Consider the following 1,135,816-nt stretch of genomic DNA (forward strand, 5'->3'; position numbering starts at 1 on the left):
CAGCAGATTGGGTGAGAGTTCTCTTCCTAGCTTGCAGATAGTCATTTTTGCTATTTCCTCACAAGATGTAAAGGGAACTCTGGTGTCTTCCTCTTCTTATGAGGACACTTCTCTCATTTTGGGGGGGGCCTCATGTAAATCTAATTACCTCCTAAAAACCCTACGTTTATTACCACCACATTATGGGGTAGGATTTCTACATCTGAATTTTGTGTGTGGATGGGGGACACAAACATGAAGTCCATTACAACTAAATAAAGATTCTTCTAGATAAATGATTTAACTTGAATGCTGGAAGTCTGTCAGTTTTGGGGAAAGGTCCCTGTTGTGGTATGTTTCACTGGAATGAACATGTACCATGGTGGGTTCTGACTGATAGCAGAGCAGTGGCCAACACCCTTCTCCGTGGAACCTAGAGGACTGCATGTTTTGTCAGTTGGAGGAAAGATTCATAGCAAGCCCTAAGAGGCCATGAAAGGTACCTTCAGCAAAAAATTAGACGCCCTCACTTTAGAAAACAAACATTGCGAACCCCAAGGTATCGATGGCCTTCAGAAAAAAAACCAAGAGTTGTTTGAATATATAATTAAAGATTTCCACTGGCTAATGTCAGCAGCCAAAGAACTTCTTAGTGTTGATATCTTGGCCACATCTGCTTTTCCAGGCCTGATACAGAAGATAAGAGTCTATGACACAGAGAAACCAGATATGGAGAGAAAACTGAGTAGTCTTTGCCATATTTAAATCAGGAAATGGCTGGTCTTCTCCTATTCACAGCTTCAATAAGTGATTCTCACCCCGATATTACAATATTTAAGGAATTCTCCAAGATGTCTTCAGGAAATTCTCGCTCTTCAAATCTCTGTCCACTAACACTCTATACTCCAAAAATTAAGATAAATAAACTTACTGTTTAATCTAAAAGCCTGCATGACTCACATACAAGTTTCATATAGTATCTTTAGTATCCAAATGAGATAAACAAAATTATATAAATCAAATAGAAATATAAATAAATATATTAAAAAAATAAGTAAATATATAAATGGCAGAATTTGTTCTTAAGATGGACAGACTTTGAGATATACTGTAGAGTAAAAACAAACTGAAAAACAGCGCACATATCACCCAATTTTTGAGACAAATGCATAAAAATGGTATTTTCTATAACATATACAAAGATTTGGGGAAAATGGTCTGGAATGAACACTGCCAAGTGGGATGAGTACTTACTTGAGGAAAGGGTTAAACAACCTCCACAAAATACAAAGAATCCAAGCATGTGCTTTAACAATAGGGGTTCCCAAGGACAAGTTCCATTTGGACCTCAGAGAGAGAAGACACACCTGTGTTGGGGAAAATAATAAACAAATACATTTAAATAAAAGGGGATGGAAAAGTAATCACTTCATCCCATTGCTGTCCTCTCCCATTCAAATGATGCCTTGGCCTCCACTTCCTATGGCAAAGAGAAACCAAAACTAGAGCAAACTGAAGTGAATGCAAGCAATTTAGTTCTTGGCCAGGGCTTCCTAATCATTTGCAGGACTCAGGGCTGCAGTACTAATGACTATCAATATGTAATATGTCCAAATATTTAGAAGGTATAAAGCAAGTTAACACACTGTTAAATGAAATATATTCTGTCTTCCTGGGGTGCCTGGGTGGCTCAGTTGGTTAACCATCCGACTTTGGCTCAGGTCATGATCTTGCGGTCCGTGAGTTCGAGCTCCGCGTTGGGCTCTGTGCTGACAGCTCGGAGCCTGGAGCCTGCTTCACATTCTGTGTCCCCCTCTCTCTCTGCCCCTCCCCCATTCATGCTCTGTCTCCCTCTCAAAAATGAATAAACATTAAAAAAAATTTAAAAAGAAATATATTCTGTCTTCCTGACTTGACAGATATTCCTGTAAAATGACATTGAAGGTCAGGTAAAGTTAGCCTTCTCGGAGTCCAACACCAGTATAAGACAGCATTAGGTGAGCTGGCTCAGAGTCCATAGGCCACCCTCTTGTTTTTCCACTGCTTGCTTTGTCCACATGGTGAGGGGCTTTGTACACATAAGTGGACCACTCAGCTCCCATGTGGACCACCCAAGCTCCATCCATATCCCTTTAAGCAGCTGTCTTTGGTGTCCCCTTGCCCTGGCATGTGCATTCTGGTGGTATATTCCATCCATAGAAAGTTGGACTTGGGGAAAAGGCCTATGTAGGGCCTAGAAGTGGGCTTAATGCCGTTTGGACAGGGAACTCAGGGTCTCTCATCCCTTGAGTTTGGTCTACAAGTTGGGGTGGGGGAGGAACAGTCTCTAGGACACATCCCTTGGGCCTCACTGACTGCTCCTCCTGTGGAAGGTGCAAATAGCGGAGGGCCATGGTAGGGCCCTCTGAAGCAAGTTCCCAGGGCTGGCACTGGCCTAAGGTCAGTACTATTCTTTGCTTGGGGAACTCTTGGGTTCAGGTCCTAAGGAGTTAAGGGATGTCAGGGGTCATTTTGACTACATTATACACCCAAGTCAGTGAATTAGCCTCATTTTTCCCACTTTGTACAAAACATGGATAGTTAAAAATATGAACAACACATCAAAGACTTTCTCCTCTATAGTCAGTCAGAGAAAGATAGATATCATATGTTTTCACTCATATGTGGAACTTGAGGAACTTAACATAAGACCATGGGGGAAGGGAAGGGGAAAAAATAGTTTTCAACAGAGAGGGAGGCAAACCATAAGAGACTCTTAAATACAGAGAACAAACTGAGGGTTGATGGGGGGAGGGGGACAGGGGAGAGGGGAAAATGGGTGATGGGCATTGAGGAGGGCACTTGTTGGGATGAGCACTGGGTGTTGTATGTAAGCAATGAATCATGGGAATCTACCCCCAAAACCAAGAGCACAATGTATACACTGTATGTTAGGCAACTTGACAATAAATTGTATTAAAAAAAAAAAAAAAAAAGGCTTTCTCCTCTGTGAGAGATGCCCAGGACTGGAACAGAGACTGATTAATGAAACCAGACTCACCTCTTTCATTTCATCATCTTATTTCACTGGCATAGCAGGCAGAATTGTTCTCTGTCCCTCTTTTGCAGACCAAGTAAGGCTGAACTTACCCAAGTTGAAGTGCAGATGATGTGATTCTACTGCACTAACCATAGGATCTTGTTTCCTGTTTGTATTAGTTATTGCTGGATAATAAATTCCCCCCAAATTTATCAGCTTAAAACAACAGACACTTATTATTTCATAGTTTGTGTGGGTCAGGAATCTGGAAGTGGCTTAGCAGTCATGAAAAGATTCAACTGGGGTGAAGGCTCCACTTCCAAGCTCACTCACATGGTTGTTTTCAGTCTCCAGTGCCTTACAGGCTTGGATCAAGAGTTTCAGTTCTTGGGGCGCCTGGACGGCTCCGTTGGTTAAGTGTCTGACCTCGGCTCAGGTCATGATCTCACGGTTCGTGGGTTAGAGCCCTACATCCACCTTTCTGCTGACAGTGCAGAGCCTGCTTTGGATCCTCTGTCTCCCTCCCTCTTTGCCCTTCCCTGGCTCTCTCTCTCAAAAACAAATAAACATTAAAAGAAGAAAAAAAGGGTTTCCGTTCTCTGGGCCTCAGTTGCTTATCATACCTTGTAGGCCTCCTGGAAACCAAAGAGGGAGAATTTCAGGAAGGGGAAAATAGTCAAGTGAGTCAATGGCATATGGAAAAGGGGACCTCAGATCTAGCATCTGTAAGGTAACTGGTGACCTTAGCAAGAGCAGGGAGTGGGTCAAAAACGATATTACAATTGGTTGAGAAGTGAATGGGAAGAAGGGAAAAGGAGATAGGGCCAGGAGATCCCAAACTAGGGTGTGGTGTTGGGTTGAGCCACCTGGGGAGCCTATAAAAAATATGTGTATTTCTTGTAGTTAATTATAACGTACTATATATTTGATTCAAATATTATATATTTGAAAACTGCTAAGAGAGTAGATCTTAAAGTGTCTTATCACAAGAAAAAAATTTGTAACTATGTGTGGTGATGGATGTTAACTAGGCTTATCGTGGTGATTGTTTCACAATATATACAAATATTGAATCATTACATTGTATGCCTGAAATCAATACAATTTTATATAACAATTATATCTCAAAAAATACCAGTTCCTAGATACCCCCCCCCCCCCCCGCTTTTTGGGGGGTAGGCAAGGAAGCTGAGGTTGAGAAAAGTTAAATAACTTGCTCAAATTCCCATAGCTAGAAGAGGGCAGAGCTGGGGTTAGAGCTCAGGCATATCTGGAAGCCAAAGTTTGTGTGGGTAAGCAACATACCAGCCTGGTTCCCCACAAGCCCATGTGAACGTGAACAAGCTCTCCACTAACAGCTGGTAGCCCTGTGTGAGTTCCAGTTATATGATCTATAAGAAGGTAGCTTATATGTAAAGAGAGTATAATATTTACCTTGTGCTGTTACTGCGATGATTAAATAAGATAATTTGTTTTTAATATCCTTTTGCCCAGAGACCACTTGGAATGCACCTATAGTTATACAAGCTGGATTATTCACTACAGTGAGGGAAATGCACACCATGGGAAACCTTGGAGGTGTCTCAGTGAGAGGGTGTGAGAATATATTATTAAAGGATTTGGGCTTTTATTAACTAACTAGGGGGCAGGCTTAAGAAAGCAGGGGTAGTTATACGAATATGTATCTTCATAAATGTTATCCATAGAGAGGGCAGACTAGAGTGAGGCTAAGGCTGTGACTGGCCAAGAAGCAGCAGTCATTTTTATTAGCCAGGATAGCTATGTTTGGTATTTTGTGGCTTGGACAATGTTCACATTTTGTCTGTGTTCAGACAAGATTACATAGTGGTCTTGTTCTTGTCTTGATCCATCATGGTCACAGAGAGGCCATATCTGATGTTGATGTTCTGTGAAATTGTTTATGTTCAACAAAGAGAACATCAAGGCCCAATAACAGTGCCCCAGGTCAGTTCTTTCTTAGAATATATAAGTACCTACTATGGTGTTGGATTCATGGGTGCTCCACCTGTAGGGGCTAGGACTTTCATTGTACTCACCCACACTGCCAGCACAGGACCTTTGAGTCACAGTGAGGCAGGTGGGGGGCTGAGACTTTTGGAGGAATCTAAAAGACAGAGAGGTCTCTTCAAGCTGCAATGAGCCATCTCCCCCAGCTTCAGGCATTACATGAGGCCATTTCCATGAGCTCAGGGGTATTTCAGTCTGTGGAGAATTCCAGAAACAACAAAGAGAAGGCTGCAAGTTACACAGCCCATCCTGGATTCTGCCTTTGCCGCCTTCCTGAATAACCCTATAGTGAGCACTACTGAGAGCCAAACCTGGGCTAGAGCCTGTGACACCCACCACTTCATGTAAGACAGACGAGCAACCATACTGAAAAATGGAATGAAAGAGAACAGTGTGGTGAGGGTCACCAACAGTCTAAGCAGTGGTTCCCACACTTTCCCGAGCTTTGGAATCACGTGGGAACTTTAAAACTATTGATGCCTGAGTCCCACTTCACCGAATTAATTGGTGCGGGATACTACTTGGGGCATTGCGATTTAAAAAAAACAAAACAAAACAAAACAAAAAACTCCCTTGGTGATTTAATGCATTGCAAAGTTTGGGAACCGCTGATTTAATCCATACACCTTCACGGTTTGGGGGGGGGGACGGGTCACGCAGCTGTTAATCGGATGAAAGCTGTGGCACCTCACTCCAGGCACCCGTACTTTGGATACAAAACTTGACCTAGAATTTCAGGGGGGTTATAGATCTTAAGAAGCAAATCGGGGAACACCTTGGGCGGGTATCTCGTGGTCCCCAGTGAAAATTCTCAGATACAGGAGTAGCTAACCCTAATCATGGTGCCATGAGTTCTCTGATCCCTCCAGAAAGAATGGCCCTTGTCCTTCTCCTTCACAGAAGCCTCAGCTTAGTCTCATCAAGCCGAGTTCCCTTCGGGCAAGGGCGCCGACAAGCAGCAAAGGCTAGGAGGATTTGCGCAAGTGTGCGAGTGTGCACGCTGGTGTGCACGCCAGTGTGCACGCGCGGGCCGCTGGCAAGCGTGCGTTTCCGTTACCGGAGCCCCGGCAGCCTCAGACTGCGGCTGCAGCTGCGGATGCGCGCCCGGCACCCCCTCCCAGTCAGTCCCCTCCCCCGGTAGCTCTCGCTCGCCCTCTTCCCTCCCCCCGCAGCGTCGGCAGCCTCCGAGTGTGCCGGGCAGCGCTCAGCACGCGAGCCCCTCCTGCAGCCGCCCCGGCTTGCACTGGGCGCGGAGCCTGGAGCGCGCGTGGCGCCCCCTCCCAGCGGCAGAGCGACGATGAGCCGCGGCGTGGGGGTCGTGGAGAGCAGGTGAGCGCATCTGCGGAGGTCGGGGGATTCGGAAGGAGAAAGGGCAGAGCGGGATGGGGGCCGGCTGGGCCCAACAACGACGCGTTGCAACAGAAGCTCTGCCCCCTTGAGCACCCCCACCCCTCCCGGGGCTCTGTCCTTGCCCTTGCGGGGGAGGGGGCGAGGACTCCACTCCCGTCCAGGCACCCCCGCTCCGGCCACACAAACAAAGCTCACTTCGGTGGCGCCGCCTGCCCCGCGCGGGCACAGAGCATGGGGGGAGCGTTGGCTCCCCCCATGCTCTACCCCAACCCTCTATCCCTGGCCGGGGGTCTGGGTGCACTGCACCGCACCTGCGTAAGGGAGGCGGCGCCGGGGTCGCGCGCAGGTGCCCGCGCGAGAGGCGGCGGCGCGCAGCTCCGGAGGCCCCGCGCTCAAGGCCCGGAGGCGGGGCCTACAGGCGGCGCTGCAGCTCCCTGCTGCCGCGTTTTCCCCCGGCACCTAGCTCCCCCGCGCTGCGGCGGTGTCAGGTGGGCCCGATTTATTCACATCCTCCTGGTGGAGGCGGCTGCGGGAGGCCTGCGGGTGCGGAGGAGGGCAGGTGGCGCTGCAGCGCCCCCTTGCTCCCCGCGGGCGGATTCGCGCTCTTCCCGCCTCCGCGGGTGACTCTCCGCCCCCCGAGGTTGGGTTTCTGCTGTCCTCATCTGCCCCTAGCTCCTGGGCTTCCGCTCTTGGGAGCCCCTGCACCCTCTGCACCTGGAGGAGGACTTGGGCGGTCGCTCCGGGCGGATGTCCGAGGTTTTGTTGAGCACTGTCTGCGCTTGGGCTCCCTAGCTTTAAAATGGCTTGAATCGAGGGCAGGATTAGTTCCCTTAACGCCCCCCTTTGCCCTTGTGTGGAGGCTCTACCCCGCGGCAGGCAGTCCATCATGCCCAATGTGGCACTAAAACAATGCCTCACGCACAGAAGGCTCAAATCAGTATAAGCCTGAAGGATTTCTATTATTGTAAAGGTAGCCAGTGCCTCTGTTTGTCACCAGCGTTCCACAGACCTTTAAAAGCAGCTGCTTTTTACATGGGAATGTTTATTAAGAGCTAGTTTTGGGACGCTCTAACGGTATTGTGGTCGTGTTCTCCAGAGTTACTGTCATCTGCAAAAGGAGGCTTTTAGCATTGGATGTAGTGTTTCAGTAAGGCATGTGATGGGCGGTTTGTGAAATATATACTTTAGGTAATCCTCTCAATTGCAGTTAAGTGCTTGCAGGAAGTGACCCCAAGTAGGCAGAAACGCTCAGCAAAGATTCAGCCTGCAGAAAATTTTCTTTTAGGACAGTCACTGCTGCACAACAAAGTTTCTGCACGAACAACTAGAGCAAGGAGAGACTGCCAAGGTTTAAAGTGTCCACGACTTCAGTTTTTTGTGAATCATTAAACATTAGGCCCAGTTTCTCACAGGGTGGAGAGAGGTTTGTTTTTCTGCCACTGTCCTTTCTTTAAAACACTGTTGCAATCAGCAAGGCAGCCCGGAAAAGTCTGTGTGCAGATAGGTTTTACTATTTGATTTCTTGACGTAAGGCTCATGAATAAAACCACGGTGGGACACAGACTGAGTCCACATTGAACATCAAAAACACTTCTTTAGAGGGCTTCACCCAACAGTAAGTCTTGGGAATAATTGTTAAAGAGAACTTTTGAATTAAATTATGGCTAAAAGTAAAGTCCCCCCTAAAAGAAAACAATAAAGAGAGGAAGTGAAATGAAATATAGTATGTGAAATTAACACAGTTATTTACACAAACAGAGCTAACTGAACTTTTCTGCTGGCCACCCAGAAATACGAGCCCTTCCTGGTATTTCTGTGAGATATGGACCCGCCCTACCTCTTTCCATGAAAACCTGTTAGTTCACCATCTCTGATCTTTCTGGCCTCTCAGGGAGATTGTTGCTAATGTGTCATTTTCATGTTTCAGTATGGCAACAAAGTCGGTATAATTCTGTATCAGACAAGGGTGAGGTGCAAATTGTCTCTGTAAACTTATGTAAAGCACCCTACAGATGATGGCTATTGTTGCTTGTAATTTTTAGTAGCTGCACAGGATTCCATTCTCACATTTTTTGGCATTGTAAGCTGTTTGTTATAGATTTGTTAAATACTGAGGAATAGAGAATCTCTATGTCTACCATATTCTTTCATTTCTTTGTCAGTGAACTTTTTTTTTCAGTGCAAATTATATGCCAAACCATGTGTTGGATGCTGGGGATATGGAATCCTTGGCTATACACATGCCCTAACTCACATCTTTTTGTTTCTTTTCAGTTCCCAGACTTGTAAATAAATTACAGCAGAGCAGTGCAATAACCCCATTAATCCAGGTGTATATCAGATGTTGTTGGCTCAGGGAGGGGAACAGAGAAGTGATTCCTTCTCCAGGGCTGACTCATGGGAATTCCCCTACCGCATACATCGTCAGCTCAGGCAAGCTGTCCTTCTTGTCCACCCCGGGCACTTACGATTTCTTTCTCTTTTCCGCCTACCCTCCTTCTCTTCTCACTGTTAGAAATGTTCTAGCTTGGTTCCAGTCCTTTTCTCTGCTGGCCCCACTTCCCTTTGGAGTATATTATGCAAAGTTCTCATTGATAGTTATAAGAAGGAAGAAGGGAATAAACCTCAAAACTGTTCCCCCCCAATTCCTGTCACCCCATAGCTGCCTTTTAGGCCATATCCCCAATGCAGTTTAGCATTGGTTTACCTTGCTCTCGCACCAGCCGGGGTCATCCTCCATTCACCACTGTGGCCTGTAAAGCTGAAGTTCTAAATACTTTACTTTTCCTTTCCGAAGATGATGAAAATCCCTTGTGTGTATGTGGGTGCGTGGGTGGGTGGGTGTGTGTACACAATCATGTAGAAAACACAAGCTTCTTAAGTGACATATCACAAAGAGAACACGTCTATGTAAACACAACCCAGGTCAAGAACTAAAACATGGCACCCCAAAGCCCCTCTCACTCTCCAGTCCCTCATAGTCGTATTTCTCCTCCCTAAAGGAAAGAGAGCTTAATTTTGCTTGTTTGTAAACTTTATAAACATAGAATCATACGGCATATAATCTTCATGCCTGGCTTATTTTATGTGACACTACATTTGTGAGAGTGATCCACATTGTTGTGTGTAAGTAGTTCCTTCCTTTTCATTGTTTACAGTATTCCATTTTACGATTGTATCGTGTTTTTTGATCCATTCTACTCTTGATGAGCATGGTAGTTTCCAGTTGTTGCCTACTACAAAAAATGTGCAATCAATCCTTCAGCCTTTCAATACCCAAAGGCCTACCAGTTTCACCATTATTTTTTCCTATTGGAGTAACCTAAAAAGGGATAGGGGTAGGTGAAGGAGCCGGCTGGGTGAGCCAGCCCTGTGGATTTTTCATCTTTGCTAGCGCTAAGTACCTTTGGAGGGACTGAAGACTGTGTTCTCATTCAGTGACCTAAACATAGAAGAAAAAAAAACCGTGGGATGGCTTCTTTCGTGAGTAAGCTGATTGGAAGTGGTGATCTTTAGAAAAGAAAGAAGAAAAGAAACTAGGTCATGATGGGAAACCAGCTTGGTTTGGGAAGTATCCCCAAAGGGATGGACAGCTGGTGGCCCAGGGTACCCACATCTCTCCTGCCCTCCTCTCTCTACCTTCCCTTTGTTGAGTCTTTCATCTACCCCAGGGCTAGTCGTGGAGGGCTTGCCTCAGAGGAAGTCTTTCTGTCCTGGCTTGTATGGAGGGGGGCTGTTGGCTTCTAGAGCACAGTTCTGAATGAAGGCAGTTTCCCTGGAGTGTGCTTTAAGAATAAGTAACCCCCTGGAAGGTTTTTGTCACCTAGTACTACAAGGCCTTGGGCTTGGCTGGCTCTTATGGTCTGGGGGACTGAGGTTTTCTTTAGAGAAAGTCTTAGGCTTCTGGGCTCAATACAAGCAGTGTGTGAACCTGCAAGTTGTCAGGGGGTCGGTTCTGACAAGTTTAGGCAAGTCCCCATGTGAGATGCTGAGGACAGTGGGTTTGGGGACCTGTACTATTGACTTCTTCCTCCGCTTTCAAGTTTTAAATCTTCCCAGGGTGGAAATGCAGAGACTACTCAGCAGACTGAATAATTGCCACTTTGCATCCTGGCAGTTGCTATCAGTTTGGTTATAGAGTTAGGATTTGTCCACCTCCCTGACCTTCCTCATCTCCTGCTTCTTTCCCTCTGACCACACTTGCTCTCCCCCTGTTCCTGGACCTTGATCAACTCCTTCCTGTCTCAGACAGGAGCTGCCCCCACTACTCCCATTTCTTCCCTCTTGTCCATTTCTACTTGTCCTTTGTGGCCCAGCTTACATGTCACTTTCCCAGGGAGCCCTCCCCAATTCCTCAATCATAGAGGAGCTCTCTTGTCATTCTCTCAAAGCACTTTTTGTCTCAGATACAGGAAGTCAGGCTTCCCCATCAGGCTGATGGGTTTTGTTGCTTTGTTTACTCGTATCTGGCACATACTCCACATGTGTTAGTTGAATGAGTGAATTGATGAGAAAACCAAGACCTGAGACAAGTTGGGAGATTGTCTCTGCTTATAACTTGTTGTGTGATTTTGGTTATTTATCCACGTACCCTCTCCTAGGTTCCCATCTCCTCTTGTAAAATGATGTATTGGATTGGAAGATCCTGTGGGTTCCTTTCATTTGCAGCTTTTTCTGAGCCTAACAACTAGAGGATTCTGTTTGTGGGGAGGCAGCACTCTTTGAAAATGCAAGATGGCCTTAGCATCATGGTTTAATTGGCTGTTTTGTTAGTCACATGCTTGTGATCTTAGCATCAGAGCTCAGTTCTTCCTGTTCTCATAGCCTGCTCTGGGCTAACCTATAGCTTATGTTTTTATTTTGCTCTTCTGGCATCATATACATATGTATTTGTTTTCTGATTAGTCTCCCTTCTCCATTAGGGTGCTCCATGGGAACAAAGTTCATGTGTCTTGTGTTACTTTTATATCCCCTCTGCCTAGCACAGCACCTGTTGTACGGTAAATAATTAGATGTTTGTTAATTTGAGTTGATAAAAAAGAAATCTGTATTACAGAGAATATTGATTGCATTGGGGTTATTCCCTAGGAAATATAGTTATTTCATGATTAACTCTAGTTTGTGGCTAACATAAACTCTTTTCCACTTTCCTTAACCCATTTGCTTATAGGTTTTACTTTGCTTTTTATGGTCCGTTTTCTAGAAGGTTAATAGGGGCTGAAAGGGGTAAGATACTGGTTGGTTTCATTCTGGTGAAAAGTTAGTTAGAGGAGGATTTGGGGCTTATTATGGATTTAATTATACCAAAAAAGTCTTTCCTATATTTGAAAATTACCTTCACAGGCAGTAGGAACCTTAGTAGGAAGAGAGACTGGTGCTCTGTCATCTGCTTGGCAGAATTTTTTGCTTTTGGTTGTAAAAAGGTATTGATAAAAGCTTGGGCTCTGCAATCAGATGGACCCGGATTCTTGGGTAAGTTACTCAAGATCTCTGAGTGTTATTTCCTCACCTGTGAAATGGAGATAATGCTAGTCCAGTGACCGGCACTTGAAAGATTGTCGTGATGATTAAATAAGCTCTGATCGACGCATGCCAAGTCTTTGGCTGAATTTCCAGTACACGGTAAACATCTAATAAATACAGGCCATTGTCATATTAAGGTTTTATTTTTACCTTAAGGATTGTTAAAAACAAATTAAGTGGAGAATTATTACTTCTTGAGCCAGATTTGGGTGAAATCATTCCGATGCCTGATATCAACCTGTCCAGGTGGCACAGAGTCAAGCCGGGTGCTGAGGTTGGAGAACGGGCTTCCTCAGAGGTTAGGATTCTTGAGTTCTAGTTGCATCTCACCCTTCACCAGCCGGTGCCGGCTCAGCCAAGTGACTCAATACCTCCCGAGCGGCAGTGTCCTCATCTGCAGGTGGGGATGGCAGTACTGGCCCTGCTTCCTGCTTCCTGGCAGAGCTGGTATGAGGAGCTGGTGCTCTCATGAGTTTGAAAGCGCTTTGGAACTTTTAAGGTAACTGCACCCATGTGAGAATTTGGTGTTGCTCTCAGGTTTCATTTCGTTGCAGCTGTGACTTAATTCCAACAATAATTGGTTTTATCCATTTGCACATATTTGACTATTTTATTTTATCTTTAAAGATTTATTTATTTTTGAGAGAGGATGAGCTGGGGAGGGGCAGAGAGTGAGGGGGACAGAAGATGCGAAGCGGGCTCTGTTGCCAACAGCAGCAAGCCCAATGTAGGGCTCGAACTTAAACTCATGAAACATGAAACATGACCTGAGCCGAAGTTGGACGCTTAACTGACTGAGCCACGTGGGTGGCCACACATATTTTAATATTATCCACATTTCCCAACAAACATGCAATAAATACCCTCATTGAATATCAGCCCTTTGAGGTTTCAAGCCTGTTCTTTCAGTCCTGTAGCAGCTCAGGGATTTTACTGTGCCAAGATGCAGGGTGTTTTTGTTTGTTTCCCCCCCTCCTGTAAGGGAAAGGGGCTGTACTAATCCTGGGAAGCTCATAGGTATGAGGCAGCATTTATATTTGCTGTTGATGTTGGAACTGCAATAAAATTTTACCTAATAATAATGATTAAGTCCAGATCAAAATTTAAGGAGCTTTAAATGCTAAGTAAATGTCTGTGCCCCTTTCCAACTTATCTTCAGTCCCTGAATTACACTGAGAATATATGGAATGGGTGCTATCTCTCGATGGTTGCTGTGGTTTTACGTTAGAGCAATGCACATGGCAAAAGAGAGTGTGGGGACCTAGCATTCGTGTAGTGGTAAGGAGCCCTGTGGGTCCACTAGGGTCTGCCTCCTCCACGTGGCTGGACTGGGCAGGTGCGCTGCCTTGCGGGCGGGTTCCTCCTCGTCGGGTCTAAGCCCTTCCCCCTGAGCTGCTCCCCCTGAGTTGCTCCCCCTGAGTGTCTGGCCACTAATCTCATCTCAGACACCACTCACTCTCATCCACTTCATGGAGAAAATAAAGGATTTTATACAGAGGCTTTCTGGGTTTTAGCAAAAGTTCTAATATCTAAGTAGATGTATATATGTCTGGAAACAGAGATAAGCAGCTGTAGAAAGGGGAAAATGAAAGCGCTAGTGAAGAGGAAAGCATGGTTTTGTTGAGGACACAGAAGTGGGTTTTAACCAGGCATATTTTGTGCAATATGAATGGCTAACTTTCAATCCATGTTCGCATAATTATTTTCAAATTAAAAAGCATAGCGACTGCATTATAAGAGGCATGAGTCTAGAGGAAAAAAGATGTAATGGTTGACTTGTTCTTTTATGCGTCTCACTAAAGACCATATTTTAGCCATTCTTAGTTTCTTGAAGCATTTCCCAATTACAGGATCACCACCACCGCCCGACCTTTTGAGCAGGAGTTGAGGATTAAAAAATGAGAGGATTTAAGTCTGAAAATGAGAATGTGTGTATCTCCTAGAGTCGTGGAATTTGGGAAATAGCAAATACTTGGGGAAGCTTACCAGTGTAAAATCTTGAGTCGAGGAGGTTTACCACGTCTGGGATCCCAAATAACTTGGGGGTGAAGAGGAGGGAAGGGAAAGCGGTTGGTCTGCTACTGCTTTAGCCGTCGTCACCCTCAGTTTACCACCAGGGTTGAGGGTTGGGGGTGGAGTGGCGGGCAGTGACGGAAGGCCTGGTAGCAGGCAAGTACATGGGCTTAGAAGTTCTAATGGCCTAGAGTCAAGTGCTGCTTTTCTAGCTGTTAGCTCTGTGGCCCTGAGGGAGTTAAGTAACCTGTCTGAGCCTCACTCTCTGCATTTGTAAAATGGCCTTCACAGGCTTATTGGGGTGATTAAATGAGAAAATAAAGATTTTAAACACTCTAAGTGCAAATAGCATCATTGTTTTCTTCAGAATCATCAAAGATTCTGATTCAGTGGGCCCAGAAAAACTGTTTTTGGAAGTCACCTCCCATAGTTCTAATGTTCCTCAGACCATAATTCGAGAAGTGCTCTTCTTAAAGGATGAGTAGGAGTTTTGACATCAGCGGGAGGGCAGGGTGTCATTTACATGCACTTACAACTCCAGGGGGTGACCTAACATCATAGCATGTGTCCATGGAGCACCCAAAGTTGGGGTACATGACTTGGAAGGCCAGAGGCAGTGACCCTGTGTGGGGGATAATGATAGAGTGAGATGTGTGTGTGTGTGTGTGTGTGTGTGTGTGTGTGTGTTAGCCAGGGTGTGCTTGGGACACTGAAGATCTTTCACTCTGGGGGACCACTTAGGGTGGGAGACCAGGGAGCAGGGTGGAGGTCCTTGTGTGCCCTGCTAAGGAACTTAGGCTTTAGCCACAAAGCAGTGAGAAGCACAGAAGGGTGTAAACAAGGACATGATTAGACCTCACTGATGGTCACATGATGGGTAAGCCAAGAAAGTGAGACTGTAGTTATATATAATATTTATGAGGAAATTACAATCAGCTAACCAGGTGGTGAGAACCAATGAGAGAGAGAGAGAGAGAGAGCGAGAGAGAGAGAGAGAAATAGCGCCCCAGTGAGTGAGTACACACATGAACTGAGATAGAGACAGCGTGTGTTGAGGAGGGGGCAGATTGGAGAGATATATAGAGGGAGGCTCAGGAGGACAAGGACCAGCTGCCCGATGAGGAAAAGAGGGTAGGAGCTGGTGCTGGCTGGTTCCAGGTGGGTGATCTAGGGATGGAATTCTCTGCAAAGGCAGATCAGGAGGAGCAGGTTTTCATGAAGAGGGAAAGCAACGATTAGTTAAGTGCTGACCGTATTTAATTTAAAGTGCTGAAGTGACCACCAGGTCCCAGGCACCTAAAACTCCAAGGAGAGGCCTGGGAAGGAGGTGCGGATTTAGGTTCTGAAATGTTGGCATGAAGGTGAGCCCCGAGGCAGTGTGAGGAGTGGGAAGAGGAGGGTGCACAGATGTGCTTCTGGGTTATATCTATGCTCCAGAGGCTGGAGCAGATGGGGCCAGGGGATGAAGCACACAGAGAAGAGAGGTCACTGCAACAGGGGAGGTGGGAAGTGGTGGCAGACCAGGTAAGAAGGGACGTGGAAGCTGTGGAGAAGCCTGTCACCTTGGTCTAATGAGACAGTGGTCACTAAGGACTGAGGAGGCCCACTGGGTCTTTTGGGCAGTAGTCACTGGTAACGTGGGAGAGCAGCAGCCAGGTGGCTTTGAGTCTAGGGGAAAATAGGGAGGAGAATGGAGATCATGTGTTCTCTTGTGAGACTGCTGCATGTAGGGCACAGAGAGTTCAGCATTGGTGAGGACAAAGGAGAGACCTACTTACGGGGGAGCTATGTGCACCCTCAGTACTCAGAGTGCCATATCTGAGGGAGGAGGCCAGAGAAGCAGAGTGAGACGACCTGGGAGAAGGAGGGTGACTCACCGAACTGGATGGAGGGTCTAGAGGCCAGTGCAGGATTGGAGTTAGGATTGTGTTCCTGGAGAGGTGACAGAGGAAAGCCAGATGGCTGGGCGTGGATGGGCAATACTGTGAATCTTAAAGGTGCTGTGATGTCTCCCCAGGGTGTGACAGGACAAGAAGTCCATCAGGTGCACACTTGATAAGCTCCATTGAGTGTTTGGCATGGAGTCAGGCCATAGGTGGAGAGTGAGAGGGCCAGGAAATCTATTGGGGAAGGAGAGAGTTCTTTAATTTGCAACATTTCTGGAGAAGCATAGTATAATGATCATTTTGAAGATTTTCATAATTATTTTATGTAAAATTAGTATCCTGTTTTTAAGTTTATTCATTTATTTTGAGAAAGAGAGGGCTCAAGTGCATGAGCAGGGGAGGGGCAGGAAAGAGGGAGAGAGAGAATCCCAAACAAGCTGCATGCTCAGTACAGAGCCTGACGTGGGGCTCAACCTCACAAACCATGAGATCATGACTTGAGCTGAAATCAAGAGTCAGATGCTTAACAAACTGAGCCACCCAGACGCTTCTAGTATCTGTTTTTAAAAGTCTTTTTCTTTTCTTGCTCTAGTGATGATCATCACAATGCCTCTTCAGAAGAAAAAGGTATGGTACTCTAAGTCATTGTTGAGTTATTAAAAAACTTAATCTATACTGTATAAAACATTTGAAGTCTTAGAAAATGATTATTTATTGACTGCAGCCACTTTGTTCCATTCAGGCGTTCACTGGCTGTTGGCCTGCAAGCCAGCCTCCTTCCATGGGGGTCAAGAAGAAACCGAAGAAGGAGCCAAACCACTCAAGATTGGTAGGTGGCAGTTTTAATAAGCAAGAGAACTGACTTATGAGGCTTGTCTCCATCTGCTTGGTACTTTTAAGCTGGGCATATGTGCATTCATGCATTGAGCGTCTGTGTCAGGATGGGTACTGGCGAATCAAGGTGATAAGACACAGCCGTGGTCCTCCAGGGACCTTGGAGGACCTCCAGACTTCGGTTTGCCAGTCGGATAAATGTGATAGGGTAGATCACAGAGGAGGCATGGCTAACTTGGCGGGGTGAGGGAGACTTTCAGCAGAAGTGACTTGGGGCTAGGTCTTAATGGATCCCTGGGAACTCTGGACCTGGGGCCTGGGAAAGAGACTTCCATGCAATGGGGAGGTATCTGTAAAGGCTTGGAGAAGGAGTGGCAATCATCCTATTTGGGGAACATTCAAATTTGGGGAGCAGGGGAGTAATTAAAATAGATTGATTCTAGCCCAGTGGTTCTCAATCCTGGCTACACATTGCAGTCATCTGGGGACTTTAAAGATCAATACTGCTATTCAGGCCCCACCTCAGACCAGCTAAATCAGAGGGTCTAGGGAGTGTCTGAGTCCTGGGCTTGGATGTGTTGGGAAAGCTCTCCAGGTGATTCCATGGTGCAGCCAAGGTTGAAAATCACTCTTCTATGCTTCCAGCCCTGGAGGACCAAGGCCATGTCCCATCAGTTGATTTCCTAGCACCTGTTCCTACACAGTCAGTGCCTCACCCTCCACTCAGGCATCCTCTCATGCAGGAACCTGCCTCCTACTCCCCCCTCTACACCCACATCCAGTTAGTCACCAGTTCCTGGGGGTTGATCTGCTGAAGTAATAATGAGCATATTTGTAAGTCTAACAACATGGTTGAGAGTGCAGGTTCCCACCAGACTGCCTGAGTTGAAATCTTAACTCCAGACTTCCTGGCCTGGAGTTGGGGGGGGGGGGGTGGGTGGGTGAAGGGGAGGATGGTATGGAGGTGGTGGTCTTGCTTAAGTAAATTAACTGGCCTCAGCTTACATCACTGGACAGTTGTGAAGATTAATGTGTAAATATACGTAAAGCATTTTATATAAGTATATGTAAAGTATATATACACAAAATGAGTAAATACATGTAAATACATGAATATATATATCGATGTGCCTGGCACATGGAACACTCAAAGCCGCTCTTAGCTACTATCATTATTGTTCTCATCATTATTCTCAAATCTTTTCTTTCCTCCATGTAACTGCTGCCAATCCTTTGTTCTGGATGAAGGGAGGGAGGATTTGAGAGTGATGCTAATAACTTTCCGTGTATATGCTTGCTGAATCCTGATCCTGCATGGGGGCTGGGGCAGTGTCTGCAAACTGGGAGGAGGAGAGAATGCGGATTGGTAGTGGGGGCTGAACCTGGCTAACAGATTAGGCCTCGGGCGCTTCTGGGGTCTGCTGGGAGAGTCAGGGTGCCCCTGGAGGTGGAGGTTGGAATCCAATTGGGAAGCGGGTGCGATTGAGGGCTCTTAAGGTGGAAAGGAGGCTGGGAATGGGGAGTGGAGGCTGGGGCGTTAGTAATTGGGGGGTGGCAGAGAGGAGCTGCAGGGTGGGCGGAGGGCACGCAGAGAGGTAGGAGAGCCAGGACCGACCTCACGGGAGCGCCATGTGAGAGGGGGTGGTAGGTGTCTACCTGTGGGAGTCATTTTCTGGGGGTTCATGGTCCTTCAGGGACATCACGGAGAGGATTCCTAACTAGTGATGGGAACAGAAGCCTGATTGCAATGGGCTGAGACACTGAGTTGGGGGTGAGGAAGTGGAAGGAGACCAAGGACACAAGGTCCCCATTCTTGGGGACTACTCTTTCCAGAAGTAGTTGCATAGTGTGGACTGCGTTTGTCCTGTGCTTCAGTCAGTGGCATTTACTCTCCAGAATTCTGCCCTGTTGTGTCATTGAACTTGTGCATGTGAGCTGTCCAGAGGTGCAAGTATAGGAGGAAGACAGGAGCAGTAAGGGCAAGTCAAGGCTGGGTAGGACTTGAGTGACAACCAAATAAAATGATTACTGCAGGCAAAGTGTGATTTGAGCTCCCACTTAAACAAAGTATATTTTATCCATTTCCAAAGGAAAATCAGCCCCCTTTTATATGAACTGTAGTTTTGGACTCAGTAAGAATTTATTAAATTAAGAAGAAATTAGTTGAGTTTGAATCTGTTTTATAATATATATAAATATGGGGCACCAGGGTGGCTCAGTCAGTTGAGTGTACAACTCTTTTTTTTTTTTTTTTATTTTTTTTTTTTTCAACGTTTTTTTATTTATTTTTGGGACAGAGAGAGACAGAGCATGAACGAGGGAGGGGCAGAGAGAGAGGGAGACACAGAATCGGAAACAGGCTCCAGGCTCCGAGCCATCAGCCCAGAGCCTGACGCGGGGCTCGAACTCACGGACCGCGAGATCGTGACCTGGCTGAAGTCGGACGCTTAACCGACTGCGCCACCCAGGCGCCCCTACAACTCTTGATTTCAGCGCTGGTCATGATCCCTGGGTCGTGGGATCAAGCCCCTTGTCAGGCTCCATGATGAGCATGGAGCCTGCTCGAGGTTCTCTCTCTCTCTCTCTCTCTCTCTCTCTTTCTCTCTTTCTCTCTTTCTCTCTCTCTCTCTCTCAAATTAAAAAAAATAATATGTAGAAATTACTTCACAGAACCAGAATTAAAAAAAATAGTTCCTATTTTTTGTTCACTGTGTACTTCCCCGGCATATGCCTCTATTCAGGAAAGGACAGCAGTTCTGAGGACAGCAGTTCTGAGGACAGCTCTGAAAGTGAATCTGGTGAGTCACATATGTCTTTTTTAAGTTATAGAATTCTAGTTAAACATATGAACCTTTATTTGTATTTTAAACTAATGCATACATCCCTTATACGGTGTGAGGACACATTACTAGTGTGGTTTTGTGAAGTCCTGAAAAAAAATACTTCCATGGTAAATACTTTCTAGCTGGCAAGCAAAGCGGCCGAACAGGATGAGCTGAAGAAGAAAGACAGGAAGTGGTTGCTATTGGCAAAAGGCAAACATTTTACCTATTCTCCCATTAGCCCGGGTTTCCTCTTGGTTGTCAAGAGAATTTGATTTAGACTTTTTTTTTTTTTTTTGTAGATAATGAGGAACCAGAACCAGAAAAAACAAGTAAGTATATCCTTCCTCTGAATTTTATTTTTTGTTGTTGAAAGGAAGAAAGGGAAGGATCGCCTTTGTTGCCAACTGCTTGTTCTTTATCTTTTAATATGCAAAATTAAGTTAAACATTGGGAAATTTCTGTAAGCGTTTTGCAAATTTGAGCTCCCTGCACTAACAGTACGTGGCATATGTTCTTGATCTGCACTGACCGCAATCTACAGTGCGGCCACAAGCGGGCCTGGCTTCCTTCTGTGGTGGTCGCTGCTCACAGATTACAGCAGAGTGAACTCTTTGCTGCTGCAAATGTACCATTTGTGGTTTAGAGTCTCCTGGCATGCCATTCTAGTTATTTGTGAGCAACTTGAGTATGAAACCACTTGAGGGGCATGGATTCTAAATATAAAATACGGTTTTGGTCAAGAGTTTTGTAAGTGACTAAGCTTTTATTTTAAGTGATTTTATTTTACTGTAGGATTTTTTTCCCAGTTCTTAGACTGGGATCTGCCCATGAACACTGTAGCAAGGCAGTCAGAGGGCTCCTTTGTAATACTATTAAATAAATGAAATCACTTCACTCGGAAGTCCTGTGTAGAACCTGATTCTCTCTGCAGCTTCCCAGTGGGGAACCTGTGATAGTAACTGTAAGTTTCTTGCAATCGTGTTATGCATTGATAAGAACCTGTAATAATCTGTGTATCACCCTTGCAGAGATGTCATATGCTGATACCTATAAAGAAAAAATGTGTGCCTCAGGTCTCTATACATTATGGATGATTTTCATCCTTTAAAAATGCAGTCAAAAGTCTAGCCTCTATAGAATGGTTTAAGATAGAAATGAAATTAGAGAGCTGTGCATTGGGATCAGGTCTCTGATGTTATCCCTGGTAATAAGTGGGTAAAGGGCCATAGGGGTACGGAGTCTGGAGGCAGGACGCTCAGGCTGCAGAAGCTAGGCCTGGCCCAGGGCCTCACCAGGGCAGGCAACCTAGGAGGAAGGCATTTGGAGTCGGTGAGGCTCAAGATAGGCTCAAAATTGGGTGGGAGGGTGCGGTCGTTCTCAGCAGGGTGTGTGTGGAGCAAGACACAAGCCCTGGCCATTGGCTGGATTAGACTTCTTGGTATTCTTTGGCAGTGAAAGTGGCCTCGCATCTTCTGTGGGCTGGCTGAGGATGCTTGTCCTAGGAGTGAGCCCCAGGTCATGTAAGGGGTCCTGCCTCCCCACAAAAGTATTCTCTTTGTTAAAAGAGAGTTTTTATCCTTCCCGTTAGAGGAGAGATCAGAGAGGTACCCACCCATTCACCTCCATTCTCAGGTCAGGTGGAAAGACTAGGTAGGCCACCTTGGAGTATTTGCTCCTCTGTGGGCTAGCAGGCAGCTCAGGCCCACTCACCCTCCTCATGAGTGGATATGCTTTCTACTCATGGGCATGAACTCTGGGGCCACCCTCGTCATATGGATTGAGGGAAGCTGCGATTTACAAGTTGGGGAGAATTGCATCACTTTTCTCTACTTTGGCTGGGAAGACCTGGTCAGAGACTCTGTATTTGCGGGCTGGTTAGGATTCTCGAATCTCTTTCCCTTTCTCTGCTCCCAAGGCAGAAAAACATGGGGTGTGGATGAGATACAATGTAGATATACAGCCCATAAATAATTTATAATTTTATGATCCTTCATAGGATAGTAGCTAAGGAAATATGATTGGAGGATTGTGTGGTGTAGGGTTTGGGTATTTCACATCTGTAGTATTCTGAGTCCAGGACTCTGAATACTTATAGTCTCTGTTTGCCACTTTATCTTAATGCTGTTTTTTTTTTAAATTTTTTTGTGTGTTTTTATTTATTTTTGAGAGAAAGCGAGCGCGAACGGGTAAGGGCAGAGAGAGAGGGAGAGAATCTCAAGCAGGCTCTGCACTGTCAGCACAAAGCCTAATGTGGGGCTTGAACTCACAAACTGTGAGCTCATGACCTGAGCTAAAGTCGGACACTCAGCCGACTGAGCTACCCAGGGGCCCCTTAATGCTTTCTTTTAAAGCTGCTTCTGTCTTATAAACCCTGGTCCCTGGATACTGCCCCAGTAGGCCAGGAATCAGGCAACTTGTGTGTCTTGGGCTGGAGTGCTCTTCTGGGGAGCGTCTGTACTTTCTGGGCATTGGTGATGGCATAGGACCTTGCATATGTGTTGAGGAGCGCCTTACCCATGGGGTGACCCTCCCAAAGGTTGTTCAGACCTTTAAAATATAAGTGACAATGTTGTTGTCTAGAATTCTTGAATTTTTTAATGAGTCCCGCTTATCACCAGAGCAAAATAATAGTTAATAATAGTTATCTAACACTTACGGAGCACTTAGGGAATGGTAATTTGTGTTCCTAAGTTTTGGGGGTGATATTATTCTAATCCCCATTTGACAGATGTGGAAGGCAAAGCATGGGGAGACTTAGTAATATAACTGCAGAGTCCAAGCTCATGCAACTAGTGGCCAGTGTAAATAATAGAAGAACTTATTGCTCGTTCTTTCTTTCTTTCTTTCTTTCTTTCTTTCTTTCTCTCTCTCTCTCTTTCTTTCTCTTTCTTTCTTTCTTTCTTTCTTTCTTTCTTTCTCTCTCTCTCTCCTCTCTTTCTCTCCTCTCTCTCTCTCTCTCTCTTTTCTTTCTCTGTTCCCTTTCTTAATATTATTTTTGTATTATGGAATTGTAATCATTCAGAAAAAAGTCACTGAGCGCTTACCAGGCCCTAGAGATACAGTCCTCATGAAGCTCACATTCTAGCAGGGAGAGAGACAGGAAGCAGGAAACACTAAACTGTACAGTGTACCTGGTTGGGGAGATGCCCTCAAGGAAAATGAAGGGCGAAGAGTGAGTATGTCAGGCAGGCCCTCTTGCAGGGGAGTGTGTGTGTGTGTGTGTGTGTGTGTGTGTGTTTATGTGTTTGTCAGGAAAGCCTTTCAGATACAAGGATGTTTGAGAGAGACCACAAGGAAGTGAGGGGAGGAGTAGCATGAGCCTTTGTAAGAGGAGACAGTATGGGCAAAGGCCCTGAGTTAGGAGTGTGCTTTGGGGATGGAGAAATGGCAAGCAGTGACGGGAGGGCAGTAGGTGTGGGGAGGCAGGCAGGAAATGAGGTAATGGGGAGCCAGATCATATAGGGCCTTGAGCCATATGGAAGGAGTCTGCATGCTGTATCAGAGAGTCTTACAATAGTTCCGGTTTAAATATGCTTAAAATAGGATGTTGATTCCTTTCTCCCAAGCTAATCTCTAACAGCTTGAGGGCTGACGCCAGCCAAGCATTTATGATGGGCCACGAAGGAGTCTTCAGTGGGGCTGCAGCCCTCCAGGAGAGACACCGGCCTAGGTGAGGAATAACTAATGAAGAGATTGCTCATGCCCCTCTTGTCTCCACAGATGGGGAGCCAGGAGAGTCTTCCACTGAGGAAGCTTCTGCTCAGGGTAAGAACCAGGCAATATGCTTACCCTGCCAGTTTCCTCTGTTTCTCTCCCATGACATGTGGGTCAGGTTTGCAGGATGGGGACAGAGCCTTCACTGCTGCATAAAAAGATCACATAAAGATTTATGTGCCAAGATGGGGTGCACTGAAGTCATGTGAAAATTCAAGCTAATTTTCACACCTTAGACCTGCAGTGGGATTGACAAACATGATGTGTCATGTGTCATTGGATTAACTCCTGCAAGTGTTTAAATACGTGTTTAAACTCCTGTCAGTTGGGAAGCTGAAGGTGGGTACTTAAGTAGTACATGACTTACCCTGTGGATGACTTGTGCCAATACATGTGTGATGATCTCTTTCACAGTGCAAGAGTGGGAGGATAAAGACTTGCCCAAGGATCATTTACATTCAGGTATAAACTTACATGTTCCAAAATATTCTTTTAGATCTTGTTATCGCTGAGGGGCATGTACTTTTGAATTTTGTGATCTGGTCATATCACATATATTTATTAAAAAATTTATCTTTGAGGGGCACCTGGGTGGCTCAGTTAGTTGAGCATCCAACTCTTTACTTCAGCTCAGGTCATGATCTCAGGGTTGTGGGATCGAGCCCTGCGTTGGGCTCTGAACTGAGCATGGAGCCTGCTTAAGATTCTCTATCCCTCTGCCCCTCACTCCTGCTCTCTCTAAAATAACAAAAAAATTAAATAAAAAAATTTTATTTGAAAATGCCAATCACATTCATATAAGTAAAACCTTTTTTCTATTATTTAGAACTTAATAAAATCCAACCTTCCTGTGAACACTGTAATGCTGAAAATGTAAGTATCTTTTAATTATAAAATATGATTTCCTAGTTTGCTTTAAGAAAACAACATTTACTTATATATTACTCGCTTATGTGCATATGTGTGTATACTTTTTCTTCAGAAACAGAATGAGCAAGTGACCCCCAGGCTCCTTTCCCGGGAACAGTTTTTGTAAGTAGTCGTGAATACAGAAGACTTAATATCGTTAGTAATTTAACTTTGTACATAAAAATGACCCCAAATAGGGGAAACACAAAGCAATATCACTAATTTCACACATTTTATGTAACTACTTGGGTTGTTTTCTTTGATAGTGATGCTTCCTCAAAATGTGGTAGAATTTCATTAGTGCTTTTGAATGAAATTAAAAACCTAAATAATTTTAAAAAGTCCTTTGCTGACCAAATGTTAGGCCTAAACAGGTGTTCTTATCTGTCCAATGCAGGCTAAAGTTGGACGCGGAGGGAACTTACCAGTGCACAGAAACTGGCCTGATATTTGAGGTTAACAGAAAAGTTGACATCAAGTATTGCGTTTTGTCCTGGAGCAAATACGCAGACCTGGTTGTTAAGCCCTGGATTGTTGGTGGACCCTTGTTTGATGTTAAATGTGACCCAAACTGTCTTACTTCCATTCAGTTTCCACATTCCCTCTGCTTGGGTCGTAAGTACTCGTTTTCTAAAAGTCTCATTAGTGTGTGCATGTGCGTATATAAGAGTATGTGTGCCATCCGTATACTGCCTGGAACACTAATTTACCTTCATGCTTTAACAGACCATGATGCCAATATGACGTTCAAAGTCTTACATGTTAAAAGTTCTGGGGCCTCGTTAGAATCCACTGTGGATCATTCTGCAACCCATGTCAAGTGGCATGTGAGCTCTCTTTCTCCGGTGGGACCTGTTATTCAAAGTGAAGAAACAGTATACCACCATGGGGCCGTGATTCTCTACAAAGCCATTGACCATAATCCATCCTTGTCTTTTCGAGTGTACATAGCAACCAATAATGAGTCCTTCATCAAGGTAAAGTTAATGAAAATGAATAATAAATGTTGAATACTCTGTGTTCAAACGTTATGCCATGTTTATGTGGGTCCTGTCCCTGTTCATTTAAGTGTCCCCCCACTGTGGGTCTAATTTGGCATAAGGTTCTAAGGTCAGTGCCTCGGTGTGTGCCAAGTCCTCAGGTTTATGGGGTATGGTTGTCTGTACGTGTAAATAGTGTCAAGAAGATAACAGATGGGGAAGTAGCTCTCCATAGATGAGGATGGCCCAGACAAGTAGGCCTGGCTTTGGAGAGGGTTGGCTGATGTACAGTCTAGGCCATTTGTTTTCTATAGCCGTGCTACTCAAAATGTGGTCTGGGACCCAGGGGGCCAGGAATGTTGACATCAGCAGGGAGCTTGGTAAAATGCAAAAGCTCTAGCCCACTCCAAACCTCTAGAATCCGAGCCTGAACTGGGCAGGATTCCCAGGTGATTTGCGTGCACATTAAGAGTTCGAGGAGCACCTGTTCTGGAACACACGGGGGAGCCATTTGAGGCCTTTGGGTCAAATGTAGGATGACTTGAGGTTTCTCTTTGCCTAAAGTTCCTCACATAAGATCCACCTCCCAGGTTAACTCATTGCAGAGGAAATTTTTGGATAAAAATTGGCCTGTGGTTCACATTCTGAGTTTTGTAGAGCAGATATTCATGAACCACTTAACTGTGTTTAAGGCAGTGAGGCCTGAGGGGTGGGGGTTTGGGTGTTCATAATGGAACCAGTTTTCCAGAATCAGGATGTGGTGATTATCCCGCTTTCTGAATGCTTACATAGTTAGAGCTGTGGCAGTTAGATCTCCTGTTATACCTTTAACCATTTTCTGTACAATTGTAATGGTTTAGAGGTGGATGGAGAACTGAAATAAATAAAGTAGACAGAAAAAACCATGACTCAAAATTGTCCTTTCAGATTTGAAATGAGAGTTTGACAGAAGTTAAGAAAATAAACATAAGATCTGTGATAAAGTGTACAAAATGATGAGTTGTAGTTTGAGTTACAGAATTTACATTGACGAGGAGGAAGAAGTTCCTCTGCCCTACAAGATCCTTCTGGCTGCCCTTCAAGAATCAGGTTGACATGAGACAGATTAACAGGAGAAAATCTAATTTAATTTTGTATGTATGGGGAATCCACACAGATGTGGAAATTCCAAAGACACTCTGGCAAAATGAGGTATATATGTCATTGTGAACTAAGGAGAAGGGGGCAGCATTCTGGGACTTCAAAGGGAAGGAATACACTTTGCAAGAAAATGAAAAAGTAAATGCTTAGTAAACAAGTGCTTGCTGGGCCCCTCAGAAGCAATGGAACGTAGAGGACTTTGATGAAACAGGCCTTGCAGGGTTCCTCTCTGTCACCATACCTGGTTCATGTCACGTAATGTAGTTTTCTCTGGTGATAGTTCTCTTCCTGGAGGAAGGTCCTCTATCCAACTTCTTCTAGGCAATTGTAGGGGAGGTAAAGAGTGTTTCCTGAATCTGCTGGGTTTTGATTGCTTTTTCAAAAAATTTGTTTAAATTAATTTTTTTAAAAATTCAGGTATAATTAATATACAGTATTATATTAGTTTCAGGTGTACAATACGATTCAACAATTTTGTACATTACACAGGGCTCTTAATGATAAGTGTACTCTTTAATCCCCTTCACCTATTTCACCCACCTACCCACCCTTGATTGCTTTTTAAATCAAAATAGCCTTCATGCCAAAGTAGTCCATCTTGGGGTAGCCTTCCCTTGGCCCCCTACAACATGAAACTACCTATTTCCAGTGTTTTTAGGTTGTAGTGTTTGCACAGCTTTAGAAACGTAAGTTATATTGATTATAATTGGCAATATATATTAAAATTTAAAAATTCTATTAAGTAATAGGTTTTTAGTTTCTTCCTAAGGTAAAATATGCTTCCTTTAATCTTACTAAAGTTAATACTTTCAGTTGGGAAGCTAGTCTTCAAAATAGTATAAAAATAACCCTATCTAAAGTAGAATTACCATGGATTTGGAATAAATATATATATATATATTTTGAGAGCAAGAGAGAGCCGGTGGGGGTGGGGGATGAGGGGGTGAGGGGGGCAGAGAGAAAGGAGGAGAGAATCCTAAGCAGACTTCCCACTGACTTGGGACTCGAACCCATGAACCATGAGATCATGGCCTGAGCCGAAACGAAGAGTCGAGCTCTTAACCAACTGAGCTACCCAGGCACCCTGGAATAAAGTACTATTATTTAATGAAGTTCATATTTCAGGAAAGTAAATACAAGTAATTAAAAGGGTATTATCTGTACTTCCTGGGAAGCTGGGGTGAGGGGCTGATTGTATCAACAAATGTAGAGGAAGACACCACTAGAACGATAGGGAGCATAGCATGGTTAAAAGGCAGGATGTGCTTCCTGTTGATGTTTGGTTTTTACACCTTCCTGGGTTGTTTTTTTCCCTACATAGGAAGAACTCCTTGAACTTTGTCTTCAGGAAACCTAAATTTCATGTTCAGCTACTCAGCTGCTTTACAAGTGAGCCTGGGCCAAAGTTTCCTTTAACCTCTTTGGGGCATTCAAGCTATACATATAAAATCAGGGACCCCTCTGGGACAGTTGTGAAAATAAGGATGGGAACATGTAAGGTGCTGGGTAGAAACAAACTTCGGGTAAAGCAGAACTGTTGACAATAAAGTAGCTGCTCTCTGTTCACATCATTGGCATATAATCAATACGAATGTGTAACACTAGCCCTAATTTAATTTTCTCAAATCCTTCAGAAGCAAATTTTAGGTGCCATGCAGGGTGGGTGCTTTGGCTGTAGTGCTTTGGCAGAAAGATGTTTGGGCACCTAGAAGCCTGAAGTGCAGATCAAAGGTGCCTTATTCGCCTCTATGGCATTTCTTTTCAGAGCACCGTGAAAGTTTCTCCCTTGCTGTCATTTTGTACAGGGAAATGAAGATAATGCAGGGCAGCACATGCACTGCTCGGATGCTTAGAGTCCTTACAGTTGTTGCTGATGCATTTCAAAACCAAAACCTATTTCTACCTTCAGGATATTTCCAAGTCTGTAAAGCACTCCTCCAAGAAATTCATGAAAATTGACAAGCCTCCTGTTTGCCAGAAGTTATTGCAGAATGGGAAGAAATACAGACTGATCAGCGAACCAGAAGCCGAAATTACCCCAGAGGTATATATATTTTGAAAACCACTTGGAGTAGCAGCAGGATGTATATTTTGTAGATATGTATTCTGAAGGTTTTAAAATAATGCGTTTTGTTCTCATTTTTTATTTAAAAGAAAGCAATTGTTTTGCTAAACTTGAAGCTTATTCCAGAGATGCTGTTGAATTTCAGAATTAATCTGAAAAATCGACTTATCTAATCTCTTTCCCTTTAAAAAGGTTTTAAATTTTCTCGAGTTTTTTTTTTTTTAATTAAATTCAGTGTTAGCTTCAAAGGAATAAAAACCTTAAGCTTGATTTTAAGTCACAGAGCACTGAAGGTTAATGGAAAAGAGTTGCTAACAAGAATACTGGCTTTTCTTACTGGAAGGCATTTGAAAAATAGTTATGAGAACAAATTGTCACTAGGTTTCAACTATTCACTGTACACATGACATTTGTAAGTGATTTTGGTTTCCTGTAAATGACTAAGTTATTTTTAAAACTTATTTTCATTATGTGCTCTGATTGTGTGCCATACCTTATCTAACTAGACATCTGTGTGGAAATTCTTTTTGTACACCTTTTTATGTTTGTTTTATAGTTTATGAAAAGTTGAGAACAACGTTTTGATTCCATTACATTAAAATATGAAGCAAGAGAGAGCTGATTGCAGTGGCCCTTGTTGCATTATTTTCTTATATTCTCAGGGGCCTGGTGCCCTGGAGAAGTAGTCAGGTTGATCAGATGGCCTTCTATGACCTTCCTTTCCAGTTTCAAAGGGTCTCTTTCCACCTGGTGTGTTTTGAGCCTTACAGTAGCATGGCTGAAGAAACTAATGTGCAAAGTGGGCCAGTGAGCCACTGAGTCCCATGGCCAGGCGGTGGGAGAGCCTGGCTCTGAGCCCCGTCTGCCCTTGGGTCCTAATTCCACAGTCTTTCCACTGGGATGTGAGAGGTTCTCAGCCCTTGCAAGCTGATCAAGCCCTGGCAGATGCTACCTCAAGATGATCACAAGAAGCCAACTGCGGTCTTGCCTGGGAGGTGGAATTAAATGTGAAGGGCTTGCTTAGAACAGTGTGATTCTTGGCCTTTGCTGCAAAATGGAATTCCCAGGGGAGCTTTAAAAAAGTCTGTGGCCTGGGTTCCATCTCCAGAGATACTGACATAATTGGTTTGGGAGTGGCTTCGGCATCGGGCTTGTTAAAGCTCCCAGGGTGACTATAATGTGCTGCCAGGATTAAGAGCTACCAGGAGAGGGAATAGTACACATTCAGTGGGTAAATCTGTCTAGGAAAGGACTGAGATGGTCCCCAGAGCTCTCGTTTATACAAGATGATGGTGGGAGGGCTTTAAATAGTCTAATTCTGCCACCAGTTGTGTGCTCTCTCTCAACCAAATTTCTGGGCTATAAAATGGGGGATAATCTCCTAGTATTGCCCAAAGGATCATAGAAAGGTAATGGTTTTGGGGTTCTCTGAGAGTTGTGAAACTCTGTAAACCTAAGGTATTCTTGCTGATTTTATACCATTAATGATGTGTTTAACTGTCATTTATCAAAATTACCTATTAAAAGTCAGTCTGGGATAAGAGCTAAGAGTGTCATGATCTTTTCCTTCAAAAGATGCCAGTATAGAAAGAGACATACTATATTCATGTAAAGAAATAATTTTAACATGTCATGTGGTATTACCATAGAGATGGGTGTGGTGAATTTCAGGAAGGGTTCCCATGTGGTGACATTTGTTCTGGGTTTGAAGGGAGAGAGATTCACCGGGGAGGCAGCTCTCCCGGAAGAGGAAACCATAAGTGCCTAAGTGAGGTGATGGGGATGTGCAGCTGGGCTCAGGGCACCAGAATAGTTCCAGGAAATGGGAATGCAGAGGGCTTTGGGAAAAGTGGGGCCACAGGAGAGAGAGAGAGAGAGAGAGAGAGAGAGAGATCTTTGCTTTGTAGGCCTTGGTGACCTATTAAAGGTTGTGAGGATAATGCTAGTGATTTGTAATGGGAAAGAAGAGGGGCAGGTTAAGATCCCTGGTTTTTAAAGGTGGTGCCTAGTACATTCCAGTGATTTTTTTTTTTTTTTTTTTAAGTAGACTTCTCCCTCTAGGCTTGTGAGTCAGTCTGCAGAGGAGCAGAGGAGGTCCAGGACAGGAATCAGTCTCTGTAGTAAAGAGGAGTCAGAAGGTGGGGCACCTGGGTGGCTCAGTTGGTTAAGCATCTGACTCTTGGATTTTGGCTCAGGTCACGATCTCATAGTTTGTGAGTTTGAGCCTCTCACTGGGCTCTGTGCTGATGGCGCAGAACCTGCTTGGAATTTTCTCTCTCCTTCTCTGCCCCTCCCCCACCCGTGCTCGCTCTCTCTCTCTCTCTCTCTTTCAAAATAAATAAATTAATTAAAAAAAAAAAAGAGGAGTCAGAAGGTGTGGATTCAAATTCAGTTCTACCATTTCCTAGATGTGGATTTAGGCAAGTTTATTAGCTTCTCTGAGATTCTTTATCCATAAAATAGCAAAGAAAGGGTTTGTTGGGGGAAAGGCGGTATTCAGTGACAGAATGTGGCTAAAACACTCAGTGTAGTTCTGTCAGTGTTTTAAATCAATTCCGGGCTGTGGAATGATCGAAGCAAAAGATGGTGAGGAAGTTTAAAAGCACCTACCAAAGGGTGATTAGTTTGGGAACGTGAAACACTGAAACCAAGAAAGGGCTGAAAAGTTACATCTTAAAAAAAATACGGCCAACATACTGGAAGCCTCAATGAAGTAGAAAAGCAGGTTGGAGTAATGAGGGTCTAGAAGCAAGAGAATAAGAGGGTCTGTGATTAAGGAGTGGCATTTCGAGCATCAGAGTTTCAGTAAGCGTTCAGGTCAGCACTAACCCTTCTAGTATTCCTTATTTGACATTTGTTATTGTCAACTAATGCAACTTTTAATTTTAAAAATCCCCCCCCTTTTTTTTAAGGAGATCGAATTTGTTGACGGTTCACTTTTAAAATTGAAAAGTTACATTGAAGTGTATTTGGAGCAACCAGTGGAGTTTAAATTACTTTTGGTTGAAATGGATTCTGAGGAAATTGTATGGAAAGCAAAGCTGAGAGAATGTAAGTGTTTTTGTGTCTTGAATGAAAACTCTGGTTTGTGGGTTGGTTGGGGTGGGAAGACAAATAGAGTAATTGTCTGTTTCATTACCGTAACATTTAAAAATGTGATTAAGAGACACAAAAACCCCAGCTAGGCTCTGATTCTCAGGCACCAATGTCCAGACCCCTTGGTCAGTGGGTATAGTTCAGTGAGTATGCAGAAACTTCAGGCAGTGGGTGGGCATAGCCAATAGAGTGGTGTTTTTTTCCCCTTACCATTCTGAGGTTTGGGTCTCAGATATATATATATATATATATATATATTTTTTTTTTTTTTTTAATATTTATTTATTTTTGAGAGAGAGAGAGAGGTGGGGAGGGGCAGAGAGTGAGGGAGACACAGAATCTGAAGCAGGCCCCAGGCTCTGAACTGTCAGCATGGAGTCCGAAGCGGGGCTCAAACTCATGAACCACAGGATCATGACCTGAGCTGAAGTCAGATGCTTAACCGACTGAGCCCCCCCGGCGCCCCATGGGTCTCAGATACTTTATTTTTTTTATTTTTTTATTTTTTAATTTTTTTTTTTTAACGTTTATTTATTTTTGAGACAGAGAGAGACAGAGCATGAACAGGGGAGGGTCACAGAGAGAAGGAGACACAGAATCTGAAACAGGCTCCAGGCTCTGAGCCGTCAGCACAGAGCCTGACGCGGGGCTCGAACCCACAGACCGTGAGATCATGACCTGAGCCGAAGTCGGACGCTTAACCGACTGAGCCACCCAGGCGCCCCAGTCTCAGATACTTTAATGTGAATTAGGGGTACCCTGACAAAGTCCCTCTCGTGACCTGGAGGTACATCGATGTTTTGTCCGACCGCCTGTCTCGTTTGCCTCACGAGCTGGCAGCTCCTGCTGGGTGTGATCACAGCTGTGCTGTGGGAATGCATTTCCCTCTTCTGATATTTTGGTGCTGGGAAGTCCTCTGACAACCACCTTTTCAACATGCTCTCCTGCTCTGGGAGGAGTTGAAGAGGACTGCTGCTGATGTGGACCGCCTCTCGGAGAGGGGAGACTCAGGGGGATACCCCAGATCTGCCCCTGGCCTCCTCCTCAGGCAGGTCTGAGCTTGAACTCCAATTCTATTGAAGGGAGTTATTAAAACAGCAGAAATGTGTATAGTGAGCACATTTTGGACCCAGAAGGGAGGCAGAACAGTGGGTTGGGAGTGAGGTCCTATGGGTTCTAGTTCCAGCCCTAGAATTGACCAGCTGTACGTGGGAGTGTGGGCAAGTCTCCCAACCCCCTTGTGGCTGTTGTATCCTCATCTGCAAATGGCACTGAGGTCCCTCCTGCCACCGCCATGTGTTTGTAGTAGAAATTATTTTTGCGTCATTTGCATTTTGGATTATGATACCTTAATTCTGTCCTGGTATATGTAATACAGTGTCATTTCAAAAAAGCAGCACAAGTTGGTAAGTGCCACTAGCTGGATTTTAACCTACTCTCTTATTAATTTCATTCTCCAGAATTTTAATTTTGTTGTACAAATGTAATAACAATGAGGATCTGTTAAGTATTCTATAAATCTCTTTATCATCTGAACAACATTTGAATCAATTTTCAGCTAGTTTCTTTTGTATCCACTGGGTTATGTGTAGACAAAGGAATTTGGTAACTGCTAATGGTAACAGAATGAGTGCTGTGTGTGGGTCATATATTCATGTCTTTCCAAAATACAGATTTCTGTCTGTTAGAGTCTGTATTTCTTGTCATGTTTTATACTCTAGAAAAAAAACCTGATTTAAGCATTTTGGAATTCTCAGTCCTAGTTTAAGCATGAACCTTTTTGGTAGATGGGATTGATTCTTAATCTCAATATTATACTCTTTGTTTGTTTGTTTCTTTTTTTATTTATATTCAAGTTAGTTACCATACAGTGTAGTCTTAACTTTAGGAATAGAACCCAGTGATTCATCTCTTACATAGTGACACCCAGTGCTTATCCTGAAAAGTGCCCTCCTTAATGCCTGTCACCCATTTAACCCATCCTTCCACCCTCTCCCCCCTCCAGCAACCCTCAGTTTGTTCTCTGTACTTAAGAATCTCTTACGGTTTGCCTCCTTCTCTGTTTTTATCTTATTTTTCCTTCCCTTCCCCTATGTTCATCTGTTGTGTTTCTTAAATTCCACATATGAAATCATATGATATCTGTCTTACTCTAACTTATTTCACTTAGCATAATACCTTCTAGTTCCATCCATGTCATTGCAAATTGCAAGATTTCATTCTTTTTCGTTGCCAAGTAGTATTCCATTGTATATATACACCACATCTTCTTAATTCGTTTATCTGTTGGTGGACATTTAGGTTCTTTCATAATTTGGCTATTATTGATAGTGCTGCTATAAACATTGGGGTGTATGTGCCCCCTTCGAATCAGCATTTTTGTATCCTTTGGATCAATTTCTAGTAGTACAATTGCTGGGTTGTAGGGTAGTTCTATTTTTAATTTTTTTTTTTTTTGCTTTTTTTTTTAAATTTTATTTTTTAAAATTTACATCCAAATTAGTTAGCATATAGTGCAACGGTGATTTCAGGAGTAGACTCCTTAATGCCCCTTACCCATTTAGCCCATCCCCCCTCCCACAACCCTCCAGCAACCCTCAGTTTGTTCTCCGTATTGATGAGTCTTTTCTCTTTTGTCCCCCTCCCTGTTTTTATATTATTTTTGTTTCCCTTCCCTTAGGTTCATCTCTTTTGTCTCTTAAAGTCCTCATATGAGTGAAGTCATATGATTTTTGTCCTTCTCTGACTAATTTCACTTAGTATAACACCCTCCAGTTCCATCCACGTAGTTGCAAATGGCAAGATTTCATTCTTTTTGATTGCTGAGTAATACTCCATTGTATATATATACCACATCTTCTTTATCCATTCATCCATCAATGGGCATTTGGGCTCTTTCTATACTTTGGCTATTGTTGATAGTGCTGCTATAAACATTGGGGTACATGTGTCCCTTCGAAATAGCACACCTGTATCCCGTGGATAAATGCCTAGTAGTGCAATTGCTGGGTCGTAGGGTAGTTCTATTTTTAGTTTTTTGAGAAACCTCCATACTGTTTTTCAGAGTGGCTGCACCAGCTTGCATTGCCACCAACAATGCAAAAGAGATCCTTTTTCTCCGCATCCTTGCCAACATCTGTTGTTGCCTGAGTTGTTAATGTTAACCATTCTGACAGGTATAAGGTGGTATCTCATTGTGGCTTTGATTTGTATTTCCCTGATGATGAGTGACGTGGAGCATTTTTTCATGTGTCAGTTGGAAATCTGGATGTCTTCCTTGGAGAAGTGTCTATTCATGTCTTTTGCCCATTTCTTCACTGGATTATTTGTTTTTTGGGTGTTGAGTTTGATAATTTCTTTATAGATTTTGGATACTAACCCTTTATCTGATAGATCATTTGCAAATATCTTCTCCCATTCTGTTGGTTGCCTTTTAGTTTTGCTTATTGTTTCCTTAGCTGTGCAGAAGCTTTTTATTTTGATGAGGTCCCAGTAGTTCATTTTTGCTTTTGTTTCCCTTGCCTCTGGAGACGTGTTGAGTAAGAAGTTGCTGTGGCCAAGATCAAAGAGGTTTTTACTTGCTTTCTCCTTGAGGATTTTGATGGCTTCCTGTCTTACATTTAAGTCTTTCATCCATTTTGAGTTTATTTTTGTGTATGGTGTAAGAAAGTGGTCCAGGTTCATTTTTCTGCATGTCGCTGTCCAGTTTTCCCAGCCCCACTTGCTGAAGAGACTCTCTTTATTCCATTGGATATTCTTTCCTGCTTTGTCAAAGATTAGTTGGCCATATGTTTGTGGGTCCATTTCTGGGTTCTCTATTCTGTTCCATTGATCTGAGTGTCTGTTTTTGTGCCAGTACCATACTGTCTTGATGATTACAGCTTTGTAGTATAGCTTGAAGTCCGGGATTGTGATGCCTCCTGCTTTGGTTTTCTTTTTCAAGATTGTTTTGGCTATTGGGGTCTTTCCTGGTTCCATACAAATTTTAGGATTATTTTTTTTAGCTCTGTGAAGAATGCTGGTATTACTTTGATAGGGATTGCATTGAATATGTAGATTGCTTTGGGTAGTATCAACATTTTAACAATATTTGTTCTTCCTATCCAGGAGCATGGAATCTTTTTCTATCTTTTTGTGTCTTCTTCAATTTCTTTCATAAGCTTTCTATAGTTTTCAGTGTATAGATTTTTCACCTCTTTGGTTAGGTTTATTCCTAGGTATTTTATGGTTTTTTGTGCAACTGTAAATGGGATTGATTCCTTGATTTCTCTTTCTGTTGCTTCATTGTTGGTGTATAGGAATGCAACCAATTTCTGTGCATTGATTTTATATCCTGCAACTTTGCTGAATTCATGAATCAATTCTAGAAGTTTTTTGGTGAATCTTTTGGGTTTTCCATATAGAGTATCATGTCATCTGTGAAGAGTGAAAGTTTGACCTCCTCCTGGCCAATTTGGATGCCTTTTATTTCTTTGTGTTGTCTGATTGCAGAGGCTAAGACTTCCAATACTATGTTGAATAACAGTGGCGAGAGTGGACATCCCTGTCTTTTTCCAGACCTTATGGGGAAAGCTCTCAGTTTTTCCCCATTGAGGATGATATTAGCATTGGGTCGTTCAATATGGCTTTTATGATCTCGAGGTGTGATCCTTCTATCCCTACTTTCTTGAGGGTTTTTTTTCAAGAAAAGATGCTGTATTTTGTCAAATGCTTTCTCTGCATCTATTGAGCGGATCATATGGTTCTTGTCCTTTCTTTTATTAATGTGATGAATCACGTTAATTGTTTTGTGGACATTGAACCAGCCCTGCATCCCAGGTATAAATCCCACTTGGTCGTGGTGAATAGTTTTTTTTAATATATTGTTGGATCTGGTTGGCTAATATCTTGTTGAGGATTTTTGCATCCATGTTCATCAGGGAAATTGGTCTATAGTTCTCCTTTTTAGTGGGGTCTCTGTCTGGTTTTGGAATCAAGGTAATGCTGGCTTCATACAAAGAGTTTGGAAGTCTTCCTTGCATTTCTATTTTTTGGAACAGTTTCAAGAGAATAGGTGTGAACTCTTCCTTAAATGTTTGGTAGAATTCCTCTGGAAAGCCATCTGGCCCTGGACTCTTGTTTTTTGGCAGATTTTTTATTACTAATTCGATTTCCTTACTGATTATGGGTCTGTTCAAATTTTCTATTTCTTCCTGTTTCAGTTTTGGTAGTGTATATGTTTCTAGGAAGTTGTCCATTTCTTCCAGATTACCCATTTTATTGGCATATAATTGCTCATAATAATTTCTTATTATTTTTATTTCTGTTGTGTTGGTTGTGATCTCTCCTCTTTCATTCTTGATTTTATTTATTTGGGTCCTTTCCTTTTTCTTTTTGATCAAACTGGCTAGTGGTTTATCAATTTTGTTCATTCTTTCAAAGAGCCAGCTTCTGGTTTCATTGATCTGTTCTGTTTTTTTTTTGTTTTTTTTTTTTTTGGTTTTGATAGCATTGATTTCTGCTCTAATCTTTATTATTTCCTGTCTTCTGCTGGTTTTGGGTTTTATTTGCTGTTCTTTTTCCAGCTCCTTAAGGTGTAAGGTTAGGTTGTATATCTGACATCTTTCTTCCTTCTTTAGGAAGGCTTAGATTGCTATATACTTTCCTCTTATGACTGCCTTTGCTGTGTGTCAGAGGTTTTGGGTTGTGGTGTTATCATTTTCATTGACTTCCATATACTTTTTAGTTTCCTCTTGAACTGCTTGGTTAGCCTATTCATTCTTTAGTAGGATGTTCTTTAGTCTCCAAGTATTTGTTACCTTTCCAAATTTTTTCTTGTGGTTGATTTCGAGTTTCATAGTGTTGTGGTCTGAAAATATGCACGGTATGATCTCCATCTTTTTGTACTTACTTAGGGTCTATTTTTAATTTTTTGAGGAACCTCCATATTGTTTTCCAGAGTGGCCGCACCAATTTGCATTCAACAGTGCAAAAGGTTTCTCCTTTCTCTGCATCTTCACCAACATCTGTTGTTTCCTGAGTTGTTAATTTTAGCCATTCTGACAGATGTGAGGTGGTATCTCATTGTGGTTTGATTTATATTTCCCTGATGATGAGTGATGTTGAGCATTTTTCATGTGTATGTTAGCCATCTGGATGTTTACTTTGGAAAAATGTCTGCTCATGTCTTTTCCCATTTCTTCACTGGATTATTTCTTTTTTGGGTGTTGAGTTTGGTAAGTTATTTATAGATTTTAGATAATAACTGTTTATCTGATATGTCATTTGCAAATATCTTCTCCCATTCTTTCCGTTGTCTTTTAGTTTTGTTGAGTGCTTCCTTTGCTGTGTAGAGCTTTTTATCTTAATGGGGTCCCAATAGTCCATTTGTTTTAAGTTTATTTATTTCGAGAGAGACAGAGACAGCGTTGAATGGGGGGGGAGCAGGGAGGGAGAGAGAGAATCCCAAGCAGGCTATACATTGCCAGTACAGAGCCTGATGTGGGGCTTGAACTCACGAAAATGTGAGATCATGACCTGAGCCAAAACCAAGAGTCAGACGCTTAACTGACTGAGCTACCCAGGCACCCTGCCCCCCCTCCAATAGTTCATTTTTGTTTTTATCTCCCTTGTCTCCAGAGACATATCAAGTAAGAAGTTGCTGTGGCTGAGGTCAGAGAGGTTGCTGCCTGTTTTCTCCTGTGGGATTTTGATTCATTCTTGTCTTACATTTAGGTGTTTCATCCATTTTGAATTTATTTTTGTGTATGTTGTAAGAAAGTAGTCCAGTTTCATTTTTCTGCATGTTGTTGTTCAGTTCTCCCAGCACCATTTGCTGAAGAGATTGTCTTTATTCCATTGGATAGTCTTTCCTGCTTTGTCAAAGATTAGTTGCCCATATATTTGTGGGTCCATTCCTGGGCTCTCTATTCTATTCCATTGTTCTATGTGTCTGTTTTTGTGCCAGTGCCACACTGTCTTGATGTTTACAGCTTTGTAATACAGGTTAAAGTTCGGATTGTGATGCTTCCAGCTTTGGTTTTCTTTTTTCAACATTGCTTTAGCTATTTGGGGTCTTTTGTGTTTCCATAAAAATTTTAGGATTGTTTGTTCTATCTCTGTGAGGAATGCTGGTGTTATTTTGATAGGGATTGCGTTGAATGTGTAGATTGCTTTGGGTAGTATTGACATTTTAACATTTGTTCTTCCAATCCATGAGCATGGAATGTTTTTCCATTTCTTTGCATCTCCTTCAATTTCTTTTATAAGCTTTCTATAGTTTTCAGCATACAGATCTTTTATCTCTTTGGTTAGGTTTATTCCTAGGTAACTTGTCATTTTTGGTGCAATTGTAAATGGCATTGATTCCTTGATATCTCTTTCTGTTGCTGCATTATTGGTGTATAGAAATAACTGACTTCTGTACATTGATTTTATATCCTGGCACTTTGCCAAATTCATGTATCAGCTCTAGCAGTTTTTTGGTGGAGTCTTCATGTTTTCCATGTAGAGTATCAAATCATCTGTGAAGAGTGAAAGTTTTGACTTTTTCTTTGACAGTTTGGATGCCTTTTATTTCTTTGTGTTGTCTGATTGCTGAGGACTTCCAACACTATGTTGAGCAACAGTGGTGAGAGTGGACATCCCTCTAGCGTTCCTGATCTTAGGGGGCAAGTTCTCAGTTTTTCCCCATTGAAGATGATATTAGCTGTGGGCCTTTCATATATGGCTCTTATGATGTTAAGGTATATTCCTTCTATCCTGATACTCTTGAGGGTTTTTATCAAGAAACGATTTGCTGTATTTTGTCAAATGCTTTTTCTCCATATATTGACAGGATCATATGGTTCTTATCCTTTCTTCTATTAATGTCTTGTATCACATCGATTGATTTTTGTATATTGAACCAGCCCTGTAGCCCAGGAATGAATCTCACTTGATCACAGTGAATAATTCTTTTCAATTAATTTTTTTAATGTTTTTATTTATTTTTGAGAGAGAGAGAGAGAGAGAGAGAATGAGCAGGGAGGGGCACAGAGAGAGAGGGACAGAGGATCTAAGTAGACTCTGCTGACAGCAGCAAGCCCCATGTAGGCCGTGAACTTACAGATTGTGAGATCATGACCTGAGCTGAAATCAGCCGCTCAACAAACTGAGCCACCCAGGTGCCCCATGAATAATTCTTTTAATGTACTGTTGAATTCAATTTGCTGGTATCTTGTTGAGAATTTGTTTTATTAAGTTTTTATTTATTTGTTTTGAGAGAGGGAGAGAGAGCACAAGTTGAGGAGGAACAGAGAGGGAGGGAGGGAGAGAGAGAGAATCCCAAGCAGGCTCCACATGTCAGTGCAGAGCCTGATGAGGGGCTCGAATTCACGAATCTTGAGATCATGACCTAAGCCAAAATCAAGAGTCAGATGCTTAACCAACTGAGCTACCCAGGCGCCCCTTGGTGAGAATTTTTGCATCCAGCTTCATCAAGCACATTGATCTGTAATTCTCCTTTTTAGTGGGGTCTTTGTCTGTTTTGGTATCAAGGTAATGCTGGGTTCATAGGATGAGTTTGGAAGCTTTCCTTCCATTTGACTTTTTGGAGCAGTTTGAAAAGAGTATGTATTAACTCTGCTTTAAATGTCTGATAGAATTCACCTGGAAGCCATATGGCCTAGGACTCTTATTTGTTGGGAGATTTCTGATAACTGTTTCAGTTTCTTTTTTTCTTTCTTTTAAATTTTTTTTTGATGTTTATTTATTTTTGAGAGAGGGAGAGCATGAACAGGGGAGGGGCAGAGAGGGCGGGAGACACAGAATCTGAAGCAGGCTCCAGGCTCTGAGCTGTCAGCACAGAGCCCAACATGGGGCTCAAATCCACCCCTGTGAGATCATGACCTGAGCCAAAGTCAGACGCTTAACCGACTAAACCACCCAGGCACCTCCCGATTCAATTTCTTTGCTGGTTATGGGTCTGTTCAAAGTTTCTATTTATTCCCGTTTGAATTTTGGTAGTGAGTGAGTGTCTAGGAATTTGTCCATTTCTTCCAGATTGTCCAGTTTGTTGGCATATAATTTTTCATATTATTCTCTTACAATTTCTGTGGTGTTAGTTGTGATCTCTTTCATTCATGATTTTATCTGTTTAGGTCCTCTTTTCTTTGTGAGGAGTCTGGCTGGGAGTTTATCAATTTTGTTTATTCTTTCAGAAATCCAGCTCTTAGTTTCATTGATCTGTTCTACTGGGTTTTGTTTTTGGATTCTTTATTGTTTATTTCTGTTCTAATCTTTATTATTTCCCTTCTGTTGGCTTTGGACTTTATTTGGTGCTTCTTTTCTAGCTTCTTTAGGTGTAAGGCTAGGTTGTGTATTTGGGACCTTTCTTGCTTCTTGAAATAGGCCTGAGTTGAAATGTATTTTCTTCTTAGGACTGCCTTTGAGTCATCCCAAAGGGCTTGGACTGTCATGTTTTCATTTTTACTTGCTTCCATGTATTTTTTAAATTTCTTCTTTAATTTCCTGGTTAACCATTCATTCTTTAGTAGGATGTTCTTTAACCTCCATGTATTTGGGGGCTTTCCAAATTTTTTCTTGTGGTTGATTTTAAGTTTCATAGCATTGTGATCTGAAAATATGCATGGTGTGAAATCAACCTTTTTGTACCTGTTGAGGGCTGTTTTGTGACCCAGTATGTGATCTGTTTTGGAGAATGTTCCATGTACACTCAAGAAGAATGTGTATTCTGCTGCTTTCGGATGAAATGTTCTGAATATCTATGTTAAGTCCCTCTCATCCAGTGTGTCATTCAGAGCTGTTGTTTGCTTGTTGATTTTCTGTTTAGATGATCTGTCCTTTGCTATAAGTGGAGTGTTGAAGTCTCCTACGATCATGGTATTGTTATCAATGAGTTTGTTTATGTTTGTGATTAATTGATTTATATATTTGGGTGCTTTCACATTGGGGACATAAATATTTACAACTGTTAGTTCTTCTTGATGGATAGACCCCTTAGTTATGATATAGTGCCCTTTATTTCTTGTTACAATCTTTGTTTTAAAATCTAGTTTGTCTAATATAAGTATGGATACTCCAGCTTTCTTTTGATGTCCATTAGCATGATAGATTGTTCTCCATCCCCTCACTTTCAATCTGCAGGTATCTCTTTTAGGCAGCATATAGATGGATCTTGGTGTTTGTTTATTTATTTATTTATTTATTTTTATTTTTATCCATTATGATACCATTTGTCTTTTGATTGGGGCATTTAGTCCATTTACATTCAGAGTGATTATTGAAAGATACGAATTTAGCGCCATTGTGTTATCTGTGGATTTCATGTTTGTTGTGATGTTCTGTGGTCCTTTGTAATCTCTGCTGCTGCTTCCCACTCACAGAGTCCTTAGGATCTCTTGCAGGGCTGGTTTATCGGTCATGAACTCCTTTAGTTTCTGTTTGTCTGGGAAAGTCTTTATCTCCCCTTCTATTCTGAATGACAGCCTTACTGGATAAAGGATTCTTGCCTGCATATTTTTCCTATTCAGCACATTGAATATTTCCTGTCACTCCCTTCTGGCCTGCCAAGTTTCAGTGGACAGGTCTGCTACTACTGTTATATGTCTACCCTTTTTTGTCCCTAGCTGCTTTCAGAATTCTCTGTCTTTGTATTTTTCCAGTTTCACTATGATATGTCATGGTGTTGACCTGTTTTTGTTGACGTTGAAGGGAGTTCGCTCTACCTCTTGGACGTAGATGCCTGTTTCCTTCCCCAGATTAGGGAAATTCTCAGCTTTAATTTGTTCAAATAAACCTTTTGCCCCTTTCTCTCACTCTTCTTCTTCTGGGACTCCTGTGGTCCGGATATCGTTTTGTTTTATGGAATTACTTAGTTCTCTAATTCTCCCTTCGTGATCTAGTAATTTCCTCTCCCTCTTTTTTTCAGCTTCATTATTTTCTATGATTTTATCTTTTTTTTTTTAAATTTTTTTTTTTTTTTAACGTTTATTTATTTTTGGGACAGAGAGAGACAGAGCATGAACGGGGGAGGGGCAGAGAGAGAGGGAGACACAGAATCAGAAGCAGGCTCCAGGTTCTGAGCCATCATCCCAGAGCCCGACGCGGGGCTCGAACTCACGGGCCGTGAGATCGTGACCTGAGCTGAAGTCAGACGCTCAACCGACTGAGCCACCCAGGTGCCCCTCCATGATTTTATCTTTTATTTCACATATTCTCTCCTCTGCTTCTTCCATCCTCACTGTCACTGTATCTAGTTTATTTTGCATCTCAGGTACAGCATTTTTAAATTCATCCTAACTAGTTAGTCTTTGATCTCTGCAGCAAGAGTTTCCCTGGTGTCCTCTATGCTTTTTTTAAGCCAAGCTATTAGTCTTATGACTGTTATTCTAAATTCTTGTTCAGGCATATTGTTTATATCTGTTTTGAGCAATCCTCTGTGATTTCTTCTTGACCTTTCTTTTGGAGAGAATTCCTCCATTTTGTCATTTTGGCTAAGTTTCTGTCTTTTGCGTGTTTTAAAGCTTGTTATGTGTCCTGCACTTGTGAGTACTACTATATTAAAAAGGGGTCAAACACTGCCCAGGTCCTGGCACTTCAGGAAGTGTTTGTGGAGTGGGTTGAGCACACTCTGTTATTGTGTATTTGGCTGCTCTATCTCGCTGGTCAGTCCTCTGCAGAGCTCCTCCTTGCTTGAGGTGGTGGAGTGTTTGAACCTTCAAACACGTGTGCTTTGATTTGTTTGTTGAGGTAGCCCTTGATCCTGCCAAACTGTCTCCCTCTGCTGTGGAGATCCTTCTGTTACTCTGCAGACTGATTTCCTGGGTGTTCCAAGTGATCTAACCTCCGTACAGCTGTGTTTGAGGGATGAGGAAAATCCTGGTCCCCCTACTTGTTTGCCATCTTAACTCCCTCCTCAATATTATACTCTTAAGTTAGTAGTTGAAACAGGCCCTCTTATCTGAGCAAAAACTATTTACCTGTAAATAGTCTTAGTTGGGACTGTGTGTGTGGGGGGGGATTGTGTTGTTTTTCTTGGTATTCGTTATTTGTTCAGATAAATGAACCTAAAAATGTTACTTTTTAGTCACCGCTAATGCCACTGTAAGAGAGGTATTTAACATGTAGCAATCTGAATACCATATTCTCTGGACTAAGAATAGATCTCTTGGTAGTTTTTTTTTTTAATTTTTTTTTTTTAATGTTTATTTATTTTTGAGACAGAGAGAGACAGAGCATGAACGGGGGAGGGGCAGAGAGAGAGGGAGACACAGAATCGGAAGCAGGCTCCAAGCTCTGAGCCGTCAGCCCAGAGCCCGACGCAGGGCTCGAACTCACGGACCGCGAGATTGTGACCTGAGCTGAAGTCAGACGCTTAACCGACTGAGCCACCCAGGCGCCCCTCTTGGTAGTTTTAAAGACCACTTTATAAGACTTCTCATGTTGGTTTTTAAAAACATATTTAATAGTGCTCTGCATTATGGGGTGTCTGGGTGACTTGGCTGAACATCTGACCTTGGCTTAGGTCATGATCTCACGGTTTGTGGGTTCAAGCCCTGCATCAGGCTCTGCGCTGACAGCTCAGAGCCTGGAGCCTGTTTCACATTCTGTGTGTGTGTCTCTCTCTCTCTCTGCCCCTCCCCTACTCGTGCTCTCTCTCTTTCTGTCAAAAATAAACATCTTTTAAAAAACTTTAGAAGATACTCTTGTTGTAAGATGTTTCTGGTCTCCACTGTATTTGGGGGGGAGGAATGGCTAAACTAATGGTTAATTGAGATTGCTTGTCACTATTAAGGCATCTTCACTAAAGGGACCCAAAGAAGGCCTGCATGAGGCATAGACTCTTCATGGAGCAGGGATTGCATTTCAAACAGGGAAGGTGGCATAAAGTCACAATGATATGTTCAGAAGGAACTCCCCACGTATGGTGTTCCCAAAGTGCAGAATGATAATATATGAGATTGTTTTCGGTGGAGTACATATAAATACATTTAAAATAAGAAATATTTATCTTTGTGTCTTCCTTATCCATACCACAAGTGATACTAGTGGTCTGTTTACAGTGGTTAGAGATGTAAAGAAATACTGAGTAAGTAACATTTCACTTGGCATATGGGTTTGGCAAAAATCAGGACAGTTGCAGTGGATAACTGGAGGGTAGGAAACATTTGCCCTGTAGGACCTGTTGAAAAGAGTACTCGTTATTTATCTCAAAAAATTGACTTAAGTCTAATTTTGTACTATTTCCAGTTGATGCATATTGTACTTTAACAGGTGACTGGGTTCAGCATGATCAGAATCAGAACATTTCGAAAAGCAGCACAAGTGGTAAGTACTACTTACTTACCAGTAATGTCCAGTAAGTACTGGACATTAAACGAGTTTTAATCTATTCCTTTATTCCTTCTACCTACTAGAATTTTTATTTTATTGTGCAAATGTGGCTTCATTATCTGCTGGGGCACCTGGGGGCTCAGTCAGTTAAGCGTCCGACTCTTAATCTTGGCTCTGGTCATGATCTCACAGTTTGGTTCGTGAGTTCGAGCCCCGCATCGGGTTCTTCACTGACGGTTTGGAGCCTGCTTGGGATTCTCTCTTTCTCTCCCTCTCTCTCTGCCCTTCCCCTGCTTTCTCTCTCTCAAAAATAAACTATAAAAAAAATTTTTAAAAAAAGATCTAAGTGTTCTGTAATTCTCTTAATCATCTGAACAAACTTTGAATTCATTCTCAATTTGTTCGTACCTGGATGATGATTTTTTAAAAAATCCAGATTAAGGGTGGGTAGAAAATAATATAAGGAAAGCAAATTTGTTGATTTTTTTTTTTAAGGTAACAGGCGGCGAAAAATGAATAGCAGCTTATCTGATGAGGAAGTCTATGACAAAAGAATGAAGCAGGTTGATACTTCAGGTTTGTAAAAATGTCATCAGTGGCTGTAAATTATTTTCCCTGCTTCCCCCCGTTAATATTTATCCAAGCCCGTGCTGTTGGGCCAGTCTTCTGGAGCCACATGAGTTGAGCCTGCCCTCCCAGATATCTTCCCTCTGTGTCCCAACTCCTCCTCGGGCCCGGATAAGGGTCCTCCTGGGTCTGCCCCACCCTGTTTCCAGCTTGAGTCCCCACTCCACCCCTTCACTCACTCTAAATAGAAGGGGGCACCAGGGGGAGCTCCCTTCCAGTCTATAAGGATGGGGCCACGAACTGTCCATCTTTACATTTTCTGTAGCAGTGACCATGGAGCCTTCTATGTAGAAGATCATGGATGCTGATTGAATGAATAAAATTGTGAATGTCCGTGTATGCCTTCATTGGTGTCATGGTCACTAGCTACATCTGGGGAAAAGAGCCTCCAGCTCAATTATTGGAGGCGAGTCTCAATTTCTTCCAAATAAATGGCATAGACCAAGGCTTGATCATTGTGAAAATACAATAGATACTGAAAATGTTTAACAACAGTACTCCAAGGCACCAGAAGATGGAGTATGTAGCTCAAAATTCAAGCCCAGGCAGAATTTACAAACCTAAGTTTAAAAACAGACTCAAATTATATGAGACTCAAGGTCTCAAGGCTTCAAGGGCCTCATATAACTCCCTAAATTAGCTGTTTCTTCAGAATACCTTTTCTTTTACTATTATTGTAAGATATGAATCTCTGAAAGCAGATAAGCCCTCTATAAAGTGATGTAAGATTCTCTCTACTTTCTAGAGCAGGAGACTGTGAGGACGACATGTGGATGCCTTTACTGTATATCACTACAGAAACGCATATTGTTTTTGCTAAGTAAACAGCAAAATAAATGAGGTTCTAGAATTACTTTTAAAACGTAACTGGAATATAATTTTTTCTAGTTTTATTGAAATATAATTGACAAATAAAATTGTTTATATAATGTGATGACTTGATCTACTTACACATTGTAAAATATTTACCAATAAAGTCAAGTAACACATCCATCCCCTCACTTTTTTTTTTTTTTTTTTTTTTTTTGGTGGTGATGGTACATAAGATCTACTCTCAGCAAATTCCGAGTATACAACATAGTATTATTAACTCTAGTCACCATGCGGTACATTAGATCCTCAGACCGTATTCATCTTATAACGGGGACACACTTTTATATTAAATTGATATATAGGAAAAGTTTCTCTTGTTACATGCAGTTACTTTTGGCTATTTAAAATGAGCTCCGATAGCAAGCAGCTAGAAATAGAAATAAAATTATTAAATGCTACCTAGAAAGATTAAGGATTTCCAACCTTTTTGGAGTTGACAGTGTGGTATCTAAATAAGTTAATAAAGGGGTGCCTTGGTGGCTCATTCAGTTAAGCGTCCGACTTTGGCTCAGGTCATGATCTCGCGGTCCCTGAGTTTGAGCCCCGCGTCAGGCTCTATGCTGACAGCTCAGAGCCTGGAGCCTGTTTCAGATTCTTCTTCTCTCTCTGACCCTCCCCCGTTCATGCTCTGTCTCTCTCTGTCTCAAAAATAAATAAACGTTAAAAAAAATTTTTTTAAATAAAAAAAAAATAAGTTAATAAAGATTTACTTCTGTTAAGGTATTTTCACAACATTCTTTGAAATACTGAGTCACTGTCCTGGTAGTTTTAGACTCAGTGTATCAGTGTGATGCTTTTTAAATATGGCCAGTACTCAGTCTTAATAGAATCACCTTGCGGTCTTGTCAGAATTTAGGTTCGGGATCGGAAGCAATAAGTTTTATGATGGTCCTGACAACTGGCAGTTTTCATAGGCTGCCTGTGCAGCTTTCATTGCTGCCGCTGTTGAGAGGTGGGAGCAGGGTACCGCATCTCAAGAAACCACTAGACAGCGTGGGCCATTGTTTAGACCTTTTCTTCAATCTGGAAGGGATCTGTGAAGTGGGGAAGGGTTAGTACAGAGATTAGATTCCTATTAGTAAATTGTTGGCTGTAGAGTTCTGTGGTCCTGAAGAAGGGGCAGAAAGTATTCTGCCTGTCACTCCCTTCTAATTTTGCCTCCAATATTTTGTAATGCCTTTATGATCCTTGACGGAATCTAGGCAACCAGTGAGCTTTGCAACACTATTGTGCAACTAACTACAAAACATAAAAGTAGCAAATCTAGATCAGTGATAGGGCTAATATTTTTCATGGGGCCAGTAGTTTACGTTGGCAAACACATGTCCCTCCAAGATTATGATGCTGTTTCATAGAGATTAATAGACATTACAGACCATCTCATGACTTTTCCGTAAGTTGTGCTTTTTTCCGTAATGCCAGGAGATGGCGTAATAGAAATTGGGATTCAGATGTCTTGCTGTGTCTTTAGTGACCACTAAGATAGCGTTTATATGTGGCACTAACATTCAGGTAAAGGCACGAGCTGGGCGAGGGCACAGCTATGTATTTTTCTTTTTGAGCCATATAAATTATTTTTGGTGTCCGATCTTTTTATTCCAACCCAATCTGTGCTGCTTTGTAAAACAGCTTCATTCCCTGAATTACTGAATTAATATTGTGAACGTTCTACCCTGGTTTAATGTTATTATATGAAATAGTTCCCTTTAGTCCATATAATAGTTTGGAAAGGAGAGAGTTTTTGACACTTAAATATATTTTGAAGTTACAAATCACAGATATAAGGAGAATGCATTTTCATTATAAATTGCTATAAATGATGTGTTGAGAGCAACTGCAGACTTCCTTGTCTGCTTTTAGACGGAGCGAAGACCAGAAACCTGCTAACAGACACACAGCTGATTATCCTTGCTGCGAAGTTGGGGAAGGAGTGGATGAAAATGGCCATTGCCAACCTGGAGTTGGAGAGGAGCGATATTGAAGATATCCAGGAGAAGAAAGAAGATGTTACGATCTATAACTTTAGGGTGCTGAAGAAGTGGCAAGAAAAGGAGCAGAGTAATGCCACAGCCCAGAATTTATATAACTGCTTGAAAAGCATCTCCGTTGAAGTCCAAGATGTGCTGAAAGGTGAGCAAGAAATTCTCTTAGTCGTTCTACTTCGAATCAAGCTCTGTCTTTCAAAGAGCCAGTTTCTATGATAGAATGTGTTGCTTGCTTACTTGTGAGCTTGGATTCAGAGAATTATGTTAATGTAGGGTAAGCACGTGGGCTGCCACAATCTAAGTAAAGGTGAATGGTTTGTGTGTGGGATCAGAGGAACGGTTGAGATCCCATCTCAAGTGCTGGCTGGCTTTGTGATGGAGCAAATGCTCAACCTAACTTTAAGCCTCTCTGTTCCGCTTTGGCAGATGGATGCAAAAACCCCTGTGTCCTAAGTTTATTGTGAGAATGATAAAAGATAATGCGTGGAAAGCTCCAGGCAGGTAGTAAGGCTCTCTAAGGGGTAGTTAAAAATGTCATTATGGTACTTGAGACATTCAGCTTTCTAGTCCTCCCGTGGCACTGAAGCAGTGCCGGGGGAGGCCACTGGGTGGCACCAGTGAACCTCAAGTGGCAAAAGTGGAGCCCAGAGGAGGGCTCAAGTTTCTAGTCTCAATCCAGAAAACTGCAAGTTCCTTCCTTTGTGTGTAAGCTCGTCTTTTTTTGTGTGTATGGTTTGATCTAGCACATCAGTGAAACCAACTCTAAACTTTATTATACATTCTTACCATAGTTAACAAATGTAGTGTTACTTCTCAAAAGACTCAGTAAGTCAGAGAGAGGTTTTTATTTGGAATTCTAGTTGGACTTTTTATTCCAAAAAGAATGTAAAAATGTGTATATGCCCCACAAGTTTGTATGAAAAGTAAAATCACTCTGTGATCACTCAGAATGCTTTTGAGATCTTGTGGGCTTATCTCCCCTGTAGATTTTGGGTGCAGAAGCCTCAAGTAAATAGAATATCTGGTTTTAGTGCCAAATTTTTCATTCATATTCCTGGAAATGTTGAAATTTTGTAAATTACTAAGGCTCACATGTGGAAATCTGCTTATTTGCATATAGACGCTTCTGCCTATTGACAACAATGGCCTCTGTGCTGTGATAACCAAATAATCACAGCCTCTTCCATCAAAACAACCTTGAAAAAAATGTCTCTCAGAAACTCTATATAATGGGTTATTTTGTTTTCTGTTTGTGTCTGCTCCTGATCTCACTAGACACTTGACTTGTTGATATATTAGAACCATAAAGGGGTTTGTGAGATTTTTTTTTTAGCCTTGAAAAAAATCATGAAAGCTAGCTTATTAGTCCAATTCCCTCATTAAATAGAAAAACAAAATTCTTCTGTGAATTAAAAAAAAAAACACGCAAAAAAAGCAAAATTTACCAATATTTTGTGCCGTTTGTGGCCAGAAATTGGTGGAATTTTGTATTTTTATCAGGATGTTTTAGCATCTTGCAACTAGTCTTTAAATTACAGTGGCTTATCTTCAGCTCAGGAAAACCCAGCCACTTGGAGAAGTTCCTTTTTGAAATGGATGGGTGATTTTTCTCTAAAAGCATGCCTCTGTCTTCCCCTAACAGTGAATCCCTGAATTTGTTTGTATTCTCTCTTTTGTTAGGTTTCTTACAGGAAAGGTGAAGTTTGGAAGATGGACTGAAAAAGGAAGCCTCAGGAACTTTTACCTGTAAAGACCAACTTCAAATGGTAATTGGGTATGGACTTGATGAGATCTTGAACTTCACAGTCTGTGGAGGCAGCTCCTTTCACTGGGGGCCATTCTGCAGCTCGCATTATTCAGGGGTAGAGAAAATGTAAAATATTTGGAAAACTTAAAAAACCTCTAGGTTTAAAAAAATTTTTTGCACCTCCTACTCACACCATCCTGCCCTGCTTCCCCACCCAACATCTGTCCTTAACAAAGGTGCTTAAAATGACTCAGTCAGGTGAGAAATGTGGTAATTTTCCTTTTGGAGTCTGTGAACTATGAAATTCATATCAAGTATTTGAAACCTTTTTAGCAACTCAGTGGTAGTGTGCTTAAACTTGCACCAATGTAGTTGAGCTTTTCTCATACTGACATTAATAATGAGAGATACCTTCCTGTTCTTTTAGCCCCCACTCAGGCATACATGCCCCTGGGTACAATATATCTTTTTATGTGGGATGATTTCCATAGATCACATTACCAGCCTGTCTGGCTAGTGGTCTGTTAAACCGTTAAACCAATCATGTTACCTTGTCCTTGAGTGATGAGAAAGGAATATAATCCAGTCCCCATCCCGTGTTGAGGTGCACGCTCAGAGGTGATCTCATCTCAGTGGGGAAGTTCAACTGGATGGATGGTCAGAGAGTCCCTTCAAATTTCATTAACCTTCCAAAATCACAAGGCTAAGCACTACATTTCTTGACTCTCAGCCTGGAATCGTTTACTTTCTGGTGGGGGGAGAGATGCTACTCAGAAATAGCCAGAGCAGGACCAAGGGAAAAATGTCATGTCTTCTTGAAGAAGACTTGCCCCAGGGAATAATGAGCCACATTGGCTCTTGTTAATTGGTGAAATGGTTTTTTGGGTATGTATAGATATTGTCACTCTCCTAGAATCATGCATGTGGCGATTAACATTTCGGATATGTTTTGTTAACTTATTTCAACTAACTATAAATTACCATTGGTCTTCTGTAGGAATTAGCTGGAGAATAAAATAAATCTCAATGAATTAATCAGAGAAATACACTTTAACTATTGTTTTGCCTGTGAAGAACAAATTCACTTTATAGGGATGAACATATTTTTAATTGTCAGGGATCCTGTGGAATTCAAGTCAGTGTCACTTTATGAGTTTTTTTTTTTTAATTGTACTATACACTAGGAAACACATGGAGTTTTAACATTCAGGAATGTAAAATACTTAAAGGACTTGAATTTTTAAATGTTCATTATTTTTTATAAGTTTTCCGAAGAAACGCATAATTCCAGAGGTGCTTTGTATGTAAGCCGGTTTCCTAACAATTTTTCATAGTATGAATGAAAGGAAGAAAAATAAATCTGCATTTGTACAGTACTAATACGTGTCCTTTGTATTTTTATTTACTTATCAATTATTTTTTTAAAGCATCTTATTTCTTGATTTCTGTTACCTTGGCCATTTGGGCATTAGTTGGTTTTGTTCCCAGCTCTCCACGTCATGGACGGGGGCTAAGTGTAGAGCAGGGCAGGCTGGTTCACCCAGGAGTTGGCAGAAATTTGGAAGAACCTGCCCATCCCCTTGTTCCCTTAACTGTCCTCACTCCAGGAATGACTGAGTGTATGACTACATCCCTCCACATCTTGTTACTGGAAGGTGCATTTTTATTTAAAACTAGGTGGGTTCCTCTTAGTTCTTCACGTGTGCATCTCTCTAGAGGGGTTTTCCTACACATTTGAGGCTCATTTTTTAATGTTATTGAATTGCTTTAGGGGCAGATTTTCCTCCCCTGCATTGTCATGTGGAAACACATTTTCACTCCATTTCCTGAAGAGGACATCATATTTGCTGATAAGGTGTCCTCAGTGAGGCCGTTGGCCCAGCCCTTTGCCTGTTACTGGAAGTCCTTCTTGGGGTAAAGCAGCGTACTGCTTGCTGGGGGGTGTGATCCCAACTGGGTGACCAGGGATTTACTGCCGGGATTGTGTCTTTTCCAGCCCACATCCCGAGGTTTGAGTGTTTACGACAAGGGCTCTGTAAGCTGCTGATATTAACACAGAGGCCCTGGGGTTTATTTCTGAGCATGGAGTTCTGAGGTTTTTCCTCAGGTCCTGGGGACCTCCAGCTCTGCCCTGAAGCCTGCTGGAGGATTTAGATCCAGTCTGTTCCAGTCGTGATGTAGATTCCTGGTTAGACAAGACAGCCTGGAGTTAGTCAGACATCTTTATCCTGTGGCCGTCCATTCTTGCTGTCTGTTGGAACCTCTAGCTTGCGTTCATTTTTAGATTAGGGTATGCTCTGTGCATTTATAGGACTGTTTTATGTTCAAGCAAGTTGGGAAGTCTAAGAGATGGTTTTGTTACTTAATAAAAACTCAACTGCAGGCAGGACTTGGACTAGTTTGGTGAGTTTTTAACTTTCCCTGATCTATAGAGGTCATTTGTGAGATCTTATCTGTAACCTGCATTGATAAAGCATTCAGAAGTGGAGTTTCTCCAGGAGGGGTTTACCAAGGGATTTGGAGGGGGTGTTGAGGAGCCTGGCTGGACCTGTGGCCCACTCCTGTCAGGGGCAGTGTGAGAACCAGCCGATGAGATGATTGCCTGGGCCTCTCCGAACTACCATTGAGGGGTTTGTGTGGAAGTCACGTGCAAGGGGAAGTAGACCACTCTTTGGTTCACCAGTGTTAAGTGTTGGCATATGGCTTCTAATGGATAGTGACCACATCATGCCAAACCATAGATACGTGAATTGCATAAATCAACAGGCTTATGAATTTTGGATTTTTCCCCAGTCTAAGCATGTACAATTGTTTTGAACCAAGCAAACATATGCATTTTATAATTAAAAGAGAAAAAAATTTTTTTGGTAATTGGGAATGCTATGATTTTTAAAGACAGAAGACTTTCTCTTTATTCCTAGATTAGAAAAAGAAATGAGAAACATATGGGAGCCCATGAAGATTGGCCATTCTCTCGCTTTCTACCACTTTTAAGTGCCTGGGCCTGAGAACACATAGACATGAGTAACATGACATTTTCCATACTTGAGGTTCGCATGGTATGGTGAGTGGAAGCGAAGATATATAAATAACCCTGGTGATGTTTGTATGGTTATGACAACGATGTCCCTTGACTCACTAGGCCCTTAATATAACCAAAGGCAAAGGGTACAATGGTTGCACAGGCTGGAACCAGGCCTCCTGGAGTTAAATCACAATGCCTGCCACTTACTCATCATGCGGGATTATATGGTTTCTTACCTTAGTTTCCTCGTCTATAAAAAGGGGAAGGTAGGGGGTGCCTGGATGGCCCAGTCGGTTAAGTGTCCGACTTTGGCTCAGGTCATGATATCGCAGTCCGTGAGTTCGAGCCCCGCATCGGGCTCTGTGCTGACAGCTCAGAGCCTGGAGCCTGTTTCAGATTCTGTGTCTCCCTCTCTCTCTGACCCTCCCCCATTCATGCTCTGTCTCTCTCTGTCTCAAAAATAAATAAACGTTAAAAAAATTTAAAAAATAAAAAAGATAAAAAGGGGAAGGTAGGGATGCCTGGGTGTCTCCGTCAGTTAAGTGTCTGACTTCAGCTTGGGTCATGATCTCATGGTTTGTGAGTTCGAGCCTTGAGTTGGGGTCTGTGCAGGCAGCACGAAGCCTGCTAGGGATTCTCTCTCTTTTCCTCTCTCTCTCTCTCTCTGCCCCTTCCCCGCTTGCACTCCCTCTCTCAAAATAAATAAATAAACTTAAAAAAAAAAGGGTTGGGGGGCAGATAGTAGTTTCTCCTTGTAGGATTATTGGGGGAATTTTATACATTTTGTGGTAAACACTTAGAAACACACCTGGCATTTAGTTAGCACCCAGAAAGCATTAATATTGCTTCTTAAAAAGGTTACATGAATATATTGGCTCTGATGTTATACTGATGTCCTAATTCATATTCATATATTTAAGTAAGCTCTGTGCCCAAAATGGGGCTTGAACTTACGACCCTGAGATCAAGAGTTGCATGCTCTACTGACTGAACCAACCATATGCTTCTCCACATTTGTATTTTTAATACCATATTGAAAGATAACATAAATACAACTAAAGTTTTTGACTTGTTCTCACCAAATACATTTCAACCAAAAAAATGGATACAAATCAATTTTTGAAAATGTGGTTGGGTTTTTTTTTTATTTAAAATAGATTTCTCGGGGCGCCTGGGTGGCTCAGTTGGTTAAGTGTCCGACTTCAGCTCAGGTCACGATCTCGCAGTCCGTGAGTTCAAGCCCCGCGTCGGGCTCTGGGCTGATGGCTCAGAGCCTGGAGCCTGCTTCCGATTCTGTGTCTCCCTCTCTCTCTGCCCCTCCCCCATTCATGCTCTGTCTCTCTCTGTCTCAAAAATAAATAAATGTTAAAAAAAATTTAAAAAAATAAATAAATAAAATAAAATAGATTTCTCGGTCAGCTCAGACTGTTACACCAAAATACCACAGACTGGGTGGCTTCAACAGCAGACATTCATTTCTCACAGTTCTGGAGGCTGGGAAGTTTGAGATCAGGATGCCGGCAGATTTGGTATCTGGTGAGGGCTCTTATCCTGCTTTGTACACAGCCACGCGTCACTGTGTCCTCATGTGGGGGTCAGAGGGTCTCTCCCAGTCTCTTTTTTCTTTAATTAAAATTTTTTATTATTTTTTTTATTGATTGATTTTGAGAGAGAGAGAGAGAGAGCACATGTGCATGCAAGTGGGGAAAGGGGTGGGGAGAGGGAGAGACTCCCAAGAAAGCTCCCTGCTGTCAGCACAGAGCCTCACACGAGGCTTGATCCCACTAACTACGAGACCATTACCTCTGCCAAAAGCAAGAGCCAGATGCTTAACCAACTGAGCCACCCAGGCGCCCCTCTTCCAGTCTCTTCTTACAAAGGCACTAATCCCATCATCAGGGCTCCATGCTCCTGACCTAATTCACCTCCTAATGCCTCATCTCTAAATATCATCGCACTGGAGAGCAGGGCTTCAACATAGGATTTTTAAGGGGACACAAACATTCAGTCTGTGGCAATATTGTAACGTATTTTGTCTTAAACTAGGAAGCCACATTATGCTAGCTAGAACCGTATGTTTAGTCTTCAAACAAGGACAGCACCTGAATGGTTTGTTCAGGGTGTTATGGCAGAGGACTCACCGTTTCTGTCAGTGCTGGGCCCCAGACAAAGCTGTTCTTTCTTTCCTTTCTGTCCCTATGTTTTCTTTCCTCATTAGGGTATCTAAGGTCCTTTTGCATCACTTGAGCTGTCCAAGACAACCCTTGGACGTCTACTGTTCCCTTTTCCTAAAGCTCTGGGCCCTCAGTGGGACAACTGTCAGCTGTTTTTCGTGTTCATTCTCTGATTAAGTCATTCTCAGGTGTGAGAAACACTTTCACTTTTTATTTTCTTTTAAAAATAATTTGTTAATCAAATGAATCTCTAACAGACTAGGACTGGGAAATATTTTTAGTGGGGGAACCTCGGTCTTAAGTCGAGAAAAACTTTTTTTCTTTTTTTTTTAATGTTTATTTTTGAGGGGAGGGAGGGGCACAGAGAGAGGGAGACACAGAATCCGAAGCAGGCTCCAGGCTCTGAGCTGTCAGCACAGAGCCCGACACAGGGCTCAAACCCATGAACTGTGAGATCATGACCTGAGCTGAAGTTGGATGCTTAACCGACTGAGCCACCCAGTCTCCCCTTTTTAAAAAAATTTTTAATGTTTATTTATTTTTGAGAGAGGAACCTCGGTCTTATTAAGTTACTTTGCTCCCCATCCTTTGTTGTGTGAAGGCAGGGACTTGCCCCAGACACCTGGCACACGCCTGTGATAATGCTGCGCGGGGACAGGGCATCGCTGAAATCTTTAAACAACCTTCACACTTCGAAAAAATTAACAGTGAGCATTGACTAGACGCCAGCACTGTCCTGTGCCATTTAATCCTCACAACAGCATTAAAATAGGGGCTACGGTTTTCTGACTTTCACAGATAAGAAAACAGTAGCAAAAGAGAGTTTAATCGATTTGGCCCCGTCACCAAGCCCAAAGACTAATAATTTTCAAAAATGGCTCATATTTATGGTCAGGTGCAGTGCCAGTGCTTTGCATGAGCTGTTCCATTTAACCTTCACTTTGATCCTCTGAGGTAGGTCCTACCATCACCTTCACTTCATAGAAGAGGAAACAGGAGAGGTTAAAACAACTTGGTCATGTTATACAACTTGTAAATTGTAGGCCCAGGCTTAAAAGAAAAGAGGAAAACGAACCATGTAATAAAGGAATTAGTTGTAAAGGGGTTTCTTGGGTCAGTCTTGTTTTGTTTTTTTAATGTTTGTTTATTTATTTTTGAGAGAGAAAGAGCACAAGTCGGGGAGGAACAGAGAGAGGGAGGGAGACACAGAGTTTGAAGCAGGCTTCAGGCTATAAGCTGTCAGCACAGAGCCCAACACGGGGCTCGAATCACAAAATGTGAGATCATGACCTGAGCCGAAGTCAGATGCTCAACTGACCGAGCTACCCAGGTGCCCCAAGGGCCAGTCATGTTTTTGAAGCATATGTCATGGTAATTTCTAGAACCAAAGTAGGGCTCAGTTGGTTGAGCGTCTGACTTTTGATTTCAGCTCAGGTCATGATCCCACGGTCGTGGGATACAGCCCCGAGTTGGGCTCCATTAGGAGACGGCTTAAGACTTTTTTTTCCTTCTTCCCCTCTCCCTCTGCCCCTCTCCTCCATTCACGCTCTCTCTCTAAAATAAATAAAATTTTAAAAAAGAACCAAAGTAACACCTGTATTCCTCTGTACTCATCCTGTCCACAGATGGACGATCTGCTTGCCTCTCCTTGTTTCTGGGCACAGACAACCGGCCAGACAACAGACAAGTCGCCATTCCAAGTGAGGGATGGCAGCAAGTCTATGGCTCCAGCCCCATCAAGCCCTCGAGCTCTTCTAACCGTAATCAAAGCTGCTGAAACCCCAAACCCAACACTTAAAGGCAAGAAATTCCTGTTTGTGAATCCCTTGAAGGTCATTCAAATTTGTGGAGGAATCCCTAAAGAAAAGAGGAGATGTATTGGGATCTAGTTTCTGATGGTTTCTATTTAATTGTATATCAAGGGGGGTGAGAGTCTGAACAAATGAGTCAGTTTGCCACACAAATGAGGACCTGGGGTGGCCAATACACATCCCCTCTTGGTCCACAGGGATACCAGCTAGGATGTGATGAACAGGAGTCACGGGAGGAAGGGGGCGGGGCACACCAAATCTTTCCTTTCCTATGGCCTTTTTGTATTAAGGAGGAAGACAATTATCAGAGTACTAAAATTACATGGTATTCTGCCAGGTGAATCTTTTAAAATTCACATGGTTTAGAGAATTAAAAAGATGGAATTTAATATTTGGATCATTAAGAGCACATCTCTTAAGCCAAAGAGAGGCAATTATCCATGTGGTTCAGGCAGAAGTTCTATATAATTTAAAGCAAATGGAGAATTTTTCTCATTGTAATTTAGAAACAGCTTCCCCTGAGGGCCCAAAGTGTCACAAAAATTAGAATAATTTAACTAGAAGGACTCTTAATGATGTTTTTCCCAGTTGGAGGATATTATTATGTATTTGTCTAATGCACAGCATGTTATGGTTAACAGGGAAGAAACATTTTTATGTATTTTACTTTCAGATGTAGATGCTGAACAAAATATACTCTCAAAAACCGTAACTCATTCGATGGCCTTAGTATTAGAGCATATCTAGTCTAATGAGTCTCCCTTTAAGAAATTGGGGGAAGAGGTGCCTGGGTGGCTTAGTCAGTTAAGTGGCTGACTCTTGGTTTTGGCTCAGGTCATGATCTCACAGTTCATGGGATCGAGACCCGCTGTTAGTGCAGAGCCTGCTTGGGATTCTCTGTCCCTCTCTCTCTCTCTCTCTCTCGAAATAAATAAATAAACTTAGGAAAAATAAAATAAAATAAGAGATTAGAGAAACTAGGACATGGGTAAGAATATTGTGGCATTCTTTCTAAGGGAATGTTGTTCACATTTCATTGGAGTTTTCAGTTTTCCCACAACATGTATTTTAACACTTAAAATATTCCAATTACATTAGAAAAATATGAGAATTACTTTATTCAATCATTTTATTTTTAGAACATAAGGTATTTCTCAAATCCATTGGATAATAAATATTTTAATAAATATAACATAAATAAATATAAGTTAGCTCACATGCTTTCATGAACACAAAATTATATAAATAAGTATTTTAAAATAAATTATGCTTGGGTGTTTGTGTCTACAAACACTTAGGTACAGAAATAGCTTATAAATTCTTGCTTTTCTATTAAAGGGAAAAGAAAAACATGTTCAAGGAAGGACATTTTCCCTCTTTAGCAATTTGCTCATGAAAACTTAAAAACAACTTATCCCTCCCTAGTAAATGTGAAATAGACTTGGTCAAAGGCATCACGTGGACATAACAGTCATATCTTTCAAATTTTGGGTGGCAACTAATGTAAACAAGTATGAGAATTATTGTACTAGCTTAAGGAGGACCAGGTCAAGCCACCCACTCCCTGGTTCTTAACCCACATCCTGTGAAATATATATATATATATATATATATATATATATATATATATATATATATATATAATGTTTTTTTGGTTTTTTTTTTTTTTTGGTTCACATTTCTGTAAAAGTGGCTTTAAGGTTGGGAGAGACTTCAGCTTTTTAGGAAGAATTCAGATAGTTCATCATTCTATTGATGGTCACTGCACGAATTCTGAAAGCATGAAGAAGTATGCAGAGCTTGATTTTAGTTTTATAAAAATCCGGTTCTTCCAGGGAGGAGTTCTGTGGCACAGTCACACTGTTGACATTCAGGGCCTAGGAGAATAAATATTAAGGATGACATATACAGTATCCCAAAATTAAAACGTTCATCCGTAAAAATGGGTGAAGCCAATACATGTCTCAGAGCCTGCAACCCACTCACTCATTACATCTCCTAAACCCGACCCAAATCTACTCCCATCCAGATGGCCAGGCAGAACCTGAGAGAAGAAATACTCATTATCCAAGCACATGGATCTTCAGTGAGCTCTGAAAAGACCCTTAAAGCTATTTAGAAAATCATCAGTGGGAGTTACATTTTAGAAGGGAACAATTCTGTTAAGATGACATCTGCTGCAATATCTAATTAATTTTTATATGTTCTACTAAGAAGCTAAGTCCTTTTTAGAACAGAGAGGTGACGGATTGCTATTGATCGGAACTCCATGAGTAACAGACTTGTTTGGTGCACTCATTTGCGACAGATAAATAAACCTGGCAATGGATCTCTCAGTTTTAGCCTGTTAATTTGCTAACACAATGCAAGATCTTATATTGGCACAATGATCAATGCTTTCACTTATTCCCTGCAAAAAGCCTAAGAGAAAGGCAGGGTGGGTAAAGTCATCCCATTTTGCAAGGAAAAATACTGAGCCCCCAAGTTGTGAATGGTTTGTGCATGGCTGGCTGATTCCCGGGAGAATGGATTCCAGTGCCCAAATCACCTGACTCCGAGACCTGAAAATGAAATATCATCTACAACTCTCTAGGTGGTAACGTTCTTTGATACCTGCATGAAGTTCACTGCCTTTCCAACAGTAATTTGGCACAAAGAAGGAAAGAAAGGAGAATAAATTCTTTTTCAGACAATGATTTCTGACATCATACTTCTTTTTATCCCATGCCCTGGTCACCAAGATAGTCACACGGCTTTTGCTTAGGTGAATATTTCTATGTTTTGTATTAGCATCACATGCTATGATGATTCAGAAAATTACAAAGCAAGCTCTTGTCTCTGAGTAACATTGTGGATATTAGGGGATAGGTCATTCTTTTTATTTAATGCACATTTTAGTTCAAAATGGGTCACACCCAGGCATCAGCCTCAGTTGTTTTCTCTGACAATTATATGCAGTTACGCATGTTGGCCTCTCAATGCACATCATGGAGCTTTTTAAAATAAATTTTTTTTTAATGTTTATTTCTTGAGAGAGAGGGAGAGACAGAGTGTGAGCAGGAAAGGGGCAGAGAGAGAGGGAGACACAGAATTCAAAGCAGGCTCCAGGCTCTGAGCTGTCAACACAGAGCCCAATATGGGGCTCGAACCCAAGAACCATGAGATCATGACCTGAGCTGAAGTTGGAACGCTCAATTGACTAAGTCACCCAGGTGCCCTCATCATTGGAGCCTTTTGAGTGACAGGATAAGTGTAGTGGAATCCCTTTGATGGGGGTTTAAATCCTGGCTCTGCCACTTATAAGCCATGTGGACAAGTGGCTAACTCTAAGCTTTGGTTTCCTCCTTTGTACATACCCCCTGTGGTGGTTGTGGAGACAACATAAGAAAATATATGAAAACATCTGCAAAGAGCCTGGTATATACCATATCATCAACAAGTGGGAGTTTGCTTTTCTTACGGTGACCTGCTCACCACTGGCCTTTGTCAAGAGGCTCTGCATGGTATATGGAAGGGCAATTTCAGGCCACTCCCAATCCAAGAAGGGGAGATTTTACACTTCATCAGGGACCGTGACTAGCTGTTTCAGCATGAAGAAGGTGCTCTTACTGGTAGTATGAAGGTCTTACCTGTAACAGCTCATCAATAGCTGTCAGCATGTTTTGATCCAGAAAGATCTGCCTTTTAGGATCCATTAACAGCTTTGCATTCATGGCCTTGAACTCCACCTGGTACATCTTCAAGTCCTCATAGATACTGCTAAGGCACAGGGTCTAAGTGATATGACAAAACGGGAAGGAACCATTGAGATGAGCTAAAAATGTCTCCCTCCCCGCCACCATTGCGTTTGAGGAGGGAAAGAGTTTTGTATCTTACCGTCATAAAAGAGGTCTTTCTGGAGGCCAGGCAACTCCCATTCTAGAAGAAAAGATAATGAGACATCAATGATATGAATTCATCATATGAGCTAAAACCTTTGATTTTCTGACTTACAGTTATCAGAGAGATCTCTCTGGAAGCCAGGCAACTCTCATTCTAGAGAAAAAAAAAATATCAAAGATATTAATTCTCAATATACATTTTCCTTACTTTTCTTCTCAAACATATCTTTTTATTGTGGTAAAAAACATAGAACATAAAATTTGCCACCTTAACTATTCTTAAGTGTACAGTTCAATAGTGTTAAATATATTCACATTGTTGTAGAAAACGTATTTGTTTTATATATATATTTTTCAAGTCCAACTTCTGAAGTGGGACCTGTTAAAGTCTCACGATGATGGAGACCTGAAACATGCACATTTTTAGAAGAAGATGAGGTTTGATGCACAGCTCTTCACTGTATTACATACTTTGAGAAGAAAATCAACAATACCATGGTTAATTCCAGTGGTAAGCAGGCCTCCACTGTGCTGGTTTTATCTTTTGTGATATCTTCATGATCAATCTCTTCGGAAGTGCAGGAGTAAAATTCTAGAGTTTGTCTGGCCTGTAAAAAACAAAGAGTAACCCGGTTTATAATATTAATAAGGCACCTGGATTCCTATGAGGCTGGCACCCCACGGTACCAGCAAGGTGAGAGCTGGCTGTCCTTGCCATCCATCTCTTTGACCTGCAGGAAATTTGGGATCTTCTTAAGACAAAAGGAAACCAGTTATTTACATTCTCCCTCCCTCCCTCCTCTCTCCCTTCGCTTAGGACATGTTTCTCTGGATGATGTGTTTTTCCATTATGTAAACACTATAAATCATTTCAACAGGCTGTGCTAATCAGCATCCACACCACGCTGTGACACTTGCTTCTGGTGAAAACAGTTTTTGGTTTTTTCCTTTTGCCAAAGGACCTGTGTTTTATGAACATCCTTTTCAAGTATAACTTGTAAAGGCGGAACTGGTGAGGTCACAACTTGAGGGATATAACGAACATGTAACCCTAAAGACAAGTGGAGATTTAATTTGCGGTACATACACACACACAAACGCACAGATGTCACCCTACAAGCATGTTGGAAAGCACTGTTGAATGTAACTATGAAACTTATCTAAGAAGTCAGTAAATCTGATTGAAGATTGACATCTTTTTTCCATTCATCAAGCCTCACGTGTGCAAGTAGAGTCCTCCCTCTTATCAGTGCCTTTGCTTCCTTGGTTTCCGTTACCTGCCTGCCAGCAACCATGGTCCGGAAGTAGACGATCTTCCGATACACGGTCAAAAGGTTAATAGTAGCCTAACACTGTGTCACAGTGCCCGTCATTCACTTCGCTTCATCTCATCACATGGGCATTTTATCATCTCACCTCATCATAAGAAGGGTGGGTACAGTACAGTAAGAGATTTAGAGAGAGACACATTCACGTAACTTATTATAATACATTGTAATTGTTCTATTAGCTATTATTGTTAATCTCTTATCACAGTTATGTGTGTAGAGGAAAAAACATAGTATAGGGTTCGGTATGGTCTGCAGTTTCAGACATCCACTGGGGGCTCTTGGAACATATCCCCCTTGGATAAGGGCGTACTTACTGTACTAAGGAACATGACAAAGAAGAGGACTGTGTTATGTTATGCCCCCTTAGGATCCCAAGTTCAGCTGCAGAGACAGCAAAGCGCCCAATGATTAGGAGTCATGTCAGCAGGTGAGAAGTGCTGAGAAGGGTATGAAGGCTTCACCAGTGATGGGACATCTGCATTAAGTGGATCAGAAGACTGACAGGCAAAGGAGAGAGAATTTCAGGCAGAGGGAACTGCATGAACCATCATCAAGGCTTGAGATACAGAACATGTTGCCCCATCCCCCCAGGTCCCTATCCATTTCCCAACCCCTGGAACCTGAGAATATGTTACACGGTCAAGGGGAATTAAGGTTGGTGATGAAATGAAGGTTGCTAATCAGCTGACCTTAAATAGGGAGGTTATCTTGGATTATCTGGGTGAGTCCAATGGAATTGCTGCGTTGTTATAAATGGAAGGAAGCAGGAGAGTCAACGTCAGAGTAATGGAGCACGAGGACAACTCAACTGGCCATTACTGGTTTTGAAGATAGAAGGAAGCCATACACCAAGGAATGTGGGCTGCCTTTAGAAGCTGGAAAAGGCAAGAGAATGGAATGGACTCTCTCCTGGAGTCTCCGGAAAGGGACACACACAGCTCTGCTCACACCTGGATTTTAGCCCATTTCAGATTTCTGAACTCCAGAGCCGTAAGATAATTAATGTGTGTTACCACTTAGTCTGTGGTAATCTGTTATAGCAGCAACAGGCAACTATACACTGTTCCTGGAGGTATTCACACGGACGTGGGCAGCCACTCTCCCGAGCAGGCTGTAAAGCATTAGATTTGGAAATACAGGCCCTCTGTTGTAGTTCTTCAGAGATTTTCAAGAGAAGCTGGAAATTTGGATTCTTATGTGGAAGGTCCACTTTTTCAATGGCATCAAACTCAAAATCAAAACCAAATACAAAAGCTACAGGCCAAACTCTACAAATCCATGGGCTGTGAATCGCATGCACTTGCCACCTCTTTCCTCTGCGGTAGCCAGCTCGTGTGTTCTACCAAATTGGACAAAGGAATGATATTAAAAAATATCAGATTGAGTTCTGCAATCTTTTGACCTTTGGCGCTGTCCTGGGGAGTAGAAGAGTTAGCTTTTTCACGTAAAGCATCTACTGAAATTGCAGCTTCTAAATTTTATCCACAGTGAAACTTTCTTCAGGAATTAAAGCACTTTTCTCTGCCGTTTTCATCTGCTGAGTTGCCTTTTTAATTAAGATCGACTGAACTGTGAGGAGCAACTGGCAGCACATTGTGAAAGATTAGAAGAGGAAAAGAATTCTTTAAGGCCTTGTGGCATTGACCTCGTTTTAAGATATTCATAAAACAACAAGAAATTCAGGCAAGATTTACTAGAGAACAGGAAGGCAAAAGGACCGCTTTTAAAACATCAGTCTTGGGTTGCTTCAGCAAAAGCTGTAGGTATTGAAGCACTTTTGAAAGGAAAATAATTTTTTTTGCATTAAAATATGAAACCTAAGAAATGAATGAAGCTGTCAATAATATTAGGTAAGTTTCTCCCTCGAAAATGAAGGCAGGGGCGCCTGGGTGGCTCAGTCGGTTAAGTGTCCGACATTGAATCAGGTCATGATCTCTCCGTTCCTGAGTTCAAGCCCTGCTGTGGGCTCTGGGCTGACAGCTCCGAGCCTGAAGCCTGCTTCAGATTCTGTGTCTTCCTCTCTCTCTCTGCTCCTCCCTCACTCACACTCTGTCTCCCTCTCACTCAAGAATAAATAAACATAAAAAAAATTTTTTTTAAAAAAGCCAGAAAATTGAAGGCTGGACGTGCACTGTCACAGGCCCCCTGAAATGTTGCTCAGACAACAAACTGGGTCACTACACTGGAAGCTGGCGAGCAGTGTGAGGGGCAAGCCTAATTCATCTTTGTAGCCCCTAGAGCACAGAGGCTGCACCTAATAATGGTTTCCTGGATTGATAAGTGTGTCAGAGAAACAGTGTGGGCTTGACACAATTCCATCTCTGTTGGCAGGCTACAGGGAACACTGTAAATATCCACTTTCCTCTGCGTAGACACAGCCAAAATGAATGCCATTATAATTTATTACCACTCTTGCTTTCTCTGGAGACACAATTTCATTGAGACTCTTTAGCTAATAGTTGGGCCCTTTATAAAGTTCCCTCTCCCCTTCTTGACAGCTCCTGATTAAAGTCCACAATTTCTTTGCAGTTCTTTCGGGTGACCAGAGGTTCAGAGAAGCCCCCGTCCCTAGAGAGGCTGCAAAGTGGGAACAAGAACACTGGAAAACTCACCTTCTGAAGCGTGTTGCTGATGGCTCGCAGCAGGGTTTGGGAGTGGTTGAGGCACTGGAACATTCCTGGGCTTGGTGTGGGTGTGGGGAGGTTCCTGGCCAAACTGAGGTGGTCCAGGTGGTTTAACAGGACCAGGATGGTTACAAGGAGGAGGCCTGGAAACCAAGCGAGGAGCAGGCTGAGCTGGTCAGCTTGGTTTGGCCTGCCTCTACCTTCCACCCATCTCCACCTATCCACATCTTACCAGCATCCACCTCCCTCCCCCGTCTCCAATCTTCCTTCATCACCTGAGAGAGGAATCAAGTTCTTGGAAAGTAGTGCTCTATTCCGGGGCTAGAAGCCAACTCCCTGTGAAGGCCCCCTGTTGAGCTCGGACAAAGGTGTTGGACTCATAGCTCACACAGAAAAGGCCTCTATTTCACTAGTAGGGAAACTGAGGCCAGGCAGTGAAGTGACTGGCCCAGACTCCTAGCCTAGCGTTTGGAAACAGTGGGGTGACAAAGCCTCACTTTGAAGCTGGCTGGGATCTGCCCTTTTCTAACTGTAGCTGAGGGACCCTGAGGGAGAAACGCAGCGCATGGAGCCTCAGTTTCAAATCTGTGAAGTGGGCAGATAAGGAGACAATATCCTATTTAGTGCATGGTAAGCACGCAGTCACGCTTTTTTTTCACCTTTGCACGAGGCTGCTGACAGCCTGCCAGTCTCCCTCACAGCGGGTCCCAAGTTTCTGCCTCCTCTTCCCTGGCTGCCGCCCTCCCCACCCCAGCGATGAGTCTCCAGTCGGGCTGGTTACTCACCACGCGGCGGGCACATGCTGAGCGGGCACTGGGCGGACACTGGGCTGGAGCTGGATCCGGACGGTGGACGCAGCAGGTGAGGGCGATGGTGGGAAGCCGACCCAGGGGATCACATTTTTATAATTGTCCCGAGGCGCGGCAGGACTTTCCCGGGACTCTGGTCTCTTGCTTGCTTTCTCTCTCTGTCTCTCTCTACATCAGCTTCTCGGTGACACGCGGAGTTCGGCCCGCGGGGTTTGCGGCGCTTTCGGATTAACTCCACGGGTGCCCGGCCGCAGGCGTTCAGGGGACGGCCCCGCCGCCTCCGGCTGGCCCAAAGCGAAAGCGAAATTCATGCAGAGTCGTGGCGCAGGGTCCCCGGGCAAGCCCGATCACTTGCGGGTCTCGGACGCCCCCGCCCCCAACCCTCCAGCTCTCGTCCCGCCGCCCTGCAGCGCCCCCTCCCGACCGAGCGCCTGTTGGTGCCACTCAGTTTCCATCTATACCCAGGATGTTCCCTGATCGTGACATCCCACCTAGTCCTGAAAGGGCTTGAGCAAATCATTCATTCATCATTCATCACTCAACATTTATTCATTCAGATGGTCCACAGCGTGTCAGGTTGACGTTGTGCTAGGCGTGGGACACAGCTGAACAGGTCCTATACTAAAATCTGACTCAGTGTATTTTATTCATGGGTACTATCTTAAATTTTTTTTTAATGTTTCTTTTTGAGACAGGGCGAGAGACAGACTGCGAGTGGCAGAGGGGCACAGAGAGAGAAAGGGCGACACAGAATCCAACTCAGGCTCCAGGCGGGGAACGGTCAGCACAGAGCCCGACCAGGGCTGGAACTCATGCACTGCAAGATCATGACCTGAGCTGAAGTCGGACACTTAAGGACTGAGCCATCCAGGCACCCCAGGGGTACTATTGTAAATATGGAAAGGGATGAAACAAGACTGGCTATGCAATAACTACTGTCATAGAGAATCTAGTCTCTTACAGTGTCCAGGAAAGAACCGTTACAGTTTAGTGGGGCGGATGCACAGGGTCTTGGAAGAAGCCCAGAGGGAGGGCACCTCAGCAGGACAAGGAGTGTGAGGAGGGAGCAAAGGTTCCCAGATCAGGGGCCTCCAACATGCTCCTAGAGACATTAGACTGTTCCCAGTGGAAGGGGATGCAGGTTCTATGTAGGGGGAACAGTGATCAGAAGCACAGTCAGGGAGGGTACAGAGATGGAGATCTGGGGATCCTGCTGTCAGAGTGTGAGGTTGGAGAGGGCAAAGAGCCTGTGCTATGAGGGTAGTAGATGCCATGCTAAGGAGCATCTGCTCCGAGAGTGGTGGGGAGCCTTGAAAGCCTTTAGGCAGGAGACATGGTTACATGTGAAGGCATGATTTGAAGATTCCCTCCGGCAGTAGTATGAAGGGTGGATCCCAGGAGTCAGGGGTAATCTCCTAGAGTAGCTGGGAGGGTGTGGCCAAGTCCTCAATCATAATGGGAAGGAGAGGGTGGTCAGGAGATATTCTCAGGGTGCTGAGTGACTCCTCAGGTGTGATGGACAGGAAGGTGCTGAGGATGGTGGAATGGAGGTTGTTCTAGGTCCTGGGCAGGGGTTACGGTGAGAAGGGAGTGCGTTTGGAGGAGACAGTGAGAAGTTCCATTTTGGATGTACTGGGTTTGAGGTTCCTGTGGGGCTTTTCAGTTCACTCATTTCTACCACAAGTATTAGTCACCCTGGGTATGTATAAAAGGGAGGGGTTGTGTTTGGTTACCTACTCAGAGCTTCTGATGTGTCTGACTGTACTCAAGCCCCAGGACTACATAACAGAGCTACCAGTGGCCACTTTTGTGCAGATGCACCAATCTTGCATAGGGAAAAGCCTTTGGGGATACAAGAAAGAAGAGTAGGTGCTTCCTCTTTCTCTCCTCCGGATCCCCATTGAAGTCAGGATGGATGAGGTCACTGCAAGTCTTGAGATGTTGCCGTAAACATCTGACAACCTCTACTGAAGATGGAGTGTTGAAGCCAATTAGGAGAAAGCTGTGTTAGCCCCTGGTCTGATTCAAACTCTCTCAGTTGTTAGCATCAGTCCCCCCAAAGTGGATCATCTATCTGCTCAAAGGTGATGAGGCACCCACTATAGGGACTTTTAGATGTGTGTAAAATGAGAGCAATAGTTGATCTCTAAGACTCCTTCCAATGTTGCTGTCTGTGAAATCCCCCATGGGGATGGAGACCAATGTGTTGTCAAAAACAATTGCATCTAGCAGATTGTATGAAGCAAGTGACAGGTGCAGAGCTGTGTTGTTGCTATAGGGCTTTAGGATGGAATTAAATTCACTTAGAGTCAGCATGAAGTCAAGTTTGTTACAACTGAGCTATGTCTCCCCTGGAAGGGCTGTCTCCTATGGAAAAGTGATTTCTGTGGCACAGATAAGCACAGGGCCTGTCTGCTTAGAATAGGTTCTTGACCTATTCTAGGCACAATTTCTAACCTATACTTTTGTGAAACAGTTCTCTGATGTGCTGCATATACTATCGCCAAGATAAAATGAAAACTTTCTTCTGGATAACATTGCTTTTTTTTTAAGACACTGTCTTTGCCCATGATCATTACTACAGAAAGTCTACCATTTACTGGAAGTCTTTGGCCAATGTTATAAGGCAAGAAAAAGAAATGAGGGACTTGAAAATTGGAAAGGAAAAGACAAAATTGTCATTATTGACAGTTGATATTTTAAAAAAGCAACAGAAACAATATACCATTATAACTAATTAGAGAAGTCAGCAACTTCACTGGATGCAAATATAAACTTTTAAAAATCAACTACATTTCTGGAATTAAAATTAAAAACAAAAGAGCACTGGGTGATGTATGGAATTGTTGAATCCCTATATTGTACACCTGAAATGAATATAACACTGTATGTTAACTATACTGGGATTAAAATTTTAAAAAACCAACTACATTTCTCTACATCTGCAACAATAAATTAGAACATATAATAAAAACAATATACCAGATAATAAATAAATAATAATACAAAGAAGTTATCTTTCACAGTAGCAGCCAAACTAAAGTAACTGCCTGTAAACTGAGAGGCAGTACAGTGGTTAAGAGTATGAACTATAAACTCTTTGAATGTAGACTCTGTTACTTACTTGCTGTGAGTTCTTGAGCAATCACTTATTTCTTTGGGCTCAGTTTCCTCATTTGGAAAATGATGATAATAAAAGATTACAGGGCTGTTTTGATTATTACATGAGTTAGTGTAAGTATAGAATAGTCTTTAGGAAAAAAATTAGAAGTCTAATCAAGAACATAGAGTTATTTAATTTAAATGGAAACACATTCCATACCCTTGGGTGGAAGATTGTAATATATGAAGAGTCTTGTCTAATTCACATATTCAATGCAATCCCAATGCAAATTACAAATAATTTTCTGATGAACTTAATAATAAGCCTATTCTAAAATGTATATATAAGAATAAAAACCCATGAAGCTTTTTACAAAGCTAAATTTTTAAAGGAGTAATAAAGAATGGGAGTAGCCCCAGATGTAAAGACATTGTCAAAACGTTAGTAATAAAATACGTGTTTGTCAAAAGAACAACCAAATAGACCATTGAAACAAAATAGATAAATTAGAGACACAAATATTTGTATGTATTAGTATTTAGGGTAAGATTTAGATGGCACCCAGGTCAGTGAGTAAAGCATACATTGTTTAGTAGAAAATGTTCACTATATGGTAAATATAAAACTGCACTCCAACCTAAAACAGCATACACAGGTAAATCCACGTAAAGGGGATTAAAGACTAAACATGAAAAATAAAATTATTATAGTACTAGATGAAAACGTAAGAGGTTATCGTTGTCGCTCAAGAACGGCAAGGCCTTCTTAAAAACATCAAAGCCCCAAGCCATAAGGCAAAATACTGATGAATTTGATTACATAAAAATTAAGAATTTCTGTAGTATGAATTCCTGTTAACCATGGATGGTTAACAGTTGACTTATTGGGAGAAGATATTTTGCAATGTCCAATAAGAGAGTATATCAGGAATTCCTTCAAGTTAACAAGAAAAAGACAGCAAACCCAGTGGAAATTGGCAAAGCTTATGAACAGATGATTTACAGAGAAGAAACTCCTAAGGCTAACCAGCATAATGAGATACTCAGATATATTATGATCAGAAAAATACAAATTAAAAAAAGAATGAGATATCACTTCGTACCTATTAGATTGGTAAAAATTAGAACATTGGATACTGACAAACGGTAGGGGGAAATGTAGGATTCCAGAATATGTTATGTAATACAAGAATACTTCATTACAGTACATAGCTATATGTGTCATCTGGCTTGGTCAGATTAAATCTATGCACACCTGATGGCTCAGTGTTCTACCTTGGGTGTATATCCCAAAAAGATTTTTATGCAGGTCCATAAAGGAACATGTATGAGGATGTTCGGCAAGTCATTCTTTGTAGTGGTGGAGAGCTGGAAGTAATCTGGGTGGGATCAGGTTCTGGATAACTCTAAATTAGAATTTTTCCCTAATACATCTCACAGGAGAAATTACCCATCTTTTCTGGCCAAAACAGTTAGACAGGAAGACATCTAAGCCCAACTGTTTGTTACCATACACCTCTGTTTATTTGGTGACCTACCACATAAGAAATTAATAGGGTCTGATAACACTGATCTCAGAGTAAGGAGAAGGAAACTGGGACAGGAAAACACTGGGCATATTTGTACTTCGGAAAGGGAAGGATTGAATCAGTTTTCTGTTCCCAAATGCCACCTTTTGGCAGTAGACCAAAGTTTTTTATTTAGATTTCCAAAGAAACCGCAGGTGAAAACAGTAGCCCAGACCATTTCTGATATCCTACAATTTCATTTCCTCTGTTGTTTTTACAGCATGAAATGTCCCAGTGTTTCTCTCCTAAATAATGACACAAAGTTACCCAATGTCAAGGAACTGCAAAGAATCTAGAACACATTCTGTGTATTTATCTCACCGGTAGTGATAAATACCCTCTTAAACAACGAATACAGTACAGTTTTGAGTTGTTTCTCTCTAGAGCTGAATACTAATGTTCTCACATCCAATAAATATCTATATAAAAAATTAAGCAAGGGCGCGCCTGCGTGGCTCAGTTGCTTAAGCATCCAGCTCTTGACTTTGGCTCAGGTTATCACCTCACGGTTTGTGGCTTCAAGCCCCGCATCTGGCTCTGTGCTGACAGCGTGGAGCCTGCTTGGGATTCAGTCTCCCTCTCTCTCTGCCCCTCCCTGCTTGCTCTCTACCTCTCTCAAAAGAAATAAAAATAAACTTAAAAAAAAAATAAGCGAATGTATTCTCATAAAACAATTGAAAATGATCTATTTTGTATTTAAAGTTGAACCTATTTCATGCAACGTATTAGGGCCTCCATCTGATAAACAGCTTTCCACAAGTGATTTCATTTTTCTTGGGATCATCTCAACCAAAAGTTCAGGGGACCGCCAAACAACAAACTCACTGAATTCTACACAAAGTTCCAGCAGACTCTTCAGATTAATTGGAATTCAAATCTTAGTTAAGTTGCTCAGGGACATTTTTTTTAAAAACATTGATTTCTTTTTGAAAGGCCATGCCCAAAATGTAGTAGATTGATATTTGTGAGCCCTGTATATGAATTATGCAGCTATTCATGTTGGTCTTCTCTTTTTCTGGAAAAAAAAATATTTTTCAAATTGAAGCCATTGCCCTTTACATAAATATGTTTCCCTTGAAATAATAAGAAAAAAAACACCATTGTGAAAATAATGCATAAGGGGCAGAAAACACCTTTCGGAAATATCCTCTTTGCTCCCAGGTGGCAACTAAGTAGGCACTGCTGTTTTCAGAATATTGAGGCTTTGGTGTGGATGCAATAATCGTGTGGCTCCAGCTATTAAAACAGTTTTATTAAACAGGGAAGCTTGGTACTTTTTCCAACTGTGTTAGGGGATTTTGTACTCAAATATTACTCTGGCTATAGGAGTGATTTGGGAAGGGTGAGTTTACTGGTTCCTGGTTACTGGTAGGCAATTTTATGTTATCATTTCATTTAATCTTTATTTATTTATTTTTAAATTTTATTTTTTAATGTTTATTTATTTTTGAGAGGGGGGAGGGGCGCAGAGAGAAGGGGACAGAGGATCTGAAGCAGGCTCCATGCTGACAGCAGAGAGCCCGATGCAGGGCTTGAACTCGTGAACTGTGAGATCATGACCTGATCCAAATTCAGATGCTTGACTGACTGAGCCAACCAGGTGGCCCTCATTTCATTTAATTTTTATAACTATCCTATGAGCTTGATACCATTACTATCACCCCTGTACAGACGAGGAAAGTGGGCTTTTGTGAAGTTAAATAACTTTCCTAACATAGTGGGGCTGGGGTTTGAACCCAGGATATATTTGCTAGTCTTTTAGAATATAATGGGGTGATAGGGATGGCTGAGGGTAGTAGGAAGGGAGTGTCAATTAATACGACCTTTTTGGAAAGTACTTTTGGAGTACTTAACAAAAGACTTTATAAATATCATATATTTTGACCAAACAGTTACATTTCTGAGGCTGTAGTTCAGGACATTGATAAGAGATTTGGACAACGATCATGTATGAGAGTGTTCACTGCAACAGTACTTATAGGAGTTGACAATATAGGTTGAAAACAGTTGTCCATAATAGGCACATAATATAAATTATGACAAAGACATAGTTGGAACATTATGTATCTGTTACTAATAATATTAAAAACATGCTGGGAAAAGATTCAGAATTTGTTGTCAGGTGAAAAAGATATAAGACTATGCATGTATAATATCATAATTATGTTTAAAATGGAAGGAAACCCAACAAAATTTCAACAGTGACTATCACTGGAGAATGGCTTATTGAGTAATTTTTATTTTCTACCTTATTGCTTTTCAATATTGAAACATTTTTCTGCAATGAGTACGAATTTCTTTTATAACCAGAAGAAAATGTTACTATTAACTTCGTTTAAACTAAAGTAAATTAATTAACATCGCAATTTCCATTGTCAGCAAATCACCTTTCCTCCTGAAGTTAATTTTCTAATGTTTATTTATTTACTTTGAGAGAGAGAGCACTCACACAAGTGGAGGAGGGGCAGAGAGAGGGAGAGAGGGAATCCCAAGCAGCCTCCGTGCTGTCAGTGAAGAGCCCAATGTGGGGCTCGATCTCACAAACCGAGAGATCATGACCTGAGCCAAGATCAAGAGTCAGATACTTAACCGCCTGAGTCAACCAGCCACCCCTCCTGAAGTTAATGTTTTAAAAGATTTCTTTTGTTCTTACTTCGTCTTATTTGTTTTCTGTGTGATTTCTAAAATATCACTGTAGAAGAAATCATCATCTCAGGCAGACATCTTAGGGCAGAGTAAAGCCCTGGGTTTACTCAAACCTGTATCCTAAATACTGTCTGTCAGTGCTCTCCTTTGTTAAATTCCCTGGGCATCCCCAGTAGATGAGAAGACACCCAAAGGCAAGACTCAGGGAACTGTCGTCAAAGAGCTTCAGAATTAGAGATCAGGGCAGAATGTATCCCCCGAAACTGTTGCTAATCAAAATAATAGAACAACCTACAAAGCAAAGGTACTTTTAGAGAAAATTTGTCTTTTGTTTACCCAGCAAATATTTGTAGACCACCTTCCATGTTAAAGATTCTGTGTTAGATGGCTTGGGGAAAATTAGTATAAATCAGCTGTAATGAGCCCATGTTGCTGCCTGAGTTTTTATTAAGATGACAGAGGGAACAGAATTTCTCAGTTTAGTTAGGAAGCTGACAAAAGGAGTTTTCACATCTGTTTACAGTTAGGAGGTATAGTAAGACTTCTAAAATGAACCTAAGGGAAGTTTAAGTATCTCCCAGGTAGTATTACCTGTGATCCATCCCTTGCCAGACCCCAGGTGTAAGGGGAAAGGGTGGAGAGAAATATAGACATCCATTAAACCGTGTCTAATGAATAGAAGACCGAGAAGGGGTAAAACACAAAAGTAGATTGGTTCTATCTTTCTCCTTTCTCTTTTAATATTCTCACACTAGAATATCAGATCCCCTTGGCCAATATCCCAATGAATCCAAACACCTCTAGGAATGGCTGTGAAGCCCCTCCTGGACACACTTGCTCCCAGTGCTCTCTGGTCTGATCTGGCTATCTATCCACATGCATTTCTCACAACTCTCCAGAGACACTGCCTTTCTGGCCTTGAAACATGCCGGGCATGTTTCCACATCAGATTTTTTGCACTTCCTGTTCCTTCTTTCTGTGCCACTGTTAATGCTTGGTTGGTAGGTCCCATCGCATGCCTCGTCCTCACAGTTGCTTCCTCACCACTTTGTGTCAAATGCGTTATTCCCTCCACCGACTCTGTGACTCTCCAGCCCTCTGCTTTTTATTTTGCTTTCCTAGTAGCTACCACTCCTTGACAATGTATGATATGTTTAGTTGTTTGTTTATTGTTTGTTGTTCTGAATTAGGATGTACGGTCCATGATGGCAGGGACATTGTCCATTTTTTTCACTGTTGTATTCTCAGCACATAGAATAGTGCTTCGTACATAGTAGGTGCTCAAGAAATATTATTGAGTAAATAAATGAATGGATGTACTTTTCTGAAGGGCAGTTTGGAAATATGTATCAAAACACAAAATAATACATATTTTTGACCTAGCCAATTCAACTTCTTAGATTTTTATTAAAGAGATAATTATACAGATGGTAAATCATGTGCATAATAAGGTTAATCACAGGGTTGTTTATGGTAACACAGGGAGAGGGAGAGAGAGAGAGAGAGAGAGGGAATCTTAGTATCCATTAATAGAACATTATGATATAGGCAAATTAATTTACATTATGATATGTAGGTCAATATTTATTAACATGGAAAAATGTTTACAACATATTAGGAAATGAGAAAAATTGATTCTGGAACAGCACATATGGAACAATTGTGTTTTAATAAAATTCTATCATACTTTGTACATATCTGTGCATACAAGAATGTGTGGAATGGTATCCACCAAAATAATAACAGTAATCTTGGTGAATGGGAGTAGGATTTGGGGTAATTTTTACTTGTTTCTGAAAACTCTTGTGTATTTTTAAAAAGAAATGAACTTGAACATTTCTGAAAGAGATTTTAGGCAAAGCTAATAGAACTGTATAGAAAAAAGTGTTTTCCACCTTAGAATTTACTCTAGTGCACCTTATGTCAGAGCAGCTCACAATTAACTGACTTGATTCCTGTGATTCCAGCAAAAAGTGTTGCAGGTTTATCTCACAGATCCCACAACGGTGGTTCACCGTGCTTCCTGATGCAATTCCTTTCTGCATCACCTCTGCCACTGCCCTAATTTAGACTCTTATCTGGACATGCGGACATGAGAGCAGTTGCCTCCCAACTGGTCTTCCTGCCCTCTCCTGGCTCTCTCCTCCACTGGAGCAAACCACAATGGCCTCTGTGACCCAAAGGAAAATCAGAGCTCCCAGCTGGCTGGCTCAGGTCTTCCACACAAAGCCCCTGCTTCTTTTTCTCACCTCATCCTCAACCACAATCGTGCTCTGCCATAATATCTGCCCACTGTGTTCGGCTCTACCTTACGTAGTAATGCCTATCTTTCTCTTTGGAATTCCTTCCTCTTTTCTTCCCCTTCTCTTAAGGCTCATCTCACCTTCGACTTTTTTGTCTAAGCCTTAGAGAACTAAATTCCAGAAAAGCTACAGTACTTACAATCAGTACTAATCCTTTGCTTCTTAGAAAATTGGGTTCTTTTTACTTATGTATTGTACGTGTATGACTGGTAAACTCACTAAGGGCAGGAAATGTTTCTTATGCTTCCTTGAATTGTCCATAGAATCTATTTATTTATTTATTTATTCATTGAACAAATATTTGTTGAGCACCTCCGGTGTACCTGACCCTGTGCTAGGTTTGAATAGAGCAATGAATACACTTTCTAATCCAGGAAGCCATTGTAAAGGGCCTCACTCATTTGAGATCTCATGATTGATAGTCTTTCTTCCAAACTGCATATCTACTAGCAATATTTTGTCTGTTCCTTTAGCAAGAGAATTATTTGTAAAGAAAAGAGATCAGTAACTAAAAGTTGCTTCTTTCTATTATTAAGGACTAACAAAAAGGTTTTGAAAGGAAGTGATCTCTTCTCTTGGTCTTTCAGGCACTGTAAACTCTAGTATCTACAGAAGGAAGCCCCTCCCTCAAACCCCCCACCCCCACCCCGACCTAGATTTCTGATGAGCAAGGTCTGTTGAACCAGGCAAGCTTCCTGCTGAAGAGAGAGGATAGTCATAAATCTGAATGTGAGACCCTGACATTCCCAGACCATTGTGAACCTGTCGAATGGATCATTCTAGGATATGGTTTCCTCTATGAAATGTAGCAAAGTGTAAGATCGTGTCATACTGTACACATTCCAAGTTTTTTTGTGGATAGAAACCATGAGGTTAAATCTAAGAATGCTGAGTCTACTGTTTCTTTTACATAAAAAATATGAAGTTATCACTAATAAGTTTGAAAAGTTGCATAAATATAAGTAAGCAATCAAAGTTCTCAGCAACTAAATTAATGAAATGCATACTGTCTCAGTACTCACCCTAAGTGTTTTAGGGGGATTCCTAGCCAATAATTTCCCTTGCTTTGCTAGGCCAAAAATTAAGTATTTAGTTCTTTTTGTGTTGAGGGAAGTAAATGAAAGATTCAGAACCCTGAGAGACAAACATAATTCAAAAGACTTTTTCAATAGTACCCTTTTTGCTATCCACTCAAGGTAACTAAGTAGTAACCAGTAATGTTATGGCTGGATTTTTTTCTTTGGCCCCGAAAATCCAAGGGGACAGACTCCTAACTCTTTACTTATAACCAAAATGATTCTCAGTAGATATTCAATTACAACTTTTCCTTTCTTATTTAGATACTGAAAGGTCAACTTTATTTTTTAATAGAAATATCACAAGGTAGCAAGCATCCGTAAGTTTTCAAGACATAGAACAAGTTATAAAAATTTTGCAAAATGTCTTTTCTTAAAGCTATCAACATTTTAATTTATGTTTTTACTGAAGTATAGTTGATACACAATGTTACATTAGTTTCATGTGTATAATACAGTGATTCAACAAGTCTCTACATTATGCTATGCTCACCACAAGTGTAGCTACTGTCTATCACTGTACAACTCTATTTCAGTACCACTGACTATATTCCCTATGCTGCACCTTTCATTTCTGTGACTTATTCATTCCATAACTGCAAGCCTGTACTCTCCACTCCCCTTTATCCATTTTGCCTATCCCCCAACCCTCCTCCCCTCTGGCAACCATCAGTTCATTCTCTGTATTTATGCGTCTGTTTCTGCTTTTTGTTTGTTTGTTTGTTCCTCTTGCTTTTTAGATTCCACATACAAGCGAAATCATGTGGTATTTGTCTTTGTCTGACTTATTTCACTTAGCATAATACCCTCTGGGTCCATCCATGTTGTCACAAGTGGCAAGGTATCATTCTTTTTTTATGGTTGAATAATCCATTGTGTGTGTGCATGTGTGTGTGTGTGTGTGTGTGTGTGTGTGTTTAGCACCAGACCTTTATCCATTCATCTACTGATGGACATGTTGCTTCCTGCAAGGTGTCTTATGCTTGCATTAATTCCCTGTGGTAATATACATTTCTTTAAAGAATGAGATATCTTATATCTACAGCTTGTGCCATTCTCTTCCTGAGATAAGCTCCAGATGAAAGAAGTATTGTCACATGGTAAATAGCCAAGAATTTTGGTCTACGGGTGTAGGATTTTTCAAAAAAGTACCTTCATCCTTTTTTTTTTTTTTTATGTTGGGAAAAATGGCCATAAAAATGGCCATGCATTTTATTTTTTTTCTCATGGACTTTATTTTATTATTTTTTTTGTAATTTTTAAAAAAATTTAAATCCAAGTTAGTTAACATATAGTGTATTAATGATTTCAGGAATAGAATTTAATGATTCCTCACTTACATATAACACCCAGTGTTCACCCCAACAAGTGCCCTCTTTAATGCTCATCACCTGTTTAGCCCATCCTCCTACCCAACACCCCACCAGCAACCCTCAGTTTGTTCTCTGTATTTAAAGGTCTTTTATGGTTTGTCTCCTCTCTTATTTTTTCTTCCCTTCCCGTATGCTCATCTATTTTGTTTCTTAAATTCCTCATACAAGTGAAATCATATGATATTTGTGTCTCTTTGACTGACTTATTTTGTTTAGCATAATACACTCTAGTTCCATCTGCATTGTTGCAAATGACAAGATTATATTCTTTTTGATCACCGAGTAATATTCCATTGTATATATACACCACATCTTCTTTATCCATTCATCAGTCGATGGACATTTGGGCTCTTTACATACATTGGCTATTGTCAGTAGTGCTGCTATAACATTGGAGTGCATGTGCCTGCCCCTTCAAATCAGCATTTTTGTATCCTTTGGATAAATACCTAGTGGTGCAATTGCTGATTATAGGGTAGTTCTATTTTTAATTTTTTGAGGAACCTCCATACTGTTTTCCAGAGTGGCTGCACCCGTCCATGCATTGTAGTATTAAAGATGTAAATATTGATGTCATTTGAGAGACAAAGGTAGCAACAGCTTAAATAAAATAGGCATTTCTCTAGCTCACTTTCTTAACAATGTGGGTGGAAATAGCCAAAGTGGGTTTGGTGGTTACATGGGATTAGGGATCCAGGCTACTTTCATCTTCTTGTTCTACCCTAACATGCAGCTGAGGGCAAGGAGACTAAAGAGGCTTTAAAATTGGCTAGACAGAGAATATCAAAGAGAAGAAGCATTGGTGAAGCTTTGGTGAAGAAGCATCTTTAGGCTGAGCACCTGACTGGATGTTCACAGGGGTGTGGGTGGGGAGGAGAGGCACAGGAGTGAAAAAAACACGAAAGCTTTAAAAGCCTGAGTGATTAGGAGGGTGTTGGTGACATTTAGTGGTTTAAGGTTTAAGGAAGAAAAGGAGGAAAGAAGCAGTGTATGGACACCACTCATTGTCTACTCAACAGCCATTTCCCTGTTCTTCATAGCACTTTGATTTTGTCAGATATCCAGCCCATCCTCAGCCCCTGAGGAGCGGCCTAACTGGTGCAAGCTCATCAGCTCTAGGCATCTCCCTGCTGACTGTTACTGGTCTGGGGGTAGGGAGGAGACATGGCATGAAAATTGGCCTTATCATATTGAGTGCACGTTTCATGTTTGGGAACGCATGCACTGTGTTGTGGGAAGTACACAGTGGAGCGGGAACTAAACACCCAGACTGAAAAGGGAAGCTTACGGGAATTAAAAAGTATCAAGAAGATCATCAAGACAGAAAAGCTCAGGAAATCCACCCTATCAAGTTGTTTATGAACCCCTGGGCTGACCTTTGACCTGCATATGTGTGATCCTAAACAGATTATCGGACTATGAGAACTGATCTGTGGACTGACACCATGCTGGTCCCTCACTGGTCACTGGACAGCACTCACAGGGCACAGATCTGAGTAGCCCTGCAAAGACACTGGCAACTGAACTCTTGTTAGAACTATGACCCACAGAAACTGGTTGGAACTTGTGGCCTGAACCCAACCAGGTTAATTGCCTGCTAAAACTAAAATATCAAAATTTCCCTTAGGATGTAAGCATGACCCCCAAGTCTCATTGCATGCATGTAGAATGTCAAAAGTACAGTCTAAAATTGTTAATCATACAAAGAACCAAGAAAATGTCAACTCACAGAAGAAAAGATAAGTAACAGATAATACTGCTGAGATGACATAGATTTTGGAATTATAACTTTAAAATAGGGAGTATAGAGATGCTCCAAGAAGTAAAGGCAAGCAGTCTGAAATGAATGGAAAGATAGAAAGACTCAGCAAAGAAATAGAAGATATAAAAAGAACCAATGGAAATTTTAGAACTGAAAAAGACAATAACCAAAATAGAAAGCTCTCCAGATGGACTGAATAGCAGGCCTCAGATAACAGAAGAAAGAGTCAGTACATTTGAAGGCAAATCAGTAGAAATTATCCAATCTGAACAACAGAGAAAAAACATTTGGAGGGGGGTAGAAAGAGCAGAGTCCTTTTCTTCCGTGGGAGAATACTGAAAGGTCTAACGTTTTTGTCATCAGAGTCCTAGAAAGAGGATGGAAAGAGGAAACTTCAGAAAAAATATTTGAAAGAATCATGACTGAAAATTTCCCCAATTTTAAAAACAAACAACAGAGATACAGGATGAGAAGAAAGAACAAGGGTAACAAAATGTCATAAAGGACAACCGAGGATTGAAAAGGTTTTGAACATGTGAATGCCCAATACTGCCCCTTACTTACCTTGTGTGGGGAATTTTGCTAATCTTTCTAAGTCTCAGTTTCCCCATCTGTAAGATGAGTAGAAAAAGACCTACCTAAAATAAGGCTATCATGAGGACTGAACACAATAATCTAAATAAAACACTTAGCACAATTCCTGACTCACAAGAGGCACTTAATAAATAATAGCTTTTTATTTTTTGTTTTATTAAAAAACTATTTAGAGAGAGAGCAAAAGAATGCAAGCCCACAGGTGCAGTGGGGGAGGGGCAGAGAGAGAGAGAGAGAGAGAGAATCCCAAACAAGATCCATGCTGTCAGCACAGAGCCTGACTCAGGGCTCAATTCCACAAACTGTGAGATCATGACCTGAGCTGACATCAAGAGTCGGACGCTTAACCGACAGAGCCACCCAGAAGCCCCAATAATAACTTTTTATTTTTATTTAAAAAATGCTTTTTATTTACTTATTTTTGAGAGAGAAAGATGGGGGGGGGGAGGGGAGGGGAGGGGCAGAGATAGAGAATCTCAAACAGGCTCCATGCTGCCAGCACAGAGCCTGATGCAGGGCTCGAACCCACCAGCCATGAGATCGTGACCTGAGATGATGACCTGAACTGCAGCAAAGAACCAGGTGTTCAACCAACTGAGCCACCCAGGCCCCCCACCTCCACCCCCACCACCAATAATAGCTTTTTAGATAGGAAGAGAGTGGTCAGCAAAGATGTCAACGATGGTGAGGACTGAAGAGAGAACAAGGAGAGATCTCCTTGCAAGAAGGAGATCTGAGAGGATTTGGGGAGTAAGGTCCAGGGGAATATTGACATTATTAATAAAAGAGTGAAAAGAATGACTTGATATATGAAAGATATGCACACACATATAAAGATAAGTATCTGAAAATTACTAGATTTTCTATATACTAACCATAACCAGTGAGGGAACATGATGGGAAAAATATTGCATTCCCAATAGCAACAAAAGAGATGAAATATCCAGGAATAACTTAACAAGAAATATGAAAGATTTATATGAATAAATGACAAGATTTTACTACAAGATCTAAAAGAAGGCTTCAATAAATAGAACCATACCATGTGCTTGGATGGCAGGACTGAATAATATAAAGATGTCAGTTCCTACCAAATTAATTTTCTGGTTATAACTCCAATCAAAATCCCAATAGGGTTATTTCTGGAATATGACAAAATCATTCTAAAGTGCATCTAGAGGACAACAGACGCTATAACTAATACGTTTTGAGGAAAAAAATAAAAAGAAGAAGAGGGGTGGTGAGGAGGGGTCAGCTTTCCCAGAAAGTAAAAGACAACAGAAAAGAACAATAATATTATCAATTTGTTTCTACTGTTAGTTTAGTGAAACAGGACAGGCCGGAAGTAGCCCACAGACACACAGAATAATGATAAAGATAGCATCACAAAACAGGACGGCAGTGAAGGGTTCTCCAATGAGTGGTGCTAGATGTTGGTTGGGGGGTGGGAGGGGGGTTGGAGGAGGAAATAGAGAGAAGCTGTTTTCCTGAGTGTGTGTTTCTATGTACAGGGTCATCAATTAGAGTCACATTGCTTGCTCTCCTCCCAAGCCCTCACTTTCCCCTTTCTAGGGGAGGAGGAGGGAAATACCTGACTGATGAGTTTAGAACCAGAAACAAGAGCGCTTGCAGCTCAAGCCCCTCCTCCCTCATTTAGCTCAGCTGGCTGGCCCACAGAGAAGGATGCAGGTCTGCCCTCTGCTCTGGCATCTCTTAGTGAGGAAGTTCCTTCTCCGGCACTTCTGGCATTGGCTGGGGGTCTATCAGGACTTGGTCGGGAGGCAGCTTACTGAAGAGAGGAGGTGTATTAGCAGACTGGGTGTTTATCTAAAATTACGTGTTCTTATCAGCTTTAAAGAAATAAGAAGACAACATCTGCCCACATTGTATCTTCATCTCTCTCTTTTTTCTTTCTAGAATTCATTTTTTTAAATAATTTACATCCAAGTTAGTTAGCACGTGGTGCAACAATGATTTCAGGAGTAGATTCCTTTAGTCCTTTACCCATTTACCCCATCCCCCCCTCCCAAACCCCTCCAGCAACCCTCTGTTTGTTCTCCATATGTAAGAATTGTATCTTCATCTATTAAGTGGTTTGTAATTCACAAGGGGGAAATGGTGTTATTTGCCGGTCCAGCTCAGACTCCAAAACTGGAACATCAGTGGTTGGTTAGTTGGGGGAAACATGTATATGAGAACACGTGCCAATATATAAAGAATAACTTTTATTAAATCTTAAACTGTTAAAAACAAACACCAGAAGACAGTATCAAATTTCTGGATCAGAGAAAACTCTTTAAAGTTAAAAGCAAATGCAAAGATCCCAAAGGCAAAGATACATAGCTCTAACAAGATTTAAAAACAGCGTGTACATATGTAAAAGGCAAAAATGAATGAAAAGGCAATCATCAGACTGGAAAATTACTTCTGCTAGATGTTACACATAATTCCTACACTAAATTTATCAAGTGCACACACAAAATGATTAAGAACATGAATACCTCCAATAGATGAATGAGAAAAAAAAACATTCATAGGCAATTTGTAAAAAGTAAAGTACAGTTAACAAAGATGTGAAAAAATGTTAAATATGATATGAATGACCAAAGAGATAGTTAAAATAAAATACCATTTTTTTTTTTTTGTCTATCCAGTTGGGAAATAATGATAAAATGAGAACACCTATTATTGGCGAGAGTATACTGAAATAATCACTGTGCCTAGGAACATATATCAGTACAGCTTTTCTGAAAAGAAATTTGGCAAAATTTATCATACATCTCAAAATATTTATACAGTTTGACCCCAATAAATCTAGTTACCTACCATAAGGCATTTGAAGAAATGTAAAATAAAGATTTATGTCTCTAGGTTTTTATGATAACAAAATAAATGAAAAATACATCTATGTTGAACATACTGGTTCATAACATACTGGATACATACTGGATAGGTTAAGTACATTATCATATAATGGAATACAATGCAGCCATTAACATTCAGCTGCAGAGAGCTTTTAAAAATCACAGAGGAACATAAAAAAAAAAAAAAGCTTACAACCGTCTGTTAAAACAAAATGATTTAAAGCAGCTTGTGAGTGGATTGAAAATTCAGCAAGATTGCCTAAGTTAGAAGTAGGTGAGGGAATGAGGCCAACAAGAGTAGGTACAAAATAAGAGCTGGAAAAAAAAAAAAAAAAAACTATTGCAGAAATGGAAACAATTGCTCAAGTTTGAACATTGGCTACAGGTGGACCACAAATCTGGCTCTATACAAATTCAGAAGGAAAAGGTGCTCTGGAACATCACAGTGTGGAATTTGCTAGAGAGATAAACACAAAGATGGCTAGGTATGATTAAAGGCACATATGAGCTTCAGCAGTATGATTCTGTGGTGGATCCACTGGGCAGACTCTCAGCAGCCTGAAAATACCAGAAGCCACAGCATCAGAAGCTGAAAAAAATGAGTGTTGGCTAAATTCCAGTTTGGAAATTGACACAGTGAATGTGGGAGAAAGCCAGGATGGTAAAGGCAGGTGGAGTGCTTGTTTGAGCAATCATTTTTTCATCCAACAAAATTAATAAGTTATTGATTGATACATGCTGTGTGCCCGGCATTATTCTAGTCATTTTGGGGGTACATTAGTGAACATAACAAAGAACTCTAACTTCAGGAGTGGGGTGGATAGAGAATACAGAGTAAATAATAAAAACAGTAAGTTTGTGCGGTTAGGAACAAAAACTATGGAACAGAGTATAAGGAATTGGGAGTATGGCGTGAGGTGGGCGGGAGTGTGTGTGACCAGGCAGTGAAGGCTGGAAGGAGGTGCGGGAGTGAGTCGTGACAATCTCTGGGGCAATAAGGTCCAGGGGTGAGGCCACCCAGGCCACCAGGATCTAGAATGGGCAGTGAGGAAAGAAAGATGGCATGAGGACCTGAGTGCTTAGAAGGAGAGAATAGAGAGGGTCTAGGTACAGTTCTTGAGAGAAAGAGAGAAATCGGAAGGATCTGCCAAGAGTGGGGAATTCCTGAGCTTGGAATCTTAAGAGATTCACAATCCTTATCTTAAACTAACTCGCTTTCATCACAGAATTATTTTTTTAACGTTTTTATTTATTTTGAGAGAGGGAGCACGCATGAGCAGGGGAGGAACAGAGAGACAGAGGAAGAGAGAGAATCCCAAGCGGGCTCTGTATGTTTGCACAGAGCCCGACATGGGACTCAAACTCACAAACCAGAGATCATGATCTAAGCCAAAATCAAGAGTTGGATGCTCAACCAACTGAGCCACCCAGACCCTGTCACAGAACTATTTTTAAATTTTCCAATTACACATGTTTCCAGAGGTACAGCCCTTTCCCTGCTTTGATTTCAGAGCAAGTGGGCATAGTGAAAATTAGGATTTTATAGGAGAGAACTCTTTGATAAAAAGTTTAAAAAAAGAATTGAGTGACTCACACATTTCAAAGTGTCTTCTTTAGAGGTTTAAAAATAAAAGTAGGATTGTAGAGCACAGAATTGTACAAACAGAATGATCACAACATGGGGCACCTGGGTGGCTCAGATGGCTAAGCACCTGACTTCAGCCCTGGTCACAATCTCACAGTTCGGTTGGTGAATTCAAGCTCCGCATGGGGCTCTCTGCTGTCGGTGCAGAGCTCACTTCAGATCCTCTGTTCCTCTCTCTGTCTGCCCCTCCCTCACTGACATGTGAGCATGTGAGTGCTCTCTCAAATAAAATAAACATTAAAAAAAAGAAAAAAGAATGATCACAACTTTATCAGAAAACAACATCGTCCACAATCATATGCTTAGAACAAAAAGGAAAGGAAGATGGAAGAAAACACCAAATTATCTACTGTGGCTGGGCTATTTTTGGGTGGTGGGACCATACCAATTCTCTTTCTGTGTTTTTTCTTGTTCTTTATACTTTTATAATGGCTGAAGAACCATTTATCTATAAGTAGATAAAGTCCTGCTGGAAAGAAAGGGAGTGCAATAAACAAAGGGCACAAAAAGATAATTAACGTAGGAAATAAAAATAGTAGGCATAGTATGAAAATATACTCAACATCACTAGTAACCAAAGAAGTGAAAGTTGAACATTTAAAAATTTATCTTTTTTGCTCATTGCATTAGCAATTAAAAATAGTTTTATAATGTGGAACTGAAAAAAAAATCAACAAAGAAATGGTTCAACAAAATTTTCTAGAACTAAAGGAAAGAGAGCCCACCGAGTGGCTGTCAACATAGATGAAAACAGACTCACATCAAGGCATAGTCTCATTAAATTTCATAGCACAGGGGTCATGGATATGATCCTACAAGTTTCGAGAGAGAAAAGAAAACAGATTATGTAAAAAAGGATGATGAATCCGAACAGCTCTGGATTTTTCAACAGCGAAACTGGAAGCTAAAAGAAAGTGGAGAGATGTCCTCAAAATATCAGAAGCAAAATATTTTGCAATCAGTAATTTTATACCCACAGAGCTATCAATCAAATGAAGATAAGAAAAAGACATTTTCAGGATCTCATAAAATTACCTCTGATTCATTCCTTTTTTTTTTTTTAAGGGAGATTACCACAAAAACTAACTAGTACACCAAAAAAAGAGAATTGGAGAGACAAGAGACGGAAAAAGAACATCTTAGGATGATGTTAAACAAGGATCCCCAAATGGCAGCTAGCTCTGATTAGAACAGGTCAGAAGTCTCCAAGAGAAAATTCTTTAGGAATATGATTTGATGCATTTCTTATGTTTCTCAACATCTTGAGAGGAATTTAGATGATTAATGGAGACTTTTTGGTTGAATCAGTAGTTAAGTATGCTCAAAATAAGTAAACAGGGGCACCTGGGTGGCTCAGTCAGTTAAGCATCCGACTTCAGCTCAGGTCATGATCCTACGGTTCATGGGTTCGAGCCCTGTGTTGGGCTCTGTGCTGACAGCTCAGAGCCTGGAGCCTGCTTCTGATTCTGTGTCTCCCTCTCTCTCTGCCCCTCTCCTCACACTCTGTCTCTCTCTGTCTCTCAAAAATAAATAAATGTAAAAAAAACAAGTAAATAGAAGTAGGTAGTTGTTAACTCTAGGGAAGACACAAAGTTGTACAAGAAAGAAACTATAACTCATAAGATAACATCTGACTCAGTCTGAATAATGTGTAAATAGTCACGAGAATGTAAACACTGAATATATCTCTGACAAAATTGTGATGTAACTACTGGGAGAATGGAGGGCTAGGAAAGGGCATGTATATGGTGGGAAAAGAAAGCAACATCCTTTTCTTCCCATAGAGGGAAGTTAGAACATAATGAGTAAGCCAGACCTCTCTTCTTCCTTTGGGCACCCTTATGTCTGGATGGGAAGTTACCAGAAAGGCAAACAGCTTGAGGATAAATGTGACCCAGTGGAGATATATAGCAGAGTAGAAATATAGAATCTTGGTCCTTGGTGATCCAGCACTGAATTAACCAATCTTGGAATCTTCTGCAATCTACTTGGTGTACAGGGACCTCAGTGAGGACACTGTGAACGTCTGTGGCTTCCACATTCAAGCACTTTACACAACTATCCCCAAAAGTTGGCACATCTTCTATACAAGATTTTCTATAACACTCTAAAAACAAAGAAAGAGTCTATGTTAATGATTAGGATACATCATTATTAAGCACCAACAGCGTGCCATGTCCTTAGGGCTACCTGAAGATTGACAGCCCTTTTGGACCATGAATTTTACTGCCTTAGTTTTAAATCCTTACATACATAGAGTTATTGAAAGAAAAAAAAAGACATTTAAAATAGCCCCTAATAATTGTATAGGAGTTTATACTTTTAAAGAATAATTTCAACATGTGACAAATTATTGTTCTAAAGAAATACTATGTGCTATCTGCTTCAGAAATGCAGATCTAAAGAAAAGAATACGACCATTTAAATTCATTTAAATTTCTACAGGGGTTTTCAAATATATAAAATTACCAAAAAACATCGTCCTTTACATCACAGGACAAAAAGTAAGTAAGTAAAGATGAAGACAGGTGGAATTAAAAAAATCATAATCACAAGTATTGAAACTGATCTTATCAATATATTTGCTGATATTGGTAGAGATGTAAGGAAACTGACTCCATCTCTAACCACTGATCTCAAGTAACCAAAAAGGAACTCACCTATAACCAGTGACAATAGATTATCATGACTGAGTTCCCCGGATGTGGTAGATGCTATATTCAGTACTTTATGTACATCTTTTCATTAATTTTTTTTTTTTGCAATTATCTTAGGAAGGGGATCTTATTATTATTCCCATTTGGCTAGAGAAAAGTAGAGTTCATGAAAGCAAGAGTTGAACTCAGATATGCTTGATTACAGAACCTGAGTCCTTAATTACTGTGTTACATATTCTTTCATTAAATGTGAAGAAACTTGATATGAAATATGAGAATGCTGCTTCAACCATTTTGAATATAGTTCTATACTAAATATTCAGTGTGGGGGTATGTTGCTGTGGGTAACTGTTCTCTGATTGTGGGTACACACATCTGGTATTTCTCTCAGCTCCTGATCTCTTTTTATGCTCAGATGTACTTGACCCTAGACTGGATATACCATGTAAACACTGCTTCTACATTTGTTTGGGATTTTAGTATTCTGTTTGTAATCTTCCATTTACTCACCAAGTCGTGATGTCTGGTTTTGATCCTATCCTCCCATAGACCAAGGTGTGTGTCTGTCTCACCTGCTTGTGAGTTCCATCAGAGTCCTGAATTTTGCCAATCATTCATGTAATCTGCAAGTAAGAAAAATGAGTGAGCAGGAGGGCCTCAGTAAGGGGTGGGGTGATGATCAGACTTCACTCAGGCACAGCGCCTGGGAGCTGTCTGAACCAAGGGCTTAGGGGAGCATAGGCCCTTTGGACACCAAACACAGAACCACAGACTGAATTCTCCTGTTATGGCCACCGTTAGCTCGCTACCCTCCAAAGATTTTTCATTTGCTTGCCAAGGAATCAGTATAAAATGGTTTGTGAACAATGTCCCAGAATGCTCCTGACAGACCCCGAAATGGAACTGGAAAGCATTAAACAGGATTGTATTGTCAATAAATGATATGTAAGAACATCAACATAAAAAGCTTTTATGTCCGTCTCAATTATTTAATCTCTGCTGGTTCAGATGCACATCTTCCCTGCCCTGGTGTTAATAAACACTGACATCTGAAGTGAAGCGAGCTGTTTCCATATCCTTTGAAAATGGAAATGGAGGTGCCAAGGGAGTGCAGAAACTAGAAATGGGGAAATGTTGTTCATCAGAATAGCCGCTGATTAAAAATGCACGGTAATACCGCCAGGGCCATGGATTTGTACAGCGGGTCTTCTGGATGATAACAGTTTGTCAGGTTGGGCCTTTTGCTCTAATGGTACATACGTTCAGCCCAGCTGTGGAGGCTGACGCTGTAGATGCTTTCTGAGGTTGGATGTCCCCTCAAGTTTCACTTTTAGGGAAGTCTTAGGAAAATGGAGACCTTGGAAAGCATCAAGTTCAAAGCTCTTGTTCTACAGAAAAGGGACTATAACCCAGAGAGAGGAGCAGCTTGCTAAGGTCAAAGTGATGGCTTACATGTGTCCAGAACAGAACTCCGTTAACTGTTGACAGTCAACTAACTGACAAGAGACATTCCCACACAATGCAGACAAGCACATGGTTTAGTTGAGAGGACAGACCCATACTGTGAGAGACAGGTCGCCTTTCTCTTAGGCACCCAAACACCTAGCGGCAGACATGCACAGCCGTGCTCTGTTATTTCTGGAGGGTGGGATCATGAGTGATTTTAATTTCCTTTTTGTCTCTTTCTTTAAAAAAAAAGTTAAGAGCATTTACATTGCTTATTTTATAGTGAGTTTGTATTGCTTTTATGCTTTAAAAATAAGATAAAATATTTAAAAAAGCATTTCCAGGTCCAGGATATGACCATGGGATGGGGTTGTTAAGATCAGAGCAATGAGGGGCGCCTGGGTGGCTCAGTCGGCTAAGCGTCCAACTTCAGCTCAGGTCACGATCTCACAGTTCGTGGGTTCGAGCCCCGCGTCGGGCTCTGTGCTGACAGCTCAGAGCCTGGAGCCTGTTTCAGATTCTGTGTCTCCCTCTCTTTCTGACCCTCCCCCATTCATGCTCTATCTCTCTCTGTCTCAAAAATAAATAAACGTTAAAAAAAATTAAAAAAAAAAAAAAGATCAGAGCAATGAGTGTTACAAGTGGGGATGGGGGTGGCATCCACAATTGAAGGGCATGTTGTGAGCTGAATTGGCTATGTAGATGTTGAAGTCACTCATGACGGCAGTGTGAGAAGGTCAGTGGGAAAGCTGGGAGTCAAGGCCAATTTCTTCAATTATTGCACCAAGGTGGGGATGTGTGTGTGCAGAAATCAAGAAGGATAGTGGGTGGCTGATCTACATGGCACGGATTTTAGTGAAAAATAATAGAGTTATGCTCTGGAAACAGCAACAAAGGCTCTAACAGGGGAGGAGAGATGTGGATGAGAGGGCCAGATTTCCACCAAGACAAGGAAATGGGGTGACTATTTTGTGAAGAGGTGGAAAGTATGGGAGAGTTTCTTTCTTTTCCTTATGAAACATAACACACATAAAAAATACATCAAAACCTAAATGTATGGTATAATACATGATTGTAAGGCATATGTCCATGTAACCAACCAACCTGTTGCAGAAACAGATCATCAGCAGTACTCTAGAAATACTCTATTCGGTGTTCCCTCCTCATCAAGTCCCTTTCCCTCAAACCCTGGAATTAACTACTGTAGTGACTTTTGGAGTCATATCTTCCTTTATTTCCTTTGCAGTTATTAAGTATTACTTTTTTCATTCCGCTTTTCCTTTCTACTTGTTTGGATGTTAGAGATGACTTGAGATATGACAATTTATATCCGTAATGTATCAAAGTCTAACGTAACCCTCTCAGAGGACAATAAAAACAATTAGGATTCTAATCACATTTTTATAATTCTAATTCCATTTACTCCTTTCCTAACCAATTTGCTACCATTTTGAAATATTTTAAAACTATATTTAAAAAAATTTTTTTTAATGTTTATTTATTTTTTGAGAGAGAGAGAGACAGACAGACAGAGTGTGAGCAGGGGAGGGGAAGAGAGAGGGAGACACAGAGTCCAAAGCAGGATCCAGGCTCTGAGCTGTCAGCACAAAGCCTGACATGGGGCTCAAACCCACAAACCAAGAGATCATGACCTCAGCTGAATTTGGATGCTTAACCTACTGAGCCGCCCAGGTGCCCATAATTCTCTATATTTTAAAATATTAAGACATTGCTATTATTTTGTGCTGTCAGTGTTCATTTAGCTTTATATATGCACTTTACTACTTTCTTTACTTTTCTCTCTCTTGTAGCTCAGACTTCTTATTTGCAGTCATTGTCCTCCTGTGCAAAGCATATCCTTTAGAATTTCCTCTCACGTGAACGTGATGGCAGTGGCATCTCTTGGTTTTTGTTAGTCTGGAATGTTTTTATTTCATCTTCTTTCTTTTATGATATATTTTTGGGTTGTAAAATTCAAGTGGCAAGTAATCTTTCAGCTCTTTGGAGATAGGACTACATTGTTTTCTGGTTTCCATTATTGCTGTTGAGAAATTGACAGTTTAATTGATGCTCCTCTGAAGTTAATACCTTTTTTCCTCTGGATGTTTTTAAGGTTTTATTTATCTTTGTCTCTAGTTTTCTGGACTCTCACTATAATGTGTCTACCATTTTTAGCTATATTGCTAAATATTGTGATTCTTGAATTTTTGGATTGGCATCTTTCACCGATTCTGGACCATTTTCAGCCATTATCTTTTCATATATTATCTTGGCTCCATAATATCTAGCTTCTTCTGACACCAACTAAATACATGTTAGACCTTTTCGTTATGTCCTCTATATTCCTTACCTTTTCTTCTGTGATTTCCATTTGTGTGTGTGTATGTGTGTGTGTGTGTGTGTGTGTGTGTGTGTGTGTGTCTTTCTATGCTGCACTGTGGATAATTTTCCTGGTCCATATTTCGACTCACTAATTGTCTCTTTAGCGGCATTAAAAACCATCCACTGAATTTTTATTTGTTACTGCCTTTTTCTTTCGCAGAAATTCTACTTGGTTCTTTTCCAAATATGTTATATTACTTTTATGATTTTATTTCATCTTCAAGCATGTCTTTCATAATTTTAAACACAAACATAATTACGTTATCGTCTTTATCTGATACTTTCTATGTCTGAAGTTGTACATGTGAGTTTTTATTTATTGCTGTGGGGTTGTTAGTTATGATTGTGTGCATGTAATTGTAGTTGAAAAAAATTGTAATAACAACTCAAAGCGTACGATGGATTCTACAAAAAGAATGTTCTTTGCTTCTGCTTGGGGTCTTGGACCACTAATAATCTAGGACCATCTTATCGGATTTAAGGATTGAGGTTCCCAGGGTAAACCAGTTTAGCCTCACTCTGAGGCTGTGGTCCTTGGAAGTCTTAGCTTACATAGAACCTGCCCATGTGTCTCCTGTTAGACCCTCTGACTTGCCCAGGTTCAGGGATTGGTAAATGTTCCCTTTACCACCAGGCCATTGAAATCAAGGTTTAAACTTTTCAGAATGGACACAGGCTCTCTGTAACTTTTCTGCTTATTGAACTCACTGGGTTATCCTTTTCTCTTTAGTTTCATAATTCCTTGATGCCTTCTTAGCTCTTTGATTTTTTTCAGGAAGACTTCACTTCAGTAAATTCAGCTCTTTTTTTAGTTGTTTATAGCAGGAAGTTCTTCCAAATAACGTATGATATTATTAAAAATAAGGGGTTTGGAGGTTTCTTTACATGGAATGAGCATTCCAGGGAGAATGGTAGGAAGTTTTCTTAGAAAAAAAAATTACAGTGGAAGAAGATGAGAAGGAAGCTCTAAGGGAAACGAAATTAAGAAAAAGTGATATATAAGAAACCTGGAGAGGTTTGCCTTTTGTACTATGGTTTAAGGGTATGAGGAATTATGGTATCGACTGGGCTCTAGTTTCCAGAGGGGAAAGGCAAAGACCCCAACGATATCAGCCCAATAACTGGTCAGACTTGGAGACTGGGGCTGTGGGCACCAGCTTTGCTAGGAAAACAGCAAAACCCTGAAAATCCATTGTTCTGGTGATCCTGGAGTACTCTTCCTAGAAGGTTAAGAAGGGAACTCTTAGTTCCAAGAATGATCACCTCTTGAAAACATTAGCAGTGGTATTCAGTGGCTTGGAGCCTCTGTGACTTCATTGCAATCTGGGATATTGGCAGGAATTATGAGCATTATTCATTTCAAAGAGTAATTTCATTTTTTAATTAAAAACCTTTTTAAAAATTATTTAATTTTGAGAGAGAGAGAGAGAGAGCGAGCACACAAATGGGAGAGGGGGCAGAGAGAGAGGAAGGCACAGAATCCAAAGCAGGGCCCAGGCTCTGAGCTGTCAGCACAGAGCCTGACACGGAGCTGGGACTCATGAACCATGAGATCATGACCTGAGCTGAAGTTGCAGGCTTAACTGACAGCCACCCAAGTGCCCCTTAAAGACGAATTTTAAATGGTTATAGAAGTTTGTAGTTGTAGCTCTGTTTTATAGCACATCATTTGTGGCCTCTGGGGTGAAATGTGGAAATCCAGATCAGAGGCATAGCTTTTCCGATGGGGAAATAGACCATGTTTTTAGTGTTGTAAACTACAGCTGTGTTCACATATATACAGAAGAAAAAATTCCTCAAAAACACATCAAATACTGACAGGGAATTTTTAATTCTTTCTTCAGACTTTTCTTTGTTTTCTAACATTTATGCAATAAATATAAATTATTCGTATAATCAAAAAATAACAGGTTATTTTAGAACAGTAACAAAGTGCTGTCTACATCACAGCTGAATCAGAACAATCCACAAATTCTTTGTAATGTGGGATTAGAATGTAATTACACCATAATATTAAAATAGAATATACTGAAAAGCAAATAGTTGGGATACAGGAGAAGGTAACTTTAGTTCTCAGGTGTAGGAAATAAAGGAAATAAAGCCAAGCAGCTCACAGAGAAATGTGGCTGCTGCCTTGTCACAGAGATTCTGTTACTCTAGGACCGTTTATAGAATCCAGAAAGACCTTTGATGGCTTCCCTCACTCTCTCTGGAAGATTCTCCTGGACAGGAGCCCTGACGTTATCTCAATCAGTGTGAAAGCCTGAGAGAGAGAGGTGGTGGGGGTGTGGTGGGGGGAGCAAGAGGGAGGGAGAGAGAAAGACTAACTTGCTTCTTGATTCAACCTTGCTTTCCAGCTGTGCTTGATGGAAACATCTGTTCTTCAGGTAAAAGGTAAACCTTTTAACTATTCATGCGTCAGATCCCATTACTGCTTTTGTAACCAGTTTTTGGAAATGAAAATTTTCAAAGTCTCAGTTGGCAAGTTAGAGGATCCCACTTTGTGTCCCTCTGGCAGTTCAGTGAGCGGAAGCTATGTCAGGAGCTTTGTTGTGGGAATACTTGGCTGGATCTTTGCTTTGACTTGGTTCTCTATCACCCCAACGACTCTGGGAAAATCACCTCTCTTGGTCTCTGCTTCTGACATCTGGTAGCCCAGCTTCCAGCTGACTCCCAATGATTGCTGCCTTCTCCTATTCATACCCTTGTTGAGTCCCCTCCCACCCTGTACCAAGTAAATAAATAGGGACAAGTATTTTTATCTATACTGCATATGTGAGAAACAGAGTTGTTCAAATAAGTGACTTGGTTAGCTTAATGGGCTAAAGGGACAAGAATCTGGTGTCACCTAATACCAAATCCACCTTCTCGTGATGCTGTTCCTTGGAGGGAGAGGAAATGAAATGAATGAAATCAGCAGTTTTGCATTCATTCCAATGGTTGCTCACAGGGTCAAGCAGTGCCCTCACACCCAGAGGAAATGCATAAACACATATTTACCCTTCGAAATTATTTTCAGTTAAAGACATCAATAAATGATGAGGAACATCAAGGGGGATGTGTACCCCTCTTTCCTCCTCTATCTTTTTAATTAATCATTCTACCCCCTTTGCTGTTGGTTCAGAGACAGATTTGCATAATATCTTGGTTGCCATGGCTGATAACATCCTTTGTTAGTTAACTCTTAATGGAGGAGTCATGAAAAAGCCTGTAAATGACCACATGAATTATGCATAAGGAACTCAACTCAAGTCATGCATATAAAATGGGCATTAAGAACACAACTTCGACTCTCTTATTCTTTAAAAAGAGCCCCACACAGGGCTTGCTAGCCTAATCTGTAGCCTTCTTATAGCACGAAATGGAGTTTGATTTATTGGTTTGAGCTAATTTACAAAATGGAGATCACCAACCAAGAAAATCAAGTTATATAAACACAGTTGGCATCTGGTAAATGATAATACACCTTTTACACTTTCCCTGTACCTTGTAGAACATTATGTAATATTCTGTGCACATGGTGACTCATGAAATCTCTTTCTTCTCCCACCCAGCCAAGAAGAACCAGTTTTAGACTGGTGTGTGATTTGCTGAAGAGCTTGGAAGGTACCAGAGGAGATTCATGTTGAAATCCCATCTCCTGTTCTCCAACCTTACTTTCTATGAAGACAAAACTTTGAAGGCAAACTGAGTTTCCACAGGAATAATCACACAGAAGGACAGACCACTGCCAATTTAGGTAGCTGGCGATGCAGGGGTGTTGCCTCCTCTCCAGCATGTCAGCCCAACTTCCTTTCAGTCTGTGCTGTCCAAGACCCAGTCTAGCTAGTTCAAACTCATCTTCTCACCAAATTCCAAGGCTATTAAAGATTCAAGGACAGGGCTCAGTTGGTTAAGCATCCAACTCTTGATTTCAGCTCAGGTCATGATCTCACTGTTCGTGAGTTCAAGCCCCATGCTGGGCTCTGCACTGACAGTGCAGAGCCTGCTTGGGATTCTCTCTCCTACCCTCTCTCTGCACCCCCATATGTTTCTCTCTAAATAAATAAATAAATAAATAAATAAATAAATAAATATTTTTTTAAAAAGGGGTGTGGGGCAGCTGGGAGGCTCAGTCAGTTATGCATCCAGCTCTTGGTTTTGGCTCAGGTCATGATCTCACAGTTTGTGGGTTTGAGCCCCACATCAGGCTCCACGCTGGCAATGCAGAGCCTGCTTGGGATTGTCTTTCTATCCTTCTCTCTCTGTCCCTCCCCTGCTCACTCTCTCTCTCTCTCTCTCTCTCAAAATAAATAAATAAACTTTAAAAAAAAGAAAGAAAGCCCATCGTCTTAAAAAAAAAGGGGGATGGGCGGGGGTGTTTGGTGTATTCTTTTGTCTGAAACTAACTAAACTCTCACATGACCTGTTGGAAAAGAGCATTCCTACATGGTTTGATTGAATCTTATTCGGAGAATTCAGTTTTGTTTTTCAATCACATGTAACTTAAGAACAGCTTGCTGATGCTTTCCCATGAGGGCAATGGAAAAATTTGAGATTTGGGTCAGCTGGCATGCATGCCTAGCCCAAGCCATCTCCATCTCTCACCACGCTACTGCCATGGCCCCTGATGTGGTCTCCTTGTCTCCCCTTCTCACTCTGTACAGCCCATTTTCCATACAGCAGCTGAAACCACCTATGGCTTCTCATCACCCTTAGACCAAGGTCCAAGCCCCTTACCCTGGCCTTCCATGATATGGACCTCCCAGCTTTCCTCACTGATTTTGTACCACCTTCCTCCTGCCCACCACTTTACAGTCCTTGTTCTCTTTTGGTTTGTTGAACACATCAAATGCTTCTACCTAGGTCCTTCACCCTTATTTTTTTTTTGCCTGGAATGATCCCACGACCCTGTCTTTGCCTTTCCAGATCCTTCTCATCATTTCCATTTCTTATCAAGTGTCACTTCCTCCAGAGAACCCTTCTCTGATCACCCAATCTGATTAGTAGTTCTAGCAAATTACTTTTTGTAATTTTATTTTCATCTTATAATTTCCTGATTTTCCTTGTTTATTCAATCTGTTTTATTGTTTGTCTTTCCTCTACCAAACAGTAAGCTCCAAAGGCAAGGACCTTGTATGTCTTATTCTCCTAGAATGTTGGCTGGCACAGCCAGCCTTCAGTGTTTGTTGAAGGAATGAATGAATGAATGAATGAATGTCTTCATTTTAATTTTTATTGGTCATATTAAAAAAATGTGGTTGGTTTATTTCCATTTGAGTTGATTTGGTCACTCTATAAAATCAAATCTTTTCAGTTTAAGTCAATTCATAGTTTAATAAAAATTACTACATGAGCTAGCTCAAGCTTCAGTAAGTTAGTGCACTCATGTACAATTCAAATTCCTGACTCAGATACCTGAAAATGTCATTTGAGTTACAGTTGTTGGTTCTGAGATTGCTTTACTTTACTTTGCTCTGGGCTCCAGGGGCCCAACACAGTCCCATGTCCTCTGTAAGCTTTCTTTGGCCCCGATGCCCCTGACTCACAGAATTGCTTTCCTTCTTGGCTCGTTCCTTTTTTATAGCACTTAGTATTTCAGTCACTCATCAGGCCTTGGGCAGAGGTGGCTGTTAGATAGTCTGTGCTCTATGGGGTGAATTTGTAAGTAGGTCATTAACTCTCTGTGTCTCTTTATTTCTCCTGGGCTTCTCTCTTGGACTCCATACTGTGTTTGTCCTATGTACAGTCTGTTGATCTGCAGATCCAATTCTTTTTCTCCAGTTTTGTTTATTTTTAAGCAAGTGTCTGCTTCTAGCAGGGGTAGTCCCCCAGGTCAGTATAGCTCGAATTTTGGCCATGGTCAGTGGCAGTGGGCAGGGCAGAGCTCAAAGTGGGGGGGGGGGGCTCTTTCCAGGATGCTCAAAACGTGTAAGGTGTTTCCCCTGTTCCTTACTGTTGAGGTCATCCAGTGAAGTCATTCTTAGCCTGAAATGGCTTGTCAAAAGATAACTATATCCCTTTTCATCCCAAATGGCTTTCCAAAAAAGAAGGAGACCCTTCTAGCTGAGATAAAGCCTAATTTTAGCTGACGCTGCAGGGCAGACCCATGGCAAGCCCACCTCTGTGGCCAGGAACCCATCAGTATCTCTTACCAGATAAATGATGATGCATTAGCAACAGACTTCTGATGTCTCCTTCCCCTGAAAAAGGGTTTGACTCTTGGGAGAAAATGTGTCCTTAGTATAAAGATATGGATTTCTTAATAGCAGGCAACCCTTCCCCTTTCCGTACAGAAAATTATTAGTATAGATGATTCTTTTGATAAAACACTTATGAAGGTGGGGCATTTGAGTTACATTCTTGGGTTCTGGGGCTGCCGTCTAAGGAAGGTGGAATCAGAAAATTCATCCCCCCAATCTCATCAGTAAGGAGTGTCTGCCATGAGATTAATTCCTATTTTGTCTTGAAAGCCTTTCTGTCTTTCAGTACTTTTATTAAAACATAACTCTCCCTGGCAGGGGTAACTGACAGGGGTAAACTCTAAGACATTCATCAGGGGGTGGGTTATGGGTATAGATTCTCATATATACTCTGTGAAGTCTTAAAATAGTATAACTATCCCACTGTATAGAATTTACTACATTGCTTTTTTTTTTTTTGGTGGTTGTGACCCCACCAGGTGGACAGAGACCCCAGAGCACAGACCACTTGTCTTCTCTTTCTTTTCACCCTCAGGGCCTAGTACAATGCCTGGCACATGGTAAGTCTTTCATAATATTTCTGAATGAGTGACCAACACTGTTAGATGCTTTCAAGTCTAGAAGCCAGCTGAGCCAGAGTAGAACACAGATGCTAGCACAAGAAGAGTTGTGGGGAGAGGGTCTTTATGAAGATAAGAAAGAGTTTCCCAACACTTCTGAATCTTTCACCTTCAGCCACATAAAATAGGGATGGTGAGAAGGCGAGCAGCTTTGGTAAGGCGAAAGAGAAAGTTCTCAGGAGACGCCATCAGTTTTTTTTAAATGTTAACTTTCTCAGGGTACCTAGGTAGCTCAGTCAGTTAAGCAAGCTTCTGACTTCAGCTCAGGTCCTGATCTTGCAGTTCACCAATTCCAGCCCCGCGTCGTCGGGCTCTGTGCTGATAACTGGGAGCCTGGAGCCTGCTTCAGATCGTGTCTCCCTCTCTCTCTGCCCCTCCCCCGCTCTCGCTTCCTCTCTCTCTCAAAAATAAACACACATTAAAAAAAAAAAAATGCTAACTGTCCTACTGGCACACCAATGCCCCTCTTTCTGTGACTATGACAGCTGTGCTAACCCGTTTCATCCCCTTACCAATCAGTAAAATTCTCTCCTTGCTAAAGCATTTGAAGTGTGAATTCTAAAGATAACCCTGGGAACCACTCCTTCAATAAACAGGAAATGAATACAGGCTTCAGGGGCAGCTGTGCCTGAGGTAATGGCAGCTTGATTTTCTCGGGTCATATCTCCTCACATCTCCCCACGCAAGAAGGCCCCGTTTCCTTGTTCACCACATGCGAGGGGGTTAAGGCTTGTGGTGGCTGCATGGCCCCAGGATGGTCCCCACAGCCTGTGCTCTGAGGGAACAGCCCCCTCATGGCTTTCCAAACAGATAGTGAGGCAGGACAGCCCCTGGCAGGAGCCTGGGAGCTTGGCCAGAATGCACCATCCCTAAAGGAAAAGGCAATCAGCTTGGCAGAATGCGTTCTGAAAGAGTTTCTAGCACGCTGTCAGGAAGCATATTTGTCACTGAGTGTTGTGTGGGGTCCTCTGGCAACTTTGTTTCCAGGAGCTGTTGCTGCTTCTGACCAGGTTTAGTAACAAGAGGTGCAGCTAATCCTTATTAAGCACTTACTGTGTGCTCAGCGTAGCTCTGAGTGTGCGTGTTTGAATTCACCCATTCCTCATACGGACTCTTTGAGGCAGCTCTATTGTCATCCCCATTCTGCAGGTAGGACCTGTATAAAGAAGAAGTACAGTTTAAGGTCTGTACCTTAGCAGTCCTCTTCCCATTTAAGAGTGATGTATTAGAAAAAGGTCTCAGCTTTCGAGTTTCCCATCTCAGAGGGTCTCTATTTCTTGCTGGATTTGCAAGATGGATTTGCCTTCCCCTTAGTAGCCCCCTCCCCCTTCATTTGCATTGTTTGTCTGGCCATGGATTCTGACTTCTAAGTGCCCTGGGCCCTGTACTCACAGTCCACAAACCAGCCCTGCCTCACCAGCACCCAGCTGGCCCCTGCCACTCCTCACTGGGGTCAGATGGGTGGTTCCACAGGCTGCCCAGATCTGAGAGTAGAGGACCTGGTGTGTGGAAACCTTCCACACACCAGGTCCTCTCAAGAGGAAACCTTTCCACACACCAGGAAACCTTCCACACACCAGGTCCTCTTGAGAAAACAGATACTTAGCACTAGGCTGGTCTCTCTATATAGGCATAGGAGCACATTTAGGTTCCATTTCATCATTGGGAGCTCCCTCCATTTTCTGAGCTTTTGGAGAATAAGATCAAGTTCATACATAGTAGAGTTAGTTCTTTGAAAATCCACGTGCAATACCCTTTCAAAACATCACTCAGAGTTCAAGTTCTCTAAGATACCTTCACTTGAATCCCCACCAAGATAGCAACTCCTCCCTCCCAATTCGGCACCTTTTATCTTTTATCTACTCTTCAGCATTCTGCATCATCTAGCCACGCCTTCAGCCACTTAGTTCTCACAGCCCTGTCTTCCTAGTCAGTCCACACCTGACTTCACCACCACACGTCAGCAGTCCTTATCATCCTAGGTTTTACTACTAGCTGCTCTTGCTTCGTCTTCTTCTTCTTCTTGTGTGTTGTGTTGTTTCCTTAAGTGGAGTATAGATCTGAGAAGTCATCTATAGCTTCTGTACCACCAGTATGGAGCCCAAGGCTGGGCAGAAAACAAATAGCTCCGAAGCAGACTTTGCTGCTGATGACATGCCATCTTGACTCCTCACTGCACGGGCATCAAGGATTCTGGTGTTGGAAGTAGGCCCTCCTTCGATCTGTGGTCTCCTCCTTTGCTGTCTGCCTCTCTTCTATACAATCTATGGATCTAGACCAATATCCTACTTTTAAAATTTTTATTTTTTAGGTTTGTATAGACTTCTTAAAACAGTTTTAGAATCATAGAAAAATTGAGTAGAAAGTATAGTGACCCCTTGTCCCCACATGTCTTTTTTCTTCCACTGTCAACATCCCACACCAGAAGGGTACATTTGTTAACATCAGTGAACCTACACTGACACATTGTTATCACCCAGAGTCCACAGTTTACGTTAGGATTCACTCTTGGTGTTGAACATTCAGTGGGTTTGGACAAATGCATAATGACATCTATTCATCATTACAGTGTAATACCCAGTAGTTTCACTACCCTAAACATCCTCTGTGCTCTGCCTGTTCATCTCTCCCTTGCCCCTAACCCCTGGAAACCATGGATCTTTTTATTGTCTCCAGAGTCTTGCCCTTTCCAGAATGTCATAGAGTTGGAACCATACAATATGTAGCCTTTTCTCATTTAACCTTCTACTTTTAATTTTTCAATTACTTCCTTTGTTGGAACTTTTTCAAATCCAGGATTTGGGTCACTGGAATATCTTGGGTAGTCACATAGTGAGCATAGCCTGTAGAGTGTCTACACAGAGAGAAAGACCAAGAAACACTATGAATGTAGTTCTAGGGATCTCCAGGGGCCAGAAACCCACACCCCACCACTCTACTTTATGTCGCAGCTGTCCTTTAGCTTAAGATATTGAAGTTTACTTTTTGAATGAGCACTGGGTGTCATATGTAAGAGATGAATCACTGGGTTCTACTCTGAAGCCAAGACTACACTGTACGTTAACTAACTTGAAAATAAAAAATAAAATAAAATAAAATAAAATAAAATAAAATAAAATAAAATAAAATAAAAATAAGCTAGTGACACATGCAGAAAAAAGATATTGACGTTCCCTGTTAAAATACAAACATGATATCTGGGATGATAATACATTATTAAATATTAACATGTTGACTCAAATTAGATGAGCAGAATAGCTAAAGGATATCATGAATCTGGGGAAATTTTCCTAAAAGGTGGGGCTTCTGGGAGCCAAGGAACAGCATGAGGAGTTCCCTGGGTTATTTGTACTTATACAGTCTGGACTCCGTGAAAAGTAGAGAAAGAAAATAACTCCCCCCCACCCTCCCACCGCCAAAAGAAAAACCACTAAATGGGAATGCAAGCTGGTGCAGCCACTCTGGAAAACAGCACGGAGTTTCCTCAAAAAACTAAAAATAGAACTACCCTATGACCCAGCAATGGCACTACCAGGCATTTATCCACAGGATACAAGTGTGCTGTTTCAAAGAGACACATGCACCCTCATGTTTAGAGCAGCACTATCAACAATAGCCAAAGTATGGAAAGAGCCCAAATGTCCCTCGATGGATGAATGGATAAAGAAGATGTGGTATATCTATACAATGGAGTATTACTCAGCAATCAAAAAGAATGAAATCTTGCCATTTGCAACTATGTGGATGGAACTGGAGGGTATTATGCTAAGTGAAATTAGTCAGAGAAAGACAAAAATCATACGACTTCACTCATATGAGGACTTTAAGAGAAAAAACAGATGAACCTAAGGGAAGGGAAACAAAAATAATATAAAAACAGGGAGGGAGACAAAACAGAAGAGACTCATAATTATGGAGAACAAACTGAGGGTTACTGGAGGGGTTGTGGGAGGAGAGATGGGCTAAATGGGTAAGGGACAGTAAGGAATCTACTCCTAAAGTCATTGTTGCACTACATGCTAACTAATTTGTATGTAAATTAAAAAATATAAAAAATAAAACAAGTTAAAAAAAAGATTGGCCTCACACTGCAAACAAAATGTAGATTCTATAAATGAAAAGATTAATACCTCTTATCATATAAACATTAAAAAAATATATAGTAAAATATCTTAGGTCCCAACACAATGTAAAATTTAGGAAATACAATATAAATTAAAGACTAATTTCTCCAACATATCAAAAATTCCATACATCAATAAGAGTAGCAATAAGAGTAGCAATTGTTAAAAATTAAAGAAAATCTCAGAAATTGACAGAAAAATAGATACATGCATAGAGAATGTGCATGACGAATCAGCTTTCTTTATTCCACAAACTCCCTTCCCTTACTCTAGCTGCTTCCTTAAGTGCAAAACCTCCTGTAGGTTCCAGCACTCAGCTGGATATACAGATACCAATTCTCACCAAAACTGGAAGGAGCCTGGGGAGGCTGAGCTTTAGTCCAGTGAGAAAGGATAATCATGAGACGTAAGAATTTACATCCCATGTTTTATCAACAAGTGCTAATGGACCACCAGTTTTTGTAACAATGACAATTAAATTATATCCTTCAAAGTGTATGTCATTTTTTTTCTCACTGATGACATAACTTAAAACTGTATAAAGGGATCAGTGGATGCCTGGGGTTAGGTGAGAGGGAGGAATGAATAGGCAGAGCACCGATGAGTTTTAGGGCAGCAAAACTACCCTGTATGAAATCATAGTGGTGGATACATGTCGTTATACGTGTGTCCAAACCCATAGACTACAACACTGAGAGCGAATCCTAATGTAAACTATGGTGATAATGATGCGTCAATGTAGGTTCATTGATTGTAACAAATGTATCACTTAGGTGGGAGATGTTGATAGTGGGGGAGACTGTGCATGTGGAAGGGCAGGGGGTCAATGGGAACTCTGTATTTTATGCTCCATTTTGCTCTGAATCTAAAATAGCCCTAAAAACTAAAATCCATGAAAAAAATGTTTACCCCTGGTACACACTAATCCCTCAATAAATGGTAGTGATTAAAACAACAACAACAAAAAACCACTCCATGGTATAGTGAAAAGAATATACTTTTGGGAGACAAGGAACAGAATGAAGAGTTCTCTAGTATATTACTTACCTATTTCTGTGCACCAAATTAACCCCCAAACTTAGTCCTTTGAAACAATGAATATTTGTTATCTCACAGTTTCTATGTGTCAGGAATTTGAGAGTGGGTTTTGGGTAGTCCTGGCTGGGACTCTCTTGTGAGGTTGCAGTCAATATGGGGCTAGACCCCCTTCAGACAGCTGGCTGTTGAAAGGGGGCCTTAGTTCTCTCCATAGAGCTGCTTGAGTGCCCTCACAGCTTGTCTGTTGACTTCCCCCAGATAAGTGAACCAGCAGACAGCAGGGAGAAGGCCACAGTGACTTCTGTGAGCTGGTCTCTACATGGTCATTTCTCCATATTCTGTTTGTTAGAAGAGAGTCACTAAGTCCAGTGCATGTTAAAGGGAAGAAGAATTAGTAGGCTCTACTTATTAAATTTTTTTTGAATTTTTTATTTTTGAGAGAGAGATAGAGAGAGAGAGAAAGTACGAGCAGGAGAGACGGGCAGAGAGAGGGAGAGGGAATCTTAAGCAGGATCCGTGCTCAGCGTGGAGCCCAACACGGGGCTTAATCCCACAACCCTGGGATTGTGACCTGAGCTGAAATCAAGAGTTGGATGCTCAAATGACTGAGCCACCCAGGCCCCACTACTTTCTTTTTAAGGACGAGTTTTGAAGAATTTGTGGACCTATTTTAAAAACCTGTGCTGTGTGTTTTTACGCAGTAGACACCTAAAACGTGGAGAGAGGGAAAAATGTGAAGTAGTAGAAAGAATAATCTCCTTGGCACACAAGACCTGGCTGGAGTGCCAGCTGTTCCACTCACCAGTTGATGAAGCCTAGAAACTCACAAGGACTCTGCACCTTGGTTTCCACGATCAGAATTGTATGATTGGTATGTTTTCCCTACAAGTGGCAAAGAGCCTCATAGAGGTCTAAGGATGAAACCTATTTGCCTATCACGAAATGCTGTGCAGACTTATGCTACTTTTCTGTTCTGGCTGGCTTTCTGTGTGGTTGAAGGAAGCATCCATAGCAAACCTTCTCCTCACCAACACTTTTCCTCTTCTCCTGTGGGCAGAGCCCAAACTCTTGTACCTTTCTCATCAGAAAGTACAGGTCACAGGGCACCTGGGTGTCTCAGCTCAGCTCCACAGTCAGTGTGGAGCCTGCTTGAGATTCTGTCTCTCTCTCTTTCTCTCTCTCTCTCTCTCTCTCTCCACTTCTGCCACTCTCCCTCTTTCCTGCATGTGAGCTCTCTCTCTCTCAAATATAATAAAAGGAAAGGGAAGGGAAGGAAAGGAAGGGGGAAGGGAGATCACAGAGTTCCTACCCAGTTTTAATTCAGGATCGGGATTTTAGATTCCAGGGAAGAATTCTTAGGGTTAGGCCCTTCGTGTTACACACACTTTCCCAAGCTCCCCTGGAAACCCTAGGTGAAACGTTCCATACAAACTACAGTGTCATTTCTTGTAGAAACAAGTTGAAGATATCTCTAATTAAGATCAGATAGTCTCCAATTCAGAAAGCAGGTTTTGTGTTTTTGTGCCAACAGAACATTTTATATATAGTCCTTTCTCCCTATTGCTAAGCCATTCTTGACTTTCTGTTTTATTCACTTAAAGGGTGGCAAATTTTCATCAAAATGATGTAAAGACAGATTTGTTTATTGGGAACTATAATTTGCCTTCCTTTAAACTTGCTTCCATTGGCTATTGCATTTTAGGTCCCTTCCTTAAAGAATTCTTTGTGATTGAATCATCAAGCACTGAAAAATGTCTACCTTAGGCTTGTAATGAGAAGTTCAAGTAATGTGTTTGTTCCAAGAGACAGCTTTCCACCTCCACCCACCTAGATGGTTTCCATTTTGGGAAGAATCTTGGAAATGGAAAAGAGAGTAGACATTCCCATTTTAGGGAGAAATAAGTGATATCAGTTTCAGCATTGTAGTCATCTGAGAAAGTGTCATCCGAAATATTCTTTAGATATACATTTAAAAGAGGGGAGGGAAATACACTTGGAAAACTAGAAATGGGATCTTGCAAATTTCATTGTAACCTTTGTTTCTCAACTAGGCCAGAACAATAACTAATCCTGTGTGGCTTTCTGTGGTGTAATGCCTGAACATGACCCTATTTTTATTTATTTTTTTAGCTTCTTGGTCCATTCAGCAATTCTATCCCTTTGGAGGATGATGCACCACAGTAGATTGAACCCAGATTATTTTTAGGGTAGATTTACCCTTGCAACACAGCCAAGGGATTCCTGTTGTCTCAAGGCATTCAAAACTTTTACAGCAAAATCAGTTTAAATCCTCTAGAAAATATTTAATAATAGATTATAAATAATTTTTGAAGAAACAAAACATTGGAAAAAAATAGAGGAAGTGAGGGATTAGCATGGCTCCAAATTGGAAATCATTAATTTCCTACCTGATCCCCTTTCTTTTCTATGGCAAACATTCCCAGGTGTCCTGATATAAGATCTCTTCTTTTACACTCTAGAATCTACATAAATATGCTTCTAGTTTTTAGCTGGACACTAGGTCACCCAACATCACTTGCAGCTAGGTACGCCATGTGACAAAGCTCTGGACAGTGGTACGTTAAGCAGAAATAGTGTCTGCACTTTCCAGAAAGTTTTCTTGGAAGGAGGGGTACATGTTTTTCTCTTCTTTCTGTCTTCCTAATGACTGGAATGCAGATGTGATGGCTGGAATTGGAGCAGCTATCTTGGATCAGGAGATCATATTGGAAATGGAAACGACACACAACAGAGCCCCAGGATAAAAAGCGTGTGGGTTAACACCATGGAGAGTGATGGCACCCTGGCAGATCCATCCACTTTGCACATCCAACTGGCATCTTCATGCTACCATGTCCCCTTTTGGTCTTGTGGCCACAGGAGCAGTGTCACCTGGTGGTTACGAATGCTGGCTTTCAAAGTCAGGTGATTTGTGGTTGAAATCTTGGCTTCACAACTTACTAGGTGCATGACCTTGGACAAGTTGTTTAACCTCTCTATGATTATGCATTGCCATGTAACAAATTACCCACCCACCCCCATTTTGCATACTCATAAATTTTAGGGTCAGAAATTTAGATCAGGTGCCTCGGGGCAGTTTGCCTCTGTTCTCTGGTATCCAAAGCCTTAGCTGTAAGGTTCAAAGGCTGAGGGGTCATTTGGCAGCTGGGGGCTGCAGTCATTTGGAGGCTCATTCACTCACATGTCCAGCCGTTGATGTTGGCAGTCAGCTGGGACGTCAACTGAACTTGTTGGTCAGACCATCTACCTATACATGGCCTCTTCATGTGGTTTGAGCTTTTTCTACATGGTGGTTGTATTTCAACAGTGAGTGTCCCGAGAGAGAGCCAAGTGAAAAGTGAATTGCCTTTGCTAACCTAGCCCCAGAAGTCACACAGCATCACTTCTGCCACATTCTGTTCGCTGAGAGAGCTACACAGGCCCACCTAGTTTCTAGGGGAGGAGAAACAGAGCCCATCTCTCGATGGGGAAGTGACAAGGTTCTTGAAGAGCATGCATGACTGGAAATATTGTTGTAGCCAACTTTGGAAGAGTGTCTGCCATACTCTCTAAAGCTTCCAGTTGTTCACCTGCAAATGAGGATAATCCTATCTACCTCCTAAGTCAGGGGTAACATGAGAAATATTTAACCATGAGTACAGCATGGACGCTCACCAATCACGACAGTCTCTGGCGTCGATGCTTTAGTTCTGGAACAGTCCTGGATGTCCCCAGGGAAGAGGAAAGGGAGGATAGGGTGTTGTGTGCATGGAGAGAGGGTGTTGTCAGTGGTCTCGGGGCAGTGGACATACACTAACCAGTAAAGAATCATCTCAGTAACTTCACTGGCTGAATGTTTGCTCCTCTCATAGGATTGTTTGGAGGATTAAATAAGACACTGAATAGACAGCACTCAGCACATGGAAAATATGGAATAAACGGCAACTATTATTGTTGTTATGGCTCTTTTGCTACTTTTCCATTCTAGCATGCAGCATAGAAATTCACATCTTAAAAGCATCAGACCCCTTAATACTTTCTCTTTCTTTTCACATGAGGACACACACTACTTTCCCAAAAGCTTATGAACCACGTGACCATTGGGGGTCTTTGCAAAACAAGTGGATGACCTTTCAATGGATAGATTATTCCTAAGAAACAAGGAGTCTGTTTTTTCCCTCTTATTGGAAACCATGAGTCAGTGACAGTATTGCTCTGTATAAGTCTCTTCAACAGTTGTACAGAGCTTGAAAGTTTCCTAGATGTTTTGGTACATGTTGTCAGTGAATTGATGTGATAACGGAATAGAAACAAAAAAGTATTACCCAGCTGTAATTTCAGAAGGGATTTCTGTGGCTTTATAGAGAAGTGTGCTTTGCACCATGGAACCCCACATCCTAAAATTAGAATAGGCCGAGAGAGACAGAGTCCAGATCTACAGTTCCTCATAGGATAGGATCTTCTTTAATAATGAAATTATGCTCACAGGGCCTGAGTCACTAGCACATTTCCTGAATATGAATGAGCCCCTCGGGGTTGGGCCGGCGGATATGTGAATTCTCTGGAAAAATGTGATTGATGCTGAAGGATTTTCCACAATGCTGTGTAGCCCTATTTTCTGCCAAGCCACATCAGTGAGAAAGGTCAAACGAAGGGTTGGCTAATAATGGTGACAGGAATGAAAGCTAACTTTAGTGTGGAGCAGCTACCCAACCATCTGGACCAGAGCACCCTCAGGGTTCTCCTCTCGGTCTTTGAGGAACTCTCTTATTCTCCGTGGTCCCTTTTAGAGCATTTCTGCAGCAGGTATAGGCTCTCTGAACAGGAGCTGTTGCAGCTGGGTTTCCTCCACTTCAGGGATCAACCCAAGGCCATCTATGCGATGCCGGTACTGTTGGGAGTTTCACCCTTGTGGACTGAGCTGACCCACAGTCACCCTGTCCCTCAGTTACACCTCCCGAATTAGCACAGAAAGCTGCCTGTTTCTGATAGCCCTCTCTCTCCAGGACTGGCACTAAATTCCCTAGGGTAAAGTTGGGGGACAGCTGGGAGATGTCGTGTGGGTGGCACCCAAAAATGTCTCTCCTCCCGTCTTCACTTGTTTGCCACTGTGGGACCCCAGCGTCTCCTCCAGCCTCTGCGTGAGCTCCTGATGGACCCAGGGTTCTCTCTGAGGGGCCAAGCCTGCCCTCGCCCCTCCCTCGTTGTCCAGCAGTCTCCACCCAAAACATAGAATCCTTTGTCCTCTGTCAGGCATTCTTCACCTGCTCAGATAACTGGCCTCCTGGCAACTCTCAGTGGGCCCACCACTTACGAGATGGGAACACGTGTCTCCTAGATCTTTTCTGCAATTTGGAGACCTTCACTTAGCCCTGGTAATCAGAGGAAGATGAATTTTAATTGGGTTCAAAGCCAGACATTTATTACACTAGCAAAGCTCATTAGCCCTTGGTTAATGAAAGGCCCTATCAAAGTTAAATGTGGTCCTTCACCTAGCTGATCTTAAGTGATAGCAGAGTCACTCTGTTTTTTTGATTCACCAAATATTTACAAAGTGCTTACTGAAAAGAAGACATTGTGCTGTGAGGGCACAGTGATAGTAAATAGTTCCAAGCACAAGGGGCTCATAATCTGGTGAGAAATGAGTGAGATGGCATCACCTTTGTGTGGTCAGGCCGAGATGGGAGCAGGGTGGGGCCAAAACTCAGGGTCCAACCCAAGAAAGGATCAGATGTTTAAGACAGTGTAAGCCTTCTGGTAAGGGTGGTTAGGGACAAGGGTAAGGGAAATTGTCACTCATTTGTTTTCTGTGCCTCCCAGGATCTAGGATAGGGAGGGAATCTTGCCGACGGAGTGAGCAAAACTGAAAGGTTCTTGAACTTCTCCAGTGGGCTCAGTGAGGTTGGTAAGGACAACTTTGGAAATGTTTCCATTTACCTCAATAATTGTGGAGACTCAACAGTCTGTATTTTGAAGAAACTTTACTTCAAGAATCAAGGCCCGAGGTGCCTGTGTGGCTCACTCGGTTGAGCCTCCGACTTCAGCTCAGGTCATGATCTCATGGTTCCTAAGTTTGGGCTGGCCTTGGGCTCTGTGCTAACAGCTGGGAGCCTGGAGCCTGCTTCAGATTCTGTGTCTCTGTCTCTGTCTCTGTCTCTCAAAAATAAATAAACACTAAAAAAAAAAAATCAAGGCCAATGCTTTTCAAGTTTTTAGGCTATGATTTTTTCATCGTGTTCCAGTAAACATATATATTTAAAAAATGACTTCCAACTGAAAACTGTTTCACAAAAACAATATTGCTCATACTGTGTGGGACACACTTTATTTTCTCTCTTTTGCTTCTCCCTCTCTCATTTCCTTTCTTTTGTGCTCGTTAGTACCCACTAAATTGATTTAACATTGTAACTAATGTGTTTTTAAAGCACAGCTCTAGAACACCCAACCAGAAGCTTTGAATTGCCAGCCATCCCCTCAGAGCCAGGGAGCGACTCATAATTAAATGTTATCTTTGTATCTTCAGCCTTGCCCATCATGTCCACAATAAAGGCAATTAGAGCCCAGAGGTCATGGTGGGATTACTGGCTAGGTCAAGATGGCTCATCTGGAGCACTGTTCTGCTCTGCACAGTTGGGTGAATTTATTTTTCTTCCTGTGGTTGTTGAAGCTTGCAAGGTTAACCAGAGCAGGCAGTTGGTCTCGCTGCATCATGTAACAACTTTCTTCTGTGATCCTCAGAGCTCTCTTGACACAATAAGCCCAAACACTTGGAAATTACTTTAAATTGCATTTGGAGCCATTTTAGAAAAATCAACTTCAGAATCAGTTCATGCTCATAAAGAATACTGGGCCCATGTTTAACACAATTTCATTTCTTGGGTTTGAGCCTCAGTAGTTGTTAGAAAAACCCACTCACTGTGGTGTAGTAGTTGTGTTTATTCTTGGAAGTCAGGCATGCTATTAAACAGTCTGAGCCTCAGTTTGCTCATCTGTTAAATAGTGGAGCAGGGGCACTTAGGTGGTTCAGTCGGTTAAACGTCTGACTTTGGCTCAAGTCATGATCTCACGGCTCATGAGTTTGAGCCCTGCATTGGGCTCTTTGCTGTCAGCATGGAGCCCGCTTCGAATCTTCTGTCCCCCTCTCTCTCTGCTCTTCCCCTGCTCTCTCTCTAAAAAATAAGCCAACATTTTTTTTTAATGGGGGTAATATTAGTCTTGCTTTCACGGGAGCGTGGTGAGGATTGAATGATAGGGTGACCGAAACTTACTTTGCAGAGTGCCTGGCTTAGGGCAGATGTGCGCTGGCAGCTGAGGCTCATTGGTGTTACCATCCTGCACCACTCCAAACTCGGTGCTGTAACCCACCTTCTCAGGTCGGCAGTCCCTGCCCATGGCTCCTGGACACAGTTTTGCTGACTCTAGATCCTTGACATATCGAAACTTCCTTGTTTAGATCCTACTTGTTTCCTCCCTAGGTGACCTCCTTCACTTGTTGAAAGACAGAAGAGAACTTTTATAATAACAAGGAAGTGGAACTTTCCTGCTCTTCAGGAGGATACATAAGCAAGGTTGCCAGGCTCAAACTTCCCGTAATATCTTTATTTGAATTTTCATGGGGATGTCCCCATGCAGGAAACTTGCCCCTAAGTGAGAGTGAGAGAAGATTCGTAAATCTGCCTGAATTTGGATTAAAGAGTGACAATACTGATCTGTGATTTGGGGAGGAGAATGGGGAAAGATGGGGTCCCATGAATAACTGAAATCTGGAGAGTGTTTAATACAAACCATTTATTGTGCACCTACTGCTCACATTATCCTATACCAAAACACACAGATTTCGTCTTCCAGAAACTTGCCATCTAATTGAGGGTTAAAATATATGGTATATGTTCACATCCAAAAATAACCCAAGATGGGGCCCCTGGGTGGCTCAGTCGGTTAAGCACCTGACTTTGGCTCAGGTTATGATCTCACGGTTCGTGAGTACAAATCCCACATTGGGCTCTGCGCTGACAGCTCGGAGCCTGGAGCCTACTTCAGATTCTGTGTCTCCTCTCTCTGTCCCTCCCCCGCTCACATTCTGTCTGTCTGTCTGTCTGTCTCTCTCTCTCTCTCAAAAAATGAATTTAAAAAATTAAAATAAAATAAAATAATAAAAATAACCCAAGAGGACTCATGGACTGCCTTGAGGGTACTCAAAACCTGGTAAAGGAGGCAGGTATGTGAGTAGGTAAACTGTAGTATGATAAAGTCAATGAGCAATTATTCACAAATAAAGTAGCCCCACGGAGGTGATATGTGGGCTGGGTCTGTAGGAGAGGAGGAGACAAAGGATTTATGTGTTTAAAAAAATGGTGTTTTAGGCAAATCTGGCTAAAACAGAAGGAGATTGATATATATTTGTTGAATGAACAAAGAAGTGATTAAAGAACGTGTTCCCAGGCATAGAGTGTACACACTTGGGGGGTGGGCAGACATATATATAGTCTATCCCTCCCTGCAGCTTTAAGAACTCGAGGGGCCGGGCCTTGTAGGGCTTCCTAGGAGTCTTTACCCCTGATCTCATGACCACATTTACCACGGTGCCTAGCTGGAATCCCTACTCCACTGGTAATAATATGGCTTGTATTTTTATAGCTCCTCTCGAAGCACTAGCATGCATATTATCTCATTTGAAACTGACAGTAGCCCTTGTTTTGTGCCTTATTTTTATAGATGAGTGAAATGCAGCCCAGATCTCCAGACTATAAAAGGCCTCTGCGCTGAACCAGCCTGTTTGACTTGGCCAGGAAGCCAGTGTTCCTCTCCCCAGAGGGAGATGCATATGCCTATGTGCATAGAAATTGACTACTTTTTTTTTTTTATAAAGAAAATGGTCTTCATTTTTTCTTAGTGCCATAGAAACTAAAATGCTTGGGCATGTTTTTATATGCAAAAATACCCCCACAGCAGAAAGAAAGAAAGTTAATTCAAGAAAGAAGCAAATATGTCCTCTCTAGATATATGGAACAAAGGTGGCCACATAACCCCGATTTTAAAGGGCAAGTTCAAGCTTCTAATGTTTAAAAATTGTATAGATAATAGTATATACTGTATTTAAATATTTATGGCAAAATTTATTGCTTTATATGGATTTGGCTTCAATAATAATAATTTGTTAAATGTGCCCATCTAAATGTGATACACAAGTCAGAAAATTATTTGTCCTCAGACTTTAGGTCCTAATTTTTGATGTTGCAAAGTGGGATTATTATACTTAAAGGAAAGAATATCAGCTTTCTTTTTTTTTTTTTTTAGCGTTTATTTATTTTTGAGACAGAGAGACAGAGCATGAACGGGGGAGGGGCAGAGAGAGAGGGAGACACAGAATCGGAAGCAGGCTCCAGGCTCTGAGCCATCAGCCCAGAGCCCGACGCGGGGCTCGAACTTACAGACTGCGAGATCGTGACCTGAGCTGAAGTCGGATGCTTAACCGACTGAGCCACCCAGGCGCCCCAAGAATATCAGCTTTCAAATGAGAGTGTCCTCTGGGTAGACTGGCCCAAAGTAGGCTTCACAGGGGACCACGTTATGGTCTTTAGAACACAGCAGAATTCAGTGATGGGCAACTGAGGTACAACTGTCAGAACAGAACTGTAAAACCAGCATGATGCTGAGCCACCGAGGAACTGGCCCTGTCCTTCCCAAGGGGGATTGTTTCTGCAGTTGAGAGACCAGCCAGCCTTACAGGTGTAAAGACAAAGAGCCCACAGCTATTAAAGCAAATGGGGTGGATCCTGGACAGGATCAGATCATTGCAGCATGGCCCTTTCCCCATCATGCCCAGCAGGCTGCTGTTTAAAAAAAAAATTCTTAGAATTTTAAACTTGTTCTTACACTGTTAAACAAGTCCCTACACTTGTTAGAATTATGTATGAATAATTTGGCTCTGAGTGAAAGTGTGAGGGTCACTACAATGAGGAAGGTGTGTGCACTTCAGGGCATAAGCCATGAAATAAATGTCTCTTTTGGCTACTCTGAGACCATTTTAACGTTACGTTTCTTATCTGCTTCTAATAGTGATTTCTGGGCAGATATAATACTATTGTATTGAATTGTGAATTCATATAAGGCATAGATGCATGAAGAGTTGTAGATTCTTTTACATCTTTTGGCTCAGGACTTTTCTTGGCATCCACAGAAGGCAAGAGAAGGCAGATGTCTCTAGTGAAACATGGGAAACTGAGACACAGCTCTGTTAAATGCTAATTGGTACTCAAGCTTCTAGGATACACACCCCTCAAAGTAAAGCTATGGCATAAAAACGATACTGATATTAAAAACTGTGGCTTCAGGGCACCTGGGTGGCTCAGTTGGTTAAGAATCCGACTTCGGCTCAGGTCATGATCTCATAGTTCATGGGTTTGAGCCCCACATCAGGCTCTCTGCTATCAGCAAAAAAGCCTGCTTCGGATCCTCTGTCCTCCCCCACCCCCCCACTGCCTTCCCCCATTCACACTTTCTTTCTCTCTCAAAAAATAAATAAACATTTTTTAAAAAGCTGTGGGTGCCTAATTTTATTTGAATCAGGTATTTTTGGCTAGAAAATAAATTAGCAAATAGCCTCTACTATTTGGGACCCAGCCAATCAGTCAAGTTCTTTAATGCATATGGAACCTTTAAAAGGCCAATAATTCTCTCCTGTGGTGCTTTTGGGGGGATTACATGAAAAACTGATGGCACAGGTAGGAAACTCTTATGGTTTGAAGAAACATATGTGTTATAAAGAGTTATTTATTTTCAGATAGTTTCGATTCAAAGACATGACTGGCCCAAACATAGTAGATAAATCACATTGGAGGAAAAAAAGGAATTAGGTCAATATTTCCCAAACTCGGTATAATAGTGCTCCATGAAATGTTAATTGGTGTTCAGCGAAAAATAAGAGAGGGATCCCTTGAGCAAGTTTTGAGCAAAATTGTTATCCCCTTGGAGGTTTGTAATGCACACCAGAACTGTAAAGTTTTTGAGAAGTCCTGCAGATATGTATTTAATTCATGTATTCCATTAACAGTACTTACTGTATTGTTGTGTGTCAGTGGGTAGAGTCAGAAACCCAACATGTCCCCCTCTTATCTGATCATGGAATCCTGGTGTTAGTGTAATCCACTACCATGACTTGTTCCAAAGAGCACCATTTGTCCAGTGTTGGCTAGGTCTTCCTGAGCTTATGTTAGCATTCCTGCCAGCTGTACTTGGAGGCTTCTTCTCCCAGAGAATAGAAGCCTTCTTCAGGGAGCTGAATATTGGTATTGGAGTTGATTGGTAATGTTGGATGGGATTTGCCAATAGGCTGCAAGATGTGAAACCGAGGATGAGACACCAAATGAACTGGGGCTGAAAAAAGAGAAACAAACCCAAGGTTTCAGGACAGCTGAGTCATCCATCCAGAGGCTCTGTGGAGAGTCCAGGTTTGGGGCAAAAGAATGGCATCTTAGGGAACCAGACTAGTGGGAGAAGGCTTGAACCCAAACGCGGTGTGACAGGAGCCCAGAGAGTTTTTGAAATCTTTGAGTCCAGTTTATCATTACTCTTGTAAGGCGCCAGTGAACTTGGATGTAAAGAGTAAGGGGATTTTGAAGGACAGAGTGAAAACTAAGACCATGTGTCTACTCACTTGAAATCTTATATTTTACTAATGATCTCATATTCTGTTAGTGGTTGATCATTGTTTGGCAGTCATTCTAAAGAATGATAGCTACATAGATAAAGCCATAGAATGAGTTAAGAGCATATGTGGTCTTGAAAGACAAGCTTCCAGGTTCTGTAAGTGGCTTTTGGATCAGAGCTCAGTAATTGGAGGAAGGGAGTGTTCAAAATGGGTTAGAGGACTGGGTGGCTGGTTACGTGCATTTTCTCATTCCCCCTCTGTGGATTTGAAAAGATCTTGCTCACCATCTTTCACGTAGTTTTTTTTTTTTTAATCTGATGACTGTTACCAAGTACTCTTGTCCCCAAGGCTCCTTCAGCTTCCCCACAGTTTTCGTCTTCAACTTATTTCTTCAGACCATTTCTGTAGCCTTCCTGCACTGATGATCAATTTCCCAGCCCATTTATCATTTTCACTGATCACCAGAAGAGTCCCTTGGTTTGCAAACTTAATTTGAAAAGCCAGGATTAGTCAAAGCTGGTCCGTGCCTGTCCGTGTGGGTTTCACCTGGATCCAGAAATACTCTCCTCTCAGATCCCAGAACCTGGTGAACTGCAAACATGGGCATTTGAGCTGTGGTGTTAGAGATGGCAAGACATGCTTCCATGGGGTGATTTTTATTGTATATACATCTGTAAAATAACTGCCAGCTTCTTGCTTGAGAAATGCTCATCAGTCAAGACACGGTTAATATTTACATTCGTCAAGTTTTCATCAGTCTTTTCAAAGGGGCCTTTCAAGGGTAAATACGAATGGGAACTTTTGAGCACCAGGGCCTCATTTCTTCCTGAGCTGAGCCCTGGCAGAAACAGAGCTCTGATGTAATGAATCATTGCTTTCTGTCTTGTCTGGAGACCTGCCTGATGAAACCCTCGTTCCTGAACAGCAAGAGGAAATTCCATTTGCCCGGCTCTGCTCACAGAGCCACAATTCACAGTTGTGGGATTTTTTGTTTCCCTCTTCTTTTTCTAGCTCACTCCATGTTGGTGTTTCTTCTTTATTTTGGTTTCCAAAATGAGTGCCCAGACCTGCTCTGACGGAGGGCACTGCTGGATTTCCTGCAGCTCCACCCCCACCTGGGGTGAGCTCACAGGTCTCCCCTTCTCTCACTTCCCTCGTGGTTACTGCTAAGCCTTGTGGGGTTTTTAAGCCATTAGCTTGAGTAATGAGACTCTATCTGGGTGGTTTATTTGTGATAGTAATGCCGTTTCTGGTGAAATGCCTCAGTGTTTTGGCGTTGCTGTTCATACCTGCTCTGGGGTCAAGAGAAAATGAAAGTTCTTGTTTACCCTTTTATGTGAAACGCCCACGGTCTCCTCACACTTCTTCCTCAAAGGCCTGGCTTTGGTTCCCTCTGGTGTTTGCTACTGCAAGTGACCAGACAGTCCCTGACCTTGTGGGACAGTTTTGAGTGAAAAGCACCAACCTGTTGATTATAAGCTGGAAGGCTTTAGTTTTTCCAAGAGCTGTGACAGAGACCTGTTGAATCCCTGCCTTAGGATTCAGCCCAGCCAGATCCTATAACTTATCAGTCACGGCCTAGGTCAATCAAAGTTTCCAGCTTTCATACAAATTAAGCTCTGTGTCTCCTCCCTGTGCACATTAAGGCACTCGGGGAAGACTTTCTGAGAAGGTAACATGTGAGCTGAGGGCCAGGTCACTTATGGACTTGAATATGGCCTGTGGTAGGGTGAGGGGTCAGTCAGACAAACTGTGGCTTCCATAAAACCCAGTAATGGCCTCTATTTTCTTCATAAGTCCCCTTTCTGTCTTTGTAATCTCTCCAGCCTTTCTCTATTGAGAATCCACCCATCACGTTTTCCACAACATTCATTCCTTGAAAGCCAAGGGTGTCTTCTCACCAAGGCTTCTGCACATGCTCTTTGCTACCTAGAAGACTTTCCCACCCAGTTCTCCTTCCTTTGACTTCTGCTTGGTTAAACCCCACTAATTCATCAGACCTCAGATTAGATATCTCTTCCTCTAGAAAGCCTTCCCTGACCAGCCAGACTAGACTAGGTTCCTTAGCTCTGTACTTCTTAGTCCTGGTCATGATTGCCTGTATCTCCACTGGACCTTAAGTTCCTCAAGAGCAGGGACCATAGCTGTTTTACTCATCACTTGAACTCTGGCACTGAGCATAATGGCTGACACATAGTAGATACTCAATAAACATGGAGCAGATGATGGCCTGAAAGCAACTGTGAGGCCCTGAAACCAGCAGCAGAGTCAAGGTTTTTTCGGACCAGATCTCTCATATTTCAAAGGTATGAAAGAGAGCTTGTGTTCTCTCTCTCTCAAAATAAATAAATAAACTTAAAAAAAAACCCTGACATTTGAGTGGAGAAATGTCAACAGATGGGTCGAGACAGATCTGCTGATTGGATCTGGGGGCAGCTCATGAAATGTGGTGTCAAACCCCCTGCGGGGGGGGGGGGGGCGGGTGCGGCTACCAGGTGAAGCACCCCAGTTGGCCCTGGGTAAGGCAGGCCCATGGAATCTAGCTGACACAGATGGGCTCTGACAACCCCAGCACAAAAAAGACCAGAATCTGTTCTCCTGAAGTAGGAAGTAGCTGCAAAAAATGTACTGATGGGGAGACGAGAGCATCTGGGCAGCAGACTCAGGGCTGGCAGGCTTGAGGCCTCTGTCCAGATTCCACGGGCTTGTTAGCATCTCTGCTCTCTGGCTCAAGACTGGGCCTTGTCTGGCCTGCTGGAAGGTAGAGACAGGGCATCCTGACGGGTGTTCAGGGAAGGGCTGGCAACCTGCCAGAGGGGTCTGAGGCCCACATGCTACTCTTCACTCAATAAGACAGGTTGAGGGTGTGAATGAGGAAGCCCCATCGTCTGGCTTTGAATCCTAGCTCTGCCATTTATTCCTGGCTGTCCAATCTTAGGTAAGTTTCTTAGAAGTTCTTCAGCTCCATTTTTTCCTTTGTACCTATCTCACATTTTAAAAATCCCTAGAACACTGCCTGGCACCTAGTAAAAACTGAAACAGCACTGTCATTTGTAAAATGAGAATATTGGACCTTGTGAACTCTGAGAACCCTTTCAGTATAAAATTCATGACCTGCCTGGCCTAAAATCCTGACTCCATCACTGACCACCTGGGAGTTGTCAAGGTCAGGGACTGGCTGTACCTGTTCAACTCTGTACCTGCAAGGGACCTGGGATAGCACCCAACATGCTGTAGGTACTTGGGAAACTGAATGTGTGCATGAGTTGCTTGACGAGGCTCCTGTGAGAAGGTGGAAAGGCTTGTTATGAAACAATGGGTGTTAGTTTCCCTCTGCTGCTAAGAGTTAGACTCGGCCAGGGGCTGAGGCCTTCGGGAAGAAGGAGAAACCTCCTCTGTCTTAACAGATGGGTTTGTAGTCTTGAGGAGCACAGAAACCAAGAAGAAGAGGGAGCAACAGGAATTTGGGTGAATCAGTGTAGAGGAATACGTGGGGGAACCCACCATAGGCTATGGCCTGCTCCCCTGAGAGAGATACAGGCCCCCAGCTGACCTGGGCCCCAGCTGTCCAGCAGAATGGAAAAACAAGTGGATTCAGAACCCAGAGACCAGAGTGTGAATCCAGCCCTGCTTTGCTCTGTTGTGCTCCTTGGAGCAGAGCACATACCATGTCAGACAGTCAATTATTATAAAGTAAGCAATGAAGTTTAAAGTACTTTCACAATATTGAGAGAACGGACAACTAGCAGCAATATTCTCTCTTTCTTTCTCTGGTTGCCCAATTATGTGATGTTTTCCATAGACATTTTTAGTTTTCAAAGTGCTTTTAACAATACCTTCCCACACACAGAACACTCCTGCAGGGCAGGAAACTTCCTTGTGCTCATTTAGGAGACTTGATTCAGAGTGGTTGCTAAGATGGCCTAACTAGTTGGGCCCAGATTTGCAGTCTTTGAATCTTGCCATCTTTCTTTCCCCTCTGCCTCCCAGCACACTGCACAAATCTTCAGACTACCGTGAGATCTGCTGGGTGGTTGAATAGAGAAGAAATCTGGAGAATATATATGTGGGGTGTGTGCGATTATGGCTCAGACTCTCAGGCTGGGGCTGCCATTGCTAGGAACTGGAGAGGAGAGGGAGAGGACCCATGAGCTGGCTGGCCCAGCTGTCAGCAACAGAGGGCATTCAGCTCGTGCATGGGTGAGGCGTCCAGGAAGGCGCATGGTTTACCTGCTTACTGAGAGGGTACATGGCGGGCTCACTGTAGTGAAATTTTTAAGAAGGGAAAGCACTGGAGGAAAGTAAGTGCAATTGCTTCTCATTTGGGGCATTCAGCAATTTCTGATATATATCTCTGGAGAATATCCTCTCAGTTTAGAAGGGAGATTGAAAAACTTGGTTTGGGCATTCAAAGCCTAACGAGAGCAGTAAAGAAAGTCATTTATGCTTCGTCACAAGATCTTCATCAGGCAACATTTACACACGCATTCATTCATTTCAGATTTCCTGGGTCCCTATTATGTGCCAAGCACTGTCCTGGGCACTTTAGGGGGTATAGATTCATCCCAGGTGTAGTCCCTGACCTTGAGGGACTCCCAGCTGCTGAGTGATATAGTCAGGATCTGAACACAAGCAATCTGACTCCATGTTCTGTGCTCTAAATTAATACTATGTTGCCTGGTTAGAAAACACATATAACTCAGCCAGGAGCAATCAAGGGAAGCTTCTATGAAGAGGTGTCACTTTTGTGTTGAGTTGAGTTCAGGAGGTGTAAGAAGAGAGAAGGATGTTTCTAGGGAAACAAAACAATACGTTCAAAGGCTAAAAGGCATGAGGAGAGAAAGGCATATTTAAGGAACTGCAAATTACATGTAATGACAAAAATAACAATAATAATAATGAAAGAATGTGTGTAGGAAGTGGAAGTAGATGAGACTGGAGAGATAAAGCTGGGCCCGTAAAGCACTTTATTTTTTTAATATATACTTTAAATGTTTATTTATTTTTGAGAGAGAGAGAGAGAGACAGAGCAAGTGGGGAGGGGCAGAGAGAGAGGGAAATAGAATCCAGAGCAGGCTCTAGGCTCTGGGCTGTTAGCCCAGAGCCTGACATGGGGCCTGAACCCATGGGCTGTGAGATCATGACCTGAGCAGAAGTTGAGTGCTTAACCAGCTGAGCCACCCAGACACCCCACCATAAAGCCCTTTAAATTCCATGCTATTTTGTGTTTCATCTCAGTGCCTGGAGAAGTGATTGACATGTTTGAGGCAGGGCCATTGACATGATCAGCACTGTGATATGGGATATTATGTTTAAGGGGTTCTTCTAAAGCAGTGTTTGCAAGCCTAGTCATTTACCTACTAAAATAACCATTTTTTTCTTCTTTGAACCCACCTGCTGCAGCCTTCTCACCACAGTAAACAGTATCCACAAATGTCTGTATTTCAGGGCAAATATCTAGGGGTCATCCTTGATTCCTCCCATTCCCACACCGCCTACATCCAAACCATCAGTATGTTCTCTCTGTTCTGTCCCTACAAAGTACCCTGAGTCCATTCACTGCTCTCCATAGCCAGTCTCTGGCCTGAATGATTGTATCCGTCTCATGATCAGGTTTCTCCTGCTTTCCGGAAATTGAATCTCCATGCAGCAGCCAAAGGGATCTTTGCAAAAATCAGATAATCTCAACCCCCTACTTATATCCTTTACAAACAGTTCTTCGTTGCCTTTGGAGTAAAATCCAGCCTCATGATGGCTGTCGGAAAGGCAGCCACCTCTCCAGTAATCTTGGAATCCACTTACTTGCCCTCTTGTTAGCAGACTCTGGCCACCTGGCCCTTTGACAGTTTCTAGAATTTGCCAAGCTCCTTATGACTTAGTTCTTTGGACTTTCTGTTTCCTATTCTTCGAACACCCTTCCCTGAACAGTTCCTGCCACCTTCTCCTTCTCCACCTTCCAGCTTAAATATCATTTTTTGGGAGGCCGTCTGTACACCTCATGTTATTCTTCATCATGGCACACAGTTCTTTTCTTTCATAGCATGCATATATATAGTGGCACACACACACACACACACACACACATATAGCCTATATATATATATATATATATATATATATATATATATATAGCCTAGCACAGGGGCTGGAGCCTGGAGGCACTCAATAAATATTTGTTGAGTGAGTGATTGAATGAACAAATTGAGTGCAATTTACTCCTCTAAGAGCCAGACTTCTTCTTGCTTCTCTCATTTTAATAAGGGAAGGGATACTGAGTGGAAGAGCAAAACAAAAGGAGATTACTCCCTTTAGTCTTGTCTTTTTCTTCTTTGCCAGATTTCACTTACTAGTTATGAAGATGAATTTCTGACATTGTTTATTCCCCCGAGATGCTGGTTCAGCGTGCTGAGTGGCTGAGGCCTCTGGCAACAGCTCTTCATCCAGTGGAAGAGATGCTGCTTGCTCCTGCCCATCAGAAAACAACACTGTGTCATGGCAAGGGAACAGAAATGCATTCAGTGCACCACTCAGTGCAAATGGGCAGAGTGGAAGGGACTGGGGAGAGCATCCTGGGCTCAGCCCCTTGGTTGCACAAAGGACGAAACAGGTCTCTGAGAGGTCAAGGGAACAGAGTCTGGTCCTGTTTCTTCTGACTCCCCCCTGCTGCCCTCCATTCCTAGTGAGAGCCTGGATCTCAGGGACATCATTGCCCTGTGGCCTCTCCTCACCAAGGGGACATGAAAGCCTGTGTTGTCAACAGCCTGCTTGTCCTTCTGGATCAGTTAGGAATGTACTTGACATCTCTGAGTGCCCTCTGCAACTCTAATTTGGGTTATGTTTCCATGAATACAGGGGAAGCTTATTTTTCTTCTCAACCCAAATCATGCCCTGGGAGTTAATGCGGTTCTTAGCGTTACCGCTTATTGTGTAGCAGTAGAACTTTTCTTCATTTATGCTTAGCTTGCCTCCTGTAAGATCTAAGGCAGGAATCAGCACAGGCAACTTGAGGATTGTGTGTGGCTTGAGTGTCTCATAGCCCTGCAGGTGTGCTTTATTGAACCCCCAAAACTAATGTAAATTAGTTGCTAATGGAAAAATTGGATGGTTTTACATAAGAATCTGAGATTATGGCTTCTCTGGGAAAATAACCAATGTTCGGCAATTCTGGGCTTAAAATTTCCTTTTTTTTTTTTGAGAGAGAGAGAGAGAGCGCAAGAGGGGAGGGCCAAAGAGAGAGAGGGACAGAAGATCCAAAGTGGGCTCTGTGCTGATAGCCCAGTGCAGGCTCAAACTCACAAACTACAAGATTGGTCATGACCTGAGCTGAAGTCGGACGCTCAACCGACTAAGCCACCCAGGCGCCCCTAGGCTTACAATTCTTTTTGGCAACAGTTGGTTGGAACTCAGTACAGGTGGCCCCATTTAGACCTGGGAACTCTCCCCAGCTTGATGCAGATGTTATCACTCTTCCCTTCCATGCAGCTGGCTTGTTGCTCTGCACTGGCGCGTGGTCATCAGGTGCTTTCAGCAAACAATTGTGACGTCTAAAGTGAAGTTAGTCCAGAAGGATTTGAAGGAAGGCTGCAGGAGAAACTCAAGATAAGGTGTAAGTAACTATTTTAAGTTAGGAAAGGGGTAGGTAAAAGTTCTGAGAATCTTCCACAAACATTCCTTTAATGTTATCCATTAAGGTCCTACTGTAAACCAGGCACAAAGAGCTAAAAATATGGAAGGTTACTCCCCTTCACTTTCTACCATTACTATCTGCTTCTGTTCTCCCCACTCTTCTCAAGTGGCTCTCTCAAAGTTCATTAACAGTCTCCACTATGGCCAAATTGTGTCCCCGCAAAAATTCATATTTTGAAGGTGTAACCCCCAATGTGATGGTATTTGGAGATGAAGCTTTTGGGGGTTAATTAGGTTTAGATGAGGTGGTGAGAATGGAGCTTCTCTCTCTTTCTCCCTTTCCCAGTCTCTCCCCTCCATGTGAGCACATAGAGACAAGACAACCCTCTGCAAGTCAGCAAGAAAGCCCAGCAAGAAAACCTTGTTGGTACCCTGGTCTCAGACTTCTAGCTTCCAGAACTGTGGGAAAATAAATGCCTGTTGTTTAAGTCACCCTGTCTATGGTATTTTGTTACGGTGGCCCGAGCAGACTAACTTAATCTCCTAATTGTCAGTCGTGTGGTTCTTGTCGTATTTGGATTTCCTGCAGCCTATGAGAGGGTAAACACTCTCTCTGGCTTAACTCTTATCCTTTGGCATCAGGGGACCATGTTCCTCCTACATTTGGAGCTGCTTCTGAGTTTCCTTTGCTGACTTCCTCTTGAGAGTATCTACGTCTTTGAGAGTTGATGAAAACCCAGTGTGTGTGAGGGGATGAGGGTGGAAGGAAGGGAAAGGGTGCAGTCTGGATCTTATCCTTTCTTGCTCTGATGCTTTTTCCTGGGAATTTCATGTATTCCAGCAGTCTCAAACTCCTGAGCTCCAGCCAGAATCTCCACTTACAGGTACATAAACCAATAGGACTCAGATAAACCACTGCATTCTGCCCATACATTGATTCCTCCTTCCATGTTTTTGCCTATTCGAGTCACCATTGAATCTATCTTCCACTCTCCAAACTGGGAGTCATACTACATTTATTCATTAGACAGTTGGTTTCTGAGTATTTTCTGTGTGCCAGGAATTGGCATAAATTCCAGGGACACAGCAGTGCACAGACAAAAATGTTTTCCCTGTTCTTATGGAGTTGCCATTCTTTACCTGCCCCTTCACTTCCATGTCCAGTTGGTCTCCATATCCTTGATGCTTAAAACCTCTCCAAGCTGTCCCCTTCCCTATATCTCCACTGCTTCTCTGGAGCTCCTACCACCTCTTACCTGGACTGCTTCATTTCTTCCTAACTGGCTTCTCTGATACCAGTCTGCTCTTAATCTCTACCAGAGTTAACTAGAAAAAAAAATCAAATCTATTCCATAGCTAAAGACTTTTTCTAGCTTCTTTTTCTTCAAGGAGCTCTTTTGTTTAGCTTAAGGGGTCTTTCTTTCTTTCTTTTTTTAATTCATTTTTTATTTTTTAAAATTTACATACAAGTTAGTTAGCATATAGTGCAACAATGATTTCAAGAGTAGATTCCTTAGTGCCCGTTACCCATTTAGCCCATCCCCCTTCCCACAACCCCTCCAGTAACCCTCTCCTTGTTCTTCATATTTAAGAGTCTCTTCTGTTTTGTTCTCCTCCCTGTTTTTATGTTATTTTTGTTTCCCTTCCCTTAGGTTCATCTGTTTTGTCTCTTAAAGTCCTCATTGAGTGAAGTCATATGATTTTTGTCTTTCTCTGACTGACTAATTTCACTTAGCATAATACCCTCCAGTTCCATCCACATTGTTGCAAATGGCAAGATTTCATTCTTTTTGATTGCCGAGTAATACTCCATTGTGTATACACACACACACACACATATATATATATATATATATATATATATATATATATATATATACCACATCTTCTTTATCCATTCACCCATCGAGGGACATTTGGGCTCTTTCCATACTTTGGCTATTGTTGATAGTGCTGCTCTAAACATGGGGGTGCATGTGTCCCTTCAAAACAGCACACCTGTCTCCTCTGGATAAACGCCTAGTAGTGCAATTGCTGGGTCGTAGGGTATTTCTATTTTTAGTTTTTTGAGAAACCTCCATACTGTTTTCCAGAGTGGCTACACCAGCTTACATTCCCGTTAAGGGGTCTTTCTTTTCCCTCTCCTTCCCTATTCCTCCTCCCCCTTCACCCTTCACCCTCCTCCTCCCTCTCCCCCTCCCTCTCCTCCTCCTCCTCCTCCTCCACCCTCTCCTCCTCCTCCTCCTCCTCCTCTTTCTTCTCTCTTACTACTTCTCCAGCTTTTTCCTTTTCCTTACTTCTAAAGGAAAATACTCTAGTATCCAGAGTGTAAACAGAATGAATTTTTACCATTCCCCAAACATGTCAGATTGTTTCCTGGTACTTCATTATTGATACACTCACTATTCCTTCTATCTGCACTGCTCTTGCTTTGCCTCTTCTTGGTCTGAAGTTTGAAGAGATAGTTCAGGAGCTATCTCCTTGTGAAACTTAATTTTTCAAGATAGGGCTCTTCTTTCTGCCAAACTCCCACAGAACTGTTCATTCTACAATTGAAATACCTTTTGCATTCTACTCTTATTACCTGTCTGTTTACTTTGAGGCCAGGATCTATGTATAATTATTTTTAAATCTCTAGTATCTGGTGGATGAACCAGTTCATAGGAGGCATGGGACACATCATTCATAAATAACAATGTGTTCTCAGGACACCTGGGTGGCTCAGTCGGTTAAGTGTCCGACTTCGGCTCAGGTCATGATCTTGCAGTCTGTGAGTTCGAGCCCTGCGTCGGGCTCGGTGCTGACAGCTCAGAGCCTGGAGCCTGCTTCTAATTCTGTGTCTCCCTCTCTCCCTGTCCCTTCCCCACTCATGCTTTGTTCGCTCTCTCTCTCAAAAATAAACATTAAAATTAAAAAAAATAATAACATGTTCTCTAATCTCAAAGGGCTTTTTAGTCTGATAGGGAAGCAAGACCTGGCACCTCACCAGGAAGTCCATGATCAGTGCTGTACGATATTAGATTTGTTTCTAACTATCTTAAAGTGTTGCTATTATGAGTAGGAATGTTTGTTCATTATGTCTTTTAATTAGTTTCTTCTGGCGGGTGCTATAGGGCTGTATGTTAGTCTAGGGCTGACATTTCTAAATCTTGGTGGCCTAAAACAGAAATTTATTCTCTTGTAGTTTCAAGGCCAGGGGGAGAATTTGTTCCTCACCTCTTATAGCTTCTGGTGGCTGTGGTGTTTCTTGGTTTGTGGCCACATCACTCCAATCTTCAAGGTCAACCTTCAGATTCCTCTCTGCTCTGTGTTTACATCGCCTTCTCTCCCCCTCTCTCTTTCTCTCTCTTCCTCCGTGTGTGTGTGTGTGTGTGTGTGAGGGGTGGATAGAAATTTTCCTTTTTTGAAACATATGATTGAATTTAAGGTCTGAAATTGTTGAGTTTTAGGAGTTCTCTATATATTCTGGATATTACTCTTATTGGATATATGATTTGCAAATATTTTATCCCATCCAGTGGGTTGTCTTTCTGCTTTCTTGATAGTATCCTTTGATGCACAAAAGTTCTTAATCGTGTTGAAGTCCAATTTATCTATTTTTTCTTTTGTTGCCTGTGCTTTGGTTGTCATATCCAAGAAGTCATTGCCAAATCATTTCCTTTCTTTTTTTTTCCAAAAAATATTCCCTGGTATAGATATGCCACATTTTATTTATCGATTCATCAGTTGATGGACATTTGGGTTGTTTCCACCTTTTGGCTATTATCAATAATGCTACTTTGAATATTCACAAATTCATGTTCTTGTGTAGACATAAGTTTCTATTTCTCTTGGGTATAAATCTAGAGTAGAATTGCTGGGTCATATGGTAACTGTTTAAAGAACTGCCAGACTGTTTTCCAAAGTGGCTGTATCATTCGTGTCTGAGGATTCCAATTTCTCTACATTCTCACCAGCAATTGTTGTTATCTAACTTTTGGATTATAGTCATCCTGATGGGTTTGAAGTAGTACCTTAGCATGGTTTTGATTTTCATTTCCTTGATGACTAATGATGTTGTGTATCTTTTCAAGTACTTATTGGTCACTTGTAGATAGATCTTCTTTAGAGTAATGTTTATTCAGATCCTTTGCCCATTTTAAAATCAGGTTGTCTTTTTATTATTGAGTTGTAATAGTTCTTTATATTTTTTAGATACAAGTCTCTTATCAGGCATATGATTTGCAGAAATCTCCCATTCTGTGAGTTGTATTTTCACTTTCTTGATGGTGTTCTTTGAAGCAGAGACGTTTTAAATTTTGATGATGTATACTTCATGTACTTTTCTTTTTTGTTGCCTGAGATTTCTTTTTTAAAATGTATTTACTTATTTATTTTTTAATTTACATCCAAGTTAGCATATAGTGCAGTGATTTCAGGAGTAGATTCCAGTGGTTCATTCCCTACGTATAACACCCAGTGCTCATACCAACAAGTGTCTCACTTAATGCCCCTTGCCCATTTAGCCCATCCTCCCACCACAACCCTCCAGCAACCCTCAGTTCTCTGTATTTAAGAGTGTCTTATATTTAGTACCCCCTCCTTGTTTTTATATTATTTTTGCTTCCCTTCCCTTATGTTCACCTGTTTTGCGTCTTAAATTCCACATGTGAGTGAAGTCATGTGATATTTGTCTTTCCCTGACTAATTTCGCTTTGTTGCTTGAGATTTCAGTCTCAGAAAGCATTGCCTAATCTGAGCTTATTTATGCCTCTGTTTTCTTTTAAGCATTTTATAAGTTTAGCTCTTACATGGATGTCTTTGATCTGTTTTAAGTTCATGTTGTATAAAGTAGGGGCCCAACTTCACTCTTTTGCATGTGGCTACTTCAGTCTCTCCAGCACCATTTATTGAAAAGACAATTTTTTTCTCCATTGGAACATCTTGATACTCTTTAAAATCAACCGACCACTAATGGGAGGGAACTGGAGCTTTTCTTTATTTAATACAGAGATGATAGTGAGCATTTTGACACAATCCTGATTTTAATGGGAAACTTTTAGGCCTTCATCTTTTTTTGTGGTGCTGCTGTTAGTTTTCAATAGATAGCCGTATTAATAGAAGGATGTTTCTTTGTATTCCTAGTTTCTTAAGAGTTTTTAAATTTGTGAATGACATTCAAATGTTGTCTCTACATCAAGAAGATGATCATGTTTTGTTTTTATTCATTAATCTGTTAGTATATTAAGTCACACTGATGGGTATTTTCTTTTAAAAAAAAATTTTTTTAATGTTTATTTATTATTGAGAGACAGAGACAGAGCATGAACATGGGAGGGGCAGAGAGAGGAGGAGACACAGAATCCGAAGCAGGTTCCAGGCTCTGAGCTGTCAGCATAGAGCCCGATGCGAGGCTTGAACTCACAAACCGTGAGATCATGACCTGAGCTGAAGTTAGACGTCCAACCAACTGAGCCACTCAGGCACCCCATGATGGGTATTTTCTAATGGCTAATTCTTATATTCCTGAGATAAGCCCTTTCTGGACTTGCTTAGGTTTTATTTGGTACTTCTGTATCCATCTGTGTGAGATTGGCCCATAAATTCCTTCTCTTATGTAGTTTTGATCTGTTTTTGGTTTTTGTGTCAGACATCGCTTGACACATCTTTCCAGCCCTACTTCTAACTCCTGGGTGACCAGTTCCATGCTGGCTTTGTCCCAGTACAACCTACTGTATCTGGCCTAGGTTCATGCCCTGCTCCTCCAACATCCTTCCTAGAGCTTTCCCAAGGCACAAGCATGAGATACCCACAAAACCTGCTCTGCACTCACACACGTACACCTGGAAGTGCAGGCGGGTGAGGAGTGAACACCTGTGGGGCCACTCATGACCAAGGGCAGACCTTGACCAAAGCACTCAGGAGAGCTTATTGCACCTTCTTTTCTTTTCCCAGGCTGACAGTCCTAAGATGAAATTAAGAGGCCTCTTAGAAGGTTTCAGTCTCCCTTAGTGGAAGCCAACTCAATGATATATTCTTTTTTTTTATGTTTATTTATTTTGAGAGAGAGAGAGAGAGAGCATGCATGTGCACACAAGTAGGGAGGGGCAGAGAGAGGGAGAGGGAGAATCCCAAGCAGACTCTGTGCTGAGACAAGCTCTGCCCCAACGCGGGGGCTCAATCCCACAAATTGAGAGATCATGACCTAAACTGAAATCAAGGGTGGGATGGCTTAACCCACTGAACCACCCAGGTGCCCCTCAATGATGTAGTCCTATGTGAGCTTTTCTCCTTCCTTGTTTCAATGCTCTGTCCCTCACTTCTGCTTCCCAGGATCACAGTCTAAATAAACTACCCCTATGGAAGCCTGCGTCTCAGGCTTTGTTTTCAGGGAAGCCCCAGCTAAGACAGTTTTGTTCCAGAAAATAAATTGATAACTTCCTTTTTTTTCTTTAAAATATATTCTGTTTTGGGGGCTCCTGGGTGGCTCAGTCAGTTAATCAGCCAACTCTTGATTTCAGCTCAGGTCATGGTCTCACGGTTTGTGAGTTCGAGCCCCACGTCGGGCTCTGCAGTGATGCTGTAAAGCCTGCTTGAGATCTCTCTCTCCCTCTCTCTCTGTCCCTACCCTGCTCGTGCCCTATCTCTTTCTCTCAAAAGTAAATAAATAAACATTTAAAAAAATGTTCTGTAATCTGTTGAATGTTTGTTAAAACCTGCCTGTGAAACCATACTGTACCATTTGTGAGAGAAGAAAGGGAAACTTCTTCCCCCTGCAACTTATTCAAGTTTTTAAATAGTTATTGGTTTATTCAAATCTTCTATTTCTCTTTGAATTTATTTTTATAATTTATATTTTTCAAGTTTATATTGTTTTTCTTTTATACTTTTAAACTTTCTACTGCATGTATAGTTATATCTTCCCTTCACTTCTAATTCTAATTTGTGCCTATTCTGTGTCTTCTCTTGTTTTTGCTTGATCAGTATAACCAGGGGCTTATTTGTTGTCTTTTCAAAAACATAATTATTGATCATAATTAATTTCAGGTTTTGTACTTCTTTTTTCCTACTCTCTTTGAGTTTGCTTTGAGTCAAATGCTGCTTGAGTTAACTCATTTATTTTTCTTAAAAAGTTTTAATATATAAGATATCCCAAATACCCAGAAGAGAAAAAAACCAAAAACATATATTGGTAATAAATACCCATGTCACTACCACACAGATTTTAAAAAACAGATTACTTTCAACCTTCCTTATTTACCAAAAAATGCATTTAAGACAACTAACATAACATAACATAACATTCATTGCATCTTACAATTCTTGATTTGTAGTTTTGGTTATCTCTTAGTTCTGAACATTTTGAAATTTTTGTTGTAATTTCCTCTTGAATTTATATATTACTAGAATTATATCATTAAAATTCCAAATGTATTCTCTCTTATCTTTCTATATTGATTTCTAATTTTATTGCTCTGTGGACAGAGACTGTTAAATCTATTCTTTTAGATTAGTTGATACTTCTTTATTGATTTGGAAAGATGCTCTTGACATGTTGTTAAGAGAAAGTATCATTATGATAAAAATTATTGCACTGGGGAGAAAAAGCATGTGCATGCTTGCAGGAGGGAAAGATAAAGCAGATTCAAGCCAAAATATTTATCTGACAAATAGTTATCACCAAAGTGAAAGGAGATTATGGAAGGTTTCTTTTTAAGCTTTCATTTTAATTCCAGTTAGCTAACATACAGTGTTATATTAGTTTCAGTTTATATATTATATTAGTAATTCAACACTTCATGAAAGGGTTTTTTTTTTTTTTTTTTTACTTCATTTTTCTTCTTGGCTTTTCAATAATTTTTTTTAATTAAAAAATTTTTTTTCAACACTTATTCATTTTTGAGAGACAGAGAGAGACAGAGCACCAGAGGGAGAGAGGCAGAGAGAGAGAGAGAGAGAGGGACACACAAAATCCAAAGCAGGCTCCAGGCTCTGAGCTGTCATCACAGAGCTCGACCCGGGGTTCAAACCCACAAACCCCAAGATCATAACCTGACCTGAAGTCAGACGCTTAATGGACTGAGCCACCCAGGTGCCCCGAATTTTTAATAATTTTTTAATGACCATGTTCTCTCTTAAAAAATTAAAAATCAGCTTACTGATTTTTAAAAATCTTTCTTTGTAAAAATAATCGATGCCCATTCAAGAAACTTTTTAAAATACAGAGATGTATACTTTAGAAGTTTCTTGCTTAACTTCTAAACATACAGAGCATACAGTTATTAATTAAAAATGGCATTATATGTAAATATATGTATTATATACATATATGTAGATATGTGTATATGTAGATATTTCTAAAACTTGCTTTTATTCCTTCAAAGTATATTATGGAGACTTTTGCTTTGCTATAGCAGGCTGACCATATGACTTACACACTTTTGCTCCTCAAAACTTATTGAAATGACAGCACAAATATATTCCCAAAGAGACCAAATCATGGCAATAAATTCTGAAAAGGGTAACAAAAAATAAAGCATAAGAAGAGATAGTTCCTTCTAAGCCTCAGGAACTGGTGGCACTGTTATCAGGAAGGTGGGGGTGAGGTGGGTTGTGGGTTGGGGCGTAAGGAGCAGACCACCTCCACTTTCTTCTTGGCCCCAGTCAGTTAATTCTTCAGAGAAATGGACCAGGGAAGCCCTGAACTTTGGGGATTCCAGGCATGGAAATTTCTCTGGGACGTACTGGTAAGTGAAACAAACAAACAAACGTGTAGAAAGATACACATGAGCTAAACTCTTGTATATTAACAAAACAAAGCATACGTACATAAGAATCTAAAAGCATGAAACAATTTTGGAAAGATACACACAATATCCATGGTCATGTAGTTTCCCAAGTGGTGGGGGGCTCTTCTCTAAATTTTCTGCCTGAGTGAACATATTCATTTTTGTGGCTTTAAATGCTGTCTTCATGCTGAAAACTCCCAATTTTTTGTCTCCATTGGGTGGGGTTCCAACATTGGCTCACACTAAGCCAGCTATGGTGCTAGCTTCCATGGCCACAGTGATTGCTTTAGGGAAGTGCGTAAGACTCCAGTAGAACTCATGGGACTTGATGGAATTTGGAGGCAATTATTTCCAGCTGGCTTTGAACCTGAGAAGGAGAAAGGTCTTGTAGCATTCTTGCTATAGGCTGTACCGTTCACATTGCCACTGAACTGTTACTAATCCTGAGTATTATCAATGATTTATTTTTACCTTTGCCCATGTGTCAGGAGTAAATATATCTGGGTGACATTTTGTTTATTGTTAGTGAGGTTAAGCATCTTTTCATGTTGTGTAGTCATTTGCATTTCTTTTATAAGCTGCCCATTTATTCTCTTTTGTCATTTATAAATTGCATTGTTAGCCTGTTCCTAATGGATAAGTAAGATGTTTTAACATATTGTGAATATTATGCCTTTCTTATATGTATCGCATGTATATTTAGCACACTGTTTTGAGTCACTATTTTCTAATTATTTTAATGTTGTTATTGACGTTGAATGTGTCCTGGGACAGTCATTAGTCAACTGTGCCTACATTCACCTGGGAACTAAGGAGGGCAGCAGCTGCTTTCCAAGTGCTTCCTCTCCTAGCAACACCTCCCAACATGGGTTTATTGTGGACTGGTCAAACATGAAAATTCTCCTTCACAGCCTGTTAAACGTGTGCGAGCACAGACTACATTCTTATGAAGATTTACAATAAAAAGAGTAAAACATCTGAATAATCATTTTGTCCTTATTTATTGTGTCACTGAAAATACAAATCGCATCCAATGTGATAATTTACCTTGCTGATTAAGCATAGCATGAGTTTTTGTCTTACAAATTAAGTCCATTTAGTGGTAAGTTTTTGTGGCCTCTTTGAGTCCCATGGGCCAGCCATTAGGAAATGCTGATTTATCTGACCAGCACATAATATAAGAAGGACAAATGGAAGGATAGCTAAACTTTATAAACATCAACAATGTGTCAGGCACTATTCTAAATATGCTACACACATTACACCCTTCATTTCTTAAAACAAGCCCATGAGGCAGGTACTATGATTATCCCTATTTTCCAGATGGAGGAACAGGCACCGCTAGGTTAATTAGCTTGTCCAAGCCCAGCCAGCTACTTGTGGAAGACTAAGGCTTTGAACTCAGAAGGTCTGTGCTCACTGGCTGCTCTTTAAGCCACTATGCACACATCCTTCTTAGTGCTTTGTTTTATTTCATTTTGTTTTGGTTGCCTTAAGCTTGATTGTGTCATTTAAACCCATAGAATGTAGATCTGAGTTTTTGTTCTATAGCATGAAAATGGGAATTCAATGTGATAAGAACTCTTAGTGTGTTTAATTCTGAGCTTTCCAAATGGGACTGGCATATATTTCTAAGAGATCAAACATTATTTTATTTTTTAATTTTTTAAATGTTTACTTATTTATTTCGAGAGAGAGCACAAGCAGAGGAGGGGCAGAAAGAGAAGGAGAGAGAGAGAATCCCAAACAGGCTCTACACTGTCAGCCCAGAGCCCGACGTGGGGCTTGAACCCACCAACCGTGAGATCATGACCTGTGCTGAAATCAAGAGTCAGACGCTGAACCAGCTGAGCCACCCAGGTGCCCCAAAGATAAAAAATTATTTTAAAACACTCTGCAGTGTCTCATGCTGCCCCAAGCAAATTTTGGAATAAGTTTGACCTATACCAAGAATATGGCTTGTATATATTTTTACTGAATTTGTCTTTATCAAGCTGGTGGCTAATTATTTCAGATGATCAGAAAGGTGGATACTTACTGTCTTGGCAGGGTTAGTGGGGCTCCTAAGTGTCACCCTAGGGAATGTCGGCCATTGCCTGGAGCCAGGCTGAGTTAGTAGGCTGGTCGGAGTGCAGGCTGCCAGGGACTTGGCTAAAGGAGCTGAAGGGAAGAGCTAGGAAAATCTAGGTGAAGGGACCCCTGAGCCTGAGGAAAGAGGTGCTTGGTCAGTAGGCATGTGGCCCAGGCACAGTGGGGCCTGATGGCTCAGGGATTGGGTGCAGACATGGGATGGTCTCTAGGAACTCCCTGAGAAGCATGGTGGCCAGCAGGTCAGAGTGGATTTGCCCATTTGGGGGGCACAATTCTGCATCTGAAATCAGCACCATTCTTAAGCTTTTGCTCTCACTTCCCTATCCCAGCGCTGTTAAGGACATTCCATGGCCAATAACCTCTCATGAGGGATACACGGGGACCCCTAGAAACAGTGTTTAAAATATTAGTAAGAACTAATATCTATTGAGCTTATACCATGGATCAGGAATGAGTCAAAGGCCTTCCACATGTACCAACCCTCTGAGGCAAGAATTGTTTACAGGTGTGGCAGGTGAGGCAAAGGGAGCTTAGGGAAATTGGCCAACATCACATAGCATGCAAATGGGGCAGGTGGAAGAGGGAGGATCCGAGGGGGTTTGGCTCCAGACCCTGTACATCAAGCTGTCATATGGTACTGCCTTCTTGGTATGTTAGTAAAGGGTTTCACTCTCTGGATGTAAGAGGAGCACTGAATTTGCTATACTGCTTAGAACAAAATATGTCAGTCTCATGTCAGTAATTTCCTTCAGCCCTGTATCTGTCTCCCAGAGTCCTGTGCACAGTCCTGTAGGAGGTTATCTTCTGTCCAAATGTCCTTCATCTCTGGATTTTCCTAGGCTGGAAAGGGGTTCAGTTCTCAGCTTTTAAGCCACAAGAGGAAGTTTTATTTACTCTGTGGCTATTTAATACCTATATGTATGTGTGTGTATACACACACACACACACACACACACATATATATATATACATATTTTTTTTTTTTTTTACTGATGCTTCCTTTGTCCTATTGGGCTCATTTTGCCCATCAGTCTCCCCTGAAGAACCAAGACAAAGTATATATGCTGAGTGTTATCTGGCCACCTCCTGACTGACAGGTCTGGCACAGTGACATTGGGTCCTGGCTCTCCCTCCAAAGCATTCATCGCTTACAGGAATGTCCACTGATGGCCAAGGGTCAGAGCTGCTGGAACACTGAGAAGTCCAGTGGAGGAATGCTGCATTTGCTTCTGTTCTGAGATCTCTGGGGTAAGTTCTTGAAGACTGTGGCTCCTACCAGGGAAGTCCCTGGTGGCTAAATAAAGAGGTTCCAAGTAAAAGAAAGAAAGAGTTGTTTAATTACTACATATATATTTTTAACTTTTTAAAAAATGTTTTTATTTATTTTTGAGAGAGAGAAAGCACAAGCAGGGGACGGGCAGAGAGAGAGGGAGACATAGAATCAGAAGCAGGCTCCAGGCTGTGAGCTGTCAGCACAGAGCCCGACAAGGGGCTTGAACCCGTGAACTGCGAGATCATGACCTGAACCAAAGTCAGATGCTTAACTGACTGAGCCACCCAGGTGCCCTGAAAACCATATATTTAAAGACAAAGATGTGCACTCTGGGACATCATGTGCCAACACTGATTGGGCATAGAGTTTGCCACAGAGGCTAGAAGGCATACTATTTAAATTTGACAGCCTTTGAGGAGCTGTGAGTTAGCTTACAACAGTATGTTAAAGTTAAATATATTATTATTACTGGGATGGGGCTGGTAAAAAATGAGATGCTGCCAAACACATCTAATAAATTATAAAATATCTTCTTCATTCATTACTGCCTTTAACTTTTGTAACAACCCTGTGGGTGTTGCCAAAAGACAGGGAAACTGAGGCTCAGAGTGATTCAGCCACTTGTTAAAGGTCACATAACTTATGCAGAAGCTGAGATATGAAGCCATGTGGCTGATTCACAAGCAAATGTTGGTAAAGATCTGGGATAACTGGCACCCATACCCGGTTAATTGGGGGTGTAAACTGGTAAAATTTCCATGGAAGATAACTTGGCAATATCTATCAAATGATAGATGCCTTTGGAATTCCACTTCTAGGGTGTTTGTGGTTCAGTGTAACTGGCCACCAGCAATGAATTAATTAAATTAACTCTGTCTAGAAATGAAATACTATGCAGCCATGAAAAGCAGGTATATGTGAACATACAAATATAGAGTGATCTGCAATATATATTATTGAGTGAAAAAAACAAGAAGCTGTTCTCCACACTTCTTTGTGTTGTTTTAAAAGGGACTGGCTGCCTAAAGAGACAGGGAGTTGTGGATACTATCATTAAGACAGTTACACAATTTTAAACTGAGGTCTGTGGTTCATTTTTAACTAGTATCTGTGGTTTCCATATCTGCAAGTGGCAACATAGTGAGCTGTTGACAGGCATATGGGATGGCTTTATGTATACAAGTGAGTATTTTTATGGTATTAGTTAAAACGGATTCTTCCTAGCATTTCACATTATGTTCTAGAAGCTCTTCACTTTTCTGACTTGGCCTATCTAAATCTTCAGAGTTAGAAGGAAACTTGGAAACTATGCAATTCAGTAGTTATCAACAGCAGGTCACAGCTTCCCAGTGAATTCTGAAATTAAATTTGTGGGTCAAAACTAGCATTACTTCGTTCACTAAAAATTAAAAAAAAAATAATATAGACTAAAACAAAGTATCAGAATACATTGTACATAGAAAGGCTATGTTTCATACTGGGAAACTGTGTTTTATGGTATGATTTGTTGTACTTCTGTGTATGAGTTTATGTGCATACCTGTATATGTGTGGTCTGCACGTGCATGTATGGGCTTTTTGTGTATTTGTGTATGTGTTATGTGCTTATACATATATTTGTGCATGTGTATGTGTGTGCTGTGGTTTTAAATGCATTTCTGTTTTTTTTTTTTAAGTTTATTTATTTTGAGACAGTGTGTGTGCATGCACACGCGTGTGGGGGAGGGGCAAAGAGGGCAAATCCCAAGCAGGCTCTGCAATGTCAGCGCAGAGCCTGATGTGGGGCTCACACTCACAAACCATGAGACCATGACCTGGGCCAAAATCAAGAGTTGAACGCTTGGGGTGCCTGGGTGGCTCAGTCTGTTAAGCGTCTGACTTCCGCTCAGGTCATGATATAACAGTTCGTGGGTTTGAGCCCTGCATCGGGCTCTGTGCTGACAGCTCAGAGCCTGGAGCCTGCTTCTGATTCTGTGCCTCCCTCTCTCTCTGTCCCTCCCTTACTCGTACTCTGTCTCTCTTTCTCTCTCAAAACTAAATAAATGCTAAAAAAATAAAAGAGTTGAACACTTGACTGATTAAGCCACCCAGGCACCCCTAAATGTGTTTCTTACTGTTGGTCCTAGACTAAAAAGCTTTAAATCCATTGTTCTGGTTCACAATGTCTTATTTTATGGATAAGGAAATGGAGGCTCAGACAGGCCAAGTGACTTGCCCAAGATGAGTAACAGGGCTAGAATTCCTACTCTTGTGTCCAGACTTATAGGTTCCTTATGTGTTTCATTATATTTTATAGATGTTTCTGTTGCCAGGGCCACTGAAGGACTTTAAGGAGTGGAAAGGTAGGTAATTGGGCTTTTATTTTGGAAGACCATGAGGAACAATGTGGAGGATGAACTGGAATGGACTAAAAGTAGGCTGGGACACCAGGTAGGAGCTGTGGTGAGAACTGATGATCCCCTAAGGCACTGACACTATGCCTTCTAAGGAGGAAAAAGGTGTGAAATTTATTCACAGGGCAGCAATGACAGGACCTGGTGATGACTGAATTTGAAGTGGCACAGGAGAAAGAGTCAAGAAGAAATTCCAAGTTTCAGACTTGGGTACCTGGGTAAATGGTGGGGTGGTTTGCCGAGCAGGAGAAAACAGGAGAATGAACAGTTTTGGGGCCAAAGACAATGAGAATAGATCTGAGATGTCTTTGGAAGTTTCCAGTAGAGACTTTCAGGAGGGAATGAGAAAGCCAGCTTAGAATGCAGAAGAGAGCTCGGAGGTGGAGCTAATTATCTGGGAATCATCAGTGGAGGGTGAAGGATAGCTGTGAAAAGATTCTTTCTTTTGGGTTCCTTGGGATCCTACCCTTGAGTGTGGCTTCCAGGATTTCTTATTGGAAAGGCACGAGCAGAAACTTCTCACCGCACATCACCTCAACCAAATGCCACAGATATGCAAAATGAAACCATTGGGGGCAGACTCAGAAACCAAACCAACAAATTCTCCTCTCAGAGACTTTTTCTTTATTTACTCGTTTGGTTTCCATTTGTGCCCATGTAATTAAATAATTCTTTCTTTCTTTTACTTGGAACCTCTTTATTTAGCCACTGGGGACTTCCCTATGGTAGGGGCCACAGTCTTCAAGGACTTGCCCCAGAGATCTCAGAACAGAAGCAAATGCATTTCTGCTTGAGCTATTATTTCTCTGCCAAAGGGAATCTTCCTGACCAGTAATCCTGCTAACCTTTTATGGGAAATTTGACTTCTGGGCTTCAGTATAGATATTAAATTCACAGTGAAACTGTGGAAGACTCCCATTCATTAAAAATTTCATTCATACTCTCAAAGCTGAAAACAAGAAACCACAGTTTGGATTATAGGGATAGCCACTCTAAATGACACAAGTGAACAATTGTTTCCGTCATGATATGTTTCCTGTGAATTCCAAGGGAATTCATGAAATAGAAACATTTTCTTATTTCACTTTTTATTGTAGATGCTAAGGTTTTGTTGGGAGGTTACTTGGGTACAGGGCAGGGGTGTTTCCAGAGGCTATGGAATGGGGCTGTGTTAAAGGACCCTGGATACAGAATTTGCCTGGGTTGAAAGGATCTAGAGATTTTCCACTGGCCACAAATACAGGATCTATCACTGACTTGATTCATAAACTTAACAAGTCACTTCGTCTTTCCAGGCTTCATTTCTCTTCTTCAAGAAAAGGTGAAATGGCCTTTCTGTGCTGAGGGTCCAAATGACATTGCTTTGGGTTCCAGTCATAACTTAAAGGGAAACTTGCACAATGTCCGGAGCCCTTGACGTCCTGCAAAGGGAGGAGGATGTCCTCTAATTCCTTGCAGAACTCGCTTAGATGACACTAACATTGACTTCCAAACAGAACAGTACATCTACTGAAAAGAAAGTGATGGCGCATTACAAATCTGGAGAGATCTATGAGAAGCTTCTGCCGGCAGCTTGTTCCATTGTTGCCATCAAAAACCCAGCTAATGTCAGCATCATATTCTAGGAACACTGGCCACTGGGCTGTGCTCAACTCGACGGCTGCCACTGGAGCCCCTCCTACTGTGGGCCACTTCACTCCTGGAACCTTCACTAGCCAGGTCCAGGCTGCCTCCCGGGAACTGTGTTTTCTGCTGGTCACTGATTCAGGGCTGACCACCACCCTCTCACAGAGGTGTCTTATATTAACCTGCCTACTGTTGCTCTGTGTAACCCAGACTCTCCACGGCGCTGTGTGGACACTGCCATCCCACGCAACAGCAAAGGAGCTCACTCAGTGGGTCCGAGGCGGTGGATGCTGGCCTGGGAGGTTCTGCACACACTCCCGTGCACCATCTCCCATGAACACCCGTGGGGGGCCACACCTGACCTCTCTCTCCTTTCACAGAGATCCTGAAGAGACTGAGAAGGAAGAGCAGGCTGATGTTGAAAAGGCTGTGACCAAGGAGGGATTTCCAGGTGAATGGACTGCCCCGGGTCCCGAATTTACTGCTACTCAACCTGAGGTCTCAGGTGGTCTGAGACATGCGGGGTCCTCAGTGCCCGTCCAGCAGTTCCTTACTGAAGACTGGGGCTCTCAGCCACTGCTCAGGACTGGGCTGCAGCTCCCACTGCTCGGGCCCCTGAATGGGTGGGAACAACCCCTGAGGGATCCTAAGTTGCTCCATCCACAGATTCTTAAACAGAAATGGAAATAAGGTTGATGGAAAACAAACAGTTCCCCCCAAAAAAGTAAAGGAGAAATGGGACCAAGTGGTCACTAAGTTTCCTTCTGAATCTAAAAATGCTGTGATTTTGTAAACGACTCTATAGTAGCCCTCATTTAAGGGACAATTTATCAGGCACTTTGGAAGGATGAATACAATTTTTTGGCTTGTAACTTCAGTCAATTAATTAAACAAATATGTATGGATAGCCAATTATGCTCTTGGCATTCTACTCGGTGCTGGAGAAACATAGGACAAAGGTCATAATGACCTGCCCTTGCAGGCTACGGAGAGACATGACAGCTGTGTTCCAGAATCAGCAATGGCCTGAGCTTTCTATTTCTGAGTCTATTGTGTCCTTAGTTTGCTCACTGTAAAATGGAGTCAAGTTCTGATAATTTACTATCTCCTCTACTAGCACAGAGGACAGGAATTTTGTTTCTTTTATTGATTGTTATATCTTCAATAACTGGAAGAATGCCCACCACAATGTTGGTGATTGATGTACAAGGTGTAATAATGGAGTGCAGATGTGAAGGATATATTTAAAGGTGGTAGAAGAATGAACCAATACAATGGTCTTCAAACTCCAGTATGCATACCCCAAAAGAGTTTACAAAGACTTTCCATGAAATGGGTGGGGATAGATAGCTTTAGGGGAATCAATTTCCAGATCATCAACTTCCACACGAACCATTTCTCAAAGGTATCTGCCTGGGAACTGCTGAAAAGTTGTCCTGCTGACATTTCCCCCCATCTTCCCTTTTACAGGCTTCTCTTAATAAATGAATGCCTTTTCTTCCAGGCTTATTGAGATGCATTCCCCGAGGTGGTAAAAAGCACCCGGAGAAGAAATGTTTAGGGGTAAATGACTCTAATGACTGGCTAATACCTTTTGCAAGTCAAGTGGTTTCCAATGCTTTTGTCAACAAAATTTAAGTAGAACCTAATGGAATTGTCATTCGATAGATTGTTAAAAATAATTTTTGATGGTAGTTTAATCACAATGTGATGTTTGGCATATACTTCAAAGGGAACTCAAGGAACTGATTGACATTGCTGTAACAAGACTCCTTCCATTTCCACCTACTTACTAATGAACAAGTTTTCTCAAAGGTTAACATCTATAAAAACCAAAATGGAGGGGCACCTGGGTGGCTCAGTCGGTTTAAGCGTCTGACTTCAGCCCAGGTCATGATCTTGTGGTTCGTGAGTTCAATCCCCACATCTGGCTCTGTGCTGACAGTTCAGAGCCTGGAGTCTGCTTTGGATTCTGTGACTCCCTCTCTCTCTCTGCCCCTCACCTGCTCTCTCTCTCACTCTCTCTCAAAAATAAACAAACATTAAAAAAAAAAAAACAAACAGAAATGGAGGTAGACATGATGGAGAACTCTAGTCTTATTCTGTTAATAAGTAATATTCATTGAATACTTGAATGAGTTGGAAATGAAAACAAGCTCCTCTCAATAAAAGGTGCATTTCCAATATAATTTTCCTTTTTATTCCACAGTTGTTCAAAGTTTATAATATATTTATATTGTTTTAATTGATTAATGATAGTAATTCTCATAGTAACAATATAGAAGAATTTTATCACTTAGAACCTTATGGTCACAGGAGACTTTAAAAATTTTAAATTGATATTTATATACTATGTGCAAAGAAGTTTGATAGGGTGATCAATAAAATATTTCAAACAATGAAATAAAATTACATTAGTACTAAATCTTCAGGGGGAAGTGGAATGGAAATATAAATTCAAGAATAAGTAAATGATATAAATATAAAATTTCCAAAAGTTAAAGAAGAGCTTGCTCAGAGGGCGCCTGGGTGGCTCCGTTGGTTAAGCGTCTGACTTCAGCTCAGGTCATGATCTCAGTCTGTGAGTTTGAGCCCTGCGTCGGGCTCTGTGCTGACAGCTCAGAGCCTGGAACCTGCTTCGGATTCTGTGTCTCCCTCTCTCTCTGCCCCTCCCCTGCTCATGCTCTGTCTCTCTCTGTCTCAAAAATAAGTAAAAACATTAAAAATTAAAAAAATTAAAAAAGATTTTAAAAACAGAAGAGCTTGCTCATTTATTCATTAAAAAAATAGAAGTGATAGTCAAATTGCTTTGGTATTTAAGTTTCATTTGATATATTTAAAAGATACATTCTATTGGATATATCAAATATATTTTTAAATGTTAATATTTAGAAAGTTCTGGAAATTATATTCTTTGCAATTCTTTAAACGTATGACGGATAAGTTTTGAAGTGAATTTAGTAATGTAAGAGGAGTACATTGTTTTCAACATTTTTCTGGGGGCTACGCAAACAGATCTGAAGAACACTAGGCCAATAATAGAAGCGTGATGTTCTAATCCTGGCTGCGTGGTTACTATATGCCTGGGGAAATGCCCTTCTTAATCCCTCTCTGTCCATTTCTCTTTCTGGAAAAAAAAAAAAAAAAAAGCACACCTGCTTGCTTTACCTTATTCTCAGGAAAATTCTGAGATCATATGAAATAATGTGAAAAGGTCTAGATTATTTCCTGGGGGCAAGTTGGACACCTCTGGGAAGTTTCAATAACTTTTCAAAGCTAACAGGATACTGCTTAGTTCCCCAGAAAGCATAAATGAAAGGTATTCTTATTACTACCTTTATTTCACTGTAGCCTCTCATTTTCCCCAGTTTTGATTCAGCTGTTGGAACTTCACGAAAGCAATCTAACATAATACAACTAATTTCTGCATCTCTGCATCATAGAGTTAGCAAGAAGGGACCTAGCTCTACTTCAGGGCACAGTCCAAGGTTCTCCTCTGATAGTCAGTTAGAGAAACCATAGACTCTATAACAGGAAAGCAAAAAAGCCTAAAATCCCTTCCCAAATGCCCCTGAGGCACATTTATCTTAGCCCAGAGAATACTGACTGAGGTTCTGAGTATTGTCCTTTTAACATCTATTCAGGGAACTGAGGAGAGTCATTCCATACCATATGGGCCCTTTCAGCTTAGTAGATCAATCTGACATACATTGTATTCAAGTCCTTTCCTCTTAAAGATGTTTATAATTTTATAAACAATTAATGGAAAGTTGGACCTCAAGCCTCTCCTCCCAGTTCATAAAGTTCATTAACCTGTGACACCTAGTGGGCCTAATGTGTTTCACAATTGGCTTTGGCCTCAGAAGCTTTCTGAGAACAATGAATTTCAAATGAGGACTTTTAAGATACCTGCAGTCTTGAAAAGACATGGAGTTTTCAGTTGTTGTATAAGCCCGAGAACCTGTGTGGAAATGATGGTGAGGAACCGCATGTGGAAAGAGAAGCTGGGGGTAGGATTTCTCTGTAAGGTGAGATAGCATATTCATTCATTGACTCGTTCACTGTATATTTATTCAGCTCCTATCAAGTGCCATTTGCAGAAACACAGATAAATGCCCTTCCCTGTTCTCAGGGAGCTTATACGCTGGCTGCAGAAAGGCAAAAACAATGATAAAACTCTACAATTACCCAAATGAAATACTGTGGGAGCAAAGGAGAATAAACAGCAAATTTCTTCTAGGGAAGCAAAGGGAGACTTTCCAGAGGAGATGGTGTTTGAGCTCAAAATAGGGAGGAGGGCATTTCAAGAAAGATGAATGTCATGTCTCCTTGGAGGCCAGGAGGATCTCCAGATCAACAAGAAGCTCAAATGTCACCTGCTCAAAATCAGATGGAGAGTGGCTTGAGTTAGGCTCAGTGGGAAGGCAAGTATAAGCAAAATGGGATATTATGTTCAGGAGACGATCTGGCTTCAGACTAAATCCAAGAACTCATAAGTTGTCATCAATTCTTTCTCCTCCTTCACCATCTCTCAGCTCTGCTGCTCTCCTTAGCTTCTGAGATGGCTGCCAGGCTCTTGTTTTCTCAGTTTAGCAATTCCAATATCCATATACCAATCCCAGGCAAGTTTCTGATGGGCTTTCTGGGGTCACATGCACAACAATAAACCAATTATTAATGGAGGTTGGGGGAATGGGAATTCTATTCTGGGTAAGTGCCCGGGTCATTCCTGTGACCAAGAGGGGCAAGTGCCAAGTCTGACGGCCCCAGCAGAACCACACAGAGTTGGGAAAGAGATCCCCAAAGGAACTAGAAGAAGAATGGGAACATGTACTGGGAATATAAAAACCGTAGCTTGGGCACCTGGGTAGCTCAGTCAGTTAAGCAACCAACTCTTGGTTTTCACTCAGGTCATGATCTCGTGGTTCATGAGTTCGAGTCCCATGTTGCACTCTGCATTGCCAGTGCAAAGCCTGCTTGTGATTCTCTCTCTCCCTCTCAATCTGCTCCTCTTGTGTGCTCTCTCAAAAATAAATCAATAAACTTTTTTAAAAAACTGTAGCTACCACTGACCACAGAAATATAATTTAATTACAATATGGCAGTGGCAACATGGAAGAGATGACAGACAAAATAGGTTTTTTGGGGGTATAAATGACATCAAGACTTGGTTTTTACTCACTTTATCTTCTACATGGATGCTGCCACTGGGAGAAGATTGCAGGTACTGACAGCCAGAGAGGGCTAAATAAATATATAGAGATAAATACCTAAGTAAAAATAGGTAGATAGATAGATGGATGATAGATAGATGTACAGATATTTATTTGCTTATGATACCTTTCTTGGATATCATAACTTAAAGAAACAATATAGAAAACTAAGAGTCATATTACCCCAATTTATAAGTAGGCTGCAAATGTAGTTCTTTGCTTCTTGGAAACCAATGTAAGGAGGGCACCATTATCAGTCAAAAAGTTTACAGTGATCATCAGAGAAATTTGATTATTGTTCATTCTGAAACCTGAAAAGAATATCTTTCCAGGCACTCATGAAGTTGTTGTGTAAGATTGTAGTAATATCATTCTGTCAGTAAACATAAGAATACATTTTGTGGGGCTCTTAGAATGGTTTCAGTGGTGGCCAATGTCATATAGCTAAAATATTAGTTAAGGAGTACTGTACTCTGTAAGAATTCCAGGATATTTTGAAATCTTAAAAAAGTCTTGCAGAAGCCAGGTGAACCCATTTATGAACTTTTAGATGAGTATTCTCATTTATTGGACTGTGAATCCCTTTAGTCAGGGCATGTGTTCCCCACCATTCCTTAGTGTCTTACACCCAATGTATTTCAGTTACTTGTGTTACCAGTCTGGCCCCTACACGCATTTGCGTATGTCACTTCTGGGAGACATGTACATAACGAGTGGTCCAACTCCCCGTCCACACTTCTCAACCTCCATATCTTTTTTTTCCCACTTCCCAGCTGCCTCTGATATTCGTTTTTCAAATTTCTCTTCCATTGTCCGATCTTATTTGGACAAGTCATCACGTTCACCCGCCTCCTGCTCCCTTGGCTTCAGGACTTGGAAGGTAAAGCCACCATCTTCCTAAAGACTCAGCACCCCCACTTGCAGTGTGGTGAGACCGATCCATGTTTTTGGAGGTTTGCATGACCGGCCTGGAAACTGAAGCCAAAGGAATTCCCAGTGAAAATGCTTTCATCTTGAGCCAAGAAGCCTGGGTAACTTTGAGTTGGGAATGACCACAACTGCTTGTCTCGGAAATCTGAAGTAGCCCTAAGATTTGGCTTTCATTTTCTGGCGTGATGTGAAAGCAATGCTGCTTGCCTAATTAATTGGTAGTGTAGGAAAATCCGTGCACACACCTGAAACGAGAGTCATTGGTTTGTGAACTCCGAGCTTTCTTTGAAACGTAAGATTCTGAGGATAGGTGTAGGTATCTGGCTCCAGCCAGCAAGTACAGAGAGACTCCTGAGATAGGAAGGCAACTGTGATGTTTTAAAGAAGTAGTTAACTGCCTCAGATGAGAACCAACTGCTGGATGATCTTATGGTCTAAGATTCTTGACATTGAATATAATTTAGGAAGTGATACACATGTGTGTACTTTTGGAAAGAGGAAGTGGGCATTTAGAATTTTTATTTTAGTGTATTGGGGACAGCATTGTTTGTACTATATTGGCACACCAGCTATGCAAATCAGGGGGTCCGGCTGACCATAAAAGAAACGAGAGAGAAAATAAGACTTGAAATACAATTTAGATTTCAAAACCATGGTGGTTTATCTAGGACTCTTTCTGATAAGAGGCGAATGGACAACAAATTTCAAGTGTAGTCAAAGAGGGCATAATTCAAAACATTTACTTTTAATTTTTTTTATTGTTGCGTTTGCCTTTACTGCAAAACTTATTAAATTTATATTTCCTTAACGATCCTTGCCTAAGTGTTTATGGGGAGGTAGCCCCCAAATCAGCTTGGGAAGTGGAGGGAACTCAAAAGAGGCTTTTAATTGCCGATGGGTTGCCTACACAATTCATAAAACCTGTTATTCAGCCCCTCCCAGGCTGCCTTTGGCAAAAGCTTTCCAGGCCTCAGCACTGGAGGGCGTGGGCCCAGTGCTAAGCTTCAGGAGGTCCCACTGTGGTGGCTGAAGAATGTCCTCCCAGGCAAGGGCGCCTCCCTGACAGGCACGCTGGGTGGGTCTCCAGCTCTGACTCTCACAGAGGCAACACCCCCGGGTGACTGCTTGGCAAATGGGCTCCGGGCACCAAACTGCATGGTAGGGAGTGGCCCTGGCAAGGCCCAGAGTGGAGCTGCCCCATCTACAGAGGCCGTCTGGGGTCCTAGGGGTCTCTTCCTGAACAGCACCCCCATTCTCCTCAGTCCTCACATTAGCTTCTCCTGCTCTTGGCCAAGGGTCCAGAAAGTGAAAGCTCTGTCTCCTTAGGGACCGGTGTCCCCACTTGCAGTGTGGGAGACCGGTGTGGGAACTCCGAGAAGCCCCGTGCTCTCTTCCACTCCCACTCTTGGTTTAGCCAGAACTGCAAGGACACAGATTTATTACCCCCATACAGAACATCCCACGCCTAATTATTCCTCCTGAGGCATTTATTACTTCCCTTAAAAAATTACTTAGCCTGACAGAGTTGCCTGGTGCTTCATTCTCAATCTGATTTGCATCTGAGACAATGACATTTCTTAAAACCAGCCGCCTTAAGCAGAAGGGACAAGAGCCCTTCACATCACTGGAAAGAGGAAACAGATGCTTTGTGATGAATTAGTAAAGTCCTTTCTCCTCACTGTCTATAAGAGTCAACACCGTTTTCATTTTAAACCCTCCTGTCTAAACTGCTCCTAAGGTGAAGTATGGGCTCCTGGCTGTCTTTGAATCGCCATTTCTAATACGTGGGGATGCTCTGTGACCTAAAAAGGCCCCTCACAAGGTGAGATGACACGTCATTACAGACTGTGATTTCTATGAGAACTAACAGACATCTGGAGCAAAGTAACTTTATGAGGCAGAAAATTAAAGAAGTCACTTCCAGCTTCATCTTTGCTCCACCAGAGTCAGGACACAGGCCACTATTTTCTGCAAAGCCAAAAAGCAAATAAGGTATTGATTGAATATAAAAGAAGAGAGACTCTAGTAGTAAATAATCACCAAGAAAGTTTGAATGCCTAGTCTGGAGGGTGAAAATAAAATCTCTTTTCCCCCAAGTATTGCTTTTCTACCTTGTGCACTTACATAGTGGTGCAGGGAAGTAGATTCAATAGTTGTAAAACAAAGGCCGTGTCATAACCACAAGCAGGACATTGTTCTAAAACAGAGGAAGGTACGGAGAAAATGACACAATGGCAAGGAATTTCTTACAACCAATTAATTAGTCCTGGTGACTCATTTCCTACCAAAGTTCCTAAATGAAACACCTTTGGGTTCTCAATCAGAAATCAGGAAGACACTTTCATTTTGCATAGCCAGACCATGAACTCATAAATTATTTAATATAATATTAATTTATACCAACTACTGACTATAAACCTCAATTAAAATATTCTGAAAAACTCATTACCCATCAACCTATCTCATAATGAATGTGTCATATCTTATTTAGAAAAACTAAATGAATGTCAGTGCGAAAGGTAATTGGGTTTTCTAAGCTGCAGAATTCAGCTGAGTTGGTAATAATCAAAGTGTGGTCTTGAGGATTGTAGAAATCCAGGGCTCTTCCAGATGGATACCAAAGAAGTATCCTGTAGTCACTTGATAAATATTTGTTTCTGGCACCATAATAAAATCCATATTCTTTTTTCTGGCATGAATTAATTATTCACGACAAATCTCATTTTGAACCTCTCTGGTTTCTGCCCCAAAAAGAAAAGGAGAGAATGCAGGATAGGATTTCACCTAAACCGAAAAGGTCCATGAATTGAAAAAGGGTAAGTCACTGACCTAGAGAAGATCTCCTAGAGGAAAGAGGCGGGTCTCTAGCAGTCATGTGGCATGATGGTTAAGAACACAGGCTTTGTCTTCAGGAACCTGGGTTTGTGTTCCAGCTCTTTCTTTGTGTTCCAGCACTGTGGCTGTTCTTGTTTAGGACTTGCATTAGCTACGGTAATGTTAGCCATTGTAACTAGGTTGCAGTGTAGTGGCTCAAATGTAATCGTAATTCATTTCTCACTCCTGTAACTGTCTAAAGCAAATCCTACTAAGCAGCAGGCAGCTGTGCTCATGCAGTGAACACATGGACCCAGACTCCTTCCATATTGTGGCTCTTCCATCCTCTAGGTCCTTGTGATTGCAACTGGTACACGGAGAAAGAGAACACACGGAGAAGGCAAACCCTTTCTTAAAAGCCTTGGCTGGGATGAAGACACTTCACGTGCTCTAACATCCCATTGGCGGTAATCAATCATGGGTCACATCTTGACCCACAGGGATGGTGAGTGGGAAAGGTAGTTTTGTCTGTTGACCTGCTTGTCAGGAAAAACTTTGTAACTATGAACATGATGGGGAGGCATGCATTTTGGCTGGCTATATCTGCCATAGGGCTGTTTATCAGAGATAGAGCAGCGATGATCCATTCTGTAGAAAGGAAGTCGCTGGACTACAGATAAAAAATTTGGAGAGATGAAAGACTTAAGAAAGAGTCAACCAGTCATGGGGGATCAAGCTTGAGAACAGTAAGATTAAACCTGAATAAAAGTCAGGCCAAGGGGCTCATCCCTCAGCTAAGAGGAGAGGTATTAGACATCAGGAAGAGTACAGTGCCACCAGTTAATGGAAGGGTCAAAAGGGTGGGTCCCAATGATCAGGGACTTTCTCTTCAAGGGACACCTCTCTAGTTGGTTCTGTGCTGAGCACTATAGTTACCACAGTGGCTGAGGTTTGCCTCTACCCTCAAACAGGAAATGGAGGAAAGCCTGTATTCAGGAAGGCTGAATTGGAGGCTGTGTGTGTGTGTCTCTCTCTCTCTCTCACACACACACACACAAACACACACAGAAAGAGAGAGAGAGAAAAACAGTTATGTCAAGGAAGTGACAGCCATGGTCTTTAAAGATAAAATAAGTTGGTGTTTGTCAGAAACTGTCCAATTTTGTTGTATAGAATTGAACTTCTCTGCAGTGGCCTCACCTGGTCTTTCCTACCTTCATTAGCTTTCTGTACTCTGAAGTGTCTAAACACAATACCAAGTAACAGTCAAAGAAAAATGAGGTAATCACAGAATAAAAGCACAAATAGATGTGAGTACATGCATATTTATTGCATTGTTGTTTTTAGTGGCAGAAATTTGGAAAGATCCTTAATGTCTATCATTTAAGAGAATGGCTAAAGTATTTTTCACCATATTGAGGATTACTATACAGCTATTAAAGAGAATGGCTTAGGGGGCATGTAGGGAGCTCAGTCAGCCGTCTGACTCTTGATCTCATCTCAGGTCTCGATCTCAGGGTCATTAATTCAAGCCCAAAATTGGGCCCCACACAGCATGGACCTCACTTAAAAAAAAAAAAAAAAAAAAAAAAAAGAATGGCTTAGATCTGTACATTCTGACCTAGAAGGATATCTATGGATAAAGCAGGGTACAAAGCAGTTTTATGTGATCCCATCTTTGTATAAACAAATTGCAACACAAAACCTGTATGTATGTATTTGTATAAGCACAGAGAAAAGTGTGTAAGAATACATTCCAAGATTTAAACATTGATATTTGGGGGAAGGAGGTCTTAAAGACTGGAGCTATTAACTTTTTCCTTAAGTATCTGCTTTGTAAATTAATGATTAATAAACAAGAAAAAAACCCACAAGGATGTTTTAAATCTCGGAAACTGGTAAAATACAGAATGCTTCCTCCATCCAAACCCTGATCATTTAATTCTTTCAATAATTATTTATTGAGTATCTATCCGGTGCCAGGTACTTTCATGGCCATCATTTTATTTGAACTTTAGAATAATCCCAAGAGATCTTATTTACAGGTGACAAAACAGGATAAAAGAACTTTAGTAACTTTCTCAGGGTCAAATCACTGTGAAGCACTTTTGCCCACTCCCTCTGGCCCCATAGCCCGTGTGCTCCTGCCTGTAGTTCACTCTCCTAAAATCAGGAAGACAAGTGGCCCATTTCTTAGGTCAAGTGATCTAGCATTCTAATGAAGCCTGGCTAACTAGTGAGGGTCCTAGTTTATGAACGGAAGGGTGATCTAAAACAGGTAAGAATCTTGTTGGGAATAATCCCAGTCCTTGCTGAAAATCCTAAGAACTGGAAAGACCCATTCTTGAAAGAATCCCCTTGGAGATGAGTCACTTGGTGACATCTACATGGGGACAGAGAAGTACACGGAGTATAATCTTCTTTGAGGGTCTCAGGGCGGTGGGAAGAACTGCTCTACTTTTAGCTGGCTTTGACCCTGGAGGTGCTTTCAGACGCCCTTGTGCGTGTAATCTCAGTCCTTTCCTTCTCGTGTTAGGGGCTCTTCAGTTAGGGTTACGGGCTTCAAACAACTGAAGAGTTTAGAGGCCATTGGTTTCTCCAGACCACATTTCCAGCCAGAGATGGCATTGTTCAAGACAAAGAAAAAACTCAATTCTAAATTTTTGATGCAACTGGCAATTCTGGCAAAGATTTAAAAAACTAGGATAGTTTCTTTTGCTGGGCTGAGCTTTAGGGTCGAGACTTCAGGCCATGGCTGACACGGGAGGTTTGGGGCATTCTACCACTGTTGCTTGGGGACAGGCATTTTTTATAGCACTCTTCCTAGGTTGGCTCTCTCCAGAAGTTTCAAATTAATAGAAATATGTTTTAATTAGACAAGAACCTAGATATTAATTTTTTAATGTTTATTTATTTTTGAGAGAGACAGAGAGCCAGAGAGAGGAAGACACAGAATCCAAAGTAGGCTCCAGGCTCTGAGCTGTCAGCACTGAGCCCGATGCAGGGCTCAAACTCACAAACCGTGAGATCATGATCTGAGCTGAAGTCGGACACTCAACCGACTGAGCCACCCAGGTACCCTGACAAAAACCGCTGTTGAAAAATGGTTAAAGCATAGCTAAAAAAGAACGTCTAAGGTAGTGCTTCTCCATATGAGCATCACCAAGAGACCTCTAAAAAATTGGGACATTCAGGCCACACCCCAACCAATTAAATCAGTATCTATGGGGCTGGGACCTAGGCCTAGCAGTTTCTACAGGTCCCCAGGCGATTCCACTGAGCAGTTAATGGTTGAGACTCGTTGGTTTACTGACCAATATTCTCACCCAGCTGAAGCAGCAAAGGTCCAGAAGCTGAGCCTGTTCTCAGGGCTGAGGTCACTCTGGGAGATCACTGGCAGCTGGTGTAGGACTTTGAGGCTCAGAGAGGACCTCTCTCGGGCCCCACCCTTCACTCAGTGGTGAGCAACCTAGATCCTTCTCAAGAGCCAACTCACAAAGGCCAAAATATATTTACAGGCTGCCTTGTTTTTCCATTCCAAATGAAAACTTGATTGAGGCCCATAAAAAATGATTTGGTGTTACAATTTTTGATTACCTATTTTGCTAAATAGAAGACTGAAAATTGGCAACTCTTCATTACTTAAAGTATCTATCTGGGTATTTTTAAGAAAGGAAAATGTAGACAGGTGTCTAAACTTCTATCTTCATATATGGAAGTGATGAATCACTAAATTCTACACCTGAAACTAAATAAAATAAAACCTAAATTTTTTTTTCATGTTTATTTATTTTGAGAGAGAGAGTGAGCGAGCAAGCAAGAGCATACGAGTAGGGAGGGGCAGAGAGAGAGGGAGAGAGAGAATCCCAAGCAGGTTGTGTGCTTATAGTGCACAGCCCAACAGAAGGCCCCATCTCACAAACCATGAGATCATGACCTGAGCTGAAATCAGGGGTTGGACACTTAACTGAGCCACCCAGGCACCCAAGGAAACTTCTATCTTCTGATTACATCATTAACGCAATAATGAAACCAGGTGGTCTGTGGGTGGTTCTGGAATGTTGAATGCACATCTCTGCTTATAGTTTATGATTCTCAAATACCTGCATGGCCATTAGCTAAATTGATTAACTCAATTTTGAGGCTCTACTTATTGGTGAACAATCTGTAATCTACTTTAGACTTGGCATTTTTCTTCATGGGACCAAACAGAAGTGGTTAAAATCTGAAAAATGGCAACACCTGGGGTTGGGAAAAGACTAAATGCAAGCATCACTTGTTCCTGTGGCTGAACCAGGAGCTAATAGTAACGTGCTAATGTTCCAGATGGGTAACTGAGCACTGACCGAGGTGCTAGCTCTAACACTGCTGAGGTTGTCTTCTTTGGATCACACACACACACTTGCTCACATAGTCTCTCTCTCTCTCTCTCTCTCTCTCTCTCTCTCTCACACACACACACACTTGCTCAGTCTCTCTCTCTCTCTCACACACACACACTTGCTCACATAGTCTCTCTCTCTCTCTCTCTCTCTCTCTCTCTCACACACACACACTTGCTCAGTCTCTCTCTCTCTCTCACACACACACACTTGCTCACATAGTCTCTCTCTCTCTCTCACACACACACACACACTCACACACCCTTCACAATCTCCCCGGCAATTCTCTGCATTGCTTTCTCCTGCAGTACTTTTCTCTTCTCACTGACCAAATCTTCATGGTGGGGAATTTGGTGGAGGAGGTGTGAAGAGGCGAGAACTATATAGGGCTTGCTAGTGAGCAAGAAGACATATCATATGAAACAAAGTTTTCATTTTTATTTTACATATTTATACATAAAACTTTCAAGGAACCCTCTGAATCCAACAGAATGTGAATAGCACATCTAAAAATGAACTTCAGGTAGTCAACATTCACAAAATGTTGAAAACTGATTAAAATATACATATTACGGACAGCTATGACTTCACTACGAGGCAGGCATGTATTTTTTGACTTGTATAGCACCGTCATTTACAGTTCTTTAAAACTACAGTGAAGAATGAAAGTAGTCAATGGTAAAATACTGCTCCAACTTAAAATCTCGAAACAAATAAAAATAAAGTTAAAACTACCCTCTTTGATTAACCATGACTAGTGATGGTGTCAGTACTGTACATTTTCTGTAACAATATTTTATTAAAATGCCTGATATTTAGTGGCACAGTAAAAAAATTAAAATAAATTAAGAAGCAAAGGCCAATCACTGGACATTAAGCTTCAGACATTATCAATGACTAACACTGATATTTTGTTTGTTTCTGCGCCACCTTTAATAACAGCATTTTTACAACCACAGAAGCAAAATAAATTCTAGCTTGTCCTCTGGTTGGATGGCTTCTTTCACTTCGCGGGCATTTTCTCTGCCATGTGCTTCTGCTGACTTTCGGCATGTCTGTAAAATTAATCATACAATTATTTAGTGCTAAGAAGAGAGATCCAAACTGCTTTCTGATCTGTAGCTAAAACAATCCCGCAAACTGAGGTTCGGAGTTACTCGTAATGAAATCAAGAGAATTAAGAAACAGAGCTTAATTCAAATGGATTTGTCCTCTTTAATTTTTATATTCTAAGTAAGAATCTTTTTATTTAATAAGTTACTAGATTACCCTGAGAATGGTAGATGTCACTACTTTTGAGAAGAAAAAGCACTGTGTTTAAAAAAAAAAAAAAAAGAGTTAAGTATCTGGGGAAATTCATCCAACAAATGTTTGATATGTTTCTATGTGCCAGGCACTGTTCCTGGTGCTGTGGATTTGGTGAGTAGACAGTGAGGTCTTTGTTTTCGTGGAACATATATTCCAGTGGAGAGAGACAAAAAAGCAACAGATAGCAAAGCAGAAGATAGCAGAGAGAAAATAGTTCTAAGCCAAAAGTCAAAAAAAGGTGTCATGGTAGAAGGTAACTACATGACTACTTTATTTGAACACATGCACACAGACACAAATATAAGCATTAAAAAGGCTACTGACAGAAATCTGAAGCCAATGATCCAGTTCCACTCTTACAAAAGCTAATGTCTTCCTAACAAATGTAGGTCTTTGCAGATGCCAAGATTTTCCATGTTTGCATACTTCCCTCCCTGCCGCCCTCCCCTCCAATTAATCCAAAGGGCATGATCATGGCAGTGAGGGTAAAAGTAGGGTGGGGTGAGTCTTCTTATTCATCAAGCCCTATTATTGCCTATAAGCCCCAAATTCAGCCAACCCAGCAGCTGGCCAGTGGAGACAGAGGGGGAAAAACGGCCAAGCTGCTTACATCACTTGAATGGCTACTAATTAAACGTTTTCCCAGAGAGTGGTAGGGTTTGACGTCTGCAAAAGACAAATGTCTTGAAGGACAATTCTAGGAATTTATAAATTTGGCAAGAGAAAGTCTCTAACGCTGTAGTTTCCAGCTGTAATCAAAGGTTCAGGGGCAGTTTTTGTGTGCTGCCTAGACTTGGGTAGTCAATGACGTCAAGTTTAACTCACTGGTTTTGTGCAGAATGTCTCCGATCTATGGCATAGGGACAAACCACAAATACTTTCAGAAATAGGGAAGTGACAACAGTGTCCTTGCCATATTCAACAGCCCGCAAATAATTGGTGATATTCATTTAACAATAAAGTAACTTGGGGAAAAGATATCAGCCCTTTATTCCTAAAACACAATGCCCTGTAGCAGACCATCTCATGGCCCTGTTTATGTGTATAAAACAGGCTTGATCATTTTTATCAAGTGGCTTATGGGTCTCATTTAAATTCAGCTCAGAAATATTTTGATGCCCACTGAGCTAAGATTCCACTGTGGCTAATTAAATTATAGTTTCTAGGGGCACCTGGGTGGCTCAGTCGGTTGAATGTCTGACTCTTGCTTTCAGCTCAGGTCATGATCCCAGGGTTGTGGGATCAAGCCCCGCACTGGGCCCTGTCTGAGTGTGAAGTCTGCTTGCGATTCTCTCTCTCTCTCTCTCTCTCTCTCTCTCTCTCTCTCTCTCTGCCCCTTTACCCTTGTGCACGCTCTCTCTCTAAAATAAATTTTTTAAAAAATTATAGTTCCTACAGCAGTTTTAAAATATGTATCTGTGTGTATCTGTGCATGCACATGTGTGTTGTTCTGAGAGAGAAGGAAAGAACAGGAAATAGCTTCAGAAAAGCTGGAGAGCTTTGAAAAATCCTAATGCCCAGGCCACCCCACAGAATCATTAAATAAGAATCTCTAGAGGTGGGACCCAGGCACCAATGGTTTATAAAGCTCCCCAGGTGATTCCAATGTGCAGCTGAAATTGAGAACCACTGATCTAAACTGACACCAGGAATGGAAGAACGTCTCATTATCTACTGGGCAGGTAAAGGGAACAGGTGATTAGAACTTCCCAGACGGTGCTCTCGGCCTTCTGGGATCAGGCTGCAAAATTCTGACATTGCTACCTTTAGGTACGTTTAAGTATCCTCAGATCCCCTCACAAGCAAAGTTATATTGTGTAGCCAGGAACGGACATAGGAACTTCTCCCCACCTGCTCCACTTTAAAGGGTTCCTCTAACGCCTTTAAATTAGTAACTCCTCTCCTTTTCACCCCTTGGTTCTGCCTGCCCTGTTTCCCATGGTCACACCATCTGAAAGGTATTTAAAAAACACACTGTAAACCTAAGTACAAGCTTAACATTTGAGAGAAAGGCAGAGTCTCTCAGTGTCTTCCCTGCAATGAGGAAAGCAACATGCTTTGGGGAGTAGAGGAAAGGTCTCTGCTGTCACAGGCAAGTCACAGAATTTACAAAAGAATGTACATATTTTTTTTTGAAGATTTAGGTTTTGATCTTATATTTCATGAATGATTTCCCATAATCTTCATACCTATTTACAAATTTCTTAGGCTAACAAAAAGGGATTTGTCTTACAGTTGTTGGAGCAGTGCCTGAATACCTCTGTAGGTGGCAATAATATTATGTGAGTGTTGTTGTGATAGTTTAGATACAAGTAAATATGCTGAGGAGTATGAGGCCTTCGGCTTTTTTGTTTTTTTGGGGGGGGGCGAGGCAATAGAATATCCAAAGCATACAACAGAGTACTGCCCATAGGTCTTTAAAAAAGAAAGAAAGAAAGAAAGAAAGAAAGAAAGAAAGAAAGAAAGAAAAGCCTAAACATAGTTCTTTAGCATTTATTTTGCTACCAAAACTATTTTTTTTTTGCTTTTTAAAAAAATTTTTTGGTTTATATTTTCCAAAACTATTTTAAAACACCAAATATAGAAAAATATTTTACTCCATGCTACACATTGAGAAGAGGTCCTGTGGTAGGTGCTAAGCACATTTTCACTACATATGTTTTCAAGCTTCTCTTGGATGGTTCTGGATCATGTGGTTAATTCCTTATGTTATTGAGACAAGCAGTGTTCTTCTTCTCCCTGGGGAGTCTATTACTCTCTGAATACCATTTCTGGGATTAAGAGTAATTATTACCTCTTGGTTTAAAGACTTCATACGTACTGTCTCAGGAAAGGCACCAAGGCAAACATGAGATCGTAGGAAATACAGTATTTCATGTACTTTATATACTTGTGGTGATAGGCTTTTCTACAAAGAAAACTACTAAGAAATGCAAGATCTGGACTGGCATTAGCCTAATTTCCGTATCCCCCAGGAGAGGAAACATTCTTTACCTCTTTATAGAGAGGTGCTTGGAGCCAGGCCCAGCTAGAAACTCAAGTGCTGGGGTTTCCCCATGGTGAGAGCAATCTGGTGGCCCTGGTGCTGTGGAAAGGTGCCAGTGTTCTTGCCTTCTGGACATGGCAGATGTGATCAAGAGCTGGGTCACATAACAGCAAATGCCGCTCTGTGGCACCTATCACCTGCCAGCAGGGAACAGCTCAGGGCTAACTCCCCAAGGGGACAGTCCTTCAGGAAAAAGTCCTCCTGGGCCAGAAATGCCGACCTGATTTGGGGGAGGCGGTGTAGGAAGTTCTACTGCATTGACAACCCATCACAAAGGGAGGGTGAAAAGGCAATGCATTTGGGAAGGAGTTTTGGCCACTTCCCCTCAGCTAAGCAGCTGACATCGGCAGAGATTAGGTGAGTTACTCATGGAAGTAAGGGGAAGAAGTTCTCTGGGGCTCGCTCTCGCCCCAATTCTTCAACGTTAGGCCATCCTGGGCTCCTTTCCTTCTTTGGGAAGGGGGAGGCGTCACTGACCTGGTCAAGTCTTCGATGTCCACCAGCATGGCATCTTGCTCTGTGTGCAGCTCATCTCGGATGAGCAGCAGCTGGACCAACTCCTCATTCAAGCCTGGAGCAAAGGAAAGAGCATTTAAAAACAGATAAAACTGCATCAAAGTCTGTATGTGCAGCTCTACAGACCATTATACAAGTTACTTTTGCTAAAATTTAGAATTCTTATGTTAGCTTTTCATAAGCCCAGGAGAAGTCATCAGTCTGCAGACATCACCAGCTCGCATAACTATAGAAGTGTTGGAAGAAAAGCAGTGAAGTATGAAGTATTTCCATTTACGTTCACGTTAAAGTGGGAAAAGAAATCGTTAGCTGCTAGGAAAATAGCTTGCTGGAAAAAGCAGGATTTTCCTTGGAAGAAACGTGCACACAAATGTCTGGGGCATGTTAAGTTTTCCACCTTCCATCCTGAGGACACTCCCACCACCCGAGAGTTGGAGGGACCCACTGTACCCAAAGTGCTACATCAGACGCGCAGCTAGAGGAGGTGACCCACGCATGCTCCAAGGCTTCCTACGGCCCGCAGAAGGAACACCCCTCTGTGCAGGCTGTTCTAAGTCATATCTAAGTCACAGCTATAGATACTGGAAAGCTAGATTTGTTAAGACCCGAAGAAATAACTTGCAATCTCTGGATGAGGACCAAGGAAAATATTCCTTAGGATTTATACTGGGAATAAAACACAGATGAACAGATACATTTCTAATCCTCCTGAAATCCGTGCACCAGGTTAATCTGGCTTCTGCTTCTGAAAAATATGAACAAGCAGAAGGGGCTGTCTTATTGTTTTCCCCCTTAGATCGAAGCTTTTAGGTCCAGACGCATGGGAGATAACATTCATTTAGCAGCAAAGCTCTGGGCCCAGAAACAAAAGGAAGGAAGGAGGTATTCAGTATTCAGCCAGGTCCTCCTTGGAAATGCTTTTAGAGATCCTGACTTCAAACGATGCATTGATCTGCCTTTAGTTCAGACTAGTTTCCAGTTTAAAAAAAGGGAGAAAAAAAATTATATAAAGAGGTCTAAATTCATCTACTACTGAAAAGAGCTAGATGACAATTTTAGTATTTAGAAGTCTAAGGAAGATATTTCAGTGGTAAAATATCAGAAGGCCTTTCACATCCTTGAAAGAATAATAGTCCTAGTAATTTAGTCTCAACTGAAATTACAATGTAGTAGAATTTTTAAAAAAAACCTGTGAATCTATGCTTTCCTAATTAGAATGTTAAACCCTTTCTCTTGATTTTAAAACAACACTGAACATATTAGCTTAACTCTGAATATGTCCATATCTTTTTCAGTATGTTGTTAGGGAAGCTTTTTTTTTTTTTTATATTTAAAAAAAAATTCCACTAGGATAGCTTTTTATACTAGCTCTCAGTAGAGGGCCCACGTAGTGCATGGAAATTTTTTTCCCCATAGGATGGTTTTAACTTTTTACCATGGAAATTTTCGAATTGATACAAAGAGACTGATTTAATGAATCTTCATGTCCCATGCATCCAACCAGCTCCCCAAATCACCAACTCATGGCCAATCTTGACTCTTCGACCTCCCCTTCTCCTACCAGATTAGTTGAAAGCAAATTTCAGACAGCATATTATTATTTCATCTGTAAATGTTTCAGTGTGTATCTCTAAACAGAGTTCTTTTTTTCTTTTTTAGTTAGCATAACCACAATACCTTCAGCATATGTAACAAACAAGTGCATCTTTAATAAAACATTCCATCCGTGTACAAATTCCTCCGTTGGTCTTAAATGTTTTACAGTTCGTTTGTTTGAATGCATTTGGTTGGCATGTCTCTTAGGTGGTTTTTAATCTGTAAGTCCACAGGATTTTCTAGAATCACACATTCCAGAGGCTGGAGGGCACACGGTTCAGTTGGACTAACCACACCGCCCACGCAAGCATGTTTTGTGTTCTCTCTCTCATCGGGCTCATTTGTGCTCTGCACAAGCAGCCACCTAAAGTGAGCACCTCTCATTTACCACCTACTTGGCGCACTTCTGTCACAGGCCCTTCTTTATTCTGGAGGAAAGAAGGCCCATAATTTGCCGTCCTGTAATTTTCACATACCGGTCGTACATATTTCCCCCACCTCGAGTCCCACAAAATAAGTTGAATTTGATTTGAAGACCTAACATGAACGTATGTATAAGTTATGTTGAGGGAATAAGTGCCTAATCAATGATGTATAACTACGAAATTATATTCCAGGAACAGATGCTGTGAGCCACATACACACCAGGCATTGTGCCAGGCGCTGGGGATCTGAGATGAATAGAAAGGCCCTATCACCTCTATGAACCTTGAAAAGTTCTTCAAGTTTCTGACCCCTTTACAGTAAAAAAACAAAAACAGAGCCTTGTGATTCTCTTCCTTCTCTTGCAGCACACAGGAGGAACCCAATGAAACAAACAAAGGAAGTGAATCAAAGAGGTCGTAGTATCCCACGAGATTTCACATCTGACCCCCCATTTCCAAGCACACCGTACTCTTACTTTCAATCTGGGAATGGAGATCATTGACTATCACTTGTAGCTGCCCAAGAGTCATGTCCCGTAGGTCAGTGGGCTTTAAACTCCTTTTCATCAGGCATTCACTTATATGAGGCATGTGTGGCAGCTGAAGGTACAAAGGGAAGAAACGGAGGTGTGAACAGAGCAGCAGGTACACTGAATGCAAACCACACTCTCACCCGCCCACTTCAGTTTAGGTTCTGGGCTCCAGAGCCTTCCCAGGCTGACTTTTCCTGTGCGAAGGCCCCCCACACCCGCACCACACTGTCTACGACACTATGGCACCAAAATGCTACACTACTCTAATCAAAAGCTTTCTGATTGGTCTAGAACACAGGCTGTGACAACCCTGAATCGATTGTCATATCCACAAATGAATGACTAGGGAGCTCAAGGAATATGAATGACATGGATAAAATTAATAATATCAGTTATTCATCAACTGGTACCGTGTTAGGAGCACTGTGCTGTGTCTTTGAACGCTTTGTTCACGGAACTTCCCAGTCATGCTCTGACACAGGCGTTGTTATCCCCATTTTACAGATGACAAAACTGAGGCTTATGTAACTTGCCCAGAGCCCCACAGCAGGTCAATGGCAGGGCTGGACTCCCAAGCTCAGGGCTCTTATCCACTATGCAATCCTGTCTTCGCTGAAAGGTGGGAATGAGAGCCAAACAACAGCGAGTTCTGCCACATCAGAACCAATAGGTTCTAAATGGATGGCCTTAATGGCATTAACATATGCCCATGACAGCTAATATTGCTCCTAAGAAATACAGTAGATATGAACCAAGAACAAAGTTTACTTTTGTGTAATCTGTTGCTATGTATCTTTCAGCGATACAGTAGGAAGGAAAAAGAAACGAACTCAAATATTTCTCAATGACAGTACTTTTTACAAACTGCCTTGTAGAAACCCAAGTTTGCATAACTCTGGGAAAGAACTGGAACAGCGTCAACCGTTTGCAGCCACCAAACACTTGCTGGCGTTTCAGTGTTCGCTACTTACGAGATCAGCGACGGGAGACTTTTTCCTGTTCTGTTTTTCCACTTCTACTTGCATTTTGGCCATTGGTTTGGCCATGGCTAGGGCCATTTTGGCTTCAGCTTGCAATTTCTTTTGCCTTGTGAGGAAATCCATGTCATCCAGGGATTCGGATTCCTCTTCAGTCGTGTCTCTATCGGAATAGGAAGAACTCTGTTTGCTCTGTGAAGGGAAAAAGAGCAGCCCTGAGCTTTCTGAGCTTTCAGGTACCATCTTTGGAGATGGGCTACAGTGTTCCCTGATCCCGCTCGAGTGACTGAGGGTCCCCGTCACCGATGCGACTCGCCACTTGATTTGGTCTGTACCAATCTCAAGTAACGTTAAAGATGGTTTATTTTTGGGGCGCCTGGGTGGCTCAGTCGGTTAAGTGTCCGACTTCGGCTCAGGTCACGATCTCGCGGTCCGTGAGTTCGAGCCCCGCGTCGGGCTCTGGGCTGATGGCTCAGAGCCTGGAGCCTGTTTCCGATTCTGTGTCTCCCTCTCTCTCTGCCCCTCCCCCGTTCATGCTCTGTCTCTCTCTGTCTCAAAAATAAATAAACGTTAAAAAAAAATTAAAAAAAAAAAAAGATGGTTTACTTCTTCAGTGCCACGAACAGGCTCTGATTTTAGCAGAGTAACATGACAACAGGGAGAATCTATTTATGACAAACTTGAGACGTTTCTTTGGCTCGTGGTCTCAAAACTTTCCTGAAGTGATCAGACACAGAAAAGTAACCCAGAGCTAAGGCAGTGAGTGTGTTATTCTCTAGAGTGTTCTCTGGATGGGATGTCAGGTATCCATTGAAGTTGACGTTGCACTGTGCTCATGGACCAACACGGTTTCCTGTTGGTTGATCTTTGGTAAGAAAAGTGATAGAGACTTCACAGAGAGGAAGGAATTCCAGCAATACAGTCCCGGGATCACTAAGCCACCTTTTGGAATATGTGTGCAAGGAATGAGTAAGGAATGCTTCACACACATTATCTTGCTGGTTTCTCGGAGCAACGTCTCTGGGTGCTGGCCTTCTCATCCTCACCTGGATCCCCACCCTGCCTTTTAAAACGTGTCCTACCGCTGGTCTGTGCTTAATACTTCTAAGCCCGATGGGGAAGCATTAGTATCTAGCACAAATTATTAGGGCACATGTGATTTCTCTCATGGTTTAATATGAAAGTGGTTGCTAACTTTAACAAGCGCTTATGTCTCCTTATTGTATCACCCTTGTGATTTTTCAATCACTGTCAAATTTTAGGAGCATGCTATGTCGAGAAATGGCAAGAGACATTTCTTTTTGAACCTCTGCCATGTTTTTTTCCTGACTAACAACAAAAAAAGAAGCTAAATGTCCAGGAAAGCACACACGCACAGCTCTGGTGGTATTGGACTCACCATGGGAGACAAGGGGGTGTCCAAGCTGGTTTCAGTCTTACTGTCATCAGCGTCGCTGTCCTTATCACTGCCGCTGTCGTTGACAAAGCATATCTGCAGGTTCATCCCACTCTGCAGGCTGGGCAGAAGCAAACAGGACACTCATTCTACTCAGCTGTTTGTTATCAGGTGGCCCTCATCAGAGCCGTCCGGTTTCATTGACAGAAAGCAGTTTCATTGTGTTCTTCGCACGGAGAAGTGAGTGACCAATATTACTCCCAACTTACAAATGGTAACTTTTACTGAAGGAGAATAATGATGACTTACTGAGTTGAGAACTTGATAAATGATAAAGTGATAACTTTTGCTAATATTATATTATTTTTTTCATACCAACTTCATGTGAAGTGAAAGACAATTTAAATCCACATATAGTAGCACCTAGCACCATACCAAACACAGCTGTGCAAAATGCAATGTGTCAAGTCACCGAGTTTACATTCCTGCGGATAAAGATGAATGGGGTCCTCAGGAGAGTAAAGCTGCCTGGTGTCATCTAGTGTCCTGTCCGATGGAGACAATTCAACGAAGCTCACCAGAGCCGGCTTGCCAGGGCCACAGCTCCCTGAAGAAAGACTCCTTTTTTTCCCCAGATACACAGACTAGGATTGCCTGAAGGAAAACTACGCTTAAAGCAAATTGCCAAAAGCCAGCCAAGGGAGCCCATTTATGTCATTAAAAAAACATATACCACAGGTTCGTGCCAGAGAAACTTAAGGAAGCCCCAAACCCAGTCAGAAAGGCACAACCTTGTAACACAGCAGACTGCCTCGCGTACACAGAGCCTCAGAAGTGGAGACTTTTCGGGAGCTTATTATGTTGGTGGTGAATCCTGCAGCTCCATGAGTGATGTTGCTGGAGATGTGGCCACAGAGGGTCACCGGCTGTGTGTCTGCTACACAAGGGCAGACAGTGGATTCAACTCAGTGTCCTAACTTTCTTTTGAAACTGGACACGTTTCAATACTGTTCTCCTATAAAGAGTCTTTAAAGAAGCAATTTTTCTTTTTTCCAAATGTTTTATTTATTTTTGAGAGAGACAGAGTGTGAGCAGGGGAGGGGCAGAAAGAGAGGGAGACACAGAATCCGAAGCAGGCTCCAGGCTCTGAGCTGTCAGCACAGAGCCTGACGTGGGGCTGGAACCCACGAACTGTGAGATCATGACCTGACCCAAGTCGGATGCTTAACTGACTGAGCCACTCAGGTGCCCCTAAAGAAGTAATTTTTCAAGCATTTCCTGTTAGTCCCAGTCTGTGCGTAAGCTTAGAAAAGGCGAAGGAGCCTCCTAGGCAGCAAGAGATCATAAGGAGACCGTCTAAGCCAGGTTTAGGAAGCCAGCACTGAATTGCTCTGGCATTACTATCACAGGGAGAAATGTAAAGAGTAACTGATCTGGTAGTTGACATTAGTATCTTTTTCTATTCCATTGGGTAGGGATGCTTTGTATAAATTGCTCAGATGACTCATATCAAGTGATTCTTTGAAAATGACACAGAATCCAGAAAGAAAATCTACTGATTTAACACAGGCACCGTCATTGTTATATGTATGCACTGCCACCTATTGGTACCTTCTGTAATTACTGCAGGTCCAGGAAGGAAAGGCAGCCTTCCCCTCAGCAGGCTGGCTCTGTTCCCCGCCTGCCTTAAAGAGCCAGGCCCTTGCTGGAGGCAGAAGGCACAGGTTCTGCTATGATCAGTGCAGGGAGCTTGGTGTCGGTCAGACTTAGGTTCTGAATCCTCACTTCTTTCCCGGGCCCCTTACTTAACTTCTGTGAAACTCAGTTTCCTCATCAGTAAAATGGGGTGAATAATTCAGTGATTTGTAAGAAAAATGAAAACAGCTCAGAGTGAGGCACAGGGCAGGTCCTCTGTACATATTCATTATCCTCCTTTTTCTACTTTCTGAAAGCCTGGACAAAGGAATACAGAATTTTAAAGGTGATGCAACTTGGTAAAGGGACCTCTAAAGTCACTTACTCGAATACCTTGCCTGACCTTGAATACCTCTGAAAGAGTGTCCTCAAGTTGTCTTTAACTGTTAGGCAGCTTGGACTTTTACTGAGCTGGAATTTATCTCCTTTTAATTTTCTTCCTTTGGAATTTTTTTGTCCCTGGAGAAATCTAGTATGTTCACATTACCCTTCGATCCCACATAAATTAAGTTTTAAAATTAATTACCTGTAGTTTGTCAACCACCCCTTCGATCAACCCATTTCTAACATAAACCTCAAGATATATGCATTGGAAAATAGTGGGAAGTAAAACTGCAAATGAAAAAAACACATTAAAAGCATATTTTAAAATAAAAAAGACATTTTAAATTAAACCTACTTTGAATCTAGGATTATGTTGCATTTTCTATTTACTGGATAGCTAAAGTCTTGAAAAGAAGTGTCTGTCACTGGATACCCAAATTATAAAAATATAATATAACCCACGATACCATTACCAAATAAGGTTTAAAATATCCAGGGATATACATTTTCATTCTGAAAAAGGTCTGACTGTAAATTCTGTTGTCCTGCCCCCAAATGACCTTTGTGCTTAGGATCAACTCAAACCTAAATCAACCAAACCATACAGCATATCTAACTCAGGAAAGTCAAAGGAAAAAAAAGGGTGGGGGGGGAAAGATTCTGACTACTAAGTCAGAATGAAATGAAAAAACACCTCAGGTAGAAATTCAGAAAATCGCCTTAGTACCACATTATCACCGTGGGAAACTGAACAGAGCTTCTTATGGGGTGAGACTTATAATTCCTTATAGCGGTAATCACCAAGAATGTTACTCTCAGGGAAAGGAAATTATATGACATATCAGCTAATGGTTCAGAGGGGATTTTAGTAAAGACATCTTAAAATGGACTCAGGTTTCAAGAAGGATTTGTTTGCCTTTAGCCTTTAAGCAGGTTTTAAGATGAAGGCGGCTTCGGGGAAACTCCATCACTGATCTCAAGCAGCAGCCTGGCTGGGGGGTGAGTGGGGCCCCTGGCGCTCTCGAAGGCCTCTGTGTCACAGCGTCAAGAAATGATAACCCCTGTTCTGGGCCCCTTCCCCACCCGCCCCACCCATCCCCCCACCCCCGGGGGAAGCTTGGCTGCTCTAGGCTCATCCCTGCAAGCCGGAGTCCCTGGCCTCCGTCCCTCACCCTGCAGTGCATCTGGCCTCACTTACAACCAGGCTACCCAGTCTTGCAAAATCCAAGCTGCCAGGGAGCGAATTTGCTTGCTTGCATCTCTCAGGCACAGTCAGAGGTGAAAACAAAACAAGATCATCATCATTTAATTAGCGATATAATTTAAGGTATCCAGTTCAAGGTTGCTTGATGTTTCGAGTGGCATTTACTGGAGCGTTGCATGCAAAAGGCTGCTTGACATCTGCCTTGCCTGTCGATAGGAGATCTGAAAGGTCTGTGTCCTGGTTTTCCTGGAAAACGCTTCTCCTTATGCACCATGAGCCAGGGAAAAACCCACACTGCAGCCCAGTTACTGACAGGGAGCCCTGGGATCTGGAAAGAGGGTGTTCTGGATGGAGAATGCTCAGAATATGAAGACACAAAGACGAAATGTGTCTTCTGGGCATCTCCGTGTGAGTGGAAGTGGCTTTCTTAGCGACAGTGCCTACTGGCCAGCATCAGGAAGGCATACAGGCGACAGGATGTTCAGCACCAATGTCTCCTTGGCTTTTAGGGTGAGGAAGACTATTTCTTGTAAAACATTTGTGCTGACTTCCAACTACCATTGCTGGGGATATTATTAAAATATGCACAACAAAGACAGGATGGCAGAGGTGAAAAGTTTTTAACTACTAAGAGCACGTAGCCAAGTGATAATATAATCTGGTATAAAGAGAATACTTTTTTTCAAAATACAAGGACAAGACCAGTTTATTCCCTGAGAGAAACGATGTGATTGATGATCCTAAAGTCTGCCGTGACTTGAAGTTGTGTGGTAGCCACTGTGAATCTGGCCTTGGTCCTGGGCCCTGGTTTGAGGTGACTGGGTCTGGGCTGTTCTGAGGCTAGTTGTGAATCCCAGAATTACTTGCTGTTTCTGATCTTAAAGTTTCTTTCTTTATTTTGAGACAGAGAGAAAGTGCAAGTCAGGGAGGGGCAGAGAGAGAGGGAGAGAGAGAGAATCCCAACCAGGCTCAGCACTGTCGGTGCAGAGCCGGACATGGGGCTTGAACCCACAAACCATGCGATCATGACCTGAGCTGAAGTCAGACGCTTAAATGATTGAGCCACTTGGGTGCCCCAGTGTTTCTGAAATAGCAATCTCCCAGTACCAGCTTAGATCAGCAGTATCTACACAGAAGTGTTTAAGATTCTTTGGTTTTTACCCCCTACATCATCCCTTAGTTAACTTCACTTGAACTGTTGCAATGAATTGGAGTTTAAAATGATGTTTGCTTATACTCTCTTTTTGGGCTGTGCAACCACCTGTGGGTAACAGGCAAGGTAACAGTTACTCAGAGAAATCAAGTAAGTTCCCCACACCTTGACCACCTGATTTATTAAAATGGTCCCAATTCTTCCCCTCTCTGCACCTGCCGCCTCTGTAATGTGACTTTGCAGCTTCTCCTGTCAAGAGATGAGGTCTATTTCCCCACCCCTGGGCTGGCCTCCTGTTGTGTCTTGCCAGCAGGATGCATAGGAAGTGCCAGTGTTCCAGTTCCAAGTCTCCCCTTCAGGGCACCCTGCCACTGCCCTCAGAACAAGTCCAGGCTGGCCTGCTGGCTAATGAGTGACTTCCTAGCACAGAGTTCAATCAGCAGTTGTCCCCACCTAAGCCCCATATGCAATGCAAGAGACAGTGTAGCCAAGGGCAGTCAAAGGTACCTCACCAGGTACATCTGATGACTGCAGGTACATCTGAGCCCAGCTCTGATCAGCAGAACTGCTCAGCCAACTTACAGGCTCCTAAGCGGAAATCAGTGTTTATCATTGTATGTCACTGATGTGGTGTTTTTTTTTTTTTAATTATATATAATCATTGTGGCAACAAATAACTGGTACAAGGTCACAAAGCAAGAGACAACAGGCCAAACCTCTGGTTTTTGAATCCAGGGCCCTTTTCCCCATACTACACTTAACCTCAGGTTTGGATTTATTAGATCTTGTCTGTATGTCTGGCAATTTAAAGGATTTAAAGGACTTCTACCTCCTGCAGTTGCATATAATTCTAAGGCAATTGTTTGGTTTTCCTCACGAAGCAGAGAGAGGAGGAACTTCCCATATGCTTGTGGATTTCAAACACACCTTGCTTATCTTCTATCCACAACCAGAGATGCCGTGAGAGCCACTGGCCCTGCCCTATCATTTGTTGTCAATATCTCCAATTAGTTTGTGACTGGGCCATTAAAATTATGTTATTTCCATTTATTTTAATGGATCTTTGATGCATTATTCAAAGGCTTTATACATAATGAATAATCACTCATATTTTTATAATATATCTTTTTCTATTTCATGAAACTTTTAAAAGGGAAGGAATAGATAATGTGGGTTGTAATTACCCAAAGGTAGCTGTAAACACATTTCATTTTTTCTAAGGATTTGTCATAAAGAAAGGATGTGGGCACAGTTGAGGTTTCAGTAAGCTCCAGATGTCCTCAAGGTGTGACGGTGTCTCTACAGAATGTGCTGAGATGGGTTAAAATGAGGTGCTGCTAGTCCTTAATAAAAGACTTTTCCCATCCCCAAACCCTGACCCCTTCCTCTTCTGCTGCCCAATATTTGTTATTGTGAAAACACTATTCTAAAATGCTATTTTTTCTCTTACCTTAATAGGATTGTGTTCATTTCTTTTGCTAAGTGGTGTGTAATGCATGGGATGATAATTTATTGGACTTTTAAAAAAGATTGATATTTACACAACAGGTGTGAATGGTGCTGGTCCAACATATACCATCACACTCACACAAAAGTACTGTAAATGACTTTTATATTAGAAAAGGGAGATTGAACTGTTCACTCATTCATTCATCTATTTCAGGTGATAACATCTCCGCGAACCCCATGGCACCAATAGGCTAGTGCTTTCGCCAGGACATACAGTTTCTAGTTTTCTATAGTCCCCACTACTCCCTATTGCCTTTTATCTAGGCTACTTCAATCATTTGTTTCCTGCTGACCCCTGAAGGCATTTTATAGTTAAGGGCCCCTATATTAAGTAGATGCATAGTTAGTAGCTGAGCCATGAACAAAAACCTGGTCTTTTAACAGGTACCAAGTGCTTGGATCATTAAATCATAATGTATAAACAGAAATGTGGCATATATAGAGCATCGGAAAAGAACTCAAAAAACACTCAGTAGACACTCCCTATATTAGATATGAGAAAAGAATACTTTTACTACCTGGACATTCATTACTACATAAGGTGTTAACCAAGAAGGGTGACCGAGCAGGAACTACAGAAGAAAGGACGTCTGGGTGAAGCAGGGGTGGGGGAAATAAATGCAGGAGAGATGGGAAAGCCTACCTTCCAGCAGGCATGTGTCCCGAGAAGTAAGCGGTAGTTTCAAACTATGTGCCAAACAGAGGACTGGGGAGAAGAGAGGACATCATGTCTCTTTATGTCCCATCCTGACCCCATATCTTCTAGGACTCAGGCATTTGGCAGCTCCAAAGGTGACTGGAGTGTAAATGGACCGCTCTGGGTTTTTTTCTTTCTCCTAATCCTGTACATAATCTCTTTTTCTGCTCCCTTTTCTAAGGCTAGATCTGGACCTTCCATCTGTACATGTCCACATGATGGCTGGTAAGCATCCAACACCACATGGCCACAGAGTCTTATTAACTGATAGAAAGGAGAACTAGCCGTCCCCAGCTTCTCTTTGGTGAAGCGTCACAGCCCCTGGATCCTAACCCGAGTCTCTCGAGAGCTATAAATACTTGCGTTCCCCAGACAGCCGTTGGTTCTAATTTCACATCAGTGTCCTCCAGTTTCTTCACTAATGACCACTTAGATGTAATTCAATTTGGAGTTATAGGATCTTCATGATGGAAAAATGCATTTCACCAGAAATATTTACTACCATGAACCGAAGACCAGAATGAGGCTTCTTCTGATACTAGAATAATGATGGAATGAAACAGTCATCTCTCTTAGGTGCCAAATGTGGTCTACTTACATTTTAATCAAAGCCAAATGATTTCTAAGCAATTTACACTCTGAAATAAAAAGAGTTAACATTTTTGGATCATCTACTATGTGCTAAGGCACTTCATATATATTCCCTCTACTCCTCAGATACACATAAAGTAAGCATTATGACCCTCATTTTGTACATGAGAAAACTAAGGCTCAGAGATTAAATTACACAAGGTCACAGAGCTGGTATTTTACTCTGTGAGAGTCTGTTTTGAGAAGCCAGGGCACTTTAAGAAGGATAGAATAAGTCCATGAATGGAAGAAAAAAAAGATGAAAAAAGAAGGCAAAACAAGAACAAAACAAAAAACTGGAAACAATTCCAGTATCTAACAAGAAGAGATTAAGTATACTACAGTAAAATATATGATGGCCATTATGCAGCTAGTAAAAATATAATGATAGAAAAACAGTTATGAACATGGGCAAATGTTCCCGATATACTGTGAAGAAAAATCAGGCTATAAAACAGTACATATACTATGATTTCAATTTTGTAAACAAAAATGTGAAGATATATTATGCATAGAAAAAATGGCAGGAAATATACCTAGATATTTTTTGGTGGAAGGAATTCAGTTGACTTCGAATTGTTCTCTTTTGAGCTCCTCTGAGTTGTCATGTGTGGGCATTCAGCAGGAATTAAAAAGGGAAAAGGAGAGAGAATGGATGAGCTGATTAGCGCTTGTGTGTTGGAGAAAAGGTGAGTAGGATTAAATGTTTGACAGCTGGAAGAGGATGGTTGTGTGTCTGACTCAAATGGAGGCTATGCACAGAGCATGACTCACATATGAGTCAGGCCGGGCTTTTGTTCTTGGCAGGGGGCTGGGGGCGGGAGATCCTCTTGAAGGGCAGCAAGAAACATTTTCTTATAAGTGAACGTTTCTGGAGATGGACTCTTTGATTCAACCGTTCACATCCCTTCCCTGCCTGGTCTGGGCCCCCTTTTTCCCCCCTTGGATCTGCAGTAGATTACAGACTCGGAAGTAATTGATATACATTTAAATGTCTGTCTTTTTAAAGCCAGACTGTTTAATTACTCCTCTCGGCCCGGACTGGGTTTAAACTTGCATCCATCTGACCTGCTGATGAATTTCAGCTGCTTGCTGCTTCCTGAGTTGGGTGATCATGTTCCTGTGTCTGGGGTAAAGACATGGCAGTTGGAGAGTCATGCCTGTGCATGTGTTTGAGGAGTATGACTGGATTTGGAGACACTCTCCACAGCAAATTCTTTTACGCTCTTCAATACTGAATCACTGCTTTCACCACTTTTTATATCATGTTTAAAAACAGTTGGGGCTACTATTTAGGCTTGGTTGTAGAGTAAGCTTTATCTCGAAGACATTCTCTTTCATGATTTCATGTGGGGTCACTCAAATTATATGCAGTCATTAAAAAGAATGCAGTAGATCTGCTGAATTTCATTGATTCCATGAAGCACGGTTGTTCATATTTTGGCGTCTTTAAAGTCAGCTGTCTCACGATCTCAGCCACCCAGGCGGCTCGTGGCATGACTGTTTCACTGAGCTGTAGCCCCCTCAGCCAACAAATCAGTTAAGGACCACTAATGAAGATGTGGGCTCTGGCAGTTCAGATATTCGTGCCTTCTGGTAAGAACAGGAAAGCTCCAGCATCAAAACCTGTAGCAGAAGGGCCAGTGGCTTGAAAGGTGATGCACAGCATCTCCCAAGGGCACAGAGGGTGATGTTGTGGGGAAAAGCAAAGACGGGCAACTCTGAGGGAAAGTGGTTAAGTGAACAATTGGATTCTGAAAGTGGACTATCTTAACCAATGTATTTTACACATTTTCTTTTCTTTTTTTGTATGTACAAGACATAAGTGATAAAAGCAGATATCCAAGTAAGTTTAGAAGGCTTCTTTCAATAACTAAAATAATAATTCTAAGTGTTAAGGAGGCATGCATCATCATTCAATTGACAGTGGTTTTTCAAAATATCTTTCATGGGTTTTAAAAAAAAAAATTTTTTTTAACGTGTATTTATTTTTGAGACAGAGAGAGACAGAGCATGAACGGGGGAGGGTCAGAGAGAGGGAGACACAGAATCTGAAATAGGCTCCAGGCTCTGAGCTGTCAGTACAGAGCCCGATGCGGGGCTCGAACTCACGGACTGTGAGATCATGACCTGAGCCGAAGTCGGCCGCTCAACCGACTGAGCCACCCAGGTGCCCCTTCCATGGGTTTTTAATACACGTAATAATCCGAACGAGAACAATCTGAAGGAGGGGCACCTGGGTGGCTCAGTCAGTTAAGCGTCTGACTCTTGATTTTGGCTCAGGTCATGATCTCAGGTTTGTGAGTTTGAGCCCTGCATCAGGCTCAGCACTGACAGCACGGAGCCTGCTTGGGATTCTCTCTCTCTGCTCCTCCCTCAGGCGTGCGCACCCTCTCTCTTTTCAGAGACACGAAAAAAAATTTAAGGAACATTCTGAAAGGCACAGAAATTTTTTTTTTTAAGACTGGACAACAGGACTGTGTTAAACCTCTAGATGACATAGCTCACTTGTGGTCAGTGGGAGTTTTCTTGTAGCAGCGAATCTTCTGTAAACTCTCAAAGGAGTCTGGTCTTCATGTGAACTGCGTGTGTCCAGACACATGTGTGCAAGCACCATCCAAAGGGAGCGTAAACCACAGTAATAAAGTAATAAAGTCATGATAACTTGTCAAAGATGATGTGCCAATGAAAAATCATTCCTAGAAGCTCTTTTAATTAAACATTTAGCTGTCCACTGGAGCCATTTTTAAATATAAAATGCAGCCCTGTGGCCTTTTCCTCCCTGCCTCCCACCCTTTCGCAATAGCTCCGACAATTGAATTCTCATTGGTGATAATAAAAAAATTCATAAGGCAGGGTACAGCTGGTTCTGCCTCTAGCAAGATGTCAAATTTCGCTTGCACAAAATTAATTGCACCCAATTAAACTGGGGTCATCGGCATTATTGTAAAGTGAGGCTATTTATTAGACAAAGAAAATTTCACAAATACCAATTTGCTTTTCTTTCGGGTTTGTGAAAGAGAAGAATTGCTTACATAATTAAATTTGTTTTGCCATTTTAATCTTATTACTCCTCAAAAGACCCACTTCACATCTTGCTTCACTTTTAAAATTGGGTGATATTTTAGAAAAGTAGAGGTAATCCTTGAAGGAGGGCATAAAAAAATGATAGGTTTTCTGTATGCAATAGTTTGTAAACTACCGTTTACCGTGACGTGTATCTTGGAATTACTTACATGAAGGGTTTCCTAAGCAAATTATTAGTTCACATGTACGAGATTGAGATGAAGTTTAAAAGATATGCTACATGTTATAAATAGGTTGTGACCATATGCACCTATTCAAGAAAGATGCCAGTGAAAGCAAATTCCACTGTGTTGAAGTAGGACAACCTCACCCATGCTGGGTATATATGACTACACTGCTTATTTCTTCCAGGAAATAGTACAAAAATTATTACTGTTAGAGACAAAGGGATGATTCACTTTCCTGGCAAAATGATGCTTGTTCAACTTGGGATTCCGTGGCAGATTATATATACAGATTCTCAGTTCCTCATATTCAAAGCTCCTGTGAGTCAATTTCTTTCAAGCCTCTCTGGATCACTGTTATCTGTCTAGCTGATACAACCCCCTGGGCTATGGTGCCCCCCTTCCCGGCCCCTATCCCCACACCAGACACAAAAGAAGGTGGTAGGTATCTATTACTGGTCTTGTCTTAGTCGTTCACCAATAAACCTAGAAGATCAGGAAAGAAATGAGTTGCGGATATTGGAATGGTTGAGATGAGTAAACAGTAATCATTATTCAAACCAGCTGCTCAAAAGCTCTCTGGGGAATTTCTGTTTTTCATAATATTTACAATGTTCGGAGAGAAGCGTATAGCCTATTTTGGCTACACCTTCCCATCGTATACTTTATGAAAAAGACTACATTAAGCTGTATTTCTATTTATATGTATGCAAATAAAACCTGTCTTGGGGTAGGGTAAGAGGTAAGAGAGAGGTTTATTTTGTGGTTACTCTGAGAAAAGGAGAATGGAGGCCGCACATGTTTTCTCTACAATGTCAGATCAGGTTGTATGTCTGAAAAATGAAAGGTTTCCTAGAGGTCCATTACTAATGACCACTCTGTCTTCTGTTCTCATAGCAGCCAGGCCAGTTTGCATTCCTTTAATAATGCTGAGCTATATAAACTCAGAATCCAAAATATAATGATGATTCAAGATTAATGTGGTCAATGAAAAATATTTTATAGCAAAGTATAATACTAGTAGTAAGAGAAAAGGAATATTTTTTTCAAGAACATGACTACACTGAATATTTCTTAGAAACCTATTTCAAAAATATAGTAGGTAATTCACTTTCCTCATTTCCCTATAAGCCTTTGTAAAGCTTTTGCTGAAACATTTTCAAATAGGAAAAAATAACAAAGGTCATAAAGTCTCAGTTTGAAAAGGTTGATTATGTGTGGATTTTGAAGAAAGAAAAAAATGGCATTTCCTATATTTGCTACATTTTGGTATAAGTCAAATTTAATAATTTGGGTTATGAAGCAATATAAAAAATTCCTTTGCTGCAGTATTAGGCATGAAATGTCTTTATGGGATTACTGGAAGCCTAGCCTACATTTAACAGCTTGTCACTCTTTTAAAAAGTGCTCTGGGAGACAGCACCAATTAGAAAAATTCAGTGGGGCTGAAATGTAAAAGACAATCGAGAAGGACTTACACTTGCAGGAGCAGCTCAAACATGTCTTCCCAGAAGACCCCTCTGTTACTTCATGATTTTCCACACAACGTGCATGAAGTTAATTCTTACAGGTAAATGCATGTTCTTTAAAATACATAAACAGAATTCTATTATTTTGCCAAAGCTTCCAAAACTGGGGTGGGTCTCGTCTTAAAAGTAGGCTCAGCACTTCAGAATGTATTGCTTTTGGCCAATTAATTTTAAGCCCTTGGCCTCATTTAAAATGGAGCCCTGAGCTCTTTGGAATCACCCAGTCGAAAAGATTTACCTGGTTCTGATTAGCTAATAATTCAACACATGTACTCTGGTGCATTTTGGAGCACTGTATTAGTGGGCTTGAAAGTTCTAACATCCTTCAAGTCCTTTTGTAAGTAAGAGGTGAGGTATTTCTAGCTCAGTGAAAAATTTCAGGGATTGTAATAGGTTAGAAAAACAGGGATGGGGAAGGTAGGTTATACAACTGCAACTGAACATTTCCTGAGGCTTTTCTCTTACATTTTACTGACAAGGAGGGGATGATAGTCTTTGCAGACTTCCAATTTACAGGGAAAAAGTGGTATTTCTTAGAAACATTAAGTCTCATCATTAGCCATCGTCTTAAAGGGTATCCAAAAAGTCATTGTGTTCTCACAGAGTATGATCTCATCCCAGAATATGGAGATGAAAACATCTGAAAAAAAAAACCCCAGGATATAAATAATATTCCTTATGGCAAGTCAACAAGTGTAGCTTGTTATGAGTGACTGTGAAGTACATATATGTTTAGATAGCTGTGTCTCCCACGGGGGTAGATGACTCAGTGATTTTTCCAAGCTTGCTCTGCCTAAAGAGTTTCAGGTGGGCTTTGGAGGCGTGTAGGGAGTGATGGAGAGAGGCAGTGAAATGGAGGCTTGGTGAGGGGCACTGGAGCTAGGACATGCAGAGTGGCACTGAAGGGAAATGAGGAGGGGAGGCATTTTCTGGGCAGGGATATCCCAGACCCTCTTCTTCGGTTATCCAGAACCAAAGGAAGATGGCTTTGTTTTACACACGGGATTTCTGCACAGGATTTTATTTGAGAAGATACTTCAGCCATTAGAAATAATGAAAACCTGCATGATACTTCTAGTTCAACATGGCATTTTGAACATGGGCATTTGTCAACTTGTTCTTCTGAAATCCTAGTAAGATAATATTAAGAGAAGAAAGAAGGTACAAACCTCCTTGGACAAAGAAAGTGGAAAAGGAGATAATAGTGCACAAGAGAGTTTGAAAAAATGTTGGAAGATAAAATGAGGATGGGTGAGAGGTACTTGAGTTAAAATTTCAATTTGCTGGGTGCTTGCACAGATGGCTGGTAGAGGAAGCCCATGCATTTATTTGCACTGCAGAGTCCAGACACGCTCAGGTCCACCTGAAGGTAGGGGAGTGGGGTAGGATTACACACAAAGAAAAACTGACTGAACAAACTGGAAGGACTATCAGACCCTCTGTTGGCCCTGTCTACCTGTGGCCTGGCAGAATGAGGAAGTTTACTGTCTTGCAAGGTTGAATCAGAGGAACTCTGAAACATGGCACACTCAGACACAGCTAACATGTCATATGGAGCACCCTTCACTGACATCAAGGGAATTAAGTAACATTCTACATGTTGAACCTTCAACCATTCCCCTGCTAGAGTCTTAAAATACTGGCAGCCAGGCTTAAAGCTCCTCAGGACAAGGTTGGAGAGTTCTCTGTGGCAACTTACAGACCATACTTTTATGTAGATGCCCCCTAATGAAATAGCTGCATTTTTATTTGACCATTCTAAGGGGAAGTTCACCATTCTTTAATTCAACAAATATTCAGTAACTATATATTAGGCATTATTTAGGCAAGAGTTATGGTGGTAAACAAAACAGACAAAGACCTGCTCTCTTGGAGCCTATATAGACAAAGAATGTATTAAAATACATACACATATATACATACACACAACATATACATGTACGTATATTACATATATTATATGATATCAGGTAGTGATAAGGATCACAAAGAAAAACAAATCAGAGAAAGAGGATAAGCAAGGTAAGAGGAGAGGAAACTGTCAGGGGAAGGTCTCTCTGAGGAAACAATATATGTCACCAAGCCCAACCAGAGAGCTTGCCCACAGCATTTAGCATTTTACACTGAATTGTTGATGGAGAGAAATCAAAACAAAATATAAACTCAGAAAAAATCATGGACAATGTAGAAATCAGAAGAAAACATCTTAAACAATTTACCTAAAATTAATATCTACAGTAAAATGAGGAAGTATCATTTCAAAAATTTTTGAAAAGTTAAACAAAATGGACAAAATCTCAGAAAAATACAACCCATCAGAACTGACTCAAGAAGAAGTAAGAAGCGTGTACAATCTTAAAATCCTCCAAAAAAGGAAGCAGTTAAAGCAAATACACAAAGTAAATAGCAGGCCCAGATGGTTATACAGGTGACAAACAGCATATTATGCAGACTTTTCTTAGACACTGCAAGAAGGAACAGTAGCCAACTTATTTTTAAGCCAGCACAGTCCTGATACAGAAGTGAGGAAAAAAATACTATAAGAGAAGAACATAGCAGACCCATGTCACTCAAGAATATAAATGTAATAATCCTAAATGAAACATTACACAAAAAATTCAATACTATCTGAAAAAAATCCAACAAATTTTGCTTTATACTAGGTATGCAAGGATTGTTCAATATTTTAAACTATACATGTAATTGATTAATATATTAACAGAGTAAATCATTTAATGACCTCAAGAGATGCAGAAAAAGCATGTGATAAAGTTAGATACCTATTCATGAAAAAAATTCTTTGTAAATTATGAATATAAGGAAACATAATTAACTCATAAAGAGAAACATTAAAGAAAACCTAAAATTTACATCATCCTAAGTGAGGAAACATTAGAAGTGTTCCATTTAATATGAGAAATGAGCTAAAGATTCTAACTACTACCATTTTTTTTAATGATTATTTTTGAGAGACAGAGAAAGAGAGAGAGACACAGTGCAAGCATGGGAGGGGCAGAGAGAGAGGGAGACAGAATCTGAAACAGGCTCCAGGCTCTGAGCTGTCAGCACAGAGCCTGGTGTGGGGCTTGAACCCACGGACTGTGAGATCATGACCTGAGATAAAGTTGGATGCTTAACTGACTGAGCCAACCAGGTGCCCCTAACTACCACCATTTTTGATTCTCAATATATTAAGGTCCTAACCCATACAATAAAAGAAAAAAAAACAGGAATGAGCAATGGAAAGCAATAAATGATAAACGAAGCTGCTCCTTTTGGATGATATTGTTTAAAAATCCAAAAGAATCTACAGACAACTTTATGATAAGTAACGGGAGGGCAGAAAAGTAATAGAAACAGTATAATGAAGTGGATGGATATAAGATTAGTACACAAAGTAAGCTGCATTTCTGTTCAGCAGCAAAACAATGAGAACTCATTATAAAAGAGAATTTAAAATATCAGAATGTCAAATATCTAGAAATAAATACTACGAAAGATGTATAACATCTCTACATGAAAAATTACAAAACCTTATCAAGAAATATTCAATAAGATCTAAATAAGGGAGAGAAAGGCCATGTTCATGGGTAGGGAGATTTAATATTCTAAAAATGCATTCTCACCTGACTTGATCTATAGATTCAATGCAATTCTAGTCAAAATTCCAAGAGAGTATTTTGTTGAACTTGATTAGAGGATTTAAATTTATATGGAAGAATAAAAAGCAAGAAGAGTTAGCATATTTCTGAAGAAGAAGAGGAAAGAGACTTGCCTGTCCAGATATTAGGACTTATTTTGAGGTTACAATAATTAAGACTTTATGGTATTGGTGCAGGGATAGAAACACTAATGAAACAGAATGTATTCCCATTAATGTATAGTATATACAGAAGTGGTGTGTCGTCTCAGTGAATAAAAGAAAGATTTTTTTAATAAACAGGATGGAAAAAAATGGTCATGTAAATGGAAAGCGATGAAATTAGACATCTCCATAACCATATAAACTCCTGACTGATTACAGACTTTAAAAAAATCAACACTCTCAACTCTTGGAAGGAAATCTAGGTTAATGTCTTTTGAACCTTGGGGTAGATTTTTAATACAAGACACAGAAAACATGGACTATAAAAGTCTGATAAGAACGAACTCTGGTCATTAAAGACACAGTGAGGAAGCAAAAAGACAGGCCACAACCTGGGAAAAGATATTTGTAATACATACAATATATTAAGGATTAGTATCATGACTATAAAATGTTGATAAAATCAGTTTTATTTTTATTTTTTTAATTTTTTTTAACGTTTATTTATTTTTGAGACAGAGAGAGACAGAGCATGAACGGGGGAGGGGCAGAGAGAGAGGGAGACACAGAGTCGGAAACAGGCTCCAGGCTCTGAGCTGTCAGCACAGAGCCCGACGTGGGGCTCGAACTCACGGACCACGAGATCATGACCTGAGCCGAAGTCGGATGCTTAACCGACTGAGCCACCCAAGCATCCCATAAAATCAGTTTTAAAAAGCATAATGAATCCAACAGAAATTGGACATAAGACCCAAACAGACATTTCACAGACGGGGAAACCAAGACGGCTAATAAACACAATGAAATACCATTTAATACCAATTCAATTAACAAAAATGTAAAAGAGATTGACAATATTGTGTTAGAAAGACTATGGATCCATAGGATCTCTGAAACATTGCTGGTCACAGTGTAACCACTTTGCAACCACTTTGGAGGACACCTTTGGCATTATCTTCTAGATATGAACATTCATGTGTTTTCCTAATAATTCTGTTCTTTGGTGAATACCAAAGAGAAACTCTTGCACATGGACAGCAGGAGACATGTACAAGAGTGTTTATAAGCAGCACTGTTTATAAGAGCAAACCTTTGAGACAAACTCAATGCCTATAATCAGAAGAGCGGCTGAGTAAACTGTGATATATTCACACAGGGGAATATAATATAGCAGTCAAAACTATGGCCTGGCAAAGGGAAAAATGGGGGCAATTTTCATTTCAAGACAAACACTAAAGTTTCTCAAGTAATCACAGTTTACTACATGGTTCAGTATAAATAATCTATGATCTTCATAATGTAAACAGTGAACTGTTATTTGACCCCAAATTATGAGACATTTAATAAAGGGAGGATGGGGGGAATACACAGATTTGTCTGTGGGAGGGCTGTAAAGGACCTGAATCACAATTTTCTATAGCTGGCAGTTGGTAGATGGTTGTTTAAAAGGCTAAGAAAATAAGCATTTTACTTAGAGGTATACAGGTAAATTACCAAAAGAAACAGTCAAAGAGTTAAAAGTTATTGTTTCTGGAGAGTAGGACAAGATAGAGACAGATGGGACAGGTGACAGTTACTTTTATTTTGTGTTGTTATTATACACCTTGTATTTATTGTTAATTTAATTTATTGTTCATTTAACAATAAATTGTTAATTTAATTTTAAACAATTAAACAATTGTTAATTGTTTAATAATTAACAATCATTATTGTTAATTTGTGTGTGTATAACTTTGATTTTTAAAAACAAAAACCTTCCATTTGGGCCAGATAAATATGACTTTGCTGGGCAGAGAGATGGGGTTTCTAGAAGCAAACTCTTTGGTGCTTTGGGGAATATTAGAGAAAAGCTATAAAAGATCTATACATATGGTCAAATCTCCTCATTTTACAAAAATGAAGAAATGGAGCCATGGTAGAATGGAATTTGTTAAAGTCTCAAAATGAGAAACTGACCAGGACTAATCCTCAGGTCTGCAGGTCCCTAAGCCAGGGTTCCTCCTGCCACATCCTTACTAGGAGGGGAAAGAGGTGCTTTCCGGCAAAGGGAAGGCTTACCTTCTGGCTCCGGAATGACACGGGAGAAAAGTGAGGGAACTCTAAGAGATCTGATAGGCACCCAGCTGAGGCTTAGAGGCTGTGACTGTGACTCTCGTCTCCATGTCTGAACCCAGAGCAGTGACTCCTACATGTGTGTATGTGGGAGTGTGTGTGTGCTTTCTGATTTTTGCTGATTCAGATGAGTCCCTAAGGATCAGACTGAAGTACAAGGCTTACTGAAAGCCAAATAGAATAGATTTAAGCAGACATTAAAGTGTCTAATTCTGGACATCAGAGGAAGGAGAGTGGAAATCTGTTGGTTGAATAAATGCATGAACGTTATCATGTGTCTCCCACACCAGGCTTAACATGGCAAATATAGCCAGTATTTATACAGGGAGCGATTCATACGCATATTAAAGTTTGGGAGGCTCTGGTCGACAGCCCTGTTTTCTATGTACAATTAGAATTTTAATATATCCTAACTGGAATTAAAAGCTATGCAAATGACCAATGGTATCCTGAAATAAATTACAATAAATGAGCAATGATATCCTGAAATAAATTAAGATAAAGGAATAATGCCTGGAGGACAGGTTAAGCACTGCAATAAACATCAAATGATCAAAGTGGGAATTGTATTTCTCAGTTACCAGTGTTCACTGCCATCAAATGTTTCAGAGAGGGGGGTGATGCTGGATGCTTCAGGACTGCTTAATGGAAAATCTGGTGGTCTGCCACACTTCTCTAAGCAACCAGCCAGCTTGAATAAGAGTGTGGCTTGATTCCCCCATCACAGAGAAAAATCAGAATTGTGTCTAGGACAAAAAATGAAATATAGAAATATGACCGCAAGTGGCTGGGCGAAAACTAAAAAGCAAAAAACAAACCCAACAGGTGGGGAGGGGTCTGTCTAGAATCCAAATAAAGGTAGTAGTATTATAGGGAAAAAAACACTCGAGGGTTTAAAAGGTATCTTTTATTAAACGTATAGTCGGATGACAAAATCCATTAGGTACATACCAGAAAATCAACTCAAAAGAACACTCACCGAGAGGAAAGGCTTGGCTTCCCACTTTTGCTACAGCTGGTATAAATTCCTGGGCCATCATCAAAGAAGCTTCCAAGTGCCAACTTCTGTCGGATAGATTCTCTCTCATTTTTCTGTGCCTAAAATTTCAGGAAAATAAAAAATGCTGATAAGTGGGCAGACACAGGACAACCATAGCCTAACTGCTAGGTTTCTTAGAACTGCAACCTTAGATGAAACATGAATAGGCCACAGCACAAGAGCGTTTGAATTATGAGGAGCTGAAATTAAACCAATCTTTCCTGGTTTCACCTCTGCAAGCAATTTCAGTTCTTCAGAGCCTTTCAGGATCACGGGTCTAGGAACTCACCACGCTGGTACAATGTGATTCTCACCGGAACAGAACTAGATTATTTGGTGCTGTAATCCTTCTTCTTACCTGCTAGAGGAAAGTCGTGGAGGGCAAGCACTCTGTCCTAAATCAAATCACTTTTATCCCAAATGTGGCCTTTCCCCGGATCGTGTCTTCTCTTCTGTATATCGTCCCTTCGGCCCACTTTCTCTATTGCAAGAAGATTAATTCATTCAGCCAATATGCACTGAGCCTTTATGAAATGGCAGGTGCTACGTTACAACACAGAACACAGCCCAGGATGGGTGATCGCAGCCCCTGCCTGCATCCGGCTTATAGTCTTGATGGGGACTACTGCTTCTGTTCGAGAGCTACCCTTATCTCTCCAGGTCCAGAACATGAGCAACCCTAACAAAGGGCCTGGAATAGCTGGAGGATTCTAACTGGGCCCATCTGTTTCGCGTTTTGAAGAGAAGTCAGGTCGGTGTGCATAGGAAAAGGATGTGGGAAACTACACTACTGTGATAATTTAGATATGTTTACAACACTTGGCTTCCCATAAAAGTCCCATAAAAACTCACCATGCTGAACTTTTAAACCCTTTAAACAACAGGGGAGAAGATTAGAAATGATTTCCTTAGTTAAAAATAAAACAACTACAAAAACAAACATAATGAGTTAGAAATCCTGGGGTGACAATGAGAACTTGGTTTTCTGTTCTGGGGCTGGCAGCAGGGCCGTCGGATGTTCTGAGCAGCAGGCTGACGACTCTGGTGAGCCAATGATGTTACCAAATGCAGCTCACATGACTGAGTGTGGCTGTGGAAGGCAAGATGGCCCTTGAACCTCCCAATGAGAGGTTCTGGAGCCACATCTGCTGCCACTGGTACCCAGAAGTTACACGTGAAAGCTCTGAGCTGTCACCTGAGCATCACTTCGTCAGTGATGAAACGCACACCCTGTTGGAAGGGTGGGCTGAAAATTGGCCTCATTTCACCCCCAAGTGAAGGCAGGGTACTATCGGTCAAAGCTGTTCTAAAATGGTGGTTGCTAGCCACATGTGGCCATTCACATTTCGATTAAAAATTAATTAATTAAAAGTTCAACTCCTCAGTCACGCTAGCTGCATTTCAAGAGCTCCACCGTCACAGGTGGCTACTGGGCACCATATTAAACAGAGCAGAATAAAATATTTGATAGCACAGTGCTGGCTAAGATAGTGGTTCTCAATTGCCAGCTTTGACAGGCTGCATCAGAATTTCCTGCAGTCTTTAAAATACACACCCCCAGGCTCCAGCATCAGATATTTACTTTAAATAGGTTTGCGAACTTCTAGTTCAAGGAAAGCTCATCTCTATTCTCCTTTTCTTTCACACTTAAACATTTTTCTTTAAAGTTTATTTATTTTGAGAGAGAAAGAGAGAGAGACAGAGAGAGAGAGAATCCCAAGCAGGCTCTGCACTGTCAGCGCAGAGTCCGATGCAGGGCTCAAAGGCTCAAACTCATGAACCATGAGATCATGGCCTGAGCCACAGTCGGACGTTTGACCAATTGTACTGCCTAGGCATGCACCCCTCTTTCACATTTTTTAATCCATGGAAACCATAGTGTTCTATCAAGTCTCACACTTAGTGATTATATCGGTATCTATTTATGCAGACAGCCCTCCATTCTGGCATGCACCAATGGAACCGTGTCATACTTAAGAGCCATAGTGCGTGTGTGTGTGCGCGATACAGCCACAAAGTGTAAGAGTGCTTTTATATAGTTACAGAGGTGATGCTGATATCACATTGTCTGCTGGGCTAACACAGAACGGATCCCCGCGAAAGTAACCATAAGGTTGTAAGGGGAAGCAAGAATGCTTTTAATTTGACTAACGTTTGCAATTGTGCTGCCGGAAATTTTAATTAAAGCAACCTACCCTCCTGAATATGTGGGGCTGGCACTTGTGATGGTTCTGCCAAAACAGAACCATTTGATAGCATCTGACATCTTTATAAATTCGTTTCAAAATCCCAGCATCTGCCATGCAGATTTAGCACAGTGAACCTATTTCTTAATTCATGTAAAATACAAAAGAGATTTGCACCCAACAGTATAGTCAGAAAAGTGTTGCGTGAAATTGAGTATCCAAAAATAAAAGCAGCAGATAACATGAGTGTTAAAGACCGATGTTTAACAATATACTGGTGCCCAACATTAGCCTGGAAGAGGTTTTATTTGAAGAAAATACCTATCCCAGGTGTGAATGTGTGAACACACACTTGATTCCATGTATATCTTTCCTAATGTACTTGGTACACTACAGCTATCGATATTAGAGAAGGGCTTAAAATATTTCTATTTACATTAATTACAACCCTTTATACTTGGATATTGTGATGGACAGCTTGAAGAGGACTCTTTTATAATACACAATCTCTCACCCCTCTCCCTTCTCTCTCTCTTTCTCTGGATCCCACTGAATAGACCAAAAAAAGTATAAATAATATAAACATCACCCATAAATCGAACACTTAGATACAGATCACAGCTAACATTTTGGGATTTTTGGGATAGTTCTTTTTAGTTTTTTATCTTATGTGTGGTTTTTTTTTTCCTTTTTATAAAATTGGGATCATATTGTTTGTTTCCCTCATGCCATTTAAGATTCTTTAAAGATACAATTTTTAATGGCTGTATATCATTCTGTCCTATGGAGTTACCTTCTCTTGTTAGTCATTTGGGTTGTAGCCAATTAAAACTAACACAGAAGTCTGCATTTTTGCATACATCTCTGCCCACATGTCTGATTCTTTCCTCAGGATAAGTTCCTGGAAGTGGAATTACCAGATCAGCTGAGTGTGAGCATTTGTTGAGGCTCCTGACACATTTTGTCACATTGCTCTGGAGAAAAGCTGTTCCAATTTACATGCCCAACAGCAACGTAAAAGGGTGTGGCATTCACTATATCCTGGCTAACACTGAGTACTTTCACTGAGAAAAAAAAAAAAAAAAACTTCTGTTGGTTTTGATAGTCAAAAAGTGGTATTCTTTTTGTTGATTTCCTTGATTACCAGTGATATTAAATACTTAAAATTTTTTTAGTTACCGTACTTGCTTTTCTCTGAATTACTTCTAGCTTTGCTTATTTTTCCATAAAGATCTGAGGAGTTTTGAAATTTTTATAGTAAGCATATCATTAGTCCTTTTGAGTTTAAATCTAAGTGTTATGTATTTACTTCAATCACTCCCTTTCTCTGAAATGTCGTTGACGGCTTTGTGCATGGAAAGCCCTTCCCAGGCTAGAGGTAAAGGATCTCACTGGACGTTAGAGGATTAAATGAGAACATTTATGGAAACTGCTAAGCAGCAGTGGTGGTGATGTAAATGTATGATAAATGGTAGCTATTATGGCTAATCCTCCTATAATTCCTGCTTTGAAGATGAGGAACTGGAGGGTGAAGGAAGGTTACCTTATTAGTAGATGGGAGAGCTAGGATTCAAGTCCATCTTTCTGGTGCCAGATCTTTCTGCTCTTCCACACTGATGAGTGAGGTGTCTGGGCAAATAATGGTGGCCACCATGTTTGGAGATATGATGTAGGACTGACAAGTTATGGATCTACTTCTTCCCTGAGATGGGGTGTCATGTGTTCTCAGAAAAGGAGAAAACACTTGACTGCAAAACATACACACCAAGGCCCAATCATAACTGCAGATACTTACAAACAAATACCTCTCATCAGAGCCACTCTCCTTGACACCACTGCTTAATCTTCCTTCTGGAACAAATGCCATTCCTAACATTTCAAGTAACCATGATTCAACTGACTAGTAAAACAGTTTTTCTCTTAAAATTCAACAATTGGAACTATTTTCCTTTCAGTTGCCTGCAGGTGTAGAGTGAGTGAGTGAGTGAGTGAGTGTGTGTGTGTGTGTGTGTAGTTTCAAAGTTCTTTTGTTCTCCAAGGAATTATACCTGCAGGGCAATTATGTCCTCCAACCTCCTGAAGCTCAGATGTGGCTCAGGGTGAGGAACAGGGAAGTGTACAGGAAAAGGAAGAGGCTTACTCAAAACTACACTGTTTGGCTGGGCTTGTGGCACGTGGAGTCATGTCCACTCCTAAAATGGCCTTGGGAAATACCCTCTTAAAACAAAAGTAAAACATCAAAAATTGATAACTCTTTGCAAAAAGCAAACGGGCAACTGAGGAATAGTGGCTCATCGCTGTAAGACAGAAAGCCTATTCAAGACCACGAGGAGAGTAAAAATGTGCTTAGAAAATCACCATTGTCCAGCCACAGGCAGTTAGTTTTTGTCCTCGCCTGTCGCTGAATTCCCCATTGCCACCCCCTGTGCCCAGGCAGATAAGACTCACAATGGCTCTTGAGGATACCATGTGAGCCACGATCTCAGAATACAGACCACTGGGCATTTTTCAGAACCCACACGCTGATGCTCAGCCTTTCCCCCTGTACCACTGTTCTGCTGCAATTCCCCAAGCTTGACAAGAACAAAGACGGGTGTTTGGTAAAAGAAATAAAAACCAAAATGTTCTGCTTGAGTAGATACTGTCCATCTCCAAATCTGGTATGTCCCAAAGTCCTTTCCATACTTTCTTCAGGATGAGGCGGGACCTGTCCTTTACACGCTGATACCATTCCCAAGTCCCCTCCTCTGGCCCTGCCTTCACCCCTCTGGCCCAGAAGCATCGTGATATCTCTGGTCTCTGAAGCAGGGGCCACCTAATCTTTCACGTGCTAACTTGCACATGAATTTATAAACGGAAGACGGGGTATCTTCTGCATTTCTAAAATTTGTTTGACACACCGTATTTTTGTGGGGTTAGCTGTGGGGTCACCAGGCCTCTCAGGAACACACTCTGGGAAATAACATCTTAAACCTAAATCCAGCTGGTACTCAGGACACTGCAAACAGCTGCTTCCTTCTGACTCCTGCACAGATGATGAAACCCACGTAGCCGGAAAGGGCCTGTCTGATTAAAAGGAAGGAGTTCCTTAAACTCCCCAAAGGAGGAAGAGATTTAAAGAAGTTTGGTCTAGAAAACCAGAGGACCCGATTGATGTGAATGGCACAGCAGTCTGGGGGGATAACGGCAGATGTGATCTTGGAGGCCAGGATTCCCTTGTAGGAATGGGGAGTTTTCCCCCAAGTTCCCTGTCTTCCATCTTTTCCCTGGATTGATCTTCCCCTCCTGCCCAGTTCCATTTGTTTTTTGCTTTTGCTTGTTCACCATGGGCACAGAAATAACTTTTTATTATTGGATGTGCTTGTTACTGGTTTTAGTAATGCTAAGCGTCTCAGTACTCAATTCATTTCTAATCCTGGAAGATACCACTTCTGGCATCCTCCTTCCTGTCCTGCTAAATTGCTACCTGGTTACTGTTTTTCATAGGTCAGGGTGTATATGGATCACCGCTGAGGAAAAACTTCCTAAGGACTGGGGACTGCATTATCCCAGAAGCCGATGACGACCTTGGTCCCCCGTATGGCCCATAAAGAAACTCAGGATGCCAGGAGGTCGCTGCACCACCCGTATGCCAAGCGGAAAATTGCACGGGAAGGCACACGTACAAAGTGGCCCTCTCTCTGTCACAAATTTCTTTAAACTGGTAGTTCTCAAACTTGATTACGCATGAGAATCACTGGAGGGCTTGTAAAAACATAGACTTATTTTTCTCATTCAGAAAGTCTGGGGTGTGGCTGAGAAAATGCATTTTTTAACGAGTTCCCAGATGTTGCTGATGCTGCTGGTGCAGAGACTTGGAGAACCATGGCTTTAAGCAATTGAACAGACCAAGTAGTGAGACGGAACACAGAGTCGGTTCTCCTCTACGGGAGCACAAATCTGTTCCATGTGGAATGTCCAGGCTCTGGACCCAGGTGGATTTCATCATCTGTGGACGCCTGGCCTTGCCAAGGCCTGGCTGGGATGTCTGTTTTGAAGCAATTAATGAACCCCTTGCTTCAGTGCAATCTATTGCCTAGTGATGTCGGCATCATCCCCATTAGCATCATTCACCAGGGAATGCAGCTGGGATTCTGGAGCTCCCTGTGGAAAAGCACTTTTCCTATAGGAAAATAGTAGTCACTCTTGTTTCTCTCCTCAGCTTGTAAGGAAGGCAGCTTTACTCTAACATTTATAGGCAGCATTCCAGGGCGGAGGAGTCTGACGCTTTTAAACACTGGGAACCAGAAGTACAGAACTCATTTGTTCATTAGGCAAATTGTATTAATTTTCTTGAAAACAAAATAATCAAAAGGAAAACCCACATATGTGGATACTAATTATTTTCTTTCTGAAACAACCGTGGGTTTGTCACAAGATCAAAATATGAAAACATCATTCTATAAGAAAATAAAATGTACTCTTTTGAATGTCAAGTTCATAAGTACTTGCAATATGCAGGGTTTTTTTTTTTCTGTCAAGTTTTTGCATCTTATTTTATCCTCTGGGAAGAGCTTTTCAATTATTGGTGGAAACAGAAGTTAAATAACCTAGTATTTTTCCATTGTATCACTGAATGGATACTCTCTGGACATTTTCTTTTCAGTTTGTACTTCTGATGATTTCCATTTCAGACACTTACCTAATCAATCCAGAAAGATTTCCTGAAATGCTGTTGAAATCTCATCTTTGCATCCTTGCACTGAGCTGCCTAAACAAGTCCTGCCTAAACAGTCAGGCCAGGCTGTTGGTGTTCAGCTTGCTGGGTTCAGCTGTTGCCTGGGTTCAGCTTGCATAGCATCAATACTCATGAGAAAGTTGTCCTTGGATACCTAATGTCCAGGACGGGAACCCAAGGAGAAGGACACCTATTTTACTTGAGAACTGCCCGACATGAAAAGTGTTGGGATGCCAGTCCAGAGGAGAGAGATGTTTGTTTACAATTAGCCAACCGCGAGGATGGTTTTGCCTAGTGACTGCATTGTTTCTCATGCTACAGGGAGACAATATAAGCAGAAGAAGGCGGACACAAGTGCTGTTGTGCAGAGTCCCTAACACTTGAATACTCTTAATTGTTAAGGACCAGGGAGCAAAGGTATCTAACACTCAGTGGGTTGAAGTTTAGTAGCCAGTAACTGGCTGAATGGGAGCTCTGGAGAAGGTAAAGGAGCCCCAGGTGCAATCCACAAAGATAACAAAGCAGTGGAAGTGTTTCAACATTAGACCCTGTGGGGATACAGTTGGAAACGAAAGTTTTCCTCCCCTATGGGCGGTATATCCAAAACAGGAACTTCTGGGAGCATCTTATCTTGAGCTCCTTCTGGTTCTCACAGGATTGGCTACAGAGACTACTTTTTTAACACAGGGGCAGTGTTGTCTGGGAACTCTTTCTAACAGGTGACATTTTAGAAGTCTGTAAAACCACCACTGTCATTCGGTATCACAGTGAGAACGCAACAGTTCAAAACACCTACTGCATGGTTATGAATTAGCCCAACCTCAATCAACTGCCAGGAAGCTGATGTCCTCAATTTCCCATGTCAGGGTGGACTTAGGATCTGGGAGACCTGAACACAGGAATGAGAAGAAAGGAGGCAGGGAGTTCAGGTGATTTGGGGTCAAGAAGACCCAAGGTAACATTTTGACTCGGATATTTACTAGTGCAACTTATAGAAATTCTTTAAGCCTCGGTTTCTTTTTTCTGAGAAAAGGGATAATAATACCTATCTTATAGGTTGTTTTAAGGATTAAATGAAGTACTGTACAGAAAGGATCCGGCAAGAGCCTAGCCCAGAGGAGAACTTATTAAACAGTAGCTGTTGTGAACACTAAAGGGAGGGGTTGGGCAAGCTGATGAGAAGAATGGAGAAAGGGATAAAAGCCAGCAATGTCCAGAACAGGCAAATCTATAAAGACAGAAAGTAGCTTAATGGTTGTGGGGGGAGTGGAGGACTGGGAGTAACCGCTAATGAGTACAGGGCTTCTTTGGGGGGGTGATGAAAATGTTCTGGAATTAGCAGTGGTCTGCATAACCTTATACATATACTAGAAACCATCAAAATGTACCCTAGGACATGGCGAATTTTGTGCTATATGAATTATATCTCATCCATATTAAAGAATCATATCTCAAAAAAATAAACTACACCCACAAAGGTAACTCACATACGATAAATCTGGAAAATCTAGTTACCTGAAACAACCCACTCCCCGACCGGGCTGGCTAGCCGAGGTGTGCCAACAGGGCGATAGGGTGGAAAGAGCCCTGAACCAGAAGCCAAGAGGCTTCGTATTTATAGCATCTAAGACCAACCAGGCCAATTCCTCCCATGAAAGAAAAGGAGACTCTGGCCCAGAAAGCTGAAAAGATTGTCCCCAGGTGGCCGAGGTGGGGCTAGGCTCCAGGGTTCCGTAACTCAACAGAGTTCTTCAAGCGCATTCAGCCCTTACAGGCAGGAAGACGTGAGGGTTAATGGAGGTCGACGGCTGCTTTTCCTCAGTAATTGTGTGGGGAGGGCAGAGCTCTTGTCTGGAATGGCAGCTGGCATTCTGTGTTCCTGTTTATTGCAGTTTATCTCAAGCAGTCATTTCCATTCACCTTTTAAAAAAAACATGAGGCGCAGCTGTGGCTTCACTTTAAATATTGTTCCTTCCAGCCTTTTAATTTTTTCACGGGCTCCTCCCTAATCTTTCACCATAATTGGATGCACAACACCAGAGACAGCACCTCGGAAAAATAAAGCAAGCAAGCTGGCTTCCCCAGCCTCTGACCACACACGGCCCTGTCGGCGGCTCCTTCTACAAGGAGTAGCCTGGGAACAGACCAGCGTGTTTGCTCTGCTCTGGGACAGAGTGGCAGCCAGTCTTCTAGGTTAAATCTTCTCGATTTCCTTTCTCTGTCTCCTTCAGTGTAAGCTGGATCTTTCCCGGGGTCTGAGACGGCACGGGCTGCACGCTTCCCAGGTCCACACTGGATCTGAACATTCTTCCAGGCAGCATCAGTCCCATGTCAGCTTATTTGTTCGTGTACCTCCCCACGTGGACTGTAAGCTCCTGGAGGCAAAGCCCAGCATCCCTTCCGTGATCCTGGCTCCCCACGCAATGCCAGGGACAGACGGGGACTCTTCTGAGTGACGGTGGAGGGACCAGGATGTAGATCCCATGCTGTGCGTCACTGTGGTCCTGAGGAAAATCAGCTGTGGGTCTTTGCCAGGAAGTCAGAGGTTGCTCAGAGCATGGCAGGGCAACAACGGACTGAGCATACACACCTGAGATTCTACCACCGTGCAGGCTTTCGTTCCAATATACTAAGATGTGTTTTCTGTCGAGGACAGTTTCACTGCTATATGAATAAGCCAGAGGTCCTTAATGAAACACCTTTCTTACAATCAGGACCTTCCCCAAGGAATAGGAACAGATGTGTGCTCTCTTCCTTCCTTTGCCAAGGTGGAATCTAATTTTAGTATCGGAAAGTGACCTTTCCCCCTGAAGGCTGTTTGCCTGACTTTAAAACACCCTTGTAAAATAATTCCTATACACATGTGGCATTTATTAGTGTGACTGGTATAGGAAATTCTATTGGACCTAGGCAGGGTATACCAATTTTCCAATTGTTTTTGACAACTGACCTCAAAGTGACAGGCAGTGAAAGAAGAAATTTTTAAGTTTTATACTTATAAACATTCTATTTAAAAAATATGTATTTGTGTACAGGTCTTATACATACAAAATATGTATTTATAGTAGTATATATGTATAACTTATGAATAAAATAGATACATAGTAGAGGTATGGACTCAATCATTTTACTGATGGATCCAAGGTCTAAAAAGCCTGCAGACCGCTGCTTTATGGCATCTAATTTAATCTTCTATTTAGTCAACCAAATAGCAAAAATAATAGAAAAATGTAGAAAAGGAAGATTTGAATTAGGAAAAGTGATTTTTATATGAGGGAACTGTTGTCCTATCCCGTATTTGTTTATTTGGAGAGAGAGCAAGAGCAAGCAATCATGAGTGAGGGAGGGGCAGAGAGAGGGAGAGAGAGAGAATTCTAAACAGGCTCCTTGCTGTCAGCACTGAGCCTGATGTGGGGCTCAAACTCACAAACTGTGAGATCATGACCTGAGCCAAAACCAGGAGTTAGATGCTTAATCAACTGAGCCACCCAGGCGCCCAATCCTATTCTTTATATATATATTAAAAAAAAATAATGTTTATTTATCTTTGAGACAGAGAGAGAGAGAGAGAGCACGCACACAAGTGGGGGAGGGGCAGAGAGAGAGGGAGACACAGAATCCGAAGCAGGCTCCAGGCTCTGAGCTGTCAGCACAGAGCACAGAGTGGGGCCTGAACTCACAAACTACGAGATCATGACCTGAGCTGAAGTCAGATACACTTAACTGACTAAGCTACCCAGGCGTCCCAATCCTAGTCTTTATATTTTAAAGAAAGCATATGCTGCCCTGCTTCACTAGAATCTCTTGATGAAATGATCAATAGTGGGTTTTTTTTTTTTTTAGCATAATGAAGTCTTCAGAGTAACCAATATGTACATTAATTTGAAAGCCCTTTGCTTGAGAAAAGTAGTTAAAAAGCTGAAATCACAAGGGAACTACTCTCGTGTTTGGGGTCCAGAAAAATATACATTGCTCTCTGTGTATCCTACACATCTAAAAGTTTCATCTAGCAGTCTTTTGTATTAACCTTTCAGATACTATTTTTTTTTAAACCCCATGTGGCATTCTACTGCCTTAGTTAGATAACAAATTACACAATGCAACTCTGTCTTGTTGTTGATGATGTTTTAAAGCTACTTGAGCCTCACATGTTTGTCATTTTAGTCAGTGCTGTATCAGGTTGCAGGCATATCATCGCTTGCTCATTCCAGGCATGCGGGCTCTCTCAGTTGTTTCTAAGGAGGAAAAAACTACAGTGGTCATCACTCTGTTGTTACTACAATAGTCACGGTATGTCTTTCATTTTTCCTAAGTGCAAACTGACCTACACTTTTCTACCTGAGAAATGGTTTGACTGTGACCAGTCCTCTGACACTGAAAACAGAGGAGATACGAGAAATGTGCACTTATCTTCGGGGCTGCGTAAGTGACCGACTCTGATTGCTGAGTATCCTACACCCATGTCTGGCAGGAAGGGATAGTGGAGAGATGTTTGAGTTTCAGTGTTCTGACCACTTACCACCTTGGGCACTCACTCCCTTCTTGGGGAAGGCGAAGGGAGAAAAATGCTGGGGGCAACATGGCAGGTCATTGAAACCTCTTTTACATATTTAAGTTTTAGGTTCCAGAGAATGGAGCATAAACTATCGTGACCTGCTCTAAGAAGTAAAGTACATACTTAAAACACCCCCCCCACACACATACCACAATTTTGTGTATCAGATATAAAATGCCATATTGTACATTATTACACTTAAGGAAGTATCATGAGAGAACTTTCTGTATCTTAGAAAGTTATATCTATATAACTATATATATCTATATAACTTAGAAAGTTATATCTAATCTATATCTCTGGGGGAAGAAAAGTTAATGGCACATTTGATCAAATTAAAGATTGAGCAGCAAGTTTTGCTGTTCTAGGAGGCTATACTAACATTTACCTCTGAAGGAAAAGAGGTCTTACTTTCCAGATCCACAATGGAAGGACCCTAATTCTTCATACTGTGCTGTGTCGTGACCCTACACTTGACTTGTGGACAATAATGAGGGGGAAGGACATACTATGTGTTCAGCCTTCTGTGGACAGACAAGCATATACTTGTAGTTTAATTTCATGACCTCACCCATATAACTAAAGCTATTTTTACTTAGGCCTGTTATTACCAGACAATTGCCAGATAAAACATTCCAAAAATATATTTACTGCCTTTCAAAACAAAAGGTTAGCAAAGTATTAGCGGATACTATATGAATTTTTCAAAACCCCACGCTTCTCTTAGTAAAACTATATTTTTCATTGTTAAAAAAGTCAAACTTAGAAAGATAGGTTAAACATTCTAGTAATTATTTACTGCAAGTAAACTATCAACATACATCAAAAATTTTAAAAATGATTCTTTTACATAAATAAGACGACCTAGCAACTAAATGCATGATAGAATTTTTTCAACTTCAGAATAACATGTGCATTCCAGTTACTGTTTATGAATTAATGAATATTGATGAACACAAGCTGGGAAAGGCAGAAAGAAGCACCCTCCCAATGTCATGCATCCACTTCTGTGCATTTAGCTTTCCTGAATATATTACGGCAATGGCCACTGAGTGTGGAATTTGGCCACTCCTCAAGGGTGATCTTTCTCCCAGTTAGAAAAATGGTCTGATTGTTTACAAACAAAAGAGCTCTCCCCCCCTTACCTTTTTATAATTCCCCTCCATATCCAATGGGGATTCTTGACTGATGATGTCATCCACTCCATCACTGTCCAAATTCATCCTTTAACTCTTTAGAATTTCACTTAAGAAATAACCTCCCATGAATTCTGATAGGCTGATGTGCCAATTGCCCAGTACCCTGGTTACTGCTCATGCTGACATGGAGGGCCAGCTAAGAGTCTGCGCTTGGCTGTGCGTGTCCTTGCCCCTGCTCTGTCCCAGAGACACCGCCCTGCCGGCCTCCCTGGTCTGTCCTGAGCTCTGGCACAGGGGCAGCTGCTATTTCTGAGGCTCACTCTGCCTTGACACTCAGCTTGTGGAGTGCCCAGCCTTCCCCACTGTTCACTGTCACCTTCCCCTGAATGATCCCGCCCGGATTCCTCTCCACAGCACGATGCTTACTCCCAATCAAGGAAAAGCTGCTTCAATTCCCCAACTCCCCAGTTCAGGGCTGAGTGTGGACGGCAGCCCTGAGAGGAACCAGCAACCTTATTCTGAACCAGGGTAGTGTGTGGGATAAAAATAGATGCAAAAACCCCAGACTCCCAGACTTCAGTAGTGAGTTAAAAGCCGGGTATCCTGTGACAAAATGAAAACAGTATAATTTAAAGGCTAACCTGTAGGACAGATGTTTGCTTCCCACCCCACCACCCCCCTTTTTCCTATAGCTAATCATTTCTTAAAATCAGATATAAAAATCTCATCTTCTGGTAGTAGCCCCAGCACAAGGATAAAATTTATTTCCAACTCAGAGAAGGACCCCTCTGCCTCAGAATCAGCGCTTTGTTCTATCAATGTAGGCAAGAGAAAAAGATCCATCAACTTTTCTTTAAAATCCAGCCAGGGGCGGGCTTTTTTCACAAAAGAGAACGTTCCTTTCTGCTGTTCTCTTTACCCTTCTCCCATGGCTTTTGGTTTTTAACTGGCTTTACGCACAGAGATGGAAAAGGCCCACAGCTGGAGGATGTTTTGCTGCAAGAAGAGGACAAACGGAAGTGCACACACAAGCACATACTCATCATTATCCAATTACTACTACCATAAACTAAAAATATACCCACTATTCAAAAAAAAAAAAAAAAAAAAAAAAAAGGTTACTGTTTGCAGGAGAAAGGGGCCAAAGAAGAATTCAAAGGCCCAGCCTCCATTTAACAGACGATCTCACACTCTGACATGCTTGGACAGAAAGCAGCAACTGTCCTACTCAATACGTTTTCCAATATGAATTCCTGACCAACCCCAGTGCTGTTAACAACAAAGTTCTAAAGCAAAAATGCCATGCAACGTAAGCCTTCACATGCTCACTCTGAGTTGTCTATTTCTCTCCACAAGTTAAAAAAAAATCAATTTGTGGAAGACTCGTGGCATAAACCTGTCTTAATGTAATTTACTGGAGCCCTATGCCTATACGGCAAACACCTTCCTGTGCAGTCCCTGATTCAAATCCAAATCCTGCCTTTATTTCCCCCTCATCTCCCTGACCCAGTTCCCGAAAGCACGACTTGCACATATGCTGGACAGTACGATGACAAGTTGTATCTCATGAGCCACACCTGCATTTGGGCAGAGCTTCTCCCCAGTCGAGATCTACCCTGTCTTACTCTCTTCCAGACCCCAGGACCCTCACTCTGGACAAGGGTCCTACTATGTGCATACAAGAAACTCAGAACACCTTCCAGGCCTGGGAGGCAATGCTGGCCACCAAGTGCAGCCCCACTGTGGGTGTTCCCAACATTGCAGATTTCTCCAAACCTATGGCTCTGGGTAAAAATGCTCTACTTTCAAAGACCCTGGGTAGATTAAATCCTGCCAAAGGAGATTAGTTAAAGTGAAGGAAGCATGCATGCATCTTATTGTATGACAGATATTAACACAGTAACAATAGCTGTCCTTTGTGGAGGGGTTGCTATGTGCCAGGCACTTTACACGTGTCTCTTACATATGTCTTTAATCCTCACAGTAAACCTTTGGAGTAGATATTATTATCAACTGCGTTTTATACCTGAGTGAGGTCAGGTATCTTGTCCAAGGCGTGACGGCTTGCCAATGGCCCAGGCCACAATTGAAACCTGGGCCCTCCGCTTCTAAATGGGTGTGCTATACCACCTTCTACTGGCTGCCTCAGTAAGAAACAACTGCACACAAGAAAATAGTCAGGCGCAGCTTTTAAAAATTAGGGTTTAATACAGAGGATTCTGGTTGCACTCATAATATCACGTACTGAAACGTTTTCTAAATCGCATATCTGAACACCCCACATGGTGTTCCCCTGATAATGAGACTTTCAAGAAATAAAATAAAAGCTCCCTCACTGATGGTCATGCCCTAACATGCTGTATGGTGACTTTTCCTTTCTAGTTTACCATGGTGTTTTTAGCGCTACCGTGACTTCTTTCCAACAGCTGTTACGGTTTCAAGCCTTTTTCTAAGGGGGCGGGGATTTCTGTTTATTCATCTTGTTTTCCCCACAGCATCTAGACAACCCCTTACATATGTTAAGTGGACAGTGAAAGGCTGTTGAATAAATACATGAAGAGAGGAGAAATGTATGTATTACTTAAAATGTTTCCTCTAGGGGCACCTGGGTGGCTCAGTCGGTTAAGCGTTCGTGAGTTGGAGCCCCGTGTTGGGCTCTGTGTTGACAGCTGGACAGCAATCTGGAGCCTGCTTCAGATTCTGTGCCTCCTTCTTTCTCTCAGCCCCTCTCCTGCTCACACTCTGTTTCTCTCTCTCTCAAGAATAAACATTAAAAAAAAAAAAATTTTTTTTTAAATGTTTCCTCTAAATGCCCCACAGTAGGAAACATTAACAGTTCCTATTAGTGCTTTTCAACTGAAATCTTCTGTGGAAATCACACATGTTCAAAAGATAAAAGTAGGTCTTGTTGGATTGAAAGACGGGGACTACCACAAATTTCAGGAATTTCAATCTCTTGCCTAGGTTAGTTAGCATCCCAGTCCACTTAGCTGAGTTAACAGGGGGAGCCTGCCTGGGTGGCTCAGTTGGTTAAGCATCTGACTCTTGATTCTAGCTCAGGTCATGATCTCATGGTTTTGAGACTGAGCCCCGCATCTGGCTCTGCCCTGGGTGTGGAGCCTGCTTAAGATTGTCTCTCACCATCTCCCTTCGCCCCTCCCATGCACACGCCACCCCCATCAAAAAAAAAAAAAAAAGTTAACATGGATGAAATTACAAAAACCTAGAGGGCACCTGGGTAGCTCAGTTGGTTTAGCATATGACTTCAGCTCAGGTCATGACCTTATGATTTGCGAGTTCAAGCCCCGCATCGTGCTCAATGCTTGTCAGTGCAGAGCCTGCTTTAGATGCTCTGTCCTCTTCTCTCTCTGCCCGACCCCTGCTCTCTCTCTCTCAAAAATAAATCAACATTTAAAACATTAAAATTTACAAGACTGAGCAAAATACATAAAACTATAAGCCTAATTACTAATATCTTTTTATTTTAATTTTAACCGGTGGGTTTATACATTTAGTTAAAATGACTAAACTCTCACCATTAACTATCTATATTCAAATTAATATATATACACTAATATACTGACCACATAGATACATATACATGTATACATACATACTGTTACCGTACCATCTTTTGGAGAAGGCCACCTCAAAATCCAAGATGGAAATTTCCCAGCCAAACAACAGTAACAAGTATGAAAGACCACTCCCTTTCCCTAACCCCTATACCTCTTCTTGTCATAAGTAGTTCTCTAATAAGCACTACATAGAGAAAAGTGATAGAACATCTCCCCTGAAACATGGATGCAAGAGCTTGGCGGGCCCCACTTGTGAATTTACTTTGCACCCCCTCCTCAAGGAGTGCTCACCACATAGGTTCACAACTTAGACCCTTTCCAGAAGAAGCTGTACCACCACTATCTGAATGGCTTGGGTCATCTTGAATATAAGGTATTTTCCTACCATGGGGTCTGATCTTTGGTGTTTTTGAGAGTTTTGCTACTCAACGTGTGTCCTTCTGACTACAGCATTTGCATCACCTGGGAGCTGACTGGAAATGCAAGCTCTCAGATCCCACCCCAGACTTACTGAAATCAGAAATTTCATTTTTAAGAGTCTAGGAATTTTGAATGCACCTTCAATTTCAGAAGTCCAGCTTCAGACCTTGAAAACAATTCTTTATAAGCTATTATCTATTTCAGACCATATTGCCAGACATGGTGGCAAGACCCTGACTTTAGATGCTTGGGATCAAACTGTAATTAATTTTACTTCCAAGAGGTCCAAATGAGTAGAGGAAAGGAAAAACCAAAACAAAAGACCACCTTGGAAGATTTGAGCTGAGTATAATGTTTGGTGGTTCTATAGTAGCTATGCAAACAAAGGGATAATAGCCCCCAGCATCCTTCCTACAGATAATTTCCTCTGGTTCTTTCCTCTAATGCTGACCTCTCTAAAATGAACTGTGCTGACATAACATAGGCCCAGATGCTACTAATATTTTCCTTTAAAAAGTGTACACACAGCTACTTATAATCCCTGAGCTTGAAAGGGTCTCTTCTCACCCAATGCCCTGAAATTCAAGGACTAGAACTTGAAGTTTCCTGTCAAGCCACATCTGAACTGGTCACGTGAGCTAATGCTTTTAAATGATCATTATCGGCCAGTGGTGGAAATGATCGATTCTGAAAACACTGACCACATTACTGGGAAATCACTCACGTGCTGTCAAAAGATTTTCCTATTCATAGATGGAAACTCTAGTTCATCCTGATTAACCCTTCAGCAGCCCACTGCATTCTCTTCCACCTTAAAATCCAAACTCCATGTGCTATACAAACTGATGCCTAATTTATAATCTCTTTGCAAATTAACTATTATTTTCTTCTGTGCAAAGTTCATCTAAATTTGCTTTGCTTTCCATTAAGGTATTCTGATAGCTAGATAAGCTATAAAAATATGCAGGCAATTTTTAAATGGACTTTTTAGTGCGGGTTAAAAAAATTAAAATGACAGCATTGGGAGTGGGGTGGAGGAGGTGAATGTGTTGGCAGAGTGTCAGGCGTTTACCCATATCTGAAAGACTGAGGGCCACAGACATAAATCTCCCTGCTCAACTGAAAACCTGAGCACAAGAAACTCAACTGCACTCACTTTGATGGCCACTGCACGTTTCCAAGGAGGACCAGGACAATGCCCTCTTTTCTCTGTGTTCTTAGCATTTTTACCCCATTAATGGCTCTCTCTTAGGTTAACTGTCACAGGCCACTCTGATGTTTCCCTCTGAATTCAAATAGTTGTGTCAAAGTACTTACTATTTCAGGAAGTTTGATAGTTTCTGATGCTTCTATATACTGCACGGGGAATAGTAAGTATATCAGGACTTCAAATTTTCCCTTGGGATGGAGGATATAACTAAATAATAGGATATGGCTCTATTAGTGTTGAACTTCTGCATGTGAAATTGTGATTAGTCACCCAAGATTATGTGTATTTGTGTGTGTGAGAGAATGTAGGGTCTCTACTCTCCAAAAATCATCCATGCACTGATATTTACCATAGAGATGTTCCCATTTCCTTCCCATCCTTCATTGCATCCCCTTTCCAGGAGAAAATACTAGATGTCCATCTTGAAATGTGTTGCATATTTATTTCTTAAAATTACTTGGTGTCTGAATCATGGTATTTGAAGCCCCAAGTGCTACTTTAAATAGGAATGATGTATTGTACTAAATTTCTATTTCAGATCAGGCCATAATGAAACTCTGTTGAAATGACTTTTTTTTTTTTTTCTGTTTGGGCACTTATCACTGTGCTCCTTTTGTGGTAAAACATATGAATTAGATTTTCAGATATCTTGGCTAAAAACAAGTACAGATAGATTTATATCCAGAATTATTTTCTTAATTAAATTAAGGGGATATATATGTGATCCCATCCTCAGAAAAACACAACTATACATCAACCAGGCAAAATAATGCAGACGAAGTATTCTTCAACGCTATTAATTATGGGAAAATCTTTTTCCAATTAAAAAAAACTATAAGCTTAAAAATTGTTTCACTGCACTTATTTTTAAAAGCCTGTATTAAATAATGCACTAAAATGCTTTGAAATTCCCCTTTCCATTAGGTCAATATATTTTTCTTCCTGGCTGGGGATGAAACCAGGCTTAAACTGGGTGGAATCTTAAATGAACTCAAATTTGATATCTTGTTTTCTCATTCACAGGAAGAAGGGATTGGGAAATGAGCCCTCACTTGGCCTGATGTCAACAGGGATAGAATATATTTCCTTTCCTTTGTTAACTATTAAATAACCCACTAGAATCTTGGCATGTTTACTACTTTCTCCAGCAAGAATTTAAAAAATATCTTGATGTACTACTTAAATTGATATACTCCCTAATTTTATCATTTGGAATCAATACAGGGCATCTTTTATCTTATGTGCTGGGTATGACACTTCAATTGGACTGAAATGTTTTGTCCAAGAAAAATTTCGTGTTTCAGGAGGCAGTAAAACTACTCCTCTCTACGGTAAAAAGATTCACTGCAAAATTTGATATATTAAGAAAGGGGGCTTGGGGGATAAGTACTTGCCTCAACTGACCACACGTTATTTTGAAAAAGTGCTTGGGGAAAGACCATGAAGTTCACCTTGGGAAGATTTTGGGGGTGAAAGAGAAATAGGTAGATAGGTATCTTCTTAATGCACCGTCTCTGGGGAGGCTGGGATGTCTGTCTCATTTATTTTATTCTTTGCGCTACACCCCCCTTTTTTGGCACGTGGGATGTTTGACACGCTGGCAACTGTTCAAGAGGTTCACAAGCCAGAGACTAGGGATGCTGCGGTCAGCTTCGCCAACTCCCTGTTGCAATGCACAGATCTGAGCTTCTCTCTGGTATTAGCATGGGTAGTTCTCGTCCTGGGGACTCAGTACAGCACCGAATGTGGAGAATGTTAATTCAATCCAACAAACATTTATTGAACACGTATGCCACGTGTACAGTAGGGAATTAAAACAAGGTCCCGGGGCACCTGGGTGGCTCAGTTGGTTAAGCGGCCGACTCTTGATTTGGCTCAGGTCATGATCCCACGGTTCACAAGTTCAAGCCCCATGCTGGGCTCTGTGCTGACAGCTTGAGATTCTCCCTCTCTCTCTGCCCCTCCCCTGCTGGTACTCTCTCTGCCTCCCTCAAAAATAAATAAATAAACTTAAAACAAATTTAAAAATGAAATAAGGTCCTTGTTTTCAAGAAGCCTGTTGCCTAATGGGGGAGACAGACTTGTATATCACTAGCTGTAAATGGGTTCTGTTAGAAGAAAAAACAAAGTGCCCTGAGAAGGAGACACTGTCAGTGGGGGAAGAGAGGGCGAAGCTTCCCAAAGGAGGTGGCATGTGAGCCTTGAAAGTTGCATCAACCTGCAGAGGTAGAAGCAGGTGGTATGTGGGTGGGAGACATTCTGGGCTGAGGTACCGCAGCAAAGCACGAGTACTAATGGCAATATGGGGGCACGAGTATAGCGTTTAGAGGGAGGAGTGTTTCTGCCAGGGGTTCAGATCACAGTGAGGTCTTGAGTGCCATGCAAAGGGGTCTGGAATTATCCTAAGGAAAACGAGGGAACGTTAAAGATTTCTATTGTGCTTCCTCAAGACCAGGTGTGTGTTTGAAGAAGAGTCTCTTTATGTACCCGAGGGAGGAAAGAGATGAGAGTCATTCACACGCCATTTTCCTTTCTTTCTTTCAAGACTCCATTCCCACAGTAGCTAAGAATGTGAGGGGTGATCTATATCTGAGGTCGTAGGGAATTTAAGCAATGGGAAGAAAAGGATAAAAGCATGTCATTGTTTTTATATCCACACTAATTCCAAAAACCAACTGCAGGGAAAGAGAAGAAAATATTTAGGAGCTTTTAAGCAAAATGGACCCTTTGACCTAAACTTGTGCTTTCAAGTTAACAAAATTTCAAAGCTTCCTCTCAGAGACCATTTAGAAAAATCTGGCCTCTTGAAGGCTGCCAGGCCTGAAGCTGTGGGCAAGGTTCTTTCCTGAAGAGATTGGCTTCCTCCCAAAACTGGAAAATGGAGGTCGATAGCTCTATCTTTTAACACGGCTACAACTGAAAATGACAACACATGCCTCAGTAACCTCTTGGCGAATGTAAATCCTGTGAGGGGGAAGTACACGGAGATGATGACAATGTGAGAACCTTTAAAAACGAAACAACCATAAAAAATTCTGCCTGAGAATTGCTCTCTGAGCATCTGTCCTTGGGTTAACTTGTTCAAAGCACAGTGTGTCCAAACACTTCAGAGGTTTTCAAGCTCTTGGTAGCAGTGAAACTCTTTTTCAAAATAATCCTCTATTTGAAAAAGCAATCAATCACTTCTACATCCATACATTGGCAACAAATAATTGGGAAACGAAGTGATACATGGTTTTCCTTGGCTGCTTTACAATTGTCACTGGGCCCCTGGTGTGCGTCAGAAGAAGGTTGCTCTTAATTCATGGTAACTGACTTATTTATGCAGAAAGGTGGCCTCTGACAGGAACCTGCCAGCTCCCATACTAGGATAATAACTAGGGAAAAATCCCATTTCATAGATGAGAAAACTAACAAGAAACAAAAGGATTATCTGACCCACAGACAATGAAAACAGTGCAGGTTAATGGTGTGTGGGAGGTGGGGGGAGGGAAGGATGGATAGGGTAAGACAGAAAGTCATCCCAGTGGCTACCAAAATATAAGAAACCACGATGCCACAGTATGTTTACATGCCTTTTTTCTTAGTCAATTTTATACAGAGTAAGCATATCCATCCATATTACTTGAGGGTTTGTTCTAAGCACTGGGAAAGCAGATGGATATAAATATAAAAATCCCTGCCCTCATGGAGCTTACATAAAGTGAGGGAGACAGAAAATAGAGAACCATACAAAATATGAACTCTGATAGATGGTGATGAATGCCAAGTAAAAAGTAAATTCGGGAAGTGTAATAGAAACACTGGGATAGAACTGGGGAGTTGGAAATTGACACAGGAAGTCCAGAGAAGGCCTTCCCAAGAAGGTGACATTTGAGCAAAGACCTGAAGAAAGTGAGAAAGCAGTTACTGACACAGGATGCCAAGGTGAACTGGAATTTCAGATACACAGAGAACGATTTTTTAGTATAAGCATGTTCCAAACACTGCAGATCATTTGTTGAATCTGGCAACCCTACCTGGGGGAAGCACAACCAGCAGAAGGGACAGCAAGTACAAGGCAAGGCTGGCATAGTGGGAGGGGAGTGAAAGGAAGGGACAATGTGGAGAGTCCAAGAGGAATCAGAGGCAAACTGATGCAAGGCCCTGAGGGCCAAAGACCTGGGAGGATGTGGGGTTTACTGTGAGGAGGAGAATCTGAGATGACTGACATGCTTTGATTTAGGTTTTCATAGATCATTCTGGATACTGTGTTGAAAATAAGACTACTGTGGGGTGTGGACAAGGGTAAGAGCAGTTAGGAGGCCATTATGCTCTGAGGATGATGATAATAATAATAATAATAATAATAATAATAATAATATACACCTAGACATATGCATCCAAAATGTGGATGTAATTTTGGGGGAATGGCCCCTGAAGTTCCCCATTCATGGACCCTCCATTGAGAAACTCTGGTATACATTTGTGGGAAGAAAGGAATCAGTTCTACAAATAACTTAGACCTTACTCAGTAAAAATGCTACCCTAAGGAACTTGCTTTAGTCGCTGCATTTTTATCCTTAAAAACAAATAAAGAATCTACTCCTGAAATCATTATAGCACTATATGCTAACCAACTTGGATGTAAATTAGAAACTAAAAAAATAAATTAAAAAAATAAAAACAAATAAATAAATAAGCTTTCATCCAAAAAGGGGCAGGTTTCTGAAAAACATCCTACTGTCGGTATTATCAGTGACTATGACAATCAAGCTAAGGACTTAGAGAACCTGTCTTTTCTGAATCCAATCACATGTGGTGCCAGGTGGGTTCTAAAACTAAGATTTCCAAGTGGATTGAGACTTGGCTTCACGGTTAATGTTTTCATTTTTACTGACTTACGCATAAAGGGAGGGTGTTTCAAAAGAACATATACATGAAGGTGGTTCTACTCCAAAACCCCATGAAGATGCAGAATATACTATTATTGTCTGACTAATACACTTACTTTTATTATGAAAATAAGCAATAAATACTTCAAAACTATTAAACACACAATGACAGTGTTACATGTCATAGTTCAAGTAAAATAAAATCAATTTGTCTTCTTTCAGGAGCAGTTGGCTAACAAAATCCTTTCTCTTCAGGTGAAACTGCTGATAGTTGACCAATTTTTGACCTATAAAACCAGGGATTTCACGATCAACTGAATGAAAAGGTATAGGGAATAATCTTATAGTAGCTTGCCTTTCAAAAATTAAATTATATAGCTTCTCTGAAAAGAGAGAAGAAAAATGATTTTAATTATGATAGTAATTTAGTCACCTGGAGCCATGCCATAAGTAGGTTAGGCTCTCCATGGATGTTTGACATTCTCCATTCCCAAACTCGGTATTGTGTCTAAGTGAAGTTTTGGCTGTTTCCTCAGCATCTTCCCTTGCTCCTGGGAAGAATTCCTGTTAAGCGCATATCTCGGTATTTAGGGTCTGTGACTTAAATGTACTATGAAATGAAAATACAATAAAACAAGCCCATAATTACACAATTCTAATTATTAAGCAGAGAAAAAGGTGTATGAATATATTGTATAGGCACACTTAGCTGAGAAACCACCGGCTTGAGGTCTGTGAAATGTACGAGTCTGCCTGCATACATTTACCTGTGGGAAATCTGACCTAATGAGAAACACCTGCTTGTCTCAGGTAACCTACCTCACACAAGGAAGAGGCATTGTTAAGTTAAAGAATTGGTCTCTTAGAGCTTCTGAACTCGGTCAGTTGGGTAATACCCCAACATTAACTATCCTGGACTTGGATTAGCCATGCCTGCTGCTGCAAAGAGCAATTACTCTGAGAACATTCTCGTTGTCTGCTTACAAGGAAGACACTTTCAATGCTGCCTCAACAGGCCAAGTTGCAGGGAAGGAGTTATTAACACTCTAGAACTGGTCTTCTGAAATTGTCTAAGTGTTTAATTCAAAACTTCACGTAGCAAGTTAGCACAAAGGTGAATATGTAATCCTGAAAAATTTTCTCTGTGGAGTTTTTTATGCATGTCGGCACCTTAATTCTTATTTACTAGCCATTTAAAATAACATGCATGTAAAAATAAGTTTGGAAAGACATAACAAGTGCAACTTTAAACATCAAGTGCATGCTGGCTGATTTTTGAAAATTTCTCAGATCATCAATTACTACTTCGTATTTATATAATTTCCTTAAAGACAATCCTAAAAACTGGATGCAAAGCAATTCACATCCTATGCAATGAGCAAAAACCGTATTTTGCAATGTTACCCTAGTGAACTGTGACCAGCTTTTCTCTCTGTGAAGCCCCTTAAATTCAATTACAGTTTATAGCAGTTCCTCTCTTTGCACATACATAGAGAATGTGCAAAGCACAGATCACCTCAGTGGATTTCACAATGTGCTTTAAAGGCCAAGGAAGCACTGTTTTCTGCCCCATTACTCCCCAGAAAACCTAATTACAATTCAGATACTGTATGCGATGAAGGCCAGGAGTGGGGAATGGCAAAATCCCTTGAAAATCCGGAAAGAGGCAACCTGCTGCTTTGGAAGAGGAAGGCCTCCTCTCCCAAAGGATTCCGGCCTCGCAATCAGGCTTTAAATCTTACCTGATACGAACAGTTCTCCTGATGTACCATCTCAGTGCATCCTAGGGCACAGACCCCAAAGCAGGACTGCTCAGCGAGGCTGCCGAGGCAAAGCGCGGAGCATCCACTGGCGGAGAGAACGCCCTGGGAAGGCAGGGGCTCCCCGCAGATTAAAATGGATGCTGTTTCGCTGATCAACCTGCGCAGTGGCACTGCCTGTGCCGGGAAGCGCGCAGCGAGCCGAGCCGCTCTCCTCGGAAACCAGCAGTCAGGCTCACAAACATGGAGCTAGGACTGGGCTGGGGGAGGGGGCGCGCTCATCGCTGGCACAATCAGCCAATTATATTATAGGCACAAAGAAAAGGATCAGTCTGGGGCTGGTGTGACCTTCTGGTGCTTTATGAAGGCAGTTAACTGATGTGGAAACATTCTAGTCCTCATTAAAGGGAAAAAGGCCAGCGAGGGAGAGGGAGAGAGACAGACACAAATCAATGTTGCAGTTGAACATTTCTAACCTCCGGCATCATCCTTCCAGCCCTCGGATGCTGCTTGCGTGGTGCTATGAAAAAGAGGCCTTAAGGATTATTTCGGAACTTTTAACATGCAAAGGGGAAAACAATCCATTCTGCATATTGACACTGAAGGGATGTTTTCTGTGTTGAGTTTTTGAAAGTGTTTGTCAACTTTAGAACTAAAAGGAGGGTCTTCACTCATTTAAAAAATGGCATTTTGTAATTCTGTTGATTCCCCACTTCTTACTGGCTCTTAGCTGCTTTTTAAGTCAAACAGAAATCGAATGAAATATTTATTTCTAAAAAAAATTTTTAGGGAGAGGGCTGATTCAAGTATCAAAGTCACTATAATTCATTCATTTTGTGAAAATGAAACTAAACTATATAACCCAATGCCGTGACTTGAATATATAGATATCCCCAATACAGGACATATGATCCTAGAAACAGGCCATTCTACCTAAGAGGCCGTAATGGAAAGAATTCTGGACTTGCAGATAGTACTCAGAGGAAATACATGTTTCTGGGGAAAAAAAGGGAAACAATTTCTGAAGTACTTCAGGGTCATCCTGGGATTTTAGGATATGTAAAAAGAAACAACCAGGCCGGTAAATTCTTGAAGCTAATTTAATTACAGAAAATTAAGAAAGTAAACAATAAAATAAAATTTCCTTATCTATATTATTCAGCTGCCATATGCAATCTGTTTTGTTATTTCTTAATGACATGGCCCCGACCACATAAATGGTACTCTATAAAACCTTCACTGAATTTAAACCAGCAAATTAAAAAAAAAATTCAATAGGGTTATTATTCGTAAGCAATTTTTACCTATCTATCTACCTCCTCAAAAACTCTTACTATTAACCATGCAGTTTTCATTATGTTACTGACAGAGAAAAACAAGTACTTTTTGCCTGAGGAATGAAATCAACATGTTTGACAAGTTTTCACCTCAATCCCTGTCTTAAGGAAGGGTAGGAATGTGTGTTAGGAATATATGGTGATATATTTATAATTTTGTAACAGCGCCTCTGTTGTTTGGAAAGAGAAAAAAACGTTTTTTAAAATAAATATTCTTAATTTTTGCTACTTGAGATTCACATAGGAGAAAAGTTTGCTACCTGAGTTCAACTCCAGTGAAACACTCACATGCACGACTTCAGCATCCTACTTAGGGGAATGAGAAGGCAGCAGGGAAGGCCCAAGTGATGATCTCACAGGTTTGCATTTCAGCACAGGGCTCACTGGGTTCCAATGAACCCAGTACTCTGGATACTCTGGTACTCTGGAGAGGTACCCTGCAGAAGGTCACAGCCCTTCTCTGTAGAATATGGGAGAAAGACAGGCCATGTGACATGGGCAGGACTCTTTAGACCTGTTCATTGGCAGGTGGCACAACGAAAGGTTGATGAACGAAGCAGAAGCCTGAGCTAGATCATGAGTCTTCTTAAACGTAGGATGAAGAAAAGAGAATAGAAACTTTTCAGGGAAAGGAAACAATATTCAGTACATCCTCATCCCAAACTTTGTCATTCTACTGAGGCAGGACAGAGACAGAGATGTCTGTGAGGAGCACCTTGCTATATAATTACCTAGATGAAGGTTCTGGAAGCCTATGTATGTGCAAGGAAAAGTAGGCCAAAGTGAAAAGTTCCTTTTGCAAGGTAGCAAATAAGATGAAATGGAAATCCTATACCTAATATAGAAGGCATACCCCAACTTTCCAAGACAGAAGAGCTTTAACTTCAAAGGCCGTTAACACTTTACTGAAGTTATTACACGGACAATCTATGACCTAAAGACTCAGGAACATGCTTTCAAGCTGTACAAGGCCCAAAAAGCCACTTCCTGGACTCTGTTCTCTTCTGAAAACTAAAGGCTCTGGGATAGATTACATAAGCTCCTGAAGACATTTATCATGTGTTGTTTAAAAAAAAAAAAAAAAAAAAAAGCCTAAACATGATCCCACTCTTCACAGTTGCTGTTCCATAAATAGTGGAAGTGACTCAGAGGTGGCTCTGGGGAGAACAAATTTCTGACAATTGTATCTCAAATCCTGTCAAAAAAACCCTCTCAAGTGGTATAAACAAGATTAAAAAAAAAAAGTAATATATCAAGGCAGCTTCCCTTTATAGTCATTCATTGGAGAGGACTCTGTGTTACAATTTAAATTATGATTTGCTAGTACAAAAAACTTTAAACAGAAACCAGCTGTTCCAAGAACATTTAAGCTAGAATAACTTACCAAACTACAGTAACATTTGTTATTTTTGGATCAAAAAATATTTGTGAACTGTTTAAGTATGGTCTATGTAGCATAGAGATTCTTTTTTCTTCTTAGGTCTTTACAACTTTCCTTCCCATAAAAAGTATTGGTTTTCAGATTTGGACAGGACCTCATGAGATACACTGTTATTTTCCAGATATGGAAACTGAGGCCTAAGAAAGTTGTGACATGCCCAAAAATATAAATCCTCCTCCTCAAACAACAACAAGCCATCCAAGAAAAACAAACCTCCAGATTTTCTAGGGTCATATCTTGTGAATGTGTTCTTATTAAACAATGCTAAATGAAGGCCCACGAGATTTGGAGAAATAAACCCCTTTGGGCCAATGTAGGTTGGCCTTGAAATCAAAATCTATCATAATGGGGAATGCCTGGGTGGTTCAGTTGGTGAAGTAACCGACTCTTGATTTTGGCCCAGGTTGTAATCTCAGTTCATGAGTTCGAGCCCCAGTAGGGCTCCATGCTGACGGTGTGAAGCATGCTTAGGATTTTCTCTCTCTGCCTCTCCCCTGCTTGCATTATCTCTCTTTCTCTCTCTCTCTGAAAATGAATAAATAAACTTAAAAAAATCTATCATAAGGTAAAAGGTTATAGTATGGCTCTACCTAAATTTGAATCAAAGGTATGTTTAAAAGGAGGAAAAATTAGAGTATTTCTTGACTGGGCTACTTTTCTGCCATTGAGCAAATTGTGGTGTCTGTAAATCCAGAAAAGTATTTTTTCAATTTGGCAGTTACTAGCAACAGAATCAAAGAGATTTTTTGGGTAGTAAATGTATGATAAAAAGTCACATCTACAGATCATGGGAGCATACAGTTTCAAAAGCGAATTTCTGCGGTCAGGGACTGACTTGGAGGGGGGTATCAGGAATTTTCTGGCACAAGCTGGGTGATTTGATAAGGTCTTGGCTTACACAGGTGTGTACATTTGCCAAAACTCAGTGAATAATATATTTAAAATTTGTGCATTTCATTGTATGTGAAATTTATCTCAAAAGAACTTTAAAAATATGCTTAACAAATATTGAACTGTAGTTAATGATATGCAGGCTAAGTTTTTAGAGGGAGGCTTAGTGAAACTTTGAAATGCATCAAATAAATGAGAGGAATTGATGGCTAGGTAGAGGGATAGTTTGATGGAAAGCTGTGACAAAGCAAGTTTAGTAAAACATTAACTGTAGAATCTGGAAGGTGCATAAGCGGGTATTCACGTAAGAACTATCCAGTTGGAAAATGTTCATAATGAAATTTTAGGAAAAAAAAATGAAGTTATGGAGGGTGGGGAAGATGAGCAAGGAAATCATCGTCTTAAGCACTGTCTTAAACTTTCAAGCTTTTCCTTAGGAATTTTGGGAAAGCAGGTAGACATTTTATAAAGCTTTCAGTTGCAATGGAAGGGACGATGGAAGCAAAGGAATTATGAGGCAAATCAATTCTGTCCACATCAGGGAGAACTGATGTTCTCCTGATGCTCTCCTGATGTTCTGTGTTCACCCAAAAAACACAATCGGCAACACCTGCGACAATGAACCTTAGAAAATGGCTTCATAGTTTACGAAGTACTTTCTCCAATATCTCCCTTGATTCTTACAACCTTGCAGTTGAAACAGATGGCTATTCTGTGCCGTGTAAAGACATGTTTCTGTCCTCAAGGAGATTGGTATGAGAAATAAGGCAGCATAGAGATGGCTGCATATAACAACTGATGATTTAAGTGCCTTCAAAGAGATTTTGTGTTTGCTCACTGGGAATTCAGAGACGAAGAGAACTCTTAGCTAGGGTAAACCAGGAGACTGCAATAATCTTGTTGGTTTGGTTGTTCACTTCTTGAATACCTATCTTTTCTATTTCTAGACTAATGCAAGTTTACTTAGAACTTGGATTTTGGTTGGTTTATTCAGTGCTAATATCCCCAGCATCTGAAATAATACCTGGCATATAACAAGCTCTCATTTAATTCATTTATTCATTCATTTAAATATTTTTAAATGAATATATAAATGATCATGACCTTCAGAAAGTCACCTCATTTTATCTTAGAATTCAGTTTCCTCATCTATCAACGGAGGATGTTGATTCCTTGATTATTGGGTTGCTGACAGGATGAAATGAGAATAACATGTAAAATAGCTCTTAGGTACTGAGGAGAGGAGCAGAAATGGATTTTCCCCCCTCTTAATTAAAGGCAATACAACAGCTCAAGAAAAAAAAAAAGACGCCTAAAGGATAGAGGTCATAGTGGGAATGGAAAAGAAGAGACAAAGGGATGCTTGCATGAGACACTGTGAAAAATGAACCAATGCGTCCAGCCACTGATCTGACGTGGAAGTGAACAAGACAAGGAGTCATGAGGCTTTGAGACCAACGACTGGCTGGAGTAAAATTGGTGCTGTGCAAAGAAACAGGGAGGTCAGAAGGAGGAACAGATTCTGGGGGATTGGGCTGCAGTAATGAGTTCTTTTATTTTTCACCATGAAGTTCTGAGCTGAAGGTGCAGGAGGCAACTGGGGCTCAAGAGAGAAGTCAGGCAAACAGAATTTGGGATGTGTTTGCAGGGAGAGGATAGTTGAAGCTGCAGAAAATTAGATGAAGGGGGAGACTGTGGAGAAAGAACTAGTAAGAAACAAAGATGTCCCTGTGGTAAACACAATAATGACCTCCCAAAATATTTATGTCCTAATCTCCACCTGGGAAAGGGGAATTAAGGCTGGTAATCAGCTAACCTTGAGATGGGAGATTATCCTGGTTATCTAGATGAGCTCAGTGTCACCACAAGGGTCCTTAAGGTAAAAGGAGGAGGCAGAAGAAGAAGGAACAGAGATGACAGTATGAGAAAGGCTCAGCCAGTGTTGTTGGCTTTGAGGACAGAGGAAGAGCTCACAAGTCAATGAGTGTGGGAGGCCTCTAGAAGAGGAAAAGGCAACGAAACAGATTCTCCCCTAGAGCCTCCAGAAGGAGGAGCATAGCCCTGCTGACACGTTGGTTTTAGTCCAGTGAGACCACTTACGAACTTCTGACCTCCAGAACTATAGGATAATTATTTGTATTGATGAAGTTGGGATAAATTTTTATAGCAGCAATAGAAAACTAATACAATAATCTTGGGTCAAAGCCCACATTTAGAGGGCAAGAGGAAGGGAAGGGAGTGTGGTTGACAGGGTGAGAGGAAAATGAAATCCAATGTAGTGAGGGGTCACCAGGGGATTTGCTGGCAGAGCTAAATTGCTTCAAGTACTTTTTTGAGGGAAGTGGAAAAGACTAGTAGGGTGGAAGGTAAATACCACCAAAAGCCATTAGTTCTGACTATTAGGAAGTCATCAGTTACTCTTGAGAGAATAATCTCAGTAGTAGTGTGTTGGGATAAAAGCCAGGTTATCAGTGGTTAAGAAGTTGAGGGACTGAGTAGAAAGCCGTTTGTAAGGAAGTTTGTTGGTGAATTACAGCATTAGGGCAGTAGCTTGAGTGTATAGTGGAACAGGGAGGTTGTGGTTGTGGCTGATTTTTAAGACAGGGGAGACCTGAACATCTATGTGTTCAGCAGGGAAGGAGCTAGAGGGAAGGAAGAAATTGACAAATCATCCAAAGGGCCAGGTCCTGGAGTTGGACCAGGAGCACGTGATGGTTCTTCATTCAGCTGTGGACCTGAAGGTATGATGAGCAAACTTACGAAGCAGTGTTGAGTAAGGAGATGGAGAAAGATGCAGGAGCACAGGTTGGGGGGGGTGGTGGTTATCTTGGGATCCTTAAAGGAGCAGCAGGTGGTTAAGACCTGAAAGGCAGGGAAGGCCAGAGTGGGATCAGAGAGTCTGGACCAATATGGTGGACAGCTTTTCCAAGAGATTTTGTAGAGGGTTTTGCTGTATCACTTGAGAATATTCAGTTAATGTTATAGAAGAACAAGAAAAACAAATGGGATGAATGAAACTTGTAAGAGGTGTTAAGGATAATGAGTATGTAGTAGTTTGTCAGACATATGTGAAATGTGCAAGATGTTTAGATTTACACAATGAGTAAGCAAGCAGACAGAGGCAGAATTCATCATATGTGTTAAGTGTCAGTGAGTAAGAAAGTATATGTAGACTGGATGTGTCAGACATGGATCAAACACGTGTGCAGGTCATAGAAAGGAATAGAAAGACTAAAGAAGCACCTAATATTCACAACACACTAAATAACCCGAGGCATTCAATATTCATTAGATTTATGCTGACTGTGCACTGGTGACTCCCATTCTGGCCCTATGTACCCTCTGCCTAAGAAATGCAAATATAATCCATAGCAGCTCATCAGAAGAGGGGGCAAGCTACAGAGGAAGCCAGAGGGACTTGCCCCTGTGTCTCTGATAAAGCAAGTTGCATGTCATTGGCAGATACCTCGGTCTAATTGGGCCTCCTTTCTCAAATCTCAACTCAGTTTCCTAACCTTATCATCAGCAGGGAAGGTGGCCATGGCAGAAAGCCTGGACACACAAATACTGTATAACCTAAGATTCAGGTAGTTCGGTCCTACACTATATTGTATGTATGTCAGCGCGGCCCCTTTTCCTTGCTTTCTGATATGCATTTTAAACTGATTCAATGAACTATGATTTGAGCATGTTAATTTGGTCTGTGACTTCTGGGATAGAGCATCTATAATGGACTTGAAAGGCCCCTGTTGCAGCAAGGTCATTTTTCATATATAGAGAGAACGCTTGGTATCAGGATATTCCCACATGCCCTGGGGCCCAGAAATGAGAAGTAAGAGAAGGATAAAAATGAGATGGGTTATAATTTTTTTATCCTTAAACCATAAATAAGAAACTTATCTAAGAGTCTTACAAACCACTGTAAACTAATATACTCAGAAGTTTTGACTATTCTGACCCTGGATACCTTTATTTCAGGTATTAAAAAATACTTTGCTGAGCAAATTATTAATGTGAATCAAAGATTGTCACTTTTTCTTTTCTTCTTGAAGTATTAGAATCTGTTTTTAAAATGAAAACTGCTATGCAAGATAATAGAAGTGTTTTTAATCAACATAAAACTTCTAGTTCAAATTTATATTTACTTATCATATCCTTCATTGAGAACATGAGGCTTTGTTGTACATAGACATTTGAAAATAGAATTTATAGAAGTCATTTACAGTCTTATTCCAACTGTATTTTTACATTTATTTATTTTGTTGGATTGCACCACATCAAGAGAATCTGGTTTCACATAGATAAGTAGTCGGAAATGGCAGCAGTCCTTTTTAATAGCTTATGTTGCAATCTCTGATATTCTTCATTAAATATACCTAAATGCTTGAAAGCAAAATAACAAGAAATTTATTTCCAGATTGACCTACTAACAATATATAGCAATTGCTCACATTTCTCATAAGAGATAGACACGAAAAGGCAGAGTGTGCAAACTTCTCAGAGGTCATCTCTCTAGAACCAGACCTGCTCACCTGATGTATCTGCCATTCACCTGGCGCTGCATAATCTACCTATTAGGCTTGATAAGGGTATGTGCCCAACAGATATGCCTGACCCTAACCTGGCAGTGAACCGTGCTGGGCCCCTTAGGCATCTTAGATGATTTTTCCTTCTTGGAGATGCACAGGCATGACTTTTCAGTAAGACCAGTACAGAGGTACCACCCACATGGTCAATGACACATTTACAAGTACAGTTTCAAGGACTGTAAAAGACTATTTAACCCGGCAGGATAAATGAATATGCTAATGTAAAAAAAAGGGGTAGGGAGAAATACTTTGCATAGATATGAGGGAAGGAATCACTACATTTGGGCTAAAAGGTTATATTCTTACTGTCACTTTACAGGACCACTTTTCTCTAAAAGCCCAAGGTCTCATAGACAATCTCATTTGTATCTATATTCAGAATTATTTTCACATCTCAGAACTTTCTCATTACCAATTTGATTTGGGGGGGGGCTGCTGGGAATGAGGTGTTTAGAAGCTCATAGAACAGGTGCAAGTGAACCTCTAAAAATATCTCCTGCAACTCTGGGTTTCTATGACACAGTTTGAAACCTGATGCGTCAGGCAGTGCTATAGCAGGCAGCCTCCCTCTCCTTCTAGAATAATGCGATGGTTTATATTTCAATAGAATCTGCCAAAGTGCTTGTTTATTGGACACAGTCCTAGTCCTCTCCCCATAGTATTTTCTGGCCAACGCTGACTGAAATTCGCACACTGTAGAAAAATAGTAACTGACTCAGATAAATTTGGGTGAAGTCTACATGGTTTCATCCCAAATTTATGTCAGTTTTTAAGGGTCATTTCTTTTCGTCTCCATTTCCCAGCCTTTGGAGTCACAGAGAGCAGTGGCAGAAAAGTGAAAGGTGGTATAAACCTTCCAGGGCTAACACAAGACTTTCAAATAAAAACAAGTTGGTATGTCAAGAGGACCCAAGCCAGAGCTAGCACAGTGTGTGTGTGTGTGTGTAGGGGAGGCAGGGGCACCATCTTCCTTCATCCCTCTAGGTTTTTCAGTTGCCCAGTCAGCCTTCCCTACTGATACGAGTGCATGTAGCTACAGGAGTACATGGAATCCCCGATGACAGAAAAGGCTGTTCATTTCTCCAAGGTGGTGATGGTTGATTTAAAATCAGGTTAACAAAGTATTAGGGAAGGGGACTGACCCTCATCTTGAAGAAAGGTGACCTCTAGTGGACAACTGTGTTTTTTAACCAATTCCAACTGAGAATGACATTAGAAAACAAAAATAATGTCAAAAGTATGCTTCACTGTTGTATTGATCTTTCAATGATATATTTAATATCAACTATAAACATAAGTGCATAAGTCTTCAGTTACATTAATGAAAGGGTTTCAAGTTACACAAAGCTACTACATCCAAAGTTACAATCTAAGCTGTCTTTAATGGTTCTGGAATTGACAGAGCCTTAGACCAGGAGTCACAGACCTAGGTTCTGGGCTCAATTCTCTTGGGCAACAGCTTCATATCTAAGAGCCTCCATTTCCTTTTTTTTTTTTTAATTTTTGTAAATGTTTTTATTTATTTTTGAGACAGAGACAGACAACGCATGAGCAGGGGAGGAGCAGAGAGAGAGGGAGACACAGAATCTGAAGCACAGAATCTGAAGCTGTCAGCACAGAGCCCGACGCGGGGTTCGAACCCACGGACTGTGAGATCATGACCTGAGCCGAAGTCGGACGCCCAACCGACTGAGCCACCCAGGCGCCTCTAGGAGCCTCCATTTTCTAACCTATATAATGTTTGCACTAAAAAACTGTCATCTCCCTGCACCCACTAACCCCACTACTACTTTTAGGCTGTCAAATGGCGGTCTTTTCAAATTAAGCTTATTTTGTATACTGAGGTTTACAAATGAGCAACAACAATGAAATTAATGTCACAGTACATATGAGCATTAAGCAAGTCAGCAAAATCAATTAGATTTCAATTCAAGGTCTTCCTTATATAAATATAATGAAGATAAAGGCACTGATTTTTTTTTCCTTTTTTACACTGTGAAAAACAATTTTCAAAAGCTACGCACACTAGATCATTAGTTTGTGATGCAATTTTAGTTTATTATGAAAATTAGTTACTATTTTCAAAAGATTTATTTCACAGAATAAAACAAGGCAATGATAAAAAAAAGAAACATAATTTATGTAGTATATCTCTTCTGGAAACTGTTTATCAACTGACGTATTTTCCTAGTTTGTCACTGAACACAGGAAAGAGGCATAATTTATGATTAAACTCTATTAACATAATCTCTAAGGAACTATTAAAATTCTTTAGTGGTCCTTAAATCTTATTGTTTTTTTCCCCCTCAATACAAGAGTAATGTTGAAATGCTTATTAGTTATAACGGGATTTAGTACTTAAGAGCTTCCTCAGGTATATTCTCTAACCAGCTTTTCTGGGGCCAGTTAAGTAACAGTCTGGAATTTACAATCTTTCTTATCAATCTTACTTCTCAAAAGAGGTGTTCAAATGATTTTTACTTGCTAATGGGTAGGAAAGCAAACATTGGTCTAAAAGGTTTACTGAAGTGTAATAAAAATGCAAGAATGTCATTTAATGATTTCATACACTTACTTAAAGCTATTCAATTAAGAAAATTCCTCATCTTTTAGAAATAAATTCTGAATATAAAGGTACTGGTTAGGAAATCATGCTACTCCGAACAATGGACAGCCAGGGGACTCATGCTCAGAGAAGAGGTTTAAAATCCGTCATGGATTGTTCATAAACAGGAAAGTTAATCTGCATGTTAACCCCAACTCTTCTAAAACTCCCTCACTTAAACCAGTTTTCCTTTGTGAACAGCAAAGATAGTCTCTTTCAGAAACAAAGGCTAGGCCAACAAAATGTTCACTTATTGTAAGTGCGTAGCTTTTTCATTATTTATTGAGAAAGCCAAGACAGGAATTAGCAGTGCTTTTGAGGTTCAGTGCCTACAGAATCCCTATCTACCTCACTCTAATACCTCTCCCCTCCCTTCGTCTGAGACAGTAGAGTTGGCTTGTTTTCATTCTTAACATTCAAGCAGAGCAAAAAGAGAAGGAAAAAAAAAAAAAAACTAGAAAAATAAACACAATCCATTATGCCCAGATACCAATGCTTCCTCTCTTCCCCTCTTCCTCTCATGGCCTTGGACTTCCAGCAGAACTATGAGGAATAGCAGCCAGCTAAAAAGGCTGCTTTGCACATCTGCTTTGCAGACAGCAGTGGAAAACTTACACTGATGGTTTAAGCTACTTGTGTTTTGTTTTGAGGTTTTTAAAATCAAATTCACTTTCCAAAGGACAGAAGTGATCTCTTCAACGGAGCTGTCAGTATAACAGGTGATTGGACCTCTCACCCTAATTTTAAATGGCATAAATTTATAAAACATTGTTTTAAAAAAAATTAAGCCTCATTTACTCATCCAGTTGCCCTATTTGATTGTCTTGATAGCAGCGTGCTTTTTTATTTAGTTCCCAAATTGTTATAAAAACTTGCAGCCTTACCCTCTGTGAATGAAAAATACTTCTAAAAACACAGATTATGTCACATCTTGGTTTAAAACTCTGGGTAGGTTTCCCTTCACATTAGGATGACACATTTGGGATGAAATAATTCCCCAACACTGCTGCTCTAGGTCCTGACCTACGCTCCAGACTTCCTTTGCATCACTCACAATCTTGCTCACTTAGCTCTAGGCATACTGGCTGCCATTTAGTTTTCTCGAAAAGCCAAGCTCATCCCTGACTCAGGGCCTTCACATGAGCTATTTCTCAACTTGACCAAAATACTTCCCTCTTTGCCCTAATAACTTCTCTTGCTTCAAGTTGGAGGCCTTCCCCAAGCCCCCAGTCTAAGTAAGGTCCTACCTCAAATTTAGTTAGCACACTATGTTTTCTTTCTTAGCACTTATCGCAATTTGTAACCATTAGTTAATTGGTGGGATTTGTAATGTTGATTTGCTCCCCTAGACTGTATGTTCGTGAGAAAGTAGGGGCCATATCAAGTCTACCATTATATATCTAGCATACAGCACACTGCCAGACATATATAGTAGGTGTTCAACAAATATTTGAATGAATGCATGAAATTCTTGAAGTTCTCTCCCATCAGAGCCTTGGATCCAGGGCAGGAGTGTGCCTGCAACCAGCTGGTATTAGCTCAAGTCACTATTGTCGTAAAGCTGGGCAAGTGCCTGATTCTTCAACTCGAGGCAGTGGGTGAAGCCTCACCTGGATAGCTAAGTGGCTGACTGCCAGTCTGTGAGCTAAACATGGTAAGGCCTTTTGGCTACATTTCCCTCCTTGCTGTGAGTTATAGCTTTGGCAGGCTCAACAGGGCCCCCTCACCTTGCTGATGTGTCTCAGGGGCAGGACTGACTGTGCCAGCTGAACCCGAGGGCAGATCATCATTTACAGCTCCCCATGTAAGGTTAACACTTACTAAGCTGAATCCACTAGACTACTGACCCCAACTTAATTCAAAATTAGTCAGAAAAAAAAAAGAAAAAACCAGCCTGATGTATCTTTCCCCTTTCCAACCGGCTACCTTATGTAATGAATTCTTGGTTCCATAGGATAGCTTGGCAAAATACCAAATAATTTGATGTTGTCAACTTGTACACCCCAAAGAAGGACATTGATAAGAGCAAAAAGTCAGAATTCTTACACATAAAAACCTTGGATTGCAAGTAACTTGTTCTGCGAGTGTTCCACAAGACCTGGGCAAACATTTCTAATAAATTTTAACTTGATAAGCAAGTGATGCCTTGCAATACGAGTAGTGCATGATGCCGAATGTCACATGATCACAACTGAGCCAATGGTTCTTGAAATTCACTTTGATATACAAGTGCTTTGGATTACAAGCATGTTTCTGGAATGAATTATGCTGGCAAGCCAAGGTTTTACTGTACTTAAGGAATGCTAGTGTTCCAACTAGTTTTCTCATCAAAAGACCAGGATGCAAAGTGACCCGTAGGAAGGTAAACTGAGTTTGTGAAAGACTGATAATTTTAAATTCATCCACTGTGGTTTAGGCCAGATGAAAAAAAGGCACACACAAAAAATTATTTTAGCATGTTTACTTTCTTAGAAGACAACAAACAAAGATGACCGCTAAAAATCAAGCCATAACCTATAATTTAGGCTGCTGCTTTCCAGAAAGTGTTCTACTATTTGAAGAAGAAATGCTGGATGTGGCTCGAGTCTCTCTAATCCAAATGCTCCCTCTCTGTAGAAAATACTTACGATTCTGTATTACAGCATCATCACCGACTGCAATTTCCACATTAAAAGAACCACGAAAGTGTCAGCACTCCAGGTACCTGTTTGCCCTGTGTTGGTGACAAATTAATCTTGAATCTGTGTCAAGAGTGCATTGAGTACCGGTCTGGCACTGCTGAATCTAGAGAGCCTATGTGGACTCTTCATTTAACACCAGTTACCATAATCCAGGTTTGACGGCTGAATCTGTGTAAGGATTTGCCTTCCCCAGATGGTGAGTGGAATGAGGCAAGTCTGCTGTCTACCCCCAGATAAATGATTATTCAGTCTGGTATGCACCCTTGTCCTGGCCTGCCCTGCGTGTGTCACCTCTATTTTTACTCAAGGCTACTGCTCTCGAATGTACACACCAGAGGAAGTGGAGGTCTCCTGTAAAGACAAGGAGAGAGCTCCTACATGCAGACATGAAATACTCTCAAGTAAGGATTCAATGTTCTCCTGACTGTGAGCAATAATAAATCAGTCATGCTCACTTGGAGTTAGGAGTAACTTTCAGATTTTCAACTTATTAATACACGGAGGTAATAATAAATGAAGAATCCTTCTGAAAGTGATGCTTGTTTCTCATGTTGAAAAAAAAGATTAAAAGTTGGGAGTTCATAGGTTTTAGATGGACTCAATTACTTCCTTATTTACAAATGATATGGTTAAGTTGTTTTCCATTATTTTCAAAAATCCCCTTCAATACCAAAATGTTGACATGTGGATGGGATAATAATTCAAATGACCTGACCCTGCCATGGTCAAGTTTTATCTGTTATTTGTTTTTAGGGGGTTGGAATAAGCACAGGGCCAGCTACGTGCTTTGCAGGACCGTGTGCAAAATGAAAATGGGAACCTTTTGGTCAAATATTAAGATTTTCAGGACAGCGATAACAGAGCATGAAGCCAAGAGCCTTGTGTGATTTCAGAGGTTAAATGCCCATGACACTGGTCCTGGGTGGCACATGGGGGAAGAGAAGGGAAGCAGACATACAGTCATTTCGTTTGAGAATTATGTGGGTTCTCGAGTTTTAGAAGAAAAAAGAATCTTTGACTTTTGGCATGGGAATGCCAATGGGAAGACATAAGTTCCTTCAGTATGAGAGGAGATGAAATTTAAGAGGCTGTTGAGGAGGAGAGGAGAAAAATGACCTTTATGAATCACCTAACATATGCCAGCTGCTGGTTCCAAGCTGGCCTCAACACTGTCACTAATCCCTCTTGCTCCAGCACTCTTGGTTATGCCCCTCGACTCCCAGGTCACTGTTTATCTACCTAAGTGCCTTCCTATACAGCTTTGTACAACTTCCTCAGACCGCTGCCCCCAGTCCTCCACAGCCCTTCCAGGGGGCCCTCTTCTTGGAACATTCCCTTCATTGTCTTGCTCTAACAGGAGCCTGAAAGCACTGTCTCCCCTACAGCTCTTTCTACACCACTTTCAAGTGGTAGCTGTTTTCTCTCTTGCCTTTCTCTAGCTAGGGGCCTGGGGGATGAGTAGGTGTCTTTGCTCCTCTCTTGCTTCCAGACAATTGTTGCTCCTCCCTAACACCCTGCTCTGACTCTTCTACCAATAGACTCCTGATACCACCTCTAATTAGCCCTCTTAGTTGTAGTTATCTCCCAGCTTACCTGCCTCATGCCTTGAAGAGTCAGTCTCTGATGTGAGTTCTAATTCTTGTGAATTTCCATGTCAGCTAGATAGCCCTCCAATATCTTGGCCTGTAAGTTCCTTGACTTCCTTCCTCTTCGATTCTATCTCAGTTACATTCACTCCCATGGTCCTATCCTCACCATGCCATTACCAACAACATCATGACCTCCAAAATTTCAATTTCAATCCTCTTATTCTTCAACAATCTTGTTTTCTCATTCTGGCTAACCCTAATATTCTAATTCCAATAATTCTTCAGCTGCACTAGACCCTGCACCCCATACATAGACTGTCCATCTTCCTCCCATCCCTTAGTCCCATTATGTCCTCCCTTCTCTCTCTACACATCTTAGATTCCATGGCCCATTGTTATAACCACCAACTTCAGACTCAAGTTAAATCCCAACTGTGGTTAAATTTAGTTCTTTGCTACTCTGTGCCTATTTCCAGGCTGACATATGTGGCTGGAGAAAAATACACAACCATACTCACTTTAAATTCACGACTGCTTATCCCAAGTGTGCCCTTTGTGCTGCCTGGTCTCCTCCATATTTCCCGAGTCCATTCCCTCCCACACTCTTTTTTTTTTTTTTTTTTAACGTTTATTTATTTTTTGAGACAGAGAGAGACAGAGCATGAACGGGGGAGGGTCAGAGAGAGGGAGACACAGAATCTGAAACAGGCTCCAGGCTCTGAGCTGTCAGCACAGAGCCCGAAGCAGGGCTCGAACTCACAGACCGCGAGATCATGACCTGAGCCGAAGTCAGCCGCTTAACCGACTGAGCCACCCAGGCGCCCCATCCTTCCCACACTCTTGTAGACAACCACAACACTTCCTGAGAGAGTTGTCCAGACTTACTGTCTACAATTTCTCTCTGTCCTTTATTCTCTTTTGAACACTCTCCAGTTGGTTTTGTTCTCCCATGCCACTGAAATGGCTACACCTTCCTAAATCCCAAGATTTCCCAGTCTTCCTCAAACTAGATCTATGAGCACTATTCAACTATTCTACAATCAGTTTCTGAGGCAACATTCTCTTCTGGTTCTCTTCCTGTGTTAAAACCTGTCCTCTGCTGATTTCCCCTCTCTCCCCCACTTCTAGCTACTAGAGCTGTGCTGTCCAATATGGTAGCCACTAGTTACATGTGGCTTCTTAAATTTAAATTTCAGAATAGTAAAAATTCAGTTACTTAGTTGGCACGAGTCCTATTTTAAGTGCTCAGTAGTCACCTGTGTCTAGTGGCTATCATATTAGATGGAGGAGAGAACATTCCCATCACAGAATGTTCTGTTGCACAGTGCTACACTAGAATACACAAGGCTCAGTCCTTGGGCTTGTTCTCTATCTGGAACTCACTTCCTTGGAAATGCCATCCAGATTCTTGGCTGGTGACTTCAACCCTTATACCTCTAGCCTGGACCAATCCCTAAACTCAGATTCCTGTATCTCACTGCAAACTCACCATTTCTACTTGCATGTTTAATAGATGTACGTCTTAAATTTATAAGGCCTAAAACAAACTTCCATTTCCCCAACACCTGACTCCTGCAAACTCTTTACTCACAGTCTTCCCCATTTCAGTAAATGACAGCTCCATGCTTTATGTCAATCAGGCCTAAAATCTGGGGTCATCTTTGACTCTTCCCTGCGTCTCACACCCTACAGCCCACCAGCAAATCTTCTTTGGCTGAACCTTCAAATATATCCAGAATCTGCCCACTACTCATCACCTCCAGTGCCACCATTCTGAACAACCATCATCTCTCACTTGGATTACTACAAAGGTCTTCTACCCAGATTTTCTGCTTCTGTCCTTCCAACCTCTCTTAACTTGGTAAATACTCAATACAATATCCAGGATACTTCTTTTTTTTTTTTTTTAAATTTTTTTTTAAACGTTTTTATTTATTTTTGAGACAGAGAGAGACAGAGCATGAACGGGGGAGGGTCACAGAGAGAGGGAGGCACAGAATCTGAAACAGGCTCCAGGCTTTGAGCTGTCAGCACAGAGCCCGACGCGGGGCTCGAACTCACGGACTGCGAGATCATGACCTGAGCCGAAGTCGGACGCTTAACCGACCAAGCCACCCAGGCGCCCCTAGGATACTTCTAAAACATAATCTGATTATATCATTTCTCAGGTTTGCTTAAAACCTTCTCATAGTCCTCATTTCATTCCCAGTAGAAGCCAAAGCCCTGCTAAGACCTTGCAGAGATTTCTATCATCTGCCTCCTGGCACCCACAGGACCTGTTCATCCCTTCATTTGGTCCCTGCCACAAAGCCCTTTCATTAGCCCTTGATCAGGCCCAGCACCTTCTTGCCTCAGGGCCTTTGCACTTTCTGCTTCTGCTTGGAACTCTCTTGCCCTGGATAGCCTGTGTCTTGCCCTGGATAGCCTGTGACTTGCTACCATACGTTCTCCAGATCGCTCCTCAAATGTTGCCTTGGCTTTGAGGTCTTCCTTGACCATCCTGTTTAACGTTATACTTCTTACTTGATGCCTCTCCCTGCCTCCACACTTTGGGGATTTGTGTGAGATCACACACCTCTGCTTTGTCTTTAGCACATACCACATTTAAAATACTACATATGTTCTTGTTTGTTTATTGTTTAACTCCCAGTATCGTATCAGCTCTATACTAGTGGGACTTTGTTTTATTTATAGTTGTCCCCAGCATTTAGAGAGTTGACTGTAGCAGTCACCTCAACAAACATTTTGTGGGTATGAATGGTCAAATAGAGGCACATATTTTTTCATTCTTAATTTTCCTAAGGTTTCAGTTACTTTGTTTTAATAACTACCTCCACCCCTTTAGTGTAAAATTCACTTCATTTCAGGCAGAATGAAAGCTAAAGGTTTTAAAATATTCCATACTAATAAACGCATTTGAAATATGTATATACACACATGTATTTTTAAGCATAACTTGTCTATAATTGTAATTTTTAGAAATTTTAATCATTTCCTCTCATAGGAAGAAATCATAATTTGAAGCGTTTAGTTAGTCTTGGTGTCTGATTTAAGTGGCAGAACTTCCTAATACTAATTCTGATTAAGGTAGGTGCGGTGGGGGAAAGGTAAAAACACCTTGATTCTAGAACTGGTTCTGCTCACTTCTTCTAAGAAAGTCACTTTAAACTATAGAATTAACCTTAGGGCCGCCCTCCTGGAGCCATGGAAGTCTTTTTACAAAATATCCACCCACAGTCTGGGCAGGCAGCTGGGAATGGCCAACAAGCAGAGTTCTCCAGGTTGCCAGGCGGCCCTAGTAATTAGTAGAACTTTCATTCAAGCCTGGAAGTAACTGGCTGATCCCAACTAAGATCAACTGGCCCAGGGAGAGATGACTCCCAGGACCTAATGACCTTTGCTGTCGGTCCTGAGGCTGGGAATCCCGGGCAGCAGGCTAATCCCCACCCTGAGGCCCAGGCCTCATCTAGGGAGACAGGAGGAGAGAAAAGTGGGGGGGGGGGAGGATCTGTGGGAGAACTAAGCCTTCTGGTGGCCCCACCTTAGGCCACTGGCCCACATGATAAACAGTGGGAGGCAGATTCTCAGATATAGTGCCTGGTCCAAATCAGAGCTTAATCGAAAGGACAAGTTGTATTATATGTCCCTGTAAATTCCTTGGAAAAGTAAAGATTTGTATGCTATGCAAATAACCATTTCCTTAGGAAGCAGTTCAGGGATGGGGAAATGTTTTCTTAATTGAAGCCACTGGGTGGCAAGAACATGCAAGTGACAGTCAAACAGAAAAAGCAAAGCAATTTACCTTTAGTGGTGGTGCTTTTCCGTTTTGTTTTGTTTTCCTCAGAAGATGTATGGATATGGGTTAGAGAGAGTGGGGTGTTATTTTTTTTAAGTTTTTAAGTTTATTTATTTATGTATTTATGTATTTATTTATTTAGAGGGCACATGGGAGGGGCAAACAGACGGAGAGAGAGAGAATCCCTGTGCAGAGCCTGACACAGGGCTCAATCCCATGAACCATGAGATCATGACCTCAGTCAAAATCAAGAGTCGCCTGCTTAACTGACTGAGCCACCCAGGTGCCTCGAGAGTGGGGTGGTTTTAAAATATGTCCAAAATTCTTTGGTGCTCTTCTCTTAATGAAGTGGGACCTAATTCCCTTCTCCCTGAGTGAGGACTGGACTTAGAAAAGAAAAGCAGAAGTGACACTAGGTTTAAAAAGACACATCTGCTTTCTCTCTCTCCCATTCTTTCTCCTCAGTCACCTATACTGGGGGAAGTTAGCCACTCTGTTATAAGAACACTCAAGCAACCACTGGCAAGGGCCACATGGTGAGGAATGGAGGCCAGCCTCCATCCATGTGCATGAGCCAACTTGCAAGAGGACCCACTCAAGTCTCCGGAGAAGGGCAGCCCTGATGAACATTCTGACCATGATCTCAGGAGAGACTCTGTGCCAGGACCACCCAGCTAAGCAGCTCCCAGATTCCTGACCATCTGAAACTGTGAGATAACAAATGTTTGTTGTTTCAAGCTGTTAAATTTTATAGTAAATGGTTACAAAACAATAGATAACTAAGACAGAGGGCAAGGACCACATAATTAGATTTTTTCATTTGAAAATTAAGAACCTGAAACATAGAACTTTTTTTTTACCTTAACAAAATTATAATTTTCCAGAAAGGGAAAGGACTTATGACATTTCCACAGACTAGGGCAGGGCCTCTAAGCAGGTTACACCTGATCCTGCTCAGTGACCATGGTTCGGAAACTTGGCTTCTCCAAGCCTCAGTGCCTCCTCTTGGTGTGGTTATGCGGGCTGCATGAGCTCATGAGAGCAAAGCCTCTGGCACTGAGGAAGCTCATGGCAGGGATTCCTGGACCCTAGGCTGGTCTACATGCAGAGGCCCTGCAGACTCCCAGACAGTGCTCTGCCCACAGCTCCATTCTGCCCCTTCCTGGGGAAGCGGATATGAATCTGAGGTGATTAGGAGAGGAGATAGCAGAGAAAAGTTGATGGCAAGTTGTTCAGGAGGTTTACAAGGGATCAGCTTTGCTACACCATTATACACTCATTTCCACTTGAGTTTTGAATCTCAGAGCGTTACTGAAGTATACCCAGCTATTGCTTCCAGCTTTTCTACTCTTTTTATCCCTAGCACATTAGTGTTAGACACAGCACTGTGACTGGGAGCCATGTGATAGGAGCATTGCAGGTACTGCTTTGTGTAAAAAGCTTTCTTTATTTAGCACCATTTGGGGATGAGTGAAATTTCCACACAATGGTAGCTTACTCCTCTGCACACACTCGTGTCCTACTTGAGTGTAATATACGTGGACTTTATAAACACTTTTGCTGATCACTGTTGACTTCGTTGTCTGACTTTAGGGTATCTGTCTAGGTTTCACTTGGCCTCAGTTGCTGAAGGTCTCACCATCAGATGAGTGAGAGGGGACTGCACGTTTATTTTAAATTCGGGTTCTTAGATTATAGCACATTATAAGTATATGTGTATAAAAAAACAAAATCCAAACAATGCGGGCACTGAAGAGTCTGGAAGACCGTATTCCCAAGGCCATTCAAAACAAAGACATAGAGGCTATGACTGGCAGAAAACACAGCGATGAAAGTACAATGAAGAATTTAACCAGGAGGTGACAACTTACACTCAATTCTTCCTCTGTTGTCACTTAGTTGAGAAGAAGTATTAATCTACTTGGTAATTCACCATAGGTCACTTGGGTTGACTTAAATCTGATTTAATCAGTAGTAAGGTGTTCTTTTTATAGTAATCCATGGGGGCACCTGGATGGTTCAGTCGGTTGAGTGTCCAACTTTGACTCAGGTCATGATCTCTCAGTTGACAAGTTCAAGCCCTGTGTCGGGCTCCGTGCTGACAGCTCAGAGCCTGGAGCCTGCTTCCGATTCTGTGTCTCCCTCTCTGCCCTCTCCCCCTCATGCTCTGCCTCTGCCTCAAAAACAAATATAAACATTAAAAAAATTATTGTAATCCATGAAGAAAATAAGCCAAATTATAGGCATTTTTAAAAAGACAGCTACAGAAGTACAGATATGGGCAAATACCTAGAATGGCCACACACAAAAGAGGGAAATTACTTTAAACCCAGCTAAGCACATCTCAAAGTGATTGGTTTCCAGGGAAAGAAAGATGTAACTCAGTGTCCATGTTGCTTTATATGACACTGAAGGCTAACAGAATCTGCTCAGTGCTGGTTTTACTGATGACACCCTGTTGCCTCCTTTTCCTTTTCAGACCCTACCAGCCATGCATGGCAATCATTCTTAATCCATAAAGAAAATTCTTTACCTGAGCATGGATTATGTTCTCAATATCCATGGGCTGCTGTTGGCATAATTTTATTCATGACAGATTTTTACTTCCTTCACTTAGTCCATACATTTTTTATTGAGTACTTAAGACAAAGCAGGCATGTTAATAGGTACTAGGAATATAGAGATGAAATAAGACATATCCCCACTATCAAGGTGCAGACAGGCACATAAACAGACAATTATACATTGCATATTTACATTATTTAGACATAGTACATATAATTGGTTAGGGCATCTAAGCAAGTCTGGGAAAGGGAGGGGTCAAGAAAGATTTTCTGGAGTAGTTGATGGCTGAGCTGAATTCCTGTGACGGGTAGGCATTAACCTGGCAGGTAAAGGACAGAGTGAACATTTCAGGCAGAAGATACAGCAAAGGCATGGAAGCTAAGAACAGCATGAATTAGGGAGTTCAGCAGACTGGTTTTGGTAGAGCATAAGAAAATAGCAAGAATGATACCAGAGATAAGTAGGATACAGATTTGGGAGGCCTCTCATGCCAAATTTAGGAGTTTAGGCTTTACCCTGAGGAATTCATTAAAAGGTTTGAGAAGGAGACCCACCTGAATGGGTAGACAGGTGGGTAAATCGCAGGAGAGATTTAAAGAAGGCCAGAGAGAAGCTGTAACAGTTGGGTGAGAATTCGTAGCATTTGGAGAATGGGAGTGGCATCTGTGATGGGGAGGAGGATGATTTGAGGCATCTTTAGAAGAGTTGGTGACTGAGTGGTCATGGATATCATGGATATGATGGCAGAGGCCACTGCCATTAACTGATATGAAGGACACTGGCATAGACTCAACTTCTCTAAAGAAGAAGATGACAATAATGAGTTAGTTCTGAACATGCATTGGGGATGGTTTACAATTTATTTATTCCCCCACTGTCTTCAAAAGGCAAAGGAATGTATCAGTTAAACTACAGCCTAAAATAAAGGTAGCAAGTGCTGTGTTAATGGAGGATATCACTCATCTATCAGAACACACTTGCTCACACAGTCCAAACACAGCTTCAGCATCCTTCTCCACACATTGCTCTGTCCCTGCAAGGCAGCCATCATATGTTTCAGCACAACAGGGTGGACACCACCCATCCAATGGAGAGTACGTGCATTGGAAACCCACGTTTCTCTCCAGTCTAAAGGCTTGAGAGAGTACTGTTCTTTAAAAGATACACGTGTGGGGCACTGGGTGGCTCAGTCAGTTAAGCATCTGACTTTGGCTCAGGTCATGATCTCACAGTTTGTGAGTTCGAGCCCCGTGTTGGGCTCTGTGTTGACAGCTCAGAGCCGGGATCCTACTTTGGATACTGTGTCTCTCTCACTCTCTGCCCCTCCTCCACTCACATTCTGTCTCTCTCTCTCAAAAATAAATAAGCATTATAAAATTAAAAAAATAAAATTAAAAGATATACATCGTGATTTGGAGATATCCTTAAAGTGAAGTATGCCTAGCTGAATTAAATAAGCAAGACCACATTGATCTTGAGTACCAAAGTCAATGGGAAGTCTTAACATATTTCTGAGAGATTCCTAACTTAGGTGAAGGTTAAGGCAGGGCAGACCATGGTAATTGATACGATCTGATTTAACATTTGCTAACTGCCTATGTGATGGGCCAGAGTTTCTCAGTATGGCTTCAGCAGGACACAAGCCTAGGAGATGCTCCCTGGAGGGTGTCAGGAGTGGGGAAATGTCTTCCTGATGAGTTAAGGTAAGATGATTTACATTGCCATCCTCCTCCTTGAGACCACAAGGCACAGCAATATATTAAAGACTGAGAAAACCTACAGTAAAGACATACATTTAACCTAATTTAGCCTAGCATTACCAAAAGTTATATTGGCCCTGGAAGCCTTCTATCACATGATACCAATGAACTGCCTCTGAAATTAGGAATATTTCAATCCTCAAAACATACCCATTTTCCCAATGAGCAACAGAAGCTCTAAAATCACACAAAAAGAAAGTTGGCAGGGGAGATCTTAAATTCAGACTTTCCCTTTCTGGCTTCAGGACAGAGTTCACAGAATCAGATGAATGGAGCAGTAAATGTTCAGGGTCTGGGTTGATATTAGGTGACACATTTGTTGTGTCAAGGGAATGTCTGGGTCGGCTCCAATATTCTCACTGGGTCAGTGAAGGCTTTTGCGGTGTTTCTCCATCAAGGCTGATACCTCATCCTGTTTTCCAAAGTCTTCCACCATTGGCCACTGTTTTCTAGTTTCTATAAAACACTATTCCATCTGCTCTGCTATGGCCTCAAGAATTCTGGCCTTAAGGCCTTTGTTCATGCTGTTACCACTCCCTGGAAACCTTAGAGATCATTTGGTGCAGGCTGGTTCCCCAGGAAGCCAACTGAGATGGAGGTCACCAGGAGGAACTTCATCAAGGAGCACGCTGGGGATCTACAGCTGGGAGGGACTAGAGGCAGTAATATAGGGCAGAAGGAGAAGCCGGCTGCTAATGCAGCTGCAGAAAAGCCTAGCTCATCCTGTAAGGGAGCTCTGGGGCTGGGATGACTCTTCAGAGTTGACCCAAGCTGAGAAGAAAGGGTCAGCCTTTAAGTCCCCCCACCATCAACCAGACATTAGATATGGGCTGCCCTTGGGCAAGGCAGCTATCTTTGGCCGTGGGCAATTCCCCAGAGAGGCTCCTGGAAGAGAACTGTTGACTGTTAATATTCCAAGCAGCTGGGGGGAATGAGTGCTCCAGTTCTGAAGGCAGGTAGGGTGGGGTCATGGATCTGGGCTGCCTGATAGTGCCCTCTACATGGTTCAGGTCATGTTCTCCTACTCAGTTACTCAAGTCCATTGAGTTGTCTGCATTCTGTAGATGCCAAAAGAATTTGGTGTCTGGGCTGTGGGCTCTCTTGCACTAACTTTACTTTTAACACGTTTCATGGGTTTTACCTCCCTACATAGATTGCAAAGCCTCACAAAAGTTTTATATTTCCCTTGTGTCCTTAGTAGGGTTTAAGAAAGTGATCAAGAATCACTAATACATGTAGCAGAAAGGGTTAGGGATTTGGAGCCTGAATTCCTAAGTTTATATCCCAGAACTGCCACATTAGAGATGTATAAAATTATGCACATCAGTTATGTCTGTGAGTTTTATCTGCATCATTTATAATGTGGGAATACTAAAAACCCTTAGTTTGCCCAAGCTCCAGGGTTGCTGTGAGAATAATAAGATGGTAAACTGAAAATGCTCTGTAAACTAATAAACTAAAATCAGTGTTTCCCCATGTTGAATACCAGACATCCATTAAAGGGAAAAATATTGGGCCAATAAATGTAAAACTAGGTATAAATTCTTTATGCTGATAATACATAAATAAATTTACAAATATAAACAAAAATGATATACAACCAGTTAATTACAGTGAACAAATACTGAGTTATTGTGACAGATCATGTTGTTTTATTGGCTTTCACACATATGGTACTAACTATAAGGCAAAGGTTCATTTGGGTTGGATATGCCAATTTTTTTTAGTGTATTTATTTTGAGAGAGAGCGAGCAAGAGCTGTGGAGAGACAGAGAGAGAGGGAGACAGAGGATCCCAACCAGGCTCTGCACTGACAGCACAGAATCCAATACAGGGCTTGAGCCCACCAACCATGAGATCATGAACTGAGCAGAAATCAAGAGTCGGATGCTCAACTGACTGAGGCACCCAGGTGCCCAGGATATGCCAATGTTCTGTGTGCCCTGCAGTTATTTGGTTTCTTCACCACTTGTATTCATTTTCCACTGTGAAACTGATCATTTATATAATGCACCAAGAATCATTTACCCTTCACAGGAAAATATTATTTATGTATGTTAAGTCTACTTCTATTCCTTTAACTTTCTATTTTATTTGCCAATTAGAACATGAATCAGGATTTCAATTTAGCAGAAAAAAGTCCGTAAAACAGTGACTTCAGAAACTAAGAAATAAAAGATGTATGAGATTTATACACTGAAAACTATAAATTATTGCTGTGAGAAATTAAAGACCTAAAAAAATGGAGAGACATTCTATATTCATGGATTACATCACTCAGCATAATTAAGATGGCAATTATCCTCGAACTGACCTATAGATTCAACACAGTTCCTATCAAAATTCCAGTAGACTTTTGGTAGAAATTGATAAGCTGATCCTAAAGTCTATGTGGAAATATATAGGATGCAGAAAAGTGTTTTTAAATACAACACCAAAAGCATAATATATAAAAGAAAAAACATGGGAAAAATACACTTCATTTAAATTAAAAACCTTGGTGTTTCAAAATTATCAAAAATAAAGTGAAAATATAAACCACAGTCTGGAACAAAATATGTGCTAATAGTATTTCTGATAAAGGATTTCTAACCAGAATATATAAAAATGTCTTTATAAACTAATAAGAGACAAACCCATTAAAAAATGAATAAGCACATGAAAAGATGCTCAATATCATTAGTCATTAGGGAAATGCAAGTTAAAACAACAGTAAGATCGCATTTCATGACCAACAGAATGGGTATAATCAAAAAGACAAAATAATTGTTAGTGAGAATATGGAAAAACTGGAACCCTCATACATTGCTGGTGAGAATGTAAGGTGGTACAGCAACTTTGAAAAACAGTTTGGCAGTTTCTTTAAAAAAAGTTAAACAGGGGCGCCTGGATGGCTCAGTTGGTTAAGAGTCTGACTCTTGATTTCAGCTCAGGTCATGATCTCACGATTCATGAGATGGAGTCCCCACTTGGGATTCTCTCTCTCTCTCTCTCTCTCTCTCTGTCTCTGTCCCACCTCCACTCGCATGTGCTCTCTCTCTCTCACTCCCTCTCTCTCAAAAATAAATTTTTAAAAAGCTAAACATAAATTTACCATATGACCCTGTAATTCCACTCCTAAGTATCCACCCAAGATCAATGAAAACACATGTCTCACAAAGACATGTATGTGTTCATAGCAACCTTACTCATATCAAAGGAGTAGAAACAATCCACATGTCCATGAACTGATGAATGGATAAACAAAATGTGGGATAGCTATATAATGGAATATGATTCAGCAATAAGAAAGAGCTACTGATACATGCTACTACATGCATGAACCTGAAAACCAGCAAGCTAAGTGAAAGAAACCAGATGCAAAAGAATTACACATTGTATGATTCTGTTTATATGAAATGTCCAGAAAAGGCAAATCTATAGGAACAGAAAGCAGATGAATAGTTGCCTAGGGTTGGGAGTGGGATTTGGTAAGCAGGATCTTCTTCTACATTTGAGTAGTGGCGATGTTTGCACAACTTTGAAAATTTACTAAAAATCATTGAATTATACACTTAAAACAGGTGAATTTCATGGTATATAAATTATCGCACTAAAGCTATTTAAAAAAATTTTTTTTTAGTTTATTTTTTGAGAGAGAGAGCGGGGGAGGGGGGGCAGAGAGAGAGAGAGAGAGAGAGGGAGAGAGAGAGAATCCCAAGCAGGCTCCATGTTGTCAGTGCAGAGCCTGATGTGGGGCTTGAACTTACAGACTGTGAGATCATGACCTGACCGAAATCAAGAGTCAGTCACTTAAACAACTGAGCCACCCAGGCACCCCATCACACTAAAGCTATTTTGAATATCAGCTTATGGTTCTCATATAATAAGTAGTGTGTAGATAGCCATATCCATCACTGTCATGATGTTGTGGGTTTTTTTTTGTTTGTTTGTTTGTTTTTTGTGGGTTTTTTTGTAGTCATCAGAGACTCAGACTCATTCCGTTTGCAGCCATCCCTAGCATGTTTTCCTGCCCTCGTGGTCATAACTCAATCTCTTTCCAGCCTGGAAAAGGAGAAAGAACAGACAGTGCAAAATGCATTAGCCTCTAAGTAGCCATGTTTAAGAATCTTTCTGGGAAGCCCCACCCAGTAACTCTCTTACATATCACTGGCCAGAATGATATGTGTCACATGGCCATTCTTAACTTCAAGAGAGTCTGGGTAATACAGGAATATTGCCACCTGCAGTCAAATCAGGGTTCGGTTAGTAAGGAAGTAAGAAAGAGTGGATGTTGGTAGAGCAGCTAGCAATCTCTGAGGTGGAGAAATACTTCTTGGTGTCAATGTAAACACAAATAGAACCAGAATTGCTTACATAATAGAGTAGTACTCAGTTATAAAGTGACAATCCAGGTGATCCAGAATATGCTTACTATCCAGAATAAGAATGGGTTCTTATCAAAATGAAAACAAAAGCAATCAAATTCTCAGTGAAAACATAAGGGCTCCAGAGAAACTGTTACTCTGTTGAGAAACACTAAACAGAATAAATGTTCAATGTTGCTTGCATTTTTATTTGAAAGACAAAAAAGACTTATTTAACCCAACATAAGTTGGGTACTGGGCCATTTGGTGTAGTAGAAAGAACAGGGTCTTTGAGTTTAGAAATGTCTGGATTCAAAAGTTGGTCAAATCCTTTAAAAAATATGCCTGGGGCAAATTTTGTAACTTAGCTAAGTCTCAACTTCCTTGTCTCTACAAGGAGAATAATAACACCTGCTTCAAAGGGTTATTTGAGGACCAAATAAGACAGCAGGTATAAAGCACGTGCCCATGCATTAGCTTCCATCCGGTCAAATCACACTGCAGCATGGTACAACGGTGCCTCATATACCCAAACAAAGAAGAACTCCAATTTTCTTCCTTGCCAAAATTAAACAGCTGTGTCAGAGTTCTCCAGCATGGTTTCCCCATATTTCTCTGGCTGAGACTTTTTCTCAAGAGAATTCCTAATTAGTTATTATCTATTCAACACACACACACACACACTCTCTCTCTCTCTCTCTCTCTCTCTCTCTCTCTCTCACATATGCCAATGTGGTAGGGGTGGGGGAGCAAAAACAAAACAAAACCAAAAACACATTGAAGCTAAAAGTTAACCTGTGGAGACCAAAATTCAAAAAATACTTTTACTTTTCTACCCAGTGTTGTAACCTTCCTAATGGTTAATGCTCCTTTTACAGAGTCACAGAGAGCACTCAGAAAAACACACCAACCAAATTTATGTACTTGGCACATTTAAAAAATGTAGAACCTGTGTCAAGTGCTTGTGAAAGCAGATGTGCGGTGGGGGGGGGGGGTGGTCTACTGGCATGAACACCAGGTCGTCCATTACTTGCCCATTATTCATACCTCAGTTTCATGAAATCAACATGGAGTCCCTTCCATCACTTTCTCCCTGAAGCACCAATACAACTTAACACAGGACTGTTCACACTGGCTGATTGGGATTGGCCTGCAACTTAAGTAGTCTTCTAAGTCTTGGTTAAACACCGACTGAATAAAATCTGTATTTCTGTAATACTATGTACCTTAAAAGAGAGGAATGAATGCAAAGTGGAAACCTGCAATGTGTCAACTGAAAGCTAGAATATTTAGTGTCCATTGTCATTCTCTACAAAATACCAAAATTGTATTAATAACGATAAGTCTTTGCGCCCTGGTAGCTGCACCCGGTGGCTCTGTGGCCGTCACCAAGCCACAAAACGAATATATTGAGTTACGCCGGAAGCACTATGGCTATCGTTTGGATTACCATGAGAAAAAGAGAAAGCAGGAAGGTCGAGAGGCTCATGAACGTTCAAAGAAGGCAAAAAAGATGATTGGTAAGCTTTACCATAAACAGCGCCACGCTGAGAAAATACAAATGAAAAAGACTATCAAGATGCATGAAAAGAGAAACACCAAGCCAAAGAATGAAAAGACTCCACAAGGAGCAGTACCTGCGTATCTACTGGACAGGGAGGGACAGTCCCGAGCTAAAGTACTTTCCAATATGATTAAACAAAAATGAAAAGAGAAAGCAGGAAAATGGGAAGTCCCTATGCCCAAAGTTCGTGCCCAGGGAGAAACAGCAGTATTAAAAGCTATTCGAACAGGAAAGAGAAAAAAGAAAGCATGGAAGAGGATGGTTACTAAAGTCTGCTTTGTTGGAGATGGCTTTACTCGAAAACCACCTAAATATGAAAGATTCATTAGGCCAATGGGCTTACGTTTCAAAAAGGCCCATGTAACACATCCTGAATTGAAAGCCACCTTTTGTCTGCCAATACTTGGTGTAAAAAAGAATCCCTCATCCCCACTATATAGGTCTTTGGGTGTTATTACCAAAGGTACTGTCATTGAGGTGAACGTGAGGGAGTTGGGCCTTGTGACACAAGGAGGCAAGGTTATTTGGGGAAAATATGCCCAGGTTACCAACAATCCTGAAAACGATGGATGCATAAATGCAGTCTTGCTGGTTTGACAGCACTTTCAGACAAGTAACTCTTGACAATTACTGAAGGCTACTCACCAGTTAGGAAAACACCATTACTGTGGTGGTTCTCTGAATACAGCCAGACGGCCTTACCTACCTGCAGCCATCAAGAGAACTATGTATTCTATTGTAAGCAACATTAAAATAGGCTTATTTACAAATTGGTCTTTATTTTTTAGTCTGTTTAGCATTTAGACGTTCATAAATCTGAATAATGTTTTAAAAAGCAATTATACGGGAGCCTGGGTAGCTTAGCCAGCACTCTGCGCTGACAGTGAGGAGACTGCTTGGGATCCTGTGTCTCTCCTTTCTCTCCCTGCCCCTCCTCCTCTCCCTCTCCCTTAAAATAAAGATTTAAAAATGCATTTAAAAAGGATTTAACAAAAATAACAGTAAGTCTTGACAATAAATGGCACTTCCTTTACTTAAGAAACGAGAGGAGGCCAGCAAAACTGGTACGATACTTTTGGATGCAGGGATACAGTCTGATTTGTCCAATCACTTTGCATCAGTGGTTTCATTTTTTTCCACATCCATGACCCATCTGACCACCATGGCGCTTACCTGCCCGTTTTCCTTCTCCCTGTGAAAAGGGGAAGAGAGGGAGAGAGCATGACTCCTCTCCTGGAAGGCATCTTACAGGCTGCATGACAGGAGGGGCCCTGGATGGAAGCCGCACAGCTCTCTTCAGCGAGTGGCAGCTTGGCCTGCCAAAACCAAACAGCTGTCGGAAGTTCTACAGCTGCGGCTGCCGCTGCCACCATTTCCCAGAACTCTCTCCCAGACCTCAGATTGAGAAATCCTAGCTGTCCTTCGGTGCCCTCCACGGCCAGTGGCGGTTCATTTCCACTCCTGGGTTTGTGCAAGATTTTTCTTATCCCGAGAAACGCCGCGTGACACTTGAATTGGAAGTCAATTAAAAGCAAAGCACAGTAAGACCATACTACTATTCAATTTTCTTGAGATTCATCTAATATTTGAATGACCATTTTCCTGCCTTTCCTCTCCACACCTACCCCAAAACATGGAACGCAAGCAATATCCTGTTCCCTCAAAGCCACAGACCAAGGGCACCCCATCTAACACAGCTTCGCCCACAGCTCCAAGCAGACCTCACGGTAGCAGTGCTTGTTGATTTGCTTAAAATAAAAAGCCCTGCATAACGAGTAGCCTTCTCAGCTATCCTACCAGGTAGTAGCATTTCACATCACAAAACGTGCTTTCATACACATATGCACATCTTCCGAATATAATTCGTTGCTTTGTAGTGGTTGTTTTGTGACCACAAGTAGGCTGATATATTTGATATATTTGATATTTACAAGTGAAAGCGGTGGCTGGGGAAGGGAACAGGAGAGCTGAGCAACATTTGGGTTCTTCATTTACTCACACGAGAGTTCGCTAAGCATCGGTGTGCCAGTGGCTGGCGCTTTGTGCTCATTAAAGTGCTTCCAAAAGTTTCATTTTGCTCACACCCTCACTATGTGAGGGGATGGCACAAGATTTTGTGATTCTGTGATCATTTCAAAGGTTAACCCAAATCTCTGGATTCCCTGTCCAATGCTCTACTTCAAACACTAGGGGTCAGCAGCCTTCCAAAAGTCACCGGTCAAGGGAAGAGCCCAAGTTCTGGGGTCTGGGGTCCTGGGGTGTTGGTAGAGTGCGGGTAGGGGCTGATTGAGTTCAAAAGACACTAGTGCTTTCCCAAAACCTAGTCCCAATCTTTTATAAATACAACCTTTACTTTTATTTGGGTACCCTCAGCTTCTTGTGCAAAGCCCAGGTGCTTGGGGGAAGTTAATCTGGCAGTGGGATTTGCGGCTCAAAGTTAACTTGCATTATTCCGCCTCCCAGCTTCCCGTATTGGGTCAGGGACAAACATGTGACCCTATCTGGACCTATTTGGATCCTATTTGGACCAGTAAAGATTGAGGAGAAATTTGCTGCAATGACACAGAAAGTAGTTTCCCTGCTCTTCCTTCAGTAACCACCTCCCTCCCCTCCACTCCTTCCCTACCTCCCTCTCTCCTCCTCACGCCCACCCCCCATCCGCCCTGAGGATGAAAAAACCCAAAGCCCTAGAGATACAGACAGTCATCTGGAAACTACAAATGTGTAGGGACAGCTATACGATGAAGGCAACTGCAAAAAAACAAAAACAAAAACAACCCACACAGAGTGCTAAAAGCAAGACCTTGGGAAAGCAACAAACCGGGGAAAGAATAGGGCTCCAGCCCAGCTCTTTGCTACTGACCTCCCTCCCCTGGAGAGCTCTAAGCTGTCTACTCCTCTGTCTCTACAACAGTGGCAGTTCCCATAGTTCCCTGGTTCAGTAAAGAACCAAGGAGAGGGTTGAGGGAGTCCCCATACAAGTCCAGGGACCAGGACAACTGACCCCCACATCTCTGCTTTCCTTAGGCTATTATACAAAAAGAAACATTGAATGGGTCCTTGCACTTTCTTGCATTTTTTAAGATGAAGGGGTATGGTGATAACGGGCATGGATTTTGGAGTCCACTGGACCCAAGTTCAAATTTCAGCAACTCTCCTTAACTAGTTATGTGACTCTGAGCTTTTCTGTCTATAAAATGAGAATGAATAAAGCCTACCTTTCAGAGTTGTTTTGAAGTTTAAGCGTAATAACATATGCAAAGGGTTTAGCATTCAAAAAATAGTTGCTAGGATTATTTCAATAATCCTTGAAATGAAAGAGCACTATGACAGGAGAAAGCATAAGAAAAACAAAAACAAAAACAAAAAGCAGCCAGGTCCCTAAACATTCTTCCCAATACATACATTTACTTCTCACCCATGACAAGATACCCTGAGTGTATATGTGCTAATGAGGGAAGGTTGCAAAACCTTCCAAATCCATGGGCCTCATGGACCCAGTATCCATGTCAGGGCAGCTCAGACCTGCAAATGGAAATATCGAGCTTCTGAACGTAAGTGCAACTTTTGAGCTAGTGATTCATTAATGATGTGATTCCTCAGGTAGGTAGGTCTTATTTGTAGTGAAGCAGTATTCAAAAGAGCTACCAAAAAAGATAAAATTGTCATCCTTGCTTTTTTTTTTTTTTTTTTTTTTAAAGACACAGGCTCCTAAAGATTTCTATCATTCATTCAAAGGCAGATACCCGGAGCAAAAGGTTAGGACCTGCATTTGTATGTTCGTTCCAGGATTCCCATCCAAGGCATATGCAGTAAAACCTTGGATTGCGAGTAACTTGTTCTGCAAGTGTTTTGCAAGATGAGCAAACATTTCTAATAAATTTTAACTTGATAAATGAGCGATGTCTTGCAATACGAGTAGTACGTGACGCTAAATGTCACACGATCACAACTGAGCCGAAGGTTCTTGAAATTCACTTTGATATACAAGTGCTTTGGATTACAAGCATGTTTCCAGAATGAATTATGCTCGCAAGCCAAGGTTTTACTGTATAAGGTATCCGCCAACCGAGGACCACAGGCAATCTCTCTCTGTTACACGGTTATCTCCTTTTCATTCTTTCTGTGACAGACTTTACTTATCTCCCAGTATCTGTTCTCTCCCTCTTTCTCATTGATAGAATATCTCCCCACCCCCACACCCCAGGATGACACTACATTTTCCAGCCTCCCTTGCAACCAAGTGTGTGTACTCACGCACCTGTGAGTACATTCTGGCTAAACAGATCCAGACAAACGTGTCATGTGTGGCTTTGGAAAGTGTCCTTAAAGGAAGGGAGATGTGTCCTTCACCCTTCCTACCAGCTGGATTACAGTGTAATAGAAGGTGTTCAAGCAGCGAGCCTGGATGATGAGGAAGAAAGCTATGTACTGAGGATGATGGAGCAGCAAAACCGAAAAAAATCTTCATTTTGAAACTGCCTTATATTCCTGACCTCCACACTTCTTTTACATGCATGAGAAATAAAATTCCATCTTGTTTGAGGCACTGGCATTTGGGGCTTTTTTGTCACTCACAGCTAAACCTAATCTGAACTGATACTTTCCTATATCCATCGTTTATGTTTTCTCCATTCATCTGTGAGACCAGAACTGCACTGTTTTTAACATGACAAGCCACTTACGAATGGGGTATGGATTCATCAGTCATTCCCATCATACTCCCCAAATCCCACTCACATCCTACAAAATGAATTCTACCCACGGTGTAACATCAGAAAGGTCACCTCCCAGACATGGAAAGAAATAGAGATTTAAAAAAAAACAACAAAAAACCAAGAACAAAACCTTTTTGTTTGTTTTACAGAAAACCCTATCTATTCAAGATGACTGCTTTCTCCTATTTTAGCCAGCAATTTTATGAAACGAAGACTATTTTCTTAGTGACCTAAACTCCTCAAATGCTTACTATCAGTTACAAATAAAATACTTGCTACACGCAAGCATCAATTAGACACAATGTAGTAAAAGACACTGTACTCTGGAAGAAGGTCATGGGCCTTGGCTTCAGATCTAGGAGCACTTCTTGGCTTTGCCACTTACTTGCAATGTGACCTTGGTAAGTAATTTAACCCTTTAGTACTTCCAGTTTCTTCATCTATAAAATGAAACCTCATACAATACACCTGACCCTTGAACAACATTGTTTTGAACTGCATGTCCACTTACACACAGATTTATTTCAATAAATACAGTACAATACTGTAAATGTATTTGCTTTACATTTTTTTAAGTTTATTTATTTATTTTTAGAGAGGGCGATTGGGGGAGGGGCAGAGAGAGGGAGAGAGAATCTCAACTCACGAACTGAACCATGAGGTCATGACCTCAGCCAAAATCAAGAGTCAGACGCTCAACTGACTAAGCCACTCAGGCACTCCTATATTTGCTTTTTAAGTGATTTTCTTAATATTTTCTTTTCTTTAGCGCCTGGGTGGCTCAGTCGGTTAAGCATCTGACTTAGGCTCAATGTGTGATCTCACAGTTTGTGGATTCGAGCCCCGTGTCAGGCTCTGGACTGAAAGTTCAGAGCCTGGAGCCTGCTTTGGATTCTGTCTCTCTCTCTCTCTCTCTCTCTCTCTCTCTCTCAAAAATAAACATTAAATTTTTTTTTTTTTAAAAAGGATACAGTACTTAATACATGTAACATACAAAATATGTGTTAATCAACTGTTTACGTCATCAGTAAGGCTTCTGGTCAACAGCAGGCTATTAGTAGTTAAATTTGGGGGAAGCCAAAAGTTGTATGCAGATTTTCCACTGCAGGGGGCCTGGCACTCCTAACCCCTGCACTGTTCAAGGGCAACTGTACTTGCAGAAAAATCAAATGAGCTAATATGTGCAATGCACCCAGCACACAAATAGATGGTTTAATAACAAAAGTTTCTTTTGTTTGTTCTTTTTTGCTAGAAATGAAAGACTATGGAGTTTAGCTTGGTAGAACTGTGTCTTATAAAGTCTTTTTAGTCTCTAAAACTTACTAGTTATAGAACAATAGTGGACTTCAGTTATTTAAGACTGTTTCTTCAACTGTCAGTCAGGCTTACAACAGTGATATCATTAATCATAACAATAACAATTGCTGACACATGGCATGATCATCAAATTTTGGGCACTGCATTAAGTCCTTTATTTTCATTATTTCAATAAAACCTGTAATACCAAGAGATGTTTTTAAGGACGTAAACAAAAATGAGAAGCTGATTTTAAGGATAGTGTATGTAAAATAAATTTATAAAACTGCATATAGTTTTATATGATTAATATAAATATTAATATAGTAGTAATATTGATTAAATAGGTTACTTCTTTTAGAAGCAAATACCCTGATTTTTATTTTACTTATTTTCAATTTTGTTTGTTTGTTTATTTATCAATTTAAAGAAAGAGCATGAACAGGGGAGGAACAGAGAGGGAGAGAGGGAGAGAGAATCCCAAGCAGGCTCTGTGCTAGACCCGGGGCTCAGTCTCACAAACTATGAGATCGTGACCTGAGCCGAAATCAAGAATTGGACGCTCAACCCACTGAGCCACCCAGGCGCCCCCATACCCTAAGTTTTAGAAAATGAAAGGTTCTGGGGCGCCTGGGTGGCGCAGTCGGTTAAGCGTCCGACTTCAGCCAGGTCACGATCTCGCGGTCCGTGAGTTCGAGCCCCGCGTCAGGCTCTGGGCTGATGGCTCGGAGCCTGGAGCCTGTTTCCGATTCTGTGTCTCCCTCTCTCTCTGCCCCTCCCCCGTTCATGCTCTGTCTCTCTCTGTCCCAAAAATAAATAAAAAACGTTGAAAAAAAAATTAAAAAAAAAAAAAAAAGAAAATGAAAGGTTCCAATCATAAAAGAAGGTACAAAATATTTGGTTCATTCCTGAAACTTGTGTTTAAATGAAAAAGCAATCTAAAGCTGTATAATGTCAGAATAGAGGCACCTGCTTATTGTTATTGCTTACCATAAAAGTTATAACAAAATATCCATGCAGAATATATTAATTTTCTTTCCTTTTTACTTTAAATAGTCCTCATCATTTGATGCAGGAAAAGGTAAGTATCTGACAAGTCCTAAGAAAAATATATTATGTACTCATATGTCCTGTGTGTAAATATATACTGAATACATCTGCATGTACGTTTTTTCCTCTTATTTATAAATAAATGTTTGTGTTCCATAATATTTTTGTAAGTTGACTGGAATTCAAAAACTTCTCCCTTCAGGGGCTCCTGAATGGCTCAGTTGGTTGGTTAAGCATCAGACTTCAGCTCAGGTCATGATCTTGCTGTTTGTGAGTTCAAGCCATGCTTCAGGCTCTGTGCTGACAGCTCACAGCCTGGAGCCTGCTTGGGTTTCTGTGTCTCCCTCTCTTTCTGCCCCACCCCCACTCACACTCTGTCTCAGTCTCTGTCTCTCTCAAAAAAAAAATAAACATTTAAAACAAATTTAAAAAAAAAAGAAATTTCTCCCTTCAGAGAAACATTTACAACTGTATTTTACTTACAGTAACTGCTACCATCCCAGCTGAAAATTCTTCCTTATGTAAAAATTCTTGTATATACATAAACTGACTTTGCATGTAACTTTTCTTTAAATGCAAGAACATTTTGCCCCACCATGAGTCACTTCTATTGGACATAATGAGGGACTAAAGGATTTAGTGAGGAATGAAAAGGGAAAAAAAAAGTAGATGCCACAAGCTGAGGTTTCTGGAAAAGATAAAAGAAGAATCCAGCCCACAGATGATTACAAACTGCATGTTTTAAAAAATGCCCTTAGTTGCCAGCATTTAAAGATGGGGATTTTTGGTTCGCCTGGGTGGCTCAGTTGGTTAAGCATCCAACTCGATCTCAGCTCAGGTCTTGATCTCAGGGTAGGGAGTTCAAGTCCCTCACTGGCTGTAGAGATTATTTTTGAAAAGGGATAAAGTCCAGCTTTTTAAAGGGGACCCCAACCCATCCTTCTTAACCTGGCCAGCCTTACTGAACTTCTCTGTGTGCCCAATACTCTCCTGCATGTCCCTCCTCCCATCTCCCACCAGACTGGGGGCAAACTCCTAGCTCATCCATCAGGTCCCAGCATGAACCTTCCATGTGTTCTCACCGCCCCTCATTCCCCATCACTGTGTTTACCAGGCTCCTCTGCAACAACCCGTGGGGCCATCTGTCTGCTGGCCAGTTAACACTGTCGGCTCGTCACCTTGGCCACCTGTGTCCCTGGCACCTGGCTCAAAGAGGGCCTAGCACAAAGTAGGTAGCGAGGCAACTTTTCCTGGATAAGTATGTTTTGTTTTGTGCCCCGTGCGGTGCCATGCTCCTTGTGATTCTCTATTTCCCGATCTCAGAGATGAGAAAGCTGAGGCCCAGAGAGGGTAAGCAGTTTGCCTGGGGTTAGGATTCCAATTCAAGTCAGTGGACTCCAGAGCCTGCTTCCTTTCCACTGTGCCACGTGCTGGCATTTAGCCTTCCCTTTCCCCGAGAGCAGCCCGGGCAGCGTACCTTTGTCTGAGTGTGTTGGATGCTGCTTGCATCTATTACCTCAGGAAGAAAGAATGCCTGAGGAGATGGAATTTAGATGGTTACTCAAGACTGCACGCACAAATATGAATACAGCCTCTTGAACACCAGAGTAAAAGAATGTAGGTCAAACAAAATGCCCTGCCCAGAGTCTCCCTTTATTGCCCAACTTTTCTCACTGCACATGTAAGGCCACAAGTGGAAGATAGCTAAGTGGAAAATTCCAGGAGTTTTGTAACTATCATTAAAAACAAAGGCTCAAGAAATCAAGGAAAGGATTTTTAAATCACTTTCTTTTTGGGGTGCCTGGGCGGCTCAGTTGGTTAAGCAGCTGACTCTTGACTTCGGCTATGGTCATGATCTCACGGTTGTGAGACCACTCCGGGCTGGGTGTGGAGTCTGCTTGGGATTCTCACTCTCCCTCTCTCTCTTTTCCTTCCTCCTCCCCTCCCCCTCTTGCTCATGTGTGCACACACATTCTCTTTCTCTCAAACAGAAAAAAAATCACTTTCTCTTTTTACCATCCTAACTCAGAAGTTCAGATTCATCAATTTGTTGAGAGCCAACCGGTACAGAAAACTGCAGTAGGCCTTTGGAAAAACAAGCCTTGTTTGGCTGTTATGAACATGGAGTGAATGATCATGATGATGACACAGAAAACTAACTGACATTAATTACGGGTCAAGTGTACATATACAATGCCATTTAATCCTCTAACAGCCCTGTCAAGTTAGGTACTATTAATACTCTTGTTCTATAGATGTAGAAGTCAAGGTATAGAGAAGTCAAATAATTTGCTCAAGATCACATAACTAGAAGGGACAGAAAGGATTAGAACCCAGCTCAGCTGGCTCCAAGCCCACTACACAGAACCAGCCTCCTAGTTTGTGTAATACTAATATAAATTACACTCTCTGGTAGTTAGAGTGACAATTTTAGAAAAATGTGGTACAGAATTGTTTTAACAACATTTCTCTATTTTTAATTTTTCTTAATATTTATTTATTTTTGAGAGAGAGAGAGAGAGAGAGAGAGAGCGAGCGCGTGAGCAGGGGAGGGGCAGAGAGAGACAGAATCTGAAGCAGGCTCCCAGCTCTGAGCTGTCAGCACAGAGCCCAACTTGGGGATCAAACTCACAAACTGTGAGATCATGACCTGAGCCGATGTCGGACGGATGCTCAACTGACTGAGCCACCCAGGTGGCCTGGTTTAATAACATTTCAATACTAATGTGTATCTTACATATGTGCTATCCACAGTAAGAAACTTGGTTAAGTTGATGAATGCTTAATTCCTTCTAAGGTAACAATGTAAAGGAAGAAAAAGAAAAATCCCTTGGAGGAAGGATCTGAAGGAAAAATTTAGGAAGTAAGTTGATGTAGAAGTGCCAGATTTTAACCTTAAGAGAGATTTAAGGACATCTAATAAAATCAAGTTTTACAGTGACCTGCTGTATGCTGTGACCAACAGAGACAAAATAAATATTCAGGTTTGAAAACATACAACAACCTTATCAACTTATCAATACCATGCTGCAGAAATAAGTGATACCATTGCCCCCTACCAATTTAGAGGAATTTAAAAAACAGTCCTTTATGTTAATAATTTTGCAGGATTTAAAGTTGAACATGTAGATGTGGATCTCCTGAGCAGCAGAAAGCCAAAGACCAAATACCAGAGAAAAAGCCAGTTAGTCATGGAAAAAATGGATAATTCAGTAGCTGGTCGTTCACGTCCTTATTCTAACTGAATGACATCATTCAGAAGACAAACACTGTGGTGCTTGTCCAGAAAGTTTCAGTCACTTTCCTCCTTCATATACAGACTGCACGGTTTAATTTTTATCTCCCTTTCATGATTCTGTTGCCTTGGTATGCCCTTAGAGTGATTATTCATTTCTCTATGATCAACATAAGGCTTCTTCTTCACCAAAGTGTTCTCAGACATCAGTACTTTGCTTTGGCATAATGACTGTCAACTCTTTGCACTGAAACTTACATTCCACATCTCCAAATCTGCTTTCACTATTGTTATCATTACCTAGCCAGTGTCACAGAAGAGGGGGAACTGTAGCTACGCAGATGGCTTTCTCACGGATACCCCCCAGATGTCACTGCCCAGTCACACTGTTTTCACCACCACTTTCCTCTAGGAGCCTGGGAAGAATGGGTGTGTGATCACTCTACCCTGGGAGATCTCCTTTGCAAGTAGTAATACATCAAAAACTCACGGGGTGCCTGAGTGGCTCAGTCAGTTGAGTATCCGACTCTTGGTTTTGGCTCAGGTCATGATCTCACAGTTTCATGAGCTTGACCCCCACATTGGGTTCTGTGCTGACAGCACATAGCCTGCTTGGGATTCTCTCTCTCCCTCACTCATGCTGTCTCTGTCTCTCTCAAAAGTAAATAAATAAACTTAAAAAACAACAACAACAACACAAAAAACCCTTACTGGATTCCAACCAGTGCCAATCCAACGATCCAGACTCCCCTCTAATCCCTCCCTCGCACACACATAGACCATCTCTCGCTAGGTTCTGATGATTCAACATGCTTTATATGGCCTGTATTCTGCCCTTCATTCTCCTACTGCCACCCTCTGTCTCAGTTCAGGAGTGTTTGCACTGCATATCCAGGGCTTTTAATATACATTCCATGTAGCACAACCCTGGAGAAACACGGCTCCACAGCCTCCCTCCCACTGCCGGCTTCCCTGCACACACCCTACCCCCTGGCCATCTGGTCCCCATGCAGTCTCTCTTCCATGTCTCCAGAATTTTACACATGCTATTCCCTCTGCCTGGAATGCCTTCTTCCACATCCTCCTTGCAATTCCAAAAGGGTTAAGTATTTTTTTTAAAAAACTAGCTGAAGATTCTCCTCCTCTGACCTACTCAAATAAAGTGAATCCTTCCTTTGGACCACCATCATGTCTAAGTGCATACTTTTAGCACATATATTACCCAATACCAAGATGGTTTGCATGTTAAGCATCCCTGTTTGGGAGTCAAAGATATGGTTTCCAATCTCAGTTCTGCCCCCTTACCAGCTGTCTTAGTCCATTTGGGCTACCATAATAAACTACTATAGAATGGGTGACTTAAACAAGAGACACTTATTTCTCACAATCTGAAGGACTGGAAGGCCAAGATCAAGAAGCCAGCATATTTGATACTTAGTGAGAGCCTTCATCTTAAATCCTCACATGGTGGAGAAAGGAGTATTGGTCTCTCTTCCTTTTCTTATAAGGACACTAATTCCTTCATTAGGGCTTCACTCTCATGACCTCATCTAAACTAATTACAATGCCCGAGACTCCACTTCCTAGTACCATGACACGGGGGGTTAGGTCTTCAACATATGTACTGTGGTGGGGACACAAACATTCAGTCCATAACATCAGCTATGAGATTAATCTAAGTGCCATCTGTAAACAGAGCCAATAAAAGTTACCTACCCCAGTCAGCTGTTGGTACTATCCTAGGAAATACTACTATTATTGGGGAAACTGAGGCAAAAAGACTAAGCACATTTCCAAATGTCACACTGCTAGTAAGTAGAGGAATGGGGGTTTAGCCCCCAAGCAGTCTGGCTCAGGCCCACATTCTTAACTACTGGAAACCTGTCTTCCCTACTAGGAAATGAGCTGGCTAAGTTGTTGAGTTGCCAAATGTCTAAATTTGGTTCTACCCTGATCAAAGGTCATAGAGTCTTTAGCAGACAGTGTGTGGCAGAAGAACTGGGGCAGAAGCAGGATGAACTAAGGACTAATATTGTCTGTGTCTAGGTCCCAGCTCCATAGACTTCTTTACAGCTCTTCTACTGAGCCCTTGACCTCAGCCGTACTCTTGTAGGTCTTCCTATTCTACGTCACCTCTACAAGACCAAACTCAACATCACTTGTTTAAAGACAGATATTAGAACCTTTCCAGGAACAATCAAATCAGAATCTGTCAGTGTGTCCCAGGCACTGGTAGTTTTAAGGGGCACCACCCACTTTCTGCTCATCAACCCAGTAAGCAGCTAGCATTGAAAATCATTGCCAGGAGCTTCCCCTTTCCCTGAGCAGCTTCCTGCATCTCATGATCATCTTTTTGGTGACACATTTATGAGAATCCTCTCATTGGAGTTCTTGATCATACTAATGTCATGAGAAACCCTTTAACATTCTGGCGAATGTCTGTGGGCCCCTTCTCAGCACGATGTTTTTACATGCATATAGCAAAAAACATAGGATTACAAGGAAACCAATTATATTGAAATACAAATATATTAACCATTAGGAGTGAGTTCTTAGACCCTAAACTTAAGGTCAGGAATCCAGTCTTCTCGTATCTAAGAATTGAACACACACTTGGCGGTCAACAAATGCTTGTTAGGAGAATAAATCCAAGAATAAGTCACACACTGTTGTGAATTACTGTTTTAGTGATAGAGAAGTACTCTACCTGAGGGAAACTTTAGCAATGCACCATTTCAAAGCTGATGAGATTCAAATGTTATGTAATCTATTTCTGAAAAAGTTCCTAAGGCATGAGAAAATTTAAAAATTGGTAGCCTTCTGGGGTGCCTGGGTGGCTCAGTCAGCTAAGCGGCCGACTTTGGCTCAGGTCGTGATCTCGTGGTCCGTGAGTTCTAGCCCCGCGTCGGACTCTGTGCTGACAGCTCGGAGCCTGGAGCCTGCTTCGGATTCTGTGTCTCCCTCTCTCTGACCCTCCCCAGTTCATGCTCTGTCTCTCCCTGTCTCAAAAATAAATAAACGCTAAAAAAAAAATTTAAAAAAAATTGGTAGCCTTCTAAAAAATCAATAAAATCAAATTTCTGAATATGGTATCATCACTTCCAGTCTTTGAAAATGTTCCTTTCTTGCCTATCATAAACTGTAGAAAAAAGGTGTGGCTAACTCAGAGGTTTCTGTACTCAAATGAGAAAAATGGGGGGATCTGAATTTTTTCTTGCTGCAGTAGACAGAATGGCCTCTCCCAAACATGTCCATATCCTAATCCCCAGAACCTGTGATTGTATTTCCTCACCTGCCAAAAGGGACTTGGTAGATGTGATTAAATTAAGGGTCTTACAATGGGAAGATTATCCTGGATGATCCAGGGGGGTCTAATGTAATTACAAAGGTACTCATAAGATGAAAGTAGGTAAAGTCAGAGGAGGGTATGTAATGACAGAAGCAGAGGTAGGAATGTGGGGCCGTGAATCATGGAGTGCAGGCAGACTTTAGAAGCTAGAAAAGACAAGGAAACAAATTCTTCTTTAGAGCCTCCAGAAGGAATCAGTCCTGCCAACAGCTTGATTTTAGCCCTTTAAGACCATTTCAGACCTCTGGCCTTCAGGACTATCAGATAATAAACATGTTGTTTTAAGCCACCAGGTTTGTGGCCATTTGTTATAGGAGCAATAGAAAACTAATACATGTGCCCATATCCAACAAGCAACAAAATGGCCAATAGACACAATGTAAGAGAAAGACTCAAGCACACAGGTGGGCTGTTTCCTTTATGCCAGTGTTTTGCAACTGGTTCCATGTTAGGACAATCTGTGGAGCTTAGATAGATGACAGGTAGGTAGATAGATAGACAGACAGGTGTAGATATAGATACACACACACACACACACACACACACACACACACACGCTAATGCTAGAGCCCCAAGTGAATCAGGCTCTTAGGGTGGGGAGTAATGCCTTGGATCTGAATGTACTAAAGTCCCTCAGGGTTTGTGATACACAGGAAAGGCTAAGAACCCTACCCCATACCAACAAAAGTAGACTAAGATATAGTTAATATAGAGCCCTCTTCATCCAAGGTAAATATATGCTATTTATAAACATTCTTATAAATTCTTATAAGCTACTGTGAATCAAGGAGATGGCAAACAAAATAAAAATAAGCAAAGAATCAAAGAGTTTGCCCACAGTTACTGGCAAATCTCTGACCTGGTTAAACAAAGAACCCAACTTCTTTCTAAACAAATTCAGTTCAGTACTCTAGTCACTAGAACAGAATACCGTCTCCTCACTCCAGCCCATATTAAATCTCCATTTCGATTAGCAAAGTGTCAATCTGTAAGTAAGCATGAAAAACCCAAGGACTGAGAAGTGGTTAAGGCACTTGAGTTATGTATGTGTCTGTGTGTGTGTGTGTGTGTGTGTGTGTGTGTGCGTGTACACATATTTTTTATTTTAGAGAGAGCACACAAGTGGGAGAGAGGGGCAGAGGGGGAGAGAGAGAGAATCCCAAGCAAGCTCCATGCTCAGTGCAGAGCCTGCCGTGGGGCTCGATCCCATGACCTTGGGATCATGACCTGAGCCGAAATCAAGAGTTGGACACAACCGACTGAGCCACGTAGGTGCCGTGAGTTATTTATTTTTGATTCTCTTATTAAAACTTTAGAAATGAAAAGCCAGTCACCTAAATCCTTTCTGCAGGTAGGAAAGGGAGTTTCAATAAAATAAATCCTAAACAAACTAATAACTTTAAAGAAAAATGCCCTTCCAAGCCAATGACAACTAACATGCTGATTAACTGTGAAAATAAAACAGAAATATCTCAACAATGAAAACTTTACTGTTAACTATACTGTCTACAGTATCTACCAAAGCTATGAATGATCATCAAAACTGTAATAATAATGGCATGTTACCATTTATGGAGCACTTCTCAGACACAGTGTCAAGTGCTTTACATACACAATACTTTAATAGCCCTGCAACATTAGTGTTTATTCTCACATCATAGACAAAGAACTGAGCTCAACAGGGTAAGATACCAAAGTGGTAGAGCTGGGAACTCAAAGCCAAGTCTGTCCTCTGCCCAAAGCCATGGCCCTTGACAGGACTTTAATAAAGGCTTGTTGAACTGCTCTGAATATGACACAAGGAGGGCACTATCATTACCAATTCTATCAGCCCTACAAATGAACACACAAAGGAACTGTAGCAAAAAGAGATACCATGGAATTCTAATCTTTAGGAGAAAATGAGTCATTTTTTTTTCTAGACACAAGACAGAAACACCAAGATAAGAACAGCTATTATGAGGACAGATTTTTACACTCAAATATGAACATGACTTCAAATAAAATCTCAAAGTGAAATGAGAATATGACACAGCATTCTATTCTCTGAGAAACTTAAATGTGATATTAAAAACAAGCTGAGATTTCTGGGGTGCCTGGGTGGCTCAGTTGGTTAAGCATCTGACTTCGGCTCAGGTCATGATCTCATGGCTCATTTGTGAGTTCTAAGCTCTGCATTGGACTCTTTTCTGTGAGCACAAACCCTGCTTCAGATCCTCTGCTGCCCTCTCTCTCTCTGCCCCTCCCCCACTCATGCTCTCCCTCAAAAATAAACATTAAAAAAAAAAGCTGAGATTTCTGTTTCCTTCATTAATATAAAAGCATTTCCTAACAATGGCTGGAAAATAATCTGTAGGTTAATCTAAATAGTTTAGTAGATTCCCTCCCTTGTTCTTTATAAGAGGTCCCTTTATCACAAACACTGCCCTCACTTGTGATATTTTAGTAGAAATAAGTGAATGAAACTGATAGAAGAGACCAACACAGGAAGGAAGGGAAGCAAAGAAAGCCACGAGCTGCTGCTCTATGATGCTGAGGCTGACACTCGCAAACCACATTTCTCAGGCAACTTTGCCACCTGGCTCCCTGCTAGATCCTGACCGTGGGAGGCACCCGTGGGAGACCGGCCAGTGAAGGGAAAGGAAGGAGGTGTTTCATGAGATCCACCTCGTCTATGACATTCCTCTTGTGGCTGCAGAGACTACCAGTGCTAGGACAACCCTTCTGTGATCTGACTGTGGCTGCCAGATGCGCGCCAAGGATGCTTCCCAAGGACGGCTGCATCACCCCACCCTTGCCAGCACAACCCCAGGGCACCTCCAAGGAAGGTTCTGGTTACACCATCGCTTCCCTTTTATTCCCTCAATTCTCAAGGTGGTGGCTGCTTCTTGCAGTTACTAGTCTCTGGGTTACCTTGCCGTCTACTTTTTCTTCTTCCTTCACTTGTGTAACTAATTCCCCGCAGGATATCTACCTCGTAAAATTTATAGAATGGTTTCTATTTGCTGACTGGACGCTGGGAGGGTAGGACAATGAAACCAGAAGGTTAAACATGAGAATGCGCCTGTTTTGTGCCGTGTCACTGAGATTGGTGTGGATCGACTTCTTGTCTGCACTGAGGTCCACACACAATAACCCACGGCCGTTCCAGGGCCATCTATCCCCATGTGCTAAGGCTATTTATTCAAGTGTCTTTCACAAGAAGTTCATGGCAGACAAGGTGTGAGGTGTTATACAGACTCAGCCCACAGTCTGATTTCTCAGAACCAGTTTTAAGGGACTGTCTTTATTTGAAAGGCCAAATTTTTGGTGCCAATGAAGGCAATTGCAGGACTCTACAATAAAAACACTAAAACAAATAGTATAAACATAACTTTTTTACAACACAATTTGGTTCAAATATCTTTATTAAGAAAGGAATCCCATTCTTAATGTAAAATCTAAAAATAGCATGATGGAGGCAGAAAGCCAAAGCTCAGGGAAAAATGACCTCTAAATGGACACGGAACATTTTGAAAATATTAAACGTGTAAATGTTTTTTCAAAGTCAAGTTCCCTTCATGCGCAAAGAAAGATGGAAATAATCTCCTAAGGGGAGATGGTAACTTCACCCAAATTAACAACCAAGAAAGGAAACTCAACACATAAAGGGCACATATTAACAAATTCTAATGCTGCCCAAGATCCTCTTTCATAAAAGCAGTGTATGTTACATCTAATGAAAAGTTACTATAAAAATTAAATGTTTAATGATTCGCTAAAAGTATTTCCAATCTCTGTGGACTTTGAGCCCCACTGCTGAGTAGAGTTTGCAGGTCAGAGAGAAGCGTTCTTACAGACCAGTAAAAACTGAAGCTGTCCATGTAAAGGATCCATTCCCCAAACAATGGCCCTGTCTAATCCTCGCACAAAGTCCAGGGAGAGAGGGCCTTGGGCAGGCAGGACGTGACCACCCTTGTAGGGGGTGGTGGTGCTGCAATCAATCATCCCTTTCCTTGGCTGACTCTCCATTTCCTTCAGCTCAGCGTTCCATAGTGTTGCACTAGGAGGGACTACCCCTACCAAGCTGATAGGATTATTCTGCTCACAGAGGTGGTTTTAGTTCTTATTATAAATCAACAAATTTACACTGATATTTTTTTACACATCAGCGTGGTAATCTTGATTTACTTGAGTACATCTCTGAAAAATAAAACTACCTTTCTTATGATCACCAAATCTGTCTCTGAGCCATGAGGCTAAGGGAAAGATCCTGGATTACATAGATCAGCGATTCTCAAAGTGTGGTCCTTGGATCAGCAGCATCAGAATCACCTGGGACTTGTGAGAACTGAAAATTCTTGGGCGTAACCCCAGATCTCCTGAGTCAAGGGGGTGAAGGCCAGCATTCTGTTTTAATAAGCTCTAGATGTCTCTGTGGAGGTATTTTTTTTTAGATGTGATACACACTTATTCACAGACTTGGAGTAAAGCAGATTACCCTCCACAGTGTGGGTGGGCTTCACCCAATCAACTGAAGGCCTTAAAGGAAAAGATTGAGGTCCCCTGAAAAAGGAACTCTTGTCTCCAGATGGACTTTGGTCTCAAGACTGCCGCATCAACTCTTATTGAAATTTCCAGCCTGCCAGCCTGCTGTGTACATTTGAGACTTGTCAGTCCTGAAAAGAGCCAATTCTTTAACATAAATCTCTCTCTCTCTCTCTCTCTCTCTCTCTCTCTCTCTCTCTCTCACACACACACACACACATACACACACACACACACACACACACACACACACACACTCACCTATTGGTTTTGTTTCTTTTTTCTCTGGAAAACCCTAATACAGGTTTAATGTATGTGTACATTAGAACTAGGATTCTGTTTTTTCCAGTAGTATAGTGCCTAGAACATAGTAAGGCTCTCTATATTTTTGATAAATGTATGAACTGTGGTAAGCCTACTGAAAAAAGGAAGTGGATAATTCGGCCCTGTGAGGGGGCTCTCGGAAAACAGTCAATCCTGAGGATACCTCCACTAAATTGCTGTGAGCAATAAACCTCTCCTCAGGAATCTTCTAGAGTGTATAGATGAACCAACAGGAAATCACATTCAGGAATTGTGTTTAGTGTTTCTGAGTTTAATTTCTTACAAGTGAAAGAATGCTCGGCACTCAGCAGGCCATTCTTAAGATTCTGCTCTATCCACAGGACCCACTGTTTTAAGTGGCCTGGGCACAGTGACTGCATCCTATAATTTCTGTTATGCCTTGTATCTAGAGCATGATTTTAGAGTAGATTTTTATTGTATACTGTTCTTCTGGAAAGAGTGCAATCGAAAACTTAGTCTCAAATACTGTCGATTTTAGTGTTTGCCTCAATCTATTAACCTAAAGAATGTACTTTTCTGAGTGATGGGAACAGAACTCATGGACAAGGACACTCCCCTCCACTTCAGCAGGGGTCACTAAGAACAAAGGCTAAAAGCTTAGGCTGCAGGCTGAGGGTATTGTTTCTGAGGGTCAAGAGTCATCTTGATTAGACTATTTGAAAAGTCTGGGATGGTCATTCAGCTGCCCCACGAAAGCAGAAAAAGTAAACATTCTTCAGCTAACCTTCTCCATCCCCCGCCTACTGAAGCCCAAGTCAAGTTTCTTTGAAACTATGCCAGATTTTTAGCACTGGACTGCTAAAGTGGACTGACTCAGGCTGAGCGAGGGGAGCTGGTCGAAAGGTAAGCAGAGGCAGGCAGAAAGGAGGACTGAGGGCCAACAGATGCCTTTTCAACAAAGTAGTCAGTCCTGAGGTTGAATCTATGAAAGTAGTTAAACTACAAAGGTATTCTCCTGGAGGAAAAAACACTAAGAATTACTTTGTTGGATTTGCTCCCTTCACCTAAAAAAAAAAGCTTAGAATTTGAGGAACCGGATTCCTCATTTCACAATGTATCCATTTATCTCCCTAAACTCTCAGCAAGGCGCAGGCTCTGGGGCAGGGCCTGGGGCAGGCTGACAATCATTTAGCCTCCACAGACAGGCTTACAGGCCTGAGCCAGGTCTGTGTGCACATGCATGGGTTAAACAGGCACTTGAAAGTTGGAGGAAGGTGCCTCAGCAACTTCTAGAGTTTATAAGACAGTTCAACACACAAAGGTTTAGAGACTCCCACCCTACATCAACTCAGATGGGAGTTACTTTGAAACAAATTCTAGGTATTTGCTGCAAAGTGTAAAAGTCTCAGAGTAAAAATAATTAGATCTGTAATGAACCTTATTAACAGGAAAAAATGAAATGAAAGCTATTTCCTTGTAGAAAATAAGCAAAACATCTCATTTTGCAAGCCCCTCCCCCAGGCAGAAACAACTAATTATGTCTTTTAGATGTTCAAACTGTTTAAAACACAACAAAAAAGTAAACCGCACATACAACAAAAATATAGACGATGTATTGAACAAGTTCCCAATCAAATGAATATCACGAAAATAAATCTGATGATTTCAACCAGTTTGTTTCATATAACCAAGTAATCATTGTCCGTGAAAGAATAAGCGGTTCCAGTGACAGACAGCTCTTTTGTTTCTGCAAGCAGTGGTACCCTGGGTGTTTTGTTACAACTTCTGACTAACATCCTCTTTATTCAGATTGATTGGGAAAATATATTTTTCTTTTGACGGAGTTGGGTTGTTTTTCAAAGAATCACTTGTTTCAACTTACACTCTTCTACAGTAGCACTCAAATTCGACACCTCGTGCATCACTCACAACTTGCCTGCTCCCCACTTCTCAACAAAAAAACCATGGCCCCGAGGGGATGGCTCTGTATTTACATTCAGCCGCACACATCAGCATTTACCAGGGTGAGGCCGCTGGCTGTCAACTCCTGGCTCTTAGTCAATATTTAATCGCCCTGCAGTTATGTAGGGAGAAGGAAACATTCCATCTCCCAATACATGCCTTTAATATGAAAAAAGCTTTCATTACATTTACAGAAGCAGGGTTACGCTTTTCAGAAAAGCTATCAAATTGAGGAGTTGCACAATTGTTGCGCTATGGCATTTTAAGTGTATTGCCATTAATAGGTGTATAAAATGAATCATACATAATTGTGATTATTTTTTAAAGTTATTACAAAGCTTTGGGTTCACTCTACAACCTTTTCTTTGATGGAGAAGGGTGTTAGAGAAAAACTAGGCAAGACCTGTCTAGTTCATAACCTCTTAGCTTTAGTTCAGTCTCCAGGTCACAAAGTAAAAAGCAACCATACTAAGAAGAAAAATCAGGTTTCTTCGGACTTTTACTTACTGTTAAAACCTTCAGTTTTATTGTTGTTGTTTTTATTATAATTTTTTTAATGTTTATTCATTTTTTAATAGAGACAGAGCATTAGTTGGGGAAGGGCAGAGAGAGAGGGAAACACAGAATCTGAAGTAGGCTCCAGGCTCTGAGCTGTCAGCACAGAGCCTGATGTGGGGGTCAAACTCATGGACTGTGAGATCATGACCTGAGCTGAAGTCGTACACTCAACCTACCGAGCCACCCAGGCGTCCCACAGTTTTTTGGGGTTTTTTTGATAGAGATTTGTAAATAATTTCCTAGACCCAGCACGATGCCATTCTAAAGGATAACTAAAGGAACAGAAGCCAGCGGTTAAAGGAAAATAGTAATAGAAACTGATGGGTGCCACCCACGTTACAGGGAATCTGTAAGCTCCAACCAGACAAAAACGTTTCATGTTTCTCGTGTAGCAAATGGCTGTTCTAACAAGCTGATCACCTGAGCTGGAGACGTTTTTACCATTTAAACGAGATCTGCAATGTTCCGTAGGGAAGGCTCATGCATTACTTACGGTGTTAAGATAAAAGGAAAATGGCAGCGAAGGTGAATCAGAGTAATAAGTATTTAAAATGCCTTAGCTCAAAGGCACACAGTTCTCTTTCATTCCTTCTACTAACCAGCGACCAGGCTGAACAGGTGTGGACTTGCTCAACTGGATGACATGTGGCAGGAAACATTTCACTTTAAAGTTGCAAACTGTATTTGACATTCAACAGTTTTTCACTGTGGGTGGGTAGAAGAGAGAATTCACCTTTACCTCAGCTCCTACAATTCACTGGTCCTGCACTGATGGAAGGGGTAAAGGAGGGAGGGGTTTCCCTAACCTCCCTGCACCTGCCTGCAAAGAGGCTCCTGAAAGGAAGACCCAAGACTCAGCTCACATGGCTGACTGTTAGAATGCCTGACTCTCGGCCCCCAATCCTGTCAGCATCTGGCATTTCAACATCTCTGCCCCATCTCAGGTCAGTGTGCCTACAGCTTCAGGTAAATCACAAATGGCTCATCAGGAAAAAGGCTGGAGCTTTGTTTTAACATATTCCCAGCCCACAGCACCCAGTACACCATATCAGGATACCCCACAAATATGCCAGCTCCTTTCAACCAAAACACTCAAGAAGTTCCTGGAGCCTGAGAAGTTTAACATTAATTCACTACTCAATTCAAATAGCTTCTTCCCACTTAATTTCCTAAAAGGGTACCCACGGTACCCCTAATTCTCTGGGTACAAGGAAAGGGCATTTCAAGCCTTGTGCCTATCATTAAACTCTTTGCAACATAAAAAACATACTTTGTTTACTACAGGAAGATTGCACAGTTATTTTATTGTACAAAAGATGGCTTTTAGGAGTAGTGGTGACAAGTGCCAGAGATGAGGTGCAGACTCCGATGCCTGGGGCATGTTTATTAGGAAAGCGAGTGATTTTCCTCAGGCTAGTCCTGCCTCCATTTCCACAAACCTTTCCAAACTCCTTCCCAGCCCTCACCCATAGCCCCACCCCAAGAGGCAGCTACCTGGGGCAAGGCCATCCCACCTGGCACTGGGCTCCCTCCTCTCCAGGTCAGGGTCAGCTGTCCTCCTGCAGCTGCCTCTGCAGGTGGCTGAGTGAGAGGCTCCCAGACCACCCTTCATAGCACTTACCTCAGTAAGTAACTACCCGAGAAAGTTGTTTAATGTCCATCTCCCTCACCAAAATAAACATGCCACTTGGGCAGAGCTCAGAGCCATCTCATCTCCCTAGGGTCCAGCATCATACAGCTACTGAATACATGGCTGTTAAGTAAGTAAGTACATGAATGGGCAAGAAAAAAATCCTGGAAGGCACTGGGTTTTACTGTAGCCCGAACCCCCTCTACTACATCTTACCTGACCTTGTCTCCCTTCCTGGTCCTTCAGATGTCAGTTTCTTTTGTTAGACGGCCACAGATGACACTATATCTGAATGTGGCCCCAGGACTTTCTGGGTGTGTTGCCCACCAGATGGGAAGGACTCTGAGGCATGCCCCACTGTTCACGGTTGCCTGTAACCTGGTGACCCACAGTCCTGTTCTGTATGTAAAACAATTTATGAGGAGCAGCTAGCCCAGGACTAGGTGTCAAGAGAGCAGGAATGCACCATTTTATCTCTCAGGACCTCTGCTCAACCAGAGGAGCATTAAGACTCCTTCAAACCGACATATAGGGCAAGTTTTTGACTGGTCTTAATGGACTAGACAGATTTATTAGAAGCAAGCAAAGGGGTATTGGTGGGAAAGCAAAGGGAAGAAACATAAAGCCATGCATTTATGTTCAAAAGAATTTTTAACTAATTGATTAAAAGTTTTCACTTATGAAGAATTCTCAAATAGCAGCATATGGGTACAAGCAGATATTGTATATCCAGAGATTACAGATGTTTGGATGTGGCCATGGCCATTAGCAAAGACAAGCAGTTATCATGTGATGAATGGCAGAAAGGCTAAATCCCAAGAATCTGGTGTAGCAGTTTTACTAACTGAAAGTAGCACATGGCCCTTGGAGCCAGCAAGACCTGCCCCAGCTCTGTGAGCCGTAGTTTCCTTGTCTATACGGTGGGAGTACCTGCCTCACTGTGAGCATCAGGCACAATAAGTGAGAAGCAGCCAGCTCAGTACCTGCCCATAGCTGGCACCCCGTAAGTAATAGCTATTGTTATTATCACGAACGCAGGTTTAACCCGCGTTTCTTCAGTCCTCACAGCATCATTATGCTCTTCGGCAGCACCTGGCACACGTGTGTGCTGATGGGATTTACGTCAACCTCTTAAGCTCCATGAGGGCGAGATTCGTCCTGACATGATGGCTCCACGAGAGCATCTGCTCACCCTTATCCTCCATACCTAACACACAGTAGGCATTCAATATATATATTTACTGAGTGAATAAAGCCATGAAGAAAAAATAATGGCATATATTAAGAAAAGACTTGGCAGGGGTGCCTGGGTGGCTCAGTCGGTTGAGTGTCCAACTCTTGGTTTTGGCTCAGGTCGTGATTTCCTGGTTTGTGGGATCAAGTCCCAGGTTGCCAGCACAGAGCCTGCTTGAGATTCTCTTTCTCTCTCTCTGCCCCCCCCCCCACTTGCTCGCTCTCTCTCTCTCTCAAAATAAATAAACTTAAAAAAAAAAAAAAGGAAAGGCTTGGCAGACATTATTTTACAGCCTATGCTTTGTGAAAATCTTCACATAAGTAATTTTAAAATCTAGCTTGTACTCCTAAATGAACTCAGAGACTTTACTCCTTCAAAACTCAGAGACTTGCTACTCTTAGATCACACAAGAGCATAGTTTCTACAAAACAAAAATGGTTAGAAGACAGTCTTTAATTCACATTAAAAAATTACACAAGATTTGTATCATACTAGTTGTTTTTATCCCAATAATTATAAGGAGGCTACGACTACTATTCTGGGCCAGGACCATGTGATTCCAGAGCCAGCTGATAACCACTCCCTCATTAAAGTCTCAGCTGCATCATGAGCACACGTCTGGACTGGCATCACAGGGCACCGGGGTAACGCCTGCAACTGCAATTGATGTTTCAGCCCAGTGTTTGATTCTTGGTATTTGCATCACCAGCTGTAGGTTGAACCCTACATGATCCAATTAGCTTTGATCCTTTCCAAGACTGCTGAGGTCACCCTTAGATCTGCCCAGTCACCCCCTAAATGGGTACCATGAGTCACAGGGCAGGGAAGTAGAATGAGGGTGTATGGACAAGATGCCCTGGGCAGACGAGCTATGAGGTCTCTGTGTAGGATGTCGATGTTCTGTTTATGACAAGTCCAAAGTCTCTCCTGCTCTGTGTGCTTATTTCCTCATCTGTAAAATGAAGAGGACTGGGCCAGATGAGCTCTAAGGTCTATTCCACCTTTGGTATTCAATGATTCCGTTTAAGACTCAAAAACCTTAAAGACTTCTACTTAGTGGTATTGGGCCTACAGATATCATATATGAACATGAGTCATAAGTCAAGAGACTGTTTGCTGTTATCAGCTAGGGTTCCTGACTGGAAAGCAATAAAGCCAACACTGGCCAACCTAAACTCACAGACTCAACAGGAGGTGGGCCCTGGAGTAGCAGCTGGAAACACAGAGAGAGCAAGGCAGGCTGGGAAGGCTGGTTAGCAGAAGCAGGACATGGTCCCTCATGGGAAGGGTTTGGCATTCATTACTGCAAGGCCCTCTGGCTGCTCCTAACGGTCTTGCCATGAGTGCTCTAGACCCGAAGTCCCAGAGGGGCTCTTCCACCTGCAACAGCGCCAGGGGAGGGAGAATCTGCAACCGAGGTTTCCAGAACATGAGTCAGCCACTGGCAATTACCCTTCCACCAAAATCACACACAGCAGAGAAGGGATAACTCCCTAAAAGGAACCCGGGCCCTATTAGGAAGGGTAACTCATGCTGGGCACAAAGCCCACGAACATCCACGATGGGGGCAGGAACCCAAGAACACAGGGGTCGGTGATGTCAAAATAGCCTATCCTCCAGCACAGCATCTAGTGAATTTCAAGAGAGTATATACTCTGAAGAATCTATTCAAAACATTGTGGTCTAGAGAGCACTGTTTCCAATGTGATTTTATGGGTTTTGCTGAGAGAAACATTTACTTAGTAGTATCATAATCCACAATACATTGAACATGTAATTAGTAAAAGAATTCTGGGAAATTTAAACAAGCCTAAGAGGAAATCACTGATCCTCTCAGCCAAGCCAGGCCACCAAAGGCAGAGAATGACTAACCAGGAAACCCTCTTCATGAGAAATCACGGAATCACGGGGATATCCTACTGCTGACAAAACTATGGGTGTGTCCATTACTAGTTTAGTTTTTAAAATTCTGATGATTCAGTCAACAAATACTGAACATCATGATATGTCCATTTCTTTTCTTTTTCCACTTCTGCAGGAGTCTCAAACCCCTTTCATAGTTATTTCTAATCTGTGAAACCTCCCAAATTGGTTTCCATGACTTGTCACTCATTTCACATCTTGAGTGGCATTTGTCCCCCAGGTCACTTATAGCTGTCTCTAGTCAACTGTAACTTATTCCTTTCTGCCTGAACTTTCATGCCGCCCACAGAGCCTTCGCAATTCCACCAGAAACTTAACTTTTTATTTATTTATTTATTTATTTATTTATTTATTTATTTATTTTCGAAGCTTGACTTTAAAGAAGCAAACCCCCAAACTGAAAAGCTGCTTCCTAAAGAACAAACAACAAACAAAAAATGTGGATGTCGGGGAGCCAAATAATATTCCCAAGGACAGTGACAACTTGTGGCTGTTTACGGGCCACAGGAAAGTAGACGATGGGCAAGTATGCAGTTTATGCCACGTTGGGAAACTCCCAACACAGCTCCTCATGCCTGCCTTCCTGATTAGAGCTGTACCCTCCACAGGTATGCATGTGTTCCTCTCTTTCCCTGCCCTGCGTGTCTGCGTCACTGCACACGCTTTCCCCACCGGGCAGCAGTAGTCTCCACATAGGAGGGACTGAGGAAGGGGACCTGGTTGGAAGAGGGGCTAGACTTGTCTTCAAAATGCATTTACAGGGGCACCTGGGTGGCTTGGTTGGTTAAATGATCAACCTTCTGCTCAGGTCGTGATCTCACAGTTTGTGAGTTTGAGCCCCACATCGGGCTCTGTGCTGTCAGCACCAAACGCACTTCAGATCCTCTGTCCCCAGTCTCTCTCTGCACCTCCTCTGCTTGTGCACTCACACACACACACACGCTCTCTCTCTCTCTCTCTCTCAAAAATAAATAAAATAAACATTGAAAAATGGATTTACAAAAAGCAAACACACAGTGGAATATTTGCTTAGGTTTCATGTTCGCTTGGGTTGACTTTGCAGGGAGGTACAGGAGACTATGGGGGGACCCAACTCTCCCCTCTCTCAAGCCACAGCCTTCGAGGATATATTACTTATTACCATTGTTGACTAGTTGTAATACCTTTTAAACTGTAAAAGCTAGTATAAATCCAAATAAGGCCTGTAGTTTAGGTAACAATACGGTGTCAATGTTCGTTTCTTAGTTTTGAGAAATGTGCCACAGTTCTAGGAGGTGTCAACATCAGGAGGAGCTGGGGAAGGACGTTCATGAACTTTCTGTAGTATCTTTGTAACTCTTCTGTAAATCTAAAGTTATTCCAAAATAAAAAGTCATTTTTAAAAAGCTAAATGAACAGTGCTTCCTATTTTTCCTAAGGGAAGTGAATCAAGACCCCGAACTTCTCTCATTTGTTTGAAATCTGTAATGGTACTTAGAGCCAGTAGTTCTAAAGAGGAAAACGAACAAACAAACAAACAAACTTCCCAACCTCTATACTTTCAACAGTATATTATGTAGTAGCAGCTGGAATTAAATAAAATCTAAATATGATTCAGCAATATTGAAGTTTCATTACATTCCATATAATAAGAAATTTTATTAAAACTTACCCCTACCACCATCCCTTGAATTAAATGGTCTCAGAGGAGTTTCCAGCAGATAAAAGAACTGAGGCCACATATCCTGCAGTGTGTGTGTGTGTGTGTGTGTGTGTGTGTGTGCGCGCACGCATGCATCATTGTTTAAGGTAACTTGTTCTTAAAGTGTTCCTCCCTTTTCATTATTCATAAATAATGAAAAATGAATCATGGTACATTTCCCAGAATCCAAATAAAAACTCAGTTTTTGAACTGCTTTGAAGATGAAAGAGAAAAGTAAATTCTAAGTTATGGGATGTGTGTAAGAATTAGGTAAAATAGAGCAAGGTGTACATGTTATCTCTTACTTTTTTTCCCCCTCTGGATGTTATTGTTTCAAATTATTTTAAACATAATCAGTGTTCTTAAATTTAAGTGTTCTTAAATCAGAACACTTCATGAGTTTTCCTTCCTGGCATCTCTCGTTTCTAGTATCTCACCAGACCTCTTAGCAAGCCACCCCTACCTCGCCCACCTCACCCCCCCACTTCAGGAAAAGTCATGTAACCTCTCTGGGTCTCTGTTTTTTCATCTATGAAACGGAAAGGTTGGGTTTGGTGTGAGGTGGGAAGCTGGTAGCCCAGAGGCCATATTTTGAAGAGCTGATATGTTTGTTAGCCCTACAAAATTAAGTGTTTTTTTTTTTTAAGTTACACACCAACATTTCATATTCAAGCTATTTCTCATAAAACCTTAGTCTTGGGCTTCTCCTGTTATGTCAGAATGCCGAGACCACATTCTGGCATGGCAGCAAATCAGCCAGCGTGGAAGAACACACCCTCCAGTTCACCTTGGTCCTGTTCCCCCCTGACCCACTGCCCTCATTAGTTACCTACATGGCCTCTGGAAGCATATGGGTTTGCATCCTTCCCATGGAATGTCTCCCAGCTCTAAGATTTGGATTCCCAGTGTGATTGTTTATTAGTAACACAGAGTTCTAACTTGGCCACCAGCACAGTGGAATTTCTGTAGGGGTCTTACTCATATGTTAGCACACACACCACAGCTGTACATTTGCTTTGTTGAGTGTTTCTATATGAAACACAAGAAAAATAAATCTAATATTGAAACCACATACCAGAGTAGAGCAGGTATTCAAAAAGCTTTAAAATTACTGCGGCTTCAAGTTGTTCTTCTAGAACAAGATCTGACTTTAAGGGCTATTTGGGTCAGGCTATGGGGCCACTGTAGGCTGGGTAACAACCCTAACGGGAGATCACTGGTTACATAATTTAAGTATTCAAAAATAAAATCCCAATGGTCTTCTCTCTTACTCCTTACCAATTTTAGAGTGGAAATAAAAAGGACAGAGCACTTAAGATGCAGTTGCTCATAATAAAATGTCAGACCAGGTCAAAATGGACCAAAAAATTATGTAAGATTGCACAAAGAAAAAAAAATTGTCTGCAATTTTCATAAGTGGTATAATTTTTAGCTACTGGTACCATGAGGAGAAAAACAGAAGGCTAAATTGGTTTTGAAACTATTTGAAAACATGTTATTTTTATAGGAGTGGAGATTAGCCTTTAAGTTCTTTTCTAAGAAGACACTGTGCAGGTTCCCAGAGGTCCAGGCCCTTCTTATTTTGGAAATAAGTTTAACACTACTCTTTCTTTGCGTGGCGAAAAGGGGGTACAAGCTATCATGCTGCTGGACTTGACATTAAAAATACCCCAGCATTTTGTAACACAGCAGCTTTTCTCGTTCTGTTTTTATTTTTTAATGATCTAACCTCATATCTAAATTTATAACACTACTGGAGATCTTAGGAATTATGAGGAAATTACCTCATTCCCTTTAAACTTTTTTAGACAGGAAAATTCTTTCCATATATGGCAAACCCAGAAGGAAGCAGAATCAAATTACATTAGTTTAGTAGTTGCCATGACTTACCTGTTGTTTTGTTCTGAGCATGCCTACAACCTATTAGTGAGTGAAGGGACTCTGGTCACAGCCAGCAGGCCAGGGAGAGTGCCCACTCTTGTCTCCTCATTACCAGGTGGTCCATGGGGGCACCTGGCCAGGAGCCCTGGTCATCAGAGGTGCTCAGTCCTAGATGAGCCACTTTCATACAGACTTTGAACTGGTTCTCTACAGACAGGTGACATGCACACGAATAAAAGGACACAGAGGCAGGCTGAGGATCACAGCGGGGGAGGGTGGGGGGCGGGGGTGGGGGGGTGGGAAGGGGACCCTAGAGGAGAAAGCAACGGGTGTGTACCGCTAAGGGGACAACAACATGCCAGATCAGGGGACAACAACATGTCCGATCAGCTCGCCTGTGCTCAGGGAGGTGCTGACAGGCAATCTGCTGCCTGGAGGCTTGGCCATGAGGCTGAAGAGACCATGCTCTACTCTGCCTTTTGTCAAGCACTCTGAGAACCAGCCTCATCCACCTGGGCAAGTGGAGCAGCACTAGAAAAGCCCAACCCACACATTTTCTTGATAGGTTTTTGTAATATTTTGTACCAAAAAAAACCCAACTCTGTGAATAACCCAGACATTCATTTCTACAAGAAAGAGTTCTGAAGGATCAATCATCTCTATTAAGACATGGGCAATAAAACCCTCTTGAATTGATAAATTTGCAGAAATCAGCTGCTGACTAATGCATGGCTTCTTGTAAACCATAAAAATTGAAGCTTTTTAAAAACATATATACTATGCTAATATCCCAAGGAAGAAAGATCCACAATCACTTTCAAGAAGCGTAAATACCGAGGAGTAACTTTGAGAAATGGAAGGAAATATAAGAAGAAAAAAGGTGAACATGATATTGCTGATGACGGATATACCAGAAAGGTCATTCAATTACAAATAAGTATTAAATGTTTGGGTGGAGGTTCAGGAGTATCAGTAGAATGTACAGGAACAAGGATTCAAGTATCAGTAGAATGTACAGGATAATTGCCACTGTATCAGGAAATCTGGATTTATCAGGAAATCTGATATACAAAACTAGATGGAAGAAAACTGGTAACTCTTTTGCTTCCGGTAAACTTTGCTTTAATATGACTTCATATCAGTTACACACAACTAAAAAAAATATTTCACAAGTACTTTTAAAAAGCCATCAACCTGGAGCTGAACAAACACTGGTTGAGTTCATTCCTATCACTTGAGTATTTCCTAGCCTAAACCATCATCTTTTGAGTTATATATACCTTCTGGAGAAAATACCACCAAAGTAGGGGAAAATGGGAATAACCTAAAATGACACAAACGTTAAAAAAAAGAGGTCAGGTGGGGAGAATAAAATTAGTTTAAGCACGTGTAGGAATGAAAACCGAGAAAGACAAGTGATAAAGACTGGTGATAGAACATGCTCGACCTAAGTATGTAACAAATATATAAGGAAAATAACATCACAACAGTGAAGTAGTAGCCAAAACCAAAACGAAGCAAAGAAACAAACCAAGAGCAGCTGAAACAATGAGGGTGCTGACAGATTTGATGAGGCTTGGTTAAGTGAAGGACAATGGTTATTACAAGTGTCCTGAACCTGACAAGAAGAATTTGTGATGGCATGGTTCTACAAATTTACATGGGAAACTGAGAAATGTCATACAGGGAACATAAAAACCCAAACACGTCTCCCTTTCCTGACGTCCATTTTTCGATTCCTTATTCTCACCCACATTCTGACGAAGCCTGATGTCCTTCCTAATGGAGACTCTTTCACGGGCTGCTACTTAACTCCACAAATGCTTAGCTTTCTAGATTTTCCTTGATTTTATTATCTTCTCCTGTGGGGGCTTATAATCAACTATTCACTTAAAAGTCTATTTCTACTTGTAGGTGAGCTGCATAGAGATCTTCTCTCTCCTATCTTTTTGAACCGGGGCTCTGCCTCATGGTCTGACAGTCAATGGAAGGACTTTGTACAAAGAAGTGACCTACAGAAGGGTGAGCCTGAACCCTAGTTGCTCCCTTCTCTGCCTCCTAGAACTCAGGTGGCTCCTTGCAAAGTTCTCAAGTGCCAGTCATCCACTGGCCCAAAGAGAGGGAAGGACTGTGCTGCCCAGTGGTGGAAAGGAGGCTGGACAGACAGAAAAAGGAGCAGTAATGGAAAATACTGTCAACCCAGGAAAAGCACTGTTTTGTTGGTAGAGATACACACAGTGATGAACCGAAGTCTGCATAGAAGGAAGCAATTTTATGATTGCCTGAAAATGTTGGTTTAAAAAAAGAAAAAGAGTAACAAACAGTAAAATAAAAACTTTTGATCAAGTGCTAAAAAATAGAATCTACTTCCAGACTTGGTCAGGCCTGAGCTGAGGATGTTGCATGAAGTTGGGTGAAGATGTTTAATCTCCATAGACCTGTTTCTGCCTTTAAAAATGATGAGGGTTTGATGAGAAGACCTCTAGGATTCTTTCTGTCTTTAAAATCCTATTACTTTTCTATTAAAAATGTTCAATTTCATGATTGACACTTGAATTTCTACTAAAATTGTATGCAAAATAATCTCCCAGTCACTGACAGTATAAAGTATCATCTGTCCCACCTAACAGCTTAAGGAGCATAAAGCTGCTAAGACAAGAATTTACAAAAGCCTTTTTTGTTAAAGTTCTTGGGACTGAATTTCAAAAGTAAGAAAACAAGACCATTCATGTGTTCAGGGGTAAAGGTCTAGGAGTAAAAACAAATTTCTGTTTTTAAATGCAAATGCCATAGAGTTTAGATAAGCTTTTAAGAAAGGACCTGGAGTTATTATTATTAGCACTTGGGTAGATAAGAGACATACCCACAAAAAGATAATTGAGAACATAAGACAATGTCACTGAAAGAGCCTGGAATCAGAGTCAGAAATTGACAGGTCGGTCTAAGTTTTATAAGGCCTGAGACTTCAGGCAAATCCCTGAACCTTGCTGAGCCTCAGTATTATCATCTCTAAAACAGGAATCATTACTGCTTTGTTCAAATTTCAGGTGTCATGAGGAAGGAATGTGATAATGAATATGAAAACACTTAAGACTGGAAAGTCTTTTTTAAAAAGCTAAGTATGAAAAAGTGGTATATAAGTGGAATAAAAAGTTCAGAAGAGTGGTTGCTCAGGGCTGAGATGATCAGCTGCAGTTTCCCAAAGAGGTGAGGCCCTGCATCAGAGTGGACCTTGGAGAAGCAAGTGCTGGGCAGGTCGGTGGACAGCAGCATGTGGACCTGCTCCGAAGCCAAGGGCTCACACTGGGCTTTCCTGAGTGAAATAATAAGGAATGGCAGGCACAGGATCTGGACTTGAAGGCATGGCAGAGCCAGACATGGATGGAGGAAGGTGACAGGATGTCAGTGGTAAGGTGATCAAAGAGCTCAGTGAATGTGTGATGAGAATGTCTACATCTGTTTTACAGATACGCACTATCCTGGAAATTTTCCTTAGGGTGTTTTAATGTACCACTACATGCAAACTACTTGGTAGGCAAAGGTTTCCTTTAGTCCACCTACAACACTTTCAAACGCTGTTCCATTACAGGATGAACCATGTGATGGTAGTTTAAGTACCCACACAGCCCCAGAATTTGTAGTTTACCTGCAACCTAATTTTTTTTAAGTTTATTTATTTTGAAAGAGTCAGAGAGAGCATACATGCACGAGGGGCTGAGAGAAAGAGGGCGAGAGAGAAAGAATCCCAAGTAGGCTCCAAGCTCAGCACAGAGCCCGCTGCAGGGCTCGAATCCATAAACCATGAGATCATGACCTGAGCCAAAATCAAGAGTCAGACACTCAACCGACTGAGCCACGCTGGTGCCCCTGCAACCTGTGTTTTTTTTAAATCCAACCATATATTTCTTTAAAATCTTGAATACATGCTAATGGATAGAGCAGCTTTTACAGCTCTTAAACAAATATCAACATAAATTAGAAAAACAGGCAATGATGGCACTAAACATCTCAAGGTAAAAGGTTGAAGCATAGAATACGATCAGCCCTGGTAATTTCTGGTTATGATTAAAAAATCAAAAAGACTTACCAATGCTATGTACTGCTCTGTAACTAACAAGGAATAAGAGATAGCTGCATACCACACAGAATATTTTCACTGCTATGCCCTGCACTGCCAAATCACTTAAAAACTTTACAAACTTACAAACTTTACAATATTTTGTAGGAGTAATAAAGACCTCTTGATTCAGTCCATAAAAATGGCAATTCACATAATCTACACATAGCCCAAGTAACTACAGAAACAAACCACTCAGCCATTCAAGCTCTTTCAGTGGTGTCATTGATAGAGATGGAGTACCTGAGCTATAATTCTTACAGAATAATACATTGAAAACAACCTGTAATTACTACCGTTCTGGAAGAAATGTATGTAATTTAAAGTTTGCTACTAGTTAATGGTACAAATAAAAAGACATTATTTTCAAGTACTTTGGAAAAAACTTCATCAGGAGAATTTGCTTTCAATTAACATGTCGATTAAAATTATTCTTATCTTCTCATTAAATGAGAAAATGTACCTGTCACAGGCACTAAAAATAATAAAACCATAATTAAAACATGTCGGGTCTACAACTAGAACTCTTTAATTTAAAAATGGGTTTTGGAACAATAGGTGTAATGATTCTGGTTGGGTGTAAGATGTGATCCTCCTACTCTCTCATTGTTGTAAAAGAGAGGGAAGCAATCCCCCCAGTCACCTGAAGAGAGAGGTTTTGCAAGTCCCCAAGGACACAGATGGAACAGAGCAACCAGTGGGAGAGGAAGCCAAGGTTATAGTGAGTGCATAAATAATCATGGTGACAGATGCAGCTTCTTTGGAAAACAGGCAACTTCTAAAGTTGCTTACTGTATGATCCAATCATTCTACTCCTAGGTATTTACCCAACAGAAATGAAAGAATATGTTCCTATGAATGAATGTTCACTGCACTTTCATTAGTAATAGACAGAAACTAGAAACGGGAAGCCTGGGTGGTTTTGTCAGTTGAGTGGTCTACTCTTCTGCTCAGGTCATGATCCCAGAGTCATGAGATTAAGTGCTGAGTTGGGCTCTGTGCTGAGTGTAAAGCTTGCTTAAGATTTTTTTTCTCTTCCTCCTTTCCTCCCCCATTCACGCACAGGTTCTCTCAAAATTCAACAACAACAACAACAACAACAACAACAACAAGGAAACTAGAAACAACTCAAATGTCCATCAACAGGGAAATAGGGTATATCCATAAAATGAAACACTACCTAGCAACAGAAAGTAGTGAGCTCTTGATATATATAATAATATGGATGAATCATAAAATATTACATGATGAGTGAAAGAAGGCAGACAAAAACTGAGTACATATTATATGATTCTACTTACATTCATCTTAGAAAATGCAAACTAACCTGCAGTGCTAGAAATAAGACCAGTGGTTGCCAAAGGACAGGATGGGAGTATTACAAAGGGGCAGGAGGATACTTTTTGGGGTAAGAGATATGTTCATTATCTTGATTTTGGTGATAGTTTCACAGGTGGACACATGTCACATGAACCCATCAGATTATACATTTCAAATATGTGCAGTTGGTTGTATGTCAATTCTACCTCAACAGTTTTGTTTTTTTTTTTTAAGAATCAAAAAAATGGGACAAGAGGGTAAGTTTCTAGGCAGAATAGGCTAAACTTGGAGGACCTCAGACCCTGAGGAGAGAAAACCTCACAGAAAGACCATTGAGAAAAAGAGGTATAATTATACTCCGTTTAGGAAGAGGAGTACATTGAGGCAATGGGCACCCCCACCCCAAGAAGAGTGACAGGGCTACAAAGAAAGATCCAGGAGAAGCAGGAGGAAAGAGAAAGCTGACTGCTTGGGTCTGCACTGAAAAGAGGGAAACCAGGTTTCCCTAGGATTGATTGCCCAAGCCAGTGCACCAGTCATAGTAGGCAGGGAAATGAGAATTTAGGGTGAACACTAATATAAGAGGGCAGGACTCCCTTAAACTTGCCACAGCTGGTTCTAAATCTGACATCAAAAGCACCAATCCCCAGTATCTTTCTTTACTTCTTTACTGTGTGTGGCCCTAGATGGGGGCCACACACCTGAGGTGATGGAAGCCCAAGGCAGGACTGTGAGAAACAGGTAGAAGCCAGATGAGCAGGGCCTGGCCAACTGGATGAGGCACTTCTGGGGGTAGTTCTGGTAGTTGGGTTGAACAGCTCCCCTCCCCATGGGAGCTACTGGGGATAAGACAATGGAGTAAAGAAACCCTGGTGCCCTCAAGGCTCCAACATCAAGGTTGGGGGTTGGGCCATCAAGGAAGAGGCTGGGCCACCTGAGGCAATGCAAGTTGGTCCAGCAGGATAACAGGAGGTAAGGTCACCAAAGCGTTTCCTTGGGGTGACTCCCTTTGGCACCTCAGAGCTCTGACCCCAAAGACAGTTCTTGGCACCATCCAAGCCCATGCTCTTTGGCTGACACCAAGCTAGAGATAAACTGCTTAAATCCTACAGGAAGGAAAGGTCAGCCTTAGGGTTTAAATGTTGTGAGTTTTTAAATTTGCCTCTAAATTTTCAGTAGATTAGGGAAGGCTGATGGTCAACACATTTTTGAGATCTTAGTTCTTCCTTTTGAGTGTTTTGCTGCAGCCATTATTCCATCAAAACAAATCAAAACTAAACCATGTTTGTGAGAAGAGACTCATAAATAATGGTATGTTGGTTATTTCCTAATTTATTTCTGTCCTTAATACTTACTAGGGAAGCATAAGAGGGGACTTGTCATTTAAGAAACCTATGGAGGTAGAAGCCTCTTTCCTTCCCTTTTACTTCAAATTGATTTTAGCATTAAAATGAGAAAAAACATAGTCTGATAGAAGAAAACCTTTCATAGATTACTTATGGGCCCTTAGGCAAATCACTTACTTCAATGGGCCTCAATTTTTGAAACTGTAAAATGAGGGGGTTGGTTTAGGTCTGGGTATGTGGGTCTAATAAACCATTCATTCATTCATTCATTCATTCATTCATTCATTCAGTATTTGAGAACCTACTGCATCCTGGGCAGTATCACAAGCACGAGGCTACAATGATTAAAAGAGAGGCAAGACCTCTACACTACAACTTGATTCTCAAGAGACCAAAAATGAAGGGGAACCCAACAAGATGTCAGGTAGTGATAAGCACTAAGAAAACACAAGGAGTGCCTGGGTAGAGTGCCTTACTTTACTTTGGGGGGCGGGGGAGGGAGGGTGGTCAGGGATGTGAGGGCTGAGTAGTCTGGAATGATGGGAAAGAATAAGCCACTTGATTCCGAGGAGAGGCAACCCCACGGGCAAAGCCCTCAGGTGGGAAGAGCTCATTTGGTCCTCTTCATAGGTAAAGGAGAACCTACCCCTCTTTTTCATTTTATATCCTTCCTCCAAGTAGTCTGTATTAATTCCATTTACATGTATTTATACAGAGCTTTTTAAAGAGGAACAAAAAGGGGCGCCTGGGTGGCTCGGTCGGTTAAGTGTCTGACTCTTGGTTTTGGCTCAAGTCATGATCTCATGGTTCGTTAGTTCAAGCCCCACATCGGGCAGTGTGCTGGGGGTGTGGGGCCTGCTTGAGATTCCCTCTCCCTCCTCTCTCAAATAAATAAATAAACTTAAAAAAATTTTTTAAAGAGGAGCAAAATGTTTGATTTGAACAACTTATTCCAGATAGGCTTTCTCCTCTACATGACTCCTTTGTTATTTTCAAGTTTCTGTCCTCATAGTTATAAATTCTTCCACTTATTCCAGGCATTTAAATCAGTGTTTTTTGAATTTTATGACAATGACCCATAGTAAGAAATAAATTTTACATCATGACCCAGTGTTTACATAAAACCAAAGCAAAAGTTTTTAAAACCAAGCTTATTGTTTTATTTCATATCTTTTTTTTAAATGTTAAGGTGATTTCATGGGTAACTTACAGTATGAAAAACACTATTCTAAACCGACACTGGCTAGTAATTTTGTTATTAACAAACCAAAAAATGGTAAAATTGATTAAACAACCTCAAAGGCTCTCCCCTCCCCCTTTTTTCTGTGCACATACTTGCTTTAAAGAAATGGGTTTCAGGTTTTTCTGCATAACTTGTGGAGGAAATGCCCAGAAGGGACATTTTCAGGGGGGCTGGGGTGGAGGGAAGGGAACCCAAATAATGCAAATTGTTCAACAGGTGAGGAGACACCTTTGGTTTCAAAGATTGCCCAAGAAGGAAAGATTCACAAAGTCTTCATAGTAATAGGCTGTGTGTGTGTGTGTGTGTGTGTGTGTGTGTGTGTGTGTGTGTTGGGGGAAGGGATGGTGTTAAGTAATTTATTAAATTTTAAGTTCTTAGAGGGGAGTCAGTCTGTACCCTACCTCCCCTCACCATAATTCAAGTCTCACATGGACAGATGTGTAACTGTAGCACAGAGAATCAGACCTTGCATTTAGCACATAGTACACAGGTGCTCAATAACATTTTGTTTAATAGTTATTAAACAAAAAATATCAAATAATGGGGTTCGTTGTCATTGTCAAATCCTAACTTTGCACGTACACAAATTATTATATTCTCCTGGAATGTATTAATATCATGCAATAGTAAATGAAATGTGTTTATCTTCAAGTCATTGTTTAAGTCCAAGGAGCTTAATCAGGTATTTTTCTCAGACACTAAGTGGGAAAAGGATGTTTTCTATTGCAAGGTATAATACATAGAATTGGCTGTAATGGAAAGATTCCACGTCTGCTAGTGGCCATGGTAAACAGCTGGGATTAAAATGAGTGTGTTAATTTAATAGGTAGTTTCTCAAGGGACACTAACCAGTGGGCTCTGTCAGCCAAGGGCTCTCTCTGATAGAAACCATGCCAATTTCTCTGTGAAACGTGGTTAGTGTCCTCACCCCTGAAGTCAGAAGTGCATGCACCCAATTTCCAGTAGCCCCAGGGCCCTGGAGCAGAAAAATTACACCTGCAAGCCAGCATTCTCCCACACTGCCACACAGCTGCCACACACAGAAAGCGGCTTATTGAAACCGTGTGCCCTTCAGCCCCATTTAGGGACATCATTAACGATTTCAAATTACAACTGTTGCTTTATCTCAAAACAGTGATAAATAGCGGAGCTACATTCATGACGCTTTTAAGTCATTGATTTGCTCTCCTCTCAGGGGCAAAAAAGATGTTGAGACAAGTGCAAACCTGCCAGAGCTTCTTATTATAGATGCAGCCCTCCTTCTCTCCCTCTCTCTGTTCCACTTCAGCACCCCTCCCTCTCTGGATTTCCTGAACTGAGGCAGTGTGGCCTCCGGTAAGGAACTGCAAGTGGCTCCTTCTCAAAACAAGGAGGGCTTCACCAGAGAGGCTGAGGCGACAGAGGCAACAACCACTCTCTCACCCTAGCAGGTCAATGCCCCCCATTCCCCAAGTCAACAACAGGTCGGGTTTCAGAAAGGAACAAAGTCTCAGGGCAGGGCGGTCACCCATTCAAATTCAGGAGCATCTGCTTAAACGCGAGACGGAACAAACCCTGCTGCCATACCGGAGGTGTGGGCAGGCGAATGTGAGCGTGTGCACAGGGACAGACTATACATGGGCGAAACGTTAGTGGTAACGAAGGGAGACCCACCACGGTCGACAAAGCCACAACTATTACCACTTGAAATATCACCCGCAGGGCACTGGCTTCGGTGCCAAAATTTCCCCGGATTTATTTTCAGGCAAGTGACTCACAATCTCGTCTCCATAAGTAATTCCATTAAAATGAGTCGCCGGTTCCACTAACTCGACTTTCCGCTGCCCTCTGGCTGCCCCTCCCTCCTCTCCGCCCATCCTGCAAACCCAGACAGCTCACAGACTGAGCAACCGTACCCCAGGGTAGCAGAAGGCAGGCTCTCAAGCCCGGCCCCCACCCTCGCGGAAGGATGAATGGGGCCGCAGGCGGGTGGGAGAGCCAGGAGGACGCGTGCGGGCTGTGCGCGCGGTGTGTACGCGTGTGTGCGCGCGTGGGCACGCACCCCCGGCCAACTTACGGAGGTGGAGTTGGTCCTCGTTTGGCCCTGGTTCCGCACCTCCTGCTCCCGGAACTGCAGTCCAGCCAGATGCTTCTCCAGTGCCTCCCAGTCCATAGGGGGCACCGGGGGCTCCTCCGGGACACACGTCCCGCCGTCCGTGGGCTGAAGGCAGAGGACCCCAGTTGCCGGACCCCGGCCGCCGCGTCGGCCCCGCGCGGGCTGGGGCTTCTGGACCGCCCGGCGGGGGCCCCGAGAACCGCTGGGCCGGCCGGACAACACCACCACGTTGCCATTGTGCCTGAGGTCCTGGGGGTCGTGCGGGTGGAGGTTGCCGTTGGGCACGGGGGGCGGCATGGCAGTGGTGGCGCCCTTGCCCCCGCCGCCGCCGCTGCGGGTCCTGGCGCTCACGTCCCCCGGCTCCCGGGCCGGACAGCGGTCATCCCGGTACCCCCGCTCGTCGCGCTCGTCCTCCTCTTCCTCCTCCTCCCCGTCCTCCTCCGGCGCCCACTCATCAATCACCTTCTTCTGGTAGACCGGGAAGGGCTCCTCATAGTCCTCCAGGGCAGACACCAAGTCCAGACTGCCTCCCGGCGACGACGAGGATTTGCACTCGGAGCAAGGGGTCACTTTGGTGGAGTTGGACTGCGAACTGGTGCGGCTGCTGCTGCTGCTGCTGCCGCCGGCGTCACTGCCTAGATCCATCCCATCCTCTCGGTAATCCTAGAAGGGAGGAGGCAGAGAGTGAGCTGCCGGGCCGAGCCTGCTCCGGCCCCCCGCCACCCGCCGCGAGCACCCCGGCCCAGTGCCCCGAGCCTGCCTGGTCGGAGGTGCACTCCCGAAGAAGGCCTGGGGACGGAGCCGGCACGAGCTTGAGGCTTCCCTTCGCCCACCGCCGCCCCCCCCCCCCAACCATACTTCCTCCCAGTAACTAACCCTCAGATTAGCAAAGGGGGTGCCCAGCCACCAGCGCTCACACTTTCCATAAGAGGGTCCCCGGGGCGCGCATGGACTTTGTTGTAACCATTTTGCGCCGGGAGCACCCCTGCACCCCGCCCCAAGGATTCTCCGAGAACCAGACACTTTCCCAGAGAATTATAATTCCCTGGGGGCGGGACCGAGAAGAGGGTGGGCGGCTACTGAATTCGCACCTCGTTCCGGGCGCCGAGACCACCCCCCACTCGGCCCCGCCTCGCCCCGCCCCCGCCGGCGGCTGGGAGCCGGCTCGGTTCGCCAGCTGAGCTTTACTTTCTAAGGAAAGGCAGGCAGCTCGGAGGTCTCACTCCCGCCTCCGCGCCTCCCTGACCGGCCCCTCCTCGGCCCGCCGGAAGGCTCGGGGTGGTGGGGCGCTCTCCGCTTTCGCAGGAGAGGGTGGCTCTCGCCACCCCCAAAGGTGTGCGGGGCCGGGCGCGGCGGCGGTAGCTGCAGGCGCCGCCGCCGCCGCCGCCGCCGCCGCCGCCACCGCCGCCCTGGGGGAGGGAGGACGCGCCCTCCCGGCGGCGGAGCCGGTCCCGCCACCGAGCATGCCCAGAGGCTGCCGGGCGCGGCGCAGTCCGTTCTCCCGGTTTTCGCGGCTGCAGTCTCAGGCGGGAGGCGGGAGGGCTTGGGTTCAGAGAGGTCGGGAAAAGGCCGAGGGAAAGGGGCTCGGGGCGTTAGGGATGCAGACCTGGCCAATTAACAGGGGCGGCACCCTGGGGAGGGTGGCGGGTGTTAACCCACAGACGCACACACAAAGATTTTCTGGGCGCGTTTCAAGCCCTCTTTTCAGGGCTCGTTATTCTGTCTTAGCTTCCCCGTACCCCCAAAGCGCGGTCGCGGCGCATGCTAACCCACGCGGAAGTCCCCGAGTGATCCGGTGAAGGACCTCCCTCCCCCCACACGCGCACAGACACTAGCCCTTGTGGGAGCCCGAAGTGACGTGTGCTGGGTGGTCATGCACCATCATTTCCCTTCCACCTTCCTCGGCCACTTCCTCTCCCTCCACCGCCCTGCTCCAGTCGCCTTGCCCGCGCCCCTTCCAAGTTCAGGCTGTGGGCGGAACCTGTTGCTTTAGCTCACGCTTCCTTCCCGCTACCGGCCGCACGCTGAGGATGACCTCAAGAGAGGTGTGTGTCTGGGGAATGGAGAGCTAAGTGGAAGATGGGACTGATACCTGGAACGTTGGTGAAGAATCTGTTCTAAAGGTTTAGGCGAACCTCTAAAGTCCCTTTTGGCCGCCTCCAATCAAGGAGACATTAAAGGAAGGGAAGACGTGGATATCAGGTGACCTGCTCCTGGCACTTGCACTGACTCTGCGTCCTTAAATTTTTCTGGAAACCGAGTCAAAGAAACCTATGCTGAGTTTTTCAGAATGCACACTGGTTCCCTGAATTTGGCACCTCATCTCATTAGGCACAAGGTTCCTTGGAGTGAAGATACCATCACTTGGAAAGCATAGATGGGTCATAGAGCACCTTTTCAGGGTTAGAGATTTACTGTGAACCAACCAGTTCGGACTTGTAAGAACTGGGAAACAAGGAAATGCCCTCTTAAATGTTCACACACACACACACATGTGAGGTGACGGATGTGTTAACTAGGGGATCCTTACACACTGTATGCTTGTGTCAAATAACCATAGCATGCATTTAAAATATTTAACAATTTTATGTGTCAATTATACCTCAGTAAATCTGAAAAAATTCAAAAAAAAAAAAAAAAAAAACCAAAAAAAACCCAACCCTAGCACTTAATTTTACAATGGATTGGGGGAAAACCAGTTTCCCTGAACTTCCAGATTTGGGCTGTTACTAATTATTCCCAGTGAATTCTAGCTTGGACCAGGCCACTACCCTGGCTTTGCACCCTCCAGAGGGAGGACCAGGGGAATGCTTGGAATTCTTTAGTAGGGAGTGGCTGCCATCCTGACTTTTCTTCTAGGTCCTAATTGGGACTTGGTGCAGAGACCCTTTGTTTAAGTGATTTCAGTGAAGTGTGACTCTTTCCAGTCCTAGGTAGGCCTGAGCCAGGGAAGATAAACTAATCTTTTAACTTGCCTGGAAGCAGCAATCTTAATGAATACAGGAAAAGGGGCCTCTGGTCTGGCCCCTTTACAGCTCTTCTGTAAAACAGGACTGATTATAATTTCAAATGTCTTTTATGGTAACATCTGTAAACAGCCTGCCTTGTGCTCCAAATATGGTTTGATTTTGAGGTTGCTGTGAAGCCCTGGGTCAGCTGGCTGCCCGTCCCCCACCCCCTGCCCCGTAGGATGGATGTGGCCCTAAAAGTGTTCAGAGATGTGGGTAGGAAACACCGGGTGCTGGGAACTAGATAGCTGCTTTTCAAATCACCATGTGAATTGGCAAGGGTTAGGTCAGGAAAAGCTCACTGCTCTGGGGCAGAACACAGGTAGACAGATAAGTATTCATCAACTGGAGTGATAAAAAGTTGTGGTCTCAGTCCCAATTTTTAAACATTAGGACCTCCTCAGCCACCCACCCAGATTCCCTCCTGGGCTCCTACTCATCCCCCCTGCTGCCCAGATGGTCTGTGTTCAGGGAATGCAAAATAAGGCCTTAGAAAAACATTTGGCAAGGTAAATCCACTGCCAAAAACGCATGGCATTTCAAAGCCAAATATCTCTGAATTATCTGTCCTTTTAAATAATTTTCTGACCAGATATTCTGGATCAGATGGGAAAGTACCAGGTTTCGTTTTTTCTTTTCTCTTCATGCAAGGTGCCTGGCTAGCCCAGTTTCCATTCTGTTTCCAGCCTTCCATCTCCTGCCAAGAACTGTCCCATTTTGGAACAGAAAGCCCTGCCAATTCCTAGGCCGGCGACAGTCTACAGATATGTCCAGCAGGATGGAGAGATTATTTGGAAAGTGATTGAAAGGTCCTGTCTTCCTCTTTATAGGACCGTGTCCTCAGGTTAGGAGCTTGTGACTTACAGACTTAGATTTTGTCCCCTGCAACCTTTGTAAATTAGACATCAGAGATGTGAGTCAAGTGGGTGTCATCGCAAACCAGCACCTTCCCCCATCAATCACCCCAGTATGGACCACTGTGTCCTGAAATTACTAAACAGTCTCCCTACTACCTATGCCCATTCTCTGCATGCAGCCAGAGTGCCTCTCTGCAGTGCAGGTCTCTCCCAGCTCCTTTAAAGTCCCCTTGGCTCCTCATTTCCCTTAAAGGAACTGCTTCCTGCCCAACGTCCCCCCATTTCTTTTGGCAAATTTCTACTTATCCTTTATGTCTAGGCTTAAATGTCACTTCCTCCGGGAAGGCTCCTGATTCTCTGTACCGCCCACCTAAAAGGAAGCAGGTAACTTTCCCATGCTCCAGAGATATTTATTGCACTCATCATAAATGCTGCATCTACGTTGCTGTTTAATTGCATGTCTTCTCTACTAGACTCAAGAAAACCATTTTCTGCCAAGACCCAGGCCACACATACGTATAAAAATATTTAAAAGTTTCATAAAACCCTTATTTGTAAATCCTATCCTAATTCATTTAAAAGAAAATTTGCTCACACTTCACCATTGACTTTATAACCCTTAAGTGGATCAGTGCTCCTACTGGGAAAACATACTCTAGAGGAGTAAATACTCTAAGGGAGTAAATACTCTAAGGGAGGAGCTATTTCTCTGTTTTGTTCATGATAACTGGAATGGAATAGAAGCTTCATCAATATTTGTTGCTGCAGGGGCACTGGGGTGGCTCAGACGGTTAAGCGGTTATGAGTCCAACTTCAGCTTAGGTCATGATCTCATGGTTCTGGAGTTCAAACCCCGCATGGGGCTCTCTGCTGTCAGTGGAGAGCCCACTTCAGATCCTCTGTCCCCCCCACCCCCCCACACCTCCCCTGCTTGTGCTCTCTGGCTCAAAAATAAAAACATTAAAAATATATATTGGATGCTGGGATTATTAATAATAACATTTAATTCTCAAAAACTCTATCAAGAGGGGCACCTGGGTGGCTCAATCAGTTGCGCGTCCAACTTCGGCTCAGGTCATGATCTCGCGGTCCGTGAGTTCAAGCCCCGCGTCGGGCTCTGTGCTGACAGCTCGGAGCCTGGAGCCTGTTTCAGATTCTGTGTCTCCCTCTCTCTCTGACCCTCCCCCGTTCATGCTCTGTCTCTGTCTCAAAAATAAATAAACATTAAAAAAAAAAATTACAAAAAAACCAACTCTATGAAGAAACTAGTATCCCCATGTACAGGTGAGATTGCTGAAGATAGTAAGATTAAGTAACGCGGCCTAATGTCAAAGAGCTGGAAAACTAGGTGGCATAGCCAAGATTTGGACCCAGGTAGCTTGGCTCCAGAATCTTGGCTGCTAGTCACTCAGTGAAAGGCTCACTACCCTTTGGTCTGCATGCATATGGATAAATTCACAGAGCAAAATGTCAGAAAGGGCTCCTTGCAGCAAGTTCAAAGGAGTTCTGAGTCTCCTGCCCTGCAGGGGCTCCTTGGGCAATATTTCTGTCTATGCAGAGGAGAAGGCAGCTGGCAAGAGCAGCTGTTCCCTGATGCACACATGTGCTCCACCTCCTCAACTGTCAACAAGTTCAGTGCTATTCGGCACGTTGGGAGACTTAATTGTGTAAAAGAAGAGTACAGACACCCTGGAAAATGAAATTTCCAATTGTATGAACTACATGCTTTTAATTTCCCCGCAAAGCAAATCCTTTCAGAAGGTAGCCATGAGATTGGGATTTTCATTTTTGTCATGAACGGAAAACTGGAATAATACTCCAAGGGTAGGGATGACAGCATGTTCCTAGGAGGTCAGTGCTATTTATAGGATGTTAATCTGTAAAGGCAACATTTGAGAAAAGGCATGACTGAAATATTTAAATTGTAAGGAGTATAGATAGCTGGGAAAAAGGTTTATTTGCAAAAGTCCCAAACTAATTCTGAAATTATTGCCCCTAATGCTGAACCTTCTTTCTCTAAGTTGTGGCATTTAGAGTGATAAAGAAATGGCTGGCAAAGAGGTTTGTATTTCATCTTTATTGCATGAATTACATGCAAGTCACATGCAGTATACAGATGCTCTCCTATTTCATCACCTGAATTTAACTACATGGTAATATGTAGCAGCACTGTGGGGCCAAGTGTCCTGGATATAGAACATCTGGGCTTAGTTTCCAGTCCTGTCTCTAACCAACTTTGTGACCTCAGTTTCCTCACGAAGGGGGCTAGACTGCATGGTCATGATGTTACACAAATAGTCAGAATTATGAGTAAGTGAATGAACTAAAAGGCTTCTTCCAGCTTGAAGACCCTTTGGATTTCATCCTAGACACTATGGGAAATATGGTATAAAACTGTCTCTGAATGGTTTCATCACCTTCTCTGTTGGGAGATACAAAGTTGGTTTCTCTATTAATTTAAAACCAAGGTCTCTCTCCATTGGGCAGGTTGAATGCATGGCATTTCTCCTTTATTTCTGGAGAGCCAATGGTTGATTTTTAACTTTTAGTCTATATGTATAGATATTTTGGAGATGGATCCTATATACACCTAATTTTTTTTCTTTCTTTCATTTACAGAGCTATATATTTTTTAAGTTTATTTATTTATTTTGAGAGAGAGAGAGAGACAGCATGAGCAGGGAAGATGCAGAGAGAGAGGGAGTGAGAGAGTATCCCTAGCAGGCTTCCCACTGTCAGCGCAGAGCCTGCTGTGGGGCTGGTACTCATAAACCGTGAGATCATGACCTGAGCAGAAACCAAGGTTCAGATGCTTAACCGACCGAGCCACCCAGGCACCCCTACATAGCTAAATTTTAATGAAAAAATCCCTTTAAAAAACATTAACATCTTAAATGTTTAGGTTCTCTAGAAAACCATGAGATTGCACTTATTTCCTGCATTTTCCTCAATAAAAATGAAATGGCAAAATTTAGACAACCTCAGCCCTTAAAAGATAGCTCCAATGACCTATTTCCTAAACCTGAAACCAGGACACTTGGCTTGACATATACCAAAGTGCTTACAAAAACTAGGTGAATGTATGAAGTGAATATTACTCTAAAAAGTCTACAGGTATTGGTGAATAAGGCAACTCTAACTGACACTGATAGTGTCTTTCTTTATCAAGGAAAAGTCACACAGAGAGTGTCAGTCAGGACCTCAACATATGGCTGCACAGATTGTACCCTGTCTGGTGCCAGGAGGATTGTGATCTGCACCACAGGTGCCTGCCAAGAGGGACCGTTTGGCACCTTTGCCTAGGTGGTGGGGTAAATGGCACCCCCTAGGATTGTGCAGTGCACAATTTGCACAACAGTAATCAGAGGCTCTATTGGGAATCTCATTAGAAGGAAATTTGTTCTCTGTTGAGGCGATTGGAAGAGGAAGGCTGCTGTTCTTTTCCTAATAAAGCCATACCTCAGATCAGATGGCATTGACAAAAATTCAACTTATTTAAACTCTCCTCATCTTTCTTTTTCCAGAAATTCTTTGTCATCATATTCTACCTTCCTTAAGTTCCTAGCAATTCTTGAAAATGCAAATCTGTAAGCAACTCTGAATTTATTTTTTGAGCTTCACTGAAGGGCATATATTACATAAGAGTACATTTAGGAAAAGCTACGAAAGTTTGTAGTCTCATTGCATGAGCTCAGGGAAGCGTTACAAGTCACAGGCACTGAAACCATGTGCACATGACCCCAGTACAAGATGAATTGCCCCAGAAATTATGTGCCTTGTGCTTTGATGTGTTATGCTGTCAAAGAGGAACATCCTCACAGGATGCACTAAGAAGTGAAAACTCTGTTCTGGTCACTTCTCTATATAACTTTGGAAGTGTTATCAAATCAGAAAATAACTACTGGCATTGTCAGTGCAATCCAAGCAGGAGGAATGTATCTGAACGTGAAGGAGGAGGCAGCTTGGTGGAACAGGAGGGAACTCTTCCAAAAGCCTTGGCTCTGCCTCTGAGTAGCTCTGCATTTATGGGCAAGACAGTTCCCGCAGCTCTTTGGGCCAATGGTCTTATCATGAAAGGAGAGTGGTATGAAATTGTTGGAAGTCTCCAAAGGTTAGGCAGGTAAGGTAAACGAGTGAAGTAGGCAGCATTGGTGACAGGGAGTTCTGGAGCAAGTCACTGAGCTACTGGACAGCACAGCACACGGCATCCATATGAAAATGAAGAACAAAAAGCATTTTTATCTTCAGTTTACCCCTGGATCATCACTTGGACCTCTGCTCTCAGCTTTAGATGCCCAGAGTTCTAAGACTACATGAAAATGAAAGAGTTAGGGAAACTATCCATCTTGGCTTGTATAGGATGGTCCTGCTTTTATCCTGGCATCTTGTCCTGGCATAATTATGAACAGCACCTTTCTTCACTCTCAAAAGCGTCCCAGTTTACATGATAAATCAAATGATCACTCAAGGCATGGGGGAATGTGAAAACTGTTCAACTTCACTAGTAATCAAAAAGATGCAATTTCAATAATAATGAGGTTACATATTGCCTATAAAATATTTTTAAATTATTTAAAACATAATATACAATGTCAGAATGAGTGTGATCGGGGGTGCCTGGATGGCTCAGTCAGTTGAGCGTCTGACTTCGAACTCATGAATGGTGAGATCATGACCTGAGCTGAAGTCGGACACTTAATCAACTGAGCCACCCACGCACCCTTGATAAAATGTTTTAAATGTCTTTGCAAAGTTTATACCCCATAACCTCTTAATAATTCAACAAGTATTTATGGAGCACTTACTACATGGGTGGCCCTGAGAGATACTGTGGTGAAAGAGACAGACACTATTTGCCCAAAATGAAAGTTCACTCTAGTAGAGAAACAGACATTACAGCAGAAAAAAGATACCCAACAATTTAGATTACAATTTGTCATAAGTACCCAGAGTAGACTCATACGATGCTGAGAAAGCACGTAGGTAGTGTGTGTATTAGAGGTTGCATCAGAAAAAGGGTTGGTCAGCTGAAGAAGAGGGAGGGTGTTAAAGGCAGAAGAAACACCTTAAACAAAGGGTTTGAGGCTGATAGAAGCCTAGCTTACGTGAGTAGCTGAAAGAAAACCACTAGGTTGGAACGAGAGTAAGGGGGAGAGTGGCAAGAGAAGGGGTTGCCATTAAGATCTTTATCCTAACAACCGCATAAGGACTGTAAAGGCAGATTGACATTTTTAGAAATGTTCTCCTCGGTAGAGAACTACCAGAGGATAGAAGGACCGAGAAGGACAAGAGTGGATGCAGAGACCAATTAGGAAGCAAATATAGTAGTCCAGGGAGGAGATAAATGTGGTTTAGGTGAGGGTGGGGAGATGGAGAGAAATAGAAATATTAAAGATATATTTAGATGGAAGAATTAACAAGACCTGGTGACGTAATAGAGAGAGATGTCACTGATGGTTTCCAGCTTTGTATCATAAGCAATTTAGTGGAAAGGTGGTATCTCTTCACTGAAATGGGCAACAAGGAGGGGGTTTGGTAGCAAGCAAAAGAAGGGAAGATATTGAATCATTTTTGGACATTTTATATTTGAGATGGTATAAGACATACAAGTGAACATGCCAAGTAGGTATCTGGATATGTGTGTCTGGAGCTTAGCAGAGAGATCTGGGGCTAGAGATGTAAATATGGGAGATTGTATTTGAAAGCTTGGGTACAGGTGACATGTCTGCCGACAGAGAGAGTAGGAAGAGGTAGGTCACATTTCTAACCCCGAGGAACTCCAGGGTTGATAGATCTAGAAGAAAAATGAGTTTGTAAGAGACAAGGAACAAACTGGGGGGAGGAGACAATAGTTACTCTTTTAAAAATCTAGCCTAAGGACACAGAAATGAGGATCTATATTTATGCATAAAGACGCTCATTGTGGCATTTACAAGAGTGAAAAATTAGTTTCAACCTAAATGTCAAAAAATGGTAAGATATTTAAATAAATTGTGACACATTCATTCTGTGGAATAAATGCAGTCAAATACGATGCTTTTGAAAATCATATTAAATGACTAAAAGAGGATATACTATCATACATACGTTATCCACATTTTAAAAAATTAAATGCTTATTATGCCTAGGAAAAGATGTACCACATGTTAACAGTGGCTAAAGATGGATGGTAATATTGCAGGTGACTTTTTACCTTTGTATCTATTTGTATTTTCAGTTTCTTTACAATAATCACAAAATGGGTAGTAATATTGTTATGAAACAAAGAGAAATTATGCAGATTTATTTTACTTAAAACGAATGCTTCTGAATTTGTTGAAGAATTCCATTAAAAACAACTGTTCAGATGAACTAGAATTTATTTGTATAAATTCTGCGATGAATCCTTTTATAAAACAAATCATTTTCTGGTTCCATAAATCACTTGCTAGTTTGAAGTTTTTGAATGTCAGATTTTATCTCAAAATACGGATTGGTCAGCACACTTCTGAAAGAAAGTTTGAGGTCATAATGGACTGAAGCAGGGGTCAGCAAACTTTTCTGTAAAAGGGCTAAAAATAGAAAATACTTTTGGCTTTGTGTGTCATATAGTCTGCTAAATTCTTTTTAAAGCAACCCTTTAAAAATGTAAAAATTCTTAGCTCTCAGGTCACACAAGAACAGGTTGCAGGCTGGATTTGGCTCACAAGCCATAGATTACTGACCTCTGGACTAAAGGGTGAATGCATAAGAGCAATGCATAATACTTTTTCATTAAAAGTTACCATAATATTGTAATATCAGGACTGAATCTTCAATTATTAGAGTACTAATAACTCTAACAACCCAAACTGGACTCATTTTTGAACACAAAGCTTGGGTTCATTTTCAACACAAAGCAGAGTAAATGGAAAAGTTCTAAAAAAACCACTTTTTAAAAAAAGTTTACATATCTTTAGTAGAAAATCCTATGCAAATATGCCAAAAAGTTGGCATTTTTCATCTAGAAAGTAAAAGCTAAAGGAAAATTTATTTATTTGTACAATGAGAATCTTTTCCTATTTCTTCTGCAATCTTGGATTTTTGGTATTATGAGGGGAGTGTTGTTGTTATATACAAGAATCAATTCACTTGTTCGTGTCACAAATCTGGGAGCCGTCCTTCTTCCCCTCTCCCCAATCCCCATTCCTGTCCCCCTCCATCACCAAGTATACTTAGTGCTGTTAGTGCTCCAAGCAGGTCCCTGTTCCTGGCCACCCCGTCAACCCCCAAACTGCTGTGAGTATTGGCTGTAAGGGCTCACGGCTATCCTGTGTGGTCCAATTTATCCATCCACCCGCATTGAGCCAGGCATACCATCTGATCCACCTTGTGCCTGGCACTTCCCACGTCCCTATCCTGCTTCTCTCCCTTCCTTATAGGTTTATCTGTCAGTAAACCACCTGCATCCAAGTCCCTCTCTAAGGCTTTGCTTCTAGGGAACCTGACCTAAGACACCAAGTCTTAGCGAGTCTACTTCTTAAATATATTTGACTTTCTGACCACTATTTCTGCTTGGAGAAAGCCACAGAAAGAGAGCCACAGAAAGCAGAAAGCCACAATTACAACTTTATTCTAATCTATGAATAAATTTCAAAATTTAGTGTATGATGTCAGGAACTTTTATGAATATTAGGAACTCGTTTTTATAAAATTATGCAGCAGTGATCTGATAAAAACACCCATAAGGATAAAGAACTTGGAAAAGGTTTAGCTTTCAAATGACATTGCTATTAGAATTATTGTTAATATCATTAGTACCAGTGAGCGGAAACAGCTGCATCTCCAATACTATCAATTCTGCTAATTGTTACTGCTTATATTTTTAAAATTATACTAATAACTAATAGCCTATAAATAATCTTCTATTATAAGACCTTTCCCTTTTATTATACTATAATAGGATCATTGATGCTTAGTATGATGTGACTATTTGCTGACTCCAAAGAATACCTTTATTAGGATATGCATATGTGTTCAATTTATCTTCTCAATTACACCTACATTAAAACCTTCAAAATTAGGTTTGCAAAAACGGGCTCTGTGCAAGCAGTGGAGCCTATATGACTTGTGACCTCCTGCTCCATTGCATTCTGGTTAATGATTCACACTAACCTTCAAGGATAAGCACCAAGTAAATCCAAGGGTTTTGGGTGGCTCTTGGGGAAATATTCACACAGTGCCAAGCAGTTTGAGGACTAGACCTTGTGCAGGGTGGGAGCTGGAAGCATGATGGACACGTATCCACAGATAGGGAGATAGTGCGCAAAAGCACAACATTTTCCCAATGGAAACTTGGCAGTTTTTCCCGACTCCATCTAAAATGATTCTCTCTCCACCTCCATTGTGGAAGTAGGAAATTAGCCACTTCTGTATTTTGTCAATGAAATGCAATTTTCGTCAACTTATTCATAATTATAACTGGTAAATTTATTATGAAAAACAAAGCAGACCATTCTTCGGTTTAATAATCACTGAAACGGTTCATGTTTAGTTAGCCATTATTAGTAAATAAATTACCCAGCAACAGAGGCTAACATGTTCTTTTCTCCTTACTTTGTGGAGAATTGGTTAAAAACAAAACAAAACAAAACAAAACAAAACAAAACAAAACAAAACAAAACAAAACAAAAAAGAAACCTGTCAGTATGCTCTTATTTAAATAGAGGCGAGTCTAGATTACTTGAATATAAGGAGTCTGATTTTAGGAATTTCTTTTCACTCTCATAAAATGACTTCAGTGAGTTATAGCCACATTTTTCAACCTGAGCATAGGCATGATTGCCCAATCTCCTCCCTCATGCGTGGTGGAGGAGACAGAGACAGATTCTCCCTCAGGTAGGAGCTGGGCGCAGGGCTGGAGAGCAGTGGGTTGGCCTGAGCTGGCAGGTGGGGCCAACAGGCAGTATCTGGGCCCCTATAGGTGGCTAGGCCAAGTCACAATTGCAAGGCTATCACCTCCAGGATTTTCCCATGCTACATTCCATGTCTACTCCTATTTACATATGATTTTTCTTTAACCAACTCATTTTTAAAGTCACTCAAAAAAGAAACTTTGGGGGTGCCTGGGTGGCTCAGTTGGTTGAGCATCTGACTCTTGATTTCAGCTTGGGTCATAATCCCATGGGGATTATGGGACTGAGCTCTGCATCAGGCTCTGCACTGAGTGTGGAGCCTGCTTAAGATTCTCTCTCTCTCTCTCTCTCTCTCTCTCTCTCTGTCTCTCTCTCTCCCTCCCTCTCTCCTCCTCTGCCCCTCTCCCCACCTTATGCATGTTCTCCCTCCCTTTTTCTCTCTAAAAAAATTAAAAAAAAAGAAACTTTATATCACTATGATTAATGAAATATAAGTATTATTTGGTAAAATAGAAGTGAAATATACATCTGCATTTTATCAACTTTAAGCACACTTTAAAAAATAATTTTAACCCCTCTGAAATTGGAATGTGTCTTAGAATCCATGGCAGCTTGCAATTATAATTAGCAACCTCTCTGTTGTTCTCAGCAGCACATAAAATAATGATGTGTTTTACATATCAATGGTATATTAGATTTGATGAGTATGGTAAATTCTATAAGAACAATGTTATTAAACTTATAAAATTGAAAAATAAAAATGCCGAACAAAAAAATAAAATACATCAAAATGACATATAAAATGTATGGCTGCAAATAAGTTTCTTTTTGAGAGGAATGGCACTTTTTGATCCAAATAGCTAGATACCCTAACTGATGGTTTCAGACAAAGATAAGGTTTCGCACTGATGAGACAAATCTGTCAGTTTCTATATCAACCCACATTAAAAATCTGAACTTGCATGAGGATATCATTGGACAGCTCAACAAATATTTAATTATTTTTTCTGTAAAATATAACATAGTTAAGTGTACCTATACATACTCTGCAACATCAGGAAGTGACATTTCAACATATCACTGAATTAAAACAGAGATGCCTGTGGAATTCAGTGTTTGGGATCCTTCCTTATTAATGTTATTCCTGGCTGTCTATACTTCTAATGGGCATGGCCAAGGATTCAGTTATTGAGGGCTAGAAACAATTGATGATTATATCTGAGCACCTTGCCTCTGGTTTATGAGGTCCAGGTAAGGTTGATTACCATGGCACTACCTATATTTGTTTCGTCCTAATCAATATTCTCTGTGAAATCAGAGGTTTTATGTGTTCAATTCCCCTTCCTCCAATATTTATGAATATAAACACAAGACTATCAAAAGACACTTATCTGAGTATCACCTAAAAATTATTGTGTACCACACTCTGGGAAACACTCATCTAGAGGAAGCACCAAATAGAAAGGACTCAGCAGAAACAGGGACTATTGGGTTACAGCTAGAACCAGATGGGACAGGTGGGTTAAGAAGGGCAGTTAGGAGGCAAAGACTGGAAAGGCTGCCCAGGACCAAGAGCATTGACCCAGACCCGTAGAGAAGGCTGTTGGGTAGGGAAGTGCTACCTTAAGAAGATAACAGCATTCATCTATGTGTTCCTCTGTTCATTCAGTTACTCATTCATTCCAATACCTACTGTGTGTCAGGCACTGGGTTGGACTCTGGACAGAAAGAGTTGAAAGAGGTCAAAGAGCTTACATTCCAGAAAGGAAACAAAGAATATCCATGATTTCAGTTGGGTTTCAAACTGTTTGGGTGGGCATGGTCAAGAGTGCTATGAAAAAGATGTTGGGGTGCCTGGGTGGCTCAGTCGGTTAAGCAACCGACTCTTGATTTTTGCTCAGGTCATGATCTCACAGTTCATGAGATAGAGCCCTGAGTTGGGCTACATACTATGAGCGTGGAGCCTGCTTGGGATTCATTCATTCTCTCTCTCTCTCTCCCTCCCTCCTCCTCCTCCTTCTTCTCCCTCACTCATATGCGTGTGTGCTCTCTCTCTCAAAAAGAAGATTTTTTAAAGTTTATTTTAAGAAAATAAATAAAATGAAAAAAGATATTGGAGGGAGCATTTAACTCAATGTGGACAGCTCAGGAAAGCCTTCTCAAAGGAGTGATGCTTGAATTGAGTTTTGAGGTACAAACAAAAGTTGCAGAAGTCCTCCTGGGGCCAACTGATGAAAAGACATTCCAATCTCAGGGAATAGTATGGTCAAAAGTTTGGAAGTGTAAGAAAGCATGGTCTGTTACCCACAAATAACTTGAAAAGACAGTAAGTATCAGAGGATATTAGAGAAAGAGGCAAGACATGGCAGGAAAGCAAGAGCTGGATGTGAAGGATACCGAGTTTGAACCTGAACTTGAAACTAATAGGGACCTGAAGGCTTGTAAAACAGAAATGGCTGGATTATATAAGTGTTTTATATTTAGACTGATGAAAAGTACATTCTGTAACAAAACATAACCTGAAAGCCTTAGCCAGAGTTCTGGGGGGTCAGCATATGGAGATCTGCATCGTTGTAGAAATGATTTGAAGTATAATCAAGGAAGAGTGGGCTGCTGAATAACAGTGGAAGTATAGATGATTAGCATTGCTGATGGGAGGCACTGGACAAGCCACACACAAGCACCATGAAACCTCCCAGGTGAGACTGAGAGTTTGGAAAGAAAAGAAGAGGAGAAGCAAGTGCTAAACTTTGCAATGAAGGCAGAGGGATGGCTAAACCAACAAATAACAACGACAAGGACAGCTGGAGTCCTCAGGTAATTCATAGGATCAATTCTATATCTTTATATCTATATTCGTTTGTTCTTTTTAAATACATTTTTATTATGTAAACACTTCAAACATTTACATAATTGAATAGTATAATAAACCCTTATGTACCTATCACCCAGCTCTGGCGACTATCAACCCTTGGCAATCTTATTTCGCCTATAACTGTCCTACTCCCCCACACCCACTAGATTTTTTTTTTTTTTTCAGTAGGCCTCATGCCCAGCGCAAGGCTTGAACTCACGACACTGAGATCAAGACCTGAGCTCAGATCAGGAGTTATATGCTAAATCGACTGAGCCACCCAGGTGCCCCACCCACTAGATTATTTTGAAGCAAATCTCAGACATCATATCATCGAAGACAATGGTCTTTTTTCTCAACCCAAACTTATATTGGAATTATAGGATATGATGAATCTTGTACTGTGGCTAACTAGAAAAACACTGAAAATTAACAAATACAGAAGGAAAGTCTACTCTAATTTAAACAAATTAAATCGAAGAAAATATGAACATGATTATCAGTTAAAGAAAGGAGTAAAATAGAATAATTTATAAATAACATGGATTTGGTAAACAAGGTTATTAACAAAATCTCATGACATGAATGCAACTAATGAAGTTAAATATATGAGCAGGAAGCATACAGAAATTTAATTTAAAAATGTGTAAAGCATCAAAGAAGTAAGCTATGAAATAACTATGAGATGGGACAGAAAACCTAAAAGCAGAAAGAGACCTAGGCCCAGGATACAATGGGGAAGCAAATTAAGTGTAAGTTAGAATATAGTGCAGCCCATTTAAAAGAGATCCCAGTTAATTTCTCCATTCTGTAATTACTTACTGAGCACCTGCCACACATAGGGCAGTGCTCACTGCTCCGGAATGTCACGTGCCTTTAGTAAACCATCTTTGCTGCTTAAAGACAAGGCAACAAGTGACCTGGGGGCAAGCAGCTGTGTCTACCTGATTCTGCCTGAACCTCATCCAGATTCTTAAACACCTGGCTTCTTGAGAAAGGGAGGCAACTGGAAGGGGTTCAAAGAAGTGGAACAGAAAATAATTAGAGGAAGAGATTGATTTAAACAGAAAGATCAAAGGAATCAAATATAGGGAACTTGGCTAAGCTAGGGCTCAAGGAAAAAAAAAACAGCTATTTGAGGCATGTAAAGAGTGAAGCAAAATAAGAAATACTGAGCTGGTGCACAGAGCATAATGGAGAGCCCTAGGATGGAAATCAACCCAGGGAAAGGCAGGCAGAGGGCAGGGCCAGGTGCTTACCTGCACAGCACGGTACAACAGCCAGATTGAATACATTCTGATATTAAACAGGCTTCTGTTTGATGGCTACCTTGTGTTAGAACAACAGTTTCAGGAGAGCAGACATTATTTTTAACCTTTCAACTTTGGGAAAGAAAGTGTGTTAAATCACTCCTGCCCTGGCCAGCAGGATAGGGAGCACAGGAGATGTATTTTCTCTCAAATGTAATTCCTAAGTAAGTTCTAATGTTCCTCACTCCCACAAAGTTTTTTCCAGTCAGCAAAAATTTTACTAGTGAAGGCAGAGAGATAAAGAGGGAGTGAAGAGAGAGGGGAGAGGGGAGAGGGGAGGTAGTAGGGGGAAAGAGAGAGACATCTGTATTGGCTCTATGGTTTCTGTTTTAAGTTTTCACTTAAGGTCTTATTGGCTTTATTTTGGCAACTGTTTTTAGTTACTAATCAATGTCTTTCAGACCCTGGGTCCTTGTTTTTTTGGAGGGGTCAACTTCATCTCTTTATTTTAAAATACATCACACATACAAAGGAGGATACAAACACATATATGCACAGTTTAAAGAATAATGATAAAATGAACCCATCTCTCCATTTTAAGTCAGATCATTCTGGCGTCCCTGATGCCCTGAGTATCCTAGCTTGGTCACAGTTTTCTCTCTGCCTCTCTCTCCCACCTCACAACACTATCCTAAAATGTGGCTTAATCCCTTGCCTTTCCTTATAGTCTAACTACAAGGTATTTTTGAGAGTTTGGCTAAGTTACTCCATGGTTTTGCTGCCTTGTCATCCATTTTGTTGGCCAAGTGGCCTGTGGGGCCTTCAACTGACACTAGCCCCCCTGGGCAAGCACATGCCCTAGACAACAGCCCACAGAGTCACAAGCAAATGTATGCTCCTGATATGACACCTCTAATCGAACTTGTCATCACCAGTGTCCCCTGCTTCCCAGGGTCTTTTCCTGAGGTGCCCCTTAGATAAGACGTCATGGAACTTCTCAAAACTCTGCCTCTTTTGGTTTGAATAAGGTTTCTTATTGTCATTAAACCTATAGTTGAATACTCATGGTGGTCCTCTCCCCTACTCCCAGGACAGGACTAGTAAGAGCCAAAGGGACTTGCTTCTTTACGCAGTGGTCAGGAAAATTAAAAACAGTTGAGTTCATGACACTGTTGCTCCAGTTGGAAACAGGACTCAGAAAAATGGATGGATGAACCATACATGGCACATCACCATGAAGAAGTGGAGATGTTCGTTACTCTTTGGGGACAGGATCTTGGAATTCAGTATCCTTCGGGGACAGCACCATTAATTCCACGCTTTTTGGGGCAGTGTCTTCTTGCTCCAGCCCTGTGGTAGATCCAGTGGCAGCCCCCCCTCCTCAGTGCCGGGTTCAAGGAAGAGGCACACTCAACTCTGTTTCCCTTTTCCTTTTGACCCCTTTCTTGAGGTTGGAATCACTCGTGCAGGGTCCGCCCTGGTTAGGCTGAACTCATCAAACACTTGGCCACTACCCAAAAGTTTTGACCACGTGCCCTATCTCAATCCCCTCAAATCCAAACTCCTGGAACTGGACCAGGCTTGGATTTTTCCTATATCAGGCCACCTCCACTGTGATTCCCTGATCCCTCCCTTCTCAGCACCAACCCAGCAGAGCTTAGCTGTATTGTTGATTTGGCTGGACAAGCAAGGGGTTCCATCCCACCTGGCCCTCCCTAAGTTCTTTAGCAATTCTGAGGCCTTGGAGATTACAGATTTTAAATAAGTGGAAGGATCAAGGGTGCCTGGGTAGCTCAGTCGGTTAAGGGTCCAACTCTTGACTTCAGCTCAGGTCATGATCTCACTGTTTGTGTGTTCAAGCCCCATGTTGGGCTCTGTGTTAACAGCTTGGAGCCTGCTTGGGATTCTCTATCTCCTTCTCTCTGCCCCTCTCCTGTTTGTGCTTTCTCTCTCTCTCTCAAAATGAATAAACATCAAATAAATAAATAAATAAATAAATAAATAAATAAATAAACAAATGGAAAGATCAAAGCTTATAAAGACAAGAGGCAGGCAGTTTTAAATTTTCTGATCCCACCCCCCCACCCCCCCGCCACCCTGGAAACAGCTTAAAGATGCATGAAGTTATAGAGAAAGAAATCTGGAAATTTCTGCTCAGCTCTTTTTTTTAATTGGGGTAGAATTATATAGAACATTATATGTATTTCAGGTGTGCAACATTATAATTAGACATCTGTATGTACTACCTAGTGATCACCACCCAGTCTAGTTACCATCCATTGCCATATAATTGACCCCCTTTACCCACCTACTCAGCTATTTTATACTAGCTCTTTACAAATATAAGACATTCCTTAAAGACTAGGTGAAATTCGAGTACTTCTAAAATCCTGTGAAACTGGTATAGCTCAGTGGAGACATAGGGTATTAGAAGCTGTGATAATCTGAAAATTATTGCTATAATATCTAAAATTCCCTCTTCTTGCTCTCTCTCTCTCTCTCTCTCTCTTTTTATTCCAAGAAGTCCAGGATGTTATGTGCAGAATATATGGCTTTTAGCAAAAGCTGGCTCTTGAGCTTTGAATTGGCTTGGGCTCACTCTTCTCTATTTTTATATCCTCTCTTTCCATTCATTCAACAACAAACAGTTATTGAACATCTAGTAAGTGTCAGGTATAGTGCTAAGCACAGGAGATTCTATGGAAAAACAAAACTATGGCTTTGGTGTCTCCCTTCAGAGGAGCAGAAGAGGCAGTAGAGGGACAGAGGTGCCTGGTGGCTCAGTGGGTTAAGCATCAGACTCTTGATTCGGGCTCAGGCCGTGATCTCACGGTTTGTGCAATGGAGTCCCATGTCAAGCCCCTCGTCAGGCTCTGCTCTGACAGCAAGGAGCCTGCTTCGGATTCACTCTATCCCTCTCTCTCTTTATGCTCCTCCACTGCTTGCGTGTGCACTCTCTCTCTCTCAAAACAAATAAACGTTTGAAATTTTTTTTTAAAAAAGAGCTAATAGAAGGACAGAGGTCTGCAAAGAAAGAAGGAAAAGCAATAGTGTGCTAGGTGTGTTATGGGAGCGTTTCAGGAGTCAATGGGGATAGCATGAAGAGAGTTATTAGTTTAGAGTAAGAGAGAGAAATAGAACACCGGGAAGTGGATGGCTTGGGGTGCAAGAGGTCTTAGGGGAGAGTGAAGATCTTGAGCTGAATTATGAAGTGTAGTCGCAGGACACATTAGAGTCTGAGAGAACTTTTGATCTACCCTATTTCTGAAGTTAAGAAGGTGACCCTTGGGGCACCTGGGTGGCTCAGTCGGTTAAGCGTCCGACTTTGGCTCAGGTCACGATCTCGCGGTCCGTGAGTTCGAGCCCCGTGTCAGGCTCTGTGCTGACGGCTCAGAGCCTGGAACCTGTTTCCATTTCTGTGTCTCGCTCTCTCTCTGACCCTCCCCCGTTCATGCTCGGTCTCTCCCTGTCTCAAAAATAAATAAACGTTAAAAAAACAATAAAAAAAAAAGAAGGTGACCCTGTCCATATTTGCATGGGTAGTTGGTAGCCAGGACAGGACTTGTTCATGGAAACCATCTGCCCTTTCCTTCCTAATACATGCCTTTTGCGGTAGGCAGTGGGTGTGTGCCCAGAAATGAAGGCAGAACTTCCTCTTCCTTGGCTTTTACAGGTTAAGTCAAACCACTTGATATTTTAGTTCCTGGGAGCTTGGCTTCTGGTCATTGGGTGATGGGTTTACAGATTTAATGTCAGGGGTGGGGGTCCTATCTGGTTTCTGTTTCTTTTCAGTTTCATCTAGAAACTGGAAGGCAGGATACGCTCAGGGGGTACCTGACTTCATCAGCACCAGCTGGAGGCTGTGGTTTATCATTCTGCCAGTCTCACAACCATTCACCTGGGTCCCTTTGGTGACCACCCTCCTCTGATCTCAGAACACAAGATTCTAGTGGCAAGACCCACCTCCTGACTTCTACATTCACTGAAACCATTCACTAGGGTGGGTATGGCCTCAAGCCAGCCACCTCCTCTCTCTTTTCCAGGCAGCCCCTTCAGGTCAGCCTGGAAGCTAGGATGATCCCACCCCCTGCCCCCCAACCAAGTATGTGAGAGGTGGGTTCTTCTGGAGATAAACCCGAGGCATTACGGGGGCCACTTGCAGTGGGGGTGCCGTGAGAAGAGATGGCTGCGAGGAGACAGAAGAACACGGCAGTGAGGGGGATTCTCTAAAATTTCAGAAGCTGAATTGCCTTTGTGGGGGAGGAGCTGATGCACCTGAAAACTATTTGCAAGGCTTTACTGCTCAAGTAAAATTCATACTGAAATGCCTGTAATCTTTTCAAGAGATTTTGATGTTCACTTAATGTTTCCCTTTCAGCAGAATAAATGTGGACTTGGCCCCTGTTTTTCATGCGCTTAGGCTCTGGTTTTGTAAAATGATACAGGTAGGCTAATTCCTATTGACCCTTCAGAGAAAGAAATCATATATTGTTATTCAAGAAGCACATGTAATTTTATCTCTTTTTAAAAGCCCCAATCAAATAGATTACCTTCCTGAGCTATGAACAAATTGAAATGCACACGGATCTGCAAGGTTAAAGAGCAAGAGGATAAGGACTTGCATTTGAAAGAACAAGGTCTTCTGGCTGTCATTTGGTGCTGCAAAGATTCTCTTAAATGAGTAGAGAGGAAACCAGCTGATTCTGAAACCAAAAAATCTCTCTCTCCTCTCTCAAAAGGGATGACATAGGTGTGTCAGAGCAAACAGTGTCTTGCATTTCTCCAACAGTCTTCTTGAAGGTAAAAATACTTCCCCAAAGCCTCTACTATTCTTCCCCTGCCCAGGCCACCATCACCTCTGCTCTGGACTACGGAAAGAGCTGCCTACTGACCATCCTTGCTTTTACCTTTGTCCGTACAGGATTCACTCTTCACTCAGTAGCCAAAGGGATCTTTTAAAGATCATTTTTTAAAGCTTACAACTCTCCAATGGCTTCCCAATGTAGTTAGGATGCAATTCAAACTTATCTGGATTTCTTGATAGAGATAATATGTGCAGCATAGTATGAGCAGAACAAGTCTCATGTGAGTCCATCTCAAGCCGTGCAAGATGTTTAGCATCCCTGGTCCCTGCCCATTAAGAGTCAATTGTTCTCGGTCCTCAACTCCAGCATTTTGCATCCATATCACTATCTGCATATCTTCAAACACCTCCAGGAAGGTGTTTCCTCCCCATCACCCCCCCTCCTCTGAAATCCCCTATTAGCCTACTTGACCTGGCCCCTGCTTACCTTCAACCTCAGGATCTTTGCACAGACAGTTCTCTCTGCCTAGACTGCTCTACTGCCAGACTAACTTTGTTTGGCTCTTTTTCCATATTCAAGTCTTAGCTTAAATGTCACCTCCTCAGAATGGCCTCACCTGACCACCCCATCTAAAATAGCAATACACACACACACACACACACACACACACAGAGTTAATCTCTCACTGTGCACATATCACTATACATGATTTTCTCCTTTATTTGTTTACTTGTTTATTGTCTGTCCCTCCTTCTAGAATGTAAGTTCTATGAGAGCAGTGTGTTTTGTTTGCTGCTACATTCCAGCACTCAGGCATAAATTTGTATAAATGTCTATTGACTGAATTAAGGAGACGCCATGAAGTTATAGATCACTTAATCACACACATAAAAATGTCAGGAAGAAGCAGAAAATCATTATGAAATTCAGTTTTCAGATAAGGCACTGAGATACTAAAAATAACAAATCCCACACTGAATATTAATGATGGAGGGAGGAACAAAACTAGAAATGCCATTACCTCCTTATGAAGTCACAGTGGATTATCCAGTATAAGGCAATCCATTAGATAGGTCACACAAAAAGACAAATAACATACAAAGACTATAATCAACATAATTCCCTTGTCCCTACCACTTTAAGGCTACATGCCCATGTGATCACCACTATCTATATCCCAGTTGCATTTCATTTTACTTTACGGGTTATACCTTCTCAAATCTAGGCTCAAAAACTTAGATTCACCTTCAGAGAAAGGGAGGGAAAAGGAAATAAGTTGTATTGTCCCCTACGGAACAAATTTGAATACTTAATCTCTCATCTCATTCTAGTAGCTGACAAAACTGATCCATGAATGAAGTATAGTGTAGGGATGGCGAATACATGGCATCCGCGTTGCCCCTCTCCACTCTTGCACCATTGGCATGTATAGCTCACCAATTTCAGAACTCACTCCTGCTGAGCACCCATTCTGCCAGGGACTCCTCAACTCAGTGCTCCAGGCAGCTGCTACCAGTGAATCAAAGCTGGCATACAAGTTAAACATCTATTGCCAGCCTTCGAATAGTGGAAAGAGACAATCTTTCCAAGTACATCTGAATTTAAATACCACACCTGTTGTTTGTCACTTACAACACCTTGGTTTTTTACCCTCTTTCTGTTTGTTTCATGATACCAAACGAGGGTGTTAGAAATTACAAATAACATATGTAAAGTGTTTAGCACAGTGCTTGTTACAATTAGAATTCAATAATAGTACTGTTTAGCTGTGGTTAGAAGAAGGCTCCAAGAATGGAGCAGGTGTAATTTTGGAAGGTGGGAGGAGTGCAGGTCATTAGATACACTAGAGTGAGATTTAGTATTGGACCAGTGGAGTGGTTCCCAAGGTGGTTCCCAGGCCACCTGTGAACTTGTCACAAATTGCAGATATTCAAGTTCTAGCCTGGACCTACAGATCAGAAGCTCTGGGGATGGGTCCCAGAATTCTGTGTGCGAACAAACCCTCCAGGTAATTCTGATGCCCGCTTTGTTCAGTTTGGGAACCACTGTGATAGAGAGAGGGACAGGGAGGGAAAATAGAAGTGATGAAGCCAGGGGAGAAGACTGTCTGCTCCCCTGGTGATGAATCAGAGAGGAAACAAGGAGAGCCACCCCTCACAGAGGCCATATCAGCACTCCCCACCCCAGTGGCAACTCTCTCCAGGCAGGATAGCAGCTTGCCATAATATACAAAACAGACCGGAGCACACTAAGAGAATATGGGCTTGTAGGACAAAATTAGGTAAAAGGAAAACGTCCCAAATGCAGCCCCAGTGCAGGTAGACAATAGACTAAACTTGAAAGGCTCTTTCTTTGAGTAGAGGTAGGTGGCCATTGTCCTTGGTTTTTTCAAATGCAGCTTTGACCAGGGCAATAAGCTGGTCTAGACACTTCCTCGAGCTTCTCTAGCTTGGCAATTTCATGAACAAATTGTATCTGACAGCTCAGAGTGGATAGTGGGGGTCGGGAGGAGGTATGTCAGGAGATGCAATCCTCTACCAGGACTTCTCTGCTCTACCTGTTCAACCTAGACCACTTGCTTTCCCCCATTCCACCTCTTTATGCCAGACACAGAAGTGCTTCCCATGCAGTTAAAAGTTAAAAATGTTTTTAAAGAACATAATCAATCTGAAGTCCTGTGTGACTCAGCAGGTTTTAAACCCATTTCCAAAGTTAACCCCTGCAGCCAGATCTATGATTGCCTTGGCATCTACTTATCTTTGGTTCCACCTAATTAGAAACTTAAATTCTCATTAAAAATTTAATTTACACATCCTTAGACACATACTCACTTGCAGAATGTTCTAAAGGGTGTAGACAAGATCTAAGGCCAGTATCTTATTAAAGTACAAGGATCTTGTTAGAGACTATCAGACATTCAGATCCAACATAATTATTGAGCACCTACACTGCCAAATTTCCTGCCTTTCCCACAACCATGTGCATAGGTATCATCATCAACTCTATAATGCAGAATGCAGAACAGAGGCTCAGACACAGAAAGGAACGAGCTCAGGGTCCCCATAGCTACTTTAAGTGGCCAAGTGTGGATCCTAAACACCGGTGTCCTGACAGAGGTGTTTAATCTACAACTAGAAGATCGGCTACAGGGGTGACCTTCCCTTAATTTAGTTAAAAATGACAGTTCTCCATTCCCAGCTGATGTGTGTGCTGTGATTTGTACTTCCAGTGGAATGTTTCTGCTGCTGAAATTTATCACCACCTTTCCAAACTGGTGGAGGGAATGTTTTCATTTTAAAAGTATGTTATACACAGCCCTCTTGCAAATAAGGCAAACTTGTTCTTGGCTTGAAGTGAACGATGTAAACTCTAAAATTAACACTAACCATGTTCGTAATGACAGCTATGTGCATGTTAGGAGATTTTACCAAAAAATATCATTTGGGTATTATTGAAACACTTGGAAAACGTGCCTCACAATAACCAAAAACTCACTTCAAATATGTTTTTAAACTTAGCTTTGGATAGATCCCCTCTGCTGAGATTCTAAGGTGGCTTACCATTGTTGTTCAAGCATACGGAATATTTTTATACGAAAGGAAAACTCCCAACTGTTCTTGTGTCTCTGAACGCAGAAGTGGGTTTACTTTAAGAAGAACGTCCAGGGAGCCTGGTTAATAAGTAGGAATGGATTTCCTAAGAAGACTGGGCATCTTATTTTGAAGGAGGGTGAGAAGAGGGGGTGAACCGACTATGGTTCTAAAGTTGTGCTACGGAGCTGGTTTCTGTTCTCAAAACACATTTCCTCCCCCAAGGAACAATATAGTTTCCTAAGTCACAGAAAAAGAAAGAAATGAAAAATCACATTTATGGAGGCTCTTCTGGGTTCAGGTTCCTCTAGTGCTTTTCACATTGTTAATTATTTACTCTCTTCACAAATAAGGAAACCAAGGATCAGACTGGCAGTGTAACTCACCCAAGGTTATGGAATAAATGAAGGGACCGAAAATTTAACCCAGACATCTTCTAAGTCCAGGTCCAATTGATTTTTTCCACTTCAATGAAAGTCCCTCCCAATAAGGTACAATTTTAATGGTGAGGAAACTGAGACACAGATAAAATAGTTTGCCTCAAGTTGTGTCGTCAGTCTGAGACTGAGGGTCACTGTGTGAAATGTTCAGGAAGCCACATCTTTTTTCCTTTTCAATGCCTAGATTTAGCTTATGAAAGATCACAGTATGTTACTTTTAGAGATTTTCCAGCTTTGGGGATGGGATTTTGTTTTTCTTGGCAGCATTCATTTTTGAAAGCAGTATATTTGACACTGCTTTCTGGATTTAGCTTGATACAAAATGAAGCAAAGTTAGACCCACGCACTCTGCTCTCTTCCAAATTGTGAATGCGTGAGTTAACTTTTTGCTCAGGACATCAGTGTTTCTGAAGGAGTAAGGCCCAAGTAGAGTCTTGTGATTTTTAGAATCAGTAGATCTTTCTATTCAGCAAGCTATAATCACCACTTTGCCCACCCATCATAAGTGAGAAGAGAGAAACTCTTGCACTAAAGAATCCCTGTTGATAAAGCAAAATCTTTGTTTCATGAACATTCTGTCTTTAGAAAGCAAGGGATAGAACACTTGCTACTTAATAATAAGAATTCTTCAGTGAATACTCAGATGAATGAGTATTTCTTAAAGGCATGGAGTATGTAAGGAATGTTAATCCAGCCTCTGTGTTCACTCCCCCACACAACAACTGTAAAGAAATCACTGGCCTCTGAGTGATGAATGGACCAGGACTCAACCAGGAGGGAAGGCAGCCCCAAGCTCTGTAATGGGGCATCTCCCTTTGTAAACTCCTGGGTGGACTTCTTTTTTGGTTGTAGCTGATGAATGCACTCTGTTAAAGGATTTCGGATACATTGTAAAATGACCATCAAGTGTTTCTCCTCCTCTGCCATGCCCACCTCTTTTTATCCTATCAATAAAATCCCAACCCCAACTGTATACATCTCAGGCTTTCATAGACACACTTCTAGCACATCCTCAGCTGTTAAAAAGTTCTATTGGTTATTTCCAATTAATGTCTTAGGAGGCCCCAGGCCAGGGGGGGAAAATAAATCAGGAAGCTGAATTAGTAAATGACAGAGCAGTAATCAGCTTAAATGAGACTTCTTCCAGCCCTTTGCTTGCGGATGACACAGAATTTGCAAGCTTAGAAAATCTCTCTTCTCTGCAGGTGGTACTGTGGGGATACCAGAGATGTGTTTCCACAATCATCATCTTATTTATTTATTTAGTCTTCTGCTGCAGTACGCCAAGCAGGCACCCGCACCCCCATCCCCACCCCGTGCTCTGTGCAGGCAAACCCTACCTGCTAAACAGCCAGGCTGCACGAAGCATTAAGGCTGCAGCCTTCCAAACCAGTAGACATTGCAAACATTCGGGTATACTTTCTCATCTGCAGTCAGCCCTGTATCTCCAGCTCTGCAAAGCCTTTAGCACTTGCAGAGGCATTATTTCCTCCCAGCTATGTTTGGTTTAAACTTGAAGTTGACCAGGTTCTACAGCTCAGGAGTCTAAACTGACCCCTGCAGGCTTTTACATAGAATCTGTCCCTCTTCCTCTGCTGAATATGTTTCCCCTGCCCTGTTCTGGAACCCCTCAGGGCCCTCTGTAACCTTGATGCCTCTTCTTCACTGGAAGTTAGAAGCATCCTCACTGGCTGCATTATTGCACATTTCCCTGGTAACCTTGTTTTTTTCTTCAGCTAAAACTTCTCCATAACACCTCCCCTGTTGACCCTGAAATTCTCTAGCCCTCTGTAACAGCTTTTCCAACCCGCCTGTCACAAGAGTGATTGTAGAGGGCAAATTGGGGAAAGGAGGTTTGGAGACTCACCTGCAGAGCTGCAAGGATCAGACACAAGGATGGGGCTGCAGGCAAACTTCCCAGGGACTGTCTGCAGCCAAGTCTCCTGGCCTTAAAGGGACAGGGCACTTTTCACCATATAAGGAAGACAGTTTCACTTGGGGCCTGTTTGGGCAAAGCAGCTCCTTCTCTTGATGATTGCAGAGGCTGAAGCCTTCCAGGGAAATCTGGAGCCTGTCAGTTCTCAGGGATCTGTACCCAGTAGGCAGCTTGGATAAGGCACAAGAATGGTGTTTGGCAGGCCATTTTCAAAGGCCAGAAAACCCTCTGTCTGGGGCCTGTCTCCCTACAGAAAAGGTAGTGACTGGGAAGACTTTCTCAATTAGATGAAAAGGCTTCTGCTTCTATTTCAGGTTTGGCTTCCTCGAAGCCAATGACCCTGCTCTTCTGAAAGGGGAGAACAGCTTGACCCCCTTCCTCCTGACTTTGAGACTAAAGAGAGAAGACTCAAGAGTGGTAAAGCTCGTGGTATGAGATTTTCATTAGGACACATTAGCAGCGCACCCTGACAATGACTGAAGTGGAGATGATTTTGTTATTTCAGCTGGCAGAGGCCCTTCTGAAACAGATAAACACACACAGTTCTCAACCAAGGCCATGTCCACTCCTGACAACCCTTCCTGGGCTCCTGTGGCTGAAGCCCACAGCTGAAGTTTGAGGACTGCTTTATCTTTCAAATGTCAGGGATGAGAAGGTGTTTTAGCAAAAGCAAACATTTTCTGCTGATGATAGTCAAATGCAAGCCTGTCCTGTTGGTTTGGGGTGGATTAAAAGTAGTTATAAAATGTTAGAGTCTAAGAAAAGAAAAGTGGAACCTAATTTAGTTATCACTTGGGTATTTATATACCTTTTTCTTCAATCCCAAGTGGATATTGTCTCTTTATTGCCTGGCTCCTCCTCTACCTAATACTTAGTATCTGTACCATACACAGTAAAACCTTGGATTGCAAGTAACTTGTTCTGCGAGTGTTCTGTAAGATTAGCAAACATTTCTAATAAATTTTATCTTGAAAAACGAGCAATGTCTTGCAATGTGAATAGTATGTGACATCGAATGTCACATGATCACAATTGAGTCAATGTTCTTGAAATTCACTTTGGTATACAAGTGCTTAGGGTTACAAGCATGTTTCTGGAAGGAATTATGCTTACAAAGCAAGGTTTACTATATTTGGGATCTTTTAAAAAATTCAATTTGGCCCCCGATTATATAGTTTGGTACTATTCTCATATCTTGCCTTTTTATGTAGATTTTGATTCTTTTCCTTAAAAAAATTTTTTTTAACGTTTATTTATTTTTGAGACAGAGAGAGAGACAGAGCATGAACGGGGGAGGGGCAGAGAGAGAGGGAGACACAGAATCGGAAGCAGGCTCCAGACTCTGAGCCATCAGCCCAGAGCCCGACACGGGGCTCGAACTCACGGACCACGAGATCATGACCTGAGCTGAAGTCGGACGCTTAACCAACTGAGCCACCCAGGCGCCCCTAAAAAATTTTTTTGAATGTTTATTTATTTTTGAGAGACAGAGAGTGCAAGTGGGGGGAGGGGCAGAGAGAGAGGGAGACGGAATCCAAAGCAGGCTCCAGGCTCTGAGCTATCAGCACAGAGTCCGAAGTGGGGCTGGAACCCACAGACCACAAGATCATGACCTGAGCCTAAGTCAGATGTTCAACTGACTGAGCCACCCAGGCACCCCAGATTTTAATTCTTTAAGGACAAAGACCACTCATATTCTTCCATACTCTGCTTAACACCTAGCCTGGAACAAGCATATAGTAGACTGGGAAATATTTGTTGATAAAATCAACTGGATGGAACCCAGGGCTTTTTACAATGTTTACACAGTTTTATGAATAAAATGGGTTTTTACTAAATTATTGCTATTGTCAAATAAATCCAGTCTCTTTGCTTTATTGTCTCTTTTATTTGAACTAGTATATATTTTCCATATCATCAAATTTCCTTCAAGGGCAGAGGTTAATATTTAAAATAATTTCTCTAAAAGGTAGTCATGATAAACTCTGATTCCTAGGATTAGGAACTTAATCTAAGGGAATAATTAAACAGAAGCAAAAAATTATATAAACAGAGATGTTCATTGCATCGCTATCTGTAATAGTAGAAATAAGAAATTACTAGGGTGCCTGGGTGGCTCAGTTGGTTAAGCATCCGACTTCAGCTCATGATCTTATGGTCCGTGAGTATGAGCCCCGCATCCGGCTCTGTGCTGACAGCTCAGAGCCTGGAGCCTGCTTCGAATTCTGTGTCTCCCTCTCTGTCTCTCTGTCTCTCTCTCTCTCTCTCTCTCTCTACCCCTCCCCCACTCAACTCTATCTCTTTCAAAAATGAAAAAATGTTAAAAAAATTAAAAATAAGAAATTACTTAAAGGCTCAAAAGTCATTTATACAACAGTAATGATAGCTCACAGTTACTGATTGCTCCTCACGTACCAGGCACTGATCTAATCATTTTATATAGATTAACTCATTTGATCATGACAAAGCTCTGCAGTAGGAATTGTCATCATCCCCATTTTACTGATTAGAAAACTAAGGCACAGAGGTTATGAATCTGGCATTTGAACTGAGGTCTTCTGGCACCAGCACTTAAAATTCTAGCGTCATGCTAGGCTCTCATTAAGACTTACTGAGCATTATAAGAGGCACTAAGGATAGATTAATAAAATTGATAATGGTCTGTGTGCAGCCATTAAAAATAAGACTCGTGAAAGCTTAGTACAAACATGGAAACATGCTTATGCTACAAAGCTAACTGAAAGGGGAAGAATACAAAATATCTCGGATTGCCACTAGCTAAATATCTCTAAGAAATGGCAAGCAATATGCAAACAGAAAGTAGTTGTATAATAATGTTGAACTAATATGATTTTCTCCCAAATTATTTTACATATTTTTTTATTGTTTAAAAACTAATAAAAAGTTAATCATTGCCACAAAAACTTTGACCTTGGCTTTCTTGTTGCTCTTAGCTTATCTATCCTGCTCTGGTCCTCTAAACGATGCTATAGGCCTCAATTAGTGAGTGTCAAGAGGTTCTATTGATGGTGCCATTATCTGCAAGGAAGCTCTCCGACAGCTGAATGATTCACTGTAACTGGAGGCAGGGCCCACGTGCATCACACAGTGCACATCTTACACCACCGTTTGCCCTTGAATTCACTGTACATCAAAGTGCTATCTTACAATGTCCATTTTCACCTAATATTTTGTGATTTATGGACCTGATTGGAATAAAGCATTATGTTATAGTGACGTGGAGAAAACGTGTCTCACCAAATTTTTCCTTATGTAGGAAGGCTTCCAGCAAGGGGTTCTATATCTGAAAATGTTTATCAGTAAACAAACAGATAGATACATCTCAGAAGATAAGCTTATTCAGTGAACAAAGGAGAAAGCTTTGGTGTAAATTAACTAGCAATTAAAAAATTATATAAAATGCTCACAGCTGTTGAGGGTTGTATTAAATTAATGCATTTATACCTTATAAGGTATTGCAAACTACAAGAAGCGAAGCTATAAAAAGCAGACTGAAAACTTGCATCAGGAGGCATTAATATTTTTATAGCCTTTGACCCAATATCATATTTTCTTTCCTAAAATTATTTCAGAGATTTTCTCTCACGAGAGAAGGAGAGGAAAGGGGAAGAAAACCATGTGATTCCAAATGAATGAATACATAAATTACGATTTTAATAAGCTTAATAAAATGTTTAAAGTAAAGTAATTGTTCTTTTTCCAGATCAAACATTAATAGTGTAAACTAAAATTTACCTGTTAAAGATGTAAATTGATCTAATTTATTTAATATTCTTTAAATCAATATGATGCAACAGTAAATTACCCATTTTGGAAAATGAAAAACAAGTATAAGAAAAACCAACCAAACAAAACAAACTAAACATTAGGTTTTTTACAATAGTCATTAATCCTTTTGTGGTCACAAATCCTTTGTACATTATGGAGAGAGGCGTCAGTAAATAGCGTTTCATATGTGTTATTTTTATGTTTACATTCAAGTTAAGTTTATTGTTAGGTATGTCGTAGTTTCTTTGTACACTTATGGTGACTATATAGTTTCACAAATTAAAAAAAATGCATAGATGCTGATGTTAAAAGTATAAAAAGTGAGAAGGGGAAATCCCTCCTAAAAGCACCCAGAAGTATCTATTCGGGGTTATGGTGGAGCCACAGAAACACATTAATCCTCTCATTTGCCTCTTAGGCAAAATTCCCCAGAAGTCAATACACATGAGGAGCTGCAGAATGGGAACCAGGGAATAATGTTGCTAGTGGCTGTGAGTTCTGCACCCCAATGAGCAGCTGCTAAAGGCCAGCTTGGAGGCAAGGTTACTTCAGTGAGCCCGCTGATTCAAGGCCCAGATCAGAAACCGCTACTCCCTCAGCAGGTAGCGTGGAAGGAGATAGGAAGAAGCAGGTTTGGCTTGGAAGTGAGTAAAATACGGTCTTACCCAGGCATCTATTATTTATGGTTGGATATGTTTCCTTCCATGCATGCATACAAAAAATTACTACTACTACATACATCATACATTGTTCTAGAATTTGATTTTTCACTTAATAACATTATAACATGAACATCTTTTATGTTATGTATGCATTTCTTACATTCCTTTTAACATCTGCAGAATACTTACCTGTACCAAAATTTTCTCCCTGCCAATGGATATTTGTTTCTAATTTTTGTTATCATAAATATTTATTTACACTCTGAATAGTAGGCCCTATAGAGAAAGATAATGTTTCAGTTGCCACCCCCTTGTCCCCATGCCACGCCTCTCTATCCTTGTATACGCTTACTTACGCGCATGGGCAGCAGTTTCTTCAGGATATGAGTAGAAGCTGACCAGCCAGGTGGGTGGGAATGTTTCTTTACATGTTCATAGATACTGGAAACTGAACAAGAGCTCTTTTTGAGGTCTATGTTCTTAGTCCTTTTGCTTAAAAATGTTTTTTTTTCCCCTCTTGAAAAGTTAGACATACACATAATAAAAACACCAAATGGCATAAAAGGGATATATGGTAAAAGGTAAATCTTTTTTCACCCATTCCCATTCCACATCTCCAGTGGCAAAGTTTTCTGGGTGATCTTTGAAGTGTGCGTGCGTGTGTGTGTGTGTGTGCGCGTGTGTGCCTGCATACATGTATACAAATGAAATCATAATATATCTGTGTGTGTGTGTGTGCGTGCACACACATATATTATGAAATCATAATATACCTCTGTGTGTATATACCTATATAAGTATATATATATGTGTGTATATATATATATGTGTGTGTATATATATATATATGTGTATATATATATATATATATATACACATATATGTACACACACCCACATACACAGTTATGTCATTTTTGTGTGTGTTTCTGCAACTTGATCTTTATATTTATCTTAAAGGTTATTCCATATCCAGGCTTGCAGATCTCCCTTATTTTTTTAAGGATTTTTAAAATGTTTATTTATTTTTGGGGGGGGGGAGTACGAGTGGGGGAGAGACAGAGAGAGAGACAAGAGTCACAGAATGTGAAGCAGGCTCCAGGCTCCGAGCTGTCAGCACAGAGCCCATTGCAGGGCTCGAACTCACCGACCAAGAGATCATGACTTGAGCGGAAGCCAGAGGCTTAACTGATGGAACCACCCAGGTGCCCCACTCCCTTATTTTTTTAAATCGGAGGATGCCATAATGGTATCCTTTGGGAACATGCCATAATTTAACCCATCTCCTCTTGACGTACATTCAGACTGTTTCCAGGCTATTGCAACTATAATAATTGTGTAATGAAGATCTTTATTTGCCACATGTGATTTCAATAATAACCAGAAAAATCTTGTTGACATTTTTACTGGTATAACATTCACTGAGTAATTTAATTTTAAAAAAAGTTGATATCTTTATAATATTTAACTTTTAATTTAAATGTAGCAAAAGCCATTTTATTCTCTCAAGTTTCAGCCATGTACATCATGCATGTTTATTGTTATTTTTATTCTAAGGTATTTTGTCACTCCAAGTACTGTCTAATTTTTTTATTATTATTTATTTTTTTTTAGAGAGAGAGAGAGAGCGAGGGAGAGGGACAGAGGGAGAGAGACAGAACCTTAAGCAGGCTCCATGCTCAGTTGGGAGCATGATGCGGGGCTCAGTCTCACAACTAGGAGGTCATGACTTGAGCTGAAATCAAGAATCTGACCCTTGACCAACTGAGTTACCTAGGTACCCCCCCAAGTACTGTTTTAAATGGGAATTTTTTTCAATACATTTTTTAACTTGTGGTTCTTAAAGTTATTGGTAATTAGTTACTGCATTTAACGACTAGTTTTCCTACTGTGTTATCTTACTTTTAATAGTTTTCCATGTGGCTCTCTTTTAATAATGTGATTATATCACTTATAAATAGTTACCACTTTGGCTCATCCTTTTCAATTTTTTATACATTTTTTTCTCATGTCTAATGAGGTAGTACTTAAACAATATTATCTAAATGTGTTAATAATATTATCTTTTCTACACTTTACTGGGAAACTTTTTGGACTTCACCATTAATCAAGTTGCCATCTCGGGTAAAATTGTAATAAATGGATAGATCCTTACCACTATGAAAATAATTTATGTATAAAATTTCAATTTGACTAAGAATTTATCTGGAACAAGTTAATTTTTAATGACTAAACTTGGTAGTTCAAACACTCCCTGTCCTGACTACTAGGGATAACTCTAACTGTCCCTCAGCTTTTTCTTCAGGTTTCCAGGTGCTCTCCGAGGCCATGTGAAGCATACCCAAGGCAGGCAGGGCCTCCTTATTCTCCGTACCCTGTGGTCACTACCACAAATGACTTTCAGAAAAGGCTCTTCAGCCCAACTATCCTCTGCCAGTGACCACTGTAGCTAATGCCATGCTGGGCTCACTGAGGAGACAGGGAACTCTTTCCCCTTTGGTCATTCCAACCAATGTGAGACAGATTCTCCCCTTTATCTCACAAGACAGCTGATGTCAGGATTAAACATAAGAAGACATGAGGAGAGTAGGAAGTGAATGGAAGAGAAACAGTGTCACGCATCCCAGACTAGCTTTAGGGTCCCCTGTGGGGCTGGTAACCTGCCTCAATCTTCATCTGCTTCTAGAGGTCAAGGGAATCTTTTCCTCTTGGAGTTTGGACAATACTGACTATCTACCCAGAGAGAGGAGGAAGATAATCTGTGACATAAATGTAAGGCCCACATCCAGAGTTCTTATTTCCTGTCCAGGATTGGTAACTTCTAGAATGATAGTTAGAAGATCCATTTCCTTCTAGCAAGCACCCACCACCTCTCCCCAACCCCCTCAATTCACAGGCATACAGTCTGTCCCTACGGCACCAGCAAGATAATCACAGCAATATCTGACATCATGTAGATTACAAATTTTAAACATGGTTAAAGTTAGCACTAGGTGAAGGAAGTTAACAGTAGGTGAAGGCCTCCTTAAATTACTCTTAGATTATAGACTGACTTCTTTTTTAAGACTGGATTTTTAAATTTGGTGATGTCACAGGTATAACTTGGGCTGAGAGGGCAGAACCAGGAATTGTCTGGACACCCACTTGGAGGAAAGACCAAGCAGGGCATGATGCAAGGGTACAGTAAATGTCCTGAATAAAAGCTAATTGATTTGTTGACTATCATGAAAGTTTCGGTAGCAACACTTCATTTCATATGCCATGGAACCAATAATCCCTATATGTACTCTGTAGTGTGCCCTGCCCCCTAGGCCCACAGTAGCCAGGAAATTGAGGTCCAATCTAATGATCTCTTCTGGGAAACTTAATTCTTTCCATACGATTCTTCAATTCTTCAAGCCCTTATTACTTTGTTCGAGCTCTTTTTTTTTTTTTTTTGCTGCATAGATACATGAATATTATTAATATTTGGGGTTTTGTTTTTCCCTCTTTTGAGTCCATGTTCCTTCTGAGGGTTGGAATTTAGTCATCTTTTGACAAGATTGTTGAAAGTCATGCTGGGCTCTGTTCAGAACCCTGGAGATACAGCCCTCGACAAAATGGGCAAAGTCTCAACACTCTTGGAGCCTACATTCTTGTGAGAGACAGACCAGTAAAGAAATAGAGGAGAAAATATCAGGTAGTGATACGTTCTATGATGAACACAAAATAGGAATGTGAAGGGGGTGACTGCGTGTTGATCAGGAAAGGACTTTCTGAATTCTTGACTTGTAAGCTCATCACATTTTTCTTCCTGGTTTCTACAGCACTGCACCTTGCAAATGGCTGGAACTCAAGGAGTATTAGAGAGTCGTTTATTCATTTATTTTTTGAAACCTGACACAAGTTTTTTTTTTATGGCTTTTAACTCTATTGGTTCAGAAAGTAGAATTTTGTCTTTAACCTCCAAATCAGATGGCATTCTCAATGGCCTTTTAATGTAAGCTTTCCCTCCTATGTTTCCAGGACACTGACAGTTGGCACTTACACCAAAAGAGTACGTGCAAAAAATAAAGTGATCTCAAATTCTGGTCAAGAAACATCTGCTAAATAGTTGGCATTATTCTTAGTCTTCTCTTTAAGCAATTATGGAAACTCCCTAGTTGTACTTCTGTAAAGGTTTGCACCAGGGAAATGGCACGGAGGCTTTTATGGGGAATGCTATTACAGGCCTCTCGCCAGCGCTGAGAGAGAAAAGGCTTTTGGGAGCTCTATTTTATGGTACAGTAAGGTTAGCCATTTACTGTTCCCATAAGCTATTTCACTTGCAATAAAGGTCAATGGGCCTTTTTAGGAAGGAGAGCTAGACCCCTGTCTAAAACTGCTGTCTTCCATAGTCAAAAAGACAGGCTTCTTTCGATTCTTCTGGAAAGTGGTAGGATGTTTATTTAGCTGGCAGAGTGGTTTAATATGACCAGCTGATGAGCAAGGCAATAAGAATTCACTGACTTCAAGGCGGAAGACTTAAATCCTAAGGATGCTTGACCACAAAGCTAAGCAGGGTGTGGCTGGCAGTGGGTCTGGTTTGTTACCTTGACATGTGAACTCTACCAAGAAATACATTTCTGTACCTGGAATTTTCTTTCCCTGGACTCTCTAGGAAGTTGGTGTTAGAATGAGTGTGGTTTGTGGCCCACTGCAGTTGCAAATCCAGTGCAGTGGAAACCGTCTTGCTACCAATCTTTCTTCCTTCCTTCCTTCCTTCCTTCCTTCCTTCCTTCCTTCCTTCCTTCCTTTCTTTCCTTCCTTCCTTCCTTCCTTCCTTCCTTCCTTCCTTCCTTCCTTCCTTCTTTCTTTCTTTCTTTCTTTCTTTCTTTCTTTCTTTCTTTCTTTCTTTCTTTCTTTCTTGTTAGCTTTTAAATGAAATCAAATCGGGTGGGCGTTTCCCTAAAGATAGTGTAGGGCACTGGGCTTCAACATTTTTGTTCATGGTCTCCTGAGGGGATTTTGGAAAACTATGCATCCTCTTTCAGTTTTATGTTGTAGTGTAAACAAATTTCATCAGAAGCTTGAACAGTAGCACAGGATATAATCTACACTCTGTTGTAAACGTTGCCTTTTTAAAGTGATCTGGTTACCCAACTCGTTAAAATAAATCCAATGGAATGTAAATGTTACAACAATGTGATGCCCATCATCACCCAGCAGGCAAGAGTGGCACATTTTATATCTTTCTGGTTCTGTCTTGAATTCTTATGTTCACTCCTTTACAGAATCTCATCCTAATAAAAAATGTATTTTTTTGTACTTAAGAGTATAAAATTATTTACCTTTTTATACTTCTCTATAAAAATAAGGTGGAATTAAAATTTGTGGCCATAGACCCTGTTAAAAAAATTTATCTGGTTTGAGTTGTCATTACCATTATTATCTGGAGTACCTGTGGCAGAGACAATGTTGTGTTCACCACACCCTTTTTTCTTCCTGGAGGTATAGGAAGTTTATATTTCTCAGTTTCCATTGGGAGTATGAGCCAAAATGATGTATTGTTTCCTGTCGTAGGCAGTCAAGAGTGGGTTGAGTTCTACACTCTCTTTCTCTTGTCTTTCTGGGTGAAAGCTGGGAACTCTGAGATAGCAGAGATGCGAGATAGATGCAGAGTTATCTAGGTCTCCCTTGGTGGAGAGTGAGGACAGCCTCCTCATGATGTGAATGAGCAATAAACTTTTGTTGTGTTAAGCCACTGAAGTTTTAAGTTTATTGGTTACCATAAGGTAGCTTACATTATCCTTATCAATATATGGCAGAACTGATCAAAACAACATGAACGTATCACCACTTTTGATAGGTTATTATTAAGAAAAAACATTTAATTATTGAGAATGCATCTCTTAATAAAAACATTGAGAAATCTTGCTCATGTAGATATGAATGAAGGCAGGTGTAGCAAATGTCACTTAATTCCCTTCGAGTTATGTGAATGCCTGCATGCAAATCACCATAGCACAATTTTATAAAATGGGAAAAACATTACTGGAAAAGAGACATAGGAAATGATTTCTCAGGCAGTGAATCTTAGGAACAAGTTAAATGAAATTTGGAGATTTGGAAATTAGTTCTCTTAAAAATATCTATGTCTATGTACCCCTTTGAGAGTCTGTGAATGTCCAGTGTGACACTTGTACCCCACATTAAAAACAAATCTAGGAAGGAAGAAGGAGAGTCACAAGGTGGAGTGTCCTCTGACCTGATCCCAAATCAGGGGCCGCAGACCTTCCCTCAAATCCTTGGTCCATCTTTTCCTGACCTTCCTCCTGATTCCCACCAGCTCACAATAAAAAAGATCTTTATCAAGATTAAAGTCTGTAATATATAGTTTTATTTTGAATCAATAAGAAAAATATGACTACTTCAACAGAAAAAGATGGGCAAATGGTATGAAGAGGCAATTCACAAAAGAAGTACAAATGGCCAATACCCATAGAAAATGTTAAAGCTCACTTCAGGTCGTAGATATACAACCTAAAACAATGAAATACAATTTTGTAAATCAAATTGGATAAATTAACCTTTAGTGGTGGTTGGGAGAAGAATATCATTTCTAGAGAGTAATTTGGTAATATGCATCAAAAGTCTTTAAAAATGTATAAAGTTGAACTGGAATCCCACTTCTAAGAATTATTCTAAAGAAATAATATGAATAGGTAAAAAAGATTCAGCCTTAAGCTTTTACCACAGTGTTTAGTCAAGGTTGTTTTGGTTGTAAGTATTAGGTTGCAAGGCATCTTTCATTTAAAATGCCTCCTCTCTGGGGCGCCTACGTGGCTCAGTCAGTTAAGCCTCTGACTTTGGCTCAGGTCATGATCCTGTGGTACGTGAGTGTGAGCCCCACGTTGGGCTCTGGACTGACAGCTCAGAGCCTGGATCCTGCTTCAGATTCTGTGTCTCCTTCTCTCTCTGTGCCCCTCCCCCACTCACACTCTGTGTGTGTCTCTCTCTCTCAAAAATAAATAAACATTACAAAAAATCAAGAAAATGCCTCCTCTCTGTTACATTTTCTGGGTCTCTTAAATAAAAATTTTTGATTGATTTTGACTGATTGCTTGCTAAGTGCCAATAGATTGGCTTTATTCAATTGACTGTTGTTTGGGAAGAGAACTGTCCTAAAGATGCATATGGTTACTTTAACTCTGTGAAGTTAGGGTTAGGTGCCCCGTTCTCCATAAGAGACAAGAAATGAAATAAGCATATATAGGATGATAAAGAATAGAAATAACTTACAAGCTCAACCAGTATATGACATATACACCTGACACCATGCAGTGAGATAGTCATTGAAAATGTTCTTGTAGAGGACTATTTAATGATGTGGAAATATAGTTGTAACATATTTTTATTTCTAGAGGAAAACAAAATGTCACCAGAGGGAATAAGTGATTGAAGCTCATTTTAGAAACGTTTATATTTATGAAGAAAGAAAGTGCTGTGAAAGGACTGTGTTCCCTCCTCCTACCCCAATGCATATGTTGAAGTCCTAAACCCCAGTGGGATGATATTTGGAGGCAGGGCCTTTGGGAAGTAATTGGGTTTAGATGAGGTCATGAGGGTAGAGCCCACATGATGGAATTAATGCCCTTATAAGAAGAGAAAGAAACCAGAGCCCTGTATTTCTCCACCATGTGAAGACACATTGAGAAGGAAGGGAGTTTGCAAACTAGAAAGAGGGCTCTTACTCAACACTGAATCTGCAGGAACCTTGATCTTGGACATCTCAGTCTCTGAGTTCCTCCAGAACTGTGAGAAATAAACACATATTGTTTAAGCCACTCTGTCTATGGTATTATATTATGGCAGCCTGAACTAAGAAAAGATACATATCAAAACTTTAGTGATAGAAGTATTTGGACAGTGAGATTACTGCTGATTTTTATTTTCTTATCTTTATGAAGTGATTTTTTCTAAATTAGTTACATTTAACATATAAAAGTATTTTAATTAAGAAAAATATTAAGGCTAAGGGGATAGTTCTCCAATATCCAGGAGGACTGAAGAAAACCAATCAGAACCTAAATTCTGGATGAACTAAGGTCAAGAACTCAGACAAGAGGCTGCAAAATATTTACTAGTTCCTGGAGCACTGGACACACACAGGACACACACGCAACAGCAGATTCTAGCTACTAGAACTGGAAGAGGAAGAGATGCTCTTGAGAGAAATCACCTCAACTACTCCTTGTGCTCCCCACTTTCCAGGACTAGGGATGTGAACTCTAAAGCCCTTCAGTTATATTTTTTGATTTTTATATGAAGGCATATCGTTTAGGGAAAAGAGGACTGGACTCAGAGGACCCAAATCTGGTTGGATGGTTTACTAGTTGGGTTATCTTAATGAAACTACTAAACCTTTTTGAGCCTCTTTGGAGATAATAATAGGTAACCTACTTTCCTCATATGGTTGTGACAATTGAATAAGATAACATGTGAAAGTGCTTGAAAAACTGATATGCATGCAAATGTGTATGTGTGTGTGCATATATGCACACAGGTTTCTCTATACACACACACAAAATATATATATTATAAGTCTCATGTGTATATATCAAACAGTTGTGGAAATAATAATTAGAAGCTTAAACCCCTGCTTTGACCTTGGCTAAATGTAAATAAAATTAGAGATCACTGTGGATTTGACAACCTGCCTTCAGAAGGCAATGTCTGGTTGACCCAACTACTTGAGAAGTGGTGAACATGACTCTTCTCCATTAGATAAGAAAGAGAAGGTGAGAGAATGTTTACTTGCTGGTGAAAACAGGGGCATAATAAACAAGGAACACTGTTGAAAGATAAGCTAGAGGAACAAAGGTCTTACTTGAATTTAAATATTTGCCTACAGTGTTTTAGAATAAATTGTTACCTCTCTTTTTTAATGTTTATTGAGAAAAGGAAGACAGTAAGATATTCAAATATCAGCAATAAAAATGACCATTAACCACAAAGTCTGAGATTACCACAAAGCTCGTAAAATATATCTGATGCAGGAAATATATTGGCCTGGCTATAAAATATGTTGTGGGAAATTATATTTGTTCTAGGCTGACATGAACGTTATCCTTTGAATGGCAAACCCATTCCTCAGTCAATAGACTCACCAGCCCAATTAACCATCCCCTGCGGTATATATCGGATAGATTCTTGAGTGAGTTCATGTTCTCCAAACACTTGGTTCTAGCTTTCTTTTGCTAGATCATCTGGTAGACCACCTGAAACAAAGAGTGCTTCTAGGATATTCAATTTCAAACACAGTGAAATCTGATTTCTTTCACAATGTTAGTGAAAATTACATCTGAAGAGTTGACAGTGCAAGTGAGTGGAGAAAAATCAACTTTTACTGTATGCATGTGTGTTGTTGGGGTATTATTTCATCAAGCACTTACTACCTTTGTAGTAATAGCTGCATTTTAAGTGTTTTGACTATAGCACAGCACTATGTAAACTGTTATTCATATATTGACTGGTGGGAGGGGGCAGGGCTTGAACTACTCTTCTTCCATGTGCAGACGTGGACCAAAACCTACCCTCCAGTTAACTTGCCATGAAGCTGAATCTGTTCACAGATGTGTTTTATCAACTCCCACATTACTGGCCTGCCCATTAATTAAAAAAAAAAAATTAATCACCAGCATTTAAAAGCCATGATATCCAGATAAAAATACAATATGGTGCTAAATTAGATTATTATTCTGCATACATGCCCCCTCACTTTCCTTCATGCCCCAGAGGCCGAGCAGCTGAAAATGCCCTTTATAAACTGGTCGTCCAGAAGTGACTTAGCTTCAGCTTGGAGCAGGAAGATGCATTCAAGTGAGATTTAAAAGGCAGAGATCCCAGCTGCCCCTGGTGGCAAACACGATCAAGGACACTTTGGGATTTTTTTGTAGTAGCATTCTTGTCCCCAGCTTTGTGGGGATCAACAAGTGAGGTCAGCAGCACCTTTTTAGCAGTTGTTACTTTGTCGCCAGTGTGGACCTAACAGGTGAAGCATGGCTCCAGAGCCAACAGTTAACAGCATCAGTAGCTTCCTAATCTCTACATTGTTCCTAGAGTTAACAGTGCGAGGGGTGGGGGGGTGGCCCGGGTAGAGACTTGCTGATTTCCCATCTTCCTGACCAGCAGAGTTGGCAGCTTCCTTGGGGGCGGGGTTCTTCATTGTTCCTCTGGCAGTCAGTCCTGGAAGCCCAGCCCCAGCATACTGTAGGCACCTAACTCCCTGTTTGAAGCCCTTTTGCCCTCAGTGCTTAAAATAGCTAGAGTAGTTTGTTTTCTGTAACAGAACTCTGACTAATGCAAAGGAAAAATGAGAAATCTGGGAACATCTGTCCCTGATTTTGGTTATGGAAACGATAGGCTCAGAATGAGCAGTAGGTTCCAACTTGCAGAAATCCTACCATACCTCAGCGTAGCCCCCAACTGGAGGCCATATATAATATGCTGTTTTTCATTTTATTGGTAGCATGTAGCATGTAGCATATTTGTTTTTGACATCCCACTTTTCTTAGTTATTTTACCTCCCTGCTCCCAGTCAGGATTTTAGTTTGCCACCACACTAATACTTACCTAAGACTTGTTCGAAAAACATTTTTAAAAATTTTCTCATGTAAAATGTAATTCTTCCATTCTGAATATACTCCAAAATGTCCCCAGATCAAAACTAGAAAGCTGTACACCTAAACTGCATCATTTACGTCCCTGATAGAACCGTTTTTGCTAAACTATGAAACTAGTTGTTTTATTAATCCTAAGGATGTTGTTGAGGAAATTGTAATGTGTCCTCTATGATGACACAGCAAAGAAGCTTCTTTCAAGTCAAGTTTTACCTTATAATCACATAATAGATCACATTTTGCGTTTGCATTGGCTATTAGAAAGGTGGGCTAAAGGCCACCTGAGTGGTCGACTTCTCATAGTGAACATGACTTCATGCTTGTATACCGTGTACTAACCCTACTCCTGTGTCTCATGGTTACTACTGGGGTTTTCTCTTCACCCAGATTTCTTCACATATTAAAAATCATCCTGTTGTACTATGTTTGGAATCCATTTTAAATCTTTCTTATAATATAATGAAGAATAAATAAATATTTAAATAAAGTGCCTTCACTTCCCCTGCTCTATTCCTTTTATTATGTCTAATAGACACCTGTTTCTCAGTTCTCTCTGCCTTTATTCTGCCAAAGTCTTAACAGACCAAGGCTATTCATGGGTATACTTAGGATTTTGCAATCTAACAAAAATTTTAAAGATGTAGTCAAGTTGAAGAATGAGGAAATTTTAGCAAAAACCAAACCAATTTTTTTCAGTGATTTTTACTGACTAAGAATCCCAGATTTTTGTGTAAACTAAATGGAAGATAGTCTTTTTTGGGAAGCAAACGATTACACTTCTTTTGAAATATCCAGTATCTTATCTTAAGCTAACCTGTTTTTTCTTTCTTAATTAAACATTTTATTTTGAGATAATTATAATTCACATGCTGTTGCAAGAATAATATGAGCAATCTTATGTACCTCTTGTCCAATTTTCCCAGTGGAAATATCTGGCAAAACTATAGAACAACATCACATCTAAGAAATTGATATCAATACAGTCAAGATACAGGACATTTCCATCACCATAAGGATTCCTCTGTTGCCCTTTTTTGATTGCAGAAGGAAAGGAAGCGAACTTCCTTTCCTCCCAACCCCACCTATGACAACCATTAATCTTTTCTTCATTTCTACACTTTCGTCAATCCAAGAATAGCTAATTTCTTTTGATGGCAAAAATGTTTATCACAAGTGACTACATGACTTTTACCACCACTCTCTCCCAACTTTGATCTGCCCTTCTCTAATCTACTCTGTATCCAAGAAGGCTGATTATTGAGGACTACAGCCAGACTCTCTGGTTGTCTGGCTTCCAATTAGAGTCAGTCATAAGAAGCACTGGCAGAAGATGGAAGGTGTGGGAGAAAAGAGATGTAAGAATATTCATTCCCTTGTGCATATACCCTCCCCCCCATCTTATGAGGGGAGGTAATGGTGAAGGAGAAGGGGAAAAGGAGGAGGGGAAGAAGAAGGAGAATATCCAGAAGAAGAAGAAGCACTACCAACGCCACCAGAGAGGAAAGTGCCCAGGTGAAGAAATGGAAAGAGACTTTGGCCAGTTGAGTTAGCTGCCTTTCAAGGGGTGAAACTATCTTAGACATTGAATTAATTAATCACTAATTACCATGATGGACTGAAGATTAGAATTTGAGATTGAATTCTTTGATCTAATTCTTGATCTAGGTAAGAGTTAAGACTTAATTAGATTCAAAGCAAAATGGAAAATCATGGGATTTCTTTTTTCTTAAAGTTTGTAGACCACAGTTCACACTCCCTCTCATTAATGGTTTGGTGCTCCTAGCCTTACTGCTGAATTACTCAATCCCAGAATCTACTAGTTTGCAGTTTAAAAGGCTTATGTTCTGCCTTCAGTGAATAAACTGTCATTGTCATGTCATGTCTACTTATGGATTATAGCCAAAGTTTAATAAACATCTATGTATCAGGCTTGGGCTAAGCATTTTACATTCATTATTTTATCTGAGCCAACAACGTTGTGAGGTAGATATTTCCTAATTTGACAGAGAGGAAACCTTAAGTTCAGAGATCCTAAATAATTTGCCCAAGGACACACAACTCATAAGTGAAGGATATGGAATTCAAGTCTATCTTTTAATAATTATGCCATATTGCCTCTCAATAAGGTGGACGTTTTCCACCTGGAAATGGAAAGAGGGGGCTGCTCCTTCCAATGATCTTGATTGTTCTTCCCTCCCCTCTTATCCTGGATAGCTCCTATACATTCTTGATTTCTAGTCAAGAGTCATATCTTCAGGGAGCCATCCCCATCTTCCTTCCCAGGAATACCCCTCATGAATGCTCTCATAGCACTCTGGATTTCTTGTTTGTAACAGATGTCACCACCGAAATTTATATTTGCTTGTGTGATTTTTTTGATCAATGTCTATCTTCTATTCTCTAGATTGTAAGCTGCATCAGAGAGGCCATTTTGCTCCATTATATCTCTAACACTTATAGCACGATGCCTAACATATAATGAGTGATCAACAAATTTTTATTGATTGAATGAATCCTTTTATATTCATTTCATAGAATTGTAGGTTCTCAGAGTCAGAAGTCACCCCAACTGCTAACTATAGCATTCATCCCTAAGAAGTCCTATGGCATCATTGTAACCAACTGGTCAACCAACTGTTCTTGAACCATCTTTAGATCACTTTGACTACTAGTGCCAGTCATCGTTCAGGAGAGCATACTAATGACCTCCAGTGCTATCTATCCCCTCCACCCCCCAAAAAGAAAGCTTCACCCAAGTCACCTAAGTCTTCTCTTCTTCAGGCTGCATGTATCCATTGCCTTAGACTATTCTCATATCATCAGTCTGTCCACATTCTTCTGAATCTGTGTTTCTCATCCTTAGTACTCTCATGCTTAGTTCAGATAGTGATCTGAACTTTAGATATGGTCTGACCAGATTTAAACTAAGATTATGCTAACTGAATCTCATCTCTGACTGATATAGAGTATGAAGGAAACCTCAATTTCCATTTAAAATATGTGTAATGGAGGTAATTATTTAATCACTACCTAGTGTTTCCCAACTACCTGTGCTGGGCCTCTCTCTTCCATGCCACTCTATTCCCCTTGCCTCACTGGAAGCCAAGGATTCTCATGCACCCTACTTAAGGGACAGGTAGAAGGCTCATGGGTATCTTGGACAATCAAAAAATTGGACTTATTTACATGAGGAAGTATAGATGGAATTCAGAAAAGTATTTGGATACAAGTGAATGTTCTTAGGCTGGACAAACCACAGGTGGCATGAAAATAACTGTTGACAGAAGGAATGGCAAACTAGCTCTTCTGCCTATGCCTCATGCAATGCTCTTTAAAGTGGTGGTTAGTGATCTCAGCTTCCTCCTGGTACTGGGCTCCAAAAGTGCTGGGTAGTCTTCTGATATTGACCATCCTCACCTCCATCAAGCCTCTTCATGCTGTATTTTGTAGGTACCCCATGAAGGTCAGGTCTTTTTCTCTTTCAATCCCTGACCTCAAGCGTTGTCCTATCTCTGTATTTGTTGGTTTTCCTTAGGAGTGGGGGCTGGTGGCTTGGCCCTTCAGCTAATCTCTTTCTATTTTTATGTCACGATCTCTGGGCTCCTTCAAGATATCCCTTTGATTTTCCTCAAAAGTCTGCTTCAGAGTCGCAAAGCTGAACATGTACTGTCCGTCTCTTTTATTCTCAATCTAATCATTCTACTCTCTTTGAGACATTGTGGTCACATAAAAGGAAGTTGGAAAAAGAAAAGCAAAAATTAATTTTTCAAAATATTATCTTGTTACAATTGTATTGCTACTAAGCCCTATCTGTACTTGCGCCATTGATTCTTTTGGCCTTGAGACCAGGATCCAACTACTTTTAAATGGAGGTCTTTTTGGTGCTGAAGAAAGAGATTCTTTTCTGTAAAGGAAAACCTATTTTAATTTCCAACAGAATTGCCTAATACAAAAAGAAACCAATCTTTTATTTTAAAAATGTTTATTCATTCAAGAAATATTTATTAAGTTATAGCTGGATGCCAGGAAGTTTGCTTTTCCATTTCCATTATTTAAAGAAAGAAGAGGTAAATGGGAATCACAGGAATCAATATACTGGTTGGTCATAAATAAGATACTCTCTTTTCTAATAAACTAACATTCTAGTCTGGTTTTATGGATATTGATATGTTCATTCACTCAGTTGTTCATTTGACATGTTTTCTGAGCCCCAGCTCAACATTTGGCACTAAACACAGGAAAGACACAGCACCTGCACTCACTGTTTAGTAGACAGTCAAGCAGACAAAACAATAATTACTTTAGAGTATATTTAAAGTTATTTGAAGGCCTTGAGAGAGTCATTGATGACTTTCCAGAGGAGGAGAAGCTTGGGCTTCACTTGTAGGGATGAGTGGGAGCTTAAGAATGTAAGGAAACGTGGAAGGGACACTCTAGAACATACAAAACGCAGAAGCAAGAGAAGCAGGCCTATGTTTGGAGAGTGACAAATTACACAGATTTAGGCCAAGTAGAATGGCTTTTGTCCAAATACAGTTTAACACGCAAGAAAAAACTCAATTTCTCTGAATTCCTGTGTTCCCTCTTTCTTGAGAGTAAGAGCTTGACTATGTAAGTGGAAGCCATTCAAATATTTCCTGGTATGGATGAACTATGTTATGCTGAGAGATACTGGTGCACTGATGTTTCAGAGCACTGGAAAGTAGAGAAGTAGGGGTTGGCTCCAGTTAAAGACTGGGGATCCCATTTCCATAAAATATTGTGGTAGGTCTTGTTGTAGGACTTCTAGTTCAATTCTGCAGGGTTTTTTGTGACATAATTTACCCATATCTCTCTGGTGGGTCAGCTACAAATCTTGGGCAAAATCCATTTTAGGCTCTTGGCAAACACCACTTACTGTCAAGCTTTAACTCAGCTCTTCCTCTACCAGTGTTCTTAGGTTAATAAGGGAGAAATGATTTTGGAAAGAGAACATTTATAGAAGAAAATTTGAAAATAATTTTCTTCAATGAACATGGTTAATGGAATAGATTTTTCATTCAACCTATAAGCACTCTGCTAATCTATAATCTAATAATAATTATAATCTAATAATCTAATCTTTAAGGAACTGTATTTGATAGTGCAGCTCAAGTTCTTGATTCACCTGATTCTTTTTGGCTAATCCTCCTTCGCCCCTCCAGGCCGAGCAGAAAGGTACTACACTGAATGAATTAAGATCATAGTTATGAATTTAGCTCAAGGTCCCAAACAATAGCCTCCTTTATGCCTCAAGTACTCAGAGAATGACAAACAGAGAAAGAATAAATGCATATACTCTGTCAATTATACTGACAATTGCTTAAGGAAGAATTGTCATTTCTATAAATGGTAATGTAAGAAAAATTACATCATTGACTGCTTTTAACTGATAACTCTACTGGTTTCAAAAGGTCATCACAAACTCTTGCTACACTTTGGTTTTAAAAATAATCTTTTTATTGAAAATATGAAAAATATATGAGAATATGAAATATTTATGGAAAATACATTTTTACAGTTTTGAAATGTATAAACCATGTATAATAAAGTTTGTATAGTTGAACCTTGGAAAATTAAGTGCAAGAATGCAATTGCACTTCCAGTGTCAAATGCTGTACTCATTTTCTGAAATTTTCAATCAGAAACTAACATCAGATTCTAATTTCACCTGCCAGGAGGAATCCAAGCAAGTTATTTTCAGGGTGCATTTTTTTCCTGCCACAATTCAGTTTAGCTTTGCTTTTGGTGGCTGGCTTTTTCAGATATAGAGAGCTCTGTGCCACAGATTTGAAGTTAGGGCATGACTGTTTGGGCAATAACCTTACAGATGTTCTCTGCTTAACAGCAAATATTTTTTTGCTTACTCATGTACGACACTCATAAGTTATTTGCTGAAAAAATCTCAAAACATTATAAATGCGTAGGTTTGCCATTGTGAACAAACATCAGTTCAGAAGCTGCTCTTTTATAGAGTAATCTGGTCACTGTAGATTGTATATTTAGTACCTTTTTATTTTAACCAAAGAAATCTCAAGATCACTCCTTGCTGCCCTAGGGTCTCCTGCAGCCTTATTAATGAAGTTGCATGGGCTTTTGTGTCTATTAAAATAATTATATTTAAAATGTTGTCTTGGGGTGCCTGGGTGGCTCAAGTCATGATCTCACAGCAGGTGAGCTCAAGTCCCCGCATGGGGCTCTGTGCTGATAGCTCAGAGCCTGGAGCCTGTTTTGGATTCTGTGTCTCCCTTTCTCTCTTCCCCTCCCCCCGCTCATGCTCTGTCTCTCTTTGAAAAATAAATAAACATTAAAAACAAATAAAAAAATTAAAATGTTGTCTTTAGATACAAAGAAGTATCAAGACAGTTTGTAACTGCTGTGATGGTGGTCATTGGTTATTCAGAAAACCACCTTGTTTGTGATTATTTGGTACAGGACAAGGGTCACAGGCTTCCATCCCTACAGCAGCCAGGCAGATAGCCCAAGTGTCTGAGGCAGGCTATGTATAGCCTAAGGCCACCTGAGGAGAACACATACTTCTTCTAAAGAGAGCAGGGTTTCTTAAAAAAAATTTTTTTTAATGTTTACTCATTTTCTGAGTGGGGGGGGGAGGGAGAGAGAGAGAGAGTGCATGCAAACAGGGTTGGAGCAGAGAGATAGTGAGACAATGCAAAGCAGGCTCCAGGCTCAGAGCTGTCAGCACAGAGCCTTACGTGGGGCTCGACCTCACAGACTGCGAGATCATGACCTGAAGTGAAGTCAGAGGCTTAACTGAATGAGCCACCCAGGCACCCCAAGAAAGCAGGCCTTCTTAATTCTGATTGGCTGCAGCCATACAGGAGAGTGGGTCCAAAATGCTGTACTTTCTGTATTTGCTGACTCTTCCAGATAACCCCAAACTCACACTTCTATTTAACATCTCTGGATTAGGGGCACCTGTGTGGCTCAGTCAGTGAAACATCTGACTCTTGATTTTGGCTCAGGTCATGATCTCACGGTTTGTGAGTTCCAGCCCTGTGTCTGGCTTTGTGCTAACAGCACAGATCCTGCTTGGGTTTCTGTCTCTCCCTCTCTCTCTGCCCATCCTCTGCTCTCTCTCTTTCAAAATAAATAAACATTAAAAGAAATCTCTGCATAAAAGTTAAAATGCCATGTGGGCCAAATGTCTGCAGGCTACCGGTGCTCAACCTCTAGTACAAAACTATATTAATTCTTGCTTTGTTTATTAACCAGACTAGGATTCCCTTTACTATGGACCATGTCTTACCAATTTTGGTTTCCCCAAATGTCTAGAACAGTGCCCAGCACATAGTAGAGGCCCAAATATTTGTTATTAGACTGAACTAAGCTCTGGATAAATGAGGCCCTTTTAGAGCTGGACAAAGTTAGGAAATCTAGACACTTTGAAAAGTTAAACATTCATTATAAACTGTGTCTATTCCAGGCAGAATGTTCCTATTAGTGATATGCAGACTTTAAAGCTTATTTCTTTTTTCGTATTTTGTCAAGAGAAGATTAGGTTTGGCTGTATGTACTTTTGTGAAAAAAAGAGATGGACAGAGAGTCTTAGGTAATTTATATAAGATAGTGAAAGGACAAAGTATTAAGTAAAATATCATTATTATTTTCACTACTATTAATTTCTTTTGATATTAGGAATATTATGACTGAATTAAAAATTACTTTATTCAATATTTACTCACAAAGTGAGAACTGAGGAAAGCTCCTGTTGTGTTTCTGAAAACTGTGGTGATGAACCCATGATTCAGGAACACTGGCTAATCACACTACAATTACCACTGCGGATTTCAGCTTAGCTAGGGAATATTTTTTAAGATTTTATGTTTTTAAAGTAATCTCTATACCCAACATGGGGCTCGAACTCACAACTCAGAGATTGAGTCGTATTCTCTACCATCTGAGTCAGCCAGGAGCCCCTAGGGAAATAATTTTTATAGTTTTCTTTTTATTACCACAAGTAGGTAAACTCTCTCAAGCCCATGTATTATTCAAAGTCATAATTGATTTATTCCTCAACTAAGACTTTCGGGAAATTTGTCAGAATTTTGCAGTGGTCCCAACATTTACCCCGGCGCACCTCAAGGTATGGATTTGGACTGGGGTAGGTACTGTTATTGCCATCAGCCACATTATACAGATGAGTAAGTTGAGGTTGAGATATGATAAGCTTCAGAGCTAGTAATCACCACACCATTCTGACTTTCATACTGCCTGAAATCTTCCTAATTTCCCCATTACTCTTTCTCCTGTGCTACTGTATGTAAACAGTTTACATAAGAAAATAGAATTGAAGGCAAAAAAGATCAACAAGGAATAAGATGGCCCCTACATATAAGATGGCCCCGAAAATATAAGAAAAATTACAATAAAAATGGACAAAGTCACAATCATAACTGCCCATTTTTAAATATATATAAGAAAATGATAACACTGTACATTAATTATACTTGAATTTAAAAAATAAATTAAAAAGAGAATGATAGGTCACATAGGAAATATCTAGAACCCTGCATGTAGAAAATATGCCTCTTTTTAAATATTTGATATGTATTAAAATACATAGGAAAATGGAAGTTTAAATTCTTATAGAATGGGAAATCTAAGACCATTTTCTCCAGTGATAGAATAATCAAGTATCAAGTTATCAGTTTAAAATCTTTTATTTAAATGTTTAAAATCACATTCAAAACACTCATGGTTCTAAAAAGATTCATGGCTGATAGTGGGGGAAGGTTGCATGTGTATGGGGCCAGGAGGGAAACAGAAACTCCACTCTACACAGTTTTGCACGTACCTACAACTGCTCTAAAAAGTTCTGTTAATGTTTTTAAAAAAAGATACACACACACATACTCTTACAATGAAAATGACAAAAAATGTTTATAGTTTAGTGACAGTGAAAGTTTATCTACAATTAAAAAGGGGAAAAATCTGTAATTTCTTCTCTAGGTAGACATGACCACTCTATAAAGTCTGATTTATATCCTAGATATATCAAATGTTTACTCTGCCAGGTCTTGTGCTTAACATTACTCTATTTAATTCTTGTAGCATCTCCATGAGATATCTCTATCTCTGTGAGATAGGGACAATTTGGTACAGGACAAGGGTCATATCCTTATTTTGAATGAGGAAATTGAGTCTCAGAAAGATTAGTTTGCTCAAGGTCTAACAGTGGAAAGTAGCCTTGCATTAAAATTTAGGTCTTCTGATTATCATACCATTTCATACCATACAGACTGCCTGTAACCTGCTGTTTTCTCCCTTTTAATTTACTCTTCTGTCTCAGTACTGCACCTTTTTCAGTGAATGTCTAGTGTTTCCACCATTATAAACGAGAGCAATGGACACCCACATGCATACACCTATACTCTCTTGTTCAATTATTTGCTTGAAATGACCAGATGTTGTATTATTACAACAATTACTTCTTTTAAAATCAATATCTATTAAATATATTATATTCTATAATCTACATCCCCTTATTTTGTTGGAGAAACTGGATCATTTGTGGTTGGAGAAACTGGATCACTTGTCCTATAAAATATTCTATATTCAGGATTTGCCCGATTACTCTCTTGTGGTATCATTTAACTTTTTCCCTAATGCTGTCTACTTGCTATTTATTAATTAATGTAGAGTTTTGATTAGATTCAGATTCATTTTTTAAGCAAGAATACTTTATAAGAGCCAACTGCATCTTCCTGATGAATGCAAGCCACTTACTTCTGACGTTTTAATATCATCTTTTGTTAAGATTGAAAACTTTCTAAAGAGTGGGCATGGTTATCTCTGGGCTCTTCACCATGTGAAATGAGATGGCCTGGCATTATAGAACACTGGGCCAACAGCACTTGTTTTTATATACCAGGCATATGAGATTTCTCTCTGCCTAGTACATCTTATCCACCTCTTCCTTTCTTCTTTGACCAATTTGGAAAGCCTCTCTAATGTGCCTTTCAGGAGCCCCTGAGAGAAGCTCCAGCACAAACTGCTTGTCACCATTTCCTGAGGACCATTTCCATTGTCTTCTAGATATTTTCACTCTATTTCCTTCTGCCACCACTAGATACCATTTGAAGGAGAATTTCCACATAACCCTGTTATACCTGGCCTTAGTGATGAAGGCCTGGAGAGAATTCTGCAAGATTCTACTGGCTACCATTGTCACTATTCATTTTTCCACGTCCAACCTTGCCTCTCTCCCCTTGGACATGAAACTTTGTGCAGTCTTACAATCACAATTCGAGCAGTACTTCAGTCTAATTTTGGTTCTCACTTCCTTGTTTATCTTTCAAGTCTGCATTTAGGTGTATAAACACCCCGATGGCTCCATTAAACTCTCCTCGACTAGTGCTACCTGCTTATATTGGGCTCATGCCAACCCTCAGAGTGGGACCTAGCCAGAAATCCAGATATAACATAGTGGTTAAGAGCCCAGGCTCTGGAGGCAGGCAGACCTGGGGTTGATATTGAGCTATAGCACTTTCTAGCTATCAAGTTACCCACATATACAAATACAAGTTTCTGTAAAATGACGTTAATATTTGCTATATAGGGTCGTTGTGAAAATCAAATGAGACAGAGCAAAATGCCTAGGCCAATGCCTGGCCCATGGTAAATGCCCAAAGAATGGAAGCATTGTTTTTAGTGTTATCATATTCCCATATTCATGCTAGGTCTCTAGCCCTTTAGTTCCACTGGGCATGGAGACATAGTTAGGATGTCAAAAATTAGTATTTAATAGAGAACAGATACAATAAAATACTGAAGCAAAGTCAAGTCTAATGAAGCCTACATAGTTTAAAGTAATACAATATTCCTGAAGATAGAATAATGCAATTATAGAGCTGGAAGGGGTTTTAGGGGTAACCAAATCCGATCCCTCACTTAACAGATGAGACAACTGAGGCCCAGACAGTTTGAACGATCTTTGGTCTTCTTCAAGTTCCTCTACCAACTGAGCAGGTGCATTGCAATATAAACCCATGTCTGACTTTGGCCAGATTGTTTTCCTCCACAATGCACTCACTTGGTAATGACATACTCCATTACCTTTTGGCTTTGTAATAGTGACTGGGATTATGATGCAAAAAAAAAAAAAAAAAAAAAAAAAGGAAAAAAAATCTCTGAGGTGTATGTATCTCCTACGTTTTCCAATGAAATGAAAGAATTAAGAGAAAAAAGAGACACACTTAAAAAGTGGGGGCATATTCTTTGAGCAGTTCAGTTGATATCCATTACCATTGCTGGCAGGCACTGTTTGGTTCCAGAGAATGTATTTCTACATTTAAATGTTATATTCAATAAAAGAACAAAAAGATTCAAAGACATCCCTTTGAAAATAATTATAAAATTACCATGACAATACACCAGAGGAGTTTTGTTGTATACCCACATTTAAGCTCTGTGAGGGGAACAAGTGGAAAATGGAAAGCAAACCACCATGACAGGCCATTGCTGAAAGCAGAATCCCGTGGTGCCAAATGTGCAGTTTAAAGGTTGCTCGTGTTTGTTTCTCTTTAACTATCTCTTTAATCTCTTTGTCTCTTGCTAATTATTATGCATAGACAAATATGATTATCAAATTTTAATTGCACTGTCATAGACACCGTACAAATGATGATAATAAAATAGCATTTGCAATCTGCTTTGGACTGTAACTGTGCCTTAATTTGTTCAAATGCAATGCATTTCATTTGTCTTCAAAGTAGTTATTATTCTATCCAACTTTTTTTTGAGGGGGGGATTTTCCATTCCAATAGTGTTTTTATAAAGACTTGGTTGAGGAATACCAATACCATAAAAATTTGTATCTTTAATATTTTATATTCGGCGTTTTTTCAAAGTAGACTTGATTGTATTTCACACTGTTTATTCATTTGTTCAACAAAATTATCCAAGCACCTACTCTGTTCCAGACATAGTTAATATTAGATCCTGTGGGTGCAGAGGTAAATAATGTATGGCCCTTGCCTTATTAGATCTACAGCCTATGGGATCATATGGACCCTCTTGGCCTTAATTACAGTCTCTATATATGCTTATGACTTTAAAATCTCGGTTTCCAGACTTGTCTGTGTCCTCTCCTATGATTCCTAGATCCGTATATATGCAAATACCTCCTGGGTAACTCTACTTGTTTGTTTAAAGATACCTCAAAGTCAACAAGTTCTAAACTGAGTTTATCATCTTTCTCTTAAGACTGTCCCTCTAGCCAAATACTCCCAATTACAGGAATGGCACCCATAATGATCTAAATCCAGAAATTTGCAATTATCCTTGACTCCCTCCTCATATCTTTTTTCTAATAAGCCAATACATTCTACCAGTTCTATCACCTAAGCAGCTTTAAAATTTGTCCACATTTCTTCATTCCCACTGGTACTATATAGTCTAGTTCACTTTCATCTCTCACTTTGATTGAATAGTGTCCTAATTAGTGCCCCTGTATCTAGCTTCTCCCTGCCCCCAGCCATTCCATTCTCACAGGCAGCCACAGTGATTATTCATTATTATTATTATTTTTTAGCTCTAATTGGCTTTATGAAATGATTCACAAATCTGGCAGCATCCCATCTAGAAAGTAGAAGGGAGCTCCCTACAGTGATTATTCTACAAGGCAAGCCTGATCACGTCATTCCCTTCTTATAATCCTTTAATCACCTTCCCATTATTTGGGTGATAAAAATCTAAATTCCTTTAATAAGGCTTCCTGAGCCCTACACCAGCCAGAGACTCTATCACCTCTCCATCTTGGTGTCTTGCCAGTCCCTTGTCTGTCTCCATTTGTAATGAACTTCTTACAGTTACCTGAAAAGAGGCCCTATGCATGTGTGCTCTTATTTCTAGGCCTGCAATGGGCCTCTTTTTTCCTAGAACATGCCTCAGTGTCACCTAAAGGATAACTCTCCTGGAAAGCCTTTTCTGACCTCCTAGGTAGTGTTAAGAGCTCTCATAACCCATAGAACCTTCTACTTTCCCTCCACTCATACTGACTCACTTTATTGTAATTCCTCAGTTGTCTTTCTTCCTTAGCAGACTCTAAAAGTGGAGAGTAAAAGACTTGTCTAAATTCTCTACTATTGTATGACACATAATAAATAAATGTTGAATAAATGAATGAGACTTACAAAATAAATGTTATCTATAAGAGATGCTCTAATAGAGGTATTCACAAAATGCTATAGGACCTAACTGAGGGACATCTAAATTGGAGTTGGGGTTCAAGGAACAGAGGTACTACTCTTTGTACAGTGCACAACACATGGTAAATCGATCAATAAGATCAATAATTGATCAATAAGAGTTAGTTTTATGTGTTGTTAATCTTCATGTGACTTGTTGGCCTTAGGATTATTTTGAGAAACAGTATACAGAGGAGAAGCTTTGAAAACAGAGTAAAAATTTCCCTTTTGCAAGGGAAGTTTATATTTATAAAGGAAATCTCTCTCCCTCTTTTTCTCTCTGTCTCTGTCTCTCTCAGAGAAGGATGTCTTTAAGTCAGTAGAAACTCTTATCAATAGAGATTTAAGAGAATTTAAATCTGCGTAACAAACTCTAATTTTCATGGTCATCTCCCCATAAGTGGCCTCCCCACACACTTTTTTTTTTTTTTTTTAAAGCTCAACATGGTATTTAAGCCTGAATTCTAAGTTGCCTCTGTGAGAGTTACTCACTTTTCCTTGGGAATCTCCCATGTACACATGAAATATACACCTTAATAAACTTCTGTTTGTTTTTCTCTTGTTCATCTGTCTTTTGTTACAGGGGCCTTGGCTGAGAAGTTAGAAAGATGGAAGGAACCTTATTTTTCCTCCCCTACAACAGAACAAAGGGCATTCCAGGTAGAGGAAACAGCCAGCACTTGTGAAATAATGGAGGTGTGAGTCAGAAGCAGAAGTTATAGGAGCTGCACACTGTTCTATATGGGTGAAATAAAGAGTGCATGGGTGGACGGTAGGTTGCTGGAAAAGGAAGCTGCGAATGTAGGCAGGACCTAATAATGAACCATTTGTCCTAAACCAAGGAATCTGAATGTTATTCTGAAATCTATGGGGATCAGGCCAGGAAGTGACATATATTTTGGAAAAAATACGATGGCTGCACGTAGAGGGATGAATCTGATGGGTGAAAGTGGTGATGAGTGGGGGTAGATATAACTAATTAGTTGGGGAGAGGGCAATAATTCAGGCCCAAGGTGATAAGAGCCTAAATGAGGCAGTGGCAGGAAAGATAAACCCACTGGGTTTGGCGTTGGAGAGAATAAGGAAGGGTTAGAGAGTGAGTAGGAAGCATCTTGCAACATTCCCAGGATTCTGTTTCAGGTGGATGTATGAATAGTGGTCTCCTCACTGAAAGTTCAGTCTGGTTGTGCGGGGGGAGATAAAGAAGGTAATGGGTTGCTGGAATATGGAGACATTTACCAAGAGAAATAATACGGCAAAAGTGCTAGATCCTCATAGCATTACTACAAAGCTTATTTAAGCAGAATATAGCTAAGGAGGCTCAAATCTGAGTCCCTGATTCCTTGAACCATTCAGAGACAAAAGCCACATGATGCTTTGGGTCTCCTTGTCTCTTGAACACTTTGAAACTCTAGTGAGAAAAGGGATGAAAGTAGAAAAAAAAAGAACCTAGGTGTGAGATAGAGCAGCTGGGTGGTTCTAGTAATGGAAAGCAAGAAGCAAGGCTGAGGTGAGAGTGGGGATTAGGTGGAAATTTATTTGGTGATGGGAATGAACTAGGAAAAGAGGCAGGAAGGAGGACTCTGCAGGAAGGGTCAGTAGCAGGACAGGACTTTGGAATGCAAGATGAAAGCCTATGATGGAAGAAGAAAACATGGTAGTAGCCATTTTAAAGTCATTTTAAGGGTTTGGTAGCTGAGAATGGCTTAGGAGTGGAAGCCTTTCTCTAACACTATTCACCATGCTATGGGTCTTGATGAGACTCCATTCAAGGTGCTTAGTTATAGGGTCAGCATAGGGCTTCCAGTGCCCCTGTACAGCCCCTTCCATGGGGCAGGAACTCTATAAATATTTGTTGGGTGGGGCGCCTGGGTGGCTCAGTCGGTTAAGCGTCCGACTTTGGCTCAGGTCATGATCTCACGGTTTGTGGGTTCGAGCCCCGCGTCAGGCTCTGTGCTGACAGCTCGGAGCCTGGAGCCTGCTTCTGATTCTGTGTCTCCCTCTCTCTCTGCCCCTCCCCTGCTCACGCTGTCTCTCTCTGTCTCTCAAAAATAAATAAATGTAAAAAAAATATATTTATTGGATGTATTGATAAATGGGATAACAACGATACAAATAATGGTTTCATTTAGGAGGAAATCTTGCCATGGAAAACAGCAGAACAAGAAGCTTTGGAGTAGTTGTGATGGAGCTTGTCTTTCATGGTGGGGGCAAATCTTCTAAATAACTTGATGGCCTGTTAATTGCATTACACAGCAATCAGTCAAGCACTAGGACCTGGTGTGATAGATACATTGGGCCCAATCAACTAATCTACCAAGAATCACAAAGCAATTGAGAAGCTCAGTTGGAAGAGATGGAAGTACTGATGTGTGAACCCCAGATACCTGGTTTCAAGGCAAATTGAGCTGAAATATCCCCTTATTCTATTAGCCTAGTTTCTGGACTTAGCAGTAGGCTCAAGAAGAGACATTTCTCTCTTGAATCAGTGACAGGGCTGCTGTTCAGAAAATTACGGGATTCGGGTTATTTCAAAACGTGATCCTTTGATTTCTTTTTAACATTCAGTTGGTCATAATTTTCATTACAAAAATATTTTAGTACAATGCCTGAGAACTGAAAGCCCTGCAAATGGATCTGTTGATTCCAAGCTTAAAGGTTAAGTATATCATCACATGATAGAAGGAAACCTAGTTTTTATGAAAAAGGCACTGTCCACACACAGGTGCGTGTGTGCACCTAAAATCACCAACTTGTACTCACCATGGGCCAGAGTTTACTAGCACAGGCTGAATAAAGCACAAAGTGAGGATTCAAGCGAGACAGAGCTACAGTTGCTGTGGAAACCATGGCACTGATCTTCATGACACACGTACCCTGAGCTCTAACATTCAGTAAATGACTTAATAATGGATGAATTCACTTTTTGGAAACAATGTTTAAAACTTATTAACTGAAATATTTAAAACATGGGAAATTTCTATAGTTTTTGTAAATTTCAGCTCTAGGTGAGTTTTTCTATATACCTAAATCTCTGAAAATTGGAGGATTTTGTTATTGTTTGCTTTAAATGCAGATGTACAGAATGGATGCTGATTCCATGGCACTGATGTATAGTCACAATCAGGAATATGCAAATAAAATCATGGTGTCTCATGTATTCTTAATGCTTTCTCCAGTTAGTCTTTCCATTCTAACTGAAAGAGGCACTGTATCCTCTAGTCTGAAACATTAATAGCCAGCATACCAAACATGGCAGCTCAATTACATATGGATGGGGACCCAATTAATTCTTTCTGATAACTTTATCTACTTGGTCTATGCCCAAGACTGCTGGCAGGAAAATAATCTCTGAATTTCTTTTCAAATATAAAGTTGGCAGATTTCACCTACTCTCTCTTCATATATATTCTTTTTATTCTCAACGGAAAGAAAGATCTTAGAATTTGCATTTTTTTTGGTTGCATGAAAATTGTTTCTGCTTCAATGAAATCCAAACTTTTTAATAATGTTAAATATTGTAATATTTTTAGGTAATGAATAGAGTTATTTTTGAACTGCCAATTTGTGGCATCAATTCTCATTAAGAAAAAGATCCCTCCCTATTGACAGTTAGAGGTAATATAATCATGGTAACAGCATAGCACTCAATTTCAAGATTAAAAAAAATTGATTCTATCTCCATAAAGTAAATACAAACTTTTGCTCCAAATCTTCAGTTCTCTCAATAACATTGGTTTTGACTTGTGAGAACTGCATGGTAAATTAATACAAATTGCCAGCAGCTGCTCTTGAAACCTATGGGCTGAACAAATCCTTATATAATAAAATTCTATGGCCCCCACATTTTTGCCACAGGATACTTTTGTTATACCAAGTTCATTGTTAAATATGCTTTCATTTTGTGGAAACTGAATAAGAAAAGTTGATGCATTAGAATAATATTCTGGAATATTACTGAGTGTATTTTTCTATCTTAGTAATTCCCCTTTACCCTCAGTGTGAGAAAAACACACAACTTAGAGAAGAGGGAATACAAAGAAGTTGGTGGGAAAACAGCTTTGAGTTTTTATAGAAAGTCTTCAAAGCCAGAGCTTTCAACTTTGAGTATAAAGTTCTTGATGTGAGAAAACTTTCCGTTCTTTTTTTTTTTTTTTTAATTCCAAAAGCTTGAATGTCAAGACAAAGCATTGGAGGTCTCAGAGCACAGAATTGGTACAATAAACACAAAACGGGAAGAATTCTTTAATAAACATAGAGTATTTTCCTGCAGTGTAGAGAGGAAACAGAAGCATATCTTCTATGGATGAGAAATTTGACAAAGAGGGAGAAGAGAAAAGGAGAGCTCTCTTCTTCATTTTGCTTGAGTCTTAGTAGGGAGGGGAGTGGGATTGTGAAAGACAAAACACTCAGAGAAGTTTGCAGATCTGAGTGTAGAGGGGATTTGAGCCTCAATTCCTGTCTGGGAAAATACAGCTTCCCAAGTGACATTTTGGGCAGAGAGGACCTGAGGCAGTCCTGTGGAGATCATAGCGCCCTAGAAGGTAGCCTAGCAGGTGAGAATTTTCCATATTTTCTAGAAGGCACAGGCTAGGACTAGGTATAGGTCTGTGGACCTAAAATGACCTTACAGTTGAGATGAAAAGAGTTAGAAGAAGTGCAGAAGTGAATGTGGGTGCCTCTATATTGGATACAGTGAGAAGAGAGGTTAATCAATGCCCTAAGAATGGAAAATGTAGGTCTAGTATCCAGAAGAGGACAGATCCCATAGGCCAACCCCTCTCCAAAGCCCTGGCATTTATGTTCAGAGTTACTGAGTACTGAGTTACTAAATATTTACCCAAAGACTGAATGTAACCTGGGGGTGACTGAGTTACCTTTAATCAATACATTTGAAATTTCCACCATTGGCAGAAATAGGGCCCAGGTGCTAGGTTCAATTATAGAAATAAACACATTTATCTTTTTTTATATTGATTATCATATTTTTAATTTCCACAGATTCTATGACTTTTTATAAACTGCTTTGACAATTTTTATAGACTGCTCCTTTCAGACATTTTCCCACTTCAAAAACTTCTTTAAATATGATAAGCATTTTCTTTTAATAATCTGAATGTGGTAATTCTAACATCTCAAGTTTCTGAGTGTCTGATTCTGCTGTCCATTCTTCCTGCTGCTTCTTGCTCATGGTGCTCTGTTTCTTTGCGTACTTGGTTACCTTTGCTTCTGTGTTGCTCATACCACTTGAGAAAGAAAGTATATGTGCGAATTCTCAGAAGATTAATAAGGTGAAATCTTGGAGAAGGCTTGGGTATACTGTCAGTCTGATACCACTCTAAGCTGAATTTTTTGCAGTGATACAAATTTGGGACTGCATGTCGGGGCTTCAAATGTTCCTATGGCTACAGCCTCTCAGGGCAGGGTTTCCTTTTTTTCTTTTCCTTCTCCCCTGCTCTGTCCTGAGCTAATGCAACTTTCTGTGGCTCTTTGAGGGGGGTGGAAGGGGATGGACTTCCCTCTGGTGTGGCCCTTTGTGCTCCACTTTAATATGAGGTTCATCTATTACATTCTCCACATTTGTGGGCCTTAGGATTTGATTTCCATCCCTCTCACCCCAGGAATCCATTGAAGCCACAGCCCAGCTTCACAGTCCAAATAGGCAAATGGCCTTGGAACAAAAGCAGCTTCTAGTGCTTGGCCTACTTTTCTGTGTTCTCATTTATTCTAGGTTTTGGCTTGTTAACGCCTTACTATGTTTTGGCTTATTGATGTTTTTAATAAAGATGAAAGTGTATTTTAGTCAGTATTTTTAGCAATGTTTAGTGGGAGAATTGTTTTGAATAAATTAGCTCATCATTCCTGGGCATCAGAAGTCATACCTAACTTAAGTGAGTGTATAATTTCAAGCTCACTGTCTCTATTGTAAGGGAAGAAAAAGAAAAGTGTTGTGGCCTCCAGAAGGGATTAAGAAAACTGATAGAGTGATATTTTTCCTTTTTTTGAGCTCCTTGTGGTTTTTGCAAGTAAAGCAAATTGGTTAGGTAAGTTTAGGAATTTAAACAAGCTCTTTTCATAAGAATAGTAGAGCTATTTAAAAAACTGTGAGAAAAATTGTACAATATCATGTCGATCACAGAATTAAAGAATTGTAAATAACTGTCACTTATCCCTGTTCCTCAAACCCATCCCAAATTTTGGGTCTTTGATTCTAAACAATATCTGAAACACAGGAAACAGATAAAGAAACCATTATTCATAATTTTTTAAAAATAATAAGGAAAAAACACCCTTTACTCTAGGTTTCGACATTAAGACATGAAATAGCTTTGTCCTGAATTTTGCATCATGTTTCCTATAATGAATTTAATTTTTTAGTTTGACTAAATCCTGTGGAAGGATGCAAAACTAATAGGAGACCAAATTCCTACTGTGAAACTTATAATCTCCTTGGGGAGGACATACACCCAAAAATGTAAGCTCCACAAGGAACAGGGACTTAAAAATTTTTTTTAAAGATGTTTAGTCTTTAAAGATTTTTTAAAAATGTTTATTCATTTTTGAGAGAGACAGAGACAGAGAGAGCATGAGCAGGGAAGGGGCAGAGAGAGAGGGAGATACAGAATCCAAAGCAGGCTCCAGGCTCCAAGCTGTCAGCACAGAGCTTGATGCGGGGCTCAAGCCCATGAACCATGAGGTCATGACCTGAGCCAAAGTCGGATGCTTAACCAACTGAGCCACCCAGGCACTCCAAGGAGCAGTGACTTCTGAGTTTTGTTCAATAAGGCATTTTCGAGGCCAAGTACAGGTCCTGCTGCATCGTGGTGGCTCAATAAACATTTGTTGAATAAAGATTTGCTGAGATGGTTATAATTTAACAGGTTGGGAAGGAAACTGACTCCACTGGCAGTGAGTTCACATGAGCCCAGTATGATAAGAACAACCCTGAGGGTGGCAGGCTAAGCAGCACTCAGCTGCATCTTGAGGAAGGTTTTGAAGTTTGACAGATGGATCATGGATTGTTGACAAAAAAACCTCAAAGTGGGCGAGAGGAGAAGGAATTTCACACAAAGGAAATAAAGTGTTTGCAGACAGGAAAGGGATGTCTAGATTTAATCTAGCAGAGTATTTTAAAAAACTCTACCCACTGGGGTCTTGTCCTCAAATGATGTTATGAGGAAGCACATGGAAATCTGATTGCAATGGAGATGGAAAGCCCTTTACCCCATCTGCCACCCTGCCTCCCCCCAGGCTAGCCCCTGTGGTCCTCTTCGGAACCTCTAGGGTTCCACCAAGCACCATTTAAAGGCAGCTTATGTTGCCCCAAGTGGACAAATGCATTAGGGATGAGTTGGGTACAAGCCAATGAGAAGCACTGGGGAAACAGAAGGAAGGCCTTTCACCACAAAGGGGCAGGTCTAATTATAATGAAGTGATCTAAAGGAACCAGGCTAGGTTCTCACTGAAGGGATGACATGATAAATCCAGAACCTCAGGGAGAAGTATCCCCAAAATGATGGAAGGAAAACACAAGTTCAGGATACCAGATAAGAGACAGTTGCTGGGACCCAGGCACGAACTGTGAGGGTCTGAACTGTAATGTTCATGTGAATTATCCAAGTAGCTTATTTAAAACGCAAATTCCTAAATCTCACTTCCAGAAATTCTGAATCAATAGGTTTGAGATGGAGCTCAGAAATCCGACTTTTTTTCTACCCAAGTATGATCGACACACAATGTTACATTAGTTTCAGGTGTACCACCTGTATGTCAAATCACAATTGGTGATTTAACAAGTTTATACATTATGCTATGCCTACCGCAAGTGTAGCTACCAGCCGTCCCTATACAGCATTACTTACGATACCACGGATGACATTCCCTATGCTGTACTTTTCACCCCCTTGATTTTTTCATTCCATAACTGGAAGCCTGTGTCTCCCACTCCCTTTCATCCATTTTGCGCCCCCCCCTTCCCTCTGGCAATTATCCATTTTTTCTCTGTACTTATGGTTGTTTCGGCTTTTTGTTTGTTTGCTTATTCATTTGTTTTGTTTTTTAGATTCCACATATAAGTGAGATCATATGGTATTTGTCTTTCTCTGTCCTATTATTTCACTTAGCATAATACCCTAAGGTCCATCCATGTTGTTGTTTTAAAGGGCAAGATCTCATTTTTTAATGGCTGAGTTACTATTCCACTTCCACTTACAAAAACGTGTATGGGAATTTTTTTCCTCCACATTCTTGCCAATACTTCTTGGGAATCTGAATTTTAACAAGCATCTTTGATAATTCTGATGCAAGATCAAACTCAAAGAAATATTGTTATAACTGAATATTTCTCACTTCTACTTTCTTCCTTTTTGTCATTTCACAGTTCAAAGAATAAGGAGGAAGGAACTACTTCAGTCAGCACTATATTAAATGTTTATTTTTGAGCGAGGGAAAGAGTGCACAAGTGGGGGAGGGGCAGAGAGAGGGAGACAGAATTTAAAGCAGGCACCAGGCTGAGTTGTCAGCACAGAGCCTGACATCAGGCTCGAACCCACCAACTGTGAGATCATGACCTAAACTGAAGTTCATGCTTATCTGACCGAGCCACCCAGGCGCCCCAGTCAACACTATATTAAGTTGAAGGCATCAGTGAGTATACAAATGAAACAATGGTTTGAAAATCAGTTGTGAAATTTGAGCCCAAAGGACAATATAGGGAGTGTGTTGATAGAAATAACCCCAGCTGCCAAGGTGTCCAGATCAAGTAGGGTCATGCTCAGATGTTATACTTTGTCTGTTGTGCTTAAGTCACCAGGTGGTGAACCCAGTCCAGTCATAGTTTCCCTCTAAAATCTAGATTTTCAAAGACTTGGCATATACTCCAATCATCCTGTTATAAATTCATGACAAATTCATTTAAACATTTCTTGATTTTCTTTCTTTTTCTGTAGTTCACTGACATCATTGCAACCCATATGTAAATAGGCATTAAGTCATCAAGCACAAAAGATCCACCAGCCACTTTTTCATGTTACTTAGCTGGAGCTGAGGTCTTTCCTGAAGAGACATTTTATGCTCAACTGGCTTTTCTGGTAGCAACTATTGAACCCTGACAGTTGTCTTCTTTAGACACTTGGTATTTACTTAACATGGGAAAGGAAAAAGGAGGGAGAGAAAATGATTTATTGAGTGCTTCCTAAGTACTAGTCTTTTAAAATACATTATCTCATTAAGAGGTTGGATTATTTTTATGTTAGAGATGAGGAAACTGAGCCTCAGAAAGGGTAAACACAAGTTTAGAGAAGTGAAGTGAGTTGTTGAAGGTCCTTTACAGCAAGACAACAGAGGAAATTAAATAGGAAAGGAAATAGAGAAGACTCATGACCATGGACAATGTTCCTGGCAATTGAGAATAATGTGTATGCTCTGCTGGAGGGTTTAGGCTAGTGTGGAAGCTTCTCTGTGAGAGTTCAACATCCCCTTCTTGAAAGCTCAAGGACTGGGCTCCATGAGACACTCAGATGAGAACGCCTCAGGCTATCCACCCCCCCCCCCCCCAGTCTTTCCCATTGTCTCCCCAGGCATTTGTGCAGACTGTAGGGGCTGGGTTCAGCCTTACCTTTGCAAAATCTATCTAGTTCAGACCCTCACTTTATAGATAGAGTGAACAGCAGGGCAAAGGAAGTGGCAATTTGCCTGAAGTCATACAGAAAGACTAACAAAGTTGGGAGTGCAAACCAGACCTGTAGTCCCCAAGCACCTGCACTGTTTACCTACCTCTAGGCCAAAACTAAGACAATTTGCTTCCATTTGCTTCTCTGAGAGTCTAGCTATGAAATCAATGGGTGAGTTTAGAGATGCTTTTGGGCAAGAAAGGAAGCTGTGGAAAGGGTCCCTGGGCTAGAAGGACTCTGGTTAGAGAGAGCCATTAAAACAGTGTTTCTCCATTAGGTTCTAGGGAACTCGAATGCTCCCTCAGATTTTCACATTGTATTCCAGGACGAGTTCTGCAGCAATCAAAGTTTGGGAAAGCTGAGAGTTAAAGCGCCTTTTCTTCTCTTAACAATCTTTTTTTTTTTAATTTTTAACATTTATTTTTGAAAGACAGATCATGAGCAGGAGAGGGGCAGAGAGAGAGAGGGAGAGAGGGGGAGGAGCAGAGAGAGAGGGAGAGACAGAATCAGAAGCAGCCTCCAGGCTCCAAGCTGTCAGCACAGAGCCCTATGCGGGGCTCAAACCCGCAAACTGCGAGATCATGACCTGAACTGAAGTCAGAAGCCTAACCGACTGAGCTACCCAGGTGCCCCTTAAGGCACCTTTTCTGAAAGACCTCTCAGGGCCTTTAATCTATTGGTGTAGAATCTTCCTTTTCTGGGAATCCAAACCTTCTGCAAGATAATAAGGAAAAGTGATGCTATGCCTGTTTCCTCTACCAAAAAAAGAAAAAGAAAAAAAAAAGCAATTTCTGATTAAATTGTGCAAACTTCACTTGGTGCAGAGAGGAGATTAATACCTATGTGCCCAGACCACATGTGGCATATGATTAAAACTTGGCACCTGCAGATTAGCAGACACTGGGGGATCAGTAGTCATTTCTTGTACATAGTACTTTGCTGCCTTCTTTCAGATAAGTTAGAGAAGTGAATTACAGGGCCAAAATTCTGGAACTTGATATTTGGAACATATGTAGCTTTATACTGGCTTTAGGATCTTTAGTTATAATCATACAGAATAAAAATAAAATTTAAAAATACGTATTTTTAGACTGAGCATTTGGAAGAAACCCAGGATTACTATCCCTCCCAGGTTGTGCTTTTCATGCCATACTGTGTAAAGCCCCCAAGGATATTAATCATTGTAATACATAACCTTAATAATATGTGGTGAGGCAAACATACGCTATTGTAACATATTTATTCAAAAACATTTATTCCATGCTGACTATGTGCCAGGCGCTAGGAATGCAGTGGTGCAAAATCCCTGTCCTCATGGGGTTTATATTCTAAGGGCAAGGCATATAATAAAGTTGGCAATAAGTGAAGTATATAAGTGCTAAGGAAAAAAATAAAGATGGGAGCTAGGCAATGTGGAAGGGAAGATCTCATGAGACAGGGGGCATTTGAGTAAAATATCTGAAGGAAGAAGAGATATCTGTGTATCTCTGGGATGGAGCACTGCAGGCAGAGGGGGCAGTGGGTGCAAAGGCCCTGGGGTGAGTGTGCCTTGTGTGCAGGAGGAGAGCCGAGGCTGGTGCCAGGTGGGCAGGTGGTGGGTACAGGGCTGCTCTGAGGGAGAAGAGATGGATAAGAAGGTGAACATTTTCACAAGTGGGTGAACAATGGTGAACTTTCCCTGCACCCTGTACTTCTGAAAAGAGTGCTGGTCAAGAAATCCTCCCCACCCCCTTCTGTGTTCTGAGAAATGGCTTACTGCAAAGAACCACCTTTCTCCACATGACAGATATGGTTCACGGATGACTCCTGTGTTTACCCAGGACAAGGCCAGACACAGATCCTTCCATTCCCATTCTTTGTATCATAAGTGATTAGCTACTGTACCTCCAAAACTAGCTAGACACAGGGGTAAACATTCCTTATTCCTGACTGACCAAAACTCCCCTTATGAAAGAAGCTTCCAATTGGAGAGTCACTTTCCCTGTAGCATGTCTGTTCCTCCCTACACAAGCCTAATGTGAAAGTATGGTGCCAAAGTGCTCTGAATTTGAATCTGGGGTGCTCTCCTGATAGCAACTGGGAGCAGAAAATCAATTTCCTTCCTTGTTCTGTTTTTGTCTTTGACATGGTATTAGATATATTGTAAACCCACTTGAGGAATATTTTCCCCCTCTCAAAACATGTTTGCCAACAAGTCCTCTCTAAATTTAAAACTAACTCTCTTAGGTTGAAATCACCTTCATGTAGGCTTCAAGAGTAGACACTGCCATGATTCAAATTTAATTATGAAATTCTAAAGTCATACTCTGAGAATTAAATTGAGACTCGGAGGAAATAGTGCATCAGTAGAATCCTTTGGGCAATGTTCACTCTGAGAAAGTGAGTTTCTCCTCTGTTTTGCCAGCCAGTGTCATTGATCCAATAAATAACCAATTAACCTTAATTAGTTTATTTTCCCTTATTGGGATACTTATTATATAGGGTATTCTACTATTTTGGTCTTCGTTATGAATGGATTAATTATACAATTTAAAAAAATGCTTTTTCAGTGCCAATACATTTTTGCTAATATATTTTTTTACCAATAAAAAAGCAAAAATCCTTACCTACTTTGTTCCTAAAATTTGTCTCTAATATCTGGCAGCTGAAATTATTTTGTTTAATTGAAATTTTTGAAATAGTCAATTGTACTTGACATGCTAAGGAGACTATTAATCATTCTTTAGTATGAATTAGTCACTGTAGACTACTTTGTTTTTACTTGGAGAATCATCTTTATTGAAGAAAGGGGACTTGTTTTTGTTTTTAATGTTCACTTATTTATTTTTAAGGGGGGGAGGGGCAGAGAGAAAGACAGAGGGACAGAGAATCCCAAGCAGGCTCCATGCTGTCAGTGTTGTCAGTGAAGAGCCCCTGCGGATGTGGGGCTCAAACCTATGAACTGTGAGATCATGACCTAAACCAAGATCAGGAGGCGGAGGCTTAACTAACTGAGACACCGAGGTGTCCCAAGAAAGGGGACTTTGAAACGGAGTCACAGGTGGAAGGCAGAATAGGATGATTTATGGAAATGCAAGTTCAGGTGGGAATGCGGTTATATCGCTGAGATGTTGGATAGCTAGAGAACAGCACAAAGCCACGGGTCCAAAGAGGAAATGAGCTAGACACAAAAGACAGATAAGATTTATTCATTTAATGTTCCTGCCTCAATTCCTAGAGCTTGCACAGGTTTGTGAAATAACTAGAGTACTAAAAACACATCTGATAAAGGCCTTTCTTTTAAAGATGGATTTTGAGTAACTGAAGATATACACATTGAGAATTCTCTACGTCGGTATAACTGACAGGCTGAGGTGTGATCAGGAAGCAGATCAGCAGGTAGTGCAGACCCAGGTGATGCTATAAAGAGGATGGATCCCCGCCAGACCAGGAGATCGGCCAAGCTCCAATGGAGGTTGCCCCAGCCACACCCACTCTCTACCACTGGTGGGCCGCAGGTCAGGAGTACAGATGGAGGTTCACTTACCATATGCTAAAACATTTAGAAGCTATCAATTCGTCTGGTAAGCTGTTAAATAAATGTTATCTAACATCTCTCCCATCTTAACAAACATGCCTTCATAACTACCTGGAAGATTAGGTTCAAATTTAGGATTCTGTAGTGCAGAAAGAACTGAACTGATCTTCAGCCTGCAGTCTGACTCCCCTCTCTTTCCAGCCCTGCACCATGGGACTTGTGTGTGTGGGTGTGGACCTTTCCCTACGCCCTTACTGTATGTCCAAATTCTGTCCACATCCCATGTCAACAGCCCCCACACCCCTGCAACTGGCCACTCCTTGGGCCCCTAAGCATGTACGCTGGTGACACAGTCTGCTCTTGAGAGAAAAGATGGAAAAGAGGCCTATGCAGGTCAGGAATGTAGGTGTGGGATCATCTGAGCAGGGAACTCTAGGGTCCTGGGTACTTGGATCATTACCTAGAAGGGAGGGCTTGGATTCCAGTAGACAAAATCCCTTGGTATCTTGAATTCCTCATTATGGGAGGTGGGGATGTGGCTGGAAATGTGGCTATAGGATGGCCAGAGAGGCATCCTCTGGAGCACGTGGCCCTTTGGAGACCTTCTAAAGACCTTCTGGCCAGGGTATAAAGGCAGTGTTGTTGGTAGGCATACCCCACTACAGTCATTATCTTCTTCTGTAGTGTGGTCTGTTTACATCATGCCTACGAATTGTTCAATAAATGGACTTCATTCCATAATGTGGATTGAGTTCTTGAGGAATCCTTATTATTGATTGCATAAAATCTTGAGTTAAGGGGCACCTGGGTGGCTCAGTTCAGTTGAACGTCCAACTTCAGCTCAGGTCATGATCTCACGGTTCGTGTGTTCGAGCCCCGTATCCAGCTCTGTGCTGACAGCTCAGAGCCGGGAGCCTGCTTTGGATTCTGTGTCTCCTGTTCTCTCTCCCCCTCTCCCACTCATGCTCTGCCTCTCAGTCTCTCAAAAATAAATAAATGTTAAAAAAATTTTTTTTTTCAAAATCTTGAGTTAAAGATTTCCTTCAAGTTGTAGGGAGGCTGGGTAGTTGAACAATTGTAGGGCTTGGAGCACATGGCCTAGGTAGCAGCTCTCCTGGAGAGTGCCCAGTCTACTCAGCTGTCAAGGCACACCTTCCCACAAGCTCTCCACTTCTCTACTCCTAATCTCTTGACACCTGCTTTTTGAGGGCCTTGCCCACAGCTAGAGATACCTGCAAGGTCCTTCTGTTTTACTCAGGAAACACCATGTGGGAAAGGAATGTCTACTTGAAGACTTGAAGTTTCAAAAATGATTTGTATTGTTTGTTGGTTGGTTGGTTTTAAGGGATCCAAAAATATTTCTTTGTTGTGGGTTCAGACCAACTAGATAATATTCTATATAATGAAAAAAAGCTTCTTCCAATAAGGGCTCCCTAAAGCTTTCATTTTGACAGCGAAATAGACAATTCTGAAGTGCTCAATGAGTTTAATTTGCTAAATAGTAATTAGCTATGATTTAAATAGAAGATTATTTGAAGAACTGAATAGAATAACACTGTTTATCTTCAGCATAATAATCTGAGTAATTGACTATTCTCGAACTTCGACGTAGATAAGAAGGAGCTACCATCTGTTTCCTTAGGAAGACTATTTTTGAGAGGAAGAATTGTAAAGGGTAAATCCTTCTAGATCCTGGTGCCCTTTCATATCCATAGCAGTGCTTATATTCCATATGTAAATATTAATTTTTTTAATGTTTATTTATTTTTGAGAGAGAGAGAAAGAGAGAGTGCGAGCAGGGGAGGGCACAGAGAGACGGAGATACAGAATCTGAAGTAGGCTCCAGGTTCTGAGCTGTCAGCACAGAACCTGATGTGGGACTCAAACCCACAAACCACGAGATAATGACCTGAGCCAAAGTTGGACACTTAACTGACTGAGCCACCCAGGTGCCCCCATATGTAAATATTAATGCATACTTCTAAGCCCAGATTTGACTCCAAGTTTTCTGCCATGAACAAGAGTGGGCAGGCATCACTTCTCTTTGGATAGGTTTTAATTTCCAAGTAGGAGGGATAGGTGTGTGGGGGAGGAGTTTTATGAAAGTAAAACTGGCACTAATTCACAAGTGAAGTTGTCTAGGGCTGTCAGCATTCCTGAACTGCCCTCACCAAACCTGCCCAAACACATAGTTCAAGCCAAACTTATGGTGTAGGGCAAGTTCATGCAGGCCCAACGGCAGTTTCCTGTTTTTGCTGGGACAGCCCCCAAAGATCTCAGAGTGATGCACATTGTGTCCCTCCTACTTAGGGTAACTATTTTTAGAGTGTGAAGAACAAAGACCATGATGTGCCACACACATACGCTATGTACTCATCATCATAGTGGGGTGGTGTCATCCTTTGACACATTCAAACTATATATTAGTGTTTTAGGGAAGCATTGGAATATGTCTGTGGCTACACTTTTGCTTAACTTACAGGGACTATGTAATCCAATATATACCACTCTCCTCTTCCCCATTATTCTTGGCCATAACAAACAGGATTTTTCAGAGCATAAAGAAACTGTGCTCTATAAGCTTAACAGTCTTTTAGTCTCATACAGGACATAACACAAGCATGTCAAACTAAGAAGTTCAACATTTCTGCTTCTGCACATCCAAAGGCATACAAATCAGCTGCCTTGGTACTGTTTTCAGCATCGTGACTTCTGCCCTAAAGCACACACCCCCTGAAGCACAAACCCATCTAGTCTGTAGTGTCTTCCTCTCCCCTTTGGCTGCTGTTGGAGCAAAGTTGCTCCCAAACTTGAGCTCCACAGACCCTGTTACCACTGTGGCACTTCATTGTCCCTCCCTGATCCCCATTCCTACCTTGTGAGCTATCATGGCTAAGGAGACTTGGGCATGTCCCAGTGGGTTCAGGTACCCCTGAGTCATATCCTAATTGGAACCTGCCCAGCCTATGGAATTGGGTGTTTGGGTAGGCTTCTATTCACTGGCCAGTGGTCTTGCTTAAATATATACAATTCCTCCATCTTTATCTTGCTCTCAATTCAAATTTTGTTTTTTATATAGATTTTGAAGATACTTTTGAAAGGTACTCTTTCTGAAGATTTGAATCCTGACTCTATATTTAAGGACAGTGGCTCAGGGTCCTGGTATACATGGACAGGAAAGACCTGTGAGTCTGGCCTTGACATTCAAAGACTGCCTGGATTCCCAGTTGTTGTGTCTGGCTCACCTGCTGGATATGCTAGGAATAGACACTAGGAATTAGGCCCTTGGGAGTAAGATTGCCCCTAGGTAAGAATCACTGTTCATAGAAAGTAGCTAACCTGGGCTTTGAATCCAAATATGTCTGTCTTCAAAGCCAACTCTTTTCTTAGCTAGAAAATGAATTAACGTGTAAACATCAGCACTCATGTGAAGAGACTGCCTTGCACGACAGTAGAAAGACTCAATGTATCCTGGTTGTTATAGCAATTAAAGTCATTTCAAAGTAAAGGAGCATATCATAATAACAGCTAACATTTATTGAGTGCTTACTATGTTCCAAGAAGTATGCCAAGCACTTTATACACATTGGTTCATTTAATCATCTCCAAACTCTGTGAGGAATGATATGCCTGCAGACTCAGCATATAACAAAATAGATTCAGAAAAGGAAAATTTGCCATTGCAGCAGCATGAGAGCATTCTGCAACGGCTAATAATTTTTCAAAGTTCAAGTCTGGAGTCCTTGTGAGATATTAGATTTTAGGGACATCTACGATTCCAATTATCCCCAACTATGGAATGTACCTGGTCAGGCCTGAGTTGTCAAAAAAGGATTGTTTTGAACAATTTTCACGGAGTCAACCAATTAGTTGATAGGATCACACATCCTTTTTGGTACCAGGCACTTTCTTGGTGTGGGACTGCATGTCACCCCCTCCCAGGGGAGTGCCTGGGGATTGCTGGGAAAATGGAATCAGCTAAAAACTAGCTTCTTGTATTTCTCAGCCTCTTGATTCCCTAACACTGTCTCTCCAAAAAAGTCCTGGGTTTTGAAAGCATTTTCTAAATCAAAGTCATAGTCTCAGAAGAAAAAAAATGTGATTGCAAATGCATTAGTATGAGTTAAGACAATGACTTAATAGTAATCATTTCATGGGGAGCAATGAAAGTCCATTGCCAGCAGAAGAAAGCTTAGGCATCACTCGGCACCATGCTCCAAATAAATGAAGGCTGGCTCAGAAGTTCATCTAATAACTTGGTAATACACCAAACCATATTACGGTTCCCACAGACAAGAATTCTGACTCGCAGATCAATTACTCAGGTGGAAAATCTTTATTGAGTGTACTGTTGAAGGCTGGTTTATGGAATAAACTGGTTTGAACACGGGATAGAGAGAAAGAAGCGCCTGAGAGAATGGAACAGGGATGCTAGTTCTAAGAAGACCCTGGACTGGGGAAAAGAGAAAGAGGAACAAGAAGGGGAATCAATGAGGAGAAGAAGCCCAAACTGACCAGGGCTCAGAGTTGGGGCTATGCTACCAGATCCATGCCAGGAGGTCTTCTGAGGCTTCACTATGCCCACAAGACTCTCAGCACTCTTCCTCAAGACAGACCGGGTTAGTTGGACATATGGAGAATTAGTACGCTGCACCAGAGTGTGGGCATGAGATTGGGGAAAGCTTGAAGTGTCAGTGAGGGAGGGCTTCTGGGAAGTGTGAGAACTTGTACAGTGTTCAAAGCTCAGCACAACCTGCTCCTTTTGCCACGAGCAGGCTGGCGTTACAAACATGGGATCTGTGCAGTTGCATGGGCCCCATGCTCAGGAGGGCCCACACTTGGTTTAACACTCTGCTATCACTCTGTGGGCATTCTCAATAATTTTTAAACAATGGTTCCCATATTTTCATTCTGCACTTGGATCCACAAACTATATACTAGTTCTGGGCAGCATATGCTATCCCGAAGTGTCTCAGTGATGTGTCATCTCTGCATTACTCCAGGACCCCAGGGAAGATGGGGCTGTTTGGGAGGGGACTCAGTAGTAACTCAAGGATCGTGCACAGCACATTGTGCTGTAGGTTCTTAGAGGAAGCAGTGAAGTGTCCTATTGCCTTAATTCTAAGATAACATCAAATATGGTACTCCACTGGCTTAATGGTAGCTTCTTTTTTTTCTGAAAAAACAACAACAACAACAACCCAAACACATTGGCTATACATAAAAAATATCCAACCTATACTAATACAAGAAACATTAAATTGTGAATCAAAAAGAAAAGAGCATTTTAGAATAGCAGAAATAATAATTCATGGTGAGTTTTCATCAATCCTCCAACTGAATTCTGGATAGCAAAAGGAAGCATTCACCTTGCCCTGGGTGGTCTCTCTTTGGAGAGTTTTCTGGGCTGTTTAAATCCAACTGAAATTTGGTATATTTTGTGAAAGAGCAGTGAAGGTGCTCTTTTAAGTGTGATTAGTTGAGGGGCATCTGGGTGGCTCAGTTGGTTGAGATTTGACTCCGCCTCAGGTCATGATCTCGCAGTTTGTGAGTTCGAGCCCCGCGTCAGGCTCTGTGCTGACCGCTCAGAGCCTGGAGCCTTCTTCAGATTCTGTGTCTCCCTCTCTCTCTGCCCCTCCCCTGCTCATGCTCTGTCTCTCTCTGTCTCAAAAATAAATAAAACATTAAAAAAAAATTTTTTTTTTAAATTAAAAAAAAAATGGTGATTAGTTGAAAAATGAAAACAAAGGCACACTCAGGCTCTGAGGTCTAACTTTGAGGATGCTGAAAATTACCAAGAAGCACCTGAGCTTCTCTTTGTCATGGGTTTATTAAGCAGACCTAAAGATTTTAATAGCTGGAATGTTTTTATTTAAGTTTGTTTATTATTTTGAGAGAGAAAGAGAGGGAGCACGAGGGGGGGAGGGGAAGAAAGAGTAGAGAGAGAATCCCAAGCAGGCTCCACGCTGTCAGCACAGAGCCTGCCTGACACGGGGCTCGATCTCACGAATCCCAAGGTCATGACCTGAGCAGAAATCAAGAGTCTGATGCTCAACCAACTGAGCCACCTAGGCGCCCCTACCTGGAATGTTCTAATCCATAGAAATGCAAATAGATGCATAACCAAGATTTTTCCCACAAGTGGAGCATTGAGTCCTTTTTCCAGATACAAGCTTTCCCTATGTCAGATCATTTTCTTAAGAGTTTTGGTCGACATCCTCCCTCAAGGTGAATGCTTCTTTGGCTGTTCAGAATTTGTGGTCTGATATATCTGTCTTCCCTAGAGAGCCCCTGAGCAAGGAGTTAGTCGCCTGCAATAGACACTGATTCACAGGTTCACTTATGACAAGCTCAGGCACCACCTTGCTCCCATATGCCTCTTGCCAACACTGACTTGAAAAGATTCACCCACTGCTTCCTCCCACAGCTCGAGGACAAAACACAGTGAGTTAACTCTGAAAAGGGCCTCAGGGTTTGCTCTTTACCCTCCATCACCAAGAATGTGCTAAAACAACCTGGGCATCTGATGCAGTGTTGTAGGGTGGACTAATACTTGTAATTACCCATCTGACTAAACTTTGTAAAATTCCTGTTGTGTGTATGGAGCTGAGCACGGGGAGGGGGTAGGAAGAATTTGAAGACAAATGAAACTGAGCCTCTGACCTGGATGGGGTGAGAGGGCTCTTAATCTAGTAGAACAGAGAAGATCTGTGCCTAAAATCTGTCACCGCTAAGGCCAGTTGCCCTGTTCCTCCTTCCTGTGATCTCCTCACTTCCCATCATTACACAGAGTGCTATCACTTCACACCCATGTTATCCATCTTAAAGACTTTCCTATTGGATGGACACTGGCTCTAATACTCTTAATAAATGCTGTGAGCCGAAGGCCAACTCACAAACACTTAACGAGAGTGATGACAGTGATGAGTCCCAGCTCCTTTTTGGTTGCAATCAAAATGACCCTAGCTTCCTTTGGGTCCATCTAAGAACAAACCCACTATAACTCTGATAGTGTTCACAACAACAAAACTACTGCTACTTCTACCACTACAACTCTGAGCATCTCCATGAGGCTCACGCTCTCCTTCGTTTTATATACGTTGCTTCTTAGCATTACGACATCACTGCAAGATATTCATCATTATCCTACTTCTCTTGAAGAAGAAAGGAAATGCCAGGAGCTGGAGTTCAGGCACAGCTTGCCCTCCCGGCACCCCACTGCAGCCCTTCCTTCAGGGAGAACTCTGGTCGGGTCAGCTTCTTCTCCCGAAGTGGGGAACCCAGGATGAAAGCTCAGGTCCTCTGGGAGCACTGAGGAAAGGGCTGAGGGAAGAAGCAGGACTGCATTGCTTTGGATGGAAACTGCAAATGCCAGGGTAGACCCTGCTGTCTCATGAACATGTTTTTCTCTTAGGGAAGCATTAGTATTCTGGAACAGCCAGAGCACTCGTGCTTGCTTGTAAAAAAAAAAAAAAAAAAAAGCATGGTAACTTTTTTATTGAAAAAGTCTAATGAGACGAAGGGAGGAAAAGGAAGAAAGAAGTTCTCTTCTGCAGAGAGAGGAAAGAGAGAAGGAGTCTAAGGAAAGAGTTTCTAGAAAATTCATTTAGTCACCTGAACAATTTTAAATAGCTACTTAGCCCTTTCCAGCTGATGGGAACTGCCGGGTTCTGAACATCCCAAAGACAGTATTTTAGAGAAGCCCAGTACTCCAGGCCACACCAGCACACGCAAACTTGACATCTCTGTCATCAAGGTCCTTGGGCAGGCCCAGGTGAGAACAGACAGGATGATAATGGGACACTCCATCCATTCACTCCTCCAACTGCTGAAAGTTCCATTGAGGCCACTAAAATATACTTGAGGAAGCCAATTTCAGTTTAGTTAAGACAGGTCAAGTTTCATTAAGATAAGTTTTTTTGGAATGCCAACTTTGTGCCAGGCATGCAGGATGCAAAAAAGATTTAGTCTAAAGGGGTCTCATTGATTTAATTGCCTACAGCCCAACATTTGCTGCCACATTGTAGCCTGAAGCCCTTTGCCATTACTAAGCATCTATTCAAATAAACCTTCTCTCTCACTATCTTGGACCCAAGGTACCCCCGCCTCCCACAAAAGGGCCATATTTTCCATTAAAACAGTGTCTTTGAAACATATAAAACAGCATTGGAAAATAAAGTAGAATGGGAATAATATCAGAATGCAGCATACGTTATGAGTAAGCACCATCTTGTGAAAGTTACGTTTAGTTATATGTGTATATGTGTATACTGGGATGTGATGTAAAATAGATTTCTCACCATGGGTCATGGTTTGAAAAGTTGGAAAAGCACTGCCTTAAGGGAGTCCTCCAGCCTCTATTTTCCCAGCTCTCCTCTTCCTCAAGCCAGACTCCACTATCCCTTCCTTCTGGAGGTCATTGTGGTTTTGTGCCTGCTTCTGAGACTCAACATTTCAAATGTTCCTTCCTTCCAGGAGCTAACCAACAAACGACTAGTACTTTGGTCCCTGTGCCCCATGCTCACTACCTATGCCAGCTCATCCCTCACCCTTCCACCCACCACACATACACACACTGGTCTGTGGCCCGAAGCTCCAGCCTGGCCAGAACACTGGATGTCCTGGTCATCCATGTAGGGGTGAATCAAGAGGCTACCATATACACAGGTCCCTTTTGCATTTGCAGTAAAACTACTGTCAACCTAATAGCTATTACTTTACAATGTCTCCCCACTGGTTGCAAAGAGTAATGCTTTAAAAAAAAAAAAAAAGCAGGGGCACCTGGGTGGCTCAGTTGGTTAAACATCTGACTCTTGATTTCAGATCAGGTCATGATCTCACAGTTTGTGAGATTGAGCCCCATGCTGGGCTCTGCGCTGACAGCATGGAGCCTGCTTGGGATTTTCTCTCCGCCCCCCCCCCCCCCCCCCAGCTCTCTCTCTCTCAAAATAAATAAATACTTAAAAGAAAGCAAAGTCTTGCCTGAGGGGGTGGAACCTGATCCTTACAAAGGGTCAAGAGCGCAGACTGGCCATTTCTCAGGATTTCTACAGAAGGCTCCTCACCCTGGCTTCCCTGCCCTGTCTCCTAATGCATGCTTCTTTGGACATTTCAGTGTGTAACTGCAGAATTTGATCCTAGCCACAAGCTTCAGCTCCCACCTGGGGTTCAGTAACTAGAACTAATATTTCTTGAAGGCTTACTGTGAACCAGATGCTATACGAAGCACACCATCACCACTATTCCACATATGGTCACAGCCTGATCGTGGGCGGGCAACATTTCATCCCCATTTTACAGACAAAGAAACAAACGATTCTGCGGCTGGCCCAAATTCAGTGGGATTTGAACCTGGCCAGCTGGCTTCCATGCCTGCAAGCTTGATACTACATCAAGCAGGTCTGGGATAGCCTCAGGGACAGTTGGCAAGGCTGCCACATATGGCTGTGCAGATTATGTACTACACAACTCCAGGGGATGTCATTCACATTGCAATGTATGGAGTTGCTCAGTGTGCAACCTGCACATCTGTGTGCAGCAGCTCAGAGAGTTTAATTGGGCTTATACAATTCTTTGCTTTTCATCAATTAACTACTGACTGGGACTTGAGTTGTTTGAAGAGGAAGTGTCTGTGGAACAGGGAGGTATTTCATTGCTTCTGTTTCTCTTCCAGGCAAAATTCTTTTTCCCTGCTCTAGATTAAAGTCTTAGGAAATGTGGGCAATGAGGAGAGCCCTGTTTGCTCCCTCTGCACAGTAGCACGGAGGCTGGGAGGCAGGGGGAGGAGGAGAATGGGCCCTGGGAGATGCTAAACTGAGCAGGCAATCAATCATCTCAGAAACTCTTTCGAGTTTCTTCTGGCTTTATTTTGGGCATTAATTGGAAATGTCTGCCCCTTCACAGAGTCTGTTTTCTCACCAGAAAGGAAAGAAGGTTCCAGTTGAGCCTGGGGATGCTAAGAAGGGATGTGATAACTTTTTAAACTATTGGCATTATCCACTGCTTCTTCCTCCAAAGCCTCACATTGGGATGCTTGTATATGTGACCTGTCAGCCCTTTCATCCTGGGCTCCCTTCTCTGGAGACCACCAAGAAGGGGTTGGAGAGGATTTTATAAGAGTGTCCAATGTCTGGCTTATTTTTATTTTTTTTCTATTTTTTTAGCTTTATTGAGATATAATTATATATATTTGGCTAATACAAAATGGGAACACAGGCTCTTCTGAGAGCTACTCCTGGAATAGTGTGGGAGGGCAGGGACCGAGTTCTGCCTCGATCCCATAGCACTGGCTCAACAATCTTGCTGGGATCATAATTAATTGCTCAGAAGAGGTTTGTTGTTACTGGAAATGAGATGAGGGTAAAAAGACTGCACTAAAGAAAAATAATTTTAAAATTGGTTCTGCTATGGAGAAACCATGGATCTGAGTCCTATGGTTGTACACGCTGTAACCTAACCTGGGCTCCATTACATAGGCTGGGCTCCAAATCTCAGTTTATTTGTAAAATAGGAAAATAGGGATAATAACAACATATTAATGATAGTAGCTGCATCATGGGATTGTGATGGAGATTTAAAAAGATAACGCATGTAAAACACCAACACAAAGTGCAGGGGGCAGGCACTTCTGAGCAAGCATCTGGTCCATGGGTGACACAGAGAGAAATGCCATCCCCCTCCCTGAGCTCAGAGGAACCTGGGGTTGGAGATGTGACAAGCTGATCTCATAGGGACTTGTTTCTTATGTGCCTCTTGTATCGCAGCTATTAAAGGATGTTCAAAGGTATTTGTGACTATCTGATTTTCAATTTATATACTATCTTTAGAACCTATGCTGTCCCCCACCAAGGTCTGATGGCACTGTAACTGCTCAATTCAAGGGAGTTTTCATTATCAAAGGTTGCCCACTTAAGAAGTGTCCAAGGATTTATAAAAAGTGAAGGTGATATCGGAAATTTAAAAGAAGTAGCTGTTAGATCAAAGAGACCATGACTACTTTATTTCTTTAGTTCATAAGGCAAAGTATGAAAGTTTAGCTTTCTTAATGGATACTTATTTGTGTTCTTCCTTTCCCTACCACTTCCCCCTCTTCCCATTCTCACAGCCCTCCCCCATAAATAATCATTTTGTAAACTCAATTTTTAAAAATCTGGTTACTTTGGATCCATTTCTCTGACTGTTCAGTTGATAATATAGTCTGTGCTAAACTGAAGTTTTCCTCATGCTATCTATGCTAAAAGGACTTTCTGTTACTAAGAGTCATGGAAAGAAACATGCTTGCCAAGGGCATGGACAATTTAGTACTGGCCTTTAGAAAATGCGTGATGTTAATTACAGACCAAAGTTACTAAGGCTTAAAGTAGAAGAGCGATGGTTATCAATGAATTTTCTCTGAGAGTAAAACTTTCCCTAGGATTATGTTACAGATTACAAAATGTTAGTCTGAGGTAGTGGTTCTCAACCCTGGCTCCATGTTAGAATTGCCCGGCAAGCTTTCAGAAAATACCAATGCCAGATCCTGACTCCCAGATTTAGTTTGGGGTGGGGATCAGATATTGTATTTAAAGCTTCCCAGCCGATTGCAATGTGTGGGCTAAACCTTTCAGTATAATCTATACTCCTGGTTCTCAAACCATTAGAATCAAAGTACTAGAATCACCTGGATGCTCTGTTAAAACACAGACTGCTGATTCCTACCCCAAGGTTTTGATTCAGAAGATCTGAGATGGGGCAGAGAATGTGCATTTTTAACAAGTTCCTAGGGGATGCTGATGATACCAGCCACACTTTGAGGACCACTTGTACACCCAGTTGCTCACGATGCACATTCAGGTGCCCTCTGTATTGTATTAGAGTTTTCCAGAGCAACCGAGCCAACAGGATATAAATCTGTGGGGGATGTGTTCCAAGACCCCCGGTGGACGCCTGCAGCTACAGACAGCAGCAAATCACGTATATACTATGTTTTTTCCTAGACAGTTGACCCTTGAACAATGCAGAGGTAGGGGAAATGACACTCTGTGCAGTTAAAAATACACATATAACTTGGGGCGCCTGGGTGGCTCAGTCGGTTAAGCATCCGACTTCAGCTCAGGTCACGATCTCGCGGTCCATGAGTTCGAGCCCCCTGTCCGGCTCTGTGCTAACAGCTCAGAGCCTGGAGCCTGCTTCCGATTCTGTGTCTCCCTCTCTCTCTGCCCCACCCCCGTTCATGCTCTGTCTCTCTCTGTTTAAAAAATAAATAAACTTAAAAAAAAATTAAAAAAAAAATACACATATAACTTTAGAATCACCAAAAGTTTAACTACTAATAGCTGACTGTTGATGAGATGTGATAACATAAACAGGTGATTAACACATATTTTGTATATGTATTATATACCATATTCTTTAAAAAAATCAATTTATTTATTATTTTAAACTCAAGTATAACTAACAGTGTTATATTAGTTTCAGGTACACAGTATAATGATTCAATATATACTATATTCTTGCAATAAAATAGGCTAGAGGAAAGAAAATGTTATTAAGGAAATTATGATAAAGAAAAAATACATTTACAGTACTATACTGTACTTATCAAACAAAACCCACGTACAAAAAAGCCGTGGACCTGCACATTTCAAAACTGAGTTGTTCAAGGGTCAGCTGTACATACATACCTGTGATAAAGTTTAATTTATAAATTTAGCACAGTAAGAGATTAACAACAACTAATACCAAAAATAGAACAAGAATAAAAATATACTGTAATAAAAGTTATGTGAATATCCTCCTCCCCCCAAACATCTCATTGGACTGTATCTGCCCTTCTTATGATAATGATGTGAGATGATGAAATGCCTAGTGATGAGATGAAGTGAGGCGAATGACAGGCATTGTCACACAGTGCCAGGCTACTACTGACTTTCCGACGATATACAGCAGAAAGAGGATCATCTGCTTCTGGACCTTAGTTGACTGCTGGTAACTGAAGCTGGGGAAAGTGGAATCGCATTAAGGTGGGAAGGACTACTCGATATAAGAGGGAATTTATTATAGGAATTGGCTCACATGGTTATAGAGGCCAAGAAGTCCCACAACCTGCCGTCTACAAGCTGTAGAACCAAAAAAGCGGGTGACATGATTCAGAGCAGGGCTAGGGAAAGAGAGGGAAGGCTGCTGGTGTAAGTCCTAGAGTCTGAAGGCTCGAGAACCAGAAGTTCTATTTCCCAAGGCAGGAGAAGATGAACATTTGCGCTCAAACCAGAGGGATTTGTCCGTCCTTCCTCCGCCTTTTTGTTCTAGTCAGCCCTTCTGTGAACTAGAGGATGACGCCCACCCACATTGGTGAGGGCAATCTCTTTACTCAGTCTATTGAATCAAATGCTCATCTCCTCCAGAAATGCCCTCAGACACACCCAAAAATAATGTTTTGCCAGCTATGTGGGCATCCCTTCGGCCAATGAAGTTGACACATAAAATTAACTATCACAAACCTTATTTTTTCTTCTCGCAGTTTGTCCACTCTCCTCCACCCACCTAGAACTTATGTTCCTCTAATAAATACACAGTGCTCCTTCTAGTCTATAGGTCTCTGAACACCTTTCCTTTTGCCTGCAACACCTTCCCCTGTCACAAAACACACTTCTTTGACAAGAGGCCGTAATGCAATTTTCACTCATTGGCATTAGGTTTCCTCCAGTAAATGTAAATTAGGGAACTTGCACTGAATTTGTTAATGTTAATATATACACTTCTACAACATGTAGCTTTTCATTAAATGGGATTTTACTTCCTACACTAACATAAATACAAAAATAAACTATGGCTCCACTTTTTTTTCAACACTTGGGATGGTTTAGTACATTTTTTATATTACATCATTATAAGCCTTAAAAATACCCTAATTTGTAAGAAACAAATAAGGAAACGTAACTGCTATATTATTAACGATGGAACCACAGATGTGATATTGAGTCAGTGTATATCAATATAAGTAAATATAAAATAGATTCTAGGTCTCTCCACTCTCCACCCACACTCAGCCAGAGACTCATTTCTCTCCTGGTGACTTTGCCTCTGGGGAAAGGGCACAGTGCTGATCAGGAAAGAGATGAATGAAATGCCCTTTCTCCTGCAGTTTCTGTGCAAGTTTTCCTGGTCAGTTAGTGCCTTATTACCCTTTTTGGCTCCCATTGCTTCTATTAAATCCCTTCATATGGGCCAAGTAAAAACAGAAAAGCAAATAAAGCTCAAATGATGGAATAGGAGACTCTGCCCAATTTAAACTTTGTTTTTTTTCACACCGAGTTAGTGATTTTAAAAGTAAGGGAAACTCTTACAAGGTCTGTCAGAATTGAGGTCTGAAGCAATTATTTTTGCACCTTATATCCCACTGTAGCTTGTTGAAGTGAATAATTTTGATGTGTTTTTTTGTGAGCAAGGGACTGCTGGAAAAATATGATTAAAGCATTCTATCTATTCTCTCTCTCTCATCTATCATATAGTATATATTCCTCCCGTTGCAATGAAACTAGCTTTAATTTTCCTGTCCCAGGATTTGTCCATCTAGAGGGAAATGATCTGAGGTGGAGAATTGATATTTGAAAGACTTTGTCCAAACAATCAAAATAGCTATAGCATACAGAAGTAATTAATTAATACAGCAAGTAATTAATGCTCTAAGTGATAGATATGTGTGTATCATATACTATACATATATTACCTTATTTAAGCCTTACAAAACAACCTTGAGATATTACATATTGTTATTGTACATATTATTATTCCCATTTTACACATGAGGAAATTGAGGTACACGAAAGTTAAGCAACGCACCTGAAGTCAAGCAGCTAATAAATGGCAGAGCTGAGATAGGAGCTCAGTCCATCTCTAGAATCTATGTGCCATACTACCATTCCAAACTGCTTCTTTGGTTAGCTGAATCTGTGTAACTACATGGTCATCTAATAAAAAGAAAAATAGTAGAATGACCTAGACAATGGAATTTTCACTTTTCATTGAATTGTGTTGCTTTAATCTACACCTAGTATCAGCTGGTCTCCTTTCCACCCCTAGCTAAAACAACATCAGAGCAGTGTTGTGGGGGATGGGTGCGGTGGGTAGAAAGATTATAATAGCCTCTCAGATGAGACCCCCCTGAGATCTGTTGGAAGATGGGGATGGAGAGTGAGGTTTTTTTTTTCTGTCATTGTGATATTCTTGGTCAGAAAAACCCTATCTGACCTCCAAGACTTCTAGGTCTCTAGGGAGATGTACAGCTCAGGACCTAACCCAGAGACATGGCCCCCTTGGTGTGAGTCTATATTAATGCCCTTGAGGTCATTTACTTAAACTTAATCAGATCTGAGGTAGGATTTTGAAGGTGGGGAGAGAGGTAAAAGCTTGTGTCATCCTTGGGGTGTGTATGTGAGTGTGTGAGTTGGTAGGACTAGCGGGGAGAGTTCTGAGGGGAGCCCTAACAAAAAGTAGAAGACAGATGGCTGTGGGAATAGCTGAGTGAGAGAAACCCCCCACCATGTGTGACCTCTGTTTCCAGCAAGTCTATTTTTCATATATTTGAAGAAAACACCTCCCACACCTGGATCATCTTTAGAATCCATTGTGTTCCAACTCCTAAACAGTCCTCAAGTTCCAGTTTAGTATCTTTTCCAGAAAGCTTCTTCTGACTACCCTCCCCTTCTCTGAACACCACTAGGGTTCCCTCACCATTGTTTCCAGGTGGCCTACACTGAACCCCCACCAGAGAGTCTCTACAAGTCCAGATTCTCTGTTCCCATCAATAGATGCTCTGATTCTGTAGGTCTGGGATTGGGCCTCACCCTTGAAAAACCCCTCTCCCCAAATGAGTGTTAATTATCTTTCTAGGAAGTGGTGTGCTGGTAAACTGTTTGCCATAAATGAATGAATAAATAAATGCCCAGATTTTCATGATATAAATGCCCCCACCATCACTGATTTCAAGTCATAAGCTTAACAACTGGCTCACAAGATGCTTGCATATTTAACAATTGGCTTTTGTGAGCTGGTACAGACTGCTGTCAGCACACTAATGTGAGGCAATTTAGAAATCTCCATCAGAATATTTTTAAAAGTTCTATTTCCTTTCACTCAGAAATTCTAAGATGTTATCCTACCAACATATTTACATACATAGGCAAAGATATATTGCAAATATATTTATAACAATGAAATATTAGAAATAACCTAAATATCTGTCGATAGGGGATTGGTTAATTATGGAATTTCCAATAAGTGAAGTACTATGCAGTCTTTAGAAGAGTAAGGTAGAACCATATGTACAGCCATAGAACCTTATAATTATTCACCAGATGCAATAAGTGAAAGAATAAAAACATTGTGGGCATCATTTCTTTTCAAAGAAGTGGAGAAGACATAAAAATGTATTTTTACTTTTTTGTGTGTTCGAAATTTTCAGAGGGATACAAAGCAATTATTAACAGCTTTGGCCTAGAGGATAGAAGACTAGGATTTTGATTATACCCTTTTGAATGGTTTGATTCTTTTAAAACAAGTGCATTATTACTTTTTTTCCCCAGTGAAAAGCAGAGTGACCTCTTGTTTTTTTTAAATCAGAAAACAAATAAACAAAAGCTGCTCAGATGATTCTGATGCCTGCCGGGTCAGAGCCCAATAGGGCTGCCTGGTCGCTGTGCTTGCATGTGGTTCATGTGACTTAGGTTATCTCCATATCTACATGTCAAAGTCCTCCAACAAGGGCCATTGAACCATTGAATGCTGTGACTTTGGGAAGGGAATTAACTTTCTTGGGCATTTTTTCTTCACTCATAAAAGGAAGGGCTTGTACCAGGATTCAGGGAACATTAACTCCAAGCCTTTAGGACCAGGCTGTGAGTGGGTGCCCTGGAAACCTGCAGCCATCTTGCCTCACCACCCTGCTCCTGCGTCCCCTACACACACACCAAAGAGAAACATTCAAATTCAAATTAAACTAAACAAAATACTATGCTGGCTAACAAGACACATTTCACTTATAGGTCACCCTGAATTAAGTACTCTTTCATGTCTTCTTAGACTAACAATACTTGCCATATTTATTCTTATGTTGCAAGGTCTTAGTGACTAAAGTATGTATCTGTAATACACATTATCATATATATGATGATGGTAAGATGATAATAAGAGTAGTAGTAGTAGTAATAATAATAATAATAATAATAATAATAATAATAACGACTTGAAACTAGAAGCTCAGAGCTTAAGTCTTAGTCTTCCTAAAGGTATATAGGTATGTGTGTATAATTTTTTTTTTTTTTTTGTAAAATAGGAATAACAATGTTTTCTTACAGGATTTTTGCTGTATAGGTATGTGAAACTTCTTAGCACAAGGCTTGGCACATAATAGGTGCTTAATTTAAAAATCTGCAAATATTATTTGATTATGAGCATAGTCATTTTTTCAGCAAAACATAAGGTGTTTAACAAATTTATTCCTATAATTTGTACATAGCTGGGCATGAGCTTGAGAATTAGGTATTTATTTCAGTTCTTAATATGTGGAGAGATACTTACTGGGAAGTGCCTCTAAAACATGTAGAAAGTATTATATAAGTTATGTAGTGTAAATAAGGAACTAAACTAGCAAATTCCGCTTTCATGTAGTTTAATCCTTACAGAAAGGAGCTGCATTCTGACTCTTGAAAGTCTGAAATCTCAGATGGCTTTTTAGTGAATAATGGTTGTCCACTCTCTGTTTACCTAGAGCCCTCTACTCCTGCCTCGTCACAGCTCAGTGAATGGCAACCAGATTCTGTGCTTGCTTGCTTCCGCTCCCAACTGGGATGAGAGCTCAGGGAAGTGAGCAGTTCTGAGTTTTATTATAAATCCACAATATCTTGCACAGTGCCTGACATTAGTATACACTCAGTATATGGACAGATAGGTGGGTGGATGGGCGGATGGATTATCCTTTCCTAGGCTGCAGACTGCTGCCTGATCCTGTGGGCTGATTTCTCTAATTTTCCTTTTGTTTTAATCTCTCTGGGCCAATGTCTAAAAGACAACCTGCAGCAGATAATTTATGGATTGATTCAAGTACCTATTGATTTATCTTCTCTACTGAAACTCTGAAAGAAAACTTTAAATTCATGATCTTCCTGAGGTTTAGTCTTACTCTAATCTCTTAAATCCTTATTCTTCATTAATTTCAGCCTTGAGCACACTCACAGCAATTTTCTTTTAAGGTATTTTTTTCCTGCACTGTTAAAATACATTCATTTTATGTGTGCATGTATACACTATATGTATGTGTAGATGTGTGTGTGTGTGTGTGTGTGTGTGTGTGTATGGAATATATATCATATAGATCTAGCAGAAATTCCATCTCACTCAGACATATCCAGTCATAAGAATCTATGCACAGCTGAAACAGACTTTGCTCTTCTTCAGCGCACTATAGCTATGTTTTCAAAAGTGGTTTAAGGTAAAAAGACAACGGAGAAAAGGTATTAAAGCAAAAAGGTAGCCGTGTCGGCTTTTACTCCCGGCCTACTCACAGTCATCAACCGGACTCCGAGCTTCCTTTCAGGCCATTTCATATCCGATCTCCATCGCCCCTTGCGTAGTAGAGATAAGCACAGACTGCACTAACCAATTGCCCCCAGTGCTGCTTCCTGCTTTCCTTTCTTCTCGGTGACCATTCCTTTAGGATTTGGAGATTTGAGTTCAAAAATAGACTAATTCACTGGGCATCAAACATTCAGTCTTAACTCTCCCCAGCAGCTGCCAGAGTCAGAAGGAACTAAATGTGGTGTCAGAAGATTTCAATATAATCCCCTCCAAATGACTAGATGATGTCGTAGGTTGCCTGAACTTGCGTTAAACTGCCAAGTGCAAGGAGATTGCCAGACAACACAATGTATGATTCTGTCTTTCCAGAAGGAAGCCCCCCTTCCCTGGTTTTCATGCTTCAACCTTTTGCAAGAAGGAAAAAAAAAAAACACTGGTGTCTTATTTGAATTATTCATGCCACTTTCTGTTCTGCCAATTCCAGCACACGTTTGAAATCATTAATATGTCATGACTCTCCTTCATCTAGCTTTTTGAGATTTTTTAAAATTATGAAGAACTACAAAAAGGCTAATGTCTTCGTTAACAAGGATATTATCTTTTAGATTTTTACTTCAGTATATTCAGCCTTCTTAGCACAATTTTACAAGTACTGAATGTTCGATGAGGTAGGCACTGGAAGTTGTACCCGACGGGGCTGTTGTGAACAATCCTAGCAGGCACACGGCGGCACTTTGAAATGAAGGCTTGTGGTTCGACAGGGCTTGGGGCTGTGCCACGTGGGTAAATACCTCATCTGGTTGCTACAGTCTCATAACCAGCAAAAGAAAAGATGAACCATTTTGATATGCTGAGGGTCCAGTTCCAGTGTCATATCAAGGACCTGTTACTCATTCTCCAGCAATCTCCCTTCTCTGATGAGCTTCTTGTGTGTCTGTTCTGAGCCGGGCCTTTTGCGGCACAGTACAGAGAGCAGGTCAGACCCGGTCTCTGTCTTCATGGATCCTCATGGACACAGATCTGATCCATTAGATCACCACCACATAAGGAGCTAAACCAAGCCCAAAGGCCTGAGATAGTAGGAAATGCTAATTAGGAACGACAAGTTATTGGGCTCACGTGACTGAAATGGAATTATTTAGTGAGACAGAGGAGTCCATAGGAAGAGCAAGTTTGTAGGGAAAGATTAGCAATTCAGTTTTCTTGATATGCCAGGTCAACATCCAAATGAGGTGTTGAGTAAGCAGTTAGTGGGACACACGGATCTGAGTTTGGGTGGGATGTCCAGGGACATTGAAGATGCCCATCTGGAAGTAGTCAGCACGTGGGTAAGTTTAAAGTTGTGAGACTAGATTCGATCTCCAAGGAAGTGAATGTGGATTTATAAGAACGGAGGCTCAGGGCTTAACAGTGGCAGTCCAATCCATAAAAATTGGGAAGTGGGAAGAAGCCAGCAGCACCATTAGGAGTGGGGTGTCCTGAAATCAACTGAAGACGGCATCATTCTTTCCTGTAATCTGTCTCAAGCATTCTCAAAGTTTAATAAGCATAAAAATACCTGAACAATAAATAAATCATGGGGATGTAATGTACAGCATGGTAAATATAGTTAAAACTGTGTTGCATACTTGCAAGTTCCTGGGAGAGTAGATCTTAAAAGTCCTCATCACAAGAAAAAAAAAAGAAAAATTTGTAATTATGTGTGGTGATGGATGATAACTAAACTTATTGTGGTGATCATTCCACAACGTATACAAATATTGAATTGTTACGTTGTACACCGATGACTAATATAATGTTATATAGGTCAATTATTTCTCAATAAAAAAAAGAAAAAAATTATGTGAAACGGAATATATAAAACTGGGTGCATTGTAAGTGATTTGCAGTTTAAGGGATTTTCAACAGTTATTTTTAATGTTTGTCATTTTCCACCTTTCTCATTGACTTGAGAATCTAACTCCTGATCCTCAAGGCTCTGGTTAGGACTAACTCCACAATACTGTCATCTGGACATTACAGTCATGGAAGGGGGACTGTGAATCAGCCAGATAGCATGTTTTTGCTTGTTCATTTGTTTTCCTGAATCAGAAAGAATATCAGTATCAGGAACTGCAGAGTTTTATGAAACAGTTCACACACTTCCCATTAAGACATTGGGGCTCCTGTTCATTGTTTTCACACACGTGGACAGGCACTTTGCTGCTCCTTCCAGGTAACTAACTGTGGGAGGGAGTGGGCCAGACACCATACTTGGAACATCTTTAAGAGCATTAAGCCCACAAGTTGCTGGTTCTGCCAAGACAATGCTGGAAGCAAAACGGCCTTTGATGGGACCCTGGAAGCTTCATAGCTGCAGGTCAGGGTGAAGGGCTTCATGCAGACAGTGACATCCTGATTCCACACATCCGTCCTGGGTTCCAGCTTCTGTCTTCTGGAGAACAAACCCATCACCATAGTAACTGCAGCCACACAATGTACCTCCAGGTGCCCCTCAAATCCTTTCAGTTGCTTCTCCCCCACTGATGGCACTTATTAATTTAAAATCAGATCTCACAATTCTCTTGTCTTCAGGAGGCTAATATCTCTTTTAATCCCCACTTTTACACTTATGACTGGAAGGTTCAGGACCCTTAGCACTGTTTCCTGAAGAGTTAAATGGCATTCAGGCAGCAGGAAACTTCTGCCAATAAAATCAAAATCTAAACCAGTTGTCTTTTATTATCACTTAAATTATTCTCTCCACTTGACATGGATTTATTGGTCAGTTTAGACTCTGTGACAGATTTGGCTGTAGTCACATGGAGCGTGACTAACAGCCTTAACTACAAGCCTATAAACAGAACGTGATGTACGAGTACATTATCACCACCTAATAATATCTGTGGGCTAATTAGATAAAAGCCAAAGTAAATGAACACCACAGTGACCGCCATGCACGAGTCCAGAGAGAGCCATAAATGTGCTCTGGCAGCTGACCTGGGCTCTCAGGTACAGCTAGAGGAATTGTGGAGTCACTGATCTGTGTCCCTCACTGTTTATTAGCACCATCTGTTTGAGGATGGTCACTTTGCATCTCTTTTTTGGTGATTCCTAACCTCAAGTCTATTTCAGCTAACATAATTGATGTAAGTTTCTGGCTCTTTCAATATGTGTAGGCCTATAATAGCAAGTGTGGTAATAAAGGGGAAACCCATGATGTTTCTAGTCATTTATTTGGTGTGTACATTCAAGACTGGCAGTATGCTCAAGGAAGGAGCTCCCCACCCCCGTCCCGCCTACTCACACACTGTGAACACGATAGGGCAGGCCATGTGACTCAAACGTCCTCAGATGTCACTGAAAGGAAGCAGGAAAACACATGGGACACATTGCCACATGGGCTTTGCGGAGGGGATGCTCCACATGGGTGGCTCTGGTGGCCGAAGGCCTGGCTTGGAATCCTGTCCCTGAAACTCTGAAGCTGTGTGACTGGACAGCTTACAAACTTCTCTGAGCTTCAATCTCTTCATCTGTACTATGGAGGCAACACCTTGTATTTGAGACTTGAATGACCTAATGAAAATAGTTTTATGCAAGATGTTTTGTATTCGATCTTCATAAAACCTATGAAGTAGAAGTGATTATTGTTCCCACCTCATAGATGGGGAAGCCGAGGTTCAGGGAGTTGAAGTGATTTGCTCAAGGTCACATAGCAAACAAGTGGTAGAGACAGGATTCAAACCCAGAATGCATCCTGTTGACTACTCTATTGCACTGCCCTGAACAGACACTGTAGGCCTGCCTTCCTGGTTTGTGAAAGGAGGCAGTTAGTGGGCAGCAGGAACTGAGGTGATGTAATAAGATGGGTACGTGGCTGGTACAATCACTTCTGGTTGGCACTGCTCATTGTCACTGATGGGTGACAAATCAATGTATTACTTTGTGTGCAAATTGCCTTTGCATGGTATGAGGAATTTTTGTAACTCAAATTTTGTTACTTCCTTTTTTAAAGTTTTATTTATTTTGAGAGAGAGAGAGAATGTGTGTGTGTGTGTGTGTGTGTGTGCGTGCACTGTCAGTGCAGAGCCCAATGGGGGTTTCAACTCACAAACCATGAGATACCTGAATGGAAACCAAGAGTCGGACACTTAACTGACTGAGCCACCCATGTGCCCCATGTTACTTCTTATTTTTCAAAGAGAAAGTAATTAAAATCGATGTGTCCCGGAACTCCACCCATGCCCACACCCCAAACTCCACGTGGGCCTTGCCTTCCTCCTCCTACCTCCCTGGCACTCACACTCAGCTCCTCCTTGCACCGGCTTCCATTCCCCTCCCCCCCTTCCCACAGACCCATATCCTCAGACTATGGACACACAGACACATACAGGCCTATACACTTGGAGCGTAAGGGGGCAGAGATAAGACCGATCATGTGAGTTGGGGTTTGCAGATAGTGAATCATAGACCATAAACTGCTAGGAATGAAAGAGACTTTAGAGGTAATCTGGGCCAACCACCTAGTTTTACAGATGAGGAAACTGGGATCCAAGGTGACTCAGCAAGTTCATTGGGTCTGCAGAGTCAAGTGGCAAATGAAAAGTGAGTGCTGAATCTGAGAGAGTAGGAAAGTAGGAAGTGGCAAATAGGAGAGAGGGCTAGGGAGGTTGCAGAGGAAGGGCCCACGGTGCCAGACAGTAAGAGGTGGTTCATGTTCTACTAACCTTAAAATTTCCTAACTCAGAGGCTGGACTGGGGGAGTTTCTCTGACCTCTTTATGTGATTTGCATGTGACTATCTTTCTAACTATTTATATTAACAATTTAAAGAACAAAATTCTCTGATTTGAGAATGATAAAAGCAACAGCAAGTATTAAAAATAATTTCTTGGGGTGCCTGGGTGGCTCAGTTGGTTAAGCGGCCAACTTCGGCTCAGGTCATGATCTCGCGGTCTGTGAGTTCGAGCCCCACGTCGGGCTCTGTGCTGACAGCTCAGAGCCTGGAGCCTGTTTCAGATTCTGTGTCTCCCTCTCTCTGACCCTCCCCCGTTCATGCTCTGTCTCTGTCTCAAAAATAAATAAACATTAAAAAATTAAAAAAAAAAAAAATAATAATTTCTTGAGAATATATAATGGTATGTTTTAGACTTCATTGGTAAGAGCTGAGCTTGGACTCTTAAACTGATCACTTTTATAGAGGTAACAATTAATAATTATTAGAAGCTAACCTAAACAGTTAATTTCAAAGATCACCCTACCCTTGTTTTTACCATGACTTGTACAATGGCTCATCCTTTTTTTGGCTGCTTCATTCTTGCCCTTCAGGTTTTAGCTCAGATGTCATTTCCTTTGAAGGATCTCCTGGTGGTCATCATTGCACACTCCTCTCCCCACCCCCCCCCCACCCCTGGGACCACTTTCCTTCATAATAACCCTTAGTATGTCCTTCCTGACACTCATCATAGGTTGCAATGGTCTTGTTTATGCTTCCTTATTTCTCTCCCATTAGCATGTAAATGCCACTGGGTCAGGGACCACCCAGGCTTATTACCTGGCAGATTTATCACTGGCTTAGGGAAAGCTAATTTTTGAAATCTGAAAATTAGCAGTGATTGGTTGGTCTTATTTCCTTTTAAGTGTCTGTAATTCTTAACAGGGCTACCGCTACATTAAATGTGTTAAAGACCACCAATAACTGCTTTAGCAAAAAATAATAAATGCAAATATAATGTTTCCTCTGATAATGCTCAATAAATATCTTGAGGATTCTAACAGAACCTAATGAAGGGGGTAGCCTGAATAATGAATAAACTGCTTTTATTATGTAAATATGGGCCAACTATATAAAGAAGTCACAAGGGCACATTTACATAGTGTCTTCAAGTTAAATTGTAATGTGTACTTTTGTTCTACTTCTGGTAATATTTTGAGTAGTTTCGCAATAAAATGCTTTAGGCTTTCAAACTTACTTTATAATAGAGTTTTCAATAAAATAAAAGTTTGCTTACTAAAAAGTAATAGAAAAAAGAAAAATTGGGTCTAATGCTTTCATAATTATACTACATGCCTTTTATATTGCAACTGCTCTTTACAGAGGTGCTAATGGAAATTGTTAAACCTTTAGTGCACTTGTGGAAACAAAAATGCATTTTAATGTGGTTGAGGCAGTAACCAAACAAGCATATTGTTAGTGTTAATGGTAGTGGGACTGCTTAGGGCCTTGCACTCTTACAAATGGGAGAAGGGATGGTCACGTTTTCCATGACAAAAGTCTTCCAGGAGTTTTGCTGTCCATACTCATACCCGTAAGAGATTCAAATGTGTGCTAATATTTCTGGATTTACCTGATACACTTGACTAAAAAAAAATTCTCCTTTTTTTTTTTTTTTTAAGTTTCAGTCATCTGAGTTCCAAAGTAAGACATGCTTGTTGCAGCAGTTCAAACAAAAATGAAGTATTTATTTAAAACTGTCTTTGTGTCCCCCTCTAATTCCACTCTTCATATAACTGATGCTAAATATTTAGGTTGTCAATTCCTTATTTTGCCCTTTGCTTATATAACATAAACATTAAATATACTAATAAAAAAGAATAGCAAATAACACTCTTGTAGTGCTTAGGATATGTTTTGTATTTTTTTAAGGACTAGACATATATTATGCTATATCCATATAGCCCTCTGAAATAAGTATTAGCTCCATTTCATAGATTAGTAAGCTGATGCACAGAGAAGTCAAGCGATTTGTCAAAGGTCACACAGCTAGTGTGTGGCTGACATAACATTCAAATGCAGATAGTCTTAATTACTTAGCTATACTGTCTCTCATGCTTAGCTTTCTGGTTGGTTTATGTAAAGGGGATTGTACCATATGTTTCCTATAACTTTTCACATGCCTAACAAAATGTCATTGGCTTCTTTCTAGGCAATGAAGATAGAGCTAAGATATTCTTGTGCCCGGTGGCATCGCTTTCCATTTGTAGATGTATCATACTTTATACAACTACTTTCCTATGATGAACATGCAAATTGTTTCTACTTTTTTTTTTGCCATAACAAATAGTAAACAATAAACAGGATTGTAATTTTTTTTAGTTTTTAAAATAAAAAATGTTTATTTATTTTTGAGAGAGAGACAGACAGACAGCGTGAGCTGGGAGGGGCAGAGAAAGAGGGAGACACAGAATATGAAGCAGGTTCCAGGCTCTGAGCTGTCAGCACAGAGCCCTATGGGGGGGGGGGGGCGGGGCTCAAATTCATAAACCAAGAGATCACGACCTGAGCTGATGTCAGATGTTTAACTGACTCAACCACCCAGGCGCCCCCCCCCCCCCCCACCCTGTGCACTAGCACTTTTATTTTTCTTAGAATTGGGCTTTTGGGGGTCAAAGAACATGCATGCATTTTTTTTTAAATTTTTTTTTTAAACGTTTATTTATTTTTGAGACAGAGAGAGACAGAGCATGAACAGGGGAGGGACAGAGAGAGAGGGAGACACAGAATCTGAAACAGGCTCCAGGCTCTGAGCTGTCAGCACAGAGCCTGACGCGGGGCTCGAACTCACGGACCTCAAGATCATGCCCTGAGCTGAAGTCAGGCGCTTAACCGGCTGAGGCACCCAGGCGCCCCTAACATGCATGCATTTTAAATCCTATTAAATACTACCCATTTATCTTCCCCACAGGTTGTGAAAATCTTGCTGTTCCAGAAGCGAATTAGAATACTTGCCACCCACACCATTCTAGGCCTTTTCTCACTACCGAATACTTTAAATGAATGTAATTTTGTGAATATATAACTTTTATAACAAATCTTTATAGTTTTTGATATTTTGTCCTATTCCTGAGAAAGCATTTGTGGGCCAGTCATAAAATGATTATATAGACAGAAGTAAAATAGTTAAATGGTGAAATTATGAATGGCTGTTTGGAATTTTCCCCTTTTTCCCGATTTCAAATGTACAGCTTTTGTTTTTCCCTGCCAACAGTGTTTAGTTCTTATTATTCATTTTTCTCCATCTCTATCATGCTCCAGGGAGGATCAAGGGGGGATAGACCACCATCTGTCCTAGATAGTTTGTACCAGATGATCTCTTAAAGTCCCTTCCAGCTCAATGGCTCTTTGAGAATATGAATTTTAAAAAATCAAGTTACAAATTCCAAGATGCTGGCTTGTGATTTTACAGGGCTTGTGCATGGTTCTATAAAAAAATGTAGCCATGCTTTTAAACAAGTAGAGTGTACTCATGTCTTGGGAAGAGAATTTCTGGAGATATGGCAGCAACTAGCACTATTTAAAGGTTGTATATTCAGGGTTGTTTTAGGTAACACTGATGCAGGACCCTCTCCGCTTGGGTCATTTTGATTCAAAGGACTCTTTACATTTAATATTGTAATCAGAACTATAACAACAGTGATGAATTTTCATTGAGAAGCTATTCCTGAAATGGAGTTCACTAGAGCCAATGCAAATCCCTTCATCAATTTTCTTTATAATGTAGTTACATCATATCTCTTTTGTTCAATTTTAATTTTTAAAAAAATTTTTAAATGTTTATTTATTTTTGAGACAGAGAGAGACAGAGCATGAGCAGGGGAGGGGCAGAGAGAGAGGGAGACACAGAATCCGAAGCAGGCTCCAGGCTCTGAGCTGTCAACACAGAGCCTGACGCGGGGCTTGAACTCACAGACTATGAGATCGTGACCTGAGCTGAAGCCGGACGCCCAACCGACTGAGCCACCCAGTCGCCCCCAATTTTAATTTTTATTTTACTGAACTTATTTCTGTTGGATTCAATTCTTTTCCTTTTAAATTGAACAGATTTGACTCATCAGTTTTCTGTCTATACAAAATTGCACTGATTTTGCTGTCATTTTTTTGGTGGACGTTATTTCTGCAAAATTCATTTTTGAGTCTACTTTTGCAGGTGTAAATTTTGGGATGAAGATTTGGTTCTTTTGTCATTTTTATTCAATATTAAATTTTACAATATACAGTTTTAGGCATTGCCCATTTTGTGTTGACTTTTCAACCATCAACATTCATTGTTTACCATAAATTTGAATAAAAGAATGGTGGTTTGCATTTACCTCCTGGCTAATCCATGATAAAATTGGAGTGCATTTGTAGTGGAGAGAGAGAGAGAGAGAGAGAGAGAGAGAGAGAGAGAGAGAGAGCGCAATAGAGAATGGAGACATAAAAAGAAACCATCACAGTCCTGAGGAATCACTGTGCAGCTCCTGAGTGTGTGGAGAGGCCAAAACATCCGCAGGTATGAAGGGTTGGAGGCAAATGCCCTTGGGATCAAAATGGCAGAATCAAACCTTCCTATTTTCTGGTTGCTGATGTGAATGTGGATATCTAAATCTCTAACTTCTCTCCTTGGAATTGTCTCTCTAGGGTTCTTGCCCAGATAGTCAAGTCCCTCTCTGTCTGTCTTCCATCTCCAAGAAATCAGAAAGGTGTTATTTTGAGTTAATTTCAGGTCTGAGTGACAGAAAATCCAAAGCAGACTGAACTCTGTTCTCACTGATCTGTTGGCAGGTTCTGTTGGCGGTATCTTGGTGTAACTAAGCCAGAGAGCAAAGGAGCGTAGCAGAAGCTATCTACTGAGGTCAGCGCCTAGGGCACAGAGAAGGGCAGAAAATGGATTTGGGGGTTGTGTGTAAGTAGAGACTATCCAGCCTAAGGGAGAAGACAAACTGATTTAAGATGAGACAATGTTCTGTAAGTACCATTTGTACCAGTTTCTATAATAATCCTATTAGCTCCCCTTGAAGAGTTAGTGGCCTAGCACTGTGCTAAACATGTTCCTGGCAGTAGCCCATTCAGTCCTCACGACCATCTTGTGAGGTAGGCATAATGGTTCTTTAAGAAATAGGAAAACAAGGCAGAGAGAAGTAAGGAATCTGCTGAAGATTACACAGTGAGGGATGAATACAGGGCTCTAAACAATTCTGCTTTGCCCCAGAGTCATGCTCTCAACCTCAGTGCAATTTCCTGCCCGAAGGTCAGCAGGAATACATGGCTTCCAGGTGGAGGTGTGCAGTTGCCTCCCTCTAACTTCCTGTCAAGGGCAAGTCCAACACTCTTTACTCATAGTTTTTCAAGAAAGAGAAATTGGGGGCCAGGAGCAGGGGGGAGTGTGCCAGGAACCATATGACAATTTTGTTCTCCACCATCCATTCCTGTTCCCTTCAGGAAGCTCTTGCAGCTTCCTCCTTCAGCACTGGCTTGGCTGGCAGCCATTTTCTGAGAAACCTGAGCCATAAGCAGGTCCATCTCATTGGCCTGGTGGGATTTAGGGGAAGAAATGGCTTGCCTTTTACCTGCCTCAGGAGCTTACTTCTGGGCAGAGATCTCTGGATAAATTGGTTTCCTCATGACCCTGTAGGAAAGAAAGCCTATTTTTTGGGGGAAGAGCTCCTTGAAGATGGAGAATGTCTTTAAAATTACAAAATCTTTCCTACTCCTCAAAGAAACCAAATTGGAAGCAGTCCTGATTTAGTTTCAGTGGCTTTCCGTTTTTGTTTCTGTCAGCAACTACATAGAATTGAGTTTCTAGACAGGACATAGGAAAATGAATGGTGCTAAACAATTGTATTATCTTGGACCAGTCCAGTGGGCAAAAGTAGTAAAAAGCATCAGAACATTAGCTATAATGGCTTTCTAGGGCAAAGTGCAATGGCTATGAAGACACACAATTAGCAAAATCATTTGTTCTGACAGACCCTGTTGGCCAGCATTTTGTATAGGCTAAGAGCTGTCATGGGCTTCTTTGTATGAAGTCTACTGTTATCACTGAAAATTCTCACAAGCACATTGTGTGCCTCTAATCACAAAGAACCAAGAAGGACCTATGGTTCCTTTTTTCCACAGTCCTGTCTCCTTCAATTCAATGACAAATTTTGTAAATGAGCACTGGGCACTTAGGATCTCTGTCTCATTTCCCATTCAACTTTCAACTCCCTGACAGGTTGATCCTCTCCTCCTCTGGCCTCCCTATTTTCTCCATTGAACTCATTTCACCTAGGAATTTGCTTGACCTCAGGAGCGTGTGCCATTGTCCACTTCTCCCTCATTTCTGAATTTCTCTTTTCTCTTGGCTTTCTCTCACAACAACCTCTTCTCATTTTTCTCCGCCTTTGCCTTTCACCTTTTCACTAACTTCTCTTTTCTCTCTTCCTGCTCCTTAAATTCTGATTTGCTTTCTGGTTCTTTCCTTGGCTGTTATCTCTCCTCCATAACACCCTCTCTATATTCAGTTTCTGTTACCCTACTTTCTAGTCTTCACCCAGCAGCCACACTCTAAGGCATCCAATCTCTAGCCCTGGTATCTTCTGTGTTCTGGGTCTATATAGATACCCAGATTCCTTCTGGATGTAGCAGACATTACTGGTGCTCTGCCCAGATTCCCTCGAGTCTCTTTTAGTATTTCTGTGTGTCACAGGTCTCCACCCCACTCTTCAAACTTGCACTTGTGGCTTTTTCAGTCTTAGATTACCACAGCAGCTTTGCTATATGCATGGAGAGTTGTAATTTTCCAGATGTTTATGTGTATGCCCATTCCTTTTCTCCAATGTGCTTCACTGTCGACTCTTTTTTCTTATATTAAATATAATTTCTTGTCAAATTGGTTTCCATGCAATACCCAGTGCTCATCCCAACAGGTGCCCTCCTCAATTCTTAACCAAGGACTCTGGGTACAGAGTATAAAAGCCCAGCTCCTTTGTATTGAGTGGTGTGTTGGGTCTGCCAGGAAGCAGATGCTAAGGTGGTCTTAAAAGTGCAAGTAATTATTGGAAGGTAATGACTATGAAGGTAAAGGACAGAGGGAGTGAGAATAGGCAAACCTTCACAGGTCTGACACCTGTGAAATGAGAGAGAGAGAAGGAAGGAAGATTAGACAGAATGAGTTTCTGACTGCAGTGCAGTGCTGAGAAAGTCTGTTAGTCCAATGGTATGCTTCAGTGGAAAGATTGTAGAGGAGTCCCAGAAATGGTGAGTTGTTATAATTACACCTCTGTGCTCAGTTGGCTAGAGGCTGCTTGGGAAGCACATGCTCTCTCTGCTGGAAAGCTAAGGATGAAAGCACCAATAGCTAATTGCTAACAGCTACTTACACTCTTGAAGAGAGGACTTAGTTGCTTGCTCAACTGGCTGCCACAGGTGGGGGAGCCGTGAGATGTATCTGACCCATCAGAATTCAGATTATAGCTTGTTGCCTCCCCCAGCCCTTTATTAATCTCTCCTGGGGGCACTTCCTTTATAAATAACTTGCACATGAATTATTGACTCATAATCTGTTTGGTAGAACCCAACCTAAGACACGGACAAATCCAGTTTGAGATTCTACAGAAACATTATTTTTTTATTTTATTTTTTTAAATATTGAGATACCACCTCAAACCGGTCAGAGTGGCTAAAATTAACAACTCAAGAAACAACAGATGTTGGTGAGGATGTGGAGAAAAAGGAACCCTCTTGCACTGTTGGTGGGAAGGCAAACTTGTGCAGCCGTTCTGGAAAACAGTGTGGAGAGTCTACAGAGACTTTAAATACAACATTATCAAAACTGTACACCTTGCCTTTTCATTTAGACTTTCCTTCTCGGCAGCAAGCGGCACCTCCCCCCACCCAGTTACCCAAGCCTGAAATCTAGGCACCACCTTTTGATTCCTATCCTTGTTCTGCACATCCAATACATGACTAACTACTATTTCTTTTCACTTATTAATATTTTCAGATCCATATCTCCTCTCTAATCCTACTGACATCGATGCTACATCATGATCTTTTTGCTGGATTATGGCAATGGCTCCCTCACTGGGTTTGGCCCTACCATGCCCTAATCCATCCTTTGCATTGTAACCAGAATGAGCTACCTAAAAGCACGGGGGTTGTCTGGTGGAGGCAGAATCTTTAAATTGTGGGAAAAGCACAATGGTCATTCTGGAGGTTGAAGGCAGACTTTATAATCCACAGGGCAAAATGGAATTTACATTGAGAGCAGCTTATTCCTTGTTCTGAGAAGAACTGTTGAGTTGTTTCTTTTGCCTGTGTATATATAAGGCAAAAGTCAACCCACTGTTTTTGAAAAAGGGAATGTGGTGGGTGCTTCTTGGCTCACCAAGGTCCTATGGCATGGATACTGTCGGTGAGTATAATAGGCAGAATTCCTTGTTTCAGATAAGTCTAATCAGAGAACCAAGATGGGGTGGCAGTGTGGGTAGGGTATTAATTGAAGGGAAGGATCTTTTTCAAGTTCATTCTTGAGTCATGGCTTTTCCAACTCTGGCCTATGTGAACTGTCCTAGGCTCTTAAGAATTTTGAAAAATGAAACAACTACTTCAGCCCCTTTTTCCTCCATTAGAATAATGATTTATTAGATAAAACAGAAAACGGTATCAAGGCAAGTTATATGTATGTGTTTGGTTAAGATGGATGTTCTCTACCTCAAATTTTGGGGGACTGCTGGACTAGCTATGCTTTGGGGATCAGTCATTCAGGGGGGCACAAAGATTAAGTTCAATAGTTTCATTACAGTCTCTTCCCAACTAGAGTGTTAGCTTCTTGGAGGCAAAATCTTTGTCTGCTTCAGTTTTTATTCCTCCAAATTCCTAGCATACAGTAGTTGTTCAATATTTTTGTCTGAATGATAATATGACTCTTACTACTCCATGTTGCAGAATGCTTATATTCCAGGTACCACAAGATAAACACTAAACTTGAAAAAGTAAGGAAAACAGGTAATCCTGTGATTTTGTAAAACAATGAAGTTAGCTTTTAATTTGAATTAAGTAAGCATTATTCAGTCTGCAGAATTGTGTTCTACCTTGTTTATTTTGGAGCAATAAGCACCTTTACAGACTTACTTATTGATTAGTATGAGATGAGCTTATCTTGTTTCAATCCTCCTATGGTCACCAGTGAGAAAGGAAAATGGCTCATACAAAGCTCCAAATGGATAAAGAGAAAAAGATCAAGAAGGAATGTGGCTGATGACTTTATATCAAACTGGCATTACTGATAGCCCAGATAAAGTAGAGAAAATAATCATCTACAGTCTATAATCTAGTCTATAATCATAGCAGTCTATATTGTATACCCAGGTGTTTACACAGTTCCTGATCAATGACAAACCAGTTTCAACATGTTTGGTAAGCTGTGATGATGGGCCAAAGCATGAAAAATGAAATTTAATTGGAAAAAAATGAAAAATACCATTAAAAGCTTGAGATATGTAGCTTAACTTAAAAGATAACTTAAGAGAGTTAATTTAAGAGAGCTCAAGATAAATCAACAATGCAATTTTGCTGCTGAAAAACAAATTCTATCTTAGGGTATGTTACTAGAATATAATGCCTGAGAAAAATGAGTGGACAGATTGTAGTTTCTGGAAGTCCATCAAACCATACCAGAAATATTGTGTTTGATTCCAGGTATGGCTTTTTGATATAGCCATTGACAACCTAGAAATGTTCCTATCTTGAACAGGGCAAGGGAAGAGTTCAAATTTACTGTAGCTGTTATTTGTAAGAGGGGGCTATGATGTACCCTCTGCCCTGTTCACCTACCTCTGCCCATGGATAGATAAGTAGGGAAATATGATAGATCTCTTAGAGTCAAACCATAAAAGCCAGCACAAACTGGATGAGAAGAGAGATATCCTAGGCTTCATCAAACAATATATAAAGTGCTACTTATATAGTATTAATATGCATTAAACAAGTCTAAGGAAGCAAGCATGTATTAGAGAGGTGGGAACATGGGAAAAATGAGTCATAGAAGAAACCATGAGGTATGCCTAGCCAAGCCCAGTCCAAGACAGAAGGGATCTAAAGTTATGGAGTTTTGCAGATAGTCAAGGGCATTTCTATTGTGACTAAAGAATACAACCAGCTCTCATAGTTTGATGCCATTAAACATTCAAATAATCTATTTCCTTGTGTTCTGATTCTGTGCTTACCAAACTACCTTCTGACTACAATTTGACTTCCCATGTGGGCTTGCCTACAGAGAGGGAATGTGCCAGTGTGCCATCTGAGTATTCTGGGATGTGTGACAATAATAGCTCTCATTGTAAATGTGTCTGTTGGCATTCTGTATCTCATGGGTTTGGCTAACATGAGTCTGCCCTGGAGGGTCAGAGCCACTTTTGATGTGCTTACGGAATCTGGTTTTAGAAATTGCAAGGCCGAGCCACAGACTCTGGATCACAGTATATTCACCAAGGTAACAAATTCCATTTCACTGAGAGTTCTTGGGAAACAAGAAAGTCTTCTGGAAACCAGAACAGTAACCTTTTTGTGAACACCTATCCCAGGTATTGTCCTTTGATTTTTAGATATTACTTCATTAAATCTTGACTTCTCTTCTTGAAGGGGCTAAATTTGATATAATAGCCTGCCCACAGAAATTTCACCATCCAATAGTACATTCCTGTCCACCCTAGATCTGACTACCCATTCATCTTCATGTTCAGTGCTTACTCACCTTTACATTCCTCTACCAAATGAAAACAACTAGGACTATCTCCTTCCCCAGGAATCTCCCCACCCCCACCCAAGAACAATTATTCTACTCAGTGTTGTAGCCACTTCTCTATTCTCCTGTTACTTTGTACTACACACCTCACATTTGCTCCTATTTTTGGTCCTGAGTTCTTGTACTTCATACTCTCCCATCTGCCAAGCACCCTTTGCTTGCTGACTCCTGTAAGGTCCAAGATGCCATCTTTTTTGTTGACTCCACAATCTGCAACCTATGGGCAAGCAGTGCTCTGTCCCTATGTCCAACCTAATGTTTTATATCCTCACATACGGTATTTCGTTTTTATTTCCAGCCTGTACCTTACAGCTCCCGAACCTCTGCTTGTCTGAGGTGATCAGGCAGTGCCATTCATAGAGCCTTGTGCAGGACAACCCTTCATCTAATGTTTGTTTGCTGACTGAATAAATTAACTATATCATCTGAGAAATCTATAAACACGCTGGAGAAAGCTAAACAGACAAAAGGCCTTAAGGAAGATGGAGTTGAAGTCTTCATGCATTGAGTATTACATTGTGTGGATAAGGAATTATGTTTGTTATGCACAGAATTGAAGGGGAGGAATAGATAGAAATTTCAGAGAGGAGGAGGTGGGTGTATATACATAGGGGCAGGGAGGTTTGAACATGGCAATGCAAGAACCTTAGTATCAGTATTACTCGTATCCCTATTCATAGTAATATTTCTGCATTGATGTTAAAGTTTAGCAGTTCACAGTATATGAAGGGCTATTTATATGTATTGTCTAATTTAATCCTCTTAATAAACCATGAAGTAGTTTTATTGTGTTTTGTGATTTTACATTCAGCAAACAGAAGCTCCAACATGATCATGGAGTCAGTAAATGGTAGAGATGAGATTCAAAACCAGGTCTTTGGGCCTTAAATCTCCTCTTCCACATTTCCCCTCAGCTGTACTGCTTATACAATAAAGCAGCAAGAATGCACTCTGTTTGGAGACCTAGCTCAAGTTGAAATCATAAATGGTAAAAATCATTTAAAGTGTAACAAAGTCATTTCCTTCTTTTGCTTTAATGTGGACTTCCTTGTGCTACAATAAAATGTCCATAAAGAATTGAGCACCAATATTTTCTTTTCTTACAGACGGCCATTTGTTTTTCTTCCTTGGTAGTCTATCCACTGTGCAGAGTGGGCCTTTGAGTATTTCCCAGTGTGCTGCAAACTGCACACGTGCCACCCATTCGGGTGAATTACATTCACTTAGGAGCCAAAAGGCAAATGTCAGATGCTCATTCCGTAATCTACGCTTGAAATTTTTCTGAATTTCCTTTGAAACACTGCCCTATTTGGGTGTCATTTCTGCGATAGGTTATGGGTTATGGTTGCCATTTTCAAATGAAGATTTGAAAATAAAAAGCCCTATTCATATCCAGCCACAGAAAAGCATTTAAACTCATCTCCATAAAATTGATGTTAAAATTTAAGAGCATAACTATATTAAGTCTTAAGCAAATGAGACAATAGAAAGCAAAGACTTTTGGAGAACATAGCTCTATGCAAATATGGGGGGTGTTATAAGTATTAAAACTTACACAGACATTAATCTTCAAAACCTATCTTTGCAGCAGCAAAAATCATTAATGCTAAATAATTAATCATCCAAAAGAATGTGAATACAAATCAATGATACATGATTCTAAAAGCAGAAAATTTCTGTCAAAATTCCGGGTTGAAGGGATAAGATAGATCTAGGAATATCAACCTAAACATTTCATTTTCATTCATTTCATTACATGATGCAGATTCAACAACACCTATTGAATGGCTACTGTCTACACAGTTTTTACATTTGTTCTCTCAATCAGTTCTCCCAATAAATCTATGAGGTAGGCATTATTTCTTCCATTTTACATATAAGAAAATTGGGGCTTCTATCTTAGGCGTTCTTATTCAGTGTCAGATCAATAGTAGGTGAAAAGCACCAGAATCTGATTCTAAGTCAAATGTCTGTCCACTATGACATGCCATTTTCCAAACAGAATATATACATTTAACTATTGTCTTTCTAATGTTCAAAAGAACTGCTTCAGAACTCATTAACTTTATATGTATTTTAGAGGGAGCTACCAGCTGGAGAGGCTGATCTTTCAAAAATGTTTCTGTCCCCACAGAGGCATGGAGTTTGGGTCTTCCTGACCATTCAATGGTGATACAATCAATAGCCAGGTTAGACCATGTATTTCAGGCAAACAGACTCTGTATTTCAGATTTCAAGGCTGTACTTTCTTTCTATCTGACATTTTTGAGGAATCTGCTTTCTTGTGTTGGGGCTAAAGATTAATATTCAGGCCCAGATTTCTTATACATTAAGGCAGAGAGTTGTAGATGAGTCAGTTGACTAACTCTGCTTTTTTTTTTTTTTTTTTTTCGTGTATACATGCACACTCTCACACAGAATCTAATCTGGCCACATATGGATAGAAAAACACGTTCCCTGCTTCCCTCTCATGAATAAGATAAGGTTTATCCTCAAAGATGAAGGCCAGAGGATTACCCAAATCACCAAATGAAGAAGATTAGACTTGACCCCACAGATGCAGAGACCTGCATTGTGGAACTGACCTGAGAAAGGATTTGCAGGTCTATCATACACAGTCACTGGTATAATCAGGATTAGAGCACCTCAATTTCTCATTTGTACCTCAGAACTCAAGATAACTTCAGACCCTGGGAATCGATGTTCCATATGCTGAAAAAGTGGACAGGACTGCACAAACAGACTTTTTGTTGTTATTGTTATATTGTTGTCAAACAATTTTATCTTTAATCTCCAAAATATAAGAAGCATCAAAGCATCATTTACTTCTTTGAAGTTAAATAAAATTATCAAAGTGTAGGAGATTATCTGTATTAGCCAATGGAAAACTATTGAATATTTACTCCAAAGACGGTATTATGCTAGGTACTAAAGCGGGGGGGGGGGGGGGGGAGACAGAGAGGGAGAGAGAGAGAGATGTATTATCTTTAAGGATTTAAAAGATTAGCTACTTGGCAATCAAAAAGAATGAAATCTTGCCATTTGCAACTAGGTAGATGGAACTAGAGGGTATTATGCTAAGTGAAATTAGTCAGAGAAAGACAAATATCATATGACTTCACTCATATGAGGACTTTAAGATACAAAACAGATGAACAAGGGAAGGGAAGCAAAAAATATAAAAACAGGGAGGGGGACAAAACATAAGAGGCTCTTAAATATGGAGAACAAACAGAGGGTTATTGGAGGAGTAGTGGGAGGGGAGATGGGCTAAATGGGTAAGGGCCATTAAGAAAACTACTCCTGAAATCATTGTTGCACTATATGCTAACTAACTTGGATGTAAATTTAAAAAGATAAATTAAATTAAATGGTAAAAAAAAAAAGAGTAGCAAAAACATTTGCCTTTATTGGCTATCTGCTATATTCTGGGAACTGTACTAAGAGCTTTATAAACACTCAATCTTCACAATAAGATTAAGAGGTAGACAGTACCCTATTATGCAGAATATGAAACTGAGACTTAAAGATTAAGCAAGTCAGTTGTTCAAGGTCACATAGACAGTTAATGATGGGGTGGAGACTGGAACTCTGGTTTAAAGTCCTTTGAAGGCTCTGTCCAGCACACCACACTGCCTTACAACCTAGGTGGAGAGATCTATGATGAACATCTATGATGAAATAAAACAGATTTTTAAAAACCATAAGCTTATGTTTCCTTTTAATATGTAAATTATTTATACATTGATTATAAAGATGCTGTCAATTCTCTTTGGGTTTACTGTCAGAATTCCAGGACACATTGTTTTAAACAATCTCAGGATGGTAAGTAAATCTTTGATCTTTTGTCTCTAGGAAAAAAAAAACCTCATTTTTTTTGTATGGGTCTGATTTTTGGAAATAGTCAAAAGTTATTAATGGCTCAACCCAGTAAATGAATTGAGTGGGTAATAAAATCGGGGAAAAAAGGAAAGAAAATAAAGTGTAATCATAAAATAATGAGGATACAATTATATACTTCTTGGAGTGTTTTTGGACCAGCACTACTATCTTATTATTTTACCTCATGTGCATGTAAAAAAGATTTTCCAGGAAGAAGGAGACCATATTCAGGATCCAATGAATGGTAGAGAAAAGTGAGTGATGTGGGTGGGATTTTGGAGGGCTGGGATGGGTCAAGGGTCATAATAATAACAACTTGATCTGATATTACTTGCCCGGTAAACTTTTCCCTCAGCTACCACTTTGTTTTTCACTGAAAATGGTGAACTGACCACTTCATGTAAACAGTTCAAATCTCAGATTTAAATTTCTAAAATTATTTTAAGATTTTGAATAAAAGTTACTAAGAATCACAAAAGAGAAAGGAATAGATTTAAGATGTAAATCTTCTGGGTCATTGAGAAGAGTCAGCACTTTAAAGCAATTGTCTCAAAGTAAGGCCCTCAAGATATTCCACAGGGTTCAGGAAGAATATTGGAACTTCCACTTCTATCTATTAATTTTTAAAAATCTCCTTTTAAAGTTTCTATTTTTGTACATGTTCTATGATCTATATAACCTGTTAATTCAATACTACATGAATATGGTTGATAAATAGGTACACACAATATATGGTTGATAAATAGGTACACACAATATATAAATATAAGAATATTTATATTCTTATCTATATATTAATATGTATCTATATATTAATTGAGGAGGTGGTATGTGATCAAAAATCTTTGAGGACCACCGCTCTACGTCAAGACCACTCCAGTCAAGAAAGACTAAGTAGAACATGGTCAATATATACAAGATAATGCTATCAAATGGCAAATGCAGCACTCCATTTAGGTGATTATTCTTTTTCTGAAATAAAGTCACAGGAGGCTGTCTGGAATAAATTTTTCAATGCTTTGGCTGTTCACCATCTTAGAGTCTTTCATATTCTCTCTGCACTAGACTTGGACTTAGGCCGATGTAGTTGAATGAGACACACTCGCTGGGTAAAAGCCAATAAAAGAAAGTCTCAATCTAATGTGCTCCACTTGGGGGTGGAGAAATATCATTATGACCTAAGTGAGATGAACAAGACAGGCTCCCGTTAATAAGACCCTTGATCTCCATGGCTAGACACATGCTACGAAGTGGTTTCACTGACTGGTGCTGGGAAGTCATTACGATGCCATGTCTGGAATATTAAGCATGAAATTAAAAAAAAAAAACAAACTTGTAAAAATGACTGTTAGACCTGAAAGAACTTAGAGGTCATCTGCTCCACCCTCTTATTTTACTACAAGGAAACTGAGATCCACAGGGTTAGATTTAGAATGTTATGTAACATTATGTTACATAAGACTTCATCTCATTAACACAGGAGGCGAGGACAGTTCAGTGTTTTCTTGGCCTGCCCAACTTTTGGCTGGGCTCAGAAGAAGGAATTGGTATTTGAGAACAGGAAAATGTCTTACTTTATAAGAAATGCAAATTTCACATGATTCATGTTAGTACTTTTTTTTCACAATGTATGTAGGAAAACTGTTACGAAGACACAATTTTGAAGAGTCCACATTGTGATACATGGATGGGCTACGTGTAACTCTTTAAAAAATAATCAAATATAGCAAATCTTGGTTTTATTCTATGGGTATAAGCCATTTAGTGTTTTATTTATCCTCTCAGGAAAGAAATATTAAATATTATAGAAATGTTTTGTAATGGACAATGCTGGAATTTTCCCAAGCGTTTTTATGGTGACTCCTTGGGAAGTTTTCCATATATTTTTTATTGAAAGCAACTGAGAACATAATGCAATGATAACTCTCAAAAGGAAAGTGTTAATTATTTTAGTCTGTATGACTTTTCTGAAAAAAGCTTTTTAGCCTGTGTGTCCATTAATTTAAACATTTCCTCTGATAATTTCCAGTCTGAGTTTATGCTTCTGCAATACCACATGCATTTCCCACGTTTCCACTCCCCCTGTCTAGAATGTCCCTCTTGCCTGGTTAATGTCTCTATTTCCTTTCAGATATACCTCAGGGGTTGCTGTAGAGAGTCTTTTTCTTTTGGAGTACTTCTACTATGAAACTTATCAGGCTCTGCTGAAGTTATCTGTGGAATTCTCTATTCCCTATGCTCCAGTCTTGAGTTCTAGGATAAGAGCAGAGAGTATTCTATTTATTTCTATATTTTCAGTGCCTAGCAATAGTCTGTCTAGCACATGGTACCCCCTGAAACATGTTATTAGAGAAATACAAATTATTTTCAGAATCTTATTAAGGAACAACTAAAAATATCCTAAAGTCTAGTGTAGACTAGTTAGAGTAATTTACTATTTACTTCAAATAGTCAACAGCTCTTGCATTACATAAACCAGTTGCTTCGAAAGAAACATCCTGCAATTGGTTCATACTAACACTGTGCTATCAGTAAGTCAGGTCTGCTTAGAGCTTTGGAAGGAGCTAAGAGAATTCTAGGTAATTATCTTTTAAGAACACAAGTTGCTAAAACTACAACTAATAAAGTACTGGAGAGGCAAGATGATACTCTGGCCTCAGTCTCTTCTTTGAAAATGGTTTATTTTGGTCTGTTTCTATCATCTTACATTAATACCTATAGTTCAAAAGGAATTATTACTTTAATATACTAGATTTTTTTTTGTCCTAGGCAGCCAGGCAATGCATGCTTTAAAAATGTAGTCCCTTGATAAAAGTATTTCATGCCAATTTCTCTATGGATGAAAAATAAGTGTTTTAACCTAGGATTCTATGTTTCTGATCCTGGTGGGCTGACATGTTATAGATGTCTATTATTTCTACATTTAAATTAAGGAAGGAAAATAGCTGTAAATTTTATGACCTAGACAAAAAATCATATTCTTTTACAATCCCTTATCCTTATAGCTTGATAATTTCTTAGGTTCTGAGAATTGATCTAAAAAAATTTAATTTTCTTCTGACTATTTATGGATGTCTTTCTATTCTTCAATTAGCATTGGTAGGGAAAACAAAGACTTGCCAGTGTGATGCTTATGGTTTGATTTTCTTGTATTAATTTATACCTAAACTATTGCAAAATTAAAACATTGCCAATGAAGTCCCCATATTTCCAAAAGAAAAAAATTTAGCATGAAGTCTTTTCCACTGTACTCCATATCTACCTACAAAACCAACAAACTAACAAAGTATATACTTTCATCTTTCTCCCCAGAATCCATTATACCAATGATAACTGCTTTCAAGAAATAAGTCGGATCTCTGTTTCTAGGTCCCATTGTCCCCCTGAATGACTAGATTTGTGTTTATGAAAAGTACCTCCCTACCTAAATTTCAGCATGTTTAATTTCAATGGGGAACACTTTTTATGTCAAGATTAAGGAAGCCAGACTTAGAAGGCATGTACATGAGTAACTGTTACAAAGAGGAAGTGAATCATGCGGGGGTGGTATTTCAGAAAGCCTAGACACGACCCTATCAGTTGTTCAAACATTTAAATACTCCCATATTGATCAGTTATAGCTGCTTTCCAGGCTCCCCACCTACCCTACAGGTCCCCCTGCCAGAGTGCCATCCTCTCTCTCATGATCCAGTAGCTAACGGTGGAAAGCAGGTGCCAACCAGGAGCTCCAGCTCTACTCCTGCTCTGATTAGCCTTTGTCTGGGCATTTCCATTTGTGAAATATTTGGCTTTTCACCCTTGGATAAATGATACAAAGAGGACGACAGATTCACTGGGAAACATGGAGTTTCTTACTGGATCTCAACTACCTGCAAAGTTAGAATCATAAAACAGGGAGTAAGAAAAAAATAATTGAGACTCCATTTTGGAGCCCAGGTTGGGGAATGTCTTCAGAAAATTCTGGTTCTTCTTGTGATACAAAAGCCAAGGTTGTGTGCTGGGCTTATTACTAAAACATGTGTGCTTTTATACATCAGGTGGAGCCTCTCAAAACACAGGCATGGAAGTGTAGTTCCTTTGTTTGCCACCCATAATTTTCAGCTTGTGTTGTCAAATTTGCATTTGAAGCCCCTATTAAACCACAGCATCAAAATAATGATGACAGTTGCTGCAAAATATAAGAAATCAAAAGAAAAGAAAAAAAAAAACCCAACCTCTGAGAGAAGAATGGTTCCAAATGCGGTAATTATGCAGAGCTGTAAAGAGCCTCATTCACATATAATGTATACTTGGCGTGAGGGAGGAAGTGCTGTACAAACAAATCTGAGCAGAACCTACAATTCCCATCCGCCAAACACTGTGCAGGGGCCCACTCTTGCAGTCTAGACAAGAGTGACTCAGAAAAATAAGTAATTTGGAGTGGAGCATAGGCACTCAGGGAAATCTGTCAAAATCAGTGTGGAGTTTGTAACAAAAGGAAGATAAATTTGGTTTGTTTGTCTTTGTTAAACCAAGGACTAAACCAAGAGAGGTGGGTCTCTGTTTCTAACTGTTCAGCATTTCCTGTTTGTCTATTCTGGCTGGAAAAACTGATTCTCACAGATTTTGATGAAATCCGATATAGTAGTTAAAAAATAGATATCTTAAATCCAAAACAATACATTTACATAGGTTTTCTTTTTTCTCCTATTTTTATTGTACCAAATGGAATAAAAAGTAAAACAATCCTCTTTCCACTCCTCATTTCTACCTCCTAGGGGTAACTCATTTCAACTCTTTTAGCATTTTTTAAGTGTATTTATTTATTTTGAGAAAGAGCGTGTGAGTGGGAGAGGGGCAGAGAGAGACGGAGAGAGAGAATCCCAAGCAGGCTCCATGCTGTCAGTGCAGAGCCCGACATGGGCTTGATCTCAACCTCTAGTTCACAACCTGAGCTGATATCAAGAGTCAGTTGCTTTACTGACTGAGCCACCCACGTTCCCCACCACCTTTTCTTTTGGAATATACAATCTCTCCACATTTCTACCTAGCATGCTTGGCCAATTTTAAATATTTTCTACTTCCTGTTATTAAGCAATCTAACCTACCCCCCAAACCCTTGAAAAACAGATGCCTATGTTCCCCATATCCTATCTTCTTCACATGTTGCAATATTTTGTAAATCTGTATTTAGTGTTTACATTTTTGTGACTAAAAATTACTCCCTACTGAGCTAAGGAGTCTCCTAATATTACAGATCTATTTTTTCAGGAGTTAAGACTTGCCCTCCCCCCGCCCCGCCATCATCCCTCACCTGATGCTTAGGACCACTATTGTATTATTTTTCTCTCACTTGCAATTTTTCATATCTGTAAAATCACCTATCACTAATATTTTCCAAATATTTAACCACATCAGATAATCTAGATGTTCTAATCCTCTCTCTTTACTGGTAATTTTTCTTCCATAACCTTCTGTTGACATTCCAACCTTGATTGCTTTGTTATAATGTCCAGGACTTCTGTACATCTTTCTTTGACTTAGATTCCCACATTTCTTGTGCCTCATGCCCTCCTCCTTTTTGGTTTACTCATTTATGTTGTCAAGAATGAATTCTGAATATACTTCCTAATCAAGAATGCATAAGAAGTAACTTTTTTGGCCCTTGAATATGGAAAAAAAAGTCTTTTCTTGCCCTCACACTTCAGTTTGGCTATGCTTTGTTTCAAATTTCATGTTAAAATTGCTCTCCTCAGGATTCTGAAGGCATTACTCCATTCTTTTCTAGTTTTCAGGATTGCTACTAAGAAGTCTAATGATATTTTTTGAGTTTTGATCTTTTGTATCTAATACTTTTTCCCTTTCTGAAAGCCATTAAGATTTTCTTTTCCTTCCTAGTGTTTCAGAATTTCCTGGTGGCATGCCTTATTGATGGGGGCCTTTTTTTCACTCTCTCTTCCATTTATTGTGCTGGCCATTGGCACTTGCCAATCTGAAGACTTGTGCTGTCTCAGTCAGGGACATATTCATGTGTATGTCTTAGATACATTTCCTCCCTCTACTTTCTTTCTGTTCTGTCTTTTGGGACCTTCTGTTAGCCACATGTTGGTCCTCGTCTTCTAACTTTTTTTTTTTATCCTTTGTCTCATGTTTTTAATTTGTTTTTGTTTTTTTTGTTCTCTTTTCTGGGAGATACTCTCAACTTTATGTTCCAATTCTTCTATTTAACGCTTTTATTTTTGGCTTTAAATTTTCAGGATCTTTCTTGTTCTCATTGTTCCTTTTCCATAGCAATTGTAGCAGACATATCCTAATTTGACCCAAAGAGTCATCTTCTAATAAAATCTCCTTCCCTTGAATTCAGGCTTGCTTGTAGTCAAAAGAATATGGCAAATGCAATGGGACAGTCACTTTCTTCATTTGGTTATGTCATATTGTAAAGGTGGAAGTTAAACTCCTAGAATTATGTTACAGTATATAAAACTCTGTCTTAGAGTGAGAGGTTCTCCCTGGCCTAGAAGAAGGGAGTTGTCATTAGTGAGAGGGCCTAGGGGAGTGCCATCTGATAAGAAACTGCAATTGGCTTCTAGAAGCTGAAAACAGGCTCCTGCTGACAGTCAACAAGAGAACAGGGATGTATGTCATACATACTGACCACAATCATTTATTCTACCATTAAGGTGTTTAATAATAATAAAAGGCTAACAATTTTTTTTTTAAAAAGAGAGCGCAAGGACCAACAACTCAACCATAAGAAATGGAATTCTTCCAACAACCACATGAGTTTGGGTGAGAACTCCAAGCTTGAGAAAGGAACATAGCTCAGCTGACACCTTGGCTGCACCTTCTGAGACCATGAACAGAGAAACCTGCCAAACCATATCTTCACTGTGAAGTAATAAATAGATGTTGTTCAAACAGATGAACATTTGGGAAGGGGAGGGGAACAAAAAAGAGAGAAAAGGGAAACAGACCACAAGAAACTCTTAATGACAGACAATAGACTATGGGTTGATGGAGGGGTGTGGGTGGGAGATAGGCTAGATGGGTGATGGGTATTAAGGGGGGGGGGCACTTGTGATGAGCACTGGGTGTTGTATTTAAGTGATCAATCACTGAATTCTACTCCTGAAACTGTAGGACTATTGCACTGTATTTATTGCAATATTGCATTGTATGTTAACTAACTAAAATTTAAATTAAAAATATAAACACACAAAAACCAAAAATTAAATTTTCAAAAGAAAAAAAATAGATGTTCTAAGTTTCTAAATTGTGGCAATTTGTTATGCGGTAATGAATAACAAATACAGTAACCTACTATTCTATCTTGTAGTTGCAATCTCATCTCTTATCTTTCTGAAGATTTCTTTGTTTTCCTAATTACTTGTTTCCTCTACTTAAAAAATATGTTTTTATTGCTTTCATGTTGGAGATTTTCCATAAATCTCTGATAAAAATTGTATGAAAGTTCACAGTCAAAGTAAGGGACTAAACAGCTACTTGAAAATCCTCTGGAACTTATTGGCCATGAGTGATACATCAGCTTTTTGTGTTTGTTTGTTAAGGAACCCCGAATTATACTAACTACAGGTATTTATCTCTGGGTTCATTTAGTTTTTCAGAGATAAACTTCTAATCCACTGCCTGGTGGTGAATGCCTTATAGCTGCATTCTGGGGTCAAGGCAAGGGGAGGAGGTAGGTTTGAAAGTCAACATGCTGACTTTAACTTAACCATTTTATCTTTTTAGTTCTGAGCTTCACACTTGGTTTCCACAAGCAAACAAACACTCACCCAGATTTTTAGTTTTTGCTGATTTCACTGTAAATACCTTCCATTGGCTGATTTCAAGCCATCAATGTGACATGAATATGTGAACAGAGTTGGGAAGAGGTGTGTACAATTGGCTCTTGAAAGCCCTTATGGACTGTTTCTAGTATACCATTGGGTCCCAGAGTCCAAAGATTCTCTATTTCAATTTCTCTAGACAACAGACATTTAAATACATTGCATGTATATAGGTCACTGCAATAGAGTGCTGGATATTGCAAAGGAGAAAAATACATGGAAAATGAGGGTTTAGTGTTAAAATTTCCTGGGTGCTAACTCTTAATTCAATTTTGAAATCACAAGACCTTGGGGTCTGAAAACAAAAGAGTGAAATTTCAGGGTTGTGGCTATGAGTTTTCTCAGATCTAGGAGAAGATTTTCACATTGGTGTTTGTTCTCTGGGGCCATATTGGATGACTGAACTAAATCCAGATTCAATCTTCAGCACATAATCCCAGAAGAAAAGGCAACTTTTATCTTCAGCACCCTAATTAGAAGTCTCACATATATGCCCTTTAACAGTTAAGGGCATTTCAAATTAAGGGTCCACATCTCCCTGACTTATGGTTTAAACCTGTCTTCCTTTGTGAGCATCATCAGCGTAAGTGACAGATTTACTAGAGCTCATCACACCTCCCACCTCCTCTAGCAGTTTAATTGACTCCCAAGTCAAACCAGGTTAGAGCAAAATCCTGGGCAAACTAGCAGTGCCTCAGGTCCTTGGCCGATGATCCAGTTCCTAGACAGGGCCCGGTTCCAAAACTTTTGTTCCAAGTTTGAGAGACATGGCTACAATATGAAAGAATACTATTTGTGCTTTCTCTCTGACAAAGGGAAGGGCAGCGGGGGCCAGGGGCCAGTTTACTAAGAAAACAAAACTAGCTGCTCTTCTTTCCCTGGAGTAAAAGGGGAGAAGCTTTGGCAGCACCCTGAGTGGGAAGGAGTCCTGGGAAGAAATTGGCTAATGTTTCCATCCCTTCTCCTCTCTACTTGAAGGTTTCTGTCTGGCGCTTCTAGTCTCCTCACAGCCCACCAGGCCAGCTGAGCAGCAGCATTCCAAGGGAGAAGTGCCTCTTTGAAGATGGGAGACTCTAGATGTCTTGCCCTATGTGGGGCTGTGGCACAGTGCTAAAGCTCTGTGGAATGATCAAAATAATTGCTTGGGCTGTCTTCCTTCCCCAAGAGGTTTCCTAGGGTGAGATGACACATAGCCACATTTTAGGAGCCCTCCAAACAAGCCGGCTGCAAGTCTGTTGCCAGGCCAAGTAAAATCCAGATGGTGTCCTCTGCATTCCCAAGGTACTCTGTACATAGAGAAAGCATAGCTTATTTTTTCTTACCATATCGGTTTTGTCTACTCCTTTTTCTTTTTTTTGAAAAGTGGAATTGTGAGTTTTTTAATAAAAAGTAGAATATGTATGCATTAGGGAAATGTAGAGAATGGAAATAAGGGCAAAGAAAGAGAGAGATTATTCTATAAAGGTACACTTCTTAATCCCAAAAAACATTTTCTCATTGTAGTAAAATACATATAATATAAAATTTACCATCTTAATGATAGTTAAGTGTTGTAATTCAGTAACATTAAGCACATCCACAGTGGTGTGTAACCATCACCACTAGCTATTTCCAGAATTTTATCATCCTCCTAAATAGAAAATCTGCAACCATTAGTCAACGATTCCTTATCCTCTATTCCCTCCACACCCTGGAAATCTCTATTCTACTTTATCTCCTTGAATTTGCCTTTTTTAAACAGCTCATGTAAGTGGAATCATACGGTATTTGCCTTTTTGTCTGGCTCATTTCACTGAGCCTATTTTCAAAGTGTATCCATGCTATAGTATGTATAAGACCTTCATTCCTTTTTTATGGATGAACAATACTCCATTTTGTTTTTCAAAATATTTTGTTTATCAAAATGTTTACCACATTTTGCTTCTCCACTCACCTGCTGATCAAACTTGGATTGTTGCCACTTTTGGCTATTATAAATAATGCCGCTACGAACATTAGTCTGCAAGCATGTGTTGGAGTTCTTATTTTCAAGTCTTTTGTGTCTATACCTAGGAGTGGAATCGTTGGGTCATATATTAACTGTATATTTAACTTTTTGAGAAACCACCAAACTGTTTTCCAACAGGTGCTCCATTTTATATTCCTGTCAGCAAGGCACAAAGGTTCTATGAAGGTTCCAATTTGTTCACATTCTTACCAATACTTGCTATTTTTTCTTTTCCTTTTTTTTTAAAAAAAAAACAAAAACCATTCTAGTGGGTGTGAAGTGGTATTCCACCGTGGTTTTAATTTGCACTTCCCTAATGACTAATGAGGTGGGACAACTTTTCATGCTTATTAGCCATTTGTATATTTTTTCAGAGAAATACCTATTCATGTCTCTTGCCTATTTTTTAAGTGGGTTGTTTTTCTTTTGTTTGCTTCCAGTCACTTTTATACATTTTTTAAATTCCATAGATGAGATCATACGGTATGTAATTTTGTACCCTGATTTTCACATCAAAATCATTAAATCATTAATCATTAAAATGACTTGTTTGTATCTTTTTCTCCTTTATTACACTGAGCCCTTGTAGGGCAGTGACCGAGATTATGTCTCAAACTCATATTTTAATCAAAGAAAAATTGTAACGCATTTTCATGCCTCTGGATCTTTGCACTCCCTCTGGCTGCCACGGTCCTCCCAACCTCCTTTATTTGCCTGGCGATCTCTTACTTGTCCTCCGAAACACAGACTTCCCTGACTTTTAAAGCAGAGTTGATAACTCCCCTTTTTTGGTTTCACTACTTATCACAACATATTGTACTAATTTATTTATTTGACTGTCTCCCGGTCTGTGAGGTCTTTGAGGGTAAAGTGATTGCTTTATTGATCTTTGCATCTTCAGTACCTGTCAGGGATCCTGGAACATCACAGATGTTTAACAAAAGTATGTTGAATGTTGAGTGAAGGAAAAAATGGAAATTTGTTTTAAAAGCATACCTTATTTATCTGCAAACATAAATGATGCAAACATCAATTACTTCCTTCTAAATAGAGATCAGGGAACAAAAGTAGCAACAACTAACAATTTAAAAAAGCTTTGTGGTTTACAAAGGGTTTTCATATGCTCTATTTTGTTTTATCTCCATAACAACCTTATTAAGGAAATGGAAATGGCCCCACTTTACAGATACAGAGGCTCAGGGAGGTTGTGACTTGCCCAAGGTCACACAACTGGTGAGTGTTGTATAGTAGTTGTATAGTAGCAGATTGTTCTCATTCGGAAATCACATTCTGCTTGCTGATTGTAAGTGCCAATGCTGCTAATGGGCAAGATTTATCCTTTAAACTAATTTCCCAACCTCTGAACAAATAAGACTTGGCAGGAATAAAATGTTAATTCAGAAGCTCAAAGATAAACTGAAAGTTTTGTAACAAAATGGGATAGAGCAACCAATCTTTAAAAAAGCAAATTTCTGAAATAAGCAAATAGAAAAGATTTATCCAAAAAGGGAAATTCAAGACCTTCTTAAAGATTCAAAACCATTTGAAAAACATAAAGTCAGGTGCTGCTTTGATATCTTTAATAGTTCAAATTCTATGGCCATGTTATTAAGCATTTATGTGATTTGTTACTTTTGACCCTGTTTTATTGCTTTTGTTTTGGACATAGGAAATGCCTATTGATAGCTGTGTCCATGTGTGTTGTTGGATTTCCTACATTCTGGGTTAAATGAGTAAGTTTTTGGTTCACATATCAGTTATAGTCCATTCTTGTATGATTCCATTTCTAGAATTTTCACATTTTTACTTTTTACAGTCCAATTCTCTGGTAAGATTCTACATCTTATCTATTTTTTGAGCCTAATAATATTTTTTTTAAGTTGGTAACTGAAAAGCCCAATATCTGCCTCACCAATGCATCAGCTTTCATGGTCTGTTTGGTTTTGTTTTTCTTCTTTTCTTGGTCTTATTTCTTGGTATGCACGGTGAATTTTTTTTAATTAAAAAAAAATTTTTTTTTTTTACATTTATTTATTTTTGAGAAACAGAGTGAGACAAAGCACGCGCGGGGGAGGGGCGAAGAAAGAAGGAGACACAAAATCTGAAGCAGGCTCCAGGCTCTGAGCAAGCAGTCAGCACAGAGAGTCATGTGGGGCTCGAACCCACAAACTGTGAGATCATGACCTGAGCCGAAGTCGGAGCTCAACCAACTGAGCCACCCAGGTGCCCCATGCATGGTAAGTTTTGACTGAATGTTAAACATTGTCAATGAAGCACTGTAGAAGCTCTGGATGTTGGTATCTTTCTTCAGAGAAGATTCTCTTTATACTCTGGCAGGCAGGAGCAAATCACCCACAATCCAATCACTTGAGCCCAGGTTTCACAATTTGTGAGTTTTGTATTATTTTGATCATTTGCACATCTTGAAAGTAGTTTTCTGTATGCTTAGAGTGTTTAACAGGGCTCCTCTTTGGTTAAGACTCGAACTTCATTTTTTTTGGTCTCCTTGGTATTATGAGACTGCCAAAAACTCCACTCAATTTCTCAGTTACTTTCTGTTTGGCTTCTTAGCCTCTTATTCTGTGTAGCTTAAGAATTAACAAGTACCCTGAGATGAAAACTTACATAGAATGTTGGGCTCATTTTTATGCATTATCCTTTCTTGGGATCATGGCTCCTGAAGTTCTGGCTGCATTAGCAAGCCCTTTTTTTTCTAGTCCCTAAGCCCTATGGACTTATCTACCTTTTAGCACCTCCATTCAGCCTTAAACTTTTAAGAATGAAAATGCCCTAAGGACTACAGTAAAGCACACAATATTGGGATAACCTGAGCAAATTTCTCTTCTCTTCAGTATCCTGGCTCTCAAGTCCTAGCAACCCCAGGTGATTAGAGTGTTGGAACTTTCAGCCCCACCCAATCCCCCAACCTCAGGGGAGGAGAGAGGGGCTGGAGTTTGAGTTCAACTGCCAATGGCTAATGGTTTAGCCAATCATGCCTATGTAATGAAGCATCCATAAAACTCCAAAAGGACTGGGTTCAGAGAGTTTCCAGGTTGGTGAACACATGAAGGTGCTGGGAGAGTGTCTAGAGGGAGCATGGAAGCTCTGTGCCCTTTCTCCCACACTGTACCCAGTGCATGTCTTCCATCTGTTCCTAAGTTATATCCTTTTATAATAAACTGGTAATCTAGGAAGTAATCTGTTTTCCTGATTTCTGTGAGCCACCCTAGCATATTAATAGGGCACAAGGAGGGGGTTATAGGACCCTTTGATGTGTAGCTGGAAGGTCAGAAGCTTAGGGGACAATTTGGACTTGCAATTGACATCTGAAGTTGGGGGAAGTCTTGCAGGACTGAGCCTTTAACCTGTGGGATCTAATGCTATCTCCAGATAGATAGGGGCAGAATTGGGGTGAATTACAGGACACCCAGACGGTGTCCAAGAATTGCATGATGTATGGAAAACCCACGCATCCGGTGTCAGAAGTGAAGTAGTGTAGACGAGTAGTGTGAGAGTAAAGGAGACACACCCAGGAAATGTGTTTTTCCTTTAAAATAGTATTTTTCTCATAAGGTTGCTATAAGGATTAAGTGAGGTACTGTGTTAAGAACAGTGTCTGGGGGCACCTGAGTGGCTCAGTCGGTTAAGCGTCCAGCTTCGGCTTGGGTCATGTCATGATCTCGTGGTTCACGGGTTCGAGCCTTGCATCGGGCTCTGTGCTGACAACTCAGAGCCAGGAGCCTGCTTCAGATTCTGTATCTCCCTCTGTCTCTCTGACCCTCCCCTGCTCACACTCTGTCTCTCTCTCTCAAAAATAAATACACATTAAACATTAAAAAAAAAAAAGAACATTGCTGGCATACAGTGAGCACTTTCCTACCTTTTCTCTGCCTAAGGCCATTCCAATGGATTAAATATATTTGCCTCGCTATACAGTTTGAGTTTACAAAAAAGATTAGAAGAACGTAGGAGATTCTTTCTTTCCACAGTGGCTCTGAGAAGCCCATGATCTATAATTTCACTAGTGATTTACCAAAACTCCACTGCCAAATGGCAGCTGACTGCCAGTGCTGGCTTCCCTGGGACACTTGGCAATCTCAAGGTGTGTGCAAAAGAGAGGGCAGGAATGGACTCTAGACTAGGTTTCTCAGGTCCTATCACAGAAGAGAACCATAAAGGAGCCTGTAAAACACCAGCGCGAGGGGTGCCTGGGTGGCTCAGTCGGTTAAGTGTCCCACTTCAGCTCAGGTCACGATCTCGCAGTTTGTGAGTTCCAGCCCGGTGTTGGGCTCTATGCTGATAGCATAGAGCCTGGAGCCCGCTTGGGATTCTGTGTCTCTCTCTCTGTCTCTCTCTGCCCCTCCCTTGCTTGTGCTCTATCTCTCTCTCAAAAATAAATAAATAAACATTAAAGGAAAAAAAAGAAAAAAAATTGTATAGAATACCAGCATGAGAGGACATTTCTTGCGACTGGATGGTCTTATATGACCTGAGTATGATATGAGTTAGAAAAGGCCAACTACTCTCTATACTCTTAGGCAAATGGTTTTGCAATCCTTTTGCTTGCTAAACTTTGTTTGGTGGAGGAATTTAATCTCTTAGATTTATTATTATATAAAATAATAGGCCATTCATGCTCTAGGGGACCATCGATGGAAGTTGGTAAAATCATGTCTGGGTAGATCTTCCAAAGTACATAGGCAGGGACACTGATTTCAGGTCCTATTTAATGCAGTGCCTGAAAGGGCACATGACCCCTGAGGTGAATGTGAAGATGGATTCAACAGGGCTTCATTCTCAAAATAAATAAGTTGCTTCCTTTGATTTTTTTCAAAGGTAAAAAACTATGGGCTGGGATCCAGAGTGGAAAACCCCTTAGTGCTAGTTTTATTATTTATTTATTTACTTATTTATTTATTTACGTTTATTTTGAGAGAGCGTGTGCACGCGTGAGGTGGGGGGGGGGGCGCGGGCAGTGAGAGAGGGAGAGAGAGAGAATTCCAGGCTCTGAGCCGAGCCATTCAGGTGCCCCTAGTGCTAGTTTTAGAAGATGCTCCGAGTTTGGTATAGAGTAACTATGATCAGTGTCGATGTCAAATCCTCTTGAGACGTAACTAATATTAACCCCAGGTGGTTTTGACAGCATTTTTGTCTTATTACATCAAAGAGAAGCACAGTGGGTCCACATGTTAATGTGCTGAGTCACACGGTGGAGAATGAAGGAAGCCAGGAAGGTATCTGTGAAGCTTGAGAGTGGAGGATGAGTTTCTTCTGGGGTGGCTGGGAGGGGGAGAGGTTGAGAGTTGAGGAGAAAGGCTTTGGAGCAGCTGTGGAGTTGAGGCTATGGTATGCTGATAAACCAGGTCTTTAGAAACAAAAAAAGGCCCTGATTTGCAGCACCTGCCAGGTTCCATGGTGTGAAGAAGTTCACCACGCTGACTGTAGGCTACCAATGCAAAGTCAACTAGCTAGAAAAATTCAGCATACCACTGGGTGGGAGGGAAGTAAAGAGGAAGGAAAAGACTTAGCATTTTAATTGTCTTTGATGTTCTTTGAGAAATAGGATTGAAGAATCCTGTTGCCTGGGGCTCTTGAACTATGTATTTAAAATCCAATGCTATTCTAACTGGTCCAAATGAGTCTCCTGGTTGATAAGGGTGACTCTCAGAAGGAAAGAGGGAAAGAGACTGAAATTTGTTGAGTACTTGTTATGTGTCAGGTATTTCACTTGATGCCATTCACACCACACATTAACACTAGGAGGCAACAACACTAGAACTGGTCACATTTTACAGATGAGGAAATGCTGGTTCAGAGATCCAAAAATAACTTTCTAAAAGTCACACTGCTAGGAAGTGGGCAATTCAGGACCTCAACCTGGTCTTTCTTGGCTCTGGGACCCATGATTTGTTTACCACATGTGTCTGCACAAACCTCTGTTCCACTGGGACCCAGGGCAAAAGTCCAGCATCCAGGAGATTAGTGCATCATCTTCACTATCTCATTCATTGTTTCCACTCAGGGGACACATTTTCTCTGTCAAACTCTAGATCCCACATTCTTGCCGTCTCAAACTGCCTCTTCCGGTCTTGCAGCCCTCCTTTTATCCCAAAGGCCAATATACAGTGTTGGTTCAAGTGCACGGCTAACTTCCATCTTGGTGCAAGGGTTTTAGATGCATAAACCTTGTTTCTAGCAATGGCTGTTAGTTTAGACTCAGGCAACTCAGGGAGATTTGCCAAAGCCCCACATCTTGAACAAACCCCTCAAGTGCTGTGGTCCACAAGCTTTTTGCCTGATGGCTTTTCTAGCCCTTCCCTTCCTGAACCTCCGGATGGTGGTTCTTAATAGCTTAGCTCAAGGATGCTTCCTTGACCCAAACTGAGCTATTACTTGTAGCTGTCTTTTCAATCTCTGGGTAAGGAGGTGCCTGTCTTCTACCTCCAGTCTCCATGGCCTTAGGAATCACATTTTAAGTGTGTGAGTCCATGGTCCATGAATTTTGGGTGAAACACATACCCCTGCATCCAGCTGTTGTCTGCCAGCTTCTTGTTTTCTGTATGTTTTTAAAATTATCCTGCAGGTGTTGTCCCCCCTGAATACAGATCCCCTCCATGCTGAGAGGATGCAGACCATGTTCTGCAGTGTCCCCAGTTCATGGTTCATATTACCAACATCTGCAAGTTAAAGGAAATTGCTGATTTATCTAAGGAAAGTTCTCACAAGCTTTAATGTTGTAAAAGGTTAAAAAGTACTTGGGTGAGAAAGCAGAGAACTTAAGTTTGTTAAAGTGTGGCTTTGGAGTCACAGACTGCATAATTCTGGTTCCATTTAACAACTGATCTTCCAGTCTCGTGTTCTCGATCTATAATATGGGACTATTAATGGAGCCTATCTTAGAGGGCGGTGGTGAGGATCAAATGTGAATGCTTGGCACAATGCCTGGTCAAATAATTATTACCCAGTATTATAATTGTTTCTTAAGATGTAGCACCATACATAATTTTCACAAGTGCCTTTGACATATGAGATGCTCAATAACCGTGTGTGCTTCGATTGCCTTGTTACACATTAACTTGGAAATACCAACTTTCTACCTCACAGGAGCATCCTGAGCCTCCTATGAGAAGTTAAGACTCAGGTCAGGGAAGGCAGTGGGGGCAGGGGAGGGAGGATTGTGCTTAGTGGCCTAGCATTCCAAAGTTGTCTGTCCTTGTGGGAGAGAGAGCACGGGTGTGAGGAGAACAGTTTCTTTTTAAATCAAGGCAGAGCTTAAACATGTTCCCAGTAGGGTTTTCTGGGAGGCATTATATTCTCTCTGCAGGATTCTTTTACCCACAACCTTCCAAATTTTACACCTTCAAGAAAACCAGAAGTTAACAGCACCCTACAGCGTGCACCTGAACATTTCCATTTTCCATTAAGGATAATGTAGGAAGCGGTTGCCACGTCAAGTGGAAAACTACTGCTTTTACTTTCTCTTTCGTTACGCGAACAATGTTATAATGACATTAAATAAATACTTGCAAGAAACATACACTTCTCAAGTTTCCCACTCCTACATGTAAAGATCCTCCTTCTGCCCCAACACACACTTTTTTTCATATTTCCTTTCAGGTCTTGTCCATAAACATTTATTATTTTTGCACAACTAGTATATAATAATACTAACAATTAGTATATAATTGTGTAAAAATTGTATAAAACAAATAGTATAAAATGCTTGCATCGCATTTTTAAAAATCTATTACATCACGAGCATTTTCAAATCTACTATATAGCTTCAAATGTATTATTTGTCATGCCTGAACATGATTCAGTTGAGAGAATTTAACTGTGGTTCAATTAATGTTTTTCTAAGAGGGCATTCAGGCTGTTTCTAACCTTAAGATGATACCACAAAGAACACCTTTGGATGTATATGTATTTTTACATACCCACACCTACATATTTTCTCCATTTCCACTATTCCCTTGCAAAAACTTCTTATATTTGGGATTACTAAGTCAAAGGGCAGGAACATCTATATAGAAGCCAATGTTTTACAGCATTCACTTGTGAGGATTAATGAAATTATAAAAGTCTTTAAGATCTTGGATAAAGAGAATTCTAGCTATACTGTAAGTCTAATAATATTACCTGCGAAATAAAGCTATGTCCAGCTTCCAGGAAAATCATCTGAAACAAATAGCATTTCCTTTCAGATCAAACACCTTTGTTTGGCTACAGAAGCTATTGTTTATATAATTATGTTAGTTTGGAATTGGCAGAGCCCTTTAACCTGGACTGGGACTATTCCAGACTGACAGATGTGTTGACACGGCAGGCTTGGATGTGTGCCTTGCGTGGCCCCATTAGTGTGTGGTCAGCCGTGCCCCTGCTGTGTGTTTGGGGGTGTGCGCTTGCTTAGGAAGCATGGCATCAGCTTGCTAGGCCTAAGCCTGAAGCAACGTGGGGGCCTGGGAAGGCTGACAAGACAGAGAGCTGCTTTGGAACTACTTACTTTCTCACTTGTGTGATAAAAAGGGGTGCTGCGGCGGTGAAAGGAAGGGTCCGAGGCCGCATGGGTACCTTGCAGCTGGCAGACAGATGTCCCTATTAAAATACACAGGCACACCCCTTCTGCTTCAGCTACTTTTTAAGAAAGAAGCAAATGGGGCCGTTACTTTATTAGAAAATGAAAGGATTAGAATCCTTACTGGGGAACACAATGCTTTCACTCCACCTTGGCTTTACTTTAGGTTCCAGAGATGCCAGTAAATACCATGAAAGAGGGACAGTTGGAAGTATTTGAGTTACATCAGAATGTGGAATCCCAAAGATTAAGAATCTTCAGTGCCTATGAACAGCTTTTCTGCCCCTCAGAAGCCCCAAGTCCATTTAGCCAAATCCTCAGAAAAGGAAGCAGTCTTGCATGTCTGTTTGGAATTCTCTAGTACACTCACATTATACTCATTGTGCACTGAGGATTCACACGGTTGTTGCTTCTTTGGAGCACATAAAACCCTTACTGATGCCTGTCCTCTTGTCACCCTTCTACCTGCTGTGGAAACTTCCTCCCATGAGGTTTTTAGGTGACAACGTGGAGCGCACCTGGCAGTGACAGGATGATACCGCATCAGCTAGCGTTCCTCACTTCATCTGACCGTGCTTTTCTTCTGAACACAGGCGGGAACAGAGGACTCAGTGGGGATATGTCAGAAAGGTGTTGAGCATTTGCTTACTTAACAGGGCATATTAAAAAGTATATAGTTCTCCTGTATCCCTTGGGTTAACTCCTAGCAGTGCTATTGCTGGGTCATAGGGTAGTTCTATTTTTAATTTTGGGGGGAACCTCCACACTGTTTTCCATGCGTAGGGGAACATGTACCCCAATGTTTATAGCAGGACTTTCAACAATAGCCAAATTATGGAAAGAGCCAAAACGTCCATCAACTGATGAATGGATAAAGAAGATAATGGTTTATATATACAATGGAATACTACTTGGCAATGAGAAAGAATGAAATCTGGCCATTTGCAGCAACGTGGATGGAACTGGAGGGAATTATGCTAAGTGAAATAAGTCAGTCAAAGAAAGACAGATACCATATGTTTTCAGTCATATGTGGATCTTGAGAAACTTAACAGAAGACCATGGGGGAGGAGAAGGGGGAAAAGAAAGTTACAAACAGAGAGAGAGAGGGAGGCAAACCATAGGAGACTCTTAAATACAGAGAACAAACTGAGGGTGGATGAGGGGTGGGGGAGAGGGAAAGTGGGTGTTGGGCATTGAGGAGGGCACTTGTTGGGATGAGCGCTGGGTGTTGGATGGAAACCAATTTGACAATAAATTATATTAAAAGTAAATAAATAAATAAATAAATAAATAAAAGTATATAGTTTGTGTGCCTAACATAGCTGTGAAATAGCAGAAAAAACAAGCTTAGAGTTATAATCGGATTGCTGGGCTAATTCCTTGCTTAGGTAGTTTAAAGAATGCCACGAAAAGAAGGATTTTTTTTTTTTTAACAAAACCTGGAGCTACAATCAAGGAAAGGAAAAGACTTTGCTTCCCTGGTTCTGTTACTTTCTTGACACGACCAGCTGCTCTCTACACCCAGCAAGTTGCACACAGGCACTACACACCCACTATCAGTACAGAACATGACAGAAGTGAGGACACAGTCCATAGCATCTGCTTTGCCTCCAATGGCTCCTTCTCGCAACATCCTGCAAAGTGAATTATTTCCCAAGGATTATAGGGTCAGTTTACTTGAAACAGTCTGGACATGAGAGGGGAGAAGGGACATGGTTGCTCTGTTACTTTTATTCTCCATCTTTCCAGCCAACACAAAATTCTGACGAGTGCCATTGTCTAGTTCCTTCCCCAGCTCAAAGTGGGTTTTATGCATGGCATAGTTTCCAGATGGATTAAATCCTCAAAGGAATATGCTATGTCATAGAAGTAAGCATGACCTATCATTGTAGTTCAGAGTGTCATTTTTTCTCCTCTCTGTTACTCGATTCCTGTTTTGGACTAAAACGAAGACATTTTGTCTATAGTGGCTTTTGCATGAAGTATTCTGCTTCAAAATTAAATTAATCTCCAATATCCTGTAAGGGTGGGAGCGAGCACAGGGGACAAGAACTCTGGGACAGTGACAGGGATACTGATCCATCTCTCGCTGATTTTGTGATCCTAAAATGTGCGGCACCTTAGAATGGATGGGTGCTAGACCCAGACAGTATACCCATCCATAAAATGGGATAAACATATCTTCCAATTACTAGATACAGTTTTGTTACAAAGATAAAGTTGATTTTATTAATGCCTTTGAAACTTGGCAAAGAACTGCTTTATACACCACGGACTGAACATTTTGGTACTCTCCCTTTTTTAAGATTTTATTTTGAAGATGATGAGGCAAATACCAAACATCAGAAACCTCTAATATATAATGTAATACAAAGCACTGCTATTTGTTTGCTTTTTCCTGGCCAAATAAAACTAGAAAGCAGAGCATAATAGTTCACTCATGCTGCAGATTTTGGACTGCAGCCTAGATTAAAAACAACAACACTAACCACTAACAGAAAGGGTACAGTTTCCCCAGCTACAGGAATTGTCTTATGGGCTCCAATAAATTCTTGGCAAATAAAAAGTATGAAGCAATCTGCAGTCTTTGTCTGGCAGAGGCCAAAGGTCACCCATTTACAGGGATGGAAGGCAGTTTTCCTTGAAAGAGATGGGTGCTGGAGTTTAGAAGAAAGAGGAGAAAGAGCCCACTGATGCTGGCAGCTCAGCAGGGATCTGTCGCAGGCTCTGCTAATCCCTCAGTTTTCATAAGGGAGCGGGGAGGGGACCAATGGCAGTGCTTCAGATCGCTGCGGAGAGGTGAAGACTGTCAGGCACGCATGTCTGCAGCCCGAAGCACAGGGGCTTGTACGAAGTGATGCTTGGCCACACTGAGGATTTCTCCATTTCCAGGCAGTATAACAGAGGCTTATAAATCAGGCTACTGAAATCCTTCAGTCATTTGCTCTTCATGGGCATTTTTTTCTTTTCCATTAAAAGAGAGGAAAGAAAAAATGCATTCGCTTTTTTTTTTTAAAGAAAGGAAAAAACAAACAGCAACAGAAAAGAAAAAAAAATGACATTTTTATCCAAAGGTAAATGTCGATAGAAACTTTACTTAGGTATTTTCTTTTTTCTTTTTTCATTGAAGGACTTTCCATGGTTGACCTGGTGTCAATGTATATAGCTCAGCCTACCAACCCCGAAGTAAATCTGCATACATATTTATTGGAAGTCACCTTTAAAATCGCTGAAATGGCACTGTTTACTCTGCTAACGAGTGCTGCAAAGGGGGAGAGGAGGAGAACTTAGCAGACATGATGTGGTTTCTTTGGCCAATCAGAGGAATGGAAGACATGTGGAATGTGGCTTCTGGGATGCCACTGATAGGCCAGAAGCATGGTAAAAATGAAAAGACTTGGGAAATAGTATATTCCATCTCCATATGAAGCATTTCTGGTGCTTCAAAGTCAGGTAGAAGCCTGTTGGTCAAGTAACCTAACCTCTCTGAACCTGTTTCTTCATTTTTAAAGTGGGAATTATAATACAGGTATGTTTTTGTTATATATATCTACACAGGGTCATTGTGAAGATAAATAAGGTATATAATGCAGAGGAAGAATTCAGTGAAATATCACTGCTATAATTGTCATTCTTTTAATTTGATTCTGAACTCACAACTTACTTGTGATATCCTGTTCTCACATTTACAAATTATTCCCACTTCTTTCCTTGTTCATATCTTGCATGATAACAAAGTAGGGGGGGAAATTGTGAGCTCTTCTGAAGCCACAAATGGTTGGTTGTTAATGCTGCCCACTGAATATTTCTGGCTCTGTTTTCTGGGCATGTGGTAGAATGGCAGTTTTTGGATGGGACCGCATGACATTTAGTTGTTGGTGTAAGACCCTTAAAGCCCCAATACTCTAACTTAGCATGTCCAATACAACTATCTATAATGATGAAAATGTTCTCTATTCACATTGTCCAACAGAGTAGCTATTGGCCATATGTGGTTTTGAGCACCTGCAATATGGCAAGTGCAACTGAGGAATAAATTTAATTAATTTTATTGAGTTTTGATTAATTTTAATTTAAATATGAGCAATCCTTGTGGCTAAGGACTACCATATTGGGTAGCATAGTTCCAGAGACTGGCTCCATCAGCTTGACTCTAGGAGGGAGGGCATGATGATGTAGGGCAGAGACCCAATCAACTGCCCAGGGACAGGTAGCATGAGTGAGAAACAAACTTGTGTTGTTCTAAGCCATTGAGATTTGGGGTCATTTGTTACCACAGCATAGCCTATCCTATCCTGACTGATATACTGTAATAAATGATTCCTCAGCCACTATCTCCTCTATATGGACTGTGTCTAGTTCTGGAATTCCTAAAAGGAATCATCCATGACCTCAGACCTCACATGGCTGATCATCTCCTTGGTAATTTCTGGTGTGGTTATTATGCTCTTTGCAAAGCTGAATAGGCCTCCTCTGTCCTAGTTGGAAGTGAGAGAAAGTGTCAGACATGCTACTTTGTCCCAGGGCTTGAGACCCCCAGACTCTGCTCATAATGCTGTAAGTCAGCTCTCAGAAAGGGGCGGAAGTTGTGCTGTTGGCTCAATGGGAAGGCTTGTCCTCGCACTTTCCATGTTCCCACCACTTACCAGGGAAAAGAGAAATAAGTGAGGAGTGAGGGATGGGATACTGACCCTCTCTGGAGCTCTAGGGGCAACTGTACGTACAGAGGAAGCTTCATCTAAGTAGAATTAGGCATGGCTGATCAAGAAGTCCCTCCCAATAGACAATTACATTTGGATTCTCTAGCACATTGAAAACGTTAATTCTGACGCGGTTTTCTGTTCTTTTGAATCTATTTTTATTATGAAATTCTCTTTCTTGGTAGATACTAACATCACCCACACATTCACCCAAACTCGAAATCTGGGAGTTATCCTACAGTTATTCCTCATCTCCCCCATTCCATCCATTCTACCATGTTCACCTCCTTCCTCCTCATCTTCACACCATTGCCAAGGCTACCGCATGTGCTGAGCGGTTTGTGCACTGCCGAAGGAGCCTGGTTGAGGGTGATGAGGGTTATCTGCCTCCCAGACAGTGGGCTTTGTGGCCCAGAGGGGAGACTTTTTCTAATAGTGTCCAGAGCGGGTATCTTTTTCTAAACCTCATAAAGGTGACAGGTAAGTCAACTGTAGCTCTCTCAATTGCTTTAGTTTCCCCTCAACATCTTTCACTCTAATGAAACCACCGCCTAATCAGTTTCCTTGCCCTTAGTCTTCTTTTCCTCCTGTCCATGCTGTAGCCAGAATGATTGATCACAAACACAAATTTGATATTGGCACTCCCTTGCCTAAAAACCTAAAGGGCTGCCCTCTGCCCTTAAAAGTATGCACTTGTTAACGTGGCCTATGAGGCCTGCCGTGATGTGGGCTTCTTTACCTCTCCAGCCTCTCCCTCCCTGCACACTCCTCCCTGCCTTGCCAAACACTATCTGAACTCCTTGGAGAACCCAGAACAGACCCTGTGACCTTTGTCCTTCTCTACCTTCTGCCTAGAATGTACCCATTCCCCGATCCCAATTCCTGGGCTGCCTTGGAAACTCTCTGTTTGAGATTCAGCCAAAGCATCATACTATTGCTGTAACTTTTCCTGACCATCAACAAGGGGAATCGACCCTTCCTCTTTCACACCCTCACTGAACCTACTAACGTGGCACCTGTGCGTTTTACATTCTCATATTTGTCTGGCTGACCTCGATGACATAGTCTGTTATGCCTTATTTCACTTTGTGTCCCCTGCATTGAGCACAACCTGGCAGGGAGCAGGCTCTTCTTAAATATCTGTTTGATAAATGAACACGTGGATAAAACACTATTCCATTTTATTCTTAGGGGTTGAATATATAGCTTTTCAGTGAAATTTAACAGCAATTGAACTTCTTTTAATTTTAAGCTTCTGCCTCACCTTTTCATTTAAACACAGTGGTTTAAGCTACAAAATTGCCTTTCGGCACTTGGTCTCTGTGAATTGTGAAGGGCGGAGGATGAAAGAAACATAACTGAGTCTGCTGGTATTATTCCATCACTTTTCTCACTTGATCCTCCCAAAATGCAAATGGAGAAAACAACACTGTTATGTTTAAACAGATAAGGCGGCTGTGACCCACAGATGTAAGGAAGAAAACAAGATAAGGACATTCACCTAGAATTCTTAAGGGATGCTGAACTCCGAACAGCAATTAAACTGTGGTCAAACAGGCCAGGGAAACTTTAAGATGAGAAAATAAAACCCCATGCAGGACAGGGCATATTATAATTTAACCTGAGAGATCATGGTCTTCAGCTTTATAGTTATAGATACCTGTCTTCCACATTAAGTAGAAAATTTCTGCCTAAAGTTCTCAATCAATTGCCGTAGAAAAAGAATTTAAATTTCTCCATGCAATCATCCTCTCCCAAAAACCCGCAGTGTGCTGGGGAGGCTGCACTATATAGGTTTTGGAGCCATACTATTTGTACTCAAATCCTGAGTATGACATTTTCTAGCTGTGTGACCTCAGGCAAATTATATGACTTCTCTGAGCTCCAGTTTTCTCCTCTGTAAAATGGGAGTCATAAGGGCATCTACTCCATGATGTTTTAGTAAAGATTAAATACATATAAGCTTAGAATAATGCCTCAGCAAATGTTAGCTGATATTATCATCATTATTTTTTAAGATTTTTATTATTATGTCATAAGCAAAATCATTAAAATCTGCAGAGCAATGCAGTTCTAATGGTCTCTAAGACTTTTTTCTTTTGTAAGTGATCCTGCATGAAATGCAAGTTTGTGGCTGAATGTTTAGTTTTTCATAATCAAATATGTTATATACAGAAAGGTGAGCAGAAATGGCCACATTCACTTTGTAACTTCATTTTTATGGCTTACAACTCCATGCAGCCTGCCAATGGAGGGCTGGCTGGTAGTTATCTGAACCAGGACAGCAATCCTTCAGTAGTGGGTCTTGTTGACTACTCTAATCTGACAGTTTGTTCCCTGGCAGTGATTTTTGAAGCCGTACTCTTTGTACTCTGCTAAGAGTCATCAAGGTGCACCTGAAGTTCGACGTGTTGGTCATGCCAATCATCTTAACAGAAAATAGAAATTAATGTAAATACTTTCAGATAGGAATACCTTCAACGATGTTTAATGCTTTAAGCAAAATGAGACATACAGTCTGTGGCAAAACTGGAAGAAAAAATTTTACACAAAATGAGTTCATTCACTATTGATTACTTAATTAACCTAATTTTATATTGATGGTATAAAATTTTGCTTGCGAGTTGTCTGACTGTAACTTATTCTCTTATGATTGCTTTGGACAAAGTGTTGAGTTTGACAGTAAGTATAATTTAAATACTCTTTCTGGCCAGCAGTTTACAGAAATGAAAGAAAAATGTTTTCTTCTCAGTTTATAGAGTAAATCAATTTTTCACTATTTATCAAAATGAAAACATATTTTTATGGTTTTAATGATGTCATTTGTATGATTAATTGTCTAGTTTTTCATACAATGTTTTTAAAAAGGAATCTTGCCTGGGTTTCTTTTTTACTTACTTTCGTGATCTTTTTATTTATGCTGACTTGGAATTTTGTTTAAAAAATTTAAAGAATTGAATACTTATCTGGTTAGCCATAGAATTATAGAACTTCAGAAACAAGGGGAAAATAATCTTTTCCAACATCTTCATGTGAAAGACATGAAAACTTAAGTCCAGAGAAGACATTCTCCTGGCTAAGGAGATAATTTGCAGGCTTTCAGATATACCGTGTCACGGGTAGAGAGTTTTTAGTGCCTACAGTTTTGGCCCAATATTTTGAGTCTAAGGACATTTTTTTTAATGTTCATTTTATTATTTTTGAGACAGAGAGAGACAGAGCATGAACGGGGGAGGGGCAGAGAGAGAGGGAGACACAGAATCGTCAACAGGCTCCAGGCTCTGAGCCATCAGCCCAGAGCCCGACGCGGGGCTCGAACTCACGGACCGCGAGATCGTGACCTGAGCTGAAGTCGGACGCTTAACCGACTGAGCCACCCAGGTGTCCCTCTAAGGACATTTTTAATATGAAAATCTCAGTCAGAATTATACCAACATTGAATAATTTGGTGCAAGAAAGCATTTTCTGGAATGAAAACCATTAGGACAATTTAGTTCCCTGATTAATTGTCTATAGAGTGCATTTAATAGTTTTCATATTTTTCCAGTTTTGTTTTTATTTTACTAAAATTATTTTCACCAAGATTAATTCTTTTCACTTAAATTTTATGTCAGGTATTCATTTTGTCATTGATATGTTAGTTTTTAAATGGTTATAGCTTTGGTCATAATGAGTTTTTCTCTTAATGGCCATTACTTCTACAAGGTGCAATTTTCTTAGGTCAATTTTTTTCATGACTAAATTTTCTCACAAATATTTGATTTTTCCACTAATTTTTAGTTAACAAATTTTATTGAGTATGGTTTTAGTACTTGTCAAGTTTTGATTCTAATAGTAATATTACATTCCTACCAGGATTAGTTCATAATAAATTTTATAAATGGTCTATAGTTTTTGTTTATTTCTTAGCTAATCCATGAGAAAAATTGTTAAGGAATTTTACAAAGAGAGACAGGGAGAGAGACAGAATGATTTAGACATATACAGGGAGTCAAAGAGAAAGGCAGAGAGGAGTGGAGAGAATAACAGAGTGGGACCCAATGACAGAGATTAGATAGAGAAGCAGAGGTTCTTCTGAATACTGACAGGTATCCTCTTCAGTGCACTGTTGGGATCCAAATATTCTTATGTAAAAAATTAAAGGGGATTCATCCGTGCTCCTTTGGCAAAATGCTGGCAGAAGCTCATATTTTTCATCAGGGATTACTTTTCATCCCCCACACATTTAATGAGCACCTAGTGTCCAAGGCACTAGAGATCCAAAGATGAAAAGATAGTGTCTGTGTCCTAGAGAGACTTAGCGTATACAGCTGTGCACTAAATGCGTCATACAACTTCCCAGTGGTCTGTTCTCTGACAAACATAAGAATTGGGGCTGTCAGCCCAGCTCCAAGAACTTGACGGTGCTGAAGGAGTTGAGAGGTTTTTCTAGTAGTTCATGAAATGGTCTATCCAGAGTTTGAAATGAGAAGAAGCATTTTGCTTTTGAATTACATTTCTGCCCTGCCTATCCAAGCTTTCTACCACATAGCCCACGGCCAGTCACTGAAGTTTCTTCTCTATAAACTGCCTTCTGAGAGAAGAAACTCCAGCCCGGAAACACTGTACAACATTTCTTATTATCTGAAAAGTGCCTTTTGTTCCCATAAGAGTGTTTCTCTAATATTACGGGTGCTTTCATTTCTTGGGAATAATGACATTTGTTTGCAAAATTATCTGAAATGTTTGAAAGAGGTCAGAGACCATCATTTAATATAAAAGTCTATATTTTTGCTTTCTCATATTACTACATATTCTTCCATATTAATGGGAGGTTGTTATGAAAGTAAAGATCACACTGAGGAGATAAGTGACCTTTGAGGTTTTTTTTTTTTAAGTGTTTTAATCTTTATTTTTGAGAGAGAGACAGAGCACAAGTGGGGGAAGGTCAGAGAGAGAGGGAGACACAGAATCTGAAGCAGGCTCCAGGCTCTGAGCTGTCAGCATAGAGCCCGATGCAGGGCTCAAAGCCATGAGACACGAGACCATGAGATCATGTCCTGAGCCAAAGTCAGATGCTTAAACAGCTGAGCCACCCAGGTGCCCCTTAGTGACCTTTGCATTCTAAGACAGCCCTAGCCAAGAGAGCTTAAGCAAGCCAGCTAAGCACTTGAGCTAATTTCTTCTTCTATAAATGCGGATAATAATTCTTACCTTGCCTGCTTCTTAGAGTTCTTAAGAGGGTGAAGTGTCATAAGAAATATGAAATTGTATTGAAATTTGTGAAGTGCTAGATACGTCATACATGAAGATTACAGTTCAAAAGCACAAATACACCCGCCATGAAAGGATAAGCTAGTTTGCAAACTCTTCCTCTGAATGTTTCCCCATTCTCCTTGCTGTGACCAGAATTTTATTATCTCAGTGTAACTGCATTATCTAGAACACTAATCTCAATTAAAACTACCCTCCATGCAAGCAGGGAATAGCAATGAAGACTCTGAAATGCCATTCTTACCAGACCACTGGTCAAAACAAAGGATGAAATGCCCCACTAAGGATGGCCCAGGGTAAAAGAAGCTACCCTCCAGCTTTCCAGAAGGGCTGCCAATAGATTTGGTTTCAGGCTCCACATGGTATGTGTTTGATGTGGGAAAGGAGACAGGGACACCCTAACGGAATAGAGGGAGGTGAAAAGTCTTTGGCAACACCCACACTACAAGTATCTCTGAATAATAAGAAACGAGACTCCTAGAGAGAGAAACAAAATTAAACTGAATGAGCTTTGAAGGGAATAACAACAAAAAACTGAATCCAACTTAGAAAAAAATGAAAATAGGTCATAAAATCCACAACATCTTGGATTCATTCCTGGATAATGAACAAGGGAATGGATCATTATTGTTTTCCGAGGTTCTAAGTCAGTTATCTATGTCTATCAGTTTTATTTCTGAAATGTATTTCACATCATCTGCTGCTCTCTGCTTACTCCTGTACTCTACCATCTTATTCTGGACAATTCCATCCCCATGCCCACCTCCATGTCATCTCTTACTTAGGGGCAGACTGGTGCAGAGAGGAGAATACCGGTTTTGGACGCAGACAAACCTGGGTGTGAATTCCAACTTTGCTGCTTATGAGCCATGAGACTCTGGGTGTGCTTAACTTGTCTAAATTTGGGATTCCTCATCTGTGAAGTAGAAATAATAATAGTATCTTTAAAAGTTATTGTGAGGATTAAATTAGACAATCTTTAGGAAAATACCCAGGACAATATCTGGCATAAAGCAGCCTCTCAGAGTATGGGTCCCTCCATCCCTTGTCAGTCTGTTTCCAGTCTCTCTCTGCTTCAATTCTCCCATTACATACATGTGTTTGATCAGGTCATTTTTCTCCCCGTCTTCGATGACTTTGCCACCATTTACTGAACAAATTCTAAATTCGAGGATGTAGCTGAATTAGTTAGGGTATAGGCGTAAGAGTACAGTAGCTTAAACAGGATAGATATTTCTGTCTCACATAACATTCAGAGGTGAGTGGTCCACGGCTAGTAGGACGACTCTACTATTTCTAGGTTTTCAGTGGCTGCTACTGTTGTTTTCATCTTCTAATCAGTGGGAAAGGGCCAGGGCCAGGGAAACGTATACACATGCTTTTGGAAGTGGCACTTATCATTTCTTATAATCTCATTGGCTAGAACTCAGTCACATAGCCACCTCAAGCTGCCAGAAATGCCAACAGAAATGCTGTCCCCAGTACCTTTGCAAGTGTGTGCTCCTCCTCTGCCTACCTGGTGGTCTCCTACTCACTGAAGGACCACTTTAAATAGCCTTCGATGTCTTTGCTAATGCCCTCACTCCTTTGGAAAATGTAATCACTGCATTTATCTTCCCTTGGGCTTTATCTATAACTTGAGTACAGAACTTTAATTATTTATGGTTCCCTCTTCTCTCTAGGCTGGAAGCTCCTCAAAAGCAAGGGTTTATTTTATTCTAATTTTGAATCCCTGAAACCTAGTATCTGCTGGACTCATATTTAGTCTAGATATGATGAATGGATAAAGTTTAAATAAAAGTAGAACAGTCAATCTAGGGACTGCACACTGCACATTAACTGCTACAGACGTTAAGTTGGCTACAAAGGTTAAGAAGGTAGACCACTGGTTCTCCCATCATTGCAGGTAAGTTGACAGACAGAGCAAGTACATGGAAGAGGTAAAAGAGAAAGTGAGTTGGAGTCATTAATGGACTTATTTAGAACACCAGCTTTCTTTTGCTCACACAGTCTTAGACAATCAATCTGTTCACTTGTTGATGGGCAAGTTGAGGTCCAGAAAGGTAAGAAGAATATCCCTGGTCATCCAGGTCTTCAAAGCAGAACTAGACTCTTGCTGAGGTCTCCGGATTTTCTTTGTAAAACTATTTATATATATATATATATATATATATATATATATATATATATATATATATGTGTGTGTGTGTATATATACATATATACATATCTATATATATATGTGTGTGTGTGTGTGTATATATATATACACACACACACACATATATATATATATATATATATATATATATATATATCTCATTGCTCTAAAAATAATTTCATATGTGACTGCAAATATTGAAGTATTCAACAGGCTGAGAGGTTAGGTGGGTTTATTTTAAAGCATTTTTAAAATCTTGAGTAAGTTACTGAAACTTTAAAACTCAACCATATATGACACACGACAGTCTGAAATGGAGAGTAAAAGGGAACAGTGCGTTGTGTATAGCAAAATAGTAGCTGTCTTAGTTCACAGAGCGTACTAGTTTTATAGCCTAGTAAAAAGTGAAAGATCTGTCATTCTTTTTTTTTTTTACTTATGGCTATTTCCATTTATACATGTTAGGCGCTAATTTCTAGCAAATATAAATTTTAAATGATGTGCTTATAAAATGCAGAATATCGGCACTGGAGACAGTATAAAACTTTCAATCCACAAATCTAGATTTTACATACATACCATTAAGATAGCAAATTGAATTACTCGGGTCCTGTTGACCAATAGCAGATTCATATTCTCTAATTCCTGGAATTTAATGTTTAACTCATATGGGCAGTATGATTATTCTGTCTCGCTGAGATTTAAATAGCACTGGCTTGAGCTACCACCTGACTCTGAGGGCAGTCCAAGTGGCTTCTGTGGATGTTCTGTGGATTCCTGAGGGCTCCTATTCTCTTGTTCACTAAGAGCTCCTAGTGTCTGCTGCTCTGGATTCTTAATCATGCCAGGATTTTCCCTTCCACAACTGCTGTCTTTCCCTGCTTTGTGAGTGGAACTCAGCCATTTTTAGTTTTTGCTCAGACCATCCTCAGAAGACATTTATATGTATATGTGAAGTTTGAGTCAATGGAGTAAGCACTGCATTATAAAATACAAGACAACTGAGAATTAGATAGCACTTAACCCTGTTCTTCAGAGCCCTCTGTTTCTCCCACCACTGGCAGCTACTGTTCTCCAACTTTCTGCATGTTGTTCACATTTTCTTTCACCCAGGTTTCCTATGTCTCTGTCCTCCTCTGTCTTCTAATTCTTGACATCCCCTGAAACTCAGTTTCTTTCACATCCTTATGCAAAGCCACTGTGCACCCATTCTCTGTGGCCCTGGGTGTCTCTTTGGAGACCCAGAACCTCATGAATGTGCTTAGAGAAAAGAAGAGCTTCCACATTTTATGAGCTAGAACAGCCTGGCAGAGGCTCTGACATTTGAGTGTTTCCTTGATCTCTCCCTCATCAGTCTCTGTGATGGTTTTGGGATTTAACTTTCTGCTGACATGAATTATGTTACCTACCTCCTGAGAAATAGCTACAATCAGTTTCAGTTTTAAATAAAAATTTTCCTTAAGAACACTACATATGATTTAAGAATAAGTCAATAAGACAAAGTGAACAATTACTGGAACTGAATGCCTAATAGTTATACATCACAAACATATTTGGGACAAAAAGTTTTAGAAAACAAAGTTTATGTGTATCTAGAATTTGATTCATAGGGCACACTGAAACCTTCAATAGAAAAATGGCACTAGAAAGAAAATAGTACAAGAAAGGGAAAGCTATGAAAACACTCTCACAAATGTTTTTTTTTGCTGATTAGCCCATAAAATAAGTTTTTTTATGTTTATTTATTTATTTTTTCAACGTTTTTTATTTATTTTTGGGACAGAGAGAGACAGAGCATGAACGGGGGAGGGGCAGAGAGAGAGGGAGACACAGAATCGGAAACAGGCTCCAGGCTCTGAGCCATCAGCCCAGAGCCTGATGCGGGGCTCGAACTCACGGACCGCGAGATCGTGACCTGGCTGAAGTCAGACGCTTAACCGACTGCGCCACCCAGGCGCCCCAAATAAGTTTTAAGTTTCTGACAATTAAAGGACCTCGAAAGTAAAGGGATGACCTATTTGTTTTATATTCGTTCTTCTCCATTTCTCCCTTTCTCTCTACCACCAGATCAATTATTCTGCTCTCTACTTTTGGCCTAGGAGGCAGACCCCTGGGGATCATATCACCTGGCCTCCCTTGCTTCTTGGTTTCCAGAAGGCTTCAGCCAATAAAAGACTCAGCAAGAGCCTAGAGGACAGGGTAAGAAAGAGGTCAAGATATACCTTTGCGGTTCCTTCTCCACTCCTTTCCTTCCATTTCCTGGAAGTGGCTGGATTACTGCATGACTATAATGTCTGCCTGGTCCCTCTCCTCTAGGGCACCAGTTCTCCTGGGTCCTGGTAACACTACTGGCAGCCCTCGGGCCTGTGGGTTATAACAGCTTTTCTTTCGTGCTCGTCATCATCCCTTGTTTCCTTAACTCTGCCCACATCTCTCTAATTAGTATCTGGTAAAATATCTCAATTCATCATATTTGGGATCTGTTCCTTTTTAAAGAGGTGACTAGATATTATGAATAAACATAAGTGGTGGTAGAAGTATTTTCTAATGGAATAAGATCATGGTCTCGAAATGCCATCTGTGGACTGACTGGAGAGAACTGTGACAAAGTTTTCACTGGTCCAGTGTGAAACTGAAAAAAGAAGGGAAATACAGACTTTTTATAAAGTTGAACTTGTTCAAGCCAGACTAGTGTATTTTTTAGTACACACTTCCTTTCTACTTTCTGGGGTTTAAAATGATCCCTTTTGCATGATATGGATGTATGTTTTTAAAATGTCCTTATTTGGCCAAGTAGAAAGTTACCAATGAGTGCCTAGGATTTATATGAAAATATACTAGCCTATTAAATCCAAAAATTGAGGGACCCCCCAAGACTCTATGCCATCTATAATGTTTATGAACAATATCCCCCAGAAAGACATGTACAGAGACGGCCAATTCTGCAGCATTTCATGAATGGAATGAAACTACCTGGCGAAGCTCATGTAAGAATGCTCTGCCCCAGCTGTCACAATTCTAATGCTGCCCGGTGATATGAGGAGGCTGCATCGTAGCTCTGTGTTTTCCTCCTCAAAGGCTGGGACTGATATTTGAGATTCCCAGAGAAGAACTGTGTATGGTGGGCTTGCATCTGAGTAGGGATGAGCAGAATCACTTTCGAGCAAAGTCACTTTTGCTATTTTTCCTGGAGAGTGAGTCTCCAGTGCCTAGGCATTCTCTCTGGGATCCTGTAGCTACCCACTCACCTGAGGAGAATCTCTTCATATGATCAGAGTGGACAAGAATGGTTTACCTCAATTAAATAATTCTTATTGGTTATTAAAACAAGTCTTAACCTTAATTCATCAGTTTGATTAAGTCTACTTCCTTAACTTTGACACGTTTTTTACTACTCATGTGATTGCATTATTGCGTCACTGTCATCTCGTGTCTTGTCAAGTTTTTATACTTATCCTCAAGTGTAGACTCTGTTTTCTAGACCTGCCACTGCAATTAACTATCTAGTGACCTTAACCCCTCACATACTCAGTTTCCTCATCTTAGAGGATGATGGGGTTTGTCAGGAAGATCTCTAAATTTTCTTCCAATTCTAAAGTCTGTGATACAAGCCTTAATTACTTGCCAGTTCTGAGTTCATTCAGGAGTTCAAAACCAGTTCAAACCCATAAATTAATTACTGGGGTTTTAATTCATTTTTGCTAACATTTTAATGCCTGTGCATGCATGTGTCATGTGAAATCTAATTTGGCAGATTAGCAACATATCTGATTAAAATCCTTGTTAAAAGGATGGTGCTTCCTGAAGACGTATATTCATTGTTTCCCAGCCTACCCTCTTTCTAATGCTTCATCCTTTTAAATCTTGTGTCTGACTGTGGGACTGAAGGTTTTAGCCTCATCTAAACATTGGCTTCACCAGTTTGCACCTCCCTGCCAGTCGTTTTGGAGCAGCCCTATTTGGTGCATGTTTTTTTCACCCTGTGTCCCTTGATTATTTTTCTCTGGTAGAAGAAAAACACTAATTAGATCAGTGACTTTGTCATTGAATGTCATTGAAAATGTATTGGGTCAAGTAGTGGCTTGTACTTATTTCACAATCAGATCATTTTAATGGTTTGAGGTTATTGATCATCATCTATAGGAAACTAACTTCCTTGGGTTGTGTTGATCCCATGTTCAAATAGCCTTATGGAACATTTTAATGTGAAAACTCTGATGATCTGGATCTGGATCCATGTCATGCCAAATATTCTGATGGTGAGAAACATCTGGATTGTCAATAACATATTAGCAAAACATGCCAACAAGGTCTGATATTTTTACCTTTAAATTGTGTTTAGGTGCTGAAACAACTTCAAATGGAGATGTCATTCACATGCTTGTTTCTACCCCTGTCATGGTAAGAGGAGCCTCAATTGCTGGTTTACTTGAATAACTTCCCCTACTAAGCTGTGAGTGAGCTTCTTGGGTAGGTCACTGTCATCTGTCTTTACTTACCTCAGTGTCCCCAGACACTGGTACAGTGCCTGGCATAGAAGAGGCACTCAGCAATGCTGGTTAAATAAGCCATCTCACTGTCAGTACCTGCATTATGCTGTCGTCCACTTATAACTACGTTCTTGGCATGAGGGGATATCAGGAAGAGGGAGATACGAGCCTAGCTCATCTAAATGATCTTCTCGCATCTCCAGACTACACATCTACTCAAAAAATGACGCTATAGTAGTCACCAAGGAATTCTCAGGCTGCCTAGTACTTCATTAGGAATGTGGGGTTAGGGAAAGGCACAAGGCAGAGAAAAGACAAAGACAGATATTAGTTTGCTATTGCATTTCACTCAGATATATTGAGAAAATTGACAAGAAATGAGTCACAGTTATGTTTACATTTTAGGTGAATTTTTTTCTTTCGGTGGCCATAAGTATTGGGTGGAGCTAGAAATGATATAGCAATCAGGACATTTCTTAAAACATGAAAGAGGCTTCTCCCAACCCAATCCCTGGTTTTTGTTTTGGGGCTGAATATGTATATGTATATGTATATGTATATGTATATGTATATGTATATGTATATGTATGTGTATGTATATACATATATTTAGCATGTATGTGCATGTATATATGTATATGTATGTTGTATGTATATGTGCGTGTGTATATGTACAAATATATGTAAATGTATTTTTAAGTAAAGTCTGTAGAATATAAAGACTTTTGTATTTTATGTATCTTATAGTTTACAACTATACCTTACACTATCTGATTTCCACAATAAATCTATATGGTGTGCACACTGGGCTGGTAATGCTTTCCCCTATTTTACAGAATAGAAAATAATTGATGGTGGGAGGAAGTTGAGGCAGGCTAGGAAGTGACTTGTCAAGATTTCAACCCAGGTTTTGAATTCAAGACTAGGGCTTGTTTTCACTCTGCCATGAAGTCAATTTGGTCCCTGGATCTGATGTTGTGCTGTATTTAGTTTGCCCCAAAGATAACTGAGTGCCAGGAATTTTCATGGTAGATACTGACCTTACTACAAAGATACTCATTAATATTCCTTTTTAGGTTAGGATAGTTTATCTTTCCATATATAACTTCTGGTACTCTTTCTTCAAATAGTAATGCTTTGGGGGAATAATACCTAGGCTTGAAAATCTGAAATTTCACGTTAAGGAACCTTTTGACCATATATCTGATGGTGGAACTCTAACCCTTGTCCAATGCCTTGGGACTCTAATGCCTTGCATGACTCTTAAAGGGAAGTGGACCTCTTCAGGGCCAGGTTTGATACTCTGGTCTCCTCTTTTATATCCTTCCTCACCTTCTATAGCTCCTACTCACTGTACTCTGCCATTGCTCAGGATCTGCTTATCTTTCTCTTCCCCTACACTATCAGGCATTTAGAGCTTTAGTGTGAATTTATGTCTGTCCTTCATTTCACTCAGAACTTGTCCATTTTACTCTGTGGAGCAGCTGTGAGTCTGAATCCTAGTTAGTTAACTGTCGGCCTTATCCTTTATGAGTTTCAGACTCTTCATCTGTGAAACAGGGCTAATTATATACCTATGGTGTTGAGTGTCATTCATGTGCTCCTTCAGACCGATTTCTTACTTTTCTCTAGTCTGCTAGCAGTTACATCAATAGGCCTCCCTGCCCTCTGGCTTCCAGTTGGGTTTGTCCAGTGGAGAGCACCCACAGGAGTTTGGAGGGGTAAGAGAGAGGTGGGGCATTTGTTCCCCTGGCTTGTACTCTGGGTCACTCGATTTGGCCATATCAACTGTCCAGTGGCCCTCTCAATGCATCTACTCACTGGGTTCGAGTGACCATTCTAAACCCTTACCCTTGCAGGCCTAGGATGGAGGACACTCTTCACTTCTACTACTTCCAGGATATTATCGTTTTCAGTTTTCCAAACTCTGCTACACGTTTGCAAATAATGTCTTTATAGTCTTTTCATTACTAGCTTAAGTGTGTCAGCTCTCTTCTATCAGGAAATACAGCTAGGACAATTCAATGAGAATCTATTTGTAAGATATATCACAGAATGCCCAGGATATGTTCAATAGATGCCATTTCCTTTCTTAGCCCACCCTCCTTTGAATCTTTCACCCTTTCAAATTTTGCCTCTGATTATGTAACTGAAGTCTCCAGTCTCATGTAGATTTCAGGGATTACTGGAAAAAGTTGATGGACCCCTTTGAAGAATCTGAAATGATGTTCTGAAATCACTCATGTAGGGCTACCTGCTTAGTGTATAGTTGGCTTTGCCATCAAGGAAGGAATAATGCTCACTAGATAATGAAAGAATACTCCTAGACAATTAATATATTAATTGTCTGAATTCCTTGCTTTGGGAGCCATGGATGTATGTCCCTCCATTCTAAGGACAGTTAGAGAATAGAAGGTCAGTAGGCCTGAGAATTGTTCTCAGCAGAGTCACACAGGGTCAGCAGTACAGGGACCACCCTCCCTGGACCTACATTTACAGATGCTGTTGTATGCATGCAATTCTCATCACCAGTGACTAGTCGAATCTTATTGGCTTCATTGCTCCCTGGCTGATTGTAGTACTTTTCCTTGAATTTATGACAAATTCTAACCAAAGAGCCCTTCAGAAGTTAGTAGAGGTTTGGTATTTAAGTTCAGGGGCTCCTTAGTAGACACAGGGTTGGAGAGCAACATCCTCCCCATTTCTCATTTCTGTAGATCCAGCAACACAGCAGCCAATTAAGTGAACAGCCATGCTTTGTGCTTTATCAAACACTGGTTTCCATCACTGAAGGGCTGAGCATACTGAGCAGTTTGTGTATTGGGGGTAAACATATTTCAGAAATGAATTTGCTCAGCCATCTGAGTTTATATTGAGAAATAAAATTATGGTTAAATATAGAAACAATTGGCTTCTCTTTATGCTGAAGATGTTGGTAATGAATTTTCTAGAGATGAGCACCATAGCTTTTTGTACTCCAGTGATGTTCAAGAGTCTTGGTTTACAGATTCCCACATTGGTTGTTTGTAACGGACACAGAACACTGCGTGACTGATAGCTGGTTCCTCAGAAGCTAAGTTTTTTGTTTTTTGTTTTTTTTTGGAGGCTAAGCTTTTAGAAACATTATGTGTCACTGCAAGAGTCACTTTGGCTATAACTTCAAGTGTCATATTCTACCTGGAATGGGCTGAGTCCAATATTTTCATTACTAACTTTCCTTTATCTTAGCAGCCAAACATGTCTTATTGTCATTCAGTGTCAGAAGGCAATTAACCCATTGACATAACATGAGAAAAAAATGTTTAAAGACAAAGCAAACATGCCTGGGAAAAATTAACTGGTGATTTTCTCTTCTTAATTTATTTTGCAGCCATCAAAGCCTGCCTTTTGTTTGGCTACTTTCTTTTTTTACAAAGTTGCCTTTTTTTTTTTTTTTTTTCAGCCATGTAAACACAGGAAGCTAATGAATTAATCTGACCCATACTTTGACAAAGAGATGGAGGCAGCTGCATCCTGGGCTTTTATGGGTTTCTGGAAATGTGTCAGAGTTCCTTTCCCCACGCTGAGAGTAGCCAGGGGTCAGTAGAGGGCATTGCTTGAGCAATTTCAAGTAAGTGGAGAGTTCTCTATGTTGTACAGGTAAGGGATGCGGAGAGATGGCCACAGAAGCAATCAGGAGAGAATCAAATTTGACAAGTTGAGCCAGGAGCTCTGGACACAGCCCTCCGGCTCTTGCCCTCCACTATTTCAGGGAGAAACATCCTGGAAAGTAATAAACTGGGTACCCAGAAACACTATCTATGCAAATACTTTCATAACACAACTTCCTGCCTTTTCCATTCTGATTCTTGCTTACAAGGGCACAGCATTTCCAATCAGTTCCTGTTCTTCTCTTTCAGGTCTTTCCATCCAGATGGGGAGGTAGGGAAAAGAGTAAGGCTCTGTTTGTCCAGGATAACCCTAATTTATTTTTTCTTTGCATTGGGTCACCTGATCTGCTGAGGGGGACACCTTAGGGACTTCTCATTGCTCCACGACCTCTCCTGGAAAGGAACATCACAGATGAGGCCCTGGAAGCCCAGAGGCTGAGCTTTTCCACGCTCATACAGCTGATTGATGACAGAGGCAGTTTCTTCCAGAATCCTTACTCTTGTCCAAGGTCTGGGATATTCTGGGCTGTAGCAGTGGACCCCTAGAGAATAGGGTCCTAAATCAGATTAGCCCTCCAGGCAGGTTGGGTTGGAGGAAACACCGTAAAAAGGGTAGCCTGTATGTCTGCATGTCCAGGAAGGGCGCTTCTTTGCAGAGGCTTCTTTCAAGGGTCATGCCCCCTGGCATGTTGTCCCTCAACTCCAAAGTCAGGCCAAGTACCTCTCTGTGATTCCACTTAGGCACCTACACTGGTATGTTCAATTTGTCTATATTTTCCAACTGAATAATATTAATGGCTATTTTTTACTGAACATTTACTGTGTGTCAGGAACTCTTCTAAGGACTCTAAAATACCATCTATTTTCACAACAATCCTATAAGGAAACTTCTACTATTATTATCCTCATTCTGTAGATGAAGAACACAAGGTAAGAATCTTGCTGAAGGGTATACAGCTCAAAAGTGACAGCCTTTGGACTTCTCCTCCCCTCCAGGGCAGCCCTTTCAGCACAAGACTCAAAAATTATTAGTTTGTTCCCTTTATTTTTAAAAAATAAGTTAAGATCATCCACTCTGGAAGAAGAGAGGGGCCAGCAGGGACCACTTCTGCTATTTAGATGAGCATAAACACCAGACTCCTATTACTTCTCGGTTCATTTAGTTCAGTGTGTACCAAACATCACACAGGGACAACTGGTCATGACATGCATCATGAGAGAGGTTTGGAACAAAGTGTTAAATAAACAAAGTAGAGGGAGCCATGACTGCTTGGGGGAACAAGAGAGATTTCACAGAAAAAAACAAAAGAAATAAAAAACTGGCACCTCGGTCTTAAGGATAGTGAGGGTCCCCCAGGTACAGGAGGGCATAAGGCATGCATAGGGAGGAACAGCATGTGCAAAGGCATAGTTGTAGGAAAGGGCCTGATGCATTCACAGAAAGGAGAGGCTTGGTGTTTCTGCCAGGTAAAGGATGCATGGTAGGGATTTTGAAGACAAGGAGGGGAAGGAAGGGGAAACCTAGGTGTGAAAGGACCTTAAATTGCGTTAAGAAGCTTGAAAGGCTTGTCCAAAGTATAATTTATAGTGCAGGATAAAATTTTAATTATTTGAGAAGTTTAAACAACTTTATAACTTGACATTTGGATCTAGCACAAAACCATTGAAATCAAGATATTTTCACGTTGACGATTGCATTATGTACCCTGAGGTTTCCTAGTTGCCTTTTTCTATTATACTCTGGGCTTTTATGTTACAATGCATTAGGGTAGGTCAGTTTAAAGATTTTACTAGTATCCAACAGAACACAGCCAAGTATCTCTATAATCTTCGTTGATTTACATCTACCTACCAAAGGAGGGTAGCTTTTATTGTTCCTGGCAATGGTTAAATTAATGTTATTCCAATCAATGAAATTTCTTTATATGAAGTTGACTACATCAAAATAAAACAAGCTAAAATATTCTCAAAGTTCTGCTTTCAAATGGAATCAGGTTAGCTTCTTCTGATCTAAAATGTTCATGAAGACAGGAAACTCACGAAAAGATGGAAAATGATAGCATTAGCAAAGCCAGGGTTAATCAGACCAGCAGAATATAACCAAAAGACCCAGAGAACTGAACTGAAAAATTCAACTGCGGTTTCACTCAGGACTTGCTCAACTGAAAGCTAAGAGGAAGGCCTTTCAACACTCTCGTATTTGAGGTCTTTGGTTTTTAGATACGAGAAATTCATTCCAATCTCTATACAAGTAACTGGGTCTTTCTATATCTGCGTTCCCAGACCTACTGAATTAGAATCTCCAGAGGTAGTGTGAAAGGCAGAGACTAGGGAGTGAAGAAGATTTGGGGGGCAAATGCATGTTGGGAGATACCTCTCCCACAAATAAGAGAGAAGGGTCCTGGGAGCACAACATATTGGTGATTATAAATTTTTATAGATTTCTTCTCTTCAGCAACTCAAAGAAACAAGAAGTAGAGGGATGAGAAAGTCCCGTTTCAGTCCAGCAGAGCCCATATAAGATGAAAGCTTTGCTATAGTGGGTAATGGGATAGCAGCTAGGCACATCCATCTGCTTTTGCTGTAGATGTGAGCAAGGAATTTTACCAGCCCCCAAGCAGATAGAAAGCTGGGTCAAGGGTAATCCACACTCAATTTCTATTGGCAAATATGCAGCCAGGCTCTAGGAACCAGAAGAAAGTTTTAGAATCCCCTTGGGGTCTTTGGTAGGGTACAGTAAGATACAGCCTCAAAGAAACAAGAGCAGAAACCACAGGAGAGGTAAAGGAAAAATGGGATGAGAGAGAAAGGGATATGGGTAAGATAAGTCAAGATTGCAAGGATGCAATCTTGCATCCTTGAAGCAATGGCAGAATGGCAATGGCAGAATGAAATCCATATTGGACATGGTAAAGTCAGAATTGAAGTTATAAAATCAAGTCCCGGGCAAATGTAGGAAGCTTCCCCAGGATGCAGAGGGAAGGAAAAAAGAGACAAAAATGATGAGAGAGACAATGATAAATGTGGAGGACAATACATGGAGCTCCCACCTGAAATTTATGTTTTATTGAGAAAAACCCCAGAAGAATTAGAACTAAAGGAACAAAGTAATCATTAAAAGAAACTCTCCTGATGTAAGCAATTATTTAGTCTGAGAAAGTGCCCTGGGAGAGGGAGACTTACTACCAAATGAAAAGAGATGGAGTGAGCCCAGGTAAGAATGCTGAGTGCTTTAGGAGAATGGTGGGTTCTGGTGGTTTGGTTCCTTCCATGCACTGAGCTGGGGGGCATGAGGTATGTAGGTGGGTTGGATTTGACTTCTCCATGTGGCAGAGCTGTTCCAGACTCTGAGACATGTCAGAGCTAGTGAACTTTGCCATGACCTGGTTCTTGGACGTGGAGCTGGAGTCTGGCCAACTCTCTGCCCAGCTCTACATCTACCCTGGGTCAACTCTGCCCTAGCAAAGCTTGGGTGCTCCCCTGTTAGGGTTGCCAGATTTAGAAAATAAAAAATACAGAAAGCCTAGTTACACTTGAATTTCAGAGAAACAAATTGGAATATACACAAAAAAACTATTTGTTTATCTGGAACTCACATTTGAAATTCTATATTTTATCTGGCAGCAATAACTGCTTCACCTGCCCTAACTTATCCCTAACACTTCTCTTTTCTCTCTGCCCTAAGACTCCTGAATACACATTTGAAGGTTTGTGGTTCATTCACTGATACTATGACTAGTATCAAACATTTTTACCTAAAAAATTCCCACATGGAATAGGGGAGAGTATCAGTCAGTAAATATTTACCATCTGACAGTTTTTCACAGTGTACTTTCTTTGGTCTGAGGTCCCATGCAGGCTCCTCCATTACTTCTAATTCTGATGTAGAAGTCTTGAGAAAGCCTGTTATTAGAATATATACTTTTGGCTTGTAATAGAATGGTTATTATACATGTGTACAGTTTATCTAAAAAAAAACTGACATTTCTTTCAAGTTGTATATATTTTCATATTAAGCTGTTTGGGAAAATGTTCTCCAAAATCTTTACAGTAATTATCTCTGGGTAATAAAATTTTTGAGTGAGGTTTAGTTTCTTATTTATGTTTTTGTAGATTTTTGGAGTGTTAACATGAGAATGTAACATTCCATAATAAATATAAAGATATTTTCATTTTAAAAAGTCAATTATATTTTAAGATGACACAGGCCTCAAAAGTCTTATGGGTAGTTCCTAAACTTGATTGTATATTGCACTCATCGGAGGGGCTCTTAAAAAAATGCAGATGGATTCCTGGGTTTCACCTCTGGCCTAATGAATCAGAATATCCAGACTCAGAATCTATATTTTTGAAAAGCTTCCCAAGTGGTTCGGATGCAGCTGAGTGGCATTTGCCCTTGGACTGGCATTTGGAAGCCAGTGACTTAGAAACAGCACGTGCAAGCTTAGACTCCCCAGGTGTGGGGAGACACTCCCACCCTGTGCTGACTTGTGGGCCACAACTCTAATGAGGATAAATAACCACCTTTCTAAAGTTAGCTGCTGCCAGTAAATTTCCTAAATGCCGGTACCTTTAGTCGCGCCTCTCTGCTTCTTTTGAGAAGAGTTAACTGAAGTGTTTTAAAAAGGATACTTGGGAATCTGTGATGGAAGGGCTCCAAGCCTCACCATCCCAGCTGAGGGTAGCAGCCCTGTGGTGTGCAGAGGAAGGCCTTGCACCAGCCTCAGGCCTAGCCTGGAAGTGGGATCAGTCCTTGTTCCAGCCACCCCAGGAGTGGAGGATGGAGAATGAGACCAGCAAGCTGGACCCATCCCGGGTAAGAAGGCTGAGCCTTGCAGCATCCAAAGGAATTCTGCTGCGATGCTTTCCGTTTGTAAGAATTTAGGTTTAAATGTTAACATATGTCTTCTGAAACAGCATTTTGTAAACAGCAAGAAGGAAGAATAGAGCTGGAGGCCTCACTAGGAGGCCAGGCAGCCCTGGTGATTTGCATTTCCTCTGCATTCTTTCAATTCTAGGCATCGTTTTTTAATTTACTTTTACCATTGGGTCCTGATTACATATGCAAACCAGGGCCCAGTCAGGGCTAAGCTGGCTCATCCCTCTAAGCCGGTCCCTCACACGGAGAGGAAAAGGGCACAGCCCAGCAACCCTTTGCTTCCCCTGCTGTTGCAGCTCCTTATCTTCTGGGGAAGGAGGCAGGTGCCTATGGGAATAGACACTCCTGTGGCCAAAAGTACCTGGAGACAAATGTCCTTATCGTTCAGTTTCCCTTATCTGATCACCCACACATTTTTTCAATTATAAAACCTTAGGCTTATTTGACAGATTTAAGTTGAGGAAAAACCAAAGCTGATTAATTCATTTCTGGAGTTTCAAGGGATTGTTTATCTTAGAGCTGAATGCAGCAGCCAGCCTCAAACTTACACCCTTGTCCATTTGCCCATCTGTCATCCATCCATCCATCCTCCCAATAACATGATGCTAAGCACTGCATAAACAGAGATAATGAATAAGAAATGGTGCCACTTTTAAGATTTTTTAAGCCTAACAGCAAAGATAGAATGATACAAATTTATAGCAATACATTTTATTGTTTATTTATTTATTTAATTTTTAGTAATTTATTTTTTGATTTGCATCCAAGTTAGCATATGGTGCAACAATGATTTCAGGAGTAGATTCCTTAATGCCCCTTACCCATTTAGCCCATCCCCACCCCACAAACCCTCCAGCAACCATCTGTTTGTTTTCCATATTTGAGAGTCTCTTATGTTTTTGTCCCCCTCCCTGTTTTTATATTATTTTTGCTTCCCTTTCCTTATGTTCATCTGTTTTGTATTTTAAAGTCCTCACATGAGTGAAGTCATATGATATTTGTCTTTCTCTGACTGACTAATTTCGCTTTAGCATAATACCCTCCAGTTCCATCCACATAGTTGCAAATGGCAAGATTTCATTCTTTTTGATTGCCAAGTAATACTCCATTGTATATATATATATACCACATCTTCTTTATCTATTCATCCATCAGTGGACATTTGGGCTCTTTCCGTACTTAGGCTATTGTCCATAGCACTGCTATGAACAATGCGGTGCATGTGCCCCTTTGAAACAGCACACCTGTATCCCTTGGATAAATACCTAGTAGTGCAATTGCTGGGTTGTAGGGTAGTTCTATTTTTAATTTTTTGAGGAACTTCCATACTGTTTTCCAGAGTGGCTGCACCAGTTTGCATTCCCACTAGCAGTGCAAAAGAGTTCCTCTTTTTCTGCTTCCTTGCCAACATCTGTCGTTGCCTGAGTTGTCAATGTTAGCCATTCTGACAGGTGTGAGGTGGTATCTCATTGTGGTTTTGATTTGTATTTCCCTGATGATGAGTGATGTTGAGCATTTTTTCATGTGTCAGCCATCTGGATGTCTTCTTTGGAGAAGTGTCGATTCATGTCTTTGCCCGTTTCTTCACTGGATTATTTGTTTTTTGGGTGTTGAGTTTCGTAACTTCTCTATAGATTTAGGATACTAACCCTTTATCTGATATGTCGTTTGCAAATATCTTCCCCCATTCTGTCGGTTGTCTTTTAGTTTTGCTGATTGTTTCCCTTCCTGTGCAGAAGATTTTTACTTTGATGAGGTCCCAATAGTTCATTTTTGCTTTGGGTTTCCTTGCCTCCAGAGATGTGTTGAGTAAGAAGTTGCTGCGGCCAAGGTCTAAGAGGTTTTTGCCTGCTTTCTCCTCTAGGATTTTGATGGCTTTCTGTCTTATGTTTAGGTCTTTCATCCATTTTGAGTTTATTTTTGTGTATTGTGTCAGAAAGTGGTCCAGGTTCATTTTTCTGCATGTCGCTGTCCAGTTTTCCCAGCACCATTTGCTGAAGAGACTGTCTTTATTCCACTGGATATTCTTTCCTGCTTTGTCAAAGATTAGTCGGCCATACGTTTGTAGGTCCATTTCTGGGTTCTCTATTCTGTTCCATTGATCTGAGTGTCTGTTTTTGTGCCATACAATAATACATTTTAAATGCTAACACATTGGTATAACTCATGAACTTTGGAAGGTTAAGTCGATACTGTATAGCTATACGAGCTACAGTATCAAGCCAGACTGCTAGGTTCAAATCCTATCTTTCCCGTATATCTTCTGTATAAACTGGGGCAAAATATTAACCTTTCTGTATCCCAGTTTCTCATGTATAAAATGAGGATAAATAAAGTATCTATCTTCTAGAAGGATTAAATAAATTAATACATTTTATTTCAAAACTCAGAAATGATCAATGATAACCTATAAGGCAAAAATATAACCAAACAGGAAATTTACACAAATATTTCTGACTTCTGCCCAACATCATTCTTGAACCCCCTCTACATGTTTTTCCTCCAGTCTTCCCAAGGATGGTACACCTAGATTAATGTAATAGCATGAAGACACTGGTAAACACACTGGTTTTAAGAAAGAATTCCTCTGTGAAAGATTACTCAATTGCCTCTGGAATAGTGTTTTTCTCCCTTTTTAGGGTCATGAATTCTTTTGAGTATTCATTCATTGACTTAATAATTACTCTGTGCTAAACATCATTCTAGGCATTCAGGAAACAATGCAAAGATTGTTGCCCTGGAAGAGATTATATTCTGGAGGTGGATGGACAATAAGCAAGAAATATAATATCCAAGTGAATAATCTTGTATGTAAGAAGTGATACTTGCCTAAGAAAAATAAAAAGAGCAGAAAAAAGGAGTTTAGGAGTGTTGGTGGGGGCAGGGAGGGACGTCATTTAAAAATAAGGTAACTGGAGTAGCCCTCACTTAGATGGTAAAATTTGAGCAAGGATGTGAAGAAGGTGAGGGGGCTGGCTGCAGAGATGTATGGGGGAAGCAAATTTGTAGCAGAGAGAATAATTAATGCCAAGGTCCCAACGCAGAACAGGCCTTGAGTATTGCAAGGAGGTCAGTGTGGCTAGAGTTGAGAAAGTCAGAGAGGAGCAGGAGATGAGATCAGACTACCTGAGGAAAGCTAGCCGCCCTTTTTCTGGAACAGTGATTCCCAAACGTTAGCATGCATCAGGGCTCGTGAAAACACAGGCTGTGGTGGTCCACCCCTCCCTGCCCCAACTCCCCCCCCCCCCCCCCCCCCGCCCCTGCAGAGTTTCTAACACTTCTAAAACATTCCCAGGTGATGTTGATGTTGCTGGAATGGGAAACATGCCTTGAGAACTTCTCTTCTAGAACACAGTTACCCTATTTTACAGGTTTTAATGGTGTTCCTGGACTCCTAAAGTCTGCCTAGGATCACCGTTTAGGAATCCTGGTCTTAAGGAACTTCGGACAGGATCACTCATCTACAGACCACTCTGAGTCCTGCATCAATCTCATCTTTCCAACCAGGTGAAGAACATGTTTGACCTCTAACTCAGGTTAGGGTAGAAAAACTTTTGATAATGTTTCTGATTTAACTTCTCAGCCACAGTGGTATCTCCTTAACCCTGCTATAATCACACTTTATTCTATTCACTGAACAAGAATTTATGGAGTACTTTGTTACAAACACAAATTTGGGCCTCTTAAAAGATAATGTTAAGAGGCACTAAAAGCCTTTCCATAGGGTACAAAATTGGCTTGACTTAATACCTTCTAAAATAGCACACGGCTCTGTTTGTCTCTCAAGAGAGGAAGATTAAAGACCTAGAGTGCCACAGTGTATCCTCATCAGGATGGTACTCAGAAGTTAAGGAAAAGGAGGCAAGAATCCCCTAGACTTCCAAATAATAAAATATTTTTGTGATTGTTTTTTTCCCCAAATTTTTATTTAAATTCTAATTAGTTAACATACAATGTAATATTAGTTTCAGGAGTAGATTGTGAGCGTTTTTAAGGAGAAGCTAAAGTTGCACTCAAAAAACCGAAATGACCTGGCAGTATTTGTTGTGAAGAGATAATGGGGAGACTATCAAGTGGAAAACAGGAAAATGTGAAACCTAGAATCAGATAACTTAATCATTACAAGATGAGGTCTGAATTATGCGCAACCTACTTTGTATTTACTTGGTTTTGCAAATTAGATTGGAGTTTGATCTATAGGCTGGGCATGGGCAATTATGCATCACTAGGGCACCTGAGAGAAGAGGTACTCAGCGAGAGAATAAAGAGGCAATTGGCATGTTAGGAATGCAAATAACGAGGACACAGACTTGCTCCAACGGGTGCGAGAGGACAACTGGGGAATGATTAAAAACATGCACACAACTAATGTAATCATTTCCTTATGACAAATACTTTCTGTTTCTACCATGGAGAAGCCTCTGCAGCTGAAAGCATTCATTGACTCAGAGATACTGATTTCCGCGTATGACTGATTAAGGAATACCAGGCCTTAGGGAGATTTAAATTATAAAGCAGTGTCTCATATTTTGGAGCAATTACCAAGTTATTTTCAGATACATGTTTCTCTTCATTTTTTTTTTGATTTGTTATACTTTGGGTTCGGAGACAGTTCCACTTTTCCAGGCAAAGTCAAAGTGACAATATGCTATCTATTTCAGCTAAGCCCACATCTCCAATAAGTGCCCATAATGCTTACTGATATTATACTTACCGAAAGAAATAGTGAAGCACTACTTTTCAATAAGTCATCTTTTGTGAAGGTATTGCCACAAGAGTATCAATTCCTAATGAAAGCAGTATTCACTCAATTGGACTATATGTAGATTTGGAATATTCACCTACAGGAAGTCTGTTTGGTGACTTGGAAAAGTTGCTTGATGTGGGGCTATGACATATGGGTTAGCCTTTTCCATGGCTGTGTATCCTTAGCAAAGTCACTTACACTCCCTGGAAAGTCTGCATAATGATTCTAGGTAAGGGGTTGCTGGAGGTAAAAGCTGGCTTTTGTAAATGTGTTTTTAAATCCTTCAGTGCTGCACAAATTCTTGATATTAGTATTATCTATATACGAGAATCATGATTTACACAGTTTTGCAGAAATGTTGAAGCACACACAACTTTTAAATACACTGTTTTCACATCAACAAGTTATTGCACGTGCTTACTGACTAAAACTATCAGAAAAGAACAATTACCAACTGTATTAATTAATGCTAATTTGCATTTAGTGAGTTACCTTGAATTAAAATTAGTTCCCATGACTTAAGAATAATGGCTGTGAATTTTGAGACTGGCCTTTTACCTTAAAAAAAAAAAGTGTGTGCTATATATATGTATATTCTTTAATGTAGCCCTGACCATCTCAATCTTATTATTTGTTGACACAGGCTAATTCAGACTTAAATTACCATATGATTAATCTTCAGAGTACAACTATAAATAGAACCTCTATTTCTGAATTTACAGGTTGTTCTTATTTTGTCATATTGCAAAATTATCTAGATAATCTAGTGTAGATGAAGCTGTCCAGATAGATGACTAAATTTGGGCTTTGCATCTGGATTTTGATTTTACAAATCATGTTCACAATATTTAAAAATATAAGGCTAAGTGTTACATAAATATGATCCAGAATTCAGTTTTAATTTACATTCTAAAACACTTCTACAATTTGTGAAGATATTGTAGAGGGAAAAACCCATCAGCTCCACAGTAGTATTTTCCAGATAAACATGAATAAGCTATTCATAACACAAATAATTTTATTTTTATTTATTTTTGAGATAGAGAGAGTGGGGCAGAGAGAGAAGGAAACAGAGAATCCCAAGAATCCCAAGCAGGTTCTGCACTATCAGCACAGAGCCTGATGTGGGGCTTGAATTCACAAACCGTGAGATCATGACTTGAGCCAAAATGAAGAGGCAGACTCGTAACTGACTGAGCCACCCAGGCACCCCAGCACAAATAATTTTTTTACAGTTAAGCCTTTTATTTTGAAATAATTGTAGATTCACATCATTGATCTGTATACGTATCTCTCTGACAATACTACAAAGTCTTGATTATTGTAGCTAGACAATAGTTCTTGAAACTGGGCAGGTTGTTGCCTCCCACTGTCTTTTTCTTTTTCAAAACTGTTTTAGATATTCAAGTTCTTTCTTCTTCCCATATAAATTTTAGAATGAATGCTATCATGAAGTGGGATAGGGAAGTCCAGGATCTAACTTGGCTTCTTGTAACATGTTGGGGTGATGGTACCAGGATCCTCTTACAGCCTCGAGAGGATGGAAGTCTAGGCTCTTCCCTCATTCTATTCTGGTTTGGATGGGCACAGGGCTACAGTTTTTTCAATAGTGTCAGGTTATTATATCAAACTCTTGGTCTTACAAAGTTGCCCTTGTTCTTCCCTTGGCTGGACAGAGCCTGTTCCTGCCTACACCCAACTGGTGTTCTGGGTTGCCCGTTTCTCAGCTCCAAGTCTGGGACATAGGAGGCAAAAAGAAAGCACAGGAAATGCAGCTTTGTTATTCCATTCTGTGGGTCCTGAGGTCCCTAGCCATTCCGCCTTCCTTGTTTCCTCCTTTCAGTGTCTTCTTATGTTTATGTATAATGTTTAGGGATTTTAGTTGTGCTTACAGAGAGGAATAGGGATAAAAGTATGTCTATTCCATACTCCCAGAAGGAGAAGTCCTCCCCAAGAAAGTGCTATCAACAGTGCTCAGCCTTTACCATGAATTGTAAAATGAAGGTAGTGAAGAGGGATGAGGCATAATCCACAGCAGGCTTTTTCAGGACAGTAGGCTGAAGTTCTAAAATCAAACCAAACAAAAAACAAAAACCAGGTTTTCAGAATGCCCTGCCACCCTTCCTGTGAAATGTGGCACGGATGCTAACTTGGTTCACATTTCCAAGAAGTACCAACGATCATGGAAAGTGTTTAAGAGGGGGTTCTGGCTTTGACTCTCTTTCTGCCACCAATTTTAATTCTGGAAAAGAAAACCATCTCTCAGGGAGGTTCAGACAGCCCTGAGCCATTGATGAAGCCCTATGAAGATCACTGGGCGCTTACAACTTATATCTTAGTTCCTTGATAAGGTGGCCGCATTCTGCTGTTCTCAGGAGAGTGGTAAAGAGTACCCATCTTCTGAGGCTTTGACAAGACGAAACCAAATTTCCATGGAAGTGACCATCTTTTCCCTAGTCTTATTTTAGTATTATTTTTCGTTGAAAATATTTAATAACATTCATGGGACTTTATGTATTTCATCCAATGAATATTTTATGAAACATCTCAAAAGTCTTGTAAAGAAACAGTTTTTTTTTAATGTTTTTATTTATTTTTGAAGGAGAGAGAGAGACAGAGCATGAGCAGGGGAGGAGCAGAGAGAGAGAGGGAGACATAGAATCTGAAGCAGGCTCCAGGTTCTGAGCTGTCAGCACAGAGCCCGACGCAGGGCTCGAACTCACAAACTGTGAGATCATGACCTGAGCCGAAGTCGGACACTCAACCGACCGAGCCACCCAGGCACCCCGTAAAGAAACAGTTTTTATGCTACTCTGGGGTGTCTGAAGCAGCTCTACTTCTCTGGGTCAGCCCTCTCGATCACAGCTCAGTACAGGCACTGGGCTCATCTACTCCCTCCTCTAGTTGGGACAAATTACTGTCTAGGCATATGAGTCACTAAGGTTCAGGAAATGCCTGGCACTTATGGATGCTTAATTAATAACCATGACAAAATAGGCCTTTGGATTTTTGGGCTGTTCCACACAGGTTCTTCAAATTGGAATCCTGGCAGCGCCCTTAAGATAAAGTTGCTATTTAATAGATGGATGGATGGATGGATGAATACACAGATAGGATGATAATGTGGATCTATGCATAATTTATGAATATGGAAATTTGCTGCATTTAGACCATAGCAGAATCTTAAATGTTTTGAAATGTATAGTAAGTTAGATGATGTGCCTTCAATATCCTGAAAATCAGCCAGTTTCTGTTATTCTGACAAGTTAGTTTATGGTTGTGTTTCTCAAATCTAAGCAAAAGTTATTTTGTATTGTAGACAGGAATTATGTAGAGGAAAAAACAGCAATAATTTCCGTTTTTTCTTTTTTTCTCTTGCCCTCATTTTCTGTGTCCTTCACTTCATTGATCTAACCTCCAAGGTTAATGTTTAAGAAATGGAAAAAAAAAGGGGGGAAACTCAATACTATCAACTCCAGTATTTAAAAACATGCCTCTTAAACAAAATAGAAAAGTCAGAGAACTGCTTTGAATTAGTGCTTAAGGTATTCTGATTAATTTCTATTCTTAAAGACCTAGGTCAGTTGACCTAGTCTACTTTTTCCAAAGGATTTTCCCTGGTTATTTTGAGATAAGAGGACCTTGCCAGAACGCAGTTGTTCTTTCTGCTCAAATCCCTATTGTCACCACCACACAGGTGATATTTATAATTTCTCATTTGGGATGTCTACCATTGGTGTTCATATCTCATTTCCTTGTAGGTTGTGAACTCCTAGAGTTCAAATACGTAGAATCCTCCTATAATGCCTTGCACATAGCAGTACCCCACCAAAAGAAAAAATATTTGTTGAATCCATTCATGAATAATTTACAAGCTAAATCAACCCCAAAAGACACTCTGTCTTTCAGACATATTACACTATCACTGGATTTTCAGTTAACTACCCAGACTTTATCCTTTACATTCATTAATTCTTTATATTCATTACCCTTTGTGTGCCAGTTAATAGGGGGATTAACTGAAGGTGATGAAAATCTCTTGAATTAGGAGAATCCAGGAATCTGGATTTTTTGGCCAAGATTTACAACCACAAAACCTGTTTATATGGTGTTGAATCCATGCTGAAATCAGAAGTACTCCACTTAAAAATAAATTTGTTTTGGGGCGCCTGGGTGGCTCAGTTGGTTGGGCAGCCGACTTCAGCTCAGGTCATGATCTCACAGCTCTAAGGCTGGTGGGTTTGAGCCCCACACTGGGCTCTGTGCTGACAGCTCAGAGACTGGAGCCTGCTTCGAATTCTGTATGTGTGTGTGTCTCTCTCTCTGCCCCTCCCCTGCTCGTGTTCTGTCTCTCTCTTTCTCAAAAATAAACAAACATTAAAAAATTAAAAAAATTTTTATTTTAACCTAATATTTGACATTGTGATACCAAAATAATAAAAAATCCTTTATTTCACTATATTTGTATAGTGATTAAGGCACACAACTGGCTATTGTTTAATGCATAATGAATTATGTAGATCAATGCTGTCCAGTAGAAATGTAGTAGACAAAATTATGCCCCTCCCCCACAAGATGTCCATGTCTCAATCTCTGTAACTTGTGAATAGGTTATCTTATGTGGCAAAAGGGACTTTGCAGATATGGTTAAGTTAAGGATCTTGGATGGGAGATTATCCTGGCTTCTCTAGGTGTGCCCAGTGTCATCACAAGGGTCTTTATAAGAAGGAGGTAGGAAAATCAAAATAAGAGGAGATGTGATGACAGAAGCAGAAATGTGTGTGTGTGTGTGTGTGTGTGTGTGTGTGAGAGAGAGAGAGAGAGAGAGAGAGAGAGAGAGAGAGAGAGAATACAGAGACAGAGAGACAGAGACAGAGATATTGTGCTGCTGGTAAATTTGTTTTAAACCACTTCATGATAATTTGTTCAATAACAATAGAAAATGAATACAGAAACAATGAGAGCCACAAATAGGAGCCACATATGGAATTTTAAGTTTTCTAGTAGTCATATTAAATACAGTAAAAAATAAAAGGTATGGTTAATTTAACAATATATTTTAGTTAACCCAATATGTCCAAAATATTATTTCAACATATAATTAAATGAAATTTTATAAACATTTTTCTTACTAAATCATCAAAATTCAGTGTACATTTTATAGTTACAGTACAACTCAGGATTAGCCACATTTCAATCATCCATGTGGCTGGTGGCTATTGTCTCACATAGCCCAGACCCAGATTATTGGAGTATAACCCATTTTACCTCAGTCATTTAGGTCCTTGTCTCTCAAAGTGAGGTGAACTGACAAGTTTGTTAGATGGAAGCTCAGGGATCCCCCTCCTACCACCCATCTATGAAAGCAAAATGTTCATTTTAACAAGAACCCCGGGTGATTCATATGCTTATTAAATTTTGATAAGCAATGCTAGAGATATTGCATAAAACCTTTTTTTTTGCTTGAATGGTACATATGAAAAGTTGCTTAAATATTGTTTTAATCACCTCTTTCTCAAATAGTCAGTACTTTCTGATCATTTGTTTGTAACAATTTTAACTTGGAAAAATCCAGATTTTCTGTGGAGAATTCTGCTGTCCATCTCGTCCTTCACTGTGAAGGACTGCTATTAAGGTAATCACCTGCAAAGGGATGAGATTTGGTTTCTCTTCTAGCTGCCTTAAGGTAGACTAGTGAATGTGTCTATTCAAAAAGTAGTACGACACACTGAGTAGACCTGCGGTCCCAAGTGAGAAACATAAGAACAAATACCCCCACTGTTTCTCATAATGGCGTGGAAGGTAGTATGTGAGAAATCTGTGTAGAGTTTAATCATCCAACCCTACTGCTCATTTATAAAAAGGAATTGCCAGTAATGCTGAAGGCTCAAATAGTTGTACTTTTTCTAAGTTCCTTAGAGGAGCCAACATCTTTTCTCTGGAGTTTTATGATTTTCCCACTTTAAGAATGTGTGATTCAGGGGTGCCTGGGTGGCTCAGTCTGTTAAGCAGCCATCTTTGGCTCATGATCTCATGGTTCATGGTTTCAAGCCCCATGTTGAGCTCTGTGCTGACAGCTCAGATCCTGGAGCCTGCTTCAGATTCTGTGTCTCCCTCTCTCTCTGCCCCTCTGCCACTCGTGCTCTGTCTCTTTCTCTCTCTCTCTCAAAGATAAACATTAAAAAAATAAAAATAAATAAAAATAAATGAGTGATTCATCAGCAGATTGACCACAATAAATTTGGATGCTTAGAAATGTTAGTGGAATTATTTGACAAAATAAGTGTCAATTAAAACTTCAGGTGAACTTCAGCAACTAGGCAGGAGAAGGAGCAAAATGTAATCCCACAGGGTTTACCCTTCATCCTTTGTCTTGTAAAATTTTTTTTTTCTTCTCTTTGGTTGAGGGGAGAGGAGTTGAGAAATAATTGATAGCTGACAGTAGGGAAGAAGTTCTATAACATTTTGTAATACCTGAAAAGTGCTTTGGAATAATGGCAATGTTATTATTTAATCATGTGACCAAGACAAGGGAAAGGGCTAAGGAATTCTAAAATTATCATTTAAAAACTAGAGTTCTATTTATGGCAATATGTAGTTTAGATTTTATATGTGTACCTTTCAACTGCAAAGGCTGTGGACATGCTGAATAAAATGCAAGAAATATCTCCTCAAATGCATACTTGAGGACATAGGAACACATGGGAAAACTCAGGGGCAAAACCAGAGTTGAAATGGTGACTAGAGGAAGCTGCCGCTGCTCTCAGTGTGTGTGTCTGTGGTAGCAGAGTATATGTTTAAACCAATAGATGCAGAATGTGGGGGTAGGTAGGGAGAAGGAGGCAAAACTTCGGTCCCACTTGAAATCAGAAGTTCAAAAAAAAGTTACAGACAGGGGAGGCAAACAAACCATGAGAGACTGTTAAAAACTGAGAATAAACTGAGGGTTGATGGGGGGTGGGAGGGAGGGGAGAGAGGGTGATGGGCATTGAGGAGGGCACCTGTTGGGATGAGCACTGGGTGTTGCATGGAAACCAACTTGACAATAAATTTCATATTAAAAAAAAAAAAGAAGTTGAAACTGAGACCCTTTCATAAAGCCAGAATCGCAAGATCATGCTTCAGTGAAAGGACAGACTAAAAGTTTCTGTCTACTGGCAAAAGGAGATGACAAAGTCTCTCACTAGAATTACAGATGAAGAGAATAAAAAGAGTGGGGGGTAATTAGCATTCAAAAAGATACTGGCTGATAATTTATAACACTGATAAACAAACTGGATCTTCAGAAGCTGGGATTGTAACAAATCCCAGCAGATAAATAATAATGAATCCACATATAGACACATTAAAGTATAACTTTAAGAGAGGTACAAAAAGTGCATTTTTAATAAAGAACATAAAAGACAAAAGGGGAAAGATCAAAAAAGCAGCTGGGAGGAAAGATAAATTATTTCAAAGGAATAACAATTAGATTGATAGCAGAAATTCTCTACAGTAAACATTGGACCCAGAGAAGATGGTGCTCCAAGAGTTAAGAGAAAATATCTATTAGCCTATTGAATATTCATTCAGATAAAATGGTGTAATAGTCATTTTATGATGAAAACAATCTGTGAGGCTATCACTAAAGGAACCCTCAAAGAATGTACTGTCTGAAAAATTAAACTGAATCTAGAAGAACAGATGCTGGTATAGGAGGGAAAATTGAACAGAGTAATTGGAAAACATGAGGTTAAATATAAACAAATACTAATTGTATAAAACAGTAACAAAAATGATATTAATGACTAACTTGTGGTGGAGAAACATAGTGGCAAAATACTGAAAATCAATAACGTGAAAGGGAGAAGGATGATCAAGGTTGATTTTGTTGGGTGTAGAATTGACTTAGATTTTAAAAGTGAACATTCCAAGCAAGGAGAGGAAAGAAGGAAAAATAGAATAAAAATAATACAATCTAATTAGTGAGGAAAGAAGAGGAAAAAGCACAGAAAATTTCAGGGAAACTAGTACAAAATAATATGGTAGAATTCAATTTAGTGAGAACTGTAATGAATCTACATAGTCTAAACCTGCTTATGAAAAGACAGGTTGCCAGACTGGATTACAAGAAATTCACCTATAGTCTGCTTTTGAGAGACACATCTAAAATATAGGGACACAGGAATACTGAAAAGAAAAAGATACAGAAGAATACATTGGGTAAATTCTAACCAAAAATGAGCCTTTGTTGTTAAATTAATATTAGATGAAATAGTTTTTAAGGCAAAAAGCATTATCAGAGCTAAAGAGAATCACAACATAGTGATAAAAGGTTCATCTCACTAGAAAAATAGAACATCTCTAGCTTGCATATGCATAATAAAATATTCAGGGATAAAATTTACATGTTATAAGGAGAAGCTGACAAATCCACAATTGTTGACGCAGATCTGTATATATTATTCATAGTAACTGATAGATGAAACAGATAAAATTTGGCAAGGATATAGAAAATTTTGAGAACATAACAGCCTTGATCTATTGGACACACACACACACACACACACACACACACACACTCATACACAGACTGGCACTACTAATTAAAAGACACATTTCCACCCCCCCCCCCAACAACATGGAGTATTAAACAAAAATTGACCACAAAGTATTAACAAATCTATTCCAGCAATCCATTAGGAAGTCATCATGACAACTAAAAAATTCACCAGTAAAATTACCTTATAAAATTTAGAAAGTAAAACCGTAAAAAACATATGATCATCTTAATAAAAGCAGAAGAGACATTTGATAACATTCAGTATCCCTTCCTAACAAACATCCAGTATCCATTTTTTTAAAATGTATTTATTTAAATTCAAGTTAGTTAACATAGTGTAATATTGGTTTCAGGAGTAGAACCCAGTGATTCATCACTTACATATAATACCCAGTGCTCATCCCAACAACTGCCCTCCTTAATGTCCATCGCCCTTTTAGCCCATCACCCCCTCCCCACCAGCAACCCTCAGTTTGTTCTCTATATTTAAGAATCTCTTATGATTTGCCTCCCTGTTTTTATCTTATTTTTCATAGTAAGTACACAATGATGAAATGTTAGACTCATTCCTTTTAAAATAAGCAATAGAACAAAAAAACTTCATCTTTGCTTCAGGATTTTACTAAGGGCCCAGTCAATGAATTAAAATGAGATAAAGAAATAGAATGCACATGAATCACAAAGGAAGAAATAATATTGTTTTTATTCTAAGGTTATATGATTTTCTGGATATCATATTGACATGATATGAAATCTATGAAATCCAAGAGCATCTATAATAAAATTATTAGAATTAATGTGAGAGTTTAACAGGCGTACTGGCATTAGATCGATGTAAAAAAATTACATTCCTTATTCACCAGGAAAAAATGATGACAAAATAGAAAAAATATATAAAGAAGCACCATTTAAAATCAACAGCAAAAATGATCCTTAAGAATAAATCTAACAATGGATGTGAATGAAGTACATGGTAAAAATTATAAAACTCTAATGAATGCATTAAGAAAGCCTAAATAAACAAAAGGTATTCCAAAAAGATATGCCACATTTGTAATAAATAGACTCAGTATTATAAAGACATCCATACCCCTAAATTCAATGCAATTCCAATGAAAATGCCAAGAGGTTTTCCTATGGAACTTGACAAAGTAATTTTAAATATTTTCATGGGAGAGCAAAGGATCAAGAATAGCCAAGACAACTTTGAGGAAGAACAAGAGAAACTGTCCACTTGTTCAAATATATTATCTCAAGGTTTATTATAAAGTTGTGGCAACTAAAATAATATGTTATTATCGTAGGGAAAGAAAATTTGACCAATGGGAGAGGTTGAAGTATCCAGAAAGGAGCCCACACTTGTATAGAAACTTAATAAACAATAAAACTACCATTTCTCTAAAGAAGGAGGTGGGACTAGTACAATTGGTCAACCATGTGGCAAAAAAAAAAAAAAAAAATTTACACACCATCCCAGAAAGACATAATTTCTAAATGTAAAAACTAAAATGTTAGATGATTGAGAGACAGTATAGAGGCAGCAAATATCTTGTGTATAGGAAATGGTTTCTTAAGACAGAAAGCATAAACCATGAGGGAAAAGATCCACAAAACTGAATATATTAAAATTTAAAACTTCTATGCCTCAATAGATACCGTAAAAACTAAGTACAGAAGCCACAGGCATGGAGAATACAATAGCAGCATATTTAATTGACAAAGGATTTAATACTCAGAAGATGTAAGGAAGCCCATGTGGCTCAGTTAGTTAAGAAGCATCCGACTCTTGATATCGGCTCATGTTATGATCTCATGGTCATTAGATCGAGCCCCATATAGGGCTCTGTGCTGAGTGTGGAGCCTGCTTGGGATTCTCTCCCTCTCTTTCTGCCCCACCCTCCCCTCTCAAAATAAATAAATATTAAAAAAACCCAAACAATTTATTAGAAAATTAGAATATGAACAAGATTTACAAAAGAAGAAATGTGGAGAAACAGATGAAAAGATCTTCAAACTCACTAGTTGTTAAGGAAATATCCATTGAAATTACAACAGACAGTATTTCATATCTGTCAGAAAACCAAAGATTTAAGTCTGAAAAAAATCAAGAATTTGAAGGATGTAGAACAACAAGGGAACTCAAATAAAAGCACATGAAAATGTAAAATTGTATACTTAGGAGCAATTTGGCAATATGTAGCCAAGTTACACACACTCATATGTTAATGACCTAGCAATACCACTTCTGGGTTATATGTCCTAAAGAAAACTCTTGCACGTGCACTCATGGAGACATGTCCCTCTGTGGTCTGCTCCTGGTTACCTCTTTGCTGCTGTTTTCTACTGGTCTTTCTCTCACTCACACAGCCTCAGCCATGTGGCTTCCTTATTCCTAAAACACACCAGGTACGTTTCTGTCTTAGGGCCTTTACAGTTGCTGTTTCCTCTGCCTGGACTGCCCTTCCTCAAGGTATCTCCATGTCTCCTTCTGTGTTTTCTTACAGTTTGACTTGAATGTCAACTTCTCATTGGGGTCTTCCTAGCTTCTCTCTTATCTCCTTCCCCACTTAATTTTTTTTCACCTTAGCACTTATCATGAATATAATATATGTTTTGTTCATTTACTTACTTATGGAATGGAAGTTCATAAAGGCAGGGTTTTGGTTTGTTTTTGTTTACTGCAGTGTCCCTAGTATGTAGAATAATACCTGGTCCATAGTAGCTGCTCAATAAATACTTGTTAAAGAGTAAATGTGCATAAAATGTTTATTACAGTGTTGTTTGTAATGCTTCCAACACTTTGTAAAACAGAGTAGGACAAATATCATTCCCATTCGTACACTGAAAGGAAACTGAGATACAGGGGGACAAAGGAGCTTGTCCAAAGTCACAGGGCAAGTGTCCAGCAGAGACTCAAGTATAGAAGGCTGCCCTATCTCTGACTTGAATAAATTCCACATTTCAATATATCCTAGTAAGAAAAATATTAGAATGGCAAGTGGGTTTATTCCTTTAAATTTTATGTAATCTCTAGAAAATACATTACTCTGGAGGGAAATCTTCTATTTATTTCATAAATAAGAATTACTTCAAGCAAAACAGAATGCAAAAGCCTCTAAGTCATGCTTGCCCTGATGTATATAAGGTAAGTGGTTATCCCACTGTGAATTTTACTAGTGAGAATTTTAACAGTAAGATGTTCATTATATGAGGCATGTGAGGAATGTTGGGAATATAAACGTTTTACATTACATGCATTTACTGTAACCACCATAATATGGTATCATTTCATCAAACAGAACTTTCTATTCCACTTTGTTTAAAGCCTAAAATGAAGAAAAGAAAAATGCATTTTAAGGAGGATACAATTGGAGCTTCTCCTTATGAATACAAAGGCCTGCATACTCCATAAAAACACCTCATGGCTATTAGTGTCAACAGAATTGATAAGCCCATGTAAGATGAAGAAGACCCCTTAGTGTAAAACATTTAGCAAATACAGTCTATCTGTATCCACATATAGCTACCATGGCAGAACACAGGCAAATGGGCCATTAGAAAGGGCATGTACAAATGCCTGAGGCAGAAGTCCATAATCAGGTAGCTGTTAATATCATATTATAAACATCTAAAGTTGTATTCTTCAAGGGGGGTGGAAGGTGGGATAGATGACTTGAGAAATTCTAAAAACTAAAATAGTATAAAATTCCCGCTCTCAAAGGGTTTATGGCTGGTTATGAGCACAACACATGGACAAAAATGACTTGCCTTTTCCCTAGGTGGGTTGATGAGATGAAGTAAGCTACACTAGCACTTAGGACGTGGGAATTATACACCCTGAAGAAACTCTCCCGCATGCACTCATAGAGACATGAGTGGGTGGCTACTTACCCATAGGCTAAGCACTGGGAGTTGGGTGTGATGTGGCTTTCCACCAGGCTGGATGTCAACATTGACTGCCTAATCGTGACTGACCAGTGGAGAGCTCCAGCTTGAGAGAATTTAAAAATCATCATACCATAATTCAAGAATTATTTGGAATTATCTATGAATTCTGATATAGAAAGATTGGTTGAGGAAGGTGAATTTTGAGATTCAGCTAAGGAATGTGGGCAGCTTAAAGGAGTAGTAATAAGTATATTATATATTAAGAAGTGGGGGAAGAGAGCACGCAGAGGGCAGAAAGTGTTTTGTTGAAGCAGAAATCTAACAATACATATAAAGAGAAGCATATATGATGAGATAAAATGAGGAAGGAGTTTAGATTTTGATTTTTTTATTTGCAATAGAGAACCAGTTTTCTTCTTTTCACAATGTTTAATTTTTTAAAAATAACTTTATAGGTAGCATATGCTACTTTTATTTACCTATAAATATAAGTATAATAATTAAGCACTTCTATATAAATGTAGGTAAATATAGGTATAATTACATACATAATTATATGGGTTGCATAAGCTACCTACTTATGCAAAAATTTTTAAAAATAGGTAAGTCTAAAGAAAAAATTACTTAAAAGTCCATTCTTCTGATATAGCATTGTGGGAGCCTGAGTTTCTACACTGAAAATTGTGGAGATATAATTTGAGGATTAATATGAATCATATGGAAGTTTAATATAAAAGGAATTTAAGCAATAAATTCCAAGGAATCAGGAGACCTTTAAGCTTTGCATACTTCCCAACTCTAGCTTGCTGACACAAAGCTGACATTATCTTAAGAACAGCATCTGCAGGGTGCAATCCCTTTTTTCTTTCCCCTTCCAACTAAGTTTTAATACCTCTGTTAAAACAAATGTCTAAGGATCTCTAACCCAGTTACAAATCCTACTTCTCCCAAATAAAGGTAGGCATGGGAAAGGTGAAGAATGTTTGCCTTTCCTATACATTTTATGAAATCTAGAATTTGGGATTTTGGAGGTGTGGCATGGGGAACAAAGCATTTTGGTCATGGTCTAGCTACAATACCAAAGACTGGATTTTAGTCACAGAACAAGAAAGGATGAGAGAACTCCTATGAAAAATAGTAAAAATTACAGCAATTGTAGGACCAAATTCATCAATTTTGTCTCTCTTGGTATAATAGCTTCCCCCATAGCTTCTCCTATGGTTGGTTTTGGCAGGGGAGAAATTGAGAACAAACTTGTGAAGTTATTGCAAATTGAGAACTTATAAAATCTTCATGAAAGTATCTCCTGGGAATAGACTAAAACAATACTTAACTCTCAAGGCGTAGGGTACAACTCAGTATAGCCAACAAAATCTCCTAATGTCTGGACATTCAAGGTCTCTGTCTTGATACATTTTTCCATAGCAATCAGATAGCAAGGCTCCAAAAGGATCCTTAGAGTTGAGACAAATTTACTCTATCTTCAGGATGTTTCTGCACACAACTGATGAATCATCAGTGGATTCCTTCTTTCCTCAAGAGCAGTTTACTCTAACATTCTTTTTTTAAATTTTTTTTTTTCAACGTTTTTTATTTATTTTTGGGACAGAGAGAGACAGAGCATGAACGGGGGAGGGGCAGAGAGAGAGGGAGACACAGAATCGGAAACAGGCTCCAGGCTCCGAGCCATCAGCCCAGAGCCTGACGCGGGGCTCGAACTCACGGACCGCGAGATCGTGACCTGGCTGAAGTCGGACGCTTAACCGACTGCGCCACCCAGGCGCCCCCTAACATTCTTTTTTAAAATGTTTATTTATTTTTGAGAAGGAGAGAGAAAGCAGGAGAGGGACAGAGAGAGAGAGGGAGACAGAGGATCCGAAGCGGTCCCCTGTGCTGACATCAGAGAGCCGAATGCAGGGCTTGAACTCATGAACCACGAGATCATGCCCTGAGTCAAAATTGGATGCTTAACCAACTGAGCCACCCAGGTGCCCCAACATTCTTGAGGTTGGCTCCTTGGGAAGGACACTCATCTACACTGGAGATGGTCAATCCCTGTAACACAATTTGGCTACATGCTATACTTTCTTCAGCAGTGAGCATTTTAGAAATAATTTTTACAGCAAGCATGGTGTTTGTTTATTATATAGATAAAAAATTCTTTAATGAAAGTGGAATATGGCATCAGTTGTTGAAAACAAAGAGGAAGTAAATAATCCAAGGGCATGGCAGTTGTTTGTCTGTGAACTGAAAATAGGAGCAAAGGATTGAGGGAATTTAGAGTTGATTCCAAGGTCGTAAATTAGGAAATGCAAAGCCTGCTTAAGGAGCATTCAGAGACCAGAGGTAACGTTTTGAACCTCATGTTGGGAAATGCAAGGAAAGCACTTGTGTACCCTTGTATGCTTAGTTCAAGGGTATCTGATGCTCATGTGGTTTGCTAGAAAAGAATGTCTGTGCTTCTCACAAATATAAAGCTCAAGTTTACTCTAAGGAAACAATTACTGGGAAAGGTAAAACCACTGTGGGAGAGGGGAAAGGACCTCCTATTCTCATATCAACTCATATTAAGAATAATGGCAGAGTTCTATTGTTCCAGAGGGACTAATTTGTCCCTTTGTTTCACTGAACAGTTGCTAGGATCCCCTGGGTGGTTCGGGAAAGTGTGTCTCAGACCACCATCTACTTAAGCCCATTAAAATTGATGTGTCCTTCACTTCATGCAAACTTATGTCTAAAGTCTTAAATTTACAAATAAAATATGGATTATTTGCATCATGAAAGATTTCTTTACACGAAGATAACCAAAGGATTTCTTTAAATGCAAATTACCATGGTGTGTTTTACAGTATGATTTCATGCACAGTAATCTGATCTACATACAATTTTTCTAGGAGCACATGTTCAGGGTCAAGAGTGGAATACCTGTATATTCATGATGGTTGGTCTATATGGCTAAACGTCCCAGCATACAATGTATTGGTGTCTGATGAATTATGGTAGTAGCAGCTTCTTGACCACTGCAGGGTGTTTAAGAAAGAGACCAGGGTTGTGGAAAGTTTTGTATTCTAAATGCTGATACAGGGGAGGAAAACCTAGAGAAGGAGCAAGGCAAATTTTGCATTAGCTTTTAAAAAGGGATATTCTCCTGGGTGGCTTCTGTACTGACTAAGTGTAGTTATTCTGAGCACTCTCTCACTGTGATGCCTGCAGACACTTTTTATTTACGTAAGAAAGCGAGGGTCATGAAAATAATGGCTAAGGTTGCTGTTAGGCTCAAATGGGATAATGCATGAGAGTGCATTTACAAAGAACAATTCCATAATTACAAATATCAGTAATTACTATTATTCTATCATCCCAGTGTTAATCATAATAAAAACACTTGACTCTGGTTTGTAAAGTGAATAAACATTGGGTTTGTTTCTGCTTCCAAAAGATGGCACTGAAAATAAGTCTCCAACAGAAAAATATTTTCTAAAGCATCAAGTTCCAACTTAAAAAAAAGGAAATAAAAACGGGAGGCATATAGGCTCATTAACCAAAATGCTGATGGAATGTTATAAGATTTACACATGGCTACAGAGCTGTCCTGTGATGAGCATGACTGGAGCCCTACTTCCATCTGCTCCAGAACACGCAATGAGCAATGAGCCCAATGAACTGTCTTGCAAGAGCTTCAGGCCTCTCAGTATTTTGAGCACAGCTTATCAGCAGGAAAAATCATTAAGCAGCAGGAAAGAGGAACAAAAAGCATAGTAAGTGAAGAGGGGTGACTGCAGCAAGGAGGAGAATGAGAGGGGTGGGAATTTACAAGAAGAAGCAGTAAGTCCAATGATGGGAATAAAACATACAATGATGTGAAAGAAAGGAAACATGGGGGTAGATGTGCACGTGTGGAAAGACCTGGTAAAGAGAAACTTGAAAGAAAAGTTATTCAATATGATAAAGAGGAAGAATGATATTAGCTATCAGAAAACACAACCAACAAACACTAGAGAAAAGATCTGACCCACAGGGGTCAGAAACTTTCCATTTAATTTGCAAAACAATGGACCAGAACGGTACTTCCTATAGGCAGTTGCCACTTTAGGAGTAGAATTCACTCTCATGAACCATCAGGGTACCATTACGGAGTACAGTACCATTACGGTACATTACGGAGCACATTACCTGCTACCCAACCTGGAGGAAGAAATGCACCTTTCATGGTTCTTAACTTGCACCCAGCAGTGGTTAACTGTTTGGCAAAATGTAGTTCTTGTATTTGCATTTTCTTCTGGGGTCCCATAATATTAGTAGGTGAGTATGAGTGACCAGGCCCCAAAGACCTCATTGGTAGTATCACAATATGTTCTCTTTCGTTTTGTATTCTGAGACTAGTGATCACATGGGGACCATATTTAGACACTGAAGAACTTCTACCTTGACCCTTCATTATGAGATATTATGAGATAGCGGACTTATCAAGCAGGGACAATGTGTGCCTTATTTCTCATCCTTGCTATTAGATGTGAATGAGCAGGAGGTGAAGATAACTTATGCAACAGAATGATTCTCCTTTCACTCATTTATCGGCAATAATCAGTCATTTAGAAATGTTAAATTTTTCTTGTGTTAAAGCCAAATGTTCCTAATGTGTGACTGACCACAAAGTTCATCTCTAAAACTAGTATTTGCATGGCTCTTTGGCAAGCATGAAAAATACTCTCATCTAAGGAAAAACAAAAATCACAAGAGTTGCAACTCTGGGGGAGATTGGAGGGCAGGGATCCACTGGGAAGGGCAAAAGGGAACGCTCTGGAATAATGGCAAAGCTGGACAGATTTTAATATAATATAGAATACTACATCTTGATAAGGATTAAGATCACACACATGTATGTATTTGTTAAAACTCAACAGATTAAAAAACTCAGCAGATAATACACTTAGTATTTGTACATTTTATCATATGCAAATTTTACATTAAAATCTACAAACAAATATTAAATTTTAGCTAATCATATACATGCTGAAATATTTAGGGAAGAAATATTTTGATGTCTGCATCTTGAAATGTAAAAAGTGGGTTTATTGATGGCTACACAGATGCATAGATGGATAGATATGTGACAAAGCAAGCATAGTGAAGTATTAGTGGTGTAATCCAGGTGGCAAGTATCTGGGTGTTAACTCTAAAATGTTTCTGGTTGTTGTATGTTTGAAAAATTTTATAATAAGATGAGATTAAAAAAAGAAGAGTCTTCTCTTTTTGAAAATGACTCTACACTGAAGACAACTCTACTCTAATATGAAAGGATTTCGAGCTAAGACCTGGGCCCTGAATGCAAATTAGAAACCAAAACAGTAGTTCTCCATCTGAGCAAAGTTGGGTCTCCAACTCTTGGAAAGATACTTTTAGTTATGAGAGAGAAATTCCTTTTTAAAAAATGTACCAAGCATTTGCCATCCCAATTCACCCTGCCCACATCGTATTCCTTTGTCCTTTTGGGACATTCTTTTGTCCGTTACTTTTGGAAAAGACATTGAACTGAAGGGGCAGGATGAGAAATATCATTACTATATTTATGAAAAATATGTCGGTGCCAGTTATAAACGATACAGAGCGGTAAAGGAAATGAATGTGCAGTTTCTGCTCTTAATGGGATTATAATAGGGCAGGACAGGTGGACTAGAAAATGAGATTATAACCAAACTGCAATTAGAAAATGTTTTCTCCTTATAGACTCTGTTGGCATTGTTGCATTTGTGGAGTCAGGGAGCTTAGGGCAACTGATAAGATCCCTGGGTGAGGAAAGGCACTTACTTCTGGATGTTAAACTCCTGGCCTCTTCTCTTTCCCATGTCCACAGCCTATAACTACCCTCCTTAGCACCTTTCTTCAAATCCCAAGTATTTACTACCCTTCTTTCCTCTCTTATTCTCAGATTTCTTCTCCCCTCGGGCTGGGATACCAAGTTAGATGAAGTCTCCCCCAATTCTCTTTCTTATTGTCTTAGAAACAAGAAGCAGGATTTCCTTCAAAGGGGTTTGCTCTTATTATAAAAAAGTGGATGAATAAGTAATAATCACAGGTTTAAATCACAAATCACAGGTTTAAGAAGTCACACAACTTCTCATAGTCAAAGTTTCTGATATATATTGCCTGTTTTTCTTACTAGCTGGTATTGAGGAACCATGGAGAATTACCTTCTAGTTTTATTCTCAAAGAAGAGTTCCTCAAACCTCCCTATGGCTTTTGATACTTGTCTTTTTCGGACCTCTGATATCTGGTTCTACAGACTCTTTCTTAGATGAGGTGCAGAGGGAGCTTACAAGGTGCTCCTATTTAGGCCCACACTATTCCCAAATGGGCGACTACCTCTTGGGGATCCCTTGGCCAGTAATTCTTTCCTCAAAGCCTTCATATTCTACTCAGGAACTGCCTCCTTAAGCCTTTACTCACTTGGAAAACTTATTTGTATAAAAAATGTGTACTGCATTTGCCTTATTTTTTACTATACTGATTTTAATCTGGTTTTGGGAAAGGCTATTATATCTGTTCCATAGGGAAAGACTGTGTATTGTGATTTCTTTTTCTTCTAAATTCTTGGGAATATATTACTGTAGTTCAGAACAAAGAAGATATTTTTTTAAGTTTATTTATTTTGATAGAGAGAGAGAGAGTGAGCGAGCAAGCACAAGTGAGGGAGGGGCAGAGAGAGAATCCCAAGCAGGCTCCACACTGTCAGCACAGAGCCTGACGTGGGGCTTGATCCCACAAAATGTGGGATCATGACCTGAGCTGAAACCAAGAGCTGAGTGCTTAACCAACTGAGCTACCCAGGCACACCATAAAGGAGCTATTTTAAAGGATCCAATCCCCAGCTTCCAATTTAATTGCATTTGAATTTTGATTCTTAAATGCGTACTCTCCCAGTGTTTTATTATTTTCTGGATAAACCAGTAACCATTCTATTCTTTTCTAGACCTGCAGATTACACAAGGCAAATTAAACAAATAGAACCATTCCTTGGAGCAATGAGGAAAATACATACTTTGATTCCAAATATCACAGGCTCTCTGGACTACTTCTTATTTATAAAAATTGTATTTTCTTTAAAAATTGTGAAAGGTGCATAAAATAGGGTTGAATTTTTATACTCTTATAAGAATGATTATATAAGTAAGCTTTAAGAACATTTCTAAAGGGAGTTCTTTGCCATAACATGTGTCCTAGATCTTGATTTGGAAAACACTGTTACCACAGAGATAGACACATGTGGCCCAGACCACAACATGTTCTTGGTTTTCTAATTTGAATTACAATAATTATAGTTGTTTTGTATCATAAGGATAATTATGAATTTCAGGTCAATTCATGCCCTCCAATAAAGAATGAAAGTCTAGTTAATATACCAGACCTAATTCTCACTTACAGTACATATATATACATGTACACACACACACACACACACACACACACACACACACACACACAATTTGCTCAGTTATATTGGTTATAAATTACCCAGTATAGTTTGTGCCAAATGACATTTAGCTTTGTAGAGTGCCCAGTTCCCACATACTGTGACCATTAGAAAACCACTCAGTAGTTTTAAGAAGTAGATGCTTTTAGCTTTGAACCCTGTATAACAAAAGCCAAAAGTAAAAAGAAAATGCATCAAGTGCCAAACAGCAGTAGGCCTAATGACCACAAAGACCATTAGGAAATGGGCAAACAAAATTAACTCTCAGTGGGAGTTTTAGGCTCTCCAAGCACATGTCTTTGGCTTCATTAACCTCCCACAACCAAGGCCAAAGTCACTATCAATACTGAAATTCCCTTGTATCTTTTGGTAGACACAGAGGAGAATTAAATCTACTCATGGACCTAGAGGGACCTAGATGCAAAAATAGTGACACAGTAGTATTCTAAATTCAACTATCTGAGCTTTGACTTAAAATAAAGCAGAGGTCAGGAAGGACAAGTTATAAAGAACAAATTAAGTGTTTTGTTTTTTCACTTAGTGTGTGTGTGTGTGTGTGTGTGTGTGTGTAGTGCTGATAAATACTGGTTTTGCTTTTATTATCCTTTTCCTTAAAATTTTTATTGTATCCACATAAATTTGGGTCCCTTCATTTTCTTCTCCCTCTCCCAGGACTGCAAATTCCTTTTGATTTAATAAAATAAAAGTAGAGGGGGAAGCATACAGAGGGAAATAGGCCCAGTATTTGTAATACAAATTGGAAAGTAAGTAAGTGGAGATATCCTAGTTTAAAAGGCGATACTAAAAGAACAGGTGGGGAAAGGTGAGGAGCCCAGAAACAAACAGTTTCAGGATGCCAACACCACTCCTAGGGCTGGAGAGACAAAGGAGGGAAATAGTGCATTAAAGCCTGGAGCAGGGGGCCATCCAGAATGCTAGAACCACAATGGATCTGCCTAGAGGAAACTGGAAAAAGGAGCAGAAACAGCTTCTCCTAGGGTAGCATGAGAAGAGGAGAAATACCTGACTTTTCACTTTCTTTTGCATCCTCTTTGCTTCTGGTATCTCCCATTGGCTAAAGGTAGCTGGAAGACAGTTGGCAAAAGTGTCTCATCAACATAATTTTCCAGGGTCAGTACCCCTGTAATATAAGGCAAAGCAGGGGAAGATGGAAATGTATTTAAGGACAAAAAGACAAAGAAGAGTACAAAGCTTGCCTGGGTTTACTTTCTCTTTCCACTGCCCTGAATCAAAGACCCTGGCTATGTAAAAGCTCTTCTATGCATAGATATGTTAGGGAAGTCAGGCACAATATATGAAAATCCATGGCTAACTCTCTTCTATGGCTTTATGACACCCAGAACAGCACAATCAGGGGACAGAAGATACTACGAATTCTAAGAAGCAAAGAGCTTTAAAAATATAACCATTGTCACCTAAGGTTGAGAGTAAGAGGAGAGTTTAAATAAAAGAAAAAAGTTAAAAATTCTATTAATCAAAATAAAGTTCTATTTATCAAAATTTTTATTTTCTTTTCCTGAGAAGACTATACTTAATGACCATAATGCAAAATATCAATAAAGGTCATTCACTGAACATTTGGACAACCATCAGTTCTTGCCAAGAAAAAACTCAAAAGAGTATCTCATTACTTAATCCGTGTTCAATGTTTGTGTGAGAGATTGAAATCCAAAAGGTAATCTTTTCCTCTCATCCCTCATAAGATAAAAGGATCAATTTCCTTCTTTTCCATGTTTTTATTTTACCCTCTCTATTTGAACAAGTACTCTTTTCATAAATACCAGTTTGATTTGCTCACATTAAACCAATTGTGCTTTCAAAATTTGGCTAAAGCACATCTCCAAATAACTTCTATGTGTCTAAAAAATATTTGTAATTAGAAATGTTGGTTTATGAGAAAGGAAAATTATTTTCCTTATCCACACATAATAGGTATTGTCAACCATGCACTGTCTTTCATTTTCTAATTTGTAATGTGATATGATGACACTTTTTGACAGTAACTAAAATGATCTATGGCCATAAAGATATAGTCTCATAGTTATAAGAAAGATTTATGATTCTGGTTATGAAAGATATTTTACTCCTCAGCAACATTACAGGCATGGCTGAAAGCCCAACAAAATCGAAATAAATGTACAGAATGAGCAAGCTTGTCAGGTAATAAAGGAAGTTCTTCAAATCAATGGTAAGGTTACATAAGGGGCTGGGGTTTGATTACAGGTATAATGTTAATGCTATTTTATAATTTTATCTCAACTATTTCTAGACCTGTACCTGCTTGTATTTAGGAAAGTAATTTCCTTTTAAAAAATAACAAAGGCAAGAAGGATGGATTAAGCTCCTTAAAAACACTAATCACATAATCCTATACCCTACCGTTTGTTTTCAGGGGCATGTTGACTCTATGTAAAGAATGTTTCTAGAAATTGCCTCTATTCACCCCTAGCTATTCTGTAAAATGGTCTTTTAGAATTGAATGGACTGCAATTAAACATGGAAGTAATGTCCCACTTCGATTCTGGCTTGGAAACAAAAACTACTCCCTTTTGTTGATTCATTCATTACCACAGAGTGATGATTAAGAAACTCAAGGTCGGCTGAGTTATTCCACGGTCATTGTCCAAAAATGAAGGATCCTAATTAAAATGCAATGTGGCAGCCTAGAGGAACATCAGTTCACGTGAAATTACTATACCAGAAGTGAGGGCAAATTAGTAATTTCACATTTCTCTCTCTGTACTTATCACAAAATGTCTAGCCAAAAGCTAATTTTGTAAATAATTTAATGACATATTATACTAATATCAACTGGGGATAACTTGCTTCCAATCTGAATTCTGGCCTCCCTAATATGGTGGTTTCATGTATCAACACAATGCAAATCAACTGGGCCTCGTGATTACTTTTTGGCCAGTTTAATGAAATCTGTTAAATCTTTTTTTTTTTTTTTTTTTAACAGAAAAGAATTAGGAAACTACAAACAACATTTTAATAGCATCATAATGATAAAATCTCAATGGTAGTGAAATTCAACAAATGACCATACCTAAAAAATATATGAGCTGTAAATACTTCTGGCAAGCAATCTATAGGCTTTAAAATAAAACTATTTTATAACTCATTATTATTTTTAAAATTAGTAGTGGAAGGCAAGTTTTATAGATATTGATTCTACTGGAAGAAGTATGTTTTTCCTTAATAATAACAGTTTTCTCAATCTCGATTTTTTTCCTTTAGTGAACTAAGGCTGAGAATAAGGCAGGAAAAGAATCAAAATTTATTAAAAAAATTGCTACAACAGCAGGCTATTTGAGGTGGTTGGATTTTGAAATAATAGTGCAGATGAGATTTAGTGTGGTGTATATTATCATATTCCATTGTAAAATTTGGCATTACTCTTTTAAAAGTAAACCTTGTCAAGGCAAGATTCTGTAGGGGAATTGCTTTTCCTATTTCATTCACTCTGGGAAACTGAATTCAGATACTGATGAAATAGCAGTGGTTCTTAAACTTTTGGGGGGTTATGAACTCTTTCTTTTTTTTATTTTTTTTTTAATGTTTATTTATTTTTGAGACAGAGAGAGACAGAGCATGAACAGGGGAGGGTCAGAGAGAGAGGGAGACACAGAAGCAGAAGCAGGCTCCAGGCTCCTAGCTGAAGCACAGAGCCCGATGCGGGGCTCAAACTCACAGACCGTGAGATCATGACCTGAGCCAAAGTCGAAGGCTCAACCGACTGAGTCACCCTGGTTATGAACTCTTTCAAAAAACAGATAACAGCTTTGAACTCTTTCCCCAGGAAAATGCTTAGTCACACATCCACACAAAATTTGGCAGAAATTTCAATTCATCCAGAACCGCTAAAAGGGGTCTGTCGATTTCATGTTAACAATCCCTGATGTAGTAGGAAACTTGGAGTCATTCTTTAACTTGAGACTTTATGAACATAATAGAAAGATCTCATTGAGAATAAATATTATGGAATAGAAGAATACAAAGCTAACTCCCAATACTTTCTACTTGTTTTAAGTAAGTAGAAATATTATATTTGAGGGTCATATTAATTTGTAATGATTTACTGGTCTGGCTTAGTAAAGATTTCTCTTCTTTAACTACTAAGTTTTGACTTAGCTTTTGATGTGAGCCACATGTTAGTCTTGTTAAATGATGATGTTTGTCAGGTTGCCATTTTCTTATAGCTTTTCTTAAAATAGTTAACTAAGTCTACTTCTACAACTGTGCGTTGTACAGTTCATCCTAAGTAGAGGATTGAATTCAGTTGATTTTGCTACCTTATAATATGGTCAATTGAACACCTGTTGTTTTTTTGCTCATCAGATCATGGCTTTTCACTTGGTATGGAATCTGCTTCTCTGCTTTGGCCCCATATATCACCTACTCAGGCACTTCCATGCTATGCTTCCATGCTACGCAAAATTGAGAAGGTAGTTGTATGGTTAAGTTTTTCGGTAGCTGGTCCCAAGCTGAAACTGACTCACACAAAGAAGGGAAGGATGATTCTATTATACTTCCCTCCTTGTAACAACCATGTCACTGCTAAAACCAAATGGGATTTACAATTCAACACATTTAGAAAATCTTAATCTGTGTAAGAGCAGGGCCTCTGTCTGTCTTGTGCATTATGGTACCCATGATTCCCAGAAGAGTTCCTGTCAGTTACTCATGACCAAAACAATATTGCTGAAGTTATTTAAAAGGTAAAGTAAAAGTCACTGCTTTCTTTTTTTTACTGGTTATATTTAAACAAATTGGGTCAAAATTCAGAGAAAGATTAACATTTGTTTCTTTAACATAAGTCAAAATTTTTAGTCTGTGATTCAGTTAAACTTAATAAAAGCTTAAGGTTTTAAAAAACATTTCTTCATTAAAATATATTGGAGACTCCAGCTATGCTAGATTAATTTTCATCAGTTGAGCCCTACCACTGAGATAAAGTAGAAAAGGCGAAAGAAATTACACATTGAAAAATTGATTTGAAAAGAAGAATTTGAGAGGCTAAGAACCCAGAGACAAGGAAGGCCTAGAGAGATGAGTCTGGTATTTGGCAAAGCATTTGGCAATTTTTATGTAACAGCTGAGAAAGCAAGCCCAGAATTTCAGCAGTCTCAGGGGACTAGGGTACCAAAAATTGGAGTTCAGTGCTCACCAAGAAGGAGTAGCCCTGCCAAACACTCCAGACATTCAGTTGTACTCCTGAAGGGCTCTACCTCATGATTAAGAGTAAAATAGAAATTGACTAATCCTCACAAAGGCTGGAGTTCAGCTTTAAATAAGTACAATGCTTATTTGAAAAGTAAGTGATTCCTCTTCAAATGCCTGCCAGAAGAAAAGCAAATCCTCACTGAAGGACAATATCATCATCCATGGCCTTAAATGATATTAATTATCTACTAAAATTTTTCATATACAACATCCAACAATTAATAAAAATAAATAAAATATAAAAATATAAAAATAAATAAATTGGGGAAATGGTAAATGAACAATTTTATGTTAGTTTTAACAAGTCAAGAATGCAAGCATAGATCTCAGTAAAATTAAAGGAACTATTAAACAGAATGTATAAATAGCAAGCTAATAGAATTGAAAATATTTTTAAAAATACTCAATTAATTAATCCAATAAAGGTAAGAAAGGAGAAAAAAAACCCCAAATATGGAATGAGATGGAAAAATAGAAAGCAATTAGATAGATTTAAGCTAAAATAGATCAGTAAAGATATTAAATGTGAATGGTACAATATCTCAGTATTCCAATTATGAGATGAAGATAACTGGGCTGGATACAAATTTGATACAAGTACAGAGTCTAACCTTATGCTGCTTATTGAAAAAATTTGTTTTCTTATGCTGCTAATTTTAAAAACACTTAAATATAAGAAAATAAAAGCTTTTAATTTCTGTATGGAAATGGAGTACAAAAATTCTATGCAATCACTAAACAAAAGGCAACTGGGTTACCTAAAAGAATATCAGACAATATCAGATATGTAGTCTTTAAAACAAGAAGTATTAGTAGCATTAAAGAAGTATATTCCATATTATTAAAAAAGGATAATTCCCCAGAATATAGAACAATTAAAAGCTAGAAAAATTAAACCTCATAACATACCCTGAAAATATACAAAGCAAAAAAATCATAACTAAAAGAAGAAATAGGCATTTCCATAAGCATATGATTTTAATAACTTTACTTGGTAAATAATAGAACAAGCAGTCAAAAAATTTAACAAATAATATAAAAGATTAGAAATGCACAGCTAACATTATCTATGTGTTTTTTTAAAAAGAAGGCTGCAAAAATATTAATGATCTATTTCAGTACACAGGGGAAAAAAAGTTGGTAAACTAAGCCTCCCACACAAATATTAAAAGGATAATTAAGATAATCATCTTAAGATAATTAAGATAAAAACAGAAATTAATGAAATATAAAATAAATATATAATGGAAGGAATCAGCAAAGAGACGGTTCTTTAAAAATAGAAATAAAATTGATCAACATGGGTCCTATTTCTTACATGGTCAAGTAAACTCCTACCAGACCTGACTCTTCTCCAAATAATAAGTATAAACTTTGGACAAAATACAGAAACAACCTGAAGTCAACCAGGCAGATTCTGGAAGAAAATCAACATTTGGGAGAAGGGAATGACACAAAGTGATCTGCCTAGTTTTATGGCTTTCAGCCAGAAAATAGGTCAAATCAGGGCTCCCTGGGTGTATTAGTTTGCTTGGGCTGCCATAATAAAATACCATAGACTTAAACAACAGAAATTTATTTCCTCACAGTTCTGGAGACTGGAATTCCAAGATCAAGGTGCTAGCAGAATCAGTGACTAGTTGGGTTATCGAAGGCTGCCATCTCATTGAGTGTTCACATTACCTCTTCTTTGTATGTGTGAAGAGCAAGACAGCTCTCTGGTGTCTGTTTTTATAAGGATACAAATCGTATTGGCATCTTATTAACTTTTATTACCGCATTTAGCCTCAATTACTTCCACAGAGGACCCATATTCAAATATAGACACACTAGGGTTAGAGTTTCAACATATGAATTTGGGGACTCAAACATTCAATCTATACCAAAGGATTAGCTATACTCGAATAGAAAATCTACAGTCTTTTTTGCCCGAGAATCAGATAATAGAGCTAAGGATAGAAATTAAGAAATAGAAATTGAGTAGGGAATCATATAGAAGACCTGAGAAGGAGCCTCAAATTCAACATATAATCTTTGCTCAAATCTCTCTCTGACTCGGGTCAGGCATTCATGGGACAGACTCCAGCTAAGGATAAAAGAGTTGGACTGAGCTTTGAGCTGCCACTCAAGAGACAGAGTTTGCAAGTTCAATACAACCAAGCTAAGTGCCTGCTAAAATAAAAACATCAATACTCTTCTGAAGAGCTGAGCAGAATCAAGTCTTACAACATAATAATCACAATGTTTAGGATATAATTCAGAATCCCTCAACATATGAAGAAGCAAAAGAATTTAACCCATTCTCAAGAGAAAAGAAAATCAATGAGGCCTAAACCTGGGAAGACTCAGATGCTGAAATTAGCAACATCTAATTTTAAAGCAACTATTACATCTGTGCTCAAGGATAAAAAGGAAATATGCTCACAATGAATGAAAAGATAAGAAATCTCTTCAGAGAAAACTAAATAATCAAATGGAGTTTTAGAACTTGAAAAAATATACAACATCTGAAATTTTAAAAATGGATGTACTTAACAGCAGGAGGGAGATGACAGATGAAAGTGTAAGTTAACTTAAAGGGAAATCAATAGAAATAATCCAACATCAAGAAGCTAGAAAGAAATTGAGAAAAATATAAACAGAGCTTCAGAAACCTATAAAAGAATATCAAAAGGTCTAAGATATATGTCATTGAGTTTCAAAAGGATATACTAGAGACAATGGGGTAGAAAAAGAAAACTTGCTCTTTAGTAGGAAGAGAGAGAGAGAGGCCAATATAAGCATGAAAAGTGGGCTATTAATACAGATTCTATTGTCCTAAGCAGATGTTATAAACAACTTCATGACAATAATTTTGAAAATTTAAATAAAATAGGTAAACTCTTAAGAGAAACTTATTAAAGCTAACCCAAGAAGAAATAGCAAATATGTATGGTACTCTAACTACTAAAGAAATTAAAATATAAAATATGTAATTAAAAATCTTTAGGAAACTTCAGGCAATGATGGCTTCTCTAACATATTCTTCCAAACATTTAAGGGAGAAACAAAACCATTTTTTACAAACTCTTTTAGAGCACAGAAAAAGAGGGGATACTTCTCATTTTTTTTCAAGACCAGCATAACCTTAATATTAACACCTTATAAGAATATTACAAGGAAGGAAGGAAGGAAGGAAGGAAGGAAGGAAGGAAGGAAGGAAGGGAGGGAGGGAGGGAAAAGAGGAAAGTAATTTCTTGTGATCTCACTCATGAACATAAATGTGAAAAACCTCAAACAAAATATTATGAAGCATAATAGAATGATATATAAAAAGAATAATGACACAATATGGCAAAGATGGGTTTATTCAAGGAATACAAGATTGGTTTAACATTAAAAAACCAGTCCTGTAATCGATCACTCTAATAGAATAATTGAGAAAATCATATAATCATTTCAATAGAGGAAAAGCATTTATTATATTCAGTATCCAATCATTCTAAATTTTTTTCTAGCAAGCTACAAAAAAGGGGACTTCTTTAATCTAATAAAGGGCATCTACAAAAACACACAGAAAACACATTTAATGGAAAAAATATTAAAAACTTCATCCCATTCTTCTCCTTCCCCTTCCCTGGGGATTGGATCAAGCCAAGTATGCCATCATTACATTTCTATTCAAAATTTCACTGGAGGTAGAATTAAGCAAGAAAAATTAAATGTGTAAGGTTTGGAAAGGAAGAAATAAAACTATAGTTATTATTCATGGATTACATGGTTGTTTATGTAAAACAAACAAATGGCTCAGATTAATGACTAGAATTAAAAAATGATTTTATCAAGGTTGCCATGTACATCTCTATGTAAACAACAAACATAAGATAAAACAAAATATCCTTTACAATAGCATCAAAAACATAAAATACCTATAAATAAATCTTACAAAACTATGTAAGACCTTTATAAAAAACCACAAAATACTTTTGAGATAAATAAAAAAGACCTAAAGAAATGGAGAAGCATACTCAATTCATGGATTGGAATTTCAGTATTGTAAAGATGTTAATCATTCCCAAACTGATATATAGATTTAAGGCAATTCCAATATTCCGACAAATCTACAAATGTGTAGACATTTATGACAAAGGGGACACTGCCCGGCAGTGTGTAAAAGAAAATCTTTTTGATACTTAGCACTGAACAAATTGAATATCCATATGAAAACAATGCCTCTTGATCATCCACAAATACCAATTCCATATAGATTTCAGGTTTAAATGTGAAAATAAAATGATAAACTTCTAGAACATAACATAGGAGAGTATCTTTATGATCTTGGGGAGGCAAGGAATTTTTTTAAGGACACAATGACTCTAACAATATATGAAAGAAACATTGAATAATAAAATGAAGAACTCTTCCTCATCAAAGACACATTTAAAAAGTAAAAGGGCAATCTACACAATGGAATAAGGTATTTGCAATATATACAATTAACAAAGAACACATATATAGAATATATAATGAATTCCACATGTTAGTAAGATAAAGATAATGTAATTTTAAAAACTGGCAAGAAAGTTAAATAGGGTCTACATAGAGAGAATATTCAAATTGCCAGTAAACATATGAAATGATGCTCAACTACATCAACATCAGGGAAAATAAATCAATGAAATACATTACATCCCTACAAGAATGGCTAAATCTTAAGCACAATGACTATACAAGGATTTGAGTAACAGGGATTCATATCCTGATGATGGAACTATAAGTTGGCACAACACATGCTGAAAAACTGGCATTATTTACTACATCCTATCATTTAGCAATTCTACTCCTAGGTATATGTCCAATATGTGTAAGAATGCTCCTGAAGCATTGTTAATAGTACCCTAACATTTATAACAACCAAATATTCTTAGAATAGATAAATAAATTGTAGTATATTCATTCAATGGAACTTACACAGCAATGAAAATGAAAAATCATTGAATGGAGGCATCTCATGAACATAATGTAGAGTGGAAGAATTAACATACACATACATAAGCACACATTTGTATGTATATATATCCATATGTATATTTATATGTATACATATACACAAAATATAAGGCATGATGGTAGTCTTATAAAGCTGAAAAACAAAACTAATCTACTGCGATACCTAGCTGTTTGGTACCTTTGAAAATAAGGGTGGGGTAATGATTGGGAGGTGACCTTCTGGGGCTTCTTGAATGCCAATTCTGTTCTATTTCTAGATGTATTTGATGGTTGCAAGGTTGTACTCATTTCACCCATCAAGTTGTTCACATGTTATTTATGATTTTTCTGTATGTATTACATGTATTATTATATATATAAATTATACATTTTCTGTATTACATATTATATATATAAATTATACATTTTCTACATTTTAGAATTATATGTTTTATATATATAAAATGCTCGGACTCATTTTTATTTCAAACCATTCTTTTAGTATCCTAGTTTCTAGTGCTCAGAATAATAATCTTTTAAATACTTTCAAACTAATAGAATTTGGAAAGGTCCAAAATTACCTAGGACAGTTGCTTTTATTAATTTTGTTGCAGCAACAACTACATTTGTAATCTACACTCTTTACATTAATTTTTTTATTTTCATCTCAGTACTGAAAGACCTAACAGATCACTCAGTGGGAGGCAGAACTTCATTTTCTCAATTACAGGAATCATAGCTCAATGGCATAGCTTTCAAATGGCAGGTTCAGAAATTCCTTTGTGGGAGGATTTAACTTATCATTAAGCATCCCATCATGCCTCATGCTGAACGGACCTGTGGGTGGGAGGATTCCTGCTAACAGATTCTTTTCAATAGAGGGATCAACATCACTTGGACCAAACTAAACAGCTCTTTGAAAGGCTGGATAAATGACCTTTGGATATTGACCAACAGAGGATTTCTGCATTTCATTGCTGAGGTCAGAGCTTCAGTTCACTGACACAACACTGACAGAACTTTGGTGCACGATGTTTTCACTTACAAAGGAAAATAGGAGGAAAGGAGAATTAAAGGAGAGGAGAAATGAAATCCCAATATCCCACCGCCAGTACCAAAGTTTCTCTGTTCCATGCTATAGCATCATAAAAGCTCTGAACTTCCTCCATATATTGTAGCTGGGTAAAGCTTCAGCCTCGAAAATGTGTGCTCTACATATTTCAAAGCAATTTTATAGCTCCTTCTAACTTTATTATTTCTGATTTTTTTCTCTCTGAATAAACCCTGAGTTTATCAGTTTGGGTAAAAGAGAATGTCTTCCCTTATAGAAAGCAAACTGCGTAGAACATTTCAACATTTGAAGAAGTTTCAATTCTACTTTACTCCGAAGGCATTTGCAATTCAAAATTCATTAAAATGTCCTTCAGAACCAGAAAGCAGACTTGTCTTAATTAATTTGGTTCAGTTAAGGAATGGCACAAGTTTCATGTATACATTTATTCCCACCTACTTCCCTTCTTCACCTTCCCCCACCAACAGTTTTCCAGGCTGAGATTTGATCTGGAGAAATATCCATAAATCTATCAGCCACAGGGGAAATTTGTCATCTTTTCACAGGATTTACCACGGTGGATCTATGTCCATTTAAATAACTTCTCTCTGTGAGGTAAATTAATCAAATAAGAAAAAGTGAATAATTATAACTCCTCCACTTTTAATCCATTCCAAGATCCAACAGCACATCTTCCATAAAAGTGCTTTTAAAAAACCAACATTTTAGAACGTTTATGCCCCTATAGCCATCTGCTCCAACTTTCTTTGCATCATTTTGGTTTATGATCTCCAAAACACATATTACCAGTTTTCTGAATGGGCTTGCTGATACTCTTTGCTGTCAATTTCATCTAATTCCCAAGTCCTCCATATTTGGGATTCACAAGGGCAACTGATGTGCCTATCATTTGGAACTGAATCAGCGGTTCAATCCTTAGGCTTAACCTTCTGTTGAGTGTCTTTTATTACTCAGCAACTCAAGAATATGGCTGAGGAGTGGGTATTGCTGGTTCATCTGCAGCCCGTTACACTAATGAGTTTCTAGGCAGTATTTTATCAAAGCGATGTGTCAGAGCCTCTCTGTTATTGCTTCTTGTTTTGATGGGTTAGTGTTCGTTATTAAAGGAGAACACACATTTTTTTCCCCCGCTCTGACAGGCAAGTTGAGGGCTCTCAGTAATAGGTGCCAGAAAAGAAACATCTGGTGTACATTTAACGATGCATTGTTGCATTGTTAACTTAAAGCTGTTACACGCCTTGATAAACACATAATGGGCCTCAAGAAATTAAGAGAAAATTAAAATGTAAATGTTTACCCAGACCATATTTCCCTTTTCTTTTCATCAAGTCATCTCCACCTGCACCTTATATGTAAGTAAAAGAAAAGGTTAGTACAAAATTCTCTTCTAACCCTCTATGTGTCATGTTGCCAGAAACCAAGAAAATCTTTATTTCCCCCTTCCAGACATGAGATATAGCTGAAGTCAAAATGGCACCATGGTGGTCTTGCCAAGTTACTTAAGTGTTGTCTATGTGTTCTGAAAATAAGCTAGGCCATTTAGAAAATCTGCTTCCCCTTGGGACAAAGGACCCATATGGGGTTAAGTATCCTGTAAGTATGTTGGAAATATTTTTATCACATCACCAGTTTTCAGCTCCAAATTTTGCTTATTTATACAGGTGATGGTTAAAATGCATTGGCCTCCTTTTAGCTACTCTTCTAGAAAAGTACACTATATAACAGCTGTTCCTACAGTGAAAATTCACAGGTCCAAGGAGAGAAAATACATTTCTGGGTCATCATCAATGATTGGGCTCTTTTTATTAAAACATCATGCCTGTGCACTGTGCAAATCGTGGACCTCTTCCTTTCTCTGAAGAAGGATGGGACAGAATCCCACAAATGCACTGAAATGGTCAGAGATGTAAAAGGGAGGGAAGGCAGAAGGGACATAGGGACACAGGAAGGAAGGGAAATGTAAAGAAGGAGAGGAAGTAAAGGAAAAGCAAGGACAAATTTTTTTTATATTTATAAATCATAGCAGTTTCTACAAAATGAAATGCTATTACAGTTGTTTTATAAAATGTATAATGAGAAGGTTGGACCTTCTCATTTTTGAATGAAAACTATATCTTCCCTGAAATGGTTGGAATTTGACATATGGACTGAACTCTGACTCAGAGCTATTGAATTTATGTAAACTGCCTTATATGGTTATTTACATATTTCCAGTTTTTTGACATATTTCAGGTCTACAGAAATAGCTTGACAGCGTGAGTTTTTTTTACTACTTTTCAGTTCTGTGCTTAAAGTTATTTTTAAATCTATGAATATATTTTGAAAAAGCTCAGTAGTTGGAGGTATTGATCGGCTACCCTTGTGTGATGTTATGTCGGATTATGAATTGTACAAAGCAAATAGTAAAGTTTAGAAAGGATTTTAAATTTTCTTTTTTTAAAAGTTACCAGACTGAGATAAAACAATGAAACCAGTTTGCTGATATAGACACAGCTGGAGTCACTTGCAGGAATAGGGAAAACTTTTCTCCAGAACCAAGAACAAATACAAGAGCAAATGGTTTTGCTAGTTTGTGCTTAGGGAATCTATTCAGCCGATAGCAGAAAATGACTAAAATAGTTTAATGAGTCTCTTTATTCTGCTTCTATCCATCCTAAAAGATGCTCATGTACCTTGTGGCCACTCACTATATTAAAAACAAACAAACAAACAAACAAATAAAACTGGATGTTCAAGCCATTTACACCCAGGCAGTGTAGCAAAGACTTTTATATTCCTGGCCTCCTTCCCCTGTTAATACATTAACAAAAGCAACTCTTTCACTTGCCTTAAAGTTCTTCTTGGCAAAAATAATACAGATTTTTCTCCTGTATAATTTTCTGAAAATGGGATGCTGACCACTTTTAAGACTGCTGACACTTTTAAAACTGCTGACCAATTTTAAGAGTGGTTCAAGATTTTGGAAACTTTACCGAAATGAACTCAATACAGCCACCCGGAGGGGGCAAAATGGAAGAGGGACTAAACTTGGTAAGTGAACATGAAACCAATTTTCAGGGAGTTTAAAAATTCTTCAACATGCTCCTATGAGAGCCTAACCCTTAATTACCTTATTTCAGGTAGCAAGTAGGGAAATTCCTGTGGGTGGGAAGACTTCTCATGCATTCCTGAGCTGATGGGAAGGAAAAATGGCCAAGGCATTGACACTTGGAAAGATAATGCATTATCATGTGCTCTTTTGAAAAATACCTTGTTTTGTATCACAAACACCATTAAAAATCAAGAAATGGAAAAGCTAGAGGTGACATAAGGAAAGACAGTGAATATATTGCTATTAAGAATTCCTTCTTTGAAATTGTTTTTGATTTCTATACTTCAGAAATCCTGATGGAGAAAGGACAGAAAAGAAAGGAGGAATATATACATGTATGTGTATACACAGTTAATATTTACTTTAATTAGGTTTTTGAATTTAGAGAGGGGAGAGTAGTGAATTACATGTCTTTTCTAATTTTTTAAAAAAAAATTTTTTTTCAACGTTTTTTATTTATTTTTGGGACAGAGAGAGACAGAACATGAACGGGGGAGGGGCAGAGAGAGAGGGAGACGCAGAATCGGAAACAGGCTCCAGGCTCCGAGCCATCAGCCCAGAGCCTGACGCGGGGCTCGAACTCACGGACCGCGAGATCGTGACCTGGCTGAAGTCGGACGCTTAACCGACTGCGCCACCCAGGCGCCCCTGTCTTTTCTAATTTTAAAGAAACTCTCATCTATTTAGCATAACATGAAATGGTACTGTCTCTGAAGAGGAACCATCCCTATAGAGTATCCATTGGTCTCACTGTAAGATTTACAGCAAACATATTTTGTAGTTCCTATCTGTTGTAATGTATGTGCTATGATAAAAGTGATTCTTTTCCCTTTTGTTATGAAGTGCAGACAGTAATGATTAGGTAAAACTGGGGGAAAGCATGCAGAAGAAAAAAGAATGTGAAAAGGAACTAGAAAAAGCCAGAATGGAGACCAAAATCTTGTTGTTGTATCATTACTGAGTCATTCTTACATTGTCCCAGGACATAGTACAGACATTCTGTAGATACCTAAGGACTGTAGATCTACCCTCAAGGATCTGCTGTTGTTAAAAAGATTTATGAAGGGGGACGGGGCAGAAAATGTCCACCAAATACATGCACCATATTTTGCATATTTAGTGGTTCATTACCCACCCCTTTTCTTACTCTTCCTTCTTTAACTCCACCTCTAGTCCATTTCAGGTTATTAAACTCTAATGGACTAAACTAACTATGACATATGTATTATTTTTGTTACTTTTGTTTTACACTTTTCTTATTTTTTCACTTTGTTCTAATATTATTACTGCCTTGTACACTTGTTTGTATGCATTCTAAATCCCATTTGAAACAAAGAATGCTACAAATAAAAAGTAACACTAAGTTAATTGCTGACCTTTGAAGATTGATTAGTATTATTGACTACCCCCCAAAAAAGTAGGAAAAATAGATTTTAGAATGTAGATAGAATATAGTTGGACTCACAAATTTTAGTTTCAGTAGGCACTGTACTTTCTTATATGCCGTCTTTATGGATCAATATAGCATTACAGGGCAATGGTTTTTATCTCGAAGCTTAAACCCAAGGCTATTCTTAGTATCAGGTATTTATAAGGATATATACTGTTTGGAGGGAGTTTACATGTACTTGTATAAGCATCCACAGATCAGGGGGAAAAAGTATACTGATTATACCATACTGAAGGTAGATGGGGGCCTTGACCATGGGGTTACTTTGTTTGGATAAAGCATATTCTTATGGAGGCATAGACAGCATATATGCAAAACATTATTTTAAAATAAGGACAGGGGCACTTGGGTGGCTCAGTGGGTTGAGTGTCCAACTCTTGATTTCGGCTTAGGACATGAACCCAGGGTGGTGGGATTGAGCCCCACATTGGGCTCCACTTTGAGCATGGAACTCGCTTAAGATTCTCTCTCTCCCTCTGCCCCTCCCCCCTGCTCATGTGCTCTCTCTCTCTGAGATAATAAAATAAAATAAAATAAAATAAAATAAAATAAAATAAAATAAAATAAAATAAATAAAATAAAATAAGAACAAATACACTATAAAGCATCAAATATCTGCTTATTGGAAGCCATTTCAAGTTAGGCAAAGGGAACCCAACAAAAATAAAAATAATGTTGACTTTTCAATGAATAATCTGATCAATGAATAAAATTATAGGCAGTTATATATAACCATAATGGTGGTTTTCAACATTATGGGCAGAAACAGTATTTATAGATACCAGCATCACCTGGTAGGTACAGACATACAAAACCAATGCTTTCTAAAACTTAAATACCTAAGACTACTGCAATGCTCCTTTTATCTTTTTATGACTGTGCTTTCACCATGTCAAGGTTGAAGCTATGAAATATTTCCTTAGCTTCTTGGCTAATGCAAGGTATTATATACAGTAAATTATTGCTTCTGTCATATAAAAGGAGGTTTTAGGTGTTTAGAAACAAAAAGTGTCCCTTGAAAAATTCCCAAGTACCAGTTATATACAAAGAATTTGAAAGAGGACATAAAAATATATTTTTATTTAGTTAATTTATTATTTTATCAATAATTTATAAGTAAGAAAAATAATGGAGATAAAACCCAATTCTTTAAATCACTAGCAGGGAAAAATAATAAAACTTTTAGCCCAATATTACCCTCTCATCAACAAACTGCTACTGCAGCTGTTTTTGAATTATTTCTTATATGTGAATTATTTATAACCGTATCCTAAAATTTTCCTCCCTTTTCTCAACAATCTTGGCTAATTCTTGGATTATCTTTTTAGAATAGTGACTTTTTACATTACATGGTTTTCCTTTTTACATCCAAGGACTTCTCACTGCAATCATTATAATTACATGTAAGTGATGTGCTCTGCTTTTGCAGTTTCCTTCACAATGAGAACATCTAAATCCTCACTGCAGCATCGTGTCTAATCTCCCTTGATCCATGAGAGTGTACAGATCAGGTCACAAAAAAAGGATGATGTTTCATAATTTGTGTCAAGAGTTAAATGAGTTTGTGTCGGTTGAGTTCAGTATTATGCATCACTTTCATTTGATCTTCTGTGAATTGCCTTTAACATAGTACATATGTGTATTTCCATTATCTATAACCATACTTAGACTAGATTGCTTAAAACTTATAACAGTTAATTTCTTCTAAGCTCCTTGAAAATGCTACTCTATTTTTATAAAAATACTTTTTTTCAACCTTGAATGTAGCATAAAACTGCTAAGATACCATTCAGAGTTTTATATTGAGGCCAGTCTTCCTCTGTCTTCAACAGAAGCCATGTTTATGGTTTGGTATACAAACCCATTTGAGGGAAAGATACCTGGAAAGGCCTCAACAGGATTGTCCAGATCAGGAAAGGTTAGGGTCAGATAACCAGTCTGTCAGGTTAAGCTGGGGCCAGGGGTTACAGCATGACAGGTGTTTACTGGTTTAGGCACAGCAAGAATTTATGATCAGAAAGAAAATCTGAAAGGTTGAGATTAATCCAGAAGAAAAAAGATAGGAGGGAAGCAAACATTATTAACTATGACTGGAACAGGATCCATAGCCTATAATGTCTAAGTAATGATGGGGTAGGGAATCAGGGCAAGTCAAAATGGCAAGTAATTGGCAGAGGCCCCATAAAACAGGTGTTTGGCAGTAAGGAGGGCTGGTAACAGGTATCCTGGTTGAAAAGCACTGAGGCAGACTGGTTTAAGATGTAGGGGAAGCTCTAACTGGGGGGATGCTTCTTCAGAATTGAGTGAATTCTAATCAGCACTCAGTTTCAGGAGCAGAGGTCTGTAGTTAGAAATTTCCTAACTTCTTGGTCTGAATTCCTTTCCTCTGCCCTTCCTTGATGGTGTCACACAGTTTTCTAATACCCTGCATTTCTTTTTCTACTTTTTTTTTTTTTTTTGGCTTTGTGTAGCAGCATGGTGTTCTGGTACATGTTTAACAACTCACTCTCTGGGTTAAAAACAAACAAGCAATCTTGATTGTAGCATATGCCTTCTTGTGCGCTATAAATATTCTCATGGCCAATTTCAAACTACCAACACAACATCATTGGACATGGAATTTGGAAGAGTTGTGCAACAACAAACTATTATGTAATCTTTCTATCATACATATACAATAGACATCTATAATCTCAAGAGCACAGGTGATAGTAAAATGTAGTAAACCAATTAGGAAGAGATGAGTTTATGAATTTATTACCTTTGTTTTTAATATAATTTACTTAATTATAAGTTTATATAATTTACTTCCAAATAATGGTTGTTTAACAACAGGTTTAAAGAATTCCTGAACATTTAACAGTTGGATATCATGAATTGGTAGGAGCTGGCTCAAGCTCCCCTTAAACTTCTTTCCTTAGTTTGTCTGTATTCCCTCCCCCTTTGTACCCTGCATGTTGCCTCTGGGAGGGAGAGTGTCTTCTCTAATATCCTACTTTCCCTGTTTCCATTCTCTTTTGTGACTGGGGTACAGGTAGATTGTCAGAGCTAGGACTCCTGACTTTCCCTCTATTTGCTGGGGTCCAGGTGTTGGCCTTATAGATTGATACTAGAAGTTGGGAAGACTATGGAGAGCAACGAGAAGCGCAAGGCTCTGGTCTAGAAGGGAATTTTCAAAGACTGTCTAATTTTTATTAAAAGTCCAGATCATGATAAAACAAATTGTGGTAAAATTCAAGTTTGCCAGATAGCTGCTTCATTTCTCCTAATTATAGCCCCCACTGCTTATGAGGAAATCATGTAGATCATTATGGTGATGGGGGGTGAGTTAACTGGGAGGAAAATGGAGTAGATGTGGAGAGGGGATTACAATGTGGAGAGGGGATTATTCTAAACAAAGCACTGTGAACAGCCTATTAATTTGAGTCAGGCTGTAGACAAGGGCTGTCCAATTGAATTTTCTATGATGATGGAAGTATTCTATATCTTTGTTTTCCAGTAAAGTGGCCAACAGCTACATGTAGCTTTTGAGCACTTGAAATATGCCTATTGAACTAATACAATTAGTAGAAAATTATACAATTTTAAATCATTAATTTTATATTTAAATAGTCACACATGGCTAGATAGCACCATACTTGACAGTGACACGCTAGACCTGGGGTCAGCAAACTTTAACCTGAAGGCCAGATCCAGCCTGTTAACTGTTTCTGTATGGCCTGTGAGTTAAGCATGGTTTTTACATTTTTAAATGAAGAAAAACAAACAAACAGTATAAGACAGGGGTTGTACGTGACCTGCAAAGACTAAAATGTTTACTATGTGCCTCTTTATAGAAACTGTTTGCTGACCCTTCTTCTAGACATTGCAATTAATTACTTCTTTAATGACAGTGAGCACAATGAGGTCAGTAGATTTTCCTAGGATTATACAATCCAGACTAGTCTGTGTTTTCTCTATATTACTCTGAGGTCCCCCAGGGAGTCGTAGCTAACTTAGGGGAGTCCTGGTACTGATAATGTAAGACAGGCACCAAACATAAGGAAGCTATGTACAAGATGTGAGCCTTTGACTGGGGATCAAAGGACCAAGTTAGAGCAGAAGCAAAGCAAGAAGGACCTGAGGACAGGCCCACATGGCTACCAGCTCAGAGTCAGTTTGGGCCAGAACTGCAGGGAGGCTGAAGCTCCAGGCAGGAGTTAAGCTGGCCCAGCTTCCAAGGTTACAGTAGGAGCTTGAGAGGTCTTCCTAAAATAATGGACCTTTCTCCATGACCATATACGTCTCTGGAAGAATGAAGGGCTAGTGAATGAGCTGAGAATCTGAGAGACAGAAGTGGGAAATTACCAAGAATTATTGGATGCCATAGTGCCTGCTAAGCCCTATTGTGGGTGTGTACAAATATATTATGCAATTTTGTTTGTTTCTATCATAACACTGTTGCCCTTGTCTGTCCCACAATAAGGTGCCTGCTTTAGCTCTGAATCAAGATACATAAAAAGCGCTCAATAAATGTTAAATTAAATGTTATACTTGTTTTATAGTGGAGGAAACTGGAAACAGAACAATGGAGAGCAGTTTTGCTTCTGTCTGTATCTGAGGGGATGTGTTCTTAACAAGCTCCTTGTTGTGAAAGGGAGAATTGGGAGAAATGTGGAATGTTTATCAGATTTGGGAGATGGATGAACAAAGAAGCCTTCATAGATATATAAAACTGGCTTTAATATCAAGGTGTAGATCATATCTCCTCCTATCCCAAATCATCAGACTCAATAGAAACTTCGGAAAAGAAAGAATTCTCCTAAGTCCTTCTTGTGACTAAGCAATGACAACTTGTAGCCTGTTTTCCTTTCCTCCATGGCACACAGCTAGAGCACATGCCCCATTTTCAGTTAGGGGTGGCTGTGTGACTGAGTTTTGGTTAACAGAATATGGCAGAAAGTAACATACACCACTCCTAGGCCTGGCTGACAAAAACTCACATGATCCTCCACTTTCTTACTTTTTCGCCGACTACACCCAGGACGGCCTTGGGAATCACATGTCGAAGATGGCAGAGCCTCCGTCAGTCTAAGTTTCTGAGTGGTGCATAGAACAGAGCCCAGCACCCCTGCCACTGTTAGGATTTGGCAAACAAGAAATTAACCTCTACTGAGTCAAAACACTGAGATTTCAGTTTTATCTGTTACAGCAATCAATACACATTAACAAATCCCCACCTACTTTGCTTCAATATCAACACCACAAACCCATTACTTGTTTAGTTCATCTAACTGGCATGACTAAGAATAGATCTTTCATTTGGGAGAAATTTCTTAAGTAGGAACAGATCATTTTGCCCTAGAAGGAAACTGACTCTTGACTAAATCTTATAATAACTCAGAGACCTCTGAAAAAGATGAACTATTAAAAGGACAGTGTTTTTGAATAAAATAAACATAGCAGGCATTGTTTTGAAAAGAAAAAACCACACAATTATTTTAGATTGTTGTTCAGTTTTCTTTCACTATATGGGCCTTGCAGTTGGCTGTGGTCTGCAAAGTATGAAGATGACCAAATCATTTTCAGTCATAGAGAGGATCAGGGCTGGCTTTCATGCATGAAGCTATGGTTGGACTTTATCCTCATTTACCACTATTGCAGAGTTTTGTTAAAAGTGTTCTAATCTTTTTTTCTGCCCAATTCTTATTTTTTCCAGCTTTATTGATATATAATTAACAAATAAAATTATAAGATATTTAAAGTTTACATCATGGTAATTTGACGTACATATATCTCTGGTTTATATATGTATAATTTTTGGTTTCTATAAGACGCTACACACTAAAAGTTTGCATCCTTTATTCTCTGCTTAGCTAGAAAACTTCAGAATTAGTAGCACATTTTAATTGGCCTCAACTATGTCCACTGAAAACCTTAAGATTAAAACTGCAGCATTAACAACCCATACTGATCTAAAGGGCTGCTCTAATGTTCCTTGAAACTATGACCATATAGTTCCACACACTACTTCAGTATTCAGGGACAGAGAACAAATGTGGGCAGGCAGATCAATAAAAAGGCTCTGGAGTCAGGCCAGCTAAGGTGTGAATTATTCCTTTGCCACATATTACTTGTGAACCTCAGGCAGGTTACACAGTTTGTTCCCTCAATACCCAAATTGGAAAAATGTCTGCCTCATTGTTTGCTGTGAGAAGAAAACAAAATGATGTATTAAAGCACCTAAGGTAGTGCCCAATCTTTAATTATTCTTATTAAAAAGCAAAGGTAATAAATATGGTGAAAATGGAATGCAGCACTATCTGAATTCTATAAAAAAGTAATTTTATTTGTAATGGTAATCTTTCCTGTTAAAACTTAGGGGTAAAACTTTCTAGGAATACTGTCAGCCTCACAAGGCCTGGGATACTTTTGCTCCTGTCTTGCTCCCCACCTCATCTTTACCTATGCACTCATTGCCCAGAGCCTTCCTCTGCTTCCTTCAATGCACTGTCTTCTCTCTCACTGGGGAGATTTTACACCTGTTGTATTCTGTCCCCTTCCTCAATCCTCTGCTTTGGCCCCACTCCGTCTCACCCTGCAGTCTCAACTCAAGTTTCTTCTGACACTCCAGCTCCAGTCAGCATCCTTGGCCATGTGCTATCACTGAACCCTGCTCTTTTCCTTTGTATCCCTTCTTTTCACGTGTAGTTTATACACTGATTTGTGCCGTTATTTGGATCTGTTCATCTTGCTCACCAGGTTATGAAGCTGTGAGACAGGCACAAAAGCAATTGCTAATTAGCTACTGAACTAACCAGTAAAGTAATTCATTCGTGGCTTATTTTTTTACATGCTGTAGGACTACACTGTTTTTTCTTTAAAAAAAAAAAAAACTTTTAAAATGTTTATTCTGAAAGAGAGAGAGAGAGAGAGAGCGCAAGTGGGGAGGGGGGCAGAGAGAAGGAGAGACAGAATCCTAAGCAGGCTCCACACATCAGGACAGAACCTGATGTGTGGTTCGAACTCACAAACCATGAAACAATACATACAACTGAGACCATGAGACCAACTAGCTGAGATCAAGAGTCAGGTGCTTAACCGACTGAGCCACCCAGGCACCCCTGTACTGTTTTTTTCAAATGAACTTCATAACATAATTTTTGGTCTTAAATAAAAAATTAAATGTATATTGTGTGATCTGGAGTTTGTTTTGGGACTTAAAGCACTCTATACACAAGCCTGCTTCATCTTCCCTTGAAATGTAACCGCGTGACAGCTGCTTAGCAGACCACTTCTCCAGCAGTTTTAGCAATGTGATAGAGTCCAGTGGCCAGACCACAGGAGGCATTTCCTGCAGGCAGTATAGACTGAAGTAATTACCCTAGCTAGAATTTAGTCATGACACTGGAACAACACACCTCACCCCCAGAAAGCCTATAAGATTAACTTTCTAGTCTAGTCACTGGCTTGATTTTTAGATATCTTTCCTTTAGGAAGAAACTACATTACATTTACTTTCCTCCTATATATCTTTCTATGATTGAACAAAGAAAAATTAAGGACAGCAATAAAAACAAATTTTCAAATACTAAATATGTTTATAGCATAGAAAACCATGACAAGGCTCAGATAATTCACTGTTTTGCATCTGCAATGTGCACATGAGTGAGCCAAATGATGTTTAGATTTTTCTTGGTTCTTTCTCAATAATGGGTCAGATAAATCACTGTCTGATTGCCTATTACATTCTTGAGATTGCATTGGGAATGACTGGCAGTAAAAGCCCCCAATTCAGACTCACTTGTGTGCAAACAATAAACATTGTTTACCATTTTTATATTTATACCAATTGTTATAAAATAGTAAATAGCCAAAAGATACTTAGAAAAAAGCAGCATCTTGCCTACAGAAAGAAATCTTTGATAAAAAAATTATCTCTATTTCCAGTTAATTATGCTACTCCACCACAAGGACATAATGTGAGACATGTAACAATCCCCAAAGCCATTTGTAGCTTTGCTATCAATTACAAAATAATAAGCTAGAGAATATAAATATGCTGAATATTAAGGAAAAACAATACCTTTGTTTGGTTCAAGTATTATATTTCTAATAGATTTCACAGATTTTTCCTGTGCCTAATTTCCTTTTTCTTCATTTAAATAATACTGGTGATTGCTAACACTTACATCATTTATGAGATCTTTGCTCATTCGTTCTCCCATTTAATTTAGTATTGTACTTAAAAAAATCACGGAGGAAAATGATTTCTAAGACATGGAAATAACTTGTCTAGTGTTTGGTTAAATGGCCAAATACAGCTTGAACTTCTATCTCATTGCTTCCTATCTGAATCTACACTTTTTAGGCAAGGATAATCCCATCTGGTAAACTTAAAACTTCCATGTGTGACTTTCTGGATCAGGGCATCAAATTTATGTCTTTATGCATTGACTGATTAATTGATAAAATGATTTTCTTGGTCATTTATCCAGTGGCCATCAGTTTTTGTAGGTATGGTATCCTGCACTCTGTGGGGATATTTATTTAGTCTTTTGTATTTAAGTGGTTTTAGTAAGCTCTGCAAATATAACAAAAGAGAAGAGATAGTGTTAACCTCAAAAGAACTTAATTACGAAATGACCTCTATGTATGTATGTGTTAGTGGGGCTGGAAAGAGAAGGCTTCTTGTAAAAAGTGAGACTAGAGTTGGGTCTTGAAGGGAACATTGGACTTACATTATCAGGGAGAAAGCAGAAGGGCATCCCAGGTGGTGGAGATTGCGTGAAGCATCTCTAGGAAACATTTTAATGGCTGTAGTGAGTCATTAATGTGGTTATTCCCTAGTATGTCTGCACACTTTGCATTTTAAATGATAATTTATCATTATAAGTAGGGTCTGGTTCTCATGAGTGTTAGTTAAAATTATTCCATAAAGGTTTTATTAATTAAAAATTATTCACCTTCATTATAATATAATCTTGAAATCTTTTAGGGTCTCTTGGGATAAATCTAAGTACTATATACCACAAACCAGTATATAGGTTCAATTTTAGTGAGGCTCTGAATGAAGGCAGTGAATTGTCAGAAGTGGGGGGTTACTTCTGGGGATTTTTAGAGGCAAAAATGTGGCTGTTGTTACCATGTTAAAAATTATTGCTCCCTGGGTGACACAGAAGGGCACTCATGACCCGCATGTGGATTTCAATGTCCTGGTCTCTGGTGAGCAGAATCCAATTATATTCTTGACAGGGCAGTGCCCATGTGGGACATGGACAGAGGGTGAACATGTGGAGGGCAATGTGAAGGTCTGTGTTTGAGAAAGCAAGAAATGGGTTTCTGTTAATGCTTACGGCCAACCCATTACTCATACTTGCATGGTGGGCCTCTAGGACAGCCCTCCAAGGACACAGCAGAATGAAACCCGAGGATGAATCTGTTCAGTACACACCATGGGGAAGTGGCAGCCTGAATGGGGAGAGAAGATGAATATTTCCAGGACACAGGAAGGCAGGTGGTGAGAGAGATTATAGGAGTAGGGAAAATGTGGGCCATCTGCTGGAGTATGGGTAAGGAGGGACTGAGCCTGATCCCCCAGTGGTGAATGAGGGTGGTATGGGAAAAGGGTGATGGTACCAGGCCCAATGCAGCAGTCAAGACAGCACAAGCTCCTTCAGCAACTCTTTCTCAGGCCTGGACTTGAAGCTACTAGTCCAAGTGTTAAGAAGAGAGAGTTTGGGGAGGCCAGGTTGTTGTGACCTAAGGTGCCTTGGGAATATGCCAAGCCTGGAAGACCAAGAGAGAAGGTGGGATCCAGCAAAGGGGGGTATCTTTTTTTTTTGCAAGACACATCATCAGTGTTTATTGTTCAGCTCTCCCCAGTAGGCTAGTGCTAGGGCTGGGGGACTGGGCCTCTATGAGGAGCAGTTGGTCTGGGCGCCCCCTGTGGCCACCCTAATGTGCCCTGAGGCCTGGTGGTAACCCTAGGGCCTGTCAGTCCTCCCCTTAGGCTTTCCAGGTCCAGAAGTCCTTATGGGGCCTGGGGCTGTGTCAGACCTGGGAAAGCTGCCTTTGATTAGGAGCTCAGGTATCACATCCTTACTTCCATCCTAATTTCTGATGTATGCCGTGGCCTCTACTCATGATTTGGTCTTCCTTCAACCTAATATTTATTCAATATTTGCTCAAAATGTATTTAGTTAAGGAGAGGAGGGAGTGATTTTCTATTAATGAAAGTAGTGTGTATGTCATGAAGGATTGGTGTGCCTTAAAGTTACCACCATTTTTACTCATTTGGATTTCAATTTACTTCTATAGCTTTTCTATCATACATACCTGGGTAGTGTTTGGCTTTCACACTCTGTTACAATGGTAGAAATGTACATGGATGTGGGTACTAAGACTTATTACTGGTAACAGCAGTATTCAGTTTCCAAGTTTTAATGGACTCTGACAGCTGACATCAGAGGTTGTTGGATAACTAGTCACACATTAGTGATTTATTCTGAATATAGACATTGTCATATGCACGCAGAAAAATTATTTAACAGAGGTTGGAGTGTTCTGGAGAGGATTTTTATTTTGGTTTCTACTTTTCATTTGAGGAATCTCTCTTCTTTCCTAGGAGCAGGGCCAAGTGACATTGTGCAGGATAAGGAGTCATGTGGGGACACGTGTCAGGTTTATTCCTGTGGTGATATATCTCATTCCCATTATGGGCTGGTGCTCCAGGCAGGTTCCCAGCTCCCCTGCCCCTGATTCAGCTCAGGGTATGGGATATTCTGAGGCTTGTTGTGGCCCATGAAGCCAATTGTCCCCAAAAACATGGGAGGAGAACCTTGGAAGGAGATTTCAACAGAGATAATGGGGTGTGTATGTGTATGGATGAGTGTGTGGCAGAGAGAGGGGGTACAGAAAGGGACACATTTGAGCCAGTAGTGGGTGAAAGGAGGGAAACAGAAAGAACATAGTAAAAGTAGAGTCTGTGCTGCCAGCAGTTTTCTCTCCACCTTCACTAAGGGGGTGACCTGGCCCTTTTTCCTTCCACAGGGGGACGGGATCAGCACCGGCATCTTGATGATCTTTACATTCCCTCTCTTTCCCTCTAATCGAAGGCTCCTGGTTGTTAGGGAATCATTGATCTAGATTTCTATATTCTCAGCAAGGCTATTTTACCACTGCTGAGCTGCCTAAGAATGTAAATGAGTACATTTAAATATCATGTTCTCAACAATTTTATGTTTTGTTCTAAGCTCAAAATAAAGCTATCCAGGTGTTCTTTTATAAATAGGACTGCATGAATTTAAACAAACCTTTGCATTATTCATTGCAACAAAGGACTTGGAGTTTCTTCTCTAGATATAACTAATTTTAACACTTTTTAAAGTAATAAACCACCTAAGGTAATTAGCACATCACTAAGCATTTTCCTTCACAGATGTCTCAAATTTGACTTGGAAACCATTTTGTTAGATGAACAATTATTCTAAAACCCACTAAAAGTTATCTGTCATTGCTTTTTTGGCCATTATGACTTTATATTACCACAAACTGTTTTTAATTCAAGCCTTTGGCAAACAATTTAAATGAGATTTGCAATGTAACAGTGCTAATCTCATAGTTGAAATATTAAAACTTCATGTACAAAAAATTTATCCTTTTAATAAGATCAACCACACTGGACATCACTCACCCTCCCCAGTTAAAACCCGCTTGCTTCACAAACAATTTACAAAAAACAAAACAAAACAAAACAAAAACCTTGCTTATTCCAAATGCACATTAGTATAGTAGATTTTCTGGGTCATTTAAGATGGGCAAGAACTGGCCATACCTAAATTCAAGCTCTTCTTGCCCTGTCAAAAATTCTTTATTAATAGATGGTTGAGACTTTAAGTCCAAAACGAAACTTCTAACAGTTCTATAAAACATATACCAAAGAGCATGCAATAATAAACAGTTTACTGCGGTGGGAATTTTCAACATTAAATCCATATGTGTTCACAGCTAAGAGAATTTGTTTGGTCACTTAGTCACTTGTTTATTAACATCACCTTGGGGCAGAGGTCTCTGTTGGAGGAATACCTTGAGTGGACACTCTTAGTTCTGGACATGTAAGGCCAGTAATACTACACTGGGGAAGACTGTATCTGGATATTTGTTGGCCTGACAGAGGCCCTGTTTTCCCATCCATCTTGGTTGGGAAAATAAAATACTTATGGGGAGATAGCAGAGAAAAGTTGCATGGGGGACAAGGGATGTCCTTGGAGGAGTGGAATTAAGATTTTGATGCCTTCTGTTCTGAAGTTCAGCATTTCATTTGCAAGAAGTGGCTCCGATAGAGGTCAACTGTCAAAAGAAGATACTGGAAAGTTGTGAAAGAAAATTTACTTTAAGGATGAGGGCATCTGAACAAAGGGTTGGTTCTTGGCACATGAGAATTGGAAACATAGCACAGGGAAAATATAGGGGTGCGTATGTGTTTGTGTGTGTGTGTGTGTGTGTGTGTATTTGCACGTGTGGTCAGTGGGGGTAGGATGTGTATTAACTGAGGAGCTATAATATTGGAACCCAGGATCATGGTGACATAGACGATCAAGGCAGAGTTTAACACTAGTAGAGAGACCTACTCTTGCTCCTTCTTCTACTCTGAAAACTTGCAGTCCTGGGCTGTCAGTCTACATTGCAGAGCAGTGAACACAGCAGTAAGAGTGGAGAAAGAGATAGCACTGTTCAGAATGCCCATTTTTCTCCATGAGATGATTGGACAAGAGCTGGCTAACTCAGGTTTCCATATGCCACATCTTACAAAACAGGCAAGATCTCAACTGGTCTGGCACCAGTTGGAAAACTGTACTTTTCAAAAAACAAAAGAAGATGCTTCCCTTCTATATAACCTATGTATGCTGTGGATGCTAGAATCACAGACATGCATCTAATATCCTACAACCTACCAGGTTACAATCTCCTACTCAGAAGTTGCCATCAGCTTTCAGAGAAACTGCATAAAGCATGTACTGGTGAGGTTCCCTAGGAACAAATTATTGATTTCATCCACTCAACTTTAAACCCTTTAATGCGTCTCTCAAAAAGTTCTCATTTGAAGAAATATATGTAAAAGTCAAAGAGAGAAAAGTGGGAAATATTTTGCCAACATGAAGTCCAAAAGAAAAGAAAAGTTAAATATATTTTGAGCATATCTATGTAAGTGAAGTTTATTTCAGTGAGTTAGATGACTAACACTATCTAGTTATGAGTGGTGGCAAAACTGTGATGCAAAGGGTTCTAAGTACGTTAACATATGATGGTATATCAAGGAATAAAATAATACTTCACATTGAATTTGAACACAAGGAATGCAATTTTTATGAATAAAACTTTTTTCCTACATTCTCATTAAATGAATGTTGAACAAATATGTGAAAAATAACCATTTAAGGGGGTAGCGACTAATTAGCCCATCTAGGCTGCCCACATGTCCTGGTTGACCCTGGGCATGCATGCCCACAAGGAAATCTGGGTTGTCCTGCCAGATGTTGCTGCCTGAGGTCCTAGCACTACTTCAGTCTAGACAGGTTGCCAGGTTTATTTTAAACCAAAGAAAATGGCAAATGTCATATAACCATGCCTCCTTCCTCTCTAGCATTTTCTTCTTGTCACTCTGAGCGTCCTTAGCACAACTAAGAATTTTGGCTGATTCTCATCCCAATTTACCAACCATCTCCCCACACACCTAACATTCCCAATTCAGTCCACAGCTATATTAGATACTCTTTGCTATCACCATTAAAATATCACTGTGTTTCCGTGTCTCAAAGACAAGAGCTATGCCTAACTCCGTGTCACACAGGAGTCTCCCTAATTCTTTGAGAGAGGAAGTCATTGACTGATTCATTTATTCATTCAGTGTTTGCCAAGCACCTACTATGTGCCAGGTACTTTTAGACACTAAGAAAACAACAGTGAACAAAAAGACAAAATCCTCATCCTCATAAAGCTAACCTTCTAGTGAGGATATGGGAAAACAGACAATAAACAAAGTGCAAAAGAAAAAAAAACAGCGTATAACAAAGTGAAGAAAATTATCTAGAGAAGTTAACAGGGAGAACTGGATGGGAATGTGTGTGTGTGTGTGTCCATTCTCCTCTAAGAATGGAGGTTGGGGGAAGGCTTCACTAACAAAGTAACATTTGAACAAAGACCTGAAAAAGGTGAAGAATGAGCACAAAGGACACCTAGGGGAGGAACTTCAGGCAGAGGAAACTGCAAATGCAAAGGTCCAGAAGTGGGACACTGGTGTGGAAACAGGGAGACCAATTAGAAAGCCATTGCACTGATCTAGGTAAGAGATGATGTTGGCTGAGGCTGTGGTATATAGTGAGGGTGAGAAGGAGGGGTCAGATTCTAGAAACACTCTGAAGGAGGAGCCCACAGGAGTTACAATTACTTGGATGTGTAGTGTAGGAGGAAGACTGGCTCCGTGTAGTAGAGCTGATTCACTAGCCTTCCATGCTTCCCCAGCCTCTGTACCTTCCCTGACGCCCACATTTGCTTCTCCCCATTGGATCACCTGGAATCCAACCTTCCTCTTGGGTTTAGCCTTCTCCTTTTATACAATTTCCAGAGTCACATATTTCAGAAGCTTACTATAGATTCCTACTATTGCCTAAAAGGGATAACTTGGATATCAATGAGGTAGGATGCTTAAGGAAGGCAGCAACTCTGGAGGAGTATGCTATAGATCTTTGGATCCACTGGGGTAGATTAGTATGTTTAAGCAGAGGCTGACTGTAGATAGACTGGCTAGGAGTGACACAGTAATCCGGGCAAGATGAAGTCTTACCAAGTTTGAGAGGGGACCTGGCTGCAAGGCTTTCCTGACCTGACAAGGTCAAAATTTCCTGTGGGTATTGAAAAGGATTATATGAAGTTCTAAGACATACTGAGGAGGGAGAAAATGCCTTTCAGTTTTCAGTGAAGAAGTCAATATTGCAAAGCCAACTTTTTGTTCTAAGAGTGTGGAGGAATATCTGCTGAGGTCACAGGTAGGTCACATAAGCACCATCCAAATATATGCCCATGCACGCTCACCTTGTGCAGTAGCTGGACATTTCTATATGGTGCACAGTGAACTGGATTTCAATGGATGCTTTACAAACATCAAGTTAATTGATGAAGGTGATAATGTATGCAGGTGCATACTGAGACTGGAATCAGTGCTTTTGAGGAACAGAAGTTATGTAGTAAGAGGCTACTGATGTTCCTGAGTCAGGAAGTGCTGAGCTGGAAATAATCCCCAATGCACAGAAAGACCACACTGACCCAGATTACTGGCGGATTCAGAAATCAAGCACAGATTCAGCAATCTAGCACCTTGCTATGCTGGATTCTTTCCTTGCTGTGTAACTGGGCTGCAGACACAATTGGAGCACCTATCACACTGTTTATAGTTCTGACTCTTAAATGAGCAAGTAGCTTGGAGCCAAAGAGTAGTGTCTTATTTTACTTGGTAGGCCTCACTGACTAGTGAGTCCTGGCATGTAGAATGCTCAGAGAGTGCTGATGGATGGATAGATGGATGTGTGGCTGTTGGATGGATGGATGGCTGCATGGATGGACAGATGGATGGATGGATGGATGGATGGATGGATGGATGGAAGGAAGAGTAAATAAATGAATGCCTGCAAGAGTAAATGTGTGATCACATTGTTGCTAAATGTTCCCACAAAGGATGCTGCATCTCATACACTCATATACACATTTATACTTATTTCTACCATACATTGATTCCTTTTTTCTCCATTTTAATCAGATATGAATTTTTTGAAAGACAAAAGCCAAGTTTAAATTTTATTTCCTATAGTTACGGTGATTTTAAAAGCCGAATTTATTTTGTGAAATAGATTTCAAGAAAAAAAAAGAGATGGAGGAGGAACCTATCAATATAAAAGCAAAATAAAAAACAAAACAATAATTACAGGGGTGCCTAAGTGGCTCAGTTGAGTGTCTGGCTTTGGCTCAGGTCATGATCTCACAGTTGGTGGATTTAAGGCTGATGTCAGGCTTTGTTCTGACAGCACAGAGCCTGCTTCAGATTCTCTGTCTCCCTCGCTCTTTGCCCCTCCCCTGCTCATGCTCTCTCTCTCAAAAATAAACCTTAAAAGAATGATTAAAAAAAGACAAAACAATAATTACAATGTAAGTACCTTGTTCCAAGCCTGATTTCAAAAAATAAGTTTTAAAAATTATGACATTTATGAGACAATTGGAAGTTAGAACGCTAATAGGATATTTGACAATATTAAGAAATTACTTTATTTTTCAGGTAGGATCATGGTAGTGTGGTTATGTTTAAGGAAAAAAAGAGTCCTTATCTTTCAAAGATACATACTGAAACATTTATAGGTAAAATGTTATGATATCTGGGATTTGCTTCAAATTAATTCAAAAGAGGTGAGGTGGTTGGGGTTGTGGATATGGTAGGATTGACCAACATTTGATTGTTGTTAAGGTTGGATGATGAGTACAATTCCTTATGCTATTTTTGTACATATTTGAAATTCTCCTTGATAAATAATTAAGAAATGAAAAAAATTAAAGTAGATATTAAGATCTAGAAAACGGGAATAGCAGACACTATTGTGTTTTAAGCTAACTGGATTAGCACACTTCTAAATTCTTTATTCATCTAATCTATTGCTTCTGTTTATGTATATTCACAGAGCAATAGATACTTTGGTGAAGAAGGCATTTATTTTTATCTCAGAAGTCACTGAAATAAAACAAACCTTTAAAACATTCTCTTTCTTACTTGTCACATAACTCATTTTATATAGGCCATCTTAAGACCCATGCCTTGTGCTTTAAAGTAACTCTATATTACTTGCAAACCTTAGCATAAATCCTCTTGATATGTTTAACTAAGATTTACTAAACTAAAACTTCAGGCCTATTTCTCTAACAAAGGTATGTGCTTATACTCCTATCATTTGTTCAGCTTTCTCCTGAGGGTTTTGCCATCTTTACTCTGCATGATTATATTTATGTTGCAATTGAAAAGACTTCAGAACACCTATTTCACAGGCTTTAATTCCTGCATGGTCTTGCATAACTAACTGCCTGCAGAATTCCACCACCATGCACAGATATATGTCTAATTACACTTTTGAACTTAATGAAATGAATATAATTCTGTCCTCAGATCACAGGCTAGATATTTAAAATTTTTAATTGGCTATTATTTTTCCAAGTAAGCTTATTGCAGTTTGAGTTTGAAATTAAATTGGAAAGTATGTGTGAACAAAATTCTACTATTTCTTGTTTGAAGTCTATCGTTGCATGTATTTCTAATAATAGATTAGCAATTAGATTTGTTGCTATGCATATTTCATATAAGAATAATGTATATATTTATGTAAGCACATTATGGTAAAATCTCTTTATAATGTTGAACTGCATAGTATGTACCGACTCAGGAGCCCCACTGTTGTTGATATATTTCAGAAGTCATGGTTTGATCTTCAGTATATCTAAATCTCTGTTGTAATTCTGCTCCAAGAGAATTCTACTATTATTTCTGTAAATAAGTAGTACTTAGGGTAGAGTTTCAAATTCAGATGCTGATAGAGGTGAGGCAGGTAACATAAATGAGTGAAACCAGGTAGGCGGAATATTTATGTGGTCACCTGGCTGTATCTGTCCTATCTGAATGGGGGAGTACTTCTTAGCTCTGGCTAGTTGTACCTGGTGGGCATACTGTTTGAGATGTCCTATTTTTCTAGAAAAGCCATAAATCTCGATTTTTATGTCTAACTTCCTGATTTTATTTATTTATTTTTATTTTAATATTTATTTATTTTTGAGAGAGAGAGAGAGAGACAGAATGCTACTGGGGGAGGGGCAGAGAGAGGGGGAGACACAGAAGCTGAAACAGGCTCCAGGCTCTGAGCTGTCAGCACAGAGCCTGATGCAGGGCTCGAACTCACGGACTGAGAGATCATGACCTGAGCCAAAGTCGGATGCTCAACCGACTGAACCACCCAGCACCCCTGGATTTCCTGATTTTAAAAACAAGTCATGCCTGTTGTTTGCAGGGAGCAAACACGGATCTAGGACACACAGCAGCACTAGGACTTTGCCTCTGAATGCTTGCTACTGTGGAATTTCCACAATTTGCTTCATTTCTCAATATATGAATGTATTTCTTCTAATCAGGATAAGGAACTTCTGTATGCTCACTGTACATACCCAAGCAAGATATGGGGCAACTTTATAGAATAACTTAGCAGTGTGGTTTGAAAATGACTAGGAAGATGGAGAAACAGGCACTTTCCTCACATGAGTGTGGGAAGGTAAACTGGAACAACTTTTATGGAGAGCAATTTGGCAGTATGCTAAAAATTAAAAAAATATATACACATTCTTTTTTCTGAACAATTATACTTCTATAAATGTATTCACAGGAGAAAATCAGAGATTTTAAATGACTGTGTTTTAAATCCCAGAGGTTCAAATAAGGTTGTTTGTCTCATATAATTTATGATAGTAAACACTGAAAAATACAAAATTTTTAACAATAGCAAATCGGTTGTATAAATTATGCACATCATTGCTGTAATTAAACACAAGTATTATTTTAAGTGAAAGACAACTGGTTGTGTATTGATTGTATGTTTTAAAACATCATAAGGAAAAACTAGATCTAATTCACTGGGATGGGGAATAAGTTGAAAGTTGTCAATGGAACATGATGCAAGGAAGTACTAGTAAACCAAGAAAAAGAAATTAATGAGTAGGACTAATAAGGCTAATGGAAAGTACAAAAATGGCCGTAGGCAGAACATCAAGCTCTAGGTTCATCCAAAGGCCTAAATATAGTGTATATATGGAACACAGGACTTAATCTATTTATTTAATTTTTTTAGCTTTCATTGAAGTATAGCTGACATATACCAAATTAATTTCAGTTGTATGACATAGTTATCCAGTAATTTCATACATTATGAAATGCTCACAAGTATAATAAAATATTGTTGACTATATTCCCTATGATGTACTTTTCATCCCCATGACTTATTTATTTTATAGCCAGAAGTTTATACCTCTTAATCCCCTTCATTCATTTTCCCCATTCCCCCCCTTCCCCTTTGGCAACCACTACTTGGTTCTTTATATTTATGACTCTCTCTCTCTCTTTTTTTTGGTTGTCATTTTTTGTTCATTTGTTTTTTTTTAATTCCACATATAAGTGAAATCATATGGTATTTGTTTTTCTCTGTCTTATTTCACTTGGCATAATACTCTTTATGTCCATCCATGTTGCAAATGACAAGATTTCATTATTTTTTATGGTTAAGTAATATTCCACTGTGTGTATATATACCACATTTTCTTTTTGTTGTTGTTCTTTGTTTTGTTTTTATACCACATCTTCTTTATCCATTCATCAATCAATGAACGCTTAGGTTGCTTCCATATCTTGACTATTATAAATAATGCTGTAATAATCATATATATGCATATGTCTTTCTGAATTAGTGTTTTCATTTTCTTTGGGTAAATACCCACCATTGGAATTACTGGATTATATGGTATTTCTTTAGTTTTTTTTAGAAAATTCTATACTGTTTTTCATAGTTACTGCATCAATTTACAATCCTATCAACAGTGTACAAGGGTTCCCTTTCCTCCACATCCTCATCAACACTTACCATTTTTTAAGACAGGACTTCATGGATTTGGGCTATTCCAAGGCTATTGGTCATGTCTGTGGCTATAATGCTAAACCACAACACATAAGTCAGATCTGGCTTTTTGAGCAGTCAGATCTTTATTGCTCAATGCTTCACCTTATAGGGTCTTGTAACACCAAACTGCTTGCAATTCCGTAGATACACTAGACTCTTTCTTGTCTCTATACCTCAGTCATTACTACCCATGGGACTGGAAAGCTCCAGTCCTACCTTCTGTCTACTAACCGCTACTCTTGATTTCAGGTTCAGTTGAGGCATAGTTTCTCTGTAAATCCTCAGTTGGGTAAATTTTTCTTCTTCTGTGACTATCTCTGTCTTTGCACTCCCACATTCTTTTGTAATGATCTGTTTTTGTGCCTGTTGTTGCACTGTCTTTTCTGAGCTGGGATTTTTTTTTGATAAGGGAAACGATGTTTTCCTCATATTTACATCTAGCAATAACACTATCCATTACACAATATAAGAAAACAGTGCTGTACTTACCCATTATGGTCCACATGAACTGTGCCACATGGTGTTGTGCTGTGCCTCAACTGCACAACTATATATGGTGACCCTGGACCTCAATAGTTTTTAAATTTCATGTATATATTTGTCTTTTTTACATGCTAAATATGCCTTGAGGGCTGCTCTGTGTCTTTACAGGGAGCAAATACCCATTACCCTCCTCCTAATCTCTAAAACTCAGTGTGCAAGATATTGCTTTTACAACCTCGAGGCTCACAGCTTTTTAAAAATAATAATATATTTTTATCATATAAACTCAAATTTCTCTAAACCTAGGGCACTTAAAGGCATTTATATCTTATTTTAAAAAATGAAAGAAAAATAAAGGCATTAACAAAAACATCCTATTAGTTATTTCCCAACAAAAATTATTTTTTTCTAAAAAAATATTTTTTTTACTAGTTATCGATGTGAAGTGAGTCTTCTGTGATCTTTTTTGCTACATAATTTGGAGATGAGTGCAGCAATCTGGAAAATGACAGTGGGTTCCTGTTGGGATCTTTCGGACATTTAGGGCAAATTGACATGAAAAATAATCAAGTACTGATAGATAATAATGAAGTCACATATTTTTTCACTTGATCCTCAACATAATCTTATTATTGTCATTTTGCAAGTAAGCAAAGTGAAGTTAAGCAAAGTTATAATGATTTGTCCAAGTCATGCATATAATTGGATATTTCTGACCGCAAATTCTCTCCTCTTTACACCATACCTGAAAGCTATCTTTAATTGTTCCTCTTCTTTTATTTAAAAGGGGATAACATGGCTCTCTCAGTAGACTTTGAATCCACATTTTCTTCATTTATTTTCACCTCACTTGTGAGTTGGAGATTAGATAACAAGCTTTTAAACCTAGTATTTGTATTTTTTTTATTAAATATTGCTTTTTGAGTTCTAAGACATAAGTAAACAATGTTAGTGTTATAGAGTTTGGTTTCTTAAATGAAAGTAATTTATTAAATAAATTGAAAAGAAAGATTTCCCCAAGGTAAACAAATAAAAAGCTTTCACTATCTTGGCTTAGACACATAGATTTTCTACCAAATTTTTACTTGGGTCTCTTGGAAAATCTAATCTGAAATCATCCTTGACATGATTTAATGAGAATGGATTATTTTACCATTACCAATGCATTTTTATTTGATTTTCTTATGAATATGGAAGACATTGTGGTACTGGAAATCATTAGAGGCATACAGAAAGATGCTTAGAGTTCAAAGTTGGAAATACTGATCTGCTCCCACTGCCCTCCCCTATGTTTCTATCTTTTTTGAGGTTAGATTCTGAAAGGTTAATTCCTCTAGGTTGTTTGGCTTTCTGGTACTTTATATTTAACACTCAGAAGGAAGGAATTTCCTCAATGGCTAGAAAACATGGAAATCCACACTTTCAGAAATCCACAGCAGTTTCATGCCAGCTTTCTAAAATTAATAGAGCATCTCAGAATGTTTCTGCCATGGATATAAGTTTACAAATTTGTCATTGCTGTAATTTCCTCAAAGGGTATTATACAAAATCCATTTTCAATAGCAGAAAACATTTTTTAATATGAAATGTTTCAGGTGTACATGAAAGTACAGAAAATAATAAAAGAAAAACTTACATTTCCACTATGTAGTATGAGTAATCAAATATGAAAATAATCATCAAAGACCTTTCAGTACCTTCTCCAGATCCCATTCTCTCTCCTATTCTCTGAATTTGGTGTGTCTCACTCCTATGCATTTAATTTGGCTTTATTACATATGGACATGCCTGTAATAATAAGCTCAGCATTTGATATTATTTTATATGTTCTGAAATGACATATATGGACTCAACATTTATATATCCTTCTACAATTTACATGTTTAGCTCGAAAACGTGTTTTTGAAAATTATCCATATGATTGCATATAGCTCTAGTTTCCTCATTTTGCAGTTGTATAGAATTACATTATATGAATAGACCACAAATTTGTTTATTTCTATAGTGATGCACATTTAGGTTAATTCATCTTTTTTGCAATTACCAACAATGCCCCATTGAACATTTGCTCAGAGATATGTAGTTTCAAATGGAAAAGTGCATTGATAGCTGCATTTACTAAGTCTTTTTTTTCAATTCCTCCCACTAGTTATGCTGAAGTTTTCTGTTTTTTTTTTTTTTAAATTGGCTACCTTCCCTGAATGTGTTACTTCCATTGAATGTCAATCAGTTGCTTTTACGAACTATTTAGAAGGTTTTGGTATGAGATACACACACACACACACACACACACACACACACACACACACAGACACACACACACAGTTGGGTTAAAAAACATCAAAAGTGTTTCTTTGGAAAACTTTAAAGCAGGTTAGAAAATTATATTCCAAAGTTTTAAAGCATACAGACGAAGCATTTTAATATGAGACACATATCAAATCAGGGATAACATCATGGAACAAAGAAAATATTTATACACTTTCATTCTTAACATTTTCTATTTATTTAAAAGAAAATAATGCCAACTCAGCTTTAAATTTGGCAACTCTTTTTATCAAACTTTTTGTATGATAAAGAGACTTTGTGATCATTGCTCACTCAGTATCAAGTATAATAAAATTCTCCTTTTACTGATAATATAATCCATAAAAACACTTATTTGGGCACATTTAGATTAAAATTTCCCATATTATGTTGGAATATGAAAGAGCATGAGCACCACAACCCTCATTGTTTTGGGGAACGTCCTCTTGCCTTCAGAACACCTCCTGTCTGATATACCACTTGAGTGAGGCCATCAGTATCAGTTTGCATATTATATATTAGTAAGGGCAGGATAAAAAATAAGCAGAAATTGATTTTTTTTTATGATTCTTTCCCCAGATGGATTATCTGTGCAGCCTCAGTAGTGCACAAATGCTGCTTTGAGGACCACTGGTTGATGTGAGTTGGGACTGGACCAACTGAAGGGAGAAGTTGGGCATTTTCCAATGGTGACTACTGTAAAGTTTTCCAAATAAACACTTTCCAGCTTAGGCTGGAATGAGTGGTGCATGTGGGAGAGCCAGCATGAAGAAGAGTTTGAGCAGTGGGGAAGAATGTGCACTGGGGAGGAGAAGACAGGGTCAGCTGTGGAGGACGTTTAGTGCCAGGACTAGGTATTACAATAAAGGCAAAAAAAGAACATCTTGGGACACATGAGGCACAGTGTCAAACCTCCACTTCCTTTTTAAAGTTTATTTATTTATTTTTAGAGAGACAGAGTATGCAAGCAGCAAGTGGTAGAGGGGCAGAGAGAGAAAATCCTAAGCAGGCTCTGCCCTGTCAGTGCTCAATCTCACGAGCCATGAGATCATGACCTGAGCCAAAATCGAGTCAGACACTTAATCTGTTGACACACAGGTGTCCCCAAATCTCCACTTTTAAGAAATTCAACTGTCAGTGGAGCTGAACATGGGTTCGGTTGGTAGAAACAGAGAGAAGTTTACAGAGGGCAATTTCATGTGAGAGGTAGAGTTAGTGGACATGAAGAGATGGGAAGGAGGAAAAGGATTCAAGAGACTTTATGTAAGTTAAGTCTGACAGGCCGCATGTTTGATTCTCCAGTTAGTAAGGCAGAGGGAGGGCTGAAATCCACTAAACTGTCAAGCTTTGGAGGCAGTGTCACAAGGAAGCTTGGGCAAAGAGAACAGAGGAATTAATTCATTCCAGACACATGGACTTTGGACGCACATATGGAGATATCCACGAGAGAAGGCAATGAGTGTCTGCCCTTAACCAGGTGAGGATTTGGAAGCCAATCACTGGAAGGACATAAATGAAGAAACTAAAGTATGTTCTGAAATCACCTACAGAGAGTTCAGGGCACTGGAGAAGGGGTGTGGGCAGAGACTTGGGGGCTGCCAATGTTTAAGATTCCAGAAGAGGGAGGGAGAGAGCCACAAGGGGATCCAGGAAGGGTCTGAGAGGTAGAAGGTGTGGCCACCCCTGGCTCTCCTATCCAAGATTTCACCCCAACTTTTATATCCCCCTTGCTTGCTTTATATTATTCACTTGGCACTTACCCCTAAATACCGTATATTTTTCTCATTTATGTTAATTGTTGTTTGTTACTGTGCACTAACACTTAATATTTCCATCAAAGACAAATAAATGATTATAAAAGCAACTCCCTTGTATTAACCACAAAACATATGGCAGGCGGTTTATATAATTTACATTGTAGTCAATGTCTCCATTTTACAGATGAGGAAATCAAGAAATTAAGTAATCTGGCTAAGTAATCTATTAAGTGGCTGAACTGGATTTTAAACCTGGACCTGTGCCCTTGCCAGAGGAGGACGCTGACCTTGAAACCTAGAAATAGAACCCTGATTCATTCATTTATTGATTAGTCAAGCAGGTTCAGGGGCAGGGAGGGGGGTAGAATGGAAATAAATGAGGTGGGCTTCGTAATGGAGATCCAGATCTGGTTTGCGTCATGAATGAGATGGAAAACTATTAAAGGATTTTGAGGAGTTCCATGATACCTTGGTTTAAGGAAACACTTTGCTGTGTTAAGAATAAACTAATGGGGAGCCAGAGCAGAATAAGGGACAGGAGTTTTAAGACTACTAAAATAATCTAGGCAAGAGATAATGGTAGATTAAAACAGGGTCACAGTGTAGGTGGTATTGAGATGTGGTCAAATTCTTAATATGTTTTGAAGATAGATAATAAGAGGACCTCCTGAATATTAGTTATAAGGATACAGAGATGTGATGTGAGGGAAAGAAAGGAGTCGAAGAGGGCTTTCTGATGCACATGATGGCAGTTTTCTGATCCCTTATGTTTTAGGACTTCCCCTGGAGGATAAGCTCTGTTGATTTTGGCCTGAGCAATGAAAAGGATACAGTTGCCACTAACCAATATGGGGAAGGCTGCTAAAGAAGCAGTTTTGGTAAAGTAGAGAGAAGATCTGTTTTGGACATGATAAAATTGAGGCATCAATTATATATCCTAATGGAGATGCTGAGTAGGCAATTGAATACCCAAGCCTAGAGTTCAGGGGCAAAGTCCAATGTTATTAGCTGTATTTGAAGCCATGGGGCAGGTTGAAATTCCAGGTGTACTTAGAAGCAATGGACAAGTAGTCTTTAATAAAAATAACATGTAATGCAAAATATTCTGGCTACCCTCATCTTTTTTAAAATAGAAGGCCAGCAGTGATAGAAACTTAGAGAAATCACATGAGAAAAGTGAGCCACAGCTTCACTGTACTTCTTTCTCAGCAAAGAGGCAGTGGCTAATCCATTCATTCAATGGTAGAAGTGTCAGGTATAGCCATGCTGACTCTGCTCAGTGAAGGACGGTCTCAATTTGCTAATAAACCGTGTATGCACTGAACTGAGACCTTGTTAATAATTCATTATAAATTACTTTATGAACAAATATGTAATTCCTTTCAGGAGTTCATTTGAACTAGCTGAATGCATTATAGTGACTAATTCCACAAGCCTAATAGTTACGAAAATGTGTCAGCAAATAAGAATTTCAGTGTATCATCAATTGATATATTCTTTGCATTTCTCTTTGCTACACAAAAATGGAAAGCCCTTCCTGATGCACATTTGTAGTTTTCAATGATGGTGGCAGTTTCCTGAACTCTTATGTTCTGGGTCTGCCCCTGGGGGAACCCAGTTTGCTTGTGAAAGGTGCTTGGGCCAGAAAAAAGAACTGCTTCCCAAATGTCCATAAGCTAATTCCACTTTGAAACCATTATCCTGTCTTTCTGCCTAATACTGGATTCATTTTACATCTTGTACCTGAATTACTACCAAGCTCACCTAATTTGTTTCTATGGGATGCTGTTGTCAAATAGACACAATATTTTACACCTAAAGAGACCAATGCTTAATCATGCCCTGAATGGGGATCTGGAACACTGCAATCTAGTGACAATGACTATTAGGATTAGTGCCTTGAAACTTGAGAAGAGGGAGGGCAGTCAGGCTCCCCCAGTTTGTTGATGCATTTCTGCAGCCCCTTTAGGGGACCCCACTGACCATCAGCATCTGCTGTGGAAGCATGCTAGTTGCTCTGCTCTGTCTAGAGAGCATTATTTGGAGCAATTTGGAGCCCCTTTCTCCCTTCAGTCAAGCCATTTCAGGCAGTCTCTGTGGCACCAGTTCTTTCCCTCACACTGAGTGGCGGCTGGGCTGGTGGAAGCCATGGTGAAGGTGAAACAGCTGGTTCCAGTCCAGGTTCTCTCATTCAATTAGTTGGCCCAGAAAAGTCACTTAATCTTAGTCCTCCATCTAGACTAATGCTACTAGGAAGGTAAAATGAAATAATAAATGTGAAAATCCTTCTTATTTTGTGCCAGCTGCTGTGCTGATGTTACACAGGAAACTTTGTGATCTGGGCCTGGTTTATTCTGCTGTCCTCACCCCTCCACATCGCCATGTGGCTCTGCACCACAGACATCAGGATCCTCTTTCCCGTGAGCAAATGCACATCCTCTTGACCCATGCAGATGCCCTTCCCTCTGTGTGGCACACTCTTTGCTTCCTCTCTGTCTCCGTAACTTCTGCTTGGTTTTATTCTTACTCTCTTGAGAGGGTTTACTTGCCCTCTTATATGTGGCTTAGATACTGTGCTCTGAACATCCTTAGCATTTCCCTTACCTCCCCTGTCATAAGGTTCCTCAAACAATATGGAAATTTCCTGTTCCTAATGAACTGTAAATTCAGGGAGGGCAGAGATTATAATGTTTTTCTCCCAAACACTGGTGGATTCCAAGCACCTGGCACCTGGTTGGTACCCAATAAAAAATGTTGAGTATATAAATATTTAACCTCTACTAGAAGCAAGCCTCTATATCAGGCAGTTTAGGAGTATAAAAAATTGACTAAGCCCTCAGGGAGAGAGCTTATAGTCTAGTGGGCTGATTGGACTTGTACATGTAAATTATAATACAAAGTAAAATGTAAGAATTATTGGATTAAAGATAAGTGTATAAGTGCTATTGTGTCAAGCTGGCTTCCCAGACTTATTAGAATTAGTTTTCTGTTGAATGTATTTTATAAATTCTGGTGTTTTAAATTATTTTAAATGTAAATATACTTTAAACTGCTATTGATATTTCCAGCAACTACCATGATCTGTTAAGATTATAGAAACTCTCGGGGCACCTGGGTAGCTCAATCAGTTGAGTGTACAACTCTTGATTTTGGTGCAGGTCACAATCCCAGGGTCATGGGATGGAGGCCCCATTAGGCTCCATGTGGAGCCTACTTTAGATTTTCTCTCTCTCTCTCTCTCTTTCTGTCTGTCCCTCCCTCCCCCATCTGTCCCTCTCCCCTGCTAACATATGCTCTCTCACTCTCTCCAAAAAGAAAAAAAAAAGCTTTCCCTGACCCCGGTTGAGCAGGAACCCAGCACCGATTTGGATCCTGGAATGGACAGAGGTTCCCTGACATTTCAGCATCCCTGGCAAGCCTCATGAGGCTGCTACCACTTCTGGACTCAAAATATGTAGGGGCTACTCCAAGGGACAAATCAAAGCACACCTGATGGAGGGTACAAAATATTACTATAAGTAGGGTAATAAAATAACCAAAGTCACAGCAACAGAGAGCAAGTAACAATCCCCAAAAAAACACCTCCTGAAGGGCCAGGCCCTGGACAGTGTATGACCCTCCTTTAATATAGCAGTGCTCATAGGTGCAGAGCACACAAGCTTTTAAAACACATAAGGGACATAAAACTAGCCAAAATGATGAAACGGAAGAATTCTCCTTAAAAGAAGCTCCAGGAAGTAGCGACAGCTAATGAATTGATCAAAACTGATTTAAGCAATATAAAGGAACAAGAATTTAGGATAATAGTCATAAAATTAATCCCTGGGCTTGAAAAAAGCAGAGAGGACAGCAGAGAATCTATTGCTACAGAGATCAAGGGACTAAGAAATAGTCATGAGGAGCTAAAAAAATGCTACAAATGAGGTGCAAAATAAAATGGAAGCGGCCATAGCACAGATTTAAGAGGCAGAGGAGAGAATAGGTGAATTAGAAGATAAAATTATGGAAAAAGAGGAAGCTGAGAAAAAGGGAGATAAAAAAATCCACGAGTATGAGGGGAGAATTAGAGAACTAAGTGATGCAATCAAACAGAACAATATCCATATCATAGGAATTCCAGAAGAAGAAGAGAAAGAGAAAGGGGCTGAAGGTGTACTTGAACAAATCATAGCTGAGAACTTCCCTGATCTGGGGAAGGAAACAGGCATTGAAATCCAAGAGGCACAGAGAGCTCCCTTCCGACATAGCTTGAATCGATCCTGTGCACAACATATCATAGTGAAACTGGAAAAACACAAGGAGAAAGAGAGAATTCTGAAAGCAGCTAGGGATAAACAGGCCCTAACATACAAAGGTAGACACATAAGGGTAGTAGCAGACCTATCTATTGAAACTTGGCAGGCCAGAAAGGAATGGCAGGAAATCTTCAATTTGATGAACAGAAAAAAATATGGAGCTAAGAATCCTTTATCCAGCAAGTCTGTCATTCAGAATAGAAGGAGAGATAAATGTTTTCTCAAACAAACAAAAACTGAAGGAATTCATCGCCACTAAACCAACCCTACAAGAGATCTAAGGGGGGACTCTGAGTGAAATGTTGCAAGGACCACAAAGTACCAGAGACATTACTACAAGTACGAAACCTACAGATATCACACTGACTGTAAACCCATATCTTTCAGTAATAACACTGAATGGAAATGGACTAAATGCTCTAATCAAAAGACATAGGGTATCAGAATGGATGAAAAAAAAAAAAACAAGACCCATCTATTTTCTGTCTACAAGAGACTCATTTTAGACTTGAGGACACCTTCAGATTGAAAGTGAGGGGATGGAGAACTATCTATCATGCTACTGGAAGTCAAAAGAAAGCTGGAGTAGCCATACTTATATCAGACAAACTAGACTTAAAATTAAAGGCTGTAACTAGAGATGAAGAAGGGCATTATATAACAATTACAGGGTCTATCCATCAGGAAGAGCTAACAATTATAAATGTCTATGCGCCGAATACCGGAGCCCCCAGATATATAAAACAATTAATCACAAACATAAGCAACCTTATTGATAAGAATGTGGTGATTGCAGTGGACTTTAATACTCCACTTACAACAATGGACAGATCATCTAGACACAGGATCAATAAAGAATCAAGGGCCCTGAATGATATATTGGATCAGATGGACTTGACAGATATATGTAGAATTCTGCATCCCAAAGCAACAGAGTATACTTTCTTGAGTGCACATGGAACATTCTCCAAGATAGATCACATACTGGGTCACAAAACAGCCCTTCATAAGTATACAAGAATTGAGATCATACCATGCACACTTTCTGACCACATTGCTATGAAACTTGAAATCAACCACAGGAAAAAGTCTGGAAGACCTCCAAAAGCATGGAGGTTAAAGAACACCCTACTAAAGAATGAATGGGTCAACCAGGCAATTAGAGAAGAAATTTAAAAATATATGGAAACAAATGAAGATGAAAATACAACAATCCAAATGCTTTGGGATGTAGTGAAGGCAGTCCCGAGAGAAAAATACACTGCAATCCAGGCCTATCTCAAGAAATGAGAAAAGTCACAAATACAAAATCTAACAGCATACCTAAAGGATATAGAGGAAGAACAGCAAAGACACCCCAAACCCAGCAGAAGAAGAGAAATAATAAAGATAAGAGAAGAAATAAACAACATAGAATCTAAAAAAACTGTAGAGCAGATCAACGAAACCAAGAGTTGGTTTTTTGAAAAAATAAACAAAATTGATAAACCTTTAGCCAGGCTTCTCAAGAAGAAAAGGGAGAGGACCCAAATAGGTAAAATCATGAATGAAACTGGAATTTTTACAACCAATCCCTCAGAAATACAAGCAATTATCAGGGAATACTATGAAAAATTATATGCCAACAAACTGGACAACCTGGAAGAAATAGACAAATTCCTAAGCACCCACACACTTCCAAAACACAAACAGGAAGAAATAGAAAACTTGAACAGACCCATAACCAGCAAAGAAATTGAATCAGTTATCAAAAATCTCCCAACAAATAAGAGTCCAGGACCAGATGGCTTCCCAGGGGAATTCTACCAGACATTTAAAGCAGAGATAATACCTATCCTTCTCAAGCTGTTCCAAAAAATAGAAAGGGAAGGAAAACTTCCAGACTCATTCTATGAAGCCAGCATTACTTTGATTCCCAAACCAGACAGAGACCCAGCAAAAAAAGAGAACTACAGGCCAATATCCCTGATGAATATGGATGCAAAAGTTCTCAACAAGATTCTAGCAACTCGAATTCAACAGCATAGAAAAAGAATTATTCACCATGATCAAGTGGGATTCATTCCTGGGCTGCAGGGATGGTTCAACATTCGCAAATCAATCAACGTGATACATCACATTAATAAAAGAAAAAATAAGAACCATATGGTCCTGTCAATCAATGCAGAAAAAGCATTTGACAAAATCCAGCATCCTTTCTTAATAAAAACCCTCGAGAAAGTTGGGATAGAAGAAACATACTTAAACATCATAAAAGCCAGTTATGAAAAGCCCACAGCTAATATCATCCACAATGGGGAAAAACTGAGAGCGCTCCCCCTGAGATCAGGAACACGACAGGGATGTCCACTCTCACCGCTGTTGTTTAACATAGTGTTGGAAGTGCTAACATCAGCAATCAGATAACAAAAGGAAATCAAAGGCGTCAAAATCGGCAAAGATGAAGTCAAGCTTTCGCTTTTTGCAGATGACATGATATGATACATGGAAAACCCGAGAGACTCCAGCAAAAGTTTGCTAGAACTGATACATGAATTCAGCAAAGTCGCAGGATACAAAATCAATGTACAGAAATCAGTTGCATTCTTATACACTGACAATGAAGCAACAGAAAGACAAATAAAGAAACTGATCCCATTCACAATTGCACCAAGAAGCATAAAATACCTAGGAATAAACCTAACCAAAGATGTAAAAGATCTGTAAACTAAAAACTATAGAAAGCTTATGAAGGAAATTGAAGAAGATATAAAGAAATGGAAAAACATTCTGTGCTCATGGATTGGAAGAATAAATATTGTTAAAATGTCAATACTACCCAAAGCTATCTACACATTCAATGCAATCCCAATCAAAATTGCACCAGCATTCTTCTCGAAGCTAGCACAAGCAATCCTAAAATTTGTATGGAACCACAAAAGACCCCGAATAGCCAAAGTCATATTGAAGAAGAAGACCAAAGTGGGAGGCATCACAGTCCCAGACTTTCCTCTACTACAAAGCTGTAATCATCAAGACAGCATGGTATTGGCACAAAAACAGACACATAGACCAATGGAATAGAATAGAAACCCCACAATTAGACCCACAAAAGTATGGCCAACTCATCTTTGACAAAGCAGAAAAGAATATCCAATGGAAAAAAGACAGTCTCTTTAACAAATGGTGCTGGGAGAGCTGGACAGCAACATGCAGAAGAATGACACTAGACCACTTTCTTACACCATTCACAAAAATAAACTCAAAATGGATGAAGGACGTGAATGTGAGACAAGAAACCATCAAAACCCTAGAGGAGAAAGCAGGAAAAATCCTCTCTGACCTCAGCCGCAGCAATTTCTTACTTGACACATCTCTAAAGGCAAGGGAATTAAAAGAAAAGTAAAATACTGTGACCTCATCAAGATAAAAAGCTTCTGCACTGCGAAGGAAACAATCAACAAAACTAAAAGGCAACCAACGGAATGAGAAAAGATATTTGCAAATGACATATTGGACAAAAGGTTAGTATCCAAAATCTATAAAGAACTCACCAAACTCCACACACGAAAAACAAATAACCCAGTGAAGAACTGGGCAGAAAACATGAATAGACACTTCTCTAAAGAAGACATCCAGGGGCGCCTGGGTGGTTCAGTCGGTTGAGCGACCGACTTCGGCTCAGGTCATGATCTCACGGTTTGTGAGTTCAAGCCCCGCGTCGGGCTCTGTGCTGCCAGCTCAGAGCCTGGAGCCTGCTTCTGATTCTGTGTCTCCCTCTCTCTCTGACCCTCCCCCACTCATGCTCTGTCTCTCTCTGCCTCAGAAATAAATAAACATTAAAAAAAAATTAAAAAAAAAAACATCCAGATGGCCAACAGGCACATGAAAAGATGCTCAATGTCACTCCTCATCAGGGAAATACAAATCAAAACCATACTCAGATATCACCTCATGCCAGTCAGAGTGGCTAAAACAAACAAATCAGGAGACTATAGATGCTGGCGAGGATGTGGAGAAACGGGAACCCTCTTGCCCTGTTGGTGGGAATGCAAACTGGTGCAGCCGCTCTGGAAAACAGTGTGGAGGTTCCTCAAAAAATTAAAAATAGATCTACCCTATGACCCAGGAATAGCATTGCTAGGAATTGACCCAAGGGATACAGGATTGCTGCTGCATAGGGGTACTTGTACCCCAATGTTTATAGCAGCACTTTCAACAATAGCCAAATTATGGAAAGAGCCTAAATGTCCATCAACTGATGAATGGATAAAGAAATTGTGGTTTATATACACAATGGAATACTACGTGGCAATGAGAAAGAATGAAATATGGCCTTTGGTAGCAATGTGGCTGGAACTGGAGAGTGTTATGCTAAATGAAATAAGTCATACAGAGAAAGACAGATACGATATGTTTTCACTCCTATGTGGATCCTGAGAAACTCAACAGAAGACCATGGGGGAGGGGAAGGGGGAAAAAGTTACAGAGAGGGAAGGAGGCAAACCATAAGAGACCCTTAAAAACTGAGAATAAACTGAGGGTTGATGGGGGGTGGGAGGGAGGGGAAAGTGGGTGATGGGCATTGAGGATGGCACCTGTTGGCATGAGGACTGGGTGTTGTATGGAAACCAATTTGACAATAATTTTGATATTAAAAAAAAAATTACAGAAACTCTAATTCCACAGCAGGTAAGAACTGATTCTGGCTTCAAATGTGACTTTGCTATGGGAGAAGAATTTTGGCAAAGCAATTTCTGGTTAGCTACATTATTTCTTTATGATAGTTTTAATCTTTAGTAGAAAACTTCATGCTTTCTAAACACAATTTAAAAACAATGAAAGTGACAATTTCATTCTTTTCTTTGCGTGAATTTGGGCTCTTACTACATTTCTCTCAGATTATTGCTACATTGATCCTTTATCTCTCCTCTGTCTTCCATGACTCTACACTTAAGAACTCCAAAACACAAATCTAAACACTCAGTCCTTTCTTTAACAGCTGAGGATGAATGGCTAGTGGCTAAAGGGTCAAATTCAAACTTCTAGTTCAGCATAGAAGGCCCTTCATTTCTTGCCGACTTATCTTTTCTTCCCTATTTCCCACTTTGTGTCATAATTATTCATGTTGGCATTTCTCTCCCTGTCTAGACTGTGAGTTCCTCAAGGTAGGAACCCTGTTATTCCTCTTTTATCTATGATGCCTGGCACCTAATGGTTAGTCAGTAAATGTTAGATGAATTGCTTTTACGTAACTCCTCAGGAAAGTTTCTCTAAATTGTGAATGATTATTGGTGACACCAAACTGAAAATGTATTTCTTAATTGAATGTTGAAAAGTATAATTGGCGTTATTTCGTCAAAAGGAAGTTAATTTAGTAAAATTCTCAATTATTATTTTTTCTTGAGAGCCATGCCATTAACAGCCACTCCTGTGGCTAAACATTCTAAACATCACACGAAAGGGTTGGGTTGAGCCTGAGCCAGTAGGACTGAATCCAGGAGACCATCTCATGACTGCCACAGTCAGATTCCTGATTCAATGACAGTGGTCACTAAAATCTTATGATATTGTCAGAGGAATATGTACATATGCTAGAAAAATAGCATCTGTAAAATTTGAAGCCATGTGTCCTTCCATGGTTTGAAAATCTATATGGTTATGTTACTAAGTCTTTATTATTATTCACCATGTATAGTAATACCAATGACAGGAAAGCAAAAATTACTTCATGGATACAAATTAGGGAGAGGCCATAGTTTCATACTTTCTCATCTATTTGGGACTTGACCAAGGAGAAAAGAGAAAACAAATAAAAAATCTGTGAGCTGTCAAAAAAGACATGTCACCATGCCTCCAAAATGAGGGAAGAAGGTACTTCCAAATAGCACTAAGCCTAGGGAGCCACCTGCATGTAAAGGGATACTATTCACCTGTCTCTCTATTTTGATAAATGTCCAGAAGAACACTTTACCTCCAGCATCACTCTATGTTTCCATGGAGCAATGGAATAGTCTGCTCCTCAGGAGAGAAAAGTGTGGGGGAACACTTCCAGTATCTGCCCAGGGGGGAAGTCATAACTTATCTGATTGGTGAGTTCGAAGAAGGAACTGGGCACACTCCACTTACCCCCTTTCAGAATGTTTCTCCTTACATCAGTCTGTCTGCTTGTGTTTTTCTTTCTTCCATGTATAAGTTTGCAGGGGTCAGTCTCCCCTGTGCAGGGGAGCCTGTGGTTATCCAAATGCACCTGTATCTGGGCAAGTCATTCAGTCTATTTAAGAGGTAAGTGTTAGAAAGGCCATGTGGCCACATATTTAAGGTGCACACACCTACCCAGATCTTATCAGCAATAAAACTGATTTTGATAATTTTGTGTCTGCCGTCTATAACTTGGTTAAAAATTTGGGAGGAGAATAAGGGATGTCACTTACCCCCCCACACTCCCTAACACATATTAGACCCACCTATATGTAAACAACATGATAAATGCCCATTCTTCACACACACCCCCAACACATACATATACATGTTCCAAATAACATTACAGATAAACCTAAAGTCTACATCTCATCTGTTTCCCCTCTCCTCAGAAGTATCAAGTATCACTAGATTGTTATAACTTCAAACCATGCAAATTTGAGACCAGGTTACAGTGGTTGGCTACACTTCTTTTTCCCTTTTGTAATTATATGCTAATTCCATTATTAACTTTATTTTCTCAAGTTCACATCTACTGACTTCTCACAAACTGAAATTTTTCCTACCAAGTTTGTTAGTGGAAATGATTAGTGGAAGAGACAGTGACATGACTTACAGGCAATGATGGACTGCTGAAGTTTGAAAAGAATTAATAATCAGGAGACCTGAGTCAAAACTTGCTATGTGACTATGAATAGAATCATTTACTTTCCACATTTCTAGAATAAGAAGCCCTGTATCCATCATACTGGCTTATAGGATTTGTGTGAGAACCACATAATCATGTACAGGAAATGCTTTACAAAACATAAAATGCTACACTAATGTGTCTAGTTTTTCAAATGAATTAATATATCAACTAGGAAAAAAAGAAAGCAAGTAGTATATTACTCATGTTATATGTGATTATTAAATTTTAGAATTGCTGGGGGCGCCTGGGTGGCTCAGTCGGTTGAGCATCCGACTTCGGCTCAGGTCATGATCTCACACTCTGTGGGTTCAAGCCCCGCATCGGGCTCTGTGCTGACAGCTCAGAGCCTGGAGCCTGCTTCCGATTCTGTGTCTCCCTCTCTCTCTGCCCCTCCCCTGCTCATGCTCTGTCTCTCTCTGTCGCAAAAATAAATAAAAAAAAAAACATTAAAAAAATTTTTAGAATTGCTGTATATGAAATTGAGTAAATAGCATAACTTTAGTGAAAAAAAAATGAAAGTATTACTTTGCTATACCACTTAGTAAACTTCTAAGACCTGGTCAGAAGTATATGGTATTTGTATATACTATGAGAATACCACCTAAGTAATGAATACATTAACAGAAGTCCATAGTTTTGTTCCATATTTCTGATGTTAGCACTACTTTTCTTTTTAAAAACTTCTTTAAGTTTATTTGAGATAAAGAGAGCGAGCGAGCGCAAGTTGGGGAGGGGCAGAGAGAGAGAGAGGGAGAGAGTATCCCAAGCAGGCTCCCTGCTGTCAGTGAGGAGCCCAACAACAGGGATTTGTCCCACAAACCTTGAAATCATGGCCTGAGCCAAAATCAAGAGTTGGACGTTTACCCACCTGAGCCACCCGGGACTCCCCTAACACTGTTTATCTTATTGTCTTAGTCAAGTGGTAATTAAGCAAGTTTCCACTGTGTTATTTATCAGCAACAAAATGTGCTTTTCAGGAAAATGATAATGTTTGGGCTGGCAGGAGTTAAAAGTATGTGAATCTGTCCTAACTTAGTGAAGTTACAGAATTCCTTTAGTTTCTAAACTTTAGGTTTTTTCTTTGCAAGTTTTTTTAAAATTCTAGTTAGTTAGTCTAATTAGTTAACATATATGGTAAAATTGGTTTCAGGTCTAGAATTTAGTGATTCATCACTTACATATAACAGTGCTCATCACAAGTGCCCTCCATGATTCCATCACCCATTTAGGCCATCCCCTCAACCATATGTCTAGTTCAACATATGTCTAGTTAAGGGTCTCTTATGGTTTGTTTCCCTCTCTTTCTTTTTCCCCCTTCCCATATGTTCATCTTTTTTATTTCTTAAATTCCACATATGAGTAAAATCATATGGTAGCTATCTTTCTCTGACTTATCTCTCTTAGCATAATACACTCTAGTTCTATCCATGTCATTTTAAATGGCAAGATTTCATTCTTTTTGATGGCCGAGTAACATTCCATGTAAATATATACCACATCTTCTTTATCCATTCATCAGTCGATAGACATTTGGGCTCTTTCCATAATATGACTAATCTTGATAGCGCTGCAATAAAACATTGGGGTGCATGTGCCCCTTTGCATCTGGTGTTTTTGTATCCTTTGAGTAAATATCTAGTAATGTAATTGCTGCAATGTAGGGCAGTTCGATTTTGAGGAACTTCCATACTGTTTGCCAGAGTGGCTGCACCAGTTTGCATTTCCACTAACAGTGCAAGAAGGCATCTGTTGATTCCTGTGTTGTTAATTTTAGCCATTCTGACAGGTGTGAGGTGGTATCATATCACATCATGGTTTTGATTTCTATTTCCCTGATGATGAGTGATGTTGAGCATTTTTCATGTGTCTGTTAGCCATCTGGATGTCTTCTTTGGAAAAGTGTCTATTCATGTCTTCTGTCCTTTTCTTAATTGGATTATTTATTTTTTGGGCGTTGAGTTTGATACATTATTTATAGATTTTGGATACTAACACTTTATCCTATTTGCCATTTGCAAATATCTTCTCCCATTCTGTCAGTTGCCTTTTCGTTTTGTTGATTGTTTCCTTCATTGTGCAGAATCTTTTTATCTTGAAGTCCCAATAGTTCAATTTTACTTTTGTTTCCCTTGCCTCTGGAGATGTGTCTAGTAAGATGTTCCTATAGCCGGGGTCAAAGAGGCTGTTGCCAGTGTTCTCCTCCAGGATGTTGATGGTTTCCTGTCTCACATTTAGGTCTTTCATCCATTTTGAATTTATTTTTGTGTATGGTATAAGAAAGTAGTCCAGTTTCATTCTTCTGCATGTCGCTCTCCAATTTTCCCAACACAAATTTGTTGAAGAGAATGTCTTTCTTCTATTGGATATTCTTTCCTACTTTGTAAAAAATTAGTTGACCATATAATTGTGGGTTCACCTCTGGGTTTTCTCTTCTGTTCCACTGATCTCTGAATCTGTTTTTGTGCCAGTACCATATTGTCTTGATGACTACAGCTTTGTAATACAGTTTAAAGTCTGAAATTGTGAGTTTTGTTTTTCTTTTTGGGGGCTGCTTTGGCTATTCAGGGTCTTTTGTGGTTCTATACAAATTATAGGGTTATTTGTTTTAGCCCTGTGATAAATGCTGGTGTTATTTTGATAGGGATTGCAATGAATGTGTAGATTGCTTTGGGTAGTACCGACTTTTTAACAATATTTGTTCTTCCAATCCATGAGTATGGAATGTTTTCCATTTCTTTGTGTTCTCTTCAATTTCTTTCATAAGTGTTCTACAGTTCTCACAGTACACATATTTTACCACCGTGGTTAGGTTTATTCTTAGGTACCTTCCAGTTTTTGGTGCAATTGTAAATAGGATTGATTCTTTGATTTCTTTTTCTGCTGCTTCACTATTGGGGTATAGAAATGCAACAGATTCCTGTATGTTGATTTTATATCCTGAGATTTTGCTGAATTCATGTACTAGTTCTAGCAATTTTTTGGTGGAGTCTTTCAGGTTTTCTACATAGAACATCATGTTGTCTGCAAATAGCGAAAGCTTGACTTCTTGCCAATTTGGATGCCTTTCTTTTTTTTAATGTTTATTTATTTTGAGGGAGAGAGGGAGGGAAGCAGGGAGAGAGAGAAAGGGGGGGGAAGAGAGAGAACAAGTGGGGGAGGGGCAGAGAGAGGGATAGAGAGAATCCCAAGCAGGCTCCATACTCCCAGCACAAAGCCCCAAGTGGGGATCAATCTCACGAACCGTGAGGTCATGACCTGAGCTGAAATCAAGAGTTGGACACTCAACCAAAAGAGCCACCCAGGCATCCCTAGATTGTCCAGTTTGCTGGCATAAAACTTTTCATAATATTCTCTTATAATTGGTTGTATTTCTATGGTGTTGGTTGTGATTTCTCCTCTTTCATTCATGATTTTGTTTATTTGGTAAACAAATCTTTTCTTTTGATAAATCTTTTTGATAAATCTCACTAAGGATTTATTAATTTCATTAATTCTTTCAAAGAACCAGCTCTTAGTTTCATTGATCTGTCCTACTTTGTTTATTTGTTTCTATATTGCTTATTTTTGCTCTAATCTTTATTGTTTCCCTTCCTTTGCTCACTTTAGCCTTTATTTGCTGTTCGTCTTCTAGCTCCTTTTGGTGTAAGGTTAGGTTGTATTTGAGACTTTTCTTGCTTCTTGATGTAGGCCTGAATTGCTATATACTTCACTCTTAGGACTGCCTTTGCTGCATCCCATAGATTTTGGACTGTCATGTTTTCATGTTCATTTGATTCCATGCATTTTTTTAAATTTCTTCTTTAATTTCCTGGTTAACCCATTCATTTTTTTAGTGGGATATTCTTTAACCTCCATTTATTTGTGGTCTTTCCAAGTTTTTTCTTGTGGTTGACTTCAAGTTTCATAGTGTTATGGTCTGAATATATGCATGATGTGATCTCAGTCTTTTTGTACTTCTTGAGGCCTGTTTTGTGACCCAGTATGTGATCTATTCTGAAGAATGTTCCATGTGCACTCAAAAAGAATGTGTTTGCTGCTGCTTTAGGATGAGATGTTCTGAAAATATCTGTTAAGTCCATCTGGTCCAGTGTGTCATTCAGAGCCATTGTTTTCTTGTTAATCTTTCACTTAGATGATCTGTCCATTGCTATAAGTGGGGTGTTAAAGTCCCCTACTATTATTGTATTATTATCAATGCATTTCTTTATGTTTGTGATTGATTTCTGTATTTGGGTGCTCTAATTTGGGGGCATAAATACTTAGTTGTTAGACCTTCTTGTTGGATAGACCCCTTAATTATGATATAGTACCCTTCTTCATCTCTTGATACAGTCTTTGGTTTAAAATCCAGTTTGTCTGATATAAGTAAGGCTACTCTGGCTTTCTTTTGACATCCATTTGTATTATGGATGGTTCTCCATCCCTTCACTCCCAATCTGCAGGTGTCTTTGAGTCTAACATCGTCTCTTGTAAGCAGCACATGGATGGGTCTTGTTTTTTATCCATTCTGATACTCTGTGTCTCTTTATTGGAGCATTTAGTCCATTTACATTCAGAGTGATTATTGATAGACATGAATTTAGTGCCATTGTGTTGCCTGTAAAGTTTGTTTCTGTGATGTTCTCTGTTCCTTCTAGTCTTTGTTGCTTTTTGGTCTTTATCACTCAGAGTCCCTCCCTTTCTAAATGTTTATTTATTTTTGAAAGACAGAGAGAAAGATCACAAGGTTGGCAGGAGCAAAGACGGAGACAGAGGATCCAAAGTAGGCTTTGCGCTGAGAGTAAAGAGCCCCATGTGGTGCTTGAACTCATGAACCACAAGATCATGACCTGAGCCAAAGTTGTATACTTAATCGACTGAGTCACCCAGGTACCCCATGTGTTTTGTAAATTTTACTATGATATGTCTTGGTGTTGGACAGCTTTTGTTGATTTTGATGGGAGTTCTCTGTGCCTCTTGGATTTTGATGTCTGTTTCCTTCCCCAGATTAGGGAAACTTTCATGTATAATTTGCTGACATAAACCTTCTGACCCCTTTTCCTTCTCTTCTTATGGGACTCCTATGATACAAATGTTATTACACTTCATGGAGTTACTGAGTTCCCTAAGTCTGTATTCTTGATCCAATACTTTTCTTTGTCTCTTCTTTTCAGCTTCACTATCTTCCATAATTTTAACTTTAATCACTGATTTGTTCCTTTATTTCATTCATCCTTGTCATTACATTCAGTCAGTTTTGCATTTAGGTTATAACACTTTTAAATTTCAGCCTGATAGTTTTTAGTTTTTTTTTTTTTTATCTCTGCAGTAAGGGATTCTCTAGTGTCTTTTATGCTTTTCTCAAGCCCAACTAGTATCCTTATGATAGTTGTTTTAAACTCTGTTCAGGCATATTACCTATATCTGTTTTGATTAAATCCCTGGCTGTGACCTCTTCTTGTTAGTTTCTTTTTGGAAATTCTTCTGTCTTGTCATTTTGTCTAGATCACTGTTTTTTTGTGTGTTTGGAAAGCCTGTTATATTTCCTGCTCCTGAGAATAATGGCTGCATTAAGGAGAGATCCCTTTACTGTCCTGGGTCTGATGCTTCAGGAAGTGTTTCAGAGTGTGCACTGTATTGTTGTGTTTTGGCTGTACTTTCTCTCAGATCAGTCCTCTGCAGTGTTTCTCCTTGCCTGCAGTGGGGAGTATTTGCACCTTGTTCAGTGTGTGGCATTTTAACTAGGTGTACTTTGGTCACCTTGTTAAAATGTGCCTGATCCTATTTCCACTAGAGCTGAAGCTGTGCAGCACTCTGATCAGTAGAGCTGGTGCATGAGAGGGGTTTGTGCTGGTCTTCTAGGGGAGAGGCCAGCTGCACTGTTTCTCAGTCCTATTTCCACTCCTAAAGATGTACTTGCAGCATATGGGAGGGCGGGGCTTAGTGTAAGTTGCTCCAGCCTCCACTAGGGGGCAGTGTTGCTCACTGAGGTCTGTTGGTACTGATGAGTGGGGAGAAATGGCATTGCCCTGCTCTCTTATCCAGAGTGGGGAATTTGCACCCACCACCTTTCAGGAAGCCCTTACAAGAAGGGTGAACAATCTCCCCTCTTGTGTCCCCAGCTTCTGTAGGATCCCTACCTTCATCTTGTCTGTGTCTGAACTATCTGCCTGCCAGAAGATGCCACGCTCTTGTGTTTTACTTCAGACGCATGGCTGGGTTTCAAAACTCAAAATTTCAAAGACCTGGTGCCGTGCACACCTGTACTGATCCTCTGGGGGAGGGTCTCACCATGCTGCAGCTGGTGCCAGTTTGTCCCAGAGTTTATGGTAAAGCATTGCAAAAAGCTGGCACCACCATTCGCTTCCTCAGCAGGCATCTCTGTTCCTATGCCAATGAACAGGGCAGCATGTTGGCACCCACCAGCTCTTCTGTCCCCTGAGGGGCCATCCCATTTCTCCCAAATGCGCTCCAAGAAGGGGAACTATCTCTCCCAGTGTGACTCAGCGGATCCTGAAACCTGCTGTCCACTCCGGGCCTCTGCCCTCTCTCCCCATAGGAGCACTGCTATGCCTGCCACGATCCACGTATTGGTAGCACTGGTTTCCAAAACTTCAGACTTTGAGCTCTGCTGCTTGTAATAACTTCCAATAATCAGCCACTGTAGTTTTCCCAATGGTTTTGGGGAAGTGTTTCTCTTGTACAGTCCCAAGCATGCTGCTTTCTCTCTGTTTCTCTCTCTCTCTCCTTTCTCTGAGATCAAGGCTCCCTCCCCTCTCAAGCGCCCATGATTCTTTTCTCCCTGGATTCATGTCCTACAGCTCCTACCTTCCATCATGTGACTTCTTTTCTCCCTGTAGTTCTGCAGTTTATTCTTTCAGCTTCCAAATCAATTTGTTGGGTGTTTGGAATGATTTGATATTACCTGGCTGTGTTCAAGGGACGAGGCAAGCATAGGGTCCCCCTACTGCTCCTCCATCTTAATTCCTCCTTAGTTTCCAAACTTTAAAGTGATGCAGCTGTTTACCATCCTCTCTAAGAGATGAGGAAATAAATGTCCCCAATTGGGGTTAAGTAAGCTGTGAGAAATCACAGTAATAGGCGAGAACATGGATAAAATTAGATGCCATAGTCCATGAGTTTCTGGTTTTAAAAATGAACAAACAACACAGCTTCTTCCCCAAAGTACAAAAAGTTACTTTGTCTTGGCCCCAGATTGCTGAGATTTTCCAGGAAAATACTGAATTTATAGAATCTGTTTTTCTGAAAAATTCCAAATGCTATGATAAATAACTTCTGGTATATGTATATCTCTACCAAGAGCATCACTACTAATTAACTGATTAAAACAAATATTAGAAAAATAAAGTCCTAATTTGTGATTGAAACATGAAATAGCCTATATAAGCATCTCAGCTTTGAGTTTGTAAATAAAAAATTCAACATATGAGTATATGATAAAATTATGAAAAATAGGATGGAAGGGTTTCCAAATAACATTTTGCTTTTTAGGTAAATATTCTACTGCTAAAAAGGTACTGCAGTTTTCAACTTATTAGCAAACACTGGGTTCAGCAACATTTTTGTCTGTTTTTCTTTAGAGCATGAAATAATAATATTTGTTTTCAACATAACAAGAGCATTCTGATACAGTCAGTAAGCTAACTACTTAAGAAATGTCAACAATATAGATCTTAATACAAGTGGGCACTGGAGAGAACAGTTTGAAATGTTCTGCCAGATATTTGAGGTCCTTGAGTATTCTGGGGGCTAGGGGGGGAATGGAAAAAGTTTTTTCCCCTGGAACAAAAAAAACATATTCTGAGATTAACATTTTATGCACATGCTTTGTTACTTTGAAATCAGAGTATCTAAACCAAATTTAAGTGAAGGGTGCTGTGATGGAAACAGCCCCAGACTAGAAGCTTCAAGATGTCAGTTCTACTTTTCACTCTTCCATTAGCTATTTGACTCCTAGCAAGTCACTTTCTTTCTCTGGGAATCACTTTTTTTTTAATGTATAAAGTGAAGTGATAAGCTAAATGACACTATTAAGCATGTGATTGACCAGGTGAGTGAATCTGTGGATTATTACACTGATATCTCAAAACAAGAAATCTGAGTACAGAACAAATCTAAGCTCCTTATCTTCCCTGGGCCTCAATTTTCTCATTTATAAAATGTAATGATACCTAACTGGATTGTTGCGGTAGGTAAGATATATTAGGCGGGTAAAACTGTAACATAATGCTTTTCACATGCTACATATTAGAAATTGAAAGCTATGGTTATTACTATGTATTAGATGTTTTGAATACTTTATCCCAGTGGTTCACAAACTTTATCAGGATACATCAAAGTCACTTGGAGATAGGGCTAGAAAATTTGCATTTCTAACAAGTCCCAGGTAATGTTGATGCTGCTGGTCCAGAGACCACACTTTGAGACGTACTGCATCATTTCACTTAATCCTCACCAAAGCCCCCTATTATAGATAATGTTACTTCAACAGAGAAGTAACTCATCCCAGGTGTAACAGTTGGTAAATGAGTACTTTCACTTATAGTTGAAAAATTTTTAAACACAACTTTTTAAATGGGTAAATGAGCTTCTACTAGTAGTATTTTTATTTTCTAAGAATATTAAAAGTTTGTTCATTTAAGTAATCTCTAAACGTAACATGGGGCTCGAACTCACAACCTTGAGATCAAGAGTTGGATACTCTTCTGACTGAGCCAGCTGGGTGCCTCTATTTTCTAAGAATTTTTTTTAACTTTTTAAAAAATGTTTTATTTTGGAGAGAGAGAGTGAGCACGAAAGGAGGAGAGGGGGCTGAGGGGGCAGAGGGGATAGAGAGAGAATCTTAAGCAGGCTCCAAGCTCAGTGTGGAGCCCAATGCTGGGCTCGATCCCACAATCCAGAGTTGGACTCTCAACTGACTGAGCTACCTGGGTGCCCCAAGTTTTCTAAGAATTTTTAAAAACATTTTAATGCTTTTGAAATTAGGAAGTGATTAATGTCAAAGGAACATGCAGGTGGCCAGACAGAAGAGTATATTGTAAAGTAGTCATTACCTGAGACTAGGTGATCCTATCTAAGAGTAGAAAGTATCTGTCCACTTGAGTAACTCTCAGTCAATTCAGCAATACCAAATACATTTTAAATTACATATGGATTCCTAATGAATTCCTAATGACTTCAAAAATATCACAATATGATGGGGCTTTAAAAGGAAAAATTATTGTGTATGCAGAAGAAAGCCTGTCATACCCTAAATAATGGAATTAAAGGCAGTAGAAATTGCCAAATTCTTCAGAGTAGATCATAGTATTTTAAAAGCTGGGTGAATAGATGTGCATGATTTATGCATTGTGATGGTCTATCATTCGGGCACTAAACATCTCTGTCAAAAACTTCCAAACTGCTTTGAAGAGAAGCTACTGAATAAATATATGGTGTGAGTAATTCAGGAGAGGAAAGAAGAACTACCAGTTTAAGCAAAGAGGAAATGCAGACTGAACACAAATACTTTTTCAGACACCTAGAAATTAAATGGCCAATTGCAAAGCTGTTAACAAGGTGGGGCTAAAATGAGGGCCTGAATTAGATAAGCCAATGTCCCTCCTGAGCCACAGCAGCTGCCCAGAGGCACAGGACTCAGATGAAACGTCATCCTAGGAGAGTGGTTAAAGAAGACTCCAACCTCAATTGTACAGATAAATTGCAATGTTGATTAATCAAAAATATTTGGTAAATATATAATATAGTGTATCTTTTCCACCCAAAGGAATCTACTCTACTCATGGCACATCTACTCATGGTACTCACAAATGCTGGTTATTTTTTTGAAACTAAAAACTGTACATGCTATTTTATTTTTAAATCTGAAGAAAGTAAAATACAAGATGTTTTTAAGAATTATCTAGCAAATGCATGAAAGTATTCTCATTGTAAAAGAGTCAAATTATAGGCAAAAAAAAGCAGAGAAATATGACATATATTTGCACCATAATTTATTTGGTTACACATAGTTTCCAACCGTTGCTATTAGAAATAGAACTGCGATGAGCATATTTGGTACCTTAAAATTTTTCTGTAACTGATTATGTCTTTATGCAAAGTATGACTTAGTCTTGAGGAAAGGCCACTTTGAAAATATCTAGGTAGGAATGCAGCATTCATTGTCCTTTTTTCCCAGTGTTGAAAATGAACATTCCTGAATTTCTACATAAAGAATCCATCACATAGTGGACTCTTCTTCCATCCAGCTCTGTGTGTTACAGCTTTAGGAAGGAAAAACCAGAGACAAATTCTACTTCGTTTTTCTCTGACATTTATAGAGGTAAATGATTATATTATTTTTAGTTAATCTCCTTAACCTTTTCCTTCTTTTGCAAACTGGAGCAATTTTCTCTCATAGTATAAGGAATTATTGGTTATTCTTCTTTTGCATCTTTTTCATATTCATGGATAGAATTGCTGCCCTTTGAATAAGACAATTATTCCCTAACAGATAGAAATGAGTTTACTTCCCCTATGGTTCTGAAGTAATTATATAAACAAAATTTTAGAATGCAAGTGAGAATAGCAAAATAGGAAGAACTGTTGGCAGAGTTAATTGGCTGATCTTCTTATGTAGATCTAATTTGGGATGTCAATTGAATTTTTGGAAATCATTGCTTATTTCCTTTGAGAATTATTTATTGCTCTCTGTAATTTGAATATATAATACATAGTTTGTTCACTTTTGGATTATAGCTTGATTGAGAAAAACTATTTCTATCAGGGAGAGATAAAAGAATATTTTTAAATCAGTTTTCTACACTTCCAGTACTGGTTTGGAGAAAATACACAGATGTAAAATGAGCACATAATGGATTGTTAAATTTATCATGGTTTCATTATTTCCTGACACTGGAGAGACAGCAGTGACATAATGGGAAGAGTACTCTGGGTATGTGAGCTTTGTTCTGGGTTTTGCCACTTGCTAGTTGACACCCTGGCAAACTCAACTATCTCTCCAGTCCTCAATTTTAAACATGTAAAGCAATGTAATTTATAAGTGTTTTCCTCCTCCTTCCTTCTTTTTCTGTCTCTCCCTCCCCTTCACTCCCTCCTCCTTTTCTTCCATCCCTGCCCCTTTTATTAGTCTTTGTCTTCCTCTTCATCTTTTAGGAGATAGTACACTGACTTCAAAATTAGACATTGTTTGGCATCTTAATTCTGCTATGTGGTCACACCAGCAGTTTCCTCCACTGTAATCTGGTAATAATACACACTTGCAGGGTGACTGAAGATTAAGTGAGACAGTCTATGTAAGCAGCTAGTATGACAGTAGGCACATATTAGGCCCTCGATATATGATAACTGTTATTTCATAATGTGTCTGTAAAGGACATGTGATATAGAACATTCATGAAAGCCCTTTCTCCGTATAAAGAGTGGTATAAACCTGAAATGTGGAAGGGGTTCACCCCTGGCTTCTCTTGGTAAGTCTGACTCTCTTAAATGTGTAGGACCTGGGGCTCAGGCCCTTCACTGCTCTTTTCTGCCTTCCCAGAACTTGCAAAATGTTGACTTCTAAGCTACTAGTAATTTTATTAAGTTTATAAACTTGTAAGTCAAGTGGGACTTCTTATCACTGAATGACTCCCTTAAAATTGAAATTTGAAAAATGAGATTAAAAATCAGATTCTAAACTTCTTTGTATAGCGCCATACCGATGTACTGAACCAACTCCCCCTTCTTCTTGGCATCTCCATGTATAATTAGTCATTTTCCAGTTATCTTACAGATGAAAATCTCAAGATTAATTTCCCTCACTGTACCTTATGACACCCAAACCTTCCTCCTGTGGAGTTTGCAGTGTAAATCTTAGAGTTCATTTCCTCCCCATATACAACCTTCTATATCCACAACTCTGGTAACAGAATAGACCTTAATAGAACATCAATTAATTCTTAGGCTCATTATTTCCCCAGTGTTTATATGTTTCGGCGTATGCACCTATACATTTATTTTAGCACTGACAAGTTTAGGCAGATAAATATTGGTTGAATAAGTGCTTGAATGAAGTTGAATGAAGTAGGTGTGCATACATGTGTGTGTGCATGCACTCATGCATGTGTGCTGTTTGGTAACACATGTAGCTACAAGAACTCATTTAATTACTCTTCTGTTTTATCTTTCTGATATTTCTCTCTTGCACATCTACTCGTGGTACTCACAAATGCTGGTTATTTTTTTGAAACTAAAAACTGGACATGCTATTTTATTTTTAAATCTGAAGAAAGTAAAATACAAGATGCTTTTAAGAATTATCTAGCAAATGCATGAAAGTATCCTCATTGTAAAAGAGTCAAATTATAAAAAAAATTCTCTCAGCAAAATGCTAGCAGCCCTCTTGATACTCATTCTCCCCTCCCCCAGTGCGCTCCCCAGAAGTAAGCAGAGTTGACAATCTGGTGTGCACCCTTCCAATCTCCTTTCATCCAAAATTACATACATATATAAACATATACAAATATATAGATTTTCTCCTCTCTATGAAGAAGACCATACCATATGCTTTGTCCTACTACCACCCCATCAATGTGTCTTGGCATTCTTTCTACTACCTCTGTACACACTGACCATCTTTTTAAATGAGTATAGAATAATCTAAAGTGTGGTTGTCCTGTAGTTTATATGACTTCTTTGTTTAAAATAACATTTAGATTTTTTCCATAAATTTTGCCTGTTATAAGCCATGTTGCAGTGTTGAACATTCATTGTTGTACATATGTGCAGGCATTTCAGTAGGATACATTCTTAGGCAAGGATGCTGGTCAAAGAGCATAAATACTTATAATGTTGATACGTGCCACCACGTTGCTTTCCCCCAAAAGCTTAGCCAATTATTTATACTCTCACCAATAATTTGCCAGGATCCCAGAGCAAGGCATTTCTACTCTAAAGAGGAAGATGGTTAATTATCTCATCATAAATTGTGACCAGATAAATTCAGTGATTGGGTATACATGTGTGTGTGTAATGCAGTAAGTGAGCACAGGATATTGTCCCCTCTATATCAGACTAATATTAAAAGTATCCTAAATGTTTCTGACTCAGTGGTTTTATCTAGTAGGAACCCAAATTCATAGAGACAGAGGAGTGGATATGGGCAAACACTATTCATCAAAATACGAATATCAGCACTCATTCTTAAACAAAAATTTGAAAGAATATACTCTAAAAGTATTGCATGATTAAAATAAAGGATAGAAAGGACTTTATATTGCTTAATCAAAATGTAAATTTAATCAGTGTTATGGCTTGCATTCTATCACTGCATACAGAGGAGCAAGAGCAATTAAAACATTATATTAGCTCAACACTTATGAATTTGGGCAATAAGCGTGTACTAAAAAAGGACCCTAGAGAAACATGTAAGCGTAGAAATATCTTTTTACTCAACATGTGCTCTGTTATCTTGGGAACTGCAGAATCAGTGACAAAACTCTCACAGCTAGGCTAAGACCTGCTTTATTTAAAAATAAATCCAGAGTAGATGCCAGAACTGGACCTGGTGACAAATATTTATCCTTCTCATGGTGTTTTTTTTTTTTCCCCGTGGCATTGCACAATTGGTTCCTGATCTCCATTTTGATGGTACCAAGGGGCAGCATAATTCTTGCCAAATGCATGCAAATAGAATGCCTATTTTCTATGGGGCTGCTCTGGCCTTCTTTCTGCGCCCTTTCTCCCCAGATATTTGGTTTCCTAATAGCAGCCAGTGCTTGCCCCTAGAGAGCCATCTGCCTCTTCAGTTCTGCCCTTTCCAGACTCTCCCCTCCTTCATTCCTACATCCTATCCACTCCGTTAACTTGAGCCAACATTCAGTGACGCCTGCTCTGTGCCCAAGCGCCCATATCGTGCCAGGTCCTTGGATGCAGGAAGAAAATCCAATTACCGCTCCCAGGAAAGTTTCAAGTTAGTAGAATTTTCTAGAGTTAATTTGATGAACTTATCTAAGATCAAGTGTTACAAAAGATAAAGTCTAATCAATAAGTCACATCCCATAGAGCATTCATAATTTAACAGGGAACTTATGAGAGTAAGTAATTTAAAAACTTGAGCCACTGGGTCAAGGTCGGTGGATCACCCTTTTTATTTTCCCTTGTGTGGAGGGCCACTTGCAAACCAAGAAGCTGACTCTACCTCCCTTTGAGATCCCCTCTAGCAAGAGTAGACACTTTTCTTAGGTGGGCTCATGTCACACAGACCTGTTGCGTATGTTAACATTTATTTTTTGTATTTACGGCGCCAATCTCAGTTTTATGTACTTGATTTATCATCCCTTCTCAGACAGAGAATTCATAGCAATACCTATGGCCTATGTGAGTATAGCCAAGCTTATCTGAGTAGAATTTATATTTCAGTCAAGTGCTCCCCTTTTCACACTGAAGAAAGCAGGTCCAGCCGTGAAACGCACGCTACTTACTGCTGGTTGCCCTGCCTGTGCTCTGCCTGGCAGGATCTCCGGAGACTGCAACAGAGAGCCCAGAGGGGTTCAGGATGGTATGGAGAATGTCCTCAAATTACCTGGGAGAGGTGGCCCTGCAGCCATGGACCATGGGCATGGAGCTGCTGACAGAACTATGTCCATCTGGACTCTTGAGGCAGTTGCAAACCTCAGAAAAACAAAATGATCACACCCAAGCAAACCAAAACAGTCACCGTAGTTAAGGACTGCTTCTCTCAGATGCACCCTTGCATTCCCATTCCCTGTGAGTAAAGCAAGCAAGAACACAGTACCTTATTCCATATGTGACAATGCTATACTATACACTTAAAAATTTAAGAGGGTAGATCTCACGTTGTCTGTTCTTCACACACACACACACACACACACACACACACACACACACACAAAGAAGACAGTCTGAATCTCCTAATTGCAAGAATTTTCAGTGCAAAGTCATCTTCTGAAGCAGCCTGAGCAGCCCTCTGCTTTGCTGGAGGTGCCACCAGCTCATTCTAACCCGCACACCCGTCAGGAGGCCACACCGCTGTGGCAGACAGTGTTAGCTGCCAAACAGTATCTACCCTCCCCTCTTCCTCACTATTGGAATCCTGATTTCATACGGGGCAATAATATGCCCGCTTAAATATATTCCCTCCAGATTCCCTTGCAGCTAGGGGTGGCTATGTGCCCTCGCTCTTGGCTATGAAATACAAGTGGAAGTTGCTGCCCCATCCACTTTCTTCCTTGCTGGGATGTGTTTGCACAAACAGCCATGAAGACAAAAGCTACACACTGAGGAAGAAACAGCAGGTAGACAGAGCAGCCCGAGTTGCTGATAGCACTTCTGAGTGGCTGAACCTGCTCTGGATTATTTTCCCCATGTCTTCTGTGTGAGATGAATAAATCCTCATGTGTTTGGTGTGGATTTCTGATACTTGCTGCAGAAAGCAGATCACTGACTGGGCCACTTTCCTGAGGCAATGCCTTCTTTTGTCATATTTCTGAGACTTCAAAAGTAATCAGAACTTCAGGTTCCAAAGTTCATGGTGTATATACTTGGCATTCTTAGGAAGTAGTAACTGTTAAAGGCTTCTGCAGGCTGCATATGGATGTTGAGGGAAAGAGCTTACTGACCCATCTTCCAGAAGAGGAAAAATAGCAATGAGGTTGGCAGTTCATATCTGCATAGTGCTGCATAGATTACAGAATATTTCACAAAACAACACCTGCCATTTATCAAGTCCCTACCATGCATTAGGAACTTTATGGAAATTAACTCTAAATTCATACAGCAACTCTGCACTGGAGGTGCTATGGTGCCTGTTTTATAAATAAGGAGGCAAAGAACAACTTGCTCAAGATCACAGAGCTGGTAAGTGAAGAGCTGGGACTCAAATCCTCCACTGGATGCCAAAACCCATCCTCTCTCAAGAATGTTTCCCATGGGGTGCCTGGGTGGCTAGGTCACTTAAGCATCTGATTCTTGATTTTGGCTCAGGTCATGAATCCAGGGCCGTGGGATTGGACTCCATGCTGAGTGTGAAGCCTGTTTAAGAGTCTCACTCTCTCGGGGCGCCTGGGGGCTCAGTCAGTTAAGTGTCCAACTTTGGCTCAGGTCATGATCTCATGGTTTGTGGGTGTGAGCCCTGTGTTGGACTCCGTGCTGACAGCTCAGAGCCTGGAGCCTGCTTTGGATTCTGAGTCTCCTCTCTGTCTGTTCCTCCCCTGCTCACGCTCTGTCTCTGTCTGTCTCTCAAAAATAAACATTGAAAAAAATGTATAAAAAAAATTCTCAGGCACCTGGGTGGCTCAGTCAGTTAAGTGTCCTACTTCGGCTCAGGTCATGATCTTGCGGTCCATGGGTTCAAGCCCCGTGTCAGGCTCTGTGCTGACAGCTCAGAACCTGGAGCCTGCTTCAGATTCTATGTCTCCCTCTCTCTCTGCCCCTCCCCTGCTCATGATCTATCTCTCTCTGTCTCTCAAAAAAAAAAATAAACGTTTAAAAAAAGTTAAAAAAATTCTCAATCTCTCTTCCTCTTCCCCTTCCCCACTTGCACTCTGTCTCTCAAAAAAAAAAAAAAAAAAAAAGGGAGAGAGAATATTTTCCAAAAGTATATTACTTTATTTTCTCCTCATAATCAGCCCATAAGAATATTTCCCATTTTATATAGGAGAAAGTAAGTACTCAGAGATGTTTAGTTACAGGCCTCCTATCACACAACCTATTATTTTAGGTTCCAAGAGCACCACTTTTTCTATTCCACCACAATGGAGCCCTTCAGAGATTTCTGGAATGCCCCCTTTCCCCAGCTAATATTTATTAAGTGCTTACTAGGTGCCTGGTACCTTTTACAAATGAGGGAACTGGCACTCAGAGATGAGGCAATTATTCAAAGTCAACTAGAGGAGTAAGTGGGTGACTGGGGATCTGAACCCAGGTGGGCTGGCTCCTCAGTGTGTCATCGCCTCTGTGACTCTTAGACACTATAATGTCATTACGAGATAATGGAGGGGTGGTGCACAGGATGGTTGCCCAGAAAATGTGAGGGAGGGGAGAAAGGATTTTCTGAAATTTCCTTGGAACCAAAGTCTGATGTTGAGATCTCTGCTTCTGTTTGGCCCAGAGGGAAGGCTGGGGTTTGTTCCTCAAGGTCAAATATGTAAAGTACTAAAGACAGAGCTGTGAAATTACTATCCATGTCCTGGATGTAAAATGTTCATTTACTCTTTAAAAACCAAAAGGGAGAAGAGAACCCAACACATTGAAAAACTAAACGTTATCATCCTTAATAACCCAGCTTGGAAATTAATGAGCTGTAGGAATCGAAAGAGTCATTTTGTTTTGGCTCAGGCAGAAAACACTGATGGAATTCTGTGCCAGTGCATTGTAGAGATTTGTAATTGTTCCCCTAAATGGTCAATAGTTTTAATTCCCATATAATACGTGATTTTAATCAGCCTTGGTGACTGTTTATGCAGGGTTATGTTTTTTTTTTTTTAAACAGACGCTGTAACAATGAGCGATACTTATGTAGTGCCTCTCATTTGATTTTTTCAGAGAGGGTAAATGCCTGTACTTATTTAAGAAAACAAAAACTTTTCTTTGGGTTCTATCAACAAAATATAGATGAGGCCCTTTCATACCACATGATGACACTGAATTCTGATTGTGATTTAGAAAAACTTTTTGGCATCAATTGCTATTGCCATTTTATGCCACTGAGATTTCTGTCTGCATCAGGGGGACCCCAACTACCATGAGACATTGAACTCTGGCCATCACTGTCTCTGCCACAGGTCTAACTACATGGATTGCTTCTTTAACTGAATTTTCACTTTTCAGCCCGTTTTAATGATGTCATATTGATATGGTATAAGGGTAAAAATTAGAATATACTTTTAATAAGATCATGGTAAATTTTTAATTTGTATCAAATGTTTGAGAAATGAGCCAAGTAGTTAGTTGAATGATCTTGTTTACTAGCTAACATATAACATATATGAACCATAATTTTTAACTAATCAGAATACAATATAAACCCCTGTGATTATGCTTGTAACATGACTGGTGATTGACTCTGGTCCTTTTCCTAAACTGAATTATTTTTGGACCCAGTAAGGAAAAGGAAATCATTATGTCAAGCAATCCTTTGTCTTTTAGTTGGAAATCACAAAAACAGCATCTTTGATAGGGAAGGGGAAATAACAAGAGCAATTTAAGTGCTCATAAAAGTGATTCCTCAATTTGAATTAGTTTAGGAAAAAAAAAATCCCCCTAAACAGCTGCTTGGTTAATGGCTAGTGAAAAACTGTGGGAGCTATGTCAGCGATCCCCAAATTGCAGCTAAACTAATTGCTTGGGAGGCTGCTTTGAAGACAGATAAAATATATTGGTCAAATTTTATGGAAAGTTACAAACGGTGTTGGAGACCTGACCCACTCCTTCTTAAATCATCATAAGGCAGTCCAGATAACGAGGCCCCTTTTCGTCTCTCCCATTCTGTCACCCCACTCCTCTGATTCCAGTGCCTGGGCATTTGCTCATTTGCCATTGAACAAAAATGAACTACTCACCATCAGGCACAATTAGAAATACGACTACCTGCCCTTTTCCACTGTTACTTAACGCCTGCCCTGAGGTGGGGGCTAGAGGGCAGAAGAGGCCATTTGGTCTCCATGTTGAACCACGCATGAATCACTCTCGCATCTTAAATTCTCTGGCATTTCAGAGGTAGGGGATAGGGAGGGCATTTGGCTGTTTTATGTCTCTTTCCTTAATCCATAGCAGCAAAAGCATACAAATACTAGAAAAACAAATTCAAAATATAAACTATTTCTATTACCAGCTAAGAAACACATATTTATGTAAACTAGTTAACAAGAAATACCTCTGCCACAATTCTCATAGTGCTTTATAATTATTACCTGTAGGTCAGGGTACTCAGTAGGATGATTAAATTCATGAGTCACATTCAGCTGAGTCTCTCGTGACTCCTACTCCATCTCCTGGAATCATTCAAGGCTTCAGTAGCCTGTTGTTAGAAGATTTCCATGCAAGGAAAACTCAGAAATTAATTTTAACCTCCTTACAGTTTAGCCTGGATTTTCTCTCTTTCAAAAAGGTATTCATGTCTTCTTGAAGGAAAGGCATGGGCAGCAAATACAGTTAGGTACATTCTTCTACATAAGTGGGCAAGACTTACATTATGGTTTCATGAAGAAGCACATGTGGCATAGGGTTAGGTGGGTAAGATTGATATTAGTGCTGAACTCCCTAGTTTCCAACATTCCTTTCTCAAAGAATGTTTCTGTGATAACATCAAGATGAAATATGATTTATGTAGAGACTCATGCACAATGCCTGACACCAGTAGGGACCCGGTAAGTATGAGTTTCCTAATCTTTTGTGGATCCTTCCCCCATCTCCCATTCAAGCCTGTACCTATGTGTACACACACATACACATACACAATTGGCTAAAATCTTAGCCCTAGGTCATTCAAAGCATTATGGTTGCCAGTCAGCTTTTTTATAAATCATCCTATCCAACCCTTAGTTTGTCTCACTCTGCCTGATTTTCTGAAATTTCCTAGAGGGACTAATAGGGAGGACGACACCTTGTGCTTTCCTAAGAGCCTATTAGGTTAAAAGTGGGGGGAAAGGGCATTACCTTCTTCTGTGATGCAAAATGAACAAGTAATGTTAAGTGTAGTAATTACTGTTCTCCCAAATCACAGCATGCAGCCAGATGTTTATAACAGGCACAGGCATGAATTACATGGTTCTTTCTTTCCACACTGACCTGCTGCAAAATCAGAACAAAGGAAGTCACTCAGTCCCACCAAACTGCAGCTACTCCTACATCTCAGAGCTCCCTTGTAGAAGAATGAGTTGATGACAGGGTTGCCAGATTTAGCAAATAAAAATACAGAATGCCCAGGGGTGCCTGGGTGGCTCAGTCGGTTAAGCGTCTGACTGTGGCTCAGGTCATGATCTCATGGTTCGAGCCCCGCGTTGGGCTCTGTGCTGACAGCTTGAGCCTGGAGCCTGCTTCAGATTCTGTGTCTCCCTCTCTCTCTGCCCCTCCTCTGCTCAAGCTCTGTCTCTCTCTCAAAAAATAAATAAACATTAAAAAATTAAAAAAAAATACAAAATGCCCAGTTAATTTTGAATTTGAGATAAACAATAATTTTTTTTAGAGTAAGTATGTCCCATACAATACTTGGGACAAAACTTATACTATTTTTTGTTATTTATCTGAAATTCACATTTAACTGGCAATTTTATATTTAGTTTGCTAACATTAATTATTGAATACGCAAGAACTGGATTACTAGGTTTACTCTTAGTGAACTTTTTAGAGCTCTGGTCTATATCACCGAAAAATATTAAAAAAAATAATTTATATGCAGGTAGCTTTCACACTTACGGTACCTAAGAATCATCTGCAAGGCTTTTCAAAACATTGTTTTCTGGGACGCATCTCTCGGATTTCTGATGTAGCAGGTCTAAGGTGGAGTCTGAGAATTTGCATTTCTAGTAAAGTCCCAGATGCTGCTGATGCTGCTGGTCATAATAGACATCAAGGTGAACTTTGTTTGCCCAGGTCATCATAAGCCAATCTTACAGCATGAAAGAGCCTGGTTTAGCCAGACAGGAAGATAGAAGAAAGGAAGAGGCAATGTTTGAGGTAGTTCTTGCTAAATGAGAGGAGGTGGTATTCAGTATTTTATACAGAAACAAGATTAAATTCTCCCAAGGCATCATCCATCTTACCCCTTCTCAATAAGCCATGATTTAAATTGAAGTCAGCCTAAAAACAGAAAGAAACTTATATTTATCTCTCTATGGTTTGGTAAGGAAGGAACATGTAAAACAATTAACGAGTAAACTTTTAAAAATATGATTTATTGTCAAGTTGGCTAACACACAGTGTGTACAGTGTGCTCTTGGTTTGGGCGGTAGATTCCTGTGGTTCATCGCTTACATACGACACCCAGTGCTCATCCCAACAAGTGCCCTCCTCAGGGACCATCACCCATTTTCGCCTCTCCCCCACCCTCATCCACCCTCAGCTTGTTCTCTGTATTTAAGAGTCTCTTATGGTTTGCCTCCCTCCCTCTCTGTTTGTAATTATTTTTTTCACCTTCCCTTTCCCCATGGTCCTCCATTAAATTTCTCAAGATCTACATATGAGTGAAAAAAATATGATATCTGCCCTTATCTGACTGACTTATTTCATTCAGCATAATACCTTAAGACCAAATACTACTAATGGCATTTAGTAGTATTTGCTTCTAAATATTTGCTTCTAAGTATTTGCTTCAGAAGACAGGAGAGGCAGTTTCTAGAAATTTGCAAAAATAGTGGGTAAAGAGATAACTATACATATAGACACGTACACTATACCAAACAGGGATATCTTCCATCTTACTTCTTTCAGGATGGAACATTCTTTATTCCCAACCTCAAGAAGAATGGATTTTTCCACCTAAGCAGTACAAGTGGGGTAGGATGAATAAGGTTGAAAGTGCCATATTCAAGGGTGCTGGTTATTGGAGGCCACAAGCTTAGCCAATGGGGCCTATTGTTCCGTCTGTTCTCTCTATGGTAGGCTTCAGAGTCTGCATGGTCTACAAAGGAATTCTGGGTTGGCTAGTTTCTAGCTGAGTGACCTTGAGAAATTCTTATAACCTCTCTGAGCCTAATAACTCCCCCCAGTTCCAAACACCGATGGAAATAACATTTTTAAATATAGCATGGTTGTGAGGTTCTAAGAGATGGTGCAAGGAAGTCTTACAGAAAGCCTGGCATATTACAGAGGCTCAGTGAACTTTAGTCCCTACTGACCATGAAATGTAATTTATCAGGGGCACTTTGAATCGGAATCATAGTTGCTTGTGAGCATTTTTACCTCTCACAACATACCCTCATAGTTGATGAGTCTTTTCCTCCTTAGCTTTTTCTCTGACCAAATATACATGCCTCTTTTGGTAGGCATTTGTTTTAAACAAGTTATTTCAAGCAATCTTCAATGTATAGAGAAGCTAACTTTTAAGTTATATTAATCATTTTTTGCCTGTCATCTTTTACTCTATAGTTCCTGTCATCTGCCAAATCAGGACGGCTGGAGTCTAGTCTTCCTTTTCTCACTAATCAGACTTTTGCCCGAGAGCCAGCTAACTTCCTTGGGTCTCAGATTTCTCATCTGTAAAAATGTAGAGGGGAGCATTGAACTGACATTCAGTGAAATCCTTCTTTTAAGGTATGGCTTATATAAATCTAAATATACAGTGTAAAATGTAATTTAATCAAATAAAAACAAGTTATCCAACCAGTTGTCTACTATTGCTAAAAATAAATTATTTGTTCACTTAAAAGCTAAGCAACTTGTCTAACCATATATAGATTCAATCTGATCATATGTAGGGTAAAAAGGGGACAGCCTTTTTGGAATATTGCAAAATTTATGACATAAAGGCTATTCCACATCCTGAATACAGAATCCTTCTCTCTTAGCCTTCTTGTACCTGCTTTACAACTATGCCAGTGGCACCTGGGAAATTCAGCATTCCCAGATCTAGATCTTAAATTTTTTGAACTTTATTTTTAGCAAACATTTGGGGGTCTGGGGGGTTAAAAATATAAAACATAAGAAAATTTGGAAAATTCAGAAAAATATAAAAGGGAACATAATCATTAATAATCCCACTGACTAGAGATAATCATTGTCAAAACTTTAACATTAAATTCTAGTCTCTATTCTCAATTGTTTTCTGTTAGCCCAGCATAATATATAACATTTGACAATCTGTTTGGCTTAATATCATATTAATATGTGTGGATTTTGTCATGTTTTTAAAAATCTTTGTAAAATTGCTGCATAACATCTCATTATATGTATTTATCATAATTTATGACAATATTTTATATTGGGACTTTAGGAAGTGTCCTTTTTTAACAAATAGATCAAATTTTTGTTTTGCTTTGTTTTATTTTTGGTGGTGTAGTCTATGCATCACAGTGCATAGGACTGCTTTAAATAAAAATTAAAACCACCGAATCTGCTCTTGAAAAACCCTGCTGCACCCAGCTATGCAGAACCCGTGTCAACCAAAGGCAGCAGTTCCCTCCCCAACCACAAATGAAAAGCCCTCTATAAGGGAATCTCAGTTGAAGCAGTGAAGACCTTATAGAAAAAAATAGGGCTGGAGGATGGAGATTAAAGCCATTATAAATATTGGCAACAATAAACTCTACCCACCATGACCTCAGGATTATATTGATGGCATGCTATATATTATAAATTAATGCTAGTGGGCACAATACAGCCAATTTGACTTACCATCCCTTGACTGCCTTGAAACATCTTGGTTTCTCCTTCAAATCTCATTAAAATGCTTGTAAAATCATTTTGAATGGTCACAGATGGGCTGCCCACTGAGAGGCATAGTTGTTCTTCTCTAACTGGCCCTTCAACCCAAGATGCTTTGAACTTTTCCAACTCTGAGTTGTTAACATCCAGAGGCTTCTATGTCTTATCCAGGCACCAAATAGCAGTTTTGAGGAACAGCCCCTGAGTCTCTGGCTTACACAGTTCAGCATCTGCCTACCTACAGATACAGAAGTGCAGATCCCTGCCTGGTTTACTTGTCAACAGCTTCCTTTATTTCTCCCAAGACTTCACTATAAAAATTTCAACTCCTGCCATAACTTTTACCTTACTTCCTGTTTCTATTCCCAGAGCTCCCAAATTCTTCTTTACCTAATTACCTCCTACAGGAGATTCCTACTCCATTATTCCCAGATAATGTAACAACACTTTTGAAGTTGCCAAAAAGAGATGCAGAAGTGAGACCACATATGTGAAAAATTAAGAACAAGAAACTCAAAGATGGGTAGTGGGTTTAAGGAGAAAGTTCTCTATGTGTGAGCATGAAGCTTTTAAGAGAAAGTAAAACCAGTAAACTCACATCAATGCTTATTTTTATTGAGATGCAATTTAAATACTATAAAATTCTCTCCTTTAAAGTAGACAATTCAGGAGTGTTTAATATAGTCACAGAGTTGTGAAATCATTCCTGCTAATTCCAGAACATCTTCTTTACTCCCTCCAAAAAATCCTGTACCCATTAACAATCATGTCCCAATGCCTTCTTTCCCTAATTCCTGATAGTCACTAATCTATTTTCTATCTCCATGGATTTATGTACTCTGGATGTTTTCTATAAATGGAATCCTATAATATGTGGCCTTCTGCATCTGATTTCTTTCACTTAGCATAATGCTTTCAAGGTTCATCCATGTTGTAGCAGTACTTCATTTCCTGCTTAATTATTCCTGCTGAATAATTTTATTGTTAAACATATTTTGTTTATCCATTTATCATTTGATGGACATTTGGGTTGTTTCTGCATTTTATCTGTGTTGCCATATACAGTATACAAGATTTTGTATGGGTGTATGTTTTCTATTCTATTGGGTATATACTTAGGAGTGAAATTGCTGGGTCATACGATATCTCTATGTTTAACTTTTCAAGGAACTGCCAAAGTGTTTTCAAAAAAAGCTGTATCATTTTATATTCCACCAGCAATGTGTGAGGGTTTCAATTTTTCTGCATCCTCATCAACACTTGGCATTGTCCATCCTTTTTATTATAGCCATACTAGTAGGTATGAAATGGTATCTCATTGGGTCAAGGCTTAGTCTAAAAGGTAATAGTCAAAAGACATCCCAGGATGAGTACAGGACACATTCAGTTTGATTATCTGCACCGGAGGTCTCTGATTGGTGTCCTCTGGGAGCCAGATCTGGCTCGTGGATGGGTTTTGTTTGACAACTAGCTGGGGTCCGAATTCTCCACTGCTTCCTTAGAGCTTTCCTCCACCTTATCCAACATGTGTCTGGATTCACCCCTTTATGTTACCTGCCCGGCTCTTGTGGGCATGAGTTTGGGACCTCATCTATACTTCTTGTATTGGAATGTCTTTATTCCATTACTGTCAAAATACTGAATCTGGGTATAGTTTAGGAAATTTTTGAAATAATGAGTTTTGGAGATTAAGTTCCCTGAAATGCAAATTTTAAGTTAACTTACAAACTTAATTTATAGGATATACTATAGAATCAGGGCCTTAAAATTGTTTCTCCAATTGTAGCATGTTTTACTACATTATTTTTGGAATTGTGAAAGCCCACTGTCCAAAGACCACTGGGAACACACCTTGCAGACACAGTCCATGTTACCTTATTGTGTTGCTTTCAGAAACCTTGAGGTTTGCTGAAAGACTCCATGGTCTGATAGATTCTATGAAACGGTCCAAAACAAGGCAAAGCTGAAATCACATTTATAAAACCAAATCACTGAGGCATTAGAGGTCCTTTTAAACTGGGATATTTTTGTTTTGTATCCGTAATAACAGGACTCTGGGACATCAAATAGATAGTGGAGACTAAAGTTTACTGAAAAATGCTTCAAAGAGATCAATACTCTTAATAAGAGATAAGAAATAGCCCATTTCAGAGTGAATCTGTGTCCATCAGAAACAAGACACGTTTTATTTAGAGACACTTTTAACCTGTATTTTGGAATAAGAGGCTATCTGTACTGAAGACTGAAAGACAACTGGGGTGGGAAAAAAGAGGGAATCAAATTATTTACAAAGAAGATAATCTTTTCAAAATATGTTTTGTAGTCTACTTAGCACTTGAAATATTAGCCATACCAGTTTCTTCTGGATTTCAGTGAATCTCTATTTGAAATTCAGTATGTGGAAACATCAAAAGGAAAATGTCTACAAATCCAGATGCTCTATCCATTCAACATTTATGAACTTTAAGATTTTAGATTTTGTTTATTTGTTTCTTATCTTCATATTTAAATTTTGTAGTCACATTTCATGTAGGGTAGATCTCAGGGCATTAGAAACCTCTGTTTCTCAAATAAAATAGGTTTTCAGCAGCAGATACACTGCAACAATTGTACAGGTTGTAGCAAAATTTGCTATTAAGAATTAATAGGATTTCCCAAAGGATATATTTTCCTGTCAGACCTAATCCTCATGATCAACAACTATAGCTCCAAGTAATTCTTTATGATTTCTTTTATTCACATTTTTTTCTAAGCTTATTCTTACATACCCTCCAGGGTAAGTTTTATTACAAGAATTGCTGGCTTTTCTGCCAAAAAAGAAACATGCTTTATATTTAGATGACAAAGTAAGAGAATCAATGTTGTTGTTTTTTTTCGTTCCTAGTGGTACTTTTAGAAATATGGGCAATTTTTATAATTCTGATTTTTTCCCCAATTGCAGCCTAAAGCATTACAGCAAATTGTCTCATCTTTTCCAATAACTGGCAATAAATTACACAATTTTAGTCAATACTGTTCTGATGGACTTTAATAAGTAATTTAGCCTATAGCTATATGTATAACTAATATAACTGCTCCAAATGGACCTGGGGCAATATATTTTTTTATTGAGTTGAGAAAACAGAACCACATTCTGTTTCCAGTATTCTTTCTGTTTCTCCTATGTGATACAAAATAATGACCATATACTGGGACTAGTAATTCAAGTTTCTTGCTACCTATGGTATTGATAGTTAAGCCCAGATGAATCAGAGAGGACCAAACACTTGATTCAAGTGCATCACAACCCACTATGGAATTTCACAGGATATATTTTGTTCTTCCACTGAGCCCAACAGACTTTAAGGGAGAGCCAATCAAGAAACAGGATGGCCTTTCTGTCCCCCCCCCCCCCCCCCCCGCCAGCTCTCCTCCCTCCCCATATACTCCTGCAGAGCACACACTGGCTTCTCTGCTGGTCAGGTCAGAACTGATGGAACCCTCAACCTTGTAGGAAGGGGGCAATTTCCTTTGGCTTAGTCTGGTGGTTGTGATTCCTTCATTCTCTTTCATACTTTCCACCCCTTCCCATAAAGCCTTTAATGCCTTCCACTCAAGCATTTTTAAAAGACATGTTTAATTAAGAATATTACAAAAAGACTGGAAAGCCAAAGTCACAGGTACTGTTATCACAACTACAGCCTAACACAATTACATCCATTTGTGTGTTTCTGGGAATATGGGACATTGAAGCAATACAGGATAATAGTTACCAAACAGACTGTCTGAGTTCAAACACTGGCAATTGCACTCATAGTTTTGTGACTTTGGGAAAGTTACTTAACTTCTCTGTAGCACAAATTCCTAACTGAAAGTCCTAGAATTGTAAGGATTTGATGAGATAATGCACAAAAAGATTTTGGAATACTGCCTGTGAGCTGTATAACATTTGCTGTTATCCCTCAAGCAGCATTTTCTTTTTTTCCTCTACTACATGGCTCCTTGAAAACACAGTTGAGTAGATAATATGCACACAAGGTTGTATTCTGCTTGTTTCATTTAAGATCATAACAATTACTTCCCATGCTGTTTTATAGTTTGCACAATTAAAATTGTAATGATTACATACCATTCTATCTAGCACAAGGGTTAACATTTAAATTGATTTCCCTTTCTCATTATAGTAAATAATGGTATAATAAATATCTTTCTATAATATTGTTTTCCTTTATTTAAAATGTTAAAGGTAAAAAAATGACCAGAAGGGGGAATGGGGAATGTTTTTATATTTCAGACATGTCTTTCTGAATGGTATATACAAATTTCTAACATCAAGAGCAAGAAAAGACCTCATCAATATAACTGTTCACGTAACATAGTAGCATGCTATGATCAAGATAATGTGCATTTTTATATTTACCATATTAAAGCATTTCCATACGTTTGGTTTGGTGGTTATATATAATTTTGTGGCTAGTGTGATTAAGTATCTATTGAACAGTTTCATATTTTCTTATCAATTACATTGTACTGTAGGATAGCAAACATATAACCCTTTTTGCTGTATTTTCTGGGAATGAATACCTTCTTCCACTTACTATTTTTCTTGTTAAAATTTTATTTATATGAGAATATAGGTTCTAGACTGTTGGCTCTCTTTTTGTCATTTATTTATAATATTTCTAAATATTTAGAGTCTTGGAAAATGCTTTTATTTTTTAAGATGTGATACTGATTATGTAGAAATCCATATGAAACTTATTTTATGTGAGGTATACACCTAAACTGAAAAGTGTTCACCAGTTCATATTCTACAACTATTTGCTGAAAACTCTTGTTTGTCTCCATTAGTTTGGTGAGATCTTCTTACCATATATTTAATTATCATGTAGAATGAAGTTTTGCTCATAACTTCTCTGCTAGTGACCTGTCTTTTCTCCTGTAAATGAGCAACTGCTTCAATTCTTTTGCTTTCAAATACATTTTAATATCTTACAGGACTCAAGGCAAACAGCTCTTTTTCAGGAGGGACTTTTTAAGGTTCATCTTTTTTTTTCCTTTTAAGCATGTGTTTGTATTTTATTATTTATTTAGGTATAACTCAAATACAGTCAATTTCACCCTTTCTAGGTATACAGTACTATACATTTGTACAAATTTGCATAGTTCTGTCTCTATTACCATCTCAAGAAGTTCTCTTGTGCCCTTTTGTGGCCAGTTTCCTCTCCCTCTCTCAGGCAACCACTGGTTTGACATCCGAAACATACTCCAATAGGAAAGAATCATCAAATCCAGCCTATTCTGATAAAACTATGAATTAAATTTAAAAAGTGATTTAGATTCGGACACATAAACCAAATTTAGCAAAACCACACCCTTCATAATAAGAGCCACACTTGGAAAAACTCTTTTCCAAGGTCATGAAAATGGGAAGCTTCTTATATAAACAAGAGAGTAAGGTGACTGATGACTAAGAAGTGAGTTATTCAGTAGAGTCTTAGGAGAAATGAGAAGAGAGAATGACATAAAATGCGCTAAATTGTTATCAGCTCACAGGTTCTCTATGCAAGAGACTTAAAATGATCAGTTTGGTTCAACATTCCACAATAACTCATCTAAAATGTCAGACAAATTGTGCCAGAAAGCCAACTGATTTAACTGTGTAGTCAGGCATTTAAATGAAAAACTTTGGTTAGCTTAATGGGCAAGACTTTCTACAACAAAACCAATTTGATCATTTTTTTTCCTTCACATAATTTTTTCTATTGTTAAGACTTTGCCTCCTACAAAAGCACACATAACTACTTCTAGTTACACATTCCTATTTTTTAAATTTTAGTTTCAAACATGAATTTTAAAAGGGCAGCTGTTTTATTTGTTATGAATGTTAAGATTGAGGCTAGTTTCTTCTTTAAAAAGTCCTCTGAAATGAAAATGTGGAGATTTTATGTGTTGTTTCTGGCTCTAAACACCAAAGTTTTAAATGTGCATACATTGATTGATTCCTCTTCCCCTCCTAAGAACTTTTCTTTAGTTTTTATGTGTATTTTTGAGAGAGAGACACAGAGAGAGAGAGACAGAGAGAGAGAGAATGGGGGAGGGGCAGAGAGAGAGAGGGAGACACAGAATCCAAAGCAGGCTCCAGGCTCTGAGCTGTCAGCACAGAGCCCAACACAGGGCTCGAACTCACAAGCTGTGAGATCATGATCTGAGCCTGAGCTGAAGTCAGATGCTTAACTGAGCTACCCAGGTGCCTCCAAGAATTTTTCTTAAAGTAATAATCTTATCAGTGGGCCAAAATGAATGTAAAAGGATTGTAACTGTAGCACTATCATACTTTTTCATAAAGAAATATTGGAAAAAACTAAAATGTCCATTAATGAGTTTATTAAATTGTGTTAACATATATACAATCAAATGTGATAAACTCATTTAAATATAATAAAGTTGTATTTTGACATGGAAATATATTTATGGCATATTGAAATTTTTTCAATGACAAAATGCATTTACATTATGACCTTATTTAGATCATATTGAATGTGTGTTTGTGTGTGTGTATGTGAGTGAGGGCACATGTATGCACATAGAGAGACAAACAGAAAGACAAAGAGATACAGAATGCTTTGGAAGGCACTTCATCAAATAGTAATGAAAGGTTATATATTAACTAGAAAGTGAGACTTTGGGTGATTTTCATTTTCTTGTTTTATTTTGTTTACTTATTACTTAAAGTTAGTTTTCAATTGGAGGAAATAAAACGGCAGAAGCGGTACCAACAAAGGAGACCCAGAAGAAAGGGTTGGAAAAATATTAAAAACCTGGAAGAAATATTAATAGGATAATTAGTGAAGGAGAGAAAATTAAGGAGGATGTACTTGGGGCCATCACTGAGTAGATGACTGCTATTTCATTTGCAGTTGTAATGTTCATAACCTCTAGTTTTATCTACCAACTAAGAAAACCCTAGTCCTCTCTCAATCTCTAGTTCAAATCCTACCTCTTCCTTAAAGAGTTGACTTACCCTGCAGCTCACTCATAAGAGCTCTCGTCTCTGAAATCTAGGCAAATATAATGTTTCATATTTAAATTCAGTAATTGTGTACCTCCTTGGATCACCTCCATAAGAATATTTTCATCTGTCACTTAAGCAATGCATCATTAAAATAGCTACCACTTCTGGAGGGCTCTCCGTTTGCTAGAACATTTTCAGTGCTTTACAGTTTTAATTTTTACTAAGATCCTATGAGGACAATTATCTTATCTCATTTTTATAGATTATGAAACTAAGTCTCAGAAAATGTTGGAGCTCACAGTGTCAGAGCTGGAATTCAAATTCATTAGGATTTCAAACCTCATATTCTTCATAACTGCCAAATATTGTATTCAGATTATAATCTTCTTGAAGGTATACCACTGTATTGTTCCTAGCCCCTAACCAAGTAACATTCAAATGTTTTATTTACTACAGTATAATTGTTTTTTAAATGAAAATAGTTTTTTTTTTCCAAAAATATTCTTTCTACAAATAAAGTTGTGTAACATTGCACATAGTATGGAAATGCATGAGGGAAAATAATAAGCTCAATTATTAATTAGTGTCATATTTAAGCTTTTGTTAAAGTTAATTATTCATTTAAGTCAGCAATGTCTGCTCACTGGTCTATTTAAATAACTTGAGCTTTTCATAAATAAATTTTATTCATCTTCTATTTCACAATGAGAACTCAGGCCAAGTCAACATCTATGCCAACATCTACCATCCGATCTTGCTTAAACCAACAGTGATTTTCCTTTACAACATTAAGCATAAAATAAAGATGCCCTAGAATTATCCTGATAATTTTATTTCTCTGGTGCATTGGATTACATCTAATCATTAACTATAACATAAAATCTTATTTCAGGGTATAGAAATATTTATTACAACTCAAAGGAAATATTGAACTTGGCTGTGCCTTAGCCAGTATTTCTCCCAGGTAAATAAATTTCAGTATTTACTTAAGCAGAAGTCAAGATCTATTTACTATAAGCCTAGGACAATACTACATCACGTGGTCACACATTACCTATTGACTAATACAATAATTCAAACAAAACTGTTAAAATACTTTTTACCTCCAAAATCCTATGGGTCAAAATGAATTTTCTCTCTCTCTCTCACACACACACACACACACACACACACACACACACACACACACACACACCTTAAGCTAGGATTAAGAGAAAGGACAGTAAAATGTACATTTAAAGCATTTATTTCTTTATTATGCATTTTTGTCCAGACTTCAGTTTGATCTTTGGCCAAAGAAACAAGAGTGTTTCTTTGCAGAACAGCAGAATACTCAGCTTCCTGACAGTGAACAAAACTTTACATTTAGAAGAATCATCATCTTGACAGCACTCCTCTCCTTGTTTTGGGGTGGAGGAAGGCAGAATCTCTGGACTGAGTCCCCTAGGGGCTGGGAGAGTGGGAGAGGGTAGCTGCCTTCATTCAGGGAGAGAGGCTGTAATATCTTGATGTAGGCAGCATTCTTTCTGACATGGGTAAGAGATCCAGGCTCTTATATCACCCATAGAAAACTATGTTCCCAGAAAATATTCTGCAGTTCTTAGTGTTTGTCATATGCATATTCTAGTATTAAGTGCTTAAGGGAAAAAAGCAACGCCGTGGAGAAGTTTAGCTGTGCACTATTCTCCTGAATGAGCATGCAGCAAAGCAAACAGATGAGTTTGGATAAATGAAAATCAATACACTCAAAAAGGCTTCTTTCATTCAATTGATTCAAGCTCAATGGGTAATAGCACAGCAGAATATGAAATGGTGTTAACGTGGTCCTGCCATAAATTCCGTTTACAGGAAATACAGTAACTGAAGTGGATAAAAGCATGAGGGGATTTAATGAACCATAATGAACTCTTTACCATGGACTTTTATAAATGCCTTTAATATGGCCTTATCACCATACCATTTGAACTTTCAATGAGGTAAGGTAACCCTTTATGGTATATGTATTATTTTCCTACATCTAAAAGCTCAGAATGACAAAACAGTATTCTTATCTTTAGACTTAAGAAACAATGACTGTAGGGGAGAGCGAGCACCAGAGCATGATGCCATGGGAGACAAAGCCAGGTGGCCCCGCTGCAGACATGGGGCGACTGCTGGGTGGGGGGTATTCCCCACAAAGGATCCAGGGGAAGATGGCGGCATAGGAGGACGCTGGGCAAACCTTGTACTGCTGATCACTTAGATTCCACCCACACCTGCCTAAATAATCCAGAAAACCGCCAGAAGACTAGCAGAACAGATTCTCCAGAGCCAAGCATAGACAAGAGGCTCACGGAAGAGGATGCACCCTGGCTAATACACCAGATTCCATCAAAGCAGCACCACAAGCCTGGCACTGTGCAATTAGCCCGGACAGGGGCCACAACACTCAACAGTGAGTCCTGCCCCTCGAGGAAGGGAAGATAAGGTACACACCAGTCAGACTGTGGCCCCAGTGGTGGGCTGGGGACAGACATCGGGTCTGACTGTGGCCCGCCACCAACACAAATTACTCCAGACAGCACAGGGGAAGTGCCCTGCAGTTCTGTGCTACTCCAGGGACTATCCAAAATGACGAAATGGAAGAATTCTCCTCAAAAGAAACTCCAGGAAGTAATGACAACTAACGAATTGATCAAAAATGATTTAAGCAATATAACGGAACAAGAATTTAGAATAATAGTCATAAAACTAATACCTGGGCTTGAAAAAGTATAGAGGAGAGCAGAGAATCTATTGCTACAGAGATCAAAGGACTAAGAAATAGTCATGAGGAGCTAAAAAATGCTATAAATGAGGTGCAAAATAAAATTGAGGTGACCACAGCTTGGATTGAAGAGCCAGAGGAGAGAATAGGTGAATTAGAAGATAAAATTATTGAAACAGAGGAAGCTGAGAAAAAGAGAGATAAAAAAATCCAGGAGCATGAGGGGAGAATTAGAGAACTAAGTGATGCAATCAAATGGAACAATATCTGTATCATAGGAATTCCAGAAGAAGAGAAAGAGAAAGGGGCTGAAGGTGTACTTGAACAAATCATAGCTGAGAACTTCCCTGGTCTGGGGAAAGAAACAGGCATTGAAATCCAAGAGGCACAGAGAACTCCCTTCAGACATAACTTGAATCGATCTTCTGCATGACATATCATAGCGAAACTGGCAAAATACAAGGATAAAGATAAAATTCTGAAAGCAGCTAGGGATAAACACGCTCTAACTTATAAAGGGAGACCCAGAAGACTAGTGGCACTGCTATCTACTGAAACTTGGCAGGCTAGAAAGGATTGGCAGGAAATCTTCAATGTGATGAACAGAAAAAAAAAATGCAGCCGAGAATCCTTTATCCAGCAAGTCTGTCATTCAGCATAGAAGGAGAGACAAAGGTCTTCCCAAACAAACAAAAACTGAAGGACAATAAACCACACTAAACCAACCCTACAAGAGATCCTAAGGGTGATTCTGTGAGTGAAATGTTGCAAAGAAACAAAGTACAAGAGACATCACTACAAGCATGAAACCTACAGACATCACAATGACTCTAAACCCATATCTTTCAATAATAACACTGAATGGAAATGGACTAAATGCTCCTACCAAAAGACAGAGGGTACAAGAATGGACCAAAAACCAAGACCCATCTATTTTCTGTCTACAAAAGACTCATTTTAGACCTGAGGACACCTTCAGATTGAAAGTGAGGGGATGGAGAACCATCTATCATGCTACTGGAAGTCAAAAGAAACCTGGAGTAGCCATACTTATATCAGACAAACTAGACTTTAAATTAAAGGCTGTAACTAGAGATGAAGAAGGGCATTATATAACAATTACAGGGTCTATCCATCAGGAAGAGCTAACAATTATAAATGTCTATGCGCCGAATATGGGAGTCCCCAAATATATAAAACAATTGCTCATAAACATAAGCAACCTTATTGATAAGAATGTGGTCATTGCAGGGGACTTAAACACTCCACTTACAGAAATGGATAGATCATCTAGACACACAGTCAATAAAGAAACAAGGGCCCTGAATGATACATTGGATCAGATGGACTTGACAGATGTATTTAGAACTCTATATCCCAAAGCAACAGAGTATACTTTCTTCTCGAGTTCACATGGAACATTCTCCAAGATAGATCATATACTGGGTCACAAAACAGCCCTTCGTAAGTATACAAGAATTGAAATTATACCATGCATACTTTCAGACCACAATGCTATGAAGCTTGAAATCAACTACAGGAAAAAGTCTGGAAAACCTTCAAAAGCATGGAGGTTAAAGAACACCCTACTAAAGAATGAGTGGGTCAACCAGGCAATTAGAGAAGAAATTTAAAAATATATGGAAACAAACGAAAATGAAAATACAACAATCCAAATGCTTTGGGATGCAGCGAAGGCAGTCCTGAGAGGAAATACGTTGCAAATACATTGCAATCCAGGCCTATCTCAAGAAACAAGAAAAATCCCAGATACAAAATCTAACAGCACACCTAAAGGAAACAGAAGCACAACAGCAAAGGCAGCCTAAACCGAGCAGAAGAAGAGAAATAATAAAGATCAGAGCAGAAATAAACAATATAGAATCTAAAAAAACTGTAGAGCAGATCAATGAATCCAAGAGTTGGTTTTTTGAAAAAATAAACAAAATTGACAAACCTCTAGCCAGGCTTCTCAAGAAGAAAAGGGAGAGGACCCAAATAGATAAAATCATGAATGAAAAAGGAATTTTTACAACCAATCCCTCAGAAATACAAGCAATTATCAGGGAATACTATGAAAAATTATATGCCAACAAACTGGACAACCTGGAAGAAATGGACAAATTCCTAAGCACCCACACACTTCCAAAACTCAAACAGGAAGAAATAGAAAACTTGAACAGACCCATAACCAGTGAAGAAATTGAATCAGTTATCAAAAATCTCCCAACAAATAAGAGTCCAGGACCAGATGGCTTCCCAGGGGAATTCTACCAGACATTTAAAGCAGAGATAATACCTATCCTTCTCAAGCTGTTCCAAAAAATAGAAAGGGAAGGAAAACTTCCAGACTCATTCTATGAAGCCAGCATTACTTTGATTCCCAAACCAGACAGAGACCCAGCAAAAAAAAGATAACTACAGGCCAATATCCCTGATGAATATGGATGCAAAAGTTCTCAACAAGATTCTAGCAAATCGAATTCAACAGCATAGAAAAAGAATTATTCACCATGATCAAGTGGGATTCATTCCTGGGCTGCAGGGCTGGTTCAACATTCGCAAATTAATCAACGTGATACATCACATTAATAAAAGAAAAGATAAGAACCATATGGTCCTGTCAATCGATGCAGAAAAAGCATTTGACAAAATCCAGCATCATTTCTTAATAAAAACCCTCGAGAAAGTTGGGATAGAAGAAACATACTTAAACATCATAAAAGCCAGTTATGAAAAGCCCACAGCTAATATCATCCTCAGTGGGGAAAAACAGAGCATTCCCCCTGAGATCAGGAACATGACAGGGATGTCCACTCTCACCGCTGTCGTTTAACATAGTGTTGGAAGTGCTAACATCAGCAATCAGATAACAAAAGGAAATCAAAGGCGTCAAAATCGGCAAAGATGAAGTCAAGCTTTCGCTTTTTGCAGATGACATGATATGATACATGGAAAACCCGACAGACTCCAGCAAAAGTTTGCTAGAACTGATACATGAATTCAGCAAAGTCGCAGGATACAAAATCAATGTACAGAAATCAGTTGCATTCTTATACACTGACAATGAAGCAACAGAAAGACAAATAAAGAAACTGATCCCATTCACAATTGCACCAAGAAGCATAAAATACCTAGGAATAAACCTAACCAAAGATGTAAAAGATCTGTATACTAAAAACTATAGAAAGCTTATGAAGGAAATTGAAGAGGATATAAAGAAATGGAAAAACATTCTGTGCTCATGGATTGGAAGAATAAATATTGTTAAAATGTCAATACTACCCAAAGCTATCTACACATTCAATGCAATCCCAATCAAAATTGCACCAGCATTCTTCTCGAAGCCAGCACAAGCAATCCTAAAATTTGTATGGAACCACAAAAGACCCCGAATAGCCAAAGTCATATTGAAGAAGACCAAAGTGGGAGGCATCACAGTCCCAGACTTTCCTCTACTACAAAGCTGTAATCATCAAGACAGCATGGTATTGGCACAAAAACAGACACATAGACCAATGGAATAGAATAGAAACCCCACAATTAGACCCACAAAAGTATGGCCAACTCATCTTTGACAAAGCAGGAAAGAATATCTAATGGAAAAAAGACAGTCTCTTTAACAAATGGTGCTGGGAGAGCTGGACAGCAACATGCAGAAGAATGACACTAGACCACTTTCTTACACCATTTACAAAAATAAACTCAAAATGGATAAAGGACGTGAATGTGAGACAAGAAACCATCAAAACCCTAGAGGAGAAAGCAGGAAAAAACCTCTCTGACTCAGCTGCAACAATTTCTTACTTGAAACACCCCCAAGGCAAGGGAATTAAAAGCAAAAATGAACTATTGGGACCTCATCAAGATAAAAAGCTTCTGTGCTGCAAAGGAAACAATCAACAAAACTAAAAGGCAACCAACAGAATGGGAAAAGATATTTGCAAATGACATATTGGACAAAGGGCAAGTATCCAAAATCTATAAAGAGCTCACCAAACTCCACACCCCAAAAAACAAATAATCCAGTGAAGAAATGGGCAGAAAACATGAATAGACACTTCTCTAAAGAAGACATCCAGATGGCCAACAGGCACCTGAAAAGATGTTCAACATCGCTCCTCACCAGGGAAATACAAATCGAAACCACACTGAGATACCACCTCACACCAGTCAGAGTGGCTAAAATGAACAAATCAGGAAACTATAGATGCTGGCAAGGATGTGGAGAAACGGGAACCCTCTTGCACTGTTGGTGGGAATGCAAACTGGTGCAGCCGCTCTGGAAAACAGTGTGGAGGTTCCTCAAAAAATTAAAAATAGATCTACCCTATGACCCAGGAATAGCACTGCTAGGAGTTGACTCAAGGGATACAGGTTTGCTGCTGCATAGGGGCACTTGTACCCCAATGTTTATAGCAGCACTCTCAACAATAGCCAAATTATGGAAAGAGCCTAAATGTCCATCAACTGATGAATGGATAAAGAAACTGTGGTTTACATACACAATGGAATACTACGTGGCAATGAGAAAGAATGAAATATGGCCTTTTGTAGCAACGTGGCTGGAACTGGAGAGTGTGATGCTAAATGAAATAAGTCATACAGAGAAAGACAGATACCATATTTTTCACTCCTACGTGGATCCTCAGAAACTTAACAGAAGACCATGGAGGAGGGGAAGATAAAAAAAGGTTAGGGAGGGAGAAAGCCAAAACATAAGAGATTCTTAAAAACTCAGAACAAACTGAGGGTTGATGAGGGGTGGGAGGGAGGGGAAAGTGGGTGATAGGCATTAAGGAGGGCACCTGTTGGGATGACCACTGGGTGTTGTATGGAAACCAATTTGACAATAAATGTCATATTAAAAAATAAATAAATATAAAAAATAAATAAATAAACATGAAAAAAATTAGAAAAAAAAAAAAAAGAAACACTGAATGTAGAGCTGGAAGGATCTTATTTAGAGAGAAGAAATGAAAGTCACCAGAGGCATCATTTTTTGCTGAGGATCACAAAGCAACTTGGTGGTCAAGCATTCATCAGAACTCAGGCAATTCACAGCCCAGTTTGCTCTTCCTCTACAAGCCCGTTTGGAGATGATGCAATGACATGTGTGCAGAGAGTTGCCAATGCCTGGGGAGGATGTGAGGGTGAAACGAAGCCACTAGAGTCCAGCCAGCTGGTTCCTAGATCAGATTCTCTCACTAAAGCTAAAACTTTTTGAAATTCTGACACAGGAAAAGGAAAAGACCTGTATTTTGTTTTAGCCTAGGAAGTGTATTTCTGGGAATCCAATATTACAAAACAGTCTCACATGTGTACAGACATAGATTCAGATGAGGATGCTCATTTTGCTTTTGTTTACAACAGCAAAATTTATAAGCAACATTATTGGCCATGCACGTTAAATGATTATACACATCCATACAATAAATTACAATAAAGATGTTCACAGCACACTTTCAGGTATGAACAGATATTTTCATAAAAAATGTAATACATAGAATAATGTTATTTATATTAAAAAACAAAAACTTTTATATGTGTTTCTGATATATCTCTCATTGTGTTCTCATCTTCTTACCACATCATACTTCTGGATATAGGGACAAGAGAGGGTTTTGGGGAGTAGAGCAATTGAGTGTGACATTGTAAGACTAGGAAAACATATTTTAGTAGCTTTATTCTTTTTGTAAAAATGATAATTCATTATCATGTAACATAATGCCTGTGAATATGCCTTTTGGAATTAGAAAGATGGAAACTTGAATTCTATCTCTGTTTCTTACTAATGGTATGACCCTGGGAATAACTATTCACTCTCTGGCCCTCAGTTTACTCTTCTATGAAGGTGATGATAACCATCCTCAAAGTTTGGACATAAGGACTAAATAGTTATATGCAAAACACCAAGCACAGTATTTGGCAAATAGCTCTCAAAAAAATGATAACTTCTATAGTTGTGGTTGTATTCATAAAACTTCAAATTAAATAGAAAACTACCAAGAACAAAATAAAAATCAACCAATTTAACCACCTAGAGTTTACCTCTGTTATTGGATGATGTATTTCTAGAGAGCTCTACCAATACGAGTGCTTTAAAAAAAAGTATAAACTGTTATATAACCTACTCTTTTGATTGACAACATTCTGTAGACTTTCCCCATGCCTATATATAAGAATGTGTATCTGTATCATTTTAATAGCTGTAACTGTATCTCTTTGGACACTTGCATTTCTATAATTTACTTAATCAGTCTTTTATTGGTGGACATTTACATTGGCTTTAATGTTCTCCAATATAGACTTGACTACAATGAACATCCTTGTACAAACATTTTCTCACATGTGTGTATGTATCTGAAGGAGGGGAATTTTAATTAATGGAAATACCTGGGTATGATGGTATTCCTGTCCTGTCAGAGAAAACAATACGAACTAGAGTTGAGGGGAAGAAACGTTCCCAAGGGAACAATGCAAGTCCAGATCATGGAGTTTGGACTTTCTTTTATAGGCAATAGAAAGTCACTGAAGCTTTTTGAACAAAGTGCTAACATGATCAGAACTAGGACAGTTAATCTGGATGCTGTAGGGGAAATTGGATGCAAGGAAGTAGAGAGGAAAGAAGTGAGAGCCATTAGGATGCTACTGCTGCAGAGCAGGAGGGAGTTAATAAGAGCTCAGCAAGGGTGATGATGGTGGAAATGGAGAGTGACAGGTTCCAGAGACCTTGCACATGCACAAGTGATAGGAGGGCTTTCTATACAACATACAGGGGTCTCAGGCAGCAGGCAGGGTGTTGAGGCAGGTGGGGGAGAGCCTCTCAGTTCAGTCTCTGTGTCTATATCAGCATGGGGCCCAAGGGGAGGTCTGGTAGGCTGTTCCCCAGAAGACTGTTTACAGTACCTCTGGTGGTAAAATTTCAGATTTCTATTGTTCTTTATGTTTATCTGCAATTAAAAATTTGTATAGTGAACATGTATATCTTTATTTGGAAAGTAGCTATACATGCTTACTCTATAAACATTCAAATAATAGAGATGTATGCAAAATAAAAAGTAAAAGGATTCCCCTCAACCCATTTCTTACCAGACATTCTCAAGATAGTAACTGTTAAGAGTTTGGTATATATACTTCTGGGCATTTTCCTACATATTTTCATATATGTAAAAATACACATACTTTTTTTTTATAAATATTGGATCATTCTAAACATTCAGTGCTTGCCACTTTGTTTTCTCCAGGATCTTCTTTTCAGTGGCTGCAATGTATTCCATAGTGTGGGCTGGGTGACTGGGAGAACAGTAGCCTTCTCAACAGATGTAAGGAAGTTGGCAAAAGAGGTAATATTGGAGGGAAGGTGAGAAGTTAGTGGTAGATATTGTGAATTTGAAGCTCCAGGTGGGCAGTTTGAAATGAAGGCATGAGGTTAAAAAAAAGAGAGACAGTTGTAAGAGGCAGATACACAGAGAGGGTAATTGAAGGCAAAGAACGAATTCAAGTTATGAAGGGAGGCTTGATAACCAAGAATCAAGTAGTATTTGTAGAGACTCACAATGTCCCCAGCACTGTGCTATCCTTTAATGCCTCCTAGTCAGAAGAGTTGACCTAAAACTGTCTGCTGTTCCCAAATGCGATATAATCCTCAAGTTCCATGAACTTGCATGAACTTCTTGAAATACCTCAAGTTGCAAAATGTCCATGGAATTCATATTATTTACATAGAGTCTCATTATCCTCCATGGAATAATACCTTACAATTTACCTTTTCAACAAATGTTTCAGATGGACAATATAGATTTCGTCTCTAATACAAACTTCTTTGCAACCAACCTTCCCAGTCTTATCTCCAGCCACTTTGCCCCATAAACTTTGCCCATAATTCTCCAAACATACAGTGACCGACCATTCCAGTTGGTCCAGGACTGAGGGGGTCCTGGAATATGAGATTTCTATTTAAAAACATTTTTTATGTTTATTTACTTTTGAGAGAGAGAGACAGAGACAGAGACAGAGAGAGAGGTAGACACAGAAGCTGAAGCAGGCTCCAGGCTCTGAGCTGTCAGTACAGAGCCCGACACGAGGCCTGAACTCACGGACTGTGAGATCATGACCTGAGCCAAAGTTGGACACTTAACCGACTAAGCCACCCAGGCACCCTGAGATTTCTATTTTAAATAAGATACAGTCCCAGGAAAACTGGGACAAGTTGATCACCCTATGAAACACAAAAGGCTCTTTTGTGCCTTCTCTGCCCTCACATATGCTGTTTCCTTTGTCTGGACTATCCTTTGAGTCCTTCTCTACCTGCTGAATGTCTATTAATTTTCCAACACCCAACCCAAACCCCTTATGGTTACTTTTGCTCAGTTTTCCTAGGTGGACTTATTTGACCCCTTTCTTTGAATCTTTGTTGGTGACCTCCATAGCTGTGCCTCACCAGCATAACTTGATTTTCTTTTGAGGATTTTACCTTCTGTGGTTTGGATGGATGTGACCCCCACCTATCCTCAGGGGTGGCTTAAGCCAATCCAAGGATCCCATTCCTCAAGCACAGCAATGGCTCAGACAAGGGCATAGGAAAGAGTGAGAATCCTAAAACTTGTGGAGAGCTACTAGAAGCTTTCCGTTGTAGTACCTGGATGATATAGTGAGAAATAATAAAGTCTGGAACTGCTGATGGTATTTTGTATCCCCAACGATATGCCAAGAGTTGATGGGAGCCACCATTAAGCTTGAGATGCTAACTTGTATTAGTTTGCTAGGGTTGCCATAGTAAAGTACCATAGACTGGGTGGTATAAGCAACAGAAATTCACTTTATTAAAATTTGGCAGCTGGAAATACGAGGCCAAGGTGTCTGCAGCATTGCTTTCTTCTGAGGCCTTTCTCCTTGGTTTGTAGATGGTTGCCTTCTTCCTCTGTCCTCACATGGTTTTCCTTCTGTATATGTCTGTGTCTTAACCTCATCTTATACCAAACTTATGCCATTGAGACTGGATTAGGACTCAAGCATATGACCTCATTTTAACTTAATCTCCTCATTAAAGACCCTATACCCAAGCACAGTCACCTTGTAGGTACTAGGGGTTAGGACATCAACATATGAATTTTGGAACACAACTCAGCCCATAACATCCCCATATTATGGAAGGCAGAACAGAAAGATATATAGAAACCAGGACTCTTGTCATACTTTTGAGCTGTTGGATCTGTTTTTGTCATGGATCAGAAATATCTGTTTTATTTATGGGACACCTGGGGGGCTCAGTCAGTTAAGCACCTGACTTCAGCTCAGGTCATGATCTCATGGTTCATGAGTTCGAGCCCAGCCTCGAGTGCTGACAGCCCAGAGCCTGAAGCCTGCTTAGGATTCTGTGTCTCCTTCTCTCTCTCTCTCTGCACCTCCCCTGCTTGCACTCTGTTTCTCTGTCTCTCTCTCAAAAATAAATTAAACAAAATTTTAAAAAACAGTTGTTTTAGCTATGTAAGCTAATAAATTAGCTTTGCTGTTTGGGACACCTTGAGGTTAGTTGTACTTTGTGTCATTTGCATTGAAATATTTCTATTTGATACACACACCCTCGTCACATTTTTTTTGTTATATAGCACATTTTATATAAAACTGTAATAGTTTGGGGCACCTGGGTGGCTCAGCCAGTTGAGAATCTAACTTTGGCTCAGGTCATGATCCTACAGTTTGTGAGTTCAAGCCCCACATTAGGCTCTCTGCTGTCAGCACAGAGCCACTTCAGATCCTCTGTCCCCCTCTCTCTCTCTGCCCCTACCTCACTCGTGTTCTCCCTCTCTCCCTCTCTCTCTCTCTCCTCTCTGAAATAAAATAAAAACATTTAAAAAACTACTAATACTTTGTTCAGATGTCTTGGTTTGTTCACAACTTGGTTGTGTGTCAAATTCTTCATGCAAGGACTCTGTTATTCACATCTCTTATCTCCAGCCCCTTAGACAGACTCTGTACATAGTAGGTACTCTGTGATGTCTGTCAAATGAATAAACACTGATTAGCATTTTGAGCAAGAAGGTTGGAAGAGCAGGACTAAGAAGTGCTCCTCTCCACCTTCATTTTATTCAATTTTATTAACTTTTTGATTAGTATTTTCTGGGCCATAACCTTAAAATGGCTACAGTTAAATCACTGAGCTTTGATCCGAGTATTGTAAAACCACCATTGGGTCCTGGAGACAAAGTACCTGAGACAGCAGCAATCAGTAGCATGGGAACTTTTAAAGTGGTAGAATAATGGGCAGGGACAGCAAACATGATTGAGTACTGTGTTTATAGAAAGAGTACATGTGTTTTCACTATATTTTGCATAATAAAAAAAGCAGAGAAGGGAAACTTACAATTATCTTTTTGAACTGTCAAATACATATGTAACCTTAGATGCCAAAACTTAGAACAATGGAGAATAATATGCTTACAGAAATAGCATAAAGGTATTCAGTAAAAATGCAGAAGTACACATGAAGATGTATGTCAAAGTGCACGTTTTAAAAACCTTTTTGTTTTTAATCAGAGTACAATCTCAGGGAAGTGCTTGTACTTTCCAGGGAAAATGTAACTCCCCCAGGATTTTGGTTTCTTTCATTCCAAAGTCAGATAAAAGAATAGTTTTACTCTTCTCTCTTTCACCTTTCTAGCTCATATGGAGTAGAAATTAATTCCCAAATGGCCTTTCACCATCATTTATCGTGTTAAAATGTCATGAACTGTTCTTCTTCAGTGTACAAGTTCTCTGAGCAATTACCTTCATATGCTTTTCCACTGAAGGCAAGTTTGGCTTCAATCCACAAAACTCTTTTACTACCTCTTACAAGGAGCTATTACAACCATCCCAAACCATTAACTATTAAAAAAAAAAAAGTCAGTTCATCTGTTATGAGGTTGAACTAAACATGTAACTTTTTATATAAAATCACTGCTGCTGAGTCCAGTTACTCCTTAACCTTTGTTTTCAGTAGCCAAGAAAAGAAGCCCAAAAGCCATTCTAATGCCCTAAATACCTTCTGACACTCAGCATGCCTCATAAAATTGCCCTCCTGGGCTATAGTCCTCTTTTTGGCTACAGGTAGGAGTATACTTGGTGGCCAGAGGGAGGCCTGGGGAAAAGGTAGACATTTTTGCAGGAGAGAGTTGTATATGGAGCAGGCTTGGCCATCTATTCCTAACAAAAAACCACCACTAGGGAAGACAGGAGGGATGTCAGTGGATCATTGCCACAGTGTCATATGGGTGGATGCATTTGCATGAAAATAACTCATGATGATTTCATATTATTTTTCTTTTAAGTTTCTTCTGGATGATTCCCTCAGAACTCTGCATCACTTGGAAAATATATACATGATAAAGTGCTTTAAATTTCCTACATAGAAGACATCTTCAAAAGTTTTATTAATTGCTAAGCCAATTTTGAGATTTAATATATTTTTGCTAGCATACTTCAAAAACATAATTCTTCCAATGACATTTCATATTTTTCTTAACAATAACATTTTGCTGAATCAGTACTTGATATGTGATATTTCAGATCAGATATTAACAAAAATTAACATTTTCTTTACAGCCTCTTCCCTTTTCTTTATCAAAGAATCTCCCATTAAGATCTCCCTTTGCTTATCCAATCAACTTATACTTACTTACCAGAAAAATTTTCCCAAAGCACAGCGGCAATTTTGCAATTTTCCTACTCCCCAAATGACATTCTTTATATAAGAAAAATGGAAACACATACATAATAGAAAACAACAATTACTAAAAATGTGAAGGACAGATATTCACCGTATTTGTACACCAGAATATCCCTTCATATATTTACCATGCATCACTAGCATAATTCACAAATACATTCTAATTTGTTTATAATGACCTTCAATTAGATAAGCCATTATTCTTGGCAATCTCCTACATTTTAAAAGCAGCATTCCCTAATGAGAAAGTTGAGCTAATTAAAGGCATGGTTGTCAGTACCCATGTCCCAAATTTCTCATTATTTCTTATTCTAAAAATATCATGTATATGTAAATATACATATATACACATATACATATATCATGTATGTATATATATTTACACAGACAAGAGAAATACTTGTGTTTACAAACTTATTTAATTTATGGCAGAAATTGTTTTTTAAAAATATTCCAAATTATAATTATATTGAGGATATTATGTTATATAAAATTACATTTTATATAAAATAAATATATATTATATATTATGCATATGTTATATATTATATTATGTGTATTTTATATTAATATACAATTTTAATTATATAATTCAGGTTGATAAATACATGACATGTGAAGACAAAATTATTTTGCTTTTTAACAACTCTCCCTGGTATTGTTGTGTGCTTCTATAAAATCTTTTATTAAAAATCATGATCTTTAAAATTTTCTATTTATTTTTATGAGTATACACACTTATTCAAAATGGTTACATGTGACTTTCTCACTCTTTGATACTTTGATACTTCTAAGGCCAGGTCAGGGTGACCAATGGGTAGAAAAATACCCATTAAGGGGCGCCTGGGTGGCGCAGTCGGTTAAGCGTCCGACTTCAGCCAGGTCACGATCTCGCGGTCCGTGAGTTCGAGCCCCGCGTCAGGCTCTGGGCTGATGGCTCGGAGCCTGGAGCCTGTTTCCGATTCTGTGTCTCCCTCTCTCTCTGCCCCTCCCCTGTTCATGCTCTGTCTCTCTCTGTCCCAAAAATAAAATAAAAAACGTTGAAAAAAAAAAAAAAAAAAAAAAAAAAAGAAAAATACCCATTAAGATTTTAATGGATTATTTTATGAAGTGGAAGTCTGTTACCTGTTAAACTCTAATCTCATTCTGAATATCTATCAATAACTTCCCTAACATTTCATGTGCTCTTCTGCTCCCTCTTCCCCCCTCCCCTGCAATGATCTAGACAGTTTATACAGGCATACACATATTGATTCAGTTGCCTATTATATGTGAAAATATAATACGTGAAAATGTTTCCACTTTCTTTTGTAAAAGAAACTTCTCAATGTGAATTTTTGAGTAGGGAAGTTGTATATGTTGTTCATTGAGAAGACTGTTTAGTAACCAGATATAGATTGGGTTGGATAAGCAAGGAATTGGAAAAAGGGAGACAAAACAGAAATAAGAGAGAGGAGACCACTAAAATGATCCAGTTGAGTATTTACCATGTGCTAGGCCCTCTAATGCTTTACATAAATTGACTAAATAAATGTTCTGAACCACCCTCTGGGTAATTCCCATTTTATAGATGAGAAAATTGAGGCAAAAGGAGTTTAAGTAACTTGCCCACAGGCACACAGATGGTAAGTGGCAGAATTCAACCTGAACTCATGGTCAGGCACCAGAGTCTTCACTAAAGAAATGTCCTGTTTTCACAAACACAGGGTTTATTTATTTATTTTTTCTAAATTAGAGACTTTGTATTAATTGATGTGTAAACATATCACTTGTGAAAAATGATCACAATCTTCACAGGCTGGAGATAGTATAGTTTAGATTTCTTATAAGATCAGTTTTCCACAGAGGAGACTTTTCTGGGGCATAAGGTATTTAGTTGTTATGAGTTTGGGCTCATCTTTCCAATTCAAAGTATGAAAGCTCCCAGTACCCATACAAATGAAAAGATCAATTTATCTGATTTTCTCTAAAATGAAGTCTATTATTCTACCTTACTATTCTCTCGACATAGAGAAATGGCACAGAAATACTTTCACTGTTTATGTTAAACAATTTATGTAAGTCCCACAATATGCATCCAAGTTAAATAGAGACGCAAACCATAAGGCAACATCATTCAAATCCTGCCTCTAGCCAATCCAACAAGCTCTACTGAAGGGAGGCTGAGGGAACGGCGGTGGGAATGTGATCAGTCATCCTAACTGGTCCTGAAACCATCTGATCAGAGTGAAAAATTCCATTAAGTTATTTTATTAGGTCGAGGCTATATCTAAGTGGTCTTTTCAGAGACAAACTCAGCTCAGCTGGCTGAGTTGCGTAGCTGCCTAGATGCTCCTCAGTGCAGCAGGTACAACCTGGGCATACAGACAAGTTAGAAACAGTCACTAATAATGGCATCTCTGCCTCCATCAAGTTGACTGCAGCCCCAGGCATCTGTCCTACCTTTACCCCCCTCACTACTCATGAACCCACAAAACCTCATACCAAGTCCGGCAACTGGGGCTTGCCAAACCTGCTACTTAGTGTTGTTCTTGCCAATTCTGGCCTCCTGGCCTCTCAACTCAGCCTACCATTATCTGCCATGAGGCATCTGCGGTGTGACAGTAAAACAGACTCTAAATGTGAAATAAGAAACTTGGTCACGGGGCGCCTGGGTGGCTCAGTCGGTTGAGCGTCCGACTTCGGCTCGTGTCATGATCTCACGGTTTGTGGGTTCAAGCCCCGCATCAGGCTCTGTGCTGACCGCTTGCTCAGAGCCTGGAGCCTGCTTCAGATTCTGTGTCTGTCTCCTTCTCTCTCCGCCCCTCCCCCGCTCACACTTTGTCTCACTCTGTTTCTCAAAACTAAATAAATGTAAAAAAAAAAAAAAAAAAAAAAAAAAAAAAAGAAACTTGGTCATTATCATTATTCTTGTGTCATTTTGACAAGTTACATTGATCTTGTTGAACTTAGTTTTGACACCTAAGAAATGGGTATCTCCAAACCACAGAGCATTCATAAAGTGTCTTTTTCTTTTTCTCTTAAAATAGCTTGAATTGTTTCTACCTATTTTGTGACCCTTGCTTGACTTGTATACTTTTCTAAGACATGGCTACAACAGTGCCTAAAAATGTTTTATAATCTGTAAAGTGCAATGCCAAGTATTATTTGTATTGCTTTGTCTGTCTCCCTGTTTAGCCAAATCCTCCCGGGAGATGGGTCTTCTGGTGGCTCACCCTTGGCCTGATACTCACCTATATGGACATATTATACATCTGCTGCAGTCAGTGTGAGTCTTAGAACAATATCCTGACTCTAGGTTAAAAATGCCTCCCAGCCCACTAACTGCATTCCCTCAGAAATCACAGAGCAAAGATAATGGAAATGCTCACTGAAAAAAAAAATCTGTCCCCCAAATCATTTTCTCTTCTGTTTTCCCCCTTTAATATAAGTGGCAAGCACCTGGCTCTCACCTGCTAGCCCCCCACTTTTAGTAAAGTGTTTTGATTTATATTCTCAAAATGGAAGAAGAATTTAAAACATACCTGCATTAGTCAGAAATTTTCTAAAACACAATCTATTGTAAGAGAATTTTCTACATAGTTCTTGACTTGCATTTAAATACATCATATACAAGGCATTTCCATGCCCATTGTTAGAAGACCTGAACCCTAACTCTTAACTCTACCTCCAACTTGCTATGTGACTTTAGACAAGTCAGTGTCCTCTACGGGCCCATTTCCTCACGTGTAAAATGAAAAGGCTGCCCTTTGAGGCTCTTGCCATCTTCATTTCTGATTCTTTTTTTTAATGTTTATTTATTTTTGAGAGAGAGACAGACAGTATGAGTGGGAAAGGGGCAGAGAGAAAGGGAGACATAGAACGTGAAGCAGGCTCCAGGCTCTGTGCTGACAGCACAGACATGGGCCTCGAAATCATGAACTGTGAGATCATAACCTGAGCTGAAGTCAGACGCTCAACCAAGCCACTCAGGTGCCCTATTCTTTTTTGATTCTTTATCAAAGACTTTGAATAGGGGAAGACCAAGACTTCCTGGGCCTGGAGTGAGTCCAAACTTGTAGATAAGCACAAATAAGAATAAGCTAAAAGCTGATGTTTGGGTCCATAAAAATTCAATTCTTGCCCACTATAAGGAAAACTTTGTCCATTATCCTGAACTATGAGGGTCCTAACCACTTACAACCCTAAGGGGCATATAAACAATGTCTAAGATAGATGCCCAGATTTAGTCTTGCCATTACCATCCTTTTCTTTAGTGAGTTCTGCTACCTAAGACCTGGTGATCCAGTTGGAGTAAGCTACCATTTTGAATCAGTCTCCTTAGGATTTAGCTTCAGGACTGGGACTGTGAGGATTGAACATGTTGCTTATTAGGAATCATCTTTGTTGTATATTTTGGCCACCACACCCAAAGCAGATGAAATGTAGGTTGTCACCATACCTCACTCCCATCTCAGGTTATAGCTTGGTTGGTAGCAACCACCTGTTCAGTTTTGCTCAATCTTGGCTACATATTAAAATCTCACAGATAGCTTTGAAAGATCTAATGCTCAAGCTACACTCCTGATACATTATATCACAATCTTTGAAGGTGGGTCCCAGGCATTGTTATTTTTCAAGTTGCCCACATGGTTCTAATATGCAGCCAATGTTTACAATCACTGCCTTCTATCAGCATTCTAAACATGAAGTGAGATGAAAACAGTTAGGAGTTTTGAAAGACTAAGCAACAGACAGTAATAGGCCCAGGGCAAAGAGGTCTAGAATTGTCAAGACTTGACAATATTGTGGCTAGCTGGAGACCAGGGTCAGGGCCATGGCATGCAGTGGCTTGGTTCTGCAGTGGGATTCCTGAAATAAAGGGCAAGGTAGAGTGGGGCACTCCAAAGTAAAGGCATGTACTATATCAGCACTTGGTGGGCTTAGAGTCAGAGAGGCAAGCAAGGCTTGAGGATGACCAGAAGGCTTGAAGGCTTGAAAGTCAGAGCAGGTGATAAGCTACATGGTGGTAGTGTGAGAAGTGAGGATCAGATACTCAGTCAAGGAGCCTAGGTTAGGAATGCAGGCTTGGAGCCTCTGTATGGGTATAACAATGAATATTTATGGTATGTCTTAAGTTTACAATTTGCTTTCATATCCCTTTTTCTTATTTTATTGTTATATTGAATCTCTAAGATAGGGCAGGCCTAATTTCAATGCCCATTTTGTAGGTGAGAAAAATGCAGCTCAAGGTCTAATGGCTTCTTTGAGGTTGCATAATTAATAAGCAGTAGCAATAATGGCCTTGGTGACAAAATAAGTGTTTTGCCTCAGTAAGGGAAGTTTCTTGTTTGGGGCAGAAACCAACCGCCAATGGTGATGTTGCTGACACAGACATTCACTGATATTTAAGCAGCTCTTTACAGTTTAAAGAACACTCTCAAGGCACTTGGGTGACTCAGTCAGTTAAACATCTGACTCTTGATTTTGGTTCAGGTCATCTCACGGTTCGTGGGATCAAGCCCCAAGTCAGGCTCTGCGCTGACAGCATGGAGCCTGCTTAGGATTCTCTCTCTCCCTCTCTCTCTGACCCTCCCCTGCTCGTATTCTCCCTCTAAACAAACAAACAAACAAACAAACAAACAAAACATTTAAGAAAAAGAGCATTCCCATGTAACTTGTCTCACTGGGAATCACAGCAACCACATCATGTTGGCATGTCATGGTGCAGATGAGAAAACTGAGGCTAGAAATAAGATGTTATTTGTTCAGGGGCACATCACTGGTTGAAAAGACACCTGACTCCAGGTCCAGGTGAGCACTTCCTTCTTGGTCTCACACTGCTTCCACTAATGGATGCCCTGAGCCCTGTGAATAGAATTGGTTGGGAGTCCCTAACTGGAATGAGTATCAAAGATGAAGAGAGAACAGCTACTGACTGGTAGGACCTACATTGATAGGACTCAGTTGTGACTTTTGTGACTCAGCTGTGAATCAACAGAAGTTGATTCAGAGGCCAGCTCCATATGACAAGGTTTACAAAATTAAATAAGAGAGAAGTTTGGTTTCTTAAGAATTCTGAGCCAAATTTTAGCAATTTAACTTCTGTCATCTGATATTTTACTTTCTTTATGCATTTTTGTATTCTCTCTTGCATTGATGGTAGAGCAAATCTGTTATAAGAGATGTTTCAAGTTTTTTGGGGGGGTACTTTATTGTCATGGCTAAGCGAAGTTAGGTATTTAGATGAAATAATTGCACACAATACAGACAATTTGGCCCATGCGATTCACTTTCTTAAGGACTTCTTTGTGTAACCACCTTCACAGCAAAATTATGAAAGTTGGGATTTTCTTTTCTGGAAGGGAAAGAAGTATGTTTATCTGGGGGTCAAAATCTAACCCTCTTTTAAATAGCCACCTGTTCCTTAAGCTTTCTCTGATCTACATCTTTTGACAGGCTCCAGTCAAATCCTCTTCTCAGCTCTCACAGCATTTTACTTATGTATTCCTTGTAGTGTGTTCTGCTTTATATCATGGGTCTCTGTGTGCATCTTACTTTCCTTCTAGATTGTAAAATCCCTACGGAAAGACAGTCTTACTTATCTTTGCATCTTCCATAGCACCAGACAGATTATTCAGTCAATAAACATGTGTTGACTAAGTGCTTGAACAGTTGTGAAGAGATTCAAATGTCAACTAAAAATTCTTGGAGGTGAATTTTAAAGAAAGTATTGATTTAATCTTTTCAAATGGATACAACAGGAGTGGTATAATCTAATTTACAATGAAGGTCAGTTAAAGCATAGTTCATGCTTTTCTAATTGACTGTCCATTTAGTTAAACTTAAAAATGACAAAGTAAATATCATTATCAGGCCTTCACAGTGTAAATGTGTGTTCTTAAAGAGGTCACAGATGAATGGATGCGATTCTCATGTGGTTTATCCATCTGCTCCCCCTGTTATTTTGACCACAGTGGCTTTGTCCAACACTCTCTTGCCCATTAACATAATCAGACAAGTGCCATCAAGGTTAAGAGGGAAGTGTAAGCAATAACTTACAAACAAATGACCATTCACGTGGACTATAACATTTACCCTCCAGATAGAGACTGCTGTTCTCAATTGTATGCTTGTATCAAACTTTTAGCTTACTATAATGAATTAATCCAAGTAGTACAAAATCTCATAGCCACACTAAGAAAATAGTAATTGAGCAAAGTTAGTTATTTTGTACATTCTCAAATGTAATGATTTTGTTCCAATAAAATTTTGTTATAGTATGGTCTTAGGGGAGGCCATTGGATTGAAGGGGAGAAAGCTACTTGGCTTGAAGTTGCATTTGCACAGCAAGCACCATGCTTCTGCTTTGATTATGTATCTATTTGAAGAGGCTTCTGGGACAGAGGCTGAAGGAGACTATAAGAAAGCATTTCACCACCAAAGAAATCCAAAGCTCAAGCTTTGTAACAGATATGTTATCAAAACATGCTCCTTGTTCAGAATCTGAGTTGACTTCCAAAAGCCCTAGTTACCATGAGTAATATTAAAAATACTAAGTGAAATAAGTCAGTCAGAGAAAGATGGATATCATACGTTTTTACTCATATGTGGATCTTGAGAAGCTTAACAGAAGACCAGGGGGGAAGGGAAGAGGGGAAACATAGTTATAAACAGAGAGGGAGCGGGACAAACCATAAGAGACTCTTAAATACAGAGAACAACCTGAGGGTTGACGGGGGGTGTGGGGGAGAGGGGAAAATGGGTGATGGGCATTGAGGAGGGCACTTGTTGGGATGAGCACTGGGTGTTGTATGTAAGCAATGAACCACGGGAATCTACCCCAAAAACCAAGAGCACACTTTACACACTGTATGTTAGCCAATTTGACAATAAATTATATTAAACATACTAGTTTTGAGTGGTGTCACTGCTTGTTGGAACTGTGTATTTCGAAGCATATAACTAAAGTTTTTTATGAACATAATGAGTGATTCCAAAGGCAACCTGGATTTAGAGGCACTTTGTTGATGCTTAGATGTGGGCAATAGAATTCACTGATGAAATGCTGCTCATTTCATATGCCTCATAGAGTCACTTAATTGTAAATTTATGGTATGAATCCCTTACTGTGATTTTACTGTCAATCAAAACCAGGGTCATATAAAACATTACCGAATGTGGGACAATATTTTAGCATAGGGAGGGTGAGAACACGTTTAAATTAAGTAGACCAATTCACTAAACTTAAAACCTTAAAATTTCTTAATTAAAAATGAGTCTCATCTTGACAATAAGAAAGATATAAAATCTTACTATTTACTCTAGTAACTTTGATTCCTTCAAGTCGCTAGAGATATACTATTCCCTCTCTTCTCCTTTCTCCTTCCTTTCTTCCTCTTCCCTCCCCTTTCTTTTTCTTTTCCTTTATTTTTCCTTCTTCCCACCTTCCATTCTTCCTTCAGTCTCACTTACTTTACCATCTCCATTCCATAGACAACAGTTTATTTCACAGGCTGGGAAACTGAAGTTCAAGTCCTGTTTCTGAAATATCAGGCTGAAAATTTCATTTCTAGTTTGAAATTAACAATCTAAATGACATTGGACAAATCATTTTATATCAAGGCACTTTGAAAACTACCCGTGGATTTCAAGTTCTACATAATAAATGAAATAGTTGAGTTTAAGTTTAATTTAGTATCCATGTGTTTATTTTTTTATTTTATGATATGGAAAAATGATATACACAGGGACTTTTGTCCTCCAAATAAAGAAAATATCCTGCAGAATATTATGATATATGACTGAAAGGAATTCCTGCCCATGTTATTAAGGTATTGTTTCTCATTATTGCTAATGTCTTTGGGCCTATTGGAATCCTAAGCCTCTTTTGCAATAGGGCACAATTAAATCACTATTGACTCCCTTTTCCATATCTCTAATAAAAAGGGGGGAAGGTAGGAAAATACACTGGTCCTTGCCAAAGAAACATCCCCTCCTCTACATATATTACTGTGTATTACCGTCACCTTCTTGAGTTTACTGTCTTACAAAAGGCTTTGGTTAAGCTCACAGGCTGTGTTCTTATCCAAAATCTACACACCATTTTACAAATGGAGTCAAGGGAGGTACATTAGATTAAATATTGATTTAAGTATAAATCCATCCCTTCTAGCATTTGGGCAAAGCAGAAGAGCATCAGGTTAATTGCAAGTAAGGCTACTTCTACACAAATTACTAAGTAGGGCATGAGTATGCAAGCTAAGGGCAGCCGAAATCTGGGAGTGCAATCTCTGGCCCTAAACTGAACACATAGAGAGGAATGGCCTCGTTTTGATTTCTTTTTCTTTCCCATTCCCATAGTCCTTTGGAACCTGAGTTGTATAATATTTTTAGATAGGAAAAGATAGGGAAATTGACAGAGTTATGCAGGGAGTCAGAAAACCCAAATCTAATTCCCGGTTCTATTACTGACAAGGCATGAGTAACTTCCCCTCTCTGTTCTTGATTTCCTCAGGTCTCACTAAGGGTACTCATCTCTTTCTAGACCACTTCATGGTGCACTGTAAAGACCACATGGGTTCACGAGTGTGTAAGGGGTGTTAGGATGATAGCGGCTGGAGAGGAGCAAGTTTCATTATCTGTAGCACAGAATAACACTCAGTCTGGAAAATGATGGCTTATTTCTTTGTTTTACTTCTGTTCTTTGTGATTATTATCATCAAACATGATTCTCTATGGAGAAAACTCCCATGGCTTCCTGGACACCCTTTAAAACTGTATATTTAACGGTAAATCTTAAAATTATACAACTTAATCAGCACATACCAGGCTCATCCCTTGTGATTGATAAATGAGAGGAACAGACAGAAGAATAATGTTAAAAGCCTTCTTTTAACATTAATTTGCCAAACCCTTATACATACATGTGCTTTTTATTTTACATTATCCAAATCACTACTGGATAAGGTGTTTAAGGTATTGTTTAAGGTATATGTTTTATTTTATTATTATTATAATTATTTTTACATTTACATCCAAGTTAGTTAACATGTAGTGTAATAATGATTTCAAGAATAGAATTTAGTGATTCATCACTTACATACAACACCCAGTATTGGTATCATCCCAACAAGTGTCCTCCTTAATGCTCCTTGCCCATTTAGTCCATCCCCCCACCCAACACCCCTCCAGCAATCCCCAGTTTTTTCTCTGTAGTTAAGAGTCTCTTATGGTGTGTCTCCTTCCCTGTTTTTATATTAGTTTTGCTTCCCTTCCTTTATGTTCATCTATTTTACACCTTAAATTCCACATAAGAGTGAACTCATATGATATTTGTCCTTCTCTGATTGACTTATTTCACTTAACATAATACACTCAGTTCCATCCATGTTGTTGCAAATGGCAAGATTTCATTTTAATCACCGAGAAATATTCCACTGTGTATGTATACATATATATCACATCTTCTTTATCCATTCATCCATCGATGGACATTTGGGCTCTTCCCATACTTTGGCTATTGTTGATCATGCTGCCATAAACATTGGGGTGCATGTGCCCCTTCAAAACAACACACCTGTATCCTTTGGATAAATACCTAGTAGTGCGATTGCTGGGCCATAGGGTAGTGCTATTTTTACTTTTTTGAGGAACCTCCATACTGTTTTCCAGAGCGGGTGCACCAGTTTGCAGTCCCACCAGCAGTGCAAAAGAGATCCTCTTTTTCTGCATCCTTGCCAATATCTGTTGTTGCCTGGGTTGTTAATTTTAGCCATTCTGACTGGTGTGAGGTGATATCTCATTGTGGTTTTGATACTTCCCTGATGATGAGTGGTGTTGAGCATTTTTTCACGTGTCTGTTAGCTGTCTGGATTATACATCCATGAACTTATTTGATTCTCACAATAACATCACCAGGTGGCCAAAGAAGAGATGATTACCTTCATTGGCAGCTGAGGAAACTGAGACTGAGAGGCTAAGTTACTCATACCAGTCAGCAATGGAGCCAGGGATCTGTTTTCCAATTCCCTAAATAACCTTATTTCCCTGTCTACCCTAGCCTGGATCCCTAAATTCCTTGTTCACAGGACATAATGAGACCTTGATAAGTCTTCTGATAATACCACTTCCCTTCACTCATAAGTTAATGTATTTTTGCAAATACACAGAAAACTTGTTGGAACAGTCGTATTAAGACTGGGGAATAGGGTGGGAAAAGAATCAATAAAGAACTAATGCTCATAATTTATTATATCGAAGCAGATTCTAAGGGATCGTCTAGGCTCAGTAAGAAATAGTGATCTGTGTGTTTGATAATGTCTGCTAATCAGGTGGCATAGCAATGGGTAGTCTAGAAAATAGTCTACAACAGTGGCTAGAAACCAGGTTCTGGCTGACAGGATTTGGCCTGGAGACATGTTTAGTTTGGAAAGCCCAAGTGTTTGAAGTATCTTTGAATTTAAAGACCTTTATACTTTCCTGCACTCCCACAGTCTCTACCACTCCCTACTTCTTACCTTGACCACCTCAAACTTTCACTGACTCCTGAAGGTATTGTGGTTTATGATCTTGATCTAGAGGCCAGAATGCTTGATATGGCAATGAAATCTCTCTGCAGCATGAATCCTGCTACTTTCACAGCCTTATTTTCCTTTGATTCCTAACATAACCCTCTTCTCTGGCTTGACTTTCTCACTGTCCAATTTATTCAGGCTCCTGTTCCCTACTAAATGATGCTATCTGAGCCATTCTTCAAAGCCATGTTAAGGCTTCTGTCCATGAACCATTCTTCACCATTTCAACTCAGATTGATCATTTCCACTTCTAAACAATTACAATATTCATGATCACATGCTTCATCTTTGTTCTTAATCAATACTGTCTGGCAGTATTACTTAACTGGCACAATTTATATTTGCACTGTATACATAATATTATAGAGAGAGAGTTTGACTTTACATGTAGACTGTAAGATCCTTAAATAAATTTCAACTTCTCTGTCGCCTTCATACCTTACTTTTATAGTATATGCTCAAAAAATGGCTGTAGAATTAATTATTAAATAAACAAAGAAGTATCTGAGGTAACATAATGTGTTGAAGAGTAAATTGAAGAATTGTGTAGTAATATAATTCTCATAACTTTCAGCCTCATGGTTCCAGTTAAGAATATATAGAGAGATATATATCCCATTTTCTATAAGAACTACGCCCAACATTAACAGATACAGTTGATTTTTTTCACTTAACAATATATATATATATTTTTTTTTCAATATATGAAATTTATTGTCAAATTGGTTTCCATACAACACCCAGTGCTCATCCCAAAAGGTGCCCTCCTCACTACCCATCACCCACCCTCTCCTCCCTCCCACCCCCCATCAACCCTCAGTTTGTTCTCAGTTTTTAAGAGTCTCTTATGCTTTGGCTCTCTCCCACTCTAACCTCTTTTTTTTTTCCTTCCCCTCCCCCATGGGTTTCTGTTAAGTTTCTCAGGATCCACATAAGAGTGAAAACATATGGTATCGATACAGTTGATTTTTGAACAACATGGGTTTTAACTGTGGGGGTCCACTTACACATGAACTTTTCAATAAATACTATAGCACCGTACATGTATTATCTCTTCCTTATGATTTTCTTAATAATATTTTATTTTCTATAGCTTGCTTTATTGTAAGAATACAGTATATAACACATATAACATACAAAGTATGTGTGAGATGACTGTATTAGCAGGAAGGCTTCTAGTCAACAGTGGGCTATTAGTTGTATTAGGCTATTAGTATTAAGTTTTTGGGAGTCAAAAGTTATACATGTATTCTTGATTATGCAGAGGTTAGCCCCTAACCCTGCATTGTCCAAGTGTTAACTGCATAAGCTTAAATGTCCTGGGAACTTCCTTTATATAGAAGACCATAGCTTCACTTAACAGATAGTCTCATCTCATCTAGAATTCCTTGGAGCTTTGCTTTGAAGGACTTTCAAGGTCTGCTCCTCAGACACCTAGTGATAAAGTATCTATGATTTCTCATTTATTAAGCTTCCACCAAGGGCCAAGAATTTTAATAAATTGTATCATTCAATCCTCACAATTTCTCTGTATGGCAGCTCTTATTATCTCTATTTTATAGATAAGCAAACTCCAACCAAGATCAGTAGCTTACTAAGATCATAGAGTATTAATATTAAGTCTCTTTCTGCCTCCAGACTTAAAGGGGTTCTGTGTACAGTAAAGTGTCTAGTACATAATGGTCCAAAGCATATCAATGAATATTGATGTGAGTCTAGATTCTTTCTTCTATTCCCATATCAAAGAGAGTTTTGTTTCTAGTCCCAGAATATCCTATTTAGTTTCTTTCCTTCTTTGCCATATGCATAAGCAGTATGGCAAATGGCCTCAACACCTATTCATATGCAAGAGAAACCCTTACCCATGGAGAACAACATAAAACCCATGTCACTATTCATGCTCTTAACAACAGAGCCAAAGTCAGATGTGTTGCTCCCCTCTGAAAAACTTTGAAATGGTTCTACATTGTCTTCAGATGATTAACAACCTTCTTTGATTTCTCGGCACACTCCTAAATATTGAACTGGGAAAGGGGCAGATGCCAGCTGAAAGTATTAAGTGGATTACTTCTATTGTCACTGAACTATTTACTTGGTTGCCTTCTGAACTTGAGATGGCATTTGAGATCTCTCTATTGCCCTGCCTAGGCTTCTTTATATACACACAAGGCAGCATTCTCTCATGTTGCAATATTGTTGTGTCATTCCGTTCTACTTCTCTCTACTTGCTCCTTGCAAATTGTACCCTGCCCTACACTATGACACATGACCCACTAGGTTTACCTAAAATGTATCAACATCACAGTATGTGTAGAGTGTTGTGTGTGTTTGTGCGCGGTGTATGTCTGCTGCAGCAAAAATAAAGTTTTCATTTTAATAAAACAAGTGGTAGCATACCTTTTAAGGGTTGCTGGCACCTCCATGTGCCTGGTACACTATTTGCAAGGGCAAAGGTCAACAACCTGAGTCTGGTATTTAATAGTCTTCACACTGTGGGCCCAGTTGCCCTCCAACTGCTTACCTTCCTTCCCCCAAGGTCAAGTTAGATTGACCCAAGCCTTGTCCCTTGCTTCCCAACCTCTGTGTCTTTGATGATTCTGTTTCCTTTGCATGGAATGACCATCCTCCTCATCTCTGCATGTAAAAGCCAAGTGCTGATTTCTCTAAGAAGTCATTCTTCAGTCTCTTTCCTCCTACCTCTCCCCCTGTATATGACTTGTTAGATCTCTCAGCACTTTGTCTCTTGTATTATACTTACTTGTAAATACATCCTAACTCCTTTATTAAATTGTAAGTAGTTTAAAGTATGATCCATGGCTGAATAGCTACTCTGAGTGCCTCACTCAGAGAGGAAATCAATCTACCTCATTTAACATAATGGCAAGTCCTTTAAGGGCACTCATTGCCATGTTTTGTTCTGTTCTGGTTTTCCAACACAGTCGTTAATTTTTCCCAGTGCATTTTGTATCACCTGCTGTTTGTACTTTGCCCATATCCTCTGGGCCTACCCTAGCAGTCACCTGCCTGGAAGCAGACAGTTCTTGTGCATGCAAAAGGCGACTTGAGGGCGTTCTCTGACTGCAGGGGTATGCTTGGCCTGCACTGGAGTGGGGCAGGCCCAAAGCACTAAAGATTTAGCACTCCAGGAGTGACCCTCAACAAGTGACAAGATGGTGAATCAATGTCCCAGCTTCCTTGGCCCTCAGGGGGACAATTCTGAAGTGTGTCCCATATAGTTTCTGTGAGGGTCCTGGGTGTGACTGAGCTCCCCTTCTCCACAGCTGTACTACTCACAAATGCAACCTTCATTGTCTTTCCTCCTCTCCTACTCTTCACTTCACCAGTGCTTCCCAAATAAACTACTTGCTCCCAAATTCTTGTCTCAGGATCTGCAGTTGGGGAGACTAAATGAAGACCATTTCTACCCTCTCCTTACAGCCCTCTGGTCCTCAGATCTAGGATTAGAATATGGAACACAGTGAAGCTAACTGACGGACACAGAACTGCCCTCATTATCTCCAGCAGATCCTACAAAGTACAGCCTGCCCAGAGAATACAAGAGACATGGCAGGGCTGATGGAAGAAGCTCACTGAAACCACCAGAGCTGGTTGAGGCCATGATCAGAATGACCTCACCTTGAAACTACTGCTGTTTCCAGTGTTTTGAAAAGTGATTGGCTATACTGAATGACTTGAAAAAAAATCATCTATTATGGTTTGGATAGTAAAATAAAACAAGTTATCATATACTTGGAGTTCTCAAACATGCTTGCTTAATAACACTGAGAATTACAGAAGCAGAATCACAGCTCAAAATCTAATACCTGATCAGAAAGATTAATGTTCTTCACAGTAATGACATTTTTACCATTACAAAAAGAGCAATTTACTTTTTCAACTTCCTCTTCTTCCTATCCTAGCCTGTCAGGGAAAATTGCAGTCTCACACATGAAATATTTTCAAACTAGAGGTGGCAGGTTTATGGAAAATTACTCTGAATGTATTTGGGCTCAGACCAACTCTCTCAGCTCTATATTATTCATGATAAGCATGACTTCCAAGCCTTGGCTTTGTCAGATTTTCCTATTAATTGTTAATGTAACAGCTAAGTCTCCCTGGAGTGTGTGTTATTTTCTCATTTATAAAATCATAAGCCTTGGGATAATCCCTCATTAGATCAATAATATTCTCATCACATGAATGTAACACTGTCCAAGTGAGGGATGTTCTAGGTAAGCATGGCAGTGGAGCACTGTTCCTTTCACCCTGTGAATCTGTCTCCTCACCTCCATCTGTACATCCACTCTGAAGGCAGCTGTTCTCAGCTAGACCAAAGCAGCAGCCTCTTAGCCAAACCACTGGCCCTCCTACAAATTTCTCTAAACTGCCCACTATGTTGCCAGAGAGCACCCACCTCATAGATGTGACCATGTGATTGCCCTGCTCTGAAACCACAGATAGTTCCTACAGAGGAATTTGTTTTCATCTACCCTGTATCTATTCTCCCTTAACAGAAGATCCTTCTTCTTTCTTTCTGGGCAGTTACTCTTCCCTTTGTGTGAAAAACTGAAAGTGCCTCTGGATGCTCTTCCCACAGCCCTTTTCCTCAGGCCCAGGGAGGTTAAGGGACCTAAGGTCACCAGTTGTGCTTTATCCTTCCAGATTCTAAATCATTGACATGTGATGGAGGACAGAAACATGGTCGGAGCTCTCATATCCTGACCAGATTCTTCCTACTGGGATGCTACTACTGATATTTCTCTTTCCTGGCACTCTGGAGCTGCTATTCGCAAACAGTTCTGGTCAGTCAGCAAGGCTGGTTCTCCAGCTTCCCTATAGACTTTGTAAGCTCTCAGTGCACTCCCCCATGAGTGTACTTTGGCTTAACATAGAATCTGTTTCTCTTGCTTGCAAGCAAGGAATGCTGGCTGATATAGTTACCATTGCCTTCAGGATAAATTTTAATCTCAGCTCTTGCCAGTTTAACCCTTGTCACACTACACTTTGGCCACACCAGCCTAATCACCACTCCCTGGACATAACACATAGCCATCTAATTGTTCATGCTATTTCTTACTAGAACATTCCTCCCTCTGCCCTCTGAGAATTTTTACCTACCATTCAAAGCCAATATCAAAGGTCTTTCTCCATGAGGCTCTCTCTGATCTCTGCCAGGCAGACTTGATCCTTCCCTAGCCCAGAACCCTGCAGTGTATCATTCCATGTAGCACTTATCACTCTGTCAGAGTTATGTATTGGTATGTACGAGATTCCCAAAGGCAGAGTTTGCCACAATTTTTTTTAATTTTTTAAAGTTTATTTATTTTTAAGAGAGAGAGACAGAGACAGAGAGCAGGGAAGGGGCAGAGAGAGAGGGAGAGAATCCCAGGCAGGCTTTGTATCATCAGCATAGAACCTGACAAGGGGCTTGAGCCCACAAACTGTGAGATCATGACCTGAGCCAAAATCAAGAGCCAGACATTTAACTAACTGAGCCACCCAGGCACCCCATGTCACTTACTATTTTTAATCTTCATCACCACATGTAAGTTCTGTCAAGTGGAGGCATGTCATGTAGTAGTTTAGCATACTGGCCTGGAGTGTCACATACCTGGGTTCAAATCCCAGCTCTTCCCCTGACTAATTACTTGGTTTTGTGCAAGTTATTTGGGCTTTCTATGTTGACTCACCTATAAAATGGGGATAACAGTGCCCACTTTAGAGGATTGTTGTGAAGGTAAATTAGAAGCTGGAGACAGGAGTCATCACCACTCGGTAATCAATGAATGCTAAAAGAATAACGGAACATGTTCAAGCTTCTTCTACCATAATAATAAAAACAAATAATTCACAAATGAAACATGCAGGGTCATTTAAGGCTAACAGGAAGCGCATATTTCAAGGAATTATAAACATGTGCACATGCGCACACATTATTTCACAGCCTCTCTTTTGGTCAGAGTCTAGGAAAACAAACTAATGGGAAAGGCTAGTTTTCTGTGACCACTCCACATGATCTCACAGGTAACAATAAAGCTAGCAGAACCTACCCTACAGGCATGGTGATTATGGGTCTCTGGATCTAGACATACAAAGATAATTCTCCTGTGTCTTGAGAAAATAGCCTATGCAGCTCTCAAGTGTGCTACCTGGTCAGAGAGCTGTGCTTTAGGAAACAAAGATATATTATTTTCTCCATAAAAGTGGACTTTAGTTACTAGGAAAGGAGCCATTGAGTTGAGTGAGGACGTTAACCAGCTCCAAACATCTCTGCTGAGTCAACCAACTGACCAATAGGGACTACAGAAAAGGTTGGGTTGGTTTGAACATATGTTTATTTCTATAATATGATAAAATTTCCGATTTAGAAATTGGCGTAGATGCATACAGTATGGTCATAGCCTATATGATTTGGGACAATTTGAGTGCTCAAATAATAGCAAATTAGGATTAAAAATATGCTTGGTGATGAATTAAGGATGGGGAGATTCTTAAGATATTTGGAAAAAGGAATCAAAAATGAGTGAATTCTAGTTCTAATTTTACCAAAAAGGGCAGGGATAATTGCACAGTAAAATCATATCTTCATTTGTTATCTTCATTTGTTTTCTTTCTTCAGCCTCTAAGATATAAATTTTGGAGTCTGCAGAAGCACATTCTTCCACTCTTGAAGACAAAGAGATTCAACCACATCATGGAACAAAATTTTTGAGTGGCCACTCAGAAATTACTGCAGAAGGTGAAGTGGTAACCAGCTCCCCTGTCCTAATTCTGAATCCTCTTGGGGCCTCAAGGTAGGGGAAGAGAGGCTTGGATTAAGAACCAGGTGACCTAGGCCCCAAGCTACTGCCTAGTGGGGTGTTCCTGTAGGACCTTGGACAATTCAGGCCAAGGCTGAGTCTCAATCCACCTTCTAGAAAATGAAGGGCTTTGGGGCATTATCAGAGTTTCTCAACTAGGCTCCTATAGCCCTAAAGTTCAAAAAAAAATCCCTCAGGAATAGGCAGTAAGGAGCTTTGGGCCTCATCCCAGCCACCCGCCTACCTCACTGCCATCTCAACATGACAGCTCTACATTTATATTTTGTAATGGGCTTCCAGGTAAGATTGTGTGAAACAAGCAAAAAAAAAATTATAGCTAAATATTTAAGAAAAGTCCAGTCTAGAAAATTGTGAATAAGAACAAACACTTATCTAGTGCTTACCACATGCAAGGCTCTTTTCTAAGTATTTTACGTACATCATATCATTTCAACCACTCCTATAAGTAATATTATTATTTCCATTTTAGAGTTGGAGAAACTGAGCTATTAAGCAACTTCATAAAGTTTCTAAGCGGTAGAGCTGGGATATGAACCAAGATACTCTGGTTACATGATTGTTATTCTTAATGCCAGTGCAATATTACTTCTCACTAGTACCTTTCTTTATCAAAGATTCCATGATTCTAATATTAAAACTTGGTTTCACCTTTAAATATAAACCTTGTCTCATAAAACTAATTTTGGCATCCAAAACATTCTCCATTAGAGCTTTCTTTGAGCAAGAATTCAGGCTTATTGCCCTTTAGCTAAAGGTGGGCAAGAAAATGACTTTGGATTCCCTTTGTAGGAAGTATATTTTTGAAAGACAATGGGGATTAATTTTCCTTCTTCACTCTTTCCTTCCTTCCTTTCACATTTACTGACAATCTGCCATGGGCCAGAACCAAATTAAGCAGTGGAGATCAGGGAATTCAAGTCACAGTTCCTGACACTAAGAACTTCGGAGTCTAGAGTGAAATGAAAATTTATAATTCACAGAGTAAGTCCTGAAGCAGCCATAGGCCAGGATGACACTCCAAAAGAGAAGCTACAAAAGAATCTTAGAGAAATCACCTTTACATATTTGAGGGTGGTCACAGGAGGATTTAGCCAGATAGTTAAAGGAGGAAAAGACAAATCTGGCATTTGTTGAAAGAACATATTCAAAGGCATGCAGATGAGAGATACACATTTCTAGCCTTTAAGATAGTTGGTGTGGCTAGAAGTTATCAAGTATCTGAGGTATCAATGGAGATAACTCAAGAGAAGAGTAAGGACATGGTAAGAGAATACCTTATATACTAAGGAGCTTGGATTTTGTCTTTAAGAAAATAGGGAGTCTCATAAATTATAGTATGGACTTAGCAAAGGACAACAGGAGCTAGGAGTAGAGAGAATGAACAGTATTTCTATTCCAATAGAAATATTCTATTACTAATAATCAACAGTAACTGAGTACCTATAAATCAAGGCTAAGAATTGGTAGGAGTCAGTCATGCTCACTAGGGTCATTTTACATAGTAGCTCTTTAGAACTGCCTAGAGGACAGATATAGGACCCTAGACATGGATGACCCCATGAAAGATAGACTACTGGAATATGTCATATGCGCTGACCAGGAGGCAAACTGACATCTAAGCTAAGAAATATCACTCCATTTTACCTGGCACTTAAGCCCTTACTGTTCACATAATAAATATGCCACTTGCCCTTTCAGTATTTAATTCCCTTTGCAAATACCTGGGTCCCAATCACTCTTTATAATCTGGTCAAAATAGACTCCACTCTCCAAGTTTAAGGTCCAATAAAAAAACTAGAATGTTCGTTAGGTTTTCCCCAAATTAACTACATTAGCCATTAGTATTTGGAAAAAATATAGTAAGCACAGCCAAGAAAAGGTACAAATCTCCACTAGTCCTGGTGAAAAAGGAAAGGAAGTTAACTATTATTGATCACTCACTACAGACATAGATTCTCTCTAGAGATTATTTCCCTTAATCCTCAGGGCAAGGTGCCGAGGTAGGTATTCTTTTCATTTTACAGTTGAGAAAACTGTGCTGCCAAGAACTAATATCACTCAACAAGTAGGTCCTGAAGGGATCCAAGCCCAGGTCTGCTTGACTACAAAGCCTATACTACTACTCTGTGTACAGAGCTTATTTTAAAAGATAGGAAAATGTTAAAGAAATTATGTGTGAGAATGTGCATGGATGTGTAGAAAATTCCAGCACTCTTATTTGGATACCAGTACTTATTAAATCACTTATAACACTGCAGAGTTACCTTAGGTGACCACACCTATGGAGCATTTTTAGCAGCTTTCTGTTCTCCATCATTTTCTAGCTAAAGCTTTTAGGTTGGGCTGTCAGATTCCATCATGTGTCCTAAGCAGTTAAGACACATGCTTAGGATGTTCTTATCATGCAAACTCGACTAATCTGCTCTTCTTGTATTTGGCTTGGCTGTCTGCATCTCCTGCTGGGTGATATGATTCAATAAGCTTGGCTTGTAAAAAAAATGAGTTAGATTTCAGAAATCATGAGTTGATTTCAAAAAATTATACTTCCACCTTTCCTCAAATACCTCCAAGGATTTGGGCCTGGTATGAGAGAAATTCGCACCTGCATAGTGTGAGGAGCAGCACATGCTTAGTATGGGGAAAGACATCATGCAAAGTGTGGCATACCCGTGAGCACAACTGAACACAAACACAGCCTTCTTATTAGCATGTTTCAAATATTTAGCAAAATTAAGACTACATTTACATGCATACTGTCTGAAAGAAAATACCTTCTTATATGAATGAACCTTGAAATTGTAAGAAGCCTAAGGCAAAGTTCTTCACCTGCCTTGCACAGTTTGTGTTTAATCATCTTGAAGATCTCAGAAGTCCAAGGGGACACAATAAAACAAGAGCTCACTGCTAGCACCTGTAGTCGGAAAACAGGCAGTTATGATGGCAATGAGCTCAAAGTTCCCCAGGAGAGCTAGCACTTGTCACTGTAGGTGTAGAAGGAAATATTTGGGGTTTGTTTTGAGTGTTCTTTTGCTTTGATATGATTGTTTTCATAGCAGAGTTGTATAAAGAGGTAATTATATCCATTCATTTGTCAATGAACATTTGGGACATTTCCATATCTTGGCTAACATGAATAGTGCTGCAATGAACACGGGGGTGCAAATGCCTCTTCGAGATCCTGATTTCAATTCCTGAAGTAGTATTCCTACATCATATGGTGGTTCTATTTTTAATTTTTTGGGAAACTTCATAGTTTTTTCCATAGTGACTTAACCACTTTGCATTCTCCCCAACAGTTGCCCCACAACCTTGCCAACACTTAAAAAAATAACAGCCATCCTAATAGGTATGAGTTGGTATCTCATAGTTTTGATTTGCATTTTCCTGATAATTAATGATGTTGAGAATCTTCTCATACACCTGTTCACCATTTATAAGTTTTCTTTGGAGAAATTTTGTTGAAGTCCTTTGTCTAGCTTTTAATAAGGTTGTTTTTTGTTTTTTAGGGTGTTCTGCTATTGAGTTGTAAGTGTTCCATCATCAGATGAATGAATAAAGATACATACAATGGAATATTATTTATCCTTAAAAAAGAAGAAAATATTGCTATTTAAAATAACTTGGATGATCTTGGAGAACATGGTAAATGAAATAAGCCAATCACATAAGGATAGACAATGCATGATTCCACTTATATGAAGTATCTAAAATAGTCAAACTCATAGAAACAGAGAGCAGAATGGTGGTTGGCAGGGGCTAGTGGGTAGGGGAAATGATGATGATATCATGGGTGTCAAACTGTACTCATTAAATATGTGTAGTTCTTTGTGTATCAATTATATCCCAATAAAGCTGATTCTTTTACAAAGAGGTAGTAATAACAATAGCTTACAAAGAATATCCAACTCAAATTCTCCTTGAAATAGCAGATTATAAATAAATAAAATGTAAAGTATACTGATTAACTCATTTAACCCTCAAAACAAACTTGCTGGGAGTAATTATCCTTATTTAAATGATAAGAACCGTAAAGTTTGGAGAAGACATGGGATTTGCCAAAAGCCAAGGCTAAGATTAGAATTTAGATCTTTCAACTGCAAATATTCCATTCTACTGCAGTCAAGTGCACATAGTACCTGGCACATAGTAATTACACACAGAAGTGTCCCTGGTTGTTATCAGGTCTTGCAGTCCATCATCATGGATTAACTGATTCTAGAAAAGCAAAGCTGGATGAACCCTTAAGGACCATCCACACCATCTCCTCATTTTACAGGTAGAAGACAGGGTGGTGTTAGGGTACAGAGTATCAAGTAGTGCCTGTTCACACATTCTTCTCAAGGTTAAGGCAATAGAAGAGCAGGAGTAATCAGAGAGCAGTAGACACTGTTGGTTGACCACTGAAAAGTCATTCCCAACCTCCCTCCTTTTCTTCTGGCATTTTTCCTTACAAAACCTGCACAAACCAGAAACTCAATTCCCTAGCCTCCCTTGAAGGTAGGGATGCCATGTGAGTCTATCCTGGCCAGTGATATGCAAGAGAAGATCTGCTAGAGAGGTTTGGGGGAAAATATTCTCTCTGTATTAAAAGGAGAGAGGCACACTGAAACCCATTATTTCTGACTTGGAAAATGGTGGAAAAAAATCATGTGAGGACATGATGCCTGGACCTTAGACAGCCATTTTGCTACCCTGAGGGAAAGGCAAATAGAAAGGCTGACAACCTAACCTATCACCCTGACCTCAGGAAACTAATGAACCATTTTCTGAACCATCTAACTCCAGATTTTTTGTTACTTCAACAATATGCCTCCTTAGGTTTTAAGCCATTATTAATTGGGTTTCTCAATATCTGCAGTCTAATGCATGCTAACTGATGTAGAGTAGAAATCAGCAAACATATGCCCTCCTTTCCTTTCCTCTCTTTCAATGTCTTGGAGGGATCTAGCATTCTGGAAATAGCTCTACTAGATCATGAATTTAATTAGAGCAAGGATGGTGTCTTTTTTTGTCACTGCTGTATTCCTACACCTAGCAAAGTGCCTCATACATAGTAGTGCTTAATAATATTTGCTGATTAATTATAATTAATTAATTAATCTCTCCACAAATATTCATTGTGCACTCCTATTATATGTGAGGCACTAAGATAGATGCTGGTGATAAAGAGATAAATAAGACATGCATTCTACCTTTAATATGCTGGTAGTTCAAGTAAGGGAAGCAGATTAGACACAAAATTATGAAGCAATGTGAGAAGTGCTATAACAGAGGAGTGCTATAACTGTTATAGGACCATGAGAAGTAGAGTTACCAATGCTGTAATGAAGACAGGATGGGGATGGAGTCATCTCTCCTCATAGATTCTGCCCTTAATTTTCCTGGTGTTCAGTTTAAATAGAAAATACTTATTCAACACCTACTCTGTGCATGACATTATTCTTGGTAATAATCAGTAATCATTATAAAAGTAGATAAGCTTTACAGTGCTTATAATGCACCAGTTTCTGTTTTTTGGGACTTACGCATATTTATTTATTTCTTCTCCACAACATGATGAGGTAGGTACTATTATTTTTCCCATTTTACGTATGGGGAGACTGAGACAGAGAAAAATGAAGTTGGGGCACTTGGCTGGCTCAGTTTGGTACAGTGTGTGACTCTTGATCTCGAGATCATGAGTTCGAGCCCCATGCTGGGTGTGGAGTCTACTTAAATTAAAAAATTAAAAAAAAAAAAGAAAAATGAAGTTAATTTACACAGAGAGTAAGTGGCAGAGCCAGAACTGAATCCAGACCGTCTGGCTACAGAGATCAGGTATTAGCCAGTATATGGAAGATATGTTCACTGTTCTGTAAATATTTCCAATCATTTGAGAGAAATGGAAATAGATGCTTTCATCACTACCCTGGTTCCTGCATTTGATTTGCACACACATTTTGCTGGATTTTAATTCTAGCCAAGAACATAGCACCGACATGTTCTTTCCTCCTCAAGCAGTCACCCCTTTCGTACAGAGCATACAAATAACTTAAACCATGACAATATCAATTTCCATCTTTATTTTAAATGTAGTCAACAAAGGACCAAGCATGAGGATGGCTGAGAAAGTCTTCTCTGTCTGTGGAAAATGAGTTTAAAGACACTTTCCACTAAGGACATTTTTTCCTTACAAAATTCTAGAAATGTGAAGTCTAATTACTTAGCTGTGCCAGATATGCCTTTTCAGCTTCTGCTAGACTTAGCTCAACACTAACTGTGCTTACCCTTGCATACACAATGAATCTCATTAATTCCTTCTTCCTTCCAAGCTCACAGAAGGAAAATGGAAACAAAACTGGGGGCAAATTCTCCTCTTTTTAATGTGTCTGTTTTAGAAACCTCCCTTCAAATCTGGCTCTTTCCACTCACACAAGGGACCAGCTGGACAAGTGAGGTAGGAAACTTACAGAAATTCTGTGACTAACGTTGTTTCTTCTGTGACAAGCCTCAAGAAAGAGTACTCACTGAGGAGGTTTGCAAGGAAATAAAGTAGGAAATAGAGCCATGGATGCATCTACTCCCTTCCCTGACATCCATTCCATTATCAATATCAGCACTGTACTATCTTAGATGCCACAGCACATACAATGTACTGATAATATCCTCAGAATTACACGCACCTTCTCTGGTATGTATAGCAGAATAACATGGCATACACTTCATTATTTCCCACCTAATGAATTTCAGATCATCTAAGGATATTAACTATCTCCAATGTGAGATTCCCCAAACTTCTTTTTAAAAAAATTTTTAACATTTATTTAAAAAAATTTTTAATGTTTATTCATTTTTGAGAGAGAGAGAGAGAGAGAGAGAGAGAAAGAGAGATAGAATGTGAGTGGGGGAGGGGCAGGGAGAGACATACACATACACACACAGAATCCAAAGCAGGCTCCTGGCTCTGAGCTGTCAGCACAGAGCCTGACGCTGGGCTCAAACCCACGAACCGCAAATTCATGACCTGAGCTGAAGTTGGATACTTAACCAACTGAGCCACACAGGCACCCAATATTTATTTTTGAGAGACACAGAGAAAGAGAGGGAGGGAAAGAGCATGGGGGAAGGGCAGAGAGAGGGAGACAGATGATCTGAAGCATGTTCTGCGCTGTGAGTGCGCAGAGCTGGATGCAGAGCTCCAACTTATGAACCAGGAGATCATGACCTGAGCTGAAACCAAGAGCCAGCTGCTTAACCAACTGAGCCACTCAGGAGCCCCAAGATTCCCCAAACTTTTTAACTGTATCCACCTCAACATCTAGCTGCCAGTGATAGTTTTAAAAGACGTCTATAAATTCTTTGACACTTCTCTCTTCAAAAGGTAGAGCCCAATTCCTTTCTCCCTACATGTAGGGACCATTTAAGGACTCACTTCCAACGAACAGAATGTGGTAGATATGAAGGTATGCAACTTACAAGTCTGAAGGATTGCAAGTCTAAAGGACTAAAGGATTTGTGACTCCCTCTTTTCTCTCCCTTGCTCTCCCAATCTCTCTCTCTCTCTCTCTCTCTCTCCTGGATCATCTGCTCTGAAGAAGCCAGCTGCCATGTTGTGAGGGCACTTAAGCAGCCCTATAAAGAGGTACATGTGGAGTTCCTAAGAGTCCTGTCAATAACCAGCACTAAATCTCCAGGTTTGAGGGTGAGGCATTTGGAGCGGGGTCCTCTAGACCTAGGTAAGCCTTCAGTCCCAGCCAACACACTGACTACTATATCATGGAGACCCTGTGTCAGAACCACTCAGCCAAGCTACTCTTAGGTTCCTGATCCACAGAAACTGTGTGAGATAGCAAATGCTTATTGTTTTAAGCTACAGCCTTTTAGAATAATTTGCTTTGCAAAAACAGATAATTAACCTACTAACAGAATAGAAAGGTAAGTGACCTACAAAGGAATGACATCAGCCTGGCAGACTTCTCATTAGCAACAGTAACGCCTGAAGACAATACAGTATCTTGAAAGGCTAAAGGAAAAGTCACTGCTTTTACCTACCCTTTCCCAATGTTAACTCCTCCACCTACTTTTGAGTCCCATCTTTTCTGCCTCTTCCTGACTTTGCTCCATCTATTACTGCGATTTGCATTTCAATGTCTCTTTCTCTCTCTATGACTTCTTGCCTGCAAACATACAAAGATCTCTTCTAACCTAAAACAACAAAACAACCACCAACAAATTAAACTCTTTATTTGGTCTGGCTTTCCTTTCATTTTTTTGCCTGTTCCCCTCCCCCCCACCTTTCCTCCTCTTCCTCCTCAGCTACCTCTACCCTTCACAGCCACTCCCTTTTAAACTCTACCCTGCCCACTACATGCTGACACCACTCTCCCAAGCATCACCAAAGACTTTCTAATTGTCAAGTGCAAACACAATGGCCTCTCAGACTTCATCTTCCATGACCTTAGGAGACACCAAAATTAGAAAACAGCTCCTTGGTCCAGGGCCCCTCTGCCCCTGCACGTGCTATGCTCATAGTTCAGTCAAGTCAGCTCTGTCCATTCACTCCTGGTCCTCTCATATCTCCTTAAGTGGTTCTTCTTTCTGATGCTGTTTTGCTTTGTTTTCCTCTCTCTCCTATTTCTCAAACTCATTAAAAACCTCTCCACAGGAGATGTTCAACATACACTTCAAATTAGTCTTAGAAGTCCTGGCCCTAAGGTAGACTTTTCTCCTTAGGGCTTTGGCTTCAATGCCTACTTACCTTTCTAGCTTTGAGTTCCCTCTTCATTTTTAGAATCTCAAGATATCCTTTGCTTGCCTGGAGCATTGCTCTCTATCTCTGTATTTCTTCTCTGTATTTCTCAGTAACATTTATTGTTATACATTTATTGTTATTGAACAATAAATGTGTTATTATTTGGGGGGCATTTCTGTATATTGTGGGGGTACAGGGATGAGGACCCTCCTGAGTGGTTCCACTACAGAAGTCTACTCTATTACAGAAGACTATTCTTAGTCTATCTTGTAATTTAGACATATGTCTACTTGATTTATTCCTGCCACTCTATAGAAATTCCCTGAGGGCAGTGCTCTATTTTATTTTCTTGGTAGTTTCTGATCTGGGGCTTTCATCCCAGCAGTGCTTAAATGGATAGAAAAAAAATCAAATATTAAGCATCTTAATTTCCTTTTTGAACAAACTTATCAAGCCTAATAACTGTTTATTTCCCCCTTTTATTTATTTTTTTTTTCTATTCAATACCCTAAGGAGCTTACAGTGCCCTCAATGTGCACAAAAATGTCCTGGGAATCCAGAGCAAGCTGTGTGCATAGAATCAGAGCGGAATGTAGCCTCAGGAAGAATTCTTTTTTGTCTGGTATAATCACTAGTTCTGATGACTTTCCTGGCTCCTGGTTTTACAAATGTAGGTTGTATCTAAAATTAAAGTAGATTACTCCATTTTTATAAATCATAAATGTGAAATGACAGAAAAATTTCCACAGGCTTAGGCTTTTTCCAATTGGAAAATAATAACTTAAACTGAACTTGATTAGTGGTTAATATCTGGATATAGACAACTAGAACTCATATGCAGTACTGTTATTTTAAAAAATCACAGCAAAATGCTCATTTCTAATCACACACACATGAAGGAATAGATATCACTTCTTTTTTATATATTTAAAATTTCAGGGTCCTTTCACCCATGCTCTCTCTTCTAACCAATTTCAATTGTTTTTTCTTTGAATTGAGAAACAAACAAACCCAGAGTAACCACCTTAATAGCCTTTCTTGGTACCATATTAGAAAACATTTAGTAATTTTTCCTTCTTAGGGTTCTTACACAGCTCTCCCAGGAGCAATTGCATCATTGATATTCATGAGCAACCACTGTGACAGTTTAGTAAACAAACATGATGATAAATCCATCTTTCCTGTCATATGTGACAAAAAAAATCGTCAGAGTCTTTATTTATGCAATTTAGATCTCCAGGCTTAAAGTATGTGGTAATTTTATTTCACAAAGGCCCCAGGCAGCAAAGTATTTATTTTACACTCCTGGACCTCATCAAGGGAATGGCATAACCTGTTCTTGTGTTTATCTTTCTGCAAATGGGCAACATAATATGGAGACGCCACCTGCTTCATGGTGGGGAGGAAGGGTGGGAAAGCAGGAGGAGAGAGGTAGAGGATTAATTAGTTAATATCTATGAAGTACTTTACAGATGGAGAGTGATATGCAACTGTGAATTTTAATTATGGTTCCCTGCCCTCCTTGGCAGATACAAATAGGATAATTTCTTAGAATGAGAAGCAATGGTCTCACTTATCACTCAGATGCTTTAATTTTGGAAAGGAAAGTTCTCTGTGGGTTTTTGTGGTGATGGGGATATTTATACCTCACTCCACCTCTCTGCGGGGGAGATAAGGACAGGTGTTGAGGACATGTAATTGCATTCTTCGTGGCCCCAGAAAGGGAGGGCCCTATGGAAGCTGCTTTATAGCCCTCTTATGAAATCATCAAGAGTTTATGACTATCGCTGGATTCTCTCACCATCATGTGTTCTCTTCTTGATGATGCTTATGTATGTTTTCCTTGCCAGAGAACAAAGTTCATTTACAGAAAAGTATTAGAATCTGAAATTCTATTCCTAGGTATATAAGTAACAAATGTCTATATATTTCCACTGTAAGCCCATGCAATAGAATTTGTTCATGGGAGCATTATTTGCAATAGCCTCATACTGGAAACTGTCCAAATTCCCATTAAGAGCTGAAATGGTATGTAAACTGTGGGACTGTGGGATATTCACACAGTGCACTACTATACAGCAGTGAGGATGAATGATCTGTAATTAAATCCAAGGAAAAAATATCACCAACATAAGAAAATGAAAGAAGCCAACACAGAAGATACATACCATATGATTCCATTGATATAAAGAGCAAAAAAAAAAAAAAAAAAAAAAAAAAAAAAGGCACAAAAATGCAGGGAGAAATAATCCATTTAACTGCTAGTCAAGATAGTGATTAACCCTTGAGGGGTGTCTAGTGATTTGATGAGATCACAAGAGGATGTTTCTGAGTTTCTGACAGTGTTCTATTTCTGAATTTGGGCGTTGTTAACACAGGTGTGTTCAGGTTGTAAAAATTTATTGAGCTGTAAGCTTATATAAGTTTAAGCCCCCCCTTTTAATGTTTATTTATTTATTTTGAGAGAGAGACAGAGAGCGAGCAGGGGAGGGGCAGAGAGAAGGAGACAGAGAATCCCAAGTAGGTTCCACACTGTCAGCACAGAGCCTGATGTGGGGTTTGAACTCATGAACTGTGAGATCATGACCTGAGCTGAAATCGAGTCAGAGACTTAACCGACTGAGCCACCCAAGCACCCATAAGCCCTTTTTAAAGAAAAATCTCAATACAATCTTTTTAAAAGAATAGTACTAATTAATCCCCTAGTATTAGTTTAGTTGGACTTAAAGGCACCAGGTGTTCCTTTTTTCTGGCCTATACCTTCTTAGCATAGAAAGCATTTGCTGGATGTATCTGGAAAAGCTGATAAAAACTAGGAGGTTTTTTGTTTTTTTGTTTTTCGTTTTTGTTTTTTATTGTTTTGTTTTGTTTTTTGCAAAACCAATAAAAATTTTCCAAAAAAACTCTAAGTCAGAGGATAAATAGGTAACGTGCTCCCACTCTTTCCATTCCCTACCTTGCAATCCAACAACGAAATTGAGGACAGCTTAGATTTCTACTTGGCATATTACTATTTACACATGCTAAATTGAGAGCCATACCAGATGAAACATCTATGGAGTGTTGTCCCTTATGGAGAAAATGCTGAAAATGATCCTATGGTTTAAATTCAGCAACTGAATAACAAAATATAATGCAACTCTCACCTAAATATATGGCATTGTCTCTCAGAAGAGAACTGGCATTGGAAAATTTTGTCTTCATTTAATTTACTTTCTAGCACAAGCCCTCTCCGAAGTGTCATAGTGCTGATATAATTGCACCATGGTTTAATAGTGCCCTTGAAGGGCTTGAGAGAAACATACAGTAGGCTCAAGTGACTTTAATTACTGGCAGTGGCTGGTGGTAAGTTAAGAATTCCTTGCAAAAGCTGAATCCAATAAATGAACTAGTGTATCTAATTTATTTATTTTGCAGTTATATACCTCAATTCCAAACTCCAGTGGTTAAGAGCAATAGACAGAGTCAATTTCTGTAACTGAGAGATATAAGAATACGCTCATGTCCTTTTCTGTCGGTCCTTTTCTAGATCAAAAAGACCTGACAGGGTATCATTAGACATATCCAATAACACATTGCTTAAGCATGTGTCACATTTCAACCAATATTTTTAAAAAGAATTTGACTTTAATGGTTCTCCTTTTTTGTAGTGTAAAGTCATGGATTCAGAGAATAAAGAAACAATGAAACTGCAGAATCATATGAGGAACTGATCCCAGGAGTGTGTGACAGTCTTCACAATACCCCAGGATTCGTGTTGTTAGTATCACTCATCCAAGTAATAGTTCTTCAAATAGTTGAAGTTCTCAAACTTCAGGTATAGTTCTAGACCTCCATGATACAGTAATAAACAGGGCAGACTAAAATTCCCGCCTTTTTGAGGCATACATTCCGGCAGGTAAGACATACAATGAACAATAAATTCAGTAAACAAGTGTATATAGCATGCTAGAAGGTGACAAATTCTATAGGAGAAAAAACAGCAGGGAAGGGGGCAGGTTGTAATTTTCAACAGACTGTCCAGATCTCAGGGCTTACTGAAAGGTAAGGCTCGTCCTTAATGGATATTGGGGGACCTCAATAAGGTGAGACTCTTAGATTGATAGGCTCTCTTTCTCAGCATCAGGCAGGCTTGCCTTAAGAAATGGCCTGAATCTACTACATAAACAAATAATTGCTTATATATAAAAGTTGTATACCATATTGTCAGGATGATATGGCCTTGTGTGATCTTCAAAGCAGGTGTTACCAATTGCCCATCACGGCCACAGAAATGTCTCTATAAAGATTCTCAGGAACCAGAAGGATCAACTTGTTTCCTGGGGTTATCAAATTGAACCAATTACATTTAAAGGACATCTGCCAAAAATAATGATCTCCATTTCTAGGTGGTTGATAATTATGCCATTTTTTTCCCAGTAATAGTGAGATAGCAGGACAAACTGTCTTTTGAGACCTCTTCCAGTTCTGAATAATCAGATCAAATCATCCATGAAGAAGAAATTTCCCTCCTATTCTCAATGGCCTAAATGGCAATCATCCACAAGTATTCACGTCATTAACTTATGAATTAAAATAGGGAGGGACAGACGGTGCAACTCTAAGGTCACAATCTAGCCTGTACCTAACTTTTTCACCTTTCTTCTTTGCCACACCATTTCTTCATCTGGTGCCTGATGCTTTGCCCTAAAGAGACTATTAATATTTTTTCACACCCTTTCATGTTTTTACACTGCTCCTTTGTTCTAGCTATCCCCATGCCAAAAAGATCTCCCTTCATCCCTAAATCCTATCCTCATTAAAAAAATAAATAATAAAGTCCCATGACAATTTTCCTCTGAACTCCCACCTTCCCAGCCATTTCTCTCTCTCTCTCTCTCTCTCTCTCTCTCTCTCTCTCTCTCTCTCTCTGCTTCCCAAAGCATTTATACGGTGTTTGCACTATTTCTTGGCACCGGCCACAGACTGCCTTGTACAGTTAATTATGTATTATGTTTTATGTCTGTGCCCTATTTTCCTGGTGATATTGTAAGACTCTTAGATCTTTGCATTTCTCAGTCTTAGCTCAGATTCCTTATTAGGTGCTTAATAAATGTTGGCTGTAACATAAGGTAATAAAAATGGCACTAGTAGAAATAACCAGTTTTCAGATAAGTGGGAATCCTAGTCCTTCTTCAAATGGTCTTTAAGTGGTCTGTGAACTGAGACACTGAGAGGTTCTAGTTGTCCATTCATGTCACCAACTTCCCCATTCACAAGCAACGACAATTACACTGTAACTACAGCCTGGTTGACAGCATTTATAAAGTATCACTGATATTAAGCCACAGAGCATTTTCAGAGATCTGGAAATGTGGAGAATATGCTCCTAAATTATATAAAATACTGTACGAGAAGAGAGTGAGGGAAAGTAACAACCATTCATTTACAGTCATGAAAGTCACACATGTAAAAGTACTATCTACTGTGAGCCAGGCCCTGTGTGAGGTGCTTCACACACAGTACCTCTAATCCTCAGACCAGCCCTGCAACTCAGGTTCCATGTGTCCAGAGGAAAAAATTATAGTGAAATGAACTGACCACACTCAAGATCACTCAGCCACTAAGAGGCATGTTGAGTGTTTCTACTCAGGTTTGTGGTGTTCTCTCCACTTCAGTATGTTTCCTTATCTCACAGTATGAGTTGCTCCAGTGGTCACCTCGTGTTTTTGCTTGTTCCCAGACATATGAGAAGAGGACTAGATGTCACAAAATGGTGAATACATATGTTTCATCATCTCCTTGATGAAGTTTCCTTGGCGAGGAAACTAAGGCCCACAGATTTACATAACATGCTCAAATTCACACAGTATATAAAGGACAAAACCCTGAGACAAACTGAATTTCAGTGAGCTCCAAAACCTTGTTCTTTCAATTGCGTAAGAGCTGCAACTCTTTTAAAAATTTTTTTTTAATGTTTATTTATTTTTGAAGGAGAGAGAGACAGAGTGTGAGTGGGGGAGGGGCAGAGAGAGAGGGAGATAGAATCTGAAGCAGGCTCCAGGCTCTGAGCTGTTTGCACAGAGCCTAACGCAGGGCTCGAACTCACAAACTGCGAGATCATGACCTGAGCCGAAGTCGGACACTCAACCGACTTAGCCACCCAGGCACCCCAAAAGAGCTGCAACTCTTACGAAGAGAAATGCAGTGTTGGTGGCCATTGAGTCCTACTTCCCTTAGGCCTTTATGCTCTTACTATGTCCTGGAACCCTTTATGGGCTCCCAGTCCTTCATCGAAATTTTCCAGGTCAGACATGCTGAGCAAATGAAGTCTGACTTTGAGGATATAATTTCTTACATTTAAAAATGAGAAAGAAAGAAAGAAAGAAAGAAAGAAAGAAAGAAAGAAAGAAAGAAAGAAAGAAAGAAAGAAAGAAAGAGCTCTATATCTCAAAACATAAATAATGATGGTAATAGTCAATACTTTGTATAATTTGAAGGCAAAACACTACAAGCCAGTTAATAAAATTTAGAAGCTAATAAATATCAAATTCCTATAATAGTCTTTCAAAAAGATGTATTACTCTAGAAGAGGCTGAAAACATTCTCATCTTTAAAATAAAATCAAGACCTGGCACAGATACTTTAGAAGCAAGTTTTTATGACAATTTCCAGCAAAATTTAAAGTGCACTGTCCTTCAGCATAGCAATTCTACCTCTAGGAGTTTATTCTTTGGATCAATGTGCCAAGTATGGAAAGATATCTGTCTATATATGTTCTATGTAGTGTTGTTTGTCTTGCAAAAAACTAGAAACAATATAAATGCTTGTCTATAGAGAATGAATTGAATAAATTGAGTACACTCACATACAATGGAATATTTTTCAGTAATTAAAACAAAAGGAGGTAGGTCTTTATATGCCACTATGGAAAGAGCTACAAGACATAGGGATCAGTTACCTATTGTCATAATAACATTGCATAACTAATAATCACCAATTTCAGTGGCTATGGAAAAAGTGTTCATTCCCTAAGCATTTGGTGTCAGATGGGGAGAGGAGAGGTAGCCAGAAGTCTTTACTGCTCTTAGTTGGGCATACTCACAAATCTAAGGGCTGCCAGGCTGTTGGGTGGTCCAGACTGGACCTAGGCTAGGGAGTCTGGGACAACTCAGCTCTGCTTCCTGTGTCCCTCATCACCCAGTAGCCAAACCAAATCACATAAATGAGTCTAGTGTCAAGACATAGGGCAGATCAACTACCTATGGCAGGAGAGCACTGCAAAGTTACAGGAAGGAGTGAAGCATTGGGGCCATCATTGCAATCTGCCACACAATATAAGTTGAGGAATCATATTTATTGACCCCATTACTACCCAGCCATCTATTTACCTAAGTGTTAGCATATATAGATGTATGTTTACATTTACCTAGAACATTTTTAGAAGGATGCCAAGGAAATTACAATAGTGATTATCTTTTGGGATGTAGGTTTGTGGATGTGGGTGGGATAGATATTTAAATCCATTTCTCAATCTCTAGAACTATATGTAATTAGTAAGCTTATCATAAAAAATTAATTTAAAAAATTTTAAATGTCTATTTTACTGAGGTATCTAAGCTTCTGTGAGACTCAGAGTGACTCTTCATAATTCGGTGACTTTGAATCCCAAATTCTTTCTGTCAAATGGTCTCCCAAGATTTGAATGTATCCTCCAGATCCTTCTGTTAATGACTTGGGCCCCAGCTTGGGGAGAGCTACTCTGCTGGAGGGATAGCTCATTAGTGAGGAGGATAAATGACCCCCGGGCTTGTCTTGAACAAATTCTGCCAAATGAAGTGGACCAAAGGGATTGAAATATGACACATGTAATAGCCAGTTCAGGAGAAGCTCTTTTGGCCTGAAATCCAATATCCAACCTCTGTTCATTTTCAGCCACATTAGAGATTGAAGTTGGCTAGAATCATCACAGAATTTATATTTCTCAGACATGACTGTCTGGCTGCATCTTTCGGTCAGGAATCCACATTCGTCTTGTACAAAGCTGAAGACTGCTTTCCCTAGAGGGAGCGATGGCACTAATCATAGGTGATTAGATAGATCATTTTGTCTTATGAAACCTCAGGTGTGTTATTAGTATCCTGTGATTGTTATATAATTTAATGCCCTGCTCAGGAGCCCCATGTAGCCACACCATATGCATGTGTTGGATGCCAAGAAGTTGCACAATTAATGGCTTCCTATTTTCATTGGATTCTTCTATAACAAAAATATTAAATCAAAACTTTAAATGTGGAAATCAATCCAAATGAAAAATTTATTCAGGTATGTTGATGAATTATTGAATGTTTGGGGGACGAGAAATTGAAAAAAAAGTCCAATTGAATGAACAAATAATATTTATAGGTTTTCTTCTAGTAGAGTAAAACAGTTCAAGAATTATAGGCAACAAAATGCAACTTTGCTTATTTATTCCTTCAACAAGTATTTAAAAGGCTTTTATGTGCTCGACACTGTTCTAGGCCTTGGGGATACCACAGTAGAAATATAGAGATACCTATGTCATAAAGCTGATATTTTCCTGGGTAAAAATAGACAATAAACAAAAAACTAAATAAACAGATAACTTAAATAATTTCAGATAGTGATAAATGCTGTGAATAAAATTAGGGTAATAGGATGGACAGTAATGGGTGGAGGTAGGGCCATGATTTGGGATGGGGTGATCAGAAGAAGTCTCTCTGGACAGATTACATTTGCTCTGAGGCCCGAATAATGAGAAAATATTGGCCACGTGTAGATTTTGGGAAAGGGGAAAGAGCTGATGCAAAGGTACTGGGGTTAGACAATTTGGGGATCCTAAAATAGTAAATGAAGGGGCAGTGGTAGGAAATAAGGTCGGAGAGATAGGGGCTAGATCATGTGAAATCTAAAAGGCCATCAGTTTCACTGCTTGCCATTGGAAGGGTTTTAGCCCATTATAACCCCATTAGCATCTTTCACTAATGAGAATATATTCTCAAAGCAAAGCAAAACAAAAGTAGACTTTTGTTAAGTGCACTGAAAATATCACTGTTGTTCTTTCTTTTTAATAACTTTATTAGAGTACATGTTTTCTTAAATTGTAATGAAAATATTTATTAAGTATAGTACTTACTATGTGCCATGTATTTGTACTAGGGGTTTAATATATTTTAATTTCAGTATTTAATTTGTATATTTTTATTTAATCTGTAAAAATATCCTGCAATGTATTATTTGCTTTGTTTTACAGAGAATGAAACAGAAACTCGGAGAGTTGGAGTAACTCACCCAGAGTTACAAAGTTATTACATGCCCAAATTTCTATTCAAATTTTGTCCCTGAATCCACAAACTCTGTTAATTTTTCCTCACCATGCTGGTGTTAAATCAACTGCTCTTCACTAATTTGGCTTAGTTCCTTGTCTGATCTCAAAACAAATCAATCCTCATTCATGTGATTTAACTAAATTAGATAGACATAGGTATGACAATTCAAAGAGAACATGTAGCAATATTTGAGCATCTATATGTACTGGGCACTGTGCTATGCATTTACTTGTATCTTCATAACCAGTGGCACACATGTGGGAGGACTGGGAAAAAGAAAGAAACTGACATTGAAACCATAAGGCACAGAAAGCTGGTGGGAGCTTGTGGCCTGAACCTAATTGGACAGTTAACTGCTAATGTGAAAATATCAACACTCTCCATAGGATTTAAGTAACAGAGTCTCAAAACATAATGTTCAAAATATCCAGAACACAATCCAAAATTACTCAACACACACACACACACACACACACACACATCAGAAAAACCATAATTCACAGGGGAAAAGACAATCAGTAGATGCCAATGACAACATAACAGATGCCAAAATTGTCTGACAGACCTTAAAGAAATTCTCTTTAATCAGGAGTACCTCTATGTTATTTTAATATAATAATACTATGAAGTTACATGTGAAGAACCAAAAGTTAAAATTCTGAATATATAATTAAATTTGGAGTCTTTAAACTGCATTAAACATGTTGTGGGTAGCCCAGAAAGCGAAGTACCTGCAAAGAGTAGGGTTCTGGACTCAAATGGCATCTCAACTCTGACCCCTTCCTAGCTAAATCATGAATAATTTACTTGCCCTTTCTCATACCTAGTTTCCTCATCTTAAAATGGAAAGTAACAATGCTTACCAAATAGACTTCTTATGAGGCATAGAGGTTGGATATGTAAGTCACTTCATAGTGCTGACATGGAGAATGGGAACCTTAAGACTGATTTTCTGCCTACATTAGCTTGCTAATTCCTACCAGTCCTGACCTTGAAATGGTGACTTTCTTCTTATTTTGGAAAAGGGTGGCCATCTTTGGAGTCTATTTACCCATTTCAGATTCAAGAATAAAAAAAAGGAAAATAAAATTTCTTCCTTAATTATGGTGTGATGCCACTTCTGGTTTCTCTGGAATACTGGTTTACATAAGGCCCACAAAATGCAGAGTAAGATTTTTCTGGTGTAGCTGTCAGTGGAAAGATCTGTTACATATTGGGCACATAACCATACCTCCTAATTAATTCCTCAGTGATTTAGGTATTTAACCTTTTTATTTGTATTCAGCAAATGGAAAAACATGGAATGTGTTGCAGTCAGATGGATTTAGATTTTTAATATTAATATTCGAAAAGTTGAATAAAGAGAGGCATTGCCCTTCACACCAACCCGATGAAAATGACAACAGGGTCATAGGATTTTAGAGCTGGAAGAGGCCTGGGGAGGTATTCAGGTCAGTGCCCTCATTTTGCACTTGAGGGAACTGAGGACTAGAGAGGGAATATAATTTTCATGACTTGAAAAATACTGTTTATATAAATACCTTTTTAAAGGGCCATTTTCCATAAAAGCATTGAGATACATATCTCTAGCTCCTAGAAGACTTTCTGGAACATTTAATGGACTCTCAAAAAATATTTGTTGAATGAATGTAGGAATCTTCAGCTCCCAGAGATAAGTATGTTTTGTGATGGCTTATGTTTTGTGATGATTTAAATGAATATCTATGCAGAAGAGTTTTTAAAATTCCTTTTTCAATTCACAAAAATAATTATCATAAAAGGATCAATGTCTGAAAGGAATCTGCATAACTAACATTGATCATATCTCAGCTTGCCTCTGCAGCCTTATTTTGTTCTTTCTCTCCCACCCCTCACTTGCCCCAACCATAATGCCTCTACCTTTCTTGCTCTGGTACTGCTCTGATATCCCAGTCAGTCTAGCCTGGACCCATCCAGATGCTTCAGCTGTGCCTGTCTCCTATTTAGCAGAACTGCCTTCCTGCTGGGCCAGGGATGTTGGGAGCTGGCTTTGTAACTAGGTCCCAGCGTTTCATTGAAATAGTTTCTTGCCTCTGTGGATTTTTGTAGTGCAACTTTGCTTTACAAAGTCACAAAGCACTATTTTGGACCCATACAATTGATTGATCCCTTTCAAACCTGGAAAATAAATTTTCTCCAAGTGCATTAGAGATCTGCTAACACATCGATACATATATCATAGTGGTTACCCTGCAGGTGTTTGTGGTATACCATCTAAGTTGAGTATTCTCAACTACGGTTACAAACTGGCATTTGAATTCTTGCTGTGTATGTATCATGTCAGAATGTCAAGTGGAAATATATTTAATAGGCTGGCTATATGTCCCTGTTTCCCTGGGACCGTCCTGGTGAATGCCCAACAACCACAAAAAAGAGTGCCCCCTTTTATTGTTAAAAGTATCTCAGTTTGAGTGATAACTCTTATGTTAAGAGATGTAGTCTGATTTCTAATAGGACATTAGCTGAGAGGACATTAAACTCAGCATATAGTAATGGAATTGGTTAGTGGTTAAGAGGATGGGCTTTGGGTTCAAAATCCGACTCTACTGCTAAGTGATTTTGAAAGAAGGTACTTATCCTTTCTAGGCCTCCATTCCTCAGCTATAAACAGGGGGTTGGTAACAGTTACTACCTTATTGATTTGTTTTGAAATTTAAACAAGGTAATATATACAAAGCAGTTAGCATAATCTCAGGCATATAATAAACACTTGATAATTATTACATAATAATAATAATATATTGATAGTTGTATTAAGTGATAAGTGGTTTCATTTCTTGCTTGCTCTGATTTTCCTCTTCTCTTTTATTTCAACTCTGGACTTTTCTCTATGACTACACTCTGTTTTCCCTGAAATAAAAGGTTCACAGTCCCGGTCTTCATGCCTCATGAATGGTGTCTGGTTCACTAACCTGAGCTTTAAAAGTGACTTTTGGGTCTAATGAACACAGGTCTCAATTATAATTGTTGTTACAATGTAACATGAGAGCAATTCTCAGTGTATGATCTGTGTGGCCCAGTGCCAAGCCACAAGGGTCCAGATAATGGCCTGAGAACTGGTTCATACATGTAGGTGTTTCATTTTGTTGTATGGATAAATGACATGAGATTTCATAGACTTCAGTTTAATAAGGAATTAAGGGTTTCTTATTAGCAGTTCTTAAGTATATTATTTACTTTTGTTTTGGGTTATTTTGTTAATCCTTCAATATATACTAGTGTATCAACATAATTTTGATTTGCTATTTGCTAATCAAAACCCTTCAGCAAATATGTCCTATAGTTCAAGTAGGAATCATCCATACTTTTATTTGTACAGTAGATGTATATTTAAATGCTACCCAACTTTTGCTCCTACATTTCTTGGTTGTCCACACATCCTAGTTACCCACTAAAAGAATGGATAGAGTAGGTGGGCCATGGGTCACCCTTGTCAATGAGTTTCTGTCAGTTTGACAATAACTGGCCAATGGCCTTCCATGTCTTCTCCATTAGGTACAATATTATCTACATGCTCCCCTTCATAAATGTTTGGATGTTTGGGAGATGTTTCTATAAGTACTTCACACCATGTGTAGAGAGAAAGCTAAAAAGAGTATGAGTTTTGGAGTCACAAAGCCCTGAGTTTGAGCACCATTTTTAGTACTTTTTAATTGAACTTGAACAAATTACTTAGCCTTTTGGAATATGTTTATTTTTCTTTTGGGTAGGGATAAAAATAGTACCTATCATGTAGGGTTAGTATGGGGATGAAATGAAATTGTTCATGTACCAGGCATGTAACAAAGGGGTAAAAAATGGTAACTATTCTTATTAGTATTATCTAAAATTATTTCGTTCAACAAATAGATGTCATTCAATACTGTTCAAATTTAACTACCATCAGTTAGTCTAGATTACCCAAAGGTAGGACTTTTTTCAACTCTGCACAACTTTTCACCATCAATGCAGAGCTCAGCACATACCAGAATCCTGGATATTTACTGAATTCAGTGGAATTATAGTATGTTCAGTTATTTATTTGTGTAATATTAAGTATGGAAATACAAAAATGAATACCCTATGCTTCAAGCCTTTAAGTTGCTTACTGTTAGTGGGGGAAACAGATAAAGGGCACATAAAATACTATAGGGCAAGTGCTCTGATCGCTAGCGTTTACTGAGCTCTTGCTATGTGTCATGCACAAGGGCTGGAAGTTTGCAGGCATTAATCCCTTCTGATTCTCATAACAGCTTTATTAGGCAAGTACTATTATTATGTTTATTTAATAAATAAGGCTTCTGAGCTTTGGAGAGGTTAAGTAACTGTCCCAGAGTCACAGGGCAAAGAAAATGGGGAAGAATTTGAAGTCCAGAGTTTGCTCCCTTCCATTCCCAAGAGATGGGTATTAGGTGCTTATGTCTCAACTGCAGGAACACCCAAATGAAAGGGAAATTAAGAGGGAAGCAGAGATGTGATACTGTAATTTATAATAAGAAATATATATTTGGTCTTCCTCCCAGTTCCTGGCACAGAGATCCCCAAACCATTGGAATTTCCTAAGCAATAAGGAATGATGGGGACATCTTTTGTTATATGTGGTCTTTTGTTCCTGTAATAGCTCTAGAAAGGTGAAAGAAGTATCTTCTGTTATTCATAACTAGCCTCTTTCAACCACACCAGAGTTTACATTCATGAGCTGATTTTGGAAAGATCCTAGATAACAAATGGGGACTTGTTGCCAGAGGAACCAACCATGTGATTAGGGGGCGTGGGACTAAAAGTCAGACCTCCAGGGAGAGGAGAGGTGGTAGAGGTTGAATTAATCACCAATGGCAAATAATTTAATGAATCATGACTATGTAATGAAGCCTCCATAAAAGTCCTTGAAGTATGGGGTTAGAGGGAGAGGGCTTCCAGGTTGGTGAACACAAGGAGGAGGTGTTGGGAGGGTGGTGCACCTAGAGAAGACATGAAAGTTCTGAGCCCTTTCCCACATAGCTTGACCTATGTATCTTTTACATCTGCATGCTCCTGATTCATATATCCTGTTATTATAAACCAGTAATTTAGTAATAAACTGTTTTCCTGAGTTCTGTGTGCTGTTCTAGCAAATTATTGAACCTGACAATGGGTCATAGAAACTTCCAATTTACAGCTGATCAGTCATAAGCACAGGTGACAACCTGGACTTGTGACTGGCACCTGACATTAGAGAGAAGGGGACATTTTTGTAGGACTGAGCCCTTAACCTGTGGGGGTCTCTGCTAACTACAGGAAGTTAGTGTCAAAACTGCGTGAAATTGTAGAACATCTAACTGGTGTCCACTGAGAACTGGTCAATTGGTTGCTGGGAGAAACCTCCACACATTTGGTGACTGGAAGTGTAAGTATGGTAGTAGTGGAGAGGAAAGGAATAGTTTTTCTCTTTCAAGAGGTGCAGTGAGGAGTAAAGGATAAAGTGGCATTCCATCAATTGCTCACTGTTCCCAGAGTCCATGATTGGATCACTTCAAGTTCTCCAGAGGCTGGAGGAATCTGAGGATTTCCAGTGGGCAGAGGATCCCACAGTCAGACCCATTCATTTCTATAAGGCATGATATTGGAGTAGAAAGAGCAGAAGCTTTGGAGTCAAACTCACACTGAATACCAAGTAGCTGCCAATCATGTACTCAGAGTCCAGTAATTTAATTCTTTTGAGATACCATGCAATACTATTATATAGGTTGATGGGAAGATTAGGATAGTATACAAAAAGTACCTAGCATATAACAGATACTGAATTTATTTTAGATACTATTTAATGAATAGTCTAACTGCTCAATACACCAGTCTGTTTTCTGATAGGAACTAAACCAAACACTTCTCAACCGATTGCCTCTCAACCAATTATCACAGGCATAGTACTCTTGTCTACCAAATGTCCTCTCCATCTTCTCTGTACCTATCCAAACTGTCTCCTTTCTTCAAGGTCCATCCCAGTCCTCTCATCTCTACCTCTTCTGGCACATACGGACCTCATTCTTTCCTTGACTCCCACAGTGGTGGGGATGGGGGCTCCCACACAGAGACTCTGATGCTTCAGAAAGTCAATAGATGGGGTACTTAAGTGCTACAAAAACATTCATTCACTCATTCAACAAATACTTATTCATTGACCTAAGTGTGCCAAGCACTATCCTGGCCACTTGGATAGATCAGTGAACAGATAATGATCTTTTCTTATATAGAGCCTCCATTTTTATAAAGGGACAGAGACAATAAACGATAGATAGAGTGAATAAATACACAATACAGTATGATACCAGATGATAAGAACTATGGAATAAAGAGTAAGAAGACCAAGGAAAGAAAGAGCAGTAATGTGGGGGAGAGGGGGTTGGGATCACAATTTTAAATAGTGTGGTCTTGGTAAGGTCTCACTGAGAAGGAAAAATATGAGCAAAGCTTTTAAGGAGTTAGACATGCAGATCTGGGGAAAACATTCCAGGCAGAGAGAATAGCCACTGCAAAAATCTTCAGGCTATAGTGTGTCTGTGTGGTAGGACCACAAAAATGAAGCCAGTGTAGTTGGAATGGAGTGGAGGGTAAGGGTGGGCACTAGATTATAAGGTTAGGGTGGGAATAGATTCTCTGAGCTGTGCTGTAGACTGCTATTCACACTTGTTTGAATAATCCTCTACATGTCAAAATGCTAGGTAGTATATCTGACCATCGAATGGACATTTCCACCTGGGTGCCCTAAAATACTCATACTTGACATGAACAAAACCTCAACATATTATCCTCCGACCCTGCACTTTCTCCAGTCAACCAAACCAGAAATTTGGGAGTCATCTTTGAATCTCCTGATTCCTCACTCCTCCTTTCACCAAATTCAACTGACTATCAAGACCTGACTATCCTACTGCAAAATACCTACCTCCCAAATTATTTCACTTCTCTGCATTTCCACTACCTCTCAGCTTGGGTCCCATACACAGACTGCCAGGATCATAGCTGCTGCCTCTCATTGTTCCTGCATCCAGTCTTGCATTCATGCTATAGCTCTATTGTCACAGTTACTCTTCCGAAGTTACTTTTTCAAAAGAGCCAATCAGATGTGTCATTCTCAAGCTTAAAACTCCTCCATGGCCACCCCTAACCTACCAGAACGTTCATCACAGCTCTTAAATCCTTCACTAACTTGTTGTAATCATAGAACACCTTGGGAGGAGTTCTTCCAAGGACACTGTCTTAAATTTCAGTCATGTTTACTGGTCTTTATTAGAATAGTACTACAGACACTGATGCAACCACATTGCCACTAATCCTGCTTTGTTGACGGTTCAGAAGTGGCACTGACTGTTATGAACTGAAATAGATAATAACTTATGACAGGCAGCCAAGGAGAAATATACCAGCTCTGGGGTGCTTCCAAAAGTCTGGACACTTAAAGAAAAAAAAAAGAAAGGTCTTTTTGGGATCTCTCTTTTCCTCCAGAAAAGGAAAAGCCAAAAGGCCTAGTTACTAGCCAGGTTACTAGTCTCAGTTTACCTTCTACCAGGATTATGGGAACACACCTGAGAAGCAAGCTGGCACAATGAGAGAACTATTGGATTCACACCTTGAACGCCTGGGTTTACCATCTGGTTGTCATGCTATCAACTTGTGTAGCTGTGCATAAGCACTTCAAAATTCTAGACCTCAGTTACTCCATCTGTAAAATGTAGAAATTGGCTTTAATGGCTCATAAAGTCCAGCTATGTTATTCTATAAATCCATGATTCTGGGGTAAGTAGAAAAGCAAGAACAAAGGGATAGCAAAAGAGAATTTATCTTTTTCTCTCACTCTTGGAATAGCATAATATATGTTGCTTTCTATGTGCTCATTTGTTTAATAAATATTTATTATGTATCTACTAGGAGCAAGATCAGAGGCTAGAACCTTTACCTAATAAGAACGGGACTGAAACAAAAGTACATCAAGTAGCAGAAGTGGCTTTTATACAGATACACATTGTACGACCTAATTGCTTTCAGACAAATGCTGCACTGAGCCTAGGTATCTAAAGGTTTTCCTTAGAGAACGTATCATATTTTTAAACTGTAAATGTCTTCAGCATTATGTATTAAAGCCCTGCAATAAAAGAAAAAGAGGCTCTGAACTGCCACCTTGAAATCTAACATTTGGATGAAATAATTTTAATTCATGAATTCATCAGGATTGCTATCAAGATGATTGAAAGCAGCAAAAAAATTCTAGGAGAACTGGACCTTTAAGAACGGATTTTTTTGTTGGCAAAGGAAACATGTCCACTATAATAGGACAATTTAAATGCATAACTGTTAAAACAAACTCTTTAAACTATTCCCTGCATGTCCCAACATTCATCATGTTGACTAGCAAGACATCAATTTTTCATAAAATACTGTATAACTGAAAAGGAGACATTTAAAAGACAGAAAAAATTGAATTCGCTGTTTCAGCTCAGGCTCTGATGATTTCGGCATTTTATAAGGTGATTAACTGATTGTATGGAGGGAAGAAGCAAGTGGTACTTCACAGAGCTATACAGATTGAATTCTCTCTTCTGTTTTATTTTTTTTTTTCCTTAACCACCTTGATTTTTTTCTCCTCCCTGAGGAACTGCCTACATGGCAAGAAGAATGACTTGTCTGCATGACAAAAGTCCATACTATTGTGCCTTCACATCTGCTTCAACAAATACCAGTATTGGCAGCCCACATGGCAAAATGGATTAGAACAGGGCACAGCTCTATTTTGTTGAAATTACCCACGATGCATTTTACCTTGGCAAAGGAAAACAAAGTGTTAAGTGTAAAAAAAATTTTTTTAAACTTTCAAGAACCACTGTTCTAATATTTTAATTATCAAAGGAACTGTTTTTTTTAATGACTTCTCTCTGATGCCCCAATTATTTGGTGTCTAAAATCCCCTTCTCTGTTAGCATAAATTTCACATAAAGTCTGTGTTGAAGTGCCTTGGGATAAGAGAATACAGAACCTCTAGGAAATGTTCTCTGGCTCACCTGGTTTTTGTGCCCAACAGATAAGCCTCATCCTTGTCTCAACATACAGTTCAACAGTATCACCAAATAAATCTTATTCTTGTCCATGGCATAGTAAAATTTATTTTTATTTTGAATAAAAACAGATGTCAAAAGCCATAGCAGAGACTATGCAATAAAGCGCTTCTTGTCTCATAAAAAGCAACTACTTCAATATTATGCTGATGTATAATTTTCAGAAAGGTACAATCTTGATCCTCATGCAAATGTAAAATGACCACATATCAAAGATTGTTTCCAGCTCATAAATTAGTAAGGGAATCCAAAACATGTAAAGACCAGCTCAAAGGAGAACTTGAAGAACAAACATATACAGGCAATCAGAAATGGTGAAATGAATGTGCTAATAGAAGCAAAACTGGTTAATATTCTATGGTTCAATTAAATGTAATGTTTGAGGTTATCTTTCTCTATGGGGTAGAAATCAATTACATTTCTTTGGGGCATAGTCCATTTGCATTCCTATGGACAAGAACCATTTGTATTAATGTTCCTTTTCTACAGCTTCTGTCTTTTCAGAGTTGCAAAAATAGTCTAGTCAATAGAAATATGAGGTTTACACACTTATGGAATCATATAATCCATGGAGAGCCCATTAGACAACATCTAAACTCTACTGAAAGAATACCTCATAATCTCTTTTGCCCATTTCCTACTCTTCAACCATTTTTCCAAACAATTTAAGGTAAGAAAGTCATCACATTTCCCTGAATCACTCTTGGTTTGTTAGGGTAATGCAACATTTATATTGTTCCAACTTTGTTTTCCTGTGAGAAACATTTTACTAATTATCCTTATGCATATATTAAAAAAATTTTAATGTTTTATCTATTTTTGAGACAGAGAGAGACAGATCATGAGCAGGGGAGGGGCAGAGAGAGAGGGAGACACAGAATCCAAAGCAGGCTCCAGGCTCTGAGCTGTCAGCACAGAGGCTGACGCGGGGCTCGAACTCATGGACCGTGAGATCATGACCTGAGCCGAAGTTGGACACTTAACCAACTGAGCCACCTAGGTGCCCCATTAAAAAAAATTTTTTTTTAATATTTTATTTATTTTTGAGACAGAGAGAGACAGAGCATGAGCAGGGGAGGGGCAGAGCTTATGTATATATTTTAATACATATTTGCTAGTACTTATGCAGGAGAGTTTCTTAAAGTACAATTACTACATCAAAAGATATGATCATTTTAAAGAGTAACCAAAAAGCCAAACTGCCTTCTAAAAATGCTTGACAATCTTATTCCTAATAAAAGTATTTGGGGCGACCACATCCCCAAGCACCTTGCTCACATTTAATATTACAAATTAAAAAATTTTTCACTCTGAAAGGAAAGCACTGAGATATTTGACCTAAATGTGTATGTATGTATGTATGTATGTAGGTATGTATGTATGTGTATGTATGTGTATATGTATATATATATAATATACATACACATATATATATATGTATTTGTGTGTGTGTGTGTGTGTGTGTGTGTGTATGTGTATGTGTATAAAATGCTCTTTCTTGGGTATAGGATTTTATGATTCTCTATAAATGAATCAATCAAAGCTTATAAAAATATTTTTCTGATTCTTTTATAAATTCTTAATATATTTAGACTTTTAGTCCACCTGGAATTTATTTCATATATGGTATGAAGATGTTTGTTTTCAGATGGGTAAACTAGTTATCTCAAAATAATTTAGCAAATAGTTTATCTTTTTTAAAAAATTAAAAAACTTTTAATCCCAGTATAGTTAATATATAGTGTTATATTAGTTTCAGGTGAACACTATAGTGATGCAACAATTCCATATATTCTCAGGGCTCTACATGAGTCTACCTTTGAAGTCTACATTCTGTATCACTGATCCATTGGTTACTTCTTAAAGCAATTTTTTTTAATGCTTATTTATTTTTGAGAGACAGAGTACAAGGAGAGGAGGAACAGAGAGAGAGGGACACACAGAATCTGAAGCAGGTTCCAGGCTCTGAGCTGTCAGCACAGAGCCTGATGTGGGGCTCGAACCCACAAACCGTGAGATCATGACCTGAGCTGAAGTTGGATGCTTAACTGACTGAGGCACCCAGGCACCCCCATTGTTTAATTCTTAAAAATATACAGTACTATTTTAACTACTCTAGCTTAACCGGAGTTCTATTATTTGGAATGGCAAATCCTCTTCAATGTTTCTCTTTTTCCCATTTTGCTTAATTCTGCCTTCACATATAATTTTCATGATGAATTTTCAAATTACCTTGTCCAGGTCCACAGAAGGCCGATAGGGATTTTGAGTGGGTTTACATTGATTTTATAAATATGCTTGGAAAACACTGAAAATTTTAAGTTATTGAGTCTTATATCCAGAAACCCAACCACCACTTCCTTTATTTGACTATTATTTTATGCCTTTTAGTAAAGTCTTATAGTCCTGTCACTTACGTCTTATGTATTTCTTGTTAAGTTTATTCCTTGGCATTTTCAGTTTCTGACCTTTTATGAATGAAATCTTTTACATTTTATAATTGTTATCGCTGGTATGGAGCAAAGAAATTTATGTTTCTAAATGTTTACCTTATGGTTGGTTTTCTAGTTCTGCATGTTTTTCAATTGATTCTCTTAAATATTCCAGGTAAAAGATCGTATCACTTATAAATACTGGTAATTTGGTCTTCTTCTCTCAAATATCTATACCACATTTATTTTGCTTTCTTACTCCATTGAATGGGATTCCCAAGACATCACTGAGTAATGGAGTGATGCCAGCTGTTCTTACCATATTCTTTACTTTGATGTTAGTGGAAATGATTCTAGTGTTTTGTCATTAATGTAATTATTTCTTATGTAATTTTAATGGCTCCTCTTTTTTGGGAATGGATCTAATAGGGGAAAAATGGCAACTCTTGAGATAATTGAGTTTCTTGCCCACTCCATTTAAAACCTATATTTGTATGACTTGGTATCATTTCCAGTAAGCACAGCTTACCCTAGTGATGGTGAATTGCAGAGATTGGCAAACAATAGATCAGAAAATCCCAGAGAAATAGTCAACGCTCTAGAGATTCTAAAAGATATGCCAGACATTAGTTATTCTAGATTTACTCTACCTGGTTATTCCTTGAAACAGGTTATCATAATTCTCTATATCTGGATTATCCATCTTCTCAATGAAACTAGCTTTACAAAATTATAAATTAATCCCTTGGCCTGTTTGTCAAAGACTGATAGAAGAAATGTCCATAAAGAGCTCTGTGCTGACAGCTCAGAGCCTTCAGATTCAAATAGCTCAGAGCTTCAGATTCTGTGTCTCCTTCTCTCTCTGCCCCTCCCCCACTCACGCTCTGTCTGTCTCTCTCTCTCTCTCAAAAATAAACATTAAAAAAATGTCCATAAATAAAACATAGGGTATTTTTTGGTAAAAGGGCCAAATTCCAACCCCGTAAGGAATGATGTGAGTAAAAGCTTTTCTCTCTTAATGAACTGGTGTGATCTTTTATTAGGCAAAGAGAAAAACTTTTTTTTTTTTTTTTGGCTTTCACTGACAAGGAGCTTCGATCTAAGTTGTGATATTATTAAGTATATTCACCTATACCTAGTTCTTGTCTATTTCTGATACACAGAGAGTATAATTCCCTATTCTTTGGAGGTAGGTATGGCTATATAACTTATTCTGGTCCCCAAAAAAGAGGTGACTAGGGGCAATATGAATCACTTCTAGGCCAAAGCGTTTAATTGCTAGAGTCATCTCTCAGCTCTTTTTCTTCAGAAAAAGAAAGCTATGGATAAGGCCTAAAAGATGGTAGAGGCTGTCAGCTTGGGTCTAAAACTGATCAATTAGAGGCAGAGGGAACTCTCAAACCATACTGAATGCATAACATGAGAAAGAAATAAATTTATATTATATTATGTCATGGAAACTTTCAGATTATTTGTTATTGCAGCATAACCTAGCATCTCCTAAGTGATACCTAGATGCTATGTTAAATTGCTGAAAATATCATTTTAAAATGTATTATTTCTACATCTACCTTCTGATATTTAGTTTTCATGCTTTTTAAGAGTTTAATTACTTGGACCTTTGAAAGTAATCTGCTCCTCATTTTTTTTTTTTTTTTTTTTTAGTCTCTTTTGGAAGTAGGCAGAGTATAAGCAATATGAGTACAAATTTAAGAATATTGGGTCAATTTGGTCAAAAGCATTGGCTCAACTTGATAAAATGAGAAAATAATAACAAATGACTGTATGAACTATAATATAAAGTCTATAGTAGGCTTTGTTGTTGCTATTACTGTTTTTATTGGTGATATTTTGATATAGATTTATGACTAATTTTTTTTGTTTAATCTCTTTACCTTTTTGTATGCCTCTTTGATTATTTCTTTGTTAAGGAGTACCTCTAATATCTGCTGATATTGACATCCATGATTTCATGCTGCTGTTGCTTTGAAGAGCTGCTACCACAGGCAATGAAAAGTAGAACTGGAGCAAAATGTAGAAGTCAGTGTATCTCTTGAATGTCATTTAACCCTGAGAGCATGAAACCCTCCTGGTGCAGACCCAGGTCAGTCCGCTATATCCTAGAAAGCCAAAGGCTTATCATATTCCTTGAACAGTCATTTGTTTCAGAGACCAGGCAATGATGCTAATGCCACATTAGTCCAAAGTATTAGTCAAATGCCAGCTTTGTCTACTATGGAATTGTCCACTAGCAAAAACGTACGTTATGTTTAGAAAGTATCTGCCAAATGTTAAAACATAAGGTAAAACCATTATTTTTCTTTGCCCATACTGGCACCACACCTTTATTTGTCTAACATTATGAAAATATTTATTGAATATCTACTATGTGCCAGGTGCTTCTCTAGGCCCATGAGGTAGGTCAGCGAGTGAAACAAAGGTCACTGCTCTTCTGTGGCCTGCATTCTAGAGTCATAATGAGTCAGACAGTGGGCATAATAAATAAGTTGACAAGTGCTACATAAAAAGAAGTAGCAGAACAGGGTAAAGGGACAATTTGCAATATTATCTACTATGGAAGCTTAGCCTCACTGAGAAGGTGACGTCTGGGTGAAAACTTGGAAGAAGTGAGGTAACTGCCTACGCAGACATTTGGGGCCATCCTCCAGGCAGATGGAGCAACCCATATGAAGGCCTGCAGGGAACTATACTGAAAAAACAGCAAAGAGGCCAGGAGGCTAAAGTGAAGCAGTCAGAAGTATGGTAGAAAAAGAGGTCAGAAAGGCAATGAGAGTAAGAAGGTCACGCAAGAGGTACAGGGTTTTGCCTTGAGAGGGACGGGAGCCAACGGAGGGTTACAGCAGAGGAGTGACCTGCTGACTAGGGTTTAAAGGATCACGTGCTGGCTGTTGTGTTGAGAACAGACCATGAGGACAGGTGAAGCAGAAAGACCAGTTAGAACACAGGCAAGAGATGATGGGGTCTCAGGCCAGGGTGTAACTTCAGAGATGGTGAAAATATTCATATTCTCAATGTATCTTTGAGGTAAGATATCCGGGTTTCTGGATGGATCAGGTAGGAGATGTAAGAAAAAGGTCTGAAGGATGACTCCAAGTTTTTTTGGTCTAAACTAAATATGGTAGAAAAAAGTAGGGAGAAAGAAATCTTCTAGTAAATAAGGTTCAATTCAGATTTTTTAAAAGAAAAAGCTTTATAGTCACTAAAAAGTTGGTCTTGTGAAATGAAGACCAGTGATATCTGCATCAGGGTTACAGAGAGGCATTAGGGGTCTTTAAGTTCAAAATTCAGCTCTCTTAGCCTCATAATCTGCTGTGTCCACCTTGTTCTGAGTTTCCTTAAAATGCTTCTGTTTGTATTTTATTAATCTACCACTTGTGTTACTGTGAAAGTAAATTGTCCTAAATGATTCACCTCACTTGAGAGCTCTCATAAACAACCCACAGTAAATTAGGCATCTTCTTGTAAATGTAGTTCATGAGGTAGTTAAAATTTGCCCACATGAAAGTGACACTTATTTGACACATTTATGGCATTAACAGAGACTAAAATAGCAACCGCTCTTTAAGTTCTGTTATGAACTGTGGTAGACTATGTTGTTCCATATAAGACACATCTTTTACTAGAGTGTGGTCCACTTTCCAAGAAAAAGATGGAACCGCATATGGTGAAAATTGCTTGGCTTTTATAGTCAGACCAGACTGTATTTGAATCCTAGCTTTTATAATTACTAGCCATATAGCACTGAAAATTTTGCCAAACTTCTCTGAGCCTCATTCACTTTCCTTATCTGTAACTTCAGGATAATTTCCATCTTTCTTGAATGTTGTATTTAGAATAATGTATATAAAGCCTAGCACCTGAGAACTGCTAAGCAAATAGAGATATTATCACAATATATAACATATATGTATTAATGACTGCTATTACATACTGACATATAAAGTTACTATACTTTAATATTGGTATTAATATATTAATTAGGTCTAAGTATAGATATAAGAGTAATAATATTAATATGACAATGACACCTAAGGCAGATTCAAAGCAAAATCAATTCTATATATTTTATTAGAAGAAATAAGAAACTTCTACCTGACCATGTCATGTCTAGAGTTTGGTGGCCTATATATCATTAGTTATTTGGATGAAAAGAAGATATGCAATTGAAAATGTGTCACTGTTAAACACATCAACAACTGATATCAAACAAGGTGAATAACAGCTATTTCCTGAGGTGATATTGAGGCTGGAAGAGAGAAAGATTGTTCTACCCAAGGCCCACCTGCAAATGGGTTTTGGGCTGTCACCACTCCCTAGGATTTTAGGACTGACTACCCTCACTTACAACCATGGTATTTTTCAATAACAGGACTTTGCAGATGTTTTCAGACACCTTCTGATGCTCAAGGAAACTTGACTCAAAATTTCAAACCAGATATGTGTGCATTTTAAGTTTCTCTTTTTTGCCATTTTTTCCCTCTAATTGATGCTCTGGGTGTGGTTGGGATTTGGGTTGAAATTATAAATTACACCCACACTCAAAGCATCAAACTAGGGTTCTGAAATGCAAAATTTCATTTGCGATTTCCTGCTAGAAAACAAAAGGATGATATCTGGGAACTTTGAAGAGGCTACAATATTATTATTATTATTATCGATTTTTCATGCAGTCCTCTTGGAAGAGATAAGGAAATATCAGACCACTCGGTAGCACATGTTGCAGATGACTGAACAAATGAAGGAGTCTTAATTTACTGAGCACCTTTTACTGAATCAATTACTGTGCACAGCACTGTCGTAGGCATCGTCTCATTGGTCCTCTGAATGAGACAGATGTGATAACTTCCACTTTACATATGAGGAAACTGAGGATGGGAGAGACTAGGTTATAAGTCAAAGTCCACACACCTGGTATGTGCTACAGTAGGATGCAAATATAGTTTTCTGTTTTCCCAGAGAGAGCTCTCTCTCTATATTTCTTCTCACATTTCATTTCTTCTTCCCATCTGTTCCCCAGGAGATCGGATGGCTTTTCTTTTTGTCATCTGTTTGGGATCAACACTACCACTATGTCGGCCATATTCTGGGTTATAAGAGTAATGTAACCCCCAATAAAGGGCTGAGGAAGAAGCCTATGGAAGTTCGCAGCATGCATAGTGGGTTGTGTGACTGATCGGGGGTTATCAATGCATTATTTTGAAGCCAACTTAAATCTTCCAAATCAAATAAAAGCCCTAAATATCCATTGGGGCAATTAAAACTAGTTATTTCCAGTAATTACAAATTATATCACTCCTTTTATGCACAGATAGTAAAAAACAGAACAAAACTACCACAGGCTATAAAATCATTGGCTAATGAAAAGAACATCCTAAGGTTTTGATTTATTGTCCCTGCTATCAGAGACGACCACAGCCACTGTTAGAAATGTATAAACAACCTCAATGAAGGTTTAATGTGCTTTTATCATGAGCTTCTATTGCCTGCTGCCTGTGAGATGAAGCTTTGTGCTTCTGTGCACTGTGTAATTAAAATCCTTTCACTCAAAAGAGAAGCAGAGACAGTTATCAACTAATTTATGAAAGAAACAGAAAGAATCTTACATTACCAGTAAGAGCAGTGGTAGGAATTTTTATTTAGGTGTGGACATTATTAATTGCCACTGCGACTTTGGAGGCAGACTTCTCAGATACAAAGCCTTCACAAGAGGCTGTGTCTAGGTGATAATAACAGATGATGGTGAACAGATTCGGCTTCCACAGTTGTTTTCAATTACCTGCTTTCCTGCTTGAGAGAGCTCAGAGCTTTCCTGAAAACACTGTACCCAGGGTTCAGAGTGCAGTGTAAACCTGACATACAGACAAGGGTGCCCTCACAAGCCTCAGGACCTGATGCCAATCAGAGCAATCACACAACAAGAAGATACCACTTCCTCCTTTGAGAGTGAGTTTGTCTTGAGATTAGATATGATCAGATATTAGTTAGATGTAACAGTTCCCAAATATTTTGAAAGTTAAAAACAAAGAACAGAAACATCCACTCTAGGAATCAATGATCTCTTTGATGTTGTACCTCCAGAAAAGGTTTCCTGAAAGTCAATACCACCACCCAGGAAGAATTATTCTTTTTGTCCAAATACCTCTTCTTGCCTACTCACTGTGGCTGGAACTGACTGGCTGATGTGGCAAAGCTCAGCAAACCCCAGCAGTCAGTGTGAATTTCGATGACACACAAATACCGACATTAACCTTACACATCTCCCGGGCTGCTCCCCTAACTACTACAAATTAGGTAATAACAATGCAGACGTGTGGGGCTGCTGAAGAAAATACTTTTGCTTTTGAAGAGTTTTCATTGTTAGGGATGGATCCTGTTTTCAAAGGGAGAAGGCCACAGTCATTGATTCTGCCTTTTTAAGCTCTTAATCATTCCTAAAATGTAGCCATTCTCTGGCTCCACATCACCCCACCTGACAGACCCTGGCAGCAAATTCACCAAAGGCAGTACACAATTGAAAGGAACAGAAGATGCAGTATGTGTTCATTGTCCTTGAGACCGGATGACATGGTTACTCCTCTCACTCCTCTCTTACACTGTCTTTGTGGTTCTTACAGCCCATCCTTTGGTTTATAAATTCTAAATCACAAGATTTCTCCCAGTAAGCTGACTTGTTAAACATACACTTTTTAAAAAGTGCTTAAATACCACAACTGTTGAGACTAAAAACACAAAATTGATTTTGCATTATATAGTTCCAGATGAAAAAATAAAAATCACTCCAATGTAAATGGCTCATGATCCTTAAGAGAGGTATTATTCTTCAATTACTTAAAAAATCAGTTGCTTCCTCCAGTTACTCAGCATCTCAAAAGACTACCAGAAAATAGATGACTGAGACAGCAGCTGACAACCCAAGTCTGAAAAAAATAATAGATCTGTGATTGCCTATTCTTCCTACTTAACTTTATTTCCCCCATGCTTACAGGATATAGGTCTATAGGCCATAACAAATCATCTGCAAAACAAAAGGTAAGCAGACCCAGGCTCTGACCATGCTAAACCTGTGAACCCAGAGTGTGACCCTGAAGGAAGCACTTGAAGGAAATACTTCAGCCATGCTGTTTTTCAGGAAACGAGGACCAGGATTAGATACTGCACTTTTTGGAGGCAGGCTAAAATTGCCCAGCTCATCTTGATTGGAAATAAGGAAAATTAATAGGAGTGTATAGAAAATGGGTTATTTGTGTCAATGGGAGTGCTTGGTTTTCAGAAATATTCATTCTATGTTCCACAGTCCAGCCAAACAATTAGTAAATTCACTGCTAACCCCTAGCAATCAAGCCTACTTTTTGGTTCAAAAGGATTAAGGAACTGAAAAAGAATAAAGTAAAAATTGAAGAGTTCTGCCACCTTTGAAAATTCAACTTTGGTGTTAACAATGGAGTAGTTCACCTGTGAAGAAAGTCCAAGCTCATAAAATTAATCAGATACCACATCTAAACACTGCAATATTAAGGGTCAAAGCAGCCTTTTCAGTGGATGCTGGTGCATTACTGACTCCTTAAACAGTGTGCTTTTCTCAGTGAGCATTTTCAACGTGGAGTCTACAATTGGGGCTATTGCTGTAGAGGCAGAGGGTCTCCAGGTCCATCAACTGTGGTGTGCTGGCCCAGAGGTGGAACAAGGCTGACAATCATGACATGCTCACTGGCGTAGGACAGGCAAGAAGAGGAAGAAGGTCCAGCCAAGAATATGAAGTTGGATTAGATGAAAGAGAATGGCAGGTACCCATTCAAAAGATGCTGAGGTTCAACTAAGTGTTTTTTCAGGGGCGCCTGGGTGGCTCAGTCAGTTGAGCGACTGACTTTGGCTCAGGTCATGATCTCACGGTTTGTGAGTTTGAGCCTCGCGTCGGGCTCTGTGCTGACAGCACAGAGCCTGGAGCCTGCTTCTCATTCTGTGTTTCCTTCTCTCTCTGTCCCTCCCCCACTCATGCTCTGTCTGTTTCTCTCTGTCTCAGAAATAAACACTAAAAAAAATGTTTAAAAATAATAAAAAATAAGTGCTTTTTCAAAGCCTCATTATTAGACCTGGAATCCAAGGTCGGAACATATAGGAAGTGATATTTAGTCAAATAATGTGCTAAATTGGGGGCCTTAAAGTGTTTCTTTACTTAGGAATTAATTGGTTCCAGGATGAGGGGTAGAGTTGAAGCTTTTGTTGGGCAATCAAGTAGCCACAGCGATCGGCAGAAAAGGACTCTTCCAGCAGGAGCCAAGCAATGGTTACACCAGGATTATCAGTCCCTAGGTACAGAGCTGGCTCTGAAACAAGGTTTTTTTTACAAAGTCCTTGATACTACCATCATTTGTCTCTTTTTCAAGACAACTGCATAAACAGAGCTGCAGTCTCTCCTGGACAGTGGATTATTGCTTACTTTTTGCATAAAAAACTAGTGAATTACAACTGAAGGAAGTAGCCTTTGTCTGAGTAACTCTTGCATTCTCTGGAAAACTATTTTCTCTGTTACCTAACAGGGCCTTTCACTTTTCAGCACCTTTCTAAGCATTATCTATATTTTATACATATGCAATAATACTGTGGACACTCTTCTGTTGGGCCATATGTTAGTTGATTCATGGATCAAATGTGAGGGAACACTCAGTATCATTTCTAGAATTCACATGGGCGGTTTTGGAGAAGGTTCACTCCAAGTTTATAAGTGCTTTTTCAACATTCATGGAAGATGGCACATTTTCATAAATGAGACCAGGTCCACAATTTCCTCCAAACTCTCCTTAATGCCTGACCTTCAAAACCCTTCATGTGGCCTGTGACTACCTTTCTAGTTTTGCTTTCCCCATTCCCACAAACTCACCCGAGTTTTAAATATACCAAACTATTAATGGTTTCTCAAAGATAAGCTATTTCAAACAGCTGTGCTGTACTCTCTACCTGGATTGTTCTGCCCTGACTAAAGGTTATCTCCTGCTCATCCTTGAAGATTCATCCCAGGCATTCTCTCTTGCTTCAGGCTCCTCTGACCTTCCTGGGCTTTCTGGGCTTGCCTGGATGTTACCAAAGCAGCCCATGCTTATAACTGTCATCTGCCATTATTTATTTCCTTATTGGTTTGCCTAAAATGTGAGCTCCCTGAGGGCACTTATAATCATTAATTTTAATAAAATTTACATAACCCAATGTATCTAAAACATTTTCTCAACATGTAACCAATATAAAAAACTATGACTGAGACTTCTGCATTCTTTTTCTTCATAGTAAATCTTCACAGTCCATTGTGTATTTTACACACACAGAATACACATCAGTTTGAACCAGCCACAATTAAAGTGCTCAGTGGTCAATACGTGGCTAGTGGTCACCATGTTGAACTATATAGTTGTACTTCATTGCTCTTAGTGCAGTGTCTACAGTCCTAAAGTTTTTAATAAATGTTGCTCACAAATGTGTCTCAGGGACAAGCAACATCAAGTATTGCATCTCTAATGCCATAAAGTTGACATTTCCATGTAAGGTCATTACGACAGATAATTTTGAAATTAAATCTTTCTATAATCTCTGGATTTTTAATGATTCCTTGATGCATGGATTGATTTAGTTAGTCGTGTCTCATCATAATTAACACTATGACTAATAATCTTACTGTGTTTCAGTCTGCTCTGTGATATGTGGAGTTACCTAGGAAGAGCTTCTTTCAGGCCACAGATACCCACAGGGCTCAGAGATATGCTTGCTTCTTGAACTCTAATGTGCTCAGAAATCTTTAAGTGTCTTCTGTCAAATCACTTGCTTGGCCATCATTCTGTTCACCTCCTCCACTCTTTCTGCTTCTTTATGGTTGCTTTGTTTCCCAGCTCCCCTAACATCACAGAGCTGGAGGCAAGAGTACAAGTGGGGCCTCACCTATACCATATGTCTAAATACTTAACATTTATAAATCAAGTCAATAATCCATTAAATATGTTCATTTCTCCCCCACTGACAAACACATTGAAAATACCAAATTCAAATGATTCATGTAAAGCTATGTTCTGTTAATGGGCCAGTGATATTTAGAAAAGTAATAAAATTAAAAAGTCTCTTTGATATATTATTCATTTAAAATATAAATAAGTTGTTTTTCTTAAGGATATAGTATGTTATTATAGTCAAGATTTCCACATAATTTGTGTTCTATTGACAATAATAATCTAAAGCAAGAGTCAGCATGCTTTTTCTGTATAAGACAAATAGTAAATATTTTCAGCATTATGGACATTATGAGTTTGTCTCCACTATCCAGCTCTGCTTTTGTAATGTGAAAGCAGCCATAAGCAACATGTAAACAAATGAGTATGTCTGTATTCCAATAAAACTTTATTTATAAACAGGGGTGCCTCCATGGCTCAGTCAGTTAAGTGTCGACTCTTCATTTGGATTCAGGGCATGATTTCATAGTTCATGAGTTTGAGCCCCCCATCAGGCTCTGCGCTGACAGCATGGAGCCTGCTTTGGATTCTCTCTTTCTCTCTATCTCTCCCTCCCTCCCCCTGCTTCCTCCTTCCCTCCCTCCCTCTCTCTCTCTGCCTGCCCCTGCTTGCATTCTCTCTCTCAAAATAAACAAAAAAGTAAAAAAAAAAAAAAACAGTTATAAACATTAAAATTGGAATCTCATGTAGTTTTTATATGCCACAATATTACTGTTCTGTTGATGTTTTTTCAACTATTTAAAAATGTAAAAAACATTCTTAGAATGCAGATTATAGAAAAACAGGTGTAGATTTGGTCTGTAGGGTATAACCTGCTGACCACTTATCTAAATGACTGAAAAACAAAATGCAGTTGCTTTCAAAGTATACAAAGTTTGAGCGTATTATAAAAAATGTAAGTTAAACTAAATGTAAAACTACAAAAATAAATAATTCTCATGTTTTCTAAAAATATACTTGTGTTCTAAAATATTCAAAATTACTAAAATAAAAAGGCAAAATGAACATTTCAGTCAATAAATATAAAAATTTAAAGTCAAACTTATTTAAATATTTCAGAAATTCTCAACTGTTATTTCAAGCCTCATAATTCTTAGCTTTTTTTTTAATGCTAGTGTCAAACATGGTCCATTTTCAGTTTTAATTTGAAATCGAAGGTCTTTATTTTAAGCCCCTTCTGTTCACTTCCCGGTTCTAATTAACAATTTGTACACTTGAGAAATATAGCATGGCTTATTTTAAGCCTAATTTTTTTCAGAGTGTCCTACTTAATTTGTACTCAGCCTGAAAAATTAGAGATAACAGCTTTTAATTACTGAAAAAACAGGTTAAAAAATGCTTAGGCATGCTAAACATTTCATATATTCCTTGACACATATTCTTTGACCAATATGAGTATCTCAATTTTGATGATCTATTCCAATAAAATTCAAATGTGCATGATTGTCTTTTGCCATAATGCTGTATTATGGAATATTCTGTGAGATGATGCCAATGAGAAAAGAAAAACAAACACAGGTAAATAATGATAATATATACACTCTTTTATGCACTAGTTTGCAAAGCACTTCCGTATACACTGTTTCCTTTTATTTTTTAAACTCTGTGATATAGGGAATGCCCTTAAACCCAACCTCTTTCTCCCCTCGGTACTTTGGCTTCAACCAATTGAAGGAACGCTACACATCTCAGCTTAAAGATTTCTTCCTCCATGAACCTCCCTCAGTCTCCACAAGAGTTTCACACTCCAACCTCCATGTGACCAACACTCCTTGTATCTTATTAAACTTAGACAGCTTTTTAGCAAATGTTGGCTCACATTGGCAGAATGTGACCTCTCTGAGGATTAGGGTTGCAATTTTATTCACGTTTGGATCTTAGTGGCCAACATGATGTATGGCAAGAAACATGTGCTCAGGAAATAAACGACCAATTCATTTATTCATTCAACAAATATTTGTGAAATGCCTCTTAGTTCCAACTATCATTCTAGGTGCTAGAGATGCAAAGTTGAACAAAACAGACAAAAATCTCTACTCTTGTAAAGCTTTCATTTTATGAGAAGAGTCAGACAATAAACAAGATAAACCAGGAAAACATATGGAATGTTTGATGATTATTAAGTGTCATGGAGAAAAATTAAGCAGGGAAGAGTGCAAGGAGTGTTGAGAAAGGACTGCCTCATTAAGAATGTGACATTTAGGGGCTCCTGGGTGGCTCAGTCAGTTAAGCATCCAACTTCGGTTCAGGTCATGATCTCATGGTTCCTGAGTTCTAGCCCTGTGTCGGGTTCTGTGTGGACAGCTCATAGTCTGGAGGCTGTTTGGATTCTGTGTGTGTCTCTCTCTGCTCCTCCCCTGCTCATGCTCTGTCTCTCAAAAATAAATAAACATTAAAAAAAAAAAAAGAATGTGACACTAAGTAAAGATTTAAGAAAGGAAGGAAGTGAACAACTTGAATAACTGGGGGAAGCAGGTTGGAGGCCAGGGTGGCTTGGAGGGAGTGAGCAAGTAAGGATCAGTAAGGACACCAAGGGAGACACAGGGAGCCACATCTACAGCCGCAAAGGCTATTGCAAAAACTGTGGTCTTTACTTCAATTAAAATCCAAACTTTCAGTTATAAAATAAATAAATCATGGGGATGAAAAGTACAGCATAGGGAATATAGTCAATAATACTGTAGTAACTTGTATGGTGACAGATGGTAACTACGTTTATCATGGCAAGCATTGTGTAATATACATAACTGTTGAATTATTATGTTGTACACCTGAAACTAATACAATATTCTATGTCAACTATACTTCAATTAAAATTTTTTTAAAAATTTAAAAATCCATTGGAGGATTTAGAGCAGAGTAGTGACATATTTAATTTCAGTTTTATCAAGATCACATTCACTAAAAGAATGTACATGTGGAGCAACTGATGCATAAAGCAAGCATGTGACTAAAGTCATACAGTTAGTATTTGGAAATATGGGACCAGAACTCAGGCTTGCTAGCCTAAAAATTTCTTTTTCCAACACTGTTCACTGAGAGATAGTTCTCAGGAGTGTGAATACGGTTGAAAAGAATGATTTTGTTTCCCTTTAAATTGCTCATTGATTATGTCTAGCGGCAGCTGATTACTTTCAAGAAAAATAAAAAGAAGTCAATCAATCCTGATATTTTAACTGGATAACCTCAACTTTCTACATACACCGAATATTTAAAATGTGCATGTTTGTCATTGTCCAGACAATAAAATTGAATGTGAGAATGAATTGTTCACTTTTGATTTGGCTGCCTTTGGGTTATTTATGCACCAAAGTGTTCTCTTCAATTTTATTTATTCATGACAAGTAACACTTGGGGCCAGTTATTTATGAATCTGAAAGCTATATAGCTATATGGCATAATTTTCTTTTAAAAAATCCTACATATATTTATACATAAATAATATCAAACAAATTTGTTTTAGTCTCTCCACTCCCTGATATTTGGATCCTTAGCTACAGATGATCAACCTGATGTTTAGGTTATATGGGCATACTATTCACCACTTATTTCCCTGAACTATTATCTTTCTTCTTGAAATGACAAATATCCACTTGTAAAGCTGATAACAGATACACAATATGAGGTATTACCAAGATTACAATATTGCTAAATTGCCGTTATTGAAATAAAATTTCTGAACAGCATATTTATATTATTTATCATTTTATTGGCAAAAGTTATCATGGATACTGGTTAAATAAATTGTTGAAGTAAATCAAAATGGTGCCAGACTAGGAATTTTAACTGAAGAAAAGCTGCAAATATTTAATATGTTTTCATTGAAGACAATAGGCTAAAAAACAAAAATTAATTCCCACTCATATCATTAGGTTTTAAAATTTTTCACCTTTATTAAGGTATAATTGACATATAAAATTATAAGGTATTTAAGATGTACACAATGGTGATTTGATATATGTATGCATTATGGAAGGATTCCTCCCACCTAGTTAATTAACATATCAATCACTTCACATATTTGTCTTTTATGTGCGAGTGTAAGAACATTTAAAAGTTCTTCTCTCTTAGCAAATTTCAATTATACAACACAATGCTATCAGCTATAATCACCACGTTTTATATTAGATACTTAGATGTTCATTTTATAAGTAAAAGTTTGTACCCTTTAACAATCTCTTCCTAATTTTCCCCAATCCCAGCCCTTTAGCAACCATTTCCTACTCTCGGTTGCTGAATTTGACTTTGGCTTTGTTTTTTGGGTTTCTTTTGTTGTTGTTTGCTTGTTTGTTACATTCCATATATAAATGACACCACGTTGTATTTGTCTTTGGCTATTTTCCCTTAACATGTCCTCAAGGTCCATCTATGTTATCACAAATGGCAGGATTTCCTTATTTCTCATGACTGAATGTTACTTCATTGCATATGTATACATACGCCATATCTTTTTTTATCTATTCATCTGTTGATGGACACTTAGGTTGTTTCTATATCTTGACTATTGTGAATAATGCTACAATGAATATGTGAGTACAGATGTTTGAGACCCTATTGTCATTTCCTTTGGATATATACCCAGAAGTGGGTTTTGCTGAATTATTTGATAGTTATTTTTTAATTTTTGAGAAACCTCCATATTGTTTTCCATAATGACTGCACCAATTTATATTCTCACCAATAGTCTAGAAGAGTTCTCTTTCTCCTAACACTTGCTATTTTCATGACTTTTTGATGCTAGCCATTCTAACAGGTGTGACATGATACTTAATTGGTTTTGATTTGCATTTCCCTAATGATTAGTAATGTTGTCTATCATTTCATGTAGCTCTTGCCCATCTGTATGCCTTCTTTGGAAAATTTTCTATTCAGATCTTCTACCATTTTTTTAACTGGACTGTTTGGGAGTTGTTTTTGTTTTTGTTGTTGTTGTTTGCTATTGAGTTGTAGAAGTTCTTTACATATTTTAGCTACTAATCCCTTATCAGACAAATGATTTGCAAATATTTTCCTCCATTTAGTAGGTTGCATTTTCATTTTCTTGATGGCTTCCAATGCTGTACAGTAGGTTTTTGGTTTGATGGTCCTATTTGTTTGTTTTTGCTTTTGCTGTTCTCGCTTTTGGTGTCAAATCTAAAAAATCATTGCCAAGAGGAATGTCAAGGAGCTTACCCCCTATGTTTTCTTCTAGGGGTTTATGGTTTCAGGCCTTATGTTTAAATTTTGAATCCATTTTGAATTATTTTTATTCATGGTGTAAGATAGGGGTCCAGTTTTACTAGCACAATTTATTGAAGAGACTGTCCTTCCCTCATTGTCTATTCTTGGTTCCTTTGTTGTACATCAATCGACCATATATGCATGGATTAATTTCTGGGCTCTCTATTCTGTTCCATTGATCTATGTGTCCATTTTTGCACCAATACCATACTGTTTTATTTTGGCTTTGTAACACAGTTTGAAATTAGTGTGATGCCTCCACAAATTTTAGGATTGTTTCTTCTATTCCTGTAAAAAATGCCATTGGAATTTTGAAAGAGATTGTACTGAATTGGTAAATTGCTTTGAGTAACATGAACATTTTTTAACAATATAAATTCTTCCAAACCATGAGCATGGAGTATCTTTCCATTTATTTATGTCTTATTCAATTTCTTCCATCAATATTGTATAGTTTTCAATGTACAGTTCTTTCATTTCTTTGGTTAAATTTATTCCTAGGCATTTTATTCTTTTGATGCAATTGTAAATTGGATTATTTTATTTCTCTTTCTTTTTTAAAAATTTAAAAATTTATTTTTATTTTTTGAGAAAGGGAGAGAGAGAGTGAGCAAGCAGGGGCAGGGCAGAAAGAGAGGGAAGGAGAGAATCTTAAGGAGGCTCCACTCTCAGCACAGAACCCTACACAGAGCTTGATCTCACAACAGTGAAATCATGACCTGAGCTGAAATCAAGAGTTGGATGCTTAACTGACTGAGCCACTGGTGCCCCTCTTAATTTCTCTTTCTGATATTTAATTATTATTTATAGAAACACAATAGATTTCTGTACATTAATTTTGTGTTTTCAAAAAATTTACCAAATTCATTTATTAGTTCTATTTTTTGGTGGAGTTCTCAGGTGTTTTTATATATATCATGTCATGTACAAACAGAGACAGTTTTACTCTTCTTTTCCAATTTGGATGATTTATATTCTTTCTTTCTTGCTTAATTGTTCTTAATAAGACTTCTAATATTATGTTGAATAAAAGTGGTAAGAATGGGTATCCTTGTCTTATTTCTGATCTTTTCACCACTGTGATGTTAGCTGTGGACTTGTCACATACGACTCTTATTATGTGGGGGTACATATCCTCTATATACACTTTGTTGAGTTTTTATCATAAATAGATGTTTAATTTTGTCAAATGTTTTTTATGAATCTATTATTAAGATAATCATATAATTTTTATCATTCATTTTGTTAATGTTATATATCACATTGATTGTTTTTTATATGTTAAACCATCTTTACATGTCTGAAATAAATTCCCCTTGATCATGGTATATGATCCTCTTAATGTATTGTTGAATTTGGTTTGCTAATATTGTGTTGATGATTGTTGCATTTATGTTCAACAGTGATATCGGCCTATAATTTTCTTTTCTCATAGTGTTCTTGTCCAATTTTGGCATCAGGATAATGTTGACCTCATAAAATTAGTTTGGAAGAATTCCTTTCTCTTGTTTTTTGGAAGAACTCGAGAAGGATTGGCATTAATTCTTCCTTAAATATTTAGTAGAATTCACCAGTGAAGCAATCAGTCCTGGACTTATGTTTGTTGGGAGGTTTTGGTTACATATTTAATCTTCTTATTAGTAACTTGTCTGTTCAGATTTTCTATTTCTTTATCACTTAGTCTTGGTAACTGGTATGTTTCTAGGAATTCATCCATTGCTTCTACATTATCCAATTTGTTGGTGTATCGCTGTTCATAGTGGATATCATTTCAATTTTATGAAACCAGGAAAAAGGGCCTCTGCTTTTTCAGAGACCAATATAAAATCCCAGAGAGGAGAAGCCCTCTAGGGGGCCGGCATTAGGCTATGACCTGGACCCAGATTCTGTAGTATATCTTCCATTGCTTGTCTAAAAGCACCAGGCCCTCAAATGAAAAAGTAAGATTTGATCAGCTACAGAATGGTAGTATTATGGAATTACTTATATAAAGCTCAGAGATTACAAAGTACAGTCACATACATCATCTGATTTACAGATGTGTCAGTTTGGTTATACTAATAACTTACCCATTATTATAATTAGTAGTTTGTGTCTAGACATGTCTCTCTAGGCTTAACTACATGCTGGCTCTCCAGACCCATCTCTGACAGACCCCTCTGGAATTAATGTTAAGCATCATTGGATAAAACCTAAGCTATACTGTCTCCCTGCCCAAATCTACTAGCATGCTCACAAATGTAGGAGGTGTCAGAGGTGTGGCTTCCATGGGTCAACAACATTTCAAAAGACGTGTTTCGCTGTTACTGTTAGGGACAAAGCCTACTTGATAGGGTTGTCAAATTTTTACTTCATCAGGTAATGAAATGTTTTAAAGTACCAAGTTTTAGAATCACCGTTTTACTCTGTGGTTAGCACTGGATCAGTGAGTGACTTGTTCAAAGTTAACCAGTATAGGGCTCTTTCAAACTTAAGCTTTGGTCTTTTGACTCTTAAGCTGGTGCTAAGAATTAAAGTTTAATTCTTAAAACAAATAAACAAATAATTAACAAACAAGATATTTAGGGCTGGTAACCAAAAATCACCACAGTTAGACATCAGAATGAGAGAATAAATGTGGTAGGAGGAGGAGCTAGGAGGTGGCTTTTGACTGCTGGGTGAGAAATGTTTAGTCAAGGAATAAGAGAGAGGCAATGTCCTTATGGTCGTCCCAAACCAGCTGGGAAAGGACCATTAGGTAAGTCAATAATTGAGAGTTTGTGAAAAATTAGAGAGGATATAACAAACATAAGGTGGTGTTTGATGAAAATCATTGTATCCAGCATACATAAGAAGTGGAATCTTGATCCAAGGAGTTAGAAGGATTCAAGATAGTGAAAAAGGAAAGATACTGGAGGCAGTGGTTAGTAAACTCTTAATAAGATCAGGAATTAAACAAGAATCAGAAAGTTGGGATGAAAATAAAGAGAGATATCTAAAAAATGTAGTGAAAGGGGTGCCTGGGTGGCTCAGTCGGTTAGGCATCTGACCAGCTCAGGTCATGGTCTCACGGTCTATGAGTTCAAGCCCCATGTCGGACTCTGTTCTGACAGCTCAGAGCCTGGAGGCTGCTTCAGATTCTGTGTCTCCCTCTCTCTCTCTGCCTCTCCCCTGCTCATGCTCTGTCTCTGTCTCAAAAATAAATAAAAACATTAAAAAAATTTTTTTTCAAAGTAGTGAAGGTAGTAACATCCTGTTTTATGAACAAGTTAACACAGACATTCAAAGCACCAATGAGCATTCACTAATTCACGGCTACTAAAGCATAATTTTTCAATGCCATTAACTTGGCAATTAAACATATGTTGTCTTGTATCTTTCTTCATATTGTTGTTTGAACAGTTACCACCTCTTACATTATTTAACTTTCTATCTCACTATGCCTTATCTCTTCAGGGTGTTCTGGGGTAAGGGCATTATGGGTGAAGCCAGCTGGTGGGAGCAAAGAAATTCTGCATGAAAGAAAAAAAAATATGGTTTGTGAACAAATTTTATTTGGAATATCTAAGATAGCCTATATATCCCAACTCTCTGTAGATTATACAAATGAAGTATCTAGGACATAGGTATGTATGTATTATTTGACCAACAGTAAGAAGATACTAAAGTAAACTGAAAGAAGTTACAGGTTACTGCTTATGGATCATAAGGTTTCACATGAGATTAAAATTTCTGACAGACAGTAGAAATGACCATTATAGAGTGTTCAAAGGAGGCTACAGAAACTACCCTGGAAGATTTTTAAAGAGATAAAATTGAGATCACGTAGACATGGGAGAGACAGGTTTTCAAATGCCAGACTGTGGACCAGTGCTTGTCTCTCCTAAATTTTTGCAGGTCTCCAGTGAAATGAGAAAAATAAAACAAAAGCAGTGTAATACATAAAGATATTGATTCCTAGATGACACAGTACAGATATAGTTGCTAGATATTCTTTTCTGAGAAGGACTGTTTATTCTGTTTTCCAAGATTGTATCCTTTCTAGTTTTGGGGGAAGTTAAAATATTTTTAAGTGAAATCATGCTAACAGTGGAAATTGGTATTTTAAAAATGTTACTACTGGGGCGCCTGGGTGGCTTGGTCGGTTAAGCGTCCGACTTCGGCTCAGGTCATGATCTCGTGGTTCATGAGTTCAAGCCCCGCGTCAGGCTCTGTGCTGACAGCTCGGAGCCTGGAGCCTGTTTCCGATTCTGTGTCTCCCTCTCTCTCTGTGACCCTCCCCCGTTCATGCTCTGTCTCTCTCTGTCTCAAAAATAAATAAACGTTTAAAAAAAATAATAAAAATAAAAAAACAAAAATGTTACTACTTACTAAATAAAAATTAGCATTCCTATGATGTAAACTACTTTTTCCTTTTCAAAAAATGTCTTTTTAAATGTTTCCCCATGCAATCTACAGGTGAGTAACCCCTAGATTAGGGGGCATGATGAGAGATATAGGGTGTGGGGGAAGACAATGTAGCTCAGCTTTTATCAGATGATTCTTAACTTTAAATCCAGTGGGGCCTATGAGAGATAAGTCTGGAATGTCAGCAAATGGTTAAGTCTGGAGGTATGTCTAGAATTATTAGCAATATCAATAGGTAATCATTATTGAATGCTTCCTTTATGGCACTATTGAGGTAGATATTATCATTAAGTTATTTTTACAGGTAGAGAACTGAGTGATAGGGAGATTAAGTTACTTGCCCAACGACACAAACTGGCAAGTGCTAACACTAGCATTTGAACCCAGGTTTGCCTGAATTCCAAGTTCTTATTCACCATGTTACTCCAAGTTACATTAATGTTTAAGTAGTTATGAAAAACCCTGAGTACAGAAAAGACTGCCAAGAGGACCAATGTGAGAGGATAAATTAAAAACAAGAGAGAGGGGTCCTTGGCCAAGTGTAGTCTTGGGACACAGTGATAATTCACTCTGTTTGACTAAGCACAGGAGCTTTTGGACAAACTGAAGTCACTAGAGACAAGGAAAATGAGCTATTTATGGAGTCGTTTGGCTAGAATACATATAGGAAAGAAGAGAGGGCTACTGATTCAACCAGACTTCACCACTGAATTTCAATGGATGACTTTACTGGATGAACAACCAGATAAACCATGTAAACCATTTGAAGCAGAGCACAGAAAAGGCATTAAAGCTAAGAGACCCATGCTCAACCTTAGGACTCTCACAGAGTATATTAATTATTAATTCAACAAATGTTTTAAATGTTCATAATATGCCAGACACTGTTCTAGACATCAGGGAACAATGGTGAACAGGCAGACAAGCTCCCTGCCCTTGTGAACCTTGTGCTCTAGGGTGAGGAACAATAAACAATAAATATATGAGAAAGTGATCAAGACAAAGGAATAAGGAGAAATAGAGTGGGTGTTATTCTAGGCACTTAGTGGTGAAATACATCATACACACCAGCACTCAACTCTTACTTTCAAGAAATTTAGTACATCTCAACATACTACCCCATAACAGAGCAACATCATGTAATAACCTGCGATACCCAGTTTCTGTTACAGAATATTCTAAAAGTAGAATATCTGTCTACAGAGCAATATCAAAAGAGACAGACCAATATGATTATACTTCATATCAGAAGACAGTCCTGTCAAGTCTGCCATCTCTTGGGCACCTGCCCCAATCCTTTGCTCTTCGGGATATGGAGATGGTAATGAATTCAGCATGATACAGGCGTTGCTCCATGGCATCACTGTCAGGCTCAATTCTTTCCCTGAGACTAAATACCAGATATAAGAGCCAGTGTAGAGGATGCCTTAACGCCAAGCCTACTAGGTGCTTTGTTTTGCACTTAGATGGTTTCAAAACATTATCAACAAACCGAAAATATCCAAGGAAATGCACAGGCTCCCTCCCCTAATCCTGTGCACACATATGCATCAGCTATAAAAATATCTCATGACTCTAAAATTTGATAAGCACTATCTCAATTCTATTTCACCCTACAGGGAAAGGGACACATAAATCCCTGTATGATGCAGGGATTAATTAGTCAAGTGGAGGATTTATAATGATCTTTGAACTCATGAGTCACTTCCACATCGCTCTGCCCGAGTCTTTGTACTAGCCATATCTTTCATTTCTGCTGCCCAAATTGCAGAGGTGACATTCAATTTCTTTCTATGCCAAACTGCAAAGTACTTTTAAATCTCTGGCAGTAGAATTGAGGAAATACTGCCTCTGGAAAAGCCACCGGGAGAATGTTATGAACATTCACTGCTATAGATTCACTAAAGGAATGTTTATAGAGCACCTACTATGTGCTAGACTTAAGTCCTAAAGACACAAACTTTTCCTTTGCAATGCAAGGAACAGAAACAAAGAGTCCTTTCTCCTTGAGTCTTGATTTTATTGCCATTGATCACTTATAAGCTGTTCTAATTCCTATCCTGCTAGTTCTGAAAAATCCATTTCTTTAAGGCCACAGAGTCCTTCATAACAAATGAGAAAGTATTTTTAGTTGGTATCTACTATGTGCTCAACTTCTGAAAGTAACATTCTCTTAGATTATGTTTTATTGGCCTTTTAGAAGGTTGCATCAAACTCTAAATCCCTGTTTCCCAGCTTGGCTAATATGCAGTTCTTATTGTGAGATCAGTGGAAAGTAGAATGATGATAGCAAGATATGCTGTCAACAGAAAATAGTACAAAGTGCTCTTCCCTTGGAAAATTCCCAAATTTTGTGTTAAACTATTATTGGAACAAAAAAAAAAACCCATGCAAAATAGGTATGCAGCACTGTGAAAAAAATGGAGAGTAAATTTGGCTATTTTAGAATTACCTTGTCCAAAGAAATTAATAGTTTTCATTATACAAAAGTTGAAGAATTTCTACATATTTTCCTATTTGGCTTTAGGTATAGTCTGTTTATAGACTTCTTTATTCTTCCCTAAGCCTCTAGTAAAAATAGAACTCATTATCTATATCAAAAAGTATAGTTTTATTTTTCAGGCAGAATAGGGAGAAATATGACCTTCAATAAGACAATGTCAATTTGCAATCCCAAACATCACCTTTGACATAAGTTGGTATTACCTGGCCAAACATTAGGATCTATGGAGAAGAGATTCCAATTAATAATCCTGTTTTTAGATAAAAATAGTTGTTTGGGGGATGATTGGGCTAGTGGGTGTTTTGTTAGGGGTCTTACAGAAATTCAGATAATTAAGCATGATAATTTTATCTACCAAAGCCTGCCAGATGGCTACTCACACAGATGTGCAACTGCCTGGTAGGGAGGAGCAGTCTCTATAGTATTTATTCAATATTTCATTAGTGGACAACTTTTGAGGGCCCATCACCCTTTGGGTTTATTACTATCACATTACTAGCTTTCAAACCAACTTAGCAGCTGCTGTGATCATTTATCATCTCTATCCATATTTCACTCTGCTCTTCATTTAAGAAGAAATTCTGCTTACTATCTAAATACAAGGTCCTTGATTATTTCTTACTTTCTTATATACCATGTAAAAATTACAATTTATTAGGGGCGCCTGGGTGGCTCAGTCGGTTGAGCGTCCGACTTCGGCTCAGGTCACGATCTCGCGGTCCGTGAGTTCGAGCCCCGCGTCAGGTTCTGGGCAGATGGCTCAGAGCCTGGAGCCTGTTTCCGATTCTGTGTCTCTCTCTCTCTCTGCCCCTCCCCCGTTCATGCTCTGTCTCTCTCTGTCTCAAAAATAAATAAACGTTAAAAAAAAAATTACAATTTATTAAAGTGATTTACTTACCTATTAGGCCAATTTTCTTTTTTTATCTTTTTATTCTACTTCTCATTCACCTTTTAATTAATTTAATTATATTGTGGCCACTTATTTTCCTTGTCAGCCTTCACTCAGACAGACCTTGGTCATCACCAACTATACACACTTAGAGTAAAAGAGTAAGCATGAGCTAATTTTCAAAAGAGCTGTAATTGGGAATATTTGGAAGTAGGAAACTGAGATAGGGGAGAGCAAAACAGGTAAGTAATAGGTGTTACAGAGGCTTGTTGGACCCTGCTCTTGTTTGTGCAATTTCCCCCTGAAGAGCCCAGTCACCCTGGTACAGGAGAAGGTGATGGGCATCACCAAGTGTGAGGGAGGGAAGCAGAAGCAGTACCAGGGACAGTCAGTCCTATTATAGGGATCAGCCCTCAGGACCCAGTGGTGTAGAGAGTGCAGTCTTAAAAGAGGAAATGAACAGGGTGAAGGCAGAAGGGTCAAGATTCCCCTGACTGAAGTATACGCTCAGTGTTAGGAATAACAAACTCGTGGTCAAATGTGCAAATCCTGGCCTTTAGTCTAGGAGAAGGGGCTTTGCCTGAGCCTGCCTAGTTTTCCTTTGGGCAGCCAAGATCAAGTGGAGATGGAATAGTTACTTCAGAATGGTGGACACAAGAACATTTTCCATATAATTTCCAGCCATCTATGAGGCTAGTTTTGGTTTTAGGGGGGAGAAAAAGCATTGGTTAGTTACATTGGTTAAATGTAACTAATCATATGTCACTTATAAAAAAAACTGTCTTATTCTTGACTTTTGGCCCTCTTGGGCAACTTTAACAGTCCAATCACTTGAGAATTGGTATGTGAAATGAAAACAAGCAATTGTCTCCACATGCCATGCAAAGGTTCTTCAATAAAATTCACTGGCAGCCTTCCCTTTCACAGCAAAGAATAGAAAATTCTTCACCATCTTCTTCAATAAAATTTGGAAGGGGAAAACACATTTAAAGACTGAACAAAACTTCTACTTTGTCTTCCTGGCTCTTTAAATGTGAACAATTAAAAATTATCTTCATCATAAACTAAGCCTCATGTATATTTAGTGAATGGCAAGTATTTTATTGTAAAAATAGGAGAAATGGGATTATTTGATCAAATCAAAAGTATACAAAAATCCTTTCCCCTTTCCTCCTTCCTCTCTCATTTTCTATTCTTCTTCCTCTCCTTTGATTGGAGGAAGTTGGTACCGATGGATAAGAAAGCATAGTGGAAGGAAGGAAGAAAGGAAGGAGGAAGGGCCACTACTGAGAAAAAACTAGGCCAAACTGTAGGAAATGTTTAATATCTGAGAGAGTGAGACTTTTCCATCTCGTTTCAGGTTTCTAGTTCAGTTTACCTATAAGAGCCAAGATAGGAAGATGATCTGGTACCGTTTCTATGTATTCTAGTCATGACTTTATATACCATCTCTCATATTTATATCTATAGCTCATACTTATCTTCCAAACTTTAGATATAACCCAAATCTTCATGGATATCTAATATCTATCTTACATTCTACATATGCTGATCTCTCCCCAAATCTTATATTCATGCCCTCCCATACTTCATTTCACGAGAATTTGAAACTATCCATTCCTCAGGCAAAAAAAAAACAAACAAAACAGAATCATTTTTGAATATGCTTTTTCCCCTCTTAATCACAACCCAGATTTAAATTCCTAGAGAATCATGTTGGATCTACCTTAAAAATATATCCATAATCCAACTTTTCTAACCTCCCCTGTTAATAACGTGGTTTTTATCATATTATCTCTCTTGGATTACTACAATAGATTCTTTGTATCCCCATTGGCCCCTACTATCTATTATCAAAACACTAGTGAAAGAGTTCCTTCTAACATGTAAGTCAGGTCAGGCAATGCTACTTCTCAAAACCCTGCAATCATTCCCATCTTCCTCAGAGTGAAAGCTAGATTGTTTATAATGATCTACATAGCCCCACATGCTCTCAGTCCCCATCATCCAATTACTTTTCAGATCTCATCTCCTACTATCGTGCTGTCTCTGTTCCAGCCAATATGTTCTTCTTGCTCTTCTTGAAACTCTCTGAAATGCTCCCACTTCAGGACCTTTGCATTGTCTGTGTCCTCTGCCTAAAATGCTCTTTCCTCAGATAACATGACCAATCTTCTCATCTCTATCTAATAAATGTCACCTTTTCTAAAAATAGATAATTTAAATAGCAACTCTACCCCCTCTAGCACTCCTTTATTTCACCTTACCTTTTCTTTTTTCCATAGCACTCTTTACTTTCTAACATGCCATTTACTTATTTATTATATTTATGGTTTATTATTTGTCTCCACCAGCTGGACTATAAATTCTATCGGAACAGAAACTTTTCTTTTGTTCACTGTTTTAATCCCAAGTGTCAAGAATGGTGCTTGGTACATAGTACATGTTCGAATATTGAATAAATAAAGGTGAAAATAAGTCAGGTGTTGTCTAAGAGAATTGAGAATTCCATAGTAGACATCAGTAGTCATCAGGAAACAACTGATGGAGAACTTCTTGCTTCTCCATAGCAGAAACAAGGCCTTTTACCTCCAGATCCCTAGCATTGGGCACCATATCCCAATTAAAAATAAGTGTTAAATCACTATATTGTACACCTGAAACTAATATTATACCTTATGTTAATTAACTGAAATTGAAATAAAAACTTTTTAAAAATAAAGAGAAATCAGTAAGTGGTCAGTAAATGATTGTGGAATAAAGTCTGACTCCATAGATGATAGAAAATTACCAATGTCCTTGAGAAGAAAGGCCTAATGCAAAAAGCATTTTTGAGAACATAATCCTGTTAAGCAGGAATTGAGCAAAGAATGGAGAAAAAACACAAGGTTCATTAAAACTAATTCTATTTAGGGGCGCCTGGGTGGCTCGGTTGGTTAAGCGTCCGAATTTGGCTCAGGTCATGATCTCACGGTCCATGAGTTCAAGACCCGCGTCGGGCTCTGTGCTGACAGCTCGGAGCCTGGAGCCTGTTTCAGATTCTGTGTCTCCCTCTCTCTCTGCCCCTCCCCTGTTCATGCTCTGCCTCTCTGTCTCAAAAATAAATAAACGTTTAAAAAAAAATTTTTTTTAAATAAAAAAAAACTAATTCTATTTAGTTTTAATAACTAATTCTATTTAGTTTTAATGCACCTGGGTGGCTCAGTCGGTTAAGCGTCCGACTTCAGCTCAGGTCATGATCTCGCGGTCCGTGAGTTCGAGCCCCACGTCGGGCTCTGGGCTGATGGCTCAGAGCCTGGAGCCTGCTTCCAATTCTGTGTCTCCCTCTCTCTCTGTCCCTCCCCCGTTCATGCTCTGTCTCTCTCTGTCTCAAAAATAAATAAACTTAAAAAAAATTATAAAAAAAACTAATTCTATTTCCAGTTGAAATTCCATCTGAGCTTAGCTTTTTTCTGATGGTCTGGTCAACATGCACTTTTATAATAATAACTTGTCATAGCTCAAAACCAAACCCAGCAAAAAAAAAAAAAAAATCATACAGATTAGTTCAATTTATAGGAAATTCTGGAAATGGCAACACTATAGATAGGAACAAAGGCCAGATCAGTGATTGCCAAGGGTGAGGGATAGGAGAAAAGTCTGACTACAAGGGGTATTAGAATTAGTCTGTTTTCTATTTGTAGTGCTGGCCATAAGATCTCTGTATTTGTTAAAACTCATAGAACTATACACCAGAAAAAGTGAATATCACTGTATGTAAATTTTTTAAATGACATTCCCCATTTACAAGATACTGCTGATGCTCTGCTAAAATCTAAGCTGTAAGGCTACACACTCATAAATCGGAAAGAAAGTGGAAGCTTAATGGTCCCTGGGCTCCTTATGATGTTTGCATTGAGCATCTTTAGACAACCAGGGAGGGCTCCTCTGGGTCCAGATATTTACATTTGTCCAGTCATGCACTATTTGGCAGTGAAAAGTTCTGGGTATGTGTTTGCTCTAAGGTGTCATTTATTAAACCCGCCCTGGCCTGTCACTTCCACATTTGTGCTGTCAGCTAACTAACAAGATACCTACACAAAAGTCACACCTATCGGTCTTTGTTTTCACAACAGGCCTGCTGTTATAGTAACTGCGTGAGACTAGATCTGCTTTCCCTTTATAAGACTTACCTACTCATGAATTAAATGATTCACTTTTTTACAGGAGGACATTTAGTTGAAGTAGCATTCAGTCCTTGGATTACTGGTTCAAAAATGAGTCTCTTTCTGATTTTTACTATACCTACTCCCACCTTCCCCCTGCATTCTTGTTCTACTCAAATTCCAGGTTCATATGATACATAATTCACTTTTCAAGTAAACTCCATCTTGAAAATTTTAAGGTTATCCTATTAATTACCTTGATAATACCTTATCTTTAATATGTATCTTATGCTTTACTATATACTTTTATTTGTGTGGCATCTTTTAATTTTCATAGTAATCAATTAAGCTGACAGGCAGGAAGTATCATTTCCACCAGCTGGAAATGATTTAAAAATAAGGACATTGGGGCACCTGGGTGGCTCAGTTGGTTGAGAGTCTGACTTCAGCTCAGCTCATGATCTCTTGGTTCATGGGTTCGAGCCCTGCAGTTGGGTCTGTGCTGACAGCTCAGAGCCTGGAGCCTGCTACAGATTCTGTGTCTCCTTCTCTTTCTGCCCCTCCCCCACTCATGCTCTGCCTCTCTCAAAAATAAACATTAAATTTTCTTAATAATTAAAATAATAAAAATAAGGACAAAGACTCAAAGTGGTTAAATAACTTTCTCAAGGTCACATGATCCATCAAACGCAGGGAAAGGACTAGATTCCTGTTATGCATAAGGGATCAGTAATCCTCATTTCTCTTATGAAAAATGAATCCTCACACCATTTTATGCCACTCTGAAACCTATCAGCATATAATCGTGTTCTTTTTCACCTTGTCCTTCAAAAGATTTATGAGTGTGAAATTATATAGACATTTGACTCAAACATCCTATGAAATTCCATGTGCAATTCAACTAACAACACTGTGCTTATATTATTTCGACTACCAAGGGACCCTCCCATAAGTTCACCTTACTATTGACTAGCCACCTGATATCACCTATTTTCTAAGTTGCCATGTGGATTTTTTACACATTGCATAGTTTTAAATCAATATGACATGCCAACTATGCTTCTGTTCAATTTTTAGGTGCCTGTTTTTGGCACATGTCTTTGACACCTTATGAAGTATTCGCTTGGGAAACTTAAAAGCCAACAAAGTTCTCACTGAAGCAGTTTCATCAATAACAGGGTGGCTCTTTGTGAAAAGTGCAGACTCTGTTAGGGCCTTGGGCCTCCCACTGGCCCCTTGCAGCCCCTGCCACGCACAGAAGACAATTCCTGTCACAGGCAGGTCTTCCAGTAGGTAGAGCCATGGTACTGTACCTCGAGCCCATACTCCAAATTCAAGTCACGCCTACTACTTGCCATTTCCCAATTATACTGCATTTTAGCCTTTGCATAGGCTGTTTCCTCTGCCAGATTACTTTTCTCTCCCAGTGGTCCTGAGGACTTGTCAGACACCTCCATTTACCTTTATGAGGGTCTGCAGAGGTGGGAAGTGCTACACAGGTGCTATGTATAATGACAGGCAGCGGACCAGCCAGGCATGTCCAACAGAAATTTCTAATCTGACTGCCCCCACCCCTCTAAACTCCCTCTCCCTAGTCTCTGTGTTTGCATTCAGGACAGCCATTGCTGGATCCTGGTTTCGTACTAAATGAAGCCCCCTCAAACTCTGTTTTTTTGGCTGTTATTCAAACACCAACATTCCCCAGATACCAAGTTGAATCCTTCAAAGTTGGTTCAAATACCACCACTCCTACCCTAGCAGAAGCTTTCCCTTCTGTCTGTCTTATGGGGGCAGAATCACTTGTTCTTACCCTGATCTCCTGTGATCCTCTGCACATTAGCCCTTCCTGCACTCTCACTTTACTGCTCAGTTCATTGTGTCTTGTAACCCTGCTGTAAGGGTAGATTCGAAGGGTAGAGGTTGTGTTGTATTTCTGTGCGTTTTTACTACATATCCAGGATAGTACCTGGCGCTTAGTAAATTCTCAATAACCATTTCTTGCTTCAGTAAATAAATAAACACTATTTTACTGCTTCTTAAGAGGGTTTTATGCATGTTGATATAATAGAGAGACAAACAAAAAACTAAAAACAAAAAACTCCAGTGATGTAAAAATGCTGACTCTAAAAACAGGATGACCGAAACACTTTTGTTTCAGAAAATTCCCTACCAGAATTCATAATCTTTGGTAAGATATTTGAGCTATTCTAGTCCACACAGTAATTTTTCCCTTGAAACAATGTGTTCAAGGGCGCCTGGGTGGCTAGTCGGTTAAGCGTCCGACTTGGGCTCAGGTCATGATCTCACAGTCTGTGAGTTCGAGCCCCGCGTTGGACTCTGTGCTGACGGCTTGGAGCCTGGAGCCTGCTTCGGATTCTGTGTCTCCCTCTCTCTATGCCCCTCCCCTGCTCATGCTCTGTCTCTCTCTGTCTCAAAAATAAATAAAAACATTTAAAAAAAATTTAGAAACAATGTGTTCCAAAGGGCAATAGTTCCTATCCTCTCCCTGATAAAACCCACCTGAGTCTCTCTTGACTAGTTGTCCAGTTAGTATGTGTTTCTGTATATGTCAATGTATGTGTGTGTGCAGATATTATGCCAAACCCATTATCTGAAAAATACACATTTCCCCAGAATCTCAATTATAATCAGCAATCTGGAAATATGTAACAAAAGAGAGGTTTATTCTTAGTCTATTCTGTGTTTTTACATGTGGACATCTGATAATATCTTAGCAGATTCTGTGGGGGTCTCTCTCCTGCACGTATATTTTCTTAGCTTTATTTTAATAACATATACCACCATTGCTATAGACAGTGAAAGATTATGAATACAAGTGGTATTCAATTTTAGGAAAGCTGTCTCTCTGTCCTAAAGTCTCTCTCCCTCTGTCTCTCTCTCTTTTTTAAAAGCTCATTCCACAAATTTGTGTTAAGGTGCTTTATCTTAAATTTGATCTAACCCAATTCAAATAATGGGAATGCAGTGAAATTATGGAAGGGAACACATAAAACTAGGTGGGTTGTCCAGATTTATTTTCCTTTAGGTATGTAATTTGCTTTAAAAGAATTGAATTCATTCGCCACGTTCTCTTTGGGAAGCATTGTGAGAAGCATAATTTAGAGCTGCTCTCTCTTTTGCATGGTCTCTGCAAGACATAAAGGGGGCTCACAATGCATGTTTCTACTATAATGAGGGCTCTGTTCGGTCTGCCTCTATGTGAATTGCTCCCTCAGATAGAAAGTTTAAAACTATGAGTCAAAATTCTTCCAGGGCCTAAACTACTGCTAGGGAGTAAATTAGGCATCTTTGGATGTTTAACTCTTTCAGGCCCTAAGACACATTTTCTTTTGAGGTTGATAATTGCAAGAAACTTGATTCTACTGTCAAAAATGTCTAATTAGCTTACGGGGGGGGGGGGGTGTCCGTCATTAAGTTTGAGATCTGTTCAGTCTAATTTTTTCCATACTAAAATGCCTAATTCAAACCCTAGTGACAAATCAAAATTTTGTCAGGTTTCTCTATCTACTATGCTCAAGACAGAAGTAGCAACGGGGACTTGCTAAATATAGAGGCCACTGCCCTCCAAAACAAAACAAAGAATCCCCAACAAAGCCTGAACATTGACCTACCACTCTGAGGGAATTAACTAAGGTTTCATTACAGAAGAGAAGGCAGACTGGCATGGCCAAGAAGAACACATGGTACAGAAAGGATGTTGAGATTTTTTCATTGCCTACAAAAATGTATTCCAGATGTAGCACAGGACTGGATAATAAAATACTCAACTCTAAGAGGATTTCTTTTTGAAAAACAGACTGGCCTTCACTAAAGTATTCTGAATTAAACTCTCAATTTCTAAAATAAGCAGTGAAAAAAATGACTTTGTGAAGCAATAGCAAAACAGCAGTTAGTATGAAGTCCTAACTCACTAAGGTTTGTAATCTCTGAAGAAATTCTAATTTAAATTGCCAAGTCAAATTTATCCTCATCAGGAAAAATATAGTAAGGTGGGAAATTTGGCAGAGATTTGGTAACATGGGGGTGGGTCGGGGGAGAGGTATTGGTGGGTGGGTTGGAGGGTTGCACAAAAGGGGAACCAGGAATTATTAAGAGTAGGGAATGGAGAAACTCTTTCCCCAAGAAACTGAATATAATTTTGAATGCAGGATTAATACTGAGTACCAGAAGCACAATAGATGTTTATCAAGTTTCTATTTCATGCATCTGAGAAAACTGATTTTCAGATTTCTGAGCACATAGCTATCTGATCCTATATAGCGTCACCTTTTTCTACACTAATGACTAAGATAGATGTCCTCAGCCCTGGCTCTTTTGATCTAGTCATTTCCTTGTTTTTGATCTGACACAGTAATGGTTTTGGGGGGTTCAATGCAAGAGAGATGCTACGTTGGAATGAGTGTCATTGATTTATGCCCTCTGACAGACTTCCAGAGAGTAAATTATGAGGTCCCTTTTCATCCTTTTTGAGGGCTTGTTCAGTTTCTTTAAATGCTTCCTGAGTAAATTCAGGGAGGTGTACGTGTGTGCCTGTGTATGTGTATAAAAGCATCCAGTCTATACTGTCTAGCCTGGATTGTTGTAATGTCTGCAGAGCAGGATGACTCTAGAGAGCTGATGATGTGACCCAAAGCCTCCCTTTAACCTGTAAGCTGGATGCAGCTGTAGCAGATCTAACAGATTTGGCAAAGGTTTTGTCAATAAACACAGACAAAAGCACAATCCACCTTTAGCAGGCAATGGATTCAGTCTTGCCAATCTGTTTACATTTAGCATGTTGTCAAGACAGAAAAGGCAAGAAGTTCTTCCAATAGAATCCCCTTCTTTCTGTGGTTCTTGTCTTTAAATGTTGCAATGAAGAATCAAAACAGAGTTTTACTTGCATTTTCCTACCTAACATCATTCTAGTACTAGATGTGAAATAAATGAAGTAAGTTCATTCCTTATAAATAGCTGTTGTATTTAGCATGCATAAAGTTTTAAAATGCTAGCCCCGGTAGTTAGTTCTTTTAGTATAGTATTCCCCTTTACTCCCACCAGATGTGAAAGCAAGGGTCACCCTGGCAACAATAGTATTTCTTTCATTTAATCTTGAATCACTATGTTTATTTATTTTTGAGAGAGAGAGAGACAGTGCAAGTAGGGAAGGAGCAGAGAGAAAAGGAGACACAGAATCTGAGGCAGGCTCCAGGCTGTCAGCACAGAGCCCAACGCGGGGCTCAAACTCATGGACCACAGGATGATGCTCTGAGCCGAAGTCGGACGCTTAACCCACTGAGCCACCCAGGCATCCCTAATCTTAAATCACTATTAAGCCATTTTCACATGTGCTGTTTCCTTGGGAGAATAAACACTTTATATTCTTCAAACTTTCAATAAGAAGAATGTTCTAGAAGTCAAGTTAATAAAATTTAAAGCATGAAGAAAAGCTTTCTTCTTTCCTGAAACAGCCATTGAGAAACTCCAGAAGCATCTTTCTGAAAGAGAATATCCACTGCCTCTCTTCATAATATTCAGGGGAAAACTCCTATGAATTAATGCAGTGATAAATACTGCAAATATAGCCTCTAGATATATAGTAGCATGATGTTTCTAATTAAGATGCAGCAAGATCCTCAGACACAAAATTATTTTATATTTTGTGAACCAAAATTAGAATAACTTGTATTAAAGGTTATACTAACTGTAACACCAATCCATTGCCATTGTGTATTTTCACTAAAAGCTGAATAAATTTATTTTTTTAGAAAGTAATGAAATTGTGGAGTGAATCTAGTTGAAATAACAGATTTGTTTTTAGTGTTGTAAGTCAGTGAGTAGCAGAATTTTTCATTCAATTTTGCTGTTGTTTAGAAGTTCATGGGAAATGAAAACAAATAAAAATTTAAAATAACTTTAGTGCTAACAGTTGGTTCTCATAAAATGCAATTTACTGGGAAATGAAACAATTTGTAACTTTTAGATTCATTGTTAAACTAGTAAAAGTTATCCTAAATTAAATCAATAAAGTATCCAACAAATATTTATTGAATACCTACTTTGTACACAGCAGAGTAGAAGGTGGTATTTAATGGAATTGATGTTGCATTTCTTTCTGAATCAAAATTTACCTCACTTCTCCATTTGGTTTTTGTTTACTAGACAGAAGATAAATAAATACATGTTGGGTTGAGAATCTATTCTCATTTACTACAAAGACTCCCTTGATCAAGAAAATGTTAAAATATCTGTACTTAAGATCTGTCCCTTTTTTTTTAACTTTGTATTAGTAAATTAAAATCTGTATATGCTCAGCTCTGCAGAGCTCTAAGTGCAGGAAGGTCTCGGGCTCTAAGTGCAGGAAGGTCTCGGGAACTGTTCATGGCAAAAATGGATACATCAATTCCTCCAATGGTTTTCTGAGAGTCCTTGGGACTCCAAAAAGCTGATATGATGTTTTTTGTACCCAGACTTACTTTTTAAATATTATACAGATATGTTTTAAAGTATTTTTATGTCTTTATATTAGGCACTTTCTCTTAATCAAATGTATGGGTTTTTTTAAAAAATAAAATAAAAATAACCTCAAAAATATTCATCATTTTTTCCCCAACAACTTACAGAAAAAAAATATCAGGTTGTCTCACAATTACTTTTTGAAAACAAACATTGAAAATATTAGGCCCATTGTAAGGAAAATACTAATATTCTCTAGTTATTTTTTTCACCATCACCATTTTTATTTTTTTTAATGTTTATTTATTTCTGAGAGAGACAGAGAGACAGAGCATGAGCAGGGGAGGGGCAGGGAGAGGGGGAGACACAGAATCCGAAGCAGGCTCCAGGCTCTGAGCTGTCAGCACAGATCCCGATGTAGGGATCAAACTCAAGAACTGTGAGTGAGATCATGACCTGAGCCAAAGTCAGATGCTTAACCCACAGAGCCACCCAGCCGCCCCAACCATCACAATTTGTAATTAAAAGTGATGGAAGAAGCACCTGGGTGGCTACGTCAGTTAAGCATCTGACTTCGGCTCAGGTCATAATCTCATGGTCTGTGGGTTCGAGCCGCGCGTCAGACTCTGTGCTGACAACTCAGTCAGGCTCTGTGCTGACAGCTCAGAGCTTGGGGCCCACTTCAGATTCTGTGTCTCCCTCTCTCTCTGTCCCTCCCCTGCTTGTACTCTGTTTCTCTCTGTCAAAAATAAATAAACATTAAAAATATGTATTTAATAAGAAAAAAGTGAGGGGAAAAAATCAAAACAGACTGTCAGGTTTAATAGACCTAATATTACATTTTAGGGTAAATAATTACAACACAATAAGATATTTTTTACTATACAATATCTGATTTTACATGTAAAATATTTCCACCATAAGCTTCATAAATTTATTTAAAGAAAAACATATATAGCCTCTACCATATGAGACATTGTGTCGTGGCAGAACAAATGTGAGCTTTGAGACTGAAAGGAGCTGGGTTTTAACCTCAACTTCTCCACATTCTTGTTCCTCTGAATTTCAATTTCCTAACTTTGTAGAGTTATTACATGAAAATGAGATGATACTAAATGCAATGATACATGTAAAGCATCTAAGAGCCAAACACAAAGTGCTTAAGCTATTAAGTGGCCATGGGTATAACGGAGAATCTGGACTTTGGAAGTCTGAGGGGCTTCAATTGTACACAATACTCATTAAGTGATTACTTTCAGACAAATCAGTTTAGCTTTCAGAACTTCCCCTTGCTTTGCTGTAAAACAGAAATAATAGTACTTGTAGAGTTTTAGATTATTAAGTAATAATAGCTTATAAACCACATCTCCTATAAATTTTATGTATGGTGTGACCTTAGTATGATTTATCCATTCTACTCTAGATGGCCATTTGGGTAGTCGCAAAATGTGCTGCTATAAACATTCTCACATGTGTCTTTTCCTGAACATATACATGAATTTCTATCAAGTATATACCAGGAGTAGAACTGCCAGGTAGTATGGTGTGTGTAGCAGAACAGTGAAAGCCATGTAGTGAGAGATCATTAAATGATAGCTAGTAATATAGTTTGATAGTGGTGTTCAGATCTCCAGGATTGACAAAATGGGAAAAATACCTGACACACACATACACACACAAAACAACAACCAAAAACCCCCCTGCAAATATTTAGTAGAGGAAGGGGACAATGACAGTGTCATACTTATGTGCATGTAACATTATAGTCCTGAAGTTTACTCTATTATCAGGCTATCTAAAATAACAAACAAACAAATAAACAAGCAGACAACTACATATTATAGGGTTCCAGTCCACCAGACCAAACTCTCTCATTCTAACACACAGATGTGTCCCTTTTGTAGGACATGTGAGCTTTAGGCTATAGCGGGCCCTTTATAACAGTGACCAGTATTACATCCAGGTGTAATTTAAGTCATTTACCTTTTTCAATACATAAACTTGGACATCTAAAGCATCTTTCAGGAAAATAGTCCTCTCTTGGTGTCTATGTGATACTAAAACAACATATAAAACCAAAATATTCAGGCAAATTGCTGGTCAACATTCTATCCATAGATTCTACTGTTTTGTTGATTTAACATTAAAAAACAAAAACAGTGTAGTAAAAACTCAAGAGCAGCATGTAGAGACAGCTTTACCCAACATTCTTTTTTTTTTTTTTTTTTTTTGGAAAATGTTAAAATCTCCTCATTTTGCAGGCTACTATTCCCTGAAATCATTTACACACTGACAAAAGTAGGACCAGGGCTTACAGAGTCAGAAGAAAGGTTGCTGGGATGCTTTGGGAAAGTTTACCAGCTCAAGCTTCCAACACTACTGCTTAATTCTGTAAGAATTAGTCTTCTGGAAAGAACTGAATCTTTCCTTGTCCATCATCTTCTAACCTAACCCTCTGTTAAATATTAGGAAGATTATGTTTAGAGATGTAAATTATTGACCCAAAGACCCTAGTAGGTAATGGCACTGAGACTGGAGCCCAGGTGCCCTGACTCCCAGTTTTTTTCTTTTTCTGTTAAATCACACATAACTATGAGAGAGGTCATTTAGTGACGTTTGGGCATATAGGTAATAACTCTGATAATAAAGACAAGAACAGTTTTAATAATAATACTTCATTTTCTTAACCTTTACCCATGCCAGGCACTCGGAATGAGCTCTTGACATACATTATATCCCTTCATTCGCAGAACAACTCCACTGATTGGCATTGTTGTTACTACTCTTTGCATGATAAGCAAAAGGATTTTAAGGAACTTACCCAAGGTCACAGAATCAATAAGAAGCAGAGCCAAATTGATAACCAGTTCTGTCTGACTCCACTGAGGGACACTTAGCCACCTCCTAATGTATAATAATACTTGAAGAGTTAGATTATTAAAGTACCATATAAAGCACCTTTCTCTATCTTCACTTACTCTTGAAAATATGAACATCCCTCCACAGTATGGGTGAAAGCATAGGTGCTGTCTGTTACCACTGGTGAAAAATAAATGGGCTTCTGGAAATTTGGTTAGCACACCAATCACCACCAATCTTGAGAAATATAGCTCTGAGGATGAATGTTATCTTTGCAGTAAAAAAGATGGCATTCATTTAAATAAAATAGAAGGTTCTTTCTCTATAATATCCCAATTCCACGACAGTCACCTGTCATTAACTCAGCACGTAAGTCTTTCATTCAGGCTGAATAACGTTCTGGAAAAGGCAGCCAGGCTACTTAAACATTCATACCTATATTGGGTAGGAATTCATTTTTTCAACCATTGAGCACTCATTCCTTATGGACAGAAAGAGTAAGATATGAATGAAATATGAATTGAGGAAGGAACTATTTCCCCAGGACAGTTCAAAATAGGTGGAAAGCACCATAGTAATTTCCTTGCAATTGCATAGTTCCTTTGCTTATTAAATTTTGAAGAGGTTATCAATTTGGAATATAACCTAAAGAGTTTATGTTTCATAATTTTACTTTATTGCTGAAATATTTATGCAAATATTCAGTGTAGGAAGATGCTGCCAGATGGAAATGCAATAGTTGTGGAATTCTTCCTGGCATTTCCGACAGAATATATAATACCGAATCGCTTTATGCTAATGTTTTGCAATGGAATACATATTTTATAGCTACTTTGAAATGCAAATTTAAAAGATCTGAACACTTTAGAAATCATGCCAATGCAAAGTAAACTAATATAAAAAGTAGGAGTTAGATAGATAAATTACAGCAGTGTCATTTTGGTAAAAGTAATGAGCCATGTCTTTATAGCCTTTGTGTAAATACACTTTAATATTTAGAAGTAAAACTGTGTTTTGGCAAGATTAATGTTAACTAACCTCAAGATATATGTGACATCTGTCAAATATCTGACTTCTAATCTAAAGGTACACTCAAAGATACTTAACTTTCCTACTCCCCCTTCTCACACTATTTTCATTCACTGATAAATTCTATGATGCAGGGCATGGGGTATCTTTGCTGCAACCAAAATTCAATGTAAAATTTAAGGCATGTGTCACAAGTGAATTTGAGTTATGAGAGGATTAAAGTTTTATTATTATTGAAAATCTTTAAATCTGAAATTTGTTAAGCTTCTATTACTTGTCAATCAATTTTATCTCACTGTGTTATAATAACTTGTAAGAATCAATGCAGTATCCTAACCCTGTCATTTCTTAAAATTGTGGTCAGAAACTCAGTGTTTAAATACTAAAACATTCTTTAAAATACACCAGAAAGCACAATCTTCTCATTGAGTCCAATAAATGATTTCCTTTTTTCAAATTGGGATAAATTTCATCACAGGATTTTAAATAAAATGACATCTTGTTTTCAAAGTTATGGTTGTTTTTGACAATGCCTACAATTTATATTCTCATTTTTACAGCTATTTTGAATATGACTCAGGAACTGAATCTGGGCAAGAAAAAGAAACTGTGAGTGTCTCATGAATGATTAAAATTATAAACTTGATTGAAATAACTATTTAGGTTCGTTTAAGATCCCAAAATACCTGGGCCATTTTCTCTTTTGCTCCATTCCTCTTTGGTCTCACAGAGGATATTAAAAAACAGACAAAAACATTAATGCCACTGGATTTTTTTGCAGATGATAGAATATTCAAATCCAAGAAAAGCAGCGTTATTGAATTCACTATTAATAAAATATATTATGCTATTTTGGCCATTACAAATTACCCTAATTGTCATTCCATTCATTTCTTGCAATTATTATTGGAGGCAAGTATTATTATTTGTTTTCACAGTTACGGAAATCGACTCATAGAGGTTAATGCCTCACCCAAGTCATACATCCACGGAATGCTACTGCTGGTTTCTTCTGATACTTTAACTGATAATTTAGGCTTAGTTTAACTACATGCTGCAATTGTTTTTTTTTTTTAATTTCATTTATTTTTTATTTTTTTTAATTTACATCCAAATTAGTTAGCATATAGTGGAACAATTTCAGGAGTAGATTCCTTAATGCCCCTTACCCATTTAGCCCATCCCCCCTCCCACAACCCCTCCAGCAACCCTCAGTTTGTTCTCCATATTTTTGAGTCTCTTTTTGTTTTGTCTCCCTCCCTGTTTTTATATTATTTTTGTTTCCCTTCCCTTAGGTTCATCTGTTTTGTCTCTTAAAGTCCTCATATGAGTGAAGTCATATGATCTTTGTCTTTCTCTGACTAATTTTACTTAGCATAATACCCTCCAGTTCCATCCACATAGTTGCAAATGGCAAGATTTCATTCTTTTTGATTGTTGAGTAATACTCCATTGTATATATATGTACCACATTTTCTTTATCCATTCATCCATCGAGGAACATATGGGCTCTTTCCATACTTTGGCTATTGTTGATAGTGCTGCTATAAACATGGGGGTGCATGTGTCCCTTCGAGACAGCACATCTGTATCCCGTGGATAAATGCCTAGGAGTGCAATTGCTGGGTCATAGAATAGTTCTATTTTTAGTTTTTTGAAGAACCTCTATACTGTTTTCCAGAGTGGCTGTACCAGCTTGCATTGCCACCAACGATGCAAAAGAGATCCTCTTTCTCCGTATCCTCACCAACATCTGTTGTTGCCTGCGTTGTTAATGTTAGCCATTTTGACAGGTGTGAGGTATGGTATCTCACTGTGGTTTTGATTTGTATTTCCCTGATGATGAGTGATGTGGAGCATTTTTTCATGTGTCGGTTGGCCATGTGATGTCTTCCTTGGAGAAGTGTCTATTAGAATGCTTTGGTGTTAGTTTCTCTCTGCCCCTCTAAATAGGGAGAAATTCTTTGGAACAACTACTATCCTCTGGTCCACATTGCTTTCTCTCAGTATAGTCTATACACATAGAACTATACTTACTAATGTCGAGTATATAGCATACTAAACACAGTATATCATATAGTAATATACACACTTACTGTAGTTTACAGATGTGGAACACATGAAACGTGAAATATTTGTATTTGTATACCACAGAGCTTATGAGGAATTCAGATTTGGTCATGAAGCCAATGAGGTATGAAACTATAGAAAAGAGTAAGGGAGAAACAATATTATTGCTCCCAGTCTCCTTTACTGGAAGCTCTATGAGTGAACCCCTGTCCAGGAGTATTTCTTGACTCTGAGGACTGGCCCTCAAATGTGATTTTGCATTTGCAAACCTGAATCTGATATTGCAGGGGCTGTATTTATTAACAAAAGCTCTAGAACTTGCATTAAAGTTTTACACAGACATCTTACTCATGCCATTAGAATTTCTGGGTAAATATTTGTAAAATATATTCACTAATGCCAATGACCATGCCCCTACACACGTACTTAGAAAGGGGTGCTATGGGTTGTTATTTTTTATAACAAAATTGCTATTCTCTACAATGCACAAACCCAAGCTAATCAAAATGAATCATGTGGCTCCCAACACATTTGAGGTAAATTAGGAATCACCATCTGGCAGAGAGCTTCTCTTCTTAAAATTGCTCTCTCCTTTTTTAATTAAAATGTGTTTTAATTAAAAATAGACATGTCAAGAAGCACTGTATATCAATTACATGACTGACAATATGCTTTCATTTTTTTTCTAAAACATATGAACCAGAAATGGTATGTCATGGTTTCTCTCAAGAGAAACTGTAAAATACAGCAGAGAGAGAGAGAGAGGGAAGGAGGGAGAGAGAGGGAAGGAGGGAGAGAGAGAGAGAGAGAGAGAGAGAGATGCTACTAGAAGCCATTTCACCTTTATCAAAATCCAACCAAATTTTTCTTGTGTAAAGAAATCATTGAAAAGGTGTTAGTCTTCATTTTTTGATGCAACTAATAGAGTTTTTTTTTATTCACTCTGCATCATCAGGGGTTTTGGAAAATTTCTCAAATGTTTTTAGTTAGCTTCTTAGTGACCTGGGTGTTCCAAGACCTATCCTCACTTCCCAGTCCCCTTTTAGCCCTTTCCTGTCCATGTTCCTTTTCTCATTAGCTCAAAGTAATTACAGATTTCTTTTGGGTAGTCAGAAGTAAAAAGAGTGAGGGTGACAGATGGGGGTCCAGAAATAAGCAACAGGAAGAGAGAACAAGAAACCACAGCAAGGATCAATGGTACCACAGAAAGACAGAGACAGAGACAAAGAGAGAATGCTATCAAATAAATTGGACTTTCAATCCATAAGACTGGCATTTGAACCTTCCTACCATTGTCTTAGGCAGTCCTAGGGCAATTCCTTCAGGACATCCAGCTCTAACTGTTTAAAGGTAAAATATTAATGATCATAATGAAACATATTTATCAATAGTCAGATGACTTTTAGTTTTGATTGGCTTTCCCAACTGCTATAATTATTTACTAATATTATAATTTTCTTTTAAAAAAACTGCTTCCAGTATTTGACTTTGCCTTTTAATTATTTTTCTTTATTTTATATCCTTGCAATTTAATTTTTTCTTTCTTTTTTTTTTTAACGCTTATTTATTTTTGAGACAGAGAGAGACAGAGCATGAACGGGGGAGGGTCAGAGAGAGGGAGACACAGAATCCGAAGCAGCTCCAGGCTCTGAGCCATCAGCCCAGAGCCCGACGTGGGGGCTCGAACTCACAGACCGCGAGATCGTGACCTGAGTTGAAGTCGGACGCTTAACCGACTGAGCCACCCAGGCGCCCCTAATATTTTTCTTAAATAGATTTGTTTATTTGAGAATAGTTAATATTTGCAGAAAAATTATAAAGACAGTACAGAGTTCCCATATATCTCACACCCAGTTTCCCCTACTATTAACATCTTATGGTACATTTGTCACAATTAATAAATGAACATGGATACATTATTATTAGCTAAGATCTATATTTCATTCCTATTTTGTTAGTTTTTACCTAATGTACTTTTTTTTCTGCCCCAATATCTTATATAGGATGCCACATTATAGCTAGCTGTCATTTCTCTTTAGGCTCCTCTTTGCTGTGACTGTTTTTCAGATCTTTCTTATTTTTGATGATCTTGACAGTTTTGAGAAGTACTGGTCAAGTATTTTGTTAAATGTCCCTCTATTGGAATGTTACTGATGTCTTTCTGGGGTTGTATATTTTGGGAGAAATACCACAGACATAAAGTGTCACTTAAGCACATCATATCATGAGTACATACGATCAACATGACTTATTACTATTGATGCTAATCTTGGCCACCTGGTTGAGGTAGTGTTTGTCAGGTTTCTCTACTGTAAAATTACTTTTTCCATTCCCCCCATCTTTTTCATACTTTTCCTTTTATTGGAGAATGGCATTAGAAACCAAGCTGAGTGGGGGCTGGATGGCTCAGTAGGTTAAGGGTCTGACTCTTGATTTTGGCTCAGATCATTATCTTATAATTCATGGGATCAGGCCCCATGTCCAGCTCTGTGCTGGCTGGAGCCTGCTTAGGATTCTCTCTCCTCTGCCTACACACATGCTCTCCAAACAAACAAACAAACAAACAAACTTAAAAAAAGAAAAAAGAAACCAAGATGAGGCTCAACTTTTATTTATGTATATGTGTTTTTAGATAACCCACTTTTTTACAAAATAATTTTAAGGCCTTATTAGAGCTATTTTTCCAAATAGCAGCAGATCTTTTATTTAGAAAACTAAAGAATTAATAAAAACATTTAAATTTTATCCATAAAAGTAGAAACTCCACTTGATAATTTATTATATACTTCAGTTTCCATTCTACATAGGACCTGTGATATATACACATGTTCACTGCATAAATTTAGCATGCACAATGTTGATAATAACAAAGGAAAGCATTCTACCCATAGCATTGCACAAGCAATTTGTAATAGATTGAAACTGTTTTAGAACTATCCTCCCAAAACAGAATGTAGCCACTGCAGCGGGGAGGGAGCTGTGGTCAAAGAGAAGGGCAGGAGATAGACTGACACACAGAGGGGCACACAGGGATAACAAATCCCCATAGCATTTGGCTTGGAAAGTGAAAGCGGCTGAATTTCATGAGGTCTTGCAACCAGTGGGGCTTAAAGCCTGGAGTTATAAAGATCAGCAGGTTTGACTCAGGGATAGCCCAGAGACATTGGAGCTGCTCTTGGAGAGAAGGCAGGGCAAACAGCCCATGGACATACAGTGGGGAAGTTATTTGCTCATCTCAGAGCATGTCCCAGAGAGACAATATTCACAGAGATACCCCTCCTGGAACAAATGAACTGGCATGTGCCATTTCCCTCCCCCACCCTTCAGCATAAACACAGAGCCACCTGCAAAAACCAGTACAGTGCTGACACTCACTACCTAACTTGTTACACCAAATCCTGTGCCCCTGCACTCCTGTGGAACTACCCTTCCCAGTCACCCTTACCTCAGTCTTAGCACTGCGGGATCCTGTCCACAACATGTCTCCCAACCCAAGAGTTTTTCAGGGCCTTGGTTCTGGCAGCAGTGGTGACAGGTCTCATTCCACAAGCAGATGAGATCACACTTAGCTAAAACTTACCACATTTGGGCCAGGGACCACACACCACCACCATAGACAACAAGAGCCTCTGCAGACAACTAGCCTGAAGCAGCCAGGATACAACAAGAGAGCATATACACCACACTTTGGAGACACTCCCTGAAACACCAGGCCCTGGAAAACAGGAGATACTACACTGCACGGTACTATAGGACCTCTTCTTCATAGGGCCATTACTTCCAAGAATAGGAGAAGCAGCTGACTTTCCTAACTTCCAGAAGCATGCACAGAAACTTAGATAAAATGAGAAGACAGAGGAATTTGTCCCAAATGAAAGAATAGAACAAGGCCATGGCCAGAGATAGAAGTGAAACGGATATAAGTAACATGCCTGATGGAGAATTTAAAGCAATGATCATAAAGATACTCAATGAATTTGAGACAACAGTGGAGGATATCAGTGACACCCTTAATACAGAGATAAGGAATAACATAGTAGAAATAAAGGCTCAATAAATGAGATGAAAAACATGCCTGATAGAATGAACAACAGGATGGAAGAAGCAGAGGAATGAATTAATGACCTAGAAGACAGAGTAAAGGAAAGTAATCAACCTAAGCAAAAGAGAGTAAAAGGAATTATGCAAAATGAGAATAGATTTAGGGAACTCAGTGACTCTATCAAATGTAATAACATTCTCATTATAGGAGTCCCAAAAGAAGAAGAGAGGTTAAAGGGGGAAGAAAATTTATTTGAAGAGATAATAGCTGAAAACTTCTCTAATCTGGGGAAGGGAACAGATATCCAGATCCAGGAAGCAGAGATAACCCCCAACAAAATCAATAAAAGCAGATCCACATCAAGACATATTACAATTAAAATGGCAAAGTACAGTGATAAAGAAAAAAAATTAAAGCAGCAAGACAAAAGAAGGCAGTCACATACAAGGGAAATTCCATAAGACTACCAGGAGAGTTTTCAGCAGAAACTTTCCAAGCCAGAAGGCAGTGGCATGATATATTCAAAGTGCTGGATGGGAAAAATCTGCAGCCAAGAATGCTCAGTCCAGAAAGGCTATAATTCAGAATAGAAGGAGAGATAGAGAGTTTTCCACACAAACAAAAACTAAAGGAATTCATGACCACTAAACGACCCTGCAAGAAACATTAAAGGGCACTCTGAGTAGAAAGGAAAGACCAAACATAACAATATGAAGGTAGGAAACACAAAAGCAGTAAAAATAAATATTTTTGTAAAATATCAGGCAAAGAATTCACTAAATAAAAAGATGCAAAATATGACACCATATCCCTAAATGTCAGGAGGAGAGTAGTAAAGAATGAGTTCAAACTTACATGGCCAACACCTTAATACAGACCACTATCTGCAGAAGATGTTACATATAAACCTAATGGTGATCACAAATCAAAAACCACTAATAAATATGCAAAGAATAAAGAGAAAGAAATCCAAATATATGATTAAAGAAAACTAGCAAACTGTGAAAGAGAGAAAGACACAAAAGGATCAGAGAAAATCTTCAGAAACAACCACAAAACAGTAATAAAATGGAAATACATACCTATCGATAATTACTTTGGATATAAATGGACTAAGCACTCCAATGAAAACACATACGGTGGCAGAATGGATTTTTAAAAAGACCTATCCATATGCTTCTTGAAAGAGACTCATTTTAGACCTAAAAAAACTGGAAGATTGAAATTGGGGGATGGAGAAACATTTATCATGCAAATGGATGTCAAAAGAAAGCCTGAGTAAAAATACTTATATAGGGGTACCTGGGTGGCTCAGTCAGTTAAGCATCTGACTTCAGCTCAGGTCATGATCTTGCAGTTTATGGGTTTGAGCCCCATGTCAGGCTCCGTGCTGACAGCCAGAGCCTGAAGCCTGCTTCAGATTCTGTGTCTCCCTCTCTCTCTGCCCCTCTCCTGCTTGCACTGTCTCTCTCTCTCTCTCTCTCTCAAAAATAAATAAACATTAAAAAAAGAAAAAAAGAAATACTTACATAAAACAAAATAAAAATTAACAGGGCTATAACAAGAGACAAAGAAGGACACTAAGTAATAGTAAAGGGGACAATCCAACAAGAAGATATAACAATTGTAAATATTTATGCACCCAACATGATAGCACTCAAATACATAATACAATTAATAAAAACATAAAGGAAGAGATCAATAATAGAATTATAGTAGGGTATTTTAACAACCCTTTACATTAATGGACAGGTCATCTAAACAAAAAAATCAACAAGGAAACAATGGCTTTCAACGGGACACAAGACCAGATGGATTTAACAGATATATTCAGAACATTCCATCCTAAAATAGCTGAATACACATTCTTTTCAAGTGCATATGGACATTTTCCAGCACAGGTAACATTTGGGCCACAAAATAAGCCTCAACAAACTAAAAAAGATCCAAGTAAAACCATGCAACTTTTCTGACTACAATGCTATGAAAGTAGAAGTCAACCACAAGAAAAAACTGGAAAGACCACAACTACATGGAAGTTAAATAACTTGCTACTAAACAATGATGAGTCAACCAGGAAATCAAAGAAGAAATTTAAGAAGTACATGGAAACAAATAAAAACACAATGTTTCAAAACCTTTTGGATGTAGCAAAAGCTGTTTTAAGAGGGAAGTATATAGATAGGCTAAATCAAGAAGCAAGAAAAATCTCAAGTAAACAACCTAAATTTACCCATAAAGAAGCTAGAAAAAGAACAACAAACAAAGCCTAAAACCATCAGAAGGAAGGAAATAATAGAGATTAGAACAGAAATAAATGATATATAAACTAAAAAAAAAACCAAAAAACAAAAAACAAAACAAAAAAAAACCCAATAGAACAGACCAATAAAACCAGGAGCTGATTCTTTGAAAAGATCAATAAAATTGATAAACTGCTAGCCAGATTTATTAAGAAAAAAAGAGGAAGGACTCAAATAAATAAAGTCACAAATGAGAGAGGAGAAATAACAACCAACACCACAGAAATACAATAAGAGAATATTATGAAAAACTATATGCCAACAAATTTGACAACCTAGAAAAATGGATACATCCCTAAAAACATATAACCTACCAAAACTAAAGCAGGAAGAAATAGAAAATTTGGACAGGCCAATTACCAGCAAAGAAATTGAATCAATAACCAGAAAATTCCCCAAAACAAAAGTCCAGAACCAGATGGCTTCACAGGCAAATTCTACCAAACACTTAAAGGGGAGTTAATACTTCTTCTTCTCAAACTATTACAAAAAATAGAAAAGGAAGGAAAACTTACAAATTCATTCTATGAGGCCGGCATTACCCTGATACCCAAACCAGATTAATACACCACCAAAAATGAGGACTACAGGCTAGTATCTCTGATAGACATAGATACAAAAATCCTCAACAAAATACTAGCAAACCAATCCAACAATACATTAAAAAAATCATTCACCATGATCAAGGAGGATTTATTCCTCATATGCAAGTGTGGTTCAATATTTGTAAATCAATCAATATGATACATCATATCAGTAAGACAGATGATAAGAACCATATGCTCATTTCAATAGATGCAGAAAAAGGATTTGACAAAATACACCATTCTTTCATGATAAACTCCCTCAGCAAAGTAGGTTTAGAGGGAACATACCTCAACATAATAAAGGCCATATATGTTAACATCATCCTTAATGGGGAAAAACCGAGAACTTTTTCCTGATGGTTAGGAACAAGATGAGGATGTCTACTTTTACTACTTTTATTTATCAGAGTACTGGCAGTCTAGCCATAGAAATCAGACAACAAAGAGAAATAAAAGGAATCTAAATCAGTAAGGAAGAAGTAAAACTTTCATTATTTGCATATGACATGATAGTATATATAGAAAACCCAAAGACTCTACCAATAAACTGCTAGAACTGATAAACAAATTCAGTAAAGTCACAGGATACAAAATCAATGTATGGAAATCTGTTGCATTTCTATACACCAATGATGAAGTGGTAGAAAGAGAAATTAAGAAAACATTCCAATTGCAACTGTTCCCAAAGTAATATAATTATCTAGGAATATATCAAACCAGACTTATATTCTGAGAATTATAATACACTGATGAAAGAAACTGAAAATGGCACAAAGAAATGGGAAGACATCCCATGGTCATGGATCAGAAGAACAAATATTGTTAAAATGTGTATACTACCCCAAACATATTTAATGCAATCCCTATCAAAATACCAAAATCATTTTTCACAGAACCAGAACAAACAATTCTAAAATTTGTATGGAACCACAAAGAACCTGAATAACCAAAGCAATCTTGAAAAAGAAAAGAGCAAAGCTGGAGGTATCACAATTCCAGACTTCAAGTTAAATTACAAAGCTGTAGTAATCAAAAAACAGTATGGTAGTGGCACAAAAATAGACATATAGATCAACAGAACAGAATAGAAAACTCAGAAATGAACCCACAACTATATGGTCAATTATCTTTGACAAAGCAGGAAAGACTATCCAGTGGAAAAAAGGAAGTCTTTTCAACAAATGGCATTGGGGAAACTGGACAGCAATATGCAAAAGAATGAAACCAGATCACTTTGTTATACCATATACAAAAATAAATTCAAAATGGATTAAAAACCTAATGTGAGGCCTGAAACCATAAACTTTAGAAGAGAGCACAGGCAGTAACTTCTCTGACATTGGCCACAGCAACTTTTTTCTAGATAGACTTCTGAGGCAAGGAAAACAAAAGCAAAAATAAGCTAGGACTACATCAAATAAAAAGTTTCTGAACAGCAAAGGAAACAATCAAGAAAACTAAACGGTAACCTATGGAATGGGAGAAGATTTTGCAAATGACATGTCTGATAAAGGGTTAGTATCCAACATATATTAATAACTTACAAGACCCAACACCCAAAAAACAAATAATCCAATTAAAAATAGGAGGAAGACATGAATAGACATTTCTCCAAAGACATATGGATGGCAAACAGACACATGAAAAGATGCTCAACCTCACTAATCATCAGGAAAATGCAAATCAAAACCACAATGAGATATCACCTCACACCTGTCAGAATGGATAAAATAAAAAATACAAGAAACAACAAGTGTTAGAGAGGATGTGGAGAAAAAGGAACCCTCATGTACTGTTGATGGGAATACAACGGTATTCCCAGTATACAGAGTGGTGGAGCCACACTGGAAAACAATAAGAAGGGTCCTCAAAAATTAAAAATAGAACTACCATATGATCCAGGAATTGCCCTACTGGGTATTTACCCCAAAATAGGAAAACACTAATTCGAAAGGATATATGCACCTCTCTGTGTATTGTAGCATTATTTACAATAGCCAAATTATGGAAGCAGCTCAAGTGTCCATTGACTGATAAATGGATAACGTAGTATACATATAAAATAGAATATTATTCAGCCATGAAAAATAATGGCATCTTTCCATCTCCAAGGACATGGATGGAACTAGAGAATATCATGCTAAGTGAAATAAGTCAGTCAGAGAAAGACAATTACCATATAATTTCACTCATCTGTGGAATTTAAGAAACAAAGGAAACAAAGGGATAAAAATAAGAGTGACAAACCAAGAAACAGATTCTTAACTATACAGAACAAACTGATGGTTACAATAGAGGGGTGGGATAGGTAAAATAGGTGATGGGGATTAAGGAATGCTGTGATAAGCACTGGGTGATGTATGGAATTGTTGAATCACTATACTGTATACCTGAAACTAATATAACACTGGATGTTAACTAACTGGAATTAAAATAAAAACTTAAAAAAAGAAATATTCTCTCCCTTGGGGAAGAAATATATATTCCCATGGAGTAGAGTATACTTTCCTGCTCTACTGACACGGGACCCGGCCCTACAATTTCCTTTAGCCAACTGACTGTGAGCAAATGTGATTCAAGGAGAAGCCGTAGGGCTTTGTTACATGGCATTATTGCAGAAATAACTAATGAAAACAAAACATACGTATATCAAGAGCAACATTTGATACTGTTATCTTAGAAAATGTTTCTTCAACACATAAAATATACTGCTGGAAGTAGTTTGGTTAGGTGTATTGCAATTAGACAAATCTGGGTTCAAATCCTCACTAAGCCACTTACTTTAGGTTATGACTTGGACTAGCTGTCTTACTCCACTAAGCTTAGCCTCATTTCCATAATGAAGATAATAATAATACCTATTTCATAGGATGTTATAAGGGTCAAATGAGACCATTCTTATAAAGGGTTTGGCACAGGTGCTCCCTAAATACTAGCTGTTATCATTAGTTGTCAAGGGGAAGTCATAAAATAATCAAGATTTATCATATTCAGAACTTTCTGAACTACAGTAACGTATTTTTAATTGTGAGTGGGGGCAGTCAAACAGTGAGAAATGTGAGGTTTGGGGCTGTTTTTACATTCACTTTGGAGAGATAAATAAAGTAAACATGAAAACTAGGGCCCTTCAGCTGTTAGTAACCTTGTTTTAGTGAAAATCTAAGACTGCTGACAGTTAGCATTTGTCTGGTACCTCTGAAGTGTTTGAGAATTTGAAACTATTTCATTTAAATTAGTTTTTACCTCTCTAATAATTATGATATTAAACAAAGACAAACTTCATTCTATTTTGTGTCCAAATAATTACAAGTCTTGAATTGATAGTGAATGGGAAAAATGAGCATTTGCACTGTGGACTACCCATTCGACACCATAAAAAGCGTTCTGAAAAGATAAAACAGTGTAGCCAAAATTTACATCCTAGTAATTCTGTTAAATTTTTCGTAGCTATCAAACGCCAAAGTTAGCAACCTATCCAAAAGTTGTTTCCTTCCTTCCTTCCTTCCTTCCTTCCTTCCTTCCTTCCTTCCTTCCCTCCCTCCCTCCCTCCCTCCCTCCTTCTAATTACCTCTCTTACACCTCATCTTATACCATTTCTTTGTGAACTCTTGCCACTAGCCACCCAGGCTGTTTGCTGATCTTTGATCATGACTTGTAGGTTCCTGCCTCCAGTCCTATGCCCTTGTTTCCTCTGCCTGTAATGTGGTTACAGATGTATATGCAAGGTTCACTCTCACCTCATGCAAGTTTTTACTCAAACATGACCTTCTCTTTGAAGTTTTTCTTATCCTCTCTATTTAAGATTGCAAGCTCTTTCCCTGTTTTATTTTCTATAGCACTTTGCATTTACAATATTACCTATATCAACTATTTATTTTCTATTGCCTAACCCACTCTAAAAACCTAGCATTGTATGGGCAAGTTTTTCTGTCTGTGTTGTTTGTAGCTGTATCCCAGTACCCAGTAAAGTTCCTAGCACAAAGAAGGAACTCAACAAATATTTGCTGAAAGCAGGTTGCTAGAGAGAAAGCAAATAAACTTCTGTTTCATCACAAATGAAATGATAATAAAAAATAAGAGCAAAGGATATGTAAAGTGTTGTTAAGTGTTCTTTGACATTTTTCAGTTTAAGCACTTAAGCTAGGCCTAATATAAACAAAGATAAATGTTTATCTACATAACGGCAGAGGATGTTTAATTACTATCGATGTGAAAGCATTCTAGTTGTCATAGGATGTAGATGATTTTACAATGTATGACAGTATTTAGAAGTATCTCATACCATTATATACTTTTTAAATTGAAAAGAGGCCAATATTTTAAATTAGAGAATGTGTCCCAAGATTTCTTGACAGACAATTTGGGCTGCCACTGGTGGGTTCCTGATGGTACAGAGAACTGGAAATAGAAACTTGATCATTAGAAGACAGGGAAGCTATTAAGAATGGCTTTAAAACAGGGGCGCCTGAGTAGCTCAGTCGGTTAAGTGTCCAACTTCAACTCAGGTCATGATCTCACAGTCAGTGAGTTCCGGCCCCACATTGGACTCTGTGCTGACAGCTCAGAGCCTGCAGCCTGCTTCAGATTCTGTTTCTCCCTCTCTCTCTTCCCCTCTCCAGCTTGCATTCTCTCTCTCTCTCTCTTAAAAATAAACATTAAAAAATATTTTTAAAAAGAATGGCTGAAATAAAAAAGATTAACCATACCAAGTGCTGAAGAAAATATGGAGAAGCTGGATCTCTTACACAGTGCTGGTAGAATGCAAAATGGTGCACCCACTCTGGAAAATGGTTTGGCAGGTTCTTATAAACCAGAGTATATACTATTTGGCTAAGCAATTCCACCTTGTTATTTACCCAAAGAAAAACTTACATTAACAAAAACAACTGTTCATGAATGTTTATAGCATCATTATACATAGTAGTGAAAAGCTGAAAACAATCCAAATGTCCTTAAGTGGGAATAAACAAATGGAGATACATCCATACAATGGAATACTACTCAACAATATAAAGAAACAAACTATTGACACACACAACGTGAATGATTCTCAAAGTATTATACTAAGTAAAAGAAGTCAGTCTCAAAAGATTACACATTGAATAATTCCATATATATGACATTGCAAAGAAAGCATAAGGATGAAGAACCTATAAGTGGTTACCAGGGATTAACGGTGATGGAAAAGTACAAACAGGCAGTATTAGAGAACACTTCTGTATCTTCATTGTGGTGATGGTTACCTGAACATATGTGTTAAAACTCAAGAAGTATATACTAAAAATGTGGCATCTAATTTAAAACAGTCAGCAATAAAAAATAAAAAGTCAAGGCAAATCAAAACCACAATAAGATATCATCTCACACCTGTCAAAATAGCTAAAATCAAAAATGCAAAAAACAAGTATTGACAAGGATATAGAGAAAAGGGGGACCCTCATGCACTGTTGGTGGGAATGTAAACTGGTGCAACCACTTACAAAATAAATGGAGAACAGTATTAGAGGTTCCTCAAAAACCTAAAAATAGTAATACCATATAACTCAGTAATTCCACTACTGGATATTTACTCAAAGAAAATGAAAACACTAATTCATACCCTATGTTTATTGCAGCATTATTTACAGTAGTCAAAATATGGAAGCAACCCAACAGTCCATCCACAGATAAATGGATAAAGATGTATACACACACAATTGAATGAAATCTTGCCATTTGCAACAGCATAGATGGATCTAGAGGGTATTAGGTTAAATGAAATAAGTCAATCATAGGAAGACAAATACCATGTGACTTCACTCATAGTGGAATCTAAGAAACAAAACAAATGAATAAAAAAAAGAGAGAGAGAAACCAAAAACACATACTCTGAACTGTAGAGAAAAAAACTGGTGGTTGCCAGAGGGAAGGTGAGCAGGGGAATGAGGGAAATAGGTGAAGAGGATTAAGAGTACTGAGTAATGCACAGAATTGTTGAATCATTATATTATACCTGAAACTAACATAACACTGTATGTTAATTATAATTGAATTTTAAAAATAAATTTAAAATATTTAAATAAAAAATTTTAAAAGGGCAGATTTGCTGGCACTGGTGCTGGGGCAAGGCTGAAGGCCTAGAGGGTGCCATATCAAACCCAATATACAGTTGTCTCTTTTAGGTAAATGATCTTTACAGATTGTCTTCACTTGCCTCTCCCCTGGACCATTGCAAAAACTGGTGAGATAGTCTCACCCACAACTTCTTTATACACTTCAGATGATCTGGAAGGCCAATTTAGAATGGGCATATATTATCAAGCAATATTTCCACATGATGAAGTTGATTCTTGAATGATATAATCTGTTGTGGGTATGTAATATCGTGTTTTCTTTTCTTCTTCCACAGAACATGATCTTCGGCGATGTATTTGAGCTTACTATTGAGTGCATATTTCAAAACTGGTAGATATGCTTTTAACACTTGCTTTCTTTTATATTGATTGTCTTTTTTAGCCCACTAGAAGGATGTCATTGATTCTGGGAACTCAGAATTAAGCATTTGGGCCATCAGTCCTGCCTATCAGGACTAAAGACCTATTAATCAATTCTTAAATTTTAATGTTTACTTGAGAAATCCCATGGCTATTAGTACTTTCTGTACTTTCCAATTTAAAACTAAAAAATTATTTTAACATTTATTTTTGAGAGAGAGAGAGAGAGAGAGAGAGTGAGAGAAAGAGAGAGAATGTGAGTGGGGGAGGGGCAGAGAGAGAAAGAGATGCAGACTCTGAAGCAGGCTCCAGTCTCTGAGCTGTTAGAACACAGCCCAATGAGGGCTCGAGCTCATGAACGGCGAGATCATGATCTGAGTTGAAGTCAGACACTGACGTCACTCAGGTGCCCCTGTACTTTCCAATTTAATATGATGTATTTTTTACAGACAGAGTGGAAGGAAAAGGGATCCTATCACATGTTGGTGATATCAGCCTATTATAAACATTCAACTTAAAGGCTGAATTCAGACCAATATCTTTATTTTTTTATTATTCTTTTATTTTTTTTTTAATTTAAATCCAAGTTAGTTAACATGTAATGTAGTAATGATTTCAGAAATAGAATTTAGTGATTCATCACTTACATATAATACCCAGTGCTCATCCCAAGTGCCCTCTTTAATGCCCCTTACCCATCTATACCATCCCCCAAACCCAACACCCCTCCAGCAACCCTCAGTTTGTTCTCTGTATTTAAGAGTCTCTTACAGCTTATCTCCCTCTCTGTTTTTATATTATTTTTGCTTCCCTTCCCTTATGTTCATCTGTTTTGTATCTTAAATTCCACATGAGTGAACTCACATGATATTTGTCTTTCTCTGACTGAGTTCACTTAGCTTAATACACTTTAGTTCCATCCACGTTGTTGCAAATGGCAAGATTTCATTCTTTTTGATTGCCAAGTAATACTCCATTGTATGTATGTATGTATGTGTGTATATATATATATATATATATATATATACATATCCATATATATCTATATATATATATATATATATATATATATATATATCTATATCTATGTCCATATATCTATGTATATATATATACCACTTCTTCTTTATCCAGTCATCTGACAATGGACATTTGGGCTCTTTCCATATTTTGGCTATTATCAATAGTGTTGTTGTAAACATTAGGGTGCATGTGCCCATTCGAAATAGCACTCCTATTTATCCTTTGGATAAATACCTAGTAGTGAAATTGCTGGGTTACAGGATAGTTCTATTTTTAACTTTTTTGAGGAACTTCCATAGTGTTTTCCTGAGTGGCTATACCAGTTTGCATTCCCACCAGCCGTGCAAAAGGGTTCATCTTTCTCTGCATCCTCACCAACATCTGTTGTTGCCTGAGTTGTTAATTTTAGCCATTCTGACAGGTGTGAGGTGGTATCTCATTGTGGTTTTGATTTGTATTTCTCTGGTGATGAATGATGTTGAGCATTTTTTCATGTGTCTGTTAGCCATCTGGATCAGACGAATATCTTTAAAGGTATTGTAAGGTCCATATGTGCAAGAATAGTTTTTAGTATCTTCTATGTGTCATTTGTGTCTGCTGTGTTCTTTTAGGATTGAATTGTGAGCAGTTGATAAATTATGAATTTAATTTCAGTCTCATAGGAAGAGTCAGTGGCGTGTGTGTGTGTGTGTGTGTGTGTGTGTGAAAGAGAGAGTGTAGTTGCTAATAGGTGGACATTGACTAATATCAGCATCACAGAAGAATAACTTTTCATTCAGCAATTGTCTTCTCTCATAATAGTATTAATAATAATTATAGCAAACACTTATTGTTTGCTATATTCCATGTACTATATTAAATGTCTTACATTCATTTTCTCATTTATTTCCTCTCATAAATTCTCATATAATACTTGAATCTTCCAAGTGTTACATTTTGCACCAGGGATCCAACTGACTCAAAGCTTAAATGAATGTAATGAAAACATATTTTCGCAACTTTGGATTTATAATTTAATACCTTTTGCAAATAAGTAAGTTTATGTTTTAAGTTACACAGTATAAAAGCAAAAACAAACTTCATGTGAGTCTGACCTAATTTTATCTTGGAAAATTATTTCCTTATAATTTCCAAGGTATGTGTTTTATTTCAAAAGTAACATTCTTTCAGTAGCATCCCTTCTTTTGTGGCTTATTTATTTTTAAATCCAATGAGCACTCTGCTTCCAACATACACTGACACTGATGCAGACGGTCAAGCACGGGCTGTGGTGCATAAATAACTCTTGCAAGAGACCAGGATCCATAAGTAGTGCAGTAAAAACCCAGAAAACATATCCATTTAACTGCTTTGTAATTAATGGATAATCATTTCACTTCCATAATCAGTGATGTATGAAAATTTACTGCTTATATTTCCAAATCTTCTCACCCTGCCCACCCCCAGGCCCTCGCATATATCTTCTTGACTGTCAAACTGACTGATGATTATTTAAATTTCACAAGCTCAGAGGCATCACAATTTAACCATGGATATTCATTTCTATGATCTAACCCCCATACATAAAAGTTCCACTACAAAGTCACTGTCTACTCTCAATAAGCTCTACACTGAACCTTGCAGGATTTGTATTCCTGATTGCTGAATATTTCATTTCTAGAAGAAGCTAACTGTGAATACATTCATTTCCAGAAAAAAAAATTTAAATTCAGGTGTTTTTTTAATTCGTAAAGAGTGAAATAAAGAAATTTGTTTAGTGCTTTGCAATAGTGAAAATTAGCATGATTTAATGGAAAGAATATGGACCTTGGAAGCAGATTTTAATTTAAATCTTGATTTGATCATTTATTAGCTCTGTGATCTTGAGCAAGATGTTTAATCTACCTCACTGCAAAATATTAATCTATAAAGAAAAGATAAGGATACAATCTCATAGAACCCCTTTGAGGAGTAAAGAAGATAATTTTGGCAAAATAATTAATTCAACAACTATTGAGCACCTATCAGGAGGAGATACTGCGCAAGGTGCCAGAGATTGAGACTAATAGAGAAACTCTGTCTTTGGAGTACTCAGAACTGAGTTGAGGAGATGGACAAATAAGTAGTCTGTAACACTAATGTTAAGGGATGTGAGCAAGTGCAGCCACTGCTAGGTGAAGAGTCAGGACAAGGCACCCTCTGAAGGGGATACCTCACAGATGAGCTGGGAATGAGTAGAGCTTATGCCAAAATCCTAAAGCTGTGGCAGTTCATTGTGGCCTGGGTGCATGGTGAAGTGAAGAAGTGACTTGGGATGAGAATGGCGATACCATGAACAGCCTCACAAGGAGAACACGGGAGTTTAAACTTCACCCTGGACAGTCATTAATAATTTTAAGCAGAGAAAAGACAAGGTCAGATGTATGTTTGGATGTCTCATTGTTGTTTACTTGTTTTGGAACATTTACATCTGGAAGGAAGAAGGCTGGCAGATAGATATGACTAGTAGAGAGACTGGTTAGAAGGCTAATACAGGTAAGCATGGGGAAAATAATCAGGGTCTAAAGTAATGTACCCAGTGCTGAGGGAAAAAACAGACAGTTAGGATCTACTGAGGTAAAACTGGTAAGATTCAGTCCCTGAGAAGGAGGTAATGGTATCAGTCCCTGCTTGGATAAAGGAGTAAATTACAGCACATTCCTCAGGGTGTGGAGGAAAAACAAGTTTAGGGAGCCGGGTTGGGATGTCTAGAGTTTGATGGACTTTGTACCTGAGTTTCCTCTCTCCCCTGTGCATGGGCATACAAACCAACACGAAGGTTATTCTCTGAAGCTAGTTTCTGGCCATGACAGAGACAGTTGAAGGACATATACCACACCTTGTTCCCTTTTTCCTCTGGGGGAGGATAAATCTAAGACATCTTCTATACTGTCTCCCAGAGTGCCCCATCAGGAATGAAGCCCAGTTGCACACAAGTAGTATTCTGCTTCTTGATTCTTGTATCATTTCCTCACTTCCCTGCTGGAGCTTTCTGGGCCGTCCTCCCAAATTAACTACTTGCACTCAAACTCTTGTCTCAGGGTCTGCTTGTAAGGGGAGATCCCATCCAAGCCATGCCCAGTGGGCACTGGGGCATATGAATCTGTAGAGTGAAAGAGATGTCTGGGTAGGAGACATAAATTTAGAAAAGATCAGCATAAATAAATTTGTTGAAGCCAGAAGAAGAAATTAACTCATCTTGAGGAAGGGAGAAGAGGTGAGATATTGGGACATAAAAGAAAAAAGAAAAAAACTCAAGCACAGTGTGTGAAACTGAATAAAATTAGTAAGTACCAGTTCATTTTCAAATAGTGATCTGTGGCAGAGAAGTTCTCAAAGTTATCTGGAAATACTGGACTAATTATTTTATAGTTATGTAATCAATTTAATTTATAGTTCTTCTGCAGTACCTTGAAAATTGAGTATTTACTGGTTCTTTATGAGCTGTAACATTTTATGACCTGTCAGGGGATTGACTGATATGGTGCACTGAAAAATAATCATATAAGATTACCTTAAAATACGTATCAGTATCTGTCATTTTGACAGCGGAACTGCAATACTATAAATCTACAAAGATTAAAATTTTTAAGTGGAATGTTCTAAGTTGAATATTTATTAAAATACCTCAACTGCACCAAAAGAAGAAACAGAAACAAATTACTAATTTGACTTGAAAATTTAGCTCTGGAATTATAAGACTACAACAGATCTCCTACATTTATGGATCTCAGAGTTATGTGCCATTCTCACTACATCTCTCATGACAAAAAATTTCTAGACTAGTGTGCAATCTTATGGGATACCATCTCTCCGATTACATAGGTAAATAACACATAGAAATAGAAAAAGGCATTCTTGATCTATGCATACTTTGATAAAAGTCTACCCACACAATCAGCAGAAAATGTATAAAATTGTGATCATCCTTCAACAATCTCAAAGAAAAGATGATGAGTTGGATTTATCTTTCCACGCACCACAACAATCCTGCTGTAGGCCAGTGACTGCTGGTCTGTTCACCTCCTAATATCCCTTTCAACTCTCCAGGTATTTTAAAAGATTTTATACATTAAACTGCACATATTGACAATTAATTTTCCGATACTTTGTTAATAAGAGTTAAGCAAATCTATTCAGAACTTTCAATCAATAGAATATAACCATAGCAATCACCCTGTTTTGACAGAACTCTAGCCAAAGGATTTTTTTTTAATGTTAAGGGTCTTTGTGCCCTCACTTTTTCTTCCACTGGCATGTGAGAGTTGAGGGTCTTAAACTGGGAAACACTGTCATAGATTTACCATCAGAACTAGAGCCCTAATATACTGTCAAAATGCAATCTTCAACTGTTAAGAGAAAACAGAAAATGATGGAAAGGAAAAACATAAGTGAGATGTTGGTCATAGAAAGAGGTAGGATTTGTTATAAAATTGGAGTAGAGAAGGTTTTTTATAAATAAATAGAAAATCCAACTGACTCCACAGACAGTGCTCCACATTCCAGACTTGCAACCCTCACACAGAACCCAACATGCCTTTCCTTCATCCAACCTTCTGGTGTGGAGCCCCAAAGGACAGTCTCTAGGAGAGGAAGCTCAGTAGGTGTTTTGCTATAGACTTCATCTCTTTCTACCTCATAATTGTACTAGGGACCATCTTTATTTTCTTTCTTTATGTCAACATAACCTTCTTGGCTCAATCAATCCTCTGCTTTTAAGCATGCCCAACCCCTCACTAAAACTAATCCCCAACAAACACCCTCCCACACACCCACACACATACACAGATTACTTGATGCCAATACCCCCCTGTACCTTAGAATATAACCTTGGGTATGAGAGATTGTGTTTGGAGGGGTATACAGTAGTTACTTGTGCCCTTTTCCTATTCATCTACATATTCCCACTCCCACTCAACATTAAGGGACATTGGTTAATTAGTTAATTAAAACGTTAATGTATCTCTGAAAGCACAGACAGGCTTCAGTCATTTTGTTTCCTTTGCAACAATAGGCCAAAAGAAAAGGATTTAAGAATTGTTGGACACTTAACTGTGTGCCAGGGACCATACAGGCTGCTTTACTACATTATTTCATCCTCTTATCATCCCTGTGAGGTGGAGATAAGCCTCATTTTATACATGAGGAAACTGAGACTCAGAAGAGTCAAATGACTTGGCCAAAAATACAGTGAAATGTGTAGCATTTAAAACATCAAGACTTTGACAATAAACTCTGAACTTTTTCCATTCCAATGCATGTAAATCTGACCATATAATTCACTCTCCTGTTTAAAACTCTTCACTGTCTCCTCATTGCCCAAAAGACAAAATCCTGACCCTTTGGTATAGTGCCTAAACCCTCCCCACCCACTTCTATGAGCTTAGTTCTGGCCGCAAACTCCAGCCATACTAAACTATGGGCATTTTTCTGAACAGTCCACACTGGTTCACATTTCCTTGATTTGCTTATCTACCTCTTCTGCTTGTAATGCTCTCCTCCACACTTGTCTACCTGAGAAAACCCACTCACCTTTAAGACTCAGGTCATTTCTCCACCCACTACGAAGCCTTTTCTGAATAGTTGCTCTTCCTTCATCCTCTGATATTTGGCCACTATCCTTTTTAAGCCTCCTTACCCTAGCGTCAGCCCCCACAACAGTATGTTGACAAATTTCTGTCACAGCCCCATGACTTGAAATGTGGTTAGTGCAATGGAGGAACTGAATTTTTAAACCATATTAATTTTAAGTAATTTAAACTCAAATATGCATATGTGGCTAATGGCTATCATATTGGATAGTACAGCTTTAGAGTTTATAAAGGGTCTGGGACACAGTAGGTATCAGTAACTATTTGCTGAATTGTATAGCCATTCAGTTTAGGTCACCCAAGGTTTCCACCTAATCAAGCCTAAGAGCCTTTGCTATATTTTTAAATTCCTCTCAGCCACCTCATTGATGGAGACTTTCTAGACCATCCTTCATATTTCCCATACACTTTCCAGGCCTGGCTGGAAGAGCACCCCTCTCTTTCTTGGAACTCTTTCTGACCACTAATTTGCTTCCATTGCTGTTTTTTTCTGCCTTTCATTTCTACAGAGGCTATAAAATAGGATTGTATTTCCACCAGAGTCTCATTCCACAATGTGTAACCATAAAACACAGAAGCAGAGTTATTAAGGCCTCACGGGAAAATGTATGAACAAAATATCAGCCTGATTCATTATGAACAGTTATTATAAACAGTGGGCTTGCTAGCAAATGACAGGAAAACTAATTTGCATTTGCAACAAAATTACACCACACACATCCACCATGGCTCCCATCCCTTCCCCCCCAACTCCAGTATTAACTAGGACTCTTTAAAGAAGTCCTGCCAACTTAGAAAGCTTTAGCATCTGTTACTCATGTTCATGAGGGCTTGACTTGAAATTTTTGCTAATAATCTCAGTATTGCCTCAATTTCCAAGTGGCTAGAAAGTTCACTAGATACCAAAGAAGAGTACATGAGCCAACAATTGGCTGGGTACTTCCAACATTCCAGGCAGTATGCTAAAAATCACCCCCCTACACAAGAACTCCTGAATAGGTATTAACATTTCCACTGAACCAGTGAGAAAGAGGAGGATGAGAAAGGTTACTACTTCCCCTAAGGCCATGAATACCTGTGCTGGGAATACAGCTTCAGTTGCCTAACTTCAAAGCCCATGTACTTGGAAACAACCTAAGTGTCTGTTGATGGATGAATAGATTAAAAAAATTACGAAGTATACTGAAGATATGTGCATATCTTCATACCTATCAATCTATCTATATAATATTTGCTATCTACATAATAGAATATTTTTCAGCCATAAAAAGGAAGGAAACCTTGACATTTGCAACGACGTGGATGAAACTTGAAGCCACTATGTTAACTGAGATAAGCCAGACATGGAAAAAAAAAAAAAACATATGATCTCACTTAAAGGTGGAATCTAAAAAAGTGAAATTCATAAAAAAACAGAGAATAGATGGTGGTTGCCTATGGCTGGGGTGGAGAAAATATGGAGATATTGGTCAAAGGGTAAAAAGTTTGAATTATAAAGATGAGTTTTAGAGATGTAATGTGCACCATGGTGATGATAGTTAATGAATCTCTATTGTGTACTTAAAATTTGCTAAGAGAGTGGATCTCATGTCCTGTCCTGATTCTAGGTTGAATTTTCAAGGTGATAATTTCAAATTCCAGAGACTTACTCTCTATACTCTCTCTATATATATACCTTGGCCTGGGAGCACTTAAAAATATGTTGATACCAGGGACATGAATAGACAACTCACAGAGAAAGAAAAACATGGCAACACGTGAAAAAGAATTCTCAACCTCAGATACAAATTAAACTACACTGAGATAGTATTTTTTTTTACCTATCAAACTTGCAAAGATAAAAAAGTTTGGTAATCCACCCTGTTATATCCCCACAAGGCTATAAGGACCATAAATTCATGAAAACTTATGCAAAGCAACTTGACAAAATATTTATAAATTAAATGGCATATATCTTTGACTCAGAAATTCTACTTTTAGGAATTTATCTTACAGATGTATTTGCATATGTGTTGAGAGACTGAATATGCAAATGAACAGTTAGAACTTTGACCCACAGCCTGAAGCAACCTACCCAGGAAACCAACTCCTTATCTGCCATAAATTGCCCAAGAAGTCAGCTTGCTATATGTCATACTTGCAAGAAAGCTAGATTAGCTGTCTATAGTAATAATCTAGGAAGCTAAACAATAGGTTCTGTAATAATCAGTTCAAAATTTTATTAATAATTGACAGATTCCCTAATTTTTGTCTCCACTTCCAACTTAAGACCAATCAGAAAAAGGCAAATATGCTCCCCTAACCAATTACATAGGATGCCCTACTAAACTCACCTCCAACTTCCCCATGCCAACAGCCCAATCAGGGCACATTTGAAGCTTTCCCTTTTCACACTATAAAGCTTCCCCGCTCTTCTGCCTGCCTTTGAGTCTCTGCCAAAACGCAAGTGAGAGTGGCTGACTCCTTAGTTATAGCAAGACTGAATAAATAGTCTTTGCTTTTCTCATTTGTTTTGTTTTTATTTCAACAGTGTGCAAACACGTATGTAAAAGAATATTTATTCTGGCATTGCTTTATGGAGCAAAAGACTGAAGACAACTCAAATGTTCATCTAGAGGAGCATGATAAAACAAACTATGGCCCATCCCTAGATGGAATACTGTACAAATATTGAGAGAGTTTGAGGTGGATATATATGTGTGTACAAGGACCAATCACCAAAAAACCCCCCAAAATATCATTAAGGAAAAAATATATAAATAAAAAGATGCCAACAATGTGTATAGTATATAATCATATATGCTTAAATATATCTAAATCAGTTCACAAGAAACTGCTAACAATGGTTGGTCAGGGGAGATGAATTGAAGGATTGAGAAATAAAGATGAAGTGTAAACTACTGTGTATGTATATCCTTTTGTTTCTTTTGATTGTGTTCATGACTTTTCTATTTGAGTACATAAATTAATTTTTTAAAAGTCTAACTTTTGCAATACCTGGAATAACAGCAGAAGGGCCAATTTCTCATAAAGGCATTTGAACTGATATATGATTTCCAGCCTTAAAAATACAGCGATGTATCACAAAAATAATTTTAATGTTAATCCTTTGAGTGGGGAACCAAGTTAATCAAAACCAGTATGGCTTCTCAGTCCTCCGCTGATGAGAATGTTATCTTTTCAATGGAGCAGTTACAGCTGGAGCAGTCAGTGACAATGGGGATACTGGCCAAATGAATTCTGGTAATCATGGAAGTGTCAGGAGTTATAGACAGAAGTCCCTCGTATTCCTAGGTTTTACATTCAGAACAGAGTTCCATAACCTCATATCTGTCTAATAACAACCATATTACTGCAAGGGAACTTTGGTACACTCCCAGCTTTTTTTTTCCCCATCGCAAAAAAGAGAGCCAAAATGTTTCTCAAACATCAATTAGATGCCCTGCATCACAATTACTGGTGCAAGGGAAACACTGGGAGAGGGTGTTGTTAAAAGAAGTTATAAGTGCCCAATACAAATTAGACAATTCAGGAGCCTAGTGTCTCACACTCAGGGTTAGGAAGATGGATTTAAGTTCTACTAACTAACTGCTCAAATCTAGTCTTCTAATTCTGCCCCAAATGATATACAACTTTGATGTCTTCTGCCTGGACAAGGTGATAGGGACTAGTGGCAAATATATAGCCCAGAATAATACTTTCCACCGAGGGGAAAAGGGATTTAAAGCAAAAGAAATTGATGTATTCTCTGACTAAAATACCACTTAGGGGTGCCATGGGTGCTCAGTCAGTTGAGCATCCAACTCTTGATTTCAGTTCAGGTCATGATCCCAGGGTTGTGGGATTGAGTCCCGAGTTAGACTCCATGCTGAGCGTGGAACCTGCTTAAGATTCTCTTCCTCTTTCTCTCTCCCTTTGCCCTTCTCCCCCACTCATGCTCTCTCTCTGTCTTTAAAATAAAAAATATATATATAAAAATACTACTTAGAAAAAGTTGCTCATTAAATAATATATCTCCCTGTTATCAAAAAGTAAGTATAACATCAAAATCACACCACTGTAAATAAAGAGTTTGTTTAGGATCACAATGTTTAGGATACATGCCATTAGCTAGAAACCATAGAAATGTCCCTTTTAGTTTATTTGATTAGATGATGACTTTATCTTCTTCAAACAGTAAAGTTTTTTTTAAGAGAAAACTAAAAGTATAGTTTTTTAAAAATAAAAATCTACTTTTTCTGCTTCAATTTTTGCCTGAAAGAAGAAATCATTTGGCACAATTTCTTTATATTTAAGTATTTACCTTAACAGAATCTGCTTCATAAAAGCAGCAAAACATATCTTTATGTTTAGCTATCTCTGGAATATCATTAGTCTTCATTTCTCAGATTACCAGTTATTTATCCAATTGAAATGAAGAAATCTTCATGTCACTGAAGAGAGATGGAGAGTACTGTCACTAAGGACACAATACATGTATGAGGAAGAGGGGTGTTTCTTGCAATTAGAATAACCACCAAGGATTTGCTCACTGTGTGCCAGATACTTTACATTTATTATATTTAATCTGCAAAATCCCTCCCAGGTTTATTTATTTTCTTTTTATTCTTCAGATGGCAGAGAGAGAGATTGAAGAAATGTCCAAAGGCCACTAGGTTGCCAAATAAGGAAGCTGGCATTAGAACCACATCTACGATACTCCATGGTGTATAATTCCATGCTGCCCTCGCACATTTTTGAAAACTGTACATACTAAGAAGTATCCGATAAACAAAAAATGTACTTCCCAAATAGGAATGATCAAGATTATACTATTTCTAAAGAAAAACCAGGACTTACTACCATATTCCCAAAATAAATGGCCCTTGAGTACAAAATGCCAAGAGACTCTGACCCTGCATTAGAATGATGGTCAGAGGTGAACTACTGGAACCAGGTTGCTAAGCAAACTCAGGTCTCATTATCTGTGCCACAGGGGGATGCTATTAGAGTATCAACAGAGCAAACATGTGACATCCTAAAACACTTAATTGGCCAACATTAAGTACTGCCTGACAGATTCAAATGAAGAGTAAACCATGATTATAAAAGAAGAGGGAATGCATTTATCATTCATTACACTTGAAAACTAGAAACAAACACGTGGATGGATGCTTTCAAAAAAAAAAGCAATAGATTTCAAAGCAAATTGAAAATGAGGCATTGATGTCAGAGAAGATAACTGCTTAAACAGGCACGCTTTAAATATTAACATCACTGCCCAAGAAAAAGTTGCCCCCACTGTAATAGAACTTTAAAATAGTCACTGCACAAATGATCTGGCCCAGTTCTCAGCCACAATCCATGGGCTTACAAGTACACCCTAAATAGACACAGAGACCTGCACAGATATTCATTAAGGCATTTAGATTACCTATAGGCAGATAAGCTTTCGTCAGGGTTTTGAAGCCCAATAGCTATTTGTCTATCTTATGATTAGCTCTCTCCAGTCAAAACCACAACTAGAGCTTTTCATGCTCCAACTTTTAGAGCACTGACCTTTACAACTGCTCACAAGTACAAGTTTCAGCACATAGAGAAAATGAAACTTTTTCTCCAGAGAAGCGTCCATATCACCACTGCCCATATGCAAATGTGAATCAAGGAGATCCTTCCATCAAGGCACCTGTTCTCCAGGGGTTATGGGCAATGACTTGAGATTCGGGGAGCCCTCCTGACCCCACAACTGGTCTCAGGGTTTTATGTGGGTGACAAGCACACAATATTTGGATTAGAAGAGTATAAATAATATTCTTGAGGAGAAAATAAAAAACAATAGAATGTTATAGATGGAAGGAAAAATATGGAAATCATCTATATCTATTCTTCACTTTATAGTGAGTCCAAAAAGAGTAAATGATTTGATTAAAACCCTTCTTTGCATCATGCCTTTTTATGTCTCTCCCATTGGTATGTTTCATCTCTCACATGTTATAAGTGGAAGCAATTTCTGTATTTTATTTAATCTTGCTATTCTACTTTACAAAACCAACTCTATCCTTAGAAATGGACTAGAGAGGCACCTGGGTGGCTCATTGGTTAAGCGTCTGACTCTTGATTTCAGCTCAGGTCATAATCTCACATTTTGTGAGATTGATCCCTGTGTCTGGTCTGCACTGACAGGGCTGGGCCTACTTTGGATTCTGTGTCTACCTCTCTGTTTGCCCCTACCCCCTCCTCAAAATAAATAAGCAAATATTTTTTTAAAAAGGAAATGGACTAGAGCTTGTTCACTGGACAATGTACACTTAAGCTTAACATTGCTCCCTTTTTGCCACCTTATTTCCAGGTACAGTATAAAGACTTTTAGTTTACATGAATATTAACTGTCTTTTGGTAGTTTCTCAACAATTTGTATCCAGGTTGTGATTCTAAAATGATAACAAATATAGAAATTGATATAGAATGGATATGAATATAAATATTAATACACATATAAATATAATTCATCACAGTGTGATACAACTACACATATACATTCATCAAAATGCCTAAATGAGAAGACTGATAATACCAAGTGTTGATAAGGATATGGAGCGATTGTAACTCTCACAAATTTTTCACAAGAGGGTAAATTGATACAGCCTTTATTTTTTTTTTAATTTTTTTTAACATTTATTTATTTTTGAGAGAGAGACAGAGCATGAATGGGGGAGTATCAGAAAAAGAGGGAGACACAGAATCCGAAACAGGCTCCAGGCTCTGAGCGGTCAGCACAGAGCCCAACGCGGGGCTCAAACTCAGGGACTGCGAGATCATGACCTGAGCTGAAGTCGGACGCTTAACCGACTGAGCCACCCAGGCGCCCCATTGAAACAGCCTTTAAAAAATATATTTGGTTCCATCCATGTTGCTACAAAAGGCCATATTTCATTCTTTTTCATTGCCAAGTAGTATTCCATTGTGTATATAAACCACAATTTCTTTATCACTGCACCAGTTGATGGACATTTAGGCTCTTTCCATATTTGGCTATTGTTGAAACATATAAAGAAAGACAGATACTATATGTTTTCATTCTTATGTGGATCCTGAGAAACTTAACAGAAGACCATGGGGGAGGGGAAGAAAAAAAAAAAGTTAGAGAGGGAGAGAGCCAAACCATGAGAGACTCTTAAAAACTGAGAATAAACTGAGGGTTGATGGGGGGTGGGAGGGAGGGGAGTGTGGGTGATGGACATTGAGGAGGGCACCTGTTGGTGTGAGCACTGGGTGTTGTATGGAAACCAATTTGACAATAAATTTCATATTAAATACACACACACACACACACACACACACACACACACACACACTTGGTTGTATCTATTTTTAAAGTTGAACGTGCACATAGTTTACTACTGAGAAATTTCATTCTAAGGCATACACTGAAAAGAAATGTGGACATATTCACCAAAAGACACGTATTAAAACATTTATAGCATCAGTGTTCCTAAAACTAAGAACTGGAAACAACCTGGATACCCACGAAGAGTAGAATGGATAGAGAGATTGTAGTATATTTGCATAAAAATCATAATTTACTTGAAGTGGTGGTAAGTTACAAGACATTGGATCCAAGTAATTGAAAAAACAAGAATCAAATTGGGCTGGAACAATAAGGAAATTTACTATTGCACATAACTAGAACTACATAGATAAGCTCGGTTCCGTGGTTAGTTAGAATAGCAGCTGAAATATGCCAGTAAGCAACCAGGTTTAGGTTCTTTTTGTTCTGGTGTCCTCAGTGTTGGCTACATTTTTGTACAAGAAACAATATGATTGTCAATCATGTGGTCAAGTTTCAGACAATATATCCAGAAATAGTTACATCCAGAGGTAAAAGGTAAACTATCTTTTACGTATTTCTTATATTAGAAGAAAAGAACTTTTCCTTAGAAGGACCATAGCACAGTTTCCCTCAAATTTCATTGGCCAAAAGGGAGTCACAACCAATTCCAAAGTCAATCACTGGCAGGGGAAATGGGCTGATGGGATTTGACTAAGACTGATCTTATGCAATGGAATGGATATTGGAATATTGACCAACATGACAACTAACAGTAACAGTTAACATTAAGAGTATTTATTTAAACCTCAAACTCTGGATTTTTGGTTTCTGCTGAGGGGTGGAAACAACAAACTCTAAAACTTACAACAAAAATGCTGAACAAACACAAATTCACAATTTTTCTCTTACCCGTGCGCTGAGGGTACAGGGCAACTAACCACCCATAATCCAGGGAAAAGCAGATGGCTGCAATGAGAGATGAGACACAAACACTGACCACAGTATCTCCCCAAAAATACGTATTAATGAGAAGAATAGTACCTTTAAAATAGAGAAACCTGACAGGTATCACTTTCCCAAGTGATTAAAGATAACATCACTAGTGATAAGTCCATTTGATACAATATGGCTCCCTATATCATACAATGGAGCAGGTACTTCTGTGACATTCTTTGTTAAATTCCATAACCTTAATTTAACCATGAGAAACCCTCATACAATAAAAATTGTTGAATATTCTACAAAATACTTGAAAATATTCTTCAAAAAGTTAAGGTGATGGAAGACAGGAAGTATTGAGTAACAGACATAGATTGGAGGAGACCAAGGATACATGATAACAAAAGGTAACATGGGATCCTGGATCAGATACTCGTACACAAAAAGGACATTAGTGGAAAGAATGATGAGATCCCAACAAAGTCTGTGGTTTGGTATTATACCAAATTAATGTCTTACTTTTGAAAATTATACCATGGTTATGTTAGATGTTAACATTAGGAGAAACTAGGTGCAGTGTATACAGGAATTCTCTATACAATGGTTGCAACTCTTCTGTAAGTCTAAAATTATTTTGAAATAAAATATTTAAAAACTGTTTATTTGCTATTCTTCCATTTTTATTTTAGGATTCAAAATCTTCAATAAATATTAGCAGACTTTCACTTTTTTTCCCAGTTCTCTACAGTGGTAATGTTTGTGCCAACAAAATGAAGTGGGATCTTTATAGTTACTAGGCACTAAACATAAAAACAAATAGAAAGTACCCAAGTCTAGGGGTACACAGAAAGATATAATCCAGTTAACAATAATTTGAATGTCAGGAAACTGATAACTTTGCTTGTATATAATTTCCTCCTCTCCTGTATATCTTGGTTGAGAATTAATTTTCTCAACTCTTTTAGTGCTTATAAATCTTCTTCCATAATCCTCCTAATCACTGATAAGAAGCTCTTTCTGTTATTAACTCCATTATATACTTTAAGGAATGAGGACTGCAGACGGTCTTACTTAGCAGCTGCATAGTTTCTAATCTAAGCTACAAGAGAACAGATTTAATATATTCTTAATATGACACAAATACTTGGGTGATTTTTCAAGAGGAATAACGGTAAAAAGGAAAGAAGATGACACTTTTAATGGAAGCTAAAGAATAATGCAAGTTTCTATAAAAGCAAAGGTAAGAAAAATGCCTTCTAGTTGATTATTATCTTTCCCTACAGAAATGTCAACCATGGTGTTTATCCCTATTCCACCATGGTTTACTGAATGTATGAAGAAAAATGATAGGGAGCTGATAATTTGCCTTTCTAGTTCATAGGTCAGCATATTATAAGAAGCCACATAAGAAGCTGATGAGAACTGGGCACCTCCCAGAGATTCTGGAGTTTGAACTCCATGCAGAAACTACATATGAGATTTCCTTATTCTGTGTATAGGAAGAAGAGTGAAATGAGTACTTGGTAACGAGAATGCTGGAGAGTGATAGAGATGGTTATGTGTTTACCAAACCCCATTTTCACTTCCTCCTAGTGGACAGCCAGTCCACATTACCCAGTGTCCCCTGAAGCTAGTGTGGAGGGTCATACAATTGAGTTTTGGCCATGGAATGTAGGAGAAAGTGAGGCACATAAGTTTCAGAATTGGCACATGACAAAAGTTTGATCCTCCACACTCTCTTTCTTCTCCTGTCTCAAGGATGGGTATTTATACCCAAGGCTATCTTGCTTATCCCAAGTTCAAGAGAAGGGTGCTTCTGTCTGCCTTGGCCACTGAGCCATGCCCACAAATCGTCACTTCCTTGTTAATCTACACTGAATGGTAATGTGATTGAAAAATAAACATTTATTGTCTTATGCCACCTAGATTTTGGATTTCTTTATTATAGCAGTTAGCCTGCCCAGACTAATATAGTATTCTTTATGATTTAGTAAAGTGATATAGGAGATTCCCAACTTTCAACCTGTTAAGTGATATATATTCTGTCTAGATAGATCAAAGTCAGGCAGGCATTCCTGAAAAGACTGAATGGTTTTTCACTATCAATTCCTTATTATTCCTTCTTTTTCCTTTTGTCTTGTCTTGTCTCGGCTATAGGTTTATTGTATTGAGCTTTTGGTAACTGGGAGGACTAACTATATGTTCCAGCTTTTCTGGGATAGGGCTAGTTTATGTTTATGCCTCAGTATGATGATTGATATTAACCCTCTCACTTTCAAAAGTTTAGATGATAAATTATATAGTCACTCTAATGATAAAGCCTCCTTATATTCTTGATGGGAGTGAATGAGACATAAAGGAATAAATAAAATGGATTTATCATGAAGAACATAATATTTTATGAGTTTTTGCAGTTGCATTTCCCCCTGTTATTTTTTAGATAGCCAAAAATATGGTACTTTCTCTCCAGTGAGAGAGAAATCAACTCTTCACAAGTTTATCAATCATAATTATTAGACAAAGATTAAGTGGGAAGGCTGTAGAATATAATGCTGAAATTCTTTCAGTGATTTAAACCAAACTATTTTGATGTCTGTTACATAATATTATTATAATGTATTGAGTAATGAATCCATTTATTACATACTAATAATTGTAAAACTGTGGCCATAATAGTTTGGATAGAGGCTCTACATACAAACTTAGGATTCTCAGAAGAAATATAACAAGAAAAGAGATCTGGATCACATGTCACACCTGGGTAGCTGGGAATTTAAGTTTGCATTAAAGGCTATGCTTAAAAATTAATTCCATGTGAAATTTTTCTATTATAAAGAATTTCAAACCAATAAAAAATATCCTTCATTGGCAGACTGGGGGTAATTCTTGATTTTCTGGATCATTGGCTGCAAACAGAGATTTCTTCACACTCCTTAGAGACAGTTTTAAGAAATTAGACCATTTTTTCACAACAGGTTTAAAAAAGAAACAACAAAATGGAAGCTCTAAGGACTATGATTAAGTTAGGGTTAATTAGAAATTAACATTAAAAATAGTTTCTTTTTTTTTGGGTGGGGGGGCGCCTGGGTGGCTCAGTCGGTTAAGCGTCCGACTTCAGCTCAGGTCATGATCTCACAGTCTGTGAGTTCGAGCCCTGCATCAGGCTCTGTGCTGACAGCTCAAAGCCTGGAGCCTGTTTCGGTTTCTGTGTCTCCCTCTCTCTCTGACCCTCCCCCGTTCATGCTCTGTCTCTCTCTGTGTCTCAAAAATAAATAAATAAATGTTAAAAAAAATTTTTTTTAAATAAAAATAGTTTCTTTTTAAGCAATTATAGTGAAGTAACTTCTCTTTCAGGAGAGTGTGAAATGAACTACAGCGAATATGGTATTATAAACGCATAATAACTATCACGTGACATGGAAGGGATTATGCACAGGCAAGTAGAAGAAACACCTGTGCTATGTCTTCCACAATAATCCAAACCCTAGCCATTTTGAAGATAGATTACATCTCTATTTTAATTCTGGCATGCAAATCTTATCGATTTGATTCAGGTTGCCACCTGAACCTACATTACCGAAATCTCCCTCACCTTAGCTCTAATTTATTGTAAAAAAATGTCATTAACCTTTCATGAGAATTAATCACAAAAGATGTTGAAATTTTTGTGTTATAGCCTGTACCTGCAAACCCATTTGAAACGTGCCCTACCACATTGAGTTTCTGTCTGAAATAGCTGATTTAAGCCCTTGATATAGTAGAGCTGGTATCCCATTCGTTGTGTTATCATTTTATACAGTCTGTCCATAAAAACCCCAAGAGAAGAATGCACTGTCTGTCCATGAAAAATAACCCACTGTCTGTGGCTTATGGAAACAACGACAGAATTTTAAATACCCTGGAAAAGCCAGGCATAGCCATTTACATGATCTTTGCCAGCACTCTTCTGGTTGAATGGCAACATTCAAATATAATGAACAGAGGAATACAATTAAATATGCACCCTAATGAGGAATGGAGAACTGAGACTTTTGTCATTTTTCAAAAAACAAAAGCTCCCAAAATTTAAAATAATGAAGTAACATGGCTGCTGGAGAGAAGTAAGGGATGCATTATTAGACACAGCAGTAAATGTCAAATATAATATACTACAGCAATATTCTTCAGTTTGACTATGGCTCTTTTATTTCTTGTTCCCATGTATCTCCTGCTGTTAACTGTTCATCTCCCATCAATTTTGTTCTCATCAGTAGTTGCCCTGGTCAGGCAGAGAAACTGTCTTGGTTTAATTAAATGCCCCTACTAATAAGAATAAGCTAAGCAGACTTGGACATGCCTAAAGTGCCGTTCTCACATTTGAGCAGGTGGTGACAAGCCTTGAGCTTACACCGAACTCCGGATTTCATTTCTGCTTGATTTGAAGATGCAGGAGACTATTCTTTTCAAAAATTTCTCTGAATCCTGAGGTCATAAAGAATGAAAATAATTTATGCCAAGATAATTATTATTGATTCTTGCTACATGGAACTCTGTCATGATGCCTTCAGATACATTTTGTACCCAACAATTTTGCTTTGAGTATATTTGTAATCCAAATATTGTACTGTGGATCTGGCAAGGTGTTCAACTAAATAAGGCTTATTACAACTAAAGGTTAGGTGTTGAAACATTCCAAGTTGTTTGCAGGTTGAGGGATAACGCAGGCACCTTTAATTCATCTTTACCAATTTCAGTCTGATAAGAGGAAGACAAACAAGGAGGAAGAAGAGAAATAGTAGAGTGTGAGCTGATAACCTGTAAGGTTACAAGATACCTTCCACACGTGAACAGGAAACCAAAGGACCAGGCCACAGCATTGTCATTATCAGATGAGCATGACTCTCTCTATATCTTTGTAGCATGAAAATGAGTCTAATTCCACATCTGTTTGGTGGAAATTGGGTGAACCAGTGAATGGTGGTGAACCAGTGAACCAGCTCATGAGCAGCAGGGAGTGGAGAAGCATCAGTCCTGCTAGTGAGGTTTCTGAGAGGAGCCTTGGAGCACAGTTGAGTCAATTCACTTGTTTGGACTGAAGTTTTTCTAAATTAGAGAAAAAACTAATTGTAGGATATTTTATAAGTGACTGAATTTTTCTATTAGTTGCTATTTATTTCACATATGTCATAAAATTTAAAAATTAAAAAGACTGATCCGCAATCTCCCCCCCCACACACACACACACCAGAAAGCATCAACTATTTTTCCTTGCCCATATTTTCTGCCAGTCCTTACCACATGCATGGTTGCCAGATCAGTGTGCCAGATGATGTCCTGGCCACTGTTCACGCTTGCTCATTTAATCCCGACAATGACTCTGAGAGCATCAGCCCCATGGAACAGGGGAGACTGAGATTTACGAAAGTTCAGCAATTTGCCTTAGGTTGTGTGGCAACTTGAAAGATCCTAGAATTGAGTTCTGGTCACTCTGTAATATGGCCTGCTGTGTTATGTGATCAAGTCGTGGGGTGGGCTATCCCCATTTAACATCCATCTCATGTCAAATGAACTTATCTTTTTTATTGGTTGCACAAAATTCATTTTAAGAAATATATCATAACTTTAACTGTTGCACTATTCTTGTATATTTATGTATGTCTTATTTCTCTGTTTGTGTAGCCATCACTGCAATGAACATTTCCTTGCCTAATGCTTTTTCTCCTTCCTCCTTTTGAATTAGTTTCTAAGGATAAATTCCCAGGACTGGTATTATTTTGTCAAGGGATATAAACATAAAATATTTAATTATTTTAAATACATTTACATACCTTATAGAGATTTTAGAGAACTTTTAATGAAGGGCTAAGAATTACTATATTACATTATTCAATATTCCTTATGAGTTTTTGCTACATGCTGGGCACCGAGCTAAACATTAGAGATACAAAAACACCAGAAGATCAGACTCCTGTCTTCCTGGACTTAAGTCTATACTAAGGTAGAAAATTACATATTTATTTTAATGATGACAAAATTCTAACCAGATTCTTCTATGTTATTAGAAATAAAGAAGGCTCAAATAGTCACACATTTGTGTATTTTACAATAAAGATAGCATTTTTAGGTGCCTAGTACAATTCCAGCCCCCACACTGAAATGGCATGTTATTGGGCAATTTACTTAATCTTTCAGCTTCTTCATGGACATAATGTGCTATAGGATTAACAAAGATAATACCTCTGAGCACTTAGAATGGTGCACAACACTTACCAAGCACTCAATTAACCATTAGTTAAGGAGTATGGAGTAGCCCTGAGGATACAGCTTGGTGCAGGATCACATTTGTAAGATAACCATCTTCTACCTGACCCCAGATGGTATTTGGGCCAGATGTGGGAATGAAGAAGGTGCCTAGCTGGATTAATCCGGGAATCAGAATCAGCAGGGCAGGGGCAGGCAAGAGAGGAGGAGGGTGCTGCAAGAGAGGATGAAGTGATGGGTACGAGAGAGGAAGTCAAGAGCTGACTTCAAGTCTTGAAGAAAGGGGATGAATCAAGGAACCAGAGATTTAAATGGAGCTCAAAGAGCAACAGCCATGGAGAGATAGGGATAGGTAAGAGGCACAGTGGAACTGGGGAGGGAGATGGGCTATTTGCAGAAACTGTGAGTCAGAGGCAGGGATTTCTGAGGTTAACTCTTCTGGGTAGTAACAAGTAACTCTTCTGGTTTGGGTCCAGTCCAGTTTATTCAGAGCCAAGTCCTCTTTGAAAGCTGGGCACTTATAAGATATGTAGCTATAAATGAGATAAGAAACTATAGATAAGATACAAGATTAATTTCCAGCAGTTGGGGGGCGGAGTTGGCAATTCAGGCTATTTCTGAAGGAATTACAAAAAACGGAAACAAATCCAAACGTTTAAGTAATTAGAAATGTCAGTGAAATAAGTCAATATTTCCCCCCAAAAAACACCACTTTTTGCTTTTTTAAGGAAAACAACATGCACTTGGATGTGTTAGCATGTGTACGCTCGTGTAAAAAATGAATCTTGTTGCTTCATAGCCTCACGGCAGCTAAAGAAAAATAAAAAAATAAAAACATACGAGAACTAGTTAGACAATGGGAAGAAGATATAAGCATGAAGATTTCATTCTAGTTACATTTATGAAAGGAAAACACTGGAAACTTGAACATCAACAAAGTTAAAGTTAATTTTTAAAAAAAGTTAAGATTAATTAAAATTAAGGTTAAGGGAACTGTGGAATATATCCACGACAGAATATTGTCTGGTTGTTACAATGATGGTTATAAAGACTATAGAACAACATGGGAAATATTTGTGATCATAAATTAAGGAAAATCAAATGCAGGATTCAGCTATACAGGCACACCATGATTCTAAGTGTATAAGAAACAAACAAGACAAAGACTAACGTTATAGTGGGTTTCATGATTTCTCTTTTTTCTATTTTTCAGAATTTTTTTGTATGACTATTTTAAAATTAAGAATTATTAACATTCTATTTCAACTCCTTCTTACTCTTCAGGAATCCTCTTGTTGGACACCTGCGGACTTCTTAAAATAGCTCAAGAAAGGAGCTTGCAAATCTTCACTCCCTTCTTCCAGCCTCAATCCCACCTCCTCATCTAGTAGGTGACCTTGCCTTTGACCACAGAGGCTAAATCTCTCCAGGGAAAGCCACTTTCTTTCTGTCTTCCCCTCTCTCTCTCCCTTTACATTTAATTGTCTGCAATATCAGACAAAGGGCTCTGTCCTCTTTCCTAGGCTAACTCTGCCGTGTCTCTGGAGAGAGAACACTTAGCCTGTTCTTTACTCCAGACCATGGCTTGTGTGATTTCCTCTCTTTAATGATGCTTTCCTCCCTTATTCCTGCTCACTTTTTAGAGTCAAGGTATAGCCATTCACTCCTCTGTGATGCTTTCCCCAGTGCTCCTGGCTCTATTAATCTCTCCCCTTGGAGAGCTTTTCCATACAGTATTTAATGATAGTATGTGGTCTCAAACCAAACTTCCTGGCTTTAAATTTTGACTCCTCCACTAACTGGGTTATTTCCCCTTGCTGTGTCTCAGCAAGGTCTTATCTTTAAAGTGGAGATAATGATAGAATTTACCTTACAAACACTTGATAAATGCAAGCTTTCATTGTTTGTGTCCCTTGATTACTTGGCCGTTCAACTTGTTTTCCTAGACACATGGAAGTTTTTGGAGACGATTTTAATCTTGTTTTGTCTCCTCCTTGTATGGTGATCAATTGTCTGTGTTTGCCTGGGACTTGGGGGTTTCCCAAGACATGAGATGTTCAGTGCTAAAACTGGGAAAAATCCCAAATAAATTGGGACAGTTGGTCATTCTGCCTTGATGCCTCAGAAAATGTTTTACATGTAGTAGGTGGTTAAGGATTTCTTATTGAATGGGTCTGTATGTAAAATATAAGCAAAATGATGATAAGCACACACAAATATTTCCATATAAATATAAATCTATAAATCTGCATTCACAGTGGGACAATTTCTAAAATGGTGAGGTCTCTTCTCCTGTGTTATGACAACTGATATATTTAAACAAATCCTTTTTTGGACAGATAACATATCCTGAGATTAAGAGTAGCTTTTCTTTTTTTTTTTATTCTACAACACTATTAGCTGTCTGTAATGATTACATCATCATTTGGGGAGAAGTAAACTTTTAAAAACTCTTGTCCAAATTCTAAATCTGTACAAACTGCCACATTTCCTTCCACACTTAGAAAATGACTAGATTATAATTAATTCTTTCTGTCCTTTAAATTAGTTCTGCAAGTTAAAACCAAGTACCTTTCTAATTGCCTGGAGTTGAGGATTCCTGATCTCAGAAAAATCCTGGCCAATGGAACGTTGGGTTGAAGCACCTTGTCATCTCAACATCACAAGCTTAACTCTCCTCACTACCCCTAGCAACCAATATGCAAGCATAGCAACAGCAGCTGGTGCACCAGAACAGCAGTGTTTAAAATAAACACTTTGCCAGTTGGCATTTGCAAGTGATCTTTTTCTTTCCATCATTTAAAATATAAGTGTGAACATATCGTAAGAAAAAGTAAAACAAATGAAAAGGAAAACTGCCTGGAAAGGTATGTAGGAGAACAAAAATCCTGAGAAAATGCTACCTGCCAAAAGGGATTTATGGTTTGACCTTTACCACCACTAGAAATTCCATTATCAGATATACTGGAGGTTTTTTTCCCAAGGTGTTCCCAAAATTTAGAATTCCTGAAAAAAGTCATTCCCATATAATTCTATTGTTCAAGCATCTGGAGAATGCCTACCATGTACTGGGAGACACAGGTATGTAGAGATGGAAGAAAAAAAGTCATAAGATATTTATACAAATAATTACAAAATATAAGGCATATAGAGCAGATTCTTGAGCCAGAGTGACTAGGTCTGAACTAGGGCTTAGCCATTTAGTAGCGGGGGACTTCATAAGTCACTCATCCTGTGTTTCATTTCCTTATCTGTGAAAGGAGGGATAACAGTAGCACCAACTTCTGTAGAAGGATGTGAGGCTTAAATGAGTTAATTTATATAAAATGTTTAGAATAGGGCCTGACACATAGCAGGTGCTATAAATGCATGTACTATTATGAATTTTAAGACTGAATGTGACATGGACACAGTTTAAGAAGACATGCAATTGGCAGAGAGCAGGCGAGGGGAGCACCTGGTTGGCTCAGTCGGTTAAGCGTCCGACTTTGGCTCAGGTTATGAATTCATGGTCCATGAGTTCGAGCCCAGCATCGGGCTCTGTGCTGACAGCTCAGAGCCTGGAGCCTACTTAGGATTCTGTGTTTCTCTCTCTCTCTCTCTCTCTCTCTCTCTCTCTCTCTCTCTGCCTACTCTCTTTCTCTCAGAAATACATAAAAACATTTTTTTAAAAATTAAAAAAAAAGATGACATGCAATGGATATTTAAGAAAGAGAATATCTCAGGAGAGCAGGACAAACTTTAAAGAGGAGGTGAATTGGTTTTATTTAAAATTATTTTAATGTTTATTTTTTCTTTTTGAGAGAGAGAGAGAGAGAGACAGAGTGCAAGAGGGGGGAAGGGCAGAGACAGAGGGAGATGCAGAATCCAAAGCAGACTCCAGGCTCCAAGCTGTCAGCACAGAGCCTGATGCAGGGCTAGAACTCATGAACCGTGAGATCATGACCTGACCCAAGTCGGATGCTTAACCGACAGAGCCATCCAGGCACCTCAAATTGGGTTTTAAAGTAGTGTGATAAGGATGATAAGAGAAATATAAGCAAAGTACAGAAGTGACCAAACAGAGGAGGAGATGAAGTTTTACAACTTGAGGAGGAAGAGGGCCGAGGGGGCACAAGGGGACAAGAAGGGGACCTTGAGGGAATCATCTGACAAGATGTCTCCTCACTGGCTCTCTCAGGGTAAGTACTACTCTGAGAGCTAACGATGAGAGCAAGCCATTGCAGCCACAAAAGCTTGGAATTTTTATGTAACTCCATGTGTTTGAAAAATTAAGAATTCAGTTTTGGCCAAATGTCAATTTCATGGAGTTGAGGGTTAGGTGAAAGAATATAGGAGAGGAGCAGAAGAGGAAGCTGAAGAGAGGGGCCAAGGGAGGCCAGGAAAGACCAGGAAGTCCACCAACATCATACCATGGAACTGGGCTTTATATTATATAGGTGAGCATTTCTCAAAGTGTCTATCTCCTCAGAGTCTTTACAATCGACTATGGTGTTGGTTAAAAATGCAGATTTCTTGGGGCGCCTGGGTGGCTCAGTCAGTTAAGCGTCTGACTTTGGCTCAGGTCATGATCTCACAGTTCATGAGTTCTAGCCTCGCATCAGGCTGACAGCTTGGAGCCTGGAGCCTGCTTCGGATTCTGTGTCTGCCTCTCTCTCTGCCCCTCCCGTGCTCATGCTCTGTCTCTCTCAAAAATAAATAAACACTAAAAAAAATTGTTTAAAAAATGCAGATTTCTTGGGGCACCTGGGTGGCTCAGTCAGTTGAGCATCCAACTACAGCTCAGGTCATGATCTCACAGTTCGTGAGTCTGAGCCTCGCATTGGACTTGCTGCTGGCAGGGCAGAGCCTCTGCCCCCATCTCATCTGTCTTTCCCCTCCCCTGCTTGCACTCTCTCTCTCTCAAAAAGAAATAACACATTTTTAAAAATGCAGATTTCTTAGAAGAGGGGAAGGATATTAAGCGAAAGGGCTGCAGAAAAATGAGGCATGAAGGTGGCTCAGAGAAGAAGAAAATAGTCCCATAGTCATCTTCTGAAGTTACTGCTTTCAACCCTCACCTTTGCAAGATCTTCCTTCACTGCAAGGCACAAGGGGATTGGGTAGTTAGATCAGACAATTATACCTCTCCTATCCTCTCCCATGGGTTTGCAATTATCACCCGAACCCCTGAATGTAAGTTTAAACGTTCTCTGAGGTTGAACGTATGGGAGCTCACGCCCCCAAAAGGGTAGCCAAGGCCACTTCAGGAAAGAAACTATCCTCTGGTAATTTGTGGGCATCGGAAACACATGGTGTAGATCAGGAGTGGCCTGCAGACAATTAGGGATCACGGTGAGGAACCCTCATTCTATGGTGGGACCCACTCAGCCAGAAAAAGATGACACTACACAGATCACACTACGCTGTATGAAAAACTAATACAATGGCAATAGGAACCTTAACAAAGATGTCAAGGATCTCAGCTGCAGAGCCAGGAAAATGGAAAACACACATTTTTATTAAGCTCTGACAACCAATCTAAAGAACCTCCTCATGGTGTGGGAAATGCCTATGTGAGGCCATCACCATAGTTTGATGGATGTCTCTTCAAACTTTACTCATTTGCTTTAATTTTTTATTGTATTTAAAGAGCCATGTGTACCCTTTTCTTAATTTGGGCTAACAGAGGCTGGGTCTGTTATGAATTCTATTACTCAAAGCAGCATCTGTACAAACTCCCTATTCATGTTCACGTGGGTAAAAAGAAAAACAGGCCCTACTGAAGCTCAGACTATCAGAGATAAAGGAGATAGATCATTCAGGAATGACCAAGACATAAAAGGTGTGTGCTTCTGTGCAAGTAATGGGACAGTTTTGAGAGAGCAAAGTACACACACACACACACACACACACACACACAAAGCAGCCAAATAATCTTGTATGTAAAATCAATGAAAAATTCACTAAACTGTGTGTTTTTATAATTAATGATTTAATGCTGTCTCTGTTAGAAGGCTTGAAAAATTTCTGAGTCATAAATATTTTAGAGTTTGTATCATGGAAAAGTAGATCCTAGAACTTTCAACAAGACAGTGGTAAGGACACTCATGGCACTGAATGTATAGGGAAAAAAGGGAGAGAAAAGAGAGGAAATTTAGATTTCACCAATGCCTGCCATATTCCATACACTGTCCTGAAATCTTTTCACATGCATCACTTCACTTAATTCTTACAACAATCCCATAAAAGCAAAAAAAAAAAAAAATTATCCCATATAGTGGTATTTCAAAGCCTCTACAAACCAATATTTCTGATATCTAGTATGCGAAAACAGTATGAAGGTAATGATAATCATAACATCAATTATGACTGCAAGACATTTTTATATTTCATTTAAGTTTTTCCTCACAGAAATCTTATGACAAGGTAGGACAGGAACTATTAACTCTGCTTTTATAAATATAATAAATAAAGCTGAGATGATACTTAACCAATGAAACCTACTTGAATATAAATACCAAATACTGAGATTTCCAGGCCCATATTCTTTTTCCCAGAGTCAATTCTCAATTCCAAAAACCACCACCTCGGGTGCCTGGGTGGTTCAGTCAGTTAAGCATCCAACTTCAGCTCAGGTCATGATCTCAGAGGTCGTGAGTTCAAGCCCCACATCGGGCTCTGTGCTGACAGCTCAGAGCCTGGAGCCTGCTGTGGATTCTGTGTCTCCCTCTCTCTCTGCCCTTCTCCAACTTGTGCTCTCTCTCTCTCTCTCTCTCTGTCTCTCTGTCTCTCTGTCTCTCTGTCTCTCAAAAATATACATTAAAAAAAAAAACAACAACACCATCTCACAGACATTGATGTGTCTTCCTGCTCCTCTGACTGTTCGGAAGGCATTCCATGGACATCAAAAGCTGTTGCCCCCATCTTAGTACACAAGTATTAACATTCATGATATAAAACAATACAGAAAGAATATATATGCTATTTAAGTGGGTGTTTAAGATAAATTAATTAAGTAGGAAAAAAGCAAATTACAAGAAGATACGTGTGATCCTTTTAGGTATTTTTAAGGCTGCATACTTTTTATAGAGATACTGATATACGCATATGCATGTACATATACAAACATGTAAATGTAGCACGTTACACAAAAAAGCTAACAGCAATTACTCTCAGGGGATTGGGGAGCGCACCATGTGGTAATCAAAGGGGTTATGCCATGGTGTTTGAGTACTCAGTCTCTAGAACCACACCATGTGGTTTTGAATCCCAGCTCAGTCCCATGTGACTACAGACAAGTTACTCAGCCTTCTACACCTCAGTGTCTTCATCTGTAGAATGAAGATGATAATAGGGCTGATATAAGGACTAAATGATTTAAATAACATATAAAGCACCTAGTGTCTGGCACATAAAGAAAGCTTTCAATAAATGTAAAGTTTTTAAAAGGAGAATGCATTTCTTGTAAACTTTTTAAAAATTTAAGTAGGGGGCGCCTGTGTGGCTCGGTCAGTTAAGCATCTGACTCTTGGTTTTGTCTCAGGTCATAATCTCATGGTTCCTGAATTTGAGCCCTGTGTCAGGGTCTACACTAACAGTGTGGAGCCTGCTTGGGATTCTCTCTCTTTCCCCCTCTCTCTGTCCCTCCCCTGCTCGTGTTCTCTAAATTAATTAATTAATTGGGGCGCCTGGGTGGCGCAGTCGGTTGAGCGTCCGACTTCAGCCAGGTCACGATCTCGCGGTCCGTGAGTTCGAGACCCGCGTCAGGCTCTGGGCTGATGGCTCGGAGCCTGGAGCCTGTTTCCGATTCTGTGTTTCCCTCTCTCTCTGCCCCTCCCCCATTCATGCTCTGTCTCTCTCTGTCCCAAAAATAAATTAAAAACGTTGAAAAAAAAAATTTAATTAATTAATTAATTAATTAAACTTTTAAAAAAGTTTTAAAAATTTAAGTAGAATTTGAGATAGTAACAGAAGAGAAGATAGGTGATTTAGTTTCCTAAGGTGTCCACAACAAAGTACCAGAGTGAGTGGCTTAAACAATGGAAATTTATTGAGTCCCCATTCTGGAGGCTGGAAGTCTGAGGTCAAAGTATCAGGAGGGTGGGTTATTTCTGAGGATATCAGGGAGGATCTATTTCATGCCTCTTTCCCTGCTTCTGGTGGTTTACTGGCAGCCAATAGCATTTCTTTGGTGGTTAGTAGAACACCCTGATCTCTGCCGTCATCTTCACATGGAGTTCTCCCTGTTGTGTTTGTCTCTGAGTCCAAATTTCCCCTTTTTATAAGGACATCAGTCATATTGGATTAAGTTCACCCTAATAACTTCATATTAACTTGATCTTCTGCAAAGAACCTATCTCTAAAGAATTTCACATTCACAGGTACTGGGGTTAGGACTTCAACATCTTTTGTGTGGACACAATTCAGCCTGTAACAATGGGAGATGACCAAATTACAAGTTTTAAAAACAAGTAATCCAAGTTTTTCCTAGGGTACTGGCCAAGTAGATTTTTTTTAATGAAAAAAAAAAAAAAAGAAACACCTAAGTTTTGGTGATTGGACACAATGCAGAGAGAGGTAGAGACACTGGAGGTTTCTGGCTAAAGCATCTGGCAGATGCTGGTGGCGACATTTACTGAAATGCAATGAGTGTCAGAGAAGATGAGCTGAGGGTAAATATAAAAAAGTCTTCAAAATTAACTTTAACAAAATGCCCATTTAGCTTAATTCCAAAAAAGAGGCAGATAGGCCAATCAGGCTTATTTTAAAAGACTGAAGTTTAATTTTTAGATTTTATTTCCTATGCTTTTAGTCTCCATCACCACTTCTGGTGCTTGCCTTTCAACATTGTGGTCTTTTCCAAACACTTCCATGTTATTCTCCATTAAGGTTTCTGCAATTCCTTGGCTTTGAGTGTCAGGTGTTCAAGTGGCTTCAGGTGCAGACCTGGTCCACAGGATTAGGACTGGTGTATTCCACAAGCAATGAGAGAGCACCCATTTCTTTCACTGTTCTATCTATATGTAACATAAAGGGCCCATAATAAATGTTTTCAGCATAAGTGACTGGAGTAGTAAAGAAAAGCTATGGGAGTAGAAATGGGGAGAAGTCTTGGCAATTAAAGTTTTTATTAATCTCTGAAGTGTGTGCTGAGTTGTATGTAGTAGTATCATTAAGACACTGGGGAGTCCCTGGGTGACACATATGATTTAATGCAAGAAATCTTGCAATAAGTATTAACATCTTTAGGTCTATGTGGGTGACTTGTGATAAAAGTTGCCTATGGCAAAAACAAGAGAAAACGAATTCTAGGAAATAATTTGGGAAACAGGATGGTGAGCATAGGCAGAAATCTTTTAGACTGTAGAAAAGTAAATTGGGGGAAAAAAAGACCCCAGATTTTCCAGTCATTGAGGAGCTATCAGTAGCATTATTTTGTTTTTTTTTTAATATATGAAATTTATTGTCAAATTGGTTTCCATACAACACCCAGTGCTCATCCCAAAAGAGTAGCACTATTTTGAATCAGTTAGGTGAAATGTAGAACCCTCTCTTCTGTGTTTATTCAACCTTTCAAGAAATATCTGCGAGAAGTCTGCCATGTCCATGTGCCAGGCAGTCTTTGGTGCTGGGGATACATTAATGAACAAAGCAGAAAAATGTCCCTGCCTTCATGGAGCGTAGGCTCTAGTAAGCAGATGACAGGCACTAAACAAGGAAACAAATGTACCGTAATGCGTCAGATGGAGATGAATGAAGAAGGGAATAGAGGAATTCCCCATTGTAGGGAATAGAGCTTGGTGGACAGGGATGGGTTGTTAATTTATAGAGTCATCAGAAAAGTCTTTCTTACCATAAGGTTTCATGATATGAATAAGTTGACTGGAAATAGCAATCACCACACTTTTCAAATTTACAGTTTGTGGCCTGTGGAATGTGGAAGCAAACTTACAAAAGAAAGATGGGTTTTCTTTGATGGTAGTGTGCAAATTTTTCTTTTCACTGTTAATATTTTATAGTCATCATTGTTTAGGCAGTGAGTGCAGCATGATGGGAGCACCATGCTTTTGCTTTCTAACAGCCCTGAGTTCAGATTCTGATTTTAGGCTTTACTGACTGTGAGGGGCTGAGCAAGTGACTGAATCTCCCTTACAAGTAAGAATGGTAATAAAAAAGAATGAACTCTTGCTATTTACAGCAACATGGACAGAGCTAGAGAGTATAATGCTAAGCAAAATCAGTTAAAGAAAAACAAATGTCATATGATTTCACTCATATGTGGAATTTCAGAAACAAAACAAACCAGCAAAGAGAAAAACACAGAGAGAAAGAGACAAACCAAGAGACAGACTCTTAATTACAGAGATTACCAGAGGGGAGAGGGTGGGGGACGGGTTAAATAGGGGATGGGTATTAAGGAATGCACTTGTGATAAGCACCGGGTAGTGTATGGAATCATTGGTGAAACACTATACTGTACACCTGAAACAATGTAACATTGTATGTTAACTAACTGGAATGAAAATAAAAACGTTAAAAAAAGTGAGAATGATAATGCCCGACTTGGAGCACCAAGAGCAGTCCCTCCCTCCACCCCCTACTGGCTCCTGTGTCAGGAAAGACATTATTTATTATTGGAAATTGAGGTTTGAGACAATGAAACATAACTGTGCAACCCAGTATGAAAAGCGAACATTGATAATCCCTGAAGTTTCTATCCTTTTCACATTTAAACCTCATTTTTAGTGTTTTTCCCCTACTACTGACATGTATGAGAATATTAATGATATATTAAGAAAGATTACATACTAGTTATTTCAATTCAAAAAATTTTATGGGAGGGGTACCTGGGTGGCTCAGTGGGTTAAGCAGCTAACCCTCGATCTCAGCTCAGATCTTGATCTCAGGGTCTTGAGCTGAAGCCCCACATTAGGCTCTGCATTGGGTGTGAAAACCTACTTCAAAAAAAAAAAGGGATATCTTTTGGTATAAATATCTTGAGAAAAATACAAAGGTCAAAGCCAACGACATCTGCCACCTAGAATGAAAAACATAAGCATGTACAGTTCTAACACAGGGCAGTGGCAACATGGCAAATAGAGATCTATAAAGTAAGCGCCACAAGGGTAGGGGGTATTAAAGTGCTATTTCTTAGAGGATGAGAGGTTAGAACTAAAACTGAAAGTGGACCTTGCCTGATGAAAGGACGTATTCTCCAGGTGCACACTTCAGGCACATTGGGAAAGGATCCCTGCCGGAGGCAAAAGTAAAAATGGGAGGAGCCAAAGAAAGGAAGGGGGAAGGAGAGTACAGGGTACTGAAGATTTTATTTTTAAATAGGCAAATCTTCTTAGTTATTCTGAAACCAGAAATGAAATTGAATGAGAAGAACAATTTGGGGACAGCTGTAAACCTCCTTATTGGATGCTTCTTTTATGTAGGGTATGACATCTATCTTGAGTCATACAGGGTAATAGAAATATGCTACAGGATACATGCCATTTCTATCTACAAAGCCTGAAACTGGGTCAGCTGGCAAAAAGACATCCTGATAAAGTAAGATAACCAGGAGAAAACTACCTTTCTTCCTCCATGAATGGTCTGCTTCTGATCCATTCTAAGATGCTTAGAAAAATTATTTCTACTTCTTATGAACAAGCAGCACAAAGGCATAAAGTACCTATGGAGACTGGGCAGTTCAAGTTGCTAAACAGAAATTTGTTGCCACTCTAGATTTTTGACAGTAGTTTAAGACTCTAAAATCTACTTCAGGTTTCTCTGGGTAAAGACAAAAACTTGCTCTTCTCATTCTTTTTTCTTTTTTTCTCTAAAAGCCCAACCTTGATTCTATATAAAGACTTCAAAATGTTTTGAAGGTGGAAATTTCAGTAGCAGAAAAAATAACTGTCAATACTTTTTGGCAGGATTTGAATAATTTTTCAGCTTTCTGCAGCATATGCAGACAATAACCAAATAAAATTATAAATCATGGTGTGCCACTTGAGAGTTTTGTTGAAAGAAAAAATGTCATCTCAAATCTCAACCAAAAGGTGGGCTATAAATAAATATAGATTATCAAGTTATAATTTTCAAAGTTATTTCAACACACAAAGGAGGATATTTTAAAGCATCTCATTAGCAGTTCCAGCTTATGAGAGTCCATTGAAAATCCCAAATCAAATTGATAAATCAGTATTTGTCATTTACTGTTGATGGAGAGATGGGACTACATAGTCATTCTGCTGGTAGTAAGATAAAACTAAACCATATTTATCATATTCTGCTAAAACAAATGTTTGGGAGCATGCTACTTGCCCTAGTACATGAAGCCACCCTAATAGGCTAATATACTACTAAGCAACTAAATCAACCTCCTCATTGTATAAATGTGGAAACTGAGTCCAAGAGTCGTTAAATAACTTGTCCACATTGTTCAGCACCATGTGATCCATTCAAGATGTATGATCACAATGCCCCAGAGACATGGTACCCGCAGAGTACTGCCTTTGGAGTTAGGATGGACCCATGATCACTGCCTTGTAGTTTCTGACCTTGTATCTAACTCTAATATTTGTGCCCTATGGTTCTTGGAAATCCTCTGTGTTACTTTAATTTTCCCCTAAAGAAAATAATTATCTGAAAGAAGTTTCCTATTTCCCTCTCACCTCCCTCCCTCCCACAGAGTGAGAGAGAGAGTATTATTTTCCATTCAATAACTATTAAGTCAAATTGTCTAAATGATATCCTGAGAATAATAGGCTTTCACGAAAGCTCAGCAGCTAATTTGATATCCAGGACAACAAACAGAGAAAAGGAGGTATGGAGGGAGAAAAGACACATGCCTCCTACTTGTCTGAGATATCTTTTGAATTAAACACCTGCTCTTTGCCTTATTTATAATTCTTCCAGACACACTACCTCTTGGTATTGTCAACAAGGACCTCTAAGAATTGCAGTGTAGTTTCAGACCATAGATTGGAACAGGTAAAAGCCAGAGCAAAAAATAACATTATGACTTATAGATCAGGGTAAGGAGTTTGCATTTTATTTAATGTACAAATGGATGCTACTGATGTAAAGAGATGGTGTGATACAATTTAGGTTTTAATAAATTTAGATTTTTGTACTGGCTGCTTTGTGGGGATTGGTGAGAGCAGGAGAAAGACTCAACATTGGAAGCTATGGTGATGAAAGATGATGGCAGTTTAGGCCAAGGTGTCGGCAGCAGTGATGAAAAATTAAGAGACATTTTTGTTTTTGCTTTTGTTTGCTTTTTGGGGTTTTCTTTGACATTTTAACACTTTTATTTTTTACAGTTTAATTTTTTAATGTTTATTTTTGAGAGAGAAGGAGATAGAGAGAGTGAGCATGCAAGTGGTATAGGGGCAGAGAGAGGGGGAGAGAGAGAATCCCAAGCAGGCTTTGCATTGCCAGTGCAGAGCCCAGTGTGGGGCTCCATCTTACGAACGATGCGATCATGAACTGAGCCAAAATCAAGAGTTGGACGCTTAATGGACTGAGACATCCAGATGTCCCCTATTTTAAATTTTTTTTATGTTTCAAGTTTTTATTTAAATTCTAGTTAACATATAGTATAATATTAATTTCAGGAGTAGAATTTTGTGATTCATCACTTACATATAACACCCAGTGCTCATCACAAGTGCCCTCCTTAATAATCATCACCCATTTAGTCCATTCCCCTGCCCACCTCCCCCCCAACAACCTTCAGTGTGTTCTCTATAGTTAAAAGCCTCTTATGGCGTGCCTCCCTCTCTTTTTCTTTCTCATATGCTCATCTCTTTTGTTTCTTAAATTCCACATATCTGACTTTTTTCACTTAGCATAATACACTCTAACTCCATCCATGTCATTGCAAATGGCAAGATACCATTCTTTTTGATGGCTGAGTAATATTCCATTGTATACCCCATGATCCAGCAATTGTACTAATAGGTACTTTCCCAAAGAATACAAAAATTCTAATTCAAAGGGCTACATGCACCTTGATGTTTATAGCAGTATTATCAACAATCGCCAAATTATAGAAAAAGCCCAAATTCCATTCACTGATAAATAGGTGAAGAGACATTTTTGAAGGTAGACTCAAAACCTGGTAGATTACATGTAGACAAGAAAGACAAGGTGGTGGTAAGGAAAGGAAGGAATCAAGAATGACTTCCAGTGTTCTCTCCTGACCATCTCAGTGACAATTTATTGACAGAGGAAGCCTGAGGGAGAAACAGGCTATTGACAGGATTACAGAAAGATAGTATGGTCTGTGTATGTGTGAGGGGTAGGGTTCAACAATGCTCCAGCTACCAAGCAGAAACACCCTTCCCACAGAGATACCATTCCCTTTTTTCCTTGATAGTTCACAAGCTTTGCTTGTGAGGTGAAGCAAGTGTCAGCCTTCAACATTGTCCACCCTCACTGATTCTATTGTTAATGCAGGTTCCTCTAAGATTTCAGCAAAAAGCTGTCTATCAATGGGGGTTTTCAATGTTGATGTGCATTTTAATATTTTACTGGTACTTCATAGGTATTTTAATGTAAAAATAGAAGCAATTACATGAGAGGATACTAGTGAGGCATCATTTTAAACTGAAAGTATGTTAGACTAGAATTCATGCACAAAAGCTAAAAAAGATGTTCTCTGTTATTCAAGTAAATAAAGAATCTTTTTGCCTATTTCAAAAAATTAGTATAGAATAAAAATAAAAATAAGAATGAATAAACTTCAGTATAAACAATGGTTAAAAAATTAATGAAAATATAAAATATATACTAAATCTAATTAATTAAAAGGTCTAATTGTTAAAAGGTTATAAAACTAAATGAAAATGTCAAAAGAGAACATTGTTTTAAAGTTTATTTATTTATCTTGAGTGGGGGCAGGGGCAGAGAGAGAGAGAGGGGAGAAAGAGAATCCCAAGAGTGTCCATACTGTCAGCATGGAGCCCAATGCCAGGCTGGATCTCACAAACTGCTAGATCATGGCCTGAGCCAAAATCAAGAGCTGGACCCTAACCGACTGAACCATCCAGGCACTCCAAAAGATAACTCTTGAAAGATAAGTTTTAAAGTATATATGTAAAAAAAACACAGAAACGAGGGGGCACTTGAGTGGGTTAGTTGGTTGAACATCCAACTTTGGCTCAGGTCATGATCTCAAGGTCGTGAGCTCCAACTCCATGTCAGGCTCTGTGCTGACAGCTCAGAGCCTGGAGCCTGCTTCAGATTCTGTGTCTCCTTCTCTTTTCTACCCTCCTGCCCCTGCCCCCGCTCTTTCTCTCAAAAATAAATAAACAAACAAACAAACAAACAAACAAACATTCAAAAAATTAAAAACCACAGAAACGATAATCTGGGTGGTCATGGAACCCCGATTATTAATAAAGATTGAGAAGTGAGAGAGAGGATAATGAGACAGGAGAAAAACTAAAAAGAATATGAACCACTGACTATCCTGGTTTCTACTGTATTACTAATGCTAGTGCCCTAGCTCAGTGCCTAGCTCAGTACCTAGCAAGAAGTCCTCAGTGCCTAGCAAGAAGTAGGTTCTCAATAAATATTTATTGAATGACTGAACATTCATTCAATATCGTAGAAGTGCAATTTCAGTTGTTATTTTTGAATTTAAATATATAATTACACACCAACAGAATAAAAATGGAATGTGCACATCCTAATTCATTTGATGATACATACAATAAAATATAATCCATTCATACATGAGAGAGAAAACAATGAAGTATGAGAAACACAACGCAAAAAACAAGGCAAGGGAAAATGAAACAATAATAGTTTGTAGGGCGTCTGGGTGGCTCAGTCGGTTAAGCATCCAACTCTCTTTTTTTTTTAATTATATGAAATTTATTGTCAAATTAGTTTCCATACAACACCCAGTGCTCATCCCAAAAGATGCCCTCTTCAATGCCCATCACCTACCCTCCCCTCTCTCCCACCCCCCATCAACCCTCAGTTTGTTCTCAGTTTTTAACAGTCTCTTATGCTTTGGCTCTCTCTCCCACTCTCTTTTTTTTCTTTTTTTTTCCTTCCCCTCCCCCACGGGTTTCTGTTAAGTTTCTCAGGATCTACATAGGAGTGAAAACATATGGTATCTGCCTTTCTCTGTATGGCTTATTTCACTTAGCATCACACTCTCCAGTTCCATCCACGTTGCTACAGAGGACCATATTTCATTCTTTCCCATTGCCACGTAGTACTCCATCGTGTATATAAACCACAATTTCTTTATCCATTCATCAGTTGATGGACATTTAGGCTCTTTCCATAATTTGGCTATTGTTGAGAGTGCTGCTGTAAACATTGGGGTACAAGTGCCCCTATGCATCAAGACTCCTGTATCCCTTGGGTAAATTCCTAGCAGTGCTACTGCTGGGTCATAGGGTAGGTCTATTTTTAATTTTTTGAGGAACCTCCACACTGTTTTCCAGAGCGGCTGCACCAGTTTGCATTCCCACCAACAGTGCAAGAAGGTTCCCGTTTCTCCACATCCTCTCCAGCATCTATCGTCTCCTGATTTGTTCATTTTGGCCACTCTGACTGGCGTGAGGTGATATCTGAGTGTGGTTTTGATTTGTATTTCCCTGATAAGGAGCGATAAGCATCCAACTCTTGATTTCAGCTCAGGTCATGATCTCAGTCATGAGATAGAGCCCTGCATCGGGCTCCGTGCTGAGCATGGAGCCTGCTTGGGATTTCCTGTCTCCCTCTCTCTCTGCCCCTCCCCAGCTCATGCTGTCTCTCTCTCTCAAAAATAAAAATAAACATTTTAAAAAATATTTGCTATTATGGTTATTGTAATTAATGCTTCATTAAAGAAAAAGTCTGTGTTACTATTTAAAACAAAATTCAACTACATACTGCTTATAAAATGATCAATGAAATAAAAATGACTCAGAAATATTGAGAACCAGTTTCTTACTGTTATTTATCAAAGAAACATAAAAATTAAGTAGGGATAAAGAATATAAATAATTTACTAATTATTAACTAATATAGTAACTCTTTGTAGTCTAAAAATAAAGGTTACTTTTGTAAATAATAATTGGGTCAAAGGCAAAATATATAACTAGAAAATCTTTAGAAGATAAAGAAAATGAAGATACTGTTAATTAGATTAAACTGAATTAGAAGCAAATTCAAAACCTTAATTTTGTTGTTAAAATATTAACCCATTAAAATAAATAAGTTAACTGCATTAAGCTCAAGAAATAATAAATAGAACAACAAAATGTCCCCAAAGCTAACAGGCAAAGTAAATACTATTTAAACAATGAAATGTATTATTAGAAAACACAGAATTGATTAATACAATTGCTGATTATTACAAAGAGAAAAATTAAGTTAACAAAATTAGAAATATGAAAACTAATAAAAGAACATATGTAGAGAAATTTCTAAAACAAAAATAACATTTATAATATGCTAATTACTCTCAAAGTATTCATTGATATGTCTTGGCAATTAAGCACCAGAATTAGCTTACAATGTAGAAAGCCTAAATATCCAATAACTAGGGAAGAAATGCAAATTTTATTTTAAAAAGACTATAATAAAAGACTTCATGTACTAACAGTTTTATTAAAAATTTTTTTCCAGGGGCGCCTGGGTGGCGCAGTCAGTTAAGCGTCCGACTTCAGCCAGGTCACGATCTCGCGGTCCGTGAGTTCGAGCCCCGCGTCAGGCTCTGGGCTGATGGCTCGGAGCCTGGAGCCTGTTTCCGATTCTGTGTCTCCCTCTCTCTCTGCCCCTCCCCTGTTCATGCTATGTCTCTCTCTGTCCCAAAAATAAAATTAAAAAACGTTGAAAAAAAAAAATTTTTTTCCAAACTTTCAAGGAACACGTAATCACCATGATACATAAATATTAGAGGCCAAAGGAAAATCTGAGAACTTTCTCAGTTCATTTTATGAAGCTGGCATAGCCCTATTTGAAAACTTGAGAAAAATATCACAAACTACAGATGAATTTCATTTTCTTAGAAGAGTTGTGAAAACTTAACATACCAGAAAGTTGAAATAAAGAATAACTTATGAGGAAACCACCCATTAAAACAATACAGTGATGATAACATAATGCAAGAATGTTTAATTTCCAAAATATAACTCATCACATCAGTAAAGATAACAAGAAAACCTACATTGTTTGGGATGGATTATTTAGTCAATACACTATAACTACTGGAAAGGAGGCACATTTATTATTTTCTGCAGATGAAAAAATTGCATGCTTAGAAATGCTCCAAAAATCAACTAAAAACTTGTAATTGCTAATAAGAGATTTCAATAGGTGAACAGATACAAATCAACATACAAAAATTTATTCCTATATTCTAGTGATAACCATTTAGAGGTGGAAAAAGGAAAAAAGGAACCAATTTGTAATAGGAATAATTAATAAGAAAAGGAAGAAATGTTTATAGTGAAATTTCAAATCTTTCCTGATATCTGTACCTATATCTTTACCTATCTACATATGTTATATTCCTAGATAAGATAGCAAGAACAAATTTGTAAAGATATCAGTTCTTATTATATCAGTTTAAAGATTTAGTACAATTACAATTAAAGTTGACAAAGATGTGTCTGGAAGCTAACTACACGATTTTAAAGTTTATCTGGAATGATATGGCCAACTAAGAACATGAAGAGAAATGAAGTGGATAATTTCTCTACCAGATATTAAAATCTATGATAAAGATGTAATATGTAAGACAGTCTGATACAAGTGCTAGAACTGACAAATGTAACCAGGAAAATAGTTCAGAAAGAAATTCTAATAGGTTTTTAACATGTGATAAAGATCATGTCACATACCAGCAGAGAACAAAAGATTGGTTAGTAAATGGTGCTAAGGTAATGGGTAAACTAACTTGGAATAAAATAAAATTATTGCTTTTCTTCCTATCATATGCCAAAATTTCAAATGACAAGACAAGCATTAAAGATGAAAGCATTAAAAAAAAACCCTAAAACTATATATAAAGGTAAAAAGAGATACTATGTAGACTTTATTTTATTGAAACAATTATTTAAAATTGTATAGATTAAAATAGTATAAGCATAAATAAGCATACAATTAAAAAATATTTTCCACAAATATGAAGGTAAAAGATTAATATACATAATATTTAAGGAGCTTATAGAAATAATTGAAAAAAACAATAAACCTCAATATAATAGGCAAAAACCATAACCAGACAATTCACAAAATAAATTTAAATGCCCACAAAACATGTGAAAATGTCAAACCACAAAAATTTTAAAAATAAATCTGAGTTATTTATAGATTTTGGATACTAGCCCTTTGTCTGATATGTCATTTGCAAATATCTTTTCCCATCCCATTGGTTGCCTTTTAGTTTTGGTGATTGTTTCCTTTGCAGTGCAGAAGCTTTTTGTGATGCATAGGGGCACTTGTACCCCAATGTTGATAGCAGTACTCTCAACAATAGCCAAATTATGGAAAGAGCCTAAATGTCCATCAAATGATGAATAAATAAAGAAATTGTGGTTTATATACACAATGGAGTACTACATGGCAATGAGAAAGAATGAAATATGGCCCTTTGTAGCAACATGGATGGAACTGGAGAGTGTTATGCTAAGTAAAATAAGTCAGACAGAGAAAGACAGATACCATATGTTTTCACTCTTATGTGGATCCTGAGAAACTTAACAGAAGACCATGGGGGAAGGGAAGAGAAAAAAAAAAAGTTAGAGAGGGAGGGAGCCAAACCATAAGAGACTCTTAAAAACTGAGAATAAACTGAGGGTTGATGGGGGGTGGGAGGAACTAGAGGGTGGGTGATGGGCATTGAGGAGGGCACCTGTTGGGATGAGCACCGGGTGTTGTATGGAAACCAATGTGACAATAAATTTCATATAAATTAAAAAAAAGATACATATAAATTAAAAAAAAGAAATCTGATTTAAAACATGCTTTCTTTCAATCTATCATCTTTATGTTATTGGCAGAACTGATATATATTGATATATATCAAGATCCTTAGAAAATCTTATAAAAATTTTACTACTTATAGTAATCTTATAGTAATCTACTACTTATTCTACTTATACTAATCTCTTATAAGGAAACAGAAATTTAAAAATACATAAACACACACAATATTGATGTTTTTGATATCAAGAGTGGCATAGTTCAATTAATTATAGCTCATATATCTATGTGATTTAATATTAAACATTTATCAGACTTTGAGGAATTTTAGTGACATATAAATTAAAACATTGAGTTTAAAAGGCACAGCTCAAAATATTGGAAATATTTCTTAAGGTATACACATATATAAAATTTCTAGTGTATATGTAGAACTCTCAGGAAATTCACCAAAATATTAACAATGGTTAGTCTCTGTCTACTGGATATATTTTTAAAGTGTCTATTTTTTCTAAAATGAGCATAGATATACATTATAATTAGAAATAAATAAGCATTGCTATAAAATAAGATAGAGAATTTTATAACGTAATTCAAAAACATTGTCATTGAAAATATGAAAAGCAAACAAAAAAGGTAACCTGCCTTTATTGGTAGATTTCATTTAAGTAGAAGCCTCATTTCCTGTTTTAGATAAACTAGTGGTGACTGTACTTTGTTTTAATATGCAAGTAGCACCATTCTTCCTAACAAAGTTCACATTTGTTGATCTTTATAAAAATGCGAAACATATTTACAGATTTGAAGCTGAAAGTTTTAGCTCTTGCTACTGAGCAATTCCTATCAACCTCTTTTACTTGAATGTATAAATGGCATATTACTATTTTAAAAATATACATAAACATGTATTTTAGGTACATAGGTAGAGGCCCATGTATTTGAAAATGATTCTTATTCAAATAAAGAAAACCATTTAGAACCTTTCTGTATGATTAAAATTCAGTCACATAAATACTTCCTGGATTCCAATAAGTTTTCCTGCCTTTCTCTTCCTTCCAAAGTCACTAACAGAAGTTCCAAAAGTATATACTTCTCCTCCCTATTTTCTAATTAGCCTACTTGGTTTAATTGGCAAAAGTGACATTTGCATAACCAATAGCTCTCTTTCAAAGACTGTGATGGGAGTGATTTTCAAAGGTCTAAAAAAGGTTCTGTGGGCCTTCAGTAGGGCCATGTGACCATTCAAATAGAAGCCATCCAGCCGTAAACAGCCTATGTGTCAGACGGGGAGCTTCCTTAACACATGTATATGTTCCATCCCTTTTCTACTGGCACAAGTCAGAGGTGCTGTTCCAAGTGTGAAACATGGGCATGAGCAGCAATTTACAGAGTGTGCATTGCTTTTTTGTGTGTCTGTTGGTGGGACATTGGAAAATGGGGCTGGCACAGTTCATCCCTCACAAATGCTTAATGCCATCCCTGGGGACAGAAATATCATAAGCCCAGAAAAACATAGCTTTTAGCTGCTTGGTACTGAAAATTTCAGGCAAAATTCCAAAAGCCCTCAAAGCTAATGTCGAATTGACAAAGTGCCAAAAACCTCTCTGGCATTAAACTTCCACTTTTTATTTTCTCTCTTCAGGTGAACAGCTTGTGAAAATAATAATGTGATAATGCCATCCTGTGTTCCAAATATCTCAGAGCACCATCTTGTTAAGCCTCTTGGTGTCCCTTTGAGACTAATGGGAATTGAGCCGACTTATTCATGTTATAGATGAGAAAATCCCACAGAAGGTGCGTCAAGTATCTGGGCCCTGGCCACGCAGACTTATCACATAGGTCCCGGGTCTGAATTTAGTTCTCAAAACAATGCCGAAGTGTTGTAAGAAAGAACCTGAAAAGTTTAACATCAAAAAGGGCTAGAGCAAGTCTTACAGAGGCTACAAGGTGGGTTGGGGTAATATCTGGTGAAAGTGATCAGAACACATCCTAGAAAGAATAACAAGGCATAGTCTAGGCATAGCAATAAGGCACAGTCTAGGCATGGGGCAAATTACAATCAGTAAGAATTGGTGAAGGCCATCAGCAGATCTAAGGTAGAATTAGTATCATCTTAAACCAGCAGGCATGGTGGATTTTTGTCTTTTTTTTTTTTTTTTTGGTACATCTGAGCCCCCATCCCATAATTATAGAATTTACTGTTACAGGGGCGCCTGGGTGGCGCAGTCGGTTAAGCGTCCGACTTCAGCCAGGTCACGATCTCGCGGTCCGTGAGTTCGAGCCCCGCGTCGGGCTCTGGGCTGATGGCTCGGAGCCTGGAGCCTGTTTCCAATTCTGTGTCTCCCTCTCTCTCTGACCCTCCCCCGTTCATGCTCTGTCTCTCTCTGTCCCAAAAATAAATTAAAAAACGTTGAAAAAAATTTAAAAAAAAAAAAAAGAATTTACTGTTACAGAAGTTACAATAAGGAACAGGATTCTACCACCACTTCCCCACTATAAGACAAAAGTAACTTTCTTTCCCTGAATCCTAGCAATCTGATTTTGAACATATGATGTAAATCAGTCAAGGGGATGGCCCTGTTCAGGACTCTGAATCTGGAGGAAGTATCTCAAGGAAGCAAGGAACATTTTAGAGCTCCTTATGACCACTGTATCCAATGTCCCATGAGGCCAGCAGCACTTGAACAATGTTGTCCTGCATGTATGCCTTTGCCTGAGGTTCTGGTCAACCATGTTCCTTTAGTGTCCCCTTTTCTTCTGAGTATGATGCTCTAGACTTTCCTGTCAATTTAGTGAGATAGCTGATAATAAAATAAGTTTTCCTAATAAGTAAATTTTATTATTCTAATAAATTCATTTTTAGCTGCAATTAACTTGGGTCAGGTTCTGTAGTCTGTAACCTGGAAGACTGAAATAGGCAGTGGCCAAGGATGTAGAGAAGCATCATCAAGCAAATCCAGCAGCATATGTCAAGTTTGTAGCAGTGGTTTGGAAGACTTCCTTCCAGGTGGAGGAAGTACAGGTATGGCAGAAAGTACTAAATGATCTGAAATCTGTTCTCTTGTCTTATTTTTATGTGTCCTATAGGACTATGTTTCCCAAGTCTCCCCTGTATGTCATCTGACTGAGTTCAGTAAAAAGAATGTAAGCTGAGTGACGTGTGTCTCATTCAGACCTGTCCCACTAAAAACTTCCACATATGTTGCTCCATTTCTTTTTCCCTTTCTGGTTTGCTGGAATGTAGATGACTTTAGAGTGACCCTGGAAGCCACCTGTTGAAGATGGTGGAACCCCCAACATCCTGTGTTCTCTAAATGACTATATGAAGGATTGCCCCACTGACCTGCTCACCAGTCCAGTATGGATACCTAATCAAGAAATAAACTACTACTGTGTTTGAGCTATTATACTTTTGGAGAGCTATTTGTTGTTGCATAGCCTAAACATACTATGTATGGTAAAAACCCAGTTGGTCAAGAAAAAATTCAAAATCAGAGCAGAACCAAAGGAAAGGCTGTTATTTTATTAATTATCAAATGAGAGGTAGGATAAAAGATGTTGAGTCCTTGAACTGATGGTCTACAGATTTGGAATTTCTCTCAATTAGGAAAAAAACAGATGACAGTTGGGATAGAATCTCTAAAGGTAGATTTGCAGCTACAGCTATACAAGTTGAAAGGATGCAAGCAAAAAGGTTCATTAAAGATTTGATGATCCTGAATTGCAGAATTTATGAGATCAACAAATTTAAAATCTTTGTTTCTTTTTAATACATTGAAGTATCTCCATGCTACAGATAATTAAGAGATAAATTATAACTCTGATTCTTCTTTTTCCCTTTTAACCTAGTTTTCCCTTCCCAAATAGATTCAAATAATGCATTTTACCCTTCCTCCTGGGTGATTTTTTCCCCATCCTCTATCTTAATTCATTTCTTAATTTTCCTCTTTCTTACTCGTTCTCAAATGAAAAGTTTCTCATGGGGATCAGTCATATTTTGGTAATCATATCAGTTCTTAGAATCACACAATGCCTTGAGTATGTACCCAATAAATGTTTGTTGAATGAAGACATTATTCTCATTCTCTATTTTAAGGAGACAACATCGCACTAATGTCCTCTTTCCATGTTCAAGTTGAAAGAGATCTTAGAGATCAATTAGTCCAACTACTAGATAGACACACACACACACACACACACACACGGTCTCAGTCTACATCATCTCTGATGTAGAATATCTAGTCTGTGCATACATATTTCTGATAATGAGAAGCTCACTGCTTTATAAGAAAGCTTACACTACTGAAGGACAGCTCGATAGTTTATAAAGTTGTGTTTATTTAAATATTTTTGAAATTATTTTTTAATGTTTATTTACTTTTGAGAGAGAGAGCCATACAGACTGCAAGTGGGGGAGGGGCAGAAAGAGAGTGAGACACAGAATCCGAAGCAGGCTCCAGGCTCTGAGCTGTCAGCACAGAGCCTGACACGGGCTCAAACTCACGAATGTTAAGATCATGACTTGAGCCAAAGTCCGACACTTAACCAACTGAGCCACTCAGGTGCCCCATAAGTTGTACTTATTTTAAATTTAAAAAATTCTCCTTAAAACTTTCACTGATTGCTTAGCATTGGGGGTCCTTCGAGGCCACATACCCCATAGAAATTCCCTTGCCTGGTAATAAAAAACCTGCTTTTCAGTTCTAACTTTGTAGCTGATCAACTATCTGACCTTTGACAAGCTGTTTCTCCTCTCCTGAATGAAATTTCAACTATGAAATGAGAGGTAGGAAAACAAATAATGTTTAAAATCGTTGATAAAAATAACAGAAACTTATTACACACCACTGGAGACTTATCTCTAGGCTAACTCTAATCATTAGTTAACACTATTTTGATAAGGCTACTTAACCAGAAAACATGTACCAATTTGTATAATTATTTCATCCACAGTTTTTTATCTTCTCAAAGGTATCAGGAAAAAAAACTTCAAAGTCATACTGAAGTCCAGATACAATGCCTTTATTAATATTCCCAGTAATTCAAATAAAACTTAAAATTTGTAAATTTGTATGACTTGCTCTAAGGCACTGAAGTTTGATATTCTTTTCTAATTCAAATTGTTAGGCTGAGTCTATCTTTGAGCAATTATTACAATATATAGATACCATATCATGGATTATCAATAGACCTGCTCTCTATGCCAAAACTATGATCAGCCCGGTATAGTTCCATTAGTTCCAATGCACCCAAAATGAAGACCTAGGTGGAGAAATCTTTCTTTCCTGCCACTGTGGTGCACAGGGGTCAGAGACCAAGCACCAAAACAGCATCCTGGAGAAATATGCTATTGAGATCACTGCAGAATGTTGAATTCAAGATGGGTTTTCCACCAAGATGGGTCTTATTATTGATGTCAGGCACCATGAAACGTAGTGTGTTGAGTGCCGAAGTGCCAATGAGATGATGCCAAAGATACAAGTAAGATGAAAATTAAGAGCACACAACAAATTAGGCAGGATTAAAATGACCTGAATTCATCCTAGGTAACTGGCTGCCCAGGTAGGCGGTTGTGTTTTCTGTACTCTGGTTTGAGCTTACTGGTGGGAGGGAGCCAGATTCATTTAGAGGTGCTGGGATTTAAAAGACTAGTTAAAATGAGAAATGCATGGTATTCAGACTTATTTCTCTTTGGAGGATATTTCTGTTCTTTCAGATACTTGGATAGCTTCCTTAGAAAGTCTCTAAGCTCTCTTCAGTTCTCTGAAACAGTTCAGATTACCCCTACAGTTTCTAGTAATATTTAATATAAATTTCACATCAGTTAGGTCATATCTACTTAGGCCCAACATACACATAAAGTAAGACATAAAGGGTGTCTTACATAAAGTAAGACATAAAGTAAGAATGTGTCTTGTGAGTAAAATTGGGAGAGTGAAGGAACACTTGATGGTAAAATATGATAACTAAAAACAAAAATCATTTGATGGAAATCCCTATGCAGAAGCATCAACTCAGAGTGATTCTCCAGGAAGCTGAAGAACTGCCCTTGGGCACCTGATATCACCCTATCCATAATGCTAGAAATTTACTAAAACCCAGAATCCATTTGGAACCAATTAGGGTCCTGCTTCACTAAAATAATCTCAAGAATCCCTATTTCCTTCTAAGAAACTACCCTTTGGGATTTTCTTACAACACATTCCACTTTCAGTCTCTCCCCTACTGAAACTGGTCCTGTTGGGACTCTAGCTAGAAGAGGTGCTTCTGATTGGAAGCTGTGATGGAAACTGAGGCAACAGAAATGAGTCTGTGACTACCTGAAATGTAAGAATAATTTCCAAAACCAACTTAACTTTCTTAGTTCCAAAAATAGGTTGAAAATAGCTGTAAGAACCACACCTGCCAATCAGCTCTCCCTATATTCAGCCACCCTGAAGAGCATCCTAACTAGGGTGGTTTTCAACTAAGTAAATATGCCCTTAAATCCTTTCTAATCAAAGGTTATCAAGCCTTTGCAATGGTGGGTGGACCATGAAAAAGAGATCCATGAGCATATTTTTGCATTGGCAAGAAAACAAAAATGTCACTCAACTAAATTTAAGATTGTTCACACACATCTGCTACCACCAGAATGTTATAAACAAGAAAAAGAAGAAGAAGAAGAAGAAGAAGAAGAAGAAGAAAGAAAGAAAGAAAGAAAGAAAGAAAGAAAGAAAGAAAGAAAGAAAGAAAGAAAGAAATGTGAATGGTTCACAGTCTAAATAGCTCTAAATATATTTCTATTGTTCAGATGACTTATGCTATTTCAACAATGATTGAAAGGCTATCAAAGCAGAAGCCAAAACATGTTTGTGGTGTATCATACAGCAACAACTTTTGGTTAAATAAATACACAGACAACCATATCTCAACTACAAAATGGATAATACTAGATAGCTGTTATTATAAATACATCACTAAAATGTGTGCAAAATGAAATATAAAATGCTACACTTCTGACAATATCATAATTGAATGACATCCTTGAGAGACAAATACTGAGACAAATATTGCAGAGAATAAATTTCTGAATCAGGTACATTTCCCCCCCATTTGAGGATATAAAACAGATGTGTTTTGTGATATGAGCCTCAAATCCTCTAAATTAGAATGTTGCAGTATAATCAACCAGAATGATCTGTCCAAAGTCCACTACCAGCAGAAAATGAATGCAGTTTATCATAAAGAAATAAAGTTTTAAAATCACAGAGGTGCACTCAACAGTATTTTGATAGTATGAAAGGCACTCCTTATTCATCTGTAAAAATCAAAGCAGGATTATAAAATTTGGGGAAATGAAGCTAAAAGAACTGGAATCATAAATCTACGTTTCATTCCCTTCAAAAAGTGGTTTCTTTTAACTATTGACACTAATTAAAGAAATCATCAGTGGGTCTATTAAGCCAAGCAGGCAAAAAAGTATAACAAGATCTCCTTAATTTAAAATTAAGTCACATCCTCCAAAATCTTACACTGTCAAAATGTAAATGCAATTTATCCAAAAATCAAATGCCAAATTACTAATGAGTTAAGAAGCAACAACAACTTCACTTGGAAATTATCTATAACAAAAGAATTAGTTATATTTGAAGTAGGGTTTTAGCTAAGTAAATTACATTTACTACTGGTTTTTACATGAGAAGAACTATTGAGGGAAATAAATTCCATATTACAATAATATAAAAAGATAGTTTTAGTAGACTTTAAAATAAATGGTTCATTATAAATAAATGTTCCAAACCTCGCTTAACTGACCTGAGAAAAGATAATTATTTGTTATATTACTTTTTTATGACACTATGTTCTCTTAGACAAATTTGAATAGTTCATCAAAATATCTATTGGGATCATTCTTGGTAGCAGTTTGAAGTATCTTTTCTTCATTGGTTATGTGATATCATATCATAGAACTAACACCTTTGACAGTTTTAAGGAGGGTATTCAAAGATGTTTTTGAATAAACCATTTTTTACATTTCTGGTTTGAACAGTTAAATTAGACTATTTGAAACTAATAAAATATTTCCAATGATGCCTAAAAGTATGTCTTTAGTGCCCTATCTTTAGTCATTTTATAAAAGCATCTGTCCTTTCCACCTACTATAGGCTTTTACTGTATATATTTTATCCTGTAAATTTAAATTTTTCATAAGTTATTAAATGTCCCCTATGTGTCCCAATATTAGAATACCTAAACATTTGCTCTTTTTGGTAACAGAAATATGAGCTGCAATTTAAAAAATTAGAACTGCCCTTCTAAACACAAATCAGAAACTACTTTTCAAAAAGAGCCTTGTTTTTACAAATGGCAACAAACTGCAAAGTTGGAATTATTTAAATGTGTATAAAGAAATGCTATTTCCAAAGCAATTGTTTTCTCCAACTGCAATGCAATTAATTTACGGTAAATTAAAACAAAAACTTAGATTCTCAAAATTCAAAGCACCATTCACATACCAACTGTTGTGATGAGAAAGTAACTTTTTCAAATTAATATATTAACACTTCCTAATACAATATCTTTAAGTGGTTAATATTGAATTTGAAATGCAATAAAGGTCACCACTTTTTACAGTAGCCTAGCTCAATTAGACTTCAGAGTTTCCTTTCTATGTATGAAAAATATAATACACATAAAATAGATGACATATTTGGGAAACTTACACTGTCAGATTGCTTGCCCTGGTCACAGTCCCACGTTGTCCCACTCTGCCCAGACCTCTCCATGGTGCTGACGAGCTACCCTTGCCCATTTGAGAGGGAAGAGTTATTTATTCGAACTGGTTTTGAAAGAAATCCATAAAAAGTCGCCTGTGTTAGCAAGTAAAGTTATCTGAAGAATTTCTGTAACACATACTACAAAGGAGATGCTTTGCCCTTCAGTTATCAATCACGATGCTCAGACAGCTCAAAGAAGATTTTGGAGCAGAAATCTTCAAGTATTGACAAAAAAGAGAGAGAGCTCTTTGGGAGATGAAGTTTGCTGATTTTCTTCAGTGTTCTTCAAATTGAAAACACACACACACACACACACACACACACACAGAATACAAGGCTACCCAGAGAACAGAGGATTCCGAAAAGTTCTTGATCTTAATGCAGAAAACAAGCTCCCATTAGTCCAAAGCATCCAATTCACTTCATCCTATCATTGCATCTACTTTTTGATAAAAAATAGTAAAACGAAATAAAGCTCAGAATTCGACAAGGCACTGCACACACTATGTAAATAGATATGCCTCACTGTAGCCTTAGCTTCTGTCTGCTGAAGATTATCACAGCAGAAATCAGGCTCTTGTGGCTTTCACAGATTATCTCTTTCTGAGGCTGAAACGTATAAAGAGCCACATGACACCCAATGATGTCATCTCTAAAGCAGGTCACAGTTGCTGCTGTATGTAGATGAAGTCCTTCTAGTGAAGTGTTTGGCATAGTGATTTTCTCGAAAATCTACTTGCATTCAATAGCATGGTCTTCTATCAATATCCGTAACCCTATCAAAATACTGGCATAAAGAGAAAATCAATTTATTGCTTACATGTGAAGCAGCATGTCTGTTTAAGTTAAAACCAGCTTCTGCTGCCACTTTAGGAAATGAATAATTGTAATTAACTCATGGCAAATATAGTGAAGAAGGAGCTGTTACAGGAGCTAGACAAACTGTAGAGACACAGAATTTACCCCTAAAACACTTTTCAGAATTTTTAGCAAGTTAAAAAAATTATTCTTCTTAAAATCAATCCATGAAAATGGCAGAATAAAAATTAATTCAACTGTCTTCAACTTCTGACACCATTTTATGCAACTAAACTTTAAAGATGTTTCAAAGACATAAAATCCTTTCACTACCTGAAAGGATCTGAGTACGTTTTCAAATGTTGGCAGGAAACTTTAACTTATTACTTTTAGATATTTTTCAACTCTGAATAAAGTAACAATTAAAATTTTAACTATAACTAACCCGTACATGTAACTGGTGATGGTATATATACATAGTATTTTTAAAAATGTGTAATAATGAGAAATGCCCATTTCCACTTTAGGTGATGTATTTCTTTTCTCTTTCTCAACTATGTAGTCACACATCACACATTTTAGGATTTTCAGTCATAGTTGACATTCCTGTCAGCTAATAGTTAAGTCATTGAATCCCCCCTTTATGCCAACTAAATAATCTTCATAATGTGAAGAGTACTCTGAAACTAATCTAATCAGTTTATTGAATGTATCACCTTTTAATAAAAACCCAAATGGATCAAACAACAGAAACCTTCCTTGAAGAGCACAGTACACTGAGGAAGAGAAAACAGAATTTTCTATACAACTAATGCCACTGGGAAAATTCCATTAAAACAATAGCGATTGTTATGGTATCAGATCAGGAAAAATTTGCTTCAACACCTCCCCAAGTGTATTGAGGCCATGCTATAATCCTCTCCATGATTGAAATAAAAATTGGAAGAAATATTAATCACCTGGATGTTCTGGTCATGTAAGTGTACTAAATAAAATGTTATTTTTTTTTTTGCAATTCCTATAACATAGTGCTTTTTATACTTCAAAAAAATATTACTTGGAGGATTGCCTGGAACATTTTTTTTTTTAATACAGAATCTCAGGACCCTTCTCAGATATTCTGATGCAACATATTTGCTGTGGTTCTGAAATCTATATTTTTTTAAAAGTTCCCAAAGTAATTCTTACTTGGAAAACATTGCAATAATTGATATAGTACAATGTACACAATCTTTAAAAAAAAAAATCACAATAGGCAAAAAAAAATTTGATATTTATCATAATAAAAGGCCAAATTGCTGCTACATGAAGCATCCAATGTTGGGAGGGACCCTTCTTCTCATGTCCTCAGGTTTCCATGAGGAAGCACTTTCCTAAATATTTCTAGCCTCTGACTTCCACACCACAATCCTCTCCATGAAGGTAGAAAGGTAGGCCTGATTGGAGGATTGGGCAAAGGGACTGGGTAGCCCAGGATCATTCTCTCTCCATTTTTCTATGAGATCCAACTCCCTGTGCAAGATCTGTGGGGTGAGTCTGACAGTTTTCAGTGGTTCCCATGATTGGTAAGTTTCCCTACAAAGGTCAGCTCAATGGTGCCATAAGTCAGTTACACCCTCAAATCCAAGTTTGACAGTAAGTAAAGATGAGATTTTGGTATCACTCTTCCTAAATCTCTTGCCTTTCAAAATAAGTTTCCAAATCAAGAAGGGAAAAGGAGTTATTTATTGGCTCCCTAAAACTACATCTTCTGACACTCGTCCTTTTTATTTAAACCCTGCCAGCCAGTTAATGTAACCAGTTTTACATGTGAAGTAACTTAATAATATTTGCATTTGCATAATACAATTCTATGATAAAGGCCTATAAAAAGGAGTGTAAAAATTTCATTGGAAGTTCTCAAAATGCATTGTTCAACTCATATTAATTTTATTATTGAGCCAGTTAGAAACTCCAGCTCTTGGAATTTTTCTTCAATAAGTACTAATTCGAGAACAGTGTTTACGGAGTTTTCCATGGATTAATAGTTCAATAAGATGTGACTCTTATTGGGTTTCATGGTCACAGAAGTTTGGAAAACATGAAAAACAGTACCCTACCCTCCTGCAAATTCAAAATGTGTATTAGCTTACAAAGGCTCTAAGAGGTCCTGAAGTAAATAAATGGGTTTATTTCACCCTTCCTCCAATTAACATCCATCAATATCCTATAAAACTAATATTCCAGGCACCACATCATGGGAAATTCTGCTCTAGAAGATATTTCAGCAGATTTTTATTAATAATAATACCTCAACCTTCTATACAACTAATCAATAAAATGTTATTATCTCCTATAAGTTACCAGTGCATCTGTGAGAAGAGTTGCCAACCATGACTGAGGAATTATGTAAATTCTGCAAGAGCAGGGGTTGTGTGTATTTGGGTGATTGTGTCTCCAGGGCTTGGCAAAGGCCCAGCACACAGGCACTCAGATATTTGTTGAATAAGTGAACAGATGATGTACACCTAATCCAGGGATATGAATAACTACCCCATCCCCAATGATGTCTTACTTACAAAAAGAAAGGAAGTCTGAAAGAGCCTTAGGCCAAAGAGCTTCCAGAATAAAAGGAACACAATAATAGATCTCACTCTAGTTCTATCACATTCAACTTCTCCTTGGATCCTAAAGCATCTTTCATACTCACCCAATGAGTGAAACACTGATTTGTAATACTAAAATTGGATTTTATAACAAAGAGTACACTCTGGGTCTAACAAGGGGATTTGACACTGTATCTCACCAAAGCTGTAGAATATGGACAGGATCTATGTGAGGACAAATGCTGAGACTGGACTTGAGGTAAAGTACAAAGGAAACAAGTTCCTTCTCAACTCTCTTTATCAAAAGTAAAATGCTTAATGCATCTAGGAGGACTTATTATATTGCTATGGATGAGTCAGTTATCAAACAATGAACTGTCATTTTGTATATCATTTGGAACCCAGAAAATGATTGCTATTAGTAGTCCTTTAAAAAAATTGATCCCCAAACTGAAACAACGTGCTTACTTTTAAACCTATTAAGAAAAATGTCCTCAAATCATTATTAAAAGGATAATTTGTGGGACACCTGGGTGGCTCGGTAGGTTAAACGTCCAACTCTTACTTTAGGCTCAGGTCTTGATCTTGCGGTTTATAAGATGAGCTCTGTAACTGTGCTGTAGTGCAAGGCCTGCTTGGGATTCTCTCTCTTCTTATCTCTCTGTCCCTCCCCCACTCGCACTGTCTCTCTCTCTCTCAGAATAAATCAATAAACATTAAAAAAAGGATAATTTGAGAAAAAGAATCTATAACATCAACCAATATTCAAAGATATATAAAGGAGTGTTTTGGCATAAAGATAAATATCTTTATATAAAATTTATTTGGGGCACCTGAGTGGCTCAGTTGGTTAAGCGGCCAACTTCAGCTCAGGTCACATTCTTGCAGTCCATGAGTTCGAGCTCTGTATCGGGCTCTATGCTGACAGCTCAAAACCTGAAGCCTGCTTCAGATTCTGTGTCTCCCTCTCTCTCTCTGCCCCTCTCCCACTCACACTCTGTCTCTCAAAACTGAATAAACATTAAAAAATTTATAAAAATATATTCATTCAAACTGTCACATATGGTCATATATTATATAATGTAATTTCTAAAGCTTTGAGAAAAAAAAATTGTTCTCTAAGACTCTGGTTTGACGAAAAGAGAACCAGATCTACTTTTATGCAAGTACCAAGAAGTCTCTTTTTACATATGACTCCTATATTCACTGAACCAAAATTTTGGGATGAATAGACTTATAATTTGTGCTATTTTGGGGGTCTGAGAGGCTGGGTGGGAGATAGAGTTTGAGTACTGAACATTAAAACTCATGGGCTTAAGTTTATAACAACAGCTGGGCATAATATTGTAACTTGTCCCTGACCTGGAAAATCTAGGTTAGTAAATTATTAAGTAGCACAAGGCTTACATTCTCTATCATTTCGCAGCTTTCAAGACTATACTGGAAGACGTCCCCAGAAATCCTCCTTTAGAGTATGGGTTCCCCCCAAAACAAGTGTGACTTTCTAAGAAGACTTTATCCTTTTAGTCACAAGATTGTTCCTGATATATTTAAAGCCTGGAAGTTATAAATCTCAAAACGGGCAATAAAGCTTGAGGGTAATAAAGCAGTTTGAATGTAGCTGTACAGATCATGTTTGGCAGGCAGAAGCAGGACTGGCCTTTGGTAGCATACTTGGGCAGGTGTGACAGGTCACCTGGCTGCCTGTTGCTAACTCTTCCAGCTACTCTTGCTAAAATCTAGGGCAACCCCAGCAGCCCCAAACATAGGAGGGCTCCATGGACTTCTCTTCAGGACAAATGAAGTAATGGGGTCTTTAGCTGGCCCAGACCACACTAATCTTTGAACCTGCTCAGAACTGTAATTCTTCCTCACCAGGAGTGAAGTAAGGCTGTGTGGCTCAGAACTGTAATTCTTCCTCACCAGGAGTGAAGTAAGGCTGTGTGGCTAGAGTTCCGTGTGTTGCATTGACCTGTCTGAGAAGTGAGGCCAAGTAACCCATTCACCCCAACATCCTGCAGATTCTGTCTCTTTTTTCCCAAATCTGAAGGGAGGAGAGTGACCTAAGCTGGCTTTTATTGTGTACATGGGCGTGGTCTCTCAGGAGAGGCCTAATCACTGAGAAGCAAAACAACTTTCAACCCAGTTTTAACTTTGGACCTTGAATATTAATCTTAAAAGAAGCAACACTAAAACAAATGCTTGATGTATTACTTCTGTAATGTACAGTTCCAATCCTAGAGGAAAAAACATATATATAATTCTCATGGATTCATTTGGTGAATCAGAAGCAGGCGCTGTGCCCCTGAATGGGAATCAAGTTAACATTTCCACTCCTGCCGTTCACAACTTTTGCATTGTTTTGAACACATAGAGTGTTTTCAAGAGCAGAATCAGAATCTACTGACATTTATCAAGAGACTTCTGGGTCCCAGGCTCTGTGCTATGTTTCACATAGGTAATGCCAATTAACCTTCACAGCGATACCAACCCATCTCTAAGGTGAGTGTTATTTCCAGTTTGCAGATGAAGAATCGTTTCTCAAGTGGTACATCTTAGACTCAAAAAAACTATGGCAGAGCTGCTATTTAGTTATGTTCCCTTACTAAGCCAGGGCCTCATTCCATGAGCCACAGAGCCCCCTGTAGGCCACACCATAATAACACAGGAACCAATGGAAGTAAGCAGGCGTGGCCAGGAAGGAAGATCCAGGCAGAATGAACCAAACAGGACTGAAAATGTCTCCAAACAATCCAAAAATATTTCTGGGTTTATCCGAGGGGTATGCTAATGACTTGTGAAAAGGTTATCAAGTCATTTAGAATGTACCATTCTACAGTTTCTTTACATGATATTCTATTAGACAAATTACAGATTTTTCAAAGCTGGGAACTAAAAGAATAAGTAATATGAAATTGGTTAATAAAATACACAAATAATTTTCTACTGTTGTCTTCTATGCAATAACTAATATTTTTATGATAAAAAGTTCTTTTTTTCTCATTTTGATACCCATCAGCTCCACTTCCCAATAACTTGCTGCTCAAAATTGCTATTTCTAAAACAATTTTTTCTGTTACCTCATGATACAGTGTGGGATAAGGAGATTTAATATGCAAATTGCTAACATAACAATATATCTTCCCTCATGTTGCTCTTTAATTTGGCATTGAGCAGCTGAGGCTTGAGGTTTTAAGCAAAGAGCACTGAATGAGGCAATTTATAAAATGAAATGAGGATTATTTTTTCAATTATCTCCTGTTTTTATTTATTTTTGAGAGCGAGAGATAGAGCGAGCACACACACAAGCGGAAGAAGGGCAGAGAGAGAGAAAGAGAATCCCAAGCAAGCTTCATGCTGTCAGTGCAGAGCCAGGCACGAGCTTGATCCCATGAACCGTGAGATCATGACCTGAGCCAAAATCAAGACTCGGAAGCTTAACCAAATGAGCCACCCAGGCGCTCCTCAATTATTTCCTTCAGAGTTTATACCTACTAAATTGTAGAATAGTCTTAGAAATGCATTGATGCACTGATTATTTCTTCCTCTGCTTGACCATGTCTAAATTCAGGCTTATTTTCAAGTGGTACAATATTGTGGACTAGTGAAGCATGACGGCTTCAGCCCAATGAGTAACTCAAGGCAAATTAGTTATCTCTTTAGGTCTCATTTTCATCATCTGTAAAATGGAGATAATAATAGCACCTCCTTCCTATGGTCATTGAAAGGATTAAATGAAATAATCTATGGAAAGCATTAGCAAGGTGCCTGTCAAATAACAAGTGCTCAGCTCTTATTAAGATGATTTTGAGAGCTCATACTGAAATATTACTGTTCTTATATATTTTAGAGCAGAAATATTCTAAGAACTATATTAACCATTATGCTTAGCCAAAACAGAGCAAAAGCATACAAGAGAATCATTCTCAGCTCAGCACAGGGATTCACCCTGATCAGGTTGCTGGCTTCCCATGCAGCACCTGCCTGGGGCAGACAGCTATTGTGGGCAGTAACTGCAGTTATTATAGACATGGGGCAGGCAGAGCAGCTGGAAAGGCCCACAGGTTAGACAAGGGCAGACTGGCCTCCAATTGAGGCTGTGTTGGAGGACAGTAGAGGGTTAGCACTTGGGACAAGACAGGTAGCTGATCAAATTCACAAAGACATACAATGGTCTAGGCAGCAATAGTGAGAGATCAAGCCCAAAGAGGGCTGAGTTCAGCAAGCTGGAGGTATCTGGTAGGAGTCAGGGTCCCAGAAAATCTGCCAGGGAGATATCTCCTTGAGAGCATTTGACTTGGACTGAAGGCTTTTACCCCTAAAATTCCAAATGGACTCACTGGTTATTAGAGGAAGCTCATCTCTTTATGACAGGCTTAGCCGAAGTGGTCCAGAGCTCACTCATCCTTATCCCCTCCATAAACTTGAGGTCTACTCATTAAAGAATAGTAAAACCAAGTCTTCCTATTTGGAACTCCCTGAGAGTATATATGAACCCAGTGGGTCTGGTAAGCTGATCAAGGTGGAGCACAGTCACTTTCCTTTCATGGGGTTATGACCATCAAAAAATGTACGAATGAATCTTCCGAAAGAGGTCCCAGCAAAGTGATGATCGTGGGAAATAAGACCCTAGCTAGACATACCAGTCCAAACAACTAAGCATGAAGTTTTTAAGAATTATGAATTGGAAATTTTATCTGCCTGACAAACTAGACACTTGGAAGTGCCCCAACAACTTATATTTGCATATTTTATTTTGCATATTTAGTGTCATGCCACCACCACTATCAATGCCACAGTTGTTATAATCAATAACCTCTACTGGAACTCTGGGCAGGGTCTGTTTGCTTTCTGAAGCTAATTCCGATAATGTTTTTTGAAAATGTTTTGATTTTCACAAAACATTTAGCCCATCGGGAATGAACCAGACTTCCACACAATGAAGAGAGTTATCCTTGTCCCAGGAGCACAGAGATAAGACACGACGATATGGTGGTGGAGCAGGATGCCACTCCCAATTCATTCTGAGACACTTTACAGGAAACAAAATTGCTGGGGACATTTGAGAGAGGAAATCTGCTCTACTAAGAAACATCAGGGGACCTGGAGGCCAGGGTAAATTAAATAAGGTAGAACTGTTAGCAAAGCTGTGCAAAAGATATTTCACATCACATTTATGTGATGACCCATGAGGGAAGAATGTGCATTTATGTGCAAAGATTCTTAAGGTGCTAGGATGTAAGTGGTGTGGCAGGGTAAATGTAAAACAAAAATAGATTATTTCAGAATTTCAATAAAGTCAAAAGGTTAACCACCCTACAGCAATACTAAAGCCATCAGGTAACACTGGACACAGCAATGGGTGATACTCTCAGGAACTGGGGCTAGCAGAAAGTACAAAGGCAGTAAATGCAAACCTTTTAACTCAGAGGCAGAATGATTTCTGATATTTAGCTTTCATCATTCAGATCAAATCTTCAGTCATTTAATTTCTATTAAATTAATTCTATTGTTGTTGACAGCAAAAGCATCCTAAACACTCAATTTTCATATTATTTTTGACTTGCAAACAATGAGATAAACACACACTTTAAACATTTTCCAGTGTGGCTCATCAGCGCCCTCTCGTGACAGTGACACCAGTTAAGACAATTCATTCCCTCTAAAAATGGCTTTAAAAAGGTACAGATTCACTATTTGCTTTCTACTGTCTGCTAAAAACAGATCTTCTGCCACTGTTTTCTGCACAGCTACAAACTCAAGTTGCTGCTCGCCTTTAGAATCCATAACTAGATAAAACCTTATATTAAAATACATGCAACATAATCATCTGAAAACATGTCAAAGCAACCTTTGCTTGATCCCAATGTGAATACATTATTTTGGCTGCTGGGAAGCCTTTTTACCACTGAATAAACATGATTACAAAGTAGTCAAGAAATATTTTTTTTAGTAATATACTTGTATAGTTACTTCATTTCTCTTCCTAACTTCTTTCTGTGTATTCCAGTGGCTGTCATAATGATCACAAGGGCCATATCCACAAAACTCTGCATTACAGTTGCCTGATCAGTTATTTACTACCACATTTGGGATGTTTTTTTTTTTGGTCTGTCTGTTGTTGTTGTTGCTGTTAAGACTTTCAGCAGATGTTTCCATTCCTAAACCCTGTACCTGGGGTTCTTAAACAGCTGGCCTCTGGGACAATTGTGATCTGCAGGCAGGATCTAGTTACATTTTAAATTCTCTTACTAGTTGCCAACATTAAAAAGTTTGAATTTCTGACATCCCTTGAAAGAAGAAACCACATTTGGCAATGTCTGTCCAGCATCCCCACATGGCAGCACATCCAGGAGTCAAGTGGGGCTACCCCTTTAGGTGAGGCCTGTGCTCTTCAGTAGCCAGTGACAACCTCGTCCACATCAGCCACCTGGCCCCAGTAGGCGTCTGAATTGCAACCCCTGAGTTTGTGACCCCTTTCAATTCTTCCTGTAAAACATCTCTCTATAATCCTTATAACCAAACTAATCTTCTATCATATTAGCACCACAAAACTCTACCAGAAGCACAGACTAAAGGGAACATACTGTTACAAAGAAAAGGAAAAAGATATTCTTGGTAACAGAGGAATGCAAACACACATATGAGTAAGTTTAGGTTGAGGTCAAATGCAACTGATTTCTCTCAGATTTGATGAAGTAGTGCTTATGAATCATGTCTTCATTCTGAGATGACAACACCCTCACCATGGGTTCAAATATAGCAAATAAACAATGTAGATCCTCCTATCAATGAACCACCTGCTCACATCTTGAGATTCCTTTCTTGGAATCAAAGACCTGGTGATCAAATGATTGGCCAGTCAGGCCATAAAAAGGAAACATGGCACTCACAGGTGTGCTGCTGTCTGAGAAGGTGTTCATGCTGACAGAGCTGCTCAGCTTCTCTGAGGACACAGAGGATGGGGACGGGCTCCTCTTCTCCAGAGGGTCCTGCCTCTGCACGTACTCACGCCAGGCTCTCTGAATGCTGGGGGAAAAAATAAATAAATAAAAGCACATGCACTGTCATTCCCTGGTCACAGCCCACAGACTCAGAAAAGCACAAGGAGTCTGAAGGAATTGGCTTTGGAGACAGGGAAAATGTAACACATAGAATGTAACAGAAAATCAGAAGACCTGTACTGTTTCTCTATTTTACTGGTTTGACATTCACAGACTTGACTAAGCTAAATCAGTCTCTCAGGCTTAGTCAAAAAAAATCTTAGCAAAAAAAAAGTCATCGAAGTGAGACTAGTTTGCATGTATAAATGTACTTTGATTTATGGGACCCAAAATCTTTCAATTTCTCATCCTATATTTCAAATGAGAATAATAAATAAGCTGACATATCTCTTACTCGTTCACTAACACAGCATTCTTGAGAGACTCTTCTGTGCCAAGGTCAGCCCTAGGCTCTGGACAGTGACTGCAATGTAGCCCTAGGGGGTGCCATTCACACAGACCTCAAAATGAAGGGAATCCCGTGTTACACAGTGTAGTCTACATGGCCAAATGCAGTGGCCCGGTTCTGGGACAAGACAGTCAGAAGCCCTGGGTCATGCATTTTTACATACTGTGGAAGGAAACAGAAGGTATATAATAAGTAAATAAAGAAATGGATATGGGGCATCTGGGTAGCTCAGTTGGTTGAGTGTCTGACTTCGGCTCAGGTCACGATCTCACAGTTGGTGAGTTTGAGCCCCGTGTCAGGCTCTGTGCTAACAACTCAGAGCCTGGAGCCTGCTTTGGATTCTGTGTCTCCCTCTCTCTCTGCCCCTCTCCTGCTTACACTCTCTGTGTCTCTCAAAAATAAATGTTAAAAAAAAAAAATAGAGAAGACAGAATATCTGAAGATGTTACATACTACTCAAAAAATTAACACATGATTAGGTAGCTATTTGAGATTTTACCCTTTAAGAAAGCTTTTTATTTCCTGTTATTAGTATCAAAACCAAGTCATCTTCTGCTTTGGGTAACAGAAAACTTCTTTATGAAAGCTAAGTAATTTGTTTCCACTTGGACTGGTTTCTAATCTTTGAGATTAACATGTAGTTTTACATAGGTGATCAGTGAACACAATCCATCCTCTTCTGGGAATTATAATGCCTAACATGAAGACCAATTGTCAAGATTCAGCCATTTAAGATAGTTTTTTTTTTTTTTTTAATTTTTTTTTTTTAACGTTTATTTATTTTGAGACAGAGACAGAGCATGAACGGGGGAGGGTCAGAGAGAGAGGGAGACACAGAATCTGAAACAGGCTCCAGGCTCTGAGCTGTCAGCACAGAGCCCGACGCGGGCTCGAACTCACAGACCGTGAGATCATGACCTGAGCCGAAGTCGGACGCTTAACCGACCAAGCCACCCAGGCGCCCCAAGATAGTTTTAAATAGATGTACTAATTCCATTACTATCTCTTCTAGACTTCTAGAAGTATCTGATCTTCTGTAATTCTTCCCACACATAAAGTGGTTAAAGTTGTTTCTGTGTAAACAAACTGATTTATTTTCACTTGACTAGAATGGTTCAAAGACCATTAATTCTCAGTAGCCAGAGGATAGAAAGGACACAAAAATGCGACCACACTATTGAATTTGTATATGCTCCCTAATTTATTAAGGCTCTAAATTATAATGTTCAAAGTAAAATCCAGAAGTTGCAGCTAAACAATATCTTGAAATAAGAGGCCAAGATCCCCCAAAGCTATGAAACATAAGCTTCAGGAGCCTTCATGGGCCAGAAGTTTCTTCTAAGACCCTGTGAGCATTTCTTCATGGTTTGCATAAAATTGCAAAAGTAGATATCTTTTAGGGTTTTTGTAAGTATCCTCTAAATTATGTATATACTTCAGACCCTATTAAAGCAGAATATGGCCCTGCCTTGGGTTATATGTGGTTACTGTTTTATTACACAATGCTTGCTCAAAATACTTAATTACTTACTTACTTAGTTACTTAACTTACTTATTTATTTAAGGATTTTAAACAGAATCTCAGAGAAAGTTCTGCAAGGGTTATGTAGTCCTGTTGCTTCTTCAGTGAGGGACCCATTTTATTAGGGAGTAGCATACTTTTGGAAACTGTTAATAATTTCTACATCATCTGAAGTGTTTGGGGTCTCCCAGAGTCCTGCCAACAAGTTCTGCCATTTGAAGGCACCTAAAGTCCATAAACCTGCCCATTAAGGGCTTAAAAAACATGATATTTTTATAGGCTATTTTAAAAATATGAAATGATAAGCCATAGAATACCCACAAATTTATATTCAAGACATTCCTCTCTCTCTGACTCTGTCATTACCATCTTGATTATTTAGAAATATAGAAAAAAACTGTAGCAGCCATTTGAGATATTATATTGTAGTTTGTTGAACACTAGGGGGCAGTGTGACACCTTTAAAGAACCAAATAATGCTGGGCAAACGGATGTGAGATCTGCAAGGTGAATTTGCACTTAAACCATCCCCTTTCCCTTCCAAGTTCTGTGGTATCTGGAAAGTGACATATCAGTTTTCCTTATAGTCAGACAATGTTCCTTAAGAAGACAGTATTCCTTTATTCCTAGTGGATGGATATCCTCTTTTAGTTGACAGAGAATGTGTCGAGATTAAATACTTTTAAAATATGTATTAAAAACTCCTATAAGCCCCCTCACTTCCTTAATAAAAAATCTAATTTAATTTTTGAATATTTGTCTCACCATCCTTGTCCACATATATGGAAACAATTTTACTTAGTTGAAGGTATATTATACTATATTTTCTTCCTTTTTAACTCAGAAGTTAAAAATGAGAGGCCAGCCACATCACTATTATCTAAATTGTGACCCTGGATATTTTTACATGTGGAATCATGTTATTACTCCCTGAATCATAGGAAACTGTTTACATCACACACTATTTACTCCCATTTGACCACACCGATGAGACCTTTGATGATTAAATTGTTCTAATATTAGTTCTCTAAATACAATCTCCAAATGTTATTTTACCAGAAGAGGGAATTAAAACAAAATGTAGAAGCCCTCATCCATCAGTCATGGGAAATCACTCTTCATCCTTCTTATTACAGCTCTACCACAATTCCTACTCACGAGTCTCCTTTAAGGCTGCAGAGTAAACCCTGAACACCACCAACTACCTTGACATTTTTACTTCTAAAACTAAGCTGTGCTATCAATATAATTCTTCAAAGGCTGGTTGCAGTAAAGGAGCACATTTTGTGTGTTCCTATATTTTGAATTATAAATACAGAGGTTTATTTCAAAGTAGATGATAAATAAATTTTTCAATAACTTTTTTGCTTGGTCAATTCCTATTTATCTTCTATCTCAGGAATAATCGCCTACCTCTGCCATCTCTATATACATCCCTGTCTGTTTTACAGTGCCAGTGGCTCCCCCGTGCACTCACAGCCACTTTGGGACTCACAGCCTGTGCAGTCCTGGTTGTCACTGGATGCCCTTACATAGAAGATGTCCTTATCTCAAAGACAAAGCTCTTATCTAGCTCTTATCTCAAAGACAGAGCTAGAATGCTTAGAGGAGATTTGAGGGAGTCCTGGTACTTTAATGAGACTTGTAGGATATATGGGATCTAGATTGGTAGGAAGGAAGAGGAAAGGTCTTTGGGCAAAGCCTTGAAGTGTGGGTACCAGGCAGGAGGTTCCTAGAGAAAAGTGGTAGGACATCAGGCTGTGAAGACAGGAAAGGATCCCAGATGTCTCCTGGGGCTAGGCTAGGGGAAGACTGGGCAGCATTTGCTCCTTGTGAGGGGGAACCCCATCTTGACACAGTTGATCGTTGCCAGGACTTACTACTTATCAAGGATAGTCAGAAATCTGGGTTTTTATTTGAAAGTTACTAGTTCTTAAATGTTACCAAATAATTTTTACAATTTCAAAATACATTATGACTCAAATAGGGCTGAATTTGGGGATGGGAAAAAAAGGCACCATCAAAGAGGCCACAGGTCTGAATATCTTTGGAGATAACATCTAATTACACATAGCTCTTTCACGTCTCCCATTCAATCCTAACCACAAGTGGGCTTTGAGGAAGATGCTATTATTAACATAGTGGTAGTTTTGCTTGCCCAACATTAATTTTTCCTTTTTTTTTTTTTTTTTTTGTTTCAGCCTCATTTTTCTTTGGGGACGCACCAACCCATGGCCAACAATGTTGGGAGAGCCCACACAGGAATAAAGCAAAATGTGTAGAGCAAAGCTTACAGAAAAAGAGCACAGAGATATCTGACAACGCTTGACTCCCTGTATCCCCTGTATCTAGCTGTGCTTGAAGCACATCAGCCCCTGGATGTTTCTGTTAGATGATCTAATATAATCTCTTTTTCATTTGTAAGTTACTTTGAGTTGAGTATCTGTTACTTGCAAACAGGAGTCCTCGACAAGTTTCAGGGAACAAATGGGAGCTAACTGACAGACACAACATTTGGACCAGATCCCCTGTCTCCCCATTACATTGTGTTACCGCTTCATGGTTCAGCAAAAGGCAGAAAGGGAGAAGAGAGCAAGATGATGGGTTTGGCTTGTCACATGCTGACTTTGAGTAGGTAAGTAGAACCCCTATTTAAGCCTGTTAGTTAATTTTTTTAAATTTACATCCAAGTTAATTAGCATATAGTGCAACAATGATTTCAAGAGTAGATTCCTTAATGCCCCTTACCCATTTAGCCCATCCCCCCCTCCCACAACACCTTCAGCAACCCTCTGTTTGTTCTCCATATTTAAGAGTCTCTTATGTTTTTGTCCCCCTCCCTGTTTTTATATTATTTTTGCTTCCCTTCTCTTATGTTCATCTGTTTTGTCTCTTAAAGCCCTCATATGAGTGAAGTTATATGATATTTGTTTTTCTCTGACTACTTTTGCTTAGCATAATACCCTCTAGTTCCATCCACATAGCTGCAAATGGCAAGATTTCATTCTTTTTGATTGCCGAGTAACACTCCACTGTATATATATACCACATCTTCTTTATCCATTCATCCATTGATGGACATTTGGGCTCTTTCCATACTTTGGCTATTGTTGACAGTGCTGCTATAAACACGGGGGTGCATGTGCCCCTTTGAAACAGCACATCTGTATCCCTTGGATAAATACCTAGTAGTGCAATTGGTTGGTCGCAGGATAGTTGTATTTTTAGTTTTTTGAGGAACCCCATACCGTTTTCCAGAGTGCTACACCAGTTTGCATTCCCACCAGCAATGCAAAAGAGTTCCTCTTTCTCCACATCCTCACCAACATCTGTTGTTGCCTGAGTTGTTAATGTTAGCCATTCTGACAGGTGTGAGGTGGCATCTCACTGTGGTTTTGATTTGTATTTCCCTGATGATGAGTGATGTTGAGCATTTTCTCATGTGTCGGTTGGCCATCTGGATGTCTTCTTCAGAGAAGTGTCTTTTCATGTCTTGTGCCCATTTCTTCACTGGATTGTTTTTTAGGTGTTGAGTTTCATAAGTTCTTTACAGATTTTGGATACTAACCCTTTATCTGATATGTTGTTTGCAAATATCTTCTCCCATTTTGTCAGTTGCCTTTTAGTTTTGCTGATTATTTCCTTCGCTGTGCAGAAGCTTTTTATTTTGATGAGGTCCCAAGAGTTCATTTTTGCTTTTGTTTCCCTTGCCTCTAGAGACACATTAAGAAGTTGCTACAGCCAAGGTCAAAGAGGTTTTTGTCCACTTTCTCCTCAAGGATTTTGATGTCTTTCTGTCTTACATTTAGGTCTTTCATCCATTTTGAGTTTATTTTTGTGTATGGTGTAAGAAAATGGTTCAGGTTCATTTTTCTGCATGTAGCTGTCCAGTTTAATCTTTGACGAAGTAGGAAAGAATATCCAATGGAATAAAGACAGTCTCTTCAGCAAGTGTTAGTTAAATTTTCTATGTGTGTTTTAAAACTACCCTAACAGATGTACCATGTTTTCATTATTTGGTGTCTGCCTCAACCCTGTATCCTGATACAAACCTGTCCAAATGCCAGGAACGGGCCGCTGCACACAATAGGCACATTCCCCACAGCATTTGCTGTATCTCTAGCCTGCTTCCACTCCATTCCAGTTTCTCCCTAGTTTGTAACTCCTGACTTCCTTTGATTGTTGGTACTTCCTACTTTGACTGTTGGTACTTCCAAAGCATCAGGGACCTACGTTCTTCTGGATCTTTCTGCAGGTTCCTTCACCAAACCATCCTGACAGTCAGCAACCCCTAACTCCCTCACAGATGGGAATTTGAGCAACTTGGGTCTTGCCTCTATAACACTCTTTATGAAGGTTAAGGAGGCACTTTAGAAATAAGGCACACAGAGACTACTGAGTTCATGAAAGAGAATAGCAGCTCTGGAAGATATTAAATGTTCAAAAAGAAGATTAGGCTAATCCAGACAACTCTTTTCCAACAAGTCTTCTTCCTCCACTAGATTGTGAATCTCTTGATGGCAGTGACTACACATGTCCACCATATTGCCACAGTTCTAGAAATACAGTAAGTAGGTGATCAACAAATATGTTCTCCTAACATTGGGTCCCAGAAATAACTCAATAAATCCTCAAAGAGGATAAGGTTTTACCTCATGAAGAAGTGTGCTTAGATACTAAACATTTTTATTACATTCTTCAGCTCTGTGATTTCTATTTGGAACTTTCTTATATTTTCCCTCTCTTCACTGAAGTTCTCACTGTGCTCATCCATCCATTCTTCTCGCAAGTTCAGTGATTTTAAGAGCATTACTTTAAACTCTTTATTATATAAATTACTTATTTCTGTTACATTAAAGGTTTTTGTTTTTTTAACGTTTTACTATTTTTGAGACAGGGAGAGACAGAACATGAACAGGGGAGGGTCAGAGAGAGGAAGACACAGAATCTGAAACAGGCTCCAGGCTCTGAGCTGTCAGCACAGAGCCCGACACGGGGCTCGGGGCTCGAACTCACGGACCATGAGATCATGACCTGAGCCGAAGTCAGCCGCTTAACCGACTGAGCCACCCAGGCGCCCCACATTAAAGGGTTTTTTTTTCTGAGGTTTCATCTTGTTCTTTCATTTGGAACACATACCTCTGTTTCTTCATCTTCCTTGATACTGCCACTTTCTATGCATTAGATGAAACAGTCACCTCTTGGAGTATTAAATGGTCAGCCTTATGCAGCAGATAAAGCTTATTGTTCAACCTGCCTTAGCTGTTGGCTGTCTCTCAAACCTTTGTGATTGTCCAAGCAGCCTATTTTATTTTTAATAGCTCCCAGTAGTGGAAGCTATGTTAAAATCTCCCTAAAGGGGAGGATCTTAATCAGCACCTAAATTCAGGCCGATTGGAAGCCAGACCCTCAGGCAGAAGCTTTTAAAGTAAGCAAAGGTAAACATTACCGTGGGGCTGCAATTGTAAACTGTGTTGGTCTCCACAGCCAGTTGATCTGGGTAGCAGTTGCAAAATTTGGGACTGCAGGTAAGTGTATTACCTCCTTTCTGGGAGATTTGGCTGAGCTGTAATGAGGCCTAAGGAGAGCACAAAGACGGTATCCCCCAGCCTATGTTCCCTAAGAGCATATCTGTAGCCTGTAGATGTGTGCCAAATCTGAAGTCTGCCCTCTAAGGCCCAAGCTCCATATCAAGCAAGTAGGCCTCTTTTACAGAGTGGCTAAGGGTGTGTTCCATCTGCTGTCTATTCAGGGCTCTGTGGTGGAAGCCTGCTGTCTCTCCAGTTGTTACATTCCCATAGGGCCCAGGAATGTAAGCCCCCCTGGTCACCAGAACCAAGCGATCAAAGGGTATCTCCTGGGCAGCAGCCACAAAAATCAGGTTACCAGATCTACAGACTGGGATGTAAAGTCTGGCTCTTATACCAGACACATATAAGAGCTCCCATCCAAGACATGTTAGTACTCTGGAGTGTGGCAGAGGGAGAGTTTAAAGGTAGTAGCTGGCCTCCGAGGTCTTAGAAAAGGTTTATAGTCAGTCCTTCAATGTGTGTTTAATTAAAAGCCTGCGCTTCAGGCTGCAGCTATAATGATAAGCTATGATGATAAGATAGGCCTCTTTTACATCGTAGTGAGCTCCTGGGTCTGTAGCCTCTTGCTGTACCCTGGTAGCTGTAGCTGTTAAAGACTCTGTCTACTGGTTACTGTCCTGAAGTAACACCTGAAAGTCACACCAGAGCCAGGCAGTGGGGAGGTATACCCTGGCAGCAGCTGCAAAAATCAGGGCACCAGACAAGGTATAAGCTCCTTTCTTTAAGACTCCAGTGAGCTGGAGCAAGGGAGAGCACGGAGATTGCATTCACTGGCCTCCATTACCTGAGACTCCTCTGTAGGACCCGAGATATGCTTGAAACCAGAAGCCTGTCACTCAGACCAAAGCTCGTGGACCAGTAAATAGGCCTCTTTCTCAGAAAGAGTGAATGTGTGTTTCAGTCTGCTGTCTATGCAGTGTCTCAGGAATGATGGTCTGCCAAGAACTGTCTAACTGCCACAGCTCCATGGAACCCAGGAATCCAAACCCCTTGGCCTCCAGAGCCAGGTGATAAGGGGTGTTCTCTGGGTGACAGTCACCAACACCAGGCCCCCAACCTGTGTAGAAGCTGTCATCTGGGAGATGGTAGTCTGGAGTGCAGCAGACAGAGAGTACAGGATGGTGCTCACTGGCTGGAGCAAGAAAGACGGAGAATGCCAAGAGGCACCCACCAAAAACAGAAAAGAGAAGAAGAAAGAAAAGAGAAAGAAGGTAAAGAATAAAAAGGAGAAAAATTAAAAAGATGGCACCCACCAGCTTTAGCAAGGCAGAGAGCAGGAAGACGGCTCCCACCATTCTCTGACCCCAGAGAATATCCTAGCAGGCCCCTGCCTCTCAGACTAATACTTTAAAATTAGGAAACCAGTCTTTTCACATAAAGTCTGGGTACTTTTCAAAGGGATACTTCTGCATGGGGCCCTGGGACTGGTGAATCCATGCATGCGGGCTCTTTAAGAGCCGTCTTCAGTTGGCCACAGACCTGTAGGTCTCACAGGCACTGGAACCCCTTTGGTCTTCAAAGCCGTATGTTTTGAGGGCTCGTCTTTCAGGTGCTGGTCTTAGTAGTGGGGGTGCCTGGTGTAGAGTACAATCCTTCTTTCCTCAGGCAGGAAGGAGCTCTGTGTTTTGAATTCCCTCCTGACTGTGAGTCACTGTGCTCAGGGTGGGGTTTACTGCAAGATTATGTCCTAGCCTTTCCTACCTGTTTTGATGTGGTTTCCCTCTCATTTGCGTGATGTAAAGGTGTTGTTCCACCAGTTTTTAGGTTTTTTTTTCAGGGGATATTGTTCCATATGTGGCTGTAGAGTCAGTAATGCCTGTGGGAGGAGGTGAGTTCAAGATCTTCCTGCATAGCCATCCTGAACTGGAACCCCCCAGAAACTCAGTATGTTTAGAGAGATGTAGGTTCTTGCTCAGTTTTACTTCTCATTAGCTGTGGCCTTTGGGCAAAGCACTAAAGTTATTGGCCTGCATTATGCTTACCCAAAGAAACAGGAATAATAATAACCTTTGTGTAATTCTTGCAAGGAGTCAAGGATAAGGTATCTAAGTCAGCCTCAAACTTGACCAATAGAGGCCCTAGATAAATCATTATAATCACTTAAGAAAATCAAACACTTTCAAAAATTTTTAAGCAATGTGTGCTAATCACATACATTGATATGATAAGCTGGATTCCTGAGGATCTTTATGGGCAATATTTTCTTAGCCCAGTTTGGCATACAAAACGTGTTTGGAACAGTGTAACTCCCATGGAAAAGATGCATTCAGTCAGAATTTTGGCAGGGAGGATTTTCTCATTGAAAGTTCACTACAATCCTTTAAGACACGGTTAGTGTTCTCATCATACAGAGAAGTGCAACTGTGGCCCAGACAGGTAAGCAGTGCTCCCAGGTCACACAGTGGGTAGGGAGCAGAGCTGGGATTTGCCTTATTTGCTCTAACTCCAAAGTCTATGCTTTCAACCATTCTTCTCTCATATCTTCTTTTAATTAAGCTTTTGACTAAAGTTGATAGGCATTACTCTCAAACAAATGCAGTCTAACAAGGCTTCATTGAGAAATATCTTTTAAATTCTTTTGGGAATTGTCTTTTTCCTCCAGTGTGTCTATCTGTCTGTCTCTCTCTTTGTCTTTTATAGAATCTAAAGGTTGTTTTATCACTAAATCAAATACATTAATAAAAAATAAGGAGAGGAATTGGGCATATTTAATGAGCAGACTTTCAAAAGATGATCTGTGTTGAACAGATGTCTATGTTGTTCAATAATAAAATAAATATATGGTTAAAACATCAGGACAGGGATTGCACACACTTAACGAACAACTGTTAAGGGACAGTTTGTATTTAGAAGGTGGGTTTAGGATCTTATTACATCCAAGATGTGACCCCATGTAAAGGGTAGCAGTTTTATGGAGTCTGGAGAGTCCATTTCCTTCCTTTGCAGTCAGGCCTCTGTGCTAAAGCATGTGCTCCTTGATGTGAGCCTTCCTCCTCAGGCCCTCATTCCAGCCTTGCCTCCTAACATATTTGTCTTTAGTCTTCGAGTTGCATTGAGAGCCTTCACTGTGGTGCTTTCACTTATTACTTTTGCTTTCACCAAGTTTTCTGACTTGAGAGGCTTGCTTTTGTTCGATCCTCAGAAAACCTGCCTTTCACCTCCCCAAAATTACTTTTTATTAACAGCTGTGCAATCTTGATTGCTTTTGCCCTTTCAATGCGGTCCTTTGATCCTCCAACTCTAAAACTCAAAATTTCCTGTTAATGGTCGCATTCGTGAACCAGGTAATGCACCCTTCCTGACATTTCCTCTAAATTCCATCCACATACTCACATGTGTCCTTTCCCTGGAGGTCTCTACTTCCACTGATACTTTGCACTCCACATAGAGGTTTAGGCTTCCTTATCAAATCCTTTTGTTTTTAGTTGGCTTGAGTATGAGGAAACAACTGAGAGTCTTTCCTGCCCCATCCAACCTCCACCTTGGGTTCCCATCAGTGCAGGTATAAAATGGAGGCAGCCCACAGCTGAGAACAGTTCTCATCTTGCTTTATTATCTTTTACACTCAGAGACTGGCCTGCCAAAATGCATCCCACCTGAGGGGTTGCAGAGGTTGGACTGTCCAGAAAACCTTCAATGGAACTTAGTCTCCCTCTCTCCTCCTGATCAGAGAAGGGAGAGGAGAGTTTCCAGTAAAGCGGATTTTATAGTGTAGTAACCATCGCTTTCCCTACTTCTCTCTACCTACCACGGGAAGACAGATGTTCAGCAGGTTCCCCCCAACAAAAGAAGACCTTAACAGAAAGCCTGTGCAGTGTGACAGTGACTCTTGAACCTGGGACAAGGTCCCATCTTTCATACCCAGTGCTCTGCAGGTCTAAAGAACATCCTTTGGGAAGTGGGGAGGAGGGTATGCCAAAATTCACCCTCTTGAGGATGCCAAGGTCAGCCTGAGGGAGATGTCCCAGCAGAGCAAGGGACATAATGAGAAACACAGCCTACACCATTGGTGGAAGACTCAGGGGAGATGAAATGCGCTTCCCACAATGTCCCGACCCCTATTTTTAAGGAAACAACTGCCTGGGAGCGAAATGTTTACCATTAATGAAAATCTTGGGGCAGTTGGGTGTTTGGCACATGAGGGGTGGGAGAGGAATAACAAGGAGAAGGGACAACTAGAAAGAGGAGAGACTAGAGAGGACAGCAGGCTGCACAGCTACAGGAAAAGTCTAATGTGTATAGAGGGGAGATGTTCAACCTGTCATGAGAGTTAAGAATTTAATAACCAGATTAGACAAGAGTCACTGAACTGGACTAAATTCTCTGATGGGACTCAAATTCCATTATTGGGCAAGATTAAGTTTTCTCTCCCTCATCCCCCTCCAGTGAGTGGAAATGGGGTTCAGAGTTATTAGAAGAGATAAAACCATTCTTTTTGCACCTCACTGACCTAAGATTCCTCCATCAAGCCAGCTACGCATTAAGTCCCAGACTCTCTGAGCTGGCTGGAATCTCAGGCAGAGAGATTTTTTTCTTTGACTGCTCCTCCTCCTGGCACCTGCCCCTCTGCCTATACATATCAGAGATGATGAAAACCAAATAACACCAGGGAGGATTCCTAGCTTCATTTCAGCATTCAAATTAAACACTCTAATTTTTCACACAAACAACTTTCCATTCCAGCACTTTTTCATTTAAGAGGACGTTATCTTAATGAGAAAATTCCTAAGGATAAAACAACCTATGTTTGAAAACTAACATCCTGTGTAGTGAGGCTGACACATTGCTTGCATAAATTTGGTAGCCTGATTTATTATTCATTTAGTAAGCATGACATAGGGCTTCCTATAGTGGGGGACCCAACAGGTTCAGAAGCCATGTCTGAACTTTATCTTGAAGGTATCCCACTGTTCTCATTCAGATACAAGCTTTTTACTGATATCCAGGGCTAATGTAGATTTACAAGGGTTTATGTTAATATTTGCTTTTATGCAGCAGGATATTATATATCTGCATCATTTCTGTCTCAGTTCCCAAATCCATGGCTTACTGTTCTTTAAAGCTGTACACCTGAAGTCTCCCTTCTTCAGGGTGACTTCTTTTCTAAAAGATTCCTCTTTGGGCTTTTTTGTAAATTATCAGTGATCCTAGCCAGGCTCAGACATGTTAAAATTCTTGGATACATGCTTCTCAGAGCATTAACCTGTGTGTGTGCGTGCATGTGTGTGTGATAAAAGAAATGGCATGATATAAAAATAACCAAGTTTTCCAAGGTGGAATTAACCAAGTTACTAAGACAAAACAGCAGAAAATGCACTCTGTCTAAAAGGGGAAAACCAAGAAATGATGATGGGACGACAATATAATAATTCCCCCACACCATCCAGTAGATGGTGCTATTCGCCCAAAACGGCTTTGTTGCTGTTCAAAACAGAAATGTTTAACACATAAATGTGAAACAAGTAAATGTTTAATTCTTATACCCCCAAATTCAAGAGTAGTGTAGAAGTTCATAAAATGAGAACTGTAATGTTTTAATGTAAACTTTGAAATAACTTACATTTTCACCTTTGATTCCAGGGGCTGTAGATTGAGGTGATATTTTTCAATATTATTCTCCATATCCATGGCCATCTGGTGACTAGAAACAGAAATAATGCCTCAATATAGTTGAATACAGAGAGTTAACCTTTATAAAAATAATATTGATAATTTGTATTTATTTGAAAAAGCAGATATATATCCAATTTTGTTCATTTTAATGAATTCACAGAGTCCTAAAGTCTCCTATTGATAGATAATGGATAAATGACCACACCATAAAAACAAAACGTTGTTTTTTTACATTTGCTATTCTTTTGACACTTACTCCTTAGCTCAACATTCATATTTAAGGCATGAGAGTCATTTCCTTTAAGCAAAGAGAAAAGCAGAATATTGGGCCACTTTGGGGGGGAGAAAAAAACGAAAGGAGGGTGTTATAAATCCCATGGAATTAACCAAGTTGTAGAGAATGTAGCTCATTCATTCTCACCCTTCAATGGTGCCACTGCCATTGAACCTTTCCTTCTTTCATTCTGTAAGCTTTGTCAAAGCATGAATCTCTGCCCTGGAAAATTCTGTATCCATAGATATATGATCACTGCTTCTAAGATTTTGTGGAGATGGTGGTAGTTGATCTGGGTTTTGTAGAATGGACAGGAATTAGGTTAAGATGTGAAAGGTAATACATATGAGACAGATATTAAAACAAAGGATTAGAGGTGAAAAAACTCAGGCTATTTTTAGATAACAAAGAACAATTTGGTGAAAGTCGAGGATAAAAGTAGGAAATAAGTTTGGATAAGCAGAAGACTAACAGTCATTGGCCGCATAATATATACAAAACACTGTCATAAACATTTTATATGTATTATCTTATTAAATTTTCACAGTAGCCTCTACCAAGTATGTATTTTCCCCATTGTACAGATGAGAAATCTGAAGCTCAAAGAGGTTATGCTCAAGTCACTGTACAGCAGAAACCACACTGAAACTCAAGTTTCATAACCACAAAATACTGCTTGAAGGATTTTAATTTCATACTTATTCAACTTAATGCTACTGACTGTGGTTTTCATACGTCAAATATTTGACATCCCAATCCAAGACACATGCGTGTGCTAAGGGGATGTGTGTGTGTACATATGTGTTCATTAAAACTGAAACAAAAATTTCAAGAAATATTATTTCCCCAACTACATGTAATGTATGCTGATATCTTTTATTATATTTCAGATTTTTTATATTACATTTCAGTGGTGAACCATCAAACTGATTTAACAAACCATCAGTGGATTGTTATCTATAGTTTGAAAAACATTGCTGCAGGGAAACATAAAGTATTTAGAGCAGGAAAAGTTGAATGGGATGTTTAAGGGTGATTTTTAATAGCAGTGACAAGGAGAGGGATGGAAAACATTTAGAAGGGGAAAAAAAATATTTAGAAGGGTATTCAAATTGGTCTGATAATGAGGACCAGGTTGTGGTTCTAGTAAAGAAAGGAAAAAGATAAGAAAAAAATTGAGCTGGAAGTATCTCCAGGACTTTCTCCTCTTTATAAAGGAATAACCAAAAAAGGTGGAGAAACATATAGATTAGATAAATTCCTACTTGGCCAGTAGGTGGTGCCATCAGCACAATATAGCCTTGTGGTGGCCTAGCTGGGATATTAAGGGGCAAGGAAAAAAGTGCTGTACTCATTTTGCTCTATGCCACTGGTATTCTGAGTCCATTATTAATTCATCCTTATTCATTCATTTATAAGTATATTGTGTATCTTCTATGTGTCAGAAATGATGCAAAACACAAGTGACACAATGGTGAAAACACTAGACATGTTCCGTGTTCTATGGTTTTACAATCTAAGAGATGGTGGATATTAAACAAGCAATTACAAGAGTGACAGATGTTATTAAAGGGGAAACAGAGGGACTTAATGCAGGGTCAGTTGGCATGGAAAGTGTTGTTTTTGCAATTTTATGATCTTGTAGGGACAAAAGCCTTATAAGAAAGATACTTTAAGATTTTGTTAACTAACCCCCTTAATAGCATATTGGTAAATTGGGCAATAGGGATACATGTGAGGTGTTGTGGGACCTCTAGTTATACAGCAACCAAAGGCAAAACTCAAGTTTTCAAAAACAGAAAAAAAATTTTATAATAATAAATTACAATTTGCAGTTATACATCCTCAACAAACTATGAACTATGAATACCTGTAGATTTTAATTGGATAGCTTTATCTCATTCCATCAATAATTACCTGTTGGTAATAAAATGATTATATGTGAGGTGAATGTGTGGCTTGCAATCATATATTTCGCACCAGAAACCCAGCTTGATTCAATATTTACAACAAATAGCAGTCACCCTAAGGTCTTACTTAAGTTAATAAATGATTATCAAAAACAACAGAGTCATAAGCAGGCTCTTAAATAATGGCATTACTAATTACTCTTCTGTTTATGAGCACATAGAAAGCGTTATTGAATATGTGCACGTATGTGTGTACAAATGACCTGGACTGGCCCTGCGCATAGTCTCAAGGAGAACAGAGTTGCAGCTCCCCCTCTCTTCACGCTGTCTACCACAAAACCCTGTTGAGCATTCAGAATAAATGTAATGTTCCAAGGGGGAATAACTGATCAACTGCTATGACACCACTATCACTTAACTTATGGCCATTTCAAGTAGCTGAGGTGATTTACATCAGCACCTAAGTCAGCTACAGCTATAATGAAATGCCTAACTGCTCACTCAGAGCACACCAGTTTTTCAATCAAATTTGACAGCTTTCAAGGACACAGACCTGCCTCGAAGCAAAGCAGGAAAATCTCTAGAATTACAGGCAAATGGGTATAGCCGTTAGGGCTGGCAGCCATTGTTTGTTCTCTCTCTGTCCTGGACAAACTTGAAAGCGAAGCTTACCCCACAGGCTTGTGTGCTTTGAGGGGAGACTTTAATTCCCATCTCTGGAATTCCTCAATCATGATAAGGAAAAATAAGCATGCAAAGCAGATTAGCCATTTCCAGAAGCTTTTAGCTTTCCCAGGCTTCTGGACAATAAGAAGGAAAGAATAGGGAAGGAAAGAGGAGGCAGAAGCCCAAATATACGCCATTAATCTTCACAAATCTTCTTGAGAGCAGAAAGCTGGGAAAGATACATGTTGGGATTAGCGAGAAGTTCAATACAGAGTTGTGATCAATTAGCAAGAAAAAAACTTCTGGAGTTCACTTTTTACATTAAAATCAATAATGAAATACCAGCACAACCTAACTTAATAGATACAAGTGATGAGGAGAACAAAGGCAAGAGAAATACAGATAAAATTAAATTTCCTTACAACTCGCAGCCCATTGATAAATACCTGAGACATGCAGGGCGTGACACTCCTCAAGGAACTCATGGCTGCCTTAATGTTGATGTTTTGCTAGAGAGTAAAAGCAACCTTTGAGAATAGCCAGACCTCCAGGATCCTGTAGTCTTCTTTAACATATGGAAATCTCTTTAATGACTTCCTTTATCTCTATCTGCCCCCACACCCAACCTAGAAGTATATAATCAATCATTCCTCACAATCATAGCACAGCTCCTTCTTCCCATGGGTCCTGTCCCTGTACTTTTTGCACCAAAAACATCTCAAGAATTCATTCTTGACCATGGGCTCAGCAGCCCTGTATCAAAAGGGCTGCACGTCACAGAGAAAGTGTGTCCTAAGAAAATTAAGCCACGGTGAGATTACTGAATAACCACAAGGAATCTAAAATGTACCTAGACCACTGGTTCTCACCCCAGCTCCTCATTAGAATCACATGGAGGGAATGTTGAGAAATACTAATTTCAAGATCTCATCCTGAGGGATTCAGATTCAATTCGTCTAAGGTGGAGCTTACACCAAGGCTTATGCCATCTTTATTAACTTCCAGGTGATTCTAAAGGCATCCAGGATGAAGAATCACTTATCTAATGTCATTACCACACTAATCTCCATAAAGGAAAATCTTTCTAGTTACACAAAAACTTTTTAGTTATTATTTATATACTTCTAGTGATGGTAATGGTGAGGGCACACCATAATAAGGATAAATTCAATCTGAAGATAACGCAGAAACTTCATTTGATCAAACTGCTGAAAACTGTCCTTCCAAGTGATGACACGGCAAATTCTTAGAATCACGGAGATAGAATGAACCTGAATGCGTCTAGTCCAAACAGCCACCCAGATGGAAAGAGAAGGGGCTGACGTTGCAGCCAGTGGGCTATTGTGGGTGTCTTATTTAAGGCCCTCACCAAGACTGTCAAGTCAGTGTTATTATCGGCACAGGAAACTGTGTTCAGGATATTTAAATACTTTGTTCAGACTCACAAAGCTAGGATAAAATCAGAGAAAGGAATCATATTCAAGATTTTCCATTTTCAGGAATGTTTTCAACAGCATCTCAGATGGGCACTTTTAGTGTCTGTCATCTCATTCCTTAATAAAGAAGTCCATTCTGTTGGGCAGGCTGAATTTTTACAATAGTTATTCTTTTTCTGAGTCACAAAGCTGTTTCTCCGTAAATCCTGCTCACTGATTCTTGTTATGCCCTTTAGAGCAAGAAGAGCAATTTGGCCCCCCTTTTTTTTTTTTAATTTTTTTTTTTTTTAACGTTTATTTATTTTTGAGACAGAGAGAGACAGAGCATGAACGGGGGAGGGGCAGAGAGAGAGGGAGACACAGAATCGGAAGCAGGCTCCAGGCTCTGAGCCATCAGCCCAGAGCCCGATGCGGGGCTCGAACTCACGGTCCGTGAGATCGTGACCTGAGCTGAAGTCGGCCGCCCAACCGACTGAGCCACCCAGGTGCCCCTGGCCCCTTTTTAATGGGAAAATTCCTTCAAATCTTTAAGGAAAGTCATTATGCTCCCTCTGAGATTTCTTTTCTCCAGTACACATCTTCAACTCTCTGTAGTAGTTTCATATGGTCCCAGAAACTCACAATTTTAACTGACCTCCTCTGATGCTCTTGGGAAGGTCTACGGGCTTTTTAAATGTGATACCCAGAGCCACGGGTGACACTCACAAGGGCTTGGCATTGAGACTTAGCCAGTGTTTGAGATCAGGAGCTCTGGTGGCATCCATGAGTGGTTTTGATTCTCACCCTCACTACTCTTAGTAGACAAGTGCTGAAAGCTCTCTGAGCTTCTTTCCTTATCTGTAAAATGGAAATAATCCCTATGTCAAAAGGCTATAATCAGAATTCTATGAGGAAACATCTGTAAGCATTCACTGATATGGAAGATAATTATAAATGCTCAGTAAATGATAGTTCATTTTTTCTTTTATCTGGACAATGCATGCCTATTATCAGTCTAATATTGTGGTAATATTTTTAGAAGTCATATAAAATCATGGTCTTGTGTTAACATCAGATAAAACCTCTAAGCATCTACTCACAAACTGAAATCAGAATATATCTCTGATGTATCTGATTGTACAATTTTTTAAAAATCTAAATGAAAAATATACTCATATTGAATTTCATCTTTCTTGGTTTTTTTTCAGCTCAATTTTGTTCCATTCTATAGTATTGTTTTTTTAAATTTATTAATTTATTTTGAGAGAGAGAGAGAGCATATGAGTGGGAAAGTAGGGGAATGGGGGAGTGCGGGAGTGGGGAGGGTGGAGGGGGGGGAGGGGCAGAGAAAGTCTGAGAGAAAGAATCCCAAGCAGGCTCCACACTGCCAGTGCAGAGCCCAATGCAGGGCTCAAATCCACAAACCATGAGATCATGACCTGAGCCAAAGTTGGAGGCTTAACTGACTGAGCCACCCAGGCACCCCTCTGTAGTATTACTTTAATGTTAATTCTATTAGTCTTAGTGTTACCCTTAAACTTTTTACAATTTTTAGGACTACCTTCTATACACTCCATTGATTAAAAGGCAAAAAGAGGGCAGGGTTGTTAAGTTTTAAGCCCTCAGACACAGCACCAAGACATCTCCATGCATCATACTAATCTGTTAATCAGTATAGCTTGTGTATCATAGCTCAACTAGCCATAAATCTATCTAACTATATATCAAATGAGCCACATTTCTGGGTTCCTGACCACAATGATATCGTAAGAAACTGTCAAATTTATTTATTCATTTTTGCCTTGCCAGGTGTTTCAGGTGTTTGATTGTTTTGTTTTTTTTTTTTCCCCATGCAAGCTTTTAAACCTCAAACATAATTTCCTTTGGTATTTTTTACTTACTTTTCAAGTAAATATTTTCCATCATTAACTTGTCCTAAAGGATTCTGCAATCTTTTCATTTCTTCCTGTGAAAAAGAAAAGAATTATCTTACAAATTGACCCCATGTACTTGTGGGTAATAATATTTGACTGCAATTGTTTGCAAAATTGAGATAACACACTGTTAAGAGTTCTGGACTTTGCAATGGGTAAGTGCTTAGACATACAATTCAATTTGATCCTTGATCAAATTAGAATACAATACTGCCACTCAAATTGTGTGATTTTTTTTTTATGCCACTAAAGATAATGTTTCCTGTTATTCTTCCAGAGTGGGGATGTTTTTATACGGATCCACTCACTCTCTTCCCAAATTTACTCTGTCAACAGTATTAAGTTTGCTGGTTGCTGGGTGAAGGGCTCTAATGAGTATGTGCTGGCTTTGGCCATTCAGCAACCATCCTCTCCTGTCTCCTGGGAACTCTAGGTAACCTCATCCCCGAGTCACAGTGCTCAGACATGTGCAAGTGTGCACACGCACACAAACACACACAACTTCCCTGAATTTTAGGCTTCCATAGTCTCTGTAATCCCATTCTTCAGGCCACAGTGATTCAGGGAGAGGACAGAGGCCACTACTTGGCTCATCACAAAAAATGCTGAAGCTCCAAGAGGAAGCCCCAGTTAGAATTAATCATACATTTGTCCCTTTAAAAGACCAGCAGGACTAGTCTCAACATGCTTCTAAGCTACCAGACATCCAAGTCTCCTAGGTCAATCCCCATTATTCAATTTCTTTAACTTCATACTGTATTGTGCATCCCAGAATTTGACCCAGTCACTAACCTCTCCCCAGTGCCTCCAACCTTTCCACTGAGCCCTTTGGAATTCAGTCTGTTGTTAGCAAAATCCTCTACCTCCTCAACTTCTTTGAACATATCCTTCAACTTATTCTGACTGTACTTTGCCTTGCTGTTCTGAGACAGCTAAATTTTTGTTAGAGCAAGAAAATCAAAGGATCATTTAGAAAAGAGTTTTAGGATATAGAGGATTTTGCTGATGACAAACTTGGCTGAGTCCTTGAACACACCATCTCCCCTGCAGCGTGCTTAAGAGGTGGCCATTTATGTCTCACAGGCTATATCCAGCATGGTCTGAAGGAGGTATGGGACCTTTTCTTCTCCTCCTTGCTTCTTCCAGGTCCTCCTCACTCCTATAAAATCTTAGCTCCTCTGGAAACATGCCAGTAGTTCATCCTACGCCTCTGTCCTCTTCCCTATCAATCCTTATTCCTTAGGATCCATTCCTTAAAACCCATCCCATGGTTTTAAATTTATATTTGTACCTGATCTCTCCTCTAAACTCCACTCTTCTATATCCACTTGCCTACTTGATGCACTTATAATGGGCATCTCAAGTTCAAAATCAAAGTCTTGATTTCCTTGCCTCTACCCTCCCACCCAAACTTCCTTCTTTACCACTTCTTCCACATTTTAGCCAATGGTATCACTATTCACCTAGATACACAGAGTTAAAACCTAGGAGTCAGCTTTTATACCTTTGTTCTTCTCACAAAACACAATCAATCAGCTAATCTTATTGATCTCAACTTCAAAATACATCCAGGACCTGACCACTGCTTTGCAGTGTGGTCTAAGCCAACTGTGAGTCTCTTGTCTCTGTTTCCCATATTAGCCTACTTCAGTCAATTGTCCTTATATCAGCCAGCATGATCTTTTAGTACCTAGGCTTTCATTTTTAAGTGTGTGAAATACACATATTATAAATATACAGTATGACTTTTGACAAAAATATTTTGACGTATATTGGTAGAACCACCACCCAAAATGAAATAAAGAACATATCTCTCTCTACAAAGTTCCTCTCTCAAAGGCACCTTGGTTCTGATTTATATCACCATAGATTAGTTTGGTTTGTTCTAGAACTGCATACAAAATTATTCTCTCATGTCTGGTTTAATTCACTCAGCATTATATTTTGAAATTCGTTGCTCAACCAATATTAATTGTTTAAAGTTCACTTTGGTACCTGGGGAATAACTTGTTTTTTTTTTTTTTCCTCTGAATTCTAAGAACGTAAAGATTTTGAAGTGAAGAACCCTGGAACTGCAATGTAAGTGTCTGCTATGGGGTAAGAACTACTAACTGGAGAAAAAAGATAACATAGCAGAACGGACAGAGGCCAAGGAAACAGACAAGGAGCCAGTGCCCTAATGATACTGTGAACTTCTGGATCAAACTGGAACTTGAAACCAGCATATTGATGGACTTTTCAGTTTCATGAGCCGATAGATTCTCCCATTTGCTTAAGGCACTTTTGGCTGAGTTTCTATTTTCTTTCAGTTGAAAGAATTCAAACTCAGAAGTGACAGTCTAAGCAATAACCTAGGGCTACTGTATACAAAACCCTAACTAGATGAAGTATGGGACTATAAAACTTCAGAACTGGGCAGTTGTTGTTTATTTTGTTTTGTCAGTCTCTTTAAAAAAAAGTGCTATTCAGGAGAATAATGGATGAAGCAGGTCATGGTCTTCAGTTCTTTTTTATTAAAGGCTGCTGCTCTTATATCCAATATTCGTATAACAAACCTCATATGAAGAATACTTCTGCATCTTCTGCAAAACTGCTGTATAAGACATTGTACATTTTGCTACAGGTTCTTCCATACAAAAGAATAACATTTTAGGATTTACTACTAAGGGATATTTTCCCCTTCTGATATAACAGTATACTTCTTTTCATCAACAACAACTTTTTAAGTCTTACAGAGGTTGTTTATTTTTCCTTGAAGCTTAAGCTAAATTAAATATTCAGTTGTCAGAACTACTTTTTCCATGTTGTTGGTACAATTATATCCCCCTCTTTCACTACATGTACATGATGTGTGACAGTCTTTATTTTTATTTTAACTCTTACATGTGTGCTTTTCACAGTAAGTGGCAGCCAGTACGATATAGGCAGAGTGTATACATGGTAAGTGGGTAGGAAGATAAAGATGATTGATAGGTAGGTAGGTAGATAGATTGATAAAGCATCCTTTTCACTCTTATACATAGCTTTTTATTTTCAAGGTAAAACTAACTCTTCAGCACTATAGAGGCTGGTTTCTAATTCTAAGAACAAGTCTCTGCATTTATCCTCTATTTTCCCCCAAACCTCCAACCTTCCCACCTAATCATCATATCCCATTCCACCTCCAGTGATATAGGCAATAGATGCAGCTGTTATACAGAGAGAAAATAGGTTGAATAAGATCCATAGTTATTCTTGAAAATCAGAGGAGTATTGGAGGATTTTTAGGTCATAAACTTGGTCTTTTTCACCCCCTGCATTATGATTAGGAAAGAGACTGAGCTGTTGGTAGTCCCAGCACTTTCTTCTCTAAGATGTGCCTGTGGCGTGCTTTCTTCTTTTCTTTTTCCCGGGGGATCTGGGGGGCAGGAAATAAAGGGCTTTTGCACTCTGTGCCAGCCACTCTCCTTTCCTTGGTTCTTTCACTGCAGAGAGCTTGCTGTGTGGGGAGGGCTTTGATGCAGTACTTTATTCAATCTGACTATCCACGTTCTAGGAAATCATATTAAACATAAGGTCAATGACTAACAAGAGCTTTCTGAACAGCTGCTCTGCTGACAATTTGGAGGATTGATTTCATCATTTGGTTATTTAAGCTAACTATACAAAAACACTTCAATTCAATGGGCCTGGAAGTTCCAAACCATGTCCTCATTTTCTTGGAAATCGATAAGGAAGTTGCTTGCTCAACAGATCTTCACTTGGAGTTTTACTTTCCAAGAAAGTTTTGCTTCAATTTACCATTAAAAACATATACAAATTGGCCTTTTCCATCATTGGTTTCTCCCACTAGTCCTTTTTGTTTCTGATTTCAGATCTGGCAGTGCCATTTCCCTATTAGAAACCAACAGTAGCTACCCCAGTGCTTTGAGGATAGATTCCCAACTCCTCAGCCAAGGTCTGATGCAACAGGGCCCATCTGTCTCTCCCCACTCCACCTCACAGGCCATGGCCCACACACCTCCTCCCTAAGTCTGGTCATATGAAACTTCACACAATCCTGGAACTCACACTCTCTCTTAATGGACATTCAATGACAGTGTGTCCTCAATTATTCTTCTGGCTCACTCTACTCTTCCTTCAGGAAGCCCCCAACATTATCCTCCACCATAAAAGCTTTCCAAACTCAACAGGAAGGTCAGGTACCTCACCTTGCTTCCTTAGCAACCCATGGTGATCCCTATTTTAGCACTACCTCTCTACCTGACACCCCTGATACCCTACCACTAAGATCCTTGAAGTCAGGGATGGTGACCTGCTCACATCAAGATGGCTATTCCCCAATGAGGCATTCAGCAGGTACTTAATATATAATTATTGAATAAATGAATTACAAATGAATTGAATGCATTATTCTGACTGAGGTGAAAAGACATCTTAGTAGCTTAATGGCCCCCAAAAATCCCAAGAAATTGTATGTCCTCTGCTGATTCTTCTCTACCTCTCCCAACACACTTTTCTTTCATCATTCAGTAGCTTTTTTATTTGATGTTTTATTTTTTCCAGCTTTACTGAGGTATAATTGACAGTTTAAAATTGTACATATTTAAGGTGTATGACCTGATGATTTGATACATGTAAACATTGTGAAATAATCACCACAATCAAGCTAATTAACATATCCATCACCTTACATAGTTACCACTTTCTTTCTCCTTTCTTTCTCCCTCTCCTTTCCTCTTCCCTCCCTCCCTCCCTCCCTTCCTTCCTTTCTTTTATTTTTTTTGGTTTTGTTTTTGGTGTGGTTAAAATATTTAAAATCTACCCTCTTAGCAAGTTTTAATTATGCACTACAGTATTGTTAACTGTACACTGTTGTACATCAGATCTCTAAAAGTTACTCGTCTTGCATAACTGAAACTTTGTTCCGCTTAACCAACATCTCTCTATTCATACTCTTGACTCATCTCCACTCTCTTCTGTGTTCTGGGAGGCTCAGGATGTTGGGCTTTATCAGCCAGGCCCCTCTATCCTGTGGCTTTGGATAAGAATTGAGCAGTGGGAGGCATTGCATAAGATCAGAGGTTAGCAGAAGAGAGAAGTTGGAGTATTCTCTTTTCTCCTGGTACTAAAGCACACACTGGTGTAACTAGAGGCCATAGCTCCCATGGGGTGGCCTCACCCACAAGGTGATTCTTGCCATAGTCCCATAACTGCTCCCTTTTCTCACCCCTCCAAGGTCTTTCTTTCCTTTTATTCCTTTCCCTCACTTCCCTCCCCTTCCTTATTGTTGCCTTTCCAGCCGTTGATGGCCTCAGATACTTCACCATCCCTTGTGGTTTTCCCTATACCCTACCCATATCTATGCACTCACTTCATTAACTCTGTCAATCACCCTTTTAAATGAGTCATCTGTCTTCTCACTGGACTTTGGCTGACATGCCTCAAGAACCCTAAATTTGTTTTTGCTTGCCCCATCCTTGCAATTCCTTTTCTATAATCCAACAAATTCAACTAATCAATTAATTGATCATATTAATTAACAAAAGAATACGTCTGTTTGATGGCTGACTCTATAGAAGTTGTCCCAACGGAAAGGTCTAGCTCCAATTTTCTGGCTCAGTTTGACTCACTAGATAAGGAGATAATTTCTACCATGCTCTATTTAATTTCTGGCTTTTTGAAATTTTGGCTAAGCCCCTTTGCAAAATACAAATTGAATTATTCAAGCATAACCCAGACAATTGCATATCCTTAATCCCATTTTCCCAAATGAAGCTTGTGTTATAAGTAGCTATGAAATACAGGCTGTACTGTTAGGGGGAATAATTGATTGACTATTTGCCAAAGCCCATGCTTTCCACTGTCATAAGACTTGTTTTGAAGTGACTTGGGTGTGAACATGTGGCCTGGAGGGCACATGCTGGATTTTTTTTCTTTTGTGTCTGGCCGTCCCTCTTACCTTACTCCAGCAGGTTTGTCTCTGTCACAAACAGAGGGATATAGCTAAAAAGTTAGACAGCTCATCCCTGTGGCCACTTAGTTAGACCCTTAACTTGCCCAATAATAAAACATTGTTCTTTCTTTCTTTTTTTTTTTTTTTTTTTTCTGTCCCTGCCACTTCTACTATCTCAAGAATCAGGGTATGTTCCCTGAACAAGTTTAAAATAAGAAACCCACTCAAAACTAATTTTTCTCTAAAGTGCACCTGTGCCTAAACACCAACCTTTTAACTTTTCTGACTTACGCCATGGCCATTTTATTCCCAGCGTATCCCTGAGTATTTAAAGTAACTTAAATCATGGGAACAATCTGTAATTTACTCCACTGTGTGACAAAGCCTGTGCCACTTACACACATCATTTTTTTTTTGCGTTGGAAATAATTTTATGTTAACCTAAAGGTAACTATTTAACAAAAATTAAGAGTCAAAATCACTTTTGACAGTTCATTCAATTAAACATCATCAAGCTTCCTCACTGCCCAACCCCCCAACCTGGTCTTTTTTTAATGGAAATGTAATAAGGGCACTAAAAAAGGAGTTACTAATGTTTGCATAATTTGGAAAAGTAGAAGACATAAAATCTATACTAATTTTAGCTCTGCATCATTAAACATGAAATATTGATTATTGCTCTTTACAACAGAATTTATGAAGCTAGCTAGGCTGCTGTGTCCACATAAAGTGATTCTGATGCTTTGCCCTCGGACCTCAGTGGCTGTAAATGATGCTCTTTGGTGACAGCTGGGAGGCTGGCATTCTGATCCACAGCCTTAAGAGATACATTTCCCAGATTAGACCAGGAATGACCCAGCTGCACAGCCCAACTTCAGAAAATTAAATTGGAGGGAGTCCAAACCTCTGTTGAAATAACTGTGTGAATTACAATGCTTCCATGGGCCTTGTTATAATGTAAATGTGCTTTACAATTTACTGTCATTTCCCTTCTACTCCTGCTGTGAATATGGGCATTAATAGTAATCTCATATATTTAAAGGCAAAACGGCATCAAAAATAAAAATGCAAGATTCATGTTTTCTCCCTTTGGAAAGCAGAGACTAAATTCCTTTTTTTTTTTTTCCTTTTGCCATTTTTTTTTTTTTGCAAAAAGAGCATCCGTTTTGTTTATGTATTATGCATTAATGTTTTTTATGGCTGACAGACCTGTAAATTTCACACAGGAAGTTATCTTGCAGCTGAACATGAATTTCTTTGGGAGGAAAAAATGGCTAATAGGACATCAACAGCTCATTTAAAGGATTCATTCAGGTAAGTTATGGGCACACGAGGCATATATGAGGTAGTGGACTTAAAAAGAGATTTGCCTCTTTCTAGCACTTTTTAAGGACATTCTGAATGTCCAATGAAATGCAGAGGGGCTGTGATTTTATAGTGACAATCACTGAGTGAGGTCATTCTAGGCTTCACTGTGCCAGTTCTCAGTGGCATTATTATTTGCTACCTCATACATAGTAAAACTTACAAACTTTCCAACATGAGATATGGCAATGGGAATTGTTGTGACAGCTCATTCTTTATTCTTGTTTGACCAACCAGGCTATACTCACAAGCATTAGGACATTAAAAAATCCCTTTGAATGCCAACTCTGAGAGTGCCAAACACCTGAGCTCATTTGAACAGATGCCAAATAGAAACACATTAAGTAAAAACCCACTTATGACTGTATAAGTCATTGGTCACCTTGGATCTGAGATTATTTCAGACCTTGAGATTCTCCTGGGGTAGATGTGTGGAAGGATACTCATCTGGAAGGGGATATAGACAACCAGACCACCCAAGTCAGCCCTTGCCCTAATCTGAATAAGCACCTATAATTTCATCGGGCTACACTGCATGGCCCCAGTGGATCCAGGATTGTCAGACAGGTATGTGGAAAAAATACCACTTAGGTTCTAAATGTTGCCCTTCTCCTTTCCCTGAGATTATGCATGGTCTCAATAACTTTTGCTAGTTTTAGATCACAGACATTCTAAAGTTATTATTATAAAATGAATACTCAGCTCATTACAAGAAGTCTAATCCACTGCTACTCACTCTAGGATATGAGAAATTAAAACACTATTAGTAATAATTTTAAAGTAATCATGCTACTCAAAGTTAATTCAGCTAAATAGCTAGACAATAGTGAAAACTGAGACTGAAATACTAAGTACAACCACTAGGGTAGAGATATTTTTGCATCTTATACATTTCTGTATTCTGGAAAAACAAAATCCTAGATACCATGCTTCAAGCTGAAAATCACACATTCATAAGCATACAAGCCATCAAACAAACACCTCTCAGAATGCAGACAACAACAAAGGTAGATTAGTGAATCCATACACCAACTCCTGGTTTCCTGTGTCAAAGGATGAAAGCAAAGTGCAGGCAATCAGAACATCATGTAACTCCCAAATTGTTAATGCTTGATTCTGGAATGCATTTCATTATAGTTAGCAAATACTATCCAGATTAGATTTTTTCTTAGTCCAACTAGAAAATGAATTTGCAGTTCTTATGTAGCCACCAAGTGATACTGGGGGGAAGCAACCCAAATACATGCTGGGAAGAGCTTTCCTTAGAGCTATACCTTAGACCTGTCCTTCTCTTCCTTTCCATTTCTTCTACTGTCACCTGTGTCCAGGACCTTAGTGACTCTCACCAGAACCAAACATAGGTTACCTAATTGTTTTTCTTCATATACATTTCCAATAATTTAACTCTCCTACTCATAAACTCTAAACAAAAATAATATTCAGGATTAAAAATACTCTTAATCCTGTAACCCCACTATTGCTTCTTCTATCCCTTCTGAAATCCTTCAAAGTTCACCTCAAATGCAATTTTATACATTTTAATATTTCCTTCTACAGCTAATGTCATGTCACTTCTTTGAACTACTATTATTACTACTAACATTTATTGAATTTTACTAGGTCCCAAGCACTTTGTATAAATTATCTTTTTAAAATTATGACTGCAGCCCCATAAAAATAGCAAAAGATGCAATTATTATTTCCATTACCTGGATAAGAAAACAGACTGAGAAAGATTATATAACTTGACCAAGGTCTTATAAGGAAAGTGGCATTTCAACCTAAGCAGTCCAATTCCAGAATCTAAACTTTATCCTCTCCACTCTTTGCCCATGAATGACATGGAACATGCAACGGTATGAGCAGTGGCAGTAACTTACCCATGAGGCCCATGAAGAAGTTTTAGTGTTCTGCAAAGTACTGAGATTTCGTATCTGAACCAGGCTTGTCATCTACGTGCTGTGTCATCTTAAACAATTAACTCCCTTCTAGGCTGCAGTTTCAACATTTGTGAAATGGTGATGACCATGCCTACTCCACAGTGTTATGTGAGGATCAACTAAAATAACATATTTAAAAGTGCTTTTTGTACAATAAAGTACTGGCCACCCACTAGGAGATTCCTTAAGTGCCTGTCTTACTGAGGACAGCAATTACGTCTCACTTGTTTCCGTGGTACCCAGCTTTGTTCCATTCTAGCTGTGTGATCTTGGGCTGGGAAACCCCTTGGAGTCCCAGTTTCATCATCTTTAAGATGGGGACACTAACTATACCAAATTCCAAGGATTGCCAAGCTGTTTGATGATTAAAAATTCCTGTTAATCATTCAGTCTTGCACCAGGCACATAGTAGGTATTCAATAACCTTCATTATTTTCATTATTATTAATTTTTTATTATCATCTCTCTCTAGCCTCTCCAAAACATGGATGTACACCCAGACATCTTCTCCCAGCTTACTCTAAACTCATTTCCATTACTCACCGAGTTCTGCCAACTCTATTTTCTAATTGTCTCGAGAGCATACCCTCCCTGTTTGCACTGTCCTTAGTTAAGAATTTATTGCCTGCCAGAGTGAGCAACCTAAAATGCCCACCTCATCATCAGGTCAGTCACTTGCTTGAAACCCTTCTTGCCTCCCTTCACCTAGAAGTTAGAGCCTAAACCCCTGCGTCTGGCAGGACCTCATATGATGTATGTATGTAATGATTCTATGTAACCTGTCCCATCTGTCCCTCCAGCCCTTTTCTCTGACAGACCCACCCCCACTCCACTTAATTCTCTTGGAACATGAACATGTCAGAAAAACCCTGACTTAAGATCAGGTGCTCAAATACTTGGAATGAATCAGTCCATGTATAAATTTAAATCAAACAGAGATAAAGAATTTTTTGAAACAGAAACAATTAATAATGCATTACAGTGTATATGTTATCATTAAATAATAAAGACAGCATTGTCTCAATTATCTGGAGAATGGTTTATTGGAAAACTCTATACATTGGAACATGTCTCCATATCTGGATATTTAGTTCTCTGTATCCCAAATACCTCTCACACAGTCCCTAAAACTCGCCCAAGGATCAAGGATCTTAGTGGTAGGGTATCAGGGGTGTCAGGGTAAGATCTTACAGGGTAAGATCCTTAGATTTACATATGGTTATTTCTTCCCACACCCCTCCAACAATAATATACATGCTATTCTCTGCCTTCAAGATTTCTGGGTGGAGAATTTGATAAGCCCTACCCTAGTCAGGATGGAAAGTGAATATCAGGTATTTTTAAAGTTAAGATTGCTCGAAAGTATGTAATAGAGGGGCACCTGGGTGGCTCAGTTGGTTAAGCACTGGACTTCAGCTCAGGTCATGATATCACAGTTCATGAGTTCAAGCTCTGCATTGGGATCTGTGCTGACAGCTCAGAGCCTGGAACCTGCTTCAGTTTCTGTGTCTCCCTCTCTCTCTGCCCCTCCCCCACCTGTGCTCCCTATCCCTCTCTCTCTCAAAAATAAATATTTTTTAGAAAAAGAAAGTATGTAATAGTATGATTTCTATCAACAGTGCATAAATTAAAAACATTTTATACTTGTAAGAGTAACATTCTTTTTTTCAATGCCACAGTTTATTTCTGTCTCTTTTATGGAACTCATTGGTTGTGGAGGAAGAAGGTGGAATCCATATATGCCTATCCACATAATAGCAAATGAAGTAGACATTACTAATTAGGGAAGGGAAAACTCACTTCCTTTTTTTAATTAAGTTATTTTATTTTATTTTATGTTATTTAAAAAATTTTTTTAATATTTATTTATTTTTGAGACAGAGAAAGACAGAGCATGAACGGGGGAGGGTGAGAGAGAGGGAGACACAGAATCTGAAGCAGGCTCCAGGCTCTGAGCTGTCAGCACAGAGCCCGACGCGGGGCTCGAACTCACGGACTGTGAGATCATGACCTGAGCCGAAGTCGGATGCTTAACCAACTGAGCCACCCAGGCACCCCTTATTTTATTTTTTAAAGTTTATTTATTTATATTTTGAGAGAAAGAACACGAGAAGGAGAAGGGCAGAGAGAGAGAAGAAGAGAGAGAAAACCCCGAGCAGATTCTGCACTGCCACTGCTGAGCCCAATGTGGAGCCCAAACCCACAAACCATGAGATCATGATCTGAGCCGAAATCAAGAGTCGGACGCTTAACCGACTGAGCCACCCAGGTGCCCCAAGTTTTTTTTTTTAATTACAATATAGTTAACATATAATATTATATTAGTTTCAGGTGTACAATATAGTGATTCAACAATTCTATACATTCTCAGTGCTCATAATAAGTGTACTCTTAATCCCTTTCACCTATTTCATCCAACCCCCACCCTTCTTCCCTCTGATATGCTTTATTTTAAACAAGTACCCTCAGTTAAAGTTATTTTTTCAACTAGAACAGTTTTTACTCAAAGGATACTTCAGAATACATGGTTCTAAAAGATATATATAAAACATTCTAAGGAAAATAGAATACACATTTTCTTCAAGTACACACAGAAGAATCCCCTAGTTAAATCACATAAAAAGAGACATAACAAACGTTACAAATTTAAGAAGGCTGAAATCAATCATACTAAGTATATTTTCTAACCACAATGGTATAAAGCTAGGAAAACTCACTTCTACACCTAATTACATACCAGACCTAGTGGATGCTGAGCTTTCTGAGCTTGGATTACGATCTCATGGGCACATCAAGTATGATAAATTTTAGCATCCAGCATAATTCTGGACACATAGCAATAACGTGGGTGTTAAGAAGAAATATCAATAACATTCATTAAAAGAAGAAAGAGACACTTAGAGGTTAAATGGAGGCCATAACACAGAAGTATGAAATTGAAAGAACTTGAGAAAACATGAAAAAAAAAAGCGCTGCAAGTCAGCAAACTTTTCTTTCATCATTATTCATTGTTCCATTCATTCATTAACAAAAATAGTCATATATGTTAAGCACTGTCCTATGAGTATATAATGGGGACAGAGGCAAGAATAAGCAGGCATAGCCCTGTCCTTCTGCAGCTTGAAAAGCCCAATACAACCAGATGAGGAAAGATGAGTTTTAAGCAGCCAAGGAGTTATCAATGACTGTTTTCATTCAATAATTGGCTTAAACATTTTGCCATTCAGGAAAGAATGCAGATCACTCAAATTAGCTGGACTCTTGTGTCGGTTTGAAAGATGATATTCTAGAGAGGGCCAAGAAAAAATTTGTCAATCCATGTGCTCATGGTGGGACAATTGCTAGAATTGACTAGAATGGTTTGCCTGTGTGCAGAATGTGAAAAGGTGATGGAAACACCACCAAACTGAAATGCAAAAAAATCCCAAGTATGGATTAGAGGCTTATTCAATAAGAATGACATTTATTGAGGAAGACAGAACAAGGCAGGCAGACAAGAGAACAAAAGACAGTGTGTCCACATCTGCTTTGTCCTGTGATGAGCCATGACATCACTAAACATAAGAATACCTATTTACCCCCAGCATACTATTATCTATTAAAAATTGACTACCAGATGTGTCTAGTAACATCAAAGGCAGATCATGCAGAAGAGTAAGTCTTTCTCGTGTGTGTGTGTGTGTGTGTGTGTGTGTGTGTGTGTGTGTGTACTGGAGGGCAATGTTTCTTTTTATCTTAGAAATGAGTGACCACATATGAAAAATACTGCTTAGCATTAGGTGGAAAAACGCACATAAAAATCATTCCCCAACCCCCACTCCTTGGTACTCAATGCCACATTTCTCACCAAGGTAAGGACAATCTATTCTAAACCAAGGGTTAATTTTCATGAATAGAAAAACCTACAGGGAAGGGAAAATACTAGGTTTACATAAACAGGGCATCACTTTTCAAAACCAACAAGAATTCTCAATGAGATGACTTTATTCTGTTCATATGTGAAATTCCCCATTAGATTTGTATCATTAGATTTCACGATTTTAGTGATTGCTCAAATTGCTTCATAACAAGTAGGTGAACAATCTTGATAAGAAGTACTTTATTCTAAACCAAGGTATGTTAAATTTGATATTTTTCCCTCAGATAGCTATAGCAGAATGTTCAAAAAGAATGCTGAAGTTACAAAGAGGAAATTAAACCCCAGTTGAGCTCTCTGTTATTAAAACTACTATTGTATCTTTTAGACATGCAATCTCTATGTACTCAAGATATAGTGACACAACTGTTATCTAAAAGCCAAGTAGAAATATACAAGGGGGAAAATAGGTGGTTTTCTAAAGGTAGAGGATGAGTAAAAAGAGAAAGGGGAGGATAATAAGTTATTGGAACAAAACATGGAATAGCATTCTCTACTATTCAGGATTGCTAAATTCATGAGTGCTATTAACTCCCCTGTGCTCAGTTCATTGAAGCTCTTATCCCCAGGCTGGTGACTAGACTACTCTTCTCTTTTCTCCCTATTCACATCAAGTTGCCTTACCACCTATTACTTACTCCTCTATTCAATATGAAATTGTCACTCTCAACATCTGTAAAATCTCCAAATTGAGGATTTCATCCTGAATTCTCCAAGACTGTGTTCTTAAACTGTGTTCTTATACCTGCTCTGTAACATCCATGTTCTCACCTATATTGGAAAGCTCTCGTGAAAATGCATTCCTTTGACAAAACATTTGGGTAAATGTTTCTCCTTTGCCATGTGGAAATCTGGCAGAATCCCCTTTGGGTAATCTTGCCAGCCAGAATCTTCCAAAAAAAAAAACAACTCTGATGCATACAATAGACTCCAACCAGCTAACATTTGTTTAGAGTCTACTCTGGACCTGGCAATTTTCTGCTACCAGAAGCTTTGAAGTGCTAAGGCAGGGAGATAGCCATCAAATCCACAATGCCACATTTAAAGGTCGTTATTACCCCAGCATTTACCCAGATGCAAGGTGAAAAAGATCAAATGGATTCTGGGACATTTCCTTAAAGAAAAGAGTCCTGATATTTCATCCTCTCAGCAGCCCACACACAAAATAATAAAGATGCTCACTTTATGTAAGAGGGTCTCGAAAATATCAATATAAGTGGTTATAAGCTTTAATAGACCTCGGAATCCAATTAGCTACAATTTTGTGGTGGCTTAATAATTTATGATAATTACAAATTCATTAGATTATAATTCATTACAGCCAAACCTATGGATTTCCTGATATCTTTAAAAACATGCATTCTCAAGGTGAAGCATGGCATTGTCTATGTTCATTGCTACCAAAATAGTCTAATTTTAACAATTCAGAATGCATTCCTTTACTTAAACCTGGATCATTTGGAGATTTTCCCTGTTAATGCAAAGACATAAACCTAAGAGCATTGCACCAGCTCATTAAGCCTCCTGATTTCAGCAGCTGTCTAGTATTAGCTGAAAGCAATCTACTGTGTGTGCTTAAACGGGCCCTGTTCACCTTTTCTTCTGCTCCACAAACAAAAGCAAATCTAGAAAATGTACACATACATGTACTTACACAACACACACATAACACACAACACTTGCGTGAAAAAAAAAATGTGTGGTTTGGTGAATTATTATAAGGTAATCTCCTATAACCATTTCCTAAATCAAGAAATAGAACTTCGCCAAATATGTGAGATGCCCCTTCACATGCCCCATATTCTCACCCAATTGTGCATTCTTAACTACTATTGTTTAGCCTTGCCCACTTTTAAATTTCTTAAAACATAATTATAAATTCAGAGAAAGTTGTGGAAAATGTATACCATGGTTCCACTCATCCTTCACTCCTTATCCCCCAATATTAGCAATTGGCATAACTATTATACTGTAAGCTCGATGAAACGGCCATTGACACAATTCACTTACTGGAATTTCATCAATTATATATTCACTCATTTGTGTGTGTGTGTGTTTATAGTACTAGGCAATTTTACCACATGTGTACCTTTGTGTAACCACGATCAAGATGCAAACTGTTACATCACTACAAGGCTCCCCCATGCTACCTCTTTATAGCCACAAGCCTCTTCTCCCAAATCCTAATGCTGGCAACTATTAATCTATTTTCCATCTCTATAGGACTTCTTCCAATAATATTCTAGAATGGATCCATACATGATGTATTTTTCACATAACATAATTTCCTTGAGGTCCACTGACACTGCTGTCTGTAATAATAGTATCATTCCTTTTTATTGTTGATTAGTATTTCGCTTATGGATGTATCAGTTTATTTAATCAGACATCAATTGAAGAATGTTAGGTTGTTGCCAGTTTCTGGCTATTATGAATAAAACTGCTATGAACATTTATATACAAATGATTGTGTAAACATAACTTTTTACTTCTTATTTCTTTGGGATAAATGCCAAAGAATGCAATTTCTGAGTCACATGGTTAGTGAGTTTTTAATTTTAGAAGTTGTTAACCTATTTCCCAGAATGACTATACCATTTTACATTCCCACCTGCAATACAGAGGTTAACCTGTTTCTCTGCACCCTTACTAGTATTTTGTGTTTCCCATTTTTCACCATTTTGATATGTACTTAAATTTCTTTTAATTTACACATTCCCCTTCAATCTTTTTCTTTTTCTTAAAATAAATTTGTTGAAAACCCAGACAAATTGAACTATAGAATTTCCTAGTCTGGATTTTACTGATTTATAGGTCCATGGTGAAGTTCATGCTCAAGTTCTCTAGCTTCTAGGCTCTAGAAGCTTGATCAGATTTTAGCTTGACTCCTTTGGCAAGACGGAGGCATGTTCTTTCAAAGACTCATAATAGTCAGGTGGTCTCTGTATCTTTGATGACAGACCATTGAAGCTCAATGATTACATCCATTAATTGAGGGTGGGAGGTGCAAGATGGTTATGTGCTAATTATATAATTTTATTGTATTTATTATATGAAATAATTTCATAAAAAACTTTATTTACTATTGGCTTACCCAGTAGTACATTCATTTAAAAGAGACAGGATAAACCTTGATTATTTTCTTTTAGCAGTTTACAAGATAAAGTAGTTCTCTGTCATCCTGCAAAGGTGGCCCATTTTTTTTAACATCACTAAGAATTTATGCATATAAACAAATTTGATTGGTTTTTCTCCTTATTAAATAGTAGGTATTCCTATTATTTTTCTTATCACTGAAACTCAAATCATTCTTTTTTGGGGCAGTGAGAGTGTCTTTAAGATGGCTGTTGAGTCCTTTTGATACAAGCCCTGTAGTCTCTGATAACTTCCCGGCTATTATTTGCTCTGACAAAATGATCCAAACTTATATATTTTCTGCCACAAACGAGGAATCAGCCATTATTTTAAGAAGCCCTCATTTCTTTCAGTGGGCAATGGTATTTTCATAGCATAATCTGGGCAGTAGGAATGCTCATCATCACTGCACTGGTCATTGTTTCTAAGGTTTCTCAGTGATAGAGTTAGGATACAAAATAAAATACTTCATGGGCTCATAGTGAGATTTCCAATTCAATTTCAGGACTGCAGAGTTTTAACTTAACCTTTTTAATAGTATGTCTGTATCTCCATCTTTCACGTTAAAGTCCTGGTTCTCAAGGACATATGAGGTAAGAGAATTAGAATATTATATAATCATTCATTCCAAAATTATATTATGCACACAAGAACACACATGTAACATTGCTAATACTACTGCCACCCACTGAAGTTATTCAAAATAGTTAATTAATTTTTTTTACATATGCTATCCTCAGTTTTTATTCCTCATTTCTTTAAACAGTTTCATTACTTCTACATTGCCGCATATAGCCATTATATGCTATATTCTCTCTCTTTTGACCCTTATTTAATCTTAATGTTTCAGTAAGCACATATTTAACAGGTACCACCAGTACATCAGCTCATGTCTCTTGGGTCAGTTTGGTTGCCTGAGGCTTATTCTCTAGTGAATTACTCTTAGAAGAAAAATTCCCTAAGTTTTTAGATGTCTATAAGAGTTTGCATGGAAGGAGTTCAGGACATGCCACCCCAAAACATGTTGCTTTGGTATTTTGGTTTTTTTGAGCTGAAAGCACTTGAAAAACAGCACACGCAGCGACAGACTTTCTCTGAACTCCTCTTATCTGTCAAAAGATATACCTTCCCAAAAGGAACCCATAAATGCCCTCCCCAGGAGTTTCATCAACCAAGGAAGATGGATTCTTACTATAGGACAGAAGACTAGAGGTCCATACCCCTCCCAGACATACTTTGTCACAAACAATCATAACTCCTATCTATTCTTCTAAGGGCTCATTCACCTTTCCTAAAAATCATTTGCTCTCCCATAAGTTGCCTGCATCCTCTCCTTCCCCTACTATGATGATACACAAACTCTCAAATCTCACGGCCTTTTTGGCTATTCATTTTCCCCTCTATGATGCCCGCATGCATGTAATATTAAAATTTAATACAATTTTATTTATCATATTCATTTTGACATTCATCTACTTGTTGTCAGTTTACTTCACAGCCCAGGTATCAAACCTAGGTGTGTAAGGTCTTTCCTCCCCTACACTGCTCTTTTGGAAGTTTTGCTTTCAAGTATGTAAGATCTTTGGTATATGTTTTCTTTCCTCAAGTATTTTATTTTTAAAAAATTTTTTTTTAACGTTTATTTATTTTTGAGACAGAGAGAGACAGAGCATGAACGGGGGAGGGTCACAGAGAGAAGGAGACACAGAATCTGAAACAGGCTCCAGGCTCTGAGCTGTCAGCACAGAGCCCGACGTGGGGCTCGAACCCACGGACTGTGAGATCATGACCTGAGCTGAAGTCGGACGCTTAACCGACTGAGCCACCCAGGCACCCCGATTCCTCAAGTATTTTAAATATGTTACTCCATTTTATTTGTGTCTAATGAAAAATCTGAAGGTAATCTAACTTTTTTTCCCCTTATAAGTCACATGTTCTTCTTGCCTAGATATCTAATGGCTATTTTTATTTTTCTTTTTAGTTGAAAAGCTACTAGAATATGTCTCGGTATTTGTCATTCTGGGTTGATCAGTCTTGGATACACAGGGTCCTCCTTCAATATGTAGTTTCAAATCAGAAAGTTTTCCTGATGAATTGTAATTACACTATTTGGTTCCTTTGCATTCGTTTTCTTCTTTAGGGACTGAATATGTTGCATGTCTTCTTTCAAATCTCTATTCATTTCTTTTTTATTTTAAGTATTGTCCTCCTTTTCACCATCTATATCTTTGAAGGCACTGTGTGTTTATGCACTCTTGTGTGTCTTCTAGTTCAGTGTTCAATTCTAAAATTCTTTCTTTCTTTCATTCTTAATTCTTTCTTGGCTTCTGTCACTTCCCTGGCAGAGAGGCTGACTCTAGGATAAGCCTACCAGATTGGAAGAGAGGATGCAGTTGAAACTTCTTTTAAAAGCTAGTTTGGTCTGTCTTAAGGGACTAAGACAGCAGGGGCTTTTGCCACTTGGAAGAATTTGGACTAAGCACAAAGCTGACAGGCATTCTATATTCAAATCTCCATGAAATCTTTGAAATGTTGAGCAGGACATTATGTGCCTTTTAAAGCCACAGTGTTTGCCCCTACTTAAAGAAAATTGTTGTAATTTATAATGACTTCATTCTCTGCAGGAAAACACTCAGGGACAATCACCTTCAGGCCCTTTCCTCCAGAAATCTAGGACTGCAGCAGAGATCATTTTAAGAACAGCTTTTCAGAAAAGCATTACTTAACCCTTGAAGGTCTCTTGTCAGCATCCGCAGTGTTATGGAAGGGGCCTGGAAATGATAGAGCATCTACTCTAAATCAGAAACCTTACATTTATTGTACAATTAAATTCTCCCCCATAAGCCCATGAGACTACTTTAATCAATACCATTTTAAAGAAGAAATTAAAAATCTGAGAGTTTAAGTACTTGTCTAGCATTACAGAAGAGTAAGCATTTGAATATAGGCTTGTTCTAACATAAATAATGTTACTTTCTGTTTGAAATTTGAAAAAAAAAAAAAAGCAAAAACCAAGGTTTTGTTCTTTCCCCACTGACTTCTTGATTTGTTTGCTCTCTGATGTCTTATTCTAAGTTATCTTTCAAATGCTGGCAACCTGACTTATCCTTTCCATAACAGATTTTTCCTTCATATCATTAAGCTTCTCAGATTCTGAAAGAACTTGAAGGGTAGCAGAATATGCCATCCAAAAATATGCTACTTTGGTATATTGATTATTTTGAGCTGAAGGCAGTGCAGATGAAGGAAATATAAGAAAAACTCTCTGTCCTTCCCCTATTCCCCTAAAAGCAAGACATAAATATACAAAGGTGCCTACCCTTCCCTCTCTACCAGAAAGGACAGCAGTTAAGAACCCTATCACTTCATTGACTACCAGAGGAATCTATTTAACCCATCTTACTAAAACTAGCCCTTATCTACCACTAATTTTCCCATATACTTACCTTCCTAAAACTTGCTGCCCTAGAAATTCAAATTTCTTTTCCACTGTCTTATCACTTCTCTAAAAACATATTACTCTTTTGTTAAGATGCTATATAAGCCCAAGTTCTAACCACCCCTTTGAGTTACTCACCACAGACCACTCCCATGTGTATATGCCATACACATGGTTAATCAATTTGTTTGTTTTTCTCTTATTAATCTTTCTTTTGTCAGGCTAATATACAGGGCCCCAACCTGAGAACCTAAGATGAATAGAGGCAAAATATTTTTCCCTCCCCACCCGAAAACATGTAAATGACAACTGGTGTGTAAATAGCGTGATCACAGTAATGGAAGCTTTAGGGGACAGAAGACCTTAGGCAAATCACCTTGAACTATCAACTTGGTTACTAATATTTAAGATGAAAATAACAACAATCATAGTCAGCAATCAGTATATGCAGCCCCCAAGTCTTAGTGTTCTAAAACTACAAAGTTAATGTTTGCTCATGTTCCATGTTCATCACAGATCCACTGTTGGGGTGCTGTAGCTTAACTATGCTGATGTGGGGCCTCTGGCCAATGAAGCAGCCACCATTTGGAGCATTTCCAGTCCCCGTGGCTATAAAGAAGAGGATTTCTAGGGCTGCCATACAAAATACCACAGACTGGGTGGCTTAACTAACAAACATTTATGGAAACTGGAAGTCTAAGATCAAAGTACTGGCAGGACTGGTTTCTCCTAAAACTTTTCCCCTTTGCCTACAGATGGCTGCATTCTTGCTGTGTCCTCATGTGGCCTTTCTTCTATATATACACTTCCCTGGTATCTCTGCCTCTTCTTACAAGGACATGAATCCCATTGGATTAGGGCTCCCGACCTTATGACCTCTTTTAATCTCAATCATCTCTTTAAAAGATCCTATCTCCAAATGCAGTCACATTGCTGCAGGGACTGCCTTCAGTAGGCTGACAATGTGAGAATAAAAAAAGGAATTATCAAGGAGCACATGTCATGGAAACCGGAGATCTAGGAACATTGGAAACATATCCATTGTAGACTCATCCCTTGTCCATTAGGTTTCATTCATGCCTCAACAGAGAAAAGTTTCAAGAATATAAAGAGCAAAGAGAAACCTGTCAAACTTCTCCAGACATACTGCTATGTGCAGAGGATAGCATCCCATTTAAGTAGGCTTTCTCCTTCACTCACCTAGGGATTTGTCCAATGGGATGGACAACAGGAGAATACTGCAGACTTCAACATGAAGTGGAAGTTATGAAGAAGTCTTTTTAGCCTGGACCAGAAATCATTTCTTAAATACAGCAAAATGAGCCAGTTTACATGTGTCTCCTAATGAGACCAGCCACTTCATAAGAAGGCATGGATACAAGTCAATACACTTAGAAGGAAAACATTAAAATACATAGCAAAGGTGAGGCCTAATGTTTTATTGAGAACATATTGTGATCATTTTGAAAGATCTGGAATTGGTGGGGTTTTTTTTCATATAACCTTTTTGAAGTTTGCTAATTTATGACTACAAAATTTATCTTCACCTCCTTTGCTGAGCATCAAATGGTCATGTGTCTCCTAGGTATCAAGAGGTTGTTCTCTTTCCTGACTATTGGTCACTACTGGTGGGGGTTGCAGTGGCGGGGGGAAGGAGGTGGTTCCTACACTACACTCATGCATAAAGGAAAGCTAGTAATTTTAATATGTACAGAACTGAGATGTGGTAGTTCCAAGCTTCTGGCTGAAGAAGACTCCATTCTATCCTTCCTGCAACTAAATTCTTATAAAGAGCAGCTTCCTTTTAAATTACAAGACTGAAAAAAATTCTGAATTCTGAAAATCTTTGGGTTTTTTTTTCTACAGACTTTTCAACTAGATACAACATATGGGGGTGTCCTTTGACTAGACATGTTTTCTTGGAGATTATTAATGACTGTAGTAGAACAGAATAATATCCTCTACCTCCAAAGATGTTCCTGAAACCAGTCAATATGTTTCTTTACATGGCAAAAGATACACTGCAAATGTGGTTAAATTAAGGATATCAAGATGAGATTACCTGAGATTACCCAAAACGGCTTAATGGAATCACAAGAGTCCTTATATGAGGGAGAGAGGAGAGTCAGAGTAAGAGAGAGATCTGCTGATGATACACTGCTGGCTTGGAAGATGGAGTAAGAGGCCAGGAACCAAGGAATGTAGGCACTCTCTAGAAGATGGAAGTAGATTCTCCCCTAAAGTTTTCAGAAGGAATGCAGCCTTCCATACAGTTACTTTTAGCCTGCTGAAACCCACTGACCATTAGGTCTGTAAGAAAATAAATTTGTGTTGTTTTAAGCCACTAAGTTTATAATTTATTACAGCAGCAACAGAAAACTAATAGAAAGGTTCAATCTATATAGTCTCCAAAGAGGGTTTAAAATAGACAATTCTTTTTTATGGCTGAGTAATGTGTGTGTGTGTGTGTGTGTGTGTGTGTACCCTTTCTTCTTTATCAGTTGATGAACATTTGGGCTCCTTCCTTAATCTGGCTATCGTTGATAATGCTGCTACAAATATCGGGTGGAGGTATCCCTTTGAATTATTATTTTTATATTCTTTGGGAAAATACCGAGTAGTGCAATTGCTGGATCGTTTGGTATACAGTGGAATATCACTCAGCCATAAAAATGAATGAAATCTTGCCACTTGCAATAATGTGGCTAGAGCTGGAGTGTATTATGCTAAGCGAAGTAAGTCGGTCAGAGAAAGACAAATACCATATGATTTCACTCATATTTAACTTAACTATAGAGAACAAGCTGATGGTTACCAGAAGAGAGGTGGTGGGGGGGATGGTTTAAAATAGGTAATGGGCATTGAGGAGTGCACTTGTCATGATGAGCACTGGGTATTATATGGAACTGTTGAATCACTAAATTCTACACCTGAAACTAATATTACACTGTATGTTAACTAACTGTAATTTAAATAAAAACTTGAAGAAAAAAATAAAAATGCCTGCTTTATATTTACCCCACTGATGATATAAACCATTCTGAGCCTTGTTCTCAAATCTTTTTTCTCATGCCAGGTCACCTAGAGAGTTTCAAATGGTCCAATTAAGTCACAGGTAGATTATGACACTACTTCATGTTCTCTCTTCTTATATAGAAGACAAAGACAAACTGGTTCAAAAAGCTTTGACACAGTATTGCATTTTTATGTTTCTGACTTGACCCCTGGCCCCATCCCAGACATATCATTGACTGACTTGTCATAATCTTGCATCTTTCTTGTGTGTTTGAACTTTTGACAATATGTTCTCCTTCTCTCTCTTACTCCCCATCCCCTACTCCACCCCACTTACATTTCTTTTTTGAGAAATGTGTTTATCACAGTCCCAATCTTTCAGCATAATCCCTTAAGGCACACCTAAATGGGAGTTAACACTCATCATTCCCCTAGGCCCCTGTGACTGTACTCATTCACATACACTTAATCATTCAGCATGTTTATTGAACTCAGACTCTGGAGCCAGACTTTGTGGGTTCAAATCTATCTAACTCTTTTTCCTAAATTGTATGAATTTGAATATTCAAATTAATTTCCTTTTTTTTGCCTTATTTCATCATGTTTAATATGAGAATAATAGCAATAACTATCAGAAAGGGTTGTTTATGAGACTTATATGAAGAGATTATACAAAGTAGTTGGAACAGCAACTGCTACCAGTACTGCAATAGTGAAGACAACACAGCTCTTGTCATCAAGGAGCTTCCTAGTGGGAGAGTCATGTAAGAAAAGAGTTCAGTGTGACTCAGGGTGGATGCCTCAATGGACAGGCTCTGGGAGCACATAGGGGGATGCAGAACCTGGGGGTAGATACAATTAGGTAAGGCCACTTAGGAAGGTAATTCCTCACTTGAGACCTAGAAAACAGAAGGAGTTGGACGGGTAAATGAAGGAATTGAGGAGGAGGTTGTATTGTGGAATCACCATGAAAAGAAGAAAACAAGAGGTTCTGAGCAGTGGGAATTAATAAAAGGATGTTCCCTATAGGATGGACAGGATGTGCAGGAAGGACCATATATTTTGGGTTGGAAGTGACTCTCTTGATTTACCAGAACCCTGCAAATTGAATCCTGTTTTCAGTACAATATGCAAATTCAAGATTATTATTCCCAAATCATAGAGATTGAGTGGGAATCCACGCTTCTGATTCTTACATAACAGGAATTATACAAACTCACAAACTCAGGCCACCATGATTAAACACAGCCAAGCATGTCATACATGCTCAGCTAATACGAAAGATTTTTTTTTCTAAAGAAAAATGTCTTGACAGACCACCTTGAAATCTAGATGACAACTGAGTCATCCAAAAATAAGAAAATCACAATTTAACATTATTTATAAGAGTTCTACAGAGCAAAATATCTAGAGGTTTTTCAACCCTAGTTAGAGATCAGAATTACCTAGGGAGTTTCTGAAAACTACCTTTTCCTAGGCCTCATCTCAAACCAACTGAAACAGAATATCTAAGAATAGGACCAATTTATTGGCAGGTTTTTAAACTTTCCTAGGTGATGATAATGTGCAGTCAGTAATGAAAATTACTGACTTAGCACTATCTGTAAAATTTTTAAAAGTTTTGAAATATCCTAAACTTTTATATTAAGTGATATATTCCAATTTAGATTACTGTTTCGACCCAAATTTGTAAGGCAAAAAAGGTAGAGATGACTGAGTTCTTAAACTGGTAAAATGGGAGCTATTATTTTAATGATTAAATTGATTTTGTGGTTTGGATTGTCTTTGTACCTTCATGTATACTCACAGTCAGGTTATTGACTTCTATTTTTTTTATCACTTTATTTTGTTTTTAAAGATGACATTAGGGGTTGTTTCAATAATATCCCTCTGACATTTTATTTATTGTATTGCCAAACTGAACACACCATTAATAGGAAATGGACTGTGTGCATTTACGCACTCATTTATTGTGAAGAAAAAAATACATGTATGTCAGTCAAGAAACAAGTCGCAGGCTGCAGAAAAAAATGTCCTGCTGAACAGAAAATTAGGCAATGGGCAGGAAACAAAGGGCAACATAATGGAAATCTATCAAGCTTGAATTAGGTTACTGACTAATGAGGATCCTGCAGGGAACAGTGATAAGGGGGCTGGATGTTTATTAAAGAACTATTCATGTAAATTACCTGACTGATGGTGTTGCTGGCAAGGCCCCTAAGATCCCCCTGATAAGGTAGGACCTAAGGGGCAGCACCATTAAGCAATTTAGATACAGAAGCATCTGAAAAGAAAATTAAGAATTTTATGTACATGTATTCCAAGAAGGGCTGGCATTATTCATCAAAATAAAGATACTTTGGCAAAATGCCTTAAGAAATTAGACCTGATGACAGATAATTTAAAAAGAGAGATCTTTTATTTGGAGTTCACTACAACAGTGTGATGCATCAATGATGCAGTGATACTGTGCAATCAGTAGCAAGCCTATCCAATGCCTGGGTTGGCAAGAGAGAAAAGTGGAGGACAAAAGTGTCTCAGTTCCTCTTCTGAGGTGTGTGTGTGTGTGTGTGTGTGTGTGTGTGTGTGTGTGTGTACACACACATGAGGTTTTTTTCCCCTCTCTTTTTTTCTCCCCAAATTCTCCCTCTTTAAGGGAGGTGAGATAATCCTCCAGTTTCTACAAGGGACACTTAGCTTTCATTCATTCCATTTGCAGTTAGTGAGGCATTTCCAAGTAACATAAGAGGTTCTAGGCCCTGGGTATGTAGCAATGTCTTGAACACAACTCCTATTCCTGAGAGAAATTGAAACAGACATGAAACAAATAATTACAGCATAGTATAGGGAGGAAATTGTGCTTCAGTGGAAAACTGTATATTATCTAAATCCAGCACATCCTCTGAGTCATCTGGTCTAGCTATTCATTGCCTCTAAGCTATTTTACAACTCTGTAAATTGTAGAGAATGGTAACAATGCAAAATAATCCTTGCCTACAGACATGCAAACTTTGTCATGTCCAGTGGAGGTTCAACTGACTTCTCTCTCTCCTCTATGTAAGAGATTAGTTTTACCTTTCTTTGCACCTTCCTTTCAATATTCCTGGCCTATAAATGGGTCTGGCTTTCAATTTTTTCCTTAATTTGGTGTAGCATCTTTGCCGGCTTTCTCATTAATGAGTTAAACAAAATCCTTAACATAGATCTGCAGCTCTATAAGAGAATTGTGATTTTATCCTCTTTTGAAATTATTTTTTAACAGGAGACTTCCCCTCAGTGTGGCAGACTGAGAATGGATAGCAATAACCCCTCTGTCTCCAAACACATGGGCTTGCTGGATAAACTTTTTAAAAACAAGCGTACATACACAGCCATGCTCAAAACTAAGAAAGGAAAATCTCCAGCTGCCAGAAACAAAGAAGTCACCAAAAACCACAGTTATGAGCCGGAGCTGAAATCCTGCAGCTTACAGAAACACTGAGTTAGTGCATACCTCACAGGTGGGTTTTTACCACCAGTACCTGGTGGTAAGGTAGAAAGGGTCTTTCCTATAGGGCTGGAAGCCAGAAAGAAGTTGTGATATATGTGTATGGGTGAGGGGAAATCATGGAATAATTGAATCATCATGAACAGGTAGGGACTGAAGACTGCTATGCAGATAAGAGGCCTGAACTTGAAGCATTCATTTGATGAATGCTTCTCAAGCCAAGAAACTAAGCTTAAAAACCATGCAGCACCAGTGAACCCTGTGAAGACCCTAATGGAAATACCTGGAAATAGTTCAAGCAAGATCTGTTGAAAGGTGAACTTGGACAATGACAAAATGAGGATCTAGAGAAGACAGGATGGAGCCAAGAGATCTTTGAGAGGTCAAACAGCTAGGACTAGCCCCTGATAAAATCAGGGAAAGAGGAAGAGTTGTCTATAATAATTCCTCAGTTTTTAACTCTAGCAACAGATGTCATTAATAAGAACAGATAGAGAAAGAGAGTGAAAAAACAGGTTGGGTGGGGATAGAGGTGATGATAGGTCCGGTTTTGTGTTTCTGTTTGTTGCATTTGAGGTCCAAGTGGATATGTCCAGAAGGCAGGTTTGCAACTCAGGGGATGGTACAGGAGAGAGAAAGAAATTTGGGTATCAACGGGTAGTAATAGGAAGAATGGGATTTTCCAGGGAAAGTGTGTCGAGTAAGAATAAGTGAGAAATAAAGATAACTCTGAGGGACATGAACATTTAAGGGATGACCTGATGAAGGGAAGCCCACAGAGTAGGTTGAAAATCAGCAGCCAGTGAATAGGAGGAGAAAATGGGGTCATAAAAGTTAGGAGTTTCTAATAAGAAGCCACCAATGATCAAGTAGATCAAACCTATCTACTGGTTTTGACAAGTAGGAGGTTGTCTGTGGTGACAGTAAGGTTCACTTCTGTGATCTAGTCAAGTATCGAGAGGAAAAGCCAGATTTCAGTGGTTAAGAAGTAAATTCCTCTTTCCAGAGCCCTGTTGCTAGAGTTGGCTTAGTTTCTTCCTAACAGTATCATCCCTTTCAAAAACTCAGAGAGGCGAATTGCCAGCAAGCTTTCGTTCCTCTATTCAATGAATATTTATCAAGCACCTACTACTACAAGCACTGCTAGGCAGTGGCATGTAGGAATCTATAATATCCAATCTTTAGTACAAGGGGTTTAAAACCAGTACTCAAATAAAATAGTTACAGCGCAAGACAGGCTGTCCATGGGGCCTTATGTAAGAGCCTGGAAGTGGAATCAGGAAGTACTCCCAAGTACTTCATTGATTTCATGAACTGAGTTTTAAATAACAATAGTTAATTTATGTAGCACTTATTAGGAGCCAGCTTCCATTCCAGACACTAAACATTTAACTCATTTCACCATCACAGCATCCCCACTGACCCACATTTTACACATGAGAAGGAAGTACAGAGATTGATTTGTCTAGGAACACACAGCTGGAAAGTGATAATGCTGGGATTTGAACCCAGGAACTCTGCTTGAAAAATTAGTGCTTAAAACCACCGTTATACACTGCCTTTTAAAAGACAGCTTGGAATTTGTTCCTTGGATGAGATGGGAATGACTATTCCTATTCCAAGAAAGGGCAAGCAGTAAGACAAAGAAATGTGGAGGCACATGCACAGTTATCCTGGGTTTCACTTACAACTACCCTGGGGAAAAAATCCTCTCATGGTTTATGTCATCCTAATCTTATCTGCTATCTAATTCAGATTATGCCTTTTATTTTAAATACAGTTTGTAGATTATGCTCAACATCACTCATCATCAGGGAAATACAAATTAAAACCACAATGAGATACCACCTTACACCTGTCAAAATGACTAACATTAACAACTCAGGCAACAACAGATGTTGGGGAGGATGTGGAGAAAGAGGATCTCTTTTGCATTGTTGGTGCAATGCAAGCTTGTGCAGGCACTCTGGAAAACAGTATGGAGGTTCCTCAAAAAACTAAAAATAGAAATACCCCATGACCAAGCAATTTCATTACTAGGTATTTATCCAAGGGATACAGGTATGCTGTTTCGAAGGGACACATGCACCCCAGTGTTTATAGCAGCACTATCACCAATAGCCAAAGTATGGAAAGAGCCCAAATGTCCATCGACGGATGAATGGAAAAAGAAGATGTGGTATGTATATACAATGGAGTATTACTTGGCAATCAAAAGGAATGAAATCTTGCCATTTGCAACTATGTGGATGGAACTGGAGTGAAGTTAGTCAGAGAAAGACAAATATCATATGACTTCACTCATATGAGGACTTTAAGAGACAAAACAGATGAACATAAGGGAAGGGAAACCAAAATAATATAAATACAGGGAGGAGGATAAAGCATAAAAGACTCATAAATATGGAGAACAAACAGAGGGTTGCTTGAGGGGTTGTGGGAGGGGGGATGGGCTAAATGGGTAAGGGGCATTAAGGAATCTACTCCTGAAATCATTGTTGCACTATATGCTAACTAATTTGGATGTAAATTTAAAAAAATAAAATTAAAAAAAATAAATGGTTTGTAGATTTATTCTCTCAATAGTCAGACATTTTTCTATTGAACCCCAGCTGCCAATACCCACATGGTCCACCACGGAACATCTTTGCCTTTTTTAACAACTTCTATTGTCTTTTCCCTTCTTTTTTGCCTGACTTGACTCCAATCTGACAATTTTCAAATTTTACCCCTAAACTCTTCTGTCTAGATTGTGTTTCACCACTCTGGCATCCTTCCAAAACTGTTAAGCAAAGAAACAGAAATTTGATGATGCACTGGTACCAGTGCATCTGAAAGTCCAACCAAAGAAAGGAGTTGGGTTGATTGCCATTTAAATTGACTCATAATTCATTATTCACCATTCAATATTTATCACCCACCATTGACAGTAAAATTGTCAAATGTCATTCTTTTTTTTAATGATGGTACTTTTAAAGTTTATTTTATTTTATTAATTTTTTTTAGTAATCTCTACGCCCAACATGGGCTCTAATTCATGACCCTGAGATCAAGAGCTGCACGCTCTTCTGATTGAGCCAGTTAGGTGCCCCAACTGCCACTCTTATTAGTAGATGGTTCTTAATGTCCATTTATGTAGAAATACAAATAATACTTCCAATTCTAAACTTTGTTCTGTGTGAGCACAACTTGCCCCTCATCAAAGGGATAACCAATAGGAAGATTTTGGAGAGTGGAAAGAAGCTTTATTCACTGCTGGGTAATGGGCTTAAACCAGAGGTGTCCTAGGCAAACCAGGACATATGGTCATATGGTTAATTATTTACATAATCCCATTCTTTGCTGTAAAATATTTGTTAAAATAATGTTCCAGTTGACCAGGATAATTTTAAGCAACAAATTTAAATTCAGAAGAATGACTTAAAAACCACCATTCCTTAAATTTACAACTCCCTTTCTCATTTCACACAGTGATGTTCCTTACCTATCTGACACCCAAAATGCATTATTTGTCAATACCTTGCCAATACAATAAAATTTATTTTCAGAAATAACCATTTGATAATCAGTAATAACCATGTTTTCTAGATTTATTTTTAACTTTTAAACAATAATTAAAAACCATTCATTTCAATTTTAAAGATCTTCAAATTCAGTAAAATATTTCATGTAGGAAATACAATTTGAACTTACCAAACAAAAGTAGTACACCTTATAATTTCACTGTTTTAAACTCAATCACAAGTAAAAATTCAAAGTAGTTGCACAGAGTAATAGAAGTGAAGTAAGTCAAATTGTACCTTTGCCTTTAGAATCCATGTGCTATCACTGCTTCTTATGAATTTAGTACTTATATGCAAGAATATGTAGTACCAGGTGTTGGAGACATGAACTGTGCCCAAAGTGACCTCAAACAATTCCTCACCACATACACTGACTCTCAAAACAAGTATATACAGTTGACCCTGTATGTTGGGTCAACTGCATAACTTGAATTAACTTCAATGTAAAATACAATGTTTATTAAAGGATAAGTAATAAAAATGTGCCATTTTGAAACATACATATATAATATTAAGACATCAGTACTGTAGCAATTATTTAAAACTTATACCAATGAAAGGTTTGTGGGGAGGGGCACTGTGTCACTGACATAATTTCTAATTGTTGTCCCATGGTGATAATAAAAAGCAGACTGACTTTTAGTTGGTTTTATATTATTTTTTAATTCCATACAGACTATGCACTCATTGTCTGCACTGGGTAGACTGCTCCCACTGGCCCACTCTTGGTCAGGCACTGCTTCCATAAGACCATAGCAGCCCTTTCAGTCCATTCTCTAAGCTCTGGCCCGCTTTTCCTTAGGTTCTTCAGTTTATATTGGTGTGTCTTGTGTCTGTCTTTACAGTTAAGATAGCTCGCAATGTAATAACGTGAAATTTTAAAAAGCACGTTTAGATATAATGCTAGAAACTAGAACATAAACTCCCCCAGGAGGGGGCAGATTCATCCCTCTCAACCTCAGAGTAGGAATTCACTAGACTTCAATTGTTTAATTTGTTTTATGGTCATCACTAAGGCCCACTTCCAGCTATTATGGTATAGTTCCAAGTTAGCTTTGACTAGTTTTATCCAAGCCCATCCCTGGCTGAAGCAGACAATGTATTAGTTTCCTAGAGCTGCCGTATGAATTATCACAAACTCAATGGCTTAAAACAACAAAAATTTATTCTTTCACAGTTATGGAGGCTAAAAATCCAAAATCAAGGTGTCAGCAGGGCCATACTCCCTCCATATTCTCTAGTGGAGAATCCTTCCTGGTTTCTTCTAGCTTCTGATGGCTCCAGACATTCCTTGGCTTGTATCTGCTAACTCCAATCTCTTTCTCTGTCTACACACGGCCTTCTTTCTGTGTTTCTCTTCTTCATGTCTGTGTCTTCTAAGGACCTCTGTCTTTGGACTTAGGGCCCTCCCTAATCAAGGATGGCCTCATCTCAAGAGATCTCCAAATCCTTAATTATATCTGTAAAGACTCCTCTTCCAAATAAGGTTACATTCATAGGTTCCTGGGGTTAGGATATGAACATAATCTTTTGGGGGGCCATTATTCAACATACTTACAGGTAGTGACAGTGTTGGTAAGCTAAGAACCTCCCACAAATAAGATGTTGGAGAAAAGAGAAGTCCTTTTTGTAAAATGAGGATTGTTAAATATTGAGTAGATCTCAGCCCACTGGCCAAGAATTCTGCCCTGGGGCCAAGTGCCTTGGAAAGAGACCGAAAAATACCAAGAACCGAAGAGGCCAAGAAAAAGAGGCTTAGGTTTGTGCTTGGTGTCCCCACAAAGAACAGTAATGGGAGCCAGAAGTATCACAGAGAATACTATGAGTGGGCAGGACAATTTGTGACCCTTGCTAGTGCATGAGCTGGTCTCTTTTATAAGGGCAGTGGGTAAAGCAGCATGGAAACCACAAGCCATTCAGTATGAGTAGCTGGACAAGGTGAGATTGGGAGCAAAGGCTGAGCATGGCATGGTTGTTCTGGGGGTGGCCTTTCCTTGAAGAATAGTCTGGGACCTTTCCTATCATCTGTCAGGAGCTCCCCAGAAGCATTTAACAAAGGGCTTTTTCACACTGAAAGGTCTCTGGACTTGATGGTCCATGAACACTCAATGAGCTCATTTTTCCTTCCTTCCAAGTTGCTCCATTCCCACAGTAGCAAATGCACATTCATTATCTTGTCACAACTGTGCTAAAGGGTAAATTTTAAAATAATGCTGCTCTGCACCACAGCCCTAATTGCCTCCAAACTATTGTATGCTTGCTTTCTTAGCACGTGTACAAATGAAGTCAAAAGATCTGGCTGTATTTGTTTTTCAGCTTGTTCATCTGGGGATGCATACTGGAAAAATCAGTGCAATTTTCAAAGTGCCCCAAAGGTTCAAGATGAAGTTAGTTATTATCCCTCCCAACACCAACCAGATGGAGCTAGATTTCTAATAACTACCACAAATTTTCCCAAAAAGATACATTTTTTCAAAAACAACTTCCTAGCCTTGTTTTGCTATATTCCCCAAACACTGAACTTCCTTTCTTATCAACTTTTGATAAATGATCAGGAATCTTATTTACAACTTCTGTGAGTGAGAATATGACTCCTTTAGGCCTGTTTACCCCCATGACACCAGAGCAGCAATATTCTGAAACCCATCAATGCAACAGTGATTTTCAAAGTCATCTTTTTATTTATTTTTCAAAAACAGTGTACTGGACATTTATTTTTCTCTTTGATCATTTTATAAAATCCTGAATTTCCCCACAGCTCTTCATTTTGAAGTGCCATAGCTTTTAACAATCATATTTTATTAATAAGGGAAAAAGTTGATGGAAAATAAAACAACAAAGCCTTTATCTACTGTTTTTCATGACTATGCACAGCTGAATGCTATATCCACTTGTGTTTTGAAGTGAGGTTCTGAAACAAGAAGAAAATAACAGAATACTAACCATGAACTTAACCTTTTAGGTTTATGACATGAAAGCAAAAAGGAATTACAAAATAGGGCACATAAATAGATTGTGTGTGTAATCATGTCTTCTAGAATGGCATCTAGAACACAGTTGCTGGGCTCAAAGCCTTTGTACAGTAATTATAGAGTTACAGAAGTTTATTATGAAGTTGGGCATTGAGTAATAGTATCTTGGGGTCTTTTAGGAGAGCAAAATAGAGAAACCAAATTATTAGGGCTCAAGAATTGAGAGGGGAGTAGATAGAGGAGTAGCAAATACAGATGTCTCAGGAAATTGGGGAGTGCTAAAACTATATGGACTTTTGACAAGGTACGTAACCTTTCCAAATTTAAATTTACTTAAATTATCACTATGTTGTACACCACAAACTAATGTAACATTGAATGGCAACCATACTCAAATTTTAAAAAATTAAAACAAATAAATTTACTTAAATTAGCTAAACTAGAAAATTTTTTCAGTAAATATTAGCTTCCCTTCTCTTTGTACTTTATAAGATTAATGGAGAATCAAAATGTGCCATCAGGGTACTTTGGTTGCTAGAAGCAGAAACTGACAGCCTAACTTAGGGGAAAAGGAAAAATTTATCAAAAAAGATAATAGAATTAAAAGAAAAGCTGAAGAACTCAGTCTTGGGAAAAGACATGAACCAATGTAAGTTTAGAGGATGCAGGTAGCAGAATCTAATGGTCTGCATCAGTCTCCATCAGTCTCAGGGCTGAACGAATGCTAACCACTTTCAATCTTGTACTACTCAGGTAAGATTCCTATTCAGAGCACCTGACTTACTCACCAGGATCACAAAACAACTCCTTAGCAAGAACAGAGAGGGAATCTTGATTGACAATCCTAGCAGATTGCTAGCCCTTAATGGGGAAGACATTGTTCTGCAAAATTGGGGTGTTATTACCTAACAGAAGGGGAACAGCTAACTAGGCATACAAAACAAGGGATCCCACTATGGTATGCAACAGTGTTAGGTAAACTACACAGCACCACATAAAGGCCAGGTGCAATCATTATGACCCTACCAGTGGAGAGAATTAGGCAGGGAAGGGGATGCAGGGAAGGAAAAGTAGGAAAATACTTAAACTGGAAGTTTAAACTGGAATTTAGAAAGATATAGAAAACTTTAGTGGCTAGAGGAGTTGATGGGTATGAGCACACTCCACTGAAGAGGGAGAAACTGAAACTGAAAATAGGTGATAAACAGGTAATAAATGAGGTCTGAGAATCCAGAGGAGTAATTGGGGGACAGACTCTCGAGGTTGGAGGAACTGGCCCAGGCCAACACTCCCATCTCTGAATTAGGAAGGAGGGAACAGAGAAAATAAGGGGAGAAGAAAAATCTTGTGGCAGAGAGAAGTTGAGGCATTGCCTACCCAGTTCATTTCCTCAGTATTTCTAATAAGTAAAAGGTGGCGCCCAGGGTTGACAGGTGCTACAGAGAACATTGGGGAACAAAAGAAACGAAAACCTGAAATATTTTATAATTTTGTAGCAGAAAACATTACAGTTGCCAGAATTCACATACTACAGAGTAAAATGTCATCCTAATTCTTGGATTTTACTTAGAGTATTTCTCTGATGTATTCCCAGAGTATTCTGTAGGTGAGAGGTGCCCATCCACACTGCTGGCTGCCTTCTCTACATGAGATTGTGTAGTAAAGAATTTAATCTTATTGAAAAAGATGTCTAGCCTTTTCTCTCAGCTCCTGTAAGATCATCCTTAGTTGTGGTCCTTGAGCTAGCCAAATTATTAACAATATGAATAAGCGTGGAGGCTAGCCATTCCAGAAAGATCATCAGTGCGATTTAGGGTGGGGACTTTGGATCATATAATATTAGCTGACTTAGAGACTGAGATTAACCACACAGAAAATTAATCAATCATACTAACATAACAGAATCCCAATAAAAACTCTGAATACCAAGGCTTAGACGGGCTTTCTTGGTTGACAATACTCTCTGTGTATTGCCACACATTAATGATGGGAACACAACATGGCCTGAACTCCACAGGGAGAAAACAGTAGAAGCTCTGTATTTGACACTTCCCTTTCTCTGTCCTGTGTGCTTCTTTCCTTGGTTTATTTTAACCTGTATGCTTTGCCCTGTAATAAACAATAACCATGAGTGTAAGAGCTTTCAGTAAGTTCTGTGAGTCCTTCTAACAAACTATTAAAATTGGGGTTGGCAAAACTCCCTACAGAGGCTTACTGCAAATTGCAGAAGTGCTTCCTGCTTGTCAACCTGGAGACAAACATATGAGACCAGGGTAGCAGGACCAGAGTGGAAGCTAAGGAAGATTTGCCATCTGGTAATTTTTAGTTTGAGATCCATAGCAGACCCTGCCTGGCAAGCCACCCTTTACCACATCCGTTTGCCACTCAAGACTGCCAGAAATGACAGGTGCAACCTATAATGTGCAGAATGCAGAGGCAAGGCCTTCATTCAGTCCTTTTCAGAAACCTTGTTCTGCCAGATTCTCCTACTTCCAACACACCTACATTGGTCACTTATCTGTGGAGTCTACCCAACAGAAACCCTCTCACCACACACATAAAGATCCTGCCCTCTCACATACCCGAGGATCCAGCCTTTGTACACACACAGAAACTCATCCATAATTACAGCAGATTGAAATGGCCATAAATTTTCTGACATTTCTCCCAGTGAAAGATGGGATGTTCCATCTCTTTGAATCTGGGCAGGCTTTGTGACTGCTTTAATCAAAAGAACATGGCAGGGGTGCCTGGGTGGCTCAGTCCGTTAAGTGTCCGACTTTGGCTCAGGTCATGATCTCCCAGTTTGTGAGTTCGAGCCCTGCATCAGGCTCTGTGCTGGAAGCTCGGAGCCTGGAGGCTATTTCAGATTCTGTGTCTCCCTGTCTCTCTGCCCCTCCCTGCTCACACTCTGTCTCTCTCTCTCAAAAATAAATAAACATTTTTTAAAAATTAAAAAAAAAAGAACATGGCAGAAGTGACACTGCCATTTCTGGGGCTCAGGCCTTGAGAAACACAGCTTCAACTTCTTATCTTTTAGAGCACTAGATCTGGGGAAGCCAGTCCCCTCCATAAGAAGCTCAAGCTAACCCCCTTATAAAGATGACTGGGCAGTCTCAACTATTCCAGCCAGCTGAGCCCAGGTGCCAAACATGAGCATGAAGAAGCCCTCTTGAACATCCCAGCATTGCAAAATGCAATCTAAAGAAGCAACAAACTGCTGGAACTGAGAGGGTATACACAGGACCCTGTAAAGCCATTCTAGTCATCTAGTCACTTCAGCCAACCCAGTTGAGGCCACAGTCATGCAGGAGCAGAGATGAATTATCCCTGCTATGTCCTGTAAAGATTTCTGACCCACAAATCTGTAAGATATAATAAAAGGGTCATTTTTTTTTAATGACACTAAGTTTTAGGAAGTTTGTTATACAACAATAGATAATTATAGCACTCCTTCATAAATGAGGCCCAGTCTTTCATACATGAGTCTCTACCTTCTCATGCCTTAGGAGCCTGGTTCTCTCTCATATGCAGAGCTGTAACCATCTCACAGCTACAGAGAACCAACCCTGTTACATGCACAGGAATTCAACCCTCTCCCACCTGAGAACCCTGTCCTCTCATCACATATGAACAAAGCTCTTTCATACACAAGGATAAAACCTTCTAATACCCACATAAAATTGTCATTAATACACACACAAGGATTGAGTCCTCTCCCATCTGGGGACTGAGCTCTCACACACCTGGAAGGTCACATTCTTATGCCCCCTTGGAGAGTGGTGCTCATTTTGATGGCCTGACCTCCATGCTCAGAGATGCCTCTTTCTCTCTGTCTCTGTCTCTATCTTTCACAGGATCATTCAGTCTTCTCCCCACTTCCTCCATCCTTCCACCCATCTCTATCATGCACACACACACAGGATCAAGCAGCTCCCTCATACATTGTCTTTCTCTTTTCAGCTACAACTAGCACTTAACAGTGGCATTGTAGAGACCATGATGTGACCTTTGGAGTCTGATGTATTAGTTACTTCTAATGATAGCCATTTCAGACTCCTTAGGAGGAGAGAAAGGGTGGTGATGGGTTAGATTGTTGGGCAAATGAGTCAGGGTTGAGAGTGATGTCTGTGGCCATGTTGTAACAAAAGGAGCACACATCAAACCAGAAAATCAACACCTAGAAGGTCCATTCTTTGCTCCTGTGAACTTGACCAGTGGCCTTTCCACACAGAAGTACAGTTGTTTTTTGTTTTTTTTTTAATTAAAGTGGGCAAAATCGCTCCACAGACTGTACCCTCCATGACTGTTGTTAAAATGCTTAATCTAGTGTCTTGTGTCCCTTCAGTAACAACCCTATACTAAATAACCTGTGAAAAGGCAGCAAAAACACCCTCTTCAACTCACTCAGTGATGCTGGGAGCTTAAGGAGGAAAAGTCTTCATAAGTTATTTAATTTCTGCATAAGAATAAACAGCCAGCAGAAAGGGATTTAGTTAATGATACATTTCCTAGAATCCTAGACCCACTAACAACTATCAGGTATGGGTCAAAAAGCAGTTAGAAATGTAAGAGTCCATTAAAAACCCATTGTACCTTATCAAAAAGAATCTGTGTTACTTGTCTGTGAGCTCAGCTGTGATTATTGAGCTAAAAAGAAAGCTGACTGAGGCAGCTCCCTCCTTCTCCAAATGCCATACACAGCAATCTGCACAATTATGCTCTACTGCTGCTTAGACAGCCCCAGAACAAGCGTGGTGATTGGGCATTTACAATTTGCTTAGCTCGCCACCATACAGCCTCCCTTTGCTTTGGCAGTTGGGATACTTAGTGCGGAGAGCCAACAGGATCAAGAAAAACCATGAAGAACAGCAACTGTTTTATCCTTATCTGTTTTGAGAAAAAAATCACGTTGGACCTGTCAGAAAGACTGTGAAGGGATCTGCATGAGGCATCCAGGAAATATAGTCAAGTGAATGGAAATACCTCAGGGAACATAAACTGAGAAACCTGCTGTTAAAATCAAATCTTTATATTTCGATTTGCTTCTGTTTTGATAAACCATCTGGCCCTTAGTTTTCATGTTTAGAAAATGAAGTTGATCCATCAAATGATGTTATCCTCCCTTCTAGTTCTCAGACTGGGAACTATTCTTGGCTTGGAACATCCTAAAAGGAAAACTAGGGTTTATAGATGAGAATTAGTTTTAACCACCAGAATCTTAAAGGGTCTTTCAAGTTGCAAATGGATCTTTGAGAAGCTAATGAAGCTATGGACATTCTCCCCCCAAAAATATGAACATGAACTTACACAAATATTTTACATACAATTTTAGGAAACCTAGGAGTGAATAGGAAGTCTTAGAAGTAAAGTGATTTTCCCAAGGCCACTCAAAAAGAACTAGTATAGAACCTACATTTCCCAGCTTCCAATGCATTCTATGCATTGGAAAACCAGTCTTCCAGCTGAGTCAGCCAAACTATAAGCCTCATGAGGGCAGGGACCATGGTGGTTCTACTTTCAACCTAGACCATAATTGACTCATTCACTCACTGGTGGAGTAAAAAAAAAAAAAAATCAGATTTAGAACCACTGTCAACAGTTTTGTTTTTTAAAATGGCATTTTACACTTGTAACTCTTGGCAGATTTGGTCTTCTATTTCACTTGTTCCAAAATAAATGATTTTTCACACATATGTACATACATCCATAAAGTACTACCCAGCATACTTCCATAAATGCAGTGGCATAAAATATATCTTAGAATCATATTCTAATGATGTTGTTTTTTCTAGATATTTTTCCCCATTGGCATGCTTAATTGTTCACAAAATACCTTTGGTTAGGTTTTTCTAGATCTTACTACTATAAAATCCAAAGTTCCACTTTTCAAAAGTTAACAGAGTGGTCTCTGTAGAATTACTCAATCAGGCTAAAATTAATTTTAATTTTAATACACACACACATATAATAAGCACCGGTCCTCACACAATTATTAAATGTAATCAAGCTATTACTCTTCAGTTTCTATACCAATGCTTTTTCTTCTTGCAAAAACATGTGTGCTCCACCTCTTTCACTTCATAGCAACTCAAACAGGTCATTTTCAGACCTCCTTAACGATGAATTTCTTTTTATTTCATTTCCTTCTTCACCTCTTTATTACACTTATCTTTCTCTTCACTCACAGATTTCACATTGCTGTTAAACCGTGGCAATTCCTTGTCAGAACAAAGAACTCCCTACACTTGCTTCTTTAACAACCTCCCCAAAGCATATTTCTGTATCACCCAACTCAGCCTAGACAGGATCCTCTCATCCAGCTTTCTCCCCTTATCTGTCCATGAAGCTTTTTAGAAGTCAGTAAAGATGTGGTGTAGTCCTGAATATAGTCTTGATATGATGAGGAGGCCAGAAGCCAGATCCTTTTCCTCTTTGCCACAGTACAGCCAGGAGAAGGGCATGTAGCTAGAGCTCAAAAAATCAGATATTCTCTTCCAGGACTTTGAACCTTGAGCAACGGACACAAGGACAAAAGATTCAGACTCATTTACTGGTCCCACCCTAACCTGGACCTTCCTGCTAGAAGACTATGTATGGCTAGGCCTTTGTTTCTGGGGTCTCTAGCATTCCCATCAATCCTGAGAGCCCCCTAACCACCATCAATCCTGCCAATCAGCTCCCTTTCACTTAAGTCGGCCAAAGCAGTTTTCTGTGGCTGCAACCAAAGAACCTTCATCGATTTATAAAGAAATCCAGGGAGCAGGCTAAAACAGACCACTTCACTTCCTCTCTGATACCACAGCCACATCATACCACAAAGAGATGGTTAAATGCTTCTTTTCTACCAACTATTTCAGAAAGTCACTCTGTCCAATGAGGGGGGGGTGGGGGTGGAATTCCCTCAACCAGGAGCCAAGATATCTGGATACTGACCCTGACTGTGCCAATAACAATTATGAGTCTCAGTGATATTTATTCATCCTCTAGGTAGCAAGTAGTAGTGCTTACACTCATTGAGCACTTACTGTGCACCTGTCATTGTTCTAAGTGCTTTAGATATACAATCATTTCCTCCTCACAATAATTTTATGAAAATACTACAGCTATCCCCTTTTTTCAGATGGAAAAGTGAGTCGTGGAGAGGTTAAATGTCTTTCTCAAAGTCACACAGACAAGAAGTAGCTTCATCCTAGAAAATCTGAAGAATATGTGCTCTCAGTTATTTCACTATGCTGTCTTTCTGGGTCTTGGAGTCTTTTTCTCTCAGTTATAATTGGCCTATGTTAAGGAGACTTAATTCTGGGGCACCTGGGTGGCTCAGTTAAGTTAAGCATCTTGATATTGGCTCAGATAGTGATCTCATGATCGTGAGATCAAGTCCTGCATCGGGCTCTCCGTTGTCAGTGCGAGCCCACTCAGATCCTCGGTCTCCCTCTCTCTCTGTCCTTCCCCACCCACTCTCAAAAATAAAAATAAACATTTTGGGGAAAAAAGGATACTTAGTTTCTGCTTTGAAGAGATATATACTCTAATTGGAGACTATTGTGAAGGGTCCAGGACTGCTCCACATGTGATTGTTTTAAACTTTAGCCCTATCCGAAAGATCTTTGTCACTCCCTTCACCTCCCAATAAATGTTCTGAGTGATGCCCTCATAGCCTATCCAATCAAGAGAGAGAAAAGCTCTCTTCTTGCCATATCTGTGATCTTCACCTTAACTGTCTGTTCCCATTGTTGCTGTAACAAACTGCCACAAACTTAGTGGCTTACAACAACATACGTATGTTATCTTATGGTTTCAGAGGTCAGAAGTATGACACAGGTCTCACTAGACTAAAGCCAAGGTGTTGCAGGGTTGTGTTTCTTCTGGAGGTGCTGGGGCGGGGGGGAGGGGGGGGGGCGGGGGGTGCAGCAATTTGTTTCCTTGCCTTTTCCAGCTTGCAGAGTTTTCCTGCACTTCTGGCTCATGACCCCTTCCTCCAACTTTAAAGTCAACAGTAAGGCATCTTCAAATCTTTCTCTGAATATGATGTTCTGCTTTGCTTATCATACCTTCACTGACTCTTTTAAGGACAATTGTTATTACATTTAAGGCCAACCTAGATAATCTCTTGATCTCAAAGTTCTTAATCACATCTTTAAAGTCTTTTTGTCATGTAAAATAACATTCTCACAGGTTCCAGAGATTAAGAGGTAGAAAACTTTGGTTGACATTATGATGCCTCCCATAATCATAGTCTGAATAGAAAACAGTCAAACCTACTACAGCAATGGAAAATACTTGAGATATCTAAGTCCAGAAATAGTGAAGGGGATTCTGCATTTCTTGGACTATTTTAAATAGATAATTATTAAAGGAGCTAATTCTCCCTCTGACTGTGGCACAAACATGGAGGAGGCAGACACCCAGAGAAAGGGGAAATCACAAGTTGGGATTCCCTCTGATTAACTACAAAAATTGTATGAGTTTTTATTGTTCAATGAGTTCTTTAGTTTATCTTTTAGTGTTTAAATTCAAAAGCAGTTGGCTTTTCAAGCCCAGTGAAGCCCCAGATTTCTGGATTCTCCGTATTACCTTCCATTTTTAATCTCAAACTAGCCAATTTTTACTTGAATATCTTATCTAATGAAGCAAGAAAAACCATTACCAAATGTTCTGCCACTGGGTTTCCAACTTCTCCGCCTGAAATATCTATTGCTTTACTGCCTGACTGCAAATTTAGAACCACATATTTTAGGTTTTTATACAGCAGTACTCACTTCATGGTACCAATTTCTATATCAGGGTAATATAAAATGTTGTAACAAATAGATCTCAAAGGGTATAAGGTCTCCTACACAATTAAAGTTAATTTCTTGCTGACACAGGCCAATGTGAGTGTTCCATGTTGGTGAATGGTTTTCTTTTGTGAGATAATTCAGTGGCCTGGGTTCTTTCCATCTTGTGGCCCTGCCATCATTTCCCAGGTCCTAGTTGCTATCAACTTACATCCATCTCACATAAAGGGAAAAAAAGTATGTAAGAAGCACTGACACATCTTTAAGTTTTTTGGCCCAGAAATAGCACAGTCCTCTTCATCTCAAACTCTCTTGGTCAGAACTTAGAGTCATATTTCCATACAGATCTGCAAGAGAGGCTAGGGAATGTAGTTTATTTCTGTTTTCAGAAAGAAGAGGAGAATATTCACTTTGTTTGGCTTATCAGCTCATCAAAGTGAGAGTGAGTACTAGGGCAACTGCTCCATTTGCTCTGATCTGTATTAGAAGGTAGTAGAAAGTACCTTGGAGCTATGCCTCTTTTCATGGATTATAAGATCCCATGATTTTCCATTTATAATATTCTTCAGATCACTTATTTCAGAACAGTGCCACCCAACTTTAAGACTCCTTTTGTAAAAAGGATAGAAATGGTGGAGTGCAATGGAAAGGACACAGATTTTAGCATTAAATAGAGTTGTGTTTGAATCCTGGGTTTATCCCCTTACTAGCTATTTAATCTCTGGTGGGTTACTTTATTTCTTTGAACATACCCCTACTTTTTTTTTTTTTTTTCAAGAAAAAAAGAAAACTTTACCCATGGTTATTTTTCCATGTATCTCACAGTCTAACCACTGATATCTTACTGGCAAAGCTAATAGCTTTTCATCATTGTTTTAACATCTTCATGTCAAATATTACTCTCATGGAGAGTGTGCCCAGGGGAAGCAAGTGTTCACCTAGCTGTGTTTCTAAGGTTATATGGAGAATTAATACTCTAGTTATCATACCTAGCAGCATGCTTTGTATATTAAAGATGCTCAGTAATGTTAGATTCCATTTTTTTCTTTCCATTTTCCATTTGTTTAGAATCAGGGAAACATGACTGTGTGAGGAAATGTTGGTGCAGTGAAGTACATATGCTTTTCTACTTGATTAAAATTTCACAGTCCATCTAGTTACCCTATAACCATTGAGGAGATGTCTCCATTTCTGCCACACATTCTTTGTTTAATAGGATAAAGCTCATTTCAGAGATTGCTGGAGAGTACTTTTCATTAGGATTTACAGGACCTACTTTTAAAATTCAAGGCCTTAGGGTATTTACAATTCAACTACAGAGTCAGAGTACATGGAGGAGAAAACAACTTTCCCTAGACCACTAATTGCAAACTAGAGGCCACAGAACACATCAGCCCATAGGCATGGTTTGTTTGTCTATACTATGCTAGCAAAAAATTTTATTTGCTTCCAACATTTAAAAGCCAAGAGATATCATATTAAATTTGAATTTCTGGCTTATGGAGAGAACTGGGAAAGGCTGGACAGACCAGGCCCATAGCACCCAAGGTAAAGATGTGTTCAGTTGAGAGTAGCTACTCCTTTAGCACAGAGCAGAAACTCTTGTTTGTCTCAGCTCCCCACCTCATCTACCCAGATGCTTACCTATATTCTCTGCCTAGCTATTGTAGGCAAATGACTTTATGCCTCTTTTCTGAGTTCTATGGTCTGTAAGGCATAACTACGTTTTTTTACTTGCATAGTTCCTGTTCCTTCAGGTGAAAATCTGTTGGATCAAGTCACATTATTTTCTCAGCCTTATAATATTCTATGAAAATCATGCCCACATTTGAGAATGTACCTCTGACCAGTGGGCTTAGATGTCATGACTGAACCGGTGTTTCAGCCAGTTTTGTCTGGATCAAAGATGTATTGTAGTGGGGAGAAAAGAGTTAGAAAATAAAGGCAATGGTTTAGAAGAGATGAAGTGGTGGTTTGAACTACAGCAATGGAGAACAGCCAGATGTGGGAGATTTGGGAGGAGGCAGAATCAATAGGAGCTTATAATTGATTGGATTTGGGTATTTTTTTACCCTTAACCTCCTCCATGAATCTCACTGGACTTTCCATACCCACACTCCCCAGGTTAGTCAGACTCTTCTGGTCATCTTCTAATTCCTGGCTAGTTTTCTAATAGGTTTCTTAACTAAAAGGGCCAAAGGAAAGGGAGGCATCAAAGTTGAATCTTAAATGGTAGGTGCCTTTAATGAAGACAAACAATGCAAGAGAATGGGCACTGTTGGTTTTCTTTTTTGGAGGGTAGGACACGGGAAAAGGCTGGAGGTAGGGGAAGTTAAAGGGTTTAGTTTGGCAGGCAAGATTCAAATAATGGATAGAGATGTCCAGTGGTACAGTATAATATTCAATCACGTGAACTCTAGAACCAGAATGGCTGGGTTTGGATCCTAGCTGTACTACTTCCTACCTGGTAGGGTAAGTAAGTTATTTAACCTCTCAGTGCCTTGATTTCCTATGAAAAATGGGAATTGGCAATGCCTACTTCATAATGGCAATACAGGAGTGAGTCTGGGACCTTAGAAAGAGATATGAGCCATAAAAGGCATGAACAAAGGATGTGTTTCCTCGGGAACACAATGGAGAGGGAAGATAGCCAAATGCAGAGCCCTTCTGGAGGCAGAGAGACAAATGGAGCCCTAGGGAAGCAGTTCTCAAATGTAGCTGCATATTGTAAAACCTGGAGCAATTCCAAAAAAATACTAATGTCTGGATCTCACCACCAGAGATGCTGATTGAGTTGTTCTGGTATGTGGCCTGAGTGTTGGGAGTTTTAAAATTTTTACTCAAGTGATTGTAATCTATAGCCAATTCTGAGAACTACATTCCTATTGGAAGACACAAAAGATGTAGGATTTCTCATTTTAAAATGGACTACATCCACCAAAATGTACATTTAAATGTAAATTCCAATAATTCTTTTCTTATAACACTACTGTATGTTCATGACTTACAAAGATATAATAAAAATAGTATCTAAATACTATTTACCAGAAATCAGAGTAAAAATAATGTACTGATTAAGAGCAAGGGCTCTGAAATTAGTCCTTCATTCAAATTACAGCTCTACCATTCACTTGGCTGTGTGAATTTAAGAAAGTTATGTATCTTTCTGTGCTTTAATTTCCTCATCTGTAAAATAAGAATTATCTCACTATCACACAGAGTTATCACACACACGTAAATGCATTATTATAAAGACCTTTAAATTATGAGTCTGATGCTTATTTTCAGTGTGGAGGTGAGAACTTTTGTGTCTCAGGCCTAACTAGGAAGCTTTAAGCTGGTCTATACCCGGTGCACTGGATGCTGTAATACATTCCTGGGATGTTCTTTCAGGATCAAGCCACTCATTTCCCTAATGCCAGAAGTGCTGGCTCACAACTAGGAACTGTCCTTGGCAAGAGGAACTGCTTTCACCAAGATCACACATCCTTTCAGGGAGCCATCCACATCCAATGGCTGATCAACATAGGGATACAAAACCCTAATTCCTTTGCATCAATTTAAGATATCTCCGATGGTACAGCAGCACTCCAGAGTTCTCAGTGGGATCAGTTGAAACCTCTGTGCCAATTATTTCACTGCTTCCCTCTCCCTTCTTCCCATGATTCCTTCATGGGCATTGTACCTGAAAACATACCCAGATACATTATCTGCACAAGGACCTTCATTTCAGAGTTGTTTCCCAGGGAATCTGAGCTAAGACAGTAAACATGAAGACCAAGGGTGACTGACTACTCATTTAAGGAGAAGTATAAAATTCAGAGGGCCTCCTGGGCAAAACATAAAAAAAGAATTCTCTCTCCAGGGTAGTTGATAGTGGGAAAGAGGAGGGAGGTCAGAATAAGCTGAAGATCAGGCTGGGGACTTAGTCATAATGGTAGCAGAGTTCCAGAGAAGGCTGAATTCACTATCCTATCAAGTCTGCTAAGAAAGGTTAATGCCCAATTTGAGATAGAATAGGACCTTGAGACTTGGATTAGGGACTTCCAATTTGACATACTTAAAAATACTTGAAACCCCTCATCCCATTGAACCACTTGGGCTTACAGAAGAGGCCCAACCCTCCCTGTTGAAAGCTATCATTCCCCCATTGCCTAATGATAATAGTACAAAGAACTTTGACTTGAAAGACAATATGTGCTTCCTCAGAGTGGACCCCTACCTCCCCTATTGGCCAACAAACCAAAAACTAGGATCGAGCTATAACTAACCAGCTGAGGAAGTACTGGGCCTCCTAATGGAGGAAAGGACCTAGCAATATGTACCAGCAGGATTCAAGAGAGGATGCACAGCCTGGGTCTTAAGGATGCTGGCTCAAGGAGAAGAAAATAAAATTGGATAAACGAGAGTTTATAGAGTTTACATAGGAACATACTCCAAGGATATAAGATTTAAAACCCTGACAAGGACTTTAACAGATGGCGTTAGCTTGCTAATAGAATGGCTCAAGGAAGCTTTCATGGCTCATACTAAGTCATGCCATAATTGTTAGATGAAAGGAAAGATCAAAGGGCTGAGAACAGTGGCATGCTAAAAAGGGTATAGTATATAAAGCTAGAAAACCCTTCAGTCAACTGTATTCGGGTAGACTCAGAGAACTCACAGGTCATTTTGAATGTCAAAAATGATAAGGAATGTGCTGCTGATAAGGATACCAACATCACTGAGAAGTTCAATAGTGGACATCCTTTGCAGTCCAGGGCTATTGGTAGGAGATGTTGTTACAGAATTGGGTTCCTTTATTGTAACAGACTTGATAGGTTTCCAAAAAAGTAGAGGCCAGGTAGTGACACTCAGCCATCAGAAAGAAAGTAGGTACAATTATTCCAGTAAATGGAAAGTCAGAGTGGCTTCCAGAGACATTTAACCCACAGACAGCTATGGAAATGGTTAATAGGACACAAAGTCTCCAGGGGCAAGAGAGTTGGGCATCTCACCAGGGTACTGGATAGCTTACACAATCAAATTAAGGATGGATTATCAGGAAGCCTAGGGTTTTTCTTCAATAATTTTTTTTTAATTCCTCATACATTTTTCATATCTGAGCAAGTTTTCAGACCTTTAGCCCATAGGCTACAGGAGAGATTAAGTTACCAGGAGAAAAGATCTTGGAACACCATGGCAAGTGCTCCCCAGTGGGATCTATGACCATTTACTCAGGTAACCATACACTGAGTAAAGTGAAAAATTAACATATTTTGAGGACTGTGGACATTAATAACCTTTGACAGCTAAGTAGATAGAATGACTCAGGCACTTGATGACAACCAGCCTCTGTCACTGGACATGCCAGTTTGGGCACGATGACCATATGAACAAAGTAGCCATGATGGCAGGAATGGAAGGTATACATGGGCCTGACATCATGGGAAACCTCACACCAAGTCTTACCTAGATTTCATTGCTGACAAATGTCTCATCTTCCAGTAAACAAGCCCAATGGCCTCCATACTGGAAAGAGGAGGGAGTGAAGTGATCTTTATTGAAAAGATCAAATATCTACTTTGTGGCAAGTTGATTACATTAAATTCCTTCTGCTTAAAAGTGATTGATCTTGACTATAACTGACATGTATTCTGGGTATGGATTTGCTTTCTCTATCCATAGGGTCTCATCCTACATTATTATCCAAGGGTTTACAGAATGTTTGATCCACCAATACAGAATCACACATAACATCACACTGAACCAAAGAACCCACTTTAGAGCAAAGAGGGTAGAGCAGAGGGCATATGAGCATTGCCATCTAGCACTCTTTATCACATGCTATACAACTCACAGGATTCCAGACTCAGCTGGCATTTGGGAGGCTCGCTGAGATATCAGTTTGGAGATGACACCTTTCAAGGGAAATATGCTACCAGTAATTAAAATACACGCATCTGGAATCAAGGGGTGAAAGTAGGAGTGGCCCCACTATCCTTATTCCTAGTGCTTACTTGGGGAAGTTGTGCCTCTCATCTTCACAGCTCTAGGTGATTCAGGTCTACAGATCTTGGCTTGCAGAGAGGTAGTATTTCCCTCTGACCAGGTACTTATTAGGGTATCTCTTGGTACTCTCTTGCCCAATTTTGAAGGTCAAGTATAGAAGTCACACACATAGAAGGACATGGTGACCAGAGACCCCTTAGGGATGAGACTCTGGATTGCCTCACAAGATAAGCTACTTTGACTGCAACAATTTTGAGGGTGAGGGGTGGGTAGCAGAAAAGGGAAACAATAAATGTCAATGTGGCCCTGAGACCAACTGCAGTAATTGGAGCTGAGGTTTATCTTCTAAATTTCCTCTTATAAGTTCTCTCAGGAAAGAGGCTAGCCAGAATTCTTGAGGACCTGTTCCCAAATAGAATGAACTTAGTATTTGAAGGCAGTGGATCTGAGCACACAAGAGGTGAACTATAGTAGATGCTACGGTATACTGCCCAGGCTGCCTTCCAGAAACAAGACACACATTCCCCTGGATGTGAGGAGTGCTGGCCAGTGGTGGTGCACATAAGAATTCCTCCCAGGAATTGTTCTTGGCTGAGAGGGCTTCCTTGCTCAATGTTATCCTGCCTCCCAAAAGCAGTCCACATCCAATGGCTGGTCAATGCAGGGATATAAAAGCTAGGCTGCTTTTGGGATGGCTCTGTTGGTTGAGCATTCGACTGCAGTTCAGGTCACGATCTCACAGTTCATGGGTTCGAGCCCTGTGTCAGGCTCTGAGAGCCTGAAGCCTGCTTCAGATTCTGTGTCTCCCTCTCTCTCTTCTCCTCCTCTGCTCGCACTCTGTCTCTCTCTCTCAAAAATAAACATCAAAAAAATTAAAAAAAAAAAACAACACTAGGCTCCTTTTACCTCATCTCTGGACAACTCCGATGGACCATTCTATTTCCCAAGTTCCCAGTGGTACTGGCTGAGGCTTTGTTACAATGCTTCACAGCTGAACTTCTCCTTGTGCCCAATCTTACTTCCTTCACTTCCTCATAAAAGTGATTCATGAGAGTACTCTCCCATAAATGTCTTACATGCAACTATCCATCTCAGAGTCTGAACACTGGATCTACAGCATCAGAATAAAGGTTCTGTACTTAATGGATAAAAAAGAAACTCTCTCCACCCCAAATTTGCCCTCAATAAGAATGGCAATACCAGGATTCTAAAGGATGTTTGTTTCCAAAGCATGTAATTATTAATAAAAATTATTAAAGAGAGATCTCAGAAAGAGTATGCGTATAGCAGCCAAAATTCTGATTTTCCCAAAAAAGAGCATCTACCAAGATACCTTAAACAGTAAAGTCCTCCTAATGCTTTCAGCATAAATTCACATGTGAGCTTAGTTAGGAGGAAAGATTTTTGCTCTCGCCCCTTTGGACTCATAGAACAGTGTCACTCCTCTAGGGAGGAAATTTTGCCTTCTTAAGGGAAATAATTTTCTCCTAAAATGTCTGAAAGAGTTTCGATGGCACCATTGGTCTCCTGTATGGAGAACTGTACCAGAGATATAGGCAAGAAAATCATCATAATGATAAAATATAGACCTCTACACAGTCCCTAATGGGAAGAATGGAAAACAGAGCTTGTGTCCAACTGCTTCTTTTTCCTGAATAGAATTTTTAACCTTGGCCAAAGTGTTTTCAGAACAGCTTTATACCAACTTGTAATAGAGATAAAATCTCCCTGTTAAAATAGCTATAATATTAGTCACCTCAGGGGGATGCTGTCAGGCTTTGTAAAGTGCTTTGTAGCTCCTCAGATAAAAGCAGAGATAAAGCTGCAGTGTTATTATTTTTCAACTTGGAGGGCTATTTGGCTAACCCTCTGCATGAACTTGCTCTAATAAACGAACTCAAAAGCCTTATATAAACCATAAATCCCATCGCCCACTTCATTTCGGCGATGACAGGGAAAACAAGATGACCACTTGCTCCCTGAGCCTCAGTAGTGTAAGGCTCCTACCTGAGGGAACATGAGAAACTGAGCAAAGAATTTCAGATGTATGATGGGGTATCACTGCTGCTTCCTCCAAACCATGATGTGTTTGGGCAAAATCTTGATCCTCAATCTAGAGCCAAGATGCTCCTTGATTAGACCCCAGCCTCCTCCTCCTCTTCTTCATCATCTAACTAACAGAGGCAGGGGAAGCTTATTGTACACTAAAATCCAGGTTCCTCTTCCTGGGCATAGAATTGTTCTGTGAAGCAGCTGCCAGCCAGGTAGGGCTATGGGACCCATTCTCACTAGGTGATATGTGTTGCCTTCAGGCCTGGGTAAGGGTTAAGAAGAGTTGTGTTTTTCTCACCTCTATATGCTGACTAAATGCCAAGGGCTCTTAGATCCCAAAGGATGATAAAAATCACTGAATTGAAGAACCCCTGAGAATAGGAGCATCCCCATAGGATCATTATATGAGTGAAAAATAGACTTCTGTTGTATTAAGAACTGAAATTTGGAGGTTTATTTGATACAATGTCTAATGGTACTTTAACTATACAATAACATTTTCTGAGCCATTGCCATGTATCATAAACCATTCTAAGAATATATCCTAGATATCTCTTTTAAACCTGACATCAAGCTTATAAGCTAGTTACTACTATTATTCCCATTTTTACAAATAAGAAAATGAGGCACAGAAAAGTTTAGCAAAATGTCCAAAATTATATTGCTGGTAAATAGTGAAGCCACACCTGGGACCCAGGTCTGTCTGAGTTCAGTTCTGGAACCTAACTGGCCCCAAGATTTTGCTGATGATTATTTCCCTTTCTTTCTTTTCTGTGCTTCTCAGGCTATAGCCTCACCAGTTTATCCACCATATGACTAGTCTTTGTGTTGGGAATGACTTTCCTTTTCTCCATCTTTTCCTGCCAAATCCAACAAGGCACTCCTAAACTTCCAGCTGCTTCTGAAGCAGCCCTTCCAAGTTAGGATTCATCCCTCATCTCCCAGCTTCCCTTTGTCCTTCTATAACCAGAGAAGAATAACTCCCTAATGGGCCTCCTGACAGAATGACATGCTCCTGTATAGGCATCCCAGATGAGACCATAACCCTGGGAAGTCAATGCCACCTGACCTAGCTCAGAGCTTCATACATCACCTGGAATAAGTAGGTGCTCAAGAAATGTTTATTGAACAAAACACATTCGCCTGAAACACAGAGCAGTGAGACAAATGGCTGTTTTCTTCAATAATACAATGAAAGGATTGCAAGACTCTTGTATCAAACAGAAAAATCTCACTTGGGAAAAGAGAGCCTTTCTCCAATTCACTGCAGCTGAGCAGGGTGCTTGCTAAGCCTGACCTCATTTCCCAGCTCTGGTCTTACACAGGGTAGGATCTGGGTACTTAAGGCCACATTTCAGGAGCACTGGGCTAGCAGGGATCCTACCTGAAACTGTATCCACCCTCCACACCCTAGGCATACTATATGATGCCTGAAATTCCACAGTTAAATGTTCATTCCTTGACAAAGGTTGAGCATTTACAGATATTCACATTCTGATATAAATGGGTTTGTTAATGCCTTTTCCTAAGAGTGGGTTTTTAAAGGGAAATATGAGAGTGTGAGAACCTTAGCATAAAGGCCGTACAGCTTGAGGAGGGTGGGATCAGAATCAGCATTGAGGAAAGGGCTAGGAAAAGAACAGCTGGGACATGGAACACCAGTTTGCCTGCTTCATCAGATTACTTACTCAGTGTTGGTCTGTCTGAGCCTGAGATTGGCCGATTATAAGATTCCATACATGTTTATGGAAGTGGGAAGCCACTGACACCCTCCCTGTCTTACTCCAACCTGAGTCTTCTTGTAGGAGACTAAAAAACTGCTACCCTTGACCAAGACTAAACACTCACTGACCTAGGGCAGCAAATTCCACACAATTAGTATTTAGAGCTTCACTCAGGTTCTCTGTTAGTTCTAGGAACTGCCTGTCACTATCACCCTCTAGAGCCAGAGGATGAATATGGGCAGCATTAAATGATGAAAAGAGCCATGATTTGCTAGAACCATCCTGGTCTTAGATGTCTCACAGCTAAAGGTTACAGATGGCTGTTAGCAGACTCTGAAGGACTAAACATTAACTTGTTAATTACAGATAAACTAGGCTAAAAAAATTATCAACAGTTCTCCTTAGCCTCAGGGTAGGAAGGTTGTATAAATAAATAATAATAAAGTAAATAAATAATCACCTCTTATCATCTTCTAGAGCCCCAGCCTCCCTTTCCAAATTTACCTTTCCTTAGATACAATAAAGCAAATAACCTGTAGTAGTTGTTATTTCCTTGACTAATAATTTTCCCTCCCAAACATCCTACAAGTTGCTATTTTTTTAAATATTTATTTATTTTTGAGAGAGGGGGGAGGAGGGGCAGAGAGAGGGAGACACAGAATCTGAAGCAGGCTCCACACCCTGAGCTGTCAGTACAGAGCCTGACACAGGCCTTGATCAAACTCACAAACTGGGATCGTGACTTGAGCCAAAGTCCAACACTTAACCAACTGAGCCACCCAGGAGCCCCAAGTTGTTATCTTCTGAATCCCATCCTCTATTATGTCAAAGTTCTACCCATGACATGAGACTTTACATACACCTAATTCAGATGTGCCATGAAATCCTCAATGGCTAAATAACATATTCCTTCTCCCCCAATCCCATCATCACCACCTCCCCCAACTGAACTTGTAATTTCATACTTAGAGCATCATCTACTCTGATTTAAACTAAATTCCAGTTTAAGATGCAAATCCCCCTAGAGGGAAAATTTCTAAAGCCATAAAAAGGAACTGGGACTATAAAAACCAGCTTTTCTTAATTCAACTATCCAACAAGTAATTTCTTCAACTCCTACTATGAGCTGGACACATTGATTTGATAAAGGTAACACTTGATTTAAGTTACAAGGTGAAGGAGTGGGATTCCAAGGAAAGTCTGAGAAACTGCCACAGCCAAGAAGAGCCTAAGAAGACATGACAGCTAATTGTAATGTTGTATCCAGAATGGGATCCAGAAACAGAAGGAAGTTAGGTGAAAATTAGAAAATCTGAATAAATTAGGGACCTTAATAATACTGTATCAAATATTGGTTTATTAGTTACAACAAATGTAGCATCTAACGTAAGGTGTTAATTATGGGGGAAATTGGGTTTGCAGTATGTTGGAAACCCTCTGTGCTAGCTTACAATTTTTCTATAAATTTAAAACTGTTCTAAAAAATAAAGACTATTTTGAAAAAGAAATTAAAATAAGGCTGAGAACATCAAAGACAGTGGCAAAGGCATGCATAGACCCTCTTTTTCCTATTAATGCCTGAATATCATTTAAAAAATCACCTGTCCCTTACCCTCAGTGGGCAGCTTGAGGGACATTGATCACATTCCAGCTTCAGTGAAGAGTTCTGACTGGTTTTAAGCCAATTAGCATATCCCACCCACAGTGACTGGTTCAAAAATAGGCATGTAACCAATCAGAGCAGTAGGATTCCAGGAACTGCTCACTGAGGCCTTTGGAAAGAAAAGCTTTTACTCTTCCTCTGGAGCAGGGTGTGAGAATATGATGCTTCTGAGGCTGCAGCTATCTTGTTACCATGAAGAGAATAAAACCAAGGGATTCAATGAGACAGCTCATATCCAGAGGAAGCAGAGCCGAGAAACCTGTCCTGGTGCCATTGTTTGAACTTCCCTAAGACTGCTCCTGAGGACAGCACAGTGTTTGAGCTTCTGCCTTTTGCAATATGAAAAGTTCAAACTAAAATTATAGATGTATACAGTTCACAGTATTGCCCATGGTGGCCACCTGACTAAGCAGAAAAGGGTACACCCTTCTAGAGAGAAGTTCCTTCCATGCTGAAGTCACTGGGCCTGTGGTAGAACCAAGTTCATCTAATAGCTGGAGGTTCCTCACCATGTGGGCTTCTCCACTGAGCTCCTTGAATTGCCCTTACAACATGATAACTCCCTTAGAGGAAGTGTTTCAAAAAGTCTATCACAATCAAGTTCTCCACTTTTGGGCAAGACAATGAAAATGTCAAAAGTTCAGGCCTTACTGGAGTTTGATACTGAGTTTTCATTCAGGAATAAAAAGCTGGACCTTAATGGCTATGAAGGGAGGCACGCTTTGTCTCTTGTTCACCTTGTATTCCCAGGGCTTGGCACACCAGCAAGTGTCTAATACGATCTCATTAAATGTATGCTGAATAAATTGCTACAAATTGCCTTTATTTACCTGTAGAATAACTTCCCTAGATTAAAAAAAAAATATTCTAACAGCATGTCTAATCCAGGGTCTTCAAAACAGAAACTTTAAGGCAAGTCCCAAGATTGGATACTCAATAACAACATTAAAGAGGAGTTCAATGGATTTTTCATAACTTTTTGCCTGAACAATAGAACACTGTCACCCTGAGGCTTATTTTTCACTCTTCAGAAAACTAGCCATGTGCTTCACGAAAACCTTTCGAAGATAACCAATCTGATGACATTCCGTTTTCTCTCAACAGCTCTCTCAAAAGTGCTATGCTGGTTTAGACCTGCTAGTTCAGATTGATGAGTGAGAAATTTGCTGCTCTGCCATTAACTGCATCTTGCTAGACAGGAAGTAACTTTTCAAAAATAGCAAGTGATTCAAGCTGGTGAAAAAGGAAAGTAATATAGAACAGTAACAGTCACCTTTCTTCCCATCTGAATTTGCTAAGCCTAGAGGGTGAGAACATTTTCTTCTGCTCAAAAACAATGGCTGTCTCCTTAATAATATCAGAGCATGTGGGGCTATTGACTTGCTCTTGACTGTAGGTTCTATTTTCTGATTAGAAATCCTGAATAACATACACATGAGAGTTTCAACCTGGTTTTCCACAACATTTGGCTTATGTGAACTGTTTTGAGATAAGTTGTCTTATTGTTAAGGAAGTAATTCTGAACCAAATGCAACCAGATTGGCCACTGAATTACCGTATTTGAAGGATTAGTTTAATTATGGCTGGGGATCCTTAAAGTTGAGATTCTTTCATCCAGCCATCATCTACCCATATCTAATCAATCTTTCCTTCCTTTATCCATTCAACATTCATAATGTGTCTACCATGTATTATAGTGTTTACACGGTGTAAGGTGCTGGGGATATGTAATTACTTAGGCTGACCTAGATCCATCAGATCTATTCTAGACCCTAAAAGTTTAGCCCTCACTGAATCAACATTTACTGGAGAATTATTTCCATCCTGACAATCCCCCTGATCTGTGATCTCTTGATGAGCAAAGGTAATTGTGGTGATTTTTAAATATGTGCACAAATTCTATGATACTTTTCTCTTCAAAGGCAGAACCTAATTCCTTTCCCTTTGAGAAGGGACTAGACTTAGGGATTTTACTGATATGAGAAAATGCTTGGGTTACAGTGCTAAATGAAAAACAGCATGTTGTAGAGCTGTATATACAACTTGATGACAAAATTATGCAAAAAGTCCATACATCTAGAAAAAGACTGAAACAGAATTCATTCTGTTAATGTGGCTATATCAGACTGGGGGGTTATGGGTGGTTTTTATTTGCTTCTTTTGCTATTTTTATATGTTCCCTGTTCGCTCCTAACTTTTAATGAAAAATATGAAACAAAGAAGAGTTACAGTATAATGAACACCCACATACTCTTCACTTAGAACCCATATGTACTAATTGTTAACATATTTCAGATGTTTCTTCTCTCTTTCTATCTCTGTCTCTGTCTCTCTTCCTCTCTTTCTTCCCTTCCCTCTCTCCCTCACCCCTTTTTATATCTATACATACATACATACATACACTCTACTTTATTCTTCCTTAAGAATGGTCCATATATAAACGAATAATACACATATAATATATATAATACATATATACACTCTTTTTGTTGGATCACTTTAAGTGGCAGACATCATGTTATTTCACCTTTAAATATTCCTCCTGAGAACCAGGACATTTTGAGGAGGATAACTTTTTAAATCATACTAATTATACTAAGTGTATATGTATACACACAATCACTATTATTCTGTGTGTGTGTGTGTGTGTGTGTGTGTGTGTGTGTGTGAGAGAGAGAGAGAGCGAACTAGTGAGGGCACTAGTTCTGAGTTTTGACCCATGGGTGAATAAAGGATTTCAAATAAAACTTCAGGAGCCAGAATTTTCATGTTTTGTTCTCTACTGATAATGCAGAATCAACATGTCTACTTAAGCATATGTACAGTCTACAGGTAAACATCCCTATATGCCACTATCTTTCCTTCCAAGCCCATCTCAGATGATGCATCCTCCATGATCCCTCTTCTGCTTTTAGCCTAGGTGAGAGTTTTGCTTCTTTTTGAAATTTGCTCATTTTCCTCTTACAGATCCCATCATATCTGCCATGAACTGCTCTCTCTCCACTTGCTTAGCCTTTTCTCAGGATCCCTTATACACTTGCATCTACTTGAGTACAAGGGTTATGTCTTGCTCACAAAATCAAAGCTAAGGAAAATCTGGGTTGGAATCCAGCTCTTCCATTTTTTAGTTGAACATGTCATTTAACCTGTAAGTCTCATTTCCTCATTCAAAGTTTCCTCATACAGTTGTTGTGGAAATAAAGAAAATAATATGTTAAGGGTTAATCTTTACTAATCACTTAATAAGAGGTAGTTATAGTAATTATAATAGTCCCTTTTCATAGACGTATATACAAAATACTTGTTTAATTAACACTGACTCATTAATAATGGACACTGGCCAAATATCTCACATCTTTCCCCCCATACCTACAGCAGACATTTTAAGCCAAGAAGAAAAAAATGTGAGGATTTTAAGAACAGGTATATATTCCGGTGACATGACAGTTCAAGCCTACAAGAGCCTTTCCATTTTCCCCTCAAATAATGCATCATGGTAACTATGACTTGCACTGGTTAAAATCAGTATTTCTACAAGCCTACCAGCAAGGCAACTGTTATACATTATTTGGATCAAAGAAGGAAGTCAAATTCCCTCATTTAACATATATCATATATATATGACATATATATATGATATATATATACACCATATTCATGGGCATTGTGCCAGAGATAATTTGGGCATTGTGGGATCTGTTTTCTGTAGTTCAGAGTATCAATTAAAACAAAACAAAACTACGTCACTGCCCATAGCTGCTGCTTTTTTTTTTTTACATTTTTATTTATTTTTGAGAGACAGAGAGAGATAGAACACAGTGGGGGAGGGGCAGAGAGAGAATGAGACACAGAATCCAAAGCAGGCTCCAGTCTCTGAGCTGTCAGCACAGAGGCCAATGTGGGGCTCAAACTGACAAACCGTGAGGTCATAACCTGAGCTGAAGTCGGACACTTAACCAACTGAGCCACCCAGGTGCCCGCATCTGCCCATAGCTTCTTAAACCAAAAGCCAGCACAATTAGTAACAAGATATCATGATAGAGGTGTAAGTGCACTGGGCTAGGGATCAGAAGATTCAGACTTGAGAACTGATTCCATCCCACTCTTGTTGGGCAACTTGGACAACTTACAACCCCACTGGACTCCTGTTTCTTCCTGCAACTGAACTATTAATATTGCCTTTACCATACAGAGCTGTTTGAATTAAATTAAAAGTGCTCTATAGCCATTAAACACTATGCAAACATAGAAGTTATTTTCTTCCTGGATGTCCGACAGGCCTACTCCCTTCAGAGCGGAACACAATGGAAAGATGAGACAGCATACAACTGAGGAGTGGAACATGAGGAGCAGATAAAGAAAAATGGTGTTGATGTAAAGCACATGTAGGTATAACCTTAAGCCACCCAAAAGGTGTTATACTGTGAGATAATGCTTTTGTCGCTCTCTGAATATTCACTGTGCCAAGACTCCTACTTCATTCCCATCAGGAATGATTTTATTAGGCTGACTGCAGGATTGCAATGGCTTCCATCATCAGAGTGAGTGGTTTCATTACTAGGCAAAAAGTCACTCACTCAGGACTAAGTGGTTGTCACTCAAGTTGAGTCTTGTACAGAGTCATCAGCACTAGAAATGTATGATATATCTTAGCACACTGTTTCCCATGATGGGCCTTTTTCTATTACTGCTAGTAGCAAGATACACTTCTACTTTTAGTAGAACATTACCTACTTTCCAGTGAATTCATTTAAAGGGTACTGACATCCCAAACATGATAAGGAATAGAAATTAACATATATTTCAAAAGCTGCTATCCCTTCTTTCTTTATTTCTTTTAATTTGAGAGAGAGAGAGAGAGAGAGAGAGAGAGAGAATGATGGGGGAAGAGGGGCGGGGGGGGGGAGAGAGAGAGAGAGAGAGAGAGAGAGAGAGGGAGAGAGAGAGAGAGAGAGAGAGAGAGAGAGAGAGAGAGAGAATCTTAAGCAGGCTCTATGCTCAGGGCAAAGCCTGATACAGGATTCGATCCCATGACCCCGGGATCATGATGACCTGAGTGGAAATCAAGAGTCGGCTGCCCAACCAACTGAGCCACCCAGGCACCCCCTGCCTAGTATCCTTTCTGAACAGTTTCCTTGTGTTTGCTTTACAGCAAACATGCTTAAACTGTATTTACTTAACTTTGGAGGAGAACAAATTACAAAAATGTCCATCATATGTCTGCATACGTCATAGAAAAAAGAACACTGCTTCTTGAAGTCAGCAGATGTCTTACTATCTGTGGACCAAGAACAGTATCTGACACAGGGTAGGCAATAAATATTTACTGAGTTGAATTAACCTAAAGCAATACTGGTTACCAGGTCAAATTCCATTACTTTGCATGAATTGGTATTGTATCATATTTATACTCTCTTACCTTTGTCCCTCCTTTGGACCTAGCATTTACTAGTGACCCAATACATTTTTCTTTCAGCAACATCTATAGTAAAAGTCACTCTTTTTTATGTATGACTCTATGAGTCTGGCAAATGCCTATAATTATGTAATTACCAATGCAATCAAGACAAAGAAATGTTCAGTCATGTCAAAAAATTCTCCTGTGCTTTTTCATAGCCATTGCCTTCCCTCCATCTCTAGTTTCTAGAAATCCTTGACTTGTGCAAACTCAAATTTTCCTTCACTTCAGTAAATACCTCAGAGTGGGATTGCTGGGTGAGGTGGTAATTATATGTTTAACTTTATAAGAAAGTGTTTTCCAGAGTGACCGTGCCATTTTCTCTTCTCACCAACAGTGCAGGAGAGTTTCAGTTGCTCCATGTCCCTTCTAGCACTTGGTATTTTTAATTGTTGTTTTTCACCAGGCATTCTAATAGGAATGCAGTGACCTTGTAAATTGTTATGTGTGTATTGCTGAACAGGGGGAGGAAAGAAGAGCACACACCCAGATTCTTATATAGTGTGGGAATTCTGTGATAATTAAACCAATGAAGACCATTCAGAGGCAGCCCCATTGATATGGGTCATTGAACAATAACACTGATAAACTATTAATTCCTTTGCCTGCAGGAAGAAACTTGAGTGTGCAGTCTAACCAAAGCCTCCCTACTGTTTTCTGTTTAATGGTAAAAGTATTCTTGTCACTAACAGGATTTTTGAGAGCTACATCCACTTTCCAGGATGTAATAAACATATAGAGCTTTAATAAACTACCCAGTGGTGTTTCCACAAGATCGTCAAAGCTGAAATTGCTTTTTTATATTCTCCTGGCTACCCAGCTGAATCTCATATATTTTATCAACACATTGTACAGCACTGTGTACACTGTAGGAGATTATTAAATTGAAATAAATTTTGCCTGTCCTTTAGAATTGTAATGACCAATAAATATGACACACCCCTGGTCACATGTGCCACATTTTAATATGTTAAACTAAAGTAGTGTATGAAAGAATCTAAAATATCTCATTATGTTTCATTTTGATTATATGTTTAAATGATACCATTTTGGGATGTATTGGGGTTAAGTAAAATATATTACTAAAATTAATTTCACCTTTTTAATTTTAATTCGTTAATGTAGTTACTAGGGAAGTATAAGTTACATATGCAATTACATATGTGACTTGTATTACATTTCTGTTAGGCAATACTGCTATAGAAGAAAAGACTATTGCTATTAATAAATAGAATTAAAATTTAGTTACATTTTCAACATCTATAAGGCATTTCAATATCTAGTGTTACTTTTATTTTTTAATGTTTATTTATTTATTTTGAATGAGAGAGAGACAGAGAGAGAGAGAGGGAGAATATGCACAAGTGAGTGAGAGGCAGAGAGAAAGGGACAGAGAAAATCCCAAGCTGACAGCAGAGAGCCCTAGATGGGGCCTGAATTCAAAACTGTGAGATCACGACCTGAGCTAAAGTCATGAGTCCGACAATTAACCAACTGATCCACCCAAGCATCCCTCTAGTGTTACTTTAAAATAAATTTATACCGTTATTAAGTGTAGCAAGAGAAGTTAGATATTTACTAACAAAATATTAGATTTTTAAAACTCATTCATTCTATATATTCTTCTAAAAAAGATACAGCAACATAAAATGTATAAAGAAAAATATTTTTAAAAATAAATTTACAACAAAAACCAGAACAGTAAAAATAAAATTAAAAGTTAAAAATAGAAAAATTTAGGGGCACCTGGGTGGCTCAGTCGGTTAGGCCTCTGAATTTAGCCTAGGTCATGATCTCGCCATTCCCGAGTTCGAGCCCTGTGTCCAGGCTCTGTGCTGACAACTTGGAGCCTGCTTTAAATTCTTGTCTCCCTCTCTCTCTGCCCTGCCCCTCCCTCCCTCCCTCTCTCTCTCGAAAATAAATAAACATAAAAAAAAGATAATTTGGTTGGAGGGGCCAACACAGCGGAGCAGCATGGAAGTTCTCTGCTTTTCTACTCTCTGAAATGCAGCTAGATCAGCACCAAACCATTTTGCACGCCTAGAAAATTGATCTGAAGATTAACACAACAATCTGCATAACTTGAGCAACAGAGCTTGGCAGGTACACATCACAGAGAGGTGAACTGGGGTAGAGAGAAGCCACAGAGGGCAGGGAGCTGTTTTCACTTGTGGAGAGAGGACAGAGCTGGGGGAGTACAGGAAAAGCACCCTCTGTTGAAAGCAGCTGGAGAGAAAGAGAAAGAGGGGAAACACTCACAAGTGACTGAACAAGAAAGGGAGAAAGAAGAAAGGAGAGGATAGAGCAGCTTTGGAAATTCTGCAGCTCTATACCTCGTAGTGCTCTGGTGGGAAGGGTTAATCCCTGGGAGCAGGCAGCAAGGTCTGAGGGGTCTGTGGGACACACAGGGAGAATGCCTACTAGGAGGGCATTTGGTAGAGGCCATACAGCCTCCCTACAGGCAAAGGTCCCAGCAAATCCAGGAGAACACAATTGCTGGTTCTGGAACAAAAACACCAGGGTGTGGTGGAAACTGGCACTGATTCTGTACTGTGATTTACCATAATCCCTGAACTGCTGTGGCTATGTGATCACAGGAACTTATTCTGGGGCAAGCTGGCATCTGGCCACATCCTCTGAGCGTCTGTAGGAGTGCAATTGCAGGAACGTTCCTGGGGATAAGCTGGCACCCAGCCATTGCTTGGCAAGACCCTCCTACAGAGGGTCAGGGAGGGTCCAAGCCACAGGGCCCTCAGAAGGAAGGGGTTTGGAAACACAGCCCCATCTAAGATAAAATTCGGGAGGGAGGTACCGCCTGGCAGACTGACAGCTTGGATGTGGACAGTGTAGAAGCAGGATGTGGATGGAAGCTGGAGACAAAGGAGGGGAGTTGATTGTCCCTCGGTCAGAGCACAGAGTTCTGGTGCTAGAGACTGGGAAGATGGGTGATACCATTTTTACCTCTCCCACACATGCACATACAATCACCAGAACGATCCACCCCAGTAAGCTAAGTAGTGCTATTCAGTGGAGAATGGAGCCATTACACCAAGCCCCATCCAATTGCTCCAACCAAGCCCTAAGGGATCACAAGTCTCTCTGCCTTCTTAGTGTACGAAGTATAAAGTGCTTCATAGTTTGACTTCCAAGGGAAACTAGATGTCATTTCATTCAGATTTCATTCTGTTCACTGGTCCATCTATTCAGTTTCTTTTCTTTTTTTATTCTTAGATACAGAAAGAGAAAAATTTACTTTTATTTTCTGTTTATATAAACAATTTTTTCCGTAATTTTATATAATATTTTCTATTTTTTGTAAACTTATTTTTTTATTCTATTTTACCTTCTTCAATTCATTTTATTCTATTTTACTGTATACATGTTTTAAAATTTTTAAACATTTCCTTACTTTTCTTTCCTTTCCCTTTTTTCTCTATTCAATCAAGCTTCTTTCAACAATCAGATCAAAACATATGTAGGATCTAGCTTCCTTTCTTGTGTTGTTTTTAATTTTATTTTTTATTTTTTATTTTATTAATTCTTTTTCTTCTTCCAAAATGGCAAAATGAAGGAATTCACCCCAAAAGAAAGAACAAAAAGAAATGACAGCCAGGGACTTAATCAACACAGATATAAGCAAGATGTCTGAACTAGAATTTAGAATCACGATAATAAGAATACTAGCTAGGTTTGAAAAAAAGCATAGAATCCCTTTCTGCAAAGATAAAAGAAGAAAAATCTAGTTAGGACAAAATTTAAAATGCTATAACTGAGAAGCAATCTCAAAAGAATGCCACAGCAACAAGGATGGATGAAGTAGACCATCTAATCAGTGATATAGAAGACAAAACTATGGAGAATAATGAAGCAGAAAAAAAGAGGGAGACTAAGGCAAAAGAGCATGATATAAGAATTAGAGAACTCAGTGATTCACTAAAAAGGAAAAATATCTAAATCATAGGGGTCACAGAAGATGAAGAGAGAGAAAAAAGGGGATACAAGGTTTATGTGAGTAATTCACAGTGTAAAACTTTCCTAACCTGGGGAAGACACAGACATCAAAATCCAAGAAGCACAGAGAACTACCATTAGATTCAACAATAAACAAATATCAACAAGGCATATCATAGTCAAATTCACAAAATACAAAGACAAGGAAAGAATTATGAAAACAGCAAAGGAAAAAAAAAGCCCTTAACCTGCAAGGGAAAACAGGTGAGGTTTGCATCTAATGTATCCACAGAAACTTGGCAGGCCAGAGAGGAGTGGTAAGATATAGTCAATGTACTGAATCAGAAAAAATATGCAGCCAAGAATTCTTTATCCAGCAAGGCAGCCATTCAAAATAGGAGGAGAGGTAAAGAGTTTCCCAAACAAGCAAAAACTAAAGGAATTTATGACCACTAAGCCAGCAGTGCAAGAAATTTTAAGGGGGATTCTCTGCGGGGAAAAAAGATAAAACAAAACAAGACCAAAAGCAACAAAGACAAGAAAGGACCAGAGAACACCACCAGAAACTCCAACTCAATGGTGATAAATTCATATCTTTCAGTACTCACTCTAAATGTCAATGGACTTAATGCTCTAATCAAAAGATATAGGGTAACAGAATGGAAAACAAAACAAAATCCATCCATATGTTGTTTACAAGAGACCCCTTTTATACCTAAAGACACCTTCAGATTGAAAGTAAGGAGATGGAGAACATCTATCATGCTAATGGTTACCAAAAGAAAGCCAGAGTAGCCATACTTATATCAGACAACCTAGATTTTAAAATAAAGACTGTAACAAGATTGAAGAAGGGAATTATATCATAATTAAGGGGTCTATCCACCAATAAGACCTAACAAATGTAAACATTTATGTTCCAAACATGAAGGAACCCAAATATACAAATCAATTAATCACAAATGCAAAGAAACTCAATAATAATAATACCATAATAGTAGGGACTTCAACAACCCACTTACAGCAATTGACAGATCACCTAAACAACAAATCAACAGGGAAACACTGCCAAGGAATGACACACTGGACAGCATAAACTTAACAGATACATTCAAAACATTTCATCCTAAAGCAGTGGAATACACATTCTTCTTGAGTGTACATGGAACATTCTCCAGAACAGATCAGATAGTGGGACACAAATCAGCCCTCAAAAAGTTTAAAAAGATCAAGATCATACTGTGCATATTTTCAGACCACAATGCTATGTAACTTGAAATCAACCACAAGAAAAAATTTGGAAAGACAACAAAAACTTGGAGATTGAAGAGTATCCTACTGGGGTGCCTAGGTGGCTCATTCGGTTGAGTGTCCAACTTCAACTCAGGTCGTGATCTCACAGTTTGTGAGTTCAAGCCCACGTTGGGCTCTGTGCTGACAGTGTAGAGCCTGGAGTCCACTTTGGGTTCTGTGTCTCCCTCTCTTTCTGTTTCTCCCCCACTCATACTCTGTCTCTCTCTCTCTCTCAAAAATAAATGAACATTAAAATTTTTTTAAAAAGACCATCCTACTGAAGAATGAGTGGGTTAACCAAGAAATTAAAGAAGAAATTAAAAATTTCCCAGTACATGGAAGTCAATGAAAATGATAATATGACAGCTCAAAACCTCTGGGATGCAGCAAAGGCAGTGGTAAGAGGGAAGCATATAGCAATCTAGGCCTTCCTAAAGAAGGAAGAAAGTTCTCAGATACACAACCTAACCTTACATCTTAAAGAGCTGGAAAAAGAATAGTAAATAAAACCCCAAACCAGCAGAAGATGGGAAATAATAAAGATTACAGCAGAAATCAATGCTATAGAAACCAAAAAAAAAAAAAAAGTAGAACAGGTCTATGGAACCAGGAGCTAGTTCTTTGAAAGAATTAACAAAATTGATATTCCCCTAGCCAGTTTGATCAAAAAGAAAAAGGAAAGAACCCAAAAAATAAAATTAAGAATGAAAGAGGAGAGATCACAACCAACACTGCAGAAATACAAACAATAATAAGAGAATATTATGAGCAATTATTTGCCAGTATATTGAACAACCCGGAAGAAATGGACAAATTCCTACAAACATATAAACTACTGAAACTGAAACAGGAAGAAATAGAAAATTTGAACAGACCCATAACCAGTAAAGAAATTGAAATAGTGATAAAAAATCTACCAAAAAACAAGAGTCCAGGGCCGGATGGCTTTCCAGGGGAATTCTACCAAATATTAAATAAGAGTTAATACCTCTTCTTTTGAAGGTGTTCCAAAAAATAGAAATGGAAGTCAAACTTCCAAACTCATTCTCTGAGGTCAGCATTACCTTGATTCCAAAACCAGACAAAAACCCCACATGAAGGAGACTATAGACCAATTTCCCTGATGAACATGGATGCAAAAATTCTCAACAAGATCCAACCAGATCCAACAATACATTAAATGAATTATTCACCACAACCAAGTGGGATTTATACCTGGTATGCAGGGCTGGTTCAATATCCCCAAGTCAATCATTGTGATACATCACATTAACAAAAGAAAGGACAAGAACCACATGATGCTCTCAATAGATGCGGAGAAAGCATTTGACAAAATACAGCATCCTTTCTTGATAAAATACCTCAAGAAAGTAGGAACAGAAGGATCATACCCCAAGATCACAAAAGCCATATATGAAAGACCCACCACTAATATCCTCAATGGGGAAAAACTGAGAGCCTTCCCCATAAGGCCAGGAACATGACAAGGATGTCCATTCTCAGAAGTCCCAGCCTCAGCAATCAGACAACACAAAGAAATAAAAGTCATCCAAATTGATAAGGAGGAAGTCAAACTTTCACTCTTGCAGATGACATGATATTCTATGTGGAAAACCCAAAAGATTCCACCAAAAAACTGCTAGAACTGATCCATGAATTCAGCAAAGTCGCAGGATACAAAATCAATGCACAGAAATTGGTTGCATTTCTATACACTAATAATATAATGAAGCAACAGAAAGAGAAATCAAGGAATCAATTCCATTCGCAATTGCACCGAAAACCATAAAACACATAGGAATAAACCTAACCAAAGAGGTGAAAAATCTATACACTGAAAACTACAGGAAGCTTATGAAAGAAACTGATGAAGACACAAAAAAAAGGAAAAATATTCCATGCTCATGGATTGGAAGAACAAATGTTAAAATGTTGATACTACCCAAAGCAATCTACATATTCAATGTAATCCCTATCAAAAGAACATCAGCATTCTTCACAGGTCTAGAACAAACAATCCTAACGTTTGTATGGAACCAGAAAAGACCCCAAATAGCCAAAACAATCTTGAAAAAGAAAACCAAGTATGGAGGCATCATAATTTCGGACCTCAATATGTATTACAAAGCTGTAATGATCAAGACAATATGATACTGGCACAAAAACAGACACTTAGATCAACAGAACAGAATACAGAACACATAAATGGACCCACACACATATGGCCAACTAATCTTTGACAAAGCAGAAAAGAATATCCAATGTAATAAAGACAGTCTCTTCAGCAAATGGTGCTGGGAAAACTGGACAGCGACATGCAGAAGAATAAGCCTGGACCACTTTATGGCACCATACACAAAAATAAACTCAAAATGTATGGAAGATTTAAATGTATGACAGGAAGCCATCAAAATCTTAGAGGATGAAGCAGGGAAAAACCTCTCTGACCTTGGCCACAGCAACTTCTTAGTCAACATGTCTCTGAAGGCAAGGGAAACCAAAGAAAAAATGTATTTGGATTTCATCAAGATAAAACGCTTCCTATACAGAGAAGGAAACAATTAACAAAACTAAAAGGCAACCCACCGAAAGGCAGAAGATATTTGCAAATGATGTATATGATAAAGGGTTAGTTTGTATCCAAAATTTATAAAGAACTTACCAAACTCAACACCCAAAAACAAATAATCCAGTGAAGGAATGTGCAAAAGACATGAATAGACACTTTTCCAAAGAAGACAGCCAGATGGCTAACAGACACGTGAAAAAAATGCTCATTACTCATCATTAGGGAAATACAAATCAAAACCACAATAAGATACCACCTCACACCAGTTAGAATGGCTAAAATTAACAACTCAGGCAACAACAGATGTTGGTGAGGATGCAGAGAAAAAGGAACCCTTTTGCACTGCTGGTGGGACTGCAAACTGGTAGAGCCACTCTGGAAAACAGCATGGAGTTTCCTCAAAAAATTAAAAATAGAACTACCCTACGATCCAGCAATTCCACTACTAGGTATTTACCCAAAGGATACAGGTGTGCTGTTTCGAAGGAGCACACGCACCCCAAAGTTTACAGCAGTGCTATCCACAATAGCCAAAGAATGGAAAGGGTCCAAATGTCCATCGACAGATGAATGGATAAAGATGTGTTGTGTGTGTGTGTGTGTGTGTGTGTGTGTGTGTGTGTGTATTCTCTTATATATAATATAAATATATAATATAATATAAAAGAATATATATATACATATATACACACACACTATACACACACACACACAAAAAAATACATACAATGGAGTATTACTCAGCAATCAAAAAGAATGAAATCTTGCCATTTGCAACAATGTGGATGGAACTAGAATGTACTATGCTAAGCAAAATTAGGCAGTCTAAAAAAGACAAAAATCATGACTTCACTTATATGTGGAATTTAAGATACAAAACAGATGAACATAGGGAAGGAAAGCAAAATAATATAAAAACAGGGAGGGGGACAAAACATAAGAGACTCTTAAATATAGAGAACAAACTGAGGGGTGCTAATGGGGGGGGATGGGCTAAATTTGCAAGGGGCATTAAGGAAGACACTTGTTGGGATGAGCAGTGCGTGTTATATGCAGGGGATAAATCACTGCATTGTATTCCTGAAATCATTATTGCACTGTATGCTAACTAACTTGGATGTAAATTAAAAAAAAGATAATTTGATTCAAAACAGGCAAAAAGTTTGAACAAAAAGTTTACTAAAGAGCCTACATGAATGGAAAATGAGCACATGAAAAATGCTCAACATCATTACTCATTAGGGCAATGCATACACCTACTTAAGTGACTCACATTTCTTAATTTCAAGTGTTGACAAAGATGTAGAGCAATTGGAACTCTTATGTATTAGCAGTAGGAATGCAAAATGTTGTAGCCACTTTGGGAAACAGTTTAACAGTTTCTTACACAGTTAAACATAGACTTCCCATACAACTCAGAAATTCTAGTCCTAGGTATTTACCCAACCTTCACAACAATTTATAGATGAATATTACTTCTATTCATAATAGCTCCAAACAGGAACCAGCCTACATTTCCATCAATCTTCCATCAATAGTTTATCTATATGGAACACTACCCAACAACAAAAAGTAACAAACTAGTGATACATGTAACAACCTAGATGAATCTCAAAACACATTATACTAAGCAAAATTCTAGGAAAAGGAATGCTAATGATTGAAATCTGACCAGGGGCTGTGGGTAGGAACATGGGGTGATCAAAAGGGGCAAGAAATGACATTTGGGCACGATGGAAGTGTCTCTGTCTTAATTGTAGTAGGGTGTATATCTCTATTAAAACTCACTGAGGGGCACCTGGGTGGCTCAGTCGGTTAAGCGGCCGACTTCGGCTCAGGTCACGATCTTATGGTCCGTGAGTTTGAGCCCCGCGTCGAGCTCTGTGCTGACAGCTCAGAGCCTGGAGCCTGTTTCAGATTCTGTGTCTCCCTCTCTCTGACCCTCCCCCATTCATGCTCTGTCTCCTTCTGTCTCAAAAATAAATAAACGTTAAAAAAAATTAAAAAAAAAAACTCACTGAAAATAAAGCTGATTTTTTTTAAAGTTAAATCACAAAAAAAATTATCAATGACAATGTGAAGAAATGGGACTTCTCATACATCCCTGGTGAATGAGAGTATAGATTTGTACAATGACTTAAATAACAATTTTACACTATCTAGTAAAGTTGACAATGAACCCTAAGACCATAGAACCATAGCACCACCTTAGGACCTAGGTAATCCACTTTAACTACATTTAACTACACGGTGAGATATGTACACGAATGTGTGCCCCATATGCATCAATACAGATCTCAAAAACATGACTAAGACTAATAAAAAAAGAATATTGAAATATAGCAAAATAAATTATCTTTGTAAATTTTGAAAAATATCAAACAAAATTAAATATTACTGTGGAAACATTATTGTGTAAAATATATTCATAAATATGTGTAAGTAATATAACTCACAACTTTAGGACAGAAGTTAGCCTTTATAAGGCAGAAGAAGGAAACTGAGGATAAATGTATATTTTAAGCATATTTAAACATAAAATTTAAGTATCTATAATGCTTATTACTTTTAGAATTATCTGAAACATTTACAACCAAATTTTAGCATTTTTTATTTCTGGAGTATAAATATGTACTAATCTCTGTTTACATATACATTGGAAATAGATTCCTGTTTAAAAAATAATTTTTTTAATATATGAAATTTATTGTCAAATTGGTTTCCATACAACACCCAGTGCTCATCCCAAAAGATGCCCTCTTCAATACCCATCACCCACCCTCCCCTCCCTCCCACCCCCCATCAACCCTCAGTTTGTTCTCAGTTTTTAAGAGTCTCTTATGCTTTGGCTCCCTCCCACTCTAACCTCTTTTAAAAAATAATTTTGAAAATGACCTTTAACCACAAAACATAGGTAAAAAACTATAACCAAAGGAGATTTTATACTCAAGGAAAGAGAAATACTTGAGGAATCAGAAAATTTTGTTCTTTAAAATCTTTAAAGAAATCAAGAAGATAGTACCCATAAAATACAAATAGGAGCTTATGAAACAAAAACAAGAGAATATAAAACTAGAACAAGAAGATACAAAAAAAAAAGAAGCAATTAAAATTTTTATAAATGAAAAATGCAGTGATTGAAATTTTTAAAACTCAGTAGATGAGTAGATTTAAAAAGAGGTACAAAGAGACTTAATGAATTAGAAGTTAGAAATGAGTAGATCCCAGATAAGGCAGCAGAGAAATATAAAGGAAGGAAAATTATAGAAGAGAATTAAGATATATGGAGGATTTATTGAGAAGTTTTAAGATATGTCTATTGGAACTTCCAGAAGGAAGTAATTGCTAAGAATTTTCCAGAACTGGAGAAAAAAACATGAGTTGTCAAATTGAAAAGATCACACAATACACAAGCAGAATAAATACAGTCAGATTTGTATCCATACATACCTGTAGTAAAATGGCAAAAAAAAAAAAAAAATCAATGAAAAAGAGCTATGGACAGAAAAGAAAGGTTGCTCAGAAGAAATGACAATCAATTGGCAGCAAACTCATCAGCAACAAAAGAAGCCCAAGACAACGGAGAATATCTCCAAAGTATGGGTAGGAAAACTTAGAATTTTTTTACCCTAATTAAGCAGAGAGAGTAGAAATAATGATATTTTTAGGTGCATAAGTGAGAATTATTACCCACAGATATCTGAAAGAAGGGATGCATTTGAGCAAGAAGAGAAATTATCATGGAATGTAAATATGAAATAAAAGGGACAACAGTAAGTGAAGAAATTGGTAAAATTTACTTACAAATTGAAATGTTTCTATTATAAATAGTAATATAATAGAAAACGTATCCTCCAAAAATAGACAAAGCACTTAGGTTAAAGATATAAAAATCATGTTGAGTTCCAAGGACATCTCATTTCTGAACACTGCGTTAATGTCAATAGCTTAGAAAAGAAACTATAATAAAAACAGCAGGTACAATTAAAAAAGAAAAACTTAGAATTAAGAAATGATTAAAGACTAGGGGCACTTGGGTGTCTCAGTCTGTTGAGCATCCAACTCTTTATTTCAGTTCAGGTCATGATCTTTGGGTCCTGGGATCGAGCTCCGAGTCTCCTTAAGATTCTCTCTCTGTCTCCCTCTGCCCCTCTCCCCCTCTCATGCTCTTTTTCTCTCTAAAATTAAAAAAAAAAAAAAAAAGAAAGAAAGAAAGAAAAGAAAAAAGAAAAAAGAGAAATGCTTAAAGACTAAACATAGAATATAATCATTTTTGCCAATTTGAGATCCGTGTGCCATCCTAAGGGCTATCCACAGTCTGGTCCTAAAGATGGTAGAGGTGTTTATGGCAGGTGATCTAGTCTTAATAAGGTCTGCAAAGCAAGATTGCCCTAAGCCATGTACGTCTTAAATCTATTTTAATGATAGTGAGAAATCTCCTGAAGTTATATTCCCAGTCATAGGATTTGATGTGTTATATATTGTCTTATACAGTGACTTAGAAAAATAACTCTCAACTTCTCCGGTGAACCAGCACAGTACCAAAGACTATAATTGGAGTTTCTTATAAATCCTTTAGATATTGCAGGCATAATGAATAGAGATGAGTTTCATTTGAATGCTTTATCAATTATCATAAAAAGGAAACATCAACATGCCCCCTGCCTCTTTCTTTGGCTGCTCTCTGTCTAATAAGAACCTTTAAGCTTTCTGTGTCACCTCTGAGGTTAATTAACATCACTCAGAAAATATCTGAACAGAAGCTGTAGGAGACAGACCATGTGTTGTCACTTAGGAAAAGTTGCAATTAGGATCTGCAGACAAATGCAAAATTCTTAGAAATTTTACTTCAAACCAAGATAAAACCACATTATCATGAAGGAAGTGGTAATGAGTAATTTGATGCCAAATATAAAAATGTATATATGTATAACTATGGTTATATTTATAAAATTGATAAACACAGTCATAGAAAATTTGGAAATGAAAGAAAGAAAAAAATCCCATCATCTTGACATGACATTTATTGTTTCAGTTTATTTCCTTCTGATATTTTCTTCCTATGTGTACTTTTTCATGGCTGTAATCATAAGCATTTATACATTTTTATGAGGATTTAAATCACGACACTTTCCAGCTATCATTTTTAATAACTGTTCCATTATGGGAATGTACCATGATTTATTAAACCAATCACCTACTTTTGGACATTTTTAGCTACAGTATTTTGACCATTACAAAAATCAGTTCTGTGATCATCAAGCTTATAGCTGTTTTCCATATCTAGTCTATTTTCTTAGGATAGATTTCCCCAAAGTAGAATTACCAGACCAACAGGCATGAAGGTACTTATGATTCTTCACATCTATTGCTCCATTCCAAAAATGTTACAATTTTCAGTGACACCAGTGGGAGTGTTATGTTTCAGTTGACCAGCACAGATCTTGAGACTAAACTTTGAAGCAGTATCTCTCAATGGATGGTCCCTGGACTAACAGCATCAGCATCACCTGGGAATTTGTTAGAAATGGAAGTTCCCTGGCCAGCTAGAGACTTACTCAATCAGAAACCCTGGGGGTGGGGGCAGAAATCTGTTTCAAAAAGCCCTCCAGGCAACTCTGATGCACACCCACGTCTGAGAACCACTGGTTTAAAACCACTAGCCTCCAACTTTAGTTGCACATAAGAATCACCTGTGGAACTTTTAAAACCTACTGAAGCCTGAGACACATTCCCAGAAGTTCTGATTTAATTGTCCAGTATACACACATACATATAAATCATCAGGCCTCACCCCAGAATCCTTGGGATGGGGTCCAGAATCTGTGTTTAACAAGCCCTCCAGATGATGCTAATAGACATTAAAGTTTGAGAACCACTTATCTAATGGTCTGCTTGGAAAAGAACAGTCCAGTGGCTCTGGTGCACAAATGCCTATACAGTTATGTGTGCATGTGTGTATAATATTCAGATATTCGTTGTTGGAATCATAGCACTTATGTATTTTCTATTTGGATTTAAATCACAACAGTTTTCCACATTGCCACTTTTCACAGCTATCATTTTTAATGACTATTCCATTATGAGGATGTAAAATTAACTTATTAAATCAATTACCTTCTCTTGGAGATGTGTGTGTATACACACACACACACACACACACACACACACATTCATGTATGTAATCAAACCAAAAAGTATATAAATATATAAATACATGAGTATGGACAAAGACCAAGATAGAGAAATATAAGTATTGGTTAATTTTATGGTGGGGGGAGATGTTGAATGGTAACTCGTTGCTAGTTTTATCATATTTCTTTAATTAGTTAAACTAATCATGGTTCATATTTGTTCACCTACTGATTCCTAAGAATAATGACTTTAAATATAAAGTTGGGGTGTTCTGAGCTATAGAATCTGTTTTTAAAAAAGAATTGGCTGATTACTACATGACTAACTTATAAAGAAAAGGGAGGCAAAACTTTCCACAAGCATAAGGAGAGATCAGTAAAGTTATTTACATACAAGCATGCCTTGAGAATGAGGAAGACATTGCACCTTTATTAACTGAGACTGGAAAGCTAATATTAGATGATACTAAAATGACAGGTGACTTTGCTTTCACTGCTCTTTTTTTTTTTTTTTTAACTTGGGCTTTAAGAGAAGGCTGATGAGGCATCCACAGCTAAGGCTTTTGGGCCAAGCTGCCAATGGGCACAGGACATCCAAGGTTCACTGCCTCCCTCATCTATAGTGGCAAGAAGAGTCACAACACCTTATCCCAGTTGGAATGATCTCTGACTCAGACCACCACAGACAAGTTAAAATACAAAAGGAAAGAAAAAGCAAAAGGGAAGAAACGGGAAAGGGAGAGTGAAAGAGCATTCAGGCTAGGAGTCAGGAGGGACGCCTGGCTTTTCATTTTCTGAAGATCATCTTGTTACTTACTAAATTTTTGCTTAATCCATTAAAAAATATAAAGGGCTCATTGGCTGTAGTCTCATATCAAAATAGCAAACTGGCCAAAATTGTTCATGTCCCTCTTAGTCATTAGAACTACCCCAATTAGACAAGTCCTCAAGTTATTTACATAAGTGACCATTCTCCCTGCGGGGGCAGGGAGAAGAGGGATCATATTGTTTCTCATTGCTCCTTCCTTCCTTCCTTCCTTCCTTCCTTCCTTCCTTCCTTCCTTTTCTTCCTTCCTTCCTTCTTCCCTTCCTCCCTCCATCCCTTTGTTTTTTTCCTTTCTTTCTAACTTATCTAGTAATCTTCAAAAATACAGTGAAAAAAATCCATCTTTGACACTGGACATACCTGAAGATTTCTTAACTTGGGTTTCTGGACCTCTCAGTGGAAGTATGGACAGGCTGTACATGGTCTCTGAATGCCCTAACATTATAAATAGTAAGTTGTGTGTAAGCGTGTTATGGATCTTTTTCTAAGGTGGAAGATCACAGGGTATATCAGATGATCAAAGATATCTGGGCACCAAGAAATGTTGCTAACCACTTGCTGACATAAAGCAACCTTCCTTCTAGAATTGAGTCTCCAAAGTACATTCAGAAAGTCAGTTCTGGAAATGGTGGAAAACTATCTACTTGTAAATACTGAACCAGATGGTGAGCTGCTGAGGTGTGCTGGCCTGACAATGGATGATCTCAAACAGGTTGGAATTTTCATATCTTACCCTCTCTAAACCACATTTGAAGATAGCTAAACACCTCAGGGCTACTCCCTCCTTTGCTCTATATATCCACTGAATCTAACTCCCTAAATAACCATCAAGTTCAAGGAGTACAATTGGGCCCCAGTAATCTAAGCTAGACTCAGGACCTTAAAAGGTAATGGGGCAACAAGCCAAAGCTCCCAATGCCTGTCTTTATTCCTGTTTATTCTAACAACTTGCTAGAGCTATGATGTGATTAAAAACATGGGCATTAGGGTTATTTAGACTCACATTCAACATTTATTTCTAAATTATATGTTCTTTGACAAGTTGCAACGAGGTGTTTTTTTTCTTAACCATCTGAGCCTTGGTTCCTCAATCATAAGACAGGAATACCAAAAGTATCTCTGCTATATAGCCAAAATGAGGACTGAATGAAGTAATGCATGAAAAGAGATCAGTACAGTGTCACAGTGTCCTTGAAAAATGTTATATGAGTATTTTTTAAAGTAAAAGTTGGATATTATACCATAATTACTATCAGGATCATTGTGAGAGCTTGGCCAGCCTGGCACTGAGAATAATCCTCATGCAAGAGTAACTTCAGCTATTTGGATCCACTGACTCTGTTAAACTAAAATTTTTTGGCAGGGGTTGGGGGGGCAGTGTTTGGATTTTGTTTTTAACATAAGGCTTCAAAATATTTTAAGAGTAGTAATAACCAACAGGTTATTTGAAGATAAATCAAACTAATAGTTCAGCCAGCAACTGTCTGTAATGTTAGAAATAAGCTATTTCATGCAACAATGAGAGGAAGATGTGCAGAGTGTGCTATTACTAATCTCATGGATGAAATAACAAATGCACTTAGAGGCTGTGAAAAAGTCAGTCATTTATATGTCTGCTCAAAATCTGATGGTTTTGTTAAAACATATGTACAGTCAGCCATGACCAATGAAACCATTTCTAAGATCACTTTGTACTGGTGGTTGTGGTAGATGGGGAACCACAGTTATATTTCACTGAGTTTTTATTTTAAAATTTTACATCACAAGTGTAACTGACAAAAGGTTTTAAAACCATTAATCACTTGTAAATCACTTGCAAATTAAATAGTGTGTACACTATAGGAAGACTATATGTGGGAGTCTCTGCTCTTTGCTGGTTCATGTTTTAGAAGGACTTCCTTCAAAAAGCTTCTTCAAGTTCATTCTCATTCTAATCTTCCTCTCTGAAGCATCCCCACTCAAGCTCACAGTACACAGTGAAAGGAGATGAGTAAGCCGGGATTCAAAACAGTAGGCATCTTCTACAGATGGGCCTCAAGCAGGACTGGTTGGTCTCACAACCTGTTCCCTCAACAAGATCGACATCCTCTAGCTTGCACTGCATCCTCTTCTCTGAGGCTATGCACATTTCCAGAATGAAAAAAATAAAATGAACTAAAAGGCTATTCTCTCTCTATGCCTAAGGATTTTACTGATAGCATCCACCAGTCTTCCTTATCTGTCTTGCCTGCTCTATTCCATCCAGGTAATGCAAAACTTCTCTGAAAACAATAATGATCCCAAAATAGTTTAGAGCCCTGTAAAATAAAGTTTTATCTCTTGTCTTTTCTCCTCTTCTTCTCTGTCATAACCAGGATCCAATCATCTTACCCAGGCCTTCACATCAGAGATAGCTTTGGATGAAGACAAAATTTGTTTTGTGAACACAAATGAGCTTCCTGAGATATAAGATTCATGAAAGTAGGGATCATGTCTGTTTTGTTTGCTATTGTAATACCAGGGCCTGTCACATGAAGGAAACTCAATTAATATTGACTGATTAATGAATTCAAGAATTCTGCTTGAAAATACCATCTTCTGTCTTCTAAAGAATTCATGACACCTGAAATTCTCACCTTTATTGGCTTTTTTAAAGCATGGCATTATATTGCAAGATTGAGATTCAAATGTTACCTGTAAGGACAATGCTTTAAGTTATGACCCACTGAAAACTTAACTCAATTTTTAAAATAAGCTTTAATGTATTAATTAACCTAATATATTTATTTTAATGCATTAATTAATTCAGAGCCCACTGAGAAAGAGACAAAAGACAGAGAAATTGTGAATTACAATGCTGTGGCAAAAACTCTAAACTGAAAGTGGGGAATTCAAGCTCCATCAAATAGATGACCTGTTTTCCTTGTTAAAAAATGTAAAGAAAGTATTCTGGCTTGCCTTGTTGACAGGATTGCTATTGAAGCAAACGACATAAGGAATGTAAAAACTCATTTTATAAAGAGCTATAGATATACAAGAATTTCTCACTAGCTGGATCCAGTGGTCTTTTATGTTTAGATGGTAAGAGATACCTGTGCTAGGATTTTAGGCAACCAGAATGTCCTCACCTGATAAAACAGAGGAAAAAAACAGGGGTCAAAGATGAACTCTGCCACTTCCCAGTTTGACCAAAGGCTGCCTGTATGTGCAAGACCATCAGCCAGACTAGGAAATACAGTAAAACTTTGGATTGTGAGTAAGTTGTTCTGCAAGTGTTCTGCAAAATGAGCAAACATTTCTAATAAATTTTAACTGGATAAATGAGCAATGTCTTGCAATGCGAGTAGTACATGATGCCCAATGTCAAATGATCAAAATTGACCCAATGTTTCTTGAAATTTGCTTTGATGTACAAGTGATTTGGATTACAAGCATGTTTCTGGAACGAATTATGCTCACAAACCTAGATTTTACTGTATTGTGGTTGCCTCCTACGGAATTTAATTTTATGGTATGGTTAGGGGTAAGTTCCCATCATTTTCACATGTATCATACACATGTCTCTTGGCACCAGGATCCGCCCCAACTTTCCAGGAGACATTTCCAATGACCTCTAGGAAGTCATGCCAGGGGAGCATATCTTGAGTATCAAAATATTCTTCCATCTTCTAGGAAGAATGCTGAGCCTCTGTGGGTCTTAAAATCAACTACAGACTGGTTAGATGGAGTCATTCAGTCTCCCTTTGCATAAAGTATTCCTGGAAACCTAAGAAAGCATCCACCTGCCATCACACAGCAGCAGAACTAATAAATACATATATAAATGCCCCCCAATTATGTGTTGCACTTGGTGCTAAGAAGAGTAATATTTCTGGGGCGCCTGGGTGGCGCAGTCGGTCGAGCGTCCGACTTCAGCCAGGTCACGATCTCGTGGTCCGCGAGTTCGAGCCCCGCGTCAGGCTCTGGGCTGATGGCTCGGAGCCTGGAGCCTGTTTCCGATTCTGTGTCTCCCTCTCTCTCTGCCCCTCCCCCGTTCATGCTCTGTCTCTCTCTGTCCCAAAAATAAATTTAAAAAAAAAAAAAAAAAAAAAAGAAGAGTAATATTTCCAAATTCCTGAACTAATTCTCTCACATCAGACCACTTAATTTATTTTGGGAAGTGAGGGAGCTAACATTAAAGTTTAACTACAATCCGGTGCCAGCAAAGAATCCGCTTTTCAGAAGCACCCAAGACTTTTGCTAACATAATTTTAACTCAAAGAACATAGAAAATGGATTACAAGAATCTTGTGCCGATGGATGTCAGATTGGAAAAGCCATAGCTAAGGAATTCTAACTGTATTCTCTGTGTTCCATGCTTAGTTTGACCCAGGTCTAAAATTGCACCTTTGAAGATTGTGGCATTGTTGATGAAAGTTACAAGCGTAGGAAACAGAAAAGTATGATGTAATTTTTATAAGTTGTGTGAGTTCATTTAAAGTTGGATGGAAAGTTGTCTAATTTTTTACATGCTGCAGACATTTAAAAGGAAGGTTTGTTTGGAATTTTTTTAACACTGAAAATGGTTGCTTAGCAACTCCTTCCTGCATTGCATGATGCTGTTTTGATTTCCACCTGCTGGAGTAAAGCATCAATAAAATTATTTCTTTGCAAATCAGAAAAGTGGGAAAATGAGCCAATGACTCAAATGAATGCATGAGACACTTGTAAAACTCCAAAGACTTCCAAAGACACGTACGCAAAATATAACAAAGCAAATAGATGTTATATTTTACAAAATGTACTTTAACAAAATTTAACAATAGCCCACTCTTCCCAAAATGAGGCTGTTTCAGTATAGTTTCTGTTGTAACTGAAAATGTGTTCAGACAGAATATGTAATTGCCTGTGTGATAAAATCTGAGGGATAACCCAGAAAGTTCTGCCATCCCCAAACCTCCCATTGACACACAGTACCCAGAATTACTACCCTTGGAGGTGGTCCCTGAGTTGCGAGTTTATATTCAGAAGATCTTGTCAACATGATGTGCTATCTGGAGGGCTAACACCTTAACACTGTGATATGTGCTATAATCACACTATATATTTGGGCTTGCACATGTATGTCCAGAAGATTTATTTTCCTCACAAGGCAGTTGAGCTTAGGGTATGCTGCCCTAGATGCTTCAATCATAATGAAGACATCCAAATAGTATATATGGCAAAGACTGCTAATTGCATGCCTATATCCATTTCCCCTTCTTCTATAGCTGTAGAACACTTAATTTTCAGCTTGGTACATTTCTCAGTCTCCCTTGATTAGAAGTGAACTTGAGCCAAATTTTTCCCAAAAAGATGTAAGCACCAGTATTATGTGGCAATAGATTTCATTTAAAACACTGCTTGCAGACACTCATTGCTCTCTTTGTCTCCATCCAGTTCCCTGGAAGAAAGATGTCATTGCTGGAGCTTTAGCAGCCACTGTAGACCCTAAATTCAAGGGCCAAATGTAAGGATAGTGGAACCAAAATCTGAGAAATACATAAACAGTGTACACTCCAAAACCTCTTTGGAATGACTAGAGAAAAATAAGCCTCCATTGTATATAACACACCATTATTTTGAGTTTTCTGACTCATGTAGCTGAATCCCAGCCTAATTATAGTAGGCTGATACAATAAGGCAAAGCTTGATTGAAAGAGTATGAACGTAATTTCCCCTTATACTTTCAAAACAATAATACAATGTACCTGAACCTCAGTAGCAAAGAATAAATGGACACTGCCTACTTTACAAATATCTGATTTATACAAATCAAATACTGTAAAAGGCAGGTCAGTAAGGAAGCAAAAAGTCTGGCTAGAGACTGGGGTTTCTTTCTTTTTGTAGCAAAAAAGCCAGAAGTGATCATGACTCTGATAGAGCAATCAGGGACAAGCTTTTGATATGACTCAGTTACTATGAACTTTTATGGCCCTTGTAAGTTACATGGAGTAAATTTCAAAGAGGTTCAAAGGGTGAATCTAGCTTGCCAATTGATTCACTGAGAAACATAGTTTAATCACACCTTAAATTCATTTCCATATTTTCTTTTTCTAAATCACCTTGAATATTTATCATAGACTTAAAGCCTCCTGGACCCAACAATTAACTACTTCCATACTTGCACTGAGATTGGCTTCCAAGCTTTTGTAAGTTCCAATAGTTAATCAGTATGGCGTCGTGGCAAGAGAAAACACTCTTTCTGGTACACATATTTAGAGCATGGATCACAATCTTGCTTGTATCTCAAGCATAATGTATTCAGTGTACAAGATGTGGGAACTGCAGCCACACTCTCCAACTTCAATATGGCTCTGTCAGTGGCCAAAATGAAGAAATCAGGAGACTAGATGCTGGAGAGGATGTGGAGAAACAGGAACCCTCTTGCACTGTTGGTGGGAATGCAAATTGGTGCAGCCGCTCTGGAAAGCAGTGTGGAGGTTCCTCAGAAAATTAAAAATAGACCTACCCTATGACCCAGCAATAGCACTGCTAGGAATTTATCCAAGGGATACAGGAGTACTGATGCATAGGTGCACTTGTACCCCAATGTTTATAGCAGCACTCTCAACAATAGCCAAATTATGGAAAGAGCCTAAATGTCCATCAACTGATGAATGGATAAAGAAATTGTGGTTTATATACACAATGGAATACTACGTGGCAATGAGAAAAAATGAAATATGGCCTTTTGTAGCAACGTGGATGGAACTGGAGAGTGTGATGCTAAGTGAAATAAGCCATACAGAGAAAGACAGATACCATATGGTTTCACTCTTATGTGGATCCTGAGAAACGTAACAGAAACCCATGGGGGAGGGGAAGGAAAAAAAAAAAAAAGAGGTTAGAGTGGGAGAGAGCCAAAGCATAAGAGACTGTTAAAAACTGAGAACAAACTGAGGGTTGATGGGGGGTGGGAGGGAGGGCAGTGTGGGTGATGGGTATTGAGGAGGGCACCTTTTGAGATGAGCACTGGGTGTTGTATGGAAACCAATCTGACAGTAAATTTCATATATTAAAATAAATAAATAAATAAATAAATAAATAAATAAATAAATAAATAAAATGAAAAAAAAAATATGGCTCTGTCACTGATGTGTGACCTTGGGCACACCATGTTATATGTACACCATGCCTAAGTTTCTTCACCTGTAAAATGATGGCAATAACTATATCTACTTCATAGAATGGCCATGAGAAGCAGATGAGATAATACATAAAAATGTATAGAATTGTGTTGGGCATGTGTCAAGTGTTCAATAAATCACAGCCATAATGAATTTCTCTTCCATTTAGCACAAGGTCAGGTAGGGGAGGGTTAAGAGCAGGTGAAGGTATGGGTCTTGGTGGTAGGGCCAAGGCAGCATCTCTTTCAATTACTTGTTCCAGTCCTAAGTTTGGACAAACTTAAATCCACAAGAAAGAAAAATAGAACATGCAGGAGAATCAGTAAGTTAAGAACCCAATCTCTCTTTGGAGCCTAACATCTTTGAGCTGTGGACAATTTAACAGTCTGGTGAAGACTATGATCTCCTGAGAACAGTGTTCATAGATACAGAAAATAAAGTACAGAGGGTCCTTAGAAGCTAATTAGAATGATATATAATCACTAAAATATTTTTAAAAGCACAACTGTAATTATGTAGTACCTGTGCTTCATTATTACCACATTAAATAATAAATATCTACCTGTATTGAGTGTAATTATTTTCTGTATTTTTGATGCTCTGGCATTTGGGAACTTAATCCTGGAGAGCCCCTTCCAGGGCTAGGTAATTCCTAGAGATAGCAAAGTACTCCCCTAAAAGCACAACTTTGATATGCAAGCCAACCAATCCAGAGCCAACACCCTCAACCATCTCCTTTATCAAGGAGCCATCACACACCAAGCCAATATTCTCCCTACCCAAAATAACCCCAGGCCAGGTACAAGACAACTAGGGACTGCTTCTATTGCCCAGAGCTTGCCAAAATTATTCAAGCTATCCAATCCTAAATTTACTCAGTATACATATCCCTGCCTTGCCCATCCTTTCCCTTAAAAACCCCAATAAAGGCTTTGGGCCATGCTCTCCCCTCTCTCCTTCTGCCTCCTAACCAATCCAGATGTTCCACATATGGCCCTGCATGGTGTGGCATGCCTTCTATTACTAGAGATTGGTGAGCATAAACTTATTCTTTTATGACAGCCATTTCGACGTCTGTGTGTCTTACCATACTGGATTAAAATAAATCCTGGATACAAATTTTAGAACACTAGCAGTAGATATAATTAACTTCATCATTTCAATATAATGATGAGTATAAATGATGTTTTGGAATATTTGCAATGGCTATAATGTGACATTATATTTATGCTTTTTTATGCTTATATTTATGGATTATATTTATGCTTTTTTAAGTAACAAAGACACAGGTACTGCCAATTCTACTATGGTTTTGCTTACATTCACAATTAAACAGAATGTTTAATTTCAGACAGAAGTTAGTAAAAATAAAACTGTGTATTTCCCATCTAAGTTCAAAGATCCCTGAATTCTACGATCTGTGCATCCTAAAGTAAGAACTCATGTAAACAAATATAACTGGTTTTTTTTTGTTTTATTTGTTTGTTTTTTGTTTTACTCATTATAAAACTCAGGTCAGATTTGGGTTCTAAGAGTTCCTGAAACTTTCCTTGTAGACAATCACCAAGGAAGGAGGGCTAATGACATCACTAGGGAAGCTTCACTACTCTGAATATACAAGACTTCTTGTAATTGTTTAGAATCAGAAGAATACACAAAAACCTAGTGACAGTGGTTATTTGTATGAGGCGCCACAGGGATCATGCAGATGGTAGACAAGGACAGGAGAGAAATTGTTATCTTTTACCTTTATACATACTTATATCTATATAAATTCCTATATATATATATATATATATATGTATATATATATATATATATATTTAAACTAAGATTATATGGCTATAACACCTATTTTTAAAAAATCTTTCAGAGAATGCCTGCATGGTTTTACCTCATACCTACTAATAGGTTAGAATGAGTTCATTACTCACATTGTATAAAGATAAATATTTGCTTACACAATAATATTGCCTAAGGCTTCCTGTGACCAGAGACATTATAAAATGTGTGTTTTTACTGAAGAAAATAAAGACAATCATCAGAAATAAGCATATACAGGACAGAGGCAAGAGACATGAAACTTAGACTCATAAATTTTGAAGAAAGCCACTTATAAACAAGTGATTTTGAACAGACTACCACAACTTGTAAAACAATTCTGGTCAGTTGATTGTAATTACCTGTGAGAGGATGGTCCACTGTGCAAACGATGTGTGACAAATTCCAAATTCTGAGCCAGCTTCCCTGAACAACAACCCTTCTCCCTTCACTTCTTCTCCTCAATCTCATCCTCCTCTCTGGAACTGTCCAGCCTTTGCGTGTTCAGGGAATACAAATTAAGTTCAACATTAGACTAAGCAAAACACAATTAGGAAGGTAAATCTGCCACTGCAAAGATCTGGCAGCACAGTACAAAGCCAAATTTTAACTGACTTTTGGATTATCTGCTAGTTTGAACACTGAGTCCGTTGGTAGAAAGTATCTATTAGTTTAAAAAATTTTTTTGCTATTTAGACAAAAGAAAATGGGAAATAGCCACTTGCTAGCTTCCATTTGGTAGCCAGGTTGGGAGATGAGTCTTTATAAGTTACCAACTCCTGGATGGGCTCAAAATCCTTGCACGTCTTTTTGTTGACCATGGCACTGGTTTTTGCAGTTTTATTTTAGCACTGGAACCTTCAATACCTTCTAACCCCAGCCCAGGGCCCCTGTCAATGCCCACTTCTTTCAAGAAATCTTCACGGCTATCTCTTACTTCTTCACACCTCTGTGACATTCACTTGAACTGGCCATTTTATTCATTTCTTGCAAACATATTCAATATTCCCAATAATATTAGAAGCTCCTCCAAGGCAGAATCCAGTTTTGTCTTAGATATCTCTCATTTCTAAGATCTAGCACATAGCAGGGCTTAAGAAATATTTGATGAAAACATGTAGGGAATTAGATAAAATCAGGAGGCTGTTAAAATGCATAAAGAGTGCTAAATATGTGTATATATTTAGAAATGAGATGGCATGTGTTCAGTGTCTCTGGCATTCCTTTCAGGTATATATGTATGGCTACAGCTCAATTTTCAAAATAGGTTGGGTAATTTTAACACTAGCCAGAAAAGGCAAATTTCACTACCTCAGAGATGATCTACAATCATGTAGTAGATGTTCACTGAGTACCAGTCTGGTGTCTGTACTGTTGTTAGTTTGGCTAAATGTGTAATAATGTTACTTTAAAAAACTATAAATTAATTATTATTTTATTTTACCTAAAATATTAGCTGTTTTATAGAATTTCAAGTGATTTGTGTATTTTAAAGCCTTAAGATATTCAGTTTCTACAGTAATCCTTTAAAATGGCAAATTAAAATTAGCACATTAAAATTTGCCTGAGTGACTGGAAATTCATCCACACAATTTATTTTCTCATGTCAAAAGTTTAGATAAAAACCATCTAGTTTAAAAATTCAAATCTTTTCTTCTGTGATACCATCAAAGACTACACAAAGACAGTGTTAATATTTTAGAAGGAGTACATGTGGTCTTCTGTAAAGTTCATGGAGGTGTAAGGTGGGACCTATATTATCTAAATGTTTGGCAAGAAGAAATGATGGATTAGTTGCTGCCCTTCATTGAACAGCAGACAGAAGCATCATTCAGCAAAGATTACCACAGAAACTGTACCCTCGTGTTCAATGAAGGGAATTTCTGCTTCATTTCCTACCAGGATCTCAGGTGCACTGGCTTGGAAAGGGGGGAAGTGTGGAAACAAGGAGGGAAAGGCTGAAATGAGAGTGAGGGAGACAAATGTGAAGGAGAAAGTCAAATGAAAGAGAGGGAGATAAAGGAAAAGGAGAGAAGACAGAGAGAGGAAAGAACAATAGAAGGAAAAGATGTGAGGAAATAAGAAATCTATTTATGTATTAGAGGACAGTGAGTGCTTAACATGGCCACTGGCTACACCTATGACACCACAATGCTAAATGACACTCTGTCCAGAGACAACCTGACCTCATTATAGCTTCAGAGAGATTTTCAACCAAAGGAGCTACCAGAGGTATCAGTCCTGAAAGGGCATCTTGGAGTTTAAGGAAGCCTTGCTGAAAGACATAGGCCAAGCCCTTAGAACTGCCTGAGAGGCAGAGGCCCAAAGAAGCCAACAGTGGGGTGTAAGGAGGAGGCTCCTCCTTGGACATGATGTCCAAGCTCACATGCCTCAAAGTGTATAGAAGTCTCTGCACCTGACAAAAGGTTGGTGGATCAAAGTGATCAAAAGTTGAAAATTATCAAAAGTGATTCATGAATAATTTAAATATTTTATTTTAAATAAAAACTTATCAATGTACATCAATATTCTACCCCTTGATGGTGAGTAAAGGCCTTTCTTTGAGCATGGATGCACTGACTAGAGTCCCACACCCACAATGCCAGAGCACTGATTTCCAATTTAGATTTCTTTAAAGTGGGACCAAAACTAATAAGAAAAAAACTGTGAAGCAATTTGAGAGTGAAATATTTCTAATGATTTTTATCATCCCCTTAATGTTGCACATTGTTTTGCCTACAACCAATTTGACAGTGTGTTTGTGTGTGTGTGCATGTTTTGAAGCTTAGTTTTTAAAAATCTTTCCAAAGGATTTGTAATGAGTAAAGTTCTTAGTTGCAAACAACAGGATTCATTATGACCGATTCATTAAGAAAAGGAATTTATTAAGAGATATTTGGAGATGCAGAATTTGGAGAGGGAGAAGATATACAAGTAGCTATAAACCAAATTTTCAGGAATTACGCTACAGAACTGAGCTGAGGAAACTGCCACCACAGCTAACTCTGGAACCTCAACACAAAATAGATGCCCCACACCCAATCTCATGTCCATTAGTTACAGGGGCACCTGACTGGCACATCCAAAGTCACAAGAGAAATGGAAACATCAGAAGGAATTTAGGGGCGCCTGGGTGGTTCAGTTGGCTAAGTGTCTGACTTTGGCTCAGATCATGATCTCATGGTTTGCGAGTTCAAGCCCCACGTTGGGCTCTGGGCTGACAGCTCAGAGCCTGTGGTCTGCTTCAAATTCTTTGTCTCCCTCTCTCTGCCCCTCACACCCGCTCACACTGTCTTTCTCTCTCTCTTTCAAAAATAAATAAACATTAAAAAAATTTTTTTAAGTTTAAGAAGGAATTTAAAAGATCTTGGATAGTAGGACAGATGCCCATTATAACTTTTTAACCGAATATTCATAAAAATCAGCAATTCTTTCACACTTATTTTTCATTAGTTACTTGATGAAATATTTTAACTAAATTACATAATTATAATATTAAATACAACTAGAATACAGTGGACACTGGTCATTGCCACATCTCTAGTACCTGAAACGATACCCAGTCTGGAGTAGATGATCAAGTATCTACTGAATAAAAGAATGAACTGGAATGAATAGACATGGTAACCAGGACTCTTGCGAGCACACAACTCAAACAGTTGTAGCAGACATTCATAGGCATTATAACCCTGAAATCTTCACTGTGCTGTTGGCATCTGTTAGGTTATTTTATAGAGGAAGTAGAGCTTACAGTTATTTGGGGAGTTGATTAAAGAAAAGTTAATTAAGAGATATTCTACAGAAAATTTCTATACTCTGCCATTAAGGGATAGACTTTTAGGATGCATGGTAAGATTTTTATTTTCTTTTCCTTAAAGTTTATATCCAATTATGCATAATTTTCATAACTCTATCAAACCATTATTGTACTGACCTACATTACAGTACTATGAGAAAAAGAACAGACATCCTATTTTACATTTGATGTGGCTCATTGTGAGTAAATGACTTATAATATTTATACAGCTGAAATCTGGCAAAGCCAAAACTAACTCCCAGACCTGTGTGTTCCTAGTTTGGTGTCTCTTCCACCTCACTACCTACCTTTACGCCTTTGCACAAAATGGCCCTAACAGCTCTCCAAAAATGAGTAACCTACAACATGCTGCCTTATCTCATCTCTTTGCAATAGATTCTTTTCTACAAGGTAGGAGATAAAGAAATATTGAAATTTCCATATGCTGTTTGTAAGCAAATTATTAATTCATTGAAGCTATTGTTGGATTTACCAGACTATGATGTAATTATTTGCTTCTATTTCTATCTTCCTTACTATAATGGAAATTGGGGTTGGGGAGAGATTATTCCTATTTATTCTTTGCACTCCTCCCCCCCAGGCTTCTGGAGTCCCCCAAGAACTCCCCCCAGTTCTCAGGATTACAAAGAAGATGGAGAGACAAAGATAGGCTGGACATCACAGTGGGGGAAAGTGCTTTGAGAAAACACAGGTGAGTGGCTACAGAAATTCTGAAGACAGAACCAAGCCAATCAGACCAAACTAAAAGGCATAGGCCAAGTAGGCTGGATCCAGGACTCATGGCAGGAGACCCTCCACCCAAAACACAAAGTGGACTGGCATTCAGGAAGGACACATACAGAGGATGGGTGTGGGCTTCCCAGACCACTAGGCTAAGATTACTGTTTTCAGGAAAGGGACCTCTTCTCTTTGCCCTGAATTTGAGCAAACCTCCTAATGGAAGAGAGATTCTGCTCCTTTAAAAAGAGCAGGGCTCTGGGGGTGTCTGCCACCCAACTTTGGTGTGTGAGAGGAAGAAAGTGGAAGGCAATATGGGAACTAAAACCCTGGCACCAATTCTACTCCCCAGCATCTTCCCATAGAGCTCCCCCACCACTCACTACCTCATTTGAAAAGGCCTGACAGAGGGGGTACCTGGGTAGCTCAGTCAGTTGGGCATCTGCGTCCTGATTTCAGCTCAGGTCATGATCCCAGGGTCGTGGGACCCAGCCCCGTGTCAGGCTCCGCACTTGTCTGTCTCTGTCTCTCTCTCTCTCTCTCTCTCTCTCTCTCTCTCTCTCTCCCCCTCTCTCCTCCACCTTCTCTCATATAAAAAAGAGTAAAGGCCTTAATAGAGTAGGCACATCTCAGAGTAGGGGATGGAATATTCCTCTAAAAGCAGAACTATAAAAGCACCAAGGTAGTTGTTTGATATATGGAGTGACTCTCTCTGAGGACTGAGTAGGTAGGCAGGAGAGGAAGGTGCCTTAATGATGGGTAGAGTGTGCTTATAAGGAGGCATCAGAAATGAAAGCTGAGGGTGGGTCTGCCTAATAGACTCACTCGATCATTCCACACTTGCTGCTTCAACAAATGTTCACTGCATAGTTATGGTGTGCTGGGCATTATACTAGGATACGGAAGGCACAGAGATGAATAAGAAGCAGTTCCTTACACGCAACATACAGAAACACAGCACGTGTGTGTGTGTGTGTGTGTGTGTGTGTGTGTGTGTGTGTGTAGCAAGGGCAATGCAATAGATGTATTGGTTCCTAACACATATCCCCTTGGTTCTCACTGCTCTAGCACATATCTATGCGTTCTACTGAATGCATCTGCAATTCTCCACCAGTCTTCTTTTCACAGCCAGGCACAGGCCAGAAGTGACAAGGATTCAGTACCTCCAGGAGCAGTCCTCTGTCCTCAGCCAGTGACAGATGGGAACAAGAAGATATCATTCAGCTGGCTTCTCCCTGTGTGGCCTAACTCTGCACTGGCTCCCAGAGTCCCAAAGCAGGCTCCAGTCTCAATTGCCCACAGTAAACTGCTTATAATATACCTTCCATTGGCTTCCTTCACTTCCTTCTCACGCACTTTCCTACCAGTACTTCTTGGAATCACTTCCCAAAATACTACTTGCACTCAAATTGCTGACTCAGAGTTTATTTCTGGGGAAATTCTCTAATCCAGGCAATCAGTTACCAGTTCTGGGGAGGAAATGAGCACTTTAACCTAAGTTTAAAGGATGAGGACATACGTAATAGTAGAGAGAATCAAGGTGTCAGTGGGTAAGACATGCTGGCATTTTAGGCAAATATAGCAAGTGCAAAGAAAAGATACCAAAAGAACTTTCATGGTGAGTGGAGAACTTAAGGGACTTTGGAATGGCTGGGGTATAAAGTGAAGGGTGGGGAGAAGTGACAGGAGAAGTAGGAGAAAGAGCATCTCCCTGCCCTGTGAGACCTCGGTAAAGAGGCTTGTTTTCTCCTGCAAAACACAGACTCAAAGCTTGGGGTCAAATGGGGCATAAGAACAATAGGATCAGCGGAATAAATCCCTTCAATCCAATTTATTTAAGAGTGCAGTGAATGAGAATAAATGGTAACTCCACTCTCCTGAACAATGCTTACAACAGGACTGTGCTAGGGTTTTCAAAAGCCCAGTTAAAATGAATAACACTTTCTCAGAAATATCACATTCTCATTATAGTTCTCTGTTCTCTTCCTCTTTCACCTGGAGAAGTCTTAGAATTAGCCCCCAAACAGCCTCTTAATGTTTTGCTAATAATACAACCCCACCTGGAAGCACCCAAGAGCAATCTGGAATAGGAAAAAAAAAAGTTCTATTTTTAAAATGCCAGCAAAAAAAGACGCTGCCTGTGAAACTGTACCATAGAAACTGTTCACATCTAATATTTGAAAGAGCTACTGTTGGTATGAATAATTCAAAAACAGCTCCAGACAAATGATCCTGGGATTATATGGAAATAGAAAAAAACCTCCGGAGTCTGCCGCTCCTTTTATTAAAGCCTGGTTCACATTGAACACTGTTTTCTCTGGGGTTATTTCTACTACAAATGAGCAGTCAATAAGGCAGAATCTCTCCACCATCACGCCGACATGGGAGCCGGAAGGGAAGTCATTTTGATCTTCTATTCATTTTTACCTTGTAAATTATTAACTAAAGTAGATTGGGTAAAAATTAAAAGTAAGCAAATTAGTCTTCATTTGTTTATTTTAATTATTTAGCAGGCTCACAAGCTTCATTACAAAATATACAGGAGGATGAATCCTCCCCTAACTATTTGTTGTTTGCTGCACAGATCTGACATAATTAAGAACTGCTAGAGGTGAGTGACACCTATACGTTAAATGAAAGGGGGTGGCTTTGGTGATCCATATTATATGGTTGACATCAGGCTCCATTCTGACTCTGTTAATTATAGCATTGCTGCCAAAATGTGTCAGAGCCATCCCAAGCAGTGGGTGCTGTATGTGTGAATGTCCCTGAAAGCTGAAATTCTATACAACCTTTAACATTACCCATCTTAAGTAAAAGCACTTGTAAGAAAAATCCCTCTTTTACAATCACATTTTGGCTCTCAATGTGTTAATAAAGCCATTAGGTAGAGGTGATTTTGCAATGTCAAAAAAAAATGACTTTGATGGCGAGAGAATCCTTGATGAAAAATTTCACTACCATTAGTGCCTCTAAGAAGTAAATAGGACTTCTCGGTTTCAATGTATTTAAGTTAATGGATCACTTCGTACTAGAAAGATGTCAATATGTAGGAGCTATCAGATGAAATGAGTCTGGATATTTAAGCTTGCATCTTACAGATTCTCTCAAGAATATCCCAAATGAAGTTTTCAGTTTGTACATAAAATAAACACACTGAGAACTGACACCAGGGGATCATATCAGATATATGCATTTATTACTCCTGTCACCTAATAAATTTGCTTATTTAATCATGATCTTTCAAAATACTCAACATGTAACGTAATAGTGTGGGGAAATTGGGGCAAAGGGACAATAAGGTTAGAAAATAAAAAGAGAACTAGGAAGGAGGCCGTGAGATCTTGTACAAGGCCTCAAATTTGGCTCTGAGCTTCCTAGCAGCCAAAGATAAAGAGGAAATATTATTTTCAGGAGGAAACACTTATTTTAAGAGGAAACATTCATTTTAAGATTAGTTATAAGAGTCACAGAACCCATGAGAAAAAAGACCAGTAAATGAAGAACAAAGTAAATGTAACAATATAGCCAAGTCAGATGTTATTCAGCTTAGTTCAACAAAAGAACATACCAGAATATGTAGAATGCTATAAATTAATGGTTCTCAAACTATAGCTTGTTAAGTATCACCTGGAAAACTTAGAGAAGCACAACTATTGGATCCCACCTCTAGAGACTCTGATTTAGTAGGTTTAGACTGGGGCCAAAAATATGCATTTTGGACAAGTTCCCAGGTCCTCCAGATGCTGCTGGCTCAGAGGCCACACTCTGAGAACCATAGCATAAATGGATTTGCCATTTTATAGTTCTTTCACTATAGTTAGCATCCTTAGAGACTTTATGCCATGCCCTTTCTTGTACATTTCAGAGAGAGATCCAGTTGTAAAAATTGTGTAGACAAGAATTCATATATTGGTTATCTTGGAATAAACCAAGACACTTGATAAAAAATTCAATCACAGTAATTATTTCATAACATTAATGCTTACATCACATCCCTCTTCTTAATAACCCACCCCCAATCTAACCAATCTAACTTTTCTAAAAGACAAGTTGTAGAAGGATTGACTGAGATTTGTGTAAGGTCACCAAGTCTGTTTGCAGGATGTTCAGAACCTAGGTCAAGATCAATCCCTAACAAGAGCATAACGTTCTGAGAAGGAGAACAGATAAAGTCAATGAAATTGATACTTGTTACTCGGAGGTCTTGGATTTTCTGTCCTGATGTGAAAACATCACCTATTATTCTGTCTCAAGATACCATGAAGAAGGGGAGAAGCAAAGGTAGCAGATGCAAAGTAAAGTGCAGGGCTTCAGCTGAGCACATGCTTTATATCCTGCTGCAAATGATAGCCCTTATGCTATAATGAATATTTTAAGAAAAGTCCAAATTCCAGAAACAAATAAATAATGCCCCTTTCCACTAAATAACTGCTTCCGTGCATTCTCCCATTATTAAATTAAAAGAGCTCAAAAAGAGCTCATTTTGCTATGAACACTTAACTCCAGTAAAAATTAGCATAAATTCTACATTGACATATTAAAGGGAAATTACACACTTGAACAATGAATAGAATTTACTCAAGGCTAAATCCCAGCATTGAATGAGGAATGTTATTTAATTCACAGATGCTGAAAACTCTGTGCAAAAACAGGAATATAGTCTTTGCTCATTTATTTAAAAAAAATTTTTAATGTTTATTTATTTTTGAGAGAGAGAGAGAGAGAGAGAGAGAGAGAGAGAGAGAGAGCATGAGCAGGGGAGGGGCAGAGAGATAAGGAGACACAAAATCCAAAGCAGGCTCCAAGCTCTCAGCTATCTGCACAGAGCCCACGTGGGGCCCGAACCCTCGAACCTTACCATCATGACCTGAGCTGAAGTCACACTCTCAACCAACTGAGCCACCCAGACACCCCTGTTCATTTATTTAAATAACTGACATTTATTTTAATTATTTATGATAATTCCTCAAAGTGTATTTTTAATAATAATGAAGTCTTAGGAAGCTGAGCCCACCTGACAGCCCTTGACTAATCTTGGCTGAAAGATGTGATGGAATCACAAAGTTCTTAGGGAGAATTACACAGCTTATGAATTAATGAAGTTAAGAATTAACATATTTCTTTTACATCTCAGGCTTTTATTTATACAGCTGAAAATATATATTTTAAACCACTATAGCCCTTTCTGATTCTAATATTATGCTCTTATGAACTACTTGGCTGAGAGGTTGTTCTGTTCTGACATGAGAAATCTAAAGTCCCAGGAAGTTAAAGGATTTGTCCAAGGTTAAACACAGTGTACGTGTCAGAGCCAGGTTCAAAACTTGTATGTTCATACTCTTGACTTTGACCCCTCACTGTGGCACCAATCCTGTGTGGGAGCAGGATTGGAAGGCTGCATTATAAAGAGTAGAATTCACCTCTCTTCATTTTTTCATATGACTGAAATTTTTTTAATGTTTTATTTTTTGAGAGAGCACAAGCAGGGGAGGGGCAGAGAAAGAGGGAGAGAGGATCTGAAGCAGGCTCTGTGCTGACAGCAGCACCTGATGTGGGCTTGAACTCATGAACCACGAGATCATAACCTGAGCCAAAGTTGGACGCTCAATAGACTGTGCCACCCAGGAACCCCATATGACTGAAATCTAAAACCTGAAGGGTCACAACAGGCAAGGAGGCCCTGTGTCACCTGTTGTGAAAAAAGTGGTTGTACCCTGCTTGGTATTTGATTCTACCGCATTTATACTGCTTCCTCCTTTTTTTCACATTCTGATTTTGAGCAGCTACAAATGTCTATTTCCAAAGCCTTCCCAACATCACCTACACCCAAACCCAGGTGTCTATTTGACATACCTCTAAGCTATGTCAAGTTGAGCTCCTGCCTTCCAAAGGTCAATAATGTAAGTGAAGAGTGAAGAGCATTTCTACATATGGTATCAATCTCTAAGACTATAAATGGCCAATGTAATCAACTCTTTTTAATCACAATTGTATGCATTTCCCTCACATTTTTCTTCCCTCTATCCTACCTCCACACACCTATCAAGATCCTTCTTGCCCTTATTTTTCTCCCAAATATCTCCTTCATCAAACCTTGAGGCAGAAACAGCTATTCAATGGCCCTGATGATTATACAACTCACATCAACCTGTAGGTTGTCTTGTGTGTAGTTAATGCCTCATAAATATATGTAGAGTTTATTGATATTTATTGAATTTACTAAAATATCTGGAGCCTGGTATAAAGGATCAATACAAATTTGTTGAATTAAAGAATGGATAAACAGTTGAAGAAATGAATGAACAGATGAATAAATACATAAAAATGAATTGATATATCTACTTTTTCTCCAGATAAGTCTTTTTCCTATCATTTCAAAAAATATGTTTAATAAAGCACAACGCTGAGAACTATTTCAAGATTCACAATGTTCCCTGTCACAAAAATTTCTTTTACAATTTATATTCACTGTCCTGTTCCTAGAGAGGGAAAAGAAAATCTCTGGGGAATTTTAAGTCTGGGACATTTTTTGCTACCCATGTAACAAAAACATTTCACTGCTTCTTCTCAAATGCAAATGACTTATTTGTGATCACTGTGGATGACTTAATAGCAAACTTATAAGATGACTCTACCCCTGAGTAGATCAATCATAAATGCCCTCCTCAGCCCTGCATGCCTTTTCCTCAGTCTGACCAGCTTCTCCATCACTCTCTTCAACATATTCATTTCCCTTCTTCATTTTCTATCTATATTGGTAGGGAATCACCATAGCAACAATCTGAAATAAATCAATTCAGCTACTATTTTCCAGATGTTACAGCCTTGTTCAGAGGTCAGATTTCAAAGAAAGCACAAGACTGAAGATCTTGACAGATGAAGGAAGCAGAATTTTCTACTAACCTGAATAACACCAATGAAAGGAACCAGAAGTTTCTCATTGCTTCCAGCTCAGAGTAAGTCAGCTGGAAAGAAAGGTGGGGGGGAGGAGGAGTGGGAGAATGGAGAAAGAAATGAAGAAGGAAAGAAAAGAAAAGAAAAGAAAAGAAAAGAAAAGAAAAGAAAAGAAAAGAAAAGAAAAGAAAAAAGAAAAGAAAAGAAAAGAATATGATCATTAAGATTTGCTTCTACAGAGGGGCACCTGGGTGGCTCAGTCAGTTAAACATCTGACTTTGGCTCAGGTCATGATCCCACAGTTCATGAGTTCGACTCCCATGTTAGGCTCTGGACTGACAGCCTGGAGCCTGCTTCGGATTCTGTGTCTCCCTCTCTCTGTCCCTCCCCTGCTCACGCTCTGTCTCTCTCTCTCAAAAATAAAATAAAAGAGAAACATTAAAATTTTTTTTAAAAAGATTTCTACACTTTTTTTAATGTTTATTTTTGAGAGAGAGAGAGAGCAAGGGAGGGGCAGAGAGAGAAAGGGAGATACAGAATCTGAGGCTAGCTCCAGACTCTGAGCTGTCAGCACAGAGCCCAACATGGGCTTGAACTCACAAACTGTGAGATCATGACCTGAGCCAAAGTCGGACACTTAACCGAATGAGCCACTCAGGTGTCCCTCCTTCTACAGAAACTTTTAATCATTTGTGAGCAATGCTGGAAGAAAAGGTGGAAATAATTTCAAAAAATTAAAAACGGATAAATGGGGCACCTGGGTGACTCAGTCAGTTAAGCATCTGACTTCAGCTCAGGTCATGATCTTGTGGTTTGTGGCTTCGAGCCCTGCATCAGGTTCTGTGCTGACAGCTCAGAGCCTAGATTCTGTGTCTCCCTCTCTCTCTATCCCCTTGTGCTCTGCCTCTCTCTCCCTCAAAAATAAATAAATGTTAAAAATTTTAAAAAAGAGGATAAACATTTTCATTATTTGACATGAAGCCATTCATTTCTTCATATCCAATTCTTTAAAGATAAAGAAATTTCCTTTAATGATAAGTCATTGATTTATTTCCTCTTACAGGTAGTGAGGTTATCTTTTCTTCCTGAAGAAGATACCAAGATCCTGCTAAGATCTATTCATTGTACAATAGGAACTGTGTGTGTGTGTGTGTGTGTGTGTGTGTGCGTGTGTGTGTGTGTCCATAGATAGAGTTTAGCAGAAAGACTGAAAATAGACCAGAAGTCAATAGATCTGGGAATTAGTTGTGGCTCAATCGCTTACCCAGCAATGTGACCAGGAAGAGGTCATGTAGCATCTCTGATCCTCAATATTTCATCAATGAATAAGACTGATATTATCTGTCAGCTTATAAGATTGTTGTGAGGACTAGTGAGATAATGTGCATGAAAGTATTTGCCCACCAAAACAGTGTTCCACCTATGGCTGGTATCAGAATTCCTTATGATTCCTAAATCATGCCAAAAGTTTGCTGGCTGTTCTATACTTTACATCCACAAAACCTTCAAATCTAGAATGCTTGCACACCACTGAAGACTCCAGATAAGTATTTTTGCATAATCATAGTTAAAGTGAAGTATCAAGAGGCTTCGGTTCTACTGTTGGATCTGCAAGTGAATAAATATGCAAGCCTGCATGGGTCACCTCAACTATGACAGCATCAATGTCCTCTCTGATTTCTAGTATAGTTCCCAGCTCCACTATTGCTGTAGAGCACAGTAAGAATTAACTGGTTAGAATTTCGAACAAAATGCTTTCTCCTACTTATTTTAGAGATAATTATTTACATTTCATACTCTTCTTCCTCCAACCTATAAAGACCACTTAGGCAACTACTGTTTAGCTTCTTTTCCCCAACCTTTATCCTGTATCTCTGAGGAGAAAAAGTGTCCATGGAGCAGAACACTTGTTCTGCAGGAAAGTACAATAAAAGAAAAAATAATTAAATGATAAAAACAAAAATCAGCATACATGAGAAAGGAGGTTCTTCTGGGATGGGGGGGTAGGATCAGAAGGTTGAGGCTACTGCATAGTAGAAATAACACTAAGAATCTGTGTGGACTTCTTTAAATGAGAGAAATACAAATGAAGAAGTTACTTAGGAGCTGATTCTTTAAATGTAGCCTGTTCTTGACCATGTGAGTCACAGCTTTACAAGCATTACATACCAAGTGCTATGAGTTACTTCTTCAAACCTCACCATTTGGCTATGTGACATTGAGATGGTGACTTCAGTGCTTTGTTCTAAAAACATAAATTTCCTTTCTCAAGAGCTGGTGTATGGGTATGCTGCATAAGTCTAATGGTTGATGTGTGCAATAATATACCCAAAATAATATACCCAGTTTGTCCAAATGCGATTGCCTCTTACATTTTCATGGAAATAATTTTGAGCACAATGATGACAAACACAAGGCCACTTAAACTAACAAAACCTAATATATATCATTATAGAAATATATATATCAAAGGCTTGTATACAACAATTATAGTAGCCCCAGATACTGCATGTCTGTAACTTAAGAAATCAGTTATAGTAATCAAAATATTAAGACAATTAAAAGACTCAATGGGATATTAGAAAGCCAGTATTACAGACATGGAGCCATCATTTGGCACTACGTTCTTTTTATTATTATTATTATTTTTTTAACATCTATTCATTTTTGAGAGTGAAAGAGACAGAGCACGAGTGGGGGGGAGGGGCAGAGTGAGTGGGAGACACAGAATCAGAATCAGGCTCCAGGCTGAGCTGTCAGCACAGAGCTCTACACAGGGCTCGAACTCATGGACCGCGAGATCATGACTTGGGCTGAAGTCGGACACTTAACCAACTGGCCACACAGGCACCCCGGCACTACGTTCTAAAAACAAAATAAAATAAAAGTCCTGTCTCCTCAGTGCATGGCCTTTGGGTGACAGCTTCCTTCTTAGCACCTACCATCATCAATACCTAAACAATACACTCCTCTCACTGATTGCCCTTAGGGCCCTGGATATCTACTGTAAAGAACACAAGATCCCACATTCTCCTGGGGTGCTAAAAACAAGCAGTTGTCACCTCTGAACAATCCTCAGGAGACTTTAGGAAATTAGACTAAACCATGATCAGCTTAACTGAAAGTCATAGGCTTTTGACTAAAACTATGAATTAAAAAAACAAAATTGAATCAAATATTAATCCTCCATTTCAAGGAATTGTGACAATCAGTTATTCAAATGGAGGAAACAATAATAATGTAGTCAGACTTTACAGAGGCAGGACTGGTAAGTCCTGCAAAATGCAAGGTAAGTGATTACTCCATACCTCAAGTTACTCAAACCAACTGAGGAACAAACACTTAAACGACACTGATCCTTTATTTTTTTTTTAGCAATAACAAAGAGGTACAACTAGAACTGATTAAAATCGTACACACTCAAAGTAATCAATGGGCAATGGGACATGTTCTAATATGTCATCATAATTTATTCTATAAAAAGTAGACACATTCATGACTTCATATAATTAAAGCCTGAGTGTATGGGATGTCTTTAAGGACTTCTAGCAGGGTCTATCATAGGGAAGAAATGTCAAGAATTTCCAGCAAACCATAAGGAACTGGGAAGATAAAGGAAGGATTTTCTCCTACAGGTTTGAAATGGAGCATAGCCTTACCAATACCTTGATTTCAGACTTGTAGTCTCCAGAACTGTGAGGTAATAAATTTCTGTTGTTTTAAGCCACTTAGTTTGTGCTATTTTGCTATAGCAATCTTGGGGAACTGACAGAGATAGGCACCATAATTCTCTTTTTACAGATGAGAAAACTGAGGCACTGGGCAGTAGACAATATGCCTAATGTTTCACTTTTAGTGTGTGGCAGAGGCAAGAGAGAAACTCAAGTACTTTCATTCTGGAGCCTGCACTTGGAAACCCTATATATTCCTGCCCCTGTGTTGAACTCTTTTTTTCACATTTAATGCTTTCCACTTAGATGTCTCTATGGAAACAACCTAATGATTTAGCATTATGGACATGTGCCAAAAATTTTAAAGTATAGTACTATTCAAAAAACTAAAGATTCTTGAGGTCCGTAACAAGCTCAGCATGTAATCCACAGACCTTTGCACACAATCTGTATAGCAGTCCATCCACAATTGTCCATTTCCAGGCCTTCCCTTTCTACTCCTGGCGTTGCTGATCAATGGGAGTCAGACTGGGAGTCAGAATATATTTTTTGTTGCCCTTTTAAAACTTTGTGAAACTATTCTGTATAATACAATAGATGAATGTCAAAATCTACAGAATGTACAACACCTAGTATAATGTAAACCCAGGACTCTGGGTAATAATGATATGTCGATGTAGTCTCATCAACTGTAACAAAAGTACCACTCTGGTGGGGGATGTTCATAATGAAGCTTTGTGTGTGCAGGCAGAGGCAGGGGAAACTATATTCAATTTTGTTGTGAACCTAAAATTGCCTGAAAAATAAAGTTTATTTACAAAATGTTTAACTTTATCCTACCATTTTCAAAAAATATGGCTTTTGGGTGCTCATCACTGCATGTGAAACTTTAAGCAACATGTGTTTGATTGTGATATAACTTCATTAGTAAACTGGCCCTAATACAGCATCTTAATTCTAATCCTCACATGATCTGTGATACAGCTTTAGGAAAGCACTGAGTGCAAGCTCAAGTAGAGACTGTAAGTTCTCAGTAAATATTTTTTCAAGGCCTGCCTCATTGGCAGTTGCTTCAAGTAGGGGTAAGTACGTGAGAAAGATCTTTCTGTTGAATTGCCTCTCAATGGGTGTTCCTGACCATTGCTGCTGGACTCCTGGGATCCTTAGCAAGTCCATCAGGCATTTCCCCTACTTTTCTCCACAGCAATTACTCCAACAGTTGCCAACCTGTTATCCCCAGCTACCGAGCAGGGTCAGGCAGCCAAGCAGGACTCTGGCAAGTAGACGTTAGCCTTCAGGGAAGAATGGTGGAACCAGGCCTCATGGAGGGGATCAGTTATCAGCCTGACCATAAAGATATGTATAAATAATACCAGAAAAAAGTAAACTCCATGACAAAGGTGTGAGAATTTGAGATGCATCCAAGTCGCAGTCTCACAGTAAAGGGGCTAATAACATGCTTTTATATAAAATGTATTTTTTCCAACTACACTATTTTCAAATATAGTTCTATAAAAAGTAAATACATGCAAAAATAGCTAATTTATTTATTTTTTTAATTGTTACTTCGGGGCCAAAGTGTTGACAGAACTTAGGATTCACTTTTTCATAATATGCCAATGCCAGTGTACAGATATAAATAAAAATGTTAAATAAAAATCCAACATGCTTACAAAGCAGAGCTCAAGGAAGAAAAAACATGTTCCTTGATTTCATATCCTTTCCTTACTCAGGAAAAACCTATTTTGTATATAAAGATATGAATGCAAATATATAGAGTTACTTAAATGTTAGTTAGGTTTCTTAAGACAAGAAAGGCATTGTTTCAAGGCATTAGAGAAAAGATAATTGTTTGATTCTAGGCCAAGTGACAAACAGATCCTAGATCTTATTTTCAGGATCTCGCTCCTGGAAGTAAATAACTGCTCTTCATATAAGAATCAATAGCTGTTTTATGAATAAATTCCCAAATTACTTCTTATTAAAGAGTACTACCAACAAATATGGATACGGTCAAAAATGAAATATCAAGTCTATAGTATCAATCTCAAATATAAAAGAAGATAGTCTCACCTAAAAGCATTGGAACATACCTACCAGGTTAACTTAGATGCTAGGAGGAATATAAGGTGAACATAAACATACCCAATCATATAATGCACACATACAACTTTGACATGGGCCTATACTAATGACCAACTGCTCAATCAAGTATTGGTTTAGACTCCAGCCAGTACCAGAGTCCAGTTATCTAATTTGCTGTTAAATTCAATACTAATAGGTCTAAGCACACACAGAGTATTCAGAACAAGGTTTTATTTTGGAAGAAATACAGGTAAGCACAGAATATCTTGAGCTATATGAACACAGGCTTCAATTCTGATTTCGCTGTGATTAACTGTGAACACTTGGGTAAATCAGGTACTTTTTCTAAATTTTAGGAGTTTTCATCTTTAAAAAAGAAAACAAACAATAGTAACATTGACTCCAAAGTGCTATTATGAGGATGAAATTCCTTATGAGCAGGGTGGAATGCCTGGCAGATTTTTGGGAACATGTAGAAGGCCCTTACCTCCTAGCCTACCTTCAGCTAATGACATTTCCAAGAAAACATCCACATTAATTCTCTGCCCTCAGAGAGAGGCAGGAAAATCCAGATTCTAAATCCTTGTGAAGAAACTGGGCCTCACATTGCCAGTTGTGTTTGTGGGACATGACAAGTCCCCAGCCTCTCAGGCCTCTGCCTCTTTATGTGTAAACTGAGGACTATAATTATATTTACTTCCCACAACTGTGATGAAAATATTGAATGAGTGCTGTTTATGAAATTAATCTCCAAATTTCAAAGTACTGTACTCTGAAAATACTGTGATTTTTGGTATATATAAAAACAAAAGGAAGATACATAGAAACACCAGGAGTTAAGTTGGAATGATAAAAATCTTGTGCCATCTGTTTTGCTTTTAAAGTTTGCCTTTAAAAAATATTGTTAAGGTTAACACTTGATCTTAGCCAAAAGGCCGAGAAGTGATATTGCTAAGGTTAAGAAAACTTTGTTGTTGTTGTTTTAATTTTAACATTTATTTATTTTTGAGAGACAGAGAGAGACAGAGCACAAGTTGGGGAGGGGCAGAGAGAGAGGGAGACACAGAATCAGAAGCTGCTCCAGGCTCTGAGTTGTCAGCATAGAGGCCCGCCGTGGGGCTCGAACTCACAAACTTCGAAATCATGACCTGAGCCAAAGTCGCACTCTTAACCAACTGAGCCACCCAGGCGCCCCAAAACTTTGTTGTTTTTTTAAAGAGACTCATTATACTTTTTACATTGAAAACATGAGAGACTAAAAAAAAAAGACTCCCTAAAACAGAGTCATTTCTTATTGATGTTAGAATCATGTCATTTATTAAAAAGGTACTAATAAGCTCACAACTTAATCCAGAGATTAGGCATGTGGTCTTGAAACTCAAAATGAAAAGGTCTGAATGTTGTGTCCACCCAAAATTTTAAAACCTAACCCCGAATATGACGGTATTAAGAGGTGAGGTCTTTGGGAGGTGATTAGTTTATGAGGATGGAGTCCTCATGAATGGGATTAGTGCCCTTATAAAAGAGGTCTGACAGAACTCCCTTGCCCCTCCTGCCATGGCAGTACAGAAGGAAGGGAGCCATCAATAAAGAATTGAGTCCCCACGAGGCATAGAATCTGCCAGCACCCTGATTCTGGACTTCCAAGGCTCCAGAAATGTAAGTAATAAATGTCTGTGCTTGAGAAGCTACCAGTCACTGCTATTTTATTGTAGAAGCCTGTGTGGACTAACAGTCAATAAGTCAAAAATAAATAATGGCAAAATTCTAGAATTCAAAAGTGTAATTAAAAGATAAATCAGAGATACTGTCCCAAATTTTTTGCTAATAAAAAAATTGATAAAAATATGAAATATTCTTGATAAAAATATGAAAATTCAAGGGAAAAATGTTTAAAAAACAAATCGTTAGGTATTATTCATCGATTGCTATATGAAGTACAAAGGTCAGATCACTTGCTGTGGAATATTCATTAATACTCTTGGTAACCTTCACTCACAAAGAAGTATGAAGATCACATCATTAGCTCTAGGTATTGTTTTTCAACAATAAGTAAACTTGAGTCAGAGGATTTTCTAAAGCTTTAATGCAGTCCTTAATACTGCACTTGCTAGCATCACCTGACACAGAAACATTCGTGATATTCGTGCTGTTAATTTCTACGACGCTGAAGAACACAAAACAGCTTGGAGGTGACAAGATCTGAAGTTAATTCATAATCCTGTCTTTACCCTACCCTGGTTGGGTTAAGTGAGTCTTTTACCTCAGATGAAGCTTTCCCATTTTTGCTTATAAAGTAGCACCAAAATGCTCTCTGAAGGGAGCACCCTTACAGCTCCACCAACAAAAACCAGATGTGGCCATGAGAAATGTCAAACTTAATTCAAAATGGAATTATTCCCACAGAGACATGGCAATTTACTCTCTGTGTGATTTGAGGAGGTTCCTCAACTTTTGTGGACTATATTACATTATCACTTTAATGGGAGTAATACTTCCTTTCCTCACAGGGCTGTACTAAAATACCCAATTTCTTTATGAAGAAAAAGATTTCACTGTGATGAAAGAGTCACAGCACTGATGAAGTTGGAGAATCCATATAGCCTATTGGTAAAAACATGGACTCTGAAGCCAGGATATTTGGGTTCAAATCCTCATTCCTGACACTTACTGGTGCTACTACCTTAAGCAATCTACCAAACTACTCTGTGCCTTAGTTTTCCCATCCCCATGTAAATGAGGATAATAATAGGACCTACTCCACAGGGTTGTATAAGAACTAAATGACTTATTACTTAAAAAAATACTTAGAGCAGTATCTGAAACATATGAAGTTCTCCATAAATGTTCAATAAATAAACCACTGGTTATTGTCCTTTCCCTCAAAGACACTGCCCAGCTATGTTTTCCCAACATGTATATGGGCATAAGTTCATGGCTGCCAAAACAATCTATGTAACAGAAACTGCTAGCTAAATATCCCCTTCTTTCTGGCCATATACATCGCATTTCCCAGACTCCTTTGCATTGGGTGTGGCCAGTGAAAGTGAGAACTGATTGGCATTACTGCAATATTATCCCATAAATCCTAGGCACAACCTTCCATAATCCTTCCCTTTCCATGGCTTAATTCAGATAAACAAAGTAACGGCGGAAGCTGTGTGTTTAAGATGGTAGAGGCACAAGATGGAAGGAGCCTGGGTCCCAGCATCACTGTATCTATGGAAGAGTTGCCTGATCAAGAATGCCTGCATTATCCTGCTCTGTCAATGAGAAATACATCCTTATTGTATTATGCTCCTGAGATTTTGTTTGGGCAGCGAGCACTGCTATCCTAATCACATGCTTCAATATTTTCTGCATGGGGCTGCATACTGGGGTAAACTCATTATAACATTCAGAGGGGATGGTTCAGTCAAAACCGGGATTCAGCTGAGATCAGATGCCAGGAAAGCATGGGTGATACAGAAAAACCTTATCTGGAAAGGAAAACAGTTATGGAGAGACCAGGGACCAATACTAAGTAAGCCCTGCAAGAAATGTCAAATCCAAAGGATAAGCACAAAAATCAGGACACAGTATAAGTTGAAAGATGGCTGCAGTCAGCAAAGCTGCTCAAAGGCATGACAAGTGTTGGTCCAACTGGCTTCTGACAATTCCTTAGAAGACATTCGTTTTCCTTTTTCTTTTTTGCCAGAGTTCCTGTTCCCATGAGCACAAGCCAACTGTCCTAGAGGTATAATTTTCTAGGCCTGCATTTGTCATAATGTGCCCAAATATCTTCCCAGCTGGGCTTGCCTCAATGACTAAAATCCTTTCAATTCTCACAACCCTGGGCTGACACAGTGTTGCCCCCTATTAGCATGAAAATGCAATCTGTGTTGGATAACAAATAAGGTCATAATCAACTCTGAATACCTGAGTTTTGCTACTTTATAAGAACAGTTTCGCAATTGCTTATAGGGACCCAACAGAATGGAGTGAGGTGTGGGTAATTTTTGCTGATGGGACTGGGGCTCATCTCCTGCTTAGACAGATATAGAGAAAGGCAAGTTTGGGTACACCACTTTTGGGGGAAATGTTAACCATTTGGGGGCTAGCAAGCCCTCTGCCGAGGGTGCCAGGAAGGACAGAAGAGGCCAATACTGAACAAGGGATGTATAAGCTTTTGGTAGAAACGTGGTTCTGGGTGCTCTAAAGTTTGTTCTATGACTGTTCACAAGCAGAACTGCTGTAAATACCTAATCAAAGAGACCAAACCAATTCATGCAAATGAATAGATTCTTAGCATTCTCTGTTGTTGGACAGCCTGTAAGGTGGCTGCCCCATTATCCCTACCTCCGTGTGTTCACACTTTATTTTTTAATGTGTATTTATTTCAAGACAGCGTGCAAAATTGTGCCTGAGGGGGGAGGGCAGCGAGGGGGGAAGGGGGAGATAGTATGCCAAGCAGTCTCCAGGCTGTCAGCACAGAGCCCAAATTCATTATGATGTGAGCTGAGATCAAGTCAGCTGCTTTACCGACTGAGCACCCCCCTTTTTTTCTTAATTTTTTAATGTTTATTTTTGAGAGAGAGACAGAGTGTGAGTGGGGAGGGGCAGAGAGAGAGGGAGACACAGAATCTGAAACAGGCTCCAGGCTCTGAGCTGTCAGCACAGAGCCTGACAAGGGCTCAAACTTGGGAATCGCAAGATCATGACCTAGGCCAAAGTCAGACGCTTAACCAGCTGAGCCACCCAGGTGCCCCACCGCACCATACTCTTTTTTTAATTGATGGATAGTTGACACGCAATGTTACATTAGTTTCAGGTGTACAACATAGTGATTCAACAATTCTGTACATTATTCAATACTCACAAGTGTAGCTACCATCTGTCACCATACAATGCTATTACAATACCACTGACTATATTCCCTATACTGTGCCTTTAATCCTCATGACTTATTCATTCCATAACTGGAAGCCTGTAAAAAGTGTTCACACTTTTGTGCAATCATCTCCCTTTGAATGTAGAAGGGACTTATGACTTGCTTCTAATGGCAAAGGTAATGGGATGCCACTCTTACAATTACATTACGGTATATGTCTTGCTATCATATCAGACTTACACTAGAGACTCTCCTTGTTGACTTTAATCAAGTAAACAGCTGTACTGGGAAAACCAGCATGACAAGGAACAGAAGGCAGTCTCTAGGAATGGTGGGCAACCTCCAAAAGCAAAGGGCAGCCTCCACCTGACATCTAGCAAGAAGGTGGGCCCTCCACCCCATCCAACCACAAGAAAAATTCTACAAACTACCTGAATGAGCTCAGAAGCAGATTTTATCCCAGTCAAGGCTCTAGATGAGAACATAACGTGGTTGACACTTTGCAGCTTGTAAGACCCTAAGCAGAGGACCTGTTCAAATGATGCCGTGAATCTTGACTCACAAAAATTGTGAGATAATTAATGTGTTGTTTTAAGATACTAAGTATGTGGCAATTTATTGTTACATAGCAAGAGATAACTAATACAGTCTGTTAACAGAAACAGTGACCACAACTGCCTTCTACTATGCTAATGCTACATTAGCAGGGCACTGCTAACAAACTATATTCTATATTCTAACAAACTATAAAATGTTTCTCCCACTTGTCATCCCTGGCCATATTTTAAGTCCCTTAAAGGTCCCACATATTTTGAAAGTCTAGGAAGCTAAAGTCCACATCACATAAATATCATAATGCACCCACATGACACATTAAATATAATTTTCTCTGCAGGAAAATGAACAAGAACGTTTTTAATTTACAATTTTACCTTGAAAATTATTTAGCTCAAAAACTCATTTAATTTAGAATGTCAATGATTTTGTGGCAATTATCATGCATACCTGGGAACTTGTGAAAGGAGAACATCTCACCTTCAAATGTTTACAATATAATGAAATTTTTATACATACTAAATTGAACACTTAATGAAGCTGACATAATGTTATTTTAGGAGAGGTTTAATTAAATGTTTATTAATTTCATTTTTGAAGGGTTCCCTAAGAATTTTAGAGTCAACTATTTCTTGCTCAAGTCTCAATCTGTTCTGTTGTTCCCTGAGAACCTCATGTGACCTGGACTTTGTGACAGGACTATATGATGAGTAAAAGTGCCCTGCTTTGCTTGCATACTTTGTTTCTTATTTATTACATTTATAAATTTTCACACAACCAAATGCCATGGATAGGTCAAACATAATGCTATTAAAAGTTAAGAAGAAAAGAATGTGCACATACAAATTCCAGAAAAACTGGAACCAAAGATTACAGTTCTTAGAGGTTGTTAGAGAAAAACAAAAACAAGGAAAGCAAGCACACATATATGAGCAGACACACATACACACAGGCATCTGATTTTCTTAATTTAATAGTGGGTCAGCATTCTCAAATTTCTATGACTCTTTCCAAAAGAGTCGGTGGACATGGGAATATCTCTCTATACTCAAGGGGCTGAGGTCAACAGCAATACTTAGATTATGCTTTTGAGTTAACTACCCCTAAAAAAAAACTATAAATGATGTCTTTCCAAATGAGCAAGTCAGTTTCTAACTTTAAGCTCCAGGTGCTTTGTCTGTAAGAAGTAGAAATTGATTGGTGACCAGTAAGGCTCCTTCCAGCTCTAAAATCCCAGGAATCTAAACATCCAAAGGCAGGAAATATACTTCAATTAGACTCTGAATACTGGCAATCATATTATTTGTCTCTGGTCATGAAACTTCATTATCTGCATATCTTTTTCTTCCTAGAAATCCTATAATTAAAAAAAATCACTTGCAAGTACCAAAAGAGATTTGTAAAATTAATTGTTCTCACTCAATCATTTAAGGAAAGAAGAAAAATCTAACCAGAAAGATATTCAAATGGTAGCATCTTAATCTATGCCTAGATATCATGGGGGAAGGGGTTGAGTTTTTAAATTTTTTTCCCTCATATCATATTCCTTAATTACCTTAATTACCTTGAAAAGACTGGGTGCCCATCTGCCATGAGTGTTGTTGAGACTGTGTATAGAAGGGAAGCTGAAGGAGATGACCCCCAGGTAGCTTCCAGTTCTGAGCCTAAATCTTAAAACCAACAACAACAAAATTTTCTCTATCAAAATACAGGCTATAAAAACTCCAGAAGAAGCTTGGATAACTAGCCCACTTAGTACAAAAAATTATAGTTTACAACAAACCAGGATTGGGGATGAGGGCCTGGGAATTTGCTGGAAGGGCTGGCAGAAAAGGATCCATGAGAACATAATTTCTGTATGAAAAATCAGGTTTACTTTATTTTACGTATTTAGCATGAAAAAGTAGATTTGACGTAAGCCATGAGAATTAAAAAAAAGTTACTCTCTGCACAAAAATGAAGCAAAACAGTGTAGACAAATGAAAGCCCAAGAACCATGTTTATTATTATGTGCCAGATCCAAGGCTAAATAACGTTCATTCATGTTTAAATTTAATCCCTTCCCACATATACAGATTGGGATCCCAACAAGAATAATAATCAGCACAGCTGGTTCAAAGGAACAGAACTTAATGAAGGGTACAGAGGTGCATATGGGGTCAATAGAACTAATAAGGGGTGGCAAGGTATCCAGGGACTAATAACACTAGGAAGCCGTTACCAAACCCCAGAAAAAGATGGCATTCCTGGAGCACAGAGAGAACTGGAACTGTTAGGGGAGAGGTTGTCCAGAGTGTTGAGTTCAAGGAAGGATACAATCTTTGCCAGAGACTAGGCACGGAAGCTGGAGAGAGCAAAGAACTGCCCAGCTTCTCTTTCCTATCACTGTCTGATCCGCCAGTGCCTCCCACTGGCCAAACTTAAGGCAAGTGAGTCTACATGATTCATTCACAAGTAACAGATGTTCAGGCATAGAGAAAAGCAGAGAAAAGATAGGGGCTGTGAGGAAGAGGGTATGGAGAGTAACAAGACACAACCTTAAGAAAGACATATTTAAGTAATGGCATTCCTGTCTGATATGTCAGGAAACTAAGGCTCAGAGTAGTTATTTGTTCCAAGTTACACAATCTATACAAGATGGCAGGGCTGGTATTTGGACTCAGATCTCTGGTTCCAAGGATGTGCTCATTCCTCTTTGCTACTCTCATGATACCCCACATCTGCAAGCCTTTTGCTACTTACCAATTCTTTTACATACTTTACCATATCTATTCCCTAAATCCTGAGGGGTAAGAAAGTTAGACTTCAGTTTTATTGCACAGATGAAACAGCTAAAGATCAAAGAAGCAATTAACACTTTTCTTCTAAAAAGTAGGTGATAATTAATGTCCTTGATCAAACAAGAGAAGGGAATAAGCAATACAGTGTGGGGGCTTCCTGGTACATAAGTTAGCCAAATAGAAAAGATTAAGCACTGACAGATAATATGTGAAATCTAAAATGAGAAAGGCACTAACAGGTATTTGTTATGATAATTCTTATTAAGTTTGTATATATCTGTAATTGCTAGTCTAAATTTTATTTTTCCCTAAGAATTTATAAACAGAGTTAAGAATTAACATCTAGCTACTTGAGTGCTATTTGAATGGCATACCTCCTAAAAAAAGATCACCCAGTAAAGCTGTAGACTACATAAAGTTAAAGGTGTGACACAAAACTATTTCTAATTCTCTAGCATTTTACGAGCAAAGGATTGCAATCTTTGTCAATTTACAACATGAAAGGGATTGCTAAATGGTAACAAAGGAAGGATACTTTTTATATAAAAGATCTTAACCAGGAGAAGTATGATTCTACTTAAAACCTCTACTTTTGTAGAAAAGTAAATCAGACTACATTATGCTCTAGTCCTGCTTCCATATGTCATCTGAAAACACATTCCACTTAACTAAAAGTGGATATTCTATAGAGGTCCATCCAGCCTTGCTCACCATTTTACCTGACATGGCACTTCCTGGCATACCACAGATGTTCTATAACACCTGAAGAGCTATTATGTTTCAAACTTGATGTGCCAGAAAAGGTATGCAATGTATATATTTCATCCCCCTCTCAACCCTAAGAGGTTGACATTATTATCACCTGCATTTTACAGATGAGGAAGCTCATCATACAAAGCTAGCAAGTGCTGTGACCAAAATGCACTCCATGTCAAATGTGGGCTATGTATGCCCTTCTTGCCCCTCAGAGACCTAGGTATGAGGGGCTCAAAGATCCACCAAATCTGTGGTCTTTGAAAATCAAAGCTCTCCCTAAAACATCTGCCAATTTCCAGGAATTTGCATTCCATCACATCCTGTCTCTGCATGGCCTCGGTTGTAAAGGCAACAGTATGCAGCACAGCCTGTCTTGAAGATGACATAAGGAAAATGGAAGTTCTTACATAACAAAACTTCTCAGCAAATGACTGAAAAAGTCCTATCAAAGGTTTCTGTTTACCTTATTATTCCCCTTGTATAGCATTCTCAAAATAACAATTATAGAGCTGGAGAACAGCTTAGTGGTTCCCAGAGGTTATGGAGGGGCAGGGGAAGGAGGTGGCTGTGGCTACAGAAGAGCAACACGAGGGATCTTAATGATGGACCTGTTCTGGGTCTTGAATGTGGCAGTGGTCACACTAATCTACACATTTGAAAACATTGCATAGAACTAAATACACCCATGGGTACATACACACAAAGCACACACGTATACACAGATACAAAGAGTCAAATAAGGGCATGCAAAATTGGTGAAACCCAAATAAGGTCAGTGGATTGTAGCAACACCAATTTCCTGTTTGCGCTGTAGCTATGCAAGATGTTACCATTGGGGAAAAGTGCAGGAAAAGTATATGGTATGTCTCTGTATTGCTTTTTAGAAGTGCATGAGAATCTACTATTATCTCAAATTTTTAATGGAAATGTTAATAATTACATCATAGACTTTGTTGTAATTTTTTCTTCTCTATTTTCCAAATTAGCATAATATTGTTTTAGTGATTTTTCTAATTAAAGTAAAAAAAATGTGTTGTCATTGAATGTATTATGGGTTGGCACTTCCAGTTATTTTTGCCAGTGAATAGGATATTAGCAGATGAAGATGGGGATAAGAAAGAAGGCATTTCAGGGCTGATGGATTAGGAGGAACAAAAACACAGAGGCAAGAGCACAAAGGGCACGTATGTTCAGGAAACAAGGTGAACCTCATTTAGATAGAACATGGAGGAATATGTGTGAGAGGTGGGTAGAAAAAGGTGAGTCAGTCTGTATCATAAAGAAGAAGAAATCCATTCATAAGACATTGTGGGAAGAAGCGTTCCGTGTATTGAGAGAGAGAAGGGGGAATGATGTATTCAGAGTGGAGCTTTGGGGAAGCTGATTTGACTACACAGGATGGACTGAAACATTTGTAGACTGGAAGATGAGAACGGCAGTGAAAGATCTCTCTCCCACCAGAGTCCAGGCAAGACATAACGAGGAGGGAGGGAAACCTAAAAACAAGGGACAATGTGCCAACACTGAAAAAAATGTGAAATGTACAGATGAAACTCATACTTTAGAAGGAAAATCCCCACAGGCATTACTAGAAAAATATTTGTGGAGTCTGCTTGTGTATTCCCAGATAACAAGAGAAGAAAAAACATATTTCTAACATCCATTCTGTTATGAGATGGATAAGAATATTCTTGTCTATACTAGGTGAAATGACATAGGCAGTCTGAAATTAATTCTTGATGTCTAGATTTCTATCCATTCCTCTGGCTCATATATAGATATATCCACAGCCAATTCTAATCTCAGTTATTACTAATTTTCAGTCCTAGAATGTACTTAAAATTCACAGCCTCCAAAATTTTTCTTATGAATGTCTTCTTTGGTAATCTCAACTTATTATCCAATGAATTTTAACATGTACCTTTGCCTGATAATAAAACAGAACCATCTCACTAGACTATGGTTTATTCAGCCAAAATGAAATGAAAAAAAAAAATTCCAAGTCACTTTATAGGTTTATGAAGATGGTAACCAGAAAGCAATGATTTCCAATATTTCCCTCTACAGCCTTTCAAATACACTATAATAAAAGCGACCGAGGTCTCTTTTTAAATAGACAGCAGTAATAACTTATGAGAGATCAATGATAACCATTTATCACATAAATAAGCACTGTGGAGTTACAGAACTCCCAGATTAAATGAGAAGCATTTATTACACTTCCGCATTGCAGCAAAATCTTTGGTACACAGTGTACAGAAAACCCACAGGCAACCCCCTACTGGTTTTTAATTAAGTGTCATTCCCACTGAGTTAATAAGCATGCTATCAATAATGTGACTTTCCTTTACAGTTTTGATAATAATAGTTCAAGCTATATTTTGTAATTACTGATAATAGATTTGATAAAATTCTCTAATTGCCACCCTCTTCTCCACTAACACAACTAGATTTATTACGCCTTGTGTGTCCAAGAACAACCAGTCTTTCCATTTCTAGAGTTTAAAAAATGCAAACCATGCGAAATTGATGTTCACCCTGAGAATAACACACAACTGGGAAGTTCAGTCTTGAAATGCAAACAGATTACCTTATGATTAAAAGAATAAGAACTGCCAAGACTTAAAACAACTATAGTTTCCTAAGTGCTTCTTTTGTACTAGGCACTATGCTAGGAGCCTTTATAACCATTGTCATGATGACTCATTGCAAATAAGGATCAAGATAATATATAGATGCATAAATAGATAGAGGGATTAGCTACCTGGTCCAAGTTCCACAGCTGGTCAGTAGAACCAGAATCCTAAAGCCTGTGCCCTTACAACTCCTTCTGTAGGGTACAAACTTTGCCAATTCACTATATAAATGAAGAAGGCAGTAACTTGTTCCAGATGAACCATGGCTTGGATAGTATCACATTCTCTTGTTGATGATGATACTCTGCCAACAACAGGCTCTCAAAACATGCTTATTAATTGCATGGAATTCCTTGTTACCAAATTAATGTAAGTATGTCAGCATCATGTCCATTTGCCACACCTTGGTGCCCCCTAATCTGTGCCACACAGAGGCCAGTGCCCAGAGTGGACAGTGGCCAAGTGAATATGCCCAGAGCTTCCCACTAGTGTTCATCAACCAAAGCCTGACCCCTCCTGTGTTAATCATTGGTATTTGGCTTTCCTTAGTTTTCTGCCCTCCAAGTAGGATCAGCCTAGGCTGAAACAGGTACATTAAGCAGTGGTGAGCTGATTTCTGTTAACTTGAAACCATTTTATTAACAATTGATGATCAAAGTCCTTTGTCAACCAATGAAAAATAAACATCAGTATGTTGGCTAAGACAATACCTACTTAGATTAACAGAAAGTCTTAGGTAGCTCCCAGGGTCATTGGGTGGGTTTATCTACTTGTGTCTAATTCCCTAACAGTAAGAATCACTTGAAAAACATCCAGCCTTTTCAATCAGCTTAATTCAATTCAATTCAATTCAATTCAGTTTAGTTAAACTGATCATTTGTTCAGAACATACACTGCTCTGTTTCAGGCATTAGAGACACAAAGAAATTAAACATGATTCTGTTGTAGAGTTAAGATGGCTGAATAGTAGGAGGACCCTATACTTGCCTCGTTCCTTGAACACAGCTAGGTAGATATCAAATCATTCTTAACACTGAAGAAACCCATCTGAGGACTGACAGAACAGACTACACAAAAGACGAAAAGAAGAGGCCACATCATGGAAGGTAGGAGGTGCAGAGATGTGATCTGTGGGAGAAAAGGAACTCAGATGCCGCAGAGGGGAGGGAGACCTGATCACAGAGAGGCAGGGTGGGAGAGGAAGGTAGGAGAGAGAGCAGCACACAGAGGATTACACAAGGAAAACACTTCGTCAAAGCCATTGGGAAAATGAGAGGGGCTGATTATCATGAGTTTTTACAATCAGCAGAGCTCAAAGAATGGAGTTTTACTTGAATTTTTTTTTACTTTAATGGGGCAGAGAGAGAGAGAGATACAGAATCTGAAGCAGGCTCCAGGCTTCAGGCTGTCGGCACAGAGCCTGACACAGGGCTTTAACTCACAAACTGTAAGATCATGACCTGAGCCAAAGTGGGACTTTTGGCTCAGTCCCACTGAGCCACCCAGGCACTGGTGACTGAGCCACCCAGGCACCCCTCAAAGAACGGAGTTTTAGAAGTCCACACCTTGGCTGGTGTTGAGCCTGGTGGGCACAGAGGCACTCCCGTGGAGAAGGAGGGGAGAGGCCCAGGAGTGGACAGCATGATGTGAGGATCCCCTGGGATTCACTGGGAGAGATGCTTCCCCCTTCTTGGGGTGCATCTGGGAGAGGTGGCATGGCCTCTCAGGGGACAAAAGAGCCAATGGGTACCACTGTGCTCCCCATCCCTTAAGCATAGGGGCAGAGACATCTACTGAGGGTGGCTAACCTGGACCCAGGCTTTTTGCTGCATTTTAAACTCTAAGCTCCTGCACAATGGTGCAAATGCCTTTCTGGGACAAACTGCACTAGCCCCAGTGTGGGAGACCCTCCCCCACAAGGACCAGCATGGGTTTGTGCCACACCAGGTATCTAGTTTGGAGTTTTGAAATTCATCCGGTGTGTCTGAGATAAAATACAGGTGCACTGTGTGCTGCCAGGTGGGGAGACAGCCAGGACACAGACAGGGTGAAGGAAGAGAACTGAGGGATGACTGGGACACATGATGGGAGATTGTTTGCTCTTCTGTGAGGGCTTCTCAGACAGTGGCAGGTGTGAACTCCCCTCTCTTGGGACAAGGGAAAGGTTTGGCACCATTTCCCCCCTACCTATTAGCATGGACTGACTTCAGTGAGAAGCACAGTGCCAACAGTGGAGGCCTTAGCCACATACACCAATCTCCATGCCCATGCTCTCTGCAGGTGCTTCTTTACTAGGTCAAGTGTGCCTGAGAACCAGAGCAACAGGCCCCTCCCCCAGAAGACCAGCACAAACCCTCCACCCATACCAAGTCTACTGACCACAGATTGCCGCAGAACTTCAGCTCTAGTGAAAACAGCATCAGGCCTTGTAAAAAGGAGACCAGAACACACCTAGTTAAAACTGACCACTTGCGGGGCACCTGGGTGGCTCAGTCGGTTAAGCGGCCGACTTCAGCTCAGGTCATGATCTCGCGGTCCATGAGTTCGAGCCCCGCGTCTGGCTCTGTGCTGACAGCTCAGAGCCTGAAGCCTGTTTCAGATTCTGTGTCTCCCTCTCTCTGACCCTCCCCTGTTCATGCTCTGTCTCTCTCTGTCTCAAAAAATAAATAAACGTTAAAAAAAATTAATTAAAAAAAAAATAAAACTCACCACTTTCTGGACAAGGTCCAGACACTCCCCTGCAGAGAACTGACTGGAGGGGAAAAGTAGCCAAAACACAACAGCAGAGTGCACACAGCAAACACCAGAAACACTTCCTAAAGCACTAGGCCCTGGAGAGTATATGACTTCTTCTTCATATAGCCATTATTCTCAGGAGCAGGAAACATAACAGGCTTTCCTAACACAGAGAAGAAGACAGAGACCTAGACAAAATGCCAAGATGGAGGAATTCATTCAAGAAAAATTCACAGCCAGGGACCTAATCAAAACAGATATAAGTAATATGCCTGACCCAGAATTTAAAACAACAACCATAAGGATACTAGCTGGGCTTGAGAAAAGCATGGAGGAGACCAGGGAGTTCCTTACCACCAAGGTAAAAGACCTAAAAACTAGTGAGGCTGAAATAAAAAATGCTATAACTAAGATGCAAAACCAACCGGATATACTGACCACAGAATGAAAAAAGCAGAGGAATGAATAGGTTATAATAGAAGATAAAATTGTATTTTTTACAATTTTTAGCTTCATTATTTTTTATGAAGCTGAAAAGAAGAGGGAAAGAAAAATATTGGATCATGAATGTAGGCTGAAGGAACTCAGCGATTCTATAAAGCAGATAACATTTGTATTATAGGAGTCCCAGAATAAGAAGAAAGGGAAAGAAAACCAGAAGGTTTATTTGAGGAAATTATAACTGAAAACTTCCTTAATCTGGGGAAGGAAACAGACATCCAAATCCAGGAGGCACAAAGAACTCTCATCAAAATCAACAAAAGCCACCCAACATTAAGACATCTAGTAGTAACATTTGCAAAATAGAGTTGAGAAAAAAAATCCTGGAATCTTCAAGGGAAAAGAAATCCCTAACCTACAAGGGAAGACAAGTAAGGTTAGCAGCAGATCTGTCTACAGAAACTTACAGGCCAGAAGGGAGTAGCATGGTATATTCAACATGCTGAATGGGAAAAATATGCATCTAAAAATACTCTATCCAGCAAGGTTATAATTCAGAATAGAAGGAAAGATAAAGAGTCTCCCAGACAAAAATGAAGTTAAAGGAGTTCATGACCACTAAAGCAGCCCTGCAAGAAATATTAAAGGAGACTCTTTGAGTGAAAAAGAAAGACCAAAAGTTACAAAGACTAGAAAGGAAGAGAAAAAATCTCCAGAAATGACAACAAGTAATACAATGGCACTAAATTTCTATCTATCTATAATCACTCTGAATGTAGAAGGACTAACTGTTCCAGTCAAAATACAAAATACAAAGGGTATCTGAAAAGATTTAAAAAAAAAAAAAAAGATCCTTCAAAATGCTGTTTATAAGAGACTCATTTTAGACCTAAAGACACCTGCAGATTGAAAGTGAAGGGATGGAGTACCATCTATCATGTTAATGGATGTCAAAAGAAAGCCAAAGCAGCAATACTTGTATCAGACAAACTAGATTTTAAACCAAAGACTGTATCAAGAGATGAAGAAGGGCACTATATCATAATTAAGAGGTCTATCCAACAAAAAGATCTAACAGCTGTAAATATTTGTGCACCCAACTTGGAAGAGCCCAAATATATAAAACAATTAGTAATAAACATAAAGAAACTCATCGATAATAATACAATAATAGTAAGGGACTTTAACACCCCACTTACAGGAACGGACAAATCATCTAAGCAGAAGATCAACAATGAAACAATGGCTTTGAATAACACACTGGACCAGATGGACTTAACAGATACATTCAGAACACTTCATCCTGAAGCAGAATACACATTTTTTTTGAGTACACATGGGACATTCTCCAGAAGAGTTCACATATGGGGTCACAAATCAGGTCTCAACAAGTACAAAAAACTGAAATCATACCATGCATATTTTCTGACCACAACACTAAGAAACTTGAAGTATACTACAAGAAAATATTGGGAAACACCACAAATATGTGAAGGTTAAAGAACATCCTACTAAAGAATGAATGGGTTAACCAGGAAATTAAAGAAGAAATTTAAAAAATACATGGAAACAAATGAAAACACAATGGTCCAAAACCTATGGGATGCAACAAAAGCAATCCTAAGAATGAAGTATATAGCAATACAGGCCTACCTCAACAAGCAAGAAAAATCTGAAATATACAACCTAACTTTATACCTAAAGGAGCTAGAAAAAGAACAACAAATGAAGCCTAAAACCAGCAGAAGGGAAATAATAAAGATTAGAGCAGAAAGAATTTATATAGAAACAATGACAAACACACAGTAGAAGAGATCAATGAAATTAGAAGCTGGTTCTTACAAAGAATTAAAAAATTAGTAAACCCCAAGATATACTTATCAAAATGAAAGAGAAAGGGCTCAAATAAATAAAATCATGAATGAGAGAGGAGAGTTCACAACATATACCACAGAAATACAAATAATTGTAAGAGACTATTAGGAAAAATTATATGCCAATAAATTGGGTAATCTAGAAGAAATGGATAAATTCCTAGAAACATATAAACTACTAAAACTGAAACAGGAAGAAATAGAAAATTTGAACAAACTGATAGCCAGCAAAGAAACCGAATCAATAATCAACAATCTCCCAACAAACAAAAGTCCAGGACCTTCCCAGGGGTCCTAGAAGATGACTTCCCTGGGGTATTCTAAAAGACATTTAATGAATATTTAATACCTATTTTTTTCAAACTGTTCCAAAAAATAGAAATGAAAGGAAAACTTCCAAATTCATTTTACAAAGCCAACATTACCTTGATTCCCAAACCAGACAAAGACCCCACTAAAATGATGAACATGGATATATAAATTCTCAACAAAATACTAGCAAATCCAATGGTACATTAAAAGAATCATTCATCACAATCAAATGGGATTTATTCCTGGGCTGCAAGAGTGGCTCAATATTCACAAATCAATCAACATGATATACCACATTAATAAAAGAAAGAATAAGAACCATATGATCTTCTCAATAGATGCAAAAAAAAAAGCACTTGACAAAATATAGCATCCATCCTTGATAAAAACCCTCAACAACAGAGGAATAGAGGGAACATACTTCAACATCATAAAGGGCATATATGAAAGACCCACAGCTAATGTCATCTTCAATGGGTAAAAACCGACTGCTTTTCCTCTTCAGTCAAGAACAAGACAGCGATGTCCACTCTCACCACTGTTATTTGACATAGTATTGTAAGTCCTAGACTCAGCATTCAGACAGCAAAAAGAAATAAAAGTATACAAATTGGCAAGGAAGAAGTCAAACTTTCACTATTTACAGATGACATGATACTCTGTGTAGAAAACCCGAAAAGACTCCTCCAAAAGAATTTGCTAGAACTTACACATGAATTAAGCAAAGTCACAGGATACAAAATTAACATAATTTTAACAATTTAACATAATTTACAAATTTAACATAATTAACAGAAATCTGTTGCATTTCTATACACCAATAATGAAGTAGCAGAAAGAGCAATCAAGGAATCGAACCTATTTACAATTGAGCCAAAAACCATAAGATATCTAGGAATAAATCTAACCAAAGAGGTAACAGATCTACACTCTGAAAACTATAGAACACTTTTGAATAAAATTAAAGATGACCCAGAGAAATGGAAAAACATTCCATGCTCATGGATTGGATGAACAAATATTGTTAAAATATACATACTACCCAAAGCAATCTATATATCTTTTTTAAAAGTTTGTTTATTTATTTATTTATTTATTTATTTATTTAGAGAGGAAAAGAGAGAGAGAGGAGGAGGAGAAAAGAAAGGAAGAGAGAGAGAATCCTAAGCAGGCTCTGCACTGTCAGCACAGAGTCCAATGTGGGGCTTGAACTCACGAACTGTGAGATCATGACCTGAGCCAAAAACCAAGGGTAGGGATGCTTAACTGACTGACCCACCCAGGTGCCCCTTAATGCAATCCAAATAAAAATACCACCAACATTTTTCATAGACCTAGAACAAACAATCCAAAATTTGTATGGAATTACAAAAGGTCCCAAAGAGCCAAAGTAATCTTGCAAAAGCAAAGCAAAGCTGGAGGAACCACAATTCCAGACTTCAAGGTATATTACAAAGTTGTAGTTATCAAGACAATATGATACTGGCACAAAACAGACACAAAGATCAATGGAACAGAATAGAGAACCCTGGAAAGGAACCACAACTATATGGTCAACTGATCTTCAACAAAGTGGAAAAGAATACCCATTTTTTTTCCATTGAAAAGAGACAGTCTCTTCAACAAATGGTGTTGGGAAAACTGGGCGGAGACGTACAGAAGAATGAAACTGGACCACTTAACCATACACAAAAATACATTCAAAATAGATGAAAGACCTAAATGTGAGAAGGAAACCATCATAATCTTAGACAAGAATACAGGCAGTGACCTCTTTGACCTCAGCCATAGCAACTTCTTACTAGACAAGTCCCTGGAGGCAAGGGAAACAAAAGCAAAAAATGTATTCGGACTTCATCAAGATAAAAAGCTTCCCGTACAGAAAAGGAAACAATCAGCAAAACTAAAAGGCAACCTACCAAAAGGCAGAAGATACTTGCAAATGACATATCTGATAAAGGGTTAGTTTGTATCCAAAATTTATAAAGAACTTACCAAACTCAACACCCGAGAAACAAATAATCCAGTGAAGAAATGGGCAAAAGACATGAATAGACACTTTTCCAAAGAAGACATCCAGATGGCTAATAGACCCATGAAAAAATGTACATCAATCATCAGGGAAATAAAATCAAAACCACAATGAGATACCACCTCACACCAGTCAGAATGGTTAAAATGAACAACTCAGGCAATGACAGATGTTGGCAAGGATGCAGAGAAAGAGGATCTTTCTTGCACTGCTGGTGGGAATGCAAACTGGTGCAGCCACTCTGGAAAACAGTATGGAGGTTTCTAAAAAAATTAAAAATAGAACTATCCTATGATTCAGCAATTGTACTACTAGGTATTTACCCAAAGGACACAAAAATACTGATTCGAAGAGGCACATGCACCCCGATGTTTACAGCAACATTATCAACAATAGCCAAATTATGACAAAAGCCCAAATGTCCATCAACTGATGAATGGACAAAGAAGAAGTAGTGTGTGTGTATGTGTATATATATATATAATGTAGTGAATGAAGTAATATATGTGTATATATATATATATATATATATATATATATATATATATATATAATGTAATTAGTCAGCCATCAAAAAAGAATGAAATCTTGCCATTTGCAATGACATGGATGGAGCTAGAGTGTATTATGCTAAGCAAAATAGGCCTTCCAGAGAAAGACAAATACCATATGATTTCACTCATATGTAGAATTTAAGAAACAAAACAGGGGCACCTGGGTGGCTCAGTCGGTTAAGTGTCCAACTTCAGCTCAGGTCATGATCTCACAGTCTGTGAGTTCCAGCCCTGCATCAGGCTCTGTGCTGACAGCTTGGAGCCTGGAGCCTACTTCAGAGTCTGTGTCTCCCCCTCTCTCTACCCCTCCCCTGCTCATGCTCTGTGTCTCTCTGTCTCTCAATAAGAAATAGAAGTTAAAAAATTTTTTTTTAATTTAAAAAAAAAGAAACAAAACAGATGAACAAAGGTGGGAAAAAAGAGAGAGGGAGGAAAACCATAAAAGAGACTCTTAACTATAAAGAACACACTGAAGGTTGCTGGAAGGGAGGTGGGCAGGGGGATGGGTGATAGAGATTAAGGACGGCACTTGTAATGAGTGCTGGGTGTTGTAAGTGATGAATCACTAAATTTTACTACTGAAACTAATATTGCACTATGTATTAACTAACTAGAATTTAAATAAAAACTTGAAACATAAAAAAAAAAAAAATTAAACTTGATTCTGCCCTTCAAGGAGTTTGTGGTCCTGTAGTGACAGAGTCATTTTTAGAACTAATAGGAGACATTAAAACCAGGGCTTAATAATGACATCAGAACTGTGCTTTGACCCCATAAAGAGGACAATGGGAAGGAAATAGAGGAATTAAGTCCTACTTAACATTTATTATGTGCCAGGTACTGAACTAGGGGCTTTCACATCCCCCCCTTCTTTTTATTGTTCACAATAATCCTAAAATGTAAGAATTTCTATCCCTATTTTAGAGGAAAAAATTGAGCCTCTAAAAGATTGAATACCTGGCCTAGGGTCACATGACCATGGCCAACAGAGCCAGGATGCCCAACCACCCATTCTAAAGCCCATGCTCTTTCACTGTTGATGTCACACTGCCAAGGCGTTAATTTTTGATGAGAGGATCAGAATAGCTTTATGGATGACAGGGGTATTAGAGATTAAATGTAGGATTTCAAAAGAAGAAGACTGAGGAACATTCTGTCCAGGTATCAGCAATAAGCCCATCCTTTCTCTTAGCTAAGTTGTTGGGGAAGTTACCTTAACTTGCAGCCTGATACAAACCCAGTCTGAGTATAGAGAGTGCCTCCACTCCCCATTAATCACTGCCTATAACCCTGCTTCAACCTGGTTAAAATATTGTTCTTACAGCACACCTATGGACCTGCTACAACTGAAGGTCCCCCAAATTGTTCCTCTGTGGATGTCAAACTGCCATGAATCACATACAGATTTGTATTGAGTGGGCCAAATTTAAACACTGGAATTTTGAATGTAGAGGTTAAAACAGGGTATATGGTCAGTAACAGGGGACTGAATTTTGGCTATATTCATTACCAGCTCTGTGACTCTGACTTTTAAAAAAATAAAATAAACTTTACTTTTAAACATTTTTAATGTTTATTTATTTTTGAGAGAGAGACAGAGACAGAGCATGAGTGGCAGAAGGGCAGAGAGAGAGAGAGAGAGAGAGAGAGAGAGAGAGAGAGAGAGAGAATGAATCTGAAGCGAGCTCCAGGCTCCAAGCTGTCAGCACAGAACCCAAAGCAGGGCTGAAACTCACAAACTGTGAGATCATGAGCTCAGCCGAAGTTGGACACTTAACTGACTGAGCCACCCAGGCGCACCATAAACTTTATTTTTTAGAGTAGTTTTAGGTCCAGCAAAAAAAAAAAAAAAAAATTTAAGATAGAACAGAGTTCCCTTATACCCCACACCCTTATTATTAACATCTTATGTAATATGAATCATTTGTTACAGCTAATAAACTTATATTGATACATTTGTATTAACCAAAGCCCATACTTTATTGAGATTATCTAATTTTTTTTTAATGTTTATTTATTTTTGAGACAGAGAGAGACAGAGCATGAACGGGGTGGGTCAGAGAGAGAGGGAGACACAGAATCTGAAACAGGCTCCAGGCTCTGAGCTGTCAGCCCAGAGCCCGACGCAGGGCTCAAACTCACTGGCTGCGAGATCGTGACCTGAGCTGAAGTCCGACGCCCAGCCAACTGAGCCACCCAGGCGCCCCGAGATTATCTTAGTTTCTAACTAATGTCCTGTTTCTGTTCCAGGATCCCATCTAGCATGCCATACTACATTTAGTCTTTATGTCTCCTTAGGCTCCTCTTAGCTCTAACAGTTTCTCAGACTTTTTTGTTGTTGTTTTAAATGACCTTGACAGTTTTGAGGAGGACTAATCAGGTATTTTGTAGAATGTCCTTCAGCTGGGATTTGTCTGATGTTTTTTCATGATTAGTCTTGTGTTTCAAACAGGAAGATCACAGAAGTAAAGCACCATTTTCATCACATCATATCAAGGGAACATACTATCAATATGACTTATTCATGTTGATGACTGTTGATGCTCAGCTTGATCACCTGTGTGAGGTAGTGTTTGTCAGGTTTCTCGACTGCAAAGGTATTTCTTTGTTCTCCCTTCTCCATACTGTAGTCTTTAAAAGAAAGTCACTACATGTAGTCCACACTACAAGAGTGGGCCCTTTGCCTTGCTGTGCCTCAGTTTCCTCAATTGTAAAACTGTGAGTAATAAAAGGACATATTTTGTAGATATGTTGTACATATTGAATTAATAGGTATTAGACATTTAGAATAGTACCTGGCACAGAATAAACAGTAAATATTAAAAACTACCATGGCACCTGGGTGGCTCAGACGATTAAGCATCCAACTTTGACTCAGGTCATGATCTCACAGTTCATGAGTTTGAGCCCCTCATCAGGCTCTGACAGCTCAGAGCCTGAAGCCTGCTTCTGACTCTATGTCTCCCTCTCTCACTGCCTCTCTCTCTCTCTCACTCACTCATTCAAAAATAAATAAACATTAAAAAATTAATTTAAAAAGCTGTCAACAACAGAAAAAGTCTCCAGACTTAGGTAGTTTCACTGGAGATTTCTACCAGACATTTAAAGATGAATTAATTGGAACACCTGGGTGGCTCAGTCCACTGAGCGTCTGACTTTGGATCAGGTCATAATCTCACAGTACAGTTCATGAATTCAAGCCCCACATTGGGCTCTGTGCTGACAGCTCAGAGCCTGGAGCCTGCTTCAGATTCTGTGTCTCCCTCTCTCTCTGCTCCCCCCCCCTGCTTACTCGTTCTCTCTCAAAAATAAATAAGCATTAAAAAAATTAAAAAGAAAACTCTTATTGTTACTTTCCATTTATACCAGCTTCCCTGTGGAAAAGCACACTGAAATAGTTATTCATACATTTATTCCTTCATCCATTCAACAAAGATGCTTTGAGCATCTACTATATGTCAGGCACTGTCCTGACCCTAGGGTTACAATGAGCAAAACAAATACAACCCCTGACCTATAGAATGTAGTGCAATCTAGCAGAGAGAAAGACTAGTGAAGTAATCACCCAAATGAATATATAGTTCTAAATAATGGCAAGTACAATGATGAAAAGTCACATTGTACTATAAGGGTATGTTCCAGGGGAACCTACTTATTTCTTCTCTGAAAGACAGTTGAACAGGCAGCTAAAAGATGGAGTCCTGTGATACACATGACTAAGGAAGCAACCGTGAAAAGAGCAGTATGACTAGGGTATAGAGAATGAAGAGCAGAGTAATATGATGGGAGGCTGGACAGGAAGGCAGAGCCAGACCAGATGGAGCTTGTAGACCAAACTTTGTGTATTTGTCCACAGTAGCCTTTGCAGACTTTCAAACAAAGAGTGACCTGATTTAATATCAAATATCAAAGAAATTACTCTAGTGACAGAGTGGAGTCAGGATTGGATGAGGTCAGAGTAGATGTGGGGTGACCACGCTTCTGCAGTAATCCAAGTGAAAATGATAGCAATTCATACCAGACAGATGGCTACAAAGAAATGAGAGGTAGGACTCCAGATCAGGAATGAGAATGAGGGAACCAGAACTATGGAGCATGACTCTACTTCTCTGTCTTGGGGAATCAGATGGCAGTGATATTTAGGGAAAGTGCACACTGAAGGAAGACAAGTAGGAAACACAGGGTGCATGAAAGGATGATGCAAGCGTATAAAAGAGAATGGGGGCCAGGGGGAGTAGGACCCTAAAAACCACCTGAAGGAGTCCGGACATTGTACAGTAGAACCTAGGAAAGACAGGAATATTTTAGGCAGGCCTGCCCTAACATTCTCATGGCCCAGGCAAGAATCTAGATGGAGTTCCTAATTCTACATGTCCTAAAGCTTTTCTTTACCATAACTCAAAAACAGGCAACTTCTACCCTCAAGAGGTCTCTAGCATTGCCCTTTAGGTTCTTTAAAAGAACCTGAGGCTGGAAGGTTAAAATTTAGACTTCTCAGACTCTCCAGAGTTTGGTACTTGAATGTAGACATGTGGGGAAAGTCAGCCTTTAGCTCCTGGTCCTCAGCCTCTGACTTGCCCACCCCTTCTATTTCCACCCCCAAACCTACCCTGTGCCATGATGGACTGCCACTCATTCAAGCTCCAAACCACCCCCCATTGTGACCCCCAAGAAAAGCAGCTGTCCCTTGGCCACTCCCACACAGATTCCAGAACCCAATTGGGCAGGAGTGTCCAGGGTCCTGGACATCTACAGTAAGGTGTATAACAGGAACATATATTCCAGGTGGGTGGTGAGAACGCTTCTCCTACCTGGTGCTTGCTTTATGTCAGTTACATTCCCCATTAACAATACACTGTTGTATTGCTTTGAGCAGAACTTACTGCCTGTCACATTTAAAATTTACCATTTTGAAAGAAGGGAAAAATTTAATGCCCCTATCTTCCCAAACTCAAGGACTGACTGAGATAAATGCTACTTCCCTCTGAAAGTTCAAATAAAAGAAAAATCATCATAATAATAAACATCATCACCATTCATCTTGGTGGTAATTACCCATTCATGCCAACCCCCCTCAAGATTTAAACTCTAGTTAAAATGCAGAAAGAAGAACAGATTGAAGAATGTAGCTTATTTATTTACTTCCAAAGTCAAAGTGCCATACTACACTCCAAAGACTTTAGACAAATCTGACAGCCTAAATTACTCCCTACCAAAGGAAATTGTTTTCATACAATAAGACATTAATAAACAATCTGGATTTTCCTCATTTATTTTTACTTTATTTTTCATTTCTATTCTATATTTCAAAAGGCAGTTTGTGTTAAAAATTCACACACAATAGCAGATAGTTAAAAGTGAAGTTAAGAAAAAGATATCAGAAGCTGTTTAGAGAAAAAATGGGAATAATTTTATCAGGAATACGAAATAAGACTTTATTCATGAGTAGTAAATTAGCTCTGAGTGTCCCAGTAGCCAAGGGAAAGAAAGAAAGAAAGAAAGAAAGAAAGAAAGAAAGAAAGAAAGAAAGAAAGAAAGAAAGAAAGAAAGAAAGAAAGAAAAAACTGTGAGGAGGCTTATATATCTTCCAAAGCTTGCAAGGAGCATATTCTTAATTCTTTAAAAGAGACACAATTCCACCTGCCACCAAAGTCATATCAAACAGTGCCTCCAAGCAGCAATGTTAAGGACTGCAAAAATTTCTTCATTACTAGCCCCTGCATATAATCTGAATGTGTACCAAGAAGATGTGTTTGTGAAGAATAATCTAATGCCAAGCATACGCTTCCTGAAGAACAGGACTGTTGCAAGGATCAACATCAAAGTCCCTTATGCTCTCTGTCTCATATCAGTTGTCCCAGGAGCATTTGGAAACAATACAACACTGAGCTTTAAATACTTGCACTCCTGTTAACTAGAAAATGTTTTTCAAAAGGTTTATATTATAGTTCACTAAAAAGAAATATACATGTAAAAAATTTAAACCTCAAAGAAAATATGGCTTACTTTATAATGCCATTTATAAGTGGTCTCAGCAGCCAACTTGAACTCAGACAAAAAGTTGGCAAAGCATAAGTTATGCCTTGGTATATACTCAGCTTGGTAGCATTACCAACCTCTTTTCAACCATGATGGACTTACACAGAACTGAGATTTCTGAATTATCAAATGGTTACAGATAGTAATTCTTCTCTTCTTTCTAAGTAAGGGAACCCCTAATTTGTTCAGGTTAGCAATATGTCCAGCTTAAAATAATTTCCAGACTCCCTTGCAGCAATGGCTGGATATGTTGGTCTGGGAACACAGTTATGGACAAGGAGATATGCGCAAACTCTACCAGAAGGGCCTCTAGGAAGCTTGCTAAATGGGACAAACTGGACTCACATTTGCACTTTTTTTTCTCCATCCTTTATCTTGTTAGAAAACAAACTAGATATCTGGAGAAAGACCAGCACCATCTGGGAATGAGTATAAAAACCAGAGAGAAGAACAATGAAAAGGGAGCTGGAAAGAGCTTGGTAATTGACAACTCCCTGAAGCAGTTCCACCAGCTCTGGACTGCCCACCCCCATGCTTTTTATGACATGAGAAAAAAAAATCCTTTTCAGTTAGCCACTATAGATAGGTTTCTGTTATACTCAGCAGAACATAATCCCTAACTGAAAAATAGGCACATACCCCTCTCTCTAAATGCCTCATTCAACAAACTAAAAGTAAAATTGAGACTTCAAATCCAGGAAGAATGGGCAGAAGATAATGAATTTCCCCTTCAGGGTAGCATTCATTATGGTGACAGAAGCATTGCAGATGTTCACCAAACCCTGTTTTCCTCCTGGTCCCACTCCTGAGTGCATTTCACAGTTCTCCCCAGATGTGGCCATGTGGCTGAGTTCTGCCCCGTGAAACAGGCAAGGAAGTGATGTAGCCATTTGCAGATTTGGCACATTAAAACCTTCCTCTGCAATTTACCACACTAGCTTTATTCCCATACTCCAGCTGAATGTGAAGGAGTAAGGGCTTCTGGAAAATGACAGAGCCACACAAAGGAAGAGGCCCGGGTCCCTGCCCCAGAAGGCAGAGCCCTGCGCTCCCAAAGCTGGACAAGGACACATATAAAAAGTAACATTTATTGTGCAAGTCACCAAGATTTTGAGGTTGCTGTTACAGAAGTCAGCCTACTATGAATATAACTTTAGGAACGGTTTCCAAAGAGGAGGGCAAGCACTACAGGAGGTATGCAAGATCATCTGCTGGTGTACAGGGTGAAATTATTACAACCGCATTTTTAATTAACCAATTTTGGGCCATTTTTAAATGCACACAATGTTGACAAAGTGCTATATAAATATACTTATATTGAAAGTATGCTCAAAAAAACTTTTCACTAAATGGGATGCACAAATCTAAAAAATCTGAATGTCATTGTTCTAGAGCACTGGTTTTAAAGCATTTTTAAAACACAAAACTCATTCTTCAAATGACAGCTTCTATGTGAGCCAACAGGAGAAAGAGTTGATGGCATTGCTACTGTGATTAATGAGGGTAGGAACCCCAAATCTCATCCCTCTCAGCCCCACCCCAGAAGAAATGAAGCTACATAGGGGAAGGAACAGAAGTGTTAGCATTGAAATTTTACACAAGACTTTGATTAGAAAGAGGATCACATTGCTTAATTTTTTACGCAATCATGTTATATAGAATCTATGGAACAGCATTTAAAGACCCTTCTGGTTGATATATCTCTAGTCTGATGTTTCTTGATTTGAATTGGTTTGAATTGGTCACTTATACACTGGCTCTTACTCCAGGGTGAACCATGTTGGGAGACATGACCATTTAGTTTTGTTTGGTTCTACTGTGAAATTTCTTCTTCTTCATCTACACTGCAAGAACAGAGCAGGAGTATGGGGAAAAGAGAGGAAATGGCGAAACTAAGAAAAGGGGATGGTGTTTCTTGGGCAGCTTGAGAAACCAGCAGCTGCTTTAACATCTCAGGCTTCTCCTTGCAGATGCACAAAGGGGCCAAGCAGAGGCCAAGGCCCATCCCAGCTCCTCTTTCACTAGGTTAAGGGTACACAGGCATTCAGAATGTGAACTACCCAAAGAAACTACTCAAAACCATTTAGAAACAAGAAGTCTTGCGTGAAATTAAACCTATGTTACTGATAAGTGTGAAATATAAAAGAATTATTCACACAACAAAGAACCCCAGAAGATACAGTTTACTGTTTCTTTGGCAAGACTACCCAAGAAACCCAATGCGCTCAGGGAACTTGGAGCCTGTTTCAATGACTCTTCACCTCATAAAAATGAGATCAGCGAATTAACAAGTACCAATTTCAAGTACACAGACCTCTGACTAATTTCTTCTTTTTCTTCAGGGTGGAGAGAAGGAGAAGGAAATAACAAAATTACCCTCAGCAGCCAAGTATGAACTGAAAGGAATAATCAGCCAGAACTGTTATTTGACCTTCTATTGTCTCTAGCATGCTTATGCTGTCAAATATTTACATCTGTTTTTAAGCTGTCACTCTCTTAATTTTTCAATGCATAAAAATAAATGTTTTTCGACTTTCCCCCCTATTATGGCACCATCCATCTTATACACTACTTCAGGCTCCATCAAGTCCATACAACTTATGTTGTCAGAGATCACTGAGTAAGCAGTACGTAGTTAATTAGAGCTGTGAGTCTTCCATCCCTAAGTGCTTTCCCCATCCAGCACCTCCACTTGGGTGCCCAGCTTCTGACAGGTACCAATGATGTAATTACTATCTCAGCCTACCGTATCGAGGTGCCAAGGATCGTCACATCGCCAGCGTCGTAAGGTCAGAGCTATCTTTGAACTGAGTGTTGCTTATTAAATGAACATAAAGCAACTCGGAGGACAATAAAAAGCAATGCTTTAAATGGAATGTCCCTATAAGAATATTCATTTGCTTCTCTGTGACAGATGCTGTCAAAAAGCTTATATGTAACTTCTCTTTCTTTTACTCCCCTTGAATATGTTAGCTGTCCTGATGATAAATCTACAGTCTACGCTGAGCTGAAGAAAAATAGCTGGGGCTTTTCTGTACGCCAAGGCTGTGGGCCACATCTATCATCCTCTTGCTTTGTTTTCCTTTTAATTATCTCACTTCAGTCAGAAACTTGACTTCAAATCATAAGCCTAAGGAGAAACTAGATTTTAATTTACAGAAGTGCAGCTAAATATTTTTGTTCTAAGACTGTATTTCATAATAAAGATGGGAGCCCCAGGGCTCTTTAAACCAAATGGCAACTATAAACATTTTTCTTCATGGCATGTTTTTTTGCTTCAAAACAAACCTGACTTCACCTATAGCCCATCAACCAAAAAGTTATTATAAGATTAGCTTCCCCTTTTTCCAATCTGCCACCCAGCACACAATAGTGTGAATTAATCACATATTAGAGATAAATTTTCTTAAGTGGGCCATTTCTTCAGGAACTTCTGAAGGTTGATTTAGGCCTCTAGTTGGGATGAGGTGAACTCTTCAGAGGAGGAGGGCTCCACTGGGAAAGTGCTCCCTTACTTTCCCTCCAGCCCTGCAGGTCCCACCCCGGAGAGACTAAGGAAGTTAATAATCTGGGTCTCTATTAAGACTGCTCAAAGAAGCTTAGCCCATTCATTAAGCATAAGATCTGTCCAAGGCACCACAACTGTGCTGCCCATGGCTGAGTTGTTCTAGTCACGCCCTACCCCCCAGAGCCCCAGTGCAAGGGTGAGTAGAATTATGGACCAGGTCCCATGTCTGTCATATTGCTGGAGAGATTTCATACCAATTAAGAGAATCAATGGCCCCAGGATCCACGGGAGGAGAGGGAACAGTTAACATTCCCATTCTGTTTAGCAGCCTTTGTCAGAGATATTAAAGTCCTTTCAAAGGGGATATATTGGTTCCATATGTCCAAAGGTCTGGGTTAAGTGCTTTCCTTTTATATTTCTTTTCTTTCAAGGAAAAAAAAAAAAAACGACTTTACAACTTCCAGTAAGAAAAGTGAGTTCATGTTTCAAGAAAACTGATTGAATGAACTGAAACATGTCAGTGTTTCAGTGATGTCTAAGAAATTGGAAAAAAAAAATCCAATTTTATAGGTCAGGTTGGGTGATGGGGTAGAAAAGTAAACAAATGGCAGAAACCTGTGGGATAGGCTCAAATGTTAGAGGTGGAAGGAGCTAAAAAGATCCTTAAATCCAAGTACCAACTCAGATAAGGAAACTGATTCTGTAACTTGTTCACAGTTGCCCAAAGAGCAGGCAGCAGAAGGAGAGCAAGAACCCAGGACTCTCCTCAGGTAATCAGGAACTGTTGAGCACCTACGGCATGTGGTATGCCATATACAAGGGGCTCTTACATCACTGACAAACTTCCCAAAAAATCAGCAAAATAAGTAGGACCCATTATAGTATTTCTCAAAATGGACTAATTATATGGTTTCCTTTCAAAGAACTGGAAGAAAAATAAACCTCAAGATACAATGTTGCATTACATTAAAAAAAATTAAAATGTTATTTTTTAATGTTTATTTATTATTTATTTTTGAGAGAGAGAGAGAACATGAGCAGAGGAAGGGCAGAGAGAGAGGGAGACAGAGATCCCAGGCAGGATCCGCACTGTCAGTGCACAGCCCAACGTGGGGCTCAAACTCTTGAACTGTGAGATCATGACCTCAGCCGAAATCAAGAGTCGGATGCTCAACCGACTGAGCCACCCAGGTACCCCAAAATTTTATTTAAATGTGTGTAAATGTAAGGGTGTCTGGGTGGCTCAGTCAGTTGAGTGCCTGACTCTTGATTTCAGCTCAGATCATGATCCTAGGGTTGTAGGATTGAGCCCCGTGTCAGCCTCTGCACTAAGCGTGGAGCCTGCTTATGATTCTCTCTCTCTCTCTCTCTCTCTCTCTCTCTCTGTCTCTCCCTCTTTCTCTCTCTCTCCTTCTGCCCCTCTCCCCCACTTGCACTTTCTCTCTAAAATAAAAAAAAAAAAAAAAAAATATATATATATATATATATATATATATATATATGTGTATAAATGTAAAACTAAATCCCTTATGCTTACTGTTCTTTTAACCAACTATCAAACCAGAAGAAATTTGAAAATTAAATGCAAATAAAACTATAAAACCAATACAATCCAATTAATAGCATTACTTTAATGTGACAAATTTATATGCTTTTGCAAAACCAAATAACCTTTGGGAATGTGAATGTGGTGCTGACTGCTAAGGCACAAGTTTATTTGCCTGAGCAGGCCCATTTCCCTGTGTACAAGGGACGTCATTTGGCCAATTTCTGGTCTTCCTCCTTAGTCACAGGAAGTTTGGGTCATTTGGCACCAACATTAGCACGTAGGCAAGCCCAGTGTTCAGTTATAGGATGGCTCAGAAGATGTTTGGACTAATTTTCAGACTATCATCAAAACAAAAGACCTAATTTTAAAGATTGTCATAGAATATGCATTGCAGCCTCAAGAATATAGCCCCAGACCAAAGATACTGGTCAATTTATCATTTTAAATTATTTTTTCACTGTTTTCCATTTAAAATCATAGAGTAGTGGGGCACCTGGATGGCTCAGTCAGTTAAGTGTCTGACTTCAGCTCAGGTCATGACCTCACAGTTTGTGGGTTCAAGCCCCATGTCAGGCTCTGTGCTGACAGCTCAGGGCCTGGAGCCTGCTTCAGATTCTGTCTCTCTCTCTCTCTCTCTCTCTCTCTCTCTCTCTGCCCCTCCCCCATTCATGCTCTGTCTCTGTCTCAAAAATAAGTAAAAATTTTTTAAAAATGTTTAAAATCCTGGAGTAGAAGGCTGGCTTAACGAGAAATATTTTCAATATCATGTGATTAAGACATATTTACTGGATAGTTCTATATAATTTCAAGTTAGAACATTATTGTAATACCTGAATTCTACCCACTACCATGAATGTACTCCATTAATTTTCTAGTAAGAGATTAGAGAACAAAGGTTTGTCTTAGAGCTTACTGGAAATATGAAAATCATAAATGTAAATCAAAACTATGTGGCAGTTACACATAAGTCCCTAGTAAGGCTAAACCACAAGGTGTGAATATCAGCAGCATGGAGGCCTACAGCAAGAGCAGTGAGGTCCTGGGCAAAGCATGTGAATTATGATTTACAAAACCACATAAATAAGGTTTGCTGTAAGCCTCTTTTATTATCATAAAGGACGCAGTCATTTTCTTATGCATGTCATTTTCTTTTAAATTTCATTGTGTACAATGTTGCACTAAAATTCCTTTAACCACAGTTTCAGGTTGGACATTATTGGATGTGAAAACAGATTTCAACTTGATGCAACAGGTGGAGAGAAGAATATTTACTGTTACGCACCCTCAATTCTCAGATTCACAGTCCTTGAACTCTTTTATACCAACGCAGCACAGCCTGTATCTGTTAGAAATTCAACTGAATAATCATCTATGGGGCATCCACTGTCTGCCAGGTGCTGCACTGGGTGCTGGGAATACATAATGAATAAGAAAGAATAGTTCCTTGTAATGGTCACGGTCTAGACAAGGAGAGGACATCAACTCAGTAACCATCATGACAGGGCATCTAATGTTACAGCAGAATCAAGCACGAGGTAGAAAGGTGCACTGAAAAGGAACAAATCACTGTGCCTAGGCTGGAGCTGAGGAAAGGCTTCCTAGAAGAAATGACTCTAGCCAGTCTTTGAAAACATAAAAAAAGAGTTCATTAGAAAGAAGACCAAATGGGAGAAGATGCAGAGGAAACACAGATGCAAAGACACGTAAAGATAAAACAGTATAATGTGATGACGCTGAGGAGAATCACATAGCTAGCCTTCACTGAGTGGCTCTGTGCATCAGGCACTATGTTAAACACTTTTAAGTGCCCTATTACATTTAATCTTCACAACAGTTTTATCTCCATTCTATTGATATAAATCTGAGCCTTAGAGAGATTCATCTGCCAAAGATCCTACAGCTAATAAGTAGCAAAGTTGAGGTCAAACCTGGAACAAAGTCTTCTCGGCCTACGTTTTTCACCTCTATGCTCTACTCTTCAGAAAGCTATAAATAGTCTGATATTGCTAAAGCATTAATTAGAAGGCAGAGGGAAAAAAAACATACCTGATTGCTAGAATACTACATTGCTATCAACATTTACATGCATGACAATAAAATGTTGTAAATTCCTCTCAAATGTTGTTGCAAAAGATAGGAGTGATGCTTGTATACAAACTATGTCATTAATGTTTATATGTATTAGAGATCTTGGTTACACAAAGGTGGATTTTTATTTGTTTACTTATTATTTTTAATACTTAAGTGGGTATGATGAACATCTTCATAAGATAGTCATATGTAAATAAATCAAAAATTAGACAAAATCCTTTATTAGTCAGCATGTCCCAATTCCATGTTTAGAAATCAACACACACATACACCAGCTACACCAAATACAGAACCTGAGGTTATCTCTAGAAACCAGTAAAATAACAGGGAATATGATTACTTGGTACTGGAAAAGTAGAGCTTTTCATTGGCAAACAACACAAAAGTACAACTGGCATTGTTTTTTGTTTAATACAATTAGAAAGCCTATGGCACTATGTGCTTTCTTAGCCTTTGATAAATTGTATTTGCTGTTTTAATTTGGCTATTTGAGAGTTAAAGTGAGGCTTTCTCCCTAGTTGAAAGAAAGTAAATATCATTAACATAAGGCTCCTTGGTAAACCAAGAGTTAACAGTTGTGGGTTGTAGGATCATTTCCTTAACCTGCTCTCCTCAAGTGAGTCTGATAGAAAGGGTGGATTTACGTATTTAAATTACACAGTTGGAGAAAGGCCTTGTAGGGGACCTAATCCCTTCTACCCTCCAAAAGGGAAAAATCATAACAAAAACAGCAGGCATGGAAACCACTTTCCATCAACCTACTCAGTAAGTGCCAGGTGCTAGATTCATTCTACCCAGTTTCTACCCAGCTCAAGGCTGCCTTAAGACTGGAGACAGGCAGAAACACCCATGTCTGAGGATTTCTGATTGAGCTCAGTATTTGTTGCTGATAAATCAAGAGTGATTATAACTACTTTGCAGGGTTGTTGGCAGAATTAAACTAGATAATGCTTCAGAGTGTCTAGTAGTCCTGGGACCCAGGAGGCATCCAGTATTTGTCGATCCCAACCCTCTTCCCATATGAACTCAATTTGCTTCCTACCATCTCGTGGGGATTTCCAAACGACACCATTTTTCATTACAGTAGTTTCTTAGAAATCTGAAGACAAAAATAAAAAACAATAAAACACAAGTGTATAGCATAATTATTTGATGTTTTGTGACTTCAAATAGTTGCTTCCGTGAATGAGTGGTAGGCGTGAGAGGGTATCAAGATGATGGGGATTTATGGCTGAGCTCCATCTTGGGGCATAAAATTCACCAACAAATTATTGCAGCACAGTTTCACAACTAATACAGCTATGTAAATCACTGTTTGAAATTCTTTTTTTTAAAGAAAGACTCAATGTAAATAACCAAATAGAATATAAGGTATTTTTACAAACAAATCCACCACCTACCCCGAATCTCTTTGTTGTTTTCTTTATCACCTATTTTATGTAGGGAAGAAATTCCTCTTTGACCCCAAAAAATTAAACACCTAAGAGGACAAAGAATTGCCTCAACTTTTGAATCAGTGAACACTATTATAAATGTAAGTCTCTATCTCTTCTAGTCTTGTTGCCATCTTTAATTATTTTATTTTATTCTACAAGACTAGAACATATTCAGATTTGGAGGCAATGAACAATTAACAAAATGCATACCAATCAAGTAATTAATTTTAACCAGATCTTCAGTGTCATTATTGCTGACAGAAAAGGGGAGCTGGGAAATTTAATCTCAATTTGTCAATATTTACAGTCTCTAAATAAAACAGCAATCAAAATGGCAGCTTCTCTGGGCTCCTAGAAGGCACTTACATTATGCAAGTTTTTAATTCACTTACTTGAACTAGAGATGAATGTCATCTTCACCAACCCAATATTAAAGTTCTTTTCACGCCCATTAAGTTATTTTCTAATTTTTTTTTTTAAACCACAGATGGAACATGCACAGTCTCAGTTCACAGCTATTCTGGGACAACCCTTGTAAGCAGGAGTTGAGGATGACAGTGAGTTCTTAGTGTGTAGAAACCTTTCATCCCTGTCTGTCACGAGTGCCCAGGACTCAAGAACACCCAATGAAAGAGTGAATAAATGAAGATAACCTACATTGGTGGTTAGAAAGCTCAAGCTTTGGCTCCTCAGGACCTCCACTTACTAGATGCCTGACCTTTGGCAATTTGCTTACCCTCTGTATGCCTCAGTTTATTCATCCACAGAAGAAAGTAATAACAGTACCTAGGTTGTTGTGAGAATTAAATAACTAGATAAATAGAAAGCATTTAGAATATTGCCTGGCATATGGTAAATGCTTAATATATTATTATTATTATTATTATTATTATTACTTTCAGACTTATTACTGTAACTTATCAGTTTATAAATATTACTATCACACTCAATCTCCACTGTTCTTAAGCAAACTGGACAGAAGCTTCATTAGCTGGTAGATGGTCATTGTTCAGAAAGCAAGTTTAAAGGCTTTAAGGATTTCAAGCAGTTAGGTATATCAGGTAAAATAATGAGAGTTTTACTTGAGAAAAAAAAAAGAAAAGACATCTCTACATGAATCACAGCTCTTACAAAAATTAGGGGGGTGATAATTTGCAGTACAACAGGATGGCTGACTTCACAAAAGGACTCCCTTCTGTAAAGTCATTTTGGTAATAGGATCCTCTGATACCTATAAAGCAGAACTTGATTTATAAAAACATGAACAACAAGCAAAAAGCATGTACATTTGCTTTTCAGCCACACTGTGGGAAGTGGGTCTTGGGAAAGTCATCGATGAGCCTGGTTTTTGCCAATTCCAGTGACCATTGTCCTTTCAACCGCCTATCATATTCTCCTTCTTGAACATTTCCTCTACTTTCTCTCTTCCCTCCCACCTCACTGGTCACTCTTTCTCAGTCTGTTTTTCTGGGCATTCTTCCTCATCCTGACTTCCACATGTTGAGGTACTAAGGAGCTACAATCATTCACCCTCTTCTCTTCCTTTACTCCCTGAGCCTAGATTTAAAACTTTCTAGACACAGACACATTTATATCTCTTGGCCTGAACTTTCCTCCAAGCTCTGGGCTGTAGCCCTACTTAATAAGGCCTCTGGATGTCCAGCAAGTACCTCAAACCAAGCATGTCCAGGACAGAGCTCCTGGCTTTTCACTTGGGAATCTGCTCCATCCTTAGTATTTCCCTTCTCAGTCAGTGGCTCCATCATCTCCTACAGGCAACCCACTTTGGTCCCTTCCTTTCCCTCATATCCATGACCCTAATCACCTCCCTTCCCCCTTACACACATTCGATGAATTAGCAAATCTTATCTGTAATACTTTGAAATATATTTCAGATCTGACCACTTCTTACCATTCCTACAGACTATAGCAATAGTCTCCTAACTGGTATCTCACCTTTCACTTTTTTTGCCCCTATAATAACCCAAAGTGATCTTTTTAAAACATAAGTCAGATCACATAACTTCTTGGATTAAAACCTTCCAATGGGTACCTGACACACAATGCCCTCATCATGGCCTATACGACCTGTGTAAAGTGTCACCTGCTGAACAATCTGCTATAGTTTGAACATTTTTGTCCTTCCCCCACCCAAATTCATATGCTGAAATCCTAACCCCTAAGGTGATGATATAAAAAAGTGAAACCCCAGAGGTTATTAGATCAAGAGGGCTTTACCTTCACAAAAGGAATTTATGTCCTTATAAAAGAGATCTAAAACAGCTCTCTCACCTGTTCACGTGAGAATAAAATGAAAGTTAGCAGCTGGCAACCCAGAAGAGGGTCCTCACCAGAACCCAACAATGCTGGCACCCTAATCTTAGACTTCTAGCATCCACAACTGTGAGTAACAAATTTCTACTGTTTATAAGCCACCCAGCAAATGGACTAAGACACCATTCACCTCATCTCCACCACTCGTTCACCAAGCTGCAACCTCAGGGGCCGCCTACTTGTTCCTCAAATCACCAAGCTTGTTCTCCGCTCCCAGCATTCACACTTCCTCTTCCTTCTGCATGAAATATTCTTGCCCTGGATTTTTCTGTGACTGGACTGTTCTCATTCTCATTTATTTAAATGTCCTGACCAACCAATCTAAAGTACCTATTACCAACACAAGGTCTCTTTCAAATCCCTTAATACTACCTGGAAGTATATGCTCATTTGTTCATTGTCTCTCGTAGAAGAATATAAACTTGAATGCAAGAGAGATTTTGCTTGTTATCTCCACCACTGTATTCTCAGCTCCTAAGACAGTGCCTGGAATACAGCAGAAGTTCAATAGGGATGTCCTAATGAATCAATGTGCTATCTTCCCCTTCAGCTGATAGCTCTAAAAGAAGTGGATTAGGTATCTGGAGTTAGGAGAGTATTCAACATAATAAAATCACCAGAGATAAAAAGTCATAGACTAGTCCCCAAAGGTCTCTGAATCTAAAACACCACCATACACAAAGATAATAGGTGTTGAATCTCATCTCCATGACTCATCTGCATATAACTTTAACAATTTATTTAATCTTGGAGTGCATGTGCCCTTTTGAATCAGCATTTTTGTATCCTTTGGCTAAATAAATGGTATTGCTTCAGTATTGCTTCAGTATTAAGGTAGTTCTATTTTTAATTTTTTGAGGAAGCCCCAATGTTCATAGCAGCATTATCAACAATAGCCAAATTATAGAAACAGCCCAAACATCCATCAACTGATGAATGGATAAAGAAGATGTGAGGTATATATCCATATATATATATATATATATATATATATCCATATATATACACACACACACACACACAATGGAGTATTATTCAGCAATGAAAAAGAATGAAATCTTGCCATTTGCAACAACGTGGATGGAACTAGAGTGTATTATGCTAAGCAAAATAAGTCAGTCAGAGAAAGACAAATACCATATGATTTCACTCATATGTAGAATTTAAAAAACAAAAAAGAAGAACATAGGGGAAAGGAAGGAAAAATAAGATAAAAACAGAGAGGGAGGAAAACTATAAGAGACTCTTAAATACAGAGAACAAACTGAGGGTTGCTGGAAGGGAGGCAGGTGGGTAGTTGGGCTACATAGGTTATGGGCATTAAGGACGGCACTTGTTGGCATGAGCTATGTTATATGCAAGTGCTATAGGTAATTAATGAATCACTGGGTTCTAATCCTGAAACCAATATTACACAGTATGTTAACTAACTTGAATTTAAGTAAGTGAATAAATAAATAATAATCAATTTATTTAATCTTCAGTTTCCAATAAAATGGAGATACTATTACTAACTGGCTGTGTCATTAGCAGCATTAAGAGTTCTTGGATTCAGTGGTCATGTCTTAATTTTATTCATGCATTTGTTCATTCAATCAACATTTTTATAGAGTATCTAACATGTTCTAGACATTGACCTAGTTACTGAGAAGTTAATTATCCAACAGTGAACACAGCAGACATGATCCAGCCCCTTATGAGCTTACTGAATAGTAGAGCATTATAATAAAGTGCCATTTTGGTTTCAAAAAGGGAAATGCAATCAACATGGAATGGGTACCTAAGCATATTCTGGAAAGGAGATCAAGATTGACTTCTTGAATTAAATTACATTTTTTAAAAGTTTATTATTAAGAGAGAGAGAGAGCACTTGTGTAGGTGAAGGGTACCGAGAGAGGGAGAGAGAGAATCCCAAGCAGACTCCATGCTCAGTGCAAAGCCCAAAACAGAGCTCAATCTCACAACTGTGAGATCCTGACCCGAGGTGAAATCAAGAGTCGGATGCTTAACTGACTGAGCCACCCAGGTGCCCCAAATTAAATTACATTTAAGGAGAAATATAAAGAATGTATAATAATAGGTATTATCTAGGTGGTGGGCATGGGAACCAAACAGGAGTATAAGGACTTCTGCTACTTTAGAGGAATATAAAGAAATTAATCTGACTAAACTTCAGAATATTGAGAAATGATGGAAGGCCACTGAGGTGAGCAGGAGCTCTAGGAGAATAGGCAAGTAAAATACGATAAATTTATACCATAAATACCTATGCAGAATTAGAAGCAGTAAACTAGCTATATGTACATGAACACATTGCAAAATGTATTGAGGAGAAAAGGTAAGAAAAAATCAGAACTATGACACAATAATACTTACACAAATTTAAAAACACACAAAGACAGCATATTTTATAAGGAATCACACACCAAACACATTTAAGTGAATGTCTTAGGGAGAATGAAGTGTGATGATCAGGGATTAAATGGAAAATAAATTCATAAAACAAAAAGGGATCTTGCATAGACTGCTGACGGTAGTGTCTGATGAACCGAGAAGTGGGATTAACTCAATTCTGAATCCAATCCAAAGGGAAAGAATCAAAGGAGGGATGGAATGGGAGAAGGCCAGAAACTAGCTCTCCAGGATACCAAAGAGAGAATGCTTAAGGCACACTTGGGGAAGAGCAAATGGTCCTGTGTGGGTTGACATCCTCCTGAGATGACCGGCAGCATTTGCTTAGTTCATTTCTAAACTATCAACTCCCCACTAACTAGCCCTGCTGAGTCCTACTGGCCAAGAAACACAGAGACTGGACAGGCTCTCTCTGTCTTACCAGCTTGTCCTTGAAATGAAACAAAGAAACCCATGTAGGTACGTGCAAATTTAATATATGTGAAATTGAATCACTGCAGGGCTTCCATTTCAAAAATGGGAAACTGAAACTATTTCTTCTCAAAAAAAAAAAAAAAAAATTCCACATTTAAGCATAAGCAGTTACCAAAAATTTAAAGTGTCCCTGTCTGATGTAAAGAGAAATAAGGGATGCATTTGTCCAACTTAGATATAAAACACTGCAGACAAGTGGGTGATTAAATGTCAACTCTCGGAAGATCCCTCACAAACTTCTATAAGAAATACCAGCATTATGGAATTTTAGACTTAGCCCAAAAAAGGGAAATACAAAACATGTTTCATAAATATTTCATTTCAAAATGGCAAGTTTTAATTTGGACTTTTTGCCCTAAATTACTCTATAAAATATATTTGCTCTTCTTTTTATTTTTTTTATTCAAGTTTAATTAACATACAGCATAACATTAGTTTCAAGAAGAAAATATAATGATTCACCAATTCTACACACATTTCTCAGTGCTCATCAAGATAAGTACTCTTAATCTGCTTTATCTATTTCACACATCACCCTGCCCACCACCCCTCTGACAACCACCAGTATTTTAAGAAAATTCATTTAATTTTCTATTTAAGAGTCTGTTTTTTTTCTCTTTTTATTCTTTGTTTTGTTTCTTATATTCCATTTGAGTGAAATCATATGGTATTTGTCTTTCTCTGACATATTTCACTTACATTATATCCTCTAGGTCCACCCATGTTGTTGCAAATGGCAAGATTTCTTTACTTTTTTATTTTTTTAATGTTTAACTCATTTTTGAGAGAGAGAGCACATGCACACAATTGGGGGAGGGGCAGAGAGAGACACAGAATCCAAAGCAGGCTCCGGGCTCTGAGCTATCAACACAGAGCCGCACGTGGGGCTCGAACTCATGAACCCTGAGATCATGACCTGAGCCAAAGTCGGACACTTAACCTACTGAGCCGCCCCAAGATTTCTTTATCCTTTCATTTGTCAATGGATACTTGGGCTGCTTCCATAATTTCACTACTGTAAATAATGCTGCAATAAATGTAGCGGTGCATATAGCTTTTTGAATTAGTGTTTTCATTTTATTTGGATAAATACCCAGTAGTAGAATTTTTGGATTATATGGTAATCCTATTTTTAATTTTTTGAGGAACCTCCATACTGGTTTCCACAGTGGCTGCACCAGTTTCCATTCCCACCAACAGTGCATGAGGATTCCTTCTTTTCCACATCTTGGCCAACACTTGTTGGTTCTTGTGTTTTTTATTTTAGCCATCATTACAAGGGTATGGTGATATCTCATGGCGATTTAATTTGCGTTTCCCTGATGATTAGTGACTTGGAGGATCTTTTCATGTGTTTGCCGGCTACCTGTATGCCTTCTTTGAAATAACATCTATTCATGTCTTCTGCCCATTTTTTAACTGGATTCTTTGGTTTATTTTGGTGTTGAGTAGCTTAAGTTCTTTATGTATTTTGGAAATTAACCCCTTATTGAATATATCATTTGCAAATATCTTCTCTCATTAAGTAGGTTATCTTTTTCTTTTGTTGATGGTTTCCTTTGTTGCGCAAAGGAAGTTATTTTGGTATAGTCCCAACAGTTTAATTTTGATTTTGTTTCCCTTGCCTCAGGAGACCTACCTAGAAAAAATGTTTCTATGGCAGATATAAAAAAAATTACTGCCTATGTTTTCTTCCAGGAACTTTATAGTTTCAGGTTTCACATTTAGGTCTTTAATCCCTTTTGAGTTTATTTTACGGTATGGTGTAATAAGGTGGTCCAGTTTCACTCTTCTGCATATAGCTGTCTAGTTTTCCAACACCATTTGTTAAAAAGACTATCTTTTCTCCATTGTATATTCTTGCCTCCCTTTTAAAGATTAATTGACCACAAAAGCATGGATTTATTCCTGGACTCTATTCTTTTCTATTGATCTATGTGTCTGTTTTTCTGCCAATATCATATTGTTTGATTATAAAATCTTCAGCTTTTTTTTCCCCCCTTAAGATTGCTTTGGCTATTTGGGGTCTTTTGTGGTTCCATACAAATTTTAGGATTGTTTTAGTTCTGTGAAAAATGTTGGTGTTATTTGATAGGCATATCATTAAATCTGTAGTTTGCTTTGGGTTGTATCAACATTTTAACCATATTGTTTCTTCTAATAAATCAGCATGCACTATCTTTCCATTTGTTTCTATAATTTCAATTTATTTCATCAATGTTTTATAGTTTTTGGAATACAGATCTTTCACTTCCTGGTTAAGTTTATTCCTATATATTCTATTACTTTTGGTGCAATTGTCAAAGGGGTTTTCTTAATTTCTCTTTCTGCTACCTCATTATTAGTGTATAGTAGTTTTGTATATGAGGGCATATTAATTTTGTATCCTGTGAATTTACTGAATTCATTTATCAGTTCTAGTAGTTTTTTTATGCAGTCTTTACAGTTTTCTATATATAGTATCATGTCATCTGCAAATAGTGAAAGTCTTACTTCTTCCTTACCAATTCAGACGCCTTTTATTTCTTTTTATTGTCTGATTGCTATGCCTACAATTTTCAGTACTATGTTGCATAAAAGTGGTGAGAGTGGATATCCTTGTCTTCTTCCTAAACTTAGGGGAAAAGTTCTGTTCTTCACCATTGAGTATGATGTTAGCTGTGGTTTTCCACATATGGCCTTTATTATGTTGAAATATGTTCAGTCTACACCTATTTGGTTGAGATTTTTATCATGAATGGATGTTGTATTTTGTCAAATGCTTTTTCTGCATCTATTGAAATGATCGTATGGTTTTTATCCTTTCTCTTATTGATATGATAGACTATGTTGATTCACTAGCAAATATTGAACTATCCTTGCATCCCAGGAATAAATCCCACTTGATCATGGTGAATAATTTTTTAAATGTATTGTTGGATTCCATTTGCTAATATTTTGTTGAGGATTTTTGTACCTTTGTTAATCAGCAGCTATTGGCCTACAGTTCTCTTTTCTCATAGTGTCTTTTCTGATTTTGGTATCATGGTAATTCTGGCCGTGTAGAATGAATGTAGAAGCTTCCTTCTTTTATTTTCTGGAATAGTTTGAGAAGAATAAGTATTAACTTCTCTTAATGTTTGGTAGAATTCACCTGTGAAGGCTTCTGGTGCTAGACTTTTGTTTTTTGGGAGTTTTTTGATTACTGATTCAATTTAGTGGCTAGTAATCAGTCTGTTCAAAATTTCTTTATCTTCCTGATTCATTTTTTAAGTGTTTATTTATTTTTACAGCATGCAATCAGGCAAAGGGCAGAGAGAGGGAGACAGACAGACAGAGAGAATCCCAAGAAGGCTCTATGCTGTCAGCATAGAGCTCAATGTGGGGCTCAATCTTACGAACTGTGAGACCATGACCTGAGCTAAAATCAAGAGTCAGACACTAATCACTGAGCCACTCAGACATCCCCTGATTCATTTTGGAAGGTGATATGTTTCTAGGAATTTGTCCATTTCTTCTAGGTTGTCTAATTTGTTGGCATATAGCTTTTTATAATATTTTCATACAGTTCTTTTTATGTCTGTGGTATATAGGTTGTTATATCTCCTCTTTCATTTCTGATTTTGTTGGAGTCTTCCTGCTTTTTTTTGATGAGTCTGACTATAATCAATTTAGTTGATCTTCTCAAAGAACCAGCTCCTGTCTTCATTAATGTGTTGTACTGCATTTTGTTCTTGTTGTTATTGTTTTTAGTCTCTATTTCATTTATTTCTGCTCTAATCTTTATTATTTCCTTCATTCTTCTGGTTTCGGGCTTTGTTTTTTCTTTTCTAGCTCCTTTAGGTGTAATGCTAGGTTGTTTGAGACTTTTCTTCTTCAGGAAGACCTGTATTGCTATAATCTTCTCTCTTAGAACAGCTTTTGCTGTATTCCAAAGGTTTTGGAACATTATGTTTTCATTCTCATTCTTCCCCATGTATCTTTTTATTTTGTCTTTGATTTCTTGGTCGACTGTTTCATTTCTCAGCAGCATGTTATTTAACGTCCACGTATATGTGTTCTTTCCAGATTTCTTGTGACCGATTTCTAGTTTCATAGCATTATGGTTGGAAAAATGGATGATATGATTTCAATCTACTTAAATTTACTGGGACTTGTTTTGTGGCCTAACATGTTATCTAACATGGAATCTCCATGTGCAATTGAAAATAATGTGTATTCTGCTCTTTGGGGATGGAATGTTCTGAATGTATCTGTTAAGTCCACCTGGTCCAATGTGTCATTCAAAGCCACAATGTGTTTCATTGATGATTTTCTGTCTAGGTGATCTAGCCACTGATGTAAGTGGGGTGTCAAAGTCCTCTACTAATATTGTATCATTGTCAATTTCTTCCTTAATGTTTGATAATAGTTGCCTTATATGTCTGCTCCTTAGTCAAGAAAAATATAAATCCTGAAACACCCTTAAATCAATCCATAAGCTATTATGTCTCCATTTTTTAAATTTAATCACCAAATTCCTCAAGAGTGAAACATGGCATATTTCAGGAAGCTTTATAAATGTCAATCAAATCATGTCAGTGCCTAAGAATGGAAAGAATTAGTCAAGTCAATTTATCTACAAAAGAAGTAACTCTCCAGGTTTTAAAAATATAAAATGGTTGATGAACATTTAGGCTCTTTCCATAATCTGGCTATTGTTGAAAGTGTTGCTATAAACATTAGGGTACATGTGCCCCTATGCATCAGCACTCCTGTATCCCTTGGGTAAATTCCTAGCAGTGTTATTGCTGGGTCATAGGGTAGTTCTATTTTTAATTTTTTGAGGAACCTTCACACTGTTTATGAATGGATAAAGAAGATGTGGTTTATATATACAATGGAATACTATTTGGCAATGAGAAAGAATGAAATCCGGCCATTTGCAGCAACATGCATGGAACTGGATGGTATTATAAATGAAATCAGTCAGAAAAAGACAGATACCATATGTTTTCACTTATATGTGGATCTTGAGAAACTTAACTGAAGACCATGGAGGAAGGGAAGGGGGGAAAAAAGTTACAGAGAGGGAGGGAGGCAAACCATAAGAGACTCTTAAATACAGAGAACAAACTGAGGGTTAATGGGGGGTGGGGGAGAGGGGAAAGTGGGTGATGGGCACTGAGGAGGACACTGCTGGGATGAGCACTGGGTGTTGTATGGAAGCAAATTTGACAATAAATTATATTAAATATATATATATATATATATATATATATATATATATATATACACACACACACACACACACATATATATATACATATATATACATATATATACATATATATACATATATATATAGTGGACACTAAATTTTCTGCAAATTTATAATTATGTACACATTTTGCAACTGAGAGGGAATTTAATAATATTAAACATTAAGTTTATACTAACTTGTTAGTAACTTCCAGGTGGAACCTTTGTGAACAAAAGTGGATATTTTCTCAATTTTCTGACCACAGATATATCTGAAATATATCACTAATACAAAATAGCTTAAACTCTGGTATGAAAATAAATGAAAAGCTTAGTGCTAGATGTAAACTACATAGATGCTTAGAAATGCACTTTGATTTGAAACAAAATTCATAGGTTTTTAGAGAAAAACCTATGGAAATGGCAAATCATTTTATGTACTGTTTACATAAATGAAGTTGGAGTAATACAAGATGATCATATCAGGAATAGACAACTAAACTTTACTACTATTGGATCCTCTAAAAAAGTGGGGGGGAGGGGAGACCTCCTCACTGTAGGCATAAATGTCAGAAGTCACCAGAAATTTAAACTGCTCCCATACAAAATCAAGAAAAGAGCACAATATCTGTATCAACTAAAGAGACAGTACCAGTTAATGTTCTTAGCAGCACCAATTCACTAATTATAGCTCTGTTTGCACATCTCCTGTCAAAGTTAGTCATTTGTTTATTTTTTGAAATGGTGTTAGGAACTTTAAAGCCATCATTGTCTATAAAGGGTGATGTATTAGAAATGCCATAGGTGATGACTGGTGTCTAGTTCAGTGCTCGGGAAATTCAGTTTATCTAACATAAACTGTGCCTGTGTGGACACATATGGTCAGTATAGGGCATTTCAATTGGAAAATTACTCTTTCTCAATTACAGGCTAAATAGAAACTTAATTCATAAATTAATGATTGTTCTTCCTGTGATGGATATTAGTTACTACTTATTTCTAAGCTTTTAACATACCTGCCCTCCCTCTGAACCTAGTTTTCCTTGAAATTTTGGATAGATTTGTCTTATCACTCTTCTTCCTAGGTGCTTAGAGGAATAAATACTATTATCAAGGTGTATTGCAAAAGTGAATACATTTTAATAGGATTACGATAACAGAATCTTTATCCAGTGACCGTTGCAAAGAGAAAAGGAGACTTCTGTTTTAAGATTAGAGTATAGACTTTGAAATGAAAAGAGGATTATCTTATTAGCTTGGCAACTGATGTACAGCACTCAAAGTCATGTTTCCCGTTTGGAAAAAGAACCATTTCAGGTAAACATGCTTTTAACTGGCTATGGGTATGACACTCATCATAGCAAAAGAGCTAGAGAAACTATAGTCAAAGACAGCCATTGTGCAGATCTCATGTCAGCTGCAGTTACTTTTTCTGAATCTGAAAGGCAATCTAACATCCCAGTAGCTAAATATGTGCAGCTGCTATGTATAAATAGTAGATAAATGAAACCGTATACAGAAATGTACTCTCATAGAGATCTGGATAGAAATATTTTCACTTGAACCATAAAATATGTTAATGAATTTAGCTTTTCCTACACCTTTAAAAAAAATGTTTAACTGAACGTGAGCTAGGGACAGAAGTATTGGCATTAGGGAAGTGTTGATCCCAGAAAGATTTGAGCTGTATCTGGTGAAACCAGAAGACAAGAGAGTCCAGGTCTAGGAGACATTAAATGGGTTTGAGGCCATGGTCCAAGAGAAAGCATCATGGGGGATAGCTAAGGTCAGCTCCTGGAGATCACTACAAGGAGTTTTGTGGACAAAGATGGAATCAAGGAGAATCAATAACTGGGGAAGGCTGCCTTTATAACAAAACACACTGATACGATAGCTGATATCCATTGACTAGCTCTCTCTTCTCCACAGAATAGCCTCATTCCCTATAGGATGACCTACCAACATGTATATGATACCTCCGGTATATAAAGCTACATCGTGCTTGGCTCCATCTTAATTTTCCTCTTGGCTGATGTTCTCTATACTCCAAAAAGACACATCTTCTCTATCAAGCATTCAGGAATACGAACACTGTCTATACACAATTATTTTTGCTATTTTAACTAGAAAACTACAAAGGCTCCAAGTTTTCATTTAATGTCATGATTTTGAAATAGTTTTAAAAGTTCTCCCATTCTAAAGTATGAGAATATAATATTTTTAAACTTTATTTATTTCGAGAGACAGAGACAGAGAGAGAGAGAGAGAGAGAGAGAGAGAGAGAGAGACAGAGAATCCCAAGCAGGCTCCACGCTCAGCATGGAGCCTGACTGACACAGGGCTCTGTCTTACCACTGTGAGATCATGACCTGAGCCTGTATGAAGAGTCAGATGCTTAAATGACTGAGCCACCCAGGCACCCCAAGTATAAGAATGTCTTAAAGGAAAAACTGAATGACTGATGGGCATGAAATAAACAAACTATAATTACCAGGAAAACAAAGATATTCAAAATATGTAACAACCAGTTTACTTGCTGTGCTAAGCACTGATCCTTTGGTTGATGTATTTTGGAGGTGGAGATGGTTGAGTCAGTTTTGGAGAAGCTGCTGGGAGAGCAGAGGTGAGAGTTCTCACACAGAAATAATTATTACCAAGTGATGTGGAAGTATGTCAATACTGTAAGAACTGGCCCTGCTATACAGGTACATATTAGATAAATACCAACCTGGTTACAATTAAAATGAGTAACATCAGCAAGCAGTTGATAATAAGGAAAACGTCTTTAAAATATCATTATGAGTTGATCCATCCAAGATCAAATCCTATCTCTTAAAACACAATTCTAAAAACTTAAATTATTAGATCTCTTTTAGCTACTTGAATGTCATCCTCTTATTCTAAGGGTTCACAAGAGGTTCCTCTGCCACTCTCTGCTCCTCAGTGAACCCATCCAGTGGTGACACATTTGGCTCTCTCCATTTTGTAGATGTGCAAAGAAAGGTAACAGTGAAGGAAGGGACGGTGTGAGGTGTGGTATGGTATCTGTTCTTTTGACACTTCTCCAGGCCTGAGCTTGATTTTAGAATCAAAAGAATAATCAGAAATGCATGTTTAGGGGCATGTGGGTGGCTCAGTCGGTTGAGCATCTGACTTCGGCTTAGGTCATGATCTCACACTCATGAGTTTGAGCCCTGCATCAGACTGTGCTGACAGCTCAGAGCCTGAAGTCTACTTTGGATTCTGTTTCCATCTCTCTCTGCCCCTGCTCTGTTCTCTCTCTCTCTCTCTCTCTCTCTCAAATATAAATAAACATTAAAAACATAAGTTAATGTTTAGCCACAATTCCCAATAGTGAATAGAAACACCCATTAGTTCAAAGGAATAGTAGATTCCCTCTAGAAAACTCCAGAGACTTATAAATAAAATCCTGAAGACCACAGAGGTGCCTCAAACCAACTTCTCCACCCTCATTTTCTATAATATCTAATCTATATTTAATATAATATCTAATTTCTACATATTATATCTAATATCTAGTTCTTTTCATCATATAATAGCATTTTGAGGCCTGAGATCATATTTGTCTTTGTCCCTAATGTCCAGTCCTGGTCTGGACATACAGTAGATTCTCAGTCAACAATTGTGAGGAAAAGAAATACCATTGCAAGAATGGCTAAAAGCACAGGATTGGGACATTGCGGAGAAGTGTGTAAAGAAGAAAAAGCCTCAGCCAAAGTACCAGGAGGTTCAGACCCGGTTCCCATAACTCAACCACAAATTACCTGTGTCGCACAGCTCATCTATAGCCTCCACCTCCCCATCATGAAAAGAAGGAGGGTGAGAGCGTCAAATCCTAAGCACTAGACCACCAGGGTAAAAAAAAAAAAAAAAAAAAAAAAGGTTAGAGAGGGAGGGAGCCAAAACATAAGAGACCCTTAAAAACTGAGAACAAACTGAGGGTTGATGGGGGGTGGGAGGGACGGGAGGGTGGGTGAGGGGTACTGAGGAGGGCACCTGTTGGGATGAGCACTGGGTGTTGTATGGAAACCAATTTGACAATAAATTTCATATTTAAAAATAAATAAATAAATACCTACTATGTAAAAAAAAAAAAAAAAGAAGAAGAAGAAGGAGGAGGAGGAGGAGGAGGGTAGCCCCTGTCCTTCCAGCCTCACCAGGTTTTGGTGAAGGTCCATTGGGAAGGCAGTATGCAGTGCAGTTGACTGTGGCTGCCATATGAAGGTGAGGCATTTTATGAAAAATGGGAGAGCCAAATCTTGATTTAAAAAATACGTAAAATTTTCCTATGTATCTTTTATTATCAAATAATTAGTCAACAAAAGGCACTGGAAGTGGAAATATAAAAGTCCCTGGCTTTTCTCTAAATGATTATTCTCTAGGAAACTAATGAGCTAGATTCATTTTCAAACAAAGGCTAACTGGAAACAGGGAAAAGACCTAAATGCATTTTGCAAAATTGTTGCAAGAATCTAATAAAATGGTAAGGATCATGCAAGCTTACTATGCCAATGTATATCTGCTGACTGAGAGGTGGGGAAAAGATTCTAAAGGACATAGGAGATTAATACAAATCCAGGCATTTGCTCCATCATTGCTGAGAAGCTAGGAAAGTGAAAAGAAACCAAAAAGCTAATGAAATGGGAGACAGAGTATGAACTACTATAGAGGGATTTTAAACTGTCATAACTTTGAGAAATGAGAAAAATCCAAATTAATAACTATAAATTAAAGGCCTAAACAAATCACATCAGATTTTAAGTCCATAAAAATGTAGTTCTTTAAAAGTAGATCTTGATATGTATGATAGGATATTGAAGACCATGACACTTCAACCCTAAATACTTCAGCATATATATCTTAAGAGTATTCTTGGGGCGCCTGGGTGGCGCAGTCGGTTAAGCGTCCGACTTCAGCCAGGTCACGATCTCGCGGTCCGTGAGTTCGAGCCCCGCGTCAGGCTCTGGGCTGATGGCTCGGAGCCTGGAGCCTGTTTCCGATTCTGTGTCTCCCTCTCTCTCTGCCCCTCCCCCGTTCATGCTCTGTCTCTCTCTGTCCCAAAAATAAATAAAAAATGTTGAAAAAAAAAAATTAAAAAAAAAAAAAAAAAAGAGTATTCTCTTACATGACCTCAATACAAAATCCTAGCTAAGAAAAATCACATTCATTCAATATTCTCTTATATTCAGTCCATATTTAAATCTCCTCTGTTTTCTCTAAAACATTTTTTACAACCTTTGCACAAAGTGGGGGTTGGAGATACAGCATAAAAGCAGCAGTCTGAAAAATGCCTGGGGTATACAAGAGGGAGATTTATTTACTCATCTCAGAGTATGTGCTGGAGGGGCAAGGATCTTTGGGAGACTTCTCTAGGAACAAGGAAGCTGGCAGAGCAAGTTCCCTCCTATCCCCTGCGCCCAGCCTAGATGCACAGACACCTGCAGGAATTAGCACAGCACCAAAAATGCTACCTAACAGGGTGCCTAACCCCATGTTCTCCTGCTGACACATCTGCTCCAGCCAGGCCTATTTCCAGGTCCAGTCCCATAGCAGACACTTGCTAACATCTGATACCCTACCCCTGTGCATTTCTGAAGATCTACCCCTTCCAACCAAGCCTTCTTCAGACCCTGGGCATGGGTCCCCTCCTGCAGTAGACCAGTGCAGACTTGTTGGCACAGCACACCATGACCTGTGTTCTCCTGTGGACCTTCCCCCTCACATATGCCCTTGACCAGAGCCCATCCAGGTGCCACAGCCTAGCAATGTGCAAGTAGCATACACAGGGACCAGTACCACACCAAAGTGACTCTTGTTACAGAGAAAGGGGAAGATAACCCCACATACCAGTCCAATTGTGGCCCCAGCAGTGGGCTGACAGAAGACATCTAGATGGACTGCAAGCCTCGCCTACCAACAAAAGCTTCTCAGGGGACAACACAGGGAAAGTGCCCTACAGTTTGGTGCTACTGAATAGTAATTAAAATGGCAATAAGTAGTGATAAGTCAATTGAAAGCAACAAGAAGAAAGAAAACAGTTACATACAAGGAAAACCCCATAAGGCTATTAGCAGATTTTTCAGCAGAAATTCTGCAGGCCAGAAAAGAGTGGCATGATATATTCAGAGTGCTGAAAGAAAAAAACCTGCAGCCAAGAATACTCTATCCAGCAAGGCTATCATTCAGAATGCAAAGAGAGAGAAAGAGTTTACCACACAAACAAAAGTTAAAATAAGTCATGACCACTAAACCAGCCTTATAGGAAATGTTAAAGGAGACCCTTCAATGGAACTCTTGAGTGGAAAGAAAAGATCGTAAGTAGAAGTAAAAAAGTAGGAAGCATAAAAGCAGTAGAAATAAGTATATCTATAAAAATCAGTCAAGGGATTCATGAAATAAAAGCATATGAAGAATGGCACCACTTACCTAAAATGTGGGGGAAGGGAAGAAGAAAACGGGTTAAAACTCTTTATACAGATTTGTATATGCATAAGGTATTATATATAAAGCTAATGGTAGCCACAAATCAAAAACCAGTAATAGATATGCAAAAAAATAATCCAAGTATATCACTAAAGAAAGCCAACAAACTGTGAGAGAAGACAGCGAGAGAAGAAAGGAACAGAGAAGAACTACCAAAACAACCATAAAACAAATAACAATGTGTCAAAAAGTCAGTATCTGTCAATAATTAATTTGAATGTAAATGGAATAAGGATTCCATTCCCCCCCCCCAAAATAAAAAGACATAGGGTGGCAGGATAGATAAAGTGAGATGAATCTATATCTAACTACAAGAGACTCAATTCAGATCTAAGGACACCTGAAGATTGAAAATGAAGGTACTGAAAAGCATTTATCATGCAAATGGAAGTGAAAAGAAAACTGGGGTAGCAATACTTATATCCAACAAAATAAATTTTAAACAAAAGGACTGTAAAAAGAGACAAAGAAAAACACTATATAATCCTAAAGGGACCAATCTAACAAGAAGATATAACGATTGTAAATATCTATGCACCCTACCTGGGAGCACCCCATATATACATTAAAAAGTAATCTATAGTAATATAATGACAAACATAAAGAAAGTAATCAATAGTAATACAGTAATAGTAGAGGACTTTAACACCCCACTTACATCAATGAATAGATCATACAAACAGAAAATCAACAAGGAAATGGTGTCTTTGAATGACACATTGGATCAGATAGATCTAACAGACATATTCAGAATATTTCATACTAAAACAACAGAATACACACTCTTTTCAAGTGCACATGAAACATTATCTGGATCACATATTAGGCCAAAAAACAAGTCTCAACAAATTCAAAAAGAATGAAGTCATACCATGCATCTTTTTCAACCCAACACTATGAAAACTAGAAATAAATCACAAGAAAAAATATGGAAAGACCACAAAGGCATGGAAGGTAAATAACAAGTTACTAAACAATGAATGTGTCAGCCAAGAAATCAAAGAGGAAATAAACAAATAAATGGAAACAAATGAAAATGAAAACACAACAGTCCAAAATCTTTAGGATGTTACAAAAGCTGCTCTATAAGGGAAGATTATAGCAATAAAGGCATACTTCAAGAAGCAAGAAGTCTCAAATAAAGAATCTCAGCTTACACCTACCAGAGTTAGAAAAAAAAGAAGAAACAAAACCCAAAACCAGTAGAAGGAAGGAAATAATAAAGTTTAGAGTAGAAATAAACAAAATAGAAAACAACAACAACAATAGAACAGAGCTATGAAACCAGGAGCTGCTTATTTGAAAAAAAATAAACAAAATTGATAAATCTTTGGCCAGACTCATCAAAAGAGAGAGAGAGAACTCAAATTCAGAAATAAAAGAGGAAAAATAGTAATTGACAGTACAGAAATACAAAGGATTGTAAGAGAATATTATGAAAAGTTATACGCCAACATATTGCACAACCTAGAAGAAATGGATAAATTCCTAGACACACAACCTCCCATAACTGAATCAGGACAAAGTAGAAATTTGAACAGACCAATTACCAGGAATGAAATTGAATCAGTAATCAAAAACTCCCAGCAAACAAAAGTCCAGGACTAGAAAGCTTTATAAGTGAACTCTATCAAACATTTAGAGAAGAGTTACTACCTATTTCTCTCAAACTATTCCAAAAATAGAAGAGGAAAGGAAGATTCCAAATTCATTTTATGAAGCCAGCATTACCCTGATACCAACACCAGATAAAAACAGTACAAAAGGAGAGAAGTAAAGGCCAATATCTCTAATGAATATAAATGCAAAAATCCTTAATAAAATATTAGTAAGCTGAATCCAACAATACGTTAAAAAAGTATTCATCATGATCAAGTGAAATTTATTCCTGGGATGCAAAAGTGGTTCAATGTTCACACGTTAATATGATATACCACATCAACAAGAGAAAGAATAAAAACCATATAATCATTTCAATAGAAGCAGAAAAAGCATTTGAAAAAGTAGATATATTCATGATCAAAACTCTAAACAAAGTAAGCTTAGAGGGAACCGTTCTCAATAAAGGCCATATATGAAGAACCCATAGCTAATATCATACTCAATGGTGAAAAACTGAGAGCTTTTCCCCAAGATCTTGAACAAGACAAAGATGACACTCTCAACACTTTTATTTGACATAGTACTGAAAGTCATAGCCACAGCAATCACACAAGAAAAAAATATATAAATAAAAGGCATCCAAATTGGTAAGGAAGAGAACTTTCACTATAGTATATATAAAAAACCCTAAAAACTCTACCAAAAAACGACTAAAACTGATCAATGAATTCAGTAAGGGTGCAGAATACAATACCAATATAAAGAAACCCATTGCATTTCTATACACTAATAATGAGGTAGCAGAAAGAGAAATTAAGAAAATAATCCTGTTGAAATTGCGCCAAAAATAATAAAATATCTAAGAATACACTTAATACAGGAGGTGAGAGACCTATACTCTAAAAACTATAAAACACTAATGAAAGAAATTGAAGATGACACAAACATATGGAAAGATATTTCAGTTAATGGATTCAAAGAACAAATATGGTTAAAATGTCCTTACTACCCAAAGCAATCCATAGATTTAATGCAATCCCTATCAAAATACCAACAGCATTTTTCACAGAACTAGAACAAATAATACCAAAATTTGAATGGAACCACAAAAGACCCTGATAGCCACAGCAATCTTGAAAAAGAGTAACACACTGGAGGTATCAAAATTCCAGATTTCAAGATATACTACAAAGCTATAGTAATCAAAGCAGTATGGTACTGGCACAGAAACACACACACAGATCAACAGGACAGAAAAGAAAATTCGCATATACACACATGATTATATGGTCAATTAATCTTTAACAAAGATGCAAGAATATGCAATGGTAAAAAGACACTCTCTTCAACAAATGGTGTTGTGAAAACTGGACAGCTACATGAAAAGAATAAAACTAGACCACTTTCTTTCACCACACACAAAAATAAACTCAAGATGAATTAAGGACTTAAATGTGAGACCTGAAACCCTGAAAATTCTAGAAGAGAGCACAGGTAATAATTTCTCTGATATTAGTTATAGCAACATTTTCCTAGATGTCTCATGAGGCAAGCAAAACAAAAGCAAAAGTAAACTATTGGGAATGCATAAAAATAAAAAGCTCTTGCACAAGAAGGAAACAATAAAACTATAACTACTGAATAGAAGATATTTGCAAATGACATATATTATAAAGGGTTAGTATTAAAAAACAAATAATCCAATTTAAAAATGGGCACAAGACATAGACATTTCTCAAAGAAGACATATGGATGGCAAACAGACACATGAAAAGATGCTCGACATCACTCATCATCAGGGAAATGTACATCAAAACCACAATAAGATATCACCTCACACCTGTCAGATGGCTAAAATAAAAACACAAGAGACAACAAGTGTTGGAGAGCATGTGGAGAAAAAGGAACCCTCATGCACAGTTGGTGGGAATGCCAACTGGTATAGCCACTATGGAAAACAGTATTGAGCTTCCTCAAAAATTAAAAATAGAACTTATCTTATCCAGTTATTGCACTACTAGGTATTTACCCAAAGAATACAAAAACATTAATTTGAAAGGATATATGCACCCCTATGTATACTGAAATGTTATTTACAATCACCAAATTATGGAATAAGCCCAAGTGTCCACTGATAGATGAATGGATAAAGAAGACATGCTATATACATGATAGAATATTACTCAGCCATAGAAAATAATTAAATCTTGCCATTTGCAGCAACATAAATGAAGCTAGAGAGTATCATGCTAAACAAAATTAAGTCAGTCAGAGAAGGACAAGTACCATATAATTTCACTCATATGTGCAATTTAAGAAACAAAAGAAAACAAAGAGAGGCAAACCAAGAAACAGACTGTTAACTATAGAGAAAATAATGGTTACCAGAGGGGAGGTGGGTGGAGTGAGATGAGTGAAATCAGCAGAGGGGATTAAATGTATATTCATCACGATGAGCACTGAGTAATGTATAGAATGTTTGAATCACTTTATTGTACATCTGAAGCTAATATAACATTGTATTTTAACTACACTGGAATTTTTTTTAATATGAAATTTATTGTCAAATTGGTTTCCATACAACACCCAGTGATCATCCCAACAGATGCCCTCCTCAATACCCATCACCCACCCTTCTCTCCCTCCCACCCCCCCATCAACCCTCAGATTGTTCTCAGTTTTTAAGAGTCTTTTATGGTTTGTACTGGAATTTTTTTTTAATGTTTAGTCATTTTTTAGAGAGAGATCTAGAGAGAGAAAGAGGAGCAAGCAAGGGAGGGGCAGAGAGAGAGAAAGAGAGAGAGAGAGAGAGAGAGAGAGAGAGAGACAGAATCTGAAGCAGGCTCCAGGCTCTGATCCATCAGCACAAAGCCCAATGTGGGGCTTGAACCCACGAACTGTGAGATCATGACCTGAGCCGAAGTCAGACGCTCAACTGACTGAGCCACCCAGGCACACCTGGAATTTTTTTTTTTTTTTAAATACCAGCCACTTGTCTTACAAAATGGATTCTGGACTTGTCAGATTACTTTTATGATTATATTCTGATTTAACATTTTTATCAAGAGTACTATGTAGGTGATATTGTATTCTTCCTATGCGTGGTAATGTTAGCTTATCTCACTATCAGCAATGCTAATTTGGATAAGGTTGTGCCCTCTGGATCTCTCCACTATAAAGGCACATTTTTCCTTCAGTAATCATTTAAGTTATCTATGGGGTGATGTGTTAAGATTATGAAAATGCCCTGGATCCCCAAAATTATTTTCACATCCACTGATTATTCACTGATAATCTTTGACTACTTTATTAGAAATTTAAAAACTAGTGGTTGTCTAATTCCATCATTGCTTCTTCATTTATTAGCTGAAATTCTATGAAGAACAGCTTTCCTCACTCCTCTTTCCTGCTTCCTCTATCTTCTTAGTATCACTATGAACCCATGGACCTTTGAAATTTTTTATTTAATGAGTTATAGTCCTTCAGTGTTATTATTATTTTGATGTTCAAATTGTCCCAAAATATGCCAAAGGGAACTCCTTCAAGTCAACTTGTGTGTCTCTGTATGTGTGTGTCTATTAATGACACTTTTAGGTTTTCAGAACTTCCTTGATTTCTTTTTTTCCAGTTGTACTGAGATATAATTGGCAATGAAAACTGTAATATATTTTGCTTATTTGATATATGCATACATTGTGAAATGATTTGCACAATCAAGATAACACATCCATCACTTTACACATTTACTTTTCTTTGTGGTAAGAATGTTAAGATCCCTCTTGGGCAAATTTCAAATAAACAATACAGTATTATTACTTATAGTTACTATGCTGTCCAATAGCTCTTCAGAAGTTATCCATCATATAACTAAAAATGTGTGCCCTTTGACCAATCTCTCTCCATTTTACCTTCCCCCACCCTCAGCCCCTGGCAACCATCCTTCTACTCTTCATTTCTATGAGTTCACATATAATGATACCATACAGTATTTATCCTTTTGTGTCTGGCTTACTATATTTCTAGGTTCATCCATATTGTCAAAAGTGACAGAATTTCCTTCTTTTTAAAGATGGAATAATATTCCATTGTATAAATATGCCACATTTCCTTTATCCATTCATCAGTCAATAGTCACTTAGGTTGTTTCTATATCTTGGTTATTGTGAATAATCCTGAAATAAAAATGGGAAGGCACAGATACCTCTTTGAGACAGTGATTTTTGTTTCCTTTAGACATGTACCTAGTAGTGGGATTGCTGGATCATATAGTTCTATTTTTAATTTTGTAAAGAACTTCCCTATTTTTCATGACTGTACCAATTTACATTCATACCAACAGTATACAAGGGTTCTCTGTTACATATATCCTCACCAATGTTTATCTCTTGTCTTTTTGATAGACTTCCTAAGAGGCATGAAGTGATATCTCACTGTGGTTTTGATTTACATTTCCCTGATTATTAGTGATGTTGAGCAATTTTTCATATACTTATTGGCCATTTGGATGTCTTCTTTGGAAAAATTTTCTATTCAGGTCCTTTGCCCTTTTTTCAGTTGAGTTATTTGGATTTCTGCCCCTGAGTTGCAGGAGTTCCATATATATAATAGAGTAGAATAGAATAATTTAATCTTATTAAATAATATAATTTTATATGAATATTAACCTTTTATTGTATACATGGTTTGCAAATATTTTCTCCCAATCCACAAATTGCCTTTTCATTTTGTTGGTTGTTTCCTTTGCTGTGCAGATTTAGTTTGATCTAATCTTATGCATTTATTTTTTATTTTTTGCCTTTGTTTTTGGTATCAGTGCTAACTCCAAAAAAACCGTTGCCAATACCAATGTCCAGGAGCTTTTAAATGTTTTCTTCCAGGAGTTTTATATGCTTAAGTCTTACATTTATGTCTTTAATCCACTTTGAATTTATTTTTGTGTATAGTGTAAGATAGGGATTCAATTTCATTCTTTTCAATATGGATATCCAGTTTTCCCAGGAACATTTATTGAAGAGATTATCCCTTCCCCATTGTGGATTCTTGGTGTCTTTGTGAAAATTAATTGGCCTTAAATGCTTGGGTTTATTTCTGGGCTTTCCATTGTGTTCAGTTGATATGTATGTCTGTTTTTATACCAAAATCATACTGCTTTCATTATTATATCTTTGTAATACATTTTGAAATCAGGAAGAGAACTGCCTTGATTTCTGGATCACCTGTATTTCACTCCTCTCCTCCTATAATCATCCATTTATCATAGGAGTATTCTTTTTAGTCAATGTTATTATAGTAAAAACTGGTGAACTGATGACCTATAAAATGATAGTGCTGAAGTACTCAGAAATACACTAGAAAAAATTCAAATTAGGGTTACTGTGTGTCAAAATTATCAATATAATTTTGAAAGTTCCTCAATTAGTTCTTTTCAGTATACTTTAGGGATTTTGTTTATTTTTAAGCTACATCTTTAGGAATTAAAATACAAATCAACTGGTGAAATCAGAGCACACAAGAAACTAAGACATTCCTTTTCCCTAAAAGCTAGTGGGGCTTTTTTTATGTTATACCCACATGAAACCACATAATTGATCAATTTGATTGATTCCTTCTAATTGGTCAATTTAGTGAAAAGAAAAGATAGGAAGCCTGAGACTAAGTCAGACAAATGGATTATGTCAGACCCAGCTCTGTCTCTTCAAGGGAAGAGCCCTGGCTATCTGAGATCTTGTGGAAAAGAAGGTCACTACAGGTTGTCTGCAGCCCTGGACTGAGCTCCAGAATCATCTCATTTCATCCACTTGCACGTTGGTTTCCTCTGACCTTTACTGACCAGCTGACCTTTACTTCCCCTCATTCCTTTCTTCCCAGTTCCTCCATTATGATATTACCACTGTATGTTTCCTGATTTTCAGCCTGGGCCAAGTCTGCTGATCACTGGTCTTACTTCCCTCCCTTGGGGGTCCACTGACTACAGTAAGAGACTCAGTACCATCCCTACCCACCAGCTCTGTGGACCACATGCTTTTAAGAACCAATCTGCCTATCTACCAATCTCATGCACCCAGCATCTATCCGTTCCCCCTTGGTAACACGCTAGGATTAACTGAAAGCTGAGGGACAGGACTAGAATAAAAACCTCATTAAAGCTCAGGATACAGAAACTAGGTTGAAATGGGGTTACCATCTCTGTAATTTTCATGAGCTTCTCTTTTCCTGCCAAGACTTGCAATGATCATGTTTCTTATGCTTTCACCCAGGGCTCTTCTATACTGCAGGAGGCAGGGTAACCTCTGAAGTCATACAGACTATTTCCTCTGGTTACCAGTTGTGTGACCCTGGTAAAGTTACTTAACCTTTCTAAACCTTAATTTCCTCATCTGGAAATGTATATATTAATAGTAGCTACATTATAGGTCTAAAGCAGTTGCACAAATATCTGGCATTTAGTAGTTCATCAATTATATGTGCTCTCATTACAATCATTGCTTTATTCTCACTCCAGAATCTAATCAAAGACTTCCCTAACCGTTTTCATGCAAACAACCCTCAGATTTATTAACCCCTGTCACCCCTAACATTGTCCTTAAACTCTGGAATTGTCTTATAAACATCATACTAGGCTTCTTTAGACTCCCAAACTCAACATTTCCAAATGAATCTTCTAGTATACTCATTTTTTCTCACATTTTTTTACTTTATATTTTTAGATAATTATAAAGATTTGCATGTAGTTGTTAGAAAAAATACACAGAGATATTGTATACCTGTTACCTAGTTTTCTACTACAGAAAGGTGATGGAAATTGGAAGGTTTTGGTGGACTACACTGAAAGAATGACATGCTCATTTGCAGATGGTAGTTATATAAAAATAAAACTCCAGAAAATTAACAATACAGTTTTCTTCCATTGAAGAACCTCAGTGTGTCCCCAAATCTCCCCCAAACAGTGTCAGTAACATTTTCACTTGTTTCTTCCTCCAACCATGACTACCTCTGGTTTCTGGGATCACCCTTTCCAGTCCTGGGGGTGAATCTTGATTGGCCTAAGCCATTCTCCATGCCAATGTTTGGTTTAGGAAGGGGCTCATGCCACAGTTGTGGGTCATGAGGCACAAGAGAAAATCTGCTGGGCAGTTTGTCTTGTTCTTGTTCTTTCAACAAAAAAAGTGTGGGAGAAGGAGCCATTCCATTTTTCTGTCTCTGAATATTATATTATGAAGATGTACTCGGAGCTCCTGAAATTACCACACAACTACAAAAGGCAAATATGAGCCAGCACTAAATGTGGCAGAGCAGCAAGAAGAAAAGAACCTAGGTCCCTAATGAAATCACCAAGCCTCTGAAAATACCTGACACCCCTCTGCCTCAGGATATCTTGTTAAGCAAGATAGTGGGTTTTCTGTTTAGGGCCTACAAAAGTATCCTGACACCGCATTTATAAGTGGATCCAGTCTCTAAGCCTGCCTGACATGATGATTTTTATGAGTTTAGTTGGCTAACAGTATATTCATACTTAAAGTGAATATTCTAGAAGAGAAAACAGGTTTGCTATATCACTGGTAAGAAGGAGCAGTATAAACAGTACAGACCCCAGAAGCAGGGAACCTGGGTTCAAATCCCACCTTTGCAGCTCACCAGCTGTATGGCCTTAGGCAAGACAATTTATTCAGTTGCTTCATTATGCCCACAGTAATACCTACCTTATAGGTTTATAGGGAGTAGTAAACACAGTAATGTAATAATAAAGGACTTGTCAAATAAGAACCCAAATAAATGTTACATGCTTTCCCCCTAATTAATCCTTTGCCAAGATGAAACACTAACTCAGTTTATTAGACCATTAATTAAAACACCCTCTTTCTAGTAGGAGTTACTCTGACAGCAGAGCTGGTGTCATCAAGAGTAATTTCTACTGAAAAAGGTTCCAATCTTAACATTTCTACTATGAAACTTAGTGTGGTGCAGAAGGGATCAGACAGGGTTACTTTCAACCCTAGAGAAAATTGATGTGACAATAACCACAGTGGAAGGGTTTATACGCCCTTGATTGTTTTATTCTCACACCTAAAAAAGGGTATGTGAGTGGAATTAACAGGCTACAGTGGAAGTGTGCTTGTAGTAATTTTTCCTCCAAATTATTACCAAATTTTGTTTCATTCCATCAAAAACTAATCATGTTATGCTGATATCATTACCAACCTCCCCAGAAAAATGAACACACTATTTTATGGATATATTGTGTTTGTTGTATGAAAACAAAAATGCAAGTTGGCATTAACAAGAAATACTCTTTATTCTTGGCAGAGCAATATAGGCTATTATAAAAGTATTGTAACCTTTTACAATAAATGAACAGAAGTTATGTTTACTTAAATATTCATTGATCTAGTTGCACTTGAGTACTAATTAGGATAAAATTGGTGAAATTTAACTGGAACACAATTTGAAACTAAAATCCTTAAAAATACACGTGTGCTTTGACCTAGAAATTCCACTTCTAGGAATTTATTTTAAAGAAAAAATTAAGAATCTGTACAATTATTTTTCAAGAAGAATTTTTCTTTCACGAATAAAACAACATAAGCACTAAATTATGAAATATGCATACAAAGAAATACTACACTATCATTAAAATTACGTTCTAGAAAAGCATTTATTGACATGAAAAGATGTGCATGATATAGTGCTGGGATTTGAAAGGCCATAAACTATATACTGGGTGCTTTACCATCTTGCTTTAAAAATATATTTATAAAAGTATGAAAAGCTGCATACCAAAATAAATATGAACAATGCTTCCTTCTAAGAACTTTTATTTCTTCTGTTTTGGTTTTGTGTATTTTGGCAGTGTGTATTAATAATTGTATAGTAAAGAAAATTAAGTTTTAAAAAAAAACTCAAAAGAATTAGTAAAGTACTTTCAAGCTAAATAGCAAATAAATCCCTTCTCTATTCCTTACATGGATTCTGAGCTCTGGCTTCTCAGATTTCCCCCCAAATCTGATTTAAGAAGTTGACATTTAAGAGACTCACTTACCTTACCTTACTATTGACCATAAACTGGAAAATTGGTGAGCTATATTTCTGGATGGGGTGGTCTCTTAGGTCAAAGATTCCTAAGCCCCTGCAATAAGGTTCAGTGAAGTTTTAAGCAACCTTTCTGCCTGTACTTAGTTCTTTGTGGTTCCAGGGAAGCTTTCTCCAAAAAGAAAGAAACTGATTGGTGCCCACCCTGGGATGAAGCTCTTGGATATTATCTCCAAGTGCACAAAAACTCTGGTCTCTACCACAGTCATGTGTGCTGTACTGACCTAGACTCTCACTTATTTATAATATTATTCATTACTATTATTTTTGTAGCTGGTGTTTATTAACCCTTGCTATATATTCCATGCATTCTGGAAAACACTGTTCAAGCATTACTTTATGTAAACTCTTAAGAGAATCTCTGGAAGATTGATGTTATCATTATTCCCATTTTATACATGAGAGAACAATTTGCCCAAGATTACATGGCTAGTAAGGAGTACAAAATGGGAACCAGGATTCATCTAAATTTCATTAGATGTCCCTTAGCTATTTAAATGAGCTTGTTTATAATTCACACTGGGGAGAAAGTTCAATTGGTCATGGCTGGGTCTTTCTAAATCAGAATCAGTGTGATTCCAAGAAAATACTAGATCAACATTACAACTGTAGAAATGACTCTGTTATGCAGTCATGCCCTTGGCTACCAATGGCAAGGACAGCCAAGACATAACCAAGAGTCCTTGTGTCAGCTTCACATTGACTTGCTTAAGCTTGTCACTTAACCTCTCCAAACCTCAAGTCCTTATGTAGAAAATGAGCTTTATAATACTTCTCCTAAATACCTCATTTGTATCAAATGAGACAATGTATGTGTAAGCACTTTTAAAAGTACAAAGGGCAAGGGGCGCCTGGGTGGCGCAGTCGGTTAAGCGTCCGACTTCAGCCAAGTCACGATCTCGCGGTCTGTGAGTTCGAGCCCCGCGTCGGGCTCTGGGCTGATGGCTCGGAGCCTGGAGCCTGTTTCCGATTCTGTGTCTCCCTCTCTCTCTGCCCCTCCCCCGTTCATGCTCTGTCTCTCTCTGTCCCAAAAATAAATAAAAAACGTTGAAAAAAAAATTAAAAAAAAAAAAAAGTACAAAGGGCAAAAAATCTTGATTAACCTCTCCGTGCAAATTACTTCCATGCTCAAAACCCAAAAGCAATGTAACTTTTATATAGCATTTTGCAAAAGACTGAATGAGGGGCTTTAGAAATACAGAGAAACCTTAATGTAAGAAAAGTCCCATGTGTAATGCTTGCCCATGTTTAGCATTCAATTAAGTAGGTCCTGAGGAAAAGTCACTGAATAGATGTTACTTTCTCCTACCTAATGCTGTTTGATTTAATATTTCCTCTCTAAGTGCATGAACTTTAGAACAACAGGAATTTTTGCCACAGGACTTAAGACTCTCTTGTGACTTGATGTTAAGAAATCTCCTTAGTAATTTTGGTTTCTGCTCCCTGGGAACAAATTGGAGCTTTGGCACTGAGCTGCTACACATTGTGTTTTAACTTAGGATAATACTTGGCTCAATAATTCAAAAATATTATACCAAGGCTTAGGATTATACTTACACGATGGAATAATTTTTTTCAAAAACTAACATCCATGGGTAGGGGAAATAAAGGTATTTTTCTTGACCATTTTTTTAAATTATAAAAGCAATATATGCCCATGTTAAGCAATTCAAACAGTACATGTATAGTGGAAGGTAAAAGTACTTTATTCAATGCACATTTCCATTTCTCTTTTATAAACACTACCGACAGTTTCTCATATATATTTTGAGAGTATTTTTATGCTTAAATAAGCAAATGGATATTAATATATCTATTTTTTAACACAAACAGTATCACTGTACTGTAGAGATTGCTCTAAAAAATGCTTTTTTTCTCCTAAAAGTTTGTACAGTTTTTCATATTCACTATGGCTCTAAGTTTTTCAATCTCCTCTGCAGTATTCTTATTGCATGGGTATACCATAAATTATTTAAATGTTTCTTTCTGGACATATATTTAGTTGTTAATAGACTTCTATTATCATAAATAAAGTTGCAAGCAAATACTCCACCACATCTTTACTCAATTATGTTAGTACATTTATCAGAAAGTTCTTAGAAGTAAAATTGATAGGTCAAAAGAGATGTGCATTTAAAATGGTGATAGATAATGCCAATAGCATTTTTCACAGAACTCGAATAAACAATCCTAAAATTTGCATGGAATCACAAAAGATCCCAAATAGCCAAAGTAATCTTGAAAAAGAAAAACAAAGCTGGAGGTATCACAATCCCAGATTTCAAGCTGTAGTAATCAAAACAATATGGTATTGCCACAGAAATAGACACACAGATCAACAGAACAGAACAGAAAGTCCACATATAAACCCACAATTATATAGGCAATTAATCTTTGACAAAGAAGGCAAGAATACGCAACGAGAAAGATGGTCTCTTCAACAAATGGTGTTGGGAAAACTGAACAGCTACATGCAAAAGAATACACTTTCTTTCACCATACATAAAAATAAATGCAAAATGGATTAAGGACCTAAATGTGACACCTGAAACCATAAAAATGCTAGAAGAGAGTACAGGAGTTGGCTGTAACAACATTTTTCTAGCTATGTCACTCATATGTGGAATTTAAGAACCAAAAGAAACAAAGGTGGGGGTGGGTGGGAAGAGAAATACCAAAAGACAGACTTTTCACTATAGAGAACTGATGGTTACCAGAGGAGAGGTAGGTGGAGGGATGGATGAAATAGGTGAAAAGGATTAAGAATGCACTTATCTTGATGAGCACTGAGTAATATATAGAATTGTTGAATCACTATATTGTACACCTAAAACTAACATAACACTTCATTTTGACTACATTGGAATTGAAATAAAATAAAAATATTAAAATAAAATGGTGAGAGAGATTGCAAATTGTCATCTAAAAGTAAAAGAAAACAATTGGTATCTAGGGGCCCAACCTTCACCAACAATGAGTATAGAGTATACAAGAAACTTTTAGACTTAGGTATATAATATCAATGACTCAGTGGACATTAGATGAAAATAAATAGTTTTAGGTGTCAAATACCAAGAAACTATAAATTCTTGCCTTCGGTGTATTGTGAATCACCAGGCTCCTCACTCTGAAAAGAAACAAGATTTCAGTGAACTCAATCTCACAAAGAGGGGCTTAACACTCATTCTTACTATGTGCCAGGCACTATTCCTAGTGCCTTACTTACATTAAGCCAATCCTATAAGGGAGGTATCATTCTCATTTTACATACAAGAAAACTATGCACAAAGAAGTTAAGTAAGTTTCTCAATGTCATTCAGGTGATAAATGATAGAGCTCAGATTTGAACCTAGGAAGTTTGAATCCAGAGTCAGGTGCTTTTAACCACTTATGTCTCTGTGCTCCTACTGATGTACTAAACATATTTACTGAATACCTATTCCATGCCTAGAACAACACATGAACCATCTTATCCTGAAAGCAATGCAAATATTCTCCCTATTCCTCAGGGGCAGTAAAGCAGCTTCCCAAAGTGACAGGAGGGAGAATTAGTACCCAGGCATATCTAATTCATTTTATTTATTTATTATAATTTTTTTTGAGAGAGAGAGAGTGTGTGTGTACAAGAGGGGAAGAGGGACAGAGGGTGAAAACAAGAGAATCTTAAGCAGATGCCACATTCAGTGCATAGCCCAACATGGGGCTTGATCCATGACCCTGGGATCATGACCTGAGCATAAATCAAGAGTTGAAAGCTCAACCAGCTGAGCCACCCAGGCACCCCAGGCACATCTAATTCTGAAACTTCTATTTATTCTACTGCACCATACTTCTATATAGAAGCTAGTTGTTGTAATACCCATTTTACAGTTAAGGGAATCATGTCTTCAGAATGAGATATATAAGGAAGTCTAAATAAGAGCTGTCCCCGTCAACAAACAGAAGTTACCAGGAGTTTTATCACACCTGATTCTTCCTTCACCAAAGTTCTATAAAGTTAAAATGCTTAGGTATTTTTAATCACATGCATGTGGTTATACAGTAGCAGACAGTGGCAATTTGCGCTCTCCCATAAAGTGTGGGTTCAAACTGTCTAAAGTGAGCCAAAATTAAAGGCAGAATTATTGTCTAATTCTAAACATCAACAAAAGCCCTTTAAGAACAGCAACATAGCTAGGTGAGGATGAGCAGGTAGACTCCCGCACAGCAGAGATACAAATCACAAGAAATGGTAGCAACATATTTTTAATCTCACTGAGCAAATAATTTTCAGTCCTTCAAAAAAACAGCTTTGGTGCTGGCTCCTGAATTTATAACAATATTTCCTTATTGTACACAGAAAAGATGGAGGGCCCAAGGAAGATAAGAGCAGCAAGAGGAAGGAGGGTATCAGAGAAGAGGCTTTTAGGTAGGAAAGCCCTCTTTCGGCTCTGCTTACACCCAGCGTCCAGCACAGTGCATGAGAGTTTTTCAGGCCCTTGGTTCAAATTTGCTCTGCTACTTACCTGCTGTGTGGCCTTGGGCAAGTTACTAAACCTCTCTAGCCAATTTTCTCATCTATAAAAGTAGTAATAACAGTATCAACAACATTAGTCTATAATAAAGATTAAATATTTTCTACTGTAGCACAGATCATTTCCCTGAAGGTTGAGGGTGAAGCACAGCATCATCCAAGCCCACCTAGATGGATACTTTGCCTTCATATTTCAATGTTTCATGTTTTTTTTGTTTTAATGCAATCAGAAAAACATACTGTCTTATGCTTAGGTCTGGGACTGCAAAGGAGATTTCTACTCATCTTCTTATGATAGATAGATCTATTACCTGAAGGTCAGAGGGTGCAACTCCCGTATTTCTGTGTCTGGCAGCCCTAGTTGTAACGGGGCATCAGATCTATGTTATCATTGTCAACAATGTGTGGTTGCTTAGTAGGCTTTGGAGATTTGATCATCTCTTAAAAGTGTACTTTTTTTGTACACCATGGATGCTAATGTTATATTACTACAAGTGTCTTCTTGTACTATAACAAGTCAGCCTGGAAGAACGTGCAAATTTTACCATTGTGCTGTTCAGTTTTGAGAGTAATTAAATATTTGCTTTGAGCTTCTCTCATTGCATTGCAAATCCGTAAAAACTTACTATTCATTTCTGTACCTAAAGCTCAGGTAGCATTAAGTCTTTGTCATTCACTGAAAATTGTGTTTTCAATTATACATCACAATCCTATATTATATGGATCTTTACTTGCCAAGAAATTTAGTCTTTTTGTACATTTTAAATCAATTACGTCTGTCCCTTTGTTAGTTGGGCAGCGGGAAGCAGTTTCTTCAGGTTTTCTGCATCTCATGATAACAATGTTAACTTTTCTACCTACTTCATGAGATAAGCCTTCAATGAAATAGGCCACTCCTGCCAAGCTCTGCTAGCCAGGATTGGGTCTATATGAAGCAAAAGTATCTTCTTGAAAATTAATCATAATAATAATTCACTCAAACTGGCAGTTAGAAATTGTGTGATCCAAAAAAAGGTATAGTTTTGAATTTAGAAAAAAGAACCTAAGCTCTGCCAGAATGGCTGGTGTCTACAAACATAATTTTTGTCTTCTATGCCTTAACATTTACTCAAGAGATTTAGACAGTGAGTTAAAATCAGGCAAAACTTGAGGAGTTGAATAAGCAGTGCCTGGCATGAGAGAAAAATGAGAAGATCTGTATGTCATTCCTTTGGGGAAATAAATGAGATGGCCCATCTGCAGATACCTCTTGGACTCTTGTTATCTTCCCTGAAAAGAATCTCTTTCTGTCCCTTTCTGGTTCTCATACACCAGCCTCCTGTTACCTAATTCAAACTTTTAAGTCCTGAGTACTCTACTTCCTCACCTCCTTCCTTTAATCAGTCCTGAAATCCTATTCACACTTAAAGCATATTTTCTTATATCTTTTTATTCTTTACACACCTAGTTCAAGATCTCATTTCCTCTTGCTTAAAATAGCAAACCAGCCTTCTAACTAATTTCCCTGACTCCTAAGTGCTCTCCATTCAGTACAGCCTCTACATCATGACCATAACAAGACCATTTTGATCATATCACTCCTCTGCTCCCAAACCTTCAGATGAAAACTTACACAGTCCCAAGCTACAGTCTTGTGATCAATTTTGATCTACTTTTCCAGGCATATACATTAACCTCCTATGAATTTTCCAAATTCCAGATAAACTGCCCATTCCCTCTATTCTCTCACAAATTACTTCAGGCTACTTCCTCCATGTGAAGGAACTCCATGAGTTCTTCTCAACTCTACAAATTCCTGTCTCTCATTCAACCCCCAAATTAAATATAACTTATTCTACCTATAAAAGTAAGCACTTAGCTGTAGTATTAAAACTCCTCTACCCCTGGGTCCAGATTGTCAGACAATCAGATCATGCAGGGTCCTTCTATGCCCATAGAAAGAAGCTTGCGATTTATTCTCTAGGATATATGGAAACAATGAAGAGTATCAAGCATTAAAATTATAAATCAGAGTTGCATTTAACTCAGATGATGCTGTGGCAGTGGAGACTGAACTGGATGGGAGCAAAGAAACTAGAGATGGAAAGACCCAGGCCATTGGGTCTGCCTGAGGGAAGACTGAAAAGACATGTGTTAGGGGAAAGAAAATGATGAACAAAACTCTAAGTGTGTTGAATTTGAGGGTCTGAGGATTAGAGTGAGGCAGTGCAAAATTAACTTCCCAAGTGTCCAGTCAGCACTTGGTGCACTGTGAGTGCCTTCTTAAATTCTTTACCCTAAGTGCTTACCTTGCCTCACCCTGAGTTTTTGTAGATTTTGTAGAGATATCACCTTGGCAGCTAAGGAGGTACACCACTCAGAACACCCTTCAAGAAAGGACTTGCTATTCAGCTGCAAAAAGTGTGTTAGCTAAGAGCCTCCAGTTACAGAACATTCAGGATCTGTCTCAGCTTTTGAGTCACAGCCATGTCTTTCCTAGGAACCCCTAGTCAGAAACTGAGTAGGTTAGGGATACTCAGCCTGGCAATTTCTGTCCAAGTGGGGCTCCTTTAATAGACAATCCTCCCTCTGAAGGTCACCACTGAGTTGGCTGAGACTGCCACATCTGCCTTGTGGTCCAAAGTCTTTCTCTGTCCAATTCTGCTTCCTCCCCTTTTATCTTTACCCCATTCCCATCCACCCCCAATAAACTCCTTGCTCAGTAATTCTCTCTCAACATCTGTTCCCAAAGGGAACAAATGACATGTATATGAATAGTAAGCAATTGATCACACCAATCTGGACCTGGAGCTAGAGATAAAGGCACAAAATTCAATGGCCTTGTCACGTAGTGGTTAGAAGGCTGGGCTCCAGAGTCTAGGTTCAAATCCCAGCTCAGCCACTTCTGATTTTGTACAATCTTAGACTAGCTATATAGCTTCTCAGTACCTCACTTTCTTCATCTGTAGAATGAGGATTTTAATAAGGACTATACAAGATAATGTACTGAAAGTATTTAGCACAGTGCCTGACCCATAGCAAATGCTCATGAAATATTAAGTAATGTTATTGAATAGAATTTGAAATGCTGTTTAGAGAGGTAAATGGTTACGATAAAATGGAAGAAATTTTTACTTTTGCAAATTTTTCCACAAGATATGATAAAGCTAATGAAGATTAATTTAATCTTCAAATTATTCAATCTTCAAATATTTCAAACCCAACTCTGTGATTTTTTTCAATTACACTTCCTGTTACTCCCAATATGGTACCTCTTCTCCATGCAATGTCATCACCTTGTTGTTTCCTGACCTGAATTTCTTCTCCCCATCTTTCTTTCCCATTCACCCCAAATGCTTATTCCTCCCCTTTCCATCAGTGCCTGCTAATAATCTCCTCCAAATCTTGGTTGAGAACTCATCTTCTCCAGAATTTCCTTATTCAGCCTGCCTGCTCTACTCACCCCAACTGTGATCATCCCTTTCTATAGGCAAACCCTAGAATGGTATCATTTTGAAACTAAGTAGAACAAACAAACAAACTACACACGCACGTGCGCGCACACAAACACACACACAACCCACACCACAACACATCACACCAATGTACGTAAAATTCTCAAGCTATGTTAAAAGTGTCTGTACCATAAACAATTGTTAACGATGAAACAGCAGAAATAGCATCTCGTGTTTCTTTAGATAAGAACTCCTTTCCTCCACCCACCCTTTTGCTCAAGGATAGAGGATGGCTTGGCAAAGCCATGCTCAATAAATGCTTACTTTAAGCATGAATGTTTTCCATTGTAGATGCATGGTCAGTCTACAAATTATATATTTATATCCTCTTTCTACATGTGAGCCTTAAAAAATTAAATGCTTCATAAAACAATCTCAGTCATATAATGGGGAAACTAATGTATGGAGGAAGTGTTTTACAATCATTTCAGGTATTGTAGGTAACACAAATCTGTTTTATAAAATAAAGGCCTGGTCTATACTGCATCTAAAAGGCAATATGAAATCATAATTAGAAACAGAAACATGGCATTTTTCCTCTCACTATTTAGTGTATGCTATATTCCCTACAAAATGGCACTGAATGTTATCCTGCTAGTACACAGTGCCATATAGGCTCAGAAAAATAAAACCTCTTTTTACACCTGTGAAACTGACTTCAAACAAAACAACCAACTTCAAAAGTAAGGTGAAAGTATTTTGTGATACAGTTGAATATAAGCAATGTTTTTACATAGCCCAATATTTGTACATATGCAATAACACATATTGTAAAACACATATTTTAAAAAGTGCTACTAAATCTCCAGTCATCCTATACTTTCAATTTGAAATCCTCATCAAGATATTCACGTCAAAGCCAAGGCTCCTACATCAAATAGGTCACAATTTTAGGTGTATTTAGACACTGGACATGAATGGTACCTAAAACAAAAATCCTTTACACACAGAGCAATACAAGAGTATAACATTAATAGCCTACATGGGTTTTTTAATGGCTCCTAATATAATATGCCCTTTCAAGGAACCATTCATACATATTGAAATGCATTTTTACTGTGATGCTTTGAGTAATCATAAATTGAACATAAAGGTTGATAAAAATCAGCATTAAAAGCTGGGAATTTTCTTGAAATATACACAATCTTCTATAAGTACCCAGCTCTATAAGTGATAAAATATTAGCTCTTAAGAGCTAAAAAGCAACAATAGTTTTCACGCTGATTTTCAAGAATATACATTTTATTGTTATAATTCAGTAAACTATTTTACCAAAGTTTACAACATCTCAAATTCAAAGCCAGTAAAAAATCGTTTGTCTTATAATCAATATCATGAAGCAAAAGTAATTAATAGCCAATGTAAAATAACCTATTTACTACCTTGTTTTAAATATAGTGAGGAAGTGTAACAAGATGGCATAAATATTATTCTAGTCTGTTCCACTTAACAAGTTTACATTTGAGATATTTCCATTTTCTAATATCAATACTCACTGTACATTTAGAAAACTTACTTGTAAAAATCTATTATTATTTGATTTCTCAGAAAACTGCTAGTTCAACCTACTTTTCTTTGAATACTGAGTTGCTACATTATTCTCATCTTTACAATAATTATTGATCTCTCAAGAACAAGAACATCATGCAAAGTGAAAGAATTATTATACTATGAAGACAAGAAATAAAATTTCTATTATCAGGTAATACTCAAGTTGTATATCTTAAACATACAACACATTATAGTCATAATTAGCTCACCACCACAGTTAGAAATATACATACACATTTTCCAAAATAAGTCTTTTAAATAAAGTATTGCAACCATCTTTCTAGCTTAAAGATTTGAAATAGCAATTAAGTCTGAACCTTAAATCATTCGTCTCTATAACTAGAAGAGCAAGTTCCAAAGATGTAAATCTCACCCAATGAGACAAGGGATGCTGAATGTATTATTAATTGCTAAGTAATTTCTTAATTTTAGAATCTAGCACCCAACACTGACAAATAAATAATGTGATTTATGAGCCCAGACTCTCATGCTGCTTTCCTAGAGTTCAATAAACACATGCACATCCTAAATGTACAATGTGATTGTGATTTCTATAAGCCAGGAAACATAGCAGGACTCGGCGATAGCAAATCTACTCCATCTACTTATTATTCAAGCAGTAGTATTTAGAATACCTATAATGCCTGCTGAACACTGCGGCTCACTGTCCCCCTGGGGTTATTCCTAAGCAGAACCACATCTCTTCTTCTCAGTGATTAGTGAGTTTTAAGAAGGCAGGTGACATGGGGTAGAAATTCTCATGCAGCAGCAAGGTAACTCTTCTCTCCAAATTCTCAAAAACCAACACTCCCACACCCTACACACACACACACACACACACACACACACACACACACACTCACCCTTTTTTAAGAAAGAAAGGAGGGTTTTTCAAATAGGTACCTAAAACAAGCCATTTGCAAGGGGATGAAAAATGTATTTTCCTCTACTTGATGCTGTGTAAGATGTTTACAGATCTGATTAGAAAACCTGTATGTACGTAAAAAGTAGTGCCTTCAATGAGATTCCTTTAGTGAAATCTGCCTGTCCAGACATATATGCGTACATAAATCATACATATTTATGCAAACATGCCTACATTAACAAGGACACACACATGCAGACCTAGACCAATAATTGAGCCCACACTGTTCTATAAGCCCCCTTTGACATTTTTTAGCATGCATGTTATTCAGAAGACAGATTTTTAAAAAAACAATAATAAGCAGCTGCATAAAATACATGCCAAAGTGGCATGTTTAGAGGAGCAAATACATTACCAGACGCATTTTGAAGTTTCTGGAACACCTGCAGGTAAAAGGAGACTGTGAATCGGATGCTGGCACACGGTATTCCTCAGAATCACAGAGCTCGGTGTGACTGTGGGGGAATGTGAGGCGAGTGTGAGGCTGGAAACCTTTGAGTTGAGCTCACTCTAAGCATCAGAAAGCCTCAAAGAGGGGAAAGAAAAAGGCAGCCCACAGACAGTAGATGAGAAACTTCTGGCACCTCTCCAGCTCAGGAATGAATTCTCCTTAATTTGGAGACGTATAGTGATGGAAATGAAGAGAAACTTGGATTTACGGGTGAATTTGCTCAGCCATGCAGAAATGGGCAGGTAACAGTCTCTCTCGGCTCGTTTTAAAACAGTCATTCATGAACAAGACTGAATCAAAAAATTAACAGGCATCGTTTTTTGAAAAAATAAAAAAGCTACTCCAGCCAGCTTCCCAAGATGCCCTTACAAACTTCAAATGGATCATTCCATCAGCTATTTGTTGCACATTTTATTAATCCCAGAGCAGAGGTAAACTGGAAAATCTAATTCCTTTTATGTAGAAAACTGGATTTACTGCTTCTTTTTATAATGCACTTTAGTCATATAAATACACAGATTTACTTACAGAGTTCTCGTTTCTTGTGTAAGACCACTACTGTTTGGTCCAGATAAAATGTTAAAAGGCTTGTTTGCAGCTTTTCAAGGAAGTAAAGAAAAAATGTTTTAATACTCCGAAGCTGAGCTGAGTACAGATATTTAAATGTTGAGTTGAAGCGAAGAGGGTATAAAGGAAAAGCCCTGAGCCACTAAGTGGTACATAAGAGATACGGTTATACACGAGCACCGAGCAGGCAGGTGGCTCAAGTCTATAAATATATACATAATTAAAGGTAGGAAGAAAAGAGCTTTGGCAAATTAAGTTCCTAGAGACAATAGCTGTGATTTTATTTAGGCTTACAAATAAGTCAATAATGTCTGGGGAGCACATGTGGACTTCACCTTGTCTGAAAAATTCCACAGCTCAAGAATAGAGTGTGAGGTTGGAAGCATTACACACTGGCAATCTATATTCAAATGTAATGAGGAGAAAGACGGTATTACCATGAAGAATGTTGTCATATTACATTGTGCCTGTGTGGCTTAACTACTCATCCAGCCTTGCAAATGGCCATTTGCCTGGACTCAATAGCAAATGTGCTGTCGATGGGAGGGTGGTGGTGGGAGGCCGATTTTATCTGTTTTACTACACACACACCTTTGGGAGGCTCAAGGATAAAACGCATGGGCTGAATGTGGGAGTGATTCTTTTCAAGGCCACATTTATCTATAATAAATTCAAAGTGGAATTAATAATGACCAATTAAGCTATTTATTATTTTAACTCTTGAGGTCAAGGGCAAAACAGTGTTTATGTTTATTGATAGAAGGTCGATAGCGAGACAGCTGAAGATGGCTGGGCTCACCTTTAAGCACGCTCAATAAACATGTATTGACTAAATAGCCTCCAGGCTTCCTCACATTCCAGTGCCTAGTCTTTTTTGTCTAGGGGATTTTTTCTTATCTCTCCACTGCCATCTGCTTCATCTATTCAGCAAAAATCCAGTGAATTAGACACTCCACCCAATTCTGTGGAGAACACAAAGACACCTACCACGAGATCATCCCTCAGGGAGCTTACCACTGCCAGTAACACAGTGGGTCTCACTAAGGGATAGGCACATCAGAATTACTTACAAATACCCATGCTCACCTCCATTTCTTCTATTTTGGATTCACTTTTGGTGGAATGAGGCAAGCAGAGTCTGTATGTGTGTTTTAAAAATCTGTTTGGACACCTGGGTGGCTCAGTCCGTTAAGTGTCCAACTCTTAATGGCAGCTCAGGTCATGATTTCATGGTTTGTGAGACTGAGCTCCATGTCGGGCTCAGTACAGAGCCTGTGCTGACAGTACAGAGCCTGCTTAGGATTCTCTCTCCTTCTTTCTGTCCTTCCTTCTCTTTCTCTCTCTCTCAAAATAAATAAACATTCATTTAAAAAAAATCTCCCCAGGTGATTCTGATTTAAATCCTCTCCTCCACTCCATAAGACTAGCAGCAATTCAAGACGATTGTTAATTAGCCCTCTAGTGGAGGAGATAAACTCTCAGAGGAGTGTATCCCATCCACTGCTGCATGTAGACTCAAACTATACAACTACTCCAGCTGACCCACACTTCTATTTCTTTGCTCATCACTCTACCTTGGGGAAGGCCCATACTTGATCAATGTGACCCAGAGCCTGAGTCTGCAAGGTTCTCACTGGATTTGGAAGCCAAAGCTAAAGGCAAAGAAAAATAAAGCTCAAATCTTTTGGTACATTCAGAGAACTTCTCTGGGCTGTTTCCTTATCTAAAAATGAGAGGTCAGGACTGGCTTTGAGTCTCTAATTTCTCTGCCAGAATATATGAGTACCATACTTGAGAAAGCCATTTATTTCCATGCCACACTGACACCTACACACGAGCACAACTGAGGTTAAAACTCAGAATTCCTAACTTCTATCTTACTGCTCAATAATGTACTTAGTAGCAGATCAAATCTCATGAGGGTGAACCTTCAGCCTAAGGAGCTGGGGACCAGCATTATAGGATACTCCTTCTCCATTTCCCCATGGCAGGGATCACTGAGGAATTCAGAGTGTGAAAGCAAGCATATTACCTGCCAACTCCACCCTTTGCTTCAGCAACTGCCTCAGCTTCAGCCTGGAGGACCCCCTGGTGAATGACAGATCCTGGAACCTTCAAGCAAATGGTCACACAACAGAGGCCAGGCTACCACCTGACCCCATTCCTCATGGCAATCCCCTTCAAATGAATGTGAGGGCCTGAGATGGTGAGTTTGGGGCTTATGAGAGCAGCTCCTCCAGGCTCTACTTCTAATCTGTGGTTGTGAAGGAGTATTCCATGCCACTCCTCAAAGAGGTAAGAGAATATGGCCACAACACCCTCAGACCAGTCTGCCTGCCCACACCACCCTCTGACTTTCATCACAGCTCACTCTGTGCCCCACAAGCCCACCTACAGTGACAATAAGAATGGCTCAGAGGAGAAGGTTCACTCAGCCTCTTTCCTCAACTGACTACCCTGTGCTCAGCACCACCTTCATTCACTCAAGAAGAAACCAAACCAACCTTAGCAGATATTTTTCAGACAAAGCTCAAGTGACCAACTAAAATATAAACCTCTTCTTGTAGTAATTCTACCAAAAAGTAAATGTTTTCTCTATCTTCTAGTCCTCAGTTAAGAAAATGAGAAAAGCTTGATCTTGAAGCACAAAGAGAAAGAATACCACAAATGTCCAAAGATGGTAGCATTGCAGATATATTGAAGACACGCAGACCTGAGTTTGAAGACAGGATTCTCTACCTAGGGGCTATGCGTCTTTGAGTAGGCCATTTAAATTCCCTCATCCTGCTTCTTCCTCTGTAAAAGAAAATGTATCTGCCATATCAAGTTATTTTGAGAGTCAAAATATGAAAAGTTCCTGATGCATCATAAGTTGCCTAAGAAATAGTAACTCATGTTATAATAATCAAAATTATCCAATTGCCTTCAGTACACCATTAGCCTGTAAAGACAGGGACTATGTTTTAGTCACTTTCATATTCCTCTTACTTAGTATGCCATGTGCCTCCACATTCATTCTATAAGTTTTTTTGAGCTTCTGTTATTCCCACATTCCCAAGTAGGTGCCAGGGACACAGCAGTGGGCAAGACAGAAGTGGTTTCTGCCCTTATGGGACTCACAGTCTATTGAAGGAGACAAAAGTTAAACAATCATCATGAATAACTACATTATATGTCTTAGTCTTCTCACGCTGCCACAACAAATACCATAGAACAGGTGGCTTAAACAACAGACATTTTTTGCTCACAGTTCTGGAGGCTGGAAAGTCTGACATCAAGGTGCCAGCAGATTTGGTTCCTGTAAGAGCCCTCTTCCTGACTTGCAGATAGCCGCCTTGTATTCTCACATGGCAGAGAGAGGAAGTTCTGGTGTTTCTTCCTCTTCTTACAAGGACACTAATCTCATCTTGGGATCTCCAAACTCACGACCTCATCTACACCTAATCACCTCCCAAAGGTCCCCCCTCCAATAACAGTCACATTGAGTGTTAAGACTACAATGTATGAATTTTGAAAGGACACAAATATTCAGTCCATAACACTATATAAATGAATTAACTAATTAGTTAATGATAATCTTCTTAGTTTTTTATATATAACAGCCCAGACAATGTCAAGGACACATATGAAGGAAAATTTGTGACTGCTTCCAATAATTACCTTCAAACCTAGGGACTTGGGCTAATGGGCTGGTCCTCATTAAGTGGCAGGTTTCAGCCCAAGAGCCATCCCCTGAGACCCGTCAGGCTAGCTAGCCCAGGCAACACTTTGATCTGTCCTCATGGTCCCTTCCATCCCACTGGCAAAAACGTTCTGGTTCCTGGACTCCCTGTTTTACATCCAAGCTGTCTGAAATGCAATAACGTTTTTTTAAAGAGCAACCGGGATTTTAATTAAAGTTCCAGGGATCCAGCCAAAGATATTTTTCTAAAAGAGAAGAAATATCTGTTTTTGGAGACAGAACATTTCATAACAGAAATCTCATATATTTTGATGAATGATAAATAGCAACATGGGCTGTACTCTCACAAGAACCTGACTACAGAATCTATGTGTGTACACGTGTGCATGTATACACACACATGTGTGTTTAATGCTCAACCTGCCTAATGAAGACAGAGTCAGGGAGACCAATGTACTCTAGTTGGTTAAATCATTCAGATATTTAGGGCAGTTAATAGAACAACAGAAGGACCTGTCTCTTAAAGGCAGAAGATTACCTTTTGTTCTCCCCGATGATTTCCTTTGATTTCCAGGCTTTGGCTACAAGACTCCATGCAAACAGCACTAGATAAGAATTCAACTTCTGCAAGTGGTGGTTAGCAGAAGTCTACCATATACCTAATGCAGGGTGAGACCATGTGGGATAGTGCACTTCCATGCCACTCATACTCATAGGTAAAGGAATTTAAAATAAAACAAGATGACAGTATCCTAGGTGACAGTTTGGCAAATTATTCTACCTATGAGTTATGTTTTTGTAAATTCATGCTTACTGCTTGGGAAATCCCTGATAATTCCCACACATCAAGCCAGTCAGAAGCTAAAGAAAGGGAGCTTCAAAGCCACCCAGCTGTCTCCACAAACCTGCCTATACCCACTGCAGTGCAGGCAACAATGCACCCATATTCATTTTGGGCCCACCTAGGGGTCCCTAGATCCTATAAAATTGAGGCATTAGTGGAAGACTTGGTAGGAGCTGGAAGACCATCTCAACAGAAGGGCCAGAGGCTTGGAAGCTTCAAGCCTGAAGCTTCTGGTGTCTACCCATCCCCAGAGGCATAGCACTGCCATGGGGCCAGCAACCACAGATGGTGCCCTGCACAGACAACTGAGAGGCAGACCGCCATGGGTCTGTGTGAAGCATCAGCCAAGGTGCTGGCTGGTTGCAATTACTGGACTGGAACAGAAAGCTTGGGTGGTGATATTAGCCACTTTTCCCTGACATTATGGGTGTTACTTCTCTGGGCCCAAATGGCAAAGGACAGGAAGTGATTTTATGAGAGGATATAGACATTGCCACACTAGATACACAGATCAACCCTAAAAATTAATTTACCTAAGGGAAAATTGACATGATTTCCCCCTCTGGTAAAGCATCAATGATTAGGCTAAATTAGCCCCAACCAAGTTTTTTACGTTGATTCCATCTGGTGATAGTAGATATAAAATCATGAGATAATATAATACACACACATATAATTCTATATTTATTGTTATATTGTTATATATTTGTTATCATATTCTTTAAGTGAAAACAGCAGATGACAATCTTTCAAGCCCTGAAAGGCCAGCCAGTGGAACAAAATGAGAACAGTGTGTAAGCATCACCCACAGAAATCCAAAAATGGAAAGTTGAGTGACGAGGAGTCAATTGCCAACTCAAAATCAAGAGGTGACATCTATGCACTGATTCTCAAAATGTACAGAGTATGAAGGGCTTCCACAGCAAGCACAATTGATCATCACTTCAAATTAAATGGGCCCATGTGCCATGTGGTACAGGGGACAAGCACTGGACCAGGAGTCAGAAGATCCAGAATCTCACTTGCTGCTCCATCACTGAGCACTGTGACCTGAGCCGCAGATCTCCCATCAGTATAGCTGGGATTATGTCTGCCCAGGCTACTTGATAGTGTTGAGGTATGGAACACAACACCAAGTAGACCCATCTGTATACCAATCCAAACGAGCATACAAATGTATTGTGGTTTTACTGCCCTACCTCAGCCCAAGACATCAGAGTATCACTAATAAATAATTACTGTTCTAGCTACATAATGTCTTAGCAAAGGGAGCAAGCACCTATAAAAACCCTAAGAGGGGGTCAGTGTATAGAGGATTAAGCCATAAGAAAGAGATAAGAAAATCAAACTCCCCCCCCCCCTCCCCCGGCCACCCATGCCTAACAATTCAGCCCAGTCAGGGGTAATGCACTTCAATTAAGTGCTAGGCTTCCAGACAGCCTTGTAGATTGACTATCAAAATTCTTGCTCAACTGAACTGAAACCTCACAAAGTGACCACCACTAAGATTCACCAAGGAATTCCTCATATAAACAGTAGTCGATGTCAATTAACCTTTGTGAACATGAAAAATAAATGGAAAGGTTGAGGAATTAACAGGGAGACAAACACAGATGCCAGACACAAGCATGATGTTACAGTAAATGCTACAATCACATGGTAGTTAATTTTAGTATAGTAGGAATGGCTCTCAGGATAAAAGATCTTTTCTAAAAATGGAAGTGCATTACTAATAGGGGCTGAATCCAATCTATATTTTCCCCTATAGCACTCTGATTAGTCCCACATCTGCACTGAGAGTGGAATTATTTATTGAAGTCACCATATTGATGCCTTCTGAATGTCTGAAGAATCAGTAAATATAACTGCATTCAGCTGTGTATCACTCAACTCCCTTAATTGATGATTCAATCAAAATTAATTAAATTTCTAAATTATGAAGGCATCTTTTCTCCTACAGGGAAAAGAGGATTCATGGAGTACAGAACTGAGTGAAAGCTTCACTCGAATCCAACACCAGCCTGGGGCAATGATGCAGTTGAAAACTACCACCCCCACCCCTTGCCCTAGACCCTTTCTGTTCACATCCCCACCTCCATTAAGCAATATGTGGGGCCTCATAGGCATGTGTATGGACAACCCAGAAGACAAGTGCAAGCTCTGTTCAGATCACTCCCAACCAATGGCTACAAACACCCCCACTGCATAGCCCTTGTTGGATATTTGCACGTTATTTAGGCAGTCTGCCCTCAAGATTTTAGACCAAAGAAAGAGGTCTTCAAGGGTCCTGGAAATGACTCTGGAGTCATTTAGGTAGGCACTTCTGGAATCTGAGACCATGCTCTCAAATGGAGGCAAGAGAAACCAGGGGAGCGGTTTCCTGGGTTCCTTGATCCTTGACCTAATAGGAAAGGGCAAGCTAGAGAAGGATACAAGCTAGGCTAAGATACAGGGCTCAGCACAGGGACTCTGATTGTCCAGGCCTCAGGAGGTAATTCTTGAACCGATCACCCTTCCATCTAAACTCTCTTCTTTCTAGCTCACCAAACTCCACACCCAAAAAACAAATAATCCAGTGAAGAAATGGGCAGAAAACATGAATAGACACTTCTCTAAAGAAGACATCCAGATGGCCAACAGGCACATGAAAAGATGCTCAACATCGCTCCTCATCAGGGAAATACAAATCAAAACCACACTCAGATATTACCTCATGCCAGTCAGAGTGGCCAAAATGAACAAATCAGGAGACTATAGATGCTGGCGAGGATGTGGAGAAACGGGAACCCTCTTGCGCTGTTGGTGGGAATGCAAATTGGTGCAGCCACTCTGGAAAACAGTGTGGAGGTTCCTCAAAAAATTAAAAACAGACCTACCCTATGACCCAGCAACAGCACTGCTAGGAATCTACCCAAGGGATATAGGAGTACTGATGCATAGGGGCACCTGTACCCCAATGTTTATAGCAGCACTCTGAACAATAGCCAAATTATGGAAAGAGCCTAAATGTCCAACAAGTGATGAATGGATAAAGAAATTGTGGTTTATATACACAATGGAGTACTACGTGGCAATGAGAAAGAATAAAATATGGCCCTTTGTAGCAACGTGGATGGAACTGGAGAATGTTATGCTAAGTGAAATAAGCCATACAGAGAAAGACAGATACCATATTGTTTCACTCTTATGTGGATTCTGAGAAACTTAACAGAAACCCATGGGGGAGGGGAAGGAAAAAAAAAAAAAAAGAGGTTAAAGTGGGAGAGAGCCAAAGCATAAGAGACTGTTAAAAACTGAGAACAAACTGAGGGTTGATAGGGGGTGGGAGGGAGGGGAGGGTGGGTGATGGATATTGAGGAGGGCACCTTTTGGGATGAGCACTGGGTGTTGTATGGAAACCAATTTGGCAATAAACTTCAAAAATAAAAAAAAATAAACTCTCTTCTTTCTGTGATTCCTTAAATGGTAAATTTGATAAATAAATGATCTATATTCATGGTTCACTTTTTCATCAGCCTCTTTTTTATTAAAGCCTTTGATTTTGCAACTTCTCACATTATAACCTTTGTCCTCACTACCTAGTATAATTATTTTCTGTAAGAACACTCATAATTTTCATCTTACCAAATTTAATTCTCCCTGGCAGTTTTTTTCTCTCCTCTTGCTTTTAGCTGCTAACATCATCCTTCACCTAGACCCTATCTAGCCTTGTTCTATCCTTGTGCCCTTTTAATGCTACTTTCATCTGTTTCTTTTGCCACTACACTAATTTCCCTTCATCCTATATCCATTCATTAAAGGTAAGTACTGCTCTAGACCAAGTATCCTTCCAATTCTGTACATAGATGTTTACCTATTGCCATAGTGAACTGATCCCAAAAGTACTTGTTCAATTTCCTGTGATCCAGAATGCATCTCTCCCTGTTTTAGCAAACCAAATACCTTCTTTATTTTTAAACACCTGAAGATCATCTTTTCAAAATATTTCCACATCATTTCCACTCAGCCCTACCCATTCTAGATAATATATAATAATGCCAAAGTTAGGGTTCTAGCTCTAGATGAATATAACAGAGAAGTACAGAGATGGTAAAGAGGGTTCTTATTATTTGCCAAGGCTAATTGATTGGTATTATCTATATTCCTAAAGTCAGGTTTCTCCTACTTTGATATGTACAGGAATCATCTGGGGATCTTGTTAAAATGCAAGTTCTGGTACAGTAGGCCTGGGTGGGGCTTGAAAAGCCTTTCCACTGAGGTGATGGCTGGGCAGAGGCCTGACAAATGGAAAAAACTCAGACATGTGGTTACTAAGGGAACAGTCTTTCATGAGAGGAAACAGAAAAAGCTGCAGCCCAGAGTCAGGAATTAGATCAGAGTGAAACATAACTGCCATCCTAGGAGTGTGGAAAAAAAGCAGGGACTTTATTTTTAGGCAAATACCTGTTCTAATCTCAACTGATCCACCATGGACAAGTTATGCAACCCATTTTCTGTTAAAAAAAAAATTATTTCTTGCTATCTGTCAGAAGCTTTGCTAAATGCTAGAGAATAAGACAGATGTGATCCTACTCTTACGAAGCTCCCATTCCAACCCTCTTACCCTGTTTCCTCATCTATGAGATGGGTAAAATAATGCTAATTTTGCAGAGTCACCAAACAAAATAATGTCTTTAAAATTTCAGTAAGTACTTAATAGTTTTTATAATTCCTATCTTCCCGTACATATTTGGCAATATAATGAAGAAAAGTGTACATGCCTTTTGTGTATTTAAAATTGACTTTTTAAAAAACATTTTTTTAAGTTTATTTCTTTATTTTGAGAGAGGGAGGGAGAGCACAAGTGGAGAAGAAACAGAGAGAAAGATAGAGAGAGAGAATCCCAAGAAGTCTCTGTGCCATCAGCACAGAACCTGATGTGGGGCTTGAACTCACAAACCGTGAGATCATGACCTGAGCCGAAACCAAGAGTCAAACGCTTAACCAACTGGGCCGCTCAGGCGCCCCTAAAATTGATTTTTAATTCCATTTTATTTCCCCCCTTAGATCACAAATTCTTGAATATAGAAAACATAATCTTTTATAGTTCTTTGGCACCTTGGAGAGCACTTCACACAATTCTTCAACAAATATTTTACTAGATGCCAAATAAATAAGTAATTCTTTGGTGCTTGTGTTATAAGGAAAACTGGAGCAAGATAAGAGAAGAAAAGAGTAATGGAGAAGGAGAAATGTTATAACACTTAAGAGTGCCCAGGGGGCCTCACTGATAAGGTCACATTTAGGCTGAACTGAGGATTGAAGGTGCAAGCAGTGTGAATTTCTGAGAAGAGTTTTCAGGCAGAGGAAACAGCAAGTGCAGAAGTCCCAAATGTTCTGTGTGTTTGGGGAAAGGCAAGGTCAGTCTAGCAAATTCCTTCATTTTATAAAAAAGGAAACTGAGGCCTAGAGAAATAACTTTGGAAAACCAAAGTATATCAGTTAAGTTAATTTTAGCTGCTGTAACAAAATAAACATATACTCAAATGAAAGAGAAGTATACATCTTGTTTACAATACCAGTATACCAGAGTGTGTTAGGGTCCCTTCCCTAAGGAAAGAAAAAAAAAACAAAAACCTCAAGGCAACCTGGTTATATGAGTACATGACAACATCTCTCACGACCTTGTAACATAAGACCACTTAATCAGACTACATGTTTGTATGTTACCATACATGGGAGACAAAGAAGTGGAAAATAAACAAAAAAGTATGCCACATGGTGTTCGGGGCTCAGTTCTTCAGATACGAACCCAACTGAGCCACGCTGGCAGGAATAAAGTTGCTTTCTGGAAAGAAAAGCCTTGTGTCACGACTGTGTGTATGAAAATCCTGTTACAAGAGTAGCAGGGCACTGTCTGAGCAGTGACTCAGGGACCCAGGCTCCTTCCATATTGTGTCTTTGCCATCTTCAAAATCTTCAGTGTATCTGACAGGAAGACATTATGGAGGATCACATTTAAGAAGCTTATAATAAATTAGGCCAAGCCTGGAAGTGGCACACATGAATTCTGCTCACACTCGCTGACTACAATTTAGTCACCTATCACCTACTACACAGGAGAATGAGAAATGTAGTTCAGCAGGAATATGAGGACAAGGGATGTGGTGAGCAGCTAGTGAGGCTCTACCAAGCCAAGTCACCTTCCTTTTAGACCTATGTTTTCTTCCTTTGCATATGTGTACATGAAAATAATGCTCTCTATAAAGTGGTCTTTATATTAGTCAGAGTTGGCACTAACAATAATATAAGACAGGAGATAGAATTCCTAGTTATCTGCTGCCAGCCAAAACACATTCTACTGTCAAGTAGTTTAATCTTACTGAGATGGGAATACAAGAGAAAGATACCTACAATGGAGTGAAGGATCAAATAGAGATGTGTTATGAGGAGGAAGGAAGATTGCATTGATAGAAAATCATATCATAACCCCACTTCATCTGCCTCCACTGGTTCACAAGCTCCAGCTGCAAGCCAGGAACCAGTTGCTCTCTGAATTTTCTCACTCCAGCATCTCACATCAGCAAGATCATTGTGAGGATCATGTGGAGATTATATATGCAAAAATAAAATTTAGGTATTACTGTTGTTATAAAATGCAATTATATAACTAGATAGAGGTCTTTTTAATGTACTCTGGATAGACAGATAGCACATAATGCTGTTAATTTATTGAAGCCAATTGTTTAACTTGGACACATTGTTGATACATACATCTCTCAGGGCTATCTATTAATATAATCCGTAGCAATTGTGATAGATTAAATTATTGGCTCCAATACTTCCCCATTCCTGTATCCACATCCTTGTCATGGCCCCCATCTCCCTCTCCCCCTCCCCCCCCTATATATAATGCAATTACAAATAACAGAAAGAAAATATCGGTGTTAGGGAGGCTAGAAATTAGAGTCATACAATAGAATTGGATTACTCTGGAAAAAATCTTTTTCAATAGCAAAAACAGTCCAATCAAAATGTTCAAAAGTAATATCTATCTATGACAACTATGATTACCAGAGAATCAGTATGTAAATAATCACTAATGAAAAAAATCTATGGTGTGAAAACTCTACCCTTATCTTGAATTAACAAGGCAAAAATGCTTTTTAGAAATGCCTTTTTTATAGAAATATTCTTCTATAGTTTTAAATTCTTAGGATAGGACTAAATTATATGATTAACATCAAATGCAACCATCCCATACAAATATCTGCAATAATATCAAAAGCATGGAAAAACATAACATGGATAATATCTCAAGATTTGAGATGAAAAAAGTGGTCCTTTGACAGAAAATATTACTTAAAATGATATTAGGCTGGATTTTAATACTCATTAATGACCAGAAAATACCATGTAAATTAAATTCACCATGGATTTTTAATTGAGTAATGTAGATAATAACTGAAAAATCCTCCCAAAATAAATGTTAAATGAAAGTCATGAAAAGATTAAAATAATACAAAGCAAAAATTCAGTAAAGTGTCTATCAACTTGAAAAAATAATAAGATCTGACTCATATAATTTTATTTTAATAAATATTTGCTGAGCATTCACCATGAGTACTTTATTCTGAAAACCTCCTGCAAATAACCCTATGAACCCCAGATATCTGAAAATAGTCATAATTTCTGCACATCTGGGCATGAGCTTTACAACTTGCACACAGTACCAAGATTTTTCCTTTTACAAGGACAGGTTAATGACAATATGGAGAATTGCTGTGACTTCGGGGCAAGCTTGATGTAGTTAATTAAGTGGTAATGGGTAATATATGGGCATGGGGTACACACAATACGAAGAGAGTTATCTTTCTCAGAACTCATTATATTTATTTCCTGTCCACTGATTTGCCAATTAATCATTGATCATGTGCAGCCTGTAACAGTTCTTGTCTTGTCAATCTGTATTAATATATTATTCTTATTCTAGTTTAATTTCTTCACCTTGCCACTCTGAGAACAGAAAACATATATATGTTTTAATTTTTTTAAAAGCACTTTGCACACTTTTGTAGGTGCCAAATCATAATATTATAATAACAAATAAATTCAGAATCCTTGAATCTTTTTTAGATTAAGCCAAAACAAATTAAAAGTAAATCCACAGAACATAGTCTTCTCTCTATAACTGAGGATCTGAAGTTGGAAGTGTTGAGGTTGATTTTTATCAGTAATTATTGGACAAGCTTTCAGTAGAAGGAAATACAGGGATAATGTGGAGAGAATGGACTAAGGGAGAGAAAGAAACACCAGTGGGTTGAAAAGCACATCACAACCAAACTTCAAAAAATCTATCTACCAAAGAGTTGACTAATATCTCTGTAAACTTCACATCCAAATGCCAAAAACATATAAAAGTTTAAGATTGAATGGTCAGGGGTGCCTAGGTGGCTCTGTTGCTTAAGCTTCCGACTTCAGCTCAGGTTATGATCTCATGGTTCATGCATTCAAGCCCCACGTAGGGCTCTGTGCTGACGGCACCACGGAACCTACTTTGGATTCTCTGTCTCCCTCTCTTTCTCTGTTCCTCCCCCAACTTGCACTCTCTCTCTAAAAAATAAACACACACACACACACACACACACACACACACACACACACACAAATATTGAATGGTCATTATGGGGCACCCGTGTGGCTCAGTAGGTTGACTATCTGACTCGATTTCAGCTCAGGTCATGATTCCAGGGTCTTAGGGATTGAGCCCCACATCAGGCTCTGTGTTGAGCATGGAGCCTGCTTAAGATTCTTTGTCTCGCTCCCTCTGCCCTTCTTCCTCACTCTCTAATAAAAAAAAAACCAAAAGATTGAATGGTCATTTGGGACTTTTAAACTTTTAATGATACCATGCTAATTGCAAAAAACTAAAGATTTCATAATGAATTTAAACCTTTATTTATTGTTATTTATTTATTTTGAGAGAGAGAGAGAGATTGTGAGCAGGGGAGGGGCAGAGAGAGAGAGAGAGAGAGAGAGAGAGAGAGAATCCCAAGCAGGCTCCATGCTGTCAGTATAGAGCCCAGCGAGGGGTCAGGAACTGTGAGATCATGACCTGAGCAAAAACCAAGAATTGAGAGCTTAACCAACTGAGCCACCCAAGTGCCCCTAATTTAAACCTTTAAAATATATGTCTCCAGGAAATGTTAATCTATGTGATGAGGTATATTTGATTTTAAAATGAATTAATTAATAATCAACTTACAAGAGATTCATATTTTGCTCAAAATATATTTTTTATTTTTTAAAGTATAAGGAGGAGCACCTGGGTGGCTCAGTCGGTTGAGCGACTGACTTTGGCTCAGGTCATGATCTCACAGTTTGTGAGTTCGAGCTCCGCATCAGGCTGTGTGCTGACAGCTCAGAGCCTGGAACCTGCTTCTGATTCTGTGTCTCCCTCTCTCTCTCTCCCCCTCCTCCACTCAAGCTCTGTCTCTCTCTGTCTCAGAAATAAACATTAAAAAAACTATAAAGAAAGAAAGAAAGAAAGAAAGAAAGAAAGAAAGAAAGAAAGAAAGAAAGAAAGAAAGAATGAATGAATAAGGAGATAACTTTCAAGAAAAGACTGCATGAATGGTCTCCCAAAGATGTCTACATTCTTGAAACTGCAACTAAATGACAAAGGAGAATTAAGGTTGCTGATGCAATTAAGTTTGTTAATCAATTGACCTTAAGATAGGGAGTGTTTCCTGGATTATCCAGGTGGGTCCAATGCAATCACAAAGGTCCTTAAAAGTGGAAGATGGAGGAAGAATTAGTGTCAACATGATACAATGTGAGAAAGATGTCACCAGCCACTGCTGGCTTTGAAGATGGAGGCGAAGGGCCATGAGCCAAGGAATGCAAGCAGTCTCTAGAAGCTGTCAAAGCTAGAAAATGGATTCTTCCCTACAGCTTCAAAAAGAAATGTGGGTCTGCTGACATCTAGATTTTAGCCAGTGAGATCTGTGTCAGACTTCTGACCTCCAGAAATGTAAGGTAATAAATTTGTGTTGTTTTAACACATCAAGATTGTGATAACTTTTTGTAGCAGCAATATCTCAATATACAAAGGCCAAACATTTAAAATGTCTATACTATTTATTTGATATTAACCTCAAGTTCACTTAAAAAAGGAAACAAAATATATACTTTTAAAAAATTAGTTTCAGTATCAATAAAAAAAGTGAACTAAAACCAAGAACGACAAAAGTAATAATAACAAGAAGACCTGAATAGGATAGTATTCATTTTCGGGGGAAAAAACCCTAAAACTTAAAAACATTTATGTGATTTTAAATCTGCCCTTTTTGGACAGCTTAGGAGTTCATTTTCTTTCACAGTGAGGTGTAAAGTGTAAAATATATTAAGAAAAATGTGATGAAATGTGTCTTAGAGAAAATAATGTGCCTTAGCACCACCCGCCCCCAAGTGTATTGCTTCGGTGTTTTCCTAAGCCCTACTTCAGCCTGAATTTTAAAAAGCATAATACAATGTTTGCTTCCAGTTCTCTAATGAGAAGAGGTACTATACTAGGAATAGCAAGCAGGTAGACTGTGACAAAGTCAAAATAAACTGTTCCCAGGGTAATAGCAAAATTCCAGCTGTTCATCACTTCATCACAGGCAATATAGTGGGGCAGCAGGGGAGGAGAGGATCTTGCTGAGGTTGAGTTTAATCCAGTTTCTTAATTTCGAGAAACTCCAAAATTCAAATTCCACATATACATGTGTTTAAATATAAATAAGTATATACAAACAAGCAAGCAGATATGTAAAGGGAATAGTACATCTACTTAAAGAAGGCAGAAAAACAATGATCACTTCATTACTAAAAGCAGCAACCATAACTAGTTACAAGAGACTTCATGCCCAAAGTTGACAGGTCACCTCTAAAAACCAAACCATTTTTTTTTAATTGCAGGGAGATGGGGCAGGGAAAAGATTGTGGATCAGGAGACCCAGGTTCCAGTGTTGACTTGGGCTACAATTTCTCTTTGTGAATCTAGGCTTTCTGGTTTGAAAATTAAGAAGATGCAACTGAATTAATGTGTCCCAAAGTTTGGGATCTACATTAGTGGAAATAATAGATGAGTTAGTTAAAAGTATTAAATAATTTTGAATCCCAAAGTAAGAAAGTTATTTTCCTTTCAATTCTCTTTTTAACTTTTCTAACAAGGTCAAGGAGAAAGTCTTAGCTTCATGCTAGTATAGCTTTGACACTTCCCTAAAACAAGCAAATCTCCTTTTTTAACAAAGGGTACACCTTAAATTTAGAGTCTTGCAAAGGCAGTTTTTAGTTAGAATTAAAATGTTTTTTTGCCCTTATTGCATTAAAATATATGGCATATAAAACTGATTTCATTTACAATATATTTAAATAAAAACAGGAAGTTGATTTAAGGAAAAATATTAACTAAATAATATATAGGTACTAATTACACAGAATGGAGAAATGGTGAATTAAATTATTTCTAGGATCCTTTCCCATTCTAACTATAAGCCAATGATCAGAAACCTTGCCTCCACTATCAAGGCAAACTTTGAAACACTATCTATTCCATTTAGTTGCTAAGTTAAGTCTTGGAATTGTTCTATTATTGAATTAATGTATATACGTCTTGTTTCCCCAAAAGAAATAATAAATTGCTCAAAGCCAGGAAAAATGTATCTCATTAATGTATACAGAATGAATAAATGGATTCTTCTTTCTCTTATATAAGGATTTTCTGGACCTAAAGAGAGCCTTAAATTTAAATCAGCATACATGGTTGTTTCCCCATTTATAGATTACCCTTGGGAATGTTAGAAACATAAATCTTTCAGTCACTGTCTCAGATCTCAAGTTCCTCCAAAACCATGCATTCCAATACTATTTGAAAGCTCAAACCTGTAACTCAAAGTGATATTACTGGCATGAATTCTCTTCATCCAATAGAGAAGGTATAAAAGGTAGATATCCATATTTCTAATCTGCCAACCTGGTTCTTATGATACAAAATCAGTTGAAAGGAAAAAGGGATGGGGACATCCAAAAGCCAGGCCATACAAGAAAATTCATGAAAGTACAGGAACTACACACTCCTATGGGTCTTACAGAGTGATGGCTTGTTGCATGTGTTGGGGTGGGGAGTAGGGAGAAGCTGAAGCACCAAAAATTATGGGGTTCAAAATGGAGGCATTGTCATCCTGAGCAGAAATAAAGTAATTCATGTGCCAGGCTTCCTGGGTCAGCTACTTACTGAGTGTGTGACATTGGTTAAGTTGGTTAGCCTCTTTTCCTTCACTTTCCTCAGCTATAAAATGGGGTTAATAATAGTACCTGACTCACTGGGCTTTTCTGGGGACTATACTAACATTAATACATGTAAGTGCCTATAGTAGTCCGTTTAGCATAATACATGTCCTTTCCTGTCTATCATTTGTAGCACTCCTACATTGGATTGTCTTCATCTATTTTCAGGTCTCGCCCTGACTCACTGTTCCCTTAAAATGCACTGTGTGTTATTCACTCTTATTTCCAGAACCTTGAACAATTCATAACACATAGTTGGACCTTAACACTCTCCTTGAATGAATTCATTAGCAGACCAATACTACTACAATGATTCTCATCAATATACAGCCCAACTACTTTAAAGGATACACTACCACATGTGGTCATTAAAATTATAAGAGGAAGGAAAAGGCTTAACTCATCCCAATAGGGTTTGAGTCTTATTTTATGGAACTCAAGGAAACTTAAAAGCACATATTATGTCGGGGTGCCTGGGTGGCTCAGTCGGTTAAGGAGCCAACTTCAGCTCAGGTCATGATCTCGTGGCTCATGGTTTCAAGCCCTGCGTCAGGCTCTGTGCTACAGCTCAGAGCCTGGAGCCTGCTTCCGATTCTGTGTCTCCCCCTCTCTGCCCCTTCTCCACTCATACTCTGTCTCTCAAAAATAAATAAAACATTTTTAAAAGTTTAATAAATTAAGAAAAATAAAACACATTCTGTGTATCAAGAAAAAACAAAACCAAAAAGAAAGAGGGATTGCATAGAACATTATCGATTTGTGCCAAGAATTTTAAAGCCCTGAATCTGATCTTTCATACACACACTGTAGAAGATAATTTCTTCAATAGCTCTTTATTTTTCTCAACACTACTAATTAACCTGAGGAGAAAGACTTAGCCAAGCTGGCTAGGACAATACAGAATTTGGATAAGGACTTGATGAGGAACATTGTTCTCCAACAGCCAGCTGAGACATTCTCTATCAACATATTTAATAGTCTCTTCAGCCTTCATAATGCCTTCACCTCAGATTCACATAGGTTGTTTCCCAAAACATGGTGCAACTTAAAATTACCCCTTACTGAAAGTATTTTGAAAGGCCCCATCAGACTTAAAAATATATACATTATTTAACTTCATGATTCTGAAAATGAGATGATGATTTTAAGAAGATACTATAATAAACACAATATTTTTAAAGTACATTTTGTAAACCAAAGTTAGTTTATCTCCTATATAACATTCTCTCTTTTGGAGGGATGAGAAGGTATGGGATTTCAAACAATACTTTAAGTGCCTGTAGGTGGCTAACTTTGCTGGGTCACTCTGCTTAAAGCTGAACCTAGAAAAACAACAAAAACTCTCATTCACCTCCTGGGAGCTAATTAGTGGAGAACTTGCATACTAAAAAAGTCATCTCCAAACACCACATGTACTTCATTTAAATCTGTAATTCACCTCTCACATTTAAATTAGCAGACAGTTCTAAAAATCTTCCAATTTGAGGTTTTTAGAAACTAATATGGCTAAATATTTTCTGAACTTGGTTTTAAAATTTAGTTTTCAGAAATTTCAGCGACCTGTTAATGTGATGGCAACAGAAAATGGATGTTTTCTCTTTGTTTGCTACTATTTCCTTCTAAAAAACAGGGATGTAAACAAAGACTCCCCACCATCAAAACAGACCGACTGTCATTTGGAACATGCAATCTCTCTTTACGTTGTTTCTGCTTATCAATTAATAAGTCCCTTTATTAAATAGTACTAACTAACAAGTCGTAATGATGTCTACAAACCTAACTTTGACCCACTAAAACAGCCTTAACAGATTCAACTGCAACCTTGCTGACAGTCTTATTGCTAAACCTACTTGATCTTTAAAATGTGGTAGTATTGAACATAGCAAGCTTAGAAGTAAATTGCAAGTAGCCTTGAGTATATTAATATAAAGTACATGTGACTATTACATTATGTAATTTGCTAATAAGATTAACAGTTGAGTTGGTTGGTTCCCCAGAAATTCCTAACTGGCTCACTTACGAAGTGTGAAGTTTCAGATATATAAATAGCCCTTATGAGAAGAACATTTGATGACTGTGATTCAGTTCTAGGCACCTCGGTGTCACAAAATAAAAGAGCATTTGATGAGTCCCAAAGTTTAGTGTATTGTTATATTAGTTTTCCAAATGGAAAAAAAAACTCAAAACCTTTTTTCAGTAAAATTTAGGTATTTCTAAAAAGCATTCCCATAAAATGAATATCATGGCATAAGTAATAACAAGCATAACTGGAAGGGAAAAGCACTTTTATTTTTCTAATTAACTTCATAACCAAGACTGATGTCTTTCCCTAGGATATTTGACTCCCTTTGTTTTGCTTCTAATATCTATTGCTTCAAACATGTAACTCTTTCACCTAGCAGGGGATGATTTCAATTGCATTTCAAAATGTGAATTTTCCTCTCCTGGGCTCTAAACCCTAGAGCATTTCCTATTTCTGCATTTTTCAAAGGGAGTATTTGGGAAATGCCAAATGTCTCCCTCCATGCTGTATCTCACAGTCTCATATATTTGCTAGTAAGATGGTTGGAAATAATTAAGATCCTCAAAACCATTTTGCTGGGTACCCAGAGTTCTGCCACTCAAACTTTTAATTATAAGCTGACATCTAATAAAGCAGAATGTTAGAGAGCTACTGCAGCCACACTCACCTTGCAGTTTTACTCTGGACAGTACTATATCAAAAGCCTGCCTTGCCGATCATTTTTAATTAAATAAAAGGCAAGCCCTCCCAGAGCAAGAATTACAATGAAAGTCAGCTTTTCAGTGGAGCAGCTGTGTAAACGGGTTCTAAAATTAGTCTAGTCATTTCTAAGCTGTGTTTTACAGCTTCAATGTGTCTTCTGCAGTCCATGTCAGGATGAGAAAATGAGTTTTCTCAAGAACAGCCCCGTCATTTTGGGTTCAGTCCATTTTAATGGTGTCATAGCTAACTCAAAGCTCTCAGTCCTCAGCAGTCTGAGACATAGGGAGACATGATCAAAAAGCACCATTTGAGTAGAGTGTTTGCTTTAATTTAGATGGTGTTGACAGACCGATGGGTACTGTAATAAAACCACCCGGCCTCTTGCCCAGGGGATGTATAATCTAAACAAGACAAACAAGAATATAATGAACAACTTAGCCTGACAGGCAGTAGCTGGCTTCAGATTTCAGACTTCCTGTCCTTTACTAGGATAGTCAGAAGGAACTTTTTCAATTCCTATGTCTAATAATTGTTTTTGCAAGGAAACAATGGGGGTGGATCATAGGAAAAAAATTATGTAAGACGAGACAGCCATTACCTCTCCCCTCACCGCAAAAAAGAAAAAAAAAACAACAACAACAACAACAACTGAAATAGGTTTTCTTTCTTTCCTAACCCAAATTTCCACACTGGCTATCTTAGAAGATTAAGGGACAATGGGTAAAGGAGAGAACAGATAAAGGAGGAGAAGAGGAAAAGAATGAGAATGGAGGTGGGGCCACATAGTAGAACATAAATAAGAATTTAATTTATATCTGAGAGCATTTAAATCTATACATGACTACAAATAAATGAGTACTTGCCTTTCTTATCCTTTATTACTGATAATCTAATGTTGCAAATGTATATGGCACTATGAGATTTCTAGATATAAGGGGCACCAGACCTTGCAGAATCACTCAAGTTTTCTTTACAAAATGGGTATTCTAAGGCTGGAAACTCAAGATTATGAAGTCATCCCTGACCCGGGAGACAGGGTCAAAGATATCAATAGAGAGAGGGAGATGGGACGTCAAGTCAAAATAATACACTGGCTAGCCTGAACCCATACCAGAAACTCTTAACCAGTAGCTTAACCCATTCACCAAAAGTCACCCCACTACCTGCCTAGGCAGGAACTGTTCTCACAGGTTCCAGAGGATCTAAATGGTGCATTATTGGGATCATGTAACTATAAAGTGGCCACTCTGACATGTCTGTGATCACTCTTGGACATGTATTTTAAAATACTATTTTATCTTACCAAGTTGTAAGCACCACAAACATTCTAGGTGCCCAACTTATTTTCTAAGTGACCTGAAAATGGTGAACAGAGACAGACCTACCATGAACCTAATGCAGATGTCTGATTTGTACTATCCCCATGAAATCTGGAAGTTGTAGAATGTTCGAGGCAGGGAGGGAAGCCAAGATGAAATCAAGAGCTTCTGGTAAATTTTTCAAACAGATCTCAGAAGAAAGAGACCTGAATCCCCAAGATTCCACTGATTTGCTGTGATTTCCCTCTCATTAAAAAAAATTCACTTTGATATCTAATGTATTCATAGCCATCATGTTTTGTTTTGTTTTGTTTTGTTTTGTTTTGAAGTTGGATGCTCAAAATTGCATAACATCCAGGCTCCAGAAAACTTGGATATGCCCCTCATGGTTATTTTGAGAGCTTTCAATATGTTCTTAGACTGTCAATGGAAAGCAGTATAGCTGTGGTGTTGTCTAGGAGTAGTTATTATTAATGCCCTCTTTCACTCTCAGAGTGTCTTGATTTGAAGGATAAATTATATAGTCTAAGTGTAGCATAATAAGACAAACTGCATCAAAGTGGTTAAAAACCAATCACTGTCATTTATAACTTGGGAAATCTAACTACTTTATGTCTCAGTTTCCTCATCTGTAAAATGGAGATGACACTATATACCTCATAGATGGCTGTAAAGATTCAATAAATATGTAAATAAATATGTAAAGTACTTAAGAGTATTGCCTGGCACAGAAGAAACACTATGTGCTAAATGTTTGTTGTTGTTACCATTATTAAGTCTTAACTAGTTTTTTTTTTTAAATAAACCAAATAAGTATTTATTTATGATAAAGTACTGTGCTTGTAAACAGCTAACAAACCGCTGGCGGTTATTAGTATGTTGTGATCACCAATTTAAAGATATCTTTATTGACTTCTGATCTTTTTCCCCCACGGTGTTTCACATATAACACGGTATTAGTTTCAACCATACAAAATAGTTATTGGATATTGTTTATATTGTGAAATGGTTATAATAAATTTAGTTAACATCCATCACCTCATAGTTATAACAGTTTTTCTTGCGATGAAAACTTTTAAGATCTACTCTCTTAGCAACTTTCACATACACATTATTAACTAGTCACCATTACATCCCTAGAATTCTTTATCTTATAACTGGAAGTATGTACACTTTGACCACCTTTATCCATTGCCCCCACACTCCCACACCCATCTGCCTTTGACAACCACAGATCTGTCTCTATTTCTAGGAGTTCTATTTTTTTAATTCCACATATAATGAGATTATAAAGTACTTGTCTTTCTCTATTTCACTTAGCATAATGCCCTCAATGCCCACCCATGTTGTTGCAAATGGCAGGGTTTCCTTCTTTTTAAGGCTGAACAATATTCCATTGTGCATATATACCACATTTTCTTTATCCATTCATCCATTGATGGTTGTGGCCATGTCTAGACTATCGTGAATAATGCTGCTGTGAACATGAGGATACAGATATCTCTTCAAGACAGTAATTTCATTTACTTTGGATATACACCCAGAAGTAGAATTGCTGAGTCATATGGCAGTTCAATTTTTTTTAAATTTTTTTTTTTAACGTTTATTTATTTTTGAGACAGAGACAGAGCATGAACGGGGGAGGGGCAGAGAGAGAGGGAGACACAGAATCGGAAACAGGCTCCAGGCTCTGAGCCATCAGCCCAGAGCCTGACGCCGGGCTCGAACTCACAGACCGCGAGATCGTGACCTGAGCCGAAGTCGGACGCTTAACCGACTGAGCCACCCAGGCGCCCCAGTTTTTAATTGCTTGAGGAAGCTCCATACTGTTTTCTGCAGTTGTTGTACCAATTTACATTTCCAACAACAGTGTACAAAGATTCCCTTTTCTCCACATCCTCTCCAGCACTTGTTAACTCTTTGTCTTTTTGATAATGATATATGATTTACAAATATTCTCTCCCAGTTGGTTGCCTTTTTATTTTGTTGATGGTTTCCTTTGCTCTGCAGAAGGTTTTAAGTTTGTTGTAGTCCCATCTGTTTATTTTTGCTTTTGTTGTCTTTGCTTTGGGTGCAAAATCTAAAAGATCACCTAATTTGTTCTTGAGTTCAATTTCCTCAGTGAATAATTGACAAATCATCCCTTTTTGTGAAACTTATTCTTAATCATTATTAAGAACAGTGAACATGCTTGCAGAATATTATCTTGTACAAAATCACTTAGGGAATTACCTAATCACATGTAATTGCTCTAGAGGAATAAACTAAAATCAGTAGCTCATTTAGAGATAGAATTAAACTCAAATAAGAGATTTCCCAAACACTGTCCAATTATAGTATAAGACAGGGCTGGGCTGTGAGGTGATGAGCTCCCAAACACAGAAGATGTATATTCAAGAAGTAACTAGCTGACCAACCACCTGGAGATGTGGTACATGGATTCTGCATTAGATAGATTATTCAACTTGATGACTTCTAAGGTCATGTGCAATATTAAGAATCAATGTTTCTATCTTTTTAGGCAGAACATCTTATTATGAGATAATTTCCTTCCCCTTCACACAGTCAGCTCTCACTGCTGCATTTAGCATAATAGTTTTAACACTCTCTACCCTGAGGGATTCTTAGCCTGTTAATTTACCTTTGTCCTTGTAGAGGAAAAACTTCACAAGTAGAGATTCAAATTTGACAATAAATGCATAAAAAAATAAGATTCTCCAAACTTACAAATAATACAGAAAAGTGAAAATGTTCAAGGGGTTCCAGAACTTTGTATTAAGGAGAAGTTTTAAATATTTAATGCGCCTGGCAAGGTCTTTTTTGGAAAGATTAATATTCAAATGCAGTTTGTTTGTATTAAAGTATTTAAATGCTATGCATTTAATATAAAATACATATTCTCACTTTCCCTGATGCAAAATCACATTGGGAATTATGTGATCATGTGTAATTTGTTAAATGCAAATCACATTTTAAATATTCATATACCATATTTGCATTCTTTTTTTTATTATTGAAATTTTCAAAACTGGAAAGGGAAGCAGAGGAGGAACAAAATTTAAAATACATTCTACTGAGGACACCAAAGTAAAGAAAATAATATGGATGGTGGACAGACAGATCCCTGCAGCAACTGACAAGACAAGCAGAAAAATTTGCACAGATTTGAAATTAGAAGTTCACACCAAGAGGTGGATCAGAATCTTGAACCCAAGTGGGATCTTGGAGGTAGCTGGCCCCACCCCTTTATTTCATGAATGAAAAAACAGAAGTTGAAAGAAAAGAAGTAACCTGAATTTTGGTAGACCAAGAGGAAACAGATATGGTTAGATTCTACGAAGAATGTCCAAACAACTGGGATGCCCTCTGCCCTACATCTCTTCACTCATCACTCAGCCCAACCCTTTCTGAAGACTCATTAAGTAGACTCCATGGACTCCAACAGCTGAAAATTAAAAATCAATAAGAACACTAATTGCCTAATAGATAAATGATAATGTCCAATGCTGGCCAGAGTGCTACAAAATATATTCTTACATTGCCAGCAGCAGTTAGAACTGGTATAACCTTTTGGAAAGCAGTTTGGCAATCCTCACCAAGAGTCTTAAGTGTGTTAATGTTTTTACTTCCAGTAATTCCAAATCTAAATATCTAAGTGCAAAGAAATAAGGCTTTAAAAAGGTCTTTGCACTTCAAGTTTTATTACAATATTAAATATTATAGCCAAAAGTTGGAAATGGATTAAATGTACAACATAAGTAAATTATTATTTATTTCCCTTGTTATATCATTTTGTAATTACAGATGACACTTAAATGAAAATTATAACACTTAATAATGTATCAAGCAATGTTTTTAAGGATGGCTGAACCCACAATCTGCAATGAGAACTATATAATGTCTACCCCATATTAACTTGAGCATAGATAATTAGAACAACCAAAAGCTGTCAGGAGTCTAATGTCAACATCTAATTTCTTCTTGCTAAAAAATCGGCGGGAAGCTTTAGGCCACTGATTCTAAAATTTAATTGTAAACAATTTGTCATTCTGAGAGTTTGTCAGAAATTCAGATCTTGGTTGGTGGAGTCTGGGACAGGATTCGGGAATAGACATTCTGACATTCTTGGTCCCCATGGGTCAAGGGAAAGGTTTTCCTTTGTTCCCTTCTGGCTCTGCCTTCTACCTGGCTTCATGGATTTTCTCATACACTTGCCCCAGCAGACTTATCTGTGATCAGGGGAATCCTTGTTTCAGGGCTTATTAGCTCATCTCTACCTGTGCTTTATGGATTTCTCAGCTGAAAGTTGAAGAGGCAGAGTTGCAGTGGTTTTCCCCAAACTTTCTGTCATGTATTATTGCTTTGATGAATTTGAAAATACATTTTCAAGAAATCTAGAAAATAGATGCTTTTATAGAATGATGCCCAAATGTAACACCAAAAGAAGTTTATTTAATAAACTACACAGAAACTATAATTTATAGCTAATTGAAAATTATATCTTACTATATATTATTACATATTTATATGATTATTAGCATCCATGGAAGAAAACTGGAAGAGAGGACCAAATAATGTTATGAGCTGATTTGTAGGGTTTCTTTTGAAGACCTAACATTAGGTCTTTGTTTATTAATAGAAAAGATCATATCTGGGGCGCCTGGGTGGCGCAGTCGGTTAAGCGTCCGACTTCAGCCAGGTCACGATCTCGCAGTCCGTGAGTTCGAGCCCCGCGTCAGGCTCTGGGCTGATGGCTCGGAGCCTGGAGCCTGTTTCCGATTCTGTGTCTCCCTCTCTCTCTGCCCCTCCCCCGTTCATGCTCTGTCTCTCTCTGTCCCAAAAATAAATAAAAAAAAAAAAAAGTTGAAAAAAAAAATTAAAAAAAAAAAAAAAAAGAAAGAAAAGATCATATCTTTGCCCTCGAAATTTTACATATTTAAAGTACTACATATAGGAGAAATTATTTGCTTTGGAGAAAAGTGAGTGATCAGTAATCCTGACATCCAGTTCCAAAAGTAGATATTCCAAAGAAATATAACAAAATCACAGATTAACTTAAATATATTTTATAAAGCATTTTGAGGCTTAGGAGATATCCTCAAGAACCAAGAGGGAAAAAAAAGAAAAATGAAGAGCTGAATCTTGCACAATGCCCGTCAGTTAACACTAATGAAGAAGCAAAGCCATAGGATTTTCCTAGAGCCAATGATGATAAGATCGTAGCAATCTGTCCTTCACAATGTGAAAGAGCTGAACCTGAATGCCCACATTAAGCAAGGACTCTTAAAAGGAGCTAAATCTGGCGCCTGGGTGGCTCAGTCGGTTAAGCGGCCGACTTCGGCTCAGGTCACGATCTCGCGGTCCGTGAGTTCGAGCCCCGCGTCAGGCTCTGTGCTGACAGCTCGGAGCCTGGAGCCTGTTTCAGATTCTGTGTCTCCCTCTCTCTGACCCTCCCCCGTTCATGCTCTGTCTCTCTCTGTCTCAAAAATAAATAAACTTTAAAAAAAAAAAAAAAAAAAAAAAAGGAGCTAAATCTTTCCAAGTTGGCAACACCTCCTAGATATTACCAGATGCAACTGGAAATCTTCTCTGCAGAAAAATAACTAAAATTTAGGCCCTCAAAATTTCCACAGTGTAAGTTCAGTACCGTATGAGTTCACAATCAAAACTCACCAAACACACAAGAAAACAAACCTTCATCAGTCAGAGTCAAGAGATTGAAAAAAAAAAATAGATCTCTAAGAACATCTGAAGTTGAAATTATTAGATACCATATATAAAATAAATATTTGAGTATAAAATGCTTTAAAATTTTGAATAACAAAACTAGCAAGGAATAAGAGAGTACCAAAATGACTAAGGAAATTTAAAAAAACACAAAAACTTCTGAGTAATAACTGATTTTGAAATTAAAAACTTAATAGAGAAGTCATATAGTAGATAAGATAAGCTAAAGAGAGAAGTATAACTGATAAGCAGACAGTACAGAATACAGCTTGAATATTTAATGGTCAAAAATATAAAGAAGACATTTGGACAGATAAAGATCATATAAGATGCATTTAATTGGAGTCCCAAAGAAGAAGAATATAGAGAATGTAAAATAAATGTTTAAAGAAATAATGGTTGAGAGTTTCCATAACTGATAAAAAAATACTGTGAAGTTATCTATTGCTGCATAACAAAACAATCTGAGTAGAAGGTCTAAGTCACAAGAAGGAATGGTAAATGAAGAAAGTAGAAACATAAATGATACAATGATAGTTATCAACAGCTATGAAACTAACAAAAACATATAAAGGTAAAGTCCAGTTTAACAGCAAAAAATTAAAAATAACATAATGGGCAATGTTAGCATGGGAATCAGTCAGGAGAGGAATGACCAGATTCCATCTTTGTGCATATGTAGTTTTTTATCTTGGGAGGGGGTCTGACATACTAATGATCTTTAGACTTTGTTGGATTATTAAATATACATGATAAGATTTCAAACAAAAAAATACTGAAAATATACAGTATATAAATTCAAACCTGTGGAGGGGGAAATTTGTAAAATGAAAATAAAACATAAAAAGAAACAGGAGGGGAAAAAGTAAAAATTGTACATATATAAATGCCAAGACAGCTGAAACAGTTCCAGACATTATCAGTAATAAAATAATGTAAATAAAATTAATTTGGCAATTACAAAAACAAGTTGTCTAACTGGAAAAAAAAGGAACTATATCCTGTTTATAAGATACTTACGTAAAAGAGAAGGATACAGAAAGGTTGAAATAAAAGTACATCAGTCCTTCCTTCATCCCCAGTTTCACTTTTGAGGTTTCAGTTACCCTTGGTCAACTGGGATCTAGAAGCAGATGCTTCTCCTTCTGTATGTCTTACCAACAGTAGGTCTAGTAGCCTAACACTGCGTCACAATGCCCATGTCATTCACTTTTCTTCATCTCATACAGGCATTTTATCATCTCATGTCATCACAAGAAGGGTAAATATAATGCAACAAGATATTCTAAGAGATACAGACTACATTCACATAACTTTTATCACAATATATATAGTTTTTATTTATCATTGTTAAAATCTCACTGTGCTTAATTTATAACTTAAACTTTATCATAGATATGTATATATAGGGAAGAAAACATAATATATAAAGAGTTCAGTTCTATCCATGGTTGTGAGCATCCACTGGGGGTCTTGGAACATATCCCTGTGGATAAGGATGAATAGAGTATAAAATAAGATATATCATGGAAGTACTGACCAAGAAAAAGCTGAGGTAGCTATATAAATACCAGTTTAAAAAGAGAGAGAGACTTTTAAGACAAATGGTATTCTCTCTCTCTCTCTCTCATATATATATATATATATATTCATATATATATTCATATATATAAATATATTTATATTCATATATATATTCATATATATTCATATATATATAAATATATTTATATTCATATATATATTCATATATATATACATATATATTTCAGATATATATATGTATGTATGTATGTATATATATATATATATATATATATATGAAATTCTCTCCTAGAAAGACAGAGTCTCATCCAAGAAAAAAATTGGTGGAAATGAAAAAAAAAAAAAAATGTTAGCAAGGTAGGATCCTGAAGGCCATGGAGGAAGATTATTTCAAATACTATATAGTGAGGAAGAGTCCAGGGGAAGCAGAACTCAAGAAATAGTGAAGAGCAAAATACCACATCTAAAGGTTAGAGCCCTTCTTTTGAAGACAAGGTCTTTAAAGCTCAGGAAAATCAGGGTTAGGAGCAGAAAACCTTCCTGAACTAGATTTTGTCCTGCAATAGTTGTGCAGAAAAAGCCAATACTTAAATCTCTTATAGTAACAATATAAAAGAAAGCCTTTAAGCTATAAAGTTCTGAAGGCTACTTTGGACAATCCCCACATCACTCTGAAGCCTTCTCCTCATAGCCCAAGAAAACCCATCTCACTGAAGTATGAAAGGAATATACTCTCTAATTCCATACTAAATTACTGCCAGAAAAACAGAATAAAATTAATTATAAAGTATCCCAACACACAATGACAACAAACAAGAGAAATTTAGACTCAAAACAGATGAAAACTATTATATGTCCAAATGAGCTAAAAGAAATACAGAAAACATAATTTAAAAAATACAGCATATATCAGAAACAAAATGGCCAGCAAAGAAGAGAATGAAATGTGAAAATCATCCGAAATCAGAACAGAAATGTTACAAGATACAAAGTGAATACACAATAATCTGCTTCTTTTTTTTTTCAGTTTATTTATTTTGAGAGAGAGACTGCGCACACGCAAGTGTGCACAGACAGGGAGGGGCAGAGAGGAAGGGAGAGAGAGAATCCCAAGCAGGCTCCACACTGTCAGCACAGAGCCTGATGTGGGGTCCTGTCTCACAAACCGTGAAATCATGACCTGAGCCGAAATCAAGAGTCAGACACTCAACCGACTGAGCTCCCCAGGTGCTCCCAAAATCTGTTGCTTTCCTATACTAATAACAAACTATTAGAAAGAGAAATTAAGAAAACCATCCAATTTACAACTGCATCAAAAGTGATAAGGGGCACCTGGGTGGCTCAGTCAGCTTGGGATCCTGGTTCTCTCTCTCCCTCTGCCCCTCTCCCCCACTTGTGGTCTCTCTCATTAATTAATTAAGTAAGTAAGTAAATAAATAAATAAATAAATAAATAAATAAATAAATAAATAACAACAATAATAAAATACCTAGGAATACATTTAACCAAGGAGGAGAAAGACTGTATGTCAGAAACTATAAGACATTAAGGAAAAAACTAAAGAATACAAAAATAAATGAAAAGATATTCTGTGCTCATGTATTGGAAGAATTAATATTGTTAAAATGTCCATACTACCCAAAGCAATCTACAGATTGCTTTGTATTCCCTATCAAAATTCCAATGACATTTCTCACAGAAGTACAACAAGCTATCTTAAAATTTGTATGGAACCACAAAAGACCCTGAACAACCAAATCAATCTTGAGAAAGAAGAAAAAACCTGGATGTGTCACATTCTCTGATTTCAAACTCTATAACCAAGCTACAGTAATTAAAACAGGATGGTATCAGCAGAAAATCAGACATATAGACAAATGAAACAGAATAGAGAGCCTAGAAATAAACCACACATATATGATCAATTAATTTATGACACAGAAGGCAAGAATACACAATAGGAAAAGAACAGTCTCTTCAATAAATAATATTAGGAAAACTGGACACCTACATGCTAAAGAATGAAACTGGACCACTATCGTACCTCATACAGCAAATATCAATTCAAAATGGATTAAAGACATGAACATAAGACCTGAAACCATAAAATTTCCAGAAGAAAACATGGATGGTGAGGTCTGTGACACAGGTCTTGGCAAACATTTTTTTAATCTGACACCAAGAGTAAAAGCAACAAAAGCAAAATAAACAAGTGGGACTACAACAAACTAAAAAGCTTCAGCACAGCAAAGGAAACCAAAATGAAAAGGCAACCTACTGCATAGGAGAAAATATTTGCAAATCATATATCTGATTAAGAGTTATTACTCAAAATAGATTAAGAATTCAAAATGTATAAAGAACTCAATGGTAAAAACACAAACAATTCCATTAAAAAATGGGCAGAAGATCTGAATAGATATCTTTACAAAGATGACATACAGATGGTCAACAGTGCATGAAAAGATGCTAAACATCATTAATCATCAGGAAAATGTGAATCAAAACCACAATGAAGTATCACCTCATACCTGTCAAAATGGTTAGCACCAAAAAGATAAGAAAAAACAAGTGTTGGCAAAGATCTGGAGAGAAGGAAACCCTTTGCACTGGAAGTGGGAATGTAAAGTGGTTCAGCCACTATGGAAAACCTCTAGTATGGCAGTTTCTCAAAAAATTAAAAATATAAATACCATATGACCAGCAATTCCACTTCCGGGAATTTATCCAAAAACAAAAACACTAACTCAAAAGGATAACTACACCCCTATGTTCATTAAAGCACTATATACAGAGACAAGATATGGAAACAACCTAAGTGCCCATTAATGGATAAATGGGTAAGGAAACTCTGATACATATATACATATGTATATATATGTATGTACATATATATGTATGTATATACATATATACATATGGCTGTTATTCAGCCATAAAAAAGAATGAACAATTTTTAAAAAAAGAATGGAATCTTGCCATTTGTGACAACATGGATGGACCTCAAGGGCATTATGCTAAGTGAAATAAGACAGAGAGAAACAAATACCATATGATCTCTTATATGTGGAATCTAAAAACATATATATGTGTATATATAAAAACATACGTGTGTGTGTGTCTATACATACATATAGAGACAGATCTCAAAACCAAACTCTGAGGTACAGAACAAGATTATGTGTTGCTAGAGGCAAGGGGTGTGGGTAGAAAACACGAGTGAAGGGGGTCAAAAGCTAAAATACAATAGATTGGGAATCTGTGCTTTTCTGATCCATCCCTTACTTTGGAAAGAAATAGTTTGGCGAATTTTATACAGTTTTATAGACATAAGCCATACTTCCATGGTTGAATTACCCAAAGTCTTTACAGATTCCATATTGTACCCAAGGTTTTAGAGGTTGAGGGAACAAAACAAAAGAAGATGAAGAAGAAGAAGGAGAGGGGAGGAAAGGGGGAAGGGGCAAGGAAAGAAGAAGGAAGAGGAAGAGGAGGAGAAGAGGAGGAAGAAGAAGAAAAAAAAGAACTCTCTAGCACAGCTTAACATAAAGTGGTGTAAAAACTAAATTTCCCCGGCAACCTAACTTTTGTCTTGTCTACCAACCCTACCAACAGAACAAATGACTCAATAAAATTTTTTCCTAATTTGTGACTTACACAAAAAAATACTTACAAAGAACTAAAAATCAAATTATATCTTATTGTACAATTGACAAATTATCTTTAAAACAATAACATTATGGGGCACCTGGGTGGCTTAGTCTGTTAAGTGGCCAACTTCAGCTCAGGTCATGATCTCACAGTTTGTGAGTTTGAGCCTCACATCGAGCTCTGTGCTGACAGCTCAGAGCTTGGAGCCTGTGTCTTTGGATTCTGTGTCTCCCTCTTTCTCTGACCCTCCCCCACTCACACTCTGTCTCTCTCCCTCTCTCAAAAATAAACATTTTTGAAACAGTAAAAAAAAAAAAAGGCAATAGCATTACATAAAAATACAAAATTCAAGAATATTTGTTATTAGAAATGTAAAAAAAGAAATCAGATAGGTTTAGAAAAAAATTAATCAAAAGGAACACAAAAGAAGATAGACCCCAGAGAAAATATAAATAAAATCACATGAAAATAGAGAAAGCAGTGTAACAAAGATCCAAGAAAGTAATGATAGGCAAAAAAATGCTCAAACTTACAGCTTGCATATTAATTTGAGCCCCCCAAAAGAAAACTAAATAAAAAAATTGAAATAATAATTTAAGAAAATATGCCTGAAATAAAAGACTTAAATATTCATTCAAAGAAAGGCCTACCATGTGCCCAAGGAAATTATCCCACAGTAGTTAACACCGAGATATATTCTAGTGAAACTACTAAACTTAAAGAAAAGGAAAAAATTATTTGGGTATCCAAACAAAACACCAGGTCACATATGAGGAGAGAAAATAAAACTGACATCAGACTTCTCAAAAGCAACATTTTCTGGTGAGAACAATGGAACAACATTTTAAAAGCTATTCTGAGAAAGAAACTATAAGCCGGATTTTACATCCATCTCTAAAGCATGAATGCCTCAACCAATTATGAATATGTAAGTACTCAGAGATACTAATTCTAGAAGTTTTCCTGAGTATTATACTGGAAAATGAGCTTCAGACAAATAAACTACTGAGAAAACTTCAGCATATAAAAAATGAATCAAACACTGAATACATTTAACTGTAGACTAAGGTTAAAAGATGATGATAGAGCAAAAGAATAGTATGAAAGTGTTGTGTGCTCTGACAATATAAAGATGACACAGCTAGCAAAACAAGATTAAAAGGGGAAAACCAGCTTTAGTGAAGCTCCCCTTTTTAAACAGGGAATGGGTCTATAATATATATATATTATATTATATATATAATACATTTTTTTTTATTTTTTTTAACGTTTATTTATTTTTGAGTCAGAGAGAGACACAGCATGAACAGGGGAGGGGCAGAGAGAGAGGGAGACACAGAATCAGAAGCAGGCTCCAGGCTCTGAGCCATCAGCCCAGAGCCCGACGCGGGGCTCGAACTCACGGACCGTGAGATCGTGACCTGAGCTGAAGTCGGGCGCTTAACCGACTGAGCCACCCAGGCGCCCCTGTGATACATTTTTTTAAAAAGTTTTTAAGGTGTTATCTCCTCATTCTAGATGTAAATAAATACTGAAATATCCAGCAAATTTTGTAAAATGGGATAAATCTGATCAATGATCAGCCTTCACAAATGGGTCACAAAGATAAACGTGGTTTTTTGTTTGTTTGTTTTATCAATGTAAAGATTCCAAAGAAAATATGCACTGAATAAAATCAGTAAGCAACCACTGTTTTGGGATATGTATTGGGAGAGGGGAGAATTCTTAGAGAAATTAAAATTCTTTAATCTCTGTGGAATAAGAAAGATTCTTTTTTTTTTTATTATTATTAAAATGAGCCTGACATTTGGAAAACCAAGCCAATTGCTAAAGCATTTGATTTGAAACCATGCTTTAAACACTGCTGGAAATGGAAGGAAGTCTGAAGCAGTGGAAGTTCTCACTTGTGGGTTAAGATAAGTACCAATGCTCTCCAAGTATGTCTTAGTAATTAGTGGCTGGCATGGCTCCCTTTAAGTCTGTTGCTTACCATCTGTGATGTCTTTTGTTAGCCAATCTCTAACTCCTTATTAAGCAAGAGGACTATTCAACTAAATGATATTTTGAGCTATTGATTACTGAATCAAGCACCATTGCTACATATGGAGGCCATATTTCTTGATCCTTGTCTTCTGTGAAGAAAGGGGCTAAAGTGGTGTATGAAAAAAAAGTTGGTCTGCCTGGTGATGAACAAATACAAGCATGTCTTGTCTTTTATATATGTGACTTTTGGCAGAAAAATGCATTTGCAGATAATATATAGGCACCCAAAAAACTACCTTCATATGCATATTTTCATACCTCAGCTGAGTAGTAAATATTTAAATCTATCACACTATGGCACTGTCTGCTTGCAACCAGTTCCATTTTGGCAGTCACCATCTTCATACAGCAATTTGTGCAACTATGTGAATACTTTATTACATTTTGTCTTTTTTGTTTTATGAAGTGAGTGTGAAATATAGAAATGAAAGTGTTGATACTAGTGACAGGAAGTACAATTCTTATAAAGTTAATATAATTGATACAAACTTGGAAATCACTACGTGCTTAACACAGTGAATCTTTAGGCTCAATTGGAAGCTCACTGGACTCAAGCCAGTTGCCTGTGTCTTCAACTGTGAAGGCAAATAAGAAAATTAAAGAACATGCATGAAATGCTGGCACTGTATAATCAAAGACAATGTCTACAAGGAGAAGTGAAATTAGAGATTTTATATACTTTAGCTCTATAAAGGCAGTGGCAGTAGTAGTGGTTGAAATAGTACCTACCATTACTACATGCCAAGATGTGGATTAAGCACTTGATTTACCTCTCCGGCTGAGTGTTCTTACTTTTCTTCTCTTCTGCTTCACCTCTAGATTGCTGGAGCTCAGATCTCAGCCCTCTTTTCTTCCTACAAGACCACATCCATTTCTGAGGCTTTAAATTCCACCTATATACCAATGACTCACAAATATCTACCATCAATCTTGATAACATCACTGAGCACAAAATCCTATATCCAACTGCCTACATGACATTTCCACATAGGTGTTTAATGTCACATATTTATTATTAAAGCAGCACTCCTTATTTCCATAGACTGTACCTATAGTCTCCTCTCCCCTCCAAAATTTTGTTTTCTCTATCTTAACTAGCACCCACCCAGTTGTTGCTCAAGCCAAAATATTAGAGTTTCCATTGATTCCTCCTTTTCCATCTTCTCCCACATTCCATCTATGAACAACCTTGGGGACCCACATCCAAAATATATCCAAACTGTTCTACTTCACTCCATTTCTACCACACCACTCTGATCTAAGACACCCTCTAATCTTAGACTATTACAATGAGTTTTAACTAATCTCCCTGCTTCTACTCATTCATCCTTAATCCATTCACCATACAATAATCAGAATGATCTTTTAAAATATCCAAATCAAATTACATCTGTTCCCTGCTTAAAACTCTCCAGGAATCTTTCACTGCATTTAGAGTAAGATTCAGGGCACCTGGGTGGCTCAGTCAGTTAAGCATCTGACTTCAGGTCATGATCTTGAGGTTCTTGGGCTCAAGCCCCACGTCGTCGGGCTCTGTGATAAAAGCATAGAGCCTGGAGCCTGCTTCAGATTCTGTGTCTCCCTAAAGAGCAAGATTTGAGGTGCTCATGTTCCATAATCAAGCAAGAAGAGTGCTGAGGAGGTTGAATAGCCCCTTCTCTTTCCTCTCACATGCAGTGTGAGACACTAGGCTGTCTGACACCTTTCTGAGGTATCCTTTACCCCCTCCAGTTCACATTTGGTTTTTTGTTTGTTTTTGTTTCCTTTACATTTGGTTTTAATATGCTCTCACGAAAATAAAACTGTGAAAGGAAATGAGTGGAAGGGGGAGAAGAGTAAGCAGGGATGTATTCTGAATTTTCCTAACTCTTCTTTTCAGCCAAGGATAGCCATAACTACAGTTCAACTGTCCCAAAATGTCCAGTGATATGAGCCAGAAAAGAGGGACATTTCTCTACATACCGTAAGACAAAACGTGGATCAGAAAGAGTACTAAGACATCCTCTATAAATAGGGTAGATCCATTTAGCTGAAGAGCAAAACAAGTCATCTCAAATCATTTCACTCTGTGGCAGAAACACCCCAACCATCTCCCCATCCCAGTGGTTCTGACAGATGCTGTGGATAGAAGTATCACAAGTCACCAGCCACAATCTTCATGGTCATGATTAGTAGTGTTGAGTCATTTCAACCCTGAGTAGCTGAGCACAGAAGCCTTGGGCACTGGACGGCTCATGAGGCTACGCTGACATCAAAAACAGAAGGAGCTTGGTGCCTAAGGAGAGACAGGGAGGCAAGATCATGAGGAAGGTGGCCTGTGGCAGCATCCTCAGAGATGGAAGCAAGGAGGCCTGACTGGGAGGAGGGGCGGCCCTTGGTCAGCTATTGACGAGCTTCACTCTCAACTTCTCTCCTCTTTCTGAAACACTTCCCTTCCAGATTGCCCTTGCTAAACACCCAACTTTCCCTCACTTCTTCACTATCAAAGCCTGTTGACTGGCTTCTCTAAAAGACAGAATCTGAAGAGGCTGCTTTATACTAATAATCTGATACCACTACCCTCCAGACACAACTCACTCAGTTGAAAGAAGGAAACTTCATTGCAGTGATACCAGGCATCAAATAATGAAAGGCAGGAAAACTCCACAGCTGAAGCAACCCCCTAAACTCTCTAAACATAAACACTACCTGCCTTTGCCTTCCAGCTAGACTGAGTGAACAGGGGAAGTTGGGATGGAAATAGAAGCTATCATATGGACATCTTAAAGAACCGTGAACATAGTCAACCAAGGAGTACATGAAAACTTGGTTGTTTTTTGGTATTATTTTTTATTTGATATCCTTAAACCAAAAACTTGTGTCCTCTTTTTCCTTTGTTACCCTGGCTAGAGGCTTATTGATTTTATTAATCTTTTCAAGGAACCAGCTTTTGGTTTTGTTGATTTTCTGTATTAATTTCCTGGTTTCAATTAAATTGGTTTCTGCTCTAGTTCTCTTTTTTTTTTTCTTTTCCTTACCTTGTGGGGTTACTTTTGTTTTTGTTTTAAAATTTTTACTTGAATTCCAGTTAGTTAATATACAGTATAATATTAGTTTCCAGTGTACAATATAGTGATTCAACACTTCCATACAAAACCCAGTGCTCATCAAACAAGTGCACTTCTTAATCCCCATCAACTATTTAACCCATCCCTCCATGCACTTTCTCTCTGGTAACCACCAGTTTGTTCTCTATAGTTGAGTCTGTTTCTTGGTTTGCCTCTCTCTCTCTCTCTCTTTTTGCTCTTTGCTCATTGGTTCTGTTTCTTAAATTTCACATATGAGTGAAGTCATATGGTGTTTATCTTTCTCTGACTTATTTCACTTAACATAATATTCTCTAGCTCCATCCATGTTGTTGCAAATGTCAAGATTCCATTCTTTTTATGGCTGAGTAATATTCCATTGTGTATACATACCACATCTTCTTCATCCATTCATGAGTCATTGGACACTTGGACTGTTTCCATAATTTGGCTATCATAGATAATACTGCATGTATCCCTTTGAATTAGTATTTTTTGTGTATTCTTTGGGTAAATGCCTAGTAGTGCAATTGCTGGGTCATAGGGTATTCTATTTTTAACTTTCTCAGAGTGGCTGTACCAGTTCACATTCCCACCAACAGGCAAGAGGGTTCCCCTTTATCCACATCCTTGCCAACATCTGTTGTTTCTTGTGTTGTTCATTTTATCCATTCTGACAAGTGTGACTTAATATCTCACTGTAGTTTTGACTTGTGTTTCCCTGATGTTTAGTGATGTTGAGCATCTTTTCATGTGTCTGTTGGCCATCTGTGTGTCTTCTTTGGAAAAAAATATCCATTAATGTCTTCTGCTCATTTTTAATTGGATTATTTGGGTTTGGGTGTTAAGTTTTATAAGTTCTTTATACACTTTGGATACTAACCCTTTATCAGATATGTCATTTGCAAATATCTTCTCCTATTGAGTAGGCTTTTTTTTATTGTTTCCTTCACTTTTTTTTTTTTTTGCTTACTTTGGATTTAATTTACTCTTTTTTCTAGTTTCCCAAGGTTTCTAAAGAAACTTAGATTATTGATTTTAAATCTTACTTCTTTTCTAATATATGCACTGGATGCTATAAATTTCCTCTAACACTGCTTTTGCTGCATCCCACAAAGTTTGATGAATTGTGTTTTCATTTTCATTTAATTCAAAATTTTTTTTAATTTTTCTTGAGATTTCTTCTTTGACCCATGTGTTATTTAGAAATGTATTATTTAATCTCCACTTATTTGGGGATTTTCCAGTAATGCTTCTGTTACTGATTTCTAGTGTAATTCCATTGTGGCCTGAGAGCAGACATTGCATTATTTCTGTTCTTTTAAATGTGTTAAGTTGTGTTCAGTGGCCCAGAATGTGGTCTATCTTGGTGAATGTTCCATGTGAAATTGAGAAGAGTGTGTATCCTGCCATTGTTAAAGAAGTAGTCTATTGATGTCAATGATACCCAGTTGATTGATGGTGTTGTTGAATTCAACTATGTCCTTACTGATCACCTGGATCTGTCCCAATGTGTCTTTCCATTTCTATTACAGAGGTGTTGAAGTCTCCAGCTGTGATAGAGAATATTAATTCATCTATTACTCCCTGCAGTTACTTACTATCAGTTTTTGCCTCATGTAGTTTGATGCTGTTAAGTGCATACACATTAAGGATTTTTATGTCTTCTCAGAGACTCGACTCCATTATCGTTATGTAATGTCATTCTTTATTCCTGGTAAGTTTCCTTGCTTTGAAGTCTGCTTTGTCTGACATTAATAGCTACTCCTAGTTGTTTTTTTTTTTTAATTAATGTTTGCATGATATATTTATCCATTTACTTTTAATCTACAGGTGTCTTATATTTAAGGCGGGGTTTTGTAGACAACATACATTTGGGGCTCGTTTTTTGATCCACTTTAACAATCTCTTTTAATTGGTACATTTAGACCATTGATGTTCAAAGTGATTATTGACTAGGTGGATTAATATATACCCTATTTGTTACTTTTTTGATAGACTGCCCTTGTTCTTTGTTTTGATTTTTGTCTTCTACTCTTTTTCTTTTTGTGGTTTTACTTTTTTGAACATAAACATGAGAGTGCCATTTATTTGTTTTTATGAAAATAATTCAGTTGGTAGCTGGTGTATCTGTTCTGTCTGTTTTTTCCTGGAGAGGGACATCAAGCCCAGGTTGTCCAGGGCTCTGCTGGTACTAGGCCATATGCTGTTGGCTCCTGGTCAGGTTAGAGGGTGATGTCTTTATAGAGATATGTGCTCTCCCTTTTGCTTCCTTCCTTGGGCTGAGAGACATTTTGTATATAGGAACAGAAGAATTATTTATTTTCTGAGCTAATTTCTGAGTAGTTGCAGTACTTAGCTTTTTAAAAAAATTTTAAATGAGAATTTTATATGATTTCATTTTCTCTTCTTTCTTAGCATATCAGTTCTACCTCTTCTTTTAATTTTTTTTAGTGGTTCTCAGAGTTTGTAATATACACTTATAACTAATCCAAGTCCAAGTAATACCCTACCACTTCACAGATAGTGTATATTATAATAAAAATACTTTTAATTCCTCCCTCCCTTTCTGTTTCATTATTATCACTCATTTCACCTATATATAAGCATACACATGCATTTATAAATACATAGGATATATACATAAGAGTATATAATCAAATATATTGTTGCTATTATTATTCCCAAAGGTTACCTTGTTACCTGTTAGATGAATTAAGAATAAGAAAAATAGAGGCACCTGGCTGGCTCAGTGAGTTAAGCATCTGACTTCTAGAATACCAGAAGGAGAAGAAAGAGAAAAAGGAATAGAAGAAATACTTGAAAAAATGACTGAGAATTTCTCCAAATTAATGTAAGACATAAAACCACAGATGCAGGACACTCAGAGAGCACCAAGCAGTATAAATTCCCCCAAAAAACTGTACCTAAGAATATTATTTTCAACTATAGAAGACTAAAGATAAAAACTCCTGAAAGAAGCCAAAAGGGAGAAAAATCCCTTACCTATAGAGGAAAAAAGATGACAATTACATCCAACTTCTCAGAAACATGCAAGAAAGAAGAGAGTGGGTGAAATGTTTAAAATATTAAGAGAAAAAAAATCACCAATCTAGAGCTCTGTACTCTGCAAGATTATGCTTCAAAAGTGAAGAAGAGGGGTGCCTGGGTGGCTCAGTCGGTTAAGCATCTGACTTCGGCTCAGGTCATGATCTCGCAGTCCGTGAGTTCAAGCCCCATGTCAGACTCTGACAGCTTGGAGCCTGGAGCCTGCTTCAGATTCTCTCTCTCTCTCTCTCTCTCTCTCTCTCTCTCTCTCTGTCCTTCCCCTGCTTGCTAGCTCTCTCTCTCTCTCTGAAAAATAAACATTAAAAAAAAACTAAAAAATAGAAAAGTGAAGAAGAAATACTTTCTTAGTCAAACAAAAATTGGTAATTTGTTGCCAGTAGACCTGCCTTGTAAAAAATTAAAAGAAATTCTTCAGAGGGAAGAAAAATGATAAAGTTTAGAAATGCTGATCTACATAAAGGAAGAGCTTTGAAGAAGGAATAACTGAAAGTAAAATTGAAAAATTTATTTTTCTTATTCTTTTTTTCAAATAAATGTTTATTTATTTTTGAGAGAGCAAGAGAGCGCACAAGTGGGAGATGGGCAGAGAGAGAGGCAGAGAGAGAGTCCAAAGCAGGCTCTGCACTGTCAGTAAAGAGCCCAACATGGGGCTCAATCTCACAAACCATGATATCATGACCTGAGCTGAAATTGACTAAGCCACCCAGGCACCCCAATCATAATTGTTTTAAATTCTCAGTCTGATAATTCCAATATTCCTTCCATGTCTGGTTCTGATGCTTGCTCTGTCTCTTTAAATTGTGCTTTTTGGTATGCCTTGTAATTCTTTTCTTAATAGCCAGATATAATGTACAGGGCAAAAGGAACCACTACAAATAGCTTCAGTAATGTGGTGGTGAGGCGCTGGGAGGCAAGAATTGTACAGCCATATAATTAGGTCTCAGTCTCTTAGCAAGCCTATACCTCCGGACTGTAAACTTCACAAATGTTCCTCAGATATTTTTCTTCCCCTTTAGGTGGGACAGGATGAGCATAATGGGCTAGCATTCAGTATTTCCCTACTCCCAGGTCAATTAGGCTCTGATAACAATCCAGAAAGTTAGGTTCTGGTAAAATAGTTTGTCTTAAGGTCAAGTCTTGTTAACAATAGAATACTCTATAAAAAACTCACCAAACTCCACACCCGAAAAACAAATAGTCCAGTGAAGAAATGGGCAGAATACATGAATAGACACTTCTCTAAAGAAGACATCCAGATGGCCAACAGGCACATCAAAAGATGCTCAACGTCACTCCTCATCAGGGAAATACAAATCAAAACCACACTCAGATATCACCTCATGCCAGTCAGAGTAGCTAAAATGAAAAAATCAGGAGATTAGATGCTGGAGAGGATGTGAAGAAACAGGAACCCTCTTGCACTGTTGGTGGGAATGCAAACTGGTGCAGCCACTCTGGAAAACAGTGTGGAGGTTCCTCAAAAAATTAAAAATAGATCTACCCTAAGACCCAGCAATAGCACTGCTAGGAATTGACCCAAGGGATACAGGAGTGCTGATGCATAGGGGCACTTGTACCCCAATGTTTATAGCAGCACTTTCAACAATAGCCAAATTATGGAAAGAGCCTAAATGTCAATCAACTGATAAATTGATAAAGTTGTGGTTTATACACACAATGGAATACTACGTGGCAATGAGAAAGAATGCAATATGGCCTTTTGTAGCAACGTGGATGGAACTGGAGAGTGCTATGTTAAGTGAAGTCATACAGAGAAAGACAGATACTATATGTTTTCACTCCTATGTGGATCCTGAGAAACTTAATAGAAGACCATGGGGGAGGGGAAGGGGAAAAAAAGAGAGGGAGGAAGGCAAACCATAAGAGGTTCTTAAAAACTGAGAATGAACTGAGGGCTGATGGGGGGGGGGGGAGGGAGGGGAAAGTGGGTGATGGGCATTGAGAAGGGCACCTGTTGGGATGAGCACTGGGTGTTGTATGGAAATCAATTTGACAATAAATTTCATATTTAAAAAATAATTAACTAATTAATTAAAGTTTTGTATTCAATAAAAAAAAGAATAGAATATTCTTTCTATTCTTGAATATTTGGAATATTTCAAAATAGTTACTCTTCCCCTCCCCTGCAAAAAGCATAAGGGGATTTTCTCTGATATTTACTACCAGAACCTGATGGAGCTAGAGATAAAATTCACAATATTATGGCAGCCCCCAATATCTGGCCCCCTCTGGAGTAAACTCTCAGAGATGTCCACACTGTGTGTCCACTAATTTGTCCATTACACCTTAGGTTTTTCTACCCCAGCACTGGTCCCACTACAGTCTCCACTCATGAGTCTCTGTTCTGATAAGCCTTGATTTCCTGTATTCCTCTGTTTATCTCTCCAATCTTAGGGCAGCAGTTTGCCTGTGACCTCACTTCTCTTACAAATCCTATAAAAATTGTTAGTTTTTCAGTCTGTTCAGCTTTTTACATAATGTTAGGATGCAGTGGCAACTTTCAAGCTCTTTACATGCAAAACTGGAAACCACGGTATCCTTAAATTTATATAGCCACAATTAACCTGTGGTGGTAAAAATCAGAATAGTAATTACTCTGTGGGGAGTCTTCTGGGGTGCCAAAAATGTTCTATAACTTGATCTTATGTGGTTATGTATGTATTTGCATATGAATAAATTGTCAGCTATGTATAAGGTTTGTGTCATTTGCTATATGTAAGTTATACCTAAATTAAAAAGTAAAGTTTGATAAATCTTTAACAAATATTAGCTATACAGATATCATTGTATGGAAAAGACTATTCTATGAAAAAACTATATGCTAAACTTTTCATGTGATGAAGAAATCAAAATCTTGGGCTTAGCTTACAAAAATTAGCATGTCTTCCTGAGTCTAAATATAACTTAGAAAATGGCTAAAACTAATTCAGAACCTCTATATAGGAAGAGTGCCAAATGTGAATAAGGTATGCTATTTTAATTTCATTTTTAAGAGTATATTTAATGTAATGCTAAACAGCTTCCCTTGAAAGCCAGTGAGATGTTCTTACCAGATAGGTGTTTAGGAGTATAAACCATCTCCCCAGACTCCTTGCTTTGAAAACCTGCAACCCAGAATTGGAGATTTGGCCATTTCCACAGCCCTCAATGTCACTGACTGTCTTAGCATAAGCAACTTCTTGTATCTAACAATGTTTGAATTCAATGCTACCTCACAGTCTCATCCTTTTCAAAGACATTTTAATCCACAAATATAGGAATTTAAGTCAAAATTCAGTAGACTGTGGTGCTGACGGAAGGTTCTGCCAAGGCTGTGTCCACACATGCCCTTGACAAGTCTTCCCAGCCCATTCCTCCACCTGGCTGATGGCAGCCATCCTTGAGAGCCATTATAAGATATCTCCTAAAATACCTAAGTGTTGGAAAGGAAGGGGGGGGTCACCCTCTTCTACTCCAACCTCCCCAGTAGCCTCTACCCCTGTCACTTTGGTATACTGAAAGGACAAGGACTAACCATTCTCTTCCTTTAAAAGTTGAACTACTAATTTTGAGATTGTGTGAATTTCAGCACAGAAGATGACTAGGAAGAAGGAAGTTCATATGAAAAGGAGAGAAAAAGGAGGGGAAAGCAGATGAAAAGAAGTTTGGGCTGAATAGGAAGAAAATGAAATATGCTTGATGAGTACAAAATGATAAATCTGAGAGAAAAGAAGACCTCTTTGCCTACTCAAGCCACATGGCTGAGCCATACAACATCACCTCAAATCTTTTCTGAAAACTACTAGTCTAGTCCTATTTCCAAAATGAATAGTGTATGAAATGATACCCGAAAGATAACATTTTGATATAACATTAGAAAAACTAATGACATAAAGAATTAATGAATTTCCAGATGGTGAGCATTTTAGTTCTTGTTCAGCAATAGGATTAGGTCCACTGCCTTTAATATGAGGAAATGATATTTGTTTATCAGTAGTTTAGCAAGTTCATACAAATTAAATTCTTTCACCTAACTTTTTTTTAGGGGTAGGTATAGATCCTTAGGAATTCTTAGAGTAGTGAGGAATAAGACTGAAATGATGAGCACTCAGTTAATGCTTCTGTTTAAAGAACCAATGACTATTTCAACACAGAGTGATAAGTTATTAATGCTTCACTGTTATCTTGAGTTCTAATGTCTCTCAGAAGAAACACAAGATAAAGATTGGGAAGATTTCTTAATGCAACGTCAAAAACAAGAATACCTTAACATTCTAGAAAGAAGATTGAGGAAGAAGAGTTTGAAAAGGTAGGAGGTTATAGTTTTAAAGCCAAATGTATTATCCTACTCAAGCTCCTGAAATAGAGAAAAGTGTGTAGAAGCCCAGAAATAAAATAGGTAACAACCTGAAGAGTAATCTTTTACAACCAAACCTTGTTGTACTCTGCCTATCGTAACAGCAGGGCCACCCACAGTTACCACTACCAGGACTGTACTGACCCACTCACACCTCTAGAACAGATGTTTTCTTTCAGAGCCCACAACGACCCCACTTCTTCCTTCATTTAGTCTCCAGTGAGTAATCATAAAAGACGGCAAGTCCAGGAACCAGTTCATAACTGCCAAAGCCTTTGCTCAGGTTTGTATGTTTATAAAATACATTTTCTGGGGGGTACCTGAGTGGGTCAGTTAAGCATCCGACTCTTTATTTCAGTTCAGGTCATGATGTTCCAGTCCCACATGGGGCTCTGCGCTGGGCATAGAGCCTATTTTAATTCTCTCTCTCCCTCTCCGTTTGCCCCTCCCTGCTCACACTCACGCAAGGGCGCACTCTATCTCTCAAAAAAATTTTTTTATTAAAAATAAATTAAAAATTTAAAAATAAAAATACAATTTTGGGTGCTATTGGCAGACGAAACAGCAGGAGTAAGTAACTCCTGTCACAAAACCATCCACCAAATTAGCCTAAATCTGAGTTCAGAATGATATGTGGGCCACATTTTACTATGTTATATAAAGGAGTTTAAGTCTTTTGTATTGGCTACTAGGCTGTTTATTTCTTCCCTGCCATCTGAGACCCATTAGCTCAAAAGCCCACCAGTGCCAAGCTCAAATTTTAACACTTTCAGTTATTTTGAAAATAGCCCAAACTAGCAAGTTTTTAGCATTCAGAGCCTGATTTGCACACCCCACAAAACCTCACTGAATAAATGTTACCTTGTGATAGGACAGGGCCTTCTATATATAGTACCCCAAACAACCGCTCTCTGACCTACAGAGCTCTCTGACCCAGAAATTTCCCAAACTGTACTGCTGATGGACATCATGTAGATGTTCAAGCCCTCTTTCTGATTCCCCTCTCCCTGAGAATTTACTTTTTCCTCCTCCCTCACCATAAGCCTCTGGATATGAGGACTTTCCTTCTCCTGCAACCCTATCCAAGCACCAATAAAGTTGTGTTCTATCTTGTTCTAAATCAGCCCCTAAATCCCTTTTGTGGTCATATCTTTTTGCTAGATTACCCCCTAAATCCCTCAAGCTGCTATACACTATTATTTCATTTCATGATTTAATTCAGTCAAGTAGCCAGTTGGTCACTGAGATCTTATTAGTAAGGCAGTGTGTTAAGCAAGGTACAAGGTGAAGTTCCTGTATTCAAACTTTATACTCTTTAGTTGAGGGAATTAAGAAACTAACCTACAAGAATAACAAACAGGTACATATGCTTTGAAAAGCAATAGTCAAATTTCAGTTCCACTATTTATTAGCAAGATGACAGTCCTGCATTTGGCTAGCCCCTGACTCCTCTTCTGAAAAATGGTAACACGGTCTCATGCATAAGGCTACTGGGGGGATGGGATGAGATAATATGTGCCTAGTGCCTATCTTCTTTCCCTAAAGATAGTATCAAATAAGTGCCAAATGAGTAGGATCTTATGTCCAGTTTTTCTCCTTTTCAGAGTTATGACAAAAATAATTATTTCCATATTTATTTTTTTTAAAGTCCATCTTTCCCACTAGAAAATAAACTCCATAAAAGAAATAGAACTAGCATCTGTCTTATTCCCTAGATACAACAGACTCAAAATACTTGTGGAATGAATGAATGAGTGAATAAAGTAGTAAAGACAATCGATGCTTTGGGTTTTAAGAAAAGGGAATGTGAATAAAGGAAGGTTTATAAAGGATCAGGAATTCACTGGGCTTTATTAGAATTACCTCCATAAAGGAGGGGAAGGAAAAGTTATGGATGAAGCTGTGAAGGTGGGAATGACCGACTCTTTGTATCCAGAGAACAGACAGCCTGGCTGAGCAAATCCTTCCACTGGAAATAATGAACTTATATAAGGCTGGGAAAGAAGGTTACGACTAGAGCTTGATAGCAAGTTTTTAAAGTTTATTTATTTATTTTGAGAGAGAGAGGTAGGGGGAGGGACCGGGAGGGAGAGGGAGAGAATCCCAAGCAGGTTCAATGCTATCAGTGCAAAGCCCTATATGGGACTAGATCTCTCCAACTGTGAGATCATGACCTGAGCTGAAACCAAGAGTCAGACACTCAATTGACTAAGCCACCCAGGTGCCTTGAATAGCAATTTTTTTAATGATTCCCAAACTCATGGATATCCCCAGGCCTGAAATCACACCTCCCAAGCCCCACCCAAACCTACATGGTCCCCCAAATTCACATTGTGAAATAAGAAACACTGCAATTCATATCCTCAGACCAAGTCACAATATACTATATTAATTATATTAATTGGACACCCAGGATGGAAATTAATCCTAATTACTAGATGTCCTAGTAGAGCTTCCTAAATATATACAGGCTTTACTTTCAGGGTTTTAAAACTTACTGTGGCTGGCAGAGCCAATCCTGGTAACAAAGGTGCAAACACCAAATACCTTTCCATGCCTCTAAGCTAATTACAAAGGTGTTTATTCTCCAAATTAGATGCCATCTAAAGTCATAAAAGGAGCAGTTAGCCTAAAATGTAAAATACCCAGGTCTCCTCTGAGACTTAATGATCTGGTATCCTGTTAAGTAGTAACCTAATCACTGATTCTCCCCAAGTGAGGCCTGAAATAGGCCCCTAAAGTCTGCAGGAGGCCCAAAATCTGATACATAGCACATTCTTTTTTAACAAGGAAAGAACTTGCCCAGTTTTATTTGCATTCACTGATGTTTAGGAAAGCTGTCCTTCAAAACTGATAGCTGTTTTGAAAAGCAGCAACGACACTTTAACAATACTTTTTTTTTAAGGGATAGCTCTACCAGGGCTAAAATTTTATTAGGGTAGGGAAAATTCTACTAGGAGAGAATATGTGTGAAGGTGTACAGAGACGGAGGGTTGGGGAGGAGTAAGGCATAGTTTTAAGAGACACACATGGTGTGCAAACCAAGAGTTGCCTGATTTTTATAGATGACACCCACCTGGGCCTCTCTGTGTCATAAGACTGCAGGGACAAGGAAAACTGACATGAACATTAAGCTCATGCTTCTTTCTGTGCCATAAGTAAAAGTCTGTGCCAAAGTCCTTTGTCTCTGATCCAGGTATCTTGTACCTTCTGGCAGCATCCATGAAGCTGTAGGAGGCTAATTCACCAGCTTGCAAGTAGGATCAAATCTCAGACACTTTCTAAATCCTGACAAATGGCAAGTAGGTAAGGGTTACAGATCCTGTAATGTCCATTCCCCCATTTTGTGTATGAGTCTTCATGCAAATGTCCCAGTCCTGCTTTGTGACTTCTGAACATGCACAACCAGGATTTTCTGTTTTCATTTTAACTAAAGGCTTCACTGAGGCAACTTTCACATGGTATTGCTCTCTCTCCTGAAGACTCTGTTTCCATATACTCTTCAAATTCATCTCAAATCAGTCAATTGAGAAGCTGGTGACTGAGGGTGGTGGCCACATTATTCTTCTTTTTGTAAACACTATGTGTATTATGTGGCACATGGCAAGGGTTATTTAACAAGCAGTAGATAAAGGGTATAGATTTTTAATTGAGAACACTTCACTAACACTTTACTAACGAATCACAAGATCCCGTTTTTGTGGTTAAAACATAAAAGACAAACAAACATTTTTAAAAAGAATAAAAAGGATATACACAACATTTTAACAGTAGTTATTTCTGGATGGAAAGATTATGAATGATCTTTTTTCTCAGTTTTGTTGATTTGTATTATCTGTAGTTCTAATATGAATGTGAATTACACTGTGTAATGTTTAAAAATCTACTCTAACTTCTCACCTAGCAGGATAATACCCCACTCATGGCTTCCCACAGCTTCTATGCCCCAATGCCAATATGTAAAGAACCCTGCCAGTAGTCTCCTTACTGGGGGTAAGGATAAAGCAACCTTCAAAGAACTAAGTATTAAAGTAATATTTGGTTATTCAAATTAGCTTAGCCAACATAACCTTTACAGGACTCTTGTTAAAATGTACATGAAGAGTTTTATCAATCCTGAACACAAATACAAGATCTAATTTAAAACATCTTGTGTTTCAGCTGAAGCCAAAGCAATGACAAGCCCTGTAAATTCCCTAAGGTAAGACCAGAAATGCACTGAGTGATATATAATAGCTATCTCCCAAGAAAAGAATAAGAAGCCACTTATGAAATCTTACCATGTAGGAAGACTAATGTGTCTATTAAAAGCAAAAATGTGAACTCCAGGTCCTCTCATCGGGGACTAATTTAAATGCAGTTTTGCTAAATTAGCTATAAGAAATCTGAAGGAGAAGGCTAACAATGAAGTCATATAAAACAGCACATCCTTGGTAGGAATAATTTATATGCTACTATTCCAATACAGAGCAAGTGAGTAAACAGGTTAAAGGTTTTTTTTAAGGAGTTAGCAAATTGTCTACAGAAACAATGCCTTTTTCATGAAATCCACATCATATTAGTGAGAAACTGTTTCCAATATTCACTTTATTGTTAAGAAAAAGCACCCATTTTGAGAAAGTTAAGCATTCATGGAAATTAAGTATACTTTATAAATAGAATGTTTTTACAAACTAAAGCTTACTTTAACCCTAGAAAGCCAGTACTAAAGGCCAGCATAATAAGAAGAGCAGTCAGTGCATGACTCCTAATTCTATCAAACTCATTATAGAGAAACAGTTTACAATATAAACATTTTCTTTTCCCTAATCTATTCTCTTACTTGCCTGATGTTTAGAAATTTTTATCAAACTTTAAGGAGCAGCATGGGTCAATCACTTTGGGCTAAATTCAAGTTCATCTGTACCTGCCACACAGACAAACATTAGTTTACTAGAAGAATGAAGAAAAGTGTTTATATTTTTAGAAGCCAGGAAGTCTTTCCTTTAGAAATCATTTCAATTGGGGGCACCTGAATGCCTCAGTCATTTCGAGGGTCCAACTCTTTGATTTCAGCTCAGGTCATGATCTCACAGTCATGAGATCAAGCCCCGCATCGGACTCTGTGCTGAGCATGGAGCCTGCTTAAGATTCTCTCTCTCTCTCTCTCTCTCTCTCTCTCTCTCTCTCTCTCTCTCTCCTTCTGCCCCTCTCTCCTACACATACTCGTGCTCTGTCTCTCCTTCTCTCTCAAAAAAAGAAAAATCATTTCAAAAGTTCCACTGCCCCTGTCCCCACCCTAACACCTCTGCCCTGCACGCATACACACACACACACACACACACACACACACACACACACACACACACATTCAGTTTTAAAGCATAATTAAGCAAGATATTTAGCAGTATGAAAATGGCCTTTATTGAAAGGAAGTTATTAATTCTCTATACAGCAAAACAAAAACATCTGTTATTCCAATTCCTCTTTTGGCTTTTGCAATAAGAAAGCTCAGAGGTTCTGTAGATAACAACAAAAAACATACACCCAAAGGCACAAAGAAAGGAAAAAGCAACCATCAAATAGGCAGCAGTAACAGCAGGCAGGGCACCTTGGGTACTGTGCTTGAAGCCACTAGGAGCCTTGAGTGTTTTGCAAGACATCACGCTTAGTTAGGACAGATGTTCCCCATTCACCAGAGAGGCGTGGGTACCACGCATGCCTGCCTGCCTAGTGAAGGAAACATTATTCGATTGAGGAGTTAGTATACTCTGTTCAAGTCTCTTGTTCTCTTTCTTTTCACAGTTCTGAAAATTTTAAAATAAAGGCAAAGAGGTTAAAGCAAACTAAGGATAAAACAGTCTATTCTGAACTGTCACTGAAGAACATGGCTTCTGCTCTGGGCCTCATAGGGGACATGACAAAAATACGTCAAGAGCATGTTGGCTTGTCAGCAGGGAGAATAGTACCTGGTAACAGCCTGGGACACTGCAAGGCAGAGGTTTCTAACTGATATAGAACTAGAGGGAGTCCTTATCATTTGAATAGGCTACAGACAGTAAGTAATTTTTCATTTATTTAGCCAACACACATTTATTAAAAGCCTACTATGTGCTGGCACTACTCCAGGTGCTGAAGATACAACCTTGAATAAGGTGAAGATGGTCCTGGCCCTCACAAATCTTACATTACAGTAAAAGAGACAGATAATAAAGCTAGGAATACATAAATTCAGGTAGTATCCAGTGCTAGAAATGAAATAAGGTAGGATAAAAGAATGGAGAAAGTCCAAGGGTGGGTGGGTGGGTGGGAGGGAGAAAAGTTGGTGACTACTTTAGATAGGAGCTCAGGATGGACCTACATAAACAAACAAGGATTTCAATAAGGTCCCCCTTAAGCTGCCTGCTAAATGCAATTTAAGATGTGCTGCCTCAACAGGACCCATTCATTTATTCACACAAATATATACTGAACCACAACTGTGTACCACACATTGTGCTGGGCACTAGGGATACAGGGCCAGAGCAAGCTAAAGACACATGCTGTCTGCCTGCATGAGGCCTACTATCTATGAGGGAGGTGAGCAGTAATTAAGTACACAGTCACAAAAACAGAGGATTACAGTTGGTGGCCATGGCAAAAACTGCAATGAAGGAAAATGAAATAGGTAAGTACTAATACTATAAGGAGTCATCCACATTCAGATGCTTTCTGGCTTCTGTAGCCAACTGAGATCAGGTGGGAGGGAGGGGATAGAGAACAGAAAAAACTATGGAGGTGGGAAGGGCAGGGGTCTGTGCAGCCTCCAAGCCTAAGATTACTGAATGTCTGGAAAGATAAGAAGGCACCTCAGAGGGTGGAGAAGTTCATAGAAAGGGGAAGTGGGGAATGTGCATGGATCCCAAGGTTCTTAGGGCTAGTAGGCATCTTGGAGTAAGTTCATTAAAACCCATGCCCATTTCTCAGCCGAGGCAACTGAAGCCCACAGAGATTAAGTGGCTTGCTCAAGGTCACAGAGCTAGATAATGGGAAATCCGCAAATAGAATCTCAGTCAATTTATCATGAAGTGTTCACTTTAATATATATGTATATATATTAAGTAATAACATTATATTATACTATGTATAGTATAATATATTTCTGTTTTAACTCAGGGTGAGAGGGGAGATAGGTGCTTTTCCTCTATTTCAAGAATTTGATTAAAAATAAGAAAAAGAGAGTAAGGAACCAGAATTTGCCACCAGACTCAGAAATACCACGCATATTATACATATCTCTAAGCCCTTCTAAAAATGAATCAGAATTTTATTTTAAAACAAAATAGACCTCGGGGCGCCTGGGTGGCGCAGTCGGTTAAGCGTCCGACTTCAGCCAGGTCACGATCTCGCGGCCCGTGAGTTCGAGCCCCGCGTCAGGCTCTGGGCTGATGGCTCGGAGCCTGGAGCCTGTTTCCGATTCTGTGTCTCCCTCTCTCTCTGCCCCTCCCCCGTTCATGCTCTGTCTCTCTCTGTCCCAAAAATAAGTAAAAAACGTTGAAAAAAAAAAAATTTAAAAAAAAAAAATAAAACAAAATAGACCTCTAGACACAGAAGACATGAAAATTTCCTGTCAGTAAAGGGATTTTCTGGGGCTCATTAATTCCAAGCCAGGGTTGTTTTCTGCCCAACTTTCTTCAGTGTGTATTTTCATTTTTCATGCTTGTACTTTTTTGGGCACTGAGCCCAGCTCTCAGAGACTCCTGGGTACAGGCATTTGGAGAGCAGCTGCTGTTGGGCCTGTGTGCCGGGATCATCCCACAGCAGAAAAAAATGAAGATAAACCACATTTATTTCTAAGTGTAAACCTTTTAGTTACTCAGAATGGTGATGCTCTAAATAGCTGGAATGTTCTAAGTGGTGACTTATCTTCATTCCCCTGACATGGAGCAATGTCAGTGCAGCCTGCTGTGGGAGAGTAGTGGGGGAGGAGTCCTGGTTAAGGGCAGCTATCCTCAGGACAAACTGAAGCTGAGAAAAAGGATTAGTAGTCCCAATGTTTTGGAATCACTACTGCACACCCCATCCCACCCCATCCCAAAGGATAAAAGAAGGCACTTCATCCATATCTCTTTGATAATCCTTTTAATCATAGGTAAAGAGCCTTGACAGTCATTAATAAGGACTGGAGGGTTGCTGTTTCTTTCTGAAATCTCACATCAGTGGTCAGTTACCCAAGTTCAGCTTCATTGGCCACAGGGCACAATGCTTTTAGATAAGAATGATAGCATCAAATTCTGTTTACTTTCACTAAGGCATTCTTTAAAAACAAAACAAAACAAAGCAAAACTTCAGTTATTTTCATCCTGTTTGCTGAAACAATGTAGCATTTGAAGATGAGCTATCAAAGTGATGTGTTCTCACCCAGGTGCATGAGGGCATGGCCCACAGTAAATCTCTCTAGATCCTACCTTTCCTTTCACCTCAGTGTTAAACTCCCTTATAGAATGTCCCACTCCCCATCTGCAAAAATCAGGAAGGGTGAACACTGGGATGCATATCTTCTATTCCACTGACTTCCTTCCCTTCTCTCTTCTTCCCTAATTATCCCAGGGTAGAAAATGGCCAGGATTTTCTCAATTTCCCTTGTTCCTTCCACCATTAAAGATATGGAAAAGAGCCCTATCACTTTGCTGTCATAGGCAGGTGGATCATCTCTGGTTGCTTCCATGTCAAAGGAGAGAAACTGATATTTGCAAAATCCTCTCTTAAGACAATTGCCTGGCTTTCCAGGCTATCACCTTGCTGTATAATCTTACTTTGCATGTCAGAAACTGATTATTCTCCCTTTCCAGGCTGAAACGCTTCTCAGAATAACTGTGATGCTCATGGGCTCAAAAAGAAGAAAGAGAAAGAAACACAGTAATAATTTTCTCAACATTACCCTTTTACTCAGATGGATGGACACTTACATGTTTCTTTCTTGTGCTATTACAGGTAATGCTGCAAAGTTAGACATACATGTTTGCCTGTATGTGCTAGTTTGTCAATACATAAAATCCTAGAAAATTAATTGCTAGAACTTTTATATTTATTGATAATGCTTGCAAAACTTAAAAGTCACACTGGAAGGATAGCAGAGGAGTGAGAAGTAAAACTCTTTGAAACTGTGGGAGAACAGAACTCAAAACCATTACCCAAACAACTTATCCAGACAACATGCACATTTCTCATGCCAAATTTTAAACCTCTGAAGAAAAACAGATGAGGTACCTGCTTTTTCATTTCAACAGGTCAGATTTCTCATTCAGTTTCCCATTCAGTTCATCATTCCAGGCTATTATAGATCATGTTCATTTGCACTTCAGGTTTTCTTTAAGATGACTAAAAAACTGCTAATTGGATACAATGGCATTAGACTCTAGGTCACTAGTTTTCACATCAACCAGGTCCACAGCAGTGTTTCCAATAAAAAAATAAATAAATAACTAGACTATCGCTATGGCGACTTATTCTCCTCTGACTTCCTTCTCAAGCTCATTCCTTTTTCATAACTTTTTATTAAATAAATGTTTTAATTACAAACACTGAACTGAAATTTTCATTATAATCATTGTGGGGTATTTTTCCCTTATGTTTTAGGCTCAAGCTTCTCATATTAACCTCTCCTCACTTTCACTCTGCTCCCTGTCTTTTCCTTCGTCACCTAACCCTCCACGTTACCTCTCCTTTATCCAGTCTGTCCACTGTGATTCATTCGTCACCTCAACACACATACACGCATTTGTCTTTTTCTTTTAGTCATAATTCACTAAATGCCTGAATTGCAAACCCCCTTACCTTCTTCTAGCCTTTCCCTATCACCACACTCATCTATACATTTTTTTTAATGATCATTTTACCTATGGTCAATAATTACCACTTTGCATTTCTGCTATGCCCTAGTAAAATTTTCTGAAGGATTATAATTAGGGAAGGGAAGGGACAACAAAAACAAAAGAAATCCCCCTTAGCTCCACTTAAAAAGTTAAGCAAGAAAAATACTATATTCAATCCCTTTTGTGAACATTCTTTGATAAGGTTACATTGCTCCAGTCCTTTAATCGAAAGTAAAGATCAAATCAAAATATTTTCAGCAATTGTGAGATGACTCAGTTAGCTAAGGAGGATATCACTGCTGATGTATAGATAATACAATTATCTCAAGACAAGGACATAAACCCCTGAACCAGATGGCCTCACAATTGGATTTCTCAAGAAATTTAGAAACATATTACAGGAACCACCCTGCACTCCCAAATAGAGACTATTTTTTTTTTTACCAGAGCATAATATCTCAGAAATGTCTAAGTGATTGAGTTTTATGCAAATCAAATCACGATAGAACAAGGCCTCTGCATCCCCATTTCCTAAGATAATAATGTAAAACCTCCTAGAAGGAGAAAAGGAATAATATGATTTTTATAAGACATGGTCTACATGTGTTTTTAAGTGCTTCCTGAATGCAGGCACACAAAATTCTGGGAGGGGCACAGAGGGTCGGGTGGCATGGGAGTACCCAGGAAGCAAGGATAAGAAATAATGAAAAATAAACACTTCCAAGACCAGAGGACTGAAGCTAGATTGACTTCGGATGAAACTATAGCAATTCTTGCCTCTTTTCACCACCTCTTCATCACCCCCACCCCATATGGACCCTGTTCCAATCCCAAACCTCTGTCTTATTAGGCTGTGCATATGTACATGTTTGGATTTTACAAGAATTTGTCCTCTCTGGCTCTCTGGCCTGGCCATCTTTGTGCTGAAGGTTAACGTTAATAGAGACAGAAGAGCCATATGTTGACCCCCACTGTATTGGCAGTCAGAAAATGAAGCTAAAATGGTTAATCATCACAACACTTAAATAACCGCACACTCACTTTTGGCCTTGGAGTGTCATTCACAGCAGCAGAAAAAGAATACACTCAACCTAAAAGCACATGGATTTCAAGTTTGGGGTTAGTATTTATAAAGCTTGAGTGTAGTGAAAAATTTTTATCTACAATACGCGTTTTTAGATTTCTTGCTGATTCCTGGAATACTTTTCTTTCACATAAGCCAGGACTAAGTCACTCCAGGACTAGCTGGCTTCCTTACCTGGCAGTAGCAGCAGCTCTGACACCAACCAAGTCACAAGGGCTCTGCGGGGAGAGGGTCGGCAGATACTGCTGTGATGGCATCGCATCTCAACCTAACTAATCAACACTTCCTGGCTTCTCTCTCACCTCTGGAAATGAGATCTGACACAGGCCATGCAGCTTTTCTCACAGAGGTTCAACATGACACTCACTTGCAATGAAGCTCTCAAGACTAGAAGCTGTTAAAACATGGCTGCATTTGTTTTTCCACCATTGTCCAGCTAATGTGACGCCCTCAACATCTGTTTAAAAATGAATAAATTATCCAAATAAGTGAAAATATTTCCAATATTCACACATACAAAAATGAAACAGTCTGCTTCTTGTGCCAATCGCCCATCAGTACCTGCCTACTATGAAGACAAAACAGATAAGGGTAATATTTTAATATTAGTTGTAATGTTATTGTTATTACTATGTATTATTATATAAATAATGTTAATTTATGTAAATTAAATGAACGCACTTAAAACAATATGCATACTTAAGAAGACATACGAACAAAAACTTACACATTAAATAGGGTGAAATGGTTGTCCATAAGTAAGGAGGAGAGAGAAGGAACAGGTCATGAGGATAAAAGAAAATTATTCATTAAGTAATTTAGTAAATAAGTAGTCGACAATTAATGCTTAAGTAAGAATTAAATTGAGTTAAACAGGGGTGCCTGGGTGGCTCAGTCAGTTGTGCGTCGGATTTCAGCTCAGGTCATGATCTCACAGTTTGTGGGTTTGAACCCCACCTCAGGCTTTGCGCTGACACCACAGAGCCTGCTTGAGTTCTCTGTCTTCCTCTCTCTCTGACCCTCCCCAGCTCATATGCTTTCTCTCTCAAAATTAAATAAACATTAAAAATAAATAAATAAATAAATAAATAAATAAATAAATAAATAAATAGAGTTAAACATTCAAGGAAATCATACATGAAAAAATAAATCCTTGGAATGGAGAATGGAATAGAGAGTCTTAGGGATGCAAGATAGATGGCTAATGGTGAGTGTTCCTTGGAAAACACCCCTGTACACTGCTCACCCCAAGACATGGCCTATAGTGGAAATAGGGGAAGAAATACTAGGTAAGGCAACACTTTTTCCAAACACAGCTTAGAAAGGGGCAAGCCTTGTAGAGAAGCTCCCTTGCATTGCAGAGCTGGTGAACAGTTGCATAGCCATGTCTGCAGAGAGCATACAGGGGTTCACAGCCTTTGAGCAGGATCTAAGGAGAAGACCTTTGCCCATTATGGCGAAGAGCCAGGTAAATACAACACTGAAGGCAAGCAGATCTGAAGAACCTTGTTATAAGAATAAGAAGGACATCACAGTAGATGCCAAAGGAGGCTGATTACCAGAGGCCAGCTGGGAATTCAGACATTTCAGCAGATGCTCGCAGAAAGAGATGATGCTCAGGGACCAGATGGGCCAATGTACTGTTTAGCAGATGCCAACCTGGACAAATGAAACCCATAGATCTAATGCTTCCCCCACTTGCCGTAGATGCCCTGACTCTACAAAGTCTGTGGGAAGTCTCTGGGAATTAGAAGCAGGCTTCATAAGAACGATGATGGTGGAAGAAAATCTTGAATTGACTGAGAAAACAAAGTAATAGATTATCCTGATTGATTGAGTTTTACCCATTAGAAAACATTAAGCAACATGTGACTATGAACTAGAAATTAAATAATTCAGCTGGTGAATTAAGATTTCATTCCTTCTACAATAATAACCAAATTTCTCCTATGAGTAACATGGGTCAACCTCTTCATATGAGACATCTTTGAAGGCTCTCACAAGGGATTTCAGTAGTGGCTCCTGAAAACTTTGAAGAAAAGCAAACTCATGTATCAAAAGAGATGAGAGGAGATGTGGAAACTGATGGAAAGGGAACACAATCTGTATTTAGCAGGCTTGGGTTAGAGCCAAGCTCTTGTCCAGTAACCTTGAGCAAGCTGCTTAAATTCTCCCTGCCTTTATTTCCTCACTTATAATGTAGAAGTGCTGACAATAACACCTATTTCACAAACCTTCTATGAGGATAAAATGAGAAAATATATGCAAAAGCACTTTATAAACTATAAAAAACACGTAACTGTTAGTCATCATTTTTATTATCATCTATGAATAATAAGCAGCCTTACAGAAAGTATTTGTATAGATTCTGAACATCTAATATATTCATAGGAAAGCACTTATGCACTGGAAAAATCTGACTTATCTAGTCTGTTTTGTTCTCTTTGGAAGAATAATGCTATCCAAAATCAATTATTAAATGGATGGGCAAAATGAATGTTCAATGAATAAATAAAATTAAAGATAAGATTAAAAATTTAGTGTAGCTTTAGAATGGAGTTACATATGTTGTTTTCTTTCTGATCAACAGCTCTTGCCACCTTTTAAAATAGTGAAATATTTACTCTATCAAAATCTTTCTAGAATATTAAAAGCAATCACTTGAAGTTGTAGGAAATTTATACTAACCTTCTTGCTGAAATACTAAATATCATGTATGAATAATGTTTCACATTCAATCAAACTTTTAAAACATGACAGTGAAAAAGTGAACTGAAAATTACTTCTTTTTATGTATTCTGTATTATCTAAGCATCATCTTGGTACAAAAATGACCTTGAAAGTGAAAAATTCAGTGATTTTTTTAAAGAAAATAAATTCAGTCAGAATTTGATGAAAAGGTGAATCATTATACTTTTTGATAAAACAAAATTCACACTGGCCAGAACAAGATTATGACATACTTGCAAGATATCTAGGAAAAGATGTTCAGTCTAGAAAAGGAAATTGGGTTTTCATCTTCCTAATAGGCCATCCATATGGTATCAACAAACACCCTGGGTTAGATGAGAAATCGAGTGCAGGTCTTTGGGGTAACATCTTTAATGAATAGATATAAACACTTCACACTTAATGTAGCAGAGTTCTTTTCTTTGTGCTCTTCTAGCCCTTGATGTTCCCTATTACATTGCTTTCTAATTATGTTTATTAGTTTCCTCCTCCAACTTGATTATGAGAACTTGCAAGGCAAAAGCTTCCTTTATCCTGCCTCTGTGTCTCTATGAATGTCGCATACTTCAATGTAAATACATGCCTCTAAGCTGTATTAAAGATTCTTGAAAGATGTGCAAATGAAATGGCAACCCACAGAATGCAAGAAAATATTTTCAAATCATATAAGAGATTCATATCTAGAATAAAAAACTTCTACAACTCAACAACAAAAAACTAAACAACCTAATTTAAAAGTGAACAAAGGGGGACGCCTGGATGGCTCAGTCGGTTGAGCATCCGACTTCAGCTCAGGTCATGATCTCGTGGTCCGTGAGTTTGAGCCCCGCGTCGGGCTCTGTGCTGACAACTCAGAGCCTGGAGTCTGCTTTGGATTCTGTGTCTCCCTCTCTCTCTGCCTCATGCTCTGTGTGTCTCTCTCTCTAACATAAACATTAAAATAAATAAATAAATACATAAATAAATAAATAAATAAATAAATAAATAAAGTGAACAAAGGACTTGAATAGATGTTTCTCCAAAGAAAATATATAAATGGCCAATAAGTACACAAAAAGATGTTCAATATCACTAATCATTAGGAAAGTACAAATCAAAACTACAATAAAATACCATTGCACACTCATTAAAATAGCTATTATCAAAAATACCAACAAAAAAGTTAAAAAAATAATACTAACAACAAGTGTTGGCAAGGAAAAATTAGAACGTTTGTGCATTGCTGATAGGAATGTAAAAATGATACAGCCACTGTGAAAAAACAGTATGGTGGTTTCTGAAAAAATTAAACATAGAATTACCATACGGTCCAGCAATTCCACTTCTGGGTATATACTCAAAAGAACAGAAAGCAGGCACTCAAACAGATATTTGAACACCCATGTTCATAGCAACATTATTCACAATAGCCAAAAGGTGGAAGCAATTAAGTGTCCATCAATAGATGAATGAATAAATGAATAAATAAAATGTATATACAACAAAATGTTAAGTGAAATGCTAAGTGAAATAAACCAGTCACAGAGACAAATATTGTATGATCCCATTTATGGAAAGTACCTAGTTATCTGAGTCTCTTCAGGCTACTATAACAAAATACCATAGACTAGGTCACTTATAAACAACAAATATTTATTTTTCACAGCTTTGGAGGCTAGAAAGTCCAAGATCAAGGCATTAGCAGATCTGGCAGCTGGTGAGATCCCACTTCCTGGTTCACAGACAACTGTCTTTTTATCATGTCCTCACAGGGCTCCTTCTCTGGGGTCTCTTTTATAAGGGCCTCAATCCCATTCATGAAGGTTCCACCTTCTTGATCTAATTCACCTCCCAAAGCCCTCAATTCCAAATCCCATCACAATGGGGATTAAGTCTCAATATACGAATTTTGGAGAGACAAAAGCTTCAGTCTATAGCACTGGGATAACCAAAATCATAAAGACAAAAAGTAGCATAATGATTGCCAGGGATTAGGGGGAGAGAGGAATGGAAAGATTTTATTTAATGAATATGAAATGTATTTAGGAAGATGAAAAAGCTCTAGACATAGAGGATGATCATAATGGTTATGGATGGTCAAAAATGTCAATGCACTTAATGCTACTGAACTATACACTTGAAAAAGGTTAAAATAATAATTTTCATGTTACACATATTTTCACACAGTAAAAAACATAATAAAAGGACACATAAAAATGTCCTTAAGTAGTTTTAAACATTCCCTCACAATCTTGTATACAGGACAATTTTTTCTCACATAAATTTTTCTTCATAATTGGACCAAAGCTGAAAGTCTACATAGGTTTCTTAAGGGAATTCTTATGGCCCACCTATAGACTGAAGTGTTTTAGGATTCAGAAGGTTACTACTGCACCAGAAAAGATGCCCTCCTGGCAAAAGACTTGTTTAATATTTACTTTACTCAAAAATACTTTACCTTTACAAATTGCAAGTTACCTTAAAAAGTATTGCAAGTTAAGGGGCTATACACCTAGCAATCACACGGTAAATACTTAGAAAGAATCAACTGATTACAGGATTGTTAATCCTCTCCTATTTCCCTCTATTAGGTCAGTACTTGGTACATAGTTGGCTCTCAATAACCAACTGTAGAATTAACTGTTTCAATTAATAAATTCAGTGCTTAATAACCATGTGCTAAATGAATGGCCTTCCTTTATTTTTTCATACATGGAATTAGGAAAAAAATTTTAAGATTTTATTTTTAAGTAATCTCTGCACCCAACGTGGGACTTGAACTCACAACCCTGAGATCAAGAATTTCATGCTCCACCAAGTGAGCCAGCAAGGTGCCCAAAGGTTTTTATTATTATTATTATTATGAAAGTATAATTAACATACACTGTTGTATTAGCTTCAGGCATACATCTGGTCCAAGATGGAGATGTAGAAAGACCCTGAAAGATCCTCCCTGGAACACACCAAATTATACCCATATTTAGAACAATTTTTCCTGAAGAAGAACTTAAGGCTGACTAAACAGCTTCTGCACAACCAAAGACAGAGAGAATGGGCAAAAGAGAACAGCAAGAGAGACACAGACATGGTAACAAAGGGAACTCCCACCCCTCAATGCTGCAATCTACAATGGGGAAGGACAATACTGAGAGACCAGAAATAGATTCTTCTGTCCTTCAGTGCAGAAAAAGAGCCACAGTTTAAAGAGCAACTAGAATATAAAAGAGACCACACTAGAATTCCACCAAATAGCAGTGGCAACAGGAGGAGCAGCAGAACCTTCTCCAGGTCAGAGGGACTGGAGAGCCCAGTTTACATTCCCCCCTATACCTTAAAAGCCCAGACCAGAACAGGGTTTGGACATCCATCATAAGTGGCTTGATGCCTCAGAAAACCCTGGGTCCACAAGCCCACACCAGCTCTGGTTGCACTGAGGCACAGAAAGATGCGGTTTAAAAGGGCCAAGGAACTACAGGAATGCTTTCTGGGACAGAGAGGTTAAAGAGTGACATGGTTTCTGCTTCCTCTACACCTTAAAAGCAGATAGGAGCAGGGCTGGGTCTCTATAATTAGCTTGCTGCCTTAGCAAGCCCTAGGTTCCCAAGTTCACACCAGCCCCAGTCACTCTGGGACACAGAAAATAAGCCTTGGATTTTTTTTTCCCCCTCTTTCTTTCTTCCTTTTTTCTTCCCTCTTTTTTCCTTTTTTCTCTTTTTTTCTTCTTTTATGCTTTTCTTTTTTTGTTTTTTGTTTTTCATCAAAAAGCCACAGTTTAAAAGAGCAACTCATATAAAAGATCCCAAGAACCACACCAAACAATAAGGGGAGCTGCCGGAACACTCTCAGGATGGCAAGGACTGACATCCACCTCCCCCTCCACCTTGAAATCACAGACCAATGCATATTCTGGGTGCCCTAACTGGCCTGCTGACTTAGTGAGCCCTGGGCCCCTACACTACACCAGCTGCAGCTACCCCATCAAGATGACCAGAGGGTGATACACACCAGGACACCCCTGGCCACTGCTCACTACAGCCCCAGCCTTCATGCTAAGGTGACATAGGTGCAAAGAACCCCAGAACACTCCAGGCCCACACTATTTTGGCTTCAGATGGCTTACTAGGGCACCTGCAGTGCAGAGTGCTCCAGAAACTTGTGGATGACATCTGCTTCAGATCCATCCACCCTTCCAGGATGCCCCTGTGTGGAGCACCCCAAGAACCCAAGAACTGTGTCCTGCATCAGTTTCAGACACAGCATCAGGGCACCACCTGTGTGGAGCACCCCAGAACACTCCCCCTAGCACTGGCCTAGGCTCCAATTGTCTGACCAGGGCACCCCTTGCACTGAACACTTTTGAGACACCCTGGGTTACACCCAATTCAGCTTCAGCTGTCCCCCCACACTGCTCTCAGTGTGGAGAACCCTAAAACAATCCGGCTTATAATCACTTCAGCTCAGCTATCCTGTAGGGCACATTTTGTCTACAGAGCCCAAGGACCACACCACCCCATGCCCATTTAGCTTTAGCTGTCCTGCCAGGGAGCACCCTGCCCAAAGCACCCCAAGACCTCCTACCCTGAACCCCACTTCTGTGCCAGCTGCTCCTTCAGAGCACCCTCTGTGTAGAGAGTCCTAAAATACCCTGGCTTACATACTTCATCTTCAGCTATTCTGCCAAGATGACCTCTTTGTATAGAGCCCCAGGTTATACTGGCATGTACCTACTTTAGTTTCAGCTATCCTGCCTGGGCACCCTCTGCACAGAGAGCTCAGGGTCCTCTTGGTCCACACATCACATCAGCTCCAGCTTCCCTGCCAAGGGACTCCTTGCTCAGAGTGCCCTAGGACACCTCAGTTTTCACCTATTTCATCTTTATCTGTCCTGCTAGGGTAGGGTACCCTCAGTGCATATTCAGCCTTAGCTGTCCTGCTAGAGCACCCTCAGTGCATAGAACCCCAGTACATGCCAGCCTGTATCCACTTCAGCTTTAGCTGTCCTAATAGGATAACAGCTACATGGAAAGTCCCAGGACCCCCAGTCCACATCAGCCACAGCTCCAGGCAGCCAGCAAAAAGTCACCAACCACACAGTCTACATAAGGGATGACCACACACAAGACCATTCCTTCAGGTTTAGGAGAAGTAGCTGTCCTGCCTAATCCACACAAAAACAGAAAGTAAAGCAAAACGGGGACATAGAGGAATATGCCCCAAAAGAAATGAAAAAAAAAAAAAAACCCTCAGAAAAAGAACTAAATGAAATAGAGATAAGCAATATGCCTCATAATTAATTTAAAGTAATGATCATAAAGATACTCACCAGGCTGGAGAGAAGAGTGGAAGAACTCAGTAAGCCCTTCAATTAAAAGATAGAAAACATAAGAAATAACCAATCAGTGCAGTTCCTGGGTGGCTCAGTTGTTAAGTGTCTGACTCCTGGTTTCAGTTTAAAGTCATGATCTCACAGTTTCGTGAGTTTGAGCTCCATGTCTGGCTTTGTACTAGAAGTACAGAGCCTGCTTGGGATTCTCTCTCACCCTCTCTCCCCATCCCTTTCCTGCTTGCACTGTCTCTCTCAAAACAAATAAATAAACTTAAAAAAACAATTAATGAATAAAATAACAAAAATTAAAAATACACTAGAGGAAGTCAACAGTAGAAAAGATACAGAAGAACAAATCACCAATCTGGAAGACAGCATAATGGAAAGCATCAAAGCTGAACAGCAAAAAGAGAAAAGAATTTTTAAAATGAGTATAGATTAAGGGATCTCTTGGACAACATCAAGAAAAAAATATCTGAATTACAGGGTGTCAGAAGAAGAGAGGTGGGGGTTAGAAAACTTATTTAAAGAAATAATAGCCGAAAACTTCCCTAACCTGGGGAAGGAAATAGACATCTAGGTTCAAGAAACACAGAGAGTTCCAAACAAGATGAATTGAAGGAGGCACACACCAATACACAGAATAATTAAAATGTCAAAGGTTAAAGATAAAGAGAGAATTTTAAAAGCAGCAAGAGAGAAACAAAAGTTACCCACAAGGGGAAAACTATAAGGCAATCAGCTAATTTTTCAGAAGAAACTTTGTGGGCCAGAACGGAGTGGCATGATATATTCAAAGTCCTGAAAAGAAAAAACACACAACCAAGAATATTCTACTCAGCAAGGCTATCATTCAGATTTGAAGGAGAGATAGAGTTTCCCAAACAAACAAAAGATAAAGGAATTTATCACCACTAAATCAGCTTTATAAGAAATGTTAAAGGGACTTCTTTAAGTGGAAAAGAAATGGCTATAATAAGACATAAGAAAATTCTGGATAAAAATATGTAAAATATGACAGCCTATACATAAAACATGGAGGAGGGAGCAAAAAAAGAAGAGGAAGGGGGCACCTGGGTGGCTCAGTCGGTTAAGCATTTAACTTTGGCTCAGGTCATGGTCTCATAGTTTGAGTTCGAGCCCCACATCAGGCTCTGTGCTGACAGCTCAGAGCCTGGAGCCTACCTTCAGATATTCCTCTCTGTCCCTCCCCTGCTCACACTCTGTCCCTCTCTCTCTCTAAAATAAACATTAAAATTTTTTGAAAAAAAAGAGGAAAAAGAAAAAGAAAAAAGTTATTTTATAACTTATTAAATAAATGTTTTTTTCTTTTTCTTTTTTTCTTTAGAATGTGTTTAAACTTAAATGATCATAAAATTAATATGGACTGCAATTTACTTAGAATGTTATATATGAACCTCCTGGTAACCAAAAACCCAAAACTTAAATAGATACACAAAAAATAAATAAATAAAGAGAAAGAAAGCCAAACATGACAGAAATTCATCAATCACCAAGAAAAAGCAAGAGACGAAGAAAGGAAAAGAGCAACAAAAACAAGCAGAAAACAAATAACAAAATGGCAACAAGTGTATACCTCTCAAAATTACCTTAAATGTAAATAGACTAAATGCTTAAATCAATAGAGACAAGGCAGTAGAATTGATTAAAGAGAAAAGAACTATCTATATGCTGCCTATAAGAGACTCACTTCAGCCCCTAAGGCACATACAGGAATGGAAAAGGAATGGAAAAAACATTTACCATCCAAATTGAAGTGAAAAAAATGCCAAAATACACTTTAAAACAAAGGCATAAAAAGAGACCAAAAAAGGGCATTACATAATGAGAAAGGGTCCAATTAAATAAGAGGAGATAACAACTGTAAATATCCATTCACTCAACAATGAAGCAATTGATGGCAATACAGTAATAGTAGGGATGTTAATACCCTCACTTACATCAATGGATAGATCATCCAGCAGAAAATTAACAGTCTCTTTGAACACTGTCTTTGAATGACACATTGGACCAGATGGACCTAACAAACATATAGAATATTCCATCTTAAAACAACAGGATACACATTCTTTTCAAGTGCACATGGAACATTCTCCAGAATAGATCACATATTAGGCCACAAATTTCAGAAAACTGAAATCTACCATGCATTTTTTCTGATTGCAATGGAATAAAACTAAAAATAAGTCACAAGAAAAAAACTGGAAAAAACACAAACACGTGGAGGCTAAACAAATAATACTAAACCAATGGACCAATGAAGCAACCAAAAAAAGAAATCAAAAAGTACATGGAGCCAGATGAAAATAAAAACACAATGGTCCAAAATCTTTGAGAAGAAGTACAAGAAGTTCTAGAAGGAAATATACAGCAATATAGGCCTATATCAAGAAATAATAAAAAGCTCAAATAAACAATCTAACCTTACCCCTAAAGAAGCTAGAAGAAAAAACAAAGCCCAAGATGAACAGAAAGAAGGAATAATAAAGACCAGAGCAGAAATAAATGACAGAGACCAAAAACAGAAAAAAAAAAAAAAAAAAAAAAAAAAAATCAATGACATGACACCAAGATTTGGTTCTTTGAAAAGATAAACTAAATTCCTAAATTTTTAGCCAGATTCATCAAAGAAAAAAGGAGAAAAAACCTCAAATAAAATCAGAAATGAGAGAGAAGTAATAACTGACACCACAGAAATACAAAGGATTATATAGGATAACACTATGAAAAATTGTATGCCAAAAAAATGAGAAAACTAGAAGAAATGGAAAAATTTCTAGAAACATACAATCTTACAAAACTGAATCAAGAAGAAATAGAAAATCCTAACAGACCAATTACAAGTAATAAAATGGAATTGGTAATCAAAAAACTACCAAAAAATAAAAGTCCCAGACCAAATGGATTCATAAGTGAATTCTACCAAACACTAAAAGAAGAGATAATACCTCTTCTCAAACTATTCCAAAAAAATAGAAGAAAAGCTTCAAATACATCTATGAGGCCAGTATCATCCTGATACTAAACCCAAAAATACCACACACAAAAAAGAATATTACAGGCAGATATCCCTGATGAACATAGAAGCAAATGTCCTTGACAAAATATTAGCAAACCACATTCAACAATATGTTTAAAGGGTCCTTCTCCATGATCAAGTGGGATTTATTCCAGAGACGCAAGGATGGTTCAATATTCACAAATCAATCAACATCATACACTGCAACAACAAAAAGGATAGGGACACCTGGGTGGCTCAGCCAGTTGAGCGTCCAACTTCAGCTCAGGTCATGATATCATGGTTCATGGGTTTGAGTCCCATGTCAGGCTCTATGCTGACAGCTCAGAGCCTGGAGCCTGCTTCAGATTCTGTGTCTCCCTCTCTCTTTGTCCCCTCCACTGCTTGTGCTCTCTCTCTCAAAAATAAATAAACAAAAAAAATTTTTTTAAAGGAAGGATAAAAAATCATATCTCAACAGATGCAGAAAAAGCATTTGACAAAATTCAGCATCCATTCATGATAAAAACTCTCAATGAACTAGACTTAAAAGGAACATACCTCAACATAATAAAACCCACATACGAAAACTTCACAGCTAAGTCTCACTCAATGGAGGAAAAAAATGAGACAAAATCGTGAACAAGACAAGGAAGTCCCCTCTGGCCACTTTCATTCAACACAGTATTGGAAGTCCCAGCCACAGCAGACAAGAAAAAGAAACTAGGCATCCATATTTGTAAAGAAGTTAAACTGTCACTAGTTGTAGAAGACATGACACTAAAGCCTTCACCAAAAAAACTACCAGAAGTAATGAATAAATTCAGTAAAGTGGCAAGATACAAAATTATACCATAAATCAGTAGCATTTCTACACAGCAATAACAAAGTAGCAGAATGATAATTTTAAAACATCATTTAAAATTGCACCAAAAAGAATAAGCTACCTAGGAATAAACTTAACCAAAGAGGTGAAAGACCAGTACTCTGACAAACATTAACACTGATGGAAGTAATTAAAGATGACACAAACAAATGGGAAGATATTCAATGCTCATGGACTGGAAGATTTAGTACTGTTAAAATGTCTGTATTACCCAAAGCAATCTACAGATTTCAAGCAATCCCTATCAAAATACCAACAGCATTGTTCATAAACCTACAACAAATAATCCTAAAATGTATATGGGACCACAAGAGATCTGAAATACTCAAAGCAATCTTGAGAAAGAAAAACAAAGCTGAAGGTATCACAATCCCAGATTTCAAGATAAACTACAAAACTAAGCAATTCAAAACAGTATGGTACTGGTACAAAAACAGATACACAGATCAATGGAACAGAATAGACCAGCCCAGAAATATACCCACAATTATATGGTCAATTAATCTATGACAAAGGAGGAAACAATATACAATGGAGAAAGAACAATCATTTCAATAAATGGTATTAGGAAAACTGTACAGCTACAAGTAAAAGAATGAAACTGAACAACTTTTTAACACTGTACACAAAAATAAACTCAAAATGGATTAAATACTTAAATATTAGAACTGAAACATAAAATTCCTGTAAGAGAACACAGAAGTCATCTCTCTGACATCAACTGTAGCAACATTTTTCTAGGCATGCCTCCCAAGGCAAGAGAATTAACTATTGGAATACAAAGCTTTTGTCCAGTGAAGGAAACCATCAACAAACAACAATGTAACCTACTGATAGAAGATATTTGCAAATAATATATATGATAAGGATTAATACCCAAAATATATAAAGAACTTATGCAATTTGGCACCAAAAAAAAAAAATCCAGTTAAAAATGGGCAGAGAACCTGAATACACCTGAATACACTTCTTTTTCCAAAGAAGACATATAGATGGCCAACACATACATGGAAAAGATGCTCAACATCACTAATCATCAGAAAAATGCAAATCAAAGCCACAATGAGATATCACCTCACACCCGTCAGATAGCTAAAATCAAAACCACAAGAAATAACAAGTGTTGGCTAGGATGTGGGGAAAAAGGAACACTTGAACACTGCTGGTGGCAATTTAAATTAGTGCAGCTGCTGTGGAAAACAGCATGAGGTTCCTCAATATTTAAAAAGAGAAATGTCACATGATCCAGTAATTCCACTATTGGGTATCTACCCAAAGATATGAAAATGCTAATTCAAAAGAAATATGGACCCCTATGTTTACTGCAGCATTATTTACAATAGCCAAGATATGAAAGCAGCCTAAGTGTCCATCAATAGATGAATGGATAAAAAAGTGGTATATGTCTGTGTGTGTGTGTGTGTGTGTGTGTGTGTGTGTGTGTACATGCAAAATGGGTAAAAGGGAGTAGGATACATAGGCTTCCAGTTATGAGTGAATACTTCATGGAATAAAAGGCACCGCATAAGGAATATAGTCAATGATATTGTAATAGCAATGTATGGTGACAGACTCTAGCTACACTTATGGTGAACTTAGCATAACGTATAAATTAGCCGAATCACTATGTTGTATACCTGAAACTAAGGTTATATTGTATGTCAACTATACTCAAAAACAAATAAAATAAAATCATTCTATCCATTACTCAGTGTTCACCAAGGTAAGTATAGTCACCATCTGTTACCAAATAACATTATTACAATCTTACTGACTATATTCCATATGCTGTACTTTCCATCTCCATGACTTATTTATCTTATAACTGGAAGTCTGTACCTCTTAATCACCTTTATCTATTTCACCCATCCTCCCACCCACCTCCCCTCTGGCAACTGTCAGTTTGTTATCTGTATTTAGGAGTCTGGTTTGTTTTTGTTTGTTTGTTTACTTTGTTTTCTTTGGGGTTTTGTTTTGTTTGTTTCTTAAATTCTACATATGAGTGAACTCCTGGTATTTGTCTTTCTCTGTCTGACAAATGAATGGCATTTAAAAGCTGATACCACCCATGTCATTATCATCACCCAGGCCCTTCCCTTGAGTTCTGAACCATATTTCCAACCATTCATTAAAATTTCTGAATGAAGACAGAAAAGGGAAAATGGTAAATTAGGAAGGGATGAAGACAGGTAATATAGTAAAGCAGCTTGTATGTGTTACCTGAAAACAGGTAATAGAATGAAGCACAAATTTCAAATTGCCATGAACAAGTCTATACCTTTTTGTCCTTCAGAAAACCATATAAAAAGCCTTAAAGAATTTTGTCTTTAAAAAAATTAGAAGGCTATAAATGGATAGATTAAAATGCCAATGCCAATTCTCTTTATAGAGCAGAATTAATGAATATGTTTTTATTTACCTTTTATAGTATTTATTATGAGAAGGGAGATGATTCATTTTCAGACATACTAAGTAAAACTATGCTATCTAGTTAACAGTAGGTTTACAACCTATTGGAAATATGTATGATCCACCACCACCCCCCCAATCACACTGGAGTCCCAAACCCTTAGACAATTCACTCCCTGGTTTTTTTTCCCCTCTCCATTTCAACAGCTTATTTTCATGGGCTTTGCAATGAGCATGCACCAGACAACAAAGGGAGGAGTGACTGAAAGTCTCTGCATCACCTCAGGGAATATACATTTGTTCCAATCAGGCTACTTTTTGCCCTACATGGGCATAGGTGACATCTGGGTAAGGCTGTAACCTCTGTAGTACTCAGTCAATGAGGAACCAGGGGAGGGACTTGCATGCTAGGACATCAACTGTCTGCTGTAACTGCCCCAAGTGTGCCTGCCTGTCAAACACCCACTCTTGCAAGAACATTGATTAAGCCTCACTTCACTGTGTTCTGAGTCACCCCGTCCCTCTTTTGATTGGGTATGTGGGCTTTCTTCTCACATTTATTAATTTTTTTTATTAGTCCATTATTTGTCCTTACAAGGCCTCTCTTTGCTTGTTTTTTAAACTTTTACTCCCATTCCTTTCCCACAGGAAACCATGCTTCTGTGCAGTAAAATATGCACTGTTGCTTTGATATGTGTATTTTTAATTACATAACTAGTATTATGATATTACTTTCATTAAATTTTTACTGTTTTTCACTCAGAACTATATTAAGATCTATCTATAATATTATGTGCAAATCTTGTCTGTTGCTTCTAACAGCTTCATAGTGTTCCACGTTTGTGACTTTTATCATTTAAAAAAAAACTTAAAAAATGACTTTTAAAAGCTTCCTTTTAAAGCCAATTTGGGGAAATGAGGGTAAAGTAAGCAAGAACAGATGACAATTGAAGCCCATTGAAAAGTTCTTTAAGTTTTGCCCTATATTATGAATCATTTATCCACCCAAAAATTTAGAGACCCATTGATAATTCTGCTTTATTTTAACAAATTATTTGGGTTGTGCTCTACTTTTATACAGATCTGGTAGTAACTTGGTCATTGATGCCAACATATCAAATGTTCCTCCTGGGTAAAATCCACAAATTTCAAGCATTAAATCTTGGGGGAGGGAGGGAGATAAAAATAAACACCACACGGGCCAATTCTGTTAAACACTCAGTCCGACTGTTTTGACTAAACCAACCAACTGAAGGATGGTCCTATCAATTGTGATGCTGCGCTGATAGATGAATTCTTAAATCGCAGTATTTTCGCTACTCTATTGGTCACATAAGATTATTTCCTAATAGAAATACCAAGCCTACCATTCTCTTAGATTGAAAGCTCAATTTAGGTAAGCAACTAGAAAAGGAGTTTGTTCCTCCTCTGAACTGACCAAATGTGCTCTTTGTTTCAGCAGGACTGGATCCTAGATTTAAACACCCACTTTGGGGTGCATGCCCAAGGTGTTATGTCAGAGTAAATCAGACTCAGAAGCAGTTCAGCACCATGAAGGTGGAAAAGGGAAACATGAAGGAGTCATCAGATCACAAAACTGGGATCAGAAAATAAGAGATTCTTAAATACAGAGAACAAACAGGGTTGATGTGGGGGGGGGGTCAAATGAGTGATGGGCATTGAGGAGGACACTTGTTGGGATGAGCACTGAGTGTTGTATGTAAGTGATGAATCACAGGAATATACTCCCGAAGTCAAGTGCAAGTGCACACTCTATACACTGTATGTTCGCTAACTTGACAATAAATACTATTAAACAAACAAAAAAAGAATCTGGGGTGACAAAAACCAAGCAGCATAGATTTCACCAGGCACCAAATTGGCATGCTATAGTCTCTCCTCCCCTTTTTCCTCCTCCACCTCTTCCCCCTTGAGAGTAATTATTTATATGAGGTTTACAATATGTATACCTTCAAATGTTTTGTATCTTAAATATATTTATTAATTTGTTTCTCCAACTGCTTATGTGTTTAAATGCCTAGGTATTTACTTTTGTCAGTAATGAAGAATTAACTGCTTTTTTAAAAACAATTTTTATAGTTACTTTATTTTTCTCTTTTTCATGGTAACTACAACCATTTAGTTAGAAGTTGGGATTTGCTTCACTTAAAACTTAATCCCAGCGTGGAATTTTTTTATAAAGAATGGGGTAAGAGGGATGCCTGGGTGGCTCAGTCGGTTCAGAATCACTCTTGGTTTCAGCTCAGGTCATGATCTCATGGTTTGTGAGTTCAACCCCTGCATTGGGCTCCGCATTGATAGTGGAGCCTGCCTAGGATTCTCTTTCTCCCTCTCTGTCTGCCCCTCCCCTGTCCATTCTCTGTCTCTCACAAAATAGATAAATAAACTTTAAAAAGTTATTTTAAAAATGATTTAAGATATATTTAGGCTGCAAATCTCAAACCAGCAGTTCCTACATTTAATTTGCACATAAAATTATCAAAGAGATGTGCGAAAGGAATTACCAAGTCAGGTCATCTCCATCTAAAAGGTTAGAATGATTAATATCTATTGAATCCTAACAATGTGCCAGACACTGTTTTAAAGTCTTTACATGCATTCACTTATTTAATCCTCATCCAACACAAAGAGAAAGGTTCCCATCTTATCCCATTTTACAAATGAGGCTAAGTAATTGCCCAAGGTCACCCAGCTCATTCAGGTTTGACCAGAGTCCACTTTATTAATACTAAACTTAAGAATGTAAAAGATTCTGTCACAGAGGAATTCTATAGAGTTTTTATTCCTAGTGAAATTTTCTCAGTATAAAGGTAAACCTTGTTTCACAACTAGTTGTCTTTTCACTATAACAAGCAGTGAAGAATCTTATACCAGATATAAAATAATGAAAGACATAATGAACTGTGAATATGACAATATACATCTCATGAACAAATTGAGAAGTTTAGATATGAAGAGAAGCACAATATGCCATCTCAAAATACGCCACTTTAGCAGGCTGACCATTTTGAATTAAAGTTACTTAAACAGCTGGTGCAAGAAGGACACACCCGACCCCCCTTTGCCTCCCAAAAGCAGGAAATAAATTCCCCATATGAAGGGTACTGTCCTTGAACCTGGAGTATAGAAGGCATCCTTATTGGTGAAGATAGGGAATTCAGATCCTAGAAGGCTGCATAAACAAATCTTGTTACTTTTTCATTAATTTGCTATCCCAAATTGAAATCCCTTTGTTAACTCTTCACAAATAATTGTTTCTTTAAAAAGTATAAAAGTTGCCTTCCCTAGCCACTTCTTTGGGTCTCATATTTTTATGAATTCCCATATACTTGAAATTAAATTTTTCTCCTGTCTCATGTCAATTTAATTATCAGATAAGCCAAAGACCCTAGAAAGGAGGAAGCAAAAAGTTTTCCTTCCCTATAGATATATTAGAGTAAAACAGAAGTTTATAATAGAAATCCTAAAGAGCTTCAGCCTATGTGGCACTAATAAGAAGCAACGTTAATCCTATTTTGCAAATTCTTTCATGATTCCTAAATCAGGTCAAATAAAGGATGTTACTCCTGAGAACTGGAATTTTTTTTTTTGTTTGTTTACTTCCTGTACTGACTGGTTGATAAAGTGAATGAGAAAGAAGTAGATCCAATTCTCATCCTCTCTTGGCTATTTATTAGAATCTAAAACCTTCAATTTTCACTTTTAACCAAGAGACTTTCATATCCCTTCTGCTGTGGATAGTTTTAACTTCTGTCTACCAGCAGCTATTTCTCCCTTTTCTGGTTAAGAATATTCTGATTTTCCTTTGGGTAACCACTCTGATCCTTGTCTCCTTTCATATGATTCAGGTGAAATTTACCCTATCTTCAATTTTCTGGGGTAGGTACATAGCCAAGACCTGGCCAATTAGCATAGTCCACCTGAACATTTAACAGTAACTGATTCAAGGACGGAACAGGACTCAAGACAGGCCAATCAGAGCTAACAGACATCAACCCAAGAACTTCTGCTAGAATTCCAGAGAAATTGGTACTCTCCTTCCACTGATTCAGCTAATCTAGAAGAAGAGAATATTTACCATCTCTTAAGAACAATATGACTGAGGAAAACTACCAAGAAGAAAGCAGGACTGAGGAAAGTGTACATTCATCAACACTGTGTAAGTATGTAACTCTAGTCATACTGAACTCAGATACTCCTGGACTCTTCAGATATATGACATTTAGACAGGCATGCACACACAGCATATATGTGCACTCATATTTTTTTCCTGCATATACTAGGTCAGTTTGGATTCCTCTCTCTTGCAACAAAAATTTTCCTTCTAAATTACATAAGTTAAAAATCTTTAAAATTATGGCATGAAAAAAATAGGACACAGGGTTTTAGGGGAGGGAAAAAAAACCCACCTTACATTCTCCAGCTGGGGCCCTATAAGGTGGAATGGCAAAAGATACATTAACAAGAAAAAAATAAACATATGTTTATTAACATGTGCACTGTTCATAATACACAGGAGCACTCAGTGATGAGTAACTCAAAGGGGTGGTTAGAACTTGAGCCTATCGGGCATCTTAGCAAAGGTCAATAATTTTTTAGAAAAGTGAAAAGACAAAGACTTTGAGCCTCTGGAGTGGCAAATTATGGGAAGGCAAATATATACAGAAACTGACAGAAGATAAGGGACAGTTAGTAAAGTTTGTGTTGATATTTTTTAATATCACCTCATCTCCAGTGATAAGGCTATTACCCTCTTTCTGGTATGGGAAGTGAGGGTGAAGGCGATACCCTCACAAGGGGAATTTATGTTCCACTTTAAGGCAAATGGAGGAGGGCAGAGCATTTATCTTGTGTCTGCTTTTTCTCAACTGCCTTCAGCTCAAAAAATCCTAGGCCAAAGAGGCATATTTTGGGGTGACATACTCTGAACTCCTTCAGGTTGGAGGGGATGTAGAGTAAAAGACCCAGGCCAAAATTCAGTATGGAACTCAAGCAAATCCTGCTGCCCACTGCTTCTACTCCCTATCCTCAGATGCTTAGACAAATAAAATGTCTTTATAAGGGACAGCAAAGGCCGCCGTACAGGGGAAAAGAAATCACTCAAGGACAGACTGAGTAGCATATCAGTAATGGTGGGCACAGGTGGATAGTTGTATGATTTTCCTTGAAGACAGTAGGAAAAGAGAAGATTAATTGCTCAGTGTGTAAGACCATGACTTCAGGACACTTCAAATATTGGCTGGCAGAACCACCTCCAGTTTTGCTAGGCTGTCTCCTTGGTTAAAAGCCCCAGATGGGCACTGCCTCCTGCTTTCCTCTAAGCTAACCCTGATAAGCTCCTCCATCTCTATTTCTTATGGATGGCTCTGCTATGGGTGGTTGGTTCTTCTCTAGACACATATTTCTGAAGTAGACTCCACAGGTTCAAATGTACTCATCTCCCGAAAACAACATGCTGCTGACTCCACAGCTACTTTTATTAGTTGTAAGTAGTCACCCACAACCCATGATAAACTACAAGAGGAAGGAATCCCTAAATGATTCTATCCCACCAAAAGCAGAACTCATGGAATTTGTGCCATGCTACTAAATTTATACATCTACAAACAATAGTAGGTATGAGAAATGATAGATAGCTGGAGGCAGGTATCAAAAATATCTGTTTTTGTAATTTAAATTCAAGTTAGTTAATATACCCTGTAGTCTTGGCTTCAGGAGTAGAATCCAGTGATTTATCTCATACATATGACCCAGTGCTCATCCTGAAAAGTACCCTCCTTAATGCCCATCACCCGTTTAACCCACCCTCCCTCCCACCTTCCCTCCAACAACCCTCAGTTTATTCTCTAAGAGTCTCTTATGATTTGCCTTCCTCTCTGTTTTATCTTATTTTTCTTTCCCTTCCCCTATGTTCATCTGTTGTGTTTCTTAAATTCCAATATAAGTGAAATAATATGCGATCTTTCTCTTACTGACTCATTTCACTTAGCATAATACACTCTAGTGTAGAGTAGAACTCTAGTTCTATCCATATTACTGCAAATGGTAAGATTTCATTTCTTCATTGTCAAGTAGTACTCCATTTTGTGTGTGTGTGTGTGTGTGTGTGTGTGTGTGTGTGTGTGTGTGTGTACATATATATACCACATACCACATCTTCTTTATCCATTCATCAGTCAGTGGACATTTGGGCTCTTTCCACAATTTGCCTATTGTTGATAGTGCTGCTATAAACATTGGGGTGTGTGTGCCCCTTTGAATCAGTATTTTTGTATCCTTTGGATAAATACCTAGTAGTGCAATTGCTGGGCCATAGGGTAGTGCTATTTTTAGTTTTTTGAGGAACCTCCATACTGTTTTCTAGATTGGCTGCACCAGTTTGTATTCTCACCAACAGTGCAAAGGGTTCCCCTTTCTCCGCATCCTTGCCAATATCTGTTGTTGCCTGGGTTGTTAATTTTAGCTATCTGACAGGTGTGAAGTGATATATCATTGTGGTTTTGATTTGTATTTCCCTGATGGTGAGTGATGTTGAGCATCTTTTCATGTGTCTGTTAGCCATGTGGATGTCTTCTTTGGAAAAGTGTCTATTCATGTCTTCTGCTCATTTCTTCACTGGATTATTTGGTTTTTGAGTTTTGAGGTTGGATACTAGCTCTTTATAGATTCTGGATACTAGTCTTTTATCTGATCATTTGCAAATATCTTCTCCCATTCTGTCTGTTGCCTTTTATTCTTGTTGATCGTTTCCTTTGCTGTGCAGAAGCGTTTTATTTTGATGAGGTCTCTCAACAGTTCATTTTTGTTTCTATTTCCCTTTCCTCCAGAGACACGTCAAGTAAAAAGTTGCTGCAGCCTAGGTCAAAGAGGTTACTGCCTGTTTAATTTAGAATTTTAGAGGAGCAAGGGCACCTGGGGGGCTCAGTCAGTTAAGCGTCCGACTTCAGCTCAGGGCATAATCTCACAGTTCACAAGTTCGAGCGCCACATCAGGCTCTGTGCTGACAGCTCGGAGCCTGAAGCCTGCTTCAGATTCTGTGTCTCCATCTCTCTCTACCCCTCCCCTGTTCGCACTCTGTCTCTCCTCAAAAACAAATAAACATTAAAAATATTAAAAAAAAAAAAAAAAAGAAATTTAGAGAAGTAAATTCTTTCTGTGAACTCAGCAAAACTCACCTCCAGAGGGCCCCAAAACACTTCCTTAGATCGAGAGAAAAACTACAACTATAAATGGTAGTACTGTATCAAGGCATTGAGTTAACCTCAGAATTCTAGATATAGCACAAAGCCCAGAAGTGGAGCTAAACACAATTTCCGCCTTCTCTGGCCCTTTGACAGAGTCTAACATCCTCCAGCTCCTGCTCTCCACCTCCCTCCCAAATCAACTATGAGGGAATTATCTCAATGTTTTCTACTTTCCCTTCTTCAAATCCATTTCTTACTTGAGATTTCTTAATTTTAACTTGTTTCCCAGATCATCGCTTCAATCTTCAAATGATTTATAATCTTTAAAATTCTCATTTAGAAAGTAGTTGGGTCTATTAATCACTACTTCTGTGTCTTCACTTTATCATTGTTTCATGCAACCTTGAAAGAGAGTTGGTGAACTTTATATTCATTACACTAACTCCTGCCCTAAATGCCTGTAACCGTTTACTAATATCTGAACATGCCTGACTAGGAGAACCTAAGAAATAACATCCAGAGTCTTTATAGTATGATACATATTTACAACATTTCTTGAAATGTGGTCTTTCCTCCTGAAATCGGAGTCATTTAAAAGCCTTATGTTTGTTCGTTTGTTTGTTTTTTAAAAGAAGATTCCTGGAAATAACACTAGACATATCAGCCCTGACCCTATAGAAGGCCTAGGAACCTGCAAACTGAACAAAAAGGATGTGATTCTGATGCATTCTAAAGGCCTTTGGTGGGAACCAAAGGTCTGTGTGTTGAAAAAGGATTAAAGACTAATGAAGTAATCATTTAGTTGAAGAATCAAGCAAGGAGCACTTATCAGTCAGAATAAGTTGTGCTGCGGTGACAGAGACTTGAAACAAAACTTTCATCTTTGCTCACATTATATGTCCAGCTGGTACCAATGGTGGTGCAGGTGATGGTGGAAGGTAGCTCTGCTCCACAGCTTCTCACTAGTACCCAGGCTTATGGAGGCTCCATCTGGAACATTCCTGGTTGCAGCAACACAGGCAAAAGAATATTGGAGGTCTTCCACTAGCAATGAGCTTCTCTGGTTGTAAATGACACACACTACTTCTACCCTGACTCATTGGCCAATATTGGTCTCATGGACTTACCGAACTGTAAAACAAGTTGGGAAATGCAAACCTTTCACATACCCAAAAGGTGAAAAGATCTAGACATGGGTGAGCTGAGCATTGGAAATATCTCCCAGAGGAACATATCTAATTTTCAAAGATGAGAAATGAGTAACAGAGAAGTTAAGATACTTTCACAAATCCATACCAAAGTCAATAATGGGAACCCTGCTCTCGAAATTCTCTCCAGCAGTTTTAAGGAGGTGAATACACTTACAACCCTTCCTATTTCAGCAGAGTTTTGCTCAAGTGCCAGTTATCATAAAGGACAGACAGTACTGGAATTTAAACATCATCATTTCTTCCTGAAGTAGACTGCCTACTGTATAGAGAAAAGAAACCAGTTTGTAGTCTTTTCTTTCAATTAATCATCAGAGAAATATATTACATGTATGTGTCTCACTCAGTTGTACCATCTGAGGACTTCAATCAAACTGTTACCTAAGCACCTAAGGTGTGCCCAAAAGGATTTTAGGAATCTTTTAATTACATCAATAGAGGTTTGTCTGCCCACAGATCTACTCACCCAGTCCTTCAGAGAGAAAAGGTGTTACTGCTTCTCTCACTACTCACTCCCCCTTGCCTTTTTGATGGACCTCTGTCTGTATGCCTGCTCCCAGACATAGTATCACATATCTACCATAGTACCACAGAACCACAGAACTACTTCCCAGCTCCATGAAAGTATCAGCCAGAGTTGTAGTGTCTCTAGTTCAAGAGTGCTGTGTGGGGCCAGAAGTGGGAACATATTTGCTCAGTATAAAAAGAAGGACCCATGTATTTGTGCATTTGTGATCCTGTGCCATGTTAGGACTCTTTCCATATACTTTCTGGGTAGATGAGAGACTTAGGCAGATAACAGCTTTGATAAGGAAACAAATTTCAAGTGGCTGACTTCTAGTTCCACATAGAACATAATTATTGCAGGCTGCAAATGGCAACAAATCAGTTTGTCTCCTTCATATCGATATATTTTTTAAAAAGATGAAAAAAATTACTCATTTTTTCAGTGATTACAAGTAAAAGAGTTCTTAATCTATCTGATTATAGCTATTATCCTTTTCTTTTGAGCCCAAACACATTCCTCTTTCTCAGAAGTGGTTTGCTCGTTCAATCTGAGTTCAGTATGAGCAAGACCTCATGCTTTCCATTATTGCATCAAACAGCTTTTGATGGAAAAGTTGACATGAAGCATCACTCGAGTAATGTCAGTAGTATCAAAATTACCAATATGATTTCATATCTGGTAAATAATTCTATCTATAATTATAAAGTTGCTATCTGGATAGCCATGTTTAAGCATATGATTTTAGCGTTATTCCATTATGTTTGTCATCATGATATTATTTCTTGCTATCAATATAAGTTTCTGTGATTTGGATTCTAGCACATTTTCACACCAAATTCAAGCCTTACTATTGTACTGTCCTTGAGAGCCATGACAAGCAATAATGCTTCAGCTGTGGTGTTCTTAAGATTTCCTCAAAGAATCCTCTTCCAATAAAGTCCTTATATGCAAATCTTCATGCTTTCCCACAAGGTTCTTGTAACAAGGCTCCAGTAAATTTAAACTAAGCACTTTGCAACACGTGCTGCACTTCCTATTACTTCTGAGACCATTTGTCTTATTTCCTTTCTAATATGCTTTGTGGCTGCTTTTCATTGTATTAGAGACTACTACTTAAGTGAAAATGGAGAAAAAAAATAAACCAAAGCATTTATATTGATTTCTTTTGATCTGGGTCCTCTATCAAACTGCAGGACTAACATTTGCCTTTCAGTATGCTTTTTCATACCTGTTATTTCTCCTCTATCCCGTCTCCATGAATCTGAGGTCCTTACTTTCCTTTTCCATTTAAAAGGCTATTACCTACTCTGTGTATTTTGTAAACTGAGGAGTCAGCAATATTTTTTAAACATAGTTTCATTTACCTTTCAATTAAATTTAGACATGAGATAAACCTTATTATGACTCTGACCTGAAACTACCATGGGATCTGGAAACAAACTTTTAAATTTCTTTTTGCTCTGATTCCTATATTGGCTCCAATTGGAAGGGCTAAATTTAATTTTTCCCAAGGAAACAATTTTTTTCACCTAGTTTTATTCTTAAAACCTTTGAAAGTTTTTAATAGATTTATGGGGGGGGGCATACATGGAAGGGTGGTTAATTACCAAAAACCGCAGAAAAATAAGTGCTTTTCTTAGAATTGTATATACCTTCCCCCTACTACCCATGCCTAATGTAGGAAAAGAAGACTTTGGGGCAAAATCACAGAATGTTAGAGCTGGGTAAGACTTTCAGGACCATCCAGACAGGTCTCATTTGGTAGATGAGGAAACTGAGGTTGATAATGGATTGGCACCTTGATAATAATAAAAACCAAAGAAACAAAGCTAATATTGAGCACTCATTATTAGCTAAACACTTTGCCTGCATTATCTCACTAAGCCTCACAAAAGCCATTAGAGGCAGATCCTATTATGAACTCCACCTTAAAGATGGAAAAACTGAGGCATAAATAACATTTCCAAGTTTGCACAGCTAGTAAGTGGTAGAAGTAGGGCTCTAATTGTAGAACCATGGCCCTACTTCCAGTTCCTGACACTACCTGCCAGTTTTCCCATGGTCCCCAAACTATAAGGTGATAATCCCCTTTTTCCTGCATTTAAAATTAACTTAAGGAGTGTGTTCCCAGCCTTTATCATGGAGGTCTGTGAGGTCAAAACTATTTTTAAGGGTCACCTGCGTGGCTCAGTCGATTAAGTGTTCAACTCGGCTTTGGCTCAGGTCATGATCTCATGGTTTCATGAGTTCAAGCCCTGCATCGGGCTCCGAGCTAGCAGCATGGAGCCTGCTTGGGATTCTCTGTCTCCCTCTCTCTCTGCCCCTCCTGCACTCATGCTGTCTCTGCCTCTCTCAAAAAAATAAACTTAAAAAAATATTTTTAAACAAAAACTAAGATGTTATTTGCTTTTTGTACTCATCTCACAAGTGTACAGTAGAGCTTTCTAGAACTAACTTAATGTGTGAGATTGCAATCTGAGTTTAGAAGCCAATCTGAGAAGCCAGCTGTCTCCTATTAAACCAAACATTAAAGAAAGTTGGAGAGAAAAAAAAGCTACTTTTCTCAATTGGTTTTGAAAAATGTAATTACTTTTGTTAAAAATTTATTGGCATAATAAATAATGAGCTTATTCGTGCTATTTTAAGTTAATTAATAAATATTTTAATTTCTAAGATGGTAAATGTCAATATATACAAGACATAAACAAAAGCTGTTTAGGGCCTTCATAAATTTTAAAACTTTAAATGGGTCCTGAGGATAAAAAGTTTGAGAACCACTATTTCAGAAGATCTGCTACTAACATTAGCTCAGTGGAGTCTCAGGTCTCTCTTAGCACCAGCCCAAGACCAACAAGTCAGGGCCTCAACAATCCTGGTTCCAAAGGACAAGGAAAAGACAAGGAACACAAAGAAATCCAGATGGGTGTGAATAGTGTCACAACCTTCCCCATACATAGGTAGGTCATTCCATCTGTGTGGGGGGCGGGAAATGTTAATGCTTCTGGAACCTGAGAACCTCCACCCATTAGGTGGTAAGATCCACAAGAAAAGAGATCCATGATTTTTTCCCCATCTTTGAGTTTTCTCCTATATTGGCGATTAATACAGTAAACACTCTTCATAGATTTGATTCTTGAAGATGCTTAATGAACTCACCATCCTAATATTGACATAGAGTACTGAGCCTAATTTGTTCCCTCTTTCTCTTTACCCCTACACCCATAATACGTATCTATATACCACTGTCCTCAAAAGGGATGTACTGCCTGTCTTCCTGGCTTCTGACTTCCATGACAGAAAAGAGAATAACTGTAGCTAAGGAGGACTTCCCCTTCTCCTGTGTACTGAGCTCTATAATGTCAAGGGAAGAAACTGAGTTCCCTGATACAGGCCAGAGTATATAAAAAAGTGTGCCTGCAGCTCCTTTCTACAACTCAAAAACAACTGGAATTAGCCAACTAGTTCCTATGTACATTAGGTTTAGGCATCTTATATCCTTATGTTTACTTGGAGAGCTCCATTTGCATATACTGGCATTGTGGGGATAAAGTCACCAATTCTATAGTCCCTCCTTAATTCTTTCCCTAATGTCTTTTATAATGTATCCTTTCACTTTTTGTCAAAATAATTGTGGGCAGGTATCTGCAGAAGGTGAATAGTGATAACAGCAATATCAAGTGATCACTGTGTGCCAAACCCTGTGCCAGGTGCCTGACATGAATTATCTCATTTACTCATATTAATTCTATGAGCTAGCTATGAATATAACGGAAACAGAAGCTTAGACAGTGAAGCCAAGTCCAAGTTCAACTCCCTGGCTAATGACAGAGCCAGAGGGACTCTAATTCACTCCTTAATAAGCACCCCCCTGGAGGAGATTCTAATTCATGTCTTCAGTGGAGTACCAATGCAAAAGAGAACCAAGATGGCATCAACCTTGAAAAGAAACTCTATCTAGTGATGACCATGATTTCTGGAAACTTTGCCAAAAACATCACTGATTAATTTCTGATTTCATTTTCTCCTTAGTGGATTTTCGTGTGTTTATGCCCATTTTTCACTAGCACTTCTACGTACTTCTTGATTAGAACAGCACCAGATACTATAATATCACTTTAAGTTCCACTCAATGCTCCCTCCTTGGCCTTAATTCAATGAAAGAATGATTTACTAGCACATGAAGCATGTGCTCCTGTATATCAATGCCACCCTCTCCAGCTCCCAAAAAGATTTAGTAGACACTATATATTAGAATAGCAATTATCACATAATGTCAGAACATTAAGCATTTTACATTTCCAAATGATACATGAATAATTTGAGTCCTGTGTGCACACAAGCCCTTATAAATCAAACATTTAATTTTCAAACAGTTTTGAAAGCTATAAAAGCATCCCTTCTTAACTTTAAAATAGCCCATGGGCTTTCCTTCCATGCCTTGATTTATCCCTCCATGGAAACACTAATTCCTGATTCACAAACAACTGTGCAAGCACCCTAAATTTTTAATAAATTAGATTTATTTCAAATCACACCCTAAAACCAGAAGCACCAAACATTATTAAAGCACAGAAATTATTAATGAACACAAAAAATGAATCAGTTTTCCAGGCAAACAGAAGAGGTGCTGGGATGGTTTGTAGTCAACTGCATAAAATTGGATGATGACAACTAGTAATCAACTTCATTTCATGGACATAATTCCTTAAGTTAAAATGTAATTAAAACAAAATGAAACAAACAAAACATGATTCTTAGTAGTGCCAAATTTAAGAAAGGTATAATTAACTTCGTACTTTTTAATACCAAGAAAGCCATGTGAGTTAGAGTTTTTAATTTTATCTGCTTATTCTGATGATACTCAGCAGAGAAGCACCTCATCAGGTGACCCGCTTATAATTAGTGTTGATGCTACTGTGGTCATTAATCCTTCTCCAAATGACACATATGTCCAGAGAGGAACCCATTAAGAATAAAAAATAAAAAATAAATAAAAAAAAAAAAAACAAGAGAAGTTCATTCTGATAATTTCTATCTTATAACCAAAAGCCAGATTAATCAAAACATTTGTCTGACCAAAAAGAAAGTAAAAGATATTCTGGAAATCTCCATTCCAAACACTGACACCTGACTAAATGTCTGATTTTTGTTTTTTACTAAAACTCACATTCAGGTGAGCAAAGCTAAGAATCAAGTAGGAGTTACCTGTTCAGCAACTACATTAAATATGTGAGAGCCTAGGAGAAACTTAAGAAACCAAACTTTGAAAGTTCAGCATAAGAAAGCAGTATTATGGAGAAATTAAACTCTGACAAAAGGGAAGTTTTGGGCTGCCTGGGGGGGAAGATGGAAACCAGTCACATAGTTTAACAAAGTAGCCTCCTCCACTTTACCATGAAATACTGAAGCATAAACAATCACATATGCTGTCTTAAAAGAAGACTACTAAATACAAATGTAAAGAAGTTTTTCCCTAAATCTTTAAGTTCATATAAGGACAATGTCACAAATGTCAAAGTAAAAATCACCCACATCCACTTCAGTAGTCCACATTTAAATAGTTTAATTTACTTAAACAAGTTCACTTTTCACAACATAGGTAAGGTGTGTACTGAAGACAAGCTACTTTCAAAACTAACCTGAACAAATAAAATGTGGGACTTCAGTACCTAGGACTCCATCAACAAGAACTGTCTCAACTTGAAGGGAAAATTACTTCAAATTTTCAAATACTGGTTTAAAGGATTTCAGCTAACACAGACTGTGACCTCCCAAACTAACCCTGGGGTAAGCGTCCTGTAACTGTGTCCCATCCACTATCAGCTCATAATTAATGACACCTCAGTAGCAAAACATCGCCATCTCCATGAGCAATCAGTTCTGTTGCCCTGACCATTCAGGAAGGATTTGAATTTTACATCTGCTATCCTTGATTGCCAAATCCACTAAAAAAAATGATAAAACATTTATTACAGGAATAATAAGTACAAAATACCTTGTAAAGTGTTATGCAAAACATAAAGAAGCATGGTCTCTTATCTCAAGGAGTTTAAAATATAAAGTGGAAAAGCAAGAACAATATGGGAAAATAGTAATTAAAATGTAAGCAACAGCTCAGGGCAGCTATAGAACATGTCACAAAGTAATAAACAATTATCAAATGAGGATTATGCATGGTATATCAGTCAGGGTCCAGTCAGGCACAGAGAGAACTCTATGTATTTCAACAGAGAGAATTTAATATAAGAGATTGGTGTTAGAGGATGGTGAAAACAAAAAGGAATACTGATGTAACACAGAGCTAATAACTGCAGGAAGCAACTACCATCCTTAGGACTGGGAAACAAAAGGAAGCAGTTAGGATATCAGATTATCAGACCTAGAAACTCGGCGGAGAGGACCTATGTATCTGAGACCCAGACCTCCAGGAGAGGTGGCACTATCTGCCAGTGCTGGTAATAGGAACTTGGAGGGATGGCCTGGTGGAGCTAGATTACAGATTCCCAAGGAGAACATACTGTCGAACTGGAACTGGTACCTCTGAGGGGTCACAGTGTAGGTAATTGAGTTGGAAATTAGAATTAGCTACTGCTGCCACGGTGAACAACCATTGCTGAGGACCAGGCAAGGAAGAGCAAGCAAACAAGAAGAACCAAGTCTGTAACATCCCACTCTTATCTTCCAGTGTCCTTCTATTATGTCCTATTGCTGGAACCTTATAGGAATACAGCTAAAAAAGAGAAATCTGGTTTGTAGGACGCCAGCCTCAGTATCACAAAGCAGGATACAGAAGAGTGGGTTGGGAGCTAAGAGAAGACATCTTCATAATGAGCACAAATGTCTAGAATAGAGAAAATGAACAGAACACAGCAGGCTGAGTTAGTTGAAGAAGACCTTCAGGAGGAGATGGCTATGAGCCTTGAAGGATGATTTAGAAAGGTGGAAAGTAATGAGAAGAACAGGTACAATAAGAAAAAAAGCACAAAATATATTTGCACAACTAAGTAAACCATCTGGTAAAACTAGTTTCCGTTAAGGTATAACTAGGTACTTATATTTTTTCCTAAAATTTCAGCTACTAATTTATTTCTGGATGCTTTATCAGAAAATCAACATTAATTAGTATTTATTATGAGGTTGTTGTCCTCTATAGAAAACAGAGGGGGCATCTGGGTGGTTCAGTTGGTTAAGCATCCAACTCTGGGTCTCAGTTCAGGTCTTGATATCAGGGTTGTGAGTTCAAGCCCCACATTGGGCTCTGAGCTGGGCATGAAGCCTACTTTAAAATTAATTAATTGATTAATTAAAATTTTTAAAAGGAAAAAAGAGAGAAGTTATAAAAAAAAAGATGCCTATACTCTCAATGACAAAAAAGATATGACACAAACGGACATCATCAAAAATGGCATATAACTGGCAGATTGTATTTTCCAAAATGACTACAACAATATATATCATTCCACATATTCTTATACAGTACAACCTTAACATATCTTCACGAATAGGTGGAATCTATTTTTCTACACCCTTATATCTGGTTGGGCCTGCTGACAGCTTTGACCAATAGAATATGGCAAAAATGATACAATGCCAGTTCCAAGTATAACCCTTAACTTCCTGGCATCTTCTGCTTCCTACCTCTTAGAACCCAGTCACCATGTAAGAACAGCAATCACTACAAAACCACTCTTCTGTGAAGATCCAGCTATGTTGGAGAAACCCTGGAGAATGAGACACAATGTACAAAAAGTACCAGATGTGTAAGTGAAGAAGCTCTCTTGCAACTAGATCTTTCCCCAATCATGAGATGAAATGCCCAGTTAAGCCCTTCTAAGGTTCCATGATTCCCCCAAAATCATGAATTAAATACTGCAAATGTTCCAGGCCTCAAATTCTGGGGTTGTTTCACAACAATAGAAAGCTGAACAATGACCAAGTAATAAATAGTAGAAAGAGTAAATTATTTCTCATATCTGCAAAATATTATCACTAATTTATAACAGATCAAAAAAAAATTCTCCCTTTTCAAAAGCAGCCTTTGTAAAAAACTAAAGTATTGTATCCAGGGTTGTAATAGTTGATAAGGAACTATTTAGTTTAAATACAGAAATGATAGAACTCTAAATTCAAAGTGAAAGGAAAAGACTTCTTTCTGATGGAAGAGGCACTCAATGAGGCAACTGTGTAGTTTTCTTCTCCTTCCAATTTGATCATAATATACAGCAAATAACCACAGAGCCAAGAAGAACCCAGCAGGGACCCAGTGGTCAGGACCAGGAAGGACGAAGGCCATGTTTTCCTTTTCTTCTAACAGTCTAAGCACTATGAACAGATCATTTTTACCATTTGTACTTATCACAGAAAGAAACTGTGCCTGAGGCATCTCCTTAGAAGAACTTTAACAACAAGCTGACCTAAAGTCTGGATCAAGCAGCAAGCCCCAAAGAGGCTGACTCCAAGAAGAAATTCAGCAGAAGTCTTTAATTTTTTAATTCCTTATATATGCCCTGAAGTAGAGCTTATTAAAAAACAACATTCATGTGATTAAGACAACAATTCTAGAACCAAGTGGCCCAGAAGTGAATTCTAGGTCTGCCACTTGCTAACTGAGGACTTTGGGCTTTTCAGCCATCCTAAGTTCTAGAGCTCTGTCGGGCAATATGGTAGTCAGCAGCTATGTGTGGCTACTGAGCACTAGAAATGTGGCTACTCTGCGTGGAGATACACTGTAATTATGAAATATACACTGAGTTTCAAAGATTTAGTACAAAAAAACGTGTTAAATATCTTACTAATATTTTTATATTGATTACATGTTAAAATTATAATATTTTAGATACATTAAGTTAAATAGGATATACTATAAAAATAATTTTACCTTGCCTTTTTTTTTTTAATGTAGCTATAAAATTTGACCTTTTATACATGGTTCACATTATATTTCTGTTGGACACTGCCTGCTTTACAAAATAATAACTTCTAGGGTTAAGGATTAAGTGACATTATCCAAGCTAAGCACCTAGAATAGTGTTTGACATGTACCAAGTTTTCCATTCATCCAATCAGCTATTCATTCATTCATCATCCACCCATTCATCCAACAAACATCTACTGAGCAACTACAATATGCCAGGCACTTTTCTAGGCTTTTGGATTATAGCATTAAGAACAGACCAAGGGATGCCTGGGTGGCTTGGGCAGTTAAAAGTGTCTGACTTCTGCTTAGGTCATAATCTCACAGTTTGCAAATTTGAGCCCTGTGTGAGGCTGTGCTGACAGCTCGGAGCCTGGACCCTGCGTCAGATTCTGTCTCCGTCTCTCTCTGTCCCTCCCCTGTTCGTGCTGTCCCTCTCTATCCCAAAAATAAACATTAAAAAAGTTAAAAAAGAAGAAGAAGAAGAAGAAGAAGAAGAAGAAGAAGAAAAGAAAGAAAGAAAGAAAGAAAGAAAGAAAGAAAGAAAGAAAGAAAAGAAAAGAAAAGAAAAGAAAAGAAAAGAAAAGAAAAGAAAAGAAAAGAAAAGAAAAAAGAAAGAACAGACCAGTTGAGTGTCTGACTCTTGATTTCAGCTCAGGTCATGATCCCAGGGTTGTGGGATTGACCCCACATCAGACTTCATGCTGAGTGTGAAGCCTGCTTAAGATTCATTCATTCATTCATTCTCATTTTCTCTCTCTCTCCCCCTCTGCCCCTATCCCCCACTCCCACTCTCTCGCTCTCTAAAAAAATTAAAAAGAAAAAAAAAAAGAAAAGACCAAAAAAAAAAAGCATCTCTCTCAATGGTAGTAGTAACTGCCTATTTAAATTCAATGATTATTCATATAAGCTAATATATATGTGCAGTAATTCTAATAAAAGTAATTTTAGGGGCACCTGGGTGGCTCAGTCAGTTAAGCATCTGACTCAGCTCAAGTCATGATCTCATAGTTTATATGGGTTCAAGCCCCATGTTGAGCTCTGTGCTGACAGCTCAGAGCCTGGAGTCTGCTTCAAATTCTGTGTTTCCCTCTCTCTCTCTCTCTCTGTCTCTCCCCTGCTTGTGCTTTCTTCTCTCACACTCACAAATAGATAAACATTTTTTAAAAAGTAATTTTAATGCCTATTGTTCTGGGTATCATTTAGGGGAGTTGGATACTGCTATCCTTTGCTGTTAATCTTCCCTGTGGAGAATCCAGCTGTTGGAAGCATGAGGTCATAAGAAGGTATACTCACCTGGGTACAGCAGGAGGTCCAACCACAGTAAAGACGCTAAGCTCTGACCTTGCAAAGCCCAAACTAGAAAGAGATTACAAAACCCAAGAGAAATTCAGAGGAGTGCTGGGAAAAGAAATCAAGAGGGACTTAAAGTTAAGTCCTACAGGATGCCTAGGGCTAACATGGCACTGAATGAGGGGCTGTATTTCAGGCATTCTAAGATTTATAACAGAATAGCATCTACTATGGGCTCAGTATCTCCAGGTTCTATCTGTGGATCATATGCAGATGTGTTTGTGAAATTGATTTTTCCTGGCTGGCACCTGGAAGACAGCCTGCAGCATGACTGGGAAGACAAATACCCAAGCCTTACAAAAATGACTCAGGCCAGCAGAGTCATCCACCTTATTAACTTCAACCTCTCCAATTTGCTCACTTAAGTCTTTGTCTATACTGGTGTCCCCAATCTCCTCAGGCCCCTCCCTTTTGTTTCCTACACTGTAGCCACAGTAACAGAAATCTGGTCATGTTATCCCCCTAATTATAATCTTTTAATAATTTCCTATTGTTCTCAAAATAAAGACCAAAATCCTTCTTGAGGCTTACAGGGCTCCTGCCCACCTCACTGCAATTACCCGCTTACTTGCTGTCTTCCATCCACCCTGATCTTTCAGTTTCTCAACCTCACCTTGCTTCCTCCCGTCAGTACACTGGCTCATGCTATTCCCTCTGGCATCTCACTCCTCTACTTCAACCAAAGCACTCCTTTAACCTCTCAGTTCAGTTATTATTTCCCCAGAAAAGCAATTCCCCTCCAGCATACATCTGTATGGCACCATGACCATTCTCCCATGGTTTCTATCCCAGTGTAATTTACATTCATTGGTGGGATTATTTGAGCAAGGTCACTTCCCTCTCTACAATGCAGGCCCTAAAGGTAGAAATTTGTCCTTTTGGCTCACCACTTGGCTCACCAGCATATAATACAGAACCTGGAATATGGTAGGCACTATTTGTTAATTTCATTTATTCCATATTTTGTGTGCATATCAAATAAGTATATGTAGAGAGAGCTTATAACAAGGCATGGCACACAGTAACTGCTATGCAAGTGATTGTTCTTATTATTACAAGAGTTAGCTGAGTTAGGCACTGTTTTTTCATCCAGAACTATGACCATGGATTTTGTTCTACTTAACTCTTAAGCTTTCTTGGTATGGCATTCTAGTAACAGGCCTTTAACAATATCCTTGTACCCTATGGAATCTGATGTTTACACACTGTTCCTCCAAATGAATTCCCAGGATATCCTTAATTTCATTCTCATTAATGCTTCAGGTTGGGAAGGGTCAGTCTCAAATATCAAGATCATAGTTGGCAGAAATTAAATACTTTTTTTCATTAGGATGTGGCACAGAACATGGTTTAATATTGAATACTAGGGATTACTTTTATAATTTTGGTATATTAGGAAAAAAATTTCAGAACTTCAGGACAATAGAGATGAAGAAACAGAGGTTCAGAGATGTGAATGATGACAATAATTAGAATCATTAATTGAGAGCCAGACACAAGCTAAATGTTTATGTGTACCATTCCATTTAATCCTATTAACAACTAGGCATTACAACCTCCTCTTACAGATGAAGCTTAAGAAGAACCAAATATTAAAAATAAAAAACCACAGATATCTCCACAAGGAAGATATACAAATGAGATACCTGATCTCATTAGTCATTAGGGAAGTGCAAATCAAAACCACAATGAGAGTCTGGAAAATGGAAGAGTGGAGGATCCTGAGCTCACCTCATCCCATGAATGTATCAGGCAACAGATACGTCTCTAAAAAAAAAACTCTGAAAACTTATCTGAAGACAGGCAGAAGAGATCATTCACATCTAGTCATAGAGAGAAGACCACATATAAAAGGGAAGGAGGGCCAGAGATGCAGTTGGGAACCAAACTCTCGATATGGCTAACCATAAATCGGACAGGCATCACAAGCACAGAGAAGCAAGAGAATCAGACCCCACACCAGGCACCCTAATACTGGGGACCCATGCTGGGAAAATGAGTCCCCATAGTGTCTGGCTTTGAAAACCAGCAGGGCTTAATTCCAGAAGAGCTAGAAGGCCATAAAAAACCAAGTCCCTGTACATGAAGAACCAGCTTCTTGGCCCAAGATACAGCATGGAAGCAGCAGTTTTGAAAAGCACGTAGGGTATACATGGAGATTCACTGATTAATCTTAGAACATGTGCTGGAGGCACAGAGATCTGCAGGAGTTTTCTCCAGGAACAAAAGTGCTGATGGGTACTATTTTTCCTCCTCTCCCCCAGCCTAGATAGCCTGACTTGAAGGATCCAGTACTAATATTCTCCACCTACCTTCCTAGCAGTTCATTCCCACTCAGACATTCCCCTTTGGACCTGCCACACCCAATCCAAAGCCTCAGCAGGCATCCTGTCAAAGCACCTTCTGCCCCACCACACATGGCAGGAAACCCCAGACAGGACTGACACCAATTCCAAAGTGAGTTCCTGTTCTGGGGAGTAGGGCAGATAACCCCACATACCAGTGTGCCCACTGTTCCTGCAGCTGGGCCTCTCAGCTGACTGCACAAGAAGCAAGTCCTACAGCTGAGGCAGAGAGGTTACTTGCAGACAGCTAGGCTGAATACTGGCCCTACCCACCATCAAACCATGGGCTGCAGCCAGGCCTCTCAACAGCATGAAAGCAAACCCTGCCCAGTGTACCACAGAAGGAAAAGTGGGTCATTGCAGCCAGCTGAGCTGAAGGCTATCCCAACCCACTAGTGTACCCACAGCAAAAGCAGCTCAGCCATAACAGAAGGATACAGAGACCACAGAAGTGATATCCCAGAGCACCTGGTTCTGGTGACCTGGGAGATACTATAGTGCATCAAAGAATTTCCTCTCCACAAGAACACTACTTTCAAGACCAGGAGATATACCTGGCCTATCGAATACATAGACACAAACAGAAAGAGTTACACAAAGTGAAAAGACAGAGGAATATGTCCAAAATGAAAGAACAAGACAAAATCTCAGTAAAAGGGCTAAATGAAACAGATAAGCAATACGCCTGATAAAGAAAGAGTTCAAAGTAATGATCATAAACATGCTTACTTATTAGCCTTAAGAAAAGAATGAATTAACTCAATGAGAACTTCAACAAAGATATGGAAAATATTTTTTAAAAAGTCACAGCTCAATAATTCAATAACTGAAATGAAAAATACACTAGAGTGAACAACAGTAGATTAAACAGTGTAGAAGAATGCATCAGCAATCTGGAAAATAGGGTAATGGAAAGCAACCAAGCTGAGTATCAAAAAGAATAAAGAGTAATAAAAAAAAAAAAAACATTAATAGGTTAAGGGAACTAAGCTACATCATCAAGTGTAATAACACTTGCATTACAGATATCCTGTAAAGAGGAAAGAGGGAAAAGGGCAAAAACTTATTTGAAGAAATAATACCTGAAAACTCCCCTAAACCAGGGAAGGAAACAGATATCCAGGTCCAGGAAGCACAGACAGCCCTAACAAGATGAGCCCAAAGAGGTCCACACCAAGACATAATAATTAAAATGGAAAAAAAGTAATGCTAAGGAGAGAAGTTTTAAAGCAGCAAAAGAAAAGAGAAGAAAAAAGAAAAAAGTTATATACAGGGGAAGCCCCGTAAGGCTATCAGCTGATGTTTCAGCAGAAACTTTGCAGGCCAGAAGACAGTGGTAAGATATATTCTAAGTGCTGAAAGGAAAAAGCCTATAACCAAGAATACCCAGAAAGGTTATCATTCAGAAGAAAAAGAGAGATAAAGTCTCTCCTAGACAAACAAAAGTTAAAGAAGTTCATCACCACTAAACAAGCCTTACAAAAAATGTTAAAGGGGATTCTTTATGTAGAATGAAAAGGCCATAACTAGAATTAAGAAAATTCTGAAAGGAAAAAATTTCACAGATAAAGGTAAATATACAGTAAAGGTAGTAGGTTAATCATTTATACAGCCAATGTGTAGATTAAAACACAAAAGTAGTAGAATCAAGTATATCTACAAAAATTAGGGGATACACAAAATAAAAAGATGTAAAATATGACATCATATACAAAAAAAATGTGGAGGCGGGAGTAAAAATTTAGTGCTTTTAGGATGTGCTAAAACTTAAGTGCCCATCAACTTAATACAGACTGCTATACACAGAGGATGTTCTATATGAACACAACAGTAACCACAAACCAAAAACCTGTAATAGATACACTAAAAATAAATAAAAAGGAATCCAAGTACAATACTAAAGAAAACGTCAAACCACAAAATGAGCAAGAAAAGAAAGAACAAAGAACTATAAAACAACTTGAAAACAATGAACAAACAGCAAGTACATACCCATCAATAATTACTTTAAATGTAAATAGACTAAATGCTCCTACCAAAAGACGTAGGGTGAACGAATGGATTAAAAAAAAAAATCATCTATATGGTGCCTACAAGAGACTCGCTTCAGCCCTAAGGACACATACATATTAAAAGTTAAGGGATGGAAAAACATATGCTATTCAAATGGAAGGGGGAAAAAAGCTGGGTAGCAATACTTACATCAGACAAAATAGAAAGGCCATAGCAAGACAAAGAACAGCATTACATAATGAGAAAGGCATCAATCCAACAAAAGGAGAGAACAATTGTAAATATCTTAAGTACCTAACACACAAGCACCTAAATGCATAAAGCAAATATTAACAGACATAAAGAAATAGACTGTAAAATAATAAAATAATAGTAAATATATTATTTATTATATAATACTAGTAAAATAATTATAATGATTAAAATAATAAAATAATAATAGTAGGGAACTTTAATACCCCCACTTAAGTCAACAACAGATCATCCAGACAGAAAGTCAACAAGAAAACATTGACTTTGAATGACAACATGACCTGATGTCCTAACAGATACATACAGAACATTCCATCCAAAAAGAGCAGAACACATTATCTTTTCAAGTGAACATGGAACACTCTCTAGGTCAGAACACATATTAGGCCACAAAATAAATGTCAATAAATTTAAAAAGACTGAAATCATATTATCTTTTCCAACCACAATGGTATGAAATTAGAAATAAATTACAAGGAAAAAATGGGAAAAAAAACCACTAACACATAGAGGCTAAACAACATGCCACTAGAAAACTAACAGCTCAACAAAGAAATCAAAAGGAAATCAAAAATATATGGAGACAAATGAAAACACAATGGTCCAAAATCTTTGGAACTCAGCAAAAGGAGTTCTCAGAGGCAAGTTTATAGTGATACAGGCCTATATCAAGAATAAAAAAAAGAAAACAAAAATCTCAAATAAACAACTTGACCTTATACAAAAAGGAGCTAGAAAAAGAACAAAGAAAACCCAAACCTAGTAGAAGGAAGGAAATATAAAGATCACAGTGGAAAGAAATGAAAGAGAGACAATAAAAATAGAAAAGATCAATAAAACCAAGACCTGGTTCTTGGAAAAGACAAACAAAATTCCTAAACCTTTAGCCAGACTCATCAAGAAAAAAGAAGAGGACTCAAATAAATAAAATCAGAAATAAAGGAGGACAAATCACAACCAACACCACAGAAATACAAAGCATTATAAAAGAATATTATGAAAAATTATTAGGTGACCTAGAAAAAAATAGATAAATTCCTATAAACACAATCCTCCAAAACTGAATCAGGAAGATATAGAAAACCTGAACAATTACTAGTAACAATATTGAATTGATAATCAAAAAACTTCCAACAAACCAAAGTCCAGGACCAGATAACTTCACCGGCAAATTTGACCAAACGTTTAAAGTTAAAAATTCATCTCTAGCTATTCCAAAAATAGAAGAGGAAGGAAAACTTTCAAATTCATTCTAGGAGGCAAGCATTATCCTGATACCAAAACCAAACAAACACACTACAAAAAAACCCACAAACTACATGCCAATGTCTCTTATGAACATAGATGCAAAAATCTTCAACAAAACATGATCAAACCAAATCCAACAATACATTAAACAGATCATTCACCATGATGAGGTGAGATTTATTCCAGGGACACAGCATGGTTCAATACTCATAAATTAGTCAATATGATACATCACATTAACAAGAGAAAGGACAAAACCATATAATTATCTCAATAGATGCAGAAAAAGCATTTGACAAAATACACCATCCATTCATGATAAAAACTCTCAACAATGTGTCATTAGAGGGAACACACTCCATGACAATAAAAGACCATATATGGAAAAACCCACAGCTAACATCATACTAATGATAAAAAAGTGAATTCTTGGGACATCTGGGTGGCTCAGTTGGTTGGGCATCTGACTTTGGCTCAGGTCATGATCTCACTGTTTGTGAGTTCAAGCCCCACATCAGGCTCTGTGCTGATAGCTCAGAGCCTGGAGCCTGCTTTCAGATTCTGTGTGTGTGTCTCTCTCTCTGACCCTCCCCTGCTCATGCCTCTGTCTCTGTCTCTCTCAAAAATAAATAAACACTAAAAAAAAAATTTTAAGAGGTGCCTGGGTGGCTCAGTGGGTTAAGCATCCGACTTTGGCTCCGGTTATTATCTCACAGTTCATGGGTTCGAGCCCCATGTAGGGCTCTGTGCTTACAGCTCACAGCCTACAGCCTGCTTTGATTCTGTGTCTCCCTCTCTCTCTCAGCCCCTCCCCTGCTCATACTCTGTCTGTCTCTGTCTCTCAAAAATAAATAAACAGTGAAAAAAAATTGTTTTAATTTTTAAACAAAAAATTTTTAAAAATAAAAGTGAAATCTTTTCCACTAAGGAAGAAGACAAGGATGTCCACTCTCACCCCTTTATTCAACACAGCATTAGTTCTAGCTAGTTCTAACCAGACTACTTTCTCACACCATACACAAAAATAAACTCAAAATGGATTTAAGACCTAAATGTCAGACCTCAAACCATATAACTCCTAAAAGAAAACACAGGCAGTAATCTCTTGGACATCAACCTTAATAACATATTTATGGATATATCTTCTGAGGCAAGAGAAACAAAAGCAAAAATAAACTATTTGGGACTACACCAAAACAAAAAGCTGTTGCACAGCGAAGAAAACCATCAACAAAACAAAAGGGCAACCTGATAAATGAAAGAAGATATTTGCACATGATATATCCAATAAGGGGTTAACACTCAAAATATATAAGGAACTTACACAACTTGACACCAAAAAACAAACAATCCAATTAATAAATGGGCAGAGGACATGAATAGACATTTTTCCAAAGAAGACACACAGATGGCCAACACATACATGAAAAGATGTGCAACATCACTACTCTTCAGGGAAATGCAAATCAAAAATACAATGAGATACTGCCTCACATCTGTCAGAAGGCTAAAATCAAAAACACAAGAAACAAGTGTTAACAAGGATGGAAAGACAAAGGAACCATCGTGCACTGCTAGTGGAAATGTAAATTGGGACAGCTACTGTGAAAACCAGTATGGAGATTCCTCAAAAAGTTAAAAATAGAACTACCATATGATTCAGTAATTCTACTACTAGGTATTTACTCAAAGAAAAAGAAAACACTAATTCAAAAAGATATACGCAGTCCTATGTTTATTGTAACATTATTTACAGTAGCTATGATATGGAAGCAACCCAAGTATTCATTGATAAATGGATTAAGATGTGGTATAGATATGCATTGTAATATTATTTAGCCATAAAAAAAGATAAGATCTTGCTGTTTGTGATAACATGAATAGACCCACCAGATATTATGCTATATGAAATACGTCAGACAGGGGCGCCTGGGTGGCTTGGTCGGTTAAGCGTCCGACTTCGGCTCAGGTCATGATCTCACAGCCCATGAGTTCGAGCCCCGCGTCGGGCTCTGTGCTGACCGCTCAGAGCCTGCAGCCTGTTTCAGATTCTGTGTCTCCCTCTCTCTCTGCCCCTCCCCTGTTCATGCTCTGTCTCTCTCTGTCTCAAAAATAAACTTTGAAAAAAAAATTTTTTTTAAAAATAAAAATAAAAATAAAGAAATACATCAGACAGAGAAAGACAAATACCTTATGATTTCACTCATATGTGGAATCTAAAAAACAAAAACAGGGGTGCTTGGGTGGCTCAGTCTGTTAAGCTGACTCTTGATTTTGGCTCAGGTCATGATCTCACAGTGCAAAATACTGAGCTGAGTTGGGCTTTGCCCTGATAGCACAGAGCTTGTCTGGGATTCTCTCTCGCCTCAACCTCTGCCCCTCCCCCACTTACGCTCTTTCTCTTTCTGTCTCAAAATTAAAAAAATAAATTAAAAAAAACACTAAACAAGCAAAAAATAAACATAGTCTTAAAGAGACTTAATTAAAGAGAACATGATGGTTGCCAGAGAGGAGGTGGGATATTGTAATAATATTACATGGTGACAGATGGTAACCATACTTATGGTGAGCACTGAGTAATGTATAGAACTGTCAAATCAATATGTTATACACCTGAAACTAAAGTAACACTGTATGCCAATGATACTTCAATAATAAGTAACAATGTTTTAAAAAGTAAATGAAAAAAACTACAATGAGAGACCATTTCACATCCATTTAGATGGCTATAATAAAAAAAAGTTTACTGGAAATTAAGTTTTGGCAAGGATGTAGAGAAATCAGAATCCTCATACATGCTGGTGGAAATAAAAATGGTGTAGCCATTCTGGAAAAAAGTGTGGCAGTCCTCAAATGATTAAACATGGAGTTAATATATGAGTTACCAGCAATTCCACTCTTAGGTATTTACCTAAAATAAATGAAAACCCATGTCCACACAAAAACTTGTACAAGATTGTTTTTAGCAGTGTTATTCATAATAGCCAAGAGATGAAAACAACCTAAATATCCATCAATTGATGATGATATAGAAAAATAAAAAGCATCATACAAATGTGCTATAATGGAATAGTAGGCAGCCAGAAAAATGAAGTATTGATACATGCTACAACACAGATAAACCTTGAAAACATTATTCTAAGTGAAAGAAGCCAACACAAAAGACCACATATTATATCACTCCAGTCATATGAAATGTCTAAAACAAGGAAATCTATAGAGACAGAAAGTAGATTGGTGGTTGCTTGGGACTGGATAAAAGATGAACAGATAAGGGGATGATAACAAAAGTGTATAGAGCTTCTGTTTGAGGTGATGAAAATATTCTAAAGCTGATTCATATGATGTGATTCATATGTACATTAAAGCTAGATAAGGTCTGATCTCTCTACAAATCAATGTCATAAAGAAAATGGAGACCAGTAAAAAATAAAGAGATTTATGACACAGAGTATCCAACTGTAATGTATAACCCTTGTTTGGATAGATTTAAATAAACAAATCATAGAAAGGCATCTTTGAGATAATCAGGGAAATTTAAAAATGAACTGATGGGTGTCTGGGTGGCTCAGCCGATTAATCACCTGACTTTGGCTCAGGGCATGATCTCACAGTTCATGAGTTCGAGTCCCTCATCAGGTGAGCATGAGCCCTGCATCAGGCAAGCCCCATTTCTCTCTCTCTCCCTCCCCCCACCTCTGTCCCTCATGGGATTCCCTCTCTCTCTCTCTGCTCCCATTCACTTGCACCCTCTCTCTCTCTCAAAAAACATAACAGAAACAAAAATAAAAATGAACTGAATATTGATATATAGAATTATTGATTTGTTGGTTGTGACATGCCAGAATGGTATACAAAAACAAAAAAGTTATTGGAGATGCATACTTAAATACTTACTCATGAAATAACCTGATGTCTGGATTTACTTTAAAGTATATAGGGGGGGCGCCTGGGTGGCTCAGTCGGTTAAGCGTCCGACTTCGGCTCAGGTCATGATCTCGCGGTCCGTGGGTTCGAGCCCCGCGTCAGGCTCTGTGCTGACCGCTCAGAGCCTGGAGCCTGTTTCAGATTCTGTGTCTCCCTCTCTCTCTGACCCTCCCCCATTCATGCTCTGTCTCTCTCTGTCTCAAAAATAAAAAAAAAAAATGTTAAAAAAAAATTTAAAGTATATAGGAGAAAAATTTTAATGGGGACATAGATGAAATGAAAAAAAATTATAACTGCTGGAACTAGATGATGAGTGCATAGAGGTTCATTCCTCAATTTTATTCATTTTTGTAGCTACTTAAAATTTTCTTAAATAAATAACATTCCATTTTTAAAACCACCTGGAATATTTAAAAATCAGATTTCTACCCCAGCCTTTGCCAAACTCTTACCTCTGTGGCTCCATGCATTCCACTCAAAATTACTGAATCCAAATCTCAAGCATGAGTCCAGGCATGTGAGATTTTAAGATGCTAGGATTCTAAATGCATTGCCTGAAATGACACCCCACTTCCTACTCTGTTTAGGAAGAGATCCATGCAGTCTATGAACCTTGGCTTTCCAGGCCAACAAAAACCATCATCAATTCACAAGAATTATGAATCAGGTCTCTGTTAACTCAGTTTGATGAATGTTATTACCGAAGTAGAGGAGGAACAAGAAAAGAGGGAGGGAGGGAGGGAGGGAGGGAGGGAGGGAGGGAGGAAGGAAGGAAGGAAGGAAGGAAGGAAGGAAGGAAGGAAGGAAGGAAGGAAGGAAGGAAGAAAAAGGAAAAAGGGATAGAGGTAAAAAAAAAAAAAAAAACAAAAACAAAAAAAAAAAACAACCAGCAATACCTCTTTCTTTACCCCTAGACTTCATACCCACCACCATCAACGATGGCAATTAGCCAATTACCTGTTTGGCTGCACCCTACTGCTGATATCATCAGTCCCCTAGTCCCTGAGAAAAGAAGTCAGCAGGAGAAAGTAGGCTGGGGAGAAGTTTAAAAGTTAATACAATGGGAGTGGATGAATTGTTGTCCTTAGAGTCCAGCGGCATCTCTCACCTCACCCAGATTCAAATGGCCAGGTAAATGAAATTTGAAGGAGAATTCCAAATGCAACTCCAAGTATATGATTTGCAACTTTAATGTGATGTCTACTGCTTTTAATTAGATGAGATGTCCTTTTTGAAATCAGTTACAGACACTTGCTATTTTCAAAATGCCCTTAGGTAACTCCCAACATTTGTGCCCTTCAAGTGAGCAGTTAATTTTCACTCTCCATACATAATTCACCCAGGCCATTGCTGGCTGTACTTATCATCAGAACAGATTTACAGAAGCTTCACTACAGTAAATATACCAGGTCAGCCCTGCAAGGTTCCAGGATAGTTTCAAGACAAAAACTGTGTAGATAAAGTGGAAACCTGAAAGGAGAAATATGCCCCGGGTGATACCCAAAAAGGTAAAACTTGAGTGTTTGTATGTTTTTCCTGGTAAATTTTAATCATTTTGGCTTTACTTCTAAGTGGATTATTTAAATCCTAACACCACTTTTGTATTTAAACTTACTCTTTTGATTACCACAGCATGATAAATGATAACTCTTTACTTCATTTTTTAATGGATTTTTATTTTTTGACAGTAAGAACAAAAACAAAGGAAAAAGTGAAGGCAACTCCTCATTTTCCAGGAAAGTGAGTGGACAAACGTGGAAGGGGTTCATCACTCTGGGAGCATCAGGCTTTGTCACTTGTGTCCATGAATCCATTTTCATTCATCACCTGAGCCCAAACCAGGAAGATAAGAAATGCCGATTAGACCTTGCTTTTCCCTGGAAGGCCTCCATGAATCTGAAGGCTCCGTTTTACTCAACAACTATAATTTATCTTCCTTTCTTTTTTTTCAGCTCTCTGTTGATATACAAGTATTGATTAACTAGACAGGATGGGAGGAATGAGAGGAAGCAGTGCCTTTCCTGCTAAACATGTGGTTCATTTACTAGATGACAACTGCTCTCTAGCTTCTTGGGGTGAGCCCAAGTTGGCAGGATGACCCCATATTTATTGTGAGGCTGAGGAATGCTATTAACGTCTAGACTGATTTAGAGGGAGGGTTGGAAAAGGTGCCTTTGTGAGTTTTAGGTAATAGTTTCCCGTTACCTGGAAGGTCAAGATCAACTTGTTAGCATATCTTACACAGCTGATCACAATCTGGCTCCTTCATATCTAGCTTCCCTGCCTTAGTCCACCATTCCCCCACCAAATCTATCCCAGCCTTTCCAAAATGTTTACCTCTGTGGCTCCTTGCATTCCTTTTTTCCACCTGAATTCTCCGTCAGATATACCACACAACTTTCAAGGCCTAGCTCCAACATCATTTCCTCAGATAAAACTGCACTCACCTCCTGCTCCCTTCTCTTTGTTCTCACACTTTTTTATATGCCTCTACTGAAGCTCACGAAACTATTTATGTGAGTGTAAATATTAATATGCTAACCTGTTTTAATATGTAAATGTTATGTTTTCTTCCCCTCTTTTGCTGCAATTGTAGAATGAAAGGAAATATATTCCCTCACTATCTGGGGGCACTGGAAGATTTTACTCCTGACCTCCAGAAACGTTAGGTAAAAATTGGGGGTAGGTAATATCTTTCCAATAAGTTCGTGTATGAGAGAAGAAAATGCAGGAAAATTGATGCAGAATACAGAGGGAAACATGGGACTCAAGAGGACTAGAGGAAAAGGAAAGCAAGTTCAGGGAAGGAGATGGAAAATGATGGGAGTCCCTAGGCCTGAGAACAAATGGAAGCCATGTTGAAATGGATTTCTTACCCAAGGACAGCTCAGCTTTCATCTTCAAGGAGAATTTCCCATCTTCTTCACCTAGGCCACCTGATCCCTCTTCTGTACCAGACAGGATGCCCTTCTTCACTCGCCTCCTTCCCCTCACCTCTGTTCTGAGTGAACTTAGTGTCAACTGCCAATACACTCCACACCAGAAGACATTACTTGGTTCTCATCCCATCAAACCTCCTCACACTCTAGGAAACCCATAATGGGCAAGGAGTCCTGAACACTCAAGGATGGGAGAAATCCACATTAACCCTAGGGAGTGGGGAGAGTGCACTTACTGAGCAAACTAAACACCTATAAATGGGATCATAGTTGGTGATAGCCTTGCATTTATGTTTATCTCCCTAACTTGACTGTAAGCTCAAGGCTCATGTTCCATTCATCATTGATTCCCTAGGAATATCTAGAATGTAACAAATTTATAGTAAATGTTAGTTCAGTGAACACCTAAAATTTCTAAAAAGAAAATTGCTTGCTTTCCCCCTAAAAATATGCCTTGTATATTTGTAGTAGGTAAAAGTTCTGAAAATATTTTCTGTTATCACTTTTTAAATTAAACATCTATTTACTGAGTGCCTACTATGTGCAGGTTACTGTGACAGGTAGAGAAGAGGGGAGGTGTGCTACAGGAATAGATAAATAGAAGAGTAACATTTAATGTGAGGTGATTCAAAATATGAGTTACCATTTTTATAGAAGCCAACATTCATAGCCAAAATGTTAACATGTTAACATGATTTAATTTTAATCATTAGTACACATCATCACTTCTTGATGGGCATGAAAATGCTAAGTTTTTTTTTTTTAAGTTTATTTATTTACTTTGAGAGAGACAGTGAGAATTGGGGAGGGGCAAAGAGAGAGGGAGAGAGAGAGAATCCCAGGCAGGCAGTACAGTGCCTGACAGGGGTTCGAACCCATAAAACTGTGAGATCATCCATGACCTGAGCCAAAACCAAAAGTTGGACACTTAACTGACTGAGCTACCCAGGCACCCTGAAAAAGTTAAGTTTTTAACATACCCCCATAAATCTCCCAATAGGATTCTAGGCTTTGTGTTGTGGAATAAGACTTCAACAGCCACTAACTCTGGGCTCACAGAGGAAAGGGTATGCTCAACTTCAGCGTATTCTGTGTGAGTAAAATACTCTGTTACTTGTAATCTGTGTTGTGTTGCAGAGTTCATGATTAGAATTTAAGTTCCATAAGGATAATTATGAAGCCTTCTGCTTATTTTCTTCAAACACAGGACTGAACTCTGTTATCTGGCAATTTAAAACAACTAACAAGCAGGATGCCTGGGTAGCTCAGTCAGTTGAGCGTCTGACTTCGGCTCAGGTCATGATCTCAGAGTTCATGAGTTCGAGCCCCGCATCAGGCTCTGTGCTGACTGCTTGCTCAGAGCCTGGAGCCTGCTTCGGATTCTGTGTCTCCCTCTCTCTCTGCCCCTAACCCACTCACATTCTGTCTCTGTCTCTCTCAAAAATAAAAATAAGCATTAGGAGCGCCTGGGTGGCTCAGTCGGTTAAGCGTCCGACTTCAGCTCAGGTCACGATCTCACGGTCCGTGAGTTCGAGCCCCGTGTCAGGCTCTGGGCTGATGGCCGAGAGCCTGGAGTCTGCTTCCGATTCTGTGTCTCCCTCTCTCTCTGCCCCTCCCCCGTTCATGTTCTGTCTCTCTCTGTCTCAAAAATAAATAAACGTTAAAAAAATTTTTTTAATAAAAAAATAAATAAATAAAAATAAGCATTAAAAAAATTTAAAAACAACAAGTCAAGTTGTGATCTTAGGAGTGATAAAATAGATCAAATATATAGGTAACTAATGAGTCTCTGGCTGAAATTTAAAAGCAGGGTTCAAATATTTATACAGCTGAAGGTATTGAGTTTGTCACACAGTAGGACTACACAGGCCAACTTAGAAGGTTCATCTTCTCCCTGCTTTCTTTCACCCTCAATTCTCTCTCTACTCTCCTTCTTTCTACCAAACCCTCTTTCATCTTTATTGTTCTAACTTCAAACATTCTCCTCAATTATAAGGCTAGCTGTGAACTAAATTCATGCTCCAAGAAGAAAATGCATCCACACATCTGTACACAGGCAAAGTTCTTTTATTCTTTCCTCTCACTTTATCCCTTGATGTGGTACTGGAAGCATATTAATATTTATATACTTTCTCTGGTCAATTTCCCACATCAGCCCATACATATGCAGAGGCTCACTCAGATTTGGGAAGAGCTTCACTGAATAACCATGAACATACCTCTTACGCTATGTGTTCTTCCAGACAAAGTCTTCTTAAAGCAGTTGAAAAGGGGCAAAGGGGACTTAAATGGTGAACACTGGAGTAGACTAAGGCTTAGCTTATAGACACCAAAACTACTATCACTTGTCACAAAGAAAAAAAAAACGAAGAAATTCAGTTACTCAAATGAAAACTTCAGTTAATCTACCATGTTGATGTCAAGTCCACAAAATAGCTTACTGAATTTTAAAATCACTTTCCAACTAGTAACTTTGCAGGGCAGTCATTGCAGTAATTACTGAATCAGATTGCTGAAAGGACTAAGTACCACACAGCCTACAATGCAAAGCATTTAAGCTGAAAAACTTACCATTTGGGAACTAGAGGAAAACAGAATTACCCTCCTCTCTATAGTGGTTGCAACTCTACCTTAAAAACAATCAGTCAATGGTCATTACATAAAACAAAGTAAACGTAAGTCACTATATGAGAGATTATGAAGTAAATTCCAGCACTGCCAAAATAATAAAAAAAAACTTACAAGGAGTTAAGTTCAAATATGTTTCAGTCAAGAAATTTCTTGAAATCCAGAGCCACCACAAAAAGTCTGGTGGGTGTATCATCCACTTTTATCCATAAAAACCATATACTTGTGACTTAGTACAACTATAAAATCTTAGTACGACTATCAAAACCAGAAAATTAACACTTACACAATGCTTTAATTAACTGTCGTGGGTTGAGTTGCAGCCCCAAAAAGATATATCCAAGTCTGAAACTTCAGAATATGTGATGTAACCTTCTTTTTTTTTAAGTGGTCTTTCCAGCTATAATTAAGTAAAGGATCTGAAGATGAGATAATCTTAGATTAGCCCGGTGAACTCTAAATTCAAAGACAAGTATTTTATAAGAAAAGATGACCCAGGAAGAAGGGCAACAAGGAAGAAACTATATACAGAGGCAGAGATTTGACTTCCAATTGCCACAAGCCAAAGAACACCTGTATTGACCAAAGCTAGAGATGCAAGGAAGGATCCTCCAGTAGTCTTTAAAAAGGAACCAACCCTGCTAACACCTTGATTTAGGACTTCTGACCTCGAAAACCATGAAAGAATAAATTTCTGTTGTTTTAACACAACTAGGTTTCTGGGGCTCTGTTACAGCAACCCCAAGAAAGTAATACATCCAGGTAACAATGATAAATAAAATAAATATTTTCTATCATTTCTGAGTATAATTACCTCTGCTTACTCTCATTAAGGGACTGGTTAATTGCATAATTATTTTTTACTTTGGCTTATGTCCTACAACCACACTCTCTTTCCCATGTTCTAACTTTATTATTTCTTAAACAGCTTTTCAGAAATCTGAAATTTCTAAAGGAGGGTTTCAAAGATAATTAGTTGATCAAAGAAGACTCAGTATTCTGCATAAGTAAATTTACTGAGTATATACATCATATTTTGTGATTATTAAGTTTTGACATGGAAAATAAAGCTTAACTGTTAGTGCCAAGGAACTAGGAAAAGCTTTTTTACATAAACAGTAACACAGATGGATTTTCATATGTTAAATACCTTGAAGACATTTTAAATGTGTATGGCATTCTCAATTAGATATCAAATTAATGTAGTATTTTTAACGATGATTTAACTTTTGCATTGCATAAATAGGTGAAGAGTAGATCTTAAGCTTGATATTTTTTAACTACATGTTTTGATGTGTAACCCATAAACAGAAAACCTGGACTATATTAAATAATCCAAAATATGTTGACACAGGAATTTCTGGTGATTGGTATCCAATTCTGACATTTCATTGCATTACTAGCAATGTGTTTCAATGTCATTTGATACAGATAATCAAGTAGGGCAAATAAATGAAGGTACATGATTCTTATTAAGATATTGTTTGAATCTACCACTTTGCCTGCAACTATAAAAAGATAGATGGGTTTTGTCCAAGTAAAATCTTCTAAACTTTAATGCGAAATATAAGAACATGTATTTTATCCCTACCAAGTAAGTAAGCACTGATCTATAAAAGACTAAGAATTAAAATAAACCATTCTTCATCCAAGTAGACATTTTAGTGGGAAGGCGCTTACAGCCCTTTTTGAGGCTAAGGAATAATTCCCTATATAAATGGAACCCACTGCCATTTGCCTAATGCTGTCAAGTATGAAAAGGTTCTGGTGAAATCTCAACAGAGACCTTAAAAAACATGGCAGGTTTGAACACTTCAACTGCCTTTAACCTTTCCTCTGACTGTGAAATATATTCCAATATGATTGACTCTTAATAATCTTCCTTATATTCTGAAGAGGTAATTAAAAATTTTCACTTTAATTGCCCTTTATATCCCATAACCTGAGAAATCTAACCAGCATCCCTGTCATGTAATGCCAAGTAGACCTTCTCTCATTATGAAGTATTAACTGATTTCCCACTTCTCCTGACATAGCTCAAAAGAATGAATGTGTGGTGATTAACATATTCCTATCTGCCTAAAGATCTGCATCAAAGGTACTAAGAAATATAACGCAACTAATGACAAGTTTGTTTATAAAAACCAAAACATGATGATTAAAAATGTAAATCTCATTTACCTTTTCAATAAATATATTCTGCAGCTGCTTCAAAAATATAGAAAGTTGAATATAAAAAATCCAAATATGTTTCTAAATATTAAAGAAAGGATATCCTTCAATGCTCAAGAACAGGAAGACTCAACATTGTCAAGATGTCAGTTCTTCCCAACTTGATCTATAGATTCAATACAATTCCAATTAAATCCCAGGAAATTATCTTGTGAATACTGACAAACTGACTCTAAACTTTATATGGCAAGGCAAAAGACCCAAAATAGCCAAGACAATACTGAAGGAGAAGAACAAATATGGATGACTGACACTACCTGATTTCAAGATTCACTGTAAAGAAAGCTACAGTAACCACAACACTGTGGAACTGATGAAAGAACAGGAAAATAGATAAATGGAACAGAATAGAGAGCCCAAATATAGATCCCCATAAATATAATCAACAGATCTTTGACAAAGGAGCAGAGGCAATACAATGGAGCAAAAACAGTCTTTTAAACAAATGGTGCTAACACAATGAGACATCAATATGCGAAAAAATTAGTCTAGACACAGACTTTATACCCTTCACAAAACTGACTCAAAATGGATCACAGACCTAACTGTAAAATGCAAAACTATAAAATTCCTAAAAAAAAGGGGGGGAGGAGGGAAAAACCTAGATGATCTTTGTTTTTAGATACAAAAACAAAGGCAGAATCCATGAAATAAATAACTGATAAGCTGTATTTCATTAAAAGTAAAAACTAATCAGCAAATAACAATATCAAGATGATGAGAAGACAAGCCACAGACTAAGATAATACATTTGCAAAATATCTATCTCATAAGGGACTATAAGTTATACAAAATATACAAAGAACTCTTAAAACTCAATAAGAAAACAAACTACCTGATTAAAAATTTGGTCAAAAACTACAAAAAACACCTCGTCAAAGAACATATACAGATGGCAAATAAGCATAGAAAGGGATGCTCCACATCATAGTTCATCAGGGAAATGCAAATTAAAACAAGATACCACTATACACCTATTATAATGATAAAAATCCAGAATACTGAACAATGGGAACTCTCATTCATTGCTGGTAAGAATGTAAAATGCTATAGCCAATTTGGAAGACAGTTTGGTGGTTTCTGACAAAATTAAACATACTCTTATCATATAATCCAGCAATCATGCTCCTTGGTATTTACCCAAAGAAGCTAAAAACATGTCTACACAAAAATCTGCATACAGATATTTATAGCAGCTTTAGTTATAATTGCCAAAACCTGGGAGGTAACCAGGATGTCCCTCAATAGATGAATGTATCAATAAACTGTGGCACATCCAGACAATGGAATATTATTCAGTGCTAAAAAGAAATGAGCCATCAATTCATGAAAAAATATAGAGGAATCTTAAATGCACATTACGAAGTAAAAGAAACCAATCTGAAAAGCTATATACTGTATGATTCCAACTATATGACATTCATAAGGCAAAACTTTGGGAGACAATAAAAAGATCAGTGGTTGTTAAGAGTTGGTGGGATGGGGGACAAGGATGAAAAGGTAGAACACAGAGGAATTTTAGGGCAATGAAAATACTCTGTATGTTAATGATGGATACATGTTATTATACATTTGTCTAGACCCACAGAATGTAGAACACCAAAGGTGAACTCTAATGTAAATATGCACTGGGTGATTAAGATGTGTCAATGTAGGTCCACCAATGCAAAATATCTATCACTCTGGTGGGGGATGTTGATAATGGAGGAGGCTACTATATGTTTGTGACAGTGGGGTTATATGAGAATCTCTGTAATGTCCCCTCAATTTTACTGGAAAGCTAAAATTTCTCTTAAAGAAATAATAAAGTTTGGAGCACCTGGGTGGCTCAGTCAGTTGAACATCCGACTTCAGCTCAGGTCATGATCTCACAGTTCATGAGTTCGGGCCCTGCATCCGGCTCCATGCTGTCAGCTCAGAGCCTGGGGCCTGCTTCGGATTCTGTGTCTCCCTCTCTCTCTGCCCCTCCCTCACTCGTGCTCTCTCTCTGCCTCTCAAAAATAAAGAAAATAATAAACAAATAAAGTAAGTAAGTAAGTAAGTTTGGGTACCTGGGTGGCTCAGTAGGTTAAGCATCCTACTTCAGCTCAGGTCATGATCCTGCAGTTCAGGAGTTCAAGCCCTTCATCAGGCTCTGCACTGACAGCTCAGAGCCTGGAGCCTGCTTCGGATTCTGTGTCTCCCTCTCTCTCTCTGCCCCCCCCCCTCCTCACACTCTGTCTCTCTCTCCTGAAAATAAACATTAAAAAAATGTTTTTAAATAATAAAATCCTGATAAAAAATAAAAGAAAAAATCCTGAGTTCATATTTCTTCATTTTTCATCCAAGTTTTATTTAAATTCAAGGTAGTTAACATATAGTGTAGTATTGGTTTCAGGAGTAGAATTTAGTGATTCATCACTTACATATAACGCCCAGTGCTTATCACAACTAGTGCCCTCCTTAATATCCATCATGCATTTAGCCAATCCCTCCACCATCTCCCCACCTCCAGCAACTCTCAGTTTGTTCTCTAAGAGTCTCTCATGCTTTGCCTCCCTCTCTGTTTTTATCTTTATTTTTCCTTCCCTTTCTCTATGTTCATCTGTAGTGTTCCTTAAATTCCACGTGAAATCATACGATATTTGTTTTTCTCTGACTTATTTTGCTTAGCATAATACATTCTAGTTTCATCCACATTGTTGCAAATGGCAAGATTTCATTCTTTTTGATGGCCAAGTAATATTCCATTATATGTATATACCACTTCTTTATCCATTCATCAGTCAATGGACAATTGGGCTCTTTCCATAATGTGGCTATTGTTGATAGTGCTGCTATAAACTTTGGGGTGTATATGCCCCTTCGAATCAGTATTTTTGTATTCTTTGGATAAATACCTAGTAGTGCAATTGCTAGGTAGTAGGGTACCTCTATGTTTAACTTGAGGAACCTCCATACTGTTTGCCAGAGCGGGTGCATCAGTTTGCATTCCCACCAACAGTGTAAGAGGGTTTCCTTTCTCCACATCCTTGACAACATCTCTTGTTTCCTGAGTGGTTCATTTTAGCCACTCTGACAGGTGTAAGGTGGTATCTCATGGCAATTTTGATTTATATTTCCCTGATAATGAGTGATGTTGAGCATTTTTTCATTTGTACGTCTATTCTGGAGAAGTGTCAGTTCGTATCTTCTGCCCATTTCTTAACTGAATTATTTACTTTTAGGGTGTTGAGTTTCATAAGTTCTTTATAGATTTTGAATACCAGCCCTTTATCTGATGTAATTTGCAAATATATTCTCCCATTGCATAGGTTGCCTTTTAGTTTTGGTGATTGTTTCCTTTGCTGTGCAGAAGCTTTTTACCTTGATGAAGTCAAAATAGTACATTTTTGCTTTTGTCTTCCTTATCTCCAGAGATGTGTCTAGTAAGAAGTTGCTATGGCTGAGGTCAAAGAGTTTGCTACCTGTGTTTGTCTCTAGGATTTTGATGGTTTCCTGTCTCACATTTAGGTCTTTCATCTATTTTGAATTTATTTTTGTCTATGGTGTAAGAAAGTGGTACATGTCCATTCTTCTGCATGCCACTGTCCAGTATTCCCAACACCATTTGTTGAAGAGACTGTCTTTATTCCATTGGATATTCTTTCCTGCTTTGTTGAACATTAGTTGACCATATAGTTGTGGGTCCATTTCTGGGTTCTCTATTCTGTTCCATTGATCTATGTGTCTGTTTTTGTGAAAGTACCATACTGTCTTGATGATTACAGCTTTGTAATATAGCTTAAGCCCAGAATTGTGATGCCTCCCACTTTGCTTTTGTTTCTCAACATTACTTTGGCTATTTGGGGTCTTTTCTGGTTCCATATAAATTTTAGAATTTCTTGTTTTAGCTCTGTGAAAAATGCTGGTGTTATTTTGATAGGGGTAGCATCTAATGTATAGATTGCTTTGGGTAGTATAGACATTATAACAACATTTGCTCTTCAAATCTATGAGCATGGAATGTTTTTTCCTTTTATTTGTGTCTTCTTCAATTTCTTTCATAAGTGTTATATAGTTTTCAGAGGTTTATTCCTAGATATCTTATGGTTTGGGGTACAACTGTGAATGGGCTTGATTCCTTGATTTCTTTTTCGGCTGCTTCATTATTTGTGCATAAAAATGAAATCGATTTTTGTACATTGATTTTATATCTTGTAACTTTGCTGAATTTATCAGTTCTAGCAATTTTTTAATACAGTCTTTCAGGTTTTCTACATAGAGTATTATGTCGTCTGTGAATAGTGAAAGCTTGACTTCTTACCTGCCAATTCAGATACCTTTTATTTCTTTTTGCTGTCTGATTGCTGAGGCTAGGACTTCCAGTACTGTGTTGAACTACAGTGGTGAGACAGGACATCCCTGTCATGTTCCTGTCCCTAAGTGAAAAGCTCTCAGTTTTTCCCCACTGAGGATATTAGCTGTGGGTCTTTCACTTATGGTCTTTATGATGTTGAGGTATGTTCCTTCTATCCCTACTTTCTTGAGGATGTTTATCAAGAATGGATGATGTATGTTGTCAAATGTTTTTTCTGTATCTACTCAGAGGATCATATGGTCTTTATCCTTTCTTTTATTAATGTGGTGTATTACTTTGACTATTTGTAGATATTGAATCAGCCCTGCAGCCCAGGAATAAACCCCATTTGATCACTGTGAATAATTCTTTTAATGTACTGTTTGATTCAATATGCTAGTATCTTTTTGAAAATTTTTGCATCCATGTTCATCAGGGATATTGGTCTGTAATTCTTTTCAGTTGGGTGTTTGTCTGGCTTTGGAATCAAGGTAATGCTGGCCTCATATGAGTTTGGAAGTTTTCCTTCCGTTTTTATTTTTTGGAACAGTTTCAGAAGAATAGGTAGTAAGTTTTCTTTAAATGTTTGATAGAATTCCCCTGAAAATCCATCCAGCCCTGGACTCTTGTTTTTTGGGAGACTTTTGATTACTGATTCCATTTCTTTACTGGTTATGGGAGTGTTCAAATTTCCTATTTCTTCCTGTTTCAGTTTTGGTAGTTTATCTGTTTCTAGGAATTTATCCATTTCTTCCAGATTGCCCAATTTGTGAATATATCATTGCTCACAATATTCTCTTATAATTGTGTTTCTGCAGTGTTTGTGATCTCTCCTCCTTCATTCATGATTTTATTTATCTGGGCCCTTACTCTTTTCTTTTTGATAAGTATGGCTTGGAGTTTATCCATTTTGTCAATTCTTTCAAAGAACCAGCTCCTAGTTTCATTGATCTGTTCTGGGTTTTTTGGTTCCTATTTCATTTACTTCTGCTCTAATCTCTATTATTTCCCACCCTTTGCTTGTTTTGGGCTTAATTTGCTATTCTTTTTCTAGTTCCTTTGGGTGTAAGGTTAGGTTCTGTATTTGAGACTTCTCTAGCTTCTTGAGGTAGGCCTGTATTGCTATATACTTCCCTCTTATGACCTCTTTTGCTGCATTCCAAACATTTTAGACAGTTGTGTTTTCATTTTCATTGGATTCCAAGTATTTTTTAACTTCTTTAATTTCCTGGTTAACCCATTCATTCTTTAGAAGTATGTTTCTTAACTAACCTTCACATTTTTCCTTGTGGTTGACTTCAAGTTTTATAGTATTGTGGTTGAAAAATGTGCATGGTACGATCTTAATCTCTTGTACTGGTTGAGGCCTGATTTGTCACCCAGTATGGGATCTATTCTGGAGACTATTCATGTGCACTCAAAAAGAATGTGCATTCTGCTGCTTTAGGATGAAACGTTCTGAACATATCTGTTAAGTCCATTTGGCCCAGTGTGTCATTCAAAGCCATTGTATCCTTGTTGATTTTCTGCTTAGATGATCTGTCCATTGTTGTAAGTAGGTTGTTAAAGCCCCCTACTATTATTGTATTATTACCAATGAGTTTCTTTATGTTTGTTATTAATTGATTTATATATTTGGGTCCTTTCAAGTTGGGGACATAAATATTTACAACTGTTAGTTTTTCTATTCAGATCAATCCCTTTATTGTGATATATCACAATATATATATGTATATATATATGTATATATATATACATATATATATACATATATATATACATATATATATATATATGCCCTTCTTCATCTCTTGATACAGTCTGTGGTTTAAAATATAGTTTGTCTGGTGTAAGAATGGCTACTCCAGATTTCTTTTTATGTCTATTAGCATGATAAATGATTCTCTACCCGTTAACTTTCACTCTGGAGGTGTCTTTAGGTCTAAAGTAAGTCTCTTACAAGCAGCGTTTCGATGGGTTCTTTTTTTAATCTATTGTGATACCCTATGCCTTTTTATTGGAGCATTTAGTCCATTTACATTCAGAGTAATAATCGATAGATATGAATTTAGTGCCATTGTATTACCTGTAATGTTGCTGTTCCTGTAGATTGTTCCTTTCTAGTCATTGTTTGTTTTTAGTCTCTCTTTCCCACTTAAAGGGTCCCCCTGATAATTCTGGCAGAGCTGGTTTAGTGTTCACAAACTCCTTTAGTCTTTTGCTTGTCTTGGAAACTCTTTATCTCTCCTTCTAGTCTGAATGACAGCCTTGCTGGATAAAGGATTCTTGGCTGCATTTTTCCCATTTAGCACATTGAATATATCATGCCACTCCCTCTGGCCTGCCAAGTTTCTGTCGACAGGTCTGCTGCTAACCTTATATATCTATCCTTGTAGGTTAAGGACCCTTTGTCCCCAGCTACTTTCATAATTCTCTCTTTATATTTGTATTTTTCAAGTTTTCACTATGATATGTCATGGTGTTGACCTGTTTTTGTTGATTTTGACAGGAGTTCTCTATGCCTCTTGGACTTGTGTGTCTTTCTTCCCCAGATTAGGGAAGTTCTTGGTTATAATTTGTTCAAATAAACCTTCTCCCCCTTTTTCCCACTCTTCTTCTTCTGGGAGAGTCCTATCATACGGATATATTATTGTGCTTTCTGGAATTGCTGAGTTCGCTAAGTCTATATTCATGTCTTAACAGTTTTCTTTCCCTTTTCTTTTCTACATCTTTATTTTCCATAATTTTATCTTCTGTATCACCTATTTGTTCCTCTGCTTCTTCCATCCTCATTGTAATTACATCCAGTCAGTTTTGCATCTCAGTTATAGCATTTTTTATATAATTTCGGTCTGACTAGTTTTTAGGTCTTTTATCTCCGCATCAAGGGTTTCTCTGGTGTCTTCTATGCTTTTAGCAAGTCCAACAAGTATTCTTATTACTGTTGTTCTAAATTTTTGTTCAGGTATATAGCTTATATTTTGTTTTAAACAAATCCCTGGCTGTAGTTTCTTCTTGATCTTTCTTTTGGGGAGAATTCCTCTTGTCATTTTGTCTACTTTTCTGTCTTTTGCATGTTATGTAAGCTTGTTATGTTTCCTGCTCCTGAGAGTAATGCTATATTAAGAAGGGGTCAGACACTGTCCAGGGTCTGGTGCTTCAAGAAGTGTTTCTAATGTATGCTGTATTCACTCTGTTGTGTGATTTGGCTACTCTTTTCCCCAGGTCAGTCCTCTGCTGCATTCCTCCTTACTTGCAGTGGGGAGTATTTGGACCTTTAATTAGGTGTGCTTTGATTTGTTTGTTAAAATAAGACTGATTAAAAAAAAAAAAAGAGCCTGATTCAAAAACTGAGAAAAGGAAAAGGAACACAAAAACTTGGTCCTATTTCCACCAGAACTAAGGCTGACACTTTGGATCACTCTATGATTAGTAGACTTGATGTAAGCGGGGTGCCTGTGTTTGTCCTCTGGGGAAGAGGCCCGATGCTCTAGCTCACCGTCAGACCTGCCCTAGTAAAGATGCCCCTGCAGGGTGCAGTGAAGTAGGGTTTGGAGTAAGCATCTCCAGCCTCCACTGGGGGCACTGTGTTACTCACTGAAGTCCAACTGTGCCAGTGGGCAGAAGGGAGACAGGGTCACCCTGCTGTCTTGTCCCCAGCGAGGGACCTCCCACTGGATAAGCAAACAGTCTCCCCTCCTCTGTCCCTGGCTTCTGTCAGATCCCTGCCCTCAACCCTTCCATGCCCAGGTTATCACCATGCCTGGTACCTCTCCTGGGTTTTATCTCTGGTGCATGGCTGGGATTCAAAACTCAATTTTAAAAGATCCAGCAAGGCATGTATTGCTCCCCTCCTCCAGAAGAGAGCTTTGCAGTACTGTTCCTGGTGCCATTCTGTCCCAGAAAATCATCCACACAGCCATGCCAATGCCTGAGTTTATGGTAAAGCACAGCAAAAAGCTGCAACCAGGTTATCTGCCCTCTGTGAACATTTCTTTCCCCTGTGATGAACAGCCATTCAAAGGCACCATCCAGGTTTTTTGTCCTTGGAGAGGCAATATACCCTCTTCCAAATGCGCTCCAGGAAGGGGAACTTTCTCTCCCAGTGTGACCCAGAGGATCCCCACACCATGCTGTCCGCTGTCCACTTCTGGGCCTCCAAACTTCCTTCTCCCCAGGAGTGCTGCCACCCACCAAGATTAACTCCAGTGAATGGTGCAAACTTTGAACACTTCAGAATTTGAGCTCCACTTTTGCAAAAACTTGTGATAGTCAGTTCCTCCCAATTGCCCAGTCAATGGTTTTGGCAGAGTGCTTTTCTTGTGCCAACTTAACACTCTGCTCTCAATCTCCCTCTCTCCTTCTCCTGTCTGCAAAAAGGACTCCTGAGTTCACATTTCTAAATCTTCTCATAAAATTGCTTCTCTTCCAACTGTCTTCATTTCAGTAAATAGCTCCTTGATCCAACTAACTTATCAGGCCCAAATTCTGCAGTCTTCCATGATCTACTATCTCCTCCAATCACCAAATGCCCAATACATCAACCAGTCTTAGAGTTTCTCCAAAATACATTCTGAATTCCTTCATTTTTCTCTACCCTCACCTGTCTCATCCAAAACACCAACATTCCTTGTCTAATTTATATAAATACCCTCTTAATTTGTTACTCTTACTTGACCCCAATTCATTATCCATGCATCCATCAATACAATCCTTTTAAAATGTAAATTTTACTCCCTGTTGAAAACTGTTCAATAGCTTCTCAATTGCAGTTAAGGTAAACTCACAATAAGCTATCACTTCACACCAGTTAGAATGGCTATTTTCAAAAATGCAAGAGATAACAAGTATTGGCAAGGAGGTGGAGAGAAGAGAACCCTTGTGCACTACTGATGGGAATGTAAATTGGTACAGGCGTTATGGAAAAGAGTAAGGAGGTTCTTCAAAAACTTAAAAATGGAACTACCATATGATCCAATAATCCACTTCTAGGCATAAATCCAAAAGAAATAAAATCGGCATTTCAAAGAGATTTCTATACTCCCGTGTTCATTGTAGCATTATTCACAATAGGCAAGACATGGAAACTGCCTAAGTGCCCATCAACAGATAAGTGGATAAAGAAAATGTGGTATGTATATCTAAAATGGAATATTACTCAAACATAAAAATAAGAGAAAAATCCTGCCATTTGTGACAGTATGGATGGACAATAAGGGAATTATACTAAGTGAAGTAAGTAAGACAGAGAAAGACAAATACTTTATGATCTCACTTATAAGCAAAATCTGAAAAAAAAAAACCTCATAGAAACAGAGAGTATAATGATGGTTACCAGGTTCTGGGATGTGGGAAAAATGGAGGATGTTGGTCAAAATATACAAAATTCCAGATACAAAACAAGTAAGTTCTAGGTCTCTAATGAATAGCATGGTTACTATAATTAAAACTACTGTATTATATACTTAAAAGTTGCTAAGAAAGTAGATCTTAAATGTTACCACCACACACACATACACACAACTAATTATGGATATGTTAATCATCTTTATTGTAGTCATCATTTTGTACTCTATACATGTATCATGTTGTAAACAGTAAACAATGTTAAATGTCCATTTTATCTCAATAAAGCTGTGAAAATTTATTTTAAAAAATCTTAAATCTTTTATTTTGCCTATGAAGCTCTGCATCACCTGTCCTGTTTGCCTCTCCAACTTACTTCTACCACCTATAACCTGCTGCATGTCCCTGGGGCCACCTTGGGGCTTTTGCCACTTCCTTCTACCTAGAATGCTCTTATCCCTCCCTTTACCTGTCTAATATATTGATTCTATAAGCCTCCGTTTATTCTAGTCTCTTATAGAAACCCTCCAGCACTCTCTGTCCCCTAATCTAAATCTCTCTTTCCATTGTAATTTTTAACTGCAGTGTTTAAATTTCCTTCTTAGCATATATTTGTATATTGGATGTAATATAATTGTGTATATTATATACATATAATTTATACATATAGACTTATTTGTGCAAATATGTGTTTAATATTTATCCTCCCACTGGACTCTGTTGTCGGTTTTGGGGTTTTTGTTTTTTGGTTTTTTTGCAAAGAGTGAGTTTTATTTCCACACACTTTTTAAGTTGCTTTTCAGAAGTAAACTCTATACTTTATGGAGGCAAGAGTGTCTGTATTGTTTATCATTCTGTTCTCAGTATCTGGCATAGTGCCTACCATAGAAGGTGCTTGGTGAAGTTCTTAATATATAAATAGCAACAACCTTCACCTTCATGTCAATATTTCTTATTGAAATATTGCCACTCCTTTCTTCCCATGTTACCCAAAAGTATTAAGTTGTGTATCCTAAAAGTTACTCTGCGATCCCTACTATCTTCTAATCTAAACTTGGGAAGCTTTTATATACCCTGTAACTTTCATATACTGAATAGTAAACACAAAACAGTGAGTGTGATATGAGAAGAAAGAAGGCATGAATTAGTGTGATATTATGACAACCAACTGACTAAAACGTGGGAGGAAGAGTCTAGAATCTTTTAACTTCCATTTTAACTATCTAGATTCTAGATAATAAAAACAGTATTATATTTGTATACCTTTTTATAGTTAAGCAAATGTCAAAACAAAATATTATACAAATAATTTCACAAACCAAACAACTACATCTATAATTAAAAACTTCTATGCATGCTAGGAATAACATTTACAAGTGTGGTGGGAAACAGTAACCTTTATTTGTTCATTCATTCTCTTACTCAACATACATTTACTGAATATTGCTTACATGCCAGGGAACAAGCCAAAAGCTAAAGACTGCTTCCTCAATGGGATCCATACAACAATGCTATGAAGTAGTCAAGGCAGATTCTGTCATTCCCAATTTACAAACAAGGAACACAGAGGTTTAGAGAACTCAAGTCACTTCCTTAAAAGTCACATGTAAGCAAACTTCTGGAAAAGATGGTGAAGGAGGAAGATCCTAAACTCACCTCATCCCACAGATATAACTAGATGACACCAATATCAGTGTGTATAATCTAGAAAAAAGACCCAAAGACTGGCAGAATAGACTCTCCACAGCTAAATGTAGAAAAGAAGCCACATCAAATTGGGTAGGAAGGGCAGAGATGCAGTCAAGAGCTAAAGCAGCCTGGGACTGTTCACAGGAGGAAGGGATGCCCTGGGCCCAAAGAATGGAGAGAAACAAACCCTCACACCAAGCACCCCAGGCAGGGGGAACCCACACAAGGAAGACAAATTCCCCATAACATTAGGCTTTGAAGATCAGAAGGATGGAGTTTCAAGAATTCTAAAATCAGTGGGGCTTGACACCTGGAACTTTAAAAATCAGTGAGCTCAGCTTTGGGAGAGCCTGGAAGATGACAGGAAACTGAGCCCCTACCCTTAAAGAGACAGCACAACAAGCAGCTCCATGGAGATAAAGCACAGAAGCATCAGTTTGAAAAATGTCTGAGGTTATACAGGAAGGAGATTTTTTTACTAATCTCAGAGCATGTGGTAGGGGCAGAGATCTTTAGGAAACTTCTCCAGGAACAAAGGAGATGGCAAATGCCATTTCTCTCCCCTGTCCCGTAGCCTAAATACACAAATATCTGCAAGAACCAGCGCAGTGCCTACACTCTCCACCTCAACCACTGCATTCTCCTGCTGACATGCCCTCTCTCAAGATAGGCTTCAGCTCCAGGTCTACTCCCGGGGCAGACCTTCCAAACCTTTCTTATATCATAGGTGATATCCCTGCACTCTCCTATGGACTCGCTCTCCCCAGTCCTGCAGAGAAGTTTTCTAAAGTGGCTCCAGGTCCCCTCCCACAGCAGAACTACCCAAGCCCTGCTAACACCTTGAGGCCAGTCCCCACCTTCTTGTGCAGACCTGCTCCTTCCAATATGCCCTTGGCGAGAGTCCATCCAAAGCAGTGCTACAAACCTGGAACTGTGCAAGCAGCACCAACAGGGGACTGCACCACTCCAAAGTACCTTTTGCCCCAAGGAGAAAGGAAGATAACCACACACACCAGTCCAAATAAGGCACCAGCAGTGACCTAGGGGCAGACATATAATCTGACCACAGGCCCCACCCAGCCAAAAAAGCTTCTCAGGGGACAACACAGGGAAATCACTCTGCAGTTTGGTGCTATTGCATCTCTGGTAAATGCCTGGGCTGACTCAAATGAAGTCCAAGGCAGCTCTAGGCTGGCCCACTAACAACAGGAACAAAACCCTGCCCACAACAGCAAAGAGAGCCCTTGTATACAATTGGACTGAAGCCAAAAAAGGCACAGACACAACACTAGGGTGCACTCAACACACATAGGAGATACCCCTGCAGTGCCAGGTTCTAATGAATAGAGGACACTGCACAACAGGGCACTACAGAACCTCTTCTTCATAAGGCCACTACTTTCAAAAGTAGAAGACATCAATGACTTTCCTAACACATAAAAACAGACACAGAGAGTTAGAAAAAATGAGGACAGGGGCGCATGGGTGGCTTGGTCGGTTAAGCGTCCAACTTCGGCTCAGGTCATGATCTCACGGTCTGTGAGCTCGAGCCCCGCGTCGGGCTCTGTGCTGACAGCTCAGAGCCTGGAGCCTGTTTCAGATTCTGTGTCTCCCTCTCTCTCTCTGCTCCTCCCCTGTTCATGCCCTGTCTCTCTCTGTCTCAAAAATAAATAAACGTTAAAAAAAAAATTTAAAAAAAAAAAAAGAAAGAAAAAATGAGGACAGAGAGGAATATGTCCCAAATGAAAGGACAAAGTCACACCAAGAAAGCTTAATGAAAAAAGAGAAAAGCAATATGCCAGATAGAGAATTTAAAGTAAAAACCATAAAGATCTGAACTGGAATGAGAAAAGTGTGGAGGACCTCAGTGAGACTCTCAACAAAGAGAGAGAAAACATAAAAAAACAATCAGAGGTGAAAAACTCAACAACTAAAATTAAAATACACTAGAGGGAATAAACAGTAGACTAGAGGAAGCAGGAGAACAGATTAGTGACCTAGAGGACAGAGTAATAGAAAGCAATCAAGCTAAACAGGAGAGAGAAGAAATAATGCTAAAACATGTAAACAGATTTAGAGAACTCAGCAACACCATCAAGCATAATAAATTTCACATTATAGGGATCCCAGAAGAAGAGACAGAGAAAAGGGGGTAGAAAATTTATTTGAAGAAATAATAGCTGATAACTTGCCAAATCTAAGGAAAGAAACAGAACTCCAGATCCAGGAGACACAGAAATCCCCCAACAAAATTAACCCAAGGAGGTCCACACCAAGACACATAGGAATTAAAATGGCAATAAGTAGTGACAAATAGAGAATTATAAAAGCAACAAGAGAAAAGAAAACAGTTATATACGGGGAAAACCCCACAAGGCTATCAGCTGATTTTTCAGCAGAAACTTTGTGGGCCAGAAAGGAGTGGCATGATATATGCAAAGTGCTGAAAGGAAAAATATGAAGTGAAGAGTACTGTATCCAGCAAAGCTACCATTCAGTATGAAAGGAGAGGTAAAGAGTTTGCCTGACAAACAAAAATTAAGAGAATTCATGACCACTAAATCAGCCCTACAGTAAATGTTAAAAGGGACTCTATGAGTGGAAAGGAAAGACCATAAGTAGAGTAATAAAAGTAAGGAGTACAAAAGTAATAAAATTAAGCATACTTATAAAAATCAATCAAGATATTCACAAAATAAAAGCACGTAAAGTGTGACACCACTTACATAAAACATGGAGGAGAGAGGAGTAAAGAATGGGTTCAAACTTAAGCAACCAACAACTTATATAGACTGCTATAAGCAAAAGATGTTATATACAAATCTAATAGTAACTATAAATCAAAAACCAGTAATAGATATACAAAAAATAAAGAGAAAGAAATCCAAGTATATCGCTAAAGAAAGTCAATAAATGGTGAGAAAAGAGAGCAAGAGAAGAAAAGAACAGAGCGGAACTACAAAAACAACCATAAAACAAGTAACAAAATGGCAATAAGTACATATCTATCAGTAATTACTCTGCATGTAAGTGGACTAAACACTCCAAACAAAAGACACACAGTGACAGAATAGATAAAAAAAGCAAGACCCATTTATATGTTGCCTACAAGAGACTCATTTCAGAATTAGAGACAGATGCAGATTGAAAGTGAAGGGAAGGAAAAGCATTTATTATGCAAATGGAAGTGAACAGAAAGCCAGGGGAGCAATACTCGTATCAGACAGAAGAGATTTTAAAACAAGCAAAGACATATAACAGGAGACAAATGAAGACACTATGTGATCATAAAGGGAATAATCCAACAAGAAGACATAACAATTGTAAATATTTATACACCCAACATGGAAACACCCATATACATAAAGCAGCTAATAACAAACATGAAGGAAGTAATCAATAGTAATACAATAATAGAAGACCTTAACATCCCACTTACATCAATGTATAGATCATCTACACAGTATATCAATAAAGTAACAGTGGCTTTGAAGGATACATTGGACTAAATGGATGTAACAGATATATTCAGGGCATTCCATCCTAAAACAGCAGAATACACTTCCTTTCAGGTACACATGGAGCATTCTTCAGAACAGATCACATATTAGGTCACAAAACAAGTCTCAATAAATTCAAATGATCAAAATCATACCATGCATCATTTCCAATCAAAATGCTAGGAAACTGAAAACCAATCACAAGAAAAAATCTGGGAAGAATATAAATGAGTGGAGGGTAAATAAAATGCTACTAAACAATGAATGGGTCAACCAAGAGGTCAAAGAGGAAATCAAGAAATACATGGAGATAAATGAAAATGATAACACAACAGTCCCAAATCTTTGGGAGGTAGCAAAAGCTAAGAGGGAAGTTTATGGCAATATAGGCCTAAATCAAGAAGCAAAAAAAATCTCAACCTCACCTTATACCTCAAGGAGCTAGAGAAAGAAAAACAAACAAAACCTAAAACTAAGAGAAGGAAGGAAATAATAAAGAGTAGAGCAGAAATAAATGAAAAGGAAAAAGGAAAAAGGAAAAGAAAGAAAAGACATGAAAAGAACATACCAATGAAACCAGGAGCTAGTTTTTGAAAAGATCAACAAAGTTGATAAACCTTTAGGCAGACTCATGAAAGAGAAGGGGAGGGGGGGAAGCAGGGTGAGAGAGAAAGAGAGTAAGAACTCAAACAAAATGAGAAATGAAAGAGGAGAAATAACAACCAACACCACAGAAATACAAAGGATTGTAATGCAATTACAAGGATTGTAATACAAAGGATTATTATGCAAAACTATATGTGAATAACCAGAACAACCTAGAAGAAGAAATAAATAAATTCCTAGAATTTATTTATTGTAATACAAAGGATTATTATGCAAAACTATATGTGAATAACCAGAACAACCTAGAAGAAGAAATAAATAAATTCCTAGAAAGATATAACATCACAGAATTGGATCAGGAAGAAATACAAAATTTGAACAGACTCAATACCAGCAATGAAATTAAATCAGTAATCAAAAACTCCCAACAACAACAAAAAAAAGTCCAGGACCAGGTGGCTTCGCAGGTGAATTCCACAAAATATTCAAGTAAGAGTTAATATCTATTCTTCTCAAACATTTCCAACAATTAGAAGAGGAAGGAAAACTTCCTTATGAGGCCAGCATTACTCTTATATCAAAACCGGAAAAAGACACCACTAAAAAAAGAGAACTACAAGCCATTATCTCTAATGAACACAGATACAGAAATCTTCAACAAAATATTAGCAAACAAAATCCAAGAATACATTTAAAAAAATCATTCACCACAATCAACTGGGATTTATTCCTGGGATGCAAGGGTGGTTCAATATTTGCAAATCAATCAATGTGATACATCACATCAACAAGAGAAAGGATAAAAACCATATTATTGTTTATTTATTTATTTATTTATTTATTTATTTATTTATTTAACAATTATTTATTTTTGAGACAGAGACAGAGCACGAACAGGAGAGGGTCAGAGAGAGAGGGAGACACAGAATCCGAAACAGGCTCCAGGCTCTGAGCTGTCAGCACAGAGCCCGACACAGGGCTCGAACTCACAGACCACGAGATCATGACCTGAGCTGAAGTTGGCCACTTAACCGACTGAGCCACCCAGGTGCCCCATTATTGTTTAAATAGATGCAGAAAAAGCATTTAACAAAGCACCATATACACTTATGAAAAAAAAAAAAAAAAACCTCAGGTTTAGAGAGAACATTCCTCAACATAATAAAGGCCATATACGGAAAACCCACAGCTAACATCACATTCAATGGGGAAAAACTAAGAGCTTTTTCTTAGATCTAGAACTAAGATCATAAACAAGACAAGGATGTCCCCCCTCACTATTTTTATCCAACATAGTACTGTAAGTTCTAGACACAGCAATTAGACAACAAAAAGAAATAAAAGGCACCCAAATTGGTTAAGGAAGAAGTAAATCTTTCATTATTTGCAGATGACATGATACTATGTACAGAAAATCCTAGGATAAGGTCACAGGATACAAAATCAATATACAGAAATCCATTACATTTCTATACTCTAATAAAGATAGAGCAGAAAGAAAAATTAACAATCCCATTTATAATTGCATCAGCAATCACAAAATACCTAGGAATAAACTTAACCAAGGAGGTGAAAGACCTGTACTCTGAAAACCATAAAACACTGATAAAAGAAACTGAAGACAGTATAAACAAATGGAAGGACATTCCATGCTCATGGACTGGAAGAATTAGTATTGTTAAATGTCCATATTACTCAAAACAATCTACAGAAATAAGGCAATCCCTATCAAAATACCAACAGAACTTTTCACGGTATTAGAAGAAACACTCCTAAAATTTGTATGGAACCACAAAAGAACCCAAATGGCCAAAAAAGCAATCTTAAAAAATAAGAGCAAAACTGGAGGCTCACAATCCCAGGTTTCAAGATATACTACAAAGCTATAGTAATCAAAGCAATATAGTACTGCCACAAAACAGACACATAGATCCACAGGACAGAAGAGAAAACCTGGAAATAAGCCCACAATTATATGGTCAATTAATCTTCAACAAAGGAGGAAAACAATGGGAAAAAGACAGTCTCTTCAACAAACAGTGTTGGGGAAACTTGGCAGCTACACATAAAGGAATGAAACTGGGCCACTTTCTTACCCAATACACATAATACACAAAAATAAATTCAAACTGGATTAAAGATCTAAATGTGAGACCTAAAAGCCATAAAAGTCCTAGAAGAGACCACAGGCCATAATTTTCTCTGACACTGGACACAGCAAAACTTTCTCAATATGTCTCCTTAGGCAAGGGAAACAAAAGCAAAACTAAAAATAAAAATCTTCTGCACAGAAAAGGAAACAATCAACAAAACTAAAACACAAACCTACTGAATGAGAGAAGAAATACACAAATGACATATGGAATAAAATCTTAGTATCCAAAATATATAAGGAATTTATACAACTCAATACTGAAAAATGAATAATCTAAAAATGGGCAGAAGACATGAACTGTCACTTCTCCAAAGATGACATACAGATGGCCAAAGGACACATGAAAAGATGTTCAGCATTACTCATCATCAGGGAAATGCAAATCAAACCCACAATGAGGTATCACCTCACGCCTGTTCAGAACAGCCAAAATCTAAAACACAAGAAACAAGTGTTGGCAAGTATGTGGAGAAAAACAAATCCTCATGTACTGTTGGTGGGAATGCAAACTGATACAGCCATTATGGAAAGCAATATGGAGGTGCCTTAAAAAGTTAAAAATAGAATTACCACGATTCAGTAATTCTACTCCTGGGTGTTTACCCAAGGAATACAAAAACACTAACTTGAAAAGATATAGGCACTCCTATGATTACTGTAGCATTATTTACAATAGCGAAATTATGAAAGCATCCCAAGTGTCCATTAATAAATTAATGGGTAAACATGTGGTGTATATATATGTGGTAGATATATAAGGCATGTGTGTGTACACACACACACACGCAAACACACACATATGGTATGTATATATGTAGTGTGTATATATGTAGTGAAATATTATTCAGCCATAAAAAAGAATGAAATCTTGCCATGTGCAACAACATGAGTGGATCTAAGGAGTATAATGCTAAGCAAAATGAGTCAGAGAAAGACAAATCATACATGATCTCACTCATACGTGGAATTTAAAAACAAAAACAAACAAAGAAAAAAAAAGACAAACCAAAAAACAGACTCTTAACTATAGAGAATAAATTGATGGTTACCAGAGAGGAGGTGGGTGGGGGGATGGTTGAAATAGGTGAAGGGGGGGCGCCTGGGTGGCTCAGTCGGTTAAGCGGCCGACTTCGGCTCAGGTCATGATCTCGCGGTCCGTGAGTTCGAGCCCCGCATCAGGCTCTGTGCTGACAGCTCAGAGCCTGGAGCCTGTTTCGGATTCTGTGTCTCCCTCTCTCTGGCCCTCCCCCGTTCATGCTCTGTCTCTCTCTGTCTCAAAAATAAATAAATGTTAAAAAAAAAATTAAAAAAAAAAATAGGTGAAGGGGATTAAGAATACATATATCATGATAAGCACTGAGTAATGTATATAATTATTGAATCACTATACACCTAAAACTACAACAACACTTTGTGTTTACTACAGTGGAATTTAAATAAAATTTGAAAATCACATATTAGAGGCCCAGCATCCATGCCTGGTTGGTCTAATTACAAATTAAGAATCGCTATCCATCACTCAGTGTAGCCTCACTGCGTTTGATGTGAACTTCATTCTGAGATTGTTGGGATGTGGCTTTATAAAGGTACCCCTCTAAAAAAACTAAAAAACTCAAAAGACGCAAATTCTAATCTTGGTAGTCTTAAAGGTTAAAAAAAAAAAGGTACATTTTCCTCTCCATAATGAGGGGATAGCAAAGAGAATTCCCCATGGGGAGCAGATAAAAATAGCTTCATATACATGGAATGTAAAACAAATATAAAGCAGAATAAGCTAGCTTCACTCTCCATCTTGCCAGGTCAGAAATGATAAAACATAAGATAGGAAATTGGGGTGGGGGTTGTCAACAAGAAATTAAGTCCCCCTAGAAGCTGCCAGTGGTTTTCACCAAAGCTGATTCTTTGTAGTTGTTTTAGCTGATGCTAATGAAACTCCTTTCTGGCTAATAGGCCATCTGTTCCATTCTGTCTCCTGGAGAGGGAGCACATACATTCTCCCTGAATTTAGTCTCTGCTAGCTCCAGGGAGACAATGGCTCTTCGGGAGCTGACAGTTAAAGCACAGCCTCTGGCTCCAACATTTTTCCGCTTGTCTCTGAGAGAAGCACAGTGAGATAGCAAAGGAGCTGTTGAGAGGTCCCTGCATCATCTAGGAAGATCACTCAAGGGGCACGAGGAGTGCCACAATAGAGTCAGCCATCTTCTCCGAGTTAGGGGGCAACATGTACAGCCACATTCCTCCAAGCACAGTGGCATGCAAGGTAGTGAGGTGTCTGTTCTTGGAAGAAGGATATGCTGGAGGTGGTATTTAACAGGGGTGGTTTGGATGGCAGTAAAAAGTCAGAAGCTTTGGCTGCAGCAAAGAGTTTGAGCATATCTGATACCATATGTTTAATGTTTTCCAAAATGAGTTTCACCAAGAGATGTTATACTAAAAAAGACAATGGTAACATCAATAGATGCCATTGGAGGTAGGGGGGAAGGAGGGAGAGGGAGAGAGAGAGAGAAGCCTTCACAGTTAAAAATATTTGGAAAACACTGAGTTAATAGAATGCCTTTAAAGCCTTTGAGTTGCTTTTATGCACTAACATGCTTTAAGAGAAATTGTAATATTCAACTTTTCCCTAATCTATTTAACCACTTCTTGCATAACTTCTATAGAAGTTGGCATGCTTTTGGTTGTGAATGGCAATACCCAGCCAACAATGTCTTACACAACATAAATACTTACAAAGTTCACATATCACGATGTGCAGACAAAGATTTTCCTTATTTGGTCCAGGGGCTCAGGGAGGTCACAGTGCTGGGTTTGTGAAGCTCTGTGATTGTTGGCCTTTCCCTCATGGTGGCAGAAAACTAGAGCAGCATCAAGCATCAGTTTCACAGAGCAACATTCCAAGAGAAAAAAAAAAATCTCTCCCCACTGGCCTCTCCCTGCTTTCACTTGGGAAGAGAATCTTCTTCAGACACAACCAGATGATATCCCCTTCCACAGCACTAGCCAGACTAGATCATACAGATACCCCTAACTGTAAGGGAAGCTAAGAATTCGGATAATATATGATTTTCCCAGCCTCTAGTGGGAAGTCAGCAAGAAAAAGGAAATTGGAAGTAACTGTTGGGCATACAACCAACAGCCACAGCCCTTCTTGGGGTTACTGTCCTAAGTGTTATAGAGATATGTTTCACCATTTAAGCAGCTGAGGAAAAAGAAAAACTGGTTTCTTTCAGTTCTTCTATGGGTTGAACTGTGCCCCCCCAAATTCATACATTAAGGCCATAGCACAAAACACCTTGAAACATGACTATATTTGGAAATAAGGTCATTGCAGATGTGATTAGTTAAGATGAGGTCCTACTGGAGTAGGCTAAGCCCCTATTCCAATATGACCCGTATCCTTAGAAGAGGGAAATTTACACAGCCATGCACACAGGGAGAACATCATGCGAAGGTGAAGGCAGAGATGGGGGTGATGCAGCAGAAGCTAAGGAATGCCAAAACTGCCAGCAAACCACCAGAAGCTGGGTGAGAGGCATGGAACAGATTCTTCCTCAGAGCCCTCAGAAGGAACCAACACTGCTAATACCTTGATCTTGGGCTTCTGGCCTCCAGAACTCTGAGACAATAAATTTCTGTTATTCAAGCCATCCAGTCTGTGGTACTTTGTTGCAGCCATCCTGGCAAACTAATACAAGCCTCACCCTTCCAGACATAGGCATCACTCTTCTGGGTGACCAAGGCACCTCCTGCATCTCAGGGCTCACTAGCATCTGGGAATGCTAAAGGGGTTGTTGCCAACAAGTGGTAAGTGAGAGGACCAAGCCACTCCTCTATCTCACGTGGGCCTCTCTCCTGCATAGCCAAGGCCAATGGCAACATGCTGGTTACTATAAAAGAGAAGTCTACACCTGATACGAACAGGAACTGCACCTCGCACAGCTCAGCCACATAGGCAAAGCATGGGGTTCACTCAAGTGGAGGCTGGTTTCCAGAGCACTGACTCAGGCTCTACTCATGGACTTCCCAAGAGGAACCTGGGAGAGATCAGAGAACTTGAAACAATCTGACTTACACATTGTTTATGTCCATACCCTTCATCTCCTCCTCTCTCACCTCACATCCTCTCCTATCACTTCCTCCTCACAGTTTGGCGAGTTTTTATATAACTCACTATGTCTCCAAACAGGGCTGGCTTAATATATGTGAGACCTGTGCAGTCACACAGGGCCTGCTGCTTGGAAGAGCCCCACAACTGGTTTAATGCTCTGCTGCTGCCATCTTGAAATTCTTAATTTTTTAACAAAGGATCTCATTATTTCATTCTGTACTCAGCCCTGCAAAGCATTTTATTCATCAGATTCTATCTCCAAAATCTACATTAAATTAGATTGTATATCAAAAGCCAAGAATTGATTATTTTCTCATAGCACATCAGTACAGCATTCCTTCCCTAAGGAAATGAATTCAGAATACCTAGATGATAGGTGAGAAAAGGGCCTAGTAGTAGGCACAAATAGAATGTGCTGACATGCCTATGCCCATTCCTGGACTCTCCAGTGGGGTCAACCCTATCAGGGCACTGTCTTTCAAATTGGTGGGTTGTGACCTTTAATGAGTCATGAAATCAAATTAGGAAGTCAGAATTGACACGTTTTAAATATGAGAGACAATGGAATGGAGTAAATTGGAAAGGAATGGAAGAGAATAGATCAGAGTTTATCAAAAATAAAAGACAGGCAGAGTTTCATAAACTTTTATTTCAATCATATATGTGTTTATACTAGGTAGTGAGGTAAAAATATGTATTTTCTGTAAGTCACACTCAAAAAAATTTGAAAGCCATTGCTTTAGACCCTAGATTCTAAAAGGATCATCAAACTATTGTCCAAAGGCCAAATCTGGTCTGTTTTTGCAAATAAATTTTATTAGAAGAGAGCCACACCCATTTACGTATGTGTCTATGGCTGCTTCCACCCCACAATGACAGAGTTGAGTATTGAAACAAAAACCATATGACCCACAAAGCCAAAACTATTATCTGGCCCTTTACAGAACAAGTCTGCTGAACACTGCTCTGGCAACATGGACTGAGAGTTGGAGAAGACAGCTGGTTACTTAAAGGGAAATGGAGGTGCGGTTATAAGAATAAGATCATCAAGACAGTATGGTACTGGCACAAAAACAGACAGATTATGATGAGTCACAGCCGTGCGAACAATAATAGCATCACTACCTTTTCCTGACTGTGGGAGATATGAAATTAGCCAGGAAGAGTGCATTAACAATAAAGAACACAAAGAGATGGTTTCTGGATGTGAATAGGAAGAGATGGTGCCTGGACACCACAAAGGGTCTTCACTGGCACAGAGTAGACAATAAAGCAATACATAAGTTAATACTGCCTCTCTATCCTCTATTTTTAATCTTCATTGATAAGTCACTTAGCTCGCATGCACTCGTGAATTTTGTAAGACATTTTAAATAGACTTGTTTATATAGTAAAGGCCCTGCAAAATACATTTGCCCAGGGTTCCATACACCCTGGCATGGCCCTGCCCTCTGCAAAATGGCTGTCAAAGTGGTAGATCTAAGGTCTCTGCCTTTGGGAGGCCTGCAGGCCCAACCATTCTGAAATAAAATCTACCCACTAAGAGCCTTGTTGAGGTAAATATTTATCCAACACTCCAGTTTTTAAGGACCACTGTCCCTGGCAGCTTTGAAGTGGGGAAAGTTTCCATTATCACCTCATTGTCTATATCCTGAGCCATCCTACTACTTGGGTCTTTGAAAAAACTCCTATGCTAAAACAAATTTATGGTTGATCCTAGGTCAGGTCACAAATGAATTGAAAGTGCTGAATCCATTCTAAGGAGTAGCGTGCTTTATATATATGCCGGATGCTAAAGCAAAGTTATGCACTTAAACTGTATTTTTATATCAACTCATAAATGTTTTTTCATTATACAAAAATAACCTCTCCCATTTTATTCTGTCAAAATGTCTCTTTATTAGGTTATGGTTAATGGTTTAAGAAGTAATTTGCAGTGAAACATGTCAGTGCATTTAATAGCTATCAAAGAGAAGCACAAAGACACCATTTTCAGGGTGTCGATGTCATTATCCTGGGGCCTGCCTTCCTTGTGGAACTGATAGGTGCAAGAAAGTAATTAAATATCCCTTTTTCCTTTTGGTATTGTCGCCAAGTTCTCAACTTCCCAGATGTCAGATCTGAGCTTCTGGCCTTTAAATAAGAGAAATAGTTACAAGGAACCAGGCACAAAGGAAGGTGACTCCACTTAGCACTTAATAATGAAGCTCTCCGTGTCCTTTTGCAACTCTCAGAAGTAAAACTCTGACTGCCTGGCTTCAGAAGAGTGGCCAAATTGAGCTCATGTTTATTTAATTAGCTCATTATATTTGTTGGGCAGGAAATAAGCTTGTTAAAGAAAAGATTTGGTCACTTTAGGACCCAGAATTAACCTTTCTTGAAGTCAATTTTTATGGAGATTAGGCAAACAGTATTTCCATCAGACCACCAGAATTACGAAGGTGTTTTGTAAATTCAATTGTTGAAGGAAATTTGAACATCAGGAGTACAAACCATGTATAGTATTAATCTCTATTTCTAAATTGTTCATGAAATTTGCATCAAATCTGAGATGATTCAAGACCACACTCAGATCTCTTACACAGCTGCACAAACCATAGCAGAATTAGAACTTTGCCTCCAATATACACCATGTTGTTGTTCTTGAATTGTGTTTGCTTGGAGCCATTAGAGGAATTCATGTCACAACATACATAGATTCTTACACCTTTATTTCGGGGTACAAGTTTCCCACAAGTTCTTCCCCCTGCACACAGTCAGACACATCTTATAAATTTGCAAATAAATGAAAGATCTTAAGATGTACAACTCCCCAGCCATGTTCTCTGTGGTGTGATCCCTTGCACATCTAAAGCACATACTCTCTGAGAGCCCACCTAAGCTCAGGACCAGAGGGAACATGGCAAGTGGAATCAGAAAGTCCCAAGTTCAAATCCTTCCCTACTTAACGAAGATAAGGTGGCCTGAGCAAGTTACATAAGCTCCCAGTGAAATGGGAATAAAAATATCTACCTTACAGGGTAGGCATGAGGACTGAATGACATATTTGTATGTGAAAAGCATAAAACTTGGTAGGCATTTAATAAATAAAAGTGCCCTTAAAATGCAAACTCTTCTGTCTTTGCGACTGTTAATCATCAGAAAATGAGAGGAAAGGAGTTGTCTCTTGTATCCTTGAATTTGGCTGCCCTGAGATTCATAGCCTCTGTGGAAGCAATAAACCACCAGCTCCAAAATGGGCCAGGTTATAAGAGTACCTATTCCTCTTCCCCCTCTCTCCTCCCTTCGGCCTTTGGCTCTTTACTCAATTAACACTATATGAAGCACTTTTGCTGTACCAAGTACTGAGAGGTATATAATTTAGTAAGAAAGGTATATTATATTCTCATTAAAATAATACCACTTTCGTTTAGTGCTTACTATGCAAAGCTTTATTTTTATTATGCCATTTATTATGATGATGAGATAATTATGGGATAACAATTAATTCTATAAGGTAGTTACTATTTTTATTCTAGATTTTACACATAACTAAACTGACACTCACAGACACCAGGTAATTGGCGAAAACTTTATAAAAGGCAAATGACAGTTGAAAAGGCTCCAAGTTTTTCAAATGTGTGTTATTTTTGCCTCCCAAGTTACCATACCATAATGAAAAGGTGGCAAACTCTTCAATAATCAGAGAAATGTAAATTAAAACAACAATGATTCTCATTTTACACATCTTAGAGGCAAAAATGTAAAAGCTGGGTGATGCCAGCATTGGTTGGGATGTGGGGTACTGAGAGCTTGCACTGCAGTGGGAGCCCACCCTGGTGCAGCCACACCGGGCAGCAGTCTGCTGCTATTGCTACTTGAAATAAATGCATATACACTGTGACCCAGCAAGCCTGCCCCCAAGAACCTGCCTTAAGAAGTCTTCCCGCGTGTCAATAAGGCAGAGTTTTTCAACATTGGGCCTACTGACATTTAAGACTGAATAATTCCTGGTTTCGGGGACTGTCCTGTGCATTGCAGGATGTTCACCTGCACCCCTGGCCTGTACCCACTAGATGCCAACAGCATCTTCTCCTAGCTGTGACAACCAAACATGCTCCAGACATTGCCAAGTGTCCCTCGAAGTGCAAAATCCTCCCCAGCTGAGAACCACTGGCACAAGGGGACATGCTTGAGGATTTTCATTGTAGCCTCATTGGTGAAAAGGGGAGTTGGCCACCCTGGTGTCTGTCATCAGGAAAATGCATAAGTAAAATATGAGGGATGTCCAGCCTGGAATAGTAGGAAGCTATCAAATAGAATGAATTAGATGTACACCACAGCAACATGAATGGAGCTTTAAATTTCAGTCTTGAGGAAAGGAAAGAAAATGAGACACAGAACACAGTATCACTTGTACAAATTAAAAATACTGTATACGTTCACAGCACAATAGACATTTTGCAAGAATACATTTGAACAAAAAGATATACACTAAAACACACTGGAATAGTTGCTGACGGGGTAGTGACAGGACATGGAGAGGCAGAGGATTAAAAGAAATAAAGCAAGAGAATGTCTCAGTTGGACCAAAAATATCAGATATGAAGACTAAGACAAAATTCTGCTCTTGAACACAAAGCAAAGCAAAGCGAAACAAAACAGGCATCCTGAGTCAGGTACAGCTAACACTCTAGAGATTGAGGTAGGAATCGCTTTGGGTGGGAGTGGTCAGGGAAGAGGTGACAATTTCAGCTGAGTCATGAAGAATAAGTAGACTTTTAATAGACACAAACAGGTATGTGTGTGTGTGGAGGGGTGTGATATTTCAGAATGTTCAATGGCAGTCACCACCCACTGATCACATTTACGTATCTGTCTCATTTGATTTTGAAGGACATTTTGATTTCCTCATTGTGCATTCTGAAATTCAGAGAGGTTAAGTAACTTATCTATAACTCCAAAGGCCATTCTGTTTACACGTAAGAATTGTCCTCTTTAGGTCACAGATTTCTGCACTGGGCTTCTTATTTTTAAATAGAACCCAAAATGCCTCAAGCAGGCAGGACTCCACATCCCTATCCAAAAGTCACCAAGTTCTAGTAATTCTTTCACTATTTCTAGAATCTTTCATCTCCTCTCATCTCCCACCACCATTACCCTGGTCTAAGCCAACAGGACCTCTTAGCAGAATGACAGCTTCTCAGAGATATCCCTCATATTCACCCTCGCACATCCATTTAGAGTGTTCTATCTAGAACACTCATGGGATCATGCTGATCTCCTCTTAAAACGACAGTGACTCCCCACTGCCCCCAGATGAGAATCTGAATTTCTGAATATGACCACACAGGATTTTCATGATCTGGCCTAAGGCCCTGGTTCTTGCCAAAAAATAATGGGATTTGGATAGCTGAACTTTCATGCCATACCCAGCACTGAACATTCTATTATTCTTTGTCAAAGAGATGTCGCAAGTTATTTAAAAATTGTTAGTTGGCCTCATTATCCAAGTCTTATTTAATAACTGGGGTAAGGGGGAATAAAGACATTATTCAAAGTAAATAAAATAAGGTAAAAGCATTACAGCAGAGTGTCACAAATAGTAGCATTTGTGGCTTCTGAAGCCATGAGTAGAAAGCATTATAATTAGTCAATCAGTAAACAAATATCTCCTAGGTGTTTACTATATCCTACATGCTATGATGCATGGTGGTAAAAGGCAGAGCTTAGCTCCTGACTTCAGGGAACTCACAGTACAGGGGGAGATAGGTATCTGTAATGAGGGGTCTGACTATTACAATAGAGAGAAGTGCAAAGCACAATGGGAGAAGATGGGAAGAGCACAAATCAAGGCTGACTTGTCAAAGGAGTGAAACTTCAAGCTGAGATCAAAAGCTGAATACTAAGTAGGGGTGTTAGGTTTCCCTAAACCTAGGTTGGTAAGAGTCAGGGAAAGCCACTACAAGGGGAAATAGCCAGTACAAAGACCTGGGATGAGGGAACAGGATATTTGGGGAAATGAAGCAGTTCAGAACGGCTTAAAATACTTACAAGGCTCTTAAAACATTTAAATAGAATGTTTTTATGCCCTATTAACATAAAGTAACTACATCTGAGAAATCCTAGTGCTGCAGAAAGAACACGACAAAGAGTGAAAAAAAACCTTCCTTGTAGTTCCAACTCTACCAGAAACCAGTCATCTGATAGTGAGAATCTCATTCAACCAATCTGAGCCTCTCTTTCTTCCTCCGAAAAAGAAAAAAAAATGTTTTTTCTATCTTCATAAGATTGTAGGGAGAAGAGAATGAGCTAGTACACACGAGGGTACTTTAAATAAAAATAAAAAGACAAATTTTGGTACTTTTGATTATTGTTCAGAAAATATTCACTTCCCACTGATGTTGGACTTAGCCATGTGACTGGCTTTGGCCAAGAAATACTAATGAATGTGACACAAGTATGAGCCTTAGATGTATTTGTACATTTTGTCTTGGTTCTTGAGTGCCAGTGAGTCACCATGAGAATAAGCTGCTGCCCTTCAACCTGTGCCCTCGGACCAACATATATGGAGCAGACTTCAACATAATCTACATTCAGCAACCAGCGCAGACTCCATTAGCCATGCCACAGTATACCTGCAGACCTAAGAGCATAAGAATAAATGCTTATCATTATAAACTTTCATTGAATTTTGTGGTGGTTTGTTATGCGGCATTGTTTCATCAACTTCTGACTATACCGCATAACAACTTACTATAAACTTAGTGCCTAGAACAACACATATTTATTATCTCAGTTTCTGTGGATCAGAAATCCAGACATGGCTTAGATGAGTTCTCAGCTTAGAGTCTTACAAAGCTGTAAAATTAAGTTGTCAGACAAAATTAAGGCTGGGTTCTCATCAGAGCTACTTCCAAGCTCCCTCAACTTATTCACAGAATTCATTTCCTTGTAGCTACAGGATTCATTGTAGCTTACACTTCTTTACAGCTGGCAACAGGAAGAGAAAGACTCTAGAGCATGTCTTCTAGCAAGATGTAATCTTACAACAAGTGGTTTAAAAGCCATTTAAGTATTTTAATGTAACATCATCACCGGAGTGACATCCCATCATCTTTACATAGTCTGTTGGTTAGAAGCAAGTCACACTTACAAAGAGAAGATTATGCAAGGGAATGAACACCAAAAAGCAGAGATCATGAGAGTCAAATTAACGTTTGTCTGTAACAGACCAATGTAAGGCATTATCATGCTCCTTTCTCCCAGGCCAATGATTGTACCACAGTTTAGTGGATAAGCTATTAGGTGCCTTGTATCTATAAGCCTCACCTCACATTTATATTTCCATTGCTTCAACCCAAAGGAAAGGAGGGTGGGCATGGGAGAAGACATATATACATATATGTTTATGGAAGGTCCATCAGAGGTTTTAGAAGTGGGGACTGTAAGAGCTGGAAAGCACTTCAAAGGTTATTTAATCCACATCTCTGTTTACAGATGAGGAGATGAAGGCTGAGAAAGCTGGTTGTTGCAAGGCCCAGAGCACACAAAGATAGATAGTGAAAGATATTCAGATACCCAGGCTAATGTTCCTTCTGTTCTCTCTGTTCCTCTTCAAGAGTCTCCCAGAAGTCTTCCAAGTTAGTTTGACCACAAAGATCAGAAGGCATTCTTATTAAATACACACACTTCTTGGGGCAGCTGGATGGCTCAGTCAGTTAAGCGTCTGACTTCGACTCAGGTCATGATCTCACCATTCATGAGTTCAAGCCCTGCATCAGGCTCTGTGCTGACAGTGCAGAGCCTGAAGCCTGCTTCAAATTCTGTGTCTCCCTCTCTCTGCACCTCCCCCGCTTGTGCTCTCTCTCTGTCAAAAATAAACATTAAAAAAAAAAATTTTAACACACACTTTTGGACCCTACCTGAGACTTACTTTCAGAATCTCTAAGGTGGAAGAGTCCAAGGCTTCTATTTCAACCAAGCTTCTGAAGGTGATTCCGATTAAGCAAGTGTGGGAAACCCTGTTCTCACTTCATTCCATTATTTGACAACTTATTTATTAAGCATATCCTCTATGCCAAGTTCTAGGCAAGATAGTGGGGATGTAGCAGATGGAGACAGACACAGTCCCTACCCTTATGAAGACTGCTACCTAGCAAGGCAAAGAGACACTGACCAAAAAATTCCAAGTGTGAAGAATGTTAGGTGAAATACAAAATACTGTAAGGGGAGGGAGGACAAGAAAGGCAGCTGACTTGATTTGGAAAACCTGAGGAAATTACATTAAGGTGGGCCCTGTAAAAAAGGTATGCAAGTAGGGGATAGGGACAGCAGGATAAGAGCATTCCAGGGAATACACAGCAGGTTCAAAGGACCTACGGCAAAAACACAGACACCCACCATAAGACCTCACCAGGATGTAGGCAGTGAGTTGAAACAAGACAGAAGCCCAGATAAACCAAACATGAGCTTCCATAAAGGCCTCAGGAACAGTGCTAGGAATCTATAAAATGTATAGAATCAGTAAAGAAGTCTGCACCCTAGTATGGGGGCAGCCCCTGACAAGTGTCAGCCATGGTTTGTAAACCTTGCCAATGCACTGATTTACAGCCAGCATCAACACCGTGACGGATGCTGTTTTTATTTCAGATGTTCCTGATGCTCTATTTGACATGGCCTTGGGAGCTGAGCAAAGAAAAGCATTTGCTAAGACATTTTGACTGAGAGGGCACTATCAAACAAACAAACAAAAAGAAAAAAAAGGAAGAAAGAAAAAACAGCCATAAAAACAGCTGTCGCTTAACCAAATGAATGACAGTGGGGAAAGGCAATTTCTGTGTGGTCAGGAGAGGGCAACAAAGACTTAAGGGATTTCCTTATGTGATGCTCTGAGTTCACATATTCCGAACTCTGGACCTACTCACACAGATGGTTTCCTGCAAGTGAGATACAAGCGGTCTTTCAAGTGTGACAGAAGAAGCAATTATATTTTCTGGTCAAACTGGGTGAAGAAATTCTACGGCTGTCACTAGTCACACTTCATATACTTCAAGAAGAGATTTTTTTTCTTCTCCAAATCTGTAGGGCTTTGTCCACTGAAAGACGAATACTGTACAAAGAAGTTTGGTGAGACAAACCCTCATTATTTACAGAGGTAGTTACTTGGGTAGGAAGAGAAGAAGGGGAGATGAAGGGAAAGAGACATTTTATTTTTTGTATTACTTACTTCATCATTGCTTAAATTACGTGAAAATACTATGTTCTATAACTAAGTTTTTTAAATTAAAAAAATGCAAACACATTTACTAAAGCTAACCCAATCAATTTGCTTAATCGTTTAATATTTATTCTGCTCTTAAATGATATGTGTAATTCAATGAGATACCTACCACCTTATGCCTGTCAGAATGGCTAACATTAACAACTCAGGCAACAACACATGTTGGCGAGGATGCGAAGAAAGAGGATCTCTTTTGCAATGTTGGTGGCAATGCAAGCTTGTGCAGCCGCTCTGGAAAACAGTATGGAGTTTCCTGAAAAAACTAAAAATAGAACTACCCTACGACCCAGCAATTGCACTACTAGGCATTTATGCAAGGGATACAGGTGTGCTGTTTCGAAGGGACACATGCACCCCCATGTTTATAGCAGCACTCTCAACAACAGCCAAAGTATGCAAAGAGCCCAAATGTCCATCGATGGATGAATGGATAAAGAAGATGTGGTATGTATATACAATGGAGTATTACTCGGCAATCAAAAAGAATGAAATCTTGCCATTTGCAACTATGTGGATGGAACTGGAGTGAAATTAGTCAGTCAGAGAAAGACAAATATCATATGACTTCACTCATATGAGGACTTTAAGAGACAAAACAGATAAACATAAGGGAAGGGAAACAAAAATAATATAAAAACAGGGAGGGGGACAAAACAGAAGAGACTCATAAATATGGAAAACAAACTGAGGGTGGCTGGAGGGATTGTGGGAGGGGGGGTGGGCTAAATGGGTAAGGGTAGCACTAAGGAATCTACTCCTGAAATCATTGTTGCACTATGTGCTAACTAATTTGGATGTAAATTTTAAAAAAATAATAAAATTAATAAAAAACAAACATATGTGTAATTAACTTAAATCTGTATGTCCCCCATCAGGATGAGCCTAGGTACACACTTAAATCTAACAAGAAACCTAGCCCCAAAAGCCTTGAAAATCCATGAAATTCTGAAAGTTACATAGAAGCTTGGGGGTGGGAGATGGGAGGATGCATAAGTCTCTGCTGCATCTCTCCTCAAAGCCCCCTTGCCACAGCACCTCCCATCTCCACACTCTACTTTCAAGCCTCCAGCCCACACTGACTCAGTGCCACATTGCTTCATGCCCTACCCCTTTCTTCCAGCATCCTGGTCGTTTCCGTTTTTTCCACAGGGAGCTGAAGTTGATCTGCTACCCCACCAATGCTGTCCTGCACCTCCTGCCCATTGCCACATCTATGCCACAAAGGCCAGGAGCCACAGCAGCAACAAAGAGGACTCCACACTAAGTAGGACCTGGAGAGAAAGACTGCTGTGAATCTGATACTTTAGTGTTTTTTTTCTCCCTGTCACACATGATCCTGGGCATTCGGGGAACCCTAAGATAAACAAAATGTGGTGCCTGCTTTCAGAATCCTTCTAATTTGAATGGGGAGAGGAAGCATGAACATAATCATTTTAAGGCAACATGGTATGTGAAAAACATCTTCAAGAGACAAACAAATGAAAAGCTATAGGAAATAAGATGGCTTTTTGTTTGCATAATCGTATACATTCAAATGGATGCCCAATGTTGAGGACAGCACAATGACCCCAGTCTCTTAGAAACCCAGGGAGCAAAAAAATGTTGCAAGGGTCATTATTAGTTTCAATCTGCAGCTAACAGATTTTACTGCACCCTTCAACTTGTTGAGAGGAAGCGTAGGGCAGAGAGAAACCCTATTTCCAAAGGCACTGCATGCTGTCAGATGTTTACATATAGACATCAATGCTTAATTAACACCCAATATCACTGACTGCAATGGCTGATACATGGTTAGGGTTTGGTAGGGCTGTGTGGTCATTCAGGAGGGATTTTGGTGTAGTTCTGAGGTGTATAACACTAGAAAGGATCAACAAGCTCCTTGAATGTTACATGAAATCCATGGACCTTCTGCTCAAAACAATGAACACACAGGCCAATAAAATTTTGCCTGTAATTTTAGGGGTAGTGAACCCAATCCCACCTATTAACTTCCCAGGAGTCCATGAGCCCCTAGATGAAACATAGGTTTTGTAACCATACATAAATCTGAATCCTGACCCTCCCATCTTTGGTGTAGGGCCTTGGACGTCATCTCTCTAATTGTGGGAAGTCTCTTCTACAAATTCAGGGTGGTGACAGACCCCAGAGTTGTTATAAGGTCTAAATTAAAATAAAACTAATATATGAAGCACTGACACACACATAATAAGAAATCAACAAATGTGAGTTCCTATTAATGACTATTTCTTTGAGAAATATATTCTTGAATTTTAAGCAACTGGCTTAAAAATCTCATTTATAATCTGTAAAAATAAAAAATAAATTCCACTAGGACTAAGTTTCAAACTCCCACCTTAAATGTGCATCTTAAATGTACACACTACTTGAATCATGGGGAAAGTACAAAGTAAATCCAGTACAGGGGAATGTATTTTATGTTCAGGATAAATTACTGAAGACCTTGTATAAATCAAAACTTGCATAATTCACAACTAATTTTCCCATTGGAATAAATACAAAGTATGAAGATGCTGGCACATAAATCTACAACACTGTAGCAATATTTTGCTGTAATGCAGTCTTTTATTTCCTCAGCACTGTCTATACTATTTCATAAAGTATTATCTTGGAAATTAACAACACAGTATACTGAAGCATTAGTTTGTTTCAACAGTGCTTTATCATATCTACATTCCTTTTCAGTTACTGGTTTTCAGGCATATTTTTACAACTAGCACCAATATCAATACCGCCCTTAATGAAAACATGTTATGTGATTATTTCATGATTACAAAAAAACAATTAATTGTACTAATAGTGAATATTCAGATAAAGGCACAACAGTAACCAACATCATCTATAGAAGTTCCTGTTCTGACAAACCATGGTAGGTTTCACCATTTACAGGGCTGAAGTGAGACTCCTGTGAAGCAAAAGTTAAACACAGCTACCATTTCACTGAGACTAGTCTGAGATTACCCAATTCTTGATATTTTCCTTTGAAATACTTGTGTTTATTTCATTTGTGCATAAGGTGAAATTCTGTTAATATTTAATAGGCACACTTTCATATGCACATAAAATGTGACTCTACAAACTGAAGAACAAAGGAAATGTAACCTTACCGTCTGGCTCACAGTTTTAATTAGTGAATCTGATCAGCAGCAGACTTTATCTATTATGCCTGCCGGCTCTGATACCCTGCATGCTATCTGCATTGGTATTAAAGAGTAGAAACCAACAGATGGCTACAGTTTCATAGCAGAAGAAACACTCTCTGACCTTATCTCACAGGGACTCTGGAGAACATTAGTGCTTGGAATTCTGTGAATCTAGAACTCACACACCTGTGCAAAGACCACTGGAATACTGCCAACCGGGTGGGCTAACTAGTAGACACAGCTCAGCTGAGGAAGGGGAAAAGCAGAGGAGGGTGCTAATCGAAGAAGAAAAAACATGCTTGAAAATGCAAAACTAGACCTTCCCCAAAGCATGTCTACAACATCTGACCAAAGCAAACTAAAAACCTAAAAATAGGCATTGAAGGGTTGTATCAGTGGCAATTTCCTGATTATGATATTGTCCCACAGTTATGCAATATGTTATCTGACCATTGGTAGATACTGGTAAAGGGTTTGAGGAATCTCTCTGTATTATTTCTTACAACTACATGCAAATCTACAATTATCTCAAAATACTGAGTAAAAGAAAATTGGTATTCAAATGGAGAAGCTAATCTGTTATTTGATCAAGGATTTAGCTACATGGAAGTTCATCACAATGCTGCTTATATCATCAAAATCCTGCACAAACTATCTACATGTCTAAAGGCAAGGGATTAGTTCATTACAAAAAATGTGGCATATATATATACACACACACACACACACACACACACACACACAAAATACTATGCAGCCATTAAAAACATTTTATAGGAAAACCATTCATAATATATTTTCACAAAGCAGACTGTATGGCCACAGTTTTACAAATTATAAATGTACATCGTAATTTAACAAATGGGACTGAAAGGATGGGTGATTAGGTTAGGGGTGATTTTTCTTTTTTGCAATTTGTATTTGCTAGAATTTCTTCCATAAACACTAATTCACTCATGTACAGAGAGGTATTAAGTCCCCGTGGCATGTGAGGTGCCATAAGACACCATGGCAAGTAAGAGACATCCAGGCCCCAGTCTTTTTGGAGCATCCTGGCTATGACAGTTAGACACAACTGAGCTAGCAATACACGGAGATGTTGGGAAATGCTGAGTTTCCCTGAAATAGGGTCTTTAGCTCGAGAAGCCTTGCTCTGGATCCAGTCTCTCAGAAACTAGCTTTTAGGCCACATAGCCCTATTTCTCAATGACCAAACCATGATTCTTGACTTTCATCCTTTTGGCTCCAATCTCTGTAGCACGGTTTCTGATACACCTAGTGGCCCTGCTCTTAGGAAGGAGAAATGGGGACTGGGCATTTGTAAAGCATCTGCCAATGCCAGGTACTGTCATGGGCTTGGTTAATACGGTGTTATGGAGTCCTACCACAGCCACAGGAAGGAGGGGTTTTTGTCAGTATTTTTAAAGAAGAGTAAAATACCACAGAGTGATTAAATGATTTGCCCACATACACACAACCGTTTAAACCCAGGCCTGACTCTGAAGTCCATGCTCTTTCCACACGTACCAGGCTGCTCTCCCCATTTATCTGTCAGAACATCTTCCAGGAGAGCTACCTCTTTAGGTTTCCATCTACTGCCCTCGCCTCTTGTATCTGACCACATATATAATAACCTCTGGGATATCAGACTCCAGACCAAAAGATTCAAATTCCCTGGGAAGAACTGCTGAGGTTGGAGATAGAACCCAGGGAAAAGGGGTTTAAACTGATTGGCCTCTAGCATAGCTGGACATATTGAGGAGAGGGCTTCAGACCCAAGATCAGAAAACAGCCCTCCTCTCCAGCTGCTCCCAAGGTTATATGCACTAAATGGCATCATGAGCAGTCTGTGAATCCATCCTTTCTCTGCTAAAGAGAACAGTTTTGAATATTTTTATTTCCCCCAACACTGCTCATCTAAAGGTCCCCTTTTACCTCTTAGGACTCAAGAGGTCCTTGCCAGAGTGCTCTTTGCAAGCCTATGTGGGGAAAAAATGTGCTGGTCTGTCCCTGATCTTTTGATCTCCTATACTCACTGCCAGTCTTGATAAATAAAAACCCTCAGCAAAGCCGCTTTTATGAAAGTCTAGAAGCCAGTTCGTCAAGCAATACTGAACCCAAAAAGTCAATTCAGTGCATAAAAGTAAAATGTAGAGCGGTATTATTGAGTATAATCCTATCTGTAGTTAAATTAAAAATAAAATATTTTTATGTATGTGTAAACATTTTGTCTTTTAAAACACATTAAGAAAAGTGTCAAACATCATAAAAATAAAATATACTGAACCCTCTACCCCTATCACCTAGCGTTAGACCTCGAGCAATGCTGAGATGGACTAATCAGTGGATTCTGGTATTGCCAGCCCCATCTATCCACCATGAAGTTCTACACCTGCCTTTCACTCAATGTTTTTACCACACATTGATACACATGGCCTAGATCCTACATTTATTTTATGACTGTATAATTCCTTCTGCATTTTAGCTGAAATTCTTCTAAAAGAAACTGTCCCTACTTAACATGTGGTTAACTTCAAACACAGTCATTATAAGGAAGGCAGAATTTTTTAAAATGCTGATTCTTTTTCTTTACCATTTTATTGTTTTCAGAATGAGTTGGTGCCTAGCAACCTTCAATGGTGACCAATGAGATTTATTTTTATATCATTTTTAGTGTCACTATGAGCCCATAGATTTATATTTTGTTAATTTATTCAACTGCAGTCTTATGGCTATTCTTTCTATGATATACACAGGCAAAAAATATAGAAATAAATCATGTTAAAGAAAATCTCACCCCAACCCCTCTCCCTATAAAATCCTTACAATGAATTTCTCATCACTAAGTATAACATTGAGTAGATCTGTTTCTTACAACTTAGGAAGCTGGGTAGGACCACTCTAAAAAGGCAATGACTTAAGAGAGAAATTACCTCAAGAGCGAGGAGGCGGGGGGTGGGGGGGGATTGCCTCAGCTCCTTAGAAGCAGGAACTTTGAAAAGAAAGATGAAATGAGACATAAAGGAGAGTGCCAAATTAGGGGCTAAGAAATTAATCATACAGGGTATAGAGAAAATGTGACAAACAAGAGTTTTCTTTTTAAAGAATAAAGGTAGATCAAAAAATTTGGGGGGAGATTCTTAACTATTTTCCCACACAAAGATAAGCAACAAAGGCTGTCATTTGACCTAAGCTAGTGAGGTGACAAGAAGCGTTAAGACCTTAGAGTCAGCAACTCTGTGCAATCTCGGATGCTGCAATGGAACCAACACTTGTTATAATTTTATAAACTGATCTAAAACAAATCCCTCAACTTCTGGCACTGTCCCTGCCCTGCTTCCCCAAGATCTTCCCCATCCCAGTTAACTGCCACTCCGTCTCTTCAGTAGCTCAGGTCAGAAACCCACCTCATCCTTGACTCTTCTACTTCTCACAGACAGCCCATACCCAGCAAATCTTGCTTGCTCTACCTCTAAAATATATTGAGAAGCTGATCCCTTCTCACCACCTCCGCTTCTGCTACCCTCATCTAAGCCACTTCTACCATTCACTTGGAATATTGCAACAGCTTCCTAAAGGGTATTCTTGCTTCACTTTTGTTCCTATATAGTTTCCACTTACCACCAGGATGATCTTTTTGACTGTGTCTCCTATACTTCAGCTCAAAAGTCAATAGTGGCTGTTTGTCTCACTCAGAGAAAAAGCAAAACTCCTTGTCGTAACCTCCCATGCCCTCTCAGGCCCCTTGTTACCTCCTGACCTCATCCTACCATGCTTTCCCTCTCCACTCCATGCTACCCTCACTGATTCATGATTCCACAGAAACTTCAAACATGCTCCTGCCTGCCTCAGGGCCTTTGCACTTACTGTTTCATGCAGAACACTTTATCTTCAGATACTTGAATGGTTCAACCCCTTTTTTCCTTCAGGTCTGTGCTGAAATATCACCACCACCACTCCTGCCCGTCACCACTCCAAACACAATAATGCTTTATTTGTTCCCCACAGCAATTACAACATCTGTGGTACTATATAATTTAAATATTTATTTTACTTATTTTTGTCTCTTCCACTAAAATGTACACCATACGGAAGGGTTGAGATTTTTTTTCACTGCTAGAAAGAGGATCTGGCACATCACTGGCCCTCAATACATACCTAGTGAATAAATATAAAATACTGTTAATAGCCAGGACTGTGTGTCTCCCCCAACCCCTGCCCCAAAGATACGGGCATTACTTTTTATCCTTAGCTCCACAGCCTCATGGCCAACAGAAGATAAAATATCAGATTTTACTATGTTAACTTGCTTATCAACAGGCATTTGAATGTGCTTTAAGAACAATTTTTAATAAACTGTTCCATCTCTTAACAGATATTGTAAACAATAAATGCAAAGCATCATAACATACCAGACTTTTATTTGCATTGTAAAACTGAATTGGCAACTATGTAATAATAAAAAGTTAAGATTATAAACTGCACAGGAACAAATAAAGCCTGATCACTTGGGTTTGGAAATCTCTTGGCTTTCATACTGGCTGCCCATTTCTGCCCTGGCTAACAGTTCTCCAGATTGTGCTCTGAGAGTCAGAAATATCAGCACCCTTAGGGCGACTAAGTGCCTCATTAAAGAAGCACCTATCATAATAATCTGCAATGGCTTTGGTTTTAGACTATTTTGCCTTTTTCTTATCCTAGCCCAGTGATTCTTCACCAGAGATGAAACATCAGAGTTGGCTGAGAAGCCTATTCACCGTTGGCCCCACCCCAAGAGATTCTGATTCATAGGTCTGTAGGTGAATTGGGGGAGGATGGATACTGGACAACGTACTTTAGGAAAACTCCCTAATGATTCTGAAATGCTCCTCTGGTTCAGAACCACTGTTCTAATTGACATGTACACTAAATATAATTACTATGTGAGTCATTTTAATTGAAGAGGGGGAGCACCTGGGAAAAACTCTCAATATTCAAGGACCAACAAGTCACAAGTTTGCCAATAACCAACATCTCCTAAATGTGGAAAGGACAGAGTGACTGTCTGATCTCAACTAGAATAAGCCCCTGATCATGGACAGAAGGGTCCTTGATGGAAGTGATGAAAGGAAAGGGATTATCAAGTGTTATCATGAGGAAAAGGATTTCTGCAATTTATTTAAGCCTTGTCCATAATGCACATTTTAAAATCAGGTAGGATGTATTCTGGTCCTTTTCTCCTAATACTCTTGGCCACACTTTGTGACAATAAAATCTGCCAGGCTTCCGTGATCCAAATTGGTCCTTTTCCTCCCTACGTTGTCCCACGTCTCAAAGGATAGGGGGCATAGCTCCCAAAAAGGGGGATCTGGTGTGAGATATGAGAGTGAAAAATATTCAACGAGTGCAGTGCACAGCATCAGGAATCAGAAGCCAAACAGCGCAGGCAGTTCAAGGGGAGCTTCCTTAAGGAAGTGACACATTAACCCGGACCTGATGGATATGTAGGAGTTATCCAGGAAATGGGAGGGGATGAAGAGTGGAGAAAGGACTGTCACAGGCATAGGAAGTGGCATGTACAAAGACACAAATGTGAAGGCAGCTTGCCATGTGTAAGGATTGAAACAAGCTCAGTGTGGCTGGGGCAGAGAGTTCAAGGAGGACAGTGGGAGAGAATACCCTGAGAGCAAGGCTAGGCCCAAGGGCCTATAATCTGTGCTAAGGAACTTGGACTTTATTTTAATGTTGAAGAGGAACCACCAGAGGGCTTTTAAGTAAGGGGGTGACTTGAGTAGCTCTGTATTTTAGGAAAAAGCACTCTGGCTATCCTGAGGTGAACAATTACAGGAGCAAGGCCGGACACAGGGAAACCAGGTAGGAGAATACTATATTCATTCAAGTGAGAGGTAAAGAGCTTAGGGCCCCTTCTTCTTCTGCTTCCCCCCACTGTAATGTAAGAGGAAGCACCAGAATTCCTGAAAACGGTATCCTGAGGGTCTAAAAGCTCTTTTTTAAGTCATCCAGCAATCTTCTTTTTAAAACATGTTTACTGAATGCCTATTATCTTCTATACCTGCACTGCCCAATACAGTAGCCGCTAATTACATGTGACTATTGAGCACTTGAAATGTAGCCAGTCTGAATTTAAGATGTGCTTTAAATGTAAAATACGCACCAAATTTTGTAGACTTAGCACAAAAACAAAAACATAAAATCTCACATTAATAATTTCTATATTGATCACATGTTGAAATATTTTTAATATACTGGGTTAAATAAAATATATTATTAAAGTTAATTTCACCTGTTCCTTTTTCAGTTTTTTTTAAATGTAGGTACCAGAAAATATTAAATTACATATGTGGCTCATATTTATGGGTTATATTATATTTCTACTGGACAGAGCCATTGTTGGCACTATTCTTTTTTTTCTTTTTCTTTTCTTCTCTTTTTTTAATATGAAATTTATTGTCAAATTGGTTTCCATACAACATCCAGTCCTCATCCCAAGAGGTGTCCTCCTCAATGCCCATGACCTACTTTCCCTTCCCTCCCAACCCCCATCACTATTCTTAGCACCAAGAAATAGCACAGTACAAAACAAAGCCCTTGCTCTCATGAGAGCTTACATTACACTGGAATGCAATCCCCAGTCAATATCAAAAATATCAAAATAAGTACACATTTTATCATCTGTATAATCAATCTCTTTATCACCAAAAGTGCCATCCAGTGTTGGTACTCAAGCTTGGTTTTGCGATCACTTTGGCCCCAGGGAATTGTGCACAGGCCAACCTAATTCACTGATAACATCTTTGCACCTAGTGGAAACCAAAGGACATCAAGGCCCCTACAGAAACAAAGGCCTGATAGTTGTGCCTCCAGACATACTTGGCAGGATGACAGGTAACTGACACAGGAAGTAGAGGCCACAATGTCCAAAGAACCTGTAGTATCAATGCCACATACACGTGGTAAGTTGTGGCTGTTTCAGCAAAACAGCATCCATCACAAATCAATGCCATTAAATGGAATATTATTCTACTGTAATTTTGTTTCTATTTGGTTCTACTAAATTGTTTTGGTTTTATAGCTGTACAACAACTAAAAATATAAGGAATAAGTAACTAGTTTTCTGTTTGGACATATTTAAGTAATACCATAATGTGGTTAATGTCACTTAACCCGAAAATATGCTACAATATCTTTCTCTGAAAAGAAACCCTTAGGTTACTCAAATTTTAGAAATCCTGCCCTGGATCATGTTACCTATCCTATTCATCACACCTCCCCTGCCTTTGGCCCATTTCCTCCTGGTAACCCAGGGGTTTCCCAGGTATCAGGAGCAACTGAAAAGCCCCAGTAAACAACTGGCCTTCTCCTCCTGACCTAGAAGAAGGTCCATGATAATTCAGGAGCCTATCACCAAGCCAGTTAAAGCTCTCCAAGGGAGGTACATACATCCAAGAGCAATATTTAAAACATTCAATGACAGGTATGCCATGGAACTGCCCAATCAGAATGGATGCTGCCTGAAAGGAGAAATTTCAGACTTTCCCTTGAATACCACCTACATGCTCCCCACCACTACCCCATCCACCCCCAGTCCTGGTTGCTCAGGTGAAGGAAGGATCCTAGGAGATCTCTGTTGTCTTGCCTGTCACCAGACTCCTCAATTATATTCAGGGCTTCACCTGAAGTATCTCATCTCTGTGTCACCCCCATTTATGATTCCTAGGCCAGTATAATGGAAGGGGGGGCGTAAATCCCAATAGATTGGGAGATAGCAGAGCGCAATAGCTAAAATGATAAACTCTGGAGCCAGACAGCCTAGGTTGAATCTTAGTTCCCACAACTAGCTGGGGTGGCCATGGGCAAGTTCTCTGTATCTCCATTTCCTTTTCTGTAATATGGGGATAATAAACTGTCAGTAGGATTTGTGATTAATTATTACATATTAATTTATGATTAATCATTACATATGAAGCACTTGAAACAGTGCTTAGTACTCATTAATAGTTACTATTACTAGGAAAACCAAGAGTATCTTTCTCTCCTACAACAGAAATAAGATGTGGCCCTAAAAGTGTCAAACCCTGCAGAAACCCTATCCTTCCTGACCATAGGTTAGCAACCCTTGCTGCCTTTGGTTTGAGAAGGCTCTATCCCTGGGTGGTCCACACAGGCTTCTCCCACCTACAGCCACCGCTGGTCCTTGACAGAAAAATAGACTTAGGAGCTGCCACATCAGGAGATACATTTGGCAGGGAAATAAGAGAACTGCCTTTGCACAAGCCAATATATCACCTGGAAATCCACACATTTGCAGTCTTATTAATGGAACTCCAGAATTCCACAGCTCAACTTTAAAGGGTGCATGAGGTGTTCCTAGGCATGAAGTTTTTGAGGCCCCTGATGATTTTAGTTACTTTGTAAACAATATACTCACACTCTTGGAACGCTGGGAGTAAAGTATCATACCTAAAGCAGTGCACAATACATTTGCCTCCTAGTTTATCATATCCAGAATCAACCCGAAACTACTATAACACCTTAATGCTCTAAAGCAGTGCTTCTCACACTTTGGTGGGTAAGAATCATGTGGGAAAATTAATAAAAATACAAAAGGCTCAATCCTTACTCCAATGAGCCTAGGCCTTTGTGTTCTTTGTTAGTTCTTCAGGTGTCTCCCTGTAGCCGCCAGAACTTTGAGAACCACAGCTCTAAAGCAAAGCTGGCTACAAAAGGGTCAACAGCTCACTCCGATGCTATAATCCAACACCTCAAGAATGCCTTAACTGAATACCCCTAATCACAGGCTCACTCTCTTAATACTTTAATAAAATTAAGAAAGACATAAAAGTACTAATCATGTTTAAGTAATGCTGTCTACACATATAGCAGCATTTTGAAGAGGTATTTGCATAAGTTTATTTTAGACCTGGGGATTCTTACAGCTCTCATACTATCTCACTATTACTGAAAGAATACTTTAAAATTATGATGTGAAGACATTTAATTACCTTTTAATTGAAATGGCTCCAGGAAGAAAATTATAAATAGCACTGTGCTATTGTCTTCACTGTGCTTTCATTATAAGACACAGAGAGTAATCAATGAACAAGAAAGCACAGTGAAACTCAGGGTGCAGAGAATACGGTCGCCAAAAGCAGAAACACAAGACTCCAGAATAATGATCTAGTGCAGCCATTCCCAACAAGGGAGTCCAGAGTTCTAGAAATGAATTAGGTGGATTCTAATAAGCATCTTTTAAATATGAGAAATGACCAATATTACATATTCTCAGACACTATAATGGAAAGGACTTATTTTATACTCTTTCATATACTTTTTGATATTTTTATAGTAAAATAATAAATGGAAGCTAATAATATGATAATGCGGAGTTGGCAGATAACCAGGTCAGGTCACAGGAACCCAGGTAGCCCTATTAGTTCTGGAGTATTATAGTTCATATTCTGTATGTGCCTAATAGGTTTTTTTTTTTTACTTTATTTATTTATTTTTGAGACAAAGAGAAAGCAAGCATCAGAGAGAAAGAGAGAGAGAGAATCCCAAGCAGGAATCATGCTGCCAGCGCAGTGCCTGACACAGGGCTCAAATTCACAAACTGTGAGATCATGACCTGAGCTTAAATCAAGAGTTGGATGCTTAACTAACTGAGCCATCCAGGTGCCCCTGTGCTAAATGGGATTTTTAATTTAGATATAAATGGCATATAACATCATATTGGCTTCGGGTATACAACATAAGGATTTGATATTTGTATAAAAAGTGATCACCACAGTAACTCTAGTTAACATCCATCACCACACATAAGTTACAAATTTGTGTGTATGATGAGTATCTTTAAGATCTACTCCCTTAACAATTTTCAAATACACAACATGGTATTTATTAACTACAGTCACCATGCTGTACATTACATCTCTAGGACTTATTTAATATTTTATAATTGGAAGTTTGTACCTTTTGACCACCTTCACCCATTTCCCTCACCCCCTACCCCTGCTTCTGGCAACCATAAATCTGTTTTTTGTATCTGTGAGTTCAGGGTATTTTAGTTTTAGGGTTTTTTCAGATTCCACATGTAATTGAGATCATACAGTATTTGTCTAATTTATTTCACTTAGCATAATGTCCTCAAGGTCTATCCATGTTGTCATAAACAATGTTTCCTTCTTTTTATGGCAGAATAATATTCCATTGTATATAATATTCAATTGTGTATATACACTACATTTCTTTATCCATTCATCTATTGATGGGCACTTAGGTTGCTTCCATGTCTTGGCTATTATAAATAAACAATGCTTCAATGAACATGGGGGTACAGACATCTTTTGGAGTTAGAATTTTTGTTTCCTTTGGATAAATACCCAGAATAGGAAGTGCTGTATAATGTTTAGTGGGATTTTTATGGGTCTACCTGGAAATGAATCTAGATACCAGGTATAATAATGTTGTCTTGAGGGAAAAAAAAAAAGTTGCTTGCTCCAGTCTATGGCAAGTGCTCTTGTCATTCTCTTCCCTTCTGTTGCCACCACTTCTCTCCTCCCTGACATGTTGCCACTCATCTGAGTTGACTCAGGTGGCTCCTTTGTACACCCTACCAAGCCCTAGCCAGACCCACTCTAGACAGATGTGTTATAAGAAGGCAGCTCTTAACCATAGAGAACAAACTGGAAGTTTCTGGGGTAAGGTGGTTGGAGGGATGGACAAAATGGGTGATGGGCATTAAGGAGGGCACTTATGATGAGCAATGAATCACTAAATTCTACTCCTGAAACCAGTACTACACTATATTTTTTAATGTTTATTTGTTTACAGTTGAGAGAGAGAGAGAAAGAGCAAGTGAACGCACAAGTGGGGGAGGGACAGAGAGAAACACAGAATGTGAAGCAGGCTCCAGGCTCTGAGCTGTCAGAGCAGAGCCCGATACGGGTCTTGAACTCATGAACTGTGAGATCTTGACCTATGCCAAAGTCAGACACTTAACTGACTGAGCCACCCAAGTGCCCCTATATATTATTTTAAGTTTATTTCTTTATTTTGAGAGAGAGAGCATATGCCCAGGGGAGAAGCAGAGAATCTCAAGTAGGGGGAAAATCCCAAGTAGGCTCCATGCTGCCAGTGCAGAGCCCAACACAGGGCCCAATCTCACAAACAGTGAGATCATGACCTTCGCCAAAATCAAGAGTCAGAAGTTTTACTAACTGAGCCACCTAGGCACCCCACACTATATATTAACTAACTTGAATTTAAATAAAATCTTGGAATTAAAAAAAGAGAGAGAAGAAGGAAGCAACTGGTTCAAAGGAATTTCACCTTCCCCAAGGCCTGATGCAAAGCCAGGTCACCCACTCATGTGTCTGAGGCATCCGTAAGCCTGGTGTTCCCAAGTCCTAGCATGGCAATGTGAGAGGCACTAGTGGAGAGATGTATTCCTTCTGGAAGGCGATGTTCTCTCAGCTTTGTGCTTAAAAAGTCACAATGTACAACTCATGCACACTAGAGGCCAGACACCCATCCTTTAAGTCTCAAAGCAAAGTCAGGATTTTCAAGGGATATGCAAGGTTAGAATCAGGATTTTCCCATCAGCAGTTAATGGATGACTGGAAAGAGAAATGTGCTACACAGAGCATTAAACTAGGACTAAGGAAACCTGTGCTCTCACACTAACTGTGCCATACTAACCAAGTCTCCTAATCTGTAGAATGAGGGGACTGTATAGGGTAATGATTGATGATGCTTCCCATCCTTAATAATCTCTTAATTACGGCTGTGCTCCATTGAGTGCTTGCCATATACCAGATTCTTGAAAGCTTTCACATCTATTCCTTTATGCAGCCTCATCATCACATAAATGCAGCAACATAGATATCACTGCTCCATTTTACAAAAAAAAAAGTAGCACTCGAGAGGTAAAGAACTTGATCAAAGTGATACCTTGGTTAATTGGTAGGTCTGGAACTCAAACCTATTCCTGTTCAACTTTTCTGACCTGTCTTCTCTTATATATAGAATCCTGTGCACAAAGATTGTCTAGAACCCCTATACTGCACAGTCCCTGCCCATCAGGACACAACTGTCTGGGGCTAAACAGCATTTATTCACTCACTCATTCATTCAACCAATGTCTATGCCTCAGATGTTGAACACCTGCTGATAAAGCCCTCTTGATGAGCACGACCCTATACATTCCATGTGACTCACTGACCACTGCCAAAGGCTAGTGCCAAAACCTACCCAGGAGGTTCATGAAAAGAAATGGTGGTTATTAATATTGAAATGGTGGTACTTGACGTGAAGGTAGGTGGAAGTCAGGTACAGGCCTGGCCTGTACAACACAGGCTGAACTATAAGTTGCTGTCATTGGTTGTAGCTGTCCTACAGAGAAACTCAAGGGAGCATAGTAAGCTGGACAGTGCTCTGTTAAGAGTTATCCAGAATAAACCAGGCAAGAGAAGGCAGATGACTGGTTCAAATCACTCACCACAACCAGGCAAAGCAATTTCAAATGTTCTACATTGTCTAAAGATCTATATATCCTCATCCTGAGGCTGCTCTGCTCCAACTGGCATACAATATGGAGGCTTAAAAAGGAATATTTCTCAGGATTGGAAGAAATAAGCATTGTTTCAGCCTGAGTAGCTCCCCCATTTGCTGCAAAGTTGGTCCACCAGAAGGGAAAGACTACATAATTTGAAATAAATATAGACTTCCTTAACATTACAGGCAGGCAACTTGAAATTAAGAGTGCATTCTTAGAACACACAGAAATGCATGTGAGGGAACCTGCTCATGACCAGTATTCAAAATTCAACCAAGGGTTGTTACCTAATAAAAGGTATGACTTCAAACACATATGGAAACACTGGGTTAAACAAAGTGACCCAGGTTTGTTTCTTCATTTGACTATGGCCACGAATTGGTTTATTTCTTACTTTAGGACTTGTCAGGGTCTTTATTTGACCATGGAAATCTCTTCTCCATTAAGTATCTGGCAGGAATGGGGTTTCAGGGATCTCATTCCAGGAAACACTCTGCTCCACAGTATTCTAGCCTTAAAATATGAATCACCCTGAGAGTAAATATTTCAGTCTTCGCAGGCCATGACCCCAAACTAAGGATATGAAATACTTAAATATAAGAGAGAAAAACTTTCTAAAATATATTAACGAAACTTGAAACACAATAATCATAACTGAGTACAATTTTTACAGTGTAAGTCTACTAATAAAATGAAATTCTTTTGAATGGATAACATTTTGCTTAAATGGAGTTCAAAGTTAGTCTTCTGGATTATCCTGGCAAAAACAGAGCTTAAAATGAATGATCAAGGCAAAGCAGCCTCTGAGGTACAGAAACAGAGCTGGAGGAGACTTTATAGAGCAATTGTTTCAGCTCTTACAGATGAAGCGAAGCCCAGAGTCCTGGTAACGTCTGCTCCCATCTCACAGCCACGTAGTGAAGAGAACCCAGTCTTGTGCCTTGTGGTTCCACTGGGCCTCTTAGAATACTTGCACTTCCCATGGGAGAGGTGACCTAGGGGCATATCCCTTGTCTGTAATGTAGTAGGTGCCTTTTCATATTAAAAAACTAACATGCAGAGAGCCTCTTTTAAGAAGCCATATTCTGTTTGTTAATAAACAGAAGTGACTGCACAAGACTTTGTCCACTAAGGCATCACTGTACATTACTGCCATGTTATTGTTGTTTTCACTGAAGAATAGTTTGATATACAATGTTATATTAGTTTCAGGTATACAACATAGTGATTTGACAACTGTATATATTAACTCCGCTCACCATGGTAAGTGTAGTAACCATACAATGTTATTACAATATCATTGCCTATATTCCCTATGCTGTACTTTTCATCTCCAGGACTTAATTATACAACTGCAAGTTTATACCTCTTAATCTCCTTCACCTAATCTCATCGATCTCCACTACCTACCTCCCCTATAACAACCACCATTTTGTTCACTGTATTTATGAACCTGTTTCTATTTCTTCGCTCATTTGTTCTGGTTTTTAGATTCCACATATAAGTGAAATCATACAGTATTTTTTTTGTCTGACTTATTTCACTTAACATAATACCTTCCAGGTCCACCATGTTGTCACAAATGGCAAGATCTCTGTATGCTGAAAACTATAGAAAGCTTATGAAGGAAATTGAAGAAGATATAAAGAAATGGAAAAACATCCCGTGCTCATGGGTTGGAAGAATAAATATTGTTAAAATGTCAATACTACCCAAAGCTATCTACACATTCAATGCAATCCCAATCAAAATTGCATCAGCATTCTCTCAAAGCTAGAACAAGCAATCCTAAAATTTGTATGGAACCACAAAAGGCCCCGAATAGCCAAAGTAATTTTGAAGAAGACCAAAGCAGGAGGCATCACAATCCCAGACTTTAGCCTCTACTACAAAGCTATAATCATCAAGACAGCATGGTATTGGCACAAAAACAGACACATAGACCAATGGAATAGAATAGAAACCCCAGAACTAGACCCACAAAAGTATGTCCAACTCATCTTTGACAAAGCAGGAAAGAATATCCAATGGAAAAAAGACAGTCTCTTTAACAAATGGTGCTGGGAGAACCGGACAGCAACATGCAGAAGAATGAAACTAGACCACTTTCTTACACTATTCACAAAAATAAACTCAAAATGGATACAGGACCTGAATGTGAGACAGGAAACCATCAAACACCAGAGGAGAAAGCAGGAAAAGACCTCTCTGACCTCAGTCGTAGCAATTTCTTACTTGACACATCCCCAAAGGCAAGGGAATTAAAAGCAAAAATGAACTATTGGGACCTCATGAAGATAAAATCTTCTGCACAGCAAAGGAAACAATCAACAAAACTAGAAGGCAACCAACAGAATGGGAAAAGATATTTGCAAACGACATATCGGACAAAGGGCTAGTATCCAAAATCTATAAAGAGCTCACCAAACTCCACACCCAAAAAACAAATAATCCAGTGAAGAAATGGGCAGAAAACATGAATAGACACTTCTCTAAAGAAGACATCCAGATGCCCAACAGGCACATGAAAAGATGCTCAACGTCACTCCTCATCAGGAAAATACAAATCAAAACCACACTCAGATATCACCTCACGCCAGTCAGAGTGGCCAAAATGAACAAATCAGGAGACTGTAAATGTTGGAGAGGATGAGGAGAAATGGGAACCCTCTTGCACTGTTTGTGGGAATGCAAACTGGTGCAGCCACTCTGGAAAACAGTGTGGATGTTCCTCAAAAAATTAAAAATAGACCTATCCTATGACCCAGCAAAAGCACTGCTAGGAATTTACCCAAGGGATACAGGAGTGCTGATGCATAGGGGCACTTGCACCCCAATGTTTATAGCAGCACTCTCAACAATAGCCAAATTATGGAAAGAGCCTAAATGTCCATCAACTGATGAATGGATAAAGAAATTGTGGTTTATATACACAATGGAGTACTACATGGCAATGAGAAAGAATGAAATATGGCCCTTTGTAGCAACGTGGATGGAACTGGAGAGTGTGATGCTAAGTGAAATAGGCCATACAGAGAAAGACAGACACCATATGTTTTCACTCTTATGTGGATCATGAGAAACTTAACAGAAACCCATGGGGGAGGGGAAGGAAAAAAAAAAGAGGTTAGAGTGGGAGAGAGCCAAAGCATAAGAGACTCTTAAAAACTGAGAACAAACTGAGGGTTGATGGGGGGTGGGAGGGAGGGGAGGGTGGGTGATGGGTATTGAGGAGGGCGTCTTTTGGGATGAGCACTGGGTGTTGTATGGAAACCAATTTGACAATAAATTTCATATATTAAAAAAATAATAAAAAAAATAAAAAATAAAAAAATGGCAAGATCTCATTCTTTTTTATGGCTGAGTAATATTCCGTGTGCGTGCGTGCGTGTGTGTGTGTGTGTGTGTGTGTGTGTGTGTGTTTTACATTTTCTTTACTAATTCATCTGCCAAAGACAATAAATAAGAAGTATTGGCAAGTATATAGAAAAAAGGGAACCCTTATACACTATTAGTGGGAATGTAAATTGGTACAGCCACTGTGGAAAATAGTATGGAAGTTGCTCCAAAAAAATACATATAGAAATACTATACAATCCAGTAATTCCACTACTGGGTATTTACCTGCCAAAAAATGAAAATACTGATTCAAAAAGATATATACCCCCCTATGTTTACTGCAGCATTATTTACAATATCCAAGGTATGGAAGCAACCCAAATGTCCACTGCCATGTTCTTATTCATGCACATGACTGTCACCAATAGACTGTAAGCATCTTGAGGACAAGGGGTGTCTTACTAGTTTTTCTGTCATCAGCACCTGGCACATAGAGAAATTCATAAATGTGTATTTAATTACTCAACTAGTAAGTAATTAATGCCTCTTTTTTTGTAAAATTCTTTTCTACTCCTTCATTTTCAATGAAGTATGGTCACATCATTGCTTCCTGCTTAAAACTCTCCAATGGCCCACACTATACTTAGAATAAAATCCACACTCCTCATATTGGCTCACAAGGCCCTCAAGGCCCTTTCTGATCTGGCCACTACCTACTTCTATAATCTTATCTGTTTCTACTCTTTCCCACTCTAGTCACACTGACCTTCCCGCCCCCCCCCATTCAGATGAGCCAAATTTATTCCTGCTCTAGACCTTTTGTAAAGGATTGCTCCCTTCACTTTGAACTCTCTATTCCCCAATCTTCACGTTTCTTCTTGCATCTTTTATTCTTCCCCCAATCACTATCATTTATCACTACCCATATTTCCTCATTTATTTATATGTGTTCTTGTTTATACATATGGGAGCTCTATGAGAGAAGAAGTCTTTACTGTCTTGTTCACCACCACCATGCTTAGCCCCTCAGCCAATGTCTGGCATATAGTAGGCACTCAATAAATGTTTGTTAAATAAAAGAATTAATTCCTCCAGGACTCCTCACAGTCTTCAACTAGACTTATTAAATATAATAAGTAGTTGTTGAGTAAGTGAATCAAAACTGAGTGCCATCCTTTTGGCTACAGGGTAGGATCTTGGCTGGAATGAAATGTTGTAAGTGGCTAGAAACATGGGTGCAATGGCATGGTAGAAAAATCAGGAAGAACCAGAAAAACTGATGGAGATATTGTGCATATATACAGTTGTTTAATTCTCTAATCTGTTTTCATTTTAGTTTATGTCTCTTTAAGCCAATGCCCCGAAAATTACAGCCCCTGACTGGCTGGAACATAAATTTCTGACTTTAAAACCACTTTATTTCAAGCTTGATAAATAGCTTTTGTCACTAGGTAGAGTAATTAAGGTGCGGTATTGGCCATCGCTAGGCAGGGCTGACATTACTTTCTTTTCAGTGTTTTGTTACCTGCCTGTCGGATTTGGCAGAGCTCATAGAAAGGCTCAGGGCTGAGTTATGTACATTCTCTTCTGGCAGGAGCTTTGTCAAGAAGATATATCTCCCCCATCTACTGAACAGCCTCTGTTTTCCAAGACCCATGGCAGGCATGCCTGGCACATACCACCAAGCCCCTCTCATCATCTCTAGTGGCCACTCTGTCACTGGAAGAGAAAAGGATGGACTATTCCCTATTTGAGATTTCCATGCTTCTTGGCCTCTCCCCTGTGTTCTAGCCTTGCTCTCCACAAATGGTATTTTATTAATAATTCAATATAGATTCTGAAACCAATGCTTCAGAGTGCTAGAACTGCTATGTCGTAGAAAGAGTTAAACACAGGAGCTTAACACACCTTGCAATGCACAATCTCCATGATGTATCCAAGAAATATACATACATACAGAGAATCAAAGGAAATCACAGGATACTACAGCTAAACATTAACTTAAAACTTCAACCACATCACTTTATGGATGATGATGGTGAGTTCCAGAAATGAATTAACTGCTACTTCGCACGGCTAACCACTGGTGGAATAACTGTGTATATACTTACTTGTTCACCTGAATGTTAAGAAGACTAAGGTTTAGAAACTTGTATTGACTGACTGAGTCCCACCTATCTCCATTTCTCTGTTGGGGCCACAGATTCAAATCATTCCTTAGGTTCTACCTAATTGCATCACGGCCCAAGACAGGAATAACAGCAATAAAATAAACTGTATTAACAATTATCTTTAGGTGGGAGGTCTTTCTTTGTGCAGCATTATAGCTAGCATCTCTTTCAAGACATTATGAAAGGGCTCTTGCCAATATGAGAATATCCTAGCACAAAGGTACCTTATAGGTGGGTCATCCTGCTAGAAGTCACTCAAGGAGATTTCACCTACATCAGGATTCTGTGCATCTCAGAGGTCCCTGAATTGTGGGGAGGGGAGTATAACATGTACATGAGTATCTGCCTCAGAGAAGGTACCACCAGATTACAACCTAATCAGTTAATGACAGACTCCACCCTTAGTCTTTCATTCTTCACTGGACTCTGGATAGAATAGGAGCAGTATAGTGAGGAGAAGGATAAAAAATGAAAACGCAAACCACACACTTTTCTCCACTCTAGGTCCCTCAGCCTGTCTTTGGCAGGGAAAGGGAAGGAAACTTGACAGTGGATGAGACCATAAATTTTGGGTTTAAATTGGCCTGAACTTGTTCACATCTGAATGTAACATTGTTCTAATGACTAAAAGCGACCATAAAGGATTTGGTGCTGTCTGAGATGTTGCCAAGAAATGTAAGAGAGCCCATATCGGTTAGGAATTACTAGTTACGTTTGAGTGCCCTTGGGTAGCTCAGTCAGTTAAGTGTCCAACTCTTGATTTTAGTTTAGGTCATTACCTCACCGTTCATGAAATCAAGAACTAGGGAGACACTGAAGGATTAACATATGCAGAGGGGAGACATGGAGGAGTATCTTGATCTCAATTAGGTTTTAAAAGGATCATTCTATAATGAAGTAGCAGAAAGATAAAATTGAGAAAACAATCCCATTTACAAATGCACCAAAAATAATAAAATATTTAGGAACACACTTAAACAAGGAAGTGAAAGTTCTGTACTCCAAAACTATAAAACATCGATGAAAGAAACTGAAAAAGACACAAGCAAATGGAAAGATATTCAATGCTCATGGAGTGGAAGAACAATATTATTAAAATGTCCATATTACCCAAAGCAATATATAGATTTAATGCAATCCCCATCAAAATACCAACACCATTTTTCAAAGAACTAGAAAAAATAATCTTAAAATTTGCATGAAACCACAAAAGCCAAGTAAACAATCTTAAAATAGACAAACAAAACTGGAGGTATCAAAATCCCAGATTTTGAGATGTACTACAAAGCTGTAGTAAACAAAACAGTATGGTACCGGCACAAAAAAAGACAACAAATCAATAGAACAGAACAGACAGTCCAGACATAAACCCACAATTATATGGTCAATTAATTTTCTTTTTTTTTTTTAACTAGGCTCCACGCCCAGCATGGAGCCCAACATGGGGCTTGAATTCACTATCCCAAGAGCAAGACCTGAGCTGAGATCAAGAGCCAGCACCAAAATGACTGAGCCACCCAGGCACCCCATATGGTCAATTAATTTTCAACAAACGAGGCAAGAATATGCAATGGGAAAAAGATAGTCACAAATGGTGCTAGGAAAACTGAACAGCTACGTGCGAAAGAATGAAATTGGAGCACTTTCTTACATCATACACAAAAATAAACTAAACATGGATTAAAAACCTAAATGTGAGACCTGAAACCATAAAAATCCTAGAAGAGAGCACAGGCAGTAATTTCTCTGACATCAGCCACAGCAACACTTTTGTAGATATCTCTCCTGAGGCAAGGGAAACAAAAGCAAAAATAAACTGAAACTACATCAAAATAAAAAGCTTCTGCACAGTGAAGGAAACAATCAACAAAACAAAAAGACAACCTACTGAATGGGAGAAGATATTTACAAATAACACATCTAGGAAAGGGTTAGTATTCAAAATACATAAAGAACAGGGAGAGGGTTAAGATGGCAGAGGAGTAGAGCAACCCTAAGCCTGCCTCCTCTCTCAAAACACACCTAAATATCAAATCATTCTGAACACCCAAGAAATCGATCGGAGGTCTTAGAGAACAAAGCTGCAACCCTACAGGCAGAAAAAGTGACCCATGCAAGGTAGGAGCTGTGGAGAGTTGATTTGGGGGAGAAAAGAGCAGTGATTGTGGCAGATAGGAGGGAGCCCTGATCACAAAGAGAGGAACAAGAACAAGAGAAAGAGTGAAAAGAGAAAAAAAAATGAAAACACATGCAGAGGAATACACAAGAAAACTATTCCCCAAAAACACTGACAGAGAAAAAAGAGAGGATTTAAATACCAACAGTTTTTTATAAACAGCAGAGCGCAGAGTGTATAAAGTTCCAGAGGTCATTGCCACCACCAGGATCATCCCTGGTAGTGCTCTGGTGGGGAAGGAGGTCCCTGGGACCAGGCAGCATGGTCTGAGAATTCCCTAGGTCACAAGGGGAGAAGCAGTTCCCAGGCCAGGTGTGCATCTGGTATAGGTGAAATTGCTTCTCTGGGAGCAAAGGACCTGCAGGAGCCACTGAGCTGTTCCCTTCACCATCAGAAGGAAAGACACTGACTGTGGACAGCAACCCCTGGCTATGTGTTGCGATTTACCATAAATTTCCAACCGCTGGGCAGTCACGTGACTGTTTTTCTGAGCCAAGCTTAAAACAGGGTGAAGGCAGGGATCTGACAGAGGCCAGGGACACAGGAGAGAAAATTGCCTGCCCATCTGTGAGGTCTTCCTGAAGAGTGGAGGGCACGAGCGCCCTCTGGGAGACAAAAGAGTGGGGTGAAAATGGGCTCACCCACCAGCAGTGACCCACCTCAGTGAGAGAAAAACAGCTACCAAGTGGAGACCTAACCGGCTTACATCAAGCCCCACCCACCTGTGCCCTGTAGGCACATCTCCACTAGAGGAAGTTTACCTGAGAATCAGCAGGCCACTCCCCTAGAAGACCAACACAGACCATTCACAAGTACCAAATCTACTGTTCACAGAATGCTGCAAAGCTTCATCTTTAGGAGAAACAGGATCTAGCTTCCTTTGGGTTTTTTTTGTTTTAGTTTTAATTTTTGTTTTGGATAGAGAAAAAGGAATCTTTTATTTTATTTATTTAATTGTGGACTTTTTAAATATTTATTTATTTTGGGTGAGGGGCAGAGAGAGAGAGAGAGAGAGAGAATCTCAAGCAGGTTCCATGATGCCAGCACAAAGCCCAATGCAGGGCTCAAACCCATGAACCACAAGATCATTATCTGAGATGAAATCAAGAGTTGGAAGCTTAACTGACTGAGCCACCCAGGTGCCCCTAGTAATTTTTTATCTCTACTTTTTTTTAAACACGCTTCTCTTAACAAGCAAACCAAAACACACCCAGAATCTAGCTTCCTTTATTTTTTTTTATTTTTCAGGTTTTTTGACCCCCAAGATGACAAGACAGAGGAATTCACCCCAAAAGAAAGAACAGGAAGAAATGATGGCCAGGGATTTAATCAATACAGATATAAGTAAGATGCCTGAACTAGAACTGAAAACAGCTATAAGTATACTAGCTGGGCTTGAAAGAAGCATAGAAGACACTAGAGTTCCCCTACTACAGAAATAAAAGAACTAAAATCTAATCAGGCCGAAATTTAAAATTCTATAACTAAGATGCAAACCTGAATGGATGCCATGACAATGAGGATGGACAAAGCAGAGGAACAAGTCAATGATACAGAACATAAAACTACAGAAAATGATGAAGCTGAAGAGGAAAACAAAGGTAATAGATCATGAAGGTAGACTTATGCAACTCAATAACTTATTAAAACAGAATAACATTCCTATCATGGGAGACACTGAAAATGATGAGACAGAAAAAAAGGCAGAAGGTTTATTTTGGCTAATTATAGCTGAAAACTTCCCTAATCTGAGGAAGGACACAAACATCAAAATCCAAGAATCACAGAGAACTCTCACTAAATTCAACAAAAGCCAGTCATCAACAAAGTATATCATAGTCAAATTCACAAAATACACAGACAAGGAAAGAATCCTGAAAGCAGCAATGGAAAAAATGTCCCTAACCTACAAGATCAAGTTTGCAGAAGAACTGTCCACAGAAACTTGGCAGGCCAGAAGGGAATGGCAGGATATATTCAACATGCTGAATGAGAAAAATACAGAGCCAAGAATACTTTATCTACCAAAGCTGTCATTCAAAATAGAAGGAAAGATAGTTTCCTAGAAAACAAAAACTAAAGGAGATCATGACCACTAAACCAACCCTAAAAGAAATATTAAGGGAGACTCTTTGGGGGAAAAAGAGAACAAAAGTAACAAAGACTGGAAAGGACAGAGAACATCACCAGAAACACCAACTCCACAGGTAACACAATGGCACTAAATTTCTATCTTTTAATAATCACTCTGAATGTGAATGTACTAAACATTCCAATCAAAAGACATAGGACAATAAAATGGGTAGATTAAAAAAAACCAAGACCCTTCAATAAGCTGCTTAAAAGAGATTCATTTTAGACTACAGACACCTGTAGATGGAAAGTGAAGAGATGGAGAACCATCTAGTATGGTAATGGACATCCAAAGAAAGGTGGAGTAGCCATACTTACATCAGACACACTAGATTTGAAATTTTTTAACATATTTTTTTTTATTTTTTAAGAGACAGCAAGAGACAGCAAGTGGGGTAGGGACAGAGAGGGAGACCCAGAATCCAAAGCAGGCTCCAGGTTACAAGCTGCCAGCACAGAGCCTGATACGGGGCTCGAACCTAGGAACCACGAGATCATGACCTCAGCCAAAGTCGGACACTCAACCGACTGACCCACTCAGCCACCCAAGACACACTAGATTTTTTTTTATTTTCAAATTTTTATTTAAAGTCTAGTTACTTAACATATAGTGTGATAGTGGTTTATGGAGAATTCAGTGATTCATCACTTACATATAACACAGAGCTCATCCCAAGTGCCCTCCTTAATGCCCATCACCCATTTAGTTCATCCCCCTATCCATATCCCTCCATCAACCCTCAGTTTGTTCTCTCTACTTAAGAGTCTCTTATGATTTGTTTCCCTCTCTCTTTTTTCTTTTTTCACCCTCCCATGTTCTTCTGTTTTCTTTACAAGAAAGAATATGTTTTCTTACCATACAATATAGTCTTGGCTTCAGGAGTGAAATCATATGGTATTTGTCTTTTACTGACTGATTTATTTTGCTTAGCATAATATACTCTAGCTACATCCACATAATGACATGGCAAAGATGGCAAGTGGCAAGATTTCATTTTTTTGATGGCTGAGTAATATTCCATTATACACACACACACACCCCACATCTTTTTTTTATAAATTCATTAGTCAATGGACATTTAGGCTCTTTCCATAATTTGGCTATTGTTGATAATACTGTTATAAACGTAGGGGTGCACTAGATTTTAAACAAAAGACTTTTTTTTAAAAAAAAGAGATGAAAAAGGGCACTCATCATAATTAAGGGATCTACCCATCAAGTTAACAATTGTAAATATTTATGCCAACTTGGAGGAACCCAAATATATAAATAAATTCATAACAAATATAAAGAAAGCCATTAATAATAATACAAAAATAGTAGGTAACTTTAATACCCCACTTAGAGCAATGGACAGATTTTCTAAGCAGAAAATCAACAAGGAAAAAGTGGCTTTGAATGACACACTAGGCTGCATAAATATAACAGATATATTCAGAACATTTCATCCAAAAACAGGAGAATACACATTCCTTTCAAGTGCACATGGAACATTCTCCACAACAAATCACATACTAGGTCACAAGTCAGGCCTCAGTAAGTACAAAAAGAATGATATCATACCGTGCATATTTTCAGACTACAATGCTATGAAACTTGAACTCAACCATAAGAAAATTTTGAAAAGACCATAAATACATGGAGGTAAGAACATTCTACTACAGGATGAATTGGTTAACCATAAAATTAAAAGACGAGGGGCGCCTGGGTGTCGCAGTCGGTTAAGCGTCCGACTTCAGCCAGGTCACGACCTCGCGGTCCGTGAATTCGAGCCCCGCGTCAGGCTCTGGGCTGATGGCTCGGAGCCTGGAGCCTGTTTCCGATTCTGTGTCTCCCTCTCTCTCTGCCCCTCCCCCGTTCATGCTCTGTCTCTCTCTGTCCCAAAAATAAATAAAAAACGTTGAAAAAAAAAAATTAAAAGACGAAATAAAAAAGTACATGGAAGCAAATGAAAATGAAAACACAATAGTCCAGAAACTTTGGAATGTAGCAAAGGCAGTCCTAAGAGTAAAATATATTGCAATACAGGTCTAAATCAAGAAGCAAGAAAAGTCTCAAATACACAACCTAACATTACACCTAAAGGAGCTAGAAAAGGAACAGCAAATAAAACCTAAAGCCAGCAGAAGAAGGGAAATAATAAATATTAGAGCAGAAATCAATGATACAGAAACAAACAAAACAGTAGAACAGATCAACAAAATTAAGAGCTGGTTCTTCAAAAGAATTAATAAAATTGGAGAAGCCTGGGTGGCTCAGTAGGTTGAACACCCAACTCTTTATTTCGCCTCAGGTCATAATCTTACAGTTCATGGGATTGGGCCCCACTGCTAGCACAGAGCTGCTTGAGGTTCTCTGCTCTCACTCTGCCCCTCTCCTGCTCATGCTTGTGCGCGCGCGCGTGCTCTCTCTCCCTCTCTCGATCTCTCAAAATAAACTTTAAAAAAAGAATGAATAAAATTGATAAAACCCTAGCCAAACTTATCAAAAGAGAAAAAACCCAAATAAAATTACAAATGAAAGAGGAGAGATCACTACCAACACCACAGAAATACAAACAATTATAAGAGAATATTATGAAAAATTATATGCCAACAAACTAGGCAATCTAAGGAAATACACAAATTCTTAGAAACATACGAACTTCCAAACTGAAACAGGAAGAAATAGAAAATTATAATAGACCCACAGCCAGCAAAGAAATTGAATCAGTAATCAAAAATCTCCCAACAAACAAAAGTCCAGGGCCAGATGGCTTCCCAGGGGAATTCTGCCAAACACTGATATTTTATAAGTTTATTTATTTATTTTGAGAGAGAGAAAGAGAGAGAGAGAGAGAACATGCATGAGCAGGAAAGACGCAGAGAGAGAGAATCCCAAGCATGCCCCATGTTCAGTGCAGAACCAAACACAGGGCTCAATTTCATGACTGTCAGATCGTGACCTGAGCCAAAATCAAGAGTTGGATGTTTAACTGACTGAGCCACCCAGGTGCCCCTATCAAACATTTAAAGAAGAATTAATACCTATTCTGAAACTGTTCCGAAAAACAGAAATGGAAAGAAAACTTCCCAAGGCTATTATTACCTTGATTTCACAAACAAAGAATCCACTATAAAGGAGAATTGCAAGCAATACCCTTTATGAACATGGATGCAAAAATTCTCAGTTAGATACCAACAAATCGAATTCAATAGTACATTAAAGAATTATTCACCATGATCAAGTGGGATTTATTCCTGGGCTACAGGACTGGTTCAGTATTTACAAGTCATTCAATATGATATACATATTAATAAAAGGATAAGAAGCATATGATCCTCTCAATACATGCAGAAGAAGAAGCTGACAAAATAGAGCATCAATTCTTGATAAAAACCCTCAACAAAGTAGGGACTAATGGAACATACCTCAATATTATAAATGCCATATATGAAAAACCCACAGCTAACATCATGCTCAATGGGGAAAAACTGTGAGCTTTCTCCTACAGTCAGGAATAAGACAAGGAATCAGATATGCAAACGACATATCTGATAAAAGGTTAGTATCCAAAATCTATAAAGTACTTATCAAACTCAACACCCCCCCGAATAATAATAATAATAATAATAATAATAATAATAATCCAGTGAAGAAATGGGCAAAAAACATGAATAGACACTTTTCCAAAGAAGACATCCAAATGGCTAACAGGCACAGGAAAAGATGCTCAACATCACTCATCATCAAGGAAATAAAAATCAAAACCACCATGAGATACCATCTCACATATGTCAGAATGGCTAAAATTAACTACTCAGGAAACAATAGGTGTTGGCAAGGGTGCAGAGAAAGGGGAACCCTGTCACACTGCTGGTGGGAATGCAAACTGGTGTGGCAACCCTGGAAAACAGTATGGAGGTTTCTCAAAGGTTAAAAATAGAACTACCCTATGATCTAGCAATTGCACTGCTAGGTTATTTACCCAAAGGATTTACCCAAAGGATACTAGGTTATTTACCCAAAAATACAGATTCAAAGGGGTGCAGGCACCCTGATGTTTTAAACAGCAATATCAACGATAGCCAAACTATGCAAAGAGCCCAAATATCCACTGATTGATGAATGAATAAAGAAGATGTGGTGTGTATATACAACGGAATGTTACTCAGCCATCAAAAAGAATGAAATCTTGCCATTTGCAATAATGTGGATGGAACTAGATTGTATTATGCTAAGCGAAAAAAGAGAAAGACAAAATAACATCTGATTGCACTCATATGTGGAATTCAAGAAACAAATGATGGGACACCTGGGTGGCTCAGTCCATTGAGCGTCCAATTTGAGCTCAGGTCATGATCTCACAGTTTGTGCGTTCAAACCCCACATCAGTTCTCTTGGCTGTCATCACATAGCCCACTTCAGATTCTCTGTCCCCTTCTCTCTCTGTACCTCTCCAACTCATGCACATGTGCTCTCTCTCTCTCTCACTCACTCCTTCTCTGTCTCTCAAAAATAAAAAATAAACATACTTTAAGAAACAGATGAACATATGGAAAAGTGGGGGAGAAAAAAAAGAGAGGAAAACAAACCATAAGAGACTCTTAAAATGGAGAACAAACTGAGGGTTGATGGAAATAGATAGGTGGAAGATGGGCTAGATGGATGATGGGTCCTAAGGAGGGCACTTGTTGTGATGAGCTTTCGGTATTGTATGTAAGTGATGAATCACTGAATTCTCCTGAAACCAATATTGCACTGTATGTTAACTAGAAATCAAATAAAAATTTAAAAAGTAAAATAAACTTAACTTCTACAACTCAACATGAAAAAAACAAATAATCCGATTAAAAATGGACAGAAAACATGAACATTTTTCCAAAGAAGACATACAGATGGCCAACAGACACATGAAATGATGATCAACATCACTCATCATGAGAGAAATGCAAATCAAAACGACAGTAAGATACATTTCACACTTGTCAGAATAGCTAAAAACAAGAAACAAGTGTTGGCGAGCAGGTGGAGAAAAATGAATCCTAGTGCATACTGATGGCAATGTGTGGAAAAAAGTACAGAGGTTCCCACAAAATTTCAAATAGAATTATTCTGCACTGATGGGTTAACAAGGCATAAAGAATTACAAAGCCATAGGATGGTCACACCCGAGTTTGGTAAACAAGATTAGGTAAATTAGTATAGAGAGGCAGGGCAAAGGTCCCAATACAAAGGTTTTGAGATCAATAAGATTAGGTATTCAGGGCGGATATGCCCCTCAATTTAGTACTACAGCAGAAATCTGCTTTCAAAGGAACTAAGAACCAAATTAGGTAAATAGGGCTATAGACTGCTGAAGGGTGAAGCTGTCCAGAGCAGAGCTAATTAGCAAAAGAAAGGTGCCTTGCTGACCCTGAGGTAGCATGCTCTGTCTTATCCCCTAGGCTAGCTAAGATAAACAGGAGCCTCATGTCTGCCATCAACAACTATCTGCCCAGCACCAGGATCTTGTTTTACATTAACCCAAACCCTTAACAATGTATATCTTCAAAACCCTCTTTCCCTCACACCCATGAGTTAATGTTCACAGATTTATTGTCTCTTTGTGCACGTCCATCACCATGTTTGTAAGCCTTCTGATCCTAATAAAAACAGAGCAAGGACCCTTAATCGGGGCTGTTGTTCCCTACTGGACATTAGCCATCTCTTGCATTTTAATCCTGTGTCCCGCTTTCTTGCTGGAAAAGAAGGAACTTTAGACCCAGAGTCTACAACAAATTGCCATAGGATTCAGTAATTCTAATACTGGGTATTTGCCCAAGAATATGAGAAAACTAATTTAAAAATATATTTGTAGAGGTGGGACCAAGATGACAGAGCAGCATGGAAGTTCTCAGCTTCTCTCTTTCCTGAAATGCAGCTAGATCAGCACCAAATCATTTTGCACACCTAGGAAACTGATCTGAGGATTAACACAACAATATGCATAACTTGAGCCACAGAACTCAGCAATGCAAAGAACTACACAGTGCAGAGAGGTGAACTGGGGGACAGAGAAGCTGCAGAGGGTAGGGAGCTGTTTTTGCAGAGAGAGTACAGAGGGGAGGAGGGAGAGTGTGGCACATCGAGAGGGTAAAGGAAAAGCACTCCCCGCAAAGGTAGCTGGAGAGAAAGAAAAAGACTGGAAACACTCACAAGGAACTAAACAAGAAATCTGTTCCCCAAAAACACTGACAGGGAGAAAGGAGAGGTTTTTGATACCATGAGGACTCTACAAATAGAGCAGCGCAGAGTCGGAAATTTCGGAGCTCTATAGCTGGTGTGCTCTGGTGGGGAGGAAGGACAAATCCCCAGGAGCAGGCAGTTAGGTCCAAGGAGTCCGTGGGCCACACAGGGAGAAGCAGCTGCCCTGCCTGAAGGGCATTTGGTAGAGGCCATATAGCCTCCCCACAAGCAAAGGCCTCAGGGGTCCCCAGAGAACAGCCATGTTTGCTGGTACTGGAACAAAGACACCAGAGTGCGGTGAAACATGGCGCTAACGCTGTGTTCTGATTTGCTACAATTTCTGATTGCCACTGCACAATCACACACATATTCTCTGGGGCAAGCTGGCACTCAGCAATTGCTCACTGAGACCCTCCTCAAGAGAGTCAGATAGGGTCCAAGCTGTAGTGTTCTCACAAGTGAGGGATTTGGAAACAGCCCCATCTGAGATAAAATTTGGGAAGGAGGTGCCACCTAGCAGGCTGACAGCTTGATCATGGACAACGGAGAAGCAGGAAGTGGACAGAAGCCTGAGACAAAGGAGGGGCGTTTGAATGCAGGTCAGTGAGAGTGCAGAGTTCCTGTGCCAGAAAATAGGAAGCAAGGTAATGCCATTTTCACCTCTCTCACTCGTGTGCATGTCACAGGTGCCCACCCATCCACCCCAGTAAGCTCCTAGTGGAGAATGGAACCATTACATCAAGCCCCACCCAACTATGCCCTCAAAGCACACGCCCTAAAAGCCCGGCACGAGTCTCTCTGTCTGCTTAATGAACAGACTACAGAGTGCTTCATAGTTTGAGTTCCAGGGAAAACTGGATGTAACTTCATTCAGGTTTCATTCTATTAGCTTGTTCATCTATTTTTTTTTTTTTTTGCCTTTGTTTAAATTGTTTTTTTTTTTCTTTTTCTTCTTTCTTTTTTCTTGGATTCAAAAAGAGAAAAAATTATTTTTATTTCCCTTTTGTAAAAACATTTCTTTTAATTCTTTTAACTATGTTTTTTATTTTTTTGTAAATGTTTTATTCTATTTCACTTTCTTCATTTCATTTTATCCTATTTCATTGTATACATTTTTAAAATTTTTAAACTTCTTCTTACCTTTTTTTTCTTTCCTTTGTTTTTTCCTCTATTCTATCAAGCTTCTTTCAACAACTAGATGAAAACACACCCAGGATCTAGCTTCCTTTATCTAACTTTTTGTGTTATTGTTAATATTTTTATTTAAATTTTTAATTTTATTAATCTTTTTCTTCCTCCAAAATGATAAAATGAAAGAATTAACCCCAAAAGAAAGTACAGGAAGAAATGACAGCCAGGGGCTTAATCAGCAGAAATATAAGCAAGATGTCTGAACTAGAATTTCGAATCACGATAATAAGAATACCAGCTGGGGATGAAAAAAGCACAGAATCCCTTCCTGCAGAGATAAAAGAAGTAAAATCCAGTCAGGATGAAATTAAAAATGCTATAACCAAGAAGCAATCTCGAATTGAATGCCATGGCAGCAAGGATGGACAAAGCAGAGCAGCAAATCAGCAATACAGAAGACAAAATTATGGAAAATAATGAAGCAGAACAAAAGAGGGAAAATAAAGCAAAAGAGCAAGATACAAGAACTAGAGAACTCAGTGATTTATTAAAAAGGAAGAACATCTAAGTCATAGGAGTCCCAGAAGATGAAGAGAGAGAAAAAAGGAGGTAGAGGGTTTATGTGATCAAATTATAGTGGAAAACTTTCCTAATCTAAGGAAGGGAAAATACACCAAAATCCAAGAAGTACAGAGAACTCCCAACAGATTCAACAAAAAACAACCACTGACAAGGCATATAAAAGTCAAATTCACAAAATACACAGACAAGGAAAGAATTATGAAAGCAGCAAGGAAAAAAGTCCTTAACCTACAAGGTAAGACAGATCAAGTTCACAGCTGATATGTCCACAGAAACTTGGCAGGCCAGAAAGGAGTAGCAGGATATATTCAATGTGCTGATAGGAAATATATGCAGCCAAGGAATCTTTATCCTGCACAGCTGTCATTCAAAATAGAAGTTGAGATAAAAAGTTTCCCATTCAAACAAAAACTAAACAAGTTTGTGACTACTAAACCAGTCCTGTAAGAAATTATAAGGAGGATTCTCTGAAGGGAGAAAAGACAAATCAAAACAAAAAAGACCAAAAGTAACAAAAACTAGAAAGGACTAGAGAAAACCACCAGAAACTCCAACTCTACAGTCAACACAATGATAAGAAGTTCATACCTTTCAGTATTCACTCTAAATGTCAGTGGACTAAATGCTCCAATCAAAAGACACAGGGTAACACAATGGATAAGAAAATAAGATCCACATATATGCTGTTTACAAGAGACCCACTTTAGACCTAAAGACACCTTCAGATTGAAAGTAAGAGGATGGAGAACCATCTATCATGCTAATGATCACCAAAAGAAAGCTGGAGTAACTATACGTATATAAGACAAATTAGATTTTAAAATAAAGACTGTAGGGGCACCTGGGTGGCTCAGTAGGTTGAGCGTCTGACTTCAGCTCAGGTCATGATCTCACAGCTTGTGGGTTCGAGCCCCGCGTCAGGCTCTGTGCTGACAGCTTGGAGCCTGGAGCCTGCTTCAGATTCTATGTCTCCCTCTCTCTGCCCCTAACCCACTCTCATTCTGCCTCTTTCTCTCTCAAAAATAAACATTAAAAAATTTTAATAAAATAAAAAATAAAGACTGGAACAAGAGATTAACAAGGGCATTATATCATAATTAAGGGGTCTATCCAAAAGATCTAACAATTGTAAACACTTATGTCCCCAATGTGAGAGCACCCAAATATATAAATCAATTAATAACAAATATACAGAAATTCATTTATAATAATACCATAATAGTAGGGGACTTCAACACCCCACTTACAGTGATGGACAGATTGTTTAAACAGAAAATCAACAAGAAAACAAAGGCTTTTAAATGACACATTGGACCAGATGGACTTAACAGATATATTCAAAACATATCCTAAAGTAGCAGAATACACATTCTTCTTGAGTATACATGGAACATCTCCAGAAGAGATCAAATATTGGGACACAAATCAGTCTTCAACAAGTATAAAAAGATCAACATCATACTGTGCATACTTTCAGAACACAACATTATATTAACTCAACATCAATCACAAGAAAAAAATTTGAAAAGACCACAAATACTTGTAAAGAACATCCTACTAAAGAATGAATGGGTTAACCAAGAAGTTAAAGAGGAAATTAAAAAGCACATGGAAGTCAATGAAAATGACAACAAGACAGCTCAAAAACTCTGGGATGCAGCAAAGGTGGTCATAAGAGGGAAGTATACAGCAAACCAGGTCTTCCTAAAGAAGGAAGAAAGGTCTCATATATAACCTAACCATACACTTTAAAGAACTGGAAAAAGAACATCAAATAAAAGCCAAAAACAGAAGATGGGAAATATTAAAAATGAGAGCAGAAATCAATGCTATGGAAATAAATTTAAAAAAAACAACAACAACAACAGTAGAACACATCAGTGAAACCAGGAGCTGGTTCTATGAAAGAATTAACAAAATTGGTAAACCTCTACCCAGTTTGATCAAAAAGGAAAAGGTAAGGACTCAAATAAATAAAATCAAGAATTAAAGAGAAGAGATCACAACCAACACTGCAGAAATACAAATAATAAGGACATATTATGAGCAGTTATACGCTAATAAATTGGGCAATCTGGAAGAAATAGACAAGTTCCTAGAAACATATAAACTCCCAAAACTGAAACAGGAAGAAATAGAAAATTTGAACAAACTCATAACCAGTAAAAAAATTGAATCAGTAACCAAAATCTCCAAAAAACAAGAGTCCAGGGCTGGATGGCTCTCCAGGGGAATTCTACCAAACATTTAAAGATGAGTTAACACCTATTATTTTGAAGCTGTTCCAAAAAGTAGAAATGGAAGGAAAGCTTCCAAACTCCTTCTATGAAACCAGAATTACCTTGTTTCCAAACCAGACAAAGACCCCACTAAAAAGGAGAACTATATACCAGTTCCCTGATGAACATGGGTGCAAAAATTCTCAACAAGATACTAGCCAACCTGATCCAACAATACATTAAAGAATTATTCAGCACAATCAAGTGGATTTATACCTGACATGCAAGGTTAGTTCAATATTGGCAAAACAATCAAGGTGATACATTACATCAATAAAAGGACAAAAACCACAAGATCCTCTCAATAGATAGAAAGCATTTGACAAAACACAGCATCCTTTCTTGATAAAAATCCTCAAGAAAGCAGGGACAGAAGGATCATACCTCAAGATCATAAAAGCCATATACGAAAGACCCACCACTGGGAATGACTGAGAGCTTTCCCCCTAACGTCAGGAACATGACCAGGATGTCCATTCTCACCATGTTTTCAACACAGTGTTGCAAGTCCTAGCCTCAGCAATCAGACAACACAAAGGAATAAAAGGCATCCAAATCAGCAAGGAGGAAGTCAAACTTTTAGTGTTCACAGACGACATGATACTCTATGTGGAAAACCTGAAAAATTCCACCATAAAACTGCTAGAACTAATCCATGAATTCAGCAAAGTCACAAAATATCAAATCAATGCACAGAAATTGGTTGCATTTCTATACACCAATAACGAAGCAGCAGAAAAAGAAATCAAGGAATCGATCTCATTTACACGTGCACTGAAAACCATAAAATACCTAGGGATAAACCTAACTGTATAGATGAAAAATTTATACAATGAAAATGATAGAAAGCTTATGAAATAAATTCAAAAAGACACACAAAAAAATGGAAATATGTTCCATGCCCATGAATTGGAAGAATATTTTTAAAATGTCAATACTACCCAAAGCAATCTACATATTCAATGCAATCCCTATCAAAAGAACACCAGCATTCTTCACAGAGCTAGAACAAACAATCCTAATATTTGTATGGAACCAGAAAAGACCCCAAACAGCCAAAGCAATCCTTAAAAAGAAAACCAAGGCTGAAGTCACCACAATTCTGGACTTTAAGATATATTATAGAGCTGTAATCATCAAGACAGTATGGTATTGGTGCAAAAACAGACACTCAGATCAGTGGAACAGAACAGAGAACCCAGAAATGGACCCACAAACATATGGCCAACTAATCTTTGACAAAGCAGGAAAGAATATCCAATGGAATAAAGACAGTCTCTTCAGCAAGTGGTGCTGGGAAAACTGGACAGCAACATGCAGAAAAATGAACCTGGACCACTTTCTGACACCATAAACAAAAATAAACTCAAAATGGATGAAAGACCTAAATGTAAGACAGGAAGCCATTAGAATCCTAGAGGGGAAAGCAGGCAAAAACCTCTTTGACCTTGGCCACAGAAACTTCTGACTCAACTCGTCTCTGGAGGCAAGGGAAACAAGAACAAAAATCAACTATTGGGATGTCATAAAGATAAAACCTTCTGCATGGCAAAGGAAACAATCAGTAAAACTAAAAGGCAACAAATGGAATGGGAGACGATATTTGCAAATGACATGTCACATAAAGGGTCAGTATCCAAAATCTATAAAGAACTTCCCAAACTGAACACCCAAAAAAAACAATCCAGGGAAGAAATGGGCAAAAGACATGAACAGACACTTTTCCAAAGAAGACATTCAAATGCCAACAGACACATGAAAAAATGCTCAACATCACTCAACATCAGGGAAATACAAATCAAAAACTACAATGATATACCACCTCACACCTGTCAGAATGGCTAAAATGAATAACTCAGGCAACAACAGTTGTTGGCGAGGATGCAGAGAAAGAGGAACGCTTTTGCACTGCTTGTGGGAATGCAAACTGGCCAGCCACTCTGGAAAATAGTAGAGAGGTTCCCCAAAAAATTAAAAATACGACTACCCTACCTACACAATTAGGTATTTATCCAAATGATACAGGTGTGTTGTTTCAAAGGGGCACATACACCCCAATGTTTATAGCAGCACTATTGACAATAGCCAAAGTATGGAAAGAAACAAAATGTCCATTAACTGATGAATGGATAAAGAAGATGTGGTGTGTGTGTATGTATATATACATATATATATATATATATATATATATATGTATGTGTGTATGTATATATACATACATACACACAATGGAATATTACTCAACAATCAAAAAGAATGAAATCTTGCCATTTGTAATAACGTGGATGGAACTAAAGTGCATTATGCTAAGCGAAATTAGTCACAGAAAGACAAATATCATAACTTATGTGGAATTTAAGAAACAAAACAGATGAACATAAGCGAAGAGAAGCAAAAATGACATAAAAAGAGAGATGGGGGCAAAACATAAGAGACTCTTAAATACAGGGAACAAACTGAGGGTTGCTGGAGAGGTTTTGGGTGGGGGAATGGGCTAAATGGGCAAGGGGCATTAAGGAGGACACTTGTTGGGATGAGCACTGGGTGTTATATGTAGGGGTTGAATCACTGGATTCTACTCCTGAAATCATTACTTCACTATATGCTAACTAATTGGATGTAAATTAAAATTAATTAATCTTTAAAAAAAAGATTGAAAAAAAGATATATGAATCTCTATGTCTACTGTAGCATTATCTACAAGAGCCAAAATATGGAAGCAGCCCAAGTGTTCATTGATAGATGAGTGGATAAAGGAAATGTGGTATGTATATACAATGGAATATTACTTTCATTACTTTCATTAAAAAGTATGAAATCTTGCCATTTGCAAGAACATTGATGGATCTAGAGAGTATAATGCTAAGCAAAGTAAGTCAGTCAGAGAAAGACCAATTCCATATGATTTCACTCCTATGTTTAAGAAACAAAACAAATGAGCAAAGGAAAAAGAAAAGAGAGAATGACAAAACAAGAAACAGACTCTTAACTACAGAAAACAAATTGATGGTTACCAGAGGGAAGGCGGATGTGGGTAATTGGTGAATAGGGGAAAGGGATTAAGGGTACACTTCCCATGATGAACACAGAGTAATGGGTAGAATTGTTGCACTATACTGTACACCTGAAACTAATATAATGCTGTATGTTAACTATACTGGATTTAAATTAAAAAAAAAATACTAAGTGGGAATAAAATGAATTTTGTATATTTGGGAAAAAATAAGCCTACCATTCTTATGCAACATGATAGATATATTTCTATAATTTGCATGTGTGCACACAATCAATTTTCTGTGAACTATATTTAATTTGTTACTATTAAACAGGGAATTCTTCCTTAAAAATTGCAAACCCAAGTGTCCACTAATAAATGAATTGTTAAGGAAGATGTAGCATGTGTGTGTGTGTATACACACACACACACACACACACACACACACTATGAAATACTACTTAACCATAAAAAAAAAATGAAATCTTGCCATCTGCAACAACATGGATGGATCCAGAGGGTATAACACTAAGTCAAATAAGTCAGTCAAAGAAAGACAAATACCATATGATTTAAGTCATATGTGGAATTTAAGAAACAAAGCAAACAAACAAGGAAATTGAGAAACAGAAAATCAGACTCTTAACCATACAGAACCATACAGAACAGAACCAGAGGGGAGGTGGGTGGGTGGTGATGGGTGGAGTAAGTAAAGGGATTAAAGTACACTTATTGTAATGACTTGATGTACAGAATTATTGAATTACTATATTGTACACCTGAAATTAATGTAACACTATATGTTAATTATACTGGAATTCATATTTTTAAAAAATAAAATAAATTTAAAAATAAAAATACAAGGATCATTCTGGCTGTTACATTGAAAACAGACTGTGATGGAAGGAGGGGGCATGGTAGAAGCAAAAGGGGAGACTGTAGGTGTTTGTAATTATCCAAATTACGTATTTTAAAAATCACTATATAGACAATGAGAAGACAGGAGTAGAAAAGAGTGAGACTGAAAAAACCAGGATCAGTCAGGACCGCAATACTGCCTTATTGCAATAGTCCAGCCATGAAATAACGAAGACTTTCAATAGTTCTGACATACAACCACAGTCATTTATACTAAAACACAATCAATTTTACAGAAAGAATGAACAAATTGAAAGTATCAAAAATGGAAGCCCAGGGAAAAGGAAATATACAGATAACATATCAGAGGGTATGTCTCAACTTGGCATGCATTCAAATACAATAATGTATGTGTTTAACCTATAACTAACTCAGTGCCCTGTATGTAAAAGATGCTCAAAAGTCTCCTTTCAGACTTTAACTTATGCATAAAGGATTAATTGCTACAGGGATTGCTGTAGAATAAACAATTTGAAACTTGGGAAAAATATATAAAACAACTTTTCAGATATTAGGCAACAGATAGCTCAGGACTGTGATCTTTCAGAGAAGGGAAATGATGAGGTAAGTGCTATGACTGCCTGGAGACATTTTCAAGGCTGCAGCTCAGAGAGCAGGAACTCAAAGACAATCTGGCAGACTCATTTAGTTGAAGAGACAAAGATCAGACTTCAAATCACTCACAGTAAGTAGAATTTGTAGGTCAGAATACTCAAAAGAGCTAAAGAGAAAGAGAGCTCCAGGTATCTTCAAAGGAGTCCCCTCAAGTCTGCAGACAAGTACTGATGTGCATATGCCTGGGAAAGCACCCCATGAGACTGGAGTGACCAGTCTGAAAGCAATAGGCTGAAAATGTCCCTGGAATCACCCAGTAATGGGAATAGTTCACATTCCCATCACACAGAATCGACAAACTTCATAAAATACAGAACATTAGAATATTCCAAAGTCATGCCGTAGTAGCAGGGCCTGGAGTAAAGACTGCTCTGGACCTGCCACAAGAAAACTTAAACACAAGTTTCAAAGGGATCAAATTAATTTGCAAGTGCAAAAACAAAGCCCAACACTTTTTAAAGGAATAAAACAAAATCTGGCATTAAACAATATAAAATTCAGTGTCTGGAATCTAATAAAAAATTACCAGGCATGTGGTAAAGACAATAAATATGACTTTTAACCACAAGATTCTACCAATAAATAGAATCAGAAATGACAGAGATCATTAAATTTGCAGACGAATATATTAAATAAAGTAGCTGCTATAAATCTCATGAATATGGTCAGTGATATGGGAAAAAACACAAGCACAATTAGCAGTGAAACAAAAGATATAAAAATGCTCAAATGAGCCATACAAAGACAGATACCATATGGTTTCACTCTTATGTGGATCCTGAGAAACTTAAGAGAAACCCATGGGGGAGGGGAAGGAAAAAAAAAAAGAGGTTAGAGTGGAAGAGAGCCAAAGCATAAGAGACTCTTAAAAACTGAGAACAAACTGAGGGTTGATGGGGGGTGGGAGGGAGGGGAGGGTGGGTGAAAGGTATTGAGGAGGGCACCTTTGTGGATGAGCACTGGGTGTTGTATGGAAACCAATTTGACAATAAACTTCAATGAAAAATGCAGTGAATAGGATTAGCAGCCAATGAGACACTGCATAAAAAAATATTAGTGACATAGTGAAAATATCAGAGGCATAGCAATAGAAACTACCCAACATAAAGCACATAGATCAAAAAGGACTATAAAACAAAAAGGAAAAGACTTCCAGTCTGGGAAGTATATACTAACTTACAGATCTAGGAAACTAAGAGAACTTCAAGCAGGATAAACTCAAGAAATCAAGCTCGGATACTTCATAATCAAACTGCACCAAGAGAAAACAATGACACATCACATATGGGGGGGACTAATGATTTGAATGACTAGAAATTTTCATCAGAAACCATGAAAGCCAGAAGGGAACAGAACAACATCTCTAAGGTGCTGAAAGAATATAACTGTTAGCCCAAAATTCTATCAGAAATACCCTTTAGGAATAAAGGCAAAATAAAATCATTCTAAGATGAAAGAAAACTAAGAGAATTTGTTGCCAGCACATCTGCTAAAAAACAAACGTTGAAGAAATTTCTTCAGGATGAAGAAAAAATCATACCAAAGGAAAACACAGAACTTCAAGAATTAAAGAGCAACAAAAATGGCAAGTATCTGGGCACCTGAAACAGACCATTTTTATCCTTTAAGTTCTTAAAAAATACGTGTGACTGTTGAAAAAAAACTGAAATGTTTTGTAAGCAAAAATTATGTGGAAAATCCTAAAGACTCTACCAAAAGCTGCTAGAATTAGTAAATGAGTTCAACAATGTTATAAGATTCAAGATCAGTACACAAAATTCAATTTTTTTCTATATGCTATCAATGAATAACTGAAAATTATGATTTTAAAAGACTAACATTTACAATAGCATCAAGAAACATGAAATACTTAGAAATACATTTAACAAAATATGTGTATGATCTGTACACATAAAACTATAAAATATTACTGTAAGAATCAATCATGACTTAAATAGAGAGGTAAGCCATGTCATGGCTTAAGACATCAAATTTTTCCAAACTGATCTATAGATTCAATGCAATCCATATCAAAATACCAGCAGGATTTTTTTTAATTGACAAGCCAATTCTAAAACTCATATGAAACTGAAGACATAGAATAGCAAGACAATTTTGAAAAAGAAGAACAAAGCTGAAGGATCCACACAGACTGACTACGAATTTTACATATTGATCAGTGGAAGAGAGTAGAAAATCTAGGAATAGATGTGTCAATTCACTTTTGACAACACTATCAAGGTAATTCATAAGAGAAAAGACAGTTTTCAACAAATGATACTAGAACAATTGGATATCCATATGGAAAGATGTAAACATCAAACCTTATTCAGACCATAAATAAAAATCCACTTATAATGGATCATGACCATAATGTTAATAAATTATAAAATATATAGAAGAAGATAAAAGAAAATATTTGTGACTTTTGAGTTAGCAAAGATGTCCTAGATACAGGCCCCAAAAGGAAAAACTGTAAAAGAAAAAAATTTTAAATTGAGCTTCCTCAAAATTTAAAACTTTTTTATTTGTAATACACCATTAAGGAAATTAAAAGGCAAGTCACAGACTGAAAAAAATACCTGCAAAATGCATATCTGATAAAGGCTTGTGTCCAGCATATATAAAGAACTCTCAAAACTCAATAATAACAAAATATCCAAGGAAACCAAATTTGAATAAATACTTCAAGAATATATCTGCATGACAGAGGAATACATGCTAAATTTCTCAACATCATTATTCTACTTTGAAAATGCAAATTAAGACTACCATGAGACTACATACCCAGTACTTTAAAACTTAATCGATTAAAGCAAAACCATATAATTGTTTTATGTTTTTGTGGGTAATGAATTCAGACAAAGCTTAGACACTTGTCTGCTCTATGCAGCACTGACTGAGGTCACTCACTAGTACTCAAGCTGGCAATTGGACTCGACTTGAGGGACCATAACAGTTTCACTCACTACACATATTGTTTCAGGGAAGAGAACAGAATAAAAAGAGAAAGAGAATAGAAAACAGATTAGTATAACCTCTATATCAAAACATCATAAGAACATTTCAAAAAGGGGAAAACTACAGTCTAATCTCTGTCATGAAAATACACACCAGTGAAACAGCAATATAGATATTAATGGATAATACATAATTACTGATTAGAGTTTATCCCAAGAATTCAAGGTTACTGTAACATTTGAAACTAAAATGTAACTTTAAAAGTATAATTTACCACATTAATAAATAAGAAAAATCATATAACCATCAAAATAGATGCAGAAAAAAGCAACTGATAAAATTCAATGCTTACTAACAATTTAAAAATAACTCTTAGCAAACCAGGAGTAGAGGGGATCATGTTTAATCTTCCAAAAGGTATCTATACAAAAATCCTATAGCTACTATTGTACTTAAGCATAACATTTAAATGCCTTCTTGAAAAGATAAGTATGTTCACAGTCATCACGATATTCAACCTTATATTGGAAGTCCTAGCCAGTACAATATAAGAAAATGAATAAATGCTAAGAAGTTTGGAAAGCAAGATAAAGAACTCTATAGTTAGCACACGGCATTATTTATATTCAGAAACTCCAAAAGAATCTCAAATAAACTATCATAAATAATTAACCTAGTAAAATCACTGGACAGAAAGTAAATATATAAAAATAGATTTTAAGGGGCGCCTGGGTGGCTCAGTTGGTTAAGCGGCCGACTTTGGCTCAGGTCATGATGTCGCGGGCCGTGAGTTCGAGCCCCGCGCCGGGCTCTGTGCTGCCAGCTCAGAGCCTGGAGCCTGTTTCAGATTCTGTGTCTCCCTCTCTCTGACCCTCCCCTGTTCATGGTCTGTCTCTCTCTGTCTCAAAAAAATAAATAAACGTTAAAAAAAAATTTTTTTAATAGATTTTAATTTTAAACACAAGCAACAAACAATTGGAAAAATAAATTTAAAAAAATATACTTTATAGGAGAAGTTGGAAGATGGCAGCAGAGTAGAATGACCATAGGTTCACCTTATTCCACAATAGAACTAGATAACTATCAAATAATCCTAAATATCCCAGAAATTGACCTGAAGACTGGTAGAACAAACTCCACAACTAAAGGTAGAGTAGAGGCCACATAGAAGAAGGTAGAAAGTATGTAGATGCAGTTTGAGACACAAAATCAATGTACAGAAATTTGTTGCATTTCTCTACACCAATAGTGAAGCAGCAGAAAGAGAAATTAGGAAAACAATCCCATTTACAATTGCACTGAAAACAATAAGATACCTAGGAATAAATCTAGCCAAAGAAGTCTAAGACCTGTACTCAAAAAACTGTAAAATACTTATGAAAAAAATTGAAGACAACACAGAGAAATGGAAAGACATTCCATGCTCATAGATTAGAATAACAAATATTGTGAAAATGTCTATACTACCCCCAAAAATCTAGACATTTAATGCAATCTCTATCAACATACCAACACCATTTTTCACAGAACTAGAACAAACAATTGTAAAATTTGTATGGAACCACAAATGGCCCCAAATAGCCAGAGAAATCTTGAAAAAGAAAAGCAAAGCTAGAGACATCACAATTCCAGACTTCAAGCTATATTACAAAGCTGCAGTAATCAAAATAGTATGGTACTGGCACAAGATAGACACATAGATCAAAAGAACAAAATAGAAAATCCAGAAATAAACTCACAACTATATGGTCAATTAATCTTAGACAAAGCAGGAAAGAATCTCCATTTAAAGGAGACAGTTTTTTCAACAGTGTTGGAAAAACTGAACAGCAACATGTGAAAGGAAAAAATTGGACCACTTACTTACACTATACACAAAAATAAATTCAAAATGGATGAAAGACCCGTATGTGAGACTTGAAACCATTAAAATCCTAGAAGAAAACACAGGCAGTAACTTCTTTGACATCAGCCATAGCAACACTTTTGTAGATATGTCCCCTGAGACAAGGGAAACAAAAGCAAAAATAAGCTACTGTAACTACATCAAAATAAAAATCTTCTGCACAGCAAAGGAAACAATCAAAAAAACTAAAAGGCTATTGAATGGGAGAAGATATTTGCAAATGATATATCTGGTAAAGGGTTAGTATCCAAAATACATAAAGACCTGATACAACTCAACACCCCAAAACTAAATGATCCAACTAAAACATAAGCAGAAAACATGAACAGACATTTCTCCAAAGACATCTTGATGGCCAACAGACACATGAAAAGATTCTCATCATCACTTATCATCAGGGAAATGTAAATCAAAACTACAATGCACCTGGAGCCTGTTTCCGATTCTGTGTCTCCCTCTCTCTCTGCCCCTCCCCCGTTCATGCTCTGTCTCTCTCTGTCCCAAAAATAAATAAAAAATGTTGAGAAAAAAAAAAAAAAAAAACTACAATGCAATATCACCTCACCCCTGGCAAAAGGGCTAAAATCAACAACTTGAGAAACAACAGATATTAGTGAGGATGTGGAGAAAAAGGAACCCTTGTGCATTGATAGTGATAAGGGGAACTGGTGCAACCAGTGTGGAAAACCTTATGGAGGTTCCTCAGAAAGTTAAAAAGAGAACTACTCTATGATCCAGCAATTGCATTACTGGGTATTTACCCAAAGAATACAAAAACACCAATTTAAAGGGATACATGTACCCCTATGTTTACAGCAGCATTATTTATAATAGCCAAGATATGGAAGCAGCCCAAGTGTGCACTGATTGATGAATGGATAAACTAGACACACACACACACACACACACACACACACACACACACACACACACACTGCATACAATGGAATATTATTCAGCCATAAAAAAGAATGAAATCTTGCCATCTGCAATGACATGGATGGAGCTAGAGAGTATAATACTAAGCAAAATAAGTCAATCAGAGAAAGACAAATACCATATGATTTCACTGATATGTAGAATTTAAGAAACAAATGAGCAAAGGGAAAGAGAGAGAGAATGCAAATCAAGAAGCAGACTCTTAATTATAGAAAACAAACTGATGGTTACCAGAGGGGAGGTGAATCGGGATGGGTTAAATATGTGATGGGGACTAAGGAGTATACTTGTGATGAGCCCCGGGTGATATATGGAATTGTTGAATTTCTATATTATACATCTGAAACTAATATAACACTATACGTTAACTAACTGGAACTAAAATAAACACTTAAAAAGCCAAAAGTAAAGAAATAAGTAGATAATTTTTAAAAATTTTAAATACTCTTTATAATAGTATCAAAAATCACCAAATATCTAAAAGTAAATACAATGAAAGGCATTTGAGGACTCTACATTATACAGCATTATTAAGATCTATTAAAGAAAATCTAAACAATAAGAGCAAGGATGGGTAAACTGCAGCCTATAGCCTATTTTTCTATTGCCCACAAAATAGGAAGGCTTTTCACATTTTTTAAAGGTTGTAAAACAAAAAAAAAAAAGAATAATATTATGTGCAGAGACTGTACATAGCCCAGAAAGTCGAATATTTACTATCTGACTTTTCACAGAAAATGTCACTAATCCTTGAAATAGAGGAATACATCATTTATATGATATAGAAGACAATATTATAAAGATGTCAATTCTCTTCAAATTAATCCATACCCTCAATAACTCTAAATCAAACTCCTAATAGGTATTTTCTTTGTAAATTCACAAGCTGATTCAAAAATTTTTCTGAAATGCAAAAAAGCCAAGAATAGCCAAAATAATCTTCAAAAAGAACACTAAACTTGAAGATCTACTATAACTAGGTATGAAGACTTACTATAAAGCTATAGTAATGAAAATAAAATACTATTAGCTCAAAAGTTAAACAGCTCAAATAAAACAGCTTATTAGCTGTTCAAATAAAAATCAAATAAAACAGTTATTAGCTCAAATAAAACAGAGTAGAAAGTCAAGTAACTAACCCACACATACACAATCTTATTATCAATAAAAAGTAGAAAACCATAGTCTTTTCAATAAATGGTGATCAATCAATTCTATCCATAAGGGACACACACACAAAAAAACTTGATTTCTATTTCACACAAACATAAACCAATTCTAAATGGATCATGGGTCTAAATGTAAAAGGTAAAAACAAATATTCTATTAGGTAACATATGATAATATCTTCATGAGCCTGAGGCAAAGATTTCTTCAACAAGATATAAAAAGCTCTCACCATAAAGGAAAAGTTAAACTGACGTGATTTAAGAACTTACATTCATCTGGGGCGCCTGGGTGGCGCAGTCGGTTAAGCGTCCGACTTCAGCCAGGTCACGATCTCGCGGTCCGTGAGTTCGAGCCCCGTGTCAGGCTCTGTGCTGACGGCTCGGAGCCTGGAGCCTGTTTCCGATTCTGTGTCTCCCTCTCTCTCTGCCCCTCCCCCGTTCATGCTCTGTCTCTCTCTGTCCCAAAAATAAATAAAAAAACGTTGAAAAAAAATTTTTTTTAAAAAAAAAAAAGAACTTACATTCATCAAAAGACACCATTAAGAGATAAGAAACAAACTACAGCCTGGGAGATTTTTAAACTACATATATCTGACAAGAATTCATATCTGGAATATGTAAAATACTATTATAAGTTAATAATAAAATGATAGCTAAATCCAATTAAATGAAGGGCAAAAGACTTAAAAAAATCAATACACTAAAGATGACATCCAAATGGCAAATTAACATATAAAAAGGTACTCAACATCACCAGTCATTAAGGAAATGCAAATTAAAACCACAATGAGATCTCACAATATATTCAACAAAAGGCTATTTTTTCCTTAAATATTCAAGTACGGCAAAGATAAAGAGCAAGTGAAACTCTTATACGCTGCTGGTTACAACTGTAAACCGGTGCAACCACTTTGGAAAATTGAGAGTATCTGCTAATACTAAATAAATACATAGTCTATGACCTAACAATTCTACTTATAAGCATTTACCTAACACAGCCACATATGTATGTGCATCCAAAGACATGCAAAGAAACATTCACAAAGTATTATTCATAACTGCAAAAACTGTAAGTAGCTCAAATGTCTACCAGCAATAGCATGGAAAAATAATTACAACATTTTCACAGAATGGAATACTATGTCAAAGAGAATGAACTACTTCAAAACAAATGAAGTTAATCTATGTTCAGAGAAGTTATAATAGAAATTATTCTAGAGAGATAATAACTAGAAAAGGCATGATGAAGTCTTCTGGGGTGCTGGTAGCATTCTATTTCTTAATATAAGTGGTAGTTACATGACTTTGTTCACTCTGTAAAACCTCAATCAATTATAATTTATGAACTTTTCTGAATGTATGTTAAATCTCAATAAAAAGTTTACAAAAAAAAAAAAAGAAGAGAATTATCCTATGTATTTGAAACATTTACCAAAAGAAAAGCCTCGGACTAGAATTGATTATATTTGACCATGTTCAAGCTCTGGGCAAGAACAGTTCTGGGCATGTGTACTGAGTTGAATAATGTCCCCCAAAAGTCATGCCAACCTAGAACATCAGAATGGGACCTCATCTGGAAATAGGGTCTTTGTAGATGTAATCAAGTGAAGACAAGGTCTTCACTGGATTAGAGTGGGCCCTAACCCAATGACTGTTGAACTTAAAAAAGAGAGAGAAATTTGGACAGAGACACAAAGAAAAGAACATCATGTGAAAACAGAGATACACAATGACAGAGGCAGAAACTGGAGTGACACATCTGCAACACAAGAAACCCCAAGGGTAGCTGGAAACTGACAGAAGCTAGAAGAGACGAGGAAAGATTCTTCTTAGAGCCTTGTCAAAGAGCATGACCCTGCCAGCACCCTGAGTTTGAGCGTTTTTTAAAACAAAGAGCATGGTCTGGTACACCTGTAAATTAAAGATGAAGTATTTTGCCTATAAATTACCATTCCACCATGAAGAGACAAATGTTTTTACATATTAAAAGTAACAGCTGTGTTATTTAACTCAACAGAGAAAATACATGCAAAAACGCCATCTCAGGTAACCCCTAAGAAAGATGCCTATGAATTGTAAACTTGTGATAGCAAGAGCATAGTAATCCAGTTAATTCACTGAGAGTTCTTCTGTGGTGGGAAAGGGAGGGAAATGACTACGTCATACAAGCACTCCCCCAGAAATGTCCCATCCTGACACTGGTCATAAATGCTAAAAGTAAGATCTGATTCTAACTCTTCAGCATCTGACATTTACTGTACTTACTGAAAGGGAATAAAGGGAAATTTGCAGGGAGTGAAGGGGATGAGGAACTGTATTTCTTATACTGACTGCTCACTTTCAGAACAGTTGCACTCTTCTACAAATTAACAACCACCTTAATGTTCTAAAATAGCAACTGCAATCAAAGCTCATATTCCCTGAGGTCTTAATTTCATCAGATCATGCAATTTTTGTTATAAAGTCAGAGTGATGCATAAGGGTTACTTTAAAGAGAGGTGATGATAAGTTTGGACTCACTGTATTCTGTTAACAGTTTTATTTCAAAGCAATCAGTGAATATAGGAAGGGTGCACCTAAAGGGCAAAGCATAGTCTTACAGGTTTAAACACCTTTCTTTGGAAATCGTGATAACCTGCCCAAGGCCTTAGCTATGTCTGAATTATCTCTGAAAAATGTGTATTTCTAGTGCATCCTCAGGGGACAGAGAAGTACAAAGAGAATGTTAACCCGGCTATAGAAATCATTTTTTTAAGAGCTCTCAGATATTTTGAAAGCATTTATGTGACTTGCATACGTTAATAACAAAGCATTCTGATCACTAATTCAAAGAGGTAATGTAAGAGCCTCAACCATGCAACATTATTGATTTGCTTATAACTATGGTTTAAAATAATAAGTTTTTTAAAATATATACACCCAAGACTTTTCATTCATTCAAACTGTTCTTCTTTTCCATTATTCCTCTATAACATCTTAATCTAAACAAGGGTAACCTGCTTAAAATGAATTCAATATGAGGAAACTTGTACTTATAATGCAGACTACTTTTACAACATAATTGTTCATTTAGTCAATGGGATCTTCATTTTAGAGACAGATTCACTTTTAAAAAGATTTAAGAGACATTCCCATAATATGCTTAAAATAAAACTTAATTCACATACCATTTGTCAGGAATGTATCTGAGTAAAATGAGATCTAAATCCAACTTGCCACTCTACCAGCAGACACTTGACATGGCCATTCCTTCAGTTCACTCAGGACTTTCAAATGCCCCCAGTCAGCAAGAATTGCCCTGATCACCCTTATGAAATAGTATTCCATGCTCCTAATTATCTCTCCTTACTCTGCTTTATTATTTTCAGAGCATTTGTCACCATATGACATATTATATAGTTATTTGTTTTTGTTGTTGGTACTTAATTTCTATCTTCTCCCGTTAGAATCCAACCACCTTGAGGGCAGAGTCTGCTGAGCTCCAGCTCCAACAATAATCCCTGACAAAGAATAGGCAATCAATAAATAACTGTTAAATAAATGAATAAGTACCATAAAGTAATATAAAATAAAGTCTTATGATCTGTAATGAAAAGAAGTTGAATGTTTTCTTAGATGTACTAGATTAGGAAGAAATTATCCCACTTGCACTAGCAAAATAATTTCCTAGAATCATTTTTCATTGACTAAAAAAGCTTCAGGGAAGACCTTTTATGAGCTCGCCATCAATCTTCCATTTTTAAGTCAATAGGGATAATTAACTTAGTACAGTTTTTTTAAAAAACAATAAAATTTTTAAAAACTGAAACTGCTTAATTAGGTAACCATAGTTAAGAATAGGGGATGGAGGTGGAGAGTAAGTCAAATTTGTCCAAAGACAGAACAGCTCTTTGATTCCAGTGCAGCTCATTCTGACTAAAGTACGAGGTTTTGCAGTGTCTCCCTTATGGGAGTTCTGACCTCTAGCTGTCAAACAGGAGGTGATGAAGCACTTGTCCTTATTATTATGCACTTTGTGTGGATAATGGATGGCTTTTTTATTTTCTTGAAGGTAGTACTTTGTTTATGAGTCACCTCTGAAATCTGTTTTCTTTCTTGGGTGGCCTTTCATTGAGCTCTATTGTGGTAACACCTATTCTTCATCCTTGTCATGCCTGGAGTAAGGGAGCATTTTAGAAAATTAATCTGTACTATACGTCACACCGCAAATGATATGCACCCCATAATGTTTCAATATGTTCATATCTACTGTGTTAGGTGGTTTGCATTATGTTTCAGAGAGCTACTCCTGACCTCAGACACTCCTAGTATCAGTAATTCTTTCCTGGGACACACTAACCACAGGGCAGGTGAAATAAACAGACCCAGAGTAGCTCCCTTCTTCCAGAAAGAAGGATTTTGACTGCACAGAATGGGCTCTCTGACCCTTAAAAGACTAATCCTACAGAACTAAAATCTTCTTTCTGACTCCATGGGGAAAACCTGAAGGAGCACACATAATCCATAGGAAAAATGTGTCACTTCTAAACGCATCAAACTTGAGGAAGCTCATTATACAAGGGATTTCCAGTGTGCCTTGTTAGATTCTGAATGTATCTCAGGCTTCTACCCGTTGGAGTAGTCAGCTCAGACTAAATTACACTGCCAGCAACAAAGACTATCCAAATCTTAGTGACTTACAACAATATGGTCTATTTCTCACTTACATACCATGTTCAGAAGTTAACCTCTGCTCTACTATCTTCATTCCCAGCCCAGGCAGTATGCACAACCCTTCTCTGAAACGTGTCAGTCTTACACAGGGGTAAAAGAGTAATGGTGGAATCACACAATGGCTCTTAAAGCTTTTGCTAAGGAGTGGAATGTGTCACCTCCACTCACATCTCATTGGCCAAAGCAAATCCATGGCCAACTCCAGTATCTGTGGGGTGGGACTCAATACTTCCTGCAGGAAGGGGTCACAGGGAGGTGTAGAAAAAAGTTCTGAACTTTTTTACAATACAATCTACCATTCCTATGTTATAAAACCTGGAATGGTTTAGGACACAGTTGTTTCACAAGTGTTGGAGTGTTCACACACCACTTTGAGAATCTGATAAAAAGTACAGAATTTATCCTCAGAAAAATGTACCCACATACAAAACTATCCCCAGAAATATGCACAAATACAAATACCTACAAAAGTTTGCATAAAATTTCAAGAGTCAGAGATACCTAGTTCCATACATGAACTCCAAACCTAGAATAACTGGTTTTAAAGAGAAATTGTCTCCATCAATCATTAAAATAAATTGCCATTTGTCAACATGAGGTTAGCTTTCTCATTCTACCTAAATTTAGAGAAAGACCTCATCCAGGAGGGACAATCTAGGTTCTCTGCAAACTGTCTGCTAGGCTTGTTCTGAGGGGCAAGGGCCCTAAATCACTAACCTCCATGCCCCCTGGGAAAGTCCAGTGGAAGGGGAACATGTTGCTTTTATGATGTATTTTCTTCCAGTTTAAATTGTCCAGCACTTTATCATATTGCTTTTTTACCTTTTACTGTTTTATAAATCATACATATGTACATATATTCCCAAGTAATACTGAAACTTAGTATTACAGAGTAATATCACTAAGTAGTAATAGTAAATAAATCATATTGCCTTATCCTAAGGCAACCAAACATTCATTATGAGTTTACACACACATAATACCTTTGTGTATCTTTGGCTCTTTCACCTCCATGGGGCTGAGGATCATACACACCAATCAGCATTTTTTCTACACTCTAGCAAAATCCTCAAATGTGGCCACAGTGAAAGTTGGATAAGGGAACTCAGAGAGAGGGGGCAAGGCCATTCAGAAAGCAACTCTACTAATGGGGCCTGATGAGGGGACATGGTCTGCCATAAATGCAATGACATTTTAGCAAATGTCAAATAAGGTGACATCAGCCACCTACTAAAGCAACAAAGCCCTGACAGAACTGTCAGCTGGCTCCTTATGAGAGACATTTGTGTTCACACTATAATTTGAGTTCCCTTATTTTTTTAACTGTTCAAAGCAGCATCTTGAGTGAAGTTGGATGTGGTTCTGCCTTTCTGACGTGCACATCTCTCTGTGGGGTTAGGTAAAACCTGGAGCAAACATTTTAACTTGAGAAAAGAAAATGTCCTGAACATTTTATGACTTCAAATTTCAACTTAAAGCAGCCACAACTAGAAGTGCTGCTCCTGGATGCAGAGGGAAAGGCCCAGCAAGTCACAGGCCCACATCCAAACTGGTTTCTTTCTGCTCAAGCTTCGTGGCACAGGCAGTGCAGTTGTGTGTGCCAAGGGACCTGCCGCCTGGGCCTCAAGGGCTAAAGGCCACACAATGTTCTCAGAGGAGAATTTGCTTCCCATATTCTCATCTAAAGAGACTCTCAACTTCAGATTTATTTTCTATTGGCGGGGGGGGGTGGGGGGGAACACTTGGAATGTGCTATAAAGTCTTACTGAGAATTAAAACAAAACAACTTTACCTTGGAATTTATCCACAATTCAAAAATGCTTTCTGTTGGATTCTAAAACTCTATTTGAATTTTACATATATCTGCATGCCTTGCTTTAAGGAAACCCAACACATAATAAACATCCTGATTAGGGAGAATTTGCTTTATAAAAAATCTCACTAAGGATTCCTTTAACAACTTTCTCTGAATACATTTAAAAATAAATTACTTAAATATAATACACAATCTGGCACACAGCTAAGGTATTAGGTGAGTACACCATCCGCCCACTATGTAGCTGTAATAATGTTCCTTAAGACTTTGCTAAAACATAGGTATCAAAACAACAAAACCCTCCAAGTATAAAGAATAGTCACATTCTGATCTGCCAAATAACTAGCTGTTTAAGATAATAATAAAAGGATATTATACAAAAAGGCAAAATATACAAAAGTATAAATGTTATTGGGCTCTGGGAAATACGATTAACTATTATTAATTTCATTTTAATGGATTTAAGTATCAAATTACACAAATCTCAATTTTTATTTTTTAATAATAATGATTGAAATAACTGAGTAACATACATGTGACATTTTTCCTATATGGTCCCACTCTAAATCCCATTTCAGATGTCCCCCCTCCTCTATATTCCTCAATGCCCTGGAAATATCCCATACCAGTTATCAGTCATAAATGCCATGTCAGCTTCCACCACAGTACCATACCAACCAGTGCTACCCTGCTAAAGGACGGCTATGGAATAGGCATGATAACATACCTTTCAAGCTTTTATAGACCAATGAGAAAAAAGGTCTCCAGATAATGGGCCATTTCAGTACTCCAATGCCTCAGATTCAGACATTCCCCATTACAGAGATGTCATGATTAAAAAACACAAAGGAAAATCACTTTATATGATTTACAACTATTCCCTAATATTTAAAAATATCACATAACCCTCCCTAATGTTTTATTACTTATGGCAAGACATGCTACATGCTGATATCAGCTGAAAATTGGGATAAAATATGAAGAGTGGGAGGGGTGCCAAGACTTATCAGGGACAGAAGGGAGCCCAGGAATCTTGATTAGCAATCACCTCCACCATGTAATGAGTTTCTGGACCAACAGGGGTGAAATTGCATGCCAAAAATCACAATAAATTATTCTCCATTTGAACACAGACTAGCCATATCATCACCTAGTTCCAGGTTTCGAAGATTGAACTTATCAAATGCATTGCTGAACAAAAGCTGGCCTTCATTTCCTAATGCACTTGACTGTGCTGGATGATTGATTGAGTGTGGATGAAGGCTCAGTAATATGGAACAATGATCAAAGACTGTATATCAACCACTGGGCATGCAGTACTATTATTATAGCGTCAATCAATAAACATAGTCTTTTAAGAGACTCTACTAGTAACACATTAATTCAAGAGCTGGGCCAGTATACAGAATAATTGCTCCACAGAGAAACTCACAGATACCACAATTGCTATGTGCCTTCCTTCACATAATATCACCTGTTACTGGAGTAAGCTATCTATGCCTTCTGGATGTTTAAAAAAGCTGATTGACTAAGGCATATGGTTGGCTCAGTCAGAAGAGCATGTGACTCTTGATTTCAGGGTAGTGAGTTCAAGCTCCATGTGGGGTACAGAGATTACTTAAATAAAAAAATAAAAAATAAATAAATAATTTAAAAAAACCTGAGGGGCACCTGAATGGCTCAGTTGGTTAAGCATCCAACTTTAGCTCAGATCACATGGTTTGTGGGTTTGAGCCCTGCACTGGGCTCTGTGCTGACAGCTCAGATTCTGGAGCCTGCTTCAGATTCTGTGTCTCCCTTCTTCCTTCCCTCCCTCTCTCTTTCCCTGAAAAAACAAATTAGCATTAAAATACGTAGACATTTTTTTAAAAGCTTTAAAAAAAGATGGTTAGCTTTTCAGTCAAAATGGTCTAGAACAGCCTTGAAAGCAGATTGTAAAGAAACCATTTCATTGTCCCCACCTACATTTGCCGATATCTCCATTCCCCTCAATCTGTATCTTTCAGTAGCATCAATAAAAGGATACAAGTATGCCTAACAGTTCCCAACAAACACCAACTACAAAGAAAATTAGGCCAATGAAAAAATGGAATGGCAGAGAAATGTATTTCTAAGGCTTTAAGGTTCTCTGTTTCAGATTCTTGATAAATATGAGCAAAAATGTGCATTTGTATTTATATGTGCTTTAATAGAAAATTCTTCCTGAGATATTTTCTAAGTCAACAATGTGATGCTTATCTGTATACAAATAGTTGCTGAATTTCAATCACTCAGTCATTCGATCATCTATTCATTCAAGATTAATTCAACAACATGTTAAAGCATGTGGTAAGCTCTGAGTTCAGCACAGGAGATACAAAATGAAAACATTTATCTTTGCCCTATGCTTAAATACTAATTATTCAGAAGGAAAAAAAAAGTAGGATAAATGCAATGATAGAGATAGGTGCTAACTATTTTGAATCTCCTATAAAGACTACCTAAACAAAATGAGAAGTCCTCAAGAGGACACTTTCCCAGGGGGTGACACCTGAGCCATCCTAAGGGAGAACAAACATCGCTTCACTCAAAGATAGAGTATAGTGTACTAAGAATACAGCCTAAACAAACAGAGACCAGAGGAGAAGAGAGCTATTCCACATTGTGGAATGTGAAAGCAGTGCCAGGCAAGGAGTAGCAAGAGCTTTGTGGAGAATTGGGCAGCGCAGATCAGAGGGTCTTGTGATAATAGCCCAAAAATGGGTTTAACCAAAAGCAGTATGAAGCCACAGAAGAAGAGTAGCCTAATAAGATATGCATTTTTAAGAGACCCCTGTGGGAACTGTATGAAAAATGGTCTGACCAGAATCAAAGTGTCCAATTAAAAATAGTCCAGAAGAACGTGAAGAACCTGAACTATGGCAGAGAAGAGAAAAGATTAAAAACATGGGAGGCATAACTGCCAAAGGCTGCTGCTCCAATGGATGTAAGGGTGAAAGAGAGAGAGAGAGAAGAGGCAACAAGGCCTCTGGTTTGGGGTTCCTGGCAATTGAGTGAAGGATGATGCTGCTGAATCAGATGGACAAGAGAGGAGGAGGAGGAGAAGCTAATGTAGAATGAAAATAAGGAGTCCAGTCATCATCTGTGTTTGAGGACCTATGTGACCACCAGCATGGTTGTATTTTTTAATCTAGGTCTTACAGTAGAGGTCTGCTGGTATATAGAGAAGGGTTTTTTTCCCCAACTGTATAACAGTTGGTACCCAAACATGCATGATATCACCCACAAAGAGCATGTGAAGCAGTAAGAACCACAGCTGAGGCCAGAACCTTGGGACTCCTTGATATTTAAGAAGTGTGAAGAAGAAAAGAAGCCCAACTTTGAAAGACAAAGACTAAACACAGAAAGAGAGGAACATGTCATAATTGAAAGGAAAGAGGTAATGAGCAATGCCAAATATACAAATCCAGCAGAGAATGTTCCATAAGGATAGAGACTGGAAAATATCCACTGGATCTGGCAATTAGAGGATGTAATCACTGACAAGAGTCATATCAATGGTATGAAAGTGGTAAACCTGGACAACAGTGGGTTGAGAAAAGAGTAATTGAAAGTAACAAGAGTAGGGGTGCCTGGGTGGCTCAGTCGGCTAAGTATCCAATGGCTCAGGTCATGATCTCACAGTTTGTGAGTCTGAGTCCCGCGTTGGGCTCTGTGCTGACAGCTCAGAGTCTGAAGCCTGCTTAGGATTCTGTGTCTCCCTCTCTCTGCCCTTCCCCCACTCATGCTCTGTCTCTCTCAAATATAAATAAACATTAAATTTTTTTTTTAAAGTAACAAGAGTATGGGGTGCCTGGGTGGCTCAGTCAGTTGGGCGTCCAACTTCAGCCCAGGTCATGATCTCACGGTTCGTGGGTTCGAGCCCCGCGTCAGGCTCTGTGCTGACAGCTCACAGCCTGGAGCCTGCTTTGAATTCTGTGTCTCCCTCTCTCTCTCTGCCCCTTCCCTACTCACACTGTTTCTCTCGGTCTCTCAAAAATAAATAAACACTGAAAAAAATAAATAAATAAATAAAGTAACAAGAGTAGACTATTCTTTCAAGAAATTTGAATAACAAGGGGGATAAGAGATTATGCTCTAGTTCAAAGGGGAATTGGAAAGACTGAAAGCAGTTGTTTTACATCTTTGTTTTATAAACATGAGGGGCTTGAAGTGTGTTTATAAACGAAGGGTAGAAGCTATGAAGATGAGGAGGGTTGAAGGTTCCAGATTCAGGGGAATGAGAGACTGTGCATGGGGTCATAAAGGAGGTGGGAGGTGCTGTGCCAAGAGAAAAAATGGGTGAACTAAGTCTGGTGCCAGCTTCAGCTTTCTAGATACCATGCTTTATGCCATGCTTTCTTCCAAATTATTGTTTTAAAATGTTTTTTTAATGTTTATTTCTGAAAGAAAGAAAGAGAGAGAGAGAGAGAGAGAGACAGACAGACAGACAAAGTGTGAGCAGGGGAGGGGCAGAGAGAGAAGGAGACACAGAATCTGAAGAAGGCTCGAGGCTCTGAGCTGTCAGCACAGAGCCCAATGCAGGGCTTGAACTCATGAACCATGAGATCATGACCTGAGCTGAAGTCAGACGTTTAACCGACTGAGCCACCCAGGTGGTCCCCAAATTATTGTTTTAAGTCATCTGTGCCTTCCTAGGAAAGTTGCTGCCACAAGAGAAATAAGGTCAATCTCAGCACTGACTTCAAGTCCCTACTGACTAAAAACTATGCAAAGAATTTAAAAATCCAAAAAACAAGTTACTTGTAGTGATAAACAATATATGCACACAGAAATAATACAAATACATTCATTAAATATAGGATATACCAACTTCTAAACCATGTCCTATAATAAATAACTATTTAGGTCAATAGCAAAATGATCTGAAAAATACATGGAGTCTTCGATCTCAAGAGCCTCTCTGTGATCTCCTCAGGAAGTCAGCCTCTACTCAAAAGCCCAAGAAGCCTGAATGTCAAACAGTAGGTACTATTTACTCAAATGCAGGTTAGGTTTAGTTTCAGCTTTGTCAAGCCTCACCACATAAACATATGTATATTCTGTAACTGCTTGCTCCTTTTTTCCAAAAGGAAGCAGAAAGGCTACTTCAATTCACCCTCAGGGTAGGAGACCCTTGTAGAAATATTCAGAAATCAGATTAGAGCAACAAAAATCAAGAGTAACCCAAGTGGGAACAGGAGGAAAAAGAAGAAACAGTCCAGGCAAAAGAAAAAAAAGTGTCGGAATTCATCACATGGATCCTCCAGAGTGTCTTTCCACTTGCTCTCACTGCCATAAAAATTTCTTATACCATTCTAAAACCATCTTACAAAGTACTGCATGGTGACACCACTGGCTAGCCAGACAGTGGAAAAAATACGAACATAGGGGCATTACACTTTCTAATTAAACTTAATTTTCTAATTAAATTATAATAAAATTTTATATACTCTCTAATAACATTAATTATAAATAGATGAAAGATATAAATCTGAAATAGCAAACCATAACAGTATAAGAAAACCCAGGTAATTTTTTTTTTGTCTCAGAATGGGAATGATCTTTCTAAAACATGATACAAAATCCAGAAAAAAAAAAGCAATAAATTTGACCAATACTAAAATTTATGTGTTGTTAAACAACATTTTTCAAAAATGACAAACTAGAGAAAAGTATTTGCAACTCATATTCCAAAGAATTGATTTCTTTAATAAAGAAGTCTTATAAACAATAAAAAAGTCAGCAAACCAAGAGAAAAAGAAGCAAAGAATATGAACAGATACCTCACTTAAAAAGAAATATGATCTTGAACATATGAAAAGATATTCAACCTCACTTATATTAAAAGAAATGTAAGTTGGGGCGCCTGGGTGGCGCAGTCGGTTAAGCGTCCGACTTCAGCCAGGTCACGATCTTGCGGTCCGTGAGTTCGAGCCCCGCGTCAGGCTCTGGGCTGATGGCTCGGAGCCTGGAGCCTGTTTCCGATTCTGTGTCTCCCTCTCTCTCTGCCCCTCCCCCGTTCATGCTCTGTCTCTCTCTGTCCCAAAAATAAATAAAAAACGTTGAAAACAAAAAAATTTAAAAGAAATGTAAGTTAAAACTATAATGAAACCCCATTTAATCTGTTAAAGAGGCAAAAATCAAAATATTTGAAAACACAAAGTATTAAAGACAGTGTGGGTAAAATGGAATTCCATACATTTTTAGTTAAATTGGAAATTGAAACAACGTATTTGGAAGATGATGTAGCAATATGTAATAAAATTTAAAGTCTACACACCCTTTGACTCTATTTCTAGGCAGTTATACGCAGGATATTTATACAGGGATCTTTAATGAAACATCTTTTTTGTAGAAACAAAAAATGTAACTCTAAACATCCATCAATAATAGGTAACTAGTAGGGGTACCTGGGGGGCTCAGTCGGTTAAGCGTCCGACTTCGGCTCAGGTCATGATCTCACAGTTTGTGAGCTCAAGCCCTGCTTCAGGCTCTGTGCTGACAGCTGGGAGCCTGGAGCCTGCTTCGGATTCTGTGTCTCCTTCTCTCTCTGCCCCTCCCCAACTTGTTCTATGTCTCTCAAAAAATAAATAAATGTAAAAATTTTAAAAAATAATAGGTAATTAGTAAATAAATTCTAGTTTATCTTTAAAATGAAATACAATGAAGCCATGTAAAAAAAAATTGGATAGCATGACGTATTAAGGAATGGTCTGCAAAATATATTAAACAAAACAGTAAGGTGCAAAACAGTATAAAATTTGCTATCACTGATGTAGGGACTAATACATACACCCACACACCTATGTTTGTAAACTGCAAAAATTATCTCAGGAAGAATCACACACACACACACACACACACACACACACACACACAAAGTGATTGCCATTAAGCAAGCCATTAAGCAGGCAACTGGGAAACAGAAGGTAGGAAACTCGCTTTTTATTATATGCCATTTTATACCTAGAATTGTGTGGCATGCACCTGCATTACCCATTCAAAAGTAAATTTAAAAATATATATCACAATTATATAGACTTTTATTCTATAGTCATATGATATCATCTGTACTGGGGAACATTGTCAGAACAAAGACTTCTGTGAATTTTAAAGATCCTGTATCTTTTTTCATTATTTATCACCACTAGATGACAAGCATATGTGCCTGGAAGTTTAGAACAGCAGTCTGCATTGCTTCTGATAAATGGAGCTTAAATAATTCAAATACAGTCCACATCTGAAGCTAATTATAATAATTTCTGAGACTTCTTAAATCCCTTTTGGAACAGTGTAGGGTCTGCATAGATTTAAGTAAACTCTTTTTAGCAGACTATAATTTTATAGCTTTTGTATTCAAATTAAACAAAAAAGACCTAAGAATTCATAACTGTTATAATCCCAGGATCTACATAGCATCTAGCATAAAGTATAGGCTTAACAAAAACTTGTTGAGTGGACAAAAATTTTAATTAATTTAACTATAAAATGTTTCAGTTGAAAACAGTCCTAAAAAGAGTGTAAGATCTACTTGCAGTCTTCCCAACTTCAATGAATGTTTTGTTTTTGGTTTTTTTGAGGTTTGTTTTTGTTTTTACAAAACTCGAAATATCAAACCTAATTACAATTCTTACTCTGCCCCCACTTCATTCATAGTCAACTACCCCACCTGCTTCCTGGGTTGTACACCTTTACTTCAAAATTTAAAGTAAAAACTATTAATTTTGGCCCACGACACTTTAGCAATCAGTGATCTGACTGTAAATATACACTTTCAGCTTTATTGCCACCTTTCTGGAAAGTCTTCACTTTTCTACCTGCTCTGGGAAGGCCTCAAACATGCAACTGGGATTTGGGTAGGACATCGTTGATCTTATTTATTTCACAATTTGAACACTGAATACTCGTGTTTCTTCCTCCAGCCCTTCTTAGTAGAAATTAACCTTACAGGTAGCAATGCTTTCCCTACCTAATCCCCCAAATTTTCCCCGGTATCAGGAAGGAGCTGACCACTCTGTGGGTCTATGTTGGATATAGTGTACATGTGATGCCCTCCTTTCCCTTTAATGAGAAACCCTACATGCAACAGGAGTCTTCTGAAATTATAAGCCATAGGACAGTATTATAACACTAATGTCTTAAAGTCAGATTTTCTCAGATACTATTGAGGACAGGTAGCAAAACTCAACAGTCTTCACTGTTTGCAACAGGCACACCCTGTTTTCCTCACAATTCAGACTATTAAGAGACTATTTTAGTTTTGTTTTCACAATCAGCAGACTTACTACTGCATTCTGACTGGCAGCCCTGTGGCACAGTGGTACACCCTCACTCAGGGACAAAAGCAGACTTTCAAATAGAAATGGAAATTGCTGCCTTGAACCTTCCTCAGAACATTAACATTGGCAGAAGGTCTAGACTGCAGCACTTGCTATGGGCTGCCCTAACAGTCCAAAGATTTTTGGTTTCGACTAACAGAAACCCTTTCAAACCATCTTAGGGGGACAGGGGGGAGGGGAGGAGGGTTAACTACAAAATACATGTGTCTCACAGAATCCTAGAAACTCAAGACCAATCAGAAAGCAGCAGCCTCTCCTTCAGATTCTTTCTCTCTTCTCCCTCTCTCTCTTTGCTCCGTCTCTTTCCTTTTCTCCCTCCTTCTCCCTCTCTCCCTCTCCTTCCTCCCTCTCAGAGTCTCTTGGCCTGTTGCTCTCTGCACAAGTACTTCAAGAGGCTTTCTCTGAAACCGCTGCCCTCTGCTGCTCTGCATACAAGGGTCCAGCAGACCCCTGGTCAATGTCACTTGTTCCTTCATGCACCCAAACCAAGGACTGCACTTCTCTCAGTGTCCGCTCTAAATTCGGGGAAAGATAATTTGATTGGCCCGGCTTTGGGTGAGGTATCCTATCAACTATAGCCAAAAAGTTGAGGTCAAACAAATAGGAAAAATTTGGCTGTTAGGTGCTCATCCCTATGGGGATCGGAATGAGGGAAAGCGTGTCATAATGAGCTTGAAAGAAACCTAAATATGTACCTATTGCCTTGCAAAGCTTCCCAACACTAATAAGAGGCTTGTGTCTAGAAAGATAAGCTAGGCTATGCTGTACTAACAACCTCCAAATCTTAAAAGTCTTCAAGCAACAAAGGTTTCATTTCCATTCACACTCCTTGCCCACTTCAGGTCAGTATGGGGCTCTTCCCCATGCCAACCTCACTCCGGGAACCAGGCTGACAGTGCCTCCAACCTCAGAAACATCTCTGGTCAAATGGAGGACAGGGACATGGTGGCCACACAGTTCTCACCTGCTTAGCCCAGAAGTAAACATGTCACTTCTATTCATAGTTCACTGGTGAAAGCAAGTCACATAGTAACACCTAATTTCACAGAGCCAGAGAAGATGATCCTGATATGCATCCAGCAGGAGGAGAGGTAGGCTGTCTATAAGTAGCAGTAACAATGATTACCATAAGGGCTCATGACAAGGATGCAGGGGTAAGAAAACACCTTTATTCAGAAAAACCACTGAACACCATACCAGGAGAAAAGCTAGAATTCAGCTACACCCATCTACATGTACTGCAAGGATATGCAGAAAAAGGAACATTTATGAATTAATGGTGGGACTACAAACTAGTACAGCCACTGTGAAAAATAGTATGGAAAGTTCTCAAAAAATTAAAATAGAACTGCCATATGATCCAGTAATTCTGTTACTAGGTACTTATCCAAAGAAAACCTTAATTTGAAAAGATATATGCACTCCTATGTTTATCACAGCATTAAGTACAACAGCTAAGATATGGAAGCAACCCAAGGATCCACCAAGAGATGAATAAAGAAAGATGTGGTGTGTGTGTATACACACACACACACACACACACACACACGCACAGGAATATTACTCAGCCATAAAAAGGATGAGATCTTGCTACCTGCAACAACATGGATGTCCTAGAGTGTGTTATACTATGTCAAGTAAGAAAGACATAGAATAACAATACTGTATGATTTCACCTACATGTGGAATCTAAAAAACAAAGAAACAAACAAACAGACTTTTAAAAACAGAGAACAAACTGGTGGTTGCCAGAGGGGAGGTGGTAGGGGGATGCATGAAATAGATAAATGGATTAAAAGGTACAAACTTCCAGTTATAAAATAAATAAGTCACAAAGATGAAAAGTACAGCATAAAGAATATGGTCAATAATACTGTGTTTATGTTGATCAGTGACAGTGACAACGCTTGTGGTGAACACTAATACATAAAACTGTTGAATCATATTGTACACTAATATACTAATACGTAATAAATATAAAAACTAATATAACACTATACGTTAATTATACTTCAATAAAAAAACTTTTAAAAGGAGTTCTAGTCCTTTCTTTTCATCTCATTTATTCCTCAGTTATTGGGGATAAAATAAACAACCAAAAATCATTTAATTATACTTTTTTATATTACCTGTCTTCAAAATTAAAATAGATAAAATTAAGATTTTTAAGTTATAGTAAAAAATCCTATATACGCCTACTTAATTTCTAGAAATATTTCTTTAAGGACTTGTTCTAACCCAGTCACATGGGTAATATATAAATCTGTGGGACAACAGTCCATTAAATCAATTGCTACAGTGGTGTAAATAATAATCTCAAGTCAATTTACCCTCTGAAATGAGATCAAGAATATTACAGTAAATAAGAATTCTGCCATTTATAAACCTCTACCAGTTTATAAAATCTCATGACTTTTGGTTATATTTATGTCTAGAAATATTGTCAATACAACTTCATTTACTTGAAGCACTATATATCACAAAATAGCATTAAATCAAAAGCAAATTGTGTACAATATATCTGATGAACTTGGATAAAGCTAAATTAAGGAAATACATAAGCAATAAAAAAGACACTAATTCCCTTCTTTAAGGTGCTTAGGTGATGGATTTTGTTGTTTAAAATTCATATAGTGTCAACAAAAATTTATGATTGAAATACTACATGGGCTACTATGCCCAAAAGTGTCCAGTAGTAAAAAAAAAAAAAAAAAAAAAACTTTTCTGGACGAGCTATAATTCAGGAAGTTCAGGATTAAAAACTAGTGAGCCAGGTTCATTAGTGAACAATGTGCATTATATAAATTTCAAGAGCAACTGGTAAAAGAGAGTGCTAGTGTTATATTGGGAGAATGTGTCTATATGCAGGCATGTTTATCTCATTTACCATTAAATTGCATTACTCAACTGGATGGAAAAAAAATACATATTTCAGAGCCTGAGCTTTAATTATTTCTTTTTTTTTTTAAATATGAAATTTATACATTGGTCAAATTGGTTTCCATAGAACACTCAGCACTCATCCCAACAGGTGTTATCTCTTCTAGTATGCATTAGCCCTTGAGGAATAATAAAGATAGTATCTAAATTTAAATTTTTTAAAAAGTGATTTATTTATAAATGATGCTGGCACAACTGGTTATGCATTTGGAAAAAAAGAAAGTGGAATTTTACCTCACCCCACTTAAAAATATAAATTCCCAATGAATTAAATGTTTATATATATAATTAACAGATTACTCTAAAATATAGAAAATACATAAGAAAATATTTTTATAAACTGGGAGTTGAGGAGACCTTTCTCAGGTAGACAGGAAATCTAAAAGCCATAAAGGAAAATACTTGATGACAGAAAAATTAAACTATTTGTTTTAGTAAACATACCATTAAAAGATCCAAACAATATGCAGTGAAAAAGACTACAATCCAGACAGCCAACAACAGATTATTGTTCATAAAATACATAAGGTTACTACATATTGGTAAGAAGAAAATGTAATCAAAAACGGGGCAAAAACTATGTATGACTTGGTAAGTGGCAGAAGAACAAAATAAATGGCCACAAAAATGACCTGACCACTATTGCAAAAAATGCAAGTTAGGTAAAAGTGAGATGTTCTTGTTCAGTGAAGAAATTGGCACAAACCTGTAAGCGGAGTAATACTTAGCATGGCAAATCAGAGAAACGCTCTCTCGGATTGTGCTATGAGAACACAAACAACCACAACTACTGCCCAGTAAGCCCATGATTTGACCCAGTAATCCTACTTCTGGCTACTTATGCTTAAAAGTAGTAAAGTTCTGGCATATGAATAAGAATAAACTAACTGCATCTTTGCTTGAAGAAGTAAAACAACTTTCCTTCAATAGGAAGCAGATATAACCTTCATCAAATCCTTTTCCAAAGTTAAGCAGAATATGAATAAATTATAAAGGAAGTTTTTCAATATGTGTACTTATACATATCTGTATAAAATTTGGCAGAATCTTGCCTAAGCTAGAATAACACTTTCACTGTTTTTTTTTAATTCAGAGACTACACAAACATCTGTGTTAACAGTGAGCTAAAAGTTCTTTTAAAACAGTTTTTTAAAACTAAGTTAACGCTATTAACTTGCTTAAAAGTCTTATTTCTTAACACAATGAAAAGCCTCCCGCTTTTTCAATTTTTCTCTATCGGTGTGTTGTAAAATTCTAAATCACTCTTCCTTGGCGCTGCCTCTGGGGGTGGCAGCGATCTCCTACTCCCCATCATGGCCACCCTCAGACCTCTGATGAAGCCCAAAATCATTAAAAAGAGGACCAAGAACGTCATCTGGCACCAGTCAGACCAATGTGTCAACATTTTCTGGAGGAAACCCAGAAGCAGTGATAACAGGTCTGCAGATTATTCAAGGGCCAGATCTTGATGCCTTGGTTACAGGGGCAACAAGAAAACAAAGCATATGCCGCCCAGTAGATTCCAGAAGTTCCTAGTCCACAAAGTCAAGGAGCTTAAAGCGCTCCTAATGTGCAACAATCGTACTGTGTAGAGATTGCTCACAATGTTTACTCCAAAAACAGTAAAACCATTGTGAAAAGAGCAGCCCAGCTGGCCATCAGAGTCACCAATTCCAATGCCAGGCTGTGCAGCAAAGAAAATGAATACACAGCTTATGTGCACATCATATTTGTATTAATAAAACCATAAAACTATAAAAAATAAATAAATAAAATTCTAAATCCAAGTGTCAGTGAGGTGGTCTTTTACAAATGGGCCAGGTTTCTAATACAAATTATAAAACATGTTTGTTTGATATAATCCTACATGGTAAGTAAATTACCCCCTGCAGTAAATTAAGCATTTGATAATTTAACAGTTTCAGCCCTTTAGGGAAGCAATTAGAGTAGTGGAGAGGGATTTGACACATTTATGAAGACTGTAACTCTGTCTTCCCACTAGTCCAATTTGTGCAAAGGAAGCAGCTTCCTTGGCTTGCAGAACTAGATTAAACATGTTCATGTTGAGATCAAACCACTCTGTTACTATTACAGCTTTTATTTTACAGACTACAAAAGTAATTAATGTTCATGACAAAATCTGGAAAATGGAGAAAAACAAAAACAAAGACAATTAAAATCACCCATAATGCTTCTATCCAAAGGTAACCACTGCAAACCTTCTGGTGCATTTCCCTCTGTTGTCTATACTAGGCACATAATTAACAATAACAGGAGTCTGGAGAAAAGGAAAAGAAGTAATGGTCCATCCCAAATCACAGAGAAAAAAAAAGTCAACAAGAGGTACAATTATTTAATAATAGGAACATTTTTTAATACATACTATTCTGTGGTTGCTTTTCTATAAAATTGTATTGTTGCTCAATTTCACAGCTGATCTGTCCTTATTTCAGATGAAGCCTGTTCAGCATCCATTTATCAGTAAGCAAATTACCTTTTCATCTTTCTCAAGAACCCAGCAAGATAGTCCAGACAATAAAAGCCAGAATTAGGCATGACCCTGTTTCTACTCACTGGCCACCATTGAGTACCATTCTCACGAATGCTGTATTCACCTCCAACCCCCATCAAGAGCCCACCATAGCATCATTCGCTTCCATCCACTTCAGGCCAGGACCACTCCAGGCCAGAGATAACATCATCATTATCCCTCAGTGCCTCAAACCTCAACTCATAGCCATCTCTCTCAAGCCACAAATTAATATTATTTCCATAACTGTTCTCTACTAGAAAATTGATTTACTGTCATAGAATGACTGGGCTACTATGTATGCCTGAAAGACAGAGGTCTCTGATATGTATATGCTTTTATATATTATTTTAGAAATGCTACTCTTTAACTAGTATACAGTGTATTATTATTTCTATCACTGTTCACCCAAAGCTCAATCTATCTCATATCATTAAGAAGTTTTCTTTTATTTGCAGAAAAAGGGAAAAAAGAAAAAAGGGGACCAATCTGTTCTAATATGCAGTATTTGTTAACCTACTTTATTATTATTTTTTGCAACATTGGGATTATTCTGGTTTTGTATTCCTTCTGTTTTGAAACAGAAGGAATTAGAAAACATGAGAAAGACAATATTTCTGGAAAAAAATCTTTCACACATCAAAGTTGACCATTAGCAAAAATTCTGAAGTACCCTGAATTTACCTTCAGCAAAACTCTTTCTATATACTTTTTTTTTCACTTCAGAGTCCTAAAATAACATGTGCTCCCATAATTTAAAACAAATACAACTGGGAGAAATTAATTCCTACTAAGTTTTTAGTTTTAAAGGATTAGCCAAAGAAGACAATGTTTAACCCAAAGTAGCAAATAATGTAAAGTGGAATTTCAGATATCCTAGAAATGGGAGAGATTTCTAGGCAGAACTTTCCTACTGCCCTCATATAATATCTGCAAGGGACCATCTACAATGTCTGTACATAAATCAACTTCTGTCAACCAGGACTAAACTGGGTGAAATTCTAAGAAGCGCACATTAATCTCTCTGGCCATAATATAGTGACAATCAATATTAATACATTCTGGAAAGCATGTCTTCCTTCTAAAAGATGCACAGGCACCCAAATTATGCAAAACCCATCCGGTTGACATCAGAAAGCCACAAATGAATACAAGTTACTAAGCAAGAGGAATGCTAAAGAATATTGACTAAATTTTCATTATTTAGCAGGAGATCAGTGAAGCTTCAAATAGTAATGTGTTGGTTTTAGTCTATATGAGAAAGGTGGGTATCTGAATGATTCAAAAATTAAACTAGCAGTGTTTTGTATTTACTAAAATTCACCATGATGCATCTAATGCTCAGAATTACAATAAAAATCCTCAGAGAGAGGCTACTGTAAAAAACAAATGCTCAAGTTTATAAAATGTCCCGTTTGCCCTTTTCCACCTATTGCACCGATAGCTTAAAATCCAGCTAGGAAAGTATTTGAATGCCCAAGTGGCTATTGTAGAGATTCTGAAGGCACTAAGCTAAGATTTTCTCAAGTGGAAAGTGTCGTTTGACAGCCCTTCCAAAATGCTACAAGCGTAAAAGTGGAAGCTTTGAACAAGCAATCCGCTCAGTCAATCTCCTAGACAGGCTTCTCTGCTCCTTAAGGTAAGATTATTTGTCAAACCAATAGGGAGTCACTAGTCATGCCTTTAACCTGTTCAGTTCTTTTGGTAGTAGTGGTTCTGATGTTCTTTAGATAGTTAGACTTTTGAATAGAAAATTATAAGATACTTAGACCTGTTAACCAGACTTTTCCATCTAGCTATAAAATACAGTTATTTGCGCGTGTGCACACGCGCGCGCACACACACACACACACACACACACACACAACACAGATACAGTATTTACAAGTGGTTAATTATAGATAGATAGATAGATAGATAGATAGATAGATATAGGTGTGTTTTCCACCACAAATGTCATCTGGCTTAATAGGTGAGAATAGTGATAACATCTGTCACCATCATACAAATAAAGAATACAAATGAAACAATATTCATAAAATTCTCCCAACATGTTCTAGCTATACTGCAGTACAATATTATCCACATTTTCATTCTCTCCCAACAGTTATCTGATCTCAATTATGAGAAGCTGACAGAGAAAGACAAGATTTAACAAAAGATAAATATATACACAAGTAAAATGATGTTTAATATCTGTTCATTTTGAATGCTAGAGTTATATTTATCAATGTAGTCTCTGTTGATTCTCAGACACTCTAATACTAGGTCTGCCTATAAAATAATGACAGGCCTGTTCTCATTAGAGGTGTCAGTCTCATGGGTTTTATTTTTTTAATCATCATGTATCTTATAGTATCAGAAGAGAATGCTATAATAATGACAAGGGAAGAACATAATTAAAAAACTAAAAAGAGATCAGGTAGGATAAATACACTGCAAATACACTTAATTTCCACCACACATGAGTATATTTCAGTTTCTGTTAAATTAGACCAGAAGGAAAAAGAATCCATACAGACTATGGTTCTGTCATATCACAGCAAAGCCATTTCAAATATAAAATGGAAGGATTCTCGAAGGGAAAAAGAATCATTTCCTTTTGCTGTTACAAAAAGATAGTCCCTGAATGCTATATCAGGATATTTTCCATCATATCCCTGCCAGACCAAATCACTGAAACATTCCAGTGTTTCAGAAAAATCAGCTCCCCACAGGTTTAAAAAGAGCTCACTGACTCCACTATCCCAGCTGCTGGGCAAGGTGGCCTGAGGCCAGGGTGGCTGCCCCCACAAAACATTTAAAAACAATCCTACTTGTAAAGTATTCTTTATCTGCTCAAGTTCATTTTCTGTACCATTTTCTTGTATCCATACAGTCCAGCCCTATTCCTGGTGAACAAGGCAGCACCACCCTCGGCGGCAGGTCCTGACTAGAGGAGCTAAAAATTATGTGAAAGAATATAAAAAATAACTCATTCCTTAATTTTGTTCCAGGGGCAGAAGTCAGATACCCTTGATGGAAAGATAAGCTTTTCCATGAAAATTATTCCTTTTGCAGGAATATTCACTCAATTTTAATCTTTTAATTGCACAAAAAAAAGCTGAAAGGATAACTTTCTGTGGTGAGTGGAATGAATTCAGAATTCCTATTTACCACTTATATTCATGCACATGAAAATTATCTGGAAGCAATACATTAAATTCTGAATTCATTCAAATCTTTTGTTGTACCTTTTTCAAGAAAGGTGCCATAATTCAGTTATTTCAGTACCTTTGCTTATTAAGAGCCATTCTGGGTTAGAGGAAAAGCATAAACACTTGCTGACTAAAAACGATGCACTTAGTACTAGTCTCTATGGGGATATAAGAAAAGTATGAGGGCCTTCCTTCTCCCCTTAATGAGCCTACAGAAGATGGAGAATAAAATGCAACTAGATATTGCTAACTCCCAGGCCTAGTCAGTCTAGCCTAATGGCCTAATTAATCAGCGTGTTCCATCCTCCCCAATGCTAGTGATTGGCTTAAAGTCAAGCACATGACCAAAGTATGGCCAAATTGAAGCCCATCTGGAACTCTGGCTATGAGGCTTTTAAGTAGGGTTGCCAAGATGGCGGACTCATTCATGTATGCATTCAGCAAATCTTTGTTAGATATCTACCCTGTCAGGTACCCTAGTAGATGGTAGATGTAAGCCACACAGGAATACAAAAGAGAGGGAAGAAGGAAGACAGATGGTTGGAGCATCTGGATTCAGTCATGCCTAAAGTCAGATCAACCCCTGTACTTTTTAGTTATATGAGTCAATCAACCTCTTTTTAGTTTAAGGCAATTTGAGTTGGGTTTCTGTCTATGGCAACCAGCAGTCCTAACCAGAATCCCACTCTCAACCCCAGAGTCTAGGACTGGTAACTAGAGTAAAATCTCACCTTTTTATACTGGGGCCTTGCCTGCTCCCAGTTATGATCATAGACACAAGCTAGTTGGCTTGTGGCCAACAGCCATGTGGCCCATTCCTCACCCATTCCTAGCATTCCTATACCTAATTTGTAGTGACTCTCCAACTCTGAGACTGGTCCCAAAAACTTGGAGGTAATCTACTTCCAACTCCAATTTAAACTGATCTTTGTTCCTATACACTGCCAGGGCATCTCCTCCTATCTCTTGTCCAATGCAAGAATGCTAAGTTATTGCCCCTGACCAAGAATCAACCAGCCTCTGGTTAAATACTTCCAGAGACAAGAAGCTCACTACCTCAAGCACCATGTGTCCCAATGAAGGACGGCTTCTATATCTGAGAAGTGTCATTATAATATCAAATAAAAATTTCTCGTCCTGAAACTTCCTTTGCTTCATGCTATTTCTGCCAAGCAGAGCAACAAAGAATAAGCTCCTTCCCTGTCTACTTGTCAGCTCTTCAAATATTTAAAGATAATTACCACGTCTCCCTTTAGTGTGTGTTTTTCTATAGTTCCTTCAGCTATTTCTTAAAATACATGACTTCCAGATCCACTGATATCCTGATTCCCCTTGTCTAGGTACACTCTCGTTTGTCAGCATTCCTTTTAAAATGTTATCCCTCCCACCTATCCCACCCCTGAATGACCCTTGTGGTGGTCTGAAAGGCCCAGAAAACCATGGTCAAATCACTTCCAAAGGGCTGAACATTGCATTTATGACAACGAATCCTAAGATTTCACTGGCTCTTTTTCTTCTAGCAAATATACCACATGCTTAACAATTTTAGTACAATTCCTAACACATCCAGAAAGTCTGTGGCACTGAAGTTCCTGATAATCAAAAGCCTCCAAAATTTTTGCACAAGAACCTGCTGCACTAAGGATCTTTCTTTTCCTTTACTGTTTTGGGTAAGGGATAGTTTGGTCTTTGTCTATTTTTTTCAGCCCAACCTCCAAAGCAGGACCCTAGCAGAGTTGTTCATCACTATAAAGTCAGTACCTGGAACAGTGTCTAGCACATGGTAGGGATTCAATAAGAGCCAGTGAACTAAACAAATCTCAATTTAGGAATCTCCATCCATTGCTGTTTACTTAATTTTTGAATCAGCCTTGAAATTCAGTTAGTTGAGGTCATTTGCAGTCTAAACTCAGCATTAGTTATACTTCTTAATTCATGTTCCCTCTAAATTTAATAAGTCTGCTTTGTTTAGCTTTACCTAAGATACTGATGAAAACACTGGACAGGCTGGAGCCAAAGTCAGAGCACTTTATTTTAGAACTCAGCAAGAGACACCAGTCAAGGGGACACTGAGCCATTAGCCATACCTAGTGCTGAAAGAGCTAACCCAGGTGAGATTCCATCATCTCACTCTTGGAAAACTTTTTAAAAATGCTTTAATAACAAAACACAGTAGTTAGTAGGTTGCATCTTATGAAATTACTATTTTTTCTAAGACAAGTATCTCCCAGCATCACCAATTTCATGCAATCCAACCTAACTGAAATCACCTCTAATAGCTAGGTAATGTTTTGTTTAAGTCATCAAGACTTTCCTTAGAAAATCTATACTGGTTCTATTCTACCATGTCCAGAATCTACCATTTTCCACCTCAGAAACCAAGGTGTTTGCCCAAGTCTTCTCCAATTAACAGTTTACCTGTGCAGGTTCCTTCTTCACTTAGGATGCCACTTTCTAGAACCTAGAGACCACACCCTATTTAATGTAACTGAGAGGTGATCTATGAGTGCACATGTGTATCTTGGGCTCTCCTTGTGCTAGTGTTTTACCATTTATCGCCTGAAGACGATTATCTCTACAGAGACCTGTATACACACATAAGCGTTCCCCAAAGTATCCCTATTCCTCCTGAAGTAGGAAATGGCATTTTACAGTGCCTCATATTATGAATATTAAGGCATTTCTATAACTGAGTAGCAAGTTGATCATTTATTTATATTATTATGATATGCCTCCCTCTACCCTATAAGAGTCAAATGACCACAATGCTACTAAGCCAAAAGAAAGAAATTTCTTAAGAAAGAATTATATGTGACAAATATTATTAAGCACAGGTCCAAAGCTATTGAATATATGATTCTGAAATGAATGCACCAACACATGGAATTATTTGAAAGTTATAATATACATTATGGCCAGAGATTATATAGACATTTACCTGGAAAATATTAGGAGAAAAATTAAGTGTAGAAAACTGTCTCTGTATGATTATCATTTTCAAAATCAATAGAGGCTGATTACTAAAGCTATATGCCATAGTATTCTAATGTGATCCTGGTTCTTAAAAATATAAATGGGTTTCTAAAGTGTAACATCCTGTGCATGACATGTCATAGAATTCATTTTCCTAATCTTTTTTGTTCATATTTTGTAATTAGTGAGAGTGGTGAGAGATGAAGAGTGAAGGGGAAAAAATTCCAGTAATGCAACATCACCAATGTTTACTATTTTTAAATACATGGAAGTATCTTAGAAAGCAAGCCAGACCTAAGCTTTAATCAGGTAAAATATCAAATAAGTATTAGTATCTATTATTAAATTCGAGGAAAGAAGAGAAACCAATGATTTTAAAATTATCTCAAACTAGAAACAAGTTTATTCTTAAAAAAGACCTTAGGCCGGGGTGCTTGGGTGGCTCCCCTGGAGCCAGCTTAACCAGCTGACTCTTGGTTTCAGCTCAGGTCATGATCTCATGGTTCATGAGTTCCGGCCCCATATTGGAGTATGTGCTGACAGTGTGGAGCTTGTTTGGGATTCTCTCTCTCTCCTCTCTCTCTGCCCTCCCATGCATGCTCTCTCTCTCTCTTTCTCTCAAAAAAAATAAATATTTAAAAAAAGACCTTGGACACATAAACCTTAGCAAAAAATATTTCAAATGAACCATTTTAAGTAAGCTATTCCCTCAAATGGGGAGCCTGTCTGAACTGTAAAAGCTTCTAACACATAATTTTAAAGGTTGCTTTTCCTCCCAGGAAAGTAATGCTGTGCCCCCTGTACCTGCAGAAACAGGCTTCTGGACAATGCTTGCACAGGCTGCTAAACTGTCAATTATTTGTCAGGTTTTCTAGTTTGTGGTTTCTCCAAAGCTCTTTGCTTCTTGCCCACTTTGAGCCATATCCTTATGTTCTTGCTCATTAGCAGTAACAGTGTACATTCAGAAAGGGAAGGATCACCCTCAAGCCAAGCTATCTAGGTGTAATTTGTAGAACTAGTAAAATGGGCAATGGGGCAGTTTTCAACTGGACTGAGGGATCAAGTGTGGATTTGAGGTTTTCCTTAACTCGGCAACATTTTGGAGCATCTTGCTCACCTTAAATTGGTCAGATTTTATGTTTGAAATGTCTACACTCACTATTGCTTTGTCTTTTCAGATAGTCAGGAAACACGTTTGGTCTATTGTCCTAAGTAACTTTTCAAAGGCAACTTGTTGACAGGATTTGCAGTTAGAGCAAAGGTGATGACAAGTCGACCTTTGCTGACTACAAAGACCTTTGTCATAATAATCAGATGCTTTCTGGTCTGTAAGAGAATGATTCTTTTGGCTTTCATTTTATTGTTTCTAATATCAGGTCTAGGTCATTATAAATATGATTCTGTAAGTCTGCAAAGAACGAGGGTTTGAGCGATGATGCCCTTGAAATGCCCCAGACCTTCATTTCAGCTAGAAAAGTCAGGTAAATGTTTTCTCCTGTTGCTGTATCTTTTAGAGTAAATGTTTACCATGCTATTGATAAATTAAACAATAAAACCTAGTTTCAGATAAAAATGTTAATCCTTATATACTTCCTAGCTATTTAAGTTTGTGATGGAATTTGCCTCAAAAGAGACCATGAGTTCTCACTATAAAAACTGCCCTAAGTTTTCTCCAAGAGACTGTGGCCATTTATTAGAATGTCTGTATACTGGGAAAAAAAGGAAATACCCAAATATTTCAAAGATTACTAAACACTGGCTCTGAGCTGACACTAATTTCTTAAAAAACAACAATATCACTATGAGCTATGGAGGGGTTCACAGTGCTCACATGATAGATGGAGTCTTACATTATTTGCAAATTACAGTGGGCCCATCTGGTCTATGGACCTAGCTTGCAGTTATTCCCCAATTTCTGAATGTGTAATTGGAATAGACACATTTGGCAACTGGAAGTATATCTCTATGGAGTGAAAGCTATTGGAACTTCCCCTCCCTACCAAGGCAGTAAACCTGGGGAAATTTCAGAAATTAATGCCACCACCAAAGCTGTGAAAGAAGCAAGGATGGTTGTACCTATCACATATGCGTTTAACTCACCAATTTGGCCTGTGCAGAAATCAGATCGATTCTGGAGAATGACTGTGGAGTATCACAATCTTAATCAAGTAGTGACAATAAATGCAGATGCTGACCTAGATGTAGTATCTTTACTAAGCAAATAAATAGCCTTTGTCATGTGGTATGTAACAAATGCCCTTCTTTCCATAGTAATGTGCAAAGACCATCAGAAATAGTTTGTTTTGGGGCACCTGGGTGGCTCAGTTGGTTAAATGTCTGACTCTTGGTTTCAGCTCAGGTCATGATCTCTTGGTTCAGGAGTTCAAGCCTCACACTAGGCTCTGTACTGACCGCATGCAGCCTGATTTTGGGATTCTCTCTCCCCCTCTCTCTCTGCCCCTCCCCCCACTCACTCTCTCTTTCAAAATAAATAAATAAATAAACTTTAAAAAAAGAAATTGTTTTTCTTCAAAGGGAAGATAAGTATATCTTCACCGTCTTGCTTCAGAGCAACTATAGATTTCTTATCTATTTAAATTTGTGATGGAATCTGCCTCAAAAGAGACCCTAAGTTCTCACTATAAATACCTCTCCAATTCTTCCCCTGAAGACATGTGGCCATTGACTAGAGTGAGTATCCGCATACTAGACAAAAGGAAATACCCAATCAATTTTCTTGCTCTCTTCATAATATAATATCCAGAGATCTTAATTGTCTTGATGTTCCACTAACTTCACACTTTACTGACAAGATTATACTGATGGGATCTAATGAGCAGGAAGGAACAAGTACTTAATGTCTTGGTATAACATATGGACAATAAAACCCTAAAAATTTTAAAACTCCTCCCCACCATCTCAGTGAAGGTTTTAGGGGTTTAATAGTCTGGAACAAGTTGAGATATATACTCCAAGACTAAAAATAAGATCTTGCACTTCATACCACCTACCACCAAATAAAAGTCACAATGACTGAGAGGCCTTTTTTTAATTTTGGAAGCAACACACATGTGAGTGTGCTACTTCAGCTCCTCTAGAGAGCCATGCACAAGTTTACCAATTTCAAGTGGGGACCAGAGCAAGGAAAGACACTGCAGTAAGTTCAGGCTGCAGTACAAGCCTCTCTACCACTTGACCTTTATTATCCAGCCAATTCAATGACACTTGAAATCTCCGAGGCAAACAGAGATGTTATTTAGAACTTCGGACAAGTACCAACAGGGACTCAAAATGCAGACCACTAGGATTATGGAGAAAACGTATGCCCTTTTCTATGGATAACTATTATCCTTTTGAGAAACGTCTTCTGGTTTGCTACTGGGCCTTGACAGAGACTGAACTCCTAACCATGGGAAAGCAGGTGACCATGAGGCCTGAGCTTCCCATGATGAACTTAGTGTTAGCTAGTCACAGGTTAAGCACGTGCAGTAGACAATCTACCTGTCATAAAACAAAAATGAAGCAACTGTGGAAGGTCTGAAAAAGTTGTGCTGAGAAAGGCAGTCTCATGTGCACAATCTTTTGACCCCACCTTAGCCAAGTCAGAATAGGCCTTGGGTCCAGAACATGTCCTTCTCAAGAGATAAAGAGCTCATGCAGCCTGTGCTGGGCTAATTGCCTTATATGGTAATATCTTTTCCTGTTTTAGGCTCAATGTGTGTTCCTTTGTTCTCCTTAAGTGTGTGCATTAACAGCCCAAAGGCATGGTCCTAGCTTTCAGTATTTCAGATTCCATGGTGACTGGGGAGAAGTCCTTGTGCTAAGGCATGACAGAGGTGCGCATAAGCCAACTGCCCTTCATTGGCTACCAGAGGGCACCCACTAGTGATGAGAGACCAAAGCACATTACTAGAATTGATCTTGCTCTGTCTCTTCTTTATGTAAGAAAAGCACTGTTCCATTCAGTATGTGACAATGTCATGTCTTCCTTGGTGATTCCAATGCTAAGATATACTGGGGTAGAACTATTTGAGTTCCATTCCTGGTGGCTAGAGTTTGTGATGATCTTTGCTATCATCCATGTAGTTGGAGTCTTCTCCTGGCATTGGTTAACACTGCAGTGTTCTACTCCACAAGCTGTATTAACAAGTCACTCAGACTCCTTCAACACATTTCTAGTTGCGATGCCTCCAATCCATGGCTCAATCCATGGCTTCCATGGCTATGACCAGTGACTGAGAAAGATACTTGTGCTCCACAAGAGTCCCCATATTTATCTGCTGCAGAGGAAATGCTTAGTAATCAGATGGCAAAATAATGCCAATCATTCTCTTTCCTCAGTCACCCAGTGCTTTCTCACTGGGCCCATCGATAAAGTGACTCTGGAGGCTGTGCTTGTGCTCAACAACATAGACCTTACCTAGAAATGACCAGGCTAAGTGTAACTAATCTGTCAATAGTTGAGATCAGCACTGATCCCCAGTTAAGGCACCATTTCCAGGAGTACAGACCCCCACCACGTGGCAAGTTGATTACACTGAACTCCACCCAACATGGATGGAACACAGATTCATTATCACTGCAATAGACACCTATTCTGGATATGTAAGGATTTGCCTGCCCTGCTAAAGGGGAAGTGGAGATCACCATCCATAAACCCAAAGAATGTGTTATACATTATCATAGCAATCTCCATACCGTTGCTTCTGATCAATGAACTTATTCCACAGGGAAGTATAGCAATGGGTTTTTCCCATAAAATAAACTGGCTAGTTGAAAGGTGGAATGATTTACTGAAGACTCAGTTATGACACCAGTTAGGACCCTGCACATGGAAGTGGCTCCACCTATTATTATAGCTAATCAATCACTCTAAGAATTGTTGCTTCCTGTCCTGGCAACCTGAGCTCTGCTAGTTTAGAGGTCTTAGTTCACAAGGGGGCAATGCTTCAATCAGAGGGCACAACAATGATTCCACTGGATTGGAAAATGAAATTGGCCATTTTAGACCTATGCCCTGAACCAACAAGCAGGGAGAAGAAAAAAAAAAAAAGACTATGTTTCTGGCTGAAGTAATTGATCCCAATTACCAAGGGGAAATTAGGCTGTTGGTACAAATGAGAGCAAAAAGAACTATTTCTGGAACACAGGAGATTCTTTGCAGTGTCTCTCAGTATTTCCAAAAACAACAGTAAAAGTTTAATGTAAAGTCATAGCAACCAAAAAAAAAAAAAAAAAAAAATGAAGGAGAACTGAGGAGCCAGACCCTTGGGGAGATGTGGGTTACTCTATCAGATAAGAAACCCCAACCAGTTGAGGTTCCAACAGAAAGTAACAAGAAAGGTAGTAGAAAAAAGAAACCACTGATATCAAGTACAAGCCTTCTGACCATTTAGAGAAACAAGGTCTATAGTATATTTGCATATTTTCTCTTTGCTTGCTATATGTATGTGTATATCTACATATGCTAACAATTTTCTCCTTCTACCTCCTTCTCGTCTTTATTTTATATAGAAGTTGTTAGAGGTTAACTTTACAATTTCATTTGTAAGTAACAAAATATGCTGTGGGTCTTTGACAGAATGATGACTAATTAATATAGCCAACAATAGATACAACGACTGTTGGGACTGTGTGTCCCCTCATTTTGGGAAAAGGATAAAATCTTCTTCCCTTGCAAGAAGGATTTGTTCATTGTTGTACAGAAATTCAAATGTGTGTAGAAGAGTGTATATGGAAGCTAAGTAACCAAAGGCCTATACTGTGGCAATTATCAACGTATTGCCTGAGGGGCAGATCCACCCTTTATTGCCTCCTCTATGGTACTGAGATGTGTAAATATTTCTCCTTTGCCAGCTGGACTGATAGGCTAAGTCACCTGATGGTGCTGGAGGTACACTGCAGAAAGAAGGAATTCCTATTCTAGCCTGGTGTGCTCCTCTCATGAAGGTCCTGCAGCATACATAGTCTCACCAGCATCCACTCCTGCACCATAAGCAGCTTCTCCAGCACCCAGCTCCTGGAACATACAGCATCTGGCAGTTCCCAGTGGCCAAAAGCTTCCCTCAACAGTATCCCTACAGGCAGCTTCACAGTGGCAAGGCATCTGTCCATGAATGGCTTTCCCCAACCTCCTCTTGGGTGACCTAAGGCAAGTTCCAAGATATGGTCCCTTCCTATGGATGCTTTCCTGAACCCCCGAGGGCAGATTTCCAGTGAATTCTGCCAGCACAGCACCTCAGTGACTTTAGCATCCATTAGCCATGGTCATTCCCTCTCCAACGAAGTCTGTATCTCAGCTCTTGGGCTAGATGGGCACCTTCCTTGGGTATTCTACCTCAATCCTGGATATAGTGATTACCCCTAGAACTGCTATTCCCAAATTTTTCAGAGTTCTATTTATTTCTTATTAACCAATTCCTCACTGCTCCAATCCTCTGTTATAGTTGTTAATACTTTATATGAAACTTGTCCTTTTCAAATTACTGTATGGTTTCTGACTCCTGGGTTGACCCTGCAAATCCAGCCAGGCACACACAAATGCCTTATCTTTGGAGGACATGTTCATCATACTTTTTAGTAGGTTAAAGAATACAACCTATTTTTTGGATTAAAAATGTGCTAATCCTTATATTTTTCCAAACTATTTGATTTTGCTCATAGAACATCAGTATTTGTAACATTTCATTCATACATGAAAGCTATAGATGGAAAACTAAGGGGCTATAATTGATATTTCTGTTCTCACCCCTAGTCATTTCCCTTTCTTAGGGGTTAAAATACTATACTTCTTCTTCAACTTCCAACTACCAAGCCTTTTTTTTTTCTTCAAAAGGCTTTGTCCCTTTTCTGTATAGTGAGTTTATGAAGCTTAATTAGAGAAATCCTAATTACTTCCATTATCTAGGCCGCAGTTCATTGTAGGAATTACCAGAAAATAATATTTGAAATACTGTGCATTTTATTTTTTCTTTATACATTTTTAGTAAATTTGTAAAACTTTCCAAATTAATCCTTGAGTTAGCTGTCAAAAGGCTTGTGACTTCTAACCTCACGGGGTGCCTGGGTGGCTCAGTTGATTAAGCCTCCAACTCTTGATTTCAGCTCAGGTTATGATCTCATGATTATGAGATCCAGCCGTGAAAGGGTCTCTCCCTCTCCCTCTGCCCCTTCCCAGCTCATGTGCACGTGTGCACACAAGGCCTCTCTCTCTCTCTCTCTCTCTCAAAATAAATAAACATTAAAAAAAACACAATGAGGGGCGCCTGGGTGGCGCAGTCGGTTAAGCGTCCGACTTCAGCCAGGTCACGATCTCGCGGTCCGTGAGTTCGAGCCCCGCGTCAGGCTCTGGGCTGATGGCTCAGAGCCTGGAGCCTCTTTCCGATTCTGTGTCTCCCTCTCTCTCTGCCCCTCCCCCGTTCATGCTCTGTCTCTCTCTGTCCCAAAAATAAATTAAAAAAAAAAAAAAAAAAAAAAACACAATGAGTGTCTACTCTGAAAGAATGAGATCATTCAGAAGTCAGAGTTACCATTTTTTTCTTTTTTGTTAATGCATTACTATCAGTTTTATAATTTTCTATTATAATTCATTAAAATGAGACTTGTCATAAAGATGGCCTCACAGCCCAAAGAACAGGATACTGATTAGATACTCATTTAATTTTGCTTCTCATCACTTCCAGAGACTCAACTTCCCTCTGAAAGAAGTCAAGCAGTGTGGAGTAAACTGGTGTGTTTATCAGTAGGTTGAATTTTCTAATTATTTAGTTCCTTGGAGTGGGGTTATCAAATTGAATGATATATGGTTTTGATCCCTGTCTACTGTAAATTTTCATATTAGAGTAAATTTTAAATGGTATAAGGCAAAAATCTCAAAATACCACTCTGCAAGCATTTTTGGTGCCCTCATCCTCCAACTGATGTTCACATCTTTATCAGCTCCATATACTCCTTTAAAAGGGAACAAGCATTCCATGAGCCTCTAACAAGAGACAGGCACTTAATCCTCACAGAAAACCTATTACTGACCCCATTTGATAGATGAGAACACTAGACAGGGGAGCTAAGTCATTTGATCAGCATCAATTAGCTAATAAGCAGTTGAGCTAGAATTTGAATCTTGGCCTTCATGGTAAAGTCCCAATAACTCTAGCACCATGAAAAACAAATCAGAACAGAAAAAAAGGAGCAATAATCCAAAAATAATACCCTGACTCTAAAAATGAGATCGGCTTCAATTCAACTGCTCAACATTTGTCTGTTTGTACTAAAGTAACTTCTTGTGATGACATCAAACCTTTTGTCCCAGAAATTCTGCTTTAAAGAATCCATGTAAGAGAAGTCCATAAGGTTGCAGTCAAATGTTTGTGCATCAAAAACATGGGCAAACCCCACATGTCTATATAGGTTGAATAAGTTACAGCCCAGACCCAAAATCAGTTATTACATAATCATTAAAAACATATTTTTCTACAAGTTTCAATGAAATGGAAAGAAAAATCATGATACAAAACATTGTAGAACATAATTATGTAAACATACAAACACACATATACACATTATCTTTTAAAAAATAAAAAGACCAAAAAATAAAAAATAAAAAAAAAAAGACCAGAAAATTTACAGAGATTATTAAATTAGCCTAATGGGAATGCAAAGAAATGTTTTTCTGTACAGTTATCTGTTTCCTAAAATATCTGTAACAAGCATTGTTATATTTGTAATAATAAATATAAGCTATTTGTAATAAAGCACATTTCAAACTTTCCAAATAGGCAAATATTTGATTTCCCAAAAATTTTGCCTATCGGAAACAATTTCCAAGATGTATGGTTGTATTTGTAAGGAATATTTACATTGTCATGAGCACTGGGTATTATATGAATCACTAATTTTACCATTTATGTTAACTAATTAGAATTTAAATAAAAACTTGACAAAAGTAAAAAGGAATATTTACAAGACCAACATTCCAATATTACTTCAATAAGAGCCAAAATTTACATGGTCATATGATAATCATGTATAAATTCAATCATAGCCCTCCTAATCAGTTTATATACATGGATAACACCCTAGAAAATTTGATCTTAACCAATAAATATAATTATTATTCCAACTTCCAAGAACTATCAAGTTAAGCTCCAAGTCTCTCTTCAGTCCATTTCCTGGAGTTGAATTTCTGTTCTAAAGACAGGCCCAGAAACTATTAGTCCTCTATGCCTGAATGCAGCCCTTTTCCCCCTGATAATGGCATTCAGCTCAGGGCAATATATTATTATAATTTAAGCCACACACTTATTTTAATTACTTCCCACATTTTCCATTTGCCATCTTGTCAGAACGATGTATGAATCACAATGAACAATTAGTGCACTGGAAGAAGCGATGTGCAAGGCTAAATGAAAGCCTAGTTCGCTTTGTTGCTCAGACCAATGTCATGATTCTGACAGTCCCATTCCCTTAAGACCAAAGCCACCAAATTACATCTGACTTGCTCTTCATGCAAAGAGAAGATCTACTGATTCAACTTCCAAGACCTTCCTCTCACTTTTCCCAGGTTCGTAAGGAACCACACAAAGCAAAGCCATGTACTAAGAAAACTTCTTCAGGACTCACAGGGGACTCACCTTCACATCTTCATATTGCCCACTGCAGCCTTTGCACAAAGCTGGTATTCATAAACGCTCACCAGATTAACCTACATGGCATGCTCATTTGGTGAGGGAGAAAACTTTTCAGCAGTCTAGGCTTTCTTCCTTGTTTTCAACAATAAAAGATAAATGTGTTTGTTTCTAGTTGGAATATGCTGTTGCCAGACTGACTGGTGGTTTAGTTCTAAGAAAAGAAAGGCTTTGTTCCTTAGGTTTTCTAACCGATATAACTTCTATTTTTGTAGAGCCACAGAACCATTGGGGTTTTTCCAGTGGCTTTCTCTCATTTGATTCAGGAACCATGAACAATAGGATTTTTACTCTGTTAACATTTGGGATTCTAAATAAGACCTGGATATGAGTAAATAACAACCCAAAGTGGCAACTGAAGGGCAACAAAATCCTTCCTATGGAAACCTTATTTATAATCCTTCCAGATTCCAGAAAATCACCCCACCGTTTATTGCTTTGAACTCAATCCCTGACAGCTTCGGATAAAAAAGTAAAGTATAATCTGGGATAAATAACAATATATTGGGGTGAAAGCTCTTTATAGTTTTGTTATTATAAAATTTTAAACTCCTTCTGAATGTGTTTTGGAAATATACATGCTGGTTAAGCTTGGATTTGTTACTAAGAAGATATATGGCCCCCTATAACAGAAAGTTGTTTGTGTTCTGAACATTTATGAGTTTTGAGCTTCAGTGAAGTGGTTAATGGGTACACTTAACCATTGTACTTAAATTATCTGCAAATTTCAACTAGCACCTGGCAAGATGGAAGGGAGAAGAAAATTTTCTCTCCGTTGCTAAAAGATTATAAAGTTATCCCACTGACTGGGAAAAAGAGTACCTGGGGAAGATAGAGACCAGGAAGCTACCACTGCTATGTCACCTTTCCTTCTGGCTTCTGTTAGAAGTGAAAAGGAGGGACGCTCAGGTGGCTTAGTCGATTAAGTGTCTGACGCTGGCTCAGGTCATGATCTCATGGTTCGTGGGTTCTAGCTCCACATCGGGCTCTGCACTGAGAGCTCAGAGCCTGGAGCCTGCTTTGGATTCTGCATCTCCCTCTCTCTCTGCCCCTCCCCCTCTAGTGTTCTGTCTCAGTCTCTCAAAAATAAACAAACATCAAAAACATTTTTTTAAGAAGTGGAAAGGAAATTCTAAAGGGAATTATGTTAGAATTATTAGATAATGGCTTCAGTAGCAGGCTTATAAAAATACAGTTAATGAAATGATTCACTAATTTGACACAGTTACAGCAGGTACTACAACATCGAATTTCAAGAAATTTTGGAGCCGTACTGGTCTACCATGGCCAAGAATAGCACCCAACTCTGCACCAACAGTCGACTCAAGGACAGGCTATAGCATCACCCTCAGATCATTTTTCCAGATACCACTCTGGAGCCCTCTCTGGATATCTGCCTACTGAAATGAAGAATTTCTGAACTCCTACTTCACCACAGTAATACCACTTCCTGGCCTTATACTTCATAGACTTTTGCTGACTTCCATATCCAAGCTGACTAGAACATGGAGTATACAGAATCAAACCTTTATGTAATACTGAAAAGGCAAATTTAACAAAATTATAGAGAGATAGATGCAGAGATAGAGAATAAGAAGGCTAGAGCATGAAAAAAAGAGAAAAGAGAGGGAGAGGGCCATGGCCTTCTACGAATTTTCATCATATCATTAAGATCCAACTCAACTGCTCCCATCTTTTGAAGACTCACCTAATCACCATTAATTGATTTCTCTCCATGTTTCCATAGCATTTTGAGTATGATTCCTAACAACAATTTTGCTCTATATCACGGGTCAGCAGACTTTCAGTAAAGGGTTAGGGAGTTTCTGTTGCAACTATTCAACTCTTCCATTTTATCATGAAAACAGCCATAGACAGTATATAAATCAATGGGCATGACTGTGTTCCAGTAAAACTTTATTTCCAAAAACAGGTGGCATGACGGATTTGGTTCATGGACCATAGTTTGCTAACCCCTGTTTGATATCACATTTATTTATATATTAACTCTCTCAGCTACATCTAGGAGCAGAATAATTCCTCAGCAATTGTGAACACCAGTTTGAAAAATTCACAGGGAAGTTCTTCTAAGACCCTAAGTATAACACAACCACTTTCAAAAAGCCAGAAGTATTCTTGAAACACCACCTCCCATCTCAAGCCCTCCACATCTTTTAACACTGTGTATTCTACCTTTCAATGTCCAAAGAGCATTATTCACGACACATAAGAAAAAACAAATGTGGATTGAGAAGATCAATTTTTTCGCTAAACAATCAACATTATGCCAACCATCTTTTAAACTGTTTTCCCGTCTATTTTCTTCCACTACTGCATAGATAGGCAAAAACAAATTGCACTAGAAACTTATTTGAACCACTGTAGAATGATGTTTTAAATACAGTTTCAATAAACTGTAGGAGTCAATACCATACAGACTTGAAATATAGTGACTCATTAAAAAAACACTCCTACTTAGAACCTTCTCTAGTGGCCAATCACAACTTTGGGCTGCTTTGATTTATGACACTGGCCACTGTGGCCCAGCCATTTAATCTTATAATCAACATCAATCATCAATTTTTATTACAACGTTTTGCAGGCTGAGCAAAAAGATATTTCTCCTGAGGACAAATTAGGCACCCCAAAGTGACTCTTGCAAATAAATACTATTAGCCATACCTTGCTGTGCTACTGTTCACTCACAGCAATTCATTCTATAAGTGCCACAAAAGCCAAAAGCAATTGTGTAATTTTAAGAAATAAAATAAGTGTCCAAAGAGAGTCAGATAATATAATGGCTATCTAGTGACTGAATAAAGATTTTTAGTGGTTCAATGACAACATGTACTTTCACTTATGATTCCAATGGTTGTCATCCAGAAGATATTAAGTGTGTCCAAATATCCTTCAAGACAGATCATAACTCACCATTAAGATGATGCAAGGCCCTATTAGGTTGACAGGCAGACTTCCCCATTGGTTCAAGGTGCTCGCTCATCTCTGAGCTTGCACTCAATAGGGAAAAAGTAATGGCCAAACAAAAGACACTATGCAGAATGGCTAATTGCCAGATATACCACCAATAAATCAGCTAGACCCCATTAATAAGTAATGGTACTCAATTTTCTGTTAATTCAGATGCTCCCTGCAAACCCAGGGAGCTCTTTAAAAGTAACTGCAGTAATAATTCCCCTTTATGTAAGTCAAATAAAATTATCATTTAATCCTGCAGTTGTATCCTGTAGAAATAATCATTACGATGAATTATTTAAATATTTCTCAACACAGATTCTAGGATTCCAGAGTCCTAGGTTCACTATTCCAGCCTGGCTGTCAATACATATGCAGCTTGTTGTCTCTGAGTCCCCATGTTGCTGTTGGTAAAACAGGAAAGCCCAAAATATTACATAAATAATACATAAATCCAGATTTAATCACTATTGACTATAATACCAAAATAGTCTGTTTCCTCTGACAATCTCTGCACACTTACTTGATTCTCTAGATTTTACCACGCATGGTACAAGAGGGATATAGAAAAGTGTTTTTAAACAAGAAGAATATCCAGAAGTGCTCTACAGGGAATCCAAGGGTTTGCTGTTAATTGCTGTGAAATGGAAGTGAATCCCTTACTCTTGCAGTTTTTCCTCCAAGAAAGCACTCATATTTTGCTCATTTTTTTCTTCCTACCAGGCAGAAGAAATGATGAGATATGGTCTCTCCCTAAGGACTAGCATGTCCGAAACCAATCTAAGCAACTGCTATGACATTGGTCAAAAATATAGTAATAAGAATGCTTGTGTTTCTATAGCATCTTCTTTTCCCTCACATTACTAGAACTTTATCTCCAGCAAAGGATTTCAGTGTCAACATTTAAAAACATCCCAACTTCCTTCCCAGGCTTGCTGCAAGGAACAAATGAGACTAATGTATGCAATAGCACTCGGTAGAACAGTAAAATGTCATACACATGCTGGACATGTGTAAGACATTATTAATTCAGTTTAGCAATAATAATAATAATAATAATATGCACTTAAACTCTCAATAAAAATAGCCCTCCATGGTCTATTAATCCAAGCCCTGTCTGCAGCCTGGTACTTATGTGCAGTATATCCTCTGAGAGCTATTCTGGACTGGATGCATACATTTAAAAAATATAATCACTCCAAAATCACAAATTATGAATTATTTTTCAGAAGATTACAAGGGCTACTATAGTGGGTAAACATATTTAAAGAACAATATAAGCTTTTCAAAAACTGTATTAAGAAATGTTATACAGTGATTCCTTTGTTGGTTTTCAAAAGGCTAAGCTGGTATATACAAAGGTTGAGCTATCAGAGCCTTCTTCTTTACAAGCAGCCCAAAGGGCATCTCCCAAACTCTTATTTTTCCTGGATCTTGTAAGATGGCCCCATCTTTGCCTACCAATATGAACCATACAGATAACTCAATAAAGTAAGTGCTTAGGAAGACACTGGGATCCAGGCAATGTGAATTTCTGGCACATAAGCCACAAGAGTTCCTGTTGGTTTTAGTGCTGCCTTCAGTATTTTTAAATAAATACATACAAATTTCCTCACTTGATCTTCAGTACTTGAAATCTATTAAAAAAAGATCAGGACCTTTTGTTCAAATTAATAACTAGCTTATGATGTGCATAAATTTGCTTAATTGAGTTCAAAAGGCTCTAAGTCTAAATATATAAAATAAAATAAATGAATTACTGCTACAATTCTAAAGTACATTTAAATTCAATATTCAAGACATGAGGAATATTTTCCTACCATCTCTTGAATCAATCAAATTAACATTTGGATTAGAGAAAATAAGTATTCATATGACAGTTCCTATTATGAGTTCTTATAGAGGTTACCAACCAGGGATAAACTCAGATTTCTCCACAAAACCAGGCGAAGAATGCAGGTCCCCACCCGTGAGGCAGGATCACCATAAGGATATAGGTCATTATAGGTGCCTAGCACATCCTATATCCACCAAAGCACCAGCTTTGCCCATCACCACACAAAATCCTAGGAAGACGTGACAGATGGTGAGAACTACACAGATGTTGCCAAGTCCCCCAATGATTTTGTTCCATGCCTCTTGTATTATACATTATATATTTCCAACACTGAGCCAGGGAAACTCAGTGGTTACACAAATATAAAGAGCTACAATTTGCATGATTTTTTTCCATCAAAAGCAGAGTTTCCCAAAGGGTGGTAAAGGTGCCATAATTTTAGATAATACACAAATGAACCTTAAAATGAAATAAATAGTTATATATTTATTTTCATGGACATTTAAAAAAATATAACTAGCAAACTAACTTCAATTTTTATTGAGATGTGACTATTCTTAATTTTAATTCAAATTTAAAATGACACATTTTTAACTTTTGAGGTGTCAATTTTAATTTAAAAATTTTAAGACTATAACAGTATGTGGATATGGTTAAAGGAATGATGGTGATTTGCAAATTTCTGAATATTTAGAAGTGCCAAAGCCTTTTTGTGTTACTAAAAGTTCATTTGTTTTTGATATTTAGTTCAGGATACCAAAAGTTTAAATTGAGAAATTTATAGGTATTAGTCCTGGGGATTTTTCCTCCTTAGGGTCCTTAATGACGTATTCATTGACAGGTGAATGTGAGTAATAATTCTGATAATTTCTGTGCACTAAACTGTGGCTATATATACATATATATACATATATATGTAAATACATAGAAATTACACACATTTCTCTATACAGAAACATTTAAGGTTAAAATTGTGACCCTGCAAGATACAGATAAAAGATTTTAGTTTTAAATTTTTAAAAAATGTTAAAAGGCTTCTGATGCCCTGCTGGGCTGAGTGACTGAGACCTGGGGCAGGTGCTCTGACCCTTCTCTAGGGCTCATCTGCAAAACAGGGGCAACAATAATCCTCATTTAAGTAGGTCACAGTCGGGTGTAAAGAAATGATTTATAAAAAGCTTTTTAGATATATATATAAATATATATATATATATAATAATTCTATTATTATTATAACCTTTATAGAGGGAAGGTCCACATTTCTCCAAGAGGATTAAAAAACAAACAAAACAAAACAAAAAAAACATACTTCTCTGCCCCTGATTTTAGGTTGTAACTGAGCTCACCCCAATAGTTACGTGGGGTCATCACTTGGCTTCCCAACTCCTACACCTGCAACAAAGTCTGCAGCACAATGAAGCATGGAGCTTTTCCCCAGGATGGGAACAGAAGGCTGCAGCATAGGATCTATTATAGAGGGACATGTGGGCCAGGCTCATTGAGGGAGCTCCTGAGATAGCAGGGGTAGCAAAGGGGACACTGAAAAGTGTGGACGCTGAGGAGCAGTCTGTGTCAAGGGTCTCAAACCCAAACGCCTTCTGGGACTGAATGGACAATGAACAAAACTGGACAAATGGGGGCCGTGCTGAAATGGTGAGCAAACGCCTCAGCTAACAAAGGCAGCCATCACCCAGTGCTAGCTGACTGTCATCAAATGAGAACTGACTTTGCAGGAAAAGTTGGGCATCATTTTTTATGTGAAATCTCCCACTTATTATTTAGGAACTAATTCCCCCCAAAATGTTAAATCCTCTGCAAGCCAAATAAAAACCAAGTCTGTGGGCCACATGCCATTCTACAGCTGCCATTTTGTTACTTTAGCACTATTATACCAACCTATGAGATAGGGGGAGAGAAAGCGAATCACAGGGAGAAGGCTATTTCTCAGCCATTTTCTACTGTCATGTCAAAACAACAAAAAAAAGATAGCCAGCCTGTAAACTACAGCTAACAACACTCTGGCAGGGGTGTTGAAAAGACTGACCAAAATGCCAGTTTTCACGATCCTCTGAGAAAGCAGTTTCCCAGTGTTTGCCTTTGGCCCCGATTAGGGTAGTACCATTACCTCTTGCCTACAAGTCCCTGTATTTTGATGCAGGACGACAAAACTACGCTGCAAACACGGCCCCCAGCCACCTGGCTTCCTAACAAAGAACTAAGATCTTCTGCATTTCCCAGCCTTCCCCTCAATTTCTGAGATTCAGGTCTCATTAAAGACCAGGTCTGAAGGGCAGTGCACTGGCAGTGCCAACGAAGTCACCTTCAAGGGTCATTCTGGTCAGGCAAGGTTAACCCAGGCGGGTTCAACTCTTGCTGGCCTCACTTCACTGCAAGTAGGGAGGACTTCGAAATCCAACAAGGGACAGTTTCTAAGAATACCATGTTCATTCCACCTCTGACCCCGACACCACACCTGCTCCAGGAGGATCCTTTATTCCCGAACAGGAACTCGAGAGCCAAAGCATAAGAGACTCTTAAAAACTGAGAACTGAGGGTTGATGGGGGGTGGGAGGGAGGGGAGGGTGGGTGATGGGTAGTGAGGAGGGCACCTTTTGGGATGAGCACTGGGTGTTGTATGGAAACCAATTTGACAATAAATTTCATATATTGGAAAAAAAAAAAAAAAGGAACTCGATTACCTGCCTTTCCATCCTGGAGGAGGCCTTCCAGAGAAACAGGCACCCCGCACGTGCTAAAGCCATGAACTCCGTCCCAGTCACAGAGTTTTGAGGTGGTGGCGTTCTCCGTCCAGTCCGCAAGCGTTTGTTGCTCCTGGAAGTGGGGCGTGAGCCCCGCCCCCCACACGGGCTGCTGCCTCGTTACTCCCACAATGCCCCGCACCGGGCACAGCATCCAGTTCCAACTGCGCGAAGGGGGAGCCTTTCCTCGGAAACGGAAATGATTAGTTTCTCTAATCTTATGTAGTTCGCTAAGTAACAAACGCAGAGATTTTGTGTGTGTTATCTGTCCTGATGAACCAGGAGAGCTGTTTATTTAGATCATGTGGTTTCTGTGCAAGGTTGTAAGATCTAAGCAGTGAAACTCAAAAGCATTTCCCAAGTATTTGGAGGCCAGATTTTCCCCTGGCTCTGTAAACCCTACTTAATCCAGGTTTAAAAAAAATATATATATATATAAGAATACATCAGATATCCTTAGTTTGCATTTCAGCTGAAAGGGTTCTATTCAAAGCCCCCCTCACCAGTCAAGCTCGCAGACAAAACTCACAGGTGTCTGTACTTGGCCCTCTTTTGTTTTTCCAGGTCATGGTGCCCCCCTCATTATCAGAAAATAGACCACAACAACAAAACACATGCTCCTCTGACCAGACCACAACCCACAGGCAGAGCCCCTCAAGAAACCTGCCACCTCCTGCTCTACCTGGCCAAGAATCAACCCCCTCCCTTCACCCCTCATGGGCAGCTGCAACCCTCTCACAACCTTGAGAAAAAAAAAAAAAAAAAAAAAAAAAAACTTTAAAAGGCCCTACCCAACAGAAGCTGAGGCCAACATCTCTTTTGACATCTGGCCCCTCTCTTCCTTTGGAGAGTGAATTAACTGTCCTGCTTGTTGCGCTACTCTCTGTGCAACTCTTTGCCACCTATGTCACTGGTCACCCTAACATCAGCTATTAGGTGGTTCCTTATACACTATATGCTCAGGATTTTTTAAAGCATATTTTCTAATTTAACAATTCCAGAAACACTTTCCATTCCACTTTTCAAATGACATTGTTTACTAAGTGCAAGTTATGCCATATATCTATCTATCTATATCTATATCTATATCTATATCTATATCTATATCTATAGATATAGATATAGATATAGATATATATCATGGGCTAACTGTATTTTAAAAATATGCCCTTAACTCTTAATGTAGACTCAAAAAGCAATAGTACTAAAAGAAATGTTAGAACTTAATGTTCCCAGCCTCTTTATTAAAAAAAAAAAAAAGGTAGCCAATATTCACCTGGAGACTTTGCTTTTTGGGAAACACAGGTGGATATGCTTAGATTAAGAACATATTATAATCGGGGCACCTGGGTGGCTCACTCAGTGAAGCGTCCAACTTCAGCTCATGGCTCGTGATTTTGAGCCCCACATCCCGGCGTCCAGCTCTGTGCTGACAGCTCAGAGCCTAAAGCCTGCTTCAGACTCTGTGTCTCCCTCTCTCTCTGCCCCTCCCCTGTTTGCACTCTGTCTCTCTTCCTCTCAAAAATAAACATTACAAAAAAATTAAAAAATAAAAGAACATATTATAATCACCTAGTATCAGAAGACAGCTTTTAAATAAACTAAGCATTTGTCCTACTGGGTAAAGCAAGTAAGATTAAAAAGCCCTCAATGAAATAGGCCATTACAATGAAATACAGTCCTGTGTATGCTGGCCTCAGGGATGTGAGACATGCCAGTGTGGAACATGGTACAAAAAGTAACCAGCATAGGTATGTCAGCACCAATGGGGGGAAGCTGAACAGACATCTTCCTTCACTCAGTTCTCTAAACAGAGACAAGACCAAGAAAGGGGGAAGGGACTGTGGAAATGAGTCTCAAAATCAGCCCTTCTTTTTCAATGACTGAAAACCTCAAATCTGACAGTACTAGTTTCTTTTTCTAAAGACCATGATCTGGAGTGAAATCTACCTCATCCTGTGAATGTCAAGGCCCTCATCGATGGGAAGATTTTTTTTTTTTTTAGTGTGTTTGAACTCCCAAAGACTAACCAAGAAATCTCTGTGCCAGCCCAACCAAGACCTCAGAATAGTGCCTGCTCAGCTGTACCGACCCCAATGTGACCATGCCCCACCCTGCAGGACAGCAACAGGACAGGCTGCAAGGAGGAAAGTACAAGGTGGACACCTGAGCAGAGCTGACAGTGGCGTGTCTGAGAGTAAGCCCCACACTTGGGTCATGCTGGCACAGCAATCACCTGGAAAGAAACACCTGAAAACCAAAGAGCAGAACAATATAGTATTAAAGTTGGTCTTAAAATACTTACTTGTCCCCAGCCCTACACTCTAATCTGTTCTCCTGACCCCCAAGTAACAAAGATAAGAATTCATGTCTGCAAAGCTCAGGATCCAGGAGGCAAAACTAAAGCAGGGCTGAAGCTGTGTTGCTATGGCCTTGCCTCTGAAAAGTGGCCATAGAAGCAGCAACCTGGGGATACAGAGGGGACACAATGGCAAAGAAGCATCCAGAATGCAAAGAAAGAATGCTGGAAGGCCATATTTCTCCTGCCCCTCCATTGTTCCTGACAGGTAGCTACACAAATAACTAGCCAGTCACTTCCCCCAAACAGTTTAGTTCCCTGACGATCGTTTAGTGCCAGGTTTTAGGATACTGAGAGGACAGTTCTTTCTGAGAAAAGTGGGCGAGTGTTCAAGAAAGGTTTTAGAACACAGGCAAAATTTGAGCTGGCCAGTAATAACGATGAGGATAACAGCTAAATGTACTGAGTGTTTACTCAGTTTAATTAACTGTGCTCAGTGCCTATGGAGATTATGTAATTTAATATAATTATAAAATTAACTCAGTGCGCAGAAGTTGCATACAGAAAGCATTGCAAAAGGAACAGCATGAGCAAAGGTAAGGAAGTGAGAGGGTGCTGTCACATTCAAGAAATGATGAGGTGAAAGAAATAATGAGTAGGTTAAGAGAAGAGTTGGAGCGGGGATAGCAAACGCTTCCAGGAGGCCTTCCCTCCTCGCAATTCCCCATTCTGATTACTGCTCCACATGCTGTCCCCTCCACACTTAAAATGCACAGTTTGCCGGATGTGCCTGTCAAGATTATATTTGGCCAGAAGTACCAAATACCTATAACAGAAGGCAGTTTATTGCTTCCTCACATAGAAATCCAGAGAGAGGGTGCCCAGGGCAGTATGGCAGTCCCATAAACACAGGGCCCCAGTCTCCTTCCAGACTTCACTCCTCCATCCCTAGGTGAGGCCCTCATCTGCAGGCTCCAATATGGTCACAGGAGCTTCAACAGTTACATATACATCCAGTGAGCAAGAAGATGTGAAAAAGAATGGCCAAAGGGAGCAGAGCGGACAAATAATGGAGGGTCTCAGAAACTGCCAGAGAACAATTCCTCTTACACAGCACTGTCCAAACCTGGCACTGGCCACATCTAGCTGCAAGGGAGGCTGATGAGATGCATCTTTACTCTGGGTGGCCATGTGCCCAACTAAAAACTAGGAATTCTGTCACTGAAAAAGAAGAGGAAAATAGATGTTGGGGGACAACTACCAGCCCCTGTCCATAGTAATTTATATAATCTCTTGTCTCTAGAACATTTTCTTTGACTCAACTAGATCACAACTTCCTTAAAAGTAAAGACTATCTTCTACCCTTTAATGCATTTCATGGCATCTCATACATACCCAGCATCCAATAAATGAAGTAGGAAATAAATTGATGAATAAAAAATAAAACAAGCAAATTCATTCCTTGGTAGGCTTTATTTTCATAGGTGAGCTATACGTAAATAGTACAACCATATGATAATGAGATGGATTTCTTTTTCCAGTATGTATCATGGAAAGATAAAGACTTTTTCTAGCACCATAATCATAATATCATTAGAAACAGAATTGGGGGGGGGGGGCATCTGGGTGGCTCAGTTGGTTAAGCATCTGACTTCGGCTCAGGTCATGATCTCACAGTTCGTGAGTTCGAGCCCCACATCAGGCTCTGTGCTGACAGCTCAGAGGCTGGAGCCTGCTTCGGATTCTGTGTCTCCCTCTCTCTCTGCCCCTCCCCTGCTCATGATCTGTCTCTCTCTGTCTCTCAAAAAATGAATAAACATTAAAAAAAAAAACAATTTTTTAAACAAATAAACCAGACCCTATGTACCCAAATGAGAGTCTTTATCTTCAATGCAGTCTGTATAGCCCCCTGCACATTACATTTTACGATAACCTATTCTGTTGAATTTTCCACCTTCTGAGGGGATATTTGGAATTTGGAAGCATGCAAAAGTGATCCAGAATCAAGTCTGATAAATTATAAGCTAGATGATATTATATTATCACAATATTATTACAGTTAAGGGATTTGTTAATATAATGATAAAGTAACTGGCCTAGATTTCTCATACACTTTTTAAAATACCTGTGGAAAGTCATTTAGGAGTACAATTCCTAAATCTTTTCAAGAATGGTGAATTAGCTAAATGTTACAATTAGTGGTTACTTGTCATATTTATTACTTCAGTAGAATAATAATAAAGATATATACAAGGATATTAACATGATATATGTATTTATTTATTCCTATTATTTAATAAACAGGATTATGCACTATGGATAATGCAAGTTAGATTTTATATTCATATAAACATATATGTTTACACATATACCACACACGTATATACCATTATATATATATATTATATATATATACTTGCACTATCATTTGATGAACAGGATTATGCTGAGTGGAAAAGCAAAATGTTTACCAATCCAGACCTTCTATAATGTAAAGCATTTACTGGGCTCAACACTATTATAGATGGTTACTGAAAAGCAAACCAAAACAAACAAATAAAAAAAAATATTCTGATAGGCAAATAAAAATGCAATAACAATACATAATCAGTTTAAATCATGCAATAATGTTTTTTCAGAGAAACTGAAGGCATTTTACAGACATCAGTTTTCCTAGGGGAAAACAAAGGCCAGATCTCTTCTGCCAGCAATTCTTGGCTGTTTATGCAATGCTGAGCCATTATCTGATATGTGGAGAATTTTATATTAACCACAAGGAAAAAATTGAATCAATAATGTTGCTTAGAATGGACACAGCACTTCTCATCTTCCTAGCACTTTACCAGCATTGATGAATTAAGCCCCTCACCATCCCAGTGAGACTAAAACAGAGAGTCATACTCTCACTCAGGGAAGGAGACAGAGATAGGTCAAATCAGCTGCCCTCAGCAATGTGGGGAGTTAGGGTCAGGGCCAGCAATGAGGTGAGAACTCAGCATGTAAAGTAATAAGCACTACACCCAGCATGCTCAAGCCTTCCACCACACTCCTACCATCTTCAGAGAACGGCCTTAAAGCTCAGGCGTCTCATTGTCTGAGGCAGCATGGAGAATGTTTTCAAGTCAAATATCTATCAATCAACACACATCGATTTTCTTTAATTATCTCCATAGAGCAGACTTGATTCTGAGGAGCTTATGTGATTTGAAAAATGTATCACCTATTTGTCAGACATGTATAATTTATGAAGACCCTTTCACTCAAGATCTGTAGTCCAAAGCTGGCAATTTGTGAGTTATTAACATGTTATTAGACATACCCTATTAAGATTTGCAGACTTCCAGCCCCTTGCACAAAAGCAAGAGACACACTCCGTAAATTTTCACTTGCACTATTTAGCTAAAAGATTCTGATTCTATCACCACCCTATGAATCCTTCCCAAGAACTGCCTGATACAATAAAACCATCAAAAAAAATATCTTTACTTTAGTAATCAGACTCTCTGATTTAAAACTAGTCTGGTTTATGGAGTGCCTGGGAGCTCAGTCAGTTGACATCGGACTTCAGCTCAGGTCATGATGTCACAGTTTGTGAGTTCAGGCTCCACACGAGGCTCTGCTGTCAGTGCAGAGCTTGCTTTGGATCCTCTGTCCTCCTCTCTCTCTGTCCCTCCACCGCTTTCTCTCTCTCTGTCTCAAAAATAAACATTAAAAAAAAAAATAAAAACAGGGGCACCTGGGTGGCTCAGTCTGTTGTGTGTCCGACTTCAGCCCAGGTCACGATCTCACGGTCTGTGGGTTCGAGCCCCACGTCGGGCTCTGTGCTGACAGCTCAGAGCCTGGAGCCTGTTTCCGATTCTGTGTCTTCCTCTCTCTCTGCCCCTCCCCCGCTCATGCTCTGTCTCTCTCTCTCTCTGTCAAAAATAAATAAACATTAAAAAAATAAGATAAAATAAAAACAGAACAAGTCTGCTTCAGATGGACTTCTCCTTTCCTGTAGAATTTTCAGTGACTTTTTTCCCATGCATAGTGCTTGCCAATGCTGGTATTAAACTCAAGAGAAATTCTAAGGATTTTTTATTACCAATATATTCTCCTGAATGAGAGCACACATCTATTTTACAGGTACTGACTTAAAGATAATTCATAATCATGAATTCATGATTCCCTTTATATTAGGTGCCACTTACTAAGTAATACTAAATTTAGATATGTCTAAAAAACATGGTAGGAATTTCTTTTTTTTTTTTTTTTTTTTTTTTTCAACGTTTATTTTATTTTTGGGACAGAGAGAGACAGAGCATGAACGGGGGAGGGACAGAGAGAGAGGGAGACACAGAATTGGAAACAGGCTCCAGGCTCTGAGCCATCAGCCCAGAGCCTGATGCGGGGCTCGAACTCACGGACCGTGAGATCGTGACCTGGCTGAAGTCGGACGCTTAACCGACTGCGCCACCCAGGCGCCCCAAGGAATTTCTATTAATCTGGTAAGATAATTAACTTTATACCTACTATTGTCTTATGATAGCAAAAATGAAGCAAGAATAAACAGACATATCACCATTCGTAAAGAGGAATAAGTGGGTGTTAGGGTGCGACCTGATTCACTTAATCTCTACAATTCTAATTTCAGGTTAGTGAGAGTTAATAAGTATGTATTGATCATGTGTCCTAGGAACTGTGGGGATCAAGCAGAGAATGAGACCAACACAGACCCCAGAGAGGGGGTCAGGGCAGATGTCTTTAAAGAAGCACTCAGAGCTGAAGGGAGATGAGGGATAAGAGTAAGCCAGGCAGAGCTGCTGACCTGTGAAGACCCTGAAGGAAGAGAACAGGGAATGTGACAGGAGAAGACTGATGCCCAACAGGGAGGGGAGGAGACTGGGCCGGATGCTGCAGGGCTGCAGACTATCTGGGGCTTTATTCTGAGGACAAGAGGAGACCATCAGAGGATTCTGAGCATGGAGGCGGCACAAGTGGGGGAAGAGCCTCAGGTATGTATGCAACAAACCACTGTGAACAAAAAGGCCCGGACCGTCCAGCTCTTTTTCAAAACCAATCTCAAATCTGAGTTTGAGGTGATGTTTTTAAACTTAACAGAAAGAAGTCACCTTCTCCAAACCACGTGAAGTAAATCCGGTCCTCTAGAAGTTGTTTTTCACATGGAATGCTACTACATCTCTTGGAGGTTGGTAGGAGGAAGAGGGGGATAATGGGGAAGGGGGATGAACTGGGGTATTTCCCATATACCCAAAGCATAAAGAAATAACTAGTACCTTCATGCTCACCAGCAAGATTTAGCCAAGGTTAACATTTTACAAGATTTTAGGTTTCCTTTTTTTGTTGAGAAATAAAATATTACAGACATAAACTGATCACTCTGTGTATATCTTCTCCTCCTTCCCCAGAGGTAGCCATTATTCCAAAATTCTTGTGAACCCTTATTTTACATTTTATTTTTAGTTTTATTATAAATGTATCTATATATAATATGTAGTCTTGTATTATGTTTTTAAATGTTAAGTAAATGGTTTTATACTGTATGTATAATTCTGCAACTTGCTTTTTTTAACCCAACATGTTTTTGAGATACATTCATATTGATACATGTAGTTCTAGTTCATTCACTTTATTTTATTTATTTATTTATTTATTTTACAGAGAGACAGTGCGTGCGAGTTGGGTAAAGGGACGGAGGGAGAGTGAGAGAGAATCCCAAGCAGGCTCCACCCTCAGCGCAGAGCCCGACGCAGGGCTAGATCATGACCTGAGCCAAAATCAAGAGTCAGTCAATGAGCTAAGCCACCCAAGTGCCCCTCTAGTTCATTCACTTTAACTGCTGCATGAATATTGTAGGATTATAGTACAATATATTTATCAATTCTTCTGTTGATAGATATTTGGGCATTCTTTTTTTTTTTTCTGATCACAAACAATATTGCAGTGGATATCCTTGGCCTTATCTTTCTCCTGATGCACATGTGTGAGAGTGTCCCTGAGGGATAATATCTTTGTAAAAAGTTTTAACACATTAGAGGAAAGTAGTGCACGAAATTGAAGTAATATCCTAACTGCTATGGTGACAAGAATGTCAGCGATATGTTTAGGTTACAGGGAATAGTCCAAAGCCACCATTTTTAGGAAACCTATTCAAAAATGTATGAAATCACTTATATTGAGATGAATGAGCATGTAGAGGTCAACAAGAATGGTCAAGTTTTAAATTCAGTGGCTGAAGCTCTACAGAGTCTGATCTAAGCTGAAAACCTGGCTGAAAAGAGCTGAGTGTTTCTAATTTAAGACATATGCCAACTAGATCTAAATAGCAAGGAAAAACAGGAATAGATGTACTGAGAGAAAAAAATCTTGACAGGTTCAGGTTAGCTGCTCACTGAACAAGTCTCCCATAAATCCTGAAGCTCATCCAACATGAAGAGTTATACAGAATTAGCTGCAGATAGATGAGATTTTCAAAGCAAGGTTTCTTTTTTCTTAATTTTTTCTTTTCAAAAACTAACAATTTAGGGCCAGGATAGAGTCAGGATTTCCATTCACATCTTCCTGCTTGCTGCATTTTTTCATCATCACTCATCGACAATACTCAAACAGCCACCTTGTCAGAACTTGCCCTTTGGCTAAGTGAACTGAGAATGAAAATTCCTTTTAAACTGAACAGTAGTCTCATGTGGGCAAGGGGCAAGGCTTCAGTGGGAAGAAATCAGGTACAGGATCCATCCCCTCGAAGTTGGCTGAGGGTGAAGGTCTTAGATATCCTCACTTGCCAGTAAAGTGCAGAGCAATGCTTTTGAACAGCCCTAAGACACCCCACAAATTGAGCCTTCAATACTGCCATCACTCAGACACACTACTCATCATGTACTTGGAACCAGAAGAGCATAGACATTTTTTGTTTATAATGAATTTGAAGGTCATCTAATTTAAACCCCTTGTTTTGCAGAAATAGGAATCCAGAGATACTAACTGTCTTGTCCAAGCTCACACAGTAAACTGTTGGCATACAAAGACTCCAAATTCTCCATTTCAGGTTCTTTGTCCTATATTATGTGACTTGCACATAATGCTAACACATCAGAACAGTTAAAAACATTCATTCTTTTGGGGTGCCTGGGTGGCTCAGTCAGTTAGGCGTTCTACTCTTGG

The 1,135,816-nt window shown here is 39.0% G+C and overlaps 3 protein-coding genes, 3 long non-coding RNA genes and 1 pseudogene across 15 annotated transcripts; 3 read left to right on the forward strand and 4 right to left on the reverse strand.

Moving 5' to 3' along the window:
- Nucleotides 1–502: 502 nt before the first annotated feature.
- LOC128777294 (uncharacterized) lies at nucleotides 503–5,304 on the reverse strand. The gene is made up of 3 exons (XR_008422533.1): nucleotides 5,056–5,304; nucleotides 1,234–1,346; nucleotides 503–877 (listed from the first exon to the last, which is right to left on the reverse strand). It is a non-coding gene; the product is annotated as an uncharacterized LOC128777294 (long non-coding RNA).
- An 893-nt stretch (nucleotides 5,305–6,197) lies between these two features.
- LOC109262060 (uncharacterized) lies at nucleotides 6,198–51,283 on the forward strand. The gene is made up of 17 exons (XM_053903672.1): nucleotides 6,198–6,355; nucleotides 16,391–16,425; nucleotides 16,541–16,627; nucleotides 19,374–19,430; nucleotides 19,757–19,786; nucleotides 23,178–23,222; nucleotides 23,586–23,633; nucleotides 23,998–24,044; nucleotides 24,154–24,203; nucleotides 24,478–24,695; nucleotides 24,807–25,057; nucleotides 28,110–28,244; nucleotides 31,178–31,316; nucleotides 44,616–44,669; nucleotides 45,171–45,251; nucleotides 48,036–48,305; nucleotides 49,841–51,283. Exons 1-17 carry the CDS (start codon nucleotides 6,324–6,326, stop codon nucleotides 49,858–49,860), a joined length of 1,599 nt encoding a protein of 532 aa, XP_053759647.1. The 5' UTR covers nucleotides 6,198–6,323; the 3' UTR covers nucleotides 49,861–51,283.
- IL12A (interleukin 12A) lies at nucleotides 44,096–65,922 on the reverse strand. Of its 2 annotated transcripts, none has more exons than XM_019440463.2 (7): nucleotides 65,539–65,922; nucleotides 64,742–64,896; nucleotides 61,293–61,406; nucleotides 60,911–60,952; nucleotides 60,794–60,835; nucleotides 60,547–60,690; nucleotides 44,096–44,523 (listed from the first exon to the last, which is right to left on the reverse strand). In XM_019440463.2, exons 1-7 carry the CDS (start codon nucleotides 65,552–65,554, stop codon nucleotides 44,470–44,472), a joined length of 567 nt encoding a protein of 188 aa, XP_019296008.2. In that variant the 5' UTR covers nucleotides 65,555–65,922; the 3' UTR covers nucleotides 44,096–44,469. The 2 variants fall into 2 exon arrangements, with proteins under 2 accessions (XP_019296008.2, XP_019296007.2); XM_019440462.2 differs by lacking the exon at nucleotides 44,096–44,523 and adding an exon at nucleotides 58,579–58,794 and having other exon boundaries at nucleotides 65,539–65,918.
- LOC128777293 (uncharacterized) lies at nucleotides 64,891–95,257 on the forward strand. Of its 2 annotated transcripts, none has more exons than XR_008422531.1 (2): nucleotides 64,891–65,614; nucleotides 94,535–95,257. It is a non-coding gene; the product is annotated as an uncharacterized LOC128777293 (long non-coding RNA). The 2 variants fall into 2 exon arrangements; XR_008422532.1 differs by lacking the exon at nucleotides 64,891–65,614 and adding an exon at nucleotides 93,304–93,374.
- Nucleotides 95,258–138,144: 42,887 nt separating this feature from the next.
- LOC128777421 (40S ribosomal protein SA-like) lies at nucleotides 138,145–139,094 on the forward strand (annotated as a pseudogene).
- A 13,033-nt stretch (nucleotides 139,095–152,127) lies between these two features.
- On the reverse strand, nucleotides 152,128–719,161 carry LOC109262053 (schwannomin-interacting protein 1). Of its 8 annotated transcripts, XM_019440436.2 has the most exons (9): nucleotides 719,081–719,161; nucleotides 705,849–705,984; nucleotides 273,469–274,170; nucleotides 180,395–180,513; nucleotides 161,510–161,627; nucleotides 160,105–160,302; nucleotides 159,077–159,200; nucleotides 156,541–156,634; nucleotides 152,128–152,764 (listed from the first exon to the last, which is right to left on the reverse strand). In XM_019440436.2, the coding sequence occupies exons 1-9, from the start codon at nucleotides 719,152–719,154 to the stop codon at nucleotides 152,713–152,715; spliced, it is 1,617 nt and encodes a 538-aa protein (XP_019295981.2). In that variant the 5' UTR covers nucleotides 719,155–719,161; the 3' UTR covers nucleotides 152,128–152,712. The 8 variants fall into 8 exon arrangements, with proteins under 8 accessions (XP_019295981.2, XP_019295977.2, XP_019295979.2 ...); XM_019440432.2 differs by lacking the exons at nucleotides 705,849–705,984; nucleotides 719,081–719,161 and adding an exon at nucleotides 695,519–695,760; XM_019440434.2 differs by lacking the exons at nucleotides 705,849–705,984; nucleotides 719,081–719,161 and adding an exon at nucleotides 274,696–274,794.
- Nucleotides 719,162–722,433: 3,272 nt separating this feature from the next.
- LOC128777296 (uncharacterized) lies at nucleotides 722,434–898,002 on the reverse strand. Its single transcript, XR_008422534.1, has 3 exons — nucleotides 897,316–898,002; nucleotides 725,300–725,364; nucleotides 722,434–722,492 (listed from the first exon to the last, which is right to left on the reverse strand). It is a non-coding gene; the product is annotated as an uncharacterized LOC128777296 (long non-coding RNA).
- Nucleotides 898,003–1,135,816: the final 237,814 nt, after the last annotated feature.

This window comes from Panthera pardus, unplaced genomic scaffold (genome assembly GCF_024362965.1).
Source record: "Panthera pardus isolate Hobbes unplaced genomic scaffold, ASM2436296v1 HiC_scaffold_16, whole genome shotgun sequence".
Classification (NCBI taxonomy): domain Eukaryota; kingdom Metazoa; phylum Chordata; class Mammalia; order Carnivora; family Felidae; genus Panthera; species Panthera pardus.

What these genes read in the sequence shown, in the direction of transcription:
- LOC109262060 (XM_053903672.1), top strand. Translation starts at nt 6,324, where the DNA reads ATGAGCCGCGGCGTGGGGGTCGTGGAGAGCAG. An exon ending in ACCAGAACCAGAAAAAACAA is followed by an intron (nt 19,787 to 23,177) that starts GTAAGTATATCC and finishes TTGTCTCCACAG; the next exon opens with ATGGGGAGCCAGGAGAGTCT. An exon ending in GAAGCAGGTTGATACTTCAG is followed by an intron (nt 45,252 to 48,035) that starts GTTTGTAAAAAT and finishes GTCTGCTTTTAG; the next exon opens with ACGGAGCGAAGACCAGAAAC.
- IL12A (XM_019440462.2), bottom strand. An exon ending in TCAGCAACACGCTTCAGAAG is followed by an intron (nt 61,407 to 64,741) that starts GTGAGTTTTCCA and finishes TGTTTTTTACAG; the next exon opens with GCCAGACAAACTCTAGAATT. An exon ending in CTATTGATGAGCTGTTACAG is followed by an intron (nt 58,795 to 60,546) that starts GTAAGACCTTCA and finishes TTATTCTCCTAG; the next exon opens with GCCCTGAATGTCAACAGTGT.
- LOC109262053 (XM_019440436.2), bottom strand. Translation starts at nt 719,154, where the DNA reads ATGGCCATGGATATGGAGAATAATATTGAAAAATATCACCTCAATCTA. An exon ending in TCTCAGACAGCAGCACACCT is followed by an intron (nt 274,171 to 705,848) that starts GTGAGTGCCATG and finishes CCTCCCTTCTAG; the next exon opens with GATTACCGAGAGGATGGGAT. An exon ending in GACATCGAAGACTTGACCAG is followed by an intron (nt 152,765 to 156,540) that starts GTCAGTGACGCC and finishes TTAATTTTACAG; the next exon opens with ACATGCCGAAAGTCAGCAGA.